Source organism: Phymastichus coffea, unplaced genomic scaffold, assembly GCF_024137745.1.
Source record: "Phymastichus coffea isolate CEN01 unplaced genomic scaffold, Cenicafe_Pcof_1.1 PCOF00002, whole genome shotgun sequence".
NCBI lineage: Eukaryota > Metazoa > Arthropoda > Insecta > Hymenoptera > Eulophidae > Phymastichus > Phymastichus coffea.
The window spans coordinates 2,594,936-3,748,368 of record NW_026706813.1 but is presented as its reverse complement, the minus strand read 5'-3'; the positions used below and the strand labels follow the sequence as shown (position 1 = coordinate 3,748,368).

Below are 1,153,433 nucleotides of genomic sequence, written 5' to 3'. Positions count from 1 at the left end.
TTAATTCAGAATTTTCTTCCAAATCTTTTTCTTTTTTTACAAGTGCATTAATTATTCCTTTGAAAAGGTAAAAGAAAATTCATCAGAATATCTTTTTTTACTTGCTGCTAAACTTTCTTCATAAGATATAGATGACCGATCTCGTTTAGTATGTTCAACAGATGCTATATCACGAGTACGCGTATTATCTTCGATAATTCGTGAGTCTGAAGTTAATAGAAACTCAACTATAAAATCTTCTTTTATAAGTCATTCTGAAACTTACTTAAAAATGATTGTTTATTTCTCGTCACACTTTTTCACTTTCTCTGGTATAACGGTAAAAAAGATTTTTAAAGTTTATCTTTAACCCATTAAAGCCCACGCTAAGACTGGTTGAGATAGCGACAAACAAACTGTGCTATCTTTTGCATAAGTGAAAAATAAAATATACGTATTTTTTTTTATGTTATTTTCAATTGTTTATAACAAATTATTTAAACAAATTACAAAAAAATTCATAATTATCAAAATCTAAATGCGGGAATCGATTCTGGGGATAAAATTGAGATGAAAACCTATATAACACTTTTTTGTCAGAGTTCAATTTGATATCTTTATGTAGAAATAAACTATTGACAAATAAGTGTTTTCATTCTCACACATAGTATCTGGAATCATATCAGTATTTTTTACTGATAAATTTTGAGATCTTATACTGTAATTGGATAAGTTTATTTCATTTCGTAAATCCTTCCGTGTTAGAGATCACGTTTGAGTGGCGGGCTAACGGTTGAAAACATTTATACATTGGATCTATTCTTTGAAATAATAATTTCGGAAAACTTTTAGTTTTTATTTTGTTCTAAATTGGTAACGTTACTGATAATGCCGAGACGGAGAATTAGCGATCTACCAAATTTAGTTGAAGATTCTGATAGTGATGAAGGTCAACATATTGATATAGCATTCATTCCTAATGAATATGAAAGTTCAGATGGAGATTCGGACGGTGATCCAAATGAAGATACATTATCAAATGAATTACCATCAGGTTCTTACGAACATGTTAAAAGTACATACACAAGTACTCAGAAATTGTTGGAACCGAATCATAAGTACAGTTGGAAAAATGATGCTTTGAATGATATTTCTCCGCATGTCGAGAGCAACTTCAATATTTCACCTATTTCATCATTGCAATCCAAAAATGCTTTTGAGTTGTTTGAGGTTTTCTTTTCGAAATCAATGAAAAACCATATCATTGAAGCCACTTCTGAAAATCATTTTGATTTATGTATGGATGATCTAGAAAAATTTATTACAATCATAATGATTACTATCTTCAATTCTAGAAAAAGTATTCGTGATTACTGGTCAAAAAAGCGAATACTTCAGTGTCCAGTAATTGCGGAACTTATGTCTAGAAATAATTTCGTTGCCATAAAAAAGAACATACGATTCTATAAACTTCAAGAAACTGATCAAAATGATAAAGTCTGGAAGGTTAGAACTCTGTATGATATGTTTCGTGAGAATTGTATGCAATTTGGTTTCTTTGACTATAATTTATCAATAGATGAGATAATGGTAAAATACTTTGGTAGGTTTGGTATCAAGCAATGTATAAGGAATAAACCCATTAGATTTGGAATAAAAGAATGGGCAGTCTGTTCTTCTGATGGGTATATATATGATCTTGATATTTACACTGGTAAATCAGGAATCGATGAACGAAATCCTTTAGTTGCCGTTGGTTTAGGGTCTAGAGTGGTGATAAAGTTACTTTCGAATTTATTAGAAAAAACACAGAGAGAAGAACTGAAAAAGTATCATATTTATTTTGACAACTTTTTCACAAACCCAGATCTTATGATTCATTTGAAAAAAAATGGTTTATCGGCGACAGGAACTGTTCGGCATAATCGTGTGAAAGTGAAAGTCGAAATGCCAAAAAAAGCTAAAAGAGGATACACTATTTCAATGCATGAAGTGAATTCAAAATTGAATTATATTACAGTTATGGACTCAAAGCCAGTATCGATTCTCTCTTCGAAATATGGAAATGAACCAAAAGTTGAAATGCAGAGATGACAGGAATCATCGAAAAAATCTATTCTTTTTCCTCATTGTTTCTCTATGTATAATGAACACATGGGTGGCGTCGATCTACATGATCAACACTGTAATGCTTTGATGCCTACAATTCGAAGTAAGAAATGGACATGGTGCCTTGTATTACGGCTCATCCAAGCATCCTTAGCAAACGCTACAGTGATTTACAATAAGTTACATCCAGACGAAAGAAAAGGTTCCAAAGATATTGTTCAAGAAGTTTGTGAATATTATATTGACAAGTTATCTTCCAAACGTCCCCCCAAACGACAGAAACAGAGTGAAACTTCATCCCAAGAACACGTGATGAAACATGGGAGTCTTAGGAAATGTGGAATTTCAACATGTCGGACAAGAACGGAATGGTATTGTGAGAAATGTTCTATGCCTGTTTGCAAAAGTCATAAAGAAGGACATGGCAATGAACAATAATTCAATCCCACCGATTATATTTACAATAATTCATGCCAATATTTATGGATAAATACAATAATTAGCTTCATTTTATACGATTTTTTGAAACACTCTCAGGAGGCCGAATGTTTCTTCCTTCATTACAATAACTAATTGGCCTCTGACAGAAAAGTGTTATATAGGTTTTCGTCTAAACTTTACCCCCAGAATCGATTTCCGCATTCAGATTTTGAAAATTATAAATTTTTTTATAATTTGTTTAAATAGTTTGTTATAAACAATTGCAAATGACATAAGAAAAAATATATATATTTTATTTTTCACTTATGCAAAGGATAGCACAGTTTATTTTTTGCTATTCCAGATAGATTTTGCTTGGGACTTGACATGGTCACTTTTTCTCCCCAACATGCAATTGTTTATTCCTACGTTACACTAACAAATTGAATTCTGACAAAAAAGTGTTATATAGGTTTTCGTCTTGATTTCACCTCCAGAATCGATTCCCGCATTTAGATTTTGATAATTATGAATTTTTTTGTAATTTGTTTAAATAATTTGTTATAAACAATTGAAAATAACATAAAAAAAAATACGTATATTTTATTTTTCACTTATGCAAAAGATAGCACAGTTTGTTTGTCGCTATCTCAACCAGTCTTAGCGTGGGCTTTAATGGGTTAATTTGGGATCGTTGGCTTTCTGTAAAAGATCAAGGAATAATGTTATTTAATATAGCTTAAATTTTACCATCAATATTTTGTAAATTAGAACTCCAGATTAAATTACCCAATTTTTCATGATTAATTTTGAATCACGTAATATATAGATATATTCAAGCAATTTTTGAAATGAACAAAACAAAGAAAAATAAATAAATAAATTTCTTTACCTTTATATATAAATTATAGAAAAATTTTAAGTAGACGCACATATGTAAATGTTAAATAATTTTTAAATATATTTTAAATAAATTCAGATAAAAACATTATAATATTGTAAAAAGCTTCTTACAAAAAAGATGATAAATGCTCTCAGAGAAAAATTTCCTTTGAGCGAAGTCATCAACTAATCGCGTAAATTATACTGCCTAGCAAACTGATGAAAAAATAGATTGAGAGAAAAGCTATTAAAGTAATAATTACGATGAATAATTTTTTTTTTTTTTTTTTTTGATGGGAGAGGAGGGGAAAATCCTCGAAAGGACACCTACTGAGATAGAGTAGTGGGTAGTGCCGGATTTTTACCGGCTAAAAACCCCTCATCGGCGATTACCAACCCGGAGGTAATTATGAGTCAAGAAAGGGGAGGAGGTCACTCGGTGCAATCAGTGATGAGAATCCGATGAGGCTACAAAAAATTTCATTTTCATGAAGTTGTATGTCATCTATATCGTTTATACAACTATGCCCAAGATTCTCAGTCGGCAGTCAGCCATTGTATTTCTCGTTCCGGTTCCAATGTTTGTTTATATTTTCAAAATTCGTTCGGCTTTATGAGTCACGTTTGGCATTTCCAATAGTAATAGGTACGTAATTTTTATAGTGCGACTGAAAAATCGTTATTAGAGGAACTAGCAAGTTTGAAGAAAAAATGTAAGACAAATAAAATTAAAAAATAAATCAGTACTTATTGTAGGTGCTGAAGGTTCGGGCTGTCCATCGTCTTTATATTTAGCTAGTGTAAGTATTGTTCACATAAGTATTTTTAATTACGATGACATAAAACTCAAAATATTTATCAAAAATTGTGAAAATTAAGTATTTAGAATTAATAAATTGTGTTGTTATTTTCAGTAAATACTCTTTATGCCTCAACACATCCTGAGTATTCAGCATATTTATATTTAGTGCGACGATTACCGAAAATCGTTAGACTCGCGAGAGGTAAATGAGCGGCTAAACGAGAGGAGCCGCGTTCGGTTCGCGAGGGGCAATGACCGGGAGGGGAGGCTCCGACCGGCAGTATGACTGTGCTACTCAGTCCGCCCGAGCGTATCTAACCTTTGTTCCCGAGCCGTTCCAAGTTTTTCGTGCGTTTTTTGCTGGTGACATTGCGAACTTGAGTGCGTGGGTGGGTTAGCAGCAGCGATAGCAGCAGCTATATCGGCGGCAGCCCCAGCAGCAACAGCAATTGAGCGGCAGCAGCACAACAACAGCAGCAACAGCAATCGAGGCGGTGCAGCAAGTAGCGGAGCAGATTATTAGCAGCGTGTTAATCGGATACGGTTGGCCACCATATCCTCGTCGTTCTTGCGGTAGGTGCACCTCTTCCCCTTTTTTGTTATTATAATTTGCGTGCGATCCTGCGCAGCGTGCGCGAGGAAAATTAGTAGTTGCGTGCGAGCGGTTAGTTCGAGGTAATCGCGGTTTTCTCTCTCTCTCTCATACGGCGTGCATTGTTATTCGCGCAAGCGTGCGCAAGACTCTCAGCAAAACCCCCGTGTAGTTAACTTGCATGAATAAAGCGAACGTTAGCCTTTATTTGATCTAGTAATCATTATTGTGTCATTCCTTTGTCCGGAGGTCGCGTCAGTATTTGTTTACGTTTGATTCGAATTCGCCGGTTGCGTAGCACGAATCGTGCGAATTCCGGTAGACACGAATCGACAACTTAGGTTCCAGCGGCGGCCGCACGAGCGCTACTAGTAAGGGCGACAGCGCCGCCAAGCGGCGAGTTGGGGGAACCCAGCTCGGAATAGTAAGGAGACTCTGCGCAGGCGCACTCCGAGGCAAGGTAGGTTGCTGTGCTTCGAGCACAGAGATAACAAGGCTTCGTCTAGTCGTAATAAAGGCACTTTTAAGAGATTATCGACCAAACGGCAGCCTGTTACATGGCGCCCAACTGAATTAGGACTCACACACGAGGGAAATTGCACAAAAAGAGAGAGCGACGCGCGGGAGAGAGAGACGTTTGCGCGCGTGCGTAATAAGGTGCGAGCGGGTAAAATAACGCGTGGCTCGTTCGGTACGTGCTCTGCGGTAGGGGAAAGACGCCTCTCCGACCCAATAACACCTGGTTTTGTGAGCCGAGAGCACACTAACCCCAGGGGTCGAAGAGACGTCCGGAGTCGCTCTAACGCGAATAAAAGAGGTGACAAATAGTATTTCGGTTAACTTTTTGCTTTTTTTAAGTGTTTACACACACGTTAAAGTAATTAAGTGGGGGTAAGTCACCGAGCGACAGTACCAGCAGAGCGCGCAATTGGGGTGTGTGTAGGGTTAGACTTACTAACCCGGTGGAGCTAGCAAACAGTTAGCCTCCACCTATAGGCAGGTAGTTGCGAAGTGGAAGTTCGTACTTCCTTAGAGTACGCGACACCTGCACACACCCACAAGCCACGCGTATTGTTGCCTTGTAATTAAAGGCGTATTTGGGTAGTTGGCGATAAAAATCGCAACACCCCGCTCGCGCCTTGGGCGATAGGAGGCGGTAGTGGTCGACTAGGGAAATTAACCTCAACCGTCACCTACGCCCCAGCATAAGCGACATGGAGGATACCGCCGACGCGATAACCCGGTGGGCTTCGGAACTGCCTTCGACACAGCTGGACAGATACCTGACGCAACTGGAGTTGCGCACAGATGGTCCCAAGCTGATGCAGGCAGTTCGATTAGCGTATTGGTTGCTAGGCGAATATATCGACCTAGACTTCCAAGGAGCGGCGTTGGATAGGGAGGCCACACAACGCAGGCGAAGGAGCCGAGAGAGGTGGCTGGAGTCCAGGCGACAAGAGTTAGAAGCAGCTGATGCCGAGGATCTTGTCGCCCACCCACTCATGCTGTTATATAGAGATGAGGTGGTAGAGGCGAACCTGACGCGGACTCTCGCGGTCTACGACAACTTAGAAGAGGAGAGTCAGAGCGAGACGGGGGAGCGAGAGCCCGCAGAGGAAGGAGGGACCGGCGAGGTCAAGGGGCCCACGGAGGGGGTCAGTAGTGAGCACAAGGGCTCCACCGGATCGCCGGATAGGCGAAGAGCCCGTCGTTTCGAGAACGCGGAGCTACAACCTCCAGAAGAAGAGGAAGAGCGGTGCGTGACCGAACGACTAAAGGAAGAGATCGAGCGCAACCGGGTCGGGATAAACCGCATATTAGAGATGCTGGAAAGACACGACCAGGTATGCGCGCGGTGGAGCGACCAGGTGACCGCTCTGCAGGTGGAGGTCCAGCAGTTAACGAACAGGGACCCCACCAATCGACGAACCGTCATACCAGAGCGGCCCCGGAGGACCGTGGACTTCCAGTCCACGTATACGTGCCACTACGACCCAAGGGTACCAGGAAGTACCCCGGAACCCCAGCGACCGACCCCTGGCGAACCTCGAGAGGCTCCCCAAAGGCAGGTGCCTTCAAGGACGGAACAGCCACCAAGAAGAGGACCAAGAGACGCCGACATGGGTGAAGATCAGGCGATCCCGGAAGGATCCGCCTGGTATGACGCTAATGCGGCGTCGGGGTACTATGCGACTCGGGACGCGGGTAGGATTGTCCGAGGATGGAAGCTGCGATACTCTGGCACGGCTTCAGAGTGCGTAGACACCTTCCTATCAAGACTGGAGGATCTACGCACGGGCTCAGGGCTAACGGACGGCGAAATCTTGTGCTCGGTATCAGAGCTCCTCGAAGGCGTTGCGAGGACCTGGTACGAGCTTAACAAGTTCAAGTGGAGGAGTTACGCCGACTTCGTGGCAGGCGCTCGACGTTGGTTTGGGTCGAGTGAGCTGCAGCAACAAAGGTTGCTGCAAGAGGCCCAAGCCCGATACCAGGAGAAGGGAGAGCTGGTGCGAGAATATGCCTGTCACCTCCTCTTCATGTTAGCCCAGCTACGACCACCGTTACCAGAGCAGAGGCAGTTAGATTTGTTGTATGCAAATCTCCTACCCGCCATCCGGATGCAGCTGCGGAGGAATGCGTTCTCCAACGTGGACGAATTCCATGCCCGGGCGACTGAGATCGAGACCGCCTTGCGAGACGACGAGCGCCCGAGGACCAGGCTGGAGCCAACGTCCACGTTGTACCCCGAGCATATGGGGGTGTCAGCTAAGGCACCACCGCCCCGGGCAGGACCCCGAACAGCGGCCATGTCCAACAAGCCTCGGGGTAGGGAACAGCTGCAACCCGAGTCACCGGTTAAAGCCCCGGCCAGGAAACCCGAGGACCGGCCCACAATCGCCGCAACGCAGGCGACAGACCGTTTTGAGGATCTGTCGTCGCAAATTGCGACCCTGCGACGAGATATGGACCGGTACTTTAAGGAGAGGAAGGCTAACTCTCCCAGGCGGCCGAGGGGTCGGCCGCAAGAAAAGGGGAGGAATAACCCCCCCCCCCAGGGTCTCCTGGCCAGCGACGAGAGGGTCAGCGGAGGAAAATAGACTACTCCCAACCGATTAAGTGCTCGTCTTGTGGCAAACTAGGCTTTACCAGAAGGTACTGCCCGGATTGCAACAAGGGAAACGGGCAGGGAAGCGGAGGACGGAGGTCCCCTCCGCGTCCCCAGTAAAGGTGACCTCTCGTCGCGGGTCGCTGGAACGGGGCAGGGGCCTGCCAGCGACCCCAGGGTTCAGGAAGGTCTCGCCAGGGATATCGGACCCTACGAGACCTGGCAGTGCGGTGGCGTTGGAAGCGACAGCGACCGAACAGATGCCTGATCTGGGTAACCGGGCATTTTGTATCCTCGAAGGGTACGGAGGCCGGATTCAGGTGGTGGAGCAGGGGTTTGAATGGGTCGAAGAGGAGACCGTCAGACCCAAAAGCTCCAGGAGACCACCGGACACTCCAGGGGATACGCCGGCGACCCAGACACCTGCGGATGAGAGCACGTCGATGCGAGTAGCGGCTGCCCAAGGCAAGAAGAGCCGTGAAAGCCTTCCGTCCACAGAGGGGAGAGAGATGGCGAAAGCTCCCTGCAGGTATAGACCCGAGGATGAGACCAGATGGTGGCTTCAGGTGGGGATAGGTGCCTACAAGTTAAGGGCACTCTACGACACCGGGGCCTCATCGACGGTAATGGGTCAACTCGGGCTTAGGTTAGCATCAGACATGGGGTTGGGTCTGGACGTCACGCGTGCGGGAGAAGCGAAGCTCGCCGACGGTCGCCCATGTCCCATCTTGGGTCATGTGATTTTCCCCTTCACGGTAGGGGGAATCACAAAAGATGTAAGGGTCGCTATAACGCCACTGCTGTCTGATGACTGCTATGTCGGCGCGAATTTCGTAAGGGAATTCAGCGCCAACCTGAACCCTGACACGGATCAGCTGTACTTGGCGAAAGCCAAAGTGGCGGTACCGTTGGAAGTGGCAAGCGTCACTGGTACGTCGTGCCTCGCACCCGTAGGCCTGGTAGAAGCCACAGAAGCACAGCGTCAAGAAATGGCTAGCCTCGTCGACGGATTAATTCCAGACGGAGGCGAGTGTTTAGGCTGTGCTGTGGGGGTCGAGCATGAGATAGACATCGGAGATGCTCGACCCTGTAAACAGAAATACTACCCGGTCTCCGACAGGGTGCGAGACGAAATGCACGCGCTGGTCAAGGCCATGCTGGACAACGACGTCATTGAACCAGCAACCAGCGGGTGGTCAAGTCCAGTGGTGATGGTTAAGAAGGCAGATGGCAAATACCGGTTCTGCGTAAATTACCAGAAGGTAAACGCAGTAACCAAGCCGGACGCCTATCCATTACCCTTCATGAGCGACATCCTGCGAAGGATCAGGGATGCGAAGTTCATCTCGACACTGGACTTGAGTAGCGCGTACCACCAGATACCTCTTAAAAAGGAGTCGCGCCCCATTACGGCGTTCACAGTCCCCGGCCTGGGGCATTTTCAGTTCAAGAGAATGCCCTTCGGACTGTCTTACGCCGGCGCGACCTTCCAGAGGTTGATGGACAGAGTGATTGGCCCGGATTTAGATCCTTTTGCTTTTGCTTACCTCGACGACGTGATTATTATCTCGCCGTCTTTTGAGGAGCATAAGCGACACCTGGGATTAGTTTTACAACGAATCCTGGATGCGGGCCTCACTGTGAATAAGACCAAAAGCCACTTCTGTAAGTCGGAAGTCAAGTACCTGGGGGTCCTAGTGAACCGTGAAGGGGTAAGGCCAGATCCAGAGAAGATCAAGCCAATCATGGAGTACCCAGTACCACGGACGATCAGACAGGTGAAGCGATTCATGGGGATGATGTCGTGGTATCGTCGCTTCATACCCGACTTCGCAACCGTCGCTGAGCCGATAAACCGCCTGACGAAGAAGAGCATCCCGTTTGCGTGGCAGCAGGAACAGGAGCAGGCTTTCGAACGGTTACGAGACGCAATGGTCTCGGCACCGATCTTGCAGTCACCAGATCCCAGCGCGCAGTTCGTGTTACAAACGGACGCGAGCGATAGTGGGATAGGCGCGGTGTTGACGCAAGAAATCGATGGACAGGAGCGCGTAATTGAGTACGCCAGTCGCTCCTTAAACAGTGCGGAAAGGAACTATACAGTCTCCGAACGAGAGTGCCTGGCAGTAGTATGGGCTATCGGGAAGTTCCGGCCCTATGTTGAGGGGCACCACTTCAAAGTCATCACCGATCATAGTTGCCTTAAGTGGCTCCACAGTATGAGGAATCCTACAGGAAGTCTAGCGCGTTGGGCGTTAGCACTACAAGGGCATGTGTTCGATATCGAGTATCGAAAGGGAGACCTCAACGTGGTGCCAGACGCTTTATCTAGGGCCTATGAGGAGGGGGTGGTAGAAGTGGGTGCCATGACTCATCAACCGGAAACTGCCGATGCCTGGTACCTTTAAAAGTATAGAGAAGTATGCCAGGATCCACATTCTCAACCTACCTGGAAGGTAGTCGGAGGGAGATTGTATCACTACAATCCGACTGAGGAGAGCGAAGGGTCCATCGACAACGAGGAAGCCTGGAAGCTAGTGGTTCCTGCCGAGAAGAGGCATCAGGTACTCGAGGAGGTGCACGATGCGCCAGCAGCGGGACACCAGGGGAGAGAACGGACGTTCTCCCGGGCTAGACACCTGTATTTCTGGTCGAAGATCAGGTCAGAGAGTACGTGAGGAGTTGCCCGGTATGTCAGCAATGCAAGGCGGAACAAAGGCCGCCTTGCGGGCTGATGGGTCGTCGAGAGGTCTCGCGACCCTGGCAGGTGGTGGCCAGTGACATTACTGGCCCTTTCCCAAAGAGCTCGAGAGGGTTCGAATATATTTTGGTCTTTTTAGACCTGTTCACTCGGTGGATGGAGTGTGTACCCGTACGTAAGGCCAATGGAAGGACCATTGTACGGGAATTGCACGAGAGGGTGGTAACCAGGTTTGGGGCGCCAGAGATATTTCTTTCGGACAACGGGACCGAATTTAAAAATCAAGAGGTCGATGCCTACCTGTCGAGGAATGGCATCCGGCGCGCCCTTACCCCAGTTTACCACCCACAGGCAAACCCCACAGAGCGAGTGAACAAAACCCTCAAGGCCATGCTCATATCGTACGTGGAGCGGGACCATAAGAGAAATAGAAATAAATAATATAAAAAACATACCCAGATGGTCCATTAATTTTATAAACTGACAAAAGTATGTTCACATTTATAATACGATTATTGTTCATCTTCAACTGAATAATCACTATTGAATCCATCTGAGCCATCCTCTTCTATATTTTTGCCTTCTTCCCCACCTTCATTATTATTATTGTTGAGAACGTTTTGTCGTTTATTATGAATCCTATTCCTGACTCTCGCGATCATGTGAGCGTCAGGTATAAATGTTTCTACTTTTTTATTACAATTTCTTGACGCGAGCATTTCTTTAATCATTAAAATTGAACGCGTCGAAGCCAAACTTAATTTATTTCTCCAGTTGTTTCTTATGTACTTGTCTTTGGACCAAATACGTTCTGGTTATGCGTTACTGTGAGGAGTACAGAGTACACTGAGCGCAAAATGAGCTAGTTCTGTATATGGGCGAAACCCAGATTCTTCCTGAATGTCTCGTACAGCGAACCAAAAATAATCAGTCCTTACGTTTTCCGGTAAAGCGTTAACAAAATCTTGCTCGTTATGAACTAATAAATCCCACTCCATTGCTATCATTTCTTCAATCCCTTCAGGAAAGCAACGGGGAAATTGTTGCATAAGTGTATGGATGACATTGGGATTATTAATGTGGTAAATTTCCGACAAAGCATTCTGTGGTAACAGGGATTCAGTACATTTATATCTGACCCAAGGCAAAAAAAGTAGACTATACCAATGAGTAGCCAGTTGAATCAATGATTGTCTTATTCTACCCATTACGTGCGCATATTCTTCTTGAGGTAAATCTGCACCTGAAATATAGTAAATGATATTAAAGAATACAAAAAATTGAATCATATTAGTGTTTTATTATATTATTATATATTATATTGTAGTTTTAGTCGGAAATAACGTTATTGATAGCGCGTGATAATTATATGGAACTTAAAACATACTAATACGACGAGCTTCATTGCCAATTCGCATGTCGTCGTAGGGCAAAAAATGATTAGGATCTTGTAATCAATATACATCAAGTCAATATTTTCAACGTAGTCATGTTCCATGTAACATAATACTACGTCTTTAAAATCAGCGCAAATTCTATTAAAAATTTCCGGAAGAATGACTTCTTCAGTCTGCAAAAATCCATTAAAATCTTTGGGGACTTCAAGAATAAAACATATAAAAGCAATACAACATTGAATTGATGGTGACCTCAGCCTTTGAAGTAAATCATTTGCTGCAGCATTCTTTAGTGCAAATTCTGCTAAAGTAGCATCGATAGCCATTATTTGTTCAGTCATTCGGTATAATGATGGCAATCCTGTCAGCCAACGAGAATCAACGAACCGTAAAAGTCTATGGGTATCTAAATTGAACTGTATCTGATGATGTAGTAGACGATGTAATCGTTTTGCAGATACAAACCAATTATAAACATCTTTTAATAAATGTAATATGACTGCAAAATACGTTTCCATAAAGTGCTTCGTGCATAAGTGAGCACCATGACACGGGCAAGTTATGTGATTGATACCCTCGAAGTTGTCGTATAATCTCTGACGAACTGAATTATTTACACCAATCATGGTATTGCATCCATCTGTACTTGATGCAACATAATCAGTTCGCCGAAGTGCAGGTCTATTTTCTTCTCTCGCATTTTGTTGGCTGAATAATGACTGTATAGTCAAATTATACAGCGATTCCGCCGTCGCATCACTATGCTCGTTATCATCTCTGTATATGGGAATAAAGTCCCACAATGTAGTTTTAATTTGATACGACCGATCATCAGCAAAGCGAAGAAGTAAGCATCCAGATTTATCGTTGAAAACTGACGTAGATTCGTCGAAAAGGGTTGCAAATTTCGATCTTGACAGCGTTCGAGCAATTTGTTGTTTGTGCACTGGAGCAACAATACACTGTAGAATTGTAGACATTGTTGTTCTCGTTAACTTAACATCCTGAAGTACACCTGGATAACGAGCAATTCTTTTTATCAATGGAAGTAGCGTGTCAATTTTTTTATAAGCTATTCCTTCATCCGAAAACCAAGTTGCAAGCAGGACTGTTATGGTGGCTTTTTCGTTATAAAATGCCTCTTCATCCAAATGTGGATCGAACTCAGAATCTATTGGAAGATTAATTTCTGCTACATTATTCTGATGAAGTTCAGATTTTTCATGTTCTATAACACTTCTAATATTCGAAATGAAACTTCTGCGGCATACTATACATCTAGTGCGAGTCAAGTCTAACATGTGCGGTCTCAACCATATCCATCGATCATTGAGACAGTGCCAATGCCACTGGTGATACTGGAAATGTCGACCTCCTGGTCGGTCGATAATTTCTTGAGGAGGTGGTTCGTACCGCTCAGGTCCATGTCTGCGCAAATCATCATGTAGTCTAAAGTGACGACGAAAAGCACGAACGGTCGGTGTAGGAATATTTACATTTGCTGTGTGATTCATCCTACGTTACAAATATGCATGTATATAATGTGTAAATTTACAACACAAGAAGTAAATTATTTGCAGACAGAAAGTTTCACTCGAAACGATACAATTCAATATTTTCTTACGACTAAAATAATAGCATTGTTTGTTAAAAGTTTTTTTTTTAATTACCTCAAAAACTATAAACTCCTTACCTTTTTCTATTGGTTCTTCTTGCAATTAACTAAACAAAATAGTCTTTATATTTTATAATCTATAGATTAAGAAATTTCTAATACTAATATAATACGAGTATAGTTTTTTCACTACATAAATGCACAACACGTTTCTTTGATTAATTGTTAATCGAGTAACCTCTCTCGCTTTTTGTTTTTTCACACAACCAACATACAAAGATCAGTTTATAATTATTTTTTATTACTTAAACGTATAAATCTACGCGTTATTCCCCTAGTAACTTTACATAAAAAATTAATTAAAATCTTATTTGCAACTGTTAATAATTAATTCGATCAGTTCGTAATAAATGTATTTGCCAATTATACACTTTTAAAAATATTAGTCGCCTATCGCTCTGCTTGTGAACTTCTTTTGTTTTGGCAAGATTTTTTTGTAAGAGGGCAGGAGGGAGGAGGATGGAGAATAAGTTGTTTTTTTGTACATTAGATAAGATATCCATTGATAAATAGTTTTATAAAGATGAAAGCCAGATATCCATTAATAAACATATTTATAAAGATGAAGTAGCTTCTGATTCAGTCAAAGCTATTCGAGTACCTTATAATATAATATCATTGATTACATTAATCATTTTTTTTTATACTATCTTCCTTACTACCTCCAAAATTAAAATCCACATTCAAATCCCCAAAAATAATAGTGAATCTGAGTAGAAAAGGAATTGAACCTTTACCGAAAAATTTTGATGAGTACATTACGATACAAGTGCGGGAAAGTAGACTGTTGTCTCGTATGACGTTTACGTGCAAGCGTATATATCCAACTGTATTTTTTTATACGACGTGTGCAAAGTTCGATTACATCGACTGACAGAGCAAATAATGGCTATTGCTGTTACTTTAGCAGAATTTGCACCAAAGAATGCTGCAGCAAATGATTTACTTCAAAGGCTGAGGTCACCATCAATTCAATGTTGTATTGCTTTTATATGTTTTATTTTTGAAGTCCCCGAAGATTTTAATGGTTTTTTGCAGACTGAAGAAGTCATTCTTCCGGAAATTTTTAATAGAATTTGCGCTGATTTTAAAGACGTAGTATTATGTTACATGGAACATGACTACGTTGAAAATATTGACTTGATGTATATTGATTTACAAGATCCTAATCATTTTTTGCCCTACGACGACATGCGAATTGGCAATGAAGCTCGTCGTATTAGTATGTTTTAAGTTCCATATAATTATCACGCGCTATCAATAACGTTATTTCCGACTAAAACTACAATATAAAATATAATAATAAAATAAAACACTAATATGATTCAATTTTTTGTATTCTTTAATATCATTTACTATATTTCAGGTGCAGATTTACCTCAAGAAGAATATGCGCACGTAATGGATAGAATAAGACAATCATTGATTCAACTGGCTACTCATTGGTATAGTCTACTTTTTTTGCCTTGGGTCAGATATAAATGTACTGAATCCCTGTTACCACAGAATGCTTTGTCGGAAATTTACCACATTAATAATCCCAATGTCATCCATGCACTTATGCAACAATTTCCCCGTTCAGATGGATTCAATAGTGATTAATCAGATGGATTCAATAGCGATTATTCAATTGAAGATGGGCAATAATCGTATTATAAATGTACCATACTTTTGTCAGTTTATAAAATTAATGGACCATCTGGGTATGTTTTTTATATTATTTATTTTTATTTTGAAGAATGAGTGAAATTAAATGATATATATTCTATATTTTTTAGTTTATTTGCTGGTATAGTTCCTAGAGTGACCTGGATGTCAATAGGTGGATTTATTTTTTTTGGTATATATGAAAAGTCCAAGCTATTTTGGATTTCTAACTGGAAAGTGATTTTATAAATTGTTTGTACCTTCGTTCAATGTTTATTAGATTAATTGTTTTGGATAATTACAATTAATATTTTTATAATTTAATAAATTGCTTTAATATTTTAATAAAATTTTATAGATAAATATTCTGCATTGTTGCTGTACCCTAATTTAACCATTTTTACAAAACTTTGCTTATAAAAAGAATCAACATTGTTTGTAACTTTTCAGATTACAATTTGGATTTCAGACTGTCCATCAGTTTTTCTAATTCCATGGCCTTTTGAATATTTCCGGTCACTTTCAATTTTCCTATCATAAATGCAGTTGTTGCTGGTTTCAATTTTCCTGACAAAAAGATACAAGTTTACATTTGTTTCAATTTTTTATCTTACAAATAAATATGATTTTGATTTACCTGAAAACAGTAAAAAAAGTTTGCAGAATCCATTGTCAATGTAGCATCTGCAGGAGAGTTTGGCAGTTCACCTTTGCTAAGAGAGCCTTTGCCATTCTTCAGATCCAAATACCAAATTCCAGCTTCATCACCCGAAAATCGTTTGAAAAAAAAATTTAGTCTGGCAATTTAAGTCAAAGTTAAAATTCTATGTTATATAAATCTATCACCGACTTCTGGTGCTGTTATGGTTAAAAAATATCGTATCTTTAACATTAAACTGGAAGATAGCTCCAGTCTTGGTCACAAGTTCATTGCTCAAATTTTTGTCAATTGCAGCAAATATCATTTCAATTTTTCCACCACTTCCTTCACTTGCTTGACTTAATTTCTGATGCCATTGCACTTCTTTTTCAACCATTCTTGGGTCTATTTTATCTACATCTAGGAAGAAATCCAGCATAAGGTTATCAACATTTGCTATAAAAATAAAATTTGTTATTAAAAACAATATAATTCCACAAAATTAGCAATTTATAAGATATTGCAGACATGGATCACAAGCATACTGAACAAAATCACTAACACCTTCATTCTTCAATAGATCTTCATCCACGGAGAAATTGCCAGTCACATCTTTACTCTCCTTGCACATAATAGCATAAACATCATTAGCTAGAATTTCTGGTTTCCGACTAATTCTCGCTGATTCTGAATCTGCCAATATTTCCATGGCTGCAGTATGGTTAGCTGAAAAAAACAAAATAAATGAGTTTTAACTAAACTAATTATAAAAAAAATTAAGTTTTAAATATAATAATTAATACCAGTCTTAGGCCACAGAGCATTAACAGTAACTCCTTAATCTTTGAATTCCTTTGCCATACCAAGAACGCACATAGACATACCATATTTTGCTATTGTATAGGCAATATGATTCTTGAACCAGATTGGATGCATACTCAGAGGTGGACTTATATTGATTATGTGTGGATTTTTACTTTTCTACAGATGAGGTAGACAAAGCTTTGACCTATAAAATTATATTTTTTATAAAAGATATAAGAAACAAGACTCTTCAACCTACACTAGAAAAGTTCCTCTTGCATTAGTTTGATTCATGAGGTCATATCTCTTCATTTCAGTATTCAAAGTATCAGTCAGAGAAATTGCACTGACATTATTGACTAGAATATCAATTCCTCCAAATTCATCCACTGAATTTTTAACGGCATTGGCAACTTGAGTTTCATTTCTTACATCAACTATACATGGTAGAGCTTTTCCACCAACCTTTTCAACTACAAAGCATTCACATAATAAGTGTGAAATAAGATATTCACTAACAATATGTTTGAAATTTTTAAGTTCGCTTACCTTCATCAGCAGGTGATACTTCTCCTTTAATAGCACTTATTAATTTTGCTCATATAAACATCAAAGGGGCAGACACGATAGTACACTCAACCATAGGCGAAACAATCAGATCAATATCATTATTATAATGCAGTGTGAAAATAAATAAAGCTGAAGCAGTAGGAATGGTTCCATAGAGAAAACCGAAAGTGCTAAAATCAGATGTGTCGGTGGAATTTTCTCCAGCATTCAGTAGTATCACAGATTCTCTAATAACTAATAAAAGGACTAGAAGTTTAACAGAAATGAGAATTCTTGGTATTATTAATGCTACACCCTTGAACTTGTGAATTTTGCCAACCATCATGAGTTCAAGCTAAAAGAGAGCACTTGCTGAGAATGCATTTCCAAGGACTTCTAGAACTACTTCCAGCAAAGTTGGCAACTTATGACTGAATATGAGATTTCTAATGATTTCGAGAACAGTTATTCTAATGATTTAGATAACTAGTATATGATTTAAAGCAATCCCTTTGGCCATTGTGATATTGATGTTACTAAATATAAATATGCTGAATACTGAGGATGTATTGAGGCATAAAGAGTATTTACTGAAAATAACAACACAATTTATTAATTCTAAATACTTAATTTTCACAATTTTTGATAAATATTTTGAGTTTTATGTCATCGTAATTAAAAATACTTATGTGAACAATACTTACACTAGCTAAATATAAAGACGATGGACAGCCCGAACCTTCAGCACCTACAATAAGTACTGATTTATTTTTTAATTTTATTTGTCTTACATTTTTTCTTCAAACTTGCTAGTTCCTCTAATAACGATTTTTCAGTCGCACTATAAAAATTACGTACCTATTACTATTGGAAATGCCAAACGTGACTCATAAAGCCGAACGAATTTTGAAAATATAAACAAACATTGGAACCGGAACGAGAAATACAATGGCTGACTGCCGACTGAGAATCTTGGGCATAGTTGTATAAACGATATAGATGACATACAACTTCATGAAAATGAAATTTTTTGTAGCCTCATCGGATTCTCATCACTGGGTGCAATGAATAAGGCATATACCTCGCCTTTATATCTTTTGAGGTAGAACTTACTTATAGTTTGGCATTCGCTATCTAGTGGTAAAAGTTGGAAATACATCTGGTAAGAGGTGTATTTCCATGACAAATGAGTATTGTGACAACAGATCAATCTCCTCGATTTTGTTTAACTTTTTATCATAATTTCATAATCATAAAATATAACTTTTTACTACATATTAGATTTTAAATTATTTTTAAATATATTTTTAATAAATACAGATAAAAACATCATAGTATTGTAAAAAGCTACTTGAAAAAAAAATCATGAGAATAGATGATAAATGCTCTCAGAGAAAATTTTCTTCATGCAAAGTCATTAAACAATCAATTAAAAAATATACTGCCTAGAAAACTGATAAAAAATTAACTTAAGAGAAAAAGAAAAGCTATAAAGTAATAAGTAGATCTTTCTGAATTTTTTGTTTGTTTGAAGATAAGAAAATAAAGTCACAGCTAGCTGACACTGTTATGGTCCCCGAATCTTATATATTTACAATATTTTAAAATATCAAGTAAGATCAGACTTTCAAATGTTCTTGAAGCATGAAAGTTGTGTTGAGGTGAGAACATAGAATCACAGCCGCCTTATACTTTTATCATTTCCTAATTATTTTTTATGAGTTCCAACCTTATCTTGTGAGTATTCAGTATTTCACCTCAAAACCTTCAAATTACCTTGATAATATAGGTTGAAGTTAAAGATCTCAGGAAAAACTTTAAACAACTTTTCAAGAGTATTGTATGATCCAAAATATCTGTGAAATTATTTTTAAAATGTATTTTATACTAACAGGCAGGGTGTGCCTCGAACTAGAATTATATAAAGGTAGAAAGGTCACAAATCTAATTTATCGTACCTACAGGTCATTCTTCAAGATATAATAATATTTCGTGTGAATCAGTTCACTTTTATACTGCTAGCAGAATTTTGTTCAAATGCCGCCAACAGCGAATGCGATCTTGATACCGGAATTTGCATACGCTAGGACCAAAAAGTCTCAGAGTAGGTAGACATGGGTAGAAACTATATAGAAACTCAGCAAAGCAGTAGAAGAAATTTTGAAGATAGAGCCGTCTAAAAAGAAAGTGCAGCAGTATAAGAAAAAGCGGGTGAAAAACAGAACTACAGTTGAATGCAAAATTATCCGGCCAATCATAATTTTATAAATAGTATAAAATAACTTTCATATACCTTTATAAAGTACATTTATTGTGCTACATCATTACATAGTTAGATAATTCAATATAACAATCAATAATTATGTACAACAAAAACGAAAATTTTTGATACTTCATAAATATCCGGCCTAACAGCAATTACTCAGTATATGTACAAAAAACTTACAACTAAATAAAAGGATTTACGTTGTTCATCAATATTTAGTAGCCATACCCTTTGCAGATATCACGGTAGCACATCGGTGAGGCATCGATTCAATCAAATTTATAATTCGTTCTTGAGAGATATTTTGCCACTCTTCTTGAACTTTTTCCCACGAATCAGCTTTATTTGCACAAGTTTCAGTTCCTATTCTTAATTTTAATTCTTACCATAAGTGTTCTATAGGATTTACATCTGGAGATTGATTTGGCTACTCTAAAACTCGGACTTTTTTCTGATTGAAAACTTGTTGAAGGAGCTGTGATCGATGTTTTGGATCATTATTCTGCTAAAAGATCTATGCTCGTGGCATATTCTTACGTGTATAAGGCAGCATTACATCTAATATAATGTGCCTATACTTGGTAGAGTCCATAATGCCATCAATTTTGAAAATTGGACCAATGCCTTTCCAAGAGAAAGCTCCCCATAGTATGATGTTTCCGCCATCATGTTTTACAGTTGGTGTTTGATATTGTGGATCATTTCTAATACCTTTAGGTTGTTGAACATATCTTCTTCCATCGTTTCCAAATAAATTGATTTTAGTTTCATCCGAAAACAGCACTTTTTTCCAGTCCTCAACAGTTCAGCTCCGATTTTCTGTAGCAAATTCTAGTCTGGCCTTCTTATTTTTCTTACTGATCAATGGTTTTTTAAAGCCAACTCGTCAAAAAAGTTTCAGTCTTAGAGACACCGTACTTTGACTAATGTCAGCTACATTTTCTTCACATAATTCACGTGCAATAATATCAGCATTTTTCTTCACATATGAGCCAGCTTTTCTTTTATCACTTTTCCAATACACTGAGTCGTTTTTCTAGGTCGTCCAGGATTGCGTTTAGCTTCTACAATACCGGTAGTCTCAAGTTTTTTGAGTATATTTAACTATTGATTTTCCCGTAGCCAAAGTTGCTAATATTTCACGTGAAGTTTTACCATCATTGTGTAGTTTCAAAACCAATTCACATTTGTCTAATGACGTCCGTTTCGGCATCTTGGCGAATGATAACTGATCGGATAATACAGAATAAATAGTGTACTCAATGTTTACATATCACACAGAGCAAAACACATTATTTCCAGATTAATAAATACTTTTATAAATTTTGACCGGATATTTATGAAGTATCAAATATTTTTTTTTGTTATAAATAATTATTGATTGTTATATTTAATTATTTAACTATGTAGTAATGCAGCACAATAAATGTACTTTATAATGGTATATGAAAGTTATCTTTTTATACTAACTTCTATTTCAACCACAGTTGATTATAAAATTATGATTGGCCGGATAATTTTGCATGCAACTGTAATGTCGTTTTAAAATTTTGTAATTTCACTATGAATAGTGTGAAATAATATAATTCTTAAAGCATCTAGCTTTGGTTCATTTGGTCAAATTTCAAAGGCCAATGATGATTCGACTTGAAAATTTTCGTTACAGATATAAAATCTAAACAGTATATCTTTTATTTTTTAGATACCCAAAGTATTACTATAAAGTCAAACTGGCTTACCAAATGGGCCAAACTTACCCATCATTGGGTGCGTTGGATAGCAATGGCAAAAGAAAGGAAAAAGATCCTTGTGTAAGTTTATTTTACCCCATTACACTTTTATATAAATAACGAAACAATAAAAATAAAATAATAACATCAAATTTACAATATCATGAATAAAAATGCTATGTATTTGAATGAAATAGTTTAATTTATCATAATCAATGATTTTTTGTCAAATTTAGGCTAAATCATTAGATGGATTACACGGAATTCTAGATGGTTATCTAGTTACGCTAAGATAAATAAAAGGTAGTGTCAGACATCATAAGAAAGCATTAACAGATGAAGCAAATAAAATTAGCGAATTATTCTTAGAAGGAGATGACTTGCATAAAACTCAGGTATAATGTTATATTTATTATTAGTACCCCTCATTGCACAATAATTCGACAAAAATTGATGTGGAATAGGTGAGTCATCAAATTAAAACAAGTTCTCTTTATAAGTTGCGCAATGTTTCGCCACCCATGTTTGCAGTCTAATCAGGTATTAAATTTATTATACAATATATTAAATACAAAATATTAATTTTACAAATATAGCAAAAAACAATTAACACTTACAATACAAAATATTCGTCAAAATTCAGATAATCTCATTAGTGGAAACACAGTCACCTCGTCATAGTTTAAAATAAATGTTTCTTTTATATAAAACATTGTATTATATAATTAATGATCACAGAGAAAATAGTTCGAAGGTTTGTTCAATCTTAATAAAATGACGAATGATACTCAATTACAGTAGAGAGAAAACTATCATTTCAAATAGCAACGACACTGAAAGGGATAAAAGTGGGAGTAAGGATCTTATCAATGCAGAAAGTAATACTAATCTACTAATGTAAGATGGTCTTATAAATGGCAAAATACCAATATATTGAGAGGTAAAAAATTTTATAACTTCTTGTTTATTGATCCTATATCTAGTTTATTTTATATTCATTCAGAAATCCATCTTTTTTTAAGATCTTCTCTATCAATAATTCTATAATAATATTTTGAAAATCAAAACTATCACTTGGATCCTCAAAAATATTTTTCAGAACTGATATTAAAACATGTTCATCTAACTTTTTTGTTTCTGTAATTTTATCGATTGTTTTATTATTTTCGTTAATTCTAGTTTTTAACGATCGCTTACTTTCTCCAATATGAAAAAAGTTGCAGTCGTTACAATTAAATTTGTATAAAACTCCGATCTCTTGTCATTTAGAATTTCGATCTTTACCCAATTTAATCACATTATCTAATTTTTCCATTAAGGAAACATAAAGAATATTATATTTATTTTACGCTGGTTTACAATCATAATGAAAATCTTTAAAGAATGAGATAGAAACAGCTGTTATTGAACAGTTCAACTTAAAATTATATGCCATTTCTTCGTTTCGATTTCTAAATCTGTGAAATATCTTTCTTTTTGTAATACATTTTTCTATGGATTTTGCAGGTAATCATTCTACTTTAGAATATTAGTACTTTTGATTGAATTTTTGTGCAAAAATCTTCATGCGAAAGGAAAATAGCTCTTTTATATAAATTAGTTACAATACGAAGTCTGTTAAAAATGTATCGCGAATTTTGAATTTTCGCAGGTTACGTAAATTTGCTTTTTGATTTTTTTGTAGCGTTATGTTGGTACTCATGTCCCTTACTTATGCTGACAAGGTCGGCTATTTTGAATGTTTAGTTAATTTTTGACAACTGTTTTGCTTGGATGTGTTTTGGCTCGTCTTCGATTTATGTCTATTCTAAAATATGGATCAAAGAATCTGTATTAAATTTTGTGTGAAAAACAAAATAAAGTGCACGGACGCATTCGGAATGTTGACTGTGGCATATGGTGAAGCTATCTCGGATCAAAGCAACGTTTATCGATGGTACAAATTGTTCTCAGAGGGCCGAGAAGATATGAACGACGAACAATGTGCCGGACGCCCGAGCATGTCAACAACAGACGAAAACATTGATAAAATGAAGAAAATAATATTGGCCATTCGCCGAATAACTGTTACAGAAGTTTCTGAGGATCTAAACATATTAAATGGCTCATGCTATTCGATTTGAACCAATGATTTAGGCATGAGTAAGGTCGCCGCGAAATTCGTGCCAAAACTGCTCAATTTCGATCAAAAACAGCATCGCGTTAACATTGCTCAGAAGATGTTGAACTCGGTCCGTGACGACCCAATGTGTTCTAGAGGATCATAACTGGTGATGAATCATAAGTTTATGGTTATGATGTGGAAACCAAAGCTCAGTCATCCCAATGGAAGCTGCCGCATGAGCCAAGACCGAAAAAAGCGCGCCAAGTTCGGTCGAACGTGAAGGTTTTGCTCACAGTTTTTTTCGATTACAGAAGCGTGGTGTATCATGAGTTCTTGCCACAGGGTAGTACGATCAAGAAGAAATATTACCTGCAAATTAGGCGCAATTTCCGCGAAGCAATCCGCCAGAAAGGTCCGGATTTGTGGAAGAACGAAAACTGGCTTTTGCAGCACGATAACGCCCCTGCTCACACATCATTGCTTGTGTGCGAATATTTGGTCAAAAACAACACAGTAATGGTACCACAGCCACCGTATTCCCCAGATCTGGCCTTCTGTGATTTTCCCTGTTCCCAAAACTGAAGAGGCCCATGAAAGAACGACGCTACGCCACGATTGAGGAGATAAAGATGGCATCGAAGGAGGAGCTGAACAAGATCACAAAAAATGATTTTTTTAAGTGCTTCAAAGATTGGAAAAAACGTTGGCACGAGTGCATTATATCCGAGGGGGATTACTTTGAAGGAGATAAGATAGATATTCATGAATAAATAAATAATTGTTAAAAACATACAAAATTCGCGATTCTTTTTGAACAGGCCTTTATAGATCGATTAAGCTAATAGGAAACGAAATGACGTAAACGGCGAATAAAATTAACAAAGTTTAATCAATAAAAACTACAGTCTTTTATGGGCCGAAAGACTAACGCACACTAATAGGATTCACAATTAATTATTAATATTTGGTGAGAGAGAGAGAAAGACAGAATTCGAAAATTGCCGCGAAAACTAACGCTCGGCGCGAATACAAAAATTTAAGATCGCGATTGACAAAATACTTTCGAAAGTAGTAATAAAATAATTCGCGCAATAATAAAGGGAGGTGCATCTACCTTGCGGTGCAATTACGGTGATCAGCCGTAATTGTTGTTGAAGAAAATCAACGGTCAATAATAATTGGCTCCTCTAATTGATGAGCTGCGCTGCATCGCTCTCCAATCTGCTGCTATTTGCTGTTGCTATAATGCTGCTGCTTGCTGTCACTATAATGTTGTTGCATTCACGCACGTAAAAAATAGTCCTAGAAAACTTTAATAGAAACGGCGAATCACAGTACGAAACAAGTTGGCGGTATTCTCGCGAAAGCAGCTGAGACTTAACTGCCTATTTTCAAACTCTCGCGCGCCTTCTCTCTCTTTATCGTTCGAACAAACACGCTAGTAAGAGAATCGCGAACGGATCGATTAATTGAATCGACTACGGTTGCAGAATACAATTAAATGGTTTTTCTAATTTTTCAAACGATTATTTATCTATAAAAATTCGGATTTTTTATGTACATTTTTGATCTCTTGCCAATTTTAGGGAAAAATCGCAGGAAAATTTTGATGATGAGATTTTCTTGCTCTTTTCAAATCTTATCTAAATTACTGATTCAAAAGGTATTTACATCAAATATGACCTGCGTTTGAGCATTTTTCTCGAAAATTTATGTTTTTCTTCAAATGTTCTCTATAAATAACTCTCTAAGTTCAAATCATAGAAAAAAGTGCACACAAAAGAAAATATTCCTTTTTCTATATAGAATACTGTGGAATTTTCTCAGATTTTATTTCGAAAAGAAACATTTTTACTTGTTTTTTCTATATAAATGATGCAACAAAAAATGAAAAAAATTGTCTGAAAGATGAGGTATATTTCTTTACTTTTAAAAAATGAATTACATGTTGATAAAATTTAAAGTTCATGAAGTGTAATAGTCTTATTACGTTTCCGCACTGATAACTTTTTTGATTTAGCCATTGTCACCACACATCACAGAAATAGTTGTTGAAAGTTTAATCGTTCGCCATCGACTAGTTTATTTATAATCAGTGACACCAAAATATTTGAGAAGGTACTACATTTGATTAGATGAGCGTTGGGGTACCACATTATTTATTTGGAAACATTTGAGAATTGTTCAGCGAATTGTATCTACTCTGAACTAAATAAGCCTCTGGTTACTCTGTGTATACGTAAATGTAAACTCTTTCTTTCTCTCTCCATATATATATATATATATATAGGTAAAAATAATACTTTTTTAAAAAACCATGCGCACGATGGTAACCGATTTGGCTGAAACTTGGTATATATATTCTACACCACAAAAAAAGAAACTGCCTCAAATTTCAGCTCCCTAGTTCAAAAAGTACGTCCTCAGGACAGTTTCAAAGGTCAAAAAAGGCCTATTTTAGGCGTTTTTCGGCCTATATTCAAACCTCTTTCAAATCTCGAACTTTTGAGCTAGAGAAACGAGCGGGGTCGCATTTTTTTGTCTTTTCAAGAGATTTTCGACAAAGTAATATAAGTTATAGATATTTTAAATACCAAACAACCTAGAGGCTTCTAACTGCAGCGTGATTTTCACGACTTTTGCTCATCTTTCAAGACCTGTAGAATTGTTTGAACTCAATATTTTATATCTTATAATTACAGATTTGAATAGCTCTTGAAAAGACAAAGAAAATGCGATCCCGACCTTTTTTGCAGCTCAAAAAATATTACAGTTTACAGCCAGTCAAAATCAGTAAAATCACAGGCACATGGCGTTTTTAGTGATTTTCAAGTGATTTTTAAGGTGCGTACATCAAAACTTTTCGAGATGAAAAACTCTGGAAAACTTCGAAAAAATGCTCAAGAATAAGACAAAAAATGTTTGGTACTAGATATCGAATCCTATCATATGATTTATCGTCGCCACTTTTATCTATTTTTTTTACGTATTTTACGCTTTTTCCAAACTATAGTTATTTTTTTTAACTCTTTCACTGCGTAATTTTTTTCTATTTGTTACGTCTATCCATTAAAATGAAAAGTCGTGCTCTCTGTGTGACCGAATTATAATAAAATGAATGAAAAAACCCCGCGCAAAACCAATGGAAAAATACTTTCGGTTAATTTAAATCTTACACTGACAAATCGATAGTTCGTAACATACTGATCAAATGTCTCCATGGGTACCATATCCGGAAACTCGTTTTTTAGAGACAAATCAAGGGTGTTAGCTCCAAAAATACATAGTATACGTCTTAGCCATTTTAAGACGACAATGATATGCTTTTATTGAATGCATGTACATTGATTTATATTTTGTGGACATTTGAAAGTCGATGCACATATAAATACTCACAAATTCTTTCTCTGATCCGTATATCTCTTTGTTTTACGCGAAAGTGATAGTGTACGGTGACCCATTCTCAGCCGAATCCAGGATCAACGGCGTGGACGTGATGGGCGTCTGATCCCTGTGTGTGTGTGTGTGTGTGTGTGTGTGTGTGTGTGTGTGTGTGTGCGCGTGTGTGTGTGTGTGCGAGTGCGTATGTGTGTGTGTATGATTGTGTGTGAATATACATTCATTTAAATACATTACATTTAAATACATACATTTAAATGTAAGTCAGGGTTTTTTTTTTTTTTTTTTTTTTTATTATTAAAGAGAGTTGGAGAATGCTTTATGCACGTAACGGCCTTCCGGCTCGTCCTGTGTGGGAAACCCGAAGCATGGTATACCCACTAAACTCCCATCTCTCTATGTCCTGCCTGTTTCCCCCGCGGGAACCGCCGCTAGGCATTACTTCGCGGGGGGGCTTCTGCTATATTAGCCTTGTCTTCTTCATTACCTTTCGGCTGTGTCGTTTCTTCGATCTTCATCGTCTTCGGCTATGTTAGCCTCGTCTTCTTCTTACGGCATCGATTTACACGTCTTCTTCCAACGGCATCGATTTACACGTCTTCTTCCAACGGCATCGTCCGGTCGTCTTCTTCTATCGGCATCGTCCGGTCATCCTCTGGACAGACTCCACCTCGACACCTACGTTCCTCTGCATCGGGTGAGGGAGTCTGGGCTCAACCCAATGTCCTTTACTCTCCCGCAAAGGCAGGGGAGCGCTTAGGATAGGCTGGCGCCTTGTTATCCTATGGACATAGGTGACCTCAGAGCCTACGTTCCTCTGCATCGGATGGGGTGACCGCGCTCTACCAACTACTCTGTGGTAGTTTAGGAGCGCTTTTTAGTCCCATAGTCTGGCACTTCGCTCTATCTATGCATGATAGACCTGTCGCGTCTTCTCTCTTCCTCCTTTCTTTCTTCGGTCAGCCGGTTTACCACTGACGTGGCAAAGGTCACTACCGTTTCCCATCCCTCTGGCGAGCCGAGCAGGCAAGCTCCGAGCCCTTCGGGACTCATTGGATCATTCCACTCCGTGCGGAAATGCATCCGTTCTTCAGCGAAGCGGGGACACATAAATAGGACATGTTCTACGTCCTCGTCAGTGCCTGGACAGGCTGGGCATTCGGCACTCGCATAGACACCGATGCGTTGGAGATAACTGCGGAAGCAGCCATGACCGGTGAGCACCTGTGTCAGTTGGAAGGTGAGGTGTCCGTGGCGCCTGCCTGTCCACTTGTCAATGTTCGGGATGATGCGATGAGTCCAGCGACCTTTCACTGCGTTGTCCCATTTTCTCTGCCATTCTCGCATTAAATTTTGCGTCCACCGTTTGCTGTGGACATGTTTATCAGCATTGTTCTCTTCGTTACGACCTCCTTCACGGTATATTTCTGCTCTGTCGCATGCTAGTAGGTCGATAGGCGCTATTCCAGCGATTACCGAGACTGCAATGTCCGATACAGTTCGGTATGCACGGGCAACTCATAGCGCTGCTGCTCTGCAGGCTCTTCGACACATCCCTCCGTAGCTTGCATTATTTCTTAGCGCATCTGCCCATATAGGAGCTCCGTAGAGAATTACCGAGCTTACGACCGACAATAGAAGGGTTTTGCGTGGTTGCTTTGGCCCCCCGACGTTTGGCATGATACCTGCCAACGCCCTAGCAACGTTAGTGGCTTTGACACCTGTTTTCGAGAGGTGTTCCTTAAACGATAGCCGCGCATCTAATATAACTCCCAGGTACCTCACCGTGTCAGTCGACTGTACTCGCTTATTTTCCACCGTGAATGTGGCATACTTGCGAGCTTTCGTGCGGGAGATGAGCACCGCTTCCGTCTTTTCCGCAGCGAGACTGAGCCCATGCTCTTTTAGCCATCGGGCCACCACCTCGATGGAGGCGTTTCCTATATATTCTATTTCCTCAACGCTCTTTGCCGTGACCACTAGTGCTACATCATCGGCAAAAGCTATTATCTCTGTTCCCCTTGGGAACTGCTGTCTTATTAGGCCGTCATATAGAACGTTCCATAGCAAGGGGCCAAGCACCGATCCCTGCGGCACTCCTCCCGTGATGTTGTATGAGTGTGTGCCATCGTCGGTGTTATAGTGCGGGATTCGGTTGCTTAAGTAGCTCGATAGGGCTCTACGCAAATACAGCGGCACCCTCAGTCCTTCCATGGCTGTCATAATGATGTCCCATCTTGCCGAGTTGAACGCATTTCGGATGTCTAATGCGATCACAGCGCACATGCGTCTTGCGCTCCGTCCTCCGCTAATGGCATCTTTGGCCAGGTCCACAACTCGACCAATAGCGCCTAAGGTTGAACGGCCTTTTCTGAAGCCGAACTGGTTTCCAGACAGGTCCCCCGCTTCGGCTATAACTGCCTCCAATCTGGCATGGATTACTCTTTCCAGCAGTTTTCCTATAATGTCCAACATGCACAGTGGTCTGTAGGACGAAGGCTGCTCGGGAGACTTATTTCCCTTGGATAGCAGGACCAGTCTGCAGCTTCCACGAGTTTGGGAAATGTCCTTCTCGCAGGCACGCACTAAATGTATCGCGAATTATTTCCGGGGCATTCAGTGCTGCCGTCTTGATCGCAATTCCCGGTATCCCATCCGGCCCTGGCGCTTTCCGGGTTCGAATTTTCTTCGCGGCTACTATCAGTTCTGCTTGGGTTACTTCTGTAAACTCGGTTTCATCGTCTCTTTCCATTAGGCCTGTTTGTTCTGGTCTCTCCCGATGTCTTGGGAACAGATGTCGCACTACTCTGTCGAGGAATAATGGGCAAGATGGTGGTGCGACACTCCTGGGCTTGATCTTACGCATGACCGTTTTATACGGCCGGCCCCAGGGGTCCTTATCTACTTCCTCGCAGAAGTCTCGCCAGCACTGTCTCTTAGCTGCTTTAATGGTGACCTTGAGCAGTGATCGCAGCTCCTCATATTTTTCGGTCAGAGCCTGGAAGTTGGGCTTGTTCCGTGCTCTTTGATGGCGCCTTCTGGCTGTGAGACATTTATGTCTCAGGCTTGCGATGTCCTCGTTCCAACAATATACCGGTAGTCGACCTCTTGCGTTATTTTTTGCTGCCATGGATGCATCACATGCAGTTTTCAGAGCACGTGTGAGACCCTGCGCCTTTTCCTCCGCGGTTCCGGACACTGATGTTCCTTCGAGGGAGTAGAGAAATGACTCTCTGTCGAAGGTATTTGGTGCCCATCTCCTCTTGTTTTCCGTTGTCCTGATGGATACCGCTGGTTTGGTCAACTGGAGCCGGTACGTTATGGCTTGATGGTCACTGCCCGTGTACCGATCGCTGACTCTCCAGTTGAGCTCCTCCGTCAATAGTTTGGCATCTATGAAGGTAACATCCACTATGGACGATTTCCCCGCCTTGGAATAGGTCGGGGTCGTTCCTCTATTGGCTACCTCGAGCTCCAATACTCCAAACGCCTCTAGAAGTGCATGCCCGCGAGCATTTGTTTTCGCGCTTCCCCAATTTACGGCCCATGCATTAAAATCGCCTGCGATGACTACTGGTAGGCGTGATGTCATTGCGCTGGTAACAATGTCATCCAAGGATTTCTGAAACTCGCTTATCTCTTCGCTAGGTGGGAGATAGCAACTATATATACGCATGCCAGCCACTTCTATCCACGTAAAGTTTGAGATTGGATCGATCATTCTTGCCGATACGTGTAGGTGTCCGCATACCCAGACAGCCGCCCTACCAGTCGCATCTTTCACCCAGTTCGGCTCATCGAGATCACGGTACTTTTCGCTAACTATGACGATGTCGGCCCTTTCCTCCCTTACCAACTGGTGCAGCAGGTCTTGAGCCGCTGCACAGTGGTTGAGGTTGGTTTGGAGTACTTTAGTCATTTTTAGCGTGAGGTCCCTCCGTCTTTGCTTCCGTGCAGTCCGCTGCCTTATGCCCCTCCTTTCTGCACCTGAAACACTGCTTGGAGCGGTCTTCATCGCTTTTGCAGTCCTTTGCGATGTGACCATTCTCCAGGCACCGGTAGCATCTTTGTGTCGGTGTGAAAGGCTAAACTCTACAATTCACCCATCCTATTCTCAGCTTCCCGTTTTCAAGTAGCTTTCTGGCCGCTGCTACCGGGAGCTGGATATGTGCCGCTTGTGTGCCGTTGTACAGTCCTCTGATTTTTATGCTGCTACTCGCAGCTGCCTCTGGTCCGATAACTGCAGCTACAGGTTCTATCACTTCCTCAGGTGTGGTTGTCTTATCCATGTCTTTGATCCTAAGGGTTTCCTTATCGGTCATCAGGTGGACTTCTGCAGACTTCTGTAGGATAGCCAGAACTGTCTCTTCGATATTTGGAGACGCCGTCCCTGGTTTCCCCAGTTCAAGGAGTAACTCTCCTGCTCTGGTGCGCCGTATTCGCGTAACTCGTTCTCCTATCTCCTTCATGTTTGGTGCTGCCTTGACCTTTCTCAGAATGCCGGCACACGACGTCCCGTCCAGTGCCTTGATCTTAATGGCTTCTGGGCGAGGTTTTCTTCGACTAGTCTTTCGGTGTTCTGACTCCGTGATTTTTCCTCTTCTTCTATCGTCATTATGCTGTTCCGTAGTCTTCTTCTTTTTTGTGGCTCTTCTTTTGGCTTCTGTCCACTCTTCTGTTCCGGGTTTCGACGCCCTTATTTCTTGCTCGGTTGTTTCCTCTTCGTCGGCCGGTGTCTTCTTCCCTTTCCTCGGCTTTTTGACCACTGGCGACTCTATTGGCGAATTTGGGTCCCGCTTTTTTCGCTTTTTCTCTGGTTTGGGGGACGTTTGTGTCTCTTCATCTTTTGCCGTTTTGTCGGCATTTTCCTTCGTACCACCTGCAGACCGTAGCTTTGCGTACTCATCAATAGTACTGTTTGCCCTTCTGGCCATGGTCTTTAATTCAGCGTGGAGGTTCTTTTTCTCCAGTATGAACTGCACCAGCTGTTTGACCTTCTTTTCTAAGCTCTTGAAGCATTTATCAGCTTCAAGTGCTTGCTCCTCCATATAGTATCTTCTCTCTCATTTAGTTTAGTTATATTGCTCATTTTGTTCCCACGAGTACCTAGGGAACTATCGGTCCGCTCCGGCAGAGCCCCGGTTGCCGGAGTAAGGCTAATTACGAGGGAGTTTCGCCAGGTGCTCCCAAGGCTCCGTTTGAGACTCTCTGTTACCCCCGAGAGCCAACAAGGCTACATCGGCACGGGTCGCTTCACACCTTCAGCTTGGGGGTCCGTTACCCTGGACGGGGACCCTTTAACAAGGTGCTATCATCCGGGCCAGATGAGCCTTGGTTTTTTAACGAGGTTGATACTCCTCCCCCTCCTCCTTCCCTGCATCTTGAGTAGCAGGGTCCCGGGCTTGGGACCGGCGGTGGCGGAGTTAAATGTAAGTCAGCGTGTGTATGTGTGTATGAGTGTGTGTATGTAAATGTGTAAGTCAGTGTGTATATGTGTGTGGGTTTGTGTATATATACGTGTGTGTATAAAACAAAAAAAATAAAAAAATAGAAACAATAAGCATAAAGCCTATTTCCTCTCTCTTCTTTCACATTACTAATCTCTATTAACCGAGAGGATCTATTATTTCAATTAATTGATCAATATCCATCTGTGCATCTTGTACGCTTCGCAAAAATCTGAGCCATGGATAGTGCACCTGATTTTCATGTCGAGCGTATCCCAAATACCAAAGAATAGTTGCTACATGGGCGCAAGTTCCAAGAGTTCTTGCTCCAGCCTTGCATGTACAGTAGTAACCAAGAATAGGTTCTCCTTCATTTGCAACATCTTGCTCTTGATTATACTCCTCATTAAATGCTATCCATACTTGATGTTTCGTAGCATTTCTGAATCTAGAGGAAATTCTTATTCTCATAAAACCTGGTTCATTGGTATTCCGATCGATTTCAAAGGTTTGTTCGTCTTCTCCGATTTCTTCTTCATTTTCAAACCCAGCCCTTAAAGAAGAATCCTGAACGTATGAAGGTGCCAGCCCAACTTGATAAGTTCCATAAGTTAATCCTCGTATATATTCCAAAGTCAAATTCGGAAACAATGGCACATGCATTGCAGTTAGGTTATCCCATCGACCTCGTCTTCGTTGAAGACCTTCAACTTCTACTCGAGCTTGCACTAGATTGAGCTCGTTAACTTTATAACGGTGTTTTAGCTAACTCGTCGTTATAATCGAGAGGATAAAATGATTGACAGCTCGGCTTTACCAGTTACGAATGCCACGAGGCTAGTACGCTGGTGCACGTGTGGCCAAGCCCTTCAACTAGCCACAATGTCAAGCAGCCTCGTGGCCCGCGTAGAGCGTCGCAGGTAGCAGTGGCTGAAAAGCGCGAAAAGTAGCGACGAGCGCAAAGAATTCGCTAAGGATAGGGAGTGAGAGTCGGGTGCAAAGTCAGAGAAGCACAGAGGATAAAAAGGGTAAAAATAATTTATATAAAGCATCCAAGGGAAAGCATACAGAGCAGTAAGTCGGCAAGGAGAGAGAGAAGCGGCAAGCCTGCAAGAGAGAGCTAGACGAGTCGGTACTTACAATGCGATGGCAATGGCCAGGCCCTCTGTACAATGAGTATTCGCTCGCCGAACGGCGTTCCCGGACGCCGGATGCAGCGGTGAAGAAGCGAGGGACTGCCTAGCACTAGGCTCCAGCACGCGCACACCACTCTGTCAAATCGCCGCACCACTGTACGCACTCGCAAACAATCCCAGGCAAAGCCAGGTCGAAAGTCCAAGCACTCCAGTAAAGAGAACGAAGTCGAGGAACGCTAAACCGCGGCAGCTGCCCAAGCAGAAAAAAAAAGGAAAAGCCTCTGCTTCAATGCGCGTCCAGACACGTGTCGCCCGTGTTACGTTTGCCAGTCAATTGCCGCGGGAGGCGTCCCCACTCTTTCATCGCGCTTTTCGGCAGCGCGACCACACGCATACACGCATACACGCGGACGCGACTCTCCCTGCTTGTAGGCTCGTTAGTAGACATGCCGGGCTCTCTCTCTTACCTTACACTTCGACGTTGTCGGTTGCTGCAGGCCGCTGTACAATATAATAATATAATTCAAATATAGTATAAGTATATAAATTGTGTACATGCATGTGTGGGAAGAGAGAGACATAACGAATAAATTAAATTCGTTATAACTTTATTTAACATCTGTTCTGCTAATTCTACGTTTGCATCAGGCATCATAATTATTCTATGATATTTATTTATTATAGCACCGGCTATACGCAGAAAATCAGTCAAGTTGGGAATATGAGACGTAGGAATAACGTTTGCAAAGAATTTAAATAAACTTTTCAGATGGCCATTTCGGGCTTCCACGATCCATCTAGTTTTTGTGATGATTCGAGCTTGGTTGGCATCTTCTGTTGAGAACTGAGCTTGATTACGATCAAGTAAAGGTGGCATCAATGTAACTAAGCCAATATCCGTTAAAATAGGAATGGCGTCTCGGTATCCGCGATCCAGTATGAAAATGTCTTGTGCTCTAAACCATCTTTGCATTCCGTCAACATCCATTTGGAACTCTTTTAAAAGGATTCTGGCATCATTGTTAGCGGCATTCGAAAAATAAGGTCCTTGAATATCAAGTATATATCCATCTGGAGCTACAAACATGGCAGGTTTTAATAAATGTCTGTTCTTATGAACACAAAACGATTTACGCAAGGCTTTAAAAAAGAACTCCTCTCAATATTTAGATAAGTACAATCATTGTACACAATTGCCGTCGGTTCTTCAGGTGTGGCATTATACAAGCGATTTGCAAATGGTGTTATATGTCTTTCTATGTATTCCTCCCTTGTTATTGATCCAAACCCTATGTTCTCATCTACAAATCTCGTCATCAACGATTGTCGAACTGTACTGATTGCTAAACTCGTAGCTTGCCTTGAAGAATAATGGAACATTACCCATAAAAATTCATCCGAAAGACCCTGTTTTAACTTACACAGGAAACATAGAAGGTCTTTTTTAGACACATAACGATGGCCACCTGGAACGATGACAGGATCAGAGTATGTGAAAAGATCATTAAAGTTATCTTTTGAAGTAGGAGAAATAGCTGCAAATTGTTCATCTGTTAAAGTGCGTTCATCTTCATATCTGCGTACAGGGCTATGCACAATTTCTTCACGCATCGCTTGAACAAATGATTGTAATTCTGGACCATTCAAAATGTATGGTCTATTATTGAACCTGAAATCTTCAATAATATTGAGTGGTAATAAACCCTTTTCATCCAAATGCTCATTACAGCAACAGTATCTTGCTGGCACATAAATGTTTCGCTCTACAAAAATATGAACTCTGGATTGCAAACTTAATCTGTGAATGTTAATACGTCTATGGCACACCAACCATTCATTATTAGTACGATGAGAAAGAACATTGAGTCGAGTGCAATTGGAATCAGCCTGTAATATTTGAATTTCACGGCGTATTGTTATATTACAATTGTTACAGATCCGAGTTTCAAGATCAATAGGAGCTTCTGGTCTTCCATTCTCCAAGCGTCTTGTAAAAGCGATTTCTCGTAGAAGGTCATCTTCAGCGTTAGCCAAACGTACCATTACTCTAGCATGTAAAGCGTTAGGGCAAATATAGCAAGGAATCTGACATCTATTAGCCATTTTAACAACCAGAAATAATTATATTCTTTTGCAATGAAATCAAATCAGTACTGTACAGTTAATTATTCTCTACGATGAAGACTTGTATTTTTTGTATTCTACTGTATCCCAGTATACATTGTAAGACATGTAAATCAACAGCGTAAGCATTTATTTCTGGGTGTATAATTAATAAACGTTGTTCAAATAACAATGAATAAGGAATTCTGAAGAAGACTGCCCTGGATTTATTCTAAACTAAGATTATTTTTAAGAATTGAGAAAAGAAATATTACAACGATCTCTCTACAAGCCACGAACTCTTCTCCGCAATATCCTGCAATGGTGGACTGCAGTGGTGGCAGCCTCATAACCATGCATATTGAGATTACAATGGCAAGAGTTGGTATTTTTAGAAAAAAAGGAATGTTTTTTTAAAAATATAGAATTGTGTATCGGCTTACGACTACTGACCGGCCATCGTCAGTACGAAACAAGTAGTCGCTTTCGTAGACACATATTGAAAAAAATAACGAAACGGTTCTACTTAAGGATTATGGCAAACAAAAAGTTCTAGAGAGAGTGAGGCTCCTATCTAGTGGTGAAAAAGTGAAATGAAATATATAAAAAGTGAAATGAAATATTCAAACTCGATTACTCCTGGGCTAGTCTCTCAATAACAAGTAGAGTTTCAACATTTCATTGTGCATTTTCTGACACACTAACACGCATAATGAATAACACACACAAACACTAACACACGTAGATAATTACACATGAACTAACCCACACACACATAAACTCACACACACACACACACACACACACACACACACACACACACACACACACACACAGGGATCAGACGCCCATCACGTCCACGCCGTTGATCCTGGATTCGGCTGAGAATGGGTCACCGTACACTATCACTTTCGCGTAAAACAAAGAGATATACGGATCAGAGAAAGAGGTTGTGAGTATTTATATGTGCATCGACTTTCAAATGTCCACAAAATATAAATCAATGTACATGCATTCAATAAAAGCATATCATTGTCGTCTTAAAATGGCTAAGACGTATACTATGTATTTTTGGAGCTAACACCCTTGATTTGTCCCTAAAAAACGAGTTTCCGGATATGGTACCCATGGAGACATTTGATCAGTATGTTACGAACTATCGATTTGTCAGTGTAAGATTTAAATTAACCGAAAGTATTTTTCCATTGGTTTTGTGCGGGGTTTTTTATGATTTTGCGAATATTTGCCGATGAAAGGTATTTGTTAAAGTATAGGAAATCTGTAATGAAACTTCGCTATGGATCATTATAGGGTAGGTTACTTATGAATATGAATGACGCATGTGGCCGTGATTTGTATACATACCGGTCTAACTGTTCAAATGATGGTGTCCCACCTAGTCACCAACACTAAAAGCAGTGAGAGTTATACTAAACAAACACGTATAATCTACATACTACTATACATATATCAAATAAATACCTGGAAATAAAGTTCTCACATATTTTAGAAGTTCTGATATTTTTACTACTTTCCTGATTATTTTGTAATTTTAAACTATTTCTTATTCCCTATAACATGTATAGTCATGAAAAATTTCGAACTTGCCTTTTCAGTTTGGTATAACTCTTAACCCTAATATCAGCGCCTTCTGAAGGGACTTGGACATTCGGATAGCCTGGTAGTATATAGTTTTATAATTATCAATAAAAGTTAAAGTATTGAAGCAAAACAAATAACCTTATTTTTTTATGTATTAATAGACGAACAAAAAGATAGGGTAAATTATTTGTTTTTTTTTTTAAGTTCTTATTCATAAGTAATAACTTTTCATACTACTAGCTTTGTACCATCCGTAGTCTACAGTTCTATATACAATATTGATACTCTAAAATTTCTTACTTAAAAAAATAACGAAGAAAATTATCATTTACATAGTTTTGTTGGTGTGAAGTGAATTAATTAAACACTAGTTTTAGGTTAAAATAGAAAATACAAAGTTATTTCATTTTAAAAGTCTATTACAATAGTTGTACTCTAATGATGCTCTAATAGTAATAATAATAGTAATCCTCTAATTGTTGCGAGAGCTCTAACACCAAAGGCGATTACTGTTGGAATGCCGCGCTAGTTTCCGCGGCAGTTGAACTCAGCGAAGGTGGCGTGGTATGCGTGCGCGCACATGCGCACAAGAAGCTTAACACTCCCTCCCTTGTGTGCATATGCGCGCAATCACGAACAGTTTAGTTAGACCCGTTGGTTTCCGCGTCTGTAAATAATTAAAAAAAAATTATCTCGAGCATATTCAATGGTTAAATATATTATCTCTAAGAGCTCTAAAAGAATCGAAAGGAAGAGGCTTTGTAAATATATCTGCTAAGTTTTCTTTAGATGGTACCCAAATCAATTTAACTTTTCTTTCAGTTACGCACTGCTTAATATAATCTCCATGTACTTTAGATAACTTATTTTTAATTCCTGTTTTCTCTCTATTCTCTAAGTTAATAATAATTTCATCAATAGAATCATCAAAGTTCTTTAATTTATGATTTCCTTCCTTTTGTGTACAGCTGATTGAGGATTTATTATCGCATCTTATAATTATAGGATACATAGTTATTCCTAACATGTCTCTAAGAGCTTTATCTAATGAAATCATTTCCTGACAAGCTTCGCTCATTGCATAATATTCCGCATGACAGGTCGAGAGGTTGACTACACTTTGTTTGTGACTTCTCCACATAATGGAGTCTCCGAATAATCGAGCAACCATTCCACTTGTCGAGGATGAGTCTGCATTGTCTCTAAAGCTTTTATCTGTAAATATTTCTAAGTTTTCAGTAGCACCTCTATATGTTAGTCCTAGATTAGAACTTCCTCTAAGATATCTCATGATCCTTTTTACATCGATCCAATCTTCTATAGTGGGGTTCGATTGTTTTCTGGCTAATAAATTTACAGCAAATGCAATGTCTGGTCTTGTGACATTAGCAAGCTACATTAAGCCTATACTAATATATATATAATATATATATACCTATAGCTTCTCTATAAGGAACCTCTGGGTTTCCAAGTTTTTCCGCTTTCTCTATATTCTTATCATTTCTAACTTTGACTTGTCTAGTTATCATAAGTGTATTTTGTGGTTTACTTTCATCCATTTTAAATCTCTCTAGTATCTTTTCTGTATATTTGCTTTGGCTCAGCATTATTTCTTTAGCTTTTCTATCTCTAGTGATTTAAATACTTAAATATTCTTTAGGTTCTCCTAGTTCTTTCATTTTAAACACTGAGCTTAAGTGTCTTTTGATTTCATTAATCTTATCAGAGTTATTTCCAGCTAGAAGTATATCATCTACATATAGAATAAGCAAGATCATTATGCCATTCTTTCTGTATGTAAATAAACAGGGTTCATTTATATCTCTTTGTAAGCCTAATTTTTTTACTTCTGTTGAGAACCTCTGATTCTATTTCTCAGGACTTATCTTCAATCCATATATAGCCTTATGTAGTTTACAAACTTTATTTTCTTTCGCGTGTTTATTAACTATTACTCCATCAGGTATTTCTATATATATGTCTTCCTCTAGTTCGCCGTTTAGAAATGCAGTTTTCACATCCAACTAACAGACTTCAAGATCTAATTTATTGATTATAGCAAACGCAGCTCTGATTATAGAAAGTCTAGATACAGGTGCATAAGTTTCTCTAAGTTCGTACTCATTAGTATCTTTAAATCCTCTAACTACTAATCTAGCTTTGAAGGTTATTTTTCCATCTGAATCAATTTTTCTTTTGAGTACCCAGTTTTGTACTCTATGGACGAATTTAAAGTTCTGTTATACACATCTACAGCTACTTCCAGGGCTAAGTTCCATAACGATTTTGGTAATCCAGAATCTATCATTTGAGATCTTAGTTTTTTTAATATTGTTCTGTTAAATCTTTCAGCTATACCATTATTAGGTGGTGTGTATGGATTAGAGAAATTTGACTCTAAATTTTCGCGTTTCATAACTTCTAAAAATTCTCCTCCTGTAAATTCTCTGGCGTTATCTGCTCTTACATAGCAAGCTCTAAGATTCTTCGAAACTAAGTTTATCATTGTGTTTAAATAGTTTTCTAAACAATCTCCTGCTTCGGATTTGTTGACAATAGCATATGTTTTGTCAAATTTCGAGAAGTCATCCACAAAGACTATTATGTATCTTTTCCTACCAGGATAAGTAATTGTTTTGAAGGGACCTATTATATCAGTATGAGTTAGTTGAAGTGGATGATTGGCTCTAGTTCTAACTTCTTTAAATGGTTGTTTGCTCATTTTAGACATTATACAAAATTCGCAGTTTTTGATGTTTTCATTGAATTTGACATTGCTAAGTTCTTTATTTGTCTTTTGTAACTTTATTAAATAGTCATATGATGGGTGTCCCAATCTTACATGCCACAGCATCCCTTCATCTAACTCCTCTGACAAGGAAACCCCCCCAACCCGACCTCACCGATTTCAATAATCTTTTGATATGCTATAGTTCATCAAAAAATAAGACATACGTATTTTTTTTTTATCGGCGGAAAAACACTTTGAGGGGGTGAAAACAACCCTCAAAGTTCACCCCCAAAAATAGATTTTCCAATGTATCTCAGCATCTAATTGATATTTTACGACCAAACAAATTTCATATCACTTCTCATGTGAAAAGCAAACTAGCACATGCAATTCCGACCACAAGGGATGCAACCCTTATTTTTTTTATTTAAAATACTATCTATTTCATGGCTATTTTTATGAAAAAAATTAAAATAACCCGAAAAAAATTGGAAAAAATATTACCCTACATAAAATACAAAAATAAAGTTAATCTAGTCAAGCTTTTTTTCAAACTACTCCCTTAAAGTTGAAAAACCACCCCTAAAAAATTGTTTTCAATACATTACAGGTGGTGTTGATAATTTAGTGTAAAATACGTTGAGCATCATTTATACTGTACAAACACAACTATCTCGTGCAGTTTCGACCACAAGGGTTGCAACCCCTAATTTCTGTCATCGAAATTTTTACCTTCTTTGTACCTATTTTTGAAGAAAAGTTCATAATGAGCTTAAAAAAATTAGAAAAAATTTTACCATGGATAGAATAAGAAAAAAAAATTTACTTCTCATTTTTAAAACCACCCCTAATTTCGAAAAACCACCCCCAAAAAATTGTTTCCAATACATTACAGGTCCTGTTGATAATTTACTGTAAAATACGTTGCTCATCACTTATAATGCACAAACACATTTATATCGTGCAGTTTCGACCACGAGGGTTGCAACCCCTAATTTATGTCATCGAAATTTTTACCTTCTCCATTCCTATTTTTGAAAAAAAGTTCATAATGAGCTTAAAAAAATTGGAAAAAATATTACCGTGGATAGAATAAGAATAAAAAATTTACCTGTTCAAACTTATTTTCAAAACCACCCTCAATGTTGAAAAACTATCCTAAAAAAAGTTTCTGACATATCGTTGCAATCTCTTCTAAATCAAATAAGCTATGATTCCATAGCTATTTTGTTGCTCTCTTTTAAATTTTTTACGTTCTATCGTTTATTAATTCTATCAAAAAATAAATAACTTATATTATATAAAAAAACAAGTCAAGAATAATATAATATTATAAGTATACCTAGAAGATAAGTATAGTTTCTCGGATGCGCAAAAATTTTGGTATATGAATGATAGTATTATCAGAATTTTATTTACGTCCTACTATCAGCGTCTCTGACGATTGTCTGTTATTTTCATGATTGATAAATATGAGTAAGTAATTCTTCATCAGTAGCCAACACAACTTTCTTGTTGTTGGACGTATTGTATCGACTATTGAACTAACAGCATAATAAATAGTAATAAGAATATAAGATTATAAGTACAAATAATAATAAGATACTATTTCGTTAATTCGTATTTCGTAGTACCTGCTACGTAAGTATAACTATAAAATTATTTTTTATATGCAAATAATTTTACGGCTTTTTAATATTTGTTATTAAAAAAATTGAAATTACACTGATTATGAGGATTTATTAATTAATGATGTTTATAATTATTGTTTACTTATTGATTTGTTTATTGTTATTGTTTATTAATTATTATGTTTACTTTTTAATTTATTAATTAATTTTTTTCATGAATGTTTTCTATAAGTTTGTTTATCATTATTGTTTACTTATCAATTTGTTTATTTATTTGTTTTTATCCTAATTTGTTTATTTGTTATTCAGTTTATTTCTTATTCCCCAGCGATATCAGGAGAGACCTATACAGAGGAAAAATAAGGAAAAAAAGGGGACGGATGGATGGACGGACGCACGGAGAATTTCGTGCCTTCTGTTTAATATAATAGAAGATATATAAGATATATATATATATTTTTTTTTTATTTCAGATTAAAAAATGAAAATTAACGCTCTGAATGTTTTAAATTTATTATTAGCTTACTTTCAAACTCTACAAATACCTGAAAGTGAGACAAATTATAAAGAGATTCAATTGTCGGAAAGAATTAAAAGCATTTTAATAGATTCCGTGAATGATTTCAATGAAGTAGATATGATCGTTGAAGATACATTAGATTTTCAAGAAGATTACAAAGATCATGCTGCGGAAATAGTAGAAGATGAAGTTCAACACCATTTTCCTGACGATTTCGAAGCACCCACCGACCATTGTACCAAAGACAATGAAGATGTCAGTTTTGAATATAAGCAAAGAGCCGTAGAATACTGGAGAAGTGGCAAAAAAAAAATTTAAGTGTTGAAAGTGTACGTCAAAAATTTAAGAAAGTTTCATCTGTGAGTCAGTTGAAACGTTGGGCTCATACAGTCAACAAAGGTGGTACTTATAGAGAAAAAATTGCAAGAATTTGTCAGTACACTTTTGATAATTTTAAAGCAGCAGTAGACGCTGGTTACATCATTCATGATCGTGACATACGTCGATGGGCATTGCAAGCTCAAAAGATTATAGGATCAGAAGATGTAAGATTCAAAGCTTCGGATAACTGGCTTTGTAAATTCAAGAAAGCTCATAGAATAGTATCCCGGAAAATAAATAAGTTTATAACCAAGAAAACACTAGAAAGTAATTCAGAACTAACGATTAAAGCAAATACTTTTATTGCTGATGTTAAAGCAGGCATAAGAATAATTGGAATTCATAATGTGTTTAATTCTGATCAGAGCGGATTCCAACTGGAAATGCACTCCGGAAGAACGCTAGCGGTTGAAGGAGAAAAGCAGGTACAGTGTTTAGTACAGTCAGTTTCTTCAACAACCCACAGTTATACTATACAGCCACTCATATCAGCCGCAGGAGAATTAATGTTACCACTCTTTTTAGTTTTGAAGGAATCTATCAGCATAAAAAACAGTTATGTAAGAGCAATTATGTTATGCAATTATGTTATACAATAAACTACCAAATGACTTGAAAACAATTAGCAACACGACAACTAGGAAAAACAAACTTAAAAAATGGATCAAAGGAAACCCAATATGGCAAATAGATTAAACTGCAAAAATATAAAACAATTAATTGATCTCTATGGTACTCTGTATCCGACATTGGAAGTCCATGAGGATACAGTAGACCACAACAAATTAATACTAGATATTAATTTGTTTCAAATTAATATCAATTATTATTTCCAATTTTCAGATACCGTAATTTTGATGAATTATGATTTGGATTTACATAAAAGAAACAACATCATTAAACTTCAGTCGTTAGTCCACAATCAATTATCTTCACCAAGATATACTAATCTTTTTAAATATTCCTGGTTCAAGAGTGGTTACCTCACTAAAAAACCAGAAAATTTTGACAATCCTGTTGCTTACAGTTTTGGAGATTCCCGCAATACACATTGTGACATAGAAGGATGCAAAAATGTGGCTATTATACGTTGCGGTTGGTGCAAAAAGTCATTATGTTTCGAGCACTTCTATGAAGAATAACATTATTGTAAGAAGTATGAACAATAAATCCGTCCTAATTTTTTTGATTGTTTTTAATTGGTAACTGAATGAATTATAGTAACGCATATAAAAATCAATTAAATATATATTACTTGGCAGTTTACAATTTTAGTCACAAGAAAGGAGAAAAACTCAACCAACAAAAACAATGGCAATGCTATCAACCCTCCTAATCACCGAATGGCGATGGTAATAAACCTCCCCCTAATAACCCTCCTAATATCCCCCAATGGCATTGCTTACAACCCCCATTAACCTCCTAATAACTCCCCCCCCCCCCAATAAGACCCTCCCCCTAATAACCCCCTTAAACCCCAGTAGTTAGCAGGGTTGATAACGTTGCCATTATGTTATTCGGTGGGTTGCAAGCATTGCCATAAGGTTGCAAGGGGGCTCAGCTATGTCTTCGGGCTATTAGTGGGGGGCTAACGGCATTTTCATTGGAGGTTTTTAGGGGGTTATTAGGGGGGGTTGTAAGCATTCTGATAGTGCGGGTTAGTGCGGGAAAATGCCATTGGGATATAAGGGGAGTTTTAGAAATTGCTACTGGGTGATGGATCATTTTTCCGGACAGATTCGGAATCGGCGCAACAAAATACTTTGGAAAAACTTTGTCCCAGTTCTGGGTCTTGTTGGGTGATATAATCTTGAATTGGTACATATTTTTCGTATTCTATCCACGATAATAATTTTTCCAATTTTTTAAGCTCATTATGAACTTTTTTTCAAAAATAGGAATGGAGAAGGTAAAAATTTCGATGACATAAATTAGGGGTTGCAACCCTCGTGGTCGAAACTGCACGAGATAAATGTGTTTGTGCATTATAAGTGATGAGCAACGTATTTTACAGTAAATTATCAACAGGACCTGTAATGTATTGGAAACAATTTTTTGGGGGTGGTTTTTCGAAATTAGGGGTGGTTTTAAAAATGAGAAGTAAATTTTTTTTTCTTATTCTATCCATGGTAATATTTTTTCTAATTTTTTTAAGCTCATTATGAACTTTTCTTCAAAAATAGGTACAAAGGTAAAAATTTCGATGACAGAAATTAGGGGTTGCAACCCTTGTGGTCGAAACTGCACGAGATAGTTGTGTTTGTACAGTATAAATGATGCTTAACGTATTTTACACTAAATTATCAACACCACCTGTAATGTATTGAAAACAATTTTTTAGGGGTGGTTTTTCAACTTTAAGGGAGTAGTTTGAAAAAAAGCTTGAATAGATTAACTTTATTTTTGTATTTTATGTAGGGTAATATTTTTTCCAATTTTTTTCGGGTTATTTTAATTTTTTTCATAAAAATAGCCATGAAATAGATAGTATTTTAAATAAAAAAAATAAGGGTTGCATCCCTTGTGGTCGGAATTGCATGTGCTAGTTTGCTTTTCACATGAGAAGTGATATGAAATTTGTTTGGTCGTAAAATATCAATTAGATGCTGAGATACATTGGAAAATCTATTTTTGGGGGTGAACTTTGAGGGTTGTTTTCACCCCCTCAAAGTGTTTTTCCGCCGATAAAAAAAAACGTATTTCTTATTTTTTGATGAACTATAACATATCAAAAGATTATTGAAATCGGTGAGGTCGGGTTGGGGGGGTTTCCTTGTGAGTATCTTTTCTCGAGTTCGAATGATGTAAATAAATCATCCATTGGTTTTTCGTTTTTAAGGTCATCTAGTAAGTAGTTTTCAAAGTCTCTGTATTGGCTAAGTATAGGTATAGATTTATTCGTCATAATCTCCCTCCCAATCTCTGAGTCTATATTTTTACTGTTTTCTATCTCTATATTTTGTGAGTCTTTCGAAAAATCTTCTAATGTTATTAATCGTGCTCTACAAGAATATGTATTGTAAGTTTGTTTGTCCGGGTTCTCGATTCTGTTCTTTCCTTCTAATTATATTAGCCAGTTTGGTTTCTTATAGTACCCGGTTAGAAATATAGATCCATCATTTTTATCAAATATTTTTAAGTTTTTGTCATCTAAGTATATACTAAATCCGGCGTCGACAAATTTCCTAAGGGACATTGGGTTTTCGGATATATCAGGGGCAGCTAGAACGTTAGATAATCTAATGGTTTGACCTTCTTTATTTAAACTTTTAAGGTACAGATCTCCTTTTCCATCTATCTCGATATCAGCCGATTTATTTTTGTTCGCACTCTTAATATAAGTTCCTGAGCTTCTCTTAAAATTTCGTAAGATGAACGCTTTATTTGTAATATGTTCCGTCGCTCCGGAATCTAATAAGAAGGTTATCTTATTGTTTACTTTATCAATGTTATTCTTACTTTCAGTATGTGCGACTGCAGCGTTCGCCAGTTTCTGTTTCTTTTTGTCTCCGCTTGGGTAATAAGTTCTGCTTGCGCCCCGTTTACCTACTCTACCATTGTTGCGACCTCTAGAGTTTCGATTTTTGTTATCTCTATTGTTGTCGCAATAACTTTTGCCTCTTTTGTTATTACCGTTACCTCTATTGAAATTTCCCCTGTTACCTCTATATGTACCTTTTTCTTTAGATTCTTTCAGCTCTCTATTATTATTTTTATTGACAACGTACCCTCCACCTAGGTGGGATCCATCTCCACAAGGGCAGGTTTTGCCCGTGTGGTGCGCGAAGTCTCTACAAATATAGCAGAACCACAACCCATACTGGATCAGCGGGCAAGAGTCCGAGATGTGATCAACATTGTGTCGATCACATCTGAAGCACTTGCCCCCACCGCTGGGACCAGTACCGGCTGTGGCCGCCGCGCCAGTTCTTGCGACATTGGCAGAGGCTCCCTCCGAGACGCCAGCTTCCAGCTTCCAGTTGTCGAATGAAATTTTTCATCTCTTCTATATTCATTCCTCTGCCTTTTGTTTGTTTAGTGATTATTTCCATTTCAATATTTTCGGGGGTACGTGTCTTTCACAGCTTTCATAAAGGCAGACGTTTTCTCCGCGTTAGTGAGAGGAATAGCTGTATCACAGAGTTCATACTCTCTAATAATGGAGTCAAATTTATCCAAGAATACTGAGACTTTATCTTTCTTATTGATCTTAATGCTGTACAGCTCTTCCCTCACTTTAGCATCATCTGTGTTTGCCTCTATTCTTCTGTGTTCTCTAATCTTTGCTAATATTTCTTTGGGGTCATTAATATTGAGAATTATCTTGCGGTAGTTCTCATCTAGATGATTGATTATAATATCTCTAACCAGTCTATTTCTTTTATCAATTTCATCAATATTAAAAATTCTTTTAGGTCTAGTGTTTGAATCTCTCACATCTAATAATTCTTTTGCTGATAGTTCTGAGTTTAACCGATCTAACCATACATTGACATTAGCTTTTGATGTGAGGGTATAATCCCTTTTGAAGGATGCTTTAGACGTAGAATTAGTGCTCTCTATTGTTTTAGCTAGTGTACCAAAGGTTTGATTTAATTGATTGCTAATGTCGCTGGTAAGATTATTTTGGTTAACCTTAGTATATGTAATATCAGGGTTAGTTTCGTTTTCTGTAGTAGTTATATCAGGGGCTCTAGTGTTATTGGAGGTTATGTTGTTTTCAGGGTCTAAAATTCTGTCGATGGAGAATGGATGATTCCCACCGTTTTAAAGTAGCGAAGAGGTTATCGCGCTAGTGTTAGTGTTTGCATTTTTATAGTTCGACCCTACCTCGAGTCTTCTTATCTCGAGTCGCTTTGATTCGAGATAAGCATCCAGGATTATCCTGGCTTGTCTGATTACCTCATTTATTTGGGGCCACGCTTTGGCCTGAAGCTCCGCCACTTTCTCCGCAGACTCCATTATATGTTCGAGGCGGGTGGTGTAAGCGGTGTTCAGGTCTTCCCTGGGTGGTGCGTTCACTGCACCAGTTCTCTGGGGAGGTCTGAGGGGCACTATTATGCGAGGGTTTCTTGCTCTCGCATTGTTGGCAGCCGTGTGTCGATTAGCGCCTAAAGGCACGACGAATTCGGGGCCCCGGTCGTCCGTAGCGGTATCGGGTGCGGATGACGCGACACTTGATATAGTGGTGTCGCTGGCCATAGTTGAAGGTGCTAAGGAACAATATCTCCATATAAACATTCGGTGCTTAACTCTGATTTGTTAAAGAAAAACTCTGATTAATCGCGGATCCGCACGCTATTTCTCCATGATTGTTCGATAGCTGTTCTAAAACTCTAAACATATAGTATTTGTTAAATTTTGTATACCTGTATCATCCGCCCCTGACTCTTGATCGGCGACACGGTCCACCTCCATTGCCGTCCCATCTCCCGATTAGCCTCGCTGTTCATCTAAAATAGAATGACCGAATGTTTCGTCTAATTGTTTGTAAAGAGCGGGCTATCAATAGGTTTCTTCCTTATATCTGTCAGGTACATCCAACAGATACAGTCCGAAAGCCGACAATTAGTTATCTGATCGGCTGATACTACTCCCGTGATCCCTCCTTTTCTAGTGGCCATACATGACGCAAATTACTGGGGAGGGGCGATCGCTCACGTTTGCAACACCAAACCAATCATCCAACCAATTGTCAAAGTCGCTAGAGGTGTTGACTGTACTTAGCGCAACAACCTCGACTTTATCAGGCGACATTATTAAGTATATATATATAAATTTTAGTTTAGACTTTAGGTATCTCTAAAAAATATATCGTTCTGCTAAAAGATTTAACTAGATTCATAATTATAATTATATGTACACTCCCGCCCAATAATCGTTTCCGCGGTCTACCAGAGCGCTTCTTGTCTTCAACACTGCCGCTACTTTTAAATTTATTTACATTGTAGTCTACGGTTCGACGAGGAATATTGAGAATACTAGCAATCTGACGATTGCTTTTACCACTTATATGAAATCCAATAACTTGATAACGTTTACTAAAATCTCTCGGTGCCATACTTCAATAATATGTTACTATGGTAAACAATTTTTTAGAAGATTAGAACAACATTAAAAAAAATTTTTTTTCACTAATCATTAGTTATGTCAGTTTTGGTAGATTAGATTAATTTTTCTACTTAGATTTTTCGTTGATCGAGATTTGCATACAATTAAAATTTGTCTACAATTAATAGAATAGCTTCGAGTATAAATGATCTGTTTTATTATTCCAAAGTGAAATATTGAAAAAATTAGACTACTTGATATTACGACTGAAAAAAAAATGTTTTCATATGATTATGAAATTTCGTTCACGTATTCTACTTACAAAATAGAGCAGTTTCTTCCAAGAAAATTTTTTTCTACAATTCGAATTTTCCGAGATACAGAGCAATGAATATAGATGCTGTTTTTGAATGAAATGCTCATATAATCGCTGAATTTAGACGAAAATTATTTTTGAATGAGTGTTTTGGATAGTGCAGAAAAAGAGCTAAAAAATGCTATGTTTAGAATTTTTCTACGATTTTTTTTCTCGAAATAGAAAGCGGTTAAAGAAAAAGCAAAAATTTCGTAATTTTTGTTTTGATATTCGCCGCCCTATCTGCAAGGGAAATATCTAAGCATGATTTCAATAAACACCATTGAAAAGTGCTCGAAAAACCCTTTCAAATGAGCCCCCGCAGAGCTCTGTAGGTGTATTTCCAGCCGAGATATGGAGTTTCAAAGTTATAGTCGTTTTGTTCTTAGGTGGACAAAGATTATTGGGCGGGAGTGTACATATATGTTTATATTATTATTATATATATTAATGTTATGTTCAGAAGTATAGATATTGAGTTTATATATATTTCATTATTTAGTATCCCTTTTATTTTAATTGTAATGCATGTATGTCATACATGCAGGCAGTCCCATACCGGGTCACTACTTGGTGTCTGACAAGTCGCTCCAGAATTGTAAGTCTTAGGTTGTGTCACAATTACCGTTGTGAACACACCTTAGTAGTGCGCGCTCTCTATATTTTCTCCTAATGTCTTGTTGCGCGCGCAATCTCTCTCTCTCTCTCTTTCTATTTGGCGCGTGCGCGGAATAGTATATTCGTCGCATGCTTTCTTGTTCGCTCACGTTCAGCCGGGTGTCATGGTGTCGAATCCTTTGTTCAACTGTTACACATGACATCGACATTTGATTCACCTATAATTCGCGAAATATGTTGTGTCACTCACGGAATGCATCTAATTTTCATTTTTCTAATCTTAATTAATTGACATATAATTTTATTCACTTTCTCTATCACTTTATTTCTTAAAAACGAACGCGACAGGAAAACCGTACTTTTCTGTTTATTCTCTAATTATTTTTATTTATTCTGCAACGCTGACTCACTGTTACTATCTCTATCTCTATCGCTATTCCGGCAACTTATATTCTCTTTTTCGTTGCAGTGTTAATTCTGTTTTACTATTGTTTCTCTACTTTGTTTTGTTTGTAGAGCTTCCAGCTACTATACAAAGGAGAATGTTTCGTTGTTCTTTGTCGCGACCTCATGTAGCTTAGGCGAATGATTTTCTTCATTTTGTAACACTTTAATAATTCAATTGAGCTCTATAAATTTTATTTGTTGCGCAGCGGAAGCGTTGCAGGGCCGATTACCTGTTGGAATTTTGGATCGAAGTGAATTAATTAAACACTAGTTTTAGGTTAAAATAGAAAATACAAAGTTATTTCATTTTAAAAGTCTATTACAATAGTTGTACTCTAATGATGCTCTAATAGTAATAATAATAGTAATCCTCTAATTGTTACGAGAGCTCTAACACCAAAGGCGATTACTGTTGGAATGCCGCGCTAGTTTCCGCGGCAGTTGAACTCAGCGAAGGTGGCGTGGTATGCGTGCGCGCACATGCGCACAAGAAGCTTAACAAGTTTTAATGCTAAATTATACAAGATAGTTCATGCTTGTTTAGATTAAGTGAAATCGAGTAGTAGTATGTAGTAATAAAATTATTTGAAAACAGTAGCATCAAATGACAATGCAAACAGCTGCTGCGTGAGAGATTTTGTGGGGAACGAGTGTCACATAAATAGATACCGTGCGGATAAAGTAATTTATAAAACTGCAACTTTAGAAGAAGATGAGCTAGAACTTCTTTATTGGAGAATACCTGGCTTAAAACATATAAAAAATAAAGGTATATGTAAATATCATTACAAAAAGTATATAACTCATTATTCATTTTCTGAGATAAAATGTTGTGATCCGTGGAGTGAACATAATAAGTCAATATCAACTGCTTTAAAAACTGTTAATTTAGAATTTGCAAAAAAAGTAAAGAAAGTATATGATTTTATTATTATTCCTGGGACAAAAGTTTGTAAAAACTGTAAAACTAAGCTTTCTAAAATTATTGAAAATTATGGAGATAGTTTAAAGTATTGTATAGATCCTTTTAAAAGACATAGAAAAAAAGTTGATTCTGGTTCGGTGTGTTTAAAGCCAGAATTTAAAGATTTTTTATTGAAAGTCTACCAGATGGATTTCTATTTGGATAGTAAAATATGCAATGTTTGCAGTGTTAGCTCCCACACAGCATGAAATGTTGCTGCAAGGTTTCTGCAATATTTCATGAAATGTTTGAAACTTTTCTGAAATGTTTCATTGCAATATTTCTAAAACATTGTTATGTCCGCGAAATTTTGGCTACTGCAATGTTTTCTGATATATTTTGGCAAGGTTTGAAGGAACATTGCAGCAACTTTTCCAGCAATATTTCTGTGCGTTAGTTGCACGGACATAGAAATATTTCTGAAATATTTTAATGAAATAATTAAGAAATATTTTCTAAAATATTTCGTAAATTTTTCAAGGAACATTGCAGCAACTTTTCCTGCAACATTTCTGTGCGTTAGTTGCACGGACATAGAAATATTTCTGACATATTTCAATGAAATAATTAAGAAATATTTTCTAAAATATTTCATAAATTTTTCAAGAAACATTGCAGCAACTTTTCCTGCAACATTTTTGTGCGTTAGTTGCACAGATATAGAAATATTTCTGAAACATTTCATAAATTTTTCAAGAAACGTTGCAGCAACTTTGTCCGCAACATTTCTATGGCTTTGCTTGAACGGATACTTACATATTTCAATGAAATAATTTACAAATGTTTTCTGTAACTTTTCATACATTTTTCAAGAAACGTTGCAGCAACCTTGCTCGCAACATTTCTGTGGTTTTATTTGCACGAATATTGAAATATTTCAGTGAAATAATTTACAAATGTTTTCTGTAACTTTTCATACATTTTTCAAGAAACGTTACAGCAACTCTACCCGCAAGGTTTCTGTGGCTTTTCTAGCAGGGATATTAAAATATTTCAATGAAATAATATAGGAACGTTTTCTAAAAAATATTATACATATATCAAGAAACATTACACGAACATTTTCTGCAATATTTCTGTGGTCTTAGTTGCAAGTTAATATAAATATTTCAATGAATTGTGACGGTAAACGTCAAATTAGCGCTAATAATATAACCTAATTGCTGCCTGCGGGGGCAGCACCTACCGGGGAGACGAAAAACGTAACGAAGGAATTCGGTGCGCGAGCAGACGGAACGCGCGCGATTGAAATTGAACCAGTGAAGCTCTAACCACCATCACGCTTGCAAGTAAGTGAGGATTCTTCCATCAACGGGCTCGTCCGCTTATTAGACTACCACCGATTCGTGAGCCACCGATATCGGAAATCGGAAGGAGATAGTCGGCGCCAGTGACCTAGAGGGGCGATCGCAATTGCCAAGGTGTTACACAGCTGCCGAAAGGAGAGACCCGACCCGGCGGAGAAACATCACCTTCCACGAGACCGGCTGAGTGTGCGTGAGGCTTCGCCATCGAGGGCGAAGCCACGTGTGTGTGAACTCGCGATCCGCGGCGTTGACAAAAATAAAACAGTTCTCTCGCAGTGTGACTCGCTATCATCTCCTTCGTACGCCTGCACTATTAAGGTAAGCTGGCCAGCTTAATTTCGCGGTCGCGATACAATTGCATGAGTGACGATTAATTTCTCATATTCGAAGCGTGCATGCAACAGCTCTGTTAACAAAGAGCAGCGAGCGTCCCGACACTGTGTGTCCTCGATGAGCGAGCGCCGATGTCAACATAAACACGCGGGCCGATTCAGTGTAATTTTTTATGGGCTATAAAAGATTCCGTTCGTGTTGTTAACAAGTGCTTTTGATTCGCTTATTCCATATTGCTTCCACTCACATTCTCGTAGATTAATAGATCTATCGGTTGACTGACACATGTTTCCCCATGCTCTCCGGATTATGTATCGAGCATAGACAATTACATTCGCCTTCCAATGAATCCGCGCAAATAAAAGTAATTAAACGGTATCCACCCCCTTACAGAATTTATTTAGAAATGTTTTCAAAAATAATTTCACTTTTTCAAGAAACGTTGCCGGAACTTTTTTTACAATAATCCTTTGTCTCTAATACTGTCGTTGCACTGACGTTTAAGGAAGTTCCATACCAACTACGTGTGTTAAAGTAGAGTTAAAAAAATTACATTGATATAATTTTTAAAAAAGCTTAAAATATTATGGACATTTTCTCGACGCATTATAGAATTTATAGTCAGAAAAATGTATACTACACCTTACAATGTGGAAATGACTTTAACCCATTAACGCTCACAGGACGGTTTTCCGAAAGCTGAGTTCAAATTAGTACCACGTAACGGATTTGAAAGCCAAAATTTCGGGAACCACTGTTACTTATATTTTGAAGGGTGCTCTTTCGAATGCTGTAGGTTAAAAGTCCCGCCAAGGAAGATTTGCCATTAAAAAATTGAAAATAAATACAAAAAAGCTGAATTTTTCGGCTAAATTTTTTTTTCAAATCGAATTTTCGATCTCGTAACATGTTTTTATATGCTCCAAACCCCTTTAGATCGCGGCCTCGATGTCTGAAGTAAATATTAGTAAGGTTACCCAAACATGAACATTTGTTGTGTAAACAAAATGGCGTCCGATATGAAATATATTTTTTTTAATTTTATGATTTTTTTACTCGAAAACCAAGCATTTTCGTAGAAATTTTCTAAGAACAAAATCATCTCAAAATTGATCAATGAATATCCTCAAATTTTTTCAGAATGGTCCCGGAAAATTTTTGAATTTCAAAATTGTATCGGAGAATTCTGGAATAATTCTAGGATATTCTCCGATCAATTTTAAGACATTTTTGTTCTTGGAAAATTTTTTGTAAATATTATAGTTTTCGAGAAAAAAAATGTTTCACAAGGTATGTACTGCCATTTAAAGGCATTTTGCTCGAAAACTATAATATTTACAAAAAATTTTCCAAGAACGAAAATGTCTTAAAATTGATCGGAAAATATCTCAGAATTATTCCAGAATTTTCCGATACAATTTTGAAATATTCAATTTCGTGACTTTTCGAAAATTCAAAAATTTTCCGGGACCATTCTCAAAAAATTAGAGGATATTCTTTGATCAATTTTAAAATGATTTTGTTCATAGAAAATTTCTACAAAAATGCTTGGTTTTCGAGTAAAAAACCATAAAATTAAAAAAAAAAAATATTTCATATCGGACGCCATTTTTTTTACACAACAAATTTTCATGTTTGGGTAACCTTACTAATATTTACTTCAGATATCGAGGCCGCGATCTAAAGGGGTTTAGAGCATATAAGATCATGTTACGGGATTGAAAACTCGATTTGAAAAAAAAATTTAGCCGAAAAAATTCACCTTTTTTTATTTATTTTCGATTTTTTAATGGCAAAACTTCCTTGACGGGACATTTAACCTACACCATTCAAAAGAGCACCCTTGAAAACATAAACAATGGTTCCCGAAATTTTGGCTTCCAAATTCGTTAATTGGTACTAATTTGAACTCAGCTTTCGGAAAACTGTCCTGTGAGCGTTAATGGGTTAAGTTATAAATAGTTTTATACACACATATACATGTATATTTATATATATATATATATATATGTATATGTGTATTGCAACGGTAGTCGATTCAATTAATCGAACCGTTCGCGATTCTGATTTTCGCGCGTTAGTTCTAAGTATTGAGAGAGAGAGGGGGCGCGCGATCTTTTGAATTAGCAGTTACGTCTCAGCTGTTACTTGTGGAGTACCGCCAAAATAGTTTAGCACAGTGTTTCACCGATTTGCCAATAAAAAAGTTTACTTGGATTTTGGATACGTGTGCAAGGGTGAGCGAGGAAGCAGCGACAGTAGCAGCATCACGGAAGCAGCAAGAAAGGCAACAGCTATTATACAGCAGATTTGCGAACGAGGCAGCACAGCTGATTCTGATCTGAGGAGCACCTTTAATTTGCTTCAACAATTACGGTTAATCACCGTAATTGCACCGCAGGGTAGGTGCACCTCCTTTAATTATCGCGTGACAAAATACATTTGATATTTTGTCCAACGGTGTTAGCGTTAATTTTTTGTATTCGCGTCGAGCGTTAGATCGCGCCAATATTCGTATCTTCTCTCTCTCTCTCTTTCTCACCGAAAGTTATTTAATTGTAAATCCTATTCGCGTGCGTCAGTCTTTCGGCCCGACAAAGACTGTAGAGATTTTTATTAATAAAATCTATTAAACTTATTCGCCGATTTCGTCATATAATTTTTCCTAATAGTTTAAACAATTGAAAAAGGCTTAGGTTTTAATCCGATTATAGCTAGGGGATTAAGTGGATTAGGAGCAAAGTCGATTACACTTAAAACTCATCGAGTATCACAAGGCACGTGACTTAAGGTGAGTTCAACTGTGCTCGATCGAAGACAACTAAGTTAAGTCAGCTGACGTTAAGGCGAATACACGTATTAACATACGTGTTAACGGAGCGGCGGTTTGCTCTGCATCGTGGGAGTTTGTTCTTAAATAAATTTCTCATTTTGCAGATTTATCCCCCCCGTTACAGTATATATGTATTTATGTATGAATGTATGTGTGTGTATATATATATATATATATATATATATATATATATATATATATATATATATATATACGAAGGTGGTTCAATAAGTACCCGTGTTAGAAACGAAGACACCGTTTTTTCAAAAATTTTTTTTATTTATTTTTCAAATATAGTTATATTTTGTAGGCCATACTAAATTGCAAGTGGATTGGTTGATTAATAAGCTTTTTATAGCGATTTAGAAAAAAAAAATTTTTAATTGAGAAATAATGCAAATGCGGCAGTCCCAAAAGATTGCCTTGAAACTCTTCGGCCTGATAATCTCTCATAAATCTTTTACTGTGCGTATTAAGATTAACTATTTTTAGAAAGCCATACCAAATTTCAAATTAATCGATTGATTAATAAACTTTTAGCAGACGGCGCGTTCATTGATGACTGTACGTCCTATTAGCAGGATGTACAGTATTGCATGTACTGCCTAGAGAGTACAGTGATCGCGCATGCGCGATGCGCCTTCTCTCGCCCTCGGTTTCGCCTCGTGCGATAAAACAGCGCATCGCGCGTACACGATCACTGTACTTTTTAGACAGTAAATGCAATACTGTCGTGCCTGCATAGGACGTATATTCATCCCTGTACGAGGGTGTGCTGAAAAATTGTATACGCACCACGGGAGTACAGTTTAGGCAAACACGCACTGTATGAAATGCCGACATCGTTTCACTCGGTCGGCAACATCACACAGTGCGTACTTTGCCTACTGTACTCCCTAGATGCGTAATGTACTATTTATTGCCGCTTAAACATAAAAAATTAACATGGGTTTAAATGGAGAAAAGAAAAAATTTTTTTTTGAAATGCTGTAAAAAGTTTATTTATCGGTCTATCGATCTGGGATTTGGTATGGCTTCCTAAATATAGCTATATTTGAAAAATAAAAAAAAAGTTTTTTGAAAAAACGGTGTCTTCATTTCTAACACGGATACTCATTGAACCACCCTCGTATATATGAAATAAAAGCTTACTGTAAATTCATCTGCACAGGGAAAGGTTAGAGAAAGATTTATTCTTCTCTTCACCCTTTGTTTTTCTTCCGTAAAAGCTGTAGTTTTGTAAGACCTTATCAGTGATTATTTTTGGCACCATATTATATATCAGATAGTGAGCACTGGACCCACCACATTCTTCGAGATGCTTTATCTGAAATGTCATTTAATAAAGCACAACAAACAGATAATTAATAATCTATTGTCACCTTCAGACGGTTTAATGAAATACAATCATCTCTAAAAAATAGGCAAACGAATTCGTATATAGCTCAATAAATTTAAGAGGGCCAGATAGAGTTCAAGCGGGGAAAAAGGCTTTTACATCTTAAGGGAGTTACTCGGGTACCCGCCTAGTCAAAAGAAAGTATTCCCACGGTTTGATTCGAGTAGTACTTGATCTGGCAACGTCGCTTTTAATTCGATTGTGCTCCTATGATATGTGTATGATATGTATCGTAATAAAGTTATTACTATAAAATCATTTTGTTTATGTTGTTATTATTCAATTATACTATTACCTTATTATAACAACAATACGATAAAAATATAGAAGCTCTTACAAGCAGCATGCTTGATCGGTTGAATATACGTCCAAATTTTAAATTAAGCGCACATAACCTTACTCTTGCGACATTGCCATGTCTGTATCTCTAGATCTAAGAACCGTTGTTAGTACGTTATATTTTATTAACTGCGACTGTAATAACCCACTAATTGATATTTTTAATGCGTCAAAATGATCCTTGAACATTTTTTCAGGTTGTGTAAAAAAATTTTTCTAGTCTTTTCGTCAGTTTCAATAATATCGAGGAAAATGTGCAGCAAACTCCGCGATTTCTCATAAGAGCCCATGTTAAATTTGTTCGAGAGGCAAAAAAAAAAGAATCACAAATTTGTCCCGTATAAATCCACTAAAGTCCACCAATCTTTGCAGGAGTCATTTTTATGTTATAATCTCACAGCCTGCCGAGTCTGGTATTTTTCTGTCCGTTAATTATACTCCCTAAGAAACTCCCTAATCATACTCGGTAAAAGCTTTCATTTCATCCGTTATACGTCCCAAAATCTTGTTTTTGCGTTTCATGAAGACGATTTTTGAACTTGAACTGTATCTGACCGCCTTAAAATCATAAATAATCAAGCCGTGGAATGTCATGATCGAATGTATTGGTGAAAAAATTATTGTAATCTTGGAAACAATCAATCCCACAACCCCAAAAACTACACACACACACACGCGCGCGCGCGCACGAACGCAGGCACGCACGCACGCACGCACCCGCGCACGCACACGCCCGCGCAAAAATAATTCATACAAAATTTGATTATCACAGTAGGATTCTAATTATCATTACTACAAAAATTGCTATATAATTCATTAACCCCTGCTCATTAGAATCCGTGTAGACTATACTAAAATATCGCACGCAAGTTTTCAATTAATCAATCTACGTACATCTCAACTCACAAATATAACGTAGTCTACAAGCGATAGTTTTTTTCTCTAGCTGCTAAACCAATTTTCCATCGTGCAAACATTCATGAGAAAGTAAATAACAAATTATATGCAATTGTTATCAAACCAAAATGAATCGAATCTTAAATTACAAGTCAAGTATGAGCAGTTCTACAAAAAAATCCATTAATTCGAATCAGTTTTTGAAAAACATAAATCAGAATACACGCTTCCAATTTTTTCTTCATCTGTAGAAAAGCCAAAATCCATAAAAAAAATAACCATAAATTTTCATGGTTTTTCGGACTTTTATAAAAAAATAAAATAGATAGCGTCAGATTCGGATTCTACGGATCAAAATATATCGAAAAACATATATTGGTTTATTTTTGGCTCACAATATCGGCCTTTGCTGGGTTTTGAAAGCTGTAGCACTGCGAAAAAAACCAATTGCTAACGAATCAACCAAATTATCACGTTTAAGCAAACTTTGGGTTATCAAACTTCTGCAAGGGTCGGAATTGTCAGCAAAAAATAAACCAAGGTATGGTTTTCGATGTATTTTATTCATTTACTTTAGAATCCGAATCTTGGGTCATATTTTCTCTATATTTATTCATTCTTTGTCAAATTTCAAACAACCCGAGAAAAAACCCAAAATTCACGATTTTCCGTTTTTTAAACATCATCGCTTCTGCAGGCAAAAAAAATATTGTCACAAGAAGGCGCGGTGATAAATTTAATGGCTTTCAAAGGGGTCAGTCCTTGAAGAATAATAATATCCAAAAATCAAGAGCGTGCCCCTTAAATACTTTTCTGATACGCTATTTCAGCATTCGACAAAAATCGTTCCGAATTAATGGATTTTTTTCGTTGAACTGTTTATATACCATTTTCCATTTCATTGAAAATCAAAATTAAAGTAGAATAATGTTGACATGTTCGAGTTTATTCTTCAAACTACCCTCAAAATTGAAATACCACCCCCAAAATATGGTTTTCGATACACTACGGGTTCTAGCTGATAATTTACTATAAAATACATTGCGCATCATTTCTAACAAATACAACTGTCACTTGTAGTTTCGACTACGAGGGTTTCAACCCCTATTTTCTACATTCATATACATTCATGATTTTTTAAATAAAAAACTATGAACTTTTGTAGAAAAAACCGAGAGTGTAAAAGTTCTTAAAATTACTCAAAAAATGTACTTGAACTTTTCCAACTTCTTTCGAAAAAATTTTTTACATTTTCATATGATAAATTTTCGCAAATTTAAAAAATTGTTCAAAACGCTTCCAAAAAATTATTTTCTATTCTTTGGTTAATTTTAAACATTTTTTGTCCTTACACGTTTTTTTTAAAGGATCTACTGTTTTTTAATTAAAATTAATTTTAAAAAATTACTATTAATTGATTAAAAAACATTTATTTTAATTAAAAAACAGTAGATATTTAAAGACAATGTCAAGGGACAAAAAGTTTTTAAAATTAACCAAAGATACGAGATAACTTTTTGGAAGCGTTTTGAACAACTTTTCGAATTTGCAAAAATTTACTATTTGCTAAAATAAAAAATTTTCTCGAAAGCAGTTGGAAAAATTAAAGTGCATTTTTTGAATAATTTTAAGAACTTTTTCACTCTCGACGTTTTCTCCGAAAGTTCATAGTTTTCGATTTAAAAAATCATGAATGTATTTGCAAAAATTTTGTGTTTCTGCGCCATTTTGTAAACACCAAGGCCTAAAATGGAACTTTGAACCATGGATTTTTAAAGTTCAGACATTTATTCCACCGGTTGAAAAGGTTACAGGTTGATAGTTCACAAGAAAGTTTTCAAAAAATCAGTTTTAAAAAAAAGAGAGCGAAAAAATCATGCTTTTTTTGTTTAAACATTTTTTTATAATTAATAATACGTTTAAGAAATGTTGTGCTCACCACGAGATAGAGCAGATCTTAAAATTTAAAAATATGGCTCTCTGAGTTTTTTTTTTTTTTTGCTGGAAACGGATTAAGTTCTGTTAAATACGCCGTGCTATTCAGCGAATTCATTTTTCTGTAAAAAGTTTTTATGTTAAATAATACTTCACTCGTTTGTAAATACTATATTTAATTGATTGTGTTCCTCTATTTAGAAATATAATAATGTTAAAGTGGGTTTCTACTTAAATTTGACCAAGAAATAAAATTTTGTTTTATTATAGAAATTTATTGTACGTATTCTGTAGAATATCAAAAAATCGAACCTTAGCATGGGACAACATTTTTTTCTACGTACAATCAATTTATAAAAAAATTGAATTTTATCAAAAAAATTGTTTTTTTATGATTTTTTCAAATTTAAGCTCTCGTTTATTTAATAATGATATATTTTTTGCATTTATTAATGGCAGTATTTAAAAAAAAAGTATTTTAACAATTAATAACGTATCAGAAAATATTAATTAATTTATTTACATTAACTAAAATCATTATCGCGCTTCGCGGGCCATAATTTATCTGATTCTTTATTCACTATATATTTATTTTCAAAAAAATTATCTCGTATTATTTTGAATTTTCGCGCCTTTTCTGTCTCAGACATCCAGACAACAGATCATGTGACTATTTCTCAACCAATCAGAATGCTGGATGTCGGCGACGCATTTTGATCCATCATTCTTTTAAGATAGGATAATTATTAACAAATTCATCATTAGTCGACTTTGAATCATTGTAGCTAGCAGATGCGTATACAATTAGTTGAGTGCCTCGTTCGGGTATTTATCTCACTACAGTGCTGTGTTATAATAGTGCTTCTATCATTTCATGCTAAATACTAAACTCTTGTGGATCTAATTTTCTTAATGAACTATTCACAGTCCATGTGACTGTTCAAAAGCCTAGCAATGGTTACCTAATCTCAAAACACTGACAAGTCTCCCTCCCAAAAAGTTTCTCCCTCCTATGCTCAAGCTATTTACCAACCCAGAAATGATCAAGCAATTATAATTGAAGCTATAGATGATTTATCTATTGATAACTATATTGACAGCATTAAAAAGTTAACAGATGTCAATAATATCAAGTGTACGTCTAAAATCTCCGGAAGCCGTGTCTGTGTTTTTCTGTAATTCTATACTCAGATTGTGGACAGTTTCGTAAATAAAGTCGTTATAGTGAAAGATTATGTTTACTCTGAACGATTCAGGGTAATTTTTTTTAATTTAATGAGAATTAATAAAGAATAAAATAACAAAGGTGAGTATAAAGTAATCTCGCGCGTTATAGTAACACGGAGAGTAGTGTGATAAGTATAATGAATAATTAATTAAGCTATTTACAAGCTATTTATTACAACAAATGTCGCATTTAGGCGGCATAAAAAATCCCAGGTTTTAGTGGGAAAAAGCCGTCGAAATACAACAGCAAGAAAATCAAATACAACCAAATATAACTAACACGCAATACCTTGATAAGGATAAGTGATTAATCGTTAAACTGCTAAAGTACAATATATAAAAAAAGGAAGGCACAGACTCGATTAGTCTGGTCATTCGCCCTACCTGTCTATGGATGGCCATCCAACGGTTATAACTCGCTCACTTCGCGACACCGTTTGCGCACTTTGCGCAAGAAGGAAGGCGCCTCTTGGAGCAGTATGGTGCCAACCTCTTGGTCACGGGCACAGCCCGTACTATACTGCTCCTAGTGATGGGAGTGGATAGACAGCCGCCGTTTGGGCTGCCTCAAAGGCCGATGGTTGCCGCTAGCCCTTGTTACGGTCGCTGGTTCGCCGAGTTATCGATTTATGGGGGTGCACAGGCGCGGATGCACTTACAAAAATGATGTTTGCGCGACATCTTGTAGCTAGGCACTAAAAACGCACTCACAAGAAAACGAACTAGGTGGACTGTGTGAGGCGATGACTCGAAACGAACTGAACTCGCACCGCGTGATGGGTTTTTCGAGGATAGTCCTTCATAGCTCTCTTTTTCATTTAGAGAGAGAAAGAAGAAGAAAAACGTGTTCACTAATTATTCGGACGAAAAATATTTTCTGGCCGCACTGAGACTCAGGTTTCCCAGACATAACAAGCTCGACCGATGAGCGCCTGGAGCACATGTATTTGGGACTGATCCTTATCAGCATATCGCACGCGCGTGCCGTCTCATTTTCGAGTTCGCGAACACTTGAAGCACATATGCCGTGCACAAATTATAAACTCAAGATTTGACCTCCTATGGAAAAGAACAAACGCGTTGTCATCTCTAATGTGAATCCTATTATCTCAAATCAAGTACTTATTGATGCTTTAGAAAACAAAGTAACTCAACTAGTGTCTCAGATACACTACATTCGTGCTAGTATAAACAAATCTGATAGAAGGCATATTCTCTCATTTCGTCATCAAGTATATATCAAGGGTGAAGACGTTTCACTACTTCTTGAAACGCTCCAATAACACTAACTACCAGATCTTTCTAAGAACTGATTTAATTAGCTGTTTTGTTATCGATTTCACCATATCGTCAGGCAATACCCTAAGAATTCCCATACTCCTGCTACATCAACCTAAATTATTTCAGCACTTAGTTTTTCTCATGGACTGATAAAACTTCCGAAACTCAATATGAAGATACAAATAATTTCAACTAACAGTCTCAACATAATAAATACTCCACTGAATTATAAATTTCGAATATCGAAAGTACACACTTACTAACTCTCAAATTTACAGAAGATACTTTATACAAGATCTTATTCACTGCTAGTTCATCTATTTCATCAATAAAACCTCCGGAAAGTAAAAAATTTAAAGTGTTAACATCAGTTTATAGCCAGAATACCGATGAACTTTTCTGTGATTGTCTTAAGGAAGCTAGTATCTGTAAAAAATGAGATAGAAAGCCACCCGAGTGAATACTGTTTACATTACGAAGATTTCAAAATCTTTTTATGTCTTACATTCAAAAAGAGCAACATTCCAGAAATTGCTCTCCTTTTCACCTCTAATCTTGCAGCTTTTCGCTATATGATTACCAGCTTGAGATGCTTAATTTCTGAGAACAATCTTAGAACCAGATGTTCCAGAATTATCAAAAAATTATTGTTGATTGATCAAGAACTCACTTAATCCGGGAGCGAATCTGAAGTAGCTTAATCTCAATATGGCTGAAACATCTACAACTGATCTGAAAATTGTCTTGTACTGTAGAAATATATTAGCTAGAATTGAAGAAATTCTTAAAATACTCAAAAAAGTTGATATCTTAGTGTGCGTAGAATCTTGGCTCAACAAGCAGCAAGATCAAGCCTAAAATCTTCACTTTTTGATTTCAAGACATTACGTAAAGATAGGCTACACAAACGAGGTGGAGGTATCGTCGCTTTTATCAAGACTAATTTAGCGTATATTGAAATTATTAACCTACACGCTTTTGATCAAGCCTTTGAAATTCTCAGCTTTAAAATTACAAACACTTCACCAAATATTGTATGTCATGAATACTACAGAGCCTCAGGTACAAATCATTCTCAATCTGCTTGAAATAATATATTCAATAACATTGATAAAAATAGTCAGACATTGATCATGGAAAATTTTAATGCATATCACGCTGCATAGAACTGCACTGTTTGCAAACTGACAATAACGGTGGAAAATTTTTGTCTTCTTATCTTTATTCCGATACTTTTCTTTATAATAATAAGTCCCTGACCTTTTTTCGAAATATCTGAAATTATTTTTCAAACTTAGATTTAATCTTCTTCACTAACAAATTTGCAGATAAAATTAACGTACTGGTAAATGATGAGACTTGAGGTTCTGACCACTTTCAAATTTTCATCGATATCAATGTAAATAAATATATTTACCGTAAAAGAACTTTTAATCTCAAGTCAACTCGCATTGACTGGGACAAAGTTACTTCTAATTTAAAGTTCAACTATGTACATCTTATGAGAGACGATTTCGTACTAGCGAAACCAAATGAAAAATATACTATTTTTACTGATTTTTTTTTTTTTACAAGGTGTTGCGGAATCCTTTTTGCGGATTCCCCTTAGTCTTTCTGACTAAGGGGTTATGTGGGACTTCCCGAAAAAAAAATAGGCCTACCCACTAAACCGCCATCTCCTTGGTGTCCTTCCCCCCAGCCAAGGACTATATTGATATTACTTCTGACTGGAGGTTCTGTCTGTGTTCGTCCGTTCGTGTCGTTCCTCCGTATCTCGTTACGTCACGTCACTTCGTCTGCTCAGTCATCTGTTAGGCAGCCGTCCGCGTTCTTACGTCTCAGTATAGTTTTCGTATAGGTAGCGACTAAGCGCCACCATTCAGGTTCATGCAGCACGAGAGCCACGATGTTATCGGGGCTGATGCTGCCGACCGTTTCTTCCATTTCCTGTCTGAGTTTTGTCCAGCGTTCTCACGCGAAAAACGTGTGTTCCGCGTCGTCTCATTCGTGTCCACAGTACTTACAATTGGATGTTCGTAGTCTGTTTATATTGTAGAGGTACCGTCGGAAGTACCCGTGGCCCGTCAAGAGCTGGGTGACGTAGAAATTTACACTACCAAATTTCCTTCCGAGCCACAGCCTCAAGTCCCGTATCAATCGTCTCGTCCAGTTACCACCTCGTTCCTCTGTCTATCGGCCTTGCAAAATGTCAATTGTCCTGTCGCGCTCAGCGATTGCCACGCTCTTTCGTCCTATGTCCGCGCTGCTCCCGTAGATCCTTTTGCGTTCAAAGGCCAGAAGATCCACGGGTATTACGCCAGCCACCACCAAAACAGCCTGCGCAGAGACTGTTCGGTAGGAGCAAGCGATTCGCAGTGCGCCCTGTCTCTTTACCATCATCATCGTCTTACAGTATTTTTTTATCTTCAGGGAGTCTGCCCATATTTCCGCGCCGTATAGAAAGATCGAGTGAGCTGTCGCCATTAACAGTCGTCGTTTTCCCGATCTCGGTCCTGTCGTATTTGCCATCAAGCGACTCAAGGATGCTATCCTCTCTGCCGCTTTCCGGGTTGTTTTCTGTATATGAGGCCAGAAGGTCATCTTCGTATCGAGGGTTACCCCAAGGTACTTGACTTCCCTCTTGGTCTCTATTTCGCATGTCCCCACCCTCATGTGCAGTATCGTCTGTATGCGTCTTCTCGTGAGAAACATCAGTTCCGTTTTTTCCGTTGCGAGTTGTAGTCCGTGGTCTGTCATCCATCGTCCGACTCGTCTCATGGTCTGGTTCAACGCCAGCTGCGCCAGCTCGGTGGACCTCTCCGTAACCACCGCCGCCACGTCATCAGCGTAGACGACGAGGGTCACTCCGAGCGGCATCCCAAGCCGTAACAAGCTATCGTATAAGCCATTCCAGAAGTCAGGTCCCAGTATCGACCCCTGTGCCACTCCAGCGGTGACCTGTCTCGTTACTTGTCCCTCGATCGTCTCGTACGTTATCCGTCTGTTTGTTAGGTAATCCTTCACAACTCGAAGCAGGTATGGCTGGATCCCGAAGTTGCTTTTCAGCGCCTCCAAGATATCCTTCCAACTAGCCGCATTAAAAGCATTCCTAATGTCGAGCGTCGCCAGCAACACTATAGGTCGCGCTGCGTGGCGTGTCTGTCTAGTTCCAGGAAAGAGTCGACCACCTTTTGGATCGCTCCAATCGTCGATCGACCCCTCCTGAAACCGAACTGCAAATCTGATAAACTTCCTCCGATCTGTATCGCATCCATTAGTCTCGGTCTCAGTAGTTATTCAAAGAGTTTACCAGTCGTGTCAAGTAAACTCAACGGTCGGTAAGCCAAAGGCGTGCCATGCTCGCTCCTACCTTTTGGGATAAGAACGAGCCTTGCCACCTTCCACCAGTCGCTGAACGTTCCTGTCGTCAAACACGTGTTGTACAGGTCGAGGAGTATCTCCGGCCGTAGATGAGCTACAAGCCGGAGGATCTCGGATGGTACTCCGTCCGGTCCCGGTGCCTTACCCGTCTTCATCGCATTCGTTGCTCTGATGAGCTCCTCAGCGACAAAGGTGGGGGGCATTTGTGCGTCCACGTCATCCATCACGTTTGTCCTAATCGGGTGCGTCGGAAACAATCCATCAACAATCCGTCCAGCTGTTTCGGCATCTTGAAGTTCTGGTGAGACTCGAGCCCCTAGTTTCCCGGTCACAATCTTGTAGCCGGTTCCCCAGGGATCCTCGTTTACCTCCTCACAGAGCTTCCTCCAGCATCGCGTCTTGTTGTTCCGTATTGCTTTCGTCAGCGTCTTCCGTGCTGTTTTGTATATGGCTTGGAGGTTTTCCCTTTCGGGTTCGCCCCCTGCCCTTATCATTCGTCGCCGATTTGTCAGGCATATCCTGCGTAACTCGGCTATTTCGTTCGTCCACCAATATTGTGGTTGTCTTTGTTGTATCTGTCGACGTTTCGGCATTGTGCCTCTGCACAAGCTGTCTATTAATTTGGCTGTCTCGTCTGTCAGTCTTTCTGCTCTTTTCCGGCCCGTCATTTCTGGGGGAATTCTCTCCCCTGCAGCCGGTGCAGCCATTAGCTCTTTCGAAAATTTTCGTTCGTCGAGTTTACGTAGGTTCCACCGCGGGGGTTGATGGGTTCTCGTTCGTCTCGTTCCCGTTCGACCCACCACTTCAAAGACGATGTATTGGTGATCGCTGGCTGTGTAGTCTTCGATCACCCGCCATCCTCTCAGCCGTGGCAGAATTCTGTCCGATGTCATCGTGACGTCGGGGATAGAGTCACCAACACCTGGCCGTCTATCCGTCGGCGTATGTCCCGTATTTACCACTGTTAGATCGAGCCTTGCGGCCATTTCCAGCAGTAGTCGTCCACGTCGATTTGTTTCGTTCATTCCCTACTCGGTCGCCCTCGCGTTAAAATCCCCCGCAACGATAACATCCCCGGGCAGGTCCCTGATCCCGTCTTCTAGGAGTGCCACCTTTCTTTCGAACTCCATCGCGATGCAGTTGGGTGTCAGGTAGACGCTGAGATAAGTGATAGCGCCAACTGTGACCCAGACGTAGTCGTCCCCGACACCGCGATTGAAGACTCTAGATTGGGTGCCGCCCCGTACCCAGATAGCAGTGGTCTCTGTCTCGTTTGTAATGTATGTCTGGGTCGTCCTTCTCCTGTATGGTTCACTCAGAATCAGGATGTCCGCGTCATATTGGTCGGCCATCTGAGGTAGGAGCATATCTGCAGTCCTACTTCGATTCAGGTTTCTCTGAATTATTTTGTCCGTCCTCTGATCCGTCCCCTGCACTCCTCCAGCGCGGCCCGAAACACGGCACACCTGCCGCCTCCCGCGAGGTGGGCAACGTTCCCGTGCCCGGCCTCGGAACACAGTGGGCAGACCGGCTTGTTTTGGCATTCCGTCGCGTAGTGTCCGAATGTGCCACACTTGCGGCAGCATTTCGTCCTGTTCTTGCCTGTGCATTCAGCTTTTACATGGCCGAAGCCCAGGCATCTGTAACATTTTGTCACCGTCAGTCGTTCCCGAACGCGGCAATGTACCCAGCCAATTCCGATCCGACCACACCGAAGCAATGCCTCGGCTTCCCGTGATTCTAATTCGCAGACCGCCATATACTGCTCAGTGCGGTTTGAACCAAAAATGTGGACTCGAAAGTCCGTGTCTCGTCCCGTCTCTCGTCTGAGCGCGTCCGTCACGTCTTTCGGAGTTGCAACGCAGTCCAGATCCATGATCTCCAATTGGACCTTGGAGGTCATGGCCCTGACATTGCCCACTTCCCCAATTGTGTCTTGGATCTGTCGTCCAAACATCTCACGTCCGTTCGGCTTGTCTGCGTCTACTTGTAGCTTCAGAAGACATAAGCCGTTCTTCGTCTTCCTCAAGGTTATCACCTGCACCTGGCTCTCCTTCGGGTCGATCGTCGTCCGTATTTTCCGTACTATGTCAGAGTACGTCGTGTCCGTGCCCGGCCTGATCAGGACAGCCAGACCCCTTTTCCGGTGGGCCGGTCCCCCTCTGTCAGGCCGATTCTTTACGTCCGTTTTCTTTTTTGTCTTGTCTGATCGTTTTCGTGTTACCGTCTGCCAGTCCTTGGTCGGTTCGATCGTCGGTGGCCACTTTTGTGAGGGCTCCGGCATAGTTTCAACCAGCGAACATTTTCGTTTCGTCCGTGGCGTTTCTTCGTTATTCGCCGCTGTCCTGTCTGTATTGTTGTTGTCTTGGAAACGTCTCTCCGAAACTGTGTCCGATCGCTTGTGCAGCGCGATGTCCACAGTTTCAAGAATTGTCTTAATTCCCATCTTCACTGTCATGTTCATATTCTTTTGTATGTTTGCTGCCTTGGCCATTTTCGTCGTCGTCTCTTGTATGAGCCGCAGCAATTCCATCACGTCTCGTGTATCGTTTGTTATTGTCGGCGTTCGTCCTGTCGTTGGTTCTTGGCTGTCAGCGGCAGAGGCGTAGCTCACCCCGCTGCCGCCGCTTAACACACTGTCCGTCCTCTGTCGTCTCGGTAAGTTCAGTAGGTTCGTGTCGTTTTTTCGTGTCTTTCTCCCCATTCCCGTGCACAAAGTGCGGCCCTCAAAATCCGTGTCGCTGCCCGTGGCCACCGGGGCTTTCACCCCATCGGAACCCGTGGTGGATTCCTCCTGAGAAGGAGTTACCACTTGAGGTACATTAGTGTTTTCATTGTGCTTATTCATATTTATTGTTTTGTCCCGTTGTGCTGAATGTCCCTCGTGGTCGGGACTTCACGAACCGCGCTGGGACATCGCACGGCCCCTGAGGTCCCCCCCCCCGTATATTTACCCTGTGTGTTCAGTGTTCCCCCCTGTGGTGTGTGCGTGTATGTAAGTGCCCATAGGCAAAACCGGGCTTCGTTAACGGGGAGAGCCCGTTTAGAGAGATCCCCTTCACTCGCTTTCGGGCGGCTTCGTTTATAGGAGTCCCTGACCATTCGCTTTTTGGTAAGACCCGTTTATAGGGTCACCGAGCATTCACTTCCCCGGTTATCCAGAAGGCGTGTGTGTGTGAGTGTTTGCGTAGTGTGTGTGTGTATGTGTATAAGTGATTAATGGTTAGACACATCGACAGAATACCATTATCTTTTGCGTCATTTGTGAGCCATATCTTCCTCTTGGCCGTGTCCGTTATGGCGTTGCTGCTCAGAGCATTGACGCGACGGATAACGTTTTCACCGGGCACGTCGTGAACGTTGGAAGCTATCATTTACCCAGTGAGGTGTTACCACTCACTGGACCAACCCGGCATTTTTACTGATATTACTGCTAATGCCATCCGATGTATTACACCTGTCAAAAAAAATATTAATAACAAGATTCACAGAAATCCAGTTCCTTTTTGAGATTTGGAGTGCGATAAGATCATAAAACTTAGAAGAGCTGCATTAAAAAATGGAGATTTTTAAGAAAACAACAGGATTTTATCAATTATACGAAAGCGGTAGCAATTGCTCGCAAAACTTTTAAATTTAAAAAAAGAGTTAATTTTCGTAATTTCGTCGAGCCAATTAATTTTAACAGTAATCAAAGCTATGTTTGGAATAAAAGTAAACTACTGTGACGGGATGGTTATCTAGCAAAATGAGAAATTTATTAACGCACAAACTCCCACGATGCAGAGCTAACGGCCGCTCCGTTAAACACGTATAGTTATACGTGTATTCGCCTTTACGTTTGATGATTTCGTTTAAGTGTCTTCTTTCCAACCGAGTTGAACTCACCTTAAGTCACTTGACTTGTGACTCGATCTATCTTCAGTATGAATGACTTAATGCCTAATCCGCCTAATCCCCTAGACGAAATAGGACATAGATCTATTAAGCTTGTGACGGTGTAGGCCCGTCATGGCCTGCACCGTGCGCTTATCTCCCTCTCCTTCCTGGGCAAAGGCGCACGGCCGGCATCAAGCGCACGTTTTTACCACGTGCCTGATGCCTGCCCTTTATTTTTCAGCTACGCACGAGAGTGGAAGGAGAAGCCGTGGACGCGACTACGCGCTCGAGTATTGAGAGTGCGAGAGAGAGAGAGAGAGAGAGAAGCAATAGTTTGAGTATTGGGCTTGGCGCGCGGCACTTGTCGCGACGGGCAGTGCCGCGTGCCGCCGATTAGGCAAGTGGTGGGAGAAGGCGTGAGAAGCCGACTCGCACGCACTCGTCACTAGATTGCCAGAGAAGGAGGAGATCGGCCGCACTGGAAGGACGACCATTGTTTCCCTGCCTCAGACCAGAGAGGAAGTGCGAGAGCCGTGACGACAAAGAAGACTGGGCCACGTTTTGCGCTAGTCGCCTCACCTACAGCCCACCTGCCAAGCAGCAAACAGAATTTGGTCAGGTTTAGTTTTCCTCTCCTCTCGTTTCTCTCTCTAATTTTCCTCGGCGATTCTCACGGTTCGCGTTGCTACGCCAGGCTTTTCCGAGCCGGCGTAGTTTTCGGCAGTGCGCAATTTAAGTGATTGTTTGAGCCGGTTAACGAGGTGACATGGCGCTAACGTGCCGGTCATCTCGTTTAGGCTAAGTTTCGCGTGTTATTAGTAATAAGTGATTTGTGTTCTCGTCGGCACTCGTGGTAGTGCGTTTATAATAAACGTGTGTTAACGAATTGTGTGTGAAGTCATTTTGCCCGCTGTTCTCCTTCCTGCTTTGCTTGGAGCGATACACCGCCTCCCTTGCCTTCCCCCTTTCAAATAATTGGTAATAGTAGTGAAGATATCGGCATTGCACGCCGACGCTATTACAAGCTAATAGGAAACGAAATGACGTAAACGGCGAATAAAATTAACAAAGTTTAATTAACAAAAACTACAGTCTTTTATGAGCCGAAAGACTAACGCACGCGATAGGATTCACAATATAATTCGGTGAGAGAGAGAGAGAGAGAGAGAGAGAGAGACAGACAGACAGACAGACAGAGAGAGAGACAGAGAGAGAGAATTCGAAAATTGCCGCGAAATCTAACGCTCGGCGCGAATACAAAAATTTACGCTCGCGATTGACAAAATACTTTCGAAAGGGAAGTGCACCTACCCTGCGGTGCAATTATGGTGATCAGCCGTAACTGATGTTGAAGAAAATCAACGGTCGATGCTCCTCCAATATCAGCTGCGCTGCCTCAATGAAAAATCTGCTATTGCTTGCTGCTGCTACAATGCTGCTGCTGTTTCGGATGCTCCTATTCAGATGTTTCCTCACTACACTCACTCACGTATCGAAATCCCAGAAACTTTATAATTAATGACGGCGAAACACATTGCAAACTAAATCCGGCGGTACGTTCTCAAAAGCAGCTGAGGCTTAACTGAATATTCAAAACCTCGCGCGCCCTCTCTCTCTCTCTTTTAGTCGTTCGAACTAACTAATCTTGAACTGCTTCCTGAATACCAAGCTAACTCATTACTTGAATCACTTTTCGATTTTGCTGAATTTAATGTAGCTCTTACAAATTTCTTTTCTTTGTTAGAAGCAAAAGTACCAAATCCTCTTGCGGTGTTGAAAAACTTGATTATGATGCAATTCAGCACTATCCACTCAAATATAAACTCATTTTGGATGATATCTTTAATGAAATGTACCAAACTAGCTTTTTCTCTGCCAAGTGGAACGAATCGTATATTAATTTCATAGACAAACCTAATGGCAAAGGTGTACAACCTATTGCTCTCAGTTCCTGTTTATATAAAATTTTCAAATCAATGTCAAAAAGTAGGCTCCAATGGTGAGTTGAAAACGAAAAATTCTTTCTTACTATCAATCCCCCATTGACAACTTAGCTGGCTTGACACTTGAAGTAGAGAAGGCTTTCTCTGAGCGAAGGAATGTACTTGTTGCGTTTCTGAATATTGAAGGTGCCTTTAACAATGTTAACATCGAAATTCTTATTAAAAATTTAGACGATGCAGGTCGTCTACTTATATTTATAAAGTTTATTCAACACCTGACTTCAAAAAGAATTATCCATACTGAGACACTAGATGAGAATCTCAGAACCGTCAACAGAGGCGTCCCTCAAGCTGAAGTGCTACGCCTCTTACTGTTTTGCATTTACATAGCCCATATTTGTAATCGAATACCCAAATCTGTAACAGTAGTAAAATTTGATGATGATATTGCGCTATAATGTAAAATTTCTTCTCTTAAAAGACTTCTCGAAAAAGCTATCGACATTATACACGACAATATTGAAGTATTGGGACAAGATGTTACTTCACTCACATTTTAATCAGTCAGGTACTAAGCCTGGAATTCTCTTATTATAGTCTAAAAAAATACAATTTTATCTAGTGAATTTGCTCGATTTCTAGGTATTAAGTTTGATTATTGCCTCACTTTGAAAGATCACATTAACGCTATAGTTCAAAAAACCCTCAAAGCTAATAATATTATAAAATTTCTTAGAGGTATGTCTTGGAGATCTAGTTCAGAAACTTCACTGATATTGTACAAAAGTTATGTTCGCTCTATAATTGACTATGGCTGTTTCGTCTATTATTCAAGTACACTTGCGCAATCAGAACAACTTGAGGAGATACACATCAGGTACGCATTGGGGTACATTAATAGCACTTCTATCTATATATTACTGTTCGAGGCTAAGCTGTCTTTTAAAGAAGAACGAACTATTTTCTTATGTAACAACTATATTAACAAAATCATGCGTAACTCCAGCTTATTATCTTATAACATTCACCCCATTTTTTATAAAACTCATTACAGACAAAGCAAACTTATTAATAATCGACGTTTAATTGTTAAATGTATCAAAAACTTTAATTTTAATCATCATAGTAGTATTTATACCAACAGTTTCAATATCTATCATTACAGTTACGAAATTTTTTTTACTATTATTGGCATCGATATTAACTTTGGTAATTCATTTAAGAAAGCTGTAGGTCCCAATGTTCTTATTAACCGTCGCTTAAGTTTTGACAGAGCTTATGTTATCTTCACAGATAATAGCACGACTGACAGTGATTTTTATTTTTGATATTAAAAAAAAATATACTGAATATCAGAAAAAAATTCTAAGAATTGCAAACTGCAACTCATATGGGTACCAGCTTACTTTACTGTGAATATTGCGACATTTTTAAATTCTCAATTCCCAAATCGTTAGATAGATTACAATGGTCCTTCTCTAATTATCCAGAACTCCTAATCTCAATCCATTTGACATTTATTTCTGGTGATGTTGAAAAAATGCAGTTTATAAAGATACCTCTACTACTATAGATATAATAGATATAATATAATATAATATAATAGGTATAATACAAAGAATTAGAAGAGCTTGTGCAGTAGTGACTCCACAAGTACTCATGGATAATATAAATAACTTTCGTCGCAGATTGTAAACATACATAGCAAGCAATGGAAAACCTGTTTAGCATCTATAACTTTTCAAATTATTGATTATTTGTTTACTGTTATACACATACAAATTATAATGAAGTTATTAATGTACATACATATTTATTCATTACTTTCTTTACGATCAATTCGTTGTTATTAGTAATGACTATACATTTTTTTATAAAACTCTGCTTATTAGACTGTAATAAAATTTAGTCTGTTCTGAATAAAAATTTTCTTTATTTTTTCTATCAAAATGTGAAACCATTTTAACTCAAAGAATCCGAGATTTTTTGGGCAATTTAAATGATCTTAGAAATCTGAATTTCTTTTAAACATAAAATTTGAAAAAAAAGTAATCCTCCTGGATATTTGAAGCTGTTCTTGAGCTCGTAGTTATCAAATTTGAATTCGTATAAAGAAAACTGTTCTTAACATAATCTTGGAATGACCTTGAACATAAAAACCTTAAAGATGGAAGGCGAAGAATATGGCCGCATAAAAGTTGAGCAAGGCTTGCCTAAAGATTTTTCCTAAAATCGTATCCTTGCTTCGTCATGTAGTTGGGAAGATTAAGAAAATAAATCTGACTTCTACATGACCTTGGGGTGTCAGACAGACCTCACATCCGTTATCTCATCTAAACGTAGAATTTTCTACTTTTTTCAAATCCGAACATCCATAATGAATAGGGGCTACTGTTTAAAAAATAAAGATGACTTTGAAATAACCTTGAAAATGACCTTCAAGGTTAACGGCAAGGTCACTGCAATATGTCTCACTCAAAGTCAAATAACTTTTGTCTTAAATATTTTTCGCTGGTACTAACCATTTTCGAAAAATACGAGTGCCTCAGATACGTAAATTAAAAATGGAACACCTTGTATATATATAGGACTTGAGATGTGTAACTCTATATTTAATGGAAATTTTTAAATTAAAAAAATCTTTTAATATTGCAACTATTGATTTACGAAATTATATCGCAGATATTTTAATAATAACTGCAAAATAAAATCATGTTTTGTAAAATAAGTTTATGAAGTGTTTGAAAAATATATGAGTGGTATAAAGCAATTTAAGTTATCGTATGGAAACAAACCATATTGCCTTGTGTTATGTACTAATTTTTATACTTGCGTATAATTTTATACATAATATCAATAAACGATGCCAATAGTAAAAATTTAATACGTTTTTATAATTTGTATCATAATCAACAGAAACGAATTATCTATCTGATTTGTTTAATTTATAGGCAACGCTCTAGTCACAGTCTTTGAAAAAAAATAAGGAAATTAAAAAATAAATCTGTTATATGTAGAAACATTAATTTATTATACTTACGATTAATTGAATAATACAGTGATCTTTTGTGATAAGAAATTAACGTTAATAAAGAGATATGATTTGTATTAATAATCAACAATAATGATATTTAGAAATATTAATGAAAAAATGATTTATGTTGTATATTAAGGTAATCAACTGCTACTACGAAACCTGGATCTTTGGGCCTCTTATGTGCGAAATCTATGCTCTATGTGGATCTATATTTGGATGTACATCTATTTGGTCTATGTGCATGATAGCTTTCGACCGCTACAACGTTATCGTTAAAGGTTTATCTGCTAAACCCATGACAATAAATGGTTCACTTCTTAGGATACTAGGTATATGGCTTATGGCATCAATTTGGACATTTGCACCAATGATAGGCTGGAATCGGTAATAATAAAACTCAATTTTTGTAACAAATAATAATCATTGATATTTAAAATTTATATAATTTCTGACTTGCAGATATGTTCCCGAAGGTAATCTTACAGCATGCGGTACCGACTATTTCACTAAAGATTGGCTATCAAGATCTTATATAATTGTCTATAGTTTTTTCGTCTATTTCTTGCCTCTGATACTGATTTGCTATAGTTATTATTTTATAATCAAAGCTGTATCTGAACATGAAAGAAATATGAGAGAACAGGCAAAGAAAATGAATGTAGCCTCTCTCAGACAAAATGATGCACAGAGCACTGAAAACAAATTAGCGAAGGTGAAAACAGTGTTATAAATTTTATCTTTTATAATATTTCTATATTACGATTGATGCAAATTTTAGGTAGCTCTGATGACTATATCTCTGTGGTTTATGGCATGGACTCCATATTTAGTAATCAATTATGCTGGTATTTTTGAAATAGCTAAACTGACGCCTCTTTTCACCATTTGGGGATCAGTATTTGCTAAAGCAAATGCTGTTTATAATCCTATAGTTTATGGCATCAGGTAAAATAAATAAGATCGTATTTTCTATAGCTTATAATCAATTAATTTAGATATATTCGATGAGAAATTTCATTCATTGTGATTACATGATTACATTTTCAGCCATCCTAAATACAGAGCAGCATTATTTCAGAGATTTCCTTCTTTGTCTTGTGCCGGAGAACAAGCGTCAGCTTCCGATGCAGTTTCTACGACATCAGGTGTTACAACACTCACTGATCATGACAAGTCAAACGTATAAATTAGCAATTCAATTCGAATATTCTAAATTTTATGAATTAAATTGAAATATTAGCTTGGAAACTCAAAACAATTAATAAAAATATTACGGCAGTATGATGCTAATGCTTATAAGGTGATCATAAACAGCAGCTTCATTGAGCTAGGTGCAGAATATTTTTAAGTTTTAGTTTAAATTATGGTAAATTATCAAGGAAATCACTTTAAATAATTATATCCTTTTTCAAAACTGACTATTTTCAAATATCAGATAGTTAATTGTACGTATTTTTGAAATGTAAAATTTACTATATTATATTATAGTAATTTTATTAAGAAATATGTCACTTCTGAATTCGTAACCTGCAAAAAATTTAATTTGTCTTCATATACAAGTAAAGTATAAATTAAATCAATCTTTTTGTGGCAAAATCTTGCCACATATTTGATACATATAAAAAAAAGTATCAGTTAAAAAATATTAGGAAAATTTAAGTTAGTTTTAAAATGATACGACTATTAAGTTAATTTTTTATTTCATGATATATAATGAAATCATCATCATATAAATATGTTGTCTTTCGTGTATCACCACGACACGGAACATTTGAGAATATATAGTCGGAAATGTAAATTAACATTTATAATATGACAGAATATCTTAAGGTGGTTCAATATTTTAACAAATATTAATATAAGTCAACATATACTTTTAGGTATATGTAGAAAACATATCATTTATTAATAATATATGTACTTTACATTTTGACTTTATTTAGTAAAATAAAGCTTATAAACATTTGAAACTCTGGACAAAAATTATAAATTTTTTCGTAATATTCTTCAGAATCTTGATCCTTTGATAATATTATAATCATCATGCTTGAGTATTAAATATCATAACTTAAAAACCAACAAGTATTAACACTACTTACAAGGATTACTTCTAAACCTCTGATCAAACTTTGCACACACCATTTTTAGTTAAATATATTAGTCACGGATCTCTTAGTTACTCTAAATAAAACTTTCTTCAGCTTATATATATATATATATATATATATATATATTGGAACGGTAGTCGATTCGATCAATTGATACGTTTGCGATTCTGTAGCACTCGCGATGCTAGAGTGAACGTCTAAGAGAGAGGGGGGGCACGCGAGAGTTCAATTTTTCAAATGGAAGAATTTGTTGGCCAACAATAATTTTGTTGAATAATTACAGTTGATCACTGTAATTGCACCGCAGAGTAGGTGCACCTCCCTTTTTCTGCGCGACAAAATACTTCTGAAAATATTTTGTCAATAGCGACCATTCGTGCATTCGCGCCGAGCGTTAGTTTTCGCGGTAGAATTTTGAATTCTCTCTCTCTCTCTCTCTCTCTCTCTCTCTCTCTCTCTCTCTTTCTCTCCTCGTATTATTGTAATAAATTGTAAATCCTATACGCGTGCGCAAGTCTTTCGGCCCAGCGAAGACTGTAGTTTTTTAGTTATATGATAAATTTAGTTTATGATAAATTTAGTTTATGATAAATTTAATATTTTTGGAAATAATTTTTTATAGAGTATAGATCTTAAAATAATAACCGACGTCCCTTTACCGTTATCAGCAAACATCGAAGATATTAATTTTATGCCAATCTCACGATAACTCAACATTTTATTCAAAACTTGCAATACGAATTTCATATTTTCGTTTCTACATAACTGAAGTAAGAATGGAAAAAATGTACGGGAGCTGTAGCCATGAAAAAAATTTTCATAACGTTGAAAAATATCAATAAAATACGTTGCTTACATTTCATAATAGAAATGACTCCAATTCTTTAACAATGAGGGTTTCTCCACGATGATAAATTAAAAAATAAAACATTGTTCCAATACAATTATTTACAATTTATTTATCAAAAATATGTTTGAAGAACGGCTTGAGTGGCCAATGCCATTATTGAATTAAAATCACTATATCTCACGTTCTATTCGGTATTTTTCAAATCTATTGCTGTTTCTAAAATATTAAAGTATAAATAAACTTTCATGGTTACTTAAACAACTATAACTTAAATTGTAGATAACTAGCTAGCCGTCCGTTTTTTGCCAAGCTTATCTCAACATTTGTGCTCAGCAGGTTGAAATACATAAAAATACACTTGCGTTGTATTTTGTAGCTCTATCTGTCACTCTAATGAACGAAGTCCATACTGAACACTACACTACTCTTTTTGCAAATAAAAATATGACTTTTCCATAACATTTTTAGTTAAAAAAACAAGAAATACATTTTTTTCCAATTTTAGACAATTTTCACATATTCTGGATTCAAGAATCGTTGAATCGCTAATAGAGGTGAAAGCAATGATCGTAATTGTCACTATTTTTAATGTTTTTTATGACAACTGTGAATGGATAATTATTATTATTTCGTCAATTATATTGGGTGTCCCACTTTCACTTGGACAGTAGAATAACTGAAAACTTTACAAAATATTCGAAAATGTTTCGAATAAAAGTTGTATGGTTCAAAGGGGTCAACTCAGGATGACCTCAAACTTGACCTTGAACTTTATTTTTAAGGTCATTTCAAGATCAATTGTTTTTTTAAATAGAAACCCAACCCTTATTTTTAACCCAGGATTTGGATAGAGCGGAAAACTCTATCTTCATATGACGTATTATGCGTAAAGTCTGGGAGACCCCTCAAGGTCATTTCAAAGTCAACTTTGTTTTTTGAACTTCCATACTGTGATAAAAGTTATTTCTTCTGCGTCGCCCAAGCGTCTGTTGATCTGTTTGTTGGTTCGCTTTGACCTAAGCAACCAAGAGGCCTGACTTACAATTGGCTGTTTACCTCAGCAACGAGTAACTCACATAGCGTAAATCCCTAGCCTTGGCTACTCAAGTTCAGCGCTTAAGCCTTCCCATCAGCTACAAGGTTTTACAGTCCCTAGGGAAGGTTATGTTGTGTGTATCGATGTATGATTCATCTAATTAAGGCAAGATCGTGTAGAGATCCAGCCAGTCAAGCAAGATCATGTAGAGTTCCATCCAGGCAAGACAATATCTTGTAGAGATACATAAATTTAACTATGATTTAAATTTTTTTTAACGTCACTCTATTTATGCTCCATCACTGCTAATGAGCGATGGAGGCTTTCAATCTGTTTGAGAACAAAGCACATGAAACATTTTCAGTGTGCTTGTATCAATTAGCAGGGACTGGAATTGAACCCGGGTGCGAGTCCGTTACCCTACCGACCGAGCCATTGCAGGTCTTATTATTATAAATTAAATGTTCAAAGTGTCCATTATTATTCTTCAAACACAACTGTAATCGCCGGCAAAAGTTTTACTTCACATTTGTAAGTATTTCAGGAGTTATTGCTCTACAAGCTCCTCTAATTCTATCCATCATATCCAATGGTGTTGTCGGAGATTCATTAAAAACAACGGTAACCTAGAAGGCCACACGCTTGGTCCAACCCGCCCTATCCATCGATCTGGAAATTGCTGATTTAAGAACGCTCGTACAATACGAGCCTAGTGAGGAGAAATTTGTCGAGGCCATAAATTCATTCTAAATGCAAGTGGAATATTCTCAAGGTAGCCTGGCAAATTTTTCTGGAGAAATTCAAAATACATTGGACCACCAATAGCCCGTTCACAAAAGTGAGGTAACAGTCACTTGACCATTGCATATGCCAACCTATATGTGTAAGTTCCAACGACGTTGATTGAGCACCTCACGATACCAATATGGATTTACTGGTGACTAAAAATGGCTGTTATGCTTATTCAGACTTCCGTTACTGCTGAATGTAGCTTCATCACTGAAACAAACATTTTAAAAGAAATCGAGATTTTCTTCCAACATGTCAAGAGCCCACCTACAAAATTGTACCCCGAGTACATTATCTTCTGGGCCTAATTCCTGTACCAGATTAATGTGAGATGGATAGTATCGTACAGATATTAATAATATATGAGCTGTAGTTCTGGGAATTCCTATTTGCGTTTCAATCTGACGCATATTAACATGTGAATTTAAATATACCAATGCTAGAATTGTAAGTAACCTCGAATCGTTATTATTTTGGAGTCTATTCCTTCGTCTGACGATGCAGCGGATTATTTCGTGATCTGTTTTCTATTTTTATCACTTCTTGATGGAAAAAATGGCGTCGGTTGGGATATCTTTCAGTGCAGGTGAGAGCAGTAAATCTGTAATTCCTATTGCATTCACCTATCATCATGAGAATGTCAACTACATTCATTGGAAGTGTAGTTTGTCACTTTGAAGCATTTTATGAGATAAATTGATTATCAGTAATTTTGTGTCAATAATAATCAATAAAACATACTTATCCTGGAGCTACCTTAAATTGCGGCACCTAACACAAAACTCTTGAATAATTATGCAGGCAATCGGTTGATGTGTCTTGAAGATACTAAAATCATAAAGTTTTCTAATACATAGAGAACTCTGGAATTGAAAAATTGTTTTTCTAAATTATACGCGAGTGAAAGATTTTTTAATTGTTAAAGAAAATGTTATGGATATTGTAAGAAACTCCCACTTGACGGCTATATCTGACGATTTCCTTTTCCACTGCAATCTTTAACTTAGACAGTGGTAACCACGGCTTTCACACTATGGGAATTATAGATTCAATTGTTACTGAGGTACGCAGCTGGTACTGAGGTCAGAGCGAACCAACAAACAGCCCAACGCACGCTTGGGCGATGTATGTAGAAGAAATGACTTATATCACAGTATGCAAGCTCAAAAAACAAAGTTGACCTTGAAATGACCGTGAATGGTCTCCCGGACCCCACGCATAATAGGTTATATGAAGGTAGAATTTCCCGCTCTGTCCGAATCCAGGGTCAAAAATAGAGGTTCCTATTTAAAAAAAACAAAGTTGATCTTGAAATGACCTTGAAAATAAAGTTTAATGTCAAATTTGAGGTCATCCTAAGTTGACCCCCTTTGAACCATACTACTTTTATTTGAAACATTTTTGAATATTTTGTAAAGTTTTGAGTTATCTTATTGTACAAGTTAAAGTCGGATACTTTGTATCTTAGAAAAAACGAAAAGTTATCAAAATAAATTTCTTATAGTTTTCTGTAATAAATTCAATATGTGACTAATCGTAACAGAAAAGTGATTATTCAAGATTATGTTATGTTTCGTGAAAGGATTTTCAAAGATTTTTTCATAAAAAAAATCGTAGTATGCATTATAAATTATTCTTATAAATAAATTATTTGAATGCTGATAGGTTTATTTAGTTTTTGTTTGTTTTTATTTTAGTATTCTATCATGATTCAATGAATTGATTATAATTAACTAGCAAGGACAATATTGCAATCCATTGTACGCACTGTGGTCATGTTACGAGCATTGTTCTATCTTTATGCTCAGCAATCACGAATTTCAATACTATGTGTTTTGAACAATTTCAATACATCTTCTGACATTTATTTACTGTTATAGTTCTTCATCGGCATAAAATTCAAAAAATTTATAAACGCGATTATTCAAATAATACCGAATCATCACCGATAACTAATCGACATGTGATATGTCAGTTAATCCAATATTAGGCCTCAATATTTTTCACGTCTGATTTCTTGTATAATGTGCTGCAATATTTTTTTACCTAGAGCATTTATCAATCGTTCGTAAGTCGGCTTTAATAAATATGAAACATTTCCATGTCCTTTATTCGCATGTTTCGATATGTTGTTTTAAGAATGGATCATATTCAGCAAGTAATTCAATTAGTCCAAGAAAAATACCATTGTCTGGTGAATCAATTTGTTACGTAGTTCCTCGAAATGCCAGGTTTCTTTTAGTGAGAAATCGTACGACCGATAGAAGTTGTTGAAGTACTTGACGTCAATAGTTGACTTCATTTTCTAATGCTTTCATTGAACTTTTATCGAAAGAAGATATAGCTTTGCTTCCTTTTTTCCAGTTGGATTTTTATAATCAATAGATTGTTATACTTAGATGAAAATAATTTTGTAAGTATAGCAAGAAACTGATCCAGATGTTTCAGAAAACATAAGCCATTTTCTATCGCATTTTTCTTTATTTAAACATTTTTTTTAAATATATTAGGCAAATAATGTCAAGTTTGGCTGTTATATTCGCACTTCGAAGTCTTGAAACTAGAATTTTTATTTTGAAAGTAAGAAAAATCTTTTCGTAAATATTTATTACGCTCATGATTGTTATCACCAAATTTCAATGGCTATAAAGCAGGATCTCTTTAGACGTCTACCAAAAAATAATAACTCAAATAATAAATGAATCATTGTTTCAATATAACGATATTATATCAATTTTTATTTATTTCATTGCCTTGTTAAAAATTTGCCTTTTAATAAACGTATTTATATTTTGAAAAATAATCGTAAGCAAATACAATCGATAAAAAATTGAATTTACCTTCACCTATCTCATTTTTCAATTTTAAATTCATAAATTCATTTTCGGTAGTATATACGTTCTCATGAACAAAATTATTTTCCGTTTCATCGACAATTTGTCTGATTTTAGTTAAGCTTTCTCCACTCGTATTGGGAATAACCTTAATCTTGACAGATAAATTTTCTACAATTTTGAAATACGAATTATGTTGATTTAATGTTCTTCAAAGTTTTTTCAATTTATACCTTTGTTTCATATATTTTATATTCAACTCGCTAGATTCGCTCGTTTGCTTTGTACAAAAGTCTTTCGCAGACGTTACTATAGTCAAGTACTGATTTAATAAATCAATATTTTTACCCAACAATCACTTTGTTCATTGTACAAATTATTCGAATAGAATGAAAATAAGAAAGTTAAACAACAAAAATGCAGAATTTGGATAAGAACACATAATTTTTTAATTCTTGAATTGAGCGAGAGAATCATGCGAATCATATCGACAAGAATGAGTTTCAATTGAACGCGATCTATACCTTCTTTTCGAAATAGTATATTTTTGTGTGCATCACTTTGATCTTCATTTCTATCAGTCAGTTCATCATTTGAGACACTGTTGTCAATATTAGAAAATGTCTCGTTAACTGTGGGTGTATTGTTTGGACCACGCGAGAGATCAGCGAGTGAAGCAGATAAATCATCAGCTTTAGCTGAAAAATTTGTTAACTAAATTCAAGCAAATATCTTGATTCAAATACATATCCACTCTACATTTTACATTTCCAATAGAATGTATTTTGTATTGAATACATTATTTAATAGCAAATTAAATATTCATAGCTGAAGATGATCTTACCTGATTGATTCATGCTCCGTGAACAAACATTTAACTTGAAAATATTGTATTATTTTAGGAAGTTTCTTAATTGCTTTTTGCTTTTCTTCTCTTTCTTTTCATTTACCATTTCTGCATATTCGTAATTAGGTTGGCGAGGAATAGACATGAAGGTAAATCACAAATTTAAACATATCATGAGAAAATGAAAAGGAAACAACTATCACTTTGATATGTATAGTAAGGAATGCCATGAGCACAAGCAGAAAAAAGTTGTTGTTCTTGTTGTTACTCATAGTAAAGCTTGCTCTTTATTAATACTCGTAGTATAGGCGACGTACGTTATGTACGCCAAAGAGTTCCTTTGTTTTTTCGCGAAACGTGAAAAAACGTGAACGTGTATTTACCGACTCATATCGGCTGCGCCTTGTCACGGCCTCGGTCATGACGCTTTGACATCTGACACCATAACATAGTCATATTTCTTTTTGTGACAGGGCTGATAGCGATGTTCGCTAACCCTGTGCGCGGCACTCTCCTCGCACGGATGTAGCGGCCGAGCGTGGCTATGGTTAACATAGCATTCATGCGCTCCTGTCGTTGCAGGGTCTGGAGAGGGGAGAGCGCGGCTGGCGGAGAAGACGGCGCGAGAAGGAGTGAGAGTGCGAAGAGCGTGAGAGAGAGCAAGAGAGGAAGAGGAATGGGCGAGAACGCGGAAAGCGCGGCTCGTGCCGCGAGAATCAGGAGAGCGAGAGAGATTGAGGACAGTTGGAGAGTGACCGTACGCTAATGAGGTTACGGCTTGAGAGAAGCTAGACGACGCGCCAAGAGAGAGAAACCCCAGGACGAGAGAAAGTCTTTGTGTGGCGAGTCTCCGGCTGCTGTTTGAGCAGCCTCCCCGGCGATCATCATCAGACAATCGAGGAGCCGATCCTGGCCGCCAGCTGCCAACCAGCCGCCGCCGGTGATCCGACGAGCCCCACTGCTGGCTGGACTGCGATTCCGCCGACGCCGGCTCTCCATCAGCGAGCCGCGGGAGGAGCTACCCGGTGGGTTTGTTTCTGCTTGATTTCGCGGATCTCTCTCTCACGTACCAGCTCTCGCCCGGTACAACGCCGCGAATTGAATTGTCGCGGTTGATAGTCGAGCGAATCCGCTCCTATATATTCTAGACTCGTCGCGTATGATAGTTGAGCGACTACGCTCCTATTCGCCGCCTGCTGTTGCGTTCTGTGGATTGAGCGAACGCGCTCACCATTGTATTTGTAAAAACCGTAGATGTAATTTCCGTTGGCGTAAATAAAGGGATCGCCTCTTTGTATTTATTCCGACTCCTTCTATTCACCTTTCCCGTCATCGCGGTAGATTCATGCCCGTGGGAGTCAGCGCCGGCTTCCTTCACCGAAGTAGGACCCTTTAATAAATCGCAGGGGGCATAGCAGTGGCGCATTTGACTGTGTCTTGAGGATATATTTTCCCCTCTTTTGCATTTTTAGTTAGTATTTGGGAAATAACATAGTTTCGGTTAACTTTTACAAATTAAATTTGTGAAAACTTAATGTGTTTCAAATACGAGTATTATTGATTTTAAAGTCAATGATTTCCAAATGCATTTTTTTACCGAATATATAGCTAAAACTAAGTAAATAATATCATGATAAATAACTTTTTAATACAAGGAACAGAAATAATAAATATACGTAATATATTTAAAATCTTATTTTAGATCAATATACTACCAGTATATTTGACAAATATGTAAGACTTAGCAATAACAACGATGTAATCGGAAGTAAGTTTTCTTAAAAAATCGAATTCAACAAAAATTTTTTTTAGTTTTTGTTACAATATTTGTAATTTTTTCGTGAGTGAGGGGCCCCCGGCATCACAGAAGCCTACGGCAGCCCCCCCCAGCAGAGAAAAATTCACGAATTATATAAAACCAACAGTAAAAAGGTCAATTACAGAAATATTTTCACGAGCTGAAAAATTCCAAGATGAATGTTTCCATACAGTAAAAGGAATGGATAAGAGCTGTTTTCAATACACATTAAATAGGTTGTGAATTCAGACCAAATGTAAACAATAAAATGACCTATATCTATAGAGTTCAAAATAAAATCACTGCAGCAGGTAAACTTCTACTAAAAGTTTTTATATTTTTGCAAGAGGTCAATCGTTTATGCAGTTCAAAAACTGTGAATGATATAGAGGTAATGTCGAAAGAATTTTCAAATATTTGTATAACTTGCTCGAAAGCTGGGAAATCGTCATCGTCCTTGTTTCATTCATATACTTTTAATACTCTGTTATAACATGTAAAGTACAATCTATTTTTACTTCTTTTGAATACCTGGGGTGGACCAAAAACTAATAATTTATATGAAAAATTTATTGACGAATACAGTAATCAAAGTTGTACAGTTAAAGTTATTCCTCTTTTGACTGTACAGCTTATAGTCAACCTTTGGGCGTTTATTTTTATAAACAAACAACATTTCATTTAAAGAAATTCAAAAAATAAAATGCGAATTGAAAGTTTTGAACAAAATATTGAGTTGTCATAAGATTGTCGTAAAATCAATGTTTGTCAATAATTGCCAAGACACGTCAAATATTATATCAAGGTCTACACTATAAAATGTTATTTTCAAAAATATTAGATTTATCCTAAAATCTACCCTGTCAAGTACTAGAAACTAATAACTACAAAAAGACTACCAAGAAATTCAACTACCACCATTCACCAGCCACCATAAATTCAGCTTTTCTTTTTTAGCGATTGATAGAGTAGGTTTCATAATCAATCTCATTGCACCATTGTATTCTACATAAAAAAATACATCGAAAACATTTTTGGAAATAACTTTTTGAAATCCTTCATAATAACATAGTATCGGCTATGTCGACCGAATAGTGATAGATGAAGATATATGGATAATTGGTGAAGAAATGCCTATTCATAGAAACTGAAAAACATGTGTCCAATATTTTTAACTACAAAAGGTGTGTGTAAAGTTTCGTCAAGATCCGTGACTCACAAGGTTGATATTCTTCTTGTTAGTATAAGTTAGTTTTACATATTACATTTACTTATTAAAATCAATAAATATACATTAATTAAGTAATATATGTATATATATATATATATATATAATTGTATCATCTAGTTAAAAAGGTAAGTTCCTGATCACTGATCTGACAATTAACTTACTAAAAATATTAATGAAGAATAACATGAATATTATTAAAATGCAACTTATTATTTATTTATTATTATTTAATATTCAAATACAATGAGATTAATACATTGTAATTCTTTTGAGCTCACTGGTATGCAAGATATAAAAATGAGATTTACAAAAATAAGGTGGATTAAACTCTACAGTAAAAATCCAATAGTCCACCTTAGACGACTGTTGCACAAGATTACACAGGAAACTAAGAAAGATGTCCTTGTTTGTTTCTTCTATGGAAAAAACAAGTCCTATGTCGGCAATTTTTCCAACTACGTATCGAAAATGAAAATTATAAAAATATTTTTTGTTTCAATAACAACGAATAGTTACAGTTTAGGCATTCTATTTATTATTTTTATATTTATTAGAAATTTTCTTTATTATAGCAGTTTCGAAACAAATAATTTCCCGGGTTCACGTTTATAGCATATGCAAAAAACATTTGCCTTCAATTAACAATATTTCAATGATAAAAAAGGTATCTCAAATTTGAAAAATGAATTTTCAAAGGTAAGATTTGACCTTTCAAATAATTTTCTGACTTTTGACTCGAATTCTATGCAAAAAATGACTTCGGAAATAATCCTCAGTTAACCAAGAACAATCACAATCCCTTATTTTGCAGATCTATGTTATTAGTCCTACTATAAATTATGTATAGATTGATAGTTTGATATGAATATAATTATATTCATACTAAACGCAATTGCGTGCGCATACACAGCAAGCATAGCATGACCATACATATAGTAAGAGTTGTAGTGAAGTACGTAGTGGGTTGTTGTATTGTAGCAAACGGGAGTCCTATAGAGCTACTGATGCTAGAGATTGTGATGAGAAAAGAGGATGATAGTAGCACCTCTGAATTAGATAGTCTTACTATAGTTTGCATCTATAGTAAGACTAAGCAACTTAGAGAAAAGCGTATATGTAGTCGGAGTATATTAGTAGCACTTATGTGCTACTTATACATTGTTTGTTATAATGGAATATTTTTTCATATAAATTAATTATACATTGAGCATAAAACAGTCGATCGATTATCTTTATGTTCGATTGTCGAAATAGCTATTACAAAATATTTAGATGAATTTTTATATAAACTTTTATCATTTTATCGGTTGACTCTACTAGGTTCTTTGAATATAGTTTTGTCGTTGGCGTTCAATTCAATATTTATTTAATTTACATACGTTTTTCATTGCACATATAAAATTACGAGTATTTTGATTGTGTAGGTTACATAATCTTTTGTAATGAAATTGCTTTGCGTTATCAAATTCTTTAGAAAGGGGGGAGTAAGAGAGGCACACTCGTTCATAGCAATCGGTAGGTAAAGGAGAGGACAGGTCAAATGATTTCTCACACGGTTAAATAAATAAATAATTTATATTGAACTTAACAAACAAACAAATAAATGCCTTGAAATCCTAAAACAAGATAAAAGATAGTGAACACAAAATCCAACAAAATATCCGGTGAAGACAGCCAAATTGCCCGGTGGATTAACGCCTTGGCAGATTCTAACCTTTCCCCACAACTTAACCTAAGAAGCCACTGCTCGATCACGGCAGGGTAGCTGGCGAATCAACGCCGTGCTACCCACAATAATATCTAAACTTACACGAACGTATCCACAAGTCTATTATAATGAAAAAGAGATTAAACGAGAGAGATAAATAATGACCTGACCTATATACTAAAATTCTGAAGATACGAGCTGTGATGACAAAGTAGACGGTGTCCTTTATTCTTCTTCGTTAGTCTGGAAAGGGAGGAGTCCGGTGAAACGTGAAAGTGCCAACTAAGAAAAAAAAGAGGATGGCGTAATCTTCTGTTGCACTTAATACTTCACGCGCGTAAGAAAATCAGGCGAGAATACTTAGGCAGGGAACCGTAATCACGGGGCACTTTTTAGATCCAGAAAAATCGCAGCTGTCTCAATAGGCGTAAAACAATAATTGCATCCCGGCTCTCTTACAACCTCTGACCTATGCTTTTTTAATTTCCACGTCCTACTTTTCGGCGGTATGTAACACATCTCTATCAGCTCACGTTACACATCTAGTCCAACCTAGCTCTCGCTTTCTCTCTCTCTCTCTTTCTTTTACCTCGATGTTGGAAATCTTCGAACCTCTTCTGCCGCTTGTTGACGAACGATGACAGCTGAAACAAAGAGCCTATAGTTAGACGCATTACTACAATGTGTACTATGTCTTGTCGAGAATAGAGGGGAGGGAGAAAGAGGTAGACGAGAAACACGCTAATTGTCTACTTTCATCACAGTTTCAAATTTTAAAGGACCCCGCACAAACCTTGTTGGAAAAAACTTTCTGTCGAATTAGTTTAAACTTTGGGATCAAATAGCTGTTATAATGTAAATCAAAAGTTTCCATGGTCACAAAGGTCACCTATGGCTAGAATTCGACTTGTTGTTTAGTGTTCAACTGCAGTCCTAAGCGTACCTTGTGGGTTATGGGTGCTCGTGTTTAATATCACTCCTATAGTTATATATACGGATACATGTTCATGTATGTATATATATATATATATATATATATATATATATATATAATATACATCTACATCTACATACACGTATTATATATATATATACGAGGGTGGTCCGATAAGTACTTAGCCTACAAAAGAAAAACGAAAAGTTTGGAAAAGTGGCGTTTTATTTTTCAACATAGTCTCCTTTTAGTTCGATACACTTGGCCCAGCAGTGCTCTAACTTCTTTAACCCGTCTGAAAAATACGTTTCCTCGAGGTCTGAAAAGTAGACTTCCGTGGCAGCGATTACCTCCTCATTCGACTCAAATTTCTGCCCGGCGAGTGACTTTTTCAAGTTTGGAAACAAAAAAAAGTCGTACGGGGCTAAATCTGGAGAATACGGTAGATGGGGCAGCAGTTCATAGCCTAATTCGACCAATTTGGCTATGGTAACGGCGGAGGTGTGAGCCGGTGCGTTGTCCTGGTGGAAGAGCACTTTTTTCTTCGCCAAATGGGGCCGTTTTTTCTGCAATTGGACGTCGAATCGGCCCAACAATTCGGCATAGTATAGCCCTGTGACCGTTTTGCCCCTCTCAAGGTAGTCGATGTAGATCACACCTTGTGAATCCCACAAAACGGTGGCCATCACCTTTCCGGCCGATGGGGCAGTCTTCGCCTTCTTCGGAGCACTTTCGCCGGGTAAAGTCCACTATTTCGACTGTTCCTTGGTCTCTGGTGTATACCAGTGGATTCATGTTTCGTCGACTGTCACGAAACGACGCAGAAACTCCTTCGGATTGCGCTTAAACAGCGTCAGACATTGCTCTGAAGTTGTCTCACGGTTGCACTTGTCTGGAGTGAGCAAACGCGGCACCCATCGCGCCGACAGCTTTCTCATGCCCAAAATTTCATGCAGGATATGACCCACGCGGTCTTTTGAGATGCCTACGATCTTAGCTATCTCGCGCACCTTCAATCGTCGATCTGCCAATACGAGATTGTGAATTTTTGTCACGTTATCCTCCGTGGTAGCCGTTTTCGGAGCACCTGGACGTGGTTCTTCAAAAATCGACGTGCGACCACGTTGAAACTCGTTAAACCAATTTTTGACGGTCGCCATCGAAGGAGAAGAGTCACCGTACACAGCATCCAAGCGCTTTTTGATTTCGCTGCGCGATTTCCCTTCCAAAAACAAGAATCGAACCACCGACCGGTACTGCTCTTTTTCCATTTTCCAAAAACCAACGGACACACTTGCTTTCACACGCTCTCAAAAATAAACTACAACTCCGATCCGGCTGAAATCTTGACAGTAACCATCGAGAAGGTGGTACTACGTGATAGAATATTTCTTTTGCGCGAGTGGCGCCATCGGGCGGTGAGGCTAAGTACTTGTCAAAGCACCCTCGTATATCGTATATATTTAGAACCCCAAAATAAATAAATATGATAACTTTAAGTATAATTAAGGATAAACTTTACTCTAATTTCTTATGGCGTGAAGTGTTCTATAAGTAGAGCTTAAGTCTTTTTGTAGAAAGGATGTAATTCAGCCTAAGTTTCTGATAGCGCGAAAATTTCTAAGAAACGAGCGTAAATCACAATAGGAAAGGAAAGAATTGCTTAGCTAATCACTAGAGAGAAATAACTTAGGTATAAGCCAAGATTATTCAATCTCGAGCGCTCATTTTGCAAGGCTAGAAGAAAATATCAGCCTATGCAAAATTCAGCGTATTTATACACAAATTTTCCCAGCTAATTTCGCATGACAGCCCTCTTTATGCTGTTTACGCAAGCGTGCAAAATTATTTTTCTTGGTTTACAATAGAACAGACAACGCTAATGAAAATCTAAATCATGTAAAAAATACAGAAGTTGATATAAATAATTAAAGTATAATTTACACTTATCGCAAAAAGTGGAGTTCAAAAGTTATTAACTAATGAAGTTAGTTAATAGAATAGCACAAAATTTACAATAAAATAATAAGAAATTTTTACATACGAGGTGTGATCAAAAAGTAAGGTGAATTTTTATTTTTCTCAAAAAATATTTATTTATTCATCAATTTTTATTTTATCTCCTTCAAAGTAATCCCCCTCGGATATAATGCACTTGTGCCAACGCTTTTTCCAATCCTCAAAGCATTTCAAAAACTCATTTTTTGTGATCTTGTTTAGTTCATCCATCGATGCCGTCTTTATCTCCTCAATCGTGGCAAAACGCCGTCCTTTCATGGGCCTCTTCAGGTTTGGGAACAAGAAGAAGTCACAGGGGGCCAGATCTGGGGAATACGGTGCCTGTGGCATCGTTACTGTGTTGGTTTTAGCCCAAAATTCGCGCACAAGCAACGATGTGTGAGCAGGGGCGTTATCATGGTGCAAAAGCCAATTTTTATTTTTCCACAAATTCGGACGTTTCTGGCGGATTGCTTCGCGCAAATTGCGCATAACTTGCAGGTAATATTCCTTATTTACTGTTCTACCCTGTGGCAAGAACTCATGATGCACCACGCCCCTGCAGTCAAAGAAAACTGTAAGCAAAACCTTTACATTTGATCGAACTTGGCGTGCTTTTTTTGGTCTTGGTGATACAGAATGCCTCCACTGGGACGATTGAGTCTTAGTCTCGACGTCATAACCGTATACCCATGTTTCGTCACCTGTTATAACCCTGTTGAGTAAATCTGGATTATCGCTGACGTCATTCAGTAGCTCTTGGGCGATGCTCATGCGACGTTTCTTTTGGTCGAAATTGAGCAATTTCGGAACAAACTTCGCTGACACACGTCTCATATCTAAAACACTTTTCAAAATTGATTGGCACGAACCAAATGAGATGCCAATATCATCAGCAATTTCTCTAATGGTAATTCGACGATTTCCCAACACTATTTTCTTTACTTCTTCAACATTCTCATCAGTTGTTGATGTGCTGGGGCGTCCAGAACGAGGTTCGTCGTCGGTGTCTTCTCAGCCTTCTTGGAAGAGTTTATACCACTTGTAAACATTTTTTTGGCTTAAAGTAGACTCACCGTATGCCACTTTCAGCATTTCAAGTGTTTTGGAACATTTGATTCCATTTTTCACACAAAATTTAATGCAAACTCTTTGATCCATGTTTTTAGACAGCAGCAAATCGTGGAGCACGCAAAACACTTCTAACCTTGATGCCTCTCACAAACAAACCAAACATACTACAAAGCTGAAATTTGGAACGTATGTTCTAGACGAGTTTACCGACATAACCAAATAAAAAAGTCGAAGATCGAACGGACTAGCCAGCTAAATTTCAAAATTCACCTTACTTTTTGATCACACCTCGTATAAGAATAATTTATCGTTTGTAAATTAGTTAATAATATTTAAATAATAATTGATTTTCGTATTTAGGTAAATATGATAATGTAAATATACATTCGATTAATTAACATTAATAAATTATAAGAATGTTGTCATTATGTACAGATTTAACGCTTTCGATTAATATACTATATTACTGTTTTGTAACAGGGTGGATTAGCTGGTATAAAATGGGTTTATGAAAGAACAAACTCCCACGATGCAGAGCTAACCGCCCCTCCTTTAAACACGTATGAGTATACGTGTATTCGCCTTTACGTTTGATACTTTCGTTTCGAGGTCTTCTTTCCAATAGAGTTGAACTCACCTTAAGTTACCTGACTTGTGACACTGAAATCGGTTTAAAAAAATAACCGGTGACTGATCCCTTAAACTAAATGGGAACGAAATAAGGTAATGCGGTGAATAAAATTAAGATCGTTTATCTCTAATAAACTACAGTCTTTGATGGGCCGAAAGATTTCACACGCGAATAGGATTTAAAATGTGTAACAATAATATGGGAAGAGAGAGATAGATGATAGAGAATTCAAACTTCGACCGCGAAAACTAACGCTCGGCGCGAACACAAAACCAGTCACGATAGACAAAATACTACCGTAAGTATTTTTCACGCAGAAAAAGGGAGGTGCACCTACCCTGCGGTGCAATTACGGTGATCAGCCGTAATTTTTGAAGCAAATCGAATGTTGGTGCTCCTCTGGAACCAGCTAAGCTGCCTCGGTAACGAATATCGGTGACTGCTGCTGTTTCGCTGCTGCTTTAGTTGCTGCTGCTGTGATGTTGCTGCTTTTCCTCAGCTTCCTCGCTATCACTCTCGCACGTATCCAAAATCAAGAAAAACTTTCTATGGTAAACGGCAAAACACTGTGCAAAACTTTTGGCGGTTCTGTTTACAAAAGCTGAGGCTTAACTGAAACTTTGACCTCTCGTGCGCCCCCCTCTCTCTCTCTTAGAGGTTCGCTCTAGCATCGCGAGTGCTACCGAATCGCGAACGTATCGATTGATCAAATCGACTACCGTTGCAGTTTAAATAAATTATAAATTTTTTATTTATTGATAACAGTAATAACTAAGTTGTTATCAATGAAACAAATTCTTACTCATTTTTCTTAGTCATCTTGAGTTCAGAGTATTCGCTTTATTATAATAATTAAAATTTACAAGGTAATAAAGAAATTAAGTTTTCACATTATAATTCAATACAATTTTGTAGTTAAAAGTAATTACAAATATTATAATCTTAATCTAAGCCCTAAAATCTATAAAAAAATACTTTGTTTCATTGAAATTACTCTTAATAACGCCTTTTAATTAAACAATAAAAATTATCATATTTATATCTATAAGTAGTTTGACGTCACGCTCCTTATATGGTCATGAAATTTGACTCTAGCACTAATACAATCATATATGTAAGTAGGCCTCGTTTAATATATTAATTGATATATGTAGATTCATGCGTTTAGCGGGTTGCAGTAATACAGTGAAAATAAAAGAAGAGCTCATAGATAGGACCGTTACAAGTGCAAACGATAACATCAACAGATAATTCGGAAAAATCAAAAAATATATCAGCAGCATAGAAAATTATACAGAACAAAAGGACAAGAAATAGCCCAGAAGAAAACAAGATCATTATAAGAAGGCAAACATATCTCAGTGACTACTGGCTGGAAAACTTAAACAACAAATTGAAAATAAGCAACTAGTATGAAGTACTGATTGAAAAAGAAAACGTTAGCACTGGTAAAACATACAATCTATCAACAACGCCTACAACTGTTAAAACCGCGAAAATATCACCGATTTTTGTTAACAGAGTTTTAAATATTAGCCCGCTTAAAAATTTTCTCGATAATGTATCTGAAAACGAATACATTTTAAAAGTATTAAATAACAACAAGATAAAAATTCAAATTAATAGCCCGGAACTACTTTCACAAACGGTAACAAAATTGGAAAATAAAAATACTGATTTTTACACGTTTCAACATAAGATAATAAACTATGTAACACGTTGCGTTTCTTTAACTCGGTTTGCAATTCGCTCTGCCAGTTAATAACCCAAATATAACGTCGCGCTACTAATTATTACATAAAAGAGGAAGTACGGAAGGCACATTCGCTTCGACGCGGAAGACTTCGATGGGCTGTCGTTCGGTAGTTCGAATGCTGCAATTGAAAGATAGGGAAGATGCAGGAATAACTCAACCTGTTTATCGTTAACAATCTTATTTATTAATTTTCAAGGTTATATGCGATTTCGTATTACAAAGAAAAGGCCGTGCGAGCCTGTCTCCCTGCGGATAAACGCCTCACATTCACTCATCCCGTTGTCCAGCAGATGTGGTGCGGGTTAACGCATGCATTTACCTCTCCGCGTCCCGATGATTATTCGAGAGAGAGAGAGAAAGGAAACCGAGGGGCGCACCAATAATGTAATGAGTACCTGACCTAGGAAGGGGCGTCGTCAGGAATCCGGCGATCCTCTTCGGCTGGCGTCACTCCGCCGCTCCTCGACGTTCCTGTTGCTGAGATGGCCCGTACTCTTGGATTTTCAGGCAAGTCCAGGAAGGGCTGGTCGCCTCTTGTAGTCTCTTTTGCTGCTTCTCTTCGTCAAAGAATGGCTAATGATTGCTTTTCACTCTCTCACTTGATTTTCAATCTTTCTGTCGCTCGCGACGCTGGTCAGGCCAGTACTGCCCGTGCGTTTTCATGTCTCGCGGCATTCCCGCCCCTTCCTGCAGTACTCAAAATCGGCCGAGCGCCGCCGGCTACGCACACACGTGTGAGTCATGCTGGCGACACTATTTTTCTCTCCTTTCCTCACATGGCTCCAACCACCAACACTTGGTCCGAATCACCAAGATATCGATGTGGCAGAGGCGAAGGGAAGGGCACGCGGAAGAGAGAAAGAGAGGCAAACAGGGCGAACAATCTCAACGATTGCCTCACCTGTCACACCCCCTCCCAAGTCCAAAGATACCCCAAAGGTCATCGGCGGACGACCACCTCGATCTCTCTCCCTACACCACAACCGGACATCTTGGGACTTATAGGAACAAAGAAGGGAAGCATAAGAAATGGACACCATTCATACATTTACCACGCATCAAAGCCTTTAAATCTGCACCTTAATTCTACTTACCGTCTAATGTTCTACGTCCGCGGTATCAGCAGTGCAGCGTTGCAACGAGAAATGTCGCAGCTGCATCATCCTGACATATTCCAACGGCGTTGGATGGCCAGGATCAACTACCCCGGCCAACCTAGCCAGTTCCTCAGTCTGTCCGTCCGTTCAACAGTCCTCGGCAGTCGAACCCAAAACCTCCGGAGGAGGGCGAGAGGGCTCAAGGGAAGCGTTGGGCACCCACTCAGGGACTTCCACATCAGGTTGGATAGCGCAAACTCTCTTGCTGGTCGGGTGCACCTCTTCCGTCCGCCTTGTCCTGGCCAGCCCTCTATGCCACCAAAGCCTTTCTCGCCTTCATTTGCTCTCTTCGCAGGCGGCCGCCACGCCTTTGTTTTTTCTTTTGAGGCTCAGCCACACTCTCGTCCCTAACATAGTCTTCAGCGGCGACGATCCTTAACTGGGTTTCCGTTGCCTCATTCGTGGCCCGTTCATCAGGATCCCCCTGAGCCGGTGCCGCCCGCCCGAGCCCGCAAGTACCTCACGTAAGCTAGCGCACACTTCGCACATTGGTCCACCACCACATTATACCGTCTACAATTTCGGCAACATTTTCGCGGATTCACGGGCTCTAGACACTTGGAACAGCGATGGACTCCGATCCTGCAATTAAACGTGAATATGGCCGAACATCCGATGTCGCTTCGAAGGGCACAGGCTCCAAGCCGTTCAAAAAGGCTCCCGTAAACCGGGCACTCTTAGGGGCTATTTTACCGCCACGTACGACCAGGGCCGGCGTGGGGAAGACATGCTGCAGCGGAGGCTGTGAATTGTCTCTTTCTAAGCCCGGCACCGCCATTCGATTCTGTTCCGGTCCAATACGATACAAGTTCGGCTGATATAGGACCGCCCGTGGAGACGACTCCTCCAGGTCTCTCTCCCACGCCAGCTGTTTATGGTTGGGAAATATCCCCAACACAGGTTGGGCGTCGTCGGTCTGCCGGACCCACTTTCCGTCCCGTAGCATCAACGGGGGCACGTCTACTACCGACATCCACACGGCCGGATCACTGGCCCCCGAGGCAGGTAAAATCGAGACTCTCTGGTAACTATCACCCCTAATGGCTGTTGCTCCGGCTCTCTCGGGAACGAGAACATGTCCGTCCATGAGCCCTGCCTATCTCCAAGCGGCGCGGGTGTCTTCCCAAGGCAAACTCCTCTCCTAACGTCTCACGGAGAAAACGGTGTGAATTTACGCTCACGCTCTCTCCTTTTAAGTCTCGGGGACGGCTGTCGGACTCGGTCCCGCTCGTTGTCGGTCTCTCATGCTCCACTCGGTCCGCATTATTTAAGGGAAAGACCCAATTGCTGGGAGCAGAGTCGGGGCCTCTACTTCCCCTCTTCCTCTTCTTGCTGACACCTTTACGCTCTTCTGCAGTTCTCCGACGCTCGTCCTCTAGGTAACCGGCTAGCGGTATGTTTAGTGGGGCCGCATTTCGGCGGAAACTGTATCTAGGGTCCAATCTCTTCAATTCCAAAGGCACCCACTCCAAAGCCTCGTGGATGTGCTCCTTGGGTTTCACCACCGCTACCACTCTGGTTGAAGTCTTCCCACTCTTTGGCGAGGTGTCTTTAATCACCTCGAGCAGTCCACTTGTAAACCCGTCGCCTGATAGTCCCCCAAAGAAGGTGGGCAGTGGAAACCCGGGCAGTTCCGCAGAGCCTTCGGAGGCCGAAGCGAGTGCGCACTCATGCACCTTCGCCTCAGCAAGAGCTCCTCTAGCTCCATCTCCACCGCTCCACCGTCTACTACAAAACCAGCCGCTTCTCTTTCCTCTACCTTTGCCTCTTCATTGGGGAGTCGAGGGCCCACGCTGAGAACTGTAAACGCCGAAAGCTCCGCGACCATAGCTACCGTCCGCCTAAGCACCCGGGTGCCCCGCGTCTCCTGAGTCCCTGGAAGGGTCACAGCTTCAGGCGTGCGCTCTGTGTCGCACCGCTCCAGCAGCTCTCCCCCGCGTTCAACTCCCATGGTACTAGCAAGCGATTGCTCGGGCCGAGCCTCCGTTTGCATAGGTCTTGGTGGCGTCGGTCCGTCCATATTCATCGAGCGCTCTCTAATGACACCAATCTTGGCAGGCATAGCTGCCAACTCTGCTATTTCCTCCTCCATCTGTAAATTTTAATGTCCATCAGTAATATTGTCAAATAAAAGTAAAATAATTAAAAAGAAACACAGATAATGCCTCACTCCGAAGTCCATTCGTTAAGATTGTAATATTCAATGAACCTACCCTCAACTAGCCGTCAGTCGCCGATCGCTGCCCACACCGCATGGCGGAACGTAACGTTTTAAATCCTTTACGTGGACCATTGGTAGCTGATGATTACTATCCGTTTCTAATTCGTATATTACGTCCGAAACCTTTCTAATGATCTTATGCAGGCCTGCATATTCCGGATCGAGTTTCGCATTCCTACCCGCCACCGCGTTTGACAACGAGTACTTTCTTCGCCGTACTAAATCGCCCACATCAAAGATTACATGTCTCCTTCTCTTATCATATTCCTTTTTCTGTCTTTCGTGAGCCTGCTCTATATGACGGCCTACCAAGTCCCGCAATGCGTTCAGCCTTTGCAACCGGTCTTGCCAAATCTCCGGTTTAATTTTTAGTACAGGAAAACATCCCTCTACCTCCCTCCTTAAACTCCTCACCGGCCGAGAATTTCTACCGAAATTCAGAAACGCAAGGGAAAACCTCCGTAGAGGCCTGGCACACGGTATTAATCGCGTGCCTGGACTCGTGAAAGTAGCGGTCCCAGTTTCGGTATTCACCATCCACGAACATGGCAATCATCGTTTTCAGGGTCCGATGAACCCTTTTCCGTGTATTCCGGTGTTTCCCATCGAAAAAGGATCAACTCCTCGAAAGCAGATGCGAATGATATTCCGTCCACGGAGCTCAATGGTATGAGCTCCACCCATTTTGTAAAAAGGTCTTGAAACACTACCATGTATCTAAATCGATTCTTGCTTCGTGGTAGCTTCACTACGTCCGTTGCTACTATTATCCAAGGCCGTTCCACTACTCGTCTTCCCCTCAACCCTTTCGGTACTTTCTGTTCAATTTTATATCTCTGGCAGATCTGGCATTGATTAAGAAAGCTCTGCACGTCATATCGTACTCCCGGCCAATAATACTCCCTCACTACCCGATCGCACGTCTTGTCTTGACAGAAATGTCCAGCCGACCTCGCACAATGCCCATCCTGCAAAACCCTCTCTCTATACTCGAGCGGAACAACCAACTGCCAAATCTCCTCGATTTGTGACTGGATCGAGCAGATGATCGGTCATATATCGATATAACAAATTACCCTCTACTCTCCAGTTGAAATATTTCTTCGGCTGGTCTCGGACTTCTTGGCGCCTTTGCAAGTACCAGGGTCCTTAATCGTATCAAACTCTCCGACCTCTGCCTCGTTCTCAAACTCGCGCGAGAGTGCATCTGGAACATGGTGCAGAGCATCTTTCCTATGCACGATCTCGCTGTCAAACTGTTGGAAATCCAGCACCCATCGGTCGAGTCGTCCTGTTAAGTCCCTCTTATTTAGCAATCTCGTCAGTGCGCTATGGTTGGTCACTATTACGAAGTGAAATCCTTCTATATACGGCTTAAATTTTTGAACCGCGAATCGAACCGCCAAGAACTCAATCTCGCTCACCGTATATAGTCTCTCATGCGCATTCAACATACGACTCGCATAGCAAATTGGATGTTCCCCGTCCTCGATTATCTGTACTAAGCATGCTCCCACTGCATATGATGAACTGTCGCAATGTAAATAGAACGTCCGTCCGGAGTCCGGCCTCGCGAGCACTGGGGCTTCCATGAGTGCTCTTTTTAGTAGCTCAAAGACTCCCTGCTGCACTTCTTCAAAAACCCATGGTTGGTTCTTCCTCAATAACTTTGTGAGCCATACCTTAGTATTGCTCTCATTTTCAATAAACTGAGCGTACCATCCCACCATACCCAAAAATCTCCAAAGTTGCCTATATTTCGAGGCGCTAGGTAGTCCATATTTGGTTGAATCCGGTTCAGGTCTAGGCGCAAGCCTTCGCTGTCCAATTTGTTACTGAGATACGTTACTTCCATGCAGAAAAAGTCCGATTTCCCCAAGTTTATTCCCAGGCCTACCTCAACCAGTCATCATACCACACTCTAACCACTACATATGGTCTTCGAAATTCACGCTTACTACCAACAAATCGTCCATGTACCAAAACACAAAACTCCGGTCCAAAAAGCGCGTCCATGAAGTGTATGAATGTCGCGGGCGCATTCATCAGGCCGAATGGCATTCTCTCGAACTCCCAACTTCGGAACCGCAAACGCAGTATACTGCTTGCTTCGTTCGTCCAAGGGAATCTGCCAGAACGCCGACTTAAGATCAATTTTTGATAAAAATACCGTGCCCCCTAACCGATCCAGGATGGAATCCAGGCTAGGCATCGGGTATGCATCGATCTTTGTTATCTTGCGTACCGGTCTAAAGTCTAAACAAAACCGATACGTCCCGTCTGCCTTTTTCACCACTACCGGCATGCTACTACATTGGCTTTCTGATGGCCTTACTATACCCGCGTACAACATTCTCGTCGTTTCCTCTTGCATGAATCTCAGGATCGGCGGTGACATTCATAGCGTAGGCGTTTTAATTGGTCTCGCATTCCCAACGTCTATTGTGTGCTTCGTCACGGCCGGGGCGACTCCAGGTTCGGACACTATGCTATGCACCAGTACCATCACCTGCTCCCGCTGAATGTCCCTATATGTTGCCAGTCCCGCACATTCGGCAAACACCTGTATCAACCTATTCGCATCACTCGCGAAGGGAATCCATTCTCGCGAGCTCTTGGATCGCCATTCCCGCCTCTCGTTGCTGATATCCTGCATCCACTCGTTCCAGAAATCCGCCCGGAGGATCAAGTCATTGGCGCACCGCGCCACTGCACATGCAGTCAACTTCCCGTTCTTCCCTCCTACTTCTGTATTCAGTTTAAGGTCGACTAAAGGATCCGGTTCCTTCCCCGAAACTCTTCTTACAATAATTGTCGGCGGCGTCAAGCGCGACGCAAACCTACTCGCCAAACCTGGGCCCATGACTGTGACCTGCATACTCGAATCTAATAATGCGCGGTAGTCCTTTCATTTATATTAATTGTCAAGAAAAACCTATTCTCTACTACTACCACTTAGGCTGCGCTCCTGTCCTTGCTCTGGTTCATGGGCTGACCACCCGAGCTTGCCTCGGTCCTCCCCCGCGTTAAAACGGAAGGAGTTTCTGCTACCTTCGCGCGATCCACCGGGTAATCCATCCTCGACTCCCCCGACCTACTCTGAATCCTTTGCTCTCAGCAGTCCAAGAGCGACCGGGAGCCGTTCGGCTATACAATCGCCATTCGCTCCTCCTGCGATCAATCGGATTGCTCTCCCTTCTTGCGCGCATTCGATAGCAACGGGGGGCTCCGCGGCGGTCGCTTAGTACTCAAAATCAGCCGAGCGCCGCCGGCTACGCACACACGTGCGAGTCACGCCGGTGACACTATCTATCCCTCCCTCTCTATATCTCTCTCTCCTTTCCTCACACGGCTCCAACCATCAACGCCGATTAGGAACTAAACCTGAAACAAAGCCATATCGAGCATCGATACTTGGTCCGAATCACCAAGACATCAATGTGGCAGAGGCTAAGGGAAGGGCACGCGGAAGAGAGAGAGAGAGGTAAACAGGGCAAACAATCTCAACGATTGCCTCACCTGTCACAACTATATAAAGCGGATCTAAAAATATTTTTTCGATGAACTAAAAAAAGAAACAGAATGATTTAATCATTAAATATTAAGAATTACAAACATCAAACATAGAATAACTAAGTAACCATTATCAATATTTTTCATTGAAATAAAAACTAACAAAATAACAAAGAAATGAACGAATATAAAATAGACCAATAAATACAACAAATTGTCATCTTTGAACTCTATGTAAAAAGAGAGGAATTGCACAATGCATACGCTGTCAAAAATATGTCCATACTAAAAATTACTGCTACAGATCGAACTTTAGTCTGCACTTTATAGGTACCTGTTCGATACAGTGCAAAATAAAAGAAGTAAAATGTGTGATTTGTGGTGAGAATTATGTAACTATTTATAAAGAATGTAGTGCAAGAAAACTTCTATAGCAAAAACTTTTTCCAGCACTAATGTAAGACCAAAATAGGTAGAAAATGATGGAAATGTAAATATTGTTAGACCAAATGTCTTATATGTCTACTGAAAATGCATTTATAACAATAGCGGCAATCATCTAGCAAATATGATGACTCAACTGATGAACAGAGTGGACTGCACGACGCTAAATCTTCTTTCTACAGTTATAAACAAAATTAAGTAAATACAAAAATAAAAATAGCAATTTAGAACGCTAACGGTTTAGCGCAAAAAAATGTAGAAATAAATCCTTTTCTCATAGAAAATAAATTTGACATAATGTTAATATTTAAAACGCACTTTACATAAAAAAATCTTTTTAAGAACATCACAATATACGCTATACTTTATAAACCATTCTGACGCAAAAGCACACGGATAAATAGCTATACTAATAGAAAATACAGTCAAATATCACAAAACTGAAGTACAAGTATATAGAAAAGACTACATACAAGCAATAAATGTGACTATTACGGATAATAACGGTCAAATAATTTTTTTAGCCATATATTGCCTTTTAAAACACAAAATAACTAAAGAACGATAAAAAAACTGTTTTGATCGTTTGGGAAATCGCTTCCTTGCAGGAGGAGACTACAATGCAAAACGCCATTAGTGGGATTTAAGAGCAATAACACCAAATCCAATAGGAACAACTTTATATACACTAATGAAAACTGGAAGCCTAATACGAATATCAACAGGCGAACCTATTTACTGGCCCTCTGATACAAAAAACTGTAAAATTTAATAGATTTTACAATCATTAAAGGATTATACTTCAAATACTTAACAGCCAAATCATGTCTCGATCTAACATTAGATCGTTCTCTAATTATCATATATTTTGATTCATCAATTCAATCAAATATAAACAATATATCTCTATATAATAAAATAAATTAACTAGTAATCCTACACTACAATAATAAATGAAAAACTAGCTTGTAATGTACCACCAAAAACAAAACATGATATTGATATTGCAATTGAAAATCTAAATTATAAATAACAACATTTATAATTCCAGCAAAAATAAAACTCCTCAATACCCTATAAATCAAAAAAGTTATTCAACAAATTCCAAAATTATATCCGACAAAATTAAATAAAAAAAAAATTAAGAAAGGTCTGGTAACAGACTAGATTGTAAACTGATAAAAGAAAATGTAATAATCGATCAATTAAAAACTTCAAAATATTTCATGATAAAAAAATTCGAATATAAATAATTACTTAACTAATTTAATTGCAACCAAGACAACAGATTTACTCTGAAAAGCAACTAAAAATGTAAACCAAACACAAAATTTCTCTCCTCTAATCTTAAAAAATGATAAGTCGTGGGCAAGAACGAATATTGATAAAGCTAACCCATTTGCAAAACATTTACAAAACGTATTCAATTCACTACAATGTAAAATAACAGACGAAGAACAAACTTTATTATATAGAAAGCAAAATAATAATGGTAATAATCTGTCATTCAGCAATATTAAATTAAAAAATATAACCAATATAATTAATCATCTAAAAATTAAAAAGAGCCTCGGACACGATAATATAAACGCAAAGTTACTAAAAGAATTACCTATAAAAGCGGTAACATATATATATTAATCGTGTTAAATTCAATATTTTAATTTATAACGAGTTTTACGTCAACTCGTTATGTCTCTCTCTCTATATGACCATAATATTAAGAATATCATATATACAGGGTGTCTCAGACCACCCGTCCACCCCCCAAAGTGTGCCGAAAAAGTTTTTTTTTCAAAAATTGATAACGCAATTATATATACATAGAGTACGCTCTATCGATTGGACGTAAAATCAACTGCCGGTTCCAACCGGAAATGGCCTATTCAGACCGAAAGTGCATGAAAATCCATTTTTTTAAATGAAACATGCATACTTTTTTTTCAGATTCAGATTCTACGGTAAAAAATACGAAAATTTCATAAGAAGAATTTTTTGAAAAAATTGATATTTGACCTCTAATTGACGTCTGAAGTCTGTAATCCACCAGTTCGTACTCAAGCTGCGAATATGCACGTTTTAACAATGGAATAGGATAATGTGGCTCCTCTAAGAGGTTTTCGGGGTCGCTGAGTCCGAATCCAAGGTGAGTTTGATCTTATCAGGTCATTTGAGGTCAATTCAAGGTCATTTAGAGGTAAAACGAAAAAAAAATATTAGATTTATCAAGAATGAAGTACTTTTAAAATTTTAGCCTTAATATTACAAAAATATGAATCTCGTCGTTTTTTCATTTATTCTTGTTATTATTAATCTATGTATTTACATGGCGTACTTTTATGAAATTAGGGGAAATGAAATTCCAATACAAATTAGTTTAGCGAGATAAAAATCTTTATTCTTAAAACATAATAGATTTCGTTGCAGTAGCAACATTTGTTTATAATAACATAAATAATGATAATTTGTTTTAATTTAATAAATTACCTTCAAGAGTGATGCAGAAGTTAATACGTGGAATTGTCGTTATTGGTCACCACAAAATCCCCGGAAAACCTCCCGGTGCAGTTACGGCGTGACATGTGGTTTCAGCAAGATGCATGTCCTGCACATACGGCACATATCTGCCGAAATAGTTTGAATCGTATGTTCCCCAATAGGTGGATTGGAAGGTTTGGTCCTGTCAATTATCCACCTCGATCCCCAGATCTGACTGTCCTGGATTACTATTTGTGGGGAAGAGTAAAGGACATAGTTTACCAAGAACGTCCGACAACGAGAGCCAATATGATTGGTAGAATCACGGATGCAATTCGGTCGCTGCAGGCAGCAGAAATTAGAAGAGCTATTGATAATTTCCAAAGAAGAGTATGTATTTTTCAAGGCGGAGCGCATTTTGAACATTAAAGTTTTTGTCAAATCTTCACCGTCTATTTTCGCACAGTTATTTCAGCGTTATTCATAAAAAAATTTTATTTACAGAACAATAGAAGATAAAATCTAATTATGTTATAAAAATTTTCATTATGTTAGGTTCTAATAAAACAAATTATCATTATTTATGTTATTATAAACAAATGTTGCTACTGCAACGAAATCTATTATGTTTTAAGAATAAAGATTTTTATCTCGCTAAACTAATTTGTAATGGAATTTCATTTCCCCTAATTTCATAAAAGTACGCCATGTAAATACATAGATTAATAATAACAAGAATAAATGAAAAAACGACGAGATTCATATTTTTGTAATATTAAGGCTAAAATTTTAAAAGTACTTCATTCTTGATAAATCTAATATTTTTTTTTCGTTTTACCTCTAAATGACCTTGAAATGACCTCAAATGACCTGATAAGATCAAACTCACTTTGGATTCGGACTCAGCGACCCCGAAAACCTCTTAGAGGAGCCACATTATCCTATTCCATTGTTAAAACGTGCATATTCGCAGCTTGAGTACGAACTGGTGGATTACAGACTTCAGACGTCAATTAGAGGTCAAATATCAATTTTTTCAAAAAATTCTTCTTATGAAATTTTCGTATTTTTTACCGTAGAATCTGAATCTGAAAAAAAGTATGCATGTTCTATTTAAAAAAATGGATTTTCATGCACTTCCGGTCTGAATAGGCCATTTCCGGTTGGAACCGGAAGTTGATTTCACGTCCAATCGATAGAGCGTACTCGATTTATATATAATTGCGTTATCAATTTTTGAAAAAAAAACTTTTTCGGCATACTTTGGGGGATGGACGGGTGGTCTGAGATACCCTGTATAAATGTTGTATTACTTGAATTATATTCCTCCCTAGCAGCAGCAGACGATGACTGCGGTGAAGGTAAGAGAGAGCGCCGGCAGAAAGAGACCGTGTGCGCGTGTAGACATAGCGACATGTATGACGAACCGCGCGCCGCACGCCGCGTGACGAAGGGTCGGCAATTAGCCGATAGCTCGCGAACCGTGCAGAGGCATTCGGTCGTGTTTGCATTTACATTAGCTTTTCTTTGTGAATCGCCTCGAGGAAACAGAGAGACTTTTGACTGTGACGAGTTAGTGAGGTGCAACTGTGTGTGCAATACCTTTCCTCCTTCGCGACAAGCGAGAGCACAGCTAGACGAATTCTGCAATCTTGACGAATCGTAATTGAGGGCCTTCGATTAATGTAAGTTCCGACCGTTCCTTAGATCTCTCTCTAGCTTTGCCTATCTCGCCGCTCTCTCTGAACCGCCCTGTACACTGACTCGTACATAAACTTTACATATTCGTATACTATTAAAACTGCATGGCTTTTCTTTCGTACTACCTTTCCTTCTTATCGCTTCTCTCAACTTTCGCAATTTAAGCTGCGTGACCCACGACGTTCTCCGCGGGCCAGTTGGCGATTTGACCTACCGGGCGGGTTTTGCGTAGTAGAACGCAGTGCCGCGAAGAGCTGCATTTGTGCCAGCCACTACTAAATCTCGGGTTAATTAATATATTGTAGCGATCTAAATCCCCGTTACTAATTATACTATTTTAATACAATATGGAAAATAGAGACAATAACACATGGATCAATAAGTCCCGAGACTAATAATGAAAACAACATTTTTTTTGCAAAATTTTTTTTTATTCATCAACATAATCACATTTTAGGGTAACACAATGGTTCCAACGCTTTTCCAATTTTTCTATACCATGTTTATAAAAAAATTTATCTTTCGCTTCAAAATAAGCTTCAGTTTCAGCGATGACCTCCTCATTTGAGCCAAATGTTTTTCCCTGCAGCATTTTTTTAAGATCAGCAAAGATTCAGTAGTCACTGGAGGCTAAATCTGGCGAGTATGGGGGGTGGGGAAGCAGATCAAAGCCCAATTCGTTCAATTTTGCCATTGTTTTCATCGACTTGTGGCAGGGTGCATTGTCTTGGTGAAAAAGAATTTTTTTTCTCTGCATGTGCGGTCGTTTTTTTGCGATTTCCTCCTTCAAACGCACCAGTAAGTCAATATAATAATCACTGTTGATCGATTTACCTTTTTCGAGGTAGTCAATGAAAATCACGCCATGCGTATCCCAAAAAACTGACGCCATGACTTTGCCAGCTGACTGCTGCGTTTTCGGACGTTTCGGACGGCTTTCGCCAGCTGTGCGCCACTCGGATGACTGCCGCTTCGACTCTGGAGTATAGTGATGTATCCATGTTCCGTCCATGGTCACGTAACGACGCAAGAAATCTTTTTTGTTGCGAGTAAATAGCGATAAACAGCTTTCTGAATCATCGACTCGTTGCTGTTTTTGTTCCATCGAAAGCAATCGCGGCATCCACTTGGAAAAAATCTTTTTCATGCTCAATTTTTCATGAAGGATAGTAAATACACTTCCATATGATATCTGTGTCATCTCAGCAATCTCACTGAGCTACACTTTACGATCTTTCATTATTATTTTTGTCACTTCACTCACATTTTCCGGTGTAACGGCTTCCACAGGTCTACCCGAGCGTTCCGCGTCATTTGTGTCGGTACGACCACGTTTAAACTCGGCAAACCACCGATAAATCGTTGCTTTTGATGGACAAGAGTCCGGGTAACATTTTTCAATCCATTGTTTCGCTTGCACGGTGTTTTTACCCATTAAAAAACAATGTTTTATCAGAACACGAAACTCGGTTTTTTCCATTTTTTAAACAAACTACAAAACGACTTTACTCCAACCTCGATAACTCAGCTGTTTCTGGTCCGACCGACTTAAAATTTTGACACGTTTCAAGCAAAGGTTAGTACTCTAGAAAGACGTGGTTACTGGTTTACTACGAGCGCCATCTCTGGGTTAGTCTCGGGACTTATTGATCCATGTGTTAAGACTCATACTAAAACTAGGTAAACCAACATGCTATATCTTACAGGCCAATTAATTTACTACCATCTAAAATCTATGGAAAAATAATAACTAAAAGTATACATAAAATACTATCAGATCAGAATATAATACCTGATCACCAATTCGGTTTTCGTAATAGTCATGCTGCAGTATAACAAATAAATAGAGTTACTACTAAAAATAAGAAACACCTTTAAAAAAAATGAATATTGTTATGCTGTATTTCTCGATATAGCTCAAGCGTTTGATAAAGTCTGGTACTAAGAACTTTTATAAAAACTAAATAAAAGAATTAAATTCTACCAAAAGATCTCTTTATTACTTGAATTATACCTGAGAACTTTTAAGATAAAAATAAATAAATAAATAATTGACCTCTATACAATAAAAGCTGGAGACCCTTATGGAACTCGGCCCCATACTATTATATCTACGTAATATACATCAATGATCTCTCGAAAATGGAAATTGTTAACATTAACACGAATGCATTATTAATATTATATGCTTATTAAATTACAACAACTTATATTATGCAGAAATACTTGGTCACAGTTCTTTAATCGCAAACCCTAATTCCACAAACCATAAGTCAACTAACTCCGAAACCAACCAATTCAAAAACCAAACCACAAACCTCACTCTCAGAAATCGCAAGCCCACAACCATATACGCTCAAATCATCATACTCATTAACTCCCAAACCCACAAACCTCAAACTTACAAATCATAAAATCCAAACCAGTAAACGTTGAAGCCCACAAAACCCAAAAATCCACAAACCCCAAAATTCATAAACTTTAAAAACCACAAACCCTAAAATTGACAAACTCTAAATTGAAAAACCAATATCGTTGCGAGGCGATCGAATTTTTATTCATTTTCTGAAACACTTGCCGCGCTTCGGTCATTGGTCGAAGAATTGGGAGTAGGAGTGGGAGATTACGCGACAGCACTGATTTTGTCGCGCGTATAAGACGATCATAATTAGTGGTGGGAGTAGCTAAATAAATAGCGATTAGTGCAGAGAAAAAATGCCAATGTGTATTAATACAGGATCGCTAACATGTCAGTGCAAAGTTCTCCTCAGTGGAGCAAAGATACCACTGCAACGAATAAGAACTCCTAGCCATCGTTTGGAGTGTAAAGAAGTTTCGGCCTTACCTGGAGACAAGCCATTTATCTTGCGCACAGATAACAAGATACTCACCTGGCTCGACCGTTTCAAGGATACCTGGGACAAGCTCACGCGATGGGCCCTACTACTCCAGGAATTCAGCTTAAAAGTAGAATATTGTTCAGGAAAACTGAACGAGCTACCTGACTCCCTTTCTCGACAACCACAAGAAGAGGCACACGAACCTTTGGATGACCAGGAAAGACTTTTCTCGCCGGTCATATAGTCACTCGATTCCTCTACTTAACTAGAAGACCTTAAGCAAGAAGAACAAAGTTTTCTCGGTCGCTATAACGTGGTGGAGGGGGCCTTATGGGTGGACTACTAAGGTCGATGGTTGCTCCGAGTTCCTGACGCTGGACGACAGCGGATCCTCTATGAGTATCATGACAACTACATAGTGGGACATCCCGGAGCCGAAGGCTTCTTCTTCTTCTGGCCTCGGATAACTCAAGAAATAAGAGAGTATGTGCGCGAGTGCCAGATTTCCGCCTGCATGAAATCCTGGCCCACTCAAGCTACGGGATTAAAGCCGCATCAGCCTACAGCACCTTGGGAAACCATTTCGGTGGACTTGATAAGCCCCTACCCGTTAACCACCCGAAGAAAGTGCTTTAATTTTGTGGTGATCGATCTGTTTTTCCGATGAACTGAGGCCTTCAGTATACGTTCGTCGGAGACCCACATCATCATGCAACTTCTGGCAGACGAAGTATTCTCAAGGTGGGGATACCCTAGAGTGATCCTCTCAGATAACGGACCGCAATTTAAAAGTGCTAAATGGACCGAAGCTGCAAGGAATGGCAGGCATTGCCAATATGGAAACAGAGAGTCTCTTTGATCAAGGAGAACCAGCATCAGTACCAGAAGAAATACGCCGGGAGTAAAGAGACGACGTACAAGCCAGGGGATTTAGTTTACGCTCGGAGCCATCCCCTCTCAAATGCAGCTGTCAAGTTCCACACGGGATTCGCTCACAAATGGGAAGGACTATTTGAGATCAATTAGCAACTAAGCAGCGATATCTTCATAATCAATCGACAAGGAGCCCAGGTAAAGGTCCATGCCAGTCAACTCAAACCTGGTCCTTGTCGCCCTTGTCAGCCGGTAATCTTCCCATCGGACGAAAAGGGGATTGACCCGGACAACCACAATCGGACGGTCGCAGCTCCTCCTACGAGCTTCTGCCCAACACCCAAGAAAATAGATGTTCGCGACCAGGCGGCCAATCGCCAAAGGTATGGTCACGACCAGGTGATAATCCCTTCAGATAACCGCGACCAGGCGGCTAAGCACCAGGGACACGATCACGAGCAGGTGATCATCTGCCCCAATGATCAGGAGATCATTTACGATCAGGTGGTCGTTACCCCGTCAAGTCAAAGAGACTCTGCCGTCGTACAACGGCATCGAGGTCTCAGGGAGACTTGACGATTCCAGAAGCACGATCAGGAGATCCATTGCCCGTACAACCTTCGTCATCGTCCGAATCGACTTTAAGAACGTTAATTTTATTGTACTTTAAAGATACTAGACTGTAGTATTGCGTTTTCAAATATTATAGTATGTTCCATTATAGCGTTTAATTATACTTCAATACGTTCAACCTAGAATAAGTTTAGCTAATTTATGTAACACTGGTGACTTAGGGCGAATAAATGAGACTACACGCAAGATCTTCAAAATGGGAAGGATTGATATAAGCCCAATCGCACGCCTGCGCATAGTATTCCCTCTTAACGGCACTTTCTCTTATTCCCCTCTCCGTGTCTCAAATTGGCGACGCGCTACGCGTAGTCTTTCCTCCTAGCGCAACTTTCTCTTTTTCCCCTCTCCGTGTCTAAGCTCGGCACGAACGCTAAGTGCCGGAGATGGTGGGAAAACTGGCCATAGCTGATTGATGCGCCGCTATGATGCGGACAAGCGTATAAGGCCGCGTTTTCTCTTCACTGACTCAGTCGAGGCTCCCTCCTTGAAGCCAATAGTCATTAGTTAGGCATCCACCTCAGAAATAAAGGTTTCCACATAACCTGAGCTTAGCACTTATTTCCCTCCCTGAGCACACTACCGGCCCTTCTCAGGGCCATCATTGAACGCGCTCCGGAGTCCACGGGTTTCTGCGGCAGGTGGCGAATCCTTCTCGGGATTCGGAGTGCCGTCAGCCAAGTAATCTCATCCGTGAGAAAACCGGCCCATTTCAGGGCCCACTCAGACGTACTGAACGCGCCTTCCGGGTAGGTGGCTAGTCTAACAAAACTCGAGTTCCACTAACCCGTAAGGACCGCGTCCCACCGACCCTTTTCAGGGCCAACTCCAGGGTCATCCTCTAGGCAGGTGGCGAGGCCTTACACGAGTCCCACCGGCCAGGGGAGTTTACACTCCGTGACCATCCCTTTAAAGGGCACGTTCGGGCGCATCTCTGGGCAGCTTCAAGTTCCCCCGTCGCCGAAAGACTCGTTCCCAAACGGAATGAGCAAGACGCGCAGGGAGCGGAGGCAGGAACGCAGTTTACAACGTTTACTTTCCCGGCAAGCTGAGATCGGGGCCAGACTTGCCAGGAAACATGCCAAGAAGGAACCCTACAGGCGCGTCATCGTCATCGTTGGGAAAAGACGGCCTTTCCACGAGTTCAGAGTCATCTCGGACCCTCCCTTAGCTACTTCGACCCCCAAGGTCACACACACCCTAGCTACCAAGACCCTCAACCCCTCAGCTCCCAGAGTCCTCGATCCGTTGTCCAGAGTGGTCCAGGGCGTGCCAGGATTTGACGAACATCCTGTTGGGACTCGAAAGCCAACACGCCCTACCCTCAGACCACCCCCCACCTAGGGAACCGGTCTGCGAGACCCCAGGAACGCGCCCTCGAGGTTTTGTCGAAGCTTAAACCATACCCGGTTTTTAGGGACATCGTGCACCGCCTTTAGCAGCACTATCCTCCTGCAGAGCCCGCCATCCGTTTGTTGGACCACGCCCTCTTCGTTCCGCTTTCCGACAGAAGGCCGGTAATGCGTCGGCTCTGTCACGGGGTAAAGAAATTTCTTTTCTCGGGTGAACAATAAGGGGGACCATCCTGTGAGCCAAACTCTTGAGAGCAGCTTTCATCGGGCCCTCTCCTTTAAGAGTAGCTCACCCCCATTCTCCACGGGCATAGCGGCCACCACAAACAAAAAAAAGAAAGAGAGAGAGAGCCATATTCGAGCTAATTTTCGGGCCCTTTAACATGGTGTACGCCGATTTTGAGAGTTATCCAAAGTCTCGAAATAGAAGCTCAATAAAGTCTCAATAGAAGCAGTGTCCAGCGACGAACGGATCTATCAACGTGATAAACCGTATAGCGTTGGCTTTTTCGTCAAGTGTAGTTACGATGACTCTCTTTCGCGTTATCGAAGCTACAGATAGAAAACCGTCGATGACGTTGTTCCGGCCAAGTGGTTCGTTCGCAATCTTCACGATTTGGCCAAGTATCTGCACGAGTTATACAGAAGCCCACAGCCTATGGAAAATTTAACGTTCCAAGAGGTATTTAGCTTTCTTCGTGCTACGCTATGTTATATGTGTAATAGGCCTTTTGTCAAGAAAAAAGACACAAAAGATCGCGATCATTGTTACTTTACGGGAAAGTATCGTGGTGCTCACAGCACGTGTAACATTGCTTATCAAGAATCGAGAACCATACCAGTTTTTTTCACAATCTCAGTGGATATGATGCGCATCTATTTATCCGGGAAATCGCGAACGAATTTCCCGGTCGAGTGAGCCTCATTCCTCAAACCAAGGAAAAATACATATCTTTTACGAAGTACGTGGAAAGTACCGATATAAAGCTGCGTTTCGTTGATTCGTTTCGATTTATGGCGTCATCTCTCGACAAACTATAGTCGTACTTGGAAAAACACGATATTCTAGAGCGACATTTTCAGCAAGATGACGGATACACACTGCCGTAGATTGCCTTACTTAAGAGAAAAAGTGTATTTCCGTATGACTATGTATCGTCGTTTACAAAACTCGAGAAGACGACTCTTCCACGAAAGTAAGATTTTTGCAGCAGTCTGTATGATTCGGATATCAGTGACGAGGAGTATACGAGGTCTGTCCGGAAAGGATCGGGCCTACCTTTATATTTTCGTGCTAGCGTTATTCTTTATCAACTGGTGGGTGGCATCCTTCAAAGTAATCCCCACTTGATTGAATAACACGGTTCCATCGATGTTTCCACTTTTCAAAACAGTCCTGGAAATCACTTTTAGGGATAGCCTTAAGTACCCTCGTCGCATTGCTTTCAACCGTTGTTTTGTCATCGAATCGGTGTCCTTTGAGTGGTTTTTTTAGTTTTGGAAACAGCCAAAAGTCACAAGGGGCTATATCGGGACTATATGGAGGTTGTCGAAGTAATGCGATATTGTGTTTGCTCAAAAACTGCTGCACAAGATTGGATGAATGCGCTGGCGGATTATCGTGATGGAGAAGCCAGTCACCACTTTCCCAAAAGTGCGGCCGTTTTCTTCTTACTGCATCACGCAAACGTTTCAAAATTTGAACGTACTATTCTTTATTGATTGTCTGACCTGTTGGTGCATATTCGTGATGTACAACACCTTCATAATCGAAAAAATCAATCAATATTGACTTAACATTGCTCCGACTTTGACGTACTTTTTTTGGTCTTGGCGATTCAGAATGCTTCCACTGTCAAGATTGTTGTTTTGTTTCAGGATCATAACTATAAACCCATGATTCATCACCTGTAATAACTTTTCTAAGCACATTATCATCATTATTGACCATTTCCAGATTGTCCAGAGCGATTTCTAAGCAAATGTTCTTCTGCTCTGCTGTGAGCAATTTTGGGATGAATTCCGCACACACGCGTTTCATTCCTAAATTTTCGGTTAAAATTTCTGAAATGATAGATTTTGGTATCCCAAGGTCTTCTTCTAGTTCTCGCACAGTCATACGACGATCTTGTTCGATTGCAAGTCGCACTCGCTCAATATTATCTGCGGTTTTTGTCGTCGAAGGTCGGCCGGAACGAGAATCACTATCGACAGAAGTGCGACCATCCTTGAACCGTTTATACCACTCTTTTATTCGTGTTTTCTCATACACTCGCTTTCGAAGGCCTTTTGCATCATTTCAATAGTTTCCGAACTCATTTTTCCGAGTTTAAAGCAAAATTTGATGCGAATTCGTTGATCTTGTTTTTCAGTCATTTTTGACAATATCAAAATCCGACGAACGTGAAAAGGCACTGGAAACAAAGACACGCTGCGCATGAACTATACGTCCGGTAGGTATCAGTAAGTAACCAATAGATTCGTGAGGCTTTACTGTTGACGTTTCTGTCCGGTAGAAGTCGCTCGAACACTATGGCGCGAAGATATAAACGTAGGCACGAGACTTTCCAGACAAACCTCGTAGTCACGGGGAAAATGTTTGGAGAACGTTCGATATCACCGATCTGGGCAACTATTCGGATTTGTATCTCAAGACGGACGTTCTCTTGTTGGCCGAAGTTTTTGAAAACTTCAGAGCCAAGTGTTAAACGACGTATCATTTGGATCCGGCCCACTACTATACGACACCCGGATTGAGTTGGGATGTCATGTTGAAGTATACGGATGTAAGGTTGGAGCTCTTGACGGATATCGACATGCTCATGTTTATTGAGCGCGGCATTCGCGATGGAATCAGCCAGTGTTATAACAGGTACACTGCCGCGAACAATCCATACATGAGCGACGACGATTACGATCCACAGAGAGATAACAAATATTTGATGTATTTCGACGTCAATAACCTTTACGACTAAAGTATGACCGAGCCTCTTCCACTCGGTGATTTTGAATGGTGCGACATTGACGCCGCCAACTTTTTCTTTGATATTCCCGATGATTCAGCCTTCGGTTACATACTCGAGATGGATTAGGAGTATCCAGAAGAAATTCACGATGCCCACAGAGATATGCCACTTTGTCCGGAGCACAAAGCCGCTCCGGAATCCAAACAGAAAAAGCTCATGACGACTCTCGATGATAAGGAGCGTTACGTAATCCACTACAGAGCTCTGAAACAAGCAATAGGGCATGGCTTGCACCTCGCGAAGATACATCGGGTTTTAAATTTTAAGCAGAGCCCATGGCTCAAGACGTACATCGATTTGAATAGCGAGTTGCGTAAGCGAGCCGCAAACGAATTCGAAAAAATGGTGTACAAACTGTTCAACAATGCGGTGTACGGCAAGACCATGGAAAACGAGAAGAAACAGATCGACGTGAAGTTGGTGAACAAGTGGAAGGGGCGATACGGTGCCGAAGTTCGATGATAGCTCGACCAAATTTCCACAGTAGCGACATTTTCGACGACGAACTGGTGGCGATTCAACTGTTGCGGACGGAAATCACAGTGAGAAAACCCATTTACATAGGTCTCGCTGTTCTCGACTTATCCAAGACACTCGTATATCGATTCCACTACGATTACATGAGCGGTGCCGTTGGCGAGGAGCGTTGGCGAATTCGATACATCGGATTTTCCAGAACCAAATCGCTGCGATATTTCCAGAGCTAATAAGAGGGTGGTTGGCTAGATGAAGGATGAGATCGCAGGAATGCTCATGCTTGACTTCGTGGGAATCAGAAGCAAAATATACAGCGTGAGAGTTCAGAATAGAAATCCAATAAAGAAGGCAAAGGGGATCAAGAATTCGGTATTGAATGCCACGATTACGTACGTCAAATGTCTCCGAGAAAATGTGATTCTGAGCCGACAGCTAAAGTCCATCAGATCGCATCATCATCAGTTCTACAGCGAGAGACAAACAAAGATCGCGTTCAGCGCGCACGACGATAAACGCTTCTTGCTGCCCGGAACCACCGATACGGTTCCTTTGGGCCATTACGGCATTCCATTGGTGGAAAGGGAGGGGATAGAAGCGCTGGGAATGGTCGTAGTCGAGCCGCCGACCGCCGTCGCCGCCATAGAGCCACTAGCCGCCGCCGCAGTCGATCCACCGACAAAGACTGGAGTGGGGAACGGGTTATATCAATCGGCACCCGAGGCTTCGGAGCTCATTTTCATCGAGAAAAAGTTACCTGCATCGACGACGATGACAACTACGAGTAGTGAGCAGTAGCAGCAGCAGTCTTCTAATTTCATTCTTAGTCAACTTGCTGTAAGGAAAAGAAAGTTACTGGTAGCTTAGTTTGTCGATAAATTTAGAAAAAAAAGAAAATTTCCGTGATTAAAAATTACTCGAGGTAATTGTGATTTTGTGTGTATGTGCCTGTGTGTGTATGTGTGTGTGTGGGTCTTTTGTTTCAAGTCAAATGAATTTAAATATCATTGTTTTCTACAGATGGATCTCGCGCAGCTGAATAATATAACTTGTGATCAATTCAAACCCACTAAGAAGATTCGTGAATTGGAGACAGAATCCAAGTATATGATCACCAGACTCAAACAAGGTGAAACACGATTCGGTGAAAAAATCATAGTCGAAGTGAACGAGGAGTTTCCGATGTTTCTACCAAACAAGGTATCGAGTGCGCTGATCGTGAATGAAAAGCTGTACAACGATATGTCGGATTACGCTAATAAACTTAAATTATTTCTCAGCCATAAGGGTAATGGTTGTATAGAATTTACAACTACATAAATATATATGTATATCAATGTAAGCATAAAACTGTGTAGTATTGTGCATGATAGTAGCATCGCTACCTTTGCCACTAGACTGAGCAGTTTCATACTTGTCGACATTATCAGCCGAATAATTGATTTTGTATTTTAATTTTTTTTTTGTTTATTAATTTTGGTTTTCTAACTGTAACGGAAGTTTCGGGGGGAAGATTATTTTTTTCCTTCTCACTTATTAAATTTTTAATTGAATCCACTTCGCTTATTATGGCTTTAAGAGGATCGACTATTGGTTTGAATGTCTTATTCAAGACTTCGTCGGTATACTCTCGGTTATGCTTCAATAAACTATATTTTTGTCTTATCGCGTCTTGCGCTTTTACGAGTTGAGAAAGCACATGTTTTTCCCGTTGATAATCAGCCATATTGACGCTTCGACGATCATCGAGAGACTGTATACCGCATTACTATCGTGATATATTTATAACAAAGCAATCAAAGCCCTTTCGATATCTTCGACAGTTTATAGCTCTGTCTTTGTCGTTCACTAAAAACCCATATTTATCATCCAACCAGCATATTGCACAAAGTTCTTTAAATTGATTGTAAGATATATCTGAATTCACATGATCGTCGTATATATGTTTCATATTTGCTTCGTCTTGTCGAAAAATTGCCAATAAATTGACGTTATCTCTCACGAGATGCTTAGGAATACGCATGTACGTTTGCGAGAGATAGAAACAGTCGACGCTCCTATGTCTGCCCATACAAAAGAAAGCGCTTACATTGTCTTGTTTCTCACAGGCGATGTCGTTGAATATCATAATTAAATTAGGCAATGTATGCTCGAGATCGATCACGGATTCGTGCTCCTTGAATGGAAAATACTTCACTCCGTCTATTGCCTTTAACATCTCTTCCAATAATTTATACTTTGGCTGATCGAGTACACGTAAACATTTTCGAATCTAACGCCATTGGGGTGAGTGATAAGCGCGAAAAGACTGTTGGTTTTGCCACAGTTAGATGGACCACAAAGAATAGCTCTGATGCTATTCGGCAATAAATATAGACGCTTTGGTTGCTTATCCTCACGCACGATAACTTTAAAATTTTCTACGGGAAGTTTCACAGTTTGTTCCTTGAAATTCATACTCACGAGACAGAGTTCGAACGATAACTGACCACATGGCTATACCGCTCGATGGCGCCACTCTCGCAAAAGAAATATTCTATCGCGTAGTAAACCTTCTCGATGGTTACTGCCAAGATTTCAGCCGGATCGAAGTTGTAGTTTATTTTTGAAAGCGTGTGAAAGCAAGTGTGTCCGTTGATTTTTGAAAAATGGAAAAAGAGCAGTTTCGGTCGGTGATTCGATTCTTGTTTTTGGAAGGGAAATCGCGCAGCGAAATCAAAAAGCGCTTGGATGCTGTGTACGGTGACTCTTTTCCTTTGATGGCGACCGTCAAAAATTGATTTAACGACTTTCAACGTGGTCGCACGTCGATTTTTGAAGAGCCACGTCCAGGTGCTCCGAAAACGGTTACCACGGAGGATAACGTGACAAAAATTCACGATCCCGTATTGGCAGATCGAAGATTGAAGGTGCGCGACTATGTTGAAAAATAAAACGCCACTTTTCCAAAATTTTCGTTTTTCTTTTGTAAGCTAAGTACTTATCGGACCACCCTCGTATATATACCTGTTTTCATAGTTTCAAACGTTAGTCGTGTGTTGGACTTGATCGAGTGATGGTCATATGCAAACGTCAAAGAGCAAAGAAAGAACGAGGATTCGTCAATGATATGCTCAATAGACTTCCATTTGAACTCCACATTCCAGATTATTAATATTGCGGACCAGAAACTAAGTTAAAGACACGTTTAGCTCGCGGCGATCCAGGAATCAATCCGCTTAACGCAGCTTGCAAGCAACACGATATAGCGTACTCGAAAAATCGAGAAAATATCCAGGCTAGAAACATCGCAGACAAAATTTTAGCTGAAAAAGCGATCAAGAGAGTCTTCGCTAAGGATTCTAGTTTTTGTGAGAAAGCAGCTGCTTCTTGCTGTATCTAACGCCATGAAATTAAAATCAAAGTTTGCTATGGGTCTCGCGAAGAGAAGAAAGAAAGCCAAGACCAAAGGACACAAGAAAACGAAAAAGTTAGTTAATTTGAAAAGCGTGATCGTAGCGGCCACATTCAAATGGTACAAGGGTAAATGTGCGCGCATAGTCATCGGTTCTGCTTTAAAAAAAGCTCATACAACAGTTAAAAACTATCAACTAACAAGGGAACAACCTCAACCCTCCGCCTTCGATTTTTCTGCAATTGAGATATGTTATAGTTCGTAAAAAAATAAAAGACTCGTATTTTTTTTATCGGCGGAAAAAGCTATCTAAAGGATGAAACCCACCCCCAAAAAACAGCCCCAAAAGCAGTTCTATAGCAATAACTTTAGTTGTAATGAATATTTTTTTATGAAACAAAAAAAAAAAGATACTTATAAAAAAAGCAATAGACATACATCAATTTGATCCCCGGGGGTTGCAACCCTTACGTTGTATAGAAAAAAAACTGTATTTTTAAGTGTATTTTACCTTAAAAAATCAAACAATTCTGTTAAAAAAATTAAAAAAATGATATTCTAATAGAAAATGATAAAACAAAATTGACGTGTTTCGGGGTTTTCATATTATCTATTATTTCGAGGGTGAACTACACCTTAATGTTATTAATACAATATAAGCAGTTGTTAATCGCAGATTATGCTAGTTATTTCATGTTCTATGACGCTCAAAAAAATCAAATACATGTATACTTTTGTTTTGCCGAATAAACTATTGAGAGGGTGAAAGCTACCCCCGAAAGTTACCCTTCAGCACCATTTTATAGCGAAATTTTCGTATTTTATGCACAGTTTTCGACGAAATAAACTTTAAAAAATTCTTTTAAAAAATTTCAGCTAAATATATGGATTTCGTCTACAGGGGTTGCAACCCCCTAAGACGCCTGAAAGAAAAGCTATGTTTTCAAATATTTTCTTGCAACATTTTTTCAGGATAAATGAAGTTTATGAAATCCCGTTTAAAATCTTCCACAAAATTATACAGTATCCGTCATCAGTGGCTGCTACCCCTTCATTGAAGAGTGAACAGAGCATTCATTTGTTACCCTGATCCCCTACTACCCCGAATCCAATATCCTTAAACCTCGAAACCCGATTCTCTGTTATTCATAATCCCAATTTCGACATATTTGTAATATCTCTGAAGAAAGGGTCATAGGCGAAATAATTGTAGATGATAACGTTAAATTTATTTTACTTTTATGTTATATTTACGTTATATTAATTCGTCATTTCATCTGATACTAACATTACATTTTTTCAATATAGAAAGACAATCCGCGCTCATTATCACTGTACATATTGTGAACAGTAATGATACTCTATAAATAAATGCTGTAGACATATTAGCTTCTTGCACCATGCACATTTTATAATTGCTATTTTCTCACAAATCTCGAAAATAGGCTGTTTTGAAATTTCGAAGCAATATTCAACAGGATTGTCGAACGAATCAGGTTTTTTTATCCAAGTACCCACTTTTGTACTAAGCATATTTAAATACGCTTTTGAATCTAGGTGAAGATAATTGATTATGTGTGATAGACTGTTATTTTATAATATTATTATATTATAATGTAAACTGATCATGTAAGCTGTGTTTACAACTGTGTACACAAAACCTCTCATGTAAACTGATTTCTGATCCGAATAAAATAATGGCATCAGATATTTTTCTTACAAAGATTTTCCAAAATCGAAAACCGAATACATCCAGTGGTTGAATTTTGCCTGTGGTACCCTTAGGAATTGTCATGAATCGAAAATTTGTATCTGCTGGTGTCACATACAGTTCGTTCACACAGTCCACTCCATGAGTCTAATAATAAAACTGCTGTTTTCCCATCGTTAGGAAAAAATACATGTTGCAACCATGTTTGAAGTAATTCATTCGATAGCTTTCCTGATGCACTTGCTCGCAAATATATATTTGGTGCATTGAATAGTTTTTTTGAAACAATGGGTCCAAACTCTCCGTTTGTTTCTTTTAATACCATAAAAAGGAGTGATAGCAATGTACCTTCTGCAGATATTGTCGGTTAACTCGTAGAACTATACGTAGTCGATGATACTGATTGTACTACTGATTCGACTGTCTTCTTACCTTTTTCGCTCAATTTTCTGCCAGTATGTATTTCTAAATTGAATCCACTTTGATCGGAATTATATATGTTACTGGCACTTTTGGTTGATAATTCTGTTTTTATGAGGTTGATAAAATTTTGACAATCTAACTTTAAACTAGCCTCATTTTCAACAGATACTTTAGTCATATATTTAGTTATTTTACGCGATACAATTTTATGCTTTTGTTTGGATAGTAATATCCAATTGGGTGAAGCTTTAAACCAAGGCATATCTAACTCATACTTTTTTTGTAAAGCCCATCTTTTAAGATCTAAATCTTGCACTGTTAACTTTCAATTTAAAGCATCTTTGAGTTGTTGTAAAGTATATTATGAAACATTAAACAGATTCTCTCTTTTGGTCCCGCCTGTCAAAATTTGCTGTTTCCATGTTCTCAACTAACGTTCTGACGAAACTTGTTTATATTTACTCTGGATGGAATTTAAAGACAGTTTCTTTTTCTTACCACTTACCGAGTATTCAACAGCTTTTCTTTAGTTCCAATCTTACTATATGAACCACATGAACCGCATTCGTTGATTGTGGTTTTCACGTCATGCCACAGTTTGATTTTGTTTTACCACGCACATACTCGAGTGTGTTTAAGGTGGAAAATAAGAGTAACATTATCTCATGTCAGTATTTTGATATTGACTAAAACCGCCTCGCGAAATACGTACATATACCTATTAGTATGGTAAAATCAGTTTGGCTAATGAATTTTTTCGTAATAATATAATAATCAAATTTCCTCAGAGATAGAAGTAATATTTGTTGAACATAATGATTTACTAAAAAATGAAATTCCCCGTAGCAATTTCGAATTTCAAACATTTGCATGATTTCTAGTTGCATTTGCTATTTCCTACCTATATATAAATATACGTAATTAATTAAACATTATCTTCTACAAAAAATGTGCATACTTTCTTTTATTTGAAGATACTATAAATATTTTGAAATCGGGATTATAAATGACAAGGAGCTGGGTTCCGGATTTCAGAAAATTGGAATTCAGGAGTTCGGAGTTACAGCGTGGCAGGGTAACCACTTCGAGGGTTGATGAAACTGGGATGTAGGAGTTACGGATTACAGCGTGGCAGGGTAACTAGCTCGAGGGTTGATTTTTATATTCAAAAATTGTAATCTCAATATCAGATGAAATGAACGAATTAATATAACGTAAATATAACATAAAAATAAAATAAATTTAACGTTATCTTCTACAATCATTTCGCCTATGTCCTTTTTTTCAGAGATATTACAAATATGTCGAAATTGGGATTATTAATAACAGAGAACCGGGTTTTAGATTCGAAAATTGGAAAAGCATGTGATGTTCGTATCACTTATAAATAATAATAATTCAAACTCTCGTATCTAGCTAATGAGTAAGAATTTTTTTCCAATAATTTTACTCTACTTGTCAATAAAATAGATAGATAAATCAAATGTATTCTAACAATAATAAATAAATCAAATATAAGTATAATGTTTCAAGGAAAGTCAGACAATGCTCTAGTTTCTTATGGTGCGAATTGTCCCATAAGCAGAGCTAAAGTCTTTTTTGGATAGGATATAATTCGGCCCAAGTTTCTTATAGCGCGAGATGTTCTATAAGTCGAGCTCGAATTATAAGGAAGGAACAGTCTTGCTCTGTTAATTACAATGAGAGAAAGAACTTAGGTATTAGCCAAGTTTATTCAGACTCATGCGCTCACCTTGCAAGGCTAGAAGTGAATGCTAGCCTGTGCAAAGGTGGGCCTATTTATACACAGATTTTCCCGCTTATTTTTGCAGGAGAGATGTCATCGAACATTCGAGATACATTCGCGAATTTTGAGTAATGAATTTTCTTAATTTATACGTAAATTGTTACGTGACGTCTTATTATGTTACAATTATATACTATCGAATAATATTTTGCTCTCGGGATTTCCGTTCGGACATAGTATAGCTAGCAGTATTCGTGTGCCCGACTCGGTGGGAATGAGCAGCAGAGGCTGATTCAGGCTGCGTTAGCATGCTGGGACAGCATGCTGCAGGTAGCGTGCTTAGCTAGGTAAGACGAGCCTCTACGAGAAGCGTAAACGTCTAAAGCATATGCGCGAGAGAGAGACGGTATGCAAGGGACAAAGGCTATATAAAAAAACCGGCGAAAGTAGAGCGAGGGAGAATTAGTCAGTTAGGAGCGAGTGCTCAATTAAGAAGGCCGCATATTTTTCCTACTGAAGTTAAAACCATAATAAGAGTTTGAGAATATAATTGTTTGAGTTGCGATTAAGTATTAGAAATGTCGAGTACAATTGTTTTAATAATCTTGCGTGTTTCTAAAGTATTGTATAAAAAGATATATTGGACCAGTTGATATGATCAGATTCAAAGAAAAAGTGATTGGCCACATCACGAAGCGAATAATATTTTGGACCTATTTATATTTACAATATTAATACAGAGTGAGTAATACTTTTTATGTAACCAAAAAAATAATAGACATCGCGAGGCGAAAATTACTCGTCTGAGAATTTATATATATATATATATCTCTATTCTGCTTAACTTATTTATGTTGTGAAAGAGACTAGAATAAATATTATAATTATAAACGCCTATAAGTGTATCCATATGCTTCCCCACTATATTAAAGAAAATCGCTATTACATTTTTCCTTTTTATAAATAAGCGAAAAACGTTATAAGCGTTCAATTATTTATTTTACAGAAACGTAGTTTCTGTAAAATACGAGTGTCGAATTATAATTAACGGGGATTTCATTATTGACGCGGGAACGGGCCGGGGTGCCCGAAAGCCTGACTGCCGCCCGAGTCTAAGGCCGCTCAGCTGTTAAAAAGGCCTTCGTACGGGACAAACTCGCCTCGCGCGAGTTGTCATCTATCATAAATAATCATTAATATTAAGCTTTTTACATATGTAAGCTTTACAAAATTTGTTATTCGTTGATTTTACATAATATAATATTTTATATAATATTTTATAATATTTTATATAATTATCGCAAATAATGTCGTCAAAAGTTATTAACTAATAAAGTTAATTAACGTAATATTACAATATTTACAATAGAAAATTAATAAATTTTTATATAACTTTATAGTTGATTCAATTTAGAGGTATTTTACAAAAATGAATATTTCAATTAGTTAATCACATAACTAATTTTTCATATTTGTAACGGTTTTTCTTAATCTTATAATGCAATTATTAGATTATTTATCTAAGATTCCTAAATTATAAAGCTATCATTTTCAAGTTAAAATTAATACTTTCGTTCTATATATAGCTTATTGTTTAAATAAATTATTAATTGTTTATTTATTAATAACAGTTATTATTCAGCTGTTATTAATGAAACCAATTCTTACTCATGTTCTATACTTATTCACTTTGCATATTTACATTTTTCTAATAATTCATATTGTTAGCGTAATAAATAAATAAATTTTGTATATTAAAATTCATTATTATTTCATAATTAAATGCAATTTGTGTTATTATATTCTAAATCTACGTACTTAAATTTATATAATAAATACTTTGTTATATTAAAATTATCTCTAATTAACATATTTTTCTTAATATCCAAAATCATTATATTTCTATATATTTATATCTATATCTATTACTTTGTGACGTCACGCTGTTTATTTTAATTCGACTCTTATTTGTATACAATCGCGTAAACAGTGAAGTAGCGCCGCTTGATGTATTGATTTGAATAAACAGATAGATACGTTAGACTAGTTGCAGTAATTCAGTGATTTAATAAATAGCTTATAAATAGGACCGTTACAAGCAGGGTAACCAGCTCGAGGGTTGATGAACTTCGGGTCTAGGAGTTTGTGGTTAGAGCGTGGCAGGGTAACCAGCTCGAGGGTTGATGAAATTGGGGTGTAGGAGTTACGGGGTATAGCGTAGCAGTGTAACTAGCTCGAGGTTTAAGGAAATTGGGTTCGGGGTGGTAGGGGATCAGGGTAACAAATGAATGCTCTGTTCACTCTTCAATGAAGGGGTAGCAGCCCCTGATGACAGATACTGTATACTTTTGTGGAAGATTTTAAACGGGATTTCATAAACTTCATTTATCCTGAAAAAATGTTGCAAGAAAATATTTGAAAACATAGCTTTTCTTTCAGGCGACTTAGGGGGTTGCAACCCCTGTAGACGAAATCCATATATTTAGCTGAAATTTTTTAAAAGAATTTTTTAAAGTTCGTTTTGTCGAAAACTATGCATAAAATACCAAAATTTTACTATTAAAATGGTGTTGATGGGTAACTTTAAGGGGTAGCTTTCACCCTCTAAATAGTTTATTCGGCAGAACAAAAGTATACATGTGTTTTTTCTTTTTGGAGCGTCAAAGAACATGAAATAACCAGCATAATCTGCGATTAACAACTGCTTATATTGTATTAATAACATTAAGGTGTAGTTCACCCTCGAAATAATAAATCATTTTCTACTAGAATATCATTATTAAAATTTTGTTAACATAATTTTTTGATTTTGTAAGGTAAAAATACACTTAAAAATACAGTTGTTCCTCTATACAACGTAGAGGTTTCAACCCCCGGGGATCAAATTGATGTATGTCTGTTGCTTTTTTATAAGTATCTTGTGTTTTTTTGTTACATAAAAAAATATTCATTACAACTAAAGATATTGCTATAGAACTGCTTTTGGGGCTGTTTTTTGGGGGTGGGTTTCATCACTTAGATAGCTTTTTCCGCCGATAAAAAAAATACGAGTCTTTTATTTTTTTACGAACTATAATATATCTCAATTGCAGAAAAATCGGAGGCGGAGAGTTGGGGTGGTTCCCTTGTAAGATGTGTGGCGCTTTGCCCTTCCTCATACCACTTTTTGCAGGCTTGAGTGCAACTGTCGCTCTAGCTGGTGGTACCACGGGAATTGGGAAAGCCATGAACGATGCAAAGTCTGCAAAACAGAATTGGAAGAGAACAAGAGACACAACAAACCGATGGAGGCCATTACTCTGGGAAAAGTCGTGTATCTCAAACCTTATAAAATAGGCTTAGAACTTTATCTGAAACCTTATCTGGGATCAGGTTTGAAAAAAAAGTTCGAAATAAATCTACCGGATAGAGCCCACATAAACACCGACTTGATGAAGTATGCAAAAATCTTGAATATATCAAATTATCTCGGAGGCTTTATGAGAAATGACGAGTTCTGGACCATATTATCACGAATCAGCTATAGACAATCTTGATGACGTCGAAGGAACAGGAACGCACTTAGTAACTTATCATAAAATCGGAAAAAACTTTCGATAGCTTTGGAGATCTTAGGCCACCTATTGATTTAATGATGTATGTTGGTGATATCGAGATCAAATATAATACGAAAAGATATCAAGATTTCATTTCTCACGTATACGGTCACCTTTGCTTATATTTTTTATGCGAGGGTATAAAAGTAAAGGCAACGTGAAAATATCGGTACTCATATTCTGACAGTCATGGAGGATTCGTTAACTCTGACTCTCTCGGGTAATTCTTCACTGTTGGAAGAATCGAAGAAAATATCGACATACATAATAATAAATTATACTTTGCAAATCAAATTATCGACATACCTGTCGGGACCTACGAGATCGATGACATTGATAAATTTCTTCGCAAAGCTGTACAGCCTTTCCGCACTAATAATAATAATAATATAATATTAAGTTTGAAACCAATCAACAACACCTTGCATTGTACAATCAAGTGTTCTGAACCTATCGATTTTCGTCAGCAGAATTCTATCGGACGATTGTTGAGTTTTTCACAACGTACATTAGAGGCAAACGTTTCTCACAACTCTGATCTGCCCGTCAGTATCCTCAGGGTGAACGCTGTGAGAGTCGAATGTAACATAACCGCTGGATCTTACTTGAACAGAAACACCGTTCACGATATTCATAAATTTTTTCCAGCAGTACCGCCTGAATATAAAATTATTGAAATTTCCTCTCACGTGATTTATATTCCAGTTACGAAAAAGTCTGTAGATTATTTACAATTACGCATCGTCGATCAAGACGGAAATTTAATTAATTTACGTGGTGAAGTCATAACCATCAGGGTACACCTCAAAAGCGTATAATGTGAATTGTTTACGATTCAAAGAGTAGTAGGGGCTATAGAAGCATTAAAAAATGTAAACCCACCATCAGTCATTGACTGAAATTGAAAACGTCAACACGACGAACTCCAGCAATCAATCGTCATCGGAAAGCGAAAGCTTTAACACGTCAAAGCATAAAGTTCCTAAAAAGTCTTGGGTTAAGAGTAGTTCCTGGTGGAAAATAAATAGCCTCATTTTTTTTTTGCTGCTGCTTTGAACGAAACAATGGAGAACATTATAGAAATACAGTCACCTGTCGTCTTCGATGAATCATTGGCTCATTACGAGATCCATTCTTATCAACCTACACCAATTCATCGTTCAAAAATAGTGACGAGATTCGTATATCAATTCAACATCAAGACTTGTGCCTGTCACAATCTCGCAGCTCGTTATACATTTGTAGATGATTATGTAGCAACAATGACACTTTGTTAACGAATACTAATTTTGTTAATAATGCCATTTGTCACATGTTTAAAGAAATTAGATATGAGCTGAACGCTATAGAAATAGATAAATGTAAGAATGTTGGTCTCACAACAGTTATGAAGAACTGGTTATCTCTCACTCCAAGTCAAACCTTGATTGCCGAAAATGCCGCATGGATAAATACCTTAGAACAAGAGGATCGTAAAATAATTAATGCGAATGGCGACTTTGATATTTTGATTCCTCTGAGCTTCATTTGGATTTGCTGAAGACTATCGCAAAGTGCTATTAAATATGAAACATGAATTAATTCTGATAAGATCGAGTACCGATTTAAATGCAGTTTACCAAACGAAGAAGACCGTGGCCGACGTTGAAGCTTACGAAAAATTCAAGATTAATGTAACATGTCTCGAATGGCTTATGTCCTATGCGACTGCATAGAATGCAAAGAAAATACGTCTACTCGACTTTCTGAAAAGCGAACGAAGTATTTCAATGAGTTTTTGTAGTTGGGAACTGTACGAATATCCAAGGCTGCCTGCAAACATAAATCACGTCTGGACAGTTAAAACGACAAATCAGTTGGAGAAACTATGCTACGTCATCTTAGCCTTCCAAACCAAACGAAAAAATGAACCAAACTCTAACGCTAGTATATTTGATCATTGCAACATCAGAAATGTAAAACTGTAACTTACAGTTGCGGGCAAAAGTGTCCGGCCAAAGTTGTTTTTATGTTTTGATCATGTATAAATGATGCAAAGTAGCAACACAAACATATCTTAGTAAAGTACTTTTATTATGCATTCAAATCATGTTGTCCAACAATTTGTTATAATGCTTAACAAAATTTTATATCGATAATAGAAAATATGGCTTATTCATAAGTATCCGGCCAACTATTACGTAGATACAATTCGCGTGGCTTTGTTTACATTATCGGTCACAAAGGTATGTAAGCGCTGGAACTGTCTATCAGTTATGCTCTGACATCAGTATCAATCGGTAAACATTCCGAAACGCACGTCTGTAGATATTCGACAAGTCGTAATTAAATTACACAATGAAGGAAAGGTTTCTCGTGATATATCTAAAATTCTAGGCATAGGAAATCGACTGTGAATGATTTAATTATTAGATTCCACAGCACTAACACTCTGAAAAAAAAAAAGTTCTGAGAGACCAAGAAAAATCACTAATCGTGTTGACAAATTGATCAAAAGAAAAGCTGTCGTAGATGTAAAAAAGAATGCTGCCATTATTGCACGCGAATTACGCGAAGAAAATGTAGCAAACGTCAGTCGTAGTACTGTATCACGTAGACTGAGAGAAGTGGGACTTGTTGGACGTGTTGGTGTGAAAAAACCACTTATTAGTAAGAAAAACAAGAAGGCCAGACTAGAATTTGCTAAAAAATATGAAAGCTATACTGTTGAGGACTGGAAAAAAGTGCTGTTTTCGGATGAAACTAAAATCAATCTATTCGGAAATGATGGTAGAAGGTATGTGCGGCGACCGGTAGGTAGTAGATATGATTCAAGATACTAAATACCGAGTGTGAAGCATGGTGGAGGTAGCATAATGCTATGGGGCGCATTTTTATGGAAAGGCGTCGGTCCAATCTTCAAAATAGAAGGTAATATGGACTCTGTTGTGTACAAGGATATTATATTGGAGCAAATGCTACCTTATGCTCGACAAAACATGCCCAGAGGATGGATATTTCAGCAGGATAATGATCCAAAACACAGGTTACACCTCCTTCAGCAAGTTTTTAATAAGAAAAAAATTCGAGTTTTACAGTGGCCGAGTCAGTCTCCAGACTTAAATCCTATTGAACACTTATAGCAAGAGCTAAAAATGAGATTAAGAAATCAAAACTATGCTAATAAAGCCTCCCTATGGCAAAAAGTGCAAGAAGAGTGCAACAATATCCCTCATGATAGGATTGTGACACTTATTGAATCGATGCCTTACCAATGTGCTGCCGTGATAGCTCTAAGGGTATGGCTACGAAGTTCTGATGACTATGTTACATTTAAAACCATTTCTAGTTTGTTTTATTTCATGTTACTATATTTTTTCTACTTGTAATTGCCACATTCATAGTTGGCCGGATACTTATGAATAAGCCATAATTGTTATTATCAATATTAAATTTTGTTGATTGTTAAAATGAATTGTTAAATTACATGTTTTGAGTATATAATAAAAGTACTTTACGATGATGTATTTATGTTGCCACTTTGCACCCTTTGTACATGATTAAAACATAAAAACAACTTTGGCCGGACACTTTTGCCCGCAACTGTAACTCTCAGTGCTATCCGGTAATCTCAACATTGATTTCAGTAAAAACCAGTACGCAATGTTGTACGATATATATGCCAATTTTCAAAACGTATACTACGGTAAGGATGCCGAACCGATGCTCAAAAAACTCGAAAATAAAAATTACATACCACTCGTAGTGATTGACTGTTCGAAACAAAACGAATCATTAAAGACTGCTCCAGTAGATGTGCGCTTGGAGTTCGAAACCACAGAAAATAATCCCGAAGGAACTACAGCGTATTGTCTTATTCTACACGATCGTATCGTTCAGTATAATCCGATAAATGGAGATATGAAGAAACTTATTTAGGATAGGGGGGAAGGGTATTAAAGAATGGAGTCTTTCCTTAAGCAGCTGAGTAGTAGCTTTCTATTACAATTGAGTACGTAGTGGATATGCAAGGCTTCATGATGCCTGGCAAAACTTAAGCTGTGAATGAGTCAGCGATACTTCCACTTACCTACAACGAAGAACCACTTGTACGCTTGTCCAAACCTCCCTTTCCATGGCGAAGACTAACGGAGAAATATAAGCGAAAAAATCTCTGGTTAGAACTCTACTATCATGGATTAACATGGAACTCTGGCAATTATAAATACGAAGAGCATAAATTCATCATTACAGATACACTTAAAAATGCCACAAAAATTTTCGTTTCCGGAGATTTGCAAAAAAAGTGGTTAGAACGATATGGCCTCAAAGTTTTCGATTTGAATGATTGGGGCTCTTCACCTTTCGAAAGATTAAAATCAGTTACCGTGTGCCCTAATCATAACGGCAAATACCTAACGACATGTGCACATCAAAATCTTAAATTAATGAAAAAGTTTTACATCGATGGCTGTTGTATGAATTGGGAAGAGAGCGATGAAGTCGTTAAAGGATATCTATAGTGATTTTGTTTTTTTTATGTTAATAATTTGTAGAATAACATGTATTTTTTAAGAACATGTAGAATAAGATGTATTTTTTATCAATAAAAAAAAGAAAGTAAGCAGGATTTTGTGTTGCATTTTTTTCAGCTTTGTCTTCACAGGTACTTACACTTTTTTTTCTATTAAACCATCTTCGGTAGATGAGACACGCGCGCGCGCGCGCACACACACATACACTAACACACTCACACACACACACACACACATACACAAAATAAAAATCAAAACGCGTAACACACAACGCGCGCATCGAGAGCACATCAGATCAGCAGTGGGAGGGGGACGGGCGTAGAACGCACGGGCATCACAGCACAGTAGGAGAGGGGGAAGTGCGTAGAACTCACGGACATCATAGCACAGTAGGGCTGGGGGAGGGGGGGGGAGAACGCATAGCATCAGAACACATTAACTTAGTAGGAGAGGGAGGAGTGCGTAGAACGCACCGGTATAACTCAGTAGGCAGGGGGGGTGAGTCGACAGTGCACGGGCCGCTTAGTAGGGGGGAGGTGAGGTGAGTTGACAGTGCTGAGCTAAAGATGCAAACACCTCAACTCTTGCATCTCAACTCTGTGAGCTGATACCCCTCTAAGTTATGGCCTCTCTAGTTTACCTACTGTTATTTAAACAAATTACCCAAGAATTCACTATTTTACAAAACTAATCAAGGCAATCGATTCTACGGGAAAAATTATGAAAGAAATGTATATAACATTTTTTTATCACCCTTCAATTTGTTAGCGTAAAACGTCCATGAATTGTGAAATTTTTAAATCTTTGGTACCACAAGGACTTCAACTTATTGTTTATTGCTATTTTACATGAAAAAATTGAAGTCTGATGTAATTTGTTTAAATAACTTTTATAAAGAATTGCAAAAGGCAAATGATAAATTACGGGTAATTTTTTTTTGATATGCTACGAATGGCATAGTTAGTTTGTCGCTATCAATCATACATTTCAGACGCGATTTAGCATGTAGTCACCTTGAGTATTTGGCCTGACATTGTTTATTGCTATTTTTCATGAACAAATTGAAGTCTGATAAAAAAGTGTTATATATATTTCTTTTATAATTTTTCCCGTAGAATCGGTTGCCGTAATTAGTTTTCCAAAGTAGTGATTTCTTGAGTAATTTGTTTAAATAACTTTTTATAAACAATTGCAAATGGCAAAAGTAAAAACACAAGTAACTTTTTTTTTATATGCTATGAATGGTGTAGTTAGTTTGACGCTATCTTTTCCAGTTGCGGCTTGGGCCTTAATGGGTTAATAGAATTTACAATCATTTTCTATTACTTTTAAAAAATTTAAATAATATTTAATAAGAAAATATTTTAATTTTATTTAGCACGTTGAAACAAACATTCAAACTGAAAGAAACGTAAAGTTAAATTGCTCTTATCGTTGTCTTTATCAGCTCCAGAATTACGCATAAAGATAAATTTATCAAGATTATAATAAGACGTTAATGTCAGTAGTTGATAAATGAAAATACTAAAAACAACTTCGTTATACATTATTCATTACTCAATAACTCAAGTTCACAAAATTACCATCAAGACGTATTGCAACGGTAGTCGATTCAATTAATCGCACCGTTCGCGATTCTGAATTTCGCGCGTTAGTTCTAAGTATTGAGAGAGAGAGGGGGCGCGCGATCTTTCAAATTAGCAGTTACGCCTCAGCTGTTGATACGAGAGGATATCGCCGGAATTTTGTTTGCACTGTTTTCTCGCCGAGTGATAGTTTACCCAGAGTAATTACGCGCGCGAGTGCAACAACGTGATCGGCAGATTACAGCATCACGGTAGCAGCATATTTGCAGCTGATAGGCGGTACGAGACAGCGCAGCTGATATAACAGTTCCGGAGGCAGTTGATACATTTTATTGGCATCAACAATTACGGCTGATCACCGTAATTGCACCGCAGGGTAGCTGCACCTCCCTTAATTATCGCGAGACAAAATATATTAAGTATTTTGTTCAACCGTTTAGTGTTAAATTTTTTGTATTCGCGCCGAGCGTTAGATCGCGCCAATATTCGAATCTTCTCTCTCTCTCTTTCTCACCGGAAAATTATTTAATTGTAAATCCTATTCGCGTGCGTAAGTCTTTCGGCCCGACAAAGACTGTATAGATTTTTTATGAATAAACTTTGTTAACTTATTCGCCGATTTCGTCATATGATTTTCCTAATAGTTTAAGAAATTGAAATAGGCTTAGGTGTTAATCCTATTACGTCTAGGGGATTAAGCGGAGAAGGAGTAAAGTCGCTCACACTTCAAACTCATCGAGTGTCACGATACATGTGACTTAAGGTGAGTTCAACTCCGTTTGATAGAAGATAACAAAGAGAAATCATCTGACGTTAAAGCGAATACACGTACTTACATACGTGATTAACGGAGCGGCGGTTTGCTCTGCATCGTGGGAGTTTGCTTATAAATAAATTTCCCATTTTTGCAAGATATCCCCCCCGTTACATGGCGCCCAACTGGTATTAAGACCCGTGTCGTGCGAATAGGATTGTGCGTCGAAGGTAATCGACGCACGAGAGAGAGAGACGATTGCGCGAGCGCTTAGGGAGGTTTGAGCGGGTGGTAGAGCGAGATCGTGAGCGGTACGCCCTCTGCTGGGGAAAAAACGAAACCACTTCGAACCTTTAGCTAAAAATTGTTAAGAATATTGTAATAAGGGCCGAAAGCGATAATTATTGATAGGTCGAAGTGATTTCAGGTCGTACGGGATAATCAGGTGTTAACCCATTTCAGCCACAGTTTGGTGGATAAAGGGGGGTTGGTAGCACCTGATCGACGATAAAGGCAGAGAGCGTGACCCAAGCGTGCAGTTCAATTATTAGCCAGGCGGAGCAAGCAAACAGCAGGCTCCGACTTTAGGTAGGATATTTTTATAATATTTATAGAAAGTTTGCGGAACTGCACGCGCTCATAATCTCGCGAATTTGAGCCTTATAAAAGGAGGCAATAAGGGTAGTTACACTAAATAGTGTATACTCCGCTCATACCTTGGGTGATAGGAAGCGGTAGTGGTCGATTAGGCCGAAAATTTTAAACCCCAACCGCATCCTACACCCGTGCGGAGGCAAGATGGCTCTGTTGTCAGCTCAAATTGACAATTGGGCATTCGAGCTGACCTCCGCACAGCGCGAACGCTATTTAGCGGAATTAGAACTGCGCAAGGATGGAAGTGTCATCCAACAGGCGGCTAGGCTTGGGAGATGGTTGCTGGGTGAGTACACCGCCACAGATTTTCAAGAGACCACGCACAGCAAAGAGGTGGCGGGACGCAGGAGGCGATCCCGACAAGCGTGGCTCGACACAGTCTGTGACGAGTTGGAAAACTCCAACGCGGATGATAACAGCGACCATCCCCTCAGAATCATCAATAGGGAGGGAATATCATTGACTGATATGTCAAGAACATTCACCTGCCCGGATGAGGACTCTGAAGGTGAAGCCAGCCGCCATGAAGAGGATGAACTCGTCCAAAAGGCCCTCCACACGCAAGAACAGAAGGAGGGGGAAAGGAGGCGGAGCAATCCGGATCTCAGGTCGCAGGAAACCTGCACCCGGAAGGAGCCTCAGGAAGAATTGTCCTTGAGAGAAGCCTTCCGAGAAATAGAGTACCTGAAGGAAGGAGTCGACCGTAACCACAAACTGGTAGGTCGAATCCTGGAAACCCTACAGACTCTGCAGGGAATACAGGTGTGTGCGGAGTGCGAGGCGCAGGATATGCGTCTGCGAATACGAGAGCTGGAAGAGACAATGCATGATATGGCCAATGCAAGTCGTTCTTCTCTGCGCGACTCGGTTCAACCACGTTCCGCACGTAATGTGGACTTTCAGGACACATACACCTGTCACTACGACTCTGGGATCCCGGGAAGTACACCGGCTCCTCCAAGACCACAACCCAGAAGGAGGGAAGTCACCCCACCGGAAGTCCTCCAAAGAAGAGGACAGGAAGAGGATCCGGAAGATTATGGGAGATCCGAACCTGTTCGACAGAGGAGTCGAAGCGGATCAGCTGGCACCGGACATCAAATATCCTCAGGGCTCTCCACAACCCGAGATGTTGGGAAAATTGTCCGCGGATGGAAATTGAGGTTTGCGGGCAGTAGGGCACAGAGCGTAGATACGTTTCTGTCAAGGTTGGAAGATCTGCGCGTAGGTGCAGGGCTAACTGATGACGAAGTACTTTGTTCCGTATCAGAGATCCTCGAAGGTAACGCGAGGACCTGGTACGATAATAACAAGTACCAGTGGCTCAGTTATACAGAGTTCGTCGCGGACGCCCGGGACTGGTTCGGCACAAGTACGCAACAGCAACAAAGGCTATTGCAGGAAGCTCAGAACCGGTTCCAGGGCGAGGACGAACTAGTGCGAGACTACGTGTCCAACCTGGTGGCTCTTGTCAATAGACTAGAACCACCCATGCCCTTGGAGAGGTTATTAGACTTACTCCATGCAAACCTCCTTCCAAACATCCAAATTCAGCTGCGTCGGAGCGAGATGAAGTCGATACGCGAATTCAACAGGAGGGCGACCGAAGTACAGAACACCTTATCTTACGGTCGTCGTCCACGTGTATTCGCTGACCCCAATTCGACGACCTTCCCTCAGCACGCCTACCAGCCGAGCAAAAGAACGGCTGGTAGTAAATCCCAAACTGCTGCAATGGCCAGCGAAGGGAAAGAGCGTGCGAAGAAGGAGGGAGATCCGCAGCGCGGACAGGGAGTGGAGAACCCTGCCAGGAGGCCTACCGAACAAGCGTCGGTATCGGCTACGCAAGCTCCCACTTCTGATAAGAAGATGGAAGAACGTCTGGAGGGCATCGAGCGGATGTTACGCAAGCTGGCCACTGACAAGCAAGGCAGCCCTCCAGTACAGCGTAAGAGCCGATGGCGTGGGGGAAGGAAAAATTCCCCTTCTCCCAGGTCTCCTGGCGAGCGGCGAGATGGGCAGAGGCGGAAGATCGACTTCACCAAGCCTCTCCAGTGTTCCGCTTGTGGCAAGCTGGGATTCAGTCGCAAGTTCTGCCCAGATTGCAACAAGGGAAACGGCAAGGAGAGCGAAGAGAAGAGGTCATCTTCGCGCCTCCACTAGATTCGACCTCTCGCCGCGGGTCGCCGATGGGAAACAGCAAATTGTCGGCGACCCAGGGATCCAAACAGGTCCTGGAAGGGCATCAAGAGAGTCCAGGACCTATCAGTACGTTAGAGCAGAAGACGATCGAACCCGATGCCAGCCCTCGGCAGAATAGAGCAGTGGTCATTCTGGAAGGACCAGATGGCCATATACAGGTTGTGGAGAAGGGGGAAGATTCCAGGGAAGGTCTCTCCACACAAAAAGCTCCTCTGCCGAAGAAATCCACGAGTAAAAGCAAGTCTATCGTCGTCGCAGCAGCGGAAGGGAAAAAACTGCTGAAAAACACGACGAAGGGAGGCAAAGATGCAACTCGTGGATATGACCCAGAGGATGAGACCAGGTGGTGGTTGCGGGTAGACATAGGTGACTTTAAAATTAGAGCACTCTATGATATCGGCGCCTCATCCACGGTCATGGGTCAATTAGGGCTGAGATTGGCATCGGAGATGGGACTCGGGTTGAATGTGACCAGGGCGGGCGATGCAAGGCTTGCTGATGGACGCCCGTGCCCTATAATTGGTCACGTGATGTTTCCTTTTAAAGTAGGGGGAATCACGAAGACAATCAGAGTCGCCATTACGCCGCTGCTCACAGATGACTGCTATGTAGGCGCGAACTTTATAAGAGAGTTCCGCGCAATCTTGGATCCCGATGAGGATGAATTATGGCTTAAGGACGCCCAAGTGAAAGTACCAATGGAAGTGGCTGGAATTGATGGTACGGCATTTCTCGCACCGGTAGGACTATGGGAAGCCACGGAGTCACAGCTTGAAGAAATTGAAGACCTCGTCAGAAGATTGATTCCTGACGGGGGTCAGGCTTTAGGTTGTGCCGTGGGGGTTGAGCCTGAAATAGATGTTGGAAATGCTCGACCTATCAAACAGAAGTACTACCCAGTCTCAGATAGAGTGCGAGAGGAAATGCACACACTGGTCAAAGATATGCTGGAAAAGGATGTTATCGAACCAGCGACCAGCGGATGGTCAAGTCCAGTAGTTATGGTAAAGAAGGCAGATTGAAAATATAGGTTTTGTGTGAATTATCAAAAGGTAAATGCAATTACCAAACCTGATGCATATCCTTTACCATATATGAACGACATCCTAAGACGAATAAGGGATGCAAAGTTCATATCTACTTTGGACTTGATCAGTGCGTATCATCAAATTCCCTTAAAGGAAGAATCGCGTCCAATTCCAAAATCCAAGGGCACTTTCAATTTAAGAGAATGCCCTTCGGACTGTCATACGCAGGAGCGACCTTCCAGAGGTTGATGGACAAGGTGGTAGGCACGGATATGGATCCATTCGCTTTTGCTTACCTTGACGACGTAATTGTGGTTTCGTCGTCCTTTGAGGAGCATAAGCGGCACCTAGAAAGGGTATTAAAAAGAATTCTAGGTGCGGGCCTAACCATCAACAAAGATAAAAGTCACTTCTGTAAGACGGAAGTCAGGTACTTGGGAGTTCTTGTGAACCAGGACGGAGTAAGACCAGATCCCGAGAAAATACGCTCGATATTAGAATATCCAGCACCCCGGACTGTTAAACAGGTGAAGCGGTTCATGGGAATGACCTCGTGGTATAGACGTTTTATACCCGACTTTGCCATGATCGCTGAACCTATAAACCGCCTGACAAAGAAGAATGTACGTTTCTCTTGGGAGGAGGAGCAAGAGTGAGCTTTCACGAGATTGCAGGAGGCGATGACTTCTGCCCCAATACTGCAATCACCCGATCCGAACGGTCAGTTTGTACTGCAATTTGATGCTAGTGACAGTGGGATCGGGGCAGTTCTAGCACAGGATGTCGATGGAGAGGAGCGTGTAATAGAATACGCCAGCCGATCACTCAACAGTGCTGAGAGAAATTATACGGTCTCCGAGAAAGAGTGCTTGGCAGTGGTATGGGCCATTGGAAAGTTCCGGCCGTATATTGAAGGACATAACTTCAAGGTCATCACTGATCATAGTTGCCTGAAATGGCTCCACAATATGAGAAATCCCACGCGAAGATTAGCGCGATGGGCGCTAGCATTGCAAGGCAATGTTTTCGATATCGAATATCGAAGAGGGGATCTCAATGTGGTGCCAGACGCTTTATCTAGGGCCTATGAGGAGGAGGGGACTGAAGTGAGTGCTATAAATAGTCGGCCGGAGACCACTGACGCCTGGTATTTGCAACAATACCAGGAAGTATGCCAGGACCCACACTCTCATCCCACTTGGAAGGTGGTGGGAGGGAGACTGTATCATTATCAGCCTGATGAGGATGGTGAAGGGTCCATCGACAACGATGAAGCGTGGAAGCTTGCGGTGCCTAGGGAGAAAAGGTACCAGGTGCTCCAGGAAGTCCATGATGCTCCTACTGCAGGACATCAAGGACGAGAGCATACGTTCTCCAGGGCTAGGCGCTTGTACTACTGGCCTAAAATGTATGATCAGGTCAGGGAGTACGTAAAGAGTTGCCCGGTATGTCATCAATGCAAGGTGGAACAAACAGCACCTTGCGGGCTGATGGGTTGTAGACAAGTATCACGACCCTGGCAGGTGGTGGCCGGTGATATCACTGGTCCATTTCCCAAAAGCTCTCGAGGTTTTGAGTATATCTTGGTATTTGTAGACTTGTTTACTCGCTGGATAGAGTGTGTTGCGATACGCAAGGCTAATGGGAAGACAATCGCAAGGGAATTACACGAGAGGATCGTCACTAGGTTTGGTACGCCAGAGGTATTCTTGTCAGATAATGGAACCGAATTTAAGAATCAGGAGGTCGATTCATACCTGCAGATGAACGGCATCCAGCGCGCTTTGACTCCCGTGTATCATCCCCAAGCGAATCCCACCTAGCGAGTAAACAGGACACTCAAGACCATGATCACGTCTTACGTAAGCCGTGATCATAAGAGCTGGGATGAACACCTGTCAGAGTTCAACTTCGCGTTGAACTCGGCAACTCATAGCGCCACCGGATATAGTCCTGCGATGCTCATGTTTGGGCGTCAGCCGGTACCTCCTTTGACGTTCAGAAGAACCCAAGATCAGCAGGCCCTTGAATGTTCGGAGGGTCAGACTGTGGAAGATTGGGCCGAACATATGGAGAAGCTTCCTAATTTGTGGGAGAGAGCTAACTCCAAGTCAAGGGAAGAAGCTGCGCGTCAGGCGGCTTATTATGACCGGAAGAGACGGCAACCCGAGTTTAAGGTCGGAGATTGGGTTTGGAAGAGGAACAGAATTCTATCTTTAGCTGCTCAAGGTATTTCAGCTAAATTAGCGCCGAAATATGCCGGTCCGTACGTGATTGAAGAGGTTTGTCGTTCCAACACGTACAGGCTAGGCAATCAGCTGGAGATCCTGTCTGAGCTCTTCCATGCCAAAGACCTTAAACCATATTACGGTCCGGGTGAGGATGGGGAAAGCGAGAAGGTCATCAAACCTCGCGAGCCGCCAGATGAACTGCCGTTGGAGGATACGAACGATTCCGCGGATGCGCGCGAAAATCCGGGAGGGGATTTATCGGATAGCGAGCGGGTCCAATTAGCAGCCCCCACGGCCGTAGATAAAGTTCCCGCCGAGACGTCGGATTTACCGGTATCTGCCCCAACTAAGAGAGGTCGAGGTCGACCTCGAAAGGTTCCAGAGACGGTCACCGGTCCAGCGAGGGGCAACAACTCTCCCGTGAAGGCGAATAGAGGAAGAGGTAGGCCTCGAAAGACCGTGCCCGTCGTACAAAGGACGGTTGGGCCGATAAAACCGAGCGGTAACCGACGAGGACCAGGACGTTCACGCAAAGAATCGCGAGGGAGCGTATAACTCGGTGGGATGCGGTTCATCATAGGGTTTTCTTCGCGCAGGGAAATTCATCCGAGATCATTTGTTTTGGATGTTTCAGATGGACCGGAGAATCGTCGTCGAGGAGGAGACCTTTGAGGTGGTCACGCAGATGTTGTTAGATCTGCAGCTGGGCTCTGATGCGACGCAGCTAATTGAAGATCTACGTAGCTTCGCCAGGGTCCAGTTAGAAGGGACCACCCGAAGGGAGCGCCGCAATGCCTCGGCGGCCGAGGTTCTCCGGGACTCATCGTGGGTCCCCCCGAAGAAGGCTTCCCGGGACGCTTCGACACAGACCGAGGACCAGGACAGTGTCGAACGTTCCAAGTCCACCGTGGATCAGGGGGTGCAGACCCTCAAGTCCGGCGTACCCCAGACGTCGGACAGTGCGAGTCAATGCCCAGGACCCAGGGAAACCTGTGGGGCCTCGCACTGGGTCTGCAATCATCCCCGGATCCCTGAGCAACCTACTCTCCTCCTCGACTTCAGACACGTGCGTCTGGGGATCAACGAGGTGGAGAGTGCCTGGCGGTTCACTCAAGAACTCCAGTCTCAGGTGCAGGAGCACCTGAGACGCTTTTTGAGCCGCCAGGGCGCAGAAGAGCTGCTCGGGGAGTGGGCAGGGATGGCTCAGTGTCAGAGGGCCTACAGAGAGGCCCTGCTGCGGGTGGATAACGGACAAGAGTCCTCCGCAGCGCTCCCGGCGCCGGCTCAAGAGAAGAGAGCCCCGGGAGCTACTGACGCTGGACCAATGCTCACGGTCCACGTGGACGGGCGCATGGCTCCTGATACCACAATCGTGGTCAGGTCACAGAATGGACGTGCGACCGCCACGGTGGGAGGCGTGACCATTACCGTCTCCCAGGGAGTCAGTGCCCCGCAGTTCCCTCTGGCTGCTGAGCAGCCATCACAAGATCGGGAGGCTGCTCAATCTCGGTCGCAGCTGAGGGGCTGCTACATCTGTGGGGAGCCTGGGGTGACCAACTCCCAGCGGTGCCCGAAGAAGGCTACACACTGGCGCTACCCGAAACATCGCGCGCCAGGTGTAGCCAAATGATGATATATGCCCTGGTGGGCCAATAATAAAGAGGAAATAAATAAAGAGAGTTATTTATTTTATTCCTTTCCTTCTTTATTATTTTCAGGTTCCTGATGGCGGCGAATCGCGGGTATTCGTCCTGCCCGGGTAGTCAGGACTTGGAGGGGGCTGCAACGGTAGTCGATTCAATTAATCGCACCGTTCGCGATTCTGAATTTCGCGCGTTAGTTCTAAGTATTGAGAGAGAGAGGGGGCGCGCGATCTTTCAAATTAGCAGTTACGCCTCAGCTGTTGATACGAGAGGATATCGCCGGAATTTTGTTTGCACTGTTTTCTCGCCGAGTGATAGTTTACCCAGAGTAATTACGCGCGCGAGTGCAACAACGTGATCGGCAGATTACAGCATCACGGTAGCAGCATATTTGCAGCTGATAGGCGGTACGAGACAGCGCAGCTGATATAACAGTTCCGGAGGCAGTTGATACATTTTATTGGCATCAACAATTACGGCTGATCACCGTAATTGCACCGCAGGGTAGCTGCACCTCCCTTAATTATCGCGAGACAAAATATATTAAGTATTTTGTTCAACCGTTTAGTGTTAAATTTTTTGTATTCGCGCCGAGCGTTAGATCGCGCCAATATTCGAATCTTCTCTCTCTCTCTTTCTCACCGGAAAATTATTTAATTGTAAATCCTATTCGCGTGCGTAAGTCTTTCGGCCCGACAAAGACTGTATAGATTTTTTATGAATAAACTTTGTTAACTTATTCGCCGATTTCGTCATGTGATTTTCCTAATAGTTTAAGAAATTGAAATAGGCTTAGGTGTTAATCCTATTACGCCTAGGGGATTAAGCGGAGAAGGAGTAAAGTCGCTCACATTTCAAACTCATCGAGTGTCACGATACATGTGACTTAAGGTGAGTTCAACTCCGTTTGATAGAAGACAACAAAGAGAAATCATCTGACGTTAAAGCGAATACACGTACTTACATACGTGATTAACGGAGCGGCGGTTTGCTCTGCATCGTGGGAGTTTGCTTATAAATAAATTTCCCATTTTTGCAAGATATCCCCCTCGTTACAGTATATTATAAATAGCACATAACCTGTAATCTGATAAGAATTGTAACGCGGAGGTTATCTATCAAAATGGAAAATTTATTTAAGCACAAACTCCCACGATGAAGAGCTAATCGCTGCTCCGTTAAATACGTATAGTTGTACGAGTATTCGCCTTTACATCAGATGATTTCGTTTAAGTGTCTTCTTTCCAACGGAGTTGAACTCACCTTAAGTCACTTGACTTGTGACACTCGAGGTATCTTAGGTGTGAGTGGCTTTACGTCTAATCCGCTTAATCCCCTAGATGAAATCGGATGAAAACCTAAGCCTTTATAAATCGCTTAAGCTAATATAAATTGAAATGACGTAATGGGCGAATAAAATTAACTAACTTTAATTAGTAAAAACTAGTCTTTTATGGGCCGAAAGACTAACGCACGCGAACAAGATTTACAATGAATTATTAATATTCGGTGAGAGAGAGAGAGAGAGAGAGAGAGAGAGAGAAAAGATTCGAAAATTACCGCGAAACTAACGCTCGGCGCGAATACAAAAAATCGCTACCATGGTTGACAAAATACCGAATATATTTTGTCACGCAATAATAACGGTTGGTGCACCTACCCTGCGGTGCAATTACGGTGATCAGCCGTAATTGTTGATGAGGAAAATCAATTGCCGCTGTTCCTCCACTTACGTAATCATCTGCGCTGCCTCACTCTGCCTCCAATCTTCTGCGATTTGTTGTTTCTGTACCGCTGCTTCTTATTGTTGTGATAACCCCGTTGCATTCACGCACGTAAAATTGTCCCAGGAAAACTTTATAAAACGGCGAAACACAGTGCAAACTAATTTAGCGGTATTATCGCGAAAACAGCTGAGACGTAACTGCTTAATTCAAATGCTCGCGCGCCTCCTCTCTTTCTTAATTGTTCGAACTAACGCGCGAGTTATAGAATCGCGAACGGATCGATTAATTGAATCGACTACCGTTGCAGAATAAATATATGTAGCAAATTATAAAAAATTGTGAGCATTTTAAAATAATATTTTCAAATTATATAATTATGTAACATTTTAAAATTTTATAATTTAAAAAGTGAAAATTAAAAATCGCATTTTGAAAATTCATAATATTAACAAAATTCAAATGTTTTTTACAATTGATGAATAACGTATATTATATTTTAGGAAACATTGAAATTTTCTAAAAAATATAAAATGGATTCATTCTTAAAATTATTTTCAAAGTATAAAATTAACTTATCAAATTTCTACAATAATACTAAAGGACATATTATTATCAACTAAAGGTGTAATTTAAATGTAAATTTTATTATAATCTAAAAAGAGATAATATATCAATAATGGAAAATGTTTTCAAACCTTTAAACCTCAAAACCCAATCATTATAGCCCAAGTTTCGTTAGTTTTTGGATTGGTTGGTTTTGAGCTCAGTTGGTTTAATGTTTGTAGGTTTAGGGTTTGCGAGTTTGAGGGTTGTATGTTTGTAATTCGTGGATTGAGGGTAAATGGTTAGGTAGGTGAGCTGGCTTGTAGTGTTAAATTTAATTTTTTCAAAAAAAAGCGATTCAACTCGCAGTTTCCAGGGTTAAGTACGTTAGCCTACTTGTGCTTTGGTAGGGATGGATTTTAGGGATTAATTGGGTTAGAGAGTAGATGGTTTTGGTTGGGTTAGGTTGGTTACTTCGCTTGTGGTATGAAATTTATATGACTATACGCGCTATTTCCAGAGTTCGGTATGTAACAGTCCTATTTATGAGCTATTTATTAAATGACTGCAACTAGTCTAACGTATTTATCTGTTTAGTCAAAACAATACTTTAAGCGGCGCTACCTCACTGTTTACGAGACTGTATACAAATAAGAGTCAAATCAAAATAAACAGCGTGACGTCACAAAATAATAGACATAGATATAACGATTCATGATATTGAGAAAAATATGTTAATTATAGATAATTTGAATATAACAAAGTATCGATTATATAGATTTTAACATGTAGATTCATAATATCTCATTCAATTATAAATTAATAATGAATATCAATATGCAAAGTTGATTTATTTATTAACATATGAAATATTAGAAAAATATAAATAATTTATATGCAAAATGAATAAGCATAGAACACGAGTAAGAATTGGTTTCATTAATAACAGCTGAATGACAACTGTTATTAATAAATAAACAATTAATAATTTATTTAAACAATAAGCCATATATAGAACGAAAATATTAAGTTAATACTTGATAATGATAACTTTATGATTTAGAAATCTTAGATAATTAATCTAATAATTGCATATTAAGATTAGAAAAAACCGTTACAAATATGAAAAATTAGTCATAATTCAAATGTTATTAATTAATTTAAATAATTAATTTTGGAAAATACTTCCAAAATTAATCAACTATAAAGTTATATGAAATTTTAATAATTTTCTATTGTAAATAATGTAATATCACGTTAATTAACTTTATTATTTAATAACTTTTGACGACACTATTGGCGATAATTGTATATTGTATAAAATCAACAAATAACAAATTCTGTAAAATTTACATGTGTTAAAAACTTAATATTAATGGTTATTTACATGTAAATTAAGAAAACTTATTTCTCAAAATTCGCGAATGTCTCTCGAATTTTCGATGAAATCTCTCCTGCAATAATAAGCGGGAAAATCTGTGTATAAATAGGCCTACCTTTGCACAGGCTAGCATTCACTTCTAGCCTTGCAAGGTGAGCGCATGAGTCTGAATAAACTTGGATTAATACCTAAGTTCTTTCTCTCATTGTGATTAACTAAGCAAGACTATCCTTATAATTTGAGCTCGACTTGTAGAACATCTCGCGCTATAAGAAACTTGGGCCGAATTATATCCTATCAAAGAAAGACTTTAGCTCTGCTTATGGGACAATTCGCACCATAAGAAACTAGGGCATTGTCTGACTTTCCTCGATATATTGCACTTACTTATGTATATTTGATTTATTTATTTATTATATTTGATTCATTTATCTATTTTCTTGACAATTAGAGTAAAATCATTGGAAACAAATTCTTACTCATAAGCTAGATTACGAGAGTTCGAATTATTTTATTTATAAGTGATACGAACATCACATTTGGCGACCGTGACAGGACTCTTGTTACGTTAGTTAGTGTTAAGTGTTTGTTATTTATTTTGTATTAATTGGTAATTTTATTATAAATCTTTCTTTTATTATGCCGAAAAGAAATAGACATATGCGAGCTATATTGTGTAAAAATGCGTCACTAGAAAAAGAATTAAGTGAACTGCGTACTTTATATATGGAACTTGCGGAATCATTTGTTAATTTAGGTAACAATTACAAAAAGAATATGAGATTATTTGATACAAGTTTGAGAAATATGAGCTCTGATTTGAATCATTTGGCTGATACCGTAGAACATATATTAGTATCTAGGCCCGCTCCAGGCGCATAATTTGTGTCATTATTTATATAATAAATTTGATAACTACTATATATAATTTGAATTTGTTCAATTATTTGTCAAATCCTATGTATTGTTGAAATTAATTGATTAATATCATCCATATATTATTCATTATTAGGGTTGTATTAATTATATGCTTTGGATTTTTTTTATTGATATTACAATGTCAAACGAGAAACGTCCAATGTATAACTCTACTGAGTGTGCTCCCGAAACAATTCTAAACGAACTTAGTGAATCACTAATTGGTGAGGAATTGACCGTGCAGCAAAAAAGAACGCACGAATGGGAAAGAGCTGTAGTAGATGAATTAAAGACATTTCATACTGATAAGTTTAAATTACAAAATGATTTTAAAACAATTTGTGAAACTATTAACAATTTAAGTAATAAAGCTGATAGATTAACGAATAAAATAGTTGAACAAGATCAAATAATTAAGAGTTTAGAATCAAATTTAGAAAAGTCAAATGAAATTATTTCTATTTTAAAAGATAGATGTGAAGATAATTTTAATGATATTATTCGAGCGAAAAATAATGTTACTATGGAAATGAATGAAACATTTTCAGTACTTCGTGAGAATATTGATAAAATTAAGAATAATGAACAAAATAGATCAATTGTTAATGAAACTATTATTGAAACCATTAAGCAACCTGCTTTAACGTGTCCAGTTTTTGATGATAGTTATAAATATCGACCAGTAAAGTATTTAAATGATCTCAAACGTTATTTGCAAGCAAGTAATTACAATACTGCTCAGTAGGTAAACTAGAGGGGCATCAACTCAGAGGGGTATCAGCTCACTGAGTTGAAGCGTGTGAGTTGAGGTGTGTGCATGTTCACCTCACCCCCCCCCTGCTGATCGGCCCGTGCGCTGTCGACTCACCCCCCCCACCCCTCCTACTGAGTTATACCGGTGCGTTCTACGCACTCCCCCTCCCCTACTAAGTTGATCTGATGTGGCGTATACCGGTGCGTTCTACGCACTCCCCCTCCCCTATTGAGTTGATCTGATGTGGCGTGCGTTCTCTGCATTTCCCCCTCTCCCACTGATTTGATTCCTATGCACTGCGCGCGCGTTCTGTGTTACGCGTTTTGATTGTTTTATTGTGTGTATGTGTGTGTGTGTGTGCGCGCGCGCGTGTTAAAAATTTTTAGATTTATCTGAAAAAAAACGGACAGATCGGGGGATCGAACGCGCGTCCTCCGGATCCGCAGGCCGATGCTCTACCGCTAGAGCTACAGCCACTGTTACCACGGGCAATACCGTATTGTGTATACTGGCTACATACGCGATTGATATGTGGGGGGGGGGGCGGCGGCGGCGCCGGCGGCTGCTGCTGCTGCTGCTGCTGCTGGGGAGGGCCCAAGCGCTAATACATACAAATATTTATTATAATTCGTATATAACGAATAATAATTTTTTTATGTTCGATGTGTGCGCGCGGGCGCGCGTGTGTGCGTGCATGCGTGTCTCATCTACCGAAGATGGTTTAATAGAAAAAAAACGTGCAAGTACCTGCTTACTTTCTTTTATTTGTAGACTTCGTGGTTGTAAGCTACTATAAATAGCACAGTGTAAGAATTATCGAATCTTTCATCAACCAGCATTCCAATAAAATGGATCGCTACTCTAAAGTAAAGTACTCTCGTCTTCCACAGGAAGACCCGGACGAAAAGAAGAACAAAGAATCATCGACATGGAAACAAAGTATTTCCAAATTTTCGAGCAATACTAAAAATTTTCCTGGACAAAAAGGCTATCAGCAGTTCAATAACGAAAAGAAGAAATAATCATATTTATACATGTCATCATTGTACACCACCTCAACTAATAAATAAATTTTATGTTGTATAAATTTATTTTGTTGATAAAAAATACAAAATTTATTATAAAAAAGATGAACTGCTGCTGCTGCTGCTGCTGTCATCGTCAGAGTCAGCGAAGAATTTTGCTTTTTTTTTTGTTGGATGGTTTAATAAAAAATAAAAGAATATTTTTTTGTATCAATTGAAACAAAATTTTTTTTTTATTGATAAAAAATATATCTTATTCTACATGTTCTTAAAAAAATACATATTATTCTACAAATTATTTACTTAAAAACAAAATCACTATAGAAATCCTTCAACGACTTCATCGCTCTCTTCCCAATCCATACAACAGCCATCGATATAAAACTTTTTCATTATTTTAACGTTTTCATGTGCACATGTCGTTACGTATTTGCCGTTATGATTAGGGCACACGGTAACTGATTTTAATTTTTCGAAAGGCGAATAGCCCCAATCATTCAAATCGAAAACTTTGAGGCCATATCGTTCTAACCACTCTTTTTTCAAATCTCCGGAAACGAAAATTTTTGTGGCATCTTTGAGTGTATCTGTGATGATGAATTTATGCTCTTCGTATTTATAATCGCCAGATTTCCATGTTAATCCATGATAGTAGAGTTCTAACCAGAGATTTTCTCGCTTATATTTCTCCGTTAGCCTTCGCCATGGAAAGGGAGGTTTGAACAAGCGTACGAGCGGTTCTTCGTTGTAGTTAAGTGGGAGTATCGCTAACTCTTTTACGGCATAAGTTTTGCCAGGCATCATGAAGCCTTACATATCCACTACGTACTCCATTGCGATAGAAAGCTACTACTGAGCTGCTTAAGGAAAGATTCTTTAATACCCCCCCCCCCCCCCCCCCCACACACCCCTCTCCTACAAAAGTTTCTTCACATCTCCATTTATCGGATTATACTGAACGATGCGATCGTGTAGAATAAGACAATACGCAGTAGTTCCTTCGGGAATATTTTCTGTGGTTTCGAACTCCAAGCGCACATCTACTGGAGCAGTCTTTAATGATTCGTTTTGTTTCGAACAGTCAATCACTACGAGTGGCATGTAATTTTTATATTCGAGTTTTTTGAGCATATGTTCGGCATCCTTACCGTAGTATACGTTTTGAAAATTGGCATACATATCGTACAACATTGCGTACTGGTTTTTACTGAAATCAATGTTGAGATTACCGTATGGATAGCACTGAGAGTTGAGGTACAGTATTACATTTTTGATGTTACAATGATCAAATATACTAGCGTTAGAGTTTGGTCCATTTTTTCGATTGATTTGGAAGGCTAAGATGACGTAGCGTGGTTTCTCCAACTGATTTGTCGTTTTAACTGTCCAGACGTGATATGTGTTTGCAGGCAGCGCTGGATATTCGTACAGTTCCCAACTACGAAAACTCATTGAAATACTTCGTTCGCTTTTTAGAAAGTCGAGTAGACGTATTTTCTTTGCATTCGATGCAGTCACATAGGGCATAAGCCATTCGAGACGTGTTACATTAATCTTGAATTCTTCGTAAGCTTCAACGTTGGCCACGGTCTTCTTCGTTTGATAAACTGCATTTAAATCAGTACTCGATCTTACGAGAATTAATTTATGTTTCATATTCACTAGCACTTTGCGATAGTCCTCAGCGAATCCAAGTATGAAGCTCAGAGGAATCGAAATGTCAAAGTCGCTATTCGCATTAGTTATTTTACGGTTCTCTTGTTCTAAGGTATTTATCCATCCGGCATTTTCGGTAATCAAGGTTTGACTTGGAGTGAGAGATAACCAGTTCTTCATAACGGTTGTGAGACCAACGTTCTTACATTTATCTATTTCTATAGCATTCAGCTCATACCTAATTTCTTCAAACATGTGACAAATGGCATTATTAACAAAATCAGTATTCGTCAACAAAGTGTCATTGTTGCTGCGTAATCGTCCACAAATGTGTAACGAGCTGCGAGATGGTAAAAGGCACAAGTCTTGATGTTGAATTGATATACGAATCTCGTCACTATTTTTGAACGATGAATTGGTGTAAGGTTGATGAGCGTGGATCTCGTAATGAGCCAAAGATTCATCGAAGACGACAGGTGACTGTATTTCGAGAATGTTCTCCATTGTTTCGTTGAAAGCAGCAGCAAAAAGAAAATATTAGGCAATTTATTTTCCACCTGGAACTACTGTTAACCCAAGACTTTTTAGAAACTTTATGCTTTGACGTGTTAAAGCTTTCGCTTTCCGATGACGATTGATGACTGGAGTTCGTCGTGTTGACGTTTTCAATTTCAGTCGACGACTGATGATGGGTTTGCATTTTTCAATGCTTATATAGTCCCTACCACTCTTTGAATCGTAAACAATTCCCATTATACGCTTTTGAGGTGTAATCTGATGGTTATGACTTCACCGCGAAAATTAATTAAATTTCCGTCTTGATCGACGATGCGTAATTGTAAATAATCTATAGACTTTTTCGTAACTGGAAGATAAATCACGCGAGAGGGAATTTCAATAATTTTATATCCAGGCGGTACTGCTGGAAAAAATTCGTGAATATTGTGAACGGTGTTTCCGTTCAAGTAAGCTCCAGCGGTTATATTACACTCGACTCTCACAGGGTTCACTCTGAGAATACTGACGGGAAGATCAGAGTTGTGAGAAACGTTTGCCTCTAATGTACGTTGTGAAAAACCCAACAATCGTCCGATAGAATTCTGCGAACGAAAATCGATAGGTTCGGAACACTTGATAGTACAATGCAAGGTGTTGTTGTTTGGTTTCAAACTAAATATTATATTATTATTATTATCAGTAGGGAGAGGCTGCACAGCTTTGGGAAGAAATTTATCAATGTCGTCGATCTCGTAGGTCCCGACAGGTATGTCGATAATTTGATTTGCGACGTAAAATTTATTATTATGTACGTCGATATTAGATATCGAGTTGAACGTTAGAAACTCGACTAAGCCCAACTTGTAATGTTTATGCTGTGATAGTTCGATTGGTGGGAAATAGTGCGCTTCCAACAGTGAAGAATTACCCGAGAGCGTCAGAGTTAACGAATCCTCCATGACTGTGTGAACATGACTACCGATATTTTCACGTTGCCTTTACTTTTATACCCTCGCACAAAAACTGTAAGCAAAGATGACCGCATACGTGAGAATTGAAATCTTGATATCTTTTCGTATTATATTTGATCTCGATATCGCCAAGATACATCATTAAATCAATAGGTGGTCTAAGATCTCCAAAGCTATCGAAATATGTAACGTTTTTTCCGATTTTGCGATAAGCCACCCAGTGCGTTCCTGTTCCTTCGACGCCGTCAAGATTGACTATAGCTGATTCGTGATAATATGGTCCAGAACTCGGTAAGTCATTTCTCATGAAGACTCCGCGAAAATTTGGTATACTCAAAACTTTTGCATACTTCATCAAGTCGGCATTTGTGAGGGCTCTATCTGGTAAATTTATTTCGAACTTTTTTTTTTTCAAACCTGATCCCAGATAAGGTTTGAGATAAAGTCCATAGCCTTTTTTATAAGGTTTGAGATACAGACCTTTTCCCAGAGTAATGGTCTACATCGTTTTGTTGTGTCTCTTGTTCTCTTCTAATTGCTGTTTTGCAGACTTTGCATCGTTCACGGCTTTTGCGATTCCCGCGGCGCCATCAGCTAGAGCGCCAGTTGTACTCAAGCCTGCAAAAAGTGGTATGAGGAAGGGCAAAACTCCACCCATCTTAGTTGATATTGGCAGAATTCGTGGAACATTGATGTTTGCTTTTCCACCAGCTTTTTTAACGGTTGTACGAACTTTTTTCAAAGCAGAACCGATGACTTTGCGCGCACATTTACCCTTGGACCATTTGAATGTGGCCGCTTTGATCACGCTTTTCAAATTAACTAACTTTTTCGTTTTCTTGCGTCCTTTCGTCTTGGTTTTCTTTCTTCTCTTCGCGAGACCCATACCAAACTTTGATTTTAATTTCATGGCGTTAGATATAGCGTAAGCAGCTGCTTTCTCATCAAAACTAGAATCCTTAGCGAAGACTCTTTTAATCGCTTTTTCAGCTAAAATTTTGTCTGCGATATTTCTAGCCTGGATATTTTCTCGATTTTTCGAGTACGCTATATCGTGTTGCTTGCAAGCTGCGTCGAGAGGATTGATTCCTGGATCGCCGCGAGCTAAACGTGTCTGTAACTTAGTTCCTGGTCCGCAATATTGATAGCCTGGAATATGGAGTTCAAACGAAAGTTTATTAATGATATTATTGACGAATCCTCGTCCTTTCTTTGCTCTTTGACGTTTGCATATGATCATCCTTCGACCAAGTACAACACACGACTAACGTTTTAAACTATAAAAACAGGTATATATATAGCCATGTGGTCAGTTATCGTTCGAACTCTGTCTCGTGAGTATGAATTTCAAGAAACAAACTGTGAAACTTCCCGTAGAAAATTTTGACGTCATCGTGCGGGAGGATAAGCAACCAAAGCGTCACGGAGATTTACTGCCGAATAGCATCAGAGCTATTTTTTGTGGTCCGTCCAACTGTGGCAAGACCAACAGTCTTTTGGCGCTTATGACTCACCCCAATGGCGTTAGATTCGAAAATGTTTACGTGTACTCTAAATCGCTCGATCAGCCAAAGTATAAATTATTGGAAGAGATGTTAAAGCCGATAGACGGAGTGAAGTATTTTCCGTTCAAGGAGCACGAATCCGTGATCGATCCCGAGCATGCATTGCCTAATTCAATTATGATATTCGACGACATCACCTGTGAGAAACAGGACAATGTACGCGCTTTCTTTTGTATGGGCAGACATAGGAGCGTCGACTGTTTCTATCTCTCGCAAACGTACGCGCGTATTCCTAAGCATCTCGTGAGAGATAACGTCAATTTATTGGCAATTTTTCGACAAGAAGAAGCAAATATGAAACATATATACGACGATCATGTGAATTCAGATATGACTTACAATCAATTTAAAGATCTTTGTGCAAAATGCTGGTTGGATGATAAATATGGGTTTTTAGTGATCGACAAAGACAGAGCTATAAATTGTGGAAGATATCGAAAGGGCTTTGATTGTTTTGTTATAAATATATCACGATAGTAATGCGGTACACAGTCTCTCGATGATCGTCGAAGCGTTAACATGGTTGAACATCAAAGGGAAAAACATGTGCTTTTTCAACTCGTAAAAGCGCAAGACGCGATAAGACAAAAATATAGTTTATTGAAGCATAACCGAGAGTATACCGACGAAGTCTTGAATAAGACATTCAAACCAATAGTCGATCCTCTTAAAGTCATAATAAGTGTGAAGGAACAAAAAAAAATCTTCCCCCCCGAAACTCCCGTTACAGTTATTAAAAAGCCGAAATTTCTAAAAAAAAAAAATTAAAATACGAAATCAATTCGGCTGATAATGTCGACAAGTACGAAACCGCTCAGTCTAGTGGCGGAGATAGCGATGCTACTGTCACGTACAATACTACACAATTTTATAACAGTTTATCCGACGAACCGAGCGAGGATGAGCATTTAGCTGGCGATAAGTACACGAATGCATTGGATAAAAGTGATTCGAATTTTGTGGACTTGATTTATGGAGTACGTAAAGAACGAAATGGATCATACACGCTTGGTAAATCTACGGTGATTTTTGACAAAGATAACGTAGACGTCGATGATTTCAAGTATCCAAAAACACAGGGTTTGATGGAGTTACTGGTGGCAAAGCAACCTGATCAAAGTTTAATCACTTCCAATGATCTCAAGAGCTACAAAGAAATCTTGGAGATTTCTAATATTCATAGGAAGAAAAATAATCCAAAAGAGGCTATACGAGCGCACAATAGTAATAAATTCAATAACATAATTGGTCCGTTATTTGGTTTGACTAAAAAAAATACAAAAGGAGGCGAGGGGCTGCTACAGACGACTGATACGTCTTTGCCTACCTACAAGATTGCTCGAAACAATACTTCTATGGACTACGTATACTAGGATGATCCGAATGAGCTCGTTGGTCGTCTTCGATTGTTATTACAAAAAACACTTCGACCTTGAAATGACCTTCAAAATGAGGTTAAAGGTCAAATGTTTTTGGTGCATTGGGTGGCCCACTCTGTTCTGAACAAATTTTGTAGAGGTCATTTTTCGATATCAAAAATTAAAAAAACGCTTTTAGGCAGTTTTTCAAGCATTTGACCTTAAATCGACCTTCTCAAGGCCATGAAAAAAAATTTTAAAATACTGTTTTGGACGTAAAATTTTCCGCTCTTTCGATTGCCGTTGTCAAAAATAGGGGTTCCCATTTAAAAAAATAAAGTTGACCTTGAAATAACCTTGAAGGTCAATCTCAAGGTCAAATCCAAGGTCACCATCGGATTCCGCGTTGAAAGTTACTAAAGGAATGACCTTGACTTTGGTCTAATAATCTGTACCTAAAAAGCTACAGCCTTGTTCCGTTACTTATTTGACACCTTGTATATACACTAAGAGCACACCTATCGTTCGAGCATTATCAAAATGAACGTCGACGTATTCGGACGTAAATATAAAGAGCAAGGAGTTCACGGTCTTCGCGGTCCGTCCGGTATTGGGTTCAAGCTCACGAGCGAGTACCATTACGATCTAGAGAATAAAAAATTGGAAAATCTTGCTCCTCCGCGGAAGGCGAAAGATGCTATAAATTGGGAAACTGCGGAAAACATTGTTCAGATGGCAATCAAATCTACGAGAGACGTGATGGCACGATTAAGGAGCGATCTTGAGGATTTGGATGCAATTATCAAAGAGGAATTACCACGAATAAAGTTAAGTGTTGAAAATTTAGAAAACAGTCGATTAGATGGAAGCGGTGGTGGAGGAGTTGCACAAACCAACGAGACGTAATTATCCAAGACGAAAGTACGACGTTCGAGGTATCGATGAGACGTGGCAAGCCGATCTCGTTGATATGCAGGCCTATTCTAGTCAAAATCGCGGCTATAATTGGCTTCTCACGATAATTGATAATTTTTCCAAGCCCGCGTGGACTGTGCCAGTGAAAAGGAAAACCGGTCGCGATGTGACAGCGGCCATGAAATCTATTTTAGCGAAAGGTAGACGGCTAAAGAATCTTCATACGGATAGAGGCAAGGAATTCTACAATACAGATTTTCAAGCTCTCATGAAAAAATATAATATCAATCTGTATTCTACCAATAGTTCGCTCAAAGCTTCGATATGCGAACGATTTAATCGCACGTTGAAGAATGCTATGTGGAAAAAGTTTAGTCTCCGTGGGAACTACAAATGGTTCGACGTACTACCGGAGCTCACAGCTGCTTACAATAATCGCAAACACAAAACTATTGGTATAAAACCTATCCAAGTTACAGCGGCGAATCAAGCTCAAGTATTAAAAAAATTTATACAATACGTGGGAAGAAGAAAGCCAAAGTTCAAAGTTGGCGACAAAGTCAGAGTGAGCAAAGCGAAGCAAGTATTTGAAAAGGGATATACACCAAATTGGTCAACGGAAATATTTAAAATTGTGCGCGTGGCACCAACAAATCCAACTACTTATCATTTGAAAGATTATCAAAATAAACTATCCTAGGTGGCTTCTACAACAGGAACTTCAGAAAACCAAATATCCCGACATCTATCTAGTGGAAAAGGTTATTAAGAGGCGTGGTAATCGAGTTTTCGTAAAGTGGTTAGGATTTGATGATTCGCACAATAGTTAGATAAATAGAACCGTATTGTAGAGAAAAAAAAGAAAAACTATGTAGATTGAAGAATTAATAAATAAACACACACACATATTTTGATTTGAAAAAAATATAAAGGAAGTTTATTCTTTTTTTTTTTTTTTTCTTGTTATGCGTACATTGATATACATATATTTATGCAGTTGTAAATTCTATACAACCATTACCCTTATGGCTGAGAAATAATTTAAGTTTATTAGCGTAATCCGACATATCGTTGTACAGCTTTTCATTCACGATCAGCGCACTCGATACCTTATTTGGTAGAAACAGCTGAAACTCCTCGTTCACTTCGGCTACGATTTTTGCACCGTATCGTGTTTCAACTTGTTTAAGTCTGGTGATCATATACTTGGATTCTGTGTCCAATTCACGAATCTTCATAGTGGGTTTGAATTGATTACAAGCTAAATTATTCAGCTACGCGAGATCCATCTGTAGAAAAAAACAATGATATTTAAACTCAGTCGACTTGAAACAAAACACACACACACAAAATCACAATTACCTCATGTAATTTTTTTTATTTTTTTCTAATTTTATCGACGAACCGAGCTTCCAGTAACTTTCTTTTCCTCGGTGCAAGTTGACTAAGAATGAAATTCGAAGACTGCTGCTCGCTACTCGTCGTCAACGTTGCTGGTAACTTTGTCTCGATGAGAATGAGCTGCGAAGCCTCGGGCGTCGATTGATATAACCCGTCCCCCACTCCGCTCTTTTTCGGTGACGGCGGCTCGACAGCGGCGGTCGGCGGCTCGACGGCGGCGGTTGGCGGCTCGACGGCGTCGGCCGGCGGCTCGATGGTGGCGGCGTCAGCGGCGACAGCAGCGACCGTTGGCTTGACTGCGATCATTCCCAACGCCTCCATTCGCCCCTCCCTCTCCACCAATGGAATGCCGTAATGGCCCCAAGAAAGCGTATCGGTGGTTCCGGGCAGCAAGAAGCGTTTATCGTCGTGCGCGCTGAGCGCGATCTTTGTTTGTCTCTCGCTGTACAATTGATGATGACGCGATCTGATGAACTTTTGCTGTTAGCTCAAAATCACATTTTCTCGGAGACATTTGACGTAGTCAGCGAACGTAATCGTGGTATTCAGCACCGAATTCTGGATCCCCTTTGCCTTCTTTATCGCATCTCTATTCCGAACTCTCACGCTGTACATTTTGCTTCTGAGTCCCACGAACTCGAGCATGAGCATTCCGGCGTTCTCGTCCTTCATCTTGCCGACCACCTTCTTATTGGCTCTGGGAATCGCGAAGCGATTCGGCTCTGGAAAATCCGACGTATCGAATTCGCGAATATCACGACGCATGACCTCGTACATGTCTACATTGGTGATCTCGTACACGAGACTGTCCGTGTCGGTGTACAGAAGCTTGCAACGCTCCTCGCCAATGGCGGCACCGAGCATGTAGTCGTAGTGGAATCGATACACGAGCGTCTTGGACAAGTCGAGAACAGCGAGACCTATGTAAATGGGTTTTCTCACGGTGATTTCCGTACGCAACAGTTGAATCGCCACCAGTTCGTCGACGAAAATGTCGCTACTGTGGAAATTTGGTTGAGCTATCAGAGCCTCGGCACCGTATCGCCCCTCCCACTTGTTCACCAACTTCACGTCGATGTGTTTCTTCTCGTTTTCCATGGTCTTGCCGTACACCGCATTGTTGAACAGTTTGTACAGCATTTTTTCGAATTCGTTTGCCGCTCGCTTACGCAACTCGCTATTCAAATCGATGTACGTCTTGAGCCATGGGCTCTGCTTAAACTTTAAAACCCGATGTATCTTCGCGAGGTGCAAGCCATGCCCTATTGCTTGTTTTAGAGCTCTGTAGTGGATTACGTAACGCTCCTTATCATGGAGAGTCGTCATGAGCTTTTTCTGCTTGGATCCCGGAGCGGCTTTGTGCTCCGGACAAAATGGCATATCTCTGTGCGCATCGTGAATTTCTTCTGGATACTCCAAATCCACCTCGAGTATGTAACCGAAGGCTGAATCATCGGGAATATCGAAGGAAAAGTTGGCGGCGGCGTCAATGTCGCACCATTCGAAATCACCAAGTGGAAGTGGCTCGGTCATACTCCAACCGTAAAGGTTATTGACGTCAAAATACATCAAATATTTGTCATCTTTCTCTGGATCGTAGTTGTCGTCGTCGTCGTCCATGTATGGATTGTTCGCGACAGCGTACCTATTACAACACTGGCTAACTCCACCGCGAATGCCGCGCTCGACAAACATGAGCATGTCGATATCCGTCAAGAGCTCCAACCTTACACCCGTATACTTCAACATGGCGTCCCAACTCAATCCGGGCGTCGTATAGTAGTGGGCCGGATCCAAACGATACGCCGTTCGACACTTGGCTCTGAAATTTTCAAAAACTTCGGCCAACAAGAGAACGTCCGTCTTGAGATACAAATCCGAATAGTTGCAGAGATCGACCATGTCGAACGTTCTCCAAACGTTCTCCGCGTGACTGTACTCCTCGTCGCTGATATCCGAATCGTACAGACTGCTGTAAAAATCTTGCTTTCGTGGAAGCGTCGTCGTCTCCTCGAGTTTTGTAAACGACGACACATAGTCATACGGAAATACACCTTTTCTCTTGAGTAGGGCAATCTGCGGCAGTGTGTATCCGTCATCTTGCTGAAAATGTCGCTCTAGAATATCGTGTTTTTCCAAGTACGACGATAGTTTGTCGAGCGAGGACGCCATAAATCGAAACGAATCAACGAAACGCAGCTTTATATCGGTACCTTCCACGTACTTCGTAAAAGATATGTATTTTTCCTTGGTTTGAGGAATGAGGCTCACTCGACCGGGAAATTCGTTCGCGATTTCCCGGATAAATAGATGCGCATCGTATCCGCTGAGATTGTGAAAAAAAACAGGTATAGTTCGCGATTCTTGATAAGCAATGTTACTCGTGCTGTGAGCAGCTCCACGATACTTTCCCGTAAAGTGACAATGATCGCGAACTTTTCTGTCTTTTTTTTTTTTCATTCTCGACAAAAGGCCTATTACATATATGACATAGCGTAACACATAAAAGCTAAATGCCTCTTGAAACGTTAAATTTTCCATAGGCTGCGGGCTTCTGTACAACTCTTGCAGATACTTGGCCAAATCGTGAAGATTGCGAACGAACCACTTGGCCGGACCAACGTCATCGACGGTTTTCTGTCTGTAGCTTCGATAACGCGAAAGAGAGTCATCGTAGCTACACTTGACGAAAAAGCCAACGCTGTACGGTTTGTGACGTTGATAGATCCGCTCGTCGTTGGACACCGCTTCCAAGAGACTCTCAAAATCGGCGTACACGATGAACGGTACCGCGCACTCATTTTTAAAGTTTTCAAATTGTAAATATTTATGCTTGACACTGGGAAGCACAATTTTACACATATTCACATTTTTGCAGTCGATCTCGTGTGTTTTCAATCTCTCTTCAGTTAGAAAATAGTGCAAGCAACGATCGCATATGTACGACTTACATTTGCGAAATGACAACTGTCGATACATCAATCGAGATAAGTCTTTTATCCAAACGTAGTGCACTTTGTATGGTATACCGGGACGTTCCATTTGCTGCTGCTGCTGCTGCTTTTCGTTTACATCGATATAATAATTTTCCACTAGAAGAAGATTCACATGCCTGTCTTTTTTCTCATCGGTCAAATGTTGCGGCAACACATCGTAGGATCCATTATTCAAATTTAAAAAGTACACGTTCACTGAAACGTTGTTTTGCTTTTCAGATTTCACGATTTCTTTCGGGTGTACCGGAAATGATAGATTTTTGAAATTATATTTATCTTGATGAGCAGTATAGGCAGTGACACGGCATGCATTCCTTGCGACTGGATGTAACGCTGAAAGGATGGCCCATTTGAAGCATTCGTTATCGTTGTTCCGCACGTTCACACAGGCTTTCTTACTTTTAACAGGCTTGGGCAATTCAACGTAAGAACCAACTCTCATAGGATTGTACTTGCTGATATTTACGGTTAAGTTTAATATAACGCGAAGAGACCAGCCTGAGTCTTGCTCTTGAAATTCTTCCGTGCTCTTACTAATTGGTTGTAAAACGTTTTCGACGAACCACTCGTCTATGTCTGTGGTTAGGTATATCGATACCATCTTCGTATTGAAATGCTTCACATCGAGCTTTTCATCGCAATTATTCTTTTCGACTGCATACTCGGCATCCAGTACGGCATTAACTTTTAAAGAACTATGTTTCTTCAAGGTCTCCTTAATTTGAACATGGAATAATGGTTTGGCATGCCTCAAAAACGCATTCAAATCCAGATGTTTCAGATTGGTTATCACACCAGTCTTTATTCTGCCTTTGAACGCACTATTGATGTCGTTCCAGTGAACTGTTGAGTCTTGAGCTGGATTAACAACAGCCGGTGTAGTGGTAGTCGTAGAAGTAGTAGTAGTAGTAGTAGTAATAGTAGTAGTAGTAGTAGTAGTTTTTTTTTTTTTTTTTTTTTTTTTCGGGGGCGAGAGGAGAAATGCATTGACGCAAGAAGGCGGGACGGCCAACACTGTTGGGCTCGTGGCGAGCGCCACACTACCAACTAAAACTCCCCTCGTGGCTCATGGTTTAATCCACCTTGGTACTGCGTTAGCATTGCTTCAAGGTGGGCCACTTTTAGGTCACTTACCGTCCTATCGTCCGGTGACCTACGCCTTATTGCGAGCATATGCTCGCTCGTACTTAACCGACATCCACGGTGGTGGGGGGCTTATAGGCCCTCCCTGTCCCATCCCATCATGGTCGAACGTCGGTTCTCCCCCTGCCGCAGCGGTGTGTCAGCTGCGGCCACGACTGCGTGCTCCAGACCTGTGCGGGGACACCCCGGTTGAGCGCGCCACCGCCCACTCCCTGGTCCGGGCTCTGGAGCTTAGTCTCGGGGCCAGGTCCTGGGCGTCGAACAGCGCGCCCCGGGCGTCAATCTTCCATGCATGTCCCTTCCTCCGGGAACAGACCAGCGCCGTACCGCTAATCCTGCTGCTGCTCCAGTCGTTTCGTTTTGAGGACACTCCTGACGAACGATTCGATCACCACCCACTGTTCCCGACCCTGGAGCATTGTCGGAACCACGTTTTCAGGTGTGATCCGTTCGCCAAGACTATCCTCCATCTCCCGTTTACGCGCCGCCCAGCGGTCGCACGCGAAAAACGTGTGCTCCGCGGAGTCCATCAGCCCATGGCAGTACTGGCACCACGGGGATGCCACCCTACCCATACGGTGGAGATACTCCGCAAACGCGCCGTGCCCCGACAAGAGCTGCGTCACGTAGAACGACAGCTGCCCGTGCCGTCGTTCGAGCCAGGGCCGGATTTGGGGAATAAGGCGATGTGTCCATCGACCCCTCTCCCCCCGGTCCCACTCCTCCTGCCAGCTCAGCAGAGTTTCGGCTCTGTACTGAGTCTCTTCTTGCCGGGCCTCTCGGCATCTGTCGTGGAACCTCCGTTGCCTTTCTCGAGCGAGCCACACGGCGGGGATGACCCCCGCGATGACCATAACGGCGTCGACCGAGACCGTACGGTACGCCATGGCCACCCGTAGCGCTCCAATGCGCTGCACCGAGGTGAGGTGCCTCCTGCAGTTTTTTTTCTGCAGGGCCTGCGCCTAGATCTCCGCGCCATAGAGGAGTATCGAATCGGCGACTCCAACCAGCAGCCTCCTTTTGTCTTCCCTCGGTCCGGCCATATTGGGCATCATCCGGGTCAGCCCCGCGAGGAGCTTTGACGCTTTTTCCTGCGTCCTCCGGAGATGCTCGCCAAAGCCGAGCCGCGAGTCGATCCAGACGCCGAGGTACTTTGTGCACCGGACGCTGGTGACCGTCACTCCCTCGACGTTTACCCGCAGGTCGCCAAAATCTCTCCTCCCCGTAAGCACCACCACCTCGGTCTTTTGGTACGCAAGCGCAAGTCCATGCGCCCCGAGCCACCGCACGATCCTCCGTATGGCCCACTCGATTCTCCTTTTGAGGTCTTCCCTTGTCCTGGCTCTCACCACGAGCGCAATGTCGTCGGCGTAGCCCACCAAGCGGGTGCCGGGGGGCATCTCCAGTCGCAGGAGTCCGTCGTACAGGATGTTCCACAAGTCGGGACCGACCGCGGAACCCTGTGCCACGCCACACGTGACACGCCTCTCCTGGCGGCCCCCTGTAGTGTCGTACCGGAGCACCCGGTCTCGAAGATAGTCATCGAGGATTTTACACAGGTACTCCGGCACTTCGTGCTGCTGGAGGGAGCCCATTATGACCCTCCATCTCGCCGAGTTAAACGCGTTTTGCACGTCCAGCGTGACCAGCGCGCACGCGTCCCGACTCTTATGTGGAGCACTCCATGCCTCGAGTACCTCCCGCTTGACCGCGTCGACCGCCATCACCGTGGACCTGCCCTCGCGGAAACCGTACTGATTATCCGCCAGGCCCCTGCCAGCGTCCACGGCAGCCCGAAGCCTGCCGCAGATGAGCCTCTCGAAAATCTTCCCTGTGCAATCAGTCATGCACAGGGGTCTGAACGACGCCGGTGTGACGGGTGGTCCCTTGCCCTTGTCCAGAAGGACAAGGCGTTGGACTTTCCACCGCCCACTGAACATACCCATGCGCAAACATGCGTTGAACATGTCCAGCAGGATGTGCGGTTCCTCCCTCGCCACGATCTTTAATATTTCATTTGGGATCCCGTCCGGGCCCGGGGCTTTCCGGTTTGCGAGATCCCCCGTCGCCGCCAGTAGCTCCCTCCTCGTGAAAGGGGGGGCCTCCTCATCCACGACCAGCTCTCGAGCTCCCCGCTCAGGGTCGTCGGGGAAGAGAGAGTCTACGATTTTCCGCATATCTTCAGGGCCCATGGGTGCCACCGGTGCTGTCTTGCCAAGCCGCTTGGTAGCGATTTGGTATCCCAGCCCCCACGGATCCCTGTTGATATCCTCCCTCAGCTCCGACAGACACCGCTTCTTGCTGTCGCGAATGGCGGTTACGAGGCTCTTTCTTGCACTCTTGTACCGCCCTATCGCGGCCACTTCACGGCGTCTAGATCTTGTGGCCCTTCTGCGAAAACGGTGACATTCGTCCCGGAGCTCAGCGATTTCCGGCGTCCACCAGTACGCTGGCCGCTTAAAGGGCCTGACGGCCCTCCGTGGCATGCAGGCATCGCACCACCCCGTTATGAGGCCCATATTCCGCTCCACCAGCTCCTCGACCTCCTCTCTGCTGCTGAGCAGGTTCAAGTCGGCCGGGACCGGTGCCGCTGTCAGGGCCTCACGGAGCACCGCCGCGTCCAACTTCGCGACGTTCCAGCCTTTGATGATTTTATGTCTGGCATGTTGTGACGCCTGTCTCTCGCAGATGCTGAACATAATGCTCTGGTGGTCACCGGCCGTATACCTTTCAGACACCCTCCAGTCGGTGACCTTACGGGCAATCGTCGGTGTCGCCAAGGTGACGTCGACGATCGATCCCCGCGTGCCCGCTCGTCGAAACGTGGGGGCGCTACCGTGATTGAGGACAATGAGGTCAAGCCTTGCGGCCATTTCCATCACTGCCCTCCCCCTGTAGTCGGTTACATCGGCACCCCAGTCAACGGCTTTGGAGTTGATGTCCCCGGCCACAACCATGTCTTCGCTAAGCCCGATGACGGCGTCTTCGAGCGACGCGAGTCTCTCTCTGAAGACTCCCCTCGAGATGTTCGGGGAGATGTAGCAGCTGACCCACGCTCTTTGGCCACACTTGATCCAGACGAAGCCCTCCCCGGCACCTTTATCGGTGACAAGGAGCTTGCCTCTGCTCTGGATCTTGATGGCCGCTGTCCCAGTCAGGTCTTGAAACCAGAAGGCGTGGTTTTCGTTCCTGTATTGCTCGCAAAGCAACAACAGGTCCGCGCCACACTCCCTGGCATTCTGGTCCAGCAGGTCCTGGGCCAACCGCGACCTCTGCAGGTTGGCCTGGAGAACGGCAATAATTTTTTGGCCGTACTTCTCCGTGCCGCCGCCGCGTAGGCCGCGCACTTGGCGCTACCGCGGAAGTGGGACGCTTCCTGTGGCGGCTCCATCGCCAAGCAGAGGCAGCAATTCGGCGCTTCTTGGCAGTCACTGGACTTGTGTCCAGGGCTGCCGCATCTCCAACATAGTTTGGACCGGTCTTGCCCCGCGCAATTTGCCGAGCCGTGACCGTATCCGAGGCACTTAAAACACCTCATGGGTGTCTGCCTGATTCGCATCGAGCAATGAATCCACCCGATACGAATCTTTTTCTTTGCGACAAGGGCTCGCGCCAGTCGCGAGTTCAGCGTGACTCTCACAGTCCGCTTCCCTCTCAGCATATTCGGCGCGAGCCAAATGTCCATCCCACGAGGCGATTCCTCGCCTAACTCCTTCCTGATTGCCGCCTCCACTTCCTCCTTAGAGGAGGTTGGAAGCACCTCCAGCACCTCTACGGTCAGGTGCGGCTCCAACGACTTTACCGCCGCCTCTCCTTCCAGAGCTTGTTGTACTGCCTCCTGGAATTTGAGGCGGACAGTCGGGTCAGAGTTGCCCCCAAGTTCCACCAGCACTCCCCCTTTCTGGGTTTGCCTGATGGAGCGGACTCTCACGCCCAACCTGTCGAGGTCCACACCCTCCGTCATCCTCTTCAACACCTCCGTGTAGGTCTTGCCGGTTGCTGGAACTGCGAGCACCGCGTCCGGCTTGATCCTCACGGAGGCGCTCTTCTTCTTTTTCCTATTGTTTTTTCCTCCTGGGGCTGCCCGGTTACTCGGGTGGTTATTCCTAGGAGGGGCGTCCTTCTTTACCTTTTTCGCCTTCTTCTTTGTCGGCACTGTCGTCCAGCCCGGCTCGTCCTCCTGTTGCGAGGCCGTGTCCGATGGTGGCTCCTTCATGTCCATTGACGTTGACGTGCCAGCCTCGGACGGCATTGCGCCTTGGTTCCGCCGCGCCGCCACCCTGGCCTCCTCCTGCCTCTGCTTCTTGGGCTTCGGTCTAGCCGAGGGCGCCGCGCTGTCCTTCGGACTCGGCGTCTCCTGCCGACACCTTTTGATCTGCGCTGCGTCCCTGTTGGCCCTACTGTGCAGTCGTGCAGACAGCACCTCTACGATGGCCCTTGTCTCCTCTATGCCATCTTTAATCTCCTTCTTGGTGTTCCCGTGCTTACAAATGAGCTTAGTGAGAACACCAAGAATGTTGGAAAGCTTTCCAACGAGCTCAGCTTGGGAGTCGGACTCCAGAGTTTCCTCTTCCCTGTCTCTAGGCTCCGTTTCCTCCGTGCTCTCCTCGACGCCGGGTTTGATCTTACTCCCGGTATGATTTTTCCTACCTGTTGTTGCCTGCGGAGCTTGGTGTTTTTGTCCTGCAGGGGTGGGTGGGAGACCCAATGCACCTTGCGCTCTAGGTGCGTTTTCTTCATTATTTTCCTCTTCCATGTTTTTTCTTTTTCCTCCCAAAACCTACGTCGTGTATAGTGTGTTGTGTCATGTATGTCAGAAAACCTCCAGTAAACTGGAGGCCCTTTCGGCTCCCGCCGTCCACCCCCGCAGTATTCCCTCACCCCCGCGGGGCAGTGGCCTCGGCGTAGCCCCCCGCACCCTGCAGCAGGGTCCCATCCGGGCACCACCCGGCACTGATACAGGAGCGGGATTATACACCGTTGTGCGGGACGGCCTCCCTGGCGGTTAACCCAGGGTTCGGGTCCCCCTACTACCGGCGGCCCAGGAGCGCTTCTGGTTTTAAACGCTGTACCCTCTCACCCCGGGGAGGCCGGGAAAAAACGAGGGTGTCTAGCTGGTGTTCTTATAGCGCAAGTGTGCTGAGTGTTCTCGTGTAGTTGTTTGTGATGGAGTAGGTGTAATGCATGTGGCTTTCATCCGCCCACCCCGAGTCACACAGGGTGCCCGGGACGGGCACAGGAAGCTTAGTATGAAAGTGTCGTGATTTAGGTCTGTGTGCGTGTTGTAGTGTACTGTCCCACCGGCTGTCCGCGTCTAAAAGACTAGCCTCAATCCGCAACCCGAGGACGCGCCGTGTTGTGGTGGTGGGTGCCCACTCCTCCCACCGCGGGGTGCACAGAGGGAGGCACGGAGTAGTAGTAGTAGTAGTAGTAGTAGTAGTAGTAGTAGTAGTAGTAGTAGTAGTAGTAGTAGTAGTAGTAGTAGTAGTAGTAGTAGTAGTAGTAGTAGTAGTAGTAGTAGTAGTAGTAGTAGTAGTAGTAGTAGTAGTAGTAGTAGTAGTAGTAGTACTAGCCGGTTCGAGACCTTCACCAACTACATCTAAAATAACGAGAGGTTCGTATATGGATTGTTCGCTATGCTTGCTCACCACAGGTTCGGCAATCGATGAGGTGGCAATGGGGGGCTGTGCCAACAGCCTACTCTTGTATTCGTTTAGCAGATGTAAAACGCTTCTAATCGTGCACATAGCTGCCTGCAGCTTCTGTTTGCCAGACACGATCAAGCTAGGCGAACGAGGAAGCTCATCGGCTTTGCGCAAAGCCAATGAACCCAGTGTCAACCATCTTTCGATGTCTTCGACACTAGCATAACCTGCATTCGCTAGACGATGTGCGCGCAAGAGCAACAAAGCTGTGTTCTTGAAATACTCAGCCATGATGCTAGTTACTCAACTGAGCAGATTTGACAAATCCATCGCGTTATATTCATTACTCGTCAATGCTGATTGGTTGGAAAAAGTATAGAGGGGGGTGAACGATTGTGATTGATCGAAAAATTATAGTGGGGCATCAACAAGTGCAAGCTCAGTATAAAAAGACATTCATTCGTCTGTATCGACGCAGTCGTCGACGTCGATTCCTCAGTTACTACGATGGATTTTGTTGCAGACGTACAGGGCTTCAAAACTAGCTTAAACGAATTCGTATTCAAGGAGATTGCTGTTTGTCCTCTGGAAGAAGATCCAACTCCATCGGTGCTTCTGTTTAAACCACCTTACCCATGGGAGTGGTTATTAAAGAAAAATCAGTGTGAAAACCGGTGGTTAGCGAGAAATTTTCATGGTATTCCGTGGGAATCTGGCGATTTACCGTACGACGATCTTGGAAAAATAATCAAGAAAACACTTTTTGGAGCAACTATTTTTGTCAAAGGTCTTGAAAAAACAAAATGGCTGAGAAATTTGTTGACCAATACACAGTAAGTGTCTTTTCGTCGCGTATCATCTTAAAGAGAAAAAATGATATCTAATGATTTTTTTTTACAGAACGACTGTGGTTAACGTTGAAGATTTGGGTTGTCCATCACTCAAGAATATTTCAAACGATAGCATTTCCGTATGCAGTAACCACAACGCGTATCTATCAAATCCACCGTGTGCCTTTAAAAACGCGCTGGCTATCAGTAGATGTATGCTCGCTCGCAAAAGTCGTGATATGTAATTTGATTTTTTTATATCTAAGTTTGAAAAATAAATTTTAAACATTAACGTATCGATCAATCCTTGTTTTTACTCACTTATAATATATAAATTTTAGAAACAAAAAAAATATAACATTAAAATACAAAAAAATATTAGATTAAAAGAGAAAAAAAGTACACAAACATTTTTTAAAAATAATAGGAACTTTATTAAAACCAAACAAGAACAAATTTACGCAAAATAAGCACGAACGCGTTTGCTAATAGTTTGACGACATATTGGACAATCGTCAATTCTTGATGCACATTCCATGCATACAGTGATATGTCCACAAGGTAAAAAAAGTACAGCGACCCTAGCATCCAAACATATCTTACATCTGGTAATTTCAAGTTGACGCAAAATATTGCCTATATCTCGCTGAGACTTTTCAACCCTTTCGCGAATTTTATTCATTTTTTCATTTTGTTTATCGATACTCTTCTTATAACCGCGTACAAATTCTTCGCAAACAGATACCATACCAACAGTTGCATTTGCTATGGTTTTCGAAGCACATTTCTCCGTCAAATGTAAATCGGAAAAAAGCTTTGTAACAAGACTCTCAATCGATGACGATAACGCAGGCTCGTCTGTACTCGAAGGTGGGCTAGTTGTTGCGCACGCTGTTGCTGCCCGATACTCGAGCTTATACGATCCATAAACATCTTAACTTTTTCTTCGAGGAGGAGGTACTGGTACGGGGCTCAATCCGATCGGCACATTGCCACAACTTCTGTTACGAATGAAAAGGCAGCCGCCATCCCAGCGCTTATGTTCCGTCATAGGGTCGTCACCTTCTTCCCAACGACAGACTTCCATACCACATTCAAAACAGCGTACTTGATCGATCTGCTCCGTATAATAAAAGCCGGCCGCAGCAAGATCTGCTGGTCGTACGTGTGCGCATGTCCATTGAGACGTGAAGCTATCCAGCCTCGCTTGCTCAAATCTGCACAAATAAAAAAATATTAAAAAAATATATAAAGTGTGTTCTATAAACAATAAAACAAATAATTACCTATAGTCAATCTTGTTGGAGCTCATTGTAGAATGTTCGTATAACCTTTCTTCTTTCACACTTTACGCTAGTTCACTCTGGATGCGAATGCGACTGCTGATGAGATGCAGCTCATTTTTATAACGAACGATTGAGATTTCCCCTTCCATCCTCCATTAAAAAATTCCATACATGCCATACGTGCCATACATTCCATTCATTCCATACATGCCATACATTGCATAAAAAAATTCATTTAATTTTTATGAGTTATACATACACATGTGCACGCGTAAAAATTCCATACATGCCATACGTGCCATACATTCCATTCATTCCATACATGCCATACATTGCATAAAAAAATTCATTTAATTTTTATGAGTTATACAACTTGTGGGGAATTGACTCAACGGCCTATGCAAGTGACGTCATTTAAAACTGTTGCATATACGCACTGATTTTTAATAACGATATTTTAATTATTTTTAATTAAGAAGAAATTACTTGTCCTTTCTGTTGAATTTAATTGTTGACAATTTACATATAAATAATTAGTAACATTATTTATCGAATTTTTTTTCTCGTAATAATCTTTCGGTAATAGATATACAGGAGAATCGAACCTAGCCTCCTTTGCATCTATACGACAGTGCTCTACCGTCTGAGTCATTGTCGCTCTTTCTAAAGATAGTGCATACTAACTGTATATTATTTTATGATTTAGGAAAAAAATTATCATTATTTTTAGTATTATTTTGTACACTGAATTAAACGAACTATTTTTATTGTGTATATTTTTTAACTAATTAAAAAAATACTTACCTTATACTTACCTGCTTGTTTCGCTGAAAATGGAGGGGGGGGGGGGGGGTAAGAATAAAGAAAAACACAAGGTTGAATTTATTCGTAATTTCAAATTGTTATTGTTTTAGTACTTACCTTTACGGCTACGATATATTTGCACATACGTTTGAATAGCACTTAAAAGTGCTGATTTTTAAAAAAAAATTATATAAGTTTTTTTATTAAACAAATAGTTAGTCTATGTTATATTTAACCATACGTTTGAATAGCACTGAAAAGTGCTGATTTATAAAAAAATAATATAAGATTTTTATTGAAAATTTAGCACTGATATATTTGCACATACGTTTGAATAGCACTTAAAAGTGCTGATTTATAGAAAAATAATAATATAAATTTTTTTATTGAAAATTTAGCACTGAAAAGTGCTGTTTTAAATTGATCATGATATCGATTAACTGTCGGGATTGTACAGCTTCGTCAACTTGAAAAAAAAAAAAAAAAGTGGCCCAGAAAAGGGAAAAAATACTTACCTTATACTTACCTGCTCGTTTCGCTGAAAATTGAGGGGGGGGGGGGTAAGAATAAAGAAAAACACAAGGTTGAATTTATTCGTAATTTCAAATTGTTATTGTTTTAGTACTTACCTTTGCGGCTACGATATATTTGCACATACGTTTGAATAGCACTTAAAAGTGCTGATTTTTTAAAAAAAATTATATAAGTTTTTTTATTAAACAAATAGTTAGTCTATGTTATATTTAACCATACGTTTGAATAGCACAGAAAAGTGCTGCTTTATACAAAAATAATATAAATTTTTTTTATTGAAAATTTAGCACTGAAAAGTGCTGTTTGAAATTGATCATGATATCGATTAACTGTCGGAATTGTACAGCCTCGTCAACTTGAAAAAAAAAAAAGTGGCCCAGAAAAGGGCCGATCGTTCGTTCGCTGCAACTTGTCACTACCAACGGCTTGCCACCACCTACTCTTCGTCCGTTGCGTGAGAAATAAAGAGCGTACGCGCTATCGCGATCCTATATTAATACACATTGGCGTCTCTTCTCCGCACTAATCACATTTTCATTAGCTACTCCCACCACTAATTATGATTGTCTTATGCGTGCGACAAAATCAGTGCTGTCGCGTAGTCTCGCATCCCTACTCCCAAATCTTCGACCAATGACCGAAACGCGGCTAGTGTTTCAAAAGATGAATAAAAATTCGAACGCCTTGCAACGATACGTCATTGTGATTTTTTTGTCGTGGAGTTAAGTGAAGTGTTTAGTCAAGTTTAGTTTAGTGTCAAGTTTAGTGAAGTAAAATGAGCGATGAACGGTTGGAAAATTTGTTTTCGTTGGACGATGCGTCGTGGCAAGACGCACTGAATGAAGCAATCGAGGCGTTGGGCGAGGACATAGATCTTTCCGAAGATGAAGTCTTCGGATTGATCGATTTACCGGTGCAAGAAGCAGCGGTGGACGAAGTCGTCGTCGAGCAGCCGCGAACACCTTCGCCGAGGAGGAGGAACGACGACGACGATATCCACGAAGCGGCAACCATTCGGATGCCGCTGACACCTCCACCTTCAATATTGTAAGTACATTTTTTTTCATTCTCTTTTACCCTCTCTCTCTCATTCTGTTTTTTATAATTAATACCATTATACTAATAACACAATTATATTTAAGTTTTATTAATTTATTAATAAAATGGTATTAGTTATAATCTCATATATAAACAATGGTTAAGGAAAATCCCTCATGTAATTAAAACAACACTCTTGAAAATTTCAACGTTTCGCCATAAATTCATGGCCTCTTCAGGAAAACTTTATTAAAAAAAAATTATGAACAATTAAAAACTTTTTTATAAACAAATCGACATGATCATAACACTACAGTACACATCTAACAATAATAATAAAATCATTCTTACTCACAACTATAGAAAACCTAAGTCATTTATTTGATTTGGTTATCAAAAGTTTAGACAAACGTTACAATAGAATAAAATCACACTCAAAAATTCCATTCTATACAATAATTGATATTACCAAATTCATATTTAATAATACTTATTTTTGTTTTAATAATAAAATATATAAACAGATGTTTGGTTCTCCAATGGGATCCCCAATATCGCCATTATTTGCAGATTTAGTCATGGATGACTTAGAAAATTATTGTTTGGATCAACTTAAAAAGGATTTTGACTGTGTTCCAATTTTTTATTACCGTTATGTTGACGATACAATTTTGTGTATAAAAAAAGAACATGTACAATCAGTATTAGACATTTTTAACAGCTATAACAGACATTTGAAATTCACATATGAAATAGAACAAAACAACAGTATAAATTTTCTTGATGTGACTATCTACCGAAATCACAATTCTATTTATACTAATTAGTATCTGAAACCACTTTCGGCAGGCAGACTATTGAATTACAATTCTAATCACACTATTCAACAGAAGAAAAATATTATTTCTAATTTAGTTGATAGAGCAGTACGTTTATCAGATCCGACTTTTCATGATGCTAATATTGAACAAATAAAAAAAACATTATTACAAAATAATTATCCGATTAAATTCATAAACTCAAATATCAATCGTAGACTAAGACAACATAGATACAAACAAATCAAAGGTATTATTGAATCAGTTCACAATAATAAACAATATAATCAAGACACTATACTACCACTGCCGTTATGTGAGAATTTTTATTATAATTGTAATTCTATCTTTAAGAAATTTAAAATCACATGTGTTCCTATTTTAAGCAAAAAACTCAATAACATAATTAAACTAGGCAAGGACAAATTGTTAAAGTGGGATGAAACTGGAGATGTTTACAAATTCAATTGTCAATCATGCCCTGCGAATTATGTAGGGGAAACAAAACGTAGTTTAAAAAAGAGAATTAAAGAACACAAAGATTCAATAGGAAAAAATAAGTTACCAGTATCTTCTCACATAGAGAATTTTCCTAACCATGAATTTGATTGGGAAAACACAGTTATTTTGGATAGAGAATCAAATTACAAAAAAAGAATTACATCTGAGATGATCAATATTAATATTAGTGATAACACGATTAACAGGAAAGAAGATGTGAAGCTTCTCAATAAACAATACTGTCGGATTGTAAATGTTGTAAAAGAGATGCGCTCTTGTTATTGAATTTTATTTGTGTGATTCGAATTGTTCGGGCATCTCCGTTTCGTGCTTGACTCTGATTGGTTGTTTAATTGCTTACTATATTGACATTTCTAGTATATAGACAGGTTTACCACTTTGAAATTCACAGTTCATTTTATATCTCGGACTTTTCGGTTTGTTTCTGAATAGTAAAAATATTTTATTAATTAACATTACTATGACTTAGGTTATCTATAGTTGTGAGTACGAATGATTTGATTATTATTGTTAGATGTGTACTGTAGTGTTATGATCATGTCGATTTGTTTATAAAAAAGTTTTTAATTGTTCATAATTTTTTTTTAATAAAGTTTTCCTGAAGAGGCCATGAATTTATGGCGAAACGTTGAAATTTTCAAGAGTGTTGTTTTAATTACATGAGGGATTTTCCTTAACCATTGTTTATATATGAGATTAGTAATATTTCGAAGGAAAATAAAATAGATTATAAGGTATTAGTTATACATACACTGCCGGCCAAAAGTTTGGAAACAGTGTTGAAAAAATATGTATTCATGAATTAATTAGGAAATTTCTTGATTCACTTGTTTGAAACATAGTATAACAACAAAAAATGTATATTTTACAACAAGAAAAAATATATCTAGACAACAAGAAAAAGTGTATCTAGACATAAAAAGAAAAATACAAAAGTCTATAAAGAAAAGGTATTAATATATCAGATTTTTTTTTCATCAAAAAATCCACCCTTGCTTTTGATGACTGCTCTCACCAACCGTGGCATTCTTTCGATAAGTTTGTCCAAAGTTTCCTGTTCCAGAGAAGCCCACGCCTCTCTTAGCTTCTCCCATAAGTCTCCAGCGGATGTTGGACAACATGTTCTTATTTTTCGATCGAGATCTTCCCACAGAAGTTCGATCGGGTTGAGGTCTGGCGATTGCGGCGGCCATGTCATATTTTCCAAGACACCATCAGCTTTTTTTTGCTCTAAATAACTGCGGCAGAGGATCGACGTATGTTTTGGGTCGTTGTCTTGCTGGAAGACAAAACCACGGCCGGGTCCTCTTAATCCAGAGGGAATCGCATGACGAACGAGAATATTTTTATATTGCTCTTTTCTCATTATTCCATCAATTTTCACTAAATCTCCGGTTCCATGGCCAGAAAAACATCCCCACACCATCACTGAGCCACCTCCATGCTTCACAGTAGGCACTATACACTGAGGTGTCATTTTTTCGGACGCACTTCTTCTCACATAAATTGTACGTCGAGAGCCAAATATTTCATACTTGGATTCGTCACTCCAGAGCACATTTTTCCATTGATCCATCGTCCAGTTTCGATGCCTTTTAGCCCATTGTAGTCTTTTCTTTTTATTCTCTTTACGTAGTAATGGTTTTTTCACTGCAACACATCCTTTGAGTCCGGCAGCGTTTAATCTTCTTTTTACAGTTGTTAGTGAAACCGGTTTTTCACGACTTCTGTTGATGTCTGCGCATATTTCGGGAGCTGTTAACCGTCTATTCCGTTTACTGGTAACCACTATATGCTTACCTTCGCGAGAAGTAGTTACTTTTGGACGTCCGGTTCGAGGACGATCGTGATGATTACCCGTGTCTTCAAATCTTTTGATCGTTGAATGCACACCTTTCAATGAAATTTTCAATTTTTTGGCAATTTCACGATATGAGATACCTTCATTATGTAATGCCAATACAGCTCCCCTTTTTTCAAGTGGAATTTCTTTACGTTTTCCCATGACTGAGCCGTATAATATAAATATGTAAGCCAAAACTTTTACAAATTCCTAAATAAAAAAAAATATTCGAGACAACTTAAAGACGCTGACAGTTTTGACTCAAATGAGGGAAATCAAATACAAGACTTATAAAAAAACAATACTGACAAACCAAAGTAATATGGATAAAAGTTTAAAGCCAAAAAAGGAAACAAAAGTAGAACATCACAATAAATTTCTCATAGATAATAAACTCTCATATCGTCAATATTATGAAAACAAACGGACTGGCAAAAATTCTAAGTTCATACTACTTTTATCTAAAACCTTAACCCTCAAGTTACCTGGAAAGGCTTGATTCTGTGTCATTATGAGCAAAAAATACTTTTTTCGAGGCAAAACTCCTGGAAAAATACATATTTCGAAATCCGAACGAAGTGTTTCCAAACTTTTGGCCGGCAGTGTAAATTTTTTAAAAATAATAAGAGCATATATGTTCTTAAATTAAAAAACGAGGTTCTGTTCTTTTTTTCTGTATACTAATAACACAATTATATATCTAATAATATTGTATTAATAAATTGATAAAATTTTATATAGATAATTTATCAATTTAATAATGTAAAAGTATTATTCGTTATATAATATGTATGTACGTGTGTATATGAGAGAGAGAGTACTATATGTACTCTAATTTTAAATTTAACATTCTTTTCTCTCACGTACTTAAAATTTCTTATTTTACGATGTCCGGTTTTCGTCGTCGTAGTCGCGATATCGGCATAATATAAACACAAGTGTTTCCGATTACAGCAGGCATCGGTCGGACAGCGCCACTCGAATTACCGCCATCGTCTCCATGCTCCCGATCGTCTTCAACGGTGAATGTGTAAGTTGAATATTTATTATACAGATAGATATATGAAATGATTTTTTTCAAAATAAAGAATCTTTTTTTTTTTTTGCAGGTCTGATGACGACGACGACGACGTGGAGATGGTCTGCGAGGTGATTGTCTCGCGTCGACCACCACCACCACCACCACCACCACCATCACGACGCGTGACATGCGTCGACCTGGTGACGCCTCGAGGAGCACCCGTGATCATCGACATCACAACGCCACAGCAGCCGCTCTTGGTGAACTTAGTTTCACCACCAGAGATACAAGAGACGTCCTGCCGCCAACGAGAACAGGCATGATTCTTTTTTTCTCTTTTCTTTTTTTCTTTTAATCGGCAGTAGTATGTTCTAAGTTTTTTTCATTTTTTTTTTGTTGCAGGTCGGCGATCACAACAACACCATGCCAGTATGCGAGGGCTGGGAGTGCGCACACTGCGCCGCTGGTCGCTGCAGTCGGCAGCCGCAGTGGGTGGAATCACCACCGCAGCGCGGCAGCAGGCGGCACGTCGATCGGAACGGGCCGGTCAGACAGGTGGTGCGAAGATTATTGACATCGAGGTCGTGCAGTCCCGAAGATTCCCCCGCTGTGCGCCAGCCTTCTCGGTCGCCGTCGCCAGCTCCGTTGAGTAGGCAGCCTTCTCGATCGCCCGCGGAATTACCCACAACGGCGCTCATGCAGAGTCTCCGCATCATGGGGAAAAAGCGCCTGCGCGTCACGGACGAAACCGTCGACGGCGCCCCGCAGTATAAAATTGCAAAACTTTTCACCGCTGACGACGACGACGACTACGACGACGACGACTACGCCGACGACGACGACGACGCCGATGATAATGATGATGGCGAAAACTAAGCGTCAGTTTTTTTTATAAATTTTTATACATTTTTTGTATTTTTTTGTAGATTTTTTATATTTTGTTATATAATAAATAATTATTAATAATAATGTCTTTTCTTATAAATAATTATTAATAATAATATATCTTTTCTTATTTCAGCGATCAGACACACACACACACACACACACACACACACACACACACACACACACACACACACACACACATTGATAATATATCTATATAATAAATATCTATTTATAATATTTATTAAAATTTATTGTATTAACGCTGGGGCCCTCCCCAGCAGCAGCAGCAGCAGCAGCAGCAGCCGCCGCCGCCCCCCCCCCCCACATATCAATCGCGTGTGTAGCCAGTATACACAATACGGTATTGCCCGTGGTAACAGTGGCTGTAGCTCTAGCGGTAGAGCATCGGCCTGCGGATCCGGAGGACGCGCGTTCGATCCCCCGATCCGTCCGTTTTTTTTCAGATAAATCTAAAAATTTTTAACACGCGCGCGCGCACACACACACACACACACATACACACAATAAAACAATCAAAACGCGTAACACAGAACGCGCGCGCAGTGCATAGGAATCAAATCAGTGGGAGAGGGGGAAATGCAGAGAACGCACGCCACATCAGATCAACTCAGTAGGGGAGGGGAAGTGCGTAGAACGCACCGGTATACGCCACATCAGATTAACTCAGTAGGGGAAAGGGAGTGCGTAGAACGCACCGGTATAACTTAGTAGGAGGGGGGGAGGTAAGTCGACAGCGCACGGGCCGATCAGCAGGGGGGGGGTGAGGTGAACATGCACACACCTCAACTCACACGCTTCAACTCAGTGAGCTGATACCCCTCTGAGGTGATGCCCCTCTAGTTTACCTACTCTGCTCAATTGTTATATTTGTTATCTCAATCTATGACGGGAGTAAATTCTTCTTGGTATGACTTAGTACAGCGTGAAATTAGAAATTTTGAAGATTTTGAAATGTTATTTAAAGAAAAATTTTGGAACGCTGAAATACGTAGAAATATTACTCGCGAAATAGAATTTGGAAAATATTTTGGTGGAAAATTATCACGTTATAATTATGCTATACTTAAAATTAATTTAGCTTTTGATATAAATGAAAATCTAGATGAAGAAGAATTAATAGATAAATTATCTCGACATTTCGATAGAGATGTACGTTTATCAGTTCAAGCTAGACATATAAAAAAGATATCAGAATTTATTAAAATTTTATCTTCTTTGGATAATGATGATTATATTAGTTCACGTCATGCTCAAAAAGATAGCGGCGGAGAACAACAAATTAATAGCATAACAATTGAAAATAGTAAGTCGAATAATAAGAATAATAAAGCAAATAAAAGTAAGAATATTGCAAAACCGATTTTACAAGATGTACCTAGTACTTCCTCGGGAAACGAGTAAATGTTGCTTCTCGGAAATCGGATAAATGCAAAAGCTTGCAACGAGTTGCAACAATAAAATCAAGTAACGATTTATTATCAAAAGAATTATTAACTATTTTTGAAGATCCTAGACGTGAAATTAATGGTGAATTATCAAATAATGATAATAGCAATGGGGGCAGAATTTGTCCTGAAATATTTCTTTTATTAGAAAACATTCAAGTAAAAGCTCTACTTGATTCGGGTAGTGAAATTTCTGCTATTTCAGAAGAATTTTTCAATCAAAACTTAAGTAATTTTAAAGATAAACCTACTCTTCCGATTAGTGGACACGTTATTAAGGTAGCTACAGGCCAAAAATCGGTGAGATTGAAAAAGCAAATTTATTTGAATGTAAAATGGGGTAGTCAATACATTGATATTATCTTCATAATTATTCCTAGATTAATAAAAGATTGTATTATCGGTTATGATACTATGAAAAATATAAAGCTCAAACTTGACACATATAAAGTGCAAATTTATTTTGAAATTAATAATACTTTGGAAAACATGAAATATAACGATGCATTTATAGATGAATGTACATATCAAAGCTTAACTATTCAGTATGATACTGTCTCGGATTTTGGGGATGACATACCATCACTCATTGATCTAACTCGTAATGAAATAGATGCAGGCGTCACAAATGATGATTCTGAAAATCTAACTCGAGGGGAAATTAATGAGAAAGTTGATGAAAGCTCTAACCTTACCGATGCTCAAAAAAATGAGATAGCTTCGCTTGTGTACGAGTTTAGAGATGTATTTCGTAAAAAATTAGGTTTATTGAAAGTATATACTCATAAATTAATTTTAAAAGATAAAGAGCCATATTTTTCAAAACAGTATCCTATACCGTTAAATTATCGAGAAAATGTTCGAATTGCAATCAAAGAAATGCTAAGAGATGGCGTTATTCGTCGATCAATTAGTAATTATATTAATACAATTGTTATAAGCATTAAAAAAGACGGATCAGTGCGATTTTGTTTAGATGCTCGAAAATTAAATAAAAAATTAGTTAAAGATTATGAAGCCCCACTACATATGGATGATATTTTTCAACATTGTTTCGGAGTAAAGTTTATTTCTAGTTTTGACTTGACAAGTAGTTTTTGGCAGATTCCTCTCGATGAAGAAAGTAAAAAATATACAGCATTTATTATCGAGGGCAATACCTACGAATTTAATGTAGTTCCTTTCGGTACATGTACTAGCACAGCAGCTTTAGTGAGAGCTTGAAATTTGTCAATTGGCGATTTAAAACAATTTATTATACCATTTGTGAATGATATACTATGTATTTCTAAAACCTTCAATGAACATATTTATCATTTACGAACGTTATTTACATGTTGTCGAAGAGATAATTATACATTGAAATTTTCAAAGTCTAAATTAGTTCAAGAAGAAATTGAATTTTTAGGACATATTATAACTCCACAAGGTATAAAAGCTCAAAAAAGCAAATTAGAAATAATTCAAAATTATAAAGCTCCAAAAAATTTGAAAAGCTTGCAAAGCTTTCTTGGATTTGTTAATTTCTATACAAAATTTGCAAAAAATTATGCTGAAATATGTAGACCTTTAATGAATTTATTGCAACAAAGTAAAGGCTATCAATGGTTACCTGAGCATGAAACAGCTTTTAATAACGTGAAAAAAATATTTATTGATACAATTACTTTAAAATTTCCTGATCCTAATAAACCTTACATATTAACAACTGATGCCAGTTATCATACTATAGCCGCTGCTTTGTCACAATTAAATAATGAAGGTGATGAAGAAGTTATAACATTTATATCTAGAACTTTAAAAGGAGCAGAATTAAATTATTTTACTACTGAAAAAGAATTATTAGCTGTAGCTTGGTCATGTTTAAAATTAGAAACGTATCTAAGAGGTGCGAAAGAAATAATTATTCGTACTGATCACGAAGCGTTGAAATTTTTAACGACTTGTAAATTTACAAATGCAAGATTAGTGAGGTGGTGCTTGTTTCTTCAAGACTACAACATTACGTATGAGTATCTACTAGGAAATAAGAATAAAGCCGCCGATTTTCTATCTAGACATATCACAGACTGCAGTAATAACTATACAGATGAAATTCAGATTGCTATGTTGATGAAAGAACCTTCACGAAATTTAATGAAATACTTCAAGAATATGGAGTCATTACAACAAAATGATGGTTTTATACAAAATTTGAGAAATAAAGAAAATTTCAATCATAGATATATAGTTTATAACAATTTAGTATATAAAAAAGATAAAATTAACAATAAATTATTACTACCAGAAATAATTGTTCAAGAATTGGTCCAAGAAATACATGAAGTATATGGTCATATTGGATCTAGAAAAATTACAAAAATGTTACAAGAAAACTTTTATATCTACAAGCTTCGCAAAAAAGTAGCTAAAACTATAAATCGCTGCGATCTCTGTCAACGTACAAAATATTATACGAAAAAGATATTATCCATAATGTAGCCTATATTAGTTGAAAAACCAAATGATCTATTGTCTATAGATTTTTATGGACCATTGCCAACTTTACGAGGAGGGGTTAAATACATTTTAACTACAATAGATTGCTTTAGTAAATTTGTAGTTATGTATCCTATAAAAAAATCAACTACATATTCTACTATTAAAAAGATATTTGAACATTATATACCAAATTATGGTAAACCATCAGCAATCATATGTGACCATGGAACACAGTTCACAGCTAAAGCATGGAAAGAAAAGCTTTTAGCTAATAACATAAAATTAGTATTTTCTAGTATTCGACATCCACAAAGCAATATCGTGGAAAGAATACAGAGAACTGGGCAGATTTTTAAGAGCATATGCAAACGACAATCATAAAGGTTGGGCTCCATTAATTCCCAAAATACAACAAATAATGAATTGTGTGTATCGTGAAACAATTGAAACAACTCCTATGGAAGCTCACCTACATATAAAACCAGATAGATTTTGGCATCGATGGATACCTGACACCAAAACAAAGGTACCTACAAATTATAATCAAATAGAAGATATCAAGAAAAAAATGCACAATAAACTTATAAAACGTGCAAATAATTTCAATAAAAATATACATCATTACCAATATAAAGTTAACGATTATGTATTATTACGGAGTCAAAATATAAGTAATAAAGAAGAAGAAATTATTAAAAAATTCTTAAACTTATACGAAGGCCCTTATATAATTAAATCCATAATTGGTTTAGATACATACTTATTGAAATATAAAAATGGTAAAGATAAAGGTGTAGAGAAGTATGAATTCTCTACTAAAACCATACCAAATTTAGCCACTAGGGGATATATTCTCTCTCCAATCAAATTTGCATATTGATCTGATATATGTAAACACTGGAGAGAGTAGACTATCGATCTGGAAAGATGTCTGGAAAGAGTGAAAGCACTCAGACCAATAGGTTTGATCTAAAGCACTATATTCCAGCACCATTAGCCAGACCTTTTGTGCCATCTCAAAATATGGTGCCTTGGTCTCTGTGCAAAAGCACACAGACACCATCCAAGCCTGCTTAGGTGGCAAAGGCGAAAAATAAAGATCAATTTAGCAACCAGTCTACAATTACGTTCCTGCCTTCCAACGTACCACGTCCTTCTGCTCCTATGCCTTCTGCAGTTTTACCAACAACTTCAAGAAAGCAAAAGCGCAGGATCCAGAAAAAAATCAAGAAGCTGGCTGCAAGAATCACAAAGACGAAGGAAAAAATTAAAGAAATAAAAGAAACTATGTCATCAACACAACCAGAGCGACCTCAAACATCTGGAAATTTTTTATAACTGTAATAATAAAGAAATAAAGAAAAAAGATATAAAAAATAAACTAAAATATCAATAAAAAGCTCATAAGGAACTCATTCATGAGACTTCTTATCAGAAATCATTCAGTCTCAAGAGGGGGCTATGTAACGGTCCTATTTATGAGCTATTTATTAAATGACTGCAACTAGTCTAACGTATTTATCTGTTTAGTCAAAACAATACTTTAAGCGGCGCTACCTCACTGTTTACGAGACTGTATACAAATAAGAGTCAAATCAAAATAAACAGCGTGACGTCACAAAATAATAGACATAGATATAACGATTCATGATATTGAGAAAAATATGTTAATTATAGATAATTTGAATATAACAAAGTATCGATTATATAGATTTTAACATGTAGATTCATAATATCTCATTCAATTATAAATTAATAATGAATATCAATATGCAAAGTTGATTTATTTATTAACATATGAAATATTAGAAAAATATAAATAATTTATATGCAAAATGAATAAGCATAGAACATGAGTAAGAATTGGTTTCATTAATAACAGTTGAATGACAACTGTTATTAATAAATAAACAATTAATAATTTATTTAAACAATAAGCCATATATAGAACGAAAATATTAAGTTAATACTTGATAATGATAACTTTATGATTTAGAAATCTTAGATAATTAATCTAATAATTGCATATTAAGATTAGAAAAAACCGTTACAAATATGAAAAATTAGTCATAATTCAAATGTTATTAATTAATTTAAATAATTAATTTTGGAAAATACTTCCAAAATTAATCAACTATAAAGTTATATGAAATTTTAATAATTTTCTATTGTAAATAATGTAATATCACGTTAATTAACTTTATTAGTTAATAACTTTTGACGACACTATTGGCGATAATTGTATATTGTATAAAATCAACAAATAACAAATTCTGTAAAATTTACATGTGTTAAAAACTTAATATTAATGGTTATTTACTTGTAAATTAAGAAAACTTATTTCTCAAAATTCGCGAATGTCTCTCGAATTTTCGATGAAATCTCTCCTGCAATAATAAGCGGGAAAATCTATGTATAAATAGGCCTACCTTTGCACAGACTAGCATTCACTTCTAGCCTTGCAAGGTGAGCGCATGAGTCTGAATAAACTTGGATTAATACCTAAGTTCTTTCTCTCATTGTGATTAACTAAGCAAGACTATCCTTTCCTTATAATTTGAGCTCGACTTATAGAACATCTCGCGCTATAAGAAACTTGGGCCGAATTATATCCTATCAAAGAAAGACTTTAGCTCTGCTTATGGGACAATTCGCACCATAAGAAACTAGGGCATTGTCTGACTTTCCTCGATATATTGCACTTACTTATGTATATTTGATTTATTTATTTATTATATTTGATTCATTTATCTATTTTCTTGACAATTAGAGTAAAATCATTGGAAACAAATTCTTACTCATTAGCTAGATTACGAGAGTTCGAATTATTTTATTTATAAGTGATACGGACATCACAGGTAGATTAGCCTCCTTAAGGTTTGACAGGGGTGGTTTGTAGAGGTAAAACACCACTGAAAAGATCTTTTCTTTAAAAATTCCGAAACACATAAATCTTAATTTTTTATTTTCTCATTATCAGTGCAATTTCTAACCGTAACTAGCTGACGTAATCAACTTTGCATGAAAGAATAATTAAAAAAATACACAACTACCTCTGAAAAAAATAGGGGTTACAACCCTTTGGTATAAAAGCTATGCCTGAAGAAGCGTATTTTTATAAAAAATTTTTAACGTTGATTTTATTTAGAAATTTCAAATAGCTTTTGAGAAGAAACTGTTTTTAGGGATGAACTTTAGGGATGATTTTCACCTCTAAAATGAGTGAGCTAGCACTTAAAAGAAAATATATGTTTAATATTTTCTTGAGTGCTATAACATATTATAATATCATCAAAATCGACGAGGTACACCTGAGGACCCTTCCTTGTAAGTAAAATAATGATATCATTGAAAGATTCTAAAACAAAACCACAAAATATAAATATCACTAAATCACCATTATTAAGCTTATTCTGGTGTCGGTTCTCTCTCTTCGAGCCTTTCTCATCCCTCAACCCATGCTTGTGTACGAATGCTAAAACATTTGGTCCTTCGAGCTGGATCTCAGCGAAGCTAGGAGAAAAGTCCACTTTTCTGTCTAATTACGACCTTACGGCGGACGGCTGTACCTCTTCAGAGGCTGACGTCGTCGCCGCCCACGCTTCAGCCATCTCTCGAAGTCTCTATTAGGACTCGTCCCGGCCGGCTAAGCCGTTGGAGATGAGCGTCCCAGCGACGCTGCTGCCAGCGATGCACATCAGCTCAGGACGAGGAAGGTCGGATTGATGCGTCCTTGCGGGGACCGGACACGAGGATGAGCGACCACTCGGACCACATACAGTAGTAGTGATGCCAAGCAACGAAACCACCAGCAAGATAGCTGCTGCTGACTGCAACGATGACACGTCCCTGCAGGAACTACTGCCGAGATGGCCGCCTTGTCGTCAAGCTTTTCTGTCTTCATCACCCAGGCCGCTGCGTGATAACAGAACCTACTGTCGTAACTGCCAACAAGATAGCTGATACTAACACCACCCCGCGCTGAACATCCAGACCCCACTCCCACCACGCCGGTTTCTGGCCCTGAACTCCACGAGGCTTGACCCTTCCCGACCTTCTCGAACGGCCTCCAGCCCTGCAGAGGCTAAAGAAGTCGGCTGTTGCGAACGTCATCCAGTCGCTGCCGTGATGACGATGACACGCGCTCGGCTGACAGATCCGGGCGAAGGGACCGGAGCATTCCACGCTGAGCCGAAGCGTTGAGCGACCGACAGTGGTTGACAGTAGGCGAATCCGCCTCCTTCCTCAGTGCCCCACGGCTGCTACACTCAAAGTGGTCATTTCTAGTGATAAACTAACCAAGTACTACAGCAAATAGCTGACTGAGCCAAGAGCACTTCAACCGACCAATTGACGATGGGGCTCCTCCAGACGAGGATCGAGCTCGTGAAAGGCTATTGGGTCAACTTCTGCGACAACCATGTTCGCTTCCTGACCTTGAGCGAAGGCGATGCCGACGCTTACCTGCGCAGTAATCAGTACTTCTTCATGGCCGAGAGTTTGTACTCCTAAATCAAGAGCACTCTGATCGACCTTCGAGATTGAAAGATCGACATCCACCTCCTCTCCTGGCACGACCGGAGGTCTCGATGCTCAAACTGAAGAGAACGTCGCTCTGGCTCGAGTTTACCGCATCATCCTCCCCAGGTTCCGGGGCCTTGATGAGGAGTGGGCCTTTCCGTCAACATTATCCACTCCTACGCCGGCTTAGGAGATGGAAGACCCTACCAAGATGCTTTTCCTTAAGACAAACCTTGACGGAGCAGCAGACGAAGTCATTAGAGACTACAAGTTCTCCGGTCACAACTATGCCACGGTATAGAAGGCCTTCTGTAACCGGTTCGACTAGCCTAAGCTGTGGGTACGAGACCATCTCGACGCGCTGCTTTACCTCACGTTGCTCGCCAAAGAGTCGGTGGAGAAGCTTCAAAAGCTTTGTAGCACGCTTAAACGTCACCGCACGCCGCTGAAGAAGCTCGGCAGGCCAGTCAGCAGCTGTGATGATTGGTTGTCCACGTCGGCAGCCGAGCCAAGAACCCCGCCACCTGGAAAGCCTGAGGGGAGGAAAGAGAAGAGGTCGCAAGCAAACCGACCTTGGAGCAGCTGGGAGAATTCTTCCAGCAACGATGCCTGACGCTGCGGTCGCTGTACCCGTTGACCTTGGCCCTTCTGCTCTCGGTTAATGCGGTCGACGCCTCACGCAAGACCGACCTAGCCCAGGGACGGAACCCCAGCGGCCGGCAAGTGCACATCCATTCCACCAGTCTGAAGCGGAGCTGCTGTCCTACCTGCAAAGTGGCCTATTACATCGGCCACCTTTAGCGGATTGAGGAAAAGAGGAAGCTTGTCGCCGACCACGGCCTCGGCTGCAACTGCTTGAGCGGTTCGCATTCCACAGGACTTGCTCGCTGAACGGGACTCACCACAGCTGTTTCAGGGCCCACCACACCTCGAGGACCACGAAGGAATCGGCAGGCTCATCCGACGTTCTGCCGTACGCGAGGAGGACGAGGACCCCAAGTTGAAGACTCCCCACATTCAGGCTGCGACCACCAGGGCCTGTTTTGAAACCACGGCATGGAAGGGGAAGCAGCTATGATTTCCCCATCTTTCCACCGCCGTCGTACAGGTTGGCAGCTACAGCTCTTCATCGGTGCCTAGCCGGACACTCCTGGACCCTTGCTTGGAGGCCAATTTCTTCAGTCTCGACCTCGCCTGCAGACTTAGTTGCAAGCTGCATCATGTACAAATTAACGTTGTTGACGTCACCGATTCGGCCATGGATTCAGCGAAATACCAGATCGTGCTACAGCTCGACCTCCCCAACTGCGACCAGTCGATTCGGATCGAAGCTTCCGTCCCGAGCAGGGGCCTTGAAAGATCTCCACGCCGGTCCATAGGGAAAGCTCCCTTTCGTCGACCCTTAGTCTAGCCACCCCGCCAGGATTGATCTTGTCATTGGTGTCGACGCATACAGCCACATCATCCGGCCAGGGGTCCTGAATTGCAGCCAACTGCTGGCGCAAAACACGGCGTTCGATTGAACCGTCACCGGATATGCCCCGGCAGCTCAACAGGCCGATTGGTCACGAACGGCTCCTCGAACTTGTGCTAAGGTTCTGGTTTCTGGAGGAGGTATTCGAGGTCAGGAGGATATCCGCCACCGATATCGAATGCAAGGCCGCATTCACCCGAAGATCCCGCCGAGATTCCGACGACCGGTACATCGTGGCTCTTCCACTCCGACTTGAGAAGGTTGCCACCCTCAGAGAAAGCCTGAGGCAGGTCCATTCTGCCCTCATTTCCATGCACCGACATATACAGTGGAACCAGGAGCTGTCGAGCTGCTACCAGAAGTTCATGGTTGAGTACGAAAGCCTCGGCCATATGAGCTGACTATGGCCAGCTTTCTAGAAGCCCTTACCTGGTTCATTAGGAGGAGAAGACGACTCAACGAGATCTGGAGCGACAATGGTACCAACTTCCGTAGAACTAGCCTGGAACTTCGGTGTCTGCTCCGAGAGTCTGAGATCGACAGGCGCCTTGTGGAGGCGACGCTTGCGCAGAACGGTGTCTCTTGGAAGTTCATCCCTCCAGTTCTCCCTCACGTCGTTGGCCTCTAGGAGGCCAGAGTTAAGAATATGGAGGCCCATCTGTATCGCATCGTCGCACTCCGACGTTTCACCTATGAGGAGTTTGCGACACTCCTCATTTCCATCAAAGCTGAACTCAACAGTAGGCCATTCGCTCTATCCACCGGAGACCTCGATGATTTTAATGCCGAGCCATTTGCTCATTGGAACCTCGGTCACCTTTATCCCCCAGCCTCACTCAGCGACCGCCAGCTTGGACCGGGTCCAGCACTGGGAACTCGTCCAGGCTATGCGCGATAAGTTTTGAGATTGATGGAGCGGCGAGTATCTGAATACTCTGCGTCAGCGCCTTAAATGGAGAACCATCTAGCCAAACCTCCAGATTGGTAATCTCGTGATTATCATGGACCCCTCACTTTTGCGCCTGAATGGAAGATGACCACTCAGCTGCATCATCCCTGCTCACCCGGGGTAAGATGGCCTCGTTCTGTCCGCCAGAATCTAGATAGTAATCGAAGAATACACCCTACCTGTTGTCAAGCTAGCACCACTACCTCCATCTTGCCTCCATCTTGGAGGTAGTGATTCACCGCATAGGGCGCACCGTAGCTTCGTCACCAGAAGATCGTTCGAAGAACAAGGCGGGCGAGATTTTTGGACTAAACGTCTTATCTCGCAATTTCTGCAATTTTTCATCCTCCCCTTCACTCTACTGTCAAATGACTGTTCAGGCCCATTAGGGGAATAATCTGGGAGTAGGGGCTCCTCTTCTGAGGACTTCATCTTTGACACGGCTTTTAGTCAATTTCTAGTCTTTGTTCAAGACGGACGTCGTTACTGCCCGCTTATCTTATCAGCCGGCGCTAAATTGTCACGTTTCATAATAAAGCCATTATATATTATCAAGCTTATTCTGGTGTCAATTCTCTCTCTTCATGCCCTTCCCATCTTTCAACCCAAGCTCGTGTGCCGTTGTTGAAACACGGTGTGCCTGAGACAACTTCAATTGAAAGTGAATTGTACATCGAATTTTCGTATTGCATTGCATTCTATATTACTTCCAAAACTATTTGCAATTGGAATTTGAACTCGAAACTTTATAAAAAATGCGCAATATTTGAATTAAGGTACTTTTATTACAAAAAGGTTACCTTACTCTGGATTAAGCACATAATATAGTCGAATGTGTAGATATCAAATATTTTCTGTCATAGAGCAAGGATATATATATGCAGTTAGGCCATACACACAGTGGATTTTTGTTCTACAATGACGTTATCAAAATTCAAAGATCATACAAGGACTCATTCAGAGAATCGTCAAGTGCTTTATTTATTCTGTTTGGAAAAGAAGGATAATTTGTTTTAGATAAATAAAAAATGTACTTCAAAAATAAGTGATATTGTGAATGATTATGATTGTGTGACCTTTCGGGCAGGTTAGAATTCTTTAGACTCGATAACAATTGCTTATGGCCAAATGTTATAAGGACAATCAATTGAGTTTCCATTGTGTGTACAAATAGCCTTGTTGCAAAGCCGCGGGACTTCTCAAGTGATTTAAGGAGAGAAATATGTTTAGTTTTTATTTATTGGGTTCCTTCGTTCAGTCGATAAAAAAGCTTGGCGGAGCACCAATATTCTAGCTGCTTCCACTCTGACTGAAAAGGTAATGGTTCAGGATTCTTTCGTGATTTCTCTCGTTTGATAACTAGATAAATTAGCCACTAGTGGAGATTGTCACATTAAGCAATTTGGACAGCCAGAGTAAGAGTGCATGTTCGAGCTTGATCATATTTATACAGGGTGATTCAGAAGGATTATAGTTCCCGAAAATGGGCTATAGAAAAAAATTTTCTAAATCGATTGCCGTTTTTAAAAAATTTTTGTCATCAATACTTTCCGAGAAAATTAATTTCAAAAATTAATAATTTCAACCAATCAGAGCGCCGTTTCGGTCGACGACCAAATATCTCCTCTTTTGCTGTTTTTCCCTCCACTTGGCCATAGCAACCGAAGCGGTGATTGAGACGACGCGGTAACTAATATTGCAAAATATCATTGGTTACTTAACAATGCATCGAAGAAAGAACCGCCTTGTAAAGATGCCATTTTCTTAGAAGAAACCGTCTAACAATGTCTTATAATTTATTTTTTTTATAACTTTATAATAAACATATAAATTTAAAGTAATTTTTCTAATCAATAGAAAAGTGACTCTTTTAGTTATTTTTAGAAATACAAATTATGAGCATTTAAGTAAAAATTTAATACTAAGACTTTTTATTGAGTGAGATTCATTATTTCTCGCTCACCATTCAGTATTACTGACGGTGACAATACTATTCGTGAAACTTTTGCAGACACTTTTGTCGACACTCGAAAAAGCCTCTTACGTTAGCTATATAGGAGAGGGGAAATACGCGCGGACATGCGTACGAAAGTACGCGACTTCGATGTCGATCTTGGCAATATTTTGCCACTTTTATTTAAATGAAACCTTTTTCATTAAAGGTCATGATAAGATGTGTCCGCCAATCTTTTTCCGACACTCGGAAAAGCCTTCGACATTAGCTACAGAGGAGAGGGTGAATGGTGCGCGGACAAGCGTACGAAAGAACGCGACTTCGATGTCGATTTAGGCAATGCTTTGCCATTTCTATCGGAATGAAACTTTTCATTCGAATGATCATTAAATTGAAAATTTATGCTACATAGCGTTAAATATACTATGCTATTTAATTTAATCATATTGAAAAATATCATATTAAAGTATATTTAATCATATTGAAAAATTATTTTTTCTTTTGTTGTTGGGAATATTCGAACAAATCGATGTCTTAGTAACTGTTAAATGTTTATAACCAAATTGCTGATAGCGAAGTGGTTAGTTGGCAATTATATTTTCTTTGGCTATGGCGGAAAATAAGTATATTTTGGTTCTGTGGAAAGGTGACCCGAAAGAGTATAGTGTTGTGCAAAGCAAAAAAGTAAGACAGAATAGGAATAGAATCGAAGTAAAATTTGGGAAGAAATGGTTTGAAGCGGAAATAATAGAAAGTAGCAGTGAGTAATTAAAGTTATTATTTTATTACATAAAATTATGCTGAAACTGGAGCTTTATGCTTTTTGTGGCGCAGTATGTACAAGTTACTTGGTTTAATATGGTATCTTCTGCATCATATAAAAAATAACAATTATATTATTATTTGGTGACATTATCCGTATAAAAATATTCACTCTGCCCTACGAACTAGCAGATGACCCGACAATTGCTTCGCTGTCGCGATTCACCCGAGAATACCGAATTGCAGCCCGCTCTAATGTACCGATGCGGCGGCTGCCCCGAGGAAAGCCTGTGACGAAAACGTTAAATACTGCGCGTGGCCGCAAGAACTGCACACCATGTCGCAATAATGACGCGATCCGGTGACTGCTAGTGTTCGCGCGCGAGCAAGAGAGAGAGAGAAAGAGAGCGAAGGGGCTCACCGTAGTTGAGGCTGTTAATACTGTTGTTGCTAAGCTGTTGCTGAGTTTTTGTTGTTGAGCTGCGGTACTCAGGTCTAGTTGCCCTCTCAGATGTATCGCCCACGATACTTCGTCGTCGTCGTACACAAATCTTGTGTTGTTCGCTTGTTGCTGCGGGATGCGTCTGCTTGCCACTACCGCCGGATAGAGAAGAACATCTCCGCTTAGATGTATATGAGATAAAACCCGATCAGCGCTTTGATGATTTTACGTCTTTGCAATATGTAAATTTTATTTGCTATTAGACTCGATTATCACAAAGCAAGTCGACGCCAGAGAGTGCGCGGTGACGGGATTTAAAGTCAATTATAAAAGATAATCAGCGAGCACTTTTCTTTTCCAACTTGAATTTTATTTCGGCAAACAAAACAATTCGTTTCTCGTTTTCATTAAAATCGTATGACAATTATATTAATCTTGGAGTCGAGTCTTTATCATCATATTCGGATTTCCGTGGCGCATTAATTCGCAAACATTGCTAATTTACAGACATTATCAAAACCCCGTATCGGAAAGGCGATTTAATGCTTACATGGCATGTAGATGTTAAGTCCTCTGTTACCCAAGTTAATCGGGTTCGCTGCGTTTCTGGCGATGATGCGATGTTTGAGATGTTGATAAGGGAAACGGTCTTCGTCCGATGTACGTCTTTTGACATAGCTTGCCAATAGTAATACCGTTTCAGATAGCATGTTATTTTATAAATACCGGGGTGTTCTGGTTGCAAATGCCTTATCTCTATTAAATCTTTTTCTAATTCGTTTGGGACTATTATGCGCCAACAGTTGTTTTTATTCTCTTTTATAAGTGGTTTGACATTGTACTCGTTGTATAACAGCAAACAGTTATTTCCATTTCCTTTACTTTCTATTATCTCTAGAATATTTTGACGGGCAACATCATTTTTTTGCATTTTGCCGGTGATTTTTATGATTAGTTTGCTGTAATTATGTATGTTGTAATTGTTTCCTTGGTGTGTTCATGTAATGTAATTTTACGCCGGGGTTTCTACTAAAAAAATCAACAATTGTGTTGTCCTTTCCCCGGGAATGTACAATTGTGTATGTAAATTGTTGAAGGCAAAGCGACTACTTGATCAAACGAGAATTGTGAAAAATCGTAGAATTCAAAAATTCCAATGATTTGTGATCGGTAACGATTTCAAAGTTCTGTTCGATCAGATACGTACTAAATTTTGATATACTGTAAATGATTGCTAAAAGCTCCAGCTCTGTGGTCGTCCACCTTGTTTTTGTATCTATCAAACATCTGCTCGCGAGGGAAACTATGCATCTATCCCCGTTTTCGTCAATCTGAAAAAAGACTTCCAACTACACATTCGGCATGACATGACTCAAATAAACGGCGTTATAAAGTTTTGCTTGAAAACGTCAAATGCGTTGGTATGCTCCCTTGTACAAAACCAGCCACTATCATCCTTCAATAGATCACGAAAAGGGGTAATAAAGTCGTTATATCTTATCGCAAAACGTCTATAGTAGTTGCATACGCCAAAAATATGTTACAGCCGTTGTTTGTTTCTTGGAATTAAAAAATTTACTATTACCTGAATACGATCCGGGTTAGCTCTGATCCCGTGAAATCATAAAACGAAACTAAGAAAAAGGATTTTGCTTAGTAAGAATTAACATTTTTTTAAATTAATAGTAAATCCGCTTACCATAGGTTTCGAGAAAATCACTTGCAGGACTAATATTTGATGGTTAAAAGTTTGCGTTCCGATCACACAGTCATCAACGTATGTGGCTGATTCTTTGTAAATATTTATATCCTTCGGGCTAACAATGTCTTTCTGGTCTTTATTAACATAACTCTATAACTCCGGATGTATTTCAAAGATATCGATTATTTTTACTTCTTTAAGTAGCGCCAAGGAAGAAGCGCGAAAACAAGCGCTGCCTGCAGTACTAATTCCAAAAAGGACGCGAATTAATTAGTACATTCTACCTTTGAAAATGAACGCTGTAAGGGGACGCGATTGTTCGTCAAGCAGAATCTGCCTATAGCCCATTGTCATATCTACCTTCAAGAAAAATTTTTACCGGAAAAAAAATTGCATTTTGTCATCTACGATAGGTTGGGCCTCATGATCAGCTTCTAAGTATTTGTTCAGATTTCAAGTGTCAAGATGGATTCACACTGTGCCACCGTCCTTGCGAACGATTCGGAGCGGATTGCAGTACGGACTTACTGCTGGTTCGATAATTTTAGCTTCCATCATTTTGTTTAGGCACGCCTCGACTTTGTCACGCAGAGCATCCAATACAGGATACTTTTGCTTTAATGTAGGATTTTGATTTTTTTATCTCAGTTTGTGTGTAATTATTTACGCATCCAGGTTTGTCGAAAAACAGATACTCGAACTGTCTTAACATGGTGAAAAAAATCTGTTTTTGACTTTCGTAAATATATGAAAAATTTTTCGTGACTGAATCAAGTTGTTTAGAAAGGCTGGTTCGCTTTTCACTTTTCCGCGTGCATGCATTTATTTCAACTTTATTTGTATTCATTATCCTGTCTATTCCATTTATATATTCATCAAGTTCAATTGCTTTATTTCCTTGGATAATTCACCATTATACTCTTCATTATTTATATCATTTAGTTGCAAAGTTTTATCCTTTTCATTTCTTTCTTTTTCTGATATTTTTTCATTTTCGATGATTTCTCTATCGCAAATAATTTTGTATATGCGTGTTTTATCTTTTTCCTTTATTATGCATAGTCTCTCTATGTATACGCCCGGTTCAAACAAAGTCGACGAATTTGGTAATGTTTTATTTTTTATGTGTATTGACATATGCCAGTAATTTATGAGCAAGCTTATCGACGTGTGAATATTATTTCCTAATATGATTTAACTTGTTAAGAATGCAACAACCAAAAAGATAAATTCATAAATGGATGAAATGGATTTTCAGTTGTGTTTGCTTTTTTATTGTAGTTAATTTCTTTCCTAAAGCCACTGAAACTTGTATGCCTGTTACTGGAAGCTCTAAACATTTTCTTATTTTACTAATTTTCTTATAAAATTCTTCAGAAATAACGCTGATTTGACTCCCCGTATCGATAACCGACCATACCGATATTTCATTTACTTTGCACAATAAGTGCGGTGAAGGTAGTATTGTTTTTTTCGGCGTTCCATCACAGGGGTCCTTATCGTTCATTCCCATATGTATTTCGGAAACAACATCATTGTGAAATTCACGCGCTGACGGACCGTACCTCAACGTGCGTATTTTTCGTTTAAATTATTTTGTTGTGTTTGGACATTACTGGCTCTGTGATGATTTGTATTGTTATGTATTGGAGGCGGAAAACGAGTGGTGGATATTAGTGAAGATAATGGCTGTGCGTTAATTGAACTATTGGATCTTGCTAGCTTGTGTACGTTTGAGTCGGATAGTTATTGCTTAGGGAGATCTAATTAAAAATATTTTCTTGCTTATTATATCCACGTCTATCTTGCCCGAATTCATAGTTTCTTATTCTTTCTGTAAACAAATGGTCTAAATTTATCATCGACTTTATTAGATCATTTGAATTATTGCAGTCGATAAGAACTAAACTTCTTCTGACTGATATAGGGAGTTGCCTGATTATAGTTATATTCTTTTCTTATAACGTCCATACCGGCCTTAGGAAATTAGCTTGTTTCAATTGTCTATAGTAAAATGTTTGTAAATGTATATCCTCTCTACTATTAAATCTTGTGCTCGGCAATTAATTTTTGAAATCGATTTGAATGTTTGTATTATCAAATTCGTCGTAAAAGCTATTTGAAAAATGTTCGTATGAGTTGAAAGGAAAATATAAATCGTACCAATCCAATGTCTATCCTTCCCGTGCAAAGCAATGGTAAAATGATAGAAAACGCTCTAAAGTGACTTTCCCCATTACAAAGTGAATATTATTTCTTGTACACTAATAACTGAACGTGCTAGTTCGGAGGCGGAGTAAATATTTTTATGTATTAATAGCGCCGAAGAAAATGCAGTTGTTATTTCGAAAGTACCACTTCAGTACATTAATATTATTTGATTAAATCAATGTTAACATTATATTTTTTACATAGATAATAAGAAATATCTGGAGAGTCTCGAGGTATTTACAGATGGGACTACACAATCCAGTTACCAAGGTTCGTAAACATGTAGTTAAATTTATATAATTGAATAATTCGATTTTTGGTGTAAAGGAGGAAAAAGAAAAGGAAAGAAAGAAGAGATAAACAAGAAAAGTGAAGGAGAAGAACTGGAAGAAGAGATGAAATTAGAAGTAGACGGAGAAGGAATCGAAGAACAAAGAGAAGACATGGAAGGAGGAGAAAGCAAAGGAAATGGAGGGAAAGAAGGAGTAATGGGAGATGAAATAGAGAAAGGAGAATCTATGGAAAAAAGAAAAAAGGGAAAAGACGAGGAAGAAGATAGTGAAGAAAAAAGAGAAGGAAGGGTAGGAATGAAAGGGAAAAAAGGAGACAAAAATAGAAATGAAGACGTGAAAGAAAGAAAGAATATGAAAGGATCAGAATATTATGATGAAAATGGAGGTTTGAATAGTATTTTGAGACGAGAGTTTGCGAGTTGCGAACCAAAGGCTGGGAACGTATGTATGAATATACATATACGCATACACTAAAACAAATACTTAAGCACATATGCATACACTTAAACAAAAACTCAACCAATCATTAACGATTATAGTCCTATTACACTGAAAATTACGATATTCAGATACGATTAACACAAAGCCTAGAAATTTACGTTTCGAAGGTGGAAATTCAAGAAATTAAGGCAAAGTTTATGAAAAATAGCCACCGTATGGTCAGCAAACTGATGAATTCCTTGATAAAACGAGAATATTTGATCAAGATGACGCCAACTGGCAAAGGAGATAGTTAACCAATCCCAACGTCGATAATCGAAGGAGTTCTTGGTAAGCACACATACCACTTATCATAATTTATTGTATTCAATTAAATGAAATCCGAAATGAAATCTGAAGATGTTATATTCTTCTAGAGTTTGTAAATGGCGTAGACGAAGAGGAACAGAGAATTGCAAGAAATAGATACAGGATCCTGCTCACTAAATTTTCAAATAACTTGCGATATCGTTAGAATTAAAAAGACGTAATAATTAAATTACGAAATTTATGTTCTTTTTTATTATAAGAAAAACTCTACAGCGTTTGAATAATTTATTATTCCTGTAATTAGTCCTAGTAATATTCTCAAAAAAGTCAACAACAAAATCAACCGAAAAGTTCTCAATAAAGCCAGCAGAAAACTCCTCAAAAAAAATCTCTAAAAAGTCCTCAAAATAGTCCTCAGAAAAGTCCTCAAAAAAGTCCTCAAAAAAGTTCACAATAAAGTCGTCAATAAAATCGTAAATAAAGCCCTCAGTCCTGAAAAAAGTTCTCAGAAAAGTCCTCAAAATAGTCCTCAAAAAAGTCCTAAAAAAAACCCTCAAAAAAGTCCTCGAAAAAGTCCTCAGAAAAGTCCTCCAAAAATTCCTCGAAAAAGTCCTCAAAATAGTCCTCAAAAAAGTTCTCAGAAAAGTCCTCGAAAAAGTCTTCAAAAAAGTCCTCGAAGGAGTCCTCTGAAAAGACCTCGAAAAGTCCTCAAAAATTCCTCAGCAGTCATCAAAAAATTCCCCAAATAAGTTCGCAGAAAAGACCTCGAAAAAGTCCTCAGAAAAGTCCTCAAAAAAGTCCTCGAAAAAGTCTTAAAAAAACCCGCAAAAAAGTCCTAGAAAAAGTCCTCAGAAAAGTCCTCCAAAAATTCCTCGAAGAAGTCCTCAAAGTAGTCCTCGAAAACGTCCTCAGAAAAGTCCTCAAAAAAGTCGTCGAAAAAGTCCTAAAAAAACCCTCAAAAAAGTCCTAGAAAAAGTCCTCAGAAAAGTCATCAAAAAATTCCCCAAATAAGTTCTCAGAAAAGTCCTCGAAAAAGTCCTCAGAAAAGTCCTCGAAGGAGTCCTCTGAAAAGACCTCAAAAAAGTCCTCAAAAATTCCGCAGCAAAGTCATCAAAAAAGTCCTCAAATAAGTTCTCAAAAAATTCCTCGAAAACGTCCTCAGAAAAGTCCTCAAAAAAGTCCTCGAAAAAGTCTTAAAAAAACCCGCAAAAAAGTCCTAGAAAAAGTCCTCAGAAAAGTCCTCCAAAAATTCCTCGAAGAAGTCCTCAAAGTAGTCCTCGAAAACGTCCTCAGAAAAGTCCTCAAAAAAGTCCTCGAAAAAGTCCTAAAAAAACCCTCAAAAAAGTCCTAGAAAAAGTCCTCAGAAAAGTCATCAAAAAATTCCCCAAATAAGTTCTCAGAAAAGTCCTCGAAAAAGTCCTCAGAAAAGTCCTCGAAGGAGTCCTCTGAAAAGACCTCAAAAAAGTCCTCAAAAATTCCGCAGCAAAGTCATCAAAAAAGTCCTCAAATAAGTTCTCAAAAAATTCCTCGAAAACGTCCTCATAAAAGTCCTCAAAAATTTCCTCGAAAAAGTCCTCAGAAAAGTCCTCAAATAAGTTATCAGAAAAGTCCTCCAAAAAGTCCTCAGAAAAGTCCTCGAAGGAGTCCTCTGAAAAGACCTCAAAAAAGTCCTCAAAAATTCCTAAGCAAAGTCGTCAAAATAGTCCTCCAATAAGTTCTCAGGAAAGTCCTCAGAAAAGTCCTCAAAGTAGTCCTCAAAATAGTCCTCAAATAAGTTCTCAGAAAGTCATCGAAAAAGTCCTCGAATAAGTTCTCCGAAAATTTCTCAAAAAATTCCTCAAAAACGTCATCAAAATAGTCCTCGAAAAAGTCCTCAGAAAAGTCCTCCAAAAATTCCTCGAAAAAGTCCTCAGAAAAGTCCTCCAAAAATTCCTCCAAAATGTCCTCAAAAAAGTCCTCAGAAAAGCCCTCAAAAAAGTCCTAGAAAAAGTGCTCAGAAAATTCCTCCAAAAATTCCTCAGAAAAGTCCTCAAAGTAGTCCTCAAAATAGTCCTCAAATAAGTTCTCAGAAAGTCATCGAAAAAGTCCTCGAATAAGTTCTCCGAAAATTTCTCCAAAAATTCCTCAAAAACGTCATCAAAATAGTCCTCGAAAAATTCCTCGAAAAAGCCCTCAAAAAATTCCTCGAAAAAGTCCTCAGAAAAGTCCTCGAAAAAGCCCTCAAAAAAGTCCTTGAAAAAGTGCTCAGAAAAGTCCTCCAAAAATTCCTCAGAAAAGTCCTCAAAGTAGTCCTCAAAATAGTCCTCAAATAAGTTCTCAGAAAGTCATCGAAAAAATCCTCGAATAAGTTCTCCGAAAATTTCTCCAAAAATTCCTCAAAAACGTCATCAAAATAGTCCTCGAAAAATTCCTCGAAAAAATCCTCAAAAAATTCCTCGAAAAAGTCCTCGAAGAAGTCCTCAATTAACTTTCACGAAAAAGTCCTCAAAAAAATCCACAGAAAAGTCCTCAAAAATGTCTTCGAAAAAGTCCAAAATAACTTCTCGAAAAAGTCCTCAGAAATGTCCTCAAATAAGTTCTCAGAAAAGTCCTCGAAAAAGTCTTCAAAAAAGTCCTCGAAGGAGTCCTCTGAAAAGACCTCGAAAAGTCCTCAAAAATACCTCAGCAGTCATCAAAAAATTCCCCAAATAAGTTCGCAGAAAAGTCCTCGAAAAAGTCCTCAAAAAAGTCCTCGAAAAAGTCTTAAAAAAACCCGCAAAAAAGTCCTAGAAAAAGTCCTCAGAAAAGTGCTCCAAAAATTCCTCGAAGAAGTCCTGAAAGTAGTCCTCGAAAACGTCCTCAGAAAAGTCCTCAAAAAAGTCCTCGAAAAAGTCCTAAAAAAAACCCTCAAAAAAGTCCTAGAAAAAGTCCTCAGAAAAGTCATCAAAAAATTCCCCAAATAAGTTCTCAGAAAAGTCCTCGAAAAAGTCCTCAGAAAAGTCCTCGAAGGAGTCCTCTGAAAAGACCTCAAAAAAGTCCTCAAAAATTCCGCAGCAAAGTCATCAAAAAAGTCCTCAAATAAGTTCTCAAAAAATTCCTCGAAAACGTCCTCATAAAAGTCCTCAAAAATTTCCTCGAAAAAGTCCTCAGAAAAGTCCTCAAATAAGTTATCAGAAAAGTCCTCCAAAAAGTCCTCAGAAAAGTCCTCGAAGGAGTCCTCTGAAAAGACCTCAAAAAAGTCCTCAAAAATTCCTAAGCAAAGTCGTCAAAATAGTCCTCCAATAAGTTCTCAGGAAAGTCCTCAGAAAAGTCCTCAAAGTAGTCCTCAAAATAGTCCTCAAATAAGTTCTCAGAAAGTCATCGAACAAGTCCTCGAATAAGTTCTCCGAAAATTTCTGAAAAAATTCCTCAAAAACGTCATCAAAATAGTCCTCGAAAAAGTCCTCAGAAAAGTCCTCCAAAAATTCCTCGAAAAAGTCCTCAGAAAAGTCCTCCAAAAATTCCTCCAAAATGTCCTCAAAAAAGTCCTCAGAAAAGTCCTCAAAAAAGTCCTCGAAAAAGCCCTCAAAAAAGTCCTAGAAAAAGTGCTCAGAAAAGTCCTCCAAAAATTCCTCAGAAAAGTCCTCAAAGTAGTCCTCAAAATAGTCCTCAAATAAGTTCTCAGAAAGTCATCGAAAAAATCCTCGAATAAGTTCTTCGAAAATTTCTCCAAAAATTCCTCAAAAACGTCATCAAAATAGTCCTCGAAAAATTCCTCGAAAAAATCCTCAAAAAATTCCTCGAAAAAGTCCTCGAAAAAGTCCTCAAATAACTTTCACGAAAAAGTCCTCAAAAAAATCAACAGAAAAGTCCTCAAAAATGTCTTCGAAAAAGTCCAGAATAATTTCTCGAAAAAGTCCTCAAAATAGTCCTCAAATAAGGTCTCAGAAAGTCCTCGAAAAAGTCCTCGAATAAGTTCTCCGAAAATTTCTCAAAAACGTCATCAAAATAGTCCTCAAAATAGTCGTCAAAAAAGTCCTCAAAAATTCCTAAGCAAAGTCGTCAAAATAGTCCTCCAATAAGTTCTCAGGAAAGTCCTTAGAAAAGTCCTCAAAAATTCCTAAGAAAAGTCGTCAAAATAGTCCTCAAATAAGTTCTCAGAAAGTCATCGAAAAAGTCCTCGAATAAGTTCTCCGAAAATTTTCTCAAAAAATTCCTCAAAAACGTCATCAAAATAGTCCTCGAAAAAGTCCTCAGAAAAGTCCTCCAAAAATTCCTCGAAAAAGCCCTCAGAAAAGTCCTCCAAAAATTCCTCGAAAATGTCCTCAAATAAGTCCTCAGAAAAGTCCTCAAAAAAGTCCTCGAAAAAGCCCTCAAAAAAGTCATAGAAAAAGTCCTCAAATAAGTCCTCAAAATAGTTCTCTAAAAAGTCCTCAAAGGAGTCCTCTGAAAAGACCTCAAAAAAGTCCTCAAAAATTCCTCAGCGAAGTCAACAAAAGAGTCCTCAAATAAGTTCTCAAAAAATTCCTCGAAAAAGTCCTCAAAAAATTCCTCGAAAAAGTCCTCAGAGAAGTCCTCAAATAAGTTCTCAGAAAAGTCCTCAAATAAGTTCTCAGAAAGGTCCTCGAAAAAGTCCTCAAAAAAATCCCCAGAAAAGTCTTCAAAAAAGTCCTCGAAAAAGTCCTCAAATAACTTTCACGAAAAAGTCCTCAAAAATATCCGCAGAAAAGTCCTCAAAAACGTCTTCGAAAAAGTCCTCAAAAATAGTCCTCAAATAAGGTCTCAGAAAGTCCTCGAAAAAGTCCTCGAAAAAGTCCTCAGAAAAGTCCTCCAAAAATTCCTCCAAAATGTCCTCAAAAAAGTCCTCAGAAAAGTCCTCAAAACAGGCCTCGAAAAAGCCCTCAAAAAAGTCCTAGAAAAAGTGCTCAGAAAAGTCCTCCAAAAATTCCTCAGAAAAGTCCTCAAAGTAGTCCTCAAAATAGTCCTCAAATAAGTTCTCAGAAAGTCATCGAAAAAGTCCTCGAATAAGTTCTCCGAAAATTTCTCCAAAAATTCCTCAAAAACGTCATCAAAATAGTCCTCGAAAAATTCCTCGAAAAAGCCCTCAAAAAATTCCTCGAAAAAGTCCTCAGAAAAGTCCTCGAAAAAGCCCTCAAAAAAGTCCTTGAAAAAGTGCTCAGAAAAGTCCTCCAAAAATTCCTCAGAAAAGTCCTCAAAGTAGTCCTCAAAATAGTCCCTCAAATAAGTTCTCAGAAAGTCATCGAAAAAATCCTCGAATAAGTTCTCCGAAAATTTCTCCAAAAATTCCTCAAAAACGTCATCAAAATAGTCCTCGAAAAATTCCTCGAAAAAATCCTCAAAAAATTCCTCGAAAAAGTCCTTGAAAAAGTCCTCAAATAACTTTCACGAAAAAGTCCTCAAAAAAATCCACAGAAAAGTCCTCAAAAATGTCTTCGAAAAAGTCCAAAATAACTTCTCGAAAAAGTCCTCAAAATAGTCCTCAAATAAGGTCTCAGAAAGTCCTCGAAAAAGTCCTCGAATAAGTTCTCCGAAAATTTCTCAAAAACGTCATCAAAATAGTCCTCAAAATAGTCGTCAAAAAAGTCCTCAAAAATTCCTAAGCAAAGTCGTCAAAATAGTCCTCCAATAAGTTCTCAGGAAAGTCCTTAGAAAAGTCCTCAAAAATTCCTAAGCAAAGTCGTCAAAATAGTCCTCAAATAAGTTCTCAGAAAGTCATCGAAAAAGTCCTCGAATAAGTTCTCCGAAAATTTCTCAAAAAATTCCTCAAAAACGTCATCAAAATAGTCCTCGAAAAAGTCCTCAGAAAAGTCCTCAAAAAAGTCCGCGAAAAAGCCCTCAAAAAAGTCATAGAAAAAGTGCTCAAATAAGTCCTCAAAATAGTTCTCTAAAAAGTCCTCAAAGGAGTCCTCTGAAAAGACCTCAAAAAAGTCCTCAAAAATTCCTCAGCGAAGTCATCAAAAGAGTCCTCAAATAAGTTCTCAAAAAATTCCTCGAAAAAGTCCTCAAAAAATTCCTCGAAAAAGTCCTCAGAGAAGTCCTCAAATAAGTTCTCAGAAAAGTCCTCAAATAAGTTCTCAGAAAGGTCCTCGAAAAAGTCCTCAAAAAAATCCCCAGAAAAGTATTCAAAAAAGTCCTCGAAAAAGTCCTCAAATAACTTTCACGAAAAAGTCCTCAAAAATATCCGCAGAAAAGTCCTCAAAAACGTCTTCGAAAAAGTCCTCAAAATAGTCCTCAAATAAGGTCTCAGAAAGTCCTCGAAAAAGTCCTCGAATAAGTTCTCCGAAAATTTCTCAAAAACGTCATCAAAATAGTCCTCAAAATAGTCGTCAAAATAGTCCTCAAATAAGTTTTCAGAAAAGTCGTGAAAATACACCTCAAAAAAATCCGCAGAAAAGTACTCAAAAAAGTCCTCGAAAAAGTCCTCAGAAAAGTCCTCTAAAAAGTCCTCAAATAAGTTCTCAGAAAAGTCCTCAAATAAGTTCTCAGAAAGGTCCTCGAAAATGTCCTCAAAAAAATCCCCAGAAAAGTATTCAAAAAAGTCCTCGAAAAAGTCCTCAAATAACTTTCACGAAAAAGTTCTCAGAAAGGTCCTCTGAAAAGTCCTCATAAAAGTCCTCCAAAATTTCCTCGAAAATGTCCTCAGAAAAGTCCTCAGAAAAGTCCTCAAAGTAGTCCTCAAAATAGTCCTCAAATAAGTTCTCAGAAAGTCATCGAACAAGTCCTCGAATAAGTTCTCCGAAAATTTCTGAAAAAATTCCTCAAAAACGTCATCAAAATAGTCCTCGAAAAAGTCCTCAGAAAAGTCCTCCAAAAATTCCTCGAAAAAGTCCTCAGAAAAGTCCTCCAAAAATTCCTCCAAAATGTCCTCAAAAAAGTCCTCAGAAGAGTCCTCAAAAAAGTCCTCGAAAAAGCCCTCAAAATAGTCCTCAAATAAGGTCTCAGAAAGTCCTCGAAAAAGTCCTCAAAAAAGTCCTCGAAAAAGTCTTAAAAAAACCCGCAAAAAAGTCCTAGAAAAAGTCCTCAGAAAAGTGCTCCAAAAATTCCTCGAAGAAGTCCTGAAAGTAGTCCTCGAAAACGTCCTCAAAATAGTCCTCGAAAAAGTCCTCAGAAAAGTCCTCCAAAATTCCTCGAAAAAGTCCTCAGAAAAGTCCTCCAAAAAAATTCCTCCAAAATGTCCTCAAAAAAGTCCTCAGAAAAGTCCTCAAAAAAGTCCTCGAAAAAGCCCTCAAAAAAGTCCTAGAAAAAGTGCTCAGAAAAGTCCTCCAAAAATTCCTCAGAAAAGTCCTCAAAGTAGTCCTCAAAATAGTCCTCAAATAAGTTCTCAGAAAGTCATCGAAAAAATCCTCGAATAAGTTCTTCGAAAATTTCTCCAAAAATTCCTCAAAAACGTCATCAAAATAGTCCTCGAAAAATTCCTCGAAAAAATCCTCAAAAAATTCCTCGAAAAAGTCCTCGAAAAAGTCCTCAAATAACTTTCACGAAAAAGTCCTCAAAAAAAATCAACAGAAAAGTCCTCAAAAATGTCTTCGAAAAAGTCCAGAATAATTTCTCGAAAAAGTCCTCAAAATAGTCCTCAAATAAGGTCTCAGAAAGTCCTCGAAAAAGTCCTCGAATAAGTTCTCCGAAAATTTCTCAAAAACGTCATCAAAATAGTCCTCAAAATAGTCGTCAAAAAAGTCCTCAAAAATTCCTAAGCAAAGTCGTCAAAATAGTCCTCCAATAAGTTCTCAGGAAAGTCCTTAGAAAAGTCCTCTAAAATTCCTAAGAAAAGTCGTCAAAATAGTCCTCAAATAAGTTCTCAGAAAGTCATCGAAAAAGTCCTCGAATAAGTTCTCCGAAAATTTCTCAAAAAATTCCTCAAAAACGTCATCAAAATAGTCCTCGAAAAAGTCCTCAGAAAAGTCCTCAAAAAAGTCCGCGAAAAAGCCCTCAAAAAAGTCATAGAAAAAGTGCTCAAATAAGTCCTCAAAATAGTTCTCTAAAAAGTCGTCAAAGGAGTCCTCTGAAAAGACCTCAAAAAAGTCCTCAAAAATTCCTCAGCGAAGTCATCAAAAGAGTCCTCAAATAAGTTCTCAAAAAATTCCTCGAAAAAGTCCTCAAAAAATTCCTCGAAAAAGTCCTCAGAGAAGTCCTCAAATAAGTTCTCAGAAAAGTCCTCAAATAAGTTCTCAGAAAGGTCCTCGAAAAAGTCCTCAAAAAAATCCCCAGAAAAGTATTCAAAAAAGTCCTCGAAAAAGTCCTCAAATAACTTTCACGAAAAAGTCCTCAAAAATATCCGCAGAAAAGTCCTCAAAAACGTCTTCGAAAAAGTCCTCAAAATAGTCCTCAAATAAGGTCTCAGAAAGTCCTCGAAAAAGTCCTCGAATAAGTTCTCCGAAAATTTCTCAAAAACGTCATCAAAATAGTCCTCAAAATAGTCGTCAAAATAGTCCTCAAATAAGTTTTCAGAAAAGTCGTGAAAATACACCTCAAAAAAATCCGCAGAAAAGTACTCAAAAAAGTCCTCGAAAAAGTCCTCAGAAAAGTCCTCTAAAAAGTCCTCAAATAAGTTCTCAGAAAAGTCCTCAAATAAGTTCTCAGAAAGGTCCTCGAAAATGTCCTCAAAAAAATCCCCAGAAAAGTATTCAAAAAAGTCCTCGAAAAAGTCCTCAAATAACTTTCACGAAAAAGTTCTCAGAAAGGTCCTCTGAAAAGTCCTCATAAAAGTCCTCCAAAATTTCCTCGAAAATGTCCTCAGAAAAGTCCTCAGAAAAGTCCTCAAAGTAGTCCTCAAAATAGTCCTCAAATAAGTTCTCAGAAAGTCATCGAACAAGTCCTCGAATAAGTTCTCCGAAAATTTCTGAAAAAATTCCTCAAAAACGTCATCAAAATAGTCCTCGAAAAAGTCCTCAGAAAAGTCCTCCAAAAATTCCTCGAAAAAGTCCTCAGAAAAGTCCTCCAAAAATTCCTCCAAAATGTCCTCAAAAAAGTCCTCAGAAGAGTCCTCAAAAAAGTCCTCGAAAAAGCCCTCAAAATAGTCCTCAAATAAGGTCTCAGAAAGTCCTCGAAAAAGTCCTCAAAAAAGTCCTCGAAAAAGTCTTAAAAAAACCCGCAAAAAAGTCCTAGAAAAAGTCCTCAGAAAAGTGCTCCAAAAATTCCTCGAAGAAGTCCTGAAAGTAGTCCTCGAAAACGTCCTCAGAAAAGTCCTCAAAAAAGTCCTCGAAAAAGTCCTAAAAAAACCCTCAAAAAAGTCCTAGAAAAAGTCCTCAGAAAAGTCATCAAAAAATTCCCCAAATAAGTTCTCAGAAAAGTCCTCGAAAAAGTCCTCAGAAAAGTCCTCGAAGGAGTCCTCTGAAAAGACCTCAAAAAAGTCCTCAAAAATTCCGCAGCAAAGTCATCAAAAAAGTCCTCAAATAAGTTCTCAAAAAATTCCTCGAAAACGTCCTCATAAAAGTCCTCAAAAATTTCCTCGAAAAAGTCCTCAGAAAAGTCCTCAAATAAGTTATCAGAAAAGTCCTCCAAAAAGTCCTCAGAAAAGTCCTCGAAGGAGTCCTCTGAAAAGACCTCAAAAAAGTCCTCAAAAATTCCTAAGCAAAGTCGTCAAAATAGTCCTCCAATAAGTTCTCAGGAAAGTCCTCAGAAAAGTCCTCAAAGTAGTCCTCAAAATAGTCCTCAAATAAGTTCTCAGAAAGTCATCGAACAAGTCCTCGAATAAGTTCTCCGAAAATTTCTGAAAAAATTCCTCAAAAACGTCATCAAAATAGTCCTCGAAAAAGTCCTCAGAAAAGTCCTCCAAAAATTCCTCGAAAAAGTCCTCAGAAAAGTCCTCCAAAAATTCCTCCAAAATGTCCTCAAAAAAGTCCTCAGAAAAGTCCTCAAAAAAGTCCTCGAAAAAGCCCTCAAAAAAGTCCTAGAAAAAGTGCTCAGAAAAGTCCTCCAAAAATTCCTCAGAAAAGTCCTCAAAGTAGTCCTCAAAATAGTCCTCAAATAAGTTCTCAGAAAGTCATCGAAAAAATCCTCGAATAAGTTCTTCGAAAATTTCTCCAAAAATTCCTCAAAAACGTCATCAAAATAGTCCTCGAAAAATTCCTCGAAAAAATCCTCAAAAAATTCCTCGAAAAAGTCCTCGAAAAAGTCCTCAAATAACTTTCACGAAAAAGTCCTCAAAAAAATCAACAGAAAAGTCCTCAAAAATGTCTTCGAAAAAGTCCAGAATAATTTCTCGAAAAAGTCCTCAAAATAGTCCTCAAATAAGGTCTCAGAAAGTCCTCGAAAAAGTCCTCGAATAAGTTCTCCGAAAATTTCTCAAAAACGTCATCAAAATAGTCCTCAAAATAGTCGTCAAAAAAGTCCTCAAAAATTCCTAAGCAAAGTCGTCAAAATAGTCCTCCAATAAGTTCTCAGGAAAGTCCTTAGAAAAGTCCTCTAAAATTCCTAAGAAAAGTCGTCAAAATAGTCCTCAAATAAGTTCTCAGAAAGTCATCGAAAAAGTCCTCGAATAAGTTCTCCGAAAATTTCTCAAAAAATTCCTCAAAAACGTCATCAAAATAGTCCTCGAAAAAGTCCTCAGAAAAGTCCTCCAAAAATTCCTCGAAAAAGCCCTCAGAAAAGTCCTCCAAAAATTCCTCGAAAATGTCCTCAAATAAGTCCTCAGAAAAGTCCTCAAAAAAGTCCTCGAAAAAGCCCTCAAAAAAGTCATAGAAAAAGTCCTCAAATAAGTCCTCAAAATAGTTCTCTAAAAAGTCCTCAAAGGAGTCCTCTGAAAAGACCTCAAAAAAGTCCTCAAAAATTCCTCAGCGAAGTCAACAAAAGAGTCCTCAAATAAGTTCTCAAAAAATTCCTCGAAAAAGTCCTCAAAAAATTCCTCGAAAAAGTCCTCAGAGAAGTCCTCAAATAAGTTCTCAGAAAAGTCCTCAAATAAGTTCTCAGAAAGGTCCTCGAAAAAGTCCTCAAAAAAATCCCCAGAAAAGTCTTCAAAAAAGTCCTCGAAAAAGTCCTCAAATAACTTTCACGAAAAAGTCCTCAAAAATATCCGCAGAAAAGTCCTCAAAAACGTCTTCGAAAAAGTCCTCAAAATAGTCCTCAAATAAGGTCTCAGAAAGTCCTCGAAAAAGTCCTCGAAAAAGTCCTCAGAAAAGTCCTCCAAAAATTCCTCCAAAATGTCCTCAAAAAAGTCCTCAGAAAAGTCCTCAAAAAAGTCCTCGAAAAAGCCCTCAAAAAAGTCCTAGAAAAAGTGCTCAGAAAAGTCCTCCAAAAATTCCTCAGAAAAGTCCTCAAAGTAGTCCTCAAAATAGTCCTCAAATAAGTTCTCAGAAAGTCATCGAAAAAGTCCTCGAATAAGTTCTCCGAAAATTTCTCCAAATATTCCTCAAAAACGTCATCAAAATAGTCCTCGAAAAATTCCTCGAAAAAGCCCTCAAAAAATTCCTCGAAAAAGTCCTCAGAAAAGTCCTCGATAAAGCCCTCAAAAAAGTCCTTGAAAAAGTGCTCAGAAAAGTCCTCCAAAAATTCCTCAGAAAAGTCCTCAAAGTAGTCCTCAAAATAGTCCTCAAATAAGTTCTCAGAAAGTCATCGAAAAAATCCTCGAATAAGTTCTCCGAAAATTTCTCCAAAAATTCCTCAAAAACGTCATCAAAATAGTCCTCGAAAAATTCCTCGAAAAAATCCTCAAAAAATTCCTCGAAAAAGTCCTTGAAAAAGTCCTCAAATAACTTTCTCGAAAAAGTCCTCAAAATAGTCCTCAAATAAGGTCTCAGAAAGTCCTCGAAAAAGTCCTCGAATAAGTTCTCCGAAAATTTCTCAAAAACGTCATCAAAATAGTCCTCAAAATAGTCGTCAAAAAAGTCCTCAAAAATTCCTAAGCAAAGTCGTCAAAATAGTCCTCCAATAAGTTCTCAGGAAAGTCCTTAGAAAAGTCCTCTAAAATTCCTAAGAAAAGTCGTCAAAATAGTCCTCAAATAAGTTCTCAGAAAGTCATCGAAAAAGTCCTCGAATAAGTTCTCCGAAAATTTCTCAAAAAATTCCTCAAAAACGTCATCAAAATAGTCCTCGAAAAAGTCCTCAGAAAAGTCCTCCAAAAATTCCTCGAAAAAGCCCTCAGAAAAGTCCTCCAAAAATTCCTCGAAAATGTCCTCAAATAAGTCCTCAGAAAAGTCCTCAAAAAAGTCCTCGAAAAAGCCCTCAAAAAAGTCATAGAAAAAGTCCTCAAATAAGTCCTCAAAATAGTTCTCTAAAAAGTCCTCAAAGGAGTCCTCTGAAAAGACCTCAAAAAAGTCCTCAAAAATTCCTCAGCGAAGTCAACAAAAGAGTCCTCAAATAAGTTCTCAAAAAATTCCTCGAAAAAGTCCTCAAAAAATTCCTCGAAAAAGTCCTCAGAGAAGTCCTCAAATAAGTTCTCAGAAAAGTCCTCAAATAAGTTCTCAGAAAGGTCCTCGAAAAAGTCCTCAAAAAAATCCCCAGAAAAGTCTTCAAAAAAGTCCTCGAAAAAGTCCTCAAATAACTTTCACGAAAAAGTCCTCAAAAATATCCGCAGAAAAGTCCTCAAAAACGTCTTCGAAAAAGTCCTCAAAATAGTCCTCAAATAAGGTCTCAGAAAGTCCTCGAAAAAGTCCTCGAAAAAGTCCTCAGAAAAGTCCTCCAAAAATTCCTCCAAAATGTCCTCAAAAAAGTCCTCAGAAAAGTCCTCAAAAAAGTCCTCGAAAAAGCCCTCAAAAAAGTCCTAGAAAAAGTGCTCAGAAAAGTCCTCCAAAAATTCCTCAGAAAAGTCCTCAAAGTAGTCCTCAAAATAGTCCTCAAATAAGTTCTCAGAAAGTCATCGAAAAAGTCCTCGAATAAGTTCTCCGAAAATTTCTCCAAATATTCCTCAAAAACGTCATCAAAATAGTCCTCGAAAAATTCCTCGAAAAAGCCCTCAAAAAATTCCTCGAAAAAGTCCTCAGAAAAGTCCTCGATAAAGCCCTCAAAAAAGTCCTTGAAAAAGTGCTCAGAAAAGTCCTCCAAAAATTCCTCAGAAAAGTCCTCAAAGTAGTCCTCAAAATAGTCCTCAAATAAGTTCTCAGAAAGTCATCGAAAAAATCCTCGAATAAGTTCTCCGAAAATTTCTCCAAAAATTCCTCAAAAACGTCATCAAAATAGTCCTCGAAAAATTCCTCGAAAAAATCCTCAAAAAATTCCTCGAAAAAGTCCTTGAAAAAGTCCTCAAATAACTTTCACGAAAAAGTCCTCAAAAAAATCCACAGAAAAGTCCTCAAAAATGTCTTCGAAAAAGTCCAAAATAACTTCTCGAAAAAGTCCTCAAAATAGTCCTCAAATAAGGTCTCAGAAAGTCCTCGAAAAAGTCCTCGAATAAGTTCTCCGAAAATTTCTCAAAAACGTCATCAAAATAGTCCTCAAAATAGTCGTCAAAAAAGTCCTCAAAAATTCCTAAGCAAAGTCGTCAAAATAGTCCTCCAATAAGTTCTCAGGAAAGTCCTTAGAAAAGTCCTCAAAAATTCCTAAGCAAAGTCGTCAAAATAGTCCTCAAATAAGTTCTCAGAAAGTCATCGAAAAAGTCCTCGAATAAGTTCTCCGAAAATTTCTCAAAAAATTCCTCAAAAACGTCATCAAAATAGTCCTCGAAAAAGTCCTCAGAAAAGTCCTCAAAAAAGTCCGCGAAAAAGCCCTCAAAAAAGTCATAGAAAAAGTGCTCAAATAAGTCCTCAAAATAGTTCTCTAAAAAGTCCTCAAAGGAGTCCTCTGAAAAGACCTCAAAAAAGTCCTCAAAAATTCCTCAGCGAAGTCATCAAAAGAGTCCTCAAATAAGTTCTCAAAAAATTCCTCGAAAAAGTCCTCAAAAAATTCCTCGAAAAAGTCCTCAGAGAAGTCCTCAAATAAGTTCTCAGAAAAGTCCTCAAATAAGTTCTCAGAAAGGTCCTCGAAAAAGTCCTCAAAAAAATCCCCAGAAAAGTATTCAAAAAAGTCCTCGAAAAAGTCCTCAAATAACTTTCACGAAAAAGTCCTCAAAAATATCCGCAGAAAAGTCCTCAAAAACGTCTTCGAAAAAGTCCTCAAAATAGTCCTCAAATAAGGTCTCAGAAAGTCCTCGAAAAAGTCCTCGAATAAGTTCTCCGAAAATTTCTCAAAAACGTCATCAAAATAGTCCTCAAAATAGTCGTCAAAATAGTCCTCAAATAAGTTTTCAGAAAAGTCGTGAAAATACACCTCAAAAAAATCCGCAGAAAAGTACTCAAAAAAGTCCTCGAAAAAGTCCTCAGAAAAGTCCTCTAAAAAGTCCTCAAATAAGTTCTCAGAAAAGTCCTCAAATAAGTTCTCAGAAAGGTCCTCGAAAATGTCCTCAAAAAAATCCCCAGAAAAGTATTCAAAAAAGTCCTCGAAAAAGTCCTCAAATAACTTTCACGAAAAAGTTCTCAGAAAGGTCCTCTGAAAAGTCCTCATAAAAGTCCTCCAAAATTTCCTCGAAAATGTCCTCAGAAAAGTCCTCAGAAAAGTCCTCAAAGTAGTCCTCAAAATAGTCCTCAAATAAGTTCTCAGAAAGTCATCGAACAAGTCCTCGAATAAGTTCTCCGAAAATTTCTGAAAAAATTCCTCAAAAACGTCATCAAAATAGTCCTCGAAAAAGTCCTCAGAAAAGTCCTCCAAAAATTCCTCGAAAAAGTCCTCAGAAAAGTCCTCCAAAAATTCCTCCAAAATGTCCTCAAAAAAGTCCTCAGAAGAGTCCTCAAAAAAGTCCTCGAAAAAGCCCTCAAAATAGTCCTCAAATAAGGTCTCAGAAAGTCCTCGAAAAAGTCCTCGAATAAGTTCTCCGAAAATTTCTCAAAAACGTCATCAAAATAGTCCTCAAAATAGTCGTCAAAATAGTCCTCAAATAAGTTTTCAGAAAAGTCGTGAAAATACACCTCAAAAAAATCCGCAGAAAAGTACTCAAAAAAGTCCTCGAAAAAGTACTCAAAAAAGTCCTCGAAAAAGTCCGCAGAAAAGTCCTCTAAAAAGTCCTCAAATAAGTTCTCAGAAAAGTCCTCATAAAAGTCCTCCAAAATTTCCTCGTAAATGTCCTCAAAAAAATCCTCGAAAAAGTCCTCAAATAACTTCTCGAAAAAGTTCTCAGAAAGGTCCTCTGAAAAGTCCTCATAAAAGTCCTCCAAAATTTCCTCGAAAATGTCCTCAGAAAAGTCCTCAGAAAAGTCCTCAAAGTAGTCCTCAAAATAGTCCTCAAATAAGTTCTCAGAAAGTCATCGAACAAGTCCTCGAAAAAGCCCTCAAAAAAGTCCTAGAAAAAGTGCTCAGAAAAGTCCTCCAAAAATTCCTCAGAAAAGTCCTCAAAGTAGTCCTCAAAATAGTCCTCAAATAAGTTCTCAGAAAGTCATCGAAAAAATCCTCGAATAAGTTCTCCGAAAATTTCTCCAAAAATTCCTCAAAAACGTCATCAAAATAGTCCTCGAAAAATTCCTCGAAAAAATCCTCAAAAAATTCCTCGAAAAAGTCCACGAAAAAGTCCTCAAATAACTTTCACGAAAAAGTCCTCAAAAAAATCCACAGAAAAGTCCTCAAAAATGTCTTCGAAAAAGTCCAAAATAATTTCTCGAAAAAGTCCTCAAAATAGTCCTCAAATAAGGTCTCAGAAAGTCCTCGAAAAAGTCCTCGAATAAGTTCTCCGAAAATTTCTCAAAAACGTCATCAAAATAGTCCTCAAAATAGTCGTCAAAAAAGTCCTCAAAAATTCCTAAGCAAAGTCGTCAAAATAGTCCTCCAATAAGTTCTCAGGAAAGTCCTTAGAAAAGTCCTCAAAAATTCCTAAGAAAAGTCGTCAAAATAGTCCTCAAATAAGTTCTCAGAAAGTCATCGAAAAAGTCCTCGAATAAGTTCTCCGAAAATTTCTCAAAAAATTCCTCAAAAACGTCATCAAAATAGTCCTCGAAAAAGTCCTCAGAAAAGTCCTCCAAAAATTCCTCGAAAAAGCCCTCAGAAAAGTCCTCCAAAAATTCCTCGAAAATGTCCTCAAATAAGTCCTCAGAAAAGTCCTCAAAAAAGTCCTCGAAAAAGCCCTCAAAAAAGTCATAGAAAAAGTCCTCAAATAAGTCCTCAAAATAGTTCTCTAAAAAGTCCTCAAAGGAGTCCTCTGAAAAGACCTCAAAAAAGTCCTCAAAAATTCCTCAGCGAAGTCATCAAAAGAGTCCTCAAATAAGTTCTCAAAAAATTCCTCGAAAAAGTCCTCAAAAAATTCCTCGAAAAAGTCCTCAGAGAAGTCCTCAAATAAGTTCTCAGAAAAGTCCTCAAATAAGTTCTCAGAAAGGTCCTCGAAAAAGTCCTCAAAAAAATCCCCAGAAAAGTCTTCAAAAAAGTCCTCGAAAAAGTCCTCAAATAACTTTCACGAAAAAGTCCTCAAAAATATCCGCAGAAAAGTCCTCAAAAACGTCTTCGAAAAAGTCCTCAAAATAGTCCTCAAATAAGGTCTCAGAAAGTCCTCGAAAAAGTCCTCGAAAAAGTCCTCAGAAAAGTCCTCCAAAAATTCCTCCAAAATGTCCTCAAAAAAGTCCTCAGAAAAGTCCTCAAAAAAGTCCTCGAAAAAGCCCTCAAAAAAGTCCTAGAAAAAGTGCTCAGAAAAGTCCTCCAAAAATTCCTCAGAAAAGTCCTCAAAGTAGTCCTCAAAATAGTCCTCAAATAAGTTCTCAGAAAGTCATCGAAAAAGTCCTCGAATAAGTTCTCCGAAAATTTCTCCAAAAATTCCTCAAAAACGTCATCAAAATAGTCCTCGAAAAATTCCTCGAAAAAGCCCTCAAAAAATTCCTCGAAAAAGTCCTCAGAAAAGTCCTCGATAAAGCCCTCAAAAAAGTCCTTGAAAAAGTGCTCAGAAAAGTCCTCCAAAAATTCCTCAGAAAAGTCCTCAAAGTAGTCCTCAAAATAGTCCTCAAATAAGTTCTCAGAACGTCATCGAAAAAATCCTCGAATAAGTTCTCCGAAAATTTCTCCAAAAATTCCTCAAAAACGTCATCAAATTAGTCCTCGAAAAATTCCTCGAAAAAATCCTCAAAAAATTCCTCGAAAAAGTCCTTGAAAAAGTCCTCAATTAACTTTCACGAAAAAGTCCTCAAAAAAATCCACAGAAAAGTCCTCAAAAATGTCTTCGAAAAAGTCCAAAATAACTTCTCGAAAAAGTCCTCAAAATAGTCCTCAAATAAGGTCTCAGAAAGTCCTCGAAAAAGTCCTCGAATAAGTTCTCCGAAAATTTCTCAAAAACGTCATCAAAATAGTCCTCAAAATAGTCGTCAAAAAAGTCCTCAAAAATTCCTAAGCAAAGTCGTCAAAATAGTCCTCCAATAAGTTCTCAGGAAAGTCCTTAGAAAAGTCCTCAAAAATTCCTAAGCAAAGTCGTCAAAATAGTCCTCAAATAAGTTCTCAGAAAGTCATCGAAAAAGTCCTCGAATAAGTTCTCCGAAAATTTCTCAAAAAATTCCTCAAAAACGTCATCAAAATAGTCCTCGAAAAAGTCCTCAGAAAAGTCCTCCAAAAATTCCTCGAAAATGTCCTCAAATAAGTACTCAGAAAAGTCCTCAAAAAAGTCCGCGAAAAAGCCCTCAAAAAAGTCATAGAAAAAGTCCTCAAATAAGTCCTCAAAATAGTTCTCTAAAAAGTCCTCAAAGGAGTCCTCTGAAAAGACCTCAAAAAAGTCCTCAAAAATTCCTCAGCGAAGTCATCAAAAGAGTCCTCAAATAAGTTCTCAAAAAATTCCTCGAAAAAGTCCTCAAAAAATTCCTCGAAAAAGTCCTCAGAGAAGTTCTCAAATAAGTTCTCAGAAAAGTCCTCAAATAAGTTCTCAGAAAGGTCCTCGAAAAAGTCCTCAAAAAAATCCACAGAAAAGTCCTCAAAAATGTCTTCGAAAAAGTCCAAAATAACTTCTCGAAAAAGTCCTCAAAATAGTCCTCAAATAAGGTCTCAGAAAGTCCTCGAAAAAGTCCTCGAATAAGTTCTCCGAAAATTTCTCAAAAACGTCATCAAAATAGTCCTCAAAATAGTCGTCAAAAAAGTCCTCAAAAATTCCTAAGCAAAGTCGTCAAAATAGTCCTCCAATAAGTTCTCAGGAAAGTCCTTAGAAAAGTCCTCAAAAATTCCTAAGCAAAGTCGTCAAAATAGTCCTCAAATAAGTTCTCAGAAAGTCATCGAAAAAGTCCTCGAATAAGTTCTCCGAAAATTTCTCAAAAAATTCCTCAAAAACGTCATCAAAATAGTCCTCGAAAAAGTCCTCAGAAAAGTCCTCCAAAAATTCCTCGAAAAAGCCCTCAGAAAAGTCCTCCAAAAATTCCTCGAAAATGTCCTCAAATAAGTACTCAGAAAAGTCCTCAAAAAAGTCCGCGAAAAAGCCCTCAAAAAAGTCATAGAAAAAGTCCTCAAATAAGTCCTCAAAATAGTTCTCTAAAAAGTCCTCAAAGGAGTCCTCTGAAAAGACCTCAAAAAAGTCCTCAAAAATTCCTCAGCGAAGTCATCAAAAGAGTCCTCAAATAAGTTCTCAAAAAATTCCTCGAAAAAGTCCTCAAAAAATTCCTCGAAAAAGTCCTCAGAGAAGTCCTCAAATAAGTTCTCAGAAAAGTCCTCAAATAAGTTCTCAGAAAGGTCCTCGAAAAAGTCCTCAAAAAAATCCCCAGAAAAGTATTCAAAAAAGTCCTCGAAAAAGTCCTCAAATAACTTTCACGAAAAAGTCCTCAAAAATATCCGCAGAAAAGTCCTCAAAAACGTCTTCGAAAAAGTCCTCAAAATAGTCCTCAAATAAGGTCTCAGAAAGTCCTCGAAAAAGTCCTCGAATAAGTTCTCCGAAAATTTCTCAAAAACGTCATCAAAATAGTCCTCAAAATAGTCGTCAAAATAGTCCTCAAATAAGTTTTCAGAAAAGTCGTGAAAATACACCTCAAAAAAATCCGCAGAAAAGTACTCAAAAAAGTCCTCGAAAAAGTCCTCAGAAAAGTCCTCTAAAAAGTCCTCAAATAAGTTCTCAGAAAAGTCCTCAAATAAGTTCTCAGAAAGGTCCTCGAAAAAGTCCTCAAAAAAATCCCCAGAAAAGTATTCAAAAAAGTCCTCGAAAAAGTCCTCAAATAACTTTCACGAAAAAGTCCTCAAAAATATCCGCAGAAAAGTCCTCAAAAACGTCTTCGAAAAAGTCCTCAAAATAGTCCTCAAATAAGGTCTCAGAAAGTCCTCGAAAAAGTCCTCGAATAAGTTCTCCGAAAATTTCTCAAAAACGTCATCAAAATAGTCCTCAAAATAGTCGTCAAAATAGTCCTCAAATAAGTTCTCAGAAAAGTCGTGAAAATACACCTCAAAAAAATCCGCAGAAAAGTACTCAAAAAAGTCCTCGAAAAAGTCCTCAGAAAAGTCCTCTAAAAAGTCCTCAAATAAGTTCTCAGAAAAGTCCTCATAAAAGTCCTCCAAAATTTCCTCGAAAATGTCCTCAGAAAAGTCCTCAAAATAGTCCTCAAAAAATTTCTCAAAAACGTCATCAAAATAGTCCTCGAAAAAGTCCTCAGAAAAGTCCTCCAATAATTCCTCAAAAAAGTCCTCAGAAAAGTCCTCCAAAAATTCCTCAGCGAAGTCATCAAAAAAGTCATCAAATATGTTCTCAAAAAATTCCTCGAAAAAGTCCTCAAAAAATTCCTCGAAAAAGTCCTCAGAAAAGTCCTCAAATAAGTTCTCAGAAAAGTCCTCAAATAAGTTCTCAGAAAGGTCCTCGACAAAGTCCCCAAAAAAATCCGCATAAAAGTCTTCAATAAAGTCTTCGAAAAAGTCCTCAAATAACTTCTCGAAAAAGTCCTCAAAATAGTCCTCAAATAAGTTCTCAGAAAGTCTTCGAAAAAGTCCTCGAATAAGTTCTTCGAAAATTTCTCAAAAACGTCATCAAAATAGTCCTCAAAATAGTCGTCAGAATAGTCCTCAAATAAGTTCTCAGAAAAGTCGTCAAAATACACCTCAAAAAAATCCGCAGAAAAGTACTCAAAAAAGTCCTCGAAAAAGTCCGCAGAAAAGTCCTCTAAAAAGTCCTCAAATAAGTTCTCAGAAAAGTCCTCATAAAAGTCCTCCAAAATTTCCTCGAAAATGTCCTCAAAAAAATCCTCGAAAAAGTCCTCAAATAACTTCTCGAAAAAGTTCTCAGAAAGGTCCTCTGAAAAGTCCTCATAAAAGTCCTCCAAAATTTCCTCGAAAATGTCCTCAGAAAAGTCCTCATATAAGTTCTCAGAAAAGTCCTCAAAATAGTCCTCAAATAAGTTCTCAGAAATTCATTGAAAAAGTCTTCGAATAAGTTCTCCGGAAATTTCTCAAAAAATTCCTCAAAAACGTCATCAAAATAGTCCTCGAAAAAGTCCTCAGAAAAGTCCGCTAAAAATTTCTCAAAAACGTCATCAAAATAGTCCTCGAAAAAGTCCTCAGAAAAGTCCTCCAAAATTTCCTCGAAAATGTCCTCAGAAAAGTCCTCAAAATAGTCCTCAAATAAGTTCTCAGAAAGTCATAGAAAAAGTCCTCAAATAAGTCCTCAAAATAGTTCTCTAAAAAGTCCTCAAAGGAGTCCTCTGAAAAGACCTCAAAAAAGTCCTCGAAAATTCCTCAGTGAAGTCATCAAAAGAGTCCTCAAATAAGTTCTCAAAAAATTCCTCGAAAATTTCCTCGAAAATGTCCTCAGAAAAGTCCTCATATAAGTTCTCAGAAAAGTCCTCAAAATAGTCCTCAAATAAGTTCTCAGAAATTCATTGAAAAATTCCTCGAATAAGTTCTCCGGAAATTTCTCAAAAAATTCCTCAAAAACGTCATCAAAATAGTCCTCGAAAAAGTCCTCAGAAAAATCCTCCAAAAATTCCTCGAAAAAGCCCTCAGAAAAGTCCTCCAAAAATTCCTCGAAAATGTCCTCAAATAAGTCCTCAGAAAAGTCCTCAAAAAAGTCCTCGAAAAAGTCCTCAAAAAAGTCATAGAAAAAGTCCTCAAATAAGTCCTCAAAATAGTTCTCTAAAAAGTCCTCAAAGGAGTCCTCTGAAAAGACCTCAAAAAAGTCCTCGAAAATTCCTCAGCGAAGTCATCAAAAGAGTCCTCAAATAAGTTCTCAAAAAATTCCTCGAAAAAGTCCTCAAAAAATTCCTCGAAAAAGTCCTCAGAGAAGTCCTCAAATAAGTTCTCAGAAAAGTCCTCAAATAAGTTCTCAGAAAGGTCCTCGAAAAAGTCCTCAAAAAAATCCCCAGAAAAGTCTTCAAAAAAGTCCTCGAAAAAGTCCTCAAATAACTTTCATGAAAAAGTCCTCAAAAATATCCGCAGAAAAGTCCTCAAAAATGTCTTCGAAAAAGTCCTCAAAATAGTCCTCAAATAAGGTCTCAGAAAGTCCTCGAAAAAGTCCTCGAATAAGTTCTCCGAAAATTTCTCAAAAACGTCATCAAAATAGTCCTCAAAATAGTCGTCAAAATAGTCCTCAAATAAGTTCTCAGAAAAGTCGTCAAAATACACCTCAAAAAAATCCGCAGAAAAGTACTCAAAAAAGTCCTCGAAAAAGTCCTCAGAAAAGTCCTCAAAAAAGTCCTCAGAAAAGTCCTCAAAAAAGTCCTCGAAAAAGCCCTCAAAAAAGTCCTAGAAAAAGTGCTCAGAAAAGTCCTCCAATAATTCCTCAGAAAAGTCCTCAAAGTAGTCCTCAAAATAGTCCTCAAATAAGTTCTCAGAAAGTCATCGAAAAAGTCCTCGAATAAGTTCTCCGAAAATTTCTCAAAAAATTCCTCAAAAACGTCATCATAATAGTCCTCGAAAAAGTCCTCAGAAAAGTCCTCCAAAAATTCCTCGAAAAAGCCCTCAGAAAAGTCCTCCAAAAATTCCTCGAAAATGTCCTCAAATAAGTCCTCAGAAAAGTCCTCAAAAAAGTCCTCGAAAAACCCCTCAAAAAAGTCATAGAAAAAGTCCTCAAATAAGTCCTCAAAATAGTTCTCTAAAAAGTCCTCAAAGGAGTCCTCTGAAAAGACCTCAAAAAAGTCCTCGAAAATTCCTCAGCGAAGTCATCAAAAGAGTCCTCAAATAAGTTCTCAAAAAATTCCTCGAAAAAGTCCTCAAAAAATTCCTCGAAAAAGTCCTCAGAGAAGTCCTCAAATAAGTTCTCAGAAAAGTCCTCAAATAAGTTCTCAGAAAGGTCCTCGAAAAAGTCCTCAAAAAAATCCCCAGAAAAGTCTTCAAAAAAGTCCTCGAAAAAGTCCTCAAATAACTTTCATGAAAAAGTCCTCAAAAATATCCGCAGAAAAGTCCTCAAAAACGTCTTCGAAAAAGTCCTCAAAATAGTCCTCAAATAAGGTCTCAGAAAGTCCTCGAAAAAGTCCTCGAATAAGTTCTCCGAAAATTTCTCAAAAACGTCATCAAAATAGTCCTCAAAATAGTCGTCAAAATAGTCCTCAAATAAGTTCTCAGAAAAGTCGTCAAAATACACCTCAAAAAAATCCGCAGAAAAGTACTCAAAAAAGTCCTCGAAAAAGTCCTCAGAAAAGTCCTCTAAAAAGTCCTCTAATAAGTTCTCAGAAAAGTCCTCATAAAAGTCCTCCAAAATTTCCTCGAAAATGTCCTCAGAAAAGTCCTCAAAATAGTCCTCAAATAAGTTCTCAGAAAAGTCGTCAAAATACACCACAAAAAAATCCGCAGAAAAGTACTCAAAAAAATCCTCGAAAAAGTCCTCAAATAACTTCTCGAAAAAGTTCTCAGAAAAGTCCTCTAAAAAGTCCTCATAAAAGTCTTCCAAAAATTCCTCGAAAATGTCCTCAGAAAAGTCCTGAAATAAGTTCTCAGAAAAGTCCTCAAAATAGTCCTCAAATAAGTTCTCAGAAAGTCATCGAAAAAGTCCTCTAATAAGTTCTCCGAAAATTTCTCAAAAAATTTATCAAAAACGTCATCAAAATAGTCCTCGAAAAAGTCCTCAGAAAAGTCCTCCAATAATTTCTCAAAAAAGTCCTCAGAAAAGTCCTCCAAAAATTCCTCAGCGAAGTCATCAAAAAAGTCCTCAAATAAGTTCTCGAATAAGTTCTCAGAAAAGTCCTCAAAAAAGTCCTCAAATAAGTTCTCAGAAAAGTCCTCAAAAAATTTCTCAAAAACGTCATCAAAATAGTCCTCGAAAAAGTCCTCAGAAAAGTCCTCCAATAATTCCTCAAAAAAGTCCTCAGAAAAGTCCTCCAAAAATTCCTCAGCGAAGTCATCGAAAAAGTCCTCAGAAAAGTCCTCAAATAAGTTCTCAGAAAAGTCCTCAAATAAGTTCTCAGAAAGGTCCTCGAAAAAGTCCCCAAAAAAATCCGCATAAAAGTCCTCAAAAAAGTCCTCAAATAAGTTCTCAGAAAAGTCCTCAAAAAATTCATCAAAGTAGTCCTCGAAAAAGTCCTCAGAAAAGTCATCGAAAAAGTCCTCAAAATAGTCCTCAAATAAGTTTTCAGAAAGTCCTCGAAAAAGTCCTCGAATAATTTCTCAGAAAAGTCGTCAAAATACCCCTCAAAAAAATCCGCAGAAAAGTCCTCAGAAAAGTCCTCGAAAAAGTCCTCATAAAAGTCCTCCAAAATTTCCTCGAAAAAGTCCTCAGAAAAGTCCCTGAAGGAGTCCTCTGAAAAAACCTCAAAACAGTCCTCAATAAGTCCTGAGCAAAGTCGTCAAAATAGTCCTCAAATAAGTTCTCAGGAAAGTCCTCAGAAAAGTCCTCAAAGTAGTCCTCAAAATAGTCGTCAAAAAAGTCCTCAAATAAGTCCTCAAAATAGTTCTCAAAAAAGTCCTCGAATAAGTCCTCAGAAAAATCCTCCAAAAAGTCCTCGAAAAAGTCCTCAGAAAAGTCCTCCAAAAATTCCTCGTAAATGTCTTCAAAAAAGTCTTCAGAAAAGTCCTCAAAAAAGTCCTCGAAAAATCCCTCAAAAAAAGTCCTAGAAAAAGTCCTCAGAAAAGTCCTCCAAAAATTCCTCGAAAAAGTCCTCAGAAAAGTCCTCCGAAAATTCCTCGAAAATGTCCTTAAAAAAGTCCTCAGAAAAGTCCTCAAAAAATTCCTCGAAAAAGTCCTTAAAAAATTCCTCGAAAAAGTCCTCAGAAAAGTCCTCAAATAAGTTCTCAGAAAAGTCCTCAAATAAGGTCTCAGAAAGTCCTCGAAAAAGTCATCCAAAAAGTTCTCCGAAAATTTCTCAAAAACGTCATCAAAATAGTCCTCAAAATAATAGTCAAAATAGTCCTGAAATAAGTTCTCAGAAAAATCGGCAAAATACACCTCAAAAAAATCCGCAGAAAAGTACCCAAAAAAGTCCTCGAATAAGTCCTCAAATAACTTCTCGAAAATACCTCAGAAAAGTCCTCTAAAAAGTCCTCATAAAAGTCCTCCAAAATTTCCTCGAAAATGTCCTCTGAAAAGTCCTCAAATAAGTTCTCAGAAAAGTCCTCAAATAAGTTCTCATAAAAGTCCTCTAAAAAGTCCTCATAAATGTCCTGCAAAATTTCGTCGAAAATGTCCTCAGAAAAGTCCTCAAAAATTCCTCAGCGAAGTCATCAAAAAAGTCCTCAAATAAGTTCTCAAATAAGTTCTCAGAAAAGTCCTCAAAAAAGTCCTCAAATAAGTTCTCAGAAAAGTCCTCAAAAAATTTCTCAAAAACGTCATCAAAATAGTCCTCGAAAAAGTCCTCAGAAAAGTCCTCCAATAATTCCTCAAAAAAGTCCTCAGAAAAGTCCTCCAAAAATTCCTCAGCGAAGTCATCGAAAAAGTCCTCAGAAAAGTCCTCAAATAAGTTCTCAGAAAAGTCCTCAAATAAGTTCTCAGAAAGGTCCTCGAAAAAGTCCCCAAAAAAATCCGCATAAAAGTCCTCAAAAAAGTCCTCAAATAAGTTCTCAGAAAAGTAATCAATAAATTCATCAAAGTAGTCCTCGAAAAAGTCCTCAGAAAAGTCATCGAAAAAGTCCTCAAAATAGTCCTCAAATAAGTTTTCAGAAAGTCCTCGAAAAAGTCCTCGAATAATTTCTCAGAAAAGTCGTCAAAATACCCCTCAAAAAAATCCGCAGAAAAGTCCTCAGAAAAGTCCTCGAAAAAGTCCTCATAAAAGTCCTCCAAAATTTCCTCGAAAAAGTCCTCAGAAAAGTCCCTGAAGGAGTCCTCTGAAAAAACCTCAAAACAGTCCTCAATAAGTCCTGAGCAAAGTCGTCAAAATAGTCCTCAAATAAGTTCTCAGGAAAGTCCTCAGAAAAGTCCTCAAAGTAGTCCTCAAAATAGTCGTCAAAAAAGTCCTCAAATAAGTCCTCAAAATAGTTCTCAAAAAAGTCCTCAAATAAGTCCTCAGAAAAATCCTCCAAAAAGTCCTCGAAAAAGTCCTCAGAAAAGTCCTCCAAAAATTCCTCGAAAATGTCCTTAAAAAAGTCCTCAGAAAAGTCCTCAAAAAATTCCTCGAAAAAGTCCTTAAAAAATTCCTCGAAAAAGTCCTCAGAAAAGTCCTCAAATAAGTTCTCAGAAAAGTCCTCAAATAAGGTCTCAGAAAGTCCTCGAAAAAGTCATCCAAAAAGTTCTCCGAAAATTTCTCAAAAACGTCATCAAAATAGTCTTCAAAATAGTAGTCAAAATAGTCCTGAAATAAGTTCTCAGAAAAATCGGCAAAATACACCTCAAAAAAATCCGCAGAAAAGTACCCAAAAAAGTCCTCGAATAAGTCCTCAAATAACTTCTCGAAAATACCTCAGAAAAGTCCTCTAAAAAGTCCTCATAAAAGTCCTCCAAAATTTCCTCGAAAATGTCCTCAGAAAAGTCCTCAAATAAGTTCTCATAAAAGTCCTCTAAAAAGTCCTCATAAAAGTCCTCCAAAATTTCCTCGAAAATGTCCTCTGAAAAGTCCTCAAATAAGTTCTCAGAAAAGTCCTCAAATAAGTTCTCATAAAAGTCCTCTAAAAAGTCCTCATAAATGTCCTGCAAAATTTCGTCGAAAATGTCCTCAGAAAAGTCCTCAAATAAGTTCTCAGAAAAGTCCTCAAAATAGTCCTCAAATAAGTCCTCAGAAAGTCATCGAAAAAGTCCTCGAATAAGTTCTCCGAAAATTTCTCAAAAAATTCCTCAAAAACGTCATCAAAATAGTCCTCGAAAAAGTACTCAGAAAAGTCCTGCAAAAATTCCTCGTAAAAGTCCTCAGAAAAGTCCTCCAAAAATTCCTCGAAAATGTCCTCAAATAAGTCCTCAGAAAAGTCCTCAATAAAGTCCTCGAAAAAGCCCTCAAAAAAGTCCTAGAAAAAGTCCTCAAATAAGTCCTCAAAATAGTTCTCTAAAAAGTCCTCGAAGGAGTCCTCTGAAAAGACCTCAAAAAAGTCCTCAAAAATTCCTCAGCGAAGTCATCAAAAAAGTCCTCAAATAAGTTCTCAAAAAATTCCTCGAAAAAGTCCTCAGAAAAGTCCTCAAATAAGTTCTCAGAAAAGTCATCAATAAATTCATCAAAGTAGTCCTCGAAAAAGTCCTCAGAAAAGTCATCGAAAAAGTCCTCAAAATAGTCCTCAAATAAGTTTTCAGAAAGTCCTCGAAAAAGTCCTCGAATAATTTCTCAGAAAAGTCGTCAAAATACCCCTCAAAAAAATCCGCAGAAAAGTCCTCAGAAAAGTCCTCGAAAAAGTCCTCATAAAAGTCCTCCAAAATTTCCTCGAAAAAGTCCTCAGAAAAGTCCCTGAAGGAGTCCTCTGAAAAAACCTCAAAACAGTCCTCAATAAGTCCTGAGCAAAGTCGTCAAAATAGTCCTCAAATAAGTTCTCAGGAAAGTCCTCAGAAAAGTCCTCAAAGTAGTCCTCAAAATAGTCGTCAAAAAAGTCCTCAAATAAGTCCTCAAATAAGTTCTCAAAAAATTCCTCGAAAAAGTCCTCAGAAAAGTCCTCAAATAAGTTCTCAGAAAAGTCCTCAAATAAGTCCTCAAAAAAGTCTTCGAAAAAGTCCTCAAATAACTTCTCGAAAAAGTCCTCAAAATAGTCCTCAAATAAGGTCTCAGAAAGTCCTCGAGAAAGTCCTCGAATAAGTTCTCCGAAAATTTCTCAAAAACGTCATCAAAATAGTCCTCAATATAGTCGTCAAAATAGTCCTCAAATAAGTTCTCAGGAAAATACTCAAAGTAGTCCTCTAAATAGTCCTCAAAAAAGTTCTAAAAAAAGTCCTCAAATAAGTTCTCAGAATAGTACTCAAAAAATTCATCAAAGTAGTCCTCGAAAAAGTCCTCAGAAAAGTCATCGAAAAAGTCCTCAAAATAGTCCTCAAATAAGTTTTCAGAAAGTCCTCGAAAAAGTCCTCGAATAATTTCTCAGAAAAGTCGTCAAAATACCCCTCAAAAAAATCCGCAGAAAAGTCCTCAGAAAAGTCCTCGAAAAAGTCCTCAAATAACTTCTCGAAAAAGTCCTCATAAAAGTCCTCGAAAAAGTCCTCATAAAAGTCCTCCAAAATATCCTCGAAATTGTCCTCAGAAAAGTCCTCAAATAAGTTCTCAGAAAAGTCCTTGAAAAAGTCCTCTGAAGAGACCTCAAAAAAGTCCTAGAAAAAGTGCTCAGAAAATCCTCCAAAAATTCCTCGGAGAAGTCCTCAAAGTAGTCCTCGAAATAGTCCTCAAAAAATCCTCGAAAAAGCCCTCAAAAAAGTCCTAGAAAAAGTCCTAAGAAAAGTCCTCAAATAAGTTCTCAGAAAAGTCCTCAAATAAGTTCTCAGAAAGTCATCGAAAAAATCCTCGAATAAGTTCTCCGAAAATTTCTCCAAAAATTCCTCAAAAACGTCATCAAAATAGTCCTCGAAAAATTCCTCGAAAAAATCCTCAAAAAATTCCTCGAAAAAGTCCACGAAAAAGTCCTCAAATAACTTTCACGAAAAAGTCCTCAAAAAAATCCACAGAAAAGTCCTCAAAAATGTCTTCGAAAAAGTCCAAAATAATATCTCGAAAAAGTCCTCAAAATAGTCCTCAAATAAGGTCTCAGAAAGTCCTCGAAAAAGTCCTCGAATAAGTTCTCCGAAAATTTCTCAAAAACGTCATCAAAATAGTCCTCAAAATAGTCGTCAAAAAAGTCCTCAAAAATTCCTAAGCAAAGTCGTCAAAATAGTCCTCCAATAAGTTCTCAGGAAAGTCCTTAGAAAAGTCCTCAAAAATTCCTAAGCAAAGTCCTCAAAATAGTCCTCAAATAAGTTCTCAGAAAGTCATCGAAAAAGTCCTCGAATAAGTTCTCCGAAAATTTCTCAAAAAATTTCTCAAAAACGTCATCAAAATAGTCCTCGAAAAAGTCCTCAGAAAAGTCCTCCAAAAATTCCTCGAAAAAGCCCTCAGAAAAGTCCTCCAAAAATTCCTCGAAAATGTCCTCAAATAAGTCCCCAGAAAAGTCCTCAAAAAAGTCCTCGAAAAAGCCCTCAAAAAAGTCATAGAAAAAGTCCTCAAATAAGTCCTCAAAATAGTTCTCTAAAAAATCCTCAAAGGAGTCCTCTGAAAAGACCTCAAAAAAGTCCTCAAAAATTCCTCAGCGAAGTCATCAAAAGAGTCCTCAAATAAGTTCTCAAAAAATTCCTCGAAAAAGTCCTCAAAAAATTCCTCGAAAAAGTCCTCAGAGAAGTCCTCAAATAAGTTCTCAGAAAAGTCCTCAAATAAGTTCTCAGAAAGGTCCTCGAAAAAGTCCTCAAAAAAATCCCCAGAAAAGTCTTCAAAAAAGTCCTCGAAAAAGTCCTCAAATAACTTTCACGAAAAAGTCCTCAAAAATATCCGCAGAAAAGTCCTCAAAAACGTCTTCGAAAAAGTCCTCAAAATAGTCCTCAAATAAGGTCTCAGAAAGTCCTCGAAAAAGTCCTCGAAAAAGTCCTCAGAAAAGTCCTCCAAAAATTCCTCGAAAAAGTCCTCAGAAAAGTCCTCCAAAAATTCCTCCAAAATGTCCTCAAAAAAGTCCTCAGAAAAGTCCTGAAAAAAGTCCTCGAAAAAGCCCTCAAAAAAGTCCTAGAAAAAGTGCTCAGAAAAGTCCTCCAAAAATTCCTCAGAAAAGTCCTCAAAGTAGTCCTCAAAATAGTCCTCAAATAAGTTCTCAGAAAGTCATCGAAAAAATCCTCGAATAAGTTCTCCGAGAATTTCTCCAAAAATTCGTCAAAAACGTCATCAAAATAGTCCTCGAAAAATTCCTCGAAAAAATCCTCAAAAAATTCCTCGAAAAAGTCCTCAAAAAAGTCCTCAAATAACTTTCACGAAAAAGTCCTCAAAAAAATCCACAGAAAAGTCCTCAAAAATGTCTTCGAAAAAGTCCAAAATAACTTCTCGAAAAAGTCCTCAAAATAGTCCTCAAATAAGGTCTCAGAAAGTCCTCGAGAAAGTCCTCGAATAAGTTCTCCGAAAATTTCTCAAAAACGTCATCAAAATAGTCCTCAATATAGTCGTCAAAATAGTCCTCAAATAAGTTCTCAGGAAAATACTCAAAGTAGTCCTCTAAATAGTCCTCAAAAAAGTTCTAAAAAAAGTCCTCAAATAAGTTCTCAGAATAGTACTCAAAAAATTCATCAAAGTAGTCCTCGAAAAAGTCCTCAGAAAAGTCATCGAAAAAGTCCTCAAAATAGTCCTCAAATAAGTTTTCAGAAAGTCCTTGAAAAAGTCCTCGAATAATTTCTCAGAAAAGTCGTCAAAATACCCCTCAAAAAAATCCGCAGAAAAGTCCTCAGAAAAGTCCTCGAAAAAGTCCTCAAATAACTTCTCGAAAAAGTCCTCATAAAAGTCCTCGAAAAAGTCCTCATAAAAGTCCTCCAAAATATCCTCGAAATTGTCCTCAGAAAAGTCCTCAAATAAGTTCTCAGAAAAGTCCTTGAAAAAGTCCTCTGAAGAGACCTCAAAAAAGTCCTAGAAAAAGTGCTCAGAAAATCCTCCAAAAATTCCTCGGAGAAGTCCTCAAAGTAGTCCTCAAAATAGTCCTCAAAAAATCCTCGAAAAAGCCCTCAAAAAAGTCCTCGAAAAAGTCCTGAAATAACTTCTCGAAAAAGTCCTCAAAATAAGCCGAAGAAAAGTCCTCAAAAAAGTCTTCGAAAAAGTCCTCAAATAACTTCTCGAAAAAGTCCACAAAATAGTCCTCAAATAAGTTCTCAGAAAGTACTCAAAAAAGTCCTCGAATAAGTCCTCAAATAACTTCTCGAAAAAGTCCTCAGAAAAGTCCTCTAAAAAGTCCTCAAAAAAGTCCTCCAAAATTTCCTCGAAAATGTCCTCAGAAAAGTCCTGAAATAAGTTCTCATAAAAGTCCTCTAAAAAGTCCTCATAAAAGTCCTCCAAAATTTCCTCGAAAAAGTCCTCTGAAAAGTCCTCGAAAAAGTCCTCAGAAGAGTCCTCAAAAAGTCCTCGAATAAGTTCTCCGAAAATTTCTCAAAAAATTCCTCAAAAACGTCATCAAAATAGTCCATGAAAAAGTCCTCAGAAAAGTCTTCAAAATAGTTCGCAAAAAAGTCCTCAAATAAGTCCTCAAAAATTTCTCAGCAAAGTCGTCAAAATAGTCCTCAAATAAGTTCTCAGGAAAGTACTCAAAGTAGTCCTCTAAATAGTCCTCAAAAAAGTTCTAAAAAAAGTCCTCAAAAAAGTCTTCGAAAAAATCCTCAAATAACTTCTCGAAAAAGTCCTCGAATAATTTCTCAGAAAAGTCGTCAAAATACCCCTCAAAAAAATCCGCAGAAATGTCCTAAGAAAAGTCCTCAAATAAGTTCTCAGAAAGGTCCTCGAAAAAGTCCTCAAAAAAATCCGCAGAAAAGTCCTCAAAAAAGTCCTCGAAAAAGTCCTCAAATAACTTCTCGAAAAAGTCCTCAAAATAAGCCGCAGAAAAGTCCTCAAAAAAGTCTTCGAAAAAGTCCTCAAATAACTTCTCGAAAAAGTCCTCGAATAATTTCTCAGAAAAGTCGTCAAAATACCCCTCAAAAAAATCCGCAGAAAAGTTCTCAGAAAAGTCCTCGAAAAAGTCCTCATAAAAGTCCTCCAAAATTTCCTCAAAAATGTCCTCAGAAAAGTCCTCAAATAAGTTCTCAGAAAAAACCTCAAAAAAGTCCTCTACTAAGTTCTCAGAAAGTCCTCGAAAAAGTCCTCAGAAAAGTCCCTGAAGGAGTCCTCTGAAAAAACCTCAAAACAGTCCTCAATAAGTCCTGAGCAAAGTCGTCAAAATAGTCCTCAAATAAGTTCTCAGGAATGTCCTCAGAAAAATCCTCCAAAAAGTCCTCGAAAAAGTCCTCAGAAAAGTCCTCCAAAAATTCCTCGTAAATGTCTTCAAAAAAAGTCTTCAGAAAAGTCCTCAAAAAAGTCCTCGAAAAAGCCCTCAAAAAAAGTCCTAGAAAAAGTGCTCAGAAAAGTCCTCCAAAAATTCCTCAGAAAAGTCCTCGAAGGAGTCCTCTGAAAAGACCTCAAAAAAGTCCTCAAAAATTCCTCAGCAAAGTCATCAAAAAAATCCTCAAATAAGTTCTCAAAAATTCCTCAAATAAGTTCTCAGAAAAATCCTCAAATAAGTTCTCAGAAAGGCCCTCGAAAAAGTTCTCCGAAAATTTCTCAAAAACGTCATCAAAATAGTCCTCAAAATAGTTGTCAAAATAGTCCTCAAATAAGTTCTCAGAAAAGTCGTCAAAATACCCCTCAAAAAAATCCGCAGAAAAGTCCTCAGAAAAGTCCTCGAAAAAGTCCTCATAAAAGTCCTCCAAAATTTCCTCGAAAATGTCCTCAGTAAAGTCCTCGAAGGAGTCCTCTGAAAAGACCTCAAAAAGTCCTCAATAATTCCTCAGCAAAGTCGTCAAAATAGTCCTCAAATAAGTTCTCAGGAAAATACTCAAAGTAGTCCTCTAAATAGTCCTCAAAAAAGTTCTAAAAAAAGTCCTCAAATAAGTTCTCAGAATAGTACTCAAAAAATTCATCAAAGTAGTCCTCGAAAAAGTCCTCAGAAAAGTCATCGAAAAAGTCCTCAAAATAGTCCTCAAATAAGTTTTCAGAAAGTCCTTGAAAAAGTCCTCGAATAATTTCTCAGAAAAGTCGTCAAAATACCCCTCAAAAAAATCCGCAGAAAAGTCCTCAGAAAAGTCCTCGAAAAAGTCCTCAAATAACTTCTCGAAAAAGTCCTCATAAAAGTCCTCGAAAAAGTCCTCATAAAAGTCCTCCAAAATATCCTCGAAATTGTCCTCAGAAAAGTCCTCAAATAAGTTCTCAGAAAAGTCCTTGAAAAAGTCCTCTGAAGAGACCTCAAAAAAGTCCTAGAAAAAGTGCTCAGAAAATCCTCCAAAAATTCCTCGGAGAAGTCCTCAAAGTAGTCCTCAAAATAGTCCTCAAAAAATCCTCGAAAAAGCCCTCAAAAAAGTCCTCGAAAAAGTCCTGAAATAACTTCTCGAAAAAGTCCTCAAAATAAGCCGAAGAAAAGTCCTCAAAAAAGTCTTCGAAAAAGTCCTCAAATAACTTCTCGAAAAAGTCCACAAAATAGTCCTCAAATAAGTTCTCAGAAAGTACTCAAAAAAGTCCTCGAATAAGTCCTCAAATAACTTCTCGAAAAAGTCCTCAGAAAAGTCCTCTAAAAAGTCCTCAAAAAAGTCCTCCAAAATTTCCTCGAAAATGTCCTCAGAAAAGTCCTGAAATAAGTTCTCATAAAAGTCCTCTAAAAAGTCCTCATAAAAGTCCTCCAAAATTTCCTCGAAAAAGTCCTCTGAAAAGTCCTCGAAAAAGTCCTCAGAAGAGTCCTCAAAAAGTCCTCGAATAAGTTCTCCGAAAATTTCTCAAAAAATTCCTCAAAAACGTCATCAAAATAGTCCATGAAAAAGTCCTCAGAAAAGTCTTCAAAATAGTTCGCAAAAAAGTCCTCGAAAAAGTCCTCAGAAAAGTACTCAGAAAAGTCCTCGCAGGAGTCCTCTGAAAAGACCTCAAATAAGTCCTCAAAAATTCCTCAGCAAAGTCGTCAAAATAGTCCTCAAATAAGTTCTCAGGAAAGTACTCAAAGTAGTCCTCTAAATAGTCCTCAAAAAAGTTCTAAAAAAAGTCCTCAAAAAAGTCTTCGAAAAAATCCTCAAATAACTTCTCGAAAAAGTCCTCGAATAATTTCTCAGAAAAGTCGTCAAAATACCCCTCAAAAAAATCCGCAGAAATGTCCTAAGAAAAGTCCTCAAATAAGTTCTCAGAAAGGTCCTCGAAAAAGTCCTCAAAAAAATCCGCAGAAAAGTCCTCAAAAAAGTCCTCGAAAAAGTCCTCAAATAACTTCTCGAAAAACTCCTCAAAATAAGCCGCAGAAAAGTCCTCAAAAAAGTCTTCGAAAAAGTCCTCAAATAACTTCTCGAAAAAGTCCTCGAATAATTTCTCAGAAAAGTCGTCAAAATACCCCTCAAAAAAATCCGCAGAAAAGTTCTCAGAAAAGTCCTCGAAAAAGTCCTCATAAAAGTCCTCCAAAATTTCCTCAAAAATGTCCTCAGAAAAGTCCTCAAATAAGTTCTCAGAAAAAACCTCAAAAAAGTCCTCTACTAAGTTCTCAGAAAGTCCTCGAAAAAGTCCTCAGAAAAGTCCCTGAAGGAGTCCTCTGAAAAAACCTCAAAACAGTCCTCAATAAGTCCTGAGCAAAGTCGTCAAAATAGTCCTCAAATAAGTTCTCAGGAATGTCCTCAGAAAAATCCTCCAAAAAGTCCTCGAAAAAGTCCTCAGAAAAGTCCTCCAAAAATTCCTCGTAAATGTCTTCAAAAAAAGTCTTCAGAAAAGTCCTCAAAAAAGTCCTCGAAAAAGCCCTCAAAAAAAGTCCTAGAAAAAGTGCTCAGAAAAGTCCTCCAAAAATTCCTCAGAAAAGTCCTCGAAGGAGTCCTCTGAAAAGACCTCAAAAAAGTCCTCAAAAATTCCTCAGCAAAGTCATCAAAAAAATCCTCAAATAAGTTCTCAAAAATTCCTCAAATAAGTTCTCAGAAAAATCCTCAAATAAGTTCTCAGAAAGGCCCTCGAAAAAGTTCTCCGAAAATTTCTCAAAAACGTCATCAAAATAGTCCTCAAAATAGTCGTCAAAATAGTCCTCAAATAAGTTCTCAGAAAAGTCGTCAAAATACCCCTCAAAAAAATCCGCAGAAAAGTCCTCAGAAAAGTCCTCGAAAAAGTCCTCATAAAAGTCCTCCAAAATTTCCTCGAAAATGTCCTCAGTAAAGTCCTCGAAGGAGTCCTCTGAAAAGACCTCAAAAAGTCCTCAATAATTCCTCAGCAAAGTCGTCAAAATAGTCCTCAAATAAGTTTTCAGGAAAGTCCTCCGAAAAGTCCTCAAAGTAGTCCTCAAAATAGTCCTCAAATAAGTTCTCAGAAAGTCCTCAAAAAAGTCCTCGAAAAAGTCCTCAAATAACTTCTCGAAAAAGTCCTCAAAATAGTCCTCAAATAAGTTCTCAGAAAGTCCTCGAAAAAGTCCTCGAATAAGTTCTCCGAAAATTTCTCAAAAACGTCATCAAAATAGTCCTCAATATAGTCGTCAAAATAGTCCTCAAATAAGTTCTCAGAAAAGTCCTCAAATAAGTTCTCAGAAAGGCCCTCGAAAAAGTTCTCCGAAAATTTCTCAAAAACGTCATCAAAATAGTCCTCAAAATAGTCGTCAAAATAGTCCTCAAATAAGTTCTCAGAAAAGTCGTCAAAATACCCCTCAAAAAAATCCGCAGAAAAGTCCTCAGAAAAGTCCTCGAAAAAGTCCTCATAAAAGTCCTCCAAAATTTCCTCGAAAATGTCCTCAGAAAAGTCCTCGAAGGAGTCCTCTGAAAAGACCTCAAAAAGTCCTCAATAATTCCTCAGCAAAGTCGTCAAAATAGTCCTCAAATAAGTTTTCAGGAAAGTCCTCCGAAAAGTCCTCAAAGTAGTCCTCAAAATAGTCCTCAAATAAGTTCTCAGAAAGTCCTCAAAAAAGTCCTCGAAAAAGTCCTCAAATAACTTCTCGAAAAAGTCCTCAAAATAGTCCTCAAATAAGTTCTCAGAAAGTCCTCGAAAAAGTCCTCGAATAAGTTCTCCGAAAATTTCTCAAAAACGTCATCAAAATAGTCCTCAATATAGTCGTCAAAATAGTCCTCAAATAAGTTCTCAGAAAAGTCGTCAAAAAAGTCCTCGAAAAAGTCCTCAAATAACTTCTCGAAAAAGTCCTCATAAAAGTCCTCGAAAAAGTCCTCATAAAAGTCCTCCAAAATATCCTCGAAATTGTCCTCAGAAAAGTACTCAAATAAGTTCTCAGAAAATTCCTCAAATAAGTCCTCAAAAAAGTCTTCGAAAAAGTCCTCAAAATAGTCCTCAAATAAGGTCTCAGAAAGTCCTCGAGAAAGTCCTCGAATAAGTTCTCCGAAAACTTCTCAAAAACGTCATCAAAATAGTCCTCAATATAGTCGTCAAAATAGTCCTCAAATAAGTTCTCAGGAAAATACTCAAAGTAGTCCTCTAAATAGTCCTCAAAAAAGTTCTAAAAAAAGTCCTGAAATAAGTTCTCAGAATAGTACTCAAAAAATTCATCAAAGTAGTCCTCGAAAAAGTCCTCAGAAAAGTCATCGAAAAAGTCCTCAAAATAGTCCTCAAATAAGTTCTCAGAAAAGTCGTCAAAATACCCCTCAAAAAAGTCCGCAGAAAAGTCCTCAAAAAAGTCCTAGAAAAAGTGCTCAGAAAATCCTCTAAAAATTCCTCGGAGAAGTCCTCAAAGTAGTCCTCAAAATAGTCCTCAAATAATCCTCGAAAAATCCCTCAAAAAAGTCCTAGAAAAAGTCCTAAGAAAAGTCCTCAAATAAGTTCTCAGAAAAGTCCTCAAATAAGTTCTCAGAAAGGTCCTCGAAAAAGTCCTCAAAAAAATCCGCAGAAAAGTCCTCAAAAAAGTCCTCGAAAAAGTCCTCAAATAACTTCTCGAAAAAGTCCTCAAAATAAGCCGCAGAAAAGTCCTCAAAAAAGTCTTCGAAAAAGTCCTCAAATAACTTCTCGAAAAAGTCCACAAAATAGTCCTCAAATAAGTTCTCAGAAAGTACTCAAAAAAGTCCTCGAATAAGTCCTCAAATAACTTCTCGAAAAAGTCCTCAGAAAAGTCCTCTAAAAAGTCCTCAAAAAAGTCCTCCAAAATTTCCTCGAAAATGTCCTCAGAAAAGTCCTGAAATAAGTTCTCATAAAAGTCCTCTAAAAAGTCCTCATAAAAGTCCTCCAAAATTTCCTCGAAAATGACCTCAGAAAAGTCTTCAAATAAGTTCTCAGAAAGTCCTCGAAAAAGTCCTCAGAAGAGTCCTCGAAGGAGTCCTCTGAAAAGACCTCAAAAAGTCCTCAATAATTCCTCAGCAAAGTCGTCAAAATAGTCCTCAAATAAGTTTTCAGGAAAGTCCTCAGAAAAGTCCTCAAAGTAGTCCTCAAAATAGTCCTCAAATAAGTTCTCAGGAAAGTCCTCAAAAAAGTCCTCAAAAAAGTTCTAAAAAAAGTCCTCAAATAAGTTCTCAGAAAAGTCCTCAAAAAATTCATCTAAGTAGTCCTCGAAAAAGTCCTCAGAAAAGTCATCGAAATAGTCCTCAAAATAGTCGTCAAAATAGTCCTCAAATAAGTTCTCAGAAAAGTCGTCAAAATACCCCTCAAAAAAGTCCGCAGAAAAGTCCTCAAAAAAGTCCTCGAAAAAGTCCTCAAATAACTTCTCGAAAAAGTCCTCGAAAAAATCCGCAGAAAAGTCCTCAAAAAAGTCCTCGAAAAAGTCCTCAAATAACTTCTCGAAAAAGTCCTCAAATTAGTCCTCAAATAAGTTTTCAGAAAGTCCTCGAAAAAGTCCTCGAATAAGTTCTCCGAAAATTTCTCAAAAACGTCATCAAAATAGTCCTCAATATAGTCGTCAAAATAGTCCTGAAATAAGTTCTCAGAAAAATCGGCAAAATACACCTCAAAAAAATCCGCAGAAAAGTACTCAAAAAAGTCCTCGAAAAAGTCCTCAAATAACTTCTCGAAAAAGTCCTCGAATAAGTTCTCCGAAAATTTCTTAAAAACGTCATCAAAATAGTCCTCAATATAGTCGTCAAAATAGTCCTCAAATAAGTTCTCAGAAAAGTCGTCAAAAAAGTCCTCGAAAAAGTCCTCAAATAACTTCTCGAAAAAGTCCTCATAAAAGTCCTCGAAAAAGTCCTCATAAAAGTCCTCCAAAATATCCTCGAAATTGTCCTCAGAAAAGTCCTCAAATAAGTTCTCAGAAAAGTCCTTGAAAAAGTCCTCTGAAGAGACCTCAAAAAAGTCCTAGAAAAAGTGCTCAGAAAATCCTCCAAAAATTCCTCGGAGAAGTCCTCAAAGTATCCTCAAAATAGTCCTCAAAAAATCCTCGAAAAAGCCCTCAAAAAAGTCCTAGAAAAAGTCCTAAGAAAAGTCCTCAAATAAGTTCTCAGAAAAGTCCTCAAATAAGTTCTCAGAAAGGTCCTCGAAAAAGTCCTCAAAAAAATCCGCAGAAAAGTCCTCAAAAAAGTCCTCGAAAAAGTCCTCAAATAACTTCTCGAAAAAGTCCTCAAATTAGTCCTCAAATAAGTTTTCAGAAAGTCCTCGAAAAAGTCCTCGAATAAGTTCTCCGAAAATTTCTCAAAAACGTCATCAAAATAGTCCTCAATATAGTCGTCAAAATAGTCCTGAAATAAGTTCTCAGAAAAATCGGCAAAATACACCTCAAAAAAATCCGCAGAAAAGTACTCAAAAAAGTCCTCGAAAAAGTCCTCAAATAACTTCTCGAAAAAGTCCTCGAATAAGTTCTCCGAAAATTTCTTAAAAACGTCATCAAAATAGTCCTCAATATAGTCGTCAAAATAGTCCTCAAATAAGTTCTCAGAAAAGTCGTCAAAAAAGTCCTCGAAAAAGTCCTCAAATAACTTCTCGAAAAAGTCCTCATAAAAGTCCTCGAAAAAGTCCCCATAAAAGTCCTCCAAAATATCCTCGAAATTGTCCTCAGAAAAGTCCTCAAATAAGTTCTCAGAAAAGTCCTTGAAAAAGTCCTCTGAAGAGACCTCAAAAAAGTCCTAGAAAAAGTGCTCAGAAAATCCTCCAAAAATTCCTCGGAGAAGTCCTCAAAGTATCCTCAAAATAGTCCTCAAAAAATCCTCGAAAAAGCCCTCAAAAAAGTCCTAGAAAAAGTCCTAAGAAAAGTCCTCAAATAAGTTCTCAGAAAAGTCCTCAAATAAGTTCTCAGAAAGGTCCTCGAAAAAGTCCTCAAAAAAATCCGCAGAAAAGTCCTCAAAAAAGTCCTCGAAAAAGTCCTCAAATAACTTCTCGAAAAAGTCCTCAAAATAAGCCGCAGAAAATTCCTCAAAAAAGTGTTCGAAAAAGTCCTCAAATAACTTCTCGAAAAAGTCCACAAAATAGTCCTCAAATAAGTTCTCAGAAAGTACTCAAAAAAGTCCTCGAATAAGTCCTCAAATAACTTCTCGAAAAAGTCCTCAGAAAAGTCCTCTAAAAAGTCCTCAAAAAAGTCCTCCAAAATTTCCTCGAAAATGTCCTCAGAAAAGTCCTGAAATAAGTTCTCATAAAAGTCCTCTAAAAAGTCCTCATTAAAGTCCTCCAAAATTTCCTCGAAAAAGTCCTCTGAAAAGTCCTCAAATAAGTTCTCAGAAGAGTCTTCAAATAAGTTCTCATAAAAGTCCTCTAAAAAGTCCTCATAAAAGTCCTCCAAAATTTCCTCGAAAATGGCCTCAGAAAAGTCCTCAAATAAGTTCTCAGAAAGTCCTCGTAAAAGTCCTCAAATAAGTTCTCAAAAATTCCTCAAATAAGTTCTCTGAAAAGTCCTCAAATAAGTTCTCAGAAAGGCCCTCAAAAAAATTCTCCGAAAATTTCTCAAAAACGTCATCAAAATAGTCCTCAAAATAGTCGTCAAAATAGTCCTCAAATAAGTTCTCAGAAAAGTCGTCATAATACCCCTCAAAAAAATCCGCAGAAAAGTCCTCGAAAAAGTCCTCATAAAAGTCCTCCAAAATTTCCTCGAAAATGTCATCAGAAAAGTCCTCAAATAAGATATCAGAAAAGTCCTCAAAAAAGTCCTTGAAGGAGTCCTCTGAAAAGACCTCAAAAAGTCCTCAATAATTCCTCAACAAAGACGTCAAAATAGTCCTCAAATAAGTTTTCAGGAAAGTCCTCAGAAAAGTCCTCAAAGTAGTCCTCAAAATAGTCCTCAAATAAGTTCTCAGAAAGTCCTCAAAAAAGTCCTCGAAAAAGTCCTCAAATAACTTCTCGAAAAAGTCCTCAAAATAGTCCTCAAATAAGTTCTCAGAAAGTCCTCGAAAAAGTCCTCGAATAAGTTCTCCGAATATTTCTCAAAAACGTCATCAAAATAGTCCTCAAATAAGTCCTCGAAAAAGTCCTCAGAAAAGTCCTCAAAATAGTTCTCAAAAAAGTCCTCGAAAAAGTCCTCAGAAAAGTACTCAGAAAAGTCCTCGCAGGAGTCCTCTGAAAAGACCTCAAATAAGTCCTCAAAAATTCCTCAGCAAAGTCGTCAAAATAGTCCTCAAATAAGTTCTCAGAAAAGTCGTCAAAATACCCCTCAACAAAATCCGCAGAAAAGTCCTCAAAAAAGTCCTCGAAAAAGTCCTCAAATAAGTTCTCCGAAAATTTCTTAAAAACGTCATCAAAATAGTATTCAATATAGTCGTCAAAATAGTCCTCAAATAAGTTCTCAGAAAAGTCGTCAAAAAAGTCGTCGAAAAAGTCCTCAAATAACTTCTCGAAAAAGTCCTCATAAAAGTCCACCAAAATATCCTCGAAAAAGTCCTCAAATTAGTCCTCAAATAAGTTTTCAGAAAGTCCTCGAAAAAGTCCTCGAATAAGTTCTCCGAAAATTTCTTAAAAACGTCATCAAAATAGTCCTCAATATAGTCGTCAAAATAGTCCTCAAATAAGTTCTCAGAAAAGTCGTCAAAAAAGTCGTCGAAAAAGTCCTCAAATAACTTCTCGAAAAAGTCCTCATAAAAGTCCACCAAAATATCCTCGAAATTGTCCTCAGAAAAGTCCTCAAATAAGTTCTCAGAAAAGTCCTTGAAAAAGTCCTCTGAAGAGACCTCAAAAAAGTCCTAGAAAAAGTGCTCAGAAAATCCTCCAAAAATTCCTAGGAGAAGTCCTCAAAGTAGTCCTCAAAATAGTCCTCAAAAAATCCTCGAAAAAGCCCTCAAAAAAGTCCTAGAAAAAGTCCTAAGAAAAGACCTCAAATAAGTTCTCAGAAAAGTCCTCAAATAAGTCCTCAGAAAAATCCTCCAAAAAGTCCTCGAAAAAGTCCTCAGAAAAGTTCTCCAAAAATTCCTCGTAAATGTCTTCAAAAAAGTCTTCAGAAAAGTCCTCAAAAAAGTCCTCGAAAAAGCCCTCAAAAAAAGTCCTAGAAAAAGTGCTCAGAAAAGTCCTCCAAAAATTCCTCAGAAAAGTCCTCGAAGGAGTCCTCTGAAAAGACCTCAAAAAAGTCCTCAAAAATTCCTCAGTAAAGTCATCAAAAAAGTCCTCAAATAAGTTCTCAAAAATTCCTCAAATAAGTTCTCAGAAAAGTCCTCAAATAAGTTCTCAGAAAGGCCCTCGAAAAAGTTCTCCGAAAATTTCTCAAAAACGTCATCAAAATAGTCCTCAAAATAGTCGTCAAAATAGTCCTCAAATAAGTTCTCAGAAAAGTCGTCAAAAAACCCCTCAAAAAAATCCGCAGAAAAGTCCTCGAAAAAGTCCTCATAAAAGTACTCCAAAATTTCCTCGAAAATGTCCTCAGAAAATTCCTCAAATAAGATATCAGAAAAGTCCTCAAAAAAGTCCTCAAATAAGTTCTCAGAAAGTCCTCGAAAAAGTCCTCGAAGGAGTCCTCTGAAAAGACCTCAAAAAGTCCTCAATATTTCCTCAGCAAAGACGTCAAAATAGTCCTCAAATAAGTATTCAGGAAAGTCCTCAAAAAAGTCCTCGAAAAAGTCCTCAAATAACTTCTCGAAAAAGTCCTCAAAATAGTCCTCAAATAAGTTCTCAGAAAGTCCTCGAAAAAGTCCTCGCATAAGTTCTCCGAAAATTTCTCAAAAACGTCATCAAAATAGTCCTCAAATAAGTCCTCGAAAAAGTCCTCAGAAAAGTCCTCAAAATAGTTCTCAAAAAAGTCCTCGAAAAAGTCCTCAGAAAAGTACTCAGAAAAGTCCTCGCAGGAGTCCTCTGAAAAGACCTCAAATAAGTCCTCAAAAATTCCTCAGCAAAGTCGTCAAAATAGTCCTCAAATAAGTTCTCAGGAAAGTCCTCAAAATAGTCCTCAAAAAAGTTCTAAAAAAAGTCCTCAAATAAGTTCTCAGAAAAGTCGTCAAAATACCCCTCAAAAAAATCCGCAGAAAAGTCCTCAAAAAAGTCCTCGAAAAAGTCCTCAAATAAGTTCTCCGAAAATTTCTTAAAAACGTCATCAAAATAGTCCTCAATATAGTCGTCAAAATAGTCCTCAAATAAGTTCTCAGAATAGTCGTCAAAAAAGTCGTCGAAAAAGTCCTCAAATAACTTCTCGAAAAAGTCCTCATAAAAGTCCACCAAAATATCCTCGAAAAAGTCCTCAAATTAGTCCTCAAATAAGATTTCAGAAAGTCCTCGAAAAAGTCCTCGAATAAGTTCTCCGAAAATTTCTTAAAAACGTCATCAAAATAGTCCTCAATATAGTCGTCAAAATAGTCCTCAAATAAGTTCTCAGAAAAGTCGTCAAAAAAGTCGTCGAAAAAGTCCTCAAATAACTTCTCGAAAAAGTCCTCATAAAAGTCCACCAAAATATCCTCGAAATTGTCCTCAGAAAAGTCCTCAAATAAGTTCTCAGAAAAGTCCTTGAAAAAGTCCTCTGAAGAGACCTCAAAAAAGTCCTAGAAAAAGTGCTCAGAAAATCCTCCAAAAATTCCTAGGAGAAGTCCTCAAAGTAGTCCTCAAAATAGTCCTCAAAAAATCCTCGAAAAAGCCCTCAAAAAAGTCCTAGAAAAAGTCCTAAGAAAAGACCTCAAATAAGTTCTCAGAAAAGTCCTCAAATAAGTCCTCAGAAAAATCCTCCAAAAAGTCCTCGAAAAAGTCCTCAGAAAAGTTCTCCAAAAATTCCTCGTAAATGTCTTCAAAAAAGTCTTCAGAAAAGTCCTCAAAAAAGTCCTCGAAAAAGCCCTCAAAAAAAGTCCTAGAAAAAGTGCTCAGAAAAGTCCTCCAAAAATTCCTCAGAAAAGTCCTCGAAGGAGTCCTCTGAAAAGACCTCAAAAAAGTCCTCAAAAATTCCTCAGCAAAGTCATCAAAAAAGTCCTCAAATAAGTTCTCAAAAATTCCTCAAATAAGTTCTCAGAAAAGTCCTCAAATAAGTTCTCAGAAAGGCCCTCGAAAAAGTTCTCCGAAAATTTCTCAAAAACGTCATCAAAATAGTCCTCAAAATAGTCGTCAAAATAGTCCTCAAATAAGTTCTCAGAAAAGTCGTCAAAAAACCCCTCAAAAAAATCCGCAGAAAAGTCCTCGAAAAAGTCCTCATAAAAGTACTCCAAAATTTCCTCGAAAATGTCCTCAGAAAATTCCTCAAATAAGATATCAGAAAAGTCCTCAAAAAAGTCCTCAAATAAGTTCTCAGAAAGTCCTCGAAAAAGTCCTCGAAGGAGTCCTCTGAAAAGACCTCAAAAAGTCCTCAATATTTCCTCAGCAAAGACGTCAAAATAGTCCTCAAATAAGTATTCAGGAAAGTCCTCAAAAAAGTCCTCGAAAAAGTCCTCAAATAACTTCTCGAAAAAGTCCTCAAAATAGTCCTCAAATAAGTTCTCAGAAAGTCCTCGAAAAAGTCCTCGCATAAGTTCTCCGAAAATTTCTCAAAAACGTCATCAAAATAGTCCTCAAATAAGTCCTCGAAAAAGTCCTCAGAAAAGTCCTCAAAATAGTTCTCAAAAAAGTCCTCGAAAAAGTCCTCAGAAAAGTACTCAGAAAAGTCCTCGCAGGAGTCCTCTGAAAAGACCTCAAATAAGTCCTCAAAAATTCCTCAGCAAAGTCGTCAAAATAGTCCTCAAATAAGTTCTCAGGAAAGTCCTCAAAATAGTCCTCAAAAAAGTTCTAAAAAAAGTCCTCAAATAAGTTCTCAGAAAAGTCGTCAAAATACCCCTCAAAAAAATCAGCAGAAAAGTCCTCAAAAAAGTCCTCGAAAAAGTCCTCAAATAACTTCTCGAAAAAGTCCTCAAATTAGTCCTCAAATAAGTTTTCAGAAAGTCCTCGAAAAAGTCCTCGAATAAGTTCTCCGAAAATTTCTTAAAAACGTCATCAAAATAGTCCTCAATATAGTCGTCAAAATAGTCCTCAAATAAGTTCTCAGAAAAGTCGTCAAAAAAGTCCTCGAAAAAGTCCTCAAATAACTTCTCGAAAAAGTCCTCATAAAAGTCCACCAAAATATCCTCGAAATTGTCCTCAGAAAAGTCCTCAAATAAGTTCTCAGAAAAGTCCTTGAAAAAGTCCTCTGAAGAGACCTCAAAAAAGTCCTAGAAAAAGTGCTCAGAAAATCCTCCAAAAATTCCTCGGAGAAGTCCTCAAAGTAGTCCTCAAAATAATCCTCAAAAAATCCTCGAACAAGCCCTCAAAAAAGTCCTAGAAAAAGTCCTAAGAAAAGTCCTCAAATAAGTTCTCAGAAAAGTCCTCAAATAAGTTCTCAGAAAGGTCCTCGAAAAAGTCCTCAAAAAAGTCCTCGTAAATGTCTTCAAAAAAGTCTTCAGAAAAGTCCTCAAAAAAGTCCTCGAAAAAGCCCTCAAAAAAAGTCCTAGAAAAAGTGCTCAGAAAAGTCCTCCAAAAATTCCTCAGAAAAGTCCTCGAAGGAGTCCTCTGAAAAGACCTCAAAAAAGTCCTCAAAAATTCCTCAGCAAAGTCATCAAAAAAGTCCTCAAATAAGTTCTCAAAAATTCCTCAAATAAGTTCTCAGAAAAGTCCTCAAATAAGTTCTCAGAAAGGCCCTCGAAAAAGTTCTCCGAAAATTTCTCAAAAACGTCATCAAAATAGTCCTCAAAATAGTCGTCAAAATAGTCCTCAAATAAGTTCTCAGAAAAGTCGTCAAAATACCCCTCAAAAAAATCCGCAAGAAAAGTCCTCGAAAAAGTCCTCATAAAAGTACTCCAAAATTTCCTCGAAAATGTCCTCAGAAAATTCCTCAAATAAGATATCAGAAAAGTCCTCAAAAAAGTCCTCAAATAAGTTCTCAGAAAGTCCTCGAAAAAGTCCTCGAAGGAGTCCTCTGAAAAGACCTCAAAAAGTCCTCAATAATTCCTCAGCAAAGACGTCAAAATAGTCCTCAAATAAGTTTTCAGGAAAGTCCTCAAAAAAGTCCTCGAAAAAGTCCTCAAATAACTTCTCGAAAAAGTCCTCAAAATAGTCCTCAAATAAGTTCTCAGAAAGTCCTCGAAAAAGTCCTCGAATAAGTTCTCCGAAAATTTCTCAAAAACGTCATCAAAATAGTCCTCAAATAAGTCCTCGAAAAAGTCCTCAGAAAAGTCCTCAAAATAGTTCTCAAAAAAGTCCTCGAAAAAGTCCTCAGAAAAGTACTCAGAAAAGTCCTCGCAGGAGTCCTCTGAAAAGACCTCAAATAAGTCCTCAAAAATTCCTCAGCAAAGTCGTCAAAATAGTCCTCAAATAAGTTCTCAGGAAAGTCCTCAAAGTAGTCCTAAAATAGTCCTCAAAAAAGTTCTAAAAAAAGTCCTCAAATAAGTTCTCAGAAAAGTCGTCAAAATACCCCTCAAAAAAATCCGCAGAAAAGTCCTCAAAAAAGTCCTCGAAAAAGTCCTCAAATAACTTCTCGAAAAAGTCCTCAAATTAGTCCTCAAATAAGTTTTCAGAAAGTCCTCGAAAAAGTCCTCGAATAAGTTCTCCGAAAATTTCTTAAAAACGTCATCAAAATAGTCCTCAATATAGTCGTCAAAATAGTCCTCAAATAAGTTCTCAGAAAAGTCGTCAAAAAAGTCCTCGAAAAAGTCCTCAAATAACTTCTCGAAAAAGTCCTCATAAAAGTCCTCGAAAAAGTCCTCATAAAAGTCCTCCAAAATATCCTCGAAATTGTCCTCAGAAAAGTCCTCAAATAAGTTCTCAGAAAAGTCCTTGAAAAAGTCCTCTGAAGAGACCTCAAAAAAGTCCTAGAAAAAGTGCTCAGAAAAGTCCTCAAATAAGTTCTCAGAAAAGTCCTCAAATAAGTTCTCAGAAAGTCCTCGAAAAAGTCCTCAGAAGAGTCCTCGAAGGAGTCCTCTGAAAAGACCTCAAAAAGTCCTCAATAATTCCTCAGCAAAGTCGTCAAAATAGTCCTCAAATAAGTTTTCAGGAAAGTCCTCAGAAAAGTCCTCAAAGTAGTCCTCAAAATAGTCCTCAAATAAGTTCTCATAAAGTCCTCAAAAAAGTCCTCGAAAAAGTCCTCAAATAACTTCTCGAAAAAGTCCTCAAAATAAGTCCTCAAAAATTCCTCAGCAAAGTCGTCAAAATAGTCCTCAAATAAGTTCTCAGGAAAGTCCTCAAAAAAGTCCTCAAAATAGTCCTCAAAAAAGTTCTAAAAAAAGTCCTCAAATAAGTTCTCAGAAAAGTCCTCAAAAAATTCATCTAAGTAGTCCTCGAAAAAGTCCTCAGAAAAGTCATCGAAATAGTCCTCAAAATAGTCGTCAAAATAGTCCTCAAATAAGTTCTCAGAAAAGTCGTCAAAATTCCCCCTCAAAAAAGTCCGCAGAAAAGTCCTCAAAAAAGTCCTAGAAAAAGTGCTCAGAAAATCCTCCAAAAATTCCTCGGAGAAGTCCTCAAAGTAGTCCTCAAAAAAGTCCTCGAAAAAGTCCTCAAATATCTTCTCGAAAAAGTCCTCAAAATAAGCCGCAGAAAAGTCCTCAAAAAAGTCTTCGAAAAAGTCCTCAAATAACTTCTCGAAAAAGTCCACAAAATAGTCCTCAAATAAGTTCTCAGAAAGTACTCAAAAAAGTCCTCGAATAAGTCCTCAAATAACTTCTCGAAAAAGTCCTCAGAAAAGTCCTCTAAAAAGTCCTCAAAAAAGTCCTCCAAAATTTCCTCGAAAATGTCCTCAGAAAAGTCCTGAAATAAGTTCTCATAAAAGTCCTCTAAAAAGTCCTCATAAAAGTCCTCCAAAATTTCCTCGAAAATGGCCTCAGAAAGTCCTCAAATAAGTTCTCAGAAAGTCCTCGAAAAAGTCCTCAGAAGAGTCCTCGAAGGAGTCCTCTGAAAAGACCTCAAAAAGTCCTCAATAATTCCTCAGCAAAGTCGTCAAAATAGTCCTCAAATAAGTTTTCAGGAAAGTCCTCAGAAAAGTCCTCAAAGTAGTCCTCAAAATAGTCCTCAAAAATTCCTCAGCAAAGTCGTCAAAATAGTCCTGAAATAAGTTCTCAGGAAAGTCCTCAAAAAAGTCCTCAAAATAGTCCTCAAAAAAGTTCTAAAAAAAGTCCTCAAATAAGTTCTCAGAAAAGTCCTCAAAAAATTCATCTAAGTAGTCCTCGAAAAAGTCCTCAGAAAAGTCATCGAAATAGTCCTCAAAATAGTCGTCAAAATAGTCCTCAAATAAGTTCTCAGAAAAGTCGTCAAAATACCCCTCAAAAAAGTCCGCAGAAAAGTCCTCAAAAAAGTCCTCGAAAAAGTCCTCAAATAACTTCTCGAAAAAGTCCTCGAAAAAATCCGCAGAAAAGTCCTCAAAAAAGTCCTCGAAAAAGTCCTCAAATAACTTCTCGAAAAAGTCCTCAAATTAGTCCTCAAATAAGTTTTCAGAAAGTCCTCGAAAAAGTCCTCGAATAAGTTCTCCGAAAATTTCTCAAAAACGTCATCAAAATAGTCCTCAATATAGTCGTCAAAATAGTCCTGAAATAAGTTCTCAGAAAAATCGGCAAAATACACCTCAAAAAAATCCGCAGAAAAGTACTCAAAAAAGTCCTCGAAAAAGTCCTCAAATAACTTCTCGAAAAAGTCCTCGAATAAGTTCTCCGAAAATTTCTTAAAAACGTCATCAAAATAGTCCTCAATATAGTCGTCAAAATAGTCCTCAAATAAGTTCTCAGAAAAGTCGTCAAAAAAGTCCTCGAAAAAGTCCTCAAATAACTTCTCGAAAAAGTCCTCATAAAAGTCCTCGAAAAAGTCCTCATAAAAGTCCTCCAAAATATCCTCGAAATTGTCCTCAGAAAAGTCCTCAAATAAGTTCTCAGAAAAGTCCTTGAAAAAGTCCTCTGAAGAGACCTCAAAAAAGTCCTAGAAAAAGTGCTCAGAAAATCCTCCAAAAATTCCTCGGAGAAGTCCTCAAAGTATCCTCAAAATAGTCCTCAAAAAATCCTCGAAAAAGCCCTCAAAAAAGTCCTAGAAAAAGTCCTAAGAAAAGTCCTCAAATAAGTTCTCAGAAAAGTCCTCAAATAAGTTCTCAGAAAGGTCCTCGAAAAAGTCCTCAAAAAAATCCGCAGAAAAGTCCTCAAAAAAGTCCTCGAAAAAGTCCTCAAATAACTTCTCGAAAAAGTCCTCAAAATAAGCCGCAGAAAATTCCTCAAATAACTTCTCGAAAAAGTCCTCAGAAAAGTCCTCTAAAAAGTCCTCAAAAAAGTCCTCCAAAATTTCCTCGAAAATGTCCTCAGAAAAGTCCTGAAATAAGTTCTCATAAAAGTCCTCTAAAAAGTCCTCATAAAAGTCCTCCAAAATTTCCTCGAAAAAGTCCTCTGAAAAGTCCTCAAATAAGTTCTCAGAAGAGTCTTCAAATAAGTTCTCATAAAAGTCCTCTAAAAAGTCCTCATAAAAGTCCTCCAAAATTTCCTCGAAAATGGCCTCAGAAAAGTCCTCAAATAAGTTCTCAGAAAGTCCTCGTAAAAGTCCTCAAATAAGTTCTCAAAAATTCCTCAAATAAGTTCTCTGAAAAGTCCTCAAATAAGTTCTCAGAAAGGCCCTCAAAAAAGTTCTCCGAAAATTTCTCAAAAACGTCATCAAAATAGTCCTCAAAATAGTCGTCAAAATAGTCCTCAAATAAGTTCTCAGAAAAGTCGTCATAATACCCCTCAAAAAAATCCGCAGAAAAGTCCTCGAAAAAGTCCTCATAAAAGTCCTCCAAAATTTCCTCGAAAATGTCCTCAGAAAAGTCCTCAAATAAGATATCAGAAAAGTCCTCAAAAAAGTCCTTGAAGGAGTCCTCTGAAAAGACCTCAAAAAGTCCTCAATAATTCCTCAGCAAAGACGTCAAAATAGTCCTCAAATAAGTTTTCAGGAAAGTCCTCAGAAAAGTCCTCAAAGTAGTCCTCAAAATAGTCCTCAAATAAGTTCTCAGAAAGTCCTCAAAAAAGTCCTCGAAAAAGTCCTCAAATAACTTCTCGAAAAAGTCCTCTAAATAGTCCTCAAATAAGTTCTCAGAAAGTCCTCGAAAAAGTCCTCGAATAAGTTCTCCGAAAATTTCTCAAAAACGTCATCAAAATAGTCCTCAAATAAGTCCTCGAAAAAGTCCTCAGAAAAGTCCTCAAAATAGTTCTCAAAAAAGTCCTCGAAAAAGTCCTCAGAAAAGTACTCAGAAAAGTCCTCGCAGGAGTCCTCTGAAAAGACCTCAAATAAGTCCTCAAAAATTCCTCAGCAAAGTCGTCAAAATAGTCCTCAAATAAGTTCTCAGGAAAGTCCTCAAAGTAGTCCTCAAAATAGTCCTCAAAAAAGTTCTAAAAAAAGTCCTCAAATAAGTTCTCAGAAAAGTCCTCAAATAACTTCTCGAAAAAGTCCTCAAATTAGTCCTCAAATAAGTTTTCAGAAAGTCCTCGAAAAAGTCCTCGAATAAGTTCTCCGAAAATTTCTTAAAAACGTCATCAAAATAGTCCTCAATATAGTCGTCAAAATAGTCCTCAAATAAGTTCTCAGAAAAGTCGTCAAAAAAGTCCTCGAAAAAGTCCTCAAATAACTTCTCGAAAAAGTCCTCATAAAAGTCCATCAAAATATCCTCGAAATTGTCCTCAGAAAAGTCCTCAAATAAGTTCTCAGAAAAGTCCTTGAAAAAGTCCTCTGAAGAGACCTCAAAAAAGTCCTAGAAAAAGTGCTCAGAAAATCCTCCAAAAATTCCTAGGAGAAGTCCTCAAAGTAGTCCTCAAAATAGTCCTCAAAAAATCCTCGAAAAAGCCCTCAAAAAAGTCCTAGAAAAAGTCCTAAGAAAAGACCTCAAATAAGTTCTCAGAAAAGTCCTCAAATAAGTCCTCAGAAAAATCCTCCAAAAAGTCCTCGAAAAAGTCCTCAGAAAAGTTCTCCAAAAATTCCTCGTAAATGTCTTCAAAAAAGTCTTCAGAAAAGTCCTCAAAAAAGTCCTCGAAAAAGCCCTCAAAAAAAGTCCTAGAAAAAGTGCTCAGAAAAGTCCTCCAAAAATTCCTCAGAAAAGTCCTCGAAGGAGTCCTCTGAAAAGACCTCAAAAAAGTCCTCAAAAATTCCTCAGCAAAGTCATCAAAAAAGTCCTCAAATAAGTTCTCAAAAATTCCTCAAATAAGTTCTCAGAAAAGTCCTCAAATAAGTTCTCAGAAAGGCCCTCGAAAAAGTTCTCCGAAAATTTCTCAAAAACGTCATCAAAATAGTCCTCAAAATAGTCGTCAAAATAGTCCTCAAATAAGTTCTCAGAAAAGTCGTCAAAATACCCCTCAAAAAAATCCGCAAGAAAAGTCCTCGAAAAAGTCCTCATAAAAGTACTCCAAAATTTCCTCGAAAATGTCCTCAGAAAATTCCTCAAATAAGATATCAGAAAAGTCCTCAAAAAAGTCCTCAAATAAGTTCTCAGAAAGTCCTCGAAAAAGTCCTCGAAGGAGTCCTCTGAAAAGACCTCAAAAAGTCCTCAATAATTCCTCAGCAAAGACGTCAAAATAGTCCTCAAATAAGTTTTCAGGAAAGTCCTCAAAAAAGTCCTCGAAAAAGTCCTCAAATAACTTCTCGAAAAAGTCCTCAAAATAGTCCTCAAATAAGTTCTCAGAAAGTCCTCGAAAAAGTCCTCGAATAAGTTCTCCGAAAATTTCTCAAAAACGTCATCAAAATAGTCCTCAAATAAGTCCTCGAAAAAGTCCTCAGAAAAGTCCTCAAAATAGTTCTCAAAAAAGTCCTCGAAAAAGTCCTCAGAAAAGTACTCAGAAAAGTCCTCGCAGGAGTCCTCTGAAAAGACCTCAAATAAGTCCTCAAAAATTCCTCAGCAAAGTCGTCAAAATACCCCTCAAAAAAATCCGCAGAAAAGTCCTCAAAAAAGTCCTCGAAAAAGTCCTCAAATAACTTCTCGAAAAAGTCCTCAAATTAGTCCTCAAATAAGTTTTCAGAAAGTCCTCGAAAAAGTCCTCGAATAAGTTCTCCGAAAATTTCTTAAAAACGTCATCAAAATAGTCCTCAATATAGTCGTCAAAATAGTCCTCAAATAAGTTCTCAGAAAAGTCGTCAAAAAAGTCCTCGAAAAAGTCCTCAAATAACTTCTCGAAAAAGTCCTCATAAAAGTCCTCGAAAAAGTCCTCAAATTAGTCCTCAAATAAGTTTTCAGAAAGTCCTCGAAAAAGTCCTCGAATAAGTTCTCCGAAAATTTCTTAAAAACGTCATCAAAATAGTCCTCAATATAGTCGTCAAAATAGTCCTCAAATAAGTTTTCAGAAAAGTCCTTGAAAAAGTCCTCTGAAGAGACCTCAAAAAAGTCCTAGAAAAAGTGCTCAGAAAAGTCCTCAAATAAGTTCTCAGAAAAGTCCTCAAATAAGTTCTCAGAAAGTCCTCGAAAAAGTCCTCAGAAGAGTCCTCGAAGGAGTCCTCTGAAAAGACCTCAAAAAGTCCTCAATAATTCCTCAGCAAAGTCGTCAAAATAGTCCTCAAATAAGTTTTCAGGAAAGTCCTCAGAAAAGTTCTCAAAGTAGTCCTCAAAATAGTCCTCAAATAAGTTCTCATAAAGTCCTCAAAAAAGTCCTCATAAAAGTCCTCCAAAATTTCCTCGAAAATGTCTTCAAAAAAGTCTTCAGAAAAGTGCTCAAAACAGTCCTCGAAAAAGCCCTCAAAAAAAGTCCTAGAAAAAGTGCTCAGAAAAGTCCTCCAAAAATTCCTCAGAAAAGTCCTCGAAGGAGTCCTCTGAAAAGACGTCAAAAAAGTCCTCAAAAATTCCTCAGCAAAGTCATCAAAAAAGTCCTCAAATAAGTTCTCAAAAATTCCTCAAATAAGTTCTCAGAAAAGTCCTCAAATAAGTTCTCAGAAAGGCCCTCGAAAAAGTCCTCAGAAACGTCCTCGAATAAGTTCTCCGAAAATTTCTCAAAAACGTCATCAAAATAGTCCTCAAAAAAGTCGTCAAAATAGTCCTCAAATAAGTTCTCAGAAAAGTCGTCAAAATACCCGTCAAAAAAAACCGCAGAAAAGTACTCAAAAAAGTCCTCGAAAAAGTCCTCAAATAACTTCTCGAAAAAGTCCTCAGAAAAGTCCTCGAAAAAGTCCTCATAAACGTCCTCCAAAATTTCCTCGAAAATGTCCTCAGAAAAATCCTCAAATAAGATCTCAGAAAAGTCCTCAAAAAAGTCCTCAAATAAGTTCTCAGAAAGTCATCGAAAAAGTCCTCGAAAAAGTCCTCAGAAAAGTCCTCCAAAAATTCCTCAAAAAAGTCCTCAGAAAAGTCCTCAAAAAAGTCCTAGAAAAAGTGCTCAGAAAAGTCCTCCAAAAATTCCTCAGAAAAGTCCTCGAAGGAGTCCTCTGAAAAGACCTTAAAAAAGTCTTCAAAAATTCCTCAGCGAAGTTATCAAAAAAGTCCTCAAATAAGTTCTCAAAAAATTCCTCGAAAAAGTCCTCAAAAAATTCCTCGAAAAAGTCCTCAGAAAAGTCCTCAAATAAGTTCTCAGAAAAGTCCTCAAATAAGGTCTCAGAAAGTCCTCGAAAAAGTCCTCCAATAAGTTCTCCGAAAATTTCTCAAAAACGTCATCAAAATAGTCCTCAAAATAGTCGTCAAAATAGTCCTCAAATAAGTTCTCAGAAAAGTCGTCAAAATACCCCTCAAAAAAATCCGCAGAAAAGTACTCAAAAAAGTCCTCGAAAAAGTCCTCAAATAACTTCTCGAAAAAGTCCTCAGAAAAGTCCTCGAAAAAGTCCTCATAAAAGTCCTCCAAAATTTCCTCGAAAATGTCCTCAGAAAAGTCCTCAAATAAGATATCAGAAAAGTCCTCAAAAAAGTTGTAACACGTACGTTAATGATTTAAGCCCGAACAACGTTGCGTCACAAATTATTTAAGGGGGAAAGGCTCGGAAGGCACATTCGCTTCGTCGCGAAAATTTAACGAGGGCTATGTCGTCCGGCAATATCGATAATCGCAATTTAATCAATTACAGAGAGACAGGTTTAACAGAATGAACTCATCGATTCTAATATTTTTCTCTTTATTACAACAATTTTATACATTCGGCCTTGACGTGTGCGTCGGCCGAGCCCGGGCTAAGTTCGCTCCGTGCTAGTGAACGCACAGGAAACAGAACGTCACCTTACCATTCGTCCCGCGAATTCCGCGAGGGCGATGCGAATTTACGCATCTAACCACTCGTCCGCGTCCGGCCTATATGATGCTCGGAGAGAGAGAGAAATCGAGGCGCGCACCGATAAACTAAAAAGGGTACCTGACCTTGAGAGGGAGCGCTGTTGTGGAAGTCCACGTCCTCTGGGCGAGCGATGTAGTCTTCGCAAGGCAGGATTCTCGATGTAGCCGATCTTCCCTCTTGCTGATGGTCTCCAAACAGTATTTAACCGCACAAATACCCGTTATTGTCGCGAAGTTCGACTAGCTGGCAATTAATTGCCGGTCAGAACTATACTGCCCGCGATCTCGCGGCTTCCGCGTTTTCTTACGCGCCCCTCCCTATAGGTACTCAACGGCCGAGCGCCGCCGGCTACGCACACATGTGCGGCTCATGCCGGCGACACTATTTCTCTCTCTCCTCCTCTGCTCTCCGCCTATGCCTATCCCTCCAGCGCCAGGCATCTCCGCCGATCAGGAATCAGACCTGTAACAAAGCCACATCGTGCGTCGATACTCGGTTTTACTCAACCAAGACCGATGTGGCAGCGGCTCAGGGGAAGGCACGCGGAAGAGAGAGAGAGGCGAACAGGGCGATCGAATCTAATGATCGATTCGCCCGTCACACCCCCTCCCAAGTCCAACGATACCCCCGATCATCGGTGGACGATCACCTCGACCTCTCTAGCACCGCCGCCACCGGCCTCGGAAACTCAGAGGGACAAAAACGGAAATAATATAAGGGCAACACTCGCACACGCCAACAATCCTACTCAACATTCATTCCAATTAAATAACCTTCACCACTACTCACCCATTTGCCTTAATCGGCACTCCGGGCATCAGGTGTGCTGGCTTGCAACGCGAAGCGTCGCAGCCGCACCATCCTGATGTATTCGGCCGTGGTGGGGTGGCTAGGATTAACCGCCCCAGCCAATCTACCTAATTCCCGGGCCTGTTCGTCCGTCCACGGCTCTTCAGGCGTCGACCCCACCATCTCCGCTCGGGGCTGAAGAGGCTCCCCAGAGGGACCAGGGGCAGGATCAGCCCTCTCTGCGTCGTCGCCAGATCCTGGCGGAGTGCGCCGCAGGGCAACCTCGGTGTCTCGCTGAAGAGAACTTGCAGCCTGGTGTTCCAGCCGCGCGTCCTCTCGCAGCCTTAAAACTGCCTCGTCCGGACCGGCCCGATCAGCCTCGAGAGCTCGTCTCCTCTCCATTCTTTCTCTTCGGAGACGGCCACCACGCCGCTGCTTCTTCTTACGCGGCTCGGTTGCCATCTCTTCCCCGGCCTCCTCGCTACGAGCCCCTCCATTCCCTCCACCCGGTGGTTGAGGTCCGTCCGCCTCCTTGTGCTGTTGCTCCTCAGGCGCCCTGGCTACAGCGTCGGCCCCCGCTCGAGTCCGCAAATACTTTGCGTAAGCGGCCGCACATCGCACGCAATGAGCAACCGTCGCGTCCAGGCGCCCACAATTCCTGCAGCATTCCCGCGGGTTCGGCGGCTCCGGGCATCTCGAGCGGCGATGTTCTCCAGTCCGGCAATTAAAGCAGATAAACGGCCGCACGTCCAACTCCCGGTCGAACGGCACCGAGTTGAGGCCGGCCAGAAAGGTGCCCGTCAATCGGCCCATCATGACGCCCTCCTCCCTGGCTCCTACTACTGGAGTCTCGGCGGGAATGGCGTCCTGCAACGGGGGCCGCGAGCCCTCACTTGATGCAATCGGCCCGTCCTCCTCGCCTCGTCGCGGCTCGGGTCGGACAACAGCAGGCAAGCGCGGGGTCCCCGGCGGAGGCGGCCTCTCGTCAGGAATCTCCCACTCTAGTTGGCGGTGATGGGGAAAGAAACCCAAAACCGGCCGGGCCCCGTCCGTCTCCCGGATTCACCGCCCAGCCCGGAGCACCAGACGCGGCGGCTCGGCCTCCGACACCTGACCGGCCGAGTCGCGAGGCTTCAGAGCAGGCTTCGCGGAGACTCCCCCATCACGGTCATCAGGGCCACCCGCCATCGGCGTCCCACCGGAACGCGGAGGCGAAACACGCCTCTCCCTGGAGCGACGGGGGCAGTGCAGCCCACGGGCTCGTCCTATCTCTAGCCTCCGCGGACGCCTCCCCAATGCTATCGCCTCCGCGGACGCCTCGCCATGGAAACGGTGCGAATTTACGCACTCATTTCCCGGTCCAGCGTCCTCGGTGCGGCGGTGGCTCCTGGACGGCTGCTCCGGTTCCTCCGCGCCGGCCTCGGTCAGAGGCGAGACCCAATTGCTCGCCGAGAAATCCGGGCCCTTGTTCTTCTTCTTTTTCTTCTTGCCGCCGCCCCGCTGCTCCTCCGCGGTCCTCCTCCGCTCGTCCTCCAGGTACCCGGCAGGCGGGATGCTCGACGGCGGTCCCTGTCGGCGGAAACTGTATCTTGGGTCCAGCTGCTGCTGGTGCATAGGCACCCACTCCATTGGCTCGTGGATGTGCCTCTCCGGCCGCACCACCGCCGTCGCCGCTGCCGAGCTCGCCGCAATTCCCGGAACCGGCTCCCCCTCTAGCTGCAGCCTCCCGTTGGTAAAGCCCAACTCCTGGGGTCGGTCCGCTGCCGCTGATGATGGTAGGCCGGGCAGGTCCGCAGAGCCCCCAGGGTTCGACGGACGTGCGAATTCACGTACAGGCGTCTCGCCCCTTAGCTCCTGCGGCTGCGCCGGAGGACTCCTTAGCAAGAGCTCCTCCAGCTCCATTTCTGCGGCGTTGCTGTCCACGATCAGGCCAGCCGCTTCTCCTCCCTCGGCGCCCGGTTTCTCTTCAGGAAACCCCGGGCCGACGCTCAGGACGCGATAGGCCGAAAGCTCCGCGACCATAGCCACGGCTCGCCTCAGCACTCGCGTACCCCGGGTTTCAAGAGTCCCGGGAGCCGCCTCTTCGGTCGTGCTTTCCAAGCCGCACGGATCCGGGAGCTCTTCTTCTCCATCACCCTCCGTGGAGCCGGCAAGCGACTGCTCGGGCCGAGCCAAAGATGACGAGGGCTCGGCCACGCTTGCCTCCGTTTTCTCGGGTTCTGGGTCCACCGTCCGGTCTCGTCCTGGGGAAGGCTCGCTCCTGACGCCTATTTCGGCTGTCAGAGCGGCCAACGTCGTAATTTCATCTTCCATCTGTAAATTTAAGGCGTATTAGTCATTTGGTCTTTCTTCGGTCAAAATCAGTAATAAAAAAAAAAATTCAAAGAAGAAAAACGAAAACACGATCCAACCCGTCTACTTCGTTACCCGACGGCGGTCGGTCGCCGTCCGTTGCCCACACCGCGCGGCGGAACGTAACGCTTCAAGTCCTTCACGTGGACCATCGGGATCCGATAGTTATTGTCAGTCTCCAACTCGTATATTAGGTTCGAGACTTTCTTCACTATTTTATACGGTCCGGTGTATTCGGGGTCCAGTTTCGCGTTCCTGCCCGTCGCGGCACACGACAACGAGTAGTTCCTCCGCCAAACTAAATCGCCTACTCTAAAGACTACGTCCCTTCGCCTCTTGTCATACTCTCTCTTCTGTCTTTCCTGCGCCTTCTCGATATGACGTCCCACCAAGTCTCGCAAAGCATTAAGTCTTTCTAATCGGTCCTGCCAAATTTCGGGTTTGATCCTGATCACGGGAGAACGCCGCTCCAGTTCCCTCCTTAAACTTTTCACCGGCCGAGGATTCCGACCGAAGTTCAGGAACGCCGGCGTAACCCTCGTAGAAGACTGAGTCGCGGTGTTAATCGCGTGCCTGAATTCATGCAGGTAGCGGTCCCAAGTCCGGTGATCGTTGTCCACGAACATAGCTATCATCGTCTTTAGCGTCCGGTTAACTCTCTCTACTGGGTCACCCTGCTGATGGTACGGGGGACAGAACACATGCTCAACGCCGTATTCTCGGAGCGTATCCTGAAACGCCTTGCTCTGATAAGCTTTCGCGTTGTCACTAACCAAATACTCGGGTGTTTCCCATCGGAACAGGATCATTTCCTCAAACGCGTGCGAGAGCGATTTTCCGTCCGCGGAGCTCAACGGTTTGAGCTCGACCCATTTAGTAAAGAGATCCTGGAATACTACCATGTACCGAAATCGATTTTTACTTCGTGGCAACTCTATCACGTCCGTCGCAACCACCACCCACGGGCGTTCTATCATCCGCCTTCCCATCAACCCTTTCGGTACTTTATGCTCGACTTTATATTTTTAGCAAACCTGACACTGATTTACGAACGTCCGTATGTCATATCGCACCCCTGGCCAATAATATTCCCTTATGACCCGATCGCACGTCTTATCCTGTCCAAAATGTCCGGCCGAAGGCGCACAATGGGCGTCCTGCAAAACTCTTTCCCGATACTCGAGCGGAACAACCATTCGCCAGCACTCCTCACGATTGGTAACTGGATCAAGCAGATAGTCTGTCATGTAGCGATACAACAGGCCGTCCTCTACCTTCCAATTTTTATATTTCTCCGGCCGCTCCTGGACTTCTTGGCGTCTTCGCTGGTACCAAGAGTCCTTGATTGCCGTAAATTCGCCGACCTCTGCCTCGTCCTCAAACTCGCGGGAGAGTGCATCCGGGACATGATGCAAGGCACCCTTCCTATGCACTATCTCGCAATCGAGCTGTTGAAAATCCAGCACCCACCGCTCGAGTCGGCCGGTCAAATCTCGCTTGCTTAAAAGCCTCGTCAACGCGCTATGATCCGTCACTACTACGAAGTGAAATCCCTCGATATACGGCCTAAACTTCTGAACTGCGAATCGAACCGCCAAAAATTCAATCTCACTCACCGTATATCGTTTCTCATGCGCGTTTAACATACGACTCGCATAGCAAATCGGGTGTTCCCCATCCTCAAAAATCTGCACTAAACACGCTCCCACCGCGTATGACGAACCATCGCAATGCAGATAAAACGTCCGCTCGAAGTCCGGCCTCGCCAGCACAGGAGCCTCAGTGAGCGCCCTTTTCAGTCGCTCAAAGGCTTCCTGTTGCTCCTCGCCCCAAACCCACGACTGATCTTTCCTCAATAACTTCGTGAGCGGTACCTTTATATCGCTCTCGTTTTCGATAAATCGCGCGTACCAACCCACCATACCCAGGAATCTGCGAAGCTGTTCTATCGAACGAGGCGCCGGGTAGTCCATAATCGGCTGAATCCGATCCGGGTCCGGGCGCAGGCCCTCGCCGTCCAACCTATAGTCAAGATAGGTCACCTGCGTACAAAAGAAGTCCGACTTTTCGAGGTTGATCTCCAACCCTACCTCAACTAAACGCCGCAGTACTCTTTCTAACCACTGCATGTGGTCCTCGAAATTCGCGCTCACCACCAATAAGTCATCCATATACCAGAAAACGTTATGCGCGAACTCCGGTCCGAATAGAGCGTCCATGAAGCGCATGAACGTCGCGGGCGCGTTTACCAGGCCGAAGGGCATTCTTTCGAACTCCCACAGCCCCAACCCGGGAACCGCAAATGCCGTAAATTGTTTACTGTTTTCGTCCAAAGGGATCTGCCAAAACGCCGACCTAAGATCAACCTTTGACAAAAATACGGCGCCACGCAATCGATCCAGAATCGAGTCGAGACTGGGCATCGGGTACGCATCGATCTTTGTCACTTTATTTACCGGACGGAAGTCCAGACAAAATCGATACGTCCCGTCTGCCTTTTTCACCACGACCGGCGCGCTACTCCACTGACTATCTGACGGCCGGATTACCCCTGCATGCCACATTCTTGTCGTCTCCTCCTGGGTAAACTTTAAGATCGGCGGCGACATCCGGCATATAGGCGTTTTGATCGGTCTCGCATCCCCCACATCTATTACGTGCCTAATCAAATTCGTCACAGCCGGAGCAATTCCGGGTTCCGGTACGATGCGGTGCACCAACGCCAACACTCGCTCACGTTGCGCGCTCACGTAACTCACGAGTCCCGCACACTCAGCGAATACGTGCGCCGTCCCGTCCTCATTATTCACGAAAGGAATCCATTCTCGCGAGCCCCTCGGTCGCCATTCCCGTCTCTCGATGCTGATATCCTGCATCCACGCATTCCAAAAATCCGCGCCCAAGATTAGGTCGTGCGCGCACTGCGCCACGGCACACGCGATCAGCGTCCCGCTCTTTCCCCCTATCTCGAGGTACAATTTCAGATCGCCTAACGGGTCCGGTTCCTCACCCGACACTCCTCTTACAAATATCGTTGGCGGCCTCAACCGTGACCTAAACCTATTTGCCAATCCTGGGCCCACCACCGTAACCTGCGCACCTGAATCCAACAACGCGAGATAATTTTTCCTATTTATTTTGATGGCTAGAAAAAATCTGTTCTCTACTACGGCCACCTGGGCCACGTCATCATCCTCGCGCGGTCTCGCTAACCGATCATCCGAGCCTGGCTCGGCTCTTCCCTCCGCTACTACGGAAGGCGTCTCCGCCACCCTCGCACGGCTCGCCGGATCCTCGCCCACCGATCCCTGTCGCATCACTCCACTGTACCGCTCACCGGTGTCCGAGAGCCTTGGCGAGGCTCGCGGTGGTTCCGCTTCTCCGCGCCCCCCTCGCGCTCCATCGGACCCCTCTTCTACCTGAGGCGCACCCGAGGGCTCCAGGGAGCGTCGCGGCGGCTCGTCGGCCACGCGCTCAACCTGCGCTCGCTCGGATCGCTCACTCATCTTTAGGGCATCCGAGAGCAGCGGGGAGCGTCGTGGTGACTCCTCAGCCACGGGCTCAACCTGCGCTCGATCGGATCGTTCACTCATTTTTGGCGCATCCTACAGCAGCGGGGAGCGTCGTGGTGACTCTTCAGCCACGCGCTCATCCTGCGCTCGATCGGATCGCTCTCTCACTACTCCTAACTTCCCTTTCCCGACGGTGCAATCTTCCTTTCTTTCGCTTCCTATCGCTTTCCCGAACTGGACATCTTCGAGATCCGACACGTTCAACCGCTCATAACGGCGCGACAGACTATCCCAAAATTCCTCTGACCTACTCTTAGCTATTTCCGGATATACGCCTCCAACCCCGCGCGTCGTTCCCTCAATCGCGGCACTCTTATTCTGGTCCGGTTCCTCGGCCGCGAATAACAACGCCGCCTCCCCGGGCCCGACCTTCTCATCCCCATTGATTTTCCCGTTACCGATTCTCGTTGCGCGAGTCACCCTGTTCCGGTGCAACTCAAGCGCCAACCGCGCTCGCCCGAGCAGACTCAAGCAGGGGTCGACGAGCGAGTTTCGGCCCCCGCCTGCGAGTTTCCCTGTTGCGCCAGACCAGCCGCACACGTGGGGCAGTTCTGGAAGACCGCCCCCGCGGTCCCGCAAACCTGGCAACTAACCACGGCCCCCGGACACGCATTAGCAAAGTGTCCGGCCTGCCTACACCGATAACAAGTGGGGGGCGGCCTACCTCCGTCGCGATTAACGCGATTCGGACACTGCGAACTCCTATGTCCCTTACCTCCACACGTAAAACAATTACCTCCGAACGCGCGCGAACTCGCGCCAGCGCCATCACCGCCTCGCTGCGCGCCCCTCTGCTGGGGAACTAAACTTGGCGGAACCGGGGTTTGTGTCCGCGCCGCACCTGGATCCGCCGGAACGGCCGAGGTTGCGGAATTATTCGCACTGATTCCCCCGCCGGTTCCGGAACCCGAGGTCGGCCCCCCGCCCCCGCCGGGCTGCGCGGCAGCCGTGAGTACCTCGCTCTTGGACGCGTCGCCACTCTTTCCCTTTGACCGCCTCTTAGAACGTCGCGTACCCGATCCGTCCTCTGGTGTCACCTCGGCGCCCTTTTCCGCCTCTAACACAGCGGTCCTTGCCACCTTTATCGCTGGTCCCGCCGAGCTCCGATACGCCGCGTCCTGAACCAGCATGCTGTCGGCCGCCGGAGGTGGCCGCCACCTCTTCTCCCTTGCCCGCTGACGCTCGAACTCGCAGCCTACCCTCTTCAGTTCCTTGAGCGTAGCAAACGACTTCCCGTACAAATACCTCGCGAAGGTGGGATGCAAACCTTCTTTGCAAATCGCCACCTGCCTTCTCTCCGAAGGAGGCCTATCAAAACGGCGAACGATACATTGGAAGGCGGTCAGGTAGTCACCCAGCGTCTCTCCCTCTGCCTGCGTCCTTAATCGTAACTCCTGATATAAATCCTCCCGCTTATAATGCCTTCCGAATTCCTCTTTTAAATCGGTAAGAAACTCCCCGAGGGTTCGCCAAGTATTTTCATTGTTACGGTACCAGAGCGCCGCCTTCCCTGTTAATATTATGCCTACCGCCCGGAGTACTTCCTCATTTCTCAATCTGTAAAAATCCTGGCATTTCCTAATATCACTTACGAAACCGTCCACATCCGCTCCCCCGTCACCCGAAAACTTCAGCGACCAAGAACGAAAGGCCTTCACCGCGTCCACCGGTTTATAACGTCGGGGCTGACGCAGACCTGAGCGCCTGCAAGTACTCCGGCGCTTCGGTCTGCGACTGACCAACCCCGCCCCATCCGGCCCGTCCTCATCCGAACTCGGGGACTCGCTCCAACTATCTTCCCATTCGCTTGCCGATGGGCACCTCGGCCTATACCTCTCCCTAAATTCCCCTGGGTTGGCAAACCGTGGCCTGGCCCGCGGCGACGTTCCCTCGGTTTTCACAGCGTAATTTTCTCGCGCGCCGTCCTTCAACAGTTTCCTAACTAAATCCTCCCAATTCTTCATGGCCTCTCCAACCTCGCGTGGCAGTGCCGGGGTACTCGTTCTCCGGTCGAACGACCCCAATACTCTCTCCTCGGTGGCGTCGCTTTCCACTTCGGAGAAAAATTCGTCTTCCGAAACCGGCTCCCGCGAGCTACTTTCCCTCCGCCGGCGCGACGCCGAGCGAGATCGTCGCTCCTCTCGCGCCCGTCTATGTGGTGTCCGAGTCGTCGTTATGTCCTCGGCGCGCGGCGCATCCCGCCTACCCGCCTGCATCTCCAACGCGGCCTCTTCTACGCGATATAAGTTATTCGCGCTTTCCGATAATGCTGCACGTACTTCCCTCCGCATAACTAAGCCAGGCAGGCTTGCGACGATGTTCCACGCCTGTCCGAAAACGTTCGGCTCTCCCGCGGCATCCTGGAACGCCACCTCTCCGTGAGACGCCAACTCTCTCCTGGCATCGGCGAGCGCCGTCGCCCCCTCATGTGATGCAACCCGGGCGTTATCCTGCCCGTCCTCGCTCCTATGCTCTGGCCCGCTTCTCTGCGCTGCTACTGGCGGCGGCCGCTCGTTTGAGGATGCCAAGCTTTCTCGCCTGCGAATTAACGCAGGCTCGATCTGGCCCTCCAGACGTCCGCGGCTCACCTCGCCTCTATCAGGCTGCAGGTCCATGTTGACCTCGCGCGACTCCTCCCGCAGAATAGCCTCCGGCGGGCCCGGCATAACGCCCGACTCAAAGTCACCCGGACTCAGGGGCGGATTAAGCTCCGGCCTTTCACGCGAGATCATGTAGCGCAGCATGCGCTCCTGAAGTACCCCGAAGCTACCCGTCACGCTAAGGCCATAGCTCTTAAGGAGACTCAGCAACTCCGCGGGCGGCGTCTCGTTGATTCGCCGCTTAAGAGCCCGCACCGACCTATCTTTTAATATTTCGCGCATAATCGCGCCTGCCGTCCCGCTTGGCGGCATCCTCACAAGCCCCTCTGCTTCTCACACCGCCCGAACGCTCGATCCAATATCACGCTCGCGATGTGGGCACAACCGACGACCGCGTCGCGCAACTGTCCAAATAATAAAATGAAATTAAACAAACAAAAAAAAAAAAACACTAGCGACCAACACTAACTTGCCCTAAATTATCGTCCGGCCAATTCTCATCAACGGCGGATGCGACTTCTACGCATTCACTTTCTTTCGTTCGGCCGTTACTCAATCAACAATATAAAATAAACTTTCAGGCAGTGCGAATTATACGCACTGCTCTGCGTCCTTAATTTCAAAATAAAACTCAAAATAAAAACACAAATACTAACTACTCTCACTCTCGTCGCGGCTCCCAGGCAAGGGCGCACCTTTCTAATCCGCTGATCTAAACAGATTAGTACCCAATGGCCATCTCGCATACGTATCTAACTACGCTAACAACACCCGCTTCTTAAATGGACTTGTCTATCCGTCCTTTTACTGGCCGTATACCGTGGGTATGATGAGTAGTGGCCTTCGACACGTTAGGTCGATGACTCACTCGCCCGTGCCTGAGTATAGCAACGGCAACACAACTATGCTACAATTTCGGCCTCGTATCTCTCTCTCGATCAACGCTCTCTGTGAACCCGAGATGAGGAATGTAAACAAACACCGCTCGAGCCGCGGTTCAACGCAGCTCGGCCGATCGTTCGATCACCTCCCCTCTCGGCGTCAACCGACCTTTTCAAATTCTTTTGTCTACGCGAATTACTTTTCTGTTTTAGAATTTCGCGACCTGTCTCTCTTTCTCGCGATCATCTCAATCCCGATTTCCGCGATTTCCCCACAAGGGATGCCATGTAACACGTACGATAATGATTTAAGCCCGAACAACGTTGCGTCACAAATTATTTAAGGGGGAAAGGCTCGGAAGGCACATTCGCTTCGTCGCGAAAATTTAACGAGGGCTATGTCGTCCGGCAATATCGATAATCGCAATTTAATCAATTGCAGAGAGACAGGTTTAACAGAATGAACTCATCGATTCTAATATTTTTCTCTTTATTACAACAATTTTATACATTCGGCCTTGACGTGTGCGTCGGCCGAGCCCGGGCTAAGTTCGCTCCGTGCGAGTGAACGCACAGGAAACAGAACGTCACCTTACAATTCGTCCCGCGAATTCCGCGAGGGCGATGCGAATTTACGAATCTAACCACTCGTCCGCGTCCGGCCTATATGATGCTCGGAGAGAGAGAGAAATCGAGGCGCGCACCGATAAACTAAAAAGGGTACCTGACCTTGAGAGGGAGCGCTGTTGTGGAAGTCCACGTCATCTGGGCGAGCGATGTAGTCTTCGCAAGGCAGGATTCTCGATGTAGCCGATCTTCCCTCTTGCTGATGGTCTCCAAACAGTATTTAACCGCACAAACACCCGTTATTGTCGCGAAGTTCGACTAGCTGGCAATTAATTGCCGGTCAGAACTATACTGCCCGCGATCTCACGGCTTCCGCGCTTTCTTACGCGCCCCTCCCTATAGGTACTCAACGGCCGAGCGCCGCCGGCTACGCACACATGTGCGGCTCATGCCGGCGACACTATTTCTCTCTCTCCTCCTCTGCTCTCCGCCTATGCCTATCCCTCCAGCGCCAGGCATCTCCGCCGATCAGGAATCAGACCTGTAACAAAGCCACATCGTGCGTCGATACTCGGTTTTACTCAACCAAGACCGATGTGGCAGCGGCTCAGGGGAAGGCACGCGGAAGAGAGAGAGAGGCGAACAGGGCGATCGAATCTCATGATCGATTCGCCCGTCACAAAGTCCTCAAATAAGTTCTCAGAAAGTCCTCGAAAAAGTCCTCCGAAAAGTCCTCGAAGGAGTCCTCTGAAAAGACCTCAAAAAGTCCTCAATAATTCCTCAGCAAAGTCGTCAAAATAGTCCTCAAATAAGTTCTCAGAAAGTCCTCAAAAAAGTCCTCGAATAAGTTATCCGAAAATTTCTCAAAAACGTCATCAAAATAGTCCTCAAAAAAGTCCTCGAAAAAGTCCTCAGAAAAGTACTCAGAAAAGTCCTCGCAGGAGTCCTCTGAAAAGACCTCAAATAAGTCCTCAAAAATTCCTCAGCAAAGTCGTCAAAATAGTGCTCAAATAAGTTCTCAGGTAAGTCCTCAAAGAAGTCCTCAAAATAGTCCTCAAAAAAGTTCTAAAAAAAGTCCTCAAATAAGTTCTCAGAAAAGTCCTCAAAAAATTCATCAAAGTAGTCCTCGAAAAAGTCCTCAGAAAAGTCATCGAAATAGTCCTCAAAATAGTCGTCAAAATAGTCCTCAAATAAGTTCTCAGAAAAGTCGTCAAAATACCCCTCAAAAAAGTCCGCAGAAAAGTCCTCAAAAAAGTCCTCGAAAAAGTCCTCAAATAACTTCTCGAAAAAGTCCTCGAAAAAATCCGCAGAAAAGTCCTCAAAAAAGTCCTCGAAAAAGTCCTCAAATAACTTCTCGAAAAAGTCCTCAAATAAGTCCTCAAATAAGTTTTCAGAAAGTCCTCGAAAAAGTCCTCGAATATGTTCTCCGAAAATTTCTCAAAAACGTCATCAAAATAGTCCTCAATATAGTCGTCAAAATAGTCCTCAAATAAGTTCTCAGAAAAGTCGTCAAAAAAGTCCTCGAAAAAGTCCTCAAATAACTTCTCGAAAAAGTCCTCATAAAAGTCCTCGAAAAAGTCCTCATAAAAGTCCTCCAAAATATCCTCGAAATTGTCCTCAGAAAAGTCCTCAAATAAGTTCTCAGAAAAGTCCTTGAAAAAGTCCTTTGAAGAGACCTCAAAAAAGTCCTAGAAAAAGTGCTCAGAAAATCCTCCAAAAATTCCTCGGAGAAGTCCTCAAAGTAGTCCTCAAAATAATCCTCAAAAAATCCTCGAACAAGCCCTCAAAAAAGTCCTAGAAAAAGTCCTAAGAAAAGTCCTCAAATAAGTTCTCAGAAAAGTCCTCAAATAAGTTCTCAGAAAGGTCCTCGAAAAAGTCCTCAAAAAAATCCGCAGAAAAGTCCTCAAAAAAGTCCTCGAAAAAGTCCTCAAATAACTTCCCGAAAAAGTCCTCAAAATAAGCCGCAGAAAAGTCCTCAAAAAAGTCTTCGAAAAAGTCCTCAAATAACTTCTCGAAAAAGTCCACAAAATAGTCCTCAAATAAGTTCTCACAAAGTACTCAAAAAAGTCCTCGAATAAGTCCTCAAATAACTTCTCGAAAAAGTCCTCAGAAAAGTCCTCTAAAAAGTCCTCATAAAAGTCCTCCAAAATTTCCTCGAAAATGTCCTCAGAAAAGTCCTCAAATAAGTTCTCATAAAAGTCCTCTAAAAAGTCCTCATAAAAGTCCTCCAAAATTTCCTCGAAAATGTCCTCTGAAAAGTCCTCAAATATGTTCTCATAAAAGTCCTCTAAAAAGTCCTCATAAAAGTCCTCCAAAATTTCCTCGAAAATGGCCTCAGAAAAGTCCTCAAATAAGTTGTCAGAAAGTCCTCGAAAAAGTCCTCAGAAAAGTCCTCGAAGGAGTCCTCTGAAAAGACCTCAAAAAGTCCTCAATAATTCCTCAGCAAAGTCGTCAAAATAGTCCTCAAATAAGTTTTCAGGAAAGACCTCAGAAAAGTCGTCAAAAAAGTCCTCGAAAAAGTCCTCAAATAACTTCTCGAAAAAGTCCTCATAAAAGTCCTCGAAAAAGTCCTCATAAAAGTCCTCCAAAATATCCTCGAAATTGTCCTCAGAAAAGTCCTCAAATAAGTTCTCAGAAAAGTCCTTGAAAAAGTCCTTTGAAGAGACCTCAAAAAAGTCCTAGAAAAAGTGCTCAGAAAATCCTCCAAAAATTCCTCGGAGAAGTCCTCAAAGTAGTCCTCAAAATAGTCCTCAAAAAATCCTCGAAAAAGCCCTCAAAAAAGTCCTAGGAAAAGTCCTAAGAAAAGTCCTCAAATAAGTTTTCAGAAAAGTCCTCAAATAAGTTCTCAGAAAGGTCCTCGAAAAAGTCCTCAAAAAAATCCGCAGAAAAGTCCTCAAAAAAGTCCTCGAAAAAGTCCTCAAATAACTTCTCGAAAAAGTCCTCAAAATAAGCCGCAGAAAAGTCCTCAAAAAAGTTCTAAAAAAAGTCCTCAAAAAAGTTCTAAAAAAAGTCCTCAAATAAGTTCTCAGAAAAGTCCTCGCAGGAGTCCTCTGAAAAGACCTCAAATAAGTCCTCAAAAATTCCTCAGCAAAGTCGTCAAAATAGTCCTCAATATAGTCGTCAAAATAGTCCTCAAATAAGTTCTCAGAAAGTCCTCGAAAAAGTCCTCGAATAAGTTCTCCGAAAATTTCTCAAAAACGTCATCAAAATAGTCCTCAATATAGTCGTCAAAATAATCCTCAAATAAGTTCTCAGAAAAGTCGTCAAAAAAGTCCTCGACAAAGTCCTCAAATAACTTCTCGAAAAAGTCGTCATAAAAGTCCTCCAAAATATCCTCGAAATTGTCCTCAGAAAAGTCCTCAAATAAGTTCTCAGAAAAGTCCTTGAAAAAGTCCTCTGAAGAGACCTCAAAAAAGTCCTAGAAAAAGTTCTCAGAAAAGTCCTCGAAAAAGTCCTCAGAAAAGTCCTCGAAGGAGTCCTCTGAATAGACCTCAAAAAAGTCCTCAAAAATTCCTCAGCAAAGTCGTCAAACAAGTCCTCAAATAAATTCTCAGGAAAGTCCTCAGAAAAGTCCTCAAAGTAGTCCTCAAAATATTCCTCAAATAAGTCCTCAAAAATTCCTCAGCAAAGTCCTCGAAAAAGTCCTCAAATAACTTCTCGAAAAAGTCCTCGAAAAAGTCCTCGAATAAGTTCTCAGAAAATTTCTCAAAAACGTCATCAAAATAGTCCTCAAAAAAGTCCTCGAAAAAGTCCTCAGAAAAGTCCTCAAAATAGTTCTCAAAAAAGTCCTCGAAAAAGTCCTCAGAAAGGTACTCAGAAAAGTCCTCGCAGGAGTCCTCTGAAAAGACCTCAAATAAGTCCTCAAAAATTCCTCAGCAAAGTCGTCAAAATAGTCCTCAAATAAGTTCTCAGGAAAGTCCTCAAAGTAGTCCTCAAAATAGTCCTCAAAAAAGTCCTCGAAAAAGTCCTCAAATAACTTCTCGAAAAAGTCCTCGAAAAAATCCGCAGAAAAGTCCTCAAAAAAGTCCTCGAAAAAGTCGTCAAATAACTTCTCGAAAAAGTCCACAAAATAGTCCTCAAATAAGTTCTCAGAAAGTACTCAAAAAAGTCCTCGAATAAGTCCTCAAATAACTTCTCGAAAAAGTCCTCTGAAAAGTCCTCAAATAAGTTCTCATAAAAGTCCTCTAAAAAGTCCTCATAAAAGTCCTCCAAAATTTCCTCGAAAATGGCCTCAGAAAAGTCCTCAAATAAGTTGTCAGAAAGTCCTCGAAAAAGTCCTCAGAAAAGTCCTCGAAAGAGTCCTCTGAAAAGACCTCAAAAAGTCCTCAATAATTCCTCAGCAAAGTCGTCAAAATAGTCCTCAAATAAGTTTTCAGGAAAGTCCTCAGAAAAGTCCTCAAAGTAGTCCTCAAAATAGTCCTCAAATAAGTTCTCAGAAAGTCCTCAAAAAAGTCCTCGAAAAAGTCCTCAAATAACTTCTCGAAAAAGTCCTCAAAATAAGTCCTCAAAAATTCCACAGCAAAGTCGTCAAAATAGTCCTCAAATAAGTTCTGAGGAAAGTCCTCAAAGTAGTCCTCAAAATAGTCCTCGAAAAAGTTCTAAAAAAAGTCCTCAAATAAGTTCTCAGAAAAGTCCTCAAAAAAGTCCTCAAATAAGTTCTCAGAAAGTCCTCGAAAAGGTCCTCAGAAAAGTCCTTGAAGGAGTCATCTGAAAAGACCTCAAAAAGTCCTCAATAATTCCTCAGCAAGGTCGTCAAAATAGTCTTCAAATAAGTTTTCAGGAAAGTCCTCAGAAAAGTCCTCAAAGTAGTCCTCAAAATAGTCCTCAAATAAGTTCTCAGAAAGTCCTCAAAAAAGTCCTCGAAAAAGTCCTCAAATAACTTCTCGAAAAAGTCCTCAAAATAGTCCTCAAATAAGTTCTCAGAAAGTCCTCGAAAAAGTCCTCGAATAAGTTCTCCGAAAATTTCTCAAAAACGTCATCAAAATAGTCCTCAAAAAAGTCCTCGAAAAAGTCCTCAGAAAAGTCCTCAAAATAGTTCTCAAAAATGTCCTCGAAAAAGTCCTCAGAAAAGTACTCAGAAAAGTCCTCGCAGGAGTCCTCTGAAAAGACCTCAAATAAGTCCTCAAAAATTCCTCAGCAAAGTCGTCAAAATAGTCCTCAAATAAGTTCTCAGGAAAGTCCTCAAAGTAGTCCTCAAAATAGTCCTCAAAAAAGTTCTAATAAAAGTCCTCAAATAAGTTCTCAGAAAAGTCCTCAAAAAATTCATCAAAGTAGTCCTCGAAAAAGTCCTCAGAAAAGTTCTAAAAAAAGTCCTCAAAAAAGTTCTAAAAAAAGTCCTCAAATAAGTTCTCAGAAAAGTCCTCAAAAAATTCATCAAAGTAGTCCTCGAAAAAGTCCTCAGAAAAGTCAACGAAATAGTCCTCAAAATAGTCGTCAAAATAGTCCTCAAATAATTTCTCAGAAAAGTCGTCAAAATACCCCTCAAAAAAGTCCTCAGAAAAATCCTCCAAAAAGTCCTGAAAAAGTCCTCAGAAAAGTCCTCCAAAAATTCCTCGTAAATGTCTTCAAAAAAGTTTTCAGAAAAGTCCTGAAAAAAGTCCTCGAAAAAGCCCTCAAAAAAAGTCCTAGAAAAAGTGCTCAAAAAAGTCCTCCAAAAATTCCTCAGAAAAGTCCTCGAAGGAGTCCTCTGAAAAGACCTCAAAAAAGTCCTCAAAAATTCCTCAGCAAAGTCATCAAAAAAGTCCTCAAATAAGTTCTCAAAAATTCCTCAAATAAGTTCTCAGAAAAGTCCTCAAATAAGTTCTCAGAAAGGCCCTCGAAAAAGTCCTCCAAAAAGTCCTCGAAAAAGTCCTCCAAAATATCCTCGAAATTGTCCTCAGAAAAGTCCTTAAATAAGTTCTCAGAAAAGTCCTCCAAAAATTCCTCAGAAAAGTCCTCGCAGGAGTCCTCTAAAAAGGCCTCAAATAAGTCCTCAAAAATTCCTCAGCAAAGTCGTCAAAATAGTCCTCAAATAAGTTCTCAGGAAAGTCCTCAAAGTAGTCCTCAAAATAGTCCTCAAAAAAGTTCTAATAAAAGTCCTCAAATAAGTTCTCAGAAAAGTCCTCAAAAAATTCATCAAAGTAGTCCTCGAAAAAGTCCTCAGAAAAGTTCTAAAAAAAGTCCTCAAAAAAGTTCTAAAAAAAGTCCTCAAATAAGTTCTCAGAAAAGTCCTCAAAAAATTCATCAAAGTAGTCCTCGAAAAAGTCCTCAGAAAAGTCAACGAAATAGTCCTCAAAATAGTCGTCAAAATAGTCCTCAAATAATTTCTCAGAAAAGTCGTCAAAATACCCCTCAAAAAAGTCCTCAGAAAAAGCCCTCAAAAAAAGTCCTAGAAAAAGTGCTCAAAAAAGTCCTCCAAAAATTCCTCAGCAAAATCATCAAAAAAGTCCTCAAATAAGTTCTCAAAAATTCCTCAAATAAGTTCTCAGAAAAGTCCTCAAATAAGTTCTCAGAAAGGCCCTCGAAAAAGTCCTCCAAAAAGTCCTCGAAAAAGTCCTCACAAAAGTCCTCCAAAAATTCCTCGTAAATGTCTTCAAAAAAGTCTTCAGAAAAGTCCTCAAAAAAGTCCTCGAAAAAGACCTCAAAAAAAGTCCTAGAAAAAGTGCTCAGAAAAGTCCTCCAAAAATTCCTCAGAAAAGTCCTCACAAAAGTCCTCCAAAAATTCCTCGTAAATGTCTTCAAAAAAGTCTTCAGAAAAGTCCTCAGAAAAGTCCTCCAAAAATTCCTCGTAAATGTCTTCAAAAAAGTCTTCAGAAAAGTCCTCAAAAAAGTCCTCGAAAAAGCCCTCAAAAATTCCTCAGCAAAGTCGTCAAAATAGTCCTCAAATAAGTTCTCAGGAAAGTCCTCAAAGTAGTCCTCAAAATAGTCCTCAAAAAAGTTCTAATAAAAGTCCTCAAATAAGTTCTCAGAAAAGTCCTCAAAAAATTCATCAAAGTAGTCCTCGAAAAAGTCCTCAGAAAAGTTCTAAAAAAAGTCCTCAAAAAAGTTCTAAAAAAAGTCCTCAAATAAGTTCTCAGAAAAGTCCTCAAAAAATTCATCAAAGTAGTCCTCGAAAAAGTCCTCAGAAAAGTCAACGAAATAGTCCTCAAAATAGTCGTCAAAATAGTCCTCAAATAATTTCTCAGAAAAGTCGTCAAAATACCCCTCAAAAAAGTCCTCAGAAAAAGCCCTCAAAAAAAGTCCTAGAAAAAGTGCTCAAAAAAGTCCTCCAAAAATTCCTCAGCAAAATCATCAAAAAAGTCCTCAAATAAGTTCTCAAAAATTCCTCAAATAAGTTCTCAGAAAAGTCCTCAAATAAGTTCTCAGAAAGGCCCTCGAAAAAGTCCTCCAATAAGTCCTCGAAAAAGTCCTCACAAAAGTCCTCCAAAAATTCCTCGTAAATGTCTTCAAAAAAGTCTTCAGAAAAGTCCTCAAAAAAGTCCTCGAAAAAGACCTCAAAAAAAGTTCTAGAAAAAGTGCTCAGAAAAGTCCTCCAAAAATTCCTCAGAAAAGTCCTCACAAAAGTCCTCCAAAAATTCCTCGTAAATGTCTTCAAAAAAGTCTTCAGAAAAGTCCTCAGAAAAGTCCTCCAAAAATTCCTCGTAAATGTCTTCAAAAAAGTCTTCAGAAAAGTCCTCAAAAAAGTCCTCGAAAAAGCCCTCAAAAAAAGTCCTAGAAAAAGTGCTCAAAAAAGTCCTCCAAAAATTCCTCAGCAAAATCATCAAAAAAGTCCTCAAATAAGTTCTCAAAAATTCCTCAAATAAGTTCTCAGAAAAGTCCTCAAATAAGTTCTCAGAAAGGCCCTCGAAAAAGTCCTCCAAAAAGTCCTCGAAAAAGTCCTCACAAAAGTCCTCCAAAAATTCCTCGTAAATGTCTTCAAAAAAGTCTTCAGAAAAGTCCTCAAAAAAGTCCTCGAAAAAGACCTCAAAAAAAGTCCTAGAAAAAGTGCTCAGAAAAGTCCTCCAAAAATTCCTCAGAAAAGTCCTCAAAAAATTCATCAAAGTAGTCCTCGAAAAAGTCATCAGAAAAGTCATCGAAATAGTCCTGAAAATAGTCGTCAAAATAGTCCTCAAATAAGTTCTCAGAAAAGTCGTCAAAATACTCCTCAAAAAAGTCCGCAGAAAAGTCCTCAAAAAAGTCCTCGAAAAAGTCCTCAAATAAATTCTCAAAAAGTCCTCAAAAAAATCCGCAGAAAAGTCCTCAAAAAAGTCCTCGAAAAAAGTCCTCAAATAACTTCTCGAAAAAGTCCTCAAATTAGTCCTAAAATAAGTTTTCAGAAAGTCCTCGAAAAAGTCCTTGAATAACTTCTCGAAAAAGTCCTCAGAAAAGTCCTCGAAAAAGTCCTCATAAAAGTCCTCCAAAATTTTCCTCGAAAATGTCCTCAGAAAAGTCCTCAAATAAGATATCAGAAAATTTCTCAAAAAAGTCCTCAAATAAGTTGTCAGAAAGTCCTCGAAAAAGTCCTCAGAAAAGTCCTCGAACGAGTCCTCTGAAAAGACCTCAAAAAGTCCTCAATAATTCCTCAGCAAAGTCGTCAAAATAGTCCTCAAATAAGTTTTCAGGAAAGTCCTCAGAAAAGTCCTCAAAGTAGTCCTCAAAATAGTCCTCAAATAAGTTCTCAGAAAGTCCTCAAAAAAGTCCTCGAAAAAGTCCTCAAATAACTTCTCGAAAAAGTCCTCAAAATAAGTCCTCAAAAATTCCACAGCGAAGTCGTCAAAATAGTCCTCAAATAAGTTCTCAGGAAAGTCCTCAAAGTAGTCCTCAAAATAGTCCTCAAAAAAGATCTAAAAAAAGTCCTCAAATAAGTTCTCAGAAAATTTCTCAAAAACGTCATCAAAATAGTCCTCAATATAGTCGTCAAAATAGTCCTCAAATAAGTTCTCAGAAAGTCCTCGAAAAAGTCCTCGAATAAGTTCTCCGAAAATTTCTCAAAAACGTCGTCAAAATAGTCCTCAAATAAGTTCTCAGAAAAGTCGTCAAAAAAGTCCTCGAAAAAGTCCTCAAATAACTTCTCGAAAAAGTCCTCATAAAAGTCCTCGAAAAAGTCCTCATAAAAGTCCTCCAAAATATCCTCGAAATTGTCCTCAAAGTAGTCCTCAAAATAGTCCTCAAATAATCCTCGAAAAAGCCTTCAAAAAAGTCCTAGAAAAAGTCCTAAGAAAAGTCCTCAAATAAGTTCTCAGAAAAGTCCTCAAATAAGTTCTCAGAAAGGTCCTCGAAAAAGTCCTCAAAAAAATCCGCAGAAAAGTCCTCAAAAAAGTCCTCGAAAAAGTCCTCAAATAACTTCTCGAAAAAGTCCTCAAAATAAGCCGCAGAAAAGTCCTCAAAAAAGTCTTCGAAAAAGTCCTCAAATAACTTCTCGAAAAAGTCCACAAAATAGTCCTCAAATAAGTTCTCAGAAAGTACTCAAAAAAGTCCTCGAATAAGTCCTCAAATAACTTCTCGAAAAAGTCCTCTGAAAAGTCCTCAAATAAGTTCTCATAAAAGTCCTCTAAAAAGTCCTCATAAAAGTCCTCGAAGGAGTCCTCTGAAAAGACCTCAAAAAGTCCTCAATAATTCCTCAGCAAAGTCGTCAAAATAGTCCTCAAATAAGTTTTGAGAAAGTCCTCGAAAAAGTCCTCGAATAAGTTCTCCGAAAATTTCTCAAAAACGTCATCAAAATAGTCCTCAATATAGTCGTCAAAATAGTCCTCAAATAAGTTCTCAGAAAAGTCGTCAAAAAAGTCCTCGAAAAAGTCCTCAAATAACTTCTCGAAAAAGTCCTCATAAAAGTCCTCGAAAAAGTCCTCATAAAAGTTTTCCAAAATATCCTCGAAATTGTCCTCGGAAAAGTCCTCAAATAAGTTCTCAGAAAAGTCGTCAAAATACCCCTCAAAAAAATCCGCAGAACAGTACTCAAAAAAGTCCTCGAAAAAGTCCTCAAATAACTTCTCGAAAAAGTCCTCAGAAAAGTCCTCGAAAAAGTCCTCATAAAAGACCTCCAAAATTTCCTCGAAAATGTCCTCAGAAAAGTCCTCAAATAAGATTTCAGAAAAGTCCTCAAAAAAGTCCTCAAATAAGTTCACAGAAAGTCCTCGAAAAGGTCCTCAGAAAAGTCCTTGAAGGAGTCCTCTGAAAAGTCCTCGAAAAAGTCCTCGAATAACTTCTCGAAAAAGTCCTCAGAAAAGTCCTCGAAAAAGTCCTCATAAAAGTCCTCCAAAATTTCCTCGAAAATGTCCTCAGAAAAGTCCTCAAATAAGATATCAGAAAAGTTCTCAAAAAAGTCCTCAAATAAGTTGTCAGAAAGTCCTCGAAAAAGTCCTCAGAAAAGTCCTCGAACGAGTCCTCTGAAAAGACCTCAAAAAGTCCTCAATAATTCCTCAGCAAAGTCGTCAAAATAGTCCTCAAATAAGTTTTCAGGAAAGTCCTCAGAAAAGTCCTCAAAGTAGTCCTCAAAATAGTCCTCAAATAAGTTCTCAGAAAGTCCTCAAAAAAGTCCTCGAAAAAGTCCTCAAATAACTTCTCGAAAAAGTCCTCTGAAAAGTCCTCAAATAAGTTCTCATAAAAGTCCTCTAAAAAGTCCTCAAAAAAGTCCTCGAAAAAGTCCTCAAATAACTTCTCGAAAAAGTCCTCGAAAAAATCCGCAGAAAAGTCCTCAAAAAAGTCCTCGAAAAAGTCCTCAAATAACTTCTCGAAAAAGTCCTCATAAAAGTCCTCAAAATAAGCCGCAGAAAAGTCCTCAAAAAAGTCTTCGAAAAAGTCCTCAAATAACTTCTCGAAAAAGTCCTCGAAAAAATCCGCAGAAAAGTCCTCAAAAAAGTCCTCGAAAAAGTCCTCAAATAACTTCTCGAAAAAGTCCTCATAAAAGTCCTCAAAATAAGCCGCAGAAAAGTCCTCAAAAAAGTCCTCGAAAAAGTCCTCGAATAAGTTCTCCGAAAATTTCTCAAAAACGTCATCAAAATAGTCCTCAATATAGTCGTCAAAATAGTCCTCAAATAAGTTCTCAGAAAAGTCGTCAAAAAAGTCCTCGAAAAAGTCCTCAAATAACTTCTCGAAAAAGTCCTCATAAAAGTCCTCGAAAAAGTCCTCATAAAAGACCTCCAAAATTTCCTCGAAAATGTCCTCAGAAAAGTCCTCAAATAAGATTTCAGAAAAGTCCTCAAAAAAGTCCTCAAATAAGTTCTCAGAAAGTCCTCGAAAAGGTCCTCAGAAAAGTCCTTGAAGGAGTCCTCTGAAAAGTCCTCGAAAAAGTCCTCGAATAACTTCTCGAAAAAGTCCTCAGAAAAGTCCTCAAATAAGTTCTCATAAAAGTCCTCTAAAAAGTCCTCAAAAAAGTCCTCGAAAAAGTCCTCAAATAACTTCTCGAAAAAGTCCTCGAAAAAATCCGCAGAAAAGTCCTCAAAAAAGTCCTCGAAAAAGTCCTCAAATAACTTCTCGAAAAAGTCCTCATAAAAGTCCTCAAAATAAGCCGCAGAAAAGTCCTCAAAAAAGTCTTCGAAAAAGTCCTCAAATAACTTCTCGAAAAAGTCCACAAAATAGTGCTCAAATAAGTTCTCAGAAAGTACTCAAAAAAGTCCTCGAATAATTCCTCAAATAACTTCTCGAAAAAGTCCTCTGAAAAGTCCTCAAATAAGTTCTCATAAAAGTCCTCAAAAAAGTCCTCGAAAAAGTCCTCGAATAAGTTCTCCGAAAATTTCTCAAAAACGTCATCAAAATAGTCCTCAATATAGTCGTCAAAATAGTCCTCAAATAAGTTCTCAGAAAAGTCGTCAAAAAAGTCCTCGAAAAAGTCCTCAAATAACTTCTCGAAAAAGTCCTCAGAAAAGTCCTCGAAAAAGTCCTCATAAAAGTCCTCCAAAATTTCCTCGAAAATGTCCTCAGAATAGTCCTCAAATAAGATTTCAGAAAAGTCCTCAAAAAAGTCCTCAAATAAGTTCTCAGAAAGTCCTCGAAAAGGTCCTCAGAAAAGTCCTTGAAGGAGTCCTCTGAAAAGACCTCAAAAAGTCCTCAATAATTCCTCAGCAAAGTCGTCAAAATAGTCTTCAAATAAGTTTTCAGGAAAGTCCTCAGAAAAGTCCTCAAAGTAGTCCTCAAAATGGTCCTCAAATAAGTTCTCAGAAAGTCCTCCAAAAAGTCCTCAAAAAAATCCGCAGAAAAGTCCTCAAAAAAGTCCTCGAAAAAGTCCTCAAATAACCTCTCGAAAAAGTCCTCAAAATAGTCCTCGAAAAAGTCCTCAGAAAAGTCCTCAAAATAGTTCTCAAAAATGTCCTCGAAAAAGTCCTCAGAAAAGTCCTCAGAAAAGACCTCGCAGGAGTCCTCTGAAAAGACCTCAAATAAGTCCTCAAAAATTCCTCAGCAAAGTCGTCAAAATAGTCCTCAATATAGTCGTCAAAATAGTCCTCAAATAAGTTCTCAGAAAAGTCGTCAAAAAAGTCCTCGAAAAAGTCCTCAAATAACTTCTCGAAAAAGTCGTCATAAAAGTCCTCCAAAATATCCTCGAAATTGTCCTCAGAAAAGTCCTCAAATAAGTTCTCAGAAAAGTCCTTGAAAAAGTCCTCTGAAGAGACCTCAAAAAAGTCCTAGAAAAAGTTCTCAGAAAAGTCCTCAGAAAAGTCCTCAGAAAAGTCCTCAAATAAGTTCTCATAAAAGTCCTCTAAAAAGTCCTCAAAAAAGTCCTCGAAAAAGTCCTCAAATAACTTCTCGAAAAAGTCCTCGAAAAAATCCGCAGAAAAGTCCTCAAAAAAGTCCTCGAAAAAGTCCTCAAATAACTTCTCGAAAAAGTCCTCATAAAAGTCCTCAAAATAAGCCGCAGAAAAGTCCTCAAAAAAGTCTTCGAAAAAGTCCTCAAATAACTTCTCGAAAAAGTCCACAAAATAGTGCTCAAATAAGTTCTCAGAAAGTACTCAAAAAAGTCCTCGAATAATTCCTCAAATAACTTCTCGAAAAAGTCCTCTGAAAAGTCCTCAAATAAGTTCTCATAAAAGTCCTCAAAAAAGTCCTCGAAAAAGTCCTCGAATAAGTTCTCCGAAAATTTCTCAAAAACGTCATCAAAATAGTCCTCAATATAGTCGTCAAAATAGTCCTCAAATAAGTTCTCAGAAAAGTCGTCAAAAAAGTCCTCGAAAAAGTCCTCAAATAACTTCTCGAAAAAGTCCTCAGAAAAGTCCTCGAAAAAGTCCTCATAAAAGTCCTCCAAAATTTCCTCGAAAATGTCCTCAGAATAGTCCTCAAATAAGATTTCAGAAAAGTCCTCAAAAAAGTCCTCAAATAAGTTCTCAGAAAGTCCTCGAAAAGGTCCTCAGAAAAGTCCTTGAAGGAGTCCTCTGAAAAGACCTCAAAAAGTCCTCAATAATTCCTCAGCAAAGTCGTCAAAATAGTCTTCAAATAAGTTTTCAGGAAAGTCCTCAGAAAAGTCCTCAAAGTAGTCCTCAAAATGGTCCTCAAATAAGTTCTCAGAAAGTCCTCCAAAAAGTCCTCAAAAAAATCCGCAGAAAAGTCCTCAAAAAAGTCCTCGAAAAAGTCCTCAAATAACCTCTCGAAAAAGTCCTCAAAATAGTCCTCGAAAAAGTCCTCAGAAAAGTCCTCAAAATAGTTCTCAAAAATGTCCTCGAAAAAGTCCTCAGAAAAGTCCTCAGAAAAGACCTCGCAGGAGTCCTCTGAAAAGACCTCAAATAAGTCCTCAAAAATTCCTCAGCAAAGTCGTCAAAATAGTCCTCAATATAGTCGTCAAAATAGTCCTCAAATAAGTTCTCAGAAAAGTCGTCAAAAAAGTCCTCGAAAAAGTCCTCAAATAACTTCTCGAAAAAGTCGTCATAAAAGTCCTCCAAAATATCCTCGAAATTGTCCTCAGAAAAGTCCTCAAATAAGTTCTCAGAAAAGTCCTTGAAAAAGTCCTCTGAAGAGACCTCAAAAAAGTCCTAGAAAAAGTTCTCAGAAAAGTCCTCGAAAAAGTCCTCAGAAAAGTCCTCGAAGGAGTCCTCTGAATAGACCTCAAAAAAGTCCTCAAAAATTCCTCAGCAAAGTCGTCAAACAAGTCCTCAAATAAATTCTCAAAAACGTCATCAAAATAGTCCTCAATATAGTCGTCAAAATAGTCCTCAAATAAGTTCTCAGAAAGTCCTCGAAAAAGTCCTCGAATAAGTTCTCCGAAAATTTCTCAAAAACGTCGTCAAAATAGTCCTCAAATAAGTTCTCAGAAAAGTCGTCAAAAAAGTCCTCGAAAAAGTCCTCAAATAACTTCTCGAAAAAGTCCTCATAAAAGTCCTCGAAAAAGTCCTCATAAAAGTCCTCCAAAATATCCTCGAAATTGTCCTCAAAGTAGTCCTCAAAATAGTCCTCAAATAATCCTCGAAAAAGCCTTCAAAAAAGTCCTAGAAAAAGTCCTAAGAAAAGTCCTCAAATAAGTTCTCAGAAAAGTCCTCAAATAAGTTCTCAGAAAGGTCCTCGAAAAAGTCCTCAAAAAAATCCGCAGAAAAGTCCTCAAAAAAGTCCTCGAAAAAGTCCTCAAATAACTTCTCGAAAAAGTCCTCAAAATAAGCCGCAGAAAAGTCCTCAAAAAAGTCTTCGAAAAAGTCCTCAAATAACTTCTCGAAAAAGTCCACAAAATAGTCCTCAAATAAGTTCTCAGAAAGTACTCAAAAAAGTCCTCGAATAAGTCCTCAAATAACTTCTCGAAAAAGTCCTCTGAAAAGTCCTCAAATAAGTTCTCATAAAAGTCCTCTAAAAAGTCCTCATAAAAGTCCTCCAAAATTTCCTCGAAAATGTCCTCAGAAAAGTCCTCAAATAAGTTGTCAGAACGTCCTCGAAAAAGTCCTCAGAAAAGTCCTCGAAGGAGTCCTCTGAAAAGACCTCAAAAAGTCCTAAATAATTCCTCAGCAAAGTCGTCAAAATAGTCCTCAAATAAGTTTTGAGAAAGTCCTCGAAAAAGTCCTCGAATAAGTTCTCCGAAAATTTCTCAAAAACGTCATCAAAATAGTCCTCAATATAGTCGTCAAAATAGTCCTCAAATAAGTTCTCAGAAAAGTCGTCAAAAAAGTCCTCGAAAAAGTCCTCAAATAACTTCTCGAAAAAGTCCTCATAAAAGTCCTCGAAAAAGTCCTCATAAAAGTTTTCCAAAATATCCTCGAAATTGTCCTCGGAAAAGTCCTCAAATAAGTTCTCAGAAAAGTCGTCAAAATACCCCTCAAAAAAATCCGCAGAACAGTACTCAAAAAAGTCCTCGAAAAAGTCCTCAAATAACTTCTCGAAAAAGTCCTCAGAAAAGTCCTCGAAAAAGTCCTCATAAAAGACCTCCAAAATTTCCTCGAAAATGTCCTCAGAAAAGTCCTCAAATAAGATTTCAGAAAAGTCCTCAAAAAAGTCCTCAAATAAGTTCACAGAAAGTCCTCGAAAAGGTCCTCAGAAAAGTCCTTGAAGGAGTCCTCTGAAAAGTCCTCGAAAAAGTCCTCGAATAACTTCTCGAAAAAGTCCTCAGAAAAGTCCTCGAAAAAGTCCTCATAAAAGTCCTCCAAAATTTCCTCGAAAATGTCCTCAGAAAAGTCCTCAAATAAGATATCAGAAAAGTTCTCAAAAAAGTCCTCAAATAAGTTGTCAGAAAGTCCTCGAAAAAGTCCTCAGAAAAGTCCTCGAACGAGTCCTCTGAAAAGACCTCAAAAAGTCCTCAATAATTCCTCAGCAAAGTCGTCAAAATAGTCCTCAAATAAGTTTTCAGGAAAGTCCTCAGAAAAGTCCTCAAAGTAGTCCTCAAAATAGTCCTCAAATAAGTTCTCAGAAAGTCCTCAAAAAAGTCCTCGAAAAAGTCCTCAAATAACTTCTCGAAAAAGTCCTCAAAATAAGTCCTCAAAAATTCCACAGCAAAGTCGTCAAAATAGTCCTCAAATAAGTTCTCAGGAAAGTCCTCAGAAAAGTCCTCAAAGTAGTCCTCAAAATAGTCCTCAAATAAGTTCTCAGAAAGTCCTCAAAAAAGTCCTCGAAAAAGTCCTCAAATAACTTCTCGAAAAAGTCCTCATAAAAGTCCTCAAAATAAGCCGCAGAAAAGTCCTCAAAAAAGTCTTCGAAAAAGTCCTCAAATAACTTCTCGAAAAAGTCCTCGAAAAAATCCGCAGAAAAGTCCTCAAAAAAGTCCTCGAAAAAGTCCTCAAATAACTTCTCGAAAAAGTCCTCATAAAAGTCCTCAAAATAAGCCGCAGAAAAGTCCTCAAAAAAGTCCTCGAAAAAGTCCTCGAATAAGTTCTCCGAAAATTTCTCAAAAACGTCATCAAAATAGTCCTCAATATAGTCGTCAAAATAGTCCTCAAATAAGTTCTCAGAAAAGTCGTCAAAAAAGTCCTCGAAAAAGTCCTCAAATAACTTCTCGAAAAAGTCCTCATAAAAGTCCTCGAAAAAGTCCTCATAAAAGACCTCCAAAATTTCCTCGAAAATGTCCTCAGAAAAGTCCTCAAATAAGATTTCAGAAAAGTCCTCAAAAAAGTCCTCAAATAAGTTCTCAGAAAGTCCTCGAAAAGGTCCTCAGAAAAGTCCTTGAAGGAGTCCTCTGAAAAGTCCTCGAAAAAGTCCTCGAATAACTTCTCGAAAAAGTCCTCAGAAAAGTCCTCAAATAAGTTCTCATAAAAGTCCTCTAAAAAGTCCTCAAAAAAGTCCTCGAAAAAGTCCTCAAATAACTTCTCGAAAAAGTCCTCGAAAAAATCCGCAGAAAAGTCCTCAAAAAAGTCCTCGAAAAAGTCCTCAAATAACTTCTCGAAAAAGTCCTCATAAAAGTCCTCAAAATAAGCCGCAGAAAAGTCCTCAAAAAAGTCTTCGAAAAAGTCCTCAAATAACTTCTCGAAAAAGTCCACAAAATAGTGCTCAAATAAGTTCTCAGAAAGTACTCAAAAAAGTCCTCGAATAATTCCTCAAATAACTTCTCGAAAAAGTCCTCTGAAAAGTCCTCAAATAAGTTCTCATAAAAGTCCTCAAAAAAGTCCTCGAAAAAGTCCTCGAATAAGTTCTCCGAAAATTTCTCAAAAACGTCATCAAAATAGTCCTCAATATAGTCGTCAAAATAGTCCTCAAATAAGTTCTCAGAAAAGTCGTCAAAAAAGTCCTCGAAAAAGTCCTCAAATAACTTCTCGAAAAAGTCCTCAGAAAAGTCCTCGAAAAAGTCCTCATAAAAGTCCTCCAAAATTTCCTCGAAAATGTCCTCAGAATAGTCCTCAAATAAGATTTCAGAAAAGTCCTCAAAAAAGTCCTCAAATAAGTTCTCAGAAAGTCCTCGAAAAGGTCCTCAGAAAAGTCCTTGAAGGAGTCCTCTGAAAAGACCTCAAAAAGTCCTCAATAATTCCTCAGCAAAGTCGTCAAAATAGTCTTCAAATAAGTTTTCAGGAAAGTCCTCAGAAAAGTCCTCAAAGTAGTCCTCAAAATGGTCCTCAAATAAGTTCTCAGAAAGTCCTCCAAAAAGTCCTCAAAAAAATCCGCAGAAAAGTCCTCAAAAAAGTCCTCGAAAAAGTCCTCAAATAACCTCTCGAAAAAGTCCTCAAAATAGTCCTCGAAAAAGTCCTCAGAAAAGTCCTCAAAATAGTTCTCAAAAATGTCCTCGAAAAAGTCCTCAGAAAAGTCCTCAGAAAAGACCTCGCAGGAGTCCTCTGAAAAGACCTCAAATAAGTCCTCAAAAATTCCTCAGCAAAGTCGTCAAAATAGTCCTCAATATAGTCGTCAAAATAGTCCTCAAATAAGTTCTCAGAAAAGTCGTCAAAAAAGTCCTCGAAAAAGTCCTCAAATAACTTCTCGAAAAAGTTGTCATAAAAGTCCTCCAAAATATCCTCGAAATTGTCCTCAGAAAAGTCCTCAAATAAGTTCTCAGAAAAGTCCTTGAAAAAGTCCTCTGAAGAGACCTCAAAAAAGTCCTAGAAAAAGTTCTCAGAAAAGTCCTCGAAAAAGTCCTCAGAAAAGTCCTCGAAGGAGTCCTCTGAATAGACCTCAAAAAAGTCCTCAAAAATTCCTCAGCAAAGTCGTCAAACAAGTCCTCAAATAAATTCTCAAAAACGTCATCAAAATAGTCCTCAATATAGTCGTCAAAATAGTCCTCAAATAAGTTCTCAGAAAGTCCTCGAAAAAGTCCTCGAATAAGTTCTCCGAAAATTTCTCAAAAACGTCGTCAAAATAGTCCTCAAATAAGTTCTCAGAAAAGTCGTCAAAAAAGTCCTCGAAAAAGTCCTCAAATAACTTCTCGAAAAAGTCCTCATAAAAGTCCTCGAAAAAGTCCTCATAAAAGTCCTCCAAAATATCCTCGAAATTGTCCTCAAAGTAGTCCTCAAAATAGTCCTCAAATAATCCTCGAAAAAGCCTTCAAAAAAGTCCTAGAAAAAGTCCTAAGAAAAGTCCTCAAATAAGTTCTCAGAAAAGTCCTCAAATAAGTTCTCAGAAAGGTCCTCGAAAAAGTCCTCAAAAAAATCCGCAGAAAAGTCCTCAAAAAAGTCCTCGAAAAAGTCCTCAAATAACTTCTCGAAAAAGTCCTCAAAATAAGCCGCAGAAAAGTCCTCAAAAAAGTCTTCGAAAAAGTCCTCAAATAACTTCTCGAAAAAGTCCACAAAATAGTCCTCAAATAAGTTCTCAGAAAGTACTCAAAAAAGTCCTCGAATAAGTCCTCAAATAACTTCTCGAAAAAGTCCTCTGAAAAGTCCTCAAATAAGTTCTCATAAAAGTCCTCTAAAAAGTCCTCATAAAAGTCCTCCAAAATTTCCTCGAAAATGTCCTCAGAAAAGTCCTCAAATAAGTTGTCAGAACGTCCTCGAAAAAGTCCTCAGAAAAGTCCTCGAAGGAGTCCTCTGAAAAGACCTCAAAAAGTCCTAAATAATTCCTCAGCAAAGTCGTCAAAATAGTCCTCAAATAAGTTTTGAGAAAGTCCTCGAAAAAGTCCTCGAATAAGTTCTCCGAAAATTTCTCAAAAACGTCATCAAAATAGTCCTCAATATAGTCGTCAAAATAGTCCTCAAATAAGTTCTCAGAAAAGTCGTCAAAAAAGTCCTCGAAAAAGTCCTCAAATAACTTCTCGAAAAAGTCCTCATAAAAGTCCTCGAAAAAGTCCTCATAAAAGTTTTCCAAAATATCCTCGAAATTGTCCTCGGAAAAGTCCTCAAATAAGTTCTCAGAAAAGTCGTCAAAATACCCCTCAAAAAAATCCGCAGAACAGTACTCAAAAAAGTCCTCGAAAAAGTCCTCAAATAACTTCTCGAAAAATTCCTCAGCAAAGTCCTCGAAAAAGTCCTCAAATAACTTCTCGAAAAAGTCCTCGAAAAAGTCCTCGAATAAGTTCTCAGAAAATTTCTCAAAAACGTCATCAAAATAGTCCTCAAAAAAGTCCTCGAAAAAGTCCTCAGAAAAGTCCTCAAAATAGTTCTCAAAAAAGTCCTCGAAAAAGTCCTCAGAAAGGTACTCAGAAAAGTCCTCGCAGGAGTCCTCTGAAAAGACCTCAAATAAGTCCTCAAAAATTCCTCAGCAAAGTCGTCAAAATAGTCCTCAAATAAGTTCTCAGGAAAGTCCTCAAAGTAGTCCTCAAAATAGTCCTCAAAAAAGTTCTAAAAAAAGTTCTCAAATAAATTCTCAGAAAAGTCGTCAAAATACCCCTCAAAAAAGTCCGCAGAAAAGTCCTCAAAAAAGTCCTCGAAAAAGTCCTCAAATAACTTCTCGAAAAAGTCCTCAAAAAAATCCGCAGAAAAGTCCTCAAAAAAGTCCTCGAAAAAGTCCTCAAATAACTTCTCGAAAATGTCCTCAAATCAGTCCTCAAATAAGTTTTCAGAAAGTCCTCGAAAAAGTCCTCGAATAAGTTCTCCGAAAATTTCTCAAAAACGTCATCAAAATAGTCCTCAAATAAGTCCTCGAAAAAGTCCTCAGAAAAGTACTCAGAAAAGTCCTCGCAGGAGTCCTCTGAAAAGACCTCAAATAAGTCCTCAAAAATTCCTCAGCAAAGTCGTCAAAATAGTCCTCAAATAAGTTCTCAGGAAAGTCCTCAAAGTAGTCCTCAAAATAGTCCTCAAAAAAGTTCTAATAAAAGTCCTCAAATAAGTTCTCAGAAATGTCCTCAAAAAATTCATCAAAGTAGTCCTCGAAAAAGTCCTCAGAAAAGTCAACGAAATAGTCCTCAAAATAGTGGTCAAAATAGTCCTCAAATAATTTCTCAGAAAAGTCGTCAAAATACCCCTCAAAAAAGTCCTCAGAAAAATCCTCCAAAAAGTCCTGAAAAAGTCCTCAGAAAAGTCCTCCAAAAATTCCTCGTAAATGTCTTCAAAAAAGTCTTCAGAAAAGTCCTCAAAAAAGTCCACGAAAATTCCTCAGCAAAGTCGTCAAAATAGTCCTCAAATAAGTTCTCAGGAAAGTCCTCAAAGTAGTCCTCAAAATAGTCCTCAAAAAAGTTCTAATAAAAGTCCTCAAATAAGTTCTCAGAAATGTCCTGAAAAAATTCATCAAAGTAGTCCTCGAAAAAGTCCTCAGAAAAGTCAACGAAATTGTCCTCAAAATAGTCGTCAAAATAGTCCTCAAATAATTTCTCAGAAAAGTCGTCAAAATACCCCTCAAAAAAGCCCTCAGAAAAATCCTCAAAAAAAGTCCTAGAAAAAGTGCTCAGAAAAGTCCTCCAAAAATTCCTCAGTAAAGTCCTCGAAGGAGTCCTCTGAAAAGACCTCAAAAAAGTCCTCAAAAATTCCTCAGCAAAGTCATCAAAAAAGTCCTCAAATAAGTTCTAAAAAATTCCTCAAATAAGTTCTCAGAAAAGTCCTCAAATAAGTTCTCAGAAAGGCCCTCGAAAAAGTCCTCCAAAAAGTCCTCGAAAAATTCCTCACAAAAGTCCTCCTAAAATTCCTCGTAAATGTCTTCAAAAAAGTCTTCAGAAAAGTCCTCAAAAAAGTCCTCGAAAAAGACCTCAAAAAAAGTCCTAGAAAAAGTGCTCAGAAAAGTCCTCCAAAAATTCCTCAGAAAAGTCCTCGCAGGAGTCCTCTAAAAAGACCTCAAATAAGTCCTCAATAATTCCTCAGCAAAGTCGTCAAAATAGTCCTCAAATAAGTTCTCAGGAAAGTCCTCAAAGTAGTCCTCAAAATAGTCCTCAAAAAAGTTCTAAAAAAAGTCCTCAAATAAGTTCTCAGAAAAGTCCTCAAAAAATTCATCAAAGTAGTCCTCGAAAAAGTCCGCAGAAAAGTCCTCAAAAAAGTCCTCGAAAAAGTCCTCAAATAACTTCTCGAAAAAGTCCTCAAAAAAATCCGCAGAAAAGTCCTCAAAAAAGTCCTCGAAAAAGTCCTCAAATAACTTCTCGAAAAAGTCCTCAAATCAGTCCTCAAATAAGTTTTCAGAAAGTCCTCGAAAAAGTCCTCGAATAAGTTCTCCGAAAATTTCTCAAAAACGTCATCAAAATAGTCCTCAAATAAGTCCTCGAAAAAGTCCTCAGAAAAGTCCTCAAAATAGTTCTCAAAAAAGTCCTCGAAAAAGTCCTCAGAAAAGTACTCAGAAAAGTCCTCGCAGGAGTCCTCTGAAAAGACCTCAAATAAGTCCTCAAAAATTCCTCAGCAAAGTCGTCAAAATAGTCCTAAAATAAGTTCTCAGGAAAGTCCTCAAAGTAGTCCTCAAAATAGTCCTCAAAAAAGTTCTAATAAAAGTCCTCAAATAAGTTCTCAGAAAAGTCCTCAAAAAATTCATTAAAGTAGTCCTCGAAAAAGTCCTCAGAAAAGTCAACGAAATAGTCCTCAAAATAGTCGTCAAAATAGTCCTCAAATAATTTCTCAGAAAAGTCGTCAAAATACCCCTCAAAAAAGTCCTCAGAAAAATCCTCAAAAAAAGTCCTAGAAAAAGTGCTCAGAAAAGTCCTCCAAAAATTCCTCAGTAAAGTCCTCGAAGGAGTCCTCTGAAAAGACCTCAAAAAAGTCCTCAAAAATTATCAGCAAAGTCATCAAAAAAGTCCTCAAATAAGTTCTAAAAAATTCCTCAAATAAGTTCTCAGAAAAGTCCTCAAATAAGTTCTCAGAAAGGCCCTCGAAAAAGTCCTCCAAAAAGTCCTCGAAAAATTCCTCACAAAAGTCCTCCTAAAATTCCTCGTAAATGTCTTCAAAAAAGTCTTCAGAAAAGTCCTCAAAAAAGTCCTCGAAAAAGACCTCAAAAAAAGTCCTAGAAAAAGTGCTCAGAAAAGTCCTCCAAAAATTCCTCAGAAAAGTCCTCGCAGGAGTCCTCTAAAAAGACCTCAAATAAGTCCTCAAAAATTCCTCAGCAAAGTCGTCAAAATAGTCTTCAAATAAGTTCTCAGGAAAGTCCTCAAAGTAGTCATCGAAATAGTCCTCAAAATAGTCGTCAAAATAGTCCTCAAATAAGTTCTCAGAAAAGTCCTCAAAAAAGTCCTCGAAAAAGTCCTCAAATAACTTCTCGAAAAAGTCCTCAAATCAGTCCTCAAATAAGTTTTCAGAAAGTCCTCGAAAAAGTCCTCGAATAAGTTCTCCGAAAATTTCTCAAAAACTACATCAAAATAGTCCTCAAATAAGTCCTCGAAAAAGTCCTCAGAAAAGTCCTCAAAATAGTTCTCAAAAAAGTCCTCGAAAAAGTCCTCAGAAAAGTACTCAGAAAAGTCCTCGCAGGAGTCCTCTGAAAAGACCTCAAATAAGTCCTCAAAAATTCCTCAGCAAAGTCGTCAAAATAGTCCTCAAATAAGTTCTCAGGAAAGTCCTCAAAGTAGTCCTCAAAATAGTCCTCAAAAAAGTTCTAATAAAAGTCCTCAAATAAGTTCTCAGAAAAGTCCTCAAAAAATTCATCAAAGTAGTCGTCGAAAAAGTCCTCAGAAAAGTTCTAAAAAAAATCCTCAAAAAAGTTCTAAAAAAAGTCCTCAAATAAGTTCTCAGAAAAGTCCTCGCAGGAGTCCTCTGAAAAGACCTCAAATAAGTCCTCAAAAATTCCTCAGCAAAGTCGTCAAAATAGTCCTCAATATAGTCGTCAAAATAGTCCTCAAATAAGTTCTCAGAAAGACCTCGAAAAAGTCCTCGAATAAGTTCTCCGAAAATTTCTCAAAAACGTCATCAAAATAGTCCTCAATATAGTCGTCAAAATAATCCTCAAATAAGTTCTCAGAAAAGTCGTCAAAAAAGTCCTCGAAAAAGTCCTCAAATAACTTCTCGAAAAAGTCGTCATAAAAGTCCTCCAAAATATCCTCGAAATTGACCTCAGAAAAGTCCTCAAATAAGTTCTCAGAAAAGTCCTTGAAAAAGTCCTCTGAAGAGACCTCAAAAAAGTCCTAGAAAAAGTTCTCAGAAAAGTCCTCGAAAAAGTCCTCAGAAAAGTCCTCGAAGGAGTCCTCTGAATAGACCTCAAAAAAGTCCTCAAAAATTCCTCAGCAAAGTCGTCAAACAAGTCCTCAAATAAATTCTCAGGAAAGTCCTCAGAAAAGTCCTCAAAGTAGTCCTCAAAATATTCCTCAAATAAGTCCTCAAAAATTCCTCAGCAAAGTCGTCAAAATAGTCCTCAAATAAGTTCTCAGGAAAGTCCTCAAAGTAGTCCTCAAAATAGTCCTCAAAAAAGTTCTAAAAAAAGTTCTCAAATAAGTTCTCAGAAAAGTCGTCAAAATACCCCTCAAAAAAGTCCGCAGAAAAGTCCTCAAAAAAGTCCTCGAAAAAGTCCTCAAATAACTTCTCGAAAAAGTCCTCAAAAAAATCCGCAGAAAAGTCCTCAAAAAAGTCCTCGAAAAAGTCCTCAAATAACTTCTCGAAAATGTCCTCAAATCAGTCCTCAAATAAGTTTTCAGAAAGTTCTCAAAAAAGTCCTCAAATAAGTTCTCAGAAAGTCCTCGAAAAAGTCCTCAGAAAAGTCCTCGAACGAGTCCTCTGAAAAGACCTCAAAAAGTCCTCAATAATTCCTCAGCAAAGTCGTCAAAATAGTCCTCAAATAAGTTCTCAGGAAAGTCCTCAAAGTAGTCCTCAAAATAGTCCTCAAAAAAGTTCTAAAAAAAGTCCTCAAATAAGTTCTCAGAAAATTTCTCAAAAACGTCATCAAAATAGTCCTCAATATAGTCGTCAAAATAGTCCTCAAATAAGTTCTCAGAAAGTCCTCGAAAAAGTCCTCGAATAAGTTCTCCGAAAATTTCTCAAAAACGTCGTCAAAATAGTCCTCAAATAAGTTCTCAGAAAAGTCGTCAAAAAAGTCCTCGAAAAAGTCCTCAAATAACTTCTCGAAAAAGTCCTCATAAAAGTCCTCGAAAAAGTCCTCATAAAAGTCCTCCAAAATATCCTCGAAATTGTCCTCAGAAAAGTCCTCAAATAAGTTCTCAGAAAGGTCCTCGAAAAAGTCCTCAAAATAAGCCGCAGAAAAGTCCTCAAAAAAGTCCTCGAAAAAGTCCTCAAATAACTTCTCGAAAAAGTCCACAAAATAGTCCTCAAATAAGTTCTCAGAAAGTACTCAAAAAAGTCCTCGAATAAGTCCTCAAATAACTTCTCGAAAAAGTCCTCTGAAAAGTCCTCAAATAAGTTCTCATAAAAGTCCTCTAAAAAGTCCTCATAAAAGTCCTCCAAAATTTCCTCGAAAATGGCCTCAGAAAAGTCCTCAAATAAGTTGTCAGAAAGTCCTCGAAAAAGTCCTCAGAAAAGTCCTCGAAGGAGTCCTCTGAAAAGACCTCAAAAAGTCCTCAATAATTCCTCAGCAAAGTCGTCAAAATAGTCCTCAAATAAGTTTTCAGGAAAGTCCTCAGAAAAGTCCTCAAAGTAGTCCTCAAAATAGTCCTCAAATAAGTTCTCAGAAAGTCCTCAAAAAAGTCCTCGAAAAAGTCCTCTGAAGAGACCTCAAAAAAGTCCTAGAAAAAGTGCTCAGAAAATCCTCCAAAAATTCCTCGGAGAAGTCCTCAAAGTAGTCCACAAAATAGTCCTCAAAAAATCCTCGAAAAAGCCCTCAAAAAAGTCCTAGAAAAAGTCCTAAGAAAAGTCCTCAAATAAGTTCTCAGAAAAGTCCTCAAATAAGTTCTCAGAAAGGTCCTCGAAAAAGTCCTCAAAAAAATCCGCAGAAAAGTCCTCAAAAAAGTCCTCGAAAAAGTCCTCAAATAACTTCTCGAAAAAGTCCTCAAAATAAGCCGCAGAAAAGTCCTCAAAAAAGTCTTCGAAAAAGTCCTCAAATAACTTCTCGAAAAAGTCCTAAAAATAGTCCTCAAATAAGTTCTCAGAAAGTATTCAAAAAAGTCCTCGAATAAGTCCTCAAATAGCTTCTCGAAAAAGTCCTCTGAAAAGACCTCAAAAAGTCCTCAATAATTCCTCAGCAAAGTCGTCAAAATAGTCCTCAAATAAGTTTTCAGGAAAGTCCTCAGAAAAGTCCTCAAAGTAGTCCTCAAAATATTCCTCAAATAAGTCCTCAAAAATTCCTCAGCAAAGTCGTCAAACAAGTCCTCAAATAAATTCTCAGGAAAGTCCTCAGAAAAGTCCTCAAAGTAGTCCTCAAAATATTCCTCAAATAAGTTCTCAGAAAGTCCTCAAAAAAGTCCTCGAAAAAGTCCTCAAATAACTTCTCGAAAAAGTCCTCGAAAAAGTCCTCGAATAAGTTCTCAGAAAATTTCTCAAAAACGTCATCAAAATAGTCCTCAAAAAAGTCCTCGAAAAAGTCCTCAGAAAAGTCCTCAAAATAGTTCTCAAAAAAGTCCTCGAAAAAGTCCTCAGAAAGGTACTCAGAAAAGTCCTCGCAGGAGTCCTCTGAAAAGACCTCAAATAAGTCCTCAAAAATTCCTCAGCAAAGTCGTCAAAATAGTCCTCAAATAAGTTCTCAGGAAAGTCCTTCAAGTAGTCCTCAAAATATTCCTCAAATAAGTTCTCAGAAAGTCCTCAAAAAAGTCCTGGAAAAAGTCCTCAAATAACTTCTCGAAAAAGTCCTCGAAAAAGTCCTCCAATAAGTTCTCAGAAAATTTCTCAAAAACGTCATCAAAATAGTCCTCAAAAAAGTCCTCAAAAAAGTTCTAAAAAAAGTCCTCAAATAAGTTCTCAGAAAAGTCGTCAAACTACCCCTCAAAAAAGTCCGCAGAAAAGTCCTCAAAAAAGTCCTCGAAAAAGTCCTCAAATAACTTCTCGAAAAAGTCCTCAAATTAGTCCTCAAATAAGTTTTCAGAAAGTCCTCGAAAAAGTCCTCGAATAAGTTCTCCGAAAATTTCTCAAAAACGTCATCAAAATAGTCCTCAATATAGTCGTCAAAATAGTCCTCAAATAAGTTCTCAGAAAAGTCGTCAAAAAAGTCCTCGAATAAGTCCTCAAATAACTTCTCGAAAAAGTCCTCATAAAAGTCTTCGAAATAGTTCTCAAAAAAGTCCTCGAAAAAGTCCTCAGAAAGGTACTCAGAAAAGTCCTTGCAGGAGTCCTCTGAAAAGACCTCAAATAAGTCCTCAAAAATTCCTCAGCAAAGTCGTCAAAATAGTCCTCAAATAAGTTCTCAGGAAAGTCCTCAAAGTAGTCCTCAAAATAGTCCTCAAAAAAGTTCTAAAAAAAGTCCTCAAATAAGTTCTCAGAAAAGTCGTCAAAATACCCCTCAAAAAAGTCCGCAGAAAAGTCCTCAAAAAAGTCCTCGAAAAAGTCCTCAAATAACTTCTCGAAAAAGTCCTCAAAAAAATCCGCAGAAAAGTCCTCAAAAAAGTCCTCGAAAAAGTCCTCAAATAACTTCTCGAAAAAGTCCTCAAATTAGTCCTCAAATAAGTTTTCAGAAAATCCTCGAAAAAGTACTCAAATAAGTTCTCCGAAAATTTCTCAAAAACGTCATCAAAATAGTCCTCAATATAGTCGTCAAAATAGTCCTCAAATAAGTTCTCAGAAAAGTCGTCAAAAAAGTCCTCGAAAAAGTCCTCAAATAACTTCTCGAAAAAGTCCTCATAAAAGTCTTCGAAAAAATCCTCATAAAAGTCCTCCAAAATATCCTCGAAATTGTCCTCAGAAAAGTCCTCAAATAATTACTCAGAAAAGTCCTCAAAAAACTCCTCAAAGTAGTCCTCGAAAAAGTCCTCAGAAAAGTCATCGAAATAGTCCTCAAAAAAGTTCTCAGATAGTCCTTGAAAAAGTCCTCTGAAGAGACCTCAAAAAAGTCCTAGAAAATGTGCTCAGAAAAGTCCTCCAAAAATTCCTCGGAGAAGTCCTCAAAGTAGTCCTCAAAATATTCCTCAAATAAGTTCTCAGAAAGTCCTCAAAAAAGTCCTCGAAAAAGTCCTCAAATAACTTCTCGAAAAAGTCCTCGAAAAAGTCCTCGAATAAGTTCTCAGAAAATTTCTCAAAAACGTCATCAAAATAGTCCTCAAAAAAGTCCTCGAAAAAGTCCTAAGAATAGTCCTCAAAATAGTTCTCAAAAAAGTCCTCGAAAAAGTCCTCAGAAAGGTACTCAGAAAAGTCCTTGCAGGAGTCCTCTGAAAAGACCTCAAATAAGTCCTCAAAAATTCCTCAGCAAAGTCGTCAAAATAGTCCTCAAATAAGTTCTCAGGAAAGTCCTCAAAGTAGTCCTCAAAATAGTCCTCAAAAAAGTTCTAAAAAAAGTCCTCAAATAAGTTCTCAGAAAAGTCGTCAAAATACCCCTCAAAAAAGTCCGCAGAAAAGTCCTCAAAAAAGTCCTCGAAAAAGTCCTCAAATAACTTCTCGAAAAAGTCCTCAAAAAAATCCGCAGAAAAGTCCTCAAAAAAGTCCTCGAAAAAGTCCTCAAATAACTTCTCGAAAAAGTCCTCAAATTAGTCCTCAAATAAGTTTTCAGAAAATCCTCGAAAAAGTACTCAAATAAGTTCTCCGAAAATTTCTCAAAAACGTCATCAAAATAGTCCTCAATATAGTCGTCAAAATAGTCCTCAAATAAGTTCTCAGAAAAGTCGTCAAAAAAATCCTCGAAAAAGTCCTCAAATAACTTCTCGAAAAAGTCCTCATAAAAGTCTTCGAAAAAATCCTCATAAAAGTCATCCAAAATATCCTCGAAATTGTCCTCAGAAAAGTCCTCAAATAATTTCTCAGAAAAGTCCTCAAAAAACTCCTCAAAGTAGTCCTCGAAAAAGTCCTCAGAAAAGTCATCGAAATAGTCCTCAAAAAAGTTCTCAGATAGTCCTTGAAAAAGTCCTCTGAAGAGACCTCAAAAAAGTCCTAGAAAATGTGCTCAGAAAAGTCCTCCAAAAATTCCTCGGAGAAGTCCTCAAAGTAGTCCTCAAAATATTCCTCAAATAAGTTCTCAGAAAGTCCTCAAAAAAGTCCTCGAAAAAGTCCTCAAATAACTTCTCGAAAAAGTCCTCGAAAAAGTCCTCGAATAAGTTCTCAGAAAATTTCTCAAAAACGTCATCAAAATAGTCCTCAAAAAAGTCCTCGAAAAAGTCCTAAGAATAGTCCTCAAAATAGTTCTCAAAAAAGTCCTCGAAAAAGTCCTCAGAAAGGTACTCAGAAAAGTCCTCGCAGGAGTCCTCTGAAAAGACCTCAAAAAAGTCCTAGAAAAAGTGCTCAGAAAAGTCCTCCAAAAATTCCTCGGAGAAGTCCTCAAAGTATTCCTCAAAATAGTCCTCAAAAAAGTCCTCGAAAAAGCCCTCAAAAAAGTCCTAGAAAAAGTCCTAAGAAAAGTCCTCAAATAAGTTCTCAAAAATTCCTCAAATAAGTTCTCAGAAAAGTCCTCAAATAAGATCTCAGAAAGGCCCTCGAAAAAGTCCTCAGAAAAGTCCTCGAATAAGTTCTACGAAAATTTCTCAATAACGTCATCAAAATAGTCCTCAAAATAGTCGTCAAAATAGTCCTCAAATAAGTTCTCAGAAAAGTCGTCAAAATACCCCTCAAAAAAATCCGCAGTAATGTCCTCAAAAAAGTCGTCGAATAAGTCCTCAAATAACTTCTCGAAAAAGTCCTCAGAAAAGTCCTCGAGAAAGTCCTCATAAAAGTCCTCCAAAATTTCCTCGAAAATGTCCTTAGAAAAGTCCTCAAATAAGTTCTCAGAAAAGTCCTCAAAAAACTCCTCAAAGTAGTCCTCGAAAAAGTCCTCAGAAAAGTCATTGAAATAGTCCTCAAAATAGTCGTCAAAAAAGTCCTCAAATGAGTTCACAGAAAAGTCGTCAAAATATCCCTCAAAAAAGTTCTCAGAAAGTCCTTGAAAAAGTCCTCTGAAGAGACCTCAAAAAAGTCCTAGAAAAAGTCCTCGAAAAAGTCCTAGAAAAAGTCCTCGAATAAGTTCTACGAAAATTTCTCAATAACGTCATCAAAATAGTCCTCAAAATAGTCGTCAAAATAGTCCTCAAATAAGTTCTCAGAAAGGTCGTCAAAATACCCCTCAAAAAAATCCGCAGTAAAGTCCTCAAAAAAGTCGTCGAAAAAGTCCTCAAAATAGTCCTCAAATAAGTTTTCAAAAAAGTCCACAGAAAAGTCCTCGAGAAAGTCCTCATAAAAGTCCTCCAAAATTTCCTCGAAAATGTCCTTAGAAAAGTCCTCAAATAAGTTCTCAGAAAAGTCCTCAAAAAACTCCTCAAAGTAGTCCTCGAAAAAGTCCTCAGAAAAGTCATCGAAATAGTCCTCAAAATAGTCGTCAAAAAAGTCCTCAAATGAGTTCACAGAAAAGTCGTCAAAATATCCCTCAAAAAAGTTCTCAGAAAGTCCTTGAAAAAGTCCTCGGAAGAGACCTCAAAAAAGTCCTAGAAAATGTGCTCAGAAATGTCCTACAAAAATTCCTCGAAGAAGTCCTCAAAATAGTCCTCAAATAAGTTCTCAGAAAGTCCTTGAAAAAGTCCTCTGAAGAGACCTCAAAAAATTCCTCGAAAAAGTCCTCGAAAAAGCCCTCAAAAAAGTCCTAGAAAAAGTCCTCAGAAAAGTCCTCAAATGAGTTCTCAGAAAAGTCCTCAAATAAGTTCTCAGAAAAGTCCTCAAAAAACTCCTCAAAGTAGTCCTCGAAAAAGTCCTCAGAAAAGTCATCGAAATAGTCCTCAAAAAATTTCTCAGATAGTCCTTGAAAAAGTCCTCTGAAGAGACCTCAAAAAAGTCCTAGAAAAAGTGCTCAGAAAAGTCCTCCAAAAATTCCTCGGAGAAGTCCTCGAAAAAGTCCTAGAAAAAGTCCTAAGAAAAGTCCTCAAATAAGTTCTCAAAAAGTCCTAGAAAAAGTCCTAAGAAAAGTCCTCAAATAAGTTCTCAGAAAAGTCCTCAAAAAAGTCTTGGAAAAAGTCCTCAAATAACTTCTCGAAAAAGTCCTCAAAATAGTCCTTAAATAAGTTCTCAGAAAGTCCTCGAAAAGGTCCTCGAATAAGTTCTCAGAAAAGTCGTCAAAATACCCCTCAAAAAAATCCGCAGAAAAGTCCTCAGAAAAGTCCTCGAAAAAGTCCTCATAAAAGTCCTCAATATTTCCTCGAAAATGTCCTCAGAAAAGTCCTCAAATAAGTTCTCAGAAAAAACCTCAAAAAAGTCCTCAACTAAGTTCTCAGAAAGTCCTCGAAAAAGTCCTCAGAAAAGTCCCTGAAGGAGTCCTCTGAAAAGACCTCAAAAAAGTCCTCAATAAGTCCTCAGCAAAGTCGTCAAAATAGTCCTCAAATAAGTTCTCAGGTAAGTCGTCAAAAAAGTCCTCAAATGAGTTCACAGAAAAGTCGTCAAAATATCCCTCAAAAAAGTTCTCAGAAAGTCCTTGAAAAAGTCCTCTGAAGAGACCTCAAAAAAGTCCTAGAAAATGTGCTCAGAAATGTCCTACAAAAATTCCTCGAAGAAGTCCTCAAAATAGTCCTCAAATAAGTTCTCAGAAAGTCCTTGAAAAAGTCCTCTGAAGAGTCCTCAAAAAATTCCTCGAAAAAGTCCTCGAAAAAGCCCTCAAAAAAGTCCTAGAAAAAGTCCTAAGAAAAGTCCTCAAATAAGTTCTCAAAAATTCCTCAAATAAGTTCTCAGAAAAGTCCTCAAATAAGATCTCAGAAAGGCCCTCGAAAAAGTCCTCAGAAAAGTCCTCGAATAAGTTCTACGAAAATTTCTCAATAACGTCATCAAAATAGTCCTCAAAATAGTCGTCAAAATAGTCCTCAAATAAGTTCTCAGAAAAGTCGTCAAAATACCCCTCAAAAAAATCCGCAGTAAAGTCCTCAAAAAAGTCGTCGAAAAAGTCCTCAAATAACTTCTCGAAAAAGTCCTCAGAAAAGTCCTCGAGAAAGTCCTCATAAAAGTCCTCCAAAATTTCCTCGAAAATGTCCTTAGAAAAGTCCTCAAATAAGTTCTCAGAAAAGTCTTCAAAAAACTCCTCAAAGTAGTCCTCGAAAAAGTCCTCAGAAAAGTCATTGAAATAGTCCTCAAAATAGTCGTCAAACAAGTCCTCAAATGAGTTCACAGAAAAGTCGTCAAAATATCCCTCAAAAAAGTTCTCAGAAAGTCCTTGAAAAAGTCCTCTGAAGAGACCTCAAAAAAGTCCTAGAAAAAGTCCTCGAAAAAGTCCTAGAAAAAGTCCTAGAAAAAGTCCTCAGAAAAGTCCTCAAATGAGTTCTCAGAAAAGTCCTCAAATAAGTTCTCAGAAAAGTCCTCAAAAAACTCCTCAAAGTAGTCCTCGAAAAAGTCCTCAGAAAAGTCATCGAAATAGTCCTCAAAAAAGTTCTCAGATAGTCCTTGAAAAAGTCCTCTGAAGAGACCTCAAAAAAGTCCTAGAAAAAGTGCTCAGAAAAGTCCTCCAAAAATTCCTCGGAGAAGTCCTCAAAGTAGTCCTCAAAATAGTCCTCAAAAAAGTCCTCGAAAAAGCCCTCAAAAAAGTCCTAGAAAAGGTCCTAAGAAAAGTCCTCAAATAAGTTCTCAGAAAAGTCCTCAAAAAAGTCTTCGAAAAAGTCCTCAAATAACTTCTCGAAAAAGTCCTCAAAATAGTCCTTAAATAAGTTCTCAGAAAGTCCTAGAAAAAGTCCTAAGAAAAGTCCTCAAATAAGTTCTCAGAAAGTCCTCGAAAAGGTCCTCGAATAAGTTCTCAGAAAAGTCGTCAAAATACCCCTCAAAAAAATCCGCAGAAAAGTCCTCAGAAAAGTCCTCGAAAAAGTCCTCATAAAAGTCCTCAATATTTCCTCGAAAACGTCCTCAGAAATGTCCTCAAATAAGTTCTCAGAAAAATCGTTAAAAAAGTCCTCAACTATGTTCTCAGAAAGTCCTCGAAAAAGTCCTCAGAAAAGTTCCTGAAGGAGTCCTCTGAAAAGACCTCAAAAAAGTCCTCAATAAGTCCTCAGCAAAGTCGTCAAAATAGTCCTCAAATAAGTTCTCAGGTAAGTCCTCAGAAAACTCCTCAAAGTAGTCCTCAAAATAGTTCTCAAAAAAGTCCTCAGAAAAGTCCTAGAAAAAGTGCTCAGAAATGTCATCAAAAAAGTCCTCAAATAAGTTCTCAAAAATTCCTCAAATAAGTTCTCAGAAAAGTCCTCAAATAAGATCTCAGAAAGGCCCTCGAAAAAGTCCTCAGAAAAGTCCTCGAATAAGTTCTACGAAAATTTCTCAATAACGTCATCAAAATAGTCCTCAAAATAGTCGTCAAAATAGTCCTCAAATAAGTCCTCATAAAAGTCCTCCAAAATTTCCTCGAAAATGTCCTCAGAAAAGTCCTCAAATAAGTTCTCAGAAAAGTCTTCGAAAAAGTCCTCAGAAAAGTCCTCGAAGGAGTCCTCTGAATAGACCTCAAAAAAGTCCTCAAAAATTCCTCAGCAAAGTCGTCAAACAAGTCCTCAAATAAATTCTCAGGAAAGTCCTCAGAAAAGTCCTCAAAGTAGTCCTCAAAAAAGTCCTCAAATAAGTTGTCAGAAAGTCCTCGAAATAGTCCTCGAATAAGTTCTCCGAAAATTTCTCAAAAAATTACTCAAAAAAATCCTCAAAATAGTCCTCAAAATAGTCGTCAAAAAAGTCCTCAAATAAGTCCTCAAAAAATTACTCAAAAAAATCCTCAAAATAGTCCTCAAAATTGTCGTCAAAAAAGTCCTCAAATAAGTCCTCAAAATAGTTCTCAAAAAATTCCTCAAAAAAATCCTCAAAATAGTCTTCAATATAGTCGTCAAAAAAGTCCTCAAATAAGTTGTCAGAAAGTCCTCGAAATAGTCCTCGAATAAGTTCTCCGAAAATTTCTCAAAAAATTACTCAAAAAAATCCTCAAAATAGTCCTCAAAATAGTCGTCAAAAAAGTCCTCAAATAAGTCCTCAAAATAGTTCTCAAAAAATTCCTCAAAAAAATCCTCAAAATAGTCTTCAATATAGTCGTCAAAAAAGTCCTCAAATAAGTTGTCAGAAAAGTCGTCAAAATAGTCCTCAAATGAGATCTCAGAAAAGTCGTCAAAATACCCCTCAAAAAAATCCGCAGAAAAGTCCTCAAAAAAATCCTCGAGAAAGTCCTCAATTTAGTCTTCTAAAGAGGCCCCAGAAAAGTACTCAAAAAAGTCCTCGAAAAAGTCCTCAGAAAAGTCCTCCAAAAATTCCTCGAAAAAGTCCTCAGAATAGTCCTCCAAAAATTCCTCGAAAATGTCCTCAAAAAAGTCCTCAAATAAGTTCTCAGAAAAGTCCTCGAAAAAGTCCTCAGAAAAGTCCTCGAAGGAGTCCTCTGAATAGATCTCAAAAAAGTCCTCTAACATTCCTCAGCAAAGTCGTCAAACAAGTCCTCAAATAAATTCTCAGGAAAGTCCTCAGAAAAGTCCTCAAAGTAGTCCTCAAAAAAGTCCTCAAATAAGTTGTCAGAAAGTCCTCGAAATAGTCCTCGAATAAGTTCTCCGAAAATTTCTCAAAAAATTACTCAAAAAAATCCTCAAAATAGTCCTCAAAATAGTCGTCAAAAAAGTCCTCAAATAAGTCCTCAAAAAATTACTCAAAAAAATCCTCAAAATAGTCCTCAAAATAGTCGTCAAAAAAGTCCTCAAATAAGTCCTCAAAATAGTTCTCAAAAAATTCCTCAAAAAAATCCTCAAAATAGTCTTCAATATAGTCGTCAAAAAAGTCCTCAAATAAGTTCTCAGAATAGTCGTCAAAAAAGTCCTCAAATAAGTTGTCAGAAAAGTCGTCAAAATAGTCCTCAAATAAGATCTCAGAAAAGTCGTCAAAATACCCCTCAAAAAAATCCGCAGAAAAGTCCTCAAAAAAATCCTCGAGAAAGTCCTCAATTTAGTCTTCTAAAGAGGCCCCAGAAAAGTACTCAAAAAAGTCCTCGAAAAAGTCCTCAGAAAAGTCCTCCAAAAATTCCTCGAAAAAGTCCTCAGAATAGTACTCCAAAAATTCCTCGAAAATGTCCTCAAAAAAGTCCTCAAAATAGTCCTCAAATAAGTTCTCAGAACGTCCTTGAAGAAGTCCTCTGAAGAGACCTCAAAAAATTCCTCGAAAAAGTCCTCAGAAAAGTCCTCAAACAATTCCTCGAAAAATTCCTCAGAAAAGTCGTCAAATAAGTTCTCAGAAAAGTCCTGAAATATGTTCTCAGAAAAGTACTCGAAAAAGGCCTCAGAAAAGTCCTCAAAATAGTCCTCAAATAAGTTCTCAGAACGTCCTTGAAAAAGTCCTCTGAAGAGACCTCAAAAAATTCCTCGAAAAAGTCCTCAGAAAAGTCCTCAAACAATTCCTCGAAAAATTCCTCAGAAAAGTCCTCAAATAAGTTCTCAGGAAAGTCCTCAGAAAAGTCCTCAAAGTAGTCCTCAAAATAGTCCTTAAATAAGTTCTCAGAAAGTCCTCGAAAAAGTCCTCGAATAAGTTCTCCGAAAATTTCTCAAAAAATTCCTCAAAAAAGTCATCAAAATAGTCCTCAAAATAGTCGTCAAAAAAGTCCTCAAATAAGTTCTCAGAAAAGTCGTCAAAATAGTCCTCAAATAAGTTCTCAGAAAAGTCGTCAAAATACCCCTCAAAAAAATCCGCAGAAAAGTCCTCAAAAAAGTCCTCGAGAAAGTCTTCAATTTAGTCTTCTAAAGAGTCCCCAGAAAAGTACTCAAAAAAGTCCTCGAAACAGTCCTCAGAAAAGTCCTCCAAAAATTCCTTGAAAAAGTCCTCTGAAGAGACCTTAAAAAATTCCTCGAAAAATTCCTCAGCAAAGTCATCAAAAAATTCCCCAAATAAGTTCTCAGAAAGTCCTCGAAAAAGTCCTCGAATAAGTTCTCCGAAAATTTCTCAAAAAATTCCTCAAAAACGTCATCAAAATAGTCCTCAAAATAGTCGTCAAAAAAGTCCTCAAATAAGTTCTCAGAAAAGTCGTCGAAACAGTCCTCAAATAAGTTCTCAGAAAAGTCGTCAAAATACCCCTCAAAAAAATCCGCAGAAAAGTCCTCAAAAAAGTCCTCGAGAAAGTCCTCAATTTAGTCTTCTAAAGAGTCCCCAGAAAAGTACTCAAAAAAGTCCTCGAATGTGTTCTCGAATTAGAAAATTTGAAACATTCTATTATTATTTTATTCAATATTAATTAACGTGTTTATAATTTTAAATAAATTATTATAAGCTAATACAAACGAAAAAAATTGAATTTACTTTCGTCTATTTCATCTTTTAATCTCAAATTCATGAATTCATTTTCAGCAGTACATAGTTTTTATAAACCAAATGGTCTTTGTCTTCAGATAAATTTTCTATAATTGCAAAAATAAAGTATTTTATTATGGATTTATTAAAAATATTTGCAACTTATGACTCAAATGACTATTCGATTCGCTGTATTAGCCTGTTTACTGCGTATAAAATTTACTCCAAGTCATTGCACTAAACAATTACTGGTTCAATAATTAAATATTTTTACATTCATATTTATCTCGCATATTGTAGAAATCATCAAAATTGAATGAAAATAAGAAAGGACCCAACAAGGATATAATTGGAATGGTTTTCTATAACGGTTTTCTATAAGGCTTTTCGTGACTATAAAGGTTGACTGAAAAGATCATAACTCGCGATTTAGCTAATAGAAAAGTGAAGTAAAGAAAAGTAAAAGTAATTTAATTTTAATTTGTATTTATTCTTTGACTTACTTATAAATGGTTTGAAATATGGCCTAGGCTGCTCTTGCTCTAAGACCCTTGATGAAAAGTACAACTGACTCACTAACCGAACTAAACTGCAACTGCAACTGCACTACTAATCAAATTGAATTGAATTGTACTGCTTATTAATCCGGAAACTTAATTGATCTCTTTTATAAGCAAGGACTTAAAGCCACTTTCCTCGGCCCTTCAACGCCCAAAAAAACTGATCTGCCTGCATTATGAAAAAACTCGACTTTTATAGACAAGGGCAAGAATTCCCTTCCTCAGGCCCTCACGCCCTAAACAAATTGTCTAATTGGATGAAAAGAAATTACTTACTCTCTTTTTCTCCGTCCTCCTCACACTTTTCATCTTAAATATAAATTCGACTTCAAAAGAGAAAGAACAACTAATGCAAGTGTTCTTTTAGACCCTAGAGTATTTCTCGACGACTGAGAATACCTCTGGAGCCTGTCTCGACGACAGAAAAGACCTCCAGAGTACCTCTCGACGACTGAAAAAACCGCTGCAGTATTTCTTGAACCTTTCGACGACTGAAAATACCTCGTCACATTCGTCGAAGACGTCCTCCTGCATAATCAGACTATAGCAAGTTGAACTTCTTCATTACTATTTTTGGTTGCAAAACATAATTAAATGATGATCGATAAGTACTCGGAATTATATTGAAAGATGCAAGTTGCAATATTTTGAAAGACGCTTTTTTTAAATGCTAGAAGCATTGCCTCAAAGACATTTTCGATGATCATAAATAAAACTTATTGCTCAATGTTTTAAATATATATTTTCCTTATTGCTAGATCTTTCGTTATCGAGAAAGTCTTCATAGGTCTTTAAACCCCTGGAGAGGTTCGAAAAATACTCCGGAGGTATCCCTAGTTGTCGATACGGGCCCCAGAGGTATACTCAATCATCTAAAGATTCGAGAAATAGTTCCAGAGGGCTTTTCAGCCCTCGAAAAATACTGCGGAGGTATTCTTAGTCGTCGAGAGATATTTCGGAGGTATTATCAGTCTTCGAAGAATACTTTTCGCTATCGAGGAAGGCTCGTACATATTAACAGCCGTCAGGAAATTTTAAAATACCCCAAAGATTTTTTCAGACCTTGAGAAATAGTCCGGAGGCCTTTTGTGTCCTAGAGAGATACTCCGGAAATCTTTTCGTTGTCGAGGAAGACTCCGAAGATCTTAACAACCGTCTGAAAATTCGATAAATACTCCGGAGGTATCCCCAGTTGTCGAGTGATACTCCGAAGGTTTTTTCAGTTATCGAAAGGGCTCCAGAGGTATTCTTAGTCATCAAGAGAAACTCCGAAGGGTCTTTCAGTCGTCTAGAAAGTCTGAACTTCACTATACTGACTAAACAGTAAAAAATTATTCTTTCAAGCATGATGTAAATCTTAGATCGCTTAATTGAAAATTGTTCAGCTTTTATAACATCATTGATATAATTGTCGATTAATTAATGACTGTTTAACAAACTATAATCGGTTGGAGTTTTAAGAACATTTTTGAGTCAATCTCTTTATTCGTTCGGTGGAAATATAAATTATTTTTCTCAGTCCCTGCCAAAAACCTAATCCACCTGCATTAGTTGTTTTTTTTCTTTAAAAGTCGAATAATAAAAAAAAAAGGACTTTTTTGAAGACTTTTTTGAGGACTGTTTTAAGGACTTTTCTGAGAACTTTTTCAAAGGCTAATTCGTAGACTTTTCTGAGAACTTTATTGAGGACTTTTTGGAGAAATTTTTTGAGGATTTTTTCCATGACTTTATTGAGGACTTTTTTTGAGGACTTTTCCGAGGACTCTATTGAGTACTTTTTAAAGACTTTATTGAGGAATTTTTTGAGGACTTTTCAGAACTTTTTTGGGGATTGTTCTGACGAATTGCCTGGGAAGTTTTAAGTATCAGATTTAAGTAACGAATAGAAGCCTGCTGATTGATACAAGCACCACTGAAAAAAGTTTCATGTGCTTTGTTCTCAAACACATTGCAAGCCTCCGTCGTTGATTAGCACCGATGGAGCATAAATAGAGCGACTTTAAATAAAGAAAAAAAAAAGTAACGAATAATTTTCCATTAATTACAATATACAGTATACAATAATAAATTAAACAGTTACAACTTTTTATGCGATTTTTTATGCAAATAATTAACACATTATTTGTACACATTATTCGTAACACATTATATTTTATAACAAAAAAAAGTGAATGTGTAAATATGGAACAATAATATAAGTAAACAAGTAAAACAATGAAACACTGAACCAAATTAATAAAACTAATAACAAACTAATAACAAAACTAATAAAAAATAAACAAATAAAATTAATAACAAAGAATGAAACATGAAAATCATCCAATTAACCCGTTAAGGCCGAGAACGCCCCTCCCGGTACAACGCTCTTTCGACTATCATAACTCGTGCAATTCCACGTATAAAAAATTGAAAGATACACTATTTCAAAGCTTAAGATCTCCCCTTTCCAACGATGTGCCGAAAAATACGATAAAAAAATGTTAACTATGTGAAAATATTGTTTAAATAAAAAAAAACACGATTTTTTCATAATTTTTTTTTATAAAATCAAGTTTTCAGAATGGATCTCGGTTTGCAATCCACTTGGAACCTCAATAACTGGTGGTATAAATGTCTAAGCTTTCATAATATATATTTCCGAGATCGTTTTTTTATCTCAGTATCATCAAAATGGCGCTTCAATGACGGAATTTTCGTTCAGACATTCATTAAATAGACCAACCCCATACCTTCCACCCATACGTAAAAATTGTGGAAAATAGGCCAGATCGGATGAGAAATAAATGGCATCTTTTGCAAATCATCTAAGAGAAGTGTTCAAACCACATCAACGTATAATAACTAAACAAGAAAAAGAAATCTTACTAGAAGATCATAATGCACAGGATAATACTCCATCGAAACCAGTTAAACTAAAGGAAGTACTCAAAATCATTAATAACATAAATAATAAAAAAGCCCTCGGTTATGATATCGTTACAGGAAAAGTGATTAAAAAGCTTCCCACGTTAGCAATTCGACATATAACAATAATATTTAATGCATGCTTCCGTCATTGCTATTTACCTTCTCAATGGAAAGTAGCAGAGATTATCTTAATACCTAGACCTGGTAAAGAAAATGAACTTATGACCTCATACAGATCAATTAGTCTACTGCCTGTACTCTGAAAAGTCTATGAAAAAAACATACCAGCAACAATAAATCAAATCGTAATAGATAGAAAAAATAGAAAGAAGATCATGTTGGTTTGACGGGGGAGCCCTTTAGGACAAGCATACGCGGCTTGTATGGTATGAGTGTGGTTCGTTGCGAGAGAGTTAGTTTTTTAGTCAGCGGGCCGTTTGGCCAAGAAAAGATCGCTCGTACGCTAATTGTACCAAAGCTAGATCTGCTTCTGCAAACGTTGTCGATAAAGCTCGCACAGGACATTAAAAAGGAATACGATATCCCGATATACCCGTACAAAGACGCTAAGTTGAGCATCTTGATAGGACAGGACAATTGGCCGTTGATTATGTGTGACGAATCGCGGCGGATTGGGGATAGCAGGCTCGTTGTTTCACACACGCGATTGAGCTGGTCGGTACACGGATACATTGAAAACAGACAGAATTCGAACAGAGATTCGCAAATACTCGCGAAATGTTTTATCGCTACCAAGGAGGAGATGACGGAACAACAAAAGCTCGCGGAATTAGAAAAATTAGTTCATGACTATATAGAAATGGAAAATTTCGGAGTAGTTAAAACCGAATCGAGAGACAAAAACAACGAACGGGCTTTAGCGATTTTGGAGGCGACTTCGCGTAAATTTAGCGAGGGATGGCCGGACACCTTCCAGACATTTTATGGATCTTTTCTCGATTTCGCGATTTTTGAGTAATTCAAATTTTGCGTATTTTGTTGCATAAGCGTTCTTTTTGTTTTTATATCTGTAATATTCTCGTAGTTTTAAATTGCTTGTTTTTTGTAATATTCATCGTCAAACGGTTCCTTGTATTTGTGAAATTAAATAACTCTAGAGTGTTATAAAAATTGAATCATGATTCGGTTATTTTCACCCACCTCACCTGAACATAATACATTTGATCTGTTCATCTGATCATGTCAATACTGAAACACTCTAATACATTTTCTTTATTTTCCACGTTGTGTACAACACGTGGAGCACCGACTACTCCTTGTGCAGCACCTCGATGAGTAAGGGGAATGAGGTTGCCGTTCTCTCGACCACGATGTACCGCTCCCAAAATGACATTTGCATCTGGACGCCTTAAATCAGGCGGGTTCCTACAGTCCAACGCGGCCGCGTACAACGCGCGGCTACGTTAGCATTGCGCCCAGCCTCGCTGTAAAAAATAATCATCTCCGTATACTCGGCTCCCGTATACGGTGCACCACGACCGACAGGCCTTCCTCGGCCACCCGCACGACCTCCAGCTCGACCTCCACTTCTACTGCCACGACCCCCGCGATCACCCATAATTAATGCCGGAATGTAGTTTAGAAATTGCCACTTTTATTCGCACCGAACGCAACTTAAACAAAATTGGTTGCACACTATGATGAAACTTATTGTAAAGGACAGCGCCACCACATGTTTGTAAAAAAAAAACTTTGACAACAAAAACGCATCAAATTTTTCAATAAACATGTTCTGATATTTAATTTTAAATACAAAAGTTTCCGTCAAATTCAAGATTTTAATTTATGAAGTTTATGTTTTTTTTGTACTTTGAATTTTTAAAAATAAAAAATTGTTGAATAATTGATTCAAAATATTTTTTATAAACAACAGCGAATGATAAAGTAAAAAAGGTTTATTCCGATAGAAATGGCAAAAAATTTCCAAAATCGACATCGAAGTCGCGTACTTTCGTACGCTTGTCCGCGCGTATTTCCCCTCTCCTCTACAGCTAATGTAAGAGGCTTTTCGGAGTGTCGGCAAAAGTTTCACGAATAATAATGTCACATTCAGTAATATCGAATGGTGAGCGAGATACAATTAATCTCACTCAATAAGCAATAATTAAAAATAAAAAGTCTCAGTATTAAATTTTTACTTAAATGCTCTTTATTTGTATTTCTAGTAATAACTAAAAGAATCACTTTTGATTTAATTAGAAAAATTACTGTTAATTTATATGATTGTTATAAAGTTATTAACAAAAATAAATGATAAAACTCTCCCTCTCTCCTCTCTAGTAAATGTCAGAGGCTTTTCCGAGCGCCGGCAAAATTTTACAGCCTCTCTCCTCTATGATCATTTGAATAACAGTGGCATAACATTGCCAAAAACGCCATCGAAGGTGGATACTCACGAGAACGCGGCTGCGCGGCTTTCTTCCTCTCCTCTCCGGTTAATATCAGAGGCTTTTCCGAGCGTCAAAAAAAGATTTGTGAACACATCTTATCATGACCTTTTGAATGAAAAAGGTTTCATTCGAATTAAAGTGGCAAAATATTGCCAAGATCGACATCGTACAGCCCATTTTCGGGAACTATAATCCTTCTGAATCACCCTGTATATACGTTTTTCATACTCTTGGTTTATTTACATTTATACTTAATCCTATAACTGAGCCTATCAATACTAGTTTCTCTAGTCTTGTTAATCCTTTAATCTGAAGATCATTGTTTGTATCTAATCTCAATATTTGTATACATTACCATTGCCTCCCCCTTTCCCAAAGAAAATTGCATATGAACATATAAATTTTCTTTGAATCACATGAACAAACAAAAGAAACCAAACTCAGAAACAAACAATATGTAACATTACCAACTGCTCCCATTGGTATATCATTGCTGGCTCTTTTCTATACAGATTACAGAGAAATTAAAACAAACCAAGTAAAATTATAATGTAAATACTAATATCATCCTCAGTCGTGAACTCACATGATTCATGCCTTCGCCGCGGGATTTAAATAGGGGTTCGTTTATGCACAGCTCAGTTACTATTTACTTAGTGAGTAGACACCATGCCGCAGTGTGAAGCATCTACGCAAACGAGTAGAATAATTTCTACTCAAGATATGTGTGAACAGACCTCTTTTCTGGATTCACACGTGCAAGTGAGATTTATCACACCGCGGAATTCTGTGTGTGTAAGTGATATCCTAAAGGCAGTCTCTATGACACCCTTCGTGTCTGATCTTACCGGTTTTTACGAAATCGGTATATAAACTCATACACATACTAGTACGATGTGAAAAAGCACACCGAAAACAAAAAATTAGAACATAGCCATTAATAGACCACGTCGTCTCCCACCGATAGCTATTACACTGCTGCATTCAACCCGTTGCCACCCCTATCAACAAAAAGGCATAACATCAAATGTGACGATCTGGATGATAATAGTGATCTTTCCATATGGTTACACAATGTACAACGACAAAATTCTAGGAAATAAATAAACATATTTTATTATATCTATAACTTTGACTCATTCTCCATAATCGATATTTACAGTCATATATGTTCGTCATATATTAATTTATAATTTTACTTACAAGCTTGGACCTATCCACAATTTTATTATTTCTGTTTGTACATTATTTATACTTATGTATCTGTTTTTGCAAAGTACGGTTTTAAACTAGTTGCATGAAATTGTCCTTTCTCGTTTCCTTCATAATCAGCCAATATATACGTATCCTCAGCTATAATTTTCTTTATTATGAATGGATCGGCGTATACGTTGAAAAATTTATGAATTTGCCCGTCTTGAACACTCATGTTTTCTGTTTCCAACAGAACTTCCTCATTAATTTCGTATATTGTGTATATTCTATTGCTACTCGTATTTTTCCTATTTGCTCTTTTAATCAATTTATTATGCATTTTCGTTCTTCCTAAAAATAACTTTTTTTCATATGGTATGTCATCAATGTTATTTACTTTAATATATTTTTCCCATACTCTCGTAAGTTTTTTATTGATTTTTTATTTTTTTAATTCTGTCGGTATATAACTCGTCGTGTTATGGTGCATTTCGTTAATAATTTGAGAAATCATATCATTGTGGCCCGTCTACCTTTTATGTACATTTTTGCATAGAAAAGAAAAAATCTTCTAATTTCTCTATGTATGCGCTCTACTATATTTGATTGTGGATGACGAATTGACAAAAATATCATCTCAATTCCTGACTTATTTACCGTATCTTTCCATTTCTTACTGGTAAACTGCGTACCATGATCTGACATTATTGCTAACGGTTTGCCAATTCTTAGGACATAATCTTTGAAAATTTTATTTATTACAGAAATTGTATTTGCCTTTTTAATTTTACACAGTACTAAATACTTCGAAAATATATCAATTATCAACAAAATATATTTTACACCACCCTTTTATGTAGGCAATGGACTGTAATGTCGATGATCGACTTCTCAGGTACACTTTTTTTGGTCTACGCCCGCACGTCTAAACCGGGATCAGCGTATGTATTGTAAAGAATGTTTCGGCGCGCGTGATTTTAATTTTGGTAAAGTACGAATTAAACGCAACAGTACCACAGATGCAGAAAGGAAAACGAAATGCAACTTTTGCCACAACGGCGCTTAAAGAGAGGAAACGAATTCGCGAATACTAAATAGAGAAAAGAAAGAAGATTTTATTTTATTTTAACTCACTTTTATTATTCCCGTTTTATTTTATGCACTTCACTTATCGTAACTTTGCGCGCTTACAATAAGTTTTAATTTGTCTTCCAATTTTCTATTGCTGCTTAATGTACAGGGAAGGCTGCAAACTTGATCCAGAGCTTGCTTCTGAACTGGAGAGCGGACGGCAGAATCAATTCCTCCGGAGCCATGCAGGATCTTTTATTAATTGGGGCGGCTGGGTGGTTTTTCCTTTCCTTATCCTCTGAAAAAAGCTTCGTTGTGAAGTTGGCCCCATTTTCCTCATTGACAGGAGGATTTTTTTGTCCTATTTTGGCGGTGCTAATTGAACTGGAGGCGGAAGGTTTCCGAGATGAGCGAAGCGGAGTGAATATTGAGGTTTCGACCTCTCTTGAGAGATGTACCCACTCATACCGTTTTAGTCAAAATTTTAATTACTAACAGTAATTAAAATTTTAATTATTAATAACAATTGCGCGTAAAGCTACGTTTAATTAAACTACTTAAAACTAAACGTAGGAATTTATGATGGTATTGTATTATAAAAGAAACAAATATGGTCCGAAGTTCACGCGTTTATTCATTATTTAATAGTTTATTATGGTTTAGTTATTTTTATAAAGCTTGCTGTGTTTTTCAAAAATGTTTTTTTATTCTGGATACGTAGTTAGCCATGATTGATAAGCATCTTAAATAATGATCGTGAAATTCTTTTATGGAAGTGACGTTGCGAGTGTTGAAGGGTAGGATGTTGGCTACGCCGGTTAGTCATGGAGTGATGTTTACGTAATGTTGTATTGGATTTGTTTTTTGCATATTCAACAAGTCAAGTTTTCGGAAAGTCTGATTGGGCCTACAATTCTAATTATGACCAGACTGTATTTAAAATGGGCGCGAGTTGGTATGTACGTGTTATAGCACGTTGTACACGTTTGCTGGAATTTTTTGTTGCTGAAGTATATCATTTTAGCACTGATAAAGTTTAGCAAAAATCGCGGAATATATCTATCATGTCGTACTTCTGCAGAACTTCTAGATTGCTGGTTACTATTTTGAGACATTCTAGGCAGTTAGAACTGTTACCTGGGTAAAAAAAACATATGTTTTTACAGATGTTACAGGTGAGCTTAACTGTTCGTTTAATAGTGAGTAAGTGTCTGATAATTATTGGCACGAGTATAAGGAAGGGATCAGTGACGAATCGTAAATAGCATCTAAAGCAATACTGTAGAACGGGTAACGAAAGCTCGTTCGTTATCAATTTTTAGGGTGGGCAAGTGAAGCGCACTCGCTCATAGCAATCGAGGCGGGAAGAGGGGAGGAGGTAAAGAAATAAAAGTGATTAAGGAATTATACACACAACAAAATTCGCATTGAAATCACATCTAATTCTAATCAAATTCAAATCGAAATTACACTTAAACTTTAAAACCGTACATGAACAACCGCAAAAGTATAAACCGCATAATTCTACTTATAACCAGCTTTACAAATCTTAACCTAATGAACACAACGGTGTTACGAACACGTGTTAACACTATAGGACACAACGGTGTTCTTAACAGCTGTTACAATAGAGAACAAAGAACAAATTAACTAACTTACCGCACTTACAAATCTAACAGACGTGCAGCACGCGTCGCCCGGCAGATGACCGCCATGATGACGAACCGATTTAGCCTACTCAAACTAAAAGAGAAAGCTGTCCGGCGAGATATCGCCTTGTCGATTCTCTACCTAAACAATTTATGTCGCTGACCATAATTAGGGTAGGTAGCCGGCATGTGTACGCCTTGTTACCTACCTGACCCTTACAATTACGCGCTGTGCCATACCGCTGAAGAGAGAGAGAGAGAGAGTGAGAGAGAAATTAGATTACGACCCTTGACCTTCAATGCAAGAACGGGAGTCCTAGCTGCGCCCTGAGGACGATGTTACTGGCCGTCGCTGGGTAACTCCCGCCGGCTTCTCCGGGTAGCGTCCCGAGCAGATACTGGAACAAGGTTCTTTCCTCTCGGTCCTTCTCGGCGCTGTGTGCGTTCGGCTGACCCTTTGTTCTCAACTGCACTTTTGACTGTGCCGCTGACCGGCTAAACCGTCTGTACTTTCGATCGACTGGAAACCTTATGACTGACTGCTCGACTCCCTACCGTCTCTGTCGCTCGTTTTCTTCTGCGATCGACAGCTTCTTCCTCGTTCTTTCTCTCCCCACTCCACCTACTTATTAGACGGCGCGCGACCAATGCGCTAATTGGTTTGCGACGCGCGCCTGCCTAATCTTGCGTGGGGCACGCACGCCCCTAACTCTCTCTCTCTAACACCTCTATACTCTGTCATCCGCATGACGACTTCGGGCCGGCTCGGCCTCGCTCGGCAATCTCCGTAGGCTGAAACAAGCGCAACGCTTGCTCTCGTCATACCCCATTCCAGGCCAAAGTTCTCACCCGCGAACGGCCTAATCTCCTCCCTAATCATCTCTCTCTCTCTCGACTAGCAACTGGCAACCAACGCTAAACGCTCGTACTTAAATAAACAGCTTAAACATAGCTTAATTAAACTTAAGTCTAGGTTGGTAACAACCAAATTAGACCAAGGGCAAAAGTTTATCGCGGATCGTACCGGCCTAAGGGCTGGTTGCACCGGTGCTACCAGGTCCTCTTTCATCTTTCCGGCAGCAGTGTGCGTACCAAGTTCCCAGGCCTTTCCTCCATCAGCCACCAAAGCAACCAGTGGCTGGAGAATGCTTGTTGTCTCAATAACAGCTCCCTCCGCCGCCTGGGATGCTGTCGAAGTCTGACTGGAGGATGGCCTCTCGAAATTATATGCGGAGAGGTTGAAATGCATGGAGCGCTTCTTCCTTCCCGCATTCTGCCGAGCCTCAGCCTCCTTTTTCCGCTCATCCTCGAAATAACCATCTGTAGGAAATTGCGCGGGCCCACCCCTGCCAACAATCTGGTATGCGGGGTCCGACCTCTGATGAGCGGCTTGTATGGGAGAGGAACGTGGATGTGCGGCTGTGGAGCTATTCAAGGCAGCTCACGAGCCGGTATCGTCTTCTCCTCGGAGTCGCTCGAGCTTAGCACTACCTCCAATATACTGTTGGTGGCACCTCGCAACGAGGGACTCCTACTCCCTCTACCAATGCAGGCCCTCATGCTACGGCCCCTATTCGCCGCTCCACAGGTGAGGTAGCTACCCGTTGCAGCTCGAGAGCCCGGCAACCTCTCGCCTTGGCTGCTCGACTCCACCTGCGAAAAGACAATTCCCCCTTTCGCCGCAATAACCCTCGACTTTTACGACACTTTGCATCCGCAAAGAGACTTCGTCCCAGGTACAAGTTGGCACCGCCAGCCGAATTATCGAGCCTGCCTTTCGATTATTACCCGTTAGCAATCGTACCCCTCGTCGATCGCCTACGAACGGCGTCGGAGGTGAGGGCAAAGTCGGTGGCAAAGGAATTTCCTTCGCCTTTCCGTCCTAGGAAGTAACCTTGCGTAGGAGGCAACCTCAGCGTCGTAAGAGGCGGCATGCCCTAAGCCCGAAAGCGAGGCGGCTGACCTCGACATCTGATTAACATCCATAACTTCAGCAGCTTCCAGCGAGTCTACCAGTGCGATCGTGACGCCTGAACGTACTTGGTCCTCGGCGATGTGAGAGATGCGGCTCGAGTCTCCGGACTCATCCATTACCACTCTTCGTCGTTGCACTTGTTAAACCTTAAAAAAAAAAGAAAGAATGAAACAAACGAAAATTATCATACCTGAATCATCTCATGGACTTATTTATTTACCTTTCGCGGAGGCACATAACGCTTAATTTCAGAGATACGTACTCGAGTAGTACGATGTTTACCGTTCGTTGCTAACTCGTAAATCTCGGGCAGAATTACTGAAATAATCTCAAACGGTCAAACTGTATGCACTTTGCGCAAAACCAAATAACCTCCTTGGAAAAGCACCCAACGCATACCCTTATCGTAGTGTTTCTTTTGCTTTTCCTGAGCTTCATTGATATGCCTAGCGACCAAGTCGCGTGACGCATTTAAACGTGATAGCCTGTCTTCCCACGTCTTCGTATCTATCTTAATAATAGGGGCTTTTACCACAATCTCGCACCTTAAACTCTTTATCGGACGCGGATCTCTACCAAAGTTTAGAAACGCCGGCGATACCTTTGTAGACGCCTGAGTCGCCGTATTGATAGCATAACGAAATTCATGCAAGTACCTATCCCAGCTCCTGTGATCGGCATCTACAAACATCGCTATCCTCGTTTTTAGCGTTCGATTTACACGCTCAACCGGGTCAATTTGCTGATGATATGCAGGGCAGAATACGTGTTCGATACCGTATTCTCGCAATCTATCTTGAAACACTTTGTTCCTATGCGCCTTCGCATTACCACTAACTATATATTCCGGAGTTTCCCACCTAAACAGGATTAGGTCCTCAAGCGCGGCAACAAAAGCAGGACCGTTTGCCGAACGTAGCGGTTTTAACTCGACCCCCTAGGTAAATATGTCTTGAAAAACCACCAGGTATTTAAACCTATTCTTGCTACGGGGCAGCTCTACCACGTCAATCGCTACCACGGCCCATGGTCTTTCTACTACAAATTTATCCATTAGGCCTTTAGGCGCCTGTTGGACTACCTTGTACTTCTGACATTCAGAGCATTCATGTACGAACGTCCTCACATCATACCACACTCCTGGCCAGTAATACTCGCAAGCAATTCGATCATAAGTCTTCTCACGGTCGAAATGTTCGGATAACGGTTCGCAATGAGCGTCTCTCAACACCCTTTCCCGGTACTCCAGCGGCACTGCCATGCGCCAGCATTCCTCGTGATTAGTTAGCGGATCGAGTAAGTGATCGCGCATGAACCGATACAGGATGTTATTCTCTACTCTCCAATTCACGAATTTCATCGGTCTTTGAAGAACATCTTTCACGCGTTGTAGATACCAAGCATCCTGTATCTTATCAAATGCGCAAACCTCGAGCTCGTCCTCAAATTCTCGCGAAAGTGCGTCCGGCACATGGTGCAGCTCTCCCTTTCTATGTACTATTTCGCAATCTAACTGCTGAAATTCTAGTACCCATCTTTCCAATGGACCTGTTAGCTCGCTTTTATTTAGGATCCTGGTGAGCGCACTGTGATACGTAACGATGACAAAGTGTGAGCCTTCCATATACGAGGGTGGTCCGATAAGTACTTAGCCTCACCGTCCGATGGCGCCACTCTCGCAAAAGAAATATTCTATCACGTAGTATAACCTTCTCGATGGTTACTGTCAAGATTTCAGCCGGATCGGAGTTGTAGTTTATTTTTGAGAGCGTGTGAAAGCAAGTGTGTCCGTTGATTTTTGAAAAATGGAAAAAGAGCAGTATCGGATTCGATTCTTGTTTATGGAAGGGAAATCGCGCAGCGAAATCAAAAAGCGCTTGGATGCTGCGTACGGTGACTCTTCTCCTTCGATGGTGATCGTCAAAAATTGGTTTAACAAGTTTCAACGTGGTCGCACGTCGATTTTTGAAGAGCCACGTCCACGTGCTCCGAAAACGGCTACCACGGAGGATAACGTGACAAAAATTCACAATCTCGTATTGGCAGATCGACGATTGAAGGTGCGCGAGATAGCTAAGATCGTACGCATCTCAAAAGATCGCGTGGGTCATGTCCTGCATGAAATTTTGGGCATGAGTAAGCTGTCGGCGCGATGGGTGCCATGTTTGCTCACTCCAGACAACAAGCGCAACCGTGAGACAACTTCAGAGCAATGTCTGACGCTGTTTAAGCGCAATCCGAAGGAGTTTCTGCGTCGTTTCGTGACAGTCGACGAAACATAGATCCACTCGTATACACCAGAGACCAAGGAACAGTCGACATAGTGGACTTTACCCGGCGAAAGTGCTCCGAAGAAGGCGAAGACTGCCCCATCGGTCGGAAAGGTGATGGCCACCGTTTTCTGGGATTCACGAGATGTGATCTACATCGACTACCTGGAGAGGGGTAAAACGGTCACAGGGCTGTACTATGCCGATTTATTGGGCCGATTCGACGTCGAATTGCAGAAAAAACGGCCCCATTTGGTGAAGAAAAAAGTACTCTTCCACCATGACAACGCACCGGCTCACACCTCCGCCGTCGCCATGGCCAAATTTGTCGAATTAGGCTACGAACTGCTGTTCCATCCACCGTATTCTCCAGATTTAGCCCCGTGCAACTTCTTTTTGTTTCCAAACTTGAAAAAGTCACTCGCCGGGCAGAAATTTGAGTCGAATGAGGAGGTAATCGCTGCCACGGAAGTCTACTGTTCAGACCTCGAGAAAACATATTTTTCAGACGGGTTAAAGAAGTTGGAGCATCGCTGGGCCAAGTGTATCGAACTAAAAGGAGACTATGTTGAAAAATAAAACGCCACTTTTCCAAAATTTTCGTTTTTCTTTTGTAGGCTAAGTACTTATCGGACCACCCTAGGAAGGCCTAAAATTTTTTACCGAAAAAAGTACCGCCAAAAACTCGATTTTGCTCACCGTGTAATTTCGCTCGTGCGCGTTTAGCATCTGACTGGCGTAGCATATGGGATGCTCGCCGTCGTCTAATACCTGTACTAAACACGCGCCAATCGCGAAGAAGAGCCATTGCAGTACAAGTAAAAAGGGCGTGTAAAATCAGGGCGCGCGAGTACCGGCACCTCTGTTAATGCGCGCTTCAACCGCTCAAATGAAACTTCCTGTTCTTCCTTCCATTTCCATGGCTGGTCCTTTCGAATAAGCTTGGTCAGCGGGATCTTTATCTCACTCTCGTGTTCGATAAAACGCGCATACCATCCGAACATACCTAGAAAATGGCGCAATTGAGCTACGATACTCGGCGCAGGATAATCTACTATTGGCTTTACTTTGTCCTCATCCGGACGCAAACCCTCGCTATCTAACCTGTATCCTAAATAAGTTACCTCGGTACAAAAGAAAACATGCGGCTCGTATTCTGGACCGAATAGTGCATCCATCAGACGCGTGAAAGTAGCCGGCGCATTTATCAAACCAAACGGCATTCGTTCAAACTCCCATAAACCAAGACTAGGGATCGCGAATCTAGTCTATTGTTTGCTATTTTCCGATAGCAGAACTTGCCAAAATGCCGCTCGCAGATCTATCTTCGACAGGTAGACTGCTCCACGCAACCTGTCCAAGATAGTATCAATGCTAGGCATCGAATACGCATCTACTTTCGTCACTTTATTTACCGGTCTAAAATCGAGGCAAAATCTATAACCACCGTCTTGTTTACGTACTATTACCGGCGCTCTACTCCATTGACTATTCGATGGCCTAATTATTTTCGTCTTCTCTAATATAGGAGGCGACATTCGACGCATCGGAGCCTTTATCGGGCGCGCATTACTTACATCGATGACGTGCTTGATAATTCTAGTAACCGCCGGAGATTCACCAGGCTCCGGAACAATCCGACGAACTAACGCCAGGATTGTTTCTCGATGAGCCTCTTCGTACTTACTTAGACCTGCACATCCCGCAAAAACGACTACCTCGTTACTACTCTGCTCTGCTAACGGATACCAATCGCCTTGGTTACCTGCTCGCCAAGCGCGATTACCGTAGCTGATATTTATATCCCACGCTATCCAAAAGTCGGCTCCTAAAATCAAGTCGTGCTTAAGCGTAGATACTACTGTAGCAATTAACCAATCCGTCCAACCACCAATTTCAAAAGTCAGCTTCAAGTCGCTCGTTCTCGCGGTTTCTCACTCGAGATGCCCTGTACGAGTATCGCAGGCGGCTTCAAACGGTCCCTAAACCGTAAATTGAGATTCGGTCCTACTACTGATACCTGAGCTTCTGAATCTAGCAGCGCTTTACAGACTTGTTCGCCTATATCGATCTTGATAAAAAACCTGTTCTCTACGACTGCAACTAACGCTGCGTCTGATTCATCCGCCTTCGGGATTTCTGAGTTCTACTCAGACCCTCCCCTCACCAAAACGGAAGGTGCGTCGGTAACGATGACCGAACTTCCACACAACTTAATTTTATTATCTATCTATTCTTTCTATCTATTATTATTATCTACTATCAACAAGCTCACCTCTATCGCTCGTGACCCTGACCCTTGTCGCAGCCCGCTTCGACGGGAGCGCAGCGCCTGAGCTCGCTTTCTCACTAACAAATTCTAACGCAGGTTCGCCCTGATTTCCTAAAACAACGACCTTTTCCGAAGTCTGCCCAACCGTGGGCGAAATACTCGAACCTGTTTCACTCGTGTTCGTGCGCAGCGACGGCAACTCACTTTGCCTCGCTAGACCCTTTTCGGGCGAGATAAATATCGCGCAAAATTTGTTAAACTCGTTCACATCATGTACATCCTTATCGGGAAAAATTTCACGCGTATTAGTGTATCGAACTTTTTGAAGACTTTCCGCGTCTTGCTGTAACGAGTCACCTTTATTTGCCTCTTCGGATTCATTGCTAGTCCTACTAGGGAAACTCACGCCCTCGTCACTCTGCGCCCGAAACTCTTTCAATGTCGAACTACTAAACTCGCCTTTAAACACGTTTTTAAACTCTACAATTTCCCTACTACCTTTTTCCGGATCCTCATATTCTACAAATACTGCACGCATAACTTTAGCCTTGACTTTCAAATATTCCCCTATTACCTCGGCTAAGAGAGGAGGCGCAGAACTGGCAGTTTTTGCCTTGTTCTCGCCTTCCTCTTTTACTAAATTCAAGAGAGGAGGCGCAGAACTGTCAAATTCTGCCTTGTTCTCGCCTTTTCTTTTTGCCTCAACTCTATTCCTTTCTTCCACGGTACCTTTGCTCCTTGCGCGAAGCACCTTCTCTACCTCAATGGCCCGCTCGATCCATCTTAGGCAGGAGTCGTGGAGCGGTCGACGGCTCCCGCACTGAGGTTTCCCTGCTTCATCTGGTTGTAAGTAGGGCAATCTCTATACACGTAGCCGATTGTCCCACAAACCTGACAGTAAAACGTCGGCTCCGAAATTCGCGTCGAGCAATTGTTACCATAATGCCCTGGTTGTCAGCATTTGTAGCAACCTACTCGCGGATTAATCTGAGCTGCTGGGCATTGAGCCGTCCTACGCCTTAACGCATTGCAATTGAAAAAGGCCCCCGTAAATGACCTATTTGAATTGCTACCTCCTTGATTGCGCTGCTGCGGAACCAAGCTAGGGGCTACACCTGCAGCCGGGGCTTCGGGTGTTTAAGCACAGGCGGTTTACATAGCTTTTCTTTTAACGTTTTAAAAGCCTTTTTTCTTGCTTTTCTCCCCAGATAAATGGTTGCCCTTTCCTCAATAGATTATTTAATGGTTTAGCGATTGTTGTGAAATTTTCTATGAAACGCCTATAGTAATCTGCTAGATCAAGCCATTGTTTAACGTTTTTTGGTGTGCGCGGTGTAGGAAATTCTTTGACGGCGCGTAATTTATTATTATAAGGGCGTATGCCGTCTTTGGAGATAATGTGACCAAGGTATTCGATTCTTAGTATTATATCAACTTGTAATCGATTCCCTAGTATTAAGTGATAATGCAAAATTACAATTATGTACTCTGATTAACATTCGTTTGCGTTAATTAATTAAAAATAATAGCGTAACTCTTGCTCTCAAAAATGAAACTCTAAGAGCCATCTCTGGAGAAAAGGGCCCAAGTTTAGAAAAGAACCGCCCTTTCTCTCTGAAAACTCACGCCCTCCGATCAATTATGTATTCCGGTTGGACAAAGAAAATCCTTCGGCCAATATGGAAAACTTTGAGTTTTTCACTCCATGGGCCTGAATAAGGGAATTTTTACCCAACCACCCCCAGGTTATAAAAAGCCCTGCACAAGGCCGCGATAAGCAGTCTGGTGAAAATTAATAAAGTCAGATTATTTTAAGCAGTTCAGTTAAAATTAGTAAACTCAGATTCAAGTTCAAGTTATTAGAGAAGTCCAGTGAAATTTAGTAAAGTCGAATTCAAGTTCAAGGAGCCAAAACTACTTTAAGAAACATCGTCAGCCCGAAGGAAACTAGAGGGATTTAGAGAGAGTGATGGCAAGATAGAGAGAGCAAGAGTGACTTTTAAGAAAGAAATCTTCCTTACTTCGAAATAAATAAAAAAGAGTAAGTTACCAAATTTAATTGGCTATCTTTCCCTTCTGTAATAGTTATCGCTTTTCGGAGATCCATTAAGCCTGAGTCTGGTGGATTTCCATGCAAGCCATTAAGCTAGAGCACATTAAGCTAGAAGTCTGGTGTGCTCATAATAACATTTGGTTATTATTATCCCCATAATTAGGAGTTTCTGGAGCAACAATATTGCTCGTCCCGGCTAAAGTGTTACGCACAAGCCAAATCAGAGCAACCCTGAGTCTACGACTACGCTTACTCCAAGCGTACCTGAGAGTGACTTCGACGTCACAATACCATTGATATTTTATCAATTAGTTAGCAAAATGATATTACGTATATTAGTATGATATTTAGTGATAAGAAAGAGTACTTATATGTTAATACAAATTGTGTACTTGAAACTTTATCATCATTCATTTTCAACTCAGCTGAAAAGTTAAGAATTTGCTTTAAAACAGATATAATGTTATTGTTTCAAATGCTGAAAAAAAACTGCCAGTTATGCAAGATAGACATGAATACTGATATTTATCTTGTTCCCTAAGCCTTTATTAGTTGATATCATTAATTTTTTATTCAGAATTACACATTGACATGAACGTTATTATACAAGAATTTCAAGATTACTATAAAAATTAAGAACTTATTCAGGGAGGAAGTATAAATATGTTTTAGTTAGATGACAATTTGAATTTGAATTTGACAGTTTGAATTTTGATTGATTTTTTTGAAAAAGCTATCCCTGTTTATGATAATTTATTAATTATGCGACAAATGGTTACTGACAACATATTCCATTTTAATGACAATGTAATTTTAATCATGATACAAAATAGAATAGAATTGAAATAAAAAGAAGTAATAGAAATTATGCATTTTTTGTATGGAAAATCTCACAATAAAAACCAAGTGCCTACATCAACACATCCACTTACGAATTATTAGTAGCAGAGTGAGGCAACGGTTGAGAGCGGAAGATATACAAAAAATGTTCAACCAATAAAAAGGGTCTAGCCTATTAAGATGGTCAAAAGTGCCCCCAACGATTTTGAAAAAGTGGATCGACTATCTTGTTCAGCATGAAAAACAACAGAGATTCCCCAATTTTCAGACCCCTAAGTTCAAATGGGGCCTTATAAGGCCCTATTTTGTGATTTTCAGTTTTTCGACGATATCTCAGTCAATTTTTGAGCTAGAAAATTCTTTTTTTTTTAACTTGTAGAGTTTTTTAAGACCTATAAAACAGGGTAACTCGAAGAAATTTTGGCGGAAAATTCAAATTTTTAGAGCCGTTCGAATATTTCAAAATGCGATATTTCAAAAACAAAGACAGACTCATTTCTGAAAAAAATATATATTATGTATTTATAATCCAGAAATGTCTGTGAATTTTTTCAGATTTTTAAAAGTGGTAGAACCCCTTCAAAAAAAAATAAAAACCGATAAAAAATACAGTTTTTTTACTCTAGAGCCGCGTAGGTTAAACCTACGATAAAATAAATACCACCATTGTGTTTTACGGAAAAAAAATACATCGAAAACATGTATTATACGTTTAAAAATAGTTTAAACTCATTATTAAATCAGCAAAAATGATATTTTGCTAAGACTGTCGGCCTTATCCACACTGTAGACAGCTATGCCTTTTGTATTCAGAGGTAATATAATATCATTTTCGAACATACGTATGTTACATGTTTTCGATATATTTTTTCCCGCAGAACACAATGGTGCTATTGATTTTGGCATATCATCCACCTAAGATGGGTCAGAAGCTAAAAACCAACAAAAATCCTGATTTGTATGGTCTTTATATTATTCATAAAATCTCAAACAATCATTGTACATATTTTACATAATTTTTTATTCTCAGAATTAAATAATTATTGAACGTATTTTAATTGTACTTTTTACCTTCGAAACTTCAATGATTATGGTATAATTATGGTATACAAAATACTATTCTTATTTTATGAAAATTTAATTTACAAAACATATAGAGTATTTATTACGTATAAGCATTAAAAAAAATCGATCTCTTGTAGGGATAAAAATTTCTCGCATGCGCATACTGCTGAAGCCGTACTGCTCCGTACGCTCGGTCCCTATATGGTGTTTAAGTTACAAGTTGTGCTAAAATTCAGTTTGTTTATCAGAAGTACACTAAGTGAAGAATTATGTTTTTATCGTTAAATATGAGAGAGTTTTTATCATTGAATATTATTTTGATTATTAAATCCAGAAATAATACTGATTATTTACGAAAATCAGAGGCAACAGTATAGTTTGGTAGCTTTAAGAGGATGGGGGAGCAAATTTTCCTAACATTCAGGGATCTTCCTTACCATTATTATCGAGAATGGTATTTTCATTGATTACTGAAAAAATAACTAGTCTTCGATGAAAATAATAATCATCCTCCCTTCGTTACAAATAGAGAAACAATATGAATCTAAATAACTAGCATTTTATACTTCAATCAATTCATATAATGAAATATGCGATTCGAGGTGGATTGACGCATGGTGTTAGTAACTTTTATTATGGCTGCCACTGGCGCTGCGACTAGTGACTCTAGCGGACGGTTCTGCCGGCACGAGTATACAGTGATCAGATGAGCCGGTGTTTCTCAGTGTTTCTACATGGAACATGCTATAATTTAAGTTTGTAATATTAAACAATTTTTGTGTGTGAGAATTTATCTAGCGTAGCCATGTATTGTACGAAAGCGAACCATCTATAATTGGAGTAATTACTGTAATGTAGCTGCCTGTAATGCATTTTGTTATTGAGGCATTTATTGGAGGTTAGGGCTGTCAAAATATTTTTCTTGGCTGTAGATTTTAATAATGGTAAACATTATAAAATAATTTTGATTCCAAGTGCATAAAACTTAAGCTTATTTTATGTATTATTCTTCTTTTATTTAGCTTTTCATTTGGTCTGGGGTATTGTCTTGCTTTTGAAATACTATAGTATATATTGTCAACAATCAATGCAGTGATCTGGGTCGTCTACCAAAATCTAAAACAAAGTTGTTATATTGTACTCAAATAGTTGATTTTAACAGCTGCGGTTTTAATACGGTACATATTGCAATTATTTAAGTATTTTTAAAGATGCTTGAACCAGTAAATTATAGCATTTTTGTTTATTTAGGTTTATATTGCCAATATCACAGTGCTTAATAATTGAGTATGCATCGGTGCTTGGGCTTTCTTGCTAGGTTATCATTAATTACACCTGGATATTTATGTAGAGCGGAACAAACTTGTTGTTTATTTGAAAACTTATGCCAAAATTAGCAGCAACTAAAAAATATATCGAAAACATGTAACATATGTTGTAACGGGGGGATAAACCTGCAAAATGAGAAATTTATTTAAGAGCAAACTCCCACGATGCAGAGCAAACCGCCGCTCCGTTAACACGTATATTAATACGTGTATTCGCCTTAACGTCAGCTGACTTAACTTGGTTGTCTTCGATCAAGCGGAGTTGAACTCACCTTAAGTCACGTGCCCTGTGACACACGATGAGTTTTAAGTGTAATCGACTTTGCTCCTAATCCACTTAATCCCCTAGCTATGATCGGATTAAAACTTAAGCCTATTTCAATTGTTTAATCTATTAGGAAAAATTATATGACGAAATCGGCGAATAATTTTAATAGATTTTATTAATAAAAATCTCTAGTCTTTATCGGGCCGAAAGACTGACGCACGCGAACAGGATTTACAATTAAATAACTTTCGGTGAGAAAGAGAGAGAGAGAGAAGATACGAAAATTGGCACGATCTAACGCTCGGCGCGAATACAAAATTATCAACACTAACGCGGCTGAACAAAATAATAAATATATTTTGACACGCGATAATAAAGGGAGGTGCACCTACCCTGCGGTGCAATTACGGTGATCAGCCGTAATTGTTGATGTCAGCAAAATATCAACTGCCTCTGTCCTCTGAATAATTGGCTGCGCTGCCTCACTCTGCTTATCAGCTGCAAACTGCTTCCGAATCCCCGTACTTGCTGTAATATCGCTATCACACTCACGCACGAGATTGTCCCAGGAAAACTATTACTCGGCGAGAAAAACTGTGCAAAGAAAAATCGGCGATGCTCGTTCGAATACAGCTGAAGCGTAACTGCTAATTTGAAAGATCGCGCGCCCCCTCTCTCTCTCTGAATACTTAGAACTAACGCGCGAAAATCAGAATCGCGAACGGTTCGATTAATTGAATCGACTACCGTTGCAATGTTCGAAAATGATATTAAATTACCTTTGAATACAAAAGGCATAGCTGTCTACAGTGTGGATAAGGCCGACAGTCTTAGCAGAATATCATTTTTGCTGATTTAATAATGAGTTTAAACTATTTTTAAACGTATAATACATGTTTTCGATGTATTTTTTTCCGTAAAACACAATGGTGGTATTTATTTTATCGTAGGTTTAACCTACGCGGCTCTAGAGTAAAAAAACTGTATTTTTTATCGGTTTTTATTTTTTTTGAAGGGGTTCCACCACTTTTAAAAATCTGAAAAAATTCACAGACATTTCTGGACTATAAATACATAATATATATTTTTTCAGAGATGAGTCTGTCTTTGTTTTTGAAATATCGCATTTCGAAATATTCGAACGGCTCTAAAAATTTGAATTTTCCGCCAAAATTTTTTCGAGTTACCCCGTTTTGTAGGGCTTAAAAAACTCTACAATTTAGAAAAAAAAGAATTTTCTAGCTCAAAAATTGACTGAGATATCGTCGAAAAACTGAAAATCACAAAATAGGGCCTTATAAGGCCCCATTTGAACTTAGGGGTCTGAAAATTGGGGAATCTTTGTTGTTTTTCATGCTGAACAAGATAGTCGATCCACTTTTTCAAAATCGTTGGGGGCACTTTTGACCATCTTTATAGGCTAGACCCTTTCTACCAATACAACATTTATACATATTGAATCAATATAAATTTGTGTATATGCGCTAGTAGATACGGGTGTATATAAAGAATGAACAAATAAACTTGTGTAAATGTAGCAATGTTATTTATACAAGTAAAGATTTTTTAAGTGAAAACGTGCACATATAGAAATAGAATAAAATAATATTAAGCTTTGCTATGAACTGATGCTGCATCCATTTCTTTGGCTGTAGATTGTTTATTAGGTGGTTTAGATTCTTCAATATTTCCAAGAATAAGGCAAGGACATTTTTCCTTTAAAGCCGCTCTATATTTTGGGTGACTAAAATACCAATAAATCTGTGATCTTACGGTTAAAATAAATTTATATAGATTACTGAATATATATATATATATATATATATTACCTGAATGCATATACAATGGGATTGTAACAAGCGTTAGTTTTTGCAAATAATGATGCCCATATAGTAAATAAAGGGGTAATATTTTTTCGATAAAAAATTCCTAAATAATTAGTGACCAAATAGGGCGTCCATGCTAAAAACCACAACGATATAGTTGTTATTGCTACCTATAATAAAAAATATGTATCTTGATTTTTTATTTTATAACAAAATTAGCCAATATGATCATAAGGAAATGTTCATTTAATTTAATTTATTTGTATGTAAAATACTAACTTTAGCTAATTTTACTTCCGCACTTTCTCCACTTTGTTCTCCTGAACGCAGAGAACTAACGTTCATTTTTTTTGCTTGTTCTCTCATTCCTCTTTCATGAGCCGCTACAGCCTATAAAAAATACATAAAATTTGAAACAGGTTATAAAAATATTATAGTTCAAAATTAATTTTTAACATTAATTTTTTAGAAAATGTTAATAAACATAATATCTAGAAATATATACCAACAATTGTACACAGAGATTCACAAACGAAATTTCAAGTCGTGAAAGTATTATATGAGAAGAAGTCGATTTATAATAAATTTTATCGTAGAAAAGATACACGAATGATTCAACTACGAAATGATGTGTTGGATGAATACATCAATCGAACGTATAAGAGAGTATTAGACAGATCTATGTAACAACACAAAATTTGTGATCAAGGACCTATGATAGTATAATTTTATATTAAATTTAATGTTCTGTATAGATTGTAACGGGGGAGGTTATCTGAAAAATGGAAAATTTATTTAAGAACAAACTCCCACGATGCAGAGCAAACCGCCGCTCCGTTAAACACGTATGATAGTACGTGTATTCGCCTTAACGTCAGATGATTTATCCTAGTTGTCTTCTATCAACCGGAGTTGAACTCACTTTAAGTCACGTGTCTTGTAACACTCGATGAGATTTAAGTATGAGCGACTTTACTCCTAATCTTCTTAATCCCCTAGAGGTAATCGGATTAAAACCTAAGACTTTTTCAATTACTTAAGCTACTAGGAAAATTAAATGACGAAAACGGCGAATAAATTTAACAGACTTTAATTAATAAAAATCACTACAGTCTTTGTAGGGCCGAAAGACTAACGCACGCGAATAGAATTTTACAATTAACTATGTTCGGTGAGAAAGAGAGAGAGAGAGAGAAGATTCGAATTCTACCGCGAACTAACGTTCGACGCGAACACAAAAAAATAACGCTAACATGATTAGACAAAATACCGAATGTATTTTGTATCGCATATAATGACGGTAGGTGCACCTACCATGCGGTGCAATTACGGTGATCAGCCATAATTGTTGATGCAAAATTATCAACTGCCGCTGCCCTCGATTAAGGAGCTGGGCTACCTTGTACTGCCTCCAATTAGCTACGATACTTCTTCTGCACTGCTGCTGCTTTTTACCTCGGGAATACCGTTGCACTCACGCACGAAATTGTCCCAGAAAACTATATATTCGGCGAAAATAAAGTGCGACACAAATCGGCGGTAAATTCGCGTTTACAGCTGAGGTGTAACTGCTTATTTAAAAGATTGCGCGCCCCCTCTCTCTCTTAATTGTTAGAACTAAGGCGCGAGAAGCAGAATCGCGAACGGATCAATTAATTAAATCGACTACCGTTGCAGCCCCCTCCAAGTCCTGACTACCAGGGCAGGACGAATACCCGCCATTCGCCGCCATCAGGAACCCAAAAAAATAAAGAAGGAAAGGGACCAAATAACAAACTCCCTTCATTATTTTGGCTAATATTATTGCCCTCCAGGGCCTACATTATCATTTGGCCACACCTGGCGCTCGATGTTTCGGGTAGCGTCAGTGTGTAGCCTTCTTCGGGCACCGCTGGGAGTTGGTCACCCAAGGCTCCCCACAGATGTAGCAGCCCCTCAGCTACGATCGAGATTGAGCAGCCTCCCGATCTTGTGTAGGCTACTCAGCAGTTGGAGGGGGCTGCTGGAATCCCACAGTGACGGTCGCACGACCATCTTGTGACCTGACCACGATGGTGGTATCTGGAGCCATACGCCCGTCCATATGGATCGTGAACATTGGTCCAGCGTCAGTAACTCCCGGGGCTCTCTTCTCTTGAGCCGGCGCCGGGAACGCTGCGGGGAACTCCTGTCCTTTGTCCACCGGCAGCAGGGCCTCTCCGTATGCCCTCTAACGCTGAGCCATCTCTGCCCACTCCCCGAGCAGTTCTTCTGCGCCCTGGCGGCTCATGAAGCGTCTCAGGTGCTTTTGCACCTGAAACTGGAGCTCTTGAGCGAACCGCCAGGCACTCTCCACCTCGTTGATCCCCAGACATACGTGTCTAAAATCGAGGAGGAGAGTAGGCTGCTCCGGGATCCGGGAGTGGTTGCAGGCCCATTGCGATGCCCCACAGGTTTCCTGGGTCCTGGGCACTGGCTCGCACTGTCCGACGTCTGGGGTACGCCGGACTTGAGGGTCTGCACCCCCTGGTCCACTGTGGACTTGGCACGCTCGACACTGTCCTGGTCCTCCGTCTGTGTCGAAGCCTCCCGGAAAGCCTTCTTCGGGGCGACCCACGATGAATCCCGGAGAACGTCTGCCACCGAAGCATTGTGGCGCTCCCTCGGGTGGTCCACTCCAACTGGACCCTGGCGAAGTTCCGCAGATCTTCAATTAACTGATTCGCATCAGGGCCCAGTTGCAGATCTAATAGCATCTGCGTGACCACCTCGAAGGTCTTCTCTTCGACGACGATTCTCCGGTCCATCTGTAACATCCAAAACAAAAAATCTCGGATAAAACTCCATGCGCGAAGAAAAACTCTAATATACGCCGCATCCCACCGAGTTATACATTCCCTCGTGATTCTTTGCGGAAACGTCCTGGCCCTAGCCGATTACCGTTCTGGTTTATCGGCCCAACCGTCCTTTGCACGACGTGCACGGTCTTTCGAAGCCTACCTCTCCCTCTTGTTTCGTTCATGGTAGAGTTGTTGCCTCTTCCTGGACCGGTGAACATCTCTAGGACCTTTGGAGGTCGACCTCGACCTCTCTTGGTTGGGGCAGATACTAGTAAATCCGACGTCTTGGTGGGATTATTATCTACGACTGTGAGGGCTGCCAATTTGATCCGCTCGCTTTTTAAATCCCCTCCCGGATCTTCGCACGCATTCGCGGAATCGTTCGCCTCCTCCAACGGCTGGTTGTTTTGCGGCCCGCGAGGATCGATGACTTCCTCGCATTCCTCATCGTCACCCGGACTGTAGTATGGTTTAGGATCTTTAGCATGGAAGAGCTCGGGCAGGATCTCCAGCTGATTGCCTAATCTGTACGTGTTGGAACCACAAACCTCTTCAATCACGTACGGACCGGCATATTTCGGCGCAAATTTGGGTGAAATGCCTTAGGCAGCCGAAGAGAGAATCCTTTTCTTCTTCCAAACCCAATCTCTGACCTTAAACTCGGATTGCCGTCTCTTTCGGTCATAATAAGCCGCCTGACACGCAGCTTCCTCCTTCGACTTGGAGTTGGCCCTCTCCCATAAATTAGGGAGCTTCTTCATATGTTCAGCCCAATCCACCACATCTTGACCCTCCGAACATTCAAGGGCCTGTTGATCTTTGATCCTTCTAAACGTCAAAGGAGGTACCGGCTGACGCCCAAACATGAGCATCGCAGGACTATATCCCGTGGCGCTATGAGTTGCCGAGTTCAACGTGAAGTTGAACTCTGACAGGCATTCATCCCAGCTTTTATGATCACGGCATACGTAAGACGTGTTCATGGTTTTGAGTGTCCTGTTGACTCGCTCTGTGGGATTCGCTTGGAGATGATACACGGGAGTCAAGGCGCGCTGGATGCCGTTCATCCAGAGGTATAAATCAACCTCCTGATTCTTGAATTCGGTTCCATTATCCGACAAGAATACCTCTGGCGCACCAAACATAGTGACAATCCTGCCGTGTAATTCCCTTGCGATTGTCTTCCCATTGGCTTTGCGTATTGCAACACACTCTACCCAGCGAATAAACAAGTCTACAAAGACTTAGATGTACTCAAAACCTCGAGAGCTTTTAGGAAATGCACCAGTGATATCACCGACCACCACCTACCAGGGTCGTGATACTTGTCTACGACCCATCAGCCCGCAAGGTGCTCTTTGTTCCACCTTGCATTGCTGATACACCGGGCAACTCATTACGTACTCCCTGACCTGCTCATACATCTTAGGCCAGTAGTACAAGCGCCTAGCCCTGGAGAACGTACGCTCTCATCCTTGATGTCCTGCTATAGGAGCATCATGGACCTCCTAGAGCAGCTTGTGCCTTTTCTCCCTAGGCACCGCAAGCTTCCACGCTTCGTCGTTGTCGATGGACCCTTCACCGTCCTGATCAGGCTGATAATGATACAGCCTCCCTCCCACTACCTTCCAAGTAGGGTGAGAGTGTGGGTGTTGGCATACTTCCTCGTATTGTTGCAAATACCACGCGTCAGTGGTCTCCGGCCGACTATTTATGGCACTCATTTCAATTCCCTCCTCCTCATAGGCCCTAGACAATGCGTCTGGCACCACATTGAGATTCCCCCTTCGATATTCAATATCGAAGACATTGCCTTGCAATGCTAGCGCCAATCGCGCTAGTCTTCCCGTGGGATTTCTCATATTGTGAAACCGTTTCAGGCAACTATGATCCGTGATGACCCTGAAGTGATTCCCTTCAATGTACGGCCGGAACTTTTCAATAGCCCATACCACTGCCAAGCACTCTTTTTCGGAGACCGTATAATTTCTCTCAGCGCTGTTGAGTGATCGGCTGGCGTATTCTATCCCACGCTCTTCTCCATCGACATCCCGCGTGAGGACCGCCCCGATTCCACTGTCACTGGCATCAGTTTGCAGTATAAACTGACCGTTAGGATCGGAAGATTGCAGTATTGGGGCGGAAGTCATCGCCTCCTGCAACCTCGTGAAAGCTCGCTCTTGCTCCTCCCCCACAAGAGAAACGAACATTCTTCTTTGTCAGGCGGTTTATAGGTTCAGCGATCATGGCAAAGTCGGGTATAAAACGTCTATACCACGAGGTCATTCCCATGAATCGCTTAACCTGTTTGACAGTCTGAGGTGTTGGATACTCCAGTATCGATCGTATCTTCTCGGGATCTGATCTTACTCCGTCCTGGTTCACAAGAACTCCCAAATACCTGACTTCCGTCTTGCAGAAGTGACTTTTGGCTTTGTTGATGGTTAGACCCGCACCCAGAATTCTCTTTAATACCATTTCTAGGTGCCGCTTATGCTCCTCAAAGGACGACGAAACCACAATTACGTCGTTAAAGTAAACAAACACGAATGGATCCATATCCGGGCTTATCACCTTGTCCATCAACCTCTAGAATGTCGCTCCTGCATATGACAGTCCGAAGGGCATTCTCTTGAATTGAAAGTGCCCTAATCCAGGTACTGTAAACGCTGATATCGGATGCGATTCTTCCTTTAGGGGAATTTGATGGTACGCACTGCTCAAGTCCAGAGTAGATATGAACTTTGCATCCCTTATCCGTCTGAGGATGTCGTTTATATATGGTAAAGGGTAGGCATCAGGTTTGGTAATCGCATTTACCTTTTTGTAATTCACGCAAAACCTATATTTTCCATCAGCCTTCTTTACCATTACTGTTGGACTTGACCATCCGCTGGTCGCTGGTTCGATTACATCTTTTTCCAGCATATCTTTAACCAGCGCGTGCATTCCCTCTCGCACTCTATCAGAGACTGGGTAGTATTTCTGTTTGATGGGTCGAGCATTTCCAACATCTATTTCGTGCTCAACCCCCACGGCACAGCCTAAAGCATGACCTCCGTCAGGAATCAATCCATTAACGAGGTCTTCAATTTCCTCTAGCTGTGTTTCCGTCGCCTCCCACAGTCCTACCGGTGCGAGAAATGCCGTACCATCAATTCCAGCCACTTCCTCGTCGGGATCCAAAACTGCTCGGAACTCTTTTATAAAGTTCGCGCCTACGTAGCAGTCCTCCGTGAGCAGTGGCGTAATGGCGACTCTGATTTCCTTCGTGATTCCTCCTACTTTAAAGGGGAACATCACGTGACCAATTATAGGGCATGGGCGCTCATCAGCGAGCCTTGCATTGCCCGCTCTGGTCACATTCAATCCGAGTCCCATCTCCGATGCAAATCTCAGCACTAATTGACCCATGACCGCAGATGAGGCGCAGGTATCATAGAATGCTCTAATTTTAAAGTCACCTATGTCTACCCGCAACCACCACCTGGTCTCATCCTCAGGGTAATATCCACGAGTCACATCTTTGCCTCCCTTCGTCGTGCTTTTCGTGCGTCGACGGTGGGCTTGCTTCTTTTTCGTGTGGAGAGGCTTTCCCTGGAGTCTTCCCCCTCCTCCATAATTTGTATCTGGCCATCTGGTCCTTCCAGAATGACCATTCCTATATTCTACCGAGGGCTGGTATCAGGTTCGATCGCCTTCTGCTCCAACATACTGCTAGGCCCCGGGCTCTCTTGATGCACTTCCAGGACCTGTTTGGATCCCTGGGTCGCCGACAACTTGCTGTTTCCCATCTGCGACCCGCAGCGAGAGGTCGAATCTACTGGAGGCGCGAAGATGACCTCTTCTCTTCGCTCTCCTTGCCGTTTTCCTTGTTGCAATCTGGGCAGAATTTACGACTAAATCCCAGTTTGACATAAGCGGAACACTGGAGAGGCTTGGTGAAGTCGATCTTCCGCCTCTGTCCTTCTCGCCGCTCGCCAGGAGACTTGGGAGAAGGAGAATTTTTCCTTCCCACACGCCATCGGCTCTTACGCTGTTCTGGAGGGCTGCCTTGCTTCTCATTGGCCAACTTGCGCAACATACGCTCGATGCCCTCCAGACGCTCTTCCATCTTCTTATCAGAAGTGGAAGCTTGCGTAGCCAATACCGATGGTTATTCGGTAGGCCTCCTGGCAGGGTTCTCCACGCCCCGTCCGCGCTGCGGATCTCCCTCCTTCTTCGCACGCACCTTCTCTTCGCTGGCCATTGCAGCGGTTAGGGATTTATTACCAGCCGTTCTTCCTCGGCTGGTAAGGGTGCTGAGAGAAGATCATCGAGTTGGAATCGGCGGATACACGTGGACGACGACCGTAAGATAAGGTGTTCTGTACCTCGGTCGCCCTCCTGTTGAACTCGCGCATCGACTTCATCTCGCTCCGACGTAGCTGAATTTGGATGTTTGGAAGGAGGTTGGCATGGAGTAGGTCTAATAACCTCTCCAAGGGCATTGGTGGTTGCAGTCTATTGACAAGAGCCACCAGGTCGGACACGTAGTCTCGCACTAGTTCGTCCTCACCCTGGAACCGGTTCTGAGCTTCCTGCAACAGCCTTTGTTGCTGTTGCGTCTAGTGCCGAACCAATCCCGGGCATCAGCGACGAACTCTGCGTAACTGAGCCACTGGTACTTGTTGTTATCGTACCAGGTCCTCGCGTTACCTTCGAGGATCTCTGATACGGAACAAAGCACTTCGTCATCAGTTAGCCCTGCGCCCACGCGCAGATCTTCCAACCTTGATAGAAACGTATCTACGCTCTGTGCCCTACTGCCCGCAAACCTCAATTTCCATCCGCGGACAATTTTCCTAACATTTCAGGTTGTGGAGAGCCCTGAGGATAGTTGAGGACCGGTGCCAGATGATCCGCTTCGACTCCTCTGTCGAACAGGTGCGGATCGCTCATACTCTTCCGGATCCTCTTCACCTCCTCTTCTTTGAAGGGCTTCCGGTGGGGTGACGTCCTTTCTCCTGGGTAGTGGTTTTAGAGGAGCCGGTGTGCTTCCCAGAATCCCAGAATTGTAGTGACATATCTGTCAAGGATATTCGCCCCCTATTGATAATTCTCAGAGGATGGTCGCTGTTCTCGTCTGCGCTGTGGTTTTCCAACTCGTCACAGACCGTGTCGAGCCACGCTTGTCGGGTGCGCCTCCTGCGCCCCGCCACCTCTTTACTGCGTGTGGTCTCTTCGAAATGTGTGACGGTGTACTCTCCTAGCAACCATCTCCCAAGCCTAGCCGCCTGCTAGATGACACTTCCATCCTTGCGCAGCTTTAAATCCGCCAAGTAGCGTTCGCGCTGTGCGGAGGTCAGCTCTAATGCCTAATTGTCGATTTGAGCAGACAACAGAGCCATCTTGCCTCCGCACGGGTGTAGGATGCGGTCGAGGTTTGAAATTATCGACCTAATCGACCACTACCGCTTCCTATCACCCAAGGTATGAGCGGGGTATACACTATTTAGTGTAACTACCCTTAATGCCTCCTTTTTACAAGGCACAAACTCGCGAGATTATGAGCGCGTGCAGTCTCCGCAAACTATCTATTAATATTATAAAATATCCTACCTGAGGTCGGAGCCAGCTGTTTGCTTGCTCCGCCTGGCTAATATTTTCTGGACTGCACGCTTGGGTCGCGCTCTCTGCCTTTATCGTCGTTCAGGTGCTTCCAACCTCCCTTTATTCACCAAACTATGGCTGAAATGGGTTAACACCTGATTACTCCGAACGACCTGAAATCACTTCGACCTACTAATAATTATCGCTTTCGGCCCTTTTTACAATCAACTTAACAATTTTTAAGTAAAATGTTCGAAGTGATTTCGTTTTTTCCCCAGCAGAGGGCGTACCGCTCTCGATCTCGCGCTACCACCCGCTCAAACCTTCATAAGCCCTCACGCAATCGCCTCTCTCTCTCGTGCGTCGATTACCTTCGACGCACAATCCTATTCGCACGAAACGGGTCTTAATACCAGTTGGGCGCCATGTAACGGGGGAGGTTATCTGAAAAATGGAAAATTTATTTAAGAACAAACTCCCACGATGCAGAGCAAACCGCCGCTCCGTTAAACACGTATGATAGTATGTGTATTCGCCTTAACGTCAGATCATTTATCCTAGTTGTCTTCTATGAAACGGAGTTGAACTCACCTTAAGTCACGTGTCTTGTGACACTCGATGAGTTTTAAGCGTGAGCGACTTTACCCCTAAACTTCTTAATCCCCTAGAGGTAAGCAGATTAAAACCTAAGCCTTTTTAATTACTTAAGCTACTAGGAAAAATGACGAAAACGGCGAATAAATTTAACAGACTTTAATTAATAAAATTCACTACAGTCTTTGTAGGGCCGAAAGACTAAGAATGCGGAAACTAAAAGAAAGTATAGAAGGAGGAAACGAGAAGCAAAGAGGAACAGAAGCAGGTAATAAGGAAGAAGTAGAGTATATGAGACAAAAAATGGATAGAGAAAGTAGGATAAAGAATATAATGATGACAGACTTAGAGGGTGGTTTAAGATGGGAAAGGAAGGGAGAGGCAGAGGACTGGTTAAGGGAGGAACTAGAACTGAAAGGGGAGATAGTGAATCTGAGAAGAATAGGAGGGACAGCGGGGAGGAGGGATCGGGAAGAAAGATGAAAAAAGATGTGACAAATTAGATGCGCATCATGGGAACAAAAAGAAGTAATTATGAAGGGAAAAAAAGCTGGGACAGAAAAAGATCTACATAGATCAGAATTGGACGTGGAAGCAGAGGAAGATAAGAGGGAAAGTAAGAAGGAGAGCGAGAGGAATAAAAAGTAAAGGTAAAGAGGTAAAGATGTGGCATAACGGGGTGAAGTCAGAGGAAGAAGAATGGTGGTGGAGCGAGAAAGAGGGAAAAATGGTAGGAAAAAAGGAGGAAGAGTTTCGAAAACAATACGGAAAAAGAGAGAGAGGAGAAAGGGAGAGAGAGGGAAGAGAGGCAGTAAAGATACTATTCTGGAACGTGGCGGGGATTAGAAGCATGGAGGAAGACGACTGGGAATATGTTAGGGAATTCGATATAATAGAGCTAACGGAAACTTGGGTGAAGAGGCAAAGGGCAAATACTGGAGTGGTAAAGCAACTGAAAGGGTATAACATAGAGTAGAGAGACTCAAGAACGAAAGGAAGAAGAAGGGGGAGAGAAATAGGGAGAGGAATAATGGCGGTACTAGAGAGAAAAGGGATGAGTAAGGTTTGATGGAAGACAAGTGAAGTAAAAGCAGGAAAAATAAATCGGAGGGAGGAAATACATGATAGCAACGATGTATATGCAACGTGAGAAAGAGAAAAACTATGAATACCTAAGTGAAGAGATAGAGAAAAACAGAGAAAAAACAATAATAATAGGAGGAGACTTCAATGCAAGAACAGGAAATGAAGGGAGAGAATGGGATACAAAAGAAAACGTAGAAGAACTAAAGACCAAGGATAAAGTGTTAAACGCAGAGGGAGAAGAAATGATAAAATTGTTAGGAGAAATGGGTTTAGTGATAACGAAATGGTAGAAAATAATGAGATGAAGAGGGAGAAATAACATATATAGGAGCGAGAAGAATGTCAACGATACATTATGTAGTAGGTAACGAGGAAGGTGATGAGGCGATAAAAAGGGTTCAAATAAAAGAGATGATAAAGTCGGACCAGTTACCAGTAGGAGTGGAATTGGGTGATAAAATAGTAGAAGAAAGAACAGAAGAGGAAGAAGAAATGATAGACGACTGGAGCGAAGAAGGTATAAGAGTGTATCAGAGATGGATCGACGCAATAGAGGGAACAGAAAAAAGGAAAGAGATAAATAACAGAGTGAGGAACGCAGTCGTAAAAAAGAAGATAAGGAAAAAAAAGGATCGAAAAAAGGCTGGTGGAGAGAAGAATGTAGGATAAAAAGGACTAGGGTGATGGCAGAGTTAAATAAGGTAAGAAAAGGGGAAGGAGACAGAGACAAATACCTAGAAGCAAAGATAGAATATAGAAAGGAAATAAGAAAAGCACAAGAAGTTGAGGGAAAAAGAGTGGCAGAAGAAATAAGAAAAGATAAGACGAGGAGAAAATTCTGGGATAAAGTGAATTGCAATAGGAAGAAAAGAATTGCATTAGATGAAAACATAGGAAAAGAAGAATGGTTAAAGCACTTCAAAGAATAATTGGAAGAGAAAGAAAAGGAAGAAAGTAAAGAGGAAGAGACCGAAGACAGCGAAGGAGAGGAAGGTAAAGAAATCAAAGTAAGAGAAGTAGAAGAGGTAATAAGAAGAATGAAAAAGAAAAAGGCGACAGGAAAAGATGGTATAGCAAATGAAGCATGGATGGAAGACACGGAAGGCTTGTCAAAAGGTATGACAAATTGCTTAATGGAATATGGAACGGAGAAGGATACCCGAAAGAATAGAGGAAGGGAATAATAGTACCAATATATAAGAAAGGGAGGAAAGAAGAAGTAAAAAACTACAGAGGAATAACGCTGATGGACACGGGATATAAAGTATATGCGGAAATACTGAGGAAATAGCTGGAAAGAGAACTGGATGCAAAAAAACGATAAGTGATACGCAGATGGGATTCAGGACGAAAAGAGGAACAATGGACGCAATATATATATTAAAAACAATAATAGGGAAGGAAATAAGGGAAAAAGGAAGAAAACTGTACGTATTCTTTGCCGACATGAAGGTTGCTTTTGATAAAATAAAGAGGAAGAAAATATGGGAAATCATGAAAGAGAAAGGGATAAATGGAAAAATCAAGAAAAGAATAGAAAAAATATATATAAAAAAACAGAGAGTAAGGTAAAAGTTGGAGGAGAAATAATTGGGGAGTTTGAGACTTACAAAGGCGTAAGGCAAGGGTGCCCTTTGAGCACCACGCTATTTAATCTTGCCTTCGCCGACCTGGAAGTGAAGATCAAGCAGGTGCAGGAAGGAGGGATAGTGATAGGAAAGAAGAAAATATGGACATTAGGATACGTAGATGATATAGTGATGATGGCAAAGAGTGAAAGTGGAATGAAAGCAATGCTGAAAAAATTAAAAAGTTACCTGGAAGAAAGGGGATTAGAAGTAAATGTAGGAAAATCAAAGATGATAAAATGCTGGAGAGGAGGAGGAAGGGGGAAGGAAGAAGAATTCGAATGAGAAGGTAAGAAGATAAAATTGGTTAAAGAGTACAACTACTTGGGATATGTGATAAGTAGAATTAACGGAAATAAAAAGCTGATAAAGAAGGTAGAAGGGAAAATAAATATGGGACTCGGAAGACTATGGGGGTTCGGAGAAAAGCTATTTAGCGAAAATTGGGAGTTAAGAATGAACCTGTTCGACGCACTGGCGAAAAGCGTGATTATGTATGGAGCAGAAATCTGGAGATGGAAGAGATATGAAGAAATAGTGAGATTACAACTAAAATACATAAATTGGGTATTGTGATTAGATAGAAACACGCCAAGTTACTTAATATGATAGGAAACAGGAAGACAAGAAATGAAAGAAACAGCATTAGAAAGAGCAATGAGGTAGGAAAACAAAATATGAGAAGAAAGAAATGGTTCAATAAAAAAACAAGTATGGAGATAACTAAAGGAATGTGGAAAGAAATGAAAAAGTTGAAAAGGGTAAGAGAGAGAGAGAGAAAAAGCTAGAAAAAAGTAAAATATACAGAGAGAGGGAAGAGGGAGACAAAATGAGATAAGAGTTTTGGGAAGAAATAAGAGAAGAGCTAGAGAAAAAAGAAGAAAAAGAACTAGAAGAAAAGTTAGAAAAGTCAAGATACATAAAGGATTGGAAAGAACTGAAAGAAGAAATGAAAAAGTATAGATTAAAGGAAATTTAAGGACAGGGAAGAATAAAAGGCCTACAAATAAGGGAAAGGTTTAGTTTAGGTAATGAAACGAGAGAAAGCAGGTATTGGGAAAAACAAGAAAATAAGAGATGCAGAATGTGTATAAAAGAGGAAGAAAATTGGAAGCACACAGTAGAAAAATGTGAAAAAAGTAAAAAGGAAGGGGAAGAATGGGAAAAAATAATAATAGGAAGCAAAGAAAAGATAGCGTGGATAATGAAGCTAAAATGGAAAAGAAGAAGAAACGAAGAAGAGAAAGAAAAAGGAAAACAAGAAGAAAAAATTATAATACACTAAGGAAAATAAGTGAGGCTGAGGAAATGAAAAGCAGAGGGAGCAATAGGAAATGAGAAAAAAGTGTCAAAGCCCTAATAAGGAGAAAGACAGGTGAGATGATTAGCAAGAAAGAGAGCAAAAGTAAAAGAAAGGCAAAAAAGTAGCAAAAGAAGAAGTCGAAAAAAAATAAGCAAGAAAGAAAGAAACATAAGAGTGGAAAAGGCAGATCTCGAAGAGAGAGAGAGGAAGAGAAGATTAAGCAACTGAAAAATAGGAAGAAAGGCTGAACAGATAGGCACAGAAGACATAGACACAAGATTTGCAGACACACCTACATACACACACAAAACACATACATTAGCAACTACACAAACTGGGCACGAGACATGAGACGAGAGTGAAGTAGGAAATGTAAAGCAAAATGTAACAAAAGTTGAGATAAAATTATATATATATATGAGAGTATGTCGTCTGAATATGAAGAAAGTAAAAGATGGTTTAATGAATCCCACGTAGATTGAAAAGAGTACTACGGAAAATTTCATTAAACGATAAATTTTCGTTTAATGATCAGCTAGGAAATTGTTGAAAAACACAGATATTTTATGTAGAATTTCTGAAAGTCATGGTGGTGGTTATGTGAAATATTTCCAATGTTGTCAAGATTTTTCGTTGATTATCAATTCTAGTTTTTCAAATATCCTTCATGCCAAGTTTCAAGATAATAGAATTAATTTTAAAAACGACTATGAACTTTTTAATGTTAATATTATTCCTAAAATTTATGTAGTAATTCAATATATACTATACTTTTGTTTAAAATATGAAAGAATTCTCTTTCATATTTAGTTTTATGGATAACCGTATAACGGGCTATAGAGTTCGTTAATTCAGATTTTGGAAAAAAAAATAGAAAAAATATAAGCTTGATAGATTACATCTTAATTACTCTAAATACCTATTGAAAGCGATTCATGAATATAACAGTGGTCTTTTTTAAATTTAGTATATAAGAAAACTATTTTTTTTAAAGTGTCGAGGAGAGGAAATCTTCATGAGACACCTACGAGTTGGCGGTAGGGTTGGGTAGTGTGGAATTCATCTCAGTGTTATAAGGTGACTACCAACATTTCTCTCTTTTATCTATGGTTTAGTGCCCTAGGACTGGTGACCATGAGCAGGGATTTGAGTTGGTACTAGAGGATGGTGAAATTGGGACCTCTAGGAGATTAGAGGTGCAGTACGCAGAAGCGAGGCTAGAGTTTTTAAGGGAGAGGTTTAAAGCATGGGATCAAGGAGCAGGGTTTGGGGGCTATATCCTTTCGGTTGCTTTCGCAGGTAGCTAGGCATTTTGATGGAAGGGTTTGGGTGGAATGTGATTGATTTTCGGAGATTAGATACGTATAGGGCCGCTGCTGTTGGGAGAGAGGGAAATCCGGTTTCTTTCAGAATTTGGGCTATTCTGATGTACCAGGGAATATTGAGGGCATTGCGCAGGATGCGCATGTAGGTGCCGTTTAATCTGTTTATGGAGGAGGAGGTTCCCCAGACGGGGATAGGGTTCCCCAAATGGGAATGGAATAAGAAACTATTGTGTACATAGACATATAAAGCATGTAGACCATCGATCGCTTTAATCTTTGATGTGCTAATGTTCCTATTAATAGGATCACGTGGAAAAGTGACGCCAGACGCTCCGCTCTGCAATACTTTTGGCGCGCTCAACCTTGCCGTTTGAAATATAACGTGGAAAGTAATGCTTTTAAAAGTAATTTTTGAATATTAAAAATAAAATTCAAATGTAGCGTTAAATGAAATAACTTATAATTTTATAAAAAATTAAGCTAGCTCCCTTGCGACTACAATACTCGTAATATGCGTGAACGTAAAGAAATAAACTGTCGATAATCTAGCCCTGGTTAGAATAGCTGGCTCTGTCTTGCTCTCTCTCTCTCTTTCTCTCTCTCTCTCTCGCAGCCTCGCTCTTTCGCTGTTGCCCTGGTGAGCGTTTGAAAGTTACGAACCGATACCGATAATCGTACCGCTTTATTTCAGGGCCAATACATGAGCATGGCATCGTCATTGGGAGCCAATTGGGAGCGAGAACGACTGCAGCAAGAAGAAGAGAGAGAGATTGACGCGTCGCGAGTGGAGAGTGAGCGAGCGCGAGTGACCCGCGGCGATCCGCTCGCGAGAGCGAAGCCGCCAGCGTTGTTCGAGCCGACGCGCGAACGGTTGCGGAGAGAGTTTGAGCCGAGATCTTGAGATATATGGATCTATTTAACGGCCGAGCGTGCGCACGTGAGAGAAAGCCGAATAGTCAGATCAAGACAAAGAAGTTAAACAACGCCAAGCAGAGTACAGCATGAAGAGGATTTCCAACGACCCTTGGAGGATCGTGGAATCCATTCGAGCCTGCCACAAGCCTGCCAGCAGTTCCTACAGTATTTTCTACCAACAGCAGCATTAGCAGCATTTTCGGCCAGCAGCTCCAGCAGCAGTTCCTGCCAGAAGCACTAGTAGCGATTCCTGCCAGCAGCCTTCACCAAGTCAGGTCGTCTCTCTCTCTCTTTCTTTCTCTCTCTATTCGCGAGGGTACGACTAGTCGGCGAAGTGCTCGCGACCTTCCGCGAGCACGGCGAAATCGACAAACAAAACGAGTCCCTCCTTTTATTGTCCCTCCAAATTATTGTAACGTGCCCCCGTGCGATTGTCCGCACGAGCGCAGGCATACGGCTACCGGGGACGACGCGTGAATTCACGTCGTCGCTCTTTTATTGTTAAGCGTAGAGGAATAAATATTGTTAACGGTTATCGGAAGCGATTACTCTGTGCGCCCGTCATTTCTTTCCTCTCAATCCGAAGCCCAAAACGTCAATTTAGTAACGAGGCCCTTCATCACCGTTCAGAGTAGCGAAAGAACCTTACCTTTCCCCTTTTTTAAATAATTTGTGATACGGCGCTTGGGCATGGGCCCTTGCATAGCTCGTAGGAAGTACCTTTCCCCAAAACGCGTTAAATTTTAATCATTAGTGTCATAGGTATATTTTTATAATAAAGAAACGATAAAGTTGTTATGGTCAAATTTTTTTACCAGTATTTTAAGCACGTGATACACCCACTACTAAGTTCGGTCTCTGCAGCGGTAATCACGTTGTTTAAAGCACGGATCTTTTTGCTACGTATGCATATAGCTCGCCGGTTCGAATCTCCATCGAGGATTGAATATTTTTTTTCGGGAAAGTATAATACAACTATCTTGATATATTTTTTCAGCACTTTATACTCGTAAAGTAAATTAAAATTACATTCGTTTACATTTAGACAAGCTGTAGATTTGGTGCAGTGAAACGTTGGTTCAATGATTTCGAGACAATGCTATTCGACCGAACTGTCGAATTTATTGAACGTGAAGATTGTTGTTTTGTTTCAGGATCATAACCATAAACCCATGATTCATTACCTGTAATAACTTTTCTAAGCACATTATCATCATTATTGACCATTTCCAGGTTGTCCAGAGCGATTTCTAAGCGAATGTTCTTCTGCTCCGCTGTGAGCAATTTTGGGATGAATTTCGCACATATGCGTTTCATTCCTAAATTTTTGGGTAAAATTTCTAAAATGATAGTTTTTGGTATCCCAAGGTCTTCTTCTAGTTTTCGCACAGTCATACGACGATCTTGTTCGATTGCAAGTCGCACTCGTTCAATATTATCTGCGGTTTTTGTCGTCGAAGATCGGCCGGAACGAAAATCACTATCGACAGAAGTGCGACCATCCTTGAACCGTTTATACCACTCTTTTATTCGTGTTTTGATCATACACTCGCTTCCGAAGGCCTTTTGCATCATTTTAATAGTTTCCGAACTCGTTTTTCCGAGTTGAAAGCAAAATTTGATGCATATTCGTTGATCTTGTTTTTCAGTCATTTTTGACAATATCAAAATCCGACGAACGCGAAAAAGGCACTGTAAACAAAGACTCGCTGCCCATGAACTATACGTCCGGCAGGTGTCAGTAAGTAACCAATAGATTCGTGAGACTTTACTGTTGACGTTTCTGTCCGGTAGAGGTCGCTCGAACACTATGGCGCGAAGATATAAACGTAAGCCCGAGACTTTGCGAACAGACCTTGTAAACTGATAAATGGTGTATTATATTGATATTGGATTTTTTAAGTTTTTTATTTACCTTTAATGAGTCAATACAATGAATCTCCATCATAAGCATCATTCAAAACATTGATAAACAATGTGTACAAAAATTAGTCTGGGGATACAGGCCATTCGACAAGGTATTTTTAGTATGCCATTTACATTTAATGCGATTCATTGTTTTATTTATTCGTGAATCTCCGCACAGCGTAGATGTATGATGTAAGTTAAATATGTCATCTCGATTGGTTGTTTTTACGTATTCCCTATGTAATAATGTACGTATCATCTATGCTACCCATTGTTAGCTGGAATCCGAAGCGCGCGACAGAGTAAGAGAGGCATAGCGTGAGAGAGAGAGAGAGAGAGAGAGAACGGCACCAATCTTGCCTGCTGCCCTCCTAGTTAATAGCGGTGTATTCCTTGATCACGTCACCGATTCTTCTCACCGTCTCTCTTTCCTCCGTAGTTACTTTTGTCGTCGCTGTTATTATTGTTATCGTCGTTTTCGCCCGCTATCGTTGCTGTTGTTGCACTCGCTGCTGTTGCTGTTGCTAGGTGCCGCTTGCTGCTGTTGAGCAGTCCTGCCAACAACAATGATCGCTCACGCGCGCACCCATGTTACCCCGTCAGAAGCCTTACAAATACCGGTGTCGGATATTCTTGAAGAACAGCTGGGTGCGACTCAGCCAATAATACCAAAATCAGTCGTCCGCACACCGAGCATATTTCCTCGATAATCGTCGGTGAGGTCGCGGGAAACCTTCAGGAAAAACGGATAAAAAGGCGTGTGTGATGGCGCTCTGCAAAGAAGTGCTGATAATGCCCGAAAAATTAGCGCGAGAGTACGCGCACAACTTGCAGTTCCATTTTTTATCTCTCTTCTCTCTTTTGTCTCTCTCTTCTCTCTTTTGTCTCTCTCTTCTCTCTTTTGTCTCTCTCTTCTCTCTTTTGTCTCTCTCTTCTCTCTTTTGTCTCTCTTTTCTGTCTGTCTGTCTCTCTCTCTCTCTTCTATCTCTCTTTCTCTCTCTTCTGTCTCTCTTCTCTCTTTTATCTCTCTTTCTCTCTCTTCTGTATCTCTTCTCTCTTATATCTTTCTATTCTCTCTCACACTCTTCTACCTCTCTCCCATCTTTACCACTCTCTTTTTCTCTGCCACTTCAGCGCCCCTCTGCCGCTCCAGTCCAGAAAATAAACAAGCCAGCATGAGTATGTGCTCAACATATGTACACTAGCAGCTTGGCGTGATGCACAGACATTAGAGAGAGCTCAACGACTGAATACGGACCGTATCGTGATTTTTTGACACGGCCTCTCCAAAGTAATCGACTCATTCCACAGGATTGGGGGTTGTCTTCCGCTCTAGACGTCCGGGCGCCTTGCCTGGGCTGAGCCATTCTGTCTGGCTTTGCACGCCAGTAATAACACCCGAGACACAGACGGCAACCCGCCGGCCGCGAGGGCGCTAGCTGATACGAAAAACAAGCAAAATATAATGGAGAGGCGTCCAGCCTTCTTCTTCCTCGAGGGCAGAGGTACATTTCAGTCTCCATAGCCCGCTATAGGGTAAAACATCGACCGCCGAACTGCACCAGAAGGAGCAGTTTACGCGGCATACTCGCATTGGTCAGCAAGAAAAGTTAGCTGCCGCTCTCCTGAACGCTAAAATTCTAGACACGTAAACCCTAGAATCCCGTAACTTCCGACGTCATAACCTTAGACTTTTATACTCTAATTTCCTCAAACCTCGAGTCTTACAATCCACGTCGCCATAACTTGAAATACTTATATCCGGATTGCCATAACCCGCGAGTCCTTTTACCAGCGATGTTATAACCTCAGAGCCTTATAACCTAATTTTCTCAATCCTTGAGCATTGAAACTTGTGATGCTATAATTTAATATTATTGTTTATTAGAAAAGTTTTTAATTCAAAACTTTTTTGAACTAATCCATTTGCTTTTCAAAGAAATATTTCAATTTCTATGTTTAATCTCATTTATGAGCGCTATATCGCATTAAACATTATATCCATTCTATTCATCAGTTGCACCATCATAGTTTTTAATTGACTGTTATTTACCGGTATTACTACAGCCATGTTTTAGGACAGACGCACTTTCACATATATCGGTAAAGCAAGTAAATGTCCGAGTAAATAATTTTTTTGCACTCTCGAACTCAATACGAAAAGATGAAATTTTTGAATCTTTTACCCAAAAACGAGTATCTTGAATCTATAATTCTCCTAATCATAAGTGGGTCTCCACGTATCGTACAATCTCGGATCTCTTTTGATCGCGTAAAACTTACATTCCGACATAACGTGTAGAGTGTAGCCAAGCTTGTGAAATCTCTTAATTTTGGCTTTTGTATTTTCGTAGCACTCGTTGAAAGTTCGATCATGATGCACAGTATGGTCGCGATTATTAGGTAAAGATAATTTTGAGATGAGAGGCAGTCACCGAATTTATCAGATAATGTCTAAAACCTTCTTCTGGCAAAACTAAGTTTGATATTTACATAACCTTGGTATAGTTGGAATATAATGCTGGGTAACTGAAAATTAAACTTTTTATGAGTTTTTTTTGGAATTGCAATCCTAGTCTTTCTTGATTATTTGATTCCTCTTTTATATCGAATTTTCTCGTAAATGGTAAATGGCTTTTGTCTAGTGTAATATTTGCCATTTTTACAGGTATTTTACCATAGCGCGCTTTTAAATATGAAACTATTATCCAAGAGAATGGTTCGTGAATATATTGAAGATACTTCATTTTCTAAGAGCTATGTGAGGATTTATATATCTGGGAAGTGAATCGGAAAAATTTCAGTCTATCTCATGATCAGATGTGTCACTACGGGAATGAATCAATTTTGTTAAACGAAGTTGTATGGTATAAGGCAGATAAATAATACAGAGTCTAAAATTTTTATAAAGTACTTCATTGGCACAGAGAAAGAGAGAGAGAGAGTGAGAGAGAGAGAGAGAGAGAGCAACAGTTGTTTTTCGAGTAGGCTTATTGTATTTCAATAGTAAGGAAAACTAGTGACTGATATAATTGACAATTTATTAATTATTGCTGAGATTTATGGAATCAAATAACAAATTATTTGGATAATAATCGCAATATATTTTTCGCTTTATTTTTACTTTAGATTTTTTTATAAGAATCATGTAAATATACGGTACAAAAATTTAACTAATGTTTTAAAAGTTGCACTTTAAACGATATTATACGTTTTAACATATTCAATAAGATAACTAAAAAGAACTATACATAGTAGCATTATAATAATTTTTAATTATGGCGTACTCACAATTACAATAATGATGAAACGATTTGGTTGCTTGCACATTTACGAACACGTTGACCAATATGAAGTTAAATAGTTTGTTTAAGAAGTGTTTTTAGAATAAAATTTCTATTTGAGCAACATATTTGATTATAATGATGAATACTAATCATAATTGCAATATTGAGGCATATTGATGCAATATTCATAAATGCAATATTGATGTATTTCTCCAGAATAAATTAATTGAATAAAATAACTTTTTGAAGAAAATAAGAAATTATTTTTATATGTGTATTAGCATGAAAGCATGAAGAAGGAAATCTCTGCCCCTAATTTGGCAACCTATGTCAAATTTTATTTCAGTGGTCAAATTTAAAACATTCGTATCAATCTCATTACCAGGGGTACGATCGGCCGGAAAAGTCATGGCTACAAATTTTTGGGACTCAAGTCGTATAATATAATAGATTACCTACAAAGTGAAAAAATTCTTATAAGAGAATATTATGCCTCATTATTAGACTGATTTGATGCCATACTGCTGGAAAAACGATCCCATCTGACGACAAAAAGTTCTTTTCCACCACGATAATGCATCAGCTCACACGAGTTCCATTGCAATAGATAAATTATTTATTATACTACGAAATATTTCCTCATCTTCTTAATTTTCCAGATTCGGTCACTTTCGATTACTTTTTGATTCCTCACATGAAAATTTGGCTTGCGGGTAAAAGATTTTCATTCGACGAAGATGTGATTGCTGTGATAAATTAGCATGTTAGGTAGTTTGATAAAAATAAATTTTCAGAGGGTATAAAAAATCACCGCTATAATAAATGTATCCAGTTGAAAAATAAATTAGAATTATTTAAATAAATAATGTTTTTTTTATTTAAAAATATGAACTTATGGAACGATCCTTGTATATTTTCTTTCTTAAAGCGTTTAAGCCTTATGCCAGGTTAATTCGCTTTACATTAGATTGGTACAAAATAAAGTCTATACGAGGGTCGTTTCAAAAGTTTGTGTAAAGTCAGAGAGTGAGCGCTACTCATGCGTATCGAGGTTATTTTGAATTAGTAGCATATCTTGAAAAAGCACACATCGATTTTCAGTCAAATCGGTTTATTACTTTATGTTTAAAATTCGTTTGATTAAAAGAAATTGAATGTTTGTAGAAAAATGGACGAAAATAATTTCGTATATTGATTGAACATTACTTTATTAAATGTAAAATACCTTAGGAGACTAAACAGAAGCTTTATAAATACTATGGGGATTGTGTTTCTTCTTAATATTCAGACTTGGCGCCGTTAGATTATATTTGTTCCCGAATATGGAAAAATGGCGGGCGGGAAAAAGATTAATTCAAACGAGGAGGTGATTGTAGAAAGAAATTTCTATTTTACAGACTTGGACAAATCCTATTATTTGGAAGGGATCAATAAACTGGAGCAGCGTTGGATAAAGCCTATAAGCCTAAAGTCTATAAGCCTAAAGCCACACACGCGCGCGCATACACACACATAAAACATAACATTCCCGGATGTTTTTAGTGATGAACCCGTAGTTTCTGGGATTTTTGTGTGTTTCTGAGATATCCCAGAAAAGTTCTATTACAAAGCCAAGTTTCTAGGACTCCCAAAAAATGTTTTCCATTTATTCTCGAATCCCAGATTGACCAAAGCAATTTTTCGTGAATCCTCGAAAAATATAAGAGAAAAAACGAGGATCCTAGAAAAAAATTCAATATTTTTCAATATAAAAATAAAAAATACAACATGAAAAATATTTTTTTTTAACTTTGGGGGAAAGGTTTTACACTAAACTTATAATAGAAAGGTTACACATGAAAAAATTCTGTATGTTAGTAATGAATCACTATTATACCAATATTTTCAAATTTATTTGAAAATCATCAACATGAAAACCATTGTTGCTGTTGTGGAGTCATCAAGATATAAAACATCAGAAAAGCAAGTGAAAGTTATAGCCAAACAAAGTATAAACAAAAATACAAGAATTGATTTCATCGGTTGGCTGACCGAAGAAGAGGAACAACAATTAACAAAGAATCAAATGGCCCATGAGCTGAGCTAAAACGAAGGGATAGATTGATCTAATATACTTCACAAGAAGCCGAAATAATCCTTAGAGGGTCTACAATCTCATGTATGCCAATGATCCATTATAACCCAGAATTAGACGAAAGATGCATGTGTCGTGAAAATCCGGTCTACGATTACTTTGCCCACCAGTTGAGCTAAAATGAAGGGGTAGATTGATCTGATATACTTAAAAAGGAGCCGAAATCTTCCTCATAAGGTCTACACAATCTTTTATGCCAATTATCCATTATAACCCAGAATTAGACAAAAGTCGCATGTGTCCTGGTAATGCGGTCTACGATTACTTGGCCCATTATTTGAGCCAAAATGAGGGAATAGTCTGGTCTGATATACTTAAAATGATGCCGAATTTTTCCTCATAAGGTCTACACTCTCTTTTATGCCAATTATCCATTATAACCCAAATCTAGACCATAGGTGCAAGCGTCGTGAAATCCGGTTTACAATTACTTGGCCTACGAGTTGAGCTAAAATGAAGAAGTAGATTGATCTGATATACTTTAAATGATGCTGAAATCTTCCTTGGAAGGTCTACACTCTTATTCATGCCAATTATCCATTATAACCCAGAATTAGACGAAAGACGCACATGTCCTGGTAATCCGGTCTACGATTAGTTGGCCCACGAGTTAAACTAAAATGAAGAAGTAGATTGATTTGATATACTTAAAATGAAACCGAAATCTTCTTAGAAGGTCTACACTTTCATGTATGCCGTTTAGCCATTATAACCCAGAATTAGACGAAAAATGTATGTGTCCCAAAAATCCGGTTTACGATTAATTGGCCTACGAGTTGAGCTAAAATGAAGGGATAGATTGATCTCATATACTTAAAACGAAGCTGAAAACTTCCTCAGAAGGTCTCAACTCTCATTTAAGCAAGTCAAGTTCTTACCTTTGCGGTGCATTCCGCAGCACATCTATTTTTATTTTTTCAAAATTTTTACACTTCCGTGCCGATAATGTCCAAGTGCCAGGACGACTCCTAGGTCGACGAGAGATCGCATGCCTAAGGTTGGGCACGAAGTATATAGGCTGAGCGCTGCGAAGACTTTCTTGTGACATAAATCTTTGTAAGTAGCAAATGGTACTATCGTGTAGAGTACGTCGCCCCTTTTAATTTGATATACGTATTTTTAAACTCCTGAATTTTGGTCGGAAATTTTTTCTAAACAAATGTAAGCAAGAAATTGTTTTTTTACTATGTCTTTAAAAATAATGTAGAAATGATCATACTATCCAATATTGTGACAGGGCTGATAGCGATGTTCGCTAACCCTGTGCGCGGCACTCTCCTCGAACGGATGTAGCGGCCCAGCGTGGCTATGGTTAACATAGCATTCATGCGCTCGTGTCATTGCAGGGCCTGGAGAGGGGAAAGCGCGGCTGGCGGAGAAGGCGGCGCGAGAGGGAGCGAGAACGCGAAGAGCGTGAGAGAGAGCGAGAGAGGAAGAGGAATGGGCGAAAACGCGGAAAGCGCGGCTCGCGCCGCGAGAATTAGGACAGCGGGAGAGATTGAGGACAGTTGGAGAGTGACCGTACGTTAATTAGGTCACGGCGCGAGAGAAGATAGACGACGCGCCAAGAGAGAGAAACCCCAGGACGAGAGAAAGTCTTTGTGTGGCGAGTCTTCGGCTGCTGTTTGAGCAGCCCCCCCGGCGATTATCATCAGACGATCGAGGAGCCGATCCCGGCCGCCAGCTGCCAACCAGCCGCCGCCGGTAATCCGACGATCCCCACTGCCGGCTGGACTGCCATTCCACCCACGCCGGCTTTCCACCAGCGAGCCTCGACAGGAGCTACCCGGTGGGTTTGTTTCTGCTTGATTTTGCGGATCTCTCTCTCACGTACCAGCTCTCACCCGGTACAACGCCGCGAATTGAATTGTCGCGGTTGATAGTCGAGCGAGTCCGCTCCTATGTATTCTAGACTTGTCACGTATGATAGTTTAGCGACTACGCTCCTATTCGTCACCTGCGGTCGTGTTCTGTGGATTGAGCGAACGCGCTCACCATTGTATTTGTAAAACCGTAGATGTAATTTCCGTTGGCGTAAATAAAGGGATCGACTTTTTGTATTTATTCCGACTCCTTCTATTCACCTTTCCCGTCATCGCGGTAGATTCATGCCCGTGGAAGTCTGCGCCGGTTTCCTGCACCGATGTAGGACCCTTAAATAAATCGCAGGGGGGCATAGCAGTGGCGCATTTGGCTGTGTTTTGAGGATATAATTCCCCCCCCCCCTTTACAATATATCCATCCAAAAGTTGTAGGTAAGTAAATAACAAATCGAATGAGCTGCCGCACAACTTTCTAACATTATTAGAATTCAAGAAAACTTGAAAAATCCTGGAAATTATGCACTTTTTAAAAAAAGTCGTATCTCCGACAATTTTAAACATTTAAGAGCCGAGATTTGAAACAATAGGAGCTGGATTGATATGTGCTCTAAGTGTGCGAAAGCTTGATTCAATGTAACAATTAGTTTCCGCGCCATCTGCAATTAAACAAATTAGTAAATTAAAACGGATAGGATTTACTGATACCTATTAGGCAGAGCCGGGGTGAATTTTAGAGAAACAATGTCGAAATTCACGTGTTCCTGAGTAGGTTATTTTTTGAACCGAATTCTATTATTATTATGAAGTAATACGAGGTGTGTTCAAAAAATAACGAGAATTTTCGTTTTATGAAAAAAATATTTATTTATTCATCTACATTAATGTTGTCGCCTTCAAAGTAGTCCCCTTCGGATACAATACACTTATGCCAACGCTTTTTCCAATCCTCCAAACACTTTTGAAACTCGATCTTTGTAATAGCTTTTAGCTCTTTCAGCGATTCGCTTTTAATGTCATCTATGCTTGTAAAACAACGGCCTTTTAATGTTCTCTTTATTTTTGGAAATAGAAAAAAGTCACATGGAGCCATATCTGGCGAATATGGAGGCTGAGGCATCGTTACAGTTTCGTTTTTGGCCAAAAATTCACGAACAAGCAATGAAGTGTGAGCAGGCGCATTATCGTGGTGCAAAAGCCATGAATTGTTTTGCCACAAATCCGGGCGTTTTTTTCGGATTGCTTCACGCAAACGACGTTGAACTTGTAGGTAGTACTGCTTATTGATTGTTTGACCTTGTGGCAAGAATTCATAATGCACTATGCCATTAAAATCGAAGAACACAGTGAGCATAACCTTCACATTCGACCGCACTTGTCGAGCCTTTTTCGGTCTTGGCGATCCAGAATGCCTCCACTGGGACGATTGAGCCTTAGTTTCGACATCATATCCGTAAACCCATGTTTTGTCACCTGTTATAACACGTTTTAGTAGTTCTGCATCGTTATTGACTTCATTTAGCGACTCCTGAGCAACTTCCATTCGCCGCTGTTTTTGTTCGAAATTCAACAATTTTGGAACGAATTTTGCTGCCACACGTTTCATACCCAAAACATTCGAAAAAATTTGATGGCATGAGCCAACTGATATGCCAACATCATCAGCGACTTCTCTGATTGTGATTCGGCGATCGTTCATAACCATTTCTTTCACTTTTTTCACGTTTTCATCGGTTGTTGATGTGCTTGGGCGTCCGGGTCGTTCGTCATCTTCAACGTTTTCGTGGCCATCTTGGAAAAGCTTTTACCACTCATAAATCCTTGCTTTACTCATAGCAGACTCACTATATGCCTTTTCATCAAATTCTTTGATCCATTTTTTTTCACAAACGAAAATCGCCGAGCTCGAAAAACACGTCTAACGTTAGCGGCTGCCACTTAAAAAGTAAGCAATGAATATTGCTGAAAATTTTATCGTACTTCAGGGGCATGTGTACCAACATAATAAAAAAAAATTTTATATAAGCGGACTCTCCAAACCCGCGAAATTTAAAAATTCTCGTTACATTTTGAACACACCTCGTATTTATGATTATACGAACAAAAACGAACATTCAAAATAATTTCGATCAAAATATGTCTACTAAAAGCTATAGCAATTTTAAATACATAATTTCTAGAATAATCTTCGCGGTTGATGAGATCCTGAAATAACAAAACCTTAATTTTTAAAACTAAATGTAAAAATCTGAACTTATTAAATATTTAGAAATCAATAAGTATTAAAATTCGCATTACTGTACTTATAAAACTCTAGAATGTAAAAAAATATGGAGAATTAATCTACGATCTCAGAAAAACAAAAAATTAATCTAGGATTTCAAAAAAATCTGAATTTTTGAAACCAGATGACAAAACATGAATTTATAAAATCTTTAGAAATAAATAAATTATAAAATTCTCAATACTGTACTCACAACATTCTATAATATCATAAAAAATATAGAGAAATTAATCTAGAATCCTAGAAAAACGTAAAAATTAATTTAGGATCCTAGACGAACGTAAAAATTAATTTATGATCCTAGAAAAATTCAATAATTTATCCTGGATCCTAGAAAAAAGTGATCCCAGAAAGTGGCGTTATATATATATATATATATATATATATATATACTATGACGGTAAACGTCTTTTTGCGCTACCGTCTCGTTCACGCGGCTACCTACGAGGGCAACACCTACCGGCCGGGGAAAGCGGAAAACGGGAACTCGGTCCGATATGGGACGGAACGCGTGCGAAGGTAAAAAGAACCAGTAGAGGATTAGCCATCCGAGCATTAAGAAGCGCACAGGAGCGAGATGCAGGCACGAACAATTAAAATAGTGCGGAAGCGAGTCCATAGATAATTGCCGTTGTTGTTATCGGTCGGAGTGAGTGGTGATAGTGCCATCGTAGGCCAACCACGAGGTCGTGGAATCCATCCACCTGACAAAATAAACACTTTATCGAGATAGAGACGGCAACCTGAGAAACCAGAGGCGATACTAATCTGCTCCCCTTGACAACGTGACTATTCGCATAAGGTAAGCTGGCCAGCTTTGCGTTGCAATTTTTATCAAACTACCGCGCTTGATTGCTCTCCCCTTGTACCGGCGATTATGAGAAAATCGGTAGCGTCCATGCAAACGAGTGTCGCGAATGAAAGATTGTGAACGAACTAGCGATGCATGATATTGTCGAGCACGCCGTACAAGCGTAAATGCGCGGGCCAAACGTGTTGTAAATTAGTTGATGAATAAACTAGTCTGAGTATGATTTAAACGATAATTCAATGTTGTCAATAGTAGTAAGTTGGTTGACCGACTCCTGTCCCCTCCTGCTCTCCGGTTAGCAAAACTTGATTATTTCGATCTCGCCGTGCGCATTTTGACATGACTGCGCATCGCGCGTGACAAAAGAATCAAACGGAATTCGCACCCCGTTACAATACATATATATATACATACATATATATACATACATATATTTACATATACATATATATAGGAGCTTACATGCTATAATATTTTTTTTATTACAGTTTAGCGTTATATCCACCTATTTAGGTTATTAGTGACTACATTTAATTATATGTTGTACAAGAGGTGGTTTACAGTAATTATACATAAGGCACTAGTTTTTTATAATTTTAGATTGAATAAATTGTTCTAGTGTATTTAAGAAATTCTAGTATCTTGAGGCACGACTTCTTGGTCTTGAAATAACAGGAATAGTTGGCAGGTAGGTAGCATTTTCTTATCTCTTCTGTAAATCCGGGGCAGTTGAACAAAAGTTGTTTTACCGATAGGTTCGCTGAACTTTTATCATGCTTTTTCGGAGCGTCTTTGGTAATTAAGTGTACATGGGTTAGATTTGTATGACCGATTTTCAATCTTGTTAGAATAGTTTGTTCTTTCCGATTTAATTCTTTTGTTCGACTGGATTCGTAGAATCTTGAATTGAATTTGTGAATTTTCAAGGTGAAGTTCTTTTTCCATTGATTGGCGTTTGACAGTTCATTTTTCTTTTCGGTGTGAGGAGCTAGAAGTGAAAACTCAATAGTCGTTTTCAGCTCGGTAGCTTCTTTAGCTGCTTTGTCCACTATATCGTTTTTTGGGATTCCGCAATGGGAGGATATCCACATGAGAATGATATCGACGACTATATTCTTGAGGAAACAATCTTCCATTTTTTGAATGATCAGTCTGACGAGTGAATTTTTAGTGTTGGTATTTTTTATTGTGCTTAGCACGCTTTTTGCATTTATAAAAATGATGAATTTCTTTTCGTCCCTTTGTGAGATTGAGTTGATTGCTTGGAGTAGAGCGTAAGCTTCTGCAGAGAAAACAGAGAAATGGTCGGTAAGGAACAAAAACGTTATTAAAAGAGTAATCAGACTCTCTGTTATTCAGCTATTTGGCCTTACGCTTTTCTCTTATCTCTTCAAATAGTAAAATGTACTTGATGGAACTATGTGGCCTTCCAAATTGGCTTTCTATTTCGTCTATTATCATATATTTAGCAAAGTACCAAAGAAATTGATGCATCTACTGAGCTGAGCTCAATAGCATCGCTATTAATTCTTACAGACGGATATAGTAAAAATTGTAATTGGAGAGCGTGAAATTTATTATTCGGTTACTTTTGCTTAAGAGATTTATTCCTCTCTTAAGTTGAGTACGAAATCATGAAGGATAGGATAAGGTGACGAGTAAGGATTGCTACTGTTAAAGATTATCATAGGTGTCAGCTAGATTTTTATTCAAACAGAGCTCGTACCACTACTCGGTGAAACCTCGGGCTCAGACTTTACCGAGACAGATACGACGAGCGTATTTATAGATGCGAGTCGGAGCTATTTCCTTTAGATTATCCCCGTTATCTCGCTAGTACGCATAACATTGATTAGCTCATATTAGCTGCTTAGGTGAAATAGGATTTTTAACCTAGAGAAAATCCTATTTCGTACAAATATTTATTTTAGTAAAATTGTCAATATGAATTATCATAGAAGTTATGAATTATTCATATCTAATTGTAGGTCTAAAATAGTTTTGTTCCATTGAGCACATTTTACTATGTTTATTTATTATTGTATGAAATTCAATCTATCTTTTAGTTCGTCAAACAGAAATGAATTTTCTTTGATATAATTATTTTGATAAGTTGTGCTAAATTATCTATAACATAACATAAAAATCTGTTTATGTTATGTTAAGCCAAAGATGCTTTGAGCCCTAATACTTTTTTACATTAACGATTAGCATACTATCTTAATACAGATGCGTTAAACGAGCAAATTATACTGGACCGTTATATATCCCCCATTAGCCTGGGTAAAAATTAGTCACAGGCGAAGTTCCCTTGGTGGTATGATTTGTTCGTTTTTTTTTTTTACATTAACCATTTAATACCATGATAGGTGACAACTCGCGTGAGGCGAGTTTGTCCCGTACGGAGGCCTTTTTAACAGCCGAGAGGCCTTAGACTCGGGCGGCAGTCAGGCTTTCGGGCACCCCGGCCCGTTCGCGCGTCAATAATGAAATCCCTGTTAATTATAATCCGACACTCGATATCGCAATTGTAAAATAAATAATTGAACGTTTATAACGTTTTTCGCTTGTTTATTAAAAGGAAAAATGTAATAGCGATTTTCTTTAATATAATGGGGAAGAATATGGATACACTTATAGGCGTTTATATTTATAATATTTATTCTAGTCTCTTTCACAACATAAATAAGTTAAGCAGAATAGAGAGATATATATATAAATTCTCAGACGCGTAATTTTCGCCTCGCGATGTCTATTATTTTTTTGGTTACATAAAAAGTATTACTCACTTTGTATTAATATTGTAAATATAAATTGGTCCAAAATATTATTTGCTTCATGATGTGGCCAATCACTTTTTCTTTGAATCTGATCAGATCAACTGGTCCAATATATCTTTTATCCAATAGTGTAGCAACACCCAAGAAAATAATAATTCCTATGATTTTCGTGGTCCAATATATTTTTTATCCAATAGTGTAGCAACATACAAGAAAATGATAATTCCTATGATTTTCGTTTACACAAAATTATTAAAACAATTGTACTCGACACTTCTAATACTTAATCGCAACTCAAACAATTATATTCTCAAACTTTTATTATGGATTTAACTTCAGTAGGAAAAATGCAGGCTTCTTAGTTGAGCGCTCACTCCTAACTGACTAATTCTCTCTATCTGGATCGTTGTTTTCGCCGGTTCATTAAATATCTTTTGTCCCTCGCATTCCGTCTCTCTCTCGCACATATGCTTTAGACGTTTACGCTTCTCGTATCGGCTCGTCTTACCTAGCTAAGCACGCTAACTGAAGCATGCTGTCGCAGCATGCTGCCGCAGCGTGAATCAGCCTCTGCCGCTCATTTTTACCGAGTCGCGCACACGAATACTGCTAGCTATACTATGTCCAAACGGAAATCTCGAGAGCGAAATATTATTCGAGAAAATACAATTATAACACAATGAAGCGTCACGTAACATCCCTCCCCCCTTAGAATCGTTGCCGTCCTCGGCAATGTATCAAGAGCCACAGGGTTTACAATTAATAATGAATAATGGATCGGTAAAGAATAAATTAGTGACTAAATTAGTAAATATATAGGTCCTTTATTTCTGGTCCATTATCATAGTTGATGATAACGTATAAAGAAAGGGGTGTGTACATATATTTAATAAGGTAATAACCCGGTCCTAGATTGTTATCCGCGCTAAATCTTCCGAGATAGCCTGCGCCGTGTCGTTGGTCCTTGCCGCTGATTCTGTAGGTCCAACGAGGTCGATTAGTGTCTGTTCTGGTTCCACTTTACTAACATAATCAAAGTTTCTAATACTACAGTCCTCCAGGTGCTGGTCCCATTCTCTTAATTCTATAGACCTGCCGCAGAAGTAATGTTTTCTCAAATTACCTCCGATCTGCATATCGCAGAGTAACACGTGCTTGCTGCGTTCGTTAGAGGCAATCCAGTGGCCGCAGAGATCGTGTTTTTCGTAGAGGTCCAACGCCTTTTCGCCGTACCTTACGATCCTGGGGCGAATAAGTCTGGCTTTTAAATACTGGCCAAGCTTATTCCCGACCACCCTTTCTGCGTCGGAGGTATAAGTAAATGCAGCGAAACCCATTAAACCGTTCCCATTCCGCATTGGCACGTAATTTATGTAGTTTATAGGGCCAAATTTCAATAAGGCCTTATTTGCCATTACTTCGGTCTAATTATAGGGTAGTAAGAAGTGAAGCCTATTTAACCGATCGTGCTCAGGGCCAAGATTTCCTTAGAACTTCCTTAGAAAATGATTTTCGATCGTTGAATAACTGCTCGATTGCCTCCAGGGCATGAATGGGGTCCGCAAAGTAGAAAACCGTGCATCCTAGGCTTTCACTGAATTTCTCGGGAATCGCCACGTCGATCATCTTCTCTAACGGTCCATATTGGCAAGCGAGCCACATTGCTTCCGCTTTCCTGTTTGGGTCTATGTATACTATTGTAAGCCCGTAGTTTTCGTTAAGCATCGGCTCAACGTCATATCTGAGCCGTGGGTCCATGTTAAAGATCTCTGTAAATTTTAAGTATGGTCCTTTAGAAGGGTGAATAATAAGATAGAGATAAATCAAAAGTGAAATGTACAACGAGAAGCGTTAGACGTAGTATTAGAATAAGTCCACGAGTAGTATCTACAAACATACAGTTATTCAAGGTATTATCTAATCGTCGGCGCGTGTATAACTAAGATTAACAAAAGTGACAAAGATGATCATACTTAGTTTGAAAGAACTTCCTTTAAGCTATAAAATATTTACTTTTAGATAACGTTTTAATATAATCAACTTTCTCCCTTTTTGCCTCATTTTATACATAAGTTTCTAAATATTTTTACTCTTGGTCAATGTTTGTGCTTATTTCATCTTCAGGTAGAGTATCAGCTTGGTCCATAGACTTCGCGTTTTTCGCGGGCTGCTGAATCAAGGTGGTTAATTGTTTGGTCCTGGTTGAAGAGATCGATTGTGTATTTACCTTGGGTTGAGGGTCAATGGTGGTTTTAGTTGTGCTTACGACTATAAGGTGTGACGGTGGTTTTCTAACTTCTGATTTTGGATAACGTTCGTTAACCTTTTTCTGCCTTATCCTTTTCTGATGCTGCCACATGCAAGTCCTGTCATGGTCTTCGTAAATCATAAGCTCTATTTGTTCATCACATAACTAGTGGTGTTTGGTTTCATGATCCCGATTCCAACGTCGTTTCCGTAACTGTGCGAATTATGCGCCGTATATTGAATCACACCTTTCTACTGCCCTGTTAGCGTCAGCTGCATCGTAGTATTGGACGTATCCTAAGGCCAATGATCCCCTCGAATCTTTCAATACTTTGTGATATAGCAAGGATCCGAATTCTACGAAATGCGCGAAAAAGGCCACTTCTCTTCGATTTTCTTCGATAATCCACGGTAGTCTGCAGAATAAGCGTGGGTTATCAGTTGGTCTTGACGAAGATTTCTTAAAGACTCTGGTCCTTTCTATACGCGATGAATGTTTAGTTATTGGGTCAGGGGTCCACGATTTAGTCCTCCTAGCTATTTTAGCATGTTCAATTTGATCGAATTTACATAACACAACTTTTACGCTGCTATTGGCCATTTTTTCCAGTGCATGAAACTCCTGAACTGGTCCGATCTGTTCCAGTCTGCGTAGAAGTTCATTTAATAGCAGGTGGTTAGGGTAAACAATTTTTATACTTTTAGGATTCTATACCGTAGTACTAGTTATTTCACTCATGTCGTGTTTTCTTCTTTTTTTTTCTGAAACAGATCGTGAGTTGGTCATATAAGTATGTTAGTAGTCATTAAGTTAATTCTGCGATTTGGGTTTGCAGTGCAAGGGTATTGTCGTGTCGCTTTTGGGGGTTAGGTTTCGGTGTAGATGATGCTTTTGATTTTGTTTCATTTTGGTCCAATGAAGCGTCATTTAACGTATGACCAACAGATTTTCTTGGTTCATCCGTCCGTTTAGAATCCTTCCTAGTCTTAGTCATTTTTAGACTTTGGAAAATCGATGTGGTTCTTGTAATAGGGTCTCGATTAGGTCTACGAACGTCGGGTGATTTGTGAGTTGTAGTGCTATGTGAGATCCATGTGCAGTTATACGCAAGAGCAATTAGTAAAATTATCATAATAATATTGATACTTCGTCCGCCGTAGATCAGTCCGGATTGATAGGTAATAATTTTATTGTGTTGACTTATAGTTTCTGCCTTCTCCATAATGCCATTTAAAGCCTTTTCCTGGCTAGTCCACATTCCAGATTGCGGGACCCATTTTTCTAATTTTATATCTGAATCGGATAAGAGATGTACGGTAGGATATAGATTCGTTAAGTTGAGGTTCAAGTTTGGTTTATATAGATAAATGTTTGTGTCATTTTTTTTGCTTCTGTTAACAGAGTCGCATCGCTCGTGTATCCAATACAGCCTGGGGCGATTTTGAGTATCCCTAGCCCTTGTATGTGAATCATCTGGTCCATTCGGTCCGGACAAGCAATTCGTATAGTGTCCAGTTGATGAGCAGAGAAAATCCACGACCCGTCCATCGAAATATAATTCCAGTGCGTCGTTTCCTGACTTTTCAGTACTATATCACAATGACACAACTCATGGTTGGATGGTTGTATTAGCATTCTTAATTCACAATTCTTATTCAGATTAACATCTAGAAGGGGTCTTTTTACTGAGCATACAAAGGTGTAGTGAGTTCGAATGCAATCTGATAGAGATTGATGGTCCATTTGCATATACTATTTTTGATCCGAGCTCAAGGCTAAGTAAGGGTAATTATATTTTATATATAGTATGCTGACCTTCTTTTAGAGATCGATAATTATGGTACTAATATAGAATGCAATCTATATAAATTGTAGTAATTTCTGTCCACAAGGGGCAAGTGCACCACTTTATATGTCCTTCCTTCGCGATGCGATGCATCAATTTTTGAAATTCTAATAACTTCTTCCGCTCTAAGATGCTCCGTTGGAATGGGAAAATCAAGGTCCATTACAGTATGTTCGATATCATTAACTATTTGATGCAGCACATCAGTGTCTATTAAATCTGGGTGCACTTTTCCTTCTTTTAATGCGCGGAGAATTTCAAGAAATCTTTCTGAACCTTTAATGAAATAATCTAATCTAGATTCCAACATTCTTCCAAAAGATTGTACAGAAATCATATATTCTAAGCGTGCGTTTTCATTTTCTAATTTTTCGAATTTCTGCTGCAGCTGAGTTCCAAGCTGAAAGATTTTGTCACTATGTATGTCTATCATTTTGAATAATTTGTTTATTCCCGTGGTAATAATGTTTGTCCTTTTATGAAAGAGGTTGATTAACGATTTCTGGTCTTGGTATAATTGACCGATGTTTGCGTCTATTTTATTCGTTTCGTCCACAGTTACCAATCCAAACAAACTGTGGCTTAAGCTTCCTATCCCTCCAAATGGTATTAGTCTTTTGTTCCTGATGCTTCCGGGCCCCCGAACCCTGGGTGGTTGGATGTTTCCCATGTTTCCGATTGATATAGTAATTTCCGTTTGTAGTTGTTGAAGCGTGAGCTCTTTCACATCCAAAATATCTTTGTTTAACATGTTTTTACACGTCATTCCATCTAGGTGTTTGGTGCAATTCCCAAGTAATATATGAAGGTCATGTATTATGGTTGTCCTTGCCAAAAAGTACTTCGTATCAACTGTAATATATACTTTCCAATCCGCTCTTTTTATTCTCATGGGGTCCAATCTTTCATAATATAATCCTGGGTTTTGGCTCAAATTTTCTATCGTGTAAGCTTGGGGGTCCGTAACAAATAATGCGAATACGGAGAGAAAGGAAAGTAAGATTAGATACATATTAAATGAAAGGAAATATATTAAAAGACATAGTACCTGAAAGAACAGAACAAAATAAATAGTATAGACAAAGGATATAGAATAGATAAGATAAGTGAGTAATTGTACTTATATAGCTACGCCTGAAGTTTAAGTTTATCCATATGCTTCCGTATTGTTTTTCCATTGGGTAATTCTAATAACACGTTCTTATGATTCAAAATTTCAACGATTTTTAGAGGTTTCTTATAATAACTATCAGCTTTTTCTACCCGAGGTTCGTTTAGTATCCAGGCGTAATCACCGACTTTCCCTTTAAAGGGTCTAGCGTGTTTATCATATTGGTCTTTAGATTTTTCCTTTTCACGAATTTGATTATCACCCGCCGCTATCTTTAGTTCTGTCAAACGTAAGACTAGATCGCGTAGGTATTGATTATAGGTCCCTAATTTTTCCTCCTGATCGTTTTGTTGGTTTTGTACGAAGTTAACATTGAGACTGCGCAATAAATTTGTCCATTGGTTAGGGTACGAGTCCCCATGCCTTGCCCTTGACTTATTTCTTGTTTCTATACGCAACGCTTCTTTATAAGCATCCTCCAAGGTTTTAGGCTATTTAATGTCCACTAAGTCTCCAATTTCTTTTGGCAATCCATCAATGAAAGTCTTAATAGTTGAGTTGCGCATTGGAGTCATCATCGTCTCAGTGTACTCTTGTAGGTTAATCGGATTCCTTGAAAGTGCGTCTGCATTGCAGTTTAATTTTCCAGGTTTATACTTGAATGTATATTGGTAATCTGTGAATTTAAACATCCATCTCATAAGCCTTTTTCCTGGGTCCTTGCGATTATGCATAAAGTTTAGAGGTTCGTGATCAGCAACCAGAGTAAACTTCTTACGTAGGAGATAAGGTCTGAACTGATTCATCGCGTATAAAACTGCAACACACTCCTTTTCCGTGGTAGTATAGTTTCTTTCCGCTTTATTCAATAATCTTGAAAGATACGCTAAAGGCCTTTCATGGCCATCCACTTCCTGCGATAGCACCGTTCCTATCGCATAATCCGAAGCATCTGTGGTTAAGGTAAAAGTCTTCCCGAAATCAGGAAAGGCTAGGATCGGAGCCTTACAAAGCATCTGCTTCAGCTTTTCAAAAGCCTCTTCCTGCTCTGGTCCCCAGTTATAGGCTTGGTCCTTTTTCGTTAAATCACTGAGGGGCTTGGCTATCTTCGAGTAGTCTTGGATAAACCGTCGGTAATATCCGGAGAGTCCAAGAAAAGACCTAAAGCTTTTTACTCCATTGGGCTTTGGAAATTTCTTTACGGCCTCGACCAATTGAGGGTCTGGCTCAACTCCTCGAGCACTAACAATGTGTCCCAGGAACTTTACTTCCTGGCATACAAAATTTACCTTATCCGGTTGTAAAACTAGTCCTGCGTTGGTAAGTCTTCCAAATAATTTTCCTACTTTTACTTCATGTTCGTGTCGGTTCTTAGCGTAAACTATGACGTCATCTAAGTACACTAACATTTCTGCATTCAAGAGTCCTCGCAATAACGCATTCATCATTCGTTGTAAGGTCACTGGCGCATTCATTAGTCCTTCTGGCATTCTGATGTAATGAAAGTGTCCATCAAAGATCGAAAATACCGTCTTCTCCCTGTCCTCAACCCTTAAGGAAATTTGTTGAAATCCACTGATTAAGTCGAACGTTGAAAAATACATCGAACCTCCCAACTGATCTAGAATATCAGCGATGTTAGGTAAAGGGTAGGCATCACCAATGGTTTTTTTATTTAGTTCTCTAAGGTCAATGACCAACCTCCACCTTGGTGTGCCATCACTCGTCGGGCTTTTAGGAACAATCCAGAGCGGTGAGTTATAAGGTGAATTTGATTCTTCGATTATTCCTTCCCTTAATCGTTTTTTAATTTGGTCCGATATAAATTTTCGGTGTACAGGGGGATGCCTATACTGTTTGGTATTAACCGGTATTCTATTCTCTAAGTGTATTTCATGTTCTATTAAATTAGTACATGGTAAAGGTTCTCCAGGAAGTAGAAACATATTCGGATGTTTGTTCAATAAGCGTTTAATACTCTTGAGTTCATGCGAGTTAAGGTGTCCTGTTCTAATCGTTGCAATAATTGCCTATATCGGTTCTCGGGTTGATCCATAGTCTGTGGTCATTGAAGGCTACCTTTTCGATCCGAATTCGTGTCACTAGAGAATTCCAATTTGTAATATTCAAATGGAATAATTTTCTTCGGATCCACTTCTATTGTTACTTCCCTCTCATGGGTATTGATGGCCATAATCTTACAGGTCTCATGATCGTTAATGACTATGCCTTCCCCAAGAAACACTTTATCATCCGCCACATTTATTCTTGGTAAATACCCTTCTGCGAGCGCACTCTTCAGCAAATTAATCTGTATAACTTGAGGAGTCCTTGGTGCTAAGGTATATCATACCGTGCCAACCGGCAGTCCCTCTTCGCCATTTGTAATCTTGTGACAGGGCTGATAGCGATGTTCGCTAACCCTGTGCGCGGCACTCTCCTCGCACGGATGTAGCGGCCGAGCGTGGCTATGATTAACATAGCATTCACGCGCTCGTGTCATTGCAGGGCCTGGAGAGGGGAGAGCGCGGCCGGCGGAGAAGACGGTGCGAGAGGGAGCGAGAGCGCGAAGAGCGTGAGAGAGAGCGAGAGAGGAAGAGGAATGGGCGAGAACGCAGAAAGCGCGGCTCGCGCCGCGAGAATTAAGAGAGCAGGAGAGATTGAGGAAAGTTGGAGAGTGACCGTACGCTCATGAGGTCACGGCGCGAGAGAAGTTAGAACACGCGCCAAGAGAGAGAAACCCCAGGACAAGAGTACGTCTTTGTGTGGCAAGTCTCCAGCTGCGGTTTGAGTAGCCCTCCCGGCGATCACCATAAGACGATCGATGAGCCGATCCCGGCCGCCAGCTGCCAACCAGCCGCCGCCGGTGATCCAACGAGCTCCACTGCCTGCTGGACTGCGATTCCGCCGTCGCCGGCACTCCACCAGCGAGCCGCGGGAGGAGCCACCCGGTGGGTTTGTTGCCTCTCTATTCCGCGACTCTCTCTCACGTACCAGCTCTTGCCCGGTATGACGCCGCGAATTGACTTGACGCGATCATTAGTTGAGCGAATCCGCTCCTAAATATTATATATTAGTCGCGTTTGATAGTTAAGCGATTACGCTCCTAGCCGCCGCCTGCTGTCGCGTTTGGAGGATTGAGCGAACGCGCTCACCACCTTTGTACTTATATTCGTAGATGTACTTTCGTTGGCGTAAATAAAAGGGATCGTCTCTTTGTATTCATATCGATACTTTCTGTTCACCTTTCCCGTCATCGCGGTAGGTTCGCTCCCGTGGAAGTCAGCGCCGGCTTCCTTCACCTGAAAAGGACCCTTTATTAACTCGCAGGAGGCATAGCAGTGGCGCACTTGGCTATGTTTCGAGGATAAATACCCCTCCCCCCTTTGCATGGCATCCCTTGTGTTCTTTCGGCGGGAGAATCTTTCGCATCACTTTGACGGGAGGTGAAGGTGTTCGCAAGTGCGGTTGGTGAAAATCGCGTTTTCATTGTGTCAGAGGCGGTGCGGTATTTTGGTCGACTTGTGCGTTTTCGGCGAGTTCGCTGAGCTGCGGGTAAGTACGGGTGAGACGCTGAGAGAGGTCAGGATTGTATTTTGAAAGTGAAATTTCTTTGTTGCTATGTCGTCAACACGCTAGGCTCGAGTTACGCCAGAGTCCGAACGTTCTAAGAAGGGCAACAGTCGCTGTGTTTATATTGCGCGATTAGCGCCGGTAATTTGAAATCTTGCCTAGAGTTCGGGGCGACGAGGCGAGCCTGGTGTTTTGGCCAATGTGCATGATTGGTATGTGTTGTGTTTTGTGGGATTAAAGCGTGTGATTTGTATCATCACTTCTGGCTGCTTGAATTTAAGCTTGTGTGGGCTAAGCGATTAAGATTTTGTGTTGCGTGTTCGCACCAAAGTCACCGCTGTTAAGAGATTTAGCGCGCGCGCGGGGAACCGTTGCGAGTCGCAGAGCAGATTTTCAGCAGGTTTGTTTGTTAACGCTGGATTAGGCGCGTAAGACGATGCCTCTAGCAAGGTCGCTGAAACGGCCGAAGCCAGGCGAGTCGCGCGCGCGACCGGAAACCTTTAGGCGACGAGTTATGAGAACGCCGGAGATAAAGGAACTATGGGGACGCGTGCGTGAGACACGCTTAAGCGACCTGCTAATATGGATGGCGGTCCAGAGTCTCGCGACGGAAGGGACAACAGCAATCGTGCAAGATAGGGCATTTCGCGTATTTCTATTTAGCGCGCGCCACGAATCGGCGCCCCCGGTAAAAGCAGAGGACTACGTAGCGGGTGAAATTCCGATTACCGTTTACGCGGCGCTCGCGTCAGCGGCACGGGATGGCGCGTTGTTGGAAGCTTGGGAGGCGGCGGTGCGCGCAGCGGTGATCGCGCGGCGGACGATGGGCGAGCACTCACAACGCGGCGACGCGGAGCCGTCGGAAACGCGTATTCGCGTAACGACACCAGTACTCCGGCGCGTGGAACGCTCAACGAGAGGCCCGTGGCGAGACGTGAGTCTGCGCGGTTGACCATCCGGGCGCGCGAGAATGAGCGCCCGGCACCGATGGGAAATGCCGCGATGAAAATGCGCCAGTATAAGGACGAAGAGGAGGAGTCAGAGTAGTCAAAGTCCGACGAAGCGAGTTATGACTCAGCGCTCGAGGACGATGAGGCGTGGAAGTATGACTCCCATGACGATAGGTGCGTAAGAAGGCCTAAAGCTCGTTATATCGATGGCCGGCCGGCAGACGCGGTGTCAGCGTTGAAAAACTGGTCGATGGTATTCACTAAAAAGGGCGGGCTGACGGGGGAACAATTCCTCCAGCGACTGCACGAAGTGCAATCTTTTTATAGATTTCGTGACGCGGAGATGTTGTCGGCATTGATGACCGCGTTCACAAGCTCGGAAATGATGCTCTGGTGGGAGACAAATCGTCCGAGTTGGCGAACGCTGCGCGAATTTAAGGATGAGTTTCGACGACAGTTTTGCCCGCGACGCACGCCCGAAGACGTATATGACGCGCTGCGCCGCCGTACTCAAGGCGAGGGTGAGCCGCTGGGCCAGTATCTTACGGCTTTTCTTTATATCGCGGGTAGGCTGGAGCCGGAACTCTCGGAGCGGCGACAGCTCGAGCTGATAAAGGTTAATCTATATCCGACGCTGCGGAAGTTTATCAGGTCGAAGAAGGTCAAAACGTTGGCAGAGCTGCGCGCGTGGGGAGAGAAATTCGAACGTCGGCGAGACATCGATGATGTATATCGACCGCCTCACACGCCGCAAGAATCATTGATGCCGGAGGTAGCGTACCGAGGAAATACGGCGAACGAGATTGCGAAACCGGGTATCAGAAACGCGAACCCCGCGGTAAGAGAGTCTGTCGCGTCTGTCCAGTCTGCGAACGGGAAAGGTCAACGCGGCAGGACGGCAAGGCCGGCGTTGAAGTCTGGAAGCGACAACGGAGGTCCGAGCAAGGAAAGCCCGTCACAACAGGACCCAGCGGCTTCGCCGGACATGTTGCCGACAGATGTAGTGGCTGCGTTGTCGCGGCTGCTGCGGACGTGCGGCGGGACGTCATCGGGAGGTGCAGCCCCAGCGGCGAGTAACGTAGCCGGCGGAGCAGCGTTCCGGGGCGTATGCTATAAATGCGGGGGGCGCGGACACCGTCAATCTGAGTGCGCGAGCCGGTAGGATGCACGGATTCCGCAACAAGCCGCGGGTGGGCCAGCAACCACTGGGGCAAGCGGTAACGCGGGTGTTAACCAAGCTGCGAGACGCGGCGAAGATAAGGGCCCAGTGCGCTGCTATAAATGCCAGCGGCTTGGTCACTATGCAAATAAGTGTACGTTGGGGGCGCAGGCCTCGCGAGGGTGCCGGGGTTGCGGCTCGGATAATGGAACCCTTGAAATATGCCCAGAATGTCGAGGATGGATCAGGGCGATGGGAAACTCCAACGCGGGCTCCGCGCGCTCAGTGGGCCCCGCGTAGCGTCGCATGATAGGGCACTTCATCCGGGTGAGATCGCGTTTAATAGACTGTTAGAGGGCGGACTCGCGGAGTACCGCAGACTGACTGAAACACGACGATCGGAGCATCCGGGGGGTGAGGACGCGAGCGGTGCGCGGCCAAGTACTCCAGCATATCGCGAGTACACAGGACGCGAAACGGAGAGTATAAGGAAGAAGTTCGATTGGACTGGGTTTAACGAGGAGTGGCTGAGGATGCGTGAGACCGAGTTCGGAGCGCGAGAATGAGAGACAGGCTGCGCAAACGCTGAATGCAGACCGAGGGAATATCCAAGGGTGTCCGAGGGATGGGCGCGGGTAAATCGGGAAAGATTTGACGGGAGCGCCAGTACCGGACGATGGTATTCGAAACTCGGGTGAAACCGTGGAAACCACGCGGTTTTTGAGCAGTCCAGGAGAAGATGCGAAGCGCGTACTGCAAGCCCCGGAGCAGGCTCAAGCCGCAGGACCGGGCCAGCACGGCATGAGACAAGAGGTAGACGACCCTGGCAGTGGAGACGAGACGTCATCGCGATCTGTCACCTCGTCGAACGAATTCATGGTGCTGAGCGGTGAACGTATCTTTGCTGGGAGCGATAAGCGGACCAGGGCGTGAACCGATGCGTAAGGAATCGGTGGGAAACGCGCATACTGGAGTCAGCGAAGAAGTCTCGCGCTTATGCGTGCGCATGTGCATGGGTGAGCCGAAGGCGGACGCGGTGGAAAACCGCGCGCTTTTGATAGTGCACATCGCGGGGAGACCGTATAGTGCGCTTTACGATTCTGGTGCGATGCTGACCATCGTAGGATCGCGCGTACGAAGAGAGTTTGTGGACCACATAGAGCCGTGCGATATGGCATTGTTTGGTTTCGCGGGAGCAAAAGCGAAAATTATAGGGAGACTTCGTCTTAGAATTAAAATTGACGGAGTAGTACGCGAGGTAGAAACGCGAGTCGTGGACGCGCCGATGCAGTATGATGTGATAGTTGAGATGGACATCATCGAGGGCTTCGGTATTGGCACGGAGCATGCGGAAGGGCGTTGGCATATAAGGGATGGCACGTGGCACTCGTTTGCAGAGTTGAAACGCGAGAGGCTGGAATTTCCGAGTGACTCGGGATTCACGCGTGCTCGCGTCAGGGCCGAGGTCGCTGGACTTTCTGAGTTGTGACCTTCGCAGCGCGAATTGATAGAGCAGCTGGTGCGGCGGGTTGTGCCCGAGAAATCGCCGGCATGCAAGCATTTAATTCGGCACGAAATAGACGTGCAGGGTGCGCGGCCGGTGAAGACCCCTTTGAGGCGATACTCGCAGCAAGTAATGGACTTCATGCGCCGCGAAACGAAAAGGTGGTTGGAATCCGGGTTGATTCGAAGGTCGACTAGCGATTGGAGCAGCGCGCCGGTGATCGTGAAGAAGCAGGACGGTACAAATCGAATGTGTATCGATCTGAGACCGGTGAATAAAGCGACAAGGGCAGACGCATACCCGATGCCGAGTATCGATGCGATCTTTGATCGTTTGCGAGGGGCGCGATTTATCTCGAAGATCGATTTGAAAAATGCATATCTACAGGTACCGTTGAGCGAGGAAGTAAGAAGTATACGGCATTCGCGGTTCCAGGGATGGGCCTGTTTGAATGAAATTATATGATCTTCGGGTTGATAAACTCGCCGGCAACATTCATGCGTCTGGTGAATGCGCTATTCGGTCCGGAATTTGAGCCGTTTGTATTTAAGTATCTCGACGACGTAATAGTCGTGACCGAGACTTTTGGTGACCATCTGGTGTGGCTCGAGCGGGCATTGGAAAGGCTGGTTAATGCGGGACTCGAGGTAAACGTAGGGAAATGTGAATTCGGATGCTCAGAGGTGACATTTTTGGGATACCGTCTGGATAGCCAGGGGCTGCGACCTGATGCAGACCGGATCCAGCCGGTAGTTGAGTTTCCTCAGCCCAGAAATGTCAAACAACTGCGACGCTTCCTCGGCATGTGCGGATGGTATGCGCGATTTATTGAGTACGAGAGCGAAATGAAGGTGCCGCTAACGAAGCTCACGCGCAAAATCGAACGCTGACATTGGGGACCGGAGCAGGCCGAAGCATTTGAAAAACTAAAGAAGGCGCTAACGGAAGCGCCAGTGCTGGAGAGATCCGACTTTGCGAAAACGTTCTATATCCATTGCGATGCGTCGTCATATGCGCTGGGAGCGTGTTTGATGCAGAAGGACGCGGACGGTTTCGAGCACCCGATCTGCTAAGCGAGCAGGATGCTTAACACGCATGAGCGAAATTACTCGGTATCAGAACTGGAGTGCGCGGCAGTAATAATGGGTATTAAGAAATTCCGCCCGTACGTTGAGGGAACGCATTTCGTGGTGGTTACTGATCACACAGCGCTCACGTGGCTGCGGAATAAGAAAGAGCCCGCAGGTAGACTTGTGAGATGGATAGTAGAGGTTCAGCAATACGATTTTGAGATCGTGTACAGGAAGGGTCGTCTACATTATACGCCGGACGCGTTATCGCGCGCGTATGAAGACGGCGAGGAGGTAGCGTCATTCGCAACCATTACGGACCTAGACTACTTACAGCACATAAGAGATGTGCTTGCGAGACCGGATAAATTCCGAAATTGGCGAGTGGAGGACGGAATGTTGTATAGATTTTCTTCCAATAGACTACTCGATCCAGTCACAAATCGCGAACAATGTTGGCACTTGGTAGTACCGCTAGAGCATAGGGCTCGGGTGATGCGAGACGCGCACTGCGAGCCATCGGCAGGACATTTCGGTAGGGATAAAACGTATGATAGAATTGCGAGGGAGTACTCCTGGCATGGGATGTATCACGATATCACGGAGTTCGTGCGTTCGTATGAGGAATGCCAGAAGTATAAGATCGAACAGAAGCTACCGATGGGATAGATGAGCAGACGTGTAGTTGAATGACCATGGCTAGTGGTAGCGGCGGATGTAATTGAACTGCCAAGAAGTAAGAATAGCTTTAAGTATCTAGTCGTATTTTAGGATTTATTTACGAAATACGTGGAGTTTAAGCCTCTCGTGTCGGCTACAGGGAAAGCTCTTGCGCAAGCTCTTGAGGAACTGATTTTATTTAGATGGGAGATCCCGAGCACTTAGTCACGGATAATGGAAAGAATTTCTGTGGAAACGAATTTCAAGCGACGTTAGACGAGTACAAAATCGAACAGGTACTCTGTCCGCCATAACATTAGCAGGCGAACTTCGTCGAACGAGCGATTAAGACGCTGAAGCTGATGGTGGCGATTTTCGTGGATCAGGACCACAGAAATTGGGATAAATATTTGCATGAATTCAGACAAGCAATGAACACGACGATCCAGGCGAGTACATAAGTCTCGCCGGCGTTCTTAAACTTCGGGCGTGAGCCGCAGCAAGCAAAGAGTCTGCTACGCGAAGTGGAAACGCGAGCGCCGATCATCCGCTCGTCAATCAAAGATTGGATCGAGCGAATGGCGAGGCTTGACGCGCTGCGCGACTTGGTTATCAAGCATATTGAGGAAGCGCAGACCCGGCAAAAGAAGCATTATGATAGGAAACGGCGTGAAGCGGAATTTTCGGTCGGGGACTTGGTTTTGAGACGTGCGCATACGTTATCAAGCGCGAGCGCGGGTAGAAATGCCAAGTTAGATCCGAAGTTCATAGGCCCGTATAAAATCTTGCATGTGATTTCACCAGGAATTTATATTCTAACCACGGACAATAAGAAGCAGGTGCCAATGGTTCACGTGTCTGAACTTAAGAGGTACATACCTCCGCGTAATGCGAGTCGGGACAGCTGGAAGTAGATGTTACTGTATGGAGTGATTGTTGTGTGTGAGTGTGAGTAGCTGAAGACAGGACCATTGGTGACGGGACTATCATGGCGATACGAAATAATAGTCATGCGTTTACGGAATTATTTGCTAATTTTATATGGAATTTTATTACAGAGGACACAGCGGTGCATACGCTGGAGGTTATGGTGCTATAGTCAGAAGGAATAGCTCGGCCAGAGATCGCGTCGGTTTACGTTGGTAAAACCCGATACGTCGAGGCGGAGTGAGGGCGAAGTCGCCGAACTCCTGCCCGACACGGGGACCGAGTTAGAGGTCGTCTCGGATACGCGAATCGCGGTGGGCGGTCGGGCTCGGACAGCGCTGTCCGTGTGCCGGGTCGTAGTGTCTCTGTCGCTGCTGCCGCCGCGGCCGTCGATGCGAGGGCGAGAGATGCGGAGCTTGCGCTGGATCCCCGTGTCAATATGGTAAAGCCGTCGGTGAGGCGCGGATTTAGTAATGAAGTCGCGATGGCGGAGCCGCGGGCCAGATCCTGCCGGTGGATACGCGACCACTTATCACGGAGGCGAGTTCGCCGAGTGTGTGGGAGGGTCGTGAGACAATTTCGCCGTTAGTTGTCGCAGAGGTTCGGCGCGGAGTCCCGACTCGGGAACGGCGAGATGAGCTGCGTGGACGATTTGGGTCGGTAGTGGACGAACTCATAACGCCGCAGAACCTGCTGCCGCAGCGTCCGCTGCGATTGGGGTATCGAAGAGCTTGTCTACATCTCATGCCAGGATTCGGGGGCCCGGATGCCGCCGAGTACGACGGCTCACCCTGGCTCGAGCGGGGCGCCGCCGCCGGAGTACCTGCAGGAGCTCCGGAAGGAGGAAGCGGAGGAACGCTATGGTACCTCCAAAAAGCGACGCCGCAATAAAAAGACGCCGGATTTCGGGGTTATCAGCCCGGGTTTCTAACCGTTGCTCCGGTGGCTCATAGTACCCCTATGGAGCGGGACGTGACGTGGGAGTTGCCGGTGCTACTGCGGGAGTCCCAAAATCTGTCTCCGATAGCGGAGGTAACTAGCGGACACAACACGTCGGGTTCGGTTGCCGGTTCGCAGAGCGAAAATGGCGGGATGACCGTGGAGGATGCGGTGTCGGCGGACTCGCAGGTGGCGGAGCAATCGCTGACTCCGGAACCTTCGGAGGTGGTGGCTGAGCTGCCGGCTAAGCCATATAACGTGGGAAAGGGCAAGGACAGGTACCGTATGTTCCCTGATGGAACACGCGTGCCTGCTCTGCGAGCAGGAGTTAGGGTGCGCCGTCGCCGCGAGATGCGCGAGGCGAGAGAGGCTGAGGCAGTGACGGCGAGATCGCAGCCGCGGCCTCAGAGCGTCGATCGTCGCGCAGTGGAGCCGACGCATTGGCAGCGTCAGGTTGAGGATGGCGCACGAGAACGTGATCCTGTCGCGGCAATCCTGGCTGAGTTGGCGAGACTCACACCATCCCAGCGCGAAGAAGTTGCGAGGGCGGAACGCCAGGCGCGCGAGCTCGCCACCTGGGCGTTAAGCCGTAGCGCAGCTCAGGAAGACGCGCAGGGTGATTAAGGTACCAGCATGGATGACACTTATAATTATATTTATTTTATTTTATTAACTATTTTGATTTTATTATCGTGATTGTGCTATATTTGGTTTCTTTCTTTTAACATTGGCGATCCGTTGTTTGTTTTATTTTGTTTTATTTTATTTTATGTACTTGTACTTATATATGTGTTTTGGTCAAAACCTCGGCGTTGTGTCCGGGCGAGGGGAGTTGCGTGGGGTAACCCTCGGGTGCCTCCGGCTCCCGTGGCTTAGCGGGGGGATGTGACAGGGCTGATAGCGATGTTCGCTAACCCTGTGCGCGGCACTCTCCTCGCACGGATGTAGCGTCCGAGCGTGGCTATGGTTAATATAGCATTCACGCGCTCGTGTCGTTGCAGGGCCTGGAGAGGGGAGAGCGCGGCCGGCGGAGAAGACGGTGCGAGAGGGAGTGAGAGCGCGAAGAGCGTGAGAGAGAGAGAGCGAGAGAGAAAAAGGAATGGGCGAGAACGCGGAAAGCGCGGCTCGCGCCGCGAGAATTAAGAGAGCGGGAGAGATTGAGGACAGTTGGAGAGTGACCGTACGCTAATGAGGTCACGGCTCGAGAGAAGTTAGAACACGCGCCAGGAGAGAGAAACCCCAGGACAAGAGTACGTCTTTGTGTGGCGAGTCTCCGGCTGCGGTTTGAGCAGCCCTCCCGGCGATCATCATAAGACGATCGAGGAGCCGATCCCGGCCGCCAGCTGTCAACCAGCCGCCGCCGGTGATCCAGCGATCCCCACTGCCGGCTGGACTGCGATTCCGCCGTCGCTGGCTCTCCACCAGCGAGTCGCGAGAGGAGCCACCCGGTGGGTTTGTTGCCTCTCTATTCCGGCGGTTGCAATCACGACGTTCTCAGGAAGCTCGATTATAGGCCGTTTAGCAAAAACATAGATGATGCTTATAGTGCAGCATATGGCCAGCCTCGCGGCTGGCCAGGTCACCTTGTGCAAAAATCTTTTGTCAAAGCGGCGGACAGTAATTGTCTTCCTCAACAGAGAACGGAGACACCTCAAACAAACAATTCGTTGTTTTGGGAGAGGACGTCGTAAACTTCTCTCTTTTGTGTACGGGCATATACAAATGCTGAAGTACAAAATGCGTCACCGATTGCCCTCGACAAGCAATTAATGCTAGTCGACCCGAAGTGAATTCAATGTATATTTGAACGAAGACTTGCAATCACAAGTGCGGATGTGTGTACCATCACGCGGTGGGGCTGAAAACGCTGTCTCTGTAGAGAAACAGTAGGCAAAACACACAACGCTTGCTCCCAGGGCAAAAGGCCAACCGGCCAAACAAAAGAAACAACACGGACCATGACAACACGTGATGAGGTGCGGCCTGTAAACGCCCAAACATTCAACGCGGAGTCTACCACACCCCAAGAGCTCAACTCGAGCCCAGAAAAGCCAAAATCCGGGAGTCACTTGAGGGGAAATCTCTTAGGATTGTGGTACCGCGCGCCCTCTTAGAGGACGGGAGACCGCTCCGGGAGCTAGTTGCAAAGGATCAATGGTCCCGGCAATCCGAATTTAATTCGGGTAGATAAGAAATTACTTCCTATCGACTTGCAATCGGTAGGTGCCACTACTGTGGGTAAAGAGTCGCGGCCGTGGTTATAGCAGCCACCCAAAGTTCTTTGCCTCAAGCTCCTGGAGTAAGGCCCGACACCTTTGTGCGAGAGAACAGTCCATTGGGCCGAGTAACTCTCGATGACTAGAACGCACTACGGATGCCGAAACCCTTAGGAAAAATATTTCCACAGAAGGGTAGCATCCTTCCTGCTAAGGAATTGCTTAAGCCCTAATAGCTAAACAATTTTACATTTGAAAGCGAAATTAGTGGCTGTCAGCTCCCTTTGAAAGCGAAAACCATGCACTAAATGTCCATCAGATCCAGTGCTACTAATGGTGAACACAGGCTAAGATGATGAAAAGGCGGAAACCCGACATGCTCATTCAAATGCTACTTTGGTTGCAATTCGTAAAAACACCTAACCCTGACTTGACCAAAACGAGGTTTGATTAATATCAAACCCAGCGTGAAAGATAAACACGCTGGTACACTCGGAAGTAGTTTTAACCCTTAAACACCCAAAACGCCACTACCGGTAAACTACTCTTCGACGGCCAATAACTAATACTATTCGTAACTAGAAAAAATTGAGATACATACATTTTTATTGCTAAAGATCTCCTCTATCCGATAGTGTGAATAAAATTTCCCCCAAAAATGATTATTTATTGCAAAATGCAGTTTAAACAAAAAAAAACGTGATTTTTCGTGCGAATTTTTTTTGTGATCGCTTTTTGAACGGTTTCCCAGTCTGCAGTATACCTGGGACCTCACTAACCGGTGGAGTAAATGTCTAAACTTTAAGAATCCATGATTCAAAAATCGATTTTTCGTTTTCCTATTTCCAAAATGGCCCCTTAACGGCATTTTTTTTCAAAATATTCATAAATTTTTTTGCTAAATTGGGTGCACTTTTCGAAAAAACTCTCAAGAGTAAAAAGTTCTTAGAATCAGCTGAAAAATACGTCTGAATTTTTTCAAGGAATTTATAGCAAATTTTTTAATTTTGCATATAACTAATTTTTGCAAAATTCAAAAAATTGCACAAAATGCTTCGAGAAAATTCGGGCGTGTTTCTTGGCTGATTCTAAGAACTTTTTACTCCTGAGAGTTTTTTCGGAAAGTTCATCGTTTTTTAGTAAAAAATTCCCAATGATTCAATAACCTTTATCTCACTCTGACATCCACATCACACCTTCACCGGATTTTCATCCTAAAATTTTTCGAACACATCGAAAAAAAAATGCCTAAGCGCAGGGCCACAGAAATTTCAACAAATGTTGAATCCGAATCGGATTCAGATGAAAATGATGAATGTACCATCATACCAAATCCTGATGACTCTGGCTCTGATGGAGACTCCTCGTCGGATGACGAGAATGAGGCCTTGGAATATTCCATACCAAATGTTTCATATAGATCTACTTTTCATAGTTACTCAGAATCTCAAAAACAATTGGAACCAGATCACGTTTTTTCTTGGAAGGCCAGGGAAAAAGTTCGCTCTGGTAATGTAGATGATCAAATCTTTCTGACAGATGCAACAAGGAAAAAAATATCATCTATGACACCTGTTGAAATATTCGAAATATTTTTCTCCAGAAAAATAAAAGACTATATCATTGAAGCTAGCCGAGAAAATGGCTTAGAAATATCTATACAAGAACTCAACACTTTTATCGGTATATTAGTGCTTTCATCATACAATATCCGAAGTAATCAATCAGAGTATTGGGAAACTGACCCTCTTGTAAAATGTTCTCCTGTAGCTTCAGTCATGAGCCGTAATAGATTTTGTGAAATCAAATCACAAATAAAATTTTCAAAAATTCAAGATAGAAATGATAAAGATAAGGCATGGAGAGTGCGTCAATTATTAAATTTATTCAGGAAAAACATTCAACAATTTGGTTTTTTCTCAACAGCTCTTTCAGTTGATAAAATGATGGTTCGATATTTTGGTCGTACCAGCCTAAAACAGTATCTGCCTTGTAAACCTGATAGATACGGGATAAAGCTCTGGGGTTTATGTGCAGCCAATGGATATCTTTTCAATGTAGATGTTTATTGTGGCAAAAATGATACAAGTATTGGAATAAAGTTAATGGCATGTGCACTTGGCTCGAGAGTTGTCGTGCAAATGATCAATCCCCTTCTGAATGGCCTGTCAATAAGAAAGTTATCTGATTATCATATCTACTTTGATAATTTTTTTACCAGCCCAGACTTACTCATTCATCTGAATAAATATGGTTTACGATCAACAGGAACTGTTCGTAAGGATAGAGTGAAAGAAAAACATGAATTTGAAAAAAAAGATCCGCGAGGATCGTACAAAGTAAGTCATGATAGCAACAGTGGTATGAATTTTATCAGTGTCATAGACTCAAAACAAGTCTCTATTCTTTCCACAGCTGTTGGTGTCACTCCCATAACACCCGTGAAAAGATTTTCACGAACTGCTCAAGAGAAAGTAGAACTAGGATTTCCTCATGCTTTTTCTTTGTACAACAAATACATGGGAGGAGTAGATTTACACGATTTCCGTTGTAAAAAAGCTTCTCCATCTATCAGTTCGAAGAAATGGACTTTTAAAATTTTTTCAAGAATAATAGAATCATCAATCATAAATGCTACAGTAATTTGGAAAATTTGAAATAAGAGTACTAAAAATAAATTGAAAACAAAAGATTTTTGTAGAGACATTAGCAGGAAATATTTGTTGCAATCGAAATTAGGCGATTTTAAAACTCATAGATTCGAGTCAAGAACAAGATTATTATGTAATTTTGAAAAATGTCGTCAAAGGACTACAAGATTTTGCATTGATTGCGATATGTATTATTGCTTGCGTTGTTTCTCTCAATCACACTCTGAAACAGCAGGATCAAATTGATTTCAATTGACGAATACTTGAAATTTTCAAAAATCTCTAAAAAAAATATAAAAAAAAAATTAAAAAAATATAAAAATACTAAAAAAAAAGAAACTATCGAGATTCGTCGACCTTTACGTTGGTGATAGTTGGGCAACGTAAACTCTGTTTGCGGCAGACAGACGATAGATATACATATGCACATCAATCATCTTCAACACCTTTAGATGATACCAGAAACCGCGGGAATTTTTTGCTAAATTGGGTGCACCTTTTGAAAAAACACTGAAGAGTAAAAATTTCTTAGAATCAGCCAAGAAATACGCCTGAATTTTTCCGGAGCGTTTCGTGCAATTTTTTGAATTTTGCAAAAATTAGTTATATGCAAAATTAAAAAATTTGCTATAAATTCTTTGAAAAAATTCAGACGTATTTTTCAGCTGATTCTAAGAACCTTTTACTCTTGAGAGTTTCTTCGAAAAGTGCACCTAATTTAGCAAAAAAATTTATGAATATTTTGAAAAAAAATTGCCGTTAAGGGGCCATTTTGGAAATAGGAAAACGAAAAATCGATTTTTGAATCATGGATTCTTAAAGTTTAGACATTTACTGCACCGGTTAGTGAGGTCCCAGGTATACTGCAGACTGGGAAACCTTTCAAAAAGCGATCACAAAAAAAAATACGCACGAAAAATCACGTTTTTTTTTTTTTAAACTGCATTTTGCAATAAATAATCATTTTTGGGGGAAATTTTATTCACACTATCGGATAGAGGAGATCTTTAGCAATAAAAATGTATGTATCTCAATTTTTTCTAGTTACGAATAGTATTAGTTATTGGCCGACGAAGAGCAGTGTACCGGTAGTGGCGTTTTGGGTATTTAAGGGTTAAGTTATATTATAATCAAATTAGTTCTTAAGCAGTTTGTGACAGGGCTATAGCGATGCTCGCTGGCCCTGTGTGCGGCACTCTCCTCGCATGAACGCAGCGAACAAGTATACGCTATATAGCGACTACATACTTGTGTCGTTGCAGGATCTGGAGGGAGGAGCGCGACGATCGGCGAGGTGTCGCCGTGAGTGCGAGTGAGAGCGAGAAGAGCGAGAGAGAGAGAGAGCGATTTTGACTGATTTTTGACGGCGAGAGAAGTGGGAGCGCGGCGGCGCGAGGCTTGGAAAATTAAGAGAGAAGAAGGGCAGTTAGGCGCGAGCTCTCAAGTAATTAGGGCGGCCTAAGGAGAGTCGGAACGAGAGGACTTTTCGGCCAGAGAGAACCGACGGCCAGAAGTACGACTGCCATTTGCCGGGAGAGCCAGAAGGTCCAAGCCGAGCCCGGACACGCAGCGACCATTCGCCGTCCCCGGGGCAAAGGCCGTGCTGCGGCCTCTCCTGCAGCAGTCCCAGTCATCGCCAGGGCGCCACTTCCAGCGGGCCTGCGCTTTCGCCGGCGTCGTCTCTCTGCCGACGGACCGTCGGCATCCGGTGGGTCGAAAACCTGTTCGTCTCTCTCGCGCCAGCTCTCGCTCGATTACGGACATTAGTGTATTCGATTTATCGCGCACGCTGAGCGATCTCGCTCGCGTGATCTCGCGAACTCTTGTCGCGGAAAGGCTGAGCGAGCGCGCTCGCCGCGGCGAAGTTAATCTTGTAGCGATATTTGTGAAAAGGCGTCAATAAATGAGATCGCCATATGTAATATCATTGAATTAGAGTGTCCGTTTCTTTGTGTCAACCTTTCCCAGCCAGCGCGAACTTCGGCCTGTGAAAGTCAGCGCCGGCTTTCTTTACCGAGATAGAACCCAGAAAAATTAGCAGAGACCAGCCCATGGCGCACGGAGGCTGACCACTCTTGCAAGTTAATAATAATTTAAGCAGTAATATAAGCAGTAGTATAGTAAATAGTATTAAGAAAGTTACCAATCAAAGATCAATTAAAACTAAAAATAAGAAAGAATTAAAAATTATAGATTTAAACCTATAGATTTAAAATCTTTAAATCAAATCAAAAGAAATAAAACAAAATCAAAATAAATAATCTAATAACAGATTAAAAGCTAGGAAAATAACTAGCTAAATCAATTGTAAATAAAAGAGCCATGGGAAACCATGGAGAAACCCGCAAAGGTAACTGACGAAGCTCAAGTCAACACACAAGTACTCACTACTCGCACTCGAACGCCACATGCTTAATTGAATGCGCACGGTAACGCTAGAACTAAAATCGAAAGCCACCCTCCAGAATCGCCAGCAGCGATCCCAAGGGAGGAAATATATAACTAGACATTGCGTTGTACCTTGAAAGCGATATGGCCAACCATTCTAGGTATAATAAGGCGAGGAAACGTAAGCAGGAGGCGACCGTTGAGAAACCAGAGCACTGCTCTAATACTCCGGCGTCAACTCAGTTTCCTTTGCAACCAAACAATCTTGACGAAAGCAAAGACGATTGCCCACCATTTGAGAGGTTTAAATTGAACGCACAACAAAACCCTGAACTGGGCCCGAAACTGAGGATCATACAATTGAACCTCAACAAAAGGCAAGTAGCCAACGATGAGCTGGGAGAAATCATGACAGACAGAAATCTTGACATACAGGTGGCACTGGTGCAAGAACCATATGACTGGAATAACGCGATTTCAGGTATGGGCAGTGTCGCAGCCATTCACGGAGCCGAAAAAGGCGAAACGATTCAAGCTGCGATACTCTACAATCCGCACAAGGTCACTGCTACCAAGATTTCTAACCTGTGTCACTCCCACTGTGTTTGCGCACAAGTGGTCGGAGCCTTTAGCGAAATCTACTTCATCAGCATCTACTGCCAGTTCAGCCACAGCAGGAAGACCTATCTTGACAAACTAGCTAAGACTCTCAAGCAATTGAAAGGCAACAGAGTCTTAGTTGGAATGGACGCAAATGCCAAGTCAAAGATCTGGTCTAACACACAGGACAAGAATGGAACAGTCATAGAAGAATTCATAGACCAATACGGGCTAATAGTGGCCAACAGGAGGGTCCAACTTCCAACGTGCCGTAGCACGAGGGGTGAGACGGATATCGATGTAACTTTACATACGTCAAATCTGTCAAACCTCTTGGCTAGCTGGGCGGTTAAAGAATGGACCACCAGTGACCACAGGCCCATAGTGATCGAACTGGATTTTGCCTCACAACCAGCCAGACTCATACAAACCGGAGAAACATTAGAACCAAGGTTCAACATGAGAAAAGCTGATTGGGAGAAATTCGGGAGACTTTGTAAATTCGAGAAAGAGAACCTATCCAACCTCCCTTTAAAAACCTCTGAAGACATTGAAACATATGTTTCTAAATTTGAAGAGGTTCTAATAAGGGCAGCAAAGGACTCTATTCCATCAAAAATGAGAAGAACGCGCTCTCAACCCTGGTGGAATCCTGACTTGCGAAGTAAGAAGCGGGCGATACAAGGACAACGAAAAATCGTCGCTCTGAAAGACAAGGAAGGACCGAATAGAAAACAAAGGAAAGCCCTCCAGAGATTACTTGAAAAATTGAGATAAATGAATTCCGACTATGCAAGGGTTATTAAAAGAGCCAAAAACAACAGCTGGCGAGACTTCTGCACCATTGAAAGCGAAAAGAATGCTTGGGCGTACCGATACAAACGAGCATCCAAAAAAGTCAGAATCTCAAAAGCGATGTGCACGGTTAACCGTAATGGTTCAGTCACAAAAGACTGGAAGGAAACAAGCATGGCTCTACTAGAAGGACTAATGCCTGATGACGACCCAAGCTGCGAAAACGATGTACATACAAAGATTCGCAGAGATATGCGGGAGGTTCCAGTAACCGGCGACGCAACGCCTTTCCTAACAAGGGAAGTTGAAATGGCCCTTAAAGCGAACAAGGCAGGGAAATCACCAGGCAAAGACAAAATAGAGTCAGAAATGCTTGTAAACGCTAGACCATTACACCAAGAACTGACGCGACTTTTCAACGCCTGCTTAAAATGCGGAGTGTTCCCCAGAAGATGGAAAAGTGGAATGCTAATCACGTTGCTCAAAGGGGTTGAAAAACCCGAGAACGAGATTAAATCATATAGACCCGTATGTCTACTCCCCATAGCTGGGAAGACACTCGAGAGGCTTGTGATTCAAAGAATATCCAACATTCTAAACAGCTCGGACTGGTCTTCGGAGGATCAATTTGGCTTTAAGGCAAATAGATCCACAGAGGATGCCATCAGAAGACTATATGAAATAGTAGAAGAGGTAGAATCTGATCCGTAGACAAAGTACGTAGCCGCTATTCCACTGGACGTCTCAGAAGCATTCGATGCCTTATGGTGGCCAAGCCTGCTCTCCTAATTGAAAGAAAGAAACTGCCCGAGGAACATCTACAAGCTCCTCCAGAGTTACTTCAGTGATCGAGAAGTAGGCATATATGCTCACTTCGAAGAAACACTGAAAACAGTAACGAAGGGGTGGCCCCAGGGTTCAGTATTTGGATCGGTAGATTGGAACGTCATCTTTGACAAACCACTCCGGGCAATCAGGGACGCAGGATACGAAGTACTAGCCTACCCAGACGATGTGCTTCCCATCATTAAAGCAAAGACACGCATTGATTTTGAAAGATAAGCCCAAGAAATCATTAATATAATGACAAACTGGTGCAAGTCTGACAAAATGAAATTAGCAGTACAAAAGTCAACACTAATATGGCTAAAAGGCCAACTAAGCGAGAATAGGAACCCTACAGTCAAAATTGGGAAAGACAACATTAGAACGCACAAAACAGTCAAGTACCTAGGAATCACGATCTCGAAGGGCTTCCGATTGGAAGAACATATTAGAAACGTAGTTCAAGACTGTAATAACACATATTTCGAGCTAAGTAAAGTTGCAAAAGCGAACTGGGGCCTAAAATTCAACTTCATGAAAAAGATATATAATGGCTTCCTACTATCGAAAATTACATATGCCGTTACGGGCTGGTAGCAAAAGACCAACATCAAACAGCAATCTGCGTTAGAAAGATTGCAGCGATCCGTTCTTTGCAAGACACTCAAAGCCTACAAATCGATCTCTCATGAAGCGGCGCACGTGCTTGCAGCCTCCCGACCAATAGCTCTAGAGCTTGACGCAAGAGTTGCAAAGTACTGCGTCAGGAAAGGGAAATCGATTAAAATGCACGGCATCCGAATTAAATCGGAGGAACTTCGATCGGGCAGACTAAAAATCTCGAAAGCCATACAACTCATCAACGATGAAATCGAAAGGATATGGCAGGAGAGATGGCAGTCAGCCACAAATGGCAGGAGAACGTACTGCTACTTCCCAGTAATCAAGGATAGATTAAAGAAGAGGTGGCTAAATCCCAATCACTACACAGTCCAGTTCATGACTGGACATGGCGCTTTTAAGTCATACCTCCACAAGAGAGGATTATGCGAAGACCAACTGTGTAGCTGTGGAGAAATAGAAAGCGAAAGTCATATTCTCTTTAACTGCGAAAATATAAGGGAACTAAGGAAGCCATTAATAGAGGCCGTTGAAGAGGAGGGTCATACATGGCCTTGCCCGGAAACGGCCCTAGTATCTAGCAGGAAAATCTACAAGGTCTTTGAAGACTTTGCTAGAAAAGTCATAGAGCCCAGAGAGGGAGCACCTATAACAAAGAGAAAGCGCAGAAAAATAGTCACGAACTATGGTAGAAAGACGCCACCTCTCACAAGGTCCCTAACCAAAGGACAAAAACTCCCACAATAATCTAATTTTTGAACCCAGACAAGCCCACAAAGCTTGAAATTCGAACGATAATTTTTGAACATCAACTTCAGAACTAAATTCTGAAGCTCGACAACTTGAACACGAATTACCTCATTTAACCCAAAGACGGAATTTTAAACCGAATACGTGGCATGACCGGCAAGAATACTGAAAACTGCCTGCGGAGTCGCCTTGTCGGTTAGACAAGACCCCGCCCTGACACAACAGTCAAAAACTAAATCGAAAGAGCAAATATCAGTATCAGCCAAGTCATAAAAACCATTCTTTGGAAAGCGAGATCTGACTTTGGGACAAAAACAGGGTAACAACACCCTTTCGAATGACGGATACCCACCAGCGTGAGCGCGGATGACCGAAACGCAATGGGAAGACGTGCCTCGGTACGTCGAAGCGATGGACCTGTGAGTCGTGGGAGAAATCCCTTAATACAGGTACGCAGGGTGGGATGTTTTTCGAACGCGAGCCCAGGAGGGTAGGCTTAGTTGGCTGATCGTCTTAGGAATCCTCCTCTGGCTGTCCTGGCTGAGTCTCTCTTCTGACAACCCAACTTGGGTTGTCCTCTGCGGGGTAGTGGTACCAGGTCAAGCAAATCTCGTAAGATTTGTATGCTGCCTGCTTCCGACGCAGTAGACGTTGGGGCAACTAGAGTCCCGTCGCGCCCAAACCGAGGGTCAAGCCTTTAGTTCCGCTCTCCTTGAGCGTCGAACCGTGAAAAGAACGGTACTCTTTTCTAGGAGCTCGCCGCCTTAGATCGAAAAGGTTCCGACTCGCTGTGTGCGTCAGGGATGTCGTAGCAAACTTGACTTCCGGATCTCCAAGGTATTTGAAAGCGAAAGAGTGAAAGACAGTAGGCTATGCCAACCTATTGGCGCCCAGAGAGAGGGGTGGTAATGTTTGATTACACACCCTCAAAGCGGAAAAGTGTGAACGACACACATACACTAACTGCCTCTCTATTCCGCGACTCTCTCTCACGTACCAGCTCTCGCCCGGTACGACGCCGCGAATTGACTTGTCGCGATCATTAGTTGAGCGAATCCGCTCCTAAATATTATATATTAGTCGCGTATGATAGTTGAGCGATTACGCTCCTAGCCGCCGCCTGCTGTCGCGTTTGGAGGATTGAGCGAACGCGCTCACCACCTTTGTACTTATATTCGTAGATGTACTTTCGTTGGCGTAAATAAAAGGGATCGCCTCTTTGTATTCATATCGATTCTTTCTGTTCACCTTTCCCGTCATCGCGGTAGGTTCGCTTCCGTGGAAGTCAGCGCCGGCTTCCTTCACCGGAAAAGGACCCTTTATTAACTCGCAGGGGGCATAGCAATGGCGCACTTGGCTATGGTTCGAGGATAAATCCCCCCCCCCTTGCAATCTTATTATTCTCGTTTTCTTTACAACCCAGTTTTTCTATTCCTCGATCTAGGTCCGCTACAGTTTCAATATCCGATACCTCTCATCTTCACGAGCTCTAATACTCATAGCTTGTATCAGATCATCTTGTAATCGGTCAATGGGAACATCATTTGGTAAAAACGATATCGGGTTCATTACGTCGCTATTTACCATTAGGCTGTTATGATAATACGAAATCACTGCATCGGTATCGATCAAGTAATCTCTGCCTAACATCCCGTCCTCTTCAATAGGAAAATTGTTCCATACTATGTGGAATTTCGCGGATTTTCCATTAATAGTTAATATTGCCGTACCTATCGTCGGAACAGTGTGTGCCGTAATACCACTCAGGGTAGTAATCTCCCTCGGGTAAAACCTCGTGGTCCAGTTTAGCGCGCTAAACTTAATTAAATTCACGGCTGATCCATTATCAACCATGAACACGTTCCACTTTTTACAGATTTCCGGTATTCGAAACCTTGCTCTTGTCGACACATAGATCTGATTATTTGCTGCGCTAAGTCCCCAATTTGAGGCAACTGCGATGACTGGTTCATTAACGATTGTGGATTCTTTAGTATTGTCATTACTTTTGCTGGAGGTACTCCCGGTTTTTCGGACGTCGATACTTCCTGAATTTCGGTTAACATCGTCTTCGCATTCGGTTGAACTTTCTCTTGGTTCTGGCGGCACGTCTGACAGGGGCCCGTTCCATTCGCTGCTGGGCGAGCCCCCTCTGAGTTTAAATTACTTGCATAATTGTGTTGCTGGTACTTTGGATTAGGTCTCAGCTCGCCTCTTTGCTGCTGGTCGTAAAATATTGTTCCATAGCGTTTTCCAGAGGGATGATGATAAGAGTCTGTATCTGGGTTATATAGCCGTCCTGCATGTGGTTCATTATCCTGATAATTTTTGTAACGAGGCTTTCAATTCCTATTTTGCTTCGGTCTCTGCCCTTGAGATCGAACCTGTTGCTGTCCTTGATTATTCTTATTATTCATACACTATTGCTGTCCTTGATTTCTCTGTACAAATAATTGTTGGATTTCTGCGGGTAATTCATCCCACTCATCCTCTAATTGTTCCTCTTGGTCGTTTTGATGGTAGAATTCACCTTATATATTTTTCTCACTTCTGATTTAGGGTATCGTTTTTTTTTATTTTTTCCTTCCCTGAGTTTATTTTGGTGCTGCCATTTGCAAGTGGTATCGTGTTCCTCATAGATTGATGCGTCTATCCATTTGTTGCAAAGCCAGTGGTGTCTAGTTTCATCACTGTGGTCCCATCTTCTTTTCCTTATATCAGCATATCTAGCACCGCATAATGTTCCAAATTAGAAACAAATCTCCAAAATGAAATAAATCGCGAACTAATACCCCTAGCGAAATGAACCCAACGGTATTTTAAAGCTGAAATGATGTAGAATAAAGGAAAAATGGTCGCGTATGAATCACTTAAACTTTTGACCTTCAAAATGAAGGTCAAAGTTCAAATTTTCTCAAGAAAAAAGAGTTTTTCGAGTTTTAAATATGGTTTAGTAATTTTTTTTTTAAAAATAAATAGGCCATTTTGTAGCTTTTTCAATAACAAATAATAACCTGTCATTCAAAATTTTTTTTTGTTTATTTTTGAACAAAAAAAATTAGGTCAAAGTATCAACATTTTCAACGAGTCTATAATCTCAGCACACAAGACAGAAAATATCTATAACAAGCATATTATGTAGATTATTACTACGTAATTTTTCCCGCTGAACACCACTCCGTAGTCAGAAGTGGCCTACCACGTTCCGTTCTCATTTTTAATGCGAAATACTCCTTAAAATACGGCTAATTCGCGATTAAAAAATGAACGGAGCGTTACAAAGCGATTCTACTTCAGGTTCAGATTCAGCGAATCAAAATATATAAATATACTTAATCGATTAACTGCTTATTACATTTTTATTACTGAACTATTTTTTTTAAATAAAATAATCTGTTTTTTTTTGTTCCACCTATTTCACCTCTAGCATGAGACTCATAGATTTTGAATATATAACTACCTCGTTAATCGTAATCACTATAAGAATCTTCAAAATTGAAAACATCGTCAATTGTGCAATCCAAAGGATCTTTTAAGCTTCCATCCTCGATATTATCTTTATCTCCAATTGTTACAGTACTACAAATTATAAATCATTTCATAGATTTAAATAATATAAGTTAATAATTTATTAATATCACAATCGTAGAAAAAAATACCTTATAAAAAAACTTTCAATTTTTTCTAGAAAACATTGAGTTTGCTTTTATGACTGTAAACGTTCTCCCAGATGTAAGAGTGATATTTTTGGATCTGATAAGTACATGGCTTGATTAAATACATCCAAAAATCTATGTTGTCGACTGTCTTGGCGAGCCCTATGTATCATATTCCTCCTGTTTAATTTGTGCCATGCTTCACTCGAATCTTCTGAGTAATATGCTATAGGCAAAGAAAATTTCCGAGAGATTTCGCATCCATGTCTTAATAATTTATGCGTGGAAACGTTCATCCTACTCCACGAATATAATATATAATGTAGTTCATATGTCTCAAAACAAAACTTTTCGAGTTTATCCAAATCTAATCGGTTTTTTGATTTGAAGCAAATTAAAATTTGTGCTATATTTTTAACTAAAGTATGATCCAACTCTAAACTATCAGCAAACAATATAGGATCACTGAAGCATCTTCTCGCCAGATTGCCCGTATTGGTCGTTCCGTTCCCTTGTAAACATAAATCGACTTTAACTCCAAAGTTATCATACAGTACAGTTTGAATTTTCCGTTTCTGTTGCTTGAAAGTTTCTAATGAAATAAAATAAAAAATTTAAGCAATAAGCAATCATCCTTAATTATAAAATCAAATAAGTCAACAAATATATAACCAATGATAGGACAATCTTACCCTGCAAATTGGCACGTACATCCCATGTTTTTATTGTTAGTCTATATGACAAGTGTAATAAATTTTCAAACGCTTTTATCTCGGCATGCAGTAGCCCTAATCCAAATAATAATGAGTCTTTATTAGGAATAAATTTTTCTTTCATATTTCCGAATTGGTGTGTCGTTTTTAAACACATAGGGCATCTGGTGGTAGCGGAATTTCCTACCAAAGTATTAACGCATTTTCCGTCAAACATTGTTTTATGTAGAAGATATGTTGCGCAGATCGATTTGCCATTTTCCAATTTAAATTTATGTTTTTTCAAATAAGTGATTTCTTCATTTAATCGTCCAATCTCTTTTGTTATTGCCGCAGTATCCTCCTTTTCAAAAGACATTCTCAGTGGTCGAGTTAAACGAATGCTTTGAGGTGTAGGGTTTAACCAAACATAATTATCGTTATAACTATTGGCAATTTGAATAACATTAAAACAGGTAACAAAAAGAGACTGCTGAGCACTGGTAATATTTTTACTGGACTATTAGATTTTTGTTGAGGATTCAAATGATTAGCAGAGCTATCAAAGCCGAGATTTACTGTCATTTCTAAATTCAATAAACGCAGATCGTCTCAATCGTTTGCCTCACTGTTAGCTAAGCGTTCAACAGTTTTATTTAAAATAGCTTGCAAGTTTACTATGATTTCAGTTTCGGACTCAACCTCTGTGCCAATAAGACATTCTTTTTTGACCGCCTCTATCTCCAAAATACGGTGGGAAAATCGAACAATTTTTCGATTTACAATATGCTACCAACCCTTTGTATTGACGCACACTATAGTCATAGTCTAAATAAAATGCTAAAGCAGAATCTTTATCATGTCGAATTATTGAACTCTCATTTTCTTCATTTTTATCAATTCGTGAATTAATATTACACTTTGTTTTTGCAATTTGCAAAGCCCGTTCTAATAGTGCGATGTCATTATTACATTGAGTTGCAATTTCTTCAGCTTTTCTATTAAAAGTTGATATAGAGACATTAGATTTAATATTCTTGCGTTTCCTACCAGTGCGCACTGTTTGCCAAACTCTTTTGCGAGGCCTTCCTTTTCTATTATGTGCTTTTGTTTTGGGCCTTTTTTTTGTTCAACCCATGATGTCTAATATTGTGAACTGTAAATGTAAATCTAGATAAAGAGCGTTTTTTCACATTAATTGTTTATAATACACATATTAATAAATTAATTTATCTAATTTCTCATCAAATATTGATAAGTTAGATTTGCAAGAGTCTAAAAAATATATATGTGCACGTATAGAAATTAAAAATTTAATGGAAATATAAAAGAAACCGAGACAAAAAAAAATGTACTTATATGTACCATTACCATTCAATGGGTTAAATATATTGTATATGAATGCTTTAAAAAGCTTTTTTATAGATTTTTATACAATTTTTTTTCTTTTTGTCCCGTAATCTTGATTTTTGCTAGTATCTTTTGAATCGTTTATGCGTGGATTAAACCACATTATAATTTTCTAGACTTGTGATGCACTTAATACCTACCAAATTTTATGTAGCCAAATAATATATTTCTATCTTGAAGTAACAAATTTTCTTTATTGCCAAGAAAAAATATTAAATATGAAATATGATCTTGAATGGCACACACGATTGAAAACTCAGGCTCAAATATATAAATGACTTACGAGACTCGTGACCTTAGCAAACTACAGTGTGTAAATAACAACCAGAGAGGCACACTCTACAAATTCCTTTTTTACTTGCAGTACCTACCTTCTATAGTTGTCATGACACTGCCATGGCCATAGAATTCATGTATATATATTCATGTGTATTGATTTTGATTGATTCGCTGAATCTGAAACTGAAGTAGAATCGCTTCGTAATGCTCCGTTCATTTTTTAATCGCGAATTAGCCGTATTTTAAGGAGTCTTTCGCATTAAAAATGAGAACGGAACGTGGTAGGCCACTTCTAACTACGGAGTGGTGTTCAGCGGGAAAAATTACATAGAAATAATCTATATAATATGCTTGTTATAGATATTTTCTGTCTTGTGTGCTGAGATTATAGACTCGTTGAAAATGTTGATAGTTTGACCTAATTTTTTATAATCCGACACTCGATATCGCAATCGTAAAATAAATAATTAAACATTTATAACGTTTTTCGCTTGTTTATTAAAAGGAAAAATGTAATAGCGATTTTCTTTAATATAATGGGAAAGCATATGGATACGCTTATAGGCGTTCATATTTATAATAGTACTTGTTAGATTTATTTTATAAACATTAAGTACATGAATAAATGATAAAGTGGAAATAATAAAATGATTAGAGGTATATATAGACGCGTGTTCTTCGCTTCGCGTTGTCTATTATCTATGAACAATATGGTTACATAAAAAGTATTACTCACTTTGTATTAATATTGTAAATATAAATTGGTCTAAAATATTATTTGCTTCGTGATGTGACCAATCACTTTTTCTTTGAATCTGATCAGATCAACTGGTCCAATATATCTTTTATCCAATAGTGTAGCAACACCCAAGAAAATGATAATTCCTATGATTTTCGTGGTCCAATATATTTTTTATCCAATAGTGTAGCAACACACAAGAAAATGATAATTCCTATGATTTTCGTTTACACAAAATTTTTAAATCAATTGTACTCGACACTTCTAATACTTAATCGCAACTCAAACAATTATATTCTCAAACTCTTATTATGGATTTAACTTCAGTAGGAAAAATGCAGGCTTCTTAGTTGAGCGCTCACTCCTAACTGACTAATTCTCTCTGTCTGGATCGTTGTTTTCGCCGGTTCATTATATATCTTTTGTGCCTCGCATTCCGTCTCTCTCTCGCACATATGCTTTAGACGTTGACGCTTCTCGTATCGGCTCGTCTTACCTAGCTAAGCACGCTGACCGAAGCATGCTGTCGTAGCATGCTGCCGCAGCGTGAATCAGCCTCTGCCGCTCATTCTTACCGAGTCGCGCACACGAATACTGCTACCTATACTATGTCCAAACGGAAATCTCGAGAGCGAAATATTATTCGACAAAATACAATTATAACACAATGAAACGTCACGTAACATACAATAACTAAAATATTAGAGCCACCCTGCTCCAGGAGTTGGTGGCCTATCAGATGATGACAACGTATCCATAGGTTGCTCTTCCAAGTCCTCCTTGATTTTCTGGATCTCACTCCTTTTCTCTTTAATTAGCTCATCCAGCTTCAGTAGTCATTTGTGCATCCTTCGCCTTTGCTGCCTTGTGTAGGAAGATACTTCGGGCTTAGGCTTAGGTGCAGCGGAACGAGGGGTGCTGAATGGGAGGAAAGGAATCTCCGATACTTGCCTTTTCTTTTTTTGTGGTTCTGCCAAGGGCGAATCATCTTGATTCCATCTTCTCGGCGTTTGCGTACCTTTGTATATGAGAAAAGGCATCATATTGGTCGATCATTCAAAGGTTCCTCCTTGGCTATTATATTGATTGTTGTGAATCATACGACTTCTAACGATTATTGGTAATAAGGTTTTAATGACGATGTATGAAAATTTCCGCGAATTCGTCCATTTTTGTGCCGTAACGTATAAGTATCAATTCCTTTGACCGCCTTTACATAATAAGATTCCTTGTACAAATTAATAAATTTCTTAAATTTTTCTTCGGTTTTATCGGATGATGTTATACGACGTACTAATACTGCATCATCAATATTGTATGGTTTATAGATTACGTTTCTGTTGTGAGTGCTAGCCCTATTTTTGAGTTTTGTATGTACACGTTTTTTTATCATCTCCAAATTACTGTCGTTTAGTGGATTAGTAGTTTCTACTCACCTATGCCAAAATCTTTTTGGTTTTACTCCCATGTATATTTCCATGGGTGTGATTTCAGTTGTTTTGTGATAAATTGAATTCATTATTTCTTGAATTTTTGGTATTAATGAGGCCTAATTTTTGTAATTATCAGGTGTGTGAGCCCTTAAGAACCTATCTAATTCTCAATGTATCCGCTCAACCATGTTACTTTGAAGGTAGCGTATGCTCGAGAGAATAAGGTTGACATTCATTGAGGCTAATTTCTGTTGCCAAGACTTGGAAGTAAACTGAGTACCATGTTCGAAGATGATAGACTTTGGCTTTCCATATCTTAGAATGTAATCATGAAAAATCTTTTCTATTGTCGTGTGAGTTGTCGCCCGTTTTCTGGGGAACATTGCCACGAATTTACTGAATATATCTATGGTGGTTAATATATATTTCGTACCTCCAGTAGATGTTGGCAAGGGGCCATAGAAATCTATTAATAGCTACTCGTTTGGATTACTTACCAATATTGGTTGCATGATTGTATGTATTTTTGTGTATTATATTTTGTTCTTTGGCATAGATCACACCATTTTACGATGCTTGCGACTTTTTTCCTTACTTTTTGGATATAAAAGTCCTCTTGCAACATCATAAATAGCTTGCGTGATCCGATGTGCCCATATATCTCATGTGTTTCTGTGATAAGCGCGTTAACTAATTGATCGGGAATCACTAGCTTATTTTTGCTCGGTTCCTTCTTAAAGATCATTTGGTCCATTATCACGAAACGATTGGAAAGATATTCAGTTTTTTTATTTTGGCTATATAAGCATCCTGTTCTTGTAAAGCGGGTAGTTCTTTAAAACTTTGGAGAAGAACTGAAGGAGGACCCTTCAGTAAGACTGCGATGTTGATTGAATCTTCATCGTCTTTTTCTGAAAGGTGCCTAGATAGGAAGTTCGTTGCCTTGTTCTTGTTTCCAGGAAACTATTCGCAAGTAATGTTATAGTCTTGTAAAAACAAGCACCATCGCATTAGTCTTGACTTAGTAAACCTACAGGTAGACAGGAACTTTAACGTTTCATGGTCCGTTCGAACAATTATTTCTTTTGCATCTCTCAGGTATGTATCTAATTTATTACAGGACCATGCAACGGCCGAAAGCTCTTTTTCAGTAGTAAAGTAGTTAATTTCAGCTCCTTTTAAAGTTTGAGATACAATAACTTCTTCCTCGCCATTTTCCTTTAACTAAGACAGAGAAGCAGCTAAGGTATGGTAGCTTGCATCATTGGTTAAAATATATGGTTTATTTGGGTTTGGATACTTTAAAAAAATATTTTCAATAAATATCTTCTTTATATTCTCAAAAGCTTGTTGATGCTCTGGCAACCATGGATAGCCTTTGCCCTGTTTCAATAAATCCATTAGAGGTCGACAAATTGAGGCATCAGTTTTAGCAAATTTCATATAAAAGTTTACAAACCCAAGAAAATTTTGTAGACTCTTTAGCTTCTTTGGAGCTTTATAATTTTCTATTATTTCGAGCTTTCTTTTTTGTGGTTTAATACCTGAGTGTGAGATAACGTGACCTAGAAATTCAATCTCGCTCTGAACTAAATTCGATTTTGAGAATTTAAAAATATAATTATCGCGTTTACAACAAGTGAATAGTGTGTGCAGATGATGTATATGTTCGACAAATATTTTTGAAATACATAGAATATCATCCACGAATGGAATTACAAACTGTTTTAAGTCTCCAATGGATAGATTTAGTGCCCTGACCAAAGCTACAGTGCTTGTGCAGGTCCCAAAAGGTACCATATTAAACTCAGGTATTTCCCTCAATCATGAAAGCTATATACTTTTTACTTTCTTCATCCAATGGAACTTGCCAGAAACTATTCGTGAGATCAAAGCTTCACATGGAGTTGATTCCATAGCATTGTTGGAAGATATCTTCCATATGCAAAGGAGTTTCATAGTCTTTTATTAATTTTTTGTTCAATTGGCGCGCATCTAGAAAGAATCTTACCGATTCGTTCTTTTTTATGCTAATAACAATGGGATTGATGTAATTGCTTCTAGATCTACGGATTATATTATTTTTTAACATTTTCTTAATAGCAATTCGCACTTTTTCGCGATAGTTTAATGATATCGGAAACTGTCTAGAAAAGTAAGGTTTATTGTCTTTGAATACCAATTTATGCGTGTAAACCTTCAGTAACCCGGGCTTTTTACGAAACACGTCTCTGAACTCGTACACTAGCTCGACTAATTCTTGTTTTTGACTCTCGGATACATGGTGGATCTGAGCGACATTTAAATAAAAGTGAAAGCAGGTTCCAATTTTTTTGCATATTTCGGTAAAAATACTAATAATTAGAAGATCCCAGAAAGAATTAAAAAAAATCCCTGAGCCCTTTTTGAAAAAATCGATTTTTAAAAATTTTTATCAAATAAAAAAAATAAAAAAATAATTTTGGTTGTGGTTGATGGTATTAATAAATAAATCAATATTTTTTCGATATTTCCACAGATGCACATTTAATAATAAAAAATTCAACACCAGCATTTTGAAAATTAATTTTTTTTTATTTAGACTGTTTTTACTAATTTTTATCTCTCTATTCTTCCATACACAATCATATTAATGGAGAAACAAAATTTGTGGAAAGTTTCTCGAGAAATTGGAGAATTTAGTGAGTTACAACATGTTGTAACTCACTAAATTCTAACTAACTTTCCACAAATTTTTTTCAGTTTAGCCTTCTTTTTCTGACAAACCAAACAAATTTTCGAACGATTCTCAGAGTGCGTTAGTGCACGTCGCTTCATGTTGCTAATTCAATTATTTTGAAGAAACACAGAACGTTAACTACAACAAAATTCTTATTGTATTTCTTATCACGAGAACACTACTACTGGCAGATTTCATTGTTGATCGGTCAATCAAGCTGGGACAACTGTGAAAACTTTTGAGCACGCTATTCTAGCTACTACTTCCTTAGATACAGGTGCGCGCTGTAAACACACATGTTTACAATACTGCTATGTCCTTATCGTATGTATACTATCAATAAACACTGATATTTATATATACATGTGTTTCTCCATTAATATGATTGTGTATGGGAGAATAGAGAGATAAAAATTAGTAAAAACAGTCAATAAATAAAAAAAAATTAATTTTCAAAATGCTGGTGTTGAATTTTTTATTATTAAATGTGCATCTGTGGAAATGTCGAAAAAATATTGATTTATTTATTAATACCATCAACCACAACCAAAATTATTTTTTTATTTTTTTTGTTTGATAAAAATTTTTAAAAATCGATTTTTTCAAAAAGGGCTCAGGGATTTTTTTTAATTCTTTCTGGGATCTTCTAATTATTAGTATTTTTACCGAAATATGCAAAAAAATTGGAACCTGCTTTCACTTTTATTTAAATGTCGCTCAGACCCACCGTGGATAGACTAGAACATAAGTTAACTTTTTGATCAATTTCGTTTCGTTTTAAGTCATAGAGTTGTCTTTCGCAACACTTACGCTAAATTGATTACCAGATAAATTAGTGAAAAAAGAAGGTTTCTTCGCTAAAATCCGCGTCATATTCATAAAGAATCGCGAGACTTTGATTCATTGTTAGATGTAACTAGGTTTCATTATATTTAAATGAGTCTAATTGATCATTTATTTTGAACGTTATTGTTTCTTGATTAATATCTAGTTGCAGTTGTATACTTCTCATAGTATCATAACCGATGATACATGGTTCAATTAAAGTTGGAATAATGATAAATATGATAATAATGCTATTAGTATCTAAAGTGACCTTGAGATATATTTGTTTTTTCAATGTCAGGGTTTTTTGTCCAGTAGCTACTTTGATAACTTTCCCACTGGTAGGTAAAATTGATTTTAGTTTCAGAATCGCAATGTTTTGATTAAAGAACTCTTCTGAAATAGCCAAAACCTCGCTTCCTGAATCTAAGAGCGCAATCACTGGTTTCTCTTCTAATTTTTGTTTAATTTCTGGACATTTTTTGATCAACGTTACTTGGTTATTTATTTCTGGATTCCCGTTTATTTCTCGCTCTCACTCATGGCAATCAAGGAGGGAAAGAGAAGAAAAGTCATTAAATAAATGGTTGACAATATAGCTTTCAAAGTACTTGACATCTTTAGTTTTACTAAGTTCTCTGATGCGCCTCGAACTTTCGGATTTCGCTGTCTTTTTATAGTATTGGCATAAGTCGGTGTAAAGTATTACAATTCTCGAAGTGCACTTTAGATTAGTTGCTTCTTTTGCAATTTCATCAGCAGTATCATTTTCTAAAACACCTTTGTATGATGGGATCCAATAAAACTGTATTTTCAAATCCAGATTGGCTTTTCGGAAGATATAGATTTATTTACTTCAAGACTTCAAGAACATTCGAATTGGTTGTGACTGTTAATTTATTTTAGCGCAGGTTCAACAGAGTACTTCATAAGTCTGAGAATATCTGACTGATGTTTGAGTTACAATGCCTAGCTCGAGACATAGGCAGGCACCTTCTTCTGAGACGGCATTCGGAATGGTGAAATTCGGCAATAGAAAAATGGCATATTAGTTATTTTTGGTCATAAATTGGTCAATAATAGTGTGGCAAAATTACCCGTTGCCTCTAATAATTTATTACCTAGGTAAGTGAGGCGCTCTCGCCCATGGCAACTAAAGAGGGAATGAGAAGAAAAGTCATTAAATGATTAACTCAATATCTATATCTTAATAAACCCGCCGAGAGAGAGAAAGAGAGAGAGAGAGAAAGAGAGAGGGAGAGAGGTTCAAACGACAAAGAAACTTGACCTGGCTGGAAACCGCTCGCCTCTTGGATAAAAGCTGCTGCTGGCGAAGCCGTTCTACTTGCTCTCTCTCTCTTACAGACTGACTGCCAAAATTCTTTTGTTTGTGCACACACTTTTTTTAGCGCTGGCCTTCTTGCGGCCACCAGTTAGCGCTCACTTTTCTCCCCACCTGACCTGTTCCTTAGGCGGCATGCAACGCGTCGCTTATCGATCACACGTTGCACGCCTGCTTAAACCTGTATAGCCAAACGCTCACTCTCTCTCTCTCTCTCTCTCTTTCCGTGATTCTCATCTTCCAGCGCGTTCGGCTCCGATGATCAGTCCTCGGCACTAAAATCAAAAAGGCCAAGTGTTAAGTCCAACGTGTTAGGCCGAACGTTGGCCACCGCGCCTTGTCGAAGAGGGGAGGAGGGAAAGATACGAATGTTCAGTTTGAGGTGGATAGCGAGGAAAAAAAACGTGGAACAATTTGGAACAACAATCAATTGCACGAATGAACGTTGAAATTTCATATTCATTATTGTCGATTATCAGATAAGACGATTCGACTTTGTCATCATCTTCTCCAACTACTACACCTAAGGCTGCAAAGTTATATTTTTACTGGCAGCAAAAATACGTTTTGTTTCTTTGTTTTTTTTTAATATCGCCGTAACTCTGTAATTGAATTTAATAAATAAATTAAAATGTTGTACAAGTAATAATAAGTTTGAAATATATAATTGAATAATATTAAAAACTTCAACATGAGTAACAATGCCTTAAAAGCTTTCAACACAAGATGATTTCCAATATTTATTTTTTCCTTGAGGAATTCTTGCACTTGAAGCAAATGTAAAAGACAATTGCAAAAAAGCGATGAAATTCTTTGAATCTGAACAAATATTTTACTCAATATATTAAAGTATAAATTAGTACATACATCAAGTACAATAGTGTTTGACATATAAATGAACTAACCTTCATTTAAGGTTTCTATTTCTAACTTTTCTCTTAACGTGGAACATAATTCATCTTTTGGTACAGGTCTACACTGTGAAATCTTCTCGAAGAAATTCCCAAAGTTTTCTATAGCACTATTATCTTTGCAGATACCGCTAAGCTTGCAATTTATCTCCTATAATTCATAACCTTTTGGATTATTCAATATTGACCATATATCAAAAGTACTTTTAACAAGTTTATTTGGTTTTTCTTCAATTTCAGTATGTCTATACTTGTACGTATTTTTCCAATGAGTTAATACTTCATCCCAAGGCTTTTCTAAGTCATGGAGCCATTTTGCCTTTTACTTCAATATCCTCAGTAAGGAAATCATCATTATTGTCTGCTACGTTTTCTGGTTCATTGGATGTTGTTGCGTGATATACTTCAGTAGGTAATCTTTTGAGATTAGTATACTTATTCAGTAATTTCTCTGATGCTTTTTGTCCTCTGCTATTGATAGATTTATTTTTAGGGATTGATGGAGAATAATATATACTTCCTAGTTCAGATGGGAAAACTTTTACTATTTTTCATCTAAGTATAATAAAATCTGGTTCTTTAAATTTCCTGAAATTGAAATCACAAATCATATAGAATCTCTTGATTATAAAATATAAAACAACGTTAAAAACTGAAAAATTACGGTCTTCGTTAGCTTTCACATAATCTAAGGACTACAGTCATGACCAGTTGTACAATTTTTTTCTTTTTACTGACATTCAAGCAGTGTTTCGAATACCAAGTCAAGATACTTTTTCCCTCATACGTATTGTTCAAGATTTTTTAAATATTGATGTTTTCTGTAATAAATAATCGGTTGAATCTGTTATTTCCATTTATTTCCTGAAATGGCTGCCTAGGTGTTGCCAACACTACCTTTAAAATGACGTTAAGTTTTTTATTCTATGACTCTTTTTGGCTGAAATATAAAACTTTAAAGTTTGGCATATTTCGCTTCAGGGTGGGCCACTGTATGTCTTAGAGATATATGACTGCTAAAGCCACGCAACAGAGAGAGGCAGAGAGAGAGAGAGAGCTTCAAATTTGCTAACAATAATTGAATATCACTTCTGTGCTCACTAATATTGATTGTTAGATTATCAGAGTTATTGAAATTTATATCAATCTAAAATTTTATCAACTCAATTTGGTTACTTGCTAATAAGTAGTTCCAAACTACTTCACTTTTCAGATAAGCAACAATGTTCGGTTCGTAATGATAAAAATAAAGCTCAGTGTAAAGCGCATCTTTAATACTTTGTGATAAGTTTATTATCTCTTCAAGACACTTATGTAAAATTAAATTACCCTGAAAGCTACAACAATAAGATACATCAAATATGAATAACATGAGCTTCAATGTAAAATAAAAACAACATTCATATACTTGAATTTTTCTTCATAAGTAGCAAATAAATTGACAATGTCCCATGCCCCTTTTTCCTCCACGTTAAAGCATGATTCTACATGTTTCTGTAAATAGCTTCTTAATTCTGGCTCTTTACATTTCAAGTAAATGGCGTGGATATAGTCCATGTGAATTTTCCTCTAAAATGAATTTTAATTAAGACTACTTATATCAATAGAGTAATAAATATGCATGATTTAAAAACTTACTATGTTGTTTAAGATATGAGATGCTCTGTGAATTTATTTCTTTCTGAGCAGAGCATTTACCTATATCTCAACCTCGTTAGAAAAATAAACTTTGGCCTTTTGCAGAGAACAGTTTCTATGAGTTTTTAAAAACTTATAAGCCAGTTCAATGTGTGTGCCTTTACCAGAGGCCTCCGTCGGGATCTCTCTGTCTCCAAGACCAGTCCGTCCTGATCAAATGCCAGCCAGTTGACCAGTCGAACACTCAACAGGAATTCCACCCACAGTCTCTGTATTTGTCATGCTTGTAGAATCTCATCTGTGTCCGTAATAATATTGACTGGTACAGACAGCTTTGTTTCAGAAACACATTACTACTCACAATTAAAACACAATCTCCCCCTGATAGTTAACACTCTCTATACTCTGAGTCAATGTACTTGGCAGAACATAACTGACTCAATTTGACGATGACGGAGTGTTTAACGATATGAAAATTGTATTCACTGTTTCAGGAAACGAGAGAAAGAAGTTATAGCAAAAAAAGAGACACCAAGATTACGGCTAATTAGCAGAAACTGAAATGTTTTACACTCTTAATTAAGATAAGCACTCACAACTCTGGTTCAGGTTTATTTACACTTTTCGATTGTTACAAGTTCGTCGCTTGTTACTTAGTCCTTTGTTACGTATTTCGCGAATTTTTAAATTTTTAAATAAAAAGAAAACAAGCGATCCTAAGCCCTTCCGTGCGCTGTAATCAGCTATTTTTCATATGATTTGGCGATCTGAAGATAATAATATAACACCACTGACTGCGGTTTGCTTTGTAGATGTGAGAGCGCCTACTGTTTCTCAAACACTGAGAGGCGGCATTGCGATTCGTGGTAAAACTAGAAACTAAGATTAAAACAACAAGAATGCAACAACTAAAAGCTTCTCCGGCAATGCATATACATAGCATGACGTGAAGGAGAAATAATTAATACTAAAGTCATTAGTTATAACACGAACTTTCATTTGATTCAACATAGGCGCTGATATTCTAAGCTATATAATATCAACACAACATAAATGATGTCAAAACAACAGACTCTATTAGATTTTTCCAACATAATGAATGCCGTCATTTCAACAGATCGGTCTGTAAAATTAGCATTCGTTTGCGGTAACGCATTAACTCCAACAGAACATCCGGTTCTGTGGAGTCAATTCAATCCGGCAAGAAATTACCTTGCTTAAGCTTAAAGGAAGAAATTATTATGTTTCTAAATTTTACTTACCGGATTATTTGAATAAGCAGGTTCGTAAAATTCTTAATTTTTTTTAATTTTTATACGAAGAAACTAAACGGAAAAAAGATTGCGTTCGTATCTAGCGTTAAAGCAACTCAATACGCGATCAACCGACTGCGTTACGAAGAAAAGATTACTGGCAACTACTAACAAAAAATTCAAAATACCGAGTACTCGAAATTCTTTGCCGAACGTTCTTCTACGCGCACAACTTTTAGTTTAGCCTTTAGTACACAAAGAAACTAATTGACCACTATTGCTAAAATTTATGACCTGACCGTTTCTCTCCTTTGTCTCTCGATTGCCAGACTCACAGGGCATGCCATATGATAAAATCACCCGTGCCACTAATTACCCAGGCACACAAACAAAAGTGGACTGTTCCAAAGATAGCACCTATGTATCCTTATGTTTTTTGGTACCCTCAATCCGAATCAACAGTCAGAATTGGCCCTAAACCTTTCAGTTACTCGTAATCGGGGTAAACTACCCCCAAATTCGGAAAATCCCTTCTAAACTTAGATTCTTCCGTTACATTTTCATAAAGAAGTACAACATAGTTATTTATTACCTAGGTAAGTGAGGCCCTCTCGCTCATGGCAATTGAAGAGGGACAGAGAAATAAAGTCATTAAACAATTAACTCAATATCTATATCTCAATGCACCTGCAATCTTATTATTAATAAGAAAACCAAACTCGCATTATAGCTTAAACTAATCTATACTCTTATTCATATCGAACCATAGACATAGTAAGTATAGACCGTCAGTCTCTTTGATATGGCGACGCTCCAGAGTAGAAAGAGAGAGAACGAGCCGAGTGTGCACGTCTGTCTCTTACTAATGGAGTCACGCGGGCTCGCCTCGCTCGAGTGTACGTTTGGCGCGCTCAGCCGTGCAGTTCAAAAGCGAATATGGAAAACAAATTTTTTTATGTATGCGTTGATTGTTTAAAAACACGCTTGTCTAATAGTTGAAGACAAAATGTAATGTACTTTTTTCAGTTATATCATCAATTTGTTTCGTGATGAAAACGCGCTGCAATATATGTGAACATGAAAGGTATGCAGTGGAAAGTTGACAGAGGATGCGTTTTACATTTTATAAAATATTTTTACACCAGTTGAATTATGAGTTAGCTATGGTCAAATAGTTAATCGATAACTTTAATCCCAAGTACATTAGGCTAAGCCCCCCCCCTGCCTACAAGTTTATGTAATACTTCCAATACTAATGTAACATATGTAACGGTACCTATGCCGTTTAAGGGGTCGCATCTTTTTGCACTCGCGCATTAGAATCGTGGGTTCAAGCCCCTCTCAGAAATTTTTTTTATTTCTAAGTAAATATGTCAACGTTACGTTTTTATTTATTTTTATTTTAATCAATGCACGACTAATTAATGGTATAATTTAATTTAGTTCAAGCTATTGCACGAATGACCTTATTTTAAACTGCGTGTTTCGTGCTGTTGATCACAACCCATTTTATTCTCTATTGTCAATATTCCTTATTGCTACATGAATTAAGAAAAAAAAGATATGTATTTATGACATAATAATTTTATGTCGTTTCCATCGCATCCCTGTAGTACGTATACTATTTTATAGCACTCATATATACATTTATATTATATTCGTTTTATTGTCAATCAATCACTCAATATAATTAATCGTAATCCCAAGTACGTCAGGTTAAGTCTTTACGCCAACGAATATGTATATACTTCCAATACAAATCTATCATATGCAGTGGTAGATGTGCAAGTTAAGGCATCGGAACTTTTTTCACACACACACTTGAGTTCTGGGTTTGAATCTCCATTTACGCACATTTTTTTTATAAATAAATATTGGTATCTATTATTATTATTATTATTACTATTGTTACTATTGTTGTTGTTGTTATTATGATTATTATTATTTTGTTTTTCTATTAATATTTGCGTTATATTTTTTTCGATCAACACATTTGAGCTATTTTTCTTTATAACTTACTTTATGTATCGTAAGCTACGGAAAGATATATTCTACTAACAGTCGAGCCACCGTTTATTATATAATGTATATTTGTACAAAAACGAGGTTTGATTTATTATTTTATGTTTAGAAATTATTAGTTTGACGTAGTATGCGCGTGATAGTAGAATATTCATACATCGTATGAATATGATCTCTTTCATTCATCATATTGTAGCAAATATGCCGCCGATCCTTTTTTGTTTTTTGCGCCTCTTGTTTTTCTACTGTTTTAAAGAATGCACAGGCGCGGGACTTGCCGAAAACATCGAAAAGTCGAGGAAGACTGCACAGCGCCTTTACGTTCGATTGTTCCGTAGTGCAAGCACATTAAGTGATTATTGTTTGTTGGATGTAATATTCTTAATACATTGCGCAAAAGATGGTTCGTTATTGTTATATTTGTAAAGAAGAAAAACAAGGCGTTTTGGACGGTAGATCCTTTCATACGTGAGTATATTTTTATCTATCGAATATTTATTTTTAGGTTGTTCATCAAATGGAAAAGTACTTACGAAAGGCAATAATTATTGGTGAAATTTTATATTCAAATAAATGATTTTATATGGGTTTGATCGCGTAGATAACTATTGTGGTATTACATGAAAGAAGAAATAATATGCATTTCGCAGATTTCCAATAAATGAGGAAGAGAAAGAAATCTGGTTGAAAGCTCTTAGAAAAATCAGTGTAGCAAAAACTGCAGTTGTTTGCTCAAAGCATTTTCTTGAAGAAGATTTTTCTGAGTATGGAAATCCTGAACGTAGGAGATTAAAAAGAGGGATTAACATCAAACCCTCGCGGAATTTACATAGGTAACTATCAACTCGAAATAGAACAATCAGACAAACTTACATCGAACTTTAAATTCGTACTACTCGTACTTTAAACTATAAAAAGTTGTTAATAATATCTTACAGAGAGCTCATAAAACAAAAAATTTTTTATTTCGCTTGAGCACGATATACTATTTCTCCAGAAGAAGTATTTTTAAATATTTTTATTTTCACCTTCTTAGATGTTCTGAAAATTTATTGAAATTAAAAACGTAAATATTTTATTGGACATCGTCGGTGCCATTGATAATAGTGCGACTCTTCATATATCTATATAAAATATTATTTTTTCAACAGGAATTCAATTGTCCAATCTAAAAGTTGTAACTACAGTACGACAATAAATTATCCTGGAAACAGCTACATTCTTGAAGACGTTACTAACACGTGTGAAACTGTCGCAAGTTCAAGGTATGGGTTTTAACATTATCAGAACATATTAATACGGTGGTGGCATTGACTATAGTGTATTTTTTTCAATTATTCTATTATGAGACATAATAGTTCGTTTGTATGTGTAAGACAACAAATATAATTCATTTATACGAAACTCGTGACCCCGAATTTTTCTAGTAGTGCATATTATACAATATTGTACGAAAAAAAATCTCGATCTTGTAGCAACAATGAAAGATTTTTTAACCGTTCCGCGATTCTGCTTTCTACTTGAACACTGCGACATGATAATTGACAACAATAATTGTTATGTAGAATTATACATATAAGAAACTTTTAGTGTAAGTTTCCACATTTTTGTAGTTAGATTATAAATAAGTAGCTTTCTCACAACGTACTTCATAAAAAGTGATATTGCAATTTGTATTGTGATAAAATGTACAAGCGATTGCTATGAGTACTCGTGCAAGCGCGTGTGATCACAATAACAAAACTTTTTCTAAGTAAATCTTTGTTGAGTACAACACATTATACTTATTGACAAAACTTTATTTTTCTTTTTTTTCCTTATTGGTTTGTATCTTTTCTGTAATATTTTGTTTTTTACAATATTGATATTTTATTTAATAATAATTCATTATTGAGAGATTCTTCATTTGTTTATACGTATATAATATTCATTAATTTGTTTATAGTTCTTCACTGCAAGCCAATTTGCAAGAATTGAGTACACAAAATGGAATTCTCCATACTCGTAGTTATATTAACAATGAGCTCAATTGTGATGAAAATGAAAGAATTGCATATGCTAGGAAAAGGTATTATGAACAATTATATTATTCAATATAATAATTAAATTTCATGTAAATATCACTCATTTAAAGTAACAATTACTTTTCACTCGAATAAGAGCATTACGCGCTGTACCGAATATATTAATTATGCAAATAGTATATTTTTATGAATTTTATTAAATTTGTAGACTGTTAATTGTGATTGAAGATACATGCCTGCAAGAAGAACCTCCAGTCAAAAGAGATAAGACTGATAATATTAATGTATCGTCAAACAGCATTGATAGTTTTGATAACGATTATAGCGACGAAAGGGACAGGTTTGTTTTGCTGTTATTAAAATTTCCTCATGGAAAAGTTGTTTACAATATAAATCAGTGTTAAGTTTATCCGAAACAATTGTTTTCAATAGATCCATAGACAACGCTGATAGCAGTGTGAAAGAGGCAAATTCTAATAAACAAATTAGATTAACTTTTGACTCTAAATGTATGTACTACGACCGGCAAGATTTTGTTAGCGAAGAAAAGTGGCAATTTTTTGTAGATTATATAAAAAATGCAAGGCAGGCTAAAAAGAATTTACAGAGAAATTATACAAACTCTGTGAAAACTTTTAAAGAGCTTAAAGCGACAATGAAAGCCAAACATTGTTTAAACATGCGTAGTGAAGAGTTCATAAAAGTACGTTTTTACTTTACATTGTTATATTTAATTACTATCTTGATTTCTCTGCAACTGTCGTTAACAATATTATGCTGCTCTCGCTTCACTTAATTTTATTTTTATAATTTTTTTTGTATCAAATTGGAAGAATAGAGGCTAATTGTTGTTTTGTTTGTAGACATTACCAAATGGAGTGCAAACTTTACTTTCAAATATATTACAAGGCAAAAGGTACAAAACGTATCCTGAAGAATTGCGCAATTTTGCACTGAACTTACATTTTTATTCACCGAGTGCGTATACCTTTTTTAATAAACATTTTGGAAACCTTTTACCGTCTTTGTCAACTCTTAGAAGTTATTTGAGACAGTATAATGTCAAGGCTGGAATATCATTCGAAGCTATAGCCAGTGTACAAAGATTAGTGGAAGAAGCTAAAAAGAAAGATAAACATATTGTGTTTAATTTAACGTGTGATGAAATGGCAATTCGTCAAAAAATAGAGTGGAATGCAGCTACAAAAAAGTCGATTGGATTTGTTAATTATGGAACGAGCAAAATTTCTTTGGACGAGCAATCAAAAGAATCAAAAGCCAATAGCGCGTTGGTATTCATGCTGATTGCATTGAATAGTCATTTTAAGATACCGTTCTCGTACTATTTAATCAAAAGCTCCGATGGGAAAGGCAAAGAAAAATTATTGAAGGAAGTGTTGAATGCTTGTTTTCACAATAATATTGAAATAAAAAATATAACATTTGACGGGGTTTCATCGAATATAAGTATGGTCGAAAATCTCGGAACTAGTATGAGAAAAAGTACGTCTGAGATTTGTTTTAACTACACTCATAATGGGAAAACCATAAAGATTTATGCAATGCTGGATTCGTGTCATGCATTAAAATTGGCTCGCAATACTCTATCAAAACATGACCTTATCGATGATAACGGTGATATAATCTCGTTTCAATATATTAAGTTACTACAAGAAGTACAAGAAAGAAAGCTAATGCACCCTGCAACAAAACTGCGGAAAAAGCATATATATTTCAATAATGAAATAATGAAAGTGAATATTGCTGCACAAACACTCAGCACTAGCGTTGCGAAAGCACTGGATTTTTGTCGTGAAGATTTGCAAATGAAACAATTCGAAAACTCTGCTGCAACTAGTACATTTTGTCAGAACATTAATGATGCTTTCGATATTTTAAACTCAAGAAATGTTTATAACAAAGATTCTCGAAAGCATGCCTTATCGCGAAGTAATTTGCACGAAAAAAAAAGCAAGGTTAACGAACTTGTAAAATACTTACAGTTGTTGACAATTAACGGTACACCCATTCTGAAAACTAAACAACATACTGGTTTCTTAGGATTAATTACTGGATTGAGTAAATGTACTAGCTATCGCAGAAGATTTATTTACAACATACTCAAAGTTTCACTTTCTGTTAACGTACAAACTGTCACAGGATCATTTAGAAATTTTTTTTTCGTGCATTAGAAGATTCGGAGGATTTAACAATAATCCTACCACTAGGCAATTCAAAGAGGCATATCGCAAGTTACTTGCGAACGTTAGTATTACTGTTCCTTTATCGGCTAACTGTACGCCGCGCGATGACACAATACTTGCGAGAGTAGATGTCAACGCTAAAAAAAAAGATGAAGACCCAATAGAAATCAATACTATTAAACTTCAGACCATTTTTGATCTTCTTGATGATATTCATTTAAGCGAGTATGTTAACGATATAGTTGCCTACATATCTGGCAGTGTCGTAAAAATAGTTAAAAAAAAAATTTCGTGCGTAACTTGTTGTAAACAATTGGAAGTAGAAGAAGATTTCAATGAAATTGCAAAAGATAAAGTTTTGCCAATATCAAAATTACAACGACGCAAATGCTATGGCAAATTAATTTCTGCTTCGTTGGATGTTATAGAGATTTGCCGAATTGCTGAGAGAATCTTCAGATTACAAATCTCTGTAACTGAAGAGAACGTGTTAGAAAAAATGACGTTAAAGACAATGCATGTGTTACCAAACAGTATTTTCAATCAAAATGAACACGTTTTTGAACAAGAAATTTTATCAGACCATCGCACGCAACTAATAAAAATAATTGCAAAAAAATATCTTGAAATTCGTCTGCATTATGCAGCTTCAACAGACGATGAAAAAAAAGAAAGAATAAGAATGAGATTGAATAAACTTTTATTATTCAAAGGTGTTTAGGGGCAGTGGTGTTTGTTTTTTAAAAGTACTATCACTGTAAATAATATTTTACCGTGTTAAAAAATCCATTGTGTTTATAGCATGCTTTCTTAATATTAATAATAAATGTTTTATGTTTTGAATAATGAAATTTTTTTTCGTACATAACATCAATAAATTTGCCAATTTATTATATTTATTATATTGCGATGAAGCTGTTTCAAGAGAAGAAAAAAAAGAACGTATCACAAATGTAATTTATCGTTTTAAAATGTGGAGCTGATTGACATTCATAACAATTTATGTAGTTATACAGAACATTGTTTAAATAAAAATGATAATGATAAAAGATACGGTGGCTTGACTGTTAGTAGAATATATCTTTCCGTAGCTTACGATACATAAAGTAAGTTATAAAGAAAAATAGCTCAAATGTGTTGATCGAAAAAAATATAACGCAAATATTAACAGAACAACAAAATAATAATAATCATAATAACAACAACAACAATAGTAATAATAGTAATAATAATAATAATAATAGATACCAATATTTGCCGGGCTGGTCCAGTGAGTGGTAACACCTCACTGGGCAAATGCTAGCTTCCAACGTCCACGACGTGCCCGGTGGAAACGTTGTCCGTCGCGTCAATGCTCTGAGCAGCAACGCTATAACGGACACGGCCAAGAGGAAGATATGGCTCACAAATGACGCAAAAGATAATGGTATTCTGCCGATGTGTCCAACCATTAATCACTCATACACATACACACACACACACACTACGCAAACACTCACACACACACGCCTTCTGGCAAACCGGAGAAGTGAATGCTCGGTGACTCTATAAACGGGTCTTACCGAAAAGCGAATGGTCGGGGACTCCTATAAACGAAGCCGCCCGAAAGCGAGAGAAGGGGATATCTCTAAACGGACTCTCCCCGTGAATGAAGCCCGGTTTCGCCTATGGGCACTCACGTACACGCACACACCACAGGGGGGAACACTGAACACACAGGGTAAACATACAGGGGGGGGCCTCAGGGGCCGTGCGTTGTCCCAGCGCGGTTCGTGGAGTCGCGACCACGAGGGACCTTCAGCACAACGGGACAAAACCAACAATATGAATATGCACAATGAAAACATTGATGTACCTCAAGTGGTAACTCCTTCTCAGGAGGAATCCACCCCGGGTTCCGATCGGGTGAAAGCCCCGGTGGCCACGGGCAGCGGTACGGATTTTGAGGGCCGCACTTTGTGCACGGGAATGGGGGGAAAGACAGGAAAAAACGACAAGAAACTACTGAACATACCGAGACGACAGAGGACGGACAGTGGGTCAAGCGGCGGCAGCGGGGTGAGCTACGTCTCTGCCGCTGAGGGCCAAGAACCGACGACAGGACGAACACCGACAAGAACTAGTGATACACGAGACGTGACGGTACCGCTGCGGCGCATACAAGTGCCACCTGCGCGGAAAAACGAGGGCTCTGAAAAACAGACCGCCAACACGGACGCCGACATGAAAGACGTGGACAAGGACAACGGACATATGACAGAAAACCTCCAGCTGTTTCGCACGCAGCTCAGGCGCATTGATGCCGCGCTCGAAAAGATGGAGGCACGGACTAAGATACAGAGAAATATTAGTACGGACATAACGACTAGTATGGCTGTAATAAAGGAGGCGGTGGAGATTGCATGGAGTGAATGCGACCGCCTAAATCCCCTCCTAGAGTCCGTAAACGATAGGAGGACAGAAAGACAGAAAAGAAAGAGGGAGGACACGGGGGCCAGCCCTGAGCAAGCCGTGGCCTATCAAAGGGTTGCGGACGAGTCAGGCTGGACCACGGTGAACTCCGCGAACAGAAAAAAGAGGAAGTCTAAACAGAAGACTAATGACCAAACGACGGAGACGACTTCCCTCAAACAGAAGACGCAACAGACTACCCCTGTGGTGGCGCTGGGTGCGCGGAGGGAGAGGCCACTAGCTTCGACATCCGCAGCGGCGACGCCTATCCACGGGAACAAACGGCCTGAGCTGGACAAGAACCGGCCCAGTGCGGGTGGTTCCCGCCGGAAGGGGGGGACCAACGTTATACTGGTACGGCCAAACGACGGACGAACGTACGCGGATACCCTGCGCCGACTAAAGACGGAGATTAATCCCGAGGGATCTAAAGTGAGTATCTCGGGATATCGGAAGACTAAGGACGGAGGACTCCTCATGCGCTTTCGCTGTAACGCAGACGCAAGACGGAAGTTCCAGGAGAAACTCCAGGTTACTCTTGGAAATGAGGGTAATGTACGAGACATGACACACGGACAGACGCTAGAGATACTAGACCTTGACTGTGTTACAGACACGAATGATGTACAGAACGCATTGAAACGAGAAACAGGACAAGATGCGGACTTTAAGATCCACATTTTTGGACCGAATAAACACGACGTTTGTATGGCAGTGTTCGAAGCAGACAGAGACACGGCCCACAAACTGCTCAAGAAGGGCAGAATCAAGATCGGCTGGGTCAACTGTCGGCTGAGAGAAAGATTGACGGTCCCGAGGTGCTACCGGTGCCTCGGATACGGACATAGACGAACGGACTGCACAGGACCTGACAGAGGACAGTGCTGTTGGAGGTGCGGGGGGACCGGCCATGTCGGGAGAGCCTGCCCCACCAAACAGCCGACGTGCTTCCTATGTTCCGAGGCGCGTGCAACGGAGAGGGCGCACGTCCCGGGAACGGGAGCGTGCGCGGCCTACCGGGCAGCGCTGGAGGAGTGCCGGAAGCAGACACGACAATGACAGGAATCTTACAAGGAAACCTGCGTAGGTGCGAGGCAGCCCAGCTGCTTATATCACAGACAGCGAAGGAACGAAACGTAGACATACTGATACTGAGCGAGCAACTGTGGGACTTACGAGAACAGGACGGCTGGTTCTCGAATACCCTCGGTACGTCGGCCATATGGGTCAAAGACAAACCGGCTAGGAGAATACAAGCGTCTGGCAGGGGGGAAGATTACGCGTGGGTGAGGGTAGATTCCGTCACCTACGTTAGCGTATATTTGACCCCAAACTGCACGATGGCAGTGTACGAGGAAAAAGTCGGTAAGCTGGAAGACGCCCTCACAGGTCTCCCGGGTGACTTTGTCGTCGTGGGAGACATGAACGCGAGAGCGGTCGAGTGGGGTATGACAACGACGGACAAACGAGAAAGGCTGCTTCTGGAAATGGCCGCAAGGCTTGATCTGGTAGTGGTCAACCAAGGGACGACAACGACCTATAGACGACCGGGCTTCGGATACTCAATACCCGATGTGACGATGACGTCAGACAGGATCTCGTCGCGGATAAGAGGATGGCGGGTGACCGAGGACTATACAGCCAGCGATCATCAGCACATCGTCTTTGAGGTAACAGATCAATCGACGAACATACGAAACGGACAAACTAGAGATAGGACTTCAACGTATTGGAACTTACGACGACAAGATAGAGAGCTGTTTGACAAACTGCTAAGGGAGGCACCGTTACCCGCCGAGTCTGTCCCGGCAGAGCTTGGTCTGCGGGAGCGTGCCGAATGGATAACGGACAAGACAATGGAACTGATAACGGAACTGTGCAACGCCACGATGACTCGACGCAAGGGCCGAACGCACAAACGAGCAATGTACTGGTGGACGGACGAGATTGGCCTCCTCCGTGGGGAATGCATTGCCTGCCGCCGGAGGATGAACCGCGCACGGAAAAAGAGCAGACCAGACGCGGACGAACTATCGACAGCGTACAAGATGGCACGTAAGAGACTGACTACTAAAATAAAGGACAGTAAAAACCGATGCGCTAGACAGTTGTGTGAAGAAGTGGAGCGGGACCCCTGGGGACTTGGCTACAAGATTGTGACCAAGATACTGGGGGCCCTTGGCCCTTCTGAACTAAAAGACAAAGACACCATGAAAGCAATAGTAGATGGACTTTTCCCAAACCAACCAGAGACGGAAGAAATGACGAACGAACAAGAGACGACAGTGCCAGAGTTTGTCGGGGCAGAGCTTATTAAGGCTGTGTCCACGATCAAGCCTGGTAAGGCACCCGGACCAGACGGTATACCGGGAGAGATCCTCCAGCAGATCGTGGGCGTACGTCCAGGACTCCTCCTGGATAAGTATAACGCGGTCTTACGTGCGGGCATCTTTCCCAGACGATGGAAGACTGCTAGACTGGTTCTCCTGCATAAAGGAAAAGGAGAGCCGAATAGTCCGTCTTCCTATAGGCCCCTGAGTCTTCTAGACACAGCGGGTAAACTTTACGAAGCGTTATTGAAACCAAGACTGACGAACGCGGTAACTGCAAACGGAGGACTTGCAGGAAACCAGTACGGATTCAGAGGGGGCTGCTCAACTATAGGGGCGATTCGACAAGTGACCGACGCCTTTCGGCGGACGAGGCTCGTGTGCTACGGAGCGAGGCCAATAGTACTTCTCGCGACTCTTGATGTGGAATGCCTTCAACTCCGCTCGGTGGGGGGATATTCTGGAGGCCCTACAAACTTTCAGGGTTCCCGAATACCTGATGCGGGTGATGAGGGAGTACCTACACGACAGATGGATTCGATACGAGACGACCGACAGAACAGTGACCAGACGAATCACAGCAGGAGTCGCCCAAGGTTCAATCCTTGGACCCGACTTCTGGAACATACTGTACGTCGCACTACTAAGACTACCGATGCCACCGGGGGTGGAGCTGGTTGCCTACGCCGATGATGTGGCTGTGGTGATAATAGCCCGTACCCCGGAGCTGGCGCAAATGCTTCTGAACCGCGCGATGTTACGAATCAATAGATGGATGACTGAAAGCGGACTTTGCCTTGCCCTGGCCAAGACAGAACTCATCCTTCTGACGGGAAGCAGGATTAATACCCTGATTCCCATGACAGTCGGAGAGGTATCACTGCGGACCAGTAGGGCGGTCGAGTATCTGGGGGTGACCCTAGATACGAAGATGACCTTCTGGCCGCACGTACAACAGACAGCGAGGAAGGCGGCAGAGAGGACTTCCGCTCTCAGTCGTCTTATGGCAAATACATATGGACCGAGACAATGGAAGAGACGACTACTGATGACAACAACCCACTCGATCATGCTCTACGGAGCGGAGGTGTGGGCCGACGCGTTGGGGGTCAAGAAATACTGCAAACGACTGACAAACGTACAAAGACAGGGAGCACTGAGGATAGCCTGCGCCTACAGGACAGTCTCGGCTGAGGCTGTCCTGGTGGTGGCGGGGGTTATCCCGATAAACATGCTCGCCAGAGAGCGGAAACGCGTGTACGAACGAAACAGCGACATGACCAGAACGGAAGCTGCCCAGGACGAAAGAACTAGGACGATGACGGACTGGAACAAACAATGGAGGATGAGCACGAACGGAGCATGGACTAGACGACTCATTGACGACCTGAGACCGTGGACGGAGAGGCAATTTGGGGAAGTGAATTTTTACCTGACCCAGTTTCTTACCGGCCACGGGTACTTCAGGAAATATCTGTTTGACAGAAACAAAGTTAACAGCGCCGACTGTAAATACTGTGGATACAAATGTGATGACGCAGAGCATACATTTTTCAAATGCTCACACTGGAACGACGAAAGGCAAAGACTGGAGACGACACTTGGAAACATCACGCCCAACAACATTGTGGCAAAGATGCTACAAGACAAAGACTACTGGACGGTAACGGCAACGTACGTTGAGACTATCCTACGAGGGAAAAAGGCGGACGGTTGCCTGGAAGTCGAGTGTTAGACGAGAAGAATGCGAGAGTAAATGGTATGAACAAATGGATGAATGTGAATAAACGGACGTAACGAAACGATACAGGACCCGTGGACAACGAGAGGACTTGACGCGGTTCTCCAGCGGGAAGTAATGCTTACGCGGTTCCCCGCTGGAGAATGGTGTAGGTGGACTTTACTACTCTTCCCCGGTTGGTTTACCATCCGGTTGAAGAGAAGCGGGATTTGGGTGGTCAGCTGGTCTTCGACGACCCGGAGGCTCCTTGCGTTCGATTGATAGATCGCTTGAAACAGCCCGGTCTGAGAGGATCAGCGAGTCACGTCACACGGCGGGTGGGAGAGTGTAGGTGGGTAGCTTCGGTGAACTGCCGTCACACTCCAACCGTTATGGTCCATGAGGATTTATCCTGTTTTTTTACCACCATAAAAAAAAAAAAAAAAAAAAAATAGATACCAATATTTATTTATAAAAAAAATGTGCGTAAATGGAGATTCAAACCCAGAACTCAAGTGTGTGTGTGCAAAAAGTTCCGATGCCTTAACTTGCACATCTACCACTGCATATGATAGATTTGTATTGGAAGTATATACATATTCGTTGGCGTAAAGACTTAACCTGACGTACTTGGGATTACGATTAATTATATTGAGTGATTGATTGACATAAAACGAATATAATATAAATGTATATATGAGTGCTATAAAATAGTATACGTACTACAGGGATGCGATGGAAACGACATAAAATTATTATGTCATAAATACATATCTTTTTTTCTTAATTCATGTAGCAATAAGGAATATTGACAATAGAGAATAAAATGGGTTGTGATCAACAGCACGAAACACGCAGTTCAAAATAAGGTCATTCGTGCAATAACTTGAAATAAATTAAATTATACCATTAATTAGTCGTGCATTGATTAAAATAAAAATAAATAAAAACGCAACGTTGACATATTTACTTAGAAATAAAAAAAATTTCTGAGAGGGGCTTGAACCCACGATTCTAATGCGCGAGTGCAAAAAGATGCGACCCCTTAAACGGCATAGGTACCGTTACATATGTTACATTAGTATTGGAAGTATTACATAAACTTGTAGGCAGGGGGGGCTTAGCCTAATGTACTTGGGATTAAAGTTATCGATTAACTATTTTACCATAATTCAACTGGTGTAAAAATATTTTATAAAATGTAAAACGCATCCTCTGTCAACTTTCCACTGCATACCTTTCATGTTCACATATATTGCAGCGCGTTTTCATCACGAAACAAATTGATGATATAACTGAAAAAAGTACATTACATTTTGTCTTCAACTATTAGACAAGCGTGTTTTTAAACAATCAACGCATACATAAAAAAATTTGTTTTCCATATTCGCTTTTGAACTGCACGGCTGAGCGCGCCAAATGTACACTCGAGCGAGGCGAGCCCGCGTGACTCCATTAGTAAGAGACAGACGTGCACACTCGGCTCGTTCTCTCTCTTTCTACTCTGGAGCGTCGCCATATCAAAGAGACTGATGGTCTATACTTACTATGTCTATGTATCGAACAACGAAATAATTTAGCTTAATTACAAACATTTCTATACGTTGTATAACAATTAAAACAAGATTCTTAACCTATTTTAAATAATCGCTATAAAATTTCTTTGTGACGTACAAAGAAACTGAGGAATTGCCTGGCAAGTGAATACTAATTTAACCTTTTAAGGACGGGGATTTTTACGTTAAAATTTGACTTTTTTTTGCACAATATTTGTGCATAAAATGAAAGAATATGTCACGTGGAGTGCCTGACAAAATTGGTGGTCGATATATCGACCAGTCCCGTCCTTAAAAGGTTAATAGCTCACCTCTCGTCGTATTACCGCATAGAGATAGAGGCTGAGAGAGAGAGAGAGAGAGAGAGTGGCAGAGAGAGAGAGAGAGAGAGGCAGAGAGAGAGAGGCAGAGAGAGAGAGAGAGAGAGAGAGAGAGAGAGTTGTCTTGGAAGAGCTGCTCTGGCAAGGCTGCTATCCTACCTCTTGACGTCCAGCAGGATGTTGCCGCACAAAGCTAGGGCTGGTTGCCGAAAGCGAGGTCGAACTATCTGTCGAATTGGCTGTTGGTGGTGGTGTCGGGCTTGTAGTTGCTGGTGATGTTCAGCTCAAGGCGTCAACTTTAGGCCTCTCTTTCTTCCACTTGCTCTTTCTCTTACAAGCTGACTGTCGAAGCTCTTCTGTTCGCGCACGCACTTTTTTTAGCGCTGGCTTTTTTCGCGGCCGCCCGCTAGTGCTCGCTTTTCTCTTCATCTGACTTATTTCTTAGGAGGCACGCGACGTGCCGCTTATCGGTCACGTGTCGCACGCCTGCCTAAAAAAACTTGCATAGGCCAAACGCTCACTCTCTCTCTCTTTCTCTTTCTCTCTCTCTCCGTGATTCTCAACTTCCAGTGCGTTCGGCTCCGTTGATCAGTTTTTGGTATGAAAAACAAAAAGGCCAAGTGTTGGGCGCATTTAAGAATGCGCACAGAAAAATATTTTTATTTGATTCATTGAAACATTCACCAATCACAATGACTAAATTTTCAGCAAATTCATCTTTTGATAGGCAAATATAAAAAGTAAACTATAAAAATGATAACTCTAAATATTTGTTTCAATAGTGATAATTAAAAAGCATTCTTACGGAAACGATATTCCAATAACAACAAATTATACTGAATAGTGGTAGATAATATACGAAAAATGAATATACTAGTATGTAAGAGCTTCCCAGCCAATCATCACCTAAGTAGTCAGTACCGCATGATGTCATGTTACCTTCAGGGATATATCTACAAGAAAAATCGGGTTTAGATGTTGCTTTCATTAATTAATCGGCATATAATGAAAAAAACATAATTTACAATACCTGTTCCAACCAAAGAGAGGAAATAAAGCCCACAATAAGCCATGTGTCCAGATAACTATTACTTGCGTAATGGCTCTACATATTGTCAGTGGAGTAGCATTCATGCCCTGCCCAATAAATGTTATGAACATATTACTTAATTTCTGAAAATTCTTAAATATACGTTTTTTCGAAATATATATAAGGTACTGTTAGTTTTTTTATTGTAATGGAACGATAACTTTTTTTATAAAAAAATGTAAAATACATTTTTTATAAGTATATTTGATCTGAATTAAGTGAGATGAGGTGATGCAATGCTATCATATAAGATGTAATATTACGGCAAGTCAATAAGCTTATCTTAATAAAACAACCATTGTATATTCAAACTTCCCACTTCATTAAGCGCATTCAAATACAAAGATATCTATGTACTGTTTTAGTAGAGGTAATCTAAAATATGATATTCATAACATTGATTTATACGCACATCAAAGATTGTATTAAAAATTTTACGATATTATATACAAAATTTTAACGGGGTGAATTAACTAGTACAATAAGAATTTATTGAAGCAATTAATTAATTTATTAATTTATTTAATAACAATCTCCCACGATACAGAGCTAACCGCCGCTCCGTTAAACACGTATAGTTATACGTGTATTCGCCTTTACGTTTGATACTTTCGTTTCAATGTCTTTTATCCAACCGAGTTGAACTCACCTTAAGTCACCTAACTTGTGACACTCGATCTATCTTAGGTGTGAGTGACCTAATGCTTAATCCGACTAATCGCCTAGATGAAATTGGTTTAAAATTTAACCAGTGATATATCCATTAAACTAAAAGGAAACAAAATAATGTAATGCGGCGAATAAAATTAATAATGTTTAATTCTAGAAAATTACAATCTTTTATGGGCTGAAAGACTAACGCACGCGAATAGGATTTTATAATGATTAACAATAATACGGGAAGAGAGAGAGAGAGATTTCGAATTTTTGCCGCGAATCTAACGCTCGGCTCGAATACAAAAAAATAATAATCGCGATAGACAAAATACTCACGCTAGTATTTTGTCGCGCAATAAAACGGAGGTCCATCTACCCTGCAGTGCAATTACGGTGATCAGCCGTAATTGTTGAAGCAAATTATAAGTGCTCCTCAGCTCAGAATCAGGTACGCTGCCTCGCTCGCTACCAAACTGCTGCTGCTTTATTACTGCTGCTTTGCTTGCTACTACTGTAATGCTACTGCTGTGATTTTTCCTCGCTAACACTCGTACGTAACAATCCAGGAAAATTTTGTAAGAAAAAATAACGACGAAACACTGTGCAAAATAATTGGCGGTACTACACAAGTAACAGCTGAGGCTTAACTGAAAACTTTTAAACTCTCGCGCACTCTCTCTCTCTTTCTCTCTCTTAATCGTTCGCTCTAGCATCGCGAGTGTACCGAATCGTGAACGGATCGATTAATCGAATCTACTACCGTTGTAAAATATAATATTCGATTTAACCTCGTTCGAGTTCGAGGACCTCGTTTTAACAATGAGTAGTAAACTAACAAGAACGGAATCTGGGATCCAAATAAGTGATTTTTCTTCAATTTCAATATATTACTTTTTTGAAATTCCAATGCACAGAAGAACCTTTAAATGCATCTTGTATTAGAGCGAGTTGGAACCAAAATTATTAAAATGATCTTACACCTCGTATTTTCTTCTTGTTTATGAATATATATAGAGTCCCTAGATAACAAAGAAAGATAAATTAAAATGATCCATAGAGGGCTTTTTGAAAAAATTGAATTCATTTTTTTTATTTTTTACAAACTTAATGTAGTTTTTGTTGAAAAAAAAAATTTCAAAAAAATTATTTCTAGTTGTATTTATTCATGGAGCATATTTTATCAGTCTAAACAATAGTTTTTCATGTCATTATAAATAAAAGAAATCAAATAACACTACGAAATTTGATGAAAAAAATGTTAATAATAATAAATACATAAAAAATAATTTAGAAAATTACAGTTATTGTATTGCTTCAAATATGAAATACATTGTAACTGAAAACTAGATGCATACGCTTAGTAGGATAGTCCGGGTGATTTATAGCAACTTTGTTTTTTACCCATGTAGTTTTAAAATCGAAATGCCTGTTCGCTATAAAAACCAAGTCCAGATCTTGATTTATCACAAAATTGCTCTACATGAAAGAAAACTGCAAGAACCTTGTATGTTATACTAACACCTAAGTATATATAACTTTCTCTGAAAGTTCTTACGCATGTTTTATAATTTTTTCCAAGAGCCATTCCGAAACCGGCAGAGACAACATTTTAAAGTCGTCAAATGCCTTAACATATTTCAGCACAGCTAGATTTGAAGAGCGCCGGAGAATATCTATATTTACTAATTGTTTTGTACATGAATTGCTCTTAAGTTCGGAAATACCATACGTTATTTCACGTTGAGTATTCATTACATATTACTACATATTAGTACATACACTACATATAACTCTTATAGAGTATTTACTACACCCGGCATTAAATGAAGTTGAGGCAATGGCAGTGGAATGATATTCAAAAATGTTTTATCTGCAGCAGTTGTGATTATCGGGGAGTGCATGCTATTCAAATAGTTTTTTGCCTTTGTTTTTGAACATTTAGTTTGATGTTATTATTCGACTGAGTTCGAGCCAAAGATCTATAACAAAGTTAAAAAAGAGAAATTAATTATACAAAAGTTTATCTTTTCGATAGAACATCCCGAAGAGTTTTAGAATGATACTATCCCACCGCAGCTCCCAAAAACGAATTCTGAGATCACGATCTAGTCAGTTGTCCTGAGAAAAGTCAAAGTCGAAAGTAGTGTTGTGTTAGCCGAAAGTCTCGAGACAATACAATTCGACATTGACGACAAACAGTCTACATCGTACGTAGAATTGCCTTAGCCAGAAGTCTTCAAACAACGATACGCTATTACATGACAAAAATTTGGAGGCTCCGAAGGGATTTTCTATCTTAATACTAAATAGCGGATTCATTCGACTCTCAAGTTAGTTTAGAACAGGACGACCTGACCGCTATGACAATGTACCATCAGATTTGATGCCGAGCGAAAGAAGAAAGAAACAATCCTAAGAGCTATGAATTAGTGGACAACGCGCATGCCGATGCAATAAACTGTTTTTCGATTTTTTGGCATCGACGACACGATTCAGCTACGTGCACTAATAACCACTTACGGGAGCAGATAAGTATTTGTAATAAAATACTGCTTGATAGCTTTTAGTACAAGTACTGCAAGAATGATAATTTTACTTGTTCCTTATTACTGACAGTCAAATAAATAATAAAACTAGTAAATGACGACGTATTGATGTTCTTGTCTGCAAAATTGGTGTCTGCGTACAGATAAGCTTGTTTATCGACAAAGTAAAATATAGCATACACTAATACAGCCGCTCTAATAAACAGTTAGTACGCGTGATAAGTAGGACCATTGTGATATGTGCAAAATGAGCTAAAGAGTTTCTCGATTAGTTTGAAGTAGGGGTTCATATGTGCTTAGCTTAATTATCTAATAACGTTAAATTAATTTTTTTACCTAATCAGTACATAAATATACAAAAAGATAAGCAATCACTATACCAGTTATTCATATAGCAAAAATGGACCAAACACACAATGATGTATAAAATTAGGTGATGACAGTCAGAGACGAGGAGATAAATAAGTACCTACAACAAGTGAAGCTACAAACAAACAGGAGGAAGTTCAAGAACCAACTGGAAAATTGAACCACGAGAGAGGTGTACCTTGAAGAACAAGGTACACCTGGACATACAAAATGCCACTACAAGTCAAACCGCCGGTTTCAAACAGAAAAATAATACACGTAGAGGAGTAACGTTCACATACCAATAAAATACATGCCTGTGTTAAAGCATGCCAGTTGCAACTGTTCAACGGCCCTGAGGGGCGACTGGCCAGACTTTGCGGAGAACGCTCCCTTTAGGAAGGGATGGACAGTATCAACCTGGAAGGTTCAATACTGAAATGGAAAATGTCACACCCAGCGCATAGTCTACTCAACAGTCATCGAATCCATGATCGATAACACAAGACGTCAGCCGTATCATCACGGAATGAAACTTGAAATACTTTGGAGAAGGCAACGCAAGCATGGACATTTTCCTATCGCAACTCGATAATATCAGGAACACAGTAGGGCTCACGGAACGGTTTTGATTAATGTTTAAATTAAGATTTCTATATGGATGGCATTGAGAGTTTAGAAATAATTTAACAAATATTTATGATATAAATGAAATTTAATAAATATCACAAATGTTACAATGATCAAAGTTATATCATTTTTTCGGTGTGTTCAATGAAACGATGTTTTTCCAATTAATTTGATGTCTTCACACTCCAAACATGTTTAGATGTGCGAGGTAATTTTGGATACTCGTATAACTTCCAAGTGCGATAACTCATAGTGATTGCTCTATCACGACTAATTTGATTAAGTAATTTGATTTTTGCTCTATCAGCTGCTGCTACATATGGCATTAATCATACAATTTTATTCAAAGTAATTTTAATTTTTTCATAAGTAATTTTTCATAAGTAAATATCGGAAGCAATTTATGATAGCATTCAAATCTTTTCTCGATTTTGTAATAATAAGCTCGTGTTTGACATTTCCTACGATTTTTCAATAATCTTCAAAAAATCCAAGCAGCATACTGAGAGGTACAGTAACATCGAAATAACCTTCGTCATTTATAAGCGATACTTCTTTGTCACTAGTCCCACCAGCATTTTCAGCGATGAAACTTTGACTCGGATTGAGTGATAACCAGTTTTTTCTAAGACTTGTCAAGCCAACATTTTTTACTTTATCTATTTCAATAGCATTTATCTCGTATTGTATCTCCTCGAACAAATGACGTATAGCATTATTAATTAACTTAGTTTTAACTGACACATTTCCATTTTCCTGAGTTAATCTGCCGCAAACGAAAATCATACTGCGAGATGGAAGTATGGATAAATCTTGATGTTGAATTGAGATACGAACTTTATCATTATTATTGAAATCTGACAATGAATAAGGTTGATGCGCATGAATTTCGTAATGAGCTATCGACTCATCGAAAGCTACATCTGAATGAATATTTAAAATATCGTCCATTTTGTTGTAAGTAACACACTAATATACACCATACTTTCCTCCAGCTGATGTATTTTCTATTACTTTTAGTCCTAGACTTTTCAGGAACTGAATGTTCTGACGTGTGAGTGCTGTGGTAACTCACGGTCGACTGAACACTGACTGACATTGTAGTCTATTCATATATCCTCGTCCAATTTTATTGTTGTTAAATATGATTCCCAAAACGATATTGCTTTGATGTGAATACGTACTGTGATAACGTCTCCTCGGAAATTAACTAGGTTTCCGTCTTGATCAACAATACGTATTTCTAAATGATCAAGACTTTTCAAGGCAACTGGTAAATGAATTATGTGTGAAGGTACTTCAAATATTTTGTATCTTGTTCAGAGATGCAGCATTTCTCTTTTACCCTATTGTATTGGTAATTTGTAAAGGAGAAAGTGCTGTGTGGTCGACGAGCACTAATCTCTGAAATTTAACCGCGAGACAAACTCGGCAAAAAGGGTACAGGTGTGGCACATATTGTCAGTCGTGGTGCCCACACGTGTCGAGCAGATGCAACACTCTGCGATGGCAATCCGATAACGTCTGGCGCGACTCGACTGACCTAAACGCCCGAAACTTTCTCTTAATTTTCTTGGCGACAAAGGAAGAGAACTCGTCATCGTTTTCTGACAGGGCGCAGCGAGTTAGTCTATCGATAGACAGCGAGAGAGTCGCTTCTCAATCCTGCACGGTTAAGTGTTAGCTCAGTCTTTTCTTTTGTTTTACCTTAGCTACGTTCATTTTGATCAGGGCAGTACGCTAGTACTGCGTGTGAGTGTTAGAACGAGTGTGGGTAGTGCGAAGCCGTGAAGCGTTGGACTCAGCCCCACGCGGCTGTAGTGGGTCACGTCCTAGCGCGTCCCCGAGAGCGTTACCTCCACGCGGCCGCTGTGCCCAAATTCCACGTGGCAGCGAGGGCTGTCCCCGTCCTCGAGACGTCGAGGTCGCCTTAGATGGTCACCATAGTGGTGCGCTTTTCCACATTCGCTGCGGCATCATAGTATCTGCGCAGATCATCTGAGAGCTCTCTGCGTTTGTCTATGTGTGTGTGTAAGCGTGTTACGCTGTGTGTCATTGTATTAAGATTTGCGATTAATTATATTATTGTTTGTTCATATATATATATTGTATTAACGTTCGCCTTGGGCTTTTTCCCTACTTACGACTAGGGTTTTTTACGCCCTTGACGAGCGTCAGCGTGGTCTATTTAGCATACATTAATTAAATTTCTAAATATAATAGAATTTCAAGTACCCTTATCAATTTATTGCACTAATCCTATTTCCTTATCTATACTAATCTTTCGCGAACTCTCAGTGGATTTAATGAAGTAAAATTTAAAAACAGTATCCAGGTGGTACTGCCGGAAAAAATTTATATATAATATGCACTTTACGTCCGTTTATATAAGAACCTGTCGTTATATTACACTCTACGCCTAAAGCGTTCACTTTGAGTATAATTACAGGTAAATCAGAGCTATGAGTTTCGTTTGCAGATAGCTCTCGTCTAGTAAAGCCTAATGTTGAACCAATAGAATCTTCTGGTTTGAAATTTATTTTATAACTACACTGTATAACACTACGTAGAGTATTATTGTTTGGTTTTAAACTAATTGATATTTCATTAAGCGTTAGTGTTTCCTGTAGAAAACTCTCAATATCTTTTATCTCATAGTTATCTGTCGGTCAAACGATTTCGTATTCACCAACGTAAAATTTATTATTGCCTACATTAATATTTTATATTGAATTAAATGTTAATAGATCCATTAAGCCTAGTACATATTTTTATTAGGCGACAGCTCTATTGGGGGAAAATAATTTGCTTCAAGAACTGATCAATTTCCTGATAGACTCAATATTAGTGTTTTCTCCATCAGAGTTTTAATTAAATGACTATTTTTTCAATCATTATATCTATTTATAGTTTATTCGAAAGAAATTTTAAGCAAAAATATCCAGAGTTATAGGTATTGAAATTTTGATATCTTACATAGTTATATTTGACTTTGAGATAAAATAATAAATCTATAGGAGGTTGAAGATCACCAAAACTATCAAGGTAGATAACTTCATCACCTTTCTTTTTATATGCCACCCAGTACGTACCTGCTCCATTGTCATCTAAATTGATAACAGCTGATTCTTGATAGTGAGGTTCGTCGGATGATAAATCGTTACGCATGAAAACACCTCGAAAATTTGAAAATTTTTAGTATTTTAGCATATTTTGTTATATCTTAATCAGTCAAAGTGCGTTTGGGCAAAATTATTTCAAAGTTTTTTTTTCAAACCTTGTCTGCTTACATGTGCTTTGAGGTGGAGACCATAACCTTTACTATGAGGCTTCAAATAAAGACTTTTACCTATAGCAATAGCTTTTATAGTTTTGTTATGTCTTGGAGCCACTTTCAGTTCATTTTGAGCAGCTTTAGAGCTGTTCACAGCTTTCACTATTGAAGCAGCTCCTCCGACTAAAGCTCCAGTGGCGCTTAAAGCAGCAAATAATGAAATTAAAAAAGGAAGCGCTTCACCAACTATACCGAGAATACGTAAAATACATGGTATATTTATTTCACTTCTACCGCCAGCCTTTTTCACAGCTTCTTTGATTTTTTTTATAGCCAAACGAATGACTACAATGTTAGGCACACCACTTTTCGAGGCCGCCTTAATAATTTTATTCAATGTAACTGATGGCTTTTTACTTTTTCTATATTTCTTTCGTGCTCGTTTTTACCTCGTTTCTTTCTACCTTTCATCATATCAACACCCATACTAAGCTTACTTTTAACGTTCATAATGTTAGCTACAGCAAAGGCAGCTGCTTTCTCACCAAAACTACAATATTTAGCTAGCACTCTTTCCCAAGCTTTTTTAGCTAGAATTTCGTCAGCTTTATTTCTTGTCGTAATATCCTTTCGATGTTGCGAATAAGCGATATCATTTTCTTTACAAGCAACGTCTAGCGGATATTTTTCAGGATCACCCCGAGCAAGTCGTTTTTTTCATTTAGTTCCCGATCCGCAGTACTGATAACCAGGTAAATGAGCTTTAAATGGCAAGTTATTGATGATTTTGTTCACTAAGCCACCACTACCAGTCTTTCTTTCATAACGAATGACCATACCTCTTTAGAAGACAAAGTCTCAATGAAATTAAAAATATTTAAGCAGTATTTTCATAGTCAGTAGACTCATTCATTGTTCGATCGGTGACTTGAAAACAATATGGACTTCAAAGAGCCCATTTAAGTTGCAAGTCATAAATTTGGATAGTATGGTCGAGACGGATAAACGAGAAAAAAGATATGGCGAACAACTACCTGACAGTATACGAGCACGTTTCTGTGGTCCTAGTAACTATGGGAATACTAACTGTTTGCTGACACTAATCACACATCCTAATGGAATTAGGTTCGAAAACTTTTATGTTTATTCAAGGTCTCTCAGCCAACCAAAGTATAAAATTTTCAAAGATTTATTGGAACCGATTGCTGATATACAGTATCATGCATTCACCGAGCAAAATACAGTTATTTCACCAGATAAAGCTCATCCAAATTCCATCGTAATTTTTAACGATATAACCATTGAAAAGCAGGACAACGTGAGTGCATTCTTCTGTATGGAAAGACATAAAAAGTACACAGTTTCTAACTCTGTCAATCATTCGCTCGCATACCGAAGCATCTTATTCGAGATAATGTGAATTTACTAGTTTTGTTTCGACAAGATGACGTGAATATTAAACATATTTACAATGATCATATTTAACTATAGAATTACAAGCGTCAACATGGCTGATTTTGAAAGAGAAAAGAAGAGGTTCGAGCAATTATCTGAGGCTCGTGATGCCATCAGACATATCTATCAACAAACGAAACGTGACAAATCTGATTTAGAAAATACATAGAATAAAACTTTTAAACCTATGGTTGTATTACGTGACACTTCATTGTGTTATAATTGTATTTTGTAGAATAATATTTCGAACCCGAGATTTCCGTTCGGACATAGTATAGCTAGCAGTATTCGTGTGGATATCTCGGTAGGAAATCGTAGGAATGTGCGGCAGAGGCTGATTCACGCTGCGGCAGCATGCTGCGACAGCATGCTTTGGTCAGCGTGCTTAGCTAGGTAAGACGAGCCGATACGAGAAGCGTAAACGTCTAAAGCATATGTGCGAGAGAGAGACGGAATGCGAGGCACAAAAGATATATAATGAACCGGCGAAAACAACGATCCAGACAGAGAGAATTAGTCAGTTAGGAGTGAGCGCTCAACTAAGAAGCCTGCATTTTTCCTACTGAAGTTAAAACCATAATAAGAGTTTGAGAATATAATTGTTTGAGTTGCGATTAAGTATTAGAAGTGCCGAGTACAATTGTTTTAATAATTTTGTGTAAACGAAAATCATAGGAATTATTATTTTCTTGCGTGTTGATAAAGTATTGTATAAAAAAATATATTGGACCAGTTGATCTGATCAGATTCAAAGAAAAAGTGATTGGCCACATCACGAAGCAAATAATATTTTGGACCAATTTATATTTACAATATTAATACAAAGTGAGTAATAATTTTTATGTAACCATATTGTTCATAGATAATAGACAACGCGAAGCGAAGAACACGCGTCTATATATACCTCTAATCATTTTATTAACTCCGCTTTATCATTTATCATGTACTTAATGTTTATAAAATAAATCTGACAAGTACTATTATAAATATGAACGCCTAGAAGTGTATCCATATGCTTCCTCATTATATTAAAGAAAATCGCTATTACATTTTTCCTTTTAATAAAAAAGCGAAAAACGTTATAAACGTTTATAACGGGGTTTTGGCTAACCCGCCGTTATAATTGAGAGGATAGATTAATTGACAGCTCGGCTTAATCAGTTACTAATGCCACGGGGCTAGTACGCTGGTGCATGTGTGGCCAAGCCTTTCAACCAGCCGCAATGTCAAGCAGCCTCGTGGCCCGCGTAGAGCGTCGCAGGTAGCGGTGGCTGGAAAGCGCAAAAAGTAGTGACGAGCGCAGAGAATTCGCCAAGGATTGGGAGTGGGAGTCGGGCGCAAAGTCAAAGAAACGCAGAGAATACGAAGGATAAAGATAATTTATATAAATTATTAAGGAGAAAGCGTACAGTAGTAAATCGGTAAAGATAGAGAGAGAAGCGAGCGGGCAAGCGAGAGAGAGCTAATCGAGCCGGTACTTACAATGAGGCGTCAATGGCCAGGCCCTCCGTGCGGTAAACGCTCGCTCGCTGAACAGCGTTCCTGGACGCCGGTTGCAGTGGTGACGAAATGTGGGCTACCTAGCACTACGTCCTTGCACGCACACACCGTCGTGTCAAGGTGTCGCACCACTGCACGCACTCGCGAATAATCTAAGGCAATGCCGGGTCGGAAGTCCGAATCCGCAAAAAGGCAAATCCTTTAGCGCGCGCTCAAACACGTGTCGTCCGTGTTACGTCCGCCAGTCAATTGCCGCGGGAGGCGTCCCCACTCTTTCATCGCGCTTTTCGGCAGCGCGACCACACGCATACACGCAGACGCGACTCTCCCTGCTTGTAGGCTCGTTAGTAGACATGCCAGGCTCTCTCTCTTACCTTACACTTCGACGTTGTCGGCAGCTGCAGGCTGCTGTATAATATAATGTGAATTCAAATATAGTATAAGTATATGAATTGTGTACATGCATGCGTGGGAAGAGAGAGACATAACGAATGAATTAAATTCGTTATACGTTCAATTATTTATTTTACAATTGCGATATCGAGTGTCGGATTATAATTAACAGGGATTTCATTATTGACGCGCGAACGGGCCGGGGTGCCCGAAAGCCTGACTGCCGCCCGAGTCTGTTAAAAAGGCCTTCGTACGGGACAAACTCGCCTCGCGCGAGTTGTCACCTATTAATTGGTAGCAGAGCGTGGTTGTCAGGCTTGGTCCTTTCACTTTTCCCTCGCGTTGATAACATTTTCAATAATTTATCGAATAACCTTATAAATTTATTTATATATGTATATTGGGTAGTACGTGTATTAATGCAATTGGTATTAATACACTATACGTGTTGATTGATGTGTGAAATATACATATATATTTTACGTAGTGTTAATATATGTTGACGCATATTGGTTAATATTGATACATATTAATTAATCCGCTGTTATTATTATCATTATTAATATTATTTATTTTTATTTTTATTTATTTTATTCATTAATTCATATATTGTTTTCCCTTTAATTTAATATTTAGGTTATATTTGATTATAATCGCGATTAAAATTAAATAATATAATTTCTTTCTTGTGCTGGTGAAGTGCGATACGGGTGAATAGGACGCTTGTTTTTGAGCAGGCTAAAGCCACGCCGGAGACGTGGAAAAATTGTTTTTCACACGATCGGGCGCTCAGGAATTCAGTGGAGTTTCGTTTTTTGGTCGCGTAAGCGTAATTAGAGTCTTCGCGTCTGAAACCGGGTGCGTCCTTTTTTTTTTTCGTTCCCACATTTCATGCTTAGTTGACGGAATAGCATTGGCAACGTGATTCTTTTGCTTAAAAATATTTGAAAGTCGAAGCGCGACTTAGCAAAATTCCCTTGGGGTATTATTTATGAACGATCGTTTAAAATTTGATGTGCGCGTTTGCGAAATATTTTATTTCTTTTTTTTTATTCTGTTGTAATAGGGGACAGACACTTGGCATTATCCCGTACCATTTAGTTATTAAAATTTTCCTTAATTATTTTTACTTTTACTTTTATTACTAAACGATAGATATATATTAGTTAATAAAATATATATTTTATTGGTTAATAAATTAATTTATTAATCAATGATTTATTTTATTAATATAATATATTTATTGATTAATGGAATAATATAAATTAATTATATATATATATAATAAATTGTTACTGATTGATAATAATAATTAGTATTTTATTGGTATTTTGTTGATAATAATTATTTGAATAAATTATTATCTTGTTAGGAATTATTATCATTGTATTATCGGCTTTATTCATTTATTATCTATAATATTAAAAAAAAATATATATAAAAAGGACCCTGGGCCATATATAATCCGTAAACCACTGCGGGAAAATTTACTGCGACCTTATATGAAAAAAAGAAAGCCGATTGCCTCGTCTTCCCATAGACCCCTGAGTCTGCTAGAAACAGCGGGTAAACTGTACGAAGCGCTAATAAAACCGAAACTAACGGATGTGATAACATCAACGGAGAACCACGAACAACCGGCATGGTTTTCGAAGGCAATGCTCGACAATAAGGGTAATACGACCGATCACGGATAGTTTTTCGTAGACGAAGCGCATATGCTGCAGGGCGAGACCAATAGAGACACTGGACATCAAGATGCCTTAACCTAGCCAAATGGAGTGATATACTTGAGGCCCTTGAAAGCCTCGACTCTTCATATACCTCATGTGTACGCAGGGATCTATCTTGGATCTGAAATTCTGGAATATAGTATATGACGCATTACTGAGACTGAAGATGCCGTCGGGAGTGAAGATGGTCGCCTACGCCGGTGACATCGCAGCAGTGATAACAGTACGCACCACGGAGTTAGCATAAATGTTACCGAACCGTACGATGCTACGAATTAACAGATAAATGTCTAGGCATGGGCTGAGGCTGGCCCTGGCTAAGAGGCAACTGATCCTTCTAATGGGAAACAGAATTAACATACTATACTTTTATATGCCCGGTAGGAGGACCTGTTTTAGATGTTAATCTAAATAGCAAATGCGAACTAGGAATGCTATTACAACCATCCAAGCATGAATTATACCATTGTGACATAGTTCTGAGAATACGACGAATTACCAGTTGGAATTATATATCAACGGATGGATCGTGGATATACTCAGCCAACCAACAAGATACAGTCCGAATTGCCTGCCCGGATGCCTGAAGAACGACCTAAAAAAAAACAAGCTCCAATTGAAACCTTTTGCATTCAACCCTCGAAGAAACCGAAACCCCCAGCGACTATACCTAATCCGTTAATAAAATCTGAAAATTCCTCGGGTTTACAAATCCAGACAGCAGAGTCTGTATGAATTTTTTTTTATCAAAAAAAAAATTTATTGATCATTTGTTTCAGTATCCACTATCGTCAAGAGTGACATGTCCGACTACTTGATAATAGACCCGACTTGCATCAAAATACGGTACTTAAAGCATAAGCCGCTGAGCGAACTCCTGACACGATTAGAGAGTATCGGACCCATAGAGGAGTTTCATTCATTACAAAATCTCACGAAAAACAGTACAAGAATTATTCTCTGCAAATTTACTAGAATTAAATATGCGGTTGAAGCAAGAAAAATAAAAAACTGGAACATAAGCGAGATAAGTCGTGCCCATATTGGAAAACCAAAACCGTCACGAACAAACAACTCTAGGCCCACAGAGAAAACTCGACTATTTTGTCGACTCACCTGGATAATTGAAGAGAGTTATAGGGAAATCTTGTTTTTCCAACACTTCGCACAATTCGGACCCTTAGTGTATCATAAAGTGGTACGAGATAACAAGGGAGCCCTTGCTATAAGCTACGCTCAGTATTACAAATCTGCTGATGCCGCAACAGCCTTAAAAGAATGCGACCCTATTTACGGCGCTAGATATGCTGATATAAGGACAAGAAGATGGGACCACAGTGATGAAACTAGGTACCACTGGCTTTGCAACAAATGGATAGACGCATCAATCTATGAGGAACACGATACCACTTGCAAATGGCAGCACCAAAATAAACTCAGGGAAGGAAAAATAAAAAAACGATACCCTAAATCAGAAGTGAGAAAAATATATAAGGTGAATTCTACCAACAAAACGTCCAAGAGGAACAATTAGAGGATGAGTGGGATCAATTACCCGCAGAAATCCAACAATTATTTGTACAGAGAAATCAAGGACAGCAATCGTATATGAATAATCAGAATAATCAAGGACAGCAACAGCTTCGATCTCAAGGGCAGAGACCGAACGAAAATAGGAATTGGAAGCCTCGTTACAAAAATTATCAGGACAATGGACCAAAATAGGAAGAGGCTTTCGAAAAGCTGAAGCAGATGCTTTGTAAGGCTCCGATCCTAGCCTTTCCTGATTTCAGGAAGACTTTTACCTTAACCACAGATGCTTCGGATTATGCGATAGGAGGGGTCCTATCGCAGGAAGTGGATGGCCATGACAGGCCTGTAGCGTATCTTTCAAGATTATTGAATAAAACGGAAAGAAACTATACTACCACAGAAAAGCAGTGTGTTGCAGTTTTATACGCGATGAATCAGTTCAGACCTTATCTCCTATGTAAGAAGTTTACTCTGGTTGCTGATCACGAACCTCTAAACTTTATGCATAATCGCAAGGACCCAGGACAAAGGCTTATGAGATGGATGTTTAAATTCACAGATTACCAATATACATTCAAGTATAAACCTGGAAAATTAAACTGCAATGCAGACGCACTTTCAAGGAATCCGATTAACCTACAAGAGTACACTGAGACGATGATGACTCCAATGCGCAACTCAACTATTAAGACTTTCATAGATGGATTGCCAAAAGAAATTGGAGACTTAGTGGACATTAAACAGCCTAAAACCTTGGAGGATGCTTATAAAGAAGCGTTGCGCATAGAAACAAGAAATAAGTCAAGGGCAAGGCATGGGGACTCGAACCCTAACGAATGGACAAATTTATTGCGCAGTCTCAATGTTAACTTCGTACAAAATCAACAAAATGATCAGGTGGATAAATTAGGGACCTACAATCAATACCTACGCGATCTAGTCTTACGTTTGACAGAACTAAAGATAGTGGCGGGTGATAATCAAATTCGTAAAAAGAAAAAATCTAAAGACCAATATAATAAACACGCTAGACCCTTTAAAGGGAAAGTCGGTGATTACGCCTGGATACTAAACGAACCTCGGGTAGGAAAAGCTGATAGTTATTATAAAAAACCTCTAAAAATCGTTGAAATTTTGAATCATAAGAACGTTTTATTAGAATTACCCAATGGAAAAACAATACGGAAGCATATGGATGAACTTAAACTTCAGGCGTAGCTATATAAGTACAATTACTCACTTATCTTATCTGTTCTATATCCTTCGTCTATACTATTTATTTTGTTCTGTTCTTTCAGGTACTATTTCTTTTAATATATTTCCTTTCATTTAATATGTATCTAATCTTATTTTCCTTTCTCTCCGTATTCGCATTATCTGTTACGGACCCCCAAGCTTACACGATAGAAAATTTGAGCCAAAACCCAGGATTATATTATGAAAGATTGGACCCCATGAGAATAAAAAGAGCGGATTGGAAAGTATATATTACAGTTGATACGAAGTACTTCTTGGCAAGGACAACCATAATACATGACCTTCATATATTACTTGGGAATTGCACCAAACACCTAGATGGAATGACGTGCAACAACATGTTAAACAAAGATATCTTGGATGTGAAAGAGCTCACGCTTCAACAACTACAAACGGAAATTACTAAATCAATCGGAAACATGGGAAACATCCAACCACCCAGGATTCGGGAGCCCGGAAGCATCAGGAACAAAAGACTAATACCATATGGAGGGATAGGAAGCTTAAGCCACAGTTTGTTTGGATTGGCAACTGTGGACGAAACGAATAAAATAGACGCAAACATCGATCAATTATACCAAGACCAGAAATCGTTAATCAACCTCTTTAATAAAAGGACACACATTATTACCACGGGAATAAACAAATTATTCAAAATGATCGACATACATGGTGACGAAATCTTTCAGCTTGGAACCCAGCTGCAGCAGAAATTCGAAAAATTAGAAAATGAAAACGCACGCTTAGAATATATGATTTCTGTACAATCTTTTGGAAGAATGTTGGAATCTAGATTAGACAATTTCATTAAAGGTTCAGAAAGATTTCTAGAAATTCTCCGCGCATTAAAAGAAAGAAAAGTGCACCCAGATTCAATAGACACTGATGTCCTGCATCAAATAGTTAATGATATCAAACATACTGTAATGGACCTTCATTTTCCCATCACGGTGGGTCTGAGCGACATTTAAATAAAAGTGAAAGCAGATTCCAATTTTTTTGCATATTTCGGTAAAAATACTAATAATTAGAAGATCCCAGAAAGAATTTAAAAAAATCCCTGAGCCCTTTTTGAAAAAATCGATTTTTAAAAATTTTTATCAAACAAAAAAAATAAAAAAATAATTTTGGTTGTGGTTGATGGTATTAATAAATAAATCAATATTTTTTCGATATTTCCACAGATGCACATTTAATAATAAAAAATTCAACACCAGCATTTTGAAAATTAATTTTTTTTTATTTATTGACTGTTTTTACTAATTTTTATCTCTCTATTCTCCCATACACAATCATATTAATGAAGAAACACATGTATATATAAATATCAGTGTTTATTAATAGTATACATACGATAAGGACATAGCAGTATTGTAAACATGTGTGTTTACAGCGCGCACCTGTATCTAAGGAAGTAGTAGCTAGAATAGCGTGCTCAAAAGTTTTCACAGTTGTCCCAGCTTGATTGACCGATCAACAATGAAATCTGCCAGTAATAGTGTTCTCGTGATAAGAAATACAATAAGAATTTTGTTGTAGTTAACGTTCTGTGTTTCTTCAAAATAATTGAATTAGCAACATGAAGCGACGTGCACTAACGCACTCTGAGAATCGTTCGAAAATTTGTTTGGTTTGTCAGAAAAAGAAGGCTAAACTGAAAAAAATTTGTGGAAAGTTAGTTAGAATTTAGTGAGTTACAACATGTTGTAACTCACTAAATTCTCCAATTTCTCGAGAAACTTTCCACAAATTTTTTTCAGTTCAAAAGAAGGCTAAACTGAAATAAATTTGTGGAAAGTTAGTTAGAATTTAGTGAGTTACAACATGTTGTAACTCACTAAATTCTCCAATTTCTCGAGAAACTTTCCACAAATTTTGTTTCTCCATTAATATGATTGTGTATGGAAGAATAGAGAGATAAAAATTAGTAAAAACAGTCAATAAATAAAAAAAAATTAATTTTCAAAATGCTGGTGTTGAATTTTTTATTATTAAATGTGCATCTGTGGAAATATCGAAAAAATATTGATTTATTTATTAATACCATCAACCACAACCAAAATTATTTTTTTATTTTTTTTGTTTGATAAAAATTTTTAAAAATCGATTTTTTCAAAAAGGGCTCAGGGATTTTTTTTAATTCTTTCTGGGATCTTCTAATTATTAGTATTTTTACCGAAATATGCAAATAAATTGGAACCTGCTTTCACTTTTATTTAAATGTCGCTCAGACCCACCGTGCCATTCCAACGGAGCATCTCAGAGCCGAAGAAGTTGTTAGAATTTCAAAAATTGATGCATCGCATCGCTAAGGAAGGACATATATAGTGGTGCACTTGCCCTTTGTGGACAGAAATTACTACAATTTATCCAGATTGCATTCTATATTAGTACCACAATTGTCGATCTCTAAAAGAAGGTCGGCAAATATAAAATATAATTACCCTTACTTAGCCTTGAGCTCGGATCAAAAACAGTATATGCAAATGGACCATCAATTTCTACCAGATTGCATTCGAACTCACTACACCTTTGTATGCTCAGTAAAAGGATCCCTTCTAGATGTTAATCTGAATAAGAATTGTGAATTAAGAATGCTAATACAACCATCCAACCATGAGTTGTATCATTGTGATATAGTACTGAAAAGTCAGGAAACGACGCACTGGAATTATATTTCGATGGACGGGTCGTGGATTTTCTCTGCTCATCAACTGGACACTATACGAATCGCTTGTCCGAATGGACCAGAAGATCCACATACAAGGGCTAGGGATACGAGAAGCTTAAACGTCTAAAACATATGTGCGAGAAAGAGACGAAATGCGAGGAAAAAAGATATATAATGAACCGGCGAAAACAACGACCCCAGATAGAGAGAATTAGTCAGATAGGAGTGAGCGCTCAACTAAGAAGCCTGCATTTTTCCTACTGAAGTTAAAACCATAATAAGAGTTTGAGAATATAATTGTTTGAGTTGCGATTAAGTATAGAAGTGCCGAGTACAATTGTTTTAATAATTTTGTGTAAACGAAAATCATAGGAATTATCATTTTCTTGCGCATTGCTACACTATTGGATAAAGAATATATTGGACAACGAAAATCATAGGAATTATTATTTTCTTGCGTGTTGATAAAGTATTGTATAAAAAAATATATTGGACCAGTTGATCTGATCAGATTCAAAAAAAAAGTGATTGGCCACATCACGAAGCAAATAATATTTTGGACCAATTTATATTTACAATATTAATACAAAGTGAGTAATAATTTTTATGTAACCATATTGTTCATAGATAATAGACAACGCGAAGCGAAGAACACGCGTCTATATATACCTCTAATCATTTTATTAACTCCGCTTTATCATTTATTCAAGTACTTAATGTTTATAAAATAAATCTAACAAGTACTATTATAAATATAAACGCCTACAAGTGTATCAATGCTTCCCCATTATATTAAAGAAAATCGCTATTACATTTTTCCTTTTAATAAAGAAGCGAAAAACGTTATAAACGTTCAATTATTTATTTTACAATTGCGATATCGAGTGTCGGATTATAATTAACAGGGATTTCATTATTGACGCGTGAACGGGCCGGGGTGCCCGAAAGCCTGACTCCCGCCCGAGTCTAAGGCTGCTCGGCTGTTAAAAAGGCCCTCGTACGGGACAAACTCGCCTCGCGTGAGTTGTCACCTATCAGGTTGATACCTTGAAGAAACTTGTAGTAGGTAGCTCGTGATAAAACTAACGCCACTACTGAACAGGAAATGAACAGGGAGAAGAAAATTACGATAAAATTTTCAAATCAAAAACAAGAGCGGACACTTCCTATAAATCTCGATATTTCAATAGTACTATTAATGAATTAAATTCTACATTGTAACCGCCTGATACTTCATTTCTATCTGCTATTTTTATTGATAATGACGCTGATAAAGACGAATTTTATAAGACTACTGAATCATGACTTGATATAACTGCCATAAATTTGAACAAAATTAGTTTAAATGTAACTACAGAATAGAGACAACAGCTATTGGATGATTCGATTGTAGGAAACTATGTTCGACTATTACATGAACCTCAGAAGAAAAGTAATTTAGACAAAACATTTGGTGCCTGCCTGCAAGAAAATACATATTTCATAGGCAATACTCCAATTTACTTCGAAAACGGCAATGTAAGTGTGAATGATAAAATATATAGCAAGACGCCTGGTTTAATGGAACTTCTTTTTCGTAAAGAACCGGTTGTTATTGGTAAAAACAAACAAGATTTATTTAAATTTTATATAAATAATGGAGGGATAGAAAGGATTGTTTGTCTGGTCTGGAGTAAAACGTTAATTAAAAAATATGAGACTAAAATTACTGTTGGACAGGTACGTTTCAAATTTCTCTTTCCTAATAAGCTAATCAGTAAATATATATATTATAATATATAATAATTATTATATTATAAATGTTGTCTATTTTAAAGATTATGCATATAGAGAAAGCCTATACAAAAGCATTTAATCCAAACATTTCGAATGAAATTAACAATTTGGTCCATTCAAGCTCATGATCAATGACAAGACTATACTTGATTATCTTGGTAAAACTGATACCTCTAATTTAACAGGTCAACAAGAAAATGCGAAGGTCACCACTTTGGAAAAACTGAAGGTTTAATAGGTAAATTAATCTTCCGCTTATGGATGATTCTTCGAATCTAATCATATTTATAATTTACAATTTGCATATTTACATTTTATAATACAATTTTCACAGCCATAGAAGGTTATTTAAAGTCGAAATTTTTCAAGAATGAAAATTAGTTCAAGAAGGAGATTTACGGCCTTGGGAGCATCAGTGATGGTAATTACAGAGCTAATATCTATGTTAAAAATTATACCGACATCAAAAAAGGAAAATGGATTAAAGTGATTGGAGAAGTTGATGAATCTGGTATGTAATTCTTAAAATATTTCAAAAAATGTTATTCTTCTCATAGACTTTTTATTTCCTACTTGAAAACATATATAAAGTAGTCATTTATTTCATTTTTCAGCTGCAGGATCAATGATTGTCATAATTTGGAGAGATTCAGAGTGCGTTAACGAAATTCAAGGTGCAGAATCAATGTCAACCAGCAGTTAACTAGAGAAGTAAGAACGTCTAAACTAGGACGAGAATTATTTTCTTTATTATCTGATTATATTGCTATCAATCCATTTCATTTTTGTAAATAATTCATTTTTTATTCTTTTTTTAAAATTTATTTTACAATTGACGCGAATAGTTAACTCTAGCTATAACACTCTTATCAGTTACTTATTTTTCTTTCTCAACAGCACATTTCTTTTCACATTTTATTTAAAAAAAACTCACACTTTAATTTTAGCAAAGAGTATTTTTATACCATAATTGAAAGTTACCAAAGATTCCTAAAACGTGTGATGAGTATTATTAAATAATATAATAATAATCCTGAATAATGTAACGGTCCTATCTATGAGCTAGTTTATTATTGCACTGTATCACTGCAACCCGTCAAACTCATCTATCTGTTTACACAAATTAGCATCTTAAACGGCGCCATCTCACCTATTATTCGTTTGCCTTAGTACAAGAGTCTAATTTCATAACCATATAAGGAGCGTGACGTCACAAAGTGATAGATATAGATATAATGATTTTTGTTATTTGAATAAAATATGTTAATTAGACGTAATTTTGATATAACAAAATATTTCTTATATAGATTTTAGTACATAGATTTAGAATATAGTAATACGAATTACGTTTAATTATTAAATAATAAGGAATTTTAATATGCAAAGTTAATTTGTTTATTACACTATAAATATGAATTATTAGAAAAATGTAAATAGTCCATATTCAAAATGAATATCTAAAGAACATGAGTAAGAATTGGTTTCATTAATAACAGCTTAATAATACCTGTTATTAATAAATACATAATTAATAATTTATTTAAACAGTAAGTTGTATTTAGAACGAAAGCGTTAATTTTATACGTAATAATGATAGCTTTATAATTTATAAATCTTAGATAATTAATTTAGTAATTGTGTCATAAGATTATAGAAAAAACCGTTACAAATATGAAAATTTATTATAATTCAAATGTTATTAACTAATTTGAATGTTTCTTTTTAGAAATTACTTCTAAAATCAATAAACGATAAAGTTATGTAAAAATTTAATATTGTTCTATTGTAAATATTGTAATATTGCATTAATTAACTTTATTAGTTAATAACTTTTGACGATACTATTTGTAATAATTGTAAACTACACTAAATCGACCAACAACTAATTTTGTAAAGTTCACATGTGTTGAAAGTTTAGTATGATGTTTATTTACTTGTAAATTAAGAAAATTCATTTCTCAAAATTCGCGAATGTGTCTCGGAGATTTGAAAACTTCTCGAAGAGAACTCTCCTGCGAAAATAGGCGGGAAAATCTGTGTATAAATACGCCCACTTCTAGCCTTGCAAAGTGAGCGTATGAGATTGAATAAACTTGGCTAATACCTAAGTTCTTTCTCTCATTGTGATTAACTGAGCAAGACCTTTCCTTTCCTATAATTCGAACTCAACTTATAGGACATCTCGCGCTATAAGAAACTTGGGCCGAATTATATCCTCTACAAGGAAGACTTTAGCTCTGCTTATGGGACTATTCGCACTATAAGAAACTAGGGCATAGTCTGACTTTCCTTAGAACTTTACTCATATTCGCATATATTTGATTTATCAATTTATTTTATTGACAATTACAGTAATTTTACAAGAAACGAATTCTTACTCATTAACGCGACTAGACCACGAGAGTACGAATTATTATTTATAAGTGATACGAACATCATAATAATATGACGTATCTGATGACTGATAGGTTTAACACGAAAGTGCAAAAACAATTATAAGCGGTTATTTTATATATCATTTAACGTCTTTAATAGTTCGTAAAACGAGTCATGAGTATTATTAAATGTTACGAGCCATGTTATTGTTAATAAATAATAAACCTGGTGGGTTCAACACGAAAAAGTAGAAATAATTGTGATCATTAAATATTTAACATATTGATGATAGTTCAATAACTTTAGAAAAATTGCGCGTTATATAAATTTAATATTTAATACTTTATTATTTGCGAATAATAGGATATATCATAAATCAGCATTTATTAAAAATGTATTAATGTATAAAAAGGTATTATAAAATATGATACGTTATGTAACTTATTTTTTAAATTAAAAATATGTATTTTGTAACTGTAACAAATGTGTATTTTGTATTAAGTATAAAATGTAAAATGTTGTGATTGCGTTAGCGAACTTTAATTTTAAGTTGAATCAGCCACTGTTACCAATCGTAAACTATTTCGTAAATGTAAAAGAAAAATGCTTTTTGTCAATAAAGATCTTCTTCATATTCGTAGTATTCATTATTAGAACTCAATATTCTGGTTAATAAACAGCGAAAAATCTATTTTCATTCAATTCGACTTTATTCTATGGAGAGCACGATAAACCATCCAATTTTTTGACCACATACGTAATTACAATAATTCTTTGTCATTTGCTTCGTTTAATGTTAATTTAGTTAATTTTCAAACGCGTTAATGACCTCCATACTGTTTTAAAATCCAAGGGCAAATCTATTATCAAATAAATACGGCTTTAAACGCTAGCGATGATGAAAATCCTTCGTAGGGACAACTTTTCATTATCGATCAAAACGAAGCTATAGATTATCGAATGCGACAGAATCCCTTTATATATTATGAATTAATGTCGATTTTAAATAGCATTATTCATAATCATAATAGTTATGCTAAATCTTATGAAATGATGAAAGATGAAATTAGAATCCAACAGCTTTTAAAAGAAATGAGAAATGATTCTTCTCCTACAGAATTTCAATTACCGTTTTCGTTAAAAGCTAACCAAGAAAATCGTAGGTACAATTTTCAACGAATCAATGAAGTTGCTGCAATATTTTCAACCAGTGCTGATGGAGAAACGCCTGAATGATATATTACTATAAGAAATAAGAATACAAAAAATTAAAAAATTGTTAATTCTTTGGATCCTAATGTAGAACCATGGATTTACCCATTGTTTTACCTATACGGTACACGTGGTTAGCAAACAACCATATATCGTTCAAATTCCAAACGTAAAATTACACGTCTGGATTATACTAAATATAAAATATCTGTTAGAGGCAGTGAATTCAATTCAATTATACGAGGCCGAAGACTATTCCAACAATGGTTCGTAGATAGTTATGTGAAAATGGAAAGAGATAGAATTTAGTATTGCAAGAGTTAATAAAAAAAATTAAGAGTTGATACGTAGAAAGGATTATATGATCACATGAGCAATTGTGCCAATGGTATTAATGGCACTGTAGGTAAGATTATAATTTTTCCTTCATTGTTTACTGGCTCACCTCGGTATATGCAATAATGTTATCAAGATGCTATGGCTATTGTTAATGAAACAGAAAAATCAGATATTTTCCTAACAATGATATGCAATCCAAATTGGCCAGAAATAACAGAAAATTTGTTACTAGGTCAAGCTGCTGACAGACCAGATTTAGTAGCCAGAGTTTTCGATTTAAAAAAAGAGAATTTATTTGATATCGTTGTAAAGAAAAGTTTTTTTGGAAAAGTTGTATCTTACGTATATGTCATTGAGTTCTAGAAAAGAGAATTACCGCATATGCATTTATTGATTACATTAGAACAAGGTTACAAAATTACTACTGCTGACATAGTTGATGAATTTATATCAGCTGAAATACCTGGAAATCTCTAAGCGATCCACGTTTATATAACATTGTTATGAAAAATATGATTCATGGGCCTTGTGGTGATTGATGCCTAAGGGATGGTAAATGTTCAAAAAACTTTCCAAAAAATTTGAATCAATATACTACACTGGATGAAAATGGTTATCTTGATTATCATATAACAGATACTGGCATTACTTACGATTGCCGTAATGGGCATAGAATAGATAACAGATGGGTGGTTCCATACTATGGAGGCATGTTACCGAATTTTCAGTAAAACTATGCAAGATAAGTTATACTGTTACAAGATTACCAATACATCTACCTAATGAACAAGCAATAATAATTATGCAGTACGAAGATGAAATTCTATTATTAGCTACTTTGAATAATTCAAGTAGTATGCTACTTGATTACTTTAAATTGAATTCAACTGACGAAACAGCAAAGCAATATTATTACCATGAAATCTCCAAGCACTTTACTTATAAAATAACAAAATTTAATGGTCAAGTTGTTTCTTCATGGGCGACAAGAAAAAATCATTTCAAATACATAGGTCAAATATATTCCGTAAGCCTAACGCAAATTGAAATTTTTCATTTAAGATTATTAGTGCTGCATGTAAAAGGTGCTAAAAATTTTAATGGTTTGAAAAGAGTAGACAACATTCTTCTTTCACAGCAGCCTGTTTAGCGTTAGGAATTATTGAAGATGACGATGAATGGAAAAAAGCTATGACTGAAACAGTGAGTTGAATGATGCATAAGCGCTTGAGGCATTTATTTGTTGTTATCCTGATACACTGTCAACCTATTTATCCTGAAAAATTATGGGAAAAATTTAAAGGCCTTATGTCTTAAGATTTATTACGGAACAATGATTTTGATATAAGATATCAAATGGCTTATTCTGAAATTAATGATATTTTGATTAAGGAAGGAAAAAGCTTGACTGAACATTTCCTAACAATTGGTCAAAACGTTGTGATTAATAAAGTCGAGACTGACTACGTTAACAACACGTCAACGACAGAGATCGTAGATTACAAATTGGTAATGAACAATATAAAAAATTAAACGCCGAACAAAAAGAAATAGTTAATTAAATAATTCAAGCTTCGCAAACAAATAATTATACTGACTCAACTTGCTTTTAGATAGATGTACAAAGAGAATCTGGTAAAACTTTCGTTTACACTACTATTTACAATCTTTTAATGGCAGATAATATTCAATGTTCTTCAATGGCATACACTGGTATTACAGCAAAATTACTGCTCAGTGGAAAAACAATGCATAAATCGTTTGGTTTACCAGTTCTTATGTTTCATGATTCATCATTAAATATAAAAATACAATTTAATAAAGGTATTGTTTTAAAAAATAATAAAGTATTTATTTGGGACGAAGCACTGATGGCCCCCAGATATGCTTTGAAAATAGTAAATAGAACCCTTAATCACTTAATGAATAATGACCGGCCATTTGGTGGCAAAATTATGGTTTTAGGTGGTGATGTTAGACAATTACTTCCTATAAAAGTTAATGGCACGCGTAATGAAATATTAAATTTATCTATCAAAAACTGAAAATTATGGTTACTTTTTTCAAAATTTCATTTGAAAACTAACATGAGAGTGTTACCACATGAAATTGAATTTGCTATTTATTTGTTGGATATTGGTAATTGTATTGCAACGGTAGTCGATTCAATTAATCGAACCGTTCGCGATTCTGATTTTCGCGCGTTAGTTCTAAGTATTGAGAGAGAGAGGGGGCGCGCGATCTTTTGAATTAGCAGTTACCTCTCAGCTGTTACTTGTGTAGTACCGCCAAAATAGTTTAGCACAGTGTTCCAACGATATGCCAATAAAAAAGTTTACTTGGATTTTGGATACGTGTGCAAGGGTGAGCGAGGAAGCAGCAACAGTAGCAGCATCACGGAAGCAGCAGCAAAAGCGACAGCAATTATACAGCAGATTTGCAATCGAGGCAGCACAGCTGATTCTGATCTGAGGAGCACCTTTAATTTGGTTCAACAATTACGGCTGATCACCGTAATTGCACCGCAGGGTAGGTGCACCTCCCTTAATTATCGCGTGACAAAATACATTTGATATTTTGTACAACGGTGTTAGCGTTAATTTTTTGTATTCGCGTCGAGCGTTAGATCGCGCCAATATTCGTATCTTCTCTCTCTCTCTTTCTCACCGAAAGTTATTTAATTGTAAATCCTATTCGCGTGCGTCAGTCTTTCGGCCCGACAAAGACTGTAGAGATTTTTATTAATAAAATCTATTAAACTCATTCGCCGATTTCGTCATATAATTTTTCCTAATAGTTTAAACAATTGAAAAAGGCTTAGGTTTTAATTCGATTATAGCTAGGGGATTAAGTGGATTAGGAGCAAAGTCGATTACACTTAAAACTCATCGAGTATCACAAGGCACGTGACTTAAGGTGAGTTCAACTCTGCTTAATCGAAGACAACTAAGTTAATACAGCTGACGTTAAGGCGAATACACGTATTAACATACGTGTTAACGGAGCGGCGGTTTGCTCTGCATCGTGGGAGTTTGTTCTTAAATAAATTTCTCATTTTTGCAGATTTATCCTCCCGTTACAGTACATTAAATGATTAAGATAATAATCTACAGCTTTCGCAACAATGCATACCGGTAAATGAATGTATCGTTCAGCACATTTTTGGAAAGTTAATAAAATACAAAAAATTTGATGAAATTAGTCAACGTGCTATTCTATCGGACAAAAACGTTGATATAAATGATATGAATAATAGAATTACCGATTTCTTATATAAAAATACTGAACGCATATACACCGGAATAGATAGTACAGAAAACTGTGATAATGGTGGTATAATTGATGACGTTCTTTCACCAGAATATCTCAATTCATTAAACCTAATGTTCAACCACATACATTACGCTTAAGAAAATTGTGTATAGTTATGTTAATCAGAAATATTAATCTCAGTGAAGATTTATGTAATGATATAAGGTTACAGATTATTGATTTTTCTAATCATTTACTAAAATGTAAAATATTAACTGGAGAAAAAAGCAATAAAATAATTCATCTTAATCGAATCACATTATATTATGATAATAAATATCCATTTCATTTTAAAAGACGACAGATTCCGATTCGATTAGTTTTTGCCATGACTATTAACAAATCTCAAGGACAAACTTTGCAAAAAATTGGTATAGATCTTCACAGAGATGTTTCCAATCACGGTCAACTTTATGTGGTAATGTCTAGAGTGAGATCGTGGGATTCTTTAAAAATTTATCTAGTGAATCAAAGGCAAACTTCGCTAGTTAAAAATTAAATTTATACAGAACTATATCAGTAACAATACTTCAATGTCCCTTCCTTATATAAAAAGCGATATGAAGTACATTTATTTTTTGCTGCACCTAAGATCATGGGATTATTACAAATCTGTATGAGGAATCAAAGACAAAATTTTGAGACTCAAAAATTATGTTTACACTTAATTATAAAATAATTAACATTAATTTAATTTTATCAGATTAATTTTAATTTTTTGACTTCGAAATTCATTCAATCTGGGCTAATATAATATAATATATAATATGCGCTAGTATAAAGATTATAATGTTTCATGATGGCTCTTAAACTTCGGTCTGGTAAAATAATTTGGAATTCGGCTTCGAGCTCAAGAATGATTCGATTAATGTCTTCTCCCTTAAAATCTGTCATTATATAACAACGATTTTCTTCAAGTTCATAATGATTTTTCTCCGGTAGTAGATCAAAGGACTTCATAGCAATTTTATTTAACATTTCAAATTCCATCTTGCTATCGAAGACTTGAGAACAGTGGAGAAAGAAGTGTATACTCCTGGTGATGATTCTTTTAACAGAAAGACGTTTTCCAAGCTCTTCTCTCTCACTCTTAAGATCTTTACCCTACTACATACTACTACTACTACTAGACTTTTTTCGAACCACCACGATCGTCTCCCTCTTCTTACTTCTTCTTCCACCTCTACACTTTTTTCGAACCGCCATGACCGCTTCTTCCCTCCTGCTGCTTCTTCCACCTCCACTTAAATTTTTAGTTTGTTAAGTACATATACGAGTACTATACAATGATTTTGAAGTATAGGTTCAAGAGTATGATTCATCAGAATTATTCGTTTTTTGAATAGTACTCGCGATATTATACTACTTAGTTGCATGATACGACGTTGGAAGCGTTCTCGATCTCGTGCAAGCTACTCCCACGCTCCTTTCCTCGAGTTTTTGTCTTCAATAGGATGATGGTGAATTTGAACATTATCAAAGAACCATATGGGCTCCGAAGCACGAATGCTCTTTTTGTTTCTTCTAATAGGTGCTAAGTAGTATAGGCTATAAGGGTTCTAAGCCACTTTTACCATGTGAGTATTCATTCCTTCCTTACCAGCAGTCGGTAACATGATTAATCCTGCCTTACCGGCCACTGAAATATTTTATCGGCCGATTTTGTATCGACGGTTTGCATTGTAGCCGACCGAGCATGTGCACGTGCGCATGCATGTGCATGTGCATGTGCATGTGCATGTGTATGCTCGGTCGGTAGTTATCGACGTTGGTGATGCCCCCCCGCAGCCCCCCCCCCCGATGATCGATCGATGATGCGTCAGATTGATGAAAGAAAAAAAGATATATGTGATTAAGTATGTTTTGGGGGGTGTAATATTATCGACGGTGGCGTACAGGCATGACGCGCCTAGTCGGTATATCTCATGGAATGAGGTGGGGGATAAGGTTTATCATTATTATTAAAAATATTGAATACCTTTAAAATTTTTAAAACACATTTATGTGATAAAAAAGTATACATGTTTATTATATTATAATACTTATACAAGTTTTGTAATGTTACCACTTATTGGATTATACTTAACTATACGACCGTGTAAATTTAAACAATATGCAGCTGTTTCCGCAGGTATATCATTTTTTGTTTCAAACTCTAGACGTACATCTACAGCAGCTTGTTTCAATGATTCATTTTGCTTAGAACAATCTATTACTATTAGAGGTGCATGCGTAATAAATTGTTTTCTATTCAAAAGTGGATTGTACATACAGTCTCTGTTGTAATAATTCACTTGAAAATTAGCATACATGTTATATAGCATAGAATATTGATTATTACTTATATCAAGATTTAAATTTCCATACGGATATTGCTGAGAATTGAGAAAAAGTTTAACAATGGTTACACTGCAATGATCAAATCTGCTGGGATTTTTAGTTTGATCAGACTTGCGTTTTGTTTGAAAACCTAATATAATATATCTTGGTTTTTCTAATTGATTGGATGTTTTTACTGTCCAAAGATGTTTTGACGTTTGTGGTAATGCTGGATACTCATAAAGTTTCCACGATCGAAAACTCATAGAAATAGGAATATCCTTTTGAATGAAATTGAATAACTGTATTTTACACTTATCTGACGTAATTACATAAGGCATCAACCATTCGATTCGTATGAGTTCTATTTTAAAAGGTTCATATTGCTCAGTATCATCAATTTTCACCAAGTTTTGTATGACTGCGTTTAAATTATCTCTTGATCGGGTAAGAATAAGTTCATGCTTTACATTCACAACAATTTTGTGATAGTCTTCAGCGAATTCTAAAATCATGGAAAGTGGTATCGACACATCAAAGTAACCATTGTTGTCAATTATTGTCAATTGTTTCTTCAATATCAAGCCATCCGGCATTTTCGAGGAATGCACTTTGATTTTGATTCAATGAAATCAAACCTTTCATAGTACTTGTCAATCCAACATTTTTACATCTGTCTATCTCAATGACATTAATTTCATAGCGGATATCTTCGAATAGATGGCATATAGCATTATTTACGAACTTTGTCTCAGTAACAGCATTACCATCACTTCTTCTTATTTTTCCTACAATGTGTAGAGAACTTTTCGATGGTAAGAGACATAAGTCTTGATGTTGTATTAATATACGAATTTCATCGCTATTGTTAAATGCTTGTGAATTGTAAGGTTGATGTGCATGAACTTCATAATGAGCTATAGATTCATCAAAGATGATAGGTGCTTGCACACTAAGTATTTCTTCCATCTTTGAAATGACAACAGCATACAAATATACACGTTAATTTTTTAAACTGTTGACGTTTCTTTTTCTTCTCTTTATTGCGACGTCTCGAACCATCTTCAGCCCGAGACTTTTCAGGAACTGAATGTTTCGACCTGTTAGACCTCTGACTATCCGTCGATGACTGACTTTTTGAGCGCATAGCGGTGTTGTTATATAGCCACTCCCTACTTTAGCATTATAAACTATTCCCATTATACTCTCTTTATATGTAAACGAATCGTGATTACTTCTCCACGAAAGTTTATTAAATTACCGTCTTGGTCAAACAGTCATAGCTGTAAATGATCAATAACTCTGACAGTTAAAGGTAAATATATAATCTGTTTAGGAACTTCAATGATCTTATATCCTGGTGGTACAGCTGGAAAGAATTCATGAATGATATGACCTCTATTTTGATTAATATAAGCTCCAGATGTTATATTACATTCAACGCGTAGAGCGTTTACTTTGAGAATGGTTACAGGCATGTCGGAGACATTATTTATATTGGTTGGCAACAATCGTTTAGTGAAACCTAATAAACGTCCTATAGAGTTAGTTGGTCGAAAATCGACAAATTCATTGCAAATTATTTCACTGCATAAAGTATTGTTATTAGGTTTTATTTCAATTTTTATATCTGTTGACTTTAACTTTTCTTTCAAATATCGATCTATGTCACCAATTTCATAACTACCTGTAGGTAGTTCAATTTCAATATCACCAACTTTGAATTTATTGTGTCTGACGTCAATATTTGGTATCGAATTAAAAGTAAGTAATTCTACCACACCAAGAGTATAAGTTTTATCCTTATCCAGTTCTATAGGTGGAAAATAGTATGTTTCTAATACAGATGATGTACCAGACAAACTGAGGGTCAATGATTCAACCATGTCGAGTGATTGTACACAACTGAATTCTTTATTCACAATTCTTACTATTTATACCAATGATAATTGTCATGATGTTCTAACAAATTACATAAAAATTTTAAACATAAATGGCCACAGGTGTAAGTATTATAATTTTGATATTTGTTATAATTGTACTTGATTTGATCAACTTTGAAATATTTCAAGAGGTCTAGAGGTGGTCGTAAATCACCAAAACTATCAAAGTAGAAGACATTTTTACCATTTTTTCGGTATGCCACCCAATGTGTACCTGGTCCAGAATTATCATCAAGGTTTACAACTGCACACTCGTTGATGCGTGGTCGCGTGGGTAGAGAGTTTCTCATAAAAACACCACGAAAGTTTGGAATTCGTAATTCATGAGCATACTTTTTTATATCGTAATCTGTTAAAGGTCGATGTGGCAGTTTTAAATCAAAGTTTTTTTTTTTTTAATGTCTTTGTAATTTTTTTTTTCTTAATAACTTTATTTTTAGGCTTCTTGACTTTACTATTTGTACTGAAGGCTAAACCAAAACCTTTTTGATATGGTCTCAAATATAAACCTTTACCAAGAGCTAAAGCTTCAACACGTTTGTTATGCCTCGACTGTTCTTCTAATTATTTTTTAGCAGCGTTCGCTCGGTTTACAGCTTATGCTATTCCTGCTGCACCACCTGCCAAAGATCCAAGTGCGCTAAGTCCCGCGAAAACAGGACCGAGTGCTGGTGGGAAGCCTCCAACTTTAGGGATTGGAAGTATTCTTGGTAAATTAATATTTTTCTTTCCACCAACATTTTTTATGGTTTTTCGTGCTGCGTTTAAAGCACTCTTGATAACAATTTTCGAATCATTGCTAGGAGTTATACATTTTTTGTCATGCTGATAAGTTTTTTCATTGTTAAAGTCTTTCTTTTTTTAGAATTTTTTTTCGACGAAGTCTTCCTTTTCTTAGAACGCTTCTTGCTACGTCCCATTCCGAACATTGATTTTGCTTTCATGATGTTTGTAACGGCATATGCTGTAGCTCTTTCACTTAAGTTAGCGTCAGAACTATGTACACGTTGCCAAGCTTTTTCAGCCAATACTTTGTCTGCAATGTTTCGTGCTTGAATATCCTTATTTTTAGAGTAAGCAATGTCGTGATCTTTACATGCAGCGTCCAGAGGATTAATGCCAGGGTCTCCTCGATTTAATCGCTTATATAGTTTTGTACCAGGTCCACAATATTGATAACTTGATATGTGAGCCTCAAAGGGTAGATTATTTATCAAGTTATTTACTAAACCTCTACCAGTCTTCCTTTTCTTTTTTCTCTCGTGGGCGATCATGTTCGAGTGTTTAGTAGTGAATGCGTAAAAACTTATAAATACACTCTTTTATAGCATCGATTATCAGTTGTGATTTAGAGTTTAGAGTGAAATGGATGTAGAGGAACAGTCTCTCAAGCTTCCTGTGATAAATTTTGACGCGTTGACAGACAAAAGTGAAAAGAAAAGTAAAAGACATGGGGATCTATTGCCCGACAGCATACGTGCAGTATGCTATGGTGCATCTAATTGTGGTAAGACGAATGCGCTCTTAGCTCTTTTAACCTATCCTAATGGTGTAAAGTTTGAAAATATTTACATATATTCCAAGTCGCTTAATCAACCAAAATACAAATTTTTTAAGCAACTTCTTGAACCCATCAAAGGTGTTGACTACTTACCTTTTAGCGAGCATGATCTCGTTGTATCATCAGACGAAGCACGTCCAAATTCTATTATGATTTTTGATGACATTGCTTGTGAGAAACAAGATAGTGTGAAAGCTTTTTATTGTATGGGAAGACATAGAAATGTTGATTGCTTTTACTTATGTCAATCATATGCTCAAGTACCTAAACACTTAGTGAGAGATAATGTGAATTTTTTAATAATTTTCCGCCAAGATGATATGAATTTAAAACATATCTATAATGATCATGTGAATACTGATATGTCATACCAATGTTTTAAAGAAATTTGTTCTTCGTGTTGGAAAGAAGATTACAGCTTTCTTGTAATTGACAAGGATCGAAAAATAGATGCTGGCAGATTCAGAAAAGGTTTTGATAAGTTCATTATAAATGCGAATCACTCAACATAAAACAGACAGTAGACAACAAGATTGCAAATAGACGACATGACTGAGTTAGGTCAACAGATTGGTGTTCTTCGTCAATTGGAAAAAGCTCGTGAAGCCATAAAACATAAATATAATTTGTTGAAGTCTGACAAATTAGCAACTGAAAAATTTGTCAAAGAGACTTTCAAGCCTGTGATTGAACCACTTGAAAAGTTGGTTGATGAAACAACACTTAGTCAGCAGAGAAAAACCAAACGTAAAAAATTATTGCAACCTAAAAAAGAAGAAAAAGATAGCTATGACATACAAGAATTATTTAAAAAAGAGGAAAAATCATTTGAAAAATTATATGATAGTGGATTGGAAGAAGCATTGAATGCTAATGAACAACTGAAAAATAATGATGTTGATGAATTTCATACTCCTGAAAGTGATTCACTTAATAAGTATTTATCAATGTTGCGGAAAAATCAAGTAGAAACATTAGGTACTATCTGTGGAGTACGTCAAAATAAAGATGGTACTCTTAAGATTGGTGATAGGTCAGTGAATTTTGAAAATAATAAAATTATTATAGATAAAGATACTTATGAAAAAAGCTCTGGATTGATTGAACTGTTATTCAAAAAAAAGCCTGATAGCTCCATTGTAACTCAAGATGATTTAGGTACCTACGGTCGTATTATAAATAAAACGAATGCATATAAAAAGCATTACAAACCTGACGAGGAAATACGATATCAACCAAGTGAAAAATTTCGAGATATCATATCTCAGTTAATCAGTTAATTACACCTTATAATTCACCAAGTGGCAGAGGGTTTTCTTTGAAGTCACCTTATAAAATTGCGCGGCCTAATAATCTTACTGATTATATATATTGGAATGATCCCAATGAGCTTGTCGAACGTCTTAGATTATTAATTGCAGAGACATCGGCAGGCAATCAAAATCATGTGAATGAAATTCAGTCTATAATCGAAGAATTAAGAGAAGCTGAAATTATATATTAATAATATTAGATAGCTTTCAAATTCATTATCATCATAAGCATTCATCTCTTTGGAATGAAGAAAAACTTTTGCGTTTGAAAAAAATGAACAATAAGTATAAAGCAGTTGTAGATGAGCTTCATAAGCCAGCTCGTCGTAATTATTTAAGAAGATCATTTGACATTCGTGATATTGACGAGACATGGCAAATCGATCTTGTTGAAATGATACCATATCAACGAGAAAATAAAAATTACAAGTATATCTTGTGCGCTATTGACTGCCTTTCCAAGTACGCTTGGTGTGAGGCAGTCAAACAAAAAACTGGTAAAGATGTTGCAAAGGCTATGAAAACCATACTTGAAAAAGGACGTGTGCCAAAAAAGATATGACTTGACAGAGGTCGTGAGTTTTATAATAAAGATTTTGAAAGTTTAATGACCAAATATAAAATTCATATGTATTCTACATATAGTAAATTGAAAGCATCAATTTGTGAACGATTTAATAGAACTTTGAAAAATAAGATGTGGAAAAGGTTCTCGCTGAATGGTAATCGTAAATGGTTGGATATACTACCTGATCTGGTTTCACAATACAATAACTCCAAACATCGAACAATTGGAATGAAACCTATCAAAGTAACTACTGCTAGAGTTTTAGAAATATTGAAACGACTGTCTGCGAAAAAAACTCTACCTCTAACGAAACGTGCAAAATTCAAAATTGGTGACAAAGTACGAGTAAGCAAAAGTAAACAGATTTTTGAGAAAGGCTATACACCGAATTGGTCAACAGAAATTTTTACAGTTTATAAAGTTATGAAAACAGTTCCATTTACTTATCGTTTGAAAGATTATCAAGACAAACCCATCGCTGGTGGCTTTTACGAAGAAGAATTACTCAAGACAAAATATCCTGATATTTATTTGATAGAAAAAGTTGTAAAAAAACATGGTGATCATTATTATGTAAAATGGTTAGGATTTGACGAATCACATAATAGTTATGTTCATAAAGATGATATGTAAACGGTATTAAATAAATAAAATGATAGAATATATTCTGTTTTTTTATTTTTTCATTTCTATACATTTTTTTACGAGTACAGGTGTAATAATTTCACTCAAACGATTGATTCTCATTTTAAACCGTTCTCTATCACGAGCCATCTGCATCCATTCTCCATGACGAGCAGTTCGATGTGCGTATGCCCATGTAATCATCTCATGTATTTGAATTTTTTCTTGAAAACATACAGACTTGGATGATTTCTTTTTCTGGTTCAATCTGAAATTAAACAACACTGATTAAGACTAATTATGCATCTGTTCCATGATTATATATTAAAAAAAATATTAATATGTTTTTTTGACCTACCTAATTTTGTAATGTCCATGTGCTAGAGTGTCAGTACTGTTAGGTAATAGATATCGCTTGTCATCATAAGGATTCAATGCAATTTTTCTTTGTTGAATAGTTTCAACATTGTGCAATTTAGATCTGATCGTATATTGCTGTCTTTTATGAATATGTAAATTTTGTAAACAGTCCAAATAATGATCAAATTCAATAGTTTTCTCGACAACGGAAGCCTTCACACCTTTAATTTTTTTCATAGCATCAATACCATTTACACGAGTACAGTACATTTTACTACTCAAACCAATAAATTCTGTTAGTATATTTCCATTACACTCGTCCTTCATTAAACCAACTACCTTCTTATTTACCCTTGGCATATCGAATACGTTGTCAGCAGGATAGTCAGAAGTGTCAAAATAATTTATGTTAGCTTTCATATCAGCATAAATGTCTTGACACTTTATTGAGTATATGAAACTATTAGTATCCGTATAGAGAAGCTTACAGTTTTTTCCATACATTCTTTTCATGTAATCATAATGAAAGCTGTACATTAATGTTTTGGATACGTCTAATACTGTAAGACCGACATAAATAGGTTTATTCAAATATACCTGAGTTTTACGCAACTGAACAGCGACCAAGTTTTCATCAAAAATAGCTCTACTATGAAAGTTAGGTTTTGAAACGAAAGCTTCCATACCATATCGTCCATCCCACTTTGTTAAAAGTTTTACATCAACATGTTTGCGAACGTTTTCCATAGTTTTACCATATATACTATTATTCATGAGTTTGAAAAGATTTTTTTGAAACTCATTTTTAGCTTTCGCTCTCATCGAACTATTCAGGTCGATGTATGGTTTTAGCCATGCAGATTGCTCGAATTTCAATACTCTATGAATTTTTACAAGCTTGAGTCCATGTTCAACAGCTTGTTTAAGAGCTCGATAATGTATCACATAATTTCTCTTATTCATGAGAGTAGCACATAATTTTTCATGCTTAGAACCATGAAGCTTGATGTGCTCTGAGCAAAATGGAAAATCATTATGCTCATCGTGAATCGATTGCTGATAATCTAAATCGACTTCTAAAATATAACCTGTTGGAGCATCATCTGCAACTTGTAGAAAGTCAATTTTATCAAAATTTTCTTCCCACTCAATTTTATCTCGTGGCAAATATTGTGTCATCGCATATCCATACAAGTTATTAGCGTCTAGATAAACAAGGTACTCCTCTTCTACGCTACTATCAAATTTTTCTTTCATATATCTGTTGTTAGCTGCACCGTATCGACCTGAACATTGACTCAAACCACCACGAATACCTGATTCTATAAATAAATGCATATCTATATCCGTCAAAAGTCTTAATGATATCTTTGTAAACTTGAGCATTGCATCCCGTGAAAAACCTGGAGTTGTGTAATAGTGGGCTGGATCTAGACCATACGCTGTTAGACATTGCTCGCGAAATTGTTCAAAAACTTCTGCGAGTAATAAAATATCGATTTTCATGTATAAATCGCAATATTCACCTAAATTTTTTATGTTGAATGCTTTCCAAACTTGGAGGGCATGCTCGTAATCAGCATCCGATACTTTTGAATCAGTGAGACAACTGTAAAAGTATTTTTTTTCAGGCAAGCTGATTTCTTCAAGTTTTTCCCAGCAATCGATGTATTCATATGGAAGCACTCCTTTCCGCGTCAACAAATTTATTTTTTCTTCTTCAGTATCTTGAAATTCTGAATTCACAATTTCATAACTATCCAAATAAGAAGCCAATTTGTCAAGTGACGAAGCCATAAACTTGAATGAATCAATGAATCGTAATTTGATTCCAGTGTCTGCAACAGTCTTTGTGAATGCAATATACTTTTCTTTCGTCAAAGGTAAAATTTTAATATTTTCAGAAAAGTGATTGGATATATCGTGAATAATAAAATGAGCATCATAACCACTAAGATTGTGAAAAACTACAGGTACTATACGAGAATCTTAATAGTTCAGATTGCAACTTTGATGGGCTGCACCTCGATATATTTTTGTCAAGTGACAATGGTCATGAACTTTCATTGATTCGTTAATTAATTTTTCACAAATATAACATACGTTTGTTGCCTCGAATTGAGCGATTTCCTCTAGCGTAATATCATTCATAGGTTTTGGATCATCATAAATATTTTTTATGTAATAAGAAATATTTTTTAACTCTTCTGCGAACCATTTCGCTGGCTCAGGACCGCGATAAGAATTATATCTTGATAAACTGTCATCATAACTACATTTCAAGTAGTAGCCTATGCTAAACATTTCGTGGTGTTGAATAGTAATCGTATTTTTATGAACATCTTGCTCATCAACTTTTGGTTTTTTCAATAAGCATTCACAGTCTCCATAGACAATGAATGGTGATTTTAATTTGAATCCATAGTTCTTGAATTCAATCACATCTTGACCTTTTCTTGGCATCTGTACGCTACACTTATTTATTTGCTTACAGTTCCTTTCATGTGCAACGAGTTTCTCTGAGGTGTTAAAATAATGCAAACATTGATCACAAATAAATTTTTTAGTTTTGCAGCGCGATAAACTGCTTTCTACTAATCTTGCGAGGTCTTTTATATAAATATAATGATAATTATTTGATATTTCATCATTTATCAATAAAAGATTGACATGATTTAATTTTTTATCATCTGTATGATAAAGAGGAATTATTTTTTTACCCTCTAAACCAAACACATTGATTGATATGCTGTTTTGTTTTTCAAATTTTGAAATTTGATTCAAAGAGACTGGATATGATATACCATTCAAATGGAGTTTATTCTCGTATGATATGTAATGACTTACACTTTGAGGATGATTTGTATATTTAATTTTACATAAAGCTGCTAAGATTGCCCATATAAAGCATTTCTTATCATTATTTTCTACATTGATACAAGCATGCTTGTTTTTTAAAAATGTTGGTAGAGCTCGTATAAGAACTTCTACTTCGCATTGGATTCAATTTATTAATATTAATTTGAAGATTAATAATAGAATCCAAAGACCAACCTGACTCGTTACTTTCAAATTCCTCCACCTTTTTAATAATGGACTTTTAATATTATCATCAAACCATTTCTTAAGAGAGCTTGAAGGATATACTTCAATATTTCGAGTAGTAAAATGCTTTGTGTCAAAAGATTTTTTCAATTTATCTTGATTACTTGAATTTTTCCAAAATTTGCATGATAGGACAGCATTAATTTTACAAGCATTATTCACTCTTAAAATACTTTTGACATGTCTTGCAAATAAATCGCAAGCATCTTTTAAGAATGATTCAATATCAATGTGTTGAATATTGGCTATAATACTAGTTTTCAAACGGTTTTCGAATGCGCTTTCCAAGTCCACCCATTGTATATGATTTTTTATACTATCATCCAAACCTCTTCCATAAACTCTACAATTTTCTAGTCTTAAATAAATACATTCAAGTTTACCAATGGTACTGAGCAATGATTGTTTTTGTGGCACACTAAGCGATAATGACTGTGTCAAAATTTTTTTCAAAGTTCGCAAAGATAAGAAACATTGTTTTTTCCATCGTTCTATAATTATTTCATCACGTAGGTTTTTAGAAATAATAAGATTTACAGCTTTTTCAATTAGATGGAAGTGTTCCAAACAGTTTTGTAAAATTTCCATTTTGTTTTTAGCATAGACGTTGACTGGTGCAGGTATCGATCAAGAATGAATTGAGATCGACTTCTACTATTTTATATATATATGTTATTAATCTTCTTCACCACATGTACTACAAGTATCTGAAGTTCTTATCTCAGACTCTTCATTTTGAATATAATCATCATCATCATCATTATCATCACTAAGTATTTCTATGTTGGATTGAGCTTCTTCTTCTTCCAGCTCCATAAGCAACTCTACTAACGTTCTTACAGTTAGAAAGCAGAATTTATTGATGTCTTGAGCGTGTTTTGGATAACACATTTTGAGCTTCTATATTTCTTGATAGATGACAAGAAAATAATCACATTCGCAAAGGAAATCTCATTTATATACATATTTAACAAAGGGAGGGGGTACAGCTTTAAATTTGTGTGCAAGTGCTTTTTTAATTTAGATGCAGTAATACTCGCATTGAAGAACCATGTCAGACAATAGGTAATTATTTTAAAGTATTCTTAGTAATTTTTTTCTTACAAATTCATTTTTTCCAGATCTGAACAAGTTAGGCTGCAAAACTTTGACAACTGGCCATGCTCATATGTGCAGCCTAAGGATTTAGCAGCTGCCGGATTTTACTTTGTGAATGAAATTGACAAAGTCCGATGCTTCGAGTGTAAGATAGAGATTTTTCGTTGGGAAGAGGGTGACGATCCTAAGTTGGAACACCAGCGATGGGGTGGCTGCTGTCGATTCATTCGCAGCGTGCCTTGTGGTAATATTCCGATCGGAGTTGATCCGAGTACCATACCTCTACCAAATCCACCAAGTTTTGATGTATGTGGTATATACGAGCTTGAGTACCGGCCGATTGCAATAAATATAGATGCAAACACAACATCATCACCAGAAGAAAATATCGATAAAGTTAGCAATGAACGAATTTGCAAAATATGCTTCGCTAAGGAACTTAGAAAAATTTTTTTACCTTGTGGACCGCAACATGCTCCACGTGTTCAATCAGATTAAGTTCTTGTCCTATTTGCCACAAGAAAATAAAGCAAATTTATGATACATATTTTGTTTAATTTAAACATGAATTAATACTTTTAATAAAAAATTATTAATACAAGATTTTAATATATTCTTTTTATTATAAAAGTATAAAAGTATAAATGTATAAAAGTATAAAAGTATAAAAGTATAAAAGTATAAAAGTGTAAAAGTATAAAAGCGCAAAATTTACAATCGTACATAAAAAATATTTACATTTTAAAATTTAAAAACTTATTCAGTCGCTTATGTATCGAGGAACACGAACTCGATCGTTTTCGAGAATATTGAAATGGTTTTGGTTGAGAGGTGTTAGTGTCTGGAGGAGTACGTTTGTCATTGGAGTCTTGTCTTTGTGGAGAATTTTCAGAAGAGGAGCTGCTGGAAGAACTAGAGGAGCTTGAACTTGAACTAGAGGAACCTGAGCTTGAACTCGAGGAACTCGAGGAACTTGAAGTTTTTTTTGTTGGAGAAGTTTTTGGGGGGGGAATTTTTTTTCTTCGGAGGAGGTGAATTATTAGAACTCGTGGTACTGATAATTGACTTTGAACGAGGAGTGGGTTTTCGTTGTCTAATTTTTGGTCGCGATTTACGAGTATTCGTCGCGTCCGTATTTTTATCTGTCTGTTTTATATTTTTTTTTAATGATTGTGTTGTGGAATAGTAAAGAAGTTTCTGTTCTTTGTCTGATTTTGTCGCTATAGTCTTATTTATATGTTTGTTTGATATAACGCGCGTCTTCACGTCACTTATTATTTTTGGTAATGTTTTTTTTGTAATTTTTTTGTCGTTAGTTTTCTGTTTTTGTCCGTCCGTTTTCGGTATCATCACGTGTTTTTTTACTGAGTTTTTAGACGCTACATACTTATATGAGTTATCCTTTAATTTTAATCTATCAAGAAATAAAGATAATCCTTCTTTTTCGGTACGTGTGGCAAGGACTCAATTTTATTATTTGGACGGTAAATGTCTAAATGGTCTACTACGTCCGGCTGCTGTTTCTAAAAAGTAGAATTTTTTTCATTATATATTCATTTAAATTCTGTTAATAAAAGAGAATATACGAGGATAAAAAATAAGTACCTCTGCACTTTTTTCTGCAACTTTATTAGATTTTTTTCCATTTTGCCGTTTCCATTCCACGTATTGTTTCTTCTGATTACACTATAAAAAAAAATAAGTAAAATTGATTAACTTTGGAAATTAAAAAAAATTAACGTTAGAAATTAAAAAAATATTTTACCTCTAAAGAGGGAACATATTCCTCGTATCCCTGCGTATTATCCTGATTTTTCGTTGTACTGTAGCTGTTTGATGGATTCTGAAAAATTTATGATAATAAATGGGTGTGCAAAAAATTTTTTTATAAAATATGATTTTGAAAATAAAAACTCACGATAGTTACTGGATAATATTCAGTTACAGCCATATTACTTTTTTCTTCGTTATACATTTTCTCAAAATCCTCCTGCAATCAGAATAATAAGTCTCTAAGTGCTGAAGTCGTGGATCCATTAAATGTTCATGTGCACGATCACAATTTTCACTTTTACATATTTCATGGATGAAATAACGCCTCGAATAACGCGACATTTTTCACTTTCAAATTCAGACGTTTGAACAGCACCACAGCTTTACACTGACTGAGATTTTTTCTTTCTTTCTTTCAAATCGAACTATGCACTAAAAATGAGATAAAGTGGGTGTATTTTTGTTTTGAGAATTTGTATTATAACATGACCTACGGCGCGACGTTTCAAATTTTTACGACTATAGATCAGCTAACGTAACCGAGAGCACTCGTTACTATACACATGTATAGCAATGAAGTAACTGTATTAGACGTATGAATTCTAAGAAAAATGATTGAAAAAATTTTAATTTTCAAAAATTGTCAAAGTCAAGTGAGGATATTGACACTTATAATATATCGTAAGTCTAATATATTCGCGCGCGACTAAGTCCCTACATATCAATCAATGCATAGCAAAAGAAAAAAAAAAATGATTGAAAAAATTTTAGTTTTCAAAAATGTTAAAGTAAAGTGAGGATATTGACACTTGTAATATATCGTAAGTCTCGAATATGCTTGTATGTAACTAAGTCCTAATATGTTCGCGCGCAACTAAGTCCCTACATATCAATCAATGCATAGGAAGTCAAAGGCTACTTGATGATGGGGAGCTCCACGCAGAGTCATTTAACTCTGAACTCTCGCAGCGAGAGGATGAGGTCATTCGGTTGTGGACTTAGAAAATTTTCGTGCATGGTGTTTATGCTCGCTCGCGCAACTAAGACCACTTATACTCGCGCGCGTGGCTATGTTCTTTCATGCGTGCACGCGCAGTCATTTAAATTTGAGCTCTCGCAGCGAGAGGATGAAGTCATACGGTTGACTTAGAAAATTTTCATGCAGCCGGTTGTGGACTTAGAAAATTTTCATGCAGTTAATACTCGCGCAATTAAGACCACTTATACTCGCACGCGTGGTTATGTCCTTTCATGCGTGCACGCTTCTAACTATCACGCTAACTACTTTCTTCATTAACTTCAAAAAAATTTTCAAGACCAAATACATTACATTTAGAGCAATGAATTCTTGAAAATTTTTTCAAAGTTAAAATGAGCGCGTTGATTTAGTAATTCATAGACTACAGTCGTGATGCTGTTCAATCATCAATTAACGCGTGTGCATTATGATCGCTCTTTATATTAATTCATGAATGAGAGAGAGAGAGCGCGCACGCATAGCTCGTAGTCACGCGCTACATGGCTAACTTTTGGGAGAGGGGAGAGTGTGACGCATTGCACTGCTCTACGGCTAAGATCATATTACGTTACAAGTTACAATAATTCAATAAATATAAAAAAACTTATGTTTTTCAGCATGCGACATAGCTAATAGAGCTATGTCACTTCGCAGGCACACGATTTTAAGTTTTTTTTTGTTTTGTATGCTGTAGAGACTAAGTGTCGATAGCAGAGAGAGAAATGAAACTTAGCCGCGTGCGCATTGGAAAGAAAGGAAAGAAATTGGTATAAGTCATCTAGCGTCAGCTCGTTTAAAGGGACTTAACTATATTCGCTCGGAGCTAGAGTTCTTGCAGCATATAAAAAGAACTTAGCCGCATTCATTTTAAAGGGACTTAACTATATTCAAACTATATTCGCTCGGAGCTAGAGTTCTTGTAGCATATAAAAAGAACTTAGCCGTATTCATAAAGACTCTTGAATGGACATAGACGTATGAGCGAATTTTGATTATCGCACTATTACTAATATATGAAAAAGTGGGAAGGGTTAAATGTATAAAATGCGTGTCAAAATCGATGCTACATCATATTCAGTCGAGCACTCATCGGTTCGAGCGATCATGGCACGTTGCAATCCTTTAACAAGGTATTGGAAAAATCAATGAACTAACATATTATTTAAACTATATTTCTGTCTAATATATTTTTTTTTCATTATAGATTTGGCATGGAAATGATCGTTGATATACAAGCTTTTAAGAACGATGCTCAACCAGTTTTTAAAGAACTTGCAATGATAAATCTCAATGACGATATAGAACCCGCTCATTGGATTTTCAAGCCACCATGTCCTTGGAAAGAACTTCCCAGTCATTCAAAACGTGAAAATTCATGGCTTACAAATAACTATCGTGGGCTTGATTGGAATACAGGAAACTTACCATACGATTGCCATCCGCTTATTATACAAGACTTATGTCGCTTAGCAGCTGACACTGACAAAGTTCTTATTTATGTAAAGAGACGTCAAAAAGTGGAGTGGCTCACTAGATTTATTGATCATGTCTTCGATCTCGAAGATCTGGGTTGCCCTTCCTTACATCAGCCAGGATTTTGCGAACCTATAGTTTGCAATTATCATCCTCCAGGCTGGACAGAAAACTACGCGCTTCAGAATGTCGTGGCTCTTAAAAATTGGTTGAAAAATCGTTATAGTCGACAATTAAGTCAGACTTGCGACTTCCCTGACAGCGATTCTTCAACGTCAGAGTCGAATAATGATAATGATGATTATGATTATGATTACGATATGATCAGCAAACTAAAAATGTTAGATTTAGAGGGTGAGAAAGATGAAGTAGAGGTGGGGGATTGGTACAAAGCCTTCAATTAAAATGATCGGTTTAACCCTATATATACAATAGCATCAAGGTACGGATTCATTCGCTCGTCTGCGCTCACAGTAGATACTTCATATAGCTTGAATACTCTTTTTAATCAAAAATTGTATGTCAAGTGTTACTCATAGAATTTTTTCATTTTTTATATTTGAAATTTTACATGTCGTAGGTATCAATCTTCATTATGGAAGCTAACGCTGTAGCTCGTACCCCATCCTACTTGCCAACGAAAAAATTAGAAGAATTGAATCCTTCAATCCTTTACACAGTCACTAGCATGAAAAAAGTTCAGCAAGTTTGAATTCGGAGCAAGAGTCGTCGTCGAACTGGATGCTGAGTTTGACATTTTCCTTCCCAGCAAACTAAGCGAACATTTCATTGTGAACCCAGAATCGTACAATACTCTGCTCGGTCAACTTGAAAAAAGTATTGTTAAGATTAAGTATCTTGGCGGCAGCTTATTAGAATTTATATAAGTTACAATAATTCAATAAATATAAAAAAACTTAAAGAAATTAAGCATTTTCAATTTACTATTTATCATCCATTCATTACCTTTTTTTATTCATTTTAACAATGAGCATTGATGTGTTTGGACGCAAGCTCAGAGGAGCTGACGAACTAAATTTGAAAACTTCACATGAGATTCTTTTAACAGAGATTGAAAATATTAAAGATTCTATTTTAAAATTGAAAGCTGAATTAAAAGAAACTTATACATTGATTGATTTTCATCGAGAAGAACTTGATATGAAAATCATAGAAGTTTTATCTGACATTCATAAGTTGAATGAGTCATTTACCCTCTCCATGACGCAGTTGCCGTTACAAAAGGAGCGCGATTCATTCGCCGCAGCTCATTTGCCGTCTGCAGCAGCATCAGACACATTATGAATTCATTAAGTACCAACATTCGAAGTCGGGCTATAGCCTGCTTGCATGAATATCTTAGTAAACCCTATAATATAGATGATTTTATGGTTCAAACAACGATGAATTATGTACAGTCACTCATTGACGAAGGTGCGGACCTGATACATTTTTCTAACATTTTCAACCTATCAACGCATGATCTCATAATAATTAAATATTCTATAGCCTTATTGAAAGGTATCTGGTACATGACAAAGGATAAGAAAACGAACAATTTATCTGAATATTCAATGGGTCTTTGTCATAAATTTACTCAGGAAGATATTCCTAGTTCTAGAACTGATAGGTTAGCTACAAAAGTAGTGATCAATGTTAGTCATTCCATACTAAACGTCTTTATACAATATGTTGCTGAATGTGTTCGCATCACCATTGACAATTATCTCCGAAATGAATTGGTTCTGGATGTACATTTTATATTCACAGTTTTATATCTACATCGTTAATATACCGATTCCAATCCCAAATTCAAAGTTAAACTTTTCAAAGTGAAATATATTCCTGTTTATTCGGCTTACACATATCGAAGATGGTTCTGCATAAAAGTGCTACAACCTCTGAAAACCAAGATTGAAAATTATCAAACACAGAATCCAATTTACACTCTTGGCTGTGTAACTAACGTAATTGTCAGCTATTATAAATAAGACAACGCAAGGATCAGATTATTCATCAGCCAGCATTCGAATAAAATGGACCGTTATCCGTCAGTCAAGTATTCGCGTCTTCCCCAAGAAGACCCAGATGAAAAGAAAAAACAATCTACATGGAAACAAGTCACTTCCAAATTTTCAACCAACACTAGTCAATTTCCAGAACAAAAAGGCTACAAACAGTTCGACAATGAAAAGAAGTAATACAAATAATCAGATTACAAAAATTTTATAAGTATTATAATATAATAAACATGTATACTTTTTTTATCAAATAAATGTTTTTTTAATTTTAAACGTATTCAAAATTTCGATGATTTTTTGTTGATTTTCCAATGATAATAAACCTTATCCCCCACCTCATTCCATGAGATATACCGACTGGGCGCGTCATGCCTGTACGCCACCGTCGATAATATTACACCCCCCAAAACACACTTAATCACATATATCTTTTTTTCTTTCATCAATCTGACGCATCATCCATCGATCATCGGGGGGAGAGGGCTATAGGGCCGGGGGGGCATGGGGCCTGCGGGGGGGCATCACCCACGTCGATAACTACCGACCGAGCATACACATGCACATGCACATGCACATGCACATGCACATGCACATGCACGTGCACGTGCACATGCTCGGTCGGCTACAATGCAAACCGTCGATACAAAATCGGCTGATAAAATATTTCAGTGGCCGGTAAGGCAGGATTAATCATGTTACCGACTGCTGGTAAGGAAGGAATGAATACTCACATGGTAAAAGTGGCTTAGAACCCTTATAGCCTATACTACTGTGCTATGATGAATCAGAAGAAGATAGTCTTGCTATAGCTGATTCTTTTTACTAAATGATGGTAGTGCAAGCTATCTATCCTTCATATAAATTTATTAGAACTCGAACGACTGCCCTCTATCGCGAGCTCAAGGTTAGTTATAGGAATAGTGAAAGTTTCAATCTTCGCCCTCATCTGTGAGGTACTTCCTTTCGAATCGTCACTCATGAGTCACCTTACAATCAGTCGAAATTCATTGGAAAAGGTTACATTATTGACTTTATTACTTTATTACGTACCTCTCCACAAAAGGAAATAAGAGGATAGTTATATAAAAGAAAAAAGACTATTTCAATACATATTAATTTTTTTCTAATTATAGAGTAGCTATTTACAATAGTGTTACAATACATTAATTATTCTCTAATGTTATAATTATTTTCAAATTCAAACTTTGATCCGACAATATGAAAAACGGACAGCTCTTTCCTCTTACTGATTTGGTGTAGGTTTTTCAGCATTTGTTCATCATTTTCAAGAACTATATTTACACTTTTGGGCAGGAACACCTCGAATTTATTATCAATTGTAATAACGACGTTAAATCCGTATTTCTTTGTTAACCATCTAACTTTAGTAACTTGGTATATAGTATCCTTTGCAAGTTGGAGCATCGCCTTCCGGGGAAGGAAAATAGTCTTTTAAACCTAGTTTATTGATGAGAAATCCATTCTATAAAATAAAAAATCAAAGAATTAATTGATTATTTATTTATTACTAGGATATTAATGAACTAAAATTATTTAAATGTCTTACTTGTTTCAATGGTAAGACTGCTGTTTGAGCAAGAGCTGAGCAACTGTATTGAACAAGAGTGAGCTCTCGGTTTTATTAGTGACAACCTCACTCTTAAAGCTCAAGCCGCCGTTGCAGCTTCCCTCTCTTTCAGTCTCCTCTCTTTAACGATTCTTCATCTGACGCCATTCTCCCACTCCGCAAACTCTGATATCCATTGTTTCTTCCTCTTCATTGCTAGTCGTGAGCAACATCTAGTAACTATCGAGGAAGTAGAATTTTCTTCCTAGTGCTGTCCTCTAGAATCATTTTCTTCAGTTCTCGATCTTTTTGGATTGCTGTTTTCTTCTGTCACTTCGTCTTCTTCTCTATGTCTCTTACTTCTTAACTGTATAATTCTTTCATTTAAACAATTTCGAGAGTTTTATAATGCCCTTATCGAAGTGTGTCTGGATTATTATAAAAAATACAGCGTTTATCATCGTGAAGGCTTAGTGCTGTCTTTTCCTCTCTCTCTCTCTCTCTCTCTCTCTCTGTTATTACTTGATGTAATTTAGATCGAATATTACATAGGATACGTTTATTAATTTTTATTTCATTTAAACACTTTCGATAATCTGAGTGAGTGATTGTTATTTCTATTGTACTCGTATATTTTATTACTCCTTTGGCCTTTTTCAGAGGCTCCTTATTTGCTATTTCAATACTGTACAGTTTACTTCGTAACCCAACGTACTCTCTCATAATAGCAGCATAGCACTCATCCTTCATGAACCCGAGAACTTTTTTGTTAGCGAGAGGCATACCAAATTGATTGTCAACTGGATAGTTTGATGTATCAAATTTATCAGTGTCTGCTTTCATGATCTCATACATATCAACGTCTTGAATTTCATAAATGAGGCTGTTCGTATCAGAATAGAGTAATTTGCATTTTTCACCAATTCGTTGCTTCATATATCTATAATGAAACTCATAGACTAATGTTTTTGAAAGATCTAGTACGTATAAACCAATGTATATAGGTTTTCTAAAACTGATTGTTGTCCAGGATAATTGAATAGCTGCTAAATTTTTACGAAAGATGGAACTAATATGAAAATTTGGCTGTGAAATTCGAACTTCAACGCCATATCTACCACCCCACTGATTAACTAGTTTGACATCTTTTCTTTTCCTTTCGTCTTCCATCGTTTTCCATATACTGCTTTAATCATGAGCTTGTAAAATAATTTTTCAAACTCATTTTTAGCTTCCTTCCTTTTCTCTGTATTTAAATGAATGTATGGTTTCAGCCATAGTTTTTGTTTGAATTTTAGGGCTCTATAGATTTTTTTTAGTTTAAGCCCACATTTAAGAGCTTGTTTTAACACTCTATAATCAATAACGTATCGTTCTTTATCATAAAGCGTTGTCAAAAGTTTTTTTTGTTTTGATCCAGGCAGTCTAGTATGTTCAGGACAAAGAATAAGGTCTTTATGATCATCATTTAGCTCTAGTGGATACTCTGGATCTACTTGTGAAATATAGCCAACGTCATTGTAATCGGCGACATTGAAAAAATTTGACTCGTCTACATTTGAATTCCATTTAAAGCCCTTATATGGTAGTGATTGAGTGATAGCCAAACCGTAAAGGTTATTTACGTCATAATACATTAAAATTTTACTTGGCTCATCCTCATTAAATTGTTCTCTCATATATTTATCGATTGCCTTTGAAAATCTTTTGTAGCATTGAATAATACCTCTGCGAATACATTTTTGAATGAATAATACTATATCTATATCTGTTAATACACTCCTCGCAAAAATTAAGGGAACAAAAAAATTTGTCAAATTGTTGGCTGATTTTCAACAGGCGGTATTTCAGTGAGAAATGGTCGTACAGGAAATAAAAAATAAAGCTGTAACTGGTCGCTCGATTAAGAGCCTTTTAAATAACTGCAGAATGGTCCAAAAAGCTAACGACAGCTCTCCGTACTCCGAATTGCACTAGCGCAGCAAATTGTAAAATAATTTACAACTAACAACTATTTATTTTAATTTTTTTCATATGCTGTTACGCGATGAGCACCAGCGTTACAAATTTACTAACTACTAATACCTGCTATTCTTCCACCGACTACTCCGAAAAGTCAATATATGAATTCAAGCACAGGAAAATAATCAACGCTGCTAAAGAAGGAAAAACCATCCTATGTACGCCTACATGATGCAAGAAAAATAAGGAGTCATCAAATTCTGGACGTACACGATATGGAACTCCAAGATCTACGTCCGAAAATGCACATACCATGCCTCAAATAATTATTTTAATCTTGCGTAAGCGTATCGGATATTTTCTTCATGTTGCCTACACACAGAAAATATTTTGTAATTTTGCCTATGGAAAGCAGCGATAACTTTCCTAATTTAATTAATATGCGCAATAATACTCAAAAATTTCGATAACAAAAATATGTAAAGATCGTCTCGATATCTATCTCGAATTTATATACCGAGAGATACAAATTAACCTCTCGCTATTATTTAATAAAATTCATTTTAATATTCGTCTCAATTTAAATGCTGCTCGATATGCATATTCATATTCTACGCTAGCCACGCCCACTTACGTCTAAGCCTATGCGAAAAGAACGAGATAGCTTAATAGATAGAAAAGGACGGCGTATCACACTCGGCTTGCCTAGTAGATAGAGACAGAATAATATCTTGATCGATGCGATAGGGAAAGATAACGTCATGAGCGAAAATCATCGAAATCAAATTGTATTGCGACTATGAATATTCATGACTAGGAGAAAGTGGAAAGGGAAGAATTTGCAAGAGTTTGCCCATGGCTTTAGTCAAGTACAGACGTATAATTCTGTCTCTTTAAATCATTTTGCAGATCTTTTCCTCGTGACTTTTCAAAGTTCAAGTGCCTGTGCACCATAGCTTTCTCGTGCTCACCGTGCCTAAATTTCGAGATTAATTGTCACATTACTGAATGGAATAGGCATTACTGGCGATAAGAGATTATTTTGAGCGAATACCAGCCTAACATAAAATTAGAGTGAGTACCCCACGCCTCATCGTTACCCAGACTTTTGCTAATTTCATTTCATTATTCATCTCGGTCCGCATAAATGTGCCGTATACCAGTGAAATAACTGGCTTAATGAATAGTGCGAGGAGGAGTACGTAATAGCGCATTCGCGTTCGAAAACTCGTCGTGCCTATCTTTATATTGCGAAATTCCGTCTATCTTGTTTTAATAGTTTTAAGCTAAGAGCCTATATACTTAGACTAACATTTACGCAAAACACTATCGTCATTGTATGTTATTTACTCTTCACATTCACACAATTTCTTTGTTTAATAAATCGGCTCAATTAATTTTAAACTTAATTGTATGGTATATTCTAAACCTCCCGCCTTGTCCTCTATCCATCCGACCTTGGGTTTCGCTCCAGCTTCGATAGGGAACCAGCGGAGTTAGTAAATATATAACCGACTTTGATCCGACTACTTGCTATCAAGGTAAGCCACGACCAAGCATCGATTGAGCTATGCCGCGGATAAACATCGCGGATAAACAAATCTGTACACCTATTGATTCGTGAATAATATTTTGTCAGCTTCATAGTTCAAGGGGATTAGCCTGACGAAATGCTAAATTGCTCTCTATAAAATTATTTACAGTGCGGGTTGAAAATTCCTAACGCCCGCCCTTACTACTCAGAGTGGCACTTCTCTGAAGAATTAATCCTGCTTAATTAGTAGTGCCTGGCGCCCAATAATCTAATAAATTAATTATCGCAATTTGTGCTTAATATTCCGCCAAGTAGCATGGTAATCATTTAGTCGGTGAAAGCACCATGTTACAAAGCTGTTGAAGCTTGAAGACTCTAGTTTTTAGTTTTTTAGGTTAAAAATTTTTTGGAGCTCCGTATTTCATGCAATCCTTATACAAAGCGCAAAAAAAATTTTATCCAAATTTTTTACATTTTGTTTCTTACTCTACGGGCATGGAAAAATTTGTTCGAGCTACGCCAATACATAGGTCTTTTAGCCTGTTTATTCAGCTTCACGCTGCTTTCCGCGGAGCTCAATTACGATCATTTGTCTCCGAGATATCGAACTTTGAATGCAAAAGGATCCTTTTGCATTCAAAGTTCGATTCAAATTGGATATCTCTGGAACTACTGGTCGCACAGCGAGCGGATACCGAATTTCATCATCTGCATAAAATTTCCGATGAAATACAGTGAAACATTAGTAAAGAGAAAAATTTTTTTCCATCTCTAACATTGAATTGAAAAAAGTGAAAAAAAGTGACATTTTCCCCTTTTTTGGTTACTTGACTGTATCTTCAGTAATATTGACGGAACAGAACAGTAATATAGACGAAAGAAGGTACGGTTAGAGAGAAATTTTACAGTCTAATGTCCCCCAAAGAACCCCCTAAATTTTTGGAGCGATCGGTTCAGCGGTTTTTCCGGACCAATTGATCAAAATTTATAAAAAATTAAAGGAACAAGGTTTTTGTTCCTTAACTTGAAGCAAACTTTTTAAAAATTAAAAAATTCCATTTTTTTTCGTCTGTTTACACAATTTTGTGTCTGTTTACGATTAATTTTGAAAAAAATTGAAAAAAAAAACATTTTTTTTTAAAAAATCAAAAAAACATTAAAAAAAAAAAAAAATTTTTTTTCCACTGACTATAAAATATCGTTCTCTAGCGATTGATGACCGATTTACCGCCGGCATTAGCGTTATCCAAAGCATACCACGTGAAGGTTGCTCGGTCGGATTTATGCTTCTTTTGTGCTTACGCACGTGTGCGAATGATTTTTGGAAACAAGAGACCCCGTGGCTCGTCAGCTCCACAGTATTTACGACTTCAAACTCACTTTCCAAAGTGTGTGTGTGTGTGTGTATATGTGTGTGTTTAGTATCGAGTATTTCCGCCTCTACTCTGAATCACAGCTTGCAATCGTTGCCGCATATTGGAAATGCAATTACGGATCATCCGCTGAGGAATCTGACGCCAAACTCTTATCAAAGCAATCTCTAATTTAGCTAAATTTCGGAGGTTTGGGTAACTCTGACGCAATCGGCGGCCCAAAATGTCCCAACATGCTCAATTGGATTGAGATCAGAACTCATTGCAGGATGCCTTAACAACTGAATGTCGTTTCTCTCGAAGAATCGACGAGTGATGTTCGCCGTATGAGGCCTTGCGTTATCCTGCATAAGAATGAATCTTTTCGCGTTTCTCCATATTGATAACACATGAGGTCTCAGAATCTGGTCGATATAACGCCTGGCATTGAGGTTATCTCGAACAATAACCAAAGGAGTTCGAGATCCTCGTGAAACTTCCGCCCAAACCATTACTGATCCTCCATTGTAAGCGGCTACTGAACGCATCAAGCGTTGTGCATAACGTTCTCCTGTACGGCGCCAAACTCGAGGTCCTCTGTCGTTACCATACAGATAAAATCGAGATTCAGCTGAGAAAAGAACATTGTTCCAGTTTCTCATGGGCCAGTTTACATGGTTACGAGCATACTGCAAACGAGCTCTACGATGTGCTTAAAAAACTAAAAACTAGAGTCTTCAAGCTTTATTTTTCAAGCTTTATTTTTCAAGCTTTATTTTTCAAGCTTTATTTTTTTATTTTCTGTACGACCATTTCTCACTGAAATACCGCCTGTTGAAAATCAGCCAACAATTTGACAAATTTTTTTGTTCCCTTAATTTTTGTGAGGAGTGTAGTTCAAGCTTAATATTTGTATATTTTAACATTGCATCCTATGTTAATCAAAGGGTGGTGTAATAATGAGCAGGATCGAGGTAATATGTATTTTTACAGGTTGATAGAAAATTTTCGTAAATATCAGCTAATAGAAGTACATCTGTCTTCAAATAGAGATCAGAATACATTCCTAAATCTATTTTCTTCGAAATGCTACCGAAAATATTCCATACGTTTCTTATATTCTTTAGTAGGTGTTCGCGGCGATTCCGCTCCCTTATTTTACAATTACGCGTTCTCTCGCTTCACCTTTTACTTTATTTCTCGCAGCAAATCACTCTTCAAAATACGTGCTTATTCTCTAATTGCGCTGGGGATTCCCCAAAAACGTGTTAGGTATTTCCAAAAATAAACGTGTTGAGTCTTCTCTACATGTGTTCATTGTTTCCATCGTACCGTTACGCTAATCCCATCATAAACGAGTTCGGCACGTCCGGGTTTTCCCTAATTGCCCGGGCCGCTCCGCCCGCAGCGTTGGGTAATAAAAAAGGGGACTCTCTCTCGCTCGCCGCTGGCCCTCGAGTTGCCGAACTCCGCGCGGACTCTCTTCGCTACGCTCCCGCTAATCTCTTGTGACGAGAGCAAGCAGTACGCTTGCTCCTCGTCTGCCCTCCTTCTCTCTCTCCCTCTTATCGCTCGGCATGGCGACGTGGTCAGCGTTCGGCGCATATATTTATTGCGCCTAACCACTGGCCTTTATGTTTTTCCAGCCGCCGAAGATTGCCGAGCAAGGTTGAGAGCGCCCGAAGAAGCAAGAGCGCAGCGACTATAAGACAGAGAGAGACAGAGAGAGAGAGAGAGAGAGAGAGAGAGAGAGAGAGAGAAAGTTAGCGAGCATGCTAGAGTGCGCGTCTATGCACGCACTATGCAGGTTTGGGCCGGCGTGTGACGCGCGACCAATTAGCGCTTTTGTCGCACGCCGCCTAATGAGTGGGCTTGGTGGGAGAGCCCGGTGAGAGCGCGAACGCTGACCATGCGTCAAGTCGCGTGAGGCAGTTCCCGGAAGAAAGTTAAGGAGAGAAGTTGGAAGTAGCAGCGCAATGAGAGAAGAAGAAGTACACGTGCAGCAGTGACCAGACCAGGGCGAGCCGAGGCAACGTGTGGAGGCAACACCTGCAGCAGGGCATTCAGTGTTGCCCTCGCCGCCATGCACGGCATGACTTCCAGTGGGTTCACCACGGGCTACGCCGAGGAAGACGTCCAGCCAGCGGCCAGGTCAACTCCCCGTTGCCGGCTCATCGCCAAGGACAAAGGTCAGGTTATCTCTCTCTCCCGGTATTTCTCTCTCTCATGGTGATGCGCGGCCGCGTAGGAACGATAGGTAGCCAGGCGATCACTTGCCGGCTACGCTCATCGTAATGCGGTAGAGAGGTTTCGACGTATTCTGTCCTTTGTGCGGAGGCAAATGGCCTAGGCGATTTAGTCGCCGGGCCATTCGTACTCCCGCTTTAGTTTAAGTTGTTCTGTATATGTGCGCATGATGTAAACTTTATTGTAACCGATTTTGTATTTGTTTGTCTGAATAGATTTAAGTTGTATGTTCCAAGTAAGGAAAATTATTTATTCGTTCGACCTATCCTCTCGTTCCCCGATTGTTAAAGAGCGAAAGTGCCTTTCTTACTCTCCCCTTAATAAATTGGTGACGTCAGTGCCGAATAAGGCGCTGCCCCCGTTACACTCTGATTGGATCCTGCGAAAGGGACCCAAAGAGAGAGGGTAGTTTTCCCGCCTTTCCGCGCCTTTTCGCCATAGTGGCATCCCCAAGAAGACGCCACGTCAGAACTTAGTCGGGGAAAAGAGTTCGACCGGAACGGTAGCCAACTATTACGCTCCTTCTCGTGCGCATCTCTTTTTCTGCAGTTATACCGACGCACGATCGCTAAGACATTTGTGTCGCGCCGTCTTCGACCGCTTATATTCTTGTGTGTGCTCGCGTGCTTCGAGCAAAACGCGTGTGTTGTACTGTAGTGTGTGTACCCCTTTGACGACCACCGCAAAGAGACTAGCGACGAATCAACTCGCTGCGCTAGTAGAGGCGACTTCAGTTTCCTCTGGGGTGCTGTCAAACCCCGCGCCCTCAGATCGGCAACTCGGTGACATCGCAGTAAGGGCTGTACAAGCATTGCGTGTCCAAGGCATTGGAGCTGCATGCACCTTTCATACCTAGCAGCACCTTCTCCCTTCGCTCGCTCAATCATTGTGTGCGTGTGCGTTGTCCAAAGGTAAAAGAGCTCTCGAATTCTAATAAGTGAATGGCCATTCCACCGCAACGTTTGTAAAGGCTCTACGAGCCTTATCACTTTGCATCAGCGTAATCAATTACTGTATTTATAATTTGCTTCGCCTTTGCGGCTTTTTTCCTTCTCACTTCAAAGAGGTTTTTTATGCCATTAAACAAAATCAATTTACTAAAATTTTATCCTATTATTTCGCACAACCCATACACGCTGCCTTACCTCACCTAATTTCATCATCATTAAATTAATTTGTTTATTACGTCTTACGCAAACAGTAGGAATATTACTATTAATTGACTATGAAATTTTTCATTGGGTGGTAACTCTATCTTAGTTAGACTATTTGAATTTTAAGTATATTCATATGGAAAAACTCCTTTTCTTTTGAGTAAATTAATTTGTTCCAAAGTATAATTATCTTTCTGAAATTCTCGCTGTACTAGTTGAGGTAAGTAAGATACTAATTTATCTAGAGTGTGGGCATAAATCGAAAGGACTCGATGTAACGAAAGCTAATTCGGCTGTTTGCAACTTCTTTTATGAAGGATATATATCGCTCCTTGCTTTCAGTGAGAATAGAGATTTTTCTTTCAAATTCTGAGCTAGTAGCAATTTCTATTATAATAAAATGAGAGTCATAGCCTGTAAATTTATGAAATACGACTAGAATAAAAATGGCATTTTTTAAATTCAGATTGCAATGATTAAGAGTTGCACTTCTAAATTTTCCTGTTAAATGACTATGATCTCGAACTTATTTTTTTTTCTCTTGGAAATATCGATTGCAGTTATAATATCTTCTTACCGCTATGAATACCTATTAATTAATAAATGATAAATTCATTTTTATTGTATTTTTATATATTTGTTGTAATTCGATTACTAGAGACTTCAAATGCTTTATAAACCATGATGCTGGTGATTCGTCTTCATTTAACTTTTTTCTATATAACTTATATATAGACTTACTATCATCATAACGGTATTTTACATATATTCCGACACGAAATGCTTCATGTTCTTGGTAACTGTATCTTTTAACATCCAGATTTCCATATGGATCTTCTACAGATTTCAAGAAACATTCGAAATGAGCGTATATAATAAATGGAACCTTCTCTTAATGCTTATAATTTTTAAATTCTAGAGTCGGATTGTCAAGTAAATGAATCCAACACTTATTTATTTTGGAACAGTCAACTTCGTGAGATTTCAAATTTTTCTCGTTAGAAAAATAATGAAGACAACGTTCATAAAGATAAATTTTTCCAGTATTTTGAGTAATTTAACTATGAAAAAGAGCAGATAAATGTTTGATCCAAATGTAGTGAATTTTTAATTTGAATTTTTCATCATCTATTAATATTCGAGGTCTATTAGTTGTAATAGCGTCAGTCGCTGATAGCCGAAAATTTTAATAGTATTACCAATTGTTTAGAAAGGGAAGGCAAGGGAGGCAGTGTATTGCTCCCAGCAAAGCATAAAAGAAAAGGTAAACAAAATAACCTTTACGCAGTTCTAAATAACGCACTTAATTTCAAAGGCACTACCTTGAGTAACGGCGAAAATCACATATATGGGTAATTCTTGGCTATTTCGATTGACTTGAAAATACTTATAATGCCTTAAACTTTCGAAATAATTACAACAATAAACAATAAAAAATATTTTTCGAAAGTTATTAACTTAGTTAACTAGTTATTAACTAGTAAAGTTATTAACAATTGCTAATATCTCAAAAAGTATCTTTTTTTTTGCAAAATTCTTGCTCTTACGTATTTTTGAGGATTTTTGCTATCGAAATCAATCATAAAATTCAAGGGCCCGACATATTGAAAAACGTAGCCTTAATCAAAAGAAGATGCCTTGGTGTACATAACAACGGCAGCGGGACGTCTTCGTGATCTTACGCTGAGGCGTTTTCTTCTAATTAGAGCTACGCTTTCCGATATGTCGGGCCATTGAATTTTATGACTGATTTCGTTAGCAAAAATCCTCATGAACACGCAGGAACAAGAATTTAAAAAAAAAAATACTTTTTGAGATATTAGCAATTATTTAAACAAAAAGTTAATAACTTTCGAAAAAAATTTTTTATTGTTTATTGTTGTAATTGTTTCGAAAGTTCAAGGTATTATAAGTATTTTGGAAAAAATTCGACTTCAGTATCTTTATTAGTTTTTTAGATTAAAGTTAAAGTGCCTTTCGACCGCGAGTCCGCTGGAGCGCTACCGCAGCCTTACGTCGAGGCATCTTCTTTTGATTAAGGCTACGTTTTTCAATATGTCGGGCCCTTGAATTTTATAATTGATTTCGATAGCAAAAATCCTCAAAAATACGTAAGAGCAAGAATTTTTCAAAAAAAAAGATACTTTTTGAGATATTAGCAATTGTTTAAACAGAAAGTTAATAACTTTGGAAAAAATTTTTTATTGTTTATTGTTGTAATTATTTCAAATTTTAAGGCATTGTTAGGTCTCACTTTTCGTGATGTGGGAATTTCTAATCCTTTTCGGACTGTGATTTCTCACTTTACCGGGGTAAGGAAAGATTGGTGTTGGCTAAAATACAGAAAAATTTGATGCGCACGGCGCGGGTGCTTTTCTAATCCCTGAATCTAAATCGATTATTCTAGCGCCAATCTTTTCAGAAGGCACAGAGAATTATCAATTATAGCCGTAACATACTGTCTTGATTCCCTTATGATATTTTAAATGATAAATTTTGTAATGATGGAAAGAAGGGAATAGTGATAGATGGAAAATCACTTAATTTTAATTATATTCAGCAACGTTTCGTCAGCACATTTGCTGACATCTTCAGGCTTTATTAATAAAAAAACAACAAATTATTAACAATAGAGTTTTCACAAGTAATTTTAAACGTATATAATTATAAGTATATGTGTATACCTGATTTCTCTCGTAGTCAAATTATTATAGGCTAAAACGAATAAATCGTAGCACAGTCAAAATTAAAGTGAGAAATCAAGTATTTCAACTCATATATATACTCTTCATCTATTATCCCTTCATCATCGATCTTGATAAAGGCTTATAGGTTGTGACTAAGATATTGTATATCCTCTTTTCTATTTAACGTATTTTTATGTAAGCCAATGTGTAACTTTTCGGATATTATTCGTTTCTTGTAATTCTTTTCATAATTCATTATCTTAGCTTTTTTCCAGTCAAATTCGTGTGATTAGTTCTTCTATATGTAGTTACTATTGTATCTAAGTCAATGTTTTTTTTGTGTTGTAACGGGGTATGACCGTTTAATAAATTATATCGCGCGATTATCTTGAGAAGACACGCGAACTTGTCAATGCTCATTACTATTCCGGGAGAGCACGAGAAAATATGCGTCAGTCAACCGATAATCGTTTATAACCTAAGCTAAATTGAGTGGAAGCTATGTGAGATAAGAGAATCAATGAAAACACTTGTTAGTAAGGTAAATCGGATCTTTTATTATCCCTCAAAACTCACAAAAGGTCGGCCCGCGCGTTTGTTTACATGACGCTCGCTCATCGACAACACGCTTTGCCGGTACGCTCGCCGCTCTTTGTTACGAGAGCCATTACATGCACGCATTAAATGTTAGGATCGAGTTATTATTTGTGTAATCGCGATCGCGAAATTAAGCTGGCCAGCTTACCTTATAATTGCAGGCGATCGGAGAACAACACAAATACCTCGCACAGCACGGAACGGTTGTTTATCGTCTTTATTGTTCGCGAGTCGCGAATGCGCGCACGCACTGGTTTCGCCCTCGATGGCGAAACCTCACACAATCTCTCTCTCCCTCGATCTGGCCTCTGGCTCGTAGCTGGGTAACTCCTTGGCGGCTGCAATCCGGGATCTCCAATTATTGCTGTTTTGAAGCGTATGGATGTCAAGGGCACGTGAATTGTCGATAACGGTAACGAAAGCGGGCGGACGCTAGGATGATCTAGGCTTCACTGGTTCAAATTCGTTCGCGCGCGTTCCGTTTGCTCGCGTGCCGAATTCCTTCGTTACGTATTTTTGTCCCCCCGGGAGGTGCTGCCCTCACGGACAGCAATAAGGTTAAATAGTTAGCGCTAACTTGACGTTTACCGTCACAGTGTTCGTTTAATCTAGTTTTTAACGAACGTTTACTTTCACCTATATAGACTGCTGAACATTGTTTGCAGTTAAAACTGTAGACAATACCAGTGTTGTCTAATAAACCAGATTTATCTTTTCCTAAACGAATAAACTCTTGTAATGGTTTTTGTAATAACGGGATAGGCATAATGTTATGTTTTTTTAACACAGATGAACATTTCTTGAAGATGTTGCAATTATTAGAAATAGCGAATGTAGAAAATTTTTGATTTTCTAATTTTTTAGAATTGTTATTCCATTTTATGTATTTATTGATAAGTTTTTGTATATGTTTTTTGATAAATAAAGATGGATAATTATTCTTTTTTAGAATATTAGTAATAATTTTTAAATTATTGGAATGAAATTTTTTGTCAGCAAGTAAAAACACTCGGTCAACTAAATTTGAAACTATATTGACTTTTTGATGAATTGTATGTTCTGAGTTAAAATTCAAAATTCTGTCAGTTTGTGTTGTTTTCCTAAACCAGTCAAATTCTAATTTATTATTATTTCTGATTAATTTAAGTCAAAAAATGGAATAAAATCATTCTTTTCAATTTCAAACGTAAATTGTAGTCGTATAATAGGTGTGACTAAGATATTGTATATCCTCTTTTCTATTTAACGTATTTTTATGTAAGCCAATGTGTAACATTTCGGATATTCTTCGTTTCTTGTAATTCTTTTCATAATCCATTATCTTAGCTTTTTCCAGTCAAATTCGTGTGAGAACGTTCTTCTATGTGTAGCAGTTTTTTTATTAATAAAGCCTGAAGAGGTCAGCAAATGTGCTGACGAAACGTTGCTGAATATAATTAAAATTAAGTGATTTTCCATCTATCACTATTCCTTTCTTTCCATCATTACAAAATTTATCATTATCAATTATAAATTCGACTCAGACCTATAAAGATCCTAATGATTCAAGTTCTGAGCATTTAACTATTGTATCAAGTCTATCCAACTCGTTTTTCAATGAGAGGACCGAGCGATACGGAATTGGGAAAAATGTATTGTGAAAGATAAAGAAATGTAAAAAAAATTAATATTTGAAATAAAAATTAATAATTGAAATAAAACTTACTTTTAATTTTTTTGTAAAGTCCTTTAAAACGATAATTGGAAACTTTAATGATTTTCAAAATAGAATCCTTGGGCTTCTTGAGAGAGAGTGTATCCTTTGAGCATGGCACTTCTTGCTACGGGTGGCCTTGCAGTGGCGAACAGTTCGCGCCTTACTTAGCACATTCCCTCGGGATGCGCTCTCTTTCAAAATAAGGTAGCAAGGGGCTCTGAAAGATTTGGGTATGAAAACTTCAAAACTGATTGGTGGAAATTTTCCCGCATTAGGGAAACATATAGTTTCCTTAAGACAGATGGAGTTACTCATGCCAAATCGCGTATAAGAGTACTATTTTACCGTGCAAGGACTTAACATACTTATATTACTTAATTATTATCTATTATAAGTCACTAAATATATATAAATAACAATTTGAAAGTTATATTTAATTCTCAAATGTTATTTATTTACATCCTTAAATATCTAAAATAAAATGGAACTTAAACGAGACGTAGCTTAAATGGTACATCGTACGACTTAATTTATCTAACTGCACAAACTACTCAATAGAATAAAATAATTTTCTAACTTTTGATGACTAAGCTAAACAGAAAAAGTGAAAACTCGATGAAAAACGCATAAGTGGAGCTTTCTCTTTTTTTTCTGCATTCCGTATAGGGTTTGGGCGTCGGCAGCCGATGCTGTTTGTACAAGGACATCCTAAGCATATGGACACACATAACAAAGTCGTAAAATTTTTTATACCTATTTTCTAATCGCAAACTATTTGTTCAGCTTGTCTTCTCTTGGAATTCGAAGAAACCTTGAGAAGAGAAACTTTCCAACGTATTTTTGCTTCTCGAAATTGTGCAGTTTAATGCTTTGACGTCGTAATACAAAAAAAAAATAAAATAAAATAAAATGGTACTATTGATTATCCGACGTTACACCCCCACAGATAAACGGTTACTTGAGGAGTATAACGAGGAAAAGTAATCGTTATATCTAGAGATTAGTTTTGGAACTTGCAAACATACAAAAAAAAATGATGAATCGTAAAACAGAATACAGGATTCGTTATAATCTGCTTACAACCTAATTAGGGGACGAATCCTAAGGTATTTTTGACAGGTTGTACAGGTAAAGGTTTTGATCTTTGTTGTTCTTCAGTTGGCAATGGAACATATGGATTTTCTTTCGGTGGGTAGTTGGGGGAGGGCTGAAGTTGTTGTGCTTCAACATCTTGATTAATAGTTGTAGTCTTACTGGTTGGTGCTAAATGTAATAGGAAGGTCGTTAAGCTGTTCCAAATTGCTGCTAGCAAATGGTACGACCATTCGTATATGCGACGAAGCGCCATTCCGTTGATCAAAATATCAGCTAATATCTTGACTCCTTGAATGATGACTAGGATAGCCATTATTCCAGCACTTACAGTGCCAAAAGTCAGAAATTTTCCCCACATATGCTCCCAAGTTCCAGTGACCAATTTCCCTAATACTTTCTCGTTGAGCAGTTTATTAATGGTGCCATCGTGATCACAAAGAGTGTGGCCACGAATTTCTCTTGTAACATCATTAATTACAGCGGGTTGTTCCAACGGGTTCATGATTCGGTTTAATAGTTCTTTCAGATCTTGTTCGCTGTAGATTCCGCTTGTTGCTAACGTTGGGATGTCTTGGTATTTCCACGTCATTTCAGTGAAAGATTTGAGTACTTCCAGATCTCTTGCATCAACTGGCCGAGGTAGAACCTTAAACCAATTGTTATTGAAGTAGTAAAAGGTTGGTAACAGAGAGTTACAATCAACCAGAGTTTCATGACTCTTTAAGATATGGGTTTTTGGTGTCATAAACCTAATTACGTTATTATGGCTAACTTTAAGCTCAGTGGAACATTCGTCTCCGGGCAAGACCTTGACATCATTGGAATGCATTTTACAATATGAACAACTTCACCTGCAGCAACCGCCATATAACCAGGGCCCTTCATTAGATTATAAGCGAATTGGTCTGGTAACTGATTAGCAATTGCTAAAGCGTTTTTAAGTATTTCTCGCTCTTGTTTGCAGCGTTGCAAAACCACATCTCTGTACAAACTTGTAATTTGACTTCGAATATATTTTTCGACGAAAACAAATTTTGAATTAACATAAGCGAATATATCTAAATTGTTCATAGAAAGTTTTTTCGTTTTTATAGAAAAAACATTATTTTTAGTAGTCTCGAAAATAAACAATTTGGGATGTTCAGTTATGATAATTTCATATCCACAAACCGATTTTTTTGATTTTTTGCATAAGTGCAAATGTGATTTTCTGAGTGGTTAACGAAGAAACGATATTGTGATTGTCAGTGATTTTATTAGCCATACCTTCATAAAGAATTCCATAATGGCTGAATTGACAAATATCTCTTGGAAGACTTTTCCAAAAAGTGTTGCCACCATCAGTATCAACGCAAGATTCATCATTTAAAGTATATCTGACTCCTGAACGAAGCCTGACTTTATTATTATTTAATTCTACGGAGGTAATGTAGTCTTGTACTGTAATTTTAATTAAACCTTAGACAACAACATTTGACCAAGTTCCATATGCATCGGAATAGTCATAGCCAGTGTAAGCTCCGTTATTTGCCAGAGTATCGGCCAAAAGAATCGGTCTTATAGTGGTTTGATTAACTCTTATGTCTCTAAGTACGTGGAGATCATCGAAATACAAAGTACCGGTGTGGAAAAGATCTATACAACGTTTTTCATTTAATTCAATCATGTACTCATTCATTCCATCTTTAACAATAGATGAATAAGATGCATACCGCAGTAGTGAATTGTTCGAGACAACTGAAGCTTACATTGTACCACGTGAACGTCTTCAAATAAATTCATTTGTAGCAATTGTACAAATCTTTTGGTAGAATTGACAAGGTTCAAAGGGATATCACACGGTGCTACGTCTAGTAAAGACACCGTTGTAATATTCAGCGATCTGGCTGCACAATCGTAGGCGACGATTCCTTGTCCCTCATATATGAGAGACATTAAAATGATTAGATTGGTGTAAATTATTGTCATTTTGATTGGTTTCATAATAAATTTTTGTTTAATTCTGTAATCAAAAGAAAATATTATTATTTGTTCTCTTATCTAAAAATATAACCTTTATTTACTATTAAGATCATTATGTGACGGATTGATATATGACATTTTCAAGTGATCAGCATGTACGATTTTTTTGCCCTTTTTCATTTCTATTTTGATGTTATTTTTAGGTAAAATAGCAATTATTTTGAACGGTCCAGAATAACGATCATCAAGTTTACCGGGTTTAGGACCAGATTTTCAAAATACATAATCTCCTAATTTTTAATAAAGTTTTTAGGATTAATATGTTTATCATAATTTGATTTTTCTTTGGATCTTATTCAATTGTCGTAAGCTAACTTTTGAATCTCAATCAATCGAGTCACAAGATGTTATACGAGGTCTGTCCGGAACGTATCAGGCCTACCTTTATATTTTCGTGCTAGCGTTATTCTTTATCATCTGGTGGGTGGCATCCTTCAAAGTAATCCCCACTTGATTGAATAACACGGTTCCATCGATGTTTCCACTTTTCAAAACAGTCCTGGAACTCACTTTTAGGGATAGCCTTAAGTACATTGTTTTCATCCGTTATTTTGTCATCGAATCGGTATCCTTTGAGTGGTTATTTTAGTTTTGGAAACAGCCAAAAGTCACAAGGGGATATGTCGAGACTGTATGGAGGTTGTCGAAGCAATGCGATATTGTGTTTGCTCAAAATCTGCTGCACAAGATTGGATGAATGCGCTGGTGCATTATCGTGATGAAGAAGCCAGTCACCACTTTCCCAAAAGTGCGGCCGTTTTCTTCTTACTGCATCACGCAAACGTTTCAAAATTTGAACGTAGTATTCTTTATTGATTTTCTGACCTGTTGGTGCATATTCGTGATGTACAACATCTTCACAATCGAAAAAAACAATCAACTTAACATTGCTCCGACTTTGACGTGCTTTTTTTGGTCTTGGCGATTTAGAATGCTTCCACTGTGATGATTGTTGTTTTGTTTCAGGATCATAACCATAAACCCATGATTCATCACCTGTAATAATTTTTCTAAGTACATTATGATCATTATTGACCATTTCCAGATTGTCACGAACGATTTCTAAGCGAATGTTCTTCTGCTGTGCTGTGAGCAATTTTGAGATGAATTTTGCACGCACGCGTTTCATTCCTAAATTTTCGGTTAAAATTTTTGAAATAATAGTTTTTGGTATCCCAAAGTCTTCTTCTAGTTCTCGCACAATCATACGACGATCTTGTTCGATTGCAAGTCGCACCCGCTCAATATTATCTGCGGTTTTTGTCATCGAAGGTCGGCCGGAACGAGAATCACTATCGACAGAAGGGCGACCATCCTTGAACCGTTTATACCACTCTTTTATTCGTGTTTTGCTCATACACTAGCTTCCGAAGGCCTTTTGCATCATTTCAATAGTTTCCGAACTCGTTTTCCCGAGTTGAAAGCAAAATTTGATGCAAATTCGTTGATCTTGTTTTTCAGTCATTTTTGACAATATCAAAATCCGACGAACGCGAAAAAGGCACTGTAAACAAAGACACGCTGCGCATGAACTATACGTCCGGCAGGTGTCAGTAAGTAACCAATAGATTAGTGAAGCTTTACTGTTGACGTTTCAGTCCGGTAGAGATCGCTCGAACACTATGGCGCGAAGATATAAACGTAGACAGACCTCGTAAACTGATAAATGGTGTATTATATTGATATTGGATTTTTTAAGTTTTTTATTTACCTATAATGAGTCAATACAATGAATCTCCATCATAAGCATCGTTCAAAACATTGATAAACAATGTGTACAAAAATTGGCCTGGGGATACAGGCCAATCGGCAAGGTATTTTTAGTGTGGTAATTTAGTAATAAACATGTGACAATAGAACAAATTTATAGGTAACTACTAAAATTAGAAAAACTTTTGAAAAAAATGAATATTGTACAGTAGGGTTATTTCGTGTGACTCGAGTCTTCCATAAAATTTGGTATAAAGGCCTATTCTTCAAACACATGTGACGGTGTAGGCTGGTCATAGCCTACACCGTGTATGCCTGTACTCTCTCTCTCTCGGGCGGAGGCACGCGGCTGGCATCAAACGCACGATATTATCACGTGCCTGATGCCTGCCCTTTTTTATTTTCAGCAACGCACGAGAGCGGAGGACGAGGCCAGGAACGCGACGACGCGATCGAACATTGAGAGTGCGAGAGAGAGAGAGAGAGAAGCTATAGTCTAGTGGTTGGGCTTGGCGCGCGGCACTTGTCGCGACCGGCATTGCCGCGTGCAGCCGATTAGGAGGCGAGTGGTGGGAGAAGGCGTGAGTAGCCGGCTCTCATGCACTCGCGACAGTGACGCGCACGCACGCGAGAGTAATCGGCCGCATTAGTTGGTGACCATCGCTGTGAAGCCTGCCCCCTTTGTTTGGCAAGTAGTCGGCAGTTCTCGCCAGATTAGCCGGGCGGATTTTCTCTGCCAGCGACGCAGCAGTCAGTAGGTTTTCCTGCAAGAAGCCATCATCAAGACAGTACCCGACAGGTTCTTCTACCAAATCACCGGCTACACAGCAGCCAAGGGTCTTCCAGCCAAGCCGCCGGTGGGGCACTTTCTGGACTGCCAGCGACAGCGACGTCCGCCGATATCGGTCAGGTCATCTATTCCTCTCTCTCTTTATATCTCTCCTTTTCCTCGGCGATTTTCACGGTTCGCGTTGCTACGCCAGGCTTCCCCGAGTCGGCGTAATTTTCGCCAGTGTTTAATATAAGTTGTCGTTTGAGCCGGTTAACGAGGTGACATGGCGCTAACGTGCCGGTCATCTCGTTTAGAGTAAGTCTGCGTGTTATTAGTAATAAGAGGTTTGTACTCTCGTCGGCACTCGAGGTAGTGCGTTTGTAATAAATGGTTTATCAACGAAATTGAGTGTATGAAATTATTTTGCCTGCAGTTCTCCTTTCTGCTTTGCTTGGAGCGATACACCGCCTCCCTTGCCTTCCCCCTTTATAAATAATTGGTAATAGTGGTGAATTTATCGGCATTGCAGGCCAACTCTATTACACACAACACAATATTATTTGAAATTTTCACTCAATTTTAACTTTATATCTAAATAGTAGAATTTGTAGAGTTAAAATAAAAAATGAAACTATAAAACTATATATATCCAATCAAAGCCAGTATCTCCCAAGTCAGAGTTCTCGGATGATTATTATATTGAATTTACACCTGTGATCTCCCAATCATGGAAGATATAAGTATCGCCATATACGTAGATGGCACAGATATATTAATCCCATATTCGACAGCAATACAATCCTCTATAATCATGCAAAAGTTTCTCGAAACTGCCCAAATATTTTTCGAAAAATGAAGGATATATATGATTAGTAAAGTAAAATCAATAAGGGTTTCTTATATCTTGAAGGAAAAATCTTTCCTTCCTGTTAAGATAGAAGATTAATCAATACCGCGAAGAGATGAAGCGTCAGAGTTTGGAATGTATTTATACAACAGGTTAACATGGTCGAATCATATTGGGACTAAGCGAAAATCATTCAACCTACAATTACAAAAATTCTACGTATTATTAGACAGAAAATTAAAACTGCCAAATGCTAATAATCTATTAATATATAAATGTATAATTAGACCATTTGATTTAAAATCAGATTTACTTATGTGAATACAAATATCTTGAAGAGTATCTGTTGTAACGGGGTTGATATCCGTCTATTTATTTATGCGCGCGTTCGCATCGAAGTGTGCGCGGGATTGTCTAAACGTTTAAACTCGTCAATCGGAGAGCAGGAGGGAAAGGGCGTCAGGAAACCAACCTTCTACTAGCGAGAAATAAATACATCAAAACTACAGTCAATATCACATGTTGGTTAGTTTATTTGTCTGTTCTCTATAACATTCTTTTCCCGCGTGTTTATGTTTACGAAACGCGCGCGCGACAATAACATGCAGTGTCGGAGCGTTCGCCGCTCTTTGTTCGCCGCGTTAATACATGCACGCTTCTTAACGAGTACGAGAGATTAATTGTTAATAATCTTATAGGAAATCGCGATATTAAGCTGGCTAGCTTAACTTATTGGCAGTCGCACAGTTAACAAGAGAAAGAAAGTTCGCCCTCTAGTCTCGGGGAGGCCGGTCTTCGGGGCGAGGTATCTCGCGTTTTCGGTTTCGCCCTCGATGGTGAAACCCTACACTCACACACACTCGCACGTACTTGCTCTGGTCGGGCGAAGGCACAGCTCCTGTCGGTGATCCAGTTAGCTCGTCTCAACACTCGGAAAAACGCACTCAACCAACTTACTAATAGCAAAAGACAAGAGTAAATTAACGCTTCAATCATCCATAGACTAGTTTATTTTCTATGTAATCTACAACGCATTTGGCCCGCGCATTTACTCTTATACGATGTGCACGACAATCTTACATAACGTCATTTTCGTTTACAATCGTTCGTTTACTCGTTTGCATGCTCACTCGCTACTGATTTTTATGTATTCGTAGATGTGAGGGGAAAGCTAAGATATTGCGCGCGGTCGCTTATCGAAAACAATAATGCGAAGCTGGCCATCTTACCTTATGCGATTAGTCGCGCTCTCAAGGGGAGCAGTTTAATATCGTAGTTCAGCGCGTGGCTCAGGTTGCCACTTTTGCACTTAAAGACATCGTGCTGCTGCCGTCGGACGGATTCAGCGACCTCGTGGCTAGCCACTTGAAATCGCAGCAACAACAAAAACTATTGGCCGCCTAATGCTCATGCTCCTTGCAACGTTCACACGCACACACGCTGTTGCCGATGCTAGAGGCACTCCTAGACTCTTACACGTTATACGTAGTTGATAAAGTCTAGGGTATTCCTCGACTTCGCGTTATTCCTCGACTCCTGCACGCTGTTGCCGGTGTCAAAGGCGCTCTCCCACTAGTCTTTTTCTCTTCGCGCGTGTTCCTTCCCATTTCGTACCGAGTTCCCGTTTTAGACTTCCCCGGGCCGGTAGGTGCTGCCTTCGCAGGCAGCCATGCGTTCGAAACGATAGCGCAAACCGGACATTTATTGTCACAGCCTCCTTCCAGTCTGGACCCACGGGGTCCTTGACGAGAGAATCGTTTGTGCTACTCACATCGAGATAAGGTAAATAAAGAGCAACATGGAATCGTGTTTATTGATATACCCTTTATTGATCAGGTATTACCCGGGTTAGGTCCTGCCCACAGGGGAAGGTACCCTTACAAAGGCTGTCGAGAGTATCCAAGGGCTGCTTCTTCGTATCCGTCCTCGTTTAGACTGGGGCGCCCACGTACTTCCCAATCCAATCGCTCGGCCACGATCTTTGGATGTTGTCGAGCGCGAGGGCACTGATCTGCATGGGTCACGCCGGGGTAGTGGTAAATATTGCAGCCTTCCCATTGTGCTCGCATCATGGTGCCTCGTGGAAGTCCTCGCTCTCGAGGGGTTAACGGCAGTCCATCTCGCCGATTGGACGCGGACCACAACGGTAGCTGTGCTGGAGGCGCTTCGTCCATGGACCCCGCCATTAGATTAATATGGATAGATTCCGTGCCTTGATCTACGCTACCGCTGTTAAGGTTGACTACCAGGTATACCCCGCACGTCCGTTAGTTTTGGTTGACGGTCGCCGTGGGGGTAGATACTGGGGTTTTGGTAACCGGAGGTTGGTCGGTGGCCGAAGATCGGTCGCCAGTCGGGCCCTCGAGGACCTGGCAGTGTATTGGCTGCACCTCCTTTAACGCTGCAGCGAACTAGCGACGATGAGACACCACCTTGCTCCAGTGATCTAGATCGCTGGGGCGGTGTCCCTTGGCCGTAAAAGCGTCGAATTCAGCGTATACTACTCGCTAAAGTGCGTTGAGGGTGGTCCAGCTTTGCTTAACCTCCCTCAAGCCCTTGACTATCTCCTCCCATGATCGGTGATCTCCCGATGCTGTTGGCTGGCGAAGGAAATCTGGACGCCAGTCGTTATCGACGGAAGCACTATCAGTTTGAGTGCTCGTCGATACTTTCGGCGCTGCCGCCAGAATAGCTCCAGCTGGTGGTCCTGACAGCGACGGGGTTTCTTCATATATGACGCCTGGAGCAGTTGATGGAGTCTGGGGTTCGTCTTCGCCGACCTCCTCAATCAGCACGGACGACGAGCTATCGCGAGCTCGTGCTCGTGCCTGTTCCTCCTCTTTTCTCGTTTCTTCGATGAGGTTGAGGGCGGCGTGCACTACTCCATTGGCGGTGGGGCCAAAATCTAATCCTATAAGGGCGGCCGCTGCGTGCTCGACCTGCTCCTGTGTGATCTTCATCCTGTAATATTTCTATATGTCAATACCGGTACGGATACCCACCAGCGTGAGCGGGGAAGACCGAAACGCAATGGGAAGACGTGCCCTGGTACGTCAAAGCGATGGATCTGTGAGTCGTTGGAGGAATCTCTTAATACAGGTACGTAGAGTGGGATGTTGAACGAGCCCAGGAGGGGAGACTTAGCTGGTTGATAGTCTTAGGAATTTCCTTTGGCTGTCCTAGCTGGGTCTTTCTTCTGACATCCCAATTTGGGTTGTCTCTATGGAGTAGTGGTACCTGGTGAAGCAAATCTCGTAAGATTTGTATGCCGCGCGCTTCCGACGCGGTAGACGTCGGGACAACTAGAGTCCCGTCGCGCCCAAACCAAGGGTCAAGTCTTTAGTTCCGCTCTCCTTGAACGTCGAACCTTGAAAAGATCGGTATTCCTTTCGAGGAGGTCGCCGTCTTAGATTAACAAGGTTCCGACTCCCTATGCGCGTCAGGGATGTCTTAGTAAACTTGACTTCCGGATCTCCAAAGTATATTTGAAAGCGAAGAAGTGAAAGACAATGGGCTATGCCAACCTTCGGCGCCCAGGGAGAGGGATGGTAATGTTTTATTACGCTGTGTCTCCCTCAAAACGGAAAAGTGTGAAAAACGCATACACTAACTGTCAATACCGGTAATCTTATTCCATTGATATCGAAGGTAGGCGTCTGTTCGGCTGCCCAGAACCTTCGTTGCTGGAATTGAAGGTGGGATCCTTTGCGTCGGTCGTCCAGGTCTTTCGTTCGGAGGGCGTCATTTATCAACGGTCGGTATTTTCGGGTGTCTCTATCTCTTCCTTTTCACGATGACAGGAGGGGAGACACGTGGACTTTGTTGGTACAACGGAGCCCGAATAGTCAGCGCGTTCTTGCCAGGTCATCCCCGCGGGCGCTTTACCGTACTATTCGATGGGGCTATTATCGGGGTGATTGGAAGGGGCGCGACGGGGGTGACTCAAACTCGTCGCGTTCTCGCTCTGAGGCGTATTATTTGTGGTAACGGGGCGTTCGTTTTCGTGCGGTATCGCATCGCTCGCTATAGGCGGGTGATTCGTCACCTTAGCTCCCTCGGTGGTCGGGGTATCGTCGTCATCTCGCATTCGGGTTTCGTCTTCTGACAAGGCGCCCTCCTGTCCGTAATAGGGTTTGAGGTCTTTGGCGTGGACTAATTCTTTAACCTCTTCCTGTTAATTGGCAAGGCGGTACGAATTGACTCCGAGTACCTTAAAGATTACGTAAGGGTCCACGAATTTCGGCGCTAGCTTCGCGGATATACCCTGTGTCTCACTGGATAGTACGCGATTCCTTTTCCATACCCAGTTCTCTTCCTTGAATACCGAAGCCCTATGCTTGGCATTGTAATACTTCGCCTGTCTAAGGAATTCGTTAGAGGCGATCTCACGGGTTTCCTGAATAACGAACCGGTTATTCTTCATATGTTCGTTCCATTGTTCTATTCGGAACAAGTCTTCTTCCCGGGTCGACAGCTGCTCCCTTTGTCTACGGAGGGTATTCAGAGCTTTCGGTTGCCTTCCGTAATTGAGCATAGCAGGGAGGGTTCCCGTGGAGCTGTGAATAGCGGCGTTCAGTGCGAACGCTAGTTCAGGCAGGACTCGGTCCCACTCTTTATGATTCCCGTGCAGATACGAGGTAATCATCGTCTTCAGATTCCTACTAACTCTTTCGGTAGGGTTAGCCTGGGGGTATAGGTTGGCGTAAAGGTTCGGTTTATTCTCTGTTCTCTCAGGTATCCATCTACAAGCTAGTTACGGAATTCAGTGTCATTATCGGATAGAAAGATCCTAAGTGTGCCGAAGCGCAGGATCACTCGTTCCCGGAGCGCCTTTACGATCGTCTTACCATTGGCGCTACGTATAGGTATACATTCGACCCATCGTGTGAATAAGTCGACGAATACCAATACATATTCATGCCATCGAGGGCTCCTCGGGAACGGTCCGGCAATGTCGCCCGCCATAACTTGCCAAGGTGTGGATAACATCCGATTCTTCATGAGTCCGCGCGGCAGTCGCTGTTCAACCTTACACTACTGACAGATCTGACATTTCCGGACGTACCTTCCGACATCCGCGTAGATACCTGGCCAATAGTAGGACTAGGCGATGCGGGCGAAGGTTTTCTCTCGCCCCAAATGTCCGGCGGTCTCAATGTCTTGGTTCTCGAACAGGATAGCCTTTCGGTCTTCCGATGGCATGACAAGCTTCCAGGTATACTCTTGCCCGTACTCATCCTGGTAAACACTGTTGGGATTTTGGTGGTACATCACCCTACCCAGTACCTTCCAATCTGGGTATTCCTCCGGATTGGCTTCGACGCGTTGGAACTGTTCTGAGTACCAGGCTTCGTCCCTTTCCTTAGGCTGGTCTATCGCACTGACCTCCGCCTTCGCGGGCTCGAACGTGCGTGATGACGCATCGGGCAATACATTGTCAGACCCCTTTGGATATTCTATCTCGAAAGTATGGCCTTGGAGTTGTAAGGCACATCGGGCTAGACGTCCTATAGGGTTTTTCAAGTTATACAGCCATTTCAGACAGCTGTGGTCCATCACGACTTTGAATCGGTACGCTTCTATATATGGGCGGAATTTCTGTATAGCTCATACGACCGTCAAGCATTCGCGCTCCGTGGCAGAGTAGTTCTGCTCCGCCAGGTTAAGGACTCTACTAGCGTACTTGATGATCCGGTCTTCGTCCCGTACTCTCTGAATCAGGACAGCGCCGATTTCCGTAGCGCTAGCGTCTATCTCCAATATGTACAGTCCATCGGGTTTTGGTAATCCGAGGCACGATGCGGATATCATGAGTGCCTTAAGTTTGGCGAAAGCTTGCCCTTTATCTGGTCCCCACATATATTCGCACATTTTCTGAGTTAATTTCGTTAGCGATTGAGCGTGTGTGGCGCAATCACTCAAGAAGCGACGATACCATGAAGCAACTCCTAGGAAAGTACGCAGCTGTTGTACGTTTTCTGGTCGGGGGTACTCCACGATAGAGCGCACCTTTTCAGCATCGGGTCTGATTCCTTCTCAGTTAATCAGCAAATCTAAATACTTTGCCTCCGGCTTGCAAAAGACACTCTTCTCTCGATTAATCGAGAGTCCAGCTTGGCTTAACCTATTCAACACGGTTCTAAAATGCCGTAGGTGATCTTCAAATTTGGACGACACTACGATGATATCGTCCAAATAAACGAAGTCGAAATCACCAAACTCTGGACCGATTACGCTATCTATCAACCGTTGGAAGGTGGCACCGGCATACGAGAGACCGAATGGTATTCGCACGAACTGGAAGTGTCCCAATCCGGGCACGGTAGAGGCAGTGATGAGTCGACATTCAGGTTTGAGTGGTATTTGGTGATACGCGCTACTAAGATCGAGCGTGGAGATATAGCGTGCGTTTCGCAGGCGTCTCAATATATCCTGCATGAATGGGAAGGGGAACGCATTTGGTTCGGTGACCTTGTTGATCTTCCTGAAGTCTATACAGAATCGATACGAGTCATCCTTCTTGCGTGTCATTACCATCGGGCTCGACCAGCCGCTATTCGCCGGCTCAATCACCCCTTGGGCCAATATTTTTCTTACCAATCTATTTCTTATGCATTTCTTGCTCGACCTTATGTCACACAGGATAGTAGCGTTGTTTGATTGATTTCGTATCACCGACTCGAATCTCGTGCTTAATTCATGCCGCACATCCCAGTCGCGCGGGGCCTGCAATAAGGCCTCGTTGATGGTATTCTGCAATATTGCCTGTTGGGAGGCTGTTACCTCGGCTAGTCCGATAGTAGCTAATCTCGGACCAGCCTCTAAACTAGCTACCTCTAGTTTCATCTTTGTTTACGATTTCTTGAGCAATAACGTATCATCGTCAGGATCAAGAACCGCCCTAAACAATCTGACAAAATTTACTCCTAAAATACACTCATCGACAAGGGTTGGGAGTATAGCTACCCTCGTCGGCATTGTCATATCACCTACGGTGAACGGCAGCATCGCATGGCCGACGATCGTTAGTTTTCGTCCATCTGGCAGCCCTGTCGAACTCGCGTGGGTGGTATCCAACGTGATGCCCAGCACCGACGCTATCTGCAGAACATTACTTCCCATTGCCGTGGTGGAAGCTCCCGGATCATAAAGACCGCTTATTTGGAAGTCTCCTATTTTCACCGGTAGCCACCAGCGTATTTTCTGTTCCGGGGATATATCAAAACTGATTCAGCGGCTCCACGGTCTTGCTCTTGGCATACCATAGCGCTAGCTACTGTGCTCTCAGGCGTTAAAGTGACGTCAACATTCGTTCGAACCACCTCGGTTCGGACTATCGGAGGTCCTTCGGGAGCATAACATGACGGGTTATCTGCCATTACCAATGCCTCCGAGGGCGTGGGCAATTCACTCTCCACCACCTCGGCCGGTCTATGGTCCTGGACTTTACTATCGTCAATACTCCCCTTCTCCGCGATTATTTTACCGACGTTCTCATCATTAACATGATCAGAAAAATTCTCGCTTTCATCGCCCAACGCATTCATTACTACCAGTACTGATTGTGTTGGTGAGGGCCGCGAGATTTCATTTACGGGATTCGTTTCAAGGGACGAAGGAGTGGGGTCAACTTCTCCTAATCACTCCTTTTCTCGTTTCCTTATTACATTGGGGACAATACCTTTTACTGTACCCCAGCAATCCACATTCGATACATTTGAGTGGCTTGGAGAAATTTCTTTCCCGCTTTCGAGGAGCTTATTGTTTCTTAACGCGGTCCTCCGGTGTCAATTTTCTCCTAACAAAATTGTGCTTCATCCCTTCTGATACTTCTTTGAGGGACAATAGCACTTGATTCAGCAAATCAACTTGCGGAGCTTTCTTATCGCTATCAACCGCTTCAGTACTCGGACAAGGCGTCACCCCCGATGAGGTTGGTGTATAGAAGATCTGGTGCGTTACCTTTTCAAGTACCTTCTCCATACGATCTAACCAATCACTAATCTCTGGCTTATCGTTGGATATTGCTGCTACTTTGCTCTTACGGCCCTTACTTCCATCGGTGTGAGGATGGTATACTAACTCTGGATACAGAGTCGACTGGGGGTCAGGTACCACACGCTCTACCTTTCTTTGGTTCAAGGTGTTCTTCGCCGCTGTAGCTAACGTATTCAGAACGCTTATGGAATTTACTTCGGCCCTACGCACTTGGCTCTGAATATCGATCACGAGGTCATCGTGTAACAGATTCAATTGGCGTTCATATGCCATCGGTGGATTCAGTCGTCTCATTAGGCCCATCATGTTGGTAATATATACATTAACCGGTTCATCTGGGCCTTGATATCGACTTTGCACTTCCCTTATCAGTCGCTGTTGCTTTTGCACGCTGGTTCCGAACCATTCTCGTGCGTCTGCTTCAAATTCAGCGTAGGTGAGCCACTCTTCCTTATTTACCTCGTACTAGGTAAAGGCGGGACCTACGAGCAGCTCTGATACTGATAATAGCATTTCATCCTCCGTGAGCCCGGCACCGTTTCTCAAATTGTCGAGCCTAGACAAGAAGGTGTGCACACTCGGGTTACCCTCTCCGGAAAACTTGAGTTTCCATTTCCGGACAATACGACCAACATCCCTTGTAGTCAACCAAGGGTTTGTTATCTGTTGAGGTGACCAAGTGCTCGGCGTGTGGTTATCCAATTCAGCATTAACCCCATTAAGTTGATGCTGTCCACCCTCTCCGAAAGGGAGCGTGAGGCAGGGGGTCCTACCGATGGCCCCCGTGGGCCTCTGTCCGGGTCCAGCTGGAGTCCTTTGAGGTAATCGTGTGTCGTAATGGTAGGTGAAGGTATCTTGAAACGCGACGCTCCTGCGCGTGTTTTCTTGTTGCCCTAATTCACTTGAATGGCTAGCATCATCTTGCTGTGCATTCCTATTTTCTGCATTATGTAGTTTTTGCATTAGTATCTTGCATTTTCTAGTTTACTTATTCTAGCGGATAATTCATCTAGTTGGCTCTTAACATTGCTGATATTACTATATATCTTGTCTAATACCTCTGTTAGACTTGATACGTTGGCGCTTAGCGAGTCTAGCAGCTCGAGCTCCTCTCATTCTCTCGGGACCGGAAAATAAGATCCTGGATTATTACGGTGAATGCAGGCGGAAATTGAATCTGGCTTGTATCGTATTGAATTGAACTGAATCGTACTTGGCCGAGCCTGGTTGTCTACATCAAAACTACCTCGTGGCCTCCGTAGAGCATCGTGAGTAAATGTAAGAGAAATCGCGAATAATAAATATCTTAGCGTAAAATCCACGTTAACTATACTCTCGGCACACCGCACACGCACACTCTATCCACCTAGAGACTGTCGGAAGCTGGTATCGATGGCAAGGCCAAAATCGCTATCCTTCTTAATATAAAAGCCAGACGAAATCGGGAAGGCCTCAAATACAGTGCGTCAATCGATATGTGTTCGCGGCTTCTAGTCGAACGGCTTAATGTCGCTCGCGGTGTCCCTTCTCTTACCTAAGTCTCAGTCGCGCGCGTCTTGACCTGTCGAAACATTCTAACCGCAACGTATATGTTAGGGCATATCGCTCTTTCTCTTTTTCTCTAACGCGATTCTCTGTTGCTCTCTCTCACCTTTTCGCTGTGTCGACTGCTACTACGTCGAATACCGATGTAATTGCTTATAAAGAATATTGACATAATTTATATAAATGATAGGGATGATATTAAGGTAGAGAGAGACGTAATGAGTTTAGAAATAAAATCAACTCGAAACTTAGTCTCTCTCTGAAATAAGTAACTCTTACATTTTAAAAAGTAAAATTAACTTTATCATAAAGAACAAAAATAAAAAAATATTGATTAGATTTTACTTGCTCTCTCTCTCTTTTAAATAATAATCGGGTACAAGTAAGCGCAACGGCGCGATCGCAACAGAGAATAGACCACAAGGCAAAACAAAATAAAACGACGGAAGGCATGGCCATGTAACGTTGCTCGCAGGCAACTTAAGGTACGGCCAAAGTAAACAAAAGATTCGCGGGTAGACACGCGTTTTCTTCTGCCTGTCTTCTTTCGTTACTTTTCTCTTTTCATTAATCTAATCATCCTTGTAAGAGAGAGGCTATAGATCCTTAGCGAGGTGCACCACGCGGTCCGAGCTTGTTCGAGTAGTCGAACTTTTGCTCCAATCCCCTTTCAAACTTCCAATGCTGAAAGAAATTTGGACAGTTGTCCAACCTTGAAATGGCCATCAGATTGCACCCGCTGCAAAAGCGGATCCCCCACTTCGTCGGGGACGGGCCGTCATACTTGCCGCAGGTTGCTCGTTGTAGCAACGCAGTATGACGAAGTACTGCGGGATCAAGTTCCCATTAGCCGCGCAGTACGTGTTAGTATCATCCTGTGTCTGTTTCGCAGCCTCGACCCATTGTTGTTTGGACCAGGGCCCCCGATACTGTTGTCGCCCGCTACTCGCCTGGCCTTGAGTGGGGCGGTTTACCGCTGAGACATGGCTTGGCCGATGAGAGGGGTTCAGTAGGGTTGACGCTTGGAGATTTAGCTCTTCGATGCGGCGTTAGAGGGCACAGAGCTCTTGGCGCCTTCTTTCTTCTTCTGCAGCAAGGCGAGTACTTCTGGGCTGCTTTCTCCTCCTCCCAGCGAACTACAGCTTCTACCAGGAAGGCTTTCTTCTCGAGTTCCCTTTCTACTTTTCGTACGAAATCCCGCTGAGCAAAGGCTTTGGTGCGGATGTCAGGGTGCTCCAGGAGGTTCTTAACATCCTGGAAAGCTTGTACTCGGCATGTTGGGCGACTATTCTAGCAGCACATGCACTACGTGCCGTCTTTTCTACGGCATCCCATTGCCGTGCCCAAGCGGCTGCTCCTTCTTCCTTTGGAGCCGATGCCTCTGAAGGGTCCTCGAGGGCCAGCAGTATTCTTCCTGCTGAGCCAGCAACTGGAGCCTCTGTGATTCTTTCTTGGCCTTACTTCTGCTCCTGTAGCGAAGGAAATTGGCTATGTCAGGCGTTACTATAGGTAGTATGCGACGTTTCGGATTTCCTAGGGACTGGGGTTGCTTTTGTTGTTGTACGGCCGCGTTTAAATTCATTTACCCAGTTATAAACAATTTTAAACACAGGAGCAGACTTGCCATGAACGGCGTTTAACTCAACTGTGATTTCTTTTGGTGTAAGGCCTTTCAAATTAAAATGTTTTATCACCGCTCGAAACTCTGTTTTTTCCATTTTTCAAATAAACCAATAACTTTTTGTTCAACCAACGCTCACAAAAAAGGACTTAATGAATCAAGCTGAAACTTTGTACGATATCTAGTTAGTAGTATTGTTTGCCAAAAACATCATAATTTAAGCGTGACGAGCGCTATCTTTTGGATTTTGTAAAGACTTATTGACCCCCCCCCCCGTATGCCAATTGAAACTGTAATTCCAAGTGCTCGCGGTGGTCACCTCATTAGTCAGCGCAGGCACCACAAATACGATGGAAACGACACTCATGTTCTGACTATTTTAGCAATTGTTCATCTCCACCCACACATTAGCACACGTCAAATTGAAAGAGAAATTGGTATTATCTGAGCGACGGTGTCAAGGATTATGAAAATTTATAACTATTACATAACTTTAGTTCAGGAACAAAGGCAGAACCATATTCAATTGAGCATTAAATTTCGCCACTAGGCTTGAAGAATGATAAAAAAATGATCCAGACTTTTTCATATACGTTCTTTTTTCGAATGAAGCAAAATTTTATAACTATGGGTGAAACCGGCACGATTTCCATTATTAGTCAGATATGAACCCTCACTAGCACAAAGCGATGGATCATCAAAATCGGTGAAGTATCATGGTGTGGTATAAAATAATTAATAGTTACTTGATAGGTCCGTATTTTTTTGAGCGAAATGTCAATAGAAACATTTATTTAGAGTTATGAAGAGATAAATTGCCAGTACTTTTGAAAAATGTCGATCTAGCTACAAGACAAAGAATGTCGCTTCAGCAAGATGGTGCACCACCACTTTTTACATGAATCGTTCAAGAATTTTTAAAGAACAACTATAATGAGAGATGAATTGAACGAAGAAGTCTAGTTGACTGGTTTGTTAATTCATCAGATATAACGTCACCAGATTTTTTCTTGTAGGAGTTCGTAAAAAATGTAGTTTTTGCTTAATAACCTATAAAAAGGGAAAATTTTATGAATAGAATTCGTAGAACTTACGCATCCATTCCTATAGCAACGTTAGTAAGACTGTGGGTCATTTTAAAAGCGATTACGCTTGTGCCGAAAGTCAACAGAGGTAACTTTGAACATCTACTCCGTGGATAGAGAATGTCAACTTCAGTAATGATGGTGAAAGGCAAGGGGACTCAAGTTAAACAAGTATCCTAGTGAGAGGCAAGGAGACTCACGTTAAATAAGCACCTTAGTGATAGATAAGGGGAATCACGTTAAACATGCACTCTAACGAGAGGCATGGGGACTCACGTTATTCAAGTACCCCTGTGAGGGACTCATATTAAACAAGCATCCCAATGAGAGGCAAGGAGACTCACGTTAAACAAGAATTCCAAAGGAAACAGAGCTTACCATGTATACGTCGATGTTTCTAGGTAACGTTAAAAATAAGGACCCAGTATTATCAAAAAGAGCTTAAAGCTAATAGAGCAATGTAACTGGAACTTCTACAAATAAGTGGCCGTGAAAACTTCTAGGATAATATTTTTTATGGAAATTGAAAAATTGACCTTAGTTAAAACAACCTTCATGTGGTACCATCGCGTCATACCCCATAGCAACCTAACATCAAATTCAGAATTCGTGATAACAAAAATTTTTTAATTGATTGATTGGGTTTATTAAGGCGTATTATGCTTGAGATAACTATAACATTTCGCGTTCATGCTATTTCTTAAGCATTTGACCTTGATTGAATCTTATGGAAGGCACAAAGAAATATTTGAAGAACGATTTTGGACGTAAAATTTCCTGCTCTATCCGATTCCAACGCCAGAAATAGACATTCCTATTTAAAAGAATGATCTTAGCTTTCAAATAACCTTGAAAAATTATCTCAAAGTCAAATTTAAGGTGACCCAATGTTGATCCGTATCTACAGGAACAATTTTCAAAATTATTTAATTTCAGCAATTATTAAAATGAGACACCATGTATAGTATTATATAAGTACATAATTTTAATAAAATTTTAGAAGAGTTTAATAAATTTCAGTTGCTGTTTAGCTGTCACATGTCGCAATTCAACAGCCAAAACAAAGTCGAGCTGTCGTTAAACTTGTAAACTTTTGAATCTAAATAATTTTCTCTGTGTTGGTTCAATTTCTGAATTATTCGTGCACACTTACATATATGAGTAGAATGTCGTGGAGATAAATGAGCCAGAAAAACTCCATCCGTAAGCCAAACAGCAAAGAATTAAGGGGGACAATGAGCATAGCTCGTCTTTCTTTCACTGCAATATTATTTTCTCAAAATCAACAGTAGACACTGCCAAACACTATCTCTTTCTTGTTCGTACTTCTCCATCTGTCTATCCTTCTCTCTCTCTCTCTCTTTCTCTCTCACGAAATAGTAGAATGAGCAAAGCTAGCTCGGACTCATTCTACTTAACTGCTCCCTTTTCTCCTCGTTTTCTACATTTTCCAGCCTGAAGTGACACATAGTGTGCTATTTCGATTATTAAAATCGAATAGCTCGCGAATGGATAGTAATAACAAAATGAATCCTAAGGCATTCTAAAGCTGAAATAATTTAGTCTAGCAGAAAAATGATCCTATATCATTCATTTGATCCAATGATCTTGAATCTGAAAGTTAAGATAGACATTTTTTCACAATTTCCAGAATTCGGAATGAAAAATCTAAATCCATTGTCAAAAAGTGATTTAATGTTACCGATTTACGAGAAAAACGCGTTCAAAATCAAGGCTTTCGTAATTTTTCTTCTTATTCTTTCTTTTTTATTGATTGTCGATAAGGGTACCGTGGAAATGACTTTTTTTGATATAATGATTACGTATCCTTCTAGGATTTTGAATGAAAAATCCGAATCCGGTGTCAAAAATGTACTAAAAATTACTATTCGATGAGAAACGCGTTCAAAATCGAGATCAGCAATTTTTCTTGTTTTTCGGAGTAAACTCTGCGCATTCTACTGCTTTTTTAATATTTAATATGTATTTTTTTTTAATTGTGATATGATCTAACCTAACTGTATTTTTAGAAATTGATTCATCTGTATTTAATCTCTATTTAATGAAAAAAATTCAATAAAATCGAGTTGATAGTTATTCTCTGTAACACTACAATTAAGTGTGTAGGGAAATAATTATACTTGATTATTCCCACGTGCCATACACTGGGCTCGTGTCCAAGCGCCGTGTAACTAATTATTTTTAAGGGGAAGGTGCGGAAGACTCATTTGTTTCACTGCACAGGTGATGATGGGCCTTGTCACGAAGTTGGCGGGCTGGGTGATAGTTTGAGAGGAAGGGAATGACGGGCACATACAGAAATAACTCTCAATCACCTTCAGTTATATTTATTAACCGTTAATATCTACAAAAATAGAGAGAGACAACGCAGATTAACACATCGCTCTCTGCGGCCATGTGCCTTTGCTCGTGCGGAAGAACGCACGGGAGCACGGTACAAAAACAGCTTTATGAGGTACCGAAGGGAGGACTTCACCATTATCGCGGATGATTGCGAGCACTTCATCGATGAGTCACACGTTCGCGAATGAAAGGAGCGAGAGAGAGAGATGATCTGACCTGAGGAAGGCTGCTGGCTGAACCGATATTGAGGTAGCTTGCAGGTAATATAGTAGGTTGGCCTGAAGTCCCCGTGCCTTGGATGATAATCTCTCCTCGCTACTCTATGCCCAGCGTCGTCTCTGATCCTGGACCTGGCTACTCTACCACGGGCGATTCTGGGAATCTATCGCTCTCTGTCCTAATGCACGCGCTCATTCCGTCGTCTTACGCGAAGTATCTTCTCCATCTTTTTACTCTCAATTCATCTTTTCTCTTTCTTCTCGCCACTACCGTTCTCGCTCTCAATTGATTACGTTTACCATGGCTACAGCAAAGGAACGAGTCGCGGAAGAGAGAAGAAGCCAGATAGGACCGGCCATCTCGGCTAGATCCCTATCACATCTCAATAAGCCTGACCATCTATATAATAAAATTTTTGGTTATGCTGAATAGATTTGACATAAGATTTGCATGAAATTTCTATTTTATATAAAATTTAAAAAAAATTATTTTTTTATAATGAAAATCAACTTTTAGAAACATAAAGACTTGGCGAATGATTTCTTTTATTAAATCTAATGTGCAGAAACAATTTTCAAATAATTTTTCTCTTCCGGAATACCTTTTCGGAATACCATTTATAATATTAAATCATAAAAAATATTTTCCTTAGCATTACTTTATCATTTCTTAAGACTTATTTAATTTTAATCTCGTAGTGCTATTAATTCTTAACACGACTATAATTTCTCACATCTCCTTCATTTGAGGTAGAGTCTACTAAAAATTTTTTGGGGCAAATTCATTTTAAATAAAAACCCTTCTATGACACTACTATTAACAAAATGAATACCTTCGCTTAATTTGTTGATAATAATTTGATGTAAATATTTGTTACTTATGATAATCTTACGTCAAACCTGGTTAGCATAACTAAAAATTTTGTTATACAGATGTGGTCAGGCTTATTGAGTATAACTATAGACTCGATTTTATTACATTTTTTTCATCAAATACAGATTGGAAACCAATTTTTAAGAACGCACTTAAATTTATTACGTCAAAGTTAAAAAAAAAATATTAAGTATTACGAAAGCAGTAGTATCCACAGGGTCTACTCTATTTGCTGAAATTTACTGAACTCTTGGCTTTAAATGAATTTTTCTTACCGACTGGTAAGTTGTAGTCAATTTTTAACATCGGATTGGAATTTTCAGACAAAATCCTAGAAGGATACGTAATAATTTTATCAGAAAAGGTCATTCTGACAGTACCCTCATCGACAATCGATAAAAAACAAAGAAAAATAAGAAAAATTACTAAAACCTTGATTATGAACGCGTTTTTCTCATAAAACGGTAACATTAAATCATTTTGACAACGGATTTAAATTTTTAGTTTCATTTTTTACGTTTAAGAATACGTATTCACTGACTAAAAAAAGATTATTTCTAGACTACTCATATTGACAATCGATGAAAAACAATGACAAATAAAGAAAATAACTGAAACCTTGACTTCGAACGCATTTTTCTTAAAAACAGTTAACATTAAACGACTGTTTGAAAACGGATTTGGATTTTTCATTTCAAATTAATTCTACGTGAAACTATATTAGGTTAATTAAAAATCGATCTAACTCATGGAAGAATATGGAAAAAATAATGAAATTCCGGAAAAACGTTTAGTTTTACTTTCACGTTCAAGATCATTCGGTCAAATTAATGGAAAGTGACCATTCTTTTGTTATTTTGCATTATTTTAGCTTTAGAATGCCGTAAGATTCATTTCGTTATCACTATCCGTTCACGAGTAATTTAATTTTGTTAAAAAAAAAACGAATCAGTACAGTTTGCCCTCTGCTTCTAAAAAGACAGAAAATCAGCCTAAGCGTGTATTAAACATTATACTCAAAGCCCAGTAACAACAATTTAGCTATAGTGCAGGATGGTAAATAGCGAGATCAGCTCAAAAAGTGCTACTATGTTCATAGATAACTAACTTCCATAGCCACCATTAAAAGCTCAAGGTATGTAAATATAAGATCTCGAAAAAACATAAATGAGAATCGTCTAAGCTGATAGAATGGCGAGATTGGAGTCGCTTCGGGAGCAAGCTGCATTATATTGGCTAAAAATTTAGACAAGTAAAATATTTCAATGAAAAGAATTTGAAGTCTGCTCCAAATCAGAAACTGAGTTTCAATGAGAAATTGAGTACTTTTCTCCGCCATCTATGATGTATCAGTTAGTCTAGCTACTAAATTTATCGAACCTAATTTTATTATAAAATTTTGCAGGAGTAATTCATATCTCTAAAAAAACACTTTTAACAAAGTAAAAAGTTGCATGAATGCTTTTGAAAATTCTATATTATTATTACTACTCTTTTAAGTACACTATTTTTTTTATCAATCTCATTTAAATACCATTAAACAATATTAAATTTTATAAAGTAAACTGTTGCTTAGATGGTTACCTTATTACATGTAACTATACATTCTTATCAAATCTCTATTTAAATTATTTATGTATTCAAATACACTTTTTTTTTATGTATCTCAATTGAGTTTTACTTTTTTTTACGAATTGTTTCTCAATTTTTGAAAGAAATATAATAAATATTTTATATAAGTGATATTGTCATCTAATAAAGTATTCATTTTTTCTAAATATTCTTTTTTTGACATGACTACTGTGACATTACCTTTGTCTGCGTTTCTAAACATAATGTCTGGATACATTTTCAAAAATTTGTAATGCGGTACATTACAAGGCCTTTCCTGAGCGCTGCATTATTTGCAACACCTCAGAAAAGCCATTCCCATCCCTTGCCGCCTCGCAACCGGTTGAGTAAAATAAAAACAAACGCGCCCTATAAAAAAAAACGATTACTTTTTTCATGCCTGAACAACCACACCGGAGATATTGGCGAAACAAACCCGACAAACGCGATCCGACGGACACGCAAAAGAAAAAAAAAGGAGCGCACCACGAAATAAGAGAGCGCGCGCACACACTCACTCCCGACCACCTGTTGCCGACCAGCAAAAGAAAAACGGGAAACTTCACTGGGAAATGCAATGGAAATGCATGTTGATGACACATGCAGATCCGTTACACTCCCAGGCACCAACACCAACATTCACAAGACACTGACACTCCTGGGGCAAGCAGAAAATCGCCGATGAAGTAGCAGCCGGCAATCAGCTGGGTCTGGCTGCCGAACACCATCCTGAGCGCCACACATAACTACAACAATAACCACACACACAAACACCCGGGAGACAGACTGAGAGCGAGACAGAGCGAGCGAAATAGACTAAACAAGAGCGAGCGAGACTGATGATATGAAATGATGAAAAGAATAATATGTAAATGCGAGGATGGGGGCACTACAATTGAAACGACGTATATTATATATGTATTTACAACGAATTAAAATTAAAATTATAATGAACATGGAATAAATACCGAATTATAAAATTCGCATCCGACCGACACACCCCCTATTATAATAGCGAGCGACAACTACCCCGTTAAATTGAATTAATAAATTAACCGACAGAATTCGAACCTCTGACGAAACTCGCTAGTGACGTCACGACCAATAAGCGAATTAGAATAAAATTTGATTTCCGTCCGGATAGAAAAATAGATAAGAGTAGGGGTAGATCTTTTCCGTCAATTAATGATAGCTACCTTAGTGGGGGGTGAGAGAGGGTAAATAACGACGAAAGTAGGAGAGTTAAGGGGGGCGCTGTATCCTTCTAATTTACATACGGACCAATGATAAAATATTCGAAGGGCGCCACCGATATCCGAATTAGCATACCGACCAATAATAACATTTCTTCTCGGAAAGAGGAGAAGAAAAGCGATCTTTGACCGCGAAAAGCCGATTCTCGTCCATTTTGCCACTGGTTTTCTAGCGAGAAGGAGTAATCACCCCAGATAATCTTACCGCAGGACCAATTGCGTTAGACGCCTTCTGTTCTCGCTAATTTTGTTCGCCAAAACAACAAAGAAAATCGTAAGTAGGCAAAGTGCCACTTACTTATATTAATCGCGGAGTACGAGAGTGAAATTTTCAGAGTCGTAGGTCGTCGCAACGCGTGGATCTATCGATGCCGGTGCCTATCGAATCGCACTGACCTTTCCGCCATTTCGTAGATCGAACGTGAGTGTTAGGATTATACGGATTACAAGTAGTGGTTAATTTATTCGCGCTGACCTTTCGCCGTATACTAACTGATTGCGCACGCAGAACTAGAAGAATAAAATTATTGATTAGTTTAATTGTGCTGACCTTTCCGCCATTTCGTAAATTGAACGTGAGTGTTCGGATCAGACAAAGAAAACTCGTGATTTAAGATATTCGCGCTGACCTTTCGCTAATAATATTTATTGCGAACGTAGAATTAGCCGAAACAAACTATCGAGCCTATTGAATTGTGCTGACCTTTCCGCCATTTTATAAAATCGAACGTGAGCGTTAGGATCAGACAAAGAAGGCTCGTGATTTGATTTATTCGCGCTGACCTTTCGCCAATAAAATGATCCACTGTGAATATTGCAGGTAGACGAATTCGAACTCGTGATTTAATTATTCGCGCTGACTTTTCGCCGTATAATACTTTATTGCAGAAATTGGGAATATATCAATTAGAATTCGTGATTTATTTATTTGCGCTGACCATTCCACCATCTTTGTCAATCGAAAACCGACCGGAAAATTATTAATATTTCGATTAATTTGTATCCGTGCTATTTCATAATTATTCAGAGTTATACTGACCCTCATCACTCCGACTTCTTGCTTATGAATTAATAAATACGTCAATAAAGTGATTAATTGTTTTTTTTATATACAATTTACTTCTGTTACCCTGCCTCAATTGCATGCTGGTGATTTTCAGCCGCGGGCGGTTATAATCGGGTAACGCTGATTCGCTATATTTTCGGGTCCCACGATAGGTAACATACGCGCGAATTCGAACGGACTTACGACCTGAATTAAGGAGCCATCATCTGAGCTGCCGGCATACCATAATTGAGGAGGAAAAATAGGAATCGAGTAGTTGGACACTGAGGCCTGAAACGGAGGAGATCGCGAGTACTCACCCGTTTGCCCATCCTGCGCAGTCGCCGTGAAGGCAAACCGGGATACACGCGACAAATCCCATTTTGGCTTTACCCCCGACGATCGCCTTAATCAGCCGGTGGTCTGGCGCCCTAAATAATCAAACAAAGAGTCAAACAGGCCTTGTGGCGGAAGAAATTCGTAGCGCGGTTAAAACCCCCGAAAATTCCTACCACAAATTGTTTTGTTGATTTTATTTTTTTGTTCAATAGATATATGTTTTTTGTTTTTATTAGCTGTTTTTAATATTCTCGTTATTTTACTGCGGATATCTTGTTTTTCATAAGTCGTTTTAATATAATCTGTTTCTAATAGACCTTCCACATTTTTTATAGTAGTTAATATTTGTGGTTTATAAACCTCAGTGAAATAACAAAATTTTGGACCAAGTGAAATTGTTTGAGCAACCTCTTTAGGAATATCAATGTTTGTTAAATTTTTTATCCGACTTTGGCAACAAGTGAATTTATGTTGTTTCTTGTTATGATTCTTTGACATCAATTTCTGGAATTTCATTTTGTGTGATAAGTCAAGCTTTTTTCTAAATTTGTTCATGTTCAATTCAGTCATGTAGAAATAACTGTCTAAAATTTTATTGTCAATTTTTGATTTCCTTAATAAGGACGTCGTTTTACCTAATTGATTTTCCACGTCGATTTTCCTAATTGTATTTCAATTTTTAAGATTTTTGATGCTAGAGTTAACAGAACTTTATTAAATTCATTTTTGGAATGTCTATTTACGAGAGAGATATTCTTTAATTTTGTCATATGTTGAAAATTGTGTGACGGTAGAATATGATTGTTTCTGCATCTTAATAAAAAATAGCGTTTGGACAAGGAAACTATTAATTGTTTCTTAGTCAACTTCCATTGTTTAAGATTTCTGGTAGTTTGTTGTCCGAAATTAGATCGTATGAATTCAAAGAAACCAGGAGTTCGGTGTTCATCAGTTCTTTCCATCATTACAAAATTCATCATTTAAAAAATTATAAGGGAATCAAGACATTATGTTACGTTTAGATAACTTTCATTCTTGCCGGGCCTCTTGCCTGATTATAATGAATCAAAATTTGTCTTCTGATTAGAATAAATATTAATTAAAAAAATTTACCCTGATTTCAATGTTATTACATACTTTTCCAATGAGAAAAATGAATCTGATGTATGAAAATAGATATTGACATGTCTATCAAACGCACATATTTGTTTTGTAGACCACAAGATGACCTTCAGGTTGTTTTCTACTACCGTCTAATAAACTAATTTCAGTAAATTATAAATGCATTCTTCTGACGATTCGTATTATCAATAAATTATAAATGCATTCTTCTGACGATTCGTATTATCAATGACTTTACGTTTTAATCAGTATTTGTTCTTCTGATCTAAACTTGTTATGTTATCTATTACCGTGCTTCTGCAACCGATATACTTAGATCCAGAAAATTTGCCGATTTATCCAAAAAGCTAATATCTAGATATTGTAGTTGTAAACTAAAAAATAATGATGTGAAATCATTTATAGGCACGTATAGACGAGTAGAGTTAAATTAAACGATAACATACATATATTAAGTCAGAAGATTATATGATATATAAAATTGCTGAAAATACAAGCTATATTATTATAGAATTATTTTTTGTATATATATGAGCTTAATACTGTTGGCGAAGAGGCTCGGCATTTAAATTATTGGTGACTAGTACTTAACGTATATGTTACAAATAACATTATATCATTCATTTTTATTCTATCACTTCTTCCAAAACTCTAAGTATTCCAATATGTAATTTTTAGAATTGTGATAATAAATATATTTAAAAATAAATACACGTGGGGACAGAACAAACTCGTTCTGGCTCCGCACCGCGGCAGCACCGACGAAAGCAGTCACTGACGCAGCGGAGTTGCCTCTCTACGGTATCATCTCTTTCTTGGCAAGATGGTCGAACAGCTCGCACGCTTGACTCTTGCCTCCCAAGTATTATCGAGCAATAGTATTGTATATTAAGCACGTTCCAATAAATATCATTGTAGTTTATTTATAATCTATTGCCTCAATTCATTTACCCTTGAACACGTCTCCAAAGTGGTGACCCCGACGTGATTCAAGCGGATAAAAATTAGGCAACGTGTTCGTGCGGTAAGAGGGCTCTCATACCACGCCGCCGACACTACCAAACATTTCGCGCTCACGCCTGCTCCTACCAGTCGTAGCGAATGAATCAACAGGTCCGCGCCTGCACACGCGGCCTGTCACTCGCGCGTTCGCGAAAATTTTAAAAGAAAAACAAAGTGCCGAGCTAAAAGCATCGGGAGTGAGTGCGGCAGCTAACTTACAAAAAAAAAACCGGTCCGTTAAAAAACCGAAGATCGTCAGTGCGGCAGTAAACGCGCTCGTGAAACAAAAGCACTCGAACATCTACACCATGGAAGGAGCCGACGGAGCCGGCGCAGCCGCCGGTCTTGCCGCACACGACGGCCCACAGCAACAAAACGGCCCAAGGCAACAAATTGGCGCACAGCAACAAAACGGGCAACAACAACTGCCGACAGCACCACCTCCAGCACTGGATCACGCGGCCCTCGTTCTACAAATCCGGGCTCTGCAGTTGCAGCTTCAGGCCAATATACAGACGGCTGCATCGGGTAGGTGCAAGTTACCCGCCTTTTGGCATGCGTCGCCGGAAGGATGGTTCATCCATGCTGAGTCGGTCCTCAGCAACCACGGGGTAAAAGACGACGCCAGGCATCGAGGCGCTCAGCATGGACACCATGCAGCAGCTGCTCGACGTCACCAGCAACCCGCCTATCACAGAGAAGTACGCAACGCTCAAAGCACGTATGCTCGAGCGTTTTGACCAAACCTCGGAAGAGCCTCTCCGCAAGCTCTTCGAAACCATGACCACGGCGGGAAAAAAGCCCTCGCAGCTTTTGCGCGACATGCGCATCCTTGCAGACTCAAGCATGACCGACGATGCGCTCAAGGTCAAATGGCTCGCTCTCCTGCCGCCCGCCACCCAGGGTGTTTTGACCATAGTCAACGACACACTCGACAAGCTGGCCGAGGCGGCCGACAAGATCGCAGCGCTCTCGTCAGCAACAGCGGTACAGTCTCCAGCAGCCGTGTCGACGATCAGGCCACCCTCGCGTGGCAGCTCACCGCACCGCCCAAACTTGGTTAAGGAGATGGCCAGCCTCATTTCCATCATGGTGCAAGTTCTCACAGCCATCAAGCAGGTGCTAGAGGTCATCTCCTCGCAGCAGAGCAGAAGCTACAGCCGCGAGCGTAGCCGCGTCATGCGCTCAGCGACGCCCGGCGAGCAAGGCAGAGCAGCTCAGCACAACCAGTGCTACTACCACCACCGCTATGGAGATAAGGCTCTCAACTGCCAGCAGCCCTGCAAGCATCCCAAGGCAAAAAACTAAATCCGCTGCCTACAGTCCAGGCGGCTCACGGCAGCGGACTGCCGAAAGAAAATCGCCTGCATGTGCACGACAGGTACTCAGGCCTGTCGTTCTTGGTCGACTCGGGATCCATCGTATCCTTGCTGCCCCGTTCGGCACTTAGCGAGTCGGCCGACCTAGTCAAGCAGCCGCTCACCCTCACGGCGGCCAACATGACGCCCACCACTACTTTTGGGTGCATGCTTCGCACACTCAACATCGGCCTTCGACGGGACTTCGAGTGGCCGTTCATAATCGCAGACGTCCCTGGTACCATCATAGGAGCGGACTTCCTGACGCATGCCGGCCTCATGGTGGATTTGCAAGGCCAACGTCTGGTGGACGCAACCACCACTCTCACCGTGCATGGACAGCTCTCTGCTGTCTCGCACCACTCGGTAGCCATCCTGCACGACCCCACCGGGGATCTGGCTGTCAGGAGCAAGTTCGATGCTCTGCTGGCCGAGTTTGCAGACCTCACCAAGCCCAGCAGCCGCCGCGCCACTCTCAATGGCGCACCCGTCACTCACTCCATCCGTACGACGAAGCCGCCGGTGTACAAGCGCCCCCGACCACTGCATGGCGCACGCCTCCAGGGAGCCAAAAAGGCTTTCAAGGAGCTGCTGGACGCTGGCATCGCCGAGACCTCTTCCAGCCAATGGGCCAGCTCTCTGCACCTGGTGGAGAAGCACGACGGCAGCGGCTTTTTCCGCGTTACGGGCGACTACCGCCGCCTCAACGCCATCACTGAGCAGGATCGCTACCCGCTTCCAGTCATCGAACATCTCATGCATGACTGCTACGGAGGCGTAGTGTTCGCTGTCGTCGACCTCAAGCGAGCTTTTTACCAGGTGCCCATGGCCAAGAAAGACATCTGCAAAACAGCGGTCGCAGCCCCTTTCAGCCTCTTCAATTTCCTGGTCCTGCCGCTCGGTCTACGCAACGCCACGCAGACTTTCCAGCGCTTCCTGGACAACCTACTCCGGCCACTCTCTTTCTGCCACTAGTATATCGATGACATCATCATTTTCTCCAAGGACTACGAGGAGCACTTGGACCACCTTCGCCAGCTGTTTCAGTTGCTGCGTGCAGGAGGCCTCTGCATCAACCTCGACAAGTGCCAGATTGCGCAGCTCGAGATCCTTTTTCTCGGCTTCACCGTCTCTCAGCATGGTTTCAAACCACCGCCACACAAGGGCGACGCAATCGACCACATCCCCACGCCAACCAACTATCAGGAGCTTCGTGGCTTCTTGGGTTCGATCAACTACTACAGGCACTGCATCCCAAATGCAACACAGCTGCAGGTGCCTTTGGGCGACCTTCTGCAAGATGCACTCAAGCACAGCAAGAGGGCCAAGCTGAAAAAATGGACCACAATCCAGGACAAGGACATAGCAGCCTGCAAGAAGGCGCTCCGTGATGCAACCAACAGCGCTTTCCTCGCTCCGGAAGCAGAGCTGGTCCTCTTCACCGACGCATCGGACACGGCGTTAGGCGCAGCTTTGGAGCAGGTCGTAGATGGCCGGCACCACCCGGTGGGCTTTTTTCCAGAAAGTTTACCCAAACAGAGAGAAACTACAGTACGTACGACAGGGAGCTGTTAGCAGCCTACGAAGCTGTGAAGCACTTCCAGCGGTTCCTGGAAGCTCTCAGTTTTCTGCTCAAGACGAACCATAAACCTCTCGTCTTTGTGTGCCACCGTCCATCCAGCAAGTCCACGCCTCGACAGCAGAGACACTTGGATTTCATCCTCCAATTTAACGTCGACGTCCGGCACATCACAGCGGGGTGGACAACATAGTCGCTGACACTCTCTCCAGGGTGTGCACGATCAGCATGCCATCCGGCCTCCTCGCCCGCGACATAGAGATGGCTCAGCAGCAGGACACACAGCTGCCCTACCTCCTGGACAGCGGTGCATTGGCACTCCAGACTCTCGAAGTCGACGGCGCCACGATAGCATGTAGCATAGAAGGTGACGTCGTCAAGCCTTACCTGCCACTCGCACTAAGGCGTTGAGCTTTCGAAATTCTGCACTTGCCGGCACATCCGAGCCCGCGTGCCACCGCACGCGCTCTCTCGGCGAAGTTCGCCTGGCCGCACGTTAGGAAGGACGGCTATAATTGAGCTCGTGCTTGCATCCCGTGCCAGAAGTCCAAAGTGAGCAGGCACAACCGTGCTGCGCTCCAAGCTTTCAATGCGCCCGAAAACCGTTTCGAGCACATCCACCTGAACCTCATTACGATGCCGTTGGTCGACAACTTACGGTACTGTCTCACCATCATCGACTATTTCACTCGCTGGCCACTCGCCGTACCGCTGTCTGACATGACAGTCGACACAGTCGCTCGTGCCCTGGTTCAGCACTGGATCTCGCAGTACGGCTGTCCCATTACCATCACCACGGACCAAGGTACGCAGTTCGAGGTAGCATTTTTCGAGGCCCTGACTGGCCTCCTGGGAGCGAAACATGTCCACACGATGCCGTACCACCCGCAGGCGAATGGTATGGTGGAGCGCAGCCACCGCACCATCAAGGCCGCTCTTATGTGCGACGGCGAGACATCCTGGCCGCAACGCTTGCCCATTGTGCTCCTTGGGCTGCGAGCTTGCTTTAAGGAGGACCTGTAAGCTTCACCGGCAGAGATGCTGTACGGCACCACTCTGCGTTTGCGAGGCGAATTTTTCGTCGCGCAGAGTGCTCCTGCAAACCAGCCCACGTTTGTTACTCAACTCAGAAGCCTCATGAACGCCATTCGAGCCGTTTCAGCCGCCCACCACTCCAAGTCCAAGATCTTCGTCTTCAAGGATCTGAAAACCTGCTCTCACGTCTACATGCGCATCGATTCTGTTCGCAAGCCTTTGCAGCAGCCATACTCCGGTCCACACGAGGTTCGCCGCAGAGTGAGCACACAACAAGGTTTACGTCATAGTGGTCAACGGCAAAGAAAAGTCAGTCTCCACGGACGCACTCCAGCCAGTCTACTTCAGCTCTCGGGACGGCGAGCCGCTGACGCAAGCATCTGTCTTCCTTTCTCCTAACCCCGAGCCAACAGCAGCCCATCAACATCGCCGCCGGCCCCATCGCCGACGCCGGCCCCATCGTCACCGCCACCGGCCCCTCCAACACAGCCGCCTGCGGTGGACAGCCCGGACGCACGGCCGCTTTTCGACAGGGAGCCGCAGCAGCTTGCGCCACAAGCTCATCCATCATCGTACCCATCATCGCAAGCTCCGCCGCCACCGCTCTCGAATGCACACCAGAGCCAGAGCCCAAACCCATCATTTCCAGCCTCGTCCGAGCCACAGACTCCCCTTCCGTCTAAGGCGGTGCCACTGATACTTCGCAAAAGAGTATCGTTCCCTTCGTGCCCTACAAAGGTTTCCAAGGGGGGAGTACCTGTGGGGACAGAACAAACTCGTTCTGGCTCCGCACCGCGGCAGCACCGACGAAAGCAGTCACTGACGCAGCGGAGTTGCCTCTCTACGGTATCGTCTCTCTCTTGGCAAGATGGTCGAACAGCTCGCACGCTTGACTCTTGCCTCCCAAGTATTATCGAGCAATAGTATTGTATATTAAGCACGTTCCAATAAATATCATTGTAGTTTATTTATAATCTATTGCCTCAATTCATTTACCCTTGAACACGTCTCCAAATACATTACTTGTTCTATGACATTAAATATGAAAGCTATTTTTAACTACATTTTTCAGCATCCGTTCTATTTTCAAATAATATATCAAACTCATTGATTTGCTAGATGCGTATTTACTTAATTTATTTAAGCCATGTGTATTAAACAAATTAGCCTTCGTGCCATTATAAAATAGATATCATTTCTTTCAAAAATTGAGAAACAATTCCTAAAAAAAAAAGTAAAACTCAATTGAGATACATAGAAAAATGTATTTGAATACATAAATAATTTAAATAGAGATTTGATAAGAATGTATTCGCTCCGTGCGTACTTTCAAACAAGACTGCAGCAATACCTGTGGCGTTTTACGGAACTAAACGTTCGCCACACGCATAGTGTGGTATACGAAATATACGTGTAATTGAATGTTGCCAGATATAATTATGAATAATCTCATGGAAGGTAAGCTATTTTGAAACAATATGATGTTAAAAATACTTGTTACACAAATTAAGTTTAAACTTTTAATGAAATAAATGTTAATTCCGTAATAATTATTTTGTCTAACATAACCTTACATTTTCAGAGTCTGTAAACAAACAAAACAAAAATTCACCGAGTTACACATGCTGCATTCCTGAATGTTATAACAAAACTAATAACACAACAGGCGTGAAATGTTATAGATTTCCAACAGCATGCACATTTTCCACACAAACTTACAAAACGTAATGATTGGCTAAAAGCAGTGCATCTGCAAAAGTAAGTTGGTGATTTAATATTTTAACCGAGAATTTTGTGATGATTTTGAAAGAACTTTTTTTATTATTGTTTTTTTTTGTTACCTTGAATGCAAAAATTGAAACATGCAATTCTTATAATGTTTTTTTTAACTTTCTCTAGCTCAGATGGATCACAGTGGATTCCCAAAAGTAATACTCGTATATGTAGTGCCTACTTTGTAGGTAATAAAAAATCAGAAGATCCTCGCAGTCCAAACTATAAACCTACAATATTTCCAGGAGTATACAAAAAACGTCATGTGAACAGCGATCAACACTTGGCTAGGTACATTGCCATTCATTCACGATTTGAAGATTCCAAATTGTCTTTTTTATTATAATAAATTATGTTAATATAGGTACAAGAGAGTGTTAAAAATATCTGGCAATCAAGTGATTGACAATGCTGATTCTAAAAAAAGAAAAGTAGACTCCCCACTTATGGATCACTCAACGTTAGACAATAATATGGCTAACCATACCATGGCAGTAACTGGACAAAGTAACGAATACGAATGCAGTAGCATCTTGGAAGATATACCAGCAAAAGCCACAGTCGATGTTGGGATTCAAGTTGATTTTTTAACTAATGACGAGATTTTATAGAATATGTTTATCTGCACACAATATGTTTTCCCTACAACTTATGATGCAGCAACGTTATGTTATGGTGTAGATTCTAGAGGAAAAGTTCAAATTCAATATGTAACAAAAAGCAAAGAAAGTGTAAGAGAAGAAAAAATATAAAAGTATTCTGAAGAAAAACAAATTTGCCATAATGGTTTTCATGGTTATAAAGACATTGAAGACGACCAGGCATTGGTTGATTTAGCTGACATAAGCAGAGCTACGTTCCAACTATTTTTAAAAATTTTACTTAAAGATAAGAGAGATTATCCTACATTGATTGATTTAAGACAAAGTCAATCATGAAAATAGAGTTTTAATTTATCTAATGAAAATGAAATGTGGTGCAACTTTTTCAGCAATGAGTGTTATGTTAAAAGTTCACAGAACTACTATTTCTAGAATTTTTTACTCGTCACTGGACTATTTTTACGTTGCTTGTTAAATGGCCAGAAAAGTTAGTAGTTCAAGAAACTATGCCATTAGTCTTTCAAGAAGAATATTCCAATTGTAGAGTGATTATTGATGCCCCAGAGTTTTGCGTTGAAGCATTACCTAGTGTTGAAGAAAAAGTTCAATTTTTTTCACATTATATAAAGATGGCTACAGAGTAAAAGTAGTAGTGGAATGTACACCTGGTGGATTAATTTCACTTGTAAGTCAATCTCACGGAGGGAGAGGAACTGATGCACAGATTACAATAGGCTCAGATGTATTGAAGCTTTTAGAACCAGGTGATCAAGTTTTAGCTGATAAAGGGTTTCCTCAAATCAAAACACTCCTTGATGAAAGAGGACAGAATATTTTACTAGTAATGCCTCCGTTTTTATCAAGTGATGAGCAGTTTGAATGTGAACAAGTCGAGGAGACTTATAAAGTGGCGAGCGTACGGATTCATATTGAAAGGATAATGCAAAGATTGAGAACACATAAGATTTTGGATAAATTGACTACCGAGATGCTACCATACATGGATAAAATAATTTTCATGGCATGTGTATTAGTAAATTTGCAACCTCCAATTATAAAAGAAAAGCAACTCTAATGTAAGCAAATTTTATGTTCTCAGAAACATTTGGTAATTTTAATAGTTGCAGATATAATTGATTAGAACTGTTTAGTTGATCTTAATATTTCACAAAAATAATTGTACAAAAGTATTTATATTATAAACAATAATTTATTTATAACTATGATCTATTAAATTACATTGTATCACATTGTTTGTAATGTATCACAATAAATCTTACACATAGTACAAGGTTTTCTATTTTATTTGGAATTTTAAAAATATTATTAAACCTATCAATTAACAAGAATTGTTCTCGCCATTTTCTTGTTCACTCTCCATTAATACTGGCAAATAGGTATTAAAATCAAAGTCTTGTATCTTTGGAATTACCTTTTCAAGATAAGTTTCATCCCTTGGCACTAATACAAGTTCACTGCCCTTTGGTGACCATACGTACAAATCACATTCTTTTAAATCAGTTATGTACATCAATACTAGACATTGGGTGTAATATTGATGATTTTGTTTTAAGCAAGTCGTTTCATTGTCTTTAACAAGATAATTAACATTAAATTTACCTGTGCTTGTATCTAATATAGGTTTACTTTTGCAAGATGAAGGGCACTTTATTTCTAAAATTTTGGAGAGTTGATTATTATCTAAAACAACGCCATCAGGGCTGCCGCAAAGCCAAGGTTGTAATGGCATAATAAAATCTCCTGTATTACTAACAACTTTGTTATATTGTTTTGCATATTCTTCCAGTGCTTTTTTCTCATTTTTAGTACCATACTCTTGTGAAGCTGTTGCTTTCACATTTCTATCGGAATTCAGAAAATCTTTTGCTAAGTCGGGGCTCACTTTTCTAGTCATTGTTTTTATTTTATGTACTCTGGAACTCGCACTTATTCTACAATTTCTTACACTAAACCATAAGTTACTTTTGCTTTGGTCGACTGTCTCGATGCATATTTCAAGAATTCTTTACTGATTTACCTTGATTTTACTTTAAAAAAAAATTTCAAATTTACTTCCAGTTCTGGTAATATGTGCCCATACAGTTTATTCCGTACTGATGAATTATTTAATAACATCGTGACACAATCATGTAGCTGTGTTTGTCGTTCAAGTTCACAAGCTTTTTGCATTAAAAGTTTTTGTTTGGCTTTAGCTATTAATTTTTCACGATTCATATTTTCTACTCGTAAACAATTGCGAAGAGGTGAATTGATATCCTTCAAATCATCTAAGGTCACTTGATATGGTTGCATATCAGCAAAATTATTATTTGGAGTGTATCTCGCTGCCAATACAATTGGTTTGGCGTAAATATCTTTGCCTAGCTGTGCATCAGTAGGTTTATCCCATTCTTGTTGGAATGAAGTTTTCGTTTCACTACGACTCGTGTTTATGCGGTGAATCAAACCGTAAATATGTTTACATTTTCCGGCTTTCCCAGACACGCAAGTACACGAAGCATGAGTTACTGTGCGATTATTATTCAGCTACAAATAAATTGAAAAATGATTATAAAAAATTGCGCACGTATAATAATTATCGATCAAATCGTTTACAAAATTATAATTACGTCCAAATTCACTGCATACGGTTTTTTCGTAACGCTATAAGTTTTGATACAACTACTACGAATTAGCTTGCAAGCACCAATAGATTGTTGAATCTTTTGAATCTTCGCAGGATCAAAATTAATATTGTGTGCGATTGGTTGAAATCCTGTTCTTATTATTTGATTCATAGTTTATTTTCTAATTTTATGTATACACAAAGCAAAAAAGCTTGCTTTTTATAGGTGATATTTTTAGAACGCCATCTAATACACATGCGAAAAATGAAACTATATTTCTGATTTAGGGAGTGAGTGCAATTGACGTAACTGAATGCTCTTGTACAACTTTTTTCGATAATCAAAACGTAAATTATGAATAATTTATTAAAAACTAAATCAGTCCTATATAAACTAATGTATTTTTGGTATCCAAAAGTTACAATTCCTGCCATTGGTGGCGACATTTGGATCTTATGCACGGAGCGAATAGTAATATGTAATAAGGTAACCGTCTAAGCAACAGTTTACTTTATAAAATGTTGTATTGTATAATGGTATTTAAATAAGATTGATAAAAAAAAAGTGTATTAAAAAAAATAGTAATAGTAATATAGAATTTTACAAAAGCATTCATGCAACTTTTTACTTTGTTAAAAGTGTTTTTTTAGAGATGCTATGTATTTCAAGGTAAGCTATAGTTATTATTAATAATAATAAATAAGAATAAGCGATGATTCAAACAGAGATTTGATAAGAGTAGTATAGTAAATAAGGCAACTTTTTACGTAACAGTTTACTTTGTAAGACTTTGTACAATGGTATTTAAATAAGATTTATATCAAAATAGTGTATTTGAAAGAGAAGTAGTAATAGAAAAAAAAACTAAAAAATATAATATAATTATAATTTTTATTATTGTACAAAAGCTGTCATGCAACCTTTTTCTTTGTCAAAAGTTTTTTGTTTTGTAACGGGAGATGTCATTCGGGGCGCGAATGGGAATCTTACCCGTTAAAGAAAGGATGTTCCCAGCGTCGCGAGGCTAACCGCCGCCTCGATCAGCTCGTTCGAACAGCGTCGATCTTCAGACCTTCCGCCCTAGAGCCCGTGAAAACTCACACGTGGAGAACACGTGCGGCGATCCGGGGTACCCAGTGAATCAAGGTCGGGCAGGTTCTGTCGTGGGCGTCAGGAGAGGAAAACCAGAGGGGATTCGGAAGAAGAACTCTCAGCCGGTTGTCGAGAGAATTGATATCTTTATTTACGTCTATCGCTTCAATCATACAACAGTAATGCTGTGGCCGAGAGACTTTGTCGAGTGTCCCGCGTTCGCGATGAGAGAGAGAAAGAAAACGCACTATCTAAGTACACTTTACGGTCGCACGCAATTACATTCAAAGTCAGGGACTTACGCTACGGGGACGAGTCACTGTCGATCAAGCAGCTCCGATGTTGTGCACAGGTCGCGTTGGTCTCTGACCCTTCTTGGCGACAAACCTCTCGGTTGGGGTTTTCTCTGCCCGAGTTTGCAGTTGCCCGCGATCCTTGACCGTTGCCTCAGATCGCTCTGGGCAACTGATAATAATGGGCAGCGAACGACCTTTCTCCGAGTGGCGACTTCCTAGCGACTTCTGGGCTACTGGGTCTTCGTGTGCTACCGGCCTGGTTGCCCCTCGAATTTCTCTGACCTTATTCACTTGTCACTTACGTTCTCCTTATCCGCAAGTCCGGATTTGACTGACACTCCCCATTCCTCCTTCCGCCAACGCGCGCGCGCCGGCCGGCGGCCTGATCGCTCTCTTCCCCCTTCCCATCATTCCTAATGTCCCGCGGTACGCGCGCCTGACTCGCGTGCCCTAATCCCTCTTCTCTCTCTCGCTTCTTCGCTCGTTCGTCTCGCGGGCGCTTCTCCTCCTCGGGTTTATTTCTGCGGACCGGCTTTTACGCAGCTCCACGCGATAGGGGCGCTTAGGTTACACCTTTCACGAGTGACACTCGTTACAGTTTTTAGATTTCACTAGTTTCAATGTAAGCCAAAATAATAATAATAAAATACGAATTGAAAGCAATCAATTAATCTCCATATGTAAATCATTTAAATGGAATAGTTGTTAAATGACAAAAGTATCTTTATCATTTAAAAATTTTAACACTTCTGAATGAATAACAATTTTTCTTTATTTATCTATTATAGATTAATATCTTTTTTGAGGGGCATTATTTTGTTCTAAAAATATTATATAAATATCTTTCGACCCTTTATTAGTAGTTTTGTCACTTATTTTATTAACTATGAATAGTTTTGTAGATTAAACGCATAATAAAACGCATAATATGTTTAAAAAACGTATGTCTTATGAACCCATAGCGAAGCTATTGTGTATGTCACTTTCCGCGCCTCCGGCATTCATGCCGCAGGTCGCTATCAAGACGACCCTGGCAGAAAAATGATTGATTTAAAAAAAAAATATACCATTAGCTTCATCTTAATTTGTACCATTCAAAAATTGCTTTTTTGGAATTTGTACCCCCCAAAATGTTGAAATAAAGCGAAAAAACGATATTTCGGAAAACTTATACTCCTGGCAGAAAAATGTTCGATATCTTAAAAGAAAAAAATACCACTAGTTTCATTTTAATTTCTACCATCAGAAAAATTCTTTTTTGGAATTTGTACCCTCTTTAAAAATAGAGAAAAAAAGATTTTCGTAGGGTAGATTAGCAATTAAAATTAACGTATTACTGCGCATGCACGGCGGAAAATATATCTTCCAGCAGAAAAATATGCGATTTAAAAAATATATATATATATGAATGCCTTCTTCTTAATTTTTACCATCTAAAAAATACATAAAACTAATTTGTATCCCTGTAGAATTTGAATAATACAATGTTTTTTGTACGATTGTAATACTGATAAATTTTACAGGAAAATCTTTTATTTCTTAAGAAAAAAATATATTTCTAGCTTTACCTTAAATTTTACCAACTGAAAATAGTTTTATAGTAATTTTTACACTCTAAAATTTAATTAGACATGTTAATATACAAAGTCCTAAGTTAACGTGTGTTCTTAAACTCCTACATTCAAAAACAGCTGATTACTCGGATGATAAAGTAGGAAACTCTGATAGGAAAAATATTTGTTTCCTAAAACAAAATACACCACCAGCCTTACCTTAATCAGTACCATTTGTAAAATATTTATTTTGGTATTTGAACCCCTCGAAAATATTGAGAAAAAAATTAATTCGTAGTCTAATTCGACGATTCTATTTTCGTGTCTTCCGTGCTGCGGAAAATCTCTTTTCTCGGCGGAAAAATCGTGAAATTTTAATGTATTATATTATGAATGTCTTCTTCTTAATTTGTACCATCTACGAAATCCAAAAATATAATTTGTACCCCTGTATAATTTGAATTATACAGCGTTTTTCATAGAAACATAGTAAAATGCAAAACAAAATAATAAAATTTGTGATCCTGGCAGAAAAATGGTGAATTTTCTTAAAAAATTCTAAGTAAATAGCTTTATGTCTATTTGGACTATTCAAAATTATCTTAATTTCTTTTTCTGTACCCGTCCAAATTCCAAATGAAATAACCCCTATTAATTAATACAGCTGTATTAATAAGTATTAATGTAGCTCTTATAACTTCAATATAATTTTGGATTTAGAATTTGGAGGGGTACAGAAAAGAAAATTTAGATAATTTTGAACAGTCCAAATAGACATAAATCTATTTACTTAAAATTTTTTAAGAAAATTCACCATTTTTCTGCCAGGATCACAAATTTTATTATTTTTTTTTGCATTTTACTGTGTTTCTATGAAAAACGCTGTATACTTCAAATTCTACAGGGGTACAAATTATATTTTTGGATTTCGTAGATGGTATATTAAGTGACAACTTTTAAAATTCACTTAATCCTGATATATGTATTGATGTAATGTAAAACTTATATGTATTAGTATTATGTATAATTGCGCCGCGCGTATTAATTGTGCACGTTAAGCACGGGTGGGCGGTTCGGCGGCCGCGTAGTAATGCGGTGACGGCGTAGTAACACTCTCGCGCAGCATGACTGTATCGCCCACGCTGACAAAGCAGTCTCGTGCCAGAGCTAATCACGAGCAGTCGTACACTCCATAATCCTCTTCAGATTTACGTACAGTTTTATTCAGTTCTTTTCATACAGTTTTGATCTCAGTTTTTGTCAATTAGTTTTTATTTATTGTTAAATTTCTAAAATCAGAATATTTATATCCTTCCTACCAGCGATTAACTTATACGCGCGACGGAACGTACGTTCAGACTAATTTCAACACAATTACTTGTTACAAGGATAACAGTTATTATAAGGACCAGCGAAAATAAAAGGATTATATTTCTTGGACGAATATTTTGACAATATACGCATTTATATAACTATATAATTTCAAGGACACGTCTACTAATAATAATAATAAATAAACTTTTAACAAGTAAGTAACTCTAGATTCATTAGTGTAAACTTATTTTCTTCTTACCTATTTTTTTTCTATAATAATAATAATACTTGGAATAATTACCATTTGGCAAACTTCCACATATTCATTTTGTGTATAATTACATATATATATATATACATATATATATATGTGTGTAGACGTGTATGCGTTCGTTAAATTATTAATTATTTTGGCTTCGGTATTTTGCTCTCGCGACTCTTTCCATTTATTATCATAAATACCGGTCGTGCCAGCGTAACCTGATCTTCCCAATTACATAGCATTAAAGGCTACGCTGACGAAGTATTTAAAATTTAGGCACGTCTCCAGATAACATGATATGCATGTGTACGGGATAAATAATACGTCTACAATATTACGACAAGTTCGGTTCCAAGCCGCTAAAATTCCTGAGTAAGCTTTAATTCGAACTATATAGAGAACCTCTATATATATATATATATTCCAGTTATTTGATTTTTCCCACAAATATACTTATACGTAAAATATATTTAATAATTAACTAGCGAGCGTTAAATGAGCGGGGCCTCATATATACAGCAATACACCACATCGAGTTATAGTGTCGCTCGTTTGCTAAAAAGACACTAACGACGCGTGTGTTTATAAAAAAAAAACACGTAACAAATGGTAGCAGAGCGTGGTTTTTGCTGTTTTAACGCTCCTAATTAATTAATTTGTGACGGTGTAGGCCCGTCATGGCCTGCACCGTGCGCTTATCTCCCTCTCCTTCCTGGGCAAAGGCGCACGGCCGGCATCAAGCGCACGTTTTTACCACGTGCCTGATGCCTGCCCTTTATTTTTCAGCTACGCACGAGAGTGGAAGGAGAAGCCGTGGACGCGACTACGCGCTCGAGTATTGAGAGTGCGAGAGAGAGAGAGAGAGAGAGAGAAGCAATAGTTTGAGTATTGGGCTTGGCGCGCGGCACTTGTCGCGACGGGCAGTGCCGCGTGCCGCCGATTAGGCAAGTGGTGGGAGAAGGCGTGAGAAGCCGACTCGCACGCACTCGTCACTAGATCGACACACAAGGAGGAGATCGGCCGCACTGGAAGGACTACCATTGCTTCCCTGCCTCAGACCAGAGAGAAAGTGCGAGAGCCGTGACGACAAAGAAGACTGGGCCACGTTTTGCGCTAGTCGCCTCACCTGCAGCCCACCTGCCAAGCAGCAAACAGAATTTGGTCAGGTTTAGTTTTCTCTCCTCTCGTTTCTCTCTCTAATTTTCCTCGGCGATTCTCACGGTTCGCGTTGCTACGCCAGGCTTTTCCGAGCCGGCGTAGTTTTCGGCAGTGCGCAATTTAAGTGATTGTTTGAGCCGGTTAACGAGGTGACATGGCGCTAACGTGCCGGTCATCTCGTTTAGGCTAAGTTTCGCGTGTTATTAGTAATAAGTGATTTGTATTCTCGTCGGCACTCGTGGTAGTGCGTTTATAATAAACGTGTGTTAACGAATTGTGTGTGAAGTCATTTTGCCCGCTGTTCTCCTTCCTGCTCTGCTTGGAGCGATACACCGCCTCCCTTGCCTTCCCCCTTTCAAATAATTGGTAATAGTAGTGAAGATATCGGCATTGCAGGCCGACGCTATTACAAATTATTTACATTTAATATCAAAAAAAATATTTATATAATAAAAATATTATTTACCAAATAGGGTGTAATATATATTTATACTATAATAAAAAAAAAATATTTAATTTTAATAAAGTGAATAATTTAATTAATTAAAATTAATTTTAATTAATTAAGATAATTATTAATTGATTTAATTAATTAAAAATTAATTATTCTAATTTAATTGATTAATTTAATTATACTTTAATTTTTAATATTTAATTTTATTATTTTAAATTTTATCATATACCCACTATACCGTCCCCGAAATAAGTAGTAATATTAAATAACGCGTAATAAATTACGTTACGTTAACGATCTATAAGGACGCACGTTCGGAATATTAAGTTTTAACTAATTAAGCATATATATCCTAAATTATATATATATATATACATATATGTGTTTAACTATATATGTATCTTAAATCGGTAAGCGATCCCTATGATAACGTTTTGAATACATTAAAATAAGAGGATAATATTATGCGATTAGTGTAGAAATCAGGAATAAGACTGATAGCACACATTCGCATTACTTAACAAAACAAAATGGACCCTGCAGCGGTAGCAGCAGCGCAACAGCAGGCGCAAGAACAGCAACAAGCAACTCTAGTTATGCTGCAATCGGCATCAGCGAGTTTTGCCTTACAAAATTCCTTGTTAGGAATCCCGGAATTCGACGGAAAGAATCTTCCATTAAAAGATTTTATTCAAGATATAAAAAATGGATCTGCCACAGTACCTGTCGCCCAAAGACCGAATTATGTAAAGGCAGTCATAGCAAAATTAAGGGGACCAGCTAGGGACTGTTTGTATGGTAAAACCGTTAACACTGCGGAAGAATTAACGAAAGATTTGCACCGTGTAAGGATTTTGCTTATTATGATGCAAGATTACATGCGTTAAGAATGAAACAGGGCGACACTGTCGGAGATTTCCATGACCGAATAAATATATTGTTGAATTGCGCAGAACACGCATTAAAAGACGAATTGGGAGCACAATTTAACGAGATTATGTTGACACCATTGAAGTCAGCCGTAGTAAAAATATTTGTAAACGGTTTACCTAAAGAAATAGGGGACTTAGTGGGTGTCAAATGCCCTACTTGTTTGAGCGATGCTTATAAAGAAGCCTTGAGAATTGAGGCTCAAAATAATATGAAACCTAAGTTTGAAGCCAACAAATGGACTGGTTTCAACAAAAATTTGGACGTTGCTTACGTGCAAGAGCAGGGATTGGAATCAGAAGAACAGTTGCCCATTGAATTCGAAGAATTGCCCGCTGAATTTCAGCAACTCTATATCCAAAAGAACCAGTACCAACAGAGGCAATTTCAACAAAATCCAGAGAACGGTAATAACTACCAAAACAATAATAATCAGTACTTCAATAACGGAGGCTACTCTGGAAATAACTCTCAGTATAATAGATTTCAAGGACAGAGGCAATATCAGCCTAGGACTGGGAATTGGATTCCGAGATTCCAAGGCTCGCAAGGCCGCTCATATGAACAAAATAACGGAAGACTATACAATCCAGATACAGACACTTATCTGTATCCTACAGGAAGACGGTATGGCATGATTAGTTATGATCAACCAAGACTTGGATCGCCTCAAGGACAAAACGGCCAGTTGAAACAAATTGGACAATATAAACGAGAATTAAGGCCGAATCCGCCATATAACCAACCGACGAATGCTGAGCCTTTAAACTCGCAAACGGCTAGTCCCGACATCAAGGTGACGAGCCTCGCAAAACCAACACAAGCGATGATCGAGGAAGCCAAGGCAGTTCTTGCACGACTGGCAGACCAGCCGAGTCAGAAAGAGGGAATGCCACCGGCACCTGTAATGACAGTGTTACAGAAACCCCTGGCTACCAGTATGGAGGACCAGGCGTCTGCATTGCCGCGAATCGGGGACCTGGCGATGGAGATTGTGAGGTCCATGAGCTGACGAGAGTAAGGTTTTACATACCTGAAACTAATCAAAAATGGACAGTATTTATGGTAGACAATGGCGCTTCAGTAAATATAATTAAATTTAAGACCCTGAGGTGGACAACGACTTTTAATCCGAGGGAAGCTACTTCGCTTAGTGGCATTACAGCTCATACAGTACCGACGTTGGGGACTGTTATGCTAAGCATAAATGGAAGAAGTACTAAATTTCATATTGTTTGGGACAATTTTCCAATTCAAGAAGACGGAATGTTGGGAAGAGCATTTCTGAAAACTACAAGGGCTGTGATATTTTATCACAACGATGCCTTAATGTTAAACAGCGATGTGATGAACCCAGTGCCGTTCCTGCCAGGGAATGTTCCAATAAACAAGCTACGTAACGATCTTATCGCTATGTACCCCATCAAGTACCAAGAAATGCTGAAAGAAGGTAAAATACCTCCTTATGAAGGGGAGACTGATTCTTCTGAAATTAATGTAAATGATGTGAACATCAATCATAGCAAGGTAAAATATAAGATACCTGCAAGGTCGCGCCAAGTTATCCAAATAAACTTGGTACGGACAAATCTAGTGGAAGGTTATCTCCCCCGAATCAACGTAGGAGACGATCGAGTATACATGGGACAAGGAGTAGTAACAAACCAAAATGGAACTTGTAAAATTATGGCTGTTAATACTCATTTTGATAAAGACGTGACAATAGAAGTGGACCCGAGGATCATACTACCATTCGAGCATAAGAACCCCGAAGGTAGTTCGCCTTCGGAAAGTGAAAGCGAATGCACTAGTCCACGGAATGCTGAAATACAGCTCAAACAAAAATATAAGAGGCTACTTAAACTATTGAGAACAGAACATTTGGCACCAAACGAATACAGAAGTATTAAACGTTTGATAAAACAATACCCAAATGTATTTTTACTGCCAGGTGAGCCGCTACCATGTACAAGTATTATTAAACATGAAATTCACCTGGAAAACAATGTGCCCATTAACACTAAACAATATCGACACCCACCGGCTCATAAGCAGTTTATAGAAGAACAAATTACAAAACGACTTAAGGATGGAATTATAGAGGAGTCAAATTCTCCTTATAATTCTCCTTTATGGATTGTACCGAAGAAAGCCGGAAGCGATGGCAAACCGCGTTGGCGAATTGTGATAGACTTCCGTGAATTGAACAGTAGAACTATTGGAGACGCTTACCCTCTCCCTAACATCGCAGATATTTTAGACCAGCTAGGAGGCTGTACCTATTTTTCAACTTTCGATCTTGCAAATGGCTTTCAACAAATTCCTTTGAAGGCCGAGGACAGAGCTAAAACTGCATTTTCTACTTTACGTGGACATTTTCAGTATGTACGCATGCCCGAGGGTTTGGTGAACGCCCCGGCTACATTTCAAAGAATGATGGACCATTTACTAAGAGGATTGCTAAATGTCGAGATGCTAGTTTACCTCGATGATATAATAGTTTATGCAAAGGACTTGGACGACCACGAGAGAAAGGTCAGAAAACTATTCGAAAGATTGTCTAATGCAGGATTGGTCCTACAGCCGGACAAAGTAGAATTCTTGCGTAGAGAAGTCAAATTCCTAGGACATATAATTAGCGAACGAGGCGTGGAACCGGACCCAAAACTGGTCTCTGCGGTCATGGACTTTCCACGCCCAACCGGTGTAAAAAGTATCCGATCCTTTTTGGGACTATCAGGCTACTATCGACGTTTTAAAGATTACTCGAAAATAGCAAAACCACTGAGTGATCTAACTAAAAAGAACAGAGAATACGAATGGGGATCCGAACAAGAAGAAGCTTTCAATACACTGAAAGAACTCCTATGTAAGGCTCCCATACTGACGTTCCCCGATTTCGAGAAACCTTTCACTTTGACTACCAATGCTTCGGACTATGCTGTAGGAGCTATCCTATCGCAGGAAGTAGATGGTGTGGAGCGCTCGGTGGCATATTTATCGAGATTATTGAACAAATCAGAAAGAAATTATACGACGACAGAAAAGGAATGCATTTCGTGTCTATATGCCATGAATCTATTCCGCCCATACCTGATGTGCAAGAAATTCACCCTAATAGCCGATCACGAGCCATTGAATTATATGCACAACCGTAAAGACCCAGGACAAAGATTGATGAGGTGGATGTTCAAGTTCACCGATTTTCATTACACCTTCAAATTTAAACCCGGTAAATTGAACTGCAATGCCGATTCAATTTCCCGCAATCCAGTGGACTTGAACGAGTATTTAAAAGAGAAAGAAAAGTGTGAATAGGATCTCAATGACAATATACCTAATATACAGGTAATGATGTTCAAGAAATGGAAAGACAAATCAAAAGAACAAGAAGCCGCTAAAGAGAAGTCAGAGGAAGAAAAGAAAAGAATGCGCAGACGAGCAAACTCGATTGCTGGCGAACCTAGACCGATAGGTAGACCTTTAGGCTCTAAAACCAACAAACAAAGGCCGGAGTTGGAACATAGTGTGATAGCTGGGAGAACGAGGAGTAAGAATCCTGCTCCATTGACGACTGCCGCCGACCCACAGCCTAGTACATCCGGTCAAAGGTCAAAGGCAGGGACTAGATTGCCTACGGATAAAAGGGATCTTACGACACGAGCTTCGGGAACTAGACCGAAGGTACCGCAAGGTCAAAACCCGAGTAATGTCTCGACTAACCGTGAAAGCGGAATTAGGACTGACATTTCCCGGAGGCCGCTGGTGCGGAAAGATACGCCTCTAACGGACGAATCTAGTGTAGAAACCGATAGGGTCACTACTAAAAGCCCGACATTTTTTCAGAGGTCTATGATGTCGTCGACGGGTATAGAGGAAACGGACGTTAACACATGCAAACAAGGGAGTTCTGAAAGTGAACCGCCGATTCCGGATTTTACTCGTACTGGATTAAGGGAACAGGAGAAAACCGAAAGGTTAGAAGATTCAGCTCAAAATATACAGGACAAAACATTAGTTGAAAACGCTGAATCGAGTACACAACAAACGTCGCAATCTGACGAAAGTGATGGATCATTGGATATTGAAGTGACTGGCCCTCAAACGAGTAATAACACTGATAGTACTAATGACGACGACGTCTTTGAGAACAAACACGACTCTACCGAAAAGGAAATCGTGACCAACCTAACTCAAAATGAACTTGCAGAATCGTGTGCTAGGTTCGAGGAGAGTTTGAGACGACATCGTAGTGCCGAAGACGTGACGTTTTATTGGGACAATAGAGATTTAGAAACGTACGAAATCAGCCACTTCTCTGATGGGGACGAAGTAGATCCTGAATTACAGAATGTGTTAGGAGAAATGGATCCATACAGTGACGAAAACTCAGACGAAGAAATGGAAAGAAGAATAAAAAAATTAGTGGAATTGTCGCAACATGCTGTGGAATCCGAAATAGAACAAAGAAATTCTGAACTACAGAGCGATACAATAACGACAGACAACGACTCTGTTCATATCAGTGAACATGAAAAATCTAACGAAAGGGATGAGCTAATCCCTTTGCAGAGACGAGAACTATCGGTGACGCCTAATGTGAAAATTGGTGAACCTAAAAGCCGAAGTACTCCATTAAATAAGGGACAAATGGGTATTAAATTTAAGGGACTCGAAGAAATACCGGAAGAAAAGGAAAGTATAAATAGCGAGACTACACAATCCCCGGTCGAATTGAATTTTTCAAAGGCTCCCATAGATGATGACTTCTTTTTCATCCTGCCTCACGCAAAGGGACCCATAAGTCAGTATAAAAAGACCTAGCGATTATAATAATCCTAGTTCCTCAAATACAGAAGATAGCGAAACCCTTTTGGGTCCTGGGTATTTCACTTTGCAAAATAATGTGAGAAACTCTCAACAATGCTTGACTTACCAGAGAGACAACATAGTACATTTGATTTCACGGGATTGTGATAATACTACGGCAATAGCCAGATTATTAAGCGAGATAGGTGCTATTGACCTACGTAATATGAAAAATAAAAAACCTAAGATTGGACAAATTTTAACGACAAATTATAAAAAACATAAGATATATTCCGTAGTGGTAAAGGACAAATATTATAATTCAACGAGCGTAGAAACTATAAAGGTCGGATTGGCTAATTTAAAAAAGCTTTTAATTCGTGATAAGGTTAATAGCTTCCGCATATCTAGGAAAGGTGATTACGCAGATGATTTGGGACCAGGTCTGTTAATGGAACTATTGATCGGAGCCTTTGAAGGTAGTCTGATAATAGTTACCGTATGTTACGGGAAAACGACTTAGCATCCCAAAGAAGAGAGAACGAATATCATTAAAACGTTGCATGATAGCTTAATAGGAGGTCATAAGGGAGTAAACCAAACTTATCAGAAAATAAGGGCCCGATATTACTGGCAGGGCATGAGAAATGACGTACTGGACTATGTTAGGAAATGTCCGAAATGTCTAGAAAAGAAAATAGACAGACATAAAACCCATGAACCGATGATTGTCACCGATACTCCTATAGAAGCTTTTGACAAGGTCTCAATAGACACGGTAGGCAAGCTGAGGACGACACCTCGTGGTAATTGTCATTTATTAACAATGCAATGCCACCTAACGAAATATGTAATCATTGTACCCATAAAGGATTTAAAGGCGACTACTATAGCCGACGCACTCGCTAGACATCTGATATGTCAATTCGGAGCCCCTAGGGCTATTCTTTCAGATCGAGGGACGAGCTTCTTGTCGGATATAGTTGAATCTTTGTTACACCTCTTTAAGGTAAATCACCTTACTAAGTCCGCATATAGGCCTCAAACAAACGGGTCATTGGAACGTAGCCATGCCCCTCTTATAGACTTTATGAGGACTTATTCAGAAAACTTCGATGATTGGGACAGGTTGGTTCCATTTGCAGCCTTCACTTATAATACCAGCGTCCATGCTGCAACGGGCTATACGCCTCATGAACTTGTATACGGATGAGTAGCCCGATTCCCAATGATGATACCGCGGGAAGAAAAACTGCGTACTTATAATCAGTACTTAATAGACCTCGTTAATAGATTATCGGAACTAAAATTAGCTGCCGGTACGAACCAAATAACTGCGAAAGTACGATCTAAAAAACGATACGACAGTAAAATAAACATGTTTAAGGGTAAGAAAGGCGATTATGCCTGGGTCTTAAATGAGCCCCGCGTAGGCAAGGCAGATAGTTATTATAAGATCTTAAAATTATTGAAATACTAGGACACAAAAATGTTATTTTGGAGTTGCCAAATGGTAAAAGAATTAGAAAGCATGTAGACAAGCTTAAGTTAAAACTATAGTATATATATATTTTGTTCTAATTTTATTATGTATTTATTAATCACTATTAGTTGCGCTATTATATATGTTGAAACTCCTTTCTTCTCATCTTTTTGCTCCTATTTATTTATTTTTTTTTTTACTTTTCTCCTTCCATGACGAATCTGTATTTTTTTACTTGTTCTTTACATGTGATTACATCTATTTTCAGGACTATCCTACTACTTTTTTTATTTCTCCTCTTCTTTTGCATTAACCGATATGTGTATTCAATTCTACCTACTGTCGTTGCTATTTCTACCTTTCTTACGGACAAAAGGACAGGAAACATATACAATAGAAAAATTGGACAATAATCCTGGACTGTATTATGAACAATTGAGTCAGGTTAAAATGAAAAGAGCTGATTGGAAAGTTTATATAGCTCTCGATATCGCTTATTTAGTAACACAGTCGCGACAATCGGTAGATTTCCGCTCATTTTATGACAAATGTGTTATTCATCTACACATGGCGACCTGTACCAATACTTTGGGAGAACAAGGACTGGACCTAAAAATGAAAACTTTAAATAGTTTGCACAGGGACGTCATTCATGTCTCTAAAACAATGGACAGTATTACCCCGCCCAAAATAAGGAACCCACATAGTATAAAAACTAAACGTCTAACGCCTTTTGGAGGCATTGGTACGCTTAGCCATAGCTTATTTGGACTAGTGACAGAAGACGAAACTAATGAGATAAATAAAAATATAGATCGACTATTTGCAGACCAGAAAACTATGGCAAATCTAGTAGAAAAGTAAACTCATGTAATATTAACTGGCATGGACAAATTATATACTATGATGGACAAACATAGCGAAATTATAACACACCTAGAATCGCAAGTTACGGATGCACTAAATAAAATGGAGGACGACCGGAAACAATGGGACTACATTATGCTCTTGTATTCTTACGGAAGAGCACTAGAGGCGCGTTTAGATCATTGTATTGATGAATCCAGGAGACTATTGGACATATTGCATAATGTCAGAGAGGGTAGGATACATCCAGACCTGCTTACCACCGACGTACTACACCAAATAACCTCTGATATCAAACACGCATATCATGACTTGGATTTTCCGATACCTTCAGAATATTTAAGAATAGAAGATATTGTAAATTTTCTAAGGTAGATGCAATTCACAAATCAGGACGGACATTCATAGTTTTACATCTGTCCTTAGTGGACAGAAATTCATATAAACTTTACAGGTTGCATTCCATATTAGTCCCTCAACCATACACACCTACAGGAAATTCAGCCTACATAAGATACAAATACCCATATTTGGCCCTGAACAATGATCTAAAACAATATATGCGTTTGGATTATGCCACTCTAAAAAAATGTATAAGTACACATTACACATTCATTTGCCCGACCAAGGCGCCGCTACTGGACATTAACCTCAACCAGGATTGTGAAGTCCGAATGCTATTACAACCGTCGCAAAAGGAAATCTATAATTGTGACTTGGTAATTAGGACACAACAAACGACGCAGTGGAATTACATCGAATCTGACGGATCCTGGTTGTTTTCAGCGGTAAAACCCGACAACTTACGTATCAGTTGTCCGGGTCATAAAGATGAACCTGTCCGTCTGGAGGGCATTGGTATTATTAAATTAGCGCCAGGGTGTATAGGACACACAACTGACGCAACGTTAATGACCGAAATAGATAGAAGTGCTACAGAGCAATATATCTACAAACCGGACCTTACCCTCAATGTATCCTTCCTTTACCCTATACTAAACGAATCCCCTAATAACCTCCAAATAACGTCATCTAAACGACAAGAAACGATAAAATGTGCACCGCAATTGGTTGGCTGGAAAAATAAAGAAAGAACATTAACCGAAATAATGGACAAAATGGAAATAGTGGGCGAGCATAAACGTGTGACGTCCTATCATTCGAATCTAATCTACGGAGGGTTGGGAGTGAATGGAATTATATTCCTAACTGCTACACTCTTGCTAGCTTATAAATGTTGCAAAACAAAGAAATGGGAAACGTGTACTAACAATACTAAGAAAAATGATGAACTGGACATAAAACAGAACCCTGCTACTATAATTACCTTCACCAACACACCAGAAACAACTAGCGTCATTCGACACGATCCTACTAATATGTTACCCGACCCCGAAATTCCCTTCTCCTTAACCAATCGTGAAACAAAATCGGGACTTCCGAAACAAAGCCCTGTAACAATCTAAACTACTGACTAACACAACTGGGACCATTAGTACCGGACTTTATCTCGTGTATGGAAACAGCATGGACGGACCCGTATTTTCTTTTTTCAGCCCTAGCATTCTTCTTGGACATAATGAATAATCAGCTTGCTTCGAGTATTGAAGATCCAAGAGGCATTAGATTCTTGTACTCGGCCGACATAAGATTGAGTGACTTACTCGTAAAATTGGAATCTGTAGGGACGATTATAGAATTCCACTCCATAGAAAGTACATCAGGACCGGATATAAAATTGGCTCTGTGCCGATACCAAAACACCAAACAGGCTGAAAAGGCTAGAAAGCTGGCGCAAGGCATTACCGGAACTTCCCGAAAGGAAGCCGTATATTCAGCCGACTTGAGATCTCGAATATACAAGAGTATAATAATAAAACCAAAGATACCCGTTAATAAGAAAAGATTATTTTGTAGACTACCTTGGGCAGTCCCGGAACAAAATAGGGAGATTGAATTTTTCGAACATTTTGTCGAATTTGGACGACTATTACATCATAGAGTAGTAAGAGACAATAGAGGACGGCTTTCATTGGGGTATGTACAATACTGTGATGAAAAGGATGCAACTAGAGCTTTACAATTCAGTAACCCTGAGTATGGTGCACAATATGCTAAAGACCGTGAACAAGAGGCGAAGCAAACCGCATTATGCTGGTTATGTAACGATTATGTCGATGCAAAGCTAAAAGATGAACATTTCTATACTTGCAAGTGGCAATACCAGAGGACATTGTGGTTAAACGAAAATAATTCTGCATTTAACGACAAACAACGTAAAGTTAGCAAAAAACGGCGTACATCGAACTCACTCGAACGACTGTCAGAAAAACCTAGATACATGTCAAATATATTGGTACAAATAACAAACACCGGTGCCGCCGGCTCCTCTAATACATTGACCGAATCACGAACAGGACATGGAATGGACGTTGCTGAAATATATAGGAAGAAACCAAATTCAGAATCTGACCGTCCAGAAAGAACGGTCATCGAACAAGACTTAGAAATGACTGATGGAGAAATCGAGACTGAGGTCAACTCAGAAGATGAGAAGTACTTAGAAGATACAGCTGCATCATAAGAAAATATTTTTTTTTTATTATTTTTTTTTACTCCTCTCTTACATGAACTATTTTATATATACAATTTTATATAGTTTAGTAATGTTACGAACATTTTTATTTATCAAAACCTGTATTATTTTACCTTAAATTTTAGTATGTAAAACGGGTAAAAAGACAATAATCATATAATCAGATTTCACAGACTGTCTTTATCACTCATAACTTCATTCATTTATATAGTCTCTTTAAAACTTTTACTAATGTCTCTCTATTGTATATCCTTATCCGACTATTATTTTCTTATACATGGACATAATCTTACAGGACATAATCATGTCAACGCCCAATAGGATGAACGCCTTAACGAAAGGGGTCACAGTAGCACCCTACCATCAAGAAGAAAACACCTTGGTGATTACTTTCCCTTGGACTACCGCGGAATCTGATGTAGTCCAAAACCTCCTGACTTATGGACCTATCGAACAACTGCATCAATTAGAGTCTCGACTGGATGGACACAAGTCCCTCCGTATATGCTACTGCGCCCACGCAGACTATCATTCAGCCTTAAACAACTACCTGAATGATAGTATCCAGTCCTTAAATCCCAACTCTCCTAGAGTTGTGATCAGAGAACACGAATTTGGACATCGGGTATTCCTCCGAATCCCGATGTACTGTTCGCGGGAACAAGTATTGAAGGACTTGGCAACCTGTGGGACTCTGGACTATATGTATTTCACGCCTATCACGACATATGGTTCGCACTTCCATTTGACCTGCAGTGTGCGATTTGTGTCCAAGGGTTCTGCTGCTGAGGCTGTCCGAATATACCATATGGTATATGGAGCCAAATTGAACGAACTGGAAAGGATTGTCCCCCTGTCCCTGCACAACAAGAATCAGTACATCTTTCATGCACAATGCAAAAGCATTGTCATGAAGAGGGATTTCGAAGCCCATAAAAACCTATGTAACAAGCAAATAGGTAAGGATTGGAAGAAACATTGGCTATGTGACAAGTCCTTCGAAAAACAAAGCTTCCACCTCCATCTACGTCAATGTCAATATAAGGACAGGGTGGAACCAGAGCAGTCCGAAGAATCTGTGGGACAAAACTTGGTATTCACCACCATCCTGGAAAACATTTTGGACTAGTTGGCAGCAATGCCCATAAACGCTACCAACCTTTAACTTTATCAATCCTTAGAAACCTTTTTTTTCCCTCTTCTTTTCTCCTATTTTTATAAAAAAAAAAAATAATAAATAATAATATAACATGTATAGTAACCATTTTAATAGTACATATATTACCCGTTTTCGTCATCCCTTAATCATTCATGTTTATTCATTCTCATTGGACATATAATTCCCGAGGACGGTAATCATTCTAAGGGGGGGAGGATGTTAAGTGACAACTTTTAAAATTCACTTAATCCTGATATATGTATTAATGTAATGTAAAACTTATATGTATTAGTATTATGTATAATTGCGCCGCGCGTATTAATTGTGCACGTTAAGCACGGGTGGGCGGTTCGGCGGCCGCGTAGTAATGCGGTGACGGCGTAGTAACACTCTCGCGCAGCATGACTGTATCGCCCACGCTAACAAAGCAGTCTCGTGCCAGAGCTAATCACGAGCAGTCGTACACTCCATAATCCTCTTCAGATTTACGTACAGTTTTATTCAGTTCTTTTCATACAGTTTTGATCTCAGTTTTTGTCAATTAGTTTTTATTTATCGTTAAATTTCTAAAATCAGAATATTTATATCCTTCCTACCAGCGATTAACTTATACGCGCGACGAAACGTACGTTCAGACTAATTTCAACACAATTACTTGTTACAAGGATAACAGTTATTATAAGGACCAGCGAAAATAAAAGGATTATATTTCTTGGACGAATATTTTGACAATATACACATTTATATAACTATATAATTTCAAGGACACGTCTACTAATAATAATAATAAATAAACTTTTAACAAGTAAGTAACTCTAGATTCATTAGTGTAAGCTTATTTTCTTCTTACCTATTTTTTTTTCTATAATAATAATAATACTTGGAATAATTACCATTTGGCAAATTTCCACATATTCATTTTGTGTATAATTACATATATATATATATACATATATATATATGTGTAGACGTGTATGCGTTCGTTAAATTATTAATTATTTTGGCTTCGGTATTTTGCTCTCGCGACTCTTTCCATTTATTATCATAAATACCGGTCGTGCCAGCGTAACGTGATCTTCTCAATTACATAGCATTAAAGCCTACGCTGACGAAGTATTTAAAATTTAGGCACGTCTCCAGTTAACATGATATGCATGTGTACGGGATAAATAATACGTCTACAATATTACGACAAGCTCGGTTCCAAGCCGCTAAAATTCCTGAGTAAGCTTTAATTCGAACTATATAGAGAACCTCTATATATATATATATATATATATATATATTCCAGTTATTTGATTTTTCCCACAAATATACTTATACGTAAAATATATTTAATAATTAACTAGCGAGCGTTAAATGAGCGGGGCCTCATATATACAGCAATACACCACATCGAGTTATAGTGTCGCTCGTTTGCTAAAAAGACACTAACGACGCATGTGTTTATAAAAAAAAACACGTAACATGGTACAAATTAAGAAGAAGACATTCATAATATAATACATTAAAATTTCATGATTTTTCTGCCGAGAAAAGAGATTTTCCGCAGCACGGAAGACACGAAATTAAAATCGTCGAATTAGACTACGAATTAATTTTTTTCTCAATATTTTCGAGGGGTTCAAATACCAAAATAACTATTTTTCAAATGGTACTGATTAAGGCAAGGCTGGTGATATATTTTGTGTTAGGAAATAAATATTTTTCCTATCAGAGTTTCCTACTTTATCATCCGAGTAATCAGCTGTTTTTGGATGTAGGAGCTTAAGAACACACGTTAACTTAGGACTTTGTATATTATAACGAGCCGAGTCTCGTTATGTCTCTATCTCCCCTTAAGCTAATCATAATTTATCAATAACCTATGTATTCTTTTTATGTAATCTTGCTTTGCCGCAGCTGTGGATGCTGCACGAGGTAAGTCAGAGGGCACCGAGTAGAGAGAGAGATCCGCGTGTACGCGTGAAAGCGTGGACGCTTGAGTGTCGCGCACGTTGCCTAATTGGCTGAGACGCGCCGCTGCCGAATAGCCAGCGCGAGAGAGGGGGACCCCTTCCGCGTGCGAGCGACAATCTGCTGCCCGACTTCGCGAGAAAAGCAAGCCCGGCTATTACCGCGACGAATAAGTGCCTTGTGCTACGCAGCTAGTGTTTTTGCTGATAAGGACCAAGGGTGTAGCGTGCGTGCGTGCGGGCAGATAATTGCCAGTGAGCCTGAGAGAGCTGCCTCGTGGCTGAACACCTGCGCGTGTCAGGACTAAACCTGAGCCCACTGCGAACCCGTCATGTAAGTGCCCGTTCGATCTTAAGACTCTCTCTCTCGCTTGCTTCTCGCTTGCCTCTCTCACTGCGAATGCTACTTGTATGCTTCCCTTGTTATCTTCGTCTTAATAAACACTCTTTCTGCTAACCGTTGCGTCGTTCCTCTCGGCACTTCCTCCCTCCCGTGTTAGGCGCGCGCTGGCTCGCACCGCCCGCTGCTACCTGACCTACGACGCTCTCCGCGGGCCGAAGGCAAGGATGCCTTCGAGGGGCATATCTGAGCCACTGGGCTGAGTCTTGCGTGGCCCCATAACGAGTTACCCGCAAGTCGAATAACCACTTAGCATCACCCTTAACGGGGTAACAAGAACCCCGTTACAATATTAACATGTCTAATTAAATTTTAGAGTGTAAAAATTACAATAAAACCATTTTCAGTTGGTAAAATTTAAGGTAAATCTAGAAATATATTTTTTTTTCTTAAAAAATAAAAGATTTTCCTGTAAAATTTATCAGTATTACAATCGCACAAAAAACATTGTATTATTCAAATTCTACAGGGATACAAATTAGTTTTATGTATTTTTTAGATGGTAAAAATTAAGAAGAAGGCATTCATATATATATATTTTTTAAATCGCATATTTTTCTGCTGGAAGATATATTTTCCGCCGTGCATGCGCAGTAATACGTTAATTTGAATTGCTAATCTACCCTACGAAAATCTTTTTTTCTCTATTTTTAAAGAGGGTACAAATTCCAAAAAAGAATTTTTCTGATGGTAGAAATTAAAATGAAACTAGAGTAATTTTTTCTTTTAAGATATCTATCATTTTTCTGCCAGGAGTATGAGTTTTTCGAAATATCGTTTTTTCGCTTTTTTTTTAACATGTTGGGGGGGGGGGGTACAAATTCCAAAAAAGCAATTTTCGAGTGGTACAAATTAAGACGAAGCTAATGTTCTATTTTTTTTTTAAATCAATCATTTTTCTGCCAGGATCGTTTCGATCAGGTCGCTCCCGCGATCATTGATAGACTGGGTTACCTGCTCTTGATAATCAGCGAGCTTTACTATACTAAGGATTAGAAATTTCATCACAGATCTTAAGGCCAAAAAAATTTAGAAGTCGATAAGGAATACATGCATTTAGTGATGACATTCAAGACTATGAGCGACTCGACTATGTATCAATTCTTTCTAATTAATAAAGGTTAGATTCGGCCGAGGAAAATACTTTAAGAAATCTAGAGCTAAGGTTGCTATCTACTGGAATTACATCTCGAGATATGTCGAGACTCCGGACGTCCTCAAAAAATTATCCGCGAAAACAATTAACTATTAAGCTTTCTAAGATAAAACAATGAATTCAGACTTATCTTTTTGCAGAATAAAGAAGCAAATCTAGGCCTTTGAAAAATAATTCACGAAGGACCGAGATAAGAAGTAAAGGTGATTTTGATCAGTATGCGGAATGTCACCATACAAAATAAAGCCCACCCTACATCGAAAGCTCTTGCCAAAGTTATGACGGTGGTGTCTATAGCAATAGCATTCTAATCAAGATCATGCATCATGCAATCTATAGCAATCCGTATATCCAAAAATACCCGGTCAACCATTGAGAAGACAAAGTCGCCATCATCATCATAGGGCAGATGGTATTCGCTGTTTGCGTGTCCGATACCACTTCGGTCGAGAGAGAGATTAGATTAGATTAGTTCGTTTCTTGCGCCAATGAGGTGGAACTCCATCTGGCAGTTTGGAAAATGTACATAACAAAATAATAACAAAATTTAAACATGACAAAAGAGGACATGCAAGGATGAATAGTAATGCATTTAACAATTTGAAGAAGATGAATTACGTGAAAATGCGTGAGTAATATATACGGTGAGCAGCGAATTTCCAATGGCATTAACAGTAAACACTAAGAGTATATATGTAAAAATAAAAATAGAATAAAATATAGTAAAATAAAATATATAAAGAACAATATACACTACCCGTCAATCAGTTTTGCCATGCTTACCTCGAAATTAGGCAAACTTGAAAGTTTTGTATCTCGGTCGGAAATCATCGTATCACAAAAAACAGCAGGGCATTTTAAAGGTAATTGCAAAAGCTTCCATTTAAGATGTGCAGAGACTTAAAAATGAAAATATGTGTTTTTTACAGTAAAAAAAAATGATTAAAAAAATTGAAATTTTTTTAACCTCGACTTAAATCAATGCCAATTTAGAACCAGGCGGTGAAGGGCAAATCGACCGTAGGGGTTCAGAGTCTTTCCCTTTAAAATTAGCCCCCGCGGGGTTCTATCCGATGTTTTTTAACCGAGTTACGGCGTTTTTTGTAAAAAAATAACCTTTTTTTTCAATCCTCAATAACTTCGACTTGCGTACGTTTTGGAAAAAAATGCCAAGGAGAAAAAAGTTTCATTTTGTGCTCAAGAATACGAAAATAAAGTCAAAATAAAGAAATAGAGAAAAAAATTTTTTTCAGCTTTTTAGCGCATTAAAAAAATAAAGGAATTTAATTTTTTTTTTACACTTTATTTTAAAATGTCTAGGGACGTAGTAAATCATAAAAAAACTAAAACTTTTCGCGAGTCGCCCTCTCAATCCATGCTCTAGCCTCGTAGTTTAAGAATAGATCACGGGTCCAATCCTTGAAGTCAGGGATCCGATCGATGGAGAACAGGATCACGCTCAGTGAGTTGAGTATTCTCTGAGCAAGGATAGCAAAGGAATGGTTCCATGCCTCAGTTCGACGGGCCTTGTATTCAAACGCAGACGGCGAGTGGCGACCTGAGCGCCGGATAATGACACCATCGAGCAGGACAGACAGGTTTCTAGCCAGGTAGTGCGGCGATTTTCTGGACACAACAGAGTAGGCCAGAACGGCAAGGGCTCTATACCTATTTGGGGTAAGGGATAGCCAGCCCAGGGCTAGTCTATGGTACGTGAAGTGGCTGTTTAAGGATAGAGAAGGTATAAAAGGGATCCATCCTATTACGAAGCGTAGGCAGGCGTTTTGTGCAACTTGAAGCTTAGACGAGCGCTCTCCATCAAGCTAAATACAAACCACTGAGAGGTAATCGAAATGTGGGAAAACGAGTTACTTGACAAGAACTTTTCTGAGGGTAGTCGAGAGAGATTTCCTGTGGAAATGAAGTGAAGCCAGACAGCTGTATGCCCTCCTCGTCACGCTTCTCACATGTTCGGACTAGTTTAACGTGAGAGTAAGTGTCACACCCAGATTACGAGCACTGGTAACATAGTCGAGAGGAACCTCGTTGATGGTGATCTTCACGATGTCATTCAAGTTGATAGCTCTAACGTACTGTTCGCTGCCCAATATCATGACCTTGGTCTTGGTGAGGTTAAGTAAGGTACCGTTTCCTAGTGCCCAATCCGCTATAGCCTGCACATCAAGCTGCACCCTCCCCAAAACCTCCGCAAGGCTGCCGGGATGACAGTGAAGATAGACCTGCGTGTCGTCGGCATAAAGCATGTAGTTCACGAAGGAGAGAACAGAGGGCAGGTCCGAGATAAAGATTGCAAATAGCAATGGTCCCAGAATACTACCCTACGGTACTCCAGTAGCAACCCTGAGCCAATCCGACACCCTGCCATCCTCCTCTATAACGGCCTGAAACCTGTTAGTTAGATAGCTGAAGAACCATCCCAAGACCGTGTCAGACAGGCATAGGTCCCTGAGCTTGACCATCAGACGACCATGGGGGATAACGTCGAAAATCCTGGAGAAATCCAGCAGGACGAGGATTGTAATTTTACGCTCCTCAATAGCTCTGCGGACGTCATCCAGGACACCCAGGAGAGCAGTCTGGGTGCTGTGAAACCGCACGAAACCTGCCTGCCATGGATCACGCAACTTGCGGCGGTCCAGGCACCTTTGATACCTCAGATAACCTTGCTATCGGTCTGATGCCCGATAAAAGAGTGGGCGAAGGTACTTTGGCAAGAGGGGTGATGAGAGACCGTTTCCAGGAGGTCGGGAAGACGCCGCACAGTAATGATTTGTTGACAAGATGCGTGAGAGATGAGAGACAAGAAGAGGAGACGAGTTTAAGCATCTTGACAGACAAACCATCAGGACCGAATGTTCTGTGTGGACGAGTTTAGTGCATCCATGACCTCCTGGCAAATAACCTCACGAAAGTTGAATGGGGAGTGGACGTGAGGAGCGTTTGGGAGACTCGCTAAAAGGGCGTCCAAAAAATCACGTGTCAGTGGAGGGGACGAGTTGACTATGTTGGCAAAGTGGGTGTTTAGTATGGCTGGGGAAAAAAATTGAAACGGGGATGGACGAGCGCGCCTTGTAACTTCCAAGTTTCGTAACTCTCTCCATCTGGCCTTGCTGGTGGCTGCGGAAGACAATCTGCCTGAAATGCAAGAATTTTTTGCAGAGTCGAGGGCATTTGAGACATCGTTGCGTAGTCTTCGATACCCAGCGACGTCACTGCCCGAGCGGGAGGAGGATGCCAGTTTATAGGCAGCGTCACGCTTTTTCATAAGAGCAACAATGCTCGGAGTCACCCAGGGTTTACGCCTAGAAGACAACCTGATGCACCTGAGCGGGGCTACCTCGTTAAAAGATTTTATGAGGACTTCAGTGAGAGAGGGCACCAAGTTGTCAAGGGAATGCACGTCGGCTTCGATCGACGGGTCGAAAGAGTGCTGCAGTCGTGTTGAAGATTTGTCGACCAGACATGAGAGAACGTCGCTGAGGGTCCCATTTAAGGCCGCTTCGTCAACCCGATTCAAACCACGGGACCTAATGACTCTGGTGATATGCTTGTTAGAAGCGAAGCGATAGGTGAGCGAGATGAAATCATGGTCAGCAATAAAAGGAATATCAGACTTTCCAAATGTCTGGATAGCATTTGGGTCTTTCACTATGAAGAGGTCAATAGTAGTATGGAAAGGGGGAGTTGTATCAAGACAGTGATGTGTGGGAGCAGTGGATACGAAGTGGAGGTTGTGCAGGTCAACGAGAGATCTCAATGCTCGAGCATCTGACAGAGAGCTGGAATCTAGGTCCGCGTTAAAGTCACCAGTAATGATGACATTCCCGTACAGAGGGAGGTAAGCGGCCAAGCAGTTGAAAAAGTGCGTGGGAGAGCAAGCAGAGGGACGTCTGTATACCACCGCCATCAAAAGCTTGGTGTTGTCGGACTTTATTTCACCAAGGATGAATTCAGGCGTGTTATCGAAAACTGGATCCGAAGTAGCTAGGAAACTGAATTTAAGGTGAGATCTGACGTACAGACCAACACCGCCACCCTGCTTTCCAATTCGGTCAAGCCTATAAAAATTGAAATCGGGGAGAGAGAGGTGTGAGTCAGAGATATCAGGTGAGAGGAAAGTTTCAGTAATGGCTATGACATCAAAATGTGTAGAAAGGGCTTGTGCTTCGAGAAGAGCAAAGTGACAGGGGGAATTTAGTCTGTTTATATTGATGTGGCCGACAACGAAGGAAGCAGAGGGCGGGGTATGGTCCCGGATTAGTTGGCATCATGGACCAGAAACTGGAGAAGATGAAGTTGGGATGGCTTGAGATAGCTGGGCCGGAAAGACAGACACTGTCGGGCTAAAACAACCGTCTGTTTTACTAAGTTGCGGAGCCGGGTTTTTTGGGATGGAGGCAGTAGGTCGCGATTTGACAACCTGGGGCGCGAAGTTAAGGTTGAGTGGAGCATGTCTGCGAGTGCCGATCGGAGTGGCAGCCACTGACATGGCACCAGAGCGCGGAGCGGCCTGGGCAGGAGGCTGACCAGGAAGCAAAGGCGTGCAGCTGTCAAGGTCACTCTCCGACGTGATTGGGATCGGGGTGGAACGTGTGTTCTCCCGCATATGGACGACCATACCCGAGACGAAAGGGCGCGCGAAACCCAGCTCACGACTGCGCGCGAACGCCTTTACAAAGAGATTGTGGATCGGCTGCGGTAATAGCTGGCGGATGAAGACGGAATTTCCGTGACCGCACTTAAAAATGTCCCTCGCCGTCTTCCCAGCGAGCTTTCCCGAGCGCTCCAGTATGACATCACGCACCACTGTTGAGTCGATACGCACGACGAAAGTGGACGTAGTATCGGTCGGATTTGGACGAGAACGAATGGCAGTCCATCTTCTGGTGGCCACTATGCGACCACCACCGTTTGGGCAGCCAATCGCCTCAAAAAGCATCCCGGCAGCATCCTCCAGCGAACCCTGGAACCCCTGTGGTAGGCCCAGAATAAGAAGCTCGGAACGATCCTTGAGACCCACCACGGACTTGAGGCTCTTCACCTCGTCGGCAACACATTTGACTTTGGTCAGAATGGAAGTCTGGGTGGCTTTGATCTCGTTCCAAAATTCAGTGAATTCATTATTCACGAAGCCAGAAAACCATGCTGGTGGTTTGTCGCCCGTGGTAGATGCCATGCTATCCAGCAAGTGGGTTTAGTCCGTACTGGAGGAAGAAACAGTGGGAAGGGCGGCCGATCGGTCAGCACCACAGAAGTCACTCCGGGATTCCACTCTCGACGTCTTCGATGGGAAAAGCTCGTAAGGTGATGCCTGTCTCTTACGGCCTGAGATTTCGATAAGAGGCAAAGTACCAGCAGAAGCAGAGTCAATTTGAGTGAAAGGAGGGGATTCCAAAAAAACGCCACCGGACTGACGAGAGTTGGCTAAAACCGCAGACTGAAAAGAGCAGGCACGACAAGTAAAGGTCGCAAGGTCAGGGTTTGAAGTTAGATGGAAACAGTGTCGATGGAAAGATCTATCACAGGAATCGTACTGCAAGATATTAACACCCAGATAACTCAGCGCTTCACCACACTCGGCGCATGAAGACAAGACCATTTGATAAAAATGAAAGTTTGAAAATTTAAAAACTAGTTAAGACAAAAAATAAAAATACATAGATTGTGTCAAAAAGTTTCCCATATCTCCTCTTCGGATCTCAAAACTACGCAAGAAACTGTAACAAGTGAGATAATTTAAAGGACCGATTGACACGATAAATTGAACAGTTTGAATTTCGCGCGAAAATTTGAGTCACTGACCAGTCATAAACGGTAGTTGTGAAAATTCTGGATTTAAAAGATTTGAAAATTGGCGCCTCAGTGGCACCAACTCAATTAGTTAAGGATCAAAAATTGGCGGGAGATACGGGAGTAAAATGATGCCTTTTACAAGAGACGGTAAGGGAATTCGCAAATTAACCTAGAGATGATTGAAACGCAAAAATAAATAAGTAACTTATACGCAAAAATGAAATGAGAAAAAATGATTGATGAAGCGAACGCAGAAAAATTACATTGCAAATTACGTGAAAAAGTAAGAAAGTAAACGCGATTTGACACAGTCGATAGAATAAAATTAAAATTAAGATTAAAAATAAAATTGTCTAGCGTGTAGATAGCGCTAGATGAAAATACAACAGTATTAAACTAAATACTATAAAACAAAACAAGATGAAGTAAAATAAATATAAATTAAAATAAGCTTAAAATTAAAATAGCCATCGCGATGACTAAGCGCAAGAACAAATTAGGTTAAGAGTGGTGATGCGGCGAAGAAATAGCACCGGCTATGAGGAGTCTCTCCGAGAAGATACAAATATGTGCATAACGGTAAAAATAGTTGACACTGGTACTTAGCAGCAAAAATGTTGGAAGTGTTGCATTCGGTGAGATGTGATGTGTGTAGTGTGTAGAGCGTAGCGGTCCTGGTGTGGAGGCTGTGTTGTTGTTTGTGTTGTTTGCAGGAGTGTATAGATCAAAACTCGTTTAAATTGGAGATTTGATGAAGGTTATGTTATAACCAGGCAGGCAGTTTATTCATCCACTGGCCAAATAACTGACTAAAAGCCAAGAATTTTTAGCAGGAAGCGCAGTGGCCAGCTGGACGAACTCGCCTGCAAAAATATGCCGCTCGAGGAAGTGGCAAAATTGAGAAAATGTTTATTAAGGAAGAGAGCCTCAAAGACCAGTGTGTCGTTACTCACCGAGAAAGAGAGAGAAAGAGAGAGAGAGAGTCGGAGGTCTCACATATCTGTTGCGCTAGGAATCGAGGTGTACCCCTCCACTGTCTGCAAGGCCATTGTGGCCACCTAATGCTTTCCTACAACCATAAATAGAACGTATTACATCGCTAACGTTGGGCAGACCACCATTTATCTTACCACTAAATGGCACCTGTGTCGGTAAGAACAGTAGGTTATTTCATTTGACCAGATTATAATGTCAAACGTAGGTGTGCAGGATGAGGCTACTAGTTATTAAAGTTGGAGAAAGTTTCTTAGTTACCGAATATCTACATTACGGGTATAGGCAGTTGAAAGTTTTACAATAGTAACTCGACTTCAGGTGCGACTTTCGATAATTGCCACGATTCGTTCAACGATGCCGGCAATACAAAGCTGTTATCCTGACGAAGTTAACTGAGTAGATAGTACTACCAAAGAATTACGGCTTGCAGTGAGTATAATGGTGGAAGCTGTTATCATTGGACAGAGCAGTTATGAGCGAGAGAAGCTCGCGATTTCATAGTTAGAAGGGCAGTTATTTTCAACAGAACATTTGTAACATGGTTTAAATCGATTTTTTTTTCAGGATTTTTGTCTAATATAAGTTAGATGAGGTTTTATATGATCAACGCAGCCCAAGATATCTGCATAAGTTTATAATACTTAACTTTGTTGGGTGCGATTTTTTCACGAATATCGTCTCTCTCTTTCATCCTCTCTCTCTCTCTCTCTCTCTCTCTCGTCAGTCTTTAAATGAATGCAATTGCGTAAATTTTCGATCAATCTCGAATGTATACTCCATTGATGTATTCTGTGACAAGTTATATATTTTAATTGATTAGTCTACTCCTGTTATAGTAAGGCAGTGGCTGGCCTCGTGATGAGATTCAGATAATGGATGTAATTCATATAAATATCCCCGGTTACAATTTACATAATAATAATACACAGTACATTAATAAAATTCTATTTTTTCAGTTGTAACTTACTTTTACAATCACATTGTATCTGTCGTAAGCGATTGCAGTCATTGTCCAAATAGAAGCGCCGCCACACAAAGATCCAATCAATGCATAAAAATCACACATTAGAGGACCTTAAAAAAAAAAGCTATATATATATATCTGCAGTTTAATAGTTGATTCTGAGGACAAGCAGAATAATATCATAATAAAAAATATCGCCATACCAAGAGCCCACGTTTCAAGCCAGCAGTTTATAACCATTGGAGGAGACATCATCATCATCATTATGAAATCCGAAAATGCTAAGTTTATAACAAGTATATTGCTTGGTGTTCGCAGATTACGAGTAACTAAAAAGATGTACACGACCATACCATTACCAGCCCAGCCAATAATGCCAATACAAATCATAACAAGGCCTAATAATTTATGCCAAACGGGCCACAGCGGTGGAAATTGATACCTAATAATAATAGTATTTATAATAATATTATTTATCTTACATAGTTACTATTTAATAAATGAGTCTGTATATTTAAATATTATTTACAGGAATGGAGAAACTATACTGGTTATATTCTGTGAAAAAAGTCTTTTATTCACAGGCACATAAAAAATAAGTGATTTGTATTAAAAACGACGTACATATATTATCATGTACTCGTATTTTGATACATTGAATCTGAATTCATAGTTACTTTTTCCCTGGAATATCAGGTTTAAAAGCATTTCAAGGTTAAATTTTGTAAAAAAAGTTGAAAAGAAGTAAACTAGTTTTTATAAGGTTTTGAATCTAAATTTAGAGACTGTTCAATCTCGTCAAAGTATACTTTTATAAAACTAGACAACTACAAATAAATGAAAAAAGGATAACTTGGTCCACAATATCATTCTTGCATGTTTCACAGGCCGCTGGTACTTCCGAACTCAGCATTGTTTAAAAAATTATAATACTTGAAGCTTATGTTTGCAATATTTTTTCAGGGTACTATAAATTGTGATAATTCACAACTTATTCCTTTGGTAATCGTACTCGTTCACGAATTTCAGTATTATTAAAAACATCGTCTTTTAGTTTAGCATCACTTGTGGTATAGCAATGACTGTTTCAGGCCACCCTGCGGGGGGGGGGTCCGTAACCCTTTGGTCCCCTGACCTAACCTTTCCATATTAATTATCATTAATGTTAATAATTATTTATATTTTTTGAGGAAGGTTCTTAGGCGTCCTAGTCTCTTGGGACCCTACCTAGTGCTATCTGTCTAATTTATGTAATCTATTTTAAAAAGTTATAAGTATTATTAATGATTTAATTGCTACATTGAAAATGAATAGAAAACGATAATTAAAAAAAATGAAGAGACAGATCAGAGAATTGAACCGGCGTCCTCTGGGTTGGCAAGCTAGCGCTCTACCACTAGAGCTAATGCCATATGTACATTAGAGAATGCTTATTGTGTATATTAGCTACATACATACATTTGATATAGGGCCCGGGCATGTAGAGGAGCAGGGGAGTGCATGCTGTCTATTGTTCTAGCTTGGGGATGCGCTGCTATAGTAGTAAACGCGTGCTCTCTCTCTCTCGCTCTTGCTCAGAGTAGACCACGGCGCGCGGCGGAGAAGGAGGGCAGCGCATGCTGTCAATAATTGTGATTTGGGGATGTGCTGATATAGTAGTAAATGCGTACTGTCTCTCTCTCCACGGAGGGACCTTCACTTACTACCATAGCTGTTTCCGTCAGAATGTTAGAGACTGCGAGTGCAGTCGCTCGACTGGCACCACCTTGAGATGTTCCTTCTAAACATCTCTACTAGGAGAACCTTATTCCCATCCATTCACCCTTTCTTATAATCGCTTGGTTGTTCACTTATTGAGATGTAATGTTTCTACTAAGAGAGTATCCTATCCTTCTCATGCATGACTATTTTATTATTGTAATTAATTAAATAAGTTTACATTCTATCGTTTATTTAATATTTATTATTTTTAATTAAACATTGAGTAGCGTACACTTTCTCTATAACCTTTATGTTCAATATCCGACATAGCTATTTTAAAATAGTCAGTCAAATTTTTATACAAATTATAGTCGTCTGTAAATCTTTCGACGGTATCGATCCCTTTTAATTTAGCTTATTTTTGTCTCTCCATCATCCAATCGTATATTTTTTATGTATTTACCGCAATACATAATATACGTATTCTCTCGAATTTGACTATGATATATGTATGATGATTTAAATTTAAGACTTAAATCTTCCAATCACGGGCATCTCATTTCAGTTTCGATAACTAAAATGTTTCTGCAATTAAAAAAGATAATTAAATTCAAATTTATAATTACATTCTACTGTAGGTTATTTAAACCTAATTTTCAGGAATAATTTTTTGGAGCCATTGCTTCTTTTGTAATCCTTTCACATAAATATTTTACAATCATGTAAATGACTAAGTATAGTGCAATTTAAAAAATTATATGGTATTATACCATTTCTGCATAATATACCTATAATATTGGATATATTAAATATTTCAAATAAAATCAATGTTAATTAAAGATAATAAAAATAAATACCATGCCGATGTAATTTCAGCCATTTATTAACACTTTGATATTTGAGAGGAAGTTTGAGACAATGATGTGGAAGTTTAAAAAATAGTACTAGAGATGAAGTATTAGAACATACTGGTTAATAAGCAAACTCCTTATAAATAAAAATATTATTAGGACACTGAAAGCCTTGAATATCTAAAATATAGTCCATTTTAGAGTATAAATCCATTTATTCTCTAAGATATGTGGACTGAATCGTACATAGAATTACAGATCTATATAAACCCTCAATACTAAATTAATAAGTTAGAGGGTGCTACAGTCAGTTCGTCCCCACTCTTTCGTTTTAGCTATCCCTTTCATATGCTACCTACATAGCTAATAGAGTTGCTTGCAGCGACCTCACTTTGCTGGTAGCGCCTTCACTTAGCCTTTATAAGCTGCTACGGCCTAGCAAAAGAGTGTCGTCTCTTAAGACAGCCTGCGAGCTAAGCTTGCTTTACCTTACTTCATTTGCAAGTAGTTCCTTAGTAGTAAGTTGGATCCTTATTGATTTGTTGAACAAATCAATATTAATTACCAACTGAGATCGAGTTCATTTCAGAGCTGTTTGCTACCTTTTCCATCCTCTCATCATAATAATCCTTTATACAGCTACAGACAAGTGACTCTACAAAACAATAAACCAGATAACTAACAACATGTCTTCTATTACCTATTTTGAGGAAACAATTACAAATTTGTGGAAGCTTATCATCATTTGGACAATTTAAATATAGATGATTGTATTAGATGGAGAAATCAAGCAATTAATGCTATAATTTCAATTAATGAATTTATGAATCGACCTCATTTAAGTAGAGCAATTCGACAAAGACGTCAAACTTGTGCTTGTCATTTGAATTCTATTGAAGTCAATTTAAGTAAATCTATAAAAGTTGGCGGAAGTATACACCAATTAACAGCTATTCAGAATGAAATTTCAGAAGATGGAGTTGTTTGGAGGCCAATTCATTAAGTCTTTGAAAATCGAATTAGTACAGCATGTATAGTTAATCAACATCACTTAGACATAAGAACGTTTCTAGTTGCTGCAAATCAACTTTTACAAATTAAAATACTACAATTTCTTGCTATTCACAATAAGTTAAATATAAATACTGAAATGGCATCACAATTTATCATAAAGAAAAATCAAGAAGAAGATATTAATATCAAGCATTTCAATACAGAAAATGTTTGCATTTATAGAACTACTGATCTTGATAGATCGTTTCAAAATAATGTTAAAGATATTATATTTAAACAAATAGAAGAATTTCAAAACAAAATCAAAACAAAATCAAAACAAACTAAACACGTCAACTTACTCTTAATACAAAATGAACATATTGATGAAAAAGATACTAATAGACCTCGAATACTGTTACGTGACACTTCATTGTGTTATAATTGTATTTTGTCGAATAATATTTCGGACCCGAGATTTCCGTTGGGACATAGTATAACTAGCAGTATTCGTGTACGCGACTCGGTATGAATGTGCGGCAGAGGCTGATTCACGCTACGGCAGCATGCTGCGACAGCATGCTTTGGTCAGCGTGCTTAGCTAGGTAAGACGAGCCAATACGAGAAGCGTAAACGTCTAAAGCGTATGTGCGAGAAAGAGTCGGAATGCGAGGAAAAAAGATATATAATGAACCGGCGAAAACAACGACCTCAGACAGAGAAATTAGTCAGTTACGAGTGAGCGCTCGACTAAGAAGGCCGCATATTTTCCTACTGAAGTTAAATCCGTAATAAGAGTTTGAGAATATAATTGTTTGAGTTGCGATTAAGTATTAGAAGTGCCGAGTACAATTGTTTTAATAATTTTGTGTAAACGAAAATCATAGGAATTATCATTTTCTTGCGTGTTGCTAAAGTATTGTATAAGAAATATATTGGACCATTTGATCTGATCAGATTCAAATTAAAGAAAGTCGCTTAAACGAAAATCATATTAAAGAAAATCGCTATTACATTTTTCTTTTTAATAAATAAGCGAAAAACGTTATAAAGTTATATATTTCTATTGAAGAATATGAGCATGCTCAAAACGTATTTGACAGGAAATATATTTAGGAATGTATTTTGATCTCTATTAGAATACTCATGTACTTCTACGAAGGTCGTTTGAAAAGTCCGTGCAAAAATAAAAACTGCTTGATTTTTTTTAATAAATCTTTTTTATTTTTCAACATAGTCTCCTTTTAGGCTTATACACTTCATTCAATGCTGCTCTAGTTTAATCCCTTCCAAATAATAGGATTTGTCCAAGTCTGTAAAATAGGCATTCGTTTCTGCAATCACCTCCTCGTTTGAATAAAATCATTTCCCCGCCAGCCATTTTTTCATATTAGGGAACAAATAGTAGGCCGACGCAGTCAAGTCTGGAGAATAGGGGAGATGTGAAACGAGTTGGAACCCTATCTCCATCAGTTTTGCGGCCATAACTGCTCAGGCGTGAGCTGGCGCATTGTCGTGGTGGAAGAGGACTTTTTTGTGGGCCAATCGTGGCCGTTTCTCTAGCAACTCGGTTTTCAAACTATCCAATAACGATAAATAATATTTGCCTGTAATGGTTTTGACCCTTTTCCAGATAGTCGATGAAGATTATTCCTTGCGAATCCCAAAAGACAGTCGCCATAACGTTCCCGGCCCAAGGAATTGTCTTCGCCTTTTTCGGAGCAGATTCCCCCTTGGTAACCCATTGTTTAGACTATTCTTTGGTCTCAGGAGTATAGTGATGTATCCATGTTTCATCTACAGTGATGAAACGACGCTTAAAGTCTTGCGGATTTTGCTGGAACAGCTGCAAACCATTCCTGCAACACTTCATATGATCTCGTTTTTGGTCAATCGTGAACAATCGCGGCACCCATCTAGCGGATAGCTTTTTCATGTCCAAATGTTGCCGCAAAATATTATGTACCCGTTCGCTCGAGATGCCTACAGTACTAGCAATCTCACGCACTTTCACTCTTCTGTCAGCCATCACCATATCATGGATTTTATCAATGATTTCTGAAGTGGTAACCTCAACAGGGCGTCCAGAACGTTCAGCGTCTTTTGTGCTCATATGGCCACTCCGAAAATTTTGAAACCACTTATAAACCATTCTAATCGAAGGTGCATAATCACCATAATGTTTGTCAAGCTTCTGTTTAATCTTCTGAGGCGTTTTGCCTTTGAAAAAATAATGTTTAATCAATACACGAAATTCTTTTTCGTCCATTTTTTTACAACCACTCGATTTCTTTGATTGAAGCGAATGTAAAACGCAAAATAATTAGCCGATCTGGCTGAAACTTGATGTTTGTTCTTCCAAGATATGCCACTAACTGAAAATAATCTTGATACACACTAGTAGCGCCATCTCTCTGACTTTGCACGGACTTTTTAAACGACCCTCGTACAGTAGACCTTTATGCTAAACTTTATCAAAGGCCTGAGCATCAAGAAATATGCCTATGCAATACTGTTTCTCTTTAATAGCATTCCTTGCAACGTATACTATTTTGTTTACTTGTTCTATAGTGTCATGATTACACCTGAATCCGAATTGATGATATGGGATAAGTTTTTTCTTACTATTAATGGATTAATTTTTCAAAGATTTTAGAAAATATTGGTAGTAGGCTAATTGATTTATATAAGGTCACAAGTTCTGGTTCTTTACCAGGTTTAGAAATCAAGATAATCTCTGTTATTTTCCACTGTGTGGGAAAATAGCGCAGACGTAAACATGCATTAAAAATAATTGTTATAAACCTCATTGCTATTATGATTAACATTTTTATCATTTTGCCGGTATTATGATCATCTACAGGGGCTTTCTTATTTTTAATATTATTAATTATTTTTAATACTTCCTTAATTTTAATCGATTTGATACTTGTATTATCTTACACCTCTGGATTTTTCAGTGGGGTTTCTTCAGTGATTAGCTTTCGTTTCATCGATTCCTTTCGATTTATGCCTACATCTCTAGATAAATTAGCATATTATTTATCTCAGCTAGATATTGTACAGAGAGAATATCAGAAAGATAATTACACTTTAGAACATATTAATTTACTCAAAAGAAAAGGAGCTTTTCCATATGAATACATCCAAAATTTAAATAGACTAACTAAGACAGAGTTACCATCTATTGAAAAATTTCATAGTTAATTGACAGAAAGTGATATTCCTACTGAATAAAACAAGCATGCTCAAAACGTATGGAATATTTTCGGTAGTATTTGGAAGAAAATAGATTTAGGAATGTTTTCTGATCTCTATCTGAAAACTGATGTACTTTTACTAGCTGATATTTTTGCAAATTTTCGATCAACCTGTAAGAATGTATATGATCTCGATCCTGCTCATTATTACAGTACCCCTGGATTAACATGGGATACGATGTTAAAATATACAAATATTAAGCTTGAACTATTAACAGATATTGATATGATATTATTCGTTCGAAAAGGTATTTGCGGAGGTATTAGTCAATGCTGCAATAGATTATCAAACGCACACAATAAATATATAGGAGAAAAATTTAAGCCAAGTAAAGTTTTAATGTATTATGACGTAAATAACCTTTACGGTTTGACTATCATTCAATCACTACCGTATAAGGGCTTTAAACGGGTTTCAAATGTAGACGAGTCAAATTTTGTCAATGTCGCCAATTACAATGACGTTGGCTATATTTCACAAGTAGATCTAGAGTATCCACAAGAGCTACATGATGATCATAAAGACCTTATTCTTTGTCCTGAACATACTAGACTGCCTGGATCGAAACAAAAAAAACTTTTGACAACGTTTTATGATATATTTTACGTTATATAATCTATAGAGCGCTAAAATTAAAAAAAAAACTATGGCTGAAACCATACCTTGATTTAAATACAGAGAAAAGAAAGCAAGCTAAAAATGAGTTTGAAAAATTATTTTTCAAGCTCATGATTAATGCAGTATATGGAAAACGATCGAAGATGGAAGGAAAAGAAAAGACGTCAAACTAGTTAATCAGGGGGGTGGTAGATATGGCGTTGAAGCTCGAACTTCACAGCCAAATTTTCATATTAGTTCCATCTTTCGTGAAAATTTAGCAGCTATTCATTTATCCTGGACAACAATCAGTTTTAGAAAACCTATATACTCGTACATTGGTTTATACGTACTAGATCTTACAAAAATATTAGTCTATGAGTTTCATTATAGATATATGAAGCAATGAATTGGTGAAAAATGCAAATTACTCTATTCTGATACAGACGGCCTCATTTATGAAACTCAAGACGTTGATATGTATGAGATCATGAAAGCAGACACTGATAAATTTGATACATCAAACTATCCAGTTAACAATCAATTTGGTATGCCTCTCGCTAACAAAAAAGTTCTCGGAGTCATGAAGGATGTGTGCAGTGCTGCTATTATGAGAGAGTATATTGGGTTACGAAGTAAACTGTACAGTATTGAAATAGCAAATTAGGAGCCTCTGAAAAAAGCCAAAGGAGTAATAAAATATACAATATAAAATACAATCACTCACTCAGATATCGAAAGTGTTTAAATGAAATAAAAATTATTAAAAGTACCCAATGTAATATTCGATTTAAATTACTTCAAGTAATAACAGAGAGAGAGGAAAAGAGAGCACTAAGCCTACATGATGATAAACGCTGCATTTTTTATAATAATCCCGATACACTTCCATGGGGGCAAAATACAAAACTCGCGAAATTACTAAAATGAAAGAATTATACAGCTACGAAGTAAGAGGCATAGAGAAGAAGACGAAGTGACAGAAGAAAACAGCAATGCGAAAAGATCGAGAACTGAAGAAAATTATTCTAGAGGACAGCACTAGGAAGAAAATTCTACTTCCTCGACAGTCACTAGATGTCACTCACGACTAGCAATGAAGAGGGAGAAAGAATGGATATCAGAGTCTGCGGAGCGGGAGAATGGAGTCAGATGAAGAATCGTTAAAGAAGGGAGACTGAAAGAGAGGGAAGTTGCAACGGCGGCTTGAGCTTTAACAGTGCAGTTGCCACTAATAAAACCGAGAGCTCACTCTAGTTCAGTACAGTTGCTTGGCTCTCGCTCAAACAGAACTCTTACCCTTAACCTCCAGTAGATCTACTACCAACCATTAAATCAAGTAAGACATTTAAATAATTTTAGTTCATTAATACCCTAGTAATAAATATATAACCAATTAATACCTTAATTTTTTATTTTATAGAATGGATTTCTCATCAATAAACAAGGTTTCAAAGACGACTTTCCTTCACTGGAAGGCGATGTCCAAACTTGCAAAGGATACTATATACCAAGTTACTAAAGTTAGATGGTTAAGAACGAAATAAGGATTTAGCGTTATTATTACAATTGATAATGAATTCGAGATGTTCCTGCCTGAAAGAGTAAATATATATTTCTTGAAAATGATAACAAATGCTGAAAAACCTACACCAAATCAGTGAGAGGAAATAGCTGTTCGTTTTTCATGAATTTGAAAATAATTATAACATTAAAGAAAATTTAGTGTATTGTAACACTATTGTAAATAGGTACTGGCGGTTGCAATCAAGACGCTCTCAGGAAGCTCGATTATGGTCCGCTTAGCAAAAACACAGATGATGCACATAGTGCACCATATGGCCAGCCTCGCGGCTGGCCAGGTCACTTTGTGCAAAAATCTTTTGTCAAAGCGGCGGACAGTAATTGTCTTCCTCAACAGAGAATGGAGACTTCTCAAACAAACAACTCGTTGTTCTGGGAGAGGATGTCGTAAACTTCTCTTTTCTGTACGGGCATATGCAAATGCAAATGCTGAAGTACAAAATGCGTCACCGATTGCCCTCGACAAGCAACTAATGCTAGTCGACCTGAAGTGAATGCTATGTGTATTTGAACGAAGACTTGCAATCATAAGTGCGGATGTGTGTACCTTTACGTGGTGGGGCTGAAAACGCTGTCTCTGTAAAGAAACAGTAGGCAAAACACACAACGCTTGCCCCTAGGGCAAAAGGCCAATCGGCCAAACAAAAATAAGCAACACGGACCATGACAGCACGTAGTGAGGTGCGGCCTGTAAACGCCCAAATATTCAACGCGGAGTCTACCACACCCCAAAAGCTCAACTCGAGCCTAGAAAAGCCAAAATCCGGGATTCACTTGAGGGGAAATCTCTCGGGATTATGGTACCGCGCGCCCTCTTAGAGGACGGGAGACCGCTCCGGGAGCTAGTTCCAGAGGACCAATGGTCCCGGCAATCCGAATTTAATTCGGGTAGATAATAAATTACTCCCTATCGACTGGCAATCGGTAGGTGCCACTACTGTGGGTAAAGAGTCGCGGCCGTGGTTATAGCAGCCACCCAAAGTTCTTTGCCTCGAGCTCCTGGAGTAAGGCCCGACACCTTTGTGCGAGAGAACAGTCCATTGGGCCGAGTAACTCTCGATGACTAGAACACACTACGGATGCCGAAACCCTTAGGAAAAATATTTCCACAGAAGGGCAGCATCCTTCCTGCTGAGGAATTGTTTAAGCCCTAATAGCTAAAGCAATTTTACAATTGAAAGCGAAATTAGTGGCTGTCAGCTCTCTTTGAAAGCGAAAACCATGCACTAGATGTCCATCAAATCCAGTGCTGCTAAAGGTGAACACTGGCTAAGACGATAGAAAAGGTGAAAACCCGACATGCTCACTCAAGTGCTACTATGGTTGCAATTCGTCAAACATCTAACCCTGACCAAGACGAGGTTTAATTAATATCTAACCTAGCGTGACGTTAAACACGCCGGTACATTCGTAAGTAGTATTAAGTTATATTATAATCAAATTAGTTTTAAGCAGTTAATTATAATTTAAGCAGTAAGTTAAGCAGTAGTATTAAGAATAAGATTAAGAATAAGATTAAGATTAAGAAAAGTTACCAATCAAAAATCAGAAATTAAAATTAAAAATAAGAAAGAGTTATAGATTCAAAAATTATCTAATCAAATACAATCAAATAAAATAAATAAAACCAATATAATTAAATGATCTAACAAAAGTTAGAAAGCTAGGAAAATAACTAGCTCAATCAACTGTAAATATAAGAGCCATGGAAAACCATGGGGAAACTCGACAAGGTAACAATCGAAGCTCAAGTTAACACGCACAAACATACTCACTGCTTGCACTCGAACGCCACTCGCTTAATTTGAACGCGCACGTTAACGCTGAAACTAATAATCGAAAGCCACACTCCAGAATCGCCAGCAGCGATCCCAAAGGAGGAAATATATAACTAGACATTGCGTTGTACCTCGAAAGCGATATGGTCAACCATTTTAGGTATAGAAAGGCGAGGAAACGTAAGCAGGAGGCGACTGTTGAGAAATCAGAGTCCTGCTCTAATACTCCGGCGTCAACTCAGTTTCCTTCGCAACCAAACCATTTTGACGAAAGCAAAGACGATTGCCCACCAGTTAAGAGGTTTAATTTGAACGCACAACAAAACCCTAAACTAGGCCCGAAACTGAGGATCATACAATTGAACCTCAACAAAAGGCAAGTAGCCAACGATGAGCTCGGAGAAGTCATGACCGAGGGTCAAGCCTTTAGTTCCGCTCTCCTTGAGCGTCGAACCGTGAAAAAATCGTTACTCCTTTCGAGGAGGTCGCCGCCTTAGATCAAAAAGGTTCCGACTCGCTGTGTGCGTCAGGGATGTCGTAGCAAACTTGACCTCCGGATCTCCAAGGTGTTTGAAAGCGAAGGAGTGAAAGACAGTGGGCTATGCCAACCTATTGGCGCCCAAAGAGAAGGGTGGTAATGTTTGATTACGCTGCGCCACCCTCAAAGCGGAAAGGTATGAACAACACACATACACTAACTGTTAATAGCTACTCTATAATTAAAAAAGAAATATCTAATCGAATAGTTTTTTTTTCTTTATTTAACTATCCACTGATTTCCTCTTAAGGAGAGGTAATAAAGACAATAATCTAACCTTTCCAATGAATTTCGACTGATTGTAAAGGTGACTCATGAATGACGATTCGAAAGGAAGTACCTCACAGGTGAGAGTGAAGGTTGGGGCTTTCACTATTCCTATAATTAACCTGAAGTTCGCGATAGAGGGTAGTCGTTCGAGTTCTAATATATTTATATGAAGGATGCATAGCTTGCGCTACCATCATTCAGTAAAAAGAATCAGCTATAGCAAGACTACCCTCTTTTGATTCATCATAGCACCTATTTGAAGATGTAAGAAGAGCATTCCTGCTTCGAAGCCTGTATGGTTCTCAGATAATGTTCAAATTCACCATCTTCCTACTGAAGACAAAGACTCGAGGAAAGGAGCGTGAGAGTAGCTTGCATGAAATCGAGAACGCTTCCAACGTCGTATCATGCAACTAAGTAGTATAATATCGCGAGCATTATTCAAAAAATGAATGATAATGATGAATCATATTCTTGAACCTATACTTAAAAATCATTGTATAGTATATGTACTTAACAAACTAAAAATTTTAGTGGAGGTGGAAGAAGCAGCAAGAGAAGGGAGGAAACGGTCATGGCGGCTCGAAAAAAGAGTAGTGGTGGAAGAAGAAGCAAGAAAAGGGATACGATTGTGTCGGTTCGAAAAAAGTCTAGTAGTAGTAGTAGTAGTAGGGTAAAGGTCTTAAGAGAGAGAGAAGAGCTCGGAAAACGTTTTTCTGTTAGAAGAATCATCACCAGGAATATCCACTTCCTTCTCCACTGTTCTCATGTCTTCGATAGCAAGATGGACTTTGAAATGTTAAATCAAATTGCTACGAAGCCCTTTGATCTACTACCGAAGAAAAATCATTATGAGCTTGAAGAAAATCGTTGTTATATAATGACAGATTTTAAGGAAGAAGATATTAATTGATTCATTCTTGATCTTGAAGCCGAATTCCAAATTATTTTACCAGACCGAATTTTACGTCGATCCATTTGTAATTTCCTTATAGACTGAAATTTTTCCACACGACATTTTTTAGCATAGGATTGAAACGTTCAAAAATAGATGCTTTAATATTTCTATGGACCGAATATAGATTTATTTTATATTTTGTCATTAGATTTTGAAAACTTGAATTTTAGCACTCTTTACCACGGTCCACATGGAGATTTCTGGGAGTGCGTCCTCTTTTTAATATAGACTTCATTGCACAAGCAATATCTGCACCAGTTTTTTGTTTCACATGATCTGCCTAAGCGTAATGTGAAAATATATCAATGACAGTTAATTGATATCGAAAGCCTTTTTTCTCTCGAGTAGCCTTGCATCTCTACAAGATCAGCTTGCCACGTATCATCTATGCCCCGTATATTAACTTTTCGACGTGGATAGTTACGACGTCCTGGTTTGCGTAGCTCATTAACAACTCTTTTATGTTTTATTGGTTATCAATTATTTTATTTTGTTTATTTAGATATTACTTTTTATATTTTTGCGAAGTTTATTACATTGTGCCAACTGTAACGTTTGATTCTTATCCTACGTTCGGCTGGTTGCAGGTGAGAAGGCGCCTACCGAACTTCAAGGTGTGTCAGAACCGGTTGCCGCTATACAGGCGTCTGGATTTGACCAGAGTGTTAACGCGGAAGTGACAAACAAGAACGATGCGCACAAAAGTGTAGATGAGCACTTCCTAGGGACGCCGCAGCTGCCAAGTATTAATAATATACTGATTCCGGTAAGCACCCTGGAATTATTATTCCAGCGTTTCGATACCATCGAGCGACAAGTCGATGAAGTAAAGGCCCTTGTGAAGCGGCATCCGGAACTGGAAAATGCTTCTATGGTCACCACATTACCTGTGACTGAAGGAGAAATTACCGGTGAAGGGCGCATTGCAACACTAGAGGGCATGATCCGAGATCAGTCCTCGATGGTCAAAGACCTGCAAAAATTATGCGGTACTCTTCTGGAGAGCAACCGCTCTCTAGAAGAAAGATTAATACAAGCATGTACCAGGTCTGGTGATGTCCGGTGTGCTTGCCGGGTCACCAACATAAAATGCAGCCCAAAGAACGTTAATCATGACAAGGCCAAAGCCAGCATTGACAAAGGGGTTATCAATGTAACACCCGCTTCAAGCTCCAGAGGTGCCGCTTTGAACCTGGAAGGGGACGCAGTGCGGTCTGGTGTGCTAGAGGGGGTTTCGTTACCACAAAGTGGAGGCGCTGAAGGCCATGAGGTCATAATACATGGCCTTCTGGACGAAGCGTCCAACGTTTCCCCTGATGACTTGCGTGGGCTGGCTCTTGCGGCCCTGAAGGTCGTTCTGCCTTCGGTGACGCCAGAGGGCGTGACGGGGGTTAGGGTCTCGCGGCCTCGTCGACGGCCAGCTGAGGGCGCTGTAGATGCGGGGGCGGTGAGTCAGGAGGGACAACGGAGAGCAGGGTCATCCCAGCCCTCCTGCATTGTAGGGGTCAGAGACGAGGGACTTTTGCGCGATATAATGAAGGCGAAGCGTGGCATGCCCCGTGCTTGCATTACGACTGAGGACCTAGACAAGGACCTTCTCGGGCCGGAGTTGTCTGCCAAGGTGCCACGGAGGAAATTATTTATTAATGAACTCCTGCCCCAAGCTCAATTCAAAACATTCCTTACTCTGAAGCCGGTAGCAAAGGGGCTTGGCTTCAGGTATGTGTGGCACAGTGGTGGGAGATTTCTGGTCCGACGAAGGACAGGAGAGAGGGCGTACGCGTTCGAGACGGCAGCGGATCTGCAGGCGATTAGGTCGGCGTGGGAGTCGACTGGTGGGTCGCGGTCGTCAGCTGAGTTGAGCACCGACTCGGGGGGCGCTACGTCATCGGGAGGAGAGAGCATGCGGCGGATCAGGGAGGGCACTGATGCCAACTCGCAATTGGCATGACTCGGGACGGTGAGCACCAAAGATGTTGCATGTCGCGGTGGTTTCCTCAGGGCTGGGTTTCTCAACATTAACTCGCTTAGAGTGCGTGTTGAGAGGCTTCGTCTGTTCCTGGCTGGGGATGCCATCTATCATGTTTTTGGGGTTGCTGAGACCTGGCTGGGACCTGTGGTTGATGATCACATCATACGAGTTCCGGGGTACTCGGTGATAAGAAGCGATCGCAACATTAATGGGGGCGGTGTTGCCCTCTTCATACGCGAGGAATTTAAAATTACAAGGCTGGCTTCATCTGCCACTCAAGGGCCTGGGAAACCGGGAATACCAGAGTACCTGTTTTGCAGTATTGAGACGGGCAATTCTCCTCCGGTGCTTATCGGCGTCATCTATCGCCCGCCTAGGGTGCCTCTGCAGCAGGGCTCGGATCTTTTTGAGGTGTTGAGGGATCTCTGTGGTGATTTCAGTCATAAGATCATCATGGGTGATCTCAATGCCGATATGAGTTCGGGCTCGGATGATGCTCTCTCCATCTCGCGTTTAGGTGGGGAGTTGTCGCTGAGTTTGGTTCGGCATGGCCCGACTCATCACGTGGGTGATTCCCACACATGGATTGATGTCATGCTGACCGACGCATGCGACACGATCATGGACCAGAAGAACGAATTGCTCCCCGAATTTGGTAAGCACGCGGTTATAGAGGTCATGATTGACATCCGTGTGCCTTCTCCTTCGGCGGGTAGCTTTACCTATCGCAGCTTTCGTGGCATTCACCCGGATATGCTTTTAGACTTCTTGACACGCTGCGATTGGGCATCTGTTGGCGCTGCTGAGTCGGATTTGGAGGGAGCGCTGGAATGCCTCAACCATAATTTAACTGAGGCCATAAATAAATTTGCACCTGAGAAGACAATATGCCTTAGGAAAAAGTATGCTCCTTGGTTTGGTCCAGAGCTGAGGAGGCTCGTCGACAGACGTGATGCCTCGCGAAGACGCTATAAGCGTACTGGGCGGGCGGATGTCTTAGAGGAGTCTCTTAGGCTTAGTAGGGAGGTCGAGGTTCGTTTGGAACAGGAGCGCGTTAATTTCCTTCAAAATCATCTGTCTAGCGCTCTTGATGAAGGTAAAAATATTTGGAAGGAAATGCGGAACCTCGGCCTCTTGCCAGGGGCGGGTGGGGATGGCCTTCATGGGTTTACCTTGGACGAGCTGAATGACCACTTCGCTGGGGTTTCGGCCTCGCCGCTTGAGGATATAGATAGTGGGATGATTGGAGTTGATGTCGTGGATGAGCGAGGCTTTGCCTTCAAACCTGTTGGCATTAATGACGTCATCCTAGCTGTCTCCCATTTTACATCACAAGCGAGCGGCGTGGACGGGATTCCCCATGGGGTGGTGGTGAAGGCTCTTCCAGTCATTGGTGAGCACCTGAGGTCAATATTTAATTCCTCATTTGCTAAGGGGGAGTTCCCGGGAGCCTGGAAGCGGGCACAGTTGATTGCCCTGAGGAAGAACAACACCCCTTCCTCGGCCTCGGACTTTCGTCCGATAGCTTTGCTTTGCTTTCTTTCAAAGGTTCTCGAGAAGCTTGCCCATGACCAGATCACGGAGTATCTGAATAGAGAAAATCTTTTTGATCCTCTCCAGGCCGGCTTTAGGCGGGGCCACAGTACTCAGACAGCGTTATTAAAGTTGACGGATGACATCCGAATGGGAGTTGACAAAAGGATGGTGATGCTCTTGCTGTTATTCGATTTCAGCAAGGCGTTCGACACTATATCACCCTCGAGACTTTTGCGCAAGCTCCGTGCTCTTGGTTTCTCTGGTTCTGCTCTCCAATGGCTGAGGTCCTACCTCGGTGGTCGTTCGCAAAGGGTTACTGCTGGGGGTGGGGGCTCGGAGTGGCGGGAGATGAATCTGGGGGTTCCACAGGGCTCGGTGCTGGGACCGCTCTTGTTCTGCCTGTATGTCGGCGATCTGAAAGATGTGCTCCGCGGACATGAGGTTTCATACCTCTTCTATGCGGATGACTTGCAGATTTATCTGCATATACATAAAAATGAATTGACGAAGGGCATCCGAATGCTGACGGAGGCTGCGAGATTGGTGGCGAACTGGGCCCGGGATTCGGATCTGCGCCTGAACGCGGGCAAGACCAAAGCTATTATGTTTGGAACTAACAAACATGTCAATGACATTTACGCTGAGGTCTTGCCTGGAGTTGAGGTGCAAGAGGGAGTATTTGTTCCCTTTAGTAATGAAGTGACCAGTCTCGGGGTCGTTCTCGATAGCAAGCTGTCGTGGAGATCGCACATTGACCGGGTCGCGGCGAAGGTTTGGAAAGCTCTGTACGGTCTGCGTTTTGTTAGGCCGTGTACTACGGAGCTGCTCCGGCGCAGACTAGTGGAGTCGATGGTCCAGCCTCACCTGGACTACTGCACCGTGGTGTGTCTGGGGGCCTCGGCGGAGCAGAGGGAGCGGCTGCAGAGACTGAGCAACGCGTGCGTAAGATACATCTATGGTATCCCGCGTGATGTCTCGGTCTCTCCATATAGGTCGCGGTTGGGTTGGCTTCGCGTGGACGTGCGCAGGGAATATTTTATGTCCCTGCTAATGTACAGGTGCTTGACCATGCGTGAGCCTGGCTACCTGGCTGAGCTCTTCGTAGGGCACAAGTCTAGGTATCCGGGTAGGGCGGGGCAGGCTGAGCTTAGAGTTGCTAAGGTTAGAACGGAGACGGCTCGCAGGTCTTTCCAGGTGATGGGTGCCCATCTCTGGAACACTCTTCCATCTGACCTGCGGCACGCGCCGTCGCTTAGCAGCTTTAAGAGGGGGGCGCGCGGATACTTTGCGTCATTGAGGGCGTAGGGTGGTACCACTGGAGTATTTTTATTTCTATTAGTTACTGTATAAATGTTTGTACAGTTATTCATTTACGTGTTTGTAGTGAATTATATTTATTTATTTATTTTTTGTGCTGTTTTGTGTCTGTATGACGAAAACTAGCCTAAACTTTTGACTGCATTACTAGTTTTAAGATAAGCAAGCTTGACTGTAGTGATAAGAATTATTGTTTCCTCTGGAATATAGAACTGTGAACTAGTCAAATCCTAGTCTATCTATTTTAACGTAATAACTACAATCATAATTTTATTTATTGACTGAGGAACTACAATTGTAATCGAACTGTGATGAAATGTGATGCCGGTACGGCATAATGTAAACTTACTGAAAGCTGTGACAATTACTGTATATATTTATATATTATTGTATTTTATGTTTTGCCATCACGGTGAATAAATTCTTATCTATCTATCTATCTATCTACATTATCAAAATAAATAATTCGGACTCTAAGATATATTCATTATCGCATTTCCGAGAGTAAGCAAGGAATTGACACGTGAAAACTCTATAAGTTTTGATATTTCTACAAACAACGAGTAGCGAACACAGTGTTATACACGTAATTCGCCGCTTCGATGAGCCGTCTGAAATACAATTGAGTACTGTTGCTCGACAGCGCCGCAACGAATACTCAATCTAATTTCTAGGTAATATTGATTTTAGAGAGGAGATAATATAGGGCTGCTTTTTTCTCATAAGAGAGAGAGTCTTATGAGTTGAGCACTTATATTATCGTGTAGGAGAGGAATAGCAGGCTAACCACTGAATAACGAAATCAGTCTTAGGAAATAGCTGAGTCTTTATTTCGTTCAATGCTCGCGCTGCTAGGCAAGGTAGGATTATGAATCCTCTTGCCACAGCGACGAGCGAATTTATATTTGCGAAAACTGCTTCTTTCTACGCTTGGTAGCCCCTACAACGCTATTTTTGATATTCGCATAAACTTTGTACTGGTTTTGTCCCAAAATGGCTCGCTCGAAATTAAAAATTTGTGACCTAAAAAATCAAGTAGAAGATAACGAATTTTTTAATATGAATCGTCTTTCCAGGAACAATCGCTTCTTAAAATTGTAACGGCGGCTTAAAAAAAAAAACTTATAAAAAATAAGACAAAAAAAATACCGACCACACACTTAGCTCGTAAATCAAGATGAAAAACTGCGTACAGCTGAATAAAGAAAATTTTTCCTATGAACAGCAGTTTTCGGCTCGCGCATCTGGCAATTTTCGGATGCTGGAGACAATCAAAGCGATTTTACGATCGCGTCATCCGGAGTAGCCAGATTGCGCGTATGTTTAGAAAGTAGAGATCTGCAGCGCACATGTGCATCCTGCCAGCAGTACTATTATTTTATTTATTCTTATTATTGCTAATTTCTTTTAAATTAAAGGAAGCACATTTGCTTGCAAGTCTCTTTAAAAATTGCGAAATTTATCTTCCCGTATTTATTGGCTTATTTTCTTTGCGAGTCTTGTATGTATAATTGTTGGATGCGCTCAACTTTGCGTTAGATAATTTAAGAATGGCTTGAACGAAAGTTATTAATTATATTTCTTTTAATTAACTCTGATTTTTTCAGTATTTCTCAACGTTTTTTTTTATAATCAATTAATAGTTAAAACTATTAATATCCTAATTGTTTTTAGATAATTGTAATTCTTAACTTTTGTTCTGTCATTTAGTTTTATTATAGATTAAGAAACATTTTTGTAAAATTAGAGTACCACACACACAATTAATTTTAAATAGAATTAGTTTAAATAAATAAAGGCAAGAATAGTACATAGAGGGCCATCTATGTGAAGAGGGCCCAAAACACTAAAATGAGGCCACACCCGCACACTCCGCCCCCGGCCAATTAGGGTTCGAACCTTGCTTACGCTGAGATACTCCCCAAATTTTCCAACCAATTAAGTTGAGAAAATTGGAGTTCTTCCTGCCCAAAAATGACAAAGATTTTCGAGTGGGAGTCTCCTGTGAAAAAGTATAAAAGAGATCTTTTCACGAAAATTAGGCAATTACTTTTCTAAATTCAGTTCGTTCAAAGTTAGCAGTTATTTTCCAGTTCAGATCGTTAGTTAATTCGATTCGTGCAACTCCTTTTTTTGACTTCGTTTTGTTGGTGTGTGTGGGAAATTAAGGCGAAAGTAAGTAAAGAAAATTAAACTAAATTCTTTTTTCTAACTTCTTTTTGCATCCTTTTCTCTCCGTATTCTTTCCTATTTTTGTTTCGCGGACGGTCTGCCTTTTAGATAGTTACACTCGATTGCCGAGCGTGTGGTCGAGTGCATATTAGATAGGTCCCCCTTTACGTTATTTTATCGCCTAGAGTGTGGTAAAATAACGCGAAGCATTGCTATATTGCCAAGCGTGTGGTGTAGCAGAGCTTCGATCCTCCGTCGCCGAAAAAAGGAATTTCCCGCGATAGTGGTAACGCACGTCCCGATTATTGTCCGCAAGGATAGACCAAAAAGTGCGCCTGAGAATTGTTTCGTCAACCGACGTCACAAAATTATAAATGATTTAAGTTAAATATTTAAATAACATGGAATTTACAATAAATTTACGAAAAATTTTTACATAAAAAAATCACTCGTTATAAGTAGAACATTATTCAAAATAAAAAATACTAACTTAATAATCCATTTTTAAATAATAATTACATAACGAATTTGTAAATTCCTCTTTTGGCCATTAAAATATCAATAAACGGATAATAATCGTTATCAGTAATTTTATAGGTACATACAATTGAATCGCTATCTCGCAACGCAATTTGAATTGTTTAAATAAATTATAATTATATTAGTAATCTTGATCTTAGGAGTCGTCCCTATATTATAGGGACGACTCCTAAGATCAAGATTACTAATATAATTATCAAACATCAGGAGTGGAAAAAATTAACAATAATTTATAAATAAATTATACATTTTTTATTTATTGATAACTCAGTCGAAAATCAGTTATTAAAGTGTCAAATTCTTGCTTCTCTGTCTTAGGGTGTTAGGATCGCTGTTGTATATTGGAATTTACACCATATTTATTGTTGCAAAATTATTAGTGATATTTACTTCTAAATTAAATTAAACTAATAAATACATATTGAATGACTATAATAACTTGAGATTCGAGATCAGCACATGAAACTTGACTGAAAAATGCTTTTGTCCGTTAAAAAAACTTTGCAATTATCGATTTTGCATTGTAAACAATAATTTTACCACGCTCCTGAAGTCATGCTCCTTATATGATCTTGTTTTCGCCGAATTTCCCTAACACATTTACGTGTATATGAGAAGAGCGCCTTATCTCAAGTACCGCTTTTCTTCAGTTTTCTTGCGTATAACGGGTTGCTGTTTTGCAGTGGAAGACGAAGGAAAAGGAAAATTAGACTAGACCGTTACACAACAGATGATCTAGTACACGGTTTACTATTGCAACCACTATCTCAAATTTCTATTGTACTTGAGTAATTTTTTCGTCAATATTTCTAACCTCCGTTTGAAGTAATTAAGATACGAAGTCTAAATTTATCGCGTCTTCAACTTACGTGGGCTGAGCAATATTACAGATCCTTTTTCCGTCTGCATCCAAGTGACCATTTACAGTGATTTTATACTCTATACCAGGAGGACCATAAGAGCCCTTTCCATTGTTCAATGTACATCCAAACACGTCAACGGTCATATTAATACTGATAAATCGATCAAGCTCACCTAATATACAGGGTGTCTCATTTTAAAGGAACCACCCTGAAATTTTCTGCAGTTGGCGTTCTACAAAAAAATTGTTAAGACAAAAGGTGTTCGGGACAATGAGGGATACCTTTCTCAGGAAACTAATTTGACTTTGAGATTTATTTTCAATGTCATTTGAAGGTTAAAGTTATATTTTGAATAGGAACCTATAATTTTGATCCCGGTGTTGGGGTTGGTGAACAAGAATAAATGTGCGTATTTAAAATTCGAAATAAGGCTGACAAGTTTATTAACAAACACAAATAAAATAAAATTGATTTACAAATACAATACAAATGAAGCGATTCACAATGAAACATACGTTTACGGCCGTGATTACGGTAAACGCAAATCGCACGCACGTTAACTACGTAAAGGATACGGACAACTTGCCCATGCGAGATCTGAGCTCAGAGTGCCGTCAAAGTTTCTCTTTCTCGGGAAAGCAAATTTTCCTCCTTTCTCTTTTGGTGACGTCGCCAACCTGGGGCGTGACCCGTAGAGGGCCTAAAAAACAAATAGCGCTGGCGCGCTCTTCCTCTCTGTCTCTCTGCTCTTGCCTTGCTCGTATACTGCCTATACAACCTCGGACCCGCCCGCTTGCACGGCCTGAGCTGTACAACCCTCTGCCTGGGTTCAGAGGTCGATGTCTGGGTCGTTGGGCTCACCGCCTAGGTTACGAACTAAACAGTAACCTTGCTGGTGACGACGAGCAACGGCAAAGAGGAGATTAACAATTCTTCACGCATGCTAATATAAATAATTGCAGCTCTGTTTCCCAGATCCCGCGCGAGCACGCGCCTTCCTCCTAAACTGCTTGTCATTTTTTTCTCGGCTTCATTCTCTGGTACAAACGCCATTCGCATCTCGCGCTGCAAACGTTGATCTATACTCAAACTCACACACCCAAGACTACAGCTTCATTGCATATGCCGCAATTATTCTAACGATTGTCCACGACGAGCAGACTTTCCAACATTTCAAACCAGTCTACGAAAACGTGTTAAACAGACCCCCCTGCGCTAAACGTGCGCCCATGAACCAGACGAGCAACGACGGGTAATAATGCAAAAAAAAGAACACTAAAAGAGCAATAAAACAAACAGGCGTCGATATTTAATGGGGGTTTCGCTCTAAAGGCCGCGCGGGCTAAATTAATGGAGACTACCGGTGTGCGCTCGACGACAAAAAAGAAACAAAGATCTCTGCCTAAACCTTTTCCGAACATCTGCTGGACACATGCGCGTTTGAAAATTGCTCGCTCATAATTGCGCGAACTTGATCCGTAACACCCGGATTCGGAAAGAGCGAGAAATTCTACGTTCAGATAAGGTATTATGTGTGGGGTGTGGTTAACCCCCCCCCCCCCCCATCCTATGTAAGGTCATGTAAGAGTCAAATTTATTATTTTCTTCATCTATGCACAGGGATGATCGGGCAAAGGTAAGATTAATTGTAATAACCCAATACGAGGGGGATCAATGAGTCTTTACAAAATCCAAGAGATGGCGCTCGTCACGCTTAAATTATGATGTTTTTGGCAAATAATACTACTAACTAGATATCGTACAAAGTTTCAGCTTGATTCATTAAGTCCTTTTTTCTGAGCGTTAGTTGACAAAACAAAAAGTTATTGGTTTATTTGAAAAAAGGAAAAAACAGAGTTTCGAGCGGTGATAAAACATTTTCATTTAAAAGGCCTTACACCAAAAGAAATCACAATTGAGTTGAACGCCGTTCTTGGCAAGTCTGCCCCTGTGTTTAAGACTGTTTATAACTGGGTAAATGAATTTAAACGCGGCCGTACAACAACAAAAGCTGAACCTCGTTCAGGACGCCCCGTAGAAGTGAGTACGTCCGAAATGGTCAACAAAATCCACGATATGGTGTTGAGTGATAGAAGATTAAAATTGCGAGAATTAGTTGAGGCCACAGGGGTATCAAAAGGTACAATCATTTCAATTTTGCATGAAAAATTGGGGATAAAAAAAATATCAGCAAGATGGTTGCCGCGTTTGCTTACTGTTGAAAACAAATGAACCAGTCACCTTTGAGGCTCTTTTGGCACGCATACGTCGTAATCCGGAAGACTTTTGGCGTCGACTCATAACTGTAGACGAAAAATGGGTACACCAATACACTCCGTGTTTTTTCTTTTGCCATTTACAATTATTTATTAAAAGTTATTTAAACAAATTATCGAAAGGTAATCATTTGAAGTCTGACGAAAAAACGTTACATACGTTTCTTTTATATTTTATCTCGTAGAATCAATTTTTGAAAATAATTTTGTAGAAAAACAAATTATTTTTATTCTCCTTTCCGCCACCAGAAAGTGGTGAAGCCTACACAGTTTCAACTAAATCGGAAAATAACACTTCTTTAGTATTATTTATGAAAGAGGAGACTCGTGAACAGTCCTTCTCAGGATAGTTCACGTGGAAATTTCTTAGCATCTAGCGACTCAAAATGGCCAAATATGCCAGATTATTTGAGAAACAACATTGTTGACATTCTGTTATCTCTCCTGGCATGTCAAGGCCAATATCGTATATATACCTATATATATATATATATATATATATATATATATATCTTACTTCACGTAATTCTTGAATGATTGAATAAATTTCATTAATATGACTAGGATTCCCAGTAGCTTATTCGGCTATAAGTAATCTTTGTCGATGAACAAGCTCGTTTGCATCATCTTAATATACATAATCAAATAATGTTCCTTTTCTTGCCATTTTATAGTTAGGTAAAAGACCTCTTCCATCAATAGTTGATTTACATTTCTTAACACTACCGGTAAAAAATAAATTTGGACCAATGTACTTTTTAAATTTGTTCACGTGTTTATTGCGATATTCTCCATTTGCTTCATATCTCTTACAGTAAGCGTTAGTGATTTCAAGAATTTTTGTATAATTTTCAATATGCGATGAGCTGATTAATTTGGAATCCGGTTCTTTACGTTCCACTAAACTAGGCATCTTGCTGTACGAGGTTTGTTCAAAAAGTATCGCGAATTTTGAATTTCCGCGGGCTACGTATATTTTATTTTTGATTCTTTTGTAGCGTTATGATAGTACTCATGTCCCTTACTTATGCTGATAAGGTCAGCTATTTTGAATGTTTAGTTAATTTTTGACAGCTGTTTTGCTTGGATGTGTTTCTGGCTCGTCTTCGCTTTTTGCCTATTCTAAAAAATGGATCAAAGAATCTGTATCAAATTTTGTGTGAAAAACAAATAAAGTGCTCGGTCGTATACTGAATGTTGACTGTGGCATATGGTGAAGCTACCTTGGACCAAAGCAACGTTTATCGGTGGTACAAAATGTTGTCAGAGGGTCGAGAAGATGTGTACGACGAACAATGTGCTGGACGCCCGAGCACGTCAACAACAGACGAAAACACTGATAAAGTGGAAAAAATAGTACTGGCCAAATTTCGAATCACCGTTAGAGAAGTTTAAGTTTCTAAGGATCTAAACATATCGATTGGATCATGCCATTCGATTTTAACCAATGATTTGGGCATGAGTCGGATCGTCGCAAAATTTATGCCAAAACTGCTCAATTTCGACCAAAAACAGCATCGTGTTAACATTGCTCAGGAGATGTTGGACTCGGTCCATGACGACTCAAATGTGCTCTAGAAAATCATAACTGGTAATGAATCATGGGTTTATGTTTATGATTTGGTAACCAAAGCTCAATCGTCCCAATGAAATCTGCTGCATGAGCCAAGACCGAAAAAAGCATGCCAAATTCTGTAGAACGTGAAGGTTTTGGTCACAGTTTTCTTCAATTATAAGGGCGTGCTGTATCATGAGTTCTTGCCATAGGATAGTACGGTCAATAAGGAATATTACCTGCAAGTTATGCGCTATTTGCACGAAGCAATCCGCCAGAAACGTCCGGATTTGTTGAAGAACAAAAACCGGCTTCTATACCACGATAACGCTCCTGCTCACACGTCGTTACTTGTGCGCGAATATTTGGCCAAAAACAACACAGTAATGGTGCCGCAGCTACCATATTTTCCAGACCTGGCTCCATGTGACTTTTTTCTGTTCCCAAAACTGAAGAGGCCCATAAAAGGACGATGCTACACCACGATTGAGGAGCTAAAGATGGCATCGAAGGAGAAGCTGAATAAGATCACAAAAAATGATTTTTTTAAGTGCTTCGAGGATTTGAAAAAACGTTGGCACAAGTGCATTATATCTGAGGGAGATTACTTTGAAGGAGATAAAATAGATATTCATAAATTAATAAATAGTTTTTGAAAACATACAAAATTCCTGATACTTTTTGAACAGACCTCGTATGTTTTATCATTCACACTTACATTATCGTTTTCGAAGTAAATTAGAGAATTGCTTATAACATGTATTTTCTTGCAAGCAGACACCAAATTATCTAAATGACTTTTCTACTGAGGATCATGCAATAGTTGAACATAATTTTCTATAAATAAATCATCCAATAGCTGTTGTCTCTGTTCTGTAGTTACATTTGAACTAATTTTGTTCAAATTTATATCAATTGTATGATGTGATGATTCAGCAGTTTTATCATCATCATCATCATCATCATCAATAGAAATAGCAGACTCAAATGTTGTATTAAGCGGTTGCAATGTAGAATTCAATTCATTAGCAGTATTATTGAAATATCTCGATTAATAGGGAGTGTCAACTATTACTTTTCACTTGAAAACTTTATCGAACGCGATTTTCTTTTCCTTTCTCGTTGGCTGTTCAGTAGAAATAGTAGTAGTATTCGTAGCGTTACTTTTAGCAGTAGTTACCTCTACAAGTTTCTTTAATGGATCAACCAAGGTTTAAAAGTTTCATGCAATGTCTTTTCTAAATCAGCTTTGCCGCGTTTTATTAGTTGATATATTTACGTCTTATGGCATCACGAGTCTCGGATAATTGCTCGAGCGCCTTTTTTTCTCTTTCAAAGTGAGCCATGTTTACGCTCGTAATTTCTAAAGTTATATAATCTTAATCCGCTCATTCTGCTATATTTATAGCAAAAAAATCAAATCTCTTTCTATATCGTCCATGATTTATTGATCGGTCTCTGTCGATAACCAAAAATCCATGATTATTGTCTCTTCAACATTTTGAACAAATTGCTTTAAACTTCTCAAAAGATATATCCGAGTTAACGTGATCATTGTAAATGTGTTTAATATTCGCATCATCTTGCCGCATCAAAACTAGTAATTTTGCATTATCTTGAATGAGACGCTTCGAAATACGAGCGTACGATTGACAGATATAGAAACTATCTACTTTTTTATGTCTTCCCATACAGAAGAATGCACTTACGTTATCTTGCTTCTCAGCGGCTATATCGTCAAAAATCATGATAGAATTTGATCGTATTTTATTCAGTGACTATATCATGCTACTCTATACTATTAGTAGGCTCTAATAAATCTTTCTAAAATTTATACTTGGACTGGTTAAGAGATTTTGAGTAGACATATACGTCTTCAAATCTAAAATCATTAAAATGATTAATTAATGTTAATAAACAATTAGTTTTTCCGTAGTCACTAGGTCCGCAGAAAACGGCACGTATACTGTTAGGCAATAGTTCACCATGTCTTTTTTCTTGTTTTTCCGCCTCTACCAATCCATCGAAATTTATGACTTGAAGCTTAAGAGGCTGTTCTTTGAAATTCATGTTGTTTACTAGTCACCGATAATTCAATGAATGAGTTTGTCGGATATGAAAAGACTTATATATTTTTTATTATATTATATATTTGCTTATATATCTTTTATTTCATTAACATGTTCTCTTTCAAAAAAGTATGATCACGTACTGTAAAAGAAAGACTGATGGTGGTCTAGTGAACAAGATTATAAATAACTTACCTATTGAAGGTCACTTACTTGAATTTTAGTATTGTGGTCCTGGTACAAAATTGAACAAACGATTGGCGCGTGCAGATCCTGGTAAAAATCCACTAGACGTTGCTTGTAAAGAACACCATATTGCTTATGCGCAAAATCTGGAGGATATTGCGACAAGAAATAAAGCTGACGAAATTCTAGCTAAGAAAGCTTGGGAAAGAGTGCTAGCTAAAGATAGTAGTTTTGGTGAGAAAGCAGCTGTCCTCGCCGTAGCCAACATTATAAAAGATAAAAGTAAACTTGGTATGGATGTTGATCTAATGAAAAGTAGAAAAAAACGAAGAAGAGGATTCAAAAACCGCCAAGCACGAAAGAAATGTAGAAAAAGCAAAATGCCATCAGTCAATTTAAATAAAATTATCGATGTTACTATACCTCTCAATATGCTGCTTGGATTTGCTGAAGATTATCAAAAATCGTAGTGAATGTCAAACATGAGCTTATTATTACAATATCGAGAAATGATTTGAATGCTACCATAACTACACCTTCCGATATAAATGAAATAATTAATTAAAAAAGTCAAATTAATCAATTAGTCGTGATCGAGCAATCAATATGAGTTATCGCACTTGGAAGTTATACGAGTATCCAAAATTAACTCGCACATCTAAACATGTTTGGAGTGTGAAGACATCAAATCAATTCAAAAAACCTCGTTTTCTCATTTTAGCCTTTCAAATACAACAAAAAAATGAAGTGACCGCTTCTGCTAGTCACTTTGATTATTGTAACATTTGTGATGTTAAATTATTTCTAAACTTTCAAGCTATACATATAGAAATCTTAATTTAAACATTAATCAAAACCAGTATGCAATACTTTATAATATTTACGCTAACTTTCAAAGCTCATATTATGGAAAAGAAAATGAACCATTCCTTAATAAAATAAATTTCATCGAAAAATTACCGTTAATCGTGAAAGATTGTTCAAAACAAAAGGAATCTATCAAAAATGCTCCTGTAGATATCCGCCTCGAGTTTGACACTATAGAAGATTTTCCTGATAATACCGCAGCTTATTGTTTAGTTCTACACGATCGAATTATGCAGTATAATCCAATCAGGGATGATATAAAGAAATTAGTTTAATATAGTTTACTCTCTAAATAAAAGGTAATTAATACAATTATATATAAGCTAAATAAATTAAATGTGTAAGCTACTGTACATCACGTTAAATAAAATTAAAACATTTAATTATAATATATGCATTTTACTTAGCACCTAAACATAGCAAGTAACTATATGTAACTCTCTGTAACTCACTCTCTCCCTCTTTTTTCTCTACCGCTAGCTCTAGAAAACGATCTCTCTCTCTCTCTCCATCGCTAGGGGTTGATATTTCTATCTCTTTCTACCACTAGTTCTCTCTCACTCTCTCACTCTCTTACTCACTCACTTCTTGCTCTTCCTTTCTCCAATTAAAAAATGAAGCATTTTATTTATTTATAAACTAATTTACTTTAATTTATTTAATTTTTATAATACATTAAATAATAGAAATAATATAATTTTATATTATTTTATTTTTTCTTCATTGACCCTACAATCTTAAGGAGGCGAGTCGGCTTTCTCGTTGTTCGTTCGGCTAGGATTAAAATTATCTTACGACGAACAGTCACACTACTCTTGATCAACGGTTTCTTCGGCACAGCTGTCTGTAAAATATTATAAATATTAATTACTTTCAATTATAGTAAACAATTGAAATATATAAATTTTATAATAAACGTAAAGTATTTGCTTACCATAGTAGTCAAATTAATTGTTTCATCTTGCTGTAAAATCTTCAACGAAGATAGATCTTAGATCCTTCGACGATTTTGTCAACACTTCCATTCGTTTTTTACTTTATCTGCTATTTTGTTTTGTTCCGTATGGCCAGCTCAGCTTTTCTTTTTCGCTCCAATGGAGAGAATTCTTGCTTTTTGCGCATTATCTCTACGCGCTTCTAGTTACAAAGCTGCACCCTCACGCGTTTTTCCACTGCTTTGTCTATTTGATGTACCACTTGTTGTTTGAGCAACCTCTCCGCTAATGAGTCTTTGATCCACTAAAAATAAAAAAAAATAAAAATATAAAATATTTGCGTTATCTGGGCAACGTGCTGTGCATTGTTTCCTGCGCACTTGAGCAACTGAAAATAAATACACTAGTGGAAAAAATTAAAGGGTAAAAAAAATTCCAAATTTTTTAACGCTTTTTAACTGGCTGTATTTCCCTTGAAAATGGTCGTACTGGAATTAAAAAAAAAGCGTTTTCAAGTTTGAAGTTTCTAGTTTTGAAATCTCGTAATCAAAAAATTTGTCAAGCAACATGTTCTGCTCAATCGTCATGAATACCAAAACAAATTTTTTTATTAAATTTTTTTAGTTTTTTTTTTAGTCTACGAACTTGGAATAAAACAGAATCGCGTTAAAAAGGGGAAAAATTATGATCATTTATTATCGTAAATCCGACCGGGCAAACTCCATGTGGTACGCTTCGGGTAATGCTGATGCCGGCGGTAGTTTTTGTTCAAAATTTTTTGGAATCATTAAAAAAAAATGTTTCAAAATTAAAAAAAATTTTTTTGTCTTTTTTTCAAGATTATGATCATTTAAAGTCAAAATTGTGATCCTTTAATTTTTTTCAAAAATTCGATTCAATAAAACAAAAAAACGGCTTGATTGATTGAATTGAAACTTTGTGGGGTTTTTGTGGGCATATTGAACTGTAAAAGACATGCTTAATATTTCTGGTTTTCTCGATAGTTCCAACTTAGCGTTTAATTATCCCAAAAGCCACCAAATACCCTTTTTTTCTTGAATTTTCAAATTAATGTAAAAAATAAAAAAAAAAATTTTTTCAAAAAGAGTAGTACAGTGTTTTGGGAAATTTATTCAAGATTTCAAAATCTACCTTCATTTTTTTGTGCAATCAGTGGTTGCTGAGATATTGATGGTTAAAGACAAAAAGATCGTTTTCCATTCAAAGTTCGATATCTCAGCGAGAGGTGGTGGTATTGAACTTTTCAAAAATGCAAATTAAAGCTGAACAAAAAAAGTTATCCGATCCATATAGTGGCTGAGTTAAAAAAATGTTTTCCAAGTTCGTAGACTAAAAAAAAAAACTGATAAAATTTAATAAAAGAATTTGTTTTGGTATTCATGAGGATTGAGCAGAACACGTTGCTTGAAAAATTTTTTGATTATGATATCTCAAAACTAGAAACTTTAAACTTGAAAACGCTTTTTTTTAAATTCCAGTACGATCATTTTCAAGGGAAATACAGCCAGTTAAACAGCGTCAACAAATTTGGAATTTTTTTTTTATCCTTTAATTTTTTCCACTAGTGTAAATAAATATATATTTTAATATTAAATATTAAATAATTGTAACGGGGGAGATAAATCTGCAAAATGAGAAATTTATTTAAGAACAAACTCCCACGATGCAGAGCAAACCGCCGCTCCGTTAACACGTATGTTAATACGTGTATTCGCCTTAACGTCAGCTGACTTAACTTAGTTGTCTTCGATCAAGCAGAGTTGAACTCACCTTAAGTCACGTGCCTTGTGATACTCGATGAGTTTTAAGTGTAATCGACTTTGCTCCTAATCCACTTAATCCCCTAGCTATGATCGGATTAAAACCTAAGCCTTTTTCAATTGTTTAAACTATTAGGAAAAATTATATGACGAAATAGGCGAATAAGTTTAATAGATTTTATTAATAAAAATCTCTACAGTCTTTGTCGGGCCGAAAGACTGACGCATGCGAATAGGATTTACAATTAAATAACTTTCGGTGAGCAAGAGAGAGAGAGAGAAGATACTAATATTGGCGCGATCTAACGCTCGACGCGAATACAAAAAATTAACGCTAACACGGTTGGACAAAATACCAAATGTATTTTGTCACGCGATAATTAAGGGAGGTGCACCTACCCTGCGGTGCAATTACGGTGATCAGCCGTAATTGTTGAAGCAAATTAAAGGTGCTCCTCCGATCAGAATCAGCTGTGCTGCCTCGATCGCAAATCTGCTGTATAATAGCTGTTGCTTTTGCTGCTGCTTCCGTGATGCTGCTACTGTCGCTACTTCCTCGCTCACCCTTGTACACGTATCCAAAATCCAAATAAACTATTTATTGGCAAATCGGTGAAACACTGTGCTAAACTATTTTGGCGGTACTACACAAGTAACAGCTGAGGCTTAACTGCTAATTCAAAAGATCGCGCGCCCCCTCTCTCTTTCAATACTTAGAACTAACGCGCGAAAATCAGAATCGCGAACGGTTAGATTAATTGAATCGACTACCGTTGCATAATATAAAATGTACTTGCAGTATTTAAAATAACGATAAGCAGCTGATACAGCAGAATTGTATTCGTATTCTGTACATCATTCAATAAAAATTATTAAAATTATATATATATATAAAATTATTAAAATTATATATATATATAAAATTAATTTAAAAAAATGTTTACTTATGGTTTCCAGAACCTGACAGATACTCACAATATTCTCCATTTTTTTCACTAGTTTAAATAACTTTAAAGACTTACAAAAAAATTTTTTTTTTACACAAGTAAAAATTAAAAAAAAATAATCACTAAAACTTTTTTATTTAATATGTAGATATATATAATTAATAATAAATGAACGAATGATCTTGTCAGGATTCGAAGCGGAGTAAGACTGACAGTGAAAAAGATAAACTGACTAACAGAATGTCTGAATTTTCTCCCTTCTTAGGAAAATTTTGTTAATTTCAAAATATAACTCCACCCAGATAGTAAATCAATTTTTCGGAAACTATAAAGGGTCGCGGATACAGATATGGTCTTTAATTTATGGAGGCAAATTCCTATTGTTTGTTTATGCGGAAGTATCAAAGAGTTCTTACGCCGCCAAGGCATTCCTACCAGTATTAAATAAATCATGTCATGTATTTATTTCTCGTAAACAACAAGACCGATGCATCGGTCCCCGATCGGCCTCTTTGAAATATATCAACAATACATAACTTAATATATATTAAATTTCACTGCAAGGTTAATTGCTGTAACGGTTATGATTTATTAGAGTGATAAATCGGTATCCGTTAACAAAATAAATTACCGTCGCTCCCACGTTGCGAAGTTAACCGCCACTTCGTTGAAGGAAGGCTTGCCTCCCGGCCGTGACGCCGACTGCTTCGTCGAATACGTGCTCGGCGCACTGCTTACGCGGGGAAGTCGATGGGTTCGAGTGGCTGGGCAGAGGGGACACGTGTGCTTCTGCCCACGTCAATGAATAAGGTGGCCGATCAATTGCAGACACCCTTTATTTCATTTAGCGCTTGGTTTACATTCCATGAAGAAAGAGGCCGAGAGCTTTTCCGAGTGACGCACCGCTGCGTCGCGCAGTTACAACACGTCGGGTTTTGCCGCGAGAGAGAGAGAGAAAGAGGTATGCGGGCCTACTCGCGGACGCTTGATCTAACGCAACCTTTCCGCAAATAGTTACACGTCGGTAAGATTACTCACTTCTTCTCGCTGTAATCCGGCGTAAAACTCAGCTGCTGACTCTCCGGCTGTCGAGCTCACGTGCCGGCTTTCGTCGTCCAGGGGATACTTCCCTCTTTCGGTCCCTGCAACACTTGTCAACCCTTGTGTCACTTGGGCGACGGCACTCGCTCCTCGCGTCCTTGATTCGGTGCTCCTGTTGGATCTCACTTCCACTTCCGCTACCTTTTCTTATCTTTTCTTTTCTCTCGTACTTAGTGTTCTTCCTTTGTATCCTTCCGCTCTTTTCGCCGGTTTACACGTGAATGTCCGCTCGCGCCTACCCCTACCCCTCACGGTCCTCTCTCTCTTCTCTCCGCTCGCGCGCGGTTTTCTGCGCAGCTGGCCCGCGCACGACACGCGCTGGCCCTCTATCAAGTTGATTTTTCCCTTAACGAGCCGGCTCGTTAGAACTCCCCCCTAGGCGGAAATACTTTTCACGTGCCGAATAAAACCGGAAAGGGGAAAATCGCTTAACGGAAGCAAGGAGTGGATGGGTGGAGGGATAAATGAAGGATAAATGCTGATTCGATTCACATTTTTATTTTCATCTCACTCTCGGTAGCGTCGATGGTCCCGTATCCTTGGGCACCGGCTGGACCTAGTGACACCCGGATACCCACACACCGAGCATCCCTCTGCCGCCGATCGGAATTCGCCGCCTCTTATCCCGCGTGGATCCCGTTCATTAGGGTTGGGTTGGCGGGCCGGGTCGTAATTCCTCCTGGACCGCTTGATCTTAAAGTCTCGCGGCAGCGCGGAACCGCACTGCCCAGAGGGCCCGATACTACCGTTGTTGTTCACAGCCACGTTTATCGTGCTGTGGTTCCCCGACGATGTAGCCTCGACTGAGATACTGGTCGCGGAGGACGACCGGGAGAGTCTTTCTCCCTGGTATCTGGGCGCGAGCGGTGGGGGCTGTCTCGCGCCCTCTTCTGTCTCCGGCGGCTCGGCTGTAGGGAAGCGCGAGTCGGCCCCCGGATGATATGGGGGCACTCGTGACTCGCGCGCATGGCGGACGGCTCCCACGTAGGCCTGCACACTTCTCCAGCCATTCCTCCGCGAATCTCTCGGTTCCGGGGTCTCGGATGAAATCCCTGAACCGGGAGAGCACGCCGAGGGTGACCAGGCGTACGAAATTCCACGCACTGCCCACCTCGTTCCGCGCGAACGCCAGGGAGCGCTCTTTCGCCTCGGCCGGGTGTCCTTGCGGCCACTCCAGGCACGTCGTTGGCCAGTTGTCCCTGTTATAGGGACGGGCCAACAACGGGTATCGCTGTGATGGCTAGGGCGTTTCCCCCAAGGTGCGCGCGGCCATTCGGACGGCCTCTTCTGGTTGTCCTCGTGGCGCTGCCAAGGGGGGCTCGGATGGGGCGGATTCCGTGAGCCCAGCTGGTGTGGTATCTTCCCCTCTTCCGCTGGGCCCAAGATCGACTGGGTCAGTCATGGTGGCGGCGTTGATCGTCATCGCCTCCACGGTGTTGGTGGCCACCTCGATCCTCTGGGGTGTGCTGGTCCTGTCAATGTTGACGGCCGAATTTCGGGTTCGGGCGCAGGCGGCTCCTCCGACCTGTACGCCCACGTTCCATCTTCGGGGCGCTCCCGTGTTAGTTCCGATGTCCTGGAACTGGGGCGAGGGGCGGTCCCGGTTGGTGATGGGCCGCCCAGAGCCCATGGACAAGAAGCGCCCAAATAATTCGTCCCCCCGATGTCTTCATTGAAGGGGGAGGGACTCCGAAGGACGCGGTTGCCCTCACCGACCAGTCTGCCGGCGCCTCTTCTACCTCGGTCAGAGTAGCCGGGATGTAATGGAGCTCACTTTTGAGCGGGCGTAACAGACGGCCGTCTCTCTGGGCACGCTGAACCTCCACGAGGAATTTCGCCCCCGCGTGCCCAAGGCAGTCCCTGATGGTTCTCCCTATCTTTTGATCCATCAGGGTGTCTGCCAGCTCCTGAACGGCCGCGCTGAGCTCCCGCTCCCGGTTCTTTTGACCGTGGGCTTCCGCGGCTTCGGCGAGGCGTCGCCCCAGGGCGATGACCGCGACGTCGAGCAGCTCCTTGACGTCTTCGGGGATGTCGAACATTGTGATCATCCCCATGAAATACTGCACGGTGTCCTTGATGATCTGTTCCATACTGCAACATGGTGAAATGATGGTGATGAAGGGTGAGGAGGGGAATGAAATGGTACGAAACGCTCGCTCGCAGAATAGTTATGATTTTCGGGGTCGTCCCCTTGCGCGCGTCGCAGCATTCACGTCAAGGTCGACTCGCTTCGCAACGCGACCTATCTCTCGGCGCACCGTCGTCACCGATTTCTTTGGCCGACCTCTCCCTCGGGCGCTGGGTTTGGCGGTTACCCCTGGCAGTGCCACTTTGCGAGGTCGCCCTCGCCCGCGTCATGGGGGTGAGGCCTCCCTGTCCGCGCGTGCCGGGTCGTTTTCTCCGCCATCGAACAGGCCCGCGCCTGCGACCGTCGCATCTTCGCCTTCGCTGCCGTCGCTCGGCCGCTCGCATGTCTGGGGCGGGTCGCTCTTCACCACGTTTTCCATCGGTGGTTGTTCTTCTTCCTCCTGATCGTCTTCGGGATCTTGGTAGAAGGGTTTAAGATCTTCCGCGTGTACCGCCCCTTCCAACTCCTCTTGATGGTTTGCTAAGCGGAAGGTGTTCGCACCCAACTTCTCGGATACGACGTATGGTCCCGCATATGGCGGGGCCAGCTTCGCCGTGATTCCCTTAGCGGCTGATGACAGCACTCGATTGACTCGCCATACCCAATCTCCTACTTCGGACGGGGTTTTCCGACGCTTCGTGTCATACGATCTAGCCTGTCGGGCCTGCTCTCGTTGCGAGTTCTCGGCCGCTGTCTCTAACAACTCGGGCAGCAGGCCCATGTGATCAGCCCATTCGTGACGAGCCTGATCCTCGAGCCGCCACTGGCTTAACTGTTCCTGTTCTCGCCGAAGGGTGGCGGGCGGCGAAGGTTGCCGTCCATAGTTGAGCATGGCAGGGCTCACCTTAGTTGTGCTGTGTATTGCGGTGTTAAGAGCGAACATCAGTTCGCTTATCTTGTCGTCCCAGTTCTTATGGTCGTCTTCGATGAATGACCTTATCATCGTCTTCAGGGTCCTGTTATATCTTGCGGTCGGGTTGGCTCGTGGGCAGTACACGGGCCTCAGATCGTGCTGAATCCCTTGTTCGTGCAGATACTCATCGACTAACTTATTCTTGAACTCGGTGCCATTGTCTGAGAGGAATATCTCTGGCGCCCCGAAGCGAGCCAAGATCCTCTCGTGAAATTCTCGCACGATTGTCTTGGCAATAGCCTTCCGAATAGGGATACACTCGACCCATCTTGTGAACAAATCAACGAAGACTAAGATATACTCAAAGCCCTTCGCACTGCGGGGAAAAGGTCCAGTGATATCTCCGGCGACGATTTGCCACGGCTTGCTAACTTGTCGCCTTCCCATCAGCCCATACGGCGAGCGTTGTTCGACATTACTCTGCTGACATATCACGCAGTTACGCACATGACGTGACGTGTCGTCGATCAGCGTAGGCCAATAGTACAGCCTCCTCACTCTGGCAATCGTTTTATCACGCCCGAGATGGCCGGCTGTGGGGGCGTCGTGACATTCCTCTAACACTTTCTTTCGATGTTCCTTAGGTACCACTATCTTCCAGTCATCAGCGTCGTCGATTAGTTCTCCAAGTGATCCGCCTGGGCGGTAAGTGTAGACATTACCGCCCACGACCTTCCAGGTCGGATGCGCTTCCGGCTCATCCAGTATTTCTCGCTTCTTAGCCAGCAGCCATTCGTCCTTTACCTCTTCGGACCATGACACCGCGCTGATCATCGTTTCTTCCTCCTCCTCTTGTTCATACATTCGCGACAGACAGTCGGGTACGTGATGCAGGGCCCCTCTCCGATGTTCCACATCGAAAACATACCCCTGCAACTTCAGGGCCCACCTTGCCAGGCGGCTCGTGGGATTCTTCATATTCCGCAGCCACTTCAAGCAACTGTGGTCAGTTATCACTTTGAAATGATAGCCTTCCACATATTGCCGGAACTTCTCAATGGCCCATACCACTCCGAGACATTCCCGTTCGGACACCGAGAAATTACGTTCGGCCCGGGTGAGGGTGCGACTAGCAAACTCAATCACCCGCTCTTGCCCGTCGACGATCTGGGTCAAGACGGCGCCGATGCCCGTATCGCTGGCGTCGGTGTGCAATACGAATTCTCCGTTCGGATCTGGGGGCTGCAATATCGGGGCGGACACCATGAGGTTCTTTAACTCGGAGAAGGCTCTTTCTTGATCTGGGCCCCATTCATATGGCGTTGACTTGCGCAACAACTTGTTCAATGGCTCCGCTACTGTCGCGAAGTCATCGATGAAGCGTCGGTACCACGAGGCCATACCCATGAAACTACGCAGCTTCTTAACATTCCTGGGTGCTGGGAACTCCGATATAGGGCGCGTTTTCTCCGGGTCGGGTCTGACGCCGTCCCGGTTCACTAACACGCCCAAATATCGTACTTCCGTCTTGCAAAAGGCACTTTTTTCCAAGTTCACGGAAATCCCAGCGCTCCTTAAGGCCTCTAATACTCGTTTGAGGTGTTCTTTGTGTTCCTCAAACGTAGCCGACACTACGATGATGTCATCGAGGTACGCAAAGGCAAAGGTGGCCATCTCCGGCCCTATCACTGAGTCGATGGCTCGTTGAAAGGTGGCTCCGGCATAGGATAAGCCGAAAGGCATCCTAACAAACTGGAAGTGGCCCATCCCTGGTACCGTGAAGGCCGTCAATGGTCGACTCTCCTCTCTTAAGTTGATCTGGTGGTAGGCCGAGTTGAGGTCCAGCGTCGAGATAAACCTTGCGTTTCTCAATCGCCGCAATATGTCTTGCATAAAGGGGATTGGGTAGGCATCGGGCTCCGTCACTGCGTTCACTTGACGTATATCTACGCAAAATCGCCACGAACCGTCCGACTTCTTGACCATTACTACAGGGCTGGACCATCCACTCTTGGACGGCTCGATCACCCCCGCGATCAACATTTCCTTCACCAGTCGGTGCATTTCTTGTTCTACCTTTGGTGATACTGGATAATACCTTTGCTTAATTGGTCTAGTATCCCCGACGTTAATCACATGCTCTGCGCCGGTGATACAACCCAGAACTTTCCGGTCCGGCATTATCTTCGAGACCATTTCTCTAATTTCCTCACGCTGGGCATCCGTTGCTTCCGCGATGCCCACCGCGGCTGTGGGACTTTGGCCCTCCAAACTCGCTAATGCTAATGGGACTCTGACTTCTTCATCCTTCATGAATAGCACGTCCTCCTCTGGATCCACCATTATCTTAAATGCCTTGATGAAGTTGACACCGACGTAGCATTCGTCCTTCAGATCCGGGATTATAGCCACTCTGATGTCCTTTGTCACCCCATCTACGGTCCAGGGCATGCGAACATGACCTAATACTGCCACGGTTGAGCCGTCCGGCAGGCGGCAAGTACCTGCGTTGCGCGCCTGTAGCTCTAACCCCAGTTGAGCAGCAATCATGATCCCTAGCGTGCCCATTGTTGTACAAGATGCACCTGAATCGTATAAAGCTCTGATTCGGTAATCTGCAATATTAATGGGCACGTACCATCTCGTCTCATCTTCGGGTGTATAAGCTCTCCCTCGCTCTGCCTTCGTGTTTCCCGTCGGTCGATCCTATGGCTGCGGAAGTCTGCCCTTTGTCGTCGTCTGGACTAGTGTTGGCCAGCACCCCGCTGGTCAACGCCTTTGGGTCGTCCGACGACCTTCGGCTGCACTTCCCTGCCATGTCCTGAGGATCTTCCTGTATCGCACGTCGGACCCTGGGGGAGGAAGTAGCTCCTTCAATCCCGCTCGATGGGTTGGAATCTTGACTCTCGGCCACATGTCCCTCTACTCGTAATGGCTGGATCTCATTATCACCATTGCCTCTCACTCTTGATACTTTCTCTGTAGGCTCCCTTTCATCTATGGCGGAGCTTGTTGATATCGGGAGCGACTCGCGCGGAATCTCGTCGCGCTGCCGCCCAGAGTGAGGAATCTCTTTACTACTCGAAGCAACTATGACCCCGTCTAGTTGCTTCCTTTGTCGTTTCCCGATGACGTTGCTCCTTTGCAGTCGGGGCAATATCGGACGCTGAAGCCCAGTTTCCCACATTTGGAACAAGCGAGGGGCTTCGTATAGTCTACGTCGCGCCTGGGCGTTCTCGGCCTCTGTCTTTGGCTGTTTCCGCCGTCCGCTCCGTTGGACTTCTCGCCAGGTGAGGGCTTTGGCAGCTTGCGGTCTATCATGTCCGCGATCATCGTCTCCAGACGTTGCATTGCCGTCGGTGAAGGCTGCCTCTCGTTCAGCGCCGCGATCTCGATCTCTGCGTCATCTTCCTCGACTTCGTCATTGTCGGCTGCTATCGCCGATACCCTAGGCTTGCGAACACTCGCCGCCGTCCCAGCTTGTGCGGGTTGATATGCCCACTCTGGGAATAGCGCCGCCTTCGGCTCCAACAATATTCTCCTCTGTCGTGCTTGGGCAATGTCATTTTGTGCCTCCGTTGCCAGCCGGCACAGCTCTCTTACCGACGTCGCGTCTCTTCGCTTGACGTTCGTCTTTATTTCAGGAAGCAGGTTCGAGTACATCAGCTCCAGCACTTCTATACTAGGCATCGGAGGCTGTATCTTGTTTACCATGGCCTGTAGCTTGGTCAGGTAAACCTTCACCGGCTCCTGCTCGCCTTGATATCTGGCTTGAGCCTCTCTCTTCAGCCTCTGTTGTTGCTGGATGCTCGTGCCGAACCATTCTCTCGCATCCTGTACGAACTCCTGGTAACCGATCCAATCCTTGTAGTTGTTGATGTACCATGTATGGGCTACTCCAGTTAACACGTCTGGTAGCCCCAACAACATCTCTTCCTCGGATAGCCCAGCCGCTACTCTTTGTGCCTCTAGCTTCTCCAAGAATACATCGACGCTTTGCTCTTCTCCGCCGGAGAACTTCACGCGCCAGCCTCTGACGATCTTGCCGATATCTCTGGTGGTCGACAGCCCTGATGGGTAATTCTGCGTTGAATAGCTTGTTGGTCTTGAGTAGGCGCTTACAGAAGAATTCGCGGTGAAATTCTGCTGTCTGCCCCCTCCTAAGGGCTGTGCGGGGGGGGGTCGTCTGCAGGCCACCGGGCCCCTACGGGCGGCTGTGGCCTTTTTGGCGTGCTGCCCGGTACCACCGTGTCGTAGTGAAACGTCAGTGTGTCTTGAAAATTCACTGATTTGCTTGGCTGTTTCTCTTCTTTGGTTTCTGTTGTGCACGTGTTGCTCTCTTGTAGTTCGTACATCTCATTTTCTAGTACTCCTATGTGGTGTAGTGCTTTGGATAAACGAGTGGTTTCCGTTGCCTGTGTTGCGCAAATTGTTTGTGCCATTTGCGCAATTGACAGGACGTACTCCCGTTCTCTCGTCATTGCCCTTTCGATTTTCGTGAGGCGTTTTATCCATTCCGTCATTACTTTGGCTATCTCTGGTGGCACTGTTATTGGGTTGCCCTTTGCATCCTTTAACGTGGGCATCTCCTCCTCTATGTCTTCCATAGAGTCTTGGTGGATCGTTTTACCATCATCCTTAGAGTTCTTCTCTACTTCCTTTGATAGGGACTTGCCGACTGTCAAGTTCATTTTTGTCTTGATTTCATCGTCCGTCAGCAGTCTGTATAGCGGATGGCTGTCCAGGTCCGCTGCATCTTCAAGAGTTTTGCATTCTTCGGATATAAATGACTGGCGCAGTTCTGTTCTTCTAATTGGGTCTGTTGTCTTATCAACTGCCCTTGTTTGGTCGAAATCTGCCTCGGAGTAATTGCCGAGTAGCCACTTCTGCAATATGTTAGCTTGCGCGGCTCTGTCGCCTTCGCTTCGCAGCTCTAGTCCGGATAGCGTCTCTTTTAGACGTTTGTCATCGAACTCGCTTACCCATGTCTGTATTTCATCCGCCGTGGTGTCTAAGTCGAATAACAGCGTTTGATTTGTTGACTTAGCCATTGTTTACGCACGCTCGTTTTGTTTAAACAGTGGTTGGTCTACAGGAGCGTGAGTGCGAGTGTTTGTATTTTTTTTTTGAAAAATCTACGTAAAAAAAACAAACAGTCTGATCGCCACAGGTTTTATTTTGATTTTATCTAGCCGTACGAAATCATTGGCTCTATCCCGCGAGGTTGTCTTGGCGCGCCCTTACTACGCAAAAATAAAAACAATAATCCTACCTATCAGCTTTGCTAACTGTTTGTTAGCAAAGCTGTGTTAATTTTTGTTGGGCGCGCCCTCTTCGCTATTGTTCGTCGCTTCTTAGCAGTCGGTTTAATTGAGGTGTTTCCCTGACACGAAAAAAATATAGAGATTTGTTGCCTTAATTTTGCCAATGTTATTTGCAATCAAAACAAAAATTATAGAAGAAAAAGGTATTACTTTTTAATTCGTTTTCTTAATGTAGCCTAAAAAAACGTAAGTAGCCCTGTACTTTTTAAAATCAAACCTGTAAATGGGCACTTGTTGACTTGTGTGTTTATTTTTGTAAACACTTGTCTGTGCGTCTTTCTGACTATTTGTGCGCGCGGCAGTATTTACGTTTCGCCTGTCGCGCGCAGCTTTTGTCTCACCGACTGCTGTTCGCCTCTGGCCTTGGCTATCACGTCGTTAGTATTACTCTCGGCCTTACAAGAGTTTTACAAAATTCAAAATGCCTAGGCCAGAGTATATGCGACGAACAACGCTTCGCCTACCTCGCGGTGTTTACCACTCGCACTCACGTGTACACGTGTCGGTCGCCGCGGCTCTCTCTCTCAGAATCAAAACAAAGCTAGAAAACACGCGCGCCCTTGACGCTCTCGTAGGAGGCCTTGTACTCCTGTGCCCAGTCACTTTAAGTTGGGCGCCACTGTAACGGTTATGATTTATTAGAGTGTCAACCCTTGTGTCACTTGGGCGACGGCACTCGCTCCTCGCGTCCTTGATTCGGTGCTCCTGTTGGATCTCACTTCCACTTCCGCTACCTTTTCTTATCTTTTCTTTTCTCTCGTACTTAGTGTTCTTCCTTTGTATCCTTCCGCTCTTTTCGCCGGTTCACACGTGAATGTCCGCTCGCGCCTACCCCCACCCCTCATGGTCCTCTCTCTCTTCTCTCCGCTCGCGCGCGGTTTTCTGCGCAGCTGGCCCGCGCACGACACGCGCGGGCTCGTTACATTGCATGAAGCTTTATCTAAGGGAATAGAAGCTGCATAAGACTGAGAGTGTTCTCTTTTTATAGAGAGAGAGAGAGAGAGAGAATCCAAAATATTCCCGCTACGAGAGAAAATATGATCCCAAGCCACGCTAAGCCAGAGCGAGAGCTAGAACGAGGAAAAAGGAGAGAGAGAGAGAGAGAGAGAAAGAGAGAGAGAGAGAGAGAGATAGAGAGCACGCATTTAATACTATAGCAGCGTATCCCCAAGCCAGAACTATAGACAGCATGCTCTTCCCTCCTCCTCCGCACGCCGTGGTCCCAAGCCACGCTGAGCCAGAGCGAGAGAGAGAGTGCGAGGTCACGCGCTCCCCTCCTCCTCCACGCGTTGTGGTCCAAAACCACGCTGAGCCAGAGCGAGAGAGCGAGAGAGAGAGGGTCGCCGTTGCAGCCAAGCGATTTTAAATCCGGCTACGTGCCCGATTTATCGCAAGATGAACCGATAAGAGCATCAATTAACAGCGATGAAAACGAGACCACGACGGTTGAACCTGCAGGTTGCATCGCTGAGGGCGCGAGAGCTTGGATCACCACAGCAGGCGACTCGATCGCCAAAAAGTATTGCCGCTCAGGCTGAGCCAGCTCAGTCGCCAGGCGTTAGTGTAATGACTCCCATAAGGGAGGAAGTAATTTTTCCGGCAACCAGTCCTGCGAGAGCAGTTACACCAGAATTAGGTTTACACGCGTAGGCATCGCCTGAAGTAGAAAGTCGTAGCAATGGCACATTTAGTCAGGTATTCGGTGCGATTACGGCTGTCCCACGTTGGTTTTATGGACGAGAGGTACAACAGGGTATTATCGATGGTACCGACGCGATTTTTAAAGTAGAAAGTGAGGCTATGCAGAGTAGGATGAATCAGGCTGCGGCACGGGCTCAGCAGCCGACGCAAGTCGATCCGTCGGTCAGCCGCGCGGCGCTCAACGTGCCAGCAGCCGCCAACCCTGTTAAACAGATTCACCCTAGCGTTTCCCCTCCCTGAGAATCACCGGTGAATAAAATCCTTCTCTCACATAGTCCCATCGTAACAGTACATAAACCGCGTCCGGCACCCGACACTGACTTATGGATTTGCGAATGGGAAAGGGCTGTGCGAGCACCTTATAGAGAATGCACGCGCGCGGCTAAATCAAACAGCGAGGAATCATACTCGGAGTCAGTAGCTTCGATGAAAGGGTCGGTTAGCAGGCTGGCCAAGGTGAAAATTTTGCCTGGCCACGGCAGCACCGTATCGGTCTTGAGCTCCTCCGAGTCAGACGGTTCGGATAAAAAAAAAGAAGAAAAGCACGTCACGCAGGGGTGACAAGCCGATATGAGTCGAAATGAAAGAAAAGAGCCCGTTATGCGTTAAGTATATCAATGGCGTGCCGGCCGATGGCGTTAGCGCGTTAAACGCATGGTCGCTTCGTTTCTCTGGCGAAGATGATGATACTGCGGTCAGCTACACTGCCCGTCAATCACTTTTGCCATGCTTACCTCAAAAGTAGGCAAACTTGAAAGTTTTGTATCTCGGTCGGAAATCATCGTATCACAAAAAACCGCAGGGCATTTTAAAGGTAATTGCAAAAGCTTGCATTTAAGACGTGCAGAGACTTAAAAATGAAAATATGTGTTTTTTACAGTAAAAAAACTGATTAAAAAAATTTCAATTTTTTTAACCTCGACTTAAATCAATGCCAATTTAGAACCAGGCGGTGGAGGGCAAATCGACCGAAGGTTTTCGGAGAGTAATGTCTTTCCCTTTAAAATTAGGCCCCCGCGGGATTCTATCCGATGTTTTTTAACCGAGTTACGGCGTTTTTTGTAAAAAAATAACCTTTTTTTTCAATCCTCAATATTTTCGACTTGCGTACGTTTTGGAAAAAAATGCCAAGGAGAAAAAAGTTTCATTTTGTGCCCAAGAATACGAAAATAAAGTCAAAAGAAAGAAATAGAGAAAAAATTTTTTTTCGGTTTTTTAGCGCATTAAAAAAATAAAGGAATTTAACTTTTTTTCTTTACGCTTAGTTTTAGTTTTTTTGTGATTTACTACGTCTCTAGACATTTTAAAACGAAGCGTAAAAAAAAAGTTAAATTCCTTTATTTTTTTAATGCGCTAAAAAACCGAAAAAAAATTTTTTCTCTATTTCTTTCTTTTGACTTTATTTTCGTATTCTTGGGCACAAAATGAAACTTTTTTCTCCTTGGCATTTTTTTCCAAAACGTACGCAAGTCGAAATTATTGAGGATTGAAAAAAAAGGTTATTTTTTTACAAAAAACGCCGTAACTCGGTTAAAAAACATCGGATAAAACCCCGCGGGGGGCTAATTTTAAAGGGAAAGACATTACCCTCCGAACCCCTCGGGTCGATTTGCCCTCCATCGCCTGGTTCTAAATTGGCATTGATTTAAGTCGAGGTTAAAAATATTTCAATTTTTTTAATCAGTTTTTTTACTATAAAAACACATATTTTTATTTTTAAGTCTCTGCACGTCTTAAATGGAAGCTTTTGCAATTACCTTTACAATGCTCTGCTGTTTTTTGTGATACGATGATTTCCGACCGAGATACAAAACTTTCAAGTTTGCCTAATTTTGAGGTAAGCATAGCAAAAGTGATTGACGGGCAGTGTACTTGTCAGGGTTAGAGGATTGTCGGCTCTATTATAAAATTCCGGATAAGGAAATGCTAAAAGCTATCGGTATGACTTTTCGTGACAAGGCGCGTTCGTGGTACGAACTTAATCGCAAAGAATGGACAACTCTTAAAGACTTCAAAAAGGGTTTCTCTGCTGTCGGCTCAATCGCGAACAGCTGTACAGAGAGTAAAGGATGAGATCGCAGGGAGAACGTGAACGTATCACTGACTATGTAGCAGCTTTTCAATCGATTTTGAGCCATTTTGATCCATCGGTGTCTACTAAAAGACAATTATCTATTATAGTGAAAAGACTACACCCGCAATACAAGCGTTTCCTAGAGACAAAAACGTTTAAGGATCTTAAACAATTTAAAGAGGTAGGATTAGCTCTAGAAAAGTATGGCTGGTTGGAAAAGGTGGCAGCGTTTACCAAGTTCGGACGTCACTCTAATGCCAGAGTCGGTTTACACTGAATCAAAGAAGTCGACCGCGAATAAAAGAGTCGCAGCATTAGAACGGATCGAGAAAGCGCTAGATGAAATTTTAACGGTAGAGCCGGTGAAGGATAAAGCGTGCGCGAAAAAAATAAAGGAAAGACTAAGGACAATGTCCCGAAGGGCAAAGTGGCCGCGGCTACTGCCCAAAGTACTAAGCCGCAGGCGACGAATCATTTTTCGCAGCAGGCTGCGCAAATAAACGTGGCAGCACAACCTCCGGCCGTCCAGATGCCGATTCGTGTGCGGTTTACCAGGTCATCGCAGGGCCCAGTGTCCGGCAGCGCAGAATGCGCAGCCGATTGTTTGCTATAAGTGCCGACAACCAGGGCACTATGCAAACAATTGTTCACTGAGGCTCGCGGAGACCAAGCCGGAATGTCAGGTGTACGGAACTATTGGGTTTGTCTTACGAAACTGTCCTACCTGTAGTCAAGTAAGACAGGAAAACTCGGGTGCGGGAGTTGTCAACCGCTCAGCAACTCCTGTCTCAAGCTAATCGAACGGGCGGATAGGATAAAAGAGTTACTAAAAAAGAAAAGTAACTCGGATGAGGTTAGTAGTGTAGGTGTGAGGTTAGATGAGAAGTATGATGCAAGTGAAAGAAAGCAAATCGTTTGTAGGCCGGTATCTTTGGATAGTGAAGTCATCTATGATGTAGCTAACGGGAAATTGGGAGTACCAGATTTCGTAGTTAGTGGAGAGTCCTTTTCCTCGGCGTTGGACGGGCCCCTAAAGCCACAGAATCAAAAATCGAGTGATTCGCTTAACGGAAAACACTTGATTCATCGAGTTAGTGATAGGGCCGGTCAAGAACAACGGAACGAGGCGACAAGCAGAACATTGCTTAAGTACGATGTGTGGATACGATTGGAAAGAACGAAGTTCAGCTTAACATGGACTCTTCCACATCTAATGATGTAGCGGGCTCCGTTCAACTCGCGTACAATGTAGCCTACTACGGTAGTGTTGAATCCGCGAATATGTAATGAACCCGTTGACTCAGTATCTTCGGGCAAGCGTACGGTTGTCTATGCAGACGCACTAAGGAGGAGACTGATCAAGGCTCAGGTGTACCTTTACCAACGACGGAAGAGTCAGATCAAGCGTTAGTAGCAGTGATCGAGAATAGGTTTTTCTTGAAGGTGAAGATAGGCGATGAAGTCTATACTGCGCTGTTAGACTTGGGTGCGCAGGTATCAGTTGTTGGACCGACGCTTGCACAAAAGTATGAGGAACGTTTAAGGCCGCCTACAATATTTATACAGGGTATTTGAGGTGAAAAGCCGCGAATATTGGGCGATCTTAAACTGTGTTTCGAAATAGGTGGTAGAACCGCTTGGTTGACTGCGACGGCTGTGTCAACTTTGAGGCACGGTCTTATACTAAGCGCGGATTTCTGGAATAAATGGGACATCAATATTAATTTTGGGAATCGTGCTTGGCGGTCAGGCGACCAAAGCGATTGGTGTCAACTTGCCGACATAAACAGTTAGTGTATGCGCTTTCACACTTTTCCGTTTTGGGGGAGGCACAGCATAATCAAACATTACCACCCCTCTCCCTGGGCGCCGAACGTTGGCATAGTCCACTGTCTTTCACTCCTTCGCTTTCAAATATACTTTGAAGAGAAGTTAAGTTTGCTACAACATCCCTGACGCTCACAGGGATTCGGAGTCTTGTTAATCTAAGACGGCGACCTCCTCGAAAGGAGTACCGATCTTTTTAAGGTTCGATGCTCAGGGAGAGCGGAACTAAAGGCTTGACCCTCGGTTTGGGCGCGACGGGACTCTAGTTGCCCCAACGTCTACCGCGTCGGAAGCACGCGGCATACAAATCTTACGAGATTTGCTTGACCTGGTACCACTACCCCGCAGAGGCCAACCCAAATTGGGATGTCAGAAGAGAGACTCAGCTAGGACAGCCAGAGGAAATTCCTAAGACGATCAACCAGCTAAGCCTCTCCTCCTGGGCTCTCATTCAAAACATCTCACCCTGCGTACCTGTATTAAGGGATTGCTCCCATGACTTACAGATCCATCGTTTCGACGTGCCATGGCGCGTCTCCCCATTGCATTTCGATCATCCCCGCTCACGCTGGTGGGTATCCGTTATTCGAAAAAGTTGTTACCCGGTTTTCGCCCCAAAATCGGATCTCGCTTTCTAAGGAATGGTTTTTATGACTGACTGATACTGGTATTTGCTCTTTCGATTTAATGTTTTTGACTGTGAGGTCAGGGCGGGGTCTCGTCTAGCCGACAAGGCGACTCCCCAGGCAGTTTTCAATATCTGTGCCAGTCATGCCACTAATTTGAATCAATTTCCGACATTAGGCTAAATCGGGTATTCTAATTCGCGTTCAAAACATCGAAATTCGGAGTTTAATTCCGAAGTTCGATGCTCAAATAGGGACAAGCGTTGTGTGTTTTGCCTACTGTTTCTTTACAGAGACAGCGTTTTCAGCCCCACCACGTGAAGGTACACACATCCGCACTTGTGATTGCAAGTCTTCTTTCAAATACACATTGCATTCACTTCGGGTTGATTAGCATTAGTTGCATGTCGAGGGCAATTGGTGACGCATTTTGTATTTCAGCATTTGCATTTGCATATGTCCGTACAGGAAAGAGAAGTTTACGACGTCCTCTCCCAAAACAACGAGTTGTTTGTTTGAGAAGCCTCCATTCTCTGTTGAGGAAGACAATTACTGTCCGCCGCTTTGACAAAAGATTTTCGCACAAAGTAACCTGGCCAGCCACGAGGCTGGCCATATGGTGCACTATGTGCATCATCTGTGTTTTTGCTAAGCGGACCATAATCGAGCTTCCTGAGAGCGTCGTGATTGCAACCACCTGCCGACATAACTGTGTGCCACGATATCAGTTTTTACTGTTCTCTTTAAATAGAGATTTTAATCTTCTGGAAGTTGTGGAATCAATTTATATTGGTATAAATATGTTTATTTCGACACATAAAAACGATACGAAATTTACCTAAAATTTATATAAATTTTTGGTGACAAGCATTTAACGTATAACTTATTTATAATATTGTACTATTAATTTCACCCTATCATTACTTGTAAAACTATGTATTTCAATATTATAATCGTCTGTAACGGGGTAAAACCGTTTAATTATTTTATTCGCGCAATTATACTAAAAGGACGCGCGTAATTATTTATGCTCAATACATAAATCGGAGAGCATGTGGAATCGGGCGTCAGTCAACCAGTAAGTCCTCTAATCTGGGAAAAGTGAGTGGAAGCTATACGAAAAGAGCGAGTCAAAATTACTTGTTAATAACACGGACGGAGCCTTTTATTATCATTCAAATACTACACAAAATCGGCCCGGGCGTTTGTTTACATTGACGCTCGCTCATCGACAACAAGCTTTGCCGGTACGCTCGCTGCTCTTTGTTATTAGAGCCGATACACATACGCTTCGAATATCGGAAATTAATTATCAATCATGCAACCGCGATCGCGAAATTAAGCTGGCCAGCTTACCTTATTATTGCAGGCGATCGAAAGAAACACAAATAACTCGCACAGAGCGGAACAGTTTTGAATCTTTATCGCCGGTCGCGAACACGCGCACGCGGTTATGGTTTCGCCCTCGATGGCGAAACCTTCCACACACTCTCTTGATCTGGCTCCGAACTGGCAATCGTATGGCACCTTGGCGGCAACGATTGTAGATAGCTGGATGTTGCTGCTCTGGATATTCCACTGGTGATTTAATTCAAGCGGCATTCGGATTGACAATGGCGAAATAGCAAGGGCGAACGGGCGTGTTGACGGTTGACGCTTCACTAGTTCGGTTTCAATCGCGCGCGTTCCGTCTGCTCGCGTGCCGAATTCCTTAGTTACGAATTTCGTCCCCCCGGTAGGTGCTGCCCTCACAGGCAACAATTAAGTTATATTATCAGCGCTAATTTGACGTTTACCGTCACAGCCCCCTTCCAGTCTGGGCCTACAGGGTCCTCGACGATAATTCCATTAGCGCTGTCCCTTCCGAGGAGGAGAAGAGGAAGGATAATAAAGGGTTATAATCCATGTGATGTCATTTCACTATTTATTTTCCGGGTAACATGACGGTGTCCCTGCCCACGGGGGCAGGGGAAGATCACCTGGCTGGTCTCCCGGGTAGCTCCTCGCCCTGGTCATCCAGTGGCGGACGGCCGCGCCCCTCCCACCCCAGCCTCTCTTGGAACAGGTCGGCATGTTGTCGCACGCGGGGGCAACGGTCCGTGCGGGTCACCCCGGGGTAGTGGCATACGTTACACCTTTCCCACTGAGCGCGGGAAAGGGTGCCCCGTGGGAGACCGCGTTCTCTGGGGGTCAGAGGCAACCCGTTCCTTCGGTTCGGGGCGGACCACAACGGTCTTTCAACCGTGGGGTCCTCACCCGCGGGGACTAATACCACATTGATGTGGATGGGCCCCGTTGCTTGACCATCCTGGCTCCCGTCCACATTCACCACCAGGTTTACCCCGCTCGTTTGCGGGCCCTGGCGCGATATGACCCCCGACCTGACCTCCGGAGCCGCTGTTCTGGCTCCGGTGATCGGTGGCTAGGGAGGCTCGCGGGATTGCCACTCGCCGGGCCCTCGTTGGCCTGGCGGTGGCGCTGCTGGACCTCTCTGATTGCCGACGCGAACTGGCGACGGCGGGACACCACCTTATCCCAATGATCCAAATCGTCCGGGTGGTGCCCCGCGGCTATGTACACGTCGCGTCGTACTCGGCGTACACAGCCCATTGGAGGGTGTTGAGGGTCGCCCAGCCTTGCTCGACTTCCCTCAACCCCTCAACTATGTCCTCCCAGGTCCGCCCGCCAGACGGGGGTGTCTGGCTGGTGAACCTGGGGCGCCAGATCGCGTCGGCGGCACCCTACTCCGTCTGGGTGCCGATGGTCGAGGTTGGGGCCTTCCGCGGGATTGGTACCGCTAGGGCCCGGGCAGCGGTGCGGCATCACCACGTGCGATGCCGGGGCTCGTCGACGGCATCGCGGTCGGCTCTTCTGCTGGGAGCTCCTCTATGAGCACGGATGACGAGCTCTCGTGAGCTCGCACCCGTGCTTGCTCCTCTTCTTCCTTCTTTGCGCCGAGAAGGTGTAGGGCGGCATGCACCACCCCCTCGACGGCGGGACCTAAGTCCAAGCCGATGAGGACGGCTGCCGCTTGCTCGAATTGTTCGAGCGTGATCTGCATCCTATAATAATCCAGCGAGTTAGTATCCTGAAATAATTTTGGATATCGAAGGTGGGCGCCTGTTCGGCTGCCCAGGGCCTTCGTCGCCGGAGTCGAAGGTGGGGTCCTTGGCGTCGGTCTCCCAGGTCCTTCGTTCGCCGTGTTTCATGCATCCACGGTTGTCGCTTTCGGTGGTCTGCCCCTCTTCCTCTTCCCGATGATGGGAGGAGGGGCTAGAGTAATCTGTCGATGTTGTGTAGTGTGTGTAGTTCGCGCGGACTTACGAGGTCTTCCTCGTGGGCGCTTCATCGGGTTAGTAGGAGGGATATTTAGTGAAACCCGGCTGGGGGAACCACGACGAGTACGGCGAGGTGAGCTTGGAGTTGTCGCGTCGTCATTTCGGAGTGTATTGTCTGTAGTGTTGGCGCTCCCGTTTACGTGTGTCAATGTATCGCTCGCATTGGACGGGACGCTTATCGCCTCGGTTCCCTCGGTGGTAGGGGTCTCGTCGTCATCTTGTGTTCGTGATCCATCTTCCGGTGTATCGTCCTCTCGCCCATAATAGGGTTTGAGGTCCTTAGCGTGTATTAGCTCCGTGACCTCCTCCTGTTGGTTGGCGAGGCGATATGAGTTGGCGCCGAGTACCTTCGTGACGATAAAGGGGCCTATGAACTTGGGTGCTAGTTTCGCGGAAATGCCCTGCGCCGCGCAGGACAGTATGCGATTCCTTTTCCACACCCAATCACCTTCTTTAAACCGGTGGTCCCTGTGCTTGGCGTTGTAGTACTTGGACTGCCTCAGGGACTCATCCGAGGCGCTCTCGTGAGCTTGCTGAATGGCGGAACGGCTATTCTGCATGTGCTCGTTCCATTGCCCGATTCGAAGCAAACTCTCCTCTTGTGCGGCGAGCTCGTCCATCCGTTTCCGGAGAGTATTCGGAGCTCCCGGTTGTCTGCCGTAATTGAGCATGGCCGGGCTAACCCCGGTGGAACTATGGACGGCCGTATTCAACGCGAACATGAGTTCGGGTAGCGCTCGGTCCCATTCCCTATGATTCCCCTGCAGATACGACGTTATCATCGTCTTCAAGGTACGGTTAACCCTTTCCGTAGGGTTAGCCTGCGGGGTATAGGTTGGGGTGAAGGTCCGGTTTATCTCCTGATCTCTCAGGTACCCGTCCACCAACTGATTGCGGAACTCGGTGCCGTTGTCGGACAAGAAGATCTTTGGCGCGCCGAAACGTAGGATTACCCGTTCCCGAAGTTCCTTCACTATCGTCTTGCCGTTAGCACTACGTATGGGTATACATTCGACCCATCGTGTGAATACGTCGATGAATACTAGGACGTATTCGTGCCCTCGAGGGCTCTTCGGAAAGGGTCCGGCGATGTCGCCCGCGACCACTTGCCAAGGCATAGACCATGTTCGGTCCTGCATGAGCCCGCGCGGCGGTCGCTGCTCGACCTTGCACTGTTGGCAGACCTGGCACTTTTGGACGTACCCCTTCACATCCGTGTACATTCCCGGCCAGTAATAGGACTGGGCGACGCGGGCGAACGTCTTCTCGCGTCCCAAGTGTCCTGCCGTCTCTAGATCATGATTTTCGAACAACACCGCTTTGCGTTCTTCCGGGGGCACGACGAGTTTCCATTCGTCGCCATATTCGTCTCCTCCTTGATGATCGTAGCTCGGCTTTCGGTGATACATCACCCGGCCGACAACCTTCCAATTCGGGTATCTCTCTGGGTGGCTCTCGACGCGTCGGAATTGATCCGTGTACCAGGCGCTGTCCCTTGACTTCGGTTGGTCCATTGCGCCAACCTCTGCCTTCGTGGGCTCAAAAGCGCGTGATAAGGCGTCGGGCAACACATTGTCTGCCCCCTTTCGGTATTCGATCTCGAAAGTATGGCCTTGAAGTTTTAAGGCCCATCGGGCGAGACGTCCAATTGGGTTCTTCAGGTTGTATAACCATTTCAGGCTATTGTGGTCAGTTACCACCCTGAACGGGTACGCTTCTATGTATTCGGTCGCCGTCTCCTGCTTTTTTATCAGGACGGCACCGATTCCTGTAGCGCTAGCATCTGTCTCCAGCACGTACTGCCCATCGGGTTCCGGTAATCCCAGGCATGGTGCGGACATCATGAGTGCCTTAATTTTGGCAAAGGCTTGTTCCTGTTCCTCTCCCCACACATATTCGCTCTTTTTTCCTGTTAACCTCGTTAACGGTTGAGCGTGTGTGGCGAAGTCGGTCAAGAATCTGCGGTACCATGAAGCAACCCCCAGGAAGGTGCGCAGCTGTCGCACGTTTCCTGGTCGTGGGTACTCCATGATAGAGCGCACCTTTCCAGGATCTGGCCTGATCCCCTCGCGGTTGATCAACAGGCCCAGGTATTTGGCTTCAGACTTGCAGAAGACGCTTTTCTCTCGATTAATCGAGAGGCCAGCTTCGCACAACCTGTCCAATACGGTTTTTAGATGTCGTAGGTGATCCTCGAAACTGGACGATACCACTATGATATCGTCCAAATAGGCGAAGGCGAATTCGCCTAGTTCGGGGCCGATCACACTATCGATCAACCGCTGGAAGGTGGCGCCGGCGTACGAGAGACCGAACGGCATTCGTACGAACTGGTAATGTCCCAGTCCGGGTACGGTAAAGGCCGTAATTGGCCGAGATTCGGTCTTGAGTGGGATCTGGTGATACGCGCTACTGAGGTTGAGCGTCGATATATAGCGTGCGTTTCGCAAACGCCTTAATATATCTTGCATAAACGGTAAGCGATACGCATTCAGCTCGGTGACTTTGTTGACCTTTCTGAAGTCAATACAAAATCTGTACGAACCGTCCTTCTTGCGTATCATAACCACTCGGCTCGACCAGCCACTGTCTGCTGGTTCATTTACCCCTTGGGTTAACATTTCCCTCACCAGTCTATGCATTTCCTGCTCGACCTTGTGCGATACCGGGTAGTAACGCTGTTTAATTGGCTTCGTATCACCGACCCGAATCTCGTGCTCGATGCCTGCCGCACATCCCAAGCCCGTCGGGGCTCGAGATAGGGCCTCGTCGATGGTCTTCTGCAGCATGGTCTGTTGTGTAGCCGTAACCTCGGCTAGTCCGATTATGGCTAATCTCGGACCAGCCTCCAAGCTAGCTACTTCTAGCTCCATTTTGGCCTGTGATCCCTTGAACAGCAACGTGTTATCGTCGGGGTCAAGTACCGCTCTGAACAACCTGATGAAGTTCACTCCTAAAATACATTCCTCGACGAGGGTAGGGAGGATGGCTACTCTCGTCGGCATCGTCAATCCTCCCACTGTGAATGGTAGCAGGGCGTGGCCAACGATCGTTAACTTACGACCATCTGGTAATCCTGCTGTACCCGCGTGGGTGGTGTCCAATCTGACGCCCAGCACAGACGCTATTTGTAGAGCATTACTACCCATGGCTGTGGTGAAAGCTCCCGGATCATAGAGGGCCCGTATTTGGAAGTCCCCTATTTTCACCGGTAGCCACTAGCGCGTCTCCTGTTCCGGGGGATATCGGGAAACAGCTTCGACGGCTCCACAGCTTTGCTCCTTATTCATCATAGCGCTAGCCATTGTGCTGTCGCGTGGTCGAGTGACGTTACTTGTCGTCCGAGCCCCTTTGGTTCGGACGAGCGGAGTTTCCATGGGGTTATTCTTCGACGATTTATCCGCCTTTGCCCGTGCCCCCGAGGGCGTGTGCGATCAATACTGCACCGCCTCGGCTGGTCTAGGGTCTCTGGCTATACTAGCGTCATAACCCTTCTTCTCCATGTGCACTCTACCGCCACGCTTATCTTTGGCGTCACTAAGGGAGTTCTCGTTCTCGACGCTCAACACGCTCGCTACTAACGGCGTGTGCTGTGTTGGCGGAGGCTGCGAGATCTCTTTGACGGGGTTTGGGTTACTGGATGAAGGAGTGGGATCAACCCCACCTATCCACTCCTTTGCTCGTTTCCTTTATTGCATTGGGGACGGAACTTCCTGTAGTAACCCAGTAGGCCACACTCGGCACATTTGATCGGTCCTGAGAACTCTCTTTCTCGTCTGCGGGGAGTCTCTGGACTTTTGGCTCGGTCCTCGGAAGTCGGACTTTTGTCGGTGCGATTATTCTTCATTTCCGCCGACATTTCCTTCATGGACAAAAGTATTTGGTTAAACATGTCGATGGGCAGAACCTTTTTCTCGCCATCGACGGATTCCAGACTCGGATTAGGTGTCGCCCCCGAGGGCGTCGGTGTGTAGACGACCTGGTGCGTCACCTTCTCGAGTACCTTCTCCATGCGGTCCAATCTATCACTGACTTCCGGTTTGTCAACGGACATAGATGCCACCTTCTCCTTACGACCCTTGCTCGCGTCGGTGCGGGGGTGATACGCCAACTCAGGATACAAAGTCGACTGAGGGTCTGGTATCGTCCGCTCCATCCTTCGCTGATGCAAGTTATTCTGGGCCGTCGTGGCCAGGTTGTTCAGGGTCCGTACGGAGTTCACTTCTGATCTCCGTATTTGGCTCTGGATTTCCGGGAGGAGGTTGGCATGTAGCAGGTCCAGCTGGCTCTCGTGCGTGATTTTGGGGTTCAGCCGACTCATTAGGCCCATCATGTTCGCGATGTATACGTTCGCGGGTTCGTCTGGGCCCTGGTATCGGCCTTGAACTTCTTTGGTCAGACGCTGCTGCTGTTGCCTGCTGGTCCCAAACCATGCTCTGGCGTCTGCCTCGAAATCCGCGTAGGAGAACCATTCGTTTCGCATTGCTTCGAACCAGACGAGGGCAGGACCGACGAATAACTCGGATACGGCCATGAGCATCTCGTCTTCCGTAAGTCCAGCGCTGCTCCTCGAGTTGTCCAACCTTGATAAGAAGGTGTCAATACTCGCGTTGCCTTCTCCGGAGAACCTGAGTTTCCATCCCCGGACGATGCGGCCGACGTCCCTTGTTGTCGACCACGGGTTTGACGTCTGATGGGATGACCACATGCTCGGCGGGTGGTTGTTCACTTCAGCATTAACTCCACCGAGTTGATGCTGTCCACCCTCTCCGAAAGGGGGCGTCCGGCGGGGGGTCCTGCCGGCGGCCCCCGTGGGCCTCAGTCCGGGTCCGGCTGGAGTGCTCTGGGGTAGCCTGGCGTCGTAGTGGCATGTGAATGTGTCCTGGAATGCGACGCTCCTACGCGTGTTTTCCGGTTGTGGCTCCTCGTTGGAACTATTCGAATCGTCTAGCCGCATATCTCTGTGTATGGTATTTTCCAGTGCCTTTATCCTGGCTGACAGGTTGTCCATTTGTTCCTGCACCTTGATGTTGGTCCTGACGATTTGTTCTACTATTTGGGTTAGGTTAGACGTATTCAAATTCCGTGAGTCTTGTACCTCCCATTTCCTCTCATGTTCTCTGGACCGGAAAATGAGGTCTTGAATCATCACCGCGAATGCCGGCGGGAGTTTGAACTGGCTGCCATCGTCAGCCGTTATAGTAATTTCCTTATTACTATTTGTGTTCTCTCCGCTGTCCAGGGCATTCGCGATGTTTATCGCGGTTTTCTGAACTCGCGATATTACGTCCGCACTTTGCAATAGTTGGGCTAGCGGGTGTTCTCCCTCCTGTTCGGATGCTGTGTGTTCCTGGCATAGGGATACGATTAGCTCCGAGCGTAGGTCGGCTCTTTTGGCTGGACTGCTGTGTTGGTTGTCGACTTCCGCGAAATCTGCTGCGGAATAGTCGCCGAGTAACCAGCTGTGCAGTCGTGCAGCTCTCGAGAGCTTGGTCCCGCTTGTTTTGAGCTCCAGTTGCTCGAGGTATTCTTCGATTTCCTCCTCCTGGAGCGTCCATACCCAATTTTCTATCTCTGTCTGAGTGCGGTCCATGATTGTCTGTTTGTTTACTTGCGTTGGATTTCTTTGTAAAAATACAGGTATGTTACGCGAGTGCGAGTGTTGTATTACAATTCGTACGCCGAATGAAAATAAAAAATTTATTAGCAACACTGGGCTTGATCAAAGGCGTTTTACGATTTGTTTGCCGAAAGATTCTTCGCTCGTTAATACGCAATATAATGATCCTGCCTATCAGACGCACTAACTGTTTGTTAGTACGGCTGTGTGAGTTAGTATCTAAAATATTGTAACGAGCGTTGCGCGTAATCACCAATAGCCGCAGTTAATAATATTTAAAAAAAAAACACATTTACGTTAAGACAATACGATGTCAAATAAAATTACTTAATTGAATTAATTTTGTTTGAAAATTGCCGGTGTTAGTTTTCCCCGGGCCAACGGGTATAATAATATTATTTGCGGCAACTTTCAAAATTCGTTGGTGTTTACGCTTGAGAATCTTTCGGTCGCACTCGCACGCGTTCACAGCTATTATTTACAATTTTTCGCCGCGGCAGGCCTTCGCAAGCTAGCTAACAGGTTTTATTTACTAACATGGCCTTCGTTATCAAGTGTGCACAACAACACTTGATTGCCACCTAAGTCGCTGGTTGACTGGGCGCGAGGTTACTATTGAGAACCGGTGTTTTGAACAATCAAAAACACCGTAGGTTCTTTTGCATTGGGCGCCATGTAACGGGGTAAAACCGTTTAATTATTTTATTCGCGCAATTATACTAAAAGGACGCGCGTAATTATTTATGCTCAATACATAAATCGGAGAGCATGTGGAATCGAGCGTCAGTCAACCAGTAAGTCCTCTAATCTGGGAAAAGTGAGTGGAAGCTATACGAAAAGAGCGAGTCAAAATTACTTGTTAATTACACGGACGGAGCCTTTAATTATCATTCAAATACTACACAAAGTCGGCCCGCGCGTTTTTTTACATTGACGCTCGCTCATCGACAACACGCTTTGCCGGTACGCTCGCTGCTCTTTGTTATTAGAGCCGATACACACACGCTTCGAATATCGGAAATTAATCATCAATCATGCAACCGCGATCGCGAAATTAAGCTGGCCAGCTTACCTTTTTATTGCAGGCGATCGAAAGAAACACAAATAACTCGCACAGAGCGGAACAGTTTTGAATCTTTATCGCCGGTCGCGAACACGCGCACGCGGTTATGGTTTCGCCCTCGATGGCGTAACCTCCCACACACTCTCTTGATCTGGCTCCGAACTGGCAATCGTATGGCACCTTGGCGGCAACGATTGTAGATGGCTGGATGTTGCTGCTCTGGATATTCCACTGGTGATTTAATTCAAGCGGCACTCGGATTGACAACGGCGAAATAGCAAGGGCGAACGGGCGTGTTGACGGCTGACGCTTCACTAGTTCGGTTTCAATCGCGCGCGTTCCGTCTGCTCGCGTGCCGAATTCCTTAGTTACGAATTTCGTCCCCCCGGTAGGTGCTGCCCTCACAGGCAACAATTAAGTTATATTATCAGCGCTAATTTGACGTTTACCGTCACACGTCATAATTGTGTTAATATATTTAGTAAAGAAACTATGACAATTTATAAACAATGAACATGAACGCTTTAGCTTTTTAATGCGGAGTAAAGAGGCTGTGTTAAATGTTTTGTTTGCTAATTAGATTTTTATTTAGTTGTTAATTTTTTGTGGGCGAATTAGAAGGAATGGGGGTGAAATAAACAAATACTGATGTAAGGGAAAAAGCCTCGTAAGGCATAAAAAACCCTTTTATTTAAAACACACACATTAGATTGAAATGATAAAATGACGCGAGTGACGCCGCACGGCTCAGTGATAGTGCAAAGTAGATTAGATTATTTATTTTAATGTAATTTGCTATGCTATAAAGTAAACTTAATATTTAATATGTTATGTAAAGCATTTAAAAGTAATTTATAACATTCGTACCGCATCTTTGGATAGATTTCACTACTTTCAAAAATTTTAAAACAATTTCTAAGCGAATTCGATACAAATAGTTATTTAAAAATGATGTACCACAACATTCAACTTTACAAAAAATTTTTATGCTATTGCAATAAAATCGATAAAGCATAATATATTTCAAAGACTAGAATAGATATAAGTTATAACTAAGATTATTAAAAAATTCATTGAAGTTGTTTTTACTTTATTTCAGTTCTGAATTACATTGATGAATTATTTATACGTGAAACCCATAGCATTTGTGTTGTATTCAAATAGATTACATTATTTTCAATAAGAATTATATGTAATCTTATTATTTGAATGTACAATAAAATGTCGAAGCTAGTTAGCATATACGACTTAATTAATAAGCAATTCAAGGAATATAATTAATTTATTAGATATTATATTCATACAATATTTATATGTACATGAGTAGGTAAACTAGAGGGGCCTTAACTCAGAGGGGTATCAGCTCACTGAGTTGAAGCGTGTGAGTTGAAGTGTGTGCATGTTCACCCCCCTCCCCTGCTGATCGTCCCGTGCGCTGTCGACTCACCTCCCCCCCCCTCCTACTGAGTTATACCGGTGCGTTCTACGCACTCCCCCCTCACCTACTGAGTTGATCTGATGTGGCGTATACCGGTGCGTTCTACGCACTCCCCCCATCCCTACTAAGTTGATCTGATGTGGCGTGCGTTCTTCCCCCTCTCCTAGCCTACTGATTTGATTCCTATGCACTGCGCGCATCACCTTCCCCTCCTCCTACTGAGTTATACCGATGCGTTCTACGCACTCCCCCACCCCTACTGAGTTGATCTGATGCGGCTTGATCTGATGTGGCGTGCTTTCTGCACTTCCCCCTCTCCCACTGATTTGATTCCTATGCACTGCGCGCGCGTTCTGTATTACGCGTTTTGATTTTTTTATTGTGTGTGTGTGTGTGCGCGCGTTTGCGCGCGTGTGTTAAATATTTTTAGATTTATCTGAAAAAAAACGGACGGATCAGGGGATCGAACGCGCGTCCTCCGGATCCGCAGGCCGATGCTCTACCGCTAGAGCTACAGCCACTGTTACCACGGGCAATACCGTATTGTGTATACTAGGTACACGATTGATATGCGGGGGGGCGGCGGCGCCGGCCGCTGCTGCTGGGGAGGGCTCAAGCTCTAATACAATAAATTTTAATAAATATACTAATTATAATAAATATTATACATAGATATTTATTATAATTGGTATATAACGAACAATAATAATTTTTTTTGATGTGCAATGTGTGCGTGCGGGCGCGTGTGTGTGTGTGTGTGTCTGACCGCTGAAATAAAAAAAGACATATTATTATTAATAATTATTTATTATATAAAAAATAAAACAAAATATAAAAAATCTACAAAACATACAAAAAAATGTATAAAAATTTATAAAAAACTGACGCTTAGTTATCGTCATCATCATCGGCGTCGGCGTTGTTGTCGTCATCGTCGTCCTCGTCGTCGTCGTCGACGTCATCGTCGACGTCGTCGTGATCAGCGGGGAATAATTTCGCAACTTTATAGCGCGGGGCGCAGTCGACCGTTTCGTCCATGACGCACAGGCGCTTTTTCTCCGTGATGCGGAGGTCCTGCATGAGCGCCGTTACAGGTGATCTCGCGGGCCTACTCAAGGGAGCTGGCGGCGGCGATCGAGAAGGCTGCCTACTCAAGGGAGCTGACGACGGCGATCGAGAAGGCTGGCGCACAGCGGGGGAATCTTCGGTACTGCACGACCTCGATGAAAATAATCTGCGCACCATGTGTCTGACCGGCCCATTTCGATCGACGTGACGCCTGCTGCCGCGCTACGGTGGTGATTCCACCCACTGCGGCTGCCGACTGCAGCGACCAGCGGCGCAGTATACGCACTCCCAGCCCTCGCATACTGGCATGGTGTTGTTGTTGTTGTTGTTGATTTTGTTGTCGTCGACCTGCAACAAAAAAAAAAAAAAACTTAGAACATACTACCGCCGATTAGAAAAAAAGAAAAGAGAAAAAAATCATACCTGTTCTCGTCGGCGGCAAGACGTCTCTTGTATCTCTGGCGAAACTAATTTCACCAAGAGCGGCTGTTGTGACGTTGTGATGTCGATGATCACGGGTGCTGCCCGAGGCGTCACCAGGTCGACGTATGTCATGTGTTGTGATGGTGGTGGTGGTGGTGGTCGACGCGAGACAATCACCTCGCAGACCATCTCCACATCGTCGTCATCGTCATCAGACCTGCAAAAAAAAAAAGATTCTTTATTTGAAAAAAAAATCATTTCATATATCTATTTGTATAATAAAAATATTAAAAATTTAATAAATATTCAACTTACACATCACCGTTGAAGACGATCGGGAGCATGGAGACGGTGGCGGTAATTCAAGTGGCGACCGATGCCTGCTGTAATAGGAAACACTTGTATTTATACTAAAATTCCCTGCATAATAAAACTATGATAGTAACAGTATACTATGCCGATAACGACTAGGATGACGAAAACCGGACATCGTAAAAAAAAGAATGCGATACAAAAAAACAAAACAAGAAATTTTAAGTACATGAGAGAAAAAAATGTTAAATTTAAAATTGGAGTATATACTCTCTCTCTCTCATATACACACGTACATACATATTATATAACGAATAATACTTTTACATTAATAAATTGATAAATTATCTATATAAAATTTTATCAATTTATTAATACAATATTATTAGATATATAATTGTGTTATTAGTATAATGGTATTAATTATATATAAAATTTTATAATAATAAGAACATATCTATTTACATTTCAATGATTTTGTTCTTTATATTATAAAAAAACAGAATGAGAGAGAGAGAGAGAGAGAGTAAAAGAGAATGAAAAAAATAGGTACTTACAATATTATTGTAGGTGGAGGTGTCAGCGGCATCCGAATTATTGCCGCTTCGTGGATGTCGTCGTCGTCGTTTCTCCTCGGCGAAGTTGTTCGCGGCTGCTCGAAGACTTTGTCCACCGCTGCTTCTTGTGCTGGTAAATTTATCAATCCGAAGACTTCATCATTTTCGGAAAGATCGATGTCCTCGCCAGATGCTTCGATGGCATGATTTAATGCGTCTTGCCACGACACATCGTCCGACGAAAACAATTGTTCCAACAGTTCATCACTCACTTCACTATCGTTTTCACGCTGCATTTTTTCTTCACTAAACTTTTGACTCAACTTCACGACAAAAAAAATCACAATGACGTATCGTTGCAAGGCGTTTGAATTTTATTCATTTTTCAAACACTAGCCGCGTTTCGGTCATTGGTCGAAGATTTGAGAGTAGGGACGCGAGACTACGCGACAGCACTGATTTTGTCGCACGCATAAGACGATCATAATTAGTGGTGGGAGTAGCTAATGAAAATGTGATTAGTGCGGAGAAGAGACGCCAATGTGTATTAATATAGGATCGCGATAGCGCGTACACTCTTTTTTCTCACGCAACGGACGAAGAGTAGGTGGTGGCAAGCCGTTGGTAGTGACAAGTTGCAGCGAACGAACGATCGGCCCTTTTCTGGGCCACTTTTTTTTTTCAAGTTGACGAAGCTGTACAATCCCGACAGTTAATCGATATCATGAACAGATCAGATAAATATAAAACAGCACTTTTCAGTGCTAAATTTTCAATAAAAAACTTATATTATTTTTCTATCAATCAGCACTTTTCAGTGCTATTCAAACGTTTGGTTAAATATAACATAGACTAACTATTTGTTTAATAAAAAATTTATATAATTTTTTTAATAAATCAGCAATTTTAAGGGCTATTCAAACGTATGTGCAAATATATCGTAGCCGCAAAGGTAAGTACTAAAACAATAACAATTTGAAATTACGAATAAAATCAACCTTGTGTTTTTCTTTATTCTTACCCCCTCCATTTTCAGCGAAACGAGCAGGTAAGTATAAGGTAAGTATTTTTTTTAATTAGTTAACAAATATACAAAATTAAAAATAGTTCGTTTAATTCAGTGTACAAAATAATACTAAAAAATGATAATTTTTTTCCTAAATCATAAAGTAATATACAGTTAGTATGCACTATCTTTAGAAAGAGCGACAATGACTCAGACGGTAGAGCAATGTCGTATAGATGCAAAGGATGCTAGGTTCGATTCTCCTGTATGTCTATTACCGAAAGATTATTACGAGAAAAAAATTCGATAAATAATGTTACTAATTATTTATACGTAATTTGTCAACAATTAAATTTAACAGAAAGGACAGGTAATTTCTTCTTAATTAAAAATAATTAAAATATCGTTATTAAAAATAATAACAACAAAAATGTCTCTAAAAATCAGTGCGTATATGCGACAGATTTAAATGACGTCACTCGTATAGGCCGTTGATTCAATTCCCCACAAGTAGTATGCTTTACATACGCATACGCGCGCGCACGTGTATGTATAACTCATAAAAATTAAATAAATTTTTTTATGCAATGTATGGCATGTATGGAATGAATGGAATGTATGGCACGTATGGCAAGTATGGAATTTTTTTAATGGAGGATGGAGGGGGAAATCTCAATCGTCCGTTATAAAAATGAGCTGCATCTCATCAGCAGTCGCATTCGCATCCAGAGTGAACTAGTGTAAAGTGTGAAAGAAAAAAAGGTTATACGAACATTCTACAATGAGCTCCAACAAGATTGACTATAGGTAATTATTTGTTTTCTTGTTTATAGAACATACTTTATATATTTTTTTTAATATTTTTTTATTTGTGCAGATTTGAGCAAACGAGGCTGGATAGCTTCACGTCTCAATGGACATGCGCACACGTACGACCAGCAGATCTTGTTGCGGCCGGCTTTTATTATACGGGGCAGATCGATCAAGTACGCTGTTTTGAATGTGGTATGGAAGTCTGTCGTTGGAAAGAAGGTGACGACCCTATGATGGAACATAAGCGCTGGGATGGCGGCTGCCTTTTCATTCGTAACAGAAGTTGCGGCAATGTGCCGATCGGATCGAGCCCCGTACCGGTACCTCCTCCTCGAAGAAAAAGTAAAGATGTTTGTGGGCCGTATAAGCTCGAGTATCGGGCAGCAACAGCGTACGCAACAACTAGCCCACCTTCGAGTACAGACGAGCCTGCGTTATCGTTATCGATTGAGAGTCTTGTTACATAGCTTTTTTCCGATTTACATTTGACGGAGAAATGTGTTTCGAAAACCATAGTAAATGCAACTGTTGGTATGGTATCTGTTTGCGAAGAATTTGTAGACGGTTATAAGAAGAGTATCGATAAACAAAATGAAAAAATGAATAAAATTCGCGAAAGGGTTGAAAAGTCGCAGCGAGATATAGGCAATATTTTGCGTCAACTTGAAATTACCAGATGTAAGATATGTTTGGATGATAGGGTCGCTGTACTTTTTTTACCTTGTGGACATATCACTGTATGCATGGAATGTGCATCAAGAATTGACGATTGTCCAATATGTCGTCAAACTATTACCAAACGCGTTCATGCTTATTTTACGTAAATTTGTTCTTGTTTGGTTTTAATAAAGTTCCTATTATTTTTAAAAAATGTTTGTGTACTTTTTTTCTCTTTTAATCTAATAGTTTTTTTGTATTTTACTGTTAAATTTTATTTGTTTCTAAAATGTATATATTATAAGTGAGTAAAAAACAAGGATTGATCGATACGTTAATTTTTTAAATTTATTTTCAAACTTAGATATAAAAAAAATCAAATTACATATCACGACTTTTGCGAACGAGCATCCATGTACTGATAGCCAGCGCGTTTTTAAAGGCATACGGTGGATTTGATAGATACGCGTTGTGGTTACTGCATACGGAAATGCTATCGTTTGAAAGATTCTTGAGTGATGGACAACCCAAATCTTCAACGTTAACCACAGTCGTTCTGTAAAAAAAAATCATTAGATATCATTTTTTCTCTTTAAGATGATACGCGACGAAAAGACACTTACTGTGTATTGGTCAACAAATTTCTCAGCCATTTTGTTTTTTCAAGACCTTTGACAAAAATAGTTGCTCCAAAAAGTGTTTTCTTGATTATTTTTCCAAGATCGTCGTACGGTAAATCGCCAGATTCCCACGGAATACCATGAAAATTTCTCGCTAACCACCGGTTTTCACACTGATTTTTCTTTAATAACCACTCCCATGGGTAAGGTGGTTTAAACAGAAGCACCGATGGAGTTGGATCTTCTTCCAGAGGACAAACAGCAATCTCCTTGAATACGAATTTGTTTAAGGTAGTTTTGAAGCCCTGTACGTCTACAATAAAATCCATCGTAGTAACTGAGGAATCGACGTCGACGACTGCGTCAATACAGACGAATGAATGTCTTTTTATACTGAGCTTGCACTTGTTGATGCCCCACTATAATTTTTCGATCAATCACAATCGTCCACTCCCCCCCCCCCATACTTTTTCAAACCAATCAGCATTGACGAGTAATGAATATAACGCGATGGATTTGTCAAATCTGCTCAGTTGAGTAACTAGAATCATGGCTGAGTATTTCAAGAACACAGCTTTGTTGCTCTTGCGCGCACATCGTCTGGTGAATGTAGGTTATGCTAGTGTCGAAGACATCGAAAGATGGTTGACACTGGGTTCATTGGCTTTGCGCAAAGCCGATGAGCTTTCTCGTTCGCCTAGCTTGATCGTGTCTGGCAAACAGAAGCTGCAGGTAGCTATGTCCATGATTAGAAGCGTTTAACATCTGCTAAACGAATACAAGAGTAGGCTGTTGGCACAGCCTCCCATTGCCACCTCATCGATTGCTGAACCTGTGGTGAGCAAGCATAGCGAACAATCGATATACGAACCTCTCGTTATTTTGGATGTAGTTGGTGAAGGTCTCGAGCAGGCTAGTACTACTATTACTACTACCACTGCTACTACTACCATTACACCGGCTGTTGTCAATCCAGCTCAAGACTCAACAGTTCGCTGGAACGACATCAATAGTGCGTTCAAAGGTAGAATAAAGACTGCTGTGATAACCAATCTGAAACATCTGGGTTTGAATGCGTTTTTGAGGCATGCTAAACCATTATGCTCAAATTAAGAAGACCTTGAAGAAACATAGTTCCTTAAAAGTGAATGTCGTACTGAATTCCGAGTATGCAGTCGAAAAGAATAATTGCGATGAAAAGCTCGATGTGAAGCATTTCATTACGAAGATGGCGCCGATATACCTAACCACAGACATAGATGGACGGTTCGTCGAAAACATTTTATAACCAATCAGTAAGAGCACGGAAGAATTTCAAGAGCAAGACTCGGGCTGGTCTCTTCGCGTTATATTAAACTTAACCGTAAATATCAGAAAGTACAATCCTATGAGAGCTGGTTCTTACGTTGAATTGTCCAAGCCTATTAAAAGAAAGAGAGCCTGTGTGAACGTGCGGAACAGCGACAACGAATGCTTCAAATGGGCCATCCTTTCGCCGTTACATCCAGTCGCAAGGAATGCATGCCGTATCACTGCCTATACTGCTCATCAAGATAAATATAATTTTAAAGATCTATCATTTCCGGTACACCCGAAAGAAGTCGTGAAATTTGAAAAGCAAAACAACGTTTCAGTGAACGTGTACTTTTTAAATTTGAACAATGGGTCCTACGATGTGTTGCCGCAACATTTGATCGATGAGAAAAAAGACAGACATGTGAATCTACTTCTAGTGGAAAATTATTATATCAATGTTAATGCCGATGTGAACGAAGAGCAGCAGCAGCAGCAAATGGAACGTCCCGGTATACCATACAAAGTGCACTACGTTTGGATAAAAGACTTATCTCGATTGATGTATCGACAGTTGTCATTTCGCAAATGTAAGTCGTACATATGCGATCGTTACTTGCACTATTTTCTAACTGAAGAGAGACTGAAAACGCACGAGATCGACTGTAAAAATGAGAATATGTGTAAAATTGTGTTTCCCAGTGTCAAGGATAAATATTTACAATTTGAAAACTTTAAAAATGAGGGCGCGGTACCGTTCGTCGTGTACGCCGATTTTGAGAGTCTCTTGGAAGCGGTTTCCAACAACGAGCGGATCTATCAACGTCACAAACCGTACAGCGTTGGCTTTTTCGTCAAGTGTAGCTATGATGACTCTCTTTCGCGTTATCGAAGCTACAGACAGAAAACCGTCGATGACGTTGGTCCAGCCAAGTGGTTCGTTCGCAATCTTCAAGATTTGGCCAAGTATCTGCAAGAGTTGTACAGAAGCCCGCAGCCTATGGGAAATTTAACGTTCCAAGAGGCATTTAGCTATCTTCGTGCTACGCTATGTCATATATGTAATAGGCCTTTTGTCGAGAAAAAAAAAAGACAGAAAAGTTCGCGATCATTGTCACTTTACGGGAAAGTATCGTGGAGCTGCTCACAGCACGTGTAACATTGCTTATCAAGAATCGCGAACTATACCCGTTTTTTTCACAATCTCAGCGGATACGATGCGCTTCTATTTATCCGGGAAATCTCGAACGAATTTCCCGGTCGAGTGAGCCTCATTCCTCAAACCAAGGAAAAATACATATCTTTTACGAAGTACGTGGAAGGTACCGATATAAAGCTGCGTTTCGTCGATTCATTACGATTTATGGCGTCTTCGCTCGACAAACTATCGTCGTACTTGGAAAAACACGATATTCTAGAGCGACATTTTCAACAATATGACGGATACACACTGCCACAGATTGCCCTACTCAAAAGAAAAGGTGTATTTCCGTATGACTATGTGTCGTCGTTTACAAAGCAAGATTTTTACAGCAGTCTGTACGATTCGGATATCAGCGACTAGGAGTACAGTCACGCGGAGAACGTTTGGAGAACGTTCGACATCGCCGAACTCGGCAACTATTCGGATTTGTATCTCAAGACGGACGTTCTCTTGTTGGCCGAAGTTTTTGAAAATTTCAGAGCCAAGTGTCGAACGGCGTATCGTTTGGATCCGGCCCACGATTATACGACGCCCGGATTGAGTTGGGACGCCATGTTGAAGTATACGGGTGTAAGGTTGGAGCTCTTGACGGATATCGACATGCTCATGTTTGTCGAGTGCGGCATTCGCGGTGGAGTTAGCCAGTGTTGCAATAGGTACGCTGCCGCGAACAATCCATACATGGACGACGACGACAACGACGACAACTACGATCCACAGAAAGATGACAAATATTTGATGTATTTTGACGTCAATACTTCCACTCGGTGATTTCGAATGGTGCGACATTGACTCCGCCGCCGCCGCCAACTTTTCCTTCGATATTCCCGATGACTCAGCCTTCGGTTACATACTCGAGGTGGATTTGGAGTATCCAGAAGAAATTCACGATGCGCACAGAGATATGCCATTTTGTCCGGAGCACAAAGCCGCTCCGGGATCCAAACAGAAAAAGCTCATGACGACCCTCCATAATAAGGAGCGATACGTAATCTACTACAGAGCTCTAAAACAAGCAATAGGGCATGGCTTGCACCTCGCGAAGATACATCGGGTTTTAAAGTTTAAGCAGAGCCCATGGCTCAAGATGTACATCGATTTGAATAGCGAGTTGCGTAAGCGAGCGGCAAACGATTTCGAAAAAATGCTGTACACAAACTGTTCAACAATGCGGTGTACGGCAAGACCATGGAAAACGAGAAGAAACACATCGACGTGAAGTTGGTGAACAAGTGGGAGGGGCGATACGGTGCCGAGGCTCTGATAGCTCGACCAAATTTCCACAGTAGCAACATTTTCGACGACGAACTGGTGTCGATTCAACTGTTGCGTACGGAAATCACCGTGAGAAAACCCATTTACATAGGTCTCGCTGTTCTCGACTTGTCCAAGACGCTCGTGTATCGATTCCACTACGACTACATGCGCGGTGCCGCCGTTGGCGAGGAGCGTTGCAAGCTTCTGTACACCGACACGGACAGTCTCGTGTACGAGATCACCAATGTAGACATGTACGAGGTCATGTGTCGTGATAATCGCGAATTAGATACGTCGAATTTTCCAGAGCCGAATCGCTTCGCGATTCCCAGAGCCAATAAGAAGGTGGTCGGCAAGATGAAGGACGAGAACGCCGGAATGCTCATGCTCGAGTTCGTGGGACTCAGAAGCAAAATGTACAGCGTGAGAGTTCGGAATAGAGATGCAATAAAGAAAGCAAAGGGGATCAAGAGTTCGGTGCTGAATACCACGATTACGTTCGCTGACTACGTCAAATGTCTCCGAGAAAATGTAATTTTGAAACGACAGCAAAAGTCCATCAGATCGTGTCATCATCAATTGTACAGCGAGAGACAAACAGAGATCGCGCTCAGCGCGCACGACGATAAACGCTTCTTGCTGCCCGAAATCACCGATACGCTTCCTTGGAGCCATTACGGCATTCCATTGGTGGAGAAGGAGGGGCGGATAGAGGCGTTGGAAATGATCGCAGTCGAGCCAATGGTCGCTGCTGTCGCCAACGCCGCCGCCGCCGCCACCACTATCGAGACGCCAGCCGACGCCGTCGAGCCGCCAACCACCGCCGTCGAGCCGCCGGCCGCCGCCGCCGCTGTCGCCGAAAAAGAGCGGAGTGGGAGACAGGTTATATCAATCGACACCCGAGGCTTCGCAGCTCATTCTCATCGAGACAAAGTTATCAGGAACGTTGACGATGAGTAGTGAGCAGGAGCAGCAGCAGCAGTCTTCCAATTTCATTCTTAGTCAACTTGCACCGAGGAAAAGAAAGTTACTGGAGGCTCGGTTTGTCGATAAAATTAGAAAAAAATAAAATTTCTGTGATTAAAAAAAATTACACGAGGTCATTGTGATTTTGTGTGTGTGTGTGTGTGTGTGTGTGTGTGTGTGTGTGTGTGTGTGTGTGTTTTGTTTCAATTCAACTGAGTTTAAATATCAATGTTTTTTTTCTACAGATGGATCTCGCGCAGCTGAATAATTTAGATTGTAATCAATTCAAACCCACTATGAAGATTCGTGAATTGGACACAGAATTCAAGTATATGATCACCAGACTCAAACAAATTGAAACGCGATACGGTGCAAAAATCGCAGTCGAAGTGAACGAGGAGTTTCAGCTGTTTCTACCAAACAAGATATCGAGTGCACTGATCGTGAATGAAAAGCTGTTCAACGATATGTTGGATTACGCTAATAAACTTAAATTATTTCTTACCCATAAGGGTAATGCTTGTATGGAATTTACAACTGCATAAATATATGTATATCAATGTACGCATAACAAGAAAAAAGAAGAGAATAAACTTCCTTTATATTTTTTTCAAATCAAAATATGTGTGTCTGTTTATTTATTAATTCTTCAATCTACATATTTCTTTTTTTTTTTTTTATACAATTCGGTTCTATTTATCCAACTATTATGCGAATCATCAAATCCTAACCACTTTACGAAAACTCGATTACCACGCCTCTTAATAACCTTTTCCACTATATAGATGTCAGTATCTTTGGTTTTCTGAAGTTCTTGTTCGTAGAAGCCACCTAGGATAGGCTTATTTTGATAATCTTTCAAATGATAAGTAGTTGGATTTGTTGGTGCCACGCGCACAATTGTAAATATTTCCGTTGACCAATTTGGTGTATATCCCTTTTCAAATATTTGCTTCTCTTTGCTCACTCTGACTTTGTCGCCAACTTTGAACTTTGGCTTTCTTCTTTCTCTTCTTCTTCCCACGTATTGTATAAATTTTTTTAATACTTGAGCTTGATTCGCCGCTGTAACTTGGATAGGTTTTATACCAATAGTTTTGTGTTTGCGATTATTGTAAGCAGCTGTGAGCTCCGGTAGTACGTCGAACCATTTGTAGTTCCCACGGAGACTAAACTTTTTCCACATAGCGTTCTTCAACGTGCGATTAAATCGTTCGCATATCGAAGCTTTGAGCGAACTATTGGTAGAATACAGATTGATATTATATTTTTTCACGAGAGCTTGAAAATCTGCATTGTAGAATTCCTTGCCTCTATCCGTATGAAGATTCTTTGGCCGTTTACCTTTCGCTAAAATAGATTTCATGGCCGCTATCACATCGCGACCGGTTTTCCTTTTCACTGGCACAGTCCACGCGTGCTTGGAAAAATTATCAATTATCGTGAGAAGCCAATTATAGCTGCGATTTTGTCTAGAATAGGCCTGCATATCGACGAGATCGGCTTGCCACGTCTCATCGATACCTCGAACGTCGTACTTTCGTCTTGGATAATTACGTCTCGTTGGTTTGTGCAACTCCTCCACCACCGCTTCCATCTAATCGACTGTTTTCTAAATTTTCAACACTTGACTTTATTCGTGGTAATTCCTCTTTGATAATTGCATCCAAATCCTCAAGATCACTCCTTAATCGTGCGATCACGTCTCTCGTAGATTTGATTGCCATCTGAACGATGTTTTCCGCAGTTTCCCAATTTATAGCATCTTTAGCCTTCCGCGGAGGAGCAAGATTTTCCAATCTTTTATTCTCTAGATCGTAATGGTACTCGCTCGTGAGCTTGAATCCAATACCGGGCGGACCGCAAAGACCGTGGACTCCTTGCTCTTTATATTTACGTCCGAATACGTCGACGTTCATTTTGATAATGCTCGAACGATAGGTGTGCTCTTAGTATATATATATCCACCCTCGCGTAATTTTTAGATTATCGAATGAATTTCGTTGATGTGCTTATTGTTACCGGCTGATTGCTCAGCCAATAACAATCGAAGACGATCAACGAGCCCATTCGGATCATCCCAGTATACCTAATCCATAGAAGTATTGTTTCGCGCAATCTCGTAGGTAGGCAAAGACGTACCAGTCGTCTGTAGCAGCCCCTCGCCTCCTTTTGTATTTTTTTTAGTCAAACCAAATAACGGACCAATTATATTATTGAATTTATTACTATTGTGCGCTCGTATAGTCTCGTTTGGATTATTTTTCTTCCTATGAATATTAGAAATCTCCAAGATTTCTTTATATCTCTTGAGATCATTGGAAGTGCTTAAACTTTGATCAGGTTGCTTTGCAACCAGTAACTCCATCAAACCCTGTGTTTTTGGATACTTGAAATCATCGACGTCTACGTTATCTTTGTCAAAAATCACCGTAGATTTACCAAGCGTGTATGATCCATTTCGTTCTTTACGTACTCCATAAATCAAGTCCACAAAATTCGAATCACTTTTATCCAATGCATTCGTGTACTTGTCGCTAGCTAAATGCTCATCCTCGCTCGGTTCGGATAAACTGTTATAAAACTGTGTAGTATTGTGCGTGACGGTAGCATCGCTATCTCCGCCACTAGACTAAGCGGTTTCGTACTTGTCGACATTATCAGCCGAATTGATTTCGTATTTTAATTTTTTTCTGTTTAGAAATTTCGGCTTTTTAATAACTGTAACGGGAGTTTCGGGGGGAAGATTTTTTTTTTTCCTTCTCACTTATTATGACTTTAAGAGGATCGACTATTGGTTTGAATGTCTTATTCAAGACTTCGTCGGTATACTCTCGGTTATGCTTCAATAAATTATATTTTCGTCTTATCGCGTCTTGCGCTTTTACGAGTTGAGAAAGCACATGTTTTTCCCTTTGATGATCAGCCATGTTAACGCTTCGACAATCATCGAGAGACTGTGTACCGCATTACTATCGTGATATATTTATAACAAAACAATCAAAGCCCTTTCGATATCTTCCACAGTTTATAGCTCTGTCTTTGTCAATCACTAAAAACCCATATTTATCATCCAACCAGCATTTTGCACAAAGTTCTTTAAATTGATTGTAAGTCATATCTGAATTCACATGATCGTCGTATATATGTTTCATATTTGCTTCGTCTTGTCGAAAAATTGCCAATAAATTGACGTTATCTGTCACGAGATGCTTAGGAATACGCGCGTACGTTTGCGAGAGATAGAAACAGTCGACGCTCCTATGTCTGCCCATACACAAAAGAAAGCGCGTACATTGTCCTGTTTCTCACAGGCAATGTCGTCGAATATCATAATTGAATTAGGCAATGCATGCTCGGGATAGATCACGGATTCGTGCTCCTTGAATGGAAAATATTTCACTCCGTTTATCGGCTTTAACATCTTTTCCAATAATTTATACTTTGGCTGATCGAGCGATTTCGAGTACACGTAGACATTTTCGAATCTAACGCCATTGGGGTGAGTGATAAGCGCCAAAAGACTGTTGGTCTTGCGACAGTTGGACGGACCACAAAAAATAGCTCTGATGCTATTCGGCAGTAAATCTCCGTGACGCTTTAGTTGCTTATCCTCCCGCACGGTGACGTCAAAATTTTCTACGGGAAGTTTCACAGTTTGTTTCTTGAAATTCATACTCACGAGACAGAGTTCGAACGATAACTGACCACATGGCTATATATATACCTGTTTTTATAGTTTAAAACTTTAGTCGTGTGTTGGACTTGGTCGAGGGATGATCAAATGCAAACGTCAAAGAGCAAAGAAAGGACGAGGGTTCGTCCATGATATCATTAATAAACTTCCATTTGAACTCCATATTCCAGGCTATCAATATTGCGGACCAGGAACTAAGTTACATACACGTTTAGCTCGCGGCGATCCAGGAATCAATTCTCTCGACACAGCTTGCAAGCAACACGATATAGCGTACTCGAAAAATCGAGAAAATATCTAGGCTAGAAATATCGCAGATAAAATTTTAGCTGAAAAAGCGATCAAAAGAGTCTTTGCTAAGGATTCTAGTTTTGATGAGAAAGCAGCTGCTTACGCTATATCTAACATCATGAAATTAAAATCAAAGTTTGGTATGGGTCTCGCGAAGAGAAGAAAGAAAACCAAGACGAAAGGACGCAAGAAAACTAAAAAGTTAGTTAATTTGAAAAGAGTGATCAAAGCGACCACATTCAAATGGTTCAAGGGTTAATGTGCGCGCAAAGTCATCGGTTCTGCTTTGAAAAAGGCTCGTTCAACCGTTAAAAAAGCTGGTGGAAAAGCAAACATCAATGTTCCACGAATTCTGCCAATATCAACTAAGATGGGTGGAGCTTTGCCCTTCCTCATACCACTTTTTACAGGCTTGAGTACAACTGGCGCTCTAGCTGGTGGCGCCGCGGTAATCGCAAAAGCCGTGAACGATGCAAAGTCTGCAAAACAGCAATTGGAAGAGAACAAGAGACACAACAAAACGATGGAGACCATTACTCTGGGAAAAGGCTTGTATTTCAAACCTTATAAAAAAGGCTATGGACTTTATCTCAAACCTTATCTAGGATCAGGTTTGAAAAAAAAAAGAAGTTCGAAATAAATTTACCGGATAGAGCCCTCACAAATGCCGAGTTGATGAAGTATGCAAAAGCTTTGAGTATACCAAATTTTCGCGGAGTCTTCATGAGAAATGACTTACCGAGTTCTGGACCATATTATTACGAAGCAGCTATAGTCAATCTTGATGGCGTCGAAGGAACAGGAACGCACTGGGTGGCTTATCGCAAAATCGGAAAAAACGTCACATATTTCGATAGCTTTGGAGATCTTAGACCACCTATTGATTTAATGATTTATCTTGGCGATATCGAGATCAAATATAATACGAAAAGATATCAAGATTTCAATTCTCACGTATGCGGTCATCTTTGCTTACAGTTTTTGTGCAAGGGTATAAAAGTAAAGGCAACGTGAAAATATCGGTAGTCATGTTCACACAGTCATGGAGGATTCGTTAACTCTGACGCTCTCGGGTAATTCTTCACTGTTGGAAGCGCACTATTTCCCACCAATCGAACTATCACAGCATAAACATTACAAGTTGGGCTTAGTCGAGTTTTTAACGTTCAACTCGATACCTAATATCGACGTACATAATAATAAATTTTACGTCGCAAATCAAATTATCGACATACCTGTCGGGACCTACGAGATCGACGACATTGATAAATTTCTTCGCAAAGCTGTGCAGCCTCTCCGTACTGATAATAATAATAATATAATATTTAGTTTGAAACCAAACAACAACACCTTGCATTGTACAATCAAGTGTTCCGAACCTATCGATTTTCGTCCGCAGAATCCTATCGGACGATTGTTGAGTTTTTCACAACGTACATTAGAGGCAAACGTTTCTCACAACTCTGATCTTCCCGTCAGTATTCTCACAGTGAATGCTGTGAGAGTCGAGTGTAATATAACCGCTGGAGCTTACTTGAACGGAAACACCGTTCACGATATTCACGAATTTTTTCCGGCAGTACCGCCTGGATATAAAATTATTGAAATTCCCTCTCGCGTGATTTATCTTCCAGTTGCAAAATAGTCTATAGATTATTTACAATTACGCATCGTCGATCAAGACGGAAATTTAATTAATTTTCGTGGTGAAGTCATAACCATCAGGGTACACCTCAAAAGCGTATAATGGGAATTGTTTACGATTCAAAGAGTGATAGGGGCTATATAAGCATTGAAAAATGCAAACGCATCATCAGTTGTCGACTGAAATAGAAAACGTCAGCACGACGAACTCCAGTCATCAATCGTTATCGGAAAGCGAAAGCTTTAACACGTTAAAGCATAAAGTTCCTAAAAAGTCTTGGGTTAAGAGTAGTTCCGGGTGGAAAATAAATTGCCTCATTTTTTTTTTTTGCTGCTGCTTTCAACAAAACAATAGAGAACATTCTAGAAATACAGTCACCTGTCATCTTCGATGAATCTTTGGCTCATTACGAGATCCACGCTCATCAACCTTACACCCATTCATCGTTCAAAAATAGTGACGAGATTCATATATCAATTCAACGTCAAGACTTGTGGACGATTACGCAGCAACAATAACATTTTGTTAACGAATACTGATTTTGTTAATAATGCCATTTGTCACATGTTTGAAGAAATTAGGTATGAGCTGAATGCTATAGAAATAGATAAATGTAAGAACGTTGGTCTCACAACCGCTATGAAGAACTGGTTATCTCTCACTCCAAGTCAAACCTTGATTGCCGAAAATGCCGGATGGATAAATACCTTAGAACAAGAGGACCGTAAAATAACTAATGTGAATGGCGACTTTGACATTTTGATTCCTCTGAGCTTCATACTTGGATTCGCTGGGGACTATCGCAAAGTGCTAGTGAATATGAAACATGAATTAATTCTCGTAAGATCGAGTACTGATTTAAATGCAGTTTATCAAACGAAGAAGACCGTGGCCGACGTTGAAGCTTACGAAGAATTCAAGATTAATGTAACACATCTCGAATGGCTTATGCCCTATGTGACTGCATCGAATGTAAAGAAAATACATCTACTCGACTTTCTAAAAAGCGAACGAAGTATTTCAATGAGTTTTCGTAGTTGGGAACTGTACGAATATCCAGCGCTGCCTGCAAACACAAATCACGTCTGGACAGTTAAAACGACAAATCAGTTAGAGAAACCACGCTACGTCATCTTAGCCTTCCAAACCAATCGAAAAAATGAACCAAACTCTAATGCTAGTATATTTGATCATTGTAACATCAGAAATGTAAAACTGTACCTCAACTCTCAGTGCTATCCATACGGTAATCTCAACATTGATTTTAGTAAAAACCAGTACGCAATGTTGTACGATATGTATGTCAATTTTCAAAACGTATACTACGGTAAGGATGCTGAACCGATGCTCAAAAAACTCGAATATAAAAATTACATGCCACTCGTAGTGATTGACTGTTCGAAACAAAACGAATCATTAAAGACTGCTCCAGTAGATGTGCGCTTGGAGTTCGAAACCAGAGAAAATATTCCCGAAGGAACTACAACGTATTGTCTTATTCTACACGATCGCATCGTTCAGTATAATCCGATAAATGGAGATGTGAAGAAACTTATTTAGGTGAGGGGGGAAGGGTATTAAAGAATTGACTCTTTCCTTAAGCAGCTCAGTAGCAGCTTTCTATCGCAATGGATTACGTAGTGGATATGCAAGGCTTCATGATGCCTGGCAAAACTTATGCTGTGAAAGAGTTAGCGATATATCCACTTAACTACAACGAAGAACCGCTCGTACGCTTGTTCAAACCTCCCTTTCCATGGCGAAGACTAACGGAGAAATATAAGCGAGAAAATCTCTGGTTAGAACTCTACTATCATGGATTAACATGGAACTCTGGCGATTATAAATACGAAGAGCATAAATTCATCATCACAGATACACTCAAAGATGCCACAAAAATTTTTGTTTCCGGAGATTTGAAAAAAGAGTGGTTAGAACGATATGTCCTCAAAGTTTTCGATTTGAATGATTGGGGCTATTCGCCTTTCGAAAAATTAAAATCAGCTACCGTGTGCCCTAATCATAACGGCAAATACGTAACGACATGTGCACATCAAAACGTTAAATTAATGAAAAAGTTTTATATCGATGGCTGTTGTATGGATTGGGAAGAGAGCGATGAAGTCGTTAAAGGATTTCTATAGTGATTTTATTTTTTAAGTAAATACTTTGTAGAATAATTTGTATTTTTTAAGAACATGTAGAATAAGATATATTTTTTATCAATAAAAAAAATTTTTGTTTCAATTGATACAAAAAAATATTCTTTTATTTTTTTATTAAACCATCCAAAAAAGCGAAATTCTTCGCTGACTAACGATGACAGCCGCAGCAGCAGCAGTTTATCTTTTTATAATAAATTTTGTATTTTTTTATCAACAAAAAAAATTTATACGACATAGAATTTAGATGAAAAAAAATGTTTATTTATTAGTTGAGGTGGTGTACAATGATGACATGTATAAATATGATTATTATTTCTTCTTTTCGTTATTGAACTGCTGATAGCCTTTTTGTTCAGGAAAATTTTTAGTATTGACCGAAAATTTGGAAATACTTTGTTTCCATGTCGATGATTCTTTGTTCTTCTTTTCGTCCGGGTCTTCCTGTGGAAGACGAAAGTACTTTACTTTAGAGTAGCGATCCATTTTATTGGAATGCTGGTTGATGAAAGATTCGATAATTCTTTCTTTGTGCTATTTATAGTAGCTTACAACCACGAAGTCTACAAATAAAAGAAAGTAAGCAGGTACTTGCACGTTTTTTCTATTAAACCATCTTCGGTAGATGAGCCACGCATGCATGCACACACGCACGCACGCGCACATTGAATAGCAAAAAAAAATTATTCGTTATAGACCATTTATTAAAATTTATTGTCATTTGTATGTATTAGCGCTTGGGCCCTCCCCAGCAGCAGCGGCCGGCGCCGCCACCGCCGCCGTACCCCCACATATCAATCGTGTAGCTAGTATACACAATACGGTATTGCCCGTGGTAACAGTGGCTGGAGCTCTAGCGGTAGAGCATCGGCCTGCGGATTCGGAGGACGCGCGTTCGATCCCCCGATCCGTCCGTTTTTTTTTTCAGATAAATCTAAGAATTTTTAACACACGCTCGCAAACGCGCGCACACACGCGCACACACACACACACACAATAAAAAAATCAAAACGCGTAATACAGAACGCGCGCGCAGTGCATAGGAATCAAATCAGTGGGAGAGGGGGAAGTGCAGAGAACGCACGCCACATCAGATCAAGCCACATCAGATCAACTTAGTAGGGATGGGGGGGAGTGCGTAGAACGCACCGGTATACGCCACATCAGATCAACTCAGTAGGGGAGGGGGGAGTGCGTAGAACGCACCGGTATAACTCAGTAGGAGGGGGGGGGGAGGTGAGTCGACAGCGCACGGAACGATAAGCAGGGGTGGGGGGGGTGAGGTGAACATGCACACACTTCAACTCACACGCTTCAACTCAGTGAGCTGATACCCCTCTGAGTTAAGGCCCCTCTAGTTTACCTACTTACATGTGAAATGTTTATACAAGGTATTATCTGAAAAAATTAATTAAGAGCATCAGTGACATTTTTATATATTGATTCTCGAACTTATTAAAGATTAGAATCTCTATATAAAGAGAACATTAAAAACTGAGAAACACATATAATTAGCTATAAAAATTGCGAATAGTTTGTAATAAAAGGCGTAATCTGTTTGTAATCTTTTGAAACTATACTCTTAAAATTTAAGCGTACAATCGCCAGATGAGTTCGAATTTCTGAAAGGCTTCAAAATTCTAACGAGAAGGAATTAAAAATGACCGATGTTATTGAGAGGTATATGGAGAGTTAACAATAGAGAGTTGTGAGAGTCGTTGAAGAGTTATACATTCTTAGTTGTATCGATCCGCCTATTTAAAATAAATTTGTGCTCTATTTATAATAAAATACAGTTAAGGTTTACTTCAATTCATCATCAATAATATCTTCCGATTAGATTATTTTCTTTTCGAAAAGCACGCTCACACACATGCTATTGAACTCTTATTTTTGTAACTTGTTTAATAATAAAAGATACGTATTTGTTCTTTTTTTGATTAATTATCAACTTACATGGTGGGGACAATCAGTCAAAATTCAATTAGATTTGTTTTATTTCATCTAGTCATTTTTTATTACTTATATTCTACGAATATCTAGTTTTTAAAATCATATGAATACATACAACAATTATTTACACGGACTGACGATATAAAAAAATTACAATATTACATAAAATATTACATATTATTATACCGGATATCCCACTTTAACTTGAGCAATAAGATAACTCAAAACTTTGCAAAGTATTTGAAAAGTGTTTTAAATAAAAGTTGTTTATTTCCGAGGAGTCAAATCATGATAACCTTAAACTTGACCTTAAACTTGATTTTCAAGGTGAGTGTTTTTTTTAAATTAGTAACCCGATTTTTTTACCCTGGGTTTGCATGGAGTGGAAAATTATATGTTCAGTTGACCTACCATACATGGAGTTCGGCAGACACTTTAAGATCATTCCGAGATAAATTCTGTTTTTTCAATGGGAACCTCTATTTTTGACTCTGAATTCGAATAGAGTTGAAAATTTTACGTTTAGATAATGATAACACGCAGGCTCCAGGAGAACTCGCAAGGTAATTTCGAAGAATCGAAGTTCAATCTTTTTTTTTCTCTTAATGTCTTTACCTAAATGGTATAAGAACATTAAAGATTAGTGTAAAATTTTAAATACAAAAGTTACTGTACGTTAAGAGATGCATCGACTTTGACCTTAAAGGTCATTTTAAAGGTCATTTCAAGGGTAATTTTATTTTTGAGCTTTCATGATGTGAGATAAATTATTTTTCCTACATTTTCGAATACACTACAAAGTTTTCAATGATCTTATTGTCTAAATTAAAATGAGACGCTGTATATTTATCAGATAATAAATTACACAAATACATTTTTTTTATATCATAAGCACGAATGTTTATTCTAAATAATATTTCTAATACATAAAAATACTCGTACAAATAGTACATGTACAATAAATAAATAAAATTAATAAATAACAATAACTATGTAGATTTTTTGCTCTATCGATACATTCAGGCAGAGCAATTTACAAAACATTATTTCAATTTTTTTCTAATTTTGACAGATTTCCACATCACCACAGAGGTACTGTATGTGTTCCGCAAGGGGACGACTAAGCAAATTTTACCTTTTGTCAGCAACGTCACATGATCACGTTGGGTTATATCATGATATCGAAGTATGCGCGGGAAAAAAGTGACCTGGGGGCGCCTCGGACGCACGTGCGATTCCACCTTCTTACATTTTTAATAAAATTATAATAATCAAAGCTAGTTTTTATTGGTAAGATCAATCCAATATCTATCCTCTAACTATCCTTCAACACCTTATCTATCTCTCATCATCACCTTCTTTTTCTATTTTTTATTTTTCCTAATTGATTTTTTTGGATAAGAATCTAACCTCAATAACTCATCTCGTGGGGCGGTCAGCTCTGGCCCCCCCAGCACCCGTTCCCGAGGTGAGTATAAACAACGAAAAAAACCTTTTAAACAACAGCTACCTAACGGATGTCGAAATGTTAACTCAACCAGACCAAACAAGAAACAAAAGACTTCTAAATGAAAACAATATAACATTGCCTGAAAAACTCCCCAAAAAAAACCATCATCCTGAAACTTTTTCACAATCTAAACAAGGATCACAACAGTCTAAACTAGGAGAAACTCAGCTTCCACAATCACAAAGAATAGAATTGCTTAAAATTGAAGAATATCCATACGACATACCTCCCACATACAAAATAATTGTACAACTCGCTGAACCCGATAACAAAAATAACCTAAATCAAACAATCATAACACCAATTCAAATTGCTACACATATCACCCCGCTATTCCCTAATGGCTCAATCGACGAATACATCAGATCAGGTAGAAATAAAATAGTGATAATTACACACAACCGCAAAATTGCCAACTCAATTCTCAAACTAGAATACTTCAAAAAAAACAATCTAATCGTATTTATACCAAGCTCATTCATTTACAAAAAATGCGTTATTAAACAAATCCCAACAAACATCACAGAACAAGAAATCATTAATAACCTAGAGTTAGTATCACCAATATCTACTTTACCGATAATCAATGTGCGGAGATTCAATAGAAAAGTGACTGAAAATGACACAGTAAAATACCTACCAACCACTACTATCCTAGTTACGTATAAGGGACAAATAACTACACAACATGCCTTTCTCTACAGAGTTAGATAAAGAACTAAACTATACATACCAACAGTTAAACTCTGTACCAAATGTTACAGACATGGCCATGTCAAAACCTCATGTAATTCAAAACAACAAAAATGCATATACTGTGGAGACACAACACACAACTATCAAGAATGCCCCAAAATAAACGAAATAACAAAAAAATGTTTAAATTGTGATGAAAATCACTTACCAACAGATAAAAACTGCAAAGTTAAAAAAATGGAACAAGACATCCTAACCACTGCAATCAAAAGAAACATTTCAATAAAAGAGGCAAAATTAATACATAATCAATACAATAATAATTCCAAAAGATTCAGATTCTCAGACTATCCCGAAATGAACGAAGCTCCAACCCCCCAAGAACTCCATGTACAAAATTCAAACACAAAAAAAATAATTTAACTCCGAAAAAAACGGTATTATATTCTCCGAAAAAAACTTACTCTAACATCCTACAAACCAAAAACACACAGGATGACCTTAGAAAAAAACACAACGAACTCCTCATTTCTCCTAACGGCAACTACAACATAAACCCGAATCTTACAACTTCCAATGATCATCTAATCTCATCAACTCCCCCACTCGAACACTTAACTACATCACAAATTTCCATGTCCAAAAACTCCTATATATTTAAAAATCAATATGCTATTTCACACGATTTTATAATACAATATCTAAATTCAGACCAAAATTTTCATAATTTATTAAATGAAAACATTGAAGCTACATATAATCAAATAGATATAGAATCACAAATGCAAAATTAAAATAATAACTAAAAATAAAAATCAACAATTTACTCTCCTAACTCCCAACAAATTATACTTCAACATCCTATCAACACAATTAATATATATATTAATTATCTTAACAAACAATGCTAAATACTAAACAAGAAGTACATCAACTTAAAATACTTCAATGGAATTGTCGAAGTATTTGTAATAAATTATACCTCCTAAAAAATATTATCAACTCTTATGACATTATTCTGCTCTCAGAAACCTGGCTAAATGATAAATCCTATATCAACATCCCTAACTATCATATTATAAGAAAAGACCGAACAACAGGAGAACATGGAGGTGTAGCAATTTTAATAAAAACAAACCTCCCTTTTCAAGAAGAAACAAATATCTACTATAACGAAAAAACCCTAGAAACCGTCGCTGTATTTATCCCCCTATCTATAAACAATACAAATAAAGAAAACTCTATACTAATAATATCAACATATAGAATCCTATCCACCCAAACTACAATAGATACCTGGTCACAATTTTTAAGTTCAACCTCTAACTATAAACACACCCTTATCGGCGGGGATTTAAATGCCTACCACTTTACCTGGGATACAAACAAAACTTGTAAATCAGGAGAAAATCTCATCGATGCACTCTTCGACTCAGACTTATCCATAATCAATGCCGGCTCTCATACTTATTTCAATATCAAGAAGAACAATTCTTCTCATCTCCTATAGATATCACAATAATCTCAACCAATATTCTCAACTCTACCACGTGGAAAACTTATCCAGACCGCATGAATAGTGACCACCTCCCAATAGAAACCACTATCTCCATAACCCACGACCCTGTTGAAAAAATCCAGCTGGAAATCCATGATGGATATCCACTTAGATATCCAGCTGGATATCCATATGGATTGATGTGGATTCCACCTGGATTTCATATCGATATCCATAATGGATATCCATATGGAATCCAGGTGGATATCCATATGGAATCCAGGTGGATTTCCCGGCAAATCGAGGTGGATTTCTCGGCAAATCCAGGTGGATTTGGCATAAATCCAGGTCGATTTCTTGACAAATCCAGGTGGATTTCAGCATAAATTCAGGTGGATTTCTCGGCAACCCTGGTGGATTTCTCACCATATCCAGGTCGATTTCTCGCCAAATCCAGGTGAATGTCTCGGCGATTGGACAAGTGGATTCTATTAAAATCCATGTATTTTAGATTTTAGCTATAATTCAGATAAATTTTATATGTAATGAATGTCAATATTTTATGAAGTCCAGGATAATTACTAACATCCTAAACCGATTTTTGGTTTTTTACAGATCCATTTCATTTATTTTAAAGTATGAATGGGTTTCGAAATTATTGTCAAAAATAATTCTATGTCATAAATACATCTCAATATTATTCTAGAGAATATTCTTTTTTATTTGAAACAAATGTTATAAAATATGATACAAAATAAATCGAAGGTCTTATTTTATCCTTTTAATTCTGTATTTGTCAAAGTACAGAAAATTTTCTTTGCAGTAAACTTGTTTTTTGAATTAGTTAAGACATACTTTATAAATATAGATACATTGGATAATCTAGGTAGATTTTTTACAATTTCAAGTTGATTTTGTGAATAATTGCGGTAGATTTCAAGTGAAAATATTTCTACTTTACTCAATATTGGGTTCAATGTAGATTTATTATATAACCGTGTGGTAAAAAATAAATTGCATGTTTTATTTATACAAAACTTACAATATATTTTGATAATTTTGGTAATTTCTAATATAAATACGTCTATGTTCAGTTGGTAAAAAATTATAATACATTGGAATTATTCAAATTATTATTTCCAATACATATTAGGAACTGACGAAATATAAATGCCGATATCAGTATTTGTATAAACACATAATTTATCTATATTTTTAGTTTCTGTCATCTCAGTATTTAAATATGTTCCAAAGACATATTTCATATAGTGTAAATCATTACTCATTAGACGATCACTATCCAGTAGAAGCTTTTTATATGTTGTATACTCTTTTCCATCATCAAAATTTATGAGAAATTGCTCGATTATTACATAATCTCCATTTCTCAAAACTGTATATGAATTATTTGATCTAAATAAAAATTTTTCTGATGATGTAAATAAGCTCCCATCTTTAACCATTTTTTCATAAGCTCTTACTTGTCCTTTCGGCAGTTGGAATCGATCAATGATTTGTTGGTTAACTACTCTTCTTCCGAAATATCTAAATGCAAATTTAATTGTTTTTTTAATAAATCCATTCTCTAAGTACTTAAGATACTCTATACATGGTGAGTCGTCTTCAAGTCCTACATGCTTTTCTAATATCCTAATACTTTCTTGAAAATACAGATAACGGCACACTTGGCTCAAGACACCTTTGGCAGCATAAATTGTTTGTTTAATTTTTCCATTGCCCGATTCGAAGACGTAGCTACTATGGACATATAACGGGCCCCAGTTAGCAACACTCTGTACTAAATGTAACAGTTGATGTACGTTAAAAGACATCGCATCTCTTGAGTAAAGGAGCTCGGTTTCGAAAACAAATTTTTTTAAAAGAAAATCTGCTCTTTGCAAATCTCTTACGGTTATGTCGGTTTGTAACAATATATAATATGCTTGGACTAGAAGTAACCAATGATTCATATATTTTTCAAATCTTGTAAATTCTTCTGATAATAATTTTAATATTGGCGGACTATAAAAAAGAATCCAGTTTAACCATTCTGCAGCTTTCCAATGCGCTCGATTACTTAAACAACGTGATAACCGCTCCAGTTGTGTGGGTACTTTGAAGTTGGCTATAAATTTATCAATATACTCTATTTTATTTTGAGGGATCGAATAAGGTTCATTAGATGTGGTAAACCAATAGTTGCAAAATTGCTTAGCTACACCTAGATCAACGCAGTGCATTGGACATGGAACGAAACCATCAATTATGTCAAAGCAATTCATAAGCAACAAAGGAGTAGCATTTTTTACACCAAAAATAGGAGCATTTGCTTCAACTGCTCTTTGTATATGTTGGAAGGTAGCATCTGCGGTTCGTTTTTCAGGATGTTCGTCTGGTATCGTGTACTTAACCGAATATCCAGTATTGTGACGAACAGACACACCTGGATGCAAACACCAATTGCATCCAAAGTAACCATTAAATTGTATAATACCCTGCATAGGTGCACGATCAACAGCATCAACACAACAGCACAATGCGTACAAATGCAAATTTTTCGTTCCACTTTTCAGATTGCATGATATTCCATTTTCGGAAAGTTCATTCATTTTATCGACAAAAGGACGTAGGAAATACGTCATATTTGGCTTGTTCCGTCCAAACCACAGCGCACAAGTAATAGTTTTTTTGCATCGAATATTTTGCGGTAGTTCATTAATAAGAATTTGTATTGGCCAAACGGAACATTTAGAACTTTTAAAAGTAGGCGAACCATCGCTATTAAACGTAACGGTCACATAACTTTCTTTACGATCATCAGGTAACGATGTTATAAACTGTTTATATCGTTGGCCATCATAAATATCTGTAATAGAAACATTTCTTACTTTATTTCGTCGAGATACGACATCAAGATAAAATTCCTCATTTTCTTCGATGAAATTTTTGATTTCGCTAACTGGATCAATCATTACAAAATAGTCTCTAAACGAAGGATTTTTTAAATTAACGTTTTCATCGCATACTTCGCAAAATATTATACGTAGTCCCATTTTAAATACACCGAAGTAGACTTTACACATTGGACATACGGCGTGATACTCTCTACCTTCTTCTGGATTGAATAGCTTGTCCAGCTGATAACGATTTTCTGGAAAGACTTTTTTATTTACAAACATGTTCAGCATTTTAAAAAAATCTACTATTCCTGTAGTTGGAACATGATATTTGGTACAATATTTCATGACAGTCAATATGATTTCTAATCGACTAATACCTATCGGTAAGTTTAGAGGCTCGTTATACTCTTCATTATTCAGAATTTCGTCCAATTTTTTAAATCTTCTTTCAACCATTTCATTATCATCAGGTGTCATATAATTAAAGTCTTCCTCGTCGGTAGTATCAGACATATAATCCTGCACATCTTGAGGCATCGGTAGAACGTCCTAAAATAATCAAATTGATAATCATTAATTAATTATTTATGACTGTTATAAATTTATATGTCATTTAGGTTATTTGATTTGTAAGATTGGATCTGAACCTGAACATACTTCACGCTTTATTTGTACACATTTTTTTTTTCATTTTCAATCTATACGTCATAATTGTACATCGTAGATAAAAAAATGTTTGTTCAAGTAAAAGTTTATTGAAAACTTTTAATTCTACACAACATTTATTTAATGAAGATTTAAATGGGGATACTCTACACGAGATGTTTTACACTCAGTCATTAAGGACATTTTGTACACTTGCTATTATGCAATGTTGAAAAAGAAGCAATAATCTACACAGATAATTTATAAAAATTAATGTCTCATACTCCAAATTGTACACGTAAATAAAATTTTTAAACTCTACACTTATTACTATACACTGTTAAAATTTTGAAAATTTATAGACTTTACAGTCAAATCATTTATATGTGTATAAAATAGGAAATTGAAACTCTACGTGATTATTTTTTGACAATTTTTCTATTTTACTTTTAAAATTGTACACACGTTTTAATTAAAATACATCCAAACATGTTTAATATGTTTTAATAGTTTCTGTAAGTCGACCCCCACAGTATAAACATTTCTTTATTTTAAGGACATTAGAAAATTATCAAAACACGTCTTCAGTGTATTTTTTCCCGTACAATACAGTGGTGCCATTAATTTTACAATAGAACCTGGCAAGATAGCGACAAATGCTATAAACGAAAAACGTAGAAAAATCAGTTTTGCTGTGTATAATAATATAATTTTTTACAATGTTGACCTAATATTAATTTATTCTGTCTTCTTACAAATAAAAAAAAAAAAGAATTGTTTCAGGAGGTCCAGGAGTCACACGAACATGCACAGTATGAGCTCAAATTGAAAAATGTCTTACATTAAAGCATTATAAACATATGTAAATTTTTTCAATTTTTGACCATTCACATTTGAAATAAATCGAACTCAAAGTTCAGCTCTTATACATGGGCTTTTACGGGCGACGTGGTATTGAATGCTATTGACTTAGAGTGCAAACGCAGAGAAAATGCGCAGAACTTCGAAAAAAAAACCTACACACATGTAAAATAAATATTGCGGAATCTAACGTCAAAGTTTCAGCTCCAGTGACCATGTGAATAGCAAGCAATTAAGTAAAATGTTAACAGAAATGCGAGTTTGTAGGTTATGTGGGGAGGTGGGCGGGGTGCCGAGCTTGGTGTGCGGTGACAGGGGAGACCCCCTACACGGCGACCGCAACTGACTGTCCTGAACCTCCTTACGTTTACTGATGAATGCTATTTGTATAACTTACTGGTAGAATATGCAAATATGACTAATTCACACCATAGTATAAAACGAACTATAAATAAAAACTAAGTTTAATCGCATTATAATTACCTACCTATCTATATATACAACGATGAAGTTCATAGCTTATAAAAATATATATGAATAGAGCAAGATTTTTCTTAATGTATATATCGAGTTGAGATTCAACTGCACGTGAGGTATTGTTGGAAAGGTTTTGGCAAATGCTTAATGATGGTAAAAAATTTGAGATTTTTTATGCCGTACACGGAGTTTTACTATATATGTACATAAATTTGTCCAATAATATAAAGCATGAAGTATTTTCAGGTGCAGATATACAACCTTGCCATTTTATTATGAGATTCTTCGTCATTTTGATCAATTAAAATAAATTATATTCAAGTAATGGTAGACTACTTCTACCAAGAATCACTATAAAAAAATTGCAGTTTGCGCGGCGAATTTTATGTGTGCCCTTTTTTTATATAAAATTTTTTTTATAACAGACATACAGCATTATTTATTAAAAGACAAAATAACTTGAGCGGTTTCTAGTTGTATATAATTAAAACAAAATTGTCCATCTTCTTAATTAATAAATTAACAAAAATACGGTTTTAACATTTATCGATAGTATCTCTTTTTAGGTTAATTTTATAGTAATAAAGTCAAATACTTTTTGTTTCGTCTTCGAATTATCTAAAAAAAAACAAAACAGAATGGCGTATTCGGCCGCATTATTAATGTGTAAGTCTCCAGCCTGTTAAACGCAGAGAGGCAGTGTATAACCCTTTTAGGAACACATTTTTATACTGCACTAACCGTAGACATAAAAGTGTATATAAAGGTTTTCAGGGTCGCTGATTAAGAATCTGAAGTCCGATTTTTAAAATTCAAAATCGCGGATCCAATATGGCGGGCATTACTTTCAAACATTAACTTATATAAATTAAAATTTGTATACTTAGGTTTTTGGGGTCGTTGATTACGAATTTGAAGTCCAATTTTCAAAATTGAATATGGCAGATTCAATACGATTGGTGAAACATTTGAAATTAGAAAATAATTTTTTTTATATGTATGTCTGAGGAGTTACTAATTCTAATTTCAGCATTATAGAAAAACATCTGCTCGTCTCATTTTGTGAAAGCTTTACCACCCTATTTGACCCACCGTTTTGAGTTTTTTACACCCAAGACTCATTTCATCATCAGCGACCTCAAAAACTCGTGTAAAAGTGATAAAAGCTAAGATAACTAGATTTTGTCAATTTTCCTTACAATCAAGCCGTAATATTGGATCCGCTATTTTAAATTTTCAAAATCTGATACTGGATTCCTAATCAGTGACCTTGAAAACTCCCGTATACCTAATATCAGTGAATTTAGTCATAAAATTAGCTCAGATCCGAATTTAATTAAAAATCTCTCCCTTTTTTGTTTGTTATTTGTTTATAAATAATTAAATATAGTGCTATTCTGAATTTTAACCTAAGAAACCTGTTCCCCAGTGTTATTCCATTCATGATAAATAATAAAAACTGGACAAAATCCAATGAAAAGGTAATAATTAAAATTATAATTGAAGATATAAATAATTAGAAAGTTATTTACATAATTTTATTTTGACCATTGATTTTGGAAATGCGGTGGGATTCAAGCCTTTAAACTTTTGAATATAAAAGTGATACTTAAAAGAGAGTCCTGAGGATTCTCCACTGCCGCTGTACGCACTGTAGAACTCATATAGGGATATCTGATGATTAGCAAATGTTTGACCTGTTTTATCGACTAACTACCGCATATTACTAATCTATACATTTTCCTCATTTTTGGATAGAAAATCGTCAAAAGCAAAATTGTTTCGTAATCCGGGAATAAGGAGCTATCATCCGCTACCGACATTATTTCGTTTAAAATAGGAGAAAAATGTTTAATGCATATTGCGCGCTGTCCGAACGCCCGATTTTTTTTCACAATTTTCTTAAAAACGGAAAATCCCGAAATAAAATTTCAAGCGGAGACTTAATTCGGAAAAAGGGAGAAAACGTTTTTGCTTATGAAAACTCAAAAATATGTTTAAAAAATTTTTTTGGGCGTCAGATTCACAAGTTTGTTTTTGTGATGCTCGACATTGATAGGTGAATTTTAAAAATTTCTATTGAAATTTCAATCTATGAGAACTTGATTGTAGTACTACCTGAATTTGATTGACCATTCATATTAATATCTGATTGTTTATTCGGAACTGTATTACTGATTACAGAAGATACATCTGAAATAGTTAATATCATAATGAAGTTGATCATATGAAATTGAAATTAGACATATATATATATATATATATATATATATATATATATATATATATATATATATATATATATATATATAAATTTCTTACCATTTAGAAATGATAGTTGGTCTGATTTTTTACTATTAGATTGTCTCAATCTTCTCATAATACTGTCGGTATCATTCTCTGAACTATCACAATGCACTGTGTTGTCTGTTGAAATTGAATTAAGTAGTGTATAAGCAGCCACAACATTCTCGTCACTTCCACTGAATGACATATTTAGGCTTCCAGTACTACTTGCTGTATTTTCACTCATATTCAATGATTTTAATATTAATTCGTGCCGATAAATTATTCAAATTTTCAAATTATTATTATATACATAGCTATAAATTTTTAACGAGATACTACACTTGGAAGATGGAGACTGTATATACAGGAGGCGAAGCGGCCTATCCTATCCTTCCCTGTACTAAATTTTCTCCCAAAGACTTGTCCCCACTTATACCAATGTTACCAGGAGACCCAGCGCCTCTAGTGGAAATCACCGAACCATGAGTACATATTAATGTATTTATTATTTGTTATAATAATTTGGATAGTCAGCTCACACATGTTTGCATCCTGCATGTCTCTGCCGAATAAGTATATTAAGATTGAGGTGCAAACTAGTTTTCTGTGAGTAGTGTTTTATTTCATTAATTGAAACTGGTGTTATTTAAAATATATGTTGTCTGTGGTACCACCATATGCCGACTATCAATATTAATAGTGTATTGAAAATTCTTTTTATTGGGTCTTAGTATCAGTTCTATTATAGTTCTTGTGCATATACTGAAACATATCAAACATGGAGCCTGGTTATTATGCCAAAATCAAAAATCTTGATGATAATTTTCGAGACGTTAAACCAGTAAATGAAATTTTGGAATTTCAATCAAACCCAGATGCAATCAAACATTTTGACAAAGACGCAGTTTATACAATTTTATGGCAAAAAGACAAAAGTGTACCACCTATTGAAGTTGGGATCCAAATTGCTGATATAAAAAGTAAATTATTATAATTTTTATATACAATAGTATCATTATATACATTTATATAATCTCAGTTTACAGACTTAATTGTGTTCTCATTAATTTCATTTTTAGTGTTAAGAACTGGAAATTGAATTGCTTCAAGGACAAGAGAGGTGTTTTTAGTATACTGAATCAATCAGTCGATATTACGATAGTGATGACTACAGTAAAAATGAGAATGACGGCAGTGATTTTGAAAATGATATCAAGGAAAATACTCCACCAAAAGTAAAGAAGAAAAAAGACTTGTCAGAAAAAGAGGTTAGAAATAAAGAAAGATGTCAACAAAAAAAGGTTAGTTTAATTATCTAATTAGTGTGTGTGAGTGAGTGAGTGTGTGTGTGTGAGTGTGTGTGCGTGTGTGTGTGTGTGTGTTTCATAATAATAAAATATACAACAATGTAAACAATTCATTCTAGATTCGTGATACAGAAGACCAAAAGGAGCTTATCAACAGTAAATTAGCTAAATTTGTTGGTACAAAAACATTATCGTTGGACGACGATGTTTCAAAAGAAAAGAATTTAGATAGTATAGAAGTTTTAGTTCCGATGACACATGAAAAAAAACCATATGAAAGTTTCTTGCAGGAAAAAGTTGTAAAATTAGAAGAAAGATGTTTACATTTACAAGAGGAACAGACAAAATTACAAAATCATATAGATATTTTGAATGAACGTTTAGAAACTTATAAAATAATAAATGAACGTTTACAAATCAAGAATTTACAGTATCAGTTAAAACTGGAAGCATTGACTGTACAGAAGGGAATTGATAAAACATCAAAAGCAGCAATGGAGGTGAGGATCTTATTATAATAATACAATTTTTCATTTGGAGTAAACATTGATAAATTAAGTTTATAATTTCAAGTGGAATTATTTGAACTGATACAATTTTATGGCAACTGTGTAACTCTCTGGAAACAATAATTTAAAATGAAACAAAACTTTAAATACTCTTTTTTTATTTAAATCTTATTACCAATAAAAAAATATTATATAAAAATATATGTTTGAAGAGTGTTATATACCTGTATGAACTGTGCTTCTGAATGTTAAAAAAGGAATTTTTTACCAAACATGGTTATGAATAAATAAATTGTATCGGTTCAAATAATTCCATTTAATGGTTAATGTGAATCAAGTAAATCAATTTGAAAATAAACTTCAAAATTTCTTGTATTAGTTTTCAACATTTACACTATTTCAAATGTATACGCTGTTATTCTTTTTATGAATAATCTTCCAGTAAATGATAAATGTATCGAACAATATTGAGAAACACAGATTTGATAGTCAGCTAGTCACTTTCATTATAATGTTTCTCATTCAGATTGTAAGCTAAAACAACAAATTTATGAAAGTTAATGTAACGTAGAGTAACTACAAAATATTGAGCTTTTTTAAATAATAAATATTAATTGAATAATTATCTAATTACAACTGAATTCATAACGGTGCCAGAATATTTTAAATTATAACCTTATTTGATACATGCCATGTAACAAAAATAAAGTTTCAAGATGTTTTGATTAGCTGAGTATCAAATACTTGTCTGATAGCTCCATCCAATTTTTTTATTAATTAACTTAGAAATGCGTATGAGGGCTTACACGAATGCTCCCAATGGGCTCCTTTCAAGAAATAAAGTTATTAACTATTTAAGATTTTTTTTATCATTTGCTCATTAATTATGACATATGTTGATTATATCAAATTAGGCCTATTCTATTGATTAAACGATAAATAACATTGCTCCCTTAGGTCAAATTCCGCTGAAATAATTTATCTTTCCAAAAAGTTAAGAACAAATAACGCCTACTAACCTCTCATATTTTCAACAATTTCTCAAAATTTTGCAAAATTCTACTTTAAAGGACCTGTTAATATTTTATATTAAATAAATGTGTATATTAACTTTTTTTTAAGGACCAAAATCCTGTTATGGGTAATATTTCGGCTCCTAAAAAATCATCACATTCAGATTCTATACATCTAAGTACGAGCGATGATGACTTCCGAGGATCCCGCGAATTATCTTTATCTGAAATCTCACCAAATGCCAAGGAACTACAAGGTCTAAATAGTACACCTAAAACCAATATTGATTGGATGGAATCCCAGGATGAGTTCGGGGATGTTGAATTGCAGAAAACCCCCACTCTCAAAGTCAAAAAGTTAGTAACTTATATACAGAGTTATTCAGAAGGATTGTAATTCCCGATAAGTGGTCATAATAAATATTAGATCTGCCCTTTTGAAATTTAACAATCTTACTTCATATTTATAAATAGTAACCACAAAATTTTAAAGTGGTGTGCATGAATCAAGAGTTAAGAAAATAGGGGTTTATCGTTATAATGTTTCAGATTAAAGATTGAGGGTACATTTATATAGCTATGCGCATCGCTGATTGTGGTCTCTGTGTCCGTTGAATTAGAGTCTTACCCGACGAGATCAGCAATAGTGGCTATAACGTCTCGTCAAAATGAATCATTTCCGGTTATCCATTCCTTCTGAATCACACCGATAATATATATATATATATATATTGTGTGTGTGTGTAATTGAATAAATTGACTATGCTTAATATTACTTAAATATATTTTTATGATTTTTGAAGGAAAATTAGACTTTGATGACAACTATAGTCCATCATTATTACACAAGAAAATGAGATCACAGGAATCATTTCAATGTGAAGCTAAAACTAGCGATTCTGGAATCGTGGGCTCAACAACATCTGTTTTTAAAAATAGCAAGGTTAATTTGTCTCTTAAAGAGTTTTCAACATTATCACGTAATCTTTTGGGAAAGTCAAAACCAAATACTCATAATTTGGAGAAAGCGAAGGAAAGTACATGTTCTAAGGAAAAAACCTTAGATTCTGCATCGAACATAAATGTAGAAGATGAAACATCAAACAAGTCTTCTGATAGTTCCGAATTTGCAAATTTTGGACATAAGGAAAGTTTCACGAACAACGATGGTATTACGGTCAGTAGATATTTTTTTCCTACAAGAGGAACTATTAATATTTTTAGTCTTACATTCAGATGTTATTCTTCCTAAATATTCTCTGCACGGTTATGGTTAACACTATGTATATTTTTACTACGGGAATTCTATCGGTAATATGCTAGTCAAAACAGGGAGTTCTTTCTTTTTTTCTATCGCGCTCGTGGATTTTATGCGGTCCTATTCCAATTTTGAAGTTAATTGTAAGATTTTGTGAAACTAACTTGTTTTTAAATATTCACAATCATTCACTTAAAATTGTTAGTTGCTACAAATATTCAGTTAAATATGGTTTATTATTACAAAAATTATTTTAAAAAGCTAACTATTAATTAATTAGTAATTTACATGTCTAAACGAAAATCAGTTCTTTTGAGAATTGTAAAAAGTTCACGATTTTCTATAGGGACTCAAAATATTAAAGGTATCTTTTGTAATGTTTCTTTTTATATTATTAGATATTAAAATTATTAAAGCATATTTTGTTTATTTAGACAACAATCATATGGTTGAATAAAAATTTTCATATTCCAAACATGACTGGAAACAATATTTGAAGTTAAAAGATGGTAGTAAATTCACCAAATCTATTTTGAGAGCAATGAATGCATACCGATGATTCTGGCTGTTACGATGTCGAATTGAGTAAAAGATGTGTTAGTGCTGAAAAAAATGCACTAACGCCCAATCGAATCAATCGAAGAGAGCCTCTTACTGAAATGGAACATACCCACACAGCATGAATTAATTCTAAAATAATTCAAAATTAATTCATGAAATAATATAATTATTTTAGAATTAATTCAATGAATTAATTCTGTATTAATTTTATGTCCGTTTTTTTCCTTCAGAAATATAACGAATATTATTACTACATTAATTGACTAAAATAATTTTCAAATATTACATGCATTTTAGAAGAATTATTTTATGAAATATTAACGTAATAGTTTTGAAATTATTACAGTTAGAATATTTTGAATTGTTTAAAAATTAATGTTTAAAATTAATATTGAAGAAATAAACAGCGGACATAAAATTAATACAGAATTGATTCACTGAAATAATTTTCAAATATTACATGCATTTTAGAAAAATTATTTTATGAAATATTATCGTAATAATTTTGAAATCATTACAATAAGAATGTTTTGAATTGTTTCAAAATTAATTTTCAAAATGATATTGAAGAAATAAAAAGCGGACATAAAATTAATACAGAATTGATTCACTGAAATAATTTCCAAATATTACATGCTGTAACGGTTATGATTTACCTAAATAATAAATCGGTGCTCGTTAACAAAATAAGTCACCGTCACTCCCACGTTGCGAAGCTAACCGCCGCTTCGTTGGAGGAAGACTTACCTCCCGGCTGTGGTGCCGACGGCTTCGTCGGATGCGTGCTCGACGTACTGCTTGCGCGGGGGAGTCGGTGGGTTCGGATAGCTGGGCAGAGGAGATACGTGTGCTTCTGCCCACGTCAGTAAACAAGGCGGCCGATTAATTGCAGACACCTTTTATTCGTCTAGCGGTTTGCTTACATCCCGTAGAGAAAGAGGCCGAGAGCTTTACTCAGTGATGCGTCGCTGCGTCGCGCAACGACGACACGCTAGGTTTTACCGCGAGAGAGAGAGAGAGAGAGAGGTATAAACAGACCGTGGACGGATCCGTCCCCGTCCAAATTTTTATAGGCACACGCCATCTTCATAACTTCAAGTTCAGTGGTGAGTTTCAAATTTGATGTGAGAAACGCATCTATACAGTTCTTATATCCGTGATTTACAGCTCCAATTTTATTCAACGTGTAACGTATAAGTTGGTGAGTTCGTCCTCTTTTTCATTATACTGTAATACCGTAAACCGTAATTATAATTAATTATTTATACTTTTTGCCTTATCAAATTGCAAAATACATAATAGGTAGACCAATAGAATTTATATGAACAAATACTATTTGATTTCGGGGAAGGTATATTGCAAGGTGTAGTCAAGTTTGCTGATTTTACAATTGAAAATAATTTTAGAAATACAGGCTAGAATGCAAAAGGCTGTAGATAATACAAAGCCTTCCTTAAGAATACAAAGATTTTATAGGGAAAAACAAGTGTGCGTTGAAAAAAATCATTTATAAAGACGAAAGATTTACAAATTATAACGTATGTTTATTTACAAAATTAGATTTGCATCTTCTATTAAATTTATTTTTGATGAAATTCTTGTAGATGATACATCAGGAAAATTACTTCCGAATAAATTGACTATACATAATTTGACTGATGATTGGCTAAAAGCTATTCAGGTGATTTGGAAAACTACCCACTTAAATGCAGAAAACAATTGTGATATAAAGTAATATTATTTTTATAACTATAAATTCATGATTTTTTATCAGATTGCAATAGCAAAGAATTTTTTTTTCTTTATCTGCAGTAAATCAATGTCGGATTGTTTTCAAGAAAGAGAAGAACTTTGATTGCGTTATCAAGTAGCTGTAATTAGAAATGCTATAAACGAACTTGGATGTAAAAAATTACCTTCTGGATATGACCTTTCAATGGAGGATTCATTTACTGAGCCAACAAAAACAAAGTAAATCAAATTAAAAATAAATTTTTTTCATTCACTATTAGTAATGCTACTGAACTATTATCCATAATAATTAATGTTAAGGAAAACTAAATGAATAATTAATCTCAATGTGCATTTAATAATGATATAAATCAGGATTAGGTTGCTGCAATTAATAATTACAATATTTATATCTTATATCTGATAATTTTTATTGTATTACAGATCAAAATTTACAAGAGGACAACATTTCTAACATTTCTAATAGTTTCTTTGGCTTCAACCCATAAACTTCTGTCTGATAAACAAACAGAATTTAATCTGATTATATCTGATAAAAAAACAGAATAGGCTCATGCATTCTTCATAATTTCAAGTTCAGTGGTGAGTTTCAAATTTAATGTGAGAAACATCTATGTAGTTTTTACATTCGTGGTGGTTATTAAGTTTATAACCCTAACAATATCATAATACTCAGAATAAGCCATGAATGCATAATATAACAAATAATCACAATTAAATTTATTTTATTAAACGTTATAATTATAACCCATCTTTTTTATATAATAAGCGTATTATAAAGGTCATTATCAAAATTGATTATAAACGTGGCACATCCATGTCTCTTAGTACTCTATTAATTTGTAATACTTATTTTTATTATTACAGATAATAAATATGAGAATCGAAGATATTGAAAGATCAATCAGGATTTTAAATTTATTACAGTTCTGTCTTGTTTCTTTAAAAATTTTAAAATTGATTAACAAAAGAAAGAAGAAATTGAGAAGATGGTGGGTCAAACCACATCTTTTACCCGGCATCAGAAATACTGTGGGAGCATATACAGTCATATGTCATTACTTTCAATTAAACAATCATGAAGAATTCCAAATTCATTTCAAGATGTCAGTTGATAATTTCCAAGCTTTATGCGATCTTATTGGGAATAGATTACAAAAGCAATACCATACAAGAGAGCCAATCGCACCATATCTACGACTTGCTTTAACTTTGCAGTAAGTATTTTAAGTATTAAACATTATTTATTAAATATATATACATTAATGTTAAATTTTATTTAATTTTAGTCACTTAGGACAAGGAGGAAACGCTCATCTTCACTCTATACATTATAGGGTTGGAAAATCTACTTTTTACAAAATTATTCGTGAAACATGTTACATTATTGCTTCAGTTCTGCTGCCTGTTTATATGAAAGTGGAAGTTACGGGAATTGTACAAGGAAATGCTTTGGTTACAACCGTATTTAAGCCATATGCCTCAAATTTGTTCTGATAACATGGACTCCTTGATGAAATTATCATCAAGTAGTGGTGAAAACAAATTCGACAAGAGGAAATTTAGTTGGAAAAGAAAATCAGATGATGATATTGAAACATTAGACGATGCCATTGATACAGCTACGAAGTCCATGAAAAAATTGGAAAATGATCTTGCAAATCTTGATAAGAACACGAGTAATGAGAATCAAGAAATTAGAAGATTCATGAATTTAATCAAAATAGGATTTAATAATATTTCTGAATCATCAAAATACAAATGTACTAGAGAAATAATTTCTTTTATTTCGAAATTGAAATAAGTTTTACAATAAAAAAATTGTTATTCACTTTTTAAAATAAAAACTGATCAATAAAAATTAGAAAATATAACACGTATCCACTATTTTACCGCTTACGTTATATACGTGTCAGTTTTCGCCCCATATGTGGCCAAGATTGGTACATATACATTTCTGTTTTTCTTTGTTCAAGCATGTCGTTAGTATTCTTTGCGTCTACATTTCCTACAATTCTACAGTTACAGTCGCTGTAAGAATAAATTTTCAACTGGTGATCAAAGTTATTATAATAATGAATAATACGGTAGTAATAAAAAATATAATGGAATTCAAACCATTCCATGAAGAAAAATTGAACGAGAAGATGAAATTCACGATTGAATATATTATACAAAACGATTTTCGTCGTTTTGTACCAGTGGCGTTTAGAAATATTGAAATTCATATGGGCAATAATAATTATTCGAGATTCATTTTTTGGTTTTCCAATGAAAGCGAAGGTATAATTACATTGGATAATGAGATTAGCCATAAAGAAGTGTTGCAGAAAATCATTCAACAAAAGACAGTGATTGGAGGTTACAAGTGCAGATTTCTTGGAACAATAGAAGATGACAAACCAATAACCAACAATACATTTACAAATCGATGGAGTTTATCGCGATGTGATTTATATCGCAGTATGTGGCCAGCTCAGTTAAACATAATCAACGCTCCTCTGAGGTCACTAAGGGCATCGTTAAGAAATTTGTTATTTTCTCAGATGTCTATTCTTATTACTTTAGACGATTTGATTCAGCAATGGCATTATGCTTGTTTATCAGACAGAAGTTTATGGGTTGAAGCCAAAGAAACTATTAGAAATGTTAGAAATGTTGTCCTCTTGTAAATTTTGATCTGTAATACAATAAAAATTATCAGATATAAGATATAAATATTGTAATTATTAATTGCAGCAACCTAATCCTGATTTATATCATTATTAAATGCACATTGAGATTAATTATTCATTTAGTTTTCCTTAACATTAATTATTATGGATAATAGTTCAGTAGCATTACTAATAGTGAATGAAAAAAATTTATTTTTAATTTGATTTACTTTGTTTTTGTTGGCTCAGTAAATGAATCCTCCATTGAAAGGTCATATCCAGAAGGTAATTTTTTACATCCAAGTTCGTTTATAGCATTTCTAATTACAGCTACTTGATAACGCAATCAAAGTTTCTCTTTCTTGAAAACAATCCGACATTGATTTAATGCAGATAAAGAAAAAAAAATTCTTTGCTATTGCAATCTGATAAAAAATCATGAATTTATAGTTATAAAAATAATATTACTTTATATCACAATTGTTTTCTGCATTTAAGTGGGTAGTTTTCCAAATCACCTGAATAGCTTTTAGCCAATCATCAGTCAAATTATGTATAGTCAATTTATTCGGAAGTAATTTTCCTGATGTATCATCTACAAGAATTTCATCAAAAATAAATTTAATAGAAGATGCAAATCTAATTTTGTAAATAAACATACGTTATAATTTGTAAATCTTTCGTCTTTATAAATGATTTTTTTCAACGCACACTTGTTTTTCCCTATAAAATCTTTGTATTCTTAAGGAAGGCTTTGTATTATCTACAGCCTTTTGCATTCTAGCCTGTATTTCTAAAATTATTTTCAATTGTAAAATCAGCAAACTTGACTACACCTTGCAATATACCTTCCCCGAAATCAAATAGTATTTGTTCATATAAATTCTATTGGTCTACCTATTATGTATTTTGCAATTTGATAAGGCAAAAAGTATAAATAACTAATTATAATTACGGTTTACGGTATTACAGTATAATGAAAAAGAGGAAGATTTGGTGCTGCTTGACCAAATTTTGAAAGAACCACTCGATAGAATTGTGTGAAATTTGAACTGAGTAATTCTTGGACATATATCTACACCCTAAAAAAGCGTTTTTATTTTTAATCTAACTTTGATTCTGCAATATTTCAAATTCTGTAAATGCCGATAAGGTAGGTGCTTTCATGAACGTTTCATATGATCAGTAATGCGTACAAAAGCTTTTTTACGAGATTAAAACCTATAATATTTCTTGGATTATTGGTACGTTAATTTGTAAATTAATTAGTGCATTTTTACAAAAATCATATCAAGAATTAATTCAGAAATAATTTTGAATTATTTTCTGAAAGAATTCGGGTGAATCGAAATTTTGCATTTTCATTTAATTCAAAAATTAATTCAGAATTAATTCAGAATCATTCCTTCCGTTAATTTCGAAATTAAAACCTATAATATTTCTTTGATTATCGGTACGTTAATTCGTAAATTAATTAGTGTATTTTTACAAAAATCATATCACGAATTAATTCAGAAATAATTTTATATTAATTTCTGAAATAATTCAGGTAAATCAAAATTTTCCATTTTAATATAATGCAAGAATTAATGTATTGTTACGTTTAAACTTAAAGACTTCGACTTTACTTTATTAATTTTAAAAAGTGTTTACAAACAGATAACCAAGTGTTAACTAACTATTCTGTGTTTTCTATCACAAACATAAACAAACAACATATACAAATTAATGTTGCAGCGGATACATATTCAAATAAGAACTATTCGAAAGATGCACTCGTAACAAAATAATTAATTTATAATTATATCTTGCGTTAATTTGTAACTTTAAACCTATAATTTTTCTTGGACTAATTCAACATTAATCCGTGAATTAATGTGTATATTTGTACAAAAATCATATCACGAATTAATCCAGAAATAATTTTGAATTATTTTCTGAAATAATTCGGGTGAATCGAAATTTTGCATTTTCATATAATTTAAGAATTAATTTTAAATGAATTCAGAATCATTTGTTGCGTTAGTTTCGAGATTAAAACCTATAATATTTCTTGGATTAATTCAACATTAATGAATGATTTAATTTATGTATTTTTACAAAAATCATATCATGAAATAATTTTGAAATAGTTTTAAATTATTTCAAGATATAATTTTAGTTTTATGTTGTAATTTAATTCATGGTTCCTTTCAAAATCCTTTCTAAATTAATTCATGTATTAATTTGTTTATTTTTACAGGAATCATTACCTCAATTATTTTTAATAGAATTTTAGAATATTTCTTTGTAATATTTCATGTATTAATTAAGAAATAATTTTCTTTTCTTAGAAAATTATTTTTATATTAATTCTTTGCGTTAATTCAAGAATTAATTCAGTGAATTAATTCATGCTCCGTGGGATACGACAATCACTAGTATGTATATTTATCTATCATATTATTTAACTCATAGAATTTCACGCGCGCTCATCTCTTCTATTTGTTTCATTATTTGTTTGCATTTATAGGTTCATTTCAAAAAACATTCTATTTCTAATAAATGTGCTATAATTAACTTTATTGAATTACAAAGAAACTTTATAATGATCGCGTATATTCTCTATCGTTTTTATTTTATACGATTTTTTTTGTTGCAGAATGCTTGACTTACTATTGCCATAAGATTCTGAAATTGGATAAAGAAGGGATAAAAAAAGTACTGGTAAAAAAAAAATAGTTTTATTACGGAGGATATTAATGCCTCCAGAAAAAAAATTCTTCGAAATAATATATCTTCTAATAAAAGAAACTGATTTTCAATAAAGTTAAGCAAATTATATTATTTTAAGGGACCAACCAGTGTTAAACAGGACAAATTCAGAACAATAATTCAAGATTTTATTTATTAGTGTGTAAAAATCGTTCTAATGAAGATATCGTTCTGAAACTTTTTGAGCTTAAAGCGCTCGATGTGAGCTTTCATTTTCTTCTTTATAAGTCTTCAAATATTAACTAGGGCCCCTAGAAAGTCTCATTGATCATACCGTGTTATTTTTTCAAAAACTCCAGCGCGGTGCACGATTCCGGACGTTAGAATGAACGAAAATTATTTTGGGGGCACTCATTTTTTTGTTAACATTTCTACTTGAAAATGAGCGGAGCACTTTTTTTGAAAAGGTCTTTTTTCGATTTTTTTGTCAAGCAATTTAAAAGAAAAAACAAAATTTTATTCAAAAGTTTTTTCGAAATTTCTTGCAAAAACTTGCAAAAGTGACATTTTTTAAAAAAATGCTTCGCTTATTTTCATGTAGACATTATCGAAAAATAAGGGCCCCCAAAATAATTTTCGTGCATTCTACGTTCGGAATCGTGCACCGCGCTCAGATTTAAAACAAAATAACATGGTATATACAAGGGGACTTTTTGGGTCTCCTAGTCAAGATTTGGGGACTTGTAGATCAGAAAATGAAAGCTTACATCGAGCGCTTTAAAATCAAAAAAGTTTCAGAGCGATATCTCTATTAGATCCATTTTTAGAGAATAATAAATAAAATCTTGAATAATTGGTGTTTATCACTGGTTGGTTCCCTTAAGTAATTTATAATTAAGTAAATTAAGTAAATTTTTAAGTAAATTAAGTAAAATATTAAGTAAATTATTAAGTAAATTATTAAGTAAATTATTAAGTAAATTATTAAGTAAATTATTAAGTAAATTATTAAGTAAATTAAGTAAGTTCTTAAGTAAATTATTAAGTAAATTAAAATTTACAAAATATAATTCTAATTCGTATTTTTGTATTTGGTCATTTCAAACCCTATATCCTCCAATGCTTCTAAGGTATCTCATACATCAGCGTAAGTCTAAAAACACTGGCAAATTCACGTGTAAATTCTACCTGGATCGATCGGGAAATCCACTTGGATTTGCCGAGAAATCCACCTGGATTTGTCGAGAAATCCACCTCGATTTATGCTGAAATCCACCTGGATTTGCCAAAAAATCCACCTGGATTTGTCGAGAAATCAACCTGGATTTATGCAGAAATCCACATGGATTTTCCGAGAAATCCACCTGGATTTGTCGAGAAATCCACCTGGATTTATGCTGAAATTCACCTGGATTTGCCGAGAAATCCATCTGGATTTATGCTAAATCCACCTGGATTTCCCGGCAAATCGAGGTGGATTTAGCTTAAATCCAGATGGATATCCATCATGGATTTCCAGCTGGATTTTTTCAACAGGGGAAAGACCTCCCACCAACATTATACATAAAATAAACTACAAAAACATCCATTGGAGTCATTACTGAACTCACATAAACAAATTTATAGAAAACAACTCAGAAACAATAAAATAATATAACGAAGAACAAAAATACAATCTACTAACCAACCTTATCACTTCAACAATAAAACTATACAAAAACAACAAAAATAAAAAATACCAATAACAACTATAACATCAATTTAGAATATAACACTTCAAACATCAATTCAATAAACAACTTATCAGATTATTGTAACGACGGCTCAAAAAAACAAAAAAACTTATAAAAAAATAAGACAAAAAAAATACCGACCACACACTTAGCTCGTAAATCAAGATGAAAAACTTCGTACAGCTGAATAAAGAAAATTTTTCCTATGAACAGCAGTTTTCGGCTCGCGCATTTGGCAATTTTCGGATGCTGGAGACAATCAAAGCGATTTTACGATCGCGTCATCCGGAGTAGCCAGATTGCGCGTATGTTTAGAAAGTAGAGATCTGCAGCGCACATGTGCATCCTGCCAGCAGTACTATTATTTTATTTATTCTTATTATTGCTAATTTCTTTTAAATTAAAGGAAGCACATTTGCTTGCAAGTCTCTTGAAAAATTGCGAAATTTATCTTCCCGTATTTATTGGCCTATTTTCTTTGCGAGTCTTTTATGTATAATTGTTGGATGCGCTCAACTTTGCGTTAGATAATTTAAGAATGGCTTGAACGAAAGTTATTAATTATATTTCTTTTAATTAACTCTGATTATTTTTCAGTATTTCTCAAAGTTTTTTTTTATAATCAATTAATAGTTAAAACTATTAATATCCTAATTGTTTTTAGATAAATGTAATTCTTAACTTTTGTTCTGTCATTTAGTTTTATTATAGATTAAGAAACATTTTTGTAAAATTAGAGTACCACACACACAATTAATTTTAAATAGAATTAGTTTAAATAAATAAAGGCAAGAATAGTACATAGAGGGCCATCTATGTGAAGAGGGCCCAAATCACTAAAATGAGGCTATACCCGCACACTCCGCCCCCGGCCAATTAGGGTTCGAACCTTGCTTACGCTGAGATACTCCCCAAATTTTCCAACCAATTAAGTTGAGAAAATTTGAGTTCTTCCTGCCCAAAAATGACAAAGATTTTCGAGTGGGAGTCTCCTGTGAAAAAGTATAAAAGAGATCTTTTCACGAAAATTAGGCAATTACTTTTCTAAATTCAGTTCGTTCAAAGTTAGCAGTTATTTTCCAGTTCAGTTCGTTAGTTAATTCGATTCGTGCAACTCCTTTTTTTGACTTCGTTTTGTTGGTGTGTGTGGGAAATTAAGGCGAAAGTAAGTAAAGAAAATTAAACTAAATTCTTTTTTCTAACTTCTTTTTGCATCCTTTTCTCTCCGTATTCTTTCCTATTTTAGTTTCGCGGACGGTCTGCTTTTTAGATAGTTACACTCGATTGCCGAGCGTGTGGTCGAGTGCATATTAGATAAGTCCCCCTTTACGTTATTTTATCGCCTAGAGTGTGGTAAAATAACGCTAAGCATTGCTATATTGCCAAGCGTGTGGTGTAGCAGAGCTTCGATCCTCCGTCGCCGAAAAAAGGAATTTCCCGCGATAGTGGTAACGCACGTCTCGGTTATTGTCCGCAAGGATAGACCAAAAAGTGCGCCTGAGAATTGTTTCCTCAACCGACGTCACATAAAATTTTTGGAGGCCCCGGAGGGATAAAAAACCACTATCGAGAAATTTCTGTAAGCCTAAAATTTTCTCTTCCTTCAATTTTTCCTAATAATTTAGTTCGTTCGGATAATCGTGAAAAAAAAAAAATCATTTGAATTCATTAGAGTATTTTAGTTCGTGCATTTAAAAAAAAACCGTCGTTCCAAAGTAAAGTCAATCGAAAATTTTTGCTATTAAGTTTTGCTCTATTCGAGAAATTTTCCCTCATCGTATGCCAAATTTTGGATTCTTTTTTTTTAGTGAATTCCGGATTAATAAAAAAACGATTGCCGAAAAACAAGAGGAAAGCTCGCGCCAGGGCACTTCAAAACCATCCCGACGGTCTTAGTAAAGAAATTTACGAAAAGTATAGATTCACATATGGCAAGTTATCGCAGACGTCGCCAGTATTAGCACCCACATTACCTCCGAATACAACTACAGTAGCTCCAAAAAGTATTGAAGAAAAATTAGAATATATTCGGGAAAGGATTTGTACCCACGGTAATAATCCCGAATATTGCTCGTCCTGTATCAGTGATTTCTCAGGTAAATTTAAAATACCGCGCAAGAGCGTGCAGAAGGACTGTCAGCTGAAAGAGGTGAATTTGAACATAACACCCGTAACTGACATCGAAAAATTATTATTCAGCAAAAATAAGAAGGACCGAAAAAAATACATTCAAATTCAGCGTACCAATTATTTGATAAAAAATTTACCAGCCGGATTAAAAGCCCCTCCTACTACCTCACTTCGAGCGAAATCAAAAAAACCCGGAAAAACAGCAACTTCATTGGAACAACAAATTTTAGATACGGAAAAGGAAATACAGAAGACTCGAGAAGAAATTAAGAAAATGAAAAAAGAATTTAACTTGTAAAATTTTCACATATAAAAAAGAAAACGAATTATTTGCAATAAAATCTATAAATTGAATTTTAACTAATATTTTATTCCTTGTATTTTAGAAGCCCTTGTTTTCAAATGATTCCGTTAGTTAGAACACCAGAAATTTCGGTTAATAATGCCCTACTTGAAGAAATAACGGTAGAAGTCCATGAAGTGGCAAATAAACAAATTGAGATAATTGATAACGTTAATAATATTTTAACCGATAGATTACCTAGTATTCGAGCCGAGTTTGTAAAAATTGCTGAAGTTATAGAATCACATAAAAAAGGGATTAATTTAAATATTAAACGTGAAAATATTCTTAAGGATAGAGTAGACGAATTAGATAAGACCGTAGAAACCGACTTCGCTCATTTGCATCGCCTAAATAATCAAGTTGCCCAACTAAAGCTTGAAAATAGTGTTTTAAGCAAAAAGCTTGCGAAATCTTATAAACTTATTAGACAACATAATAGAGTTTTAAGTGTAATTACTAACAGTTTTGATTTTAAAATCCAAGAATTGTGCTATTTATTTGATAAGCTTTCGCTCGGAGTATAATCTGCCCTATTTACCTTAATGAGTGATAACCAACGCCTTACGCGCAGTAAAGTTAGAGGACTTACTTGGACCGTTTCAGTAAAACCTAGTAGTTTGAAAAGATCAACCGAGAATTTGACTCAATTAGAAGATCGTGACAGTATAAGAAGTACTTCGACGACACCTGAAGGAACCGATCAGGATCTAAACCAAAAGTTAATTAGTCCAGGCCCGAGTGAGATTAATTCAGATAAAATTGTAACTGAAAACCAACCAATAGATATAAATCAGAAAATTAAGAGTCCAAAACAAAAGCTACAATCTATTATAGATATCCCACCCTGTAATAACTCGCAAACTATTAAAATGAGTGAAAACGAAAAAAAGGAAGAAATACCCACTGTCCACGGGCAGGTTGTGTCATTGAAAGACGCACTGAACGTTATTCCGCGATTTGATGGGAAACCTGATCAATGGACTCGATTTGCAGAAGGATGCAAGGAAGCCTTGGCAATGATCCCGAAACCAATAGAAGGCAATTTGGTAAAATTGATAAGGTCAAAATTAAAAGGAGAAGCTAGAGATACAGTAATTGGAATTAATTTCGGAACTCTTGATGAATTGCTAGAACATCTAGCAGATATTTTCGGATCTGCCCAAACGCTTAACCAGCTTTTAGGTGAATTAGGAAATGAATTTCAACATGATGAAAAAGTATTAACTTTCGCTAATAGGCTGCGACTACTATCGACAAAAATCATTGATGCTAAAAGAAAAATTGACGGAATCGAATCAGTCACGAATGAATATAAGCATGCCCTGGAAGAGAATATCTTTGAATGTTTCAAGAGAGGATTAAAATCAGAAATCAAATTAAATCTAGCTCCCGGAGTCACCCCAACTAATATACTAAAGCTCGCCATAAAAGCAGAAAAAGACTTAGAAATACAGTCAGTACTTAGATCAGGATTTAAAAATAAAGTATCAAGTCCAAAAATCATCAATTTTGTGTCAACTCTGTAATAAGGAAGGGCATGAGGCACTGAATTGCCTTAACATTACAAAGTCTCTTGGAAAACAATGTACATATTGTAAGAAGTCTGGGCATGAAATAAAAGATTGCTTCTTGAAAAAGGGCAATGACAATATTATCTGCCAAATTTGCGATAAGAAAGGTCATAACGCTCGTGAATGTAAATCACAATTGAAGTGCCAAATTTGCAATAAAATAGGCCATATAGCGAAAACCTGTACACATCGCGCACAAGTTAATACGATCAACGAAATAGTTTGTCAACTGTGTAATAGGGTCGGACATACTGGTAAACAATTCCAAAATAATTCAGAGATAGAATCTGCCAGTAATAAGAACCCCACATTTGACAAGTCAAATATTATATGCTTTTATTGTAAGAGACCTGGACATATGATAGCCGAATGCGTAAAAAGAAAGGTCAATGAAGCCCGAAATCAGAATCAGGGAAACGGATCATGGTCCCCGCAGTCGAGCGCAATGCAGAGGACCAATACACCACGAATGCGCCAATCGAACGAAGACAGCGAAATGTTGCTCAGCTTAGACCCTTAAGTTCAAAGCTTTTTGCAAAAGTTCCTATAATAAGTGCTAACTTTTTAGGAAATAAACGAATGAAAATAATGATTGATACCGGATCGGAAGCTAATATACTCAAAATGACCCTTTTACAAAACCATATAAAACACATAGATAATTCGAAACGTACCTTTTTGAAAGGAATTGGCTTAGAAACCGTACCCACACTTGGCGTAATTACCTTGTCAATTTTCGGAAAAGCCACTGAATTTCAAATTGTTCCAAGCAATTTCCCAATACCATATGAAGCAGTACTTGGAGCCGGATATTCGCTAGAAAATGAGGCAATTATCGATTTTTCTACTCGTCAATTCATTGTTGGCAATCATAAACTCTATTTTGAAGAAATCATCTATCCCGCTCATACTAGTTTCTGTTTTGTTCACAATGCCAATATAAAAGATATAGATAAAGTATCACCTAAAATCAGAATAATTAACCCCCCTACTGACTCAAAAGAATACTTCCTATTAGATACAGGTTCAGAAGTTAATCTTGTAAAACAACACCTATTGCCTCCAGGAAACGAGATAGATACCACGAAAGTAATTTGTATAAAAGGTATTGGAAACAACTTGCAAATGACATTAGGAATTACAGAAATAAAGTTATTCGGGACTAATACAGTTTTTCATGTAGTTGATGATAATTTTAGTATGATAAGTGAAGGTATATTAGGCGCACTATTTTTTGAAGACTCAAATGCTGTACTTGATTTTAATCATAAAACGTTCAAAGCAAGAAACTTTGTAGTACCTATGATACTCGACGAACGTGAAGTAAAAGCCATAAAGAATGATAAAATGACTAGTGATGAATTTGATAGACTTCTTGAAAAATTAGTGTCGCTTGATCTGCCCAATAGTATGGCCATTAAACACGTTTTAACTATAGCAACGAACGAAGCATATGAAGATCTGGACATTCAACAAACAGATGATTTGGATGATATCCATATAGCGGATTTATTTTTTGAAGACGAAAATAAAGGGTCTAACATCAAAATAGAAGAACATTTGGATTTAGACCATATGAATAAAGAGGAGAAAGAATACGTTGTTGAATTAGTAAATAAGTTCAGAGATGTATTCTACCTACCTGGTGACGATTTACCTGGCACTGATTTAGTTATGCATGAAATTAATACTGTGGATGAAATACCAATAAATTGTAAACAATATCAGTTTCCACATGCCATGAAAGATAAACTAAATTATCACGTTATCAAGTTGTTGAAAGCCGGAATAATTCGTGAGTCAAATTCATCTTATAACACACCTATTTGGATAGTGCCAAAAGCCACTGATGAAAATGGCAGGATGGTACTTGACATGAGAGAACTTAACGAGAAAACAATCGCTGATTCATACCCAATACCAAATATCTGTAATATTTTTGATCAAGTTGGTGGCGCCAAATGGTATACAGTTTTAGATTTAGCCATGGGTTTTTTCCAAATTCGAATGCATCCTAAGCATGCGCATAAAACTGCTTTTAGTACTCCGTTCGGCCATTATGAGTTTGTTCGTATGCCGTTCGGGTTGAAAAATGCACCCGCAACTTTTCAACGTCTAATGGATACGCTGCTTCGCGGCCTACAAGGACTGGATCTATTTGTATACCTAGATGATATCGTGATCTACGCTAATACTATTGATGAACATGATCGCAAATTTGGATTATTAGCAGATAGATTAAGAAAAGCGGGATTAAAGTTACAAATTACTAAATGTAAGTTTCTTAGACATAAGGTTACATATTTAGGACATGTTATTAGCGCAGAGGGTCTGGAAGTTGACCCAAAGAAAGTCATAGCTGTTAAAGAGTTTCCCAGGCCAAGAAACATTAAAAATATTCGTCAATTTCTAGGTTTAGCTGGGTATTACAGACGATTCATTAATGATTTCGCCAAAATATCTAAACCCCTTACGAAACTTTTAAGTAAAGATGTCCCATTCGAATGGAACGAGAAGACTGAGAAAGCATTTTATGAATTAAAAGAGTTACTTTGAAATGCTCCTCTTCTACAATTCCCGGATTTGTCTAGAGGATATAATATCAGAACTGATGCTTCCGGTTATGCCATTGCAGGGATCCTCTCGCAAGGATCAATTGGCACTGATCGACCTATCGCATATTTTTCACGGGTCTTGCGCGGGCCCGAATTGAATTATGAAGTATATGAAAAAGAAGCCTTAGAAGTGGTACAAAGTGTTAACGCTTTCAAGTCTTATGTCTACGGTAGACCAAGAATTATTATTACCGACCATCAGCCCTTAGTTTGGTTTAAAACCGCCGATCTTAACACTAGAATACTTAAATGGAGATTTAAATTATCTGAATACGATTACCAAATCATTTATCGTCCAGGAACCGCCAATGCAACAGCAGATGCCTTATCGAGAAATCCGCATGAATTAGCAAGCCAAGATAATATGATTTTAAATGTAAACGTTACTACTAGAAGACAAAGTAAATTAAATAAAAAATTAGAATCACCCGATAAACCAGATCTCCAACCTGAACCACCGCCTCAAAATAGCAAAATCAAGAGACCACGAGGTAGACCTAAAAAGGTCCCTTCGGATCAAGCCTTAAAGTTATCTAACCTAGACCCTGTGACAAAGGAATCGTTTCACAACGATGAAAATACCGTCACCCCCAGAAGATATCCACAAAGAACTCGAAAGAAATTACCTCATTATGAAAAAAGTGATATTGGTGAAGATGAAGACAAAATACAAGGAAAAACAAAAGCAGTACCCGAAAAACCTATACATCAAAAGTCTTCTATTTTTGAAGATAATAAGTTCGAGGATGATTCTGAAATTAGCGATTCAGATGAATCAAGTGATTTAGATAAGATTAGCGAAAATATTGTAGAGATTAAAGAATCTCTCCATACACAAAAAAACAATGTAGTTTATTTTATAAGTACTACAGGTGAACCTTGCGATGAAGGTGCCCGCAAGCTTATAGACAATAATAAGATAATTAATAAACAATTAGTTAGTTTAGGAGAAGTCACGAGAGAAAAGAAAAATAAGAAATACTCTCAATTTGGACTTTGCATTCGAGGTGAAACCTCCGAATCGATGAGCTATATTAAAGATCGAATTTATTCGACTTTTTAATTTTAAGAGACTTATTACTTAATTTAAATCAGGCCGAAGTTTGTATAGCTAGAAGTAAATGTATAGAGAATTTAGAGTGGATAGAAATAAAATATATAATTAATAAAGTATTTAAGAATTGTAGTATTAAAGTAGTAATTTGTAAAGATACTTTAAGATATGTACCTTTGGAGCAACGTGATACAATATTTTATGAGCTTTATAAATCCCCTATTGGAGGATATCGCGGCGTTTCCAAAACTTTTCACCGGATTAGACAAAATTACTACTGGGAAAATCTGAAAGATGATATTCAACGACGAATACAACAGTGTCTAGAATGTCAGCTAAAGAAACTCACTCGCTTACAAACGAAACAACCAATGATAATCACTGATACCTCCACAACTGCATTTGATAAAATAGCTATGGACATTGTAGGTCCACTTAAGAAAACCCCTACAGGATATGAGTACGTCTTAACTCTACAAGATCAGTTAAGCAAGTTTTGTATAGCTGCCCCGCTAGCAGATACACTATCATCCACTATAACTGACACCTTTATTAAAAAATTCATTTGCGTCTTCGGTTGTCCCAAAGCCGTGCTTACAGATCAAGGAAAGAACTTCTTGAGTTCACAGATAACCAGAATTGCTAAACGTTTCAAGATAAAGAAATTGAGAACCACTGTCTTTCGACCGCAGTCTAATGGTTCTTTAGAGAGATCACATCACGCTCTTGCTGAATATTTAAAACAATACACAGAAATAGACAATAATTGGGACGAATGGCTCGACTTAGCCATGTTAAACTATAACACCTGCGTTCAAGAAAGCACTAAACATACCCCATTCGAAGTTGTTTTCGGTCGATTAGCCCGATTGCCATCTAGCAACCCCTTACGTGAAGCAGACATGGTGCCGACTTATAAGGGATATATAACTGACTTAGTAACGCGACTCTCAGGAATTCAAAAATTGGCATACGAGAACTTAGTAGCTTCCAAATTCAAATAAAAAAAGTATTACGATCAACATATAAATTCAGTTAATTTTAAGTTAGGTGATTATGTATTTTTGAAATCTGGACCCAAGCCCGGGAAATTTGGTGATCATTATTCGGGTCCTTTTAAAATTATAGCCGTATTACCGAGAAATAACGTTAAAATAGAAATAAAAAAGGGTAGCAAAGTTGTACACGCGAATAGACTTCGGGTTTCGCATATTGATAAAACATGAATTACAAAAAGAAAGAACATATAATAAAATATTTTTCTGATTACAGACACTATCATGATGTATTCACCTTTCATATCATTGTTATTTTTAATAATAACTAATCCAGTAATAGCCATTATAGGATATGACTGCGGAGCAAAATCACTCAATAGAACTACTGTATCGTTATTAGATGTAGAAGAGTGTGAAGTGCCTTCCATCAATGTAAACATAACAAGGCAACATATTCAATTATTACAGTTGAATAACTTTGAGGATACTCACGTAGTCCAATGTAAAATTCAAATAGATAGAACGGTTTATCATTGTGGAATGCACTCACACAATTCAATAGTAGAAAATGGCGCGATTGAATATTTAATGGATATAAATCGACAAAGTTGCTACGATTTGTATAAAAGCGGTAGTTTGTATTTCGATAATTTAAATATATTCCGCGATATAAAAGTTAATCAGACCACGAGTAGACCAGCAACAATAGGTGGTAGTGTAGATCAAAATGGGAAATGTAACCCTGGTAGTTATTCTGATGCATACGGTAGTTGGAGTAACGTATTATTCCAAGCTAAGATAAAAATAACTGTACAAGAGTATACCGCCTCTGTTGATCTAAATAACGACCAGATCATTTTGCGTAGCGGTGTCAGATGTAAATTAGGGAAAGAGCAATGTATTGATTCAGAAGGAGGTCATACGTTTTGAGAAATAGCACCACGTGATTTTTGCTATACCAATCGATATAATATGTTATATGACGGTATAGCTAATGAAATTATAGGCGAAGCCGGACAAACTCCGTTCTCTTTAACTACGCAAGACATTACTTTTGCACTAATAACTAAAACTAGGCGACATTCATGCGGTTATGAGATTAGTAATACTGAACATCCGAAATTATTCATACATAAGGTTAAGAACGGTATGTTATTTCCCAGTAAGAAAATTTCTTTAAGTAATCTAGATATATTTGCGTATGTAAATTCGAAATTTGTATTTGTGGAGCGTTATATTAAGTCGCAAATGACAAACTTGTATAGGGATATTGTTGTACATCGTTGTAGTCAGGAAAGAGATATTTTGAAAAATGCACTTGCTATTGCCGTACAATCACCTGACCCATTTGCTTACAATCTTATGAAAGGACCTGGATATATGGCTGTAACAGCAGGGGAAGTAGTACATATAGTTAAATGTATACCTGTTGACGTGAAAGTCTCGCAAAGCGAAGAATGTTATAATGAACTGAAAGTAATTCATAACAACCATACTAAATTTTTATCTCCAAAAACTCACATATTGAAAACACATGGAACAATTGTTGATTGCAACATTTTGTTACCCACGTTTTATTACTTCAATGAAGATTGGTATAAGTTTCTACCCAGAGCAGTAGAGGCGAAAGCACCTACCACTCTCAAACTTTTTTCGGAATTAACATGGAAATATCAAGATATCCTCACTCTGGCTACTAGCGGAATCTATACGGAAACAGATTTACAAGAACTAATGAACCGCATCATGTTCCCGATGGAACAACCAGCTGTTATGATGTGGCCCGAGAAATTCGTGGGCAAACTACTAAAGATCAAGATGGGATAATTGGAAGATTGATGAGCGAAAATGTTATGGAACGATTAGTAATTAGCACATGGAATAAAATGTGGACCAAATTTATGACATTTGGAACATTCAGCGCTGGAGTGCTTGCAATTCTGTTAATCGTCCAAACTCTAAAGAAGATAATAGAGATACTTATTAATGGAATAACTTTGCATAGTATTTACGGATGGTCTTTTCATTTAATTGGAGCTATATGAAATAGTTTAACTACGTTGTTGGTACATTTAGCACCAAATACTACAGTAAATCAACATGATGCAGAAGGCCCACCAAATTCTGTATCCATGCCCAAAACAGACCATTTATATCCACCTCTACGTACTATGAAAAGTGATGCAGCAGAGAATAATCCGAATAACTTGGAGCCATCAGCACAACCCCAATCTCTCAGGCCATCATTTGGGTTCATTCCAAACTAAGGTTAAAGAATGGTCATAAAATCTAGAAATATTAATTTATTTTTTTTATTATTCTACCTATAACAAAGTACAACAGGATCCTTACAATGATAGAATTAAGTTACGATTGCTTTTCCTCGTTGCACTCCTTACGCAACCGTTTAAGTGTGGGGGTGTAACGGCGGCTCAAAAAAAAAAAAAAAAACTTATAAAAAAATAAGACAAAAAAAATACCGACCACATACTTAGCTCGTAAATCAAGATGAAAAACTGCGTACAGCTGAATGAAGAAAATTTTTCCTATGAACAGCAGTTTTCGGCTCGCGAATCTGGCAATTTTGGGATGCTGGAGACAATCAAAGCGATTTTACGATCGCGTCATCCGGAGTAGCCAGATTGCGCGTATGTTTAGAAGGTAGAGATCTTCAGCGCACATGTGCATCCTGCCAGCAGTACTATTATTTTATTTATTCTTATTATTACTAATTTCTTTTAAATTAAAGGAAGCACATTTGCTTGCAAGTCTCTTGAAAAATTGCGAAATTTATCTTCCCGTATTTATTGGCCTATTTTCTTTGCGAATCTTTTATGTATAATTGTTGGATGCGCTCAACTTTGCGTTAGATAATTTAAGAATGGCTTGAACGAAAGTTATTAATTATATTTCTTTAAATTAACTCTGATTTTTTTTCAGTATTTCTCAAAGTTTTTTTTTATAATCAATTAATAGTTAAAACTATTAATATCCTAATTGTTTTTAGATAAATGTAATTCTTAACTTTTGTTCAGTCATTTAGTTTTATTATAGATTAAGAAACATTTTTGTAAAATTAGAGTACCACACACACAATTAATTTTAAATAGAATTAGTTTAAATAAATAAAGGCAAGAATAGTACATAGAGGGCCATCTATGTGAAGAGGGCCCAAATCACTAAAATGAGGCTATACCCGCACACTCCGCCCCCGGCCAATTAGGGTTCGAACCTTGCTTACGCTGAGATACTCCCCAAATTTTCCAACCAATTAAGTTGAGAAAATTTGAGTTCTTCCTGCCCAAAAATGACAAAGATTTTCGAGTGGGAGTCTCCTGTGAAAAAGTATAAAAGAGATCTTTTCACGAAAATTAGGCAATTACTTTTCTAAATTCAGTTCGTTCAAAGTTAGCAGTTATTTTCCAGTTCAGTTCGTTAGTTAATTCGATTCGTGCAACTCCTTTTTTTGTCTTCGTTTTGTTGGTGTGTGTGGAAAATTAAGGCGAAAGTAAGTAAAGAAAATTAAACTAAATTCTTTTTTCTAACTTCTTTTTGCATCCTTTTCTCTCCGTATTCTTTCCTATTTTAGTTTCGCGGACGGTCTGCTTTTTAGATAGTTACACTCGATTGCCGAGCGTGTGGTCGAGTGCATATTAGATAGGTCCCCCTTTACGTTATTTTATCGCCTAGAGTGTGGTAAAATAACGCTAAGCATTGCTATATTGCCAAGCGTGTGGTGTAGCAGAGCTTCGATCCTCCGTCGCCGAAAAAAGGAATTTCCCGCGATAGTGATAACGCACGTCCCGGTTATTGTCCGCAAGGATAGACCAAAAAGTGCGCCTGAGAATTGTTTCCTCAACCGACGTCACATTATAAAGAACCACAATTACAAAAAAATTTAAATCCCAAACACCCAAAGCTCCATGGTGGGACCACAACTGTTCAAAATTAACAAATGAAAAAAGAAAAGAAACCAAAAACTTCCTTAAAAATCCCACGTATGAAAACCTCAAATTACTAACAAAAATAGAAACACGTATTAAAAATCAACTTAGAGACATCAAAAGACGGAAATTCCAAGAATTTGCTGAAAAAAAGATCTCGATAGACACGAATATAAAAGAACTATGGAACACTATAAACAAATTCAAAAACATCAACAACAATAACAACATAAAATATCCAAACAACGACACCGAAGTAATAAATAATGCAAGAAAATTCATTAAAGAATTTTCTTCATCCCCAAACACATTCTCTTCTCACCCACCAACATATAATCATATAGAACAACACACAAATAAACAAAAAGATCTTGACTCTCCTTTCAATATAGACGAACTAAATTTATCCTTGAAAGCAACCAAAGAAGACTCCACACCTGGCCTTGACCAAATAGACTACAAAATGTTAAAAAAAAACCCCACCATCTTTTAAAACGTTACTTCTATCTTCACTAAATCACTACTTTGAAAATGGTATTTTTCATGATACCTGGAAAAACTTTTTAATAATGCTAATAGCTAAAAAATCCAAAAATAAATTTCGCCCAATATCATTAGCCTCATGCATACTGAAATTAACAGAAAGATTAATCAACACAAGATTACATCACTACATTGAAAAAAATAATCTCTTAACAGAATCTCAATACGGCTTCAGAAAAAGTAAATCTTGTCAACATGCATTAACCCACCTAATTACTGATATTCATTTAGCAAACAACAACAATCAAAAGACCCTTTGTACTTTTATTGACATAAAATCAGCTTTTGATAATGTTTGTCCTAATATACTTGACAAAATCTTACTTAAATTAAAAATCCCGAAAAAAACCACATGCTTCATCTACAATCTAATTACCAATAGATCTCTTCTCTTCAAAATCGGTAATAATCTGTTTGGGCCACATTCCAAAAGTATAGGAGTTCCTCAAGGATCTATATTAAGCCCCCTACTATATAATCTATATGTAAATGAACTCTCACAAATCATACCTCCCAACGTAAAATTAATCCAATACGCAGATAACACTATTATATATACTTCTGTTCCAGATATCAAACAATCAATAAACATATTAGAAAACACTCTTGAACTCATAATCAACTTTTTTCTACATTTAAAATTAACTATTTCAGCTGAAAAAACAATATTTATTATCTTCAAAAAAGCTTCCTGTCCTGCTATTAAAAATTACTCTCTACTAATAAATAACACTCCCATATACCCATCAAAAAAAGTTAAATATTTAGGACTATATATCGACTACAATCTTCATTGGAATGATCACGCAAACTACATAATAAGAAAAAGTTTAAAACTACTAAACATAATTAAAGTACTTAGAGGAACATGGTGGGGCAGCCACCCACAAATATTACTAAAAATTTATTCAGTTATTATTAGAAGCACCATAGAATACAACCTTTACCTAACACACATAAATAACTCAACTCTTCTTATGAAAATACAAAAAATTCAAAACAGTGGAATAAGACTATCACTAGGATGTAGAATTTCTACACCAATAAATGTCCTACATGCTGAATCCAAAATCTTCTACATCAAAGAAAGACTTCAACATCTAGCTGATAAATTCATACTAAAACTAATATCATCTCAAACCTCACAAATCTTAACCAACTTAAAAAATTTAGATCACGACCTAAAACAAAAAGACAAATTTAAAATACAAAAAACTTTTATCCCAATAGAAATATGGAGAAATATAACAAATTTAACAGTTAACAAAATTGCAACTCATGCACACCCTATCCCTTCCGATTACAACTATCACGCTACCATAAAAAAAATCTCATTGATACAACCTCTGGAAAAAATATAAAATCCTCAAATAATCCTCCGCAAGAATTCAACAAATTATTTAATACCGAAATAAACTCTAATCTAACTTTTTTCACTGATGCCTCTAAAATTAAAACCTCTTTACTCTCTGGCCTTGTCATCTATAGCCCAACAACAAATTTAAAGCTTCAATATAAAACCTCACTTCCAGCTTCTATCTTTACACTCGAAGCACTAGCAATCTTCCTAACTATTGCAACGGTAGTCGATTCAATTAATCAAACCGTTCGCGATTCTGATTTTCGCGCGTTAGTTCTAAGTATTGAGAGAGAGAGGGGGCGCGCGATCTTTTAAATTAGCAGTTACATCTCAGCTGTTACGTGTGTAGTACCGCCAAAGTAGTTTAGTGCAGTGTTTCACCGATTTGCCAATAAATAGTTTACTTGGATTTTGGATACGTGTGCAAGGGTGGGCGAGGAAGCAGCAACAGTAGCAGCATCACGGAAGCAGCAGCAAAAGTGACAGCTATTATACAGCAGATTTGCGATCGAGGCAGCACAGCTGATTTGGATCAGAGGAGCACCTTTAATTTGCTTCAACAATTACGGCTGATCACCGTAATTGCACCGCAGGGTAGGTGCACCTCCCTTAATTATCGCGTGACATAATATATTTGATATTTTGTCCAACGGTGTTAGCGTTAATTTTTTGTATTCGCGCCGAGCGTTAGATCGCGCCAATATTCGTATCTTCTCTCTCTCTCTTTCTCACCGAAAGTAATTTAATTGTAAATCCTATTCGCGTGCGTCAGTCTTTCGGCCCGACAAAGACTGTAGAGATTTTTATTAATAAAATCTATTAAACTTATTCGCCGATTTCGTCATATAATTTTTCCTAGTAGTTTAAACAATTGGAAAAAGCTTAGGTTTTAATCCTATTATAGCTAGGGGATTAAGTGGATTAGGAGTAAAGTCGATTACACTTAAAACTCATTGAGTATCACAAGGCACGTGACTTAAGGTGAGTTCAACTCTGCTTGATCGAAGACAACTAAGTTAAGGCAGCTGACGTTAAGGCGAATACACGTATTAACATACGTGTTAACGGAGCGGCGGTTTGCTCTGCATCGTGGGAGTTTGCTCTTAAATAAATTTCTCATTTTGCAGCTTTACCCCCCGTTACACTATACATGAAATTAAAAAAATAAAACCAAATAAAACATATATCTTCTCTGACTCCCTCAGCCTCTTATTAGCCATCTCCAACTACTCACCCATTAAATCAAAAAACACATCACATATAATTCTTGATATCAAATCCCTCCTACATGAATGTGAACTTCTAGGCATCCAATTAATACTTATCTGGATACCATCCCATACTAATATCCCCTACAACGATACAGTAGATTTTCTAGCAAAAGAAACCATTCAAAAAGGAACAAATCTAATCACCCAGCTTCACTATACCGATTTTCTACAACAAATAAAAAAATCACAAAAAATCACACAATGAATTTATCACTAACCAAAGTCAACAAAAAGGCTCCCATTACTTTAAATACTACTTCCAAAAAGAAAATCCTAGACCATGGTTCTCCAAAATAAACTATCCAAGAAGACATCTAACAACAATTATAAGAATCCGATCAAATCTTTATAATCTAGCTGCCAGCTTACACAGGAAAAATATGACCAATTCTTCTTCGTGCCCATGCGGATATACTTCACAAGACGCAAATCATATTGTATGGGACTGCCCCAATTACCACCTACAAAGATACACACTAAAAATTAAATTAAAAAAATACTATGAAAAGAAGAAAAAACAACCCCCAACATCCATCGAGGAAATATTAACTAATCCAAATGAAAAAACATCTAAATTCATAACAGACTTTTTAAAACAATGCTACCTATTTATATAACTTTACTTCCTCCAAAATCATTTATAACGTGTTATAAACCACTCGTTATATCTCTCTCTCTCAAACGACCACTCTTATTTATGTACCTATATAATTATATTTATATTCTTTATTTGGCATAATATCAATTTATGTACAATGCCTAGAAGTGGCAGCCGCAGCAGACAATCGAGTACGAGGTAAGAGAGAGAGAGAGAGAGAATACATAATATGCAACGCGAACTAGCGAGAGGAAGGATAAGCTCGTGCAGGTCCAAGCCGAAGGCGTGCTGATGTGTGAGAGAGAGACGATCGCGCGACAGGAACCGACTTAGGCTCGACAGAAAAGGGGAGAGAGAATGGGGAGCACTTCCGCGATATTAGCTTGTGGATTGCGTCCGAAAGCACACGTGCTCCCGCCGGCCGGCTTTTGCAGTGAAGATCGACTACTACCTTTCGTTATTTAGACTCTTAGTTTGGCCCTGCGGCAGTTAGAAAGAGAAACTTCTCATTGTAATTAGTGTGGCGGTTGCAATCACGACCCTCTCAGGAAGCTTGATTATAATCCGCTTAGCAAAAACATGGATGATGCACATAGTGCACCATATGGCCAGCCTCGCGGCTGGCCAGGTCACTTTGTGCAAGAATTTTTTGTCAAAGCGGCGGACAGTAATTGTCTTCCTTAGCAGAGAACAGAGACTCCTCAAACAAACAACTCGTTGTTTTAGGAGAGGACGTCAAAACTTCTCTCTTTTGTGTACGGGCATATACAAATGCTGAAGTACAAAATGCGTCACCGATTGCCCTCGACAAGCAACTAATGCTAGTCGACCCGAAGTGAATGCAATGTATATTTGAACGAAGACTTGCAATCACAAGTGGGGATGTGTGTACCTTCACGCGGTGGGGCTGAAAACGCTGTCTCTGTAAAGAAACAGTGGGCAAAACACACAACGCTTGCCCCCAGGACAAAAGGCCAATCGGCCAAACAAAAGAAACAACACGGACCATGACAACACGTGGTGAGGTGCGGCCTGTAAACGCCCAAACATTCAACGCGGAGTCTACCATACCCCAAGAGCTCAACTCAAGCCAAGAAAAGCCAAAATCCGGGAGTCACTTGAGGGGAAATCTCTTAGGATTGTGGTACCTCGCGCCCTCTTAGAGGACGGGAGACCGCTCCGGGAGCTAGTTGCAGAGGACCTATGGTCCCGGCAATCTGAATTTAATTCGGGTCGATAAGAAATTACTTCCTATCGACTGGCAATCGGTAGGTGCCACTACTGTGGGTAAAGAATCGCGGCCGTGGTCATAGCAGCCACCCAAAGTTCTTTGCCTCGAGCTCCTGGAGTAAGGCCCGACACCTTTGTGCGAGAGAACAGTCCATTGGGCCGAGTAACTCTCGATGACTAGAACGCACTACGGATGCCGAAACCCTTAGGAAAAATATTTCCACAGAAGGGCAGCATCCTTCCTGCTAAAGAATTGATTAAGCCCTAATAGCTAAAACTATTTTACATTTGAAAGCGAAATTAGTGGCTGTCAGCTCCCTTTGAAAGCGAAAACCATGCACTAAACGTCCATCAGATCCAGTGCTGCTAATGGTGAACACAGGCCAAGATGACAGAAAAGGCAGAAACCCGACATGTTCACTCAAATGCTACTTTGGTTGCAATTCGTCAAATACCTAACCCTGACTTGACCAAAACGAGGTTTGATTAATATCAAACCCAGCGTGAAAGATAAACACGCTGGTACACTCGTACTTAGTTTTAAGTTATATTATAATCAAATTAGTTCTTAAGTAGTTAACAATAATTTAAGCAATAGTATAAGCAGTTGTGTAGTAAATAGTAAGAAAGTTACCAATCAAAGTAAAATAAACAAGAAAGAATCAAAAATTACAAAAATTACAGATTTAAACCTAGATTTAAAATCTTTAAATCAAATCAAAAAGAAATAAAATAAAATAAAATAAAACAAAATCAAAATAAATAATCTAATAACAGATTAAAACACTAGGAAAATAACTAGCTTAATCAATTTGTAAATAAAAGATCCATGGGAAACCATGGAGAAACCCGTCAAGGTAACTAACGAAGCTCACGTCAACACACACAAGTACTCACTGCTCGCACTCGAACGCCACTCGCTTAATTGAACGCGCACGTTAACGCCAGAACTAGAGTTGAAAGCCACCCTCCAGAATCGCCAGCAGCGATTCCAAAGGAGGAAATATATAACTAGACATTGCGTTGTACCTTGAAAGCAATATGGTCAACCATTCTAGGTATAATAAGGCGAGGAAACGTAAGCAGGAGGCGACCGTCGAGAAACCAGAGCACTGCTCCAATACTCCGGCGTCAACTCAGTTTCCTTCGCAAACAAACAATCTTGATGAAAGCAAAGACGATTGCCCGCCAGTTAAGAGGTTTAAGTTGAACACACAACAAAACCCTGAACTGGGCCCGAAACTGAGGATCATACAATTGAACCTCAACAAAAGGCAAGTAGCCAACGATGAGCTGGGAGAAATCATGACAGACAGAAATCTTGACATACAGGTGGCACTGGTGCAAGAACCATATCACTGGAATAACGCGATTTCAGGTATGGGCAGCATCGCAGCTATTCATGGAGCCAAAAAAAGCGAAAAGATCCAAGCTGCGATACTTTACAATCCGCACAGTCACTACTACCAAGATTTCTAATCTGTGTGACTCCTACTGTGTTTGTGCACAAGTAGTCGGAGACTTTGGTGAAATTTATTTCATAAGCATCTACTGCCAGTTCAGCCACAGCAGGAAGACCTATCTTGACAAACTAGCTAAGAGTCTCAAGCAATTGAAAGGCAAAAGAGTCTTAGTTGGAATGGACGCAAATGCCAAGTCAAAGATCTGGTTTAATACACAGGACAAAAATGGAACAGTCATTGAAGAATTCATAGACCAATACGGGCTAATAGTGGCCAACAGGAGGGGCCAGCTTCCAACGTGCCGTAGCACAAGGGGCGAGACGGATATCGATGTAACTTTACATACGTCAAATCTGTAAAACTTCTTGGCTAGCTGGGCGGTGAAAGAATGGACCACCAGTGACCACAGGCCCATAGTGATCCAACTGGATTTTGCCTCACAACCAGCCAGACTCATACGAACCGAAGAAACACTAGAACCAAGGTTTAACATGAGAAAAGCTGATTGGGAGAAATTCGGCAAACTTTGTAAATTCGAGAAAGAGAACCTAGCTAAACTCCCTTTAAGAACCTCTGAAGACATGGAAACATATGTTTCAAAACTTGAAGAGGTCTTAGTAAGGGCAGCAAAGAACTCTACTCCACCAAAAAAGAGAACAACACGCTCTCTACCCTGGTGGAACCCTGACTTTCGAAGTAAGATTTTCATTTCGATACAAAAAGAACGTAAAATCGTCGCTCTGAAAGACAAGGAAGGATCGAATAGAAAACTAAGGAAAGCCCTCCAGAGATCACTTGAGAAATTGAGTCAAATGAAATCTGAATATGCAACGGCTATTAAAAAAGCCAAATGTAACAGCTGGAGAGACTTCTGCACTATTGCAAGCGTAAAGAAAGCTTGGGCGTATCCATACAAACGAGCATCCAACAAAGTCAGAATCTCAAAAGCAATGTGCATGGTTAACCGTAATGGTTCTGTTACAAAAGATTGGAAAGAAACAAGCATGACTATACTAGAAGAATTAATGCCTGATGACGACCCAAGCTGCAAAAATGATACACACGCAAAGATTCGCAGAGATATACGGGAGGTTCCAGTAACCGGCGACGCAAAGCCTTTTCTAATAAGGGAAGTTGAAATGTCCCTTAAACCGAACAAGGTAGGGAAATCACCAGGCAAAGATAGAATAGAGTCGGAAATGCTTGTCAACGCAAAACCATTACACCAGGAACTGACACAACTTTTTAACGCCTGCCTAAAATGCGGAGTATTCCCCAGAAGATAGAAAAGTGGAATGCTAATCATGTTGCTCAAAGGGGCTGAAAAACCCGAGAACGAGATTAAATCATATAGACCCGTATGTCTACTCCACATAGCCGGGAGGACACTCGAGAGGCTTGTGATTCAAAGAATTTCCAACAATCTAAACAGCTCGGACTGGTCTTCGGAGGATCAATTTGGCTTTAAGGCAAACAGATCCACAGAGGACGCCATCAGAAGACTATATGAAATAGTAGACGAGGCAGAATCTGATCCGTCGATCAAGTACGTAGCCGCTATTCCACTGGACGTCTCAGGAGCATTCGATGCCTTATGGTGGCCAAGCCTGCTCTCCCAATTGAACGAAAGAAACTGCCCGAGAAACATCTATAAGCTCCTCCAGAGTTACTTCAGTGATCGAGAAGTAGGCATATATGCTCACTTCGAAGAAACACTGAAAACAGTAACGAAGGGGTGCCCCCAGGGTTCAGTATTTGGACCGGTAGATTGGAACGTCATCTTTGACAAACCACTCCGGACAATCAGGGACGCAGGATATGAAGTACTAGCCTACGCAGACGATGTGCTTCCTATCATTAAGGCAAAAACACGTATTGACTTTGAAAGACAAGCCCAAGAAATCATTAATATAATGATGGACTGGTGCAAGTCTGACAAAATGAACTTGGCAGTACAAAAGTCAGCACTAATATGGCTAAAAGGCCAACTAAGCGAGAGTAGGAACCCTACAGTCAAAATTGGGAAAGACAACATTAGAACGCACAAAACAGTCAAGTACCTAGGAATCACAATCTCGAAAGGCTTCCGATTGGAAGAACATATTCGAAACGTGATTCAAGACTGCAACAGTACCTACTTCGAGCTAAGTAAAATAGCAAAAGTAAATTGGGGCCTAAAATTCAATTCTATGAAAGAGATATATAGTGGCTTCCTACTATCGAAAGTTACATGTGCCGCTGCGGGCTGGTGGCAAAGGACCAACATCAAACAGCAATCTGCTTTAGAAAGATTGCAATGATCGATTCTTTGCAAAACACTCAAAGCCTACAGATCGATCACTCATGAAGCAGCACACGTGCTGCAGCCTCCCGACCGATAGCTCTAGAGCTTGACGCGAGAGTTGTAAAGTACTACGTCAGGAAAGGGAAATCGATTAAAATGCACGGCATCCGAATTAAATCGGAGGAACTTCTATCGGGCAGACTAAAAATCTCGAAAGCCATACAACTCATCAACGATGAAATCGAAAGGGTATAGCAAGAGAGATGGCAGTCAACCACAAATGGCAGGAGAACGTACTGCTATTTCCCAGTAATTAAAGATAGATTAAAGAAGAGGTAGCTAAACCCCAACTACTACACAGTACAGTTCATGACTGGACATGGTGCTTTTAAGTCATACCTCCATAAAAGAGGATTATGCGAAGACCAACTGTGTAGCTGTGGAGAAATAGAAAGCGAAAGCCATATTCTCTTTAACTGCGAAGAATTAAGGGAATTAAGAAAGCCATTAATAGAGGCTGTTGAAGAAGAAGGCCCCATATGGCCTTGCCCAGAAACAGCCCTAGTATCCAGCAGGAAAATCTACAAAGCCTTTGGAGACTTTGCTAGAAAAGTCATAGAGCCCAGGGAAGGAGTACCCATAAAGAGGAGGAAGTGAAGAAATGTAGTTACAAACTACGGTAGAAAGATGCCGCTTCTTACAAGGTCCCTAACCAAAGGACAAAAACTCACACAATAATCTAATTTTTGAACCCAGACAAGTTTATAAAGCTCGAAATTTTTGAACGATAATTTTTGAACATCAACTTCAGAACTAAATTCTGAAGTTCGAATACTTGAACGTGATGAACCCCATTTAACCCAACGACGGAGTTTTGAACCGAATGCGTGGCATGACAGGCAAGAATACTGAAAACTGCCTGGGGAGTCGCCTTGTCGGCTAGACGAGACCCCGCCCTGACATAACAGTCAAAAACTAAATCTAAAGAGCAAATATCAGTATCAGCTAAGTCATAAAAACCATTCTTTAGAAAACGAGATCTGACTTTGGGACAAAACGGGGAAACAACAACCTTTCGAATGACGGATACCCACCAGCGTGAGCGAGGATGACCGAAACGCAATAGGAAGACGTACCTCGGTACGTCGAAGCGATGGACCTGTGAGTCGTGGGAGAAATCCCTTAATACAGGTACGCAGGGTAGGATGTTTTTCGAACGCGAGCCCAGGAGGGGGACTTAGTTGGTTGATCGTCTTAGGAATCTTCCTCTGGCTGTCCTGGCTGAGTCTCCCTTCTGACATCCCAACTAGGGTTGGCCTCTGAGGGGTAGTCGTACCAGGTCCAGCAAATCTCGTAAGATTTGTATGCTGCGTGCTTCCGACGCAGTAGACGTTGGTGCAACTAGAGTCCCGTCGCGCCCAAACCGAGGGTCAAGCCTTTAGTTCCGCTCTCCTTGAGCGTCGAACCGTGAAAAGATCGGTACTCCTTCCGAGGAGGTCACCGCCTTAGATCAAAAAGGTTCCGACTCGCTGAGTGCGTCAGGGATGTCGTAGCAAACTTGACTTCCGGATCCCCAATGTATTTGAAAGCGAAGGGGTGAAAGACAGTGGGCTATGCCAATTTATTGGCGCCCAGAGAGAGGGGTGGAAATGTCTTGATTACGCTATACCACCCTCAAAACGGAAAAGTATGAAACAACGCTTACATTTGCTGCAATTAGTGTATAGAGAGTGCTGTGAGAGAGTGTGTGGGACTATTCGAGTGCGAACCTGCCGTTTGATCCACTGTATTCGAGTGTTTGATAAGGCTCATCCGTGGCCTAGTCCGCATATGTAAGTACCTTCTTGCGTACCTTGTTTCTTTCTCGCTAGCCAGTTATTCTCTCTCTTTTTATCGCTGCGCTGCCTTCTATGTAAACCCACATGCTATATAAATACCGTTTATCTTATGTAATCCTTCATCTTATTTACACCTAACTCTACAACCATCCACGCTTCCCCGTCGACGAATTAACTCAAAGAATAGCTGCTGAATCCGCGACGCTCCCGCGGGCCTTGAGGCGAAACTAAGTATCCGGGCATAGTCTCGTGCGGTTATCGTACGCCCGCAACGAGCTGTATAATATATTCATCGTTCTCTCGCGAAATAACGCGGGCAATTAACTACCCCGTTATACATTTTATATACCGAATTTAACTCTTTACATCCACACTATTATACCACAAAATCAAAACACCTATTTTACCGACAACTAAAATCAATCATTACTATACCCTAGCTACACATATACCTTATAAAATAATTCATACACTCTCCCTACTCTTCTTCTCCTACCCTTTTTACCAATAAAAACTTTAAAATTCTTTTAAATTTCAATTTTTATCTCTCAAATTTGAATTGTGGCGCATCGGAGTCCTCAGGTACCCAAAGCCATTAAAACGAAACGAAACGAAACGAAGAATGCGCGGCGTATTTCTAATCACTGTACCGTTAGAATTATTTTTCAAAACATAAAAGAGGTTAAGTTAGTTAAGTATACGAAAAAATATTGTAATTAATTGTGGTTATTCTTAATTTTATTATAAATATAAAAAGTGTTAAAAAAGTTTTTAGACGTCATTGATAAGATTTATTATATTATTTATTATTATTACAGGTTATAGATCATTAATTTAATTTTTGATGATGATGATTTCGATGGTGAGCCTAGAAGGAAGAAACCTCGAGCTGAAAATTTTATTGAAGAAGTAATTGATAAATATAATGATAATGAATTCAGAGAAAATCACAGGTTTGAGTGAATAACTATTACTTTATTCAACGCAGTAACGTTTAAACAAAATCACAATTTTTTTCAAAGTGAAACTATTTTTTCTAGAATGAGTAGAACAATATTTGAAGTAGTTTGACAAATTATCACACCATTCGAAGGGGAACCCATACGATCTTGGAAATAAGCCGATACCTGCGAACAAACAATTATACATTGCATTGTACTATTTAGGGTCGCCAGACTCGTATAGGTCAGATATTATTTTTAACGTTTTATTTATATAATTATATATTTTCATAGAATTTGTTTCTATTATTTTTTTTCTACGGCACGCAGGTCAATCATTAACAAATTTGATGTCGATAAGGCTACTGCTTGGAGAGCAGTCAAGCGTGTCGTGAGAGCATTGTGTAATACGTAATTGAAGAGACAAATTTATTCGATGACCTACATCAGATGAAGCTATTGAAACTGCAGAAAGGATACAACATACGTACGGTTTTCCTGGGGCTATTGGTGCTATCGATGGAACTTTAATACAAATAGCTTCTCCATACGATGACGCTGAAGCCTATATCGATAGGCATAGTCATCATTCAATTCAAACACAAGTAATATCAACATAAAGTATCTTTGATAAACATTTTTTAATCCATAGTAACATAATTTAATTAATTATTGTGCAGGTTGTTGTAAATGACAAAGTCAGATTTTTACACGTTTTCACTGGAGCTCCTGGTTCAGTCCACGATATGAGAGTATTTAAATATTCCAATATACAGCAAACGTGTAACAATGACTTCTTTCCAGAAAATTGTAATGTAAAGGGCGATAAAGCTTATACCTTACAAAAACATATTATGGTACCATACAGAGATAATGGCCACCTAATAGTAAAAGATAAGTTTTTCAATAAACGTCTGTTAAGTGCGCGAATGATGGTAGGAAGAGCTATTGATCTGCTAAAGGGACGCTTTCGCATTTTGTTTAATATTCCGATGAGAAGAACGGATTTAATTCCGTATTATATTTTAGCTTGCTGCATACTCCATAATATATGCTTGATGGAAAAAGATGATTTTCAATTTTTACATGAACCTGAACACTTTATTGATGATGAAATTGAAGCCATGGATATAGCACAAGAAGCGCAACTTGAAGGTGAAGAAAATAGCGATAGAATACGCAGTCAATTAGCTAATTAAAAAAAATTAATTTTTTCGAAATGAAAATACTGTATAATTGCATTGAATTTATTTTAGAATATATAAGTTATACTAGATATTTTATAAGAATAAAATTATAAGTTAGACAACTTATTAGAATGTAACAATCACTGTTAATACAGAAACTTGTTATAAAATCTGTGTAATAAAATTATAAAAGTATAAACATTTTCTTAAGTATGTTCCTAGCTTCTTAATAAAAAAGGTTACTAGTATTATCTAGTCAATAGATTCAGATTTTTTCTGTTTTAATAGATCTATAAAGCCTTGCATTTTTGCCAAATTTTACTTTTGATAATCTCCATCAATTTTAATTTCTTATCCCCTTGCTTTAACTTTTCCTTCATGTAGTTTTGTCTTTCTTCGTTAAAATCTACATTTGATTTTCTTTCTGCAAAATAATTGATTTAGTATAATAAAAAGTATAATGGTAGTAACTACTTCTTTCATCAATACTTACTTTCTTGTTTGATATTGTTATTAACAGAACGAATGGTCGACGGCAAATCGTTCAAATCCTTCATTGGGATGTTAGATCCAATAGTTTTCTTCTTTATTTGTGCCCACAGTTTCTTAGAAAAAAGACTATGCAAGACCTGAATGTTTGTATAATTAGTAATATATTCAAACACAATATTTATCGTTTTTTTAATATTTTGCAACAAGTACTTACATCATAAAAAGCACAATATTTTTTATCATTTCCAGACTTATTGTTATGCTTTAAACACTGTTTATACTTGCTTTTGAGGGCATCAACTTTCTTTCGACATTGAGTTCCTGTGACAAAATAACCATACTCTTCAAAATCATTTGCAATATTCTTGTAAAATATGTCATCGAATGTATTTTTATGATATTTTGAGACGTTCTCAAAAACAGTAAGAAAAAGTTCCATTTGCAGGTCTGTCCAACGCGAAATCACTTTCAAGTCTAACAATATATAGTAGTACGTCATACATTATAGTTGAATGGAAATTTACACAATTTAAATAAAGCAATTATAAACAGTATATATGCGTGCGTGCGTGCGTCCGCGTGTATAATTTAATAGAACTCACTAGCATCATTTGTAACTTGCTTCTCTAATTTGTTATCTGTGGTAGTATCAGAACACGAAGACTGCTCTTTAATTGTTTTCTGATTTGTCTAATCCGGTAATGGATTATAATTCTATTTCCTATCAGTTTTAAATTTATTCAATAGATCAATTGCATAGGAAGGATCTGAAAAAGATGTATATTTAAATATATTAAAATAATTTTAGGTTTACAAAACATAGTATAAATTACCTCTTGTAGCAGCAGCATGTTGTTCTCGGGTAAGCCACATCCTGTATGTTTTATATTTATGTTTAGGATCTTGGATGCTGAATTCTATAAATTCATTTTCATTGTCTACATTAGAACTTTCTATTAACAGAAAAATAATGTCCATTGATAGATGACAACTAGCGCGAGTTGAGTTTGTCCCGTACGAAGGCTCTTTTAACAGCCGAGTGGCCTTAGACTCGGGCGGTACTCAGGCTTTCGGGCACCCCGGCCTGTTCGCGCGTCAATAATGAAATCTCTGTTAATTATAATTCGATACTCGATAACGTTTTTGTAAAATAAATAATTGAACGTTTATAACGTTCTTCGCTTATTTATTAAAACCAAAAATGTAAAAGTGATTCTCTTTAATAAAGTGGGGAAGCATATGGATACACTTATGGATGTTTACAATTATAATATTTATTCTAGTTTCTTTCACAACATAAATAAGTTAAACAGAATAGATATATATATATATTCTCAGACGCGTAATTTTCGCGTTGCGATGTCTAGTATTCTTTCGGTTACATAAAAAGTATTACTTACTTCGTATTATTATTGTAAATATAAATTGGTCCAGAATATTATTCGCTTCGTGAAATGGCCAATCACTTTTTCTTTAAATCTGATCAGATCAACTGGTCCGATATGTTTTTTTTTTATACAATGCTGTAGTAACACGCGAGACAATGCTAGTTCCTATGATTTTAGTTGTCTAATATTTTCTTTATCCAATAGCGTACCAACACGCAAGAAAATGATAATTCCTGTGGCTTTTTTTGTTTACGCAAAATTATTAAAGCAATCGTACTCGATACTTCTAATATTTAATTAAGACTCAAACAATTAAATATTCAAACTTCTATTATGGTTTTAATTTCAGTAGGAAAAATATGCGGCCTTCTTAATTGAGCGCCCGCTTCTAACTGACTAATTCTCTGTCGCTCTACTTTCGCTGGTTTTGTAACAGGCTGCCGTTTAGTCTATAATCACTTGAAAGTACCTTTATAATGACTAGACGACGCCTAGTTATCTATGTGCTCGAAGTACATCCACCTACCTTGTCTCGGAGTGCGCCTGCGCAGAGTCTCTTCACTATTCCGAGTTGGGTTCCCCCAACTCACCGCTTGGCGGCGCTGTCGCCCTTGCTTAGTAGCGCTCGTGCGGCCGCCGCTGAAACCTAAGTTGACGATTCCCGTCTATCGATATCCGCGCGATCCGTGCTACGCTACCGGCGAATTCGAATCAAAACAAACAAATATAGACGCGACCTCCGGACAAAGGAAAGACACAATAACGACTACTTGATTTAATAAAGGCTAACGTTCACTTTATTAATGCAACTTAATTACACGGGGGTTTTGCCGAGAGTCTTGTGCACGCTTGCGCGAATGACAATACACGCAAATTGAGAGAGAGAGAGAGAAAACCGCGATCACCGCGAACTAACCGCTCGCACGCAACAATTACTTTCCTCGCGCACGCTGCGCGGGATCGCACGCTCTTAACAACGGTAAAAAGGGGAAGGTGCACCTACCGCGAGAACGATGAGGATACGGTGGCCAACCGTATCCGAACAACCAATTGCTGGAACGCCGCTTCGCTGCTCGCTACACCGCCGCGATTACTGCTGCTGCTGCTATCGCTACTGCTGCTGCTGTTGCACCCAACGCACCACACCAAAGTTCGCACTGTTCGCCTTGGCACCATCACGCGAAAACTTCAAAACGGCTCGGGAAAACAGGTTAACGACACAGGCGGACTGAGTGACACAGTCATACTGCCGGTCGGAGCCTCCCCTCCCGGTCATTGCCCCTACGCGCTCTCTCTCTCTCTCGCGAACCGAACGCGGCTCCTCTCGTTTAGCCGCTCATTAACCTCGCGCGAGTCTAACGATTTTCGGTAATCGTTGCAGCCCCCTCCTAGCTTCGAACTACCGGATCGAACTACCTCACTGACTCGCGACCCTAAGGACAGGATTGGGAAAGGAGAGAAACTAACCTCATTTACACTATGCTTTATTTGCCCATCCCGGGGCACCACTCCCCAACATCATCTGCCGGAGCCTCCTGGCGCCTTATGCCTGGGATAGCGCCAGTGCTCCGACTTGTTGGGACACTTAGAGGTTGTGGTTATCCCGGGATGGCCGCAGATGTAGCAGCCCTTGCTCGGTCTTCCACTGGGGCCGGGCTCCATCCCCTGGCCCTGGCTCCCCGCTGGCGGATGTGGCGACTGGGCTGAAGTCGCCGGGGCGGCGATAAATGTAACGCCGCCCACCGTGGCGGACGTGCGTCCCCCCCTGGGTACGCACCACCACGGTAGGGTCGGGGACCGACCCGTCCACACGGACCGTGAACTCCTGCCCGGCGCCGGTGGCCCCCGAGACTCTCTTGGCTTGAGTCTGCGTCGGGGGCCTGGCCGGAGTCCTGGCCGCGGCCCTATCCGTTGCTGCCGTCATTGGTAAAACCGCCGGCGGGCCCGCGGCCGCTAGGGACTCCGGTCCCCGGTCTACGCGCAGCAGGGCCTCTCCATATGCCCTCTGCCGCCGGACCATAGGAGCCCACTCCTATTGGATTTAGACCAACGGCCCTCTTCGGATGGACCGTCGGTCTGGATGGACGCTTCCCGGGTCTCGGGCCTTCTGGTCTGGGCCCTCATCCCTTCCCGGAGGAAGTTGTCCACCCGCTGGCGCGAGCGGCCCTCTCTGGCGGCCACCTCGACCTGGGCCCGGACAAATCTTCGGATGTCACCGATCAGCCGATCGGCGTCCGGACCCAGCCTTAGGTCGAGTAACATCTGTATGGCCGTCTCGAAGGCCTCCTCACTCACTACCAGCTTCCTCTCCATCCGCAAAAGAAGAAGAGGGGAGTTAAGGGATGTCTCAGGTTTAGCCCTTAACCTAACCGTCGCAGCGTCACGCTCGACGCTATTGTTTACGAGGACGTCCCGGTCCCCTACGCTTTCCTCGCGAACATGGCCCATTTGCGGGGGTAGCTGGCAGGACCACCTTCCGCACGTGATGAGCGGTTCTACGGGGCCTGCCTCTTCCCCTTACCGCATTGCCATCCAGGTCGTCTCTACCTGGTGCCTGAGATTCGCACGCAGGGTCCTTGCGCGGCCTACCACGGCCTCGCTTAGCCGGCGCCTCGATCGGTACCTTTGGAGCCGCCGCGGATTTCTCACACTCGTTCGCGGGGGCTGCAATCGCGACGCGCTCGCATATCGGATCCTCGCTGGATTCCTCAACCTTCGCTGGCGGGTCGCCTACGCCCTCCTCTTCCTCCAACGGTGTTGAGTCCCCGCCTCCTGGCTCCTCGTTGTCCTGATCCGAGAATGGACCGAAATAGGGCTTGAGATCCTTGGCGTGGATCAGCTCGGGCAACTCTTCCTGCTGGTTACCGAGGCGGTAGGTATTAGTCTCACATACCTCCTGAATTACATATGGACCAGCATACTTCGGCGCCAACTTCGCTGAAACGCCCTGAGCTGCGGAAGACAAGATGCGGTTCCGCTTCCACACCCAGTCCCCAACCCTAAAGTCGGCCTGACGTCTCCTCCGATTGTAGTAGACCGCCTGACGGTCCGCCTCCTCCCTGGACTTAGAGTCAGCGCGTTCCCATAAATTAGGTAACTGGCGCATGTGCTCACCCCATTCGGTCAGTTCTTGGCCCTCGGAAGCTTCCCGAGCCAACTGATCCTGGGCTCTCCGAAAGGTCGAGGGGGGAGTGGGCTGTCTACCGAAGACCAGCATAGCCGGGCTATAACCTGTCGCGCTGTGAGTTGCCGAGTTCAACGCGAAGTTGAACTCTGGCAGGTGCTCATCCCAGCTCTTATGGTCCCGCTCCACGTATGATATGAGCATGGCCTTGAGGGTTTTGTTCACTTGCTCTGTGGGGTTTGCCTGTGGGTGGTAAACTGGAGTAAGGGCGCGCCGGATGCCGTTCCTCGACAAGTAGGCATCGACCTCCTGATTTTTAAATTCGGTCCCGTTGTCCGAAAGAAATATCTCGGGCGCGCCAAACCTGGTTACCACCCTCTCGTGCAATTCCCGTACGATAGTCCTTCCATTGGCCTTACGTACGGGTACACACTCCACCCACCGAGTGAACAGGTCTAAGAAGACCAGAATATACTCGAACCCTGTCGAGCTCTTTGGGAAAGGGCCAGTAATGTCACTGGCCACCACCTGCCAGGGTCGCGAGACCTCCCGACGACCCATCAGCCCGCAAGGCGGCCTTTGTTCCGCCTTGCTATGCTGACATACCGGGCAACTCCTCACGTACTCTCTGACCTGATCGTACATCTTTGGCCAGAAATACAGGTGCCTAGCCCGGGAGAACGTTCGTTCTCTCCCCTGGTGTCCCGCTGCTGGCGCATCGTGTACCTCCTCGAGTACCTGATGCCTCTTCTCGGCAGGAACCACTAGCTTCCAGGCTTCCTCGTTTTCGATGGACCCTTCGCTCTCCTCAGTCGGATTGTAGTGATACAATCTCCCTCCAACCACCTTCCAGGTGGGCTGAGAATGTGGATCCTGGCATACTTCCCTGTACTTTTGAAGGTACCAGGCATCGGCTGTTTCCGGCTGATGAGTCATGGCATCCACTTCTACCACCCCCTCCTCATAGGCCCTAGATAAAGCGTCTGGCACCACGTTGAGGTCTCCCTTTCGATACTCTATATCGAAAACATGCCCTTGTAGTGCTAACGCCCAACGCGCCAGCCTTCCTGTGGGATTCCTCATACTGTGGAGCCACCTAAGGCAACTATGATCGGTGATGACTTTGAAGTGGTGCCCCTCAACATAAGGCCGGAACTTCCCGATAGCCCATACTACTGCCAGGCACTCTCGTTCGGAGACTGTATAGTTCCTTTCCGCACTGATTAGGGAGCGACTGGCGTACTCAATTACGCGCTCCTGTCCATCGATTTCTTGCGTCAACACCGCGCCTATCCCACTATCGCTCGCGTCCGTTTGTAACACGAACTGCGCGCTGGGATCTGGCGACTGCAAGATTGGTGCCGAGACCATTGCGTCTCGCAACCGTTCGAAAGCCTGCTCCTGTTCCTGCTGCCAAGCAAACGGGATGCTCTTCTTCGTCAGGCGGTTTATCGGCTCAGCGATGGTCGCGAAGTCGGGTATAAAGCGACGATACCACGACATCATCCCCATGAATCGCTTCACCTGTCTGATCGTCCGTGGTACTGGGTACTCCATGATGGGCTTGATCTTCTCTGGATCTGGCCTTACCCCTTCACGGTTCACTAGGACCCCCAGGTACTTGACTTCCGACTTACAGAAGTGGCTTTTGGTCTTATTCACAGTGAGGCCCGCACCCAGGATTCGTTGTAAAACCAATCCCAGGTGTCGCTTATGCTCCTCAAAGGACGGCGAGATAATAATCACGTCGTCGAGGTAAGCAAAAGCAAAAGGATCTAAATCCGGGCCAATCATTCTGTCCATCAACCTCTGGAAGGTCGCGCCGGCGTAAGACAATCCGAAGGGCATTCTCTTGAACTGAAAATGCCCCAGGCCGGGGACTGTGAACGCCGTAATGGGGCGCGACTCCTTTTTAAGAGGTATCTGGTGGTACGCGCTACTCAAGTCCAGTGTCGAGATGAACTTAGCATCCCTGATCCTTCGCAGAATGTCGCTCATGAAGGGTAATGGATAGGCGTCCGGCTTGGTTACTGCGTTTACCTTCTGGTAATTTACGCAGAACCGATATTTGCCATCTGCCTTCTTAACCATCACCTCTGGACTTGACCACCCGCTGGTTGCTGGTTCAATGACGTCGTTGTCCAGCATGGCCTTGACCAGCGCGTGCATTTCGTCTCGCACCCTGTCGGAGACCGGGTAGTATTTCTGTTTACAGGGTCGAGCGTCTCCGATATCTATCTCATGCTCGATCCCCACAGCACAGCCTAAACACTCGCCTCCGTCTGGAATTAATCCGTCGACGAGGCTAGCCACTTCTTGACGCTGTGCTTCCGTGGCTTCTACCAGGCCTACGGGTGCGAGGCACGACGTACCAGTGACGCTTGCCACTTCCAACGGTACCGTCACTTTGGCTTTCGCCAAGTACAGCTGGTCCGTATCAGGGTTCAGGTTGGCGCTGAATTCCCTTACGAAATTCGCGCCGACATAGCAGTCATCAGACAGCAGTGGCGTTATAGCGACCCTTACATCTTTTGTGATTCCCCCTACCGTGAAGGGGAAAATCACGTGACCCAAGATGGGACATGGGCGACCGTCGGCGAGCTTCGCTTCTCCCGCACGCGTGACGTCCAGGCCCAGCCCCATGTCCGATGCCAACCTAAGCCCGAGTTGACCCATTACCGTCGATGAGGCCCCGGTGTCGTAGAGTGCCCTCAACTTGTAGGCACCTATCCCCACCTGAAGCCACCATCTGGTCTCATCCTCGGGTCTGTACCTACGGGGAGCTTTCTCCGTCCCTCTCACCTCTGTGGGCGGGAGGCTTTCACGGCTCTTCTTGCCCTGGGCAGCCGCTACTCGCATCGACGTGCTCTCCCCCGCAGGTGTCTAGGTCGCCGGCGTATCCTCTGGAGTGTCAGGTGGTCTCCTGGAGCTTTTGGGTCTGACGGCCTCCTCTCCGACCCATTCAAACCCCTGCTCCACCACCTGAATCCGGCCTCCGTACCCTTCGAGGATAGAAAATGCCCGGTTACCCAGATCAGGCATCTGTTCGGTCGCTGTCGCTTCCAACGCCACCGCACTGCCAGGTCTCGTAGGGTCCGATATCCCTGGCGAGACCTTCCTGAACCCTGGAGTCGCTGGCGGGCCCCTGCCACGTTCCAGCGACCCGCGACGAGAGGTCACCTTTACTGGGGACGCGGAGGGGACCTCCGTCCTCCGTTTCCCTGCCCGTTTCCCTTGTTGCAATCCGGGCAGTACCTCCTGGTAAAGCCCAGTTTGCCACAAGACGAGCACTTAATCGGTTGGGAGTAGTCTATTTTCCTCCGCTGACCCTCTCGTCGCTGGCCAGGAGACCCAGGGGGGGTTTTATTCCTCCCCTTTTCTTGCGGCCGACCCCTCGGCCGCCTGGGAGAGTTAGCCTTCCTCTCCTTAAAGTACCGGTCCATCTCGCGTCGCAGGGTCGCAATCTGCGACGACACATCCTCAATGCGGTCTGTCGCCTGCGTTGCAGCGATTGTGGGCCGGTCCTCGGGTTGCCTGGCCTGGGTTTTGACCGGTGACTCGGGTTGCAGCTGTTCCCTACCCCGAGGCTTGTTGGACATGGCCGCCGTTCGGTGTCCTGCCCGGGGCGGTGGTGCTTTTGCTGACACCCCCATGTGCTCGGGGTACAACGTGGACGTAGGCTCCAACCTGGTCCTCGGGCGCTCGTCGTCCCGCAAAGCGGTCTCGATCTTAGTCGCCCGGGCGTGGAATTCGTCCACGTTGGAGAACGCATTCCTCCGCAGCTGCATCCGGATGGCGGGTAGGAGATTTGCATACAACAAATCTAACTGCCTCTGCTCTGGTAACGGCGGGCGTAGCTGGGCTAACATGAAGAGGAGGTTGCAGGCATATTCTCGCACCAGCTCTCCTTTCTCCTGGTATCGGCCTTGGGCCTCTTGCAGCAATCTTTGTTGCTGCAGCTCACTCGACCCAAACCAACGTCGAGCGCCAGCCACGAAGTCGGCGTAACTTCTCCACTTGAACTTGTTAAGCTCGTACCAGGTCCTCGCAACGCCTTCGAGGAGCTCTGATACCGAGCACAAGATTTCGCCGTCCGTTAGCCCAGAGCCCGCGCGTAGATCCTCCAGTCTTGACAAGAAGGTGTCTACGCACTCTGAAGCCGTGCCAGAGTATCGCAGCTTCCATCCTCGGACTATCCTACCCGCGTCCCGAGTCGCATAGTACCCTGACGCCGCATTGGCGTCGTACCAGGCGGATTCTTCCGGGATTGCCTGCTCTTCATCTATGTCGGCGTCTCTTGGTCCTCGTCTTGGTGGCTGTTCCGTCCGTGAAGGTACCTGCCTTTGGGGAGCCTCTCGAGGTTCACCAGGGGTCGGTCGCTGGGGTTCCGGAGTACTTCCTGGTACCCTCGGGTCGTAGTGACACGTATACGTGGACTGGAAGTCCACGGTTCTCCTGGGCCGCTCTGGTATGACCGTTCGTCGATTGGTGGGGTCCCTGTTCCTTAACTGCTGGACCTCCACCTGCAGGGCGGTCACCTGGTCACTCCACCGCGCGCATACCTGGTCGTGTCTTTCCAGCATCTCAAGTATGCGGTTAATCCCGACACGGTTGCGCTCGATCTCTTCTTTTAATCGTTCTGTCACGCACCGTTCCTCTTCTTCTTCTTGAGGTTGTAGCTCCTCATTTTCGAAGCGTCGAGCTCTTCGCCTATTTGGCGATCCGGTGGAGCCCTTGCGCTCACTACTGACCCCCGCCGTGGGCCCCTTGACCTCGCCGGTCCCCCCTTCCACTGCGAGCTCTCGCTCCTCCGTCTCGCTCTGACTTTCCTCCTCTAAGTTGTCGTAGACCGCGAGAGTCCGCGTCAGGTTCGCCTCTACCATCTCATCTCTATATAGCAGCATGAGTGGGTGGGCGACAAGATCCTCAGCGTCAGCTGCTTCTAATTCTTGTCGCCTGGACTCCAGCTACCTCTCTCGGCTCCTTCGCCTGCGTTGTGTCGCCTCCCTATCCAACGCCGCTCCTTGGAAGTCTAGGTCGATATATTCGCCTAGCAACCAATACGCTAATCGAACTGCCTGCATCAGCTTGGGACCGTCTGTACGCAACTCCAGTTGCGTCAGGGATCTGTCCAGCTGTGTCGAAGGCAGTTCCGAAGCCCACCGGGTTATCGCGTCGGCGGTATCCTCCATGTCGCTTATGCTGGGGCGTAGGTGACGGTTGAGGTTAATTTCCCTAGTCGACCACCACCGCCTCCTATCGCCCAAGGCGCGAGCGGGGTGTTGCGATTTTTATCGCCAACTACCCAAATACGCCTTTAATTGCAAGGCAACAATACACGTGGTTTGTGGGTGTGTGCAGGTGCCGCGTACTCTGAGGAAGTACGAACTTCCACTTCGCAACTATCTGCCTATAGGTGGAGACTAACTGTTTGCTAGCTCCACCGGGTTAGTAAATCTAACCCTACACACACCTCAATTACGCGCTCTGCAGGTACTGTCGCTCGGTGACTAACCCCCACTTAAATACTTTAATGTGTATGTAAACACTTAAAAATCAAAAAGTAAACCAAAATACGATTTGTCACCTTTTTTTATTCGCGTTAGAGCGACTCCGGACGTCTCTTCGACCCCTGGGGTTAGTGTGCTCTCGGCTCACAAAAGCAGGTGTTATTGGGTCGGAGAGGCGTCTTTCCCCTACCGCAGAGCACGTACCGAACGAGCCACGCGTTACTTTACCCGCTCGCACCTTATTACGCACGCGCGCAAACGTCTCTCTCTCCCGCGCGTCGCTCTCTCTTTTTGTGCAAATTACCCCGTGTGTGACTCCTAATTTTAGTTGGGCGCCATGTAACAGGCTACCGTTTAGTCTATAATCACTTGAAAGTACCTTTATAATGACTAGACGACGCCTAGTTATCTATGTGCTCGAAGCACATCAACCTACCTTGTCTCGGAGTGCGCCTGCGCAGAGTCTCTTCACTATTCCGAGTTGGGTTCCCCCAACTCACCGCTTGGCGGCGTTGTCGCCCTTGCTTAGTAGCGCTCGTGCGGCCGCCGCTGGAACCTAAGTTGACGATTCCCGTCTACCGATATCCGCGCGATCCGTGCTACGCTACCGGCGAATTCGAATCAAAACAAACAAATATAGACGCGACCTTCGGACAAAGGAAAGACACAATAACGACTACTTGATTTAATAAAGGCTAACGTTCACTTTATTAATGCAACTTAATTACACGGGGGTTTTTGCCGAGAGTCTTGTGCACGCTTGCGCGAATGACAATACACGCAAATTGAGAGAGAGAGAGAGAAAACCGCGATCACCGCGAACTAACCGCTCGCACGCAACAATTACTTTCCTCGCGCACGCTGCGCGGGATCGCACGCTCTTAACAACGGTAAAAAGGGGAAGGTGCACCTACCGCGAGAACGATGAGGATACGGTGGCCAACCGTATCCGAACAACCAATTGCTGGAACGCCGCTTCGCTGCTCGCTACACCGCCGCGATTACTGTTGCTGCTGTTGTTGTTGCTGCTGTCGCTGCTACTGCTATCGCTACTGCTGCTGCTGTTGCACCCAACGCACCACACCAAAGTTCGCACTGTTCGCCTTGGCACCACCACGCGAATACTTCAAAACGGCTCGGGAAAACAGGTTAACGACACAGGCGGACTGAGTGACACAGTCATACTGCCGGTCGGAGCCTCCCCTCCCGGTCATTGCCCCTACGCGCTCTCTCTCTCTCGCGAACCGAACGCGGCTCCTCTCGTTTAGCCGCTCATTAACCTCGCGCGAGTCTAACGATTTTCGGTAATCGTTGCAGTTTATTATATAGCCTTTGTCCCTAGCATACCGTCTCTCTCTCGCCCATATGCTTTAGACGTTTACGCTTCTCGTAGCGGCTCGTCTTACCTAGCTAAGCACGCCGACTGCAGCATGCTGTCCCAGCATGCTGACGCAGCGTAAATCAGCCTCTGCCGCTCATTCCCACCGAGTCGCGCATACGAATACTGCTAGCTATACTATGTCCGAACGGAAATCCCGAAAGCAAAATATTATTCGATAGTATATAATTGTAATATAATAGGGCGTCACGTAACATCCATTGAAAAAAAATAAATTTCGTAATATTTTTAATTTATATAGAATTAAATAGTTTGTAATTGAAAAATACATTAACTGATGGATCAATCTTTTTGCCAAATGATTTTGAATTAATAACATCAGGTGAAGTACTTGCAGATTTTTGCTGTTTCAAAAGCAGATTTGTTTTTAATACTCTACCTTTTTTTATTCTCTCAAAAATCTGCATTGCAAAATTATCATCTACAATATTTTTATGGTTGAACAGATATGTAAATATTTTCCAAAATAAAAATATCTTATTCAATATTTACCACACCTGTTACGGCTTTTTCATACATCTTTAGGCTCACCGTAACTTCATACTTTAAGTTTGCTTCAAAGTCATGTAAAATTAATACTTTTGTTGCTCTGTCAGATGATGAAATATTAACTGAATTTGAGGAATTTTCATTATTTTCTTCTTGTTCGTACTGAGTCTCTTGTATTTGTGACGTAATCATATTGGTAATCTCTTGAGAATAAGATCCACCTGCAAAATTTTTAAGTAATTACGCTTATTTACAATTTATAATTTGTATGTGTAGTATAGTATATTTAAGTTTAATAAAAGTAAATCATAAAAAAGCTCAGTAAATACTTATGCGATAAATTTCTTACATCTCGAAGTCTTCTGATGTACTCGTACTTTTTCAGTGGCTAAAATCTTATACGATTTTTTATTTGTATTATCATATAATGTCAATGTCCTCTGAGAAGTCTTTGACTCAGTCTCTCTACTTTGAGAAGTTTCACCGCTCAACTCAGTCTTACTAACTGTAAACAAATATATGTATAAATGATACTTTTTCTACAATTTGGTACATGTTGTAAAGATACACAATTATTTTACCATGTTTTACAGGATAAACTTTTTCATCCAGCACAGTTACATTTTCATAGCCAAAAAAACATCTATGTTCTGAGTTACACAATTCTTTTAGTGTCTTCATGGTGTTACACCATCCACATTGTATTACCAGAAACATTTTAATATTGAAATTATTATTGATTGTACAATTAACATTATATTTAATAGAAAAAAAGATATACTTTATCACAATCATCAAATTGAAAGCTATTCATGTTGTTTTTGTAATCAAATAGGTTAGATTGAACTTAAAATCAGTCTTGGATGAAAAGTCACTCAATTTTAATTCACTAATAAATTCATAAATTAGTTTTTACACTAACTAATAACTTATGCTTATAACACAAAAGCCATCAAAAGGTAGAGAAAACAAACAAAAGAAGAAACAAAAATCGGAAACTTGCAAGTTGACGCATGCTCGCATTGAAAATAAACCCACGTGATCGTACTTTTACCACGTGATCGTACTTTTACCACGTGATCGTACTTTTACCACGTGATCAGAAAGCGACGTTGCCATAAATGCCGGAACTCACTCAGTCAATTTGCGCGTTAAGGAGGCGAGGTTGTTTAAAACATTAAAATAAAATTTGAATGAAATTAATCTCTTTTTTTTACTTTTTTATATTTTTTTCTCTCGTTATATGATACTTGTAACACACTCGGTGCGTTGTTTTTTTTTTGTTTGACTTCAAAACATTTCATGAAAAAATAAAAATTAATAATTTAATTAATTGCATGGTATGTTGCAATAATAAAAAAATTATTAAATACTTTTGCATGGAAATATTTCAAATAACACCGCGAAAACTAGCCTAGAGCCCTACTTTAACCACGAGAGTCTCTTTCCCAACCAGGACTCTGGCCTTCCAAGGATAACGCACGTTTATAGAAGAAGTAGCCATCGATTAATCCGGCACACTGATTATTTATGTACGAGTACCAAAGCTCTCTGCCTATACTTTCATGTACTTGCATAAAAATAGGTACGTGAAATTATAAGTATCTATGTAATATACAAAATAAACAGCAACCAGGTATCTCTATGTTTACTTCTAGGAGAAGTGTGGGCCAGAACATTCTACTCAAAAAAGCTTACGAGTATTTACATTTGATTTCGACATTTTAATCGGATGATCTGGTTATATTTGTGCGACTAATTTTATTTTTGTGGCAAAATAAATATATGAAATATAATAATTATAGTAAAAATGTGATAATAATAATAATTATAAATGAAATAATTATAAAAATAGCCTTTCATAAACCATAAAAAAATAAAAAAATTGACAACGAAATAAGAAAATTCATAAAGAAATTGATTATCAGAAAGCTGGAATCAGAAAAAGGATACACAAAATAAATCTATCCTAATAAAATATCACAAAAAAATTTAGTATTACTCATTAGTTTTTTCAGTGGAATGTTTAAAGAATATTAATCATGTTAATTATTTTTTTCTCTAAACATTTTCATGCCATACCTCAGAAAATTATGAAATGAAAACTTTAATTATTAAGATGATTATTTTTTTTAAATTTATAGTCCTCTCTGAAACTATAAACAAATATTATACAAATTAATACACAAATATATCAACGATATATAAATATATTGTAACGGGGTGATTATTCCGTTTTTATTCCTTAATTCATTCGACACGCAATCATATCGGAATACACGCGGTAACATAAAAATACTCGAATTTATTAACCGGAGAGCAGGAGGGGACGGGAGTCAGTCAACCAACTTACTACTAGCAAGAAATGATAACAGTAAAATCATCGTTTGAATCATATGCAAGTTAGTTTATTTCTCTATGCTCTACAAAATATTTGGCCCGCGTATTTATATTTACATAGCGCACGCGCGACAATAACATGCATCGCCGGAGCGTTCGCAGCTCTTTGTTCGCAAAGTTAGCACATGCACGAAACCGATTCTTACAGAGTACGAGGGACTAGTAATTAGTTTCGCGCAGTCATATGTAGAAAATTGCGATATTAAGCTGGCCAGTTTACCTTATTATCGGTCGCACTATTAGAAGGGGGAAGAATCAAGTTCATATATCCGCTTCCGGGATATTAGTCTTTTTGAAGGAGGTGACTCACACTCTCGGTTTCGCCCTCGATGGCGAAACTTTTCACCCACACACTCACACACTTTTCGTGACAGTGAAGACAAAAGTATATATCTCGGTAGCGACGAAAGTACCACTTTCACTTAATGTTCTGGTAACTCAGCTGGCTCGCTTCTTATCTCTTGGAAAACTCGGGAAAACTCCTATTGTTAATATCTGCAGCTGGATGCTCGGACTGCTAGTCCTCCACTTGTTCTTTCATATTCGCGCGCGTTCCGTCCCGTCTCATACCGATTTCCCTTTTTCTATTTTCCCCAACCAGTAGGTGCTGCCCTAGCAGGTAGCCGCGGGATTGAGACGGTAGCGCTAACACGACGTTTACCGTCACAATATATACAAATAATATTACATTAACAGCTAGTGTATGCGTTGTTTCACACTTTTCCGTTTTGAGGGTGGTATAGCGTATTCAAGACATTTCCACCCCTCTCTCTGGGCGCCAATAATTTGGCATAGCCCACTGTCTTTCACCCCTTCGCTTTCGAATACATTGGGGATCCGGAAGTCAAGTTTGCTACGACATCCCTGGCGCGCTCAGTGAGTCGGAACCTTTTTGATCTAAGGCGGCGACCTCCTCGAAAGGAGTACCGATCTTTTCACGGTTCGACGCTCAAGGAGAGCGGAACTAAAGGCTTGACCCTCGGTTTGGGCGCGACGGGACTCTAGTTGCCCCAACGTCTACTGAGTCGGACGCACGCAGCATACAAATCTTACGAGATTTGCTTGACCTGGTACCACTACACCGCAGAGGCCAACCCTAGTTGGGATGTCAGAAGGGAGACTCAGCCAGGACAGCCAGAGAAAGATTCCTAAGACGATCAACCAACTAAGTCCCCCCTCCTGGTCTCGCGTTTGAAAAACATCCCACCCTGCGTACCTGTATTAAGGGATTTCTCCCACGACTCACAAGTCCATCGCTTCGACGTACAGAGGTATGTCTCCCCATTGCGCTTCGGTCATCCCCGCTCACGCTGGTGGGTATCCATCATTCGAAAGGTTGTTATTACCCCGTTTTGTCCCAAAGTCAGATCTCGCTTTCTAAAGAATGGTTTTATGACTTGGCTGATACTGATATTTGCTCTTTCGATTTGGTTTTTGACTGTTATGTCAGGGTGGGGTCTCGTCTAGCCGACAAGGCGACTACCCAGGCAGTTTTCAGTATTCTTGCCTGTCATGCCACGCATTCGGCTTAAAACTCTGTCGTTGGGTCAAAACGGGGTTCATCGCGTTCAAGTATTCAAACTTCAGAATTTAGTTCTAAAGTTGATGTTCAAAAATTATCGTTCAAAATTTCAAGCTTTATGAGCTTATCTGGGTTCAAAAATTAGATTATTGTGTGAGTTTTTGTCCTTTGGTTAGGGACCTTGTAAGAAGCGGCATCTTTCTACCGTAGTTTGTAACTACATTTCTTCACTTCCTCCTCTTTATGGGTACTCCTTCCCTGGGCTCTATGACTTTTCTAGCAAAGTCTCCAAAGGCTTTGTAGATTTTCCTGCTGGATACTAGGTCTGATTCTGGGCAAGGCCATATGTGGCCTTCTTCTTCAACAGCATCTATTAATGGCTTTCTTAGTTCCCTTAATTCTTCACAGTTAAAGAGAATATGGCTTTCGCTTCCTATTTCTCCACAGCTACACAGTTGGTCTTCGCATAATCCTCTTTTATGGAGGTATGACTTAAAAGCACAGTACAGTTCATGTCCAGTCATGAACTGTACTGTGTAGTGGTTGGGGTTTAGCCACCTCTTCTTTAATCTGTCTTTGATAACTGGGAAATAGCATTACGTTCTCCTGCCATTTGTGGCTGACTGCCATCTCTCTTGCCATACCCTTTCGATTTCATCGTTGATGAGTTGTATGGCTTTCGAGATTTTTAGTCTGCCCGATCGAAGTTCCTCCGATTTAATTCGGATGCCGTGCATTTTAATCGATTTCCCTTTCCTGACGCAGTACTTTACAACTCTCGCGTCAAGCTCTAGAGCTATCGGTCGGGAGGCTGCAAGCACGTGTGCTGCTTCATGAGCGATCGATCTGTAGGCTTTGAGTGTTTTGCAAAGAATCGATCATTGCAATCTTTCTAAAGCAGATTGCTGTTTGATGTTGGTCCTTTGCCACTAGCTCGCAGCGGCATATGTAAGTTTCGATACTAAGAAGCCATTATATATCTCTTTCATGGAATTGAATTTTAGGCCCCAATTTACTTTTGCTATTTTACTTAGCTCGAAGTAGGTACTGTTGCAGTCTTGAATCACGTTTCGAATATGTTCTTCCAATCGGAAGCCTTTCGAGATTGTGATTCCTAGGTACTTGACTGTTTTGTGCGTTCTAATGTTGTCTTTCCCAATTTTGACTGTAGGGTTCCTACTCTCGCTTAGTTGGCCTTTTAGCCATATTAGTGCTGACTTTTGTACTGCCAAGTTCATTTTGTCAGACTTGCACCAGTCCATCATTATATTAATGATTTCTTGGGCTTGTCTTTCAAAGTCAATACGTGTTTTTGCCTTAATGATAGGAAGCACATCGTCTGCGTAGGCTAGTACTTCATATCCTGCGTCCCTGATTGTCCGGAGTGGTTTGTCAAAGATGACGTTCCAATCTACCGGTCCAAATACTGAACCCTGGGGGCACCCCTTCGTTACTGTTTTCAGTGTTTCTTCGAAGTGAGCATATATGCCTACTTCTCGATCACTGAAGTAACTCTGGAGGAGCTTATAGATGTTTCTCGGGCAGTTTCTTTCGTTCAATTGGGAGAGCAGGCTTGGCCACCATAAGGCATCGAATGCTCCTGAGACGTCCAGTGGAATAGCGGCTACGTACTCGATCGACGGATCAGATTCTGCCTCTTCTACTATTTCATATAGTCTTCTGATGGCGTCCTCTGTGGATCTGTTTGCCTTAAAGCCAAATTTATCCTCCGAAGACCAGTCCGAGCTGTTTAGAATGTTAGAAATTCTTTGAATCACAAGCCTCTCGAGTGTCTTCCCGGCTATGGGGAGTAGACATACGGGTCTATATGATTTAATCTCGTTCTCAGGTTTTTCAGCCCCTTTGAGCAACGTGATTAGCATTCCACTTTTCTATCTTCTGGGGAACACTCCGCATTTTCGGTAGGCGTTAAAAAGTCGTGTCAGTTCCTGGTATAATGGTTTTGCGTTGACAAGCATTTCCGACTCTATTCTATCTTTTCCTGGTGATTTCCCTGCCTTGATCGCTTTAAGGGCCATTTCAACTTCCCTTATTAGGAAAGGCTTTGCGTTGCCGGTTACTGGAACCTCCCGCATATCTCTGCGAATCTTTGCATGTATATCATTTTCGCAGCTTGGGTCGTCATCAGGCATTAATTCTTCTAGTATAGTCATGCTTGTTTCTTTCCAATCTTTTGTGACAGAACCATTACAGTTAACCGTGCACATTGCTTTTGAGATTCTGACTTTTTTGGATGCTCGTTTGTATGGACACGCCCAAGCATTCTTTTCGCTTTCGATAGTGCAGAAGTCTCTCCAGCTGTTACGTTTGGCTTTTTTAATAGCCATTGCATATTCGGATTTCATTTGACGCAATTTCTCAAGTGATCTCTGGAGGGCTTTCCTTTGTTTTCTGTTCGATCCTTCCTTGTCTTTCAGAGCGACGATTTTGCGTTCTTTTTGTATCGCTCGCTTCTTACTTCGTAAGTCAGGGTTCCACCAGGGTAGAGAGCGCGTTCTTTTCGTTTTTGGTGGAATAGAGTTCCTTGCTGCCCTTACTAAGACCTCTTCAAGTTTTGAAACATATGTTTCAATGTCTTCAGAGGTTCTTAAAGGGAGTTTAGCTAGGTTCTCTTTCTCGACTTTACAAAGTTTGCCGAATTTCTCCCAATCAGCTTTTCTCATGTTAAACCTTATGAGTCTGGCTGGTTGTGAGGCAAAATCCAGTTCGATCACTATGGGCCTGTGGTCACTGGTGGTCCATTCTTTCACCGCCCAGCTAGCTAAGAAGTTTGACAGATTTGACGTATGTAATATTGTAATATTGTGCTACGGCACGTTGGAAGTTGGCCCCTCCTGTTGGCCACTATTAGCCCGTATTGGTCTATGAATTCTTCAATGACTGTTCCATTCTTGTCCTGTGTATTAGACCAGATCTTTGACTTGACATTTGCGTCCATTCCAACTAAGACTCATTTGCCTTTCAATTGCTTGAGAGTCTCAGTTAGTTTGTCAAGATAGGTCTTCCTGCTGTGGCTGAACTGGCAGTAGATGCTTATGAAATAAATTTCACTACTTGTGCGCAAACACAGTGGGAGTCACACAGATTAGAAATCTTGGTAGCGGTGACTTTGTGCGGATTGTAAAGTATCGCAGCTTGGATCTTTTGGCCTTTTTTGGCTCTATGAATAGCTGCGATGCTGCCCATACCTGAAATCACGTTATTCCAGTGATATGGTTCTTGCACCAGTGCTACCTGTATGTCAAGATTTCTGTCTGTCATGATTTCTCCCAGCTCATCGTTGGCTACTTGCCTTTTGTTGAGGTTCAATTGTATGATCCTCAATTTCGGGCCCAGTTCGGGATTTTGTTGTGCGTTCAATTTAAACCTTTTAACTGGTGGGCAATCGTCTTTGCTTTCGTCATTGTTTGGTTGCGAGGGAAACTGAGTTGACACCGGAGTGTTAGAGCAGTGCGCCGGTTTCTCAACGGTTGTCTCCTGCTTACGTTTCCTCGCCTTGTTATACCTAGAGTGGTTGATCATATCGCTTTCAAGGTACAACGCAATGTCTAGTAATATTTTTCCTCCTTTGGGATCGCTGCTGGCGATTCTGGAGGGTGGCTTTTGATTTTAGTCCTGGCGTTAAAGTGCGCGTTCAATAAAGCAAGTGGCGTTGAAGTGCGAGCAGTGAGTACTTGTGCGTGTGCGTGTTGACTTGAGCTGGAGCTTTGTTACCTTTTCGGGTTTCTCCATGGTTTCCCATGGCTCTATTATTTACATTTGATTGATTAGCTAGTTATTTTTCTAGCTTTTAATCTGTTTTGATTTTGATTTTGGTTTTGATTTTGATTTTGATTTAATTTGATTTAAAGATTTTCTTGTTTTTAATTTTTAATTAAACTTTCATTTTGATTTTGATTTTTAATCTTTAATAGGTAACTTTCTTATTTCTATTTAACGCAACTTAATACTATTTAACTATTTTCTATTTACTGTACTACTGCTTATGCTATTGCTTAAATTACTGTTAACTGTTTAGAACTAAACTTATTATAATATAACTTAAAACTAATTACGAGTGAACCAGCGTGTTTTATTTCACGCTGGGTTTGATTTTTAATCAAACCTCGTTTGGTCAAGTCCGGGTTAGGTGTAGACGAATTGCAACCAAAGTAGCATTTGAGTGAGCATATCGGGATTCCGCCTTTACTATCATCTTAGCCTGTGTTCGCCATTAGCAGTACTGGATCTGATGGACATTTAGTGCATGTTTTTCGCTTTCAATGGGAGCTGACAGCCACTAATTTCGCTTTCAATTGCAAAATTGCTTTAGTTATTAGGGCTTAAACAATTTTTTAGCAGGAAGGATGCTGCCCTTCTGTGGAAATATTTTTCCTAAGGGTTTTGGCATCCGTAGTGCGTTCTAGTCATCGAGAGTTACTCGGCCCAATGGACTGTTCTCTCGCACAACTGGTGTCGGGCCTTACTCCGGGAGCTCGAGGCAAAGAACTTTGGGTGGCTGCTATGACCACGGCCGCGACTCTTTACCCACAGTAGTGGCACCTACCGATTGCCAGTCGATAGGGAGTAATTTGTTATCTACCCGAATTAAATTCGGATTGCCGGGACCATTGGTCCTCTGCAACTAGCTCCCGGAGCGGTCTCCCGTCCTCTAAGAGGGCGCGCGGTACCACAATCCTAAGAGATTTCCCCTCAAGTGACTCCCGGATTTTGGCTTTTCTGGTCTCGAGTTGAGCTCTTGGGGTGTGGTAGACTCCGCGTTGAATGTTTCGGCGTTTACAGGCCGCACCTCACCACGTGTTGTCATGGTCCGTGTTGTTTCTTTTGTTTGGCCGATTGGCCTTTTGTCCTGGGGGCAAGCGTTGTGTGTTTTGCCCACTGTTTCTTTACAGAAACAGCGTTTTCAGCCCCACGACGTGAAGGTACGCACATCCGCACATGTGATTGCAAGTCTTCGTACAAATGGATATTGCATTCACTTCGGGTCGACTAGCATTAGTTGCTTGTCGAGGGCAATCGGTGACGCATTTTGTACTTCAGCATTTGTATATGCCCGTACACAAAAGAGAGAAGTTTTGACGTCCTCTCCTAAAACAACGAGTTGTTTGTTTGAGGAGTCTCCGTTCTCTGCTAAGGAAGACAATTACTGTCCGCCGCTTTGACAAAAGATTTTTGCACAAAGTGACCTGGCCAGACTTGCGGCTGGCCATATGGTGCACTATGTGCATCATCTATGTTTTTGCTAAGCGGATTATAATCGAGCTTCCTGAGAGCGTCGTGATTGCAACCGCCAATATTACATTAACAGTAACAATATGAACAAAATTAAACATAATTACAAATTATAAAAAGTTAACGCAAGTAATCCTATCTTAAAAAAGTGATGCGTCGCCGACATCCAGTATTGTGATTGGTTAAGAGCGTGAAAATTTGAATTTTCGTACAGTTTGACATATTTTTATTATATATTTAGAAAAAATATGTCATTAATACATCGTTTTAAGAAAATAAGAAATTATCATTTCAAATTAAGCTGGAATAATTAGTACGAATCGATAATTTAATTACATCCGTGAAATTAATAGTGTCATCTTAAAAATAAATTTGGAAGAGAGAAAAAGTGAATAGAATAAGATTGGAGGATATTAAATTTTTATTTTTTATTTGTAAAATGAGAGCTATTCGGAAAACGGAAATACGAGGGTGGTCCGATAAGTACTTAGCCTACAAAAGAAAAACGGAAATTTTGGAAAAGTGGCGTTGTATTTTTCAACATAGTCTCTTTTTAGTTGGATACACTTGGCTTAGCGATGCTCCAACTTCTTTAACCCGTCTGAAAAATACGTTTCCTCGAGGTCTGAAAAGTAGGCTTCTGTGGCAGCGATTACCTCCTCATTCGACTCAAATTTCTGCCCGGCGAGTGACTTTTTCAAGTTTGGAAACAAAAAGAAGTCGTACGGGGCTAAATCTGGAGAATACGGTGGATGGGGCGGCAGTTCGTAGCCTAATTCGACCAATTTGGTCATGGCGACGGCGGAGGTGTGAGCCGGTGCGTTGTCATGGTGGAAGAGCACTTTTTTCTTCGCCAAATGGGACCGTTTTTTCTGCAATTCGACGTCGAATCTGCCCAATAATTCGGCATAGTACAGCTCTGTGACCGTTTTGCCCCTCTCCAGGTAATAAATGTAGATCACACCTTGTGAATCCCAGAAAACGGTGGCCATCACCTTTTCGGCCGATAGAGCAGTCTTCACCTTCTTCGGAGCACTTTTGCCGGGTAAAGTCCACTGTTTCGACTGTTCCTTGGTCTCTGGTGTATACCAGTGGATCCATGTTTCGTCGACTGTCATGAAACGACGCAGAAACTCCTTTAGATTACGCTTAAACAGCGTCAGACATTGCTCTGAAGTTGTCTTACGGCTGCGCTTGTTGTTCGGAGTGAACAAACGCGGCACCCATCGCGCCGACAGCTTTCTCATGCCCAAAATTTCATGCAGAACATGACTCACGCGGTCTTTTGAGATTCCTACGATCTTAGCTATCTCGCGCACCTTCAATCGTCGATCTGCCAATACGAGATCGTGAATTTTTGTCACGTTATCCTCCGTGGTAGCCGTTTTCGGAGCACCTGGACGTGGCTCTTCAAAAATCGACGTCGCCATCGAAGGAGAAGAGTCACCGTACACAGCATCCAAGCGCTTTGTGGATTTCGCTGCGCGATTTTCCTTCCAAAAACAAGAATCGAATCACCGACCGATCCTGCTGTTTTTCCATTTTTCAAAATTCAACGGACACACTTGCTTTCACACGCTCTCAAAAATAAACTACAACTCCGATCCGGCTAAAATCTTGACAGTAACCATCGAGGAGGTTGTACTACGTGATAGAATATTTCTTTTGCGAGAGTGGCGCCATCGAGCGGTGAGGTTAAGTACTTATCGGACCACTCTCGTAAATTATTAAAACGTTAAATTTGAAGAATGTATCTTCAACAAGGGAATAAGAGAATATTCTATGTTAAAATTTATTACTAATACTATTATAATAGTGAGGCAATAGAAAGGCACTATATTTGGGTAAAGTAATGATGGTTCGATACAAATGATAAATAATAAAAAAGCATCAAGAGAGCGCGCAAAGCATGCTAAATAACGCTAGTAGAATATAAATAATATAGGAATATGGTTAAAACGCATCATATTATTAGTAGCCAATAAAACACGAATAATAAAAAAAATTATCTTTCTCTAGGCTAATTTCTAATAAATCTAATTTTCTTAATTTCAATATATTAATAATAAAGTGAATTTAAAATGCAGTAAATATTTTTTCGAAACATTTAAAAAAACCTAAGCACTTTGTATAATATTTAATTTTCTATTGTTTCTTTTTATTTTGGCTTTTGCCTCTATTTGATGCTTTTGATTATTATTAACCTTCGTAGTGTTAATTACTTTCAATCTTATTCAAAATTGCAGAGCTTTTATTCTATGTTTACATACAACAAGTATTATTTTTATCAAACTAATCAGGAAAGGGATCATTTGTTATTTTTTTTCACTATGTTAGTTAAGGAGGTTACTACTTTACCATCACTTTCAAAAGTGTAAAGCTTACTACTACACTAGCACCACTCGTAATGCTATCTAATGAATATGAAATTTTTGTAAGTGACTGTAAAAATCAAGCTCATCTGTGTGAACATACACTCATCCGAGTCAGTGTACACACAGTGAGACTAGCGAGAGAGAGAGAGAGAGAGAGAGAGAGAGAGATTTGGCAACATCGCGTCGCCATTTACGAGCTGTTCCCGCTCAACTCGACCCTCTCGCGTCAGTCGCTTTCAACCGTGTGTTCGCGAAAATGTTTAGAAAATCTCGTTTATCAAACGGCCGGTTGATTAAAACTAAACAAAAACGAAGAGGGGAAAAAGCATTAACGCGTATGAATGAAGCAAAAAAGAAGGCGGTGATTTCAACTGTGGTCAAAGAGAAACCGTCGAAAATCCCAGAACGAATTTGAGTTGTAAACGTGACTCAATTTGGAAACGAGTTGGAGTGCACTCTGTGCAAACGAACACTGAGTTTGAAAAAAATTATCAATGAAGAGGTTTACGACTTTCACAGTATCCTAACGGTGTCTTGTGATAACTGCCAGATATATAATATAATTCACACTGACATTATACAAACGATCGATGACCAAAGTTATTCATCAAATAATTTTTCTGTGTTATCAAATAATTATTAGAGTTCCAGTTATTTATATGCCCTATAATTATTAAGTTTCAAATATGTTTAATATATGAAGCAGTTCTTTGAAATACATATATCGTACCATCGATTTTATTTGAAGGGACTGTTTATTTTGGTGTTGGTCACAGCGCTCTCAATAAACTATTTGCTTGCACCAATATTCTAGTTATCACTTAAAAGCTGTATAATAGATACGAAAAAATCGTAGGAGTTGCCTATCGAAGAGGTTGCAAAAGAAAGTTGCCAAAGAACTGCATTAGAGGAAAGAAGACTGGTGATCGGAAATGTTGGAAAAATGTGCAAAGAATTCTAAGATTTAACATAACCCTACTTTTTTTCTCAAGAATAGCTTCTACAAGATTTGAACGTAAACGTATATGTTACATATATATGAATTTATTGTGTTCCATAATTTTTATTTTTAATTTGGAAATTTGTTGAACTTGATTGAAATTATTATATCTCGATCAAAAGTTCTGATAAGGAAGAAAGGAAAGTGTGGGGAATCGATTCCAATGAAACTGTAATATGTCGTAGAGGACTAAAAAATTAGCGACACGTATTTTTTTATGTGCTATAAACGGTTTAAAGGAGCGAAAACTACCCCCAAAGTTCAACCCAAAAACCGTTTTTTTCAGTATATCTCCTTTCCTATACAAAATTTCTTTCTGAAAACAACTGTGCGACAAGAGCGAGCGTTGCGCTTGTTCTCGTCAGTATTTTTCCCCATTTCCCCCTCTCTCGGCAGGGCATAGTGGCCAGCGTTGGGCGCATTTTGAATGCGCCTAATGCCTAGCCTTTGTTTTTCAGCCGACGAAGATCGTCGAGTGAGGCCGAGCCGGCCCGAAGCCGCTGGAGTGGACGACTCTAGGTGTGAGAAAGAGAGAGAGGGAGGGAGGCGTGCGTGCCCCACGCAGTTTTAGGCAGGAGCGCGACGTGTAACCAATTAGCGCTTTAGTCGCGCGTCGCCTAATAAGTAGGTCAAGTGGGGAGAAAGAAAGAAAAGTCGTAGGGAGCTGTCGATGGACGTCAAGCGAGTAAGCAGGTAGAAGTCAGTCAGAGAGTAGAGTTAACAGAGTATGCATACGCCACCCCAAGGACCAAGAAGCTAAGTCGAAAGCTGCCAAGACGAGGGAAAGCACGCCAAATACTAGTGCCCTTTTACCAGCAGTTCTGCGAGGAACGCTACCGGGAAGAAGCTGGCTAGGAGCTTACTCAGCGACGGCCAGTAGCAATATCGGCAGGGTGCAGCCAGGCCTCTCCAACGTCCCGCATGGTAAAGGTCAAAGCCATTTTCTTTTATTCTTTCTCTCTCTCTCTCTCTCTCTCTCTCTTTGGTGGTACGGCACATGTGTGTAAGAGTCAAGTAGGTGGCAAGGCGTTAGCGTGCCGGCTACCTGCTGGTAATTACATGGCTAGCGTAGTACTGTAAGGTAGCGATCCGTCAAGGCGATTCTCTGGCGGTTTCGTTTAGTGTAATTAGGTTAAGTCGGTTTATCGTCAAGGCGATTACCCGCCGGGAACACGTCCTGTTGATCGTTAAAATTTTGTAAACGCGGGTAATTTTAGTTTATTAATCTCTCCATTTCTTTGTGTTGTATGCAATAATAATTCAGTTATGTTCATTAGTGTTTAAGGTTCATGTAGTTGTGTTAATATAGTTACATAAATGATTTAATGGTTTCTGAGACGCGATTACAGTTTATTTCTTGACCCTTCCTTTCCCCTCCCCAATTGCTATAAGCGAGTGCGCCTTCATTGCCCATCCAAAAATTGGTAACGATGCAGTATTCGTTACGACTGGTAAATGTTTGTTACTGAATAACAATATCATACAGCACACACCAAGGTCCGCAGTGTGGCATCCCTTATTTTTTAAGTTATTTTTTTCTTGAATTTTATCTTGGAAAAATACAAATTTAATCCAAGGTCAACGAAACTTATATTGTCCTAAAGGATATTGAAAACTAAAGTTCTAAAGTTGACGTGTTTCGGCTTTTTTGTTATTATACGGTATAGGGGGTAAACTACCTTTAGATAATTTTAATTCTTATTCGAGTAAAGTGCCGTAGATTTCAATGGAATTTTTGATCAATTATAAATTTTCAGAAAAACAAGAGATGAACATTATATTATATAGTGATAAATGTTTTAATGGAGTGAAAACAACGCCTGGAATTTGTCTTTAAAGTACATTTTTCAGGGTATCTGTACTTCTATGTAAAAAATTTCCAAATTCAAATGGAAATTGATTAGCACTAGTCAACAAAATTATGTACCGTACCAATCTTCAAGAGGTTGCATCCCCTAACTATGGTAGGGGTGGTTATGATTAAAAAAATTTTCTTTTCTAAAAAAACTGAAAATAAAATTCAACAATACTGGTATTGTTTCATTTGGAATGACGTTAAATACTAAAGTAGACTATCCATAAACTACCCTTAATTTTCATTGAAATGAAAAGCCGCAGATATCTGATTTATGTGATATAATAATATATTATAGAAGGTCAAAGCTTTTGAGTAACACCTATCTGTTTTTATATGAATAAACCATTTATTGGATTAAAAACTACCATAATGTTAACGTTTGCATATATTTATAATAAGAGGTTAGATTTCACTCGAGGGGAGTGTGGATATGTCTTGGATGTGAGCGTGAGTTTTGGTGATAAAGTCAAAGAGGAAAAGTGTTTGGGGAGAGAAATAGAGGTGAAAAGAGTGTGGAGGTGGAGGAGGAGTGCAGAAGAGAGAGAGAGAGAGGCCTGGAGAAGAGCAGGAAAAAGCAGAGAGAAAGGAATAAAGAAAAAAATAAAAGTTGAGGTTAATAGAGAAAATCAGAAAGCGGGAAAGGCAGGCAGAGACGAGGGGCGGTAAGAAGTAAAGGCAGAGACAGAAAAGGTAAGACAGGGAATAAAGGTGGGATCACGGGTAGTTATAGAGAGTCGAATTAAGGCGTACGGGAAGTTTCGCATAAATCGTGTAGCGCGAGGAGAAAAAGCTTCATCACATACATAACATACTACATGTACCGCCATGATATATATAGAGGTAGGATGAACAATTTATTCAGTTACTTTTGTCACAAAAAATTAAATTATTAAATATTTATAAGCTTATGTAACTGATAATCGCAAAGTCTGGTAACTTTAACTAGTACAATATTATTTGTGGTAAAATGGACATTCGGGTCAAAAGTGAAAAAATATTTGAAACTGTTTTTAAATGTTTATTATGAAAAAATATTATAAAATATACAGATGTAAGATCAAGAAATAGTGAATCAAATACATTAAAATTAACGTAAAATTAAATAATTGGACTACTTTATTTTGATCTTAGAAATTGTTATATTTATTAAATCACTAAAAAATATACTTCCAGATTTCAGAATTGTACAAAATCAGAGTGGTTTGAAATATATAGTACAAAAACGATGACTAAAAAGGCTGTGCCTTCAACGCATCGAATTAAAAAAATTCAATGAACTTCTGATCTTAGAAATCAACCGAAACACGTATTCAGATCTGGAAAACAAAGACTAAAGTAGAATAAAATTAAATATGACATTAGTGTTTTTATACTTTTGTATTTTTAAGGATTATCATCTCTGTTTATGTAATTAAAAAATTAGTTAAAAAAATTTGTTAATTGCAGTAAGTGAAATTCAAACTATTAGAACAATCTAATGAAACACAATAATTTTCGTTGGTTTGATTGCGGATTTTCTGGTACAGAACTATTTATTAAAACTGAATAATTTTTATTCTACTTAATTCTTCTACTTATTAGTTTTTCACGATTTTTTAACCAATACACTTTATATACGTGAAAATTAAGACACATTAATGACAACAACTCTTTTTTAGGTTCTCGTAGATAAACAGTCATACAACGTTGTACTGATGAAAGTGGACCTTATATTGGATCCCATTTGGGTTTAGTCTATGTAAACATTGATTTGGAGTTTCGAAACAAATAATCTACTAAGATTATACTAAATAGTGAAAGACAATGATAATTTATTGTTTTGACTTGAGCGAACCCTATTTTGGGACCGATTGAGTTATAGGATTCGGGCCCATTAATCTAATGGAAATCAGACTACTAAGTAAAGCAAATGGCAGAGTGAATTTCTGTTACACTAGTACGCTGTTATACTGTCTTATACGGACCCTATCTTGGAATCTATTGAGTTCAAAGCTTTGTACCCATTGAGACATTTGTTCAGGACGCCAAAATGAGTGACATGTCCTGAATGCAGCCAAATTAACCGAAACCACTTTTCCCATAGGCGTGTTACGGGGTCCTTTGTGTCTAAATATTTAACAAAATATATATAATGTAACCTTATGTCTTTTAATAATGTAACGGGGGAGATAAATCTGAAAATGGGAAATTTAATTAAGAACAAACTCCCACGATGCAGAGCAAACCGCCGCTCCATTAAACACGTATGATAATACGTGTATTCGCCTTAACGTCAGATGATTTATCCTAGTTGTCTTCTATCGAACGGAGTTGAACTCACCTTAAGTCACGTGTCTTGTTACACTTGATGAGTTTTAAGTGTGAGCGACTTTACTCCTAATCTTCTTAATCCCCTAAACTTAATCAGATTAAAACCTAAGCCTTTTCCAATTATTTAAGCTACTAGGGAAATCAAATGAAGTAAACAGCGAATAAATTTAATAAACTTTAATTAACAAAAATCACTACAGTCTTTGTAGGGCCGAAAGACTAACGCTCGCGAATAGGATTTTACAATTAACTATTTTCCGTGAGAAAGAGAGAGAGAGAAGATTCGAATATTACCGCGAACTAACGCTCGGCGCGAATACAAAAAATAACATTATCACGAATATACAAAATTATCGAAAGTATTTTGTATCGCTTAATATGATGGGAGGTGCACCTACCATGCGGTGTAATTACGGTGATCAGCCGTAATTCTTGATGTAAAAATTTCAACTGCCGCTGTCCCTCTATTATCAGCTGCGTTGCCTCGATTCGCTTTTATTTGCTGCTTCTGCACCGCTGCTTGCTGCTGCAATACTGTCGTTGCAACACAAATTGGTGGTACACTCGCGTGAACAGCTGAGGCGTAACTGCTTATTCAAAAGATCGCGCGCCCCCGCTCTCTCTTAACTGTTAGAACTAACGCGCGAGAAACAGAATCGCGAACGGTTCGATTAATTAAATCGACTACCGTTGCAATAAATACAAATTAAAATAACTTCACTAATAATTTAACCCAAGCTTACTCCTTATCTTTACTCGTCCAAGCTGTTACCGAAGCAAATTTGCAGTTCATTGTGATTTCGAGTTAAGATTTCGATAGTAAAAATTCATTTTGTCATAATAATGAAAAGATAATAAAAAAAAACTATAAATATTTTTTATATAATAACTCATAAATTTACGTAGAATATGCGCAGCTGTCTGCTGCTATTTTATGTATATTTTATATCGTGATTGATACAAAAATGAAAACGTATATGAAAGCGCACGAAGCGCGTCCGATGAAATATATTTAATCTGAAATGTAAAGGTCCTCCTACTACCACTCGGTAACGTTCAAGAGAACGTTGGTGACTCAGCTGACGATAGTTGAGGACTACCGGAAGAAAGGCATGTCACGTTCTTACGTGACGTATCATATAAACAGATATATGTCTATTTATATGTATATATATATATGCATTCGTACTATTAAACCATTTTTTGTACCATGAATTAACTGTAGTACCAACGCTTGTAAAGTTACTTAATCGATATAATGTATTTGTCATAATGTATCACTGATTCTATATCCTTTTGTTAAATCCGCTACCGGTATCATAGAATACTATAATGTCATCTGCCGCTGTATCATCCATTGTGTATACCTACTCTGTAACGTAGTCTCATTTGTAAGCTAATCATGATTGATCCAATGACTTGCGGTGAATCAGTGTCCGAATATAAATTAAGTTAGCTAAAGAAGGATTAGGCAGCGTGGGTATAAAAGGAGCGTTTCGCTGCTGAATGCTCTCTCGTTCTTCGACTTTTGTCTCCTTGTCACCTGTCTTTGCCCTCTGACGATTCCGAACTCTTGTCAGTTTACAACAACTTAGTATAAACTGTACATTCTTACTTTATTTAAACTTTTATTTCACTTACTTTGTTTTCTTTGCACTTCTTACTTTGATTAAAGAGTGTAACTGAAATAATTGCTACTTTTTATTTAACTTTTACTTTTTAAATTAATCTGCTTTTGGCGTGAATTTTTAAACAGAGACCACCAGCAACTAAATACCATCGGATAATAGTTAAGATAAGACTATACTTAAGTTAATAATTATTCTATGCATGCAAATTGCTATCTTTTCATTTTCGCTCTGTTTATTCTATGTCATTCTTTGTTTACGGTCTCCGCACGTAGTCCTAAAACACTACTTATTTGCTTTGAATTTCGCGCCTAAACATCATTTGGCGTAGACCTGATGGTACGTTGAGCAAAAAGTAATTATTATAAAACAAACAAAACCATGTAATTACATACAAAATATCTTTGTTTTATTTTATGTCACACTGTTCAAAAATATAAATTTACATTATTTTTACAAACTAAATTATACAACTATTGGATTTCAAAATCATTTGGCAGTTTACATACATATCTGTCATTTTTAGCAGTAACCAAAATAACTTTAAATTCAATATCACTAAATCCTCGAATAATTTTATCATCACCCTCCGACTTAATTAGTTTTATATGCTCTACACAATCAAAAGGATCATCATGATATATTTCAAGAAGATGTAGCTGAGCATAATAATTTTCTTTATCTTCCATGATTTGTACTATTCTAGTGTATTCTCCTGTAGTAAATTGTACCATAGAATCATAAGTTTTCTTTGCTCTTTGAGCATATTTCTCACTATGGTAGACTATATATATATACGAGGTCTGTCCGGAAAGTATCGTATCGGGCCTACGTTTATATCTTTGCGCCATAGTGTTTGAGCGACCTCTACCAGACAGAAACGTCAACAGTAAAGCCTCACGAATCTATTGGTTACTTACTGACACCTGCCGGACGTATAGTTCATGCGCAGCGTGTCTTTGTTTACAGTGCCTTTTTCGCGTTCGTCGGATTTTGATATTGTCAAAAATGACTGAAAAACAAGATCAACGAATGTGCATCAAATTTTGCTTTCAACTCGGAAAAACGAGTTCGGAAACTATTGAAATGATGCAAAAGGCCTTCGGAAGCAAGTGTATGAGCAAAACACGAATAAAAGAGTTGTATAAACGGTTCAAGGATAGTCGCACTTCTGTCGATAGTGATTCTCGTTCCGGCCGACCTTCGACGACAAAAACCGCAGTTAATATTGAGCGGGTGCGACTTGCAATCGAACAATATCATGGTAAGACTGTGCGAGAACTAGAAGAAGACCTTGGGATACCAAAAACTATCATTTCAGAAATGTTAACCGAAAATTTAGGAATGAAACGCGTGTGCGAAATTCATCCCAAAATTGCTCACAGCAGAGCAGAAGAACATTCGCTTAGAAATCGCTCTGGACAATCTGGAAATGGTCAATAATGATGATAATGTGCTTAGAAAAGTGATTACAGGTTATAAATCATGGGTTTATGGTTATGATCCTGAAACAAAACAACAATTTTCACAGTGGAAGCATTCTGAATCGCCAAGACCAAAAAAGGCACGTCAAAGTCGGAGCAATGTTAAGTTGATTGTTTTTTTTGATTGTGAAGGTGTTGTACATCACGAATATGCACCAACAGGTTAGGCAATCAATAAAGAATACTACGTTCAAATTTTGAAACGTTTGCATGATGCAATAAGAAGAAAACGACCGTACTTTTGGGAAAGTGGTGACTGGCTTCTCCATCACGATAATGCGCCAGCGCATTCATCCAATCTTGTGGAGCAGTTTTCGAGCAAACGCAATATCGCATTGCTTCGACAACCTCCATACAGTCCCGACATAGCCCCTTGTGACTTTTGGCTGTTTCCAAAACAAAAAAAACCACTCAAAGGACACCGATTCGATGACAAAACAACGGTTGAAAACAATGCGACGAGTGTACTTAAGGCTATCCCTAAAAGTCAGTTCCAGGACTGGTTTGAAAAGTGGAAACATCGATGGAACCGTGTTATTCAATCAAGTGGGGATTACGTTGAAGGATGACACCCACCAGATGATAGAGAATAACGCTAGCACGAAAATATAAAGGTATGCCCGATACTTTCTGGACAGAACTCGTATATATTCCTCTTGAGTTTTGTGTCAGTTTACGCAAATTTTAAGACAGTAAATGAACTTTCTACAAGTAAGCTATAATGCTTTAGAGCCGCTTTATACAAACAATTTTTCAAAGAAGGTAAACTGTATAGTAGAACCCAAGTTTTCAGACAAAGCCCATGAAGATATTAATAACAAAGTGACCAAACCATATCATAATAGGGTAGTAGTGACACAACCGAGTCACCTTTTACCCCATTTGTTACTTTGCCCTATAATGAATATACTGCAACATCTTGTTTCTAACTTTCGTTAGTTCGTTCTGGGTCATTGTGAGTTATAAGATAACGTATTCCATGTAAATTACTGATATATATACTCATCTGATATCTCTAACTGCAACTTTGATAACCATTAAATTGGATGTGATTTTGAATGATCAAGCGACATGCAGAGTCCATAAGACATTGATTAGAACTACATTTAATGGTAACGTCTTTTCCCTTGTACGTTATATCTATACCTATTTCGAACAATTGTATCGTTTGAGTAATGTACACTTCATAAAGGTAAATATTCATTAAGTTACTTTTCGATTCTTTGTCTGTCAATAACAAACCTGCTACTACAACATTACAAACTGGCAGTTTTGAAGATAAATCATTCAAAATGATTTGAACTGGCTAAAATTCTCTTTTATCACTCTTCGTAAGCGGCGTTCCATCAGTATTCATATTGACTGAAAACATGATATTGTCATCACGAATGTCTGATTTCTGTCTTTTAGAAAGCTACTATCAAGTTGGTTTTTGACTGCACATTCAAAAAAATATTATTCATCAAAAAAGGGTCTGAAAATAACTGTTCTCTATGATATTTAAGATTTATATATAGAAAGTAATTAGGCAACCTAGATATGCTAGTTTCTTTAGCTTGATATTTGTCAGAAAATGTATAATTTTTTCTATCTTTTTGAAATGCTTTGATTACGTCAACTACTCTTGGTGTTCAATTACTGCAGTAATTAAAGTAAAACACATATTCATCTTACAAAGAAAAACATTTTTCCGTCACATACGAGGGCCGTTCAATAAGTCCGTGTCTTTAAATAAAAAAGCCCTATTTATTTAAATAATTCCAATTTATTTTTCAACGTAGTTTCCTTTTTAATCTATATATTTATCATAGCGGTGCTCAAGCTTTTTTATGCCCTCTGAAAAGTAATTTATATCAAACTTCTCAAAATACTCATCTGTTGCAGCAATTACTTCTTCGTTGCATAAAAATCTTTTACCCGCAAGCCAAATTTTCATGTCAGGAAGAAAAAAATAATCGTAAGGGGCAAATCTGGAGAATAAGTTGGATGAGCAAGTATACTACTTATTCATAACTTTTACCATACTTACACTAAAATCAGGTAAACTTGGAAGTTTTGTATTACAGTCGTAAATTATCGTAACAAAAAATCGAAGTACGGTTTGAAGATTCTTGCAATAACTTCCATTTAATACGTGAAGAAAGTTAACAAAATAAAAAACGGTGTTTTCTACGATAAACAACAGATTAAAATATTTTCGATTTATTTCACCTCGATTCAAATCAATGTCAGTTTAGAACTAGTATTAGAAGGACAAAAATATCAATAGAGATCAAAAGTAGTCCCTTCTCCTTTACGAAGACTACCTGCGGATTTTCGTGCGACCTTTTTTACTGGAGTTACAGTCATTTTTATAGAAAAATAGCCTTTTTTTAAATCTATCATTACCTCGAATTCTATTGGTTTTTAGAAAAAAATGTTATAGAAAAAAAAGTTTTGTATTATACTCCAAAATATGGAAATAAAGTGAAAATAAAGAAATGTAAAAATGTTTACAAAAATAACTGTAACTCCGGTAAAAATAGTCGCATGAAAATCTACAGGTTGTCTTCGTAACGGAGAAGGGACTAGCTTTTGATCTCTATTAGTATATTTGTCCTATTATTAGTTCTATACTAATATTGGTTTGAATCGAGGTGAAACAAATTGAAAAATTATTAATCTGTTTTTTATCGTCAAAAACACCGTTTTTCATTTTTTTAACTTTTGTCACGAGTTAAATGGAAGTTATTGCACGAACCTTTAAACGATTATTTCCGACTAAGATACAAAACTTTCAAGTCTGCCTGATTTTGGTATAAGTATAGCAAAAGTAATTAATGGGCACTGTATTTTGTAGCGTAAGTCAAATAATTTGGTCGTTGCAATGAAACTTGTGTGAGCGAATTGGGAAGGGCCACGAATTAGCATTACTTGTGGAAATTTTTTGCGACGCTCGCGGGATTTATTGACGAGTTTCGGTGAGAAGTGATGGTTATACGACTGCGCGGGCCACCGAATTGGCGGGCAATGGCAGAGAAAAGTTCGCGATTCGTCCTGAGTATCGAGGCTAACCTGAGCACATACCATTTGAGTGTGCTAGCATCGCGGTCAAGAGAGGTTCATCTGGCATAACTGGAGCTGGCACATACAGCAGTAAATCGGCATGCGCAGTAGCAGATAGGCTGCACAGAGGTGACCGGCATGTCCAGTACGGGTTTGGCTGCGCAGTGGAGTGGCTGCGCAGTAGTCTGAGGACGTACGCAGCGGTAGCCATAGGCGCAAAGCGGCTAGATAGCGTGCGTAGTAGCTATATAGGTGCTCGAAAGTGACGCACGTACGGGATACATGCATGTTAGACGTACACGGATTTTTACATGTTTGGTTAACTCTAGGGTGAGTAGAGCGGTTCAGGCGCATGCACAGGAGAGTTCAGTATAGTTTTTTGTCTGCGACGTGATCACCAGGACCATTGGAACTAGAGTACTGATGCGCAAAGTCAGGCAAGTGCCACTGGAATCTGTGGAACTCATATCCTCTAAGAGTAGGGTTATTAGGATTTTCTTTCTTTACTTCTCGTGTTTGGGTCGTTGGTTGCTGGTCGTAGGAGGGAGAGCGAGTCTTTTTACTGATGCGAAGCTGGTGCAGCAGGAGACGGTTGTTGGACCGGTGTTGAAGTTGCTGGAATGCGGCAAACCTGCCGTGTGAGCATGCGTAGTCCGTTCGGGGGGGGGGGGGGGGGGGGGGGGGGGAGCGTGCCTAGAAGATGTCCTTATAGGCAGACGAACTAGCGGGTTGCACCGACAAGAAGCACCTTAACCCTTGATACTTTTTCCGTTTTTCTAGGTCTGTGGGTTGGTTAACGCGTCATGTCCTTTATACGAGTCGCCAAAATGCTATCCACGTCAGGAAAGCCGAATTTACATATCTGCCACTTTACCAGGCAGCCGAAGCTCCAACAGCTGCGGGCACGCATTTTAAAGATGACTTTTTCGTGCTTTCATGATAGCGTCGCGGTCAGAGATGGGCTCCCACCTTTACTCTGAGGATTTCTTCTCGGGCAGGTTGCTGGAATCTACTCACGGTGAGAGTAGAGACTCAGGGGTGGTCCAGGACCTCCCCGTAATCTTAGAGCAAGCGTTGGCCTGCGGAGCAGCTTAGAATCCCCAGGGAGGTAGGGAAACGTCTTTGCTTCACCTATCTTGATGAAAGATGGTGTAGCACTTCCCACCGACGTCTGGGTTCACCGACAGAGCGGACATTGCTTATCGCACTCTTATTAGAAGGAGTGCTGAGAGTGGGTCGTTCGGGTAGATGGACAAGGGAATGAGGCCTCCGTGGTTATCTCGACCGCGCCACGTGGTGGTTAAGCGGATTTAGTAGGTGGAGATGTTCGGGTAGCGGTGCGATTGTCGTATCCAATTTTGCCACCGGCCATCTCGCAAATGGACCCTCCTATGCTTGATCAGCTGGTGCTGGTCCTGCAGAGTTTCGGGTTCGGCGAGGGGGTCCGGGCGGATTCGAAGAGTGTGGTCCCGTCAGCTCCGGTTCTCATCGCACCGCCTGCCTCCCGAAGGACGGTATCGCGTGCGGGCTTGGTGTTACTGTAATGGGAGAAGTAGTCCAAAGTCCGGGAGCGAACGAGCTCCTATGGTCTATCGCAAAACCTCGACCAGCTCTTTGCGGTTACGGATACGAGCGGCAGGCAGAAGACCAACGATAACTTTGGACCTGCCTGCTTCATTACCGAGGTCATCGAGCGACACGGACTAGACGATGAGATCACGTAGCGTGCGGAGACCAGACAGGAGGCGGCGTGACAGATGCACGAGTTCGTCGATTCTGGTGAGGCAAGTGACACTTGTTCAACTAGCGAATACGAGAGGTCGCGTGTCCGCCGCCAATGCCGGTCACGCCACAACAGTAGAGCGCATTTGAGTTCCTTTGAATTACTTCAGCAAGGTAATCGGGGTCGATTAAACGTATAACGGTCAAAGCAAGTATCAGAGCAGCTTCACGAAAATTATTAAAAACATTAGACTCAGAAGGCGCATGACGTCACACGTAAATAGTCGCCGATTTGCATATATGTAAGCAACTCTAGATCTTTAGAAGATTTAAACTGTTTTGATTTTCGTCTTTTAAATTTGTTTTGTATATGATATGATGCGACGAAAGAGCGTAAGCATAACTTATAGTACAAAGTGAGAATTTGAGTAGTTGATAATTCTTTGAATAAAATTATCAAAGCTACTAATATTTATTAATAAAATGTATCTCGAACTAGCAAGATAGTCTATAAATGTTAGCCATGCTATTAACTGTATTGATTGCAGGATACGAGCAAATATATACAATTAAAGCGAAAAAAGAGAAATAATTATAAAATTATATCTAAAACATAACGTAAAAACAATGAAATTTGAAAGGATAACTCATTTCAATAAAATAAACAATCAGATTGGCTTATTAACCGTAAGAAATATTAAAATAGTAAAGATAAATAGCAATTAAAAAATATATGCGAAAACTAAGAATAAGCAAGGCAATATCTGCAATACTAGAAAGTTCTCGTGTGAACTGTGGAAATTTTGTATAAATTTGGTGGGGCGTAATGGCGAATACTCGTCTGTGTATAAATACGCCTGCGTTCCCCGCAACGAGAATCTATCCTCTCCTTGCGCGCTACGCGGAGGGTGACTGGTGATTTAATAAATAATTAGAGCATGCTCTGATCTAAAATTTAATTATTTGCCACTACTTCACCTAGCGACCATCCTTTTCTAAAAGCATCACAAACATAACTCGCCAAGAAATATACTTTTCTACGAGATAAATCCTTTGGGTGTTTCCTTACGAAATTTATTTAATTATTTGATAGTCTAGAGAATCTGCATAAGAATTCTCGGCATACGAGGTGTGTTCAAAAAGTAAGGTGACTTTGTATTTTTAAGAAAAAATATTTATTTATTTATCAATATTTATGCTGTCCCCTTCAAAGTAATCCCCTTCAGATACAATACACTTATGCCAATGGTTTTTCCAATCCTGAAAGCACTTCTCATAAGCACTTTTCGGTATAGCCTTGAGCTCTTCCAGCGATGCAGTCTTTATCTTTTTAATCGTTGCAAATCTCCGTCCTTTCATAGGTCTCTTTAGTTTTGGGAACAAGAAAAAGTCACATGGGGCCAAATCCGGTGAATATGGTGGCTGAAGCATGATTGTGGTGTTGTTTTTGGCCAAAAAATCTCTCACAAGCAAAGATGAGTGAGCAGGGGCATTATCGTGATGCAAAAGCCATGAATTGTTTTTCCACAATTCTGGGCGTTTTCTTCGTATTGCTTCTCGCAAACGGCGCATAACCTCAAGATAATACTGTTTATTGACCGTACGTCCATATGGTAAGAACTCCTGATGCACCACGCCATGGTAATCGAAGAAAACAGTGAGCAAAACTTTGACATTTAATCGAACTTGGCGTCCTTTTTTCGGTCTTGGCTCATCTGGGCTCTTCCATTGGGACGATTGGACTTTGGTTTCGATATCATAACCATATACCCATGATTCGTCACCAGTTATGACCCTTTTGAGTAAATCTGGGTCGTCATTGACGTCATTCAACAGTTCTTGAGCGATGCTCATGCGACGGTTCTTTTGGTCAAAATTTAGCAATTTCGGAACAAACTTCGCTGACACACGTCTCATGCCCAAAACGTTAGAAACAATTTCATGGTACGAGCCAAGCGATAGAACCAACATCCTTAGCAACTTCTCTGATAGTGTTTCGACGATTTTCCAGAACAATTTTCTTCACTGCTTGAACGTTTTCATCAGTTGTTGACGTACTTGGGCGTCCAGAGCGAGGCTCGTCATTGGCATCTTCCCGGCCATCTTGGAAGAGTTTGTACCCCTTGTAAACATTTTTTTATACTCAGAACAGTTTCACCGTATGCCACCGTCAATATTTCAAGTGCTTCGGAGCATTTTATTTTATTTTTTGCACAAAATTTGATGCAAATCCTTTGATCCATATTTTTCGATAGCAAGAAATCGCCGAGCCCGCAAAACACTTATAACCTTTACGCCTCTCACAACCAAACGAAAAATGCTATACACTTAACACTTGGTACAGATGTTCGGGAAGAGTGTACCAACATAACAAAACAAAAAACTCGATAATCGAAAGTACGTTGCCCGTGAAATTTGAAAAGTCACCTTACTTTTTGAACACACCTCGTATGTCTAGGTGTCTCGCTTGACGTTAGGTCTTGTGCGGATTCTTGTAAGATGTTACGAGAATATACTCTGTTTACCTAAACCCGAGATTGTTCTCGTCAAATCAAATAAATAAGGTAAGAGTAACCCTGAATCAATGTTACAGTACTACTTAGGCTTCTTTTTCTACGAGTGTTAACATTATCTCTGGGACATAGGTCCAACCATTGCTAAGAGTTTCTCACGTTTATTTTAATGCGGGCACCTATTAGCTAAACTTGGTTATTAACTATAGACAGTATCGAATATTATAAGATACACTCGATGAAATATTTTTTTTGTTATTATTCATTATACAACGTAAATATGTTGAAACGCGAAAACTCAAATTCTCACTTACCACCATTTCAATTAATATCGGGTATGAACTATTAAAGAAAATGTGTAAGTTGTAGCCACTTAGGTGAAACTTTATAATTGGCGACCGTGATAGCACACCTGTATATTGATTTGCATTAGTTAAGCTGAATTTATAGTACGTTAAGTAATTTTAAATAACGATAAGACTTTTTATCTTTCCTTTAGTATATATTATTTTGTTGAAATGCCAAGGTGTAACAATAATATGCGTCCACTACAGCGAAAAAATAAATTGCTTGAGAATGAAGTACGCGAACGTCGTGACTTGTACCTGGAATTGGCTAGCGTGTTTGTCAACCTGGAAAAGAATTACCAACATAATTCCGAGTTATTCGATATTAGCCTGAGGAATACGAGTATGAGCAGTGATTTGAATCATTTGGCCGATACCGTCGAATTGTTGATGGTTTCTAGACCTGCTCCTGGGGCATAATCACGCTAATTTCTATGTAAACTAGTAAAATATCTGCTACGAGGTGTGTTCAAAAAATAACGAGAATTTTTAAATTTCGCGGATTTGGAGAGTCCGCTTGTATAAAATTTTTTTTTATTATGTTGGTACACATGCCCCTGAAGTACGATAAAATTTTCAGCAATATTCATTGCTTATTTTTTAAGTGGCAGCCGCTAACGTTAGACGTGTTTTTCGAGCTCGGCGATTTTCGTTTGTGAATAAAAATGGATCAAAGAATTTGTATTAAATTTTGCGTAAAAAATGAAATAAAGTGTAGTAAAGTTTGTCAAATGTTAACAAAGGCATATAGTGAGTCTGCTATTAGTAAAGCAAGGATTTATGAGTGGTATAAACGTTTCCAAGATGGCCACGAAAACGTTGAAGATGACGAACGACCCGGACGCCCAAGCACATCAACAACCGATGAAAACGTGAAAAAAGTTAAAGAAATGGTTATGAACGATCGCCGAATCACAATCAGAGAAGTCGCTTATGATGTTGGCATATCAGTTGGCTCATGCCATCAAATTTTTTCGAATGTTTTGGGTATGAAATGTGTGGCAGCAAAATTCGTTCCAAAATTGTTGAATTTCGAACAAAAACAGCGGCGAATGGAAGTTGCTCAGGAGTCTCTAAATGAAGTCAATAACGATGCAGAACTACTAAAACGTGTTATAACAGGTGACGAAACATGGGTTTACGGATATGATGTCGAAACTAAGGCTCAATCGTCCCAGTGGAGGCATTCTGGATCGCCAAGACCGAAAAAGGCTCGACAAGTACGGTCGAATGTGAAGGTTATGCTCACTGTGTTCTTCGATTTTAATGGCATAGTGCATTATGAATTCTTGCCACAAGATCAAACAATCAATAAGCAGTACTACCTACAAGTTCAACGTCGTTTGCGTGAAGCAATCCGAAAAAAACGCCCGGATTTGTGGCAAAACAATTCATGGCTTTTGCAACACGATAATGCGCCTGCTCACACTTCATTGCTTGTTCGTGAATTTTTGGCCAAAAACGAAACTGTAACGATGCCTCAGCCTCCATATTCGCCAGATATGGCTCCATGTGACTTTTTTCTATTTCCAAAAATAAAGAGAACATTAAAAGGCCGTCGTTTTACAAGCATAGATGACATTAAAAGCGAATCGCTGAAAGAGCTAAAAGCTATTACAAAGATCAAGTTTCAAAAGTGTTTCGAGGATTGGAAAAAGCGTTGGCATAAGTGTATTGTATCCGAAGGGGACTACTTTGAAGGCGACAACATTAATGTAGATGAATAAATAAATATTTTTTTCATAAAACGAAAATTCTCGTTATTTTTTGAACACACCTTATATATTATTCAATATTATGATAATTAGAATGACGAATTTCTTGAATTAATCAGGTCATACTATTTGAAAAATTTTAAAATGATATTAATAATAGTAATATATTGTTTATTGCAAATATAATAATTCAAATAGAGATTAGCTACACTTACAAAATATATATAATGAATATTTAAAATTGTTTTATGGAAGGGATTAGTTGGTGATGATAAAAATAGAAGAATGTGGGTAAATTATTGATAAATTTTATTCAGAATTTAATTGAAAAATATTGATAGACCAGGAGGAAGTGTAAAAAGTTATCTATTGAATGTCCTCATTGATTATTTATAATTCCACAATATCCGAAATTGTGTTCAAAAAGTAAGGTGAATTTTTTTTTTATGAAATAATATTTATTTATTCATCAATATTTAGGTTGTTCCCTTCAAAGTAATCTCCCTCAGATATAATACATTTGTGCCAACGTTTTTTCCAATCCTCGAATCACTTCTAATAAGCACATTCTGGTATAGCCTTGAGTTCTTCCAGCGATTTTTATCTTTATTTCCTGAATTGTTCCAAACCTCCGTCTTTTCATGGGTTTCTTGAGTTTTGGGAACAGGAAAAAGTAGCAGGCGAATATATCCGGTGAATATGGTGCCTTAGGCATGATTGTGGTTTAGTTTTTGATCAAAAAGTTTGACACAAACAACGATGAGTGAGCAGGTGCATTATCGTGATGCAAAATCCGTGAATTGTTTTCCCACAATAGCGGACGTTTATCTTTGTGTTGCTTCTCGCAAACGGTGCATAACTTAAGTAAGATAATACTCTTTATTGACCTTACGACCTTGTAGTGAGAACTCTTGATGTACTACGCCATAATAATCAAAGAAAACAGTGAGCAAAACCTTGACATTTGATCAAATTTGACGTGCTATTTTCGGTCTTGGCTCTTCTGGAGTCTTCCATTAGGATGATTGGACTTTAGTTTTAACATCATAGCCATAAACCCATGATTCATCACTAGTTATGACTCTTTTGAGCATATCATGATTATCATTAACGTCGCTTAAGAGCTCTTGAGTGATGGTCCTTCGACGGTCCTTTTGTTCAAAATTAAGCAGTTTCGGAAGAAATTTCGCTGCTATACGTTTTATGCCCAAAAATTCGGAAAAAATTGCATAGCACGAGCCAACAGAGATGCTGACGTCTTCAGCCATTTCTCTAATAGTGATTTAATGATTTTTTAACACCATTTGTTTCACTTCATCAACACTTTTATCAGTTATCGAAGTGCTGGGACGTCCAGAGCGAGGTTCGTTGTCGGTGTCTTCTCGGCTATTTTGAAAGAGCTTATACCTCTTATAAACATTTTCTTGACTTGAAGTATTCTCATCGCATGCAACTGTCAACATTTCAAGTGTTTTGATGCACTCAATTTCAGTTTTTACACAAAATTTTATGCAAACTCTTTGATCTATTATTTTCGACAGCAGAAAATCGTTGTCTCGCAAAAAAAAGTAAACATACAAACTGGCTGAAACTATGAATATATGTGAAGGACATGCATACCAATATAATAAAAAAAATATCAATGATCGAATATACGTAGCCCGACCAATTTAAAAATTCACCATACTTTTTGAGCACACCTCCTATTTCCATGGCATGGACAGGAATAGCTGCAAATTTATTGAAGAATGGAAAAACAGCGCACACAATATTCAAATTGTCTTTGAATATTAGAAAATGTACAACATGTTACATTAAGCATAATTTGAAGGAGGAGTAATTATTTATTGAAGTATTTGTAAGTAATAATCTAGGATGAAATTTTAATGATATCTAAATACCCATTGGAACCAGTATATCGTCTCCGTTAAGATTTGAAGGAAAACAAAGAACCATTTGGTGGTATAACATTAATTGTTTCAGGTGACTTTCGGAAAATATTACTAGTATTTCTCACGGTACTCGCACAGTTATTTTTGAAAACTCTGTTAAATATAGTTATCTATGGAAAAATTTTTCATCTATGACACTTACTGAAAATTTAAGAGTTACTCAAGATGATAATGATTTTAAAGAATGGCTTTTACATGTCGGAAAAGCAAAAAATCTAAATTCATCTGAGGAAGAGAATGAATTAATAGAAATTCTCAATTACATTTTCGCAAAGGAAAAAATATAATAAAAATAATATTCGAAAATAGAATAACAATTGATAATATAGTTTTAGATAACAAAGTAATTTTGAATGATGTGATCAATATTAATAATGATATTTTAGATATCATGGAGGGCGATTGCCATGAATATTGAAATTTAGATATAGCCGAAGATGACAACGAACAAAATTTAGATATAATTTTACCAACTGAATTTCTAATTTCATTAACACCAAATGGATTACCACCACATAGATTGAAACTGAAAGTTGGTGATGCTGTAATACTGTTAAGATACTTGAATTTTAATGAAGGGTTTTGCAACGGAACACGATTGATAATAAACAATCTGTACAAATATACTATCGAAGCACAAATTACTTGTGAAAAAAATATTGGAAAAATCGTTTTTATTCCTAGAATATCCCTATCACCCTCTAAAGAAGATATACCATTCAATATGCGCCGTAGACAATTTATAATTCGATTAGGTTTCGCAATGACAATTAATAAATCATAAGGACAATCATATGGCCGAGTTGAAGTTTATCTTATCTGCTGTGTTCAGTTATGGATAATTATATGTTGCGTTATCTAGAACGAAAAATAAAAATAAATAAATATTATATTAATGAACCATGCTCTCATAAAAAAATGACAAAAAAAAATAACAATAAAATTTACACTAAAAATATCGTTTTCAAAGAAGCTTTATAATTGAAAACCATAACGATACATGCATCTAATTATGGACTTTACGTTATATGCAGCGCTATAACCACAGCAGCAGTACACAAAAATATGCAGCGCTGGAAACATGGTAGCAGAACACAAAAATATGCAGTGCTCGAAACACGGTAGCAATACATAGAAATATGCAGCGATGGAAACACTGCAGTAGCATATAGAAATATGCAGTGCTGGAAACACGGCAGCAGAACACAGAAATATACCGCACTGGAAACTTGGCAGGAGCATGTTATATGCAGCGCTCGAAACACGCAACATCATACTGAAATATTGAAACGGCGGGTAATTTTTACATGATTTTCATTGATGAGTCCAATATGACAAAAAATTTTGGAAAAAGGCGTCTAAGGAAGCTATCTCAAATATGATAAGGTCGGACGAAACGCTTAAAAATATATAGTGTTTCCGTCGAAAAATCGTGACTCACCAAGAAGAAGATGTCCAGGTGTCTGGGACTGGTGATTTCTGGATCGACTGGACACCGTCCACGAGAATGAGCACCTAGTGTGCAACTATGTGGGTAAAAAATTTCTAGAATTCCTTGAATACGATGTCCAGATGCCAGGATGATCCCCCCCCTGCTCGACGAGACACCATCCACGAAAACGTGCACCAGGTATATGATGTTACTATCGAAAAAATACGATTAAAAATACAGGTACTAGAGTGTACCCCAGGTCGATGAGACACCATTTGTGATGCACGGAAAGTCCGGCGAACCAGGAAAACGTTTATACCCATGACCGTGCTACATCTCCATCATTAAAATAAAATAATAATAAAATAAGTAATAATTAAGATCGGTTATCATAGTTAAAAATCTGTCGGACAGACGTTACGGAGAAAAACACGGTATTACTTTAATATAATATAAGATATTAAATTTTATTGAATAATACTTGTACATTGTTTTAAAAAATATACTATTAATTCATTGAGAAGATAATATTTTAGAGCTATTAAATAATTTTCTTTTCGCAGCTCATTATACGAGCAAGATTACAATATTGCTATGAAAACATACCTTGTCGTACTGCAAATTAATTTTCATGGGCCCATTGATATTCGTTATGTTGATTGAATGTGTCTACTCATCCAAAAGTAGACTCATCCGTCCATAAAATTCGCTCCAAAATGTAGAGTTCTTCATCAATCGCGTCCACTAACAAATAGCTGTAGCAATGGCGCTATCCGATTTGGTAACGCTACAGGTGGTAAATCCACCGATGCCACCGATGGAGCAGCCACCGATGAAGCAGCCACCGGTGTCGCCGGAGACGGTGCCACTGACATCGCCGATGTTGTTGACGACGTCGAAGTCTCCGCCAGCAATGAAGCACACAGAAGCATGTTCCGCGCTTTCCTTAGGGCATTTTGATTTGCCTTCCACGGCCCCCTAATCGCCCACTGCAGTGCTCCGTCTGATCCGGTTTCGGCTTGGTGGTCTGTCCTTAAGTCAGCTGTAACTGGAGCATCGGGCGGTAGCCTCAGGTGCTGGATGGTGGGCTCCTTGGTACCGCTGGACGAGGCATCTGTGCTATCGACGTTGGAGGATGAGGCGGCCTTCTTGCGCCCCGGGACGCGTCCTACACCGGCGCGGATCTTTCGAAGCCGACGACCGTTCGGGTATGTTTTTCAGACCACACCATCACCGTCAACTTCAGCGCCATGGACGCACTGGATCCAAAGCCCCCGCCTCCATCAACATTTCACTCACCGGCTGTTCTTCACTAGTCTGCGTCATCGGGAGGTCTTTCACCTCCATCGGATCAGACTGTTCTGGGTCCTCCCTGCCAGGAGAACCATCGCCTACCCTCAAATCCTGGGCTTGTCCAATCTCTCCGGACGCGCCTTGATCCATTTTACAGTGTCTACTCCTGCATTGCATCAGTTGCTTTCAGCGGAACTGAACAGTCTCCAATAAATTGGAACTCTACGTCCGTAGAGAAGTCGGGGAAGCATCCAGCCTTCTTCTTCCTTGAGGACGGAGGGACTTTCTCGTCTTCATAACTCGCTGGAAGGAAAAGATCGGTGCCACGATATTGTACCGGTAGAAGTGGTCAACGTGGTTTTTTCTCTGTATCGGCCGACGCTGAAAGGAACTGCACCTCGAGTGGAAGCTCCTTCTCCCGCCTCGAGGAGTCTCTCTGACCAAATTATTCCTCCCGGATTATCGGCAGGGTATTAGAGTCTGGCTCGGATCGCTGACCAAAACGCAGGCCGAGTTGGGGGCGCCCGGCTCTAGTTGGGTTTGAATCCCCCGGGTGCACGTGGTTCTAAGCTCCATGGGTGTCCCTGTGTAGGCTTTCCCTATTCTGCGGGCTCTATGGGCTCAAAGTCCACAAGACGCCGTGCGAGCCAGGGCTTGCTGCAAGGGGAGCAACTGATGAGCTAGGCCGGTGTTTAAGTGCTTATCTCACGCAGCCCGGTCACGAATGGGGGGTTGATTCCACCGGGACGAGATGCGATCTCAATGCTTTCCTCTTTCGGCGCTACCGTGCCTGCTGTTCCAAGGCGGGTAGTAGCCGGCGACGCCAAAAGCGTGCCACTACATTTCATCTTCCCCGCAATCCCAGCCGATACGGAAAAAAAATCGGTGTCCATCCCGTAGCCTTGTCCAACAAACCCGGAGGTTAGGCTCCTGCTCTTGCGAAGTGTTCTTCGTCGTTGTAGCGGCATAGCTGTCAGCTACAACAGCGTCTGAACTCTTCGCTGTCTTCACAGCAATCTACCTGCTTCTTGCTGTCCGTTGACAGAATACTACTGTGGGAAAAAAGTAAGGTGAATTTGTTTGTAAAATGAAAAATCTTTATTTATTCTTCTACATCAATGTCATCCCCTTCGAAGTAATCCCCTCCCGATAAAATACACTTATGCCAACGTTTTTTCCAATCCTCGAAACATGCCAAATAGTCCCTTTCCGGTATAGCCATCAGCGCCTTCTTCGATTCAGCTCTTATCTCCTCAATCGACTCGAAACGCGTTCCCCGGAGTGGTCTCTTGAGTTTTGGGAATAGCCAGAAGTCACACGGAGCCAAATCAGGCGAATACGGTGGTTGCGGAACGATATGCGTCGAATTTTTGGCGAAATGGTCACGAAGAACGAGTGCAGTGTGAGATGGTGCATTATCGTGATGCAAAAACCAAGAGTTGTTGGCCCATAATTCTGGTCTTTTTAGACGAATTGCTTCACGCAAACGACGCATAACGCTCAAATAATATTCCTTATTAACAGTTTGGCCGGGTGGAAGGAATTCATAGTGCACCACACCACGAAAATCGAAGAAAACTGTCATCATGACCTTGATTTTTGAACGACTTTGACGTGCTCTTTTCGGTCTGGCCTCGCCTTTAGCACGATATTCGCTTGATTGGTCGGTTGTTTCAGGGTTGTAAGCATAAATCCAAGTCTCATCTCCCGTAATCATGCATTTGAGCTTGTCCTGATAGTCAGAAAGCATTGTTTCACACACATCAACGCGGCGACTTTTTTGCAAGAAATTGAACGTTTTCGGTACCAAACGAGATTTGACTTTTCGTAGGCCCAAATGGTCTTTCAAAATTGTTTTCACAGATCCTTCTGATATTCCGATCATATCAGTAAGGTCTCTAATAGTCAACCGACGATTTTCGAGCACTAATTCCTTCACTTTATTGACGTGTTGGTCATCTGTTGACGTCGATGGTCGTCCGGAGCGCTCCAAGTCATCAACACGTTCTCGACCCTCTTTGAAGTCTTTGTACCACTTATAAACATTTTTCTGCGACATGGTAGAATCACCAAAGGCCTTCCGCAACATCCTCAACGTTTCCGCAGCCGAAATTTCATTCCGCAAACAAAATTTGATGGCACTTCTTTGCTCAATTAAATCAGACATTGTAAAAATCGAAACATGCACTCTTGGTCGTTTGGTAAACACAAGCGTAAATATATTACTGATGATAACATTGACATGAAATTTGTCCCAGATGTCATTCGCAGTCCTACCAACTCAAGAAAAAAAGAACTAGCCCGAAATGTTAAGCCCGCGAAGTTTAAATTGAAAATTCACCTTACTTTTTGCCCACAGGTAATTCTAGGAACAGCACCTTTATCACTTTGTACGACCCGATATACGAAGGATCTAGCCTCGCAGTTCTGCTCTTAGCCGAATTAAAGAGGGTGTATGAATATTGGATGAAACTACTGAAACTGGACAGACCGACGGCCGCGATCATAATGCCTCTTCTGTTTTTTTTGCGCCTACTCAATATGCTTTACCACAAGGTTTTGCAGCATATCCAAATGTTTCATCAGGTCTGTCTATTCCTCAGGAGAAAGTTGCACGAATTGCCCTCACTTCGCGACCTCTCTCCGCAAGCTCTTCGCTTGACGCGGTTCCCTACCAAAATTCAGGAACGCGCCCGATAACCTTTACTAGATTGAATAGCCGTATTATTCGCGTGTCGAAACTCGTACAGCTGTTTATCTTAGTCGTGGTGATCATGATCCACAAAAATTGAAATAGTCTTTAATGTTTTAATCGCTCGCTCGTACAAATCGGCCTGTTGGTGGTAAGATGGAGAAGGCACATGTTCGATCCCATATTCCTTGAGGATACTCTTGAACTCCAGCCCACAGCAGTTCCTACTATTGTCGCTCACCAAATATTTAGGGTCTTCTTACCTAAACAAGATCAACTCTTCAAAGGCACTCCCCAAAGTCTTTCCGATAGCTCCCGTTAGGGGCTTGAATTCCATCAACTTAGTGAACAGGTCTATGAGTAATGCCAAATATTTGTACCGATTCTTACTACGGGGTAATTCGATTACATCCATGGCAATGACGGTCCACGGACAGAAATACTCACGCACGATGCGATCATACGTTTTCTCACGACCGAGATGTCCCAACGATGGTTCGCAGTGAGCATCTTGCATAATACGTGATCGATACTCAAGATACGACAAGTCGCCAGCGCTGCTCCTTATGAATTACCGAGTCCAGGAGTTTGTTGGTACTGTACTTATACAGCATTCTATCCTCAACCTTCCAATTCCTCTACTTTAGTAGTCTCTGTTTAACGTTCTTCATTCGCTGAAGGTACCACTGGTCACTAATCAACTCAAATACTGCAACTTCCTTCCAGTCCTTGATTCCACAAGATAACGTGTGACAAAACTCTCTCCTTGTCACCAATTCTTTTGCGGGGTAAGTGAGGCACTTTCGCTTACGGCAATTGAGGGAGAAAAGAGAGGGGAGGTCAATAAATAAATTATACAAAGACAAAAATCAAATCAAACTTACAACCTATTATTATTAATAATTATTCACACTAAACATACGCGCGCATAATATAATCTAAAATTATTGACCAACTAACGAAGAAATAAAACAAAATATACGGTTTAGCATCATCGCGAATAAATGTATCGCGGTCTCTCCTAACTAAACAATTATTAATCACGCACTTATCCTATTTACAAACTTACTTAAAAATTACGCAGAAACCTGTACCGGATGAATTGCCCGGCACGTGAGCGCCTTGAAAATTCGCCGGTCGCAACTATCACTAATACAAATTAAACTAAGTGCGAACCTCTAGATAGCCGGCACGTGAATGCCTGGCTATCTTATTCAATGTGCACCGGTCGTCGCATCACCGGAGAGAGAGTGTAGAGAGAAAGAGAGATTCAGAAAAGAACTAAGAACCTTGACCTTATTGCGTTGCTGCCTACTCGGTCGAGAGCTGCAATTGGTGAGGCTGCAATCCCGGAAAAGCTGCTGTAGATAGCGTGGTCGCTTTCCAAGGAGAGCTGCAACCGCGGCGAGATCGTTGTTCCGGGGAACAGTAGAAGCTGTGGAGGCTGCTGTCCCGGAAGGCTGTGATAGCTGACAAGGCTGCTGCCCTCGAGTTGACTATCGGGAGCGACGATAAGCTGGTCACTACTGCTCTGGCAATCAAGGGTGTTGACTTTTAGTTCACTCTTTTCTGGCTCTCTTCCTTTCTCACTGCCCGGAACTGGAATGGACTCGCGCACGCATCTTTTTTCGCGCTGACCGTCTCGCAGCTACTCAGCGGCGCTCGCTCCCATCCCTTCCTGACCTATTAGTTAGGCGGCACGCAACGCGCCGCTTATCGGTCACGCGTCGCGCGCCTGCCTATCAGTGCATAGGCCTAATGCTCGCTCTCTCTCTCCCTCTCTCTCTTTCTCACTCTCTCCGCGCTCTTCAATTTTCTACGCTCAATTGCGCTGACCCGTCCTTGGCGCTGAAACAAAAAGGCCAAGTGTTAGGCGCATACTTTAATGCGTTCAACGTAGGCCACCACGCCTTGCCGAGTGGAGAAGGAGGGATAAACGCAGACGAGAAACCGGCACACGGCCTGCTCTCGTCACAAACGCGTTAAGGACATGATGAAATGCCCCTCTGCGCTATATAGCAATACGAAGTCCCATTGCTATAACTCAAGAATTTAACGAGCGAGCCGATCCATTGGATCTTTTTTATTATTCAGCCAACTTAAGACTATATACTCGTAATCAGTCACTGCAATAAAATATGCACCTTCGATGTACGACTTGAACTTCTGAATGACAAACAACAATTCCAGACATTCAAGTTCCGATGCAATGTAATTTCTCTCGAGCTCGTTAAGGGTGCGACTTGCATAACATACCAAGCGATTGTACCCCTCGTTATCCTTCTGCATCAAACAGGCTTTAAGTGCATTGGATGAGCGTCGCAGTACACATAGAACATCTTGGTCAAATCTGGATGCATTAGCACTGGAGTTTCTGTTAGAGCTCATTACAGCGACTCAAACGCTTCCTGATGCTCAGAATCCCAGTGCCATGCCTCGTTCCTGTGAAACAGCTTTGTAAGGGGTTCTTTCAGATGCTACTCGTACTCGATAAATCTGGAGTACTATCCATACATACCCAGAAAACACCGCAGCTGTGTTTTCAAACAACCCGAGCCACCGCAGAAAGCGTCTCCAAACTCATTCCCTACGGTCCTGTTTTCCGTCCATCTGTGGACTAGCTCGCAGTTAACACATGTACTAAAGATACAGTTTAGGGCCTTACATACCTGGCACAACTCACTCCACTTACCCAAGGGATAACCCAGGGCATAATGTCCCGTCTTGCGGCACCGAAATCAGACCGGGCTTCTCGGTGCTTGGTTGTCTTGGACACATTCTATGGCCCTCGCCATTACAACCATAGCACTTTCACCTAAATTTTACCCGGTCCTGCCTATTCCTTGGGCTTTGCTGACGTTACGTAGTCTGCACTGAGAAATCTTTGCAAGCTCTCTATGTTTTTCGGAGCTTTATAATTTTGAATAACTTCTAATTTACTTGATTGAGCTTTTATACCCGATGGCGTGATTTAGTAAACTTTAAAGTATAATTGTCTCACCTACAACATGCAAATAAGGTGCGCAAATGGTGAAGATGTTCATCAAATGTTTTAGATATACATAATATATCATCTACGAACGGAATGACGAATTGCTTCAAATCACCGATCGATAAATTCAATGCTCTTACTAATGCCGCAGTGCTAGTGCAAGTGCCGAAAGGTACTACGTTAAATTCATAGGTGTTTCCCTCGATAAAAAGAGCAGTATATTTTTTACTTTGTTTTTCTAGCGTTATTAGCCAAAAGCTACTGGTTTAGGTCAAAACTAGATATAAATTTCATTCCAAAGCACTGCTGAAAGATATCATTCATCTGCAAGGGAGCCTCATAATCCTTTATTAATTTTTTATTTAGTTTTCTACTGTCGAGGCAAAATCGCACAGATTTTGCCTTTTTTACACTCGTGACGATAGGGTTTATATAGTTACTCGTAGATCTGCGAATAATTCCATCTCTCAGCATTTTCCTAATGGACATACGTACATTTTCGCGATGGTTTAATGGTATGGGATACTGCTTTGAAAAATAGGGCTCTTTATCTTTTAAAGTTAGTTTGTGCGTATATACTCCCAGTAGTCCCAGTTTTTTACAAAATTTACCTTTGAATTTGCAAAGTAGAGCGTTTATCTCATTTCTTTAAGAAGCGATTAGATTCGAACATTTATCAAATTTCTTGTCAAATTCTTCCCGACTTAGCTCCGCGGGATCGTCTTTCGCCACCCCGACGTCTATTTTGTTTCGAGTTAAATCGATGAGCGATGGCAGTTCGTTATCAAATCCCGTATCAGCATCATACTAAATAGTCAGACTCGTGTATGCATTATCATCCACGATTGTTTCATTATATCTGAGGGTTTCTTTTTCGTCATTAACTTCAAACTTAACAAGTTCATTGAATATATCGAGACTTAATTTTACATTTCTTATTGTATCATACCTGATAATACAGTTTTTTTATGAGTTTTGTAATTATCAAGAAAATCATATCTACACACAAGCTTCCCCATTTTACGGTTAGATATATTTGTTTTTTCAATTTTGCCGTTTTCTGTTCCGTGGCTACTTTGATCAAATATCCACTTATTGGGAGTATAGGTTTATCTTTTAATGAATTTAAATGTAGATTATAAAACTCCTCAGAAATCGGCGAGATTTCGCTGCCCGAATCAAGTAACGCTTTGACTTGAATGTCTTTTTTTTTTTTTTTTATTTAACGTCGCGCTATTTATGTTCAATCAGTGCTAATCAGCGACGGAGGCTTGCAATGCGTTTGAGAACAAAGCACATGAAACTTTTTTCAGTGGTGCTTGTATCAATCAGCAGGGACTGGGAATCGAACCCAGGCCTATCGGGTGCGAGTCCGTCGCCCTACCGACCGAACCATTGCAGGCCTCGACTTGAATGTCATCGATTATCAAATTAATTTCGGAACATTTTTCATAGCATTTTGCATGAGCGTTTGAATATACTACTGTGGGAAAAAAGTAAGGTGAATTTGTTTGTAAAATGAAAAATCTTTATTTATTCTTCTACATCAATGTCATCCCCTTCAAAGTAATCCCCTCCCGATAAAATACACTTATGCCAACGTTTTTTCCAATCCTCGAAACATGCCAAATAGTCCCTTTCCGGTATAGCCATCAGCGCCTTCTTCGATTCAGCTCTTATCTCCTCAATCGACTCGAAACGCGTTCGCCGGAGTGGTCTCTTGAGTTTTGGGAATAGCCAGAAGTCACACGGAGCCAAATCAGGCGAATACGGTGGTTGCGGAACGATATGCGTCGAATTTTTGGCGAAATGGTCACGAAGAACGAGTGCAGTGTGAGATGGTGCATTATCGTGATGCAAAAACCAAGAGTTGTTGGCCCATAATTCTGGTCTTTTTAGACGAATTGCTTCACGCAAACGACGCATAACGCTCAAATAATATTCCTTATTAACAGTTTGGCCGGGTGGAAGGAATTCATAGTGCACCACACCACGAAAATCGAAGAAAACTGTCATCATGACCTTGATTTTTGAACGACTTTGACGTGCTCTTTTCGGTCTGGCCTCGCCTTTAGCACGATATTCGCTTGATTGGTCGGTTGTTTCAGGGTCGTAAGCATAAATCCAAGTCTCATCTCCCGTAATCATGCATTTGAGCTTGTCCTGATAGTCAGAAAGCATTGTTTCACACACATCAACGCGGCGACTTTTTTGCAAGAAATTGAGCGTTTTCGGTACCAAACGAGATTTGACTTTTCGTAGGCCCAAATGGTCTTTCAAAATTGTTTTCACAGATCCTTCTGATATTCCGATCATATCAGTAAGGTCTCTAATAGTCAACCGACGATTTTCGAGCACTAATTCCTTCACTTTATTGACGTGTTGGTCATCTGTTGACGTCGATGGTCGTCCGGAGCGCTCCAAGTCATCAACACGTTCTCGACCCTCTTTGAAGTCTTTGTACCACTTATAAACATTTTTCTGCGACATGGTAGAATCACCAAAGGCCTTCCGCAACATCCTCAACGTTTCCGCAGCCGAAATTTCATTCCGCAAACAAAATTTGATGGCACTTCTTTGCTCAATTAAATCAGACATTGTAAAAATCGAAACATGCACTCTTGGTCGTTTGGTAAACACAAGCGTAAATATATTACTGATGATAACATTGACATGAAATTTGTCCCAGATGTCATTCGCAGTCCTACCAACTCAAGAAAAAAAGTACTAGCCCGAAATGTTAAGCCCGCGAAGTTTAAATTGAAAATTCACCTTACTTTTTGCCCACAGTAGTAATTCACCGTTTATCTCATCTCTAGAGTTATTGAATATAGTTAATACTTCATTTAGTCTAGTTTTAGGCTTTTTATTTGGTTTTGATGTTGCGAATCATTGTTTAGTTATCTGAGGTGCAACACCTACGCGTTTCCCGACGACGTACTAGGAACACGCGTTCCGAGAGTTAATGTAATCATTATTATCCAGAGATGACAATACTTTTATAAATTACGAGATTTTGCGCACTTGTCTTGCCTGTACTAATAGGCGTACGTCTCTATCGAAGTGATGCGAGAGGTTGTCAATCAGTTCTTTTTCATCTAATTTCTCGTTCATATCGTAGACCAAATTTATTTTTCTGATAGCTTAGTTATAGCAAGTTCATTTTCCGTTAGAAAAATGCTTGCCAACTTCGATTTCACGCATAATGTTTCTGCGCACCTCGACGTTCCAAAATTTTTCTTTGAATAGTCGTTCAAAGTCCTGGAAGGTCTTTATTTCCCGCTGGACTAGATCATACCATGAGAAATTCACTCCGGCCATTGATTGCAATAACAAACATATTAGCTCCGTGGTATTATAGTTACTATCTTGCAAATATCGCTTAAGATAATTTAGATACTTAATCGGTCGGTATTTATAGCTATTATTCGAAATTAGGACACGTTAAAACAGGTTGCTTTAAAGTTTCAATTAGCGTTTCATTGACGAGAGATTTTTTGGAGTCAAAAGTTCTTAATTTATTTATATCATTCCGTAACGTCGAGAAGTTCCCTTTCATCTCTGTCGTTACGTTGTTCTTTGCGCGGATGATGTCGTTAAGATTTTCCTCACATCTGTCTCTTAAGACTAATATAGTTTCGTTTGATTTTTTGAGATTATCTTTAAATTCAGCGATTATTTCATCCTGATCAGAGATCTTTTTTATCAATCGTTCTAACTTATTACTCAAATTATTAATCATCTCGGTAGATGTCATAAAGTCATTTCTTATTTTATGCTGGTCAGCATGATACGCTTTTAACTCGTAAACCACGGCTCGTTCCCAATCGTGTGTTCTTTTTTGTTGCTCAGTTAATTCGTCTATAACCATCGAATCACTGAGCTCATTTAAAATCGCCTTACATGTACACTTCATAGAGTGGAAGATCTGTTGTTGATTACACAGGCCCACAAAAAAAAATGAACTTGGATGTCCATCGACAAAACCCATGTACTCCTACGTATTTTTGCGCGCTGAGTCCGAATCTGGCATTCGTTTAACCTCAGCACGTAGGGTTCAAGGGCATTTGAAGGTCACATTGCAGAAATCAGCAATAACTAATACAAGACATCTGTCTGTTAAGTTTTTGGGGTCGCTGAGTTTAAATCCGGTATTTGTTTTTCTCCATGAGGTAAGTTTGAAGGTTAGTTCAAGGTCAAAGCTGTTTACTCTAGGAAAAATGAATTTTTGACTGCAGATTCTGAAAGAGCGGGAAATTTTACGTCCAGATACATATTCAATTTTTTTTAATATAACCCTCAAGGTCATGTGAAGGTCACTTAATCTTGTTGGATGGAGGATTCGTATGACAATAAGATAATGGAATTTCATGGGGCAAACTACCATGTCGTTATGTTTTCAGGGTCGCCGAATACAAATCCGCGGTGTTCGTTTGTCTCCATCAGGCCGCATTGAAGGTCGTTTAAAGGTCAAATCCTCGACAATTAGTGATATCGAGTCAAGTTATCATTCTAACATATTTTTTGAGCATCTGAACCCAAATATAAAGACCGCTTAATACCTCAGGGTCAAAATCAAGGTCATCCCAAGGTCAAATATACATTTTTTTTATTAAAAAAAGGAAATTTTGACCACAGTTGCATGAAAAATAGAAAATTTCACATATTAGTGAATTATGTGCCATAAATTAGTATTTGAGAAAAATACTGAAGCTGACTAATCGTCGCATGACAAACAGCCACATATGGAGACATGGGTATCATGTATTACAAAACTCATGATTTTCTTTTTTTTCTTGTTCTTTTATCTTCGAATGATCTATGTAGGGGATTCCGCTTTCGTTTCTTTCCGTCGATAATATGTTCTCTTTTCAATGTCCAACAAAAGTCCGCTATCATATTTATGTCCCACCGGCCCTGGTATCGCTGTTCCATTACTTTAATATCTTGGTGAAACCGTTCCCCTTGTTCTTCGCTATAATCTCCAAGATTTTGTGGAAAGTAGTCTAAGTGTGAATGAAGAAAGTGTAGCTTGTAAATCATCAAGCAACCCAAACTATTGTAATTTTTAAGTAAGTCTTCAACTAGTTTTTTGTAGTTCTCGCTCTTGTGATTCCCTAAGAAATTTTCCACTACATCCTTGAAGCTAATCCATGCTGCTTTCTCTTTATCGTCCATCTTGTCTATAAATGCTTCATCCTTTAACAATGTGCGGATTTGGGGACCGTCAAATATACCTTCTTTCAATTTAGCGTCAGATACTCTTGGAAATTTTGTTCCCAGGTACGAGAAACATAGCCCTTCTTTATTCAACGCTTTAACGAATTGTTTTATTAAACCAAGTTTAATATGGAGAGGAGGAAGAAGGACCTTGGATGGCTCTACTAATGGCTTGTTAATGATGTTATCCTTACGGGGTTCGAACGTTGATCTATCAGGCCATTCTGCTTTTACATAATGATTCTTACGATCCCTGCTATCCCACATACATAAGAAACATGGAAACTTTGTGAAGCCTGATTGCTGACCTAGCATGATGGTAAGAATCTTGAGATCACCACAGATTAGCCAGTTGTGTTTCTTGTACTGTATTTTATTTAATACCAACTCAACATTTTTGTAATCTTCTTTCAAGGTAACCGAATGGGCCAGAGGTATTGCAGAATATTTATTAGTGTTATGTAATAATACAGCCTTCAGGCTTCGCTTAGAAGAATCCAGAAATAATCTCCATTCCTCAGATTTATAAACATCCTTCTTAAATTCGTTCATCAGATCCTAAACATTGTTGCAAAATACGAGATCATTCTCCGTAGAGAAATATTTTCTGAAGTCTTTTTCTCTATTCCGATAGTAAGAACATTTAGTACCTTTCGCCAGTAAATTTTTTTCCTTCAACCTCGAAGCAAGCAACTCTGCTCCCTCCTTTGATAAGCCTAACTCTCTAACTAGGTCATTAAGTTCTTTCTGATCAAATTCTCCTTTTATCTTTGTTTGTGATCCAGATGGCACATACTCGTCATTACTCTCGTCCGTTTCTTCTCTTTCACTCTCGGCCTCATCAGAACTAGAAATCTCTAATTCAGTAAGTGCAGAAGAAAGGTCACTTTCTACATCTGTATCTCTTTCTTCTGTTGGAGCTATAAACGGCTTGATTACACTAGACACACTCGCGTATACAATTTTGTGGACATTAGATGAGTTAAAACCTATAGTTTTTGTCATACAAAAATAACAATTCTCTACATTTTCTGGCTCACTCCAAACCATAGGTTTGACAAATTTTAATGGAGTTTTGTCCTTTTTGTACCGGCTAAACATCAGCCTACAGCTATTGCATATCAATTGTGGCAGCCAATCTTGCTCACCATCAGTGACTTTACAACCGAAACACTCATCGTATACTAGTTTCAAATCATCTGTGAATTTGCGAAGATCCGACTTTTTCAAAAAGTATTTGCCACACACATAGCAAAAGGAATTCACTTTTTGCTTACAACTATGAGAATTAGAGCGTATTCTTGTATTGTTCTACTCTACAGAGACCAAGTTTCCAACCACTGTAGAGCTGCAGTCGCATGATGACGACGATTGCGGACTTGCTTGCTCATCCTGACCAATCGCCGATACTGGACATCCGAAACCCTGCATCGTACCTCTTCGTGTGCCAACCATGACGGCATCATGCCTTCACCCCAGGGTTTTGCCGGAAAACAAAAAGCCAAAAAAAAAGCCGTTTTCCGCCGTCACCACGTGGAGGTACCCTGGGTTGCGGCACACGATTATTTCGGGAGTGTGATCAAAAAAATAAGTAACGATCACAGCTAGATGTAAGATTTTCCATTTTCTCTGAATCTGTGGTCAAAATTTTCTTTTTTTAATGAAAAAATGTATATTTGACCTTGGGATGACCTTGATTTTGACCCTGAGGTATTAAGCGGTCTTTATATTTGGGTTCAGATGCTCAAAAAATATGTTAGAATGATAACTTGACTCGATTTCACTAATTGTCGAGGATTTGACCTTCAAACGACCTTCAATGCGGCCTGATGGAGACAAACGAACACCGCGGATTTGGATTCGGCGACCCTGAAAACATAACGACATGGTAGTTTGCCCCATGAAATTCCATTATCTTATTGTCATACGAATCCTCCATCCAACAAGATTAAGTGACCTTCACATGACCTTGAGGGTTATATTAAAAAAAATTGAATATGTATCTGGACGTAAAATTTCCCGCTCTTTCAGAATCTGCAGTCAAAAATTCATTTTTCCTAGAGTAAACAGCTTTGACCTTGAACTAACCTTCAAACTTACCTCATGGAGAAAAACAAATACCGGATTTAAACTCAGCGACCCCAAAAACTTAACAGACAGATGTCTTGTATTAGTTATTGCTGATTTCTGCAATGCGACCTTCAAATGCCCTTGAACCCGACGTGCTGAGGTTAAACGAATGCCAGATTCGGACTCAGCGCGCAAAAATACGTAGGAGTAGATAGGTTTTGTCGATGGACATCCAAGTTCATTTTTTTTTGTGGGCCTGTGTTATTAGACATTTTCAATTGAAAGTCAAAGTCCACACACAAAAAACAGCCAAGAAAGGAATGATGCTGGAGATGGGTAGAGAAAATTATGTGGCGAAAATTAGTCATTCACTGAGACTTTATTAAGATCTGAATGATATATTTAATGCCAGACGGTATTTATTGAATGAAATGACTTAACTATAGACTAGTAATATATTTGATATGTGTGAGATTTAACAACTTAACTCATATAAGTTTGAGTTATTTTATCGATAAAGTAACACCTATAAATTCATCATATTTAAAAATATAAATACGAGGTGTGTTCAAAAAATAACGAGAATTTTCGTTTTATGAAAAAAATATTTATTTATTCATCTACATTAATGTTGTCGCCTTCAAAGTAGTCCCCTTCGGATACAATACACTTATGCCAACGCTTTTTCCAATCCTCGAAACACTTTTGAAACTTGATCTTTGTAATAGCTTTTAGCTCTTTCAGCGATTCGCTTTTAATGTCATCTATGCTTGTAAAACGACGGCCTTTTAATGTTCTCTTTATTTTTGGAAATAGAAAAAAGTCACATGGAGCCATATCTGGCGAATATGGAGGCTGAGGCATCGTTACAGTTTCGTTTTTGGCCAAAAATTCACGAACAAGCAATGAAATGTGAGCAGGCGCATTATCGTGGTGCAAAAGCCATGAATTGTTTTGCCACAAATCCGGGCGTTTTTTTCGGATTGCTTCACGCAAACGACGTTGAACTTGTAGGTAGTACTGCTTATTGATTGTTTGACCTTGTGGCAAGAATTCATAATGCACTATGCCATTAAAATCGAAGAACACAGTGAGCATAACCTTCACATTTGACCGCACTTGTCGAGCCTTTTTCGGTCTTGGCGATCCAGAATGCCTCCACTGGGACGATTGAGCCTTAGTTTCGACATCATATCCGTAAACCCATGTTTCGTCACCTGTTATAACACGTTTTAGTAGTTCTGCATCGTTATTGACTTCATTTAGCGACTCCTGAGCAACTTCCATTCGCCGCTGTTTTTGTTCGAAATTCAACAATTTTGGAACGAATTTTGCTGCCACACGTTTCATACCCAAAACATTCGAAAAAATTTGATGGCATGAGCCAACTGATATGCCAACATCATCAGCGACTTCTCTGATTGTGATTCGGCGATCGTTCATAACCATTTCTTTCACTTTTTTCACGTTTTCATCGGTTGTTGATGTGCTTGGGCGTCCGGGTCGTTCGTCATCTTCAACGTTTTCGTGGCCATCTTGGAAACGCTTATACCACTCATAAATCCTTGCTTTACTCATAGCAGACTCACTATATGCCTTTGTTAACATTTGACAAACTTTACTACACTTTATTTCATTTTTTACGCAAAATTTAATACAAATTCTTTGATCCATTTTTTTTCACAAACGAAAATCGCCGAGCTCGAAAAACACGTCTAACGTTAGCGGCTGCCACTTAAAAAGTAAGCAATGAATATTGCTGAAAATTTTATCGTACTTCAGGGGCATGTGTACCAACATAATAAAAAAAAATTTTATACAAGCGGACTCTCCAAACCCGTGAAATTTAAAAATTCTCGTTACTTTTTGAACACACCTCGTACATTCATGTTTTGCGTTACATCACAGCCATCTAATTTAAAAAGTTTATATTTTTTAACAAAGATTCCTATGAGACCTTAAACCAGAAACGAAACGTTAATGAAGAATTTAGAGTTTTTATTTGAACATCAGGGTTAGCTCTCACGACTAAAAGAATATCAATTTAAACATACAACGATGGAGAGTGGAACAAAATCAAGTTTAATTTAATATTATTTTGAGGATGCGAGTATATGTCTGCGCGAGTGCAAAGGCGTATGCGTGTATTCGGACACGGGAGATTGTGCATTCGCTCACGCACTGCACTTTTGTGTGCGCGCGTGTGTGTATGTGCCTACGTATGCATGCGTGTGTACGTGCGCGTGTGTGTGTGTGATAAGATTTTACTTACTTTTGCGTGATCATGCGTGCTGCAATGCTTATATCCAACAGCCACACTGGTTTTTCAATGAATCCTCTTACACCACCATGTGACACGAGGAATGATCCCAGACAAAGTGTATCTTGTATAGACACGTGAGAACTTGTGACAGCCTTTCTCAATAGCACTAACTGGCTTGCACTCATCAAGTCCAAATTTACATACTTGTTAAGATTTTTTGTCAGAGCAATTTTAAGTTTTAAAAGTTGGTTGAGATGTCTGTGAAAATATAAACCACTGAACCTTCCTTCGTTCTTTGACATGACGTTGATGAAAGTTGACTACACCACTTTTAGCCTACTAAAATTATTTCAACTACCGGTTTTACTGCGAAAGTTGTTATGACAGATGTTGAAAATATTTACCCGTTGCTACTGTTGATACCTGTTGCATTAGTTACGAATACATAGTTTTAATATTTATCATAGCAACGTTAGTAGTTCTGCTAATTATGGAACCAATTTTGCAAGCTGGAAATAGTGTTACAAATTATTATTTTAAACGATATACAACTCAATATACAAAGAACAAAGGAAGCTTGAGAATAAAGAAGACCCTTATAAAACGATTTTTTTCTGAAAAAAGCCTAGAAAAGCTATTCATATTTTAATAACTAATACATATATTATGTGCCTAGTTGTTTTACGAGTTGTAGCTACAAAACTGCAGAACGTGTGGCACAGAGAAAGAAAAGCGTCCAAATTAGCGCGTGGAGTGATGCGCGTTTGCAATTAATCAATAATTATAATTTTTTTTTTTAAGTTATTACCTTTTTTCAAATGCATTTTTCTCGTAGTTTGATCGTATGGGTTTAAACAATTTTTATACCATCTTGTTCCCTGTACTTTTCTACAAAAAAATATAATTGACGTCTCTTGGCACTTAATAAACAACAACCTGCAATAAATAATAAACCGAAGCGCCCCATTCGCACCGACTCGCTGCGAGCGATGTGGCTGTGACACGCTGAGGTCAAGTTACTGATTACCTAATTATTGAATCGAAACTAACTCAATTCTACAAGCAGTTCTGAATTTATTTATCGAGACGAAACTAATGGAAAGCTTCGTTACATATGGTTTCAAATTATCGTGTATCAATGAACAAAATTTGAACGACACACGACAATGACATGCCTGTCGAAATAAAAGTTTAAAACCATCATCGTCGTTCGCCGACTGACGCTGAGGCGTTACTCCCGCAACCTCCAAGTTTACTTATGCGAGATATTGTCAATGCTTTAATAATTTTCACGTTATACTATAACATTTTGGTACACAGTTAGGACTTTCCGTACATGTCTATAGATGCATAAATCAATGGGTAATTTTTTATTCATGTTTTATTTTCACGAGACTATAACTTTGCCACGTTATGTCATATTATTTTTTCGTTAATTAATTGGAAACGTGTGTAAAACCTTGACCGTGAGTCAAATAATTTATAATTAATTTTCATGCAAGAAATAAATTAATCATTACGGTCCTCTGAGTTATTCGCTGTTATGTTGATTTTTCCATCAAAATATTTTCATCAGCCAGTGAAATATCCTGATGTACGTCAACGGAAAAATAAATTGTGATTGTTATAAGTGATGCGGGCATATCACTGTACAATTGATATGAAGTAATTCAACTCTCCATTTTTGCCACACCCACTTTAGCCAACTTATTGTATTATCGTGTCCGTTGCGGCCAGGCTTCATAGACATTTCATTCCTACTCGCCTGCGTGCCGCTAACGCGACACTTGATATGTGTAATGTTGACACGGTAAGGAACTTACAAACCAAAAAATTTCAAAATTAAAGAAAGAATTCGAAAATGACCACGGAGAGACGCATTTGTTTTTGTCTTCATTTTTTTCTAACGAAAATCAAGTTGTATGTCGACGATTACGTCGCGAGCGCGACTTCCATCGTGGGCAACAGAATGGCTGGTCAATTTACGATTGACGAGTACGTCGACATGGTGAATTATTTTGGTGAGGCTGGGCCTGGGCTTGCAAGATCTCGATGAGCTACTGAACTATGGTCGGCACAACACGGAAGGCCAGTTAACCCCCGAACCATCGATACCACAGTTCAGAGGTTAAGAAATACTGGTTGTGTGGCGGTGACGAATGCAGATGGAGGTCGCCCACGCGATCTGCGAATTCAACTGCATGAGCCGATCGTTGAAGTTTTCGAAGAGGACCCGATGAAGAGTTTGCGTGTAGCTGCCCGTGAAGTCTCCGAAAATCTAGGAGTCATATGTACGTACAGTATGGCACAAAGAGTCATGCGGGATGATGGACAACACGCATATCACTACAGAGCCGTTCAGGAACTTCGTAAGTTATACATGAAAATATAGATTTCTTTTATTATTTTATGGCTGTTACTGCAGTTTTGCTTCCTTGAAGAGGAAGCATTGTAAAGGGTTTTGTCGAACAATTTTTTTCCTCGCTCTAACTTTTTTATTTCTGCAGTTTTCGGGTCGATTTTTTTTGTATTCGATAGATGCAATTATTCTACACCGAAGTAAAACGATCATTTAAGATTGTAATTGAACTGGAATTCGTGAGAAGCTTTCAAAATCGTTTTTTCAGGTTGTCCGTTTTCATTTTTTTCCAAGTTCACTGCCTAAAAAAATTTTTATTTCCATAATTTGACGTCTAATTTTGTTATTTCCTGTTGGGACTTTTTGTATTGTAGTAAATTAAAACTTTTTTTTCGGTTTGCTGACTATCTGATAGTTATTATAAACTTACAAAACATTTGAAATGAGGTATATTTTTCGCTATAATTGTTGTATGTCTGTTAACCATTGGCATTTTTAGAATTTACAAGATATCTTGATGAAACTCGGTATACATGTTCATTTTATAACTAAAATTTTTGTAATATCCTCTAACAATGCAAGATCGAATCGTGAAATTAAGGGAAAACGCAAACTCGGCCTCGTGATTTTCCTGAAGAAGGGCGTATCACTCGAAATCGCTAGTTGCCAGCTTTGGTCATAGCGATCTCAACCAAATTTTTAAATATTCAAAATATGAAATCGCAAAGATTATGTATTTGAAAATTTCATGCAGTTTTACTATTTTTGATACGCCCATTAAATTTTGACACGAAATAGCCGCTATATCCTAAAAAAAAAACCGTTGCTCTACAGTGATACAAACTTCAACATCATTTTATGAACTAATTTTTTTAGAATGTGTAGTTTAGCAATAAACGAATCGAAATTTCTTGGAAAATTTTCCTGCAAATTCTCGAATCAAACCTTAAACTATGAGATGAGTTTTTTGCAGTAGTTTAAGCTTTTTTGACCAAATGGCAAATAGGCAAAGTAGCTATAGTCTCGAAATCAGCTCAGAAATCCGTGTTTTTTTCTTTCCCTTTGCTGTCACAAAATTTGTCAATTATCCCAATAGATTGTTGGCAAATTGATCGATACGAAAGATCTCAAGCTTCATTACATTTTATTACCATTCATTTTTCACGGAGATCACCTGACCATCATTTTCAAACCGATAGGAGTAACTTCGTCGTTTTGTTTTTCTAGTAATCTTTGATGACCATGAGTTATAATGATTTTTACAAGAAATAAATGACAAAAACAAGTAGGGTTACTTATTTCGATTAAGTTGTAAATAGAATAGTTTGTCTGATAACTTATTTAGTTTTGGTCTGTATCTTAATAAATTTAAAACAATTCGGCCGAAAAAAATTTGAAAAAAATCCATTTTTAATTATTTGATAGAAAGTTTATTCAAGTTTTGAAGTAGTAGTTAGTTTAAAATAACCTACTATAGTCTAAAAACAGTTTTTCTCAAGTTTTAATTTACAAAAAAATTAATTAATGAATGCATTGGATTTTATAGGAATTTGTTTGTTAAACTTGGATTGCCTACTTGATTTTTCTTCCTTCAAAATGATCCATGTCTATTAGAAGTTTATGAATTTTTTTAGAAATTTGGGGTATTAAAAGACGTATATTCAAAAAAAATACCTCGGCTACTTTACTTTAAAAAGTACACATTTTTTAGCTTTCAAGCTAAGCTCTTCTAATCAAGAAATTTTGTTAATTCGCATTCATAGAATCTCTCAATTTTTCTAAGTAGCATAGATAATTATACACGATGGTTATTTTGAATATTACTTATATATTCTCAAAACAGATGAAAGAGATGCCCAGAACCGTATTGCGTTCTGTCAATTCTTGCTGGATGAAATAGATGCTGATCCAGGCTTTATGTATCGAATTCTCTGGACTGACAAATACATACGTACAGAAGGGAATGTTTAATCAGCACAATGAGCATCAGTGGGCTCATGAAAATCCGCATGTGGCTCGGGAAGGTAAGTGTTTTGAATAGCTAAAGACCCCATATTCTAAAAAAATCAATCCCATGAAAATTTCCCTATGCGTGTGCGTTTTCTATTGAAAGAAAATTTATTTTTAGGATATGCTTAATAATAAACATTTTTTAAGCATTTTTCAAACACTTTTTCTATACCCCCTGCACGAAGACGCGACTCTGCGCATGCTTCAAAAAGCAATGGTACTCCAAGTCGCATCTTTGCGTTCGGAAAATCGAAAATGTTAAAAAGATATATCTAAAAATTTATATTATTACGAGTATAATAAAAATAAACTTTCTTCCAATAATACACGCACACACATAGGGAAATTTTAATCGGATCAGCAGTTTATTTTGGAATACGGGGTCTCCGTACCGGGATCCGGCCGTGAATTTGTCATTGGGTGCGTTAGTTATGATTTATAAAAAAAATAGTCTATGATCTCTAGCGATTAACAAAAAAATTTTTCTCTATCGAAATAAAATTTGTATTTATAGGTCTATAAACAATTATTAATGAAAACGTTATTTAGTTCGTTCGAATTGCTTTTTCAGTTTATCCACATGGAGGTCCGTTTGGTGGGTGAATATATTAAATAAATATAGCGATGATTTAAGTGTAAAGGAAAACTTGATGTTTTATTAAAAGTAGACTAACTACTACAAATACTTAATAGTAGAGACTTAGTCTACGCAAAGACCGCGCATCTCGCAGAGAGCAGAGTTGCAAGCGTGTCGGCAGTTCTAGCGTGAGTGACGATTCACTCGTCATACCTCAGTGAAGACGCTTCCCTTAGGCATCGGGGTAAGTCCCACCCACGAAGTCCGTGAAAAGGGTGGCTGAGGACCAACGGGAAAGCAGGGTGATGAGACGTATTTTGTCGCTAACAACAAGGGATTAGCGAGAGCGCAAAGCAATTTTCATTTATTGCAGGCGCGCCATAAAAATCGAAATTCGGCGCGGCAGTTAAGCGGCAGCCGCGCGACAGCTGAACTAAATTATTTTATTGATGCTGGGGAAAAACTGAAAGTTTTAACCAAGTAGATCAACAGATAAAGCACGTCCGCCACACACACATAAACAATGGGACGATAAAAACAAAACTGATTCACAGTTCATACATTATTATGAGTAATAATCTAAATCACGAAGAAAATGTAGTTCGTATATGCATCTATAAGTGCGAAAGACTATTTAAGAGCAATAATTTTTTGTGAAGCGAGATGTTCATTCGCCGTTTTTAAAAATTATCATGCACTGATACTTTATCCGTAGTACAAATGTATACAATTCCTCACGTAATTTTTAGTCAAATTTTCCTTTAATGGCCTTAAGATTGTGGGCACGTAGAAGAGAAAAAACGAAATAGAACTGCAATTCTTTGTACGGTATGACTCGCTTCGCTCACGTTGTCTCAAAAAACACAATACGACATATGCGTGGATAGGAGACGTCTTGCGTCGCCAAACATCTATCAAAATGAGCTATAAACTGAAAAATTTATAAATTTTGTTCATTATTTCCAGATCGATTTCAAAATCGGTTTTCAGTCAATATGTGGACAGGCTTGATTGGTAATCAAGTTATTGGTTCGGTACAACTTCCAAACCCACTAAACGCTGAAAATTACCTTGAGTTCCTGCAGGATATACTTCCAGGATTGCTTGATGAAGATGGTGTGCCAGAAGAACTGCAAGAAAATCTTATTTTCATGCATGACGGTACTAGCACATACTGCTGCGAATGTAAGGAATTATCTTGATCAGGTAATTATTATAGTATACATTGTTATTGGAAATATGTAAAGGCGTCTCACCTATTTTGCTCTGCGCATGTGCGCGACTGCACGTCTCGCTCTCTCTTGGCGGCTAGCGGCGTTGCCGCTCAATTCGTTCTAGTCTCTTCCGTGACGCGGACGCCAAAGGCTTTCTCTCGAATAAAGCATTTCTTTTCTACAACTGTTTATTCATTTATTCTGCCTGCTTTACCCTCTCTTGCCAAAAATTGTATTACGCAATTTCTCCTAATGAAAGTCTTAATGCTCTGAAATTTCATGTAGGATAATTTTGTCGTGGCTTTATGCCAATTATTTGCTGAAGGGAATATTGCTCTGACTTGAAAGGAAATTTAATTACTTTTATATTATTCTTTATAAAAATATAAAAGTCGTTCTAGGACCGATAGCCTTATGAAAATTTTCTACTTTGTATCATACTTGACGAGTTTTATTTCCGTCGCTCAAAGATTCTCAATTCTCAATTAAAATCCACTCTCCTCCTCTTTCCCTTTCATTTCAACTCTACTTTGAATATAAAATTTTTTAATCTCTACGTATGCTGCCAGTATTTTGATTACTCGTACTACTTTAGTCTACAGAAGTTTTAAAACCAACACGGCTTCATTAGTATACTTCGGGGAGCATGTGAGAGTCCATTCACAATACAGCGCTAGAAACCAAATATGTATATGTCTGTACATGCACCTGCAAGTACAACTGTCGGCTAGAAAAATTATTGGTTTCATAACAAATTTTACGTAGGTATATTAAAATCGCTTATAAAATATTTTAATTCTTCAAGGTATATGGCGTCCATTGTATAGGCAATAATGGTCCAGTACGCTGGCCAGCAAGATCTCCTGATTTGAACCCATTGGACTACTTTTACTAGGGGACATCCAAAGAAGCAGTTTATCACAATGGCGGCCTCAATGACCCAAATGAAATGATTCAAAGAATCCAACATCACGCTCAGCATCTAGAACCCGAAAAAATACATGCAGCTACACATCAGATAAGACGTAGAATTATTTTGTGTATTCAGCAACAGGGGGGGCATTTCGAACAATGCTTGGATGGTGATGATGGTGGTAATGGTGCTGATGATGTTGTTGAGGACGAGGACGAGAATGGTGATAATGTTGATGTTGATGGCAATGATGAAAATGGAGAAGATGATGATGATGATATGAACAACGATGATGAAAATGATGGTAGCGAAGACGGTGAGGCTGATGATAGTATGGATGAAGATGATGACGACGTTGGCAACGATCCGGATTAGGAGATATGAATTTACATGTTTTTTATATTTTTTCTTTTCTACTAAGATTTTACTAAAAACTAGTCAGCCTAGTAGTAGACGAAATTCGAATAATTCGATAAAACGTTATACTCTGTGTAAATAAAAATGATTTGTTATATAAATCTGTTTTTTTAACCCATTAAAGCCCACGCTAAGACTGGTTGAGATAGCGACAAACAAACTGTGCTATCTTTTGCATAAGTGAAAAATAAAATATACGTATTTTTTTTTATGTTATTTTCAATTGTTTATAACAAATTATTTAAACAAATTACAAAAAAATTCATAATTATCAAAATCTAAATGCGGGAATCGATTCTGGGGATAAAATTGAGATGAAAACCTATATAACACTTTTTTGTCAGAGTTCAATTTGATATCTTTATGTAGAAATAAACTATTGACAAATAAGTGTTTTCATTCTCACACATGGTATCTGGAATCATATCAGTATTTTTTACTGATAAATTTTGAGATCTTATACTGTAATTGGATAAGTTTATTTCATTTCGTAAATCCTTCCGTGTTAGAGATCACGTTTGAGTGGCGGGCTAACGGTTGAAAACATTTATACATTGGATCTATTCTTTGAAATAATAATTTCGGAAAACTTTTAGTTTTTATTTTGTTCTAAATTGGTAACGTTACTGATAATGCCGAGATGGAGAATTAGCGATCTACCAAATTTAGTTGAAGATTCTGATAGTGATGAAGGTCAACATATTGATATAGCATTCATTCCTAATGAATATGAAAGTTCAGATGGAGATTCGGACGGTGATCCAAATGAAGATACATTATCAAATGAATTACCATCAGGTTCTTACGAACATGTTAAAAGTACATACACAAGTACTCAGAAATTGTTGGAACCGAATCATAAGTACAGTTGGAAAAATGATGCTTTGAATGATATTTCTCCGCATGTCGAGAGCAACTTCAATATTTCACCTATTTCATCATTGCAATCCAAAAATGCTTTTGAGTTGTTTGAGGTTTTCTTTTCGAAATCAATAAAAAACCATATCATTGAAGCCACTTCTGAAAATCATTTTGATTTATGTATGGATGATCTAGAAAAATTTATTACAATCATAATGATTACTATCTTCAATTCTAGAAAAAGTATTCGTGATTACTGGTCAAAAAAGCGAATACTTCAGTGTCCAGTAATTGCGGAACTTATGTCTAGAAATAATTTCGTTGCCATAAAAAAGAACATACGATTCTATAAACTTCAAGAAACTGATCAAAATGATAAAGTCTGGAAGGTTAGAACTCTGTATGATATGTTTCGTGAGAATTGTATGCAATTTGGTTTCTTTGACTATAATTTATCAATAGATGAGATAATGGTAAAATACTTTGGTAGATTTGGTATCAAGCAATGTATAAGGAATAAACCCATTAGATTTGGAATAAAAGAATGGGCAGTCTGTTCTTCTGATGGGTATATATATGATCTTGATATTTACACTGGTAAATCAGGAATCGATGAACGAAATCCTTTAGTTGCCGTTGGTTTAGGGTCTAGAGTGGTGATAAAGTTACTTTCGAATTTATTAGAAAAAACACAGAGAGAAGAACTGAAAAAGTATCATATTTATTTTGACAACTTTTTCACAAACCCAGATCTTATGATTCATTTGAAAAAAAATGGTTTATCGGCGACAGGAACTGTTCGGCATAATCGTGTGAAAGTGAAAGTCGAAATGCCAAAAAAAGCTAAAAGAGGATACACTATTTCAATGCATGAAGTGAATTCAAAATTGAATTATATTACAGTTATGGACTCAAAGCCAGTATCGATTCTCTCTTCGAAATATGGAAATGAACCAAAAGTTGAAATGCAGAGATGGCAGGAATCATCGAAAAAATCTATTCTTTTTCCTCATTGTTTCTCTATGTATAATGAACACATGGGTGGCGTCGATCTACATGATCAACACTGTAATGCTTTGATGCCTACAATTCGAAGTAAGAAATGGACATGGTGCCTTGTATTACGGCTCATCCAAGCATCCTTAGCAAACGCTACAGTGATTTACAATAAGTTACATCCAGACGAAAGAAAAGGTTCCAAAGATATTGTTCAAGAAGTTTGTGAATATTATATTGACAAGTTATCTTCCAAACGTCCCCCCAAACGACAGAAACAGAGTGAAACTTCATCCCAAGAACACGTGATGAAACATGGGAGTCTTAGGAAATGTGGAATTTCAACATGTCGGACAAGAACGGAATGGTATTGTGAGAAATGTTCTATGCCTGTTTGCAAAAGTCATAAAGAAGGACATGGCAATGAACAATAATTCAATCCCACCGATTATATTTACAATAATTCATGCCAATATTGATGGATAAATACAATAATTAGCTTCATTTTATACGATTTTTTGAAACACTCTCAGGAGGCCGAATGTTTCTTCCTTCATTACAATAACTAATTGGCCTCTGACAGAAAAGTGTTATATAGGTTTTCGTCTAAACTTTACCCCCAGAATCGATTTCCGCATTCAGATTTTGAAAATTATAAATTTTTTTATAATTTGTTTAAATAGTTTGTTATAAACAATTGCAAATGACATAAGAAAAAATATATATATTTTATTTTTCACTTATGCAAAGGATAGCACAGTTTATTTTTTGCTATTCCAGATAGATTTTGCTTGGGACTTGACATGGTCACTTTTTCTCCCCAACATGCAATTGTTTATTCCTACGTTACACTAACAAATTGAATTCTGACAAAAAAGTGTTATATAGGTTTTCGTCTTGATTTCACCTCCAGAATCGATTCCCGCATTTAGATTTTGATAATTATGAATTTTTTTGTAATTTGTTTAAATAATTTGTTATAAACAATTGAAAATAACATAAAAAAAATACGTATATTTTATTTTTCACTTATGCAAAAGATAGCACAGTTTGTTTGTCGCTATCTCAACCAGTCTTAGCGTGGGCTTTAATGGGTTAATCATCTCCCTTAGCTGTTTTGGTTGTTCTCAACACGGGCCTCCATTATTTAAATTTTCATTTTCACCACTGAGTTCATCACAAACAGGTATTGATAAGTGGACTTATGAAAAATTTTTTCTAGAATTGAGGTAATTAGATAAATAATTAAAAAGAAGAGTGATAATTTACTCATTTAACTTCTAAAACTGGAATCAAGACAAATAATTATGGGTGAGGTGACAGAATGTCAACTGACGAAAAGTCAAATAAGCGTAGGGTGGTGAGACCGTTCTCGTTATTCTACCTTTTTTTCCGCTCTCGTCCTTCCTTTCCCATATTTCCCAAAACATCGACTACGTCTAACTCTTGATCATTGACACTTATACCACAGCTTACCTTTGGTCTGTTGCATTACCTGTTCTGCCCGTTGCTTTTGTCTTTTCAATATTATCTTCACGTCTTCTACGGCTAAACCAGGCCACACTATGCTCCTTTGCTTTTCTACCAAAGTCCATGTTTGTCTCTGACTCTTCTATCAAGCAGCACTAAGCACATCTGCCCTTCACACAAATCTCTATATGTCTGACACACTTCTGAGACCGCCCTGAGATTAACCGCTTTTTCTTCCGAGTCGTTGCTCTACCTTCCCATCTTCTTAAACTATGCTTGCTCCGCCCTATTTTATGAGACTCCGCTTCAACTAACTCTTTCTCCAAGTCAGAATGGCCTCGTCCGCTCTCTTTTCCGAACCCAACTTCGTCTATGGCCAATTCCATCTCAGATCATGCAGAGCTCCCCACACACCTGTCACCAAGCTACTCCAAAGTATTTTTTTATTGTTTTAGGTCAAAAATAAGAGGACCCGTATTTTTTCTTTTTTCTCTCAGATGCATAGTTCCGTCAATAATGCAATCGGAAAATGCACTGCTGAAAAGGGAAAATTGAGAAAATTTTTCCAATTAAATTTGGTTTCCTCAATATTTTTTTTATTTTTCGATACAATTAAATAATTTTTATGTCATCTATAGTAGAAACGAAGTTCTTCAAGTCTAATTTATCAAAAATATGAATGTATGCATTTTTCGGGAGAAAATGCATGTTTTCGAAAAAGTGCATCTTGGAGAAAAAATTGTGTATCTCAAAAAGGCCATAATTTTTTGCGCTCAAATTTTTTTTATATATTCTTAGTACCAATACCTTCAAATCCATTCGATCAAAATTTGCTGTTTTTTCGTTATATCGCTTAAAAAAATTAAAAAAAAAAGTTTTACATTTTCAAGTCAAACACGATAAATACATAGGTACAGCGAATGGAAATCAAAGCTGAGAAAGAAAGGGTGACGTTAAATTATCAACATTTGCTGATGCATATAGATTTTGCTGAGAATTGGTCTGTAATTTTGAAAAATCCAGTTCAAGGGAATCATTGGGTGAATAAACAGATTTCAATTTTCACTGCTGTTTGCTACATAGGCGGAATTACAAAGAGTTATACTGTAATTAGTGAAGACTTAAAACATGATTATTCTCATGCATTGGCAGCAATACAAATAATGCTTGAACATATAACTAGATACACACAAGAAACGTATGGAAATTCGATTGATTCTATAACTTTAGTATCTGATGGCGCTGCAAGTCATTTCAAAAATAGATTCCAGTTAAATGAATTTTTAAATGCAAGTATGAGTAAAAAATGGATATTCTCTGCTACTGGTCATGGAAAGGGTGCTGTAGATCGTATAGGTGGTTTGGTAAAGCATTATGCAACAGTGCATAATTTACGCAGTACTGAATCTGATGCTATTCAAACTGCTAAAAGTTTTGTTGAAAATGTATCAAAATACACAACTTCTATAGAGCTGATTTTGATGGAAACTGCAGAGATAAACAATTTTCGTAGTAGTCAAATGGAGCAAAGACACAAATGCCAGAAATATCAGGGTATTCAACGTTGCCACATGTGGAAATCTGTTGTCTCGGAAGGGAGGAGCGAATGTTTTATAGCTCGAACGGCTGCGCATCCATGGATTGAAGTGAAAAAAGATGAAAAAAAAAAGAAAAGTATTCATAAGAAGAAAAACGAAAATGTAAACAAGGGCAAGAAAGTGAAAGTTGTATCTAAAAAAGTGAAGAGAGTTGTAAAAGTAATCAACTCAAACAGAAAAAAATGATCGTGTAATTTTACATTTCTTGCAGACATGATTGAATAAAAGTGAGCTTTTTCTTTGAGTTACATGTTATTGTAGTTCAGTTATTAACCTACATAGTCGCTAACATGAATTCCTGAATGTATTTATCGCGTTTGACTTGAAAATGTAAAACTTTTTTTTTTAATTTTTTTAAGCGATATAACGAAAAAACAGCAAATTTTGATCGAATGGATTTGAAGGTATTGGTACTAAGAATATATAAAAAAAATTTGAGCGCAAAAAATTATGGCCTTTTTGAGATACACAATTTTTTCTCCAAGATGCACTTTTTCGAAAACATGCATTTTCTCCCGAAAAATGCATACATTCATATTTTTGATAAATTAGACTTGAAGAACTTCGTTTCTACTATAGATGACATAAAAATTATTTAATTGTATCGAAAAATAAAAAAAATATTGAGGAAACCAAATTTAATTGGAAAAATTTTCTCAATTTTCCCTTTTCAGCAGTGCATTTTCCGATTGCATTATTGACGGAACTATGCATCTGAGAGAAAAAAGAAAAAATACGGGTCCTCTTATTTTTGACCTAAAACAATAAAAAAATACTTTGGAGTAGCTTGGTGACAGGTGTGTGGGGAGCTCTGCATGATCTGAGATGGAATTGGCCCTATCTCTATTTCAAACCTACATTGGACACATCCGTCCTCTTTTTCCGAGAACCCGCTCCGTTTGATATAATTTCTAGTTAGCAATGTGGTCGTCTGGGATCATTTCCGCGCCCTTGCTCCGTCGGACCTATTCCTAAGACCCTACTATGACCGCCTTATTTTATCCCCAAGCCCCCTGCTATTATTGTTCGTCGTTAACTGTCAATCCAAGTTAACACTATGCTCGATTGGCCTTTTCCAGAGAAGAAATGGGCTCGACCACCTTCCTATTCGAGCCCCACTTAGCCTGACACTTTTCCAAGGCCACCCCCTGCTCGTCTAGCCTACAACTAGCGCCCTCGCTTTTATGTGCCGTTATTCCTAGTCAGCACTGCGTTTGCCTAAGCGTTTTTCCGCATCCTCACTCCGACTAACCCCTTACTCAAGTAGCACTGGGCTCCTTCGCCAATTTTTCGAGTCCCCACTGCTTGAATCTTTTGCTAGGCCTCCCCATGTTCGACTGGCTACAATCTATGCAACCGCTTCGTCTGCCGTTTCTTCCATTCAGCACAACGCATCTGCACTCTTTTCTGCGGACTCGAACACGGACAATAACCCTGTGCTCGTGTACCCTTCTGAACGCAACCCCCCCGCTCGTCCGTCCATTTTCACCCAGCCTTCAGCTTGTCTGCCCTTTTGGACATGGCGCTCTACGCGTCCGCCCTATTTCACACAGCCCTCTGCTCGTCCGCCCTATTTCACACAGCCTTCTGCCCGTCCGTCTTATTTCGACGTCTCTCCCTCGCCGTCCGTCTAATTTCGACGTAGTCCTCGGCTCGTAAGCCCTTTTAGACGCAGCCCTTCGCGCATTCGCCTTGTTTCACACGGCCCCCCACCCGTTCGTCTCATTTTACTCTGCTCTCCGCTCGTCTGCCCTATTTCATCGAGCCCACAGCTCGTCTGCCCTTTCCGACATAGTCCTCCACTCGTCCGTTCTATTACGACCCGCCCTCAGCTCGTCGGTCACATTTCGACGTAGGCCCCAGCTCGTCCGTCTCATTTCGCCTTGACTTCCGCTCGTCCGCCGTATTCCGCCCAGCCCCCAGCTCGTCTGCCCTTTATGACGTAGCCCTCTGCTCGTCTGCCTTTCATGACGCTGCCCTCTGATCGTCCGTCTTATTTGGACGTCTCCCTTTCACCGTCTGTCTAATTTCGACGAATCCCTACCACCGTCCGTCTTATTTCGACGAATACCTCCCACCGTCTGTCTAAATTCGACGCAGCCCTCTGCTCGTCTGCCCATTTGGACGCAGCCCTCCGCTCGTCCGTCTTATTTCACCTTGCCCTCCGCTCGTCCGTCTTATTTCGACGAATCCCTCCCATCGTCCGTCTAATGTCGACGCAGCCCTCTGATCGTCTGCCCTTTATGACGCAGCCCTCCTCCCGTCTTCCCCATTTTACACAGCCCTCCGCTCGTCTGTCCTGTTTTAACATAGCCCTTTGCTCGTCTGCCTTTCATGACGCTGCCCTCTGATCGTCCGTCTAATTTCGACGAATCCCTACCACCATCCGTTTTATTTCGACGGATCCCTCCCACCGTCTCTCTAATTTCGACGCAGCCCTCTGCTCGTCTGCCCTTTTGGACGCAGCCCTCCGCTCGTCCGTCTTATTTCACCTTGCCATCCGCTCGTCAGTCTTGTTTTAACATAGCCCTCTCATCGTCTGCCGTTTTGGACGCAGCCCTCTACTCGTTCGTCATATTGTGACCTAGGTCTCTGCTCGTCTGCCCTACATCACAGAGCCCTCCGCTCGATCGTCCTATTCTGACGTAGCCTTCTATTCTTCTATTCGTCTGCCCTTCTAGACACAGCCCTTTGTTCGTCTACACTTTTTAACGTGGCCCTCCCTAATCTGCCTTTTTACAGATCCGCACTGGATTCATACTCCTTTATCGTAGCAACACTAGGCTCGTCCGCTCCTTTTTAGAGCAGCACTGGGCTCGCCGCCCTCATCAGACCAGCGCTCGGCTCCTTTGACTTTTCCCGAACAGCACTGGGCTCGTCTATCTTCCCAGCGCCGTTGCTTCGCTTGTCGTATTTTCAGTCATCACTGCGCTCGTCTGCCCTGCTTAATCAAGTCCCAGCTTCCTCCTGCCTATTTCTAAGGCCGCGCCGTGCTCGTCTTCTTTTCCTCCCCGAGCCTCTGCTATATGTGACCTTTTTCTCAGAGCAGCTTAGCGCACGTCTGCCCTCTTCGCCTAAACCTCGGCATCATCGGAATTTTTACTTAAGCCTCGCTTCGTTCGCAGCTTTTCTGAGGCCGCACTGTGGTTTATTATGATCATGGAAGAGCAAAAATCTTATGACCGTCGATTTCGGCTCTAAAAAAATCTTGAAAGCATCATGTTTTTCCTAAAAAAAGTTTTTTCCATTGTATTTTTTGTCGTTGACCCCGAATCTAAAGTCAAATTGCCAGTTGACAGTTAGCAGTTATCATGCCAGCTGTGATGACAATTGACTTCAAACTCGCGTCCAGGAAACGTGAAAACAGTACGGTGACTTTTTCTGTTTCCGCGTATCAAATTTTGTCGAACTTTTAAGTTGTCGAAACAATTTAATTTCAGATTCGTGTTCAGCGATGAAAAATACAATGGGAAACACATTTTCGAGATCGAAAAACAATTGTGGAGCGTACAATTGCCAGCGCGACCTTGCTGAAAGCGAAAAACTGAATTTCCCAATTTTTGACTGTGAGCTTGAGAAAAAGTATCACACTGAACTTTGTAATCGCAAAAATCGGTATCCTTTTTCATTCTAGGCCCTTCAAGGTACAACTTGCTGCTTTCAAAATTTTTTCAGAGCCAAAATCGACGGTGATAAGATTTTTACTCATTTTAAATTCAAAATAAACCTCAATGGGCCGCCCCGTCTGCGTCCGCAATTCTCTTAGGTCGCACTGCGTTCGTCTGTCCTCATGCTCCCCAGCCTTATCCCCCGTTTCGTTTATTCTTCTCAAAATCCGTACCTTAGCCACATCCACTACTCTCTCCGAGCAGCCTAGCACCTTTGACTCATTACGGACTTCTTTCGTATGTCGGTTTTTTAAACGATGAAGTTACCATGCGGAACAGGGCAACGAGAGATTGATTTTTAAAAAAATTATGGAAATTTGTTTTTGTAATTTCTTTCCACCGAAAAGTGGCGACGACTTTTATAATTTTCAGTTTTTTATTATTTATAATTCTTAATTTAACTTAGAAAAATTGATGTACACACATTTACGCACTTTATGAAAAGCGTTTCCCTTCCCAGACTACGACTTAAAGTTCTAATGGGTTCTACAATAATCCTAACTATTTTGATAATTGTAGCTTGCTCGTTAGATTGATAATAATATTTCTGAAATGCGCAATGTATTGTACATCTAGTCTTCAGCATTGCGATATTTTCTTTATAATTATTATGTGCTGGAAATAATTTCATGACTAATGATGATTACTGAAATTCAAATTTCACTTACTTGATTCGAGGCGCCGAGTTGCTGCAAGCCATCGGCGACAGCATTTTTGTTTACGAGCCGCCTACTTGCCAAACCGCATTTTTTATCGGAGATTTAAAGCTCCTTCAATTATAGGCCTTATTAGAGTCTCACCCATAGTCTTAAATTCAGATGTGATACGATTCGCACGCGTAAGAAATTTTAGGATGGATTTCCTGTGTGTGACTAGTGTAAATAGTCTCGCACACGCGAATTGAGACTTTGTTCCAAGTATGATGACACATCAGGGGTGAATTTCCCACATGGAAATTTTCAGCCGAGGGTTGTCAGTATTTATTTATTATTATTTTATTTCTTAATCTTAAAAAAATGTATAACCAAGCTAATTGGAAACACACTGTACGCCTCTACCTATTGATCTAAATTTTCTCAAACGCAAAAAAAAGCAATGATGTAGTAGCCGATCACAGCGATTTTCAGCATTAAATGAACATAATTCTTAAGTAAGACAACGAGTTTGAATTCGACGACCACGAATACTAAATAACCTATTAAATAAACACAAAATAAACACAAAAGCTTTCATGCGCATCATTGTTATTAGTCAATCGGTATTGAACAATTCTTATTATTGATACGCGTTCAATCAATGAATACGTATATCAGTATGTAGACATGGGAGCTCCGTGTTGCACAATTGGGTTGAGCACCGCTTGCAATCAGCGGTGGTGCGCGCCGCTGGCCCCCCTCACTGCTCCGCGCGTAATTATCTAATTACCTAATTATTTAATCGAAAAACTAAGAACACAATTCGAAATTAATTTGTCGAGACGAATCGAATGGAATTATTAGTTACATATTTTTTTGAATCACCGTGTATATGTTATATTAATGATTTATCTTACCGAATAAATCGCAACTTCAAAAAAAATTTATACTACAATTAAATGCGTTAGACAATGTTCTGGATCAACTAGAATTGCGCACCAAAGGCTACATTTACGATCAAGCGAATAAGATGTTTAAGCATTTGCTGGCCAACTATACAGCGGAGGACTTCGTTTAAATGCAACTCGAAGTTGATCAAAACACAAAGCAATGGCGCAATGATTTATCGGATATACATTGCCTAGTGATAAGGTAGGACTTTCTAGTAGTGCGACAAGCTGACATAGAAGAAACGGAATTAACCGAACAAAATTTCAACAACGCATAAAGAATCTGCAGAAACATTTAACCGCGCCAACGCAACAGCTGCAGGGAAGACTGTACAGTTTCAGGATACGTACAACTTCATCAATGACTTTTCAAGCGAATTTGACTTGACATGAATAACCACGCAGTAGACTTAATCCTAACGCGACGCTATTTCATTCGACAACGAGATCACCACTGACGTCGGGATTAGAAGTACCATATAGTAACTTACACGCGCTGAATTCTTGACCTACGGTGATGGCCAACAATAAATCTGAACGTGACTACGGTCATTGAGCCTAGTCGTAATGTTTAGAAAATCGGACGGCTCGTACTGATTCTGCATAAACTACAGGAAAGCGAACGCTATATCTCACGTTTCCGTATACCCACTGCCATATATGGACGTGAAACTGCAAAATCATCAATATGCCAATATATAAGTGTACTTGACTGTTCGAGTGCATTTTTGTAGATTCCTCTTACGAGGGTGGTCCGATAAGTACTTAGCCTCACCGCCCGATGGCGCCACTCACGCAAAAGAAATATTCTATCACGTAGTACAACATTCTCTATGGTTACTGTCAAGATTTTAGCCGGATCGGAGTTGTAGTTTATTTTTGAGAGCGTGTGAAAGCAAGTGTGTCCGTTTATTTTTGAAAAATAGAAAAAGAGCAATATCGGTCGGTGATTCGATTCTTGTTTTTGGAAGGGAAATCGCGCAGCGAAATCAAAAAGCGCTTGGATGCTGTGTAGGTGACTCTTCTCCTTCAATGGCGACCGTCAAAAATTGGTTTAACGAGTTTCAACGTGGTCGCACGTCGATTTTTGAAGAGCCACGTCCAGGTGCTCCGAAAACGGCTACCACGGAGGATAACGTGACAAAAATTCACGATCTCGTATTTGGCAGATCGACGATTAAAGGTGCACGAGATAGCTAAGATCGTAGGCATCTCAAAAGACCGCGTGGGTCATGTCCTGCATGAAATTTTGGGCATGAGAAAGCTGTCGGCGCGATGGGTGCCGCGTTTGCTCACTCCGAACAACAAGCGCAACCGTGAGACAACTTCAGAGCAATGTCTGACGCTGTTAATGCGCAATCCGAAGGAGTTTCTGCGTCGTTTCGTGACAGTCGATGAAACATGGATCTAAACTCAAATTTCCGAAATTCGTAATAACGAATCCAAAACGACAGCAAATATTGATATTTCAGAATTTCTTCTGAAAATGTGCATGTAGAGGTTTTCGGAATGGGTATTTATATTTCTTCGAAAATTTTCTTTCTTTCTGCGGAAAGTTCCATATTTTTAAAAGTCAACTCCTTCCATCAATAGAGGCTGTAACAAACCGTCATTTGTTCTATGTTGTAATTTCTGTATGCTGGTACTTCATTAGATCCAATGCCAATTCAGTAAATCAGAGGATAAATCATTACCAAACTTACTTGACTTCAATAATCGTGAAATTATATACGTATACATAAGAGTAAAAATATAGTGAGTGTTAAAAATTCTTTCAGTTGTATAGCACATCGAACATTTCAAGTCATCTATTGGAGACCGATGGAAAAACAATTTTAGAGCGATAAAATAGATTCGTACGGATCATTGTAGTATAATACACTCAAATCTGTTGTGAGTTGCAATTTTCGTAAGAGCTTGTACCGATCCTGTAGCATTAAAAATTTTTTTTATCAAGTAGTCGAGTTTTTTTATAATTACAAATATTAACGTATCTCATACAAAATGGAAATCGCTGATATTCCTAGCGACACGGAGTCAGTAGATGGACTTGTTGATTCAGACCAAGAGGAGGATGATATAAATGTAGAAACCGAAGATCAGCTTGAAGAGAATGAAGGTGACAGCGATTCAGATGAAGATCAAGGAGAACGCTCTGGCAATGAAGTATGAAAGAAAAAAGGAAAAAATAGAGATGATGATCAATTCACTGCTGATTTCGGACCAAATATCCCCGAAAACGTAAAATCTCCACTAGATATTTTTTTGTGTCTTTTTCCTGGATTTACTAGTTCAGCAAACAAATAAATATACACAGGAGAAAACTCAGGAAAAGCAATTGATCAAAAAAGAAGAGTTACTGATTTTTCTAGGAATTAATATTCTGATGGGAATAAAAAAACTGCCTTCTTATCGCGACTATTGGTCGAGTGACCCAAAGTTGAAGGATTCATATATAAGCTCGCTAATGCCGGTTGTTTGTTTCGGATTCATATTAGGTAATTTGCATATATCCGACAACAGCACAGAACCTAAAAAAGGTGAGCCTAATTATGATAAATTGTATAAATTGAGACCATTGCTGGATAAACTTCAAGAAACATTCAAAACTTGCTGAAAACCAAGCAAATATCAATCTATCGATAAACCCATGATAAAATTCAAAGGTCGAAGTAGCCTGAAGCAATACTTGCCAGCAAAACCAATAAAACGAGGATATAAATGTTGGGTTCGTGCGGATGAGTCCAGTTACGTATGTGAATTTCAAGTTTATACTGGCAAAATCGAAAGTTCTGAGAAACAGTTAGGAGCACGAGTTGTCAAAGATTTGACGCGTGAACTTGTTGGTAAAAATCACCATGTGTACTTTGACAATTTCTTCACTGGTGTCGATCTATTAATTTCGCTGAAAAAAGACAAAATATTTGCTTGCGGAACTGTACGTTCCAATCGTACTGGGTTACCTAAATCTGCAATCACAGATTAGTAGGGAGATTGCTGACGCCAATGCTTCCGAGCGTGCCCGACAAATATTATTGGTTTGAGCGCCCCGTAGTGGCCAAAGCACCGAAGCTGACGCATATTTTCGTTCGACGCGAGAGGGGAATACCAAACGTGTGTCTAATATACAGGGGAGAAGAAGAAAATTTTTTAATCGAAAAAAGAAAAAATACGTATAATTCTTTTTTCGATTAATAGAAAATTGACTGAGTTACGGCGTACCAAAGGTACTCACGACTATTCGGATATATGCAAATGCTATGTTATCGTGACGTCACGGAAAGCTTTATCGCGCTCTTTCTCGGCCAGTTTTTGATTGATTAAATAAACAAAAAATACGTGTCTTTTAATTTTGTAAAATCTATAAGACGGATATAATGGAATTTTTTCGTTTTTTTACATAATTATGCAAATGATCGAAGTGATATTATTAATAAAGGAGAAAATAATTTATAGGAGTGGCGTATACGTGAACTAAGGCAATGGCTGTTAACTCTTATGCGATAGTGTTAATTAGTTTCCTATATAAACAAAAGTATAGTAATATATCTACGTTACCCATTTATATTATATAGATGTAACATCTGTATATGTATACTATAAAAGCTATAATTTATGAAGTTGCTTATTAAATTGATTTGTTTATTAAATCATTAATATTAACGCGTGTATTATGTTAAAGCACGCAGATTAACAGAAGAGCTCGATTTGCAAAGTATCAATTCTAGTAATTATCGAAATGCTATTGACTATAAAAAGACGTGTGATCTTTAAAATATTAACGTCAATGTCAGATGCTTTCTACGTTCGAAATTTGAAGTAAAAACACGTGTACCAATCTGTTCTCTGGACATAAAATCAACTCTGAAGTTTAAGTATGATTCATTGATTGCTCTAAAGTGATAAGAAAATCTTTTCTAAAAGCATTCCTGACTAAATAAGGTCTGATGAAAATACATTCATGTAAAAGACGCCTAAAAGTTTATTTTATAAACATTAATATATTTAACATCATTTTCTTCCCGAAAGTAGAATAGTTATTAGACGGTTATATTACACTTAACGCAACGAGAATACGAAACTTTAATGAATCTCGGCTCCAACTTGAAAAAACAAACATATACGAATATATACTTAGAGAGCTCGTATTTTTAAGAGTAATAATTACAAGTTTTTGTCGATTATTCGAGGACGAGTAAACGTTCGATTTGTATTAGGAAACATTTTCTAAATGATATATATACACAAATTAGTAGTCTTTTTTTAAACGTTGCCTTTTATCAAGCCACTTGTGAAGAAATAAATTAGGCAATGCAATGCACTCTATCATTATTTTTGGCAAATAAAATTCTATTTTTATCGTGAAAATATATAAATGTCAAAGTCATGTATATTTAAAAAAGAAAGAAAATTCTAAGTGTGGATGAAGGAACTGAGCGGAAAATTGATGAAAATTGACGTAGAAAAATTATTTAAAAACTGCACGTGATTGTGAAAGACCAATAAAACTTATTAACAACTACGCGCATTTTAGTTTTTGTTCATAAAAAAAAATTTTTTAAATTGAACATTCCGAGATCAGTAGAAACTGAATCTATGTAGCATGTTGATTCAATTTTTATAGATATAAATGAGCTTAATAGTTAGGAAAATCCCGCGCACTCTTCTATCCAATCAAAATATTATAACCGTTCAAGAAATAAATATTATTTCTCATTACAATTATGTGCCTGAAAAAGATCAGTCGGTAGTATAAATTTACACTTTTGTGTGATAATACACTGTCAAAAGGAACTGCATCCTCATACCCAGATAATTAATAAGAGCTGTATAAATAGACATGAGTTATTTTCTGAAAGAACCTTTATAAATTATATCTAAAAAAAAGTTAAAACCAAAAGAAAAACATAACATTGAGTAGGAATTGAACCCAACTCAAGACGTCAGTTTAACTTCATACTTAATGAAGTTAGAATTTATATTGAAATTATAAATATAAAAATTATGATGTATATCATAATATATTAGATTATTAAAGTTGAATTAACTTTTATTAAAGTTATATATTCATTCACTTAATGCAATGACAAGAACGGGATAAATGGAAAATTATAAGAAAACTTATGATTGTACTTTTTATTAATCTCGTCATCATACAAATTAATTGTGAGTTAATTGTGAGAAAAAAAAATTTTTATCTATGGTATATATGTGGACTGGAACCCGGGATGACAAAAATGAAACCAAGCAGCACGCGTTAGCCATCTCGGCTATCAACGCACTAGGATCGTGTAGTACGAAAGTTACATATGTTCATAGAAATGTACGAGGGTTTGTGATTAAAAAAGGGGTTTAAGTTGTAGATATTTGCTGTAATAATTAAGATATTTCGAGATATTTAATTATGCACAATAAAAAAAAATTGCATCGAGTGGGAATCGAAGCCTCTATTCTGGTCGAAGAGAAAAGATTTGCCGAGACGAAATTCTCTTCGAATGCTCAGACTCGCACTATTGCTTCGCCCCGCCCATCGGCTAACGTGATTGGTCAGACGCACATTCTCTTTTCTCCTCCGTATAAGACGCACGTTTGGTATTCCCCTCTCGCGCCGAACGAAAATGTGCGTCAGCTTCGGTGCTTGGCCACTACGGGGCGCTCGAACCAGTAACATTTGTCGGGCACGCTCGGAAGCATTGCCGTCAGCAATCTCCCTACTAATCTCTGCTGTAATGCTTGACAAACAAATGAAACATGGACAATACGATTTTCGAACGTCTGATACTGGTATTACTTGGATAAAATGGATGGATAAGAAAGGTGTTTGTTTCCTGTCAAATTACCATGATTCATCCGAAGTGACAACAGTAAATCGAACACAGAAAGATGCCACACGAGTACAGGTAGATTGTCCAGTCATGTGCTCTGATTACAACAAATACATGGGATTTGTCGATAACGCTGATCGTTTGTTATCTACATATAAAATAGATCGAAAGTCCAAAAAGTGGTGGCACAGATTATTCTGGAATTTCATTGATCTAACTATTACAAATTCATTCATCATATTTTCAAAAATAAACGCTGATAATCCTATAACATTGAAGAAGTTGAGACTACTTTTAGTGGATCGATTGGTTTCTCACAAAATTCCAACTAAAAAAGGAAGAAAGCGACAACCTACACAAACCAATCTTCACAAATCACAAGTTTCTGTTGAAAAAAGACGCTCTCTATCTGCTCATATGCCAACACCCATTGATAATTATAGGAGATGCGCTCACTGCAGTACAAAAACAAAAGATGTGCGAACTAAATGGTCATGTAGTACGTGCAACGTACCATTATGTTTACAAGTAGACAGAAATTGCTTTTTGAAGTATCATTCATGAAAGATTGAAATGAATTAGAAAGCTAAGATAATTAAAAAATTGAAGGTGAGAAGATAAAAATATAAAAGTGAAAAAAAAAACAAAAATACAACAAAAAAAATCAATCTGATCTTGGATTCACCATTTTGAATTTCGAAATTCTGGATTCAGAATCGTGATCAGCGATCCCAAAAACCCTTGTATACAAATTTTCAATGAAATCAAAAATATACACTGAATTTATGCCGCCATTTTGGATCCGCCATTTTTAATTTTAAAATTCTGAGTTCAGAATCGTTATTAGCGATCCCAAAAACTCCTTTGTATAAATTTTTGTAAAATTATAACTTAAAGTTTCTTCAATAATGAATTTTTTTTTAAATAGGGCTGTTTTTTCGTCTTTGTTTAACAATATTAACAAATTAATAAAAGTTGTGGCACCAATTGACGTAAATTTCAATTGTATATCATCCTGTAATCGTAAAACAACAAAACACTCAGGGTAAATTCATCAAAAAAAATTTTAAATTTGCAAAAAATGCTATGAAAAATGGTGGGAATACGTATTCCCACTGTGCCGCAAAGGGTTAATGCACTAGCCCCAAGCATCTGTACACAGTTGTAACGGAGATAAACAGTCGTTCCCGTCCGGGTAGCTCGCGACTGTCCGTAAAAATTATTTATTTAAAGGGGGGATTCGAGAAGCGTAAACGTTCGTGCGACTAAATGATGCGCTGAGCAAATGCATCAATCGCACGCAAGAAAAATTATTTGGGATCTGAAGTGATTTAGGCGACGACAACAATAACAATGAATTTTCTATTAAAGATTAATATAATTCAAAATTAACAAGCTCAATTTAATAATATCTGCTCACCGATCCGCTGTTTGACCGTTCAACAACAACATCGAGGAAAAACAATATTTATTCACGACAAAGATAATCCGCTCCAACACGTAGCCGGCAAAGTTGTCGAGCTGTGCACAGCTTAGCCAGCACCTCGAATAGAGAGAGAGACAGAGAGAGAGAGAGAGAGAGAGAGAGAGACAGACAGAGAGAGAGAGAGAGAGAGAGAGACAGAGAGAGAGAGAGAGAGAGAGAGAGAGAGAGAGAGAGAGAGAGAGAGAGAGAGAGAGAGAGATAGTACATTTATTGCGCCAATGAGGTAGAACCCCGTCCGGCCATTTGAAAAATGCTTGAACATACAAATAATAAAAAAAAAATAAATAAACAATGACGTGACATAGAAAATTTACAAAACAGAGAATAAATATAGAATACAGGCGTTAACCTAAATTGGACGGCATAAGAGACAAAAATATAAAATGAAAATGTAATAGAGACGCCCAAATTTACAATACGAAACGCAGAAAAATATTAGAAGGTGCTCACTCTCCTATTACAAGACAATACGAAAGAATAAGATACGGTACAATGAGATTGATTTACATAGACATTTACATTAATCAGAGCTGCGTGAAAAGAAACGTGTGAGGTGTTCGTCAGAAAAGATTTGAGTTAAACAGATGTTATTTATATCGCGCATACAAACGGTTCCATTTCTAATAATCGGTGGTGCATAACCTATGGATTCAGACAGTTTTCTAGCTTTTACAAATAATAAGTATGTGTGTTTTGGTAGCAAGTTTGTTACGCATAATTTACTTGAGGTTTGGGCCCCGAAGAGTAAATTTAAACCTTTATGAGATCTCGCTCTCTTTACAAACTCATCGCGGATTGTCGGCGACGCAAACTTAACAACAAAAGAATGAGATGATCTTTGCAGATTTATAGTTTTTACCATTTTCGGTTTCCATTCTCTAGTATACATAACATGACTGATGACATTTGCTAGATTCAAGAACGTGAGAAATTTGTTTACAATTTGAATGGGATTTAGCTTTACAAACGATGGAATGCCCGTTATAAGTACTTCACATGGATCATCACTTATTACGCTCTTATGATGTGATGTGATTTTTTGGCGAGATGGAGATATACAAGATTTTGATTTTGATTTTGAGGACGCGACTACGCCAGCATCCGGCTTTGCAGAAATCTTAGGTTGTGGTACATTGAGTTCAGCATGAGACCTAGCTGGCACTCAGATATGAGATTTCAGCAAAGCAACCTCATCTTCGAGCTGAGAGAGACGCGAGGTTAGACTTTGAATTAGTTCAAGTTGTTTTGAAGATGTTTCGCTAACCATATCAATGACCTCGCGAAACATATCTCTGACTTCCTTTGTTATAGTATCGATATGCGTTTTTGAAAAAGATTGGAAACATACATTAAATTCACGCCGCGTAACAAATTTATCGAGATCCAGGTCAGGCATTCCAAAAACAAGGGCCCACTGGTTGCCAAGACCTAGCGACAGTTATATAATAGATTATGAGTTCCGAAAGATTTTAATTAATAGCGCGGGTGAAAACAGTGGCCCAGCAGAAAACTAACCACACACGATCAAGCGAAACTCACGAACAGGCCGGAGAGAGAGCGAATTCGCAAAGAAACGATGTGTAGGTAAGATAAATGCCTAAGCCACTTAACGGGATTTGTGGTATAATAACACGTCGTATTATAGAACAGAAAAAGAGATAATAGGTTGCGAAGTCCACAGATAATCAATAAATAGGGAGCACGAGATTATACAAATACACGAAATTATAAATATATACAAATTGACAAAAATTATTGCTTGAGCACCATGTTACACGTTGTTTTGCAATAATAGTCCATAGAAACAATAAAATTCGATTGCAACTACACCACTCTACACAACAGGATACACAAAAAGACTTGATTTAACACTGAATCGTAATGTAAAGACGTAAGAGAAAAACGATAACACAGTCACTAGTTCACATATTCAGAGAAGACACAATTTTCACTTCCAACGCTTTTTGGTGCGATTGACTGCAGAGACAGCAAATGATGAACCCAATTCAGTTTTTTCTTCTGAGTAAGATGTAGAGTGCCAGGCCTTGTGTGTGCTTATGTGTGTCTGGATGTGTGTGTGACAAAACTTTGAAGGCAGATGGTAAAACACTCGGCTGATGCACAACAAAGAATGCAATAGTTAGCGAAAGCTTGGGCCGAGATGTCCACCCTGCCTGAAAAGAATTCAACTCAAAAAGTTGAAGAAAAGATTAGTATTCTGTATACTTTGCAGAGATACGAGCGGAGCCGTGATAAACACGTCCGACACCTACCGTGGAGAGAGAGAGAGAGAGAGAAGGTTAATAGCTCACCTCTCGTCGTATTACCGCATAGAGATAGAGGCTGAGAGAGAGAGAGAGAGAGAGAGAGAGAGAGAGAGAGAGAGAGAGAGAGAGAGAGAGAGAAATATCACGGCACTGACCTGCTCCATGCTGCTTGTTGTAGTTCTGCTGTCCTTCCTTGTCCGTCCTTGTGTATGTGTGTGTTGTGGTGGCTATTGTTTTTTTTTGTTAATTATTATCGTTCTAAAGTAAAAAATCAAAACAATGAGAGTGTGTTCAACCGGTGCACACTCTCAGATTGGCAAGACGCGCGGGAATTGGCGACAGCAAGACGAAGAGCAACGGCCGGACCATGATTCTCATTTAATCAGTTTCAAGTATATAGCATTATTTGTTTGGTTGTGAGAGGGGTGAAGGTTAGAAGTGTTTTGTGTCATCAGCGAATTACTTCTGTCTAAGAATATAGATCAAAGAGCTTGTATCAAATTTTATGTGAAAAATGGAATCGAGTGCTCCAAAACACTTTAAATGTTGAAAGTGGCATACGGTGAGTCTACTATACTTGTAAGTAAAAAAAATGTTTACAAGTAGTGTAATCTGTTCTATGAAGGCTGAGAATACACCAATGAAGAACCTCGCTCTTGAGGTTTCACCGTATAAACATCTGATGTGAATGTTGAAGAAATGAAGAAAAAGGCGTTGTTCATCCTGGCGGATGAAGTCGTCAGTGCAATGAATAGCTTAAAGAGTGAATTGGTGGAAGAACTGGCCTCCGAAAAAACTCGGAGCTAGCCCCAGCTCGTCGTTATGCTGCCTCTGGGGTCTCCAGCATCATTTCCTCTACTTACACTATTTCCTACGGTGCCAACCGCGCCGATGCTCTTACCCATACCGCAGTAAGAGGAGAAGATAACCTCAGCAGATAGTAACACGAGACCAGAAACGGCGTTCCTAACGGAGCCTCTCTATCTCAAAGAGCAGTAACCCAAGATAGCATTGCACGTAGAACCCGAATTACGGCAGTGAAGGAGAAAGAAGAGACGTACTTCAAGGTTTTAATATTCGTTGAGCTTCCCGATACTCGAGCCCATGCACTCGTCGAGTCTCTGTTCCAAAAAGTAAACGAGGCCCTCGAACTCCGCCAAGTAGCAAGAAAGGCCAAAATTGCCTGGAGTGATGAACTAGAATGAAAGCTTGTCATGTTGATAATTCCGTCCTTCGTTGGTTCTTTAGCTACCTAGCCGACAAGGTGCAGGATGTTATTAACCTTGAGGATTCCGTTTCTCAGTGGTTACGTGCACCGACAGGTGTCCCGCAAGAAAGCGTCCTTGGTCCGTTATTGTTTGCCATTTTAATTAATGATCTCCCACGAGTGCTTTCTTTCTGCAAGCACCTAATTTATGCTGATGACACCCAGATTTACCATCACTGCGTCTCTTGCCAGATTTTTGAGGGCTTGCAAAGGTCCAATTGGATACTCAGGCGGTTGCGGATTGGGCGCCAGCAAACGGTTTCCAACTCAACGTTGTCAAAAAAAAGGTCATGATTGTTGGTAGCGAACTTCATGTCCTCTCTATAGACTTTAACTCATTCTCCAGGCTTAATGTTGATGATGTTGAGATACCGTTCTAAAAATAAAATAAAACGTATATATCCATGTCAAAGTCAGTGATTGATAACTGATTAAAAAGGAACATACCATGAATCGAGGCAGAATTGAACCAGGCCTCAGTGTGAGGTACCGGATATAAGAAGGTCATAGGTGAATTACGAGCAGAACGTTTAATGTGGGATTGATTCGGAGTTTGCAGATAGGTAGTGAGATATTTTGGGTGTATGGAACAAACAGATTTATAAGTGCGGAGAATAAGTGACATGTGTCGGTGTATTTCAAGGAAGAGCCAGCTAAGTTAGAGTCTGAAAATTACATGGTATTCAATGTTTGAAGATGAAATAAAGAGTTAAAACCAGTTACAAAATAAATACATGCATTAGTAGTAGGGGCTAAGGGGATCCTGAGCCATATACCATGCGAGTTTTCGATGCCTACTCTACCGACGATCGGTAACGTTATAAATCCTCATGTTGGCGATCTGTGAACTGCTTTATCGACAGATTTTTATCGACCTACTGGATTGGAGTCGTTTGTGATCGACTGTGTACCGACGTGCAGACCCCATGGACTCCACCGGCAATTACCGACTCTTGTATTGACGTGCAGACCCCATGCCCTCTGCCGGCAGGTACCGACTCTTGTATCGACGTGCATGCCCCCGGTCCCATGCCCCATGCCCCATGCCCCTTGTTCCATGCCAAAATAAAAAATGTTTGCTTTATGTTGATTGATTGTGATTGAGTAGAAAGTATAGGTGGGAGTTTCATGATCTTAGTCAAAATGAATGAAAAAATATGTAGGTCTGTGTAAGTATAAAAGCTTTTTTATTATCAAATTTTCAATTCTCTATATAAATTCAATCAAACATCCACCGAGAGATTTTAATTTTATATCCCGCTCTGTCACTTCTTTCTTAAAATTCTCATCTGAAGATTAGTTCTGGACGAGAAGTTCGTTGACTTTATTGGGAAGAAAAATATCAAATGATGCATCCAATTCTAAAACGATCTTCACACCATATTTAGTGTTTACTTTTTTCATGCCGGTGATAGTGTAGAGAATATTTTGCTCCAAATCTTTAAGTTTTTTTGTGGGTAAAAAGCTTGGAGTTTTTGCAACTAGATTGATAGCGTCCATGGTGTTGGATCTGTGAACCGATCAAAGGAATAGAAAACGTAAGTTATATGTATTACAAAAATAACGTATTAAATATTTAAGTATTGTAGTTATAAAGTCAAAATTTTACATACATATTCTTTTTAATATTTAATGAATATAATTATGCTTGATACTACACACGATGTAGAAAACTGAATGAATGCTCACCTTATCGATGCTGCGTATATAACCTTGTCCCCACTCCTAGTTCACGGTGCCATACCCCTCCTCTTCATTCTGTAAAGATAATCTATCCATCACATCAATATACATTTCATCGTCACTATTGGATGCTAAAGTCACTGAAATACTTTCTGATGTATAATATGCTTCATCAATATAAGCATCATCGTCGTCGTCAGAAGTGTTACTCTGCGATGACAAGATTTGTTCTTCCTCATTAATAGTGTCACAGCATATGTTGTAAATGAAAAGAAGGTTTTAGCCACCTTTTAAGTGCCATCACATTTTCAAGTGCAGAATTTTCTGACCAACCAGGTTGATGGTAAGAACAGACAACGGGTCTTCGAAATCCTGGTTCATGTAAAGAAGGACAAGCCATTTCCTCTAAATCAAATACGTGAGCCACGCATCACGAAAGTCACTCTACCTTCTGCCGTCCCTTAACATAGATTCTGACTGAATCATCGTCAGAAGCTGAACGACCTAAGTTCTCTATAATTTGAGGATGTTGATCGTACGGTATATTGCTTGCATTCCAATCGATTCCATGGAAGTTTTGCATGAGCTAGGAGTTCTCTCTTTTCAAATAACTGGGAAGATCTTTCCAAGGACATGGTGGTGAAAAAATAAAATGAGATGGTGTCAAATAGTCATTGTTGAGATTGATGGCTGCAAGCTCTTTGAACACAGGTTCATCGTTTAACTTGAAAGCTTGTACGTCAACGACAATTTCCATAGCAAATCTACAATGAAATAGCGGAAAAAATTAGTCTTTTTTATGAAATGAAGAGTTAGAGTATGTATTGAATTTTTTTCTTACTGTATAAAAGGTAGACAACGTGCCATGATGAATATGCTCAATCTAATGAATTAATGATTAATAAGTCAATGAAATTTATATATTTTTCCTCCACTCAATCTATAACCCCTACTACAGTGCTTAGCTATATCCTTTTTTACGCATGGAAACATAAGAAAAAAATCCAACTTCTTATTATAGTGCTCGTTATGATAAGTCGTACAGCGCTACTCACCTTACGCGCGCATAATACAAAGTTACTTTCAGTGCGCGCTCTTCGTCGAAGCGACTAACAAGGGAACCACTCCAACCCGACCTCACCGATTTAAATGATTTTGGGATATGTTGTAGTACTTGAAAAAAAAATTAGATACGTGTTTTTTTTATCGGCCCATAAGGGCTTTTAAGAGGCTTTTAAATTTCTTATAAAAAGGCGCTTTTAAGGACATTACATTTATACCAAAGGGTTGCAACCCCCTTTTTAATAGGGGTAAATACACTATATTTTGTACTGTTTTACGACATGTAATATAGTAAATCAGCTCGAGTGATTTAAAAATCGCACTAATATTGAGAAAATACCAAAATTAAATTAACGTGTTTCCGGATTTAAAAAAAAATATATTTAAGGGGTGTTTCACCCCCTAGAAAGCACCCCGTCAAACTATCAGTAGGTTAATCCACCTAACCCTGGGATAAACAAGTTTAGTCTTTTGTTATTTCTTGCAAAAAATTAATCCTATGCATGAACGGGCTACCTCAACTAACCAACCTGCCTCTAACCCACCAAACTCCCATTAACCACCCTTACCGAACCACATACAGGCTAACCCACCTAATCCTCTGAAAAGCAATTTTAGTCGATTGCTATTTCTTGAAATAATTGAATTTTACACCATAAGCGAGTTATTCCAGCTGTATAACATACCTCTTATCCACCAACCCTAACCTATCTAACCCTCACCCTTATAAACCATCCTTACTGAAACACAAGCAGGATAAACCTCCTAACTCTAAAAAAAAAATTTTTCGAAAAACCGAAAAAAAAAATTATTGCAGTATTCTACGTGAAAAAACAAACATTTTTTCTCCTATAAAATTTTTTTCGATTGTTGCAATTTGACGGAGATAAAAAATGTTGAAAAAAACTGTCACTTCCAGGAAAAAATGCCCGTGCGCGCGTCATATTTGACGAAAATAAATTTTTGATGAGTGATTCAGATAGGGCTTGGTAATAGCTAAAAAATGGTGTACTTCAAATTTTCGTACGATTTTTTTTCCAAAATTGGCTAATTGTCAAAAATAATAAAAAAATTTCAGAATTTTCAATTTTGCATAATTGTTGCAAAATTTAAAAAAACAATCGATGGCAACCGTGAGTCATATCATTTGAAAGCTCTCCGAAAGACCTTTCAAACGCACCCACGCGCGTCTCTGTACGTTAATTTCTACCAGAGATATAAAACTTTGAAGTTAGACTGATTTTGCCCGTGGGGGGGTAAAAGTGGCTGACCGGCACTGTATATATGTAGCTCAAACATAATTTATGATAAATAAAAATATGTTTAATATATTTTATTTCAATAGTACTAAAATGGCGAGAAATATCTCTTAAAAATAAATACGAGAATAACACGAGGTCTAATTATCATTTATAGATCTACAGTCGAACCTAACGCACTGCCTGCTCTCGGGAGTAGCCGACCCGTGCACTACACGCCGCGCGTCAGCCAATCAGAGCGTTAGACCAGGTGTGCGTATACTCTCGCTGGTGAGCGGAGATCTGAGGGGCCCGAATAAATTTGACACCGGAAAATATTATACGCGCTATACTTTCTAGAGAAAAACAGTAAATTTGATGGTTAAAAATATATTCCTTACTAAACAAAAGTAAATATTAATGCATATTTTCCACGTGGCTTGGGTAATTAAAAAAATGCTTCATTGATGAAAATAAATAATGTTTTTTGAGTATTGCTTTTTCGTGGTATTTAAATTTTAATGAAATATTAAGGTTAAAAATGTTTCTCATTGACAAATAAATATTTCAATAATGCTTATTATTCAATCCCGGAAATGTTTATTTTTCAATGAAATTACATATAGAGAAAAATAAGAAACTTGTATTTTTCCAAACCTAAATTCTAAAAGTTGTTTATAAATATTACATATTTACAGTGCACAATTTTGAAAAAATTGAGTTTTCAATTTCTAAAAAATATTTAATAGATCAAAAATTATTAACAGTTAAACTTGCAAAAAAAGTTAATTTTTCAATTATTAACTTTTTAAAAATGTATTTTAAAAAAAAACTACAAGAGACGTTTTCATCTTAAAATGACCCAAATTATCTATAAAAAATTATTTTATTGAAAAAGAATTATTTGTACACGATTATTTAAACAACTGAGTTTTAAACAAAGCCTAGGGGTTTGTCGTAAAAATTATTAGTACCATTGGATTCAGCAGGTAAAAATACATAAGATTTACATGGTTTTTACTTTCTGCCGTCTTAGAGTATACGGGATGATACCCGGTTCCCGGATTAGCAGTATACGGCAGTGTCTGCCGCGCAGTGCTTAGGGAGAGAGAGCGCGCAGTGCACGGGAAAAGGCAGTGCGGTAGGAGGTAGTGCGTCAGGTTCGACTGTATACATATATATTTATATTCGTATGTATATACATAAATATATTTACGTAAGAGCCATCGTACGCGATACTACATATATTTCGATTTTTCATAATAATTTTCATCTTATTCTTTTTTTATTTATTGGTAAATTAAAATGTATCATTCAATGAATTCCTTACAGAAATGATAATCATCGAAAAAGTGTTTGAAACATAATGATCTTTTACACCAACCACACCGTATTATAGCAACATATTTATATGCTTCTACTTCGCAATGTATATTGCAAGAATCTCCAAAACTAAAATCAACAGGGTTATCTGTTTTAGCTGGTTTTTCAGCAATGTAGCCGCTTTTATACCAAGCGTATTTAAAAATATTTGTATATCTTGGTGAAGAAAGCTGGTTATGGACAAGAGACTGAACTTTTATGATGTTATTTCTTAAATGTAGATTCATTTCATAGTCCATCAAAATTACTTGATCTGATAAACGTTGAACGAAGTTTTTCCAGATAAGAAATCCATAAACATCGAATGGTTGGATGTTCCCTGTCGTTCCTATGGGAATTTTTTTTATATTAACAAATTTGTTTGTCGGCTTCGTTTCCCTTACAGCTTTATCGCAATGTCCACTCCAAGAGTCGAGTAAAAGTACAGATTGAGGTCCAACATTTGGGTAAAAAACTTCTTTCAACCAAAGTTTAAAATGATCTAAAATTAAAAAATGTCAAAATTTTTTTATGTCATTGCATTATAATAATCAAAAATATACTAACTTGTTCTTAATTTTCCAGATTTAGATGCTTCCACACGCACATTTTCTGGTCCAAATAATGAAGATTCCACTATGAGACCGAATTGACCACTTTTTTCTTTTAATATTATAAAAAGTGGTGATAAAAGTTTCCCGGTTGCTGATATAGTTGGCTGAATTGTATAACTGTGCGTTGTCGATGAAACTGACTGTACCAGACATTGCAACTGCTTTTCTCCTTCAACTGCTAATGTTCTTCCCGAGTGCATTCAAAGGATTGATCTTCATGTTTTAATCTAAAATAAAATCGAGATATAAATACTCTTTTTTGCAGTTGAATAATTTTACAAAAGATAAAAGAAAACCTAGTCTCTAGATAGAATTCGATCATACGTTTTTAACAGTTATATTTCACATGTTTACAAATCAAAATATTTGAATAAAATTATATATGATAAGTGACACAAATACTTACGTAGTAGACAAAAACTTTTCTTCTTGTTATGTACTATATTTTCGTGTTCGGGAAATTTGTATGTAAATATAGAAATAAGTTTATTTAGAAATCCAGGACTATAAAAAAACTTTAACTTTTTAAATACTTTACTTTTCTTCAACTACTATGAATAATGAAATATGTATCGGATGATAAAACTTATCTTCTTCGAGCCATTGATAAGACAAAATTGTATATAAGATAAAGTGTACAGCAAAGTAAAGTATCAACAAAAAGTAAACAGTTTAGAAGTATAGGAATTGAGACTATAATAACTATTTATAACTATTAATATATAATCAATTATTTATTATAATTTCTTTTCTCATTGACAAATTGTTAATGATTAAAAAAGAAATAATAACTATATTAAACTTTCACTTTTGAAATTAATAATTTTTAACTGTTATTACTTGTTATTTTTCTTTATTACGAATTAACTTTACATTTAAAAAATAATAACTATTATTATTACTCTTTTATACACAGCTGTGTCTAATACAATGCAAATTATATTTAAAAAAAAAATGATACTATAACTGTTATTATTAATTTCGAATAAACAAAATAGTTAATAATTATTTATAATTTATTTTAGTCTCAAATCTTATATTTATAAGCCGTTATTAATTATTTTTATGTTTTTTGTATTTATAATGAAAAGAAAATAATAATTATTACATAAAATTTGTAATACTTGGGACATATTGTTATGAAACATGAATGTTATTTAAGAAATACATTTATTTTTCGCTATTTATATAAGGTTAGCCTGCATGTGGTTCGGTAAGGGTGGTTTATAAGGCTTGGGGTTAGATAGGTTAGGGGTAGGTGGATAAAGGGTATGTGATTCAGCTGGGATAACTCGCTTATGGTGTAAAATTCAATTATTTCATGAAATAACAAACCACTAAATTTGCTTTTCCCAGGATTAGATGGGTTAGCCTGCATGTGGTTCGGTAAGTATGGTTTACGGGGGTTTGGTGGGTTAGAGGCAGGTTGGTTAGTTGAGGTAGCTCGCTCATGCATAGGATTAAATTATTTCAAGAAATAACAAACGACTCAACTTGTTTATCCCAAGGTTAGGTGGATTAAGCTGCTGATAGTTTGACGGGGTGCTTTCTAGGGGGTGAAACACCCCTTAAATATTTTTTTTTTAATCCGGAAATACGTTAATTTAATTTTGGTATTTTCTGAATATTTTCTGCAAAATTTTTTGAGAAGAAATGAAGTTTATGAAATTCCGTTTAAAATCTAACACAAAAGTATACAGTATCCGTTACCAGGGGAGAGTGAACAGAGTATTCATTTGTTACCCTGATCTCATACCACCCCGAATTAATTTCCTTAAACCTCGAGCTAGTTATCCTGCCATGCTCTAACCCCGAAATCCTGCACCCAAATTTCAGCAATCCTCGAGCTGGTTACCCTGTGACGCTCTATCCCCGAACTCCTACACCCCAATTTCATCAAACCTCGCGCTGGTTACCCTGCCACGCTGTAACCCCAAACTCTTAACCCCAATTTCTTTAACCCTCGAGCTGGTTACACTGCCACGCTCTAACCCCGAACTCCTACACCCGAATTTCATCAACCCTCGAGCTATTTACCCTGCCCTTTCCAATTTTCTAGTCCGAAACCCGGTTCTCTGTTATTCATAATCCCAATTTCGACATATTTGTAATATCTCTGAAGAAAAGGACATAGGCGAAATGATTGTACAAGATAACGTTAAATTTATTTTATTTTTATGGTATATTTACGTTATATTAATTCGTCATTTCATCTGATATTGAGATTACATTTTTTGAATATAAAAACACGATTAACGCTCATTATCACTGTTCATATTGTGAACAATAAAGATACTCTATAAATGAATGCTGTAGACATATTAGTTTCTTGCTTCTTCATTTTATAATTGCTATTTTCTCACAAATCTCGCAGATAGGCTGTTTTAAAATTTCGAAGCAATATTCAACAGGATTGTCGAACGAATCAGGTTTTTTATCCAAGTACCCACTTTTGTACCAAGCATCTTTAAATACGCTTTTGAATCTAGGTGAAGATAATTGATTATGTGTTTAAGACTGTAATTTTATAATATTATTCCTCTCATGTAAACTGATGTCTGATCCGAATAAAATAATGGCATCAGATATTTGTCTTACAAAGTTTTTCCAAAATTGAAAACCGAATACATCCAGTGGTTGAATTTTGCCTGTCGTACCCTTAGGAATTGTCACCAATCGAAAATTTGTATCTGCTGGAGTCACTTCTCTTACAGTTCGTTCACACTGTCCACTTCATGAGTCTAGTAATAAAACTGCTGTTTTCCCATAGTTAGGAAAAAATACATGTTGCAACCATGTTTGAAGTAATTCACTCGACAACTTTCCTGATGCACTTGCTCGCAAAAATATATTAGGTGCATTCAATAGGTTTTTTGATACAATGGGTCCAAACTCTCCGTTTGTTTCTTTTAATACCATAAAAAGAGGTGATAGCAATGTACCTTCTGCAGATATTGTTAGTTGAATCGTATAACTATACGTAGTCGATGATACTGATTGTACTACTGATTCGACTGTCTTCTTACCTTTTTCGTTCAATGTTCTGCCATTATGCATTTCTAAATTGAATCCACTTTGATCGGAATTATATATTTTACTTGCATTTTTGGTTGATAATTATGTTATTATGAGGTTTATAAAATTTTGACAATCTAACTTTAAACTAGCCTCATTTTCAACAGATACTTTAGTTACATAATTAGTTATTTTACGCGATACAATTTTATTCTTTTTTTTGAATAGTAATATCCAATTGGGTGAAGCTTTAAACCAAGGCATATCTAACTCATACTTTTTTTGTAAAGCCCATCTTTTAAGATCTAAATCATACACTGTTAACTTCCGATCTAAAGCATCTTTGAGTTGTTGTAAAGTATATTCTGAAACTTTAAACAGATTCTTATTTCTGTCCCGCCTGTCAAAATTTGCTGTTCCATGTTCTCATCTGACGTTATGACGAAATTTGTTTATATTTACTCTAGACGGAACTTAAAGACAGTTTTTTTTTATTACGACTTTCCCAGTATTCAACAGCTTTTCTTTTATTTCCATCGTCGAGTACCGTATTTGTTACTGTACAAGTAGGTACCTCGGCATAGTCTACACCATGTATTTCTTCAAATTGCTTGTCAATTACTTCTGGATTAATATAAAAATCATCATCCAAAAAACATAAGTTCTCACTTGTCTCACATTCAATACCTGAATTCGTTCCAATACTTTTTCTCAATATATCTTCAACATAATCGTGTAGCTTCTTCTCTGCATCGTTTAATATAGGTATGCTTTCTACAACCGCACTTATGTGGAAGGTTTTCAGTAATTTTTGAATGATGTTGTGAATTTCAATCGCCATTCTAACACAATTTTGATATTTAAAAAGGTAGATGTAAAGCAAAGTTCTATTACTAATTTCGGGGTTAGAACATGGCAGGGTAACCAACTCGAGGATTGATGAAATTCGGGTGTAGGAGATCGAGGTTAGAGCGTGGTAGGGTAACTAGCTCGAGGTTTAAGGAAATTGGGTTCGGGGTGGTAGTGGATCAGCGTAACAAATGAATGCTCTGTTCATTCTCCAACGAAGGGGTAGCAGCCCTTGATGACGGATACTGTATACTTTTGTGTTAGATTTTAAACGGAATTTCATAAACTTCATTTCTTCTAAAATAATTTTGCAAGAGAATATCTACGAAATCCATGTATTTAGCTGAAATTTTTTAAAAGAATTTTTTAGAGTTTGTTTCGTCGAAAACTGTGCATAAAATACGAAAATTTCGCTATCAAATGGTGTTGAGGGGTAACTTTCGGGAATAGCTTTCACCCTCTAAATAGTTTATTCAGCAGAACAAAAGTATACATGTGTTTGGCTTTTTTGAGCGTCATAGAACATGAAATAACCAACATAATCTGCGATTAACAACTGCTTATATGGTATTAATAACATTAAGGGGTCGTTAACCCTCCAAATAATAGATAATAGGAAAACCCCGAAACACGTCAATTTTGTTTTATCATTTTCTACTAGAATATCATATTTAGAATTTTTTTAACATAATTGTTTGATTTTGTAAGGTAAAAATACACTTAAAAATACAGTTATTCCTCTATACAACGTAGGGGTTGCAACCCCCGAGGACCAAATTGATGTGTGTCTGTTAATTTTTTTATAAGTATCGTGTGTTTTTTTGTTTCATAAAAAAATATTCATTACAACTAAAGATATTGCTATAGAACTGCTTTTGGGGCTGTTTTTTGAGGGTGGGTTTCATCCCTTAGATAGTTTTTTCCGCCGATAAAAAAAAATTCGGGTCTTTTATTTTTTTACTAACTATAACATATCTCAATTGCAGAAAAATCGGTGGCGGAGGGTTGGGGTGGTTCCCTTGTTAGTCGCGTGCGAGTATAAATGTGTATAGCCGTGAGAGTATAAGTGGTCTTAGTTGTGTGTAAGCATATAGCCATAGTACCTTACACATAAAAATTTTCTATGTCCACGAATGGATCACGTCAAACTCTCGCTGCGAGAGCTGAGATCTGAATGATCCTGAGTGCAGCTACGCGCCATGAACTAGTCTTTGACCTTTTACAAGGGTGGTCCGATAAGTACTTAGCCTCACCGCCCGATGACGCCACTCTCGCAAAAGAAATATTCTATCACGTAGTACAACCTTCTCGATGGTTACTATCAAGATTTCAGCCGGATCGGAGTTGTAGTTTATTTTTGAGAGCGTATGAAAGCAAGTGTATTCGTTGATTTGAGGGGTAAAATGGTCACAGGGCTGTACTATGCCGAATTATTGGGCCGATTTGACGTCGAAAATGGCCCTATTTGGTGAAGAAAAAAGTGCTCTTCCACCATGACAACGCACCGGCTCACACCTCCGCCGTCGCCATGGCCAAATTGGTCGAATTAGGCTACGAACTGCTGCCTCATCCACCGTATTCTCCAGATTTAGCCCCGTGCGACTTCTTTTTGTTTCCAAACTTGAAAAAGTCACTCGCCGGGCAGAAATTTGAATCGAATGAGGAGGTAATCGCTGCCACGGAAGACTACTTTTCAGACCTCGAGGAAACGTATTTTTTAGACGGGTTAAAGAAGTTGGAGCATCGCTGGGCCAAGTGTATCGAACTAAAAGGAGACTATGTTGAAAAATAAAACGCCACTTTTCCGAAATTTTCGTTTTTCTTTTGTAGGCTAAGTACTTATCGGACCACCCTCGTATATATATATATATATATATATATATATATATATATATATATATATATATATATATATATATATATATATATATATATACTACACACGCATACTCATACATGTTTGCACCAGTGCGAGCGCGTATAGTTTGAAACTCTATAAGTCATAAAAATTTGAGACGCTGCGCTATAGCTCGAGTATTCCAATATTTTCAAAACAAAAATAAAACACTCCATGTAGTTTGATTTGAAAGAAATATAAATCTAGCGTCAGCATAAAGTAGTTCATTGTGCAGTTCAAACGTGTGTGAAAGACAGAAAGAAAGAAAAAAAATGCTGTGTTTCTTTATTACTGATATATGTAAACATGCAAATTATGAAAGAGCAAGTGAAAATAGGATTGATCCGAGAATTCATCATTTGAAGATATCTCCTTTACATCTACGTACTGTAAGTTTTATTCACGAACTAAAAATTTATATTTTGAAGGGTAGTTTTGAACAGCATCATGATTATTTTATATTTTTAGTTACCTGAATTCTACCAACGTATACACTGTGAGAACAATGATGTTGGAACGCAAACTGATGAATTAATATGTATGTTAGCGGATCAAACGGTAGACGTCAGAGTTTTAGAACATGACTTTTTACCAAAATCTGTTGGTGTTCAAGTCGGTGAAGTTGCTACATGTAGCGTCGATGTAAGTATTGACATATCAAAATGTGTAAAATAATAGAAGCTTGTGAAGTAAAGTGTTTTTTTTTTATTTTAGTATGTATCATAACTTATTGCTCAAACCAGCGGGGTTACATGTGATATTGAAAATGTGAGTATTGTAATTTTACAATGATTTATAATTTTGGAAGCTTGTGGAAGTTAAGTTATTATGTTTTCAGCAGTCTGCTATTCAGAGCAATAGAGTCAGCATTGAAACGTCTGATGTACTGAATAGTGAGGCTAATCATGCTACTGATAGTCAAGTGAGTGTAATAAAATCATTAAAAAATTATATATAAATTTGTAAGAGCTTTTAAAGTCAAATATCTTTTTGATTTTAGCAAATGTGCGCTACGGTGTCTTATGACTATTTCGAAGTCGTTGCTGCTACCATTGAACGAAATATAGCTGAAGAGGAGTCTGTCTCAAGATTACAATTTGATGCTCTGAACAGTATAGCTGATCATGCTACTTATAGCCAAGTGAGTATAATTGTATATCGTGATAAGGTTACATCTTATTCTTTTTCAAAAATATTCACACATTAATATGCTATTTACAGAATGAATTCAACAAAATGTACTTGGAGGTATAGAACGTAGAGCAGTCTGGAGTCAATATACTCCCCTCTCAGATGTAATTATTTTTATATTTTCAATCATATCATGTAATATTTCAATATCTTGTATTAATTTTTTGTATTAATAGCGTGAGCAACAGAGGGAATTTATGAAATGGAAAAAAAATTATAAACAGGTAATAGACTGATAATAAATTTCAAGTGTATGTGTGTACACATATATTTAATACTTTCTCAATTATTGATCAAAAATTTTTTTTTCAGAGCTGTGATATAAAAATAGTTCAGGAGTTGGAACCATACGTTCCAAATAATCGTATGACCCTTGTACCTTGCATCCATCAAAAGTCTGGATCACAAAATAAAATAGTAAAAAAATGTACAAACACATCAAACACAGATTCACATTTACTCATACAAAAAAATATTCACAATCAAAAGAAAAACTCATCAAGTAAGAAAACAGATAAAACAAAAAATAGATCAAATAAAAATTCAACAAATGACAAGACGGATGAAAAAAATAGATCAAACAAAAAACACTTAACAAATGACAAGACTGATAAAAAACGTACAGAACTCTATAGACAAACAAACAAAATTAGCAAGGGACATACAAAAATAATTAGTGACATTAAAATAACACGAGAGGTGAAAAATAACAAACTAGACAAAAAATCAGACGCTAAAAGTACACATAAATCGAGACCAAGAACTAGAAAGCGAAAACCTCTTTCACGTTCAAAATCAATCATTAGTACGACTTCTAACAGTTCCAATGATGACACAAAAACACATACACAACCAAACACCACCCCTCATTTAAATTTAAATCGAAAACGCTCGAGTTCATGCTCATCTGTCAGCACAAAACGATCGAGACTTCATGAATTTGAGGGTTGCAAAATTCTCGAATTAACCCTTTTCCTCCCAAATAACACAAATTTTTTCTTAACTTTCATCCTCATATCTTTTAATGAAAAAATCGTATGAAAAATTTATCAAGCATCACATCTTGTAGATTTTGACCTCCTCTTTCGAATGCCGTTGACAAAATTTACCTAAATTGTAAGCCGGAAACGTTATAGGCCGGTTTTCCAGAAAATTTACAAATTTTTCGCGTTTTTTTTCTAAAAAAAGTATATTTTGAAATGGAAAAACTTTGCACATACCATTGGAAACACTGTTATCGGTGTTATAGATGTCTTTTCTTTCAAATTCCGTTGAATTTTTTCCGAAATTCAAAATGGCGAACGCAAAATGGCGTTCGAAAGGAAAAATTTTTTTTTTAAACTTGACGAATTTTTTCCTCCAAAACTATCAAGTTTAGTGAAAAATTTCTAAGAACAAAAATATCTTAAAATTAGTCAAGAAATACTCTCAAATTTTTTCAGATTTTTTTACAGCGAATTTGGAAATTTCGATTTTCCGATTTTCCACGAATTCGAAAATTAACTCAGAAAATTCTGAAAAAAATTTTTTTCTCTATTTCTTTATTTTGACTTTATTTTCGTATTCTTGGGCACAAAATGAAACTTTTTTTTCCTTGGCATTTTTTTCCAAAACGTACGCAAGTCGAAGTTATTGAGGATTGAAAAAAAAGGTTATTTTTTTACAAAAAACGCCGTAACTCGGTTAAAAAACATCGGATAGAACCCCGCAGGGGTTAATTTTAAAGGGAAAGACATTACCCTCCGAACTCCTTCGGTCGATTTGCCCTCCACCGCCTGGTTCTAAATTGGCATTGATTTAAGTCGAGGTTAAAAAAATTTCAATTTTTTTAATCAGTTTTTTTACTGTAAAAAACACATATTTTCATTTTTAAGTCTCTGCACGTCTTAAATGGAAGCTTTTACAATTCCCTTTAAAATGCCCTGCTGTTTTTTGTGATACAATGATTTCCGACCGAGATACAAAACTTTCAAGTTTGCCTAATTTTGAGGTAAGTGTTACGTCCCGAGACGTAACTATTTCTTCATTTTTATTTCATCAGCAATCAATTGAAAAACGAAATAATGTATTGTAACGTTGCGGTTAATTTTTTGAATAGTTCGTGTTTATGCGAAATTCGCGAATAAACCTACCGTAAACAATCGAGACTTTCGTCTCGTTTCTCGCGAGTTCGCGAGACGTTGCAGACCTTGCACTGGTCTACTGTGCAGCGGCTAGCGCAGTTTTAAAACACGGGCTTACTCGTGTTTGCGGAGGCGGCAGGGTTCTTAATTTTGCGAGGAAGGTGTCAGCAAATAAGTGGGAGAGCCAAATGGTATTTTCAATAACGAAACAATAGACGTTTATTCATTAAATAAAAAGAATTAGAATAGAGAAAATTACAAATGAATGCTCCTCGACGAGCAATATTCGAAAGGGAGAGAACATTGGAACGTGAGAGAGAGAGTTGCTATATGATAAGAGCTGGCACTTACGAATATGCGCGTACGCTCGCAGATTTTCCAAAATGGATCGGCCGACACACACGCACGACGAACGCTCTCGCTAACCACCTCCGGTTCGTTCTCCAGCACAGTATTTTCCGAGGTAATCGTATTCCTTGTTTCGCGATCTTCCCAAAAATGTCCGAGCTCTCCGCCAGCGTATCTCTTCTGCTCTCCCATCTCATCCCCGCCCAGCTCTCTCTCTCCAGCTTACCCTCTCTCTCATCTTGTTTACGTCTTCTCTCTCTCTCGTACAGTTGCGTAACTGTAAACAAGCTATACATATTACAAACTTCTATCGAATATTATATTATAGCTGGTGAGAGTATGACGATTTAAATTTCTTCGTCATACTCCCCCCTTCCAGACGCTGGATAGCCGCAGGGCGTACCAGCTCTCACACCAATACTCTCTCTCACCAGCATGCACATAAGAAAAACAAGGTCTGACTTAGCGACCAGAGCGCATACGTCGAGGGGACACATCTACTATTGGCTCTCGTTTATTTACTGATCCCTTCGGACGGCCGCGTTTTGCTTTAACTGGAGTTTCATCCGGGTCTGACACGGGCGACGGAGGAATACACGCTTTCTTTGCCTTAGTAACCCGGATCGCGTACCGACTTACCACTACTCGCGATTTACGCTGTTTACCTCTCGTCTTCCGTGCGTTCACGCTTTTTCGTGGGGATGATGTATCCGGATCAATGAGGTGGCTTCTTTCTTCGATCTTCTCCGAATCTTCTTCATCTTGACTGACCGGTGGATCTTTCCCTTCTATGTACGGTTTCAAGTCTACTACGTGAATCTTCTCGTATGTCTCACCTTGCGTGCCAACGAGAGTATACACATCTTGTCCAATTCTGGCAGTGACCTTGAATGGACCAGCATACTTCGGTGCCAGTTTAGCACTGATGCCTTGAATAGCTGACGACAATATGCGATTTCGCTTCCAGACCATGTCATTGATCTTAAATTCGACCTGCCGGCGTTTCGTATTGTAATATTTAGCTTGTCGTTCTCTGGCCCGCTGTGCGTTTCTCGCTGTGATTGCTTGGAGGTCTAGCAATCTGCACATCCTATCTTCCCAATTTGCTAGGACTTGCCGTTGTGCTTCTTCACGAGCAGCTAATTCTTCGGCTCGTTTGGTGTTATGCGGTGGTGAGGGGTGTCTTCCCATATTCAAGAACGCGGGACTTACTCCGGTGGACTCCTGGTTGGCGGTATTATACGCAAAAGCGATCTCTGGTATATGCTTATCCCAAGCTTTGTGTTCATTCTCGATGAACGAAGTAATCATCGCCTTCACTGTGCGATTTACCCGCTCTACTGGATTCGCCTGAGCGTGGTACGGTGGTATAGTGTGATGTTCAGTACCATGTTCTTTTAAAAACTCATCTAGCAATTTATTTCGAAACTCAGTGCCATTATCGGAAAGGAAGATTTCCGGCACTCCGAAGCGTAGGAAAATTCGTTCATTCAACTCTCTTTTAATAGTTTTCCCATCCGCTTTCTTAATCGGGATGATCTCTATCCAGCGAGTGAATGTATCTAGAAAAATAAGCACGTACGAATACCCCTTGACAGAACGAGGGAAGGGGCCCATCATATCAGCAGCCACAATTTCCCATGGTCCTGCGATTTTACGCTTACCCATCAAACCAGCTGGAAGTAGTTGTTCAACTTTACATTGTTGACATACTGTACAATTTCGAACAAACTGGCTAACATCATGATACATGTTTCTCCAGTAGAAATATCTTGCGATTCGCTCGTACGTTTTACGTCGACCTAAATGTCCAGCGGTGGGTTCATCGTGCGATTCCCGCAAAACTTGAGGAACCTTATCAGATGGTAAGACCATCTTCCAAACATCCTGGTCCTCCATGACATCCTCTAGTCGCGAGTCCGCGCGATAATGGTATAGTTTACCCGATACAATCTTCCAATTCGGGAAATCGGATGGCTTTTCCAAGACTTGTGCCATCTTCTTATTGTACCACTTATCTTTGGTTGCGGTCGCTGCGTCTTCAATCGCAGCAACTGCAGGTTCACTCGCCTCGTCTTCAAACATTCTCGATAAGGCATCGGGCACATGATTGAGAGAACCCTTACGGTGTACAACCTCAAAGTCATAGGCTTGCAGTTCTAGCGACCAACGAGCTAAGCGTCCTGTTGGGTTTCGCATGTTATATAGCCACTTCAAACTACTGTGGTCAGTGATCACTTGAAAGTGGTAACCTTCTACATAAGCACAAAATTTTCTAATTGCCCACAGGACTGCTAAGCATTCACGCTCAGTGACAGAATAATTTCTTTCCGCTTGACTTAGCGTTCGACTCGCGAAACTCAAGACTCTCTCTTCTCCGTCTATCGTTTGCGTGAGTACCGCTCCAATTCCAGTGTCACTAGCATCAGTTTGGATAACGAACAAATCGTTAAAAGACGGTCGATGTAGCACCGGGGATGATGCGATCAACGCTTTAACTTGCCCAAAAGCGGATTGTTGTGCCTCGTCCCACCGATATTTGACGTCTTTCTTCGTTAACTGCGTTAAAGGTTCGGCGGTTGTCGCGAAGTTATCTAAGAATTTCCGGTACCAAGACGCCATCCCAAGAAATCGGCGTAATTGCTTCAAATTCTTGGGTGCCGGATATTCTATAATTGGAGCGATTTTACTTGGGTCGGGACGAAAACCATCTCGATTCACTAAAACTCCCAAGTATTTAACCTCACTACAACAGAATTTACTCTTCTCTCTGTTGATAGTGAGCCCAGCCTCTCGTATTCTCTTCAACACTACTTCAAGCCATTGCAAATGCTCTTCAAAACTATCCGTAGTGATGATAATATCGTCTAAGTACGAGAAGGCGTGAGGATCCAATTCTGGTCCGATAATCTTATCCGAGAGTTGCTGGAACGTCGCTGGCCCTCCTACAACGCCATAGGGTATGCGTGTAAATTCAAAAAGCCCTAGTCCAGGCACTGTGAAGGCGGTGAGGTGCATATCTCCCTCTTCCATTGGTATCTGATGATAGGCCGAACTCAAATCGATGGTCGAAATGTAGCGAGCGTTACGCAGTTTGCTAAGTATCGCATCCATGTATGGAAGCGGGTATGCGCTCGACTTTGAAATGGCGTTAAGCTTTCTGTAGTCGATGCAGGATCTGTAGGTACCGTCAGATTTCCGCACCATAACTACAGGGCTTGACCATTCGCTATTAGAGCGTCTTATAATTCCAGCATCCAACATTTTTAACACTTGAGCATGCATTTCTTCCTCTATCTTCTTCGATACTGGATAGTAGCGCTGCTTTATCGGCCTTGCCGACCCCACATCAATAGCGTGTTTGATGATGAACGTGCATCCGAGGATAGCTTCTCCAGCAGGTAACCACCTATCTAGCAGTTCTTCTAGGCGACTTCGCTGGGTCTGCGTTACATCCGCTAAGCCAACAGCTGCCAATGCATTTGCCATTCCATCCGTGAGGGTAGAGAGCTCCAAAGGCACTGTTTCGGATGTTCCTTCTATCTTCAGGCGGTTCTCTTGTGGCAAGAGAATGGCGTTGAATGCACGCATAAAGTCCGTTCCCAAGATACACTGGGAGTCCAGCTCGCTCATGATCATTGCTTTCAAATATCTGCGTTGACCAAGGATATCGAATGGCAAATCAACGTAGCCATAGATTGGGACGAGCTGTCCATTAGCGAGCTTCGCGCCTGGTCCTTTATAGGGCGTGATCGACTGTCCACACGCCGATGCAATCTGTAATCCAATGGGACCAATAGCTGTGCGAGCTGCTCCTGAGTCACACAGAGCACGTATGCGAAATCCGCCTACTCCAACTTGAAGCCACCAACGACTACAATCAATCCTGGAAGGTCCTTCGGGGGTAATCGGCATAATTGCGCTCTTCTCTCCCGAATCTGTCTGGTTCGTTGAGGTCTTTGTATTTTTCTTGGGAAAAGCGGTGACCTCATCTACTTTTTCCCTTGGCCTTTTCCCGGTTTCTGTGAACATTCGGGACAAACAAACTTCGTATACCCAGGCCAACTACAACCATAGCAAACAACACCAGCCTTGTATGGACCACGAATCTTTTTATCCTTGTTGTGGTCGCTATCGGGTACTCTTGGCTGAGGCTTCGGATCGTCAACCACTTCCTCAATCGTCACAGACGAGGTACCTTTCGGCTTCTGCTTCTTCCAATTTCTCCGGTTGTTGCTAGTCGTAGCCGTGTTAGTTGGTTGGATATTTTGCGGTTTTGCTTGTCCTGGTGCATTTATTTGCGCTATCGCTTCTTTCACTGCTGTGGTCAGATACGCTTTCAAATCGGGCGTATCCGCTATCTCTGCCACAGCTATGGCTCGAGAAGTTGTGTCCTTCCTCTTAACTTCGGGCACTGACTCTTCCCTATAGGCCACTTGTGGGAGCAAACACTGCTCTGGGGGTGGCGGAGGCCTATAGTGATCTCTATCGTGTATCAGCTTCTCCGCAGCTCGTGCTCGCGTGATAAGCGCATCTAAATCTGTGATATCTGCTTTTGGAACCAGCATTCTAATCTCAGCCAGCATATTATCATATATCATGCTGAGCTGAAGTTCTACTGGAGGCTGTTCATCTAGACGACTCAGAATTGTGAGTACAGCAAAAATATGCTCTCGTACAGGCTCATTCTTTCCTTGTCGTCGTGCTTGCGCTTCCGCTAGAAGTTGCATCTGGATATCTTAGTCCACTCCATAGCTTCTTCTAGCTGCTTTGCAAAAATCACTCCATGTGGTCCAAGAGCTTCTAAGCTGTCTGCACCATACTAACGCTGGTCCTATTAGTACATGTAGCATCGCGTTGATAGAGTCTGTATCGTCTAAGTGCGACGACATTCGGCATTCATTTACTCGTTGAATAAATTCTTCTATACAGCTGCTTTTATTACCATCGAATTTAATATTCCATTCTCTGGCGATTCTTCCGATGTCACGACGCGTCGAAGTCCAAGATGGCATAGTCTGCATTGCTGTCAAGAGGGGGTTGGTGGAGGATCCTTCTAAAAACGGATTATTATTACCACCAGGTAATTCTCCCCCCTTCCTAGATTCCTGCCTGGCTGGAAATTGCTGTCCAGCATTCACGTGGGGTTGAGTCGTCTCTGCGTTAAGCGGTGTTCGCGTGCTATGAGCGTTTGGCTCTATATGCCGCACACTGAAGGTATCCTGGAAGTGCACTTGTTTATTTGTCGGAGTACCAGGCGATTTTCGCCTTTCTTCAAGCGTTGTAGTGTTGCTCGCTTCCATCAATTCTGCAACAAAATTTTCCAAGTGCTGAATTCGCCTTTCTAGTTCCGCTTTTTCCTGCGCGTGTCGCAGTTCAATTTGTGACTCGTTATTAATTACATTTTTCCCCGTAGAAGGTCTTGGGTTGGACCATTGACTCCGCGTTGTCGTCGTTATAGCAGTTGTCTGCGTCGCCATTGTCGTCAATGTACTAGTTGTCGTACTAGTCACAGCTGTACTGCTGGTAATCGGAGACAAGTCCACCAGATTATAACTCGTCCTTCTAGGTACTGGTGGAGCTTGACTTCTGCTCCAATCTTGCTGCGTATTCGCTATTTGGCCTTGAGCTTCAGTTAAATCCATTGATGAACTGCTGTATATCGGAATCATGCCGAATTCTGCTTGAGGGTAATCCTCTCCTCTAAGTGTGGCCCTCATGCGTTGTCGCTCTATAATAAGCCTTTTGGCTTCTGTCGACAGAGATCTATCATTTTGTACAATACTGTGTAGTCTTGCGTCTCTTCGCGATATCGCTAATTCTTCACTTCCTATCGTCTGACGGAAATCTTCTGCAGTGTAATCGTCGCGTAAACGCCGAAGTAACCTATTCGCACTTTCTATTCTTGAGTTATCTAACTGTAGTTCCAATTCTACTGTCAATTCTGATAATTTATTCCTTGGTAAATTCATGACGTAGTCTTCGAGCTCTTGCTCGAGTTGTTGTTCATCAAAACCTAATGCGTACGCCATTGTATATTGTATATTAAATTATTTACAGAAATCGATATATCCTATAGGCTACACGATTACACTGCGCGCTCGCGAGAATTCCCTCAACTACACTTTTATATATATGTGATTTACGCTCATACAATGCACAACAGGGCGTGATACTTGCAATAATTTATTGTTAAACTAAAATAAACGTTATTAACAATAAAGTTCTTAATAGAAAAAAAAAATAAACCTTTGCTTCTATACAAAAACGACTTGCATGTGTCACGTGAGGTACGTTCAGCTTTCACACAGGAAGATCTCTACACTTGCTCTCACTCAATATATATATTTATATATATAAAAACAATGTCTGAACGTTACTTCTCTACAAAATTAATTCTCTTTATACGTCGAAATAATATGTTCAAAACTATCTATATCGTATTTCAAATCTACCAAGACATAAACACGGCAAGCGCGCTCTACTCAAAGTCTTTGTCGCTTTACTCTTCGAATCTTGTCTTTATATTATATTATACACGAATATATAAATCTATACGAATTTAGATTTTGCGCTACTCGCTTTAACGTTCCCGTGACTTTAAAAAAAATTTTGTCCACAACGGTTGGGCGCCAATGTAACGGTGCGGTTAATTTTTTGAATAGTTCGTGTTTATGCGAAATTCGCGAATAAACCTACCGTAAACAATCGAGACTTTCGTCTCGTTTCTCGCGAGTTCGCGAGACGTTGCAGACCTTGCACTGGTCTACTGTGCAGCGGCTAGCGCAGTTTTAAAACACGGGCTTACTCGTGTTTGCGGAGGCGGCAGGGTTCTTAATTTTGCGAGGAAGGTGTCAGCAAATAAGTGGGAGAGCCAAATGGTATTTTCAATAACGAAACAATAGACGTTTATTCATTAAATAAAAAGAATTAGAATAGAGAAAATTATAAATGAATGCTCCTCGACGAGCAATATTCGAAAGGGAGAGAACGTTGGAACGTGAGAGAGAGAGTTGCTATATGATAAGAGCTGGCACTTACGAATATGCGCGTACGCTCGCAGATTTTCCAAAATGGATCGGCCGTCACACACGCACGACGCACGCTCTCGCTAACCACCTCCGGTTCGTTCTCCAGCACAGTATTTTCCGAGGTAATCGTATTCCTTGTTTCGCGATCTTCCCAAAAACGTCCGAGCTCGCCGCCAGCGTATCTCTTCTGCTCTCCCATCTCATCCCCGCCCAGCTCTCTCTCTCCAGCTTACCCTCTCTCTCATCTTGTTTACGTCTTCTCTCTCTCTCGTACAGTTGCGTAACTGTAAACAAGCTATACATATTACAAACTTCTATCGAATATTATATTATAGCTGGTGAGAGTATGACGATTTAAATTTCTTCGTCATAGTATAAACAACGAACGGCATTTTTACAAAATACAAACTCAGCGAAATTAAAAGATGAGTAGTCCGAAAATTTGGGGCGCCCGACATTTTGATTTTTTGATTACTCAACACATTAATATGGGCCGAAGAGTCAATATAAAAACAGAAGGCTCGACTATTCGGTAGTTGATTCGCGACGCGCGACTACTCAATAACATTAAAATTTGTTAAAGTTCTTACGAGCTGATTCGCGACGCGCGACAGCCGAACAACGTATAATTCACCTACTGTTATTTTTGAGAAACCATTTCTGTCATTGAATAAATAAATAATTACTTAAATCGAGTGTTCGTGCATCATTACCGACCGACCTCATATATACTTTATCAAGATAAAGCTAAACAGCCAACTTAACTCGAAATAATAACCCAGGTAAGTTCCTGTCACTATAATATTTACTAATAAATGAATGATCATACATATTTTAAAACTACACGTCACGGCTACGTAGTCGCGACATAACAATTGGTTCCGGTACTAAATGGGTGTTTGTTTTATATAAAATAACATTCTAAATGAAATCACATTTTAATGAGTAACAAAAACCTCTCTAGCCCTATTGAAGCAAAACGACTGACGCGGCTTCAGGTAAAAAATAAACCAGAGTTGGAAAGTGATATAGTGCAACCGAGCACATCCGTTATAGATCCTTTCAAACGATCAAGGAAATTGGTACACTCTCCTCCTAAAGGAATTAGTAGGGAAAATACAGAAAAAGTATTAAATAATATAGTAACACCTAACGAAAACACGGTACAAGAAGTACAAGTATTTAATACATTGGACGTAAACAACTCTGTAGAAAATCCACTTAAACGATTAACACAAAATTTTGAACACTCAAATTCATTATTAGATTTGGACTTTACTCTTGATCAGAATTACGAATGTTCATTTAATAATAACGAATATACAGACATTGGTGGTATTTATAACGAAGAGAGTATTTGCAAAGACGCGAAACGTACAATAGATACGAACGGAACGACCAGACAAGTAATACTCTATAATCCAATCATCCAAACAAATAACTCTGAACAAGTCGATAACGACGGTATAAAAACAGGCAACAAAATGACGCAACCGTTACGTTTACCACTTAAATACGTTGCAGATTTAGTTCCAAAGTTCGATGGAAAAAATATGACAACTAATGAATATATTGAAAAATTGAAACACGTAAAAACAATTGTTTCTGAGTTAGATGAACCAAGTTTAATATCAATTCTGAAAATTAAATTGGGCGGAGAAGTTTATAAAGCATTAGTAAACATCAAAATAGATAAGATAAATGATTATATCAAAGTGATAAGGCAGCTATTTCCCTCCTTTGACAATATTCATAGTTTATATGGGAAATTTACGGAAATCATCCAAAAACCAAATGAACCCGTCTTAGCATATGCAAACCGTTTACAGGAAATAGTTTTGCAAATAAAAGAAATGAAAAAGTTAGAATCAGATGTAACTGACGAAGATTTCAAAACGTATGAAACAGTATTAAATGCTGACGCGTTAAAAATTTTTAAACAAGGTTTACAACAAGAATTTGTCTGGAATTAGGAAATCACATTAATTTGGGCACTGCTTTACAAGACGCTATTGAAATTGAAACAAATTTAAAAAAACAAAGATTGTTGAGGGGTGATATCGCTAGTCCCTTTCATAGTACTGTAGACTCGGTTACTGCTTCAACAAATGTTACTCACATATAGAATTGTCAAATTTGTCAGGACTATAACCATGAAGCTTTATTTTGTTACAAAGGAGCTTGTGTATATTGTAAGAACAAAGATCACCTGTCAAACAATTGTAAAATTGTAAATAAAAAGATCGAATTGATATGTAAATTCTGTAATGCTCAGGGGCATTCTATAGACGGTTGCAAATTTAACAGAGTTAAAGGAAATCATTGTCAATATTGTCAGGTGATGGGTCATACAGTTACACAATGCCCATTTATTATAGAATTTGAAATATGTTGGAAATGTAAGGAAAGCGGACACGCCCCGCACAACTGTTTAAAATCTTTCAAATCAACGAACTTTTGCGCTGTTTGCGACAGCAGCGACCATACGATACGCAATTGCCCAAATGTGACATGCAGACGTTGCAATGAAATCGGTCACTCAGTAAAATATTGCCCAAACGCGGACGAAACGAAAGAACGTAGATTTGCAATATGTACAATCTGTAAAGAAAAAGATCATTAAGCAAATAATTGTGAATTGGCAAGAATCCTGGTTAGCTATAGTAAGAACAATAGAAGTAACGATAATAAAATCAGTTCAAATACAAATTCTAGTGACAATAAACGCAGAAATGGAAATTTTAATCACGATAACGGACCTTCACGATTCAATAATTTTGGGAAAAGAAATAATGACACTAAGTGTGATTATTGCCACATGAATAATCATGTAATTGACAATTGTTTGAAATTGAGAGCTTTAGAAAGAAACGCAAAAACCACTAGTATTTGTACTTATTGCAAGGAATCAGGTCATAAAGTCGAATCATGTCCAATTATAAAATCACTAGAAAATAACCAAGAAAAATTTTGTACAATTTGTAAACGTACCGATCATACAGAGTCGACTTGTTTTAGACGTAATAATCAGGGAAACGAATAGATTCTTCCGAACATCAGTGCACGGAGGAAACAAATAAAAAGTCACTCACTGCAGAATTAAGAGACGAAATAACGACAACACGAAAAATGGACATTGATGATCAAAATGAAACTCACGCATTAAATTTAACAACACAATATGAGTCGCAAACCAAAACGGAAAAAAATAATAAAGTATGCCTCCGAAATGACAAACAAAAGAAACTCTATAATGAACGTAATAGCAATATAGAACTTACAAGTATCATTGAAACTAAAATGCCAATGTATTTCCTAAAGTTAAAAAATTTGTTACAATACATACAGGTGTACCGAATCCGTTTTCGGGTGTTAATTTTAATTTACTTATAGATAGCGGAGCTCAAATCAATATCATAAAAAGCGATTGTATACCATCAAACGCTATTTCGGACTCAGAAAAAATTTCATTATCCGGTATTACTGATAAAACAATTCAAACATTAGGTTTGATAAAAATAACAATTAATTGGTTGTTGATTGATTTTCATATTGTACCAAGAAAATTTTCAATCCCTTATGATGGCATTCTTGGCATACCTGTTCTGAAAGAAAATAAGTTAAGATTAGATGAAGGTTATTTGGAAATAAATAGTAGGAAAATAAAACTTGTATCAATACCGTTAACTCAAATGAACTCAATCGTTTTTACCGAAAACAAAAAGAAAGAGGAATCAAGGATAACAGAAGAACAAACGGATAAAATAAATAATGAAATAATGACTGCAAAAGATTTAAAAGTAGAACGCGAGATCGAAAGTTGTAAAAACTCATTACTAATACCTTTTTCTTCCAAGGGAATAACGAACTTGGAAGCTGAATTAGAGAAAGACCCTTCCAAAATAGAGCACATGATTACCGATATAAATGTAGCAATGAGTACTGATGAAATGACTAACACAAAGGATGATTATGCAGACAATTACGATTATAAACAATTTATATCGGTTATAAAAGAAAATATAGGAATAGAATTCCCTTCGGAAAATACTGTTTCAAAAGAAATCCAAACATATCAATATTTATCTTTCGATTTAGAAAACTTTCCAAACAGTATTGAACTAACGGAAAATATAGATTTCAACGTCAATGAAAATGAAATTGTATACGCGGGGAGCATAAATTTTTTAGGAGAGGAACAAGAAAAAATTGAAGGAAATCAATTAAGCTACAAGGAAAAAGTATTAGAAAAAATAAATTTGAGAGATTTAGTCGGAAACAACTATAAGATAATGAAAGAACTTATTGAGGAAAACGAAGATGTATTTTGGGCCGATGGCGACAGATTAGGTACATGTAATATAGAACAACATGAAATTAATTTAACAGACAACAAACCGGTTTACATCAAACAATTTCCCTTGCCACACAAATTACGGGACATTGCTATTGAAGAAGTAAAATCATTGATATCTAATAATTTAATAAGGAAATCGAAAAGTGCTTTCAATGCACCAACATGGGTAGTGAAAAAAAAGAGCTTAGCAGACGGGAAAGCTAGATGGCGATTAGTAATTGACTACAGGAAATTGAATGAAAAAACTGTTCCTGACCCATATCTAATTCCAAACATAACAGAAATATTTGATCAACTCGGGAAAGCCAAATTTTATCATGTTGTCGATCTAAAATCCGGTTTCCATCAGGTAGCAATGCACCCGAAAGATATCTTCAAAACAGCATTTAGCATACATCGATTAGGAAGATTTGCATTTCTCGTTTTACCATTCGGATTAGTAAACTCGCCTAGAACATTTCAAAGAATTCTTAATACAATTTTGGGGGACTTAATCGCCAATACATGCTTTGTTTTTATTGACGATATCTTTGGAGAAACAGTGGATGAGGTCAATAAACGTTTTTCTGAAATAGCTCAAAAACTAAGAGAAGCTAACCTAAAACTTGAACCTCAAAAATGCGATTGGCTCAAAACAGAAGTATCCTTTTTGGGACATATTATCAGTGAATATGGGATTAAACCAGATAAAAAAAAAGTACAAGCTGTTGAAGCTTTTCCAACACCGACAATTACGAAAAACGTTAGAGAGTTCTTAGGGCTATGCAATTATTATAGACGTTTTATTCCAAATTTTGCAGAAGTAACAAAACCATTAACTATACTCTTACATAAAAACACAAAATTTTTCTGGAACAATGAACAACAGGAAGCTTTAAATAAATTAAAAAAACTACTATGCGAAGCATTTATCCTACAATATCCACAATTTAACAAACCTTACATCGTTAGAACAGACGCGTCGAATCATAGTTTGGGCGCGGTCCTTTCCCAGGGAGAATTAGGGTACGATAGACACATCGTATACGCTTCAAGGGTTTTGAACAAAACAGAACAAAACTATATGACTTATGAAAGAGAGGCTCTTGCAATAATTTTCGCTATTAAAACATTTAGAACATACTTATTCGGAAATAAATTTACGGTAGTAACAGACCACAAACCTTTACTTTCATTAAAGTCGGCTGATAATAATAGTAGAGTACAAAAATGGCGACTAAAACTAGTTGATTACGACTTTGACATAATTTATCGTCCAGGCAAAGAAAACGGTCCAGCTGACTGTTTATCGCAGATTGCGGTAGAACCAAAAATTTGTGTTATGACACGAGCACAAAGAAAAAGAACCGAGAACTTAGAGGAGGTAGTACAGACAAAATCATTAAATGTTGACAAAAAGGAACAAATTACAAATCACGCATGCATTCAAAAAAAGAGCAAACAGAAACATACATACAAATCCAACGATATAGATAAAAAATGTATAAAAAATAGTAGCATTAATAGTGATTATAATAGAGGTCATGTCATTTATAGCAAAAGTTTCATACAACTTCGTAATGATAACATTATCCATTTAATCTCTGAAAAACATGAAGGGCTAGACAAAAATACGAGTAACATACTTGCAGAGAAAAATTTGAAAATAAACAAAAATTTATCCAGTAATAATTTAGAAACATTAAACTACGGTAAACGAAAAATATTTATTTTGTGCCTGAACACTGCCGCAGCGACGGAAACAGTAAAACAAGATTTAGCCGAATTGTTCAAAAATTTGAAAAGACTTCTATTACAAAATAAGATCTCTATGCTGAGTATTTCAAAAAATATTGACATAAGAAACATACAATGGTCAGAAATAGAAGAAATAATAAATGATACTTTCATAGGAACTAACATCAAGACTATTGTTTGTATGAATCATGTTGAATATATATGTGAGTTAGACCAGAGAAATAAAATTTTTGAAATATATCATTCTTCGAGATTAGGAGGTCATTCGGGAGTGAATCGGACTTACAATAGAATTAAAGATAAATACTGTTGGGAAAACCTAAAGAACGACATACAAAAAAGAATTTCCATGTGTATAGAATGTCAAAGAAACAAATTAAAACGTAAACCTACACGACAACCAATGATTATAACAGATACACCTTTCAAAACTTTTGATAAAGTTGCCATGGATATAATGGGGCCATTCGATATTACAAAAAGTAATAATCGGTACATACTTTCAATTCAAGACCAACTTTCAAAATTTATCACATTAGTAGCATTAAAAGACCAAACAGCGGAAGCTGTAAGCGAAGCTTTTATAAAAAGGTTTATTTGTACTTTCGGAACTCCAAAAATAGAACTAACGGACAGAGCACAAAACTTCAGAAGCAAAATGTTAAAGTAAATTGCCAAAAGATTTCATTTCGAAAAAATTGAAACAACGTCATTTTCACCTCAATCTAATGGATCTGTCGAAAGGACTAACCATCCGCTTTGCGAATACATCAAACAATTTACATCAAAAAAATGTGATTGGGACAAACTCCTAGAGTTGGCCCAATTCAATTACAAAACCAGCATACACACTAGTCATAATTTCACACCACATGAATTAGTTTTTGCTTTTCCAGCTAAATTATCATCTAGCGTAACATTAAAAAAATCCGAACAATTACCAACTTTTAATGGATACCTAGAAAATTTAATAAAAAACATGAATATAATATCACACATGGCTAGAGAAAATCTAATAATCTCAAAACAAAAATCAAAAAATTATTATGACCGATTTACAAATCCAGTAAATTTTAAAATTGGAGATAAAGTATGGTTCATGAAAGAACCAAAACCGGGGAAATTAGAGAAAAATAAATAATTAGGACCTTTTGAAGTATTAAAAATAACTGAAAAAGGCAGTGTTGTAATCGATTACAATGGAAAACCAAAAACATTTCATGCCAATAAATTAAGCGTAGCAAAACAAGCATAGTAATCTTATTCTATTTCCAGGAAACACAATGGTGCAACAATCAATGACTATCTTAATCATAATCACCTTCTTTTCAACAAGCAAAGGACTTATTGGCTTCAATTGCGGCTCAACGAACCCTACCATTACAACATACTCACTCTTGGATGCAGGGGAATGCAATTTTCAAGAAATTCAAGTAAATAACACACAAGCCACTATCGAACTATTACAAAAAACGGAATTCAAATCAATGAAAATCATACAATGTAAAATAGAAATAAGGCGAACAATTTTTCATTGCGGTATGTTTAGTCATTTAGGCCCAACGGAAAATGCAATCCAAGAATACATTTACGAAATATCACACGACAACTGTAAAGCTATACATGATACGGGTATTTTTAAATATGATAACGCACACACAATAGCCGACCTAAGGATTAACTCGACAAAAAGTGTAGGTTTAGATCTAGCAGGAAACGTTAAGGGTAAAACTTGTTCAGGGGCAACCTACGCCGACCGATTTGGTACGTGGAGCGATGTTCTCGTACAGGGACTTATAAAAATAACCTTGTTAGAAAGCTATGCAGCAGTCGAATTAAATAATGATAGATTAAGATTAAATTCGGGTACAGTATGTAAGTTTTCGGACCAACATTGTATCGATATGGAAGGAGGTTACACCTGTTGGTCATTACTACCGCACGAAGACTGTTTCAAAAATCAATACGATATACTGTATAGGGGAACGGTCACTAAAATAAGCTCACCGGATCATGAAACCATTTTTAGCATAAGTACGAACGAAGTATCCTTTGCATTGTCAACTAGAGGGAACATGAGTTTTTGCAACAGAATCTTAATAACAACTGAACATCCAAAACTTTTTATATATGAACGAACCCAATTCAATATTTTGTACGACAATGATATTCAAACGAAGCAAGGGATACTTAGCTATGATCTATTCACGTACTTCAATAGCAAATTTGTGTATGTAGAAAAGCATTTCAGGGTCGAAATAAAAAGCCTCTATATAGATATATTGCAACAAAAATGTGAATTGGAAAGGAAAGTCCTATATAACTCCTTATCCCTGGCATCCCTCTCACCAGATGAATTTGCGTACAACATCATGGAGAAGCCCGGGTACATAGCTCGCCTGGCAGGGGAAGCCGTATATATTATACAATGTACGCCTACAGAAGTTCAACTACTTCATACAGACAAATGTTTCTCGCAACTTCCAGTCATTTCAAGAAACGAAACATTTTACCTCACACCAAAAACACACATCTTAATGAAAACAGGAACAGAAATAAACTGCAACACAATCATTCCCCAATACTACAAAATAGGAAACGAATGGATAAATTTGACACCAATTCCGAGAAGAACAACCAACGCAGTTCTAACCTTGAAACCGACCACCAAAATAACATGGAAACCGACGGAACTAGAATCATTGGCAACCAGTGGGATCTACTCCCAAGAAGACCTACAAAAACTACAAAATCACATCCTCTTTCCCATGGAGAAAGCATCATTCCTCAACGTAATCGCGAGAAGTATGCGAGGCTACGAAAGTGTAGAGGGAGGATTAGTATCAAACCTAATACTGACAGAACAAACATTAACCAACATCGCTGGAAGCACATGGAATAAGTTCATCACCAAACAAACTAACAATTTTGGTTCTATAAGTTCTGCCATCATAATGACCGCCATTATATTTCAATGCGGTAAAAGTCTAATCAATGTAATAATCAGAGGCTATACTCTACACTCTATATATAGAATTTCTGCATACTTGCTAGGAGCCATATTTAGTTCAATAACACAATTACTGGTGGCACTGAACAAACCGCTGCTCAAACAGAGAAACCAAACTCCGTCAAAAGAGGAAGAATATGCATTGGATGAAATAGTAATAGACAAACAAAAAAATGAGAACCCACAAGCAATAACCCCATTCACGAATCAGACCTTAAACACCACACCCCCCGTCCCTACTCCTAAAGAAATTTCCACCAGAAAGAAGCAACACATCCCAATTTTCACATTAGAATCACATTAGTTAAAAACACAAATCTGTTATATATATACATATCGAACCCTGAAATGAAGCTCTACTATACCGTGATACGGAGTATTATTGTCCGCGTAACATTAAAAGTACTATTAAGGTAAAATTAAAGCGTATTCAATCGATTGCCGAATAACTAAGAGTAACGCACATTTATTTACTTATTTATTTATTTATTTATTTATTTATTATTTTTTTCTCTCTCTCATTTCTCTCTGTTTATTTTGCGTTGATATCACACCGATATACAACGATCTAGCCACGGAGGTGGTCAAAATACAAACTCAGCGAAATTAAAAGATGAGTAGTCCAAAAATTTGGGGCGCCCGACATTTTGATTTTTTGATTACTCAACACATTAATATGGGCCGAAGAGTCAATATAAAAACAGAAGGCTCGACTATTCGGTAGTTGATTCGCGACGCGCGACTACTCAATAACATTAAAATTTGTTAAAGTTCTTACGGGCTGATTCGCCACGCGCGACAGCCGAACAACGTATAATTCACCTACTGTTATTTTTGAGAAACCATTTCTGTCATTGAATAAATAAATAATTACTTAAATCGAGTGTTCGTGCATCATTACCGACCGACCTCATATATACTTTATCAAGATAAAGCTAAACAGCCAACTTAACTCGAAATAATAACCCAGGTAACTTCCTGTCACTATAATATTTACTAATAAATGAATGATCATACATATTTTAAAACTACACGTCACGGTTACGTTGTCGCGACATAACATAAGCATGGTAAAAGTGATTGACGGGCAGTGTATGTCATATCTGTGAAAAACCAATGACTTTTTCAACGAAAGTTCGCGATCATTGTCACTTGACAAAAAAATATCGAGGTACAGCTCATCAAAGTTGTAATCTGAACTATCGAGATTCTCATGTAGTGCCTGTAGTTTTTCACAATCTCAGTGCTTATGACACTCATTTTATCATACGTGATATATCTAATTATTTTTCTGACAACATTGAAATTTTACCGTTAACAAAAGAGAAGTATATCGCATTCACAAAGACTGTCGCAGATACTTTAATCAAACTACGATTTATTGATTCATTTAAGTTTATGGTTTCATCGCTTGACAAACTAGCTTCTTATTTGAATGGTTATAAAATTGTGAACTCTGAATTTCACGATCATGATCAAGAAAAAATTAATTTGTTGACACGTAAAGGAGTACTTCCGTATGAATATATCGATAGCTGGGAAAAACTCGAAGAAGATAGACTACCGGAAAAAAATCAATTTTTCAGTAGTCTTAATGATTCTGAAATATCAGATGCTGACTATCATCATGCACTCAAAGTTTGGAATGCATTTAACATAAAAACTTTGGGTGAATATTGTGATTTGTACATGAAAATTGACATTCTATTACTCACAGAAGTTTTTGAACAATTTCGCGAGCTGTGTCTATCAGCGTATGACCTTGATCCAGCCCATTATTTCACAACTCCAGGCTTTTCCTGGGATGCAATGCTCAAGTTTACAAAGGTATCATTAAGACTTTTGACAGATATAGATATACATTTGTTCATAGAATCAGGTATTCGTGGTGGTTTGAGTCAGTGCTCAGGTCGATATGGCGCAGCTAACAACAGATATATGAAAGAGAAATTTGATAGTAGCAGGGAAGAGGAGTATCTTTTTTACTTAGATGCTAATAATTTAGATGGTTATGCAATGATGCAATATTTGTCACAAGACAATATTGAATGGGAAGGAAATTTTGTCAACATCGACTTTTTACAAGTTGCTGATGACGCTCAAACCGGTTATATTTTGGAGGTTGATTTAGATTATTCGCAATCAATTCATGATAAGCATAATGACTTGCCATTCTGCCTAGAGCATATAAAACTACCTGGTTCCAAGCATGAGAAATTATGTGCTACTCTCATGAATAAGAAAAAATATGTGATACATTATCGAGCTCTCAAGCAAGCTGTTAAACATGGACTCGAGCTTGTAAAAATTCATAGAGTATTGAAATTTGAGCAATCGGCGTGGCTAAAATCATACATCGACTTGAACAGTTCAATGAGATTGAAAGTTCAAAATGAGTTTCAAAAAAATCTTTTTAAACTCATGAATAATAGTATATATGGTAAAACTATGGAAAACGTTCCCAAACATGTTGATGTCAAATTTTTAATAAAGTGGGATTTACAGTACGGTGTGGAAGCTTTTATTTCAAAACCTAACTTTTACAGTAGATCAATTTTTGATGAAAACTTGACAGCGGTTCAGTTGCGTAAAACTCAAATATACTTGAATAAACCCATTTATATTGGTCTTACAGTATTAGACGTATCTAAAACATTAATGTACAGCTTTCACTATGATTATATGAAAAAGATGTATGGAAAAAATTGTAAACTCCTCTATATGGATACTGATAGTTTTATACACTTGGTAAAGTGTCTGAATTTTTATGCTGATATGAAAGCTAACATCAATTATTTTGACACTTCTGACTATCCTACTGAAAACATATTCAATATGCCAAGAGTCAATAAGAAGGTTGTTGGATTAATGAAGGGTGAGTGTAATGGAAATATACTAATAGAATTTATTGGCTTGAGGAGTAAAATGTACTGTACTCGTGTAAATGGTGTTGATGCTTCAAAAAAAGTCAAAGGTGTGGAGGCTACTGTTGTCAAGAAAACTATTAACTTTTATCATTAATTGGACTGTTTGCAAAATTTAAGTATTCATAAAAGAGAGCAATGTATGACTAGATCTAAATTGCACAATGTTGAAACTATTCGACAGAGAACGATTGCATTGAGTCCTTATGATGACAAGAGACATCTAATTCCTAACAGTACTGATACATTACCACATGGACATTACAAAATTGAGTAAGTTGTATATTTATATTTTTAAAAGATAGAACAGATATGTAATTAGACTCAATCAGTGTTATTTAATTTCAGAGAAAAACCATACAAGTCTGTACGTTTTTAAGAAAAAATTCAAATTCATCAGATGGTTACGTGGGCATATGCACATCGAACTGCTCGACAAGGAGAACGGATGCGGATGGCTTGCGATAGCGAACATTTTAAAATGAGAATTCATCGTTTGAGTAAAATTATTACACCAATATTATTACAGAAATGTAAGGAATTTGAAATAAAGAAACATGAAATATATATTTTATAATATTTTATTCATTTACTATTCACATATCATCTTTATGGACATAGCTAATATCAGATTCATCAAATCCCAACCATTGAATTAATTATTTAACATAATAATGATCACCACGTTTTCTTACAACTTTTTCTATCAAATAAATATCTGGATATTTTGTCCTGAGTAAGTCTTCTTCATAAAATCCGCCAGTAATAGGTTTGTCTTGATAATCTTTCAAACGGTAGGTGAATGGAACTGTTTTCATAACTCAATCTTGTGAAAATTTCTGTTCACCAATTGGGTGTATAACCTTTCTTAAAAATCTGCTTACTTTTGCTGACTTGTACTTTATCACCAACTTTGAATTTTGCACGTTTTGTTAGAGGTCGATGTTTTTTCAAAGACAATCGATTCAATATATCTGGTACTTTGGCTGCAGTCACTTTACTGGGCTTCATTCCAATTGTTCGATGTTTAGAATTATTGTATTGTGAAACGAGATCAGGTAGTATATCTAACCACTTATAATTACCATTTAGCGAGAACTTTTTCCACATCTTATTTTTCAGAGTTTTATTAAATCGTTCACAAATCGACGCTTTTAATTTACTGTATGTAGAGTATATATGGATGTTATGTTTGGTCATTAAACTTTTGAAATCTTTATTATAAAATTCACGACCTCTATCGAGACATATCTTCTTTGGCACTCGTCCATCACAAATATAGATTCTCGTTCACAAATATAGATTCCATAGCCTTTGCAACATCTTTTCCAGTTTTTTGTTTGACTGCAACACACCAAGCATATTTAGAAAAGCTGTCACTAGCACACAAGATGTACTTATAACTTTTATTCTCTCGTTCATATGGTATCATTTCAACAAGATCGCTTTTCCATGTCTCATCAATATCACGAATGTCAAATGATCTACGTAGATAATTACGACGAGCTGGCTTATAAAGCTCCTCGACGACTGTTTTAAGTTTGTTCTCCATTTTTCTTCAAACTCAAAAGTTCTTGTTCAATAGCGCTTAATCTTGAATTCAGTGTTGAAATATTCTTGTTGATACTTATGAATTTTTGTTCAATGTCACCGTATAAAAACTGATTATTCGAACGTATTTCATCAACTTCACGCTTTTGAGCATTTATAATGATGAAAATTTTTTCCGACTCGTCACTGACAACTTTTCATAAAAATTTCACATTGACAGCGTCCAAGTCTGTAGCATCAGCAACTACACAAAGTCTTTTATTTTCTATATGAAACTGACCATCATTTGTAAACTTGAATCCTAAGCCAAGTGGACCGCGAGTGATATCTGTAGACAATGATTTCAAATGACGTCCAAAAAGATCAATGCTCATAACGATAATGACCTTGAAAGCTAACTAACACTACTAATATATTATTTCAGCCTCTCTCAATTCTTCGGTTATAGACTAAATTTCATTCACATGATTTTGATTACCAGCTGATGTTTCAGCAATTAATAATCTTAGACGTTCTACAAGCTCATTGGGATCATCCCAATATACATAATCAGTATGATTATCAAGTCGTGCAATTTTGTACCGTGACTTCAAAGAAAATCCTCGGTCAGATGATGAGTTAACTGGTCTATCTTCAATCAACTTAGAAATAACTTGTTTGATAACGTATATCCTCTTCAGGTTTATAATACTTTTTATGCGCATTCGTTTTCTTTATAATACGATTATAGGTGTCTAATTCATCTTCAGTTATAATGGAAGTATCAGGTTTTTTCTTGAACAATAGTTCAATCAATCCAGGACTTTTTTCATAAGTATCCCTGCCTATGACGATTTTATCACCTTCAAAATTCAATGGTCTATCACCTATCACAAAAGAACTATCTTTTCATTTACGTACTCCATAGATCGTATCCAATGATGTTACTTGATTCCTTTACAACATTGATAAATACTTGTTAAGTGAATCACTTTCAGGTGTGTGAAATTCAACAATATCATCATTTTCCTGAAGTTTATAAGCATTCGATGCGTCATCCAATCCACCATCTTCATCCGATAACTTTTCTAAAGGTATTTTTTCCTTTTCAAACAATTGTTCTACATCATAGCTAACTTTTTTATCGTCATCTTCTTTTTCTTCTTTTTTAAGTTGCAACAGTTTTTTATTTTTCGATTTTTTCTGCTGAGTAAGTTTTGTTCCATCAATCAACTTTTCAAGTGGTTTAATCATAGGCTTGAAAGTTTCTTTAACAAATTTTTCAGTTTCTAATCTGTCTGACTTCAATAAATTATATTTCTGTTGTATTGCTTCACGAGCTTTTTCCACCTGACGAAGATCACCAATGTGTTGACTTAAATCAACCATGTTGTCTACTTGCAATCCAGTTGATCACTACCAGTTTTATGTTGAGTTATTTGCATTTATAATAAACTTATCAAAACCTTTTCTAAATCTACCAGCATCTATTTTTCGATCTTTGTCTATCACAAGAAAGCAATAATATTCTTTCCAACATGAAGAACAAATATCTTTGAAATATTGATATGACATATCAGTATTTACATGATCATTATAGATGTGTCTTAAATTCATATCATCTTGCCAAAAAATTATTAAAAAATTCACGTTGTCTCTTACTAAGTGTTTAGGTACTTGAGCATATTACTGACACAAGTAAAAACAATCAACGTTTCTATGTCTTCCCATACAGTAAAATGCTTTCACATTATCTTGTTTCTCACATGCAATATCATCAAACATCATTATAGAGTTTGGTCGTGCTTCCTCTGGCGATACAACAAGATCATGCTCGCTGAAAGGTATGTATTCAACACCTTTGATGAGTTCAAGAAGTTGCTCAAGAAATTTATATTTCGGTTGGTTCAGCGACTTAGAATATATATAAATATTTTCAAACTTCAAACCATTAGGATGGGTTAAAAGAGATAGAAGCGCATTCGTTTTTCCACAATTAGACACACCACAACATACTGCACGTATGCTCTCTGGCAATAGATCTCCATGCTTTTTCGATTTATTTTCATTTTTTTCTGTCAAAGAGTCAAAATTTGTCATGGGAAGCTTCAGAGACTGCGCCTTTGTATCCATTTTACATCAAACTCTGAATTAAAACTGATAAATTTTACTATAAAAGAATTTATATAGATAAGTTTTGTGCATTCATTATCAAACGCTCAAACAATGCTTGTCCATGAGAGAAAAAAGAAGAGGAAAACGGGTAGAGGGCTAGTGAACAACTTGATAAATAACTTACCTTTTGAAGTTCATATACCTGATTATCAGTATTGTGGACCTGGAACAAAGCTATATAAACGATTGGTTTGCGGAGACCCTGACATTAATCTTTTAGACGCTGCATGTAAAGATCACGACATTGCCTACTCTAAAAATAAAGATATTCAAGCACGAAACGCTGAAGACAAAGTGTTAGCTAATAAAGTTTGGCAACGTGTACGTAGTGCTGACGCTATTTTAGGTGAAAAAGTTGCAGCATACGCTGTTACTAATATTATGAAAGCAAAATCAACCTTTGAAATGGGGCTCGGCAAGAAGCATCTCAAGAAAAGGAAGAAGATTTCGAAAAAACGTTTCAAGAAGAGAAAGACTTTAAGTATGAAAAGATTAATCAGTATGACAAAGAAATCCATAACTCCTAGTAATAACTCAAAAATTGTTATTAAAAGTGCTTCGAACGCAGCACGTAAAAATATCAAAAGTGTTGGCGGAGAGAAAAATATAAATTTACCACGAATACTTCCAATCCCAATAGTAGGAGGTTTTCTACCTGCACTCGTTTCGGTTTTTGCAGGTCTCAGCGCTCTTAGATCTTTAGCAGGCGATACAGCGGGGATAGCTCAGACTGTTAACCGAGCGAGTTCTGCCAAAAAACAATTAGAAGAACAGAAGAGACACAACCAACGTGTTGAAGCTTTAGCTATTGGTAAAGGTCTATATTTGAGACCATATAAACAAGGTTTTGGTGTAGCCTTCAATACAAGAAGTAAAGTCAAGAAGACTGAAAGAAAAACTTGAAGTAAAACTACCTCAACGTCCTCTAACAGATTGTGATATAAAGAAATATGCTCGCGAATTGCAAATTGCGAACTTTCACTGTGTTTTTATGAGGAACTCTCTGCCAACGCGTCCACGATTCAACGAGTGTGCTGTTGTAAATCTTGATGATAGTTCAGAACCTGTTACGCATTGAGTAGCATATCGAAAAAGTGGTAAAAATGTTCATTACTTTGATAGTTTTGGTGATTTAAGACCACCTCTATATCTTATGAAATATTTCAAAGTTGATCAAATCAAATACAATTATAAAAAATATCAAAATTATAATACTTATACTAGTGATCATTTATGTTTGAAATTTTTATGTGATTTGCTAGTGCATCATGACAATTACCATTTGTATAAATACTGAGAATTGTGAATAAATAATTTAGTTTTGAACGATCACTCAACATGGTTGAATCATTAACCCTCAGTTTTTCTGGTAGATCATTTATACTAGAAACATACTATTTTCCACCGATAGAACTGGATAGAGATAAAACTTATGTTCTTGGATTCGTAGAATTACTTACATTCAATTCGATACCAAATGTTGATGTTGGACACAATAAGTTCTAAGTTGGTGACATTGAAATTGAACTCCCAATAGGCAGTTATGAAATTGGTGACATAGATAAATATTTGAAAGGTTACTTGAAATCAACAGGGATAAAACTTGAAATAAAGCCCAACAACAATACTTTATGCAATGAAATAACTTGTAATGAACCAATCAATTTTCAATCAAATAACTCTATTGGACGTTTGTTAGATTTCACCAAACGGTTGTTACCCGTAGATATAAATAATGTCTCTGACATGCCTGTTGCCATTCTCAAAGTGAACGCTCTATACGTCGAATGTAACAGAACATCTGGAGCATATGTCAATCAAAATAAGGGACATATCATTCACGAATTCTTTCCAGCTATACCACCAGGATATACAATCATTGAAGTTCCTAAACAGATCATATATTTGCTTGTAACTGTCAAAGTTATCGATCATTTACAGCTACGTCTAATTGATCAAGATGGAAATTTAATAAACTTTCGTGGTGAAACAATCACGATCCGTTTACACATAATAAGAGTTTTATGATGGGAATAGTTTATACTCATAAAGTAGGCAACGGTTATATAACAACTCCATCATGCGCTCAGAAAGTTAGTCATCGACGGATAGCCAAAAGTCTAACACGTCGCAACATTTAGTTCCTGAAAAATCTCGGTCTGATCGTCGTCGGAAGCGCCGCAATAAAAAGAAGTAGAAACATAAAAATTTGAAAAACTAACTTGTATATTTGTGTGTTGTTGTCATCTCAAAGATGGAAGAAATACTTAGTGTGCAAGCACCTGTCATTTTTGATGAATCCATAGCTCACTATGAAGTTCATGCACACCAACCTTATAATTCACAAACATTCAATAATAGTGATGAAATTCGCATATTGATACAACATCAAGATTTATGTCTTTTACTATCAAAAAGTTCTCTACACATCGTTGGAAAAATAATAAGACAAGATGGTACTATTGTTACTGAAACAAAGTTCGTCAATAATGCTATATGTCACCTATTCGAAGATATCCAATATGAAATTAATGCCATTCAGATAGACAAATGTAAAAATGTTGGACTAAGTAATAAGTACGATGAAAGGTTTGGTTTCATCGAATCAAAATCAAAGTCGATTTCTGGAGAATGCTGCCTGGCTTGGCATTGAAGAAACTAAGAAGATAACTGACAACAATGGTAACTTTGATGTGTCAATACCTCTTTCAATGATTTTAGGATTTGTTGAAGACTATCACAAAATTGTTGTGAATGTAAAGCATGAACTTATTCTTACTCGATCAAGAGAAAATTTAAACGCAGTCATGCAAGATACTGTGAAAATTGATAATGTTGATACATATGAACTTCTTAAAATAGAACTCACAAGAATTGAATGGTTAATGCCGTATGTAATTATGTCGGATAGGCGTAAAATACAGTTGTTCAATTTCATTTAGAAAGTTGCACCTATTTCTATGAATTCTCGGTCGTGGGAACTTTATGAGTAACCAGCATTACCACAAACATCAAAACATCTTTGGACTGTAAAAACATCCAATCAATTGGAAAAACCAAGATATATTGTATTAAGTTTTCAAACAAAACGCAAATCTGATAAAACTAAAAATCCTAGCAGATTTTATCATTGTAATGTAACCAATGTTAAACTTTCTGAATTCTCAGCAATATCCATATAGAAATTTGAATCTTGATATAAGTAACAATCAATACTCTGTCTTATATTCCAATTGAACTATTACAATAGAGACTGTATGTTCAATCCACTTTTAGATCGAAAACAATTTATCACACATGCACCGTTAATAGTGATAGATTGTTCAAAACAAAATGAATCTTTAAAACAATCTGCTGTCGATGTATGTCTTGAGTTTGAAACCAAAAATGATGTGCCCGCGGAAACAGCTGCATATTGTTTGATTTTACACTATCGTATAGTTAAGTATAATCCTATAAGTGGTCATGTAACCAAACTTGTATAACTCGTATAATTGCTATGTATACTTTTTCTGAATAAGTAACTCTGATTGAAGAACTTGAGAAAAAAAACTTGGATTGAGATATCTTGGCGGATATTTACTTCAATTTGTAAAACCATAAAGTTTTTATCAATGTAACAGAATATTGCATAAATAAAACCCGAGTCAAATAAATACTTCAGTCTTTTTCATTCATTTCAACGATGAGCATTGATGTGTTTAGACACAAACTTGGTAGAGCTGACGAATAAAATTCGAAAAATTTACATGAGAATCTGTTAGTCGAACTAAAAAATATTAAAGATACTATATTAAAGTTGAAAGCTGAATTAAAAGAAATGAGTTCATTGATCGATATTCATTGAGAGGAACTTGATATGAAATTTCTAGGGGTATATTCAGACATTGACAAGTTGAAGCAAAGTCAGTTACCCCCACCATGATGTGCTTGCGGCTTGTATAAAGAAGCTTGGCTCATGAACCACACCTCATTCACTTTCTGTATCTGCACCACGGGTCGTTCGCCTTCTGTAGCAGCACCAGCTCAATCATGACATAATTTATTGATTTCATTCAAGCTAAGGTATTAGTTAGCTTGAATGCACATATTATTTCTATATTTGATGGTGCAGACCCTACGATTCAAAAAGAGATGGATTCCTTAGAGTATTACTATGACGAAAGTGTAGAGTTGATAACAGATGCTTATGATTATGAATATTCGGAGAAAGATTGCAGAAGAATCGAATCCTCCATAGCTTTGTTGAAAGCTCTTTGGTATATGAAAGATTACCAGAAGACTATTGGTCATAGAAATGGTTATATTCATGATTTTAAACTAGATGATTTAATTTGCTCAAAAAGTTATTTCTAAGGGAAGTAGACATTGTCTTTACAGTTGTGTATCAAGAACAAATTAGCAATCAATCTCCAGGAAAAATAAAAGTCAAGCTGTTCAAAGTGGAAACCATTCCTCTTTACTCAACTCAAACCTATCAGAAATGGTTTGAAGAAAAAGTACAAGAACCTCTAATGACTATGATGGAAAAATTTGAACGTAACTATCCTTCTTACTCTTTTGAATTTATGGCAAATGCAGTTGTCAGCTATTATAAGTAGCGCAGTTTAAGCATCATCAGATCATTCAGCACCAAACATTCAAATAATATGGACCGCTATCCAAACGTAAAGTACTCTCGTCTTCTGCTAATCAACAGTTTGACAACGGAAAGAAAAAAACAAATAATCATATGTACATACGAGTATATAATCATTGTAAGCATATAATCATCATGCTCAACCTCAATAATTGTTTAGTTGTCTATAATTTATGATAATAAATAGATTTTTTTTTTTCATGTAAATTATATCTCTGTTTATTTAATAAAGAAAATTGATAATAAAAAAAGCTTTTATACTTACAAAGATCTACACTTTCTACTAATACTTTCTACTCAATCACAATCAATAACCCTAAAACAAACATTTTTTATTTTGGCATGGAACAAGGGGCATGGGGCATGGGGCATGAGACATGGGGCCGGGGGCATGCATGTCGATACAAGAGTCGGTAATTGCCGGCGGGGCCCATGGGGCCTGCACGTCGGTACACAGTCGGTCACAAACGACTCCAGTCAAGCAGGTCGATAAAAATCTGTCGATAAAGCAGCTCACAGATCGCCAACATGAGGATTTATAGCGTTACCGATCGTCGGTAGAGTAGGCATCGAAACTCGCATGGTAAGTGGCTCAGGATCCCCTTAGCCCCTACTACTTGCATTATTAACAACTTGTAGAACCTTGAATCTAGTTTTATCTAGTTTATGAAAAGTCAAAAAGGCGTAATTAAAGTGAGGGAACATTAGTGTTTGCACGAGGTATTTTCTAGTAGAGATAGCTAGGGATTTTCTGTAAAATTTGAGGGAGTTTAGATTAAGATAGACCTTTAAAATGATGCTATTTACATGAGTTTTTTAATGTAGATAAGATTGTGAGACCAAGGATCCTGACTGAGAGGGAGAGGGGTATAAGATTATTATCATCGGTGATTTGTGGAAGTGAACTAAGATTTAAATATGAAACATAGGATTCACTGCCAATAATGACAACATTTGTCTTAGCAACATTAAGTTGGAGACCGTTAAGCCTAGCCCAATCAGCAATAGACTGCGTATCAAGTTGCACTGTAGCAAGATCATCAAGGATTTCAGAGTAGAAACAGTGATATGAAATTTGGGTATCATCGGCATAGATCATATATCGGCAAAATGATAGTACTTTAGGTAGATCATTTATAAAAATAGCAAAGAAGAGTGGTTCCATGAAACTATCCTAAGGGACACCAGTCTGAGCACGCAACCACTGCGACACTAAGTCTCCCTGATCAACAACAGTCTGCAGCTGTTCAGTCAAGTAGCTGAAAAACTAACGTAAAGTTTAATCAGCAATATTGCAGGCTCTTATTTAAGAAATGAGAAGATCATGAAGAATCGTATCAAAAGCATTAGAAAAGTCAAAGAGCAAGAGGATAGTAACCTGTCTTAACTCAATAGCATGCCTAATATTATTAAGAAGGCCCATCAGGGCGGTCTCAATCGAGTGACCCCTGAGAAAACCAGGCTGCCTCTCATCTAAGAGATTATGAGCATTCAAATAAGAAGAAAATTTCTTATGGAGTAAACGTTCTATAACCTTCGATGGCTCAGAGAGCTGGGCTATAGGTCTGGTATCAGAGAGAGACTGGTGAGCATTGATTTTAGATAATGGACGAATAAGGATGAGCTTCCAAGAGGAAGGGAAAGTGGATATAATAATAGACTGGTTAATGATATGCGTTAGATTAGGATCAAAGAAATCCAAGCCAGTCTTGAACTTTGGAGCAGTAAGACCATCAAAATCTTTACCTTTTGAGCAAAGCGCTCTAAGCTCAAGCTCAACCTCAAGCTGACAGACATTAGATAACGTGAAGGAAGGAAAAGAATGATGAACTATAGGATTGTAAAAAGGTAAGTTAATGATATCTTCAAACCTCTGCTGAGTAAGAGCCGGTAGACGATTAACTATCTCAGCATAGTGGTCATTGAGGATATCAGAAGAAAAGAAAAGCAATTGAGAGAGCAAAAACCTGCTAGCAATACCAGTGTCATAAAGGGTTCGCTATTTTTGTTTAATACAATCGGCATGGTGAATATTATTAAAGATATACGAATTTTTTGCCGTATCAAGAGAATTGGAAATTAAGTTGCGGAGAGTACAGTATTTAATTAAAATATGGAGAAAACTTGGTTTTTTAAAGCACTTAAAGAGAGTATCACGAGCGTGCATCTTAATTCGCAGCTCCTCTATGACCCAAGACTTTTTCTTTGCCGGAATGGTAATTAGGGATAATGGTACTAACTCATCAAACGCTGCAATAATTGCTCGAGTGAAGGCAAACTCAGACTGATCAACAAAGTGAGAGAAAGTATTATTTAGGGCATTGAGTGAGGGGTCTATGAGGTCAGAAGTGATAAGGGCATTGAGTGTGGAGGGATTAATATGATGAAGAGATCGAAAAGTGAAGGTTTTAAGTGAATAAAGAGGAGAAGAAGATGAGAATGTGAGATGAATAAGGTCATGGTATGGGACAAAGGGAGAGTGAGATCGAGAAAAATTAACGACCTGGGTGGACTTATTCATGATAAAGAGGTCGAGAGTGATATCCGTGATCTCTCTATTGGTTGAAATAGGATGATGAGTTGGTTCAGTGAAAAAAACTTGGGGGGTGAAAGTGTCAACTAAGTCTCGGAAAGCAAGAACATGAGGAATATCAGAAGAGAGATCAGAATTAAAGTCACTAGAAATGACACCATCATTATAAAGCGGATGGAAAGAAGATATGGAGTTAAAGAAGAATGAAGGAATGGATGCAGATGGACGTCGATAAACAACGGCAAATAGTAGCTTTGAGTTATTTTTTGCACTTTGCGCAATAATTAATGGAAAAAACAAATCGCGCGACGTCACAAATTGTAGCTTTTAATATTCTCTATAATTTCTATGCAACACTTTTTTTCGCTAAAACGCCTACCCTTACTTGAAGGAATAAAAAATCTGTTTTCGCCATTTTAAACCGTATAACGGGGTTTTGACCCGACGCGGGTCACTCGTTATATAAATTACGAGGGAATTAGAAACAGCTCGGTGTGGGCCTCGTAATAGGCTGCGCAAAGCCTAACCCAGCAGCAACAGGAACGTTGTGGTGCTGCGTCTGTTACCTTGGCCCGCGGAGAGCGTCGTGTAGTCCTATGGGCGCTTTGGAGCGATCACGAAATTCAGGTGCGAAAGCCGGACGGAACGGGATTGTTTACGATAGGTAAAAAGGAAGCGCAGAGGAAGAAAACAGATATACGAGCAGCATTGAGTTTACTACAGAGAATAGTACAAAGTTAATACGCAGCGTAAGCGGGAGAGAGAGCGGCGAAAAGCTAGCGAGAGAGACACTTACGGCCTTATTGGAAGGCTTATTCTTTCCTCTTTATAATTTCAATAGATTTCCGAATTTGTATGGATAATCCGACTTCAAACTTTTAGTTTTATTGATACACATACATAATCCGACTTTAAACTTTTAGTTTTATGGATGCAGATAATCCGATTTTAAACTTATGAACCCCTCTCTTTCTCTTACGGCCTCACCGGCAGGCCTCACCTGCCCTCTCTTACTTCTAGAACTAAGATGTGTTGCATTTCTGACTTCAGTCTATTTTGATTTTCGAATCTATCCAGTCGTAGGTTTGTTTGTGTCATAGAAAATTTTGTCTCGAAGCATTGTTTAGTTTCCTGTTGATTATATTTACATAGTTAGTTAGTTTGTTGTATACAGTTGTATACACTATATATATACATATACACGTATATATTTATAGATTTATACACGTTGATTGACGTTTTTGAAGTGAATTTTTTGCAGTGAATATTTGAACGGTAAGTGTATTACGTTTTAATAATTTTATAATTTTCCTCCACAAAATAACGCAAGAATGTATTTTTAATTTGATATTTATATTGTATTAACCCGTAAAGTACAGATTTTATATATCTGCTAATTAATTTGTTTATCAAAACAAAGTTATAAGTAAATTTTAATTAACAATTTAAAATAAATCAAAATTTAAGAATCTTTCTACACTTATTAAAAAACTTGTAAAAACAAGTATTTGATAGTTTTATAATTTTTATCCAGTTTATTTGCAGTAGAAAAATTCAATTATAAATTGTTTATACTATAACGAGCGGCCAGACCCTCATTATGTCTCTCTCTCCCCATACATAATTATAATTATTCTTATGTATATAATTGTCTTATATTTATCCCACATGTATGGCAGCCAAAGGTAAGTCAGAGAGAGCGCTAATAGAGGGCGAGCTAGAGAGAGAGAATTCGGGAGGCCGGCGCGACGCGCGCGAGTAGAAGAGTTCGGAGAGGCGCGCGATAAGGACTCGCTCTTGTACCGGCGACTTCGAAGCACATGGACGTGTGACGAGCGGCTATACTCGTGCTTGCGATCTTTTGCTGACCGACTTTTCGCGACTAACTTTTGTGACTGACTTTTCGGTTGTCTGCGAATACGCGAGTGTCCACTCGGTGTGAAGTATCGGTGCCGAGGTTGCCCTTAGTGCCTTCGGTGGGCTAGTTCCTGCGACCGCGCGTGCGAGCCTTTAAGGCCGCCCGCTTCTTGATTACACCCGAGCTGCACACTGCGCGTCATCGCGAGCCACGTGCGAGGCTGAGGACACCGCCTGCAGGGCTAACGCCGAGATATTATTGTAAGTACCTTCTCGAATACATGTCTCTCTCGCTAGCTTTCGCCACTCTCTCTCCCGCTTACGCTGCGTATTAATTTTGTATTACTTTCCGTAGTAAACTCGATGCTATTTGTATATCTGTTTTCTTCTTTTGCGCTTCCTTTTACCTATCGTAATCAATCCCGTTCCGTCCGGCTTTCGCACCTAAATTTCGTGATTATTCCAAAGCGCCCATAGGACTACACGACGCTCTCCGCGGGCCAAGGTAACAGACGCTGCACCACAACGTTCCTGTTGCCGCTGGGCTAGGCTTTGCGCAGCCTATTACGAGGCCCACACCGAGCTGTTTATTCCCCTCGTAATTTATATAACGAGTGACCCGCGCTGGGTCAAAACCCCGTTATATTATGGCGCCCAACAACACATGGGTTTAATAACTTTGTGAAAATTCCGAAATTCGAATTATAATTGTATAGCGAAAGCGCGTGTTCGTGGAATCCACTGAGGAATGCGACGCGCGCGACGAGAGAAGAATTGTTTACGTTTAGAAGCTAGCCACAGCGCACAACCAAAACAAGGCGCTCGGTTTTCAGCACCTTAAAATTTTATCATAGCGTGCGAGCGAGAGTCGTAATTCTTCGTATTTAGAAACGTATGCGTACAAGCGTAACAACATTTATTTTCCGCTGTGCGTGCTGGCAACATTCGGGCGTATTTGCTTAAAAATTGTTACGCGACCTACAATTAAAATCCATTATTTCAGGATATTCCAAAACCATTGTTTTTCGTTATCAGTTTTATAAAATTAAAAATGGCCGAAAAAGATATAACCGACTTAACAATTATAAAAGAAAAAATTGACAATCACATTAAAGAATGGATTAAAAGTTTGCCAAGTAATAGAATAGATAACGTTTTGGAAAATCTTGAACTCGTGGTAGACGGCACAATGTATGAACGCGCGAACCGCTTATATAGACGACTGCAAGGTGACTATGAAGAAAAAGACTTCATACAAACCATAGACGCGTGGGACCACGAAACGATTACGCGGCGTAATAACCTTCGTCTCACTTTTATAAAATCAGACGCGCTACCGCGAGAATTGCGTGAAGATCTCGTTAACGCCGTTAATCAAGACATAGAAGAAGACATGATAAATAGTCAAGAAATAGAAGAAACGAATAACGGCGACATGTCACTCACAACAACAGCTAATACACACGAGACACTTATGCGAGACGCGGTACGCACACACACACCGATGTTCGCGGTAATTACGAGCGCCCACGTGCCGACATCGCAGTCAACACCACCGTGCACAGTATCAGCAGCAAACGAAGGCTCAAGTGAACAACGTCATGCCAACACGAACACAACATGTGCGCACGAGGCATCGATACCTACAATAGGCACCCCAAGTACGATAAATTATCGGAAAGACCTCATATGGGTTAATCTGCCTTGCGGTGAACCTAAACAAATGCCACGTTTAGCAGCCGAGGAGCTAAAACGAGCAGTGATAGCGGAACGTTCACAGGCTCAACAAATTCTCGATCTTCAAAACTGTTTAGAAGCTATGTCAAACGAACACGACAAACTTATAAGACAAAATGAAGATCTGAAGATCACGAACAATAACCTGCTCGCCAAACTACAAGCAGCTGAAGCAAGAGTTCAACAACAAAACGAGCGCACACGGTTTAACGCGACGCGCGCAGATAAAGCTGTCAACTTTCGCGACACATACAGCCTCATCGATCCGGACTTCGATCTAACTATAACCAGCCCGAACGTAAATCCCCATGCACGAATCTTCTGCTCGACAACGAAGCAGCAGACAACACAATACGCGACAGGGCCAACAATTTATTCAGCCGCACCAGTTAGACCGGCCGACAGGATGCAAGCGGCCACGCGATTAAGGGAAGCTGAGTTTCCCAACGCGATCCCTCACATCCCCGCAAGCTCGAGCTGGGGAAGGGGGGTCACATCTTCAAGTCGTCCGCTCTCGCAAGGGACGGGCGCGCAACAAACGGCCGCTGCGCAAGCCCAAATCCCTTCGAGCTTCGGTGTCGATTCCCAATTGGCGATCGAGCCCACTTCTCGCAACCTCCCGTTCGATGAGTTCAACCAGGAATTTAGGGAAAACCATCAGGGAATGGAAGATTTCTTTTGCGGGAGACGGCACCATCAGCATCGAGGAATTTTTAGAGCGTGTTGAAGAAAACTGCTAACTAGATCGAATAGCGGAAGACGAGCTTTTAGACTCGTTGTCCACCCTGTTTCGCGGATCTGCGCTTCGATCGCTTGCTACGGCCCACATGGTCGTCGTATGAACAGTTCAGAGATGCCGCGCTATCCGCCTATAGTAAATCCAGGAAGTACAACCGTAATCTATCGGTTGAAGCACACCTGCGGACACAGGGCCCCGATGAACCGGTCCGCGATTACCTTGCAGCGCTGAATACTATTTTTAGCCGCTTCGAAAGGCCGTGGAGCGTCGCAGACCAGGTCAACTTGGCGATCGACAATATGTTGCCTAAACTGAAGAAAGAGTTGAAAAAGACTCAGAACTACTTCGCGTCATTACCGCAGTTGTTAGCCAAAGCCATGGAGGTGGAGATCGCGGAGTCCGACGAACACTGGAAAGCCCCGCCCTCCGCAGAACAGAGCATGCTGCCCGACGCGGCATACCAGCCTAGAGCCAAAGCGCCGGCAAGGGCTAAAGCGAGCATCGCATCTGTGGTAGAAAAGTCTTCTTTCTCTGAGGCCGACTTCGAAAAATCTTTCCAAAAGTTTTTCGATAAAAAGTGGCAGCAACTTGCGGCGGCTAAGAAAGGGCTTCCCGTCCCCCTTAAGGACGCAGTGCAGGAGTCGACCACCGTCGACTCCCCGAAAGATGGCAAACCTCCGGCCTACCCGCGTCATCGCGAAGGAAGACGGAGTGGGGCAAGCGGCCGTGGCCGCCCGGCAAGAAACGGCCGGGCCCAAGTCATCACTCCCAAGTCGGATAAAAACAAGGGCAAGCCTCCCGGCCCCGATGCTGAGAGATTACTCTGTTGGGACTGCAGCTGGCCTGGGTACACCAAAGCCACCTGTCCCGAGTGCTCAAAAATCGAGGCACCAAAAAACGTGGAGAGGAACGTGTAGATGAGGTCCCTACCGTTCCGATGGCGACCCGGACCTTCGCTGCGGATGCCCCCGCGGGAGAAGCGCCAACGCGTTCCGATAGCATTGCGACGAGCGCGTTGGTAGAGAAGTACCCCAGATGGTGGCTGACGCTTAGCATCGGTCCATTTACCTGCAGGGCTCTGTACGACACTGGAGCCTCGCGCACCATTCTGAGTCCCATCGCCCTTCAGATTGCTACCGCGATGAACAAGCGCGTCAACATGTATGTCGGGCCCGGCGCGAAAGCAGTCGATGGTCATTATGTCCCTATCATCGGTAATGTACAGTTACCCTTTACGATAGGTGGTGTTACCCACTCGATCGACGTACTCATTTTGAGCGAGGCTGATGCTGATTGCACCCTCGGAAGTGACTTCGTTCGAGCCTTTTCCGCGTGTTTGGATCCCGAGACCAACACGATAAGGATTAAAGGTTGCGATCAGGAAGTCCCGACTACTGTCTCCTCACTTCGTGCGGAGGAGGCGATGTCGCTGGCGGCCTTGGGTATCGAAGAGATCTCGAACGGGCAGCGACAAGAAATCGATCGAGTGATGGATGACCTCCTGCCCGAACCTTCCTGCGAGCAGCTCGGCTGTACCGGATGGATCGAGCACGACATTGACATCGGCAGCGCGCGCCCAATTAAACAGAAATACTATCCGGTGTCGCATAAGATCGAAGAGGAAATGCACGTGCAAGTGCATAAAATGCTGCAGATGGGAATTATTCGTAAGTCCCGCAGCGAGTGGTCTAGCCCGGTGGTGATGATTCGGAAAACCGACGGCGAATACCGATTTTGTGTGGACTACCGGAAGGTGAATAGCGTTACTCGCGTGAGCGCATATCCGCTGCCCTTTATGGACGCGATATTGCGAAAGCTCCAGCATGCCAGATTCGTGAGCGCAATTGATCTCGCGAGCGGATTTTGGCAGGTCCCTCTTTCGGAGAGGGCCATCCCGATAACTGCTTTCACCGTCCCAGGACTCGGGCTATTAGAATTTGTTCGGATGCCCTTCGGATTGGCTGGTGCCCCGGCAACATTTCAGTTGTTGGCCGACAGGCTCATCTCGCCTGAGATGGAGCCTTATGCCTTCGCGTATCTTGACGACGTGATTATCGCTACTGAAACGTTCTCAGAGTATGTCCGCTGGCTCACGCATATTCTAAAAAGAATACGTGATGCTGGCCTTACGATCAATCGCAAGAAGTCCAGGATTTGCATGACCGAGGTGCGTTATCTCGGCGTGCTGGTAAATCGCGATGGTACACGCACCGATACTCGAGTACCCAGCCCCGAAAAATCTTCGTGCTTTGCGCAGATTCTTGGGCATGGCCTCGTGGTATCGAAAATTTCTAAGCGATTACGCCACGATTTGTGAGCCGCTTAACGCGCTCACCCGCAAGGACGCCAAATTTGAATGGCAGGAGGCGCAACGACAAGCTTTCGAGCAAGTCAAAGCCCTTTTGGCAACGGCCCCTGTCCTAGCCAGGCCCAATTTCACTGCGCCGTTCATCATCGAATGTGATGCGAGCGATACTGGCCTTGGAAGCGTTCTGCTGCAGCGTATCGACGGCGAAGATCGAGTTCTGTGCTTCGCGAGCCGCGCTCTGACGGCTTGCGAACGTCGCTTGTCGGTTACCAAGCGTGAGTGCCTCGCTGTCGTCTGGTCGCCGTGTTTTAAAGCGAGGTCTCTTTGAACGGCAGATCTCGCAAGTGCCAACCGCTCCGCCTCAACGGGGTGACGCGGTGAACACTCAGAAGGGTGGCCAAAAGGCGGCTCTGGCTAAGCTTGCCAAGCAATAAAGGCCGTGGATGGCGACCACGATAAAAAGCTGAACTTGAACGCGATGAACTCCGTTTTGACCCAACGACAGAGTTTTTGAAAGCGAGATCTGACTTCGGGACGGAACGGGGTAAAAACAACCTTTCGAATGACGGATACCCACCAGCGTGAGCGGGGATGACCGAAACGCAATGGGGAGACATGCCCCGGCATGTCGAAGCGATGGACCTGTGAGTCGTGGGAGAAATCCCTTAATACAGGAACGCAGGGTGGGATGTATTTTGAACGCGAGCCCAGGAGGGAGGGCTTAGTTGGTTGATCGTCTCAGGAATCTTCCTCTGGCTGTCCTGGCTGAGTCTCTCCTCTGACATCCCAATTTAGGGTTGGCCTCTGCGGGGTAGTGGTACCAGGTCAAGCAAATCTCGTAAGATTTGTATGCTGCGTGCTTCCGACGCAGTAGACGTTGGGGCAACTAGAGTCCCGTCGCGCCTAAACCGAGGGTCAAGCCTTTAGTTCCGCTCTCCTTGAGCGTCGAACCGTGAAAAGATCGGTACTCCTTCCGAGGAGGTCGCCGCCTTAGATTAAAAAGGTTCCGACTCGCTGAGTCGCTCCAGGGATGTCGTAGAAAACTTGACTTCCGGATCTCCAATAATGTTTGAAAGCGAAGGAGTGAAAGACAGTGGGCTATGCCAACCTAATGGCGCCCAGAGAGAAGGGTGGTAATGTTTGAATACGCCACGCCACCCTCAAAGCAGAAAAGTGTTGAACGACGACGCATAGACTAGCTGTCGTCTGGTCGACCGAAAAGTTCCGATCCTACGTGGAGGGGTATCACTTTACAGTTGTGACCGACCACCAGAGCCTTAAATGGCTCACTAATCTGAAACACCCAAACGGTAAGCTTGGTCGCTGGTCCCTCGCGTTGCAATCGTATGATTTCGATATTATACATCGCAGGGGTAAGAACAACGTCGTGCCTGACGCGCTTTCACGCATGTTTGAGGCCAACGAAGACGAGCTCGCGGCTACCGCTTCGTTGACACTCGACGAGAGCACTAACGACCCGTGGTATCGCAAGAGGATGCAGGAGGTCCTCGAGCGGCCCACGGATAACCCCTATTGGAAAGTTTTGGGCGGCCGGTTATATATTTATAAGCCTGACTCCATCGTCGAAGACCTCTTCGGAACCGATGACGACGCTTGGAAGCTCGTTATCCCAAAGGAAGACCGGGCACAAGTCTTATCCGAATGCCACGAGGAGCCGACGGCAGGACATCTTGGCCGCTACAAAACCCACAAGCGCGCGAGTCTCCGCTATTATTGGCCGAAAATCCATCACGACGTAGGACACTATGTTAAGAATTGCCAAATCTGCCAGCAGGTCAAAGCCTTACAAGTCACACCAGCAGGATTGATGGGACGACACCTCGTCACGCGACCGTTGGAAATTGTGTCCGGCGATACCATGGGCCCTTTCCCGCGATCCGCGCAGGGCTACGAGCACTTGCTCGTCTTTCTCGATCTCTTCACTCGTTGGATCGAATGTGTCCCTCTCCGTAAGATTACTGGGAAAATCATCCGATGCCAACTGAAAGAACGTGTGTTTCTGCGTTTCGGGATCCCTAAAAAGTTCTTGTCTTGACGGTACTCCGTTAAAGAATAAAGTTGTCGACGACTTTTTGGACTCGTTCGGCGTGATACACGCGACATGCGCCCCGTACTCGCCTAAGAGCAACCCGACCGAACGCGTAAATCGCACGCTCAAAACATTGATTCGAGCGTTTATCGAGGAAAAGCACTCGACGTGGGATGCGCACATAGCAGAGTTCGCGTTTGCCTACAACACGGCAATACACGAAGCGGTGCGCACGAGCCCCGCTTTTCTAAATTACGGACGTCATCCCGAGCTGCCAAACTCGAAGAAACGAGAGGAAGAACGCGCCGTGGCTCGGAATCTCGAGACGGCCGCGGTCACCGACTGGCACGCTCGAATTAACAAGCTTGACGACTTCCGAGCCATTGCACTGCAACACTCGCGAGGAGCCCAAGATAGACAGGAGATGTACTACAACGCTAAGCATCGCGACGTCAAGTATAACGTCGGTGATAGAGTCTGGGCGAAGAATCGTGTGCTGTCCTCCGCCGCTAACCAGACGACTGCGAAACTCAGCCCGAAATACGCGGGCCCGTTCATCGTTACCGCCCGCCTCGGTCCCAAATCATACCAACTCCAGAACGAAGAAGGTTGCGACGTTGGTAAAGTCGCCGTTTGCGACTTGCGCCCGTGTTTCGACGGAGCCCAGTGCCCCGATGATGCAGCTGACAGTCCTCTCCTTGAAGGAAATGAAAACGACGAGACGATGTCGTTGAAAGGAATTTTCTCGTCCGACCGCACGCAAGAAAGCGACGAGCGCGATACCTCGAACAACGACGTTTCGGTTACGAAGGTTATAGGGCCAGAGGCTTCAGCAAGCCCACGACAGGACCTTGCGCAAGGCGAAATACCGACCGCCCCAAGGAGAAGAGGTCGTCCTCGCAAGCAGAAAATGCATGCTCCCGTCGACGTATCCCCTCGGCGTTTGCGTTCCAGGAACTAACACCCTACGACTTTGCTTGTTTCCTCATTTTCTTTCTGCTTATCTCACCTTCTATGCTAATAAAACTCTGTTACTGCTTCAAAGCTTCTCGCTTCCCTAGCAGACGCTATCGCTCGATGCAGCTAATTGAGTTCGATTTCTTGCCTAACATTACGTATGCTTCGCCCTGTAGAGGATGCTGACCAACGCCGAAATAGCTCCCCTCGCCAAGTGGATGGAAGACTCTGTTACTGCTTCAAAGCTTCTCGCTTCCCTAGCAGACGCTATCGCTCGATGCAGCTAATTGAGTTCGTTTTCTTGCCTAACATTACGTATGCTTCGCCCTGTAGAGGATGCTGACCAACGCCGAAATAGCTCCCCTCGCCAAGTGGATGGAAGACGTGCTGCATGAAGCACTCACGGCGGCCGTAGCGATCGCATCGCGCCGAAACGCTGCGCCGTCGACGCGAAGGGACGCTTCTCCAGCTCCAGCCCTGGCCTACTCCAATGCGGTAGGGGACGACCCCGCTAACGAGTCGCGGGACTCGTCAGATGATGACAGCGGCGCAAGTTCCACGGAAACTACCCTGGACTTCCCCCAGAGGATGCTACGCAGGCCGAGACAGCCAGAGGGCAATGCAGGCCGTAAAGGTGAGGATTCACCGGACCGCAACCTGAAGCACGCCAACGAGTCTCCTTGTTCCGCCATGGCGGCCGCCGAACGCTTGGAGGCCATCCTGCGGCAGCGCGGCTACGGCCCCAAGGAACGCGACGTCGCTACGAGCCTCAAGGCCAAGGTAGACCCGGCCCCGACGGCGAAAGAGCCACCTACCCTCGAAGAGGAGTGGAAGGTCCTCCAGGCTCATTTTACCGCCTGCAGAAAGGCGCGGCTAGCCGCGGAAAAGGAGGAGGAGAAGGCCTACCGAGATGGACTCGCCTTCATCGACCGTCATGGGTCCCGCGGTCTCGCTATCGCGGGAACCTACGCGACCAGACTGCAGGAGGCCATAGAGCTCAAGGCCTACCTCCAGGAGGCGATCCCCGAATGGCGGAAGGAACGCGAGGCTCGCAAACAGCGCGAGGAGACGCGGCAACGCTTACGAGAGGAGCAACGTCGAGCCCAGGAGCACCTCGAGACGGTGAAACGGCAGCTCGCAGCCTTGGGCGACCCACCGACGTCCCACTCCCGTCGAGCTTCCAACCAGGCCATCCCGAACGACCGGGCGCGCCGCACGCCAGGCTATTTTGCCCTGCAAGGAGCCGCGGGAGACGAGCCGTGCAACCGCTGGGCCGGTCCCCGTCCCGACCTCTTCGGCAAGCGGGCTTGCTCCACTTGCAGCCTCACGGGAGTACCTCGAACCTCCGATTGCCCGAACTGGTCGAGGCACGAGCTTTGGAGGAGCGGCGGACAGCAGCCGTACTCCTATAGCACGGTCGAAACGCGCCAACGCAGGGAAGCCTTCCTTCGAGATCGAGAAGAGTCGTCGGTCACCCACGCGGACGACGGCGACAGACGAGTTGCATCCGGACACTAGATCTAAACCTAAGTGCTACGACCATCCTCGCGACCTCGCCCTCGAAGTTTTCCCCCAAGAATCAGGCATAGACGCCCATGTTTATTTTCCTTTCTCTTCTTGTTTTCTTTTTCTTGTCACGCGTTATTATTAGATTTGCGATCCGCGCGAGTAGAGAGAGTCGCGGTAAGCTACATTCCACCTAGAGCTTCTAGTGTATAGATAAGTAAATAAAACATATTTTTTTACCACTACGATGTCTTGATTTTTCTTTATCAATTAATTTTCCTTGCTTGGTGGAGAGAGACAGGTTTTTCGACCTGGTACGCCCTGCTACCCAGTCTGGGGAAGGGGCATATAACGAGCGGCCAGACCCTCGTTATGTCTCTCTCTCCCCATACATGATTATAATTATTCTTATGTATATAATTGTCTTATATTTATCCCACATGTATGGCAGCCAAAGGTAAGTCAGAGAGAGCGCTAATAGAGGGCGAGCTAGAGAGAGAGAATTTGGGAGGCCGGCGCGACGCGCGCGAGTAGAAGAGTTCGGAGAGGCGCGCGATAAGGACTCGCTCTTGTACCGGCGACTTCGAAGCACGTGGACGTGTGACGAGCGGCTATACTCGTGCTTGCGATCTTTTGCTGACCGACTTTTCGCGACTAACTTTTGTGACTGACTTTTCGGTTGTCTGCGAATACGCGAGTGTCCACTCGGTGTGAAGTATCGGTGCCGAGGTTGCCCTTAGTGCCTTCGGTGGGCTAGTTCCTGCGACCGCGCGTGCGAGCCTTTAAGGCCGCCCGCTTCTTGATTACACCCGAGCTACACACTGCGCATCATCGCGAGCCACGTGCGAGGCTGAGGACACCGCCTGCAGGGCTAACGCCGAGATATTATTGTAAGTACCTTCTCGAATACATGTCTCTCTCGCTAGCTTTCGCCACTCTCTCTCCCGCTTACGCTGCGTATTAATTTTGTATTACTTTCCGTAGTAAACTCAATGCTATTTGTATATCTGTTTTCTTCTTTTGCGCTTCCTTTTACCTATCGTAATCAATCCCGTTCCGTCCGGCTTTCGCACCTAAATTTCGTGATTATTCCAAAGCGCCCATAGGACTACACGACGCTCTCCGCGGGCCAAGGTAACAGACGCTGCACCACAACGTTCCTGTTGCCGCTGGGCTAGGCTTTGCGCAGCCTATTACGAGGCCCACACCGAGCTGTTTATTCCCCTCGTAATTTATATAACGAGTGACCCGCGCTGGGTCAAAACCCCGTTATAATACATATGTATATATCCTTTAAGGCCCATGCAGAAAATGGATGATGTAACGACAAATTAATTACGATTTTCATCGTATAATTAAAAATAAATCATATGTATTTTTTCTACTTTGGAACTTTGAATTGTTTGAAAAAAATTATTTAAAATGAAAATTTTAATTTTCGTGAAAAATTGAAACCACCAATCGATTCTATTCAAAATCCAAGACGAAAATCACTATGACGTTTTTTTGTCAGTGTACAATATTTATAAGCAATTGAAATTTATTAAAATTATTGTGATTTTCGACAATTAATTATGCCAATCGATTCTATGGAAAAAAATTATGACAATAAATTAAAATCTGACGTAAAAACATCATAGATATTTTCGCCTTGATTTTTTTCGTAGCTTCGATTGATGCTTTTATTTTTTGAAAATCAAAAATTTTCCACTAAATTCTTTAAATAATTTTTTTATAAACCATTGAAAACTACAAAAGAAAAAATACGTATATTTTATTTTTTTATTATATGTACAATAAATGACGAATTATGTTTCATTTATATATACTGTTGTTTACTGTATTATTTATTTACAAAAATTTCTTTTTCAGATTACCATGTCTAAGTCTTTAACAGCAGCGCAAATCTCCGATATCAAACAGAAACTGTTTGAAAAGCAGTCGATGGCCAGTCTTGCTAAGGAATATAATGTATCATCAAGGACAATCGGGAGAGTGAGGGACATGGACGGCCAGCAGCAGACAGGCCTAGAATCCCCAATCATCAGGAAGCACCAGGTGAACTTGTCGATTAAAGACAAACTGGACATCATCGCCAAGCTTGAGAAAGGACAATCGACGGATGATTTGGCAAAGTTCTATAACGTCGATTCTTCAACTATCAGAAATACCAGATTTTCAAAATCAGATATATTGAAGCGTAGCTTGGCGCTGGAGCAGTCAAAGCAACCATTAGATAGTAAAAGAATTAGTACAGAAGAAAACATCCGTAACATAGCGCTATATTCTTGGTTCGAGGACGAACGTGCTGCTGGAACACCAATCTCGGGTAGTTACCTCCAAGAAAAGGCTTTGGAGCTCCACAAAGCGAAAGGACTCGAAGGCGATTTCAAGGCGATTTCAAGATTTCGAGCAGCGGTTGGCTCGACAATTTCAAGAAGCGCTATGGTATCAGAGAATTATCCATGCAAGAAGAAAAATTGTCTGCTGATAGTATTGGAGCAGAAGACTTCAAAAGTGAAATGAAGAATTGCATCGTAGAAGGAGGCTACTCTTTGGACCAAATGTACAACGCAGATGCAACGGTCTTATACTTCAGATCACTGCCACGGAAAACTTTAGTTGCAGGCCACGAAAGACAAGCAGCGGGATTGAAAGAGCCAAAAGAACGAGTCACGGTCATGTGCTGCGCCAATGCGACGGGATCGCATAAAATTACGCCTTTAGTCATCGGAAAATTTGCAAAACCAAGATGTTTCGCTAAGTGTAAAGGAGAAAATATTTTGTTACCAGTGAAGTATACTAGCAGCAAATCAGCCTGGATGAACAAAAAATTGTTTTTGGACTGGTTCGAGAACGTCTTTATTCAAGAAGTAAAAGAAAAACATCCAGTGCATAGGAAAGTGCTTCTTTTACTCGACAATGCGCCATCTCACCCTTCTGCTGATGAGCTGAATCAAATCGACGAGACGATCCAAGTGAAGTTTTTACCGTCGAATGTGGCGGCTTTGGTTCAACCTATGGATCAAGGAGTGATAGAAAAAATGAAAAAGGTGTACCGAAAAAAGCTGTTGAAAGAGCTTTTCCTGCAGCAACGTGGAGGCAGTACGAAAGGCAGCATTCATAAATTAGCGCAAAAACAAGATATGAAAGATTGCTGCTATAGAGTTTGGAACTCTTGGAATGACATCAACGACCGAGATATTTCGCATGTCTGGAATCGGCTTTTTGATGTCGCTGATTTTCCACGAGAGCAACGAGTTTCTGCAGAAGAAGTCAATCAGTTACTTGCCCTTCTCAGAGATGCTCCAGAGTACGCTGATTGTATTATATTATATTATATATATTATATTATATTATATTGTATTACATATATATATTAAATTTCATGATACGTTGTATTAAAGCATGCTATAATTTTTTTTAGGATGACAGCATCTAGTAATGGCTCGGAAGAAGGAGAAGAAGAAGAAGAAGAAGAAGAAGAAGGTGAAATTGAAGAAAGCGATCGTGTATGCTAACCAGAAGAAGAGGTTTCACGCGAAGATACTGTAACGGGGTAAAACCGTTTAATTATTTTATTCGCGCAATTACACTAAAAGGACGGGGGTAGTTAATTATGCTCAGTACGTAAATCGGGGAGCATGTGGAAACGTGCGTCAGTCAACCAGTAAGTCCTCTTATCTAAGGAAAACGAGTGGAAGCTATGAGGTATAAGTGAATCGAAAAGCACTTGTTAGTAATACGAACTAGATCTTTTATTATTCCTCATAATCTACAGAAGGTCGGCCCGCGCGTTTGTTTACATTGACGCTCGCTCGTCGGCAACACGTATTGCCGGGACGCTCGCTGTTCTTGTTGTTAGAGCCGTTACACGCACGCTTCGGATATCGGGAATTAGTTATCAATCATGCAATCGCGATCGCGAAATTAAGATGGCCAGCTTACCTTATATTTGCAGGCGATCGGAGAAAACAGGGGCAAATCGCACAGCGCGGAACAGTTTTTATTGTTTAGTTCGCGGGTCGCGAATGCGCGCACACAATGGTTTCGCCCTCGATGGCGAAACCTCACACACTCTCTGGTGGATATCTAGCACCTCGGTGGCGGCTGTCACTGCTATCTGGCACTTAGCTGAATATCGCTGTTTTAGCGTGTAGTTGTCAAGGGCACGTGAATCGGCGGTGGCGATAGCGAAAAGCGGTCGGACACAACAATGGTCAATGCTTCACTGGTTCGAATTCAATCGCGCGCGTTCCGTCTGCTCGCGTGCCGAATTCCTTAGTTACGAATTTCGTCCCCCCGGCAGGTGCTGTCCTCACAGGCAGCAACTAAGCTAAATAATCAGCGCTAATTTGACGTTTACCGTCACAATACGTATAAGGCTGCACTGATACTCTTGAAGTTTCTTGAGAATGATTGGGATTCTACGCCAGGCCAAATCAAAAATATCCAAAATCTTGCAGATCATGTTATTACTAACTATAAGCCAATTTGAGTTTTTCATAATTGAATTTTGATATTTATGTGATTTCTCAGTTCCTATATGTAATAAAAAAATATCTAGTTTGTACAATGAAAATAAAATAGATTTTTATTGATTTTTTACCAAACGCATTGTGTATTGTGATTTTTTTTGAAAACGAGACATGATGAAAAAAAATACCAGTATGTAATTTGCAATTTCTTATAAAAATTATTTAAACGAATTAATAGGTCTTTTATTTATAAAAACTAAAAAAACCATTGGTGTTATTAGTTTTTCAAAATCGGTACTTTTTAAAAAATTTTAAATTGTTTATAATGATTTTACACTAACAAATTAGAATCTGACAAAAAAAAACGCGATAGAGAATGTCTTAGATTTTCTCGTCAAACCAATTCATGCTTTTAATTTTTTTAAAGAAAAAAAAATTTTCCGATTTATTTTTATAATAAAAAAGTAACAAAAATATAAAAAAATATGGTATTAAAAAAAAGAAGTATTTTGTTCGTTCATGTTTTACAAAGAAATTAAATAACTAATTATTGCCTATACATATGTAGAAATCATATATAAAATTTATTTGCGTTCAATTTTTTAAATTATCAAAAAAAAGTTGACTATCATATTAATTATACTTTGTTGTTAACGTATGAATTTTGTTTAATATAAGACGCAGCTGCTTATTTTGAACTAACTATTTTTGAGTGCCCCAAAGGGCCCACGCGGCAAGCTACAGTATGCCCATATCTGGCCGTACGCTCTGATTGGCTGCCGCTCACCGAGAAGTGCCGGAGCGAGCTACTCCCGAGAGCGACAAGTGCCGGGGGTTCGACTGTATAAGACGCAGCTGCTTATTTTGAACTAACTATTTTTGAGTGCCCCAAAGGGCCCACGCGGCAAGCTACAGTATGCCCATACCTGGCCGTACGCTCTGATTGGCTGCCGCTCACCGAGAAGTGCCGGAGCGAGCTACTCCCGAGAGCGACAAGTGCCGGGGGTTCGACTGTACTTACAATGACGTCTCGGAGTCAGCCCTAGAGACGGTGTTCTCGGCCTCGCACGGGGTCCGCGAGGACGCGCAGTACGCAACTCGGATGCGGTCAAGAGGCGGGCGGCTTTGAAGGCTCGCACGCGTAGTCGCTGGAATTAGCTCGCCAAAACACTGGGCAATCTCGGTACCAAACCTCGCACCGAGTGGGCACTCGCGTACTCGCCAGAAACACCACGGAAATAGTCGCAGATCACAAAAGGTCGCAAGCACGTATATCCGCTCGTCACACGTCCACGTGCTTCGAAGTCGCCGGTACAAGAGAGAGTTCTTATCGCGGAGCTTTTTCCTGCCCCACTCTCCTACTCGCGCGCGTCGCGCCGGCCTCCCGAATTCTCTCTCTCTAGCACGCCCTCTATTAGCGCTCTCTCTGACTTACTTTTGGCTGCCATACATGTGAAATAATTATATGACAAATATATATATATATATATAAATAATTATAATTATGTGTGGGGAGAGAGAGACATAGCGAGGGTCTGGCCGCTCGTTATAACCGTTATAACACATTTTCCAGCCAGAGTCTCGAGTTGCAAAGTATATACGTTACTATATTTACGTTGTCCTGACAGATCTTCGTTGTCAAAATCCATCATCAAATTTTTGGACGAAACAGGCCTTTTTTATCTCTATTGATTGGACTGTTAATATTAAATTCATTATGCGTTTATAATATTACTAGATTTAATCTACTTTAAACTTTGAATCGATTAGTATCCGACAAAATTCGTCCGTCAGGATTATTTTTTAAATTCGGGATGAATTGTAATCGAAGTCGTCCTTTTATTTCTATAAATGTTTTTATTTTTTATATACTTTCTGTAAGCACCTTTTTACTAATACATAATATTTAATATTTATAAATTAATTCTCTATGATTTGGAAGTGGAAATCTAAAACAATTTTTCATTCAAATAAATAATAAGAATAATAACTATATAAAAAATAGAGGGTTTGAGAAAAAATATTCCAAAAATCAACATAAAATAAATTTTTAATTTATGACGAGCTGCCAAAAGTTTGGGCACAATTGTGGCTAAGTAGTAACTTGTCTATTTTATTTGATCCTTTTTGAACGCTTTTACTACTGTTATAATGTGCAATGATTGCCGAAAATCGTTAGGCCTCGCGTGGACTGTCGAGGGTGGCTAAGTGTAATAGCCGTGATCGGCATAGGTTAGAGAGAGAGAGAGAGAGAGAGAGGGCGCGTTAGGGGCAACGACCGGAAGGGGAGAGCTAGCGAGTCAGTATGACTGTGTTCTTCAGTCCGGCGACATCGCAGTTTTTTCGATTCGAAGCAACAACGTGTAAAGCCGTGCCGAGTGATATACGGAGAGATTAAATAAATAATTTGTGAGTGGAGAGACGAGCGCGTACACTGTGCAACGTGTGCAGCATCGGCAGCAACAACCACAACCTCGGTAGCATCAATGCGCAGCGTAACATCAGCAACGAGAGGCGGTTGCAGGGGCAGCTCGTTTCTAGCGTAAGCGGATACGGTTGGCCACCGTATCCTCGTCAGATCAGCGGTAAGTGCGCTGCACTCTGTAATTCGTTTTGCGTGCCATCCCGCACAGCGTGCGCGGTGAGTTTTTTAGGTAGCGTGCGTGCGACTAGTCCGCGACGGCCGCGAAATCAACTCTCTCTCTCATTCGAAGTATTGTGTTGATACAGCGTGCGTCCGACTCTCGGCAAATCGTTCTTTGTACAGGATTAATCTCGTCCAATAAAGTGGTTAAATATTAATAAGAGACGATCTTATTATTTCGTCTCACCTTGTCCGGTGTCGGTGTTTATGTTTACATTTTGATTCGAACGCGCCGGTAGTCCAACACAGATAGCGAATACTACAGAAGGAGCTGTTCGTCAACCGAGTTGTCTGCAGTGTCCGACGGAGCGCTGGTAAGCAAGCGCATCAGCGTCCCTTGCGGAGAGTTCGCACATCAAAGTTGGATCGCTGAGAGGACTCGGCGCATGCGTACACCGGAGCAAGGTGAGTTAGTGTGCTCGAAGCACATAGCTAACCAAACACCGTTTGGCCGTAGCGATAATCACATTTGCCAGGGATTTGCGACTAAGCGGTAGCCTGTTACAAATGGAAATATTTATTTTTGAGAAGAAAATCAAGAGTGTGAACGCCAGACATGTGAAACATGTCGTTACCATAACAATAATTTTGAAAAAATTATATCTTTAGGCAACGACATACTGAAGAATTGGGCTCCGTCATCTCTCAGGACCACTTCAATTTGCATCGACTACTTTTTGGCAGAAGACTTTGTAACGAGTGCGAATGGGAAGTTGCGATTGCTAAGAGATGCGGTACCGTTCCACTGGCAGTCAGCTGAAGCTCAAATTGTACTTGTACGAGAGACAGAGCAACAGCTGACAGAACAATTAACCATGAACACTGCCGTAAACAAGCAGGTAGACCGGTCACAGCAGAACATCAATCCATGGAGATTGATGTTCAAATATCAGGTATGTGCAAAATATCTGACGTATCTGCGGAAAAAAATTATACAGTAGATCACAAATTCCTTGAAAATGTAGAAAATTTTAATTTGCATAGAAATTGTAATGATGCAAAATATCCTTCAGGAAAAGAAATTTTTTTTTAATATGAGTAATGTAAAAATAGATGAGTTTTTGCAACGGTAGTCGATTAAATTAATCGATCCGTTCGCGATTCTGTAATTCGCGCGTTAGTACGGACAATTTAATAAGCAGTTACGCCTCAGTTGTTTACGTGTCGATATCGCCAAATTTATTTTGCACTTTGTTTCGCCGAATAATAAGTTTTCCGAAACGGTGTTTACGTCCGAGTGCAACGACTTTATCCCAGCAGCAAGCAGCAGCACTGCAGCAGCAGTACCGTAACTGATTAGAGGCAGAACGAGGCAGCGCAGCTGATAAACAGGAGGAGCGTCGGCAGTTGATTTATTTCATCAACAATTACGGCTGATCACCGTAATTGCACCGCAGGGTAGGTACAACTCCCGTTATAATTGCGTAACAAAATACATTCGGTATTTTGTCAACCGTGATACTGATTTTTGGTATTCGCGCCGAGCGTTAGTTCGCGGTAAATTTCGAATCTTCTCTCTCTCTCTCTCTCTCTCTCTCATCGAATAATATTTCATTGTAAAATCCTGTTCGCGTGCGTTAGTCTTTCGGCTCATAAAGGACTATAGTTATTTTGACTAAATAAAGTTAGTCAAATTCATTCGCCGATTATCTCATTTAATTTTCCCATTAGCTTAAGCGATTTATAAAAGGCTTAGGTTTTAATCCGATTACATCTAGGGGATTAAGCGGATTAGGCGTAAAGTCGCCCACACCTAAGATTCATCGAGTGTAACAAGCCACGTGACTTAAGGTGAGTTCAACTCCGTTGGATAGAAGACACTTAAGCGAAATCATCTGACATAAAGGCGAATACACGTACAACTATACGTGTTTAACGAAGCGGCGGTTAGCTCTGCATCGTGGGAATTTATTCTTAAATAAATTTACCATTTTTTCAGATGACCTCCCTCGTTATAATTTATTAAAATTTTGAAATAAATGAACAAAGAGGAAATTGTACGTCTACGTATTATGGTAGAAAATTACGAGTATGTTCAGCTAAATGTGAACAGCATCAACGGTTTTTGATGCGTGAAATCGAATGTTTAAAATTAGAATTAAATAGATTTAAAAAAAATAGAAAAAATACAGATTAGAAAAACGTTTAGTTATATGAACAGCATCAACGATCTTTGATACGTGATATAAAACGTTTAAATTTAGAATTAAATAAATTTAAAAAAGTATAAAATATACTAGAATGCTAAAATACAGATTAGAAAAATGTTTAGTTGTAGAAAAAAGAAACAAATTAAAAATATTGATGATTTAATAGATGAAAAGAAATTCAGTGAATCTCGTAAAACTTTATAGTAAATTCTATTCAAATCGGAAAATAGACAAAAGTTCATACTTACCGAACAAAATTTATGTAGAGTTATATACTACCACTCAGCTGCTGATTACAGTCAATTGCTCAAATTAGGAATTAGATTAACCGAAGAATCTATAACAAGAAATTGGATAGTACAACTATATCTTGAGCCAAGTTTAAATAACAATTTTTTGGAAAAAATACAAGATAATTTGAGCAAATTACCTGTAGAACAGCGCTACTGTTCGTTAAAGTTTTATGAGATGAGTATTAAGAGGATGGAAGAATATTTTAAAAAATACGATCAGACTGAGGGGGATAATATTAGAAGTTCAAAAGTACGAGTAGCTAGATATCCTTTGTTATTTTGTTTAGATAATATTATGCTATTAATCTTGGCACCAAATAACTTCATTCGGATTTTATTCAAGTGCGACTAGTGCTGATGATTTATTAAAAATTTTATACGTATAAAATATTAACTGCTTTATTTAGAATAGGCGCTTTAGTCAAAATTATTCTGCGTGACCAAGTTTCAAATAACGTAAAATTATTTTATAAAAATTTAAAAGTAACTGTAGAAAAGCCTTTTTTTATCATGAAGGAAAACTAGTTTTTGTAGCTTTTGATTGGCCTCATTTCATTAAGCGATTACTTTATCAATTGAGAGTCTATAAAAATATTTATATTTATAATAATGAAATTATGGCTTTTAGTGTTATAGTAAATACGTACGAAATCGATAAAACAAAGCAATCGTCAAATACTCGTATATTAGCATTTTTGAAAGATTAGCACTTTAATCCTAGTACCTTTGAATGCATAAAAGTAAGTTTACCTTTTGAACTTTTAAGTAAAAGAGTATCAGCTGTAATAAAACTGCTGGTATCTGACGAATAAGGCATTGAAAATGGATTGAGATCTGAAACATGAAAGTAATTAGCAGATTTTGTTAGAAGAATGGATACTGTTATAGATGCTTGTATTACTTATAAAATTCAGAATCTTAATACACAAAAGCATCCACTATCAGATCGCAAAGCAGCAATTAAGAAGTGTCTTACAGATTTTATAGAAACGTCGAAACAATCGATAACACGTATTGTACGTGAAAATCAAAATGGAAAATTTGAACAAAAAACGAGACCACTGTGTTTTACGGGTTTATCTTTGATCGCGACGGCTTTATTAGAATTGTATTGGAACATAAAAACCGAATATCCGTCTTTTGAGTTAGCAACAGGCCTCTGTAATCAAGATAGCCTTGAGCTCTCATTTGAAGATTCGAGGAAGAAATGGATTTAATCCAAATTCAACATATAGAGCTTATTATTCAACAATTAGATACATTGTGTCCACTTCACTAATTCAGACTAGACAACGGGGTAATGTTAAAATAAATGAAACTGTTTCTTTAATCAATCCGAATGAGAAGAACTCAAACAAGAGAAGTACCGAATTGTTAGTTGCTGCCGCATAATATGTACCCGATATAGAGACTTATATGATATATATATATATCTTATATGATATATATATAGACTTATATGATATAGTGAAAAAAGAATTAGAAATAGATAGAGAAATATTCGAACTTTTAGAGGTCACTGAACCCATAGATTCGAGTACGTTCATTGACTTTGAAAAAAAGACTTGTATGAGAAAAATGCTATAAATATTTTAAGTAGTTATACGGCTAAATAATCTTTTCAAAAAATGTTCTGAATATAAAAAGTATTTGTGGAAATGATAGAATGTAAAATAACTGATTATGAATATTACCTTCAACGTAGAGAGTATGAACATTCTGATGCCCGTGCACTTTTACTTCGGCACTGTCAACTCACCTTCCCTCTCTCCTACTGACCTGATGCCCGTACGTTCTATGTCGTACTTCGGCATTGTCGACTCACCTCCCTCCCCCCCTTACTAAGCTGATGCCCGTGCGTTCTATGTTCAACACTTTCAGTTCATTGTGCCTCCTCCCCTATTGATGTGCTCTCTGAGCCGATGCCCGTGCGTTCGCATACTTTTCGTTCATCGTGTGTATGTTAAATTTTTTAGACGTAATAAAGTAAATTTTATCGAAAAAAAACGAACAGACAGATACTCTGGATACGCAGACCGATGCTTTACCAATAGATCCACTGCCACTAGTACCACGGACAAGTCTTATTATGTATATTAGATACACACACGATTGGTAAAGGGTCCTAATCGCTAATATATATACATAAACAATAATGGTATTTATATATATTGATTATAATTAGTACATAATGAATTTTTTTATATTATACGAGGTGTGTTCAAAAAGTAAGGTGAATTTTTAAATTGGGCGAGCTACGTAGATTCGATTATCAATATTTTTTTTATTATGTTGGTATGCATGTCCTTCACATATGTTCATAGTTTCAGCCAGTTTATATGTTTACTTTTTTTTTGTGATACAGAAACGTTAGACATATTTTTTATGATCAGCGATTTTCTGCTGTCGAAAACAATAGATCAAAGAGTTTGCATAAAATTTTGTGTAAAAAATGGAATTAAGTGCTCCAAAACACTTGAAATGTTGACAGTGGCATACGGTGAGTCTACTTTTAGTCAAAAAAATGTTTACAAGTGGTATAGGCTCCGTCAAGATGGCCGAGAAGACACTGATGAGGAACCTCACTCTGGACGCCCAAGCACTTCAACAACTGATGAAAGTGTTGAAGAAGTGAAACAAATGATGTTAAAAAACCTTAACCGAATAACAAACGCGACTTATTCTGATACGAAGAAACTTGTAAAGTAGCCGGCGAGTGATCGCCTGGCTACCGCGTACTTACAACTAAACGAAACACGTAATACAAATTATCAACGAAAAAGAATTAAATAAAGGTAGTCGGCAAGTAATCGCCTGGCTACCTAAGAATTTGCGTGGCCGCTCATCACTGCGAGAGAGAGAGAAAAACCGGGAGAGAGAGATAATCTGACCTTTGTTTTCTCCTTGATAATCCCTGAGAAACGAAGGTGGCAACTGCAGAACAGGCCAATTGTCCGGCTTCTCGTCGTTATCGCTGTTGCAGGTGGTGCGCGCTTTGACTAAAGGCCAGGGCGTGGAGCCGCTCAGGATGGAAAGCAGCCAACTTCTTCTTCCCAGGGAACAATTGCTAAGATGATCGGCAATACGAACTAATTCCTTGGTCGACTGACTTCAATTACTGGCTGACGTAGAGTAACGTCACGCAATATTCCTGGGCGGGTAGTGACCGCTCTCTCGCAAACTATCCCTACTTAACCCATTTTTAGGCGGCGTATGACGAAGCGCTAATTGGTCGCGCGTCGTCCGCTCGCCTAATATGCTTAGTGTGCGCTCACGTGAGCGCTCTTTCTCTCTCTCTCTTTTTCTAGTTCTTTCTCTTTTTCTTGAACTACAGCGTCTTCTTACGTTTTCCTTCTGCTACGATCTCTCTCTCTCTCGCTCTCCTTAAGTTGTCTCAGCCGGGTCTAGTAATTTATGGCGGCTGCAAAAGAGGTACAGTATTAGGTGCATAGAGAAAGTGCGCCTAATACTGACCACTGAGCCTTGCCGAGAGGAAAGGGGAGAGGCAGAGGTACCGACGAGAAAAAGATAACTGCCTACTTTTGTCACACACATCTCCATTTATCGCTTATACTGAACGATTCGATTGTGTAGAATTAGAAAATACGCTGTAGTTCCTTCGAGAATATTTTCTCTGGTTTCGAACTCCAAGCGCATATTTACTGAAGTAGTCATCAATGACTCGTTTTATCTCGAACAGACAATAAGTATAAGTGGCATGTAATTTTTATATTCGACTTTTTTTTTTGAGCATCGGTTCAGCCTCTTTACCGTAGTACGAGGGTGGTCCGATAAGTACTTAGCCTACAAAAGAAAAACGAAAATTTTGGAAAAGTGGCGTTTTATTTTTCTACATAGTCTCCTTTTAGTTCGATACACTTGGCCCAGCGATGCTCCAACTTCTTTAACCCGTCTGAAAAATACGTTTCCTCGAGGTCTGAAAAGTAGGCTTCCGTGGCAGCGATTACCTCCTCATTCGACTCAAATTTCTGCCCGGCGAGTGACTTTTTCAAGTTTGGAAACAAAAAGAAGTTGCACGAGGCTAAATCTGGAGAATAGGGTGGATGGGGCAGTAGTTCGTAGCCTAATTCGACCGGCGGTTGCAATCACGACGCTCTCAGGAAGCTCGATTATGATCCGCTTAGCAAAAACATAGATGATGCACAAGTGCACCATATGGCCAGCCGCGAGGCTAGCCAGGTCACTTTGTGCAAAAATCTTTTGTTAAAGCGGCGGACAGTAATTGTCTTCCTCAACAGAGAACGGAGACTCCTCAAACAAACAACTCGTTGTTTTAGGAGAGGACGTCGAAAACTTCTCTCTTTTGTGTACGGGCATATACAAATGCTGAAGTACAAAATGCGTCACCGATTGCCCTCGACAAGTAACTAATGCTAGTCGACCCGAAGTGAATGCAATGTGTATTTGAACGAAGACTTGCAATTACAAGTGCGGATGTGTGTACCTTCACGCGATGGGGCTGAAAACGCTGTCTCTGTAAAGAAACAGTAGGCAAAACACACAACGTTTGCCCCCAGGGCAATAGGCCAACCGGCCAAACAAAATAAACAACACGGACCATGACAACACGTGGTGAGGTGCGGCCTATAAACGCCCAAACATTCAACGCGGAGTCTACCACACTCCAAGAGCTCAACTCGAGCCAAGAAAAGCCAAAATCCGGGAGTCACTTGAGGGGAAATCTCTTAGGATTGTGGTACCGCGCGCCCTCTTAGAGGACGGGAGACCGCTCCGGGAGCTAGTTGCAGAGGACCAATGGTCCCGGCAATCCGAATTTAATTCGGGTAGATAAGAAATTACTTCCTATCGACTGGCAATCGGTAGGTGCCACTACTGTGGGTAAAGAGTCGCGGCCGTGGTCATAGCAGCCACCCAAAGTTCTTTGCCTCGAGCTCCTGGAGTAAGGCCCGACACCTTTGTGCGAGAGAACAGTCCATTAAGCCGAGTAACTCTCGATGACTAGAACGCACTACGGATGCCGAAACCCTTAGGAAAAATATTTCCACAGAAGGGCAGCATCCCTCCTGCTAAGGAATTGCTTAAGCCCTAATTGCTAAAACAATTTTACATTTGAAAGCGAAATTAGTGGCTGTCAGCTCCCTTTGAAAGCGAAAACTATGCACTAAATGTCCATCAGATCCAGTGCTGCTAATGGCGAACATAGGCTAAGATGATAGAAAAGGCGGAAACCCGACATGCTCACTCAAATGCTACTTTGGTTGCAATTCGTCAAACACCTAACCCTGACTTGACCAAAACGAGGTTTGATTAATATCAAACCCAGCGTGAAAGATAAACACGTTGGTACACTCGTAAATAGTTTTAAGTTATATTATAATTAAATTAGTTCTTAAGCAGTTAACAATAATTTAAGCAGTAATATAAGCAGTAGTGTAGTAAATAGTATTAAGAAAGTTACCAATCAAAGATCAATAAAATTAAAAATAAGAAAGATTAAAGATTAAATATTACAAATTAAAACTATAGATTAAAATTACTAATCCAAATCAAAAGAAAGAAAAGAAATAAAATAAAATCAAAACAATTAATCTACTAGTAGTATTCGCTCCGTGCGTACTTTCAAACAAGACTGCAGCAATACCTGTGGCGTTTTACGGAACTAAACGTTCGCCACACGCATAGTGTGGTATACGAAAAATACGTGTAATTGAATGTTGCCAGATATAATTATGAATAATCTCATGGAAGGTAAGCTATTTTGAAACAATATGATGTTAAAAATACTTGTTACACAAATTAAGTTTGAACTTTTGATGAAATAAATGTTAATTCCGTAATAATTATTTTGTCTAACATAACCTTACATTTTCAGAGTCTGTAAACAAACAAAACAAAAATTCACCGAGTTACACATGCTGCATTCCTGAATGTTATAACAAAACTAATAACACAACAGGCGTGAAATTTTATAGATTTCCAACAGCTAATGCACATTTTCCACACAAACTTGCAAAACGTAATGATTGGCTAAAAGCAGTGCGTCTGCAAAAGTAAGTTGGTGATTTAATATTTTAACCGAGAATTTTGTGATGATTTTGAAAGAACTTTTTTTATTATTGTTACCTTGAATGCAAAAATTGAAACGAGCAAGTCTTATAATGTTTTTTTTTAACTTTCTCTAGCTCAGATGGATCACAGTGGATTCCCAAAAGTAATACTCGTATATGTAGTGCCCACTTTGTAGGTGATAAAAAATCAGAAGATCCTCGCAGTCCAAACTATAAACCTACAATAGTAGGTTTATAGTTTGGACTCCAGGAGTATACAAAAAACGTCTTGTGAACAGCGATCAACACTTGGCTAGGTACATTGCCATTCATTCATGATTTGAAGATTCCGAATTGTCATTTTTATTATAATAAATTATGTTAATATAGGTACAAAAGAGTGTTAAAAAGATCTAGCAATCAAGTGATTGACAATGCTGATTCTAAAAAAAGAAAAGTAGACTCCCCACTTATGGATCACTCAACGTTAGACAATAATATGGCTAACCATACCATGGCAGTAACTAGACAAAGTAACGAATACGAATCCAGTAGCATCCTGGAAGATATACCAACAAAAGCCACAGTCGATGTTGGAATTCAAGTTGATTTTTTAACTAATGACGAGATTTTACAGAATATGTTTATCTGCACACAATATGTTTTTCCTACAACTTGTGATGCAGCAACGTTATGTTATGCTGCAGATTCTAGAGGAAGAGTTAAAATTCAATATGTAACAAAAAGCAAAGAAAGTGTAAGAGAAGAAAAAGTACAAAAGTATTCTGAAGAAAAACAAATTTGCAGTAATGGTTTTCATGGTTATAAAGACATTGAGGACGACCAGGCATTGGTTGATTTAGCTGGCGTAAGCAGAGCTACGTTCCAACTATTTTTAAAAATTTTACTTAAAGATAAGAGAGATTATCCTACATTGATTGATTTGAGACAAAAAGTCATTCATGAAAATAGAGTTTTAATTTATCTAATGAAAATGAAATGTGGTGCAACTTTTTCAGCAATGAGTGTTTTGTTCAAAGTTCACAGAACTACTATTTCTAGAATTTTTTACTCGTCATTGGACTATTTTTACGTTGCTTGTCATAACTTTGTTAAATGGCCAGAAAAGTTAGTAGTTCAAGAAACTATGCCATTAGTCTTTCAAGAAGAATATTCCTATTGCAGAGTGATTATTGATGCCACAGAGTTTTGCGTTGAAACATTACCTAGTGTCGAAGAAAAAGTTCAATTTTTTTCACATTATAAACATGGCTACAGAGTAAAAGTAGTAGTGGGATGTACACCTGGTGGATTAATTTCACTTGTAAGTCAATCTCACTGAGGGAGAGGAACTGATGCACAGATTACAATAGGCTCAGATTTATTGAAGCTTTTAGAACCGGGTGATCAAGTTTTAGCTGATAAGGGGTTTCCTCAAATCAAGACATTCCTTGATGAAAGAGGACAGAATATTTTACTAGTAATGCCTCCGTTTTTATCAAGTGATGAGCAGTTTGAATGTGAACAAGTCGAGGAGACTTATAAAGTGGCGAGCGTACGGATTCATATTGAAAGGATAATGCAAAGATTGAGAACACATAAGATTTTGGATAAATTGACTACCGAGATGCTACCATACATGGATAAAATAATTTTCATGGCATGTGTATTAGTAAATTTGCAACCTCCAATTATAAAAGAAAAGCAACTCTAACGTAAGCAAATTTTATGTTCTCAGAAACATTTGGTAATTTTAATAGTTGCAGATATAATTGATTAGAACTGTTTAGTTGATCTTAATATTTCACAAAAATAATTGTATAAAAGTATTTATATTATAAACAATAATTTATTTATAACTATGATCTATTAAGTTATATTATATCACATTGTTTGTAATGTATCACAATAAATCTTGCACATAGTACAAGGTTTTCTATTTTATTTGGAATTTTAAAAATATTAAACCTATCAATTAACAAGAATTGTTCTCGCCATTTTCTTTTTCACTCTCCATTAATACTGGCAAATAGGTATTAAAATAAAAGTCTTGTATCTTTGGAATTACCTTTTCAAGATAAGTTTTATCTCTTGGCACTAATACAAGTTCACTGCCCTTTGGTGACCATACGTACAAATCACATTCTTTTAAATCAGTTATATACATCAATACTTGACATTGGGTGTAATATTGATGACTTTGTTTTAAGCAAGTCGTTTCATTGTCTTTAACAAGATAATTAACATTAAATTTACCTGTGCTTGTATCTAATATAGGTTTATTTTTGCAAGATGAAGGGCACTTTATTTCTAAAATTTTGGAGAGTTGATTATTATCTAAAACAACGCCATCAGGGCTGCCGCAAAGCCAAGGTTGTAATGGCATAATAAAAACTCCTGTATTCCTAACAACTTTGTTATATTGTTTTACATATTCTTCCAGTGCTTTTTCCTCATTTTTAGTACCATACTCTTGTGAAGCTGTTGCTTTCACATTTCTATCGGAATTCAGAAAATCTTTTGCTAAGTCGGTGCTCACTTTTCTAGTCATTGTTTTTATTTTATGTGCTCTGGAACTCGCACTTATTCTACAATTTCTTACACTAAACCATAAGTTACTTTTGCTTTGGTCGACTGTCTCGATGCATATCTCACGAATTCTTTGCTGATTTACCTTGATTTTACTTTCAAAAAAAAAATTTCAAATTTACTTCCAGTTCTGGTAATATGTGCCCATACAGTTTATTCCGTACTGATGAATTACTTAATAACATCGTGACACTATCATGTAGCTGTGTTTGTCGTTCAAGTTCACATAAGCTTTTTGCATTAAAAGTTTTTGTTTGGCTTTAGCTATTAATTCTTCACGATTCATATTTTCTACTCGTAAACAATTGCGAAGAGGTGAGTTGATATGCTTCAAATCATCTAAGGTCACTTGATATGGTTGCACATCAGCAAAATTATTATTTGGAGTGTATCTCGCTGCCAATACAATTGGTTTGGCGTAAATATCTTTGCCTAGCTGTGCATCAGAAGGCTTATACCATTGTTGTTGAAATGAAGTTTTCGTTTCACTACGACTCGTGTTTATGCGGTGAATCAAACCGTAAATATGTTTACATTTTCCGGCTTTCCCAGACACGCAAGTACATGAAGCATGAGTTACTGTGCGATTATTATTCAGCTACAAATAAATTGAAAAATGATTATAAAAAATTGCGCACGTATAATAATTATCGATCAAATCGTTTACAAAATTATAATTACGTCCAAATTCACTGCATACGGTTTTTTCTTAACGCTATAAGTTCTGATACAACTACTACGAATTAGCTTGCAAGCACCAATAGATTGTAGCTCTTCTACATGTCTTATATGCAGTGCAGATAAATCTTTGCCCTTTTGAATCTTCGCAGGATCAAAATTAATATTGTGTGTGATTGGTTGAAATCCTGTTCTTATTATTTGATTCATAGTTTATTTTCTAATTTTATGTATACACAAAGCAAAAAAGCTTGCTTTTTATAGGTTATATTTTTAGAATGCCATCTAATACACATGCGAAAAATGAAACTATATTTCTGATTTAGGGAGTGAGTGCAATTGACGTAACTGAATGCTCTTGTACAACTTTTTTCGATAATCAAAACGTAAATTGTAAATAATTTATTAAAAACTAAATCAGTCCTATATAAACCAATGTATTTTTGGTATCCGAAAGTTACAATTCGTGCCATTGGTGGCGACACTTGGATGTTATGCACGGAGCGAATAGTAATGTATGTTCCAGCACACCTGCGGGGGGGTCTGTAACCCTTTGACCCCACCGGGCTTAACCCTTTGGCCCCCCTGGCTTAACCCTTTCATGTCAATAATAATTATTATGGTTGACAATTATTATTAACAATATTCGTGGGGGGTCCCTTGGTTTAACCCTTTGATTCCCTGGCCTCTATCCCTTCCATGTTAATTATTATTATTAATGTTAATAATTGTTTATAATTTTTGAGGAAGGTTTCTAGGGCTCCTAGTCCCTAGGGACCCTATACCTAGTGCTTTTAGTTTAATTAAATTTAAATGTTTTTTTTTTAAAGTTATAAATATATATTATTAATAATTTACTTGCTACATTGAGAATGAAACGAATGGAAAATAGCGACGATTTTTTGAATAAAATGAAGAGAGACCGGAGAATCGAACCGGAGTCCTCTGGGTTGGCAGGCTAGCGTTCTACCACTAGAGCCAATGCCACATGTACCTTAGAGGATGCATATTGTGTATATTAGCTACACACGCATACATTTGGTATAGGGCCCGAGCGTGCGGAGGAGGAGGGGAGCGCATGCTGTCTATAGTTCTGGCCTGATGGGGATGCGCTACTATAGTAGTAAACGTATGCTCTCTCTTTCTTTCTCTCTCTCTCTCTCTCTCCTACGCTCTAGCTAAGCGTGGACCATGGTGCGCGGAGGGGAGCGTATGCTGTCTATAGTCAATACGTGCTCTCTCCACGAAGGGAACTGTTTTCGTGAGAATGCTAGAGACTACGAATGCAGTCGCTCGACTGACACCTCCTTGAGATGTTTCTCCTAAACATCTCTGCTAGGAGAGAACCTTATTCCCATCCATTCACCCTTTCTTACAATCGTTAAGATTATTTTACTATTTAAATAAGCACACATTTATTATTTATTTAATATTTATTATTTTTAATTATACATTGATAGAGTACACTTTGTCTATAATCTTTATGTTCAGTGTCTGACATAGCTATTTTTAAATATTCAATTGAATTTTTATATGAATTATAGTCATCTGTAAATCTTTCGACTGTGTCGATCTCTTTTGATTTTGCTTGTTTATGTCTTTCCATCATCCAATCGTGTATTTTTTGTGTATTTACTGCAGCACATACTATATTCTCGCGATTTTGACTATGATATATGCATGATGGTTTAAATTTAAGACTTAAATCTTCCAATCGCAGACATCTCATTTCAGTTTCGATATCTAAAATATTTCTGTAATTAAAAAAAAAAACTAATTAAATTCGAATTTAGAATTTTGTACTATTGTATATTATTTGAACCTACTTTTCAGGAATAATTTTTTTGAGCCATTGCTTCTTTTGTAATCCTTTCACATAAATATTTCTACAATTATGTAAATGACTGCGTATAGTACAATTTAAAAAATTATATGGTAAAATAGCATTTCTCCATAATATACCTATAAAATTGATTATATTAAATATTTCAAATAAAATCAATGTTAATTAACGATAATAAAATTAAATACCATGATGATGTAATTCCAACCACTTATTAACACTTTAATATTCAATAGACAGTATGAGCCAATGATATGGAGGTTTAAAAAGTAGTACTGTAGGTGAAGTATTAGAACATACTGGTAAATAGGCAAACTCCTTACAAATAAAAGTATTATTAAGACTCTAAAAGCCTTGAATATCTAAAATATAGTCTATCTTAGAGTATAAATCCCATTATTCTCTATAATATGTGAGCTGAATCGTATCTCAAAGCAATAATGACTATATTTTTATTCTGAAGATCTATATATAAACCCTTTAATACTTAATTAATAAGTTAGATGGTGCTACAGTCGGTTCACCCCCACTCTTTCGTTTAAGCTAACCCTTCCATATACTACCTACAGCGCCCACACTTTGTAGGCAGCGCCCTCAGTTTGCTGGCAGCGCCCTCAGTTTGCTGACAGCGCCCTCACTTAACCTTTAAAAGCAGCTTTGGCCTAGCAAAAGAGCGCAGTCTCTCGAGACAGCCTGCGAGCTAAGCTTGCCTTACCTTACGCCATTTGCAAGTAGTCCCTCAGTAGTTAGTTGAATCCTTATTGATTTGTTAAACAAATCAATATTCATTACCAACTGAAATCAAGTTCATTTTAGAGCTGTTCACTACCTTTTCCATCCTTTCATAATAATAATTCTTTATACAACTATAGACAAGTGACTGTACAAGACAATAAAAACTAGATAACTAACAACATGACTTCTATCGCCTATTTTGAAGAAAGAATTAAAAATTTATGGAAAGCTTATAACCATTCGAACGATTTAGATATAGACGATTGTATTAGATGAAGAAATCTAACAGTTAATGCTATAATTTCAATTAATGAATTTATGAAACGATCTGATTTAAGTAGAGCAATTCGACAAAGGTGTCAAACTTGTGCTTGTCATTTGAATTCTATTGAAGTCAATTTAAATAAAACTATAAAAGTTGGTGGAAGTATACAACCATTAACAGCTATTCAGGATGAAATTCTAGGAGATGGAGTTGTTTGGAGACCAATTCATTCAGCCTTTGAAAATCGAATTAGTACAGTCTGTATAGTTAATCAACATCATTTAGATATAAAAACATTTCTAGTTGCTGCAAATCAACTACTACAAATTAAAATACCTCAATTTCTTGCTATCCATAATAACTTAAAAATAAATACAGAAATGGCATCACAATTTATCATAAAGAATAATCAAGAAGAAGATATTCAAATCAAATATTTCAATACAGAAAATGTTTGCATTTATAAGACTACTGATTTTGATAGATGGTTTCAAAATAACGTTGAAGATATTATACTTAAACAAATCGAAGAATTTCAAGAAAGAGACTCAGGCTGGTCGTTAAAAACTATTGTCGGTCTCACTATTAATATAAATAAGTATAATCCATTTAAAGCATGCTCGTATATACCAATACCGTCAAGCATAGATAATAAAAGAGCCTGTGTTAATGTTAAAAATGAAGACAATGAATGTTTTAAATGGGCTATACTTTCATGCCTTCATCCAGTTGCAAGAAATCCAAACAGAGTAATTAAGTACAAGCCCTATGAGAATGAACTGAATTTTGATGGTATAAGCTTCCCTGTAAAAATAAAAAGTATTCCTAAATTTGAAAAGTTGAATAATATAAGTGTAAATTTATATATACTAAAAAAATATGGATCGAAATATGAAGTTTCACCGTGCTATAAAACGAAATTAAAACAAACTAAACATGTGAACTTACTCTTAATACAAAACGAATATATTGATGAAAATGAGAGTAATAGACCACGAATATCAATAGATGATGAAAAATTCAAATTAGAAACTCACTACGTATGGATTAAAACTTTATCTGCTCTCCTTCGTAGACAAGTTACTCAACATACTGAAAAAATTTATCTTTGCGAACGTTGCCTTCATTATTTTAATAACAAGGAAAATTTGAAATCTCATGAAGTTGACTGTTCCAAAATAAATAAGTGTCGGATTAATTTACCTGACGATGCTACTTTAGAATTTAAAAACTTTAAACATAAAGAGGAAGTTCCATTTATTATATACGCGGATTTTAAATGTCTGTTAATACCTATAGAAGATCCGAATAGAAATCTCAATGTTAAGAGACATAGTTTCCAAGAACATGAAGCCTATAGCATTGGATTATATGTAAAATGCCGTTATGATGATAGTAAGTCGATATATAAGTCATATAGAAAAAAATTAAATGAAGATGAATCACCAGCATTATGGTTTATAAAGCAATTGAAGTCCCTAGTGATTGAGTTAGAAAAGATATGTAATAATGCAATAAAAATGGATTTATCATTTATTAATGAACAGACATTCAAAACGGCAAGAAGATGTCATATTTGCAACTAATATTTTCAAGATAACCAAAAACGAGTTCGTGATCATTGTCATTTAACAGGAAAATTTAGAGGTGCAGCTCACAATCATTGCAATTTGAATTATAAAAATGCTGCTTTCATACCAGTCGTATTTCATAACTTTGCAGGCTATGACTCACATTTTATTATAACAGAAATTGCTGCTAACTCAGAATTTGAAGGAAAGATCTCTGTTCTCGCTGAAAACAAGGAGCGATACATATCCTTCACAAAAGAAGTTGCAAACAGTCGAATTAGCTTTCGTTTCATTGATTCCTTTCGATTTATGCCTACATCTCTAGATAAATTAGCATATTATTTACCTCAGCTAGATATTGTACAGAGAGAATTTCAGAAAGATAATTACACTTTAGAATAGATTAATTTACTCAAAAGAAAAGGAGTTTTCCCATATGAATACATACAAAATTTAAATAGACTAACTGAGACAGAGTTACCATCTATTGAAAAATTTCATAGTCAATTGACAGATAGTGATATTCTTACTGAAAAATATAAGCATGCTCAAAACGTATGGAATATTTTCGGTATTATTTGGAAGAAAATAGATTTAGGAATGTATTCTGATCTCTATCTCAAAACTGATGTACTTTTACTAGCTGATATTTTTGAGAATTTTCGATCAACCTGTAAGAATGCATATGATCTCGATCCTGCTCATTATTACACTACTCCTGGATTAACATGGGACGCGATATTAAAATATACAAATATGAAGCTTGAACTATTAATAGATATAGATATGGTTCTATTCATTCAAAAAGGTATTCGTGGAGGTATTAGTTAATGCTGCAATAGATTTTCAAAAGCAAACAATAAATATATGGGTGAAGAATTCAATAAGGATGAGCCAAACAAATATTTAATGTATTATGACGTAAACAACCTTTATGGTTGGGCTATGACTCAATCACTACCATTTGAGGGCTTCAAATGGGTTTCAAATGTGGATATGTCAAATTTTTTCAATATCTCTGATGATAGCTACGTAGGCTATATTTTAGAAGTAGAACTAGAGTATCCACAAGAGCTGCATGATGAACATAAAGACCTACCTCTTTGTCCTGAACATACTAAACCACCCGGATCAAAACAGAAAAAACTTTTGACAACGTTTTATGATAAAGAACGATACGTTATTCATTATAGAGCGTTAAAACAAGCTCTCAAATATGGACTAAAACTCAAAAAGATATATAGAGCGCGAGAATTCAAACAAAAACAATGGCTGAAACCATATGTTGATTTAAATACTGAAAAAAGAAAGCAAGCTAAAAATGAGTTTGAAAAATTATTTTACAAGCTTATGATTAATGCAGTATATGGAAAAACAATGGAAGACGAAAGAAAACGAAAAGATGTCAAACTGATCAATCAATGGGGTGGTAGATATGGCGCTGAAGCTCGAATTGCCCAACTAAATTTCCATAGTAGTTCCATCTTTCATGAAAATTTAGCTGCTATTCAATTATCATGAAGAACTATCAGTATTAAAAAACCTATATACATCGGTCTATGTGTATTAGATCTTTCAAAAACATTAGTCTATGACTTTCATTATGGTTACATGAAGCAACGAATTGGTGAAAAATGTAAATTACTTTATACTGATACTGACAGCCTCATTTATGAAATTCAAGATGTCGATATGTATGAGATCATGAAAGTAGACATTGATAAATTTGACACATCGGACTATCCTGCTGATAATCAATTTGGAATGCCTCTAGCTAACAAAAAAGTTCTTGGTGTTATGAAGGATGAGTGCAATGCTGCTATTATGAGGGAGTACATTGGGTTACGAAGTAAACTATACAGTATTAGAATAGTAAATAAGGATCCCTTGAAAAAGGCAAAAGGAGTGAAAAAACATACAGTAAAAAATACAATAACTCACTCAGATTATCGAAGGTGTTTAAACGAAATGGAAATTATTAAACGTACTCAATGTAATATTCGATCTAAATTACATCAAGTATTAAGAGAGAGAGAGGAAAAGATAGCACTAAGCCCTCATGATGATAAACGATGTATTTTTGATAATAATCCGGACACACTTCCATGCGGGCATTATAAAACTCTCGAAATTGCTGAAATGAAAGAAAGAGTTGAACAGCTACGAAGAAAGAGGTATAGAGAAGAAGACGAAGTGATAGAACAAAATAGTAATATGAAAAGATTCAGATTTGAAGAAAATAATTCTAGAGGGCAGCACTAGCGAAAGAATTCTACTCCTTCGACAGTTACTAGATGGCGCTGATGACTAGTAATGGATAGGGAAAAACAATGGATATCTGAGTCTACAGAGTGGGAGAATGGTTTTAGATGAAGAATCATGAGAGAGGGGAGACTGAAAGAGAGGGAAGCGGCGACGGCGGCTTGAGCTTTAAGAGTGGGGATGCCACTTATAAAACTAAGAGCTCACTCTTGTTCGAAATAGTTGCTCAGCTCTCACTCAAGCAACAGTCTTACCTCTAATATGTCTTTCACTAACTATTGAAACAAGTAAGATATTTAAATAATTTTAGTTTATTAATACCTTAGTAATAAATAAATAAATAATTAATTCTTTGATTTTTTATTTTACAGAATGGATTTCTCAGCAATAAATAAAATTTCCAAGACGACTTTCCTTCCTCGGAAGGCGACAACTAACATCGAACACATTATATCAAGTTACTAAAGTTGGATCATTAACAACGAAATATGGATTTAGCGTTGTTATTACAATTGATGACGAATTTGATGTGTTCCTGCCTAAAAGGGTTAACATAGTACTCGAAAAAGATGAAGAAATGTTGAACAACCTACATTAGACTAGTGAGAAGGATGAGTTATTTATTTACCATATTGTCGGTTTAAACTTCGAATTTAAACATAATTGTATTTTCAACGAATAGTAATTAAATGTATTATAATACTAATGTAAATAGTTACACTATGAATAATAAAAAAAAAAAAACTAATTAAATAGTCTTTTTTCCTTTATTTAACTATCCTCTTATTTCCTTTTGTGGAGAGGTAAAAAAAAGTTCTTAATGTAGCCCTTTCCATTGAATTTTATCTCAATGTAAAGGTGACTCATGAGCGTTGATTCGAAAGGAAGTACCTCACAAGTGAGAGCGAAGGTTGGGGCTCTCACTATTCCTATAATTAACCTTAAGAATGCATAGTTTGCTTTACCATCATTCAGTGAGAAGAAATAGCTATAGCAAGACTATCCTCTTGTGGTTCATCATGGCGCCTATTAGAAGAAACAAGAAGAGCATTCGCGCTTCGAAGTATGTATGGTTCTCAGATAATATTCAAATTCATCATCTTCCTATTGAAGACAAAGACTCGAGAAAAGGAGTGTGGGAGCAGCTTGCACGAGATCGGGAACGCTTCCAACGTCGTATTATGCAACTAAGTAGTATGATATCGCGAGCACTATTTAAAAAACGTATAATAATGATGAATCATATTCTTGAACCTATACTAAAAAATCATTGTATAGTATATACACTTAACAAACTAAAAATCTAAGTGGAGGTGGAAGAAGTAGCAAGTGGAGGGAGGCGGCCGTGCCGGCTAGAAAAAGTGTAGGTGGGGTAAAGGTCGTAAGAGAGAGAGAAGAGCTCGGAAAACGTCCCAAACCACACGCCACAACCAAATGTCCCAAAAGGACAACCCCAACAAAACCCCCAAATGCACCCACTGCCAAGGCCCACATCGCGCCACCTACCGAGGCTGCCCCAATGCCCCAAACAACAACAAAAACAACAACACTCATAAAAATAACAAATTCACTACACCCAACAAACACACAACAAACAACAGCACTAAGCTCTCACCCCCTCCCACCAAAAGACAACACTTACCAATCACTCAACCCATTCACAACAACATAACACACACGCAACCTAATCTGCCTTTCGCTTCACAATCCACGCCTCCCCTCCCCCCCCCCCAAAGAACTTCATACGCACGCATTCTCTCCCCCTCCCCAATCGCACAGCAAAACAACTCCACTCCCTCCCCCCTTCCCTCAACAACTAACCCACTATCAGACCCGTCCACCCTGAACCTTTTTCGTGCCTTCATGCAATTCCTCCAATTCCAGAACATCCCCTTCTTCCCCCAACAACACTAACCTCACAATCATGACATGGAACGCCAGAGGAATCCTTGCCCACAACAAGGTCCTCGAACTCTCCGACCTCATACACGAACACGCAGTTGATGTAGTCTGCATCACCGAAACACACCTAAAATCACACCAAAAACTCTACATTCCACATTACACCACATACAGGAACGACCGCCCCAACTCAGCCTTCGGCGGCGTTACCACCCTTGTTAAAAACTCCGTCCGACACAAATCAATAAGCACCCCCACCCCCTCTTTAGAGGTTTGTGGTGTTGAAATTTCTCTCAACAACCACCCTCTAAGAATCATCTCATGCTACTCTCCCCCCCTCTCCCACAACCTAAAAGAATTACCCCCTCTTCTAAACTCCAACTACCCCACAATTATCGCCGGCGATCTCAATGCCAAACACACTTGCTGGGGTTCCCGATCCAAAAACCGAGAATGTACCACCCTCCGCAATCTTCTCTGCTCACACAACTTCTCAGTAGATGCCTCCGCTGAATTCACACACTTCCCAAGTGCAACCGACCACTCCCCAGACATCTTAGACCTGTTCATCACAAAAAACATCACCCTCGACAAAGATCCGTGGTCCATCACCGCCCTACAATCTGATCACAACCCAGTCTTTCTCGAAATATCAAACACTCACACTCTCTCCACACCACCTACCACAAAAATAGATTGGCTCTCTCTCCAATACCAACTCGAACACTCTTCACTCAAATGCTTACCAATCAACATTACCGCAGACATAGACAATGCTCTCTCAACTCTCACTCTAGAGCTCCAGAACCAAATTACACTAGCATCCATACCTACGACACCTTCATCCAACAAACAACCACTCTCTCCCGACATTCGCGCACTCATCAAACTCAAAAACCAAACACGCAGACAAATCCAACGCTTCCAAATTCACGCACTCCATCCCCGACTCAACACATTAATCCGCGAAATCAAAACCGCCCTACAAGCTTCTCGTGACTCACACTTCAGCAAATATATTGCTGAAGCTGAGGCAAACCCCAGACGCTGCTGGAAAATCATCAAATCCCTCCGTAATAGACAACCACACTCACCCCCACTCACCAAAAACGGTATAAACTACTCTGCAGACGAGGACAAGGCTAACATTTTCGCAGAATCCCTCTGCGACCAATGTTCCCCCTTCCTTGCCCCGGTAGCGTATCAAGACTTTCACAAACAAGTCACCCTTTCAGTCCAAAACTTCATCCCCTCCGCCCAGGATATCAACCCTACATCTCCTCGCGAAATAACAGCAGCCATAAAAACCCTAAAAAACAATAAAGCCCCAGGACCCGACGGCATCCCCAATAGTGTCCTCAAAATTCTCCCAAAAATCCATATAGTATTCATCTGTAACATTGTCAACGCAATGTTCAGACTTAGCTATTTTCCCACCTCTTGGAAAGAAGCAATTGTCGTCTGCCTCCCCAAAGCCGGAAAACCCCTAAACTCTGCCTCTAGCTACCGCCAAATCAGCCTACTTTGCACCCTAAGTAAAGTAGCTGAAAACATAATCCTCAACCGCATCAACAATCACAGCTCAGAAATAAAAGCCCTCCCCAACTTTCAACATGGTTTCCGCCACCATCATGGCACATGTCACCAACTCCTTCGAGTCTCCGAATTTATTGCGGATAACCGCAACAAACGCAAACACACCTCCATGCTCCTCCTCGACGCCAAACAATCCTTTGATAGAGTCTGGCATGATGGCCTCATCCATAAATTCATCCAGCTAAAATTTCCCCACTACCTTATCGGTCTGATTAAATCCTTTTTAACGAACCGCTCCCTCAAAGTCAGGGTCTCCAATACCCTCTCCTCCCCCCAATCCGTTACCGCCGGAGTCCCCCAAGGCTTGAAATTATCCCCCTCACTCGTCAACATTTATTGTCATGACATTCCCACTCAAAAGAAAATCATGATAGCCCAATACGCAGACGACATTGCGCTACTCTACACCGGCAAAACCAAAAGCCACTGCTCATCTGTCCTAAACAAATACACCCCCATTCTCCTGAAATGGTACCACAGATGGGGCTTTAACCTAAACGAAGCCAAATCTGTAGCCATTTTCTTCTCCCACAGAAATATCCCCCCGGATAAACTAATTGTCGGCTCTCATCCCGTCAAATGGAGCAACACTGCCAAATATCTGGGTGTCATCTTTGACAGAAGACTCAACTGGCACTCCCAAATCAAAGCTGTCCGTTCCAAAACTAACGGTGCTTTCTCTTCCCTTAAACCCTTCTTCAATAACAAATCTATCTCCTAATCCACAAAAATCAGAGCATTCAATGTCATCATCAGAAGCATCAGCACCTATGCCATTCCGGTATGGGGCACTGCCTCTTCTCTCAAATACCTCAACAGTACATACATGAAGACCCTTCGCGGCTCTCTCAATATCCCCTGGTTCATAAGAAACGACCAGATCCTCAAAGAAACAAGCCTTCCCTCTATCCACTCAGCAGCTTCCACTTACGCAAATAACCTCCGCACTTCCATCATAAATCATGAAAACCCCTCCATTAACCTACTGGCCACGATAACCAGTAAAAACTCTGACAAGGTCCTTAGACCTTGTTTCCTTATCCCTCCTACACCAAACTATATCTAGCCTCGCCCCGCGCGCACAGTGCCCTCCAGTATCATCTTCAGGGCCCCTAATTCTTCTTGCCTATCAAAAGGCGCCTTGGTTTATAACCCTAGGGTTGGCAACCATGAGGAGGGGTTTTAGTCGGTACAAATCCGACACTCCCCACTATTCCATCTAAGTGGAAGTCTTTTTAAAGATTTCCCCTCCTCTCTCATCAAAAAAAAAAAAAAAAAAAAATCGGAAAACGTCATTCTGTTAGAAGAATCATTACCAGTAGTATCCACTTCCTTCTCCACTATTCTCAAGTCTTCGATAGCAAGATGGACTTAGAAATGTTAAATAAAATAGCTATGAAGCCCTTTAATCCACTACCGGAGAATAATCATTATGAACTTGAAGAAAATCATTGTTATTTAGTAACAAACTTTAAGGAAGAAGATAACAATCGAATCATTCTCGAGCTCGATTGTGAATTCCAACTTATTTTACCAGATCGAATTTCAAGAGCCATCATGAAACATTATGATCTTTATATATTACTTTCAGATCATGTACAAAAATATTGTTTACAGATTGAATATCATAGCGCTGGTAGATTTCAATTTATTATTTAATGTAACATCAATGTATCTTTATTTCAATAAAGTATGTACAATAAATTTATTATAAAATATATTGTGGAGAGGTAAATGAGTCACAGGTGTTTCTACTAAAGCAGGTTTCGACTTGTTCTAATGGACTCACAAGTGATGATGCTGAAATGGAAGTACCTCACAGGTGAGAGCGAAGGTTGGGGCTTTTACGATTAAAATAAAACAAAAATTATTTATTATTATTGTGATATTTATTTGAATAAAATTTACTTTACATAAAAGTTTTTATTCTTTCATACGTATAAAGTCTTATCTATCCATGAATTGTGCGAATTGTCGAATCCCAACCATTTAACGTATACTTGATTACCACGTTTCCTTAAAACTTTTTCAATGAGATATACATCAGGATACATAGCTTTCTGTAGTTCTTGCTCGTAAAAACCTCCAACAATTGGATTGCCTTTATAATCTCTTAAATGATAAGTGATAGGCTTTGTCTTCGCAACTCGTTGAATAGTAAAAATCTCAGTAGACCGGTTAGGAGTGTATCCTTTTTCGAAAACGTGTTTAGACTTGCTCACACGTACTTTATCGCCTACTTGAAATTTAGGGCTCTTAACGAAAAGACGTCGGTCGTAAGAGAATCGTCTCAACACCTGCATTTCATTATCTTTAGTTACGTCTTTTGGCTTCATATCTATCGTACAATGTTTTTGATTATTGTAAGATTTCAATAAATCAGCTAGAATGTTGATCCATTTGTAATTTCCTTGAAGACTGAATTTTTTCCACATGACATTTTTTAGCGTGCGATTGAAACGTTCACAAATAGTTGCCTTAAGATTGCTATAGGTTGAATATAGATTTATTTTATACTTTGTCATTAGTCTTTGAAAATTTGAATTGTAGAATTCTTTGCCATAATCCACATGTAGATTTCTAGGAGTGCGTCCTTTTTTTAATATAGACTTCATTGCATAAGCAACATCTACACCAGTTTTTCGTTTCACAGGAACTGCCCAAGCGTACTTTGAAAATATATCAATGACAGTCAATAGATATCGAAAGCCTTTGTTCTCTCTCGAGTAGCCTTGCATCTCTACAAGATCAGCTTGCCATGTCTCATCTATTCCGCGTACATCAACTTTTCTACGGGGATAGTTTCGATGTGCTGGTTTATGTAACTCATCCACCACTCTTTGATGTTTCATTTTTTAAAGTTGTTTTTTTAAAATGTCAAACGGTCCAATAGTTTTTAAAATGTCAAACGGTCGAATAGTTTTTTCTTTCTCTTTATGATTACTAATATTATCTTTTTCTAACTGAGCAATAACTACTCGATACTTTACTAATTCTAATCTTATTGTATCCAATGATTTTGAGAGATCATTTATCATACTCGTAAGCGTAGTAACGTTAGCTTCACTAGTTTTTCGCAACGTTCGTAAGTTTACAGCATCGTTACTCTCCTGAGGATCGGCTATATAACAAATTCTTTTGTCATTCGCGTCGTATTGTCCGTCTTCAGTGATATTATACCCTATACCAGGAGGACCTCTATTATCCTCCTTTTTTTTATTCAATATACGTCCAAACACATCAACACTCATTTTATTACTGAGTAATATTTAGGATTCTCTTAATATATATAGCCAGCTTCACGTAATTCTTCAATAATTGAATGAATTTCATTAACATGACTAGAATTACCGGCGATTTGTTCGGCAATAAGCAATCTCAATCGATCAACGAGCTCGTTTGGATCATTCCAATATACATAATCAAATAACGTTCCTTTTCTAGCTATTTTATAGTTAGGAAAAAGACCTCTTCCATTAATAGTCGATTTTCGCTTCTTAGCGCTACTGCTCAAACATGAATTTGGTCCAATATACTTTTTGAATTTATTTACATGCTTATTGCGATATTCTCCATTTGTTTCGTATCTCTTTCGATGAGCGTTAGTGATTTCGAGAATTTTTATATAATTTTCAATATCCAATGAACTGATTAATTTAGAATCAGGTTCTTTACGAAAGAGAAGTTCCATTAAACCAAGCGTCTTGCTGTATGCTTTATCATTCACAGTCACGTTATCGTTTTGGAAGGAAATTGGAGAATTGCCTATGACATATGTATTTTCATGTAAGCGAACACCAAATGCCTTGTCTAAATTACTTTTCTGCTGAGGTTCATGCAATAGTCGAACATAGTTTCCTATAATCGAATCATCCAATAGCTGTTGCCTCTGTTCTGTAGTTACATTTGAACTACTTTTGTTCAAATTTATAGCAGTTGTATCAAGTGATAATTCATCATGATCATCATCATTATGATCAATAGAAATAGCAGACTCAAATGTAGTATCAAGCGGTTGTAATGTAGAATTTAATTCATTAGCAGTACTATTGAAATATCTAGATTTGTAGGGAGTGTCAGTTGCTACTTCTAACTTGAAAACATTATCGAACTCGATTTTCTTTTTCTTTTTCGTTGACTGTTCAGCATTAGTAGCGTTACTTTTATCAGTAGTTGCCTCTACGAGTTTCTTCAATGGATCAACCATAGGTTTAAAAGTTTCATGCAATGTCTTTTCTAAATCAGCTTTACCACGTTTTATTAGTTGATACTTGCGTCTTATGGCATCACGAGCCATGGATAATTGCTCGAGCACCTTCTTTTCTCTTTCAAAGTCAGCCATGTTTACGCTTCTATTTTCTGAAGTTAAATAATCTTCATCCACTCACTCATCTATATTTATAGCAAAAGAATCAAATCCCTTTCTATATCGTCCATGATTTATTGGTCTGTCTCTGTCGATAACCAAAAACCCATGATTATCGTCTCTCCAACATTTTAAACAAATTACTTTAAACTTCTCAAAAGACATATCTGAGTTAACATGATCATTGTAAATGTGCTTAATATTCACGCCATCTTGTCGAAACAAAACAAGTAAATTCACATTATCTTGAATGAGATGCTTCGGAATGCGAGCGTACGATTGACAGAGATAGAAACTATCTACTTTTTTATGTCTACCCATACAGAAGAATGCTCTTACGTTATCTTGCTTCTCAGTGGCTATATCGTCAAAAATCATGATAGAATTTGGTCATGTTTTATCTGGTGAAACAACTGTCTCATGCTCGCTGAAAGCATGATACTCTATATCATTAATAGGCTCTAATAAATCTTTCAAAAATGTATATTTAGGCTGATTAAGGGATTTTGAGTAGACATATACGTTTTCAAATCTAAGTTCATTAGGATGAGTGATTAATGTTAATAAACAATTAATTTTTCTACAATTACTAGGTCCGCAGAAAACGGCACGGATACTATTAGGCAATAGTTCACCATGTCTTTTTTCTTGTTTTTCCGTCTCCACCACTCTATCGAAATTAATGACTTGAAGCTTAAGAGGTTGTTCTTGGAAATCCATGTTGTTTACTCATCATTGACACCTCAATGAATGAGTTGTTAGGTATAAAAAGTCTGCTTATATATCTTTTATTTCATTAACATGCTGTCTTTCGAAGAAGTATGATCACGTACTATAAAAGAAAGACTGGTGGTGATCTAGTGAACGAGATTATAAATAACTTGCCTATTGAAGCTCACTTACCTGGATATCAGTATTGTGGTCCTGGTACAAAATTGAACAAACGATTGGCACGTGGAGATCATGGTAAAAATCCACTAGACGTTGCTTGTAAAGAACACGATATTGCTTATGCGCAAAATCTGGAGGATATTGCGACAAGAAATAAAGCTGACGAAATTCTAGCTAACAAAGCTTGGGAAAGAGTACAAGCTAAAGATAGCAGTTTTGGTGAGAAAGCAGCTGCCTTCACTGTAGCCAACATTATGAAAGTTAAAAGTAAGCTTGGTATGGGGGTTGCTATGAAGAAAGGTAGTAAGAAACAAGGTAGAGGATTTAAAAAACGCCAAGCACGAAAGAAATGTAGAAAAATCAAAAAGCCGTCAGTTACATTGAATAAAATTATTAAGACGGTCTCGAAAAGTAGTGTGCCTAACAATAGAGCTCTTGTAGTTATTCGTTTGGCTATAAGAGGAGCCAATGAAGCTGTGAAAAAGGCTGGCGGTAGAAGTAAAATAAATATACCCAGTATTTTACCTATTCCCAGTAAAGTTGGTGGAGCGATTCCTTTTTTAATTCCATTATTTGCTGCTTTAAGCGCCACTGGAGCTCTAGCTGAAGGAGCTGCTTCAATAGCAAAAGCCGTTAACAGTGCTAAGGCCGCTCAAAATCAATTGAAAGAAGCTCATAGACATAATAATACTATGGAAGCTATTGCTATTGGTAAAGGACTTTATTTGAAACCATATCGTAAAGGTTATGGTCTTCATCTGAAACCATATTCAAGTGGAAAAGGTTTAAAAAAAAAAGCTCGAAATAACTTTACCTAATCGAGCACTGACAGATCATGATATAAGAAAATATGCTAAAATACTAAAAATTGCAAATTTTCGAGGTGTTTTCATGCGTAATCCTCTGCCAGTTGATGGATCACGATATAAAGAGGCAGCTTTTGTAAATTTAGATGATAAACGTGGACCAGGTACTCATTGGGTGGCATACAAAAAGAAAGGTGATGAGGTTATGTATTTTGATAGTTTTGGTAATCTACAACCACCTATAGATCTATTGCTTTATCTCAAAGTTAATAGAATCATGTATAATTATATTAGATATCAAGATTTTAATACATATAATTACGGCCATCTTTATCTCAAATTTCTTTTAAACAAACTGTAGAAAAGACGACTAGTATATAAAATATTCATTCAAAGAATGACTATCATTTGACATGCATCTGTCATGGAGAATACACTGACATTGAGTCTCTGAGGAACATCATCCGTACTCGAAACATATTATTTTCCACCGATCGAATTGATACCAAACAAAAAATACGTTCTTGGTCTAGTTGAGCTATTAACATTTAATTCAATACCAAACATTGACGTTGGTTATAATAAGTTTTACATTGAAGGTCAAGAAGCTATCACTTTACCAACTGGTAGCTACGAAATACAAGATATTGACAGCTTTCTCCAAGAAGCATTAGCATCTAAAGGTATATCGTTTAGCCTGAAACCAAACAATAATACTTTACGTAGTGTCATTCAGTGCAGTCAAAAAATACATTTTGAACCAGAAGATTCTATTGGAACAATTTTAGGCTTCACTAGACGTACGCTCGTTGAAAACAAAACACATAGTTCTGACTTACACGTCACTATTCTCAAAGTCAACACTTTACGTTTAGAGTGTAATATTACTACAGGCTCTTACATAAACGATCGCAAAGTACATACTATACATGAATTTTTCCCTGCAGTCCCACCTGGATATAAGATTATAGAAGTTCCCTCTCAAGTCATTTACCTTCCAGTCGCTGTGAGGAGCATTGATCATTTTCAAATTCGTATAGTTGATAAAGACGGAAACCTAGTTAACTTTCGAGGAGAAGTCATCACAGTGCGAGTACATATAAAGACCATATCTTAGTGATGGGTATCATTTACAATATAAAGTCCGGTCGAGGCTATATTAAAAGACAAAAATGTCAATCAACAATCAGTCAACAGCGAGCTATCAGACCGCTCACACCTCAGAACTGTCAATTCCTGAAAAGCTTAAGACTGAAAATCGTCGAAAATCGTGGAAGAAAATATTGTGCATATTAGTGTGCTGTATAAAACAACAACAACAATATGGAGGGAATTCTAGACATTCATTCAGGTGTCGCTTTCGATGAGTCTCTAGCTCATTATGAAGTTCATACGCATCAGGCTTATTCATTATCATATTTCAATAATAGTGATGAAATCCATATAGCAATTCAACATCAAGATTTATCTCTGCTTCCATCAGGCAGTATGATTCATATTTGTGGTCGGTTGACCAAGCCGGACGGTACTACGCCAGTGGAGAACACTTTATTAGTCAACAACGCCCTCTGTCATTTGTTCGAGGAAATACGATATGAAATAAATGCTATTGAAATTGATAAAGTGAAAAATGTAGGCTTAACGAGTCTCATGAAAAATTGGCTTTCACTCAATCCATGTCAAAACTCTATCGCTGAAAATACCGGATGGAACGGTGATAACAATGAAGTTTTAATATGTAACGCTCAAGGTTTTTTTGATGTGACTATCCCTCTCAGTATGTTACTAGGCTTTGCTGAAGATTATCAATGTCAAGCATGAACTTATTCTCACAAGATCAAAAGATGATTTGAATGCTATTTTAAGTATTCCAGTAAGGAATCCTGATGCTTCAGAAAAATCAAAAATTACTTTAACTAAGGTTGAATGGTTGATGCCATATGTGATGGTCGCAGACAAAGAAAAAATCAAATTACTCAATCAGATTGGACGAGATCGTGCAATTACTATGAGTTATCGTACTTGGGAAATGTATGAGTATCCAAAATTACCTCGTACATCAAAGCATGTTTGGAGTGTTAAGACTTCCAATCAATTGGAAAAGCCTCGCTTTGTTATTTTAGCTTTTCAAACTAAACGTAAAAGTTCAGCGAGTGTTAATTCTAGTAAATTTGATCATTGTAATATTAGTAATGTGAAGCTATTCCTCAATTCACAATGCTATCCGTATGGAAATCTCAATTTGAATATCAATCAAAATCAGTATGCTGTTCTCTACGATATGTATACTAATTTTCAAAACGCTTACTATGGTAAAGAAAACGAGCCGTTACTCAATAAAAAGGATTTCATTAATAAAGTGCCGTTAATAGTTATAGACTGCTCCAAATAAAATGAAACATTAAAAAGCGCTCCAGTCGATGTTCGCCTAGAATTTAAAACTCGGACCAATTTTCCTGAAGATACTGCAGCCTACTACTTAATATTACATGATCGTATTGTACAATATAATCCAATTAGTGGTGATGTTAAAAAATTTGATTAAAATTAACAAGACATTATATGATCAATGTACACAATGCTTTTCAATAAAAAAAATAAAATTATGTATATATATATATATATATACATATACACTATATATTGTTAGAATTTAATACAAACTACCTATAATCATAGAGAGAGAGAGAGAGAGAACAGCATCCACACTAAACGGCGTACGCACCTAGCAAGCTAGAGACGCTACCCCCTCTCCGAGGGCCCAAACTTAGCCAGCATAAGCTTACTATGCTCCCTACTATAGAAGGAGAATGAGAGAGACCATCATACAGCTTACTAAATACCCTACCAACTTCTACAGCATCCTACCTTACCAACCTATGTAGATGAATATTGGTGGGTTAGTGGGTGAGAGTAGGTCGGTGGGTGGAATAGGTGAATAGGGGTGGGGGCACTGGTAGATCCTAAGTAAATTAAAACATTATTAATTTTTTATTTTAGTTTAATTTATTACTTTTTTTATAAAATTAAAAATACAAATTTTTTTTCTTTTTAATATTATTGTTATTTAATTTTTTTGGATCCGACGACCTTAGAGGGGCGAGTCGGCTTCCTCATTGTTGGTTGAGCCGGAATCAAAATTACTTTCCGTCGAACACACTCAACGTTTTTTACCAACGGAATTTTTTTCTGTAAAAAATTTTTTTAATTATTATTTTTAATTTAAATTTATTAATTCTTTCTATAACGTAATTACTTACATTAGCGGTTAAATCGAGTGGTTTATCGATTTGGGTATCATCTCCTCTTTGACAGCCTGCGGATGTTGCTGTCGATGAGGTTGCTGTTGACGTCGCTGGTGATGTTGACCTCGACGTTGCTGATGACAATGATAATGTCATCGACGCAGATGACGTTGACATCCTCGAAGATGGCACATTACCTTGATTCACCATGGCTGTTGTTGATGGTGCAGCAATGTTGTTTATGCTGGAAAGCCTTCGCTTAACTTTCGCAGCAAGTTCGTCTTGCTCCGCTTTAGCTAAGTCGGCTTTCCGTTTCCGCTCCAATCGAGCGGATTCTTGCTGCTTCCTCATAGCGTCCGCACGCTTATGTTGCTCTAACTTTGCATTAACGGGATCATTGACAATCTTGTCAATTTGATATGCGACTTAATGCGCCATCATTCTGGCCGCCATAGATTCCTTGATCCACTGAAAAGAGATAAGACAATTAAATATTAATAAAAAATATAAATTGTTATAATTTTATAATAATACTTACTTGTTGAACCGTAGCTTTTATTTCTCTGATTTGCAGTCCTTGAGGACTGCTCTCCTCCACAAATCGTTGCAACTGAAAATAATTGATAATAAATAAATAAATAAATAAATAAATAAATAAATAAATAAATAAATATATGAGAAAGAAATACTTACAGTAATTAATATTAAAATTAAGAGCCGATATAACGGCTCTTTTGCTACGTTCTGCATGGTAGGACTGGTAAGCTGAAATTGAATAATAATATTAATAAAAAATTATAAAAGTTATTTTAATTATTTTTAAATTATTTAAAATTATACTTACAGTTTCTAAAAACTCACACGCTTTGATGATATTTTCCATTGTTGTTGTTTTATTTTTTATTAATAAACTTTATAAAAGATATAAAACTTACTAATGTTTAAATAATAATAAACAATTAGCACTTCACTGCGAACAGCTCGAAGTTTCCTTTAAGACTGACCAACGAAAATCCTACTGAACACTCACACTATTATCAGGTACGAATTTTCTACAATATATGTAACGCTACACACAAACGTAGACATTCTTTGAGTGAGATAGGACGTTTAGTGTACCCTTTCCTACCCCATGTAGGCTAGAAAGTTTGTCACTTTCTAAAAACTATAAATCTTGACGTCCCGCTGACTTTATGGTCATCCGCAAAAAACACATTAAACGCAGGTCACGCGTCCGCGCTATGAGTTTTGTTAGACCATCCTTAAACCGTCTATGATCTGCATTTGCGATAGTCATAGGCAACATAAGATAAGTGGGAACGTAGTAAGCATAGATGCTCTCTCTTTCTGAAAGTAGTGGAGCAGCTTGATCACCCTCAAACCAGCTGTGATCTACATTTATGATAGACATAATCAACTTAAGATAATAGGGTAGTTAGTAAGCATAGCTGATCACGCGCTCCCCTCCTCCTCGCACTGTGTACCACGCTGAGTCAGAGCTAGAGAGAGAGCATACATTTAATACTATTGGGAGTACAAATAGAAAATCGCCGTTTTTTCTAATAATTTGAGGTTTTATTGTAAAAAACTCGTTACAATCTCATTCTTCAAAATAATTTCCATCCTTAGTCACAACTTTTTCTCATCTTTCTGGCAGCTTCTGAATTCCTCTTCGAAAAAACTGTTCGTCTTTTGACGCGATCCACGAATCGATCCAATTTTTTGTTTCTTCGTAAGAACGAAAGTGCTGTTTGGCCAGTCATGCATCATTAATCGGAACAAGTAGAAATCAGAAGGGGCGATGTCAGGAGAGTACGGCGGGTGCGATAGGATGTCCCATTTCAAAGTTTCCAGGTATGTTTTCACGACCTTGGAAACATGTGGCCGAGCGTTGTCATGCAGAAATATGACCTTGTCGGGCCTTTCCGCGTACTATGGGCGTTTTTCCTTTAACGCTCGACTCAAACGAATCAATTGCGTCCGATACAGGGCTCCTGTGATGGTTTCGCGTGGTTGCAGGAGTTCATAGTAAATTACGCCAAGCTGGTCCCACCAAATACACAGCGTCAGCTTCGAGCCATGAATGTTTGGTTTCGCTGTCGAAGTTGATGCATGGCCGGGAAGACCCCACGATTTTCTCCGCTTTGGGTTGTCATAGTGTATCCACTTTTCATCGCCGGTCACAATGCGATGCAAAAAACCCTTCCTTTTTTGCCGTTGGAGGAGTTGTTCGCACGTGACAAGACGCCGTTCGATGTCCCTCGGCTTCAGCTCGTACGGCACCCAACATCCCACTTTCTTGATCATTCCTAAGCATTTCAAGCGATGGGAAACGGCTTGCTGAGTTACGTCCAATAAATCCGCAAGTTCTTGTTGCGTTCTGCAAGAATCTTCATCCAGCAAAGCCTCCAATTTCGCATCCTCGAACTTTTTTACGGGTCCGGGACGATCCTTGTCATCTACGTCATACTCGCCATTTCTAAACTTTTGGAACCATTCCCGACACGTTCTTTCACTAATACAGCTGTAACCCTAAGTTTCTACAATCATTCGACGCGCCTCAGCTGCATTTTTTTCCGAATGAAATGTAAAAAGCAATACTTCCCGCAAATGTCTCTTGTTCGGCTCGAATTTTGCCATTTTTGCGCACGAAGAATACAAAGCACAGTAAAAACAGACAAGCGAGGTGATGAAGAGTTGTTGACGAATGCCTCAGCTGGCTATATAACATTTCTGTTAACAATTTTTTACCGACGTGCAATGCTGACGCCACCTATGGGAAAACGGCGGTTTTCTATTTGTACTCCCAATACTATAGTAGCGCATCCCCATCAGGCCAGAACTATAGACAGCATGCGCTCCCCTCCTCCTCCGCACGCTCGGGCCCTATACCAAATGTATGCGTGTGTAGCCAATATACACAATATGCATCCTCTAAGGTACATGTGGCATTGGTTCTAGTGGTAGAACGCTAGCCTGCCAACCCAGAGGACTCCGGTTCGATTCTCGGGTCTGTCTTTTCATTTTTTTCAAAAAATCGTCGCTAGTTTCTATATTCGTTTCATTCTCAATGTAGCAAGTAAATTGTTAATAATATGTATTTATAACTTTAAAAAAAAAACATTTAAATTTAATTAGACTGAAAGCACTAGGTATAAGGTCCCTAGGGACTAGGAGCCCTAGAAACCTTCCTCAAAAATTATAAACAATTATTAACATTAATAATAATAACACAGGCCTGCAAGGTTTTGTTCTTTTGCAACTGAGGGTCATTTCCGAAGTAATTTTTGGCTTACTACTGTGGGCAAAAAGTAAGGTGAATTTTCAATTTAAACTTCGCGGGCTTAACATTTCGGGCTAGTTCTTTTTTTCTTGAGTTGGTAGGACTGCGAATGACATCTGGGACAAATTTCATGTCAATGTCATCATCAGTAATATATTTACGCTTGTGTTTACCAAAAGACCAAGAGTGCATGTTTCGATTTTTACAATGTCTGATTCAATTGAGCAAAGAAGTGCCATCAAATTTTGTTTGCGGAATGAAATTTCGGCTGCGGAAACGTTGAGGATGTTGCGGAAGGCCTTTGGTGATTCTACCATGTCGCAGAAAAATGTTTATAAGTGGTACAAAGACTTCAAAGAGGGTCGAGAACGTGTTGATGACTTGGAGCGCTCCGGACGACCATCGACGTCAACAGATGACCAACACGTCAATAAAGTGAAGGAATTAGTGCTCGAAAATCGTCGGTTGACTATTAGAGACCTTACTGATATGATCGGAATATCAGAAGGATCTGTGAAAACAATTTTGAAAGACCATTTGGGCCTACGAAAAGTCAAATCTCGTTTGGTACCGAAAACGCTCAATTTCTTGCAAAAAAGTCGCCGCGTTGATGTGTGTGAAACAATGCTTTCTGACTATCAGGACAAGCTCAAATGCATGATTACGGGAGATGAGACTTAGATTTATGCTTACGACCCTGAAACAACCGACCAATCAAGCGAATATCGTGCTAAAGGCGAGGCCAGACCGAAAAGAGCACGTCAAAGTCGTTCAAAAATCAAGGTCATGATGACAGTTTTCTTCGATTTTCGTGGTGTGGTGCACTATGAATTCCTTCCACCCGGCCAAACTGTTAATAAGGAATATTATTTGAGCGTTATGCGTCGTTTGCGTGAAGCAATTCGTCTAAAAAGACCAGAATTATGGGCCAACAACTCTTGGTTTTTGCATCACGATAATGCACCATCTCACACTGCACTCGTTCTTCGTGACCATTTCGCCAAAAATTCGACGCATATCGTTCCGCAACCACCGTATTCGCCTGATTTGGCTCCGTGTGACTTCTGGCTATTCCCAAAACTCAAGAGACCACTCCGGGGAACGCGTTTCGAGTCGATTGAGGAGATAAGAGCTGAATCGAAGAAGGCGCTGATGGCTATACCGGAAAGGGACTATTTGGCATGTTTCGAGGATTGGAAAAAATGTTGGCATAAGTGTATTTTATCGGGAGGGGATTACTTCGAAGGGGATGACATTGATGTAGAAGAATAAATAAAGATTTTTCATTTTACAAACAAATTCACCTTACTTTTTTCCCACAGTAGTATTCTGTCAACGGACAGCAAGAAGCAGGTAGATTGCTGTGAAGACAGCGAAGAGTTCAGACGCTGTTGTAGCTGACAGCTATGCCGCTACAACGACGAAGAACACTTCGCAAGAGCAGGAGCCTAACCTCCGGGTTTGTTGGACAAGGCTACGGGATGGACACCGATTTTTTTTCCGTATCGGCTGGGATTGCGGGGAAGATGAAATGTAGTGGCACGCTTTTGGTGTCGCCGGCTACTACCCGCCTTGGAACAGCAGGCACGGTAGCGCCGAAAGAGGAAAGCATTGAGATCGCATCTCGTCCCGGTGGAATCAACCCCCCACTCGTGACCGGGCTGCGTGAGATAAGCACTTAAACACCGGCCTAGCTCATCAGTTGCTCCCCTTGCAGCAAGCCCTGGCTCGCACGGCGTCTTGTGGACTTTGAGCCCATAGAGCCCGCAGAATAGGGAAAGCCTACACAGGGACACCCATGGAGCTTAGAACCACGTGCACCCGGGGGATTCAAACCCAACTAGAGCCGGGCGCCCCCAACTCGGCCTGCGTTTTGGTCAGCGATCCGAGCCAGACTCTAATACCCTGCCGATAATCCGGGAGGAATAATTTGGTCAGAGAGACTCCTCGAGGCGAGAGAAGGAGCTTCCACTCGAGGTGCAGTTCCTTTCAGCGTCGGCCGATACAGAGAAAAAACCACGTTGACCACTTCTACCGGTACAATATCGTGGCACCGATCTTTTCCTTCCAGCGAGTTATGAAGACGAGAAAGTCCCTCCGTCCTCAAGGAAGAAGAAGGCTGGATGCTTCCCCGACTTCTCTACGGACGTAGAGTTCCAATTTATTGGAGACTGTTCAGTTCCGCTGAAAGCAACTGATGCAATGCAGGAGTAGACACTGTAAAATGGATCAAGGCGCGTCCGGAGAGATTGGACAAGCCCAGGATTTGAGGGTAGGCGATGGTTCTTAGTTTTTTTTTTATAATGATTCTAGAATATAGAATTATCTAGATTTTAGAACTAAGAAATATATCGTATTCTTCCAGGAAAATTGGCCGAACTTTTAAGCTCATGGTGAAACCTCAAAAATGGCAAACTTCAATTGATGATATCTAGATGAAAAAAAATGATATCTTAAATTTGAAAAATGGGTTTTGAAGGGTAAGAGTGCTTCTTTAAGATGCCGTTAACCGTTTTTGAAAAGAATATAAACTCACGATGTAATCAAGCCTTGAATATGGCCAAAAAACGTGTTTTTTCGATCTTTAGGGGACGATTACTCAAAAACCTGACGTGATGAAGCAATTCTGACGACGGATTCTAATTCTACGCCAAAAACTACTTCGGAAATGACCGTAAGTTGTAAAAGAACAGTGACGACTCTCTATTTTGCAGGCCTGTGTAATTAACATGGAAGGGATAGAGGCCTGGGAATCAAAGGGTTAAACCAAGGGACCCCCCACGAATATTGTTAATAATAATTGTTAACAATAATAATTATTATTGACATGAAAGGGTTAAGCCAGGGGGGCCAAAGGGTTAAGCCCGGTGGGGTCAAAGGGTTACAGACCCCCCCGCAGGTGTGCTGGAACATACATTGCTATTCGCTCCGTGCATAACATCCAAGTGTCGCCACCAATGGCACGAATTGTAACTTTTGGATACCAAAAATACATTGGTTTATATAGGACTGATTTAGTTTTTAATAAATTATTTACAATTTACGTTTTGATTATCGAAAAAAGTTGTACAAGAGCATTCAGTTACGTCAATTGCACTCACTCCCTAAATCAGAAATATAGTTTCATTTTTCGCATGTGTATTAGATGGCATTCTAAAAATATATCCTATAAAAAGCAAGCTTTTTTGCTTTGTGTATACATAAAATTAGAAAATAAACTATGAATCAAATAATAAGAACAGGATTTCAACCAATCGCACACAATATTAATTTTGATCCTGCGAAGATTCAAAAGGGCAAAGATTTATCTGCACTGCATATAAGACGTGTAGAAGAGCTACAATCTATTGGTGCTTGCAAGCTAATTCGTAGTAGTTGTATCAGAACTTATAGCGTTAAGAAAAAACCGTATGCAGTGAATTTGGACGTAATTATAATTTTGTAAACGATTTGATCGATAATTATTATACGTGCGCAATTTTTTATAATCATTTTTCAATTTATTTGTAGCTGAATAATAATCGCACAGTAACTCATGCTTCATGTACTTGCGTGTCTGGGAAAGCCGGAAAATGTAAACATATTTACGGTTTGATTCACCGCATAAACACGAGTCGTAGTGAAACGAAAACTTCATTTCAACAACAATGGGATAAGCCTTCTGATGCACAGCTAGGCAAAGATATTTACGCCAAACCAATTGTATTGGCAGCGAGATACACTCCAAATAATAATTTTGCTGATGTGCAACCATATCAAGTGACCTTAGATGATTTGAAGCATATCAACTCACCTCTTCGCAATTGTTTACGAGTAGAAAATATGAATCGTGAAGAATAAATAGCTAAAGCCAAACAAAAACTTTTAATGCAAAAAGCTTATGTGAACTTGAACGACAAACACAGCTACATGATTGTGTCACGATGTTATTAAGTAATTCATCAGTACGGAATAAACTGTATGGGCACATATTACCAGAACTGGAAGTTAATTTGAAATTTTTTTTTGAAAGTAAAATCAAGGTAAATCAGCAAAGAATTCTTGAGATATGCATCGAGACAGTCGACCAAAGTAAAAGTAACTTATGGTTTATTGTAACAAATTGTAGAATAAGTGCGAGTTCCAGAGCACATAAAATAAAAACAATGACTAGAAAAGTGAGCACCGACTTAGTAAAAGATTTTCTGAATTCCGATAGAAATGTGAAAGCAACAGCTTCACAAGAGTATGGTACTAAAAATGAGGAAAAAGCACTGGAAGAATATGTAAAACAATATAACAAAGTTGTTAGGAATACAGGAGTTTTTATTATGCCATTACAACCTTGGCTTTGCGGCAGCGCTGATGGCGTTGTTTTAGATAATAATCAACTCTCCAAAATTTTAGAAATAAAGTGCCCTTCATCTTGCAAAAGTAAACCTATATTAGATACAAGCACAGGTAAATTTAATGTTAATTATCTTGTTAAAGACAATGAAACGACTTGCTTAAAACAAAGTCATCAATATTACACCCAATGTCAAGTATTGATGTATATAACTGATTTAAAAGAATGTGATTTGTACGTATGGTCACCAAAGGGCAGTGAACTTGTATTAGTGCCAAGAGATAAAACTTATCTTGAAAAGGTAATTCCAAAGATACAAGACTTTTATTTTAATACCTATTTGCCAGTATTAATGGAGAGTGAAAAAGAAAATGGCGAGAACAATTCTTGTTAATTGATAGGTTTAATAATATTTTTAAAATTCCAAATAAAATAGAAAACCTTGTACTATGTGCAAGATTTATTGTGATACATTACAAACAATGTGATATAATGTAACTTAATAGATCATAGTTATAAATAAATTATTGTTTATAAAATAAATACTTTTATACAATTATTTTTGTGAAATATTAAGATCAACTAAACAGTTCTAATCAATTATATCTGCAACTATTAAAATTACCAAATGTTTCTGAGAACATAAAATTTGCTTACGTTAGAGTTGCTTTTCTTTTATAATTGGAGGTTGCAAATTTACTAATACACATGCCATGAAAATTATTTTATCCATGTATGGTAGCATCTCGGTAGTCAATTTATCCAAAATCTTATGTGTTCTCAATCTTTGCATTATCCTTTCAATATGAATCCGTACGCTCGCCGATTTATAAGTCTCCTCGACTTGTTCACATTCAAACTGCTCATCACTTGATAAAAACGGAGGCATTACTATTAAAATATTCTGTCCTCTTTCATCAAGGAGTGTCTTGATTTGAGAAAACCCCTTATCAGCTAAAACTTGATCGCCCGGTTCTAAAAGCTTCAATAAATCTGACCCATTTTTCAAATTTAAGATATCATTTTTTTTCATCTAGATATCATCAATTGAAGTTTGCCATTTTTAAGGTTTCACCATGAGCTTAAAAGTTCGGCCAATTTTCCTGGAAGAATACGATATATTTCTTAGTTTTTTTTTTATAATGATTCTAGAATATAGAATTATCTAGATTTTAGAACTAAGAAATATATCGTATTCTTCCAAGAAAATTGGCCGAACTTTTAAGCTCATGGTGAAACCTCAAAAATAGCAAACTTCAATTGATGATATCTTGATGAAAAAAAATGATATCTTAAATTTGAAAAATGGGTTTTGAAGGGTAAGAGTGCTTCTTTAAGATGCCGTCAACCGTTTTTGAAAAGAATATAAATTCACGATGTATTCAAGCCTTGAATATGGCCAAAAAACGTGTTTTTTCGACCTTTAGGGGACGATTACTCAAAAACCTGACGTGATGAAGCAATTCTGACGACGGATTCTAATTCTACGCCAAAAACTACTTCGGAAATGACCGTAAGTTGTAAAAGAACAGTGACGACTCTCTATTTTGCAGGCCTGTGTAATTAACATGGAAGGGATAGAGGCCAGGGAATCAAAGGGTTAAACCAAGGGACCCCCCACGAATATTGTTAATAATAATTGTTAACAATAATAATTATTATTAACATGAAAGGGTTAAGCCAGGAGTATGTTCCCCTGGTAGTTCCCCTAGTAGTATATGCCATACGTATGTTCCAGCACACCGGAGACCCCCCGCAGGTGTGCTGCAACATACATTGCTATACTACTTCTACTAACAGATTAAAAAGCTAGAAAAATAACTAGCTTAATCAATTGTAAATAAAAGAGCCATGGGAAACCATGGAGAAACCCGACAAGGTAACTAACGAAGCTCGTGTCAACACACACACACAAGTACTCACTGCTCGCACTCGGACGCCACTCGCTTAATTGAACGCGCACGTTAACGCCAGAACTAAAATTGAAAGCCACCCTCCAGAATCGCCAGCAGCGATTCCAAAGGTGGAAATATATAACTAGACATTGCGTTGTACCTCGAAAGCAATATGGTCAACCATTCTAGGTATAATAAGGCGAGGAAACGTAAGCAGGAGGCGACCGTTGAGAAACCAGAGCACTGCTTCAATACTCCGGCGTCAACTCAGTTTCCTTCGCAACCAAACAATCTTGACGAAAGCAAAAACGATTGCCCACCAGTTAAGAGGTTTAAATTGAACGCACAACAAAACCCTGAACTGGGCCCAAAACTGAGGATCATACAATTGAACCTCAACAAAAGGCAAGTAGCCAACGATGAGCTGGGAGAAATTATAACAGACAGAAATCTTGACATATAGGTGGCACTGGTGCAAGAACCATATCACTGGAGTAACGCGATTTCAGGTATGGGCAGCATCGCAGCTATTCATGGAGCCAAAAAAGGCGAAAAGATTCAAGCTGCGATACTATACAATCCGCACAAAGTCAGTGCTACCAAGATTTCTAATCTGTGTGACTGCTACTGTGTTTGTACACAAGTAGTCGGAGCCTTTGGCGAAATTTATTTCATAAGCGTCTATTGCCAGTTCAGCCACAGCAGGAAGACCTATCTTGACAAACTAGCTAAGACTCTCAAGCAATTGAAAGGCAAAAGAGTCTTAGTTGGAATGGACGCAAATGCCAAGTCAAAGATCTGGTCTAATACACAGGACAAAAATGGAACAGTCATTGAAGAATTCATAGACCAATACGGGCTAATTGTGGCCAACAGGAGGGACCAACTTCCAACGTGTCGTAGTACAAGGGGTGAGACGGACATCGATGTAACTTTACATACATCAAATCTGTCAAACCTCTTGGCTAGCTAGGCGGTGAAAGAATGGACCACCAGTGACCACAGGCACATAGTGATCGAACTGGATTTTGCCTCACAGCCAGCCAGACTCATACAAACCGAAGAAACATTAAAACCAAGGTTTAACATGAGAAAAGCTGATTGGGAGAAATTCGGGAAACTTTGTAAATTCGAGAAAGAGAACCTATCTAAGCTCCCTTTAGAAACCCCTAAAGACATTGAAACATATGTTTCAAAGTTTGAAGAGGTTCTGATAAGGGCAGCAAACGACTCTATCCCATCAAAAATGAGAAGAACGCGCTCTCAGCCCTGGTGGAATCCTGATTTGCGAAGTAAGAAGCGAGCGATACAAAGACAACAAAAAATCGCTGCTCTGAAAAGCAAAGAAGGACCGAATATAAAACAAAGGAAAATCCTCCAGAGATCACTTGAAAAATTGAGTCAAATGAATTCCGAATATGCAACGGCTATTAAAAGAGCCAAAAGCAATAGCTGGCGAGACTTCTGTACTATTGAAAGCGAAAAGAATGCTTGGGCGTATCCATACAAACAAGCATCCAATAAAGTCAGAATCTCAAAAGCGATGTGCACGGTTAACCGTAATGGTTCAGTTACAAAAGACTGGAAAGAAACAAGCATGGCTCTACTAGAAGGATTAATGCCTGATGACGGCCCAAGCTGCGAAAACGACGCACATGCAGAAATTCGCAGATATACACTCCCGCCCAATAATCTTTGCTCACCTGAGAACAAAACGACTATAACTTTGAAACTCCATATCTCGGCTGGAAATACACCTACAGAGCTCTGCGGGGGGCTCATTTGAAAGGGTCTTTCGAGCACTTTTCAATGGTGTATATTAAAATCATGCTTAGATATTTCCCTTGCAGATAGGGCGGCGAATATCAAAACAAAAATTACGAAATTTTTGCTTTTTCTTTGACCGCTTGCCATTTCGAGAAAAAAAATCGTAGAAAAATTCTAAACATAGCATTTTTTAGCTCTTTTTCTGCACTATCCAAAACACTCATTCAAAAATAATTTTCGTCTAAATTCAGTGATTATATGAGCATTTCATTCAAAAACAGCATCTATATTCATTGCTCTGTATCTCGGAAAATTCGAATTGTAGAAAAAAATTTTCTTGGAAGAAAATGCTCTATTTTATAAGTAGAATACGTGAACGAAATTTCATAATCATATGAAAACATTTTTTTTTCAGTCGTAATATCAAGTAGTCTAATTTTTTCAATATTTCACTTTGGAATAATAAAACAGATCATTTATACTCGAAGCTATTCTATTAATTGTACACAAATTTTAATTGTATGCAAATCTCGATCAACGAAAACTCTAAGTAGAAAAATTAATCTAATCTACCAAAACTGACATAACTAATGATTAGTGAAAAAAATTTTTTTTTAATGTTGTTCTAATCTTCTAAAAAATTGTTTACCATAGTAACATATTATTGAAGTATGGTACCGAGAGATTTTAGTAAACGTTATCGAGTTATTGGATTTCACATAAATGGTAAAAGCAATCGTTTCCGCGGTCTACCAGAGCGCTTCTTGTCTTCAACACTGCCGCTACTTTTAAATTTATTTACATTGTAGTCTACGGTTCGACGAGGAATATTGAGAATACTAGCAATCTGACGATTGCTTTTACCATTTATGTGAAATCCAATAACTTGATAACGTTTACTAAAATCTCTCGGTGCCATACTTCAATAATATGTTACTATGGTAAACAATTTTTTAGAAGATTAGAACAACATTAAAAAAAAATTTTTTTCACTAATCATTAGTTATGTCAGTTTTGGTAGATTGGATTAATTTTTCTACTTAGATTTTTCGTTGATCGAGATTTGCATACAATTAAAATTTGTCTACAATTAATAGAATAGCTTCGAGTATAAATGATCTGTTTTATTATTCCAAAGTGAAATATTGAAAAAATTAGACTACTTGATATTACGACTGAAAAAAAATGTTTTCATATGATTATGAAATTTTGTTCACGTATTCTACTTACAAAATAGAGCATTTTCTTCCAAGAAAATTTTTTTCTACAATTCGAATTTTCCGAGATACAGAGCAATGAATATAGATGCTGTTTTAGAATGAAATGCTCATATAATCGCTGAATTTAGACGAAAATTATTTTTGAATGAGTGTTTTGGATAGTGCAGAAAAAGAGCTAAAAATGCTATGTTTAGAATTTTTCTACGATTTTTTTTCTCGAAATGGCAAGCGGTTAAAGAAAAAGCAAAAATTTCGTAATTTTTGTTTTGATATTCGCCGTCCTATCTGCAAGGGAAATATCTAAGCATGATTTTAATATACACCATTGAAAAGTGCTCGAAAAACCCTTTCAAATGATCACCCGCAGAGCTCTGTAGGTGTATTTCCAGCCGAGATATGGAGTTTCAAAGTTATAGTCGTTTTGTTCTTAGGTGGGCAAAGATTATTGGGCGGGAGTGTATGCGGGAGGTTCCAGCAACCGGCGACGCAATGCCTTTCCTAACAAGAGAAGTCGAAATGACACTTAAAGCGAACAAGGCAGGGAAATCACCAGGCAAAGATAAAATAGAGTCAGAGATGGTTGTTAACGCAAAACCATTACACCAGGAACTGACACAACTTTTCAACGCCTGTTTAAAATGCGGAGTGTTCCCCAGAAGATAGAAAAGTGGAATGCTTATCACGTTACTCAAAGGGGTTGAAAAACCCGAGAACGAGATTAAATCATATAGACCCGTATGTCTACTCCCCATAGCGGGGAAGACACTCGAGAGGCTATTCCACTAGACGTCTCAGGAGCATTCGATGCCTTATGGTGGCGAAGCCTGCTTGCCCAATTGAAAGAAAGAAATTGCCCGAAGAACATCTATAAGCTCCTCCAGAGCTACTTCAGTGATCGAGAGGTGGGCATATATGCTCACTTCGAAGAAACACTGAAAACAGTGACGAAGGGGTGCCCACAGGGTTTAGTATTTGGACCGGTAGGCTGGAACGTCATCTTTGACAAACCACTCCGGGCAATCGGGGACGCAGGATACGAAGTACTAGCCTACGCAGACGATGTGCTTCCTATCATTAAGGCGAAGACACGCATTGATCTTGAAAGACAAGCCCAGGAAATCATTAATATAATGACGAACTGGTGCAAGTCCGACAAAATGAAGTTGGCAGTGGAAAAGTCAGCACTAATATGGCTTAAAGGCCAGCTAAGCGAGAATAGGAACCCTACAGTCAAAATTGGGAAAGGCAACATTAGAACGCACAAAACAATCAAGTACCTAGGAATCACGATCTCGAAGGAGATCAGGATCTCCGATTGGTAGAACATATTCGAAACGTGGTTCAAGACTGTAATAACACCTATTTCCAGCTAAGTAAAATAGCAAAAGCGAACTGGGGCCTAAAATTCAATTCTATGAAAAAGATATATAATGGCTTCCTATTATCGAAAGTTACATATGCCGCTGCGGGCTGGTGGCAAAGAACTAACATCAAACAACAATCTGCTTTAGAAAGATTACAGCGATCAATTCTTTGCAGAACACTCAAAGCCTACAAATCGATCTCTCATGAAGCGGCGCACGTGCTTGCAGCCTCCCGACCAATAGCTCTAGAGCTTGACACGAGAGTTGCAAAGTACTGCGTCAGAAAAGGGAGATCGATTAAGATGCACGGCATCCGAATTAAATCGGAGGAACTTCTATCGGGCAGACTAAAAATCTCGAAAGCCGTACAACTCATCAACGATGAAATCGAAAGGGTATGGCAGGAGAGATGGCAGTCAGCCACAAAGGGCCGGAGAACGTACTGCTACTTCCCAGTAATCAAGGATAGATTAAAGAAGAGTTGGCTAAATCCCAATCACTACACAGTCCAGTTCATGACTGGATATGGTTCTTTTAAGTCATACCTCTACAAGAGAGGATTGTGCGAAGACCAACTGTGTAGCTGTGGAGAAATAGAAAGCGAAAGTCATATTCTCTTTAACTGCGAAGATATAAGGGAATTAAGAAAGCCATTAATAGAGGCCGTTGAAGAGGAGGGCCATACATAGCCATGCCCAGAAACGACCCTAGTATCTAGCAGGAAAATCTACAAAGCCTTTGAAGACTTTGCTAGAAAAGTCATAGAGCCCAGGGAAGGATCACCAATAACAAAGAGAAAGCGTAGAGAAATAGTTACAAACTATGGTAGAAAGACGCCGCCTCTTACAAGGTCCCTAACCAAAAGACCAAAACTCGCACAATAACCTAATTTTTGAACCTACAGAAGCGTATAAGCTTAAAAATTTTTGAACGATAATTCAAACACTGAACTTCAGAAATAAACTCTGAAGTTCGACAATTTGAACGCGAATTCCCCTACTTAACCTGATATCGGAGTTTTGAATTGAATATGTGGCATGACCGGCAAGAATACTGAAAACTGCCTGGGGATTCGCCTTGTCGGCTAGACGAGACCCCGCCATGACCTAAAAGTCAAAACACCAAATCGAAAGAGCAAACACCAGTATCAGCTAGTCATAAGAGCCGCTCTTTTGAAAGAGAAATCCGACGTTGGGATGAAATCGGGAAACAACCTTTTCGAATGACGGATACCCACCAGCGTGAGCGGGGATGACAGAAATGCAATGGGAAGACGTGCCTAGGTACGTCGAAACGATGGACCTGTGAGTCGTGGGAGAAATCCCTTAATACAGGTACGCAGAGTGGGATGTTTTCGAACGCGAGCCCAAGAGGGGAGGCTTAGCTAGTTGATCGTCTTAGGAATCTCCTCTGGCTGTCCTAGCTGAGTCTCTCTTCTGACATCCCAATTTGGGTTGGCCTCTGCGGGGTAGTGGTACCAGGTCAAGCAAATCTTGTAAGATTTGTAAGCTGCGTGCTTCCGACGCGGCAGACGTCGGGGCAACTAGAGTCCTGTCGCGCCCAAACCGAGGGTCAAGTCTTTAGTTCCGCTCTCCTTGAGCGTTGAACCTTGAAAAGATCGGTACTCTTTTCGAGGAGGTCGCCGCCTTAGATTAAAAAGGTTCCGACTCGCTGTGTGCGTCAGGTATATCGCAGCAAACTTGACTTCCGGATCTCCAAAAATGTTTGAAAGCGAAGGAGTGAAAGACAGTGGGCTATGCCAACCTGTTGGTGCCCAGTGAGAAGGGTGGTAATGTTTGATTACGCTATGCCTCCCTCAAATCGGAAAAGTGTGACAACACACAAACACTAACCTAATTCGACCAATTTGGCCATGGCGACGGCAGAGGTTTGAGCCGGTGCGTTGTCATGGTGGAAGAGCACTTTTTTCTTCGCCAAATGGGACCGTTTTTTCTGCAATTCGACGTCGAATCTGCCCAATAATTCGGTATAGTACAGCCCTGTGACCGTTTTGCCCCTCTCCAGGTAGTTAATGTAGATCACACCTTGTGAATCCCAGAAAACGGTGGCCATCACCTTTTTGGCCGATAGGGCAGTCTTCGGCTTCTTTGGAGCACTTTCGCCGGGTAAAATCCACTGTTTCGACTATTCCTTGGTCTCTGGTGTATACCAGTGGATCCATGTTTCGTCGACTGTCACGAAACGATGCAGAAACTCCTTCGGATTGCGTTGAAACAGCGCCAGACAGTGCTCTGAAGTTGTCTCACGGTTGCGCTTGTTGTTCGGAGTGAGCAAACGCGGCACCCATCGCGCCGACCGCTTTCTCATGCCCAAAATTTCATGCAGGACATGAGCCACGCGATCTTTTGAGATGCCTACGATCTTAGCTATCTCACGCACCTTCAATCGTCGATCTGCCAATACGAGATCGTGAATTTTTGTCACGTTATCCTCCGTGGTAGCCGTTTTTGAAGCACCTGGATGTGGCTCTTCAAAAATCAACGTGCGACCACGTTGAAACTCGTTAAACCAATTTTTGACGGTCACCATCGAAGGAGAAGAGTCACTGTACACAGCATCCAAGCGCTTTTTGATTCCGCTGCGCGATTTCCGTTCAAAAACAAGAATCGAATCACCGACCGATACTGCTCTTTTTCCATTTTTCAAAAATCAACGAACACACTTGCTTTCACGCGCTCTCAAAAATAAACTACAACTTCGATCCGGCTGAAATCTTGACAGTAACCATCGAGAAGGTCGTACTACGTGATAGAATATTTCTTTTGCGTGAGTGGCGCCATCGAGCGGTAAGGTTAAGTACTTCTCGGACCACCCTCGTATACTTTTCGAAAATTGGCATGCATATCGTACAACATTGCGTCTGTTTTTACTGAAATCAATGTTGAGATTATCGTATGGATAGCACTGAGAGTTTAGGTACAGTTTTACATTTCTGATGTTACGACTACAATGATCAAATATACTAGCGTTAGAGTTTGTTTCATTTTTTCGTTTGATTTGGAAGGCTAAGATGACGTAGCATGGTTTCTCCAAATGATTTGTCGTTTTAACTGTCCAAACGTGATTTGTGTTGTAGACAGTGATGGATATTCGTATAGTTCCCAACTACGAAAACTCATTAAAATATTTCGTTCGCTTTTTAGAAAATCGAGTAGTTTCGATGCAGTCACAAAGAGCATAAGCCTTTCGAGACGTGTTACATAAATCTTAAATTCTTCGTAAGCTTCAACGTCGTTGGAGGTCTTCTTCGTTTGATAAGCTGTCTCTACATCGATACTCGATCTTATGAGAATTAATTCATGTTTCATATTCACTAGCACTTTGCGATAGTCCTCTGAATCCAAGTATGAAGCTCAGAGGAATCAAAATATCAAAGTCACCATTCGCATTAGTTATTTTATGATCCTCTTGTTCTATATTTATCCATCTGGCATTTTCGGTGATCAAGGTTTGATTTGGAGTGAAGATAACCAGTTCTTCATAACTGTTGACCAACGTTCTTACATTTATCTATTTCTATAGCGTTCAGCTCATACCTAATTTCTTGCAACATGTGACAAATGGCATTATTAACAAAATCAGTATTCGATGACAAAGTGTTACTTTTGCGACATAATCATCCATAAATTTGTAACGAGCTGCGAGATGGTAAAAGACACAAGTCTTGATATTGAATTGATATGTGAATCTCATCACTAATTTTGAACGATGAATTGATGTAGGGTTGATGAGCGTGGATCTCATAATGAGCCAAAGATTCATCAAAGACGATAGGTGGCTGTATTTCTAGAATGTTCTCCATTGTTTCGTTGAAAGCAGCAAAGAAAAATTAAGCAATTTATTTTCCATCAGGAACTACTCTTAACCCAAGACTTTTTAGGAACTTTATGCTTTGACGTGTTAAAACTTTCGCTCTCCGATGACGATTGATGACTAGAGTTCGCCGTGTTGACATTTTCAATTTCAGTCGACGACAGATGATGGGTTTACATTTTGCAATGCTTATATATATCCCCTACCATTCTTTGAATCGTAAACAAATCCCATCATACGCTTTTGAGGTGTAATCTGATGGTTATGACTTCACCACGAAAATTAATTAAATTTCCGTCTTGATCGACGATGCGTAATTGTAAATAATCTACAGACTTTTTCGTAACTGTAAGATAAGTCACGTGAGAGGGAATATCATTAATTTTATATCCAGGTGGTACTGTTGGAAAAAATTCGTGAATATCGTGAACGGTGTTTCCGTTCAAGTAAGCACCAGCGGTTATGTTACACTCGACTCTCACAGCGTTCACCTTGAGAATACTGACAGGCAGATCAGAGTTGTGAGAAACGTTTGCCCCTAATGTACGTTGTGAAAAACCCAACAATCGTCCGATAGAATTCTGCGGACGAAAATCGATAGGTTCAGAACACTTGATTGTACAATGCAAGGTGTTGTTGTTTGGTTTCAAACTTAATATTATATTATTATTATTATAAGTGCGGAGACACTGCGCAGCTTTGCGAAGAAATTTATCAATGTCGTCGATCTCGTAGGCCCCGACAGGTATGTCGATAATTTGATTTGCGTTTATTAAAATTTATTATTATGTACGTCGATATTAGGTATCGAGTTAAACGTTAGGAACTCGACTAAGCCCAACTTGTAATGATTATGCTGTGATAGTTGGATTGGTGGGAAATAGTGCGCTTCCAACAGTGAAGGATTACCAGAGAGGGTCAGAATTAACGAATCCTCCATTACTGTCCGAACATGACTACCAATATTTTCACGTTGCCTTTACTTTTATACTCTCACATAAAAACTGTAAACAAAAATGATGACATACGTCAGAATTGAAATCTTGATATCTTTTGGTATTGTATTTGATCTTGATATCACCAAGATACATGATTAAATCAATAGGTGACCTAAGATCTCCAAAACTACTTGTATCTAAATATGTGACGTCTTTTCCGGTTTTTCGATAAGTCATCCAGTGCTTCCCTGTTCCTTCGACGTCATCAAGATAGACTATAGCTGATTTGCGATAATATGGTCTAAAACTCGGTAAATCATTTCTCATGCAAATTCCGCGAAAATTTAGTATATTCAAAATTTTTGCATACTTTATCCAGTTAGTATTTGTAAGGGTTTTATCCGGTAGATTTATTTTGAACTTTTATTTAAACCTGATTCTAGCTAAGGTTTGAGATAGCCTTTTTTATAAGGTTTCAGATACAAGTCTTTTCCCAGAGTAATGGCCTCCATCGTTTTGTTGTGTCTCTTATTCTCTTCCAATTGTTGTTTTGCAGACTGCATCGTTCACAGCTTTTGCGATTCCCACACCACTGCCAGCTAGAGCATCAGTTGCACTCAAGCCTGCAAAAAGTGGTATGAGGAAGGGCAAAGCTCCATTCATCTTAGTTAATATTGGCAGAATTCGTGGAATGTTGATGTTTGTTTTTCCATCAGCTTTTTAAAGGTTGTACGAGCGTTTTTAAAGCAGAACCGACGACTTTGCGCGCACATTAACCCTTGAACCATTTGAATGTGGTCGCTTTGATCACTCTTTTAATTAATTAATTAATTAACTAACTTTTTAATTTTCTTGCGTCCTTTCGGCTTGGTTTTTTTCTGTTCTTGAGACCCATACCAAACTTTGATTTTAATTTCATGGCGTGAGATACAGCGTAAGTAGCTACTTTTTCGCCAAAACTAGAATCCTTAGCGAAGACTATTTAACTCCTTTTCAGCTAAACTTCTGTCTGCGATATTTCTAGCCTGTATATTTTCCTAATTTTTCGAGTACGCTACTTGAACTATGTTGCTTGCAAGCTGCGTCGAGAGGATTGTTTCCTGGATCACCGCGAGCTAAACATGTCTGTAACTTAGTTCCTGGTCAGCAATATTGATAGCCTGGAATATGGAGCACAAATAGAATTTTATTGATGATATCATTGACCAATCCACGTCCTTTCTTTGCTCTTTATCGTTTACATATGATCATCAGTCGATCACGTTCAACACACGACTAACGTTTGAAACTATAAAAGCAGATAAATAATAAGCTATATGATTAGTTATCATTCGAACTTTGTCTCGCGAGTATAAATTTCAAAGAACAAACTGTGAAATTTCTGTAAAAAATTTTGACGTCATCGTGCGGGAGGACAGCAACCAAAACGTCATGGAGATTTACTGCCAAATAGCATCGGAACTATTTTTTGTGGTCTGTCCAACTATGGTAAGACCAACAATCTTTTGGCACTTATCACTCATCCCAATGGTGTTCGATTCAAAAATGTTTACGTGTATTCGAAATCTCTCAATCAACCAAAATATGAAATATTGGAAGAGATGTTAAAGCCAATAGATAGAGTAAACTATTTCCCGTTCAAGGAGCACGAATCCGTGATCGATTCCGAGCATGTTCGAGCTTAATTCGATTATGATATTCGACGACATCACCTGTGATAAACAGGACAACAAGTGTACTTTCTTTTGTATGGGCAGACATTAAAGCGTCGACTGTTTCTATCTCTTGCAATCGTACGCACGTATTCCTAAGCATCTCGTGAGAGATAACTTCAATTTATTAGCAATTTTTCGACAAGACGAAACAAATATAAAACATACTCGTATTCATGACGATCATGTGAATTCTGATATGACTTACAATCAATTTAAAGAACTTTGTGCATAATGCTGGTTGGATGATAAACATGGATTTTTAATGATCGACAAAGATAGAGCTAAAACTATGCAAGATATCGAAAGGATTTTGATTATTTTGTTCTAAATATATCACAATAGTTATACAGTATACAGTCTCTCGACAATCGTTGAAGTGTCAAAATGGCTGATTATCAACGGGAAAAACGTGTGCTTTCTCAACTTGTAAAAGCGCAAGATGCAGTAAGACAAAAATATAGTTTATTGAAGCATAGTCGAAATTTTATCGACGAAGTCTTGAATAAGACATTCGAACCAATAGTCGATCCTCTTAAAGCCATAATAAGCGAAGTGGATCCAATCAAAAATTTAATAAGTGAGAAGGAAAATCTTTCCGAAACTCTTCTTACAGTTAAAAAGCCGAAATTCCTAAACAAAAAAAGATCAAAATACGAAATCAATCATTCTGCTAATAACATCGATAAGTATGACACCGCTTAGTCTAGTGGCGAAGATAGCGATGCTACTGTCACACACAATATTACATAGATTCATAGCAGCTTATTCGAGCCGAGCGAAGATTAGTATTTAGCTGACGACAAGTACATGCATTAAATAAAAGTGATTCGAATTCTGTTGACTTGATTTATGGAGTACGTTAAGAACGAAATCGATCATATACGCTTGGTAAATTTACAGTGATTTTTGACAAAAATTACATAGACGTCAATGGTTTCAAGTATCCAAAAATACAAGGTTTAATGGAGTTTCTGGTAACAAATCAACCCAATCAAAGTTTAATTAGTTCGAATAATCTAAAGAGCTACAAAGAAATCTTGGAGATATCTAGTATCGATAGAAAAAAATCCAAACGAGGCTATACGAATGCACAATAGTAACAAATTCAATAACATAATTAGTCCGTTGTTCAGTTCAACTAAAAAGACAAAAGGAGAAAAGGGCCAAAGACTGGTACGCCTTTACCTATCTACAAGGTTGCATGAAACAATACTTATATGGTATACGTATACTGGGATGATATGAATGAGTTCTTTGATCGTCTTCGATTGTTTGTGGTCGAACAATCAGCTGGTAACAATAATCATGTCAACGAAATTCAGTCAATAATAGAAGAATTATGCGAGGATAGATATATATATATATATGTATATATACTGAGAGCACACCTATCGTTAGAGCATTATCAAAATGAACGTCGACATATTTGGACGTAAATTTGAAGAGAAAGGAGTCAACGGTTTTCGCGGTCCGCCCGGTATTGGGTTCAAGCTCACGAGTGAGTACCATTACGATCTAAAGAATAAAAGATTGGAAAATCTTGCTCCTCCGCGACAGGCTAGAGACGCTATAATTTAGGAAACTATGGAAAAGATTGTTCAGATGGATATCAACTCTACGATAGACATGATCCCATTAGTGAGGAGCGATTTTGAGGATTTGGATGTAATGATCAAAGAAGAATTACCAAGAATAAAGTCAAATGTTCAAGATTTAGAAAATAGCCGATTAGAAGGAAATGATGGTGGTGGAAAAGTTGCACAAGCCAACGAAACGTAATTATCCAAGACGAAAGTACGACGTTCGAGGTATACATGAAACGAGGCAAGCCGATCGCGTCGATATGCAGGCCTATTCTAGGCAAAATCGCGGCTATAATTGGCTTCTTACGATAATTGATAATTTTTCCAAGCACGCATGGACTGTGTCAGTAAAAAGGAAAACCGGTCGCGATATGACAACGGCCATGAAATATATTTTAGCGAAAGATAGACTGCCAAAGAATCTTGTTGATAATACGTGTAATTCTTGTTTTGACATCAGAGAGTTCAATAACACTGTGCACTTCCCGAAGCATAACAACTAAGGCATTATTATTATTCACATTTTTTTCAGCAACAGTTTTAACTTCGTTATATTTCACTTTGTATGTGTCAACCAAAAATTCGTACAGTCTGTCGGCCGTAATTGGAAACGTGGCAAGCTTGTGATCATCTATACTTGTGACAGCAGTAGTTATGTGTTCTTGTAAATCAGCTGGAGAAACTTTTCTAGTAGCAGTTTTATTCTTTTTAGCAGTCGGTTTATTCACAGCATTATTTTCGTTAGTCGTTGATTCCGATGATGTACTGGTCGCACCCGATCTTTTTGCCTTTTGCCGTTAACTGTACCTGTCGGCTTTTGAAATAGCGATTGACCTTGAAAGGATAGAGCAGGCTTATCATCCGATCCGCCTTCTTTCTCATTCCCTTCCTCTTCAATAATAGGTTGCGAGTTTTGTGTACATATGTTTGTTCTTATCGAATCATCCTTCTCAACTTGTTCGCTTGACTCGAGGCTCGACTGAGTTGTAGTGTTACTCTCAATCAGTGCGCCACTGTCAGACTTTTGTTCATTTGACATTGTGGGGCAATACCTATCAGTGTGACCTTCCTTGTGGCAAGTGAAGCACGAGATTTTGTCTGCAGAGACATAAATGTGATACAACGTATCATCGTAGTTAATCGTAAAATCACTGGGCAATTTATTTACTTCTTCCGGATCTATAATTAACTGTCGACGAAAACTCACAATTTGTGTGAAGCTTTCAACTTTGTAATAATCTCATCATGAGGAATACATGGGTGCACATTTGAAAATATAACTCTTTTGGCTTTAGTAACATATGGTCTAATCGTTAACTTACAACCATTGACTACAATTTCATTATTTCCTTCTTTGGTTAGGTCATCGACTATTTTTTCATCATTAAAATAGCAGCAGAATCTATTCTGTGCAATTTTCGATGCAGCAACGATATTTGTTGAATCGGTCTTGGTAGCTATTGCTTTCAAGTACGTTTTAACATCTGTATCATCTACTGTATCGATTACTAAGGCTTGCGTTTTCTTGGGAAACAGACTATAATTTAGAACTTTAGAGAAAGAATTTACTTTGTTTCTTTTAGCATGAGCACTTTTTGCAATGATACTATTGTTTACTTGAGACATTATCGTTGGTTGCTTTTCACTGTTATTTGATATCATTAGTTAATTTAACTTTTTCAATAATATACACAATTCCGGTATAAATACCACAAGCGCCGCGGTTGTCCCGCGGCGCACACGTGTAGTTTACGTAAGACTCAAGCGGAGCGTGTAAATAAACACGTCTGACTCTTGCGACTGCTCGAACCATACTCATAATAAGATTATTAATTTCGTTTGCGATTGCTTTGCAACATAAAATGTCCTATCATTATAGTTTTCATTAAACCATACTTCCATGAGTATTTCAATAACTCCGATTGCACTTTGCGTGTATTCCGGTGGAAATGTCCTTGCACAATATCGAAACAAGGAATTACTGCAGCAATGATTGGTCCTTGTACTCCTTGTACGTGATTTACGTTATTATCAACAGCTGTTCCGGCCAGAATGAACGTCGCAAGGTCAGTTTTGGCCAAATTTATTTTGGCTCACTGCATAACAGGAGGCCGTGACGTCACTCGAAGAAAGTTTACACCGGTTTCACCTAAGGGTCAATGATTGTACATTAACTTGTTTTCTGTTTTGCTTCCTGTTTTTGAATGAATTAATAACACTTTTGTTTTCTTTCTTTGTATTCTTATTTTTGCTGCATGTTACAACTTGCTTGGTGACGTCAGCAAACAGGTTACTACGTTTTCTGCAGACTTCAAGAGGGCAGCACTTCTCGGCGAGCATGATGGTTTTCGTCAGCGATCGCGGAGGTGGGAGTAACGCTGGTGCCCCTTCCACAGACCCATTCACTGGAGTAGGAGACGGCGTCGAGGCGCTCACCAGAGTTGATGCCTGGGAGACAAGCGAGCTGGCGAGTCAGTTCTGTTCCTGCTCACCAGCGGATCGGTTATCTTCGCTTCCGGCTCTCGCCAATACCTCGTGACACGGCGGTGATAGTGAGTTCTCAGCGTGTTTATCACTGGGGTGTGCAACGCTTACCCCCCCCCCCCCCCTCCCCCCTCCCCCCCTGAGATCTGGTCGAACAATCAGCGAACGCTCCAGCCCTTGTTTCACAACGACGCTTCCGACGACTGCTCCTGCTCATCTTCGTGACAGCCCTGGCGCTTGCTCACCTGATGTGACAGTGACTGTTCTGGTAGCTCGTGTCAAACATCGCTGTCGTCTCCGGATTGGAAGCCTCTCAGTCTGGCATAGAGGTCGCGGTTGGCGTTTGCACTTAGGTGATTCTTCCGAGGGAGAACTTCTGTCACCTCCGTGCGGTCTCACGAGTTTGTGAAAGCGTTCTCATTTATTTAATTATACTGTGCAGTGACTTATCTCTCCTTACTATGTAAACGTAAAGGTGAATAAAAATAGTTATTTGGAACGACGGTGATATTCCTCACATCAACGACCCTATCACTCCTCGATCAAACCGGCCCTTCTTAGCGAGTGTGATTTCTCTAGAAGAAGCCATTCAACTAAAAATAACCTCGCGAACAACAGCAAATTATGTATATTTGATCATTTTTTCATGAGTTATTATCAATGGAGAATTTTCTAACGATGAATAAACCCAATTATGTCCTTCTATATTCGAATAATTTTCTTGCTCTTAAATACTGCAAGCACAGTTCCCATTGTAATGCATGATATTTTACGCTACAGCTCTCGCAGGTCCATTATTTATACATTTATCCGACCAATCGATACCATTAGCGAACAAATCATTTAATATTACCGAAAATGGCTTGATAAAAGAATTAACATTTGGTCTTTTATCCAACTAAGTAACAGGGCCCTAGCCGGAATGGCCGGCCCATATCAGGTTCGCTCTCTCTCTCTCTCTCTCTCTCTCTCGTGGTTTGCTCTTTCGCTGTGGCTCTGGTGAGCGTAGTAGAAATCAAGAATCGATACCGATGCTCGCAACGCTTTATTTCAGGGCCAACACCTGTGCCGAGTATCGTCATTGGGAGCCAATTGGGAGCGAGAGCGGCTGCAACAATAAGGAGAGAGAGAAATAGATTCGTTGCGTGTAACGAGTGAGCGAGTGCGTGTGACCCGCGGGGATCTGCTCGTGAGATCGAAGCCGCCGGCGTTGCTCGAGTAGGCACGCGCGCGGTTGGGGAAAGAGTTCGAGCCGAGATCTTGAGAGGAAAAGATCGACTTTGACGGCCGAGAGAGCGCGCGCCATAAGAACCCGAATAGTCTAGCAAGGAAACAAAGGATTGAGACGACGCTGAACAGATTGCGGCCGGGAGAAATTTTCCAATGACGCCTAAGGCATTAAGGATTTCATCTCAGCCTGCCGTTAACCTGCTTGCAGTTCCAGCAGCAGTTCCTGCCGGCAGCCTTCGTCAGGTCAGGTCGTCTCTCTCTCTCTCTCTCTCTCTCTCTCTCTCTCTCTCTCTCTCTCTCTCTCTCTCTCTCTCTCATAAGAATCCGAATAGTCTAGCAAGGAAACAAAGGATTGAGACGACACTGAACAGATTGCGGCCGGGAGAAATTTTCCAGTGACGTCCAAGGCATTAAGGATTTCATTTCAGCCTGCCGTTAACCTGCTTGCAGTTCCAGCAGCAGTTCCTGCCGGTAGCCTTCGTCAGGTCAGGTCGTCTCTCTCTCTCTCTCTCTCTCTCACTCTCTCTCTCTTTATTCGCGAGTGCGAGACGCATCGACGAGATGCTCAAGATCATCCGCGAGCACAACGAAAACGGCGAGAACAGTGAGACCCTCCTTTGAGTTCCTCTCAACTTATTGTACTGTGCCTCCATACGTTTTTCCGCACGAGCGAAAGCACGCGGCCGCAGAGAACGACACGTAAATCCACGTTGTCTCTCTTTATAATTATGAAAATCATCGAATAATAAAATTGGTTGAAGGTTATCGAGAGTGATTATTGTGTGCACTTGTCGTTCCCTTCTTCTTGAGTTAGCACCTATCACTCCAATTTCGTGACCAGGCCCATCGTTACCGCTGCAGTGAAACGAAAGAGCCTCCCGTACCTTCCCCTTTAAAATAATTAGTAACACGGCTCTTAGGCACGGGTCCGATGCGTGGCTCGTGGGAATTATCAATACGATAATCCTCCAAACGCGTAAGTTCCGTGTTACAACTGTAATAAATTCCAGTCAAAAATTGAAAGCTCCTACGTATACTTGGTGGAATATTGATTATCTACCTATGTAATGGTCAAATTATACCGTTTGATCTATTTGAACATTGGAACTATTTGATACAGAATCACGATCGATGTTTCACGATAGACATACGTTATAGTCACCTAGTATTACACATCTTTTGAGTTCTCCCTATTTATTTGCAGTAGTAATATCCGTTATTATATCTTCAAGTTGGATTTGATTTTTCGCGTGTATCTCAAGTAACTGACGTAAATTTTTCATTTCACAAGCATCTATTAAAACTTGCTTTACATTATACTTTAAACAAATGCCATTTGTATTACGTTTAAGACATTGCTCCTAAACTAATTTCCTTCTTCTATTCATGATGTCCCCTAAATATTGATTGAAGTCTTCGTAAATTTGATGTTTACATATTCTCATAGTTCTAAATAGCAATAGCGTAAAGAATAATTTTTTAAATTTGTATAAATTTTCCGGAAAATTATTTGGTTTTGTCAATAAAATTTTAAGAAATTGTGTAGGCTCCTTTTTGCTAGAGCAAGACTTATAAAATAATCCATTATAAAATAAACTGTGTCATCTGTTATGTCGCGACTACGTAGCCGTGACGTGTAGTTTTAAAATATGTATGATCATTCATTTATTAGTAAATATTATAGTGACAGGAACTTACCTGGATTATTATTTCGAGTTAAGTTGGCTGTTTAGCTTTATCTTGATAAAGTATATATGAGGTCGGTCAGTAATGATGCGCGAACACTCGATTCAAGTAATTATTTATTTATTCAATGACAGAAATGGTTTCTCAAAAATAACAGTAGGTGAATTATACGTTGTTCGGCTGTCGCGCGTCGCGAATCAGCCCGTAAGAACTTTAACAAATTTTAATGTTATTGAGTAGTCGCGCGTCGCGAATCAACTGTCGAATAGTCGAGTCTTCTGTTTTTATATTGACTCTTCGGCCCATATTAATGTGTTGAGTAATCAAAAAATCAAAATGTCGGGCGCCCCAAATTTTCGGACTACTCATCTTTTAATTTCGCTGAGTTTGTATTTTGTAAAAATGCCGTTCGTTGTTTATACATTATTTCGTTTTTCAATTGATTGCTGATGAAATCAAAATGAAGAAATAGTTACGTCTCGGGACGTAACACCTCCGTGGCTAGATCGTTGTATATCGGTGTGATATCAACGCAAAATAAATAGAGAGAAATGAGAGAGAGAAAAAAAAAAAATAAATAAATAAATAAGTAAATAAATGTGCGTTACTCTTAGTTATTCGGCAATCGATTGAATACGCTTTAATTTTACCTTAATAGTACTTTTAATGTTACGCGGACAATAATACTTCGTATCACGGTATAGTAGAGCTTCATTTCAGGGTTCGATATGTATATATATAACAGATTTGTGTTTTTAACTAATGTGATTCTAATGTGAAAATTGGGATATGTTGCTTCTTTCTGGTGGAAATTTCTTTAGGAGTAGGGACGGGGGATGTGGTGTTTAAGGTCTGATTCGTGAATGGGGTTATTGCTTGTGGGTTTTCATTTTTTTGTTTGTCTATTACTATTTCATCCAATGCATATTCTTCTTTTGACGGAGTTTGGTTTCTCTGTTTGAGCAGCGGTTTGTTCAGTGCCACCAGTAATTGTGTTATTGAACTAAATATGGCTCCTAGCAAGTATGCAGAAATTTCATATATAGAGTGTAGAGTATAGCCTCTGATTATTACATTGATTAGACTTTTACCGCATTGAAATATAATGGCGGTCATTATGATGGCAGAACTTATAGAACCAAATTTAGTTAGTTTGGTGATGAACTTATTCCATGTGCTTCCAGCGATGTTGGTTAATGTTTGTTCTGTCAGTATTAGGTTTGATACTAATCCTCCCTCTACATTTTCGTCGCCTCGCATACTTCTCGCGATTACGTTGAGAAGTGATGCTTTCTCCATGGGAAAGAGGATGTGATTTTGTAGTTTTTGTAGGTCTTCTTGGGAGTAGATCCCACTGGTTGCCAATGATTCTAGTTCCGTCGGTTTCCATGTTATTTTGGTGGTCGGTTTCAAGGTTAGAACTGCGTTGGTTGTTCTTCTCGGAGTTGGTGTCAAATTTATCCATTCGTTTCCTATTTTGTAGTATTGGGGAATGATTGTGTTGCAGTTTATTTCTGTTCCTGTTTTCATTAAGATGTGTGTTTTTGGTGTGAGGTAAAATGTTTCGTTTCTTGAAATGACTGGAAGTTGCGAGAAACATTTGTCTGTATGAAGTAGTTGAACTTCTGTAGGCGTACATTGTATAATATGTACGGCTTCCCCTGCCAGGCGAGCTATGTACCCGGGCTTCTCCATGATGTTGTACGCAAATTCATCTGGTGAGAGGGATGCCAGGGATAAGGAGTTATATAGGACTTTCTTTTCCAATTCACATTTTTGTTGCAATATATCTATATAGAGGCTTTTTATTTCGACCCTGAAATGCTTTTCTACATACACAAATTTGCTATTGAAGTACGTGAATAGATCATAGCTAAGTATCCCTTGCTTCGTTTGAATATCATTGTCGTACAAAATATTGAATTGGGTTCGTTCATATATAAAAAGTTTTGGATGTTCAGTTGTTATTAAGATTCTGTTGCAAAAACTCATGTTCCCTCTAGTTGACAATGCAAAGGATACTTCGTTCGTACTTATGCTAAAAATGGTTTCATGATCGGGTGAGCTTATTTTAGTGACCGTTCCCCTATACAGTATATCGTATTGATTTTTGAAACAGTCTTCGTGCGATAGTAATGACCAAAAGATGTAACCTCCTTCCATATCGATACAATGTTGGTCCGAAAACTTACATACTGTACTCGAATTTAATCTTAATCTATCATTATTTAATTCGACTGCTGCATAGCTTTCTAACAAGGTTATTTTTATAAGTCACTGTACGAGAACATCGCTCCACGTACCAAATCGGTCGGCGTAGGTTGCCCCTGAACAAGTTTTACCCTTAACGTTTCCTGCTAGATCTAAACCTACACTTTTTGTCGAGTTAATCCTTAGGTCGGCTATTGTGTGTGCGTTATCATATTTAAAAATACCCGTATCATGTATAGCTTTACAGTTGTCGTGTGATATTTCGTAAATGTATTCTTGGATTGCATTTTCGGTTGGGCCTAAATGACTAAACATACCGCAATGAAAAATTGTTCGCCTTATTTCTATTTTACATCGTATAATTTTCATTGATTTGAATTCCGTTTTTTGTAATAGTTCGATAGTGGCTTGTGTGTTATTTACTTGAATTTCTTGAAAATTGCATTCCCCTGCATCCAAGAGTGAGTATGTATTAATGGTAGGGTTCGTTGAGCCGCAATTGAAACCAATAAGTCCTTTGCTTGTTGAAAAGAAGGTGATTATGATTAAGATAGTCATTGATTGTTGCGCCATTGTGTTTCCTGGAAATAGAATAAGATTACTATGCTTGTTTTGCTACGCTTAATTTATTGGCATGAATTGTTTTTGGTTTTCCATTGTAATCGATTACAACAATGCCTTTTTCAGTTATTTTTAATACTTCAAAAGGTCCTAAATATTTATTTTTCTCTAATTTCCCCGGTTTTGGTTCTTTCATGAACCATACTTTATCTCCAATTTTAAAATTTACTGGATTTGTAAATCGGTCATAATAATTTTTTGATTTTTGTTTTGAGATTATTAGATTTTCTCTAGCCATTTGTGATATTATATTAATGTTTTTTATTAAATTCTCTAGGTATCCATTAAAAGTTGGTAATTGTTCGGATTTTTTTAATGGTACGCTAGATGGTAATTTAGCTGGAAAAGCAAAAACTAATTCATGTGGTGTGAAATTGTGACTAGTGTGTATGCTGGTGTTGTAATTGAATTGGGCCAACTCTAGGAGTTCGTCCCAATCACATTTTTTTGATGTAAATTGTTTGATGTATTCGCAAAGCGGATGGTTAGCCCTTTCGACAGATCCATTAGATTGAGGTGAAAATGACGTTGTTTCAATTTTTTCGAAATTGAAATCTTTTGGCAATTTGCTTTAACATTTTGCTTCTGAAGTTTTGTGCTCTGTCCGTTAGTACTATTTTTGGAGTTCCGAAAGTACAAATAAACCTTTTTATAAAAGCTTCGCTTACAGCTTCCGCTGTTTGGTCTTTTAATGCTACTAATGTGATAAATTTTGAAAGTTGGTCTTGAATTGAAAGTATGTACCGATTATTACTTTTTGTAATATCGAATGGCCCCATTATATCCATGGCAACTTTATCAAAAGTTTTGAAAGGTGTATCTGTTATAATCATTGGTTGTTGTGTAGGTTTACGGTTTAATTTGTTTCTTTGACATTCTATACACATGGAAATTCTTTTTTGTATGTCGTTCTTTAGGTTTTCCCAACAGTATTTATCTTTAATTCTATTGTAAGTTCGATTCACTCCCGAATGACCTCCTAATCTCGAAGAATGATATATTTCAAAAATTTTATTTCTCTGGTCTAACTCACATATATATTCAACATGATTCATACAAACAATAGTCTTGATGTTAGTTCCTATGAAAGTATCATTTATTATTTCTTCTATTTCTGACCATTGTATGTTTCTTATGTCAATATTTTTTGAAATACTCAGCATAGAGATCTTATTTTGTAATAGAAGTCTTTTCAAATTTTTGAACAATTCGGCTAAATCTTGTTTTACTGTTTCCGTCGCTGCGGCAGTGTTCAGGCACAAAATAAATATTTTTCGTTTACCGTAGTTTAATGTTTCTAAATTATTACTGGATAAATTTTTGTTTATTTTCAAATTTTTCTCTGCAAGTATGTTACTCGTATTTTTGTCTAGCCCTTCATGTTTTTCAGAGATTAAATGGATAATGTTATCATTACGAAGTTGTATGGAACTTTTGCTATAAATGACATGACCTCTATTATAATCATAATTAATGCTACTATTTTTTATACATTTTTTATCTATATTGTTGGATTTGTATGTATGTTTCTGTTTGCTCTTTTTTTGAATGCATGCGTGATTTGTAATTTGTTCCTTTTTGTCAACATTTAATGATTTTGTCTGTACTACCTCCTCTAAGTTTTCGGTTCTTTTTCTTTGTGCTCGTGTCATAACACAAATTTTTGGTTCTACCGCAATCCGCGATAAACAGTCAGCTGGACCGTTTTCTTTGCCTGGACGATAAATTATGTCAAAGTCGTAATCAACTAGTTTTAGTCGTCATTTTTGTACTCTACTATTATTATCAGCCGACTTTAATGAAAGTAAAGGTTTGTGGTCTGTTACTACCGTAAATTTATTTCCGAATAAGTATGTTCTAAATGTTTTAATAGCGAAAATTATTGCAAGAACCTCTCTTTCATAAGTCATATAATTTTGTTCTGTTTTGTTCAAAACCCTTGAAGCGTATGCGATGGGTCTATCGTACCCTAATTCTCCCTGGGAAAGGACCGCGCCCAAACTATGATTCGACGCGTCTGTTCTAACGATGTAAGGTTTGTTAAATTGTGGATATTGTAGGATAGGTGCTTCGCATAGTAGTTTTTTTAATTTATTTAAAGCTTCCTGTTGTTCATTGTTCCAGAAAAATTTTGTGTTTTTATGTAAGAGTATAGTTAATGGTTTTGTTACTTCTGCAAAATTTGGAATAAAACGTCTATAATAATTGCATAGCCCTAAGAACTCTCTAACGTTTTTCGTAACTGTCGGTGTTGGAAAAGCTTCAACAGCTTGTACTTTTTTTTTATCTGGTTTAATCCCATATTCACTGATAATATGTCCCAAAAAGGATACTTCTGTTTTGAGCCAATCGCATTTTTGAGGTTCAAGTTTTAGGTTAGCTTCTCTTAGTTTTTGAGCTATTTCAGAAAAATGTTTATTGACCTCATCCACTGTTTCTCCAAAGATGGTTATATCGTCAATAAAAACAAAGCATGTATTGGCGATTAAGTCCCCCAAAATTTAATTAAGAATTCTTGATTGAAATTGAAATGTTCTAGGCGAGTTTACTAATCCGAATGGTAAAACGAGAAATTCAAATCTTCCTAATGGATGTATGCTAAATGCTGTTTTGAAGATATCTTTCGGGTGCATTGCTACTTGATGGAAACCGGATTTTAGATCGACAACATGATAAAATTTGGCTTTCCCGAGTTGATCAAATATTTCTGTTATGTTTGGAATTAGATATGGGTCAGGAACAGTTTTTTCATTCAATTTCCTGTAGTCAATTACTAATCGCCATCTAGCTTTCCCGTCTGCTAAGCTCTTTTTCTTCACTACCCATGTTGGTGCATTGAAAGCACTTTTCGATTTCCTTATTAAATTATTAGATATCAATGATTTTACTTCTTCAATAGCAATGTCCCGTAATTTGTGTGGCAAGAGAAATTGTTTGACGTAAACCGGTTTGTTGTCTGTTAAATTAATTTCATGTTGTTCTATATTACATGTACCTAATCTGTCGCCATCGGCCCAAAATACATCTTCGTTTTCCTCAATAAGTTCTTTCATTATCTTATAGTTGTTTCCGACTAAATCTTTCAAATTTGTTTTTTCTAATACTCTTTCCTTGTGGCTTAATTGATTTCCTTCAATTTTTTCTTGTTCCTCTCCTAAAAAATTTATGCTCCCCGCGTATACAATTTCATTTTCATTGACGTTGAAATCTATATTTTCCGTTAGTTCAATACTGTTTGGAAAGTTTTCTAAGTCGAAAGATAAATATTGATATGTTTGGATTTCTTCTGAAACAGTATTTTCCGAAGGGAATTCTATTCCTATATTTTCTTTTATAACCGATATAAATTGTTTATAATCGTAATTGTCTGCATAATCATCCTTTGTGTTAGTCATTTCATCAGTACTCATTGCTACATTTATATCGGTAATCATGTGTTCTATTTTGAAAGGGTCTTTCTCTAATTCAGCTTCCAAGTTCGTTATTCCGTTGGAAGAAAAAGGTATTAGTAATGAGTTTTTACAATTTTCGATCTCGCGTTCTACTTTTAAATCTTTGGCAGTCATTATTTCATTATTTATTTTATCCGTTGTTGTTGTGAAAGGAAATATAACAGATTCGGGGTCCTCTAGTATATTTTCTCTTTCTAGTGGATGAAATTTGTTATTTTTCTCAAAGATTTTCGATTCTTCGTAGTGTTTTTCTTTTTCGTTTTTTGTTTTATTTTCCTTATTAATGCCATGTAAAATTTTACTTAAAAATCCCTTCTTTTGTTCTTCTTCAAAAAATTGTTCTTCTGTTATCCTTGATTCCTCTTTCTTTTTGTTTTCGATAAAAACGATTGAGTTCATTTGAATTAACGGTATTGATACAAGTTTTATTTTCCTACTATTTCTTTCCAAATAACCTTCATCTAATCTTAACTTATTTTCTTTCAGAACAGGTATGCCAAGAATGCCATCATAAGGGATTGAAAATTCTCTTGGTACAATATGAACATCAATTAACAACCCATTAATTGTTATTTTTATCAAACCTAATGTTTGAATTGTTTTATCAGTAATACCGGATAATGAAATTTTTTCTGAGTCCAAAATAGCGTTTGATGGTATACAATCGCTTTTTATGATATTGATTTGAGCTCCGCTATCTATAAGTAAATTAAAATTAACACCCGAAAACGGATTCGGTACCTGTATGTATTGTAACAAATTTTTTAACTTTAGGAAATACATTGGCATTTTAGTTTCAATGATACTTGTAAGTTCTATATTGCCATTACATTCATTATAGAGTTTCTTTTGTTTGTCATTTCGGAGGCATACTTTATTATTTTTTTCCGTTTTGGTTTGCGACTCATATTGTCTTGTTAAATTTAATGCGTGAGTTTCATTTTGATCATCAATGTCCATTTTTCGTGTTGTCGTTATTTCATCTCTTAATTCTGCAGCGAGTGACTTTTTATTTGTTTCCTCCGTGCACTCATGTTCGGAAGAATCTATTCGTTTCCCTGATTATTTCGTCTGAAACAAGTCGATTCTGTATGATCGGTACGTTTACAAATTGTACAAAATTTTTCTTGGTTATTTTCTAGTGATTTTATAATTGGACATGATTCGACTTTATGACCTGATTCCTTGCAATAAGTACAAATACTAGTGGTTTTTGCGTTTCTTTCTAAAGCTCTCAATTTAAAACAATTGACAATTACATGATTATTCATGTGGCAATAATCACACTTAGTGTCATTATTTCTTTTCCCAAAATTATTGAATCGTGAAGGTCCGTTATCGTAATTAAAATTTCCATTTCTGCGTTTATTGTCACTAAAATTTGTATTTGAATTGATTTTATTATCGTTACTTCTATTGTTCTTACTATAGCTAACCAGGATTCTTGCCAATTCACAATTATTTGTTTCATGATCTTTTTCTTTACAGATTGTACATATTGCAAATCTACGTTCTTTCGTTTCGTCCGCGTTTGGGCAATATTTTACTGAGTGACCGATTTCATTGCAACGTCTGCATGTCACATTTGGGCAATTGCGTATCGTATGGTCGCTGCTGTCGCAAACAGCGCAAAAGTTCGTTGATTTAAAAGATTTTGAACAGTTGTGCGGGGCGTGTCCGCTTTCCTTACATTTCCAACATACTTCAAATTCTATAATAAATGGGCATTGTGCAACTGTATGACCCATTACCTGACAATATTGACAATGATTTCCTTTAACTCTGTTAAATTTGCAACCGTCTATAGAATGCCCCTGAGCATTACAGAATTTACATATCAATTCGATCTTTTTATTTACTGTTTTACAATTGTTTGACAGGTGATCTTTGTTCTTACAATATACACAAGCTCCTTTGTAACAAAATAAAACTTCATGGTTATAGTCCTGACAAATTTGACAATTATATATGTGAGTAACATTTGTTGAAGCAGTAACCGAGTGTACATTACTATGAAAGGGACTAGCGATATCACCCCTCAATAATCTTTGTTTTTTTAAATTTGTTTCAATTTCAATAGCGTCTTGTAAAGCAGTGCCCAAATTAATGTGATTTCCTAATTCCAGACGAATGTCTTGTTGTAAACCTTGTTTAAAAATTTTTAACGCGTCAGCATTTAATACTGTTTCATACGTTTTGAAATCTTAGTCAGTTACATCTGCTTCTAACTTTTTCATTTTTTTAACTTGCAAAACTATTTCCTGTAAACGGTTTGCATATGCTAAGACGGGTTCATTTGGTTTTTGGATGATTTCCGTAAATTTCCCATATAAACTATGAATATTGTCAAAGTAGGGAAATAGCTGCCTTATCACTTTGATATAATCATTTATCTTATCTATTTTGATGTTTACTAATGCTTTATAAACTTCTCCGCCCAATTTAATTTTCAGAATTGATATTAAACTTGGTTCATCTAACTCAGAAACAATTGTTTTTACGTGTTTCAATTTTTCAATATATTCATTAGTTGTCATATTTTTTCCATCGAACTTTGGAACTAAATCTGCAACGTATTTAAGTGGTAAACGTAACGATTGCGACATTTTGTTGCCTGTTTTTATACCGTCGTTATCGACTTGTTCAAAGTTATTTGTTTGGATGATTGGATTATAGAGTGCTACTTGTCTGGTCGTTCCGTTCGTATCTATTGTACGTTTCGCGTCTTTGCAAATACTCTCTTCGTTACAAATACCACCAATGTCTGTGTATTCGTTATTATTAAATGAAAATTCGTAATTCTGATCAAGAGTAAAGTCCAAATCTAATAATGAATTTGAGTGTTCAAAATTTTGTGTTAATCGTTTAAGTGGATTTTCTACAGAGTTGTTTACGTCCAATGTATTAAATACTTGTACTTCTTGTACCGTGTTTTCGTTAGGTGTTACTATATTATTTAATGCTTTTTCCGTATTTTCCCTACTAATTCCTTTAGGAGGAGAGTGTACCAATTTCCTTGATCGTTTGAAAGGATCTATAACGGATGTGCTCGGTTGCACTATATCACTTTCCAACTCTGGACATTTTTTACCTGAAGCCGCGTCAGTCGTTTTGCTTCAATAGGGCTAGAGAGGTTTTTGTTACTCATTAAAATGTGATTTCATTTAGGATGTTATTTTATCTAAAACAAACACCCATTTAGTACCGGAACCAATTGTTATGACGCGACTACGTAGCCGTGACGTGTAGTTTTAAAATATGTATGATCATTCATTTATTAGTAAATATTATAGTGACAGGAACTTACCTGGGTTATTATTTCGAGTTAAGTTGGCTGTTTAGCTTTATCTTGATAAAGTATATATGAGGTCGGTCAGTAATGATGCACGAACACTCGATTCAAGTAATTATTTATTTATTCAATGACAGAAATGGTTTCTCAAAAATAACAGTACGTGAATTATACGTTGTTCGGCTGTCGCGCGTCGCGAATCAGCCCGTAAGAACTTTAACAAATTTTAATGTTATTGAGTAGTCGCGCGTCGCGAATCAACTGCCGAATAGTCGAGTCTTCTGTTTTTATATTGACTCTTCGGCCTATATTAATGTGTTGAGTAATCAAAAAATCAAAATGTCGGGCGCCCCAAATTTTCGGACTACTCATCTTTTAATTTCGCTGAGTTTGTATTTTGTAAAAATGCCGTTCGTTGTTTATACATTATTTCGTTTTTCAATTGTTTGCTGATGAAATCAAAATGAAGAAATAGTTAAGTCTCGGGACGTAACACATCCAAAGTCACAACTTCCGACTCAACCACTCTAAATTTTCATTTTATATATTTTCTTCTACAGAGATATCCTCGCATTCGTTTTCGCTAACATCGAAGCCATCATTGTTTGTATCATTAGCAGTTTTAAAATGAATTATGCATCAATGGAAAAAACGTATCACTAACAATTGGTGATGCAGTCAATTTATGTGGCCATAAAAAGTAAAAAGCTAGAAAAGATTTTCAGGTACAATTATTATAATAGATAAGTCAGTATATACTATGCCCGGCACGTACTTTTTCCCACCCTGAGGCACAATTTGCCGAACTTTAAAGTTTTATACCTCAGCACAAAAGAGTCGTAGAATAAAAAATTTGATACCATTTTAAAGGTAATAGTAAAAGCTTTTAGTAACGTAATGATAATATTGTTTCTACTAAAATTAAGTTTTTTCTGCTTAAAAAATAAATATAAAAATTTTTTTTTTTCCATTTACAAATTTATTTATTTGCTACGCAAATCAGCGGATCATTAAAATTCCAAGCATACTTAAAAGGTAGAATGTTCTTCTTTAAAATAAGAGCAACAGAACTCATTTCTGATTTTGTTATACAAATATACTCGTATAGCTTTTGTGACGGCTAGCCGTAACTTAGTTTTTTTTATATTTAATTATTAAATATGACGAACGGAGTGGGAACCTTCCTGATTTCCCACGATGAAAACGCATTCGAAATATAAACTTTGATAGTGGCCCGAGCCTGCGTACTCAAGCTTACAATCAACGCTCTATCCTGCTTTGTCCCACACGTATGTGTTGACAGGGGCCTACGATCATCGCGTATACATCGTGAAGTGTTATCACGCCGATAATGGAAGGGGACCATAAAAATGCAATCTATCTTTTTTTTCCCACCGATTTTTAAGAAAATATCCGTAATATTAAATAGATTTTCATCAATTTGGTAAGCCATTATAATGCGCACCTTTTTGTCACCGAATAACCAATAAATAGAACAATAATGTATTTTATAATAAATCGTAAAAGGTTTGAATTTTTTTGAATGTTCATAATAGTCACTATGTATCGTCATAATTAATTAAGTTTAGTACAATTATGTATAAGTAATTATAAGCTATAGCGTTACTCTTGCTCTTAAAAGTGGCACTCCGAGAGCCATCTCTGGAGAAAAGGGCCCAAGTTAAAAAGGGACCGCCCTTTCTCTCTCTGAAAATTCACGCCCACAGACCAATAAAGAAATTCTGGATATGATTAGAAAATTTCCGACCAATACAAAATTTAGCCGTTATCGCTTCATGGGCCTGAGGAAAGGGATTTCCACCCAACCACCCACGGCTTATAAAAAGCTCTGTACAAAGCTGGAGAGTAAGTTAAGTCAGAGGAAGTGAGAGGAAGTTAAGTTCAGATAGAGTAAGTGCGGAGTGAGCACCAGGAAGTCCCTAATAAGAATTTTTAACCAGTGAGTGAGTCCCGGAGGAAGCATCAAAGAAGAAAAATCATCCAAGTATATTCAGAACATATAGAGAGAGAACGCAACTTTAATAATAACTAAATTGATAAAATAAAAGTAAGTAAAATCTTAAACCTGGCTATCCTTTTCTTTTTTTAAGTAATCCGCCTTTCTTTTGGAAATTCATTAAGCGTGAGTCTGGTGAATTTCCATTAAAGTCCCTTAAGAACACATTAAGCGTGAGTCTGGTGTGTTCGTAATAACATTTGGTTATTACATTCCGCGTTAGTATACAGTTTTCTCAACGCAACAATATTGCTCGTCCCGGCTTGTGTGTTACACGATAGCCAAATCAGAGCAACCCTGAGTTTACGCTTGCTCCAAGCGTACCTGAGAGTGACCCCGACGTCAGACATTTTTTATAAAAAATATCGTTTTTTTTTCATCAGCTCATATCTCGATTGCTATGTATTATAACGAATTTAATTCATTCGTTATGTCTCTCTCTTCCCACGCATGCATATATACAGGGTGTCCAAAAAGTAACGATACACCTGAGAAATTTTCTAAGCCGGTTATTTTTATAACCGGGTGAAGGTTATTCTTGAAGTAACTGTTTACGAGGAATCCGATGGTAACCTTGGATTTGACCTTGAATCTCATTTTCAAGGTTATTTTGAGGTCAACTTCATTTTTTCAAATAGAAACCCCTATTTTTTATGGCGGAATCGGAAAGAGCGGAAAATTTTACGTCCAGATATGTATTGAGGTATGAGGTTGAGGTAACCCCTAGAGGTCAACTGGAGGTCAAAATATGAATTCTTAAATATCTCGCGAATTCAGTGGTTAAACAAAACAAACAAAAGGATAACCCCAGGTAACTTTCAACGGTGCTCTTTAATTTGTCCTTGAACCTCATTTTCAAGGTTATTTTGAGGTCAACCTCATTTTTTTTAATGGATACCCCTATTTTTTATGGCGGAATCGAAAAAAGTGAAGACTCTCACGTATGGATGAGTTGAGATTTGAGGTTAATGTGACCTCTAGGGGTCAGATGAAGGTCAAACTGTGGCTTTGTAATAGTACCGGGATTTTAGTGGTACAAGGAAGCAAATAAAGGTCATGGAAACCCCCATTTTCAACAGCGGCAATCGAAAGAGCGGAAAATTTCACATCCAAATATCTACTTAGATCATAAGTCAAGGGCGAACTTAAAGTTTAAGGTCAGTCGAAGGTCATCCAAACTTAAAGACGCACTAAAATTTTTTAAAGTTTTTTTCATAATGGAGAAGGGTATTTATTTAGTAATTGCCCATCGGAGATCCGTAAACTTGAATTTAACCTTCAACCTCATTATCAAGGTTTTTTCAAGATCAATTTTTTTTACTTTTAGCGTTACCCAGGAACAACGACGTGGACGTAGTAAAATCTGTCCCCTTGGGGTGCTTTATTTTCGTGAGTTCCCCTCGCCTCTCACAATCGGGGTGCTTGATTTTCGTGAGTTCCCCTCGCCTCTCACGATCGAGGTGCTTGATTTTCCTGAGTTCCCCTGGCCTCTCACGTATGATTTATCTTACATCAGCACATCTTATTTTAAGTGCTCGAATTATTCACCGTTCACTTCTGGACAGTAAGTTAATCGGTGGTAAAAAGCATCAATAGCATTTTGGATCATTTCAGTGGGAATGAGAGCTGATTCGTCTATGATCCTTTGACGTAATTCGTCCAAGTTTTGGGGTTTAGTTTTGTATACCCGATCCTTCAATCAAGCACCCCGATCGTGAGAGGCGATGGGAACTCACGAAAATAAAGCACCCCAAAGGGACAGATTTTACTACGTCCACGTCGTTGTTCCTGGGTAACGCTAAAAGTAAAAAAAATTGATCTTGAAAAAACCTTGATAATGAGGTTGAAGGTTAAATTCAAGGTCACGGATCTCCGATGGGCAATTACTAAATAAATACCCTTCTCCATTATAAAAAAAACTTTAAAAAATTTTAGGGCGTCTTTAAGTTTAGATGACCTTCGACTGACCTTAAACTTTAAGTTCGCCCTTGACTTATGATCTGAATAGATATTTGGATGTGAAATTTTCCGCTCTTTCGATTGCCGCTGTCGAAAATGGGGGTTTCCATGACCTTTATTTCCTTCCTTGTACCACTAAAATCCCGGTACTATTACAAAGCCACAGTTTGACCTTCATCTGACCCCTAGAGGTCACATTAACCTCAAACCTCAACTCATCCATACGTGAGAGTCTTCACTTTTTTCGATTCCGCCATAAAAAATAATGGTATCCATTAAAAAAAATGAGGTTGACCTCAAAATAACCTTGAAAATGAGGTCCAAGGACAAATTAAAGAGTACCGTTGAAAGTTACCTGGGGTTATCCTTTTGTTTGTTTTGTTTAACCACTGAATTCGCGAGATTTTTAAGAATTCATACTTTGACCTCCAGTTGACCTCTAGGAGTTACCTCAACCTCATACCTCAATACATTTTTTTTTTTTTTTTTTTTTTATTTATTTAAGCAGATTGAACCCTTATAGGATTATTCTGCTATAAATACAAAATAATTAAATACAAAGTGAATAACTAGGAGATTATACATATACTGCACATAGAATCTAAAATATTAAATAGATAGATTGCAGTCCTTGAGAAATTGGTAAATTGTAGAAGCGACATTAGCGTCTATATTGGATAGTAAAACAGTACTAGAGGAAGGAAGGTACATGTTGGAGCGTTTGAGATTTTTAATGAAATTTGGCCTTTGGTTGTCATAGAGTGAACATTGGAAAAAAATGTGGTCAAGATCTTGAACTTCAAAACCGCATTGGCAAAAAGTATCTGTACAGAGATTTATTTTATTAAGGGAAGCTTTTAAATTATAGTGATTAGACCTACAGCGGTTGATAGTTGTGACAACATTACGTGGGAGTTTAAGATCGGCAAACCATGGTTTAGACCTATCATTATGGAAGTTATTGAAAAAGAGAATGCCCTTAAATGTAGCTTCCTCACAGATAATTTTTCTAGTATTCTCGATCGAATCTCTTTTAAGGAACATTTTAAGGTCGGTGAAAGGAATTTTAAGATCGCTTTCGGCAGGTAGCTCAGTGGCAGATTTAGCTAGACAGTCGACCAATTCATTTCCCCGAATTCCTGAGTGAGCTGGTATCCAAATAAGTTGTAACTTGCTATTGCAAGTGCTTTTTTTCTGAAATTCAATGATGTTTTTCTTTATCTCAAAAATGTAAGGATTGACCTTGATACTGAAGTTAGCATTTTGAAGAGATAACAGCGCGCTCAGAGAATCGGTGAAAATGTTAACATTCAAGTTAGTATATTTCAGAGCAATTTTAATAGCTTCGTTTAGAGCCACACATTCAGCTGTGAAAATCGATGCTGCGCTATGTAAACTACGAGTCAGTCTTATATTATAAAGCTCACAGAAAACTGCAGAGCCCACAGATATACAGCTGTCCGACTTGCTTCCGTCTGTGAAGATTGCGTAAGCTTCATCTTTGATAAGACGTAAATGTATAAGAGCATTCCGATCGGATGATCTCTTAAGGGTGTTACCAAATTCAGTATCAATGTTTATAGAGTTCAGTAGAATATTATAATCATGAAGGTAAATATTATATCGTCTATCATTGAAAATAATATTATTATCAAAATTCAAGTTTTTTATACGTTTAACAAGAAAGCGTCGGCTATTTTTGAGTTTGCTTTCCCTGGCTTTAGTCTTATTGTAAATACGACGTATGTTGCGATAAGCTGATAGACTAGAATTAGATAAAACTTTATTGATGTAGTTATTACACAGAAAGGTAGTTCGCTTTTCAATGAATGGAAGCTTGGATTCAGACAGCAATATATTTGTGGGAGTACTGATGCGATAACCTAATGCATACCTGATAGCTGAGTACTGAATTTTTTCAAGTTTATCGGAATCCGCTAAAGTGGACGGATAATAGACGAAGCAGCCGTAATCGATGATTGAACGCACATAGCTTTTGTATAAAATCAATAAAGTTTCGGGGCAAGATCCCCAGGACACACCTCTGAGATATTTAAGGATATTATTAGCTCTAAGTGTCTTTTTGGCGACGAGATTGACGTGCTCCTTAAAAGTAAGACGATAATCAAAGATTATACCGAGAAATCTCGCTGATTCGCTAGATTCAATGATGTTGTTCTTGACCGAGATTGAAGATTCGCCGGGCTTAATACCTGATTGATTGAAGTGAAGGAAGATTGTCTTGAGCGGTGCCAGGTCCAAACCAATTTCTTCTAGGTTTTCATAGATGGTGTCGATGGCCTTTTCTAATAGCCTTTTTGCCGAAGTTAATGGGCGTCTTTTACAATATAGCGCAATGTCGTCGGCGAATTTGGCCACTTTGACGGATTTAAGAATTTGGTTACAAATAGTGGCAATGTATATACAGAAAAGAAGAGGACTAAGAACTCCACCTTGAGCAACGCCCCTGCTGACCGTTCTGGTGCCCTCGCCAAGTGTCTCTGAATGAATGATTCTATCCCAAGTCAAATGCTGAATAAACTTTATAAAGATGAGTGGACATCCTGCATCAGCTAGCTTTTTCAAAAGAATTTCAACATTGACATTGTCGAAGGCACCTTCTATATCCAAGAACGCCGCGAAAACGTCCTTGCGCTCACAGAATGCCTCCTCAACCTCCAACGTTAATCCAACTAGATTGTCAATGGTGGATTGGCCTTTTCTAAAACCAGATTGGTAGTCAGGTAGTATGTTATTGGTTTCAACCCACCATTGCAGCTTATTTTTCAACATTGTCTCGAAAACTTTGCATAAGCAAGAACTAAGAGCGATTGGTCTAACTCCTTTTCCATTGGGTTTATTTATAAAATGAACGTAAGATTCCTTCCATTCGTAAGGAAATGAGCTAGCTTGATACATTTCATTGAAGATATCGACTAAAATGAGCTTGTATTTGAGCGGGAGGTTCTGAAGAGCTTCATAGTCGATACCATCAACTCCACAGGAAGATTTGGTACTTTTACTTTTAAGAGCTGAATTGAATTCGACAAAATTAAACATAGATTCAAGTAAAGGATTAGGTTGGCATTCGGGGAGCAGCGAAGGATTGTTTTGGCACCAGCTTGGACTTATTCGATCAAGGCATTGATTAATTAGTTCAGTGTTTTGATGGTTTTCGGAAATGCTAGAAGGTGTAACGTTAGCCCACTTATTTTTGAGTAATTTGCTTTTTTTCCAAACATAACTTTGATTAATGTTGAAATTAATAGTTTCGGCGAAGTTACGAAAATTTGTTCTTTTTTTACGTTTGAAAGTTCTCCGGGCAATCGCTACAGCTTTCTTGTAATCAAAGTAATCTTGTGATTTCTTAGTGAACCTCCATTTTTTAAAAGCGGCTCTTCTGAGTCTTTTGACCTTGTCGCATTCCGAATCCCACCAGGCAACTGGATTTCTATGCACCTTATTATTAACGTTTCTTTTAACAGGGGTGTTTGATCTAATGGCGTTAGCTACAATGTCGGTAAACCAAGTGTATTTTTCCTTCGGTTCCGCTTGAACATAATCATCAGAAAGAAAGTTTTCAAAGTTTTCTTCTAAGTTAGATTCAACTTTATCCCAGTCGGTGCGGGTCGACTTAAGATTGAACGTTTTTTTCCGATAAATACATTTGTTGACATTGACATAGATGAAAATCGGAAAATGGTCAGAGCCCCAGGACTCGTCATTTACCAAAACATTGACCTTATGGGCAAAATTATTAGAAGACATTATTAAATCTAAATTTGAAAAATAGTTGGAATTTTCCCTGAAGTAGGTTGAAGAATTATTATTATGTAAGAAAGTATCAGAATTAATGTATGCATTGAAAAGTTTGTCGCCATTATCATCAGTGTCTTTGCAATTCCATGCAGTGTTATGAGCATTGAAATCGCCCATTATTAAAGTGTTGCAATTTTTATCTAGGTTATTAAAAACGGAGTTCCATACGAATTGCTTGTGCATGGGACCTGGGGCTCTGTAGTACGCGTGAATTACAATGTTCGGCGTGATATTAGTAATTTTGAAATTAAGCACTTCAAAGTGAGTGTCAGGAAATTGAAGATTATTTATTTCAAAGTACGCTAAGTTATTCTTGATAAAAGCGATGATACCTCCTCCTAGTTTGTGACGACGATCCTTCCGAAGAGTCTTAAAGCCAGGAAAGTGAATATTCTTTGCTTGCTCGTTGAGTTTAGATTCGACACATACTAATATATCTACATGCTGCAAAATTTTAGGGATTTCTTCAATTCTGGCTGTTATACTTCTACAGTTCCAGAATATGATCATTAAGTCAGAAGAAAATTGTTCAGCCATGCTAAGTTTACGTCACTTCTGACTCACTTTCCGCTGAAGAGTCTTGACATTGTGTAGTGAGTTTTTTAATCAGTCTGGAACATCTAGCTTTGTATTTATTCTTAGTAAAAAGGCATTTTATACCAGTAACCATACTACATAGCGCTGAAAGATCATCAGTAAATGTGAGAGCGATTTCAGTAATATTACTCTTTCCATAGGTTGCGTTGAAAAATTCTTCGAACTCTTCAAAACTCAAACAGTAATCTTTCGGGTTGAGTTCCATTTCTTTTTAAACTGCTGCTAGGTCTTCATCGAGATCATCATCGTCGGAAGTAAGTTCATCAGAGTGCTGACTATGAACTGACGGCGACTTTTTCTGTCTCTTCCTGTGAGGCGGTTTGATGGAAGATTACGAACTGGAATTAGTCGATGTGGATTGAGCCTTAACTTTGGCGTCAACTGTTAGTTTCGAGGTTTTCAAAAGATTTTTACTGGACTTGGGAGCTTTGAAGATGTTGTTCGATTGTTGATGCTGAGTTTGCTGAAGTTTAATATTATCTTGATTGTCTGGTGAAACAACGGATTTTACGATTGCAGATGGATCAGTTTCTTGAATATAGCCAGAGTTGTTGATAGATGGTGTCGTTGGAACAGAGTTGCTATCTTGGTTAGTGTGACCGGATGGGACAGCTGTACCAGTTGTGAGTGAGATTTTAGCTTTTGAAGGGCATTGCCTGGCGATGTGCCCAGATTGGTTGCAAACAAAACAGCTGGTCGAGACGGTACTCAGAAAAATCCAGTAGTTGGTATCATTGTAATTGATTTGAAGAGACTTAGGGAGTATGGATTCGTCTTCGTTTTTTATATACACTTGGCGCCGAAAGGAAAGTATATGAGTTCTGCCTGGTTTAACAGCACTGGCTCGAATACAGTGCATTTGTGAAACTAATTTGATGCCTTTGCTTACAATAGCGTCTATTATTACTTGATTCGGTATACTTGGATTCACATTGGATATAACAACACGTTTGTTTTTCTCCATAAGAGGACGGATTTGTAGCTTTCGATCTTTGACTGTGACTTCTTGATTGATGAGCTTGTCAACAGCTTGAGTAGACGAGAGGAAAACACATACGCGATTGTTCGATATTTTAGACATGAATTTGATATCATTCACATCGGTTAACTTTTCGAGGCCGTCGATGTAGTCATCTATAGTGAATGATTCAACAGCTTCAATAACAATAGCTTGCTCGTTTGTTGGTTGGTAGATTGCTTGCGCGTATGAGGGAGAAACTTTTTGAGTGAGAGAACTTTCGGGGCCTTGGGTTTGAGCAAGATCTCCATTACCGTAAACCATTGCTGTTTTATTTGACAGTCGCTTGGACTGCAAATATATCACCAATAAAGAAAAAGCACTGTGTGGATGTTATGAAGCACGATAAACGCGAAAACTTACATAACATACATACACTTACATGCTCGATACGACGGCTCGAAGCCGACTCCACCTCAATACATATCTGGACGTAAAATTTTCCGCTCTTTCCGATTCCGCCATAAAAAATAGGGGTTTCCATTTAAAAAAATGAGGTTGACCTCAAAATAACCTTGAAAATGAGGTTCAAGGTCAAATCCAAGGTTACCATCGAATTCCTCGTAAAAAGTTACTTCAAGAACAACCTTCACCCGGTTAAAAAAATAACCGGCTTAGAAAATTTCTCAGGTGTATCGTTACTTTTTGGACACCCTGTATAATGCATATACTTATACTATATTTGAATTCACATTATATTATACAGCAGCCTGCAGCAGCCGACAACGTCGAAGTGTAAGGTAAGAGAGAGAGCCCGGCATGTCTATTAACGAGCCTATAAGCAGGGAGAGTCGCGTCCGCGTGTATGCGTGTATGCGTGTGGTCGCGCTGCCGAAAAGCGCGATGAAAGAGTGGGGACGCCTCCCACGGTAATTGACTGGCGGACGTAACACGGACGACACGTGTTTGAGCGCGCGCTAAAGAGTTTGCCTTTTCGCGGATCCGGACTTTCGATTTGGCGTTGCCTTGACTTGTTCGCGAGTGCGGTGGTAGTGCAGCACCTCGACACGACGGTGTGTGCGCGCAAGGGCATAGCGTTAGGTAGCCCACGTTTAGTCACCACTGCAACCGGCGTCCGGGAACGCCGTTCAGCGAGCGATCATTTACAGTACGGAGGGTCCGGCCATTGTCACCTCATTGTAAGTACCGACTCGATTAGCTCTCTCTTGCTTGCCCGCTCGCTTCTCTCTCTCTTTGCCGATTTGCTACTCTGTACGCTTTCTCTGTGACACTTTATATAAATTATTCTTATCCTTCTTATTCTCTGCGTTCTTTGACTTTGTGCCCGACTCTCACTCCCAATCCTTGGCGAATTCTCTGCGCTCGTCGCTACTTTTCGCGCTTTTCAGCCACTGCTACCTGCGACGCTCTACGCGGGCCACGAGGCTGCTTGATGTCGTGGCTGGTTAAAAAGGCTTGGCCACCCAGGTGCCAGTGCACCAGCCTCGTGGCATTAGCTGTTAATTAAGCCGAGCTGTCAACTAATCCATCCTCTCGATTATAACGGCGGGTTAGCCAAAACCCCGTTATAGCATTAAATAAAAAAACTTTGAAGACTAAAGTTGTTTCTTCTTTGGTAAAGAATACAAAAATAAAGTAAAAACTAAGATCTGGAACAAATTTTTTTTTTTATTTTTTTTACGTTAGTCATTTATTATAAAAAATTATATTTTCGTTACTTTGAAAGTATTATATTATTTTTGTAAAATTTTTTTTTATTATAAAAAAAGTTTAATTATATTTTCATAATAATAATATGAAAGTAAATAGTAAGTATGTATTACTTTATAAAAGTGTCTAGAAATTATTTATTTATATTTATTTATTTATATATTTTGTGACGGTAAACGTCCGGTTTGCGCTATCGTCTCGACCGCGTGGCTACCTGCGAGAGCAGCACCTACCGGATGGGGGAAGTTGAAAACGGAAACTCGGTCCGAAATGGGGCGGAACGCGCGCGAAGAAAGAAGGACCAGTTGAGGAGCAACGCTAGAAAAATTCAGAGAGTAGAGAATACTGCTGGCTTTATCAACCGCGTGCGGGATTTTGAGAATACCTTTAGCATCGTTAACAGTGCGCGTGATCGAGCAGTATCGCTAGAATTGAATAGCAACGAGAGCAGAGGAATAACTCTAGCCCCGGTAGCAGCGTACGTGAGTTTGAACGTCGCAAGGAGCGCGAATACTAGACTGCCAATAGTTTTTGTTGTTGCTGCAGTCTCGAGTGGTTAACTGAAACGCCATCGTAGGCCAGCCACGAAATCGCTGAATCTGTCCGGTGGAAGCAGTAGGTCGATTAAAGAGGCCTCTTGTTCGTTGCGGAAGAAAGGCAACCTGAGCCACATGTTGAGAGGCGACGCTGAATTGCTCCCCCTGAAAGCACGACTAAACGTATAAGGTAAGCTGGCCAGCTTCGCGTTATAATTTTTACTAAACGACCGCACGTAATATTTTAGCTCTCCCCTCACGTCTACGAACGTAAGGAAATCGGTAGCGAGCGAGCATGCAAGAGAGTAATTCGAACGAGTGACCGTAAACGAAATGGCGGCGCTTAATGACTGCGCATTAGGCGGGACAAAGAAATTAATACGGAATTCATACCCCGTTACAATTTATTTATTGATTTACTTATTTATTTATTTGTTTATTTATTTACTTATTTATTTATTTATTTACTTATTTATTTATTTATTTACTTATTTATTTATTTATTTACTTATTTATTTATTTATTTATTTATTGGTAAACTTAACTAAAAATTTATTATTGAAAATTTGTTTGAGACTTTTGATCATAAGTCAGTCGCGATGTCACCGTCAAGCGGTGCGGAAGTGCAACCGCCTGACGCATCATCGCTACATAAGCATTTCAAGTGTCATCCAAATACAAAAGTAGGAGCAGTTGTGTGTTTAGTATGTGGAAATTTCTATCATACGAGTGAAATAGTAGCAAAAATCAATGCAGGAAATGCAATCAAACTAATAAACAGCTCATTCATAATATGCCAGGAGCATCCACATTTTGCACTAACATCAAACTTGCCATATGGGGACTTAAGTGAACAAGCTAGTGCTTTCATAACATAATTTAAACTTGTAAGTAGAGAACAAATAAAACAGGAAATATTAAATGAGCTTGTGCATGAAAAGCAAATTTTAAATGAAAAAGATGATCATATGGATGTAACACAGATCAATGATTTGGATGAATTACAACAATTAAAAGCCGAAAATAACCTATTGAAAGAACTGTACAAAGAAACAAAAGAAAAAAATGAATTGCTCAATGAACTACTAATTAAAGAAAAACAAAATAAAAATGCAAATACTAACATTATGAGAAAAACATATGCTGAAACAATTGCACTACCAAAACCTAAACCCAAAAGAATACCAAGATTAATAATAAAAAAAAAGAGTAATGATAACATAAACTTAGAAAATCAAGTAGTACATTACTTAATTAAAGACAAAAACATACAAACAAAAAGTGTACAAGTTAAAAATACTGACACAATAATTATCAACTGCATGACCGAAGAAAATGTCACAGTGTTAGAAAAAACTTTACAAAAAAAAACTACCGGCACTTACTGTTCTAAAAGAAGAAATACGTAAACCGATAGTTAAAGCAGTAGGAATTTCTAAAGCTTTCACAACAAATGTAAAAGATATAGAAACTGATATTAATGCAAGAAATTTTAGTCAATACGAAGAAAAATGCAAAGTAAATCATGTATTTACAAATGAAAAAAATAAAACAGTAACTGCAATAATAGAAGTTCCATCTATTCTATATAAACATATAAAAAACAATAGTAACAAATTATTTATTGGATGTCAAAACTGCAGAGTCTTTGACGTCATCAACACATATCCGTGTTACAACTGCTCAGATTTTGGCCACGGCGGCGGAAAGTGTGAAAAAGCAAAAAAAGAGCCAACGTGTTATAAATGTGCTGGCAAGCACCAAGCAAAAATGTGTAGTAGCAGCATACTCTAATGTCCAAGAACATTTTCCACAATGAAACATATAGTAAAAACTACAACGTAAACCATAGTGCAATCGACAGCGAAATGTGTGAAGTTTTAAAAATGAAAATAAAAAGGTATATTGAAATAACAGATTATCCAATTCAACCAACTCATCAAAGATATTTTGATAGAATAAACTTTGAAACAAACACCCGCAAGATATATAACCGTCCGAGAATAAATAACAGTTTATCGTTATCATCATTATCTACTTCAAGTCCAACAGGTAATAAAACCAGGAATACTAAATAGTTTTCTGCAATATTACAATATGGATAACAGCTTATATGATATTATATTTGAAAATGAACATAAAACAGATAATATTGATGATCTAAACAAATATATATGTAAAGAAAATAATATAATTCTTTGTATAAACATCAGAAGCCTAAAAAAAAATTACAATAAATTACTAGTATTTCTGAAGAACCTCGAAAAAAAACCATGTATAATAGTATGCACAGAAACATGGAATTTAGACAATCATGAAATGTTCAATATTCCAGACTATAAAATATATTACAATGAAAGTAAAATAAACAAATCAGATGGAGTTGTTTTGTATATGAAAGAAGAAATCACCGAAATTACAGAAATTCTTGAAATAAATAAATTAAAAATAATTAACTCTAATATTACACTAGAAAACAACAAAAATTTGGTGCTGTCTGCAATTTACAGATCTCATGATTTATCTAAATCTGAATTCCTATTGAATCTCAAAGAATTATTGAAAATAAACAAAAAATATAAAAACAATATTTTAATGGGAGACTTTAATTTTGATATATTGAGTGAAGAAATACTAGATCAAGATTTTTTACAAGTACTGCTAGAAAATGGATATTGCCCTGGATTACATACCATAACAAGACCATCCAATATTGATATTAACAAAGGTACATGTATAGATAATTTCTATGTTAGGCTAGAAAAAGTCAAATATAAAACTTACGTCCTCAACGTACCCTTCAATGATCACTACCCAATAATGATGAGTTTAAAGAATAATTATAAATGTACACAAAAAACCAATTTCAAAATAATAAACTATTTTCAACTAAAAAATAAAGCCAAAAGAACTGTTTGGACTGACATACAAATTATAAAAGACCCTAATCTAGCTACGAACAAATTAACAGAAAAAATTCAAACATGTATTACGGCATCATCTAATAACAATAAACACAATAAGAATAAAATGAACCCAAGGAGTAATTGGATAACTCAAGCAATAATGATATCATGTGCACACAAAGAAAAACTTTATAATAATTGGAAAAAAGATCCCAATAATGCAATAAAAAGAGAAAAATATAAAAACTATGTAGAAACTTTAAAAAAGACCATAGATCTAGCTAAAGAAAAATATGAAAAAAATCAAATCAAAACAAATCAACACAATCCACGAAAAATATGGAAAATAATCAACAACAAAATTGGCAAGAAAACCAAAAAAAACAATAACATAAATCATCTATTAATAGGTAATAATAAAATTACAAACTCAAACGACATTGCAGAACAAATGAATACTTTTTTCAGTACAGTAGGCAAACAGATATGTGATAATATTAGACAACCAATAAATAGTAACATTACTCTACCATCTATGAACAACAACAGTATTTTTCTACATTTAACAAATAGAATAGAAGTTCAACAAACAATAAGAAAAATGGGCAACAAAAATGGAGGATCTGACGGCATCAACACTCAGGTACTAAAGATGATAATAAACCACATAAGTGATCCGTTGACCTATATCTTTAATTTATGCTTACAAAAAGAAATATGGCCTGACGAATTAAAAAGTGCTGAAATTATTCCTATCCACAAAACTAAAGAGAAGTATCTACCAACAAACTATAGACCTATGTCTTTAATATCAAATATCGCCAAAATTTTTGAAAAATTAATACAAATCAGGATTACAAGTTTTTTCAACAAACATAATTTATTTTCTAATAAACAATTTGGTTTTAGAAAAGGTCTTAGCACCAAAAATGCCCTATACTACCTAACTAACTCAATATACAATCAACTAGACAAAAGTAAATCAATAGCAGCAACTTTCTTGGATCTAGCGAAAGCTTTTGACACTGTGGACCACAAAATTCTACTCAAAAAACTCTATAGATATAGAATTAGAGGAAGTGCGTATGAACTTATCAAAAGCTATCTAAGTAAGAGGAAATAAAGAGTTAAAATTAATGGTGAATATAGTCAATATCAACAAGTCAACATTGGCGTACCACAAGGTACAATATTGGGACCTTTATTTTTCATAATCTATATAAATGATATGTTACAATTGCTACCAAATGATAATGTGTTGGCTTTTGCTGATGACACGGTAATTATCGTGAAAGGCGAAACATGGCATGAAGTCGAAAGTAATATGAACTTCTACTTAAACAAAATATCCATTTGGCTAGCATTGAATAAACTGTCACTAAACATTGACAAAACAGTATACATGGCATTTGGAAATAACTGCAATAGCAACTCAACATATCTACATATAAATATAAAGGGTGCACCCATTCGAAAAGTTGATAACACTAAGTACCTTGGAGTGCATTTCGATAGCCATATGAGATGGGACATGCATACAAACATGCTATACAATAGACTAAAATATCTAACTTATATTTTCTACAAATTATCTAGGATAATGAGCACAGATAATCTACGTATGATTTACTATGCACTTTTCCATAGCATAACAACATACGGTATTATAGCATGGGGTGGAGCATACATTGGAAGACTCAAATATATACAAACTCTACAAACACGACTATTACAAATAATAAATAAAAACAAGTTTATAAATGAAAAAAATCCACTAAACATAGATCAAACATTCACCATTGAATCTCTAGTGTATCACTATGTCAGCCTGCAAGATATGTTCCTGAAGAAAAATTCCGTAACAAGGAAAAAAACTATACAGTCCCTTAAAAGAAAATTAACAATCAGCATTAAAGATAGCTATACAAGAGCTTTAGCCACCTTCAATCAGCTATCTTCTCACCTCAAAACTTTAAATAGCAATACAAAAACAATAAAGGACAAAATAAAAAAATGGATAAAAGGCCATCCATTCTAGATACAGGAATACAATGAACCAAAAAATACATTGCAACAATTTACAACAAATATATTACAAACGAAAGCAACAAGGGAACTTTGATAATAGTCTAAATTCAGCATTGGAAGTCCATGTGGATGTGGATAAGGATAAGTTTCTCTTGGATGTAAGGACATATTTGTGTTCACAAGGCACTTGTACACTTCATCACAATCGTTCTCATCGTCGAATGTCTGAATATAACATGAAAAAAATTAAAGTATCAGATAACTACAGAAAAATAATAGAAACAATTGCAAATGTGATTAACATAGCATGGAACTCACAACGGATAACTATTAATACCAAAACAAAAAACGGACTCAAAGAGGGAAAAAGAAACGAAACTTACATTCTAACAAGAACAGATACAACCAACATAAATTTCATTAATAAATGTGAATACTGCATATACAAACAATTAATTGGTAAAAAACATATACATTTCATAAAAGAAGAAAACAAAGAAGATCACAAAGAACCAAATACAGATAAAGTAAGATATAAACCCATAGAAACAGTATTTAAACAAATAGATGACATTGCCGATAACAATAGTATGCAAATAGAAACAAGTAAACCAAAAAATACACCAGGAAAACCGATTCTACAAACAAATAATATTCGAATGACCTATGGAGACATCAATTATCTTGGAAACAATAAAGCATTATTATACTTTTATAGAGGTATCAGAGGATATCAAACTTTCACTAATTCATTGTACTCACTGGAACAACAACCTAAATATAAAGATTTGATAGTCTTAGATGACATAGTATTCACAGCAACATGTAAATGTGATTCACATAGACAGCATACTGAAATGTTCCCTCACTATAGAGTCACGTGTGCTACAGGACTTACTTGTCCTGTTAGACTAAATACATACGAAAGAATATCATACGCAAGAAAAATGAAAGCATCAATGACGACAATCGTAACGGCCAGACAAATGTTAATCAGATATTGGAGATAGAAGAACAAAATCGAAGATATTGGTGAAGTAAGCTTTTATAGGAAGCATTCTTGCTACCAATATTAAGCCATACCTCATCTGTGAAATAGTATAATCTATTTTACAAACTGACTCTTAGTTTTAAGTTTTTTGTTTTTTTTTTTTCTTAATTTTCTGTAAGTATTTAGTAGTTTTGAAATACCACACCAGCGAACAGGTTTATCCTCTGCCGGGTTACAAATTTGTAATGTAAAATTGTATAATTATTACTACTTGTTGTAATATTTTGTACTATACTCTGGTTAATAATAATAATAATAATAATAATAATTAAATATAGAAAAAATAAAGAATATGAACAATAAAAAATTGTCTAGCTTAAAAAAATGAAAAAAGAAATTTGTTCTAGATCTTAGTTTTTACTTTATTTTTGTATTCTTTACCAAAAAAGAAACAACTTTTGTCTTTAAAGTTTTTTTGATTTAATATGTAGCAATCGAGATATGAGCAGATGAAAAAAAAACGACTTTTTTAAAAAAGCTATATCTCTATATAAAAAAATCAGAAATGAGTTCCGTCGTTCTTATTTTAAAGAGGAACATTCCACCAAAAAAAAAAGAAATTTTTTATGTTCATTTTTTAAGAATAAAAAACTTAATTCTCGTACAAATAATATCATCTGCACGTTACTTAAAGCAATTACTATTACCTTTAAAATGGCGTTAAGCTTTTTATTCTACGACTCTTTTTCGCTGAGATATAAAACTTTAAAATTTGGCAAATATTGCCTTAGGGTGGGCAAAAGTACGTACCGGGCACTGTAATTATACAGGTCTACAAAATAAAAAACTTTGTTTATTCCTCGAATGTCAATTACTTATTCCGAAGAATTTTGATGTGTTGAACACGAATCTTTCCTTGAAATTGTTCGATCACTTTATACCTTGGAGATATCCTAATCTAAAAGTGCAAGAAACACATTTTTTGGCTAATATTTGAGTTTTTACTACATTACAAAATTTATTTTCTAAAAACGAATCATGTTGTTACGAATGCGATTTATAATATCGAATTCGTACATTTGTATCTACGGTAACGTCAGAATAAATATTTTTGTTGTTGTTTAGTCAGTTGACGCCTGAGCGTCAAATTGAAAGCATCACGTTTGTGTTTCAATAAAGTTTTAGTTTGTTATTTACGTATTTTTATTGACTACACGTAAACGTAACATTTTGGAGGCTCGTCCGTTTTTTAATTTGTCCGGACTTTTTTTGAATTTGTGACAGTGAATTGTTTGTACAACATGATTTTTCAAAAATCTGAAAAAACAACACGTACATCATCTCGCGTGTCGCTGCAGACAAAGACGAGGGCACAGTCTGCAATTGAAGCTGCGACCACTGCTGCTGCTTCAAACGACACTGCTACATCGGACATTTTCGAAGTGGAAACCACCGTCGAAAATGTAAATACATCATCCGTTAATATTTCTAATTCTACATCTGCTCAACAAACAAGCTTGCTGAACGACCGGCTGTCGCTGGATCAAGGTCCACGCCCGTTAACTTCTCTGCCGGTGGATGAGATACAACTTATACGTCAAGAACCAGTACAATATGGTGTGCTGTCGGTTGACGAATCACAGTCTTTTCTTCGCCAACTGAATGCAGCAAAGGCAGAATCAGAAAAACTACGTCTAGAAGTTGCAGCTTTACGTCGTCTTCGAGAGGAAGATGCACAAGCTAACCGAGAAGAACGTGACCGATTAACTCAACGACAAGCTACATTAGAGAAAGCTAACCAAGACGAACATCGCTTACGAACCGACATTGAATCACAGTTTCGCAGAGAACTATCAGAGATACAATTACGATTAACACAGCTAAGCAACTGCAGTACATCTGTCATTTCACCATCGGTTTCTTGTAATGTTGTACCGATTCCATCTACCTCTATTTGTCAACTCTCCCCACAAACACATAACCCTACTCTTACACATACATCTGTTTCAATCCTTCAACATTCGCTATATACCCCTATATCACCTATAAATGTAAACACATCCAACCTTTCTAACACTCAACCACTTCCAATTGCAAATACCCATATCAATTTAGGATATAACCTACAACCCGACACTTTTGATGGTACTTCATCCTTCCGCGATTTCATTCATCAGTTCGACATTATTGCTTAGTTTAATAGATGGGATGACAAAAAAAGTTGTATTGCATTATTTTCTTGTTTACGTAGACAAGCTTGAACCGTATTAGATAGTTTCGAACATGGCTGTGTAAATTTTGCAGATTTACGTTCAAAATTAGACCTTCGTTTTGACAATAGTTTTCAGGCATTAAATAGTTTTTCGTTATTCCAAAATAGACGTCAACAAACGAATGAGGATTTCGCTGGACTGGCTATGGATTTGGAAAGATTAGCCAGATCAGTATTTCCTCGTTCTCCATCGGAAGAACAAGATAAAATTGCTTGTTTACAATTTATCATTGCTCTGCTTGATAATTCTATTCGCGAACAGTTACAATTAGAACATAAGGTCTCTTGCTGTCACTCGTGCTTTTGAGATAAAAGCTATTAGAGAACAAAATCGTAAATTGACCCCAACTTGGTTTTTATCCTGCTATCCCGACTGCGACTGTCCAAAATTTTTATCAACCACAAAAACCTCTTTTCAGTAACCAACATGCCCCCACTAAGAAGTTCACTAACCCCGGGTGTTGTTGGGAGTGTGGTTCCACTAATCATATCCGCGTTAATTGCTCTAAGTTTAATAAGAAGGGAAATTAGAATGTGTCAAACTTTCTGGGGTGAGTTTGACAAATCGCAATAAAGCCCCATTGCAACCATGTAATCCTAATTCTCTTTATTTCGGAAGAATCTCAAGTAATCCAAAAATTTTTCATTTTTCTGGGAAAGCTAATGGAACTTCATGTATATTTAGAATCGATTCAAGCTCTGATATTTCAATTGTAAATTTTAAATTGTTTGATCCCAGTAAAGAAAGAATTTCTTGTGATTCTTCTAACCTTAAATACCCTACAGGCGAAAATGTTCCTGTATATTTTAAGACACCTGTTAATATAGAATTAGGAAAACACCGTTTGGATTTAATTATCTATGTCGCTGACATAGAAGATGATTGCATTTTAGAGTTAGATTTTCTTGATGCTGCAGGCATTACTTCCTATATAGAAACAGGCCTCTCTGATAATTTCCCAGTTTCGGAACAACGAACTTGTGGTTGTATTTCTTCCTCTTCTTCTTCCTCTGAAATTCCTGAATATTTACAAGACTTGTATGAGAGAAATTGCATTGAATTGAACATTTCTCAGAAAGAGAAATTCAAAGAATTCCTTATTCAACATAAGTCGTCTTTTACGAATGGATCAGTAAATATTGGTGCATGTAATAAGATCGAACATAAGATAGAGCTTTCTGACCCTCGTCCCATTAAACAACCTCTTCGTAGACCCCCTTTTCACTACAATGCAGAAATGCAAAAAATGATTTTGGAAATGCAAAAACATGGAACTATTAGAAAATCTAAAAGTTCTTGGTGTTCCCCTGTAGTTATAGAAAAAAAGGATGGTACATTACGGTTTTGTGTAGACTTTAGAAAGTTAAATGCTGTTACAATTATAGGTTCTTATCCTTTGCCAAATATTTCAGAAATTCTCGATGATTTAATAGGTGTTCTTGGTTTTCAATATTAAAGTTAGGATATTGGCAAATTAAACTCACAATCAGATCTCAGGATAAAAAAAACAGCATTTTTTGTAGGTAATGGTCTTTGGGAATTTGAGGTTATGGCTTTCGGTTTGTGCAATGCTCTAGCTACCTTTGAAAGGTTAATGGTTAATATTCAAGATTTGATCCACAAAATTTGTCTAGTTTATCTAGACGATATTATGGTTAAGGCTAAGAACTTCGAAGAAATGTTAGGTAATTTGGGTAAGGTTTTCTCTCGTTTAGATGAGGCGAATATGAATCTTAACCTGAAAAAGTGCGAACTTTTTAAGAGGCAGACAGAATACCTAGGTCATATTATATCTCAGGAGGGTATAAGGATGGACCCCAAGAAAGTTTCTGCTGTCTTGGAATGGCCAATTCCTAAGAAAAGAAACAGATTCGGAGTTTTATTGGGTTCGTTTTATATTCAAGAAGATTCATCCCAAAGTTTTCTGACATAGTCAAACCTCTTTATAAGTTATCTGAGAAAAACATTCCATTTATTTGGACTTCTGAATGACAGAAAGCTTTTGATAAGTTAAAGCAGGCCTTGACATCCCCTCCTATTTTGGCATATCTAGATAAAGATGGCGAATTTATCTTAGATACTGATGCATCAGGACATGGGATTGGTGCTGTTCTTTTAAAAATTCAGAATGTAGTAGAACGAACAATTGCGTATTATAGTAAGGTTCTATACAAAGTTGAGAGCAATTACTGCGTCACTAGAAGAGAACTTTTAGCGGTTATAGATTCTTCTGAATATTTCTCCCATTATCTCATTGGTAAGAAGTTTTTAATTCGTACAGATCATTCAGCTCTTACATGGCTAATCTCATTTTGGAACTTAGATGGTCAGTTAGCAAGGTGGTTAGGAAAATTAAGTAAATTTAATTTTAAGGTTATTCATAGGAAAGGATCTTCTCATAGTAATGCAGATGGACTTTCACGTCGTCCCTGCGGTGAATCTTTTTGTCGATATTGCTCAAAAATTGAAAACAACTATGCTGTTGAAAAGGTAGTCCGTCAAATCTGTCTTCTTGAAAATAATCTTATTGATTGGAAAATAGAACAAGGAAAAGGTGAGAACATTAGTGTCCTACTTAAATTTAAAAAGGAGGATAAACGTCCTGATAGACGTATTGTTTCTTCAAAAAGTTCTTCGTTTAAATTTTATACTCTTCAGTGAGATTCTCTTTTTGTTCATAATGATCTTCTTTTTAGACGTTGGGAATCACATGATTTGAAAACATGTGTGTGGCAATTAATTGTTCCAAAGAGTAGGATCAATAAAGTGCTCAAAGAAGCTCACGATTCTTCTACTGGTGGCCATTTTGGTATAAACAAAACTCTGGACAAAGTTCGACGTCGTTTTTGCTGGGATTCCGATAAAAATGATGTTGAAAATTGGTGTAAGAGTTGTGATCTTTGTATTGCTAAAAAGGGACCATTAGGAAGAGATAAAAGTACTTTACAGATTTATAATGTTGGAGCTCCATTTGAAAGACTTCAAATTGACATTTTAGGCAAATTACCTCCTTCATCATGTAATAGGTATTTAATGGTTATAATTGATTGTTTTACGAGATGGCCTGAAGTAATTCCTCTAAAAAATATTCAAGCCACGACAATTGTTCGGGCATTAGTTTCCCAAATCATTTCCCGCCATGGAGTTCCATTAGAAATCCATACAGATCAGGGTAGGAATTTTGAGTCAAATTTATCCAAAGAGTTAACAGTTTTATTGGGTATCCATAAAACTAGAACGACACCTTTACATTCACAATCTAATGGTTAAGTCGAGCGTCTTAATAGAACAATTCTGCAGTATCTGTCGTTGTTCGTTTCAGAAAATCAACGGAATTGGGATGAACTTATTCCACTTTTTCTTCTAGCATTTCGTTCTTCACGAAATGAGACAACAGGGATGACTCCTGCGGAGATGTACCTTGGACAAGATCTTCGATTGCCCATTGACTTACTCCAAGGATGTCCACCCAACGTTGTTCCTGAAGCTCCCTCCAATTATGTCACAAGAATTCATCATCAATTACACCAAATTCATGATGTTGCTCAAAAAAATATGAATTTACAATACAACCGTACCAAGATGACCTATGATAAATCTTCTGTTTTCAAGTCATTTGAAGTCAAAGAAAAAGTTTGGTTCTTTAATCCGAAGAGAAAAATTGGAAAAACCCCGAAGCTGCAATCCGATTGGGAAGGTCCGTATGAAGTTATTCGAAAAACTAACGACGTTGTTTATTGTATAAGACAATCCCTTAGACATAAGAATAAAATTGTACATAGTGATAGACTTGCAAAATACGTTGACCGTCGTTAATTGGAGAACTGTTCTGCTTGAGTTTTTGATGCTGTTGTTTTCCTCAAGCTGTGAGGAAATGCTAAAACAGGAACTTGGGTTGGACCACATAGCGTCAACTCCCAACCAAGTTCAATCTCCTATATATCCCCCATAATACTCCTTTCGAAATTTCCTGACGTTCAAGAAACGAGTCCTTTGTTTTCTGGAATGATGATTGGCTTGGGGCCTAGAATCGTCATTGGAAGACTGAAGATCAACCTGCTTGGAGTCAAGAGAGAAGATTCAAGAATCAAGAGACGGGTCCCAGTTTTCTTCTAGAATGTTGGTTAGATTGTGCTCCAAGATTTGGTATCTTGGGCAACCTTGAAGCCTTCATTGGTTGAAGACGGATTGACCCGCTTGGTTCAAGATTTTCTTATTGTCGAGGACGACAATTATTATTCAAAGGAGGGGGTAGTGTTACGAATGCGATTTATAATATCGAATTCGTACGTTTGTATCCACGGCAACGTCAGAATAAATATTTTTGTTGTTGTTTAGTTAGTTGACGCCTGAGCGTCAAATTGAAAGTATCAAGTTTTGTGTTTCAATAAAGTTTTAGTTTGTGTTATTTACATATTTTTATTGACTACACGAAAACGTAACAATATTATCTAAAAGTACAAAGTTTACTCTTCAAAATACATTTTTCAAATTTGAAATATCTTTTTTTTTCATCGAGATATTGTTAATTGAAATTAAGTATTTTAGGGGTATCTTAACATCGCATAGGTCATTGTTTTATCTAAGCCGATGCATCAGACTTTGCAGGTAACATTGTAAAAATATATAAAGGTTTTTTGGGTCGTTGATCACGAACCTGAGGTCCTTTGATCTTCATCACGTTAAGTTCATAGTCATTTGAATGTTAAATCGCTGTTAATCAAGAAGAAAGTCTGTAAAAAATTAGATATATCTTTTTTGGATCAATGAATTTGAACATATCAATTGTTTGATCCTACAAAGTTATGCAGTGGTTAATTAAAGATCATTCAAAGGTATGTTCAAAGTTAATTTTGGAAAACCTTAAAAAAAAATCGTGTACTAGTTGAGTTCGAGTCTGAGGTAGGTTGAACTCCATTACGTCAACCTCAAGGTTATTCATAGGTAAATAAAATAAATCACTATAAAATAAGAATAACATTTTGTGACGTAATAAAATAATTATGGATATAAATACGAAAAATATTATATCTGATAACCAGATGAACAAAAAAAAACAATGATACATAATTCTCTTGAATTTAACGGAACGTCATTATTAAAAAAATCGTTTTTGCCTGAAAATAATAAAACATTCAAAAGATCTCTATTTAGAAAGAAGTAGAGCAAAAATAATTCTTTGAGCATGCGTTTATAACTTGTTGTTTTATTTATTCTAACCACTGATATACAATAGTACGTCGAAGAAATTATAGGTCGAAACACAAGAAAATATGACACAACAAAGTAACAAACATAAAGTAACACGGTAAATTTGCAGTAACATCGTAAGAAAAACGACTTGCTTGTTAATAGGCTGATAACGAAATCAAAACTGTCGTTGGGGAGAGATGAGCTCACTCGGCCACTCCAGTACTTTAAGCGGTTCGAGGGCTTCCATTCGCACTTAAGACGGCGTGCACACGTTCGATACGCCCTCGGTACTCTCTCTATTCTCACCCCGTCTCTATTATCTCTCGATCTTTCTCTCGCACGCCATCGCCATCCGACCGGACTGTGCGTTCGCCCATGTGATCACCCTTTCTGTCATTTTCGGTGACTAGCAATACCGAGGAGGATCATGTATCTTCCCTCGAGAGGTATGCAATCTTCAAGAGATCACCCCCTCGAAACTACGTAGGCTTTACGGTCACGGTAGTGCCTCTATGCCTCGAGCCAGCGCAACGAGAGAGGTAAAAGATTTGGGTGCTACTCTTCTACCGTGGGTTCGCAAATGCACGCAATCAAGCGAGTCGCTCTCTTTATCTGTTTCTATTGCTTTTTAATCTTACCGCTTAGCAAATCTTTTTGCTATCTTGAAGATTAGAGAACAGCTGGGAAAGCAAACAATCTTCCACGCGGCTATCGCATGCGACGCACCTGTGCTAAACGTGGGCCTTAACAACCAGGTTCGGTGTTTTGGGCCGTCATACGTACATTGCGCACGTGAGTCCATTCCTCATTGGTATTTCCCCAAATGTTTGCGTGTGCATTACCGACTCATTCCCGCTTTCTATTTTTTTTCACGCTTCTTACAATCTCTTTCTATCAGTAAAGCATCCAGAATTTCCTAAGACTCATTAGTAGTTCGATTAAAAACAAAATCGAATATAAAAAGCATCGAAAAAGAAGAGAACCAGTACAGAGAATAAAGATCCACTAACTTTTTAGGAGCTGCAAGTACAGATTGAAGTGTACAATATCAATATCCCTAAATCGACATTACCAACGTTCTTAATATCTTATGATAAGTTTTATGGTTTCCACACTGATTCACTCAAAAATATTTAAAGTAGACAAAATAAGAGATAAGTATACAAACTATAGAGCATTAATTATTTTGCTTCTAATAATACACAAATACATTAATCTACCTAACGTCAAAGGTAGGATAACTTGAATTATAAATAGACGAGTAGTTGAAAGAATGTCCTTAAATGATGAGGACCAGAGAAATATCACAGACAGAAAAAGAGAGTTTTACGGATTAATGATGAGATTTATTCATTAGTAATAATTACAAAATGATACTTTCTAGGGGCTAAATTTTATTTTTGTTTTCTATTCTTTATTTGTCAATAGCTAATTTTGAAATAGATAACTTTAGTAAGTAACGAAACAACAAAATAGTGATAACAATTTTTTCAAATAATATGTATATATATATAGGGTGTCCCATTTTAACTTACGCACCAAGATAACACAAAAAAATTATGAGAGCTAGTGAAAAATGTTTCGAATAAAAGTTACCCATCTCCGAGGGGGACATATAATGGTGACCTTGACTTTGACCTTGAGAGTTATTTTCAAGGTCATTTGAAGGTTAACTTTGTTTTTTTAAATAGGAACCCCTATTTTTAACCCCGGAATCGGAAAGAGCGCAAAATCCTACATTTAGATAACTTATCATGCGTGGATCCGGGACAACCGCCAAGGTTATTTCATGGTTTTTTAAATAGGAATCCCTAATTTCGACCCCGGATACGAAAAGTACAAAAAATCCTAAAGATTTTATGTAATGGATTAATTCAACTTTTCATGGCCATTTTAATGTCAAATTAATGACAAATTACTTTACTCAGAACAGTTTCATGTTTTTTATATGAGAAATAAAGTATGAGTAAATTTTAGAACACACTAAATTTATTTAACTTTTCATGTACAGAGTTTAACAAAAAAATATTAGTCATTAGTAGTAATAATCAACAGTATTAGCCAATCTGAAGAGTAATAACTCAATAATTACAATAATAATGATCTGGCACTCTTTCCATCATCTAGTGGTAGGTGCATCCTTGTAAACAGCGTCCTTGCAATATCTCAAGAAATAGCTGTTTAGTGGATTCAGGTCAGAAAATCTAGGTGGCCAGGGAACTAGACCACCACAACCTATCCAATGGTCAAGGAATTAAGCATTCAAAAATTCTTTACCGTTTACAGCAAAATGAGCTGGAGCACCATCTTGATGTAGCCACATGAGCTGTCGAACATTCAGTGGGATGACCTCCATGTAATCAGGTAAATGATTCTCCAGAAAATCAAGATACGCTTGGCTGTTGACATTGCCATAAAAAAAATGGGGACCAATGATATGCCCGTTGAATATTCCTACCCAAACATTAAGACTCCAATGGTGTTGATTTATCACTTGGTGATGCTAATGAGGATTGACCGATGACCAATAATTACAATTATGTCTATTGAGTCTACCGTCACTTTCGAAGGTAGCTTCATCGCTAAAACAAACATTCAAAAAAAAATTCGGATACTCGTCCAGTCAATGAAGAGCCGACCTACAGTAATTCATTCTGAGTAAATAATCATTTTCACTGAGTTCTTGGTGCAGGATGATATGGTATGGATGAAAACCCGCGGATCTTAATATCCGATGAATAGTAGTACGAGGTACGCCCAATCGACGTTGAATTTCTCTTGTACTGATGTGAGGATTCACATGAACCATTGCCAACACAGCAAGAAGTCTTGGATCATTGTTGTTCACATTTCTGTTTCTACCTCTCTGTCGATGAAGATCATTCATATGGCAACGTCTTTCGATATTTCTGATATGCATGTTATTGGGATGGCGCTGGTTAGGAAAATGTTCAGCATAGAGCCGAGCAGCAGCTCGGTAGTTCAGGTGACATTCACTAAGAACTAACAATACTTCAACGACTTCATTTCCTGAATAATTGGCCATTCTGTGAAGAAATATCAAAGACGTAATGCATATTTGAAAGATAACACTAACCACAAGAGTGGTAATAATTTGTTAATACTTTATACTTACATGAAAAACGCACAACGACTTTTTCAATAGTTGTTAAAAAAATGCATATTAATAATCACTCATCTCAACACTAAATTCGTCACTCCGTTCAAAACAAAAATCGACGTTTTTATTAAAAAACTTAGTTTTAGCTCTAAATGAGCGCGAAGAATTGAATACACATTACATCTCGACGTTGACAGAATGGACAATCTTCCATACTTCCCGAATCCGGGGTCGAGAATAGCAATTCCTATAAAAAAAAAAGTTGACCTTTACATGTTCTTGAGTGATCAACCACAATTTACACCTTGCCAGAACGTAGAATTTTTTGTTGTTTCCGAATCCGAGATAAAAAAAGTAGAGCACTCCAGGAAAAAACAAAGTTGACCATAAAATGACCTTGGCGGGTCTCCCGGACACCACACATGATAGGTCATCGAAACGTAGAATTTTCTGCTCTTTCCGAATCCGGGGTTAAAAATAGGGGTTCCTATTAAAAAAAAACAAAGTTGACCTTCAAATGACCTTGAAAATGGTCAACGTCAAGGTAACCATAATATGTCCCCCTCGGAAGCGTGTAACTTTTATTCGAAACATTTTTCGCTAGCTCTCAGAGTTTTAAGATTATTTTGATGCGTAAGTTAAAATGGGACACCCTGTATATATATATATATATATATAGTTTAGTTTATTTATTTATAACTTATATGTTACATTTGGTTTACATTTCTTATATTGCTATTTGTGCCTCGTATCCAGTTTGTGTAGTTGATTATGTATGTGTTTTGTGTGTGTATGTGTGTGTGTGAGTGCGCGCGTGCGCGTGTATGTGTGTGTGTTGTATAAATATGTGCATTTGTAGGTGTGTCTGCATCTCTTGTGTCCCTGTCTTCTGCGCCTGTCTGTTCCTCTTTTCTTCTCATTTTTCTTCTGATTAATCTTCTCTTCCTCTTTCTCTCTCCAAGATCTGCCTTTTCTGCTCTTCTGTTTTTTTTTTTCTCTTTCTTGCATATTTTCTTTTCAACTTTTCCTTTATTACTTTCTTTTGCCTTTTCACCTTAGCCTTTCCTTTGCTTTTGCTCTTCTTCTTGCTAATCATTTCATTTATGTTTCTCCTTATTAAGGCTTTTTCTTGTTTCCTATTGCTCCCTCTGCCATTCCGTTCCTCAACCTCACTTATTTTTCCTTAGTATCTTATGCTTTGTCTTCTAGTTTACTTTTTTCTTTCTCTTCTTCGATTCTTCTTCTTTTCCATTTTGCTCCATCCTCCAATACCTGCTTCCTCTCGCTTGTGTAGTTGCTGTTACTTGTGTCTTGTGTGTGCATGTGTATGTTTATGTTTGCGCGTATGTTCGTGTTTTGTGTGTATGTGTGTGTAGATGTGTCTACGAGTCTTGCTTCTCTGTCTTCTGTTTCCGTCTTTCCTTAGGGTCTTGCAGCTTTGTCTTTTTGCTTTTCTTTTTCTTTTTTCTCTTCGTTTCTTCTTCTTTTCCATTTTATCTCCATCATCCAGCTTTGTCCTCAGTATTTCCGCATATATTTTATATCCCGTATCCATCAGCGTTATTCCTCTATAGTTTCCTACTTCTTCTTTCCTCCCTTTCTTATATATTGGTACTATTATTCCCTTCCTCCATTCTTCCGGATATCCTTCTCCGTTCCATATTCCGTTTAAGCATTTTGTCATGTCTTTTATTAAGCCTTCCGTGCCTTCCACCCACGCTTCATTTGCTATACCATCTTCCCCTGTCGCCTTTTTCTTTTTCATTTTTTTTATTACCTCTTTTACTTCTCTTTCTTTGATTTCTTCACCTTCCTCTCCTTCGCTGTCTTCGGTTTCTTCCCTTTTGCTTTCTTCCTTTTCTTTCTCTCCCAATTATTCCTTGAAGTGCTTTATCCATTCTTCTTTTCTTATATTTTCATCTAATTCAATTCTTTTCTTACTATTGCTATTCACTTTATCCCAGAATTTTCTTCTCGTCTTATCTTTTCTTATTTCTTCTGCCACTCTTTTCCCTTCATCTTCTTTTACTTTTCTTATTTCCTCTCTGTATTCTCTCTTTGCTTCTAAGTATCTGCCTCTGTCTCCTTCCCCTTTTCTTACCTTATTTAACTCTGCCATAACCCTATCCCTTTTTGCCTTCCATTCTTTTCTCCACCAGCTTTTTTTTGATCCTTTTTTTTTCCTTATCTTCTTTTTTACAACTGCATTCTTCACTCTATTTTTTATATCTTTCCATTTTTCTGTTCCCGCTATTGCGTCTATCCATCTCTGATACTCCCTTATACCTTCTTCGCTCCAGTCGTCTATCATTATTTCTTTCTCTTCTTTTCTTTCTTCCGCTATTTTGTCTCCCAATTCCACCTCTATTGATAAGTGGTCCGATTTTACCCTCTCCTTTATTTGAACCCTTTTTATCGCCTCATCACCTTCCTCGTTACCTACTACATAGTCTATAGTTGACATTCCTCTCGCTCCTATATATGTTATTTCTCCCTCTTCATATCCTTCTTTTCTTCCATTCGTTATCACTAAGCCCATTTCTCCTAGCCATTTTATCATTTCTTCTCCCTCTGCGTTTAACACTTTATCCTTTGCCTTTATTTCTTCTAGGTTTTCTTCTGTCTCCCATTCTCTTCCTTCGTTTCCTGTTCTTGCGTTGAAGTCTCCTCCTATAATTATTGTTTTTCCTCTGTTCTCCTCTATTTCTTCGCTTAGGTATTCATAGTTTTCCTTCTTCTCATGTTGCATATACACCGATGCTATCATGTATTCCCTCCCTTCGATCTTTATTTCTCCTACTATTACCTCACTTGTCCTTTCTTTCTTCCATTCAACCTTACTCATCCCTTTCCTCCTTCTTACCGCCATTATTCCTCCCCCTATTTCTCTCCCCCTTATTCCTTCCCTTCTTGAGTCCCTCCACTCTATGCTGTATCCTTTCAGTTGCTTCTTCACACCAGTTCTTGCCCCTTGCCTCTTCACCCAGGTTTCCGTTAGCCCTATTATGTCAAATTCCCTAACATATTCCCAGTCGTCTTCCTCCATGCTCCTCACCCCCGCCACGTTCCAGAATAGTATTTTTACTGCCTTTCTCCCCTCTCTCTCCTTTCTCTCCTCTCTCTCTCTTTTATCCCTATTGTTTTCGAAACCCTTCCACCCCCTTTCCTACCATTTTTCCCTCTCTCTCGTTCCATCACCATTATTCTTCCTCTGACTTCACCCCGTTATGCCACATCTTTACTTCTTTACCTTTACTTTTTATTTCTTTCGCTTTCCTTCTTACTTCCTCTCTTATCCTTCTCTGTTTCCACGTCCAGTCCTGATCTATGTATATCTTTTTCTGTGCCAGATTCTTTTTCTTCTTCATAATTCCTTCTTTTTGTTCCCATGAAGCGCATCTAATTTGCCACATGTTTTTTCTTCTTTCTCTCCGATCATCCCTCTCCGCTGTTTCTCCTATTCTTCTCAGATTCACTATCTCTCCTTTCATTTCTAGTACCTCCCTTAACCAGACCTCTGCCTCTCCCTTCTTTTCCCATTTTAACTCACCCTCTAAGTCTGTCACTATTATATTGTTTATCCTACTTTCTCTATCCATTTTTTCTCTCATATGCTCTAATTCTTCCTTATTGCCTACTTCTGTCCCTCTTTGCTTCTTGTTTCCTCCTTCTATGCTTTCTTTTAGTTTCACGCACTCCTCTTCCAGCTGGTCCATCCTCTCTCCTCATATTTCCTGCAGTTTCTTATCTCTACGTTCTGCTTTTTCCCTTTCTTCTTACGTCTCTTTTTTTCTTTCTTCCTTCTCTCTCTCTTGTTCTTTCCTAACTTTTCCTATTTCCTTCTTCCATCTTTCTTCTCTTCTTTTCCCCTCTGCCGCCATTCTTTCCATTTTTTCCATTATTTGTTTAAACATTTCTGTCCATTCTTTCCTTTCCTTCTCCCATACCTCTCTTAATTCCCTTATATCTGTCCGTATCTTTTCCATTATATCTTCTGCATCACTACTTTTTCCCACTTCTCTTATCGTGTTGTCCAATCCTTCTCCCCCCTCCCCATCCATCTCGCTTCCCTCGCTCTCACTCTTGCATCTCTTTGCCTCTCTCATTTCTCCTCTATTATTCTCCCTCAGCCCCTCCCCGCTCTCTCTCCCCCTCACCGCCCTTACTCTTTTCTTCTTTTCCTCCTATGTGCCTTTCTTATCCAACCTTCCAGCTTTATCTCTTAATTTTTCTGTTGTCACAAATCTTTCCATCCTATCCCGTACGCCTTAAGTCGACTCTCTATATCTACCCGTGATCCCACCTTTATTCCCTGTCTTACCTTTTCTGTCTCTGCCTTTACTTCTTACCGCCCCTCCTCTCTGCCTGCCTTTCCCGCTTTCTGATTTTCTCTCTTAACCTCAACTTTTATTTTTTTCTTTATTCCTCTCTCTCTGCTTTTTCCTGCTCTTCTCCAGACCTCTCTCTCTCTCTCTTCTCCACTCCTCCGCCTCCACGCTCTTTTCACCTCTATTTCTCTCCTCAAACACTTTTCCTCTTTAACTTTCTCACCAAAACTCGCGCTCACATCCAAGACACGTCCACACTCCCCTCGAGTGAAATCGAACCCCTATATATATATATATATATATATATATACATATATATATATTACTTTGAACACCACAAGTATAAACAATAAAAGAGAAAAACTAAAATAATACTACAAAATCTAGAGAAAAGTCATTTATTTATTATTATATTCATCTCTATCAATCTAATCATGGTTAAAACCAGAAATAAATAAATTGAAAATTCCTGGTTTTTATACTATTGTTGTCACTATTAAATGATTATAATGAAATACAAATTTAATAAAAGAAAGTAGACTATATTTATTAGATCAGAAACAGTACGTACAGGGCGGGCCATTTTAATCTACGCACTCGGATTTCTCGGAACCTAAGAGAGATAGGGGAAAATAGTTTAAACAAAAATTGTATGGGGCAAAGAGGATCACGCGATGGTGCTAACGTATTTAACCTTCGACTTGACCTTCAAGGTTATTTCAAGGTCAAAGTGACTTGTTTAATAGAAACACCTATTTTAGACCACGGATTCGAAAAGAACGGGAAATTTTACGTCCGAAACGGTATTTAAACATTTTATGACACTTACAAGGTCATTTTGAGGTTAAATTCTAAAAAACCTGCGTTTTCAGGAATATTGTGGGTAGGGTGTTTTTTTCTAATAAAAACGCCTATTTTTCACACCGGATTCGGAAAGACCGGGTGATTTTACGTCCAAAACGGTATTTCAACATTTTTTTTAGTCATGGTTTTTTTAATGGAAACCTCTATTTTTGACCTTGCAATCGGATAAAATTGCGCTGAAAATGATATTTGAAATTTGTTTTGTCTTGAGTAGATCTACTAGAGAAGGTTAATTCAAGATCAAATAACATAATATGTTTATTCTATCTTTATCATTACATAGGAACAACGACGTTGACATAATAGAATTGTATGCCTTTTCAAGTGCTGGATTGAAATGAGTTCCCTTAATCTTAACTCTTACTGTTTGAACCATGAAGTAAATATTCAAAGTTACCTCCATTTGCTTACATCGCTCTTCAAAAACAACATTCTTTAGGAAACCCCGCAAATAAAAATCTAGTGATGTTAAATCAGGTGAGTTAGGAGGCCAATTAACTGATCCTCCTCTACCGATCCACCTTTCATGGTAAGTTTCATTCAAAAATTGTCCGACAAAGTGTAAAGTGTTGTGCTACACCATCTTGCTCAAGCCACATTCTTCGTCTAGTTTATAAATCAATCTATATCATATAATAAAAGTTGTCATATTTAGTTTTAACCCGACTTATTGTAGAGTTTTATTTTAAAACTTAATTTTTTTATATTTATGTTATTTTTTCTCTACTCGTTATTGGAATACGTATAAATTATTTTGAAATAATATTTACTGGCTGGACCAGACGTTTATTTACCTATTATGCTTGTGTATAAATTCAATATTATAATAATATTTAGAAAAATTTTTTCTAATCAAAAATAAATTTTTCTACTTCAATAAGTACTGTTAATTTTATATATATATTAATTATAATAATTCAATAATTGAATATTATTTATAATTTATTGTACTACAGCTAGTAAAGATTGTTTGAAATTATTTTTATAATGAATGGGCTGAAATAAATTAATGTTAAAATTAATTATTAAAATTTGCAACGATTGCCGAAAATCGTTACGACTCGCGCGCACAGTCAAACGTGGCTATGCGAAATAGCCGTGACCGGCTTAGGTTAGAGAGAGAGAGAGAGCGCGTTAGGGGCAACGACCGGGAGGGGAGGGCTAGCGAGACAGTACAGCCGAGTTCGTCAGCCTAGCTGCATCGTTGTCCTTTGCCGAGTCACGTTATTGAACAGCAGTGTCAAGGAGTGTATATAGGAGTGACAAAAGATATTCTGTGCCGAGTGTGGTGAATTAAGTGCGTGTCCAGCACCTCGTGCACAGCAACAACAGCTGAAACAACAGCCCAGAGGCAGCATTTGCAGCGCAGCCTCGCAATAGTAGCCGAAGCAGGTTGCAGCGCCAACTCTTTGTATTGTAGGCGGATACAGTTGGCCACCGTATCCTTATCATCCGTGCGGCAAGTACGCTGCACTTTTACATTGATTTTGTGTGTGATCCCGCGCAGCGTGCGCGGTGAATTTTGTTAATATTGTTGCGCATGCGATTAGTCCGCGGCGTCCACGGAATTAATTCTCTCTCTCTCTCTCTATTCGATTACCCTTGTACACATCGCGTGCGTCCAAGACTCTCGGCTACTCTTCCCGTGTATGAGATTTGGTTATTGTAATAAAGTAGTTCGTGAGTAATACGAGACGACCTTATTATTTCGTCTCACCTTGCACCGGTGTTTATGTTTATGTTTATGTTTTGTTCCGAGCGCGCCGAGAATTCAGCATAGATCAAGAGCGCGATAGATAGAGTCGTTCGTCGAGCAAGTTATCGGCGGCAGTCGACGGAGCACTGGCAAGCTAGCGCATCAGCACCTCTAGCGGCTAGCATAAGCATAGGAGTTGGTTCGCTACGAGAACCCAGCGTAAGCGCACACTGGCATAAGGTGAATTAGCGTGCTCCAAGCACGCAGTTAGCAGAGCACCGGTTGGCCGTTACGGCAATTACCATTGCTTGAGTTTAGCGACTAAACGGCAGCCTGTTACAAATTTAATAGATAACTTTTCGTAATGAATAGTCTTTGAGAAATTAGCGATTTCGTTCATATTTTTTTAATTTGAAATTAGCCATTTCCGATAGTTGAAATGTAATTCTTTAATGTACTTGTAGTAATTAAAGAAATAAAGTAGTGTTAAAGGTAAAAAAATTATTTTTGATTAGAAAATAATCTTTTACAAAAATATTGAAATATCTAATTCGTGTTAAATTTAGACGAGGGTTATCATTTACTACTATTACTACTTCTTGAGTTTTTTTATTATTATTACAAATTTTTGTTTATTGCACTACAATTAAAACATTAATTAAAATTTAACAGTGTTATTTAAATTTTTAACTGTCATAATGGCTGACTGTCTTCCAAATGAGATTGTTGATGTAATACTGGTTTTAGGGAAATGTTGTAAAAATTATCGTGCTGCAGCAAGACTTTACTCTGAACGTTTTCCAGGTAGAAGACATCCTAATTATAGGGCAATACAAAGTTTAACTACCAGAGCTCGTCAAGGGTGCCTTGCTCGCCAACGCAGGTGTCGCGAGTACAACGAAGATGATGCTAGTGTTATAACTATTCTTGCAGCTATTCATCTTAATCGTCATGTCAGCAGTCGTTAAATAGAAAGAAAAGTGGGTATTCCAAGAGGAATATTTCTGAGAATTTTAAATAGGCTTAATTACCATGCTTACTATATCACGCTCATACAGGAATTGAGAATAATATGCAAATAAGGATTGAATTTTGCCAATGGGCCTTACAGATTATAAATTTTGGAGCGATAGACATTTAAATAGGCACAGTTGCCATTATTGGTCAAATAAAAATCCTCATTGGAACAGAGTTGAACACTATCAGCTTCGCTAAAGCCTTATAGTGTGGTATAGAATTGTAAATGGATATTTGATTGACCCTTACTTTTTTGAGCGGAATGTTGATAGACACAGTTATTTACAGTTAATAAGAGACCAGTAGTCAGAATTATTAGATGATATTGATTTAGAAACTACACGAAGAATGTGGTTTCCGCAAGATGGTGCAGCACCACAATTTGCACTAATTGTCCGACAATTTTTGAATCAAACTTAGTATGAAAGGTGGATCGGTAGAGGAGGATCAGTTAATTGGCCTCCTAACTCACCTGATTTAACATCACTAGATTTTTATTTGCGGGGTTTCCTAAAGAATGTTGTTTTTGAAGAGCGATGTAAGCAAATGGAGGTAACTTTGAATATTTACTTCATGGTTCAAACAGTAAGAGTTAAGATTAAGGGAACTCATTTTAATCCAGCACTTAAAAAGGAATACAATTCTATTATGTCCACGTCGTTGTTCCTATGCAACGATAAAGATAGAATAAACACATTATGTTATTTGATCTTGAATTAATCTTCTCTAGTAAATCTATTCAAGACAAAACAAATTTCAAATATCATTTTCAGCACAATTTTATCCGATCGCAAGGTCAAAAATAGGGGTTTTCATTAAAAAAACCATGACCTTTAAATAACCTTGATGGTCAAGTTAAAGATCAAAGTAATCAGTGGATCAAAGTATTTATGCCCCTTCTGATTAAAGTACATAAACGACAATTCTATGGCAATCGCGCAAATAGCAACCACAAGATTTTTTAACATGTGTTCTTGAAGTGACTTTCCGAAAGTCATGAAAAAAAATGTTGAAATACCGTTTTGGACGTAAAATAACCCGGTCTTTCTGAATCCGGTGTGAAAAATAGGCGTTTTCATTAGAAAAAAACACCCTACCTCCAATATTCCTGAAAACGCAGGTTTTTTAGAATTTGACCTTGAAATGACCTTGTAAGTGTCATAAAATGTTCAAATACCGTTTCGGACGTAAAATTTTCCGTTCTTTCCGAATCCGGTGTGAAAAATAGGCATTTTCATTAGAAAGATTTAATAGCGAATTTCCTGTCTTTCCTGGCCTCTCGTTAGCTGCACTATCGTTAAGCCGGGGATTGATGTAATTGCGTTAGTGCAATACTAATGCCCAGTTTATATGACTTAACGTGTTAACGTGTCGGAATAGCAGCTTAGGGAGAATTGAGCCGCATAGCGTTTGGGGGGCTGTGAGGGCGAAGAGGTGCGCCGAAGAATATATAAGAGCGCAAAGAATGAAGACCGAGGATTATTGTACATGAACATTCGGCACGGGGTATACCGTTGGTAGAACAGAAGAGTTTCATGTTAAGATTTGACCCGGGATCACTGTTGGTAGCAGCGCAGAGGACTTTGGTGTGAATTCAATGTGCGCCACGGACTGCTATAGGAATCTTAGTTTTAATTTTGTTGGCTGGTGATTTGGTGAGCCAGATCGTCCCCGACCTCTGCAGAACAACCATCAGTGTTTGCTTCATCATCTCCGATGCCATTGGAAGAAAATGTGTGGTAGTTAGGGCAACCGACACAGTGTAAGCTCTTTCCTCTCTCTTTCCATTTCTCAAGAATCAGTTCTGATGCGCGCATGATAGTCGTGATGTCGTGGACTCCTGACAATCGGGTGCTCCGTGGAGCTCAAGATTGTGACTGCTGAGCGACCTTTGTTTCTCCGAGTCTGCTAAAGAGGCTCACCGTTACTTGTCGTGCAGGACTGCTGCTTTGTAACGGTTGAACACCTATCCAGGAACACCGCTTCGCTCCGAAGACTTATTTGTACAGGAATCTGTATCGCGATTCTTTATTTTTACTTATTTGTGTTGAATTTCTTTTGTTCTTTATAATTGGTCACTTTGAAGAATATTTTTTGCAGTATTGATCAGTATGGGGAAATTTCTGGCAGTTTAAGGAGATTCCTAAATTGCCATGACGAAATCGTGCAGTTTGGAGAAATTCCTCGAAGTGTCATAGGTAATTTGAGGAATTTGTTAGAAACAATTTTCCAAGTAAATTTGCATCTATTTTATACATGATATGAACCATATCGTGTATTTTACAAAATTAACAAATTACTGACCAACATATCGTATGCGAAAATAAATACAGAAATCTGACTGCATGTTAAATTAGATTTTGCGTGATCCAAAGATAAGCTTGTACAACTAGGCACCCAAAAATTACACAATTTATAAAAATACTTATTTAACTAAGGCAAAGTTTTAATGGTGAAATTGAATTATACACAAAATATATGTGCGCCATTATTTTGTCACTTCAAATAACAAAGAACTGATTTTTAGTATCCAAATTGATCACACTAGCAGAGTCAGTTCAAATTGAGTTAAATTATTTAAAAATATACGAATAGATTAAGGAAACATCAATACCTGTAGAAAAATTACCATTAAATTGAATGGCAAACTGATTAAAACATATAAAAATATACTTCATTAACCAAAGCTTATTGCCGTATGTATACTTCATTATATATATGCCGTACTTTACTTGCTTAACTATAGAGTGAAGGTATCCACAAACCGCGCGAACCGCAACACAAACTATGCACTTATAGACATAATCGACAAGCTAGGGATTTTGTTGATGTTTCGTTTGTTTAATGACTTATGATCGTTCTTGGAAAAGTCCGCAAAGACTTCGAGATTAGTGTACAGAATATTTATTCTTAATTGATATATATTTTTAATTATAATTTTTTAGAATATATTTAATTATAACTCCAAATGAACTACTTTTTGACAATACTGTCCACAAGAGCACGTGTTTAAACTACATAGTGTCATCAAAATCCGGTAATCAGCACATTGCAGAATCGGAGTCATGAAAAATTCTGCGATGTTATGTGAAAGATTGATAGGCCATTCTCGCAACGTGATTGCGCCAACGACAATTTGATTTGAACATCTAGTCTAGCCAAACAATAAAATTATATTTAACCATCAAATTAAGACTAATTGAGAAAAAGTTCCCCTTTCACAGACCCGTAGACAAATAAATGTTGGCATCCTCCAAATGCAATAATTAGCCCCTAATACTAACGGACCGGAGATTCTCGGAGGGTACGCTTTAAACGCCAGTTTTATACTGTGTTCCTAATCCGCGATTGATCACATAAATGAAATTGTGGGATCTACCTTTTGACAATTCTGAAGTGGAATCAAACCAAACGACGAATCGTAGTTCTTCAGCCATTGTATTCAGTGCAAAATACTTCCACTACAATCACCTAGAAGATTAAATTTTTCAGTTCCCTAATTCCCGTATTAAGCGCAATTTTAACAAGAACAGACATATTATAAAGCTATATGGTCACATACTCTATCTAAACGATAATCCGATATTCAAACATTATCTTTAGTATAATTGAAATAAAATTCCTTGGAGCATAGTGCCGTAGACGACGTAATCTTCGTATCCTGAAAATTAGGTGTTATGCACATATTTGAATGTAAACAATGTATATTTGGGCGATTCGGACATGTAGTCTGCCATGACTAAATCGGTATGTAGTCATTATATTTAGTATCATAGATGCGAAAATAATTCCGCTGTATAGCCATTGACTTTGGTATAATTACGGCAAAAAAACTTCCACGACAGTTTAAGCACTTAAATTTAAGACTTAAGCACAGAGTTGAATTGTAGTGATATATAATTGGGTGATTTCTACATGTAGTCTAGCGAAACGATAATCAGATTTTCATCAGGTATTTAGTGTAATTGAGATCGGAATACTTCGTTTCCATCCCGATCTTTATGAATTTTTTGTTTTTTCCTAATCCGGTATTAAGCACATTTTTGATTGGTAGCGATATATAATTTGGCGGTACAATTGCTTACTCTACCTAGTCGATGCACTGGATATTAGCCATTATATTTAGTGTAATTTAGTCCAAATCCTACGGTCACAGTCCTGCAGACGATGTTATCATTGTGTCTCCCATCTTTGTAAATAGTTCCTAATAATATCGCAAAACTTGGCAATTACGTGATACAGTCTGGAGATTCTAAGATGGAAACCGAACCCAAACCCATCAACTAGATTACGAACCCTACCCTAGATGCTAGACAAATCATAAAGAAGCAATGGTTACAGCGTGTTTGATTCTATAATAATTTATTTAAATTTGCTTAAATAAAATGTACTCGAAATCCTGTATGCTCAACGTAATACATTGGAGTATTGCGAAATCAAATAAGTTAGGCAATAAGAAGAGAAAACTCGATAATGATTGAATGAAGGCTTGGCAGTACCACTTCAATGCTATTCTCTAAATCTTGCATTATGACATATTTGAATAGGAGCGATATATAATTGGTCCATTCGGATATTACGTCTAGTCATACGATGAAATGATGTACAGCCATCCATTGAGCCAAATTGTGTGCATAATAATTCGGCCACACTTCTATATAAGATGCAATCTGAGGATCGTCTAAATCCAGTAAATAATATTAAAACACGTCCAGTGTCGCCAAAACTGCACTATGATAATTTCCGTCAGTGCTAGTTTGATCATGTTATTCAAATCCGATATTGTTCACATAATTGTATTAGAGCGATAAGCTATTTGGCGATTCGGACATGAAATAAAATAAATCAATCGGCTTACAATTATTTATTTTCCATAAATTGGTAATTTTAACAATGTTGACAAAGATGTTTTCAGTGTAATCTAGTTTTTATGATTATGCTTACGCAGTGTGTGCATATTGATTCGATTTATTCAGCAATTGTTAATAAATGTTTTTAAATTTCCGATTCAATCTTATTTGTTATGTTCAATTAGCGGTATTATATACCTTTGATGCAATTTTTTGAAAGTTAATTTTAATTAATAAAAATAATTAATAAAAATAATTAATAAAAATATCTATTACTTGAAGAGATCGAGATATTTGAATTCTTCATTGGTAGTTATCACTATTACTATTTCTTTAAGGAGAAACTTTAAATGGGAATATCAGTCTATTTGGATATTTAAATTGGGCAAATGGATATTGGTTAATTATCATTTTTATATTTAATTTTGCATATTTAATGTAGAATATATTGTGCAACGGTAGTCGATTCAATTAATCGATCCGGTCGCGATTCTATTATTCGCGTGTTAGTTCGAACGATTAAGAGAGCGAGAGAGGGCGCGCGAGCGTTTGAAATAGGCAGTTAAGCCTCAACTGTTTTCGCGAATATACTGTCAATTCGATTTGCACTGTGTTTCGCCATTTCAATCAAAGTTCCCTGGGATAATTTTGATACGTGCGTGTGTGAGTGGCAAAGAAGCATTAAAAGCAGCAAGCAGCAGCAGTTTAGCAGTAGCAAATTTCAGTAGATTGGAGAGTGAGGCAGCACAGCGGATGAGTTGGAGGAGCATCGGCAGTTGATTTTTTTTATCAACAATTACGGTTGATCACCGTAATTGCACCGCAGGGTAGGTGCACCTCCCTTTATTATTGCGTAACAAAATATGTATTGAAAAAGACGTTGAGGTAGGGAATAAATCACTAATAATTTGAATGTCAACAACTTTATTTGCTATATAACCGCAACACGAATTAAATATCGATTATCATATGCCTGCATACGACGATGCGCTCAATGGCTAGCACACTCTGAGACTCAGAAGGACGCAACGGCGTCGTTGTTTAATTGAATTAACAGAAGTGGGCCCGAGGTTAGAGGAAGGACCAGCTATGCGCGAAGAGTGTGCGCGGTAGCCATCCCGAAACCAAACATACCGGCCCCCTCGTTCTCAGAACGAAACAACTGTTATGCAGCAGTGGAGTCTGCAGGTAATGCGACGTCCTGAGATGATGCTGTCAACGGAAGTCGCCGGTGGCTGTCCGTACAGTCGGGGTCCGAACAAGTCCATCGGATTCACGATGTATGGCAACGACACGTCCCATCGGCCACTGTCAATGAGGGCGGAGAAGTGAGGCGTCGACGATGACGACGAAGTCACCGACCCTGAAGTTCGGCTGGGACGCCTCCACTTCGGCCGTTGTAGTAATGTGTTGAGGTACTCTCTGCTCCAGCGTGCCCAATAACGATCTCGCATCCCCTTGAGTAGATCCCAGTGGGTGGAATGCTCTAGGTTGACAGCAGGATCGGCAGGCTGGGGGAGAGAGGTGCTCAAGGTGCCGATGAGGAAGTGACTTGGCGTGAGCGCATCAAGGTCGCTTAAATCGCCGGGTGGCGGAGCGAGGGGCCTTCTGTTGAAAACAGCCTCCACCGAAACCAAGAGCGTCGAGAACTCTTCGTAGGTGAGTCGCCGGGGGCCGGCGACACGGCGAAGATACATCTTAGATGACTTGAAACCGGCCTCCCACAGGCCACCGAAGTGTAGGGCAGAAGGCGGGATGAAATTCCAGACTATGCCCTCGAGGGCAAGGTGTCCTTTGATGAGTCCCCAATCCATCTCAGCAGCCTTCAGCAATGGCTGGAGCTCATAATTAACACCGCGAAAATTAGTGCCGTTGTCGTTTCAAATCACCGCGAGACGGCCGCACCTGCCTATGAACCGTATGAGGGCTCCTAGGAAACTGGCCGTGCTGAGATCACCAGCCAGCTCAAGGTCAATGGCCTTGGTGCTCATGCAGACGAAGAGGGCGATGTATCCTTTGAAGCCCGAGACACTAAGGACATCCGAGATGCTGCTTTGAAGTTTTGGGCCTGCATGGAGGGCATCATTCAAGCTGCGGCCGGTGAAAGTGGGTCTGGAGGCATTGAACACTACCCTCAGCTTGCGTTCATTGTCACCCTTCTGCCAAATGCCATGGTGCGCAATGTAGTGGACTGGTGTGGATGGATGGGCCAGCTCAACAGGCAATACACGTCGCATATGGCCTAATTGGAGGTACTCGCTCATGAACCTCCTGTAGTGGATCTGCAAGTCAGGATTTCGAAGCATTCGTCGATGTAGTGAGGTGAGTCCTGACCGAGCTTGCGGCAGTCCGTAACCGAGCGAGCCCAATGACTCGGCTTTGACAGGCAGGGGGACGATGTAGCGTCCAGTGAAGTCCCGCGAGTGGCCGTTCGCATATGACTCCTCACACTCGCTATCGGCAACCGAGATCCTGTTGGCGTGTGGTACCTCCTCCGTCTCCCAGAATCGTTAGACCAGACTAAGCAATTGTTCGTAGCCAGTGTCTGGGGTAGGATGAGTCGGAGCGGACGTACACGTATGGCTGTAGGAGGAGCGACGGTCGGCGTTGCGATCGCTGGCTCCAGTAAGCGTCCATCTGGACACCGTACGCTGCGTCAGCAGCGATCCATATCGCTCAACTCCGGGCCTCATGTCTCGCTGATAAGCATCGGCGCCCAACACGATGTCTATCGGTCGAGGCTCGTAAAAGAATGGATCGACAAGTGGCAGCCGGTCCTTGATGAGAGTCAGTGCGGCCTCCGACGTCTCTGTTGGCGTGATAATGCCCATGGTATGCGGTACGAGGGCGTCGAGGTTCCAGTGACAGTTGGTTGATGGGTCGATGAGGCGGATGACCATCTGGAAGCGAACGGAGTCCATGACGGTACCGGATACGCCCGTGACTCCAACGTTGACATGGCGAAGGCTGCAGTGAATGTTTGCGTTGGTTCACACTTTTCCGTTTTGGGGGTAGTATAGCGTATTCAAACATTACCACCCCTCTCTCTGGGCGCCAATAGGTTGGCATAGCCCACTGTCTTTCACTCCTTCGCTTTCAAACATTTCAGAGATCCGGAAGTAAAGTTTGCTACGACATCCCTGACGCACACAGCGAGTCGGAGCCTTTTTGATCTAAGGCGGCGACCTCCTCGAAAGGAGTACCGATCTTTTCACTGTTCGACGCTCAAGGAGAGCGGAACTAAAGGCTTGACCCTCGGTTTGGGCGCGACGGGACTCTAGTTGCCCCAACGTCTATCGCGTCGGAAGCACGCGGAATACAAATCTTACGAGATTTGCTTGACCTGGTACCACTACCCCGCAGAGGCCAACCCAAATTGGGATGTCAGAAGAGAGACTCAGCTAGGACAGCCAGAGGAAATTCCTAAGACGATCAACCAGCTAAGCCTCCCCTCCAGGGCTCTCGTTCAAAACATCCCACCCTGCGTACCTGTATTAAGGGATTGCTCCCACGACTCACAGGTCCAACGTTTCGACGTGCCATGGCGCGTCTCCCCATTGCGTTTCGGTCATACCCGCTCACGCTGGTGGGTATCCGTTATTCGAAAGGAAAGTTGTACCCCGATTTTCGCCCAAGTCTTGGATTTCGCTTTCTATGGAAGGCTTTTATGACTCGCTGATATTGATCTCTGCTCTTTTGATTGATATTTTCTGACTTGGGTCAGGGGCGGGGTCTCGCCTAGCCGACAAGGCGACTCCCCAGGCAGTTTTCAATATTCGTGCCAGTCATGCTACTCATTCGAATCAATTTCCAATATTAGGCTAAATCGGGTATTCTAATTCGCGTTCAAAAACATCGAACTTCGGAGTTTAATTCAGATGTTCGATGCTCAAGTAAGGATAAGCGTTGTGTATTTTGTCTACTGTTTCTTTACTGAAACAGCGTTTTCAGCCCCACCACGTGAAGGTACACACATCCGCACTTGTGATTGTAAGTCTTCGTTCAAATACACATTGCATTCACTTCGGGTCGACTAGCATTAGTTGCTTGTCGAGGGCAATCGGTGACGCATTTTGTACTTCAGCATTTGCATTTGCTTATGCCCGTACAGGTAAGAGAAGTTTACGACATCCTCTCCCAAAACAACAAATTGTTTGTTTGAGAAGTCTCCACTCTCTGTTGAGGAAGACAACTACTGTCCGCCGCTTTGACAAAAGATTTTTGCACAAAGTGATCTGGCCAGCCTCGCGGCTGGCCATATGGTGCGCTATGTGCATCATCTATGTTTTTGCTAAGCGGATTATAATCGAGCTTCCTGAGATCGTCGTGATCGCAACCGCCGGCGAAGGCTGCAATTGAGGCGTCGAGCGATGGCAAGGCAGACGAGCGTATCGTCGGAGCACGGATCGAGCAGCGCTCGTACGCTCTTCCTCCTCGAGCCGAGACCGCTGAGAGTCACTAAGCGGTGGGAAGATCGATAGTCATGCGGACTTCGACTTGCGAGTGGGACTCTCTTGCGTGACCATTGTTTCGGTTTGGATTTGGGTCCTTGTTCATTTCGCTTCTGGATCCTCTCGGTCGCGTGGAATGGGTCGCTTACCGGCACCGTCATGGATCAGCGTGTGGTGAGATCCGGAAAAATTTCGGCAGGATGATGTTTACGGGCAGCTGCGAGCGGTATGGCTGCTGCTGAAGCAATTGTAGCAAAGGCCATGATCCGTGACGAGGCGGCGACGCTCGTCGGGCTCCATGTCGCGGAACGTGAAGCAATGCCCGATGTAGTGCGTTTCATTGCACGCGGGGCAACCTCGCTGTGCGGTGGTGGCGTGAGTTTTGGTGAGGCGTGGTGCGGAATTGGATCCGTTGGAGATAGCGCCGGCCTCCGAGCTGCTCGAGGAGCTTGACCTCACCGCTTCCATTGAACGCAGCATGCGGCATCGGCGCTCCAGGAAGTCTGATAGCTGTTCGAATGTGGGGTCGATGTCGCGGTCATCCCTCTCCTACGCCTCGATAAACTCTTCCCAGGCTCGTCGGGTGTTGCTGTCCATCGCCTCGTATCCAAGATAGACAAACCAGTCGTGCAACGACTCAACTGGTCGGCTGAGGGCGACCAGCTGGTTGCGATGGAGTCTGAGCTCGTCCAGCAGATACTGTAGTCCCTTTGCCGACTCCTGTCGGACGGTGCGCAGGCGGAGAAGCGCTTTCATGTGCTCCTAGATGAGCAGTCGTCGTTGATCGTAGCAAGACTTGAGGGCGGCCCACGCGGTCGAGTAGTTGGTTTCAATCGATGGCAGTTCCTCGATAGCGGCCTTAGCGCGTCCGCAGATATGTGACTGCAGAAAGAACAGCTTGTCCACGTCGCTGAGGTCCGGCTCATTGTGGTAAACATTGAGGTAAACAAGTCGCAGAAGGATTCCCAGTCCTTCTGTTCTCCACTGAATGGCTGGATCTCAATGTGAGGCAGTCGTGCAAGTCGTCGGCAGGACGCGGTATTGTGAACGGCGGCGCCGTCGGAGCTGTCGCCCCGTTGGGCGTCCGGAGAGAATCGCTTGTGGAGGTTATGAAGAGTGCCCTGAGCTCGAGCGTAGAAGCCCTCTGCCTTCTCGTAGGCGTCACTGTTGAGGTACTTAGTGATCGCTGCGTCGCCGTCGTCAGCGGTGAGCAGCTGCACGTGATTTGCCGAGAAATTGTTCCAGTAGCCCTCCAGAAGGTTGTATCGGCTGTTGATGAGTCCCTCCGTCCATTGATCCATTGGCAGGTTGATGATGGCGTTCCAGTGTCACAAGTCAAGTGACTTAAGGTGAGTTCGACTCTGTTGGAAAGAAGACATCGAAACGAAATCATCTGACGTAAAGGCGGATACACGTATAACTATACGGGTTTAACGGAGCGGTGGTTAACTCTGCATCGTGGGAGTTTGTGCTTAAATAAATTTTCCATTTTGCTAGATGACCTCCTCCGTTACATGGCGCCCAACTGGTATTAAGATCCGTTTCGTGCGAATAGGATTGTGCGTCGAAGGTAATGGACGCACGAGAGAGAGAGACGATTGCGCGAGTGCTTAGGAAGGTTCGAGCGGGTGGTAGCGCGAGATCGTGAACGGTACGCCGTCTGCAGAGGAAAAAACGAAATCACTTCGACTTTTTTGTTTATAAATTGTTAAGTTTATTGTAAATAGGGTTGAAAGCGGTAATTATTAGTAAGTCGAAGTGATTTCAGATCATTCGGAGTAATCAGGTGTTAACCCATTTGAACCATAGTTTGGTGGATAAAGGGGGTTTGGAAGCACCTGAACAACGATGAAAGTAGAGAGGGCGATCCAAGCATGCAGTCCAGGAAATATTAGCCAGGCGGAGCAAGCAAACAGCAGGCTCCGACCATAGGTAGGATATTTCATAATATAATTAGATATATTGCAGAGACTGCACGCGCTTATAATCTCGCGAGTTTGTGCCTTCTAAAAAGGAGGCATTAAGGGTAGTTGCACTAAATAGTGTATACCCCGCTCATATCTTGGGTGATATGAAGCGATAGTGGTCGATTAGGTCGATAATTTTAAACCTCGACCGCATCCTACACCCGTGCGGAGGCAAAATGGCTCTGTTGTCAGCCCCAATCGACAATTGGGCATTAGAGCTGACCTCCGCACAACGCGAACGCTAGTTGGCGGATCTAGAGCTGCGCAAGGATGGTGTCATCCAGATGGTTGCTAGGGGAGTACACCGTCACAGATTTCGAAGAGACCACGCGCAGTAAAGAGGTAACGGGGCGCAGGAGGCACACTCGACAAGTGTGGCTTGACACAGTCTATGACGAGTTGGAAAACCTTAGCGCAGACGACAACAGCGACCATTCCCTGAAGCTCATCAACAGGGAGGGAATATACTTGACAAATATGTCAAGGACAGTCGCTGCCCAGATGAGGAATCGAAGGGTGAAGCCAGCCCCCAAGAAGAGGATGAGCTCATCCAGAAGGCCCTCCGCAGCCAGGAACAGGAGGAGAGGGAGAGAAGGCGGAGCAATCCGGATCTCAGGTCGCAGGAATCCTGCATCCGGAAGGAACCTCAGGAAGAGTTATCCTTGATGGAGATATCCTTGAGCCTTCCGGGAGATAGAGTATCTAAAGGAGGGAGTCGACGGCAACCGCAAGCTGGTAGGTAGAAACCCTTCAGACTTTGCAGGGAATACAGGTGTGTGCGGAGCGCGAGGCACAAGACATGCGCTAAACAATACGAGAGCTGGAAGACGGAATGCATAAAATGTCCAATGCAACCCGTTCTTCACAGTGCGACTCGATTCAATCGCGCTCCAGACGTAATGTGGACTTTCAGGATACATTCACCTGTCACCAATTACCAAACCTCATGCCTATCCTTTACCATATATGAACGACGTCCTAAGGGAGCAAAAGATGCGACTCCTGGATATGACCCAGAGGATAAGACCAGGTAGTGGTTGCGGGTAGACATAGGTGACTTTAAAATTAGAGCACTCTATGACACCGGCACCTCATCCACGGTCATGAGTCATTGAGGACTAAGATTGGCTGGAAGTGGCTGGAATTGATGGTACGACATTTCTTGCACCGGTAGAACTATGGGAGGCCACGGAGACACAGCTGGAAGAATTAGAAGACCTCGTTAGAAGATTGATTCCTGACGGAGGGCAGGTTTTAGGCTGTACCGTGGGGGTTGAGCACGAAATAGATGTTGGAGGTGCTCGACTCATCAAACAGACGTACTACTCAGTTTCTGATAGAGTGCGAGAGGAAATGCACGCGCTGGTCAAAGATATGCTGGAAAAAGATGTAATCAAACCAGCGACAAGTGGATGGTAAAGAAGGCTGATGGAAAAGCCATGATCGCTGAACCTATAAACCGCCTGACAAAGAAGGATGTACGTTTCTCTTGGGAGGAAGAGCAAGAGCGAGCTTTCACGAGGTTGCAGGAGGCGATGATTTCTGCCCCAATACTGCAATCGCCCGATCATAGCGGTAAGTTTTATTACAAACTGATGCCAGTGACAGTGGGATCGGGGCAGTCCTCACGCAGAATGTCGATGGAGAGGAGCGTGTAATAGAATACGCCAGCCGATCATTCAACAGCGCTGAGAGGAATCATACGGTCTCCGAGAAAGAGTGCTTGGCAGTGGTATGGGCTATTGGAAAGTTCCGGTCGTAAATTGAAGGACATCACTTCAGGGTCATTAATGATCATAGTTGCCTAAAATGGCTCCACAGTATGAGAAATCTCACGGGAAGACTAGCGCGATGGGCACTAGCATTGCAAGGCAATGTCTTCGATATTGAGTATCGAAGGAGGGATCTCAATGTGGTGCCAGACGCATTGTCTAGGGCTTATGAGGAGGAGGGGTTTAAAGTGAGTGCCATAAATAGTCGGTCGGAGACCACTGACGCCTGGTATTTGCAACAATACCAGGAAATATGCCAAGACCCACACTCTCACCCTACTTGGAAGGTAGTGGGAGGGAGGCTGTATCACTATCAGCCTGATGAGGACGGTGAAGTGTTCATCGACAACGAGGATGCGTGGAAGCTTGCGGTGCCTTGAGAGAAAAGGCACCAGGTGCTCCAGGAGGTCCATGATGCTCCTACGGCAGGACATCAAAGTCGAGAGCGTACGTTCTCCAGGGCTAGGCGCTTGTACTACTGGCTTAAGATGTACGATCAGGTCAGAGAGTACGAAAAGAGTTGCCCGGTAAGTCAGCAGTGCAAGGTGGAACAAAGGGTACCTTGCGGACTGATGGGTCGTAGACAAGTGTCACGACCCTGGCAGGTGGTGATATCACTGGTCCATTTCCCTAAAGCTCTCGAGGTTTTGAATACATCTTAGTTTTTGTAGACTTATTTACTCGCTAGGTAGAGTGCGTTGTGTTACGCAAAGCCAATGGGAGAACAATCGCAAGGGAATTACACGAGAGGATTGTCACTAGGTTTGGCGCGCCAGAGATATTCTTGTCGGATAATGGAACCGAATTCAAGAATCAGGAAGTCGATTCAGACCTCCAGATGATCGGTATACAGCGCGCCTTGACTCCCGTGTATCATCCGCCAGCGAATCCCACAGAGCGAGTAAACAGGACTCTCAAAACCATGATCATGTCTTACCTGAGCCATGATCATAAGAGCTGGGATGAACGCCTGTCAGAGTTTAACTTCGCGTTGAACTCGACAACTTATAGCGCCACGGGATAAAGTCCTGCGATGCTCATGTTTGGGCGTCAGCCGGTACCTCCTTTGACGTTTAGAAGGACCCAAGATCAACAGGCCCTTGAATGTTCAGAGGGTCAAGATGTGGTGGATTGGGCTGAACATATGAAGAAGCTCCCTAATTTATGGGAGAGGGCTAACTCCAAGTCAAAAGAGGAAGCTGCGCGTCAGGCGGCTTATTATGATCGGAAGAGACGGCAACCCGAGTTTAAGATCGGAGATTGGGTTTGGAAGAGGAAGAGGATTCTCTCTTCGGCTGCCCAAGGCATTTCAGCCAAATTGGCGCCGAAATATGCCGGTCCGTACGTGATTGAAGAGGTTTGTGGTTCAAACACGTACAGACTAGGAAATCAGCTGGAAATCCTGCCCGAACACTTCCATGCCGAAGCACTCAAGCCGTACTACGGTCCGGGTGATGAAGAGGAAAGCTAGAAAGTCATCGATCCTCGCCAGCCGTAAAGGGAACAGCTGTTGGAGGCGAATGAATCCGCGAACTTATGCGACGATCCGAGGGGGGATTTATCGAGCGAGCGAATCGAATTAGCCGCCCCCACGGCCGTAGACAATAATTCCACCGAGACGTCGGATTTGCCGGTATTTGCCCCAATCAAGAAAGGTCGAGGTCGACCTCGAAAGGTCCCAGAGACGGTCACGGGTCAAACAAGAGGCAACAACTTTCCCTTAAAGGAATCTAGAGGTAGAGTAGGCCTCGAAAGACCGTGCCTGTCGTACAAAGAACGGTTGGACCGATAAACCCGAACGGTAACCAACGAGGGCCAGGGCTTTCCCGCAAGGAATAGCGAGGGAACGCATAACTCGGTGGGATGCGGCATTTGATAGGGTTTTTCTTCGTGCAGGGAGTTTCATCCGAGATTTTTTGTTTTGGATGTTACAGATGGACCGAAGAATCGTTGTGAAAGAAGAGACCTTCGAGGTTGTTACGCAGATGTTGTTAAATCTGAAGCTGGGCCCTGATGCGACGTAGTTAATAGAAGATCTGCGGAGCTTCGCTATGGTCCATTTGAAGGGGACTACCCGAAGGGAGCGCCACAACACATTCGTGGCGGACGTTCTCCGGTACGCATCGTGGGTCGCCCCGAAGAAGGCTTCCAGGGACGCTTGTATCCAGACAGAGGACCAGGAAGAGGTCAAGCGTCCCAAGTCCACCGTGGACTAGGACAGACCACTAGGTCTGGACCTAGGTGCAGACCCTCAAGTCCGGCGTACCCCGGACATCGGACAGTGCGAGCCAGTGCCCAGGACCCAGGGAAATCTGTGGGGCATCGCCCTGGGTCTGGAAATACCCCCGTATCCCGGAGCAGCCCACTCTCCTCCTCGACTTCAGACACGTACGTCTGGGGATCAACTAGGTGGAGAGTGCCTGGCGGTTCGCAAAAGATCTCCAGTCTCAGTTTCAGGAGCACCTGAGACGCTTCATGAACCGCCAGGACTCAGAAGAACCGCTCGGATAGTGGGCAGACGTGGCTCAGCGCCAGAGGACCTATGGAGAGGCCCTGCTGCGGATCAACAATGGACAGGAGTCCCTCGCAGCGCTCTCGGCTCCGGCTCAGGAGAAGCGAGCCCTGAGAGCTACTGGCGCTGGTTGACGGTTCATGTGGACGGGCGTATGGCTCCTGACACCACAATCGTGGTCAGGTCGCAGGAGGGACGTGCGACCGCCACGATGGGAGGCGTCACCATCACCACCTCCCAGGGAGTCGATACCCAGCAGTCCCCTCGGTCTGCTGAGCAGGTCACACCAGATCATGAGGCTGCTCAATCCCGATCGCAGATGAGGGCTGCTACATATGCGGGGAGCCCGGGGTGACCAACTCCCAGCGGTGCCCGAAGAAGGCTACACACTGGCGCTATCCGAAACATCGAGAGCCATGTGTAGCCAAAATATGATCGATGGCTAATAAAGTAACCATAATAAAGAAGTGAAGTTTAGATTTATTTGGTTCCTATCTTTCATTTCTTTTCAGGTTCCTGATGGCGGCAAATCGCGAGTATTCGTCCTGCCAGGGTAATCAGTATTTGGAGAGGACTGCAACGGTAGTCGATTCAATTAACCCATTAAAGCCCACGCTAAGACTGGTTGAGATAGCGACAAACAAACTGTGCTATCTTTTGCATAAGTGAAAAATAAAATATACGTATTTTTTTTTATGTTATTTTCAATTGTTTATAACAAATTATTTAAACAAATTACAAAAAAATTCATAATTATCAAAATCTAAATGCGGGAATCGATTCTGGAGGTGAAATCAAGACGAAAACCTATATAACACTTTTTTGTCAGAATTCAATTTGTTAGTGTAACGTAGGAATAAACAATTGCATGTTGGGGAGAAAAAGTGACCATGTCAAGTCCCAAGCAAAATCTATCTGGAATAGCAAAAAATAAACTGTGCTATCCTTTGCATAAGTGAAAAATAAAATATATATATTTTTTCTTATGTCATTTGCAATTGTTTATAACAAACTATTTAAACAAATTATAAAAAAATTTATAATTTTCAAAATCTGAATGCGGAAATCGATTCTGGGGGTAAAGTTTAGACGAAAACCTATATAACACTTTTCTGTCAGAGGCCAATTAGTTATTGTAATGAAGGAAGAAACATTCGGCCTCCTGAGAGTGTTTCAAAAAATCGTATAAAATGAAGCTAATTATTGTATTTATCCATCAATATTGGCATGAATTATTGTAAATATAATCGGTGGGATTGAATTATTGTTCATTGCCATGTCCTTCTTTATGACTTTTGCAAACAGGCATAGAACATTTCTCACAATACCATTCCGTTCTTGTCCGACATGTTGAAATTCCACATTTCCTAAGACTCCCATGTTTCATCACGTGTTCTTGGGATGAAGTTTCACTCTGTTTCTGTCGTTTGGGGGGACGTTTGGAAGATAACTTGTCAATATAATATTCACAAACTTCTTGAACAATATCTTTGGAACCTTTTCTTTCGTCTGGATGTAACTTATTGTAAATCACTGTAGCGTTTGCTAAGGATGCTTGGATGAGCCGTAATACAAGGCACCATGTCCATTTCTTACTTCGAATTGTAGGCATCAAAGCATTACAGTGTTGATCATGTAGATCGACGCCACCCATGTGTTCATTATACATAGAGAAACAATGAGGAAAAAGAATAGATTTTTTCGATGATTCCTGCCATCTCTGCATTTCAACTTTTGGTTCATTTCCATATTTCGAAGAGAGAATCGATACTGGCTTTGAGTCCATAACTGTAATATAATTCAATTTTGAATTCACTTCATGCATTGAAATAGTGTATCCTCTTTTAGCTTTTTTTGGCATTTCGACTTTCACTTTCACACGATTATGCCGAACAGTTCCTGTCGCCGATAAACCATTTTTTTTCAAATGAATCATAAGATCTGGGTTTGTGAAAAAGTTGTCAAAATAAATATGATACTTTTTCAGTTCTTCTCTCTGTGTTTTTTCTAATAAATTCGAAAGTAACTTTATCACCACTCTAGACCCTAAACCAACGGCAACTAAAAGATTTCGTTCATCGATTCCTGATTTACCAGTGTAAATATCAAGATCATATATATACCCATCAGAAGAACAGACTGCCCATTCTTTTATTCCAAATCTAATGGGTTTATTCCTTATACATTGCTTGATACCAAACCTACCAAAGTATTTTACCATTATCTCATCTATTGATAAATTATAGTCAAAGAAACCAAATTGCATACAATTCTCACGAAACATATCATACAGAGTTCTAACCTTCCAGACTTTATCATTTTGATCAGTTTCTTGAAGTTTATAGAATCGTATGTTCTTTTTTATGGCAACGAAATTATTTCTAGACATAAGTTCCGCAATTACTGGACACTGAAGTATTCGCTTTTTTGACCAGTAATCACGAATACTTTTTCTAGAATTGAAGATAGTAATCATTATGATTGTAATAAATTTTTCTAGATCATCCATACATAAATCAAAATGATTTTCAGAAGTGGCTTCAATGATATGGTTTTTCATTGATTTCGAAAAGAAAACCTCAAACAACTCAAAAGCATTTTTGGATTGCAATGATGAAATAGGTGAAATATTGAAGTTGCTCTCGACATGCGGAGAAATATCATTCAAAGCATCATTTTTCCAACTGTACTTATGATTCGGTTCCAACAATTTCTGAGTACTTGTGTATGTACTTTTAACATGTTCGTAAGAACCTGATGGTAATTCATTTGATAATGTATCTTCATTTGGATCACCGTCCGAATCTCCATCTGAACTTTCATATTCATTAGGAATGAATGCTATATCAATATGTTGACCTTCATCACTATCAGAATCTTCAACTAAATTTGGTAGATCGCTAATTCTCCGTCTCGGCATTATCAGTAACGTTACCAATTTAGAACAAAATAAAAACTAAAAGTTTTCCGAAATTATTATTTCAAAGAATAGATCCAATGTATAAATGTTTTCAACCGTTAGCCCGCCACTCAAACGTGATCTCTAACACGGAAGGATTTACGAAATGAAATAAACTTATCCAATTACAGTATAAGATCTCAAAATTTATCAGTAAAAAATACTGATATGATTCCAGATACTATGTGTGAGAATGAAAACACTTATTTGTCAATAGTTTATTTCTACATAAAGATATCAAATTGAACTCTGACAAAAAAGTGTTATATAGGTTTTCATCTCAATTTTATCCCCAGAATCGATTCCCGCATTTAGATTTTGATAATTATGAATTTTTTTGTAATTTGTTTAAATAATTTGTTATAAACAATTGAAAATAACATAAAAAAAAATACGTATATTTTATTTTTCACTTATGCAAAAGATAGCACAGTTTGTTTGTCGCTATCTCAACCAGTCTTAGCGTGGGCTTTAATGGGTTAATCGATCCGTTCGCGATTCTATTACTCGCGTGTTAGTTCGAACAATTAAGAGAGAGAGAGAGGGGGCGCGTGAGCGTTTGAAATAGGCAGTTAAGCCTCAGCTGTTTTCGCGAATATACTGCCAATTCGATTTGCACTGTGTTTCGCCATTTCAATCAAAGTTTCCTGGGACAATTTTGATACGTGCGTGCGTGAGTGGCAAAGAAGCATCAAAATCAAGAAACAGCAGCAGTTTAGCAGCAGAAAATTGCAGCAGATTGGAGAGTGAGGCAGCGCAGCGGATCAGTTGGAGGAGCATCATTTATAAAGGCTTAGTTTTTAATCCGATTTCATCTATGGTATTAAGTGGATTAGGAATAAAGTCACTCACACCTAAGATACATCGTGTGTCACAAGTCAAGTGACTTAAGTTGAGTTCATCTCAGTTGGAAAGAAGACATCGAAACGAAATCATCTGACGTAAAGGCGGATACACGTATAACTATACGTGTTTAACGGAGCGGCGGTTAGCTCTGCATCGTGGGAGTTTGTGCTTAAATAAATTTTCCATTTTGCTAGATAACCTCCCCCGTTACAATTGACATTGGTCCGTAATTTGCAGAAATTACAGAAATATAGAGAAACGATATCTGTCTTATTTCAGCTTCCATAATTTATCCAAAATTAAAAATAAAAATTATATTTGACAGATATATATTTATGCAATTCAATCACGTTAAGTTTATTTGCCCATTTATAGCTTTTATACAATTAGTTAATAACAATGACTGATATTGCTGAATATTTCAACCACCTCTGCCTCATTCATTAATCGTTATTTTTATTAATAACTTTATTATTAATAACATCTATAAAATTGACATCTTAATGTTCAATGCGATACTCCTGCGTAGTTTGTGGGTGGGTTCGGGTAATCGTAAAATTTAATTGATCTGCTCACCGTTAGTGAACAAATATTTCAAGTAAAAAATTATTTAATTTCTTTATAATTATTTTATCATGAAAATTAGATCAGTTCGGGGAAAATTTTTAAAACTTTACTTCAATTCAAAATATTGATCAATAAAAACGGTAAGGGGTTTGAATTCTTTAGTGACAACAATCACTATTGTGAATTTTTTCAGAAAAAATTGCAATGGGTAATTACAGTTGATTAGATATTTGAATTGGGCTAATGTAAATCTATCAATTACCATTTTTATTTTTAACTTTACTTAAATTATGTACGCTGGTTCGGGGCAGGTCGTAACAATGAGTATTTTTTAATATGCATTACGCAAATCGAGCATGCGCATTATACCTTTCAATTTAGCGCAGATTGAATTTTCATTATTGAAATAATTTAAGGAAATTAAATGGTATTATACGAACTGTTTCAATCAAAAACTAACGAAAGATTTATCAGTAAATAAAATCTTTTTTATCTATGTATTAATCTATTTCTACTGATCATATTTTCAACCTTGAATGGGTGTCACCTTTTTAAAGTCTGTTTGGTACATCTCAGTTGTAAATTCACACATTGTTCAAACATTAGAAGCCAAAAATAAAAAAATTATGAGAATCGATAAATTCCATTACATTATATGCATAGTACTTGCTGCATCCAGCAGGCTGCCGATTAAAATTTTAATTCAAATTACATTAAAGAGTTGATTGATTGACTGGAGCAAAATATTTTGTAAACGATTAATAAGTCACAATAACAAATGTAACTCATGTTGTGTAATATTAAGGATAACTTTGTAGAGCATGAATTTGAATGCTTTTCAGTTTTATAAAATAAATGCTGGAACGGAATGTTCCTAGGAATTTATAATTATTATTTATCTATTTACACTTGAGAAATAGAAACGATCGACTTATTTAACAATTTATTATTAATAGATAATTACTATCGTTGATGTCGTATACAGTATCAGACATATATTTTGAAGTTTCATAAGTCAGTTGTCAAAAATAAAACAGTTTACATAATCGTGAAATAAGAAATATTTTTATTAAATTAGCAATTCTATAAATAATAGAAAGATTTCATGCAATTTGTTTGTACGATATCATTTTATTGATTAATAAACAAAAATTTAATTTAAACGCCGGGCAAACAAAAGCTTATTATCACTGCACCTCACATACCAGAGATAATGTTAAAGGAAACCAGTTTGAACCCTAAGTCTTCATAGTGTGGTTACATTTTTATAAAATAATAAAATAACATACAAACAGATTACAAACAACCTTTATTATTATTTAAAAGTATTGATCTCATCGAATAGTTATTTTTATCTAGCATTTTTAGGTAATCATTAATAAGACCTGTATTTTATTAGAGAATACTAATTTCTCAAATTGCCTAATTCTGATACAACTAATATTTCATGTATGGTCCTATTACAAATCATGTTAACGGTACCCATTTGAATTCTAAATTTCAACAATAACATTAAACTCTTTTTTAAGTGATAAACTAATAATGCACAGAGTGCATACTATCTTTGTCATTATTACTTTTAACTAATATTTTTGAGCGCTAACTAATAAGACCTTAAATTTACTTAGAGAATACTAATTCCTCAAACTACCTCTTTCTTATATAATTATTATTTCTATAGATGACCATAAAAAGAGTAAAACACCATGGATGGCAAAATCGATGAAATAAAATTAAATTCTTTTTTAATTTATAAACTAGTGATGCACAAATAGAGTGCACACTATCTTTGTCACTATTACTTTTAACTAATATTTTTGAGCGCTAACTAATTAATAAAACCTTCAATTTACTTAGAGAATACTAATTCCTTAAACTGCCTGTTTCTGATATAATTATTATTTCTATAGATGACCATAAAACGAGTAAAACACCATAAATGGCAAAATCAAAGAACTTACACTACTCATCGGTTTAATATAGCACTATCTATGACATTATATATTCTATCTATAGAAATAAATGAATTCCCAGAACTGCTTAATTCTGATAAATACAGGGTGGGCCATTTTAAATCATCCAGTCGATTTTCTCGGAAACTATGGGGGTTAGCGAAAAATAGTTCAGATGAAAGTTGCCCAACTTTGAGGGGGACATATCCCTGTGACCTTGCCTTTAACCTCTAAGGTCATGTTCAAGCTCATTTGAAGGTGAACTTTGTTTTTTTAAATAGGAACCCCTATTTTTGACCCCGGATTCGGAAAGAGCGGCAAATTCTACGCTCAGATAAGGTAATATATGTGAGATCCGCATGAACCCCAAGGCCATGTACAGGTCATTTTTCCGGCCCGAATAATCTGGGACGCCTAAGGTTAAGCGTAAACTCTTCAAACAAGTTTCTTCAACTTTCAAGGGTACACATCTGTATGACCTTGCCTTTGAACTTTCAGGTTATGTTCAAGGTCATTCCGCCTTCATCTTCGGTTACAGACTAGCCTTCGTTTTTATGTTTTTCTCATTAAAGAATTACGTAGATATTTATTCTCATATTCTGACATCACCATTCCAAAATTCAGATGATAATCTTAAAGTTATTATTTGTATTTTGTAATTACATAAAATCATGTAAATTAAATATTCATTGCAAAAAATTACTAATGCAACATCGTACTACAAATGTATGAAAAATTCTTCAACTTAACAAAAGCAAAATAACTTCAATTCCTTTACGTTTCAAATTTTGGAAAATCATCAAAAGGAAATTAATCATGAAATTTGAGTAATTTTTCAAATTTTCTATTTCCATCAGTCTTGGAAGTTCCGATTGAAATTACGTGATCTTAATTTTGTTTGAGTGATTGAAATCTCTAAAAATGCCTGACTATCAGCCGAATGAGATTATGGATATGTTATTGGTTTTAGAGACTAGTCATAATAATTATCGTGCTGCAGCTAGACTTTACGCTGAATGCTTTCCTCACCGACAACACCCAGATCATAGATAAATAAGTCGCATAACTCAGAGAGCTCGTCGTGGACGTTTTGTTAGGCAACGCAGGCGTCACGTGTATGACGCAAATGATGTACGTGTTCTGGTTGTTCTTGCAATCATTCACCTTGATCCTCATACCAGCAGTCGCCGAATTGAAAGAGGGCATGGTATAGCAAGAAGAACAGTTTTAAGAATTCTCAGAGTTCTAAAATATCATGCTTATCATATTACTTTGGTCCAGGAGTTACAACCTGCACATTTCCAACAGCGAATTGCGTTTTGCCAATGGGCCTTACAGATGATACAGAATGGTCCAATTTTTTTCAACTATGTCCTTTTTTCTGATGAGGCTCAATTCCAAACTTAATAGGCATAATTTCCACTTTTGTTCGAATGAAAATCCTCATTGGCACAGAACTATGAATCACCAGAGGCGTTGGAGTCTGATGGTTTGGTGTGGAATCATCAATGGTTATTTGATAGGTCCTTATTTTTTTGAAGAAAACGTTAACGAGAATAGTTATTTACAGCTAATAAGAAATCAGTTACCTACAATGATGGAAGATGTTGATTTACATACGCGACAAAGAATGTGGCTTCAGCAGGACGGTGCAGCACCACATTTCGCTCGAATTGTACGGGCTTTTTTGGATGAATAATGGTAGATGGATCGGACGAGGAGGTCCAGTTAACTGGCCTGCAAGTTCACCTGACCTCACATCCCCAGACTTTTATTTATGGGGCTATTTGAAAAATGTTGTTTTTGAACAGCAGCCGACAACTAGAGAAGACATCCAGGAACGCATTCGCCGAGCATGCACTGCAATACCAAGAGAAACTTTGCTTGGCACTGTGCGCCATTTCCAGAGACGGTTCGATTTATGCCTCCAAACAAATGGAGGTAACTTCGAACATTTGCTTCGAGGTTAAATGAATGATATTTAGAATATGCTTAATAAATGACTATGTAAATAGCAGACATAAGTTGTATTTGACCTTGTAATCCTCCGGTACAATATAATAAACATTACAATTATACTTTGTTCTAATTTCGAACCCTGACCCCACTCATATTGCTTCATCTAAACGTAGAATTTTCTGCTCTTTTCGAATCCGGGGTCAAAAATAGGGGTTCCTATTTAAAAAAACAAAGTTGACCTTCAAATGACCTTGAACATAACCTTAAAGGTCAAAGGCAAGGTCACAGGGATATGTCCTCCTCAAAGTTGGGCAACTTTCATCTGAACTATTTTTCGCTAACCCCCATAGTTTCCGAGAAAATCGACTGGGTCATTTAAAATGGCTCACCCTGTATATACAGGGTTTTTTCATTTTAACCCGACCACGCGCATAACGTAAAAACAAACGTAAACAAAATACGTAAAAACAAACGTTATCAAAACATGATCTTTACAAAAGTTGTAGGGGACTGAGTGGGCTACCAAATCCTATTATCAACTTTGATCCTTAATTCGATTTTCAAGGTCATCTGAAAGTCAAAGTACTTTTTTTTATTAAAACCAAAAATTACATCCAAAATGATATTTCAAGTTTGTATGTATGACCTGAGAAGGTCAATTGAAGATCAAATGCTCAAAAAACCTTCTAATAACTAGTTTTTTAAATTTTCTAATTGTGTAAAATGCCATGCTGTCTTTGAAGCCATTTTGCAAGGTCATTTTAAAGTCACAGTACTTGTTGTAACAGAAAATTTTTTTTATCAAGGATTCGAAAATGGAAAAAAAAAAATTTGAATATGAAAATATCTTGGACCCTATTATCAATATTCAAGGTCAGTTGAAGGTCAAATTTTTATCCTACCATTAGCATCACCCAGAAAGAACGACGTAGACGTAATAGGATTGTGTTCTCTTTGGGGTTCTTGATTAGAGTGAGTCTCCTTGCCTCTCACTTTTCTTTAGAATTCAATGTAGGTTTTCAAAGATACCATCAATTTTCTTGAATACGTAATTGTATTCGCTGCTGAAATTGTTCTACTGTATTAATATGAGTAATACAGCCCTTGGGATGTTTTTACAAGCGGTTCGAATTCTTTGCATCCTGTCTTCTCTTGTTATTGGCTCGTGTTCATAAACAATATCTTTTAAATATTCCCACAAATAAAAATCAGGTAATGTTAAATCTGGAGATCTTGATGGTCATCGAACATAAAAATCTCCACACTCGGTGTGTCTAATCCAACTGTCACGATAATATTGATTAAGAAATTGTCTAATTATTATTCAAGGGTAGTGTACAGGAGCTCCATCTTATTGAATCCACATTCTTAATCTTATACACAAATCTACTTCTTCCAGAAGTACTGGAAGATGGTCTCTCAGAAACTGTAAAACACTATGCATATTTGTATTTCTATCGAAAAAATACGGGCCTATAAGGTATCCATTGACAATTCCACACCATACGTTAAGGCTCCATCGATTTTGATTATCTATCTGCCTGTGCCAATGCGGATTAACATCCTACCAATAATGACAATTATGTCGATTAAGCTGGCCATTGCTTTGAAAGCTTGCTTCATCTGAATGCATTACATATCGAAAAAAATTTGGATCATTGGCAATCATTTGTCGTGCCCATTGGCAAAACTATAGACGTAATCTCATATCAGCAGGTGTGATGGCTTGAGTCAAAGTGATATGATATGGATGATAACGATGATTTCTTAGTATTCTCCAATCAGTAGTCCTTGGTATACCAGTTTGCCTTTGAATTCACAGGTACTGATGTTACAATATAAATGAACCATTGCCAGAACCACTATTACACGAATATCTTCTTCATTGTAATTACGACGTTCTCTAACCCGTGCTAAGAATGGAACTAGGTTCGCATTTGTCATATTAAAATTCCGTACAATGTCGTTAATATAATTCTCTTGACTTATAAACGTCGACCCATCTTTGAATTTTAGAATTTCCACACCAAGAAATTTCTTTGCGCTTTTAGTAAAAGTAACCTTGAATTTTCCCTTCAGTTTTTCGAAGAAAGCATCTATCAGATGATCATGCGTGGTAGCAAGAAGTCCGTCATCAACACAAATCAACAAGAGCAATTTTAAATTGCCTTGAATATATGCATAAAAACAGGGATCAGATTCACTTTTCTTAAAGCCATAATCGACCAGAAAATCTTCAAAAAGCTCAAACCAGCACCGAGCCGCTTGTTTTAGTCCGTATATGCTTTTCTGTAAACTACACACGCGACCGGTACCGTCATTGAAACCGTCCGGTTGTTTCATAAAGATTGTTTCTTTCAATTTACCATGTAAATGGGCAGTTTTTACATCAAACTGTCCTAAAAGCAATCCTTCACGCGAAGAAAGAGCAATAAATATTCTAAATGCATCAAAACGAGCCACGGGGCTAAAAGTTTCATTAAAATCTACTCCTTCTATCTATGAAAAACCCCGACTGACTAGCCTGGCTTTGAAGCGTAAGCTTCCGTCACCGTTCGGTTTATATGAGTAGACCCATTTGCTTCCAACAATTTTGGCGTTGACTGGCTTTTCTACAAGTACCCAGGTGCCATGTTCAAGGAGAGACTGCATCTCGTCCTTCATGGCGAGTTTCCATTTCTCATTGTCGTTTGAATTCATTGCTGCCTCGTAGTTTTTCGGCGCTACTTTTGAAAAATGAGAAAGAACGCACCCGTAGAAATCTGTTTGCCGACGTACGCGTTTCTTCCGTACCTTATTCAAGGTATCATCGTCACCTTCACCTGAATTACTCTGTATCCGGGCTTCGACAACCAATTCCGAAGATTCATTATCGGTAAGGTCAGTTTCTTGGCTATCGGAAGTTTTGTTTTCATTTTCGTTGACTACCGAGAGTTTTTGTTTACCATCTTGAATTTCTACTTCGGCGATGTTGTAAGCCAATCGCTCCGATTTGAATATGACATCACGACTAATAATAACATCACGCAACACCGGTACATATATGCGGTATCCTCTATAGTTTTCAACGTACCCGACGAAAATGTCCTTCATGGATTTCCTATCTAATTTCCTTCTCTTTTCTTTTGGGATATGAACATTCGGCCAAAGACCTTTAAATTATCAATACATGCCGATTTACCCGTCCACAATTCGTATGGAGTTTTTCTTAGAATTTTAGTCGGACCCATTTTGTTCAAAACATAAACAGCAGTGTTAGCGGCCTCAGCCCACAAGAAGCGCGGCAGCTCTGTATTTAAGTACAACATTGATCGAACAGCTTCGACAATTGTTCAGTTCTCGCGTTCCACTATACCGTTTTGTTGTGGAGTATATGGTATAGTTACCGTATGTTTTATGCCTCTACTTTTAAAAAACTTTTGGTTTACAGTGTTGACAAACTCCTTACCACCATCACTTACAATTTCCTTTACATCATTGCCGAATTGATTCTTTATTTCTATGCAAAACTTTTGCAAGTATTCGGAAGCTTCTGATTTTTGGCGCAAACAATAAATTTTTCGGAAACTCGAGTAGTCGTCTTTAATAAGCAGAAAGAGCCTATTTTTGCCTATTGATTTTACCTCCATCGGCCCACATAGATCGACATGCAAGATTTGCCTTGATTCTTTAGCGCGATCAAGCCTACAATGAAAAGGATTTCGGTGAGATTTACCGCGCACGCAACCGTCACGAAACTGATTATCATGATTTAGATTGATATCGACAGTTTTCAGAATTTCGCGTACATGTCGTTTGTTTTGATGACACATTCCTTCATGCCAGAGCTGCATGTTTTCTTTATTGGCGGTAAAGCTTAACCTTTCAGGCATTACTACTTCCAAATCGACTTTATACAGATTACCCGCTTCGGAACAAGTTGCAATGACTACATTATTTTTAAGCAAGGTACAGACTTTCCCATTATTTGTAGCTTCAAGGTCAATACCCTTTTTAGTACAAGCCTTTAATGAAAGCAAATTGACATGTAGCGTAGGTATAAATAAAACATCATATAACACACAGCTTACATGCTTATTCGCAACTAGTGTTTCTATGTTTTTATTCCTATACCCATATGCAGACTGCATGCTTCCATCTCTAAAAGTTACAGGAACTTGCTCTTCGTATTCGGTATAGCTCGAAAAGTAGTCTCGTCGCCAGGTCATGTGATCCGTGCTTCCGGAATCGAATATCCGCATGGCCGTCTTCTTCTGATCATGCTTAAAACCGGCAAGGGCGATCTTCTCCTCACAGTTGTTTGTTGTCGATTTCATCTCTGTATTGTTTCCTTGAAATCTCTTCGGACAGTCGCGTAAATAGTGATTCGGAGAGTGACACTTGTAACAGTTACCGCGTCTTGAATTCCCATACTTGTGTTTCTTCTGATTGCCCTTCTTGTTGTGCATTTTTGAGAAACTTAAGCTCTTGGTTTGCTTGGGAACCAATGCGATCGCTTGATCCTCCGAATTCTCTCCGTAGTTATCCACTCTTGACTCTTCTGTCATCAATCTTGCGGTTAGATTTCTAGAGTTTTCTTTTCTTTTGTTTCGGAGTCCCAGGCACTATGAAAGTGATTAAATTCTTTTGGAAGGTAACATAAAATCCGGGTTAACACCATTGATTCCGATATTTTTCACCTAAGTGCAAGATTTTCTATCTTGAAAAGGTTTACCATGGCGCTCTCACTTTTATCCCATTTGAATTCAAATAATTTCTTTTGCAGCAATGACAAGTTTTCTTCCGACTTCATCTCGTATACTGCGTTCAACTTGGTCCACATCTGCCGAGCGGTTGTACAGTTCATTAGAAGATCCAACGGTCTTTTTTCAACTGTCGAGACAATTAACTTCCGTGCAGCCGTGTCCGCCTTTTTGAACTTAGCTGCAGCAGCATTAAACGTTGCTTACTGCGTATCAGTGGCTTCCGCGGAAAGAGGTTCGGGCATCACCAGATCGCATTCACAAACCGCCAATTGGTCGTCGTCATCCTCAAGATACGTGCGCACCACAAAAAGCCATCGACTCCAGTTATCCTTGTCTCTCAGTTTTTCAATTTTCGAAAATGACTCCATCTCAGTGTTGTTTGCCATTTATATTAACACTATACAAAAAAAGCTCACACCTGCACACGCGACACGCGGGCTGGGTCCATAACCTTTTAAGAATAATCGGTTATTTGGTTTACCTTCGCAAAAAGATAGAACCAAGGAAATGGCAGACGGTTAATGTAAGAACTTTATTGATTGTGAGGTTAGTGGAATACACTTATGGATGACAGAGAAAAGATATATGGACAAATCCACGGAATTCTTAACTTTTGATATCAAGAAAATTTGGAAAAAAATTTAATCGCACACTCTTGTTATTTTGCACATATGTTTATCTATCATCGAGGAGTAATATTCCACGTTTGTTACCGAGAGCCGTCAAGGTCAGAAGGTCAAATATAAGTAATTCGAACAAAAATTCAATTTTATTAAATTAAATCATTCTTTATAATCTCTCATTCATAAATAACGTAAATAAACTCAGTGACAATAATAAATAACGCAAATAAGCACAACTATACATAACAATAACAATAATTATACATAACAAGAAGAATTGCAAACAAAATTATTTAAAAAATATAATATGTCGTGTAAAGAAAAAATTCATTTGCTTGTAATTTGAACTGCAAGTATTCAATTTATACTACTTTTCTGCATATCCAATTTTTTTTTCTTTGGGAATGTATAACTTTGACTTTATCGTCGTTTTATTAATATATATCCATTTTATTTTATAGCAACTGTATAATAACAGGGCTTCTTGTGGCCCTCGTATTTTATGATCATAATTAATGGATTAATGGAATCACAGGCAACAGAAATCATATTAAAATATTTTTAAAGATGTGCTATACGATATTATGGAATTTTTTATGGTTGCACGAATTTTCTTATCTACTTAAAACTCATCTTGTCACGCGTATATCATGCGCACATATTCGTGTCACGGCTAGATCTCTTCGTTTTAGTATCAGGAATAAGTAATACGTTCAAATAGTTGGTTATATTGAGGGCCGCGATCACAAGAGAACAAAATATTGATAAAACATCGATTTCACATAAAGTTATTTCACGTCATTGGCATGGTGTAGGATTGTTATGGAGATTCGCACATCGACATGACTCATGCCACGATTTCCCATTATGGTCAGTTATCTATCTAAAGTTTAATCAATATGATCCTTGAAGGGCCGCGAGTAGGGCATGCGAAAGATTGAAAAAAATTTAGGTTATTTCATTGAAAAATTTCCAGTTTTCAAGGTTTTAACGGCCTATTTTTTTTAAATAAAAAAGACTTGGGCACTCAATTTTTTCTATAAATGTTAGTAATAGGATGCTCTATCGAAATGGCATATAAGTATTTGCTTACAATTTCACATAGCTACAATAATTGCAGTGTTATGGCTATTTCACGAGATCATAGGCTCGACTCAACTCACAGCTAGCATGCATGCCATATGCAAGAGAAAACATAATGGTGGCGCTACTGTCGCTCTCCCTGATTACCAACTTATACATTAGACAAATGTACTTTTACCCCCTTTTTTTCCTTAACTCCTAAATATATGTTTCCCTTTTACCTCTGTAATAGTCATACGTACAGGCTATTTTAATAAAACAGAAGCTTGATAAACATTATGGTGATTGTGCACCTTCGATTAGAATGGTTTATAAGTGGTTTCAAAATTTTCGGAGTGGCCATATGAGCACAAAAGATGTTGAACGTTCTGGACGCCCTGTTGAGGTTACCACTTCAGAAATCATTGATAAATTGATATGGTGATGGCTGATAGAAGAGTGAAAGTGCGTGAGATTGCTAGTACTGTAGACATCTCGAGCGAACGGGTACATAATTTTTTGCGCCAACATTTGGACATGAAAAAGCTATCCGCTAGATGGGTGCCGCAATTGCTCACGATTAGCCAAAAACGAGATCGTGTGAAGTGTTGGAAGAATGGTTTGCAGCTGTTCCAGTAAAATCCGTAAGACTTTAAGCGTTGTTTCATCACTGTAGATGAAATATGGATACATCACTACACTCCTGAGACCAAAGAATAGTCTAAACAATGGGTTACCAAGGGGGAATCTGCTCCGAAAAAGGCGAAGACAATTCCTTCGGCCGGGAAGGTTATGGAGACTGTCTTTTGGGATTCGCAAGGAATAATCTTCATCGACTATCTGGAAAAGGGTAAAACCATTAGAGGCGAATATTATTCATCGTTATTGGATCGTTTGAAAACCGAGTTGCTAGAGAAACGTCCACGATTGGCCCACAAAAAAGTCCTCTTCCACCACGACAATGCGCTAGCTCACGCTTCAGCAGTTGTGGCTGCAAAATTGATGGAGATAGAGTTCCAACTCGTTTCATGTCCCCCTTATTCTCCAGACTTGGATCCGTCGGACTTCTATTTGTTCCCTAATATGAATAAATGGCTGGCGGGGAAAAGATTTTATTCAAACGAGAAGGTGATTGCAGAAACGAATGCCTATTTTGCAGACTTGGACAAATCCTATTATTTGGAAGGGATTAACAAACTAGAGCAGCATTGGATGAAGTGTATAAGCCTAGAAGGAGACTATGTTGAAAAATAAAAAAGATTTATTAAAAAAAATCAAGCAGTTTTTATTTTTGTACGAACTTTTCAAACGACTCTCGTACAATTAAAGAAAAAATTAAAAAATTCTACGAAAAATATAATTCCAGACTTCAAAATCACCCAGATAAACTTGTGAATAAACTTTTTAAGACATTTATCGCCAACATCAGTGTAACGAGTGAGGAGTAGCCGAAATAAAGATTTATATTGTTTTTTTGTTTTATTTCCTTAAAGTTATTACACCTAACCGGCATAAAAAACCCGATAGTAAGCGGGAAAAAGTCGGTATCCAACAAATTTAAACAACAATACAACTTTACGAAGACGGCGAGAGAGGAGCGGTGTAATTATTCAAATGCGAGTTAGCTGTAGACTAAGATTCTAATCGGCGCATCCTTCGGATAACATTTACACCAAGCCTTCTAGGACTTTTGAGAAGAACGCGCACTGTCGCCACGCTTTTTTGGTACTGTGAAGTCTGGAGCCTCTCAAAATTAATTTATTGGAGGTGCAAAGGGATGGCTTAACGGCAACGATGCGCACTCAGCGAACACCCACGTCAATGGGCCAAATCGAGGGCGCAAGCGAGCCACGGAAATTTTTTTTTGTTAACATATATTTTCTAAGATCCAATCGGTTAACCTGCTCTGTCCTCAACCTTACGTGACTTAACATAACGCTACGTCTCTTCCTTAATCCAAGTATAATTATAACTCCCTTAACCTACACGCAAACACATTTTTCTTAGCCTAACGCAATCTATTTCCATCGAAAGATGTAAACGAGTCCTAAATTACCTAGGCTATCTAGACTGTTCGTACGTGCATTTGTTTGGGTCGCCGATTGCGCATATGGGCCTAATTCCCAGACGCTCTAGCGTATTTCCCCGATGCTATGTAAATAAGGGTATGCTTCCGTACGCATTTCCTACAATCAGACTGAAGAAAAATTAACTAATGATGGTGTTAATAAAGACAGTATACTTACTAGAGTATACTGATGTTTATTATGTGTGTGTGTGTGTCTAATAAAAACAAGTTTTGCTTATTATGTCAATACGTTAGATAGATTTCAAATAAACTTGAAGTAATAATAAAACAAAAACATAAAAAAAATTTAATGCAGTCGAAATCAAAGCCTATATTTAGGCTCTCTCCCCGCGGATGACGCCATCATGAAAGAGTGTGTGAGTCGAGTTCCAGCTCTCGTAAGACGCGCCTCGCCTTGCTTATAAGTTACGTAATAAATCAGTTGGTTCTTTTTAATCTGTATCGCATCATATTCGGTCCTTATTCCTCTTCTTCTCGTGTATGCAATAGGCATAAAACAGAAATTATGCGTCAGCTTCGACGTTTTCGTCACTGGGGGTGCTCGAATCAGCAGATTTCAGTGGTAACATTTCATACCATGGTAGTTAGCAATCTCCCATTCCATCTTTGCTGATTCTTATCCAACCTTGCATAGCAACGCGAGGAGTATACTAAGTGAAATAAATTCTTAGCCTTTTTCTGAGATATGTTACATTTATTCAGCGATTACTTTCCTTTTCTATATAATTGTCTAAAAACTGAACTCATAAAACCATTCCTTTAAAGAGAAAAAAACAGCCTTAGACAATCTCCTCTCTCAATGAGCGTGCTTGAAAAATTTCAAAAAGATGAGTAAAGCGTTTGCTTACAATAGAGAATAACCAACTCTGCGGTTGTTTTGGTGCTTTTCTATCATAATCCTAAGGAATTTCTGTATCGATACATAAGTATCGATGAATCATGAACACACTCCAGAGACAAAGGAGTAGTCCAAATGAACGTTTATAGGTGAACCGGTAAAAAGGTGAAGACGGCGAAATCAGCCAACAAGTTGATAGCTACGGTCTTTTAGGATATACGCGGTATGATCTATATCAATTACTTGGAAGATGAAAAAACAATATTATGAAAAAATTATGCATCATTGTTGTATCAGTTGAGTAAAGAAATCAAGGAAAAACGTCCTCTTTTGAAAAAAAGTGTCCTCTTCCATAAAAATAATATACGGTTACACATTTGTGTGGCGTCGATGGCCAAATTTATGGAATTAAATTTCAAATTGTTACAACATCCATCATATTCACCAGATTTGACTCACAGGGACCTCCCTTACTTCTAAACTTGAAAAAATAGCTTGGTGGACGTCGTTTTACGTTGAACCTAGAAGATATCGCTAAAACAAATGACTATTTTGAGGAGTTTTCAAAATTTTACTTAAAAACTTTGAAAAAAACGCTTTCAAAAATATATAGATTTAAAAGAAAATTATGTTGAAAAAGGAAACAAATCTACCTAAAAATAATTTTGTTTCTTTTTTTCTAAGTATATATTGAACGACTCTTGTAAATTAGCTTCAAGTGTTTCATTAATTATTATGTAATGATCTCGCAGTTCTCGTCAAAAGTTTTCAAATAGGCACCTATATTTTCGGAAAATATTAGTACATTTTTAAAGCCAGCTACTGATTTATTTACTAATGACAGAGAAATCGGCTCACTAGATTTGAGTCATAACAATGAACGGTAAAATCGATATAACCTTGATTCACACCGAAAGACTGTGGTGTGTTTACCTTTTTTTAATATAGATTTGATAATACAATGTATATTTATCGAAGAATGAAAATAGTTATGTACCTGCCGTCCACTTGAACAAATCTACTGTTAGAGATACTAGAAAATTGTAATCTCGAATTACTTTAATCAATGCGCGATAGTCAAATTAAATGTATGGTGGCTATGGCTCGCCGTCTTTGATAATTTTCTTATTACGCAAACACCGGTGTACTGTATGAGGTAATAGATTTTTCCATAATACCATTATTCAATAAGTCCAACATTTACTCGTTATAAAATTTATTAATTTATGTGAGAATATCAAAATTACCTTTATCTAATTAGAACTTTTGAAGTTGTGTTCAATTTGATTGGTAACTTGTAGTTTATTTTTTTGTATGTAAAATCACTACAGCTGTGATCTATAGGTAATGACACTTACCAGTGAGGACTTATAAGATGAAGCATCTCACGAGGTACTTTATCGACAACTGATTGATTGACATACTGCGACATCTGTTGCCGCGCAAATTGTGGCCCTATACTTGTCAGTGTAAGAGTAAATATATTATTACTTGCTGTTGTTGTTAGAGGGAACTGGTTTTCATTAATCAGTTCGATAAATTGATCAGAATAATGTTGAAGATTCATTTCTTGAAGTAATGTTCACACCGTTTCGTTCCAAATGAATTTCGTTCAATTTACTTCTTTTTTTTTGATACCACTAAATTTTCAATGTAGTAAAATTATTTTAATTTTGCTCATTAATTTAATTTAACGTTGAAAGAAAAACTGAATTGGAGTAAGCTAGAGATGATAATGATACTATTGGCGGGAACTGTAATCTGAAATTTATAATTAACAGGTTATTAACATTCAATTACTCCAAATGAGTAATATTATTTAAATAAATACATGATACAGTAAGCACATTAGATTAAAAAGATATAAAACAATTTTTCGTAGTTATTTCCGTATAATCTTGAATAAGATTTAATAAACAATGCAAAATAAATAGAAATATTTTGAATCCATAAACTACAGCTCTATTCAACTAAATAATTAAATATGTAAGCCACTAAAATGTATTTCATTGATTAAGAATAAACACGAACACTGTCAGTATTGAATATATTTGTAAATCAAACAATTTCGCATCAAGTAAATTGATGTGATTGTAGTCGCAAAGATGAGAGATGTAGTGCTATGTAAACATGCATAATAAGCGCCGCAATAATGGCAGACGCGCTATCGCAGCTCTGGGCACGTCTAGTAGAAATGAAACTGAGACTAGCAGTTTCAGCGACTGTGTGGTGAGGGACGTTATCTAGAGAAACGTAGAGCAGGCACTGCGCGTGGAGGAAGTAGTGAAGGTGCTTAGATGCCAACAGTCGAGGTGGAAGATGGGTATAGGACTGACTTACCATTGATGATATGTCATCGTGCGTCCGGAAAAGGGATTGACCAGTTATCATCCGATACCACGGTGGCCACTATGGGGTGAAGACGAGCCAGTAGTACTATCACCTACGTATTCAGGAGACTATAATCCTTAGCATTCAGCTAAGAAAGATGATACAATTTTATCTCATTTTTATCGACATTAGAGATTTTTCTACCACAGGCATTTGCTACCAAATAAACTACTGACGACAAGATTTTATGTATTGTAACGGAGAATCTCGGCTAGGCCGATCTCGTCCGTTTGGCTCTCGCAAATGTTCGTGCGCCGTGCCAAGCTAAGAGTGTGTGCGTTTGGTACACACACTCATGCTTGGATTTTTTGTTTACGAGGTGCTGAACATGGGCTGAGCTGACGACTGGAGCGATGCAGATGGCGCAGAAGAAGAGAGAGAGAGAGAGAGAGAGGGAGAGAGAGAGCGCTCGAATTGCGGAACGCGGTGGAAAAGAGAGTCTCTGCTAAGCGATGAGCCGAGGAAGTCGCGCGCGCGGATAAAACCGTAAGGTCACGGTTTTCCAAGTTGGCCCCGTGACCTCGTCGACGATCGTTCGTTTCGGAGACACGCCCGGTGCGCGGACGAGTATTGGAGCGTGAGACTGGGTCGCGCCCAGCCATGTTCCGAAGTATACCCGGCACCGGTGCGTGTGGGTAACCGGCGAGGTACGCGGGTGCGCGCGTGAGCAGTCTGGACGTGCTGCAGTACCGAACAATAAAGAGGCGGCGGAGACAACAGCAACAATAATTAACGAGCAAGGCACGGATTGAGGCAGTAGTATGGTGGAGCGAACGAGGGAACGAGAAAGAGGAAAATAGCGATGACAACAAACATCAGCGAGACGGTCAGCGGGGAGCACACCAGTGACGTCACGGTGCAGAGCGCTCTAGCCGTCGGAGAGAATGAAGGTCGAGGTCGGTGCCGTGTTTTTCTCTTGTCTCTCTCTCTCTCTCTTGCATGTTTGGGCGCCAGCTTATGGCTGGTAGCACGGCAGACCTGCTGGCTACCCGTTGGTAGTCTATCGGCGGAAAGTGTTTGTCGGGCATTTATTATAATATTTAGTTTTCACAAGGGAATCGGCAGGCTGAACAGCCACTGATTCACCTTCGCGTTTGTTATTGTGCCGCTCGTAGTGTATAAGTCCGAGGTCGCCGTATTGTAATCGATTGTTGACAATTAAAAGACTTGTGTGTTAATTCGCTGTTGTGTTTATTCGCCTCTGTATCACTCCTCATCCCGATCTCGAATCTGTGCATGTAACGTGGTCATGCTCGACGCGTTATTCAGTCGTGGGAACGTCTTTTGCTTCCCGAATCCCCGAATAAATAATTTGTGCGGACGGTCGCGAGCAACCCAGTCGGGTACGGCCGGAATTCTCCGTTACAGTATCCACAAATTCACGTCGAATTTTGATTCTAGGTTTGCATTTACGCTATTTAAAGCAAACAAAAATACGTGTTGATGACGCAAATGCGGTTTCCGGGATCAAAAGCTCTGTTCTGTTTAGACATATTATAATATCTCAAAAGAAGGTCCAAGGCCATAAGAACTGGTTACGCGAAATAGAGTTGCATAGCTTGCTTAAGCGTTCCATTCGGGTGATCCAATTATATATCGGTTTAGGCACGATACGGAGACTTTTTGTTCTATTTTTCAGATAAGACAAGTACGACACTGTTTAAAAAATTCAACAATATCCTTGAAATACCTACGCCAATAAAAATTGAAAACGATGCGATAAAATCTTTTTTCAATAGCTAAATGACCGGCACATAAAGCATTATGAGCGTCCTCAAGAGCTCTATGTTGAAAATTTTGAGGCAGTACTTTCCAATTTGAAAATTTGTCGAGATGCACAAGTATATCAGCGGAGCGTTTTGACTACCATGAATCATAATCATCCGAGAGAGCAGCAATTTCGGACTCTTTAGAGAACATTTACGATAATGCGTGAAGTATGTAGTAGAGTGTATCTTTACAGTGTACTCTTTTCATAGAATATATAACGAACGGCATGTAAGTTCGTTATGTCTCTCTCTCCCCAGGAAGCCATCAAATAATAATTATCTATAATAATTAATTATCATGTAAACATGTTTAAATAATTGCAGCGTGGACGTCAGCGAACCGGTAAGTGACGCGATTATAGTTCGATTATCGATATCGACTCGCGGCGCGAACCTCGCGGAGAGGCGAGCCCTTCGAGGAGAGAGAGAGACTAGGGACAAAAAGTAAGTCTGCTTCCGACCGGCAACGAACAAGCAACCGGCAACGCGAGCTCGCTGATTACTCGAGAGAGCAATTAGGTTTAATAGCCATACACGTGACAACCATCGACGCTGTTCCTGAAGAGTCTTGTGAACACTCGGTGATAGCGGCAGAGAGTAAAAGCGTGAACGCAAGAAGCGATAACGCGATTAACAAATACTTTGTAAACGAGCGCGCCGAGAACTACTTGCGAATCTACTGTAGAGCGACTCGTCAGCTCCAGCATTGTAAGTACCAGTCTGTTAACTTGGCTTCTCTCTCTATGGCTCTCTCCTCCTGCGTTGCTTAAATTGCGTATCCTTGTTGATACCTTACCGCGTAGTTGCTTATTTCTTTTCTATTTTCGTTCGGCCTACGAACAGGCTTCCGTTATACGTGTATTGTCGCTTCGTCCGACTTACAACAGAGCGAGTGCTTGCGCGACCTTAACTGCGTAGCGCGTGCGCAGTTCCGTTCGCTTCACTGTCAAGCTATTGCAAGTTTGTTGCGTTGCGATTAACTTTGTTTATATCGACGCGTTTTGATAGTATGTATTCCTTTGTTGATAATTAAAATTTACACGCATCCACTTTTAATCATATTCGAGTGCTTATTGTCCGCCGACTCCCTGTTCCTTGAACTGTAATTGTGTATGTGACTGTACCCGCGCGAATCTCTCTTCTTGGACGTCGCGCATCTTCACGCGTAGCCTACGACACTCTCCGCGGGCCAAGCTTTCTGACCGAAAAGGAGGCAACTGAGCTGCTGGACCCAGAACACCCGGTGCAGGAACATCGTGCTGCTCTGGAGAGCAACCTAATTTATTTCCCGCGACTTAAAAATTATATAACTGTTCCTGTCCAGGCGAAGCTGAGCAGAAACCCCGTTATAAATATTAGGTTAATTTCATGTCCCACCGAGTTAAACGACCTTTAGGATTTTTAGGACCTTTAGGGCTTTGTAGCAATTTCAGAGAGCTATGGTTGGTGATGACTCAAAATTTAGTGCCTTCGAATTGGTGTAAAAATTTATTGATACTCCATAAGATAGCAAAACACTCTCGCTCCGTTACAAAGTAATTACGCTCTGGAATAAATAAAGCCCGCGAGGCAAACACTATTACTTTTTCGATGCTATTGAAATTTTGGGTTAACACTGCTTCAAGGCCTGTATTGGAAGCATCCAAATGAATACAAAAGGACAATTTTAAGTTTGAAAAATCAGGTATCGAAAGCAAAACGAGTAACTCCTTAATGAGTACTAGGGCCGCGTTTTGATCAAGTCTTCAAATAAATTTAACTTTTTTTTCTGAGTCTCAGGAGTGGGTCTATTTTATCGGAAAAACTGTTAATTAAACGGTGATACCACTAACAAGGGAACCATCCCAAACCTCCGCCTCCGATTTTTCTGCAATTGAGATATGTTGTAGTTCGTAAAAAAATAAAAGACCCGTATTTTTTTTATCGGCGGAAAAAGCTATCTAAGGGATGAAACCCACCCCCAAAAAACAGCCCCAAAAGCAGTTTTATAGCAATATCTTTAGTGGTAATGAATATTTTTTTATAAAACAAAAAAACACAAGATACTTATAAAAAAAGTAACAGACACACATCAATTTAGTTCCCGGGGGTTGCAACGCCTACGTTGTATAGAGAAAAAACTGTATTTTTAAGTGTATTTTTACCTTACAAAATCAAAAAATTATGTTAAAAAAATTAAAAAAATGATATTCTAGTAGAAAATGATAAAATGAAATTGATAAGAGTGACTCGTTCTTTTTGGGGATGGATATCAGGCGATGGTCCAGGTCACCTGGTGGAAATCACTCGTACATTAAATGCAGAGCAGTACGTCGAATTACTAAATGATTTCCTGCTACCTGGAATAAGAGCGCGCTAACCACGTCAAGAGAAAATTTACATCGTTGAAGATAACAGTGCAGTACATACCGCTCGCATTGTTCGAGAGTGGTAAGAAGAGCACAATAATTTTATTGTGAGGCTACCGCATCCACCAAGGTTGCCTGATCTCAATTGCATTGAGAATGTCTGGGCGGAAGTAATTAAAGATTGGACACCGGCGAATCAGCGAATGGACCGAAACATGCTAATTAACAAAGTTGTTGAGAGTTGGGTCAGTATAGGGTATAATATAGATTATTTTAGAAATTTAACCGATTCTATGCCTACTAGGTTATTCGCAGTTTTAAATAATGGTGGAGCATACACTGCATATAAAATAATTGTATATTAATATTTTATGTTTTTAAAATAAAAATGGATGAAATGTAAAGGACTGTTTTAATTTCATGCAACCCTTCGGTCTCGCGCTAAAATAAAATTTAACCGATAAGTTTTTAATAGGGCATTTATATTCAATAATTGTAAATCTGCAACAATTCAACTTGGAAAAGTAAGTATCACGTATCATTTTATTGATCTTATAAACTATGCAAAATTCGAAAGATTTTTTAAAACTTTTTATCAAATACACTGGCGCTATACAAATAAATAATTGTTTTCTGCTTTTTATTCAAGTGTCATAAGTATTTTCAATACGTTATTAATCATGAAGATGATGATGCCAAGCTGCTCCTGTAAAGTACTTATGTAAATACGGGAAATATAAGCCTTTTAACTTATGTTAGGAAATAAAATAGAAGTATTCTGAGTAGCATTAAATTTATCTTAATAATTCCCAAAAGATCCAATCGTAATGATTTTTGTAACAAATTATTTTAAAAGAAGAAATTTTACAAATGAAAGCTGCAGAAGCACTACTTATTTCGATATATTTATAGCATGAGGAAGCAAACGTATTGCAACTTTAATTTACTGAGCAAATACGTATTCTTTTGCAAATATATTTAGTAGATAAATAAATAACTATCAACAAACAATCAATGTTTATTGATGTCAACTAAACAATCAATGTTGTATGTTATTTTTACAAGTCTAACTTGTATAAGTAGCTATTTGAGGAAATATTCATAAGGTATATACATTTTTTATAGACATTTTATCTTCACAAATATCGGATGTTTTATTTTTTAAAGATAAAATTCTTTCGGTTGGACATCTCTTATACTAGCTGTTAGAAATGAAAATTTCCCTGTGAGCTTTTTGTAGAATTGTGTCATTCAAATATATTTGAATTGATAGGAATGTCAGAGTATCGATCAGGCTTGTCTATGCAATCAGCAATGAAATGATTAATTTGTTATATAATTGTCCATCAGCTTTAGAAATTTTTTACTTCTCATGATGATATCAATTCATTACGTATTGCAGCTTTGAAAAATGATAGGGAATTAAGTTTATCTTGAAGTAGATGTTAATAAAGCTAGTAAGTTACTAATTTAATTTATAAATGTTATATTAATTCAATGAATAGGTTCTATTCTATGTCAGAAAAATGTATCATGGGTGTATTGTGAAATTGGAATTAATATAAAGGCAAATTATTTAAAAAACAGATGCTTTAATCCGCATCATGTTGAAACAATCAAATGTTGCAGATATAGTAGCATTAGCAAAAACATGTTCAAATTTAGATAATTATTGGACTGATATTTCTAGTATTAATGGTATTTCAAAGGACAAAAATGAGAAAAATATTGATTTTTCTACAAAGATAAAATAAAAATAACCAAAAATTTTACAGTTTAATATTAACAATATTGAAGAAAATACTTCTGTTCTCCAAATTTGTGTAAAAGATGTTAGAGATATTGAAAATACTACAAATAATAAGAAAAATACTTCCTGCAAATTTCATTCGTCAAATTGCAATTGTGAATCAAACACTCTTGTATCGCTTACATTATCTTATTTCAAGGATAATATGTTGCCTACGTCTCCTAATACTTATACCATGGAAGAGAACCTCACGAGTACACTTACAAGCTTTAGAAAAATATAAGCCTTTTAAGTTTATGTTAGGAAATGTAACACAAGGTTACATGTATTCAAGGTATACATTTATTATAGACATTTTATCTTCAAAATAAAAATAAATTTATTTCTTGCAATACATTGACTTACTTTTACCTTAATAATGTATACCACTTAAAAAAAGTTTATTATGATAAGACATTGAAACATGTAATGCGGTACATTATAAGGCCTTTCCTGGGTGCTGCATTATTTGCAACACCTCAGAAAGGCCATCCCCGTCCCTTGCCGCCCCGTAACCGGTTGAATAAAATAAAGACAAACGCGCCCTATATAGAACAATTACCCTTTTTTATGTCCGAACGACCACGCCGGAGATATGGGCAAAATAAACTCGTCAAACGCGATCCGACGGACACTCAAAGAGCAGAGAGAAAAAAGGAGCGCACCACGGAAAAAGAGAGCGCACGCACACACTCACTCATACACACTCCCGACCACGTGTTGCCGACCGGTGAAAGAAAAATGGAAAACTTGACTGGGAAATGCAACGGAAATGCATGTTGATGACACATGCAGATCCGTTACACTTCCAGGCACCAACACCAACACTCACGAAGCACTAACACTCCTGGGGCGAGCAGAAAATCGCCGATGAAGTGGCAGCCGGCAATCAGCTGTGTCGGGCTGCCGAACACCATCGGCGACATCCTGAGCGCCACGCACAAGTATAACAGCAACCACACACACAAACACCGGGGAGAATGTCACTGAACCGACACAGGAGCGTCCCAGGAGGCGCTCCAACAACCGACACGAGAACACGAGGCGTACGCGCTAGAAACTGAGCGGCCATTTTGAAACGCCGAGATAGACTGAGAGCGAGCGAGCAAGACAGACTGAGACAGAGCGAGCGAGACAGAACGAGCGAAATAGACTAAACAAGAGCGAGCGAGACAGATGATATGAAATGACGAGTAGAATAATATGTAAATGCGAGGATGAGGGCGCTACAAATGAAACGACGTATATTATATTATATACGTATTTATGACACATTAAAATTAAAATTATAATTGAAAAAGAATGAGCATGGAATAGATACCGAATTGTAAAATTCGCATGCGACCGACACTCCTATTATGATAGCGAGCGACAACTACCCCATTAGGTTTAAATAATAAATTAACTGACCGAATTCGAACCTCTGACAAAATTCGCTAGTGACGTCACAACCAATGAGCAAATTAGAATAAAATTTGATTTCCGTCCGGATAGACAAATATATAAGAGTAGGGGTAGATCTTTTCCGACAACTAATGATAACTACCTTAGTGGGGGGTGAGAGAGGGTAAATAACGACGAAAGTAGGAGAGTTAAGGAGGGCGCTGTATCTTTCTAATTTACATACGGACCAATGATAAAATATTCGGAGGGTGCTACCAATATCCGAATTAGCATACCGACCAATAATAACATTTCTTCTCGGAAAGAGGAGAAGAAAAGCGATCTTTGACCGCGAAAAGCCGATTCTCGTCCATTTTGCCACTGGATCTCTAGCTGGAAAGAGCCTTCCGTAGATAATCTTATCGCAGGACCATTTGCGCTAGACACCTTCCATTTTAGCTAACTTTGTTCGCAGAAGCAGCAAGGAAAAATCGTAAGTAGGCAAAGTGCCACTCACTTTTATTAATCGCGGAGTACGGGAATAAGTTTCTCAGTGCCGTAGGTCGTCGCGACGCGTGGATCCGTCGACGCCGGTGCCTATCGAATCGCGCTGACCTTTCCGCCATTTCCTAGATTTACAGTGCGTGTTAGGTTTATACGAATTCGAAACAGTGGTTGAATTATTCCCGCTGACCTTTTGCTAATAGTTCGTTACGAACGTAGATTTAGCCGAATAAAATTATCGTGCTTATTTAATTGTGCTGACCTTTCCGCCATTTCGTAACCGAGTGTGAGCGTTAAGATCAAACAAAGGAAAGTTCGTGATTTAGGATACTCGCGCTGACCTTTCGCTAATAATTTATTGCGAACGTAGATTTAGCCGAATATAGAATTACCGTGCTTATATAATTGTATTGACCTTTCCGCCATTTCGTAACCGAGTGTGAGCGTTAAGATCAAACAAAGGAAAGTTCGTGATTTAGGATTCGCGTTGACCTTTCGCTAATAAATTATTACGAGAGTAGAATTAGCCGAATAAGATCACTGTACTTATTTAATTGTGCTGACCTTTCCGCCATTTCGTAAACCGAGCGGGAGCGGTAAGATCAGACAAGAAAAATTCGTGATTGAGTTGTTTGCGATGATCTTCACACCATCTTTGTTAATCGAAGACCGACCGGAAAATTATTAACATTTCGATTAATTTGTACCCTTGCCATTTTATGGTTATTCAGAGTTTTACCGACCTTATTCACTCCGACCTCTTACTTGTAAATTACTGGATACGTCAATAAAGTGATTAATTATTTTATATAAAATTTACTGTGTTATCCTACCTCGATTGCATGCTAGTGATTTTCAGCCGCGAGCGGTTACATACGGGTATCACTAATTCGCCATATTTTCGGCTCCCACGATAGGTAATATACGCGCCAATTCGAACGGACTCACGACTTGAATTAAGGAGCCATCATCTGAGCTGCTGGCATACCAATCAAGGAGACGTAGAAAGAGAAGAGTTGGACACCAAGGCCTGAATCGAGGATATCACGCGTATCCCCCGTCTGCCCACCCTGCGCAGTCGCCGTTAAGTGGATCCGGATACGCGAGAACCTTACTGGCCTTACCCCCGACGATCGCCGTAATTAGCCGACGGTCTGGCGCCCTAAATAATCGGGGGTAGAGCCAAACAGGCCTTGTGGCGGAAGAAACTCGGAGCGCGGTTAAAACCCCCGAAATTCCCCGCCACAAACATATGTTTAATATATATTTATATACATATATTTTTTTTTCAAAAAATATGAATAAGATAGAATCCAAATATTAATGAGACACTTTTAATCGTAGGAACTTTGTAGACGGCTTGCAAATGTCTTTTAAGACTAGGCATTAGTCTTGGCGATATAGACAGAGTTCACAGTAACAATAAAGTTTTCCACAACTGGTTTTAAGCTGCTCGAGACTAAGATGATTGACAAAATCCTATCCTCACTTATCAAGTACAATCACACTTGTACTCAATAAATAGAAGGTTTGATATATGACAACTGGTCAAGTGAACTAATGGTTATCGTTGACGTATACCCTTATATTGACAATCATTGTAGAAGAATAATCGATTCTTTGGTTGACATTGATTCTTGATATGCCTTTAAATAACTGTCTGAGATAAATGATCTTTGCTCATTTCACTCCACACATTGTAAAATTGTAAGCCATGATAACTTTGCACTTGGGACACCTTCTTGGTTAACAATTCACATTCACTTTACAATCCTTACATTCACCAATTAACACAGTTTTAGTTTTATTTTTTACTTGTTGGAAAAAAATCTTAAAAAAAGCACATTCTCATTCGCCTGATTATCAGTCCTTTAATTTGCACATATTTATTGCAATTGATCTTCATCGCCATCATCATCACCAACATTTCTATTTCACTTCATCCTGCTGAAATAAAAACTCCTGCAAAAAAAAAACATTCACAAAGTAACATGTTTTTATTTTCTATTGTAGATAGTAAATAAATGAATAAATAATAACTTATCTAAATGCCAGCATAACGATAAATCCTTGCTGAAGCAAAAGCAGGTAAAAGCACAAGAAACTCGGAAGAAACATTTAAAATAGACACGTGTAAACAAACTTTTTCAGGTCTGCTATTCGAGCTTTGATTTTGACTGCTACTTTCAGTCCGTAACGGTGGTTTTCAGATCGGCCATAGTATAACGCTTTTTCTTAAATTATATAATTAAAACCTAAAATCAAATAATCATGCATCTAAATTCACTGTTCGGCAAACAAGTAATTTTAAACCTAAAAACAAATTAGTAACGTTTTAGCTTTTTATCGTATCTTAAAACGAATTTTCATTTTTGAATTTTCCCGCGGTTTCTTCGTTCCGATGCAACGACGGAATTCTCATACCAACCTAACTAGGGGGTTCGCGATTCAATTCACGTTAGGTGTACGTATATTTCACTCGATGTGGAATTTGCATAGGAATTTCGCTTTATGGAAATTAGATGCAAAATTTAACTGCAAATAGTCTCGAAGAAGAGAGAAAATCAATGAGAGTTCGACAGAACTATTCAGACCTTCTTGGTCGTATAAATTTTCTTAGAACATCTTTTTAGAGCTTCCTGTCCAATTATAAATTAGATAATGCAGCGATTTTAAACTCATATTTTTGACCAAGCGTGCGAAAAGTCGCGATATTTGGCACGGAGTGTCGAAAACAGTTTTTTTTTTATTATTATGATGAGATTATACATTATTATATCTTGTTTGCTGTAATATAGTATACAGTTTGAAAAATGCATTTATGCTATGACAACTTTTTAATCACTGGAAAAGTAAATAAATATTCGGTTTCTAAATATCTATATAATTTTGGTTCCACGGTCCATTATTAGTAGAAGCATCTTTGGTTAGTAATAAAATGTATCTAATATTTCTATAACAAATAATACTGTTTTCCATTTGTTATACCAAATGCAGTTATTGAATGTGATGTGGATGAAGATATCGATGGTAAGAAATAAAATGAATTATAAAAAATTCGTCTAGCTCAAAAATTGTGTTTCTGTAATATACAGGGTAGTTCATTTTAATCAACACATCTAGAGTTTTCCAGTCCAGATAAGGCTTCGAAAAAAAAATGTTTGTCAAAAGTTGCTCGAGTCTGAGAGGGACATACTCTCATGACTTTATCTTTCACCTCGGAGGTGAGGTTGAATGAAAAAAGAGGAAGGCCATTGTAATGCACGATTAGTTTTTTTTTCATCAAGAACCTCTATTTTTTTTACCCTAGATTCAACAAGAGCGAGGATTGCGACGTTCAGATAAGGTATCATATGTAAATGTGATGGTCACTCTAAGATCATTTAACAGTCAAACTTAGTTTTTTTAGTGTTAAATGATCCATCAATAGTAGGATACAGAGAAAATTTAAGATATTAGCTGCTTGATTTTGAAGAGGTCAGATTTTGGTGACTGTCTGTAACCTTAAACTTGCATTTCAAGGTAACTTCAAATTCAACTAAGTAATATGCTATCTTATTACTAAGGTAAACAGCCAGTTTTTAGTCAGACTTCTAGGCTGTTTAGGTCAGTGGAAATCAACAGTCTTCCCAATTTATGCTATGATGACATAGATGAAATGACTGTTCACATTATGAAATATCATGTGCCGAATTTCCTTGTTCATTTGTAGAATTTCCTGCTCTCTCTGAATCACGGATAAAACATGAGGTCTCTATTGAGGAAAATAATGTTTAGCTTGAATCGATCTTAAAATTGAAGATTAAGGTTACTGTCAATTTCTGAAGTCTAACCTTTTCAAAGTCAATCAGCTGTAATCTTAAAATTTCTCTGTATCCTTCTATTGTTAGGTCATTTGAAAAATAATCAAGTTGGACTATTGTAGTATGGCCTTGGGGTAAGCTTCTTTGATTCCACATATGATACCTTGTCTGAACGTAGCAGCTTCTTTCTGAATCCGGATCCAAATAGGGATTCCTATTTAAAAAACAAAGTTGACTTTGAAACTATAGGATATGTCTCTCTCAGAGTCGAGAACATTTTATATAAATATTTTCTCTAACCCTTACCAGGGCGGGAAAAATTTAGGTGTATCTATTAAAATGAACCATCCTGTATATTCTTTACTTGTGTGATGATGCGTCATCACAAGAAAAATATATACTACCTGTGCTAGCCCGCTCCGGCTAGAAAATGCGACCGAACAGCTACTACCGCATGCACCCGCCCGAGCACGTCCGGACCTCGTGATCTATGGCCCCCAGAAGTCTCCCTGACCGATGCGCACGACCCTTACGCCCGCGTACAACCCCTCGCGCACTCACGACCCGGTCCGACACACCCTCCGGAAGCTGGAAGCCCTTAAAGTTTCCAGCTGTGATCAGCTGATCGCAAGCCCCCGTTAACTGAGGCAGACTTAGCTAGACTAAAGTAGGGGCAACCGAGCGCGTGAGAGTAAGCGAGACCGCCGATACGAGACCGATCGGACGCGAGTGAGGGGAATCGGCAAGACCAACGAGCAACGGATAGACAAGGATAGACAAGCGACGCTAACTGACCAACCAATCGTTATCGGCTTAGGGGAAGCTAGACTAATGGAGCGAAACCGACGCTATCTCTGTAGCCAGTAGGCAAATTAGGCGCCAACGTCCGACCAATAAACAAATTACGCGGGCTAGAAATATCGGTATAAACGGCGCTGACACCCGGCTTAACGACAAGCCAACCAATCAACTAATGACTAAGGGGAGGTAAGTTAAGAGAAGCGGCGCGTCGCCAAAAAACGGCGCGCCAGTACCCGCTGAACTCTGGTGACGACCAGTACCCGTCCAGCCCTGGTGTCGACCAGACGAGCGAGACCTCAGAGCGCGAGTACCGTGAGTGCAGCAGAGAAGCAGAGAAGCAGAGAAGCAGAAGCAGAGAAGCAGAGCAGCAGAGAAGCAGAAACGAAACAGCAGAAGCAGAGCAGCAGCAACAGCACCCGCAACAGTAGCAGCGCAGCAGCTGGCCCGCCGGCCACGGACAACAGCCTCAGCAGCTCGCAATCGCGACCGTCCCAAGGAAGCGCCCGAGTGAATACGCTTTTCTCTTAAATAGATCGCGTGTCGTCCGTCCACGTCCTCGGGAGTGCCGCTTTACCTCCGCGCGATTAATTAAACGCTAGATCCTCGGGAGTGCCGTATGACCTTCGCGCGTCAAACTGATCCGTTGTACGAATCCTCGTCATCGACCTCCCGAGCAATTTCCTTGTCGCGCTGTTACGTCGCCCGTCGCCTGAAAGACAAGCTTTCACGTGCGCGCGTCTATGTGCTGCAAAATTCCCGCTTAACCTAAATGAATCGTTAATTTGATGCGAGCTTTTCCGTTGAGTCGCGTGATTGTCGAACGTCCGCGTCCTCGGGAGTGCCGCATGACCTTCGCGCGTTCGATAAGATTCTCTGAGTGCGCGCCTTTGCCATGGGCTTCCCGGACGCCTTTCTTGTTTCCGTCACGTCGAATATCGTTTGATCGACAAGTTCTTCACGCGCGCGCACACATTCGTACATTCTCCGCGCGTACGTAGGTTGACCGCTGATTTTCTCCTATGCGAATTTCCCCGACTAAATTATTAGACTTGACGAGTTTCTGGCTTTCGCGCAGACACGAACTCCCCGTACGCGCATCAGTTACATTGACTCCCTTTATGCGATAATCGGTTAGATAAAATTGTCGAGTGCTGTATGACCTTCGCGCGAGCGATAAATCTTACGTGTGCTGACAAATTCCCTTGCCAAGACCGAGCGAATACTGTGTAAGTCGCGTCTGACCTTCGTTCAGCCGACGAGTTTTGTGTGCGCATTACTAGCTTGTTTTCACTGTAGGATTATCGCTCCGAATTGTTAGCATTGCTGATCGAGTAGCCCGACCTCCGCGCGACCGACCGATTCCGTGAGTGTATGTTTATTTCGAGCAAATTCCTGAACCAGTACGCGAAATAAATACTTTGCATACGGCAGAACTACGCATTCGCGATTTACCGCGCCGCTTGTATCGACGATCGCCCGCCTAAGTCGACGTTGCGTCGTGGTGCGCCACTCGTGCCCTTGTTAACCTAAATCAGGCTGACCATCGCGAGGGGTTGACTGCTGGACTGACCTGGGGAATGTTGGCCCAATAAATTCGAGTCTTATCAAAATTGGTTTCATTATTGACTACACCCTTTTGATCACCTCATCTCCCGCAGCTTTCGCGATCGGTCTCGAGACTAGTAAGTGCGTACGCGAATGATTTAATCGCCAGTTCATTAGATAGCCTTTGTCGCGGAACCACGCTACCAGTCCATGAAGGACCGGAACTCTCCCCAGACTACTGATCCGTTAGTCAAGGTGCCCCTGTGACGCCTCCCTCGATATACCCGCTTCTGAGCCAAGAGTCATCGTGCCCTGAACCACACCTGACTAGCCGAACGAGCCGCAGCCGTGGGTGGCCTGTAAAAACCACCCGTTGTCCCTTCTCTCTTTCGCTCGATGTGTTTCCCTGTCTCGAACCCGAACTATCTCAGTCTAGGACTTCGCGCTCCCACTTTCATCTCCCACAGGTGATAGCCCGCGCGAGACCGACGAAGACGAGGAAGGAGGCAGCGGGGAAACCACCCAACAATCATCAGCGACCAGGACCGCCGAATAAGCTAACGTTGCAGCGCTACCTGCTCTCCTAACGCGAGAGCACGGTGGCTGGCGCCCAACTTAACTAACAAATGAAGCTGCATACGTTATTCGGCTAACTGCGCCGCTGGCGGCAGTCGAGACCGGAGAAATTTGTGTCTACCAACTCATTTATTTTTCCCCTCCCTCTCCCCCGTCGCACTTGTCTTTTGAGTATGATATTCCATTTTTTTTGTCTACAATAATAAATCAGAAACGTTGTGAATGATTCATTTAATGTCGAAATTCTGAAACTTATAAGTTTATGATAATGCTGTAGGTCTATTAAAATTATAAATTATTGAATCTTTTTTGTTGCAATTTTACGTTTTATATATTTCATTTACGAGAACAATAATTCTGAATAATAAAAATATATTAATATTATTTTTTTATGCAATCATACGTTTCGAAATAAATTTTTTGAAATTATATATGAAAGGATAAAATATGGAAAAATATGCTACGTGTATAAACTTTACAAACATTCTATATTGATTTTACAATATTGATTAAGTAAACTAGATTTTATTTCGACATTTAAAAATGTAGAAAAAAATCTTTAGTTTTTATGTTTAAACTCTACCTAATATTTTCAACTTTTTGATCGACTATAAAGCCTTAATATAATGAACTAGATAGTGTTTGATATTAATATTTTGTTAATATTCTTAACTTTATATTCATAAAGTAGTTGAAAGATTAATTTAATTTGTTTTTCTTTAAATACATAATATTCTTAAACTGATTAGAAGTACATTTTACATTGTAGATAAGCAATTATATATTTTCTTTCTTCGATTGAAAGTAATAGATTTTAAATTCATTTTTCAGATCCTTTGGATCTATCTTACGAACCAGCAGGTATGATTTGATTACGATATACGTATATACATATATATATATACGCATACATATTCATATATTTAATACCTTATTATTATTTTTTTATTTAAGACGTTGATCAAGAAGAATCCAATGATGATGATAACGATTGCGAAAGTGAGATGGAAGAAAGTAGGTTATATTTATTTTGCTTTTATCTAAGTAGAAGTAAAATTTGTATACATGAATTGAATTAAATACTTTTTAGATGGGCAATCCAGTAAATGTACAAAGTCTTTTGGTGGTTCTCCGCCGAAGAAAAGGAAAACTAAAAATAAAGTTCCAGTTACTCAGAAAGGTATTTAAATATTTTTTTTTAATTCTACGTATTTTCTATGCATTTTTAATCAAAATTAACATGAACAGGAAAAACGTATTTTATTCTACAAACTACATGTACATATCTTTATGCATTTTGATAAATCAAATTGAATCCAGTGTCCGTATGTCCCTTTTTCACCTGATGCAAGGTCAAATTGTTAATTATATAAAAAATCAAATTACATTCTACGTTACATTCTAAAAGCAAGATATTAGGATCATATGTGCTTTATATTATCATCGTTGAATGCCAAACTTTCTAGGTATTTTACGCAATGAAAGGTACCTCAATATCAGATCAATGTTTTGCTAAGATAAAAGCTTTAAGGTCTTAAATCGAGCGCTTGTTTTGATTATCCTTGAAGAGATTAATCGGATAAAGAAAAATGTGAACGCGCGAACGTAATATTAAAGTTAATCAAGTTCACCTATTATTAATCATATGTCTCAACTAAATTTATCGTACGGTTATGCGTGAGATACAGGAAACGAGAGAGAAAATAGAGTATGACGCCACTGACCACACTTTTTGATAAAGAAAGATCCAGTCTCTGCAAGTGTCACAATGAACTTTTTGTGGTAGAATCATCCAGAATAACAGGGATAAACGAGCTAGCTCTTACATCTCATACATCCTAGGTTCGAAACATTTTCGATCAGGATTTGGAAAGTTGGTTACCGTAACCATAGAATATGGTACTGTTATCTGGAGTATCTTGCAAGTCGCACCTTTGAAATTTATAGAAAGTATAATCTCAACTAGTTCTTAGTTTGTATTCATGAAAGTTGCAGAATATCTTTTGTTTAAGTTTCTCTGAATGAAACTCAAGTATTTATTTATTTCGTTAGATTCTTGTTAATTTCTCGCATGCTAACTTGATGTTATATTATAATTGATTAATGCGCGTATCAAATGTAAAGAAGATAACAAGCAGGTACTGAAAATAACGAAGTGGTTAGAGTCGAACGAATAAGTAACTTCCACTTTGTTAAATATGTTGGAAATCGTGAAATACGAACCGTCGTTAGAATTGCTTTACCGTTTATCAATTGTTTATAAAACAAAAATATATGAAAATCTAAGAAATGTGTTTAATTATGATCAATATTGAAAACCAGAGGTGATCGAACGGACACCGAACCCTAATTGAGAGTATCAAAATAAATAAATACATGTATGTTATCTTTGAAGCAACCTACTTTTATTTTTTAATGTGGTTGTGTAATCTTTCTATTTATAAATTACATGTAATATATAATATATGTAATAGATAATAGGTACACTACATATTAAAAACATGGCACAAACACTTACGTCATTCTTGATCTGTAATGAAAAATGGTGACTACTTGATGCTAATTTTTTAAAATAAATTGTGGAATTATTAGATTTACTGATAATATAAATTATCATGGGAGTCATCTGTTCCGTATACTGATTTCATCAATTCCTATGCAACAGTTTTTTCGAACAAATTTTCGCCTATACATCATATTTACATACCTATGACATTACCTATATATATACCTATATTCAATATCTATTGTGTTTCTGCAGAGGCTTACTCAGTATTTCAGATAGTTTTAACGACTGGATTATCAAGGACAATAAGGCTATGATTCATAGCTGTTCTCTTTTATCATTCACATCTTTAGCGACTATTTGAAGCCGGAGTTTTATTTGCTGTATTTCAATAGACCAGTCTCATTGCTTGCAATAACTCGAACTGGTGAGAGCGATGCGCTGCGTGCGTAGTATTTCAGTTGTTGTTAAAGTTTAGTTTATCAGAACTACAGAGTTATAATTCAAAGCTCTTATTTACATTATTTTATTTATTTATTTATTTTTTGAAGCACAACTTAATATTTTCGATTATCGCATATACATTGCTTTTATCTTGAAGAGATCTAATCTTACTCTGTATTTCCTTTCTTGGTTATCTTCAATTTATGACGGATTCGCTTTAATAGTATAACGAAGGTGGTGTCTAAATATTAGCAAATTTATGGATAATGTGCACGCAAATCCTACTCTGCTTTTCAATTCTTGTTTAGTCAGGCCTAGTATATACGTACGTATAGTTCACTCGATGTGGGATTTGCATGGGAATTTCGCTTTATGGAAATTAGATACAAAATTTAACTGCAAACAGTAATTTCCTTAGAACATCTTCGAAAGTTATGTATATTTTGTTATTGAAAGCGAACGCTTTCTCTTGAATGGCAAGTCAAAGTCTTTCCGTTTTCATGTCTCTATAAGTAGTTTCTTAGATATCTTGTCTGCATGACATTCGAATGCAATAGGCTTCATTATTAGAGCCCTTCTACAACTACAGTCCGTATTTTCGCTTATCTCTTTTTTAATAACATAACCCGTTAAAGCGTCCAGACCAGTTATAAACTACATAATGAAGTAAACAGCGTCCAGCCAAGTCTTTTTTAGCCTGTTAAGGATCAAGGCAAAATATCTACAGTTTCCTCACACGACTCTTCTACCAGATTCTGCTAATATTTTTATGCATCATCTGTTTTACATATAAAGCTTGGTTTTTCTCGCGAATTTCTGAACCCTGTTCCTCTCATGGGTGGTTTTAGTAATCACGCTATACTGACAAATTGTCCATAATGCAGACCACTCACTCTCACGATCACATATGCCCATGCCTTCTCGCATTGGCATACACTGATTTCTAATCGCCAATCGCCTTAATATAGTTTTAAGACTATATCTTATATACGCAATTTTCACAATACTGAATTAAATAATCAATAATACAAATAAATGGATGACAAGTATTATTTATTCCATATTTTATATTTTAATCAACGGAATTTTACATAGTTTTTTCAGATCCTTCCAATCCACCTCATGAGTCAGCAGGTATGATTTGATTTGGACTTATAAATATGTATGTCTATATGTCTATATATTCATATATTTTATAATTTTGTAGTATTTTACGTTCTAGATAAAATAGCAACAATTAATAATAACCCAATTAAGACCGGCGAAAGTGGGTCTTACGTATTTAACTTTTATGCGAGTAGAGATAAAATTCATATTTATGAATTAAATTAAATACCCTTTTTAAATGATTCATGCAATGAAAATCCAAAATCTCTTGCAACTATACTAAAGAAAACAAACACTAAATCAAATAATGTTCCAGTTACTCGGACAGATATTTAAATATTATTTCTGATCCTATGTATTTTTCTATGTCTTATGTAAATTTAAGAAGACACACAAAAAAAAACGTCGTTTCTAAAGACTACATGCCTATATTCTCAATCAAGTCAATCTAATCAAATTTATTATTTATTTACATACAAATTTAAATTACGTCAACTTATTAAATGTTATTATAATAAAACGGAAAATTTTATTTCCACATGCGCGTCTATAAGTTCATGCAATGATCACTTTTTCTTGGTATCGCATTCGCACAAAGAGAAAGACTACCCGGAGATCAGATTGATACGTTTTATAATGAAATTCTTACAGGTACCTGAATCGTATTGATTAAACTTTAAGTAAGTAGTCGCGGATAGAGAAAAGCATGAGCGCACGAATCAGAATATAAAGTTAGTCGAGTTAGGATTTGGACGGCTGGTCACCATAATATTAAGATACGAAGCTGTTATCTACAGCGTTTTATGAGATACTCCTTTGATATATATGCAGTAAGCGGCTACCGCTACCTTTGACATTACATTTCGTTGATACGATGGAACTCTTTACACAGATTGCGTAGGATAGTTTGTATAAAAACGTGTGAAGCGTCAGTCATTATACTATATCTCTATCTCTGTTTTGAATATTTTACGTACGTGAAAGTATAATTTCGACCAGCCGTTAGTTGATATTCGTGTAAATTGCAGAATATTGTTTGTTTAAGCTCCTTTGAATAAATCTCGAATATTTATATATTTTAACATCCAATTATTATTAATTCCTTAAATGCAAACTTAGTTCGTATGTTTTAAAGACCAGTAGACATATTTGATAAGGAAAAAAGGACATGGAAGTATCAAAAGAATCGTTCAGTGGTTAGCATCGCAAGAAATTGATAAAGATAACCGTCAGATTTAACTTGTTTGCACCTAGTTACAGATTACATGTATTGGAGTCACTAAGTACGAATCACTTATTGAAATTGTTCGACCACCCTTCAGTTTTTTAGAAACCAAAATATACGTGGATGATCTGCAAAATTTCTTTTTTCTTGTGATTAATAAATTTCAAGAGTGATAGGATTAGATTGAATGTTAACGATAGAGATAATCATACATTAGAGGTGGCAACGAAATAAATAGTCAAAGGATACAAACTTAAATGACTATTTAAATCATTGTCCATTTCTTAGGAATGTAACGGTTCATCTAACTTTCCTGGGGATTCTTGCCGCGGTATATTAATCGATAAAATTAGTGAATCCGTTTGCGTGATTAATCTTCTAGCAGTAGGAGTCGGAATTAACTGTTATTAACGCATATTACACAAAATTACATAAAGATATATAGGGTGACCCATTTTAATCGCTACACCTGGATTTTTCGAATTCCAAGACAGATAGGAAAAAATGGTTCAGACAAAAGTTGTAGGGGACGAAGGGGGCCAAACAATGGTCTTAACTAATTCGACCTTGAAATAACCTTGAATGTCAAGTTCAAGGTCAAGTGGTTTTTTTGAATAGGAACACCTATTTTTGACCCCGGATTCGAAAAGAGCGGAAAATTTCACGTTCAAAACCATATTGAGACATTCTTTTCACGGTCATTTCAAGGTCAAATCAAGGTCAAACTCCGAAAAATCCATTTTAAGTCGTTTTTCCACGAGTCACAGGCTTAAGTGGTTCAAACTGATCGTAGATTTAGTTACATCACTTAATTAAAGTAAGTCCCTTCGCCTCACACTGTATGGCGTGCTTGATTTAAGTGAGTCCCTTCGCCCCTACCTTGAAATACTGATTTCCGATTGTCGCACCACGATAATTACTTCAGCTTTCTCCTAAAAGTAACGTCGTGTCAATAATCTTTTTAGGCTGATAGTCAACCATTTAAGAGCCAGCCATTAATTACTATTAAATTTAAATAGTAAAATGGTATCAAAAATATTAATAATTATATTATTCGCCTGTATGTGGTTGCGACTAAAAAAGAAAAACGTTTGTCACACTTTATTAATTGTAAATTTTATAAAAAACTAATTTGATGCTTTTTGTAAAAAACAGAAATGTTGTATCTTTATTTATTTTTTCGAAAGTTATGAGAAAATTGAAGATATGAGCTGTAAATAATGTGATTGTTTAAAAAGAATAGTCATAACTTTCGAAACAATAAATATGCAACATTTCTTTTTTGTACAAAAAGCATCAAAGCTATTTTTTCTAGAATCAAACTATCAAAAATAAAGTTTAATATTAAAAATGTGCGGAAAATATTAAAATCGGTCATCAGTTCAGATATTATTACAAGAATCTTTGACTGAACAGAATTTATTTGTAAATGTGCTTTTAATGATTACATTATCAATATTAGTATTTTTTAAGTTTGAACGGAAATAATTCACAATATTTAAAATGAAAGCAAGTTTTAGTATTATGTGCAATTCAAATCAGAAATAATTTAATGATTATTACTTTATTATAAAACTTACAATTACAAAAGTGTGACAATCGGAACACTTGTGGCAAATACACTTAGTCAGATAAAGTTACCGTAATCTAGGAACATTTTTCTTTTTTGGTCGCGACCGTATACGGGTAAATATTATAATTATTATTATTTTTTATACCATTTCACTATTCAAATTTAATAATAATTAATAGCTGCCTCTGAAATGGCTGACTACGCGCCCAACGAGATCGTTGACATGACGTTGGCTTTAGGAGAAAGCCGAAATAATTATCGTGCTGCGGCAAGAATTTATGCTGAACGCTATCAAGACAGACGACACCCCGATGCTATGGCTATCAGACGTTTAACTCAAAGACCTCGTGGTGGACACATGGTTCGTCAACGTGGGCGCCATCAATATGATGAAAATGATAATCGGGTTGTGACTATTCTGGCAATAATTCATCTTGACCCATAGATAAGCGCTCGTCGAGTCGAAAGGGAAATCAGTATTCCAAAAAGTACTGTAACGGGGTAGACCGTTTAATTATATTTTTATTCGCGCGACTTTGTTGAAAGGGCGAATGTAATTATCTATGCTCGAAACGCAATCCGGAGAGCATAGGGAGACAGGTGTCAGTCAACCAGTAAATCTATTAACCTATAAGAAAGTGAGTGGAAGCAAAAAGAAGTAAGCGAGTCGAAAACACTTGTTAGTAACACGAACAGAACCTTTTATTATCACTCAAATGCTACATAAGGTCGGCCCGCGCGTTTGTTTACATCGACGCTCGCTCATCGACAACACGTATTGTCGGGACGCTCGCTGCTCTTCGTTATTGGAACCGTTACATGCACGCTTCGAATATGATAAATCGATTGTTAATCATGCAACCGCGATCGCGAGATTAAGCTGGCCAGCTTACCTTGATATTGCAGACGTTCGAAGGAAACGATAGAGTCACACACTGCGAGAAGACAGTTATTGTTAGCGTCGCGGGTCGCGAATGCGCGCACACACGGCTTCGCCCTCGATGGCGAAGCCTCACACACTCTGCCGGTCTCGTGAAGGGCGGCGTTTCTCCGCTGGCTCAGGTCTCTCCTTTCGTAGGCACACAGCACCTCGTCAACTGCGATCACTCTCCTGGATCAATGGCACGGATGATCTTCGTGGGTTTTCGGTGTTGGCGGCACGTAGTTCGGTAGTAGCGAAACGAAAGAGCGAACGAGCGTGATGATGGTCGATGCTTCACTGGTTCGATTTCAATCGCGCGCGGTCCGTCTGCTCGCGCGCCGAATTCCTTCGTTACGTTTTTCGTCTCCACGGTAGGTGCTGCCCCCGCAGGCAGCAATTAGGTTATATTATTAGCGCTAATTTGACGTTTACCGTTACAGTACATTTTTAAGAATTATGAAGGTGCTTAGATATCATGCATATCATATTACTCTGGTCCAAGAGCTACAGTTTGCTCATTTTCAACAGCGTATTGTGTTTTGCCAATGGGCTTTACAAATGATAGAAAATGATCCAGACTTTTTTAATTTTGTTATTTTTTCTGATGAGGCAAAATTTTAAAGTGATGGGGAATTGAATAGACATAATTGTCATTACTGGTCTGATGTTAATCCTCATTGGGTCAGAACTGTAAACCATCAAAGACGTTGGAGTATTATGGTATGGTGTGGGATTATTAATGGATATTTGATTGGCCCTTACTTTTTCGAAGAAAATGTTAATCAACACACGTATTTAACGCTAATAAGAGATGAACTACCTGTATTGATGGAAGATGTTGACTTAGAAACGCGACGGAGAATGTGGCTCCAGCAGGACGGCGCAGCACCACATTTCGCTCGAATTGTCAGGACTTTTTTGAATAATCAGAACGGTAACAGATGGATTGGTCGAGGTGGTCTGGTTGAATGGCCTGCTTGCTCACCCGAGCTTACATCACCAGATTTTTACTTATGGGGGTACTTAAAAAATGCCGTTTTTGCGGAAAGGCCCACCACAAGATTAGACATGATGGACAGAATTCGTCGAGCTTGCGATGCCATTCCAAGGCAAACTTTGCTAAACACCGTTCGACACTTCCAAAGGCGTTTGACTATGTGCCTGGAAGCAAATGGTCGTAATTTCGAACATTTGCTTCGAGGCTAGATAAACACATAAGTGAGAGGCGAAGGGACTCACTTAAATCAAGCACCCCGAACAGTGAGAGGCACGGGGACTCACTTAAATCAAGCACCCTGAACAGTGAGAGGCACGGGGACTCACTTAAATCAAGCACCCCGAACAGTGAGAGGCGAAGGGACTCACTTTAATTAAGCACCCTGAACAGTGAGAGGCACGGGGACTCACTGAAGCACCCCAAAGGAAACAGTCCTTACTACGTCCACGTCGTTGTTTCTGGGTAGCGCTAAACGTAAGGTTGACACATTTACAACAGAAGCTTCAATGATCATGAAGTTTCCGTTAAACAAACATCATACATGGGATAGAGATGTGTGGGACTGGGGGATGTCTGGTGTAACAGTTTAGCATGTGAGGCTATGAAGAGAATGGGGTTCGGATGTGCAAGTTCGATTTTTGTTTACTAGGATGTGAAAGTTTTGGGTGTATGGGTTTCCGTTTTAAATCAACGATCAATTTGAACCACTTAAGCCTGTGACTCGTCGAAAAACGACTTAAAATGGATTTTTCGGAGTTTGACATTGATTTGACCTTGAAATGACCGTGAATAAAATGTCTCAATATGGTTTTGAACGTGAAATTTTCCGCTCTTTCCGAATCCGGGGTCAAAAATAGGTGTTCCTATTCAAAAAAACCACTTGACCTTGAAATAACCTTGAAGGTCAAGTTCAAGGTCAAATTTGATAGAACCATTGTTTGGCCCTTTTCGTCCCCTACAACTTTTGTCTGAACCATTTTTTCCTATCTGTCTTGGAATTCGAAAAATCCAGGTGTAGCGATTAAAATGGGTCACCCTGTATATGCATCTAATCTTATTTTTTGTGTCTACCTTTATAATTTTTGTATTTTAAAAGTAAATCTTGATTAATTGAGTAGCTGAATTACAGATCCACTGTAACTATTAAACTGTATTTATTGATTGCGCTTTTCTCTTTTTAAATTTATATATTAACAAAATACGTTACTACATATATATATATATATATATATATATATATATATATATATATATATATATATATAGGAATCAATATGGATATGACGAAAATTCTTAAACGCAAAAGCCTGAGTGTAGTTGAGAAGAAACCCGGGAAAGTACGAAAGGGTTCAGGAAATTTCACTTGCTATTTGTGTAAGAAAAAATTCGTAAAATTACCTCCCCATTTCTTTTCTGCACATTCTGACGTTGCCGAAGTGGCTGAAATTAAAAGAGCGGATTTGGGGATTGAAACGCTTACTAAACAAAGAAAGAGCAACACTTAACGAACACTCAGATACTCTAGAAGTGTGCAAAATTCCAGTTACAAAAGATCAAAATAACAAATAAGTTCAAATACCTGTTAATCCTAATGACTATAACGAATGTCCTAATTGCAAAGGATCCTATTTACGTAGAAGACTAGCTGGACACGTCAAAAAATGCCTCGAGAAGGAAAAATTAAAAGGAGACATAAATTTAAATGCTCTAATCAAAGTTTCAAATTGGGAGATCCATTCTCGTGCGACAACTGAGACATATAAATTATTATCTACTCTCAGAGAAGACTCAATAGCTGATATCATTTTACAAGACCGTTTGATAATTTAGTTTGTTAACGTGAGGCTTAAAAAATATTCATGTTCGATCAGACCAGCAAGTGGTCAAATTAAACAAGAAGCTCGGATTATTGGACTTTTAACAGAGGAGATTCTATTTTTGAACGAATCAATTATTGAATTATCTGTCGTTTTCGCACTATACCATTCTGCAATATTTGAAAGTGCTATTGATGCTGTTGCGAAAAAATCGACTTCTTGTCATTTTCTTCACCCCTCTAATGCTGATCAACTAAATATGTTTTCAAAAGATCTTATTAAACTAAATTTGAACTATTACAATGAGCAAATCGAAAATTTGCAAGATAAATTAGACGATAACGAAAATGAAGCAATAATGGTACAGATTAAGAATTTAGAAAGAAGAAAGAAAAAATGTTTATCATTCCAAAATAGATTTGAAACTGAAATAAGCAAATCCTTAGTAAAAAAGTCGACTCAATCAAAAAATAAATTAGCAGCGCGAAAAGAGCAAATTCAAGCCAGTACAGATGATATAACGAAATTTTATAAACATGCTCTTGCTCAAAGAAAAGAGGCTATAAAAGCGTTGCAGGAAAAAGGTTTTAGAAAGGAAATGTAGATACAGCTAATCGAATCTCAGTTATTAATTCCCTTATTTTCAATCGTAAGCGTGTGGGCGATATGGCCTACTCTGAGTATTATTGTACAATAAGAAGAAGAGTGTAGCAGAAACGATGCCAGAAATGTTTAATAAATTAAAGGAAGAAAGTAAAATTCTAGCATCGAATTACAAACATGTTTACATTGTGGCGAAAAGAGGCCGAGTTGTTTCACTGTTATTGTCAAAGGAAGATGAAAAAACGTATGATCTTATTTATTCCTTAAGAGAACAAGCTGGAGTGCCGGATGATAATCCTTATGTTTTTGGATTACCTTCGAATAATAAAAAAGATGGGCACAGAGTACCTGAACCCTGTGCAATAATTAGAAAACACTCGGCACTGTGTGGAGCACACAATCCTGAAAATCTTCGAGGGACTACGATGCGAAAACACATAGCTACTATGTGTGCTTTACTCAACCTCACAGAAAGAGAATATGAAGAGCTGGCAAACTTTTTAGGACACAGATTGGACATACACAGGGTCTTACAGGCAACCACAAGTATTACACGTAGTAACACAGGTATCAAAACTTTTACAACATGGAATGACTAGCACAGAAGGTAATTCAACCTTATTTATATTTTTATTAATATATCAATGTATTCATAAATCAGCTAAATAATTTGTAATCTTGATAAAACCAAGAAAGGCCGGATGGTTTATAAAGTAGACGAGGAAAATAAATCGAAGTTTGACATTCCAAACTCTTTAGCTTCGGTAGAGTGTGTAATTAACGTTTATCTGGACATTTTACTTATGTAAGCTATCTTGAATGTGCTATAAATACGGAAAATAGTTGTTAAATATCATGAAAGTACGAGAAATCGGTTATCTAACAATTTAGAAGTGCAAAAATATCCTGGGTGTGAGATTAAAATCTCTTGAGCTTTGGAATCGCGTGTCATTAACGTTTGTCCAATCAGTTTCCGACTATTGGCTCGATTTAAAGTTCTATAAGTCAGCGCAATAATTTTTAATCGTTATAGAAACGGGAAAGACCGGAGGATATGCGAAGTAGAAGTGAAAAAATGCCTATAGGTGCTAGATTACAATCTTTCGCGCTTATGAATTGACTATAGTTACCGTTTATTTGGTCTATTTCCGAATATTAGCTAGACCGAGAGTGATATTTGTCAGCTAAATCATTATAAAATGTTATACAAGCAAAAAAACCGGAAGGTACATGAATTAGACGAGGAAAAAACCCCTAGGTTTGACTTTTCAATCTCTTAAGCTTTGGAATCACGTGTCATTAACGTTTGTCTAATCAGTTTCCGCATACGTATTAGCTACATTGTAAGTGTTATAAATCAGCGTGATATTATATAGCATAATATTTAACCTACTGGCTAATATAAGAACAGTATATATGTCGAGATGTCCGAAGACCTATAAATTATTTATATTTTGCTGTTGATACACCAGTAACCTCTGTTTAGGGTTGTTTAAAACAATTTTCCTCGTGGATAATGTGACCTCGAATATAACGCAACAATTTGTTTTTTTTTTAATGTATTTGAAGCATCTTTATTATCTTTCCATAATTTTAATTTATCTTTGATAGCACTATTTTTCAAAATATACTAAATACAATAACATTCATTTATTTAGTGTCTTATATGATTCGTTTTCTCTTAAAATATAGACAAAGAAGTTAAAGTTTAATTAGACGATAGTGAAGAAGAAGAAAAAATTATTAAAACTGTGGATGAAACTGTTCTTGATGAAACTGGAAAATCACCTTCAAGTCAGTCATCAAGACCAACAACATCGTCATGCCTTGATTCTGCTTTACCTTGTGATGTTGAAGAAACAGCAACTAATAGAAATAAAGGTACTTCAAATGTAAACAAATGTTGTTTTCATTTTTTTTAATAATGCATGGATAGGTATTATATAAATACTACTTAATTGCATGATTCTTATGATTCGTTTTATACAATTATTATACATCATTCAGCGATGCATGGAACCACATATTGCTTCTTGAATTTTTCTCTACACGCCGCTTCCCTGTCTATGCTTTTTACGTAACAAAGTACACAGCTTAAGTTTTTAATTACTACTTACATCTGCAATATATTGAAATAACATTTTATTAATTGTGTTTTATCTTTTCATTTTAGAAAAGTCCAAATGCAGGTGGCTTGAAAGCGAACTTCAAATAGTTCGTGAAACATTTGCTGATGAAATTAAAGATTCTAAATTAAAAATAAGTGGATCCAAAATCCAGAAAATGTTGAAAGAAAATTTAGTATTATCAAAACGTGATGTAGCCTCTACACGCACTTGTATACATATGATGAGAAAAAAAATGATGGAAAAGCGTCTTGAAAAAGATGATACTATCAAAACTAGTCAACGAAATACAATCCCAGCTAAAATATACGAAAATTTTGATAATCATATTAGAAAGCAAACAATTCCAAGTAGAAAAGAGTGTTTAAAAGCCATAGAATCTTCATTTTACCGCGATTGTTCCGTTAAAGACATTCAACGATTTGTCAAAAATGCTCATTTTTTGAATAAACACTAAAGTGAAAATATTTTAGTGTTTTTTTCCAGTGTATTCTTGTAATAAAATATATTAATACTACTAATAGTCATTGTTATTCACGAATAAATGTCGTTGGAGACCTACATTTTCATAGCTTCATATAATTGTACTTTAATCGGCTTACAGCATTTACACTTTAATTCATATAATCTACTCATAAAATATGTGATCGATAATGGATGTATATAAGGCTTGAGTAAAAGCTCGCGATGCGACACCGTAGCTATCGTTACGTTTATGTAAAATATGTAAAATATGCAAAACAATTCAAATAAATATATTTGCAAGGTCCGTTAACAGACAATAGCAGTCATTGCTTCGTACTGTTGTCCCACATGAATGATTTAAGATACTAACTATCGAATACACTAGAGAAGAGTAGGATAAATGCTTTATTTAAAAAAAAAAAAAACTAACAACGTTATTTCACTCATCGGCAGAATACCAATTTACCTATAGGAAAGCAGATCCGGTGTCATTAATAACAAGCCTACTATTATTGATAATCCATGTTGATGAATTAATGTCGTTCAAGACCTATATTATATAGCATTTGTGGCGGGGAATTTCGGGGGTGTTGACCGTGCTCCGAGTTCTTCCGCCACAAGGCCTGTTGGGCTCTACCCCCGATTATTTAGGGCGCCAGACCGTCGGCTAATTACGGCGATCGTCGGGGGTAAGGCCAGTAGGGTTATGCGTATCCCGGTCTGCCTAACGGCGACTGCGCAGAGTGGGCAGATGGGGGGAATACGCGTGGTATCCTAACTTCAGGCCTTTGGTGTCCAACTCTCCTTCGATTTCTCCTTGACTAGGGTACACCGGCAGCTCAGATGATGACTCCTTAAGTCAGGTCGTTAGGACGTTCGAAATCGCGCGTATTTCACCTAACGAGTGACCAGAAAATATAGCGAATTAGTGAAACCCGTATGTAACCGCTCGCGGCTGAAAATCGCTAGCATGCAATAGGGGTGGGTTATCAAGTAAGATATATATATAGATATAAAGATAACTAATCACTTTATTGATGCATTAAAAATTTCTCACATACGAGGTCGGAACGAATATGGTCGGTAAAATTCTGAATTTTCATTAATCCTTAAAGGTACAATTTAATCGGAACGTTAATAATTTTCCGGTCGGTCTTCGGTTAATAAAGAGAGAGGGTCAGCGCAAATAACTCAGTCGCGAATTTCCCTTGTCCGATCTTACCGCTCACACTCGGTTCCTAAAATGGCGGAAAGGTCAGCGCGAATAATAAATCGCAATTTTCTTCCGTAAACCGAACCTAATAAACGTTGACGAAAGGTCAGCGCGAATACCAAGTCGCAACTTTCTTCCGTAAAACGAACTTAATAAACGTTGACGAAAGGTCAGCGCGAATACCAAGTCGCAATTTTCTCTTTCGTAATCCGAACACTTAATAATTGGTAAACGAAAGGTCAGCGCGGATTCTGAATCGCAATTCTCTTTCATAAACCGAACACTCAATTTATATTCACGGAATGGCGGACAGGTCAGCACGATCCGATAGGCACCGGCGTCGACGGATCCACGCGTCGCGACGACCTACGGCACTGAACTAAATAAATTAACTAATCTAACCCGCACTCCGCGATTAAATAAAATGAGTGGCACTTTGCCTACTTACAATTTTCTCCTTGCGGTATTAGCAAATAAATTGGCAAGATATCTGAGGCGTCTAGCGCAAAAAAAATCTGACAACGATTAGCTGTTAGAGAGGCTTCCTTCCTTGCAGATATCCAGTGGAAAAATGGACGAGAATCGGCTTCTCGCGGTCAAAGATCGTTTCTCTTCTCCTCTTTCCGAGAAGAAATGTTATTATTGGTCGGTATGCTAATTCGGATATCGGTAGCGCCCTCCGAATTTTTATCATTGGTCCGTATGTAAATTAGAATAATACAGCGCCCTCCTTAACTCTCCTACTTTCGTCGTTATTTACTCTCTCTCACCCCCCACTAAGGTAACTATCATTAATTGTCGGAAAAGATCTACCCCTACTCTTATCTATTCGTCTATCCGGACGGAAATCAAATTTTATTCTAATTTGCCTATTGGTCGTGACGTCACTAGTGAATTTTGTCAGAGGTTCAAATTCGGTCAGTTAAATTATTATTTAAATCTAAAGGGGGTAGTTGTCGCTCGCTATCATAATAGGGGTGTCGGCCGCGTGCGAATTTCACAATTCGATATTTGTTTCGTGTTCATTCTTTTCCAATTTAATATTTTAATTTTATTATAGGAGATACGTATACAGGTTGATTCTGAAACATATGAAGAGTTTGGTACCATTCGATTCGTTTTGAAAAATGGAATAAGATGGCACAGTTAAAATTTTTTTTTGATAATTAGTCAATTAGATAATCGCGATTGAATGTCAGCCAATGAGCGGCTGGCTACGGCCGACGGGCCGCGCGACGGAGAAGGGAGGTCGACTCGCGCATTTTAATCAACAGGTGACAGAAGTGCTCAACTCTTGACCTGTTACTGCTAGCAGCCGTTATGTTGACGTATTTTGATATTATGAATATCAATAATAATATGGATAAAATTATTAAAAAATACGTTGCAATGTAATAATGCATTACATTGTTTTGTATTGTAAAAAACATGAATTGTACAAAATGAATAAAAACATTGATGAAATTTCGAACGAGGCATAAAAGAATAACTAAATGCCAGCAACGATAACTTCATATTGTTTATTGAATAATATTTTCAAAACAAATAAGTGTTGTGTACTACATGCGCATGCAAGAATGTTTTCGTTGGTCTTGTGGAAAAATAGTAAAGAGTGCAGTGTCGTGGCGTCCGAGAATTTGCGTCGTGTAGGAGTATTGCACGAGGCAAAATACGGGCGTAAATGGCTTGCAGTGGATTTGGTGGCAGCAAATGGTAAGTTAGTACAATTATCATATACACATTATTAACCTTTAATGTTTATTTAGATGACAGGGAATATTTAAACAAATTGGAAGTTTCGACTGATGGTAAGGTGATTCTTGGAAATGAGCGCAGTGAAGGTAATTTAAATAAAAAAATTGTTAATCTATTATATTAATAAAAATATGATTATTTTTTAGATTCGGGAGATAATGACGAGGAGGCTATTTTGAAGAGGATTTTGAGAAAGGAGTTTGCCGGACTGGAACCCCGAAATGGCAAGGTAGGGCAACTTACATACATACATACATACATTCATATACTCATACAATAAAAAACATACATACACAGCTCTTACAGACGTACAGGGTCATGCCTACTAACGCTTGCAAGCTTATAAACATACACACGCACACCCGCTGTATACAGCCAGTACTTACGCACGCTTGCAAGCTCATCTACCCACACACCGATGCATGCGCATACACGTTCACATGCACATTGCATTCACGCACGTTTGCAAGCTCACAAGCCCACGCACATACAACCACGCTAGTTCGCATGCGCTCACGCACTCTTGCAATCTCACACACAGGTACACACACACTACCAAGCACACTCGGACATAACGCTTAAAAAAACATACATTCATACGCACACGATACATACAACTAATATAAAAATAACAATACTTATTGTTATAGGTACGGCTTTGTGATGGTTCTTCGGTTTATGTTGTCCAAATTGATTTGGACAACATAACCGAAAAATACAAAGGGGACCCACAAAAACTGATGACGAAGCTCATCAACATGCTGGTGATCAAAGATGAGCTTCGTCGCATGACACCTACCGGGAAAGCCGGTACGGTTGCCATTCCGCAAGCCATTTATGAAGGCGTACTCGGTAAGATATTATCTAATAATATAATCATTGAAAAGTAATTATTCTTGTTTTTGTTTTCCAGAATTGGTTAACAAGATTTCGACGGGGGCGGAAAAAATGGCGACGGATAGATATCGGCTAGCTCTGACGCGGATATGCGACAACGCGCGTCGAATTAAAAAATAATTTTACATTTTTTATATTAATTTTTATTTGTAAAACTTATTAATAATAAACAATTTCTGAACAATAACATTTTTTAACACAATAACTTAAACAATAATAACAATAACATAATAATAAGATAAATTAATAATAAATAATGAAAAAAAAAATTAACAACAATAACAAAAAGTTTAACGAAATCTCCAGCCAGGACCGCAATTCCGCCAAACACTGCAAATAAATAGAAAATATTATATTTTTTTTACTTTTTTCTTTAACCTAATAACCCAACAACTTTGCTTACGACTTTTCTACGAACCCAATAAACACAATAACCCAACAACTTTGTTTACGACTTTTTTACGACTTTATTACGACTTTTTTACGACTTTTTTACGACTTTTTTACGACTTTTCTACGACTTTTCTACGACTTTTCTACGACTTTTCTACGACTTTTCTACGACTTTTCTACGACTTACCTCTTTCTATTCGTCCATCTCCCAGTCTGGATCGTTATCATCTTCTGGATCCCTCTCAAGCTCCTCGTCGCCTACTCCATCACCAGGATCCCCCCCTGCCTTCATGCATTGTTCAAAGTGGCCCCCATCCATTTGTATACATAGGCGAGCTCTTCGTAAAACTTGGAGCGTCGCTCTATGTATTTGATCGGGGGCCACATTTTCTGCCCACTCTTGAAGAGCCTGCCAGCATCCATCTGCGTTGCCAGGTGGACCGTTAGAGTAGATGGCCTCTTTGCACGTTCCCCAAACATAATAATCCAATGGATTATGATCTGGGGAACGTGCTGGCCATTCTACGGTACCACCACGGCCTATCCACTCAGGGTAAGACTGGAAAAACATAGAAATCAGTATACTTTTTTTTATAAATTAATAAAAAACAAACAGTAATCAATTACCTCGTCGAGGTGGTCCTGGACAGGCTGCGCAAAGTGGGCTGGGGCTCCGTCGTGCATCAGGATGATGTTATTTTGATCTGGGAGGACGTCATCTAGAAGAGCTGGCAGATCATGTTGCAGAAAATCGAGGTACGCACCAGCATTGAGGTTTCGCGGTAGACGGAATGGACCCACAATTCGGTCACGAATCACACCAGCCCATACATTTACGGCATATCTATGCTGCGAACGATCTAAATTATGTTGAAAAATATTGTTAAATATTATTGTTGTGCAAGCAAATACAATATTATTCTTAAAATATACCTTCTCGCACCGCAAATGGATTCTCGTGGGCCCACACATGTTCATTGTGTTGGTTGAACATTCCGATTCGCCCGAAAGTGGATTCATCCGTCCATAAAATACGATCCAAGATGTTAGGATCTTCGTCAACCGCGCCCACAAGCCAATGACAGTACCTCAATCTCTGTTGCGGATCTCCAGGTTCTAATAAATGATTAAACGGTCCATTGTCTTTAATACAAACCGAGATATAATTGATCAAAACATAAAAATAAATACTGTGTCCGTCAGCATATCAAAGTTACTACAGGATCGACCTCCTGTCGTTACATGCGAATACATAACCGCTATAAATAACAAATTATGCACTTACCTAGTGACTGCACTCGCCGGAGATGATACGCATGTTCACCATCATCCTTCATGACCCGTTGTACAGTGATGTACGAACACGCCACACCTAACGCCGCCGAGACTTGCCGCGAAACAGATCGCAAGCTGTCTGTCGGATCGGCGGCGAAAGCTGCGACGATAGGGTCATGAAGGCGATCGCGTTGGCGTTGGCGTCCTCCATCAGGATTCCTGACCACGACACTGCCCGTTTCCCTCAACCTCCTCACGGTATTTTCTATCGTCCGAGGATTAGGGTGTTGTGCTCTGAGAGGGTAAAGCTCAGCGTACCGTCGAGCAGCTGCATTCGCATTACCCTCAGCCCAGCCCAAGCACAACACCATATCGGTGTACTCCTCGTTGGAATAAGCATTTCTTCTTGCCATTTTGCAACGATGGAGTACACCGTGTCAAGAAAATTTTGCAACTAAGTCTATCAATAGTAATGAACAAATGAATAGCAAAAAAAAAACATTACTATTCATTTGTTTGGAACTATTGATGTTTGACTGTTTGAGAGTTTGCATATTACAAAATATTCAAATCCTTGAACTATCGAAAATTCGATGCTTAAGTTGAAATAATTAAATAAATAGCGTTAAATCCATTACCCTATTGCAACTAATGCAGACCATTAATTAATCAATTTATTGATTGATTGATTGATTGTTTGTTTGAAAAATGTATTTCACGTATTGTATTGTATGTAGCTACAATGTAAGTAATGCCTATTGTAACTATTCGTATAGTTTAATATGCGTTTATTAAACATGCAAGTAATTGCACAATGTGCAATATTTTCGTAAAAGCGCATGTAGTACACATGTTTTTATTGATTTCATAAAATTCATGTTTTTTTACGATACAAAACAATGTAATGCATTATTACATTGCAACGTATTTTTTAATAATTTTATCCATATTATTATTGATATTCATAATATCAAAATACGTCAACATAACGGCTGCTAGCAGTAACAGGTCAAGAGTTGAGCACTTCTGTCACCTGTTGAATAACATGCACGAGTCGACCTCCCTTCTCCGTCGCGACTCGCCGTCGCGCGGCCCGTCGGCCGTAGCCAGCCGCTCATTGGCTGACATTCAATCGCGATTATCTAATTGACTAATTATTAAATAAAAATTTTAACTGTGCCATCTTATTCCATTTTTCAAAACGAATCGAATAGTACCAAACTCTTCATATGTTTCAGAATCAACCTGTATAATATACGCCGTTTTATTCGTAGCGCCCTCATCTTCGCATTTACATATTATTCTATCTATTATTTTAAATAGTCTGTCTCGCTCGCTCTTGTTTAGTCTGCTTCGCTCGCTCTGTCTCGCTCGCTCTGTCTCAGTCTGTCTCGCTCGCTCGCTCTCAGTCTATATCGGCGCTTCAAGATGGCCGCTCAGTTTCTCGCGCGTACGTCTCGTGTCCTTGCGCCGGTTGTTGGAGCGCCTCCTGGGGCGCTCCCGTGTCGGTTCTGTGATGTTCCTCCGGGTGTTTGTGTGTGTGGCTGCTGATATTTGTGTGTGTGGCGCTCAGGATGTCGCCGATGGTGTTCGGCAGCCCGACACAGCTGATTGCCGGCTGCCACTTCATCGGCGATTTTCTGCTCGCCCCAGGAGTGTCTGTGCCTCGAGAGTGTTAGTGTTGGTGCCTGGGAGTGTAACGGATCTGCATGTGTCATCAACATGCATTTCCGTTGCATTTCCCAGTCAAGTTTTGCATTTCTTTTGCCGGTCGGCAACACGTGGTCGGGAGTGTATATGAGTGTGTGCGTGCGCTCTCTTTTTCTGTGGTGCGCTCCTTTTTTTTTGTCTGCTCTTTGAGCGTCCGTCGGATCGCGTTAGACCGTTTGTTTCCTCCATATCTCCGGCGTGGTCGTTCGGACATAAAAGAAAGTAATTGTTCGGTATAGGGCGTGTTTAGCTTTATTTTAAACAACCGGTTACGGGGCAGCAAGGGACGGGTATGGCCTTTCTGAGGTGTTGCAAATAATGCAGCACTCAGGAAAGGCCTTGTAATGTGCCACATTACACATTATATAACTGAACTTTGATCGGCTTAGATCATTTTCACGTTGATTCACATCGTTTACTACTAATATATGCTATCTGTATTGATCTATATATGCGGCTTGAGCGACATTAGTTAATATCATATTTTTTAAACGCATGTCGAGTGAACGCTCTTTATGCGAAACCGAAGTTCTCGTAACGATGATCTAAAATAAAGCAATTCATTAAATTCATCATTTTTATCATTTTCGGTAGCCTACATTAGCAGCCGATCTTTTCTGATCGTTCGCTCCACATAAATACTCTGAGGTACTAGCTATCTAATACATTAGAGAAATGGAATTAACCCTTCATTTTTCTAAATGAACGAAACGTCTTTTAAATTATCAACGTTTTACAAAGTGTTGTTTCACTTATAGACAGAATGTCAATTAACCTATAGCAATTAGACCCTGGCCAGCAAATATGTAAATACTATTATTCTTAATCTATTTTGATGAATTAATGTCGTTAGGGACCTATTTTTTATAGCTGTTTATAATTGAACTTTGGTCGTTTTTAGAGCATATTCATTTTAAGTAATATCGTTTACTAATGATATATACGATATATATTGGACGGATATGCGGGTTGTAGGATTTAATTCATTCCCTATTTTTACATCGTTAGGCCATCTGCTATATGCATCATGTTAATTCGATTGTGATGAAAATAATTAATGTATGTACCTACATACCAAATGTAAATCGTGTTTGTAATTTCTACTGATTTAGGTACAATGTTCGATCGACAATAGAATATATTTTTATAGATTTGGGATGGGGAAAATAAACCACTTTAGAGGACTTATAGATTAAAATCGTCTTACCCGCATACGTTTCAGAAGTATGTTTTTGCTATAATTGAGTTGAAATTATTATAGATTAATAAAAAATATGAATCTATAAAAAGTCGTCGGAACCGAGTATGAACATACACACACACAGACACACACACACACACACATACAGTGCCGGTCAGCCACTTTTACCCCCCTCCACGGGCAAAATCAGTCTAACTTCAAAGTTTTATATCTCTGGTAGAAATTAACGTACAGAGACGCGCGTGGATGCGTTTGAAAGGTCTTTCGGAGAGCTTTCAAATGATATGACTCACGGTTGCCATCGATTGTTTTTTTAAATTTTGCAACAATTATGCAAAATTGAAAATTCTGAAATTTTTTTATTATTTTTGACAATTAGCCAATTTTGGAAAAAAAATCGTACGAAAATTTGAAGTACACCATTTTTTAGCTATTACCAAGCCCTATCTGAATCACTCATCAAAAATTTATTTTCGTCAAATATGACGCGCGCACAGGCAGTTTTTCCTGGAAGTGACAGTTTTTTTCAACATTTTTTATCTCCGTCAAATTGTAACAATCGAAAAAAATTTATAGGAGAAAAAATGTTTGTTTTTTCACGTAGAATACTGCAATAATTTTTTTTTCGGTTTTTCGAAAAATTTTTTTTTTCGGTTTTTTTCAATTTTTTTTTCTCACAGTCGGTACGCTAAAAAGATGAAAAACCACAAAAAAAAATTTTTTTCCACCCATTTAATAATACTACATAACAAGTATCGTAAATTACATAAAAAAAAAATCTTTTTTTTTCGACCTTGAAAAATAATTTTATCAATAAATAAATGAAATAGCAACAAATGTGAAGTCAGAAAATATTTTTAATGTATACAAAGCAATAACTACGTATTATAAATTCACATAATAATATTTACATAGACTAAATACTTCAATTATCAAAATAGCACCGATATAATTGGATTAACGCGTCTTAATTTTTTTCAATCTTAATAATGTTGGAATACGTAAATACAATTCATAATGCTTCAATATCAAGTAACAATATTAAACGTTCAATTAATAAATACATAAATATCCATACAATAATCAGAATAAATTAAACTTTTTTTTCATCAAAATGTCCTCCTTTGTGCTTAATCACTGCTTTACAGATTCTTGGCATTCTGGCAACCAGTTTATCTAAAGTCTCCTGTTTGATGTTTACCCACTCTCTTTTCAATACTTCCCATAAATTAGTGGCAGAACTTGGACTATTTTTTCTCACGGCTCGATCGAGTTCTTCCCATAGTAATTCAATGGGGTTCAAATCAGGCGACTGAGGTGGCCACTGCATAACTTTTAGCTTCTTTTGTTTTTCTAAATTAGATAAATAATTTTTGCATATCGTTGATGTATGCTTAGGGTCGTTATCGTGTTGGAATTCAAAAGGTTGTCCAACTAATCGCAAACCTGATTTTACTGCATGGTATTGGAGAATTTTTTTGTAACCTTCTTTGTTCAAAATTCCATCAATTTTAACGATATCGCCTACATTTGAACCAGCAAAACATCCCCATACCATGACCAAGCCGCCACCATGCTTAACACTTGGAATTAAACAATCGTTATTGTATTTCTCATGAGCTCTCCTTCTTACGTAGACTCTCCTTTTATTCCCAAAAATTTTAAACTTCGATTCATCGGACCAAAGAACTTTTTTCCAATCGGCGATCGTCCAGTTTCTGTGTGCTCTTGCCCACTGTAGACGTTTCCTTTTATTCACACATCGCAGTAAAGGTTTTTTAACGGCAACTCGACCAAACAGTCCTTTTTCTCTTAGACGTCTTTGTACGGTGCTTACACTCACGGATTTCTCTAAATGTTCGTTAACATGAGCAGTTATTTGAGGAGCTCTTAACTTTCGATTACGTACACTTTTTTGGCAAATATAGTTATCTTCTTTAACAGTAGTTTTCCTTCTTCACTGTGAGCGTCGATTTTGTACAGTACCTGTTTCATGGAATTTTTTGATGTTATATGCCACTGTATGCCTGTCTATGTTCAACTTTTTTGAAATTGCATGGTGACTCATATTGAGTTCGTATAGTGCAATAATGCTATTACGTTCACGCACAGTTAAATTCCTCGATTTTGCCATGGTCACAATACATAGACACTACACAAATAGTTACTCATACTGTAACTGTTTGCTACCGACTGATAAGCTTGTGATCAGAAGTACAGAAATATTTGTAGAAGTATGTTTGATTTGATGAAAGTAGGGATATCACTTTGTTTGTAAATACTGCTAGTATTAATCAGCGTGTTAGATAGTACATATTCTCTATGAAACAAGTAATCATTTCCAACTTAACATCTGAAGTAAATTTATAATACGTAGTTATTGCTTTATGTGAATTAAAAAAAATTTCTGACTTCACATTTGTTGCTATTTCATTTATTTATTGATAAAATTATTTTTCAAGGTCGAAAAAAAAAGATTTTTTTTTATGTAATTTACGATACTTGTTATGTAGTATTATTAAATGGGTGGAAAAAAATTTTTTTTGTGGTTTCTCATCTTTTTAGCGTACCGACTGTGAGAAAAAAATTGAAAAAAACCGAAAAAAAAAATTTTTCGAAAAACCGAAAAAAAAATTATTGCAGTATTCTACGTGAAAAAACAAACATTTTTTCTCCTATAAATTTTTTTCGATTGTTACAATTTGACGGAGATAAAAAATGTTGAAAAAAACTGTCACTTCCAGGAAAAAATGCCCGTGCGCGCGTCATATTTGACGAAAATAAATTTTTGATGAGTGATTCAGATAGGGCTTGGTAATAGCTAAAAAATGGTGTACTTCAAATTTTCGTACGATTTTTTTTCCAAAATTGGCTAATTGTCAAAAATAATAAAAAAATTTCAGAATTTTCAATTTTGCATAATTGTTGCAAAATTTAAAAAAACAATCGATGGCAACCGTGAGTCATATCATTTGAAAGCTCTCCGAAAGACCTTTCAAACGCATCCACGCGCATCTCTGTACGTTAATTTCTACCAGAGATATAAAACTTTGAAGTTAGACTGATTTTGCCCGTGGAGGGGGGTAAAAGTGGCTGACCGGCACTGTATATATATATATATATATAATTTATTATCTTGTAGCGTGAATTAAATGAAGAAGTGACTGAATTTTAGAAACTGATGCAAGGAAAAGGCTGCCTATACTTCAAAATCACCAAGGTAAACCTTTACACAGATAAAGACGTAGCGTTGCATTAACACGATACTGAGGCAAGCGCATGTGTCTTGGGTAGGCTGACTGATTATTCGAAACAAAGAGGGGGAATGTACAAGGGTGGTCCGATAAGTACTTAGCCTCACCGCTATGGTGGCCACTCTCGCAAAAGAAATATTCTATCACGTAGTACAACCTTCTCGATGGTTACTGTCAAGATTTCAGCCGGATCGGAGTTGTAGTTTATTTTTGAGAGCGTGTGAAAGCAAGTGTGTCCGTTGATTTTTGAAAAGTGGAAAAACAGCAGTATCGGTCGGTGATTCGATTCTTGTTTTTGGAAGGGAAATCAAAAAGCGCTTGGATGCTGTGTTCGGTGACTCTACTCCTTCGATGGCGACCGTCAAAAATTGGTTTAACGAGTTTCAACGTGGTCGCACGTCGATTTTTGAAGAGCCACGTTCAGGTGCTCCGAAAACGGCTACCACGGAGGATAACACGACAAAAATTGACGATCTCGTATTGGCAGATCAACGATTGAAGGTGCGCGAGATAGCTAAGATCGTAGGCATCTCAAAAGACCGCGTGGGTCATATCCTGCATGAAATTTTGGGCATGAGAAAGCTGTCGGCGCGATGGGTGCCGCGTTCGCTCACTCCGGACAACAAGCGCAACGTGAGACAACTTCAGAGCAATGTCTGACGCTGTTTAAGCGCAATCCGAAGGAGTTTCTGCGTCGTTTCGTGACAGTCGACGAAACATAGATCCACTGGTATACACCAGAGACCAAGGAACAGTCGAAACAGTGGACTTTACCCGGCGAAAGTGCTCCGAAGAAGGCGAAGACTGCCCCATCAGCCGAAAAGGTGATAGCCACCGTTTTCTGGGATTCACAAAGTTTGATCTACATCGACTACCTGGAGAGGGGCAAAACGGTCACAGGGCTGTACTATGTCGAATTATTGGACCGATTCGACGTCGAATTGCAGAAAAAACGGCCCCATTTGGCGAAGAAAAAAGTTCTCTTCCACCATTACAACACACCGGCTCACAACTCCGCCATCGCCATAGCCAAATTAGTCGAATTAGGCTACGAACTGCTGCCCCATCCACCATATTCTCCAGATTTAGCCCCGTGCGACTTCTTTTTGTTTCCAAACTTGAAAAAGTCACTCGCCGGGCAGAAATTTGAGTCGAATGAGGAGGTAATCGCTTCCACGGAAGCCTACTTTTCAGACCTCGAGGAAACGTATTTTTCAGACGGGTTAAAGAAGTTGGAACATCGCTGAGCCAACTAAAAGGAGACTATGTTGAAAAATAAAACGCCACTTTTCCAAAATTTTCGTTTTTCTTTTGTAGGCTAAGTACTTATCGGACCACCCTCGTATGTAAGCGTAAAACGGTACCAACGAGAGCGCATCGCCCAAGTAGACACATTCTAACTGTGAATCAGTGCAGTCGTATATTACTTTATCTCCCGTATGTCGGAACTAAAATCTTTTCATTTTTATTTTTGTTAGTTACATCTCAAAGTTGAGTTTGGCAACCTAGAGCACGTAAGGTTACTTAGAAAATTTCATTACATTATTATTGTCCACAAAAAAAAGAATATAGAAACCAGATTATTATTACCATAAAACATTAATATTGCATGAAATATATAGAGGATCAAACATAATATTTTTATAAATCGGTCAGTAAATAAATACTGTAAGTACAAATAAGTTCGAGCTCTAAGATATATTGCAAATTATATTTCCAAGAGCAAGCAAGAAGTTGACATATAATAATCGATACTCGAAATAATTAACATAATAGTTGTTTGTGGTTTACTTCTAGTGATTAAAGTGTTCTTTCATGAACGTCAACAATCACTATTGAAACCTTTGGAAATTCACCACTCAAAGTCGAGCTGCGAGGATAACAGTCTTCGCTGACTTACGACAGAAAGTGAATGGATTTCAAAGATAGTATGAAAATTCAATCATCAAGCAATGAAAGTAGTCTGATTCGACTCGGTTCACGACTTCGATGTGCCTGTTGAATTTTTGCTAAATATTATCGCATCTATCTAGGAAAAGCCAGTCAGCGCCACAATAAAACTTAGCTGAGTTTCTAGGCTCTAATATTATAATAGTTAGAGGAAATAGTCTAAGGCTATTTTTTTCTCACAAGAGAAATGGTCTTATGAGTTGAGCTCGTAGACTATCGTGTATAGTAGGATAGTAGCGAGACTGACCACTAAATAATGAAACGTATCTTGGGAAATAGCTGAGACTTTATGTCATATGTTCAGTGCTCGTGCTGCCAAGCAAGGTAGGAATTCCCTCTTGTTGTAGCGACGAGCAAATTTATAATTATGAAAGAAGTCCTTTTTTACGCTGGGTAGCTCTTACAGCGCTTTTTTCGCAAACTTGCACCTACTTTAAACAAGTTTTGTCACGAACTCACGCACGCGAAGGGAAAATTTTGTAATTTAAAAAATTAAGTTGAACACGCTGAATTTTATGATCTAAATACGGCAAAATCATCTCATAAAGTTATAAACAACTAAAGTTATTTAACCGAATAGCTTGAAATTAACAAGAAAATTATTTGAATTTTTAAAGCCAAACAATTATTTATGATATATACGGAACATGGATATCCAAAATCGAAATTCCCCATTTAACAAACAGAATTTAAATAATAATTAAATAATAAATTTTTAAATTATTTCTTTTGCTATTATAAAATCAACAACCAAATAACCATCATTTTAACTAATTTTACAAGTATGTACAATTGGATCGCTATTTCGCAACGTAATTTTATGTTTTAATAAACTATCAATTTTTTATTTATTGACAACTCTGTTAAAAAATCAGTTATCAAAGTGTCAAATATTTGCTTTTCTTTTTAAGGTACTAGTTTTGTTGTTCAAATTCGCATTGTATTTGTTTATTGCAAAATTATTTACTTACAAATTAAGTTATGTCAATTATTACATAGTAAATGATTATAATAAGTTAAAATTCGAGATTAGCGCATTGAAGTTGAAAAAAGTAAACAATAAACACCTATGACGTTATGCACCGTATATAGTCTTATTTTTGATCAAATGCCCTAACATATCTAAGCACGTATGTTATGTAGCGCTTTAGTTTTGATAGCGTTTTTTTCTAGTTTCAGATATGTGTCGAGTTGTCATGCGCAGTGAAAAGCGAAAGAAAAGAACAGATCAGACTATTCCGTTAAAATATTTTTCATTTGGATTGTTTCCATTGTTATATAGCGACTACGTAGCCGTGACGTGCAGTTTTAGAGGATGTATGATCATTCATTTATTAATAATTATTATAGTGACAGGAACTTACCTGGGTTATTATTTCGAGTTAAATTGGCTGTTTAGCTCTATCTCAATGAAGTATATGTGAGGTCGGTCGGTAATGATGCACGAACACTCGATTTAAGTAATTATTTATTTATTCAAGAACAGAAATGATTTCTCAAAAATAACAATAGATAAAATGTACGTTATTCGGCCGTCGCGCGTCGCGAATCAGCTCGTACGAACTTTAACAAATTTTAATGCTATTGAGTAGTCGCGCGTCGCGAATCAACTGCCGAAAAGTCGAGTCTCTGTTTGGACATTGACTTTTCGGCCCGTATTAATGTGTTGAGTAATCAGAAAATCAAAATGTCGGGCGCCCCAAATTTTCGGACTACTCATCTTTTAATTTCGCTGAGTTTGTATTTCGTAAAAATGCCGTTCGTCGTTTATACATTATTTCGTTTTCAATCGATTGCTGATGAAATCAAGAAATATTTACGTCTCAGGACGTAACACCATAAAGAAAACTGCTATATAATTGCGTACCTTATTGTAAATAAAGATGTCTGTCAGAGACGTGATTTCATGTCATAAAATGGAACATTTTTTAGACGTCATTTTCTCGCCTAATATTATTCTAATTAACATATAAAAACGTAGTTTTAGGTAATGTAAAGAACGCCATTATATCACTGAATGTATTTGCCATCTGTGAAAACGTTTTTTTTAAAAAAAGCATACTGTTATTTTCTATGCATTTTGAAACAAAAACTTTAGATAAAGATGTCACTATGTTTCATTGAATATTTCTCATATAACAGTAACGTCTCCTTTAGTATAAAAAAAGATGTCTCATTAAAAGACATCAGATTTTAAAGATGTCATTTTGTATAAAAATGATGTCTTTTTTAAATACAGACGTGATTTCAATTCTTAAAAAGACATGAAAATAATATAATATTATTAACAAACTTATTGTTGTATTTTATTTACTTCATTCAAAACAATATATTTGTAACATATTATCGATTTTGCTATAGTTTTGATTATTTTATTATACTTTAAGCGATAATGATTCAGTAATAAAGAGTAATTTTAAATTACATTATTATACCAGAAAAATATTTTCGCCTTCAAGTATTACAATATAATTTTCATAATTTTCAGTAAGAGTAAAGTACGATTCATTTTTATCAAACATATCAGTATAAATTCTATCAATAATAGTAGTATCGATAGCTCGTATGTTTTCAGTAATAGACCTTATTCTTTTAATCTGAAAATAACCAAAATGAGTATTAATATCCAAGATATTCATGACAGGTACTGTCTTACATAGAGTATATTCCAGTTCATTCAATATATCCAAAAAAAAGAATCAATTTGAATATAATTGATATTTGAATATAATATAATCGTTATCCACTGTCTTAGCAAATGAATTATTTGATCAAAGTCGAACCTTGTTACAAGACAAGTAGGTGCACTCAATTTTAATTAATTTATAATAACCAATTGCAAAATCATACAAATGTTAATGAGCCATCCATAACAACGCGAAGGTACACCAAAATATCTTCCAATATCAATTTTTAAGACTGTCGCCCACTCTTTTGTTACTAAGTATCGAATGTAGGGCAAAAAACGAGAATCCAGACAATTTCTTAAAAAGAATTTGTTTAAAATCAATTGGCTCTTTCACATTGCAATAATTCTACAAAGTTGATATAGAACACTTTTGCAGCATATATCTTTTCTACAATAATTCCATTGCCATGTTCAAATACGTATCCAGAATGATGATACAAAGAATCTCAATTGATAACATCATGAACGACGTGAAGCAACTGATGAATATTATATGTCATTGCACTTCTCGAATAATAAATTTTTGAAAGTGTTACAAATATTGTTAGTATACGATGTGTTTCACGTAGCTCATCTCTAGTGATATTTTCTTGCAACAAAATGAGGCAAGCTCGTACTAAATGGGACGAATATATGGCATAGCATGGCATACGAGAAATCATTATAAGAGCTATTATATTGTAATAGAGGATCCAGTTTTGATATTCCTTAGGTTTGTAACGGAGAATCTTGGCTAGGCCGATTTCGTCAGTTTAGCTCTCGTCAATGTTCGTGCGCCGCGCCAAGCTGAGAGTGTGTGCGTGTGGTACGCACACTCATGCTTGGATTTTGTTTTCGAGGTGCTGTGTACGAGCTGAGCTGATGGCTGGAGCGATCGTAATGGCGCTGAAGAGGAAGAGAGAGAGCGCTCTAGTTGCGGATCACCGCAAAAATTTGAGAGAGTATCTGCTGGGCTTCAGCATAGCAAGTCACGCGCGCGGATTTAACCTAAGTTAACGGTTTTCCGGAGTTGGCCTCGCGACCTCGTCAACGTTCGTTTTCGGAGACACGCCCGGTGCGTGGATGAGAATTAGAGTGTTGTGGCCGTCTTGCGCCCAACCGTGTCCCGAAGGATACCCGGCACCGATACGTGAGGGTAACCAACGAGGTGCGCGGGTGCGCGGACTTCGTCGCTGCTGCAGACAACGAGCGATAGAAAGGCAGGGGGAACAACGGCAACCGCAGCTGAAGCAACAACAACAACAACAACGAGTATAACAATAGGTTGAGGCAGTAATCTTGTTAAAGCGAACGAGAGGATTAGTGACAGGACAAACAGTGACGACAATGACACCGGCGAGACGGTCAGCGAGAAGGAGTGCACCAGTAACGTCAGACTGCGAAGCGTTCTAGCCGTCAGAGAGGCTGAAGGTCGAGGTCGATGTTGTGTTCTCTCTTGTCTCTCTCTTTTGCATGTTTGGACGCCAGCTGATGAGTGGCTAGTGTGGCAGATCTTCCGGCTACCCCATTGACGAAATATCGGCGGAAATTGTTTATTGGGCATTCATTGTAATAATTAGCTTTAAAAAGGGAATCGGCAGGCTGACTAGCCACCGATTCACCTTCGCGCTCTCGTTTGTTATTGTGCCGCTCGTAATATTGTATATTGGAGTGAGATCACCGTATTGTAGTCGATTGTTGACAAGTAAAGGATTAGTGTGTTAATCCGGTATTGTGTTTATTCGCCGCTGTGTCACTCCTCATCCCGACTTCGAATCCGTGCGTTTAACGTGGTTTTGCTCGACGCATTATTCAGTCCGGGGAACGTCTTTTGCTTTCCGAATCCCTAAATAAATAATTTGTCCAGACGGCCGCGAGGTACCCAGACAGGAACGGCTAATATCTCCGTTACAGGTTTCAAAAATTTACCGTCTCGTTTGGATCTTGAATTTCGAAACAGTTTATTAGGGACTTTTAAAGTTTTAATACAGTTATTAATAAAGTTTATTTCCACGTTAATTAATTAGAAAGGCATATTTTTTTCATCGCATCATATTTTAGAAAGTTTTTTCCTATAATTAAGTCTATGAAGTGCATAAAATCGGGAACAAATCCTGATTCGTTATTAACACCAAATATTGTTTTTTCGGACGCGACAGCGTCTTGCATATGCCGCCTAGTGTCTAATTCATTTCTCTCGGCTATTTGATAATCTATTATGATATATTTAATCCAACTGCCTTTACTTACCGCAACAAAATACCATGGGTAAAGGTACCAACTATATCCGTAGTAGTAAGTGAACTACGTCAGCCCCTGCATTGGAGCGTGAGCAACTCAATTAACACATGAACATATCGCATATACATAAAGAATGTGTATTGCTCCTCTTATGTTGCATCTTATTCCATCATCAGAAAATGCATTATTTTACATGATAAATGGTTTGAAAAATACATTCGTATCAATTTTGCTGTTTCCAAAATGTAGACCACATACAATCGGTTTAGAAGTTTTCACTTTGAAAGGTATTTTAGTAATTATTAATTGAATTAGTATAACTGAAAAAGATAAACTTTCAAATGTCGGTGAAGCATCACTATTGTGACGTCGTGGCAACGACACATCTCAGGTGCACCTGAGGCTTGGCGTAGTCTCAGGGTTCTGTTGTTGCTAGTCTGCGATTTCTCGCATAAACTAGCAAGATTACTATTAGAAAATTAATAATACCAAAGGGGACAGTGCCACTAAACCTGTACTTTTGCTCTTGGATTCCAATCAATAGTTGTAATCCGAGAGCGTGAAGTACCCTGGGTCCTATCAATAGTAGAACCCGATTTTCCTAATATAAATTGTATTTGGAGCCTATCAAAAGTAGTCTCCAAATACGATAAAGGGAAAATTTTTGGATTGTGAGCTACTTCTAAAAGAAAGGAGAGATAGATAAATTACTAATAAAAATTGTTTGTTTGCTTACTCTTTTATTTTATTGAATAATTCACACTTTTCGGCCTAAGCGTCCTTTTTTTATATTAACTGCTTTTTCTTGTCTTTCTTGTTCCGCTGCTTGGTTGTTTGGCTACTTGGCTGCTTGGCTCTTTGACTGACTTCTTGACTGAGTTTTGTTGAGTTCTTGACTGACTTCTTTGCTAACTTCTTGGCTGACTTCTTGACGCTACTGATTCCTGTACTTCCTTCAATCTCTGCTTTGCACGGTCACTACAACCACTGAAAACAACTGCAACTAATGCAACTCTTGCAACTCCAACTACTTTTGGGCCCTTTTTATATTAGGCGGGTGGTTGGGCGATGAGTCACTCACAGCCTCTCGGTTTTGGGAGGAGTGGGGCAGGACATGATGTGTTAATTGGTCCGTTTGTTTCTTCTGATTTTCCTCGCTGGATTTTCGAGCCCTGATTGGAGCGGGGGCGTGGAGAAAATCGGGGGCGCGGACGCAAGGGTACAGGCCTTAGCTCGTAAGATAGCTCTTCAAGTATCATTCACAGCCAAGATTAGTTTAAAATTTCGTAATTATTAATTAGTTAAAGTTGGAACAAACATAATCGACCATTATATAGCTTCTACAATATTATAATTAAATTCACCGCAAAATATAGTTATCAATAATTATCTAATAATTAAATATAATAAAAATAGAGCGATGCTTGTTATTTTGCACGCTACGTTGTATAAATTTGTAAATTAATTTCTTATAATAAAAGTTCGCTAAGTAACAATGAATTCATTAAAATTAACGTATATTTTTAATTCTTTTCTATTTTCTGCTTAAACTAAGCTCCGAAGCGAAAACTTGATAAGAGGTTTTGAGAGGCCAAAATTATTTTTGATATATTGTTGAAGTCAAAATATTCAAGTTCAAAAAATATTATTTCATAATTTTTAATGCCTAATTTCTAGTTGGAAAGGGTAAAAGTCATTAGTTAAGATGTGAATAGGATGCAGACGCGATCCCATGGCCCTCTTCTTTCATCGCCATCTTAGCGCTCACGTGTTCGGAGGCTGCATGCAGTTCATATGTAAGTGCGAAGGTACGAGGAGCAGAAGAGCGTAATGAAAAAAGGAATGCACGCTTACATAAATTTAGACTATAGATTCTATTGCCGTTTGGAGACTATCAAGAAAAATTTCCCTGCGACACTCAACTCGGTTCCCACAGCTCATGGGAAACGGTTTCAACTCTGCCGTTGGTCTTAATATTAGAAAAATTATTCTTTTGAAATTTAAAATTTTGATCATATATGCCCCGCCGTCACACCCTCACACTTAAACGATTGCTAGAGGAGTGCAACGAGGAAGAGCAATCGAACTTTTAATTCTAATTATAAGGATCTTGTCGTATCATGCCGTAATCAAGGTTTTATCATTACTAGAAGTCTAAATGCGCGCTTTGCGCGCAGTTATATCGAAATGTTCCAATATAAATTGTTATATTAAAAAACTGTAATTACATTTTATTAATGAAGTATTCATGAAAGTACAGAGTAAGTTATAAACAAATAAAGCCATATAAATAATATAATTGAAAATATTTGTTTTCAGAAATGTAATCAATCTTTGAATAATTCTGTGTAGACATAATTTTTTATTTTATTTGAATACATTTGCTGTCCAAAATAGATTTTTATAGAGTTCCAAGATCTAACACGCGAGAATGCTACGTACAATTGCCCGTGACTAAAAACATCCTTTCGTAAATCAATGACAACTTTTTTGAACGTTTGCCCTTGAGCTTTGTTAATAGTCATAGCAAATGCTAATTTAACTGGAAACTGTCTTCTTTTAAAGGCGAATGGATATTCGTTTTCGCAGTATAAAGTGATTCTGTTCAAGAAAACTACTTGGCCCTTTTTATCACCTGTTAAAATTTTACATTTCAATAAATGATTCGATAAATCTATTAATTGCAACCTTGTACCATTGCATAGACCTTCATTAATGCTGATATTTCTTATCAACATTACGATACAATTTTTTTTCAAATGTAATTTGTAAGGTGGTAAACATGGTGGGTTTAAAGCATTTAAATGTTCAGGCATAATAACATCATCGAAATCTCTATTATTATTGTTTATAACAGTATCAATAGCAGTATATATATGCTGATCTACGTCATCTAATAAATCCGTTATTTCTCTATTAATATTATCTACGTCTTCATTTCTAGCAGATAAAATTGCACAATCACTCATTTCATCAAATTTTTTGTCTCGAATTAGTTGACCAAAAATATCTATTATGGTTACTGTTTCGGGAGTATACAATGATCAGGAACATCTATGTAATCATCTTTATCATTCAGTGAACCATTTCCTACATTCAACAAAAAATTAGAAAATTCAATTTCATTTGATAAAACTCATATTAGTTGTTAATATATATTTTGTGAAATGTTTCCATAATGGGCTGTATTTTATAGAAAGATTTAATGTTTCATTTCTTGTTCCTCTCACTTTGATTGGTAATAATTGTTTGAAGTCCCCACCTAGAATCATGATTTTTCCCCCAAACGGTAAATTATTTCCCATAACGTCTTGCAAAACTTTATTTGCAATATCTAATGCATATCTGGGAGTCATTGGAGCTTCATCCCAAATGAAAACTGCCGTTTTCCTAAGCTTTTTAGCTTCTTTAGATTGAGCTTTGATATTAGACGTTGAATCATTAAACATTGGAACTGGCAAACCAAAAATCTTATGCACTGTTTTTCCGTTAGGGAGTAGAGTTGCAGCAATACCAGTATAAGCCATTGTACATACTTCTATATTTTTAGATGTTAGTAAATCATACATTGTTTCATACACATACGTTTTCCCTGATCCTCCCGGTCCCTCCATGAAAATACAACGGGGTCCACTATAATTTTCATCATGTACAGCATTGCTAACTAAATCAACTATTTCTTTCTGCAAAGGGTTTAGGTTATTATACTTTACATTCCCCCTATCAGCCATTTCTATTAATGAGAAATGTTCTCGAACGTGAACTGAGTTTCGCAATAGTGGTGGCATTGAAGGAAAATCTTCTAAACTTCTACCTTCATCGTTTAATATTCTATTAATATCTGCATACGCCATTTGATAAGCTAAATCTTTCTCCCGTGTTCTAGAAAAATCTTCTGACAATGCGTCTTGAAAAGTCATCCATAATTCTTCTGGTTTAGTCGGCTGACAATGTATTAAAATCCGAACGAACAAGCAACGAAGTCTTTGCGGCATCATCCACTGCACTCCTTCATTCATTGTTCTATTCCATTCATCATCGTTTTCAATTAAACCTAAAGCTAAGCAAGCTGCACTGAAAGTTGGATGTATGGCGTTATCAACTGTTCTTAAATGCTCAAAACTTTCCGCACCTTTAACATGCAATAGCAATAATCTTAAATGAAATAATTCTAATTGAGCTGGATTGACAGAATACATTCTACCGATTGTATTGAAATGTTTTTTTCTAAGCTGCCACTCTGTAACAGTGACATCATTTATTTTAGTTTTCTTATGTGTAAAATGAGATGGAATTTCACTGTAATAATACTGTCTCGCTGATTCATCATCTCTATTTAATTGAAAGAAATCTAATAGCAAACTACTGGTTTTTTGTAATATTTTTAAATTTAATTTGTAACGGTCCTATTTATGAGCTGTTATTAAATCACTGCAACTAGTCTAACGTATTAATCTGTTTAGTCAAAACAATACATTAAGCGACCTCACTGTTTACGCGACTGTATACAAATAAGAGTCGAGTCAAAACAAATAGCGTGACGTCACAAATAATAGACATAGATATAATGAATCATAATATTGAGAAAAATATGTTAATTATAGATAATTTGAATATAACAAAGTATCAATTATATAGATTTTAACATACAGATTCACAATATCTTATTCAATCATAAATTTATAACGAATATCGATATGTAAAGTTAATTTATTTATTAACATATGAAATATTAGAAAAATATAAATAATTTATATGTAAAATGAATAAGTATAGAACATGAGTAAGAATTGGTTTCATTAATAACAGCTAAATAACAACTGTTATTAATAAATAAACAACTAATAATTTATTTAAACAATAAGCGATATATAGAACGAAAATATTAAGTTAATACTTGATAATGACAATTTTATGATTTAGAAATCTTATATAATTAACCTAATAATCGCATATTAAAATTAAAAGAAAACCGTTACAAATATGAAAAATTAGTCATAATTCAAATGTTATTAATTAATTTAAATAATTAATTTTGGAAAATACTTCCAAAATTAATTAACTATAAAGTTATATGAAATTTTAATAATTTTCTATTGTAAATAATGTAATATCACGTTAATTAACTTTATTAGTTAATAACTTTTGACGACACTATTGGCGATAATTATATATTGTATAAAATCAACAAATAAGTAGTTCTGTAAAATTTACATGTGTAAAAAACTTAATATTAATGGTTATTTACTTGTAAATGAAGAAAAATCATTTCTCAAAATTCGCGAATGTCTCTCGAATTTTCGATGAAATCTCTCCTGCAATAATAAGCGGGAAAATCTGTGTATAAATAGGCCCACCTTTGCACAGGCTAGATTCATTCACTTCTAGCCTTGCAAAGTGAGCGCATGAGTTTGAATAAACTTGGATCAACACCTAAGTTCTTTCTCTCATTGTGATTTACTAAGCAAGATTAACCTTTCCTTATAATTTGAGCTCGACTTATAGAACATCTCGCGCTATAAGAAACTTGGGCCGAATTATATCCTATCCAAGAAAGACTTTAGCTCTGCTTATGGGACAACTCGCACCATAAGAAACTAGGGCATTGTCTGACTTTCCTCGATATTTTACAATTACTTATATATATTTGAGTTACTTATTTATTATATTTATTTCATTTATTTATATTCTTGAAATTAGAGTAAAATCAACGGAAACAAATTCTTACTCATTAGCTAAACTACGAGAGTTCAAATTATTTTTATTTATAAGTGATACGAACATCACAAATTCATAAACTGATTCAGAAAAATATATATTTTGTTCATTTGGTAAATGTACAGGTAATCTCATAATGGAATGACTTTTATCTTGTAAAGTTTTGCTAAGCATGCGCCAACACGCTTCAACAGGTCCAACGTAGCGTGCATCAAGAAATTGACAGATTTCATTATGTATGACCACAGTTCCATTTTCAGAATTTTGAATTACAACTGTTGCTGCATCATGGCCTTTATAAATGTATTTATATAAGTATTTTACAGCGCAAATGCTTGATACAGCTTCAACGTTAATATGACAATCAAATAATTCTAATAATATTGCACAATAAGGTACCACCCAACGATTATCTACTTCGTGATTATTTGTTTTATTGACAGTAACGCCATCATTTCGTCTTCGATAGTGTGGATAACCATTTTCATCCAAGGTTATTTCGTTTTGAAATTGCTTTGGAAAATTTTTTGAGCATTTTCCATCCTTCATGCACCAGTCTCCACAGGGCCCATGTGTCATGTGATTTATCACAAGGTCTTGCAGGTGTGGGTTTTCGGATTTATTAGGAATTTCTGCGGATATAAATTTGTCTATAATTTCTGCAGTAGTCCATTTATGTCCTCTTGCTAGAGTTATTAGTAAATGCATGTGCGGTAAGCCTCTTTTTTGAAATTCAATAACGTATACATGAGCTGCTACTTCTCCAAATAATTTTTTCTTTATGACTAAGTCAAGCAAACGTTTTTTTTTCAAATTAAATAAACGTGCAACAAGATCAGGCCTGTCACATGCTTGTTGACCAGGTAAAAGGTTTTCTTGTATTTCAACCCAATTGGGATTACACGTCATAGTTAGAAAAATATCAGGTTTTCCTTTTTCATTTACTAAGGCCATTGCGTCTTGATAACATTATTGCATATATCGTGGTGATCCTATGAAAGTCGATGGAAGAATGACAGATTTACCAACTTGACCATTTACAGTATCAGCAGAGTTTTGCATGTAATTACTGACACCTTTATATGTATCTGCTCGCAATTCTTTTTGGTGATCTTTACAGTACTGAATTCGGTCTTTTTCAATTTTTACATAACTATCAACAGACCATTGTTGAAATAATCGTCGACCCAAAATAAATGGGTTAAATTCATTGGCCGTTATTGTCATTCTATATTTGTGATATGCCATGCGAGTTACACGTCTGTTGCTATTATCTTTTTGTTGTAAATTTCTAAACCATCCTGATGAACCATACGGATAAAATAATGGATATATCCACGGCTCAACATTGGGATCCATCATACTTACGCATTGTAATGATTTCGTATTTTTATTTCTAATAGTTACATATGATTCTGGGATTTCGCCATCAGCTGTCGTAGCAAATATCGCAGCTACTTCATTAACTCTCTGAAAATTATACCTTCCCTTATCTTGCCCTGGTTTCAAAGAAAAAAGTAATTGTAATTCTGGTTGAGACTGGTTAGTTTCGTTAAATAATGCTTGCTGATATTCAATTTATTGTCTCATCATATGATAAGATTGCGCGAAAGCATTATTTTCTCGAATTATTCTATCTAAAGTAAAGTTAAGATCTTGATCCAAATTTGAAAATGTGTTCATTCGATAATTGACAGCCTCCTCTTGATCAACAATGAAAAGCTGACCATAAGATGGATTTTCATCATCACACGGATACAATGATGTATTGATTTGATAATAAACTTGTCCTTGAACTTTAAATAGATATGGACCTGGTCGACGTGATTGAAAATTAACCAAGTTAGCATTAAAAGACGCAAAAGATAATGAATTATTATATGCTCTGATATGTTCAAAAAATAGAACAGATTTGCGGTGTTCTCCTTTTAGTAATAACTGAAGTTCTTCAGGAAATTCTAATAATGGATCTAAAGAAACTGATCCATGACCACAACAGTCATTGAACGACAATCCTTTACCCTTTACTTTCTCATCTTTGAAATGTGTTGGACTACTGGGATAAATTGAAAACAACAATCACCTTTTATTAAATATGAATATATATATAAGTGAGACTATGCAAATGCTTTGCTCTAAAGATATGCAAACTCTATTAATTATAAATTAAGTCACAAATAAAAGATAATACAAAACGAACAAGAAGAAAGTAGCAGAGCTCCGAGTCGACGAAGGGATATAGCTGTAATGCAGAGCACGTTAGATGAGCAGTGCTGCACAGTGAAGATGGCGTGGTAGGCTCCCGCGCACATGCGCACAGTATTCCGAACACTCCCTCCAGTGTACGCATATGCGCGTGAGCACAAGCAGCTCACTTAGGTCCGTTGGTTTCCGCGTCTGCAAATAATCAAAGACATTCTCGAGCATAGTCAGTTATTAATTATATTATCTCTAATAGCTCTAAAAGAATCGAAAGGAAGAGGTTTTGTAAATATATCTGCTAAATTTTCTTTAGATGGTACCCAAACCAATTTAACCTTTCCTTCAGTTACACACTGTTTAATGTAGTCACCATGTACTTTGGACAATTTAATTTTAGTTCCTGTTTTCTCTCTATTCTCTAGATTAACAATTATTTCCTTAACCGAATCATCAAAATTCTTTAATTTATGATTTCCTTCCTTTTGTGTGCAGCTAATTGAGGACTTATTATTGCATCTTATAATTATAGGGTACATAGTTTTTCCTAACATGTCTCTAAGCGCCTTATCTAATGAGATCATTTCTTGACATGCTTCGCTCATTGCGTAATATTCAGCATGACATGTCGAGAGATTGATTACACTTTGTTTGTGGCTTCTCCACATAACGGAGTCTCCGAATAGTCGTGCAACCATTCCACTTGTTGAAGATGAATCAGCATTGTCTTTAAAACTTGCATCTGTAAATACTTCTAAGTTTTCAGTGACTCCTCTATATATTAGTCCTAGATCAGAACTTCCTCTAAGATATCGCATGATCCTCTTTACATCGATCCAATCCTCTATGGTGGGGTTTGATTGTTTTCTAGCTAGTAAATTTACAGCAAAAGCAATGTCAGGTCTTGTGACATTTACAAGATACATCAAGCTGCCTATTGCTTCCCTATAAGGAAATTCTGGTTTTTCCAGTTGTTCCGTTTTCTCCATATTTTTATTGTTTCTAGCTTTGACTTGTCTAGTTATCATCGGTGTGTTTTATGGTTTGCTTTCATTCATATTGAATCTCTCTAATACCTTTTTCGTATATTTGCTTTGACTTAACATTATTTGTTTAGCTTCTCTGTCTCTAGTGATTTGAATACTTAAGTATTCTTTGGGTTCTCCTAATTCTTTCATTTTAAATACAGAGCTTGAGTGTCTCTTAACTTCATTAATCTTGTTAGAATTATTCCCTGCTAAAAGTGTATCATCTACATATAAAATAAGTAATATCATTACGCCATTCTTTCTGTATGTAAATAAACAAGGTTCATTTATATCTCTCTGTAAACCTAATTTTTCTACCTCAGTTGAGAACCTTTGATTCCATTTCTTAGGACTTATTTTCAAGCCGTATATAGCTTTATGTAATTTACAAACTCTATTTTCTTTCGTGTGTTTATCTAACATTACTCCATCTGGTATTTCCATGTATATTTCTTCCTCTAGTTTGCCATTTAAGAATGCAGTTTTCACATCCAGTTGACATACTTCCAGATCTAATTTATTTATTATAGCGAATGCAGCTCTGATTATAGACAGCCTAGATACAGGTGCATACGTTTCTCTTAGTTCGTATTCATTGGTGTCTTTAAATCCTCTAACTACTAGCCTAGCTTTAAATGTTGTTTTTCCTTCTGAATCAATTTTTCTTTTAAGTACCCATCTACTGTCTATTATGTTGGCTCTATTGCCTTTCTGATTCATCGAAGGTCTCTCTACTATACTCCATACATTATTTTCGCGCATGGATTCTAACTCGTCGTTTATTGCTTTAGTCCAGTTCATTTTATCTTTAGTCTCCATAGCTTCTTTATAATTGGTTGGGTCAGAGTTTAGCGTAGCCATCAAACAATAACATTTTTCATCTTCTCCCAATACTTCGGTTTCATTATATTGAGTTATAAAGGCAAAACTGTTATCTACTAGATTAGCCTTTCCTTCTGACATGGCTTTGTAGTCTCTTTTTATCTTGCTGCTTCGTTTAGGCTGCACTCTATTATGTTTTTCTGATATGTGATCAATTATTCTTTTTCTCTTGTTGGTTTTATTTGTCTCTAATTGTTTTCCTATGGATTCTGTGTCGTTTAATTGTTTTATTCTTTCCGAGTTACCGGAATTGAATATATCCATGGTCTCCTCAGGTGTTTCTTTATCATTGTCATTTGGAATAGAGTTTGAATCTTTATTACATTCTCTAGTAATTTCTTCATGTTTATCAATATTTTTATAAGTTAGTTTTTCCCGGAATTTCACATGTTTAGTAAGAATTAATTTTCCGGACTGAGGATGCCATAGTATATATCCATTACTGGTTTGTCCTACTAAGATTCCTTTTATAGCTTTTTCGGATAATTTGTTTTCAGATAATGGTTTCTTTGCATAAGCTATACATCCAAAACGCCTGATCTTTTCTAAATGATTTTTCTTATTAGGGGATATCTTATTCAAAGGAGTTTTGAATTCTATAGACGAATTTGGAGTTCTATTATATACATCTACAGCTACTTCCAGGGCTAAGTTCCATAAAGATTTTGGTAGTCCTGAATCTATCATTAAGGATCTTAATTTTTCTAATATAGTTCTGTTGAATCTTTCAGCAGTACCATTATGGGGAGGTGTATATGGATTCGAAAAATTTGACTCTAAATTTTCCTTTTTCATGACTTCTAGAAATTCTCCTCCTGTAAATTCCCTAGCGTTATCTGCTCTTATATAGCAAGCTCTCAAATTCTTACCTGTCAAATTCCTCATGGTATTTAAATAGTTTTCTAAGCATTCTCCTGCTTCAGATTTGTTTGTTATTGCATACGTTTTGGCAAATTTCGAAAAATCGTCTATGAAAGCTATTATATATTTCTTTCGACCAGGATAAGTAATTGTTTTAAATGGACCTATTATATCGGTGTGAGTTAGTTGAAGTGGATGATCGGCTCTAGTTCTTATTTCTTTAAAAGGTTGTTTACTCATTTTGGACATTGTGCATACTTCACAGTTTTTAATATTTTCATTAAATTTTACATTGCTAAGTTCTTTATTTATCTTTTGCAATTTTAATAGGTAATCATATGATGGGTGTCCTAGTCTTACATGCCACAACATCCCTTCATCTAACTCCTCTGAATATCTTTTCTCGAGTTCGAAAGACGTGAATAGATCATCCATTGGTTTTTCGTTCTTAAGGTCATCTAGCGAATAATTTTCGAAGTCTCTGTATTGGCTAAGTTTAGGTATAGATTCATTCGTAACTAACTCCCTCCCAACTTCTGAATCTATGTCTTTATTGTTTTCTGTTTCTACATTTTGTGGGTCTTTTGAAATATTTTCTAGCGTTATTAATCGTGCTCTACAATAATATTTATTGTATGTTTGCCTATCCGAGTTCTCTGTTTTATTCTTTACTTCTAATTGTATAAGCCAGTTTGGTTTCTTATAGTACCCGGTTAGAAAAGTAGATCCATCATTTTTATTGAATATTTTTAAATTTTTGTCATCTAGATATATACCAAATCCAGTATCGACAAATTTCCTAAGGGACATTAGATTTTCGGATATATCAGGGGCTGCTATAACATTGGATAGTCTAATGGTATGACCTTCATTGTTTAAGCTCTTTAGGTATAAGTCTCCTTTTCCGTCTATCTCGATATCAGCCGATTTGTTTTTATTCACACTTTTAATATAAGTTCCTGAACTTTTCTTAAAGTTTTGCAAGATGAAAGCTTTATTTGTAATATGTTCCGTGGCTCCGGAATCTAATAGGAAGGTTATTTTATTGTTTATTGTATCAATGTTATTCTTACCTTCAATAAGTGCTATTGCAGCGTTCGCCAGTTTCTGTTTATTTTTGTCTCCACTTGGGTAGTAGGTTCTGCTTGCGCCACGTTTGCCTACTCTACCGTTATTGCGACCTCTAGGGTTACGACTTTTGTTGTCTCTATTGTTATCGTAATAACCTTTGCCTCTTTTACTATTACCGTTACCTCTATTATATTTTCCCCTGTTACCTCTGTAATTAACTCTTCCTTTCGATTCTTTTGGCTCTCTATTGTTATTGTTATTGTTTGCAACATACTCTCCATCACGGTGCGACCCGTCTCCACGTGGACAGGTTCTGCCTGTGTGATGAGCAAAGTCTCTGCATATGTAGCAGAACCACAGCCCGTACTGGATCAGCGGGCAAGAGTCAGAGACGTGATCGACATTGAATCGATCACATCTAAAACACTTGCCCCCACCGCTGGGACCAGCACCGGCTGTGGCTGCAGCACCCGGTCTAGCCACGTTTGCTGACGCTCCCTTCGCAACGCCGGAACTTCGCAGATCGGCTTCGAGCTGTCGGATGAAATTTTTCATTTCTTCAAAGTTCATTCCTCTACCTTTGGTCTGTTTCGTAATTATATCCATTTCTCTGATCCGTGGATATGTATCTTTCACAGCTTTCATAAAGGCAGACGTTTTCTCTGCGTCAGTGAGGGGAATGGCTGTATCGCATAGTTCATATTCTCTAATAATTGAATCAAATTTATCTATGAATACTGAAACTTTATCCTGTTTATTTATTTTAATACTGTACAGTTCCTCTCTCACTTTAGCATCGTCTGTGTTTGCCTCTATTCTTCTGTGTTCTCTGATTTTCGTTAATATTTCTTTAGGGTCATTTATGTTAAGTATTATTTTGTGATAGTTTTCATCTAGATGATTTATTATAATGTCTCTAACTAATCTATTTCTTTTATCAACTTCTTCAACATCGAAGATTCTTTTGGGTCTAGTGTTTGAATCTATGACGTCTAATAATTCTTTTGCCGATAGTTCAGAGTTCAATCGATCCAACCATACATTGATATTAGCCTTGGACGTAAGGGTATAATCCCTTTTAAAAGATGCTTTGGATGTGGAGTTAGTACTCTCTATTGTTTTGGCTAATGTACCAAAGGTCTGGTTTATTTGGTTGCTAATATCGGTAGTAAGGTTGTTTCGGTTGATCTCTGGATACGTTGCATCAGGGTTAGTTACAATGTCTCGATCAGTTAATTCAGGAGCTCTAGTGTTATTATTATTAGATGTTGCATTGATATCAGGGACTAAAATTCTTTCGATGGAAAACGGATGGTTTCCACCACTTGATAAAGGCGAGGAGGTTATCACGCTAGTATTAGTACGGGCGTCTTTGTGTTTTGATCCTACCGTAAGTTTTTGGATCTCGAGTCGCTTTGACTCGAGTGAGGCGTCCATCATGAGTCTAGCCTCTTTGATGGCCTCGTTGATTTGAGGCCAGGCTTTGGCCTGTAGCTCGGCCACCTTTTCAGCAGAGGCCATTATGGACTCGAGTCGGGTGGCGAGGATAGTGTTAGGGTCTTCCCTGGGCGGTGCGTAGGCCGAGCCAGCCCTTGGAGGAGGTCGAAGGGGCACTATCATGCGGGGGTTACGAGTCCTCGCACTGGTTGTTGCGGTGGGTCGCAAGGAGTTCGATGGGACGACGAACTCGGGGCCCCGGTCGTCTGTTGTTGTATCAGAAGCGGATGATGCAGGGGTTGACGACAATGCGTCACTAGTAGCAGTTGAGGGTGCTAAGGAACAATATCTCCATTTAAACATTCGGTACTTAACTCTGATTAATCGCGGATCCGCACTCTATTACTCTAAGATTGTTCGATAGCTATCCAAGCTCTAGAACTTATTATATTTGTTGATATTTATGTATATACCTGTCTCATCCGCCTCCGTCTCCTGACCGACGACGCGGTCCCCCTCCATTGCCTCCCCCATCTCCTGATTAGCCTCGCTGTTCATCTATAAATAAAAATTGACCGAATGTTTCTTCTAACTGTTTATAAAAGGCGGGCTAACAATAGGCTTCTTTCTTATATCTGTCGGGTACATCCGACAAATACAGTCAGAAAGCCAACAATTAATTGCCCAATAAACCGGTACTGCTCCCGTGATCCCTCCTTTTCTATTGACCATACATAGCGCAAATTACTGGGGAGGGGCGATCGCTCACGTTTACAATACCAGGCTCATCACGCAATCAACCGTTAAAGTCGCAAGAGGTGTTGACTATACGTAGTGCAACAACCTCGACTTTATCAGGAGATATCACGAAATATGTATACAAAAATTTTTTTGTGGCTCTTAATATCTCTAAAACAGTAAACCATTCTTCTAAGAATTTAAACTAATTTTAAGAATTATAATTTGCAAGTACATACATAATTTAATATAATTATATATATATATATATATATATATATATATATATATATATATATAAGTGTTATATTTATAAGTATTAAATGTTGATATTATGTGTATTTAATTTTATTTTATATATGGTATTAGTTTTATTTTGATCTACATTAGCTTAATCGTAGTACATGTCATGTATGCAGGCAGTCCCATACCGGGTCACTGTCTGGTATTTGACAATTCACTCCAAAGTTGCAACGGACCTTAGGTTGTGTCACAAGTACCGTTGTGAACACACCTTAGTAGCGCGCGCGCTCACTACCTCTACTTTTTTTTTTCTTTTCCTCTAGCTGTTTGTTGCGCGCGCATTCTCTCTCGTTATACTATTCGTTTAGCTCATGCGCGATGCTACTCTTTTATCGCGCGCTTTCTTGCCGCCTCGTGTTTTAGCCGGGTGTCATGGCGTCGAGCCCTTTGTTCAACCGTCACTCATGATACCGACTCTCCATTGCGCTCAATTCACGAACAAGGCCATGTCACTCGCGAGAAATCCAATGTCACTGCTTCTCCGCGTTTACGTTGCTGCTTTTAACCTCGATCCGAGCTATGTCTTTACGCCACTGCACGATAAAACGCGACAGAAAAACCGCACCATTCTGCAACTTTATCAATGTCGCAAATTCACTCTAGAATTCCAGCCCTCTTATTAATTCGCTCTAATATGTTATTCCGTTTCTTTTCTAATGATTACGCGCTCGATATTTTTATTAGTCTACGACTGACTAAATGTTAAATAAAAAATATTCGTTCTTCGAGCATTTTGCGTATTCGGAATGCGACACTTTTCGTGTGCTTATTAGCTCACTTTGCTTTTGTTATTTATCGTGTGCTCGTGTTGCTCAGGTGAATACCCTTCAGCTCACATTAATAATTTTTAACATACCTCTATGATTCACAATTTTTCCTTTTGCTGCGCAGTGGAAGCGTGCTGGGCCCATAACCTGTTGGACTACTGGGATAAATTGAAAACAACAATCACCTTTTATTAAATATGAATATATATATAAGTGAGACTATACAAATGCTTTGCTCTAAAGATATGCAAACTCTATTAATTATAAATTAAGTCACAAATAAAAGATAATACAAAATGAACAAGAAGAAAGTAGCAGAGCTCCGAGTCGACGAAGGGATATAGCTGTAATGCAGAGCACGTTAGATGAGCAGTGCTGCACAGTGAAGATGGCGTGGTAGGCTCCCGCGCACATGCGCACAGTATTCCGAACAAAATGTAATGCATGACAATGTTTACACGGAATTTCTAATTTTCCTAGATAATCTGGTATAGTATTATTCTGTACATTTGTTTGTGTCGAACTATGCGTAGTCCTGTTGCTTTCATGGATAAGCTGTCGAGCTTGTTGCCGTCTGAATTTCTGACGTTCTGCTCTTTCTCGTCGACGATTCAACTGAAAAACCTCTTCTTCCTCTTGTGACCGATTTTTTTTTCTAGGCATAATATTTATATATGATTGTTCAATATATCATTATCAAAAAAAAGTAGATAATTTGTCAAGTAATATATGTATAAGACATAGAAATTAAATCATATTATTGAAAAATTACCGTAACCGTATGAAATACAAGGAAGAATTGAATTTATTGGAGAATCAACAATTGGAAAATTGGAATAAAAAAAGATTGACGTTTAAAAAATTGAGATCGTATAAAGCATTCGTAAAAAAATCTTATTTCATGTACTATATAGGTTCATTTTCGTATAATAGTTTTTATTTCGTATATTTTTCAATTTCGTATAAGACTTTTTATTTCGTATATTTTTCAATTTCGTATATTTCTAATTTCGTATGATTGTAATTTGTTTGTACGTGTATTTATCAAATCTTTGTTAATATCGTACGTTATAGTTACAAATATTTCCTGAAAAGTATTTAAATAATTTCAAATTGCTTTTAATAAATGTTACTTTTTTATTTAACTACTTTTGTTACATATAACATAAGATAATTATAATGAAAAAATACAGTATTGAAAATCTGTGCGTAGAATGATAATCCAATAACCAAAAATATGTAACCACTTTTGACTTAAAAATGGAATCCTGAAACAGAAAAAAATTATTTTATATTATATTTGTTTTTAAATCAAGTATTGCAATAATTTTCAGCCTTTTGATCACCCAAAATTGCTTTTTTTGACATGTAAAATTTATGTTTTTCTTATATATTTTTCAAAACTGAACCCGAATACGTTTTTTAAATTTACATAAATATACGTATTAAATGAAACACATTCGAATTACAACAAAATCTCAATTTGAAACTCAAAAGCCAAATTACGGCAGCATATAACCAAACAATTTGTCTTCTGCTCAGCTGCGGTGATAGCAAGAGAGAATGTGTGAATGAAAATGTTTAGATGTTTGTGTAGTTATCATGTCTTCTAAAATTACTTAGTTAATATTACTTTTGTTTCAAACTTATCGTGCGCTGAAGGAAGAAAAAAAATGTTTGAAAATAAATTCATTGTATATAGCACTGTAGTGTACTATTTATCACAGATTATTGATTTGAAATTTATACCCATGTTGTATCTCGCATAGTAAATTCTATTTCACTTTCTATACACTTGTTGTACGATACTTTTTTGACATAAACTATGTGCATACCACTTATATACATAATCAAGGCTAAGTAGTTGATATTACTTTTTTTTCAAACTTAGTATTTTTTACAAGTGGCCTTGATTATGTATATAAGTGGTATGCACATAGTTTATGTCAAAAAAGTATCGTACAACAAGTGTGTAGAAAGTGAAAATAGGGTGACCAAGATAAAATATTGGACTTGTTGTACGATACTTTTTTGACATAAACTATGTGCATACCATTTATATACATATCAAGGCTAAGTAGTTGATATGAGCAATTATATCAAACTATAGACAATGTAGAAAAAAAAATGAACTCGTTAACACCAAACTGATGAACTGGCTGCCAACTACGTTAGCAGCATGCTTTCTGGAAGAGTATTAAGCTAATCCATCACTTATTACAAGACCCAAATCGATTAATAAGTCTTAGAATTGAAAATATAATTGCACCACTTCTACATTAAATTGGATAGAAGTACGTAGAAACCATAAAAATTCATAAATATATTAAGTAATGGAAAATCCATAATCACTGGATAAAAATGAAAGTATCCATGTGTAGTCTTTTAAAATAGAGTATTGAATTATGTTTATTGCAATTAAAACTTCAAAATAGTATATAAAAAGATTCGAATTTACCTTTTTCTTAATAGCTTATGATTTTTTGAGGACTATCGACAATCATCTTAACAGCTTTTCCAAATAACTATAGTAGTAGGGTATTGAATAGCTTTGTCCACCAAAATAACCGGTATTGTTGAATTTTACCCAAATAAATTTATCAAACTATAGACAATCTGGAAAACAAAAATGAATTTGTAAATACCAAACTCATGACCTGTTTGAAAATTAGATTAACAGCAAGTTTTATCGATGAATTTGAAGCTTATCCATTTACTATATGGTTTTACAGTTACGACAGCAATTGCATATGTAAGAGGAATGACGAATCACCAAGGTGTTTATGTTACCTTTATACAAAAATTAATAAATAAATCTCTAAATTTCATCTAGAATTTTGTAATTGCCACATGAAATCAAACAAAAAAGAAATCACGGATCACCCACATGTTTATGTAACCTTTATATAACATTAATCAACTTTTTTACACATACGACAACTACAAAATTAAAAACGCTTGCCGAAAGAAAAACACTTACCTAATTTTTAGAAGACAAAATAATTTTGTACAGGGCAGCGAGCTCCTCAGTACTCAGTAGTTATTACAAACACATGTAAAACTGCAAACGCAATGCACCTAACTGGCAGATTGGCTGTTTGAACCAACATTCGCGATTCAACGATACTGCTGCGTCGCGTTGGTGGCAAAAAAAGAAACCCGACATACACCTGAAGATTCAAAAATTAACATTGGAAAATGTACGAATCAGGTATATAAAAAATGTTCCTCGGTTCTAAATCCCCAAAAACCACCTAAAATCGACAGAAGAAAACGTGCTGAATTTTTTAGAGTTTAAAAGTTATAGAAAATAGAAAAGTTGCTTAGTTTTTTTTTAATTCGATTACTAAACTTTAATTGTATGAAAAAATATGTTGTCAAGAGGGATTAATTAATAACGGCAGAGATAAAAATTGAGTTCCAAGAATATTTTAATGTATTTTGACCTGCTTAACACGAATCTGGGGCTTAAATCGTTCAAAAATTGATAAGTAATTATTTATAAACAATGTAATAGTTTAAACATTTATAAAAAGTTAATTGTTGGGTTTAGCAACATTTTTTTATTTTTCACACTTTCCTTATCTCTCATAAAAGACGTAAGTTTTTTCAGATTGAAAAAATCTCGAGTAGAAGTCGAGAAATTGTAATTTGAGCAGCCGCACTCGGGGCTCATACTTTTATTGATACACAAATAATAATATCTCGGCTTCTACTCGAGATTTTTTCAATCTGAAAAAACCTACGTCTTTTATGAGAGATAAGGAAAGTGTGAAAAATTAAAAAATATTGCTAAATCCAACAATTAACTTTTTATAAATGTTTAAACTATTACATTATTTATAAATAATTACTTATCTTATCGGTAGTAAAGAATTAATAATCGAATCACCATCAAAATTTTATTTAAACTGAAGTTCTCAATGAAATAGTAATCAAAAGCAGCTTTTTAATGATCAGTCCAATCCAATATATTATTGATACACAAAAATTAATCACATTAAAATTAGTAATTGATATAGGAATAAATTCAGATAAATGGTGATAGTACTGTACAATATGCTAAATGGAACTTTCATTCATTAATATCAATATTGCATGATTATATCTTTGTCCCACTAAATAAAAAAAAAATATGTTAGTATACGACAAAATTTGACATGTAGTCCAGTAAAAATAGGCCTGAAATGTTTTTGTCACATAAGTGGATGCATTTTTGATATATGGTAAATTGAGGTCGAAAAAGACGATTCTGAAATTTGCAGAGTTCTAGGTCCAGAGGTTCTAAGAGAAAATCACGTTTGAAATTTTTTTTCGCCTGTATCTCGCGAACGGCTGAACGTATGACAAAATAACATGCACCAATCGAAAGAGCGTGAAATTTTACATCAGAAACAATGTTTAACCCGACATCGATGAGTGTAAAATGTTGAGATAAAAAATAAATAAGAAACTTTACGTGAATATAAGGAGAAGGGGAAGGCTGGGGAAGGCGCGGTATAGTTTCGCTCTCCTCCGCCGCCTCTCCAAGCGTGCGCAGACAGTCGACGACACTCGGCAATCTTCGGCCTATAGCAGCCGAATAGGGGAAACGTGCATGTACGCGCGCTTGAATTCATTTTCGATATTTGATGGCCGGCGATGGAGCGGTGGTCGGAAACAAGTCTTATTATGATCTTTTAGGATTCTCTCTTTGCAACTAATCTAAAAAATACTCTCATCACTAGTACTTAAACGAATTAATTTAACGTAAGCCCCACCTCTTCTTAATAAACATATGTAACATCCATAACACTTAAACAACATGTGGCGATAGCCGAGGTAGCTAAAGCACAACATCACTTTTTATTTTCGTGGTAGCGGGTTCGAATCCCATTGAACATACTTTTTTTAAGCATTTTTTTTCTGTACATCCCTTTGATGGTATACTTATATTTTATATGTTTTAATTTTTGAAAAAAAATTACTTAAAAAGTTGTATTTCTATATTTAGCTGACTTGTACCTGAAAATTACTACAAAATTACATTTGCAATGTTTACTTAATTATCGTATATAAAATTTTCAGTCCTTGCAATGAGATAAGCATTGTTATTTGAACATGGATAAATATTTAACATATAAATATGTATTTGAAGCTTTTTTTATCAGTTTGATCAACTTTTAAAGAACAAAATGTGCATCGATATTAATCCTTTTTAATTTGAGAATAATTCATAAATAAATAATTTTGTACAAGGCTTTACATATTTTGGCTTTTTAACAATTAAAATGACGTTTCATTTCCAGCACGAGAAAAGCCAAAGGCCGGAGGCGGTGGTGGAGGGCCTCCCTCGCGCGCTTGGAAATACTGAAAGTCCGCGTTCAAATCGACGCGCTTCGCAAAAATCAGGCTTATCTCGCGAACTATTGCATCAAATTCGATCATTTTTTTTTTAATTTGGGGTAGCTTCAAAATTTATTGAGATTGGTTTAGTTGTAATTACTATATTTAGTGCCAATCGTTTATTATTAACTTAATTGAATTCATACATATCAGTGTATGTATAAATTCCAATTAATTATTACTTGCTATCCGTAAATATGGATAAGGATAAATAATAATCAATATATTTTCAATTATTAATAACAATATTTTAATTTATATGCATACGTAGGCTATAGTTTACATGATTTCTTATTTTCTAATCGTGCCTAGTTCTTTTCGGCGCAGACTCATTTATTTCGTTTTCATTGCATTCTTCATTCAACATTACATTATGATGATACAAAATATTTTCATATCAATAAGTTAAGCTTCGCCTAGCGTGTCTGACTGTATTTATTCTTTATTATTATTAATCTTTAAGTATTTTTAAGCATCATTTTATTGTACTATAATATCAAATGTGAACACACTTTAAGAAAGCTACTTATATTATTTATCTTATTCAAAAGATCACAAGTACATTATGATGATACAAAATATTTTCATATCAATAAGTTAAGCTTCGCCTAGCGTGTCTGACTGTATTTATTCTTTATTATTATTAATCTTTAAGTATTTTTAAGCATAATTTTAAATCAGTCATAAATTATTTAATATAAATTATGTTTATCGCTATGTAACTTTTATGTACTAACTAATTACATAAACTAATTAAATATCTTATTGTACTAATCATTCAGAATTATGAACAATATATTCACCTATCAGGTTTTATCTTTACATAAACTAATTAAACATCTTATTGTACTAATCATTGAGAATTATGAACAGTATATTCACCTATCAGGTTTTATCTATAACTTATTTCAGTAAAAAAAAGAAACTTTCAAAAATAATTTAAATAAATAGCATAGCTTCAAGTAAGCCCATTTTTACAAAATACTTTTATAGGAAACTTTGTCTTACTTTGTAACTTTATAAAAATTATAAAAAACTGACAAAAAAATCTGAAAACTAAGAACATTTGAAATAGTATGAAAAAGTATATCATCTTGAATGCAAAGCATTTAAAACATTAAAATGTACTTCATTTTAATTATAAAATCAAACTTTGCATGTACTACTACCGAAATTTTTTAAACTGAAGTCTCCATGGTTGGAAGAGCAGAATTTTCTGCAGACTTATCAGTGATCACTCCATTACCAGACATTTTTTTTTGTGCAATCGCATGATCTCCAACTTCATCATTTGATGATCTCTTAAGCAGTGGTCTATTGGCCTTCATTACTACCTTTAAAGGCAATGGTTCATCTTCGCGTGAAATTGTAATGAAAGATGAGTGTTGACAAATAACCACTACTTTTGAACCTGAAAATACAAAAGTGCATTTATTTTTTATGTTGAATTAACTACAATAATTAATTAACATAGATAGCAGTTGCCCACATGAAAAAATTATGCTAGTAACACAATGTTAACACAATGTATATATTCATGAGCAAGTGAAACATACCTGTAGAGCTTACATGTCCTCTAATCAAAACCTACAATATCCATAGCAATTTTATCAAACACTGTAGCACATGTATCAGTTATTATCATGGGTTGTTTGGTCTGTAAACGAGTTAATTTCTTTAATTGACATTCTAGACACTGTTGAATTCGTTTTTGTATATCGTCTTTTAGATTTTCCCAATAATATTCTTGTCTGATCCGGTGAAAGGTTTTTTAAACGCCACAATGTTCTTCAATTGGAGATTTATGGAATTCATAAAAGATTCCGTCACGTTGTTCTAAGGATACATACTCTAACTTATCCGTACAAATTAATATTTTTATTCCACTATTTCTAAAGACACTATCTAATAAATACACTATTTCTGACCAATTTAAATTTTCTATATGTTTACTCTGAGCAATACAGACTCCAGTTTGATTAGTATTAATTAGCAAATCTCTTAATATTTTTAAAGTAATATGAATATAGTCCTTAATATGAGTTAACGATTCTGGGCGGTCTCCTCGTATGCAGAGTCCAAATTGATGATAGTTCTTCTTCTTCTTTTCTTTTGAGACTTCACCCACTTGTAAGATTAGTTTAGTATTAATTTTTTTATTTTCTATCAATTTTCCAGCGCCTTCGTCACAAGGTTGTCCATTGCTGCTTATAAAATAAGCAACATTGTCGTTGCGCACATGTATGGTTTCTTTAAACTTAACTATATTTGCGGTGTCTGTTGTAGTAGAATAAGCAATGAGAATGCAAGTAACGGTAGAGGGTGGATGTGCGATTGAAGGAAAACTCAAGCTCTATAGCGGACGTTTTGATTTATTTATAACAGAACAAAGAGCAATTCGCACTAGCCGGCATAAAAAACTCCAGTCGTAGGTGAAGGAAAAGCCATTTAGTAACGAATGCAGAACAATGAATTAATTCTAGATTTACAACTATCGGTAATATCGTATCGTAATACTTACAATGATTAATATGGCTCGGATAGCCTGTACAAAAACTTACGCTACGCAGCGAATGGCCATTCGTTATCGCTCTCGTATCAGATCGACGCACAAAGAAAAACAACACTCGATTGAGGAGAGTGTCCCCGGTGTGAAGAAGGCTAAACGCAGCCCCGACGTCTCGGGAACGGAAGCAGCCCTCGCCGTGTTAGAGCCTGAGAATTCTGGTGGGCAGAAATGCCGCGCGGTTAGAGACGACACCCCAGAGGATCGCGCCGACCCTCAACTAAGGCAGCAGGTCGCCCTGTCCTTAGTCCTCGATAGCATCGCTGATCGTGAGCCGCCGAAGATAATGCACGATAGAACGCAACAACGTGCACGCACACAGATAGTCGATACGCACACCGTCCAAGAAATAGACAACGAGAACGTAGCTATAAGTAGATGTGTAGGCGAACCGTACTTGTTGGTTGTACTAGTGCTAAACTCAACTAACTCGGCGCAGTTTTCCAGCAGCAGGAAACACAAAACAAACCCCCTCTTCTCATAAGCCTAATGACCCTGCTAATCGTTTTCGTGGGCAAACTATAAAGGAACAAGAGGTCCATGTGATTATGTCATCGACTACCTGTGACAGACGCACCATTCATGTTTTCTATTTATGACCCGGCGCGACTATAGATGATTTGTATAGATAACGAGCGGAAGATAAAGGGAGATGACACGTGAACAATTAGCAGCCAGCATGCCACAGTACAGAATAATTATGGTATCGTTATGGCATCGTTATTGCTTCCCTTTGGAAACTTCGCATGTGTAAGAAAGTGAGAGCTCGAGACGCATGTGTCGAACAGAAGAGCGCAAATGTCGCGAACAGTGTCGTTGTCGTCATTTAAGAACTCATCTGAACTGTTATTCATTGAGTCCTCTTCAGAATCAGTATCTTGTATATTGTGAGGTAGATTCTGATTGGGTTGCACAGGTATTTCGGGTATAACCCGTGCTTCACCTTCGAATTCACTGTCGTCTAGATCATTTTCCTCATAATCTGGTACATCTTTTCATGTTCTTTGCGGATAACGCTTTGAAACAGCTTCATTAGTTGAAGGAATGATAGGTGGTATTTCGGAGCGTGGAGTGATATTTCCACTATTATTGTCAACAGGGTTTATTTGCGGTCTTCCACGTGGACGTTTTATTGGTTTTATCTTATCAGTTTCTGGTTGAACTACCACAGGGTCAGATGACTGTTTCATTTGTTGTCTTTGCCTTCTAGTAACTACATTTACTTCAGGAATTTGATGAGTTTTGTCTGCTTCGGTGATTACTGATGTGTAACTATTATTCTCTTGTGTTGGTATTTTCCGTCTTCTAAAAGGAATGTAAGTGTCTCCTATTTTTATTGTCTTTGTGTCAAAATTAACACTTGCTTTACTAGAAAAAATGAAATCAGATCCTATTATGCTTTCGCAATTTACAGGAAAGTCATTTTGCACAATATTAAATTTCATTGGTATCTCAAATAATTTCAGTTTTATTGATCCTAAAGTTTTATGGGTTAAACCATTAATATCTATCAGGTCAATTTGATCGGTCTCATCACGAATTCCTAAAGCATATTTTTCCTTTATTAAACTCTGTTCAGATAAACTATTAATCATATACTGTGTCCATCCGTATTTTGGATTATATATATTCAATAAAGGAGGTTCTTCGTCAACGAGGGGCGTATATAAATTATAAATTTTCCTATATTTTTGCATGTTACTCTCACTAATAACAGGTTTTACTGCATCACTTTCGTTTATACTATTGTTATTATAGTTTATTCTCGTACTGGTGTCGTAGAAGAAGTTTTTACCTATGATTCCGTGATATGGCATTTGACAATTTGCAACAACGTAAAATATTATTTCATTTTCGGCTATTATTAACTTGATAAATTCACATTCTTGACAATCATCTTCAGCAAAAATACTCTACATCGGTAAGATATTGGACATTTGGATAGGTATATCGTCCGATACACAGCAGGAATTAATGATATTGGTAGTGGAAGTAGAATCAATTAAGAATTGAAATTCTTCATCAGTCTGTTTGCTAATATAAGAGTAAACTAGATTCTTAATTTCTCTATCATTCTGACGTATGTGTTTTACATTAACTGGTTCTATCGGATTTCATGATAATGCATCAGCTGTCGCATTGGCTTTGCCTGGTCGATAAATTTTCTCATAGTCATAATCAGAAATTTGAAAACGCCATTTCAAAACCCTGGTATTGAGGTCAGCTGACTTAAACCAAACTAAAGGTTGGTGATGAGTAATAATGGTGATTTTTTTTTCGAAGACATATGATTTGAATGCTTTGATCCTGTGAATAATTGCAAGCGCTTCTGTTTCGTAAACCTCGTAATTCAACTTCGGACCACGTAGTACTCGAGAGGTGTATGCAATAGGTTGGTCCGATCCAATAGTGCCTTGTGAGAGTATTCCTGCTATTGCAATTCCAGAGGCATCAGTACGAATTATGTAATTTTTATCAAGATTTGGGAATTGTAGTTTTTATCAAGATTTGGGAATTGTAGTGATGGAGCGCTACACAGCAAGTCTTTAAGTTCACAAAATGAACTTTCGATTTTATCTGTCCATTCAAACACCGTATCTTTTTGCAAAAACCTGGTCAGCGGTTTAGCAATTTTTGCAAAATCTTTTATGAATCTACGATAATAACCACATAATCCTAAAAATTGACGTACAGCTTTAACTGACTTTGGTCTTGGGAATTCCTTCACTGCTTCAATTTTTTTTGGATCTGGCTCTAGACCATTTTCACTTATTATATGACCTAAGTAATTAACTCGTCGCATTAAAAACTTGCATTTTCCAATTTACAATTTCAATCCTGCTTTTCGTAATCTTTCAACCAACATTCGGAATTTGCGATCATGTTCTTCAAGTGTATTGGCATATATAACTATATCGTCTAAATACACGAACAGATCTAGCCCTTGAAGTCCGCAGAGCAACGTATCCATTAAACATTGAAAAGTCGCGGGCGCATTCTTCAAACCGAATGGCATACGCACAAATTCATAGTGGCCGAAAGGAGTACTGAAAGCCGTTTTATGCGCATCTTTTGGGTGCATCTTGATTTGGTAAAATCCCATGGCAAGATCGAGCACGAAATAGAATCTAGCACCTCCTACTTGGTCAAAAATTTGTGTAATGTTAAGTATTGGATACGAATCAGCAATTGTTTTTTCATTCAATCCTCTCAGGTTCAATACCATTCTTCCATTACTGTCTGTTGCCTTAGGTACGATCTATATGGGGATGTTGTATGGTGAAGTAGATTCTTGTATTATACCAGCTTTTAGTAATTTTTCGACATGATAGTCAATCTTATCCTTCTTCGCGTGAGGAAATTGATACTGTCTACTATTAACTGATACAACATCGATCGTTCTTATCTCATGCAAGACAAGATCGGTTCCCGGTAACTTGTCGCTAGGAAGATAGAAGACATCTCGTACTTCGTTAATGAGATTAACAATTAAATTTGGCAAATAACTTGATTTATCATTCTTATTTGTGTTTGAGTTCGGCAGTCTGCAGCTATATGACCGTTTCTATTACATATTGGACATTTAAGATGTGTTCGACAATGACGAGCAACGTGACCTTTCCTATTACAAATTTGACATGTTGTAGTATTATTCCTTATCTTGGAGAAGCATGAATTTTCTTCGTGACCGACCTTTTTACAGAAATTACATCGTTTATTATAACTTTCTCTAGTTATACTATTGCAATTTAGGGCATTGTGGTCTTCTTTATTACAATTTTGACAGAGGGTTATCGATCTTAAAGAATGAGAATTGTTATTAGAGATTCGTGCTCGCAACGTTAATTGTAACTCTAGGTCTTTTTCGACTTTTATGGCATTCTTTAGCGCATTTAGGATGGTGGTGTCACTAGGTAAATTTAGCCGAATTTCAGGCTTTAGTCCTCTTCTAAAGCATTCAAATATGTTTTGTTCAATTATCTGTTTTTGTGTAGGCGTTAAAAACTCTAGATTCTCTTCTTTCTTTTTGGCTTCAATAATTTTACTACTTAACAGTCATAGCCTATTTCCAAAAGTTAATACTTTTTCCTTATTCCTTTGGAACTCATTTCCTAATTCACCTAATAATTGATTTAATATTTGAATGGGACCGAATATGTCAGCTAAATGGTTTAACAATTCATCTACAGGAAAATGTTAGTCCTACTACTATAGCACGTGTTTCTCCCTATAATTTCGATCTTAAGCGTTTGGTTAATTTTTCCTCTATATTTGGTGGTATTATACTTAATGCTTCTTTGCATCCTTCTACGAATTGGGTCCATGGGCTTGGTCTTCCATCAAATGTAGGCACTACACTTAATGCATCATTTAACGATACTACATGTTCTGGTAACGCTTTGGTTTCGGCGTATATTTCTGCTTCGCTATTATTATCAAGTTTCGGCGGCATTTTGTTATAATTAATAAAAGGGGTAAGCAAATTAGTACTTGGAATAGGGTCGTTTAAGATATGTGAAGTGGACGCAGTTTCGACTTGACGCAAAGCTCTGTTGGGATTAAAATATGAATCTAAAGTAGGACTTTCTGGAATATTATTTAAATCAGGGAGGAACTCTGTTGATCGCCTTAGACCTCCGCCAACTTTACCAATTGTCGAGCTAACACTCGAGGTTTTCGACTGACTGCGTGTAAGTCGTTTATCCCGTATGTCGCTCATCAAAACTTACTACTGGTTATCTTTAATTAGACAGAACAGCGTTCTTAATGCCTTATTTATTTTATCAAATTCGAGTTTCAAAGAATCAAAGAAGACTAATCCACAAAAAAAATAATTATAACGCTGAATATTAGTGACTTTTTTAGGATAGGATTTTAATTCTAATTCGGATCTCATTTACAGATGAGGATAGAGTTGGGCCAGGTAAATTATTTATAAATAATTTATTTATTGTCAAATTTTATTTATTGGTTTCTTTTATTTTTCTTTTGAGCATTTATTAGTTCGATAATTTCCTTTTGTTTTTCTGATATTTTTTTGTCGAGCTCTGTTATTTCTTCTTGAATGCTATTTTTGGTATTCTGTTTTCCTATTTCAATATTTTTTAAAATCCTCTTCTCCGGCTTGAATAATTCTCGGTATAATTTTTTAATTTTTTCTGCGCTATATTTTTTTGTCTTCTTTCGATCAATGCGCTCTATACTAAATTGAACTTCTTTTATAATTGTTTCCTGGTTTTCTGGCTTTTTTTTCGGAATCCGTCCGAGTTCTCGAAAACTTCTAATGCAATCTAGGCACTGCTAAGAATCCTTTCCGTGCTTGCAAGCTAGATTAATATTATTGGATAATAAAAGATTTATCCTATCATCTAAACTCGGTCTTGTTTCATTCCTTGGTTCGTTGTTTGGTATTGCTGTATTTTTTGTACTTCTTATGTCTTGTAAAGGCGTTGTTCTTCAGGTGTGCGAGCTCCTGGCGTATTAGCGTAAATCCGTGCGATTTGGCTCCTTCATTTTTTGGAGAAATTGCACCTTTTGCCTTGGATTTTCACTTTTGAAAAAAAGAGAAAAAACAGATGTTTATTACCGCGTTAATATTCTTTTCTAATCTAATCTAATCTACTCTATTTATTTCCTACTTTAAAAGGTATGCGTAAAATTGATTTATAAATTTAAATTTTCAAAAGCCTTAGTCAGTTTTTCTATTTTTATTTTTAAAATATTATTTGAAATTTTTTGTTGCGTGGCTAATTCGTTATTAATTTTTGTTTGTTTACTTAATGTCTTAATTTGTTTTTTATAAATGTTATTAATTTTAATTAAATCTACACAAATATTTCCTAAGCTAGCTATTTGTTCAATTCTATGCTTATTTTCTAATTCAAGTTTCGCAACACGTGCGCTAAGACTACGACCGTTACTATTTATTTTTGTGATATCGGAACTATGATTATTAACCCTATCAATTACGGATATTTAATTGTCTTTTAAATGTGTAATCTCTTCAATTAATTCGTCTGCCGTGTCGACTACGTCGTTAGAAAAAGTATTAAAACTTATGATCGGTGGCATTACAACTAGAAAAAATCTTATTTAGCTAACAATAAAATTTTATTAAAAATAAAAAACTTATTCGTTAATCTTCTTCTATTTCTGAGTAAAATAAATGTATACTTTGTAACGGGGGAATAAATCTGCAAAATGAGAAATTTATTTAAGTAAACTCCCACGATGCAGAGCAAACCGCCGCTCCGTTAACACGTATGTTAATACGTGTATTCGCCTTAACGTCAGCTGATTTAACTTAGTTGTCTTCGATCAAGCAGAATTGAACTCACCTTAAGTCACGTGCCTTGTGATACTCGATGAGTTTTAAGTGTAATCGACTTTGCTCCTAATCCACTTAATCCCCTAGCTATAATCGGATTAAAACCTAAGCCTTTTTCAATTGTTTAAACTATTAGGAAAAATTATATGACGAAATCGGCGAATAAGTTTAATAGATTTTATTAATAAAAAATCTCTACAGTCTTTGTCGGGCCGAAAGACTGACGCACGCGAATAGGATTTACAATTAAATAACTTTCGGTGAGAAAGAGAGAGAGAGAAGATACGAATATTGGCGCGGTCTAACGCTCGACGCGAATACAAAAAATTAACGCTAACACGGTTGGACAAAATACCAAATGTATTTTGTCATGCGATAATTAAGGAAGGTGCACCTACCCTGCGGTGCAATTACGGTGATCAGCCGTAATTGTTGAAGCAAATTAAAGGTGCTCCTCAGATCAGAATCAGCTGTGCTGCCTCGATCGCAAATCTGCTGTATAATAGCTGTTGCTTTTGCTGCTGCTTCCGTGATGCTGCTACTGTCGCTGCTTCCTCGCTCACCCTTGCACACGTATCCAAAATCCAAGTAAACTTTTTATTGGCAAATCGGTGAAACATTGTGCTAAACTATTTTGGCGGTACTACACAAGTAACAGCTGAGGATTAACTGCTAATTCAAAAGATCGCGCGAGAGAGGGGGCTCTCTCTCTCAATACTTAGAACTAACGCGCGAAAATCAGAATCGCGAACGGTTCGATTAATTGAATCGACTACCGTTGCAGCCCCCTCCAAGTCCTGACTACCCGGGCAGGACGAATACCCGCGATTCGCTGCCATCAGGAACCTGAAAGTAATAAAGAAGGAAAGGAAACAAAATAATAACTCCCTTCTTTATTTCGGCTAATTTATTTGCCCTCTAGAGCCTACATCATCGTTTGGCTACACCTGGCGCGCGATGTTTCGGGTAGCGCCAGTGTGTAGCCTTCTTCGGGCACCGCTGGGAGTTGGTCACCCCAGACTCCCCACAGATGTAGCAGCCCCTCAGCTACGACCGAGATTGAGCAGCCTCCCGATCTTGTGATGGCTGCTTAGCAGCCAGAGGGGACTGCTGGGCACTGACTCCCTGTGAAGCGGTGATGGTCACGCCTCCCACCGTGGCGGTCGCACGTCCATCCTGCGACCTGATCACGATGGTAGTATCAGGAGCCATGCGCCCGTCCACATGGACCGTGAGCGTCGGTCCAGCGTCTCTAGCTCCCGGGGCTCTCTTCTCTTGAGCCGGCGCCGGGAGCGCTGCGGAGGACTTTTGTCCGTTATCCACCCGCAGCAGGGCCTCTCCGTAGGCCCTCTGACGCTGAGCCATCCCTGCCCGCTCCCCGAGCAGCTCTTCTGCGCCCTGGCGGCTCAAAAAGCGTCTCAGGTGCTCCTGCACCCGAGACTGGAGTTCTTGAGTGAACCGCCATGCACTCTCCACCTCGTTGATCCCCAGACGCACGTGTCTGAAGTCGAGGAGGAGAGTAGGCTGCTCAGGGATCCGGGGATGATTGCAGACCCAGTGCGAGGCCCCACAGGTTTCCCTGGGTCCTGGGCATTGGCTCGCACTGTCCGACGTAAGGGATACGCCGGACTTGAGGGTCTGCACCCCCTGGTCCACTGTAGACTTGGGACGTTCGACACTGTCCTGGTCCTCGGTCTGTGTCGAAGCGTCCCGAGAAGCCTTCTTCGGGGCGACCCACGATGAATCTCGGAGAACCTCTGCCACCGAGGCATTACGTCGCTCCCTTCGGGTGGTCCCTTCCAACTGGGCCCTGGCGAAGCTCCGCAGATCTTCAATTAGCTGCGTCGCATCAGGGCCCAGCATCTAACAGCATCTGCGTGACCACCTCGAAGGTCTCCTCTTCGACGACGATTCTCCGGTCCATCTGAAACATTCAAAAACAACAAATTTCGGATAAATCTCCCTGCGCGAAGAAAAAACCCTAATATAAGCTGCATCCCACCGAGTTATACGCTCCCTCGCGATTCTTTGTGGGAACGTCCTGGCCCTCGTCGGTTACCGCTAGGATTTATCGACCCAACCGTCCTTTGTACGACGGGCACGGTCTTTCGAGGCCTACCTCTCCCTCTATTCTCCTTCACGGGAGAGTTGTTTCCCCTCGCTGGACCGGTGACCGTCTCTGGAACCTTTCGAGGTCGACCTCGACCTCTCTTAGTTGGGGCAGATACCGGTAAAACCGACGTCTTGGTGGGAACTTTATCTACGGCCGTGGGGGCTGTTAATTGGATCCGCTCGCTATCCGATAAATCCCCTCCAGGATTTTCGCGCGCATTCGCGGAATCGTTCGCTTCCTCCGACGGCAGTTCATCTGGCGGCCCGCGAGGTTCGATGACCTCCTCGCTTTCCCCATCCTCACCCGGACCGTAATATGGTTTAAGGTCCTTGGCATGGAAGAGCTCAGACAGGATCTCCAGCTGATTGCTTAGCCTGTACGTGTTGGAACCACAAACCTCTTCAATCACGTACGGGCCGGCATATTTCGGCGCTAATTTAGCTGAAATACCTTGAGCAGCTGAAGATAGAATCCTGTTCCTCTTCCAAACCCAATCTCCGACCTTAAACTCGGGTTGCCGTCTCTTCCGGTCATAATAAGCCGCCTGACGCGCAGCTTCCTCCTTCGACTTGGAATTAGCTCTCTCCCACAAATTAGGAAGCTTCTCCATATGTTCGGCCCAATCTTCCACAGCCTGACCCTCCGAACATTCAAGAGCCTGCTGATCTTGGGTTCTTCTGAACGTCAAAGGAGGTACCGGCTGACGCCCAAACATGAGCATCGCAGGACTATATCCGGTGGCGCTATGAGTTGCCGAGTTCACAGGTGTTCATCCCAGCTCTTATGATCGCGGCTTACGTAAGACGTGATCATGATCTTGAGTGTCCTGTTTACTCGCTCTGTGGGATTCGCTTGGAGATGATACACGGGAGTCAAAGCGCGCTGGATTCCGTTCATCTGCAGGTATGAATCGACCTCCTGATTCTTAAATTCGGTTCCATTATCCGACAAGAATACCTCTGGCGCACCAAACCTAGTGACGATCCTCTCGTGTAATTCCCTTGCGATTGTCTTGCCATTGGCCTTGCGTATCGCAACACACTCTACCCAGCGAGTAAACAAGTCTACAAATACTAAGATACACTCAAAACCTCGAGAGCTTTTGGGAAATGGACCAGTGATATCACCGGCCACCACCTGCCAGCGTCGTGATACTTGTCTACGACCCATCAGCCCGCAAGGTGCTCTTTGTTCCACCTTGCACTGCCGACATACCGGGCAACTCTTTACGTACTCCCTGACCTGATCATACAATTTAGGCCAGTAGTACAAGCGCCTAGCCCTGGAGAACGTACGCTCTCGTCCTTGATGTCCTGCAGTAGGAGCATCATGGATTTCCTGGAGCACCTGGTACCTTTTCTCCCTAGGCACCGCAAGCTTCCACGCTTCATCGTTGTCGATGGACCCTTAACCATCCTCATCAGGCTGATAATGATACAGTCTCCCTCCCACCACCTTCCAAGTAGGGTGAGAGTGTGGGTCCTGGCATACTTCCTGGTATTGTTGCAAATACCAGGCGTCAGTGGTCTCCGGCCGACTATTTATAGCACTCACTTCAATCCCCTCCTCCCCATAGGCCCTAGATAAAGCGTCTGGCACCACATTGAGATTCCCTCTTCGATATTCGATATCGAAGACATTGCCTTGCAATGCTAGAGCCCATCGCGCTAATCTTCCCGTGGGATTTCTCATATAGTGGAGCCATTTCAGGCAACTATGATCAGTGATGACCCTGAAGTGATGCCCTTCAATATACGGCCGGAACTTTCCAATGGCCCATACCACTGCCAAGCACTCTTTCTCGGAGACCGTATAATTTCTCTCGGCACTGTTGAGTGATCGGCTGGCGTATTCTATTACACGCTCCTCTCCATCGACATCCTGTGCGAGAACTGCCCCGATTCCACTGTCACTGGCATCAGTTTGCAGTACAAACTGACCGTTCGGATCGGGTGATTGCAGTATTGGGGCAGAAGTCATCGCCTCCTGCAATCTCGTGAAAGCTCGCTCTTGCTCCTCCTCCCAAGAGAAACGTACATTCTTCTTTGTCAGGCGCTTTATAGGTTCAGCGATCATGGCAAAGTCGGGTATAAAACGTCTATACCACGAGGTCATTCCCATGAACCGCTTGACCTGTTTGACAGTCCGGGGTGTTGGATATTCTAATATCGGGCGTATTTTCTCGGGATCTGGTCTTACTCCTTCCTGGTTCACAAGAACTCCCAAGTACCTGACTTCCGTCTTACAGAAGTGACTTCTATCTTTGTTGATGGTTAGGCCCGCACCTAGAATTCTTTTTAATACCCTTTCTAGGTGCCGCTTATGCTCCTCAAAGGACGACGAAACCACAATTACGTCGTCAAGGTAAGCAAAAGCGAATGGATCCAAATCCGGGCCTATCACCTTGTCCATCAACCTCTGGAAGGTCGCTCCTGCGTATGACAGTCCGAAGGGCATTCTCTTAAATTGAAAGTGCCCTAATCCAAGAAATGTAAACGCTGATATTGGACGCGATTCTTCCTTTAAGGGAATTTGATGGTACGCACTGCTCAAGTCCAAAGTAGATATGAACTTTGCATCCCTTATTCGTCTTAGGATGTCGTTCATATATGGTAAAGGATAGGCATCAGGTTTGGTAATTGCATTTACCTTTTGATAATTCACACAAAACCTATATTTTCCATCTGCCTTCTTTACCATTACTATTGGACTTGACCATCCGCTGGTCGCTGGTTCGATAACATCTTTTTCCAGCATATCTTTGACCAGCGTGTGCATTTCCTCTCGCACTTTATCTGAGACTGGGTAGTACTTCTGTTTGATGGGTCGAGCATTTCCAACATCTATTTAATGCTCAACCCCCACGGCACAACCTAAAGCCTGACCCCTGTCGGAATCAATCTTCTGACGAGGTCTTCAATTTCTTCAAGCTGTGACTCCGTGGCTTCCCATAGTCCTACCGGTGCGAGAAATGCCGTACCATCAATTCCAGCCACTTCCATTGGTACTTTCACTTGGGCGTCCTTAAGCCATAATTCATCCTCATCGGGATCCAAAATTGCGCGGAACTCTCTTATAAAGTTCGCGCCTACATAGCAGTCATCTGTGAGCAGCGGCGTAATGGCGACTCTGATTGTCTTCGTGATTCCCCCTACTTTAAAAGGGAACATCACGTGACCAATTATAGGGCACGGGCGTCCATCAGCCAGCCTGGCATCGCCCGCCCTGGTCACGTTCAACCCGAGTCCCATCTCCGATGCCAATCTCAGCCCTAATTGACTCATGACCGTGGATGAGGCGCCGGTATCATAGAGTGCTCTAATTTTAAAATCACCTATGTCTACTCGCAACCACCACCTGGTCTCATCCTCTGGGTCATATCCATGAGTCCCATTTTCGCCTCCTTTCATCGTGCTTTTCAGCGGCTTTTTTCGTTCCGCTGCCGCGACGACGATGGGCTGGCTTTTACTCGTGGATCCCTTCGGCAGAGGAGCTTTTAGTGTAGAGAGGCTCTCCCTGGAGTCTTCCCCCTCCTCCACAACCTGTATGTGGCCATCTGGTCCTTTCAGGATAACCACTCCCCTATTCTGCCGAGGGCTGACATCGGGTTCAATTGCCTTCCGCTCTAATATACTGCTAGGTCCTGGGCTCTCTTGATGTCCTTCCAGGACTTGTTTGGATCCCTGGGTCGCCGACAACTTGCTGTTTCCCATCGGCGACCCGCAGCGAGAGGTCGAATTTACTGGAGGCGCGAAGATGACCTCTTCTCTTCGCTCTCCTTGCCGTTTCCCTTGTTGCAATCTGGGCAAAACTTGCGAATAAAACCCAGTTTGCCACAAGCGGAACACTGGAGAGGCTTAGTAAAGTCTATCTTCCGCCTCTGCCCTTCTCGCCGCTCGCCAAGAGACCTGGAAGAAAGAGAATTTTTCCTTCCTCCACGCCATCGGCTCTTACGCTGTTCTGGAGGGCTGCCTTGCTTGTCAGTGGCCAACTTGCGCAATATCCGCTCGATGCCCTCCAGACGTTCTTCCATCTTCTTATCAGAAGTGGAAGCTTGCTAGCCGATACCGATGCTTGTTCGGTAGGCCTCCTGGCGGAGTTCTCCACTCCCCGTCCGCGCTGCGGATTTCCCTCCTTCTTCGCACGCGCCTTCCCTTCGCTTGCCATTGCAGCGGTTTGGGATTTACTACCAGCCGTTCTTTTGCTCGGCTGGTAGGCATGCTGAGGGAAGATCGTCGAGTTGGGGTCAGCGAATACACGTGGACGGCGACCATAAGATAAGGTGTTCTGTACCTCGGTCGCCCTCCTGTTGAATTCGCGTATCGACGTCATCTCGCTCCGACATAGCTGGATTTGGATGCTTGGAAGGAGGTTTGCATGGAGTAGGTCTAATAACCTCTCCAAGGGCATGGGCGGTTCTAGTCTATTGACAAGAGCCACCAGGTTGGACACGTAGTCTCGCACTAGTTCTGGAACCGGTTCTGGGCTTCCTGCAACAGCCTTTGTTGCTGTTACGTACTTGTGCCAAACCAATCCCGGGCGTCCGCGACGAACTCGTCATAACTGAGCCACTGGTACTTGTTGTTATCGTACCAGGTCCTCGCGTTACCTTCGAGGATCTCTGATACGTAACAAAGCACTTCGTCGTCAGTTAGTCCTGCACCTACGCGCAGATCCTCTAACCTCGACAAAAACGTATCTACGCTCTGTGCCCTACTGCCCGCAAACCTCAATTTCCATCCGCGGACAATTTTCCCAACATCTCAGGTTGTGGAGAGCCCTGAGAATATCTGATGTCCGGTGCCAGATGATCCGCTTCGACTCCTCTGTCGAACGGGTGCGGATCTCCCATAAACTTCCGGATCCTCTTCACCTCCTCTTCTTTGGAGGACTTCCGGTGTTGTGACGTCCTTTCTCCTAGGTATTGGTCTTGGAGGAGCCGGTGTTCTCCCCGGAATCCCCGAGTCATAGTGACAGGTGAATGTGTCCTAAAAGTCCACATTACGTCCGGAGCGCGGTTGAACCGAGTCACGCTGAGAAGAACGGTTAGCACTGGCCATGTCATGCATTGCGTCTTCCAGCTCTCGAATTCGTATGCGCATGTCCTTCGCCTCGCGCTCCGCACACACCTGTAATCCCTGTAGAGTCTGAAGGGTTTCTAGGATTCGACCTACTAACTTTTGGTTATGGTCTACTCCCCCAAGTATAATTCTTCCTGAGGTTCCTTCCGAGTGCAGGATTCCTGCGACCTGGGATCCGGATTACTCTGTCTCCTCTCCCCCTCCTCCTGCTCTTGCGTGCGGAGGGCCTTCTGGATGAGTTCATCCTCTTCTTAGCGGCTGGCTTCACCCTCAGAATCCTCATCCGGGCAGGTGAATGTCCTTGACATATCAGTCAATGATATTCCCTCCCTATTGATGATTCTGAGGGGATAGTCGCTGTTATCATCAGCGTTGGGGTTTTCTAACTCGCCACAAACTGTATCGAGCCACGCTTGTCGGGTTCGCCTCCTGCGCCCCGCCACCTCTTTGCTGTGCGTGGTCTCTTCAAAATCTGTGGTGGTGTACTCACCCAACAACCATCTCCCAAGTCTAGCCGCCTGTTGGATGACACTTCCATCCTTGCTCAGTTCCAACTCCGCTAAATGGCGTTCGCGCTGTGCGGAGGTCAGCTCTAATGCCCAATTGTCGATTTGAGCTGACAACAGAACCATCTTGCCTCCGCACGGGTGTAGGATGCGGTTGAGGTTTAAAATTTCGTCCTAATCGACCACTACCGTCTCCTATCACCCAAGGTATGAGCGGGATGTACACTATTTAGTGTTACTACTTTTAATGCCTCCTTTTATAAGGCCTTTTAAAAGGAGATTATGAGCACGTGCAGTCTCCGTAAACTTTCTATAAATATTATAAAAATATCCTACCTAAGGTCGGAGCCTGCTGTTTGCTTGCTCCGCCTGGCTAATATCTGGACTGCACGCTTGGGTCGCGCTCTCTGCTTTATCGTTGATCAGGTGCTACCAACCCCTCTTTATCCACCAAACTGTGGTTGAAATGGGTTAACACCTGATTATCCCGTACGACCTGAAATCACTTCGACCTACCAATAATTATCACTTTCGGCCCTTTTTACAATAGTCTTAACAATTTTTAACAAAAGGTTCGAAGTGGTTTCGTTTTTTCCCCAGCAGAGGGCGTACCGCTCACGATCTCGCTCTACCACCCGCTCAAACCTTCCTAAGCGCTCGCGCAATCGTCTCTCTCTCTCTCTCGTGCGTCGATTACCTTCGACGCACAATCCTATTCGCACGACACGGGTCTTAATACCAGTTGGGCGTCATGTAACGGGGGGATAAATCTGCAAAATGAGAAATTTATTTGAGTAAACTCCCACGATGCAGAGCAAACCGCCGCTCCGTTAACATGTATGTTAATACGTGTATTCGCCTTAACGTCAGCTGATTTAACTTAGTTGTCTTCGATCAAGCAGAGTTGAACTCACCTTAAGTCACGTGCCTTGTGATACTCGATGAGTTTTAAGTGTAATCGACTTTGCTCCTAATCCACTTAATCCCCTAGCTATAATCGGATTAAAACCTAAGCCTTTTTCAATTGTTTAAACTATTAGGAAAAATTATATGACGAAATCGGCGAATAAGTTTAATAGATTTTATTAATAAAAAATCTCTACAGTCTTTGTCGGGCCGAAAGACTGACGCACGCGAATAGGATTTACAATTAAATAACTTTCGGTGAGAAAGAGAGAGAGAGAAGATACGAATATTGGCGCGGTCTAACGCTCGACGCGAATACAAAAAATTAACGCTAACACGGTTGGACAAAATACCAAATGTATTTTGTCATGCGATATTTAAGGGAGGTACACCTACCCTGCGGTGCAATTACGGTGATCAGCCGTAATTGTTGAAGCAAATTAAAGGTGCTCCTCAGATCAGAATCAGCTGTGCTGCCTCGATCGCAAATCTGCTGTATAATAGCTGTTGCTTTTGCTGCTGCTTCCGTGATGCTGCTACTGTCGCTGCTTCCTCGCTCACCCTTGCACACGTATCCAAAATCCAAGTAAACTTTTTATTGGCAAATCGGTGAAACACTGTGCTAAACTATTTTGGCGGTACTACACAAGTAACAGCTGAGGATTAACTGCTAATTCAAAAGATCGCGCGAGAGAGGGGGCTCTCTCTCTCAATACTTAGAACTAACGCGCGAAAATCAGAATCGCGAACGGTTCGATTAATTGAATCGACTACCGTTGCAACTTTTAGTAAATAATTTTCAAATACAAATTCAATTTCCAATAAACACCGGTAATTTTTAGTTAGCCACAATTTTGTAATTTTTCAAAAACTTACTTCGATCAATAGTTTTAAATATATCTTTCATTAATTGACTCTTTTTCTATATAGACTCAAGATGGATTTTATTCTATCTATATTAATTGTTTCATTCGTTTAATCAATTTTCTAAAAATTCCTCAAAAATTAATTTTTATTACTAATACGAGGTGTGTTCAAAAAGTAAGGTGACTTTGTATTTTTAAGAAAAAATATTTATATATTTATCAATATTTATGTTGTCCCCTTCAAAGTAATTCCCCTCAGATACAATACACTTATGCTAACGGTTTTTCCAATCCTCAAAGCACTTCTCATAAGCACTTTTCGGTATAGCCTTGAGCTCTTCCACCGATGCAGTCTTTATCTCTTCAATCGTTGCAAATCTCCGTTCTTTCATAGGTCTCTTTAGTTTTGGGAACAAGAAAAAGTCACATGAGGCCAAATCCGGTAAATATGGTGGCTGAGGCATGATTGTGGTGTTGTTTTTGGCCAAAAAATCTCTCACAAGCAAAGATTAGTGAGCAGGGGCATTATCGTGATGCAAAAGCCATGAATTATTTTTCCACAATTCTGGGCGTTTTCTTCGTATTGCTTCTCGCAAACGGCGCATAACTCCAAGATAATACTGTTTATTGATCGTACGTCCATATAGTAAGAACTCCTGATGCACCACGCCATGGTAATCGAAGAAAACAGTGAGCAAAACTTTGACATTTGATCGAACTTGGCGTGCTTTTTTGGTCTTGGCTCATCTGGGCTCTTCCATTGGGACGATTGGACTTTGGTTTCGATATCATAACCATATACCCATGATTCGTCACCAGTTATGACCCTTTTGAGTAAATCTGGGTCGTCGTTGACGTCATTCAACAGTTCTTGAGCGATGCTCATACAATCGATAATCGAAAGTACGTTGCCCGTGAAATTTGAAAAGTCACCTTACTTTTTAAACACGCCTCGTATGACACTGGTTTAATAGTAATGGATTTTTCTGAGAACTACTCATTTATAGCTCAGGATTCCGTTCAGGCTTTCTATTTTTACAATATTCAAGCTACGGTACACCCTTTCGTCCTTTACTATAGAAGCAATGATGGAATGAAGATAGAATGTGCTAGCTTTTGTGTCATTAGCGATTACTTGAAGCATAATGCATACGTTGTAAATATCTTTCAAGAGAAAGTGATAGAAATTATTAAAGATCTCTTTCCGGAGTTGAAAAATTTGATATATTTTTCAGACCGAGCCCCAACACAATACAAAAATAAGTAAGTTTATTTTTTTAGCTTCACATATTTTTGCGAAGCTTGTTTAAAGGATGAAAAAAATTTTTTGACAATTCTCATCATTTTTACAGGAATCATTTTACAAATATTTGTTATCATGAAGATGATTTTGGAATCAAAGTAGAATCCTATAATTTCTTTGCCCCTAGCCACGGTAAAGGACCCAGTGATGGAATCGGAGCTGTAGCGAAACGCTTTGTCAGAGATGCATCTTTGCGATTTCCAGTAGAAAAGCAAATTTTAAATGCACGTCATATGTTCCTGTATCTGAATGAGCATATGGAAAAAATCAAGTAAGACATTATTTATAAAACCGCTTTTTCATACAATAGACTTTCAAAAAACTGAATATTATTCAATTTTTTGTAAGGTTTCTATGGGTTAGCAGCGATGAATGTGAACGTCGACAAAAAAGGTTACAGAAACGATTTGATACAGCACAAACTATCAAAAATACTAGAGGATATCTTTACATGAAACTGATTAATAGGGACAGTGCCGAGTTTAAAATAACAACTCTGTCTGACGAGAGTAGGCCTAAAAGTATAAGTAAAAACTGAACATGCAGAAAAATAAGTATTTTTTACCATTTACCATAAGCTAATATGATTTATTGCGCTTCATTTTCGTCCTTCTTTAAAAAGTAATTCAACCTGAAATCTAATATAACTTTGAATTTTCGCGCTACTTGTGTGCTCCACCAATCACAATGCTAGATGTTGGCGAATCATTATTTCTTAGGGTAGGAATATGTATTTATAGAAGATGCACGCAATTTCGCCCTTATTTTTAATATAATGTTATCGTAATGTTAATTACAATAGTAAACCGTAGATAATTTTTCAAAATACCAGAAATTAGTGATTTTGAACAATCACATAAGGCAACAAGGAAGCAAAAGTCCACCGATGTTATATTATACAATACTAGATAGATAATATATTCTACAATACTAGACCTGCTTAGACAAACCTTGTTTGATGAAAAAGATGATGTTCGTATTTTTTAAATGTCCTTTCAAAATAGCAATATTTTGCTATTTTCGGAATAATAACAAACTTTGAATACGCATATCTTTGGTCCTAATTGAGCTAGCGAGATGGACGGGGTCGCAAATTAAAGCTCTTTTCAAGGCAAACAAAAAAATATTTTCTAATTTTTCAAAAAGTGTCAATGTGAAGCCCGTGAGTATGATTCAAAATCAAGCAATTATGAGTGCAATGAAACAGCGGACACATCCAGCAGAGTGTATTTTCAGATTTTGGATCGCAATTTTTTTAAAAGTAAATGAAAAGACGAATCGAATGAGAGGTCGCCCATCCTGATATCTTCAAAACTCACGGAGTTATGGGTCTTCAAAAATGGCCAAAAAAAGGCTCATTTTTTCACCTATTTATATATATATCTCGGTATATATATATTTAAAAAAAAATTGATATAGCCAAAAGTCCTTTTGTTGCATGCACTACCATAGAAAAAATCGCCGCCAAGATCGGTTGACCCACTCGCGTAGCTTTTTTTAAAAATCTATTGGACAGACCCATATATACAGGGTGTCCCATTTTAAAGGAACCACCCCGAAATTTTCGACGGTTGGCGTTGTACAAAAAAATTGTTCAGACAACAGTTGTTTGGAACAATGGGGGCAACCTTTTTGTGATATCCGATTTGACCTTGAGATTCATTTTCAAGGTCATTTGAAGGTCAAAGTCATTTTTTGAATAGGAACCCATATTTTTGATCCCGGATTCGGAAAGAACGGAAAATTCTACGTTTAGATAACGTATTATGTGTGGGGTATGGGTAAACCCCCCCCCCCCTCGTCAAAGGTCATGTAGGGGTCAAATTTATGATTTTTATCGTCTATGCACAGGGATGATCGGGCAAGAGTAAAGTTAATTGTAATAACTCAATAACTCGATAACCCAAATAACCCAATAATCCAATAACCCGATAACCCCACAATTCAATAACCCCAATATCCCAAAAAAATTGTAGGGTCAAACAACAGTGACCCGATAACCCCATCCCACCGGGGCAAGGGTGAGGTTAATAAGGTATCGATTACCCAGCAAATGAAGGCAAGGTATTGATTATCCAGCCGTGTGCTGCGGGTAATACCTTGCCGCAGCACGATATCGGCCTTGACATGCCCCGAGAGACAACAGAATATCAACAATTTTGTTTCTCGAATAATCCGGCATATTCCCTCCTTTTAAGTCGACTAAGAAAATTACACTTGAACTATCCTGAGAAGGATTGTTCGCGAATCACTACTGTCATAAACAATACTAAAAAAGTGTTATTAAACAATTTAGTTGAAACTTTGTAGGCTTGTCCGGAATTACACCAGAAAAAAGAATGGAAATAACATGTTATCCCACAAAATGGAAAATGACACTTCTCATGAAGGCTTTGAATACATGAAATCGACTTTAAAAATCAACCTGAAGTTTAAGCTCAAGGTCACTGTTGTTTGACCCTACAATTTTTTTGGGATATTGGGGTTATTGAATTGTGGGGTTATCGGGTTATTGGATTATTGGGTTATTTGGGTTATCGAGTTATTGAGTTATTACAATTAACTTTACTCTTGCCCGATCATCCCTGTGCATAGACGATAAAAATCATAAATTTGACCCCTACATGACCTTAGGCGAGGGGGCGGGGGTTAACTGACCCCACACATATTACGTTATCTAAACGTAGAATTTTCCGCTCTTTCCGAATCCGGGATCAAAAATATGGGTTCCTATTCAAAAAATGACTTTGACCTTCAAATGACCTTGAAAATGAATCTCAAGGTCAAATCGGATATCACAAAAAGGTTGCCCCCATTGTTCCAAACAACTGTTGTCTGAACAATTTTTTTGTACAACGCCAACCGTCGAAAATTTCGGGGTGGTTCCTTTAAAATGGGACACCCTGTATATTGTAACGGGATGGATTAGCTGGTACAAGATGGGTTTATTAAAGAACAAACTCTTACGATGCAGAGCTAACCGCCGCTCCGTTAAAAACGTATGAGTATACATGTATCCGCCTTTACGTTTGATACTTTCGTTCAGATGTCTTCTTTCCAACAGAGTTGAACTCACCTTAAGTCACCTGATTTTTGACACTCGATCTATCTTAGGTGAGTGACCTAATGTTTATTCCAACTATCCCCTAGATGAAATCGGTAAAAATACAGATGCTCCTACGGAACCAGCTGTGCTGCCTCACTCGAAAAGATTTGTTGTTGCTCCGATTACTGCTGCTGTTTTGCTGCTGCTTTAGTTACTGCTGCTGTGATTGCTGCTGCTTTTATTCAGCTTCCTCGCTATCACTCGCGCACGTATCCAAAATGCGAAAAGCAACTTTTGGACAAACATCAAGAACAAGAAAATTTGGCGGTTCTATCGATAACAGCTGAGGCTTAACTGAAAAATTGAACTCTCGCGCGCCCCCTCTCTCTCTCTTAGACGTTCGCTCTAGCATCGCGAGTGCTACCGAATCATGAACATATCGATTAATTGAATCGACTACCGTTGAAATATGTTATATATATGATTATTTGAAATATGTATAATTAATGACTGACTTTACTCTAGTTTTCTATGGCGCTAAGTATTCCAGCAGGGCCTAAGTTATTTCTTTGAGAGGATGTGATTTAGCTCAAGTTTCTCATAGCGCGAAATGTTCTATGAGTCGAGCGTAAATCATAATACAAAAGGGAAGGCTTGCTTAGCTAATCACTAGAGAGAAATAACTTAGGTATAAGCCAAGTTTTTCAAACTCGTGCGCTTACTTTGCAAGGTTAAGAGAGAATATTCTCACCTAAAATGAGCCTATTTATATATAAAATTTAGAGTCCCATTTACGCAGGGTAACCCTTTTCACGCCGTTTCTGCAAATGTGCAAAATAATTTTCTCTTGTTTACAATAAAATAGACAGCACTAAAGAAAATTTAAATAGTGTAAAATATACAGAAGGTAATATAGATAATTTAAGCATAGTTTGTACTTATCGCAAAAATCGTAATTAAAAGTTATTAACTAACGAAGTTAGTTAATACAATAGCTCAAATTTACAATAAAATAATAAGAATTTTTTACATGTAAGAATAATTTATCACTTGTATATATAATTACTAATAAGAACTACTTAAATTGGTTAATAATATCTGAGTAATAATTAATTTTCGGATTTTGCAAAATCTTATAATGTAAATATAAAATCAGTTAATTAAAATTAATAAATTCTGACAATTTCGTCATTATGTACAGAATCAACGCTCTCGATTCATATACTTTTATTTGTTTATATAAATTATTAATTGTTTATTTATTGATAACAATAATAATTAAGTTGTTATCAATGAAACAAATTCTTACTCATGTTTCTAAGATAGTAAGCTTGAGCTTAGAGTATCCACTTTATTACAACAATTAACACTTACAAATGTATGAACAAATTAAGACTGTGGTTCCATATTCTTAACAAGAGAATTAAAAGAAAACCCAGACGAAATAAAAAGAAAAAGTACAGAAAGAAAGAAAATATTATTGTTAAACACAACAAATCTAAATCATTTGGGGAAAAATAAACGGAAAATTAAAGAAAACATAATATTTTCATTTGCAGATATACGAGTATGCTGGTTAGAAGAGATTCCCGTAGATTAGCATATGCAAAATAGAAAAATAGGAAAACAATTTAACAGATGATATACCGATTTTTGTTAAACAATTCGCATGACCATGTACATTAAAACAAGTCGCTGTTACAGAAATGAAAAAATTGATAGAAAACAAACTAGTTAGATCATCAATAAGCGCATTTAAGACACCAGCATGGATTGTTAAAAAAAAGCCCTAACAAAATATAGACAAAAAAAATGGAGATTAGTAATAGATTATAGAAAATTAAACGCCGAAACAATAACATATCCCCTATTTACTACCAAATATAGCTGAAATATTCGATAGCATTGGAAAAAACAAATATTTCACCACCATGGACATAGTATCAGGATTTCATCATATACGAATGAAAGAATCAGACATTCATAAAACTGCATTTAGTATACCCGGCTTAGAACGGTTTGAATTCAAAGTATTACCATTTAGATTAATAAACTAACCGAGAATATTTCAAAGAGTATTAATGAAAGTACTAGGAGATCTACTAGAACAAAGATTTTGTTATGTCTATACTGATGACATTATAATTGTCTCAAATACAGTAGGAGAACATAACGAAAGACTTACTAAAGTAGCACAAACGCTAGGACAAATAGATATTAGAAACAAGCAAATGCAAATTTTTTCAGAAAGAAGTGAAATTCCTCGGACACATAATAAGCGAAGAAGGTATTAAAACGGATTCAAAAAAATAGAAGCAATTTTCGAGTTTCTAGTTCCAAAAATAGTCAAAAACATTAGAGAATTCTTAGGACTAACAAGTTACTACAGACGCTTCATAGAAAATTTTTCTAAAATTGTGAAACCTCTGATACAGTTATTACAAAAAGACATGCCATTTACATGGAATAAAGAAAGACAAGAATCTTTTCAAAACCTATAAATATACGTACTCTCTCAATGCAAAATAGGTAAGAACAAACCAATTGCATTCGTTTGGAAAGTATTAAAGCCAGCAGAGAAACGATATCACACATATGACAAGGAAGCCCTAGGAATCATATTCGCAGTCAAAACTTCCAGAAATTACATTTACAAAAATAAATTTACAATTGTTAGCGATCACAAGCCACTACCGTCGTTCAGATCAGCAGATAATAATACACGAGTACAAAAGTGATGATTGAAATTACTAGATTATTATTACGATATTGTATATAAACCAGAAAAATTAATATCAACGCAGATGCACTATTGCGAAATCCGATTGAAAAAGGTATAATAAACGTTTCAACACGATTCCAACAAGCAAAAGAAATGAAAAAACAAATAAACGCAGAAAAGCCAAATAATAGTATAAAGACAAAACAAATTAAAAAAGTTAAAAACAAACATGAAACGAACGAAAATTACAAACTAAACTTAACACATAACAATAACAATAACCTCAACATATACCAAATCATCCTTACAAAAATGCCTGTAGAATTTCGAAAAGACAACATCACAATGTTTGTCGATAAGTTACACAACTCACTTGAAAAAAGGGGGCACTTAATATATAACAACAACAACAAAAATAACAATTAACGGAAATTTAAAACCAAGCGAAATAGAAGTTCTGAAACTAAATTGAAAATCATTATTCATACTATACATTGATACGGGACAATCATTCCCCTCAATAATAGAAAATATCAAACAAACACTCGAAAACCTCAAAGAACTCATGATCAAAAGAAAAAACAAAACTTCAGAATCCCTAAAGACTTTCTAATACGAAATTTTGATTGGCAAACATTTAAAAAATTCTTATATGATACCTTCAAAGATGACGAAATTAATATCACAATATGTTTAAACTACGTAGAATATGTAAAAACAAATGATCGCGACAACATATTCAACCTATACCACACATCCGTATTAGGTGGCCATTCAGGCATAAATAGAACATTAAACCACATTGAAAATAAATACTTCTCGAAAAACATAAAAACGGATATTGAAAATCCAATAAAAAACTGCGAGGATTGCCAATGAAATAAATTAAAAAGAGTAAAAACTGTAACGGGGATTTAGATCGATACAATATTAATTTATCCGAGATAGAGTATTTGTTGGTACAATTGCAGCTCTTTGCGGGCTTACGTTATGCCACAGAGCGGCACAGCGAAAGTGGCGAGTTAGGCAGAACGAGAGAGAAATGTAAAGGACGGTTAGTACTTACATTCGGCGATGCTTCTCTGTTACGAATCGGCAAGGTTGCAGAACGCGTGTATGCGTTTTGTTACTCCTCACATGAAGGAGAAGGTGCAGCTCGTACGGTTGCACCTCACTAACACTTCCCCGTCGAGAAGTACTCTCTAGCCATAAAGCGGATCACAAACTTTTTTTTTCTTTTATTAACTCCATGTAAATTTAGAATCTGTCTCACATAGTCAGACAATAAGCAAATGTTTCTACTACTTGACATACACAATCTGAATAACAGAACACTCCAGTGAGTATGCTGTTTTTGTTTACAGTCTTTGCATAATTAACTTAATCTATTTCGTCGTTCATCAGTTTATGTTTCTTAAGTCTAGTATTGGTAATCTCTTCCGAGAGCAGTTTGCTAATAAGTTAGTTTGAGTGGTTTTGTAGTCTGGTGTGGTATTTTTTGTAGAAATTGATTATTTCTTCCTTTACTGTTGTAATCTGTAAGCCTTTTCAAATGATCTCGTTTGGCACGAACCAAAGCACGTTTGTTATGCTGCGTAGGACTTTCGATTAATACCTTTCCAGTATTTCGATGTTCGAGTTCGAAGTAGCTCCTCATAGTTAGATACCATAAGTCCAAACTGGCTTGAGTACTGCTTTGTATATATGTATATATATATATATATATATATACGTGGATCGTTTGAAAAGTCCGTTGAAAAAATAAAAACTGCTTGATTTTGTTTAATAAATCTTTTTTATTTTTCAACATAGTATCCTTTTCTTCATCCAACGCTGCTCTAGTTTATTAATTCCTTCCAAATAATAGGATTTGTCCAAGTCTGTAAAATAGGCATTCGTTTCTGCAATCACCTCCTCGATTGAATAAAATCTTTTCCCTGCTAGCCATTTTTTCATATTAGGGAACAAATAGTAGTCCGACGGAGCCAAGTCTGGAGAATAGGGGGGATGTGAAATGAATTAGATTCCTATCTCCATTAGTTTTACGGCCACAACTGCTGAGGCGTGAGCTGTCACATTGTCGTGATGGAAGAGGACTTTTTTGTGGGCCAATCGTGAACGTTTCTCTAGCAACTCGGTTTTCAAACGATCCAATAACGATGAATAATATTCGCTTGTAATGGTTTTACCATTTTCCAGATAGTCGGTGAAGATTATTCCTTGCGAATCCCAACAGACAGTCGCCATAACCTTCCCGGCCGAAGGAATTGTCTTCGCCTTTTTCGGAGCAGATTCCCCCTTGGTAACCCATTGTTTAGACTATTCTTTGGTCTCAGGAGTGTAGTGATATATCTATGTTTCATCTACAGTGATTAAATGATGCTTAAAGTTTTGCGGATTTTGATGCAACAGCTGCAAACCATCCTTGCAACATTTCACACGATCTCATTTTTGGTCAATCGTGAGCAATCGCGGCATCCATCTAGCGGATAGCTTTTTCATGTCCAAATGTTGGTGCAAAATATGATGTACCCGTTCGCTTGAGCTGCCTACAGTACTAGCAATCTCACGCACCTTCACTCTTCTGTCATCCATCACCATATCATGGATTTTATCCATGATTTCTGAAGTGGTAACCTCAACAGAGCGTCCAGAACGTTCAGCGTCTTTTGTGCTCATATGTCCACTACGAAAATTTTGAAACCACTTATAAACCATTCTAATCGAAGGTGCACAATCACCATAATATTTATCAAGCTTCTGTTTAATCTCCTGAGATAAGGCGTTTTGCCTTTGAAAAAGTAATGTTTAATCAATACACGACATTCTTTTTCGTCCATTTTTTTACAACCACTCGATTTCTTTGATTGAAACGAATGTAAAACGCAAAGTAATTGGCCGATCTGGTTGAAACTTGGTGTGTGCTCTTCCAAGATATGCCACTAACTGAAAATAACCTCGATACGCACTAGTAGCGCCATCTCTCTGACTTTGCACGGACTTTTCAAACGACCCACGTATATTTATTTATTTATTTATTTACAACTTATGTTACATATTCACAATTTTTCTTTACTATTTGTGTCTCGTGTCCAGTTTGCGTAGTTGTTAATGTATGTGTTTTGTGTGTGTATGTGCGTGTGTTTTGTATATATGTGTACGTATGTAGGTGTGTCTGCAACTCTTGAGTCTCTGTCTTCTGCGCCTATCTGTTCAGCTTTTCTTCTCATTTTTCTGTTGCTTAATCTACTCTTCCTCTTTCTCTCCGAGATCTGCCTCTTCCGCTCTTTTGTTTTTCTCTTTCTTACTTATTTTCTTTTTTCGACTTCTTCCTTCGCTACTTTCTTTTGCCTTTTTACGTTTGCCTTTCTTTTGCTTTAGCTCTCCTTCTTGCTATCATTTTTCTTGTCTTTTTCCTTATTAGGTCTTTGATACCTTTTTTTCATTTCCTATTGCTCCCTTCGCCTTTCATTTTTTTAACCTCACTTATTTTCCTTAGTATCTTATAATTTTATCTTCTTATTTTCCTTTTTCCTTCTCTTCTTCGTTTCTTCTTCATTTCCATTCTTGCTCCATCGTCAAATACCTGCTTCCTCTCGCTTGTGTAGTTGCTATTACTTGTGTTTTGTGTGTGTGTGTTTGTGTATGTTTGCGTTGTTTGCGTGTATGTGCGTGTTTTGTGTATGTGTGCGTATATAGATGTGTTTGCGAGTCTTGTGTCTCTGCCTTCTGTTTCCGTCTGTTCTTATGGTCTTGTAATTTCGTCTTCTTGTTTTTCTTTTTCTTTCTCTTCTTCATTTCTTCATCTTTTCCATTTTAGCTTCATCATCCACGCTATATTTTCTTTGCTTTCTATTATTATTTTTAGCCATTCTTCTCCTTCCTTTTTGCTTTTTTCACATTTTTCTATGATATGCTTCCAATATTCTTCCTCTTTCATACACATTATGCATCTCTTATATTGCTCTTTTTCCCAATACCTGCTTCCTCTCGTTTCATTATCTAACCTAAACCTTTCCCTTATTTGTAGGCCTTTTATTATTCCCTCTCCTTGAATTTCCTTTAATCTATACTTTTTCATTTCTTCTTTCAGTTCTTTCCACTCGTTTATGTATCTTCACTTTTATAGCTTTTCTTCTAGTTCTTTTTCTTCTTTTTTCTTTAGCTCTTCTCTTATTTCTTCCCAAAACTCTCCTCTCATATCGTCTCCCTCTTCAATCTCTCTGTATATTTTACTTTTTTCTAGCCTTTTCTCTCTCTCTCCTCCTTCTTACCCTTTTTATCTTTTTTATTTCTTTCCCTTTTCATTAGTTCTCTCCATGCTTCTTTTTTTATTGAGCCATCTCTTTTTTCTCTTATTTTGTTTTCATACCTCATTGCTCTTTCTAATGCAGTTTGTTTCATTTCTTGTCTTCCCGTTTCCCATCGTATTAAGTAACTTAGCATGTTTCTATCTAATCCCAATACCCACTTTATGTATTTTAGTTGTAATCTCTCTATTTCTTCATATCTCTTCCTTCCTCAAAATTCTGCTCCATATATAAGCACCCTTTTCACCAGTGCGTCGAACAGGTTCATCCTTAACTCCCAATTTTCTCTAAATAGCTTTTCTCCTAACCCCCATAGTCTTCCGAGTCACATATTTATTTTCCCTTCTACCTTCTTTGTCTGCTTTTTATTTCCGTTATTTCAGCTTATCACATATCCCAAGTAGTTGTACTCTTTAACCATCTCTGTCTTCTCATTTTCCCATTCAAATTCTTCTTCCTTCCCCCTTCCTCCTCCTCTCCTACATTTCATCATCTTTGATTTTCCTACATTTAGCTCTAATCCCCTTTCTTCCAGGTATCTTTATAATTTTTTCAGCGTCGTTTTTATTCCACTTTCACTCTTTGCCATCGTCACTATATCATCTGCATATCCGAATGTCCATATTTTCTTCCTTCCTAACACTACCCCTCTTTCTTGCATCTGTTTGATCTTGACTTCCTAGTTGACGAAGGTAAGATTAAATAGCGTGGTGCTTAAAGGGCACCCTTGCCTTACGTCTTTGTAAGTTTCAAACTCTCCAATTATTTCTTCTCCAACTTTTACCTTACTCTCTGTTTTCTTACATATTTCTTCTATTCTTTTCCTGATTTTCCCATTTATCCCTTTCTCTTTCATGATTTCCCATATTTTCTTTCTCTTTCTCTTGTCAAAGGCGGCCTTCATGTCGACAAAGAATATGTACAGTTTTCCTTTTTTTTTCCCTTATTTCCTTCCCTGTTATTGTTTTTAATACATATATTGTATCCATTGTTCCTCTTTTCTTCCTGAATCCCATCTGCGTATCGCTTAGCGTCTCTTTTGCTTCTAGTTCTCTTTCCAGCTTTTTCCTCAGTATTTCCGCGTGTATTTTATATCCCGTTTCCATCAGCGTTATTCCTCTGTAGTTTTTCACTTCTTCTTTCCTCCTTTTCTTATATATTGGTACTATTATTCCCTGCCTCTATTCCCCGGGTATCCTTTTCCGTTCGATATTCCATTTAAGCATTTTGTGATATCTTTTAACAAGCCTTCCGTGCCACGCTTCATTTGCTATACCATCTTCTCCTATCCCCTTTTTCTTTTTCATTCTTCTTATTACCTCTTCTACTTGTTTTACTTTGATTTCTTCACCTTCCTCTCCTTCGCTGTCTTCCGTTTCTTCCCCTTTACTTTCTTCCTTTTCTTTCTCTCTCAGTTGTCCCTCGAAGTGCTTTAACCATTCTTGTTTTCCTATATTTTCATCTATTCATATTCTTTTCTTCCTATTGCAATTCACTTTATCACAGAATTTTCTTCTCGTCTTATCTATTTTTATTTCTTTTGCCACTCTTTACCCCTCAGCTTCTATCGCTTTTCTTATTTCTTCTCTGCATTCTCTCTTTACTTCTAGGTATTTGCCTTTGTCTCCTTCTCCTTTACTTACTTTATTTAACTCTGCCATCACCCTAGCCCTTTTTATCCTACATTCTTTTCTCCACCAGCATTTTTTCGATCCTTTTTCTTTTTTTATCTTCTTTTTTACGACTGCGTTCCTTACTCTATTTGTTATCTGTTTCCATTTTTCTGTTCCCTCTATTGCGTCTATCCATCTCTGATACTTTCTTATACCTTTTTAGCTCCAGTCCTCTATCATTCTTTCTGCCTCTTCTTTTCTTTCTTCTACTATTTTATTTTCCAATTTCACTTCTACTGGTAAATGGTGTAACTTTACCCTCTCTTTTATTTAAACCCTTTTTATCGCCTCATCACCTTCCTCGTTACCTACTACATAATCTATCGTTGACATTTTTCTCACTCCTATATATATTATATCTCCCTCTTCATCTCTTTCTTTTCTCCCATTCGTTATCACTAAACCCATTTCTCCTAACCATTTTATCATTTCTTCTCTCTCTGTGTTTAACACTTTATCCTTGGTCTTGATATCTTCTAGGTTGTCTTCTGTCTCCCATTCTTTCCCTTCATTTCCTGTTCTTAAAATGAAGTTTCCTTCTATAATTACTGTTATTCCTTTGTTTTTCTCAATCACTTCGTTTAGATATTCATAGTTTTTCTTTTTCTCATGTTGCATATACACCGTTGCTATCATGTATTTCCTCCCTCCGATCTTTAATTCTCCTGCTATTACCTCACTTGTCCTTTCTTTCTTCCATTCAACCTTACTCATCCCTTTCCTCTCTCTTACCGCCATTATCCATCCCCTTATTTCTCTCCCTCTTCTTCCTTCCCTTCTTGAGTCTCTTCATGCTATGTTATACCCTTCTTCACCCAAGTTTCGATTAGCCCTATTATATCAAATTCCCTAACATATTCCTAGTCGTCTTCCTCCATGCTCTTAATCCCCGCCACGTTCCAGAATAGTATCTTTACTACCTCTCTTCCCTCTCTCTTCCTTTCATCCTCTCCTTCTCTTTTTTCTCTATTGTTTTCGAAACCCTTCCGTTTTTTTTCCTACCATTTTTCCCTCTTTCTCGCTCCACCACCACTCTTCTTTCTCTGACTTCAACCCATTATGCCACATCTTTACCTCTTTACCTTTACTTTTTATTTCTCTCGCTTTACTTCTTACTTCCTCTCTTATCCTGATCTATGAAGATCTTTTTCTGCCCCAGCTTCTTTTTCCTCTTCATAATTTCTTTTTTTTGTTCTCATGAAGCGCATCTAATTTGCCACATCTTTTTTCCTCTTTCTCGCCGATCATCCCTTGCCGCTGTCTCTCCTATTCTTCTCAGATTCACTATCTCCCCTTTCATTTCTAATTCCTCTCTTAACCAGTCCTCTGCCTCACCCTTCTTTTCCTATCTTAACCTACCCTCTAAGTCTGTCACTATTATATTGTTTATCCTACTTTCCTTATCCATTTTTTCTTTCATATACTCTATTTCTTCCTTATTACCTACTTCTGTTCCGCTTTGCTTCTCGTTTCGTCCTTCTATACTTTCTTTTAGTTTCACGCACTTTTCTTCTAACTGGTTCATCCTTTCTCCCCATTTTTCCTGCAGTTTCTTTTCTTTAAGTTCTACTTTTTCCCTTTCTTCTTTTTTCTCTCTCCTTCTTTCTTCTCTCTCTCTCTCTCGCTCTTGTTCTCTCCTAACTTTTCATATTTCTTTCTCCCATCTTTCTTCTCTTCTTTTCCCCTCTGTCACCATTCTTTCCATTTTTTCCATCATTACTTTAAACATTTTTGTCCATTCTCTCCTTTCTTCCTCCCTTACCTCTCTTAATTCTCTTATCTCTGCCAGTATTTTTTTCAATATATTTTTTGCTCCACTATTTTTCCCACTTCCCTTATCGTGTTGTCCATCACTTCTCTCCCCCCCCCCGTTTCGCTCCCCTCGCTCTTGTATCGTTTTGCTTCTCTCATTTCTCCTCTAATATTCTCCTTCAGCCCTTCTCCGCTCTCTCTTTCCCCCTCACCTCCTTTACTCTTTTCTTCTTTTCCTCCTCTATGCCTTTCTTATCCATCCTTCCATCCTTATCTCTCATTTCTCCTGCTGTCACAAACATTTCTTTCACTAACCCGTATACCTTAATTCTGCGGGTGATCCCACCTTTATTTCCTAACTTACCTTTTTTATCTCTACCTTTACTTCTTACCGCCCCTCCTCTCTATCTATCTTTCCCTCTTCCTAATTTTCTCTCTTAACCTCAACTTTTCTCTTTTCTTTCTTCCTCTTTCTCTGCTTTTTCTTACTCTTCTCCAAACGTCTCTCTTTCTACTCCGCTTCTTCTCCGCCTCCATCCTCTTTCCACCTCTATCCCTCCCCTCAAATACTTTTCCTCTCTAACTGTCTCACCAAAACTCGCACTCACAACCAAGACACGTCTACATCCCTCCACGAGTCGAATCCCACTCTAGTTTTAAAATATTTTATATGAAATTATATATATGCACAAACTAATATTAAATGATAAAATAATTAGTAACATATATCAGGGAAAATATTGGAAACAACGATTTTCGACATATGCAGACAAAATGATGTTACCAATAGTCATTGCAACGGTAGTCGATTCGATCAATCGATATGTTCGCGATTCGGTAGCACTCGCGATGCTAGAGCGAACGTCTAAGAGAGAGAGGGAGCGTGTGAGAGTTCAAAATTTCAGTTAAGCCTAAGCTGTTGCTTGTGAAAGTACCGCCAAATAGTTTTTCACTGTGTTTTGCTATTTGTTAATTCAAAAGTAGTTTCCCTGGATATTTCGATTCGTGCGCGAGTGAATGCAGACAATAAAAGTAGCAGCAAAACACAGCATCAAGTGAGCAGCAGCATTTGACGGGCCAACAAATGTTCTTCGTGAGCGAGGCAGCGCAGCTGGTTCCAGAGAAGCACCAGTTATTTCTCTTCAACAATTACGGCAGTTCACCGTAATTGCACCGCAGGGTAGGTGCACCTGCCTTTTTCTGCGCGACAAAATACTAACGAGAGTATTTTGTCTATCGCGACCGTTTGTGTGTTTGCGCCGAGCGATAGTTTCCGCGGTCGAATTTCCAATTCTCTCTCTCTGTCCCCGTATTATTGTAACAAGTTGTTAATCCTATTCACGTGCGTAAGCCTTTCGGCCCATCGAAGACTGTAGTTTTTTAGTTATAAACGATATCAATTTTATTCGTCGCATTACGTTAATTCGTTCATTTTTGGTTTTACGGCTCCGTCACCGATTAAATTTTAAGCCGATTTCATCTAGGGGATTAGTTGGAATAAACATTAGGTCTCTCACACCTAAGATAGATCGAGTGTCACAAGTCAGGTGACTTAAAGCTAGTTTAACTTGGTTGGAAATAAGACATCGGAATGAAAGTATCAAACGTAAAGGCGAACACACGTATACTTATACGTTTTTAACGGAGCGGCGGTTAGCTCTGCATCGTGAGTTTGTTCTTTAATAAACCCATCTTGTACCAGCTAATCCATCCCGTTACATCATACGAAAATAATAACCCGTTAAGATCTTATAAAAGTGTGTCGAAAACAGGCGCTATGTACGTAAATATATCGGTTCTTTCACCGCAGTATCTAGCGAAAATTGAAAATATATTTTTATTTATATTATTCAATACCATGAATAATATTTATTTAATAATATATATTTGTTTAATAAAGAAATATAAATTTACGTCAAACTTTGTTTTCTTTTGTCGGTTGGTTGAAGAGCCCAATGTTTTTTCTCAAGGAATTTTCATTGAATTAAAATATGGCAATGATCACATCTACTTCAAGTTAATTTTATTTTCTGACGATCATCTTGGTTTAGCAGAAATTTTTAATGCTAATATTTTTTGTCGCCATTGTTTAATTTCAAAATGCATTATAACGTGTGCATAGCTAACGTTATGTCTCTCTCTCCCTTCATTACAAACTATTATAACCACATATACATATATATATTTATTACTATGTATTTCTTCCTATAGCGGTAAGCGCGACAGAGAGTCGCACATATACAAAGAGAGAGTGAGACTAGCTACGCACCGTGTGCTTGACTTTTGCCGAGATTCATGGAGAGAGAGAGAAAGCCGCCGCCGACGTCGAATATTAATTGCTGCCGGACAGCCGTACTGCGCGCTTCGTTAGGCCGTTAGCCCTCCGCGACGACTCGACTTTTCCGCAACCGACTCCATCCTGCTTCCTGCTTTTCACTCGCGTCGGTCACCTTCGTGCCAACGTGGACTGTGTGAGTTTGTGCGATCCCGCGATCTCCGGCTACCGTGACCTTGAGCGACGAGCGCAGCTTCTCCGAGAGCGATTCCAGGGCCTGCGACCTACCTGTAAGTGCTAGCCCGTATTCTCTCTCTCTCACCCAGCTTTTGCCACCGCATTCTCTCTCGCGCTTACGCTGCTTCTTTGTTATCTCAAACCTCAGCTTATATAAACTTTGCTTTTCTCTAATTCACGCCTTATTTCTCACACGCCCAGCCCTCTACTTTTCCCTGCGCGTTTCCCTCGCGAGTAACACGCTGACTCAACAAAGCCAAAAGGGCTTTCCACACACTGAACCCCGGCGACGAGCACGCTGATCAACGGACGACGAGGCTGCTGATACCGGGCAGAACTTCGAGTAGTTCTCGACGAGGCCCGCACCGTGTCGTTCCCAATTCCTCTCGTCGCCAACCCTTTGATAAGTAACCGCGGGGACCAACTCGCACGATCCCCCGTTATAGCATTATGAAGGAAATTTTCAATAAAAAACAATATACATTACGGGTAGTAAAATATGATGAGATACTATTAGTAACCAATAATCTAAAAATTAGTGGCATAAAAGAACGATGCATTTCACGTCACATAGATAACTTTCATATGCCAGCTAATGTATGCGTGGACGGGATGCACGCATATTTTGGTAGGCATCTGTCGCTATGATATAGCATCTTCGTTAAATTATTGTATATATAATATAAAATCATTCACATTAGAATCAATAATTCTAGAATACAAGGATTTGATTACCGAGTAGGTTATGATATTAATGAACTGTCCGAATCGGATGAAAAAATTATAAAAAAGGGATACATTGTGACCAGTGCCGGATTTAGACTCTCTGAGGCACTTGGGCCAAATAATGATGGAGCCCATGTAAGATGGATGATTTTATCCAAAACTTTCAATTCGATACTGAAATATAAAGTCAAATAAGTTCTTAACAATAAATTATATTAATTTTACTAGTTAATTCATTCATTCTCACAGTCAATTTTTATCGTTTGTTTATGTACAATATTTTATCTACATAAAATATTTTGATATGATCAAAACATTTTTTTTCTTATTTTTTAGAAAAAAATTCTTCAATAATATCAGTCAAATCAATGGACTGCAACAATTTATTTTCAACGCATAAAACACTCTCTTCATTGAGTATCTTCGCACTTAAAGTAGTTCGATGATCATCTTTTACCAACGAAAGTCTAGAAAAGGATCTTCCACATCTTGCATTCGACGACATTATATTCAGAATAATACGCATAGTAATTTAAACATTTAGAAGTACAGAAAAATAATTTTCATTATACATAAATTCGTACATTTTATCTACAGGAATTTTCGTCATGCATTTAAAAATCTTAGCTGAAGGAATATGATATTTGAAATGAACAAACTCAGAAGTCATGTAACATAGAGTCGAAATCTTTGGGATAAACTTAGCTTAGTTTTTGGCAAGAATTTTGAATTTTAAAATCACAAAGAGAACAAATTTCAGTTAGGAATGAAAATCTGTCATATAATATTTTATATTGTTGACTTCTTCTATTTAATTCGGCTGGCAATCTGTCAATCGCAAATAAGAAAACTTCAATTTTCAACTTTTTTCTTCCTGTCAAAACTATGTTATCGGACGCATTACCACCAAATCTGATTCTAGTATTGGATTTTTTGGTACGTTTCGTGTTGTCTATGTAATTCATAGTTTCAAACAGTTTTCTTACTTCTTATTCATAATAATCACATTTGATACTTAAGCTTTCAATAAATGCTTCTAATGATGTTAATAAGTCTACAATGAGACCAAGATTTGAATCCTCTTTTTGTAAAATTTCAGACATTTCATTAATTATGTTTAAAATATCGTTTCAAACAACTGTCATCAAAGTAATTTCAAGTTTTTGCATTTTATTCAGTAAGCATAAAGCTTGATGCGGAGCATCATGATCTTGCTTCTCATCGGTACTCAAAACTTGCAAAGCTTATTCGATGTTATGATAGTTTTCTCTTAAGGCTTAGATAACATCTACTCTTTCGGACCATCGTGTACCGTACAGAGATTTGAGTACCAATGTATCACCTTGTGATACTAAAATTCTCCATCGATATTGTGAACTAGTAAGAAAAATATATTAGCTTTGCACAAGATTGAAAAACGAAATAACCAATGAATCACATGTAACAGAGTTCGTACCTACTAAATTAAGCGAATACCCAGAATATCCTACAAATACGGTTTCAGGGCATAATGTTATAAACCTTTCTTGTAAATCTTTGTAACGACCCGACATATTAGTAGCATTATCATACAATAAAAGTCTTTGTAACTCCTATCCGCCGTAGAATCAACAGAAATCGAATAATATTTGCCAGCTTTCAATTCAGATATGATTAAACCAAGTACTTTTTGTACTAGAATTTCCATTAATTCTCCGGCAATAATTGTGGAGAGATAATTGGGGACTCCATTTTCTGCATTGCAAAATAAGAAGTACACAATAAGGAGAAAAAATAAAAAGTACACATGATTTCTAAATAATACCTTTATTACATCCAATTTTTTAATATATACTCATAACTATCTGGTAATATTACTGCATTAGTTATAATACTGTCGATCATATCTCTTTCTTCTAATTTGTCCCATTTATAAACGTAAAATTATAAATTTTGTATCCATCTAAAATTTCATCGTAATAAAATAAACGTCACTTAATGATTTTACGATTAGAAAATGCTTCAAATGAATGAAAAATATAACATGAACAATTTTAAAAATAGGATCATTAGAAGAAAATTTTACAATGATACTATTTTGACGTATAGTCTTATCATAAAATTTTAAGACGTCTAACATTAACTATAACTGAAAATTTTTCAATTAAGTAATGAAAATCTCGATAATTCGGTACATATAAGGTTTGTCCGAAAAGTATTAAGCCTACCTTTATATTTTCACGTCAAACTTCTAAGCGACGTCTGTGGGACATGGGCGTCACTAGTAAGTTTTCACGAACTTATTGGTGTGCGCAGTATCTACTAAATTAAGCGAATGCTCAGAACATTCTACAAATACAGATTCAGGGCATAATGTTTTAAAATAATTGCCAAATATTATTATCCGATATTATCAGGCAATAATATTGGCTAATATTATTTAAAATTATCACCTAATATTATTAGACAATATTATCGGACAATATTATCGGGTGAAATCAACGGGCAGAACTAAAGGTCAGCAGTACACGGGTGAATCTTGTTCTTTTAATAATTTCAATTCTTAATTATATTCCAGATGATGTCTTGACAATCCGGGGGCACCCGACACCTGGACATGTACTGGAAACTTGGAATTTTCAAAAGGTAGGTCCCGACAGGTATGTTGATAATTTGATTTGCGACGTAAAATTTATTATTATGTACGTCAATATTGTGTATCGAGTTGAAAGTTAGGAACTTGATTAAGTTCAACTTGTAATGTTTATGCTGTGATAGTTCAATTGATGAGAAATAGCGCGCTTCCAACAGTGAAAAATTATCTCAGAGAGTCAAAGTCAAAAAATTCTCCATGACTATCCAAACACGACTACCAATACTTTTACATTGCCTTTACTTTTATAGCCTCGCACAAAAACTGTAAACAATGATGAGCTCATACGTAAGTATCTGATATCTTTTCATATTATATTTGATTTCGATATATTCAAGATACATCATTAAATTAATAGGTAGCCTAAGATCTTCAATGTTATCAAAACATGACGTTTTATCCAATTTTTTGATAAGCCACCTAGTGCGTCCCTGTTTCTTTGACGTCATCAAGATTGACTATAGCTGATCCGTTATAATATGGTTTAGAACTCTATAAGTCATTTCTCATGAAGACTCCGCCAAAATTTGGTATGTTCAAAATTTTTGCATACTTTATCAATTTAGTGAGGGCTCTATCTGGTAGATTTATTTCGAGGGTTTTTTTTTTAAATCTGATCTTAGATAATGTTTGAGGTAAGTCCATAGCCTTTTTTATAGGGTTTGAGATACAAGCCTTTTCCTAGAGTAATGGCCTCCACCGTTTTGTTGTGTCACTTTTTCTCTTCCAATTACTGTTTTGCAGACTTTGCATCGTTTACAGCTCTTGTGATTCTCTCGACGCCGCCAGCTATAGCACTAGTTACATTCAAGCCTGCAAGAAGTGGTATGAAGAAAGGCGAAGCTCCATCCATCTTCATTAATATTGTCAAAATTCGTGGAACGTTCATGTTTGCTTTTCCACCAGCTTTTTAACAGTTGTACGAGCTTTTTTCAAAGCAGAACCGATGACTTTGCGCGCACATGTACTCTTGGACCATTTGAATGTGGCCACTTTGATCACATTTTTCAAATTAACTGACTTTTTAGTTTTCTTGCGTCCTTTCGGCTTGGTTTTTCTCTTTTTGAGACCTATACTAAACTTTGATTTTAATTTCATGGTATTAGACACAGCGTAAGCAGCTACTTTCTCACCAACACTAGAATCTTTAGCCAAAACTCTTTTAAACGATTTTTCAGCTAAAACTTTGTCTGCAATATTTTTAGCCTGTATATTTTCTCGATTTTTCGAGTACACTATATCTTAATTTGTATTACTTGCAAACTGCATAGAGAGGATTGATTTCTGGATCATGGAGCTAAACGTGTCTATAACTTAGTTTATGATTCACAATATTGATAGCCTGGAATATGGAGCTCAAATGGAAGTTTATTAATGATATCATTGACTAATACACGTTCTTTTTTTGCTCTTTGTCGTTTGCATATAATCATCACTCGATCACGTCCAATACACGACTAATGTTTGAAACTATAAAAGCAGGTATATATATAGCCATATGGCTAGTTATCATTCGAACTTTGTCTCGTGAGTATGAATTTCAAAGAACAAACTGTGGAACTTCCCATAGAAAATTTTGACGTCATCGTGTGGAAAGATAAGCAACCAAAGCATCATGAAGATTTACTGTCAAATATGCTAGCATCAGAACTATTTTTTGTGGTCCGTCTAACTGTGGTAAGACCAACTATCTTTTGGTACTTATCACTCATCCCAATGGTGTTATATTCGAAAATGTTTACATGTACTCAAAATCTCTCAATCAGCCAAAGTATAAATTAATGGAAAAGACGTTAAAGCTGATATATGGAGTAAAGTATTTTTCGTTCAAGGAGTACGAATCGATGATTGATCCCGAGCATGCACTACCTAATTCTATTATGATATTCGACGACGTCGCCTTTGAGAAACAGGACAATGTACGTGCCTTCTTTTGTATGGGCAGACATAGAAGCTTTGACTGTTTCCATCTCTCGCAAACATACGCACGTATTCCTAAACATCTCGTGAGAGATAATCTCAATTTATTGGCAGTTGTTCGACAAGACGAAGCAAATATATGACGATCATGTAAATTCTGCTATGTAAATTCAAAAACGTATTTAAATTTAAATGTTTCAAATTGGTTATTACACCAGTCTTTATACTATCTTTAAACGTACTATTGATGTCGTTCCAGCGAACTGTTGAGTCTTGAGCTGGATTGACAACAGCCGGTGTAGTACTAGCCGGTTCAAAACCTTCACCAACTACATCTAAAATAACGAGAGGATCGTATATCGATTGTTCATTATGCCTGCTCACAGCAGGTTCAGCAATCGATGAAGTGACCATGGGGGGGGCTATGCCAACAGCCTACTCTAGTAATCGTTTAGCAATTGTAAAACGCTTCTAATTATGCACATAGCTGCCTGCAGCTTCTGTCTGCCAACCACGATCAAATTCGGCGAACGAGGAAGCTCATCCACTTTGCGCAAAGCCAATGAACCCAATGTCAACCATCTTTCGATGTCTTCGACACTATTATGCCTTCGCCAGACGATGTGAACGCAAAAGCAACAAGACTGTATTCTTGAAATACTGAGCCATGGTACTAGTTATTTAACTGATCAGATTTGACAAATCCATCACATTATATTCACTACTCAACAATGCTGATTGGTTGGCAAAATTATGGAGACGGGGGGTGGGTGAACCATTGTGATTGATCGAAAAATTATAGTAGTTGTAAAAACTGTTATTTCAAGCAGAATAGAATTTAATTGGTTAAAAAAAAACTGGTGCGGAATCAACAAATGCAAGTCCAGTATATAAAGGCATTTATTCGACTGTATTAACGCAGTCATCGATTCCTCAGTTATTACGATGGATTTTGATGTAGACTATAGAGCTGCAAAACTTCTTTGAACGAATTCGTATTCAAGAAGATTGCTGCTTGTCCTCGGGGAGAAGATCCAACTCCATTAGTACTTCTGTTTAAACCACTTTATTCTTGGGAGTAGTTATTAAAAAAAATCAATGCAAAAACCGGTGGTTAGCGAGAAATTTTTATGGTATTCCTTGGGAATCTGGCGATTTACTGTATGATGACCTTAGAAAAATAATACAAATACTATTTGGAGCAACTATTTTTGTCAAAGGTCTTGAAAACACAAAATGGTTAAAAAATTTGTTGACCAATGCACAGTAAGTTTCTATATGTCGCGTATCATCGTAAAGAGAAAAAAATGATACTATTGATTATTTTTTTTTGCTTCATTTATTTTATTTACAGAACGACTGGCGTTAATGTTGAATATTTGTGTCGTCCATCACTCAAGAAACTTTCAAACGATAGTATTTCCGTATGCAGCAACCACAATACGTATCTATCAAATCCACGATCTGCCTTTGAAAATGCGCTGGCTATTATCAGATGGACGCCCGTTTGCAAAAGTCGTGATGATATGTAATTTGGTTTTTATATCGAAATTTGAAATAAATAAAAAAAGAAAATTAACGTATTGATCAGTCCTTGTTTTTTTACTCACTTATTATATATATATATATACATTTGTAACGGGGTAGGATATCTGAAAAATGGGAAATTTATTTAAGAACAAACTCCCAAGATGCAGAGCAAACCGCCGCTCCGTTAAACACGTATGATAGTACGTGTATTCGCCTTAACGTTAGATGATTGATCTTAGTTGTCTTCTATCAAACGGAGTTGAACTTACCTTAAGTCACGTGTCTTGTGACACTCGATGAGTTTTAAGTGTGAGCGACTTTGACCCTGGCGAAGTTCCGCAGATCTTCAATTAACTGCGTTGCATCAGGGCCCTGTTGCAGAACTAATAGCATCTGCGTGACCACCTCGAAGGTCTCGTCTTCGACGACGATTCTCCGGTCCATCTGAAACATCCAAAACAAAAAATCTCGGATGAAACTCGCTGCGCGAAGAAAAACCCTAATATACGCCGCATCCCACCGAGTTATACGTTCCCTCGCGATTCTTTGCGGGAACGTCCTGGCCCTCGTCGGTTACCGTTCTGGTTTATCGGCCCAACCGTCCTTTGCATGACGGGCACGGTCTTTCGAGGCCTACCTCTCCCTCTAGTTTTCTTCATGGGAGAGTTGTAGCCTCTTACTGGATCGGTGATCGTCTCTGGAACCTTTCGAGATCTACCTCGACCTCTCTTGGTTGGGGCAGATAACGGTATATCCGACGTCTCGGTGGGATCCTTATCTACAGCCGTGGGGGCTGCTAATTCGATCCGCTCGCTATCCGATAAATCTCTCCCCGGATCTTCGCGTTCGCGAAATCGTTCGCCTCCGACGGCTGTTCAATTTGCGGCTCGCGAGGGTCGATGACCTTCTCGCTTTCCTCATCCTCACCCGGACCGTTAGTACCTTAAACATAGTACGGTTTAAGGTCTTTGGCATGGAAGAGCTCGGGTAGGATCTCCAGCTGACTGCCTAATCTGTACGTGTTGGAACCACAAACCTCTTCAATCACGGTCGGACCGGCATATTTCGGCGCCAATTTGGCTGAAATGTCTTGGGCAGCCGAAGAGAGAACCCTGTTCCTCTTCCAAACCCAATCTCCGACCTTAAACTCGGGTTGCCATAATAAGCCGCCTGACGCGTAGCTTCCTCCTTTGCCTTGGAGTTGGCCCTCTCCCATAAATTAGGGAGCTTCTCTATATGTTCAGCCCAATCTACCACAGCCTGACCCTCCGAACATTCAAGAGCCTGCTGATCTTGGGCTCTTCTGAACGTCAAAGGAGGTACCAGCTGACACCCAAGCATCGCAGGACTATAGTATATCCCGTGGCGCTACGAGTTGCCGAGTTCAACGCGAAGTTGAACTATGACAGGTGTTTATCCCAGCTCTTATGATCACGGCTTACGTAAGACGTGATCATGGTTTTGAGTGTCCTGTTTACTCGCTCTGTGGGATTCGCTTGGGGATGATACACGGGAGTCAAGGCGCGCTGGATTCCGTTCATCTAGAGGTATAAATCGACCTCCTGATTCTTGAATTCGGTTCAATTATTCGACAAGAATACCTCTGGCGCCCCAAACCTAGTGACAATCCTCTCGTGTAATTCCCTTGCGACTGTCTTCCCATTAGCTTTGCGTATTGCAACACACTATACCCAGCGAGTAATCAAGTCTTCAAAGAGTAAGATGTACTCAAAACCTCGAGAGCTTTTGGAAAATGGACCAGTGATATCACCGCCCACCACCTACCAGGGTCGTGACACTTGTCTACGACCCATCAGCCCGCAAGGTGCTCTTTGTTCCACCTTGCATTGCTGACACACCGGGCAACTCTTTACGTACTCCCTGACTTGATCATACATCTTAGGCCAGTAGTACAAGCGCCTAGCCCTGGAGAACGTACGCTCTCGTCCTTGATGTCCTGCTGTAGGAGCATCATGGACCTCCTGGAGCATCTGGTGCCTTTTCTCCCTAGGCACCGCAAGCTTCCACGCTTCGTCGTTGTCGATGGACCCTTCACCGTCCTCATCAGGCTGATAATGATACAGTCTCCCTCCCACTACCTTCCAAGTAGGGTGAGAGTGTGGGTCTTAACATACTTCCTGGTATTGTTGCAAATACCAGGTGTCAGTGGTCTCCGGCCGACTATTTATGTCACTCACTTCAATTCCCTCCTCCTCATAGGCCCTAGACAATGCGTCTGGCATCACATTGAGATCCCCCTTCGGTATTCAATATCGAAGACATTGCCTTGCAATGCTAGCGCCCATCGTGCTAGTCTTCCGTAGGATTTCTCATATTGTGGAGCCATTTCAGGCAACTATGGTCAGTGATGACCCTGAAGTGATGCCTTTCAATGTACGGCCGGAACTTTCCAATAGCCCATACCACTGCCAAGCACTCTTTTCGGAGACCGTATAATTTCTCTCAACACTGTTGAGTGATCGGCTGATGTATTCTATCACACGCTCTTCTCCATCGACATCTTACGTGAAGACTGCCCCGATCCCACTGTCACTGGCATCAGTTTGCAGTATATACTGACCGTTACGATCAGGCGATTGCAGTATTGGGGCGGAAGTCATCGCCTCCTGCAATCTCGTGAAAGCTCGCTCTTGCTCCTCCTCCCAAGAGAAACGTACATTCTTCTTTGTCAGGTGGTTTATAGGTTCAACGATCATGGCAAAGTTGGGTATAAAACGTCTATACCACGAGGTTATTCCCATGAATCGCTTCACCTGTTTGACAGTCCGGGGTGTTGGATATTCCAATATCGGTCGTATATTCTCTGGATCTGGTCTTACTCCGTCCTGGTTCATAAGAACTCCCAAGTACCTGACTTCCGTCTTGCAGAAGTGACTTTTGGCTTTGTTGATGATTAGGCCCGCATCTAGAATTCTCTTTAATATCAATTCTAGGTGCCGCTTATGCTCCTCAAAGGGCGACGAAATCACAATTACGTCGTCATGATAAGCAAAAGCGAATGGATCCATATCCGGGCTTATCACCTTGTCCACCAACCTCTGGAATGTCGCTCCTGAGTATGACAGTCCGAAGGGCATTCTCTTGAATTGAAAGTGCCCTAATCCAGGTACTGTAAGCGCTGATATCGGATGCGATTCTTCCTTTAGAGGAATTTGATGGTACGCACTACTCAAGTCCAGAGTAGATATGAACTTTGCATCCCTTATCCGATTAGGATGTCGTTCATATATGGTAAAGAGTAGGCATCAGGTTTTATAATCGCATTTACCTTTTGGTAATTTACGCAAAACCTATATTTTCCATCAGCCTTCTTTACCATTACTATTGGACTTGACCATCCACTGGTCGCTGTTTCGATTACACCTTTTTCCAGCATATCTTTGACCAGCGCGTGCATTTCCTCTCTCACTCAATCAGAGACTGGGTAGTATTTCTGTTTGAAAGGTCGAGTATTTCCAACATCTATTTCGTGCTCAACCCTCACGGCACAGCCTAAAGCCTGATCTTCGTCAGGAATCAACCCATTAAAGAGGTCTTCTATTTCCTCCAGCTGTAGCTCCGTGGCCTCCCACAATCCTACCGGTGCGAGGAATGCCGTACCATCAATTCCAGTCACTTCCATTGGTACTTTCACCTGGGCGTCCTTAAGCCATAATTCATTCTCGTCGGGATCCAAAACTGCGCGGAACTCTCTTATAAAGTTCGCGCCTACGTAGCAGTCATCCGTGAGCAGTGGCGTAATGGCGACTCTGATTTCCTTCATGATTTCTTCTACTTTAAAGGGGAACATCACGTGACCAATTTTAGGGCATGGGCGCCCATCAGCGAGCCTGGCATCGCCCGCTCTGGTCACATTCAATGCGAGTCCCATCTCCGATGCCAATCTCAGCCCTAATTGACTCATGACCGTGGATGAGGCGCCGTTATCATAGAATGCTCTAATTTTAAAGTCACCTATGTCTACCCGCAACCACCACCTGGTCTCATCCTCAGAGTCATATCCACGAGTCGCATCTTTGCCTCTCTTCGTCGTGCTTTTCAGCGGCTTTTTCTCTTCCGCTGCTGCGACGACGGTAGTCTTGCTTCTACTCGTGGATTTCTTCGGCAGAGAAGCTTTTAGTGTGGAGAAGCTCTCCCTGGAGTCTTCCCCCTCCTCCACAACCTGTATATGGCCATCTGGTCCTTCCAGAATGACCACCCCTCTATTCTGCCGAGGGCTGGCATCGGGTTCGATCGCCTTCTCTTCCAACGTACCGCTAGGCCCCGGGCTCTCTTGATGCCCTTCCAGGACCTGTTTGGATCCCGGGGTCGCTGACAACTTGTTGTTTCCCATCGGTGAACCGCAGCGAGAGGTTGAATCTATTGGAAGCGCGAAGATGACCTCATCTCTTCGCTCTCCTTGCTGTTAACCTTGTTGCAATCTGGGCAGAATTTACGACTAAATCCCAGTTTGCCACAAGCGGAACACTGGAGAGGCTTGGTGAAGTCGATCTTCCGCCTCTGTCCTTCTCGCCGTTTGCCAGGAGACCTAGGAGAAGGAGAATTTTTCCTTCCCTCCGCCATCGGCTCTTACGCTGTTCTGGAGGGCTGTCTTACTTTTCATTGGCCAATTTGTGCAGGATTTGCTCAATGCCCTCCAGACGTTCCTCCATCTTCTTATCAGAAGTGGAAGTTTGCGTGGCCGATACCGACGCTTGTTCGGTAGGCCTCCTGGCAGGGTTTTCCACGTCCTGTTCAAGCTGCGGATCTCCCTCCTTCTTCGCACGCGCCTTCCCTTCGCTAGCCACTGCAGCGGTTTGTGATTTACTACCAGCCGTTCTTTTGCTTGGCTGGTAGGCGTGCTGAGGGAAGATCGTCGAAATGGGGTCGGCGAAAACACGTAGACGACGATCGTAAGATAAAGTGTTCTGTACCTCGGTCGCCCTCCTGTTGAATTCGCGTATCGACTTCATCTCGCTCCGACGCAGCTGAATTTGGATGTTTGGAAGGAGGTTTGCATGGAGTAGGTCTAATAACCTCTCTAAGAGCATTGGTGGTTCCAGTCTATTGACAAGAGCCACCAGGTTGGACACGTAGTCTCGCAGTAGTTCGTCCTCACCCTGGAACCGGTTCTGGGCTCCTGCAACAGCCTTTGTTGCTGTTGCGTACTAGTGCCGAACCAATCCCGGGCGTCAGCGACGAATTCCGCATAACTGAGCCACTGGTACTTGTTGTTATCGTACCAGGTCCTCGCGTTACCTTCGAGGATCTCTGATACGGAACAAAGCACTTCGTCATCAGTTAGCCCTGCACCCACGCGCAGATCTTCCAACCTTGAAAGAAACGTATCTATGCTCTGTGCCCTACTGCCCGCAAACCTCAATTTCCATCCGCGGACAATAATGCCCCTGCTCACTCATCTTTGCTTGTGAGAGATTTTTTGGCCAAAAACAACACCACAATCATGCCTCAGCCACCATATTCACCGGATTTGGCCCCATGTGACTTTTTCTTGTTCCCAAAACTAAAGAGACCTATGAAAGGACGGAGATTTGCAACGATTGAAGAGATAAAGACTGCATCGCTGGAAGAGCTCAAGGCTATACCGAAAAGTGCTTATGAGAAGTACTTTGAGGATTGGAAAAACCGTTGGCATAAGTGTATTGTATCTGAGGGGGATTACTTTGAAGGGGACAACATAAATATTGATAAATAAATAAATATTTATTCTTAAAAATACAAAGTCACCTTACTTCTTGAACACACCTCGTATTTGGAACGATTCGACGACTGGGACCGATTAACCCCCTTTGCCGTTTTCACATATAATACGAGTATACATAATGGAACTTGTTTCACCCCCATTGAGTTAGTTTATGAACGAATCGCTTGTTTTCCTATGAGGATCCCTAGGGAGGAAAAATTAGGGACTTATAACCAATACCTACGCGATCTAGTCTTATGCTTGACAAAACTCAAGATAGCGGCGGGTGATAATCAAATCCGTGAAAAAGAAAAGTATAAAGTCCGATACGACATACACGCTAGACCCTTTAAAGGGAAAGTCGGCGATTATTCCTGGGTATTGAATGAACCTCGGGTATGAAAAGCCGACAGCTATTATAAAAAACCCTTAATAATTGTTAATTAACTCTTAATATTCTTCTTTTTCATTTAATATGTACCTGATTTTACTTTCTTTTCTCTCCTTGTTCGCTCCATCTATTATGGACCCCGAGCTTATACTATAGAAAAGCTAGATAGCAATCCAGGAATATACTATCAAAGAATAGATCCAATGAGAATAAAGAGGGCAGACTGGAAACTATAAAGATCTATCGATACCAACTTATTTCTGGCAAAGACCACTACTATAATTGACCTTCGCTCACTATTACGAAATTGTACTGGACATCTCAATGAGGAAACTTGCAATAATATAATTGACAAGGATCATATTGACCTGAACACAATTGCTCTTGAGTAAGTACAAACAAACATTAAAGGAGCTATCGAGAACATGGAACACATTCAACCCCCGATGTTCAAGGACCTAAAAATATCAGGTCAAAGAGATTGGTACCTTTTGGAGGCATAGTTTATTTGGGTTGGTAACTATTGACGAGACTGATAAAATAGAAGCCAATACAAATCAACTGTATACAGATACAAGTATACTGATACCAAAAGGATATCATTAAAGTTTTTAATGATAGGACTCATATAATCACGACAGAAATGGATAAAATTTATAAAATGATGGACGTTCACGGAGACAGAATTTACAAATTAAGCATTCAAATGCAACAAAAATTCGAGAAATTGGAAAATGAGAATGTTCGACTGTAATACATGATTTCAGTACAATCGCTTGGAAGAATGCTAGAGGTAAAACTGGACAATTACATAAAAAATTTGGAAAGACTACTTGAAATTCATAAGTTTTCATCATTCACTTGTAACGCTTGGCCAGTTCAGACGTGTGTTGAGTCGCTCTCCTATATTCGAGTGGCCGTTAATTAGTGATCAAAATAAAAATAAATTCAAACAGTGTGTATCTAAACAAAACAAAATTAAATACCGGAAAATTGAGTCATTAAATCAGCCAATATGGCTGATATATCAAAACAAAAAGTGCAGATAAAACCGATAAAAAATCTGGAAGAAATAGAGAGCAAAACGCCGACAGAATGGAAAACAGTGCAAAAAAAAAGACAGAGAAATAGCCCAGATGAACATAAAATTATAAAGAGAAGACAAACGCACATCAGGGACTACTGGCTTGGAAATAGTGACAATGTAATCAAAACAAGCAACCAGTACGAAATCTTACTAGAAAAAAATGATAACGAAAATACAGGTAAAATAAATAACTCACCTTCAACACCTACAATAACTAAAGTCGCGAAACCACCACCTATTTTTGTAAACGGAGTTTTAAATATCAGCCCGTTAAAAACCTTACCTGACCAAGTCGCAAAAAATGAATATATATTGAAAGTTCTTAAAAATAATGAATTAAAAATTCAATTAAATAATCCGGAACATTTTTCTCTAATTATATCGGAACTAGAGGAAAAAAACACTGATTTTTATACTTTCCAACAAAAAGAAAACAAACCATATAAAACCATTTAAAAAAATAGACACCCATCGGTAAATTTAGTTGAATTAAAAAATGAAATAGAATCATATAATCATGAAGTGATGAAAATAACAAACATTAAACATAAAATCTCAAAACAACCGTTACCAATATTTTTCATAGAAATTAAAATGAAAGAAAATAACAAAGAAATATATAAAATCGATAAATTAATGCAACAAATCATTAGTTTTGATCCTCCGCAAAAGAAAAGAGAAATTCCTCAGTGCAGCGTTGCCAAGAATTTGGCCATACTAAAAATTATTACCACAGAATACCAGTCTACGTAAAATGCGCTAATAATCATTTAACATCAGATTGTCCCATCCAACACAAAATTAAAGATGTGAAATGTGCAAACTGCGGGGGAAACCATGTAGCTAGCTACAAAGGATGCAGTGCAAGAAAACTTCTGCAACAAAAACTTTTTCCAGCATTAAGGCCAAAACAGTTTGCAGTATCAAAAGAAGAAAATGCCGTTAGACCAAATGTTTCATATGCACAGGCTACTAGCGGTAATGTATTCATACCAAGTGAAGAACCCAATCAAACACAACCACCTCAGTCAAACGTAAACAGTAACAATGACAGTCAGCTGGTAAACATGATGACTCATCTAATGAACAGAATGGACACGATGTTAAATCTGCTTACAACGCTCATAAACAAGATTAAATGAATACAGGAATAAAATTAGCAATATGGAACGCTAACGGTTTAGCGCAAAGAAGTATCGAATTAAAACCTTTTCTCATAGAAAACAATATAGATATAATGCTAATATCTGAAACACATTTGACCGATAAAAATTTTCTAAAAATACCACGATATATGTTATACACTACAAATCATCCAAACGGCAAAACAAACGGAGAAACGGCTATATTAATTAAAAATACTATTAAACATCACAAAATTGAACCATATAAATATGATTATCTACAAACAACCAACATCGCAATCACAGACAAGTACGGTCAAATAATAGTTTCAGCATTGTATTGCCCTCCAAAACAAAAGATAACCAAGGAACAATACAAAAAATATTTTGATAGCCTAGGAAATCGCTTTCTTGCAGGAGGCGACTACAACGCTAAACATCTATGGTGGGGGTCTAGATTGATAACGCCGAATCCAAAAGGAGCAATTCTATACACAGTGATGAAAACAAAAAATTTAACGCCAATGTCACGGGCGAAACTACATACTGGCCCTCCGATATAAATAAACTACCGGACTCAATAGACTTTGTAATTATAAAAGGCTTATGTTCTAAAAATATTCTAAAAGCTTTCGTGTAACATACCACTAAAAACAAAACAAGATATTGATATTGCAATTGAAAATGTCAATAATATTATTTATAATGCTGTTAAAAACGCGACTCCAATATACCGTATTTAGAAAGCAACAAAAAAAAATAAACTAACGGCAAAGCTTCTCTTCTCCTATTTAAAAAAATGACATGGGCTAGAACCGATATCGATAAAGCTATTACTTTTGCTAAACATTTACAAAACGTATTCAACCCACCGCCGCAATGTAAAATAAGAAAAAATGAAGACCAAAATTTATTAAATAACATTCAAAATAATAATGTTAATAATTACACACATAAGAGCATTAAAACTAAAGAAATAAATCATATAATTTGCCATTTAAAAAATAAAAAAAGCCCGGGACACGATAATATAAATGCAAGGTTATTAAAAGAATTTCCAATAAAAGCGGTAAGATATATAACCATTCTGCTAAATTCAATTTTTCGCTTATATTATTTCCGTACGGTATGGAAAATAGCAACAATAATACTTATATCAAAACCAGGTAAACCGCCCCAACGAATAACTTCATACAGGCTAATCAGTTTACTGCCAACGCTATCCAAAATCTGTGAAAAAGTAATAATTAAAAGACTACATAAAATACTAACAGATCACCAATTCGGTTTCCGTAATAATCATGCTACAATAGAACAAATAAATAGAGTAACCACAAAAATAAGAAATACCTTTGAAAAAAACGAATACTGTAATGCAGTATTTCTTGATGTAGCACAAGCATTTAATAAAGTTTGTCACGAAGGGTTAATATATAAACTAAAAAAAATTTTAACAAAAAAACTTTATTTATACTGCAATCATATCTAAGTTATAGAACCTTCAAGGTAAGAGTAAATAATGAAACAATAGAACTTTATCCAATAAAAGCCGGTGTCCCCCAAGGAAGTGTTTTTGGTCCTATATTATACCTAATTTACATCCATGATCTCCCTAAAATGGAAGACGTCAGCATAGCCATGTACGCAGATGACACAGCAATATTAATATCACATGCTAATAAAATAACAGCCTCCAACATAATGCAGAAATACGTAAACACAGTTCTTAAATGGTCCAACAAATGGAGGATAATAATAAATGAAACTAAATCAATTCAAGTAACTTATACAAAAAAGAAAGGATACTGTCCATCGGTATACATAAATAATAATCACCCAATTCCACAAGGAAAGAAAGCTAAATATCTTGGAATGTAACTGGATCGAAGACTTACCTGGAGAGACCATATCTGGACCAAACGAAAACAACTTAATCTACAAACGAGGAGATTTTACTGGTTACTAGGAAGAAAATCCAAACTGTCAATCAAAAACAAATTACTAGTATACACAAACATAATTAAACCAGTATGGAAATACGGCATACAACTGTGGGGCACAACCACAAAGTTTAACATCGATATCATAGAACGATTTCAAAATAAAACAATAATTTACATCACTGATGCACCATGGTATGTAACAAATGAATACTTAATAAAGAATATCAACATTAAGACCGTAAGAGAAGAAATAGAATCAACTTGTAAAAAATATACCAGTAGGATAATGGAACATTCAAATCGTCTAGCAAATGAACTAATTCATACAACACCAATAGTCTCAAGATTTAAAAAGTACAAAACGCCATTTATTCATAATTAAAGGAGCACGGCAATAGTATATTGGTACAAAACAATGGTGAAGTACCCTCGTGAAATTATATCAAATATTTTTGTAACCAATTTTGTAATTGCATAATAAAATTTACTCGTTGTAGCAGACAGATTGTAAATAAATAAATTGGAAAAAAAAACTTGGAATTATTCATACGTTAAAAAAAGACAAAGTACATCTTCACCTTATAAACTCTAATATGTTACATCAAATAGCGAACCATATAAAATTTATTATAACAGACCTTGATTTCCCGATTCCAACTGAACACCTCAGAATCGAAGAAATCATTAAAATTTCAAGCATTGATACAATCCAGCGAAAAGGGAAGACGTAGATTGTCGTCTATTTACCTCTAGTCAACAGAAATTACTATAATCTATACCATCTGCACTCGTTTGCCCGGATCGATTGGACCAAATAACCCAAATTCAAGGGGTAGAAATATTGAGAATTGTATCCGATGCCGGAGAGCATCGGATATATTAAGGATGCAACTTTGCTTACGGAAGCGAGCAAAGATAATACGAATATTTACCTGTACAAACTAAACTTGACCCTCAATCTGAGAAACCTCTACCCGACGTTAATCTATTTATCTGAAACAGATATAAAACTAGAAGAATGGACCCCACAAACTGAAACTTGGACCAGTCAAGAAAAGACATTAAACAATAATATGGAAAAGACAGTAATGATACGAAAACATAAGAAAATCACAACATCCTAATCAGAACTAATTTATAGAGTATTAATATCATAAATCATAATAATTATCAGTATAATTTATAAATGCTGCGTCGCGCGCACGAGGACCTTGACTAATACCACAATACACGAATTTAAACACAAAACAAATCTGACGTGCATGCATCAAAGTCGTCTCAACACAATCCACCGGACCTCCGATACAGATCAGTTTTCCCTAGCCTTGGACTGACCACAAATAAACAAACACCTACCCGGATATCCGAAAAACATTCTACTAAACAAATTCAAACTGAAACTTTCCATATTCAAACTTCAAAAAAGAAAAACCGAAACTCTCCGCGACTAAACCTAATCCGTTGATAAGATCTGAGAATACTTTGGGTTTACAGACCCAGGCAGTGGAATCTGTATGAAAATTAACCAATAATTTATTGATCATTTGTTTCAGTACTCAATATCTTCATGAGTGACGTATCCGAGTATTTGATCATAGATCCAACATGCATCAAGATACGATACTTAAGACAAAAGTCGCTGAGCGAACTTTTGACACGGTTAGAAAATATCGGACGCATAGAGGAATTTTATTTGCTGCGAAATCACACTTATAATAGTACAAGAATTATTCTATGTAAATTTGCTAAGATTAAACACGAATTGAAGCAAGGAAAATAAAAAATTGGAACCTAAACAAATAGACAGCACCCGCATTGAGAAACCAAGAACATCGAGAACAAACAATACAAGACGCACGGAGAAAACCAGATTATTTTGTCGACTTCCCTGCATGATCGAAGAAAATTATAGGGAAATATCTTTTCTCCAACATTTCGTACAATTTGAACCTTTATTGTATCGTAAAGTGGTGCGAGACAACAAAGGAGCTGTCGCTATTGGATATGCTCAATATTACAGAGCTGTAGACGCGGCAAAGGCTTTAAGGGAATGTGATCCTGTCTACGGCCCTAGATATGCTGAGATACGGAAAAGGAGATGGAACCAAAGTAACGAAACGAGACATCACTGGCTTTGCGACGAACAAAAGACAATACCCTAAATCGGAAGTAAGGAAAGTCAATAATACGAATTCGACCAAAACAAACCGGCCTGGTACGGAAATAGACAAAAATGTTTCTACGGACCTTGTTACGCTCACGGATATTAAACTACTGGACTCTATTCCTAATCCACAAACGACCTTACGAAAAACACGACGAGTTGACCTCACAGAAGAAGATGAAGAAGACCTTCAAGGAATCAACCTTGAAGATAGAAGATATTTAGAATCACCTGTATAGTTTATAAGTTATAGGATGGGGAAGAATTATTTATATTGGACCTTTTAAACGTATTTTTATAATTTTTTTTTATTTATTTTTTTTATAACGGATCCAAAACTTACTAATCTTTGACTTATTTCATCACTTTCGCCTATGTCTAGTCTTAAACCTATGTACTTTTCTTTCTCTCAATCATGCTAGTAACTGGTTATCTAGTAACAGTTAGAAACTGGACCATATTTTACCCTAGGATGAAAAAAATTAATGGAATTCTTCTTCCAGCCGTCGGACCTGTTAATGATTGTCTTACCGCACTTCGGGTCAGGTACGATGATCCCCAGGAAGAGGCTGCACTGATCAAATTGTTTGGTACTATAAGGACCATCCAATCTACTGTGACGATATTATTATCATCTTCCTCGCAGCAAGGAGAAATCATTATAGAATATCTTCAAGAGGACGACTACCTTCCTACGGTGTTGAAATTCTTCCATACACCGTAGGAGACTGGTCCAATTATAGCGCGAACAATTCTCATACGGACGACGAGGATAAAGGATAGAATGGACTCCGTGGAAGTAACACCGCGAGCAAACATATCGGCTCACCCAAGGGAGGATGACGCCGACCGACGCCTACACTTTCTTATATCATACCACGACGAGCAACGAAAACCGTGGCTAGAACGGCGGGTTCATGATGACTTTGTCCAATTTGGTCCGATAGACTATATTAAGATTTGGCAAAGCTCTTGAGGACCTATGGGGATGAGTAAATATATATACAGCTGGAGTGTAACCTCAGCACTGTCAAAGATAAACAAACACTATAAAGCAAAACACTCGCCACCTCTCCATGTAGCAGCAAACCTCAGCAATAAGTCCATATATGTTTATCATAACATTTGCAAGCATTACGTGACCAAAACAGAGTTGGAGTCATATAAAATCATTTGTAAGTACCAAAACCGGAAAGTATTAAGGACCCATTGGTTTTGTGGAAGAGACGTTTATCTGTCCGATTGGGACCATCACTTAAAGGAATGCAATCTAGAGACCTATAACTACAATGGGTCCCATTACGGCAACATACAATGATTAACGCTGTTCCTACAAAATCCTTCGACCAAACCTCAACACCACGATTTATTGGAAGATTAAACTTCCTGTTTACAAGACTTGGAAGGACTTGACCTAACTGCTGGACAAGAGACCTACCAACTTGCATTACGCAGGCCAAGGGCGACACCAGGACCATAAATTTTTTTTTTCTCTTCTCCTCTTCGTTTTCACCACAGTGACATTGCTTGTATAAATAAACATAGCGGACCATAAACATTATTTTCTGTTCTCTTCATACACTATGCTGATTGGACGCTTCCTACACGTTACCGGGGACGGCAATAATTCTAAGGGGGGGAGGGATGTTACATGACGGACCATTTTATTTATTTTTTTTTATAATATATATAATTAAGACTTCGCTTGCGAGAGTCCCATTCGTGTCGCGCCAAGGACAAAAACATAGCGATAAGACACTATGGTCAGCAGTACCTGTGTTCGAGCCACGGCGGGTATAAGCGGGAGGAGCCGAGCATACTGCTGCAGTATGCTGCGACAACATGCTGCACTCAGCATGTTAGGCTAGGAAACATGAAGTAATTAAAGACGCATAAATTAGAGAGTGTTACAAATGAGAGGCGGAAACGAAAAGGTACAGACCCGTCAGTTAGGAGTGAGCGCCCAACTAAGAAGGCTGCAATTATTCCTAAACTAAAATCTATAACTGAGTTTATCAGAGTTTGAGTTTTATAAGAGTTTGAGTTTCTAATAGAATATTCAAAGTGTAGAGTACGATCATTTCGATAATTTCTTTTTTTTATATAAACGAAGATCATAGAAATCATCCCTTTATTGTTTGCTGCTACATTATTGAATAAAAATATTTATATTGGACCAGTAAATTTGACCGGATTCGAAGGAAGAACTTTACCCATAAAAACTTATTAAATCATACGTTGGACCAAATTATACTTATTTTATTAATACGAAGTGAGTACTACTTTTTTTATGTAATAAAAAATTAAAAGACAACGCGAGGAGGAAGTTACGCGTCTAAATATTTATATATATATATATATATATATATTTATTTCTCTCTCTCTATTTCGTTTAATTTATTTTTTGTTGTGAAATTAAATTGAATAAATATTATAAATATACGAGTAAACGTCTTTAAGTTTACCCATATGTTTCTCCGTCATGATAAAGAAAACTCTATCTACATTTTTCTTCCTTTTTAATAAACGAGCGAAAAATTTTATAAACATTAAATTAATTATTTTATAATCGTGATATCGAGTGTCGGACTTCGATAAATAGGAATTTCATTATTGACGCGCGAACGGGCCGGGGTGTCTGAAAGCCTGAGTGCCGCCCGGATCTAAGACCGCTCGGGTGTTAAAAAGGCCTACATACGGGGCAAATTCTCCTTGCCCGAATTGCCACCTATCATGCAGTTCGATGTTAAGATTATGTGTATTTTTTTAAACGTGAGAAAATTTTTTTTTTCAAATATTTTTTCAATTTTCAAAACAAATTTTTAAGAAAATTTTTTTGGATTTTTTTTTCGTTAATCAATCTTTAAAAAACTCAAAATTGAGTAAAAACTCGAAAAAAAATGAAATTATTGATTTTTAAAAAGATTAAGTCAAGTTTAAGGAACAAAAATCTTGTTCCCTTAATTTTTTCAAAATTTCAATCAATCGGTCCAGGAAAACCGCTGAACCGATCGATCTAAAAATTTAGAGAGGTCTTTCGGGTACGTTAGACTGTAAAATTTTTTTCTAACCTAAATTTTTCCTCTAATATTGCCGAAGATATAGTCGATTAACCAAAAAAAGGAAAATTGGCACTTTTTTGCTCTTTTTTCACAATAACGTTACAGGTGGAAAAAATTTTTTTTCCAATCAACCATGACAGATTTTTGTTGGAAATCTTCTGCAGAAAACGAAACCCCCTGTCCGTTCACTGGACGACCAGTAGTTTCAGATATATCGGCAGTTGAGTGACAAAGAATCCTTTTGTGTTCAAAATTCGATATCTCAAAGACAAATGGTCGTATCGGACTCCCGCAAAAAGCAAATTGAAGCTGAATGACCAGGCTATGCGACCTATGCATTGGCCTAACTCAAAACAATTTTTTTATGCCTGTAGAGTAAAATAATAAGGTAAAAATTTTGGACAATTTTTTTTGTGCTTTAGCCAAGAATTGCATGGCTACAGGTGCTCCAAAAAATTTGTAACTAAAAATTTCGAAATCTAGAGTCTTCAAGCTTCAAAAGTTATATTTTTTTATTTCCTGTACAATAATTTATCGCTGAAATACAGCCTGTTGAAAATTGCTAAAAAAATTAGAAATTTTTTTTGTTCCTTTAATTTATGCGAGAAGTGTAGGTTATAATACAGTACAAATGTATGTTCTAATATCTAGTAATATAATGTTTGAAAAAATTGTATCCTCATAGACTTCCGATGTCGGATATTCAATTCCATTTTGCCATTTTTCCAATGATATGAGTAAACTCTCGCAGTTGTATTTATCTTTCTTAGTTTTCTTACTCGGTGTAATAAGCTTTATGAGTTTTGTTGTATCCATCATTTGAGTTTTGTTTTTCTAGTGTGTAAATTTTCTATTGATTTAAGTTCTTTAGGTAATTTATTAAATAATGTAATAGCCCTAATATAAATGTTTTTGATACTGATTTGTCTCAATCTTCTTGGTACTTGTAGGCCGTTGTTTCTTGTTTCCTTTTTTTTATTATTGTATGTTACAGAACGTTCATCATAATGGTACAGTAGTGATTCTAATGAGAAGGTTTTTCCTACATCAACAGGTTGTTTAACAATGATAAATTTATTTTTATTGATTATTTTAAGTAATCTGTTTTGTGAATTTTATAGTCCTTTAATTCTGCCAGAATAAGCTGGCAAGCTATAATTCCGTAAAATGCAATGCTATGGAATAGGGCGTAATAGATCATCCTGAACACTTCCCTGCTCATTATTCTCGATAATTTGTAAAAGATAAAGGTTAAATACTTGGTTCTTTTGTATACATTTTGTAAGTGAAGGTCCCATCTCATATTGCTATCAAAAGTTACACCTAGGTACTTTATGTAGTCTTGTCTGTGAATTGTTTTACCTTGTATAGAAATATTCAAGTTTTTGTGTATGCTATTACAGTTCTTTCCAAATTGAGGATAGGCGGTTTTGTCAATGTTTAATGATAGTCTATTTAAGGCTAACCAGTCACCTACTTTTTGTAATTGATTTTTTATCTTTCATTCAACTTCTATCCAACTCCTACCAGATGCGATGACTGCTGTATCGTCTGCAAAAGATAGGATAGAATTTTCTGAAATATTCGAAAGAATATTATTTATGTAGAGTAGGAACAGCAGGGGTCCTAGGATCGTTAATTATGGTACTCCCATGTACATTGTTTCAGGTTCACTAATGTGATTATTTACTTTCACAATTTGTTTTTTGTTGGTTAGGTAACTTTTGATAAGATTATAAACTTTTTCCCGTATTCCGTACCGGTATAACCCGTTAACGTCACTAGGACACTTTTTTAACTACCATTTTCTCCAAGATAAATCACTATGAAAAAGTCTGTTAAAAATTTCAAGAAGTACCTATTCTACTATTTTTGAGGTCACTCTATTCAATGATGATTTCAGAATTACGTAAAAATTCAATTTTTTATAATATTATTGCAAATTAATGCAAAAATACACAAATTTTTGAGACCTACTTTTTTTTCTTTTTACATTTTTGATGTCTTGACGTGAGATTATTCAACCATAGAATAGTTAACCGTTTCCTTGATTTTTGTACTTTCGATTGGTGTCATTGGTTTTATTTTTATATTGGTCTGAACGTGCAAAACAAAGGCAAAAACAATTAAAAAATGTAGTACTTTTTCGACTAATCATTTCTTATGTTTAAAACACGCTTTTTATATCAAACCTGCAAGTTACACATAGTTACTATGGTTTTTTGGGTTGCTGATAACGAATTTGATATTATTTTTACAAAATTAATTAGTTTAAACAATTTGTTCAAACAAATTATTGCAAAAAATAAAAATTTTTAAAAACTGTTTGCGGAATCTTAATCTACGAGAAAAAATAAGTGAAAAACATACACAATGGATTTCAATTATTTAAACAATTAAGTTAATTATTAATAAATTTCAATTTTCTATAAAGAAATACATTGTTACATATTGTTTCCTGGGTTTTTGGGGTTGGTGGTGACGAATTTGATATTAATTTTTCAATATTATATTGTTTCAACAACATGTTTGACAATTTAGGCTAAAATATCAAGTCTTTCTACAAATTATTTCGTGAGTGTGTGAGCTAAGGGAAAATTTAGTTATAAAGTCTTAGAAAACTTTATTTTATTCTCTATGATCTTTTCAAACAAAAATTTTAATGGATTATTTAACATGTTTTGCCATCGTTGAACCCAACTGATGTTGCCTGATTCCCTCCAGGAAGAGGTACATGTCACCGAGAATCATCTTTTTTTATTTTTTATATATTGTAACGGGGTATGACCGTTTAATGATTATATCGCGTGGTTATATTACTGGGACACACGTAAATCGTCAAAGCTCACTACTATTCCGGGAGAGCACGAGAAAATATGCGTCAGTCAACCGATAATCGTTTATAACCTAAGCTAAATTGAGTGGAAGCTATGTGAGATGAGAGAATCAATGAAAACACTTGTTAGTAAGGTAAATCGGATCTTTTATTATCCCTCAAAACTCACAAAAGGTCGGCCCGCGCGTTTGTTTACATGCACGCTCGCTCATCGACAACACGCTTTGCCGGTACGCTCGCCGCTCTTCGTTACGAGAGCCATTACATGCACGCATTAAATGTTAGAATCGAGTTATTATTTGTGTAATCGCGATCACGAAATTAAGCTGGCCAGCTTACCTTTTACTCGCAGGCGATCGAAGAGAAACAACGAATACTTCGCACAGCACAGAACAGTTTTATTGTTGTTTTGGTGTTCGCGAGTCGCGAACGCGCGCACGCACTGGTTTCGCCCTCGATGGCGAAACCTCTCACACTCTCTCTCTTTCTCGTTCTGGCCTCCGGCTGGTACTCGATGGCTCCTTGGCGGCTGCACTCCTGGATCACTAGTTGCTGTTATTATTAAAGCGTACGGACGTCAAGGGCACGTGAATCGAAGGGATGATAGCGTAAGCGGACGGACACTATGATGGTCGATGCTTCACTGGTTCAAATTCGTTCGCGCGCGTTCCGTCTGCTCGCGTGCCGAATTCCTTCGTTACGTATTTTTGTCCCCCCGGGAGGTGCTGCCCTCACGGACAGCAATAAGGTTAAATAGTTAGCGCTAACTTGACGTTTACCGTCACAATATATATTTTTTATCGTTTTTATTTTTTTTACTTTTTTTTATATTTTATATATTTTTTATTATTTTTTTTGTACTTAAAGTTGTTTATGTGTGTGTATGTTTGAAACATTTCATACAAAAGTATGCTTGATACTCCTTACAAGATTTCATGGTTCTTACTTCACAATTTTCGGTTGAGCAATACCTTTTGAATTCTGTATTTTCGAGAGAATGATTAGTATGTTTACTTTAGGATACATCGGGATCAATTAAATATTTTTCACAGATTTTCATGGCAAAATGTTTTGTACCCAATTACTTTTTGCAGATTGCATTATAAAGCATTGTAGCGTTAGTAATTGATGCCTGTATCAGTCTGACGAAAACGACCCATGTTCTTCAGAAAAAAATTCAAACAAATCTGTTGGTGAACTAGCTAATATTTTTTTCTTTTTTTTCTCGGTCAATAAGATTTCGTTTGATAGAATATTATCGTACATCATCCTTCCATCAATCCAATTATAAACATGTCCTTCCACCAATTTTTTCTAACTTGCATTATAATTTTCCAATACTTTTTAGTATAACTGGAATGTCTGAGTCTTTGAAAACTCTTCATCCATTTCGCTATCATCTTGCTCATCACCTTCGTCACCACTAGATGACAAATTATCTCCGCTATGATCAGATTCGCCGGAATCGTCTGGATCCGGAATAAATACTGCATCAACGTGATTTTCTTTTTCAGTATTTTCTACCGCATTGATACGACGTTTCTTCCTCACATTTTGTGATTCAGAAAATTTACGTTTCGGCATTATGAATCAAATCAAATGGGCAGGGTAACAATGTTAGACGTATAGTTATGTTTACTTAAGATGATAATATTGCGAATATGTTGTAACAGGGTTAATACCGTTTATTCAGTTTAATGCGCAGGATCGTATTGAAGAGCGCGTGTGATTACCTATACGTTCAAACACGAAAACCGGAGAGCAGGAGGGAACGGGTATCAGTCAACCAACTATCTACTATTGAAATAAATACGATGAAATTCTAATCAATATCACATGCGAGATCGTTTATTTCCTCTAAACTGTACACTGTATTCGGCCCGCGTGTTTATGTTTACAAGACGATCGCGCGACAATAACATGCGGAGTCGGATCGCTCGCCGCTCTTTGTTTGCCGAGATAATGCATGCACGTTTTCTAGCGAGTACGAGAGATTAGTTATTTAGCAATTCTGTCGCGATCGCGAAATTAAGCTGGCCAGCTTACCTTGTTATCAGTTGTACGACAGCACGAAAGTGAAAACGCTCGCACCCTAGTTGCAGAAAAGTCAGTCTTTGCTGCGAGGCATCTCTCGTTCTCAGTTTCGCCCTCGATGGCGAAACTGCTCACTCGCACACTAGCACGCACTCCACTTCGTCAGGATATGGCACAGCTTCTCTCTTCTCGTCCCTGCACTCCGGAAAACTCGGGAAAACGTCCAAGGTATTCGCTGCACGGCTCGGCGATCGGATTCTAATCCTCGACTCCTCTCAGGCGATATCGATAGCTGATCCTCGACGGCCTCATTTTCATACGCGCGTTCCGTCCCGTCGCGTGCCGAATTCCCTCGTCACATTTTCCCCAACCGGTAGGTGCTGCCCTCGCGGGCAGCTGCATGGTTGGGCCGTTAGCATTAATAAGACATTTACCGTCACAATGTACAGCATACTACGATGATTTAATACTCACTATAAAATGCCTACGCAAAATATGTTACAAAACTTTTGTCGTCTGTAACGGAGAATCCGGCCGTACCCGTCTGGGTTGCTCGCGACCGTCCGCACAATTTATTTATTCGGGAATTCGGGAAGCAAAAGACGTTCCCACGACTGAATAACGCGTCGAGCATAAACACGTTAAACGCACAGATTCGAAGTCGGGATGAGGAGTGATACAGCGGCGAATAAACACCAAAGCGGATTACTACGCTAGTCTTTAATTGTCAACAAATGATTACAATACGGCAACCTCGGACTTACACACTACGAGCGGTACAATAACAAACGCGAACGCGAAGGTGAATCGGAGGCTGGTCAGCCTGCCGATTCCCTTATAAAAACTAGATATTATAACAAATGCCCGACAAACACTTTTCGCTGATAGGCTATTAACGGGTAGCCAGCAGGTCTGCTGTGCTACCAACCATAGACTGACGCCCAAACATGCAAGAGAGAGAGACAAGAGAAAAATACGGCACCGACCTCGACCTTCAGCCTCTCCGATAGCTGGAGCGCTCTGCACCGTGATGTCACTGGTGTGCTCCTCGCTGACCGTATCGCTGGTATATTCTTTTGTCGTCGCTATCTGTCTTCTCCCTCGTCCTCTCGCTTGCTCCGCAATATTGGCGCCTCAACCGCAACCCGCTCGTTGATCGTTGTTGCTGCTGTCTTCGCCGCCTTTTTATTGTTCTGGACGACAGCACGTCCTGACTGCTCGCGCGCGCACCTGCGCACCTCGCCGATAACTCACACGCACCGGTGCCGGGTATACTTCGGGACACGGCTGGGCGCGACCCAGCCACACACTCCGATACTCGTCCGCGTATCGGGCGTGTCTCCAAAACGAACGATCGTCGACGAGGTCGCGAGGCCAACTTTAAAAAACCGTCATCGTCGGTTTTATCCGCGCGCGCGACTTCCTCTGCTTCTCGCTTAGCAGAGACTCTCCGAATTTTCCGCAGCGATCCGCAATTCGAGCGCGCTCTCTCTCTCTCTCTCTTTCTCTCTTCTTCTGCACCATCTGCGTCGCTCCAGTCGTCAGCTCAGCCCGTGTTCAGCACCTAGCAAACAAAAGGTCCAAGCATGAGTGTGTGTGCCAAACGTACACACTCTCAGCCTGGCGCGGCGCACGGACATTTGCGAGAGCCAAACGGACGAGATCAGCCTAGCCGAGATTCTCCGTCACACGTCTTAATACAATAATAGACAATAAAAATAAAATAAATTATCCAATTATAAAAATTGAAATTAGAAAAGACATTAGTGGTTTAAATATTAGCAACACCTATCAGGGACCTGTGACATTTTATTTTCGAGATTGATAGTATGATATGTAAATATAATAACCGTGCAATAAAACATTTATAGTGTACAAAAAATTTGTCAAAAATTAGTTATTGTATAAAAACACGTGAAACTTCTATGAGGATATCAGCAAAGAATTTTATTGTTTGAAGTTAAACATTTTACGAAAATATGATAATAGCACATAATTTGATATTTTAGCCTAAATTGTCAAACATGTTGTTGAAACAATATAATATTGAAAAATTAATATCAAATTCGTCACCACCAACCCCAAAAACCCAGGAAACAATATGTAATAATGTATTTCTTTATAGAAAATAGAAATTTATTAATAATTAACTTAATTGTTTAAATAATTGAAATCCATTATGTATGTTTTTCACTTATTTTTTCTCGTAGATTAAGATTCCGCAAACAGTTTTTAAAAATTTTTATTTTTTGCAATAATTTGTTTGAACAAATTGTTTAAACTAATTAATTTTGTAAAAATAATATCAAATTCGTTATCAGCAACCCAAAAAACCATAGTAACAATGTGTAACTTGCAGGTTTGATATAAAAAGCGTGTTTTAAACATAAGAAATGATTAGTCGAAAAAGTACTAAATTTTTTAATTGTTTTTGCCTTTGTTTTGCACGTTCAGACCAATATAAAAATAAAACCAATGACACCAATCGAAAGTACAAAAATCAAGGAAACGGTTCACTATTCTATGGTTGAATAATCTCACGTCAAGACATCAAAAATGTAAAAAGAAAAAAAAGTAGGTCTCAAAAATTTGTGTATTTTTGCATTAATTTGCAATAATATTATAAAAAATCAAATTTTTATGTAATTCTGAAATCATCATTGGATAGAATGACCTCAAAAATAGTAGAATAAGTACTTCTTGAATTTTTTAACAGACTTTTTCATAGTGATTTATCTTGGACGAAATGATAGTTAAAAAAGTGTCATTGTGACGTTAATGGGATAATTTATTTAGCAGTATAGTGTGATCTACTGTATCAAAAGCTTTTGCTAAGTACAAGGGTCGTTTGAAAAGTTCGTGCAAAAATAAAAACTGCTTGATTTTTTTTAATAAATCTTTTTTATTTTTCAACATAGTATCCTTTTAGGCTTATACAGTCCATCCAATGCTGCTCTAGTTTGTTAATCCCTTCCAAATAATAGGATTTGTCCAAGTCTGTAAAATAGGCATTCGTTTCTGCAATCACCTCCTCGTTTGAATAAAATCTTTTCCCCGCCATCCATTTTTTTCTATTAGAGAACAAATAGTAGTCAGGCAGAACTAAGTCTGGAGAATAGGGGGATGTGAAACGAGTTGGAACCCTATCTCCATCAGTTTTGCGGCCACAACTGCTGAGGCGTGAGCTGGCGCATTGTCGTGGTGGAAGAGGACTTTTTTGTGGGCCAATCGTGGACGTTTCTCTAGCAACTCGGTTTTCAAACGATCCAATGACGATGAATAATATTCGCCTGTAATGGTTTTACCCTTTTCCAGATAGTCGATGAAGATTATTCCTTGCGAATCCCCAAAACACAGTCGCCATAACCTTCCCGGCCGAAGGAATTGTCTTCGCCTTTTTCGGAGCAGATTTCCCCTTGGTAACCCATTGTTTAGACTATTCTTTGGTCTCAGGAGTGTAGTGATGTATCTATGTTTCATCTACAGTGATAAAACGACGCTTAAAGTCTTGCGGATTTTGCTGGAACATCTGCAAACCATTCTTGCAACACTTCACACGATCTCGTTTTTGGCTAATCGTGAGCAATTGCGGCACCCATCTAGCGGATAGCTTTTTCATGTCCAAATGATGGTGCAAATATTATGTACCCGTTCGCTCGAGATGCCCACAGTACTAGCAATCTCACGCACCTTCACTCTTCTGTCAGCCATCACCATATCATGGATTTTATCAATGATTTCTGAAGTGGTAACCTCAACAGGGCATCCAGAACGTTCAGCGTTTGTGTTCATATGGCCACTCCGAAAATTCTGAAACCACTTATAAACCATTCTAATCAAAGGTGCACAATCACCATAATATTTATCAAGCTTCTGTTTAATCTCCTGAAGCGTTTTGCCTTTGAAAAAGTAATGTTTAATCAATACATGACATTCTTTTTCGTCCATTTTTTTACAACCACTCGATTTCTTTGATTGAAACAAATTTAAAACGCAAAGTAATTGGCCGATCTGGCTGAAACTTGGTGTGTGCTCTTCCAAGATATGCCACTAACTGAAAATAACCTTGATACGCACTAGTAGCGCCATATCTCTGACTTTGCACGAACTTTTCGAACGACTCTCGTAAAGGAACGTGATAATGATCGGATCTCCTTGATCAAGTTAATTGTATATTATATTCGTTATGTGGTAGAGTGCATCTTTTGTACTTTTATTTTTCTGAAAACTATATTGTTTGTTAGAAATTAAATTGCAAACATTTACAAAACTAGTTATTCTTTTGTGTATTAGTTTTTCAAAAACTTTAGCTAAGTTCGATATAAGTGATATAGGCCTGTAATTTATTGGTAAATCCTTTTCTTTGGCTTTATGAATGAGAATTATCTCCGCTTCTTTAAGTGCATCTAGCAACTTTTCTTTGTCTATGCTAGTGTTTATTATGTGATCCAGGGGTGCTGAGATGAAACTTGTTAAAGTTTTAAGTACTTTTGAGTTTATTCCGTCAACACCACCTTTTTTGTTTTCCATTTTATGGATTATTTCTTGTATTTCATATATATTTGTTGTTTTATAAAATATAGTTTTGTTGTTAATTTCTGGCATTTTCATGTTTTTGTTGTTGGGCGTACTGATTTTATTACTTAATTCTTTTCCCACGTTGCAGAAGAATTTGTTCATTTTATCGTCTATTTTTTGTGTGTATGTAATTTTAATATTATTCTCAGTAATAAAATCGATATTATTAATTTTTTTTAAGTGTTTTTCCCTACTTTGTTGTTTAGTATTGTCCATAAATTTCGAGGGTTGTTGGTATTGAGGTTAATTTTTATTCTGTCAAAATTTTCTTTTACTTTATTAATTACCTGGTATGCCGTTTTGATATATTTCTTATAATTTTTTTTACTAGGTTATTAAGATCTTTTTTCTAGATGTTGTGATATTCGTATCACTTATAAATAAAATAATTCGAACTCTCGTATCTAGCTAATGAGTAAGAATTTGTTTCCAATAATTTTACTCTAATTGTCAATAAAATAGATAAATAAATCAAATGTAATCAATAAGTAAATCAAATATACATAAATAAGTACAATATTTCGAGGAAAGTCAGACAATGCCCTAGTTTCTTATGGTGCGAATTGTCCCATAAGCAGAGCTAAAGTCTTTCTTTGATAGGATATAATTCGGCCCAAGTTTCTTATAGCGTCAGATGTTCTATAAGTCGAGCTCAAATTATAAGGAAGGGACAATCTTGCTCAGTTAATCACAATGAGAGAAAGAACTTAGGTATAATCCAAATTTATTCAGACTCATGCGCTCACCTTGCAAGGATACACAGATTTTCCCGCTTATTTTTGCATCGAAAATTCGAGAGACATTCGCGAATTTTGAGAAATGAGTTTTCTTAATTTACAAGTAAATAACCATTAATATTAAGTTTTTAACACACGTAAACTTTACAGAATTTGTTATTTGTTGATTTTATACAATATACAATTATCGCCAATAGTGTCGTCAAAAGTTATTAACTAATAAAGTTAATTAACGTGATATTACAATATTTACAATAGAAAATTATTAAATTTTCATATAACTTTATAGTTGATTAATTTTGGAAGTATTCTCTTATAACGGGGTTTTGGCTAACCCGCCGTTATAATCGAGAGGATAGATTAATTGACAGCTCGGCTTAATCAGTTACTAATGCCACGGGGCTAGTACGCTGGTGCATGTGTGGCCAAGCCTTTCAACCAGCCGCAATGTCAAGCAGCCTCGTGGCCCGCGTAGAGCGTCGCAGGTAGCGGTGGCTGGAAAGCGCGAAAAGTAGTGACGAGCGCAGAGAATTCGCCAAGAATAGGGAGTGGGAGTCGGGCGCAAAGTCAAAGAAACGCAGAGAATACGAAGGATAAAGATAATTTATATAAATTATTAAGGAGAAAGCGTACAGTAGTAAATCGGTAAAGATAGAGAGAGAAGCGAGCGGGCAAGCGAGAGAGAGCTAATCGAGCCGGTACTTACAATGAGGCGTCAATGGCCAGGCCCTCCGTGCGGTAAACGCTCGCTCGCTGAACAGCGTTCCCGGACGTCGGTTGCAGTGGTGACGAAATGTGGGCTACCTAGCACTACGTCCTTGCACGCACACACCGTCGTGTCAAGGTGTCGCACCACTGCACGCACTCGCGAATAATCTAAGGCAATGCCGGGTCGGAAGTCCGAATCCGCAAAAAAGGCAAATCCTTTAGCGCGCGCTCAAGCACGTGTCGCCCGTGTTACGTCCGCCAGTCAATTACCGCGGGAGGTGTCCTCACTCTTTCATCGCGCTTTTCGGCAGCGCGACCACACGCATACACGCATACACGCGAACGCGACTCTCCCTGCTTATAGGCTCGTTAATAGACATGCCGGGCTCTCTCTCTTACCTTACACTTCGACGTTGTCGGCAGCTGCAGGCTGCTGTATAATATAATGTGAATTCAAATATAGTATAAGTATATGAATTGTGTACATGCATGCGTGGGAAGAGAGAGACATAACGAATGAATTAAATTCGTTATATGCCCCTCCCCCAGACGTTGGTAACGGGAGCGGTACCAACTCGAAAAGTAGTCTCTCTCTCGAGGAAGGAAAAGAAAGGGGAAACTCCAGTTATGAAGCAGAATAGCATTTTATTTCTTAAAGTCTATTAAAAAAAAATAAAAGAAAAGGATTAGTACGTGAATATGTTGTTCTTTCTCTGTCTTTTTACAAGAGGGATTTTAAACTGAGGTACAGTCTATACGCGCAACGGCGCGGGGAAAAACAAAACTTAAGCGTCGCGCTTGCTTCTCGCACGTAAGCGTCGGGGCGAAGCCGCGACAGGTGGCGGTACTGCCTTTTTCGAGCCAAGTGGTCGTCCTCGCTTGCGCGGAACAGCCACTATCGGATCTGGCAAGGCCTGGCTCTTATTAAGCTGAACCGAGGTGTTAGCCGTTGGAGAAGTGCTTTATGAGCGTTAGACTGCCCAGCGCCCTGGTCACCCAAGAACTTTTCGGTTTCGCTTTCAGAGGCGTCTCCTCCGTCCACTGTCTCATCTATAGGAAACTGCTTGTCATCGAAGCAAGGCTTTAAGTCGCATACGGCCACCTTTCCGATATCAACCCCGTTTTCCGTTTGGAGCTGGTACGAGTTCATGCCGAGGCGAGTCGTTACAACAAAAGGGCCTGCGTATTTAGGACAAAGCTTAGCGGCTATGGCCTTGGCAGCGGAGGAGAGCACGCGATTTCTCGCCCATACTTTATCGCCCAAACCATAATCGATGTCGCGATATTTATGGTTATAGTACTTCTCCTGCCTGGCTTGAGCAGTCTTAGAGTTTTCGAGCGCGTTTGCTCGAAAATCGTCGAGTTTGCTCATATGGGAGTGCCAGTCGGCTTGAGCGACAGCCTCGAGCTGTTCGACAGCCGCGCGCTCCTCCGTGCGTCGAGCGTTACTTGGCGGCTCCGGGTGTCGCCCGTAGTTAAGAAAAGCCGGGCTAGAGCGTGTAGCTTCATGGATGGCCGTGTTATAAGCAAACGCGTGCTCGTCAATCAGCTCATCCCATCGAGTGTGATTCTCGATGAATGCGGCGATCGTGGTCTTGACCGTGCGATTGACCCGCTCCGTCGGGTTTGATTTCGGTGAATACGGAGCGCAGGTCCCATGGACAACTCCATGAGTCTCCAAAAACGAATCAACCATCGTGTTTTTAAAAGGCGTGCCATTATCAGACAGGAATCGTTCCGGAATCCCGAAACGTAAGAAAATACGATGGTTAATTTCCTTTTTAATTGTCTTGGCATTGGCCTTACGCACTGGGATGCATTCTATCCACCTAGTGAAAACATCCATGAAAATCAATAGATGTTCATGGCCTTGAGGCGAACGAGGGAAAGGGCACATCAGATTGCCGCAGACGACCTCCCATGGACGGGTAACAATATGTTTGCCCATAAGTCCTGCGGGCGGCTTTTGCTCAACTTTTATTTGCTGGCAAACTTGACAGTTGCGTACAAAGTGTGCAACGTCTTTGTAAAGGGCTGGCCAATAATAGCGGAGCACTGCCCTTTGATGAGTCTTATAGCGGCTGAGATGACCGGCCGTAGGCTCATCATGGCATTCCACGAGAACCTGTTCTCGCCGTTCCCGCGGGAGCACTAACTTCCAGGCTTCCTCGTCGTGGCCCATCAAGTCGTCGACGATAGGGTCCGGCCGGTAAACGAACAAGCGGCTGCCGACAATTTTCCAATAGGGATGGGCCCGCGGCTCGTTGGATACTTGCTTGAACTTGCGCAAATACCACTTATCCTTAGTAGGCTCGTCGGCACTGAGGGAGGCGAGGGAAGTTTCAACATCCTCGTCGGTCTCGTACATACGAGACAGAGCATCAGGGACGACATTGTCCTTGCCCTTTCGGTGCACGATGTCAAAGTCGTAGGCCTGTAGCTTACCGTTTGGGCTCCTCAAATTTTGCAGCCAGACGAGGCTATGGTGATCGGTCACGACGGTGAAGTGGTAGCCTTCAATATATGGTCGAAATTTTTCTATCGCCCAAATAACTGCGAGGCACTCACGTTCCGTCACCGACAGCCTTCGTTCAGTGGTTGTGAGGACACGACTAGCAAAGCAAAGGGGGCGTTCTTCTCCGCTAATTTTCTGGAAAAGAACACTGCCGAGGCCGGTATCACTGGCGTCACACTCCACGATGAATGGCGCGTCGAAATCAGGCCTGGCCAGGACGGGTGCCGACGCAATCAAGGCTTTTACTTGTTCGAAAGCCGCCCAATGTTCGTCAGTCCACACATAGGTAGAATCTTTTCGGGTAAGTGAAGTAAGAGGCTCGGCTACGGTCGCAAAATCTCCTAGGAATTTGCGATACCAAGAGGCCATGCCGAGAAAACGACGTAATTGTCGCAAATTCCTCGGCGCAGGGTAGTCTATAATGGGCTGTACCCTTTCAGGACCAGGGCGACAGCCGTCACGATTAACTAGCACGCCGAGATAGCGAATCTCGGACATGCAAATCTTTGACTTCTTACGATTTATCGTAAGGCCTGCCTCGTTGAGTCTTTTTAAAATCAACGTGAGCCACTTCACATGGTCGGCAAATGTCTCGGTGGCGATGATCAAGTCATCTAAATACGCAAAAGCAAAGGGTTCCATTTCTGGCGTGATAATTTTATCCGCCAGCATTTGAAAAGTGGCAGGGCCTCCGGCCAAGCCATATGGCATTCGCACGAATTCAAACAAGCCCATACCAGGAACCGTGAAGGCCGTAATCGGTACCGACCTCTCCGTGAGAGGTATTTGCCAAAAGGCTCCAGAGCAATCTAGAGCACTGATGTACTTTGCGTGTTGAATTTTGCGCAAAATAACATCCATAAAGGGCAAGGGGTAAGCCGAAATTTTCGACACTGCATTGACTTTTCTGTAGTCAACGCAAAATCGATACGAGCCATCGGGCTTTAGAGTCATAACGACTGGACTTGACCACTCGCTCGTGGATCTCCGGATGACTCCCATCTTTAGCATTTTGTGCACTTGAGCGTGCATCTCGTCCTCTATCTTCTTAGATACTGGGTAGAACTTTTGTTTTATGGGGCGCGTGCTGGTGAGGTCTATGTCATGCGCGATCCATCCTGTGCAGCCTAACTGTTCACCGGAGGGCTCCGGGAGCAACTCGTGCATGACTTTTTCTATCTCTGCTCTCTGCTCGTCTGTGGGATCTTCGATCCCCAGCGAGGCCAAGGCCGTTGCCTCCTCAGACTTCTCTGACGAGAGAACTGCGGGCACGCCTTCTTCGCAGCCATCAAATATCAGCTTATTTGTTTTTGGGCACAGATAAGCCGAAAAGGCGCGTTTGAAGTCGGCACCAAGGGTGCACTCTGTGTCGACTTCTTTTAGAATGAGAGCATTGATAACATGAGTCACCCCCCCGATCGTGAAGGGTAACTTTACGCTACCGACAATGGGCACGTAATGACCATCTACCGCTCTTGCCCCTGGGCCCACGTACCGAAGTACACGCCTATTTAAGGCTGCAGCCATTGAAATGGCGCTCGGGCCGAGGACGGTACGGGAAGCTCCGGTATCCCAGAGACCTCTAAACTTATAGTCGCCAATATTTACTGTCAGCCACCACCTAGGTGACTTATCGATCAGGGCGCTTGAGGCAGTACCTCCATCGCCGGCTGGCTGCACGTCGGAAGGGCTAACCGGGGCTAGCATTAGGTCGCCCACCGTGTTGCACAGCGCCTGCGCTACTCCTGTCATGCCACTGACTTCAAAGGTCCGGGTGATAGGGGGAGCCGTCTGGACCTCACTTACTGGCTCCCGCTGGCGTTTTTTGGTCCTTCATGATTTGTCTGCTTGGGGGAGCATTCTGGACAGGTAAACTTAGTGTAGCCTGGCCAACTGTACTCCCAGCAGAAAACTTTGTCGGCATCAGGACCAGATTCCTTATCTTTGTTTTTATCCGATTTGGGAGCGACCTTCAGAGCACGACTGCCTGATGGCCGTCCCCCACCTCTCCAGCCGGCTCGGCCGCGGCCACGGTAATTGCCTCGAGGACTGTCACCATTGGAGCTGTTCCGCGATTTCTCTGTCGTTGCCTCTAATTTTTCGCCAGAGTTCTTGCCTTTTTCCGGGGGAGTCGGAGGCCTGTTGAGGCCAAAATCCTTGGCTTTCTTCTCAAAAAATTTCGACATTAGCTTTTCCAGATCGGCTTCGTGAGCTGGGGAGGCCTTGTCGTTCAAATACGACAGGTTCACTGGCCTGGCCTTAGCGGATTTGGTCCGTGGCTTATAAGCTGCTTCGGGCTACATGCAGGCGGTGGCTTCCACTGTCCCTGTTCATCGTCTTCGGCCTCTTGGGCACGGGTCAGTAGCAGCTGCACGTCAGTGAGATTGTCCCTGAAGCATTTTAACTTCTTCTTGAGTGGAGGGAGCATATTGTCGATGATGAGGTTGATTTGGTCCCGAATGTCCCAAGGCGGATCCATCCTTCTTAGTATGGTGACTAGCGAGACTGCGTATTCCAGTGCAGGCTCATCGGCGCCCTGGGTGCGCAAGTGGGCCTCCACTGTCATGGTCCTTCTATTTTTCTTGGACTTGCTGTAAGCGGTGAGAGCCGCTTCTTTAAAATCGGCGAATGTGGACCACGCAGGCCTCATGGCACGATACCAAAAGAGAGCTGACTTCTCGAATAGAGGGGTCATAGAATCGAGTAACTACTCGTCTGCTACTTTATCTAATCGTTTGTTGTCCTCGATCCTTTCTAGGAACTCCTCAATACTAAGGCCTTCGCCTCCGGAGAATTTAATTTTCCATTCTCTGATTGTTTTTCCTAGGTGTTTGCTAGGAAGAAAGCGAGACGAAGAGTTAAATGTCGTGGCCTCTGTGCCATTAGCAGGCGTGCCTCTTGGCCCTTGCTGTGTCGGCGGCACTGGTGTAGCGCTGGGCAAGTCCCCCCTCCCCCAGCACGAGCTTATGGGAGTGAGCGAGCTTGCGTAAGAGGGCCCAGAGACGCTAGAAGGGGCCGACGAAAAGTTTGGCGACGGCTGTGATGTAGTCGCCGATGAGGGTTTAGTCGTCGAATGAAAGATCGGCGCTTGAGGATCGAGAGACAACGGCATGTTATATCTTTCCGAGCCGTTGAGCTGGTTTGATACATCGTAATAGTTTAATTCGAATGTATCCGCGAATTGAACATTTTTGTTTTAGTAGGCATCTAATCTAGCTTGCTCTGCAGCTTGTTGTCGGGTTGTGGCCACTACTTGTTTTAACTGCTTTTGCAGCTCTTTATTGAGTGCGGCTTCACTTTTTCTTTTTGTAGCCTGGCTAGGTTAGCTTGTAACCCAGCAGCTAGGTTTTTGTAGTAAGTGGTCAGTGCCTTTAAATTCTCTCTTTCGATATCTTGAGCTTCTATATGCCTCTGGGCCTCAGCCTCTTTCCGCCAAGTTCTGTTTAACTCGCGCGCGATGGCCGGGGAGGCATATTCTACTGCACCGTTTGGTAACCCTATTCGGACTGTCTTGCTGTGTTCTGTTAAAGAGATCGTCATCGCATGCATGTAAGTCGGTACATATGTCGAACCTGGCGCGCCTGTCCTAAAGATCACTTTTTGCGCGCTGTGTGATGCTGCGATTGCCGGGTCGGCCAAAGCATTGCGTTCGTACGGGCCGATAGTCTGTGTTGTCGTTGATTCCTGTTGTTGGATCGTATCTGTTACGTTGTGTGTCGCATTCGCACCTAAAGTGAGTGACATATCGTCTTGTATGCCTGTCGGCGAACTCGTCCGGATATTCTCTCGAGCGCCATTGCCCGTCTCGAGCTTTGAATTTACAAAAGGCTCGAGAAGTTCATTTGCCTCTATGGCCGCGCGCAAGTCCGCGCGAACTTCTTTTGGCAGGGCCTCTGACTCGAAGAATATACGGGTGAGGTGTTCACGTCTTTCGTATGCCATATTTTCATCCTGGTTTTCGATCGTTCAAAATCTTCTGCGGTATAATCGCCGTTCAAGCGGTTCGCGCGCTCGAATAGTGTACCGTTTGTGTGTAGTTCTAGTTGAGTTAGCATACAATCCACGTCCGTGCTAGAAAGGTCTTTTATCCACTTGCAAATTTTTTCGTCAATTTGTTCTTTAAATATTGTTAATTCGCTCAGCGACCAATTGGAGGCCATTATTATAAAATAGAGCTGTGCTATTTACAACAAATAATCAAAACAGAAGAGAAAAAAAAAGGGAACGAAAAAGGCAATGCCAAAATGACGTGGATTTTATAAGTCAACTAGACTACACGGTACAGTCAGTGTAACAAAAAAAAACTAACACGCAGGAAATTTTATACTTAAACGCACTCGTAACAGCGACAACAGTTGAGAACGAAGGGGAGAGGAGAAAAAAAAAAGAAAATGACAACAAGTTGCTTTTAGGAAGACAAAAAAAAAAAAGGTCTTATTGTTGTAAAAGTTGAGCGCTGCGACTTACAAACTATACCTGTTATGTGTGTAGACGCATGTATATATATGTTACAGTCAAAGCGATGAATCCAGTCAATGTGTACAATGCCCGGGCATTCTGCAGAATGCCTGGTTCGGTCAGTCAATGTGATGAATTTTCTTAAATTCATCGCTTTGACTAGGCATTCTTTATAATGACTAGGCATTCTGTATAACGCCGGTCGATCGCCAGTCAAAGTGAGTAATGCATGAAAATTCGTGGCTGTAGTACATCATAAGTTTATATTTCTCGTCAATAAAATAAATTATTTATTACAACACGTTGAGCTCTGGTGGCATTTCGAATTACAAAGTTTTCCTTCTTTACGACATTTGCATATTTTTGTTTTGCAATTACCTCGGCAATTGCACCGACTGTATCCTTGTCCACCGCCCATCGACAATAATCTCGAACATTCTCTGAGTGATATCATCTTGTCTGGAACGTCATTTATGGTTATAAACTGTTCTTTGCAAATAGCAAATTGGTTTCTGGCGTAAAATTGATTCAATACGCCATGATTTGTACCCAATTTGTACAGACCATCATTGTTTTTCTCCAAAATTACAGCTAGTATATTTCTGGAGTCGCTTCTTCCTCTATCTAAATCCGGAACAGGAACTCGCACAGATTCTCCTAAATTTGCAGGTGCAAATTTAGCATTCGATGCAGAAATCATTTTTTCAGCTTGTTTTTCTAGGTTAAATTGAACAACTTTTCGTTTCTTACGAACTTGTTCTACTTTTTCTTTAAGAGGATTCGGCGGAGTTTCATCGATCCCACTTTGATCTTCTTTCTCTTCTGTGTCATTCTTGTCTGTGTGCATTATACTTTGAAGTTCCTCTTGAGTATCTAATGTTAATAACACGTCAGGCGTCAAAGTAGTAGCCAATCCAACCTTTGCTTTACATCCAAACATAGCTTCATAAGGACTGCACTTTATACCTGAATGATATGCCCTGTTCTTCATAAATTGAACAAATCTCAGTCCTTCTGCCCATCTAGTTGTGTTATTCTCTTTTTGCCAACACGATAGCATATTTTCAATGTCTTGGTTAGCTCTCTCGACGGACCCTTGACTTTGCGAGTGCCTCGGCTTTCCGTGGACAATCTTAAGCTCTGGCCATAAGCTGCAAGTTTCTTCAATGATTTTTGCACAGAACTCCATCCCATTATCCGATTGTAAAATAGACGGTGCACCAAAGGTTAGAAAGATATCCAATAGATGGTAAGCTACAAGATCAGCTTTTTTACACATTAAAGGTCGAAGCTGAACAAACTTTGTGAGATGATCTTGATACACCATTATAAACTTGAAAACTCTATCAGGCTGAGATTGCATATCAATTAAATCTACTTGACATCTTGAATTCATTTCAGTACTTAAAATAGGTTTGACTACTACCCCTTTTCTTGGTACTCTGAGTTTACCTTGACATATTTCACACAGATTGAGATATGCCATAACTACTTCTTTTGTAATATTTTTGTATTTTTCATTCAAAATACTTCTCATTCGATCTCTACCACCATGACCAACAGAGTTATGTGCATCATGCAGTATTATGAATAACTCTTCTGTATGTGCATAAAATCTAATCTTCGTGTCGTTTTCGTTAGCAGGAAAGATCAACTTCTCTTTATTGCTGAATTCAGCGACGTCATACCGTCGTAGAAATTGATAGTCTTGGGGACGCCTCTTATACTCACAACTTTTCTTTTCTTTCACGTCTTCGATAGCCTTCAAGTAATCATCTTTGGAAAGTAAAAAACTATTGACGCCCTTAGCTGATAATAGTTCTTTAACATGTTCGTTAAATGTTTTATTCATTTCCATTAGTAATGGTTCCATTTTTCAGTAAATTTTCCAAGGTACACTGAGAAAATAAATACAGCAATTCCTGATGACACAACTATGAGAAGAAAATGCAAATAGAATTTTACACTTTGCAAACAAAATATAACACAACTGAGCAGCAGCAAGTCACACCGAGCACCAACGATAATCCGACGAGTGTGCGATTTTCAATAGACATGGTCTACTTGACTCTGATTCATATCCCCCTCTCCCATCTTCTTTGTTTACGTCGTTCACTCTCTTATTAATTATATCATGTAAGCCACGAATAACTACATCGTCTAGTGAAAGCGATGAATTATCATGTATTACTCACTTTGACTGGTGAGCGACCGGCGTTATGCAGAATGCCTAGTCAAAGCGATGAATTTAAGAAAATTCATCACATTGACTGACCGAACCAGGCATTCTGCAGAATGCCTGGGCATTGTGCACAATGACCGGTTCATCGCTTTGACTGTAACATATATACACACATAACCGTGCGCACGCTACATGAATTGACTGGCCGGCGAACGAAATTCGGTAGAGTCGATTATCGTACTCTACTCGTAATTCGGCCAAGCCTTAAGGACGTACGACTGAAATTTTCAGTATATAAAATTTTGTTTCTAAATGTCTCAAGGCTAAGCTCGAAAATTATGAGTGTCGCGCGGCGTATATGCTTCGCTTCATATTTACTACTTTGCGCGGCCTGACTCTCGCGCGTAAACAAAGGGGGGAAGGCGCGCACGTTGTTGTTGTCCGCGCCGAGTTTCGAATTCCGTAGGCGCTGGAATTCTCGAAAAACGTTTGCGCTCACAAAGATTTTCTCTCGTCGCACTATCTGCCACATAAAGAAAAGTTGCCAAATCAGAGGTTGGGCGCCAATATAACGGGGTTTTGGCTAACCCGCCGTTATAATCGAGAGGATAGATTAATTGACAGCTCGGCTTAATCAGTTACACGGTGGGTCTGAGCGACATTTAAATAAAAGTGAAAGCAGGTTCCAATTTTTTTGCATATTTCGGTAAAAATACTAATAATTAGAAGATCCCAGAAAGAATTAAAAAAAATCCCTGAGCCCTTTTTGAAAAAATCGATTTTTAAAAATTTTTATCAAACAAAAAAAATAAAAAAATAATTTTGGTTGTGGTTGATGGTATTAATAAATAAATCAATATTTTTTCGATATTTCCACAGATGCACATTTAATAATAAAAAATTCAACACCAGCATTTTGAAAATTAATTTTTTTTTATTTATTGACTGTTTTTACTAATTTTTATCTCTCTATTCTCCCATACACAATCATATTAATAGAGAAACACATGTATATATAAATATCAGTGTTTATTAATAGTATACATACGATAAGGACATAGCAGTATTGTAAACAGCGCGCACTTGTATCTAAGGAAGTAGTAGCTAGAATAGCGTGCTCAAAAGTTTTCACAGTTGTCCCAGCTTGATTGACCAATCAACAATGAAATCTGCTAGTAATAGTGTTCTCGTGATAAGAAATACAATAAGAATTTTGTTGTAGTTAACGTTCTGTGTTTCTTCAAAATAATTGAATTAGCAACATGAAGCGACGTGCACTAACGCACTCTGAGAATCGTTCGAAAATTTGTTTGGTTTGTCAGAAAAAGAAGGCTAAACTGAAAAAAATTTGTGGAAAGTTAGTTAGAATTTAGTGAGTTACAACATGTTGTAACTCACTAAATTCTCCAATTTCTCGAGAAACTTTTTATTAGTATTTTTACCGAAATATGCAAAAAAATTGGAACCTGCTTTCACTTTTATTTAAATGTCAATCAGACCCACCGTGGTTACTAATGCCACGGGGCTAGTACGCTGGTGCATGTGTGGCCAAGCCTTTCAACTTATTTTTGCATCGAAAATTCGAGAGACATTCGCGAATTTTGAGAAATGAGTTTTCTTAATTTACAAGTAAATAACCATTAATATTAAGTTTTTAACACACGTAAACTTTACAGAATTTGTTATTTGTTGATTTTATACAATGTACAATTATCGCCAATAGTGTCGTCAAAAGTTATTAACTAATAAAGTTAATTAACGTGATATTACAATATTTACAATAGAAAATTATTAAATTTTCATATAACTTTATAGTTGATTAATTTTGGAAGTATTCTCTTATAACGGGGTTTTGGCTAACCCGCCGTTATAATCGAGAGGATAGATTAATTGACAGCTCGGCTTAATCAGTTACTAATGCCACGGGGCTAGTACGCTGGTGCATGTGTGGCCAAGCCTTTCAACCAGCCGCAATGTCAAGCAGCCTCGTGGCCCGCGTAGAGCGTCGCAGGTAGCGGTGGCTGGAAAGCGCGAAAAGTAGTGACGAGCGCAGAGAATTCGCCAAGAATAGGGAGTGGGAGTCGGGCGCAAAGTCAAAGAAACGCAGAGAATACGAAGGATAAAGATAATTTATATAAATTATTAAGGAGAAAGCGTACAGTAGTAAATCGGTAAAGATAGAGAGAGAAGCGAGCGGGCAAGCGAGAGAGAGCTAATCGAGCCGGTACTTACAATGAGGCGTCAATGGCCAGACCCTCCGTGCGGTAAACGCTCGCTCGCTGAACAGCGTTCCCGGACGCCGGTTGCAGTGGTGACGAAATGTGGGCTACCTAGCACTACGTCCTTGCACGCACACACCGTCGTGTCAAGGTGTCGCACCACTGCACGCACTCGCGAATAATCTAAGGCAATGCCGGGTCGGAAGTCCGAATCCGCAAAAAAGGCAAATCCTTTAGCGCACGCTCAAGCACGTGTCGCCCGTGTTACGTCCGCCAGTCAATTACCGCGGGAGGCGTCCTCACTCTTTCATCGCGCTTTTCGGCAGCGCGACCACACGCATACACGCATACACGCGAACGCGACTCTCCCTGCTTATAGGCTCGTTAATAGACATGCCGGGCTCTCTCTCTTACCTTACACTTCGACGTTGTCGGCAGCTGCAGGCTGCTGTATAATATAATCTGAATTCAAATATGGTATAAGTATATGAATTGTGTACATGCATGCGTGGGAAGAGAGAGACATAACGAATGAATTAAATTCGTTATACTCTAAAAATAAATATTTAAATTAATTAACAACATTTGAATTATGACTAATTTTTCATATTTGTAACGGTTTTTTCTAATCTTATAATGCAATTATTAGATTAATTATCTAAGATTTCTAAATCATAAAGTTATCATCAAGTATAAACTTAATATTTTCGTTCTATATATAGCTTATTGTTTAAATAAATTATTAATTGTTTATTTACTAATAACAGTTATTATTGAGCTGTTATTAATGAAACCAATTCTTACTCATGTTCTATGCTTATTCACTTTGCATATGAATTATTTACATTTTTCTAATATTTCATATGTTAACGTAATAAATAAATCAACTTTGCATATTGATATTCATTATTATTTCATAATTGAATGTAATTTTTGTTATAATATTATGAATCTACATGCTAAAATCTATATAATCAATACTTTGTTATATTAAAATTATCTCTAATTAACATATTTTTCTTAATATCCAAAATCATTATATCTATGTCTATTACTTTGTGACGTCACGCTGTTTATTTTGATTCGACTGTTATTTGTATACAATCGCGTAAACAGTGAGGTAGCGCCGCTTGATGTATTGATTTGAATAAACAGATAGATACGTTAGACTAGTTGCAGTAATTCAATGATTTAATAAATAGCTCATAAATAGGACCGTTACAATGTCATAGAGTTTTCCTTTTATTTTACTTGAATGAACAATTGCCTTAGTTATCCAGGCATTTCTCGGTTGGTTACTATTATTATTATTTTTAGTACTGTAATTTGCCGCATTTATACATAATTGAATGTTTTTTATTGGTTTCTTGATAGCTTGGTTAGTATCTGCTATAGTTATTATTTTAGACAAATTTATTGTTTCTGCAAAATTTATTAATTTGTGGAAATTTATTTTTGAATTGTTATTAATCTGCTTTCTAGTTTTATGAAAAAATTGTCTATACATGAGTCCTTACTATTATCATCTATAGAAGATCAGGTTATGGAGTTGTATCCTGGGCAGTAACTATTTTCTAGTAGAAGTTGTAGAAATTCTTGGTCTAGTGATTCTTGACTTAGTGTGTCACAATTAAAATTGCCAACTAATATATAATTTTTATTATTTTTCTGTATTAACAAAAGGTTTTTTAGAAATTCTGTTTTGTGTATGTCGTGTGATCTGTAGATAGCTTGTAATGGAGAATCTCGGCTGGGCCGATCTCGGCCGTTTAGCTCTCGCAAATGTCCATGCGCCGCGCCAAGCTGAGAGTATGTGCGTTTGATACACACACTCATGCTTGGACCTTTTGTTTACGAGGTGCTGAGCACGGGCTAAGTTGACGACTGGGGCGATGCAGATGGCGCAGAAGAAGAGAGAGAGAGAGAGCGCTCGAATTGGAGATCGCCGCGGAAAATTCGAGAGAGTCTCTGCTAAGTGATGAGCAGAGGAAGTCGCATGCGCGGATAAAACCGAAAGGTCACGGTTTTCCAAGTTGGCCTCGCGACCTCGTCGACGATCATTCGTTTCGGAGACACGCCCGGTGCGCGGACGAGTATTGGAGCGTAAGGCTGGGTCGCGCCCAGCCGTGCCCCGAAGTACGAGTATACCGGCACCGGTGCGTGTGGGTAACCGGCGAGGTGCGCAGGTGCGCGCGCAAGCAGTCTGGACGTGCTGCAGTACCGAATAATAAAGAGGCGGTGGAGACAACTGCAACAACAATCAACGAGCGAGTTACAGGTTGAGGCAGCAGTATTGTGGAGCGAACGAGGGAACGAGAGGGAGGAAAATAGCGACGACAACAAATATCAGCGAGACGGTCAGCGGGGAGCACACCAGTGACGTCACGGTGCAGAGCGCTCTAGCCGTCGGAGAGGCTGAAGGTCGAGGTCGTTGCCGTGTTTTTCTCTCGTCTCTCTCTCTCTCTCTCTCTTGCATGTTTGGGCGCCAGCTTATGGCTGGTAGCACGGCAGACCTGCTGACTACCCGTTAGTAGTCTATCGGGGAAAGTGTTTTATTATAATATTTAGTTTTCACAAGGGAATCGGCAGGCTGATCAGCCGCTCGTAGTGTATAAGTGCGAGGTCGCCGTATTGTAATCGATTGTTAACAATTAAACGACTAGTATGTTAATCAGCTGTTGTGTTTATTCGCCGTTGTATCACTCCTCATCCCGATCTTGAATCTGTGCGTTTAACGTAGTTGTGCTCGACACGTTATTCAGTCGTGGGAACGTCGTTTGCTTCCCGAATCCCCAAATAAATAATTTTTGCGGACGGTCGCGAGCAACCCAGACGGGTACGGCCGGAATTCTCTGTTACAAGCTAATAAGTTCTTTTTTTATTTTCAAGCTTAATTGTAGTATTTACAATTTTCGATTACCGATTTGGATGGTTTCAGTGGTTTCTGTAATTTCATTGTTTATATAGACTGCAACACCATCTAATTTATTCAATTTACTATTATTATAGTGCATAACATAACCACTTATATTGAAGAACTAATGATAATCAAGATACGACACCTCGTGGTAATTGTCATTTATTAACAATGCAATGCCACCTAACGAAATACGTAATCATTGTACCCACAAAGGATTTAAAGGCGACTACTATAGCCGACGCACTCGCTAGACATCTGATATGTCAATTCGGAGCCCCTAGGGCTATTCTTTCAGATCGAGGGACGAGCTTCCTGTCGGATATAGTTGAATCTTTGTTACACCTCTTTATGGTAAATCACCTTACTACGTCCGCATATAGGCCTCAAACGAACGGGTCATTGGAACGTAGCCATGCCCCTCTTATGGACTTTATGAGGACTTATTCAGAAAACTTCGATGATTGGGACAGGTTGGTTCCATTTGCAGTCTTTACTTATAACACCAGCGTTCATGCTGCAACGGGCTATACGCCTCATGAACTTGTATACGGACGAGTAGCCCGATTCCCAATGATGATACCGCGGGAAGAAAAACTGCGTACTTATAATCAGTACTTATAATAGACTTCGTTAATAGATTATCGGAACTAAAATTAGCTGCCGGTACGAACCAAATAACTGCGAAAGTACGATCTAAAAAACGATACGACAATAAAATAAACATGTTTAAGGGTAAGAAAGGCGATTATGCCTGGGTCTTAAACGAGCCCCGCGTAGGCAAGGCAGATAATTACTATAAGAACCCTCTTAAAATTATTGAAATACTAGGACACAAAAATGTTATTTTGGAGTTGCCAAATGGTAAAAGAATTAGAAAGCATGTAGACAAGCTTAAGTTAAAACTATAGTATATATATTTTGTTTTAATTTTATTATGTATTTATTAATCACTATTAGTTGCACTATTATACATGTTGAAACTCCTTTCTTCTCTTCTTTTTGCTCCTATTTATTTTTTTACTTGTCCCCTTCTATGACGAATCTGTATTTTTGTTTTTGTTCTTTACATGTGATTACATCTATTTTCAGGACTATCCTACTATATTTTTTTTTCTCTCTTCTTTTGCATTAACCGATATGTGTATTCAATTCTATCTACTAAAAATCGTTGCTATTTCTACCTTTCTTATGGACAAAAGGACAGGAAACATATACAATAGAAAAATTAGACAATAATCCTGGACTGTACTATGAACAATTGAGTCAGGTTAAAATGAAAAGAGATGATTGGAAAGTTTATACAGCTCTCGATATCGCTTATTTAGTAACACAGTCGCGACAATCGGTAGATTTCCGCTCATTTTATGACAAATGTGTTATTTATCTACACATGGCGACCTGTGCCAATACTTTGGGAGAACAAGGACTGGACCTAAAAATGAAAACTTTAAATAGTTTGCACAAGGACGTCATTTATGTTTCTAAAACAATGGACAGTATTGCTCCGTCCAAAATAAGGAGCCCACATAGTATAAGAACTAAGCGTCTAACGCCTTTTGGAGGCATTGGTACGCTTAGCCATAGCTTATTTGGACTAGTAACAGAAGACGAAACTAATGAGATAAATAAAAATATAGATCGGCTATTTGCAGACCAGAAAACTATGGCAAATCTAGTAGAAAAGAAAACTCATGTAATATTAACCGGCATGGACAAATTATATACTATGATGGACAAACATAGCGAAATTATAACACGCCTAGAATCGCAAGTTACGGATGTACTAAATAAAATACAGGACGACCGGAAACAATGGGACTACATTATGCTCTTGTATTCTTACAGAAGAGCACTAGAGGCGCGTTTAGATCATTGTATTGATGAATCCGAAAAGACACCCGTTAATAAGAAAAGATTATTTTGTAGACTACCTTGGGCAGTCCCGGAACAAAATAGGGAGATTGAATTTTTCGAACATTTTGTCGAATTTGGACGACTACTATATCACAGAGTAGTAAGAGACAATAGAGGACGACTTTCATTGGGGTATGTACAATACTGTGATGAGAAGGATGCAACTAGAGCTTTACAACTCAATAACCCTGAGTATGGTGCACAATATGCTAAAGACCGCGAACAAGAGGCGAAGCGAACCGTATTATGCTGGTTATGTGACGATTATGTCGATGCAAAACGAGAAGATGAACATTTCTATACTTGCAAGTGGCAATACCAGAGGACATTGTGGTTGAACAAAAATAATTCTGCATTTAACAACGAACAACGTGAAGTTAGCAAAAGACGGCGTACATCGAACTCACTCGAACGACTGTCAGAAAAGCCTAGATACATGCCAAATATATTGGTACAAATAACGAATACCGGTGCCGCCGGCTCCTCTAATACATTGACCGAATCACGAACAGGACATGGAATGGACGTTGCTGAAATATACAGGAAGAAACCAAATTCAGAATATGACCGTCCAGAAAGAACGGTCATCGAACAAGACTTGGAAATGACTGATGGAGAAATCGAGACTGAGGTCAACTCGGAAGATGAGAAATACTTAGAAGATACAGCTGCGTCATAAGAAAATATTTTTTTTTTATTATTTTTTTTTATTTTTTATTTTACTCCTCTCTTACATGAACTATTTTATATATACAATTTTATATAGTTTCGTCATGTTACGAACATTTTTATTTATCAAAACCTGCATTATTTTACTTTAAATTTTAGTATGTAAAAAGGGTAAAAGGACAATAATCATATAATCGGACTTCACAGACTGTCTTTATCACTCATAACTCCATTCATTCATATACTCTCTTTAAAACTTTTACTAATGTCTCTCTCTTGTATATCTTTATCCTACTATTATTTTCTTACACATGGACATAATCTTACAGGACATAATCATGTCAACGCCCAATAGGATGAACGCCTTAACGAAAGGGGTCACAGTAGCACCCTACCATCAAGAAGAAAACACCTTGGTGGTTACTTTCTCTTGGACTACCGCGGAATCTGATGTAGTCCAAAACCTCCTAACTTATGGACCTATCGAACAACGGCATCAATTAGAGTCTCGACTGGATGGACACAAGTCCCTCCGTATACGCTACTGCGCCCACGTGGACTATCATTCGGCCTTAAACAACTACCTGAATGATAGTATCCAGTCCTTAAATCCCAACTCCCCCAGAGTTGTGATCAGAGAACACGAATTTGGACATCGGGTATTCCTCCGAATCCCGATGTACTCTTCGCGGGAACAGGTATTTAAGGACTTGGCAACCTGTGGGACTCTGGACTATATGTATTTCACGCCTATCACGACATATGGTTCGCACTTCCATTTGACCTGCAGTGTGCGATTTGTGTCCAAGGGTTCTGCTGCTGAGGCTGACCGACTATACCATAGGGTATATGGAGCCAAATTGAACGAACTCGAAAGGATTGTCCCCCTGTACCTGCACAACAAGAATCAGTATATTTTTCATGCACAATGCAAAAGCATTGTCATGAAGAGGGATTTCGAAGCCCATAAAAACCTATGTAACAAGCAAATAGGTAAGGATTGGAAGAAACATTGGCTATGTGACAAATCCTTCGAAAAACGAAGCTTCCACCTCCATCTACGTCAATGTCAATATAAGGACTGGGTGGAACCAGAGCAGTCCGAAGAATCTGTGGGACAAAACCTAGTACTCACCACCATCCTGGAAAACATTTTGGACAAGTTGGCAGCAATGCCCATAAACGCTACCAACCTTTAACTTTATCAATCCTTAGAAACCTTTTTTTTTCTCTTCTTTTCTCTTATCTTTATAAAAAAAAAAAAAATAAAAAAATAAAATATAAAATAAAATAATAATAATACAACATGTATAGTAACCATTTTAATAGTACATATATTACCCGTTTTCGTCATCCTTAATCATTCATGTTTAATCATTCTCATTGGACATATAATTCCCGAGGACGGTAATCATTCTAAGGGGGGGAGGATGTTAAGTGACAACTTTTAAAATTCACTTAATCCTGATATACGTATTAATGTAATGTAAAACTTATATGTATTAGTATTAAGTATAATTGCGCCGCGCGTATTAATTATACACGTTAAGCACGCGTGGGCGGTTCGGCGGCCGCGTAGTAATGCAGCGACGGCGTAGTAACACTCTCGCGCGGTATGACTGTATCGCCCACGCCTGACAAAGGCAGTCTCGTGCCAGAGCTAATCCCGCGTTTTAAAGCGAGGTCTCTTTGAACGGCAGATCTCACAAGTGCCAACTGCTCCGCCTCAACGGGGTGACGCGGTGAACACCCAGAAGGGTGGCCAAAAGGCGGCTCTGGCTAAGCTTGCCAAGCAATAAAGGCCGTGGATAGCGACCACGATAAAAAATGTCGAACTTGAACGCGATGAACCCCGTTTTTGACCCAATGACAGAGTTTTGAAAGATCTGACTTTGGGACGGAACGGGGTAAAAACAACCTTTCGAATAACGGATACTCACCAGCGTGAGCGGGTTTGACCGAAACGCAATGGGGAGACATGCCCCGGCACGTCGAAGCGATGGACCTGTGAGTCGTGGGAGAAATCCCTTAATACAGGAACGCAGGATGGGATGTATTTTGAACGCGAGCCCAGGAGGGAAGCTTAGTTGGTTGATCGTCTAAGGAATCTTCCTCTGGCTGTCCTGGTGAGTCTCTCCTCTGACATCCCAATTTGGGTTGGCCTCTGCGGGGTAGTGGTACCAGGTCAAGCAAATCTCGTAAGATTTGTATGCTGCGTGCGTCCGACGCAGTAGACGTTGGGGCAACTAGAGTCCCGTCGCGCCCAAACCGAGGGTCAAGCCTTTAGTTCCGCTCTCCTTGAGCGTCGAACCGTGAAAAGATCGGTACTCCTTCCGAGGAGGTCGCCGCCTTAGATTAAAAAAGTTCCGACTCGCTGAGTCGCGCCAGGGATGTCGTAGCAAACTTGACTTCCGGATCCCCAATATATTTGAAAGCGAAGGGGTGAAAGACAGTGGGCTATGCCAACTTATTGGCGCCCAGAGAGAGGGGTGGCAATGTCTTGATTACGCTATACCACCCTCAAATCGGAAAAGTGTGAAACAACGCATACACTAGCCAGAGCTAATCACGAGCAGTCGTAATTCCCTTCAGATTTACATACAGTTTTATTCAGTTCCTTTCATATAGTTTTGATCTCAGTTTTTCTGTCAATCAGTTTTTATTTATCGTTAAATTTCTAAAATCAGAATATTTATATCCTTCCTACTAGCGATTAACTTATACGCGCGACGAAGCGTACGTTCAGACTAATTTCAACACAATTACTTGTTACAAGGATAACAGTTATTATAAGGACCAGCGAAAATAGAAGGATTATATTTCTTGGACGAATATTTTGACGATATACGCATTTATATAACTATATAATTTCAAGGACACGTCTACTAATAATAATAACAAATAAACTTTTAACAAGTAAGTAACTCTAGATTCATTAGTATAAACTTATTTTCTTCTTACCTATTTTTTTTGTTTTCTCTATAAAAATAATAATATTTGGATTAATTACCATTTGGCTAATTCCACATATTCATTTTGTGTATAACTACATAGATATATATACGTATATATATATGTAGACGTGTATGCGTTCGTTAAATTTTTAATTATTTTGGCTTTGGTATTTTGCTCTCGCGACTCTTTCCATTTATTATCATAAATACCGGTCGTGCTAGCGTAACGCGATCTTCTCAATTATATAGCATTATAGCCTACGCAGACGAAGTATTTAAAAATTAAGCACGTCCCTGGATAACATGATATGCATGTGTACGGGATAAATACTACGTCTACAATATTTCGACAAGCTCGGTTCCATGCTGCTAAAATTCCTGAGTAAGCTTTAATTCGAACTATATAAAGAACCTCTATATATATATATTCCAGTTATTTGTTTTTTCCCATAAATATACTTATACGTAAAATATATTTAATAATTGACTAGCGAGCGTTAAGTGAGCGGGGCCTCATGTATGCAGCAATACACCACATCGAGTTATAGTGTCGCTCGTTTGCTAAAAAGACACTAACGACATGTGTGTCTATTAGAACACACATAATAAGCTCGTAACCAATCACGTTACAATATAGTACGAAATCAAGTATTTTAACACACATATACAGGGTGGCCCATTTTAAGTGATCCACTCAGATATCTAGATTGGAGTAAGTTTTATCGAAAAAAGTTTCAGACAAAAGTTACTCAACTTTGAGGGGGCCATGTTTCTATGACCTTGGATTTGACCTTGAACATGACATGTCAAGGTCATTTCAAGGTCAACGAATTTATTAAATAGGAACCTCTATTTTTTATTCCAGAATCGAATTCCTCGTCAAATTCTACGTTTAGAGGATATAACATGTGTGGGGTCAAAACCAACCCCTCCCCCTAATAACCCCCCCTATAACCCCCCTCCCCCCAAGCCATTTCGAGGTCAACGTTTTTTAAATTAGAAACCCCTATTTTTTATTCCGAAAACGCATTCCTTGTCAAATTCTAACTTCAGATAACATAACATGTGTGGGGTCAAAACCACCACCTCCCCCCAATAACCCTCCAAGGCCATTCCGAGGTCAACGTTTTTTTTTAATTGTAACCTGCATGTAATTCTACGTCCACGAAATGTAACATGTCTCGGGGCCCCTTGCCTCTCACTGGGGTGCTTTTTTATCGTGAGTCCCCTTGCCTCTCACTGGGGTGCTTTTTTATCGTGAGTCCCCTTGCCTCTCACTGGGGTGCTTTTTTATCGTGAGTCCCCTTGCCTCTCACTGGGGTGCTTTTTTATCATGAATCCCCTTGCCTCTCACTATTCTTATCCACGTAGCCGGTGTTCAAAGTTTCCGCCATTTTCTTCAAGGCATAGATTCAAACGCCTCTGAAAATGCTCAACCGTTCGCAGCAACGTTGCCCTGGAAATAGCTCTGCAAGCTTGGCGAATGCGAACGATCATATTCTCCCTCGTTGTTGGCTGTTGTGCGTAAACAACATTCTTTAGATATCCCCACAAGAAAAAATCTGGCGAGGTGAGATCTGATGAACAAGATGGCCAGATAACTGGACCTCCTCTTCCAATCCATTGATTTCCATAAGTGATGTTCAAAAAGTTACGAACCAGTTGCGCAAAGTGTGGTGGTGCGCCATCCTGCTGGAACCACATTCTTCTTCTTGTTTCCAAATCAACATCTTCTAACATTTCTGGTAACCGATCTCTTATTAACTCTAGGTAGGTGTTTGCATTAACGTTTTTTTCGAAAAAATAAGGTCCGATCAAGTGACCGTTCACTATACCACACCATACTATCAGACTCCACCGGTGTTGTCGATCGACCGTTCTGTGCCAAAGGGGATTTGTATCTGACCAATAATGACAGTTATGTCGGTTTAGTTGGCCATCATTGGAAAACTTGGCCTCATCAGAGAACAGTACAAATCTGAAAAAATCAGGGTCTTCTTGTATCATTCTCAAAGCCCACTGGCAGAAGTTGATACGCATAGCAATATGATGTTGCCTTAATTCTTGTTCTAAGGTTATATGGTAAGCATGATATTGAAGTCTACGAAGAATACGCAAAGCTGTGGTTCTAGGAATGCCGATTTCCCTCTCTATTTGCCTGCTGCTGATGTGAGGATTGAGATGAACAGCTGCTAGAACAGTTATCGTGCGAGGATCCATTTCATCAAAGGCAAGGCGTCTGTGTCGATTTGCAAATTGCCCATTTCGAGCTCGTTGAGTCAATCTCCGTAATGTTGGGTGGAGAGGATGTCTTCTATTTGGGAAACGTTCTGCATAAAGTCTTGCCGCTGCTCTGTAACTGTTCCGGCTTTCTCCCAGAATTAGAATCATATCATAAATTTCTTCTGGAGAGTAGTCCCCCATGTCATCTAAACGTAGAATTTGACGAGGAATTCGATTCTGGAATAAAAAATAGAGGTTCCTATTTAATAAATTCGTTGACCTCGAAATGGCTTGGGGGGAGGGGGGTTATAGGGGGGGTTATTAGGGGGAGGGGTTGGTTTTGACCCCACACATGTTATATCCTCTAAACGTAGAATTTGACGAGGAATTCGATTCTGGAATAAAAAATAGAGGTTCCTATTTAATAAATTCGTTGACCTTGAAATGACCTTGACATGTCATGTTCAAGGTCAAATCCAAGGTCATAGAAACATGGCCCCCTCAAAGTTGAGTAACTTTTGTCTGAAACTTTTTTCGATAAAACTTACTCCAATCTAGATATCTGAGTGGATCACTTAAAATGGGCCACCCTGTATATATATTCTTCATCTATCATCCTTTCCTCGTCGATCTTGAGAAAGGCTTATAAATGTGACTAAGATATTGTTATATCCTCTTTTCTATTTAAAGTGTTTTTATGAAAGCCGATGTGTAACATTTTGGATATGCTGCGTTTCTTATAATTCTTTTCATAATCCAATATCTTAGGTTTGTTTCAGTCAAATTCGTGTGAGAGAGTTCTTCTATGTGTAGCTACTACTGTATCTGAGTTAATGTTATTTTGTGTTCATTTAATCTAATTTTTAAGGATCGCTTACTCTATGCTTTTCACCTATGTAGACAGCTAAACATTTTTTGCAGTTAAAACTGTAGACAATACTAGTGTTGTCTAATAAATCAGATTTATCTTTTCCTAATCAAATGAACTCTTGTAATGATTTTTGTAATAAGTCATGTAATGTTTTTTTAACCTATTAAGTCCCAAATGGACGATATTTTTCTACTATTTTCAATTGATTTTCTAAATGTGAAGTCGGTGTTAAAAAAAATAGGGAAAGGACATTTCCGATGTAAAATTGTCTGAACTTTCGATCTACGTTGTCAGAATTTTGAAAAAATGCATATTAACAAATTTATAATTGTTTATTTAACAAAAAATGCGAAATTTTGAGTGGTAAAAATTTTTAAATCCTTGTTTTCGAGTTGAATCTAAATGTAGATCTTTATGAATAGCACATAAAAGGCGTCCTCGCATCCTGGATTTTAAGTTATAGTGGTAGGTTTTTCGAAATTCAACATGGCGGCATCCAATATGGCGGTTCAAAGAAGGACATTTTTTGCTACTTTGCGTAATTTTTTGAAAAATAATATTTTTTTACCAATATTTATGAAACTTCGAACGAAAAATGATGGCAAGATGGCAGATTCAATATGGAGTCGAAAAATTCAAAAATTGTCTTAGGTTTTAGTCAGTTTTTGAGAATTTTCCGGGTTTTAAATGTTTTATCGAAATAAAGTACGTTACTTAGCCGTCAAAAAATTTGCCATTGCCCAGCTCTCATCACGAGGAGGTGAACGCAAAACAGGGAGCCTTTTTTTTAATTTTTTTATTTATTTTTTTTTTTAAATTTTTGTATTTATTTATTTTTTTTTATTTTTATTTTTAAATATTTTGTAATTTTTTATTGCGAGCAGAAGTTTTATAAAATATGGAATATAATAATTCTAGTAGTCAAAAGCTTGAAAATATTGATCAATCTAGCTTTTGACCATATTTTTAACCAACAATTCAAAACTTTGAAAACTGTTAGTATATACATGACATAAGCTCAAGACACCCTTATACATGTATTTTCTTAGGTTAGAATATTGTTACAGGATAGAAAACTTTGAATTAGCTATGTAAAGTTTTAAAAATTTGCCTATAAATGTTAATTAGTGATTTTAAAGACCTACAGGTACCAATTTTTATAAAAAATGAGACAATTTTTAAAATTTTAGCCGCCATATTGAATCCGCCATCTTGAATATTAAAAATCCGATAATTAATTCGTAATCAGCGACCCAAAAAACCTCTGTAAAAAAAAGTTAAAGTCCAGGATGCGAGGACGCCTTTTATGTGCTATTCATAAAGATCTACATTTAGATTCAACTCGAAAATAAGGATTTAAAAATTTTTACCACTCAAAATTTCGCATTTTTTGTTAAATAAACAATTATAAATTTGTTAATATGCATTTTTTCAAAATTCTGACAACGTACATCGAAAATACAGACAATTTTACGTCGGAAATGTCTTTTTCCGATTTTTTTTAACATCGATTTCACATTTAGAAAATCAATTGAAAACAGTAGAAAAAAATCGTCCATTTGGGACTCAATGGGTTTTAACACAGAAGAACATGTTTTAAAGATGTTGCAATTATTTGGAATAGCGACTACAGGTAGTTTTTGATTTATTAATTTTTTAGAATTATTCTTCCCTTTTTTATATTCACTGATCCATTTGTATATGTGTTTTTTGATAAATTCAGATGGATAATTATTCATTTTCAAGATATTAGTAACTATTTTTAAATTGCGTGAATGAAATTTTTTTGTCAGCAAATAAAAACACCCGGTCAACTAAATTTGAAACTACTCGTATATTAACTTTTTGATGAATTGTATGTTCTGAGTTAAAATTCAAAATTCTGTCAGTTTGTGTTGTTTTTCTAAACCAGTAAAATTCTAATTTATTATAATTTCTGATCAATTTTAAGTCAAGAAATGGAATAAAATTATTCATTTCAATTTCAAACGTAAATTGAAATCTATTATGATAAGAATTGAACGTCTCGACAACTAAATCAATTTTATCTTTCGGAACGCACATCAAAGTATCGTCAACATATACATAGTAGAAAAGAGGATTAATTTGATATTTATTCCACAACACGTTATAACGGGGTTGTTACTAGCCCGCGTTATTTTGCGAGAGAACAGAGAGTAATAATTGAAGCTCGTTACGGGCATACAATAACCGCACGAGACTATGCCCGGATGCTTAGTTATGCCTTAAGGCCTGCGGGAGCGTCGTAGATACAGCAGCTAGTCTTCGTATTAATTCGTCGACGGGGAAGCGTGGAAGGTTGTAGAGTTGAGTGTAAATAAGAGGAAGGTATACGAGTACATAAGATAAACGGTATTTATATAGCATAAGGGTTTACAAGGAATGCAGCGCAGCGATAAAGAGAGAGAGAGAGAATAACTAGCTAGCGAGAGAGAAGCAAGGTACGCAAGAAGGTATTTACATAGGCGGACTGGAGCACGGATGAGCCCTATTAGACATTCAAATACAGTGGAACTGACAGCAAACTCGCACTCGTTTACTCCCACACACTCTCACACAGCACTCTCGGAGCACCAATTACAATGGGAGGTTTCTCCTTCTAGCTGCCGCAGGGCTAAGTTGAGAGTCTAAATAAAAAGTAGTTGTCGATCTTCACTGCAAAAGCCGGCCGGCGGGAGCACGTGTGCTTTCGGACGTGATCCACAAGTTAGTGTCGCGGAAGAGCTCCCCACTCTCTCTCGCCTTTTCTGTCGAACCTAAGTCGGTTCCTATCGCACGACCGTCTCTCTCTGACACATCAGCACACCTTCGGTTTTGACCTGCACGAGCTTATCCTTCCTCTCGCTAGTTCGCGTTGCATATTATGTATTCTCTCTCTCTCTTACCTTGTACTCTATTGTCCGCTTCGGCTGCTACTTCTAGACATTGTACATAAATTAATATTATGCCAAATAAAGAATATAGATATAAATATATAAGTATATAGGTACATAAATAAGAGTGGTCGCCTCTCTTTGGCATATTAGGCCCGTCCCATTTGCCACAGGGTGTGGTAGCACACATGTGCTTCAACGCGTGGTGCTGAGGGACCAGGTTCTAGTTACTTTCGCAGTAGTGAGCGGCTTGAGCCCTATGAGCCAGCTCCCGGCGCTGATCGAGAGAGAATTGGACTTCTCTCGACACTAGATCTTCAGCTTCGGCGGGGGGATAGGATGGGGCCTGTGACACCCCAGCAGTACAGAAAGCGGTTGAACCTCCGCTTCCAGCAGATTTAGCTGGGCCAACCGGTGTTGAATCTCTTCTCCTTCCCGGTGCTTTTGTTCCTGGAGTTCCAACAGGAGAGCTCGCTCCTTCTGGATCTTCTTCGCCGTATCCCAGCGAGCCGCTGCATCAGCTAGAAAAGCGCGGCGCTCCACTTCGTCTTGGATCTTGGTGAGCAGATCCTCGGGGGCGAGGCCGGATCCGATGGTCAGGATGATTAGCCAGGGCTAGAGCCTCGGAGTAGGCCTGACCTCCGGCTTGATCAGCCTTACGGCGAGCCACTCGAAGTTCTTTTATTTTCAGCTTAATGGCCAACCATTGTTCCTGGGGGAAGACGGCATTGGCCATATCTCCTCTTTGACAGGACGAGGTAGTAGGGGCCGGAAGAGCCGGTAACCAAGGCTGGGTTAGGGCCTCACGGACGGGTTGGCGACCGCCGGCTGTATCGGCCCAGGTCAGGAGCAGTTCTTTAATTGAGGGGAGCTGAGGAATCAGCTCGGAAGGAAGGGTGGCTGTTTGCATGGCCATTTCGTTGGCCAGTTCCAAGAGCCGGGTGGCTACGAAGCGCGGAACTTCTACCTTAACGGTCTCTTGCTTACCGGTAATCTGCCGTGCAGGTAACATGATGAGTAATAACATAATGTATTCAAGAAAAAGCAAAAACATAGCTTATTATATAAGAAGCGTTAGAGCGGTAAGAAAAGATAGTGACAAGGCAACGTATACCCATTAATAACTACGATGTGAGATTATATCGCGAACGTAGTCAGCGAGGTGAAAGTATAACTGGTGGCCACGCAGACGGTAGATTTTGGGACTTACGGGGCCTGCCTCTCTTACGTGAAGCTACCGCCTCCAGGGCGGGTAGAGCTTGACTTGAGCCTGGCTGAGAAGTCAGGAAAGCTGCAGGAGAAGGCGTAGCCACTGTAGTAGAGTCCTGAGTCGCCGAACGACCCGCTGCCTCCGGGCTCTCCTCGCGGATAGCTAAGTTATTTTGCCCTTCTGTGTTGTCTACTATTTCTGAGGGGGCGGCATGAAGGAATTGTTCCTTGTCGTTGCATATTTTAAGCTGATTTACAGCTACCTTTCCTATATTTACTCCACTTTCTGATTGGAGTAGATAGGAATTGATTCCCAAACGTTTAGTCACGATGAACGGACCACAGAATTTTGGACAAAGTTTGGCGGCAATGGCTTTAGCCGCCGAAGAGAGAACATGATTTTTCGCCCAGACTTTGTCACCGATATTATAAACGACGTCGCGATGGCAATCGTTAAAGTACTTTTCCTGTCGCGTCTGCGCGGCTTTGCTATTTTCCAGAGCTCCAGATCGTACTTCGACGAGTTTTTGCATACGGTCGCGCCATTCGTCACGGGCAGTAGCCTCCAATTGTAGGACCGCCGCGGCGGTTGCGATCACGACGCTCTCAGGAAGCTCGATTATAATCCGCTTAGCAAAAACATGGATGATGCACATAGTGCACCATATGGCCAGCCGCGAGGCTGGCCAAGTCACCTTGTGCAAAAATCTTTTGTCAAAGCGGCGGACAGTAGTTGTCTTCCTCAACAGAGAGTGGAGACTTCTCAAACAAAGACTTTGTTGTTTTGGCAGAGGATGTCGTAAACTTCTCTTACCTGTACGGGCATGAGCAAATGCAAATGCTGAAATACAAAATGCGTCACCGATTGCCCTCGACAAGCAACCAATGCTAGTCGACCCGAAGTCAATGCAATGTGTATTTGAACGAAGACTTGCAATCACATGTGCGGATGTGTGTACCTTCACGTGGTGGGGCTGAAAACGCTGTTTCTGTAAAGAAACACACAACGCTCGGCCCTAGGGCAAATGGCCAATAGACTAAACGACAATAAACAACACGGACCATGACAGCACGTGGTGAGGTGCGGCCCGTAAACGCCCAAACATTCAACGTGGAGTCTACCGCACCCCAAGAGCTCAACTCAAGCCCAGAAAAGCCAAAATCCGGGAATCACTTGAGGGGAAATCTCTTGGGATTGTGGTACCACGCGCCCTCTTAGAGGACGGGAGACCGCTCCGGGAGCTAGTTGCAGAGGACCAATGGTCCCGGCAATCCGAATCTAATTCGGATAGATAAGAAATTACTCTCTATCGACTGGCAATCGGTAGGTGCCACTATTGTGGGTAAAGAGTCGTGGCCGTGGTCATAGCAGCCACCCAAAGTTCTTTGCCTCGAGCTCCGGGAGTAAGGCCCGACACCTTTGTGTGAGAAAACACAATTTGAACGCTAATCTTGAACGCTAAAACATCTGATTTTAGCCTGGATCTCGGAAATTGATTTGAATGAGTGGCATGACTGGCACGAATATTGAAAACTGCCTGGGGAGTCGCCTTGTCGGCTAGGCGAGACCCCGCCCCTGACCCAAGTCAGAAAATTAATCGAAAGAGCAGAGATCAATATCAGCGAGTCATAAAAGCCTTCCATGGAAAGCGAAATCCGAGACTCGGGCAAAATCAGAACACAACCTTTCGAATGACGGATACCCACCAGCGTGAGTGGGGACGACCGAAACGCAATGGGAAGACATGCCCCGGCACGTCGAAGCGATGGACCTGTGAGTCGTGGGAGAAATCCCTTAATACAGGTACGCAGGGTGGGATGTATTTCGAACGCGAGCCCAGGAGGGGAGGTTTAGTTGGTTAATCGTCTTAGGAATCTTCCTCTGGCTGTCCTGGCTGAGTCTCTCTTCTGACATCCCAATTTTGGGTTGGCCTCTGCGGGGTAGTGGTACCAGGTCAAGCAAATCTCGTAAGATTTGTATGCTGCGTGCTTCCGACGCAGTAGACGTTGGGGCAACTAGAGTCCCGTCACGCCCAAATCAAGGGTCAAGCCTTTAGTTCCACTCTCCTTGAGCGTCGAACCGTGAAAAGATCGGTACTCCTTTCGAGGAGGTGGCCGCCTTAGATCAAAAAGGTTCCGACTCACTGAGTGCGCCAGGGATGTCGTAGCAAACTTGACTTCCGGATCCCCAATATATTTGAAAGCGAAGGGGTGAAAGACAGTGGCCTATGCCAACTTATTGGCGCCCAGAGAGAGGGGTGGAAATGTCTTGAGTACGCTATACCACCCTCAAAACGGAAAAGTGTGAAACAACGCATACACTAGCTGTAGGACCGCCGCATGCTCCTCCTCGCGTCGAACCGTGCAAGGGGGCGCTGGATGTCGCCCGTAGTTGAGGAAAGCTAGGCTTGAGCGAGTAGCTTCATGAATGGCTGAGTTATAGGCGAATGCGAATTCCGCTATGTGTTCATCCCATTTCGCATGCTTATCCTCAATGAAAGCGGCAATCATAGTTTTAATAGTCCGATTTACTCGCTCTGTCGGGTTCGACTGTGGATTATACGGGGTGCATGTTTCATGGACCACTCCGTGTGACTTCAGGAACTCATCGACTAACTTGTTTTTGAAGGGCGTGCCATTATCCGAAAGAAAACGGTCATGGGTTCCGAAGCGAAGGAAAACCCGTTGATTGAGTTCTTCCTTAATGGTTTTACCGTTAGCCTTACGGATTGGAATGCATTCGATCCAACGAGTGAACACATCCATAAAGATGAGCAGGTGCTCATGGCCTTGGGGAGAGTGAGGCAAAGGCCCCATGGTGTCACCGCAGACCACTTCCCAGGGACGGGTAATTACGTGTTTACCCATGAGTCCTGCAGGGGATTTTTGTTCTACTTTTACTTGTTGGCAAATCATACAGTTACGCACAAAGTGCGCAACATCTTTGTACATACCAGGCCAATGATAGCGTGATACGGCTCGTTGATGAGTCTTATATCGTCCTTGATGGCCCGATGGCGGCTCATCATGGCATTCCGCCCGGACTTTCTCTCGTTGTTCTCGAGGAACTACTAGCTTCCATGCGTCGTCATCATTGCCCATCAAATCATCGACTATTGGGTCAGGTCGATAAACATATAAGCGGCCATCTACTACTTTCCAGTAGGGATGCGCTTTAGGATCCTGAGCGACTTGCGAGATCTTGCGTCTATACCAGGGGTGTTTGGTATTGTCGTCGAGGGAGAGAGAAGCTAAAGCGGCGGCGATATCTTCGTCTGCCTCGAACATACGTGAAAGTGCATTGGGCACGACATTGTCCTTGCCTTTGCGGTGTACGATGTCAAAGTCGTAGCCTTGAAGGCGTAACGACCAGCGGCCTAGTTTCCCATTAGGGTTCTTCAGATTCCTAAGCCAAGTCAGACTGTAGTGGTCTGTAACCGCTGTAAAGTGATAGCCTTCTATATATGGGCGATATTTCTCAATTAACCAGATTACCGCGAGGCATTCTCGCTCGGTGACTGACAGGCGACGCTCGGCAGCAGTGAGGACTCTGCTGCCGTAACAAATGACATAGTCGACTCCATTTATTTTTTGAACCAACACGAAGCCAATGCCCATGTCGCTGGCGTCACATTCGATAGAGAATGGGGCATTAGGGTCTGGTCTAGCCAGAACTGGAGCGGAAGCAAGGAGAGCTTTAACTTGCTCGAAGGAGGCCCAATGTTCTTCGGTCCATACATATTTGGAATCTTTCCTAGTAAGGGAAGTGAGTGGTTCTGCAATGGCTGCAAAGTCATCCAGAAACTTCCTGTACTACGAGGCCATACCAAGGAAACGACGTAGTTGACGCAAATTTTTAGGTCTCGGGTATTGTAAAATGGGTTTCACTCTCTTAGGATCCGGGCGGCAGCCATCTCGATTCACCAGTACGCCGAGGTGGCGCACCTCTGATATACAGATCTTAGACTTTTTCCTATTTATAATAAGCCCAGCCTCGTTAACTCGCTTCAGAATCAACGTGAGCCACTTTATGTGATCGGTAAACGTATCCGTTGCAATGATCAGATCATCTAAATAGGCAAAAGCAAAAGGCTCCATTTCGGACGTGATAAGCTTATCCGCCAGCATTTGAAACGTAGCAGGACCACCAGCCAAGCCATAAGGCATCCGAGTAAATTCAAATAAACCCATATCAGGAAAAGGACGTAATCGGAATAGACTCTTCCTTAAGTAGAATCTGCCAAAAGGCTCCCGAACAATCTAGGGCGCTTATATATTTGGCGTGTTGTATCTTGCGTAAAATAACATCCATATAAGGTAATGGGTATGCCGATATCTTTGAAACCGTATTAACTTTGCGATAGTCCACACAAAACCGATACGTTCCATCTGGTTTCAGGATCATTACCACTGGGCTAGACCATTCGCTCTTGAATCTCCGGATCACTCCCATATGCAACATTTTATGTACTTGCTCGTGCATTTCGTCCTCTATTTTCTTAGACACTGGATAGTATCTTTGCTTAATCGGGCGCGGGCTAGTGAGGTTAATTTCATGAACGATCCATCCTGTGCAAACTATCTGTTCACCAGAAGTTTCGGGGATCAAGCTATGCATGACCCTATCGATTTCAGCTCTCTGCTCACCTGTGAGACCTTCGATCCCCAGAGAGAACAAGGCCATTGCCTCTTCAGACTTCTCGGACGAGAGGGCTGCGGGCACGCCTTCGGAGCAACCTTTGAAAGTCAGCCTGTTAGTTGTGGGATCCAACATGGCCGAAAAGGCGCGTTTGAAGTCAGCACCTAAAGTGCACTCGGTGTCGACTTCTGATAAAATGAGAGCGTTAATCACATGAGTTACCCCTCCCAAGGTAAAGGGTAACTTTACGATACCCATAATGTGGGTACGTAGTGACCATCGACTGCTTTTGCTCCTAGGCCCACATAAGGATGCACGCGCCTATTCAAGGCGGTGGCAATCGAAATAGCGTTTGGGCCAAGGACAGTACGGGAAGATTCGGTATCCCAGAGGCCTCTAAATTTATAATCGCCGACACTCACGGTCAGCCACCAACGAGGTGACTTCTCAACCTGGGCGCTGGCCACAGTACCACCATCGCAGGGTTGTTGCACGTCGGAAGAACTAACTTGAGCTAGCATCGGGTCGTTCACGGTGTTGTGTACAGCCTGCGGAGCTCCTGTGTCGCCGCTAGTTTCGAAGGTCCCGTGGTTTGGGGGAGCAGTAGGGACCTCATCTACGTGCTCCCTTCGTCGTTTTTTGCTTTGAGTTTAGCACTTTCCAGAGGACCGCACAAAAAAATATAATGCTGTATGGTTTCCTCTTTACAGGGGATGGGATTCTGAAAAGAACCAAGAAGTATCATATTTCTTAAATTAAAATATTAAATGAAATAAAATAAATATCACTTATCTAAAACAGTTTTATGATGAGGTTAATGGTTTTCATGGAGCAAATAGGTATATACTAATAATGCCATTCTTAAAACATCGGGAATCTTCTATCTTTGATTTTGATTCAAATTATATAAAGTTTACTTATGACTGATTGTTAAATTGTGATGTAGAGTTGATAAAAATAAAATTTTGGAGTCGCAATCTAATGCGTCAACACTGAAGGCACCGAATCCAGGGTTGGGCGATACAGTCTAAAAAGCTTCCAGCAGTTGACTTCAGACTTCACAATTTTCGCTTCCGCTTAACAAACAGTAGTTGACTTCAGCAGTTGACTTCAGACCTCACAATGTTCGTAAAGCGGAAGCGAAAATTGTGAGGTCTGAAGTCAACTGCTAGAAACTTTTTGACAGAATCTTGCTACCCTGCTGAATACTAAATGAATCAGGTCAATGCATACATGGATGTGTACGAGGGTTGTTCAAAAAATAAGGTGACTTTTCAATTTTCGCGGCCTCCGTATATTCAAGTTTTGAATTTTTGTTGTTGTGTTGGTACACTCGTCATATATTCATAGTTTTGACTATATAACACGGGTTGTTTTTCTGGCAGAGGTGTCAGAGGATAAAAGTGTTTGGTGTGCTCGGCGATTTTCTTCTATCGAAAAGAATGGAGCAGAGAGTTTGCATTAAATTTTGCGTGAAACATGGAATCTAGTACTCTAAAATTCTTTAAATGTTAACAATTGGATAAGGCGAGTCTACTTTGAGTAAGAAAAATGTGTGTAAGTGGTATAAGCTTTTCCAAGAAGGCCGAATAAATGTCAAAGACGAAACACCATCAGAGAAGTTGCAGAAGATGTTAGCATATCGGTTGGCTTATGCCACGATATTATTTCGGATGTTTTAGGCATGAGTCGTGTGTCAGCGAAATTCGTTCCAAAATCGCTTAATTTTGATTAAAAGAACCGTCGCATGACCATAGTTCAGAAGATGTTGAATGAAGTCAATCCTCTATATTCACCGGGTTTGGCTCCTAGTGACTTTTTTATTTTCTTAAAACTTGAAAAACTCATGAAAGGACATCAATTTTCAATGATTGAGGAGATAAAATCTGTATTGCTGAAAGAACTCAAGGCTATACCTCAAAATGATTATGAAAAGTGCTTCGGTGATTGGAAAAAGCGCTGGCACAACTATATTATATCTAACGGAGATTACTCTGAAGGAGACAACATAAATATTGACCAGTAAATAAATATTTTTTTAGAAAAGCATGAAGTCACCTTACTTTTTGAACACCCCTCTTATAATAGGTGTGTGTTTCGTGGCGTCGTTTCTGTTTCAGTTTACTAGATAGCGGTGAGTCTCATAGCTAAGACTCCCGTATGCCAAAACGCATGAGTTGACGAGAGTTGATTAGAAGTTAGAAATTCGAATAATAAGAGTGGATTATATTTAAAACTGATATATTTATTTCTAATGGTTAGAGATTTGTGAGCAGTGTAGGTTTATATAAAAGAGTGGGGTCGGAAGGAGATATTTGTTTAGTATTTTAAGATTTATTTTAAATTGAGAGTTTACATTTATTAAGAAATTCGGTTGAGAAGAGACATAGGGTATAAGTAGGGAGTTTTAATATATCAGTGATTGTAGCTATTGGGGAAATTTAATTTTTTTGAGCACATTTGTTTAATTTTTTGTTTAGAATTTCTCTCTGAGATGTGTATGTAGGGCAAAACCATACAATGTGGTCAATGTCTTGTATTGGAGATCCACATTGATATGAGGGGGAATTTATAAAATTCTTTTTATATAGACTGGCTGCTAAAGAATAGTGGTTGCTTGTAAGTCTGTTAATAGTAGTGATATATTTTCTATGAAGGTAAGTTTTGTGAAAACATGGTTTAGATTGTGTAGATGAGTAGTAATTATGAAAGTAGTGAGATCCTTTGTAGGAACTTTGATCTAGTACAATGGATTGAAAAGATGTTATGTGAGAGTGTTGAATGTCCTCAAGAAATTCAGTGTGTGGAAGCAGAATCAATGTATTAACACCTTTTGTAATAGCTGATTTAGCTAGTTGGTCCACTGTTTCGTTATGTGTAATTTGAGAGTGAGAGGGAATCCATATAAGTTCAATAGTTTTGTTTTGATTTTGCAGGTAAAAAAGGATTGCTTTAATGTTTATATTCAATGAAGTGTCTATATATTCAATGAAGTGGGATATATTTTTACTTTTAAAAGGAGAGAAGTGTTGTATGGCTATTAAGATTCTAAAAGAGTCAGAAAAGATGGTAAAGTTATTGTTGTCATGGGAGTTGTTAGAGATGTATGTTAGAGCCATGTAAATAGCAAGGGCTTTACTGTGAATATTGAAGAGAAGCAGGTGTACCAATATGAGAGTTATTTTTTTGTTTAGATGAATCTGTAAAGATAAGGAGGAGGGTTTGTAACTTTTGTTTAAATATTTTATTGAATGTAGTATGAGGAGATTTTGTAGATTTAATTTTGGATTTAGTAAGGGTGTCAATAAGATGTTTGTGTACAGTGATATCGTAAGTGTAGGTGAAAGGGAGAGGAATTTTGTGAGGTTGAACGAAGGGAGAGATTTTAGAGAATAAAATATTGTATGAATTTAAAATGATATATTTGTGTTCAAGAGGGTAATTAGAGGCTGATATAAGAAGATCTACTCGTAAGTAGTTAAGTTTGTCGATTATGGGGGAGTGATTATATTGTATAAGTTTTAAGATAAACTTGTCTGATAGAAGTTTCATTCTGTGGTAATTTTGGATTCGTTGTACATAACGTTTAAAGAGGTAGAAATTCTGTAACCTAGAGCAAGACCGATAGATTAATTTTGTATTTTTTCTATTTTTGATTTTTGGAAGGGGTGAGTAATGCGTAGTAGGAATAGACTATATTCAAGGATGCTTTTTATCACAGCCGTATAGATTTTTTGGAGGATCTGAGGATATCCATACCATCAGGTACCTATTAGAATTTTGAATAGGTTTACATGTTTACTAGCATTGCCAATAATATATTTGGTATGTTCATTCCACGAGATGCTATGGTCAAGGAGGATGCCAAGATATTTAACTTGTTTCGAGAGAAATAGCTGATGAGAGTTGAAGTTGAGTACATAATTTTTAACTTTGAGGAAACTGTTAAGGGTAAAGATAATAAATTGAGTTTTTTCTGATGAGATTGATAAATTTATGGAATTAAAATAATTATTAATTGTTTTTAGGGTTTGTTCAAGTATGTATGGAGTCTTGGATGTTGTTTTTCGCGGTGAAAATAATAGTGTCATCTGCATATGGAAGCCAATTTTATGTAGACCAGAAACATATATGTTGTAGAGCAGAAAACTTGAGATGCATCCTTTAAGGACATCCGTATTTTTATGGAGTGGACCATATAAATTGTTTTCAATTTTAAAAAGCATTTGCCTGTTTGTGATCAGGTTGTAAATACATTTTCTGGTTTTGAAAGGAATGTTTATTTCTTTCAAGATATGGATTAGAATAATTGGATCAACTTTATCAAAAGCTGATTTAATATCGATAAGTGAGCAGCAGGTTTCAAGATCAAGTTCTTTATTAATGTGTAATTCAGTGATGAAGTGTGGTAGCATGTTGGCAGAATGTAGATTTTCTGAAACCATATTAGGGTTCTGGGATTAAGTTATTTTGTTCTATATAATGATTTAGTCTCATGTTGATTATTTTTTCATCTAATTTAAAAATACATGAAACTAAGGATATCCAAATTTACTGTTACAATTTTTAGGTATAAAAATGATGAGGAATTATTTCCAGTTAATGTACATTACGCCGTTTTGAAAAAATTGGTTAACTAAGTCTAGGAGGACTGATTTGAACATGTCGGGGATATTTTTTAACATTTTGTAGTCGATTTGATCGAGACATGGTGAAGATTTGTATTTAAATGATTCTATGACTATTAAGCATTTGTTTATGGTAAATGGGTTTATTGTAAATTGGTTTTCTGTATTTTTTGAGTTTTCGTCAAAGTTTTGAAAAGAGTTGATTTGTTCGTAAACGGACGGGGTAGGTTTAGATCTTCACAGTGTTTTTTTGCATATCTCTTTGAGTTTTCGTTTCGATTAATATTATATCATTAGAGCAAAATGTTGTTTGATTTTCCTTAAGTTTTTAAAGCAATTATAATTGTCCCACATTTTTTTAATGTATGTTGTTAAAATGTTTTCTTCAATGTGTTTTTAGAATTTGTTAATATTTATTTTTCTTAGGGAATATTTTACCTCTTTTCAGTGATTTTAAATTTTTTTAAGTTCTAGTAAGTTCTATTTTTAAGTAATTCATACCTGCTTGTCGTCGTTTTTTTGATAATTGGGAGCAATTATCATCCCACCAGAGAGCTTTTAGGGGTCTAACCTTGAAGTTTTTCCGAATGCTAGGTTCGTGAGGAATGAGAGTGCGAGTGTATGGAATTATTAGTTGATGAATGTTTTTTGGAGAGTTGTTTGACTGTATGAATGCATAGGTTAATAAGAAAATTGTATTTTTGTTGATAGTCTGAGTTATCTCTTTTTTTTTCATATGTTTCTAGATGTTTAAAGATTTGGTTTTTGTAGTGTTACCAGTTTATTCCTTTTTGATTGATCTTATAGGTGAATGTGGGGAGGACTGTTTATATTTCTAGAGATATATGGGTCTGAATAGGGATTGGTTGCTATTCATTCTGTCTTGATATACTTCCCAAGTACAGGAGGTATATAAGTTGTGAGAAACTATAGTTAGGGAAGGGATAATGAGATTATATTGGAGTTAGTGGAAAGAAGAAAGTTTTGGTTGTCGTTTAATTCTTATTCAGGGGAGCGATAATAGGTATGAGTTCCATTGTCTAGAGATAAGAGATTAAATTCAAGAAGAGCATGATTTAGTTTTTCTCCTGTTTTACATAGTTTATTAGAGGCCCATATAGGGTGATGAGCGTTGAAGTCTCCCGCAAAGAATTGATATTGGAACTGTGAAGTTGAATTGAAGAAATGTCTCTATTCGCTTGAAGCGGTGATATTATTATTGTTCGGAGGACGGTAGATAAAGCTAATTAGTAATTTATCTAATTTTTTATTGTTATTATTGTAGAAATTGGAGTTATTTTCAATTGGAATTGATATAGAGAGCGATTTTAATCTGAAGATGGAATGGTATAGTTTTTCTTCTTGGAAAGGGATGTTATTTTTAATAAATATTGAAAGTCCGCCGTGTTCGTGAATTTGTCTATTTTTAAAATATGGTGAAATCCTGGAATGGAAACGGGGAAGTCATCATAAAGCCAGGTTTCACGTAATATTAGTATGTCAAAGTTAGGAGCTATTTCGTTTAGTGAGTCAAGTTTAAATCATAGGGAATAAGTATTCCATTGTAGAATTTTTATATGGCTAAGATCTATTATAATTGTTATTAAAAGTGATTTTGTTGTTTTGTAGTTGTGATTTTAGTATTTGTAAGGGTAAGATTGTGAGAGTTTTATTGCGAGAATCGGGATGAGTTAGGGGGAGGTGTCTATGTAAGATTTGTAAATTGAATGACTTTGGGATCTAGTAAGAGATTGGTATGAATGTTGGTACTCTCTTCATGTGAGATTAGTATGTTGTTAAATAAATGTCCTTTGTTAAGCTGAATAATGTGTAATTGACCAACGTTGTGTTCGCTTATTTGGATTGGTTCATCGTGCTGTGAGAAGTCATAAGTGATACTTGTTATTTTGGGATTTAAGTTGTAGTTACTACTAGGATTTATTAGTGGAATATAGATTTCTATGATTAGTTTAACTTTGAATAGATAAGTGAACTATGGAAGTATTCGTCCTTTAGAGGTAATTTCGATGGTTTCGGTAGCAAGGTATGTGGATTTTTTTTTTCATCTATTGTTCTTCTGTTGAATCGACGTATTTTTATGGGTTGAGTACTTTTATAATGTACAGAGATATCTATATTTTTAAGCATTAATTCTTTGGTTAAATTTGTGGGAATTTCTTTTATTATGGGATTTTCGTATACGTAAGAATGGGGAAATATTGCTTGTAAATTATTTTTCTTTAAGATTTCGATGTGATTTTTTAGCAGTTAGTTTATAATTTTCCTCTGATGGGTAATGATGGTAAATCTATTTTTACCTACAGATTTAATTTCATCGAAGGCATTATCCGGAAAAAGAGGAATAAGTTTACTGGCTATTTGGACAATTTTTATGGTAGTGTCATTGTGTTTTGGAGATTGAAAGATGATTTTGTATGGGCGAGGAATGTCGCTAGTATATTCAGAGATTTTCGGTAATTCCATTCTTTGAGATAAATTGAATTGAGAGGAAGGGTCATTGGCAGAGTTGTCTATGTGTAGGAGTTTGTGTCTGTTTATGTTATCTGGGAGGTAGGTGAGTGAGCAAGATCTCTTCTTTCGATATTGGTCTTGTGTTGTATCTGGATTATTGCTTACTTAGAGAGTATAGAATTGTTTTTGAGATGTTAGTTAAGAAGAAATTGTTTGTTAGTAGTACACTGTCACATTCACCTTACCAATAGATAGTATAAATTAACGTAGTGAAATGAAACAAAATGATGTGATATCTCGATGACCAACGTCCACGTTTTTTTTTCTCGTAGCCTCGTACATTTACGCACGCATAGGATACTTTTTTTGAGTTAATTGTATCTAAATAATCGAGATATTTAAGTTTTTTTATGAAAATTACTTTAATTTTCAATTATTATAGCGGGAAAAATTTTTTAGAATATCAAGCAATTTTTTGAGCGCTTAAGATTATAACGAAAGCTCCGCTCGTTATCAATTTTTAGGGTGGGTAAGTGAGTTGCACTCGCTCATAGCAATTAAGGAGGGGGAAAGGTAAAGAAATGAAATTAATCAAAAATTAAAATCACATCAAAATCAACTCACACTTCAAATACTGTAAATGAACAAACCGTATGATTGGGATCATAACCAATTTTACAAACTCTTAACCTTTAATGAACACAACGGTATTACAAACACGTCTTAACTCTACCGAACACAACGGTGTTCTTAACACCTACTACAATAAAAGAACAAATTAACTAATTTACCGCGCTTACAAATCTAACCGACGTACAGAACGTGTTGCCCGGCAGGTGACCGCCATGTCGACGAACCGACTTAGCCTACTTATACTAAAAGAGAAAGCCGCCCGGCGAGGGATCGCCTTGACGGTATGCCACCTTAACAAATTAATGATGCTGACCGTAATTAAGGCAGGTAGCCGGCACGTACGCGCCTTGCTATCTACCTGACTCTTACAACTACTCGCTGTGCCATACCGCTGAAGAAAGAGAGAGAGAGAGAGAGAGAAAGAAATTAGATTACGAGCCTTAACTTTATCGATGCAGAAACGGGAGGCCTGGCTGCGTCTTGCGGATGGTGTTGCTGGCCGTTGCTGGGCAACTCTTTGCCGGCTCCTTCGAGTAGCGTTCCTAGAAGATGCTGGAAAAGGCACTTTTCCTCTGTGTCTTCTCAGCTTCTTAGCTCCTTGGCGGCGTGTGCGTTCGGCTGACCGCTACACTCTCAACTGCACTCTGCACCATTGACTGACTAAAACCGTCTTCACCGCTCATCGAACTAGAACCCTCTGATCGCTCGTTCGCTTCAGCAATCGACAGCTTCTTCGCTTGCTCTTTTTCCTCCACTTGACCTACTTATTAGGCAGCGCGTGACCAATGCGCTAATTGGTTACGCGTCGCGCGCCTGCTTAATATTGTGTGGGGCACGCACACCCCTAACTCTCTCTCTCTCTTTTTCTAACACCTAATCTTGCCGTCCACTTAACGACTTCGGGCTGGCTCGGCTTCGCTCGGCAATCTCCGTCGGTTGAAACAAAGACCATGCATTAAGCGCATTCTTAAATGTGCCCAACGCTGGTCACCGTGCCTTGCCGAGAGAGGGGAAATTGGGGAAAAATACCGACGAGAACGCTTGCTCTCGTCACACCCATTCCAGGCCAAAGTTCGCACCTTCAAACGGCCTAATATCGTCCTTTACAATCTCTCACTCTCTCTCTCTCTCTCTCTCTCTCGACCGGCAATTGGCAACCAATGCTAAACGCTCATACTTAAATAAACATCTTAAATATAGCTTAATTAAACTTAAGTCTAGGTTGTTAACAACCGAATTAGACTAAGATCAAAAGTTTATCGTCTAACCCGGAACGTCAAATCGAAATATGAAGCCTATTATCGCGAAGAATCTACTAACCCACGAGGCCCCAAAGATCGCAACTAACCAAAACTTAAGTTGGACAAAAGAAACTTACCATTATTGTTGTCGCTCAAGCGACTCCAAATACCGGAACCTGCGCGCTCGAAGCTCTTCCACCGTAAGTGGAGGCGAGCTTGATCCGGAGAGCCTATAGCCGGCAACCTCAGCCGCCTCGAGCTCAGTTACCCCGGCGTCACGATTCACCGGCAAACTCGCGGATACCGGCGCCTGTTTCGTTCGTGGCGCGATCTCTACTCGCACGGTGCTAGTCGTACCGATTCCAACTCGGTTTCCTCCCACGGCAAGCGTTTTACGCGCGAGCCTCTCCCTGTGCCTCTTACCACACCAGTGAAGGGGTTTCTTTGCCTTTGACTCCCCGACGGAAGACTCAAGACTGGCCACTTCTGGCTTTGCCTCAGAGTCCCGTAGCTCTGGCTCCACGGTTATCAGCCGCGAAGCCTGGAGTCCTACCAGATCACTGGAGCGTTCCTGAGTCCTTCCCTCCCCCATAAGTATCCTGCGTGCCTGATCCGCTCTAAAGGCATCACGGCAGCGCGAACAATCGTAGGCGAGGACGCCGAGTCGTCCGCAATTCCGGCATACCGGATGCGAAAGAGGCGGGTTCCTGCAGACCGACCTTGGATGTGACGGCGTTCTGCAATTGAAGCAGCGGAACGAGGGCATGTTCAACTTCGTGAGGGAGGGATGCGGTCCGAATCTCCGGACTCAGCCATCATCACTTATCGTCGTTGCACTCGTTGAACCTTTCAAAAAAAAACAAGCAAAAAAAATTATCATACCTGAATCGTCCCATGAACCTATTTATTTACCTTTCGCGGAGGCACATAACGCTTGATTTCAGAGACATGCACTCGAGTACTACGATGTTTACTATTTGTTGCTAATTCGTAGATCTCGGGCGAAATTACTGAAATAATTTCAAACGGTCCGTCGTATTTCGGATCGAGTTTCGCGTTTTTACGATCAGCTGAGCTTGAAAGCGTATGCACTTTGCGCCAAACCAAATCGCCTACCTGGAAAAGTGCCTGACGCCTACCCTTATCATAGTGTTTCTTTCGCCTTTCCTGAGCTTCATCAATATGCCTAGCTACCGAGTTGCCCAACGCATTTGTGACGAGAGCAGGCCGTGTGCCGGTCTCTCGTCTGTGTTTCTCCCCCATGAAAGTATGCGCCTAACACTTGGTCTTTTTGTTTCAGCGCCAAGGACGGGCCAGCGCAGTTGAGCGCAAGAAAAAGTTGAGGAGCGCGTAGAGAGAGTGAGAAAAAGAGAGAGAGAGAGAGAGAGTACTAGGCCTATGTAGGGATAGGCAGGCGCGCAACGCGTGACCGATAAGCGGTGCGTTGCGTGCCGCCTAACTAATAGGTCAAGGTAGGGAAAGGAGCGAGCGCCGCTGAGCGGCTGCAAGACGAGCGTGAGAAAAAGTGTGTGCAGAGAGTCGAAGCCTAGTCCTGCTAGAGTGCAGAGAGTGCAGTTTGGGATATCTGAGAGGAAAGTCAACCCTACCGGTAACAGCTTTGTCTGCGACTGCAGCCAGCCCCACCTGCAAGGAGAGCCAACGTCGCCTGCGGATACCTGGTCAGCGATAGTAGCCAGCAGCTAGCAACGATCTGACCAGCAACGACGACTGGTACTTCCTGCGGCAGCACATTGCTCAAAATTCTCGACGTTGCGAGGAGCAGTGAATAAAGGTTAAGCCTTCTTTTCTTTTTTCTTTCTACACTCTCTCTCTCTCTCTGGTGATGCGACGACCGGTGCGCGTTGAATAAGATAGCCTGGCATTCACGTGCCGGCTATCTAAAGGTTCGCGCTTAAATTTAATTTATAGTAGTGTAAGTTGCCACCGGCGAATTGTCCAGGCGCCCACGTGCCGGGAAATTCACCCGGTATTGGTTCGCGTAGTTTTTAAGTAAGTTTGTAATAGGTTAAGTGCGCGATTAGGTATTAGGATGAAATGCGAAATATTTATTTGTGATTATTATAAGTAGTTTACTGTTCTATTTTGTAGTTAGTTGGTTAATAATTAGACTATGTTATGCGCGCGTATGTTTAGTTTGAATAATGATTAATAATAATAGGTTGTAAGTTTAAATTGATTCATGTCATTGTATATCTTATTTATAACCATCTTCTCATTTCTCCCTCAATTGCCTTGAGCGAAAGCGATTCACTTACCCCGCAAAATAATTGGTGACAAAGGAAGAGTGATTCCTTGTCACACATTTCAACGTGATAGCCTGTCTTCCCATGCCTTCGTATCTATCTTAACAATAGGGGCTTTTACCTCAATCTCGCCCCTTAAACTCTTTACCGGATGCGGATTCCTACCAAAGTTTAGAAATGCTGGCGATACCTTTGTAGACGCCTGAGTCGCCGTATTGATAGTATGACGAAATTCATGCAAATACCTATCCCAGCTCCTGTGATCGGCATCTACAAACATCGCTATCATCGTTTTTAGCGTTTGATTCACACGCTCAACCGAATCGCTTTGCTGATGATACGCAGGGCAAAATACGTGTTCAATACTATATTCTCGCAACCTGTCCTGAAACACTTTGCTCCTATACGCCTTCGCATTATCACTAACGATATATTAACGGAGTTTCCCACCTAAACAGGATTAACTCCTCAAGCGTGGTAGCAAGAGCAGGATCGTCTGCCGACCGTAGCAGTTTTAACTCGACCCACTTGATAAATAAATCTTGAAAAACCACCAGGTATTTAAACCTATTCTTGCTACGGGGCAGCTCTACCACGTCAGTCACTACCACGGCCCATGGTCTTTCTACTACATGTTTACCCATTAGACCTTGAGACACCTGCTGGACTACATTGTACTTCTGACATTGAGAGCACTCATCTACGAATGTCCTCACATCATACCACACTCCTGGCCGGTAATACTCACGAGATATTTGATCGTAAGTCTTTTCACGGTCGAAATGTTCGGAGATCGGTTCGCAATAAGCGTCTCTCAACACACTTTCCCGGTACTGCAGCGGTACTACCATGCGCCAGCATTCCTCGCGATTAGTTACCGGGTCGAGCAAGTGATCGCGCATGAACCGATACAGGATGTTGTTCTCTACCCTCCAATTCTCGAATTTCATCGGTCTTTGAAGGACGTCTTTCACACGTTGCAGATACCAAGCATACTGTATCTTATCGAATGCGCAAACTTCCAGCTCGTCCTCAAATTCTCGTGAAAGTGCGTCCGGTACATGGTGCAGCATTTCCTTTCTATGTACTATTTCGCAATCTAACTGTTGAAATTCTAGTACCCATCTTTCCAATCGACCTGTTAGCTCGCGTTTACTTAGGATCCTAGTGAGCGCACTATGATCCGTAACGATGACAAAGTGTGAGCCTTCTATATAAAGCATAAACTTTTTTCCCGCAAAAAAAAAAGTACCGCTAAAAATTCGATTTCACTCACCGTATAATTTCGCTCGTGCGCGTTTAGCATCCGACTGGCATAGCATATGGGATGTTCGCCATCGTCGAATACCTGGACCAAACCTGTGCCAACCGCGAAGAAAGAGCCATCGCACTGCAAGTAAAAGGGGCGCGTAAAAACAGGGTGCGCGAGTACCGGCGCCTCTGATAATGCGCGCTTCAGTCTCACAAATGCAACTTACTGTTATTCCTTCCATTCCCATGGCTGGTCCTTCCGAATAAGCTTGGTCAACGGAACCTTTATCTCACTCTCGTGTTCGATAAAACACGCATACCATCCTACCATACCTAGGAAACGGCGCAATTGAGCTACGTTACTCGGTGCAGGATAATCGACTATTGTCTTTATTTTGTCATCATCCGGACGCAAACCCCGGCTATCTAACCTGAACCCTGAACAAGATACCTCGGTACAAAAGAAATCGGACTTTGATATGTGGTAGAGGACTGAAAAATAGTCGACACGTATTTTTTTTATGTGCTAATACGTGGTTAAAAGGGATGAAAACTGCCCCTAAATTTCAACCCCGAAAACCGTTTTCTTGATATATCTCTTCTTCTAAATGAGATATTCTCTTGGAATCAACTAAATATTCATTATTACTCAATAGCTGTGTCACGAAGCGTACCAAAGCTCCAGAGGGTTACAACCCTTACTTTTTATAAGGATGGAAGTGATTTTTTTCCTACATTTCTGTCTGCCAATCTTGAGAATTGAATTTAATCTTCTTTTAACTTTTTTATTTAGAAGGGTATTAAGAATCAAAGTTGACGTATTTTTTATTTTTTTTAAATTTAAGGTTAAACTACCCTTAAATTAATTTTTTTATTTTCATTGAAACTAAGCGCTTTGAGTTAACTGTATAAATGAAATTGATGTAACTAACATTGAATCTGTTCAATATGCTATGCACAACTAAAAAAAAGCCAGAAGTATTCATTCGTGAGGCGAAGAAACCATTTAAGGGGTGGAAACTACTCATCATGTTCACCCCCAAGAACCTTCTTTTCTATATGTTCTTTTCTATAAAACATTTTTTCTTGAAACCAACTGAAAATTATATGTTACCATGTCACAATGTTATAAGTTATACCACGGATCCAGAGGGTTGCATCTCTTATTTTTCACAAGGGTGAAAGTATTTTTTTTAAATGTTATTCTTGCAAACTAAATGAAACTTCTTTTATTCTGAAGGACATTGAAAACTACAGGTAATGTATTTCAAATTTTTTTTTTAAATTGTATATTAGAGGGTAAAGAGTTAAATATTTATTTGAACATTTATTTATTATCCATCCTCTCCAGTCAATTATTCATTTTTATTAGAATAAATAGCTACGATAAGCAAACAGAATTATATTTTAATAATACACTAGATGATATTCCATTTTACTTCTTATTATTGGGAAACTTAACTATCAACATTATTAATTTTTTTAATTAAAAAAACTTCTTTCACAATGCATTGAGAATATCGATATGAATTTATGGTTTATAAGCAGAACAATAATGATATTCTTTTAAAAAATGCGTGAAACATAAAGATTTTTTACACTAACCGCAACGAATGATAGCCACGTTTTTACAACCGTCTATTCACAATGCGTTCCAGATGAATCTCCGAAACTAAAATCTACGGGATTTTCAAATGCCTCTAGTTTATTTACAAGATATCTACTTTTATACCACGCATACCTGAATAGATACTTATAACGTGGGGATGAAAACTGGTTATGAACTAGTGACTGTAATTTGATAATGTTATTTCGTTTCTGCAACTCTAAATCATGATCTATATACATAATACTATCTGAAAATTGATTGACAAAAGTTTTCCAAACACGAAACCCAAAAACATCTAATGGCTTAATATTTCCAGTGGTTCCTGTAGGTATTCATTTCGGATGGACCGTTTTATCACATGCTTTTTTTTGTTATAAATTTGTTAATTTTTCTAGAAACGATTCTACGAGCTTCTTTAAATTTTGTAACCAAACCTTTAGAAACTCTAGATCGCATGTCCTTATTCCAAATGAATTTTTGTGCTTGTGAAGCCCACCTTCTCAAGTCATTATCGTGAATTATAAATCCAGATTGAAGAGCCGCGTTGAAATTTTCCAAGGTATAATCGCAAATCCTTTCAATTTTTTCCAGGTACGTACCACCTTTGTAAATTTGGTGAGCCCAGCGATGTAACTATATTTCAGATGTGACTTTACGAAACCGATTTTCATACTGTTTTAAGAGACAAAAATAGGTAGTTGTTGAAAATAAGCGAGTAGCATATTTATCACGTTTAGAGAATTGATTTTCATTTTGAATGCTAAAATAAACATGAAATGCTGGTAAAAATAATTATAAATAATAAATACAAGAAAAATCTTCTACTTATTTTATCTAGGATCATAATTAGTCGATGTAGAATATTACATTTACGCATATACTCCATAAAAAATCTAACTAGAAAATAACTTGAAGAGACAATATAAAAAATAAACTTATATTATATATAAATTAAGAAAAAAGAATTATTCACGCAAACATAGGAAAACAACAATTTTTTTAGCAAAAGATTGTTGAAAATCAAAGATGAATACGAAAGTTATTTTCAATACGAACATGTAGAATGCCTGATTCAGTTCATTTATTTCTACACATATTCCAATTCAAAATCCATATGTAGCATTCTCGCATCAATATAATATTTTTCACATAGTTGAAATATATGGCCTAAAACCTCCATGTATGGCTACTCTTGAAATTTTTTTGAAACTTGAAATAATATAAATATGTATATATTTTTTTCGAACGTTTCGCAAGAATTTCTTTCGCAGAATAGCACTAACTCACAACAAAACATTCGAATGACTGGCACCGAATAAAAATATACGTGGTAAGCACATGATGATGAAACATGCTCATTTTTAGCAGATAAATAAGTTGAAAATATTCCAGTGACTCACACCAGAAAACTCGTTTCTTCCGAATATGAAACTTATGTTAATAATAATATTAATGTAATCCAACTTATGGTCATAATAATGTTGGAGTAATTAATTGTTCGCGTAAATAATTGTAAACGTAATTATTATTAACTTTACTTTTTTTTACAATTACAATATTTAAAGATTGTAGAATATTGTTGGCTACAAAATGAGACTTTTCTTTTTTAATATTTAATTTAAAGAAATTAATAACTATTTAAGTGATCAAAAATATATTTTCATTATTTTTGAATATGTTTAATATAATACGAATTACCAATTTTTATGTGTTGTTTCAATTCGAGAGAGCTTGGTTTTGATGGAGGAAATTTTTTAGAAAAGCATCATCGTATAAATATTGTGTATTTAAAGGTTTATAAAATATTCTATAGAAATGGAGTAATCTTATGAAAGTCTGATTTTAGAAGTGAAATTTGATTGTACTTGTTACCGCTTTGAATGAGCTATTGACATATAACGATATACATTTCTCATTATTTTAGGCCTTCTTTAGATTGAAATTTTGTTCAAAGCGGTTATCATAGCTATTTGTTATATGAAACTATATATTTAACTGAAGAAGGGCTCACCCACTTATACAGGGTGTCCAAAAAGTTCCGGGAGACCCCAGTAAGTCCTGAGATATAACTATTTCCGAGGAGATTAAGGTCATTCCTGTAGCAACTTTGAACGAGGAATCTAGTGGTGAGCTTGGTTTTGACCTTGAGCTTAACCTTCAAGGTCATTTCAAGGTCAACTTTTTTTTTTAAATGGGAACCCCTATTTTTAACAACGGTAATCGAAAGAGCGGGAAATTTTACGTTAAAAACGGTATTTTTAAATTTTTTTTCATGGCCTTGAGAAGGTCGATTTAAGGTCAAATGCTTGAAAAACTGCCTAAAAGCGTTTTTTTAATTTATAAGATATCGAAAAATGACCTCTACAAAATTTGTTCAGAACAGAGTGGGCCACTCAATGCACCAAAAACCTTTGACCTTTAACCTCATTTTGAAGGTCATTTCAAGGTCGAAGTGTTTTTTGTAATGGAAACCCTTCTTTTTGACCTCGAATTCGCACATAGTAGCGAAATCCGACGTTTGGATAAGGTATTATGTTGAGTTTCGCTTGATCCACGACGTTCATCGCTAAGGTCATGTGAAATTTAGATCCAATATTATTCGCGAAACATTTACAAAATGTTTCGAACTAAATTTATTAAATTCTACTGGGAGCATGTTACAGTGACCTTATCTTTGACCTTCAAGATCATTTTAAGGTTATTTCAAGGTCACCTTTGATTGTTTGAATAATAAAGTAACGGGTTATCCAAACCGAAAGTCTAGTTGTTTTAAATGAGGAGCAAGCAGAGACATAGGTACAGTTTTTTTGCCGGATAAGTTTTTTACACTCACTGCATTTTGAATGTTTATTTCTGATTTCGCGCTATCTGCGAATCCGGGGTCAAAAATAGGGGTTTCCATTACAAAAAACACTTCGACCTTGAAATGACCTTCAAAATGAGGTTAAAGGTCAAAGGTTTTTGGTACATTGGGTGGCCCACTCTGTTCTGAACAAATTTTGTAGAGGTCATTTTTCGATATCTTAAAAATTAAAAAAACGCTTTTAGGCAGTTTTTCAAGCATTTGACCTTAAATCGACCTTCTCAAGGCCATGAAAAAAAATTTTAAAATACCGTTTTTAACGTAAAATTTCCCGCTCTTTCGATTACCGTTGTCAAAAATAGGGGTTCCCATTTGAAAAAAAAGTTGACCTTGAAATGACCTTGAAGATCAAGCTCAAGGTCCAAACCAAGCTCACCACTGGATTCCTCGTTCAAAGTTGCTACAGGAATGACCTTAATCTCCTCGGAAATAGTTATATCTCAGGACTTACTAGGGTGTCCCGGAACTTTTTAGACACCCTGTATATAATTTTAAAAGAAAATTTGAAATACATTACCTGTAGTTTTCAATGTCCTTCAGAATGAAAGAAGTTTCATTTAGTTTGCAAAAATAACATTTAAAAAAAATACTTTCACCCTTGTGAAAAATAAGAGATGCAACCCTCTGGATCCGTGGTATAACTTATAACATTGTGACATGGTAACATATAATTTTCAGTTGGTTTCAAGAAAAAATGTTTTATAGAAAAGAACATATAGAAAAGAAGGTTCTTGGGGGTGAACGTGATGAGTAGTTTCCACCCCTTAAATGGTTTCTTCGCCTCACGAATGAATACTTCTGGCTTTTTGTTAGTCGTGCATAGTATATTGAATAGATTTAATGTTAGTTACATCAATTTCATTTATACATTTAACTCAAAGCACTTAGTTTCAATGAAAATAAAAAAATTAATTTAAGGGTAGTTTAACCTTAAATTTGAAAAAAATAAAAAATAGGTCAACTTTGATTCCAAATACCCTTCTAAATAAAAAAGTTAAAAGAGGATTAAATTCAATTCTCAATATTGGCAGACAGAAATGTAGGGAAAAAATCACTTCCATCCTTATAAAAAGTAAGGGTTGTAACCCTCTGGAGCTTTGGTAAGCTTCGTGACACAACTATTGAGTAATAATGAATATTCAGTTGGTTCCAAGAGAATATCTCATTTAGAAGAAGAGATATATCAAAAAAACGGTGTTCGGGATTGAAATTTAGGGGCAGTTTTCATCCCTGTTAACCACGTATTAGCACATAAAAAAAATACGTGTCGACTATTTTGCAGTCCTCTACCACATATCAAAGTTTCATCGAAATCGGTTACATACACTTGGTATACCTTCCTTGTAAGTTAAATTCTAGACCGACACTCACTAAACGCTTCAAAACTTTCTTTAACCAAATCACGTGGCTATCGAAATCCGCGCTAACTATCAGCATATTGTCGAGATACCAAAATACATGCGGCTCGTATTCTGGACCAAAAAGTGCATCCATCAGACGCGTGAAAGTAGCCGGCGCATTTATCAAACCAAACGGCAATCGCTCGAAGTCCCATAAACCAAGACCAGGGACCGCGAAAGCCGTATATTGTTTGCTATTTTCTGATAGCGGAATTTGCCAAAACGCCGCTCATAGATCTATCTTCGACAGGTAGACTGCTCCGTGCAACCTGTCCAAGATAGCATCAATGCTAGGCATCGGACGCGCGTCTAATTTCGTAACCTTATTTACCGGTCTAAAATCTAGACAAAATCTATAACCACCGTTCTGTTTATGTACGATTACCAGTGCGCTACTCCATTGACTATTCGATGGCTTAATTATTTTCGCCTTCCATAGCCGCATAGTTTCTTCTTGCGTGAACGCTTCGGCGCATCGAAGTCTTTATCAGGCGCGCATCACCTACATCGATGACGTGCTCGATAACTCTGGTAACCGCCAGAGATTCACCAGACTCCGGGACAATCCGGCAAACTAACGCCAGGATTATCTCTCGCTGCGCCTCCTCGTAGTTACTTAAACCTGCACATTCCGCAAAAACGATTACTTCGTTACTACCCTGTTCTGGTAGTGGATACCAATCGCCTTGGTCATCTGCTCGCCAAGCGCGATTACCGTAGCTAATATTAATATCCCACGCTATCCAAAAGTCGGTTCCTAAAATCAAGTCGTGCTTAAGCGTAGATACCACCGTCGCAATTAACCAATCCGTCCTAACACCAATTTCAAAACTCAGCTTCAAGTAGCCCCACATTCGTGGCTTCTCACCCGAGATGCTCTGTACGAATATCGTAGACGGTTTTAGTCGGTCCCTAACCCGTAGGCCGAGATTCGGTCTCACTACCGATACCTGAGCACCTGAATCTAGTAACGCTGTATAGACTTGCTCGCCTATGTCGACCTGTTATCTACGACTGCGACTAACGCTGCGTCTGATTCATACGCCGTTTTCTTCGGGATTTCTGAGTTACACTCAGACCCTCCCCTCACAAAAACGAAAGGTGCGTCGGCAAAAAACTCTATCATCAACAAGTTCATTTTTATTGCGCGTGACCGTGACCCTTGTCGCAGCCCGCTCCGACGGAAGCGCAGCGCCTGAGCTCGTTTTCTCGCAAACTAACTCTATCGCAGGTTCACCCTGATTCCCAAAAGCAACGGCCTTTCTGAAGCCTGCCCAACCGTGGGCGAAATACTCGAATCTGTCTTACTTGTGTTCATGCGCAGCGATGGCAACTTACTTTGCCTCGCTGGACGTTTTTCAGGCGAGCTAAATATCGAGTAAAATTTATTAAACCCGTTCGCATCATGCGCATCCTTATAGGGCAAAATTTTTCATGTAGTAGCGTGTCGAACTTTTTGAAGACTTTCCGCGTCTTGCTGTAACAAGTTGCGTTTATTAACCTCTTAGGATTCATTGCTGGTCCTACTAGGAAAACTCATGCTCTCGTCACTCTGCGCCTGAAATCCTTTCAATGTCGAACAACTAAACTTGCCTTGAAACACGTTTCTGAATTCTATAATTTCCCTGCGATCTTTTTCCGGATTCTCATATTCTACAAATACTGTACGCTGAACTTTAGCCTTGACTTTCAAATATTCCCCCATTACCTTATCTAAGAGAGGAGACGCAGAACATGCAATTTTTACCTTGTTCTCGCCTTCCCTTTTTGCCTCAACTCTATTCCTTCCTTCCACGGTGCCTTTGCTCCTTGCGCGAAGCACCTTCTCTACCTCAATGACCCGCTCGATCCATCTTAGACAGGAGTCGTCGAGCAGTCGACGGCTATCGCGCTGAGGTTTCCCTGCTTCACCTGATTGCAAGTAGGGCAATCTCTATACACGTAGCCGATTGTCCCACAAACCTGACAATAAAGCGTCAGCTCTGAATTTCGCGTCGGGCAGTTGTTAGCATAATGCTTTGTTTCGGCATTTGTAGCAAACTACCCGTGGATTAACCTGAGCTATTGGGCATTGAGCCTTCCTATGATCTAACGCGTTGCCATTGAAATAAGCCGCCGTAAATGGCCTATTTGAATTGCTACCTCCTTGATTGCGCTGCTGTGGAACCAAGCAAGGGGTCCACGAAGCCTGTGCGCTCTGACGAGCAAGCGCGGCTCCGTTCACAAGTTGGTTCGGCGCCTGCAGCTGTTGCTTATTAGCTATAGCCACGGCAATTTCATCGTTTTGCTTCTTGCCCTTCTTTCCTAGGTTTTTGTTCTTCTGCTGCGCTTTCTTTTTAGAGGATTCAATCGTTAGGACCTCATCAATCGCGTCATTCAAACTGTCTATAGTTTCGACCAATTTCTGTTTACCGGTAGACTTCTTCGTGTCTGCATACGCCGATTCGGGAATTAACGTCGCGTCGGCTGTTGGCGGTTTTTGCCACCTTTTCCAACCGGCCATACGATCTTCGAGCGCCAAACCTGCCTCTTTAAAACTATTTAGATCAGAGAAGGTCTTAGTTTCGAGTTATCGCTTATATCTTGGATGTAGACCTTCAATGATCATCGCTAGCTGACGTTTTACCGATACCGGTGGATAAAACAACGCAAAATCTGGAAAGCCGCGACGTAATCCGTTATCTTCTCGTTTTCGCCTTGTGTCCGTTCTCGCAACTCACCGTAGAGTTGTTCTTTATTTAATCGCCGGCAGAATTCGCTAGAAAAAGTCTTTCAGCTTCTTCCACATACCGCGATTAACCTCATACCACGAACGTGTTTTGTCGCGGAACGTAGTGCCTATCGTGATAAGCATCCCTTCGTCGGAAATACCGTAATAGCGCTGACAATCGCTTAAGCCCGATAGAAAACTTAACGCATTCATACCGTCTTTACCCGAAAAGCGGAGAGACCATGCATCGAGTGCGCTTACCCCGTCCACAGGTATGTCATTGATATATTTTATTTGCGGAGGGCCGCTCTCTCTGCTTGGCTTCTCTATCTTTTATCTTAGCGATTTTTCTGTCCGTGTATCATAACTATCGGTATCTGACGGGCAAGTGCTTGTATCGCTAACCCCGAAAGTTTCTATCTTCCTTGCTTGTCTTTCCCTTAGACCGCTTCACGCTGACTACGCTTCCGTTGCCGAACAAGGCTGGCACCCGCACTTCATTCGCCGTAGTTGTCCGTATTCCACGCTCCCAGACTTCTACCCAAGAACTTACCCTTAGGCGCGTGGTACTTCATACTCACCGATCTATCTCAATCGGAGTAGATGGACGCACTACCTGCTAAATTATTTCGCGTGCTCGCATGAACCGGTGGCTCAGTCGTAACTACTGGCACGTTTAGCGCCTCGCGGTCGCTGAGTGGCTTGGCTGACGCGGTAATGAAGCCTGCTGCTCGGCCTGAGTCATTCTAGTGTGCACCGCCTCACTCTCTACCCTAAAAACTACGTTCGCGCCATCCGTGATACCCTGTCTTACTTTGCGCCTATAAATCCAGCGCGGTACAGAAGTAAGAGCCCCCAGATTTGGCTTAGCGCACCAGTACTGCTTTCGCCCTGGTTTTGGCGTTCCTGCTCGCATGCGCGTACGTTCGCGCAATCCGACGGCAACCGAGCTGCCGATGGTGGCTGGACCTCCGAGAGTAGCGCATTTTTGTTGATGGCCACACCTGTGCCTCTGCCCGATGACTTGGTTTGCCTGCACGTAGTGGCGACGCTTATTACCTGCGTTATTCGCTTTTTTTCGCGCTGCAATTTAGCCGCCATTGCGGGCTCGTCGCCGAAGTTTGCGTATCGCGTGTTATCCGCTGCTGCATCACGCGAATCGTCATGCAACCAATCCGGGATCCGACCAAGCGTAAAGTCATTCGGATATACCGGTGGCTGCAAATCTGGTCGCTCTTTTCTTAGTAAAAACCACAAGTATCGGTCTCGCAGCTCTTCTAAATCACCGCGCAAAATAAGTCCGCGATAGCCCATCAACTCTAGCAGCACGGCCGGTTCTGCTGAGTCAATTTCGCGTTTAAGGTTTTTCGCGTGCGCGTTGCGTAATATTATGCGCATTATGATCTTGTCTCTACAGGCTAGCGACATTTTCCTTGGGAAACCAAAATTCAAAATATTGAGGCAGCGTACCTTTATCGCGTGTTATGCAGTTCAACACCACCGAAATTTTTATCTCAAATTCTCTTTCAGGCTTTAAGCCAGCGAGCGATCGCCTTGCATAAGCCTAGCAAAGAAAATTTGAGATATGCCCAATTCCAATGCTTAAGTTCGGGTTCGGTGTCAAAACAACCAAATGACGCACTCACGGTCACCCGACTCCTCCACCGAGAAAAGGTTACTAATAATCCGAGACAATATAAATAAAGAATTATAATACTTTATAATAAAGAACAAACGTAACGCTTGCTCTCGTCACAAGATTTAAAAAATATTCATATTTCATCGAGATATTGCTATATTAATTTTGTGAAATATTTGTTCACTTTGATAATTTTTTTTAGTACTAATACTAATAAGGCAAATTATTTGGGGTGAACCGAGCAAAATCATCTTAATCGGAAAAAAATTTTTGTATTTCCTGATTTCGAGCATGTTCTGGACCGATCGAGAGGGGCATATTCGTAGTTCACAACGCCTTTATAATCGAAAAAAACAATTAACATTGACTTGATGTTGCTTCGACGAGCTTTTCTTGGCCGAAGCTCGGATGGAAGCTTCCACTACGCAGATTGTTTTTTTATTTCAGGATCATAATAAAACTTTTGCCGAGATTAAAGCAAAATTTTATGCAAATTCATTCATTTAATTCTTCCGACATTTTTTCGAATAACGAAATACAACAAACAAAAAATACACTATAAACAAAGGCACGCCGTTTGTGAACTAATATGTTCAGTCGCTAACTGCGCACATCAATGAGCTCGTGAAGACTTACTGGTAACACCCATATCCCACTGAGGTCGCTCAGAAGTTTTGACGCGCAAATATGAAGGTAGGCTCGATACTTTTTGGACAGACCTAGTATGTACCGAATTAACGAGATTTTCATTATTTAATTGAAAAATGTTCAGCCATTGTTAATGTTAAACGTCTTCAATTTTACGATAAGACTATACGTCAAAATAGTATCATTGCAGAATTTTCTTCTAATGGTGCTATTTTTAAAATCGTTAATGCTATATTTTCTATTGATTTGAAACATTTTCTAATCGTAAAAATATTAAGTGACATTTATTACGATTAAATTTTAGATGGATACAAAATTTATAATTTTGACGTTTATAAATGGGACAAATTAAAAGAAAGAAATATCATCAACAGTATTATAACTAATGCAGTAATGTTATCAGATATCTATAAGTATATATTACAAAATTGAATGTAATAAAAATATAAAATTATTTAAAAATAATGTGTACTTTTTATTTTGTCTCCTTATTGTATACTTCTTATTTTGCAACGTGGGGAGTGAAGTCCTCAATTATCTCTCCACATTTATTGCCGGAGAATTAGTGGAAACTATTATAAGGAATTAGTGAAATAAGTATCTAGCATGAAAAGTACCTTATTTATTCATATCTGAATTGAAAGCTCACAAATATTATTCGATTTCTGTTGATTCTACTCCAGATAGGAGTAACAAAGACTTTTATTGTACGTTATGTATTCAACGAAAAAGGAGTAGAACGATTCATTCAATTTATCGAAATTTTCAGGCATGACGGTGAACATTTAGACAATGTAGTGATTCGGCTTTGAAATCAGTATCAAATGAGTGTAGCCGATTGTCGTGGGCAATCATATGACAATGTTTCTAATATGTCGGGTCGCTACAAAGGTTTACAAGCAAGATTTTCATAATATTATTTCCTGAAGCCGTAATTGTATGATGTTCTGGGCATTTGCTTAATTTAGTAGGTACAAACTCTGTTACATGTCATTCATTGGTTATTTCGTTTTGCAATCTTGTGCAAAGCTTATATATTTCTTTTACTGATTCACCATACCGATGGAGAATTTTTGTATCATAAGGTGTTACATTGGTACTCAAAGCTATGTCCAAGCCTTAAAAGAAATTATCAAAACTTCGAACAAGTTTTGCAAGTTTTGAATACCGATGAGAAGCAAGATCATGACGCTCAGCATCAAGCTTACTGAATAAAATTTGAAAACTTAAAGTCATTTTCATGATAATTGTTTGAAACGATATTTTAAGCAGAATTAATGAAACGTCTGAAATGTTAAAAAAAAGGATGCAAACCTTGGTCTCGTTCTAGACTTATTAACATCATTAGAAGCATTTATTCAAAGTTTACACATCAAATGTGATTATGAAGAAGTAAGAAAACTGTCTGAAACTATAAATTACATAAACAATACCAAACGTACCAAAAAATTCAATACTAGAATCATATTTGGTAGTCCGACAACATAGTTTTGACAGGAAGAGAAAAGTTAAAAATTGAAATATTCAATAATATTTACGATTGGCAGATTATCAGCCGAATTAAATAGAAAAAGTTAACAATATAAAATATTATATGACAGGTTTTCATTCGTAACTGAAATTCGTTCTCATAGTGATTTTGAAATTCAAAATTCTTGCCAAAAACTAAGCTAAGTTTATCCCAAAGATTTCGATTCTATGTTACATGACTTCTGAGTTTATTTCAAGCTAAGATTTTTGAAGACATGACGAAAATCCCTATAGATAAAATGTACGAATTTATGTTTAATGAAAATTGTTTTTCTGTATTTCTAAATGTTGAAATTACTATGCGTATATTTCTGTATATAATGTCGTCGAATGCAAGTGGTGAAAGATCCTTTTCTAGACTTTCGTTGGTAAAAGATGATCATCGAACTACTTTGAGTGCGAAGATACTCAATGAATGGAGTGTTTTATGCGTTGAAAATAATTTGTTGCAATCCATTGATTTGACTGATATTATTGAAGAATTTTTTTCTAAAAAATAAGAAAAAAAATGTTTTGATCATATCAAAATATTTTATGTAGATAAAATATTTTACATAAACAAATGATAAAAAATTGAATATGAGAACGAATGAATTAATTTTATAAAATGAATATAACTTGTTGTTAACAATTTGATTTTACATTTTAGTAATTAATTTAAAATTTTTGGCTATAATTATCCGTCACACATCGGCTCCGTGATTGTTCGCCCAGGGGCCTCATAGAGTCTAAATCCGATACTGTAAATATATGTGTCTATCTATTTGTATATATTCGTCTAGACGCTTAATCATGCAATTGTATCTTTTTGTATCTCTACCAGGGTTTTTATACATATACTTCTTTTATACTTATGCTTCTGTTTCAATTTCATGGCGAATTCTATGTTACATTATGTGATTTCAACTTACATTTTGCTTATTATCTACACTAATATTCGTTTTATAAAAGACATTACTCTATAACTTATCTGAATTTTGTCCAAGAATAAAGATAAGATGTAATTATTGCAAGAATTGATATAATGTGATGAAGAGATGGACTGAAATAAACTAAAATAAGGTCAGTTTAGAATTTATTTTTACGAACCTAGACTTACAATTCGATATGAGTTATTGAATAAAATATTCAAATATAGCCTTCTTCGTTTTCTAATCTCTATTAGAGACCGAGTAAGTTGGCGGTTTGACCTATATAAGAAATGTTGTCCCTTCTTATTCATCATCTTGACTAAGCTCCTATAAATTATTATGAAAGTAGAATAAAATTAAGTGTTTTACTATGGTAAAAACTAACTGAAAAAAATTACTTAATCTATAATTGCTTATCCAAAAACTGAACATTAGATTCATGTAAGAAAACTGGATTATATACAAATGAAGCTATTAAAAAAGTGATAAATAAATGCTTCAGTGAATATAGCCAACCATACAATAACACTCTTTACGTCCATTAGGGATGATTTTTGTAATATGTACTAATTTTGTGAGTTTTTATTTAAGCTAAGTGACAGTTTATTGATAGTTAATTTATTATAATTCATAAAATAATATATAAAAATCATTACCAAGTATTAATTTTGTATAGCTGACTTAATTACAAATATGTAAGTTAAAATTGGCAAGGTCATAGTATTTTGCTAAAACATATTTCCTTAGAGTGATTTTTCTACCTGTACTACATTCTTAAGTTTTCTTGTTGTTAAATAGCCTTTGATGCACTTTTATTACGTAATTAAAATAAGTGATTTAAATATTTATTTTGACAATTAAAAAAATTTTATAGCGAAAAGAACAAATGTTGCTTATCCATAAGTATTCGGACAAATATTAAGTAAATATAATTTGCTTCGCTTTTTTTACATTATGGGTTATAAAAGTATGTAAGCGTTGGGAATACGTCTCTGTTATACTCTGAAATCAGTATCAATCAATAAACATGTAAAAGTACATGTATTTAGACTTTCAAAAACTCGCCATTAAATTATACAACGAAGGAAAAGTTTCAGCTGTGAACGATATAATAAACAAATTTATCAATACTCACACTCTAGAAGATAAAAAAGGTCCTGGGAGACTAACAAGGGAACCACCCCAATCCGACATCACCGATTTGAATGATTTTGGGATATGTTGTAGTACTTGAAAAAAAATTAAATACGTGTTTTTTTTATCGGCCCATAAGGGCTTTTAAGGGGTGAAATCCACCGTGAAAATCAACCCCTAAAATCAGTTTTTTAATATTTCTCAGAATCAAATGAATATTTTTCAGTAAACTCAACGTTAAAAAATTTCTTATAAAAAGGCGCTTTTAAGGACATAACATTTATACCAAAGGGTTGCAACCACCTTTTTAATAGGGGTAAATACACTATTTTTTGTACTGTTTTACGACATGTAATATAGTAAATCAGCTCGAGTGATTTAAAAATCGCACTGATAATGAGAAAATACCAAAATTAAATTAACATGTTTTCGGATTAAAAAAAAATATTTAAGGGGTGTTTTGCCCCCTAGAAATCACCCCCGTCAAATTATCAGCAGGTTAATCCACCTAACCCTGGGATAAACAAGTTTAGTCGTTTGTTATTTCTTAAAATAATTTAATCCTATGCACGAGCGAGCTACCTCAACTAACCAACCTGCCTCTAACCCACCAAAACCCTCATAAACCACCCTTACTGAACCACATGCAGTCTAACCCAGCTAATCCTGGGAAAAGCAACTTTAGTCGTTTGTTATTTCTTGAAATAATTGAATTTTACACCATAAGCGAGTTATCCCAGCTGAATTACACACCTCTTATCCACCTACCCCTAACCTATCTAACTCCCCACCCTTATAAACCACCCTTACCGAACCACATCCGGGCTAACCGTATATAAATAGCGAAAAATAAATGTATTTCTTGAATAACATTCATGTTGCATAACAATATGTCCCAAGTATTACAAATTTTATGTAATAATTATTATTTTCTTTTCATTATAAATACAAAAAAGATAAAAATAATTAATAACGGTTTATAAATATAAGATTTGAGACTAAAATAAATTATAAATAATTATTAACTATTTTGTATTTTCGAAATTAATAATAACAGTTATAGTATCAGTTTTTTTTAAATATTATTTGCATTGTATTACATATAGCTGTGTATAAGAGTAATAATAATAATTATTATTTTTTAAACGTAAAGTTAATTCGTAATAAAGAAATATCACAAGTAATAACAGTTAAAAATTATTAATTTCAAAAGTCGATGTTTAATATAGTTATTATTTCCTTTTAATCATTTACAATTTGTCAATGAGAAAAGAAATTATAACAAATAATTGATTATATTAATAGTTATTATAGTCTCAATTCCTATACTTATAAACTGTTTACTTTTTTCAATTTTCACTTGTGGTTTAGTTTAAATTTCGTTGGTACTTTACTTTTCTGTAAACTTTATCTTATTTACAATTTTGTCTTATCAATGGCTCGAAGAAGATAAGTTATATCAAATCTACGCCCCTTACGATAATAAGACATCCGATACATATTTCATTATTCATAGTAGTTGAAGAAAAGTCAAGTATTTAAAAAGTTAAAGTTTTTTTATACTGCTAGATTTATAAACAAACTTATTTCTATATTTACATACCAATTTCCCGAACACGAAAATATACTACATAACAAGAAGAAAAGTTTTTGTCTACTACGTCAGTATTCATGTCACTTATCATATATAATTTTATTCAAATATTTTGATTCGTAAACATGTGAAATATAACTGTTAAAAACGTATGATCGAATTCTATCTATAGACTAGGTTTTCTTTTGTCTTTTGTAAAATTATTCAACTGCAAAAAAGAGTATTTATATCTTGATTTTGTTTTAGATTAAAACATGAAGATCAATCCTTTGAACGTAGTCAATTTATTATTAGCATATTTTCAAAGTTTACAAATACCAGATAGCGAGATTAATTTCAAAGAAATTAAATTGTCAGAAAAGTTGAAAGAAATATTAATAGATGCCGTGTATGAGGTTTAATGATATTGATATGATTGTTGAAGAGACGTTAGATTTTCATGAAGATTATAAAGATACTGAAGCTAAAATAATCGAAGATGAAGTTCAACATCACTTTCCTGATCCTGATTTTGCACCAACAAATCAGTGCACAAATGATGATGAAGAAATCACATTTGATTATAAACAAAGAACCGTAGAATTTTTGGAGGAGCGGAAATAATAATAACTTAAAACTGGATACTGTACAACATAGATTCAAAAAAGTTTCATCTATAAGTCGACTTAAACGTTGGGCGAAAACAATTAATAAAAATGGAACTTACCGAGAAAAAATTGCGCAAATTTGCCAATACACGTTTGATAATTTGAAAGCTGCTATTGCAGCTGATGCGATAGTGCATGATCGAGATATACGGAAATGGGCATTGCAAGCTCAAAAAATTGTTGGCCATGAAGATATAAGATTTAAGGCTTATCAAAATGGGTTACTAAAATTTAAATAAACTCATAGAATAGTATCTAGAAAAATAAATAAATTTATCACCAAAAAAACATTAGAAAGTAAAGGAGAACTACAAACTAATGCTGATGCTTTTGTAGCTGATGTTAAATCATGTATACCAGAAATCGGTATTGCAAACTTTTATAATTCAGATCAGAGTGGTTTCCAATTAGAAATGCACTCGGAAAGAACATTAGCAGTTGAAGGAGAAAAGCAGGTGCAATGTCTGGTACAGTCGGTTTCATCGACAACTCACAGTTATATAATTCAGCCAACTATATCAGCAACCGGGAAACTTTTATCAACCACTTTTTATAGTATTAAAAGAAAAAAGTGGTCACGTCGGTCCCATAGTGAAGTCTTCATTATTTAGACCAGAAAATGTGCATATGGAAGCATCTAAATCTGGAAAATTAACGACAAGTTAGTATATTTTTGTATATTATAATGCAATGACATAAAAAAATTTTGACATTTTTTTATTTTAGATCATTTTAAAATTTGGTTGAAAGAAGTTTTTTTCCCAAATGTTGGAACTCAATCTATACTTTTACTCGACTCTTGGAGTGCACAGTGCGATAAAGCTGTAAGGGAAACGATGCCGACAAACAAAATTGTTAATATAAAAAAAATTCCCACAGGAACGACAGGGAACATCCAACCACTCGATGTTTTTGGATTTCGTATCTGGAAAAACTTCGTTCAACGTTTATCAGATCGAGTAATTTTGATGGACTATGAAATGAATCTACATTTAAGAAATAACATCATAAAAATGCAGTCTCTTATCCATAACCAGCTTTCTTCACCAAGATATACAAATATTTTTGAATACGCTTGGTATAAAAGCGGCTACATTGCTGAAAAACCAGCTAAAACAGATAACCCTGTTGATTTTAGTTTTGGAGATTCTTGCAATATACATTGCGAAGTAGAAGCATGTAAAAATGTTGCTATAATACGGTGTGGTTGGTGTAAAAGATCATTATGTTTCAAACAATTTTTCGATGATTATCATTTCTGTAAGGAATTCGTTGAATGATACATTTTAATTTACCAATAAATAAAAAAAAGAAAAAGGTGATAATTATTATGAAAAATCAAAATATATGTAGTACCGCATACGATGGCTCTTACGTAAATACATTTATGTATCTACATACGAATATAAATATATATGTATAGATCTATAAATGATGATTAGACCTCGTGTTATTGTCGAGTTTATTTTTAAGAGATATTTCTCGACATTTTGGTACTATTAAAATAAAATGTATTAAACATATTTTTATTTATCATAAATTATGTTTAAGCTACAGATATATTTTATCAAAAAAAAAAATGGGATACCCCACGTACGGTGTAGAAATCAATTATTTTAAGAAAAAGCAACTGATAAACTCAATTCTCTCAAAGTTAGGTCTATTAGCCTACATTTGGTTGGGTAAGGATGGTTTATTGGGGTTTGGTGGGTTAGAGGCAGGTTGGTTAGTTGAGGTAGCTCGCTCAGGCGTAGGATTAAATTATTTCAGGAAATAACAAACGACTTAATTCGTGTTTCCCAGGGTTAGGAGGTTTAGCCTGCTTGTGTT

The 1,153,433-nt window shown here is 38.7% G+C and overlaps 6 protein-coding genes, 2 long non-coding RNA genes and 1 pseudogene across 12 annotated transcripts in view; 3 read left to right on the top strand and 6 right to left on the bottom strand.

The window, feature by feature from the left end:
• Window positions 1-76,551, top strand: part of LOC131663734 (rhodopsin-like) — a 409,861-nt gene extending 333,310 nt beyond the window's left edge. Inside the window, exons 3-6 of the mRNA XM_058934327.1 lie at window positions 74,716-74,963; window positions 75,039-75,291; window positions 75,358-75,524; window positions 75,627-76,551. Coding sequence (XP_058790310.1) covers window positions 74,716-74,963; window positions 75,039-75,291; window positions 75,358-75,524; window positions 75,627-75,765 — 807 coding nt within the window. The 3' untranslated portion in view covers window positions 75,766-76,551. The remainder of the gene's footprint in view (window positions 1-74,715; window positions 74,964-75,038; window positions 75,292-75,357; window positions 75,525-75,626) is intronic.
• LOC131663740 (hydroxysteroid dehydrogenase-like protein 2) lies at window positions 15,762-17,222 on the bottom strand (annotated as a pseudogene).
• Window positions 21,277-21,829, top strand: LOC131663747 (uncharacterized). Its single transcript, XR_009301875.1, has 3 exons — window positions 21,277-21,380; window positions 21,536-21,694; window positions 21,764-21,829. It is a non-coding gene; the product is annotated as an uncharacterized LOC131663747 (long non-coding RNA).
• Window positions 76,552-315,291: 238,740 nt separating the features above from the next.
• On the bottom strand, window positions 315,292-1,148,402 carry LOC131663390 (rhodopsin-like). 3 transcript variants are annotated; one of them, XM_058933786.1, is made up of 9 exons: window positions 1,148,276-1,148,402; window positions 953,621-954,023; window positions 533,228-533,466; window positions 533,028-533,134; window positions 405,226-405,332; window positions 405,001-405,148; window positions 315,832-315,942; window positions 315,556-315,722; window positions 315,292-315,470 (listed from the first exon to the last, which is right to left on the bottom strand). In XM_058933786.1, the coding sequence occupies exons 2-9, from the start codon at window positions 953,827-953,829 to the stop codon at window positions 315,335-315,337; spliced, it is 1,224 nt and encodes a 407-aa protein (XP_058789769.1). In that variant the 5' UTR covers window positions 953,830-954,023; window positions 1,148,276-1,148,402; the 3' UTR covers window positions 315,292-315,334. The 3 variants fall into 3 exon arrangements, with proteins under 3 accessions (XP_058789769.1, XP_058789766.1, XP_058789777.1); XM_058933783.1 differs by having other exon boundaries at window positions 1,148,229-1,148,331; XM_058933794.1 differs by lacking the exon at window positions 1,148,276-1,148,402 and adding an exon at window positions 1,018,976-1,019,104.
• On the top strand, window positions 628,204-631,308 carry LOC131663406 (uncharacterized). 3 transcript variants are annotated; one of them, XR_009301850.1, is made up of 8 exons: window positions 628,204-628,218; window positions 628,280-628,313; window positions 628,415-628,600; window positions 628,717-628,843; window positions 628,925-629,083; window positions 629,288-629,446; window positions 629,732-630,081; window positions 630,154-631,308. It is a non-coding gene; the product is annotated as an uncharacterized LOC131663406 (long non-coding RNA). The 3 variants fall into 3 exon arrangements; XR_009301849.1 differs by having other exon boundaries at window positions 628,415-628,650; window positions 630,154-631,305; XR_009301851.1 differs by lacking the exon at window positions 628,415-628,600 and having other exon boundaries at window positions 630,154-631,004.
• Window positions 987,408-988,902, bottom strand: LOC131663558 (histone-lysine N-methyltransferase SETMAR-like). The gene is made up of 4 exons (XM_058934029.1): window positions 988,500-988,902; window positions 988,148-988,357; window positions 987,842-988,074; window positions 987,408-987,773 (listed from the first exon to the last, which is right to left on the bottom strand). Exons 1-4 carry the CDS (start codon window positions 988,900-988,902, stop codon window positions 987,408-987,410), a joined length of 1,212 nt encoding a protein of 403 aa, XP_058790012.1.
• LOC131663549 (uncharacterized) lies at window positions 992,494-1,004,482 on the bottom strand. The gene is made up of 3 exons (XM_058934019.1): window positions 1,004,209-1,004,482; window positions 1,003,956-1,004,148; window positions 992,494-992,983 (listed from the first exon to the last, which is right to left on the bottom strand). The coding sequence occupies exons 1-3, from the start codon at window positions 1,004,480-1,004,482 to the stop codon at window positions 992,494-992,496; spliced, it is 957 nt and encodes a 318-aa protein (XP_058790002.1).
• Window positions 1,007,238-1,008,185, bottom strand: LOC131663540 (uncharacterized). The gene has a single exon (XM_058934008.1). The coding sequence runs from the start codon at window positions 1,008,183-1,008,185 to the stop codon at window positions 1,007,238-1,007,240; it is 948 nt and encodes a 315-aa protein (XP_058789991.1).
• LOC131663518 (KRAB-A domain-containing protein 2-like) lies at window positions 1,098,022-1,099,608 on the bottom strand. Its single transcript, XM_058933975.1, has one exon. It carries the CDS (start codon window positions 1,099,606-1,099,608, stop codon window positions 1,098,022-1,098,024), a length of 1,587 nt encoding a protein of 528 aa, XP_058789958.1.
• Window positions 1,148,403-1,153,433: the final 5,031 nt, after the last annotated feature.

Excerpts from the sequence above, each read along its gene's own strand:
- LOC131663390 (XM_058933786.1), bottom strand. The coding sequence starts at position 953,829 with ATGAATCTTCAACATTATTCTGATCAATTTATCGAACTGATTAATGAA. Across the intron at positions 405,333-533,027 it reads GATACAATGTGATTGTAAAA|GGCATGAATGCTACTCCACT; the intron begins GTAAGTTACAAC and ends TTTATTGGGCAG. Across the intron at positions 315,471-315,555 it reads CCCATTGTATATGCATTCAG|TCACCCAAAATATAGAGCGG; the intron begins GTAATATATATA and ends TTGGTATTTTAG.
- LOC131663540 (XM_058934008.1), bottom strand. The coding sequence starts at position 1,008,185 with ATGGCCTTAGTAAATGAAAAAGGAAAACCTGATATTTTTCTAACTATG.
- LOC131663558 (XM_058934029.1), bottom strand. The coding sequence starts at position 988,902 with ATGGCAAGAAGAAATGCTTATTCCAACGAGGAGTACACCGATATGGTG. Across the intron at positions 988,358-988,499 it reads CCGGCGAGTGCAGTCACTAG|ACAATGGACCGTTTAATCAT; the intron begins GTAAGTGCATAA and ends TTTGTATTAAAG. Across the intron at positions 987,774-987,841 it reads TCCAGGACCACCTCGACGAG|TCTTACCCTGAGTGGATAGG; the intron begins GTAATTGATTAC and ends ATGTTTTTCCAG.
- LOC131663549 (XM_058934019.1), bottom strand. The coding sequence starts at position 1,004,482 with ATGAGTGATTGTGCAATTTTATCTGCTAGAAATGAAGACGTAGATAAT. Across the intron at positions 1,004,149-1,004,208 it reads TAATGAAGGTCTATGCAATG|GTGATAAAAAGGGCCAAGTA; the intron begins GTACAAGGTTGC and ends AAATTTTAACAG. Across the intron at positions 992,984-1,003,955 it reads GTTTTTAGTCACGGGCAATT|TGTTAAGCATGGTGGCGGCT; the intron begins GTACGTAGCATT and ends TTTAATTCCAAG.
- LOC131663518 (XM_058933975.1), bottom strand. The coding sequence starts at position 1,099,608 with ATGGAACCATTACTAATGGAAATGAATAAAACATTTAACGAACATGTT.